Source organism: Macaca thibetana, chromosome 4, assembly GCF_024542745.1.
Source record: "Macaca thibetana thibetana isolate TM-01 chromosome 4, ASM2454274v1, whole genome shotgun sequence".
Taxonomy (NCBI): domain Eukaryota; kingdom Metazoa; phylum Chordata; class Mammalia; order Primates; family Cercopithecidae; genus Macaca; species Macaca thibetana.
Window position 1 is genome coordinate 111,537,843 of NC_065581.1, and position 1,066,752 is coordinate 112,604,594.

A 1,066,752-nucleotide genomic window follows, 5' to 3' on the forward strand; every position below is an offset into this window, starting at 1 on the left:
TCGTGGTCATAAAATTCAGTATCTTTGTGAAATAAATTTTTAAATTGCAAAAAAATTAGAAACCGCCTAAATATCCATTAATGGGGACCAGTTAAATCATGTATGGCATGACTACACTGTCAAATTCTAGGCATCAATAGATTTAGATAAAACCATACAAAACAGAATAGGACCATCTCTAAGACATATAGTTAAATAAAAAACCAGACTACGTAACAAAAATAGTAACATTTTTATTTGGTTTATAAAGGCAGTTGAATAGGTGTATAGTAAATATGATATGTTATTACATGAAAATACAAAGAAGAAAGCATCAAAATGTTAATTAACAGTGGTTAAGTCTGTGGAGGAAAATGGATATGGAGTGGAATGTTAAGGAGGATTTCTACTTTGTTCTATACTTAACACATTTTACAAATAAATTTTAATGTGTACCTTGAGTTATTATCTTTAAAAAGAAAATGTAATGCATTATTAGTTCATGAGTTTCAATTTCTCATTGTACCTCCGAAAAGCATTCTCTTCTTATCTCAGAAAATGGATTTTTAACTCTTACATAGCCTCCCAGCTAAAGCCTAATGTTCCAGTCTCCCATAGAACCAGGCGCGGCAGGCAATTAAGTGCTGGCCAATCAGACATAAACGGAAGCGCCGAGTGCCACTTCCTGGTCCTGACTTAACTTTAGGATAAATAACCCCTCACCCTGCATTTTTCATTTCTCCTTGCTGGAATGCATATGATGTGGAAGTTGCTGGGCAGCCATCTAGGACCGTGAAATGATAGCGACAAGTTGAGAATGGTAGAACCAAAAGAAGGGGGCTTGGGTTCCTGATAATTGGAGTTGCCATCCAGTCTGGATCTCCTACCAATGTCATTACATGAGTAAGAAATACTATTGTCTTCTTGGCTGGGCGCAGTGGCTCACGCCTCTAATCTCAGCACTTTGGGAGGCTGAGGCGGGTGGATCACGAGGTCAAGAGATGGAGACCATTCTCGCTAAACATGCTGAAACTCCGTTTCTACTAAAAATACAAAAATTAGTTGTGCGTAGTGGTGTGCACCTGTAGTCCGAGCTACTCGAGAGGCTGAGGCAGGAGAATCAATTGAACCCGGGAGACGTAGGTTGCAGTGAGTCGAGATCGTGCCAGTGCACTCCAGCCTGGCAGAGTGAGAGCCCATTGAAAGAAAAGAGAGAGAGAGAAAGAGAGAGAGAGAGAGAGAGAGAGAGGAAGGAAGAAAGGAGGGAGGGAGGGAGAAAGGAAGGAGAAAGAAAGAGAAAGAAAGAAAGAGAAAGAAAGGGAGGGAAGGGAACTAGTATTATTTTAGTTCTGTGTCACAGCAAGCAAAATTATATCTGCCCTACCATAATATTTACTGGTGCTTAACAACGGACTGGATAACACAGAATTTATAACAGTAACTTATCTTGGTTTATATGACAAACATGATGATATCACCATATATGTAAAACTCTGATGGATTGTATATTCAAAACAAGAGTCAAAGCCATACTGAACAAAAAATTATCAAATTGGGGCATATTCAAAGGCTATTCAAACATACATGTGCACTGAGTTGTTTGCTGTCATTGATTTGCTATTTACAGTTACCTCAAATTTAAAGTGTATGGGTCACATGCTAAGTAAGTAAAAAAGAATTAATTTATTCACTTATTTACTTATTTTTGAGACGGAGTCTCGCTCTGTCACCCAGGCTGGAGTGCAGTGGCCGGATCTCAGCTCACTGCAAGCTTTGCCTCCCGGGTTCACGCCATTCTCCTGCCTCAGCCTCCCGAGTAGCTGGGACTACAGGTGCCGCCACTGCGCCTGGCTAATTTTTTGTACTTTTAATAGAGATGGGGTTTCACTATGTTAGCCAGGATGGTCTCTATCTCTGGACCTCGTGATCTGCCTGCCTCAGCCTCCCAAAGTGCTGGGATTATTGGCGTGAGCCAATGCGCCCGGCCAAGAATTTATTATAAAGTGCTTGGAAATGAAACTCTAGATACTCTTATTTGACTTAAAAATAAAAGTGTTGCTTCATTGATTATCACCTGAAAGAAATGAAGAAACATTCAAAACTGTTTAAATTTGAAAATTCGGGAGGGTAATATCTAAAAAATCAATTAAAATGTCTTTATAAAAAAAATAGAAGATAAACAGATTTTGGAAATTAAAATTTTTATCTACTATGTCTTTTTTTTTTTTTTTTAAAGTAACATGTTTTTCCAACCTATGGATACTATATTAGAGATTTACTCCAGTATAGTAGTTAAGAGTGTGGTCCCTGTGTGGATTTGAATCACAACCCTGCCGCTTCTTTTTGTATGACCTTGAACAAGTTAATTTTGTCTCCCTGTACGTCTGTTCCCTCACCTTTAAGCAAGTATCTTTACTGATTATAAGATTGCTTTAAGGGTTTAAATGAGTTATCAAATATAAAAATACTTAGGTCCATATCCACCATACACTGATCTGCCACACATGTGAGTTACAGTTTTTTTAATCAAATACTTTATAGAAAAAGTGAAACAAAATTTATCTATAACTTAAATGAAATGCAAAGGTAAATTAATCAATATCCAACTACATATCAACATTTTGACGAAAATATTAAAGTTTGCATCAAAGGTTACTCAATATGGCTGCATGAGTTTAGGAGCTCTTTCATGGTTGAGTTCAAGAGTTCATTCATTGCTTTGGTTTGCCCAATAACTGCATCAAATAGACTGTTCAATATTTCCTCTGCATATCGTCAAGGTATAACCAAATTCGGAGAGAGGAGATGATCAATCACTGCCTCAAATACATTGTTCAATATTTCCTCTGCATGTCCTCAAGGTATAACCAAATTCGGGAGAGGAGATGATCTGGCAGTCATCTCCTGGGGACAGGCATTGAGACCGTTGTAGTATGTTTTGTGCTACAGAACACCTGAGCCTGGGTAATTTATAATAACAGAATTTTATTGGCTCAGAGTTCTAGAGGCTGAATCCAAGATCAAAGCATCACCATGTGGCAAAAGCTTTCTTCCTGTATCATCACATTGATACAGAACTGCTGTGCTCCCAGCTAAACCCCCCCCACACTTAAGCCTGGAACTAAGTGAAAACAGCTGACCCCAGTTTTCTGCCCAAATGTTGCCCTTTTGGCCTGCCACGCCCTAGCCTGTGCCCATAAAAGACTGCAGCTGGCAAAGCAGCACAAGCGGCTGAGCGGTGGGGATACAAGTGGCTGACTTAGATGGTGCAGCTTCAGGGACCTTCTTCGGGTACCATCCCCTTTCCAACTCCCGTCCCGCCGAGAGCCACTTCCATCACCCAATAAAATCCTCCACATACACCGCCCTTCAATCCATTTATGTAACCTGATTCTTCCTGGATGCTAGACAGGAACCCGGGGGTCTAGAGAGCAGGGGCTTGGATGCTTCTGCCAGGCCTGCTCAGAGAGTGCTTCCGCCAGAGTGGAGCGAGCCGCAGTTCCAGCGTTCCCCCCGGTTCCGTACTTGCTTGCTTTCAAGCTCCCTCTAGAGAGAAGGTGTCAGCGGCCAGCTGAGTGAAATGAGCCACTGTAGTTCCTGCCCACGAAGGGGGTCAAAGTCAAGGGAATAATCCCATCTCAACATGGCGGGAGGTAGAAGGGCAAGAGTGAAAGAGGGGAGTGAACTTGCCCCTTATAACATTATTAATCCCATTTATGAGGGCAGAACCCTCACGACCTCATTAATGCTTAAAGCTTCCATTTCTTAATACTGTTACAATGACAATTAAATTTCAACATGAGTTTTGGCGCCGGCAAACATTCAAGCCACAGCAGGAAGCCACCTGGTAGGGCCTGAAGGATTCAGTAGGGCTGAGAAGCAGTGATGCTTCACTGATTTTCCCTTGTAGCAGGACGAGCGGCAGACAAAACTCCTCAGACACAGAGTAACAGAAGGAAGGGTTTATTCGGCGGGGGGCATCCGCAAGACTTCAGTCTCAGGAGCCAAGCCCCCGAGTGAGTAATTCCTGTCCCTTTTAAGGGCTCACAACTCTAAGGGGGTGCGTGTGAGAGGGTCGCGATTGAGCAAGCAGGGGGTACATGACTGGGCGCTGTTTGCACCGGTAATTAGATCGGAACAAAACAAGATAGGGATTTTCACAGTGCATTTCTATACAATGTCTGTAATCTATAAGATAACGGAACCAATTAGGTCAGGAGTCCATGTTTAACTACCAGGCCCAGGGTGTGGCGCCGAGCTGTCTGCCTGTGGATTTCATTTCTGCCTTTTAGTTTTTACTTCTTTCTTTGGAGGCAGAAATTAGGCATAAGACAGTATGAGGGGTGGTCTCCTCCCTTACCCTCACCCATAAGAATATTTGACTTTGCTCATATGATCACAGTTTATAGTAGGAGTCCTACAGCCTAGGCGTATTTTAATAAGAAAATTACTTTAGCATGACATGATTTGCTGTATTGAAATACAGGTTCCCAAAATAAATTTGAAAAATAGTGTTCATTCTTGAATATCCCCTAAGTCATTTATTTAAAAACTCATTCTAAAACCCATTAGGATTGATGGAAAATATTTATATTAAATTTTAGAAATCAATTTCATTTTTTAGATAAAAAATTTCCTTGTCACTCTGATTTTTGAAACCTACATTTGATAGATTGATATTCAAATTCTCATTAGGCTAGAATCCCAATTGCTCAGACCCAGAAGATACTACTCATTTGAAGCAGCTAAATATTAATATATAGTCTCTTGAAACACCAAGGACTTCAGTTGTTTGTTTTCCATCTTTAGTTTCCCCTTTCAGTGTAAAGATCTTTATCCTCAAGTAGAAAAAAGCAGAAGAGGTGAAGATTTCGGTTTCTTCACTACACCATTGGCTTTTATTTCCTTCGACCTGGCTCTGATCACAAATTTTTAAAAATTATGTTATTAGATTTGCAAATCTCATTTTGTGTTTTTTACATTACTGTAAATGTATAGCATATTTTTGTACATATTTTCCTATTTTTCCTTACTTTTTCACATATTGCTTTTAAAAAAAAAAAAAAAGACTGAGCATGGTGGCTCAAGCCTGTAATCCTAGCACTTTGGGAGGCCGAGGCGGGTGGATCACAAGGTCAGGAGATCGAGATCATCCTGGCTAACACAGTGAAACCCCGTCTCTACTGAAAATACAAAAAATTAGCCGGGCATGGTGGTGGGTGCCTGTATTTGAACCCGGGAGGCGGAGCTTGCAGTGAGCCAAGAATTGCGCCACTGCACTCCAGGCTGGGGGACACAGTGAAACTCCGTCTCAAAAAAAAAAAAAAAAAAAAAAAAAAAAAAAGGGAGAAGGCCTTTCTCTGTCACACAGGCTGGAGTACAGTGGCACGATCACAGCTCACTGCTACCTTGACCTCCTCCGCCCAAGCAATCCTCCCACCTCAGCTTCCCAAGTAACTGGGACTACAGGTGCAGGCCATCACATCTAGCTTTTGGTTTGTTTATATTTTGGTAGAGACGGGGTCTTTTTTTTTTTTTTTTTTTTTTTTTTTTTTTTTTTTTTGAGACGGAGTCTCGCTCTGTCGCCCAGGCTGGAGTGCAGTGGCGGATCTCAGCTCACTGCAAGCTCCGCCTCCCGGGTTTATGCCATTCTCCTGCCTCAGCCTCCCGAGTAGCTGGGACTACAGGCGCCCGCCACCTCGCCCGGCTAGTTTTTTGTATTTTTTTTAGTAGAGACGGGGTTTCACCGTGTTAGCCAGGATGGTCTCGATCTCCTGACCTCGTGATCCACCCGTCTCGGCCTCCCAAAGTGCTGGGATTACAGGCTTGAGCCACCGCGCCCGGCCGAGACGGGGTCTTATTTTGTTACCCAGGCTGGTCTCAAACACCTGGACTCAAGTGATCCACCTGCCTCAACTTCTCATAGTGCTGGGATGACAGGGATGAGCCACGATGCCTGGCCATATATTGCCTTTTTCCTGAGTTAGCTTCAGCTCCATTTTTCAAAAAACCTTTTCTTATCTTTTTCTGAATTCCTGTTGAAATTTTAATTATGAAATTGTCTAACTGATTATTTTCTAAATGCCTTCCATATGTTGAGTTTTTCTCCTTTGATCATGATACATGCTGTGTGTCTCCTTCATATTTTAAAAATCTTACACTGTCTCTCTGGCATAAAATAGTTACTTAATAACTATCGTATTTACCTTATTTATTCAATAATTGATATGATGTATGACTTATTAACTATTTTGATTGTTGAATATTAATTAACTTAATAAAATTAAGTATTGAAATGAAAATAATAGTAATTTTCTATTATACATTTATAAAAATACAATGTATATTTAAAGATGCATGATAAAGTTTATTGATTCTTGGGAGGATGGAGTATATCCTCATTGATGGTTTGAAGGCTTTTGAATGAAATATTAGAGCAAACTTAGAAAGTATCTTCATCTGAGAATTAAAATGTTCATTCAAAATCATTTTATTTCACAATCTACTATACTTACCCCATACTTCTCTAAATGGAATTCATCAGCACGGGATTGTTTCACTTGCGTCCATGTGAAGAGACCACCAAACAGGCTTTGCCTGAGCAACAAAGCTGTTTATTTCACTGGGTACAGGCGGGCTGAGTTTGAAAAGAGAGTCAGCGAAGGGAGATAGGGGTGGGGCCGTTTTATAAAGTTTGGGTAGGTAACAGAAAATTACAGTCAAAGCGGGTTGCTTTCTGGCGGGCAGGGGTGGGGGTCTCAAGGTGCTCAGAGGGGGAGCTTTTGAGCCAGGATGAGCCAGGAGAAGGAATTTCACAAGGTAATGTCATCAGTTAAGGCAGGGACCGGCCATTTTCACTTCTTTTGTGGTGGAATGTCATCAGTTAAGGCAGGAATAGGCCATTGAAATTTCACTTCTTTTGTGATTCTTCGGTTACTTCAGGCCATCTGCATGTATACATGCAGGTCACAGGGGATATGATGGCTTACCTTGGGCTCAGAGGCCTGACAGATTGTTTCTGTGACCTGTTTCTCTAGGTAATTGCACATGTTTCATAGAGTGAGAGCCAGTAAAGGAGTGGGTTGTGTTGATCTGGGGATGTCCTTTAATTTTGCTGCTTTTTTCATGCAGAGGTCCTTAAGCTTAGAGGATTGGGTTGACCATACTCATCCCTTCATAAGATGCTTCATCATCAGTTCATGATTTCTTTTCTTTTTTTTTTCTTTTTTTTTTTTTTTTGAGACGGAGTCTCGCTCTGTGGCCCAGGCTGGAGTGCAGTGGCGCGATCTCGGCTCACTGCAAGCTCCCCTCTCCGGGTTCACGCCATTCTCCCGCCTCAGCCTCCGAGTAGCTGGGACTACAGGCGCCCGCCACCACGCCCGGCTAATTTTTTGTATTTTTAGTAGAGACGGGGTTTCACCGTGTTAGCCAGGATGGTCTCTATCTCCTGACCTCGTGATCCGCCCGCCTCGGCCTCCCAAAGTGCTGGGATTACAGGCATGAGCCACCGCGCCCCGCCGGTTCATGCTTTCTAACATTCTTTTGTGTTTATTTTCACCCATCATTTATTATTATTATTTACTCCTTTCATCCTCACTCAGCACTTCTATTTCCCTTATTCCAACCATTATTCTAATGTGTGACCTATGTATCATTTACTTGGATGGATCCTCTGAAACATATAGAGGGTTTGAGTGGGTGCATACATTTTTAATAGGCATCATTGTACTTTAAGCTTCATTTTGTCTCTTACCTTTTTCCACATAGCACTGTGTTTTTCAGTCCCATCCATTTTGCTGTGTGACCATCTGGTCTGTTGTATGGCAGTTATTCATTACAGCTTTCTGTGGTGAGTGCCTCCGTTTTTTACTTATTAATGAGGAACACATTTTAAAGGTCTCTTTCATAGACACACTTGGGTCATGTTTAGAGTCATTTGTTCCCTGCTCATTTTTATTGTCTTGTTTCTTTAAACATTTTATGCATAATCATTGGAGTCAATTTTGATTCTGATTCCAAGTTCTTAGGAGGTAAATGTAGTTTTTTGTCCTTTTAATCGAGTTTCATTCATACTTATTTACTTCCTCATGTATTTGGTCCTTCTTTGTAATTGTAAGTTCATGTTTGGCTGAAGATTATGAGACTCTTGAGTGTCAGTAAGGGAGGAGACCACCCCTCGTATCATCTTATGCCCAATTTCTGCCTCCAAAGAAAGAAGAGGTAAAAACTAAAAGGCAGAAATGAAATCCACAGGCAGACAGCCCGGCACCGCACCCTGGGCCTGGTAACTAAAGATCGACCCCTGACCTAATTGGTTCCGTTATCTTATAGATTACAGACATTTATAGAAAAGCAGCGTGAAAATCTCTATCTTGTTTTGCTCCGATCTAATTACTGGTGCATGCAGCCCCCAGTCATGTACCCCCTGCTTGCTCAATCAATCACGACCCTCTCACACGCACCCCCTTAGAGTTGTGAGCCCTTAAAAGGGACAGGAATTGCTCACTGGGAGGGCTCAGCTCTTGAGACTGAAGTCTTGCCAATGCCCCCAGTGGAATAAACCTCTTCCTTCTTTCATTCGGTGTCTGAGGAGTTTTGTCCATGGCTTGTCCTGCTACAGCAGGACTGAGGCTGCTTTCCTCTAGAATAGATTTGCATTTTTCTCTCTGCGGACAGTGAGTGCCCTTCCAACCTGGGGCCACTTTAATTGTTATCATGGTGTAAGGTTTTTCCACAGGAGATGTAAATTTTAAGCCCATACAACATGAGGGCAGACAATGATTACAAATTCTCAGGGAAAACACCTCTCTGGAAGCCTTGGAGCTATAGCTGAGCAGAGCAGAGCAAACATTTTTCTCATTATCTCTCTTTGCCTACAGGCAGATTTGTTTTTTAACTACTCTTTCACTTAGGTGGGATTTTGTTAAGAATTGCAGCTTAATGCAAGGGTTTCAGGTTCCTCCCTTCCCCTCCCCTCCCCTCCTCTCCCCTCCTCTCCCCTCCCTTCCTCTCCCCTCCCCTCCCTTCCCTCCCCTTCTCTCTCTCTCTCTTTCCTTTTCTTTGTTTCTCTCTCTTTCTCTTTTTCTTTCTTTCTCTTTCTTTCTTTTCTTTTCTTCTTTTCCTTCCTTCCTTCTTCCTCTCTCCCTCCCTTCCTTCTTTCCTTTCCTTTCTTCCCTCTTTCCCTTCCTTCCCCTTCTTTCCTTCTTCCCTCTCTCCTTTCTTTCTTTTCCTTCCTTCCTTCCTCCTTCCTTCCCTTCCTTCCTTCCTTCCTTCCTTCCTTCCTTCTTCCTTCCTTCCTTCCTTCCTTCTCTCTCTCTCTCTCTCTCTTTCTTTCTTTCTTTTCTTTCTTTCTTTCTTTCTTTCTTTCTTTCTTTTTCTTTCTTTCTTTTTCTCTCTTTTCTCTCTCTTTCTTTCTCTTTCTTTCATCCTTCTTTCTTTCTTCGAGTCTTGCTCTCTCACCCAGTCTGCAGTGCAGTAGTGTGATCTCAGCTCACTGCCACCTTCGCCTCCCGGATTCAAGCAATTCTTGTGCCTCAGCCTCCAGAGTAGCTGGGACTACAGGCAGGTGCCACCATGCCTGACTAATTTTTGTCTTTTTAGTAGAGACAGGGTTTCACCATGTTGGCCAGGTGGGTCTCAAACCCCTGACCTCCAGTGATCTGCCAACCTTGACCACCCAAAATGCTGGGATTACAGACATGAGGCACAACCCCCAGCCCAAGGCCTATCTTTCTTATATCCTGTTAAATCAAAATTTTCAAAACTGTGAATTCCTTCTTTCAATGGTTGTTCCTAAGCAACTCTAACTTTAGAGCTTGCTTCCTTCTCCAGTTTCAGTTCCATATTGTTTGTTATGTCTGTTGTCATTAGTTGTTTTTGTTTTTGCCTTTGGACATGTCTCTTACTTTCCAGAGAGCGCAGAAATTCATTTAAAAGTATTGATTTTATTTTTATCCTAAGAGAAATGTTCATTGATTTGGAGGAACACAGGAATGAGGAGAATGTGTATGAGGGGAGGGGAGATGGAATAATTTCATTTCAGAAAGGTTTTTGTTTGTTTGTTTTTGTCTGCAGAATGGAAACTAGATTGAGAGAGGTGTAGCTGAGGAAAACAAGTAAATAAATATAGTTGACTACTATTGCACTCATTCGGGAAAAGTATTTATGGTAATGTGTTCTAACCTAGTGGCAATAGAGCTGTAGAAAACTCTCATAGTCAATAAATATTTAGGAGATATAAATGAACAGATGTTGTTGAGAATTGGATGGGATTGATAGAACAGAATTGCTGGCATATGTAAATGATGGTTAAGGAGACCTGGATGAGGGTAGATTCTTGGGAAGCTCAATGGTTTAAATTGAGGCAAGCTGACTTTGAGGTGTCTCTGGGATATTCAAGCAGAGATTTCAGTTAGGCAATTTCATATAACGTCCAGGGTTCTGAAGAGAAGCAACTTGTGGATATAAACTTGAGTGAGTCTTTGTGTGTGTTATTATTTTTGCTTTGATGGTCATTGAAGAGATGGTGTTGATGTGTTCAGTCTGAGAGCACATAGAGAGGAAAAAGTGATTCTAGGATTGAACTTCGAGAAACTGATACTTAAAATCTAGGTAGAGGAAGATGAAGCAGAAGGATAAGATAAAGGTAGCAACAAAAGAGAGAAACCCAGATGGGTGTACTGGTATGGATGCTAAGGAGAAAATATATTTTAAAAAGAAAGTGAAACTCAATATAGTAAGTATCAACTTTTCCCAAGTTAATCTATAGATTTCATAAAATTATTGTCAAAATCTCAGCAAAATTTGTAGTAAACATAGACAAGTTTACTCTAAAATTTACATGGAAAGGCAGAGGCTATAGACTAGCTGAAACAATCTGAAAAACAATAAAGTTGAAGGAGTCACTCTACTCAATATAAAGGTTAACTACATAGCTTCAGTAATTAAGACAATGTGGTATTGGTGAGCAGTAGACACACAGATCAACAGAACAGGATACAGACCCAGAAGCAGAAGCACACAAATATGCACAAGTGATTTTTTATGAATGTGCAAAACCAATTCAGTGCAGGGTCATCATCCAACAAGTAGTGCTGGAGCAACTGGACATCCGCAGACAAACAACAGCAAAATTTAAGCTCAAGTCTCACGACTTGTGCAAAAATGACTAAAAATAAATCACAGGCTTTAATGTAAAACTATAAGAATGTAAAATATATAACCAAAAAAATGTGGATTTTTTTAAAATATAGGAGTAAACATTTGGAATCTAGGACTAAGTGAGGAATTCTTAGATTAGACACCAAAGTATAATCCATAAAAGGAAAAACATATAAATTAGACCTCATCAAAATTTAAAATTTTGCTGTCTGGAAAAAACCTAAGAGGATAAAAAAGGAAAGCTACAGGTTTGGTGGAAATATTTGCAAACCATATATCTGACAAAGGACCAGTACAAGAGTGTTGATAGCAGCTTTACTCATAATAGCCTCAAACTGGAAACAATTTGCATGTCCTTCAATCAATGGGTAAATGGTCGAACAAATTGTGATATGTCCATACCATGGAACATTACTCAGCAATAAAAAGGGACAAATTGTAGCTCCATGCAACAACTTGGATGGATTTTGGGGGAATTATACTGATTTAAAAAAGCCAATTCCAAAAGGTTATATAATGTGTGATTCTGTTTATAAGACATTCTTAAAACGACAAAATTTTAGAGAGAGAAAACTGATTAGTGGTTGTCAGGTATTAGGAATGGAGGGTGGTGGTGGGATGGAAGTAAGTGTGCTTATACAAGAGCAATAGGAGAAAATCTTTGTGGTGATGGAACTGTTTTGTATCTTGGATATACGAACTTACACATGTGATAAAATTGCAGAAAAATAAGCAAATGCATGCACACACACATGCACACAGATGTATATAAAACTGGAAAAATCTAAGATCAGTAGATTGTATCCATGTCAATATCCTGGTTGTAATGTTGTACATTACAAAACTATAGTTTTGCAAGATGGTTCTATTGGGAGAAACTGGGTAAATGATTCAAGGGATCCCTCCATATTATTTCTTAGAACTGCATGCACATTTATAATTATCTCAAAATAAAAAGCTTAATTTAAAAAAAAGAATGGGAGTATAGAAATGCACTACAAGAAATACACAAATGGATTTAGTAAGGAATTTCAATGCTTTCTGAAGACTGACATGAATGATGGCATGGTGAACAAAAGAAGACAGAGAGAAGCTCATTAGGAGTCAAATCCATCTACCTTCCCAAACCTCAAAGAATCTTGGGACATGAATATGCCTGGCTTGAGTAAAAGTATGTGTGAGATATGGGAATGTAAATAAAGAGATTAACTATAAATATGTTCATTGTGAAGACTACTGCCCATTTCCCCCACAAGTCCCCAGCCTGAGAAGGGCATCTGACAGCCAGGTATCCAGACATTCTCCCATACCATCTCCCCAAAGCCCACTCCTCTACTGCCAGTCTCCACTCCTCTCCCTCCTGCCCCTCCTCACACACCCCTTCCCCACCCCAGGTAACAAGTGATGTCCTTTCCAAAAAGGTTCTGTGAAGTTTTTAGGGAAAAGTAAGATACCTAGTCTAGTGGGTCCATGCTCCAGAGTAAAGCCCATGAACCCTAGCATTTATGGGGTTTCATAGAGCAACAGCCATCTCCTCATCCACTCATAGCGAAGCAAAGGTCTTCTCTGTAAAATGAGGATTCTAGTAATATTTGGTGTGTATGAGTATGGCAAGAATTAAATAAGAGAGTAGATATAAACCCAGATTCACAACACATGGCAGGCTATGCAAGGTTTGGTTAGTTAAAATACAACAAGAACAACGACAGTGTTAAATCTAAGGGGGAAAGAGCAAAATGGAGAGTATGGCTGAAGACTGCAGGTGGGAGTGGGGAGTGACTAGAGATGGCTAAGATGCTAAGCGCAGTGGCTACCACAGCCTGTGGTCCTCTCTTCTCAACGCAGCCACTTCTGCTATGCCCCTTCTGCCCTCGTTCAGGTTTTCACTTGGCCAGAGGGTGCTCCATGGTTTTGTTTTTCATGAGGACTCACAATCAGATCACCTGCCCAGATTCTTTCTGTGCCTGTCTGCCATGACATCAAGGCAGATGGTAGAGTTGGAATTGGGAACTCTTTCCTCCTCTCAAATAATTGGAATGTTGGAAATGGCTCTAAGGAGTGAAGGAGGTAAGCATCTCTTTGTTTTTTCCCTTCCATAATCTTCTTCCGTGAGACACCAGACCCTGGGCTAGACTTTCTTGTCGACATTCAGGTATAGAGGAGTCGCTGGTGGTCATTGAACTCCTGTGAGCCTTTTTCCTAACCAGTAAAATGGGATCCAACAATTTAATCTAAAACCAGTATCACTAAATTTTGTTTGCCTTAAAATCTCATTTTACATAATAATTAGTTACCCAGTGCCAAAGGGCTTACAATAGAACACTTCTACGGGAAACCATGAGAGCTTCATTTTTATCTTTAAAGTCAGTTCTAATTTGTATTTCTTCTTAAATATAACAATTTAGACTCCCACCAACAGTGTAAAACTGTCCTATTTCCCCATATCCTCTCCAGAATCGGTTGTTTCCTGACTTTTTAATAATCACCATTCTAACTGGTGTGAGATGGTATCTGATTGTGGTTTTGATTTGCATTTCTCTAATGACCAGTGATGATGAGCTTTTTTTCAGCCACATAAATATCTTCTTTTTAGAAGTGTCTGTTTAGGCCAGGCGCGGTGGCTTAAGCCTGTAATCCCAGCACTTTGGGAGGCCGAGACGGGCGGATCACGAGGTCAGGAGATCGAGATCATCCTGGCTAACACGGTGAAAACCCATCTCTACTAAAGAATACAAAAAACTAGCTGGGCGTGGTGGCGGGCGCCTGTAGTCCCAGCTCCTCGGGAGGCTGAGACAGGAGAATGGTGTAAACCGGGGAGGCGGAGCTTGCAGTGAGCTGAGATCCGGCCACTGCACTCCAGCCTGAGCGACAGAGCAAGACTCCATCTCAAAAAAAAAAAAAAAAAAAAAAAAAAAAAAAAAAAAAAAAAGAAGTGTCTGTTTATATCCTTTGCCCATTTTTCGATGGGGTTATTATTTTTATTTTTATTTTTTGGAGATTCTGGATATTAGCCCTTGGTCAGATGGATAAATAGCAAAAATTTTCTCCCATTCTTTAGGTTGCCTGTTCATTCTGATGATAGTTTCCTTTGCTGTGCAGAAGCACTTCAGTTTAATTAGATACCATTTGTCAATTTTGGCTTTTGTTGCCATTGCTTTTGGTGTTTTAGTCATGAAGTCTTTGCCCATGCCTATGTCCTGAATGGTATTGCCTAGGTTTTCTTCTAGAGTTTTTATGGTTTTAGATCTTACTTTTAAGTCTTTAATCCATCTCAAGTTAATTTTTGTATAAGGTGTAAGGAAGGGGTCATTTCAGTTTTCTGCATATGGCTAGCCAGTTTCCGCAACACCATTTATTAAATAGGGAATACTTTCCCCATTGCTTGTTTTTCTCAAGTTTGTCAAAGATCAGATGGTTGTAGATGTGTGGTGTTATTTCTGAGGACTCTGTTCTGTTCCATTAGTCTATATATCTGTTTTGGTACCAGTACCATGCTGTTTTGCTACTGTAGCCTTGTTGTATAGTTTGAAGTCAGTTAGCATGATGCCTCCAGCTTTATTCTTTTTGCTTAGGATTGCCGTGGCTATACTGGCGCTTTTTCAGTTCCATATGAAATTTAAGGTAGTTTTTCTAATTCTGTGAAGAAAGTCAATGGTATCTTCATGGGGATAGGATTGAATCTATAGATTACTTTTGGCAGTATGGCCATTTTCACGATATTGATTCTTCCTATCCATGAGCATGGAATGTTTTCCATTTGTTTGTATCCTCTCTTATTTCCTTGAGCAGTGGTTTGTAGTTCTTGAAGAGGTCCTTCACATCCCTTGTAAGTTGGTTTCCTAGGTATTTTATTCTTTTTGTAGCAATTGTGAATGGGAGTTCACTCATGATTTCGCTCTCTGTTTGTCTACTATTGGTGTATAGGAATGCTTGTGATTTTTGCACATTGATTTTGTATCCTGAGATTTTGCTGAAGTTGCTTATCAGCTTAAGGAGATTTGGGGCTGAGACGATGGGGTTTTCTAAATATACAATCATGTCATCTACAAGAAGAGACAATTTGACTTCCTCTCTTCCCATTTGAATACCCATTATTTCTTTCTCTCGCATGATTACCCTGGCCAGAAGTTCGAATATGTTGTGGAAGACAGTGTGGTGATTCCTCAAAGATCTAGAACCAGAAATACCATTTGACCCAGGAATCCCGTTACTGGGTATATACCCAAAGGATTATAGATCATTCTACTATAAAGACACATGAGCACGTATGTTTATTGCAGCACTGTGCACAATAGCAAAGACTTGGAACCAACCCAAATGCCCATCAGTGATAGACTGGATAAAGAAAATGTGGCACATATACATCATGGAATACTATGCAGCCATAAAAAAGGATGAGTTTGTGTCCTTTGCAGGGACATGGATGAAGCTGGAAATGAACCCACCATTCTCAGCAAACTAACACAGGAATGGAAAACCAAATACCACATGTTCTCACTCATAAATGGGAGTTGAACAATGAGAATACATGGACACAGGGAGGGGAACATCACACACCGGGGCCTTTCGGGGAGTGGGGGGCTAGGGTAGGGATAGCATTAGGAGAAATACCTAATATAGATGACGGGTTGATGGGTGCAGCAAACCACCATGGCATGTGTATACCTCTGTAACAAACCTGCACATTCTGCACATGTATCCCAGAACTTAAAGTATAATAAACAAAAATTAGATTTTAGCTAAAATTTTCATTCTGTTTTTAGTAAGTTTTCCAGTAGCCTACCACTATTTATGATTTTTCTGTTTATATTCTGGTCTTTCCTGTTTTAGGAGCTGGCACGTGTCTTGACTACGTCACTGGTATTTTACATCCTTGGTTCTTTGCCTACTGATTTCCTTCTTTCATTCCTTCCACTCTTTCCTCCATGTTTGCTTCTCTGAATTTAAATTTCTTCATTTGTTAATAGGGGTGACAATAACACTCATCACACAGAACTGAGAAGTGATGTAATGAAATGACCCTTGTAAAGCATTTAGATCATTAGGTCAACACATAGTAGCTATAATTAGTGTCTGATATACATAAAGCCCTATTATTAATGTCTTATGAAAGCATTTGTATTAGAAAATCTCTAAGCTATTCTAGCTATTATTTTAATCTAATTTCATGGTAATTATTATCTAATTATAGTAAGTTCTTGTGTATTTTTTAAGTGTAAGGCTATTAACATGAGAAGATAGTTATTTAAAATGAAACAATGGTAGTAGACTTTAACAGAGACAAAATAGGTTTATTAAATGTCTCAATCAGTATTTTTGTAGAAATTATATTTATGCAATAGAACTGAAAATTAAATGACTAGTAGAAACAGAGAAAAGGGAAACAGTAAAACAATGGTAGAAAATTTTGTCAGTAAATATTACATTTTGAGCATAAATTATTAATTTTCACATTGGAATGGTAGCATAATTAATGCTTTTGAATAATTTAAAATAATTTTACCTTGAAAAAATGTAGGTAAATAATAAAGAAGATAGTTTGTGTTTTCCCATAGGAAGAAAAAATATATCTTTATTATACCAATTTGTTTCAAGGGAATTCATGACATGTAGAAGCTTATGGCTAACTGGCTCAGGTAAATCATCCAGATACAAAATGTTCCCAATAGTGTTGTCTGCGGAATGTACTTTTTTGTCATCAATAAAAATACTGTCTGAGCTTTGGAAAGGTATTATAGTAAATATAATAATCAATTCTTTTTCCTCTGACTTTTGCTTCCATCAGTCTCTTCTCTATCTCTTAATGGTCATTGAAATTTTGAAAGCAAAATGCAAGCCAGTGCTGAAGTAGTTGTTTTTAAGTATATTAAAGACTCATTTCCTCTTACTTGGTTCACACCCTTATGAGAGGAATTACAGGGAAGGACACAGTAGAGAAATGTCCTTGAACGTGTGTGTATAATCAGTGGAATTGTATTCCACTGGGAGTGATTATGGTTTTTTGTTTTTTTTTTAATCACACACAGTTTACATTAATGGATAATGAACCCCCATAAATCCAAAGTTCTCAATGCCCAAATACTTTTCATGTCATAACTGAGACTGTGTTAAACACTCTGAAGTGCAAACTTTTGCTTGAAACAACTCCAGTTTCTTTATTATTATAACCTGAATTAACCCTCATCAAACTGATTTTAGGTGTATCATACAGGCAATAGATATGCTTCCTTCAAAATAATAGTAATCTTTTAATAAAACTTGGGAGTTCATGATTTAAAGGAGCCTTTAGAAGATTGTTTTTATAAAATAATGACTAATTTTATAATAGAAAAGGATCAAACAATAAGTGACACTTTAAAAAAAGTAGAGATGTATTGTGTGGATCTATATTTTTACGTGACTTTAAATTTTATTTCAAACAGATTTTATTGTATGTTTTAGCTTGTTAAAAATGTATTTTGTGAAGAACATCTTTTTTAAAAACAATTATGAATAATAGTTTTACCCCAATTCATTAGGTCTTTAAAACAAAAAAAAGTTTTGGTGCGTAAATTATAGATGGTTCCCAGCTTATGATGGTTTGACTTATAATTTTTTTACTTTACAATGGTGCGGGCTGCCATTTGTTTTGCTTTTCGAAAAAAACTGACAATGACTTTGTCTTGAAATAATAAAAATCGCATTCTGCTTTCACTTTCTTTTTTTTTTTTTTTTTTTTTTTTTTGAGACGGAGTCTCGCTCTGTCTCCCAGGCTGGAGTGCAGTGGTGCGATCTCGGCTCGCTTTCACTTTCAGTATGATATTCAGTAAATTACAGAAGACATTCAACATTTTATTCTAAAATAGGCCTTGTATTAGATGATTTTGTCCAACCGTAGGCTAATATAAGTGTTCTGAGTATGTTTAATGTATGTTAGGCTAAGCTATGATGTTCTGTAGGTGAGGTGTATTAAATGCATTCTTGACTTACAATATTTTCAACTTATGATAGGTTTATTGGAGTAAGTCCAAGAGCATCTGTAAATGTAACATGTAATTTTTGACATGGAGATAATAACCCAGGGTGTAGAAGGTATAACCTCAGCCTTTTTTCACCTTATAACTACAAAACATACAGAGAGAAAGAAATGATGCTATGCAACGAAGAAAATAAGCTGTGAAGTAGTGGTGTTAAAGGAAACCCTTTACATTACACATTGATGCTAATTGTCTCAATTAAAGACAAAAGTGTTACCTTTTTCACATTAAGTGAAAAGAAGCTAGGCACCAACAAAGATACATTGTGATGCCATAATATTGCTCTTAGAAATTGACATTTCAAAGTGATTGCCATTAACACTCATTACTATGGTTACAGTCAAGAATTCGGTTTTTTTTTTTGTCCTTCTCACAGTAGTTTCAAAGTGGTTGAATGGAACAGAAGACCTAAAAGTGGGCAGGTGATGCTATAATACTGGAATAATTATAAAACAATCACAAGAAAGCTTGTGTATTCTATATCCATATTATCCAATATGGGGGACACATTTGTCCACCATAAATTTAAGTTAATTAAGACTAAATTAAATTAAAATTCAGTTTTTCAGTAATGCTAGTCATGCTTCATATGCTTGTAGCTAGCAAGCTTTCCTTCACTTGTAGCTAGCAGCTGCCATATGGACATCATAGATACAGATTTCCTTCAGCACAGAAAGTTCTATTGGACTGTGCCATTTTATAATCATCAGATTTTTTTAAGTTACCCATGAAATTATGTATTATGTATTTGGGGTTATCCATATTTTGTAAAATAGCGATGGCATAGTAGAAATACTCTTCTATAGTACTGAAAGGCTACGTAACCTCATGAGAAGAACACAAAATTCAGACTCACATAATTCTAGATTCTAATCTTAACTCTGCTGACTGACCTTGCACATCCTACTTTTGGTTTCTAAGTCTTTGTTCCTTTATTTGCAAAATGAGGTAGGAAAATGCTTGCCTCATAAGAAGTTTATAAATATTAGAAAGAAGGTACGTAAAGGTGCTTCCTACGGTGCCTGACACATAGTTGGTATTTACTTATGGTTGTTATTGTTTTTATTAATTAGCAAAGGAGAAGACAGTAAGCTGTAGGTGGTCACACAAATCATACTTTTGCATAAAAGATGAATCTTTATTTTCGAGAAAAAAATATCTTCTAAGGTCAGTTCATTTTCATAGTATCACACTAAAAATATTTGTGATCATAGTAATCACAGAATAGTGAGGAAATGACCAAGCAAGGATAGGAAAATATATAACCACAAAGGAATCAGTGAGTCAGGAAGAGGATAACGAGAATTTTAAATGGTATGAAGCGGAAAAGACAGAGATAATAAAGAAGGACACAAATATGCAAGAACGGAAAGGAAGAAATAATCCCAGATACAGTTCCTCCTGGAATTATACCAGAAAGATATGTGAAAACATAACGACACAATCAAATAGGGAAGAGAAAATGATTTCTCACTACAAGACTGTGAGGAAACATCTTTTCTGTAAAATTATTTTTCCTGTGTTAGAGAGGCATATACATCTAAAAGATTAAAGAGAAAAAAAGAAGGCAAAACTGCTGCAGAATATCTACTCCTGGTGTGCTTCCTAACCTTAAGCATGTTCTTCTAAACTGATGTGCCACTGTTTTTAATACATAAAATGAGTAGGATGAATTAGACATTTAATCCCTCCAGATTTAGTATGTATTGCTCATGGTAAGAAGTTTGGCTTTGACGACCAAAATGCACGCTCTCTGAGATGTTTCATCACAAAAAGTCACTCCTGTAAAGTCATGTGGCTCAATTGCCAGGAGGGGCATATATGAAGGATAACACAGTAATGGAGAACAGAAGAGTCACATGCCACTTGTGGCCAAAGCTTCCATAATGGAGAATTAAGGAGTCAATGTGATAAAAGTGCAGAGCTAGGGAGGGATCTCAGGCATTGCCTGTATATTCCGTGGGGAAAACCAGCTGCTTGAATTTAACCTGGACACTAGAAGAGATAAGGTATTTGGAAAGGAAAGCAAATCATCCCTTTTATATAAGATCGGGGCTTTTTAACATCCAGAATTTGGGTGAAAAAAGAAGCAGAGTGAAAAATTTGGGCAGAAAATTTTGAGACAGCACAGACTCAGGAATAAATTTATTCCTCAGACTCAGGAATAAATTTCCATTTGATGTGGGGAAGTAAAGTCAAGATCAAATAAAGATAAAAATGAGACCAATTAATAGAACCCAACACATGTATATTGAATCCCCATATTTGGCATAAAAGTATTAGGTGCTGAGAATGCAATGATGACCAAAACTATCACAATCCCAGCCTTTTGAAACTTAGCAACCATCTGTGTCTAAAAACAGGTAATTTTATTTCAGTCACTGTTAATATTGTTAGCTTAACAAACACATATATTCTTATTGATAAAGGCATTTGTTTGGAAAAATCAGTCATGTAAAGAGCCTATTGTAAAACCTCAACTGCCATCTCATTAAGTACTGCAAGGAGTTAATGAAACTCACCAGAAGATGGCAATACATAGCTTCCTATCTCTGCTGTTACAATTGCTAAGGCCAAAGCTAAAGCTAAAGACTCCTATGACACCTCTATTACAATTGCAAATAACACTTTTTATTTTAGTTGTTTGCATCAGGGATGCTATGTATATTATGATCACCAGGCAGTATAAGTATTATTAGATTTACAGGATTGTATTGATAAGTAGGTAGCTAAAAAGTGCAATGTTATAAAAATCTCAAATCTGAAGGCCCATAGCAAGACATCTCTTTGTTGCATCTTTTCCAAACTTAACACTAAATTACATTGCTCTCTTTATCCTTTTCTTATTTTGAATAATGTAGAAGATTCCACAGTGGCAAAAGTTATGAATATAAAGTATTAATACAATGGTCCTATAAAAATTAGTTGTCTTTACATTTGAAACTTTAGCCTCAATATGTATTTATTGTATCATAAAAATATTCAAGTGCTTTTATTTTTCTTGAAAGGCAATTCAAAATTTTAACTTTAATTAGTTATGCTAAGTAGGTCTTATTTTCTGTTTTAAACTCAAAATAAAAAATATTTCAGTGATTTGGTCAGTTTTTTTTTTTTATGGAACCAGCTAAATATTCAACTATTGAAGTCAACTGAGTTATCCTTAATAAGAATATAGCAATAATAATCTAAAATTATGAGTGAGTCAGTTATATTCATTAAAATGTGGAAGAAACCTGTTATCTATTCAAGCAGAAAAGGATTATTACCCTAGACTTCTAAAAGTGGTTGAATAATAAGGATGTGTGTTTAATTTCGGTTGATGTTGTGATTGACTACAGTTAAAATTCTAAAAAAAAAAGGGAGACATAATAAAAACCGTAAAAGTTTGATCTTCTCTTTATGGAAGTAAAAAATACATTATAGTTCCCAATAGAGAGGTTGAATAGGCAGTGTCAAAAATAAATGCACTAAAGTTCTGGTGTACTATGTAGAAAATGGCCAAATACTTAAGCAGTATTTGTTGCATCTTTTCCAAACTTAACACTAAAATACATTAGAGCACCAAAACGAGTCAAAATTGTGGGAATGAAACTCAAACAACATCCACAATTTAGGAGAAATTTTACTCACTATAAAATGGTGGAACTGGATAAGAAATGAAATCAGTGACTTATCATTGTTCTGACATACTAAAAACAGAGAGAATGGTTTTCCCCTTCTTTGTAAAGGGAAGTTCTATTTTTGTGGTGAATCCAGAAAACCAGGCATGCATTATTAATGGGAGTAATAGTAATAACAAAAAATTTTTTTACAGGTTTGAAAAAAGTTTCAACTAAGTAGATCAAAAGTATATATTTTTACAGGCAAATCAATTTGTAATCCAGATGTCCTGATTTTTATTGATGCTATATCTACCCTTGGTTCATTAAGAGTAATATTCTGTATCTTGAAGGTATATCATCTCTAATGAGAAAAATTCCTGACTCTTCCATAGTTTTCCTCTCCATTGATATTTCCAGGAATCCTTTGAAATGTTATCAGTTATAATATGAATCCATAAATGTTACCAAATTTGATGAGCAGCCTCTGTCAAACATTAAATAAGAGTTAATATACCAAGTAACTTAAGTTTAAATATATTAAATATATAAGGATAAGCAGTAAGAAAAATAATACGATATTGCTGTAAGTAGGCTAGATAATAGGAGGAAAAAAAAGAAGAAATATACAAAATCTGCATTGCTCATATCTAAGAGTCAATAGATACTGTCTAAACAAACAGAGACTATGGAAATACTAAATAGAGTTAGGTAGACGTAACATCAGCAAGATAGGTGAGTAGGCAATCTCAGCCCTTGTCTTTCTACAAAAACAATAACTTAACCACTATCCATAGGCCAAAAATAACTCTGGGAGTTATTAGACTCTGGAGAGCTCCAGAGTCTAATAAAGAAGGTGTACCAAGCCTGTGGAGCACAACAAAGGATAGCCTCACAGAAAAGAGTAGGAAGCATTTCACTTGTGTCACCTCATATCTCAGGCCTGCATAGCTCAGCACCAAAAGAAATCTTCTTGGTTGCCACTTCATCCCCTGGTGAAAAAGGAGGACAGAAAGATACCATGGTCCTTACCACTGCCACAAATACCCACAGCCTTCACCACAGAAAATGCCCACAGTCTTTGCCAATGCAAATCTCATCTAATTGAACTACATGGAGTCCATGCCATTGTGCCCTGCCCCCTGCTATGGCACCATCACATGCACAACCATTGCCCAAATCTGATGCCATCCACCCTGGAATCTGATGCTGCCCATATCCTTTGAACCCAATGCAATGCACCCCAAATCAGATCCATCACTACTGTGTGCCACCAGAACCAGTATCCCTATGGATTCCTGAAACTGGTGCCCACACATGTTCCCAAAATTTGTGTACCCCACCACCTAACACCCTGTGTACTCACCAGCAGCTGAAGATCTTTCCCCATAGAAGTCAGTTCATAAAGTCTGGAAAAGGTGAGTCTTCCATCAGATACACAGATGTTAATCCAAGGCTTTAAATAACAAGAAAAATCAGGAAAATATCCCCAAAACAGAAAATTTTCAGTAACCAACACCAAAGAAATGGAGATCTATGAATTGCAAAATGAAGAATTCAAAATAGATTTTTTTTTTTTTTTTTTTTTTCACTTTGGAGTGCAGTGGCACGATGAGCTCACTGCAACCTGGGCTGATCCTCCCACCTCAGCCTCCTGAGTAGCTGGAGCTACAGGCATGCACGACCATGCCCAGCTAATTTTGGTATGTTTTTGTAGAGATGGGGTTTCACCATGTTGCCCAGGCTGGTCTTGAACTCCTGAGCTCAAGCGATCCACCGAACTTGGCCTCCCAAAGTGTTGGGATTGCAGGACTGAACCACCATGCCTAGCCCTCAAAATATTGTTTTAAAGAGGCTTAGTGAGTTACAAGAGAATACACATAGACAACTCAACAAAATCAAGAAAACAATACATGAAAAAAGAGAAGTTCAACAAATAGATAGAAATCATAAACAGAACTAAACAAGTTGTGGAGTTTAAAAATTCAATGAAAGGAGTTTAAAAAATAAAGAACTTCAATAGGAGACTCAATCAAGCAGAAGAAAGAATCAGGGAACTCAGAGACAGATCATTTGAAATGATCAAGTCAGAGAAGAAAAAAATTATGAAAATGAGTAAAGAAACTCTACAGTACTTATGGGACACCAACAAGCAAACTAACTTATGCCTACATGATACCCAGAAGGAGAAAAGAGAGAAAATAGCAGGGAAAGAAGGCTATTTGAAGACATAATGAGCAAAAAGTTTCCAAATCTGGGGAAGAAAATAGACATCTAGATTTATTGAGCTCAACATTTCCAAAGAGGATTAACCTAAAGAAGACTCTTCCAAGACATTATAATCAAACCATTATAATAAAAATCAAGGAAAAAGAGAACTCTTAAAGCAGCAAGTTAAAAACAACCCATCACATATAAGGCAATCACTATAAGACTATCAATGGATTTCTCAGCCAAATATATATATATATATATGGCAAACCAGAGGAGACTTATATTACAAAAAATACTTGAAGGAGTTCTTTAAATTGAAACAAAAACACTCTACAAGGAACATAATAACATACAAAAGCATAAATTTCACTGGTAAAGATAAACACGTGGACAAATACAGAATAATGTAACACTGTCGTGGTGGTACATAAGTTACTTTTAACCCTAATATAAAAGCTAAAAGATAAAAATTTGTTAATGGACACAATATAAAAAAAATTAACTCTGGCCGTGAAAATACAAAGTATGAAGGTGGTAGTAAAAGTGTAGAGTTTTGTATGTGATTCAAATTAAGTTGTCATCAACTTAAAATAGATGGTTATAACTATAAGATATTTTATGTAAGCCTTGAAGTAATCACAAAGGAAAAAACACCCACAATAAATAACAAAATCAAGCAAATCATCAACAAAAAAATATCAAATAATAAAGGAAAAAAGTAAGAAAGAGGGAAACAACACAAATGCAAAACACACAGAAAACAATTAATGAACCAGCAACAGTAAGACCTCACTCATCGATAATTTCTTAAAATGTAAAGGTGTTAAACTCCCCAATCAAAAGGCACCGAATGGCTGAATAGATTTAAAATACAGGATCCAGTAAAGTGCTGTTTGCTAAAGACTCACTACAGACTTCATGAAACACACAGAATGAAAGTAAAAGGATGCAAAGCTGCACATGGAACATTCTCCAGGATATATAATGTCAAATTACAAAACAAGTCTGAAAAAATTTAAGAAGATTGACATCATTCTACATAACTTTTTCAACCACAATGGAATAAAACTGGAAATCAATAGCAGTAAGAAAATCAGCATATTCACAAATATATACAAAATAAACAACACAAATACGTGGAAATTGAGTCAAAGACAAAATCAAAAGGGAATTTTAAAAATACCTTGAGACAAATGAAAATGGAAACACAACACATCAAAACTTAAGGGATGCAGCAAAAGTAACGCTAAGACGGAAATATATAGCCATAAATACCTATAATAAAAAAGAGGAAAAAATTTCAACTAAACAACCTAACTTTACACCTCAAAGAATTAGAAAAAGAACTAAGCCAAAATTTAGCAGAAGGAAGGAAATAATAAAGATACACACACACAAACAAGCAAGATTAACAAATTATCATGATAGAATAAAGATGAACTACATCTTTTATAAGAATAAATGCAAATAGTCTAAACTTATCTATTAATAAAAGAAATTTCAGATTGATTCTCAAAACAAAATTTGAGTCTGTTGTATACAAGAGATACATTTAAAATAGAATAACTCTGAAAGCTTGAAGTATTTTTAAATAAGCAAAAAAGTACCAGGCAAATATTAACAGCAAAAATAACAAATTCACACTCTTGGTACAGACAGGGTAAATTAAAGTAAAAAAAATAAAAGCATTAAACAAGACAGAAGAGTATCTTACAACTATAGAGTGAGAAATGCACAATGAAATTATAATAGCTATGGGATGTTTATCAACTAATATCACATCAAAACTCATTAAGCAAAATGTAAACTACAGGAAATAAAAAGAAATTAGAAACACATTAAGAATGGAAGTCTTTAATTTACCTACTATATCAGTTTGCATCCAGTCAAGAGGGAGGAACCCACAGTTATTTTAACAGAGATAATTTAATATAAAGAATTCTTAACTAGGTATTTGTTGTGGTTATTTCTCAGAAACAGGAAGGACCCCCAACCAAAATTCTGTTGAGATGTCAAGACTGATGATGCCTCACACACACCAAGAGAGTGTAGAAAAGTTTATCATCGCATCATGAGGTGGTCTAGGAACAGCAGGGCAAACTTCCCAGAAAGGTCTAAAAAGTCTTTAGAAAACAGAGAAAGAAGACAAATAGGTATTTTTGTGATATTTAGAGGGTGGGGTGGGGCCAAGGTGCCAATTCTGGTGTGGGCGGAGTTTGTATAGTTTGATTTTCCCTCTAGAACCAAAGGAGGGAACACCCAGGGTTTCTCATCAGCTCGTCCATAGGTGAGCAGAAAGGAAAGAAAGAAAGGTGACAAACATCAAAATATATCGAGTCAGGCCCTTTGTTACAGTATTAAAGAACTGAAAGGCCAAAAGGAACACCAACACAAAGGAATCAAGGAGAGTGCAACTTCAGGAAGCAGCTACCACTCCTAAAGCTGACGAAACAAAGGAAAGATATTGGAGTTATAAAACTTACAGGTTTCAAAGAACATCTCCATAGAGCTAAAACTGAAACCCTGAGTAAGGAGCCCTGCTTGGCTGGTGCTGGTATCTCCAGGCTTGGTGGAGGGTCCGCAAGGGCATAGTACCAGGATCTCTGAAAAAATAAATGGGAATGTGGTAAGTTTCAGCATGCTTGGATTTCTCAAATCTGAAGGCACGATCCAAAGCAGTTCCTGGGCTTACTATTTTGAAGAAGAGAAAGTTTCAGTGGCTTCTGCTTGATCTTTCCTACCATAGAGGTCCTTCTTCCGTAGGTCAGAGAGTCAAAGCGGGATTCTACAAGTTACTGCATATGTCTTTTCCAGTTATGCCTTCCAGAAACGGAGAACTAGACACAGATGGACTAATGAACGAATGTACTTCAAATTTTGGAAAAAATTCCATTCAACATCTGTCCACTATAGACCTCATGTTGATTGGTGAAACAAAACAGCATTTTGAATCCTTAGGCATTTACATCAACTTGGAGCTAGTGTCCAACAATCTGTATAAAGTCCAAGTATTTCCCTTTTCCTCTGTACACAACGACTCTAGAAAATGTCTTGGAAAGAAGATCTACAGTATAATGTTGTGTTACTTCTGCATGTCCTTCCTCAAAAGAATTTGATCTTCCCTTCATAAGAGGCTGTAAGTAAAGTAATTCTTCTATTTGGAATTCAAACTTAGAAATATTTTTCTGTTATTTGGATCAAGAACATTTAAGTAGGCTATCAATCTATTTCAACCCTAGGGATATTGTGATCAAATAAATAGCCCCCACCAAAGATTCCTTAAGGACAAAATATGCTGATATTTTCAACGTGTTATCCACTAAGGTAAGTATATTCACCTTGTCTTTGGTGATTAGGAGCTGCCATAACCTCTGCCACACCACTATCCACACCATTATCCTGAGCAAAATCAATGAGCCCACCTCTCACCATCATATCCAAGGCGTCAAAGGACAGCCAACACAGAGCTTTTCAAGGATGCTGCTACTCACCTCACCAGGTATTTCTCAATGCCTTAGTGATAGGACCCCTTACGTCAGGGGCATTCAGGCATCTCAACCTCATTCAGTGTAAGCCACAAATGAATCTAAATTTTAGTCAACTAACTAAATAAACTATTTAGGGTTTAGAGAAAAGTGGGTTAAAGAGTTAATATTTATATTAACTATTTCAAATAATGTTAAAGAACCTTTTAAAAAACAATAAAATGCCTTCTTAAAAACACCACTAGAAAGTCAACTAGATCACTATAATCCAGCCTCAAAAATATTTTAAAGATATAATTTTTCCCCTTTGTGCTTTCAATATGCTGAATTCAAAAAGTAATTACTATACTTTCCTCACATATAATTACCTCATGTATAAGCAACAAAAAAAATATAGTACTATCAGGGATACAATGATCCTATGTGACCTAAGAGGCTGCAGATCACAAATCTGAGTATGGAATAGTAGGTTTGAAGTAAATAAAGAGCCTTGGCATTCCTTGTAGTTGTATTACTTCAACCTCTGCCTCCTTCCTCAATCACCTTTTTCTCTGTGGTTCCATGTTTTCTCCCCTTCTTAGAGGGACACTTGTGGTTGGATTTAGAGCCCACCCCAATAATCCAGGATGCTCTCATTTCAAGATCCTAAATTTAATTACATCTGAATAAAACCTTTTTTTTCTCTCCCAAATCAGGTTACATTCACAGATTCCAGGTGGACATGTTTTTGTAGTGGATGGAGAAGGGAGGGTCACCATTCAACCCACTATATAGGCGAATTAATCCATTTTCAAAGTGCTATAAAGATACTCCCTGAGACTAGGTAGTTTATGAAGAAAAGAGGTTTAATTGACTCACAGTTCTGCATGACTAGCGAGCCCTCAGGAAACTTACAATCATGCCAGAATGCGAAGGGGAAGCAAGGCATGTCTTACCTGGTGGCAGGAGAGAGAGAGAGAGTGCAGGGAAAACTGACAATTCGTAAGAACAGCATGAGAAAAACTTCCCCTATAATCCAATCACCTCTTACCAGGTCACTCCCTTGACACATGGGGATTAAAATTTCACATGAGATTTCAGTAGGGACACATAACCAACCATATCAATAGGATAGTAGAGTTCTATGTTAGCTAGGGTAAGAAACTCCAACTATTTTACTGACTACCTCCAAAGCTCAGCTTATTGATCACTCTAATTGCTGTCCAATGCACATTAGTGGGGAGAGGAAGACTGCTCTATGCAGTCACTCAGGGATACATGCTCTATCATCATGTTGTCCCACCATCATCTGGAAGCTTGTCATCTTCATTCAACTGGCAAAGGGGAAAGAGATCATGGATAGTTGTATAGGAGGTTCTAGGGTCCAGGCCAGGAAGTGGGGTTCATCATTTTTTGCCCATATTCCATTGGTTCAAACTCAATCACATAGCCCTCATTTTATTGCAAATGAGGCTTCTTGTTGAGTGCTCAAAAATAAGAGGAATAAGTTTGAAGCGCAGTTTCTGCCACCAGCCATATGTTAAAAAAAGTCAATATTATAAATCTAGTTCCTATATACATCAAAAACTAGACCTTAAAAATAGAGAATTACCTTACTTTTTAAACTCCTATGGAATATTAAAGGCCATTGACCTTACATTAAACCACAATAAAAATCTCAGTAAATTAAAATAAGTAAAAGTAGAACTAGCAGTATTCTTACTTTCAAATGTAATTAGACTAGTTTCAGTTCTTTTATGGGCATGGAAGTCCACTGCAGTGCATCCTTTCTGCTAGTTACAACTAAAAACTCTTGGAAAATCCACTCCCCAATCCACCAAAGAAAAGCCTACCTGAGGACTATGAAAAATACTAAGAATTTAAAAACAGAAGGGAACAAATAGAAAACAAATAACAAAATAGTAGACTTCAGTTAAACTATATAAGTAATTGCATTACGAGTTAATGTTATAAGATAGTACTGCTAATAGGAAAATAGTAAGTCATTTTACCATTAAAAAATTTTTAGCAGCCACATTAAACAAATAAAAAGAAGCCCATCTATCCAGATATTGTTTAAACATGCAATCAATCTAAAAATCATTAATGAAAAATATTGCATTCTTTCTTTTGGAACATCTTTGAAATCCAGTATGTATTTTACAAGTATATAGCAATTTGGACTAAGCACATTTCAAGTAGCTAATAGCTACTGTATTGGACAGTAAAGCTCTAAACCTTCCAGTTAAAAGGTTGACATTCACAGAGTGGGTAAAAGTAAGATCCTGCTGATTGATTATTGGTTCAGTTTCTCTGGAGAGCCCTGACTGATACCTTCAGACATTATGCAAGACAATTGACCCAGTTTCAGTAAGAAATCAATGGCAGGAAAACTAAGAGGGAAAAGGACAACTGCTCTATACTAAAGAGATTTAACAACCAAATGCATAATTCAACCATGTTTGATCCCATGTTAAAATCACTGTAAAAAGCATTTTCGAACAATCATGAACATTTAATTATAGATTGAATATTAGATGCATCAAAATGCTATTGCTAATTTTGTTACTGATAGTAGTACTGCAGTTGTGTAAGAAAATGTCATTTTTAGAGATACACGCTGATCTGTGTAAGGATGAAATAACCTGATGTCTACAATTTGCCTAAAAATGATTTATCAAAGGAAAAAACTCTTAAGTATGGGTGAAAGAAATATAGCAAAATCTTGAACATTGTTAAAATTAAATAATGGGCATATGGGAGTTCTCTCTACTTCTATATTTGTTTAAAAATGTTTTATTATAAAAATGTAGAAAGCCACAAATAGAATCTTGTTAATAAAGAGGAAAAGAAATACCTGCTTTAAGAGAGCATATTCATGAGCCCCCATCCTTTCTGACATCACCATGAAATCAAAGAATAGAAGCACAAAAAAGGAATAACCACAAAATGAGACAGATATTAGGAGTGAATACCTTGAGAAGGGGAGAGACTCCAACAGATTTCCAGAAGACTTTAGGAATTGTGTGTGTGTGTGCGCGCATGTAAGGATGAAACCAGCTAAGAAAGCCACAATCAGGAATACCTAACACGGTTTCTATAGAGCAAACTAGGAACTGTACCTCAAAGTCAGGAAGGTAAGCAGAGTGGGAATGAGAAGTAATACTGAAAAGAAGTTAATTGAAGACCTGTACACACAACAAATACTCCAGGTGGTACTCCTATACCTTTTCCCCACCTGATTGTGCCAACATAGGTGCCCTAACTAAGATGATTAACTGTGTCCGCTTGCCTAAGATTTAAGGAAGGTGGGATGGGGAGAAGCAAATCCTACGACTCCTCCCAAAGAATTTTAATGAACTTTCTGGAGAAGACTAAGGCTTCTATTGACAATGTTGATGCCCAGGAGGAAAGTTCTCTTCCATCTGCTAATCCGCAACTAGATAATCACTCAACAAAAGTGATGCCTATTAGATGACACACAGCCCACCCCTTCCCCACACAGGACTTCATTAGAAATTCTTAATAAGAAAAAAGAGAGAAAGAATAAAGACATTTATATATTATAGAAAGAAAACCCACACCCTTCTCCTGTCCTCCTTCTTAAATGTAAACAGATACTCAAGGATTGGCAGTTGTACGAGAAGAATTGGCCATTTAAAGGGGAAAGACACACATACGTTAATAAACAAACAAAATTGTTCTTAGAGGAAACCAATAGAGGAGGCCAGATTAATATTGTAAGAGTGATTTAAGTTATTACATCCATGAGGGAAAACATAAGATAAGAAATAAATGTTCTGCAAGTTCAGCAGCCTAACTCTCTTGGTACATTGCTAGGGGTCTAGTGATACGAAACATGGTAATATCCCTTCTAGAGTAACAGGCTTGTGCCTTGCACAGCTCACTGTGGAACCAGAAGTGTGATATGTGCTGAGCTTCCTAGGATTTTGGAGGTAACAATACCACCTTTAATCAAGTTGCTCTAGTCCACTTACTGTAATTGATAAAGCTACTAGTTTTGAATAGGACCTAGAGAAAGAAAAGGCTCTGCAGCAGGTCCGGGCTCTGGCAGCCATCCCAATCCTTGGGCCTTATGATGCAGCAGGTAACAGAAGTCTCTGAGGCCGACAGAGATGTTGTATGAAGCCTCTGAATAGCCCCATTAAAAGAATAATAGTACAGACCCTTAGGATTTGGGGAGTAAGATCTTCATGCTCTCTTCTATAAACCACCATCCTTTTGTGGGTTTTTTTGGCAGAGTCTTACTCTGTCACCCAGCTGGAGTGCAGTGGTGCAATCTTGGCTCCCTTCTCGCTCTGTCATCCAACTGGAGTGCAGTGTTGCAATCTCGTTTCGCTTCAACCTTCACCTCTCGGGATCAAATGATTCTGGTGCCTCAGCCTCCAGAATACCTGAGATTACAGGTGGGTGCCACCACACCTGGCTAATTTTTTGTATGTTTAGTAGAGAGGGGGTTTCACCATCTTGGCCAGGCTGGTCTTGAACTCCTGGCCTTAAGTGATGCACCTGCCTCAGCCTCCCAGAGAGCTAGGATTTACAGACGTGAGCCACCGTGCTCAGCCAAACCACCATTCTTGATTAGAAAAGAAGGATTTTATGGTTTTGGTGGAGTTTGAACACCTGACCATGGGACCATAGGTATACTGGGTTGAATGGTGTCCCTTTAAAATTCATATCCCTCCTGCAACCTCAGAACACAATCTTATTTGAAAGTAGGATCATTGCAGATGTACTTAGTTAAGATGATACTGGAATATGGTGGGCCCTTAACCCAATGTGATGGGTGTGCTTACAAGAAAAGAAGAAGACACAAAGCCAGACACACAAGGAAAATGCAGAATGCCATGTGACAACAGTGGCAGAGATTGGAGTGATGGGTCCACAAGTTAAGGAACACCAAGGATTGGCAGTGACACTGGAAGCCAAGAGAAAGCCATGGACAAAATTCTCCTCTAGAGCCTTCAGGGAGAGTATGGCCCTGCCAATATCTTGATTTGGAATCTCTAGGTTCCAGATTGTAGGAGAAAAAAATTCTGTTTTTTTAAGCGACCTAGTTTATGGTGCTTTGTTCTGGCAGCCCTAGGAAACTAATGCAATGAGTTACCATGCAACCTGTGTTTCATGTGAAACCATAAACTTGAGTATACACAGCAAAATTACATTGTAAAGTGGAAGTGGTATCCATGAGGGCTGGCCCCAGTGTGTCTGGAAGGCAAATGCATTGCATGAAGCTCAGACTTTCAGTTTACTACTTTGCTGCCTCACTCTCGTCCCAAACTGAGGACCTCCTGCAGAATTTCCTACAAAAAGTTACAAGAAAATCTTGGGTCTTATACAAAGACGAATTCCTGCTATGCCAGCCCAGTTAAAAGTAAACAACTGATGTACTAAAGCTCACATAGAAATGCCTCTGGAAAAATAGTAGTGATGGCAAGTCCTCCCGGCTGGCAGGCTTTCAAGTGTTGCAGATGATAGTTCACTTTGTGTAGAAGAAGAGAGGACTGAGCTATTGATCCACCATGACTCTTGGACAAACTAGCAGTTTTGTCACCTGAAGAGAAGAAAATTAGTAAATTGATTATAAGAAAATTTGGAGGAGAACTATATAGTGGTTTGGAGGGGAACTATATATGTGTGTGTATATATGTTTGTGTATATATATAACTAACTATATATGTATATACTTACATATACATATAACTATATGTATATATAACATATATGTACATATGCACATATAGCTATATAACTATATATACATATACATATATGTATATACACATATATACATATATACTATGACATATAGTTATATATACACATATATACATATATATAGTTATATATGCATATATATAGTTGGAGGCCTTGTAAAAGGAAGAGAGTATGAAAGTATTTGTTTTCCACTTAATGCTTACCAAGGGCACACCGAGGTGGAGAAAATTCTCAGTAATAAGGTGGACAAGATTATTTCTCAATGGATGTGAGTCAGTCTCTTTTCCACTTCCTGTGCTGCTGATGGGGCCTATGTGCAAAGTGACCATGTGACACAGATGGAGCCTAGGCATGAACTCAAAAACATGGACTTCCCATCACTAAGGCTGACCTGTCTGCTACAACTGCTAGGTACCGAGTCTGCAAACAGCAGCAACTAACTGTGACTCAATACAGCCAGCCACCTACTGGATTCTTCCATCATACAGAGGACAGTGCTTTGTCCATACATATAGGAATGGAAGCAAAATTTATGTAGTCATTTGCCTCCTCACTCATAAACTTCATTAGTATCTCCTCCACTCATCACTGTTAAGATTGTCTATACCATCTGCTATGGTCTGAATGTTCTTGTCCCCTTGAAATTCATATATTGAAACCTAATCACCCATGTGATCATATTAGGAGGTGAGGTCTTTGAGAGGGGATTAAATTATGAGAGCAGTGCCCTAATGGGTGGGATTAGTGACTTATAAAAGGAGCCCCAAGAGCTGCCTTGCCCCTACCATCATGTGAGGACAAGGCTAGGAGGTGCCATCTATGAGCCAGAAAAGGGGCCCTCACTAGACACTGAATCTATGGGTGTTTAGATCTCCTCCCCTCCGGAACTATGGGAAATAAGTGTTTGCTGTTTGTAAGACTCCTGGTTTATAACAGTTTGTTATAACAGCCCAAACAGACTAAGACCTGATAGTATACCATATATCACCTCTGATCATGGGATACAATTTATAGCAAAGAAAATGTGATAGTCAGTTCATGGCCATGTACTCCACTGTACTTACATGTGCTTCAATAAAATATACTCTTATTTTTCATATTGACAAATTCTAGTTATATACGTTTATGGGGTAAAAAGTAAGTTTATAATTTTTCATGTAATATGAGATGATTAAATGAAGCTAATTAACACATCCATCTCCACAAATATTTAACATTTTTTGCGATGAGAACATTTGAAATTTCTCTTAGTGATGTCAAAATGTCTATATTCACCATGCTGTGCAACATTCCTCCAAAAAATCAGACTATTCCTCCTATCTAACTGAAGATTTTTACCCTTTAACTATTATCTCCGAGCTTCTGGTAACCACCCTTCTACTCTGTACTTCTATGAGTTCAATTGTTTTAGATCTCACAAATAAGTGAGAACATGCAGTATTTGTCTTCTGTGTTTGGCTTATTTCAATCAGTGTAATGTTCTCTGCTTCCATCCATGTTGTCACACATGACAGGATTTCTTCCTTTTTGAAGGATAACTAGTATTCTATTGTGTATATACACCACATTTTGTTGATTGGTTTATCCATTGATAGATGCTTAGATTGATTCCATAACTTGACTACGGTGAATACTGTTACAATAAACATGGGAGTGCAGACATCTCTTAAACATACAGATTTCAAGTCTTTTGGGTAAATACCCAGAAGTGGGATTATTGGATAATACGGTAATTCTACTTTTAGTTTTTTGAAAAGCCTCCATACTTTTTCCGTAATGGTTGTACTAATTTACATCTCCACCAACAGTGTACATGGGTTCCCTCTTCTCCACATCTTTGACAACACTTGTTATCTTTTGTCCTTTTGATACAGCTATTCAACAGGTGTGAGATAATATTTCATTGTGGTTGTAATTTGCATCTCTGTAGTGATTAGTGGTGTGGAGCATTTTTTCATATATCTGTTGGCTAAATATATTTGTATGTCTTCTTTTGAAAAATGTCTGTTCAGGTCTCTTGCCTGTTTCTTAATTTTATCTTTTGTTTTCCTTGGATAATTTAGATAAAACATTTGGAAAGCATTGCTAACACATAAGTCAGAAAATGTGGAAGAAAATATCTTCAAATAATACAATTTCCATTATAATCTGTTTTATTTTTTTAATTTTACTTTAAGTTCTGGGATACATGTGCAGAACATGCAGGTTTGTTATAAAGTTATACATGTGCCATGGTGGTTTGCTACACCTATCAACCCATCATCGAGGTTTTCTTTTCTTCTTCTTTTTTTTTTTTTGAGACTGAGTCTTGCTCTGTCACCCAGGCTGGAGTGCAGTGGCACTATCTCGGCTCACTGCAACCTCTGCCTCCTGGGTTCAAGCAATTCTCCTGCCTCAGCCTCCTGAGTAACTGGGATTACAGGCGTGCACCACCACGCCGGGCTAATTTTTGTATTTTCAGTAAAGACGGTGTTTTGCCATGTTGGTCAGGCTGGTCTCGAACTCCTAACCTCATGATCCACCTGCCTTGGCCTCCCAAAGTGTTGGGATTACAGGTGTGAGCCACCATGCCCAGCCCATGTAGGTTTTAAGCCCGCATGCATTAGGTATGTGTCCTAATGCTCTCCCTCCCTTTGCCCCCACACCCCCGACAGACTCTGGTGTGTGATGTTCCCTTCCCTGTGTCCATATATTCTTATTGTTCAACTCCCACTTATGAATGACAACATGTGGTGTTTGCTTTTCTGTTCCTGTGTTAGTTTGCTAAGAATGATGGTTTCCAGCTTCATCCATGTCCCTGTAAAGGACATGAACTCATCCTTTTTTATGGCTGCATAATATTCCATGGTGTATATGTTCCACATTTTCTTTATCCAGTCTATCATTGATGGGCATTTGGGTTGATTCCAAGTCTTTTCTATTGCAAATAGTGCTGCAATAAACATACGTGTGCATGTGTCTTTATAGTAGAATGATTTAGAATCCTTTGCGTATATACCCAGTAATGGGATTGCTGGGTCAAATGGTACTTCTGGTTCTAGATCCTTGAGGAATTGCCACATTGTCTTCCACAATGGTTAAACTAATTTACACTCCCATCGACAGTGTAAAAGCATTCCTATTTTTCCACAGCCTCACTAGCATCTGTTGTTCCCTGACTTTTTAATGATCGCCATTCTAACTGGCATGAGATGGTATCTCACTGTGGTTTTGATTTGCATTTCTCTAATGATCAGGGATGATGAGCTTTTTTTCATATGCTTTTTGGCCTCATAAATGTCTTCTTTTGAGAACTGTCTGTTCATAACCTTTGCCTACTTTTTGATGGGGTTGTTTTTTTCTTGTAAATTTATTTGAGTTCTTTGTAGATGCTGGATATTAGCCCTTTGTCAGATGGGTAGATTGCAAAAATTTTCGCCCTTTCTGTAGGTTGCCTGTTCACTCTGATGCTAGTTTCTTTTGCTGTGCAGAAGCTCTTTAGTTTGATTAGATCCTGTTTGTCAATTTTGGCTTTTGTTGCCATTGCTTTTGGTGTTTTAGTCATGAAGTTTTTGCCCATGCCTATGTCCTGAATGGTATTGCCTAGGTTTTCTTCTAGGGTTTTTATGGTTTTGGGTTTTACATTTAAGTCTTCAATCCACCATGAGTTAATTTTTGTATAAGGTGTAAGGAAAGGGTCCAGTTTCAGTTTTCTGCATATGGGTAGCCAGTTTTCCCAGCACCATTTATTAAACAGGGAATCCTTTCTCCATTGCTTATGTTTGCCAGGTTTGTCGACGATCAGATGGTTGTAGACGTGTGGTGTTATTTCTGAGGGCCCTGTTCTCTGCCTTTGGTCTACATCATAACCTGTTTTCTAACGATGGTCCATAAATTTGTCTAACCTGTCTCTTTCATAACCTCCTATGTGGGGTCCCTCATTTCTGAGTTTGTGTAACCTTCCACATTTTAGTCAGTACTACTTCGGGAGATTGAGTTCCAAAAGTACATGAGATCATTTATAAAATGATTCTTTTTATTTGTACTGCGTTTCCCTCCTTCATAATAAACTACCTTTAAAATCGTCTCTACATGTAAATCATCAAGTAATAACTTGGACATGATGGTTTTGGCAATAGCTGAGACTGAATAAAAAATGACAACAGAAATAGGAGGGAGGAAGATTAACCAAGAGCAACAGAGGAACTAGCAAACAGATAAAGCAATCAAAAAGAAACAACTGCACTGCCTGACAATTTAGGAAGAGGGACAGAACAGGGCACAGTAGAAGTGATATGTTGGATTTGTTTATATGGAGGATTTGTTTCCTGGAATTGTCTTAAGGAAGATTAACCAAGTGGAGAATGTCAGAATTTCTGCTGCAGTAGCAATTTGGAGGAGATAGAAATAGAGAAAGAAATGAGGGTGGAAGTGTGGTATCTAGAGAAACTAAATGAAGGACAAAGTGAAAGATGCAAATACACATAGAAAAAGAACCCATGTTTGTTTAAGGTCAGAATCTTTCTCCTTGCTACCCAGGTTGAATACTTATGATTTGTCATTGATTTCTCTCTCTTGGCTTCTATATTGAGTCAACTGCTCAGTTATTATAGCTTTTACCTATGCAATGTCTTTCAGAGCCACCTTCTTTTCCTTTGCACTATGATCAGCTTAGTTCAGATCCCAATTTCCTCCCCGCAGTAAACTGATAACACTATTCTTGGCTTGGCTTTCATGACCCTCTGTTTTGGATGGATTGTGTCCCCGCCAAATTCATATATTGAAGTCCTAACCTTCAATGTGACTATATTTGGAGATAGGGCCTTCACAAAAGTAATGAAGGTTAAATGACGTTAGAAGAATGGGGACATTAATCCAAAATGACTGGTGTCCTTATGAGGAGACATAGAGACACCGGGGATGCTCAGGCACAGAGAAAAGGCCATGTGAGGGCACAGCGAGAAGGCTACCAGCCACCTGCAAGCCAAGGAGAGAGGCCTTAATAGAAACCAACACTGGTAGTTCCTTGGTTTCAGACTTCCAGACTCCAGAACTGTGAGACAATAAATTTCTGTTGTTTCAGCCACTCAGTGTCAGGTATTTTGCTCTGGTAGCCCTAGCAGGCAAATCTGTCCTTTCCCTGAGGTTGCATAAAGCTTTTTTAAATGCAGCACCCATGCTGTTACTTCCTTCCTCACGAATTGTTAATGACTCCACATAGAGATGAATCACCTTGGTCTTAAAAGCCATTCTTCCTGGATTCAGCTTTTGCCAGTCCCTCATTTCAACAAAATGTGACTCTTCATCATTTCTACACATCAAATAATTTCTTACTTCCATGCTTTTTTCAATTTATATATCTCTATCTGGAAATTTACTTCTTTTCTTTAACCCAATAACAGTCAGGAGTAGCAGGAACCCAGTCTAAAGAAGTCCCGGGAGCCACCTCTAGTAAATGCAGACTGATGCATTGTCAGAAAGTCCTTGGGGCAGCAGCTGAAGCAGTACAGGCTGTAGGAGCCCCAGAAAGATAAAAATGTCTCTGTCATTATTACTGACCTTCCTGTTCTGTTAGTATTTGAGTCTTCAAGAGAGATAAGACTTCCAGGTGCATTGCTTCTGGCTCTTAGCTTGCCTGGCTTCCTGTCATTTAACCTGCTACACTTCCCATTAGGTTTCAGCCCAGTCCTGGCCTCTAATATCAGACCTGGATTAGCTAAAACAATATAAAGAGGACTGCAGGACTGCAGCTCAGCAGCTAAGCAGCAAATTGGTTATGCTGCCAGCCCAGCTCTAGCCTTGATTCTCTTTAACTAGACCCTTCTCTGAGCCAATGAGTGGCTGTCTTTTTCCACAATGACCAAACTACTGCCTAATACTCCAAATTTGCCACAGTCAAAATTACCATGATGCATGTTCTTAGACATGCCTGATGCCTTCCTGCCTGGAGATGTGCCAATCATCTGATACAGAACTGCCAATCACTTTCTCAGCCATTCTTACATCACCTTGATTCACTCTGGATATTATCCTGGGCTTAGAATCTTTGTTATTCTGCCCATTCTGATTGGTCCAGAATTTCACTTGGAACTTATCCTATGAGAAGGATGCCCTTTTAATTTCAGACCTGTTAGAACTCCAATTTTCTCATGAGAAATCTTTGGAAACATTCCACTGATCTTAACATCCTAATGATTTTTCCATCTTTATTCACATCCAGTCTGTGAATAAATCTTACACGTTTCCAAATGTATCAAGAATGTGATCACTTCTCACCACCTTCATCACCACCACCCTCTTCCAAGCCACCATCCCCTTTCACTGTGTTGTAGCAATGGACTCCTAATTGGTCTCTCTCCTTCTGACTTCAATCTGTCCATCTATTCTCAACACAGTAGTCAGTTATCTCCTGTAAACACAAGTCACTTCACGCCATTCTTGTGTTCAGGGCGATCCAGGGGATTCCTACCTCTCCTGGAATAATAGCAAATTCCCTATAATGACCTACCAGACTTATACAGTTCATCTTCACCACCACCATCATTTCTATGACTTTATCTCCCCCTCACCCACTCCATTCTGGCTACTCTAGATTCCTTCTCCTTCCTTAAATAGAACAGGAAGTTTTCAACCTCAGGGCCTTTGCCCTTGCTCTTTGCTCTCCCCAGAATGTTTTCCCCAGCTCTCCTCCTTATGATATCCTCATTTACTTTTCTCAGGACTATTTTCAGAAATTCAGAAAAACTAAAATTTCAGCCATTGACTTGACACATCTTTTATCTCTTCTCTGCTATATATTTTCTCCCTAGCAGCCATTATTATCCAATATGGTATATATTTGTATGGACATTGTTTGCTGTCTACATTCTCCACTAGAAGATAAACTTTATGAATACAAGATTTTCTTTCTTTCTTTTTTTTCCTGTGCACTGCTCTAGAAAGCACGAAAAACATTGCCTGGCACATATGTAGTAGGTACTTAATAAATACTGAGTGACTGAACGAATCTTGTATGCCCTAACTTGGCATATCTGCCTGGATTTTGAGACCTACCTTTGCTGGTCTAGCCTATCATTTTATGCTTTTATCCTTATCATGACATATGAAGTGAATGAAGGAGGCAGTTGAGGAATCTGCTCTGCAGTGTGATGGCTTGGTCATCTGAATTGCCCAAGGCTAGCTCTGGATGGAGATGGAATGAAGTCCACTGCCCCTACAACCACAGCAGTTGTCACAGTGGGAGCCCCCCGGGACACACAGTAATTCTGTGCTTGGGGAGCCGAAATTAATTATATCCATTTTAGGCCCCACTGGTTGCCAGAAGGATTTTAGAACATAGGCAGAGAAATTGCAAAATGGTGCTCAAAGATAATCGGGGGGAAAAAAAACCTTTTAGAGTTTAACATATCTGATTACCAAAAATATCTACCTCTATTTAATCAAAATATTTCCTGCTTTGTGAACTCATTTTTTCTATTATTTGATCTTCAAGAAAGAGAGAATATGACTTCTCTATCATCCATATGATCATCTTTCACATACAGAACATTTTCAGCCATGAAGCTGTCCTAGAAGTTAAGCAATATGAGCCATCATTAGTCAATATCCTTTCTGTAACTGGTGATATAGCTGATGACAATCAATAGGGTTAATTAAGATACATAGTTGGTCTATGCTTCTCGTCATTGAGGTAGGAGAATAGATAGATAGATAGATAGATAGATAGATAGATAGATAGATAGGCATTATATTTAAAAGGCTTTTTGTTTTGTATTATTTTTTGGAATAATAGGTGTTGTCCTAAGTATCTGAAGGCGTCTTGGTAAGATTAGTGAGTCAAACACTTCTGGTCTGTAGGCAGCATTGACTGGCTGTCTCTCTAGCATTTATTGTCCTCTCCTGTCTTCTTTTTTTTTTTTTTTTTTTTTTTTGAGACGGAGTCTCGCTCTGCCGCCCAGGCTGGAGTGCAGTGGCCAGATCTCGGCTCACTGCAAGCTCCACATCCCAGGTTCACGCCATTCTCCTGCCTCAGCCTCCCGAGTATCTGGGACTACAGGCGCCCGCCACCTCGCCCGGCTAGTTTTTTTTGTATTTTTTAGTAGAGACAGGGTTTCACCGTGTCAGCCAGGATGGTCTCGATCTCCTGACCTCATGATCCGCCCGTCTCGGCCTCCCAAAGTGCTGGGATTACAGGCTTGAGCCACCGCACCCGGCCTCTCCTGTCTTCTTTACAGTACCCATGATTTAATTCAGACACTGCCCAGAATACTTCCCATTTGTTCCTGTCCTTTTCCACCCTGCTCTGTCCTGGAAGAATGACCAGTGTGAACAACATCACACTGCTCCTGCATCCTCAGGCTTCTGGTTTGTTTTAAACAATGGGGAATCCCAATAGAAACAGGAGAAAGCAAGAATATCAGAGTGCTAATTTTGCTAGTTCCCTCCCTAAGCTCCTCTGAGGTTACCTGTGTTCTCCCAGGGTCATTGCTCCTATCAACATGTTATTCTCTATAGGACTCTACCTCTGCGTTCCAGTAAGCTCTCCCTCCCCGATTTCCTCTGGGCCTGGGATCAGTAGCGGCTCTGCTGTTGCTCACTCCAAGTTCGCTGGCTATGACTTATGGTTCCACTATGCCCCATTCACACTTTGTAATTGGCCCTTTGAATAAAACAAACCAAAATAAAATGCGCTTCACTTCATATTACCCTCATGTGTGACTTCTGACTTCTCGTTCCTTTTGGGGCCAAATACAGGTATGTACATTTTGCTATGTAGGCCATTTGCTTCAGGAAGATCTTATGCCATCGATGGGTCTGACTGGGTGAAAGGTAATCAGAACATTTTATTTTTCTTGGCCACAGTGATTGGGAGGAGGCCACTAGGCACAGAACCTAAGCTAGCCTAATTAGAGCAATATTCAACACATTTGCCTGGAACTTTTAGACATAAATACTTTCTCTCTCAGTGGGTGAATCAAAAGTATGTGCCAGTCTAATTATTGCAGGTACACATCCCACAAACATAAGGATCAACCTCAGAATGAACTCAACATGTGGACAGCAGAAGAGAAGGATAGAAAGAAAACAGATCATTGATGTAAACTTGGATGAATCCTGAAACTTATCCTTTTGGATTTTTCCAAGCTAATAAATCATCTTTATTTTTATTTTTGCCTGTGTCCACTGGCTTTTCTTTTCCTGGCATCACAATGCATCTGAACTGATACATGTTCATCCAGAAATATGATTATGGTGATATCTCACAAATTTTCCAGCTGGAAATAGATATGGGTAATAAAATAAACCAGGAAGGAGAAACTCACAAGTAAAGATGGTCTTTTCTTTTCAGAGGCTCCTTGAAGTATTTCCAAGTGGTGGATAAAACTGTGTGTACTAGTGAGTTCACTCAGTCACTCTGGAACACTCTTGGTAGGAATCCAGTTAAGAAATGATTTAATCCACATGATCCTCTCCCACTGCAAACCCAGCTACAACCTGATATCATTACTGGCACAGTTATCTTGTAAACAAAAGCTCAGTTCTAAATAGTATTTGGCAAAGTCATTATGCACAAGTCAGATAGACTGATCGTGGCCTACAAAAAAGCTTAAGATCCAGAAAAAGTTAAGAATCTTTGGGAAAAAAATAAAAATAAGGACAGACAAAAGGTAGATGATATTAACACAGGATGAAGAGCAAAGAAAAGTTGCCAAAATTCCCAAATAATTACACAAACTCAAGGGGAATATGAAAAGCTCTACAACATCTCAGAAGTGGATTATCAGGAGATTTCAGAGCTGTCTACTTACGAGAAACCATTTCAGACATAAAACTGTATATCCAAACAGAGCCAAAAGCACAGTGACATAAGTGTTTTAGGGTAGTTTAAAAATATGAACCAAAAAGAAAGGATAATATTAAGAGCTGAAGAGAAAAAAATATATTTTTCTATTACTTTATACCATGAAACATGGGATTATACTAATTGATGACCCGTTGAAGATGAGGATGTCTCAGAGATTTGAGCAATCAGTTTCTAATGGGTTTGGTAATAACGTAACTTTATAATTGATGGTATGTAGAATTCCAGAAGGCATAGTGAGATTGGTATGTTCATTCATTTATTTATTCAACAAACATAAATTGTTTTAAATGCTAAGAACATAAGAGTTAACAAATAGACTAAAATAGCTACCCTCATGGAGCTTAAATTTTAGGGACAGACACAAAATAAATTAGAAAAGTAGAATATGTGTGTGTGTGTGTGTGTGTGTGTATATATATATATATATATATATATATATATATATATATACACAAAGTTAGTGCTGACTGCTGCAGGAAAAAAGAAAGTATGGAATAAAGGTAGAATGTTCAAAGAAGAGTGGAGAGTATTTAAAAATTTTATACAGGACATTGAGGAAATTGTTCACTGAGAGGGTAATGCTTCGATTGAAGACATGAAAAAAGTTAGAAGGCCAGATGTGTGAATATGAGTAACTTTCAGGATTGAATTTGCCTACAGAGAGAATATCATAGAAAAAGGTCCTGCAGTGGGAGCTTGCTTAGTAACCTTCAGGAACATCAAGGAGGCAGCTGCAGGTCAGTGAGTGAAGGGGAGGGTTGCAGTTGGGGCTAGGTAGTTAATGAGGAGATGGGGCAAATCATGTAGGGCTTTCTAGATCATAAGAGGACTTCACTGTAAGTAATATGAAATGCTATTAGAGGGTTTTGAGCAAAGGAGTAATATCATCTGGTTTATGCTATAATAACATTTATGTGACTGTTACATTAAGAGTAGCCTGAAGGCAGCCAGGCACGGACGCTCACACCTGTAATTTACCTGGCACTTTGCAAGGCTGAGGTGGGTGGATCATGAGGTCAGGAGTTCAAGACCAACCTGGCCAAGATGGTGAAACCGTGTCTCTATTAAAAATACAAAAAATTAGCCGGGCGTGGTGGTGGGCACCTGTAATCCCAGCTACTCAGGACGCTGAGGCAGAGAATTGCTTGAACCCAGGAAGTGGGGGTTGCAGTGAGCCGAAATCATGCCACTGCACTCCAGCCTGGGCAACAGAGTGAGACTCTGTCTAAAAAAACAAAAGAAAAAGAAAAGAAAAGAGTAGCCTGAAGGCTAGAGATGGTGTCTAGGGTAGTAACGGTGGAGCTGATAAGTAACAGATTTTAGATTCATTATTAGACTTTGTAACCTACAGAAAAGTTTCTAGAGTATTACACAGAACTCCCTGCATGCCTTTCAAACAGATTCATCAGTTCGTTGACATTCTGCTCCGTTTACTTTCTTCATCCATCCTTCTCTATGTTTCATTATATTATGTTTTCTGAACTACTGGAAAGTATGTTAGGGACACCATGCCCTACAATTGCTAAATATTTTAGAGTCTTTTCTAAGAACAAGGACATTCTCTGAATATGTTTTAAAAATAGAATCAACATGTTTGCCAATGGACTGAAGGTGAGCCATGAGAAAAAAGAATTGTCAAGTATGACGTCAAGACTTTAGGCTTGAGCAACTGAAAAGGATAGAAGTTACCATTAAATGATGTGAGGAAGCCAGACAACGGGGCAAGTTTGGATGAAAAGGTCACAGATTTAGTTTTGAACCAGCTTTATTTGGGATGCCTCTTCAACTTCCTGGGAAGGCAATTGGATATACAAGTCTGGAGTTCAGAAAAAATATCTGGGCGAGATACTGAAATTTGGGAGTTCGTTACATATACATGATATTTAACATCATGGAATTGAATAAAATCCCCCAGGAATTAGTGTAGCTGGGAAATAGAAAAGCACCAAAGATGTAGCTCTTGGTCCCCCAAAGTCTAGAAGTTGAGGAGATAAGAGGGATGCCGCAAAGGAGACCAAGAAGCAGCCAGAAGAGAGAAAGTGAGGAAAGAGGTAGGTTCAGAAGCCACGTGAGAAAACTGTCTTGAGAAGGAAAGAGGAAATAACTAAATGCTTCGAATAGGTCAGGATAGGGACAGAGAATAGGAACACTAGGTTTAGCAAAGAAGTCACTGGTAACCTAGCTAAGGTGGCATGCCGGGGGTGAAAGCTGGCCTGTGGTGAGTTCGGAAGCAAATGGAAGGAGAGAAATTGCCAACAGTGAGTGTAGACAACTTTTTCAAGAAATTTTTCTTAAAACTAAGGATAGAAATGAAGTAATACATGGAGTTTAGGTAGTGAACAAGAAAGTTTGTTGTTGTTAATATGGGAGGAATAGCATGTTTATATGCTGATGGGAATCAGCTAGCACGGAGAAAAGAAAGTCATGATGCTGGGAATAGAGAACAACATTGTTGACAGGAAGGGATAGAGTGAATATATAAGTGGAGGAGGTGGCCTTAGCTAGGAGCTTAAAGAGTTCATTCCTAGCAACAGAAGACAAATTGGAACATATGCAGGCACTGACAACATGTATGCATATGCTAGCGGCAGCTTCTGGAAATTCTCTTTGATTGCTTAAAATAATAAATAGGAAACAAGGTTAATAGCTGAAACTTTAGATATGGGGGAAGATTTAGGGGAAGTCTGGAAAGACAGGAAAAAGTGTGAGATTTGTTTAGGAAAGTGGGAGAGTATATTGATCAGAGAAACAGAGCATTTAGGGGCATTTGATTTAGTGATCATAAAGGCAAAGACCAGCTAGCATAATGTAGTGTTCCCCCAGCCATCTTCAGCAGTGTGGGTGCAGGCACGGAGTAGGCAGAGCTGAATTTAACAAGGGATGTGTGTTAGCCAAGTGAGTATGACAAGGCAAGAGGGACAGAGCTTGAGGATAAATTCAAGAGGTGAGTAGGATGGTTACATGTGGAATTTAAACCATTTTAAAAGGGATGAACATAAAGTGGGAGATAGACAATGAAAAAAATGGCAAAATCAACTGTCACTGAGCGGCCACATATGGTTAATGTGGGTTATGCAGTACATACACCTAAGGGGACCTCTATCAGGTGGGTACCATCCATAACTGGAATTTATGATTCATGTATGCTTTATAATTTTCTGAAAGATGGCACTCAAACATCTTGTTTACCAAAAAAGTGATCTTTTACAATAGTTTCCAAAAGATGGAGTTCAAATATCTGCTGGGCACGGTGCCTCATGGCCGTAATCCTAACACCGTGGGAGGCCAAGGTGGGAAGACTGCTTGAGCCCAGGAGTTCAAGACCAGCCTGGGCAGCGATGAAACCTCGCCTCTGCAAAAAACAAAAACAAAATCAGCCAGGCATGGTGGCAAGCACCTGAAGTCCCAGCTACTCAGAGGCTGAGGTGGGAGGATTGCTTGAGCACAGGCGGTTGAGGCTGCAGTAAGCTGAGATTGTACCACTGCAGTCCAGCCTGGGTAACAGAGTGAGACTCTGCCTCACACACACACACAAAAAACAAAAAAAAAAAAAAAACAAAAACAAAAAAACTTGAAGAATTCAAACAAAGGCATCCTAAGGGTCATCAGGCCATCAGTGACCCTGACAATGGATGTGAGGCCCTATTAAGTTGAGGGGTTATTGGAATTGGAATGCAACAGAGAGAGTACTGGGAACAAAAGAGTCAGTGATCAGAGAGTAGAGTGTTTCCAGTTGAGATTATCATCACAAATAATTGTTACTGTTAATCATGACAAGGTCAAGACTATGATCATGGGAGTGGGTGGCTAAGTAGAGGAGAGACAAATGGTCTAAGAAGACCAACTCCTGAAGGAAGCACGGGGAGGAAGGGACAAGAACATTTCACTGGGGAATTAATATTTTAAAATTTATTCAGCAATGCTAAAATGTTTCATCTTTTAAAAAGTACTAAAATCTTAACTTTTAAAATTCTAAAACAATATTAATATTAGAGTTATAAGAGATTTAAAAGATTGAACTTATTACAGTAGAATTTCTATACATTTTTCCCCTTCCTTCCTTCCTTCCTTCCTTCCTTCCTTCCTTCCTTCCTTCCTTCCTTCCTTCCTTCCTTCCTTCCTTCCTTTCGACAGAGTCTTGCTATGTCACCCAGGCTAGAGTACAGAGCACAATCTCGACTCACTGCAACCTCCATTTCAGGAATTTAAGCAATTCCCCTGCCTCAGCCTCCTGAGTAGCTGAGATTACGGCCGTGTGCTACCATACCCAGCTAATTTTGGTTTTTTTTTTTTTTTTTTGGTGTGGTTTCAGTAGAGACAGGGTTTTACCATATTGGCCCACCTGGTCTCGAACTCCTAAACTCAAATGATCCACCCACCTCAGCCTACCAAAGTGCTGGGATGACAGACATGAGCCACCGCGGCTGGCCTAGAATTTCTGTAAATGTTAATTTAGTAAACGTTTGCATTCACCAGTTCCACCCAAGTCTGTGTTTGTACTGGATACTGTTTGGCAAACAACCTTCATTCACACCTCTTTCTGTGCTCTCTCCTGTATCTCTGGAGCTAGAAGTCCAGGCACTACATTTCTCAGGCTCCCTTTCCTGAAGGGTTTGGGTGAAATTTGCATTCTGCCAGTGCTCTCACATGAGATTTGGAAGGCAAAGTGGACACTGAGAAATTCTCCCTCTAGCGGCAATGGCAGCAGTTTTACAGAGGCTGGCTGAACACCCAGCTCCCTCACCAGATCTAGCCTCTGAGCAGGGGTGGCTGTGATGCTGTTGGCGGTTTGCTGCAGTATCTTGACCTCTGGGTGGCAGCAGCAACTTGCCGAACTCTGGATTGCCCTTGCAATGGTGCTACCTGAAAGCTGAAGGCAGCCTGATGATGATCACTTCTCTAGCCTTTCCAACACTCCTTAAGTTGCTTTGATTTTTCTTTAATGAATCTGGACTGACACAATATTTCATGCCAAGATTGGTTCCAGAGCTTCAAAGATGAGAATCTTGTTGTTTGACCTGGTTGCATTTGCTTACAGTGATGACCTAATTGCCTAATTCTAGTGCAAAATAGAATTATGAGGAGACATGGCATGTGGTGGCAAACAGCTCCTTAAATTAACACCTACGGTTGTCAGAAGAGAAGGACCTATTGAAATCAAGAATTGAGGAGACTAAGTTGACCACTGCTCTAGAGTCTGAAAGTAGGAAAGAGAATGAGGAGGACCATGGGGTATGTCATCTACTTACGACTGCACCAGAGACCATAGAAAGAAAATAGCAAGCTGGGAAACTTTACACTTTTGGATCAAGGCCTGGTCAAGAACTAGAGGACTTCTAGGACCCTTGTAGCCACATTGTTGATATAGCCAAAAATCAGACCTAAAGTCTGCTTCTGCATATTGCAAAATTACAGCCTAAGATAAATTCAAAGACTTGCCAAGTCTCTTACGTGACAGTTAAAGTTCTTATGGTAAAGAGTGGGCTATGAGAACTGGAACAGGGGCATTTGGAAGATTTGGGTGAATCTGAGGACTTTGAATGCAAATCCTCCTGAGGCTTACTTGTCAGGAAAATAAGTCCCTCCGTCTTCGTTTGTCCTTTCTCCCTTGTCAACAGACTATTGATTCCACTTGAGGCCATTACCTAACAAGTGACTCCTAGATTTCTGAAAACCAAGCCAGACCCCTACTGACTACATCAAGACCCTGACTGATAAAATGCCCCTTAACCTTTAAAAAGTAAGAGAGCTACTTTGATTGAAGTTTCACTGCACTGTGTGTATGAGTTGGTTTTGAAGAGATTTAAGACTAAGGGAGGGAGGTGGAAGAAGAGAGCCATTTGCTGAGTTGCACATGTGTTCATTTGAATAAAGATGCACTTCTGGTAGACCCTGGGGCCACTGCTTTTGACAAATCCACAACATATTTTAATTATGGCCATTTTTTAATAGTATCAACACAGTTACATAAAGTAGGAATGACAGAAATAGAAATGATTATTCAGGTCAGGCACAGTGGCTCAGCCTGTAATCCCAGCACTTTGGGAGGCCAAGGAGGGCAGATCACCTGAGGTCAAGAGTTCGAGACCAGCCTGGCTAACATGGTGAAACCCCGTTTCTACTAAAAGATACAAAAAATTAGCGAGGTGTGGTGGCACATGCCTGTAATCCCAGCTACTCAGGAGGCTGAGGCAGGAGAATCGCTTGAACCCGGGAGGCAGAGGTTGCAGTGAGCTGAGATTGCACCGTTGCACTCCAGTTTGGGCAACAAGAGTGAAACTCCATTTCAAAAAAAAAAAAAAAAAAAGGAAAGAAAGAAATGATTATTCTCTGATTTCATATGGGCACAATGTCTTGTATTTCACAAATGTATAGAACACCATGATGCAGGCATTGGGATAAAGCTGGGCTGAAGGCAATCTGCAATTGTTGCTATCTTTGGTACCTCTTGCTAATGCAGAGAGGGGACCTTGGGGACCCATCTTCTGTAATATATAAGAAGAAGATTTTTGTAAAGTGAAATAGAATGAAAAGACGGATGAGGAGGACAGGCCCTGGGCCTGGTGGAGGAGGAAGTCAGGTTGCTGTCCTGGCAATTGTCTCTCAGCCTATGATGGCCCTCGTATTATATTTTGTTGCTCTCAGGATCTGGTGTCCTAGCTTTATTAGGCAATTGTGAAGTGAAATGGAGAGTGATTGTTTTCCTTTATTTGCCAACTTCAGAAACATCTAGACTAATAGTAATAATAACTAGAACCATAATAATGATGCTAATTATATCTTTCATTTATTGACCACATACCAGGCACTGAAGCACTAAGTGCTTTTCAGGCATTAGCTCACTTAGTCCCCACAACAGCTCTACGAATGAGATACTATTAGAATCCTGAATTGCAGGTTTATAAACCTGAATTCATGAGAGGTTAAATTCCTACCTAAAAATCACATAGGCAGTCAATGGTAAAGCTGGGACTCAAATCCAGGCCTTTCTTGCTTTAAAACCCAAGACTTTAACCGTTACACTCTTCTAAATCCCTTTTGACACGTCTTAGTCTGTTCGGGCTGCTATAACGTAATACTATAGTACAGGTGGCTTATCAACAACAGACACTTATTACTCACAGTTCTGGAGGCTTTAAGTCCAGGATTAGTCACCTTCAAATTCAGTGTCTGGTGAGAGCCCACTTCCTGGTTGATAGATGGCTGTCTTCTTGATGTATTCTCACATGGTGGAAGGGGCAAGGACCTCTCCAGGTTCCTTTTATTAGGACACTAATTCTATGCATGAGGGTTCTACCCCTATGACCTAATCGCCTCCCAAAGGCCACACTTCCTAATACCATTGCACTGGGGATAGGTTTCAACACATGAATTTGGGGATGGGGGGTACATACATATTCAGTCTGTAGCACAACATGGCCTTATGCCCTGTAAGTTTTATCTATTAAGTATCTCTCAAATCTGTCTACATTTCCCCACCACCATCACTCTAATAATAAATACCATGGTCTTTTCTAAAGGATTACTGCACCACCTTCCTAACTAGTCCATGGTTATTGATTCTGGCTCCACTTCTAATCATTTTAGCCAAAGAGAAAATTTTAAAACATAAATCTAATCATGTTGCACCGAGAACAGTTTAATGACTTCATGTAAAGGACCATCCCTTTGGGGCAGTTTTTAAGACTGGCATAGTCTGCCCTTGGCTCTGTTTCCAGCTGCACTGGGCCCACCATTCCCTAAACCTCCTGGCCCCTCCTTTGCTTTTTCTTCTGCAGCCTCATTAAGCTTCCTCAGTTCTTGCAATGCACCATGTGCTTTTCTTCCATAGAGCCTCTGCATATGCTGTTCCCTCTGTCTGGAGCGCTCTCCCAATTCCCCACCTGCCCACGTTCACCTAGTTCCTGCACCTCACTGTTTAGATGTCACTCCCTTAGCAAAGCCTTTCTAATTCCAGAAATAAATTAATTCCCCTCCTTTTATTTTTTATTTTTATTTTACTTTTTTTGACCGAGTCTTGCTCTGTCGTCCAGGGTGAAGTGCAGTGGCACAATCTCGGCTCACTGCAACCTTCACTTCCCAGGTTCAAGCAATTCTCCTGCCTCAGCCTCCCGAGTAGCTGGGATTATAGGTGCCTGCAACCATGCTGGCCAATTTTTTTTTTTTTTTGACAGAGTCTCACTCTGTCGCCAGGCTAGAGTGCAGTGGAGCAATCTTGGCTTACTGCAACCTCCGCCTCCCAGCTCCAAGTGTTTCTCCTGCCTCAGCCTCCTGAGTAGCTGGGACTACAGGCATGCGCCACCATGCCCAACTAATTTTTTGTATTTTTAGTAGAGACAGGGTTTCACCATGCTGGCCAGGATGGTCTCTTGACCTTGTGATCCGCCTGCCTTGGCCTCCCAAAGTGCTAGGATTACATGTATGAGCCACCATGCCTGGTAGTTTTTGTATTTTTAGTAGAGATGGGGTTTCACCATGTTGGCCAGGCTGGTCTCAAACTGCTATTCTCAAGTGATCTGTCTTCCTTGGCCTCCCAAAGTGCTGGGATTACAGGTGTGAGCCATTGTGCCTGACCAATTTCCATCCTTGAAAGCTCTCACAGCAACATTTGCCTTTGTTTGGAGAATGGGGTTTTACAAGTATTTGTGTGGTTCTCTGATGAATGTCTGGCTTTCCCCCATCATACTGTAAGCTCCGTGAAGGCAAGAACCAGGTCAGAGTTTGCTTACCACGGTAGCCCCAGCGCTTAGGACAATATTTGTTATGTGGTAAGCGTTCAAGCAATAGTTGTTGAATAAATGGAGCTACAACAGCCTTCCCTGGGGTGTGGGAAACTAACAAGCCCTTTGCAAAAGTCTAAAATGTGCTTAGTCCTTTTACAGAGGATAAAGTTTAGCTGAGAACGGGCGTTCAGCTGCATAGGGAACCAATGCCAGCACGACAGCTCTATGCTTCTGTCTGTCTCAGCCTGTGAAAACAGAGATTAGGCCTTGTAGAGGAGTTTTAGTGGGTGGAAGCAATGTTTCAGGCTTGTGTTTTAAGTGGCTCACTTCTCAAGTAAGTAAACCCAAAGAAAGTAGTTGCTTAACATGTAGAATAGCAAGTTGGTGGCCTGGCGCAGTGGCTCACACCTGTAATCCCAGCACTTTGGGAGGCCGAGCCGGATGGGTTACCTGAGGTTGGAAGTTCGAGACCAGCCTGACCAACATGAAGGAACCCCATCTCTACTAAAAATACAAAATTAGCCAAGTGTGGTGACGCATCCCTGTAATCTCAGCTACTCGGGAGGCTGAGGCAGGATAATCGCTTGAACCCGGGAGGCAGAGGTTGCAGTGAGCCAAGATCGCACCATTGCACCCCAGCCTGGGGAACAAGAGCGAAACTCCATCGCAAAAAAAAAAAAAAAAAAAAAAAAAAAAAAAGAATAGCAAAGTTGGTACAGTAACTTTCTGCCTCTCTTCAAAAGGCAGCAGGGTGGATTGGTCCTATGAAGGTGGGGATTGAGAGGACGAGCTGAGCCATTCTGATCTGTTTCTTCTGAGTGGGAAGCCTGGAATTCTGGACCCCATTTTGTGGCCACTGCACACAGAGTGCTGACCTGGAATAATTATGCTCTGGTGGTCGTCTCCACAAGGGGCTCTGGGCACGCCTCAGGATTGTTGCCCTCAGGCAGAGGCAGGGCATGCATTGAGACTGATCCCAAACACCCCTCCTCCAGGCCCAACTTCTGGATGCAGCAAGTTCTGCAATTAGAGATCCATTATTTGGTCTCTCTTTCCCTCTAAAAAAAAAAAAATAATAATAATATTAAGTCAACACAAAGAAGAGGAACACATCAGATTGATGTATCAGATTTGTTCTATCAGGTTTGTGTCAGATGTTATTATTTTGACGCGATTCAGAAGGAGAATTTGAAGAAAATGGAAAGCTAGGCAGTGGGAATGTTGGCAGCAGGTAAGGGAAAGGTAGACAGCAAAGAGAAACTTCATCTACTTTATAAACTGCTCCTTCCATTCAGCAAATTTAGAGGATAAAAGACTGTTTTGTTCAGATTGGAGATTCAAGGGGGGAATTATTACTTTTAAGATTATTGCAACATAGCTTTGATTGTTGTAGCTGCAATCGCCCTATTGGGCTTGGACTTTACTGTTGTTGAAGAGAGACTGTGTTTGATTTTGCTTGGATACCATAAAATCACAACAAAATAAATTCTCCTGCATGCTACCAGGCAACACCAAGATCTCTTACACCACGAGAAGGACTGGTGGCCAAAGATGCAAATGGCTCTGCAATGTACAGGGTGCATACAGTGCATCTGAAGAACCTAAAAGTGATTTTTAGAATAATCTTAATAAACAGTCAAGAATTAAAGATGTCAAGCGCTTTCTCAAGAAGTTTAAACTTTATAAATAACATTTAAAAAAATCTATAAAGCCTGACCAGTCTTCCTCAAATTAAGTTATTTCCTACTGACTTGGCAGCCAAAACGGTTTAGGATCTTTTGGAAGTTGATGAAAAAGGAGTCGGCGGATTTTGCTCTTTGCTCTGCATCACGCCCTTCCTGGGACCATTAGGGAACCTCCCAGGCTTTCAGGATAGGTTCCGCTCAGAAAGGTCACCCGGGCAATGGAAACCCCGGGCAAAAGTTAGCTGGCAGGACAGCGCAGCTCCTCCAGGCAGCGGAGGCAGCGCGTCCCGGCTCTCAGGGACATTTCCTTCCCACCTCGACCCCCGGGAGGTGGTCCCGGTATAAAGGCTCGCTGAGAGGGTGGGTCACAGCACAGCTTTGCAGCTGCGGAGAAACGCCCAAGGCTGTGTATCTCCAGGAGGTAGGGAAGCCTGCGAGCCTCCGGGTCCCCGCCCCCAGCTTTCCACGCACCGGCGCATCCCGGAGACGGGCGCTGGGCTCGGGGCACTGAGCCGGGGAGGGGGTGTGGCGGACCAGGGCGGTGCAGGGACCCTGCCCAGAGGCCCAACCGGCCTGGCCGACCTTCCTTCCCGACAGGAGCGGTAGCTGCGAGGTGGGGAAGGCGGGGGGGAGGCCTCACCCCACAGCGTGCGGCCGGGAGGAGGAACCGGTCGCGGAGGGCGGGGAGCCGGGCTCAGCAGCCCGGCGCGGGAGTGAGTGTGGGCGAGCCAGCCAGGGTGAGAGCGGGCGCCGGGCCGCGGCCGCCGGCCGCAGCGGGCTGAGATTGTTGTCCTCTGTCACCAGGGCGGCTGGGCTCCCGCAATCCTGCACACCGGGCCCGATCCCGGCGACAGGGCGGGCGGACAGCAGCGCATCCCCGGGGTCCCGCCGAGCCTGGGCGCAGCGAGCCGGGAGGAGGCGTTCGCTTGCATCGCCTCGCTGCTGGGAAACTGAACGAGGCCGAGAGACAAGGTAAAAGGAAAGACAGAGACTGGGAGACAGGGAGAGACAGAGACAGGGAGAGGAGAGAGAGGTGCAAGACGAACACATTGTAGACAAATTGTCAGCAAGTTTGTGCCTGCACGCTGGGGCTCTGCGTGCTTGATGGGAGGGGGTGGTAGCAGTGATGTGTGTACGTGTGCGATACTCATAGATAAGGAGACTAGGAGGTTGGGGAGCCTCTTTGCATCTCGTACGTAGATGTCCCTATTAATATCCCCCTCTCTGAGTTGTCATTTCCGCTTGTGGCACGTCCCCTGGGCTCCAATGGTGCAGAAGCAAAAGGCAGCCACCCTCTTATTGTGATGGTCGGTACTGTTGCTACTATCAGATGGGAGAGGTAGGGCGTTGAACAGATTCTAGGAGCCTCCCTTCCTCCACCCCCTGACTATTTTTGGAAGGGCTGGGGGGAGGGAAATGGCTTGAAGGCTGCGCGGAGGCCCGGGCGCGTCAGACTCCAGCGGCGCTGTCATGGTGCAGTTGTTTCCCGGCAGAGCCTGCATTGGAGGGCAAGATAACTTTCATCTCCTCTTTGAAAGATACGTTTCACATAGAGATCTTGCATTGCTGGCGGAGGAGTTCTGGGAAATGGTGGTGCACAGGCGGCCAGGTGCATCGCAACGGGCAGGCATCCGTGCAAAACGAAGCAGCCATCAGCCGCACAGGAAGGAAAGCCCCTTGGGAAGGGAGGCTGGGTGTGCTGACTGGGATCCCAGGCTTTGGATGCTGGAAGTTCTGCCCCCTTCTGTAAATAGAGTCAGGTCCAGCCCAGAGGAAAATATCAGCAATGAAGCCTTAGCATCCCAGAATGTTCACTTCTGAGCTTTTCTTTTTGGGGTGGAAAACTTGTATCTGAAATGTTCCTGTGAATGTTAAGAAAGTTAAAAATTAATTATTTTTCTCTTCTTTAATGCCCATCCATTTTTCGTCTTGATCTGAGAATGACTTTCCCAAAGACACATTCATATACAGAAGCCAGACCTATGCAAGAGAAAGTATAATAATTTTCAATGAGGCAAAGGTCATTAATATGACCTACATCTTCATAAAATGCAGATTTAATCACAAGTCATGACGATTGTTCTTTGAGAGGCTTTTTATTCCCCATGGTGAAAAAAGATTTGTAATATGGATAAAAAGTACCTGACATCACCAGAACAGTGTGACAAAATACATATCTATTTTTTCTTGTCTGTTCATCACTTTGTGGCAGATTTAGAACAAAATGTGAGAGATCTATACTAACTTAGTATGTTTCATGCTGAAGATTAAGAAACAGCTTCAGACTGACCCAGATAATAATATTTGCTAGGCTTTGAAAATATTTGCCTAGCTCTTATTTTATAGACTCATTTTCATCTTTGTGAACTAATGATTTTCACAAACTGGTTTTCTTCTGTCCTCATTGACCTCATTTAAGAACTCTTTTTTTACTTGATTCCTTCCTGCCAGGGAGTGGGGATTGGAGAAAGCTAGTTTGCCATTTAAAAATGTTCAAGAATTGTTTGGTGCTGCACTGGGCCTACTTTCTGATAACTATGCTGCGCACACAGCATCTTGGAAATGAAAGGAGGCGTGACTGTCACAGGATGTAGGAAGCCCATAACTGGGCAAGGTTGGTGGCATTTTCACAACTCCAGCTCTAGCTACTGCAGCCACACCCTGTGGTCTGAATGTGACAGGCATGCAGGGCCCAAACACCTCTGCAGGGTCCTCTGTGTGTCTGCTCTTAAATGTGTACTTCCTTGTGGTCTGATCTAAGGAGAACTAATGTTTGGCAAGGCATGCAATGTATCTTCTAGCAAGGGATGGAAAGAAGGTTGCAGATGTCTTTGGGTGTAATTTATACTTTAGGCTTACAATAAACAAAATTTAATTATGACACTGAATATCTTTCATGCTGATCTGCTATACACTTTGTCTTTTGCTTACTTGTTCATGTTCTTCCAGGGAAAAGATCATTTCTTATTGTTACTCTGTGTAATTCATACTAGTGAATAAGAAACAGCATTGTTCCCTGGTAACCTGCACACATATATTAGTAGTATACTTGTATTAACTCAGAGATGTCCCTATTCTTCTCTACCTTTCAGCCATCTTAGTGTTCATTAATTAGTACCATTATTAATGGGTGAATAGAAAAAAAAATTACATTTAAAATTAAACAGCACGTGAACTCTCTTCAGCAAAAGACTTGAATAGAAGGGAAACTGAAATTTATTCATGACTTTAAAAATTTTGTTCAATAGTGGGCTTCAATATTAGTGCTATTCTTATACATGTTTAGACATTTAATTAAGTAATGTCTGTGCTTCCTTCTGTTGTGAATCTGTTTATGTATTTATCTTCTCAGTTCATTTTCTTTTTGGTTAGAAATGAGCCACGTTGTCTCTGGTTGTCGCAGGGCTTGAAATTTTCTGCAGTAGTTTCCTAAGACCTAGAAATTCAGTCGCATTGCTTATATATATTCTTGTGGCTTAGTAGTATTTCTTCAGTGCTTTTCTTAGTGTATTCCTTTTTAGTAACACAAACAAGAAACTGATTCAAGAGCCAATGTCCATTCTGCCAAGAGACAGAAAAAATTGAGTTGTGGTATTTCACAACTGTGCTTTTTCACAGAGTAATGTTGAGAAGAGTATGTCTTTCAGCTGGGAGCATCCCAAATAGCAGATAGTCCAAATTCCCTCTGTGTCCTGAATTTTAAAAAATGCAGCAGATGGTTATTGATTGGGTGGGTGTTTTTTTTTTTGTTTGTTTGCTTCCATAGTAGCCTGGACTTTTCCATTACAATACTTGCCCTCCTTTGTTGTAACGTTGTTTATATCATCTTCCTCTACCGGCACATAAGTTGTAAGAGGGGCTTGTTTCTCCTGTTGACTGCTGTTTACTCAGTACCGTGGTCCCTTACAAATAGCTACTCAATACATATTTATCGTGAAATAATAAATACAGGAGTCTTACCTTTCTGCTAATTATGAGGTGGATGTATTTAGCTGCATCATAATCTTAGTTCCTTCCCCTGGAAAAATTTGGAGATGGTGCAGGGACTATTTATTGGTATACAGCCCATCAGTGTCCACCAAATTCTCCCATTCCATCCCAATGCCTAGCTTCACTCTTCATTCCCTCTCCTTCATGCCCCCGCAGTATCCTGCACCTATTAAAACTGTTTTATTGATCTTGGGAATAGTGAGTTCATTGATGTTCTGGATCTGCCTCTGGTGTTCTGGTTCTGTCGTGTCCATGGCCAGAACACTGCTACATAAACAGTCAGCTGGAGGATCTCATGACCTTGCACCAGCCGTTGTTTTAGCTGTGCCTTGTGCTGCCATTGGTTTTGGAACTGAAGAGCACACTTGGGAGTACCTCTGCATTTTAGGGTCATCTCTCATATTGCAGGTGGAGAAACTGGGACCAGGGGAAGGAAAATGGAAACTAGTATTTGCAGAAACTCTGCTACATGCCAATCAATCTGCTGGAAACATGACATACTTATTTTTTAAAAAATAAATTTAAGCAGGATAAAAATAAACCTAATTTGGCATAAGTATACCTCATTTTACAGATGAAGAAAGAAGGACTCAGAGAAGCTCACTTTTCTTAAACCTGCATGCACAGCAAGAGAGAGAATTAAGATTCAACTCCAGGTCTTTCTTAGTCCAAAGTCTGCGCATTTCCTGGTGCCAAACTCTCCTCCAATAGGTAGTTGTTGAGGACCTTCATACACAGAACCAGCTCAAAATCACCCAACTAGCTGGGATAAAGTTTAGCCTAGAACTGATATTTCCTAATTCCCAGTCTCCTTTTACTAGCTTCTTTTTATTAACATCATTTTAAATTTCTTATCAAATCATGTAATAAGACAAAGTGTTAGTAAAAAGCAAGAAAATCATGATTTCACAATATAGGAAATATGTGTACATGTGAATGATGAAAGCAAAATGTTTAATGTCTGAAAAAGGAAGGATATTGCATCCACTTTTTTTTGCATTGAAGAGGAAGAGGTTTTGTAGGGATTTTCTCATAGATGTAAAGTATTATGAACTTGATTCAATGAAACAAAAAATATATATCAGAGGCCTAGGATGTGGTCAGGGATACACTTGGTGTCAATGAATGAGATTTTGCAATGTTATAGCCTCTATACCAGTGAAATGTTCACAGTTTGTTTAGAGTGAGGTAAGACTAGCAGTAGTGAAAGGTAGAAGCCAAATTGTACCTATGATAGTGTGGATTACTAGTGTTAGAGGCCTCAGTGGAAAATAATGGTGAATGTTGGTTGGTGTGTTTAGGAAAAGCTTCAAGTGGTATGCGGATCCTGGGTTAGGTATTTAGATTTGTTCAGCTGAAAGTGTTCTTCAGAGGGGTGATGTGAAGGGGCAATGAAGAAATTGCTCCTGAGTTGTTCCAAGATATGAAGCATGAAGGGGAGAGTGTTTGGCTGTAAAACTTATACAGCCCCTCTTCTGCTGCGCTCAGTTAATGGCATCCCCAATCCTGAGAGTCATCTGCGACTCCTCAGATATACACCCTGGAAATCCCACCTATACCCACCCCCACCCGGGTGACCAGTCACCAAGTCTTACAAATTCTGCTCCCTAAAACTGTGTTATATTTGATTCTGCACTCACTCTGCTCCCCTCTGTCTGATTTCCGTCTTCTGTCATCTTCCACCTGGATTCCTGAGATACCTTCCCAACTGATCTTTCTGGATCTTCCAGTTTTGTCCTTCTCGAATACACCTTTTAAAAAACCATAGCTAGAATAATCCCAGTTATACCTTCTCACTTCCAGCTTAAAATCTCTCAGTGGCTTCCAGTTGCCTGCTAGGGAGCCAGAACCAAACTTCTGAGCATAGCACTCAGGGCCCTCTGCCATCCGGACACCACCTCACTCTCCACCCTCTTTTTCCAGAATGTCACCTTGTAGAGTTTCTCAGTGTCTGACTGGTGGTAGTTCCATGTCCCACTCATGCTGTTACTCATGCCCAGGCCTTTGCTCAAGCTCTTCACCCTGCCCAGGATGTGTCTTTCATATGTTTCACCTGAGTGACTAACCCATTTACCGAGACTCAGCTCGGGTGTCTGCTCCTTGCCAAGAAGGACACCTTTCCAGAACACCCACACTGGCAGAGCCGCCATCCTCTGTATCCTCGCATCTTGGTATTTGCACTTAGCCCTGGTATTTTTATATTATCTTTTCTATGTTTTATCTCCCACTGTGTCCTAAGCTCCTCAAAAATAGTCTCTGTGTCACATCCACCTTAGTAAGCCCAGCATTGAGCTCTGGCACTCTGAATGTGTTAGTTATGCTGTGAAAGTAAAACTGGATGAATAGTGGGCACATGCAGGGAAATTCTGAGTTTAATGTAATGAGAGAGAGAGAGAGAGAGAGTGCACAATATTTCAGAATTAATCTACCAAGCTATGTGAATGTGAATTAGAAGAGGATAGAGGCAGAGTGATTTCTGTTGCAATGATTTACTGAAATCCCTTTTAATTCCATAATTCTTGACTGAAGATAGGGACTGTGTGTTAATCATCTGTGAGCTCCAGTGCTGAGCCCAGCTTGGAGTGGGGTATCTGAAATGAAATGAATGTCTTTAATATACATGCAGATACATGATATAGATAATAGAGTGGTTGATTGATTGATTTCAGAAAGTTTTATTTTTGCATTTGAAAACCTAACTTCCTAACAGCTTAGGGGAGTCATTTTTAAGGTCCTTCAGGCACTGTTCACTATGTATTATTCTCCCAAATTAAGATAGCTTTTGTATGTGGGCAGGTGGAATATTTTTCCCCAGGAGATACAGGCTGCTAATGGGCACACAATTCCAGCAGGGCTATAGGTATATATGTGACAGCCCAGCCACAGGTAATTCTTTCTCTACGAAGACTCCCTTGGAGAGTCACCCACTGAGAAGTACCTCTCTAGCCTATAAGACACCAAGTTGGGTCCTACTTCTAGTAAATACTCCTTTCAAGTAGCCAAGAGAAGTTTGCCTCTATCTTTCCTACCAATGACTGCTGTTCACTGCATCACTGTCCTGTGTCTTGCTTAGTAATTGCTTTCTTGCTCCAGTACATCCTTCTGATGCATTGCACTTAGAGCAGCAGCAGTGTGCAAAGGTTTACATCCCTTTTTTTTTTAAGATAATAGGCTAAAGAGCATATTACTAGCTTTGCATTCATACATCTGACCAGATACCAATATATAATAGTATTAGCAATGCCATTTTAAAATAAATTGTAATTCATAATTTCACTCTATTACTTAAGAAATCCTTCATGAGCAGTGCTCTTTTATGGACTATAATCCAAATTATAATATGATTTTTTTTTTTTTTTTTTTTTTTTTTGAGACGGAGTCTTGCTATGTCGCCCGGGCTGGAGTGCAGTGGCCGGATCTCAGCTCACTGCAAGCTCCGCCTCCCGGGTTTTTACGCCATTCTCCTGCCTCAGCCTCCCGAGTAGCCGGGACTACAGGCGCCCACCACCTCGCCCGGCTAGTTTTTTTTGTATTTTTTTTAGTAGAGACGGGGTTTCACCGTGTTAGCCAGGATGGTCTCGATCTCCTGACCTCGTGATCCGCCCATCTCAGCCTCCCAAAGTGCTGGGATTACAGGCTTGAGCCACCGCGCCCGGCCTATAATATGATTTTTATAGCACTCACAGACTCCTCTCATTTTCTTTTTTCCTTCAGGAAGGTGGACCATCTCACATGTATGAGCTTTCTTTAGGAGTTTTGCTTTTGCCATTCTCCCCTTCTTCCCCTCTTCCCCTATTCCTTTTTTTAACTTTCATCATCATAACCTAGAAATGCAATGGGGACTGTGGCCGGGTATGGTGGCTCACGCCTGTAATCCCAGTACTTTGGGAGGCTGAGGTGGGCAGATCACGAGGTCAGGAGATCGAGACCATCCTGGCTAACACAGTGAAACCCTGTCTCAACTGAAAATACAAAAAATTAGCTGGGTGTGGTGGCAGGCACCTGTAGTCCCAGCTACTCAGGAGGCTGAGGCAGGAGAATCGCTTGAACCCGGGAAGTGGAGGTTGCAGTGAGCTGAGATCACATCACTGCGCCCCGGTCTGGATGATAGAGTGAGACTGTCCCAAAATGAAAACAAAAACAAAAACAAAATCTTAACCAACACAGATAATTTAGAAGGAAAATGTCCACTCTGCTTAGCTCACCCCACCCCTAGCCTTACAACTTTTGAGTCTTTATACCTAGGGAGGAGAAAAACTAAATCAGACCCATTTGGCTTCTAAAATTGGAGTACATGAAACTCAAATTTTTAGAATGAAATGGTTTTTACATTTATGCTGTTTTAATTCATCAAATTGGTATGGGAAACTAGGATTTGGTCCTATTCCTGGAAAGTGTACAACACAACAGAGCAAAACATGTGCAAAGTGGGCTAAATTAGCAGATAAGAGAATCCATGCATATTGAAAACTACAATGGAGTGTTTTCAGTATAAGGCAAGCCACTTCATAGATCAATGGAAAAACTTTAGAGTTTAAAAAGAAAACAGAATGAAAGTGAACGTTTCTTCTTTTAGCAACCCAATTTTGTTTTATATATCTCATTTATGTATTTATTTTATCAAATATCATGGGAATTCCTAACATTTGCACAGTACTTTATAGTTTATAAGTGCTTTTCACTAAGTTGTTTCACTTGATAATAGACCAGGCATTCAAATTAAATAGAAATATTTCTCCTTTTAGCACTGTGGTGACCTTTGTAGATTGTTTTTTTATGTTGTACCTTTTCTTTTATGTTTTTCAGGTTCTTCAGTTGATTTAAAAGGACAGTGTTAAAACGAAAGAAGAAAAAGCAGTTCAGTCTTTGGGAGAGCTGCCTCCTTGTTGACTGCTGCAAATGCCTGGAATTCATTAATGAAGGATTAGATCTAGAAAAGTCCAAGCATGTTTTCCAGAGTGGTGTAGCCCTGTGCTGCCTCCAGTGAAGAGTCTCTTGGTGTTGGCTTCGTGCTTCTGGAGGGACCATGGCAACCTCCAGAGGGGCCTCCCGGTGTCCTCGGGATATCGCCAATGTGATGCAGAGGCTGCAAGGTAAGGGGAAGAAATTTCAGGGTTAAAAATAATTCAAATACCGTCTTAACCCACAATCAGTTAAATTTTGTTTGGGGTTTTACTCAATTTCATGGAACTATAGCCCAGAATGGGATGGATGTCTTTTATTCCAGTGTTTTCAAATAGGGGCATGCTGTCTTCAGATGCTATCTTCATTACATAGAAGGAAAAGATAAAAATACAGCTTTTTTTTTTTTTTTGTAATTGTGTGTCTGCATTAGCATGTCTTACATGTTATTCATTGTCCAGTTGGGAATTAAGAGTTATTGCCAAATGTACTGCTGCTGTCATTCAATAATACCAGTGACAATACGTTCCCCAATTGTCTTGATAGATTACAGACAAGTTGTGGACATATAACTATATGCTATTGTCAAATAAGTGAACCAGTGGCATTTCCCAACTAGAAGACCCTTGGATATTTATATATTTATTTATATATATATATATATATATATATATATTTTTTTTTTTTTTTTTTTTTTTTGAGATAGAGTCTCGCTCTGTCCCCCTGGCTGGAGTGCAGTGGCGCGATCTCGGCTCACTGCAAGCTCCGCCTCCCGGGTTCACTCCATTCTCCTGCCTCAGCCTCCCGAGCAGCTGGGACTACAGGCGCCCGCCACCTCGCCCGGCTAGTTTTTTGTATTTTTAGTAGAGACGGGGTTTCATCGTGTTAGCCAGGATGGTGTCGATCTCCTGACCTCGTGATCCGCCCGCCTCGGCCTCCCAAAGTGCTGGGATTATAGGCGCCGGGCCGATATTTAGAAACTTTTTAAGAAAAATGAGGCAAAAGAGGCCCAGAGAGATGAAGCGATGTGATGAGATGAATGGTTCGTGGCAGGGTACAGACTAGTCCTGTATCCCTCAGTGGTGCTCTTCTCTGCTTTGGATTTTCTTTTTAAGATGGAATTTTGCTCTGTCTTCCAGGCTGGAGTGCAGTGGCGCTATCTCGGCTCACTCCAACCTCTGCCTCCCTGTTCAAGCGATTCTCCTGCCTCAGCCTCTTGAGTAGCTGGGATTACAGGCATGCGCCACCATGCCCGGCTAATTTTTGTTTTTTTAGTAGAGACAGGGTTTCACTATGTTGTCCAGGCTGGCCTCAAACTCCTGACCTCAGGTGATCTGCCTGCCTCGGCCTCCCACAGTGCGGGATTACAGGCATAAGCCACCGTGCCCAGCTGCTGTTCTCTGCTTTCTAGAAGAGAACTCACAGGGAAATGCTATAGAAACTCATAGGTGAACAGATTCTAATTGTCAATTTTCTTTACATTTGTGTTTCAATATTCCTTGAAACACATATAATTATCGCCTGTAGTTATCTAAAAATATTTTTTCTTTGTCATAATCCCAATGATATATTCATTGCTTCATTGTCAGAATTCTAATGATATATTCAATGTCATAAGCCCAGCCTTCAAATGAATGGTTTTAAGGTATAAAAATACCCCGATTTAGAAGAGTTTTGTGCTAGTCTTTGCTAAGAGAACTTAAAAATAAATGTTGTAGCTTGACTTTTAGGTTTTCTAGTATCTCCAACAAATGATCATTGTGGTTTCGCACAGTATCAGTGATATTAATTTGTCACAGACCCACTTTCTTTGCTTACAATGTATTTGCTGTGCAGAGCAGTATTTCCAGTTAAGCATTCTTGACCTTCAGATACATACCAGGCTCTTAAATCTGGATATCCATGACCCAGAACGTGCTCACAGCTATAGAAAATCAGGATATTGGTGGAACTAGGAGTTTCTCCATGTCTGTCCAGAGACCACCAACTTGATTGACAGCTTCTGTCTTCAAGTGACCTCCCTACTAATGTTTGTCTGCCTGGACCGGTTTGTGATGCTTCAGTGTAAGTGGTATGTGTTTCCTATTTCTTGCTGACCAATCCCTCATGTCATGCCAGAGCCTTGTTAGATAAAAGATCCTTGCTGAATTGGGTCTAGATCTTTTCCATGGGCTGAAAATTTCTCTGCTTGGGTCTGCCCAGCACCCAAGGATCTCAGATTTCAGTTGTACATTGTCACATGGGTAGATGCAGTGCTGAATTTGAGTTCCATTCTACTGTCTATGTTTGTCTTGGCTGTTTGTCTGAGGGTAAATTACTGAACCATTTTGTGCCTCAATGACATCATCTATGAAATGATGGAAAGGAAGCCTGTGAATCCCTTACAAAAGTGTGGGGAAGATAATAAGGTAATAAAGCAGATTTTCCTTTGAGTGTATTAGATGTGAACATTCTCTGCATGACATACATGTTGACCATAAGTGAAAGTTGCAAACAGCAGATTTGAATAAACTCAATCAGAATCAGACTGTGTTCCTACAAACTCTCTACTCTTCATTCTGATATTAGTTTGAGTGGAAGTCCTTTTATTAAGATAATTGGGTTGGGGTGAGAGGAAAGTGAAGAGTATGGATAATTTAGTGTTGTGTTTTATTATGTTTTTATAGTAGATTTAGTTTTGCTTGAGAAATCTGTGGCGTGGATGAAAGAGCTGGAGCCTGCCACCCTGTCACACACTAGGCCTGTGACAGTGGATGCCTTATTTAACATCTACGTGTCTAGGTGCCCCATTTGCAAAATGTGGATTGCTCCCATCTGCTTAGCCCCTCTCAGAATTGTTGTGAAGCTCGATGAGATAATTTACTAAAGGAGCTTTAAAAATGATAAATTCTGTGATATGGTGAGTCATTCAAATAGTCACGGAAGAAAACTAGATGAGAAGGCACAGCTTGATAATTTGTTGCAATTTTTTCCTGCAAATTTTTCTAACTATCCAGATTTTTGGAGGAATGTTAATCGTTTTGTATACTCTGTGCTGTATAAAACTAGTCATTTTATTGCATAACGAAGTAACTATACTTATTGCATTAATTAGCTTTCCTTTCTATAAAAGAGAGAGTTATAAGGTGGCATAAGGGTACCTGACAAAGTTAGAAGAGTAAGCCTTAAAATTCAGAAGACAAAACTCCTGAGCACGAGATCCTTATCACCAGCCTTTGGTATCAATTACTTCATGTCTATAGGTTATGTTGGCTACAAAATGTAAAGTCTGTACTGCTACAAAATATAACACATCTAGCCTGCATCAAAGGAAACTCAGTGAAATGGCAGGAAGTGAAAGTGATCTGGTGAGTGTGTCTTAACAAATTGATCAGCTGGATTAATTCTGCTGATTCAGTTGGTGGGGTGCAGGTCTCTTGCTCTCAGTTGTCACTGTGCATATTTACTACTGCTTTAAGTCCAAAGAGGGGCCAATCTCCACAGAAAGAGGAGATCTGTCCCCTGTCAAGGGTATTTACTAACGCTGCTTACCCGCTGGAACCTCCAAACAAGTGCCCAAGATCCTAATAAATGGAGGGCTGGTGTTATTGCCCAGATAATGAAGACAAATTTGAAGAAAAGTAAATTTCCATTAGTGTAAACAGAACCAGAGTTGCTAATTTTCAAAGTTTAAATTCATAAGAACATTCTCCTAGAATCCTTTTTCTTTGTCTAGATATATATAATGAGTAACTAATGTGTTTGGGGTTTTTTTCCTCCCATTTTTGGGTTTCATTGTCATTTCAGACCTGTGCATAACTAATAAAGAGCATGGAGCTTTGAATAATGGCAACTTGGCATTACTCCCTTGCTTATTTAGCTTACACCCATAATTGCTGACTATTTTTCCTGCTTTTAGTTTTTATTTCTGGGACTAGGAAATTAAAGCACACACAGAGATTGCTACATAATTTAGCTGCAAGAGTAACCGTTCAATATTTCACCTTTGCCAATATTTGTGCTTGTTTGAGCATAATGTTTTAGGCTGGGATACTGAATTATGGATGAGCAGTCAGACTGCAATGCGGAGTTTCATTTGCTTTTAAGAATAATGAATGTTTCTGGAACTTTAATCAATTTAAATATAACCTTAAAAGCAAATACAGGACAATAGTATAATAAAGGAGTATTAAAACTTTAAATGCACATAATTAGTACATACATATTCTGCTTTTCAAGACTAACTAAAGGGGATCCATTTAACAGGTGGCTTATGGAGTTACTTAGTTTATAGTCACAACTAAGAAAATAAATGGCTGAACTCTTCAGATTATAAACTTCTTTTAGATAGTGACAACATTTTAAGGCTTTTTGTAATCTTTCATAGTTACTTAAAAAGAACTTGTTGGCTGACTTTTATTAACTACATTATAATGTGAACATACTATATTAAACTTTATGTTTTTAAAATGAACATATCAGTGTTGGTTATTGTAGGATGGGGTGACATCAATGCAATCTTATAGAACAAGTGATAAATGCCAGAAAACATTAAAATGTGTATGCTTAGGTGTTGTATATACAAAAAAATTAATAGGAGAGTAGGATTATTTACTGCAAGGACAAATTTTGATTTTTAAACCTTGTGAATAGATTCAAAGAGAAACAAACAAACAAAAAAGGATAAGAATTTACCCTTGGAGATACAGCTATGAAATTTGCTAATTGTTCAGTGTAAGGTAATCACAATCTCCTCTTGAAAATTTTTTGAGTAATAAAAACCTTAAACCTTTTTTGTTTTAAGTATTATATTTCCTATAAGTTCATTACACAAAAGAAAACTTCAGACTAACAGAAAGTATACTGAAAAGTAGAATGAAATAATAATGAATAATTGATGAAAATGTAACTTTCTTTTAATTTAGCATAATTGGCTATGATCACAGCTTGGGAAATAAAAAGCTTGGCATTTTGTGAGGATTGAAACATTTTTATAATGCCTTGATTAATTTTTATACTTATGATTGTTGGCTGCTTGTGTATCTTCTTCTTTTGAAAAGTGCCTGTTCATGTTCTTTGCCCACTTTTTAATGGCGTTGTGATTTTTTCTTGTAAATTTAAGTTCCTTATAGATGCTGGATATTAGACCTTTGTCAGTTGCATAATTTGCAAAAATTTTCTCCCATTCTGTAGGTTGTCTGTTCACTGTGATGAGTTTCTTTTGCTGTGTAGAAGCTCTTTAGTTTAATTATATCCCATTTGTCAATTTTTGCTTTTGTTGCAGTTGCTTTTGGTGTCTTCATCATGAAATCTTTGTTCCTGTGTCCTGAGTGGTATTGCCCAGCTTGTCTTCTGGGGGTTTTTATAGTTTTGTGTTTTACATTTCAGTCTTTAATACATCTTAAGTTAATTTTTGTATATGCTGTAAGGAAGAGGTCCAGTTTCAGTCTTCTGCATATGGCTAGCCAGTTATTCCAGCACCATTTATTGAATAGTGAAGACTTTCCTCACTGCTTGTTTTTGTCAGGTTTGTCAAAGATCAGATGGTTGTTGCTATGTGGTCTTATTTCTGGGTTCTCTGTTCTGTTGCATTGATCTATGTATCTGTTTTTCTACCAGTACTAAGCTGTTTTGGTTACCGTAGCCCTGTAGTATAGTTTGAAGTTGGGTAGCATGATGCCTCCAGCTTTGTTCTTTTTGCTTAGGATTGCCTTGGCTTTTATATGAAAAAAAGCTCAACATCACTGATGATTAGAGACATGCCAATCAAAGCCAAAACTATCTCACAACAGTCAGAATGGCTCTCATTAGAAAGTCAAAAAAAAAAAAAAAAACCAAAAAAAAAAAAAAAAAGAAAAATAACTGATATTGGCAAGCTTGTGGAGAAAAAGGAATGCTTATATGCTGTTGGTGGGAGTGTAAATTAGTTCAACCTTTGTGGAGGACAGTGTGGTGATTCCCCAAAGACTTAAAGACAAAAATATCATTCAACCCAGCAATCCCATTACTGGGTATATACCCAAAGGAATATAAATCATTCTATTATAAAGAAACATGCACTCGGATGTTCATTGCAGCACTACTCAGAATAGTAAATACATTGCATCAATCTAAATGCCCATCAATGGTAGAATGCATAAAAAAATGTGGTACATATATGCCTTGGAATACTATGCGGCCATAAAAAGAACAAGATCATGTTTTTTGCAGGGACATGGATGGAGCTAGAGGTCATTATCCTTAGCAAACTGATACAGGAACAGAAAACCAAATACTATATGTCCTCACTTATAAGTGGGAGCTACATGATGAGAACACATGGACACATAGAGGGTAACAACAGACACTGTGGCCCATTGGAAGATGGAGGCTAGGAGGAGGGAGAGGATCAGGAAAAATAACTAATAAGTACTATGTTTGATATCTGGATGATAAAATAATCTGTACAACAAACCTCCATGACACAAATTTACCCGTGTAACATACCTGCACATGTACCCCTAAACTTAAAAGTCAAAAAAACTTCATACTTTATTACTCTAACTTAATGACTCTTATTAAAACACAAAACAGTGTCAAAAACTCATTTATTATATTTAGGCTGAAATCCCTTTGGGTTTAATCTCTCTTTTCCCACATAAATGTTGTGTAAAATTATCTCAAATTTAAGTATGATACAATACAGTGATCATTTCTTTATGTTTTGGAGCATCATAGTTAAATACATTTTTGATAAATAAATGAATAAATCATTATGCCTAACTTAATGAACCGAAGATAAAATTGGTTAAGGCAATGAACCAATTAAACCAATTAAATTGGGTCCTGCTTTACCTGCCCTCTTTTTGAAGAATGTATATCTGAATTTTGGTTTTAGTCAAGAGTGGTTTTTTACTATAAAATCAGTTTAAAGATACACATCTTGCCTGAATGAGTGATGTGTTTGTTGTTTTTGTAAACACAACGTTTTAAGCACATTTTCCTTTTAAATGGTATATTACTTGTTCACATTACTCTTATTAATAAATTTATGAAGTCTTTACATTTGTGTAGTGCTTGGTCCTCTAAGCCTCTCTGTTTGTAAACCTATTTCGTCCATTGAGCTTTATGGAGAAAGTGCTTCAGGCCTTCAGGATCTTCAGTGACCTATAAAATATTGTCTCTCAAATAGAAAAAGAAAACTGTTAAAAAAAAAAAAAAAGAGCAAAGGTTTATAAATGCTAAATTATGGCAAGCAGTCAAATGTAAATCAATTCAAAAATTATATATGTGTCAATATATTTTATATGGCATGTAAGTACACTTTATTGCACCTTTGATATAGTGTGTGGCAGGCCTCTAAAAGTAAGAGTGTCTAAGGCCTACAAATAAAACATAAAGTATCCCTCTATATCATATTGCCTCCACATGAGTTTTTGTAAACATATTACCTTAATTTTGTTACTCTTATGATGTAACATTAAACACATGTACCAAAATTACTTCTTTGACCTCCCTGTTGAATTCCCAACTTCTTTGGCTCAGATTCCATATTCTAAGTCCATTTTAACTGTAATAGCTCTTTTTCCTCTAGCTCCCCTAGATATCCACCTATGTCAGCCAAGTGTCACTGCTTTCCATGCTCAGAAGATGTCCTGACTCTTTCGTCTCCTTCTGGGGCACCTTCTGGAATGAGCTCAAGTCACTGTTCCTAAAACCTGACTTATCTTCAAGGCCTAACTTCAATGCAACCTCCTCCGCAAAGGCTTTATTGCCAAAACAATCAGAAATTTCCTCTCCTTCCTCTAAACCCCTCTAGCTCTTTATAGCACAATATGACAATTATCTCGTGTTGCTTGTATTGGGTTGCACATAAGTATCTAAACTATTCACCCAGAATATAAAAACCTTGAGGACAGGAATTGGGTCAGACTCACATCGGTGACCTACACATTGTCTAGCATAGTGCATTTCATAATATGGACACTTCATAAGTATTTGTTAAGTGCATATAATATAAATAGTTAATATTATATTGATTTTCAATGGGGGAAGCTGGGAGTCCAGAATAGAGGTTATTTTTGACAAGTCAAGAGACAGATGATGGCTTGAACGGTGGATGGGGAGAGGGGTGGTAACATTCTGGATATAATTTGAAGGTAAGATTAAAACAATGTGTTGATGGATTAGGTTTGGTGTATAAGAGAAAAAATTAAAGTTGGTCCTCTCATTTTTAGTTTTGAAATAAAGAAAAACCATTATGGGGAACAGCATTGAGGAGGAAAACTGAGAGCTTATTTTGGACATGTTACATTTTAGATGCCTGGTAGACTTCCAGGAAAGGAGTTGAGTATATGTATGTAACTGTAGAGATCAGTGGAGGAGACACAGCAGGAGAAAATATTTGGACGTTGTCAGCACAGAGGTAGCGTTTAAAGCTGTGAGATTGGTTGGCACCACCCAGGGTGCCAGGACAGATAAGAAGAAAAGAGGTTTGTGAAATGGGGCACTCAACACTGAGGGAAGTGGGGAATGAGTAGAGTCCCATATATGAGACTAAGAAGCTGCAGCCTGTGTGGTAGGAAGAAAAAAGATAAAAGGAAGGTCTCAAAGCCAAAGAAATAATGAGTTCAAGGAGGGAGCGATCAACTGTGTTAATGTTGTTAATTTTCTTTACAGGTACATGTTTCTACATGTTCATAATGTATAAAAAGATTATGTGGATTTTATATATAAATATCAGGTCTGAGCAGGTGTACGTGTGCCTGCCTATCATTTAAAATCATTTCTGGAAAAATAAAGAATGGTTTTGTGCATTGCCCATAAGGAGGTTCAGGATGCTCAGAAATTCACTGGTTAAGAGCAATTCTGTAAGAACTCGTTAAATATGATTCTACGCCTTATGTAGAGCCCATTGAGAAATAAGTCCTAAGGGTAAGACGTCTCTTCTTTCAGGCCCTCCCTCAATCGGCCTCCCGCTCTTGTGGAGTTGGGGACCGTGCTATGGGCTGACGATGACCCTTGTGAAATTCTCCTCTCGGTACCATCTTGAACGCTTGTGTGTGGCTGCCCCGCCTCTCAATGCCTTCTTTCCTTGGGCACCCCTCCCCTTAGACGTCTCCACTTGCACCCCTTGTCATTATTTCTCTAGATTTTTGCTATGTAACAAAACTAGTATTATTCCTGCTTGTGTTTTGGGGAAGATCTTTATGGAGTCAGAAATGTCTATTTTCCTTGCTTTGGTCATTGTTTTATTACCTCTGCCAGGGCTCTGATTCTTTTTTTTTTTTTTTTTTGAGACGGAATCTCGCGCTTGTGCAGTGGCGCGATCTCAGCTCACTGCAAGCTCCGCCTCCCGGGTTCACGCCATTCTCCTGCCTCAGCCTCCTGAGTAGCTGGGACTACAGGCGCCCGCCACTGCGCCCGGCTAATTTTTTTGTATTTTTAGTAGAGACGGAGTTTCACCGTGTTAGCCAGGATGGTCTCGATCTCCTGACCCCGTGATCCGCCCGCCTCAGCCTCGCAAAGTGCTGGGATTACAGGCGTGAGCCACCGCGCCCGGCCCAGGGCTCAAATTCTTGAAAAGAAAAGAGAAAGTATGATGCTACAGGTGACTGGATTGTCTGAAACATTGTAACTCTGGGATTTCCTCTCCATCAAAACCTGGATGGAACCCTCCCCAAAAGTAAGACAATTGAATTGGGGAAATTGCATCTGCGTTTGGAAAAACTCTATTAGCCACCGTGCTTGCTGGCTAATATGTGACCCTGTCTATGTTGAATCAGACCTGAGGCCTTGGGTTGGCCTCAGTAATAGGAGAGAAGACCACACCAGTGCCCATGAAATTTAGAGTTCCATGAATGTATAATTTAAGGTAATATGTACTTATAAAGCGGGGAACCAGACTTTCAGTTTCTTGTGGCAGATCCCTCATATATCTTAAGAAACTTAGAAAAACAATTCACATCCCAGGTTGTTATTATTCTCTTTTATATTCTTTCAGATTGGGGCTAATGAGGATATTGACACTTTTGTGTGTGTGTGTGTGTGTTCTTACACCTAAATACCTAGTTTCTGATCTTTGTATGACAGTCTGTAGTTTAATTCGGCAATTGTTAATCATAAGTATTCAGTGTTAATCATAGGTATTCAGTTAATCATAAGTAGTAATTTATTTTAAATAGTTGAGAATTTACTGTATAAGAATATATGCAGCCTTTCTATAATGCTGAGGATAGACAATGATAATTTTCTATTTGTTTCTTCTCAAATAAATACATGGAAACATCTCAAAGAAGTTGGTGACTGCCCCAGACAGATTCAGTATCAAATTATCCATGTGCAATTTTGACTTATTTTGATGTCGTGAAGTTTGTTAAGTATTTAACAAATGGTTTCTGTGGTAACTTACGTTCCTTTTTGTTTTTAATTGTTCACAATGACTCTTAGATTAAAAACAATTCCTTCCTCTGCCGATATTAATCTTTCATATTTAGTAAACAGTGATCTCCACCCACATTAAAAAAGTTATTTACCTAGAATTATGCAATTGCCTTCCATTCATTTGCTTCCTTTCTCCTCACATGTGTCACTGGCACTTTGAGTCCCTTTCATCTGCCTATTCTTTATTCTGCTGTTGACTTGTTTACTGACTTGGGAAGAATTTTGAGATTCTCAGGACCTATCTTGATGTTCTTTGTCGTTGTCATTGTTGTTATTCGTTGATGTTGTATCTGTTATATGTTGTTGTTGTTGTAAGTTAAGAGCCACTGTGTTCACCTTGCCAAGAATTACACTGATTCCATATTCACGGCCTGCCTTTTCAGCTTCTTCGCTTTTCTGGGGCTTCTCACGGATTATTTTCATTTTATCCAATTTTGGCTGATATGAGCATTCCTTGCTTTACTATTCAACAGAAAAAAGTGGAATTTTTACAGTACATCCAGAAACCTAGGAATTCAACTGGACCACATCCCAGTGTTGTAATAAGACAGATCTTTAAAAACGCAACTCCAGTTACATCCATTGTCTTTTTCCCTATTTAGAAGCTTGCAGGGACTCACTATAACCTTCCAGATAAACTCATCATGGCTGGAAGGGTGTTCATTGCCTGACTTCGATTAACCTTCCGTTCTTCATTTCTATTCAGCCTCCATAAACCATGGGGTTGCAATTCCCCGAACAATTTCTAGATCCCTTCAAGCCAATCTCAATCTCATTTCCCTGCCTTACATGTTCTTTTTACCTTTTGCCTTTCTCAAGCTTCAAGACTCAGCTCAAATCCTGCCTCCTCTGTGAAGCCTTTCCTAATACCAGCAGCCAGAGTGAGAGGATTCCTCGTTTGTACTCTACTTTGAACATGTTTCTGTTAAGGTGTTGACTGCATTAGTCTGTAAGGGTTTATGTAAGCATCTCTGTGCCCCATTAGTATATTAGAACCTTGAAAGTGGGCATCTTGTCTTATTCAACTTTGGATATCCAGTACTAAGCACAAGTAGGTACTCATGTTTTTTCAGCTGACATTTAGCAGGTACTTAGTTTATTCAATCATACATTCATGCATTTAACAAATATTTGTTGGGCATCTACTGTGCTCAAGTCTTTTGAAAACAAATGTAAGAGTAACTTAAAGACTTTGTTTCCTCATGGAGCTGTGGTCTACGAGAGTGACATAGTAATTGGGGAAATTTAAAAACTGAGTGGTAGATACTATGGGTATTTATTTAATGAATAGTTGAGTAAATAAAACTTCCACAAAAACAGACACATATAATTAAGGAAATTAACCAGGGTAGCAGACTACTGGATGGTCTAAATTACTTTCATGTCATCCTTTACTCTGCAAAAACCTCTTCCCTTTAAAAAGTGCAAGTCCTTATAGGCTGATGTGGCTGTTTAGATGGGAAGGAACTTAGAGTTCATAATTTGCTGTTCTTATTTTGCAGATGAAATAACAGAGTTCTAGAGTGGTTAAGTGGCAAACCAAGTTCCTAAGTATATATTTGAGGGATTTCAGTCTCCGACAGAATTGAGGGGTAACTCAGTATTCATATATTCAAGCATATTCTTTCAAGGTTGTTCTTTTGCATCGCTGTTAATGACCACAGGATCATTATGGATAGGAGGCAAGATTGGCTACCTTATTTTCAGTACTCAGCACAAAATAAACAGTTATTAAGAGCAATTAATACACAGCAGGGCATAAAACTGTGTGCAGGACCCACCAGAGTGCAGGACCCTGTGCAACCACTCAGCTCACACACCATGAAGCTAGTCCTGGGAGGAGGTCAGAATTTGGAGGACTTGGGACCCTGAAGACTTTAGGGTCATTGCAGAAGAGAAATTAAGAGGTAGAAAAGTATGAAGAAGAATGGAAGCAAAACATCAAAGGGAGCCATTAGCTGTTTCAAATTGTATCTGGAATCAGTCTTGTAAAAGGGAGACTCTCTCATCCTCATCTCAATGCTCCCTTGACCAGAATCAACACTAGCTCCTTTTGTTGTTGTTGTTGCTGTTTTGAGACAGGGTCTCACTCTGTCATTCAGGCTGGAGTGCGGTGGTGAGATCACAGCTCAACACAGCCTCAACCTCCTGGGCTCAAGCAATCCTCCCACCTCAGCCTCCCAAGTAGCTGGGATGACAGGCATGTGCCACCATGCCTGGCTAATTTAAAAAAAAATTTTTATAGAGACGAGGGCTCACTATGTTGTGCAGGCTAGTCTTGAACTTCTGGCATCAAGCAATCCTCCCACCTGGACCTCCCAAAGTATTGGGATTACAGGCATAAGTGACCGTGCCCCGCCCAGCACTAGCTCCTGAGCACTGTCAGGCAACCTCTCTACGGCTTACTTATGCTGGGAGCCCACCCATCACTTACAACTTTATCTTTCTGGGTTCAAAATACTTATTATAAAGATGATTTCATGGTTATTTAATGAAGTGAAGCTTGCCTATACATTTCTTTACAAGGAAAGATCATTTTGAATATTAATTATTTCAATATCAAGTTTCCCACCAAAATCATTTAGGTCATACTGAATAATCATGATGAGAAACTAGTAATCACTTTGCTTATTTCTGGATATATTCATGCTAATTATATGTCTTTAATTTCTCTGTTCCAACAATTAGTAGGAAATGTGATGCATGGCATACAAAAACACTGGTGAAAATTTCTGTCTCTGGACTTTGTCTTATTCAGTGAAGATGTAAACAGTTCCTAAACAGTGCTTTGCTCTTGTGTCTGTAAAAGTCAAAAGGTGTGAAAACACTTTGTTGAGAAAGAATTGCCAAACTCTTGAGTAAGAGTCAGATATTCTGAGACCATTTTGTGTTCTAATGGTATGACACGTCTTTGAGTATATAATTATTCTAGGTAAACACCTATGCATAATTAATGAATTTAATAACTAATTAATATAAAGGATGTTTTAATCAGACAGGAAATGCATGTGTACAAATAATACTCTAACAACTTTTATTTGATTTTATGTTTTTGTTTCTTATGAAATATGGCTCAACTGTGTGATAAAATGGCTCCTTCTCAAAATAATAACTCTTGCCACCATAATAATAATCAAATAAGGAATGTTATTTCTGATATATTTGAAAGTTTTGTATATTTTCTTATGTTACTTTGTGCTTTAAAAAAAATAGTTTCACGACAACACTGAGTCTTGAAATCATCTTTATGCATTTAATATGATGATAACAATAGTTGTATAAAACTCCATTAAACATTTATAAATATATGGAAGATGGCTAGTAATATTAAACATCCCACTTTGGCAATTTAACATTATCTATACAATGATCTGCGTTTTTTTAAAAGTAAACGTCACTAGCAGGAATAGATCTGCATTTTAAAATAGTTTCCTAGGTGACACTTAATGGTTGAAATGTTGTGATCTTGAAAGAGTTATAAAATTTCATAATTTTTGATGGAAAAAACTTTCTTTTTTATTATACTTTAAGTTTTAGGATACATGTGCACAGCGTGCAGGTTTGATACATAGGTATACATGTGCCATGTTGGTCTGCTGCACCCATCAACTCCTCATTTACATTAGGTATTTATCCTAATGCTATCCTTTCCCAGCACCCTAGACAGGCCCTGGTATGTGATGGACCCCCCACCACCCCCCATCTCCAGGTGTTCTCATTGTTCAGTTCCCACCTGTGAGTGAGAATATGTGGTGTTTAGTTTTCTGTCTTTGTGATAGTTTGCTAAGAATGATGTTTTCCAGCTTCTTCCATGCCCCTGCAAGGGACATGAACTCCTCTTTTTTATGGCAGCATAGTATTATTCCATGGTATATATGAGCCACATTTTCTTTATCCAGTCTATCATTGATGGACTTTTGGGTTTGTTCCAAGTCTTTGCTATTGTGAATAGCACTGCCATAAACATACATGTGCATGTGTCCTTATAGTAGCATGATTTATAATCCTTTGGGTATATACCCAGTAATGAGACTGCTGGGTCAAATGGTATTTCTAGTTCTAGATCTTTGAGGAATTGCCACATTGTCTTCCACAATGGTTGAACTAATTTACACTCCCACCAACAGTGTAAAAGCATTCCTATTTCTCCACATCCTCTCCAGCATCTGTTGTTTCCTGACTTTTTAGTGATCACCATTATAACTGGCGTGAGACGGTATCTCATTGTGGTTTTGATTTGCGTTTCTCTAATGATCAGGGATGATGAGCATTTTTTCATGTGTCTGTTGGCTGCATAAATGTCTTCTTTTGAAAAGTGTCTGTTCATATCCTTTGCCCACTTTTTGATGGGGTTGTTTGTTTTTTTCTTGTAAATTTGAGTTCTTTGTAGATTCTGGATATTAGCCCTTTGTCAGATAGGTAGATTGCAAAATTTTCTCCCATTCTGTAGGTTGCCTGTTCACTCTGATGGTAGTTTCTTTTGCTGTGCAGAAGCCCTTTAGTTTAATTAGATCCCATTTCTCTATTTTGGCTTTTGTTGCCATTGCTTTTGGTGTTTTAGTCATGAAGTTCTTGCCCAAGCCTATGTCCTGAATGGTATTGCCTAGGTTTTCTTCTAGGGTTTCTATGGTTTTAGGTCTAACATTTAAGTCTTTAATCCATCTTGAATTAATTTTTGTATAAGGTGTAAGGAAGGGATCCAGTTTCAGCTTTCTACATATAGCTAGCCAGTTTTCCCAGCACCATTTATTAAATGGGGAATCATTTCCCCATTTCTTGTTTTTGTCTGGTTTGTCAAAGATCAGATGATTGTAGATGTGTGGTGTTATTTCTGAGGCCTCTGTTCTGTCCCATTGCTCTATATATCTGTTTTGGTACCAGTACCATGCTGTTTTGGTTACTGTAGTCTTGTAGTATAGTTTGAAGTCAGGTAGCATGATGCCTCCAGCTTTGTTCTTTTTGCTTAGGATTTTCTTGGCAATGTGGGCTCTATTTTGGTTCCATATAAACTTTAAAGTAGTCTTTTTCAGTTTTGTGAAGAAAGTCATTGGTAGCTTGATGAGGATGGCATTGAATCTATAAATTACCTTGGGCAATATGGCCATTTTCACGATATTGATTATTCCTATCCCTGAGCATGGAATGTTCTTCCATTTGTTTGTGTCCTCTTTTATTTCGTTGAGGAGTAGTTTAGTTCTCCTCAAAGAGGTCCTTCACATCCCTTGTAAGTTGGATTCCTCAGTATTTTATCCCCTTTTTAGCAGTTGTGAATGGGAGTTCACTTATGATTTGGCTCTCTGTTTGTTGTTGGTGTACAGGAATGCTTGTGACTTTTGCACATTGATTTTGTATCCTGAGACTTTGGTGAAGTTGCTTATCAGCTTAAGGAGATTTTGGGCTGAGACAATGGGGTTTTCTAAATATACAATCATGTCATCTGCAAACAGGGACAATTTGACTTCCTCTTTTCCTAATTGAATACCCTTTATTTCTTTCTCTTGCATGATTGCCCTGGCCAGAACTTCCAACACTGTGTTGACTAGGAGTGGTGAGAGAGGGCATCCTTGTCTTGTGCCAGTTTTCAAAGGGAATGCTTCCAGATTTTGCCCATTCAATATGATATTGGCTGTGGGTTTGTCATAAATAGCTCTTACTATTTTGAGATATGTTCCCTCAATACCTAGTTTATTGAGAGTTTTTAGCATGAAGGGCTGTTGAACTTTTTCAAAGGCCTTTTCTGCACCTATTGAGATAATAATATGGTTTTTGTCCTTGGTTCTGTTTATGTGATGGATTACGTTTATTTATTTGCATATGTTGAACCAGCCTTGCATCCCAGGGATGAAGCCAACTTGATCGTGGTGGATAAGCTTTTTGATATGCTGCTGGATTCGGTTTGCCAGTATTTTATTGAGGATTTTTGCATTGATGTTCATCAGGGATATGGGTCTAAAATTCTCTTTTTTTTGTTGTGTCTCTGCCAGCCTTTGGTATCAGGATAATTCCAGCCTCATAAAATGAGTTAGGGAGGAATCCCTCTTTTTCTATTGATTGGAATAGTTTCAAAAGGAATAGTACCAGCTCCTCTTTGTACCTCTGGTAGAATTTGGCTGTGAATCCATCTGGTCCTGGACTTTTTTTGGTTGGTAGGCCATTATTTATTGCCTCAATTTCAGAGCCTTTTATTGGTCTATTCAGAGATTCAGCTTCTTCCTGGTTTAGTCTTGGGAGGGTGTATGTGTCCAGGAATTTATCCATTTCTTCTAGATTTTCTAGTTTATTTGCATAGAGGTGTTTATAGTATTCTCTGATGGTACTTTGTATTTCTGTGGGATCGGTGGTGATATCCCCTTTATCATTTTTTTATTGCATCTTTCTTCTCTCTTTTCTTCTTTATTAGTCTTGCTAGTGGTCTATCAATTTTGTTGATCTTTTCAAAAAAACAGCTTCTGGATTCATTGATTTTTTTGAAGGGCTTTTTGTTTTCCTATCTCTTTCAGTTCTGCTCTGATCTTAGTTATTTCTTGCCTTCTGCTTGCTTTTGAATTTGTTTGCTCTTGCTTTTCTGGTTTTTTTAACTGTGGTATTAGGGTGTCCATTTTAGATCTTTCCTGCTTTCTCTTGTGGGCATTTAGTGCTAAAAATTTCCTTCTACACACTGCTTTAAATGTGTCCCAGAGATTCTGGTATGTTGCGTCTTTGTTCTCATTGGTTTCAAAGAACATCTTTGTTATTGCCTTCATTTTGTTATTTACCCAGCAGTCATTCAGGAGCAGGTTATTCAGTTTCCATGTAGTTGTGTGATTTTGAGTGAGTTTCTTAATCCTGAGTTCTAATTTAATTGCACTGTGGTCTGAGAGACAGTTTGTTGTGATTTCTGTTCTTTTACATTTGCCGAGGAGTGGTTTACTTCCAATTATGTGGTCAATTTTAGAATAGTGCCATGTAGTGCTGAGAAGAATGTATGCTCTGTTGATTTGGGGTGGAGAGTTCTGTAGATGTCTGTTAGGTCTGCTTGGTGCAGAGCTGAGTTCAAGTCCTGAATTTCCTTGTTAACCTTCTGTCTCATTGATCTGTCTAATGTTGACAGTGGGGTGTTAAAGTCTCCCATTATTATTGTGTGAGAGTCTAAGTCTCTTTGTAGGTCTCCAAGGACTTGCTTTATGAATCTGTGTGCTCCTCTATTGGGTGCATATATATTTAGGATAGTTAGATCTTCTTTTTGAATTGATCCCTTTACTATTATGTAATAGCCTTCTTTGTCTCTTATGATCTTTGATGGTTTAAAGTCTGTTTTATCAGGGACTAGAATTGCAACTCTGCTTTTTTTTTTTTTTTTTTTTTTTTTTTTTTTTTTGCTTTCCATTTGCTTGGTAGATCTTCCTTCGTCCCTTTATTTTGAGCCTATGTGTGTCTCTGCACATGAGATGGGTCTTCCGAATGCAGCACACTGATGGGTCTTGACTCTTTATCCGATTTGCCAGTGTGTGTCTTTTAATTGAGGCATTTAGACCATTTACATTTAAGGTTAATATTGTTATGTGTGAATTTGATCCTTTCATTATGATGTTAGGTGGTTATTTTGCCCATTAATTGATGCAGTTTCTTCATAGCGTCAATGGTCTTTACAATTTGGCATGTTTTTACAGTGGCTGGTAGCGATTGTTTCTTTCCATGTTTAGTGCTTCCTTCATGAGTTCTTGTAAGGCAGTACTAGTGGTGACAAAAATCTCTCAGCATTTGCTTGTCTGTAAAGGATTTTATTTCTCTTTCATTTATGAAACTTAGTTTGGCTGGATATGAAATTCTGGGTTGAAAATTCTTTTCTTGAACATTGTTGAATATTGGCCCCCACTCTCTTCTGGCTCATTGGGTTTCTGCTGAGAGATCCCGTTAGTCTGATGGGCTGTTAGTCTGATGGGCTTCTCTTTATGGGTAACTCGACCTTTCTCTCTGGCTGCACTTAACATTTTTCCTTCATTTCAACCTTGGCAAATCTGACAATTATGTGTCTTGGGGCTGCTCTTCTCTAGGAGTATCTTTTTGGTGTTTTCTCTATTTCCTGTATTGGAATGTTGGCCTGCCTTGCTAGGTTGGGGAAGTTCTCCTGGATAATATCCTGAAGAGTGTTTTCCAACTTGGTTCCATTCTCCCCATCACTTTCAGGTATACCAATCAAACGTAGATTTGGTCTTATCACATAGTCCCCTATTTTTGTAGGCTTTGCTCATTTCCTTTTACTCTTTTCTCTCTAACCTTGTCTTCTCACTTAATTTCATTAATTTGATCTTCAATCGCTGATACCCTTTCTTCCACTTGATCGAATTGGCTATTGAAGCTTGTGCATGCATCATGAAGTTTTCATGCCATGGTTTTCAGCTCCATCAGTTCATTTAAGGTCTTCTATATAGTGTTTATTCTAGTTAGCCATTCGTCTAACCTTTTTTCAAGATTTTTAGCTTCCTCGTGATGGGTTTGAACATGCTCCTTTAGCTCGGAGAAGTTCGTTATTACCGACCTTCTGAAGCCTACTTCTGTCAACTTGTCAAAGTCATTCTCCTTCCAGTGTTGTTCCATTGCTGGTGAGGAGCTGTGATCCTTTGGAGGAGAAGAGGTGTTCTGGTTTTTAGAATTTTCAGCTTTTCTGCTCTGGTTTCTCCCCATCTTTGTGGTTTTATCTACCTTTGGTTTTTGATATTGGTGACCTACAGATGGGGTTTTGGTGTAGATGTCCTTTTTGTTGATGTTGATGCTATTCCTTTCTGTTTGTTAGTTTTCCTTCTAACAGTCAGGTCCCTCAGCTGCAAATCTGTCGGAGTTTGCTGGAGGTCCACTCCAGACCCGGTTTGCTTGGGCATCACCAGTGGAGGCTGCAGAACAGCAAATATTGCAGAACAGTAAATATTGCTGCCTGATCCTTCCTCTGGAAGCTTCATGCCAGTGGGGCACCTACCTATATGAGGTGTCTGTCGGCCCCAGTGGGGGGGGTGTCTCCCAGTTAGGCTACACGGGGTTCAGGGACCCACTTGAGGAGACAGTCTGTCCTTTCTCAGAGCTCAAATGCCATGCTGGAAGAACCACTGCTCTCTTCAGAGCTGTCAGACAGGGACATTTAAGTCTGCAGAAGCTGTCTGTTGCCTTTTGTTCAGCTATGCCCTGCCCACAGAGGTGGAGTGTATAGAGGCAGTAAGTCTTGCTGACCTGCATGGGCTCTGCCCATTTTGAGCTTCCCTGCCATTTTGTTTACCTACTTAAGCCTCAGCAATGGAGGACACCCCTCCCCCAGCCAGTTGCCACCTACCAGTTCAATCTCATGCTGCTGTGCTAGCAGTGAGCAAGGCTCCATGGGTGTGGGACTTGCTAAGCCAGGCACAGGAGAGAATCTCCTTGTCTGCTGGTTGCTAAGACCTTGGGAAAAGCACAGTATTTGGGCATAAGTGTCCTGTTTTTCCAGGTACAGTCTGTCACGGCTTCCCTTGGCTAGGAAAGGGAAATCCCCTGACCCCTTGTGCTTCCTGGGTGAGGTGACGCCTGCCCTGCTTCATCAGCTTGCCCCCCATAGGCTGCACCCACTGTCCAACCAGTTCCATTGAGATGAACCAAGTACCTCAGCTAGAAATGCAGAAATCATCCGTCTTCTGTGTCAATCATGCTGGGAGCTGCAGATTGGAGCGTTTCCTATTTGGCCATCTTGGAATGGGTCTGGAAAAATCTTTCAAAATCAGCTTGTTTAACTCTGATTTTTCGTTCTTTTTTTTTTTGTGACAGAGTCTCACTCTGTCACCACACTGGAGTGCAGTGGCATGATCTTGGCTCACTGCAACCTCTGCCTCCCGGATTCATGTGATTCTTCTGCCTCAGCTTCCTGAGAAACTGGGACTACAGGTGTGTGCCACCACACCCAGCTAATTTTTATATTTTTAGTAGAGATGAGGTTTCACCGTGTTGGCCAGGATGATCACCTCCTGACCTTGTGATCTGCTTGCCTTGGCCTTGCAAATTGCTGGGATTATAAGCATGAGCCACTGCACCCTGCCCTGACTCTGATTTTTAGAGACAAGAAATTGAGGTTCCTAAAGATGGACTGGTACAAAGTCATGCATTTAGTTAAGGCAAAATAGGACTGGATTCTAGAGTGTCTGACCCTCTCCAGAGTTATGAAATTGCAAGCATTTTCCCTTGTGATAAAATTATATACTTCATTAAGAAACATGGCCTTTTTAGCTCTCTTCTGAGTTAAAAAGCATGACTAATATTTAGTGTGTGCTTAATTTATATAAAATTATGAACACTGCATTTACCTGTAATTAGAGCACTTATTATAAATAGTTAGAGCTATTGAGGCCATAGCCAGTATCTTTTTCAACTTTGCAAAATGAGGTAAATAGTCACTAAATATTTACTGAATGGATATTAGTGAATTCACCTTGTCCATGGTGTGCCTTTGAAAAGAGAGAGAGAAAGAGAGAGAGAGAGAGAGAGCAAGAGAGTGCACATGCTTTAGTTCGTCATTTTAGTGTTTTTTATTATTTATTTTTATTTTTTATTTATTTTAAGTTCCAGGATGCACGTGCAGAATGTGCAGGTTTGTTACATAGGTTAACATGTGCCATGGTGGTCTGCTGCACCTATTAACCCATCATCTAGGTTCCTTCCCCTTGCCCCTCACCCCTCAACAGGCCCCGGTGTATGTTGTTCCTCTCCCTGTGTCCATGTGTTCTCATTGTTCAGCTCCCACTTATGAGTGACAACAGGCAGTGTTTGGTTTTCTGTTCCTGTGTTAGTTTGCTGAGGATGATGGCTTCCAGCTTCATTCATATCCCTGCAAAGGACATGATCTCATTCCTTTTTATGGCTGTATGGCATTCCATGGTGTATATGTACCACATTTTCTTTATCCAGTCTATCATTGGTGGGCATTTGGGTTGGTTCTATGTCTTTGCTATTGTAAATAATGCTGCAATAAACGTGTGCATGTATCTTGATAATAGAATGATTTAGATTCCTTTGGGTATATACCCAGTAATGGGATTGTTGGGTCAAATGGTATTTCTGGTTCTACATCCTTGAGGAATCAGCACACTGTCTTCCACAATGGTTGAACTAATTTACACTCCCACCAACAGTGTAAAAGTGTTCCTATTTCTCCACAGCTTCGCCAGCATCTATTGTTTCTTGACTTTTTAATAATCACCATTCTGACTGGCATGAGATAGTATCTCATTGTGGTTTTGATTTGCATTTCTCTATTGATCTGTGATGTTGGCCAACAAATATATGAAAAAAAATCTCGACATCATTTTTTTTCTGTTGCTTCAGAAGGGCTGTTGCAAACAGTTTTCTATAGGACTTCCTTACACACTGTAGTCACATGAACTAGTAAATTTTAACTATCAGGCTATAGGTTAAGAAAATAAGGACACTCTCTTTTGAAAACTTTGCCATATGATTGATTCATTTCTTTGCATTTGTGTGCTCTTTTATTGGTAAAATGCAGTCAGAGTGGCAATTTAGTAGATGCTTTATTCCTAAGACACATATAAATGGAGCATCTCCTGTGATCCAGATACTGTTAAAGGTAAGATTCTAACTCTGCAACTGACAGCTATGTGTTGGCCCTTCAGGAACTGTAAAGTTGTGACCAGATTGTAATCGCAATTTTGCTTTTGCAATATTTTGCAGGGAATTGCTGGTTTAGGTCCTTCCTGGGCTAATGCTGGGTCGTCCCTAGAGTCTCCCTGTGTTCTTCTACACTTCGTCTTCAGCTTGGACCCTGGCCCTTCATCACTTTAATCCTCATGCCAGGTTTTAGGAACTAGGCCACATTATGACAGAAATGCCAATGAGATCCCCTTCTTGCCACACTACAGATGGCCACTGGGTCACAGACAACAAACTGTGGCTCTTTCTCTCCAAGCACTGCCAAGCCACAGACTGCGAACATGGAGGGTATTTAAACCACAGATTTGTAATGTTAACGCACTCTTCATTATCCTAGGGGAAACTGGCTCTGGTTTCGTGTCCAAGACATTTAGGAAGAATAGTTGTTAATTATTACTTTCCTGAACTTAATATTTTAACTTTGCTTTGGGAAGGTAGGAACCACTTGAATAGCATACTCTGCCTATTTTATTTAAAACCAAGCAATACTCTAATGAACACATACACATCCAAGAAAAAGAAAAAAGTACCTTTTTAAATTAGCAAAAATCCCAAGCCTTAATCACAACTATAAAAATATCTTTAAAGATGTGCATTTAGAAAAGTAAAATTGTTTCTGTAAAGAGAGCCTTTCTGCTCAGAAAGCTATGTGTGGAGTTTTAACCTGGAATTGGTTTTAATTGGCTCAGTTATTGGAGCCTCAAAGATGAAGCTGTATCATGGAAGTGTTGACTCAGCCTTAAGTACAGGCCACCAGACTGAAACGCTCTAATGCATTTCTTCTTGGCAGGGTCGCTTTACAATCAGCCACATATTAACATGAACTTTTATATGTTTGATAAAGATAACTATTTCCTGTTATCCAAAATAGCTTCTGATGTGGGTCAGATTATTGATGTGGAACATTAGGCATTCCCTTTACATCTCAAGGACAATCAGTACTTTGAAGTACCAAGTAACTTTTGTTTCTGATTTAAGAGAGGAAACATGATTCCATTTTTTATTTCTTCATTCCTAGTTAGCTATTTAATAGTTTAACATAGAAAATGTGATGCCTAGAAAATACGAGATTTCATCGTTGCTTCTTTAGATGAGAAATTAATTCAAATGGAAAACTAGTAAGATTTCTGTATTTTAAGCAAAGATATTCTTTATAAAATATAGTTGTTAATTTTTAGAATTCTATTAACATTAACCAAAAAAATCTTTTCTTTCTTTTCTTTCTTTTCTTTCTTTCTCTCTCTCTCTCTCTCTCTCTCTCTCTCTCTCTCTCTCTCTCTCCCTCTCTTTCTTTCAGATAGGGTCTTATTCTGTTTCAGTGCAGACTTGACCTCCTGGGCTCAAGTTATCCTCCTACCTCAGCCTCCTGAGTAGCTGGGACTATAGGCACACACCACCACCCAGCTATTTTTTTTTTTGTATTTTTTTGTAGAGATAGTGGGAAGGGGGGCCTCACTATGTTTCCCAGACTGGTCTCAAACTTCTGTGCTCAAATGATCTGCCTACTTTGACTTCCCAAAGTACTAGGACTATAGGTGTGAGCCACTGTGCCCAGCCCCCAAAAATTATTAGATAGGTTTCTAAAATTTTTTTCCAAAATTAAAAAAGCTGGGATGGGCACAGTGGCTGATGCCTGTAATTCTAGCACTTTGGGTGGCTGGGGTGGGTGGATCATTTAAGTCTAGAAATTCAAGACCGTCCTTGGCAACATGGCAAAACCTTATCTCTACGAAAAATAGAAAAATTAGCCAGGTGAGGTGGTGTACACCCTGTAATCCCAGCTATTTGGAAGGCTGAGGTGGGAGGATCATCAGAGCCCAGAGGTTGAGGCTGCGGTGAGCTGTGATTACACTACTGCACTCCAGCTGGGGTGACAGAGTGAGACCCTGTCTCAAAAATAAATAAATAAATCAAGCTTAATTTCCTCAGATTGTATAGTGGTGCAAGTTTCTTAAAATTCAACCAACATAGAACAGTATAAAGTGATAATCCCTTCCCGATACCACTACACACACACACACACACACACACACACACGCACATATCTATATCTATATCTATATCTATATATAAAAGGTTAGAGACTTTATCTGAAAATATTACTTAGTAATGGAAAATTTATGTAAACTCATCTCTCTATTTTATATCTAGAACATATATGCATATATACATATATATGTTCTAGGTATAGATATACATAGTTATATATACAGATATAGATATATATACACATATATAGATACATTTATATTATATATAGATAGTACATCTATATATGTATATATGTATATATATATAAAATATGTATGTGTTTCTATATGTATATAAAATAAATAGATGAGTTTGTATAACCCTTGAATTCCTGGGCTCAAACCATCCACATATATGTATGTATAGATATACATATCTATATATTTTAGAACACATATACATATATATTCTAGATATAGAATAGACAGATGAATTTGCATAAATTTTCCATTACTATGGAATATTTTCAGATAAAGTCTCCAACTGTTTTCTTCAAATACAGCCAAACTACCTAACCCAGAAACAATAACTCCTGTCATATCCACATCCCCCAACTTGCATGGGAAGTTCTGAAACGGAACTTATGTCAGGAGATGCTGCTTCATTTCCTTTGATCAGACTTACTATCCTGTGGCTAAGGACAGAACAGTCCGTAGCATTTTCATTTAAAATGGCGTAAACTCATTTTTGCAAATGACAACCACCTGTGATATGTTAAAGCCAAATTTAGTCATTATGTTGCGGAATATAGCATGGAAATCAGGGAGGAAGACCAAAAATGTCTCCCTCAACTCTGATGTAATATATAGGCATAGATACTGGAGTTAATTTTCCTATTCCTTGAGTCACCCAGGCAACTGCCTCAGTTCTCAGCCTCATCAACTTGTGCTGTGAGTGAGAGTGAGAAGTTGGGAGAAATTCTCAAAGAATTGGGCGCCAAGAAGCTAAAGTCCTGTCTCATGTTCCTGGCAATGATTGTTTTACCTGCAGGCTAGTGATCTGAGTCTGAAATACAAAGATCCTCTGCCCTGGTTGACCCCTGGTGCTGCTTCTCCACCCTTACTTGGCTCATATTTGCTTCTCCTGTTCTTTTCTTCATTTTATGGGTATGACCTGTTTGTCTTTCCTTGAAATGCAACAAAAGGGGGCACCTCTCCATTTAAGCCAGCTCTTACAGGAGAACTTCTCTTTCTTGCTGCCTCAGAAAGGTACACACACACCTTCATCAGTTTTTGTTATGTCTCTCCCTCCTTTCCTCTCTCTCTCCCTTTTTCTTTCTTTTTTTCTTCTTTCTATGAATAGTAGCTACTTAAAACTCAACAGGTATGAATAAAAAGAGGAAACAACTGTGGGTCTAGTTTCAGATCACAAGAAATCTGTATTCATAACTTACGTGTTCCAGAAAGGATTGAAAATAACAAAAACACATATAACCAGAGGCATTTTGTTTAAATGAGGAATTGAGTAACATGGGCCTGTGGAAAGTACTAATTAACATCACCTTCATTCTTCACTTTGTGCAGATGTGCCTGTATTACCTTGGGGGGATGGTCATTTTAAAGTATCATAACTGGGTGACTTGAACAATAGCAATGCATTGTCTCTTGGTTCTGGAAGCTAGAAGTCCAAAATCAAGATTTCAGTAGGGTGGCTCCTTCTGAGGGCTGGGAGGGAAGGATGTGTTCCAAGCCTCTCTCCTTGGTTTGTAGATGGCTGTCTTCTCCCTGTGTCTTCTTCACATTGTCTTCCTATGGGTATTTCCGTGTCCAAATTTCCCCTCTTTCTAAGGACACCAGTTATTGCAGATTAGGGCCCACCCTAATGATCTTACTTTAACTTGAAAGACTTTTGTCTCCAAATAAGGTCACATTCTGAAGTCCTGGAGGTTAGAACTTCAACAGATGAATTTGGTGGTGTCAGCGGGTGGAGGTGGCACAACTTAACCCATATCAATATCCAAGTCTTTCTCAAGCTGAGGGTTGACGAAGTTGGGACGGAGGCAGAGAGGAGAGTACAGAAGGTGTATTAGGCAACTTACCTCCAAGCTCCTGACTTTAGCATCAAAGGAGCACAGGCACTGGATCAAAATGAGTGGAGACCCAGGGGCAAGACCATCCAGGACAAGGAGCATGTGGGTAGGCAAGTTCAGAATGGCCAGGTGAACCCTGGGGATGAATTTCAAAGGCAGGTGTTACTTTTTACACACAGTCTACTTCTGAGTATAAGGGGGTCAGTAAGGAATCAGTAATGAGTGGACATTCCCCTCCCTCCTGTTTAGATATTCTCATTTTATCTACTGCTGGGATCTCATCATAGGAACCAGTCATCTCAATGACATTTAATTTCCATTCAAACTGCAACTCCGGTTAGATTCTCAGAACTATTGCTAAGTCTAGTGACTCCACAAGCATTTCGATGATGGTTTGTTGTGTTTTCTGTGAGTGTTTAAGGGCTCCTCCTGCCTGTGGCCTGAACTTCATTTTTACCCATACCTCTTCAGCAGGATAGCAGTCTGCCTGGATTCTTTACATATTGGGAAAGTTAGGCATCTACATTCTAATCCTGCTGCGAAGTTTCCTCATCTTGTGTAGGCTACAGTGGGCTGTCTTGTATTTGCCTTTTTTGCCCTACCAGATATCTCAATGGTGTTGACAGTTAAATGTCAACCTCAACCTATTGCTCCTTATTCTTTGGTTTGCCTAAAATATATTTATTAACCCATGGATAAGGATGAGTACCCACTTAGGTGAATCTCAATTTCTTCAATTAAATTAACCCTGTGCCTAGCCAGGTCTACTATTGATCATGGCCTTGACAATGATCACATCATCCTTAAATCCTGTCTCCCAATAATTATCAAATGCTTTGCTTCCTATTTTTAGGCATCTGACTTGACTCACTGTTGACCTCTGCCAATGTTTCTGCTTTTGATTTGAATGGCTGCTCCCTAGCTCGGTGTAAACCATTCAGCATATGTCCCATATCCATTCGAATAAGCAAAGCTTCCTCACTTCTCAGAGTGAGAAGTTTCTTTGGCTGTTTTCTTAGATTTGGAACGTTATCTTCCCAAATTGTCTGATTTTAAGCTTGCAACTTTAAGACATTGTAAATACATGGGAAAAATCACAGCATGTTTCCCATTTAGAAAAGATGAAACTGTGTGTTCAGACCTTCACTGGACATTTAGTTCTTTATTAAAATATTATTTTTACCATAGCTTCATTTAAGTAAGAATTTTTAATTTCACAGTGCATACATTCATATTCTAAATTGCTGAAAACTTTTCTGACTCTATCTCGTTTTTTTCTTTATAAAATAAAGAGCCATCTAGAGGAAAACTTTCCTCCAGTGACCCCAGTTCCTTCCCATCTCTTCGTTTCCCTGAACATCAAGGAAAATTTAGACCTGAAGCAAAGCCAAGAAGAAAGGGGAACGTGAACATGAAGACTGGAGCTAAATGACTGTCATTAGTTAAAAGAGAAATACAGAAGTAGATTTTCAGCAGATCCTTTGGTTTCTTGTTTTGCATTATTTGCCAGCAAACAGATACTTCTACCCTAAGGAAAAAAGTTACCGTAGCTTCTACTCAGCCATAAGCAGTCTTAAGATTCTGCACTTCAGTTTCTATGTAAGACAAAGGAGAAGATGCCAAAAAGAAAGGTTTCTGCTTGCTTTTTAAAAAAAATAGGAAAAATTTTTAAATTGTGAGGTTTTTTTGAACAAAATTATCACCCTTTACCAGCCATTTGAATAAAAAGTATTGCTTGGATTATACATTTTATGTTCTGGTGTCTAAAAGAAAGCCATGCATAGGTGAGATCTGTTTGGACTCTCAGTTCCTTCTCACTTGGGTCATGGCAACTGTTCCTTAGCCTCTCGCCATCTGTTGTTTTGTTTCATCACTTCTTCTAAGGTTTGTGCCACATCAGAGCTATCCTCTTGTTAAACTGTTTGCCTTTGTTACTCACTATATGTGAAGTCATAGGGCTTGTCAACTGCTACTGCATTTAATGGAGTGGTCAGTCCTGATGAGTATTACTGGACTTTGCTGGCTATTGTTGGCACTAAAGGGGAGACATTTTGTAGAATGTACAGAATCTCTTCAGGTTTCACATTATTTTTTGGTTCAACCCAAGCTGCACCTTTTATTTTCCAGGTAGTTCTTGTGTCTCCAGTTACCTCATCTTCTACGTTTCACCTACCAGATATCATTTCATATATTTCATCTTCATCCATTGATTTGTAGCACCTTGTTAGAGTGTTTGTGTCTGACTTTATATGCTATAGGATATGTATATGATTTCATAATGCCATTGCTTTTGTAGGATAAGTAAACAATAGAAGACATAACAATGTAAATAAAATAATATCCTTCAATACACTTGACTCAAATGAATCTGGCCAATGGATTTTAATTCTTACTGTAGAAAGGCAGTAGAATTTTAGTTACATAATGATAAGTTTTATAATTAGTAGTTTGGGATTCTTACCAAAGGAACTGACCAAGCCTCTTTCAACTTTTCACAATTTATTCATCTTTATCTAAAAATTAGGCAAAAAACCCTGATGTATCTGGCTCTGGTAGACAGAGTGTCCAGACCACTAATTCCAAGCATTTGTTGTTCTTTTGTCATTATTCCTTTGGGAGTCAAAGACATTTTTAGTTCTTTGATCTGATAGTGTCACCAATGTAGGATTGCTCAGCATGTCAAGGGCGGGAAGTGGGAGGAGTTCTGGAAAGCCCTGTGGGTGTGTGATAACCTAATGCCATCAGATAAGTAGATCCAAATAGTACTGCACAAAGAGCATTCTTCCTCTGTATTCCAAGCACTTACTAGAGCAGCCTACAGTGATGTTTTCCTTGGCAGGCTTGTGTAGTCATTATTAGCCAGTGACTTGTCCATTTTAAAATTGGTGATAATTTGAGGACTCAAGGGGCTGGATTTACTTTTTTAATACACTCAGAATGATAATTTTTCTCTCCTGTGAATTTGTAGTATCGAAATTATTAAAGAAGCAGTACGTTTCCTTGGAGTGTGCTGTTTGTTATCTCACAAGAAGGGTGAAAATTAAATCCAGATGTTTGTTCTCTGTTTGATTATGGTGTAAGACTCAGAATAGGCCTCTGATCTATTAAGAAAGATAATAACATCACTTAAATTTCTTATTATTAGGTTTCTCTCCGGGACAAGGATGAACAGCAGCAAAACATCTGGATTAACATGGAAGCACAGCTAGATGAAAAATAACACTGTTAATTATACCATAAAATACTCTTGTTGGCTAGTATTATGTGTCAGATAGATCACATATTGAATATATATTTATATGTTATCTGCTTCTGTACCCGCATACGGAGACCAGACTTACCCAGATTCAAGAATTTTGAATTCTTCAGATTCATCCACTGTGATGACTAATTGCCACATTGCCCTTCTTCTTGCACTCTACAAATGGTAGACTTTCTTTTAACTTTGCAGATGAAGAGGATACTACATTCCCATGATGCTATTTTGAAACTCTTGAAGCTAATTCATTATGGGAAGTATTGCTAAGAGACCACTGAGTTTATGAAAAACTGGCAAATATGACTTAATTAAATTACTTAAAGAGTAATTATTTTAATATTTTAGGCCGGGCACGGTGGCTCACGCCTGTAATCCCAGCACTTTGGGAGGCTGAGACGGGTGGATCATGAGGTCAGGAGATTGAAACCATCCTGGCTAACACGGTGAAACCCCATCTCTACTAAAAATACAAAAAAAAAAATTAGCCGGGCGTGGTGGCGGGCACCTGTGGTCCCAGCTACATGGGAGGCTGAGGCAGGAGAATGGCGTGAACCCAGGAGGCAGAGCTTGCAGTGAGCCGAGATCAGGCCACTGCACTCCAACCTGGGCGACAGAGTGAGACTCCGTCTCAAAAAAAAAAAAAAAATTTGATGTGTATATTCAGTTTTTGTATTAGTTTTCACACTTCTGATAAAGACATACCTGAGACGGGGCAATTTACAAAAGAAACAGGTTTAATGGACTCACAGTTCCACGTGGCTGGGGAGGCCTCACAATAATGGCAGAAGGTGGAAGACACATCTCACAAGGCAGCAGGCAAGATAAAAGAGCTTGCCCAGGGAAAATCCCCTTTATAAAACTGTCAGATCTCGTGAGACTTATTCACTATCATGAGAATAGCGTAGGAAAGGCCCGCCCCCATGATTCAATTACCTCCCACCGTGTCCTCCCTACAACACATGGGAATCATGGGAGCTATAATTCAAGATGAGATTTGGATGGGGACACAACCAAACCGTATCAGTTTCTGCATGTGAATATCTGAGCCTAAGCTTTTTTCTCCCTAAGGCCCAGGAAATATTTCCTTTTTCTTACATTGTTTAAATGTAATAAAGGAACATTTATTACATTATTTATTACATTTATTTATTATTACAATAAAAGTGCTTTTATTACCACTTCATCAATGCAGTGATACTACTACTAAATTAGATGGAGCTCGTGGATCAATTCGTAGTCTTAGAAAAATGAAAATATGTATGTATTTATAAAAATCATCATCATATAAAAAGTAAATAATACTCACTACCAAAAATGCTATAACGAAAGAAAAAGGGAGATTTTTCTAGAGGAGAAAAACTTCATTTGACTATAATATATACTACATATTTAAGCATGTATTTTGGGGATTTTTCCTTATAAATATATTCATAACAGCTACAACAAAAGAAGGAATTCATTACATGTAGCTATTTCTTCAGTGGACACGCAGTCTATAAATGTATAATAGTCAACGTGGTCTCTGGAGTTTGTGCTTACTCATTCTGAACACAGCAGATATCTGGCTGCTGAATTAAATCCAATTCAACAGACATTTATCTTGCACTTGCTAAACTATAGGAGGCCAAAGCAGGAGGATCACTTGAGGCCAAGAGTTCAAGACCAGCCTGAGGAACATAGCGAGATGCCATTTCTACAAAAAATAAAAATAAAAAAATTAATTAGACGCGGTGGTGCACATCTGTAGTCCCAGCTACTCAGGAGGCTGAGGCGGTAGAAGGATCACTTGAGCCCACAAGGTCGAGGCTGCAGTGAGCCCTGATCATGTCACTGCCCTCCAGCCTGGGAAACCAGAGCGAGACACTGTCTCTAAGAAAAAAGAAAGTTTGAGACAAACAGGAAAGTGCTTTAGGTAGTTTTAGTTACTGTAAGATGCATGTCTATTTAATGTTTAAAAATAAATTAACCTCCATATGCTCAATGGGAAAACATGTTGCTCAAAAATCAAATGTCTGTTGGTTTACTAAAATATCTAGAGCCTCCCAGAGCAAGTGAATGTAAATGAAATCTACCACTTCATATCAATTTAACAAAAATCTTTTATGCTGTTAGAGAAATACCTATGATTGGAGAAGAGGGTAAGAGCGATCTTATTGAATTTTATTTTGTCTACCAATTTGGTGCCCACATTTTCCCCAGACATATGGAGGCCCTCATGTTCTTGGCACAGAGGATGAGCAGTTTTTGCTTGTGCCTTTGTCTGTGCCTTTAGAGAGAACCAGTCCTTTGTGAAATAAACCAACTGCTCTGGTAAGTTGCAAAGTCTGTAATGCCAAATGTACTTGATTGTCAAATTCAACAGGAAGGGAAGATGATAGGAAGAAAGATCTCTTTTCAACTAATTTTTAAACATGTTGTTTTGTGAATACCATAGTTAACAAGATATAAATCCTTTATATATTATGCTTTCCATACCTTTTCCGTTCATTCTGCTTATGTACAATATTTACCTTGAAAGTAACTAAGCAGTGAACACTCCTAGTCACCATGCATAGTGGAAAGCTTCAAGAAATAAGAATAATAATAAAAAAGTTAAAACTATAAGCATAACTTGGCTGGGCATGCTGGCTCACTCCTGTAATCCCAGCACTTTGGGAGGCCAAGGTGGGCGGATCACTTGAGGTCAAGAGTTCAAGACCAGCATGGCCAACATGGTGAAACCCTGTCTCTACTAAAACTACAAAAAATTAGCTGGGCATTGTGGCACACCCTGTAATCCCAGCTACTCAGGATGCTGAGGCATGAGCACCTCTTGAACACCCTGGGAGGTGAAGGTTGCAGTGAGCTGAAATCACTTGGGCAACAGAGTGAGATGCCATCTCAAAAAAAAAACAAAAACAAAAACAAAAAAACACAAAAGACTATAATCATAACTTTGTAAAATAAGAAAATAGTCAAAAAATACCTCATAATGCAAAACTGGCCTTAAAGTAAATACTGACAATTATTCTATCTAAGTTTCACCCAGGGACACAGATCACAGGGTTTTTTCATTTGTTTGTTTGTTTGGTTTTTTTTACATTGCCCTTTTTGCCAGGCACACTCTTTTGGAAGAGAAGTGCAAGGAATAGGAAAGAAATCTGTAGAATCAACCCCTCGGTTGGAGCCCTCAGTTCTCCACTGTGATGGCCTGATCAGGGCAGCTAGCTCCATCTCTCCTCTCATTCTATGTACAAGCAGATGCAAGGACAAGGTCCCCATTTAGCTATTCAGGATAGAGAATATTTGAAACATAATAGCATAGAATTTCAGAGTGGGGCTAGACCTTGAAGAACATAGACCCAACAGCCACACTGTACAGGTGAGACAGCTGTGACCTTGGAGTTTACTGCTTTGTCAGAGCCTAAACTCTAGGTTGGCTGCTGCTGTAAAGTTTCCAGAGTTCCCACTAGGGGCAGATGTAGAGCCAATTGCATTTTCCCACAACAGCTCTGTTAACAGATTTCTGTTTCAGTGTTTCCAAATTTGAGAAAGAATATATAGTTTCTGGCAAGGCAGTTTGGAATAGCTAGTGGCAACATTTTTAAGTATTACGATTAAAAAAACAGATTGCTCATTTATTCATTTGCCTACTATTTAATAAACTTCTACAGTCCTACTTGAGATAAGGGGTGTCAGCAAAAGCATGCTAAAGAGTTGATGTTGCATCTGAGACATGCATGAGAAGGACAGAGCCTTCAAAGAGGGGAAGGTATTCTAGGCTGAGTAAATAACAAACATAAAGGTTCTTGCAGTAAATTTAACCAATGTATCTGGAGCTTAGATGATGATGCATGAAATCAAGCAGTTGTGCTTTAAAAAGTTCACATCCAGTAGAGATGTTGAGAAATCAGTTTTATTGAACAGGCTGGAGCTCAGGAGAGAGTTCAAGGCTGAGGATATGTGTTTGTGATTCGGGAGCATAAAGATGACATTTATCCGGATGAGATTTACTGAAGGAAGAATGTAGAAGTGATTGTTGTTCACTTGGTCCTCTCCAGTATTTTTAATTCAGAACAAAAGACAGGAGACCGCAAAGGAACCTGAAAAGGAGCAGCAGTATGGTAAATCGCAAACCAAAAACAGAAGACGACGGCTGGGCATCCAGGGGATTGGAGTTTTAAGAATGAGGGTGTAAACTAGCAATGGTAATGTGCTGAAAGGTCATGTCATATGAGAACTGAAAATTAAGCTTGGAATGTGGTACGGTGAAGGTGTGGCATTGATAAGAATGTTTTCATTAAAATAGTGAAGATGAAAGTCTGATTGGCCTAGGCTCAGGAGAAACTGGGAGTTCAGGAGGTGGAGACTGACTCAGTAGAAATTCCTTGGAAGAGTTTTTTAGTACAAGAGAGTAGGAAAATTGATGGTAGCTGGAGGGAGATGTGACATCAAGGGAAGTATTTATTTTAATGAATTGTTTGTAGATAAGTTTACAATAAATATGTGACACAATTCTGTAATTTAAAATAATTGACCCTGTTTCTTAAAAGCTGGGTCTTGTGTAGCATCAAAACAAAGTTTCCTGAAGATTTCATAGATTTATTGGATATTAAGTTTAGAATAACTCCTAAAGGTAGTATAATCTGACCTCTTAGAACCACTTCCCTGTCCATCTTTGGATAGAGCAAACATCCAAAACCCAGTTCTTTATGTATACCGAACAGAAATGTGTCTCTTTGTAACTTCATTCATGTGTCCTAGTTTTATCCCATTGGGCCTCAGGGGACCTTGTCTGGCTATTCCTGCACATGAGGTGACGATGGTCTCCCCAGCGTTCCTCTCTTACAGGTCAACACTCTTATGTCCCCCGTCCACTCTTTGTATGATTTGGTTTCAAACTCAAAAATCAGTCTTATGACTATTCCTTACAGTGATCCCTGTCCCACACAGAATGGCAAGACCAGTAGAGTTTATGGGACTTTACCTCTTCCCTTGACTTTGTGCACCTGACAGTGGCTCCTCCCTCCAGCTACTGAAGCCTCTCCGGAATCAAACTAAATGAAATTGAGCAGAATGGGGCGGGGGCCGGGGGGGGGGGGGGGAGAATTTTGTCCTCATCTAAAACATTGGTAAAAAGAAGTTAATGAGAAGGTGGGTGGGTTCTGCTAACTATGGTTTTTTCCAGACCTTAGCGATTAAAGAGCTCTTGTTTGTGGAGCCCCACGTGCTGTGAACACATCTAAGTGCTCTACTTAACGATTTCATACGATTTTCACAACCCTGTAAGTAGGCATTTCTGTCTCTGTTTAATAAATGAGAAAATAAAGGCCCAAAACTCTAAATATAATAAATTGCTCAAGGCCACATGGTTTACAAATGGCACCATCAACATTAAAAATCATAGTCTGTCTGACCTCAAAGTCTTAGACTCAACCTGGCATTTCTCAGTGCACTGGGATTATAACCCTAGAGTGCCTTGAATGTTTTCCGCCCTCTATGTCTTCAAGCTGTGTCATTTCATAACACATTTCATTAGAGTATAATTTTCTTTATGGTACAATAAATCCTCATTTAATGCTATCAGTAGGTTCTTGGAAACTGCAAACTATGACTTCAAGTGAGATGACTTTTAAGGAAACCCATTTGACCACAGGTTAATTGATATAAACAGGAGTCAAGTTTCTGTGGCATATTTCTGGTTGCAAAAATTTCACCAGACTTCTAAATAAAGACCAGAACACTTCTCATATTAAACATTGAAATAAACGAGTTGTACATACATTTAAGAAAGATAAATACCTACATATTCCAGTTCAGGGTTGCGGGTGGCCAGAGCCCATCCCAGCAGCTCAGGTGGGAACTGCCGCAGCCAGGCTGCTGTCGCATTGCAGGGCACACTCACACCCACACCCACACCCACACTCACTCACACTGGGGCCATGTGGACACGTCAGTTCACTTAATAAATACACAGATGATTATATAAGGGGTGACATGATGGATAATCCTGAAGAGTGGCACTAATGAATTCTCTACCCTCTCATCTGTGAGTGAAGGTGGAGAGGATATTATCAAGTGAAGGACCTTCGTATTTTTTCTACTTTTATTTTAGATACAGGGGGTACATGTGCAGATTTGTTACATGGGAATATTGTGTGACACCGAGGTTTGCAGTACAGATCCTATCATCCTGGCAGTGAGCATACTATCCAAGGGGCAGTTTTTTTAACTCACCTCCTCCCTCCACCCTCTGGTAGTCCACAGTGTCTATTGTTCCCATATTTATGTCCATGTGTTTTCAATGCTTAGTTCCCACTTACAAGTGAAAACATGCAGTATTTGGTTTTGCACAGTTCTGTTCCTGTGTTAATTTTCTTAGGATTATGGCCTCTAGCTCCATCCATGTTGCTGCAAGGGACATGGTTTTATTATTTTTTATGGTTGCATAGAATTCCATGGCATATCTGTGCTACATTTTCTTTATCCAGTCTACCATTGATGGACACCGAAGTGGAGTCCATGTCTCTGTTATTGTGAATAGCACAGTGATGAACATATAGGTGTCTGTGTCTTTTTGGTAGGATGATGTATTTATTTATTTTTTTGTGGGGGGTGGGGGAAGTATATACCCAGTAATAAGACTGTTGGGTCAAATGGTAAATTTGTTATAAGTTCTTTGCGAAATTTCCAAACTGCTTTCCAAAGTGGCTGGACTAATTTATGTTCCTACCAACAGTGTGTAAGCATTCCCTTTTGTCTGCAGCCCTGTCAGCATCTGTTGTTTTTGAGTTTTTAATAATAGCCATTCTGACTAATGTGAGATGGTATATCATTATGGTTTTTTTATGGTGAAAAGTAGGGGCCCAGTTTCAATCTTCAGCCTAAGGCTAGATAGTTATCCCAGCACCATTTATTGAACAGGGAGTCCTTTCCCCATTGCTTGTTTTTGTTGGACTCCTTGAAGACGATTGTAGGTGTGTGGCTTTATTTCTACATTTCTAAGTTTATTTCTAAATTTTATATTCTGTTCTATTGATCTGTGTCTGTTTTTGTATCAATATCACGCTGTTTTGGTTACTGTGGCTTTATAATATAGCTTGAAGGGGGGTAGTGTAATAACTCTGGCTTTGTTCTTCAGTAGCATTTCTGTACACCAACAACATGCAGTCTGAGAGTGAAATGAACACAATCCCACTCTCAATAATCACAAAGAAAATGAAATACCTAGGAATGCACCTACCCAAAAAATTAAAAGATCTCTAAAAGGAGAATTACAAAGCACTCCTGAAAGAAATCAGAGACAACATAAATAAATGTAAAAACATTCCATGCTCATAGATTGAAAGAATCAACATCATAAAAATGGCCATACTGCCCAAAGCAATTGACAGATTCAATGCTATTCTTATCAGACTACCAATGACATTTTTCACGGAATTAGAAAAAACTATTCTAAAATTCCTATGGAACCAAAAAAGAGCCCAAATAGCCAAAGTAATGTTAAGCAAAAAGAACAAATTCAGAACCTGACATTTTTAATGAATTAGTTAGTATGTGAGATGAGTTTCAAAGGATAAGTGAATTAGATTGTCCATTGGCAGGCAGACAACTAGCAGAAGCAATGGAGTGGAGGTGGGAAACCTTAAGGTAAATTAGGAAACGTCCTATAATTTATGTTAGATGGGACAAAGGATGTTTATTAGTGATCAGTGACAGGCAAGTTAGGAAAGCCAGAACCACACCGACAAAGGTAAGACTATTATTTTGCACTTGGCAACAAGAAACCATATAAGACTTTTTTTAGAAAAAAAAGCAATATTTTTAGAAACTATGGGAAGCTTGTCTTTTTTTGGTAAATACAAATTACATTTGTAATTATTATAAGAATAATATAATAATAATTGTTTTTGTCTTTTTGGCACTGTAAAAAAAATTTAACATATAAAATTAAGTAGTATGCTATGACTTATGTGGAAAGTTCCAGAAAAACCAGATGGATTTTCTCTCATACGCATCTTAATTTAAATGTGTTGTTATAATCTGAGATTATATTTTGTTATGCCTTAGGTGATTATTTCGTTCACATGAACACAGTTTACAAACTTATGGTACAAGACATAATTTTTTTAGCTGGGCACAGTGGCTCACACCTGTAATCCCAGCACTGTGGGAGGCCAAGGTGGGAGGATTGCTTGAGGCTGGGAGGACCAGCCTGGCAACAAAAAAATTTTTTTTTCTACCAAAAAAAAAAAAAAAATTGATTTAGCCAGGTGTGGTGGCATGCACCTGTAGTCCCAGCTACTCCTGAGACTGAGGCAAGAGGGTTGCTTGAGCCTGGGGTTCAAGGTTACAGAGAGCTATGGTGGCACTACTGTGCCCTAGGATGGGTGATAGAATGAGACCTCGTCTTTAAAAAGAAAATGTTTAGGGGCAAATTGGTTCTGATTCCTCCACTGAGTGAAGTATGTTTTTATATATTGAGACAGTAGGTTCAAACAGCAAACTGGTGGAACATGAAAGAATGTGTATTGAAAAAATGGATCCAGCTAAGGTTTGCTAAAGTGGTAGTTTCATTTTGCATTAATGTTTCAAGTGGGTAACTGCAATTCATGTGAATTAAGGGAGCCATGCTAGATGGTCATGCCGGGCCTTTGCTGCCCTTCTAAGGGGTGTCCCTTAGGGCTGGTCACATGCACATGTGATTCTTGCTTGCCCCAAAGCTTCCAAATATTAATAGTGATATGAATTGATGGGTGAAATGTTGACTGCAGAGTTTTTAGAAGAAAGTTCCCATATGGTTCTATTTTTGTACCTTTAACATTGTAACTTCTGACCTGCACTTCTACCTGTTTAGATCCATTTATTATCAAAACTCATTTTTATGACTGATTTTCTGATAAGAAGATGAAGAATTTTCACATTAACTGGTTTTTACTTAAAGCCACCATAAAAAATAAGACTTTAGGCCGGGCGCGGTGGCTCAAGCCTGTAATCCCAGCACTTTGGGAGGCCGAACGGGCGGATACGAGGTCAGGAGATCGACATTAAACGGTGAAACCCCGTTTCTACTGGTAGAAAAAACTAGCCGGGCGAGGTGTGGTGGGCGCCTGTAGTCCCAGCTATTTGTTGGGAGGCTGAGGCAGGAGAAATGGCGTAAAACCCAGGAGGCTGAGATGAGATACTAGTAGCCTTTCCCAGACTAAAATCAAAACTAGTATGGTAGAAAATGGTTTTCTGAGATACTATAGCCTTTCCCATGTATTGATTACATATTTCTTCCATAATCCCATGAAATGACTAACAAATACCCATGATCTCTACTAAAAGGAAGGATTAGAATAATACAGCATTTGGCCAGGCATGGTGGCTTATGCCTGTAATCCCAGCACTTTGGGAGACCAAGGTGAGCAGATCACCTGAGGTCAGGAGTTCAAGATCAGCCTGGCCAATGTGATGAAACCCAGTCTTTACTAAAAATACAAAAATGATCCGGGAATGGTGGCGTTGCTTGAACCAGGAAGGCAGAGGTTGCAGTGAGCTGAGATCATGCCTCTGCACTCCAACCTATACAACAGGACAAGTCTTTGTCTAAAAAAAAAAGAAAGAAAGAAAGAAAGAAAAATAATACAAGCACTTAAAACTCCTGGCTTTCCTGACTGATTTCTTGCTTGCTACGTGGCTGTAGAGGGTTAAGCCTGGCTTATTTTCCAAAAGGTGCCCTTAGTGCTAGGTGCCCTCCCAGGAGCCCACGTGGATGGACCTTTGCAGGGAAGGTGTCCCTATCAGCCTTTTTTGGATGCAGGGTGAAGAGGAAAGACAGTTAATTACCTAGAAGACTTCAAAATGCACCTGGATTTGTGCACTGTCCTCTTCTCTCCTCCCCTCTAATGTTCATCAGAACTGCAAAGCCACGAAACCTGGATATGTGAGTTTCAAAAGAGCTCCTCCGGCAAGTCTGACATCCCACACCTCCCTCTTTCCCAACCCTTTCTGTTCATAATGTAGGGGCAGCTTGACTTGCTGAGAGGATTTTTTTCTTCTCCAAGTCTAATCTTGACCTTGCTTGTCCTAGAAACTAGTTAGCTACTGATCAGGCCTCTCTTGGCTGTCTGTTTACTTGGGGAGTAAAAGCACACACACAAAAATCCAGACCAAAGAACTTTCTTCCCTTTCTGTGTGACATTGTATCACTGATCATTTCAATCTTGAAAATTGTCATCTCTATTTAGCCCAGTACAGCTTAAGCTTCTTCAAGGCACAGATCATATAAGATACTTCTTTATCCTTAATGCCCAGTACAGACCCTCAACAGGACAGTTATTTTAAAGTTTCTTGTGGGTTTGTTGTTGACATTTATGTTTTATTCACTGCTGCCCACCTTAGTACTAAGTCTGATTTGAGACATCTGTATCTGATGAACCAGCTGGGGGTTAAAGAAGTTAAAGAACTTGAATGTCAGCTAGACTGTGTAAATCTGTATGTTCTTCAGACAGACAAGAGATAAAGGTGAAGCAGTTTTGAAATTTTACAGCATCTATGTCTAAGATAAGTGTCCAACTAAATCCTGCTATTATTCTTTAACAGAAAAACATTTACAACACAGTGTAAAAGCTTGGTTCTTTGATTCAAGGTGACCGTCCCTCTTACTTAAATTGATGTACTATTCCCAGTCATAATTTATAGCAGTTGAGTTCTGCGTGGCAGGAAAGGAAATTCTTCTGGACCATGATATTAGAACCACTTCTGTGATTACTAATGGCTATCCTGGTTTTTCCAATAAGTGAGAACTCAAGAGAATGGAAACAAATAAGGTCGCCTGCCACCACGCCCTAGCTTGCACCTTACATATCAGAGAGAGGTGTCCTAATCTCATACAGCAATATTGCCACAGCAGACCCTCTACAAGAGAGGATGTGGGAAGGGGAAAGAGCAGAGATTAAATAAGAGGAACTTGCTAAAGAGATTTAGTTCCCTTTATTCCCTTCTGCCTGAGAACTCACCCCATGAAAGCAGCTCCTTTTCATTAGTTTTTTCATTATTCTACAGGCATCCTTTACTTTCCTACCTGTCACTATTTTGGGTGAATTTGATTTTCTCCAATCTTGATTTTTTAAAATGTTCCTTCTTTTCAGTGATATTTATCACAGTGAAAATTTGGAATAACTTGGCTGAGTGCTGTGGCTCACGCCTGTAATCCCAGAACTTTGGGAGGCCAAAGCAGGTAGATCACGAGGTCAGAAATTTGAGACCAGCCTGACCAACATGGTGAAACCCCGTCTCTACTGAAAATGCAAAAATTAGCCAGGCGTGGAGGTGCATGCCTATAATTCCAGCTACTCGGGCGGCTAGGGCAGGAGAATCATTTGAACCCAGGAGGCAGAGGTTGCAGTGAGTGGAGATCACACTACTGTACTCCAGCCTGGGCGACAGGGCAAAACTCCGTCAAGAAAAAAAAAAAAAAAAAAAAAAAAATTGGAATAACCTAAATATCTAAAAACAGGATATTGTTTAGATAATTTAAGTACGTCCATTCAAAGGAGCAGCAGCTAGCCCTTGGAGTAGGAGTTCTGGTAAAAGATTGTAAGGAAGGATATTTTTATTTTTCCCTGAGACTTATCAAAAGTACCAAAATGAATGCAAAAGTTTTGGAAAAAATTCAACGTTGGTAAACTTGAAAATAATCATACTCCTACCCTTAAGACTATCTGCCAAATAATAGTGATAATTGGATCAGATCAAGTGAACAGCATTAAAGACTGATACACACCACTCTGAAGCTCAGTTAGGGAGTGGGCTTCTCTAAAGATGAGTGAAATGGTCCTGAAATAACCTTTTACGAAGATTCTATGACTTGGCCCATGGGAAGCCATTGTAGATGTGGAGAACGTTGTAATATAGATCCATTTCCTTTCTGAAGAACATCAGAGAATCAGGGCTGAAGAAGAAAACATAGAGCTGCAATTATTATCTGTGACTTAGAATAAATAGACTTAGCAGTTTGTTAAAACAGTAATGTGCTACTAAACGGGGGAGTCTTCTGGGAATGTAGGGATGATTCAATATTATGAATTATATTAATATAATTTACCTTAGTAATAACCCAAAGAAAAAACTCTATACCCATCCAAGTGCAAAATAAGTTTTATGAAATTTGCACTTAATTCTGAGTTTTATAAAATCTTCATAGTGTGGTGTGAGTGTATGTGTGTGTGTGTGTGTGTGTATGTTTGTGTATAGGCTGCATCAGTGCTAAGTTTTAAGAACATTCCCACCAAAGTCAGTAGTCACATACCAGCCAATATAATTGGGTACAAATAAATAACAAAAATAATTGGAAGTGGTATGGCAAACTTACCATTAGTTACATATAACATCAATATATGACTGGAAGACATAAAAGAATTAACTAAAAAGCTGTGAAAAAACAGTAAGAGAATTTAGGAAGGTGGAAGATGTCAAAGGTGGAGGAATTCTATGAAGAAAAATCTGACACAGTCTTTTGAGGAATATATAGAAGAGAACTTGGACTATTGAAGACAAAACTTGTTCCTGGACAAGAAAACTCACTATAAATATGTCAGATAACAAATAAAGCTAAAATTGCACTCTTGAGCAAGACTTTCTAAAAATCTGAATTGTTAGAAATAATTATATTAATTCAGAAAAATAAACATTATATGGTATATAGAAAAAAAGTCTACAAAACAAGAGTTATGAGGGAAACCTAGTTCTATTAGATATTGGAATATACTTGCCAACCATAGTAATTTATACATATATATCCTCAGGGTGGAATATGTAGTTCAAAATAGGCCCAAATATGTAAGAGATGAGAATATTCATGAAATCATTTGGAGACACTTGGATAGGGAAGCAGAGGAAAGAAGTTGACTTATTATCTCATGCCTTTATATTTCACATAGCACACACATACACCCCAAACGCACACACATACACACAAGCACATGCAATTTCAAGTAGACCAAAGGTTTAAACACATTTGTCTGCAACTGACATTTTGTAGGCTAAAATCACTTGATTTTTATTGATTTCGTATGGCTTAACCTAAATTTTAAAAGATGAAACCATAGAACTATTTTAAAAATCATGGCGGTGTTTTTCTTTTTCTTTCATAATCTAGTAATGGGGAAATCCTTTCTTAGCTTGTCAGAAACACAGAACCAAAAATAAACGGATTTGTACATTTCAGTGCTTAAAAATATCTGCACAATGAAATGTATAAATAAAAAGCAAATGAGAAAGTTGGAGAAAAATGTGTCACAAATATGACAGAAGTTATATAATTTTGTAATAGACAAAGGTCTTTATAAATCATTACACAAAAGAAAACTAGTCATTAGAAAATGGGAGAGGACAAAAGGAAACATCTGCACTTAGGCAATATTCCTTTAATTAGAGATGTGCATGAATATTGAGTCAGTAATTTTGCTTCTATGATTTTATCCCATGGATCTCTTTGCATTTGCATGCAAAACTAGACCACAAAGTTGTTAATTGCAACATTTTTGATAATGCTAGTGTATTAGTCTGTTCTCATGCTGCTCAAAAAGACATACCTGAGACTGGGTAATTTATAAAGGAAAGAGGTTTAATTGACTCACAGTTCAGCATGGTTGGGGAGGCCTCAGGAAACTTACAGTCGTGGTGGAAGGGGAAGCAAACATGTCCTTCTTCACATGGCGGCAGCAAGGAAAGAAGTGCTGAGCAATAGGGGGAAGCCCCTTATAAAACCCTCAGATCTCGTGAGAACTCACTCTCAGCAGAACAGCATGAGGGTAGCCTCCCCGATGATTAAATTACCTTCCACTGGGTCCCTCTCATGACACATGGGGATTATGGGAACTACAATTCAAGATAAGATTTGAATGGAGACATAGCCAAGCCATATCAGCTAGAAACATCTTAAGTTTCCCTGTAAGGAACTCTCTAAAAATAGTAAAATGCATTCATACCATGCAACATTATGCAGCTATTAAAATATGATGAAGATTTAAATGTAATGTAATGTGAAGATGCAGAAGCATGTGTACATTTTTATTCCAGAAATATTTTCTGCATATGTAAGAGCGTAGGGGTACATATAAATATTGTATTAATTTGCTATATTTAATATTACATGAAAAACATAAGGCTGGTGCAGTGGTTCATCCCTGTAACCCCAGCACGTTGAGAGGGTGAAGAGGGAGGATCGCTTGAGCCCAGGAAATGTACAGCAGCCTGGGAAACTTAGCAAGACCTGGTCTCTACTAAAAATAATTAAAAAAAAAATAGTTGGGCATGGTGGTACACACCTGTGGTCCCAGCAACTGTACTCTCAGTGAGGCTTGACAGCGCCATTGCACTCCAGCCTGGGTGACGGAGCAAGACGCTGCCTCAAAAAACAAAATAAATAAATAAAATAAGTAGGGATACAGAGAAGCAGATGTTATTTTGCACCAAGGGGAATACATTAAATATGTATTTTGGGTTATCTCTACTTAGATTATAAATTGTAAATCACAATAAATTAAGTAGAAAAAGTCAAAGTATAGTATGATCCGATTTTGTGACCTCTTTCTCTGTCTCTCTCTCTATATATATATCTCTCTCCATTTCCCTCTCCATATTTGTTGAAACTTTGTGGCCAGGCACTACTGCAAGTATATATTACATGTGTCATCTTCTTTAAATCTCACCAGAACCCTAAGGAAAACTTTAATTATTGTGCTCCTCAATTTAGCAGATGAGGATATTGAGGCACAAGTGTAGTAATTTGCCAAAGATCACAGAGCTAGTGAGTGCCAGAGCCAGGATTTGAAAGCAGGCAGTCTGGTTCCAGAGTTTCTGTTCACAACCCTCAGGCAATAATGCTTTCGTATACATTACCTCTAAATCCATCACAAAGATGCACACAGAAAAATGTTTTTCTCTTTCCTTGTATGGCTATGACTAGTTTTTAGGCAATGTTGAGTAGGATAAACATGTTTGTTAGGACTCCCCACCTCCAGTCCATCTTTGCTTCTTTACTGTCTGCCCAAGGCCCACACATGGTCTAATCCACCCACGTCTGTTCTCAGGAAAAGAGCTGATAAATTCAATCAAGTAGAGGATCATATTACCAGTGAGGCATAGTGCTCTCTTCCAATGTCCCTTTTACAACAGCAGGGAACCATTGATCCAAGACTGACAGGTTCATCTGAGTCACTGCCAGCTTTCAGGGGATTGGAAGCTGACAGGGGGATTTGAGGTAGGAGAATTTCTGGAACCTGTAAAAGCAGACACAGCCTGTTTACCAGTCTCTGGAAGTAAGGCGTCTTCTGTTTCTCTAAGTTTTCTGATAAAGGTCCCACGCATTGAAATTGTTGTAATGAAACAGGCAACATTTATAGATTTCCTATTATTCTGCCCAATCCTCAAAGTAACCTTAGAAAGCTGGTGACACTCAAAATAATGCCACAAACTAAGGGTTATTTATTCCTTAAGGATGTCTTTGTTGTTCCTCTTTGTTGGAAATGCTATTACAGGCTATTTAATTGACTGCTAAGGATGCTCATTGCTACTGGGTCGTCATTGCTTTAGTCTTTTCAGGGGACAGCACTAAAAATATGCATTTTTTTAAAGATACAAAATTGTGCAGTCATTTTCATATTTCCAACTCAAATTTAATAACTTCTATACGCTTAATCTAAACATACAGCACATCTTTAGAACAGGATTGGAACACCTACCATGTATTGGGAAGAGTCAGATGACCTACTGTAAAAAATAGTGACCTGTCATAAAACCTGACTTTCTGCCCTGATGTAGCAAACTTCCAGGTAAGACAGTCGGTTATGCTCTGTGGACCTGGATTTCTCCCTATGCAAAATAAGAGTGTCGAACATGATGATCCTTATATTCCCTCTCAGCTCTAACATTTTCTGTATCTATGAACACGGACTCCATAAATAGAATATGCATTTTTATCTGCCTAACAAGCATTTGTTGAAGGAGTGAATGAATGGACAACATGCTTAGAAACAACACTGTTACTAAATATTTATTTTTGGTGTTTTGTGATTAATAAACATTTGTTAAATGAGAAAAGAAATAGAAAGCTGGTGACACTGTTTTTATTCTCATAAATAAGGGAATGGGCCTCAGGACAGTGAGGTAATGATGCCCAACTAGTAACAACAGAGATGTCACTGCAAAGCCTGTCCTCCCAGGGAGACAGGGATGGGTTGGGGATGTGAGAAAGGGAAAGTTGCGATGGTCCTAAACACTCCTCCACCCTGAGTGACCTTCATTTTAGGATGTGACGCATGAAGCCAGGGCACACTAGAAGTCCCAACACACGGTGGTTCCTTAATGAGGGTCACTGATTTAGGATCTGAGTAACGGTAACTCAAAATGTATGTTTAATGTATTCCCTTTGGTGCAAAGTAACTTTTATATTACTAAGTAGCAGCTTATGTATTGGTCTTTAACAACAAAATAATTATAAAATGTATAAGATTAATAATACTCTAACAAAGTACCAACTTGTTTGTAATCTCTCCACTCTAACAACAAGGTCAGGAGATCGAGACCACGGTGAAACCCCGTACCAACTTGATTCTAATAGCACATCACATCATGATTTTGTTTGTATTCATAGCAAAACAATTACTAAATATAATAATCTGATGAAAAATTTGAAATATGATTGCAACTTTCTACAAAGTATTTAGAAATTATGAAATAAATTTATATTGTAGAATTATAAATTTTAGCAAATTTTGAAAAGGCCACAATGTATATAAGTGGCCAGTATACTCTTTAACGAAGATGAAGTATTTAAAAAAAAAAGATGGAAGTAATGGAGACTGAAAACTCCAAAAAAGGGAAGGATGGAAGGTGGCTGATGATTGAAAAATAACCTATCAGATAGTTTTCACTGTTTGGGTAATGGGAACGCTAGAAGCCCAGTCTCCACCAGTACCCGACATTCTCTTGTGACAAACATGCAAATGTACTCCATGAATCTAAAATAAAATAAAGTTAGATATATATATATGTGTGTGTGTGTATGTGTATGTGTGTAATGTGTGTGTGTGTATATACATATAAAAATTTGGCTTTTAAAATTTAACTTAGTGCGTGTACAGACTTATGCACACACATGTATACATACACATATTTGAATACTTTTGGGGGTGAGTGGGACTAGCTATTAGGTAAATACTGATATTGTCACTATAAGGAGGGATGTGAGAGACACTGTGAGAATATTTAAGACAAGGTGCTACAGATTTTGAGAGAAGGGAAAGAGAACTTCCGGATATGATGATATTGTGGAAGATCTTAACTTTCTTTGAACTAGGTGCTAAGGAGAATTTCTACCAGCTGCCACAGAAGAGCTGAAGGTATTCAGAGGGGCAGGCTAACTTGCAAAACTTCCCTCCGGGCAGGCAGCTGGAGGGAAGTCCAGGCTGTGTTTGGGAAGTGGGGGGTGGAAGGGGATATGATTTGGCAGAAGCAAGCTATATGTCATACAACTAGCTCTATGTGGGTTATTGGTGACATGACTAGGAAGTAGGTTGAGGCCAAATTGTAAAAAGTTTTGAGTACTAGGATATAGAGCAAAAGGGCTGCTAGGCACTGGTAACCCATTTTAAGGTGGCAAGGGAGTGATATTATCAGAGTCAAGCTCTGAAAAATTAATCTAGGGTACTCAAGAAGAGTGAATCGGATAGCAGAGACTGGAGTGGGGAAGACAAGAATAGATGCATCAGAATCAGCAAGGGGCATTTACAAAAATTCAAACCCTGGATCCCAGCACTGGTAATTTTGACTCATTGAGTCTGGAGTGACCCAGGTGTCTGCAATATTAACAAAAACCCCAAAGTATTCTTAGGCTGGTGGACCACTAGGTACCCTTTAAGAAACATCAAGGGAAAGTGATGAGGTGTTTGCACTAAAACTGGAAAGGGAGGTCTGAGGACAGGACAAGGAATGAAAGCAAAGGTGATGGATGAGATATTGGTGCAGGGAGGAGGCCATAAGGAGTGGGAAGTTGGTGTGCTTATGTCTGCTATAGTACTCACAGCCCAGTAACTGTGTGTTTACATGGTTATTTTCCTACTCTGAATTCTCTACATCATCCTTTTAGGATGCAGTGGCTACTCAGTAAATATTTGTAGAATGACATTATTCTTTGCACCCTCAGAGACTCCTGTGTACTTACTGGTGAGACTTCCGGTCTCTCTCCAGGAAACTGGGAGGTCATTTGATTTGAGGTACAGGCCGCAGGTTGTGGCTGATGGAAAAGCCCTCTCAATATTCCAGTCCCTGGCCCACCAGGGCATCCCCTCATACCTGTGCACATATAAGTCCTAGTCAATTCAGGCACATACATGGTTTAGCCTGCTGCACTTGGCCAGGAATTCAGAGAGCTGTCAGTGCTATGTGGAGGGCACTCTCAAGGAAGCAGGTCTTTGCACATATCAGTGGTTCCTGCGGCCTCCTTGGAAGACGTATTGTTCATTTTAACTAGCTCTGCTTAGGTAGGTTTTGCTAAAGTTTACAAAGTAGAGACTAACTGATCAGTGAAGAATGGAACACATTGTATAAGAAGCCAAGAGAAGAGCAACATTACAGGTATTAACAGATGTAGCCCAATGAGTGCCAAATACTCTTCCTGCAAATGTTTACATCTAAGTGTACATGTGTTGTGGTCATTTGTGGCTCTGTAACAAATTGCAAAACTCAGTAGCAAAAAACAATCACTTATATTATTCTCACACATTTTGAGCATCAGGAATTTTGGATAGGACTCAGTAGGAATGGCTTATCTCTGCTCCACAATGCCTGGGTCCTCAGCTAGAAGGCTTAAATACTGCTGGCTAATATGCAGAAGACTGAAACTGGACCCCTTCCTTTCACCATATATAAAAATCAACTCAAGATGGACCAAAGACTTAAAGGTAAAATCTGAAACTATAAAACTCTAGAAGAAAACCTAAGAAATACCACTGTAGACATAGGCCCTGCCAAAATTTCATGATGAAGATTCCAAAAGCAATTGCAACAAAATTGCAACAAAAAAAACTGTCAAGCAAGGCCTAATTAAACTAAAGAGCTTCTGCATAGCAAAAGAAACTATCAACTGAGTAAACAGACAACCTACAGAATGGGAGAAAATATTTGCAAACTATGCATCTGACAAAGATCTAATGTCCAGAATCCATAAGGAACTTAAACAAATCAACTAGCAAAATAAATAAACAGCCCCATTGAAAAATGGGCACAGGACATGAACAGACATTTCTATAAGAAGACACACATGCGGACAAGTATATGAAAAAATGCTCGACATCACTCATCATCAGAAAAATGCAAATCAAAACCATAATGAGCTGCCATCTCACACCAGTTAGAATGGCTATTACTAAAAAGTCAAGAAATGAGAGATGCTGGTGAGGTTGTGGAGAGAAAGGGAACACCTATACATTTCTGGTGGGAATGTAAATTAGTTCAGCCACTGTGGAAAGCAGTTTGGAGATTTCTCCAAGAACTTAAAACAGAATTACCATTTGACACAGCAATCCCATTAGTGGGTATATACCCAAAGGAATATAAATTGTTCTGTCATAAAGACACATTCATGCAGATGTTCATTGCAGCACTATTCACAATGGCAAAAGCATGGAATCAGACCATCAGTGATGGACTGGGCAAAGAAAATGTGGTATATACACACCATGGAATAATACACAGCCATAACAGGAATGAAATCATGTCCTTTACAGCAACATGGATGGAGCTGGAGGCCATTACCCTAAGCGAATTAACAAGGGAACAGAGAAACAAATACCACATGTTCTTACCTGTAAGTGGGAGCTAAACATTGAGTACATATGGACACAAAGAAGGGAATAACAGACACCGGGGTCTACTTGAGGGTAGAGGATGGGAGGAGGGTAAGGATTGAAAAACTACCTATTGAGTACTATGCTTATTACCTGGGTGACAAAATAATCTGTATACTAAACCCCCAATACATGCAGTTTACCCATGTAACAAACCTGTGCATGTACCCCCTGAACCTAAAATAAAAGTTGGAAAGAAAAAACAAAAGTGACGCAGTAAGAAAGGAAAAGAAAATGCTGGTGGCTGGAATCTTATGAAAGCTCTCTTCTTATATCTGGCAGTTGATTCTGGCCTGTGGCTGAGACTTTAGCTGGAACATCTGCCACGTGGCCTCTGCCTGTGGCCTGGGTATTCTCACAACATAGTAGCTGAGATCCAAAGGCAGGTGACTCAAGAGAAAGAGCCAGACAGAACTTTTTGCCTTTAAGACCCAGTCTCAGAAGTCACACAGTCTCACTTCTTACATATCCTACTTGTCACGGTAACCCCAATAGCTCTCCCAACTTCAAGGGGAAGGAAAAAAGTTTCTACCTCTTAATGGGGTAGTAACAAGGTTCTGGAAGAGCATGTAAGACCAGAAATATTATTGTTGTCATCTTTGGAAAATGCAGTCTTCTGCAATATGACTTAAGAAAAGAAATACTCTCAGTTACTAAATTTAAACCAATGGAGACTGTTTTGCGAGAAGTAGTAAGTAAAATATCGTTATCTTTACTATAGATTTGCATTTCTTGGTTATAGGCATATGAAGTCAAATCTCTTCTGAAATAAATTAGAATATTAAATTAATATCTGTTTCCAAAGACTGGATGGATTTTGAAATAAATAACCTGGAAACAAAAGATGGCTCTTACTGTTAAAAAAAAAAGTTAATGAAATAAACGGAGAAGTGACAGTAATATAAAATGTTATTAGATAAATTCATAAAAGAGATGTATGCATAGTAATCAGAGGTCAAATTCTTAATTATGAAAGTTAACAGGAAAACAGGGTTATAGACTTTATAGGGTTAAGAAGCCTTAAAAAATTTCAAAAGGAAATCTTGAAATCAAAGTTAGATACTGGAAATTAAAGAAGATGAAGGGTTTTTGTTTTTGTTTTTTTATTTTGTTTTTTGAGATGGAGTCTCACTCTGCTGCCCAGGCCGTAGTGCAGTGGCACAGTCTCTGCTCACTGCAACCTCCGCCTCCCATGTTCAAGTGATTCTCCTGCTTCAGCCTCCAAGTAGCTGGGATTTACAGGCACATGCCACCACGCCCGGCTAATTTTTGTATTTTTTTTGTGGAAACGGGGTGTCACCATGTTGGCCAGGCTGGTCTTGAATACCTGACCTCAAGTGATCCGCCCACCTCAGCTTCCCAAAGTGCTGAGATTACAGGCATGAGCTACCACACCAGGCCAAGAATATGAAATTTTGATATGATATTATGGTAATGAAAGCTGTTAACATTGGGGGAGACTGGGTGAAGGTGTACATGGGATCTTCCTTTGTATTTCCATGTAACTTCCTGTGAATCTGTAAATATTTCATAATTTAAAAACTTTTTAAAAAGTGAAAAAAATATAGTTTCAGATTTCATGAATTTAACAAAAAAAAAGTTTACAATTGTTTCACTGCCTATTGTAGCAAAAAAAACCTATTTTTGCTATCTAGATTTATATATTTAGTAGAAAGAATGACACTTTATGCGTATACTCTGACAATCACAAAAACACTGCATCAAATCACAGAATATACAGGGAAAAATACAGGATGTAGAGAAGATGTGGAGTTTGTTATTCCAAGAAACATTTGTTTCTGGTTGTTACTTTCTAAGTAAGGCCTGTCGGATACTATAAGCATTTTGCAAGTAGGCAAGGTATAGTATAACAAGTAAATTATTTTGTTGACATATTGTTCACAAATCTAAATTAAAACAAACAAACAAACCAGAAAACTCAAGCTGGTAATAATGGGGAGTTGTGATACAGTCTAAGTGAATGTAGGCCTTCACTTCAACTCCCGTCTGGAAAATCACCAGAGTTTAGAAGCATTTTCATAGTTAGAGAATTTTTTTTGTTGTTGAGACGGAGTCTCGCTGTGTCGCCCAGGCTGGAGTGCAGTGGCGCGATCTCGGCTCACTGCAAGCTCCGCCTCCCAGGTTCACGTCCTTCTCCTGCCTCAGCCTCCCCAGTAGCTGGGACTACAGGCGCCCGCCACCATGCCCGGCTAGTTTTTTTGTTTTTAGTAGAGACGGGGTTTCACTGTGTTAGCCAGGATGATCTGGATTTCCTGACCTCGTGATCCGCCTGCCTTGGCCTCCCAAAGTGCTGGGATTACAGGCGTGATACACCGCGCCTGGCCGAGAATATTTTTATGATTTAAAATGAAGTAATGATGTCATTTTTTAGACTCAGTTGTTTTCATGGGTGTTGGTGAGTTCTTGCAAAGTGGCAATTGTGTTCATACTTCTGCCTAAAACCATGGGCCCTAGGTTAGCAGTGTGACTTCTTTAAAGCCCTGCATTAATTATGCTTCTAATAAAATTCTTTCTATTGTTGAGCCACTTGCAATAGCAAGTTTTATTCTTTGTCAAGAACAAAAACACTTTATTAGCTCCAGTGATTATAGCCTTCCTATCTGAAGCTCGAATTAATTTAAAGAAATAACAAAAAATGCCTTCTTAACATATGAACAATTTTGATTGACAATAAAAGCTGGCATTTTATATGTGTATGTGTCCCTCAAGTTATTTTCAAATTACTAAAAATGCTGTTTGCTTTAGACCCCAATCTGTTTGCCATGTATCTTTTGTTAGTGCTTAATCATGAAGTCAAATTGTGTCTCCATTTCCTGTTTGCTTTGAGGGAGATCTACTCTTCTTTAATCTAATCGGACTAAATGTGATTACATTCAGGGAAGCACAAATTCAAAGTTGGATTTTTCCACTAATTCTTGACAGCCAGGTTTAGAGGAGTGTAAAATAATTTTCCCACTTCCTGTAGCTAATTTTAATAGGAAGGTGAAGAATCTGGCTATCTGTCCTTATACCTGCTGTGATTCAAAACATGACAAGGTTTTGAAAGCCTTTGCTCTGTGTGTCCCTATGTCACTTGGAAAATACCTGTGTCTTTTTGGGGTAGCCTGCATCCCATAGTAGTTAATTCTTTAGTTATTTACCTCTGAGAGATATAATAAGGTAGGCCTTAGAAGTTAATTTGGTGGCAAAAGGAGGTTTAGAGAGGAAAACACACCAAATTGCATACGATTTGTCATAAAGAAACTTGAGTACGATGTACTCTTGGAAACTGAGTGACTGGAAGAAAAACCTAGCACTGTCTAAATACATGGGAGTGCTGCAAACTGTGCGTAGCAGGACTCAAAAACCAAGACTCTGCTATGTGCTAGTATTTCTGCTGTAAATGCCTACTAATTTGTTATTCCCAATCTGTAGTTGGACCTTGAACACTGGCTCACGCAAAGCAAGTTTTATTGATTTTGTTTCTATCCTATAGATACAGAATGTGAATGCATACCAATAACTGCATAAAGCAAGCAGCTAATGCGGATTAGATTTAACATTAGCAAAGAAAGATGAGTTGGTATATATATATATATAAAATATATTTTAAAACCACAGCAGGAACAATTTAATAGCTGACTGAATTGCTACCAGAAAGACATGCACAGGCATGTTTGCTGATTAGCCAAGGTCCACTTTGTTCTTATTTGGCAGATTATGCAATAGCCGTTTCCCAGAACATTACTAATAATGCTGCAAGAATTATAAGGGAAAGTTTGTTTACACTGAATATTTTAAAAGAGATTACAGTCACATCAAGTTGCTAAGATAGAAAGTAATAATAATAATAACATGTAGCATGCATTAAACGCCTATTACATTCCAGGCACTGTGCTATGTGTTTTGCATATACATTGTTCATTTAGCTTTCAAGCAACCCTGTGAGGTAGCTGTTAATAATTTCCTCATTACAGAGATGATGAAACTGATGTTCTGATAGGCTGAGAAACTTGTTCAAGGTTGCACAGCTAGTGAGCTGTGGCAAACCTAGGCTGTTCTGACTCTAAAGATCATGTTTATGTTGACACCACAATCTTAAAATGGAACAACATCCTATTGGATTACTGAACTGTAGTGAAATGCAATATAACTTCTCTTTTTAATGTTTTAAGCAGTTTGCATAATTAAATTATTGAACAAATATTTTAAGATTCTAAAGCTATGGTTTTTGAACTCCAGTTCGGATAAGAATGACATGAGGAGTGTGTTCCAATGCAGACCTCTAAGCCTTGTCTCAGAGAATCTCAGAGCATCTGATGCAGAACCCAGGAAGCTCCATCTCTAATGAGCATTGCATTCTGATGTCATTGGTCCATGAAACACATTTTGACAGATACAAATCTAGAGGCATGTAGTTCAGGCCAGACCACTAAATAAAAGCTTCTTTCAGAATTGGTCTGCTCAATGCAGTATGATATTACGAAAAACTTTATCAGGTGTTGCTCCTTGAAATAGTCCTTTAGGACATTTATTCCCAGGTTGAAGACCACCATCCTATACCATGGGAGTTAGAGAAAACCTCATCAGCTGTGCACGCCACCATCATGTGTCATTCAGGGATGGGATTATAGCTAAGATAGAAGAGTTCTTACATTTCATGTTTTGATATATTCATTCACATTATTTTTCTTAAGAAAGCATAATTCCAAAGGTTATTCTCTTAAAGTAAGTACTTCCATGGTGGCTTAAAGAATCTAAAGCCACAGAAATAAAAAGCAAAACAAAATTAAAAACAATCAGACAAAACAAAAACAAACAAACAAACAGAAAACAGCTAAGAGTGAACTGAAGTTTCAAGAGTCCTGTTGTATAAGGATTTGACTGAATGGTGCCTGTCCCAAGAATCTGAAAGTGTTAGTGTGCCTGAAAAAAACAGAAGTTAGATTACACATGGGGGCAAATTACTTTGATTACCTTAGATACTTCAAATACCTTAATGCTTTCACACAAACATATAAAGTGTATATCCTTCAAGTGGGGTTTTCCATGGTTGAGAAACAACTATGGTATTGACTTAGCACCTATTATACTCATATCCTTTCCTTCCCTCAAAGCTTCATTTAGTACAATTAATGAGACAAGATTTGGATTGATTACCAGACTGCTTAAACTTAATCAACCAACAAAGACTGAAAAGCATCATAAAAGAAGTAAGAGAAAGAGGAGGAAGGGCTCCCAGTCCTTGTTGTTAAATTACAGCAATTAACTGTCAGGTTCAGAAAGGAAAGGCAAGTACAAGAGCAAAGAGGAGGTAACTACACAGGGTTGAGCTTGGAGATGCCTTTGCGGAGGTGCAGACACATTTCTGAGGCAACTCTCCAGATCTCATCTATGAAAACAACCTATATATAAAAAACATATTATATAATATATTTTATATATTATATATAACATATTACATATTATATATAGTATATATTATATAACATGTTTTATATATATTATATATTATGTTATATATTATATATAACATTTTATATATATATATATATATATATATATTTCCTCTCTAAACCTACTCCTTTTGCCACCAAATTCTAAGGCCTGCCTTGTTATATCTGTCATATATATCTATATATATCCCATTATATATTCCATGACTATAGATTTGGCCCATTTTCTCCATTCTTACCCCATTATGAGGCTCAAACCATAGTTACAGTCTGGGACTTCATGTAATTTGTTTTTGAGAATCTATAACTCATAAAGAGATGACTCAGAGCTTGGTCAAACATCTCTAATGTTTTTGCTTCCCCCCACTCCCACAACCTGTAAAGTTAAAATATGTTCTGTGGTTCCAACAGGTGAAGCAGAGCTTTGATGCTATTATGCTATATCTAAAAATGAACCTGTTTTGTTTCTTAGTCATAGAAGTTTAGTGTATATGATACATACTCTTTTAGGATAGGTAGATGCTATTGTTAGTTAGTTTTATCATTTTCTTCATTTTCTTCAAAGTTTTAAAAAATAATTACCCTAATTCTTGAACACATGAGTTAGAGTGTCAAGGTAACAGACTTTTATAGGGAAATCCGCAGAAAAGTTTTAATTTATGACAGTCCCAATACTACATTCTTGACATTTCTTGAAGAGAGGTTCTAAATCTTCTTGAACATTTTTTACTGTTTTCAAAATTAGAGAATGGTAAGTTGGGGTCATCTGAGGGAAGAAGAGTTGTGAGCAATGGAATTTCAACCTGCTTTTTAATCACTTCTCTTCAGTTCCTCTCAGTTGAAAACGTCAGCCTCCTCTATAGAGACCTCAAGTAGGTACTGCCCAGAGGGGAGTCTCCACCTCTAAGTACCTCACCCTTAGAAAAGTAATCCTTTCTCTTTCTTCACCCTTAATTTTTCATTGCCTGAGGATATTCAAGTAGGTGTTATCTAATTCGAGCAGTTGACAATGAGGTGTGAATGTCAAATAGACATGTCCTTCCCAGAAGGTGTTTACATTCCTAAAATGTTTATTAGACCAAACGCAACTCCCTCTTTCAGAATTTGTGGCTGATTTGCTTTTGTATGCTCTGTGGGCTTTTCCTGCCTTCCCTCATAAACCAAATGACCTGGAAAACAAACCAATATACATCATTCACACACAACACCCATGAACAAATACCAGGAAATAACTTTTATTCCATAGCTTTTGGCATTACACCAATTCATTCCCCTTACCTCTGCTCTCTCTCCTTCTTAAGTTACTCTTCATCCCTAGCAAAAGTTGAGTTGCCCTTCAGGAAAGACTTTTTCTGTCATGAATCTTTCCAACTGCAGAGGAAGGAGCTTTTGAGTATCCGGCAATGATGCGTATTATTACTGACATTCTGGTTTTGTGACATTGGGTGGGTCATAGACTCTGGAGCTGTTTCCTAATCCATAAAAAGTGCTCTTATTCTAGAAATCTATTATTCTGGGAGTTCCCTTATTCTGTTTATTGGCATTGAAGCTCTTCCAATCCAAACAATTTCTCCCATAAGGCACAGGAAATGAGCACTTTTACAAAAAGCAAGACATTTAGGACTGAAATGAGTTGTTCTAAAAGCTAATTAGATTGCTCTGCATTTTGGATACACATAATTAATGGACCCCGCCTTTAAGACCAATAGTGAGAAGAACTGAATTGGCAAAATGGACAAAAATAGAACATACTTTGGTTTGTAGAAGTTTGAATTTTGGTAAGATGGTAGTAACATTACCTCCATTGTTACACTTCATTACAGGAAAATGCTAAGTATTATGTTATGCAATGATAATAGAAATATCACTCAGACACCTCAAAAGTGTCATTAAAGATGTAGGCATTATACAAAAATATATTGATTTCTACTTACCTTTTCAAATGCTTCAGGCAAAAGGCCAGTCCAAGATTGCGATGATAACGCTGCCTCAACACCTACCCCTTCCTTAATTCAGGAAGTGACTAGAGTTTTGTCATTGTAATTGCAAATATGATAATTTCCTGGGAAGGAAATGTTTAAAAATTGTGATGATGCACAAACTAGCATTGAAAAAGTTTAAAAATGCATTGAAAATAACAAGTTAGTTGCATATAGCAAGTAAATAGAAAATGATTACAAACTAAATTTAGTTACATGTTACTCTTTCCTTTTTAAATTATTTAAGAAAATACACTAAAATGTGGATCTTTTTCTCTGCCAGGGAGAATGCCTCTTCTGTCACGGTAATTGACCCAATACAAATACAGCCATAATAAAACAATTTTGTTTCCTGAGACCCATTCTCTTTCTCTCTTTGTGGGTACTTTACAGTCATGGATTTTGGGTTAAATCACACCATTTTATTAGTGACAGGAAGGTAATTTGCATGCTTTCTTCCTTCCTTTTTTTAGGGTAAAAAGTATGCACATATAGAAATTAAATATAAATCCTCCCCCTTCATCATGCTGCTGTCATGAAATGCCTCTGAAGGATTGTAGGTGTGTAGCTCTAAATTTCATGGTGTTCCAGGATTCACATACACATATTCACATACACATTCTCCATTCCTTCAGAAATTGCTAGCATTTTTGTTTGTTTGTTTCTGCACATTGAATTTTTCTTTCTTCCCTTGATTTTCCTTTTCTGAAGACCCAGATTCAACACAAGTGTCAGTTCTCAGCTAGAGGTCATTGCCAAGGCTGTTATTTAAAAAGCAAGCCTAGTAATCAGTTCTTTGTTTCCTGGTCTTAAGCAGTCTCAGAAGACAAACCCAGTAGGGGTCATTTTCATTCCTTTGGGTTAAAAGAAACCTCAGAATGGAACACATTGTAAGGTAATGTTTACTGGTTAAATTTGTTGAAACTAAGTAATTGAGATGGAAAGATGTCAATTGAAAAATATCTCTGTATTACTGTGTAGGTCAAAAAAGACCAGAGTAAATATCAAATTAAATAAGCAACTTGATTTCTTTTTTTCTTTTTTTTTTTTTTGTTGAGACAGAGTCTCGCTTTGTCGCCCAGGCTGGGGTGCAGTGGCCAGATCTCAGCTCACTGCAAGCTCCGCCTCCCGGGTTTACGCCATTCTCCTGCCTCAGCCTCCCAAGTAGCTGGGACTATAGGCGCCCGCCACCTCGCCCGGCTAGTTTTTTGTATATTTTTTAGTAGAGACGGGGTTTCACCATGTTAGCCAGGATGGTCTCGATCTCCTGACCTCGTGATCCGCCCGTCTTGGCCTCCCAAAGTGCTGGGATTACAGGCTTGAGCCACCGCGCCCGGCCGCAACTTGATTTCTGAGCAGAGTCCCCTCCTTGCTTTCAGACCAGTGGGATGAATCTCCCTTTGTGTATCCCTTTCTGAGACTGGGCAGGGCGGTCTCATGTGAATTCCTCCACATCTGGGTGCCTTTAGGGGAGAGCTCCTAGATAGATGCTTACCTTACTTATTGCTGTGAATAGGAGTTTTTTGGTTTGCTTGTTTTTCTTTCTCTTTGGTGAGGTACACTACAAAAGAAAGACTTCTTATGATAGTAGGGACTGAACCTTCCTAGGTAGCTCCCTTTATGAATTTGTAGAAGGAAGGGGATACCATTGTTTCAATTGCCTCTGATTAACGGAACAGCTGTTAGTAATCTGCAAGACCGGCTTCCTGGTGGGCATAGGTGAAGGACACCATCCATCCCAAAGTTGGTTGGGATGAAGGACTGGAAAAAGCCCAGTGCTGAGACACTAGAGGCCTCAGCAAGTCCGGCCTGTAGTGCCAGCAAGGCTGCACCTCCCAGAAAGGGTCAAGTTGACCACTTTGGCCTTTAACTAGCAACCTTTTTGTTTTTCAGAGATCTCACTGGCTCCCCCATCTGCCTAACCCAAAAGGTATGTTAACTCCCTGGCTATCCTGTTCACAGGAGAGAAGCTAAATATCATACACAGAGAAGGAAGAGTATGAGTTTTATATATGATATAGTAATGATTTATAGGCAGAGACTCAAAAGATTTTTCTGAAAGCATGGAAATATTTTGATGTGTTTGGGACAAATACCTACGTAATACAGAGGAAATATTACTATTTTAACTTCTATATTGCTTGGTGCTGAACAAGAACATAGGAGCAAAAGTACACGGAAAATGTAAGATTGTGTATTTTATTTTGCTGTGACTTCATAATGATCTATTTAGCTATTATTAACATGGAAATAATTGAAGAATTCAGCAGAGTTGCCACACAGGGTCTAGACAACACGAAATAATTGTTAGACTTACACTTTTCATTTTTAAATTATTTCAGAAACTAAATTGTAAACTAAATGGTAGGTCAGTGTATTCAGTAGACTGAAGTAACTAAGAACACATCTTCATGACGGGCTAAGACCATATTCAGATCACCTGTAATTTAATAAAAGTGTATTTAGTTTATGAAAGTATGGCCTCAAGACTTGTTTCTACAGCTATTTTATTAGCATCGAAAATCAAACTAACATATCTTTACCATCAAGGAGAGGTGGTTTATATTCCCAAATTGTTTTAGGCAGAGTGCAAGAATTCACACTTTTAGGGCCATCTCCAAGAAGATCTCTGAATTAATTATATGTGTGGCTCTCCACTGGCAGAGTATTTGAGAGTATTTTGGATGCAGCTTGTGTATATTCTTTTTTCTTCCTCCATTTCTTCTCATCATTCCTAAAGCTGCTTATGACCTACTTTTTCTGTTCTACTGCAGATATGCAAATCTAGTTGTCATTTCCCACAGTGTGATTATTGATTATCTTTATTTTTAAAATTTTAAAATATGGTCTTTTCCCGTCTTTATTCAACTTACTTAAAAAATTTAAATGTAACAATAGACTAAGCTATATAAGCACGGATATATGTGCTTTTCAAACATAAACTCCTGTTATCCTACCAACAACCTTATGAGGCAAGTGTCATCATTATCTCCATTTCACAGATGAGGAAACTGAAAGGAGAATCTAGATAACTTGCCCACAAGGTGATGATGAAACTAAACCCAGGAAATTGGATGCATGCTGTGAACCACTGCACCACAACATTTTCTACAGCTTATGATCCATACAGTGAGCCCCAGAGTTGATTGTGCATAAGAATCACCTGGGAGTCTTGTTAAAGCCTATTGCTGATCTGCTTCTGTAGGTCAGGATTGGAGCCAGGAATTTACATTTCTAACAAGTTCCCAGGTGGTGCTGCTGCTGCTGCTCTGAGCACTTTAAGGACCACTGATGTGTGATAATACTGAGACCAGGAGCAATAAAGAACTAATTCATTAATGTTACTTAATCTTCATTATATGAGTTAAAAATACTGGCTTTCAAAAATGGCAACTTATTACAGCTCAAAATCTCTTTTTTTTTTGTTTAAAAGTTACCCCTGGATATTATGCTTATCTCATTGTTTTTTAAATTGAATAATGTAAAACTTTATTTCACATGTTTTAAAGACCATTTTGTGAATTGCTGGTCCACATCTTTGCTTACAAATGTAATGGGACTGAAAGTTTTTCTCATTGATTTTATTTAAAATTCTAAGCCAGGTGCAGTGGCAAGAGCCTGTAGTTCTAGCTACTCAGGAGTCTGAGACAGGGGGATCCCTGAGACCAGGAGTTGGAGGCTGCAGTGTGCTGACTGCACCCGTGAATAGCCACTGCACTCTATCCTGGGTACACAGAGAGACCCTGTCTCTAAATATAAATAAATAGGCCAGGCATAGTGGCTCATGCCTGCAATCCCAGCACTTTGGGAGGCCAAGGCAGGTAGATCAACTGAGGTCGGGAGTTCAAGACCACTCTAGCCAAGATGGTGAAACTCCATCTCTATTAAAAATACAAAAATTAGCCGGGTGTGGTGGTACACATTTGTAGTCCCAGCTACTCGGGAGGCTGAGGCACAAGAATTACTTGGACCCAGAGGTACAGGTTGCAGCGAGCTGAGATCGTGCCACTGCACTCCAGCCAGCCTGAGCAAAGCAGCGAGAGACTGTATCTCAAAATAAATAAATACACAAATTAAATAAAAATGTAACTCATATTTTTAGCATGCATTTTCTCACTATACTCTTTGCCTTTATGTTTATAATACATTGAGTATGCATTTTTTAATTCTTATGTAATTAAACCTATTCCTCTTTAGTTATTTTTAGGCCTAAAATGTCTTTCTTCATTATTAAGCATATTTACTGCATTTTCAGGTAGTTGTTATAGTTTATTTTAATTCCCTAAGCCATTTGGAATTTATTTTGGTGTAAAGTGAGGTTCTCAATGATTTTTTGTCTACTTTTATTTGCCTTCTGGTTTTCCATAAACTATGCATTGAATGATCTTTCTCGTTTTGTCTAGATAGACACAAGTCTCTTTCTGGACTGTGTATTTCATTGCATCCTATGGTGTGTTCTTTCTCTCTTACCACATTGCTTTAATTAATGTACGTTTTAAATCTTATTTTTAATATTTGATAGGACAAGTGATGTGTTCCCTTCCCTTGTTGTTTTTCTTTTTCATATCTGAGATTTTCTACATGAGGAAGTCAGACCGCCCTCCTTTTCTCCAGAAAGCACCCAGGAAGCTATTTTTTGACAGTAAAGATCACTTTTTTTTTCTTGGATTTTGCACAAAAATCTCTAAGTGCAAAGTTACTGCTATAATAACTAGTTAGCATTGCAATAGCAGGAGAGTTTCAGGCTCGGGGCATCATGGCAGATGAAAAAATACTCTGTTCTTTTATTCTTTTATCCTTTCTCTGTTGCCTTTGCTTCAGCAGATGGTAGAAGGACTCAGTGCTAATAATGGAGCCAAAAAATCAATAGAAGCATCCAAATTATCTGTTATATATACTTCACCAAAGGCGAATTAAGATCTTTACTATTAAAGAGAAATGTCAGCACTATGTAGGTTAGGAAAACAAAATAATGTACAGTTTTATATTATAATGGGAAAAGAAAATATTTTTCATTGAGTTATTAGTAGAATGATTAAAATGGTTATGCTTAGCATTCATCCATCTACAAATGAATGGATGAAGAAATTGTGGCATATATATAATGGAATATTATTCCGCTTTTAAAAAGAAGGAGGTCCTGTGACTTTTGACAACATAGATGAACCTAGAAGACTTGTACTAAGTGAAAAATACTGCATGACACTTACACAATAAATGTAAAAAAAGTCAAATGCATAGAAACAGAGAGTAGAACAGCAGTTAACAGGGGCAGGGGGAGGGGACAGGTTAGGGAGATGTGGGTCAAAGTGTACATGGTTGCGCCACACACACACACACACACACACACACACACACACAGAGTATGTGAAGAGATGGATATGTTAGTGTTCTTGACCATAGTAATTATTTCACTATGTATTTAAAAACATCATGTAATACACCTTAAACATATTCAATAACATGTTAATGTTTAAAATAATATAGAATAATGTAGAAAAACAAAAGATGCTTGGCAGTGCCACAAAACAAAGGGTTTGTGGATTGTTATTCTACCTGAGATTAGACGCTTAAATAATGGAAGTCACTCTTACAACTGCAGTTGTTTGTGAAATTAATATTTGAGTCTGGCCAAGCTCTAGGTGGAGTAATCCCGTAAAGACACCTTGCTGAAAATGCATCTGTGGTTTCTCTTCCTGCCTGATGTCCATTTGGCATCCACAACCTGTTGGTAATTCCACTAAGCCTTATCCTACAGCACTGTGAATTTAAGATTTAGTGCCAAAATGCTCTTTCAACCATGCTTTTAATTTAATTTGAAAGGTAGTGGATGGACTCAAATCGCCTCTGAATCTATATTTTGCTGCCCTTGGGTCTTCCTGTGTCCCCTCTGCACCTCCCTTCCTCTCACACTTCTTAATTGCTGCTATGTTTTTTTATGTGGATATTTTTTCTCAAAGCTGGTATTGTTTCTTCCTGAAAAGAAACAACATTGGCCTTGACAGTGCAAAACGAAAATACAAAGAAAGGTCATGCTAGTTGCTTGCTTCAGCTTGAGAAGACAGAACATGTTTTTCTCAAACCCGCCAGCAAACCCTGTATTACTCCCACGTCATCCCTTGTTCCTTCAGTCTTATCTCAGTGGACTGGGATGCTTAACCTTCGTTTTCAAGAAACCTTGGTTTTCACACACACCCCAGGTTCAACACTGGAGGGGTAAGGAGCTAGAAGCTGCTACGTTTGCTTGGTGCTTCTTCCCCTGTTTTCCCCTATACACAGCTGTAGTGCTGTGGAAGAAAAAAATAATTTTCAAGGATGTAAAGAAACTAAGTTTACAAGGACATTAGTTTTAGGTTTTGTATCTTCTTTTTCTCCTTGCCCCTGTGTCCTCTGCTCCCATCACCCATGTATGTAGTCAGCGCTTTGCACATAATTTGTGTGCAGTAAATGTCTCTTGAGTCATTTAAGAAGCCTGGTCCTCATTTAAGGCTACAAACCATGTTTATTCTAACTTTTTATCCCCACAGTTCCTCGCCCTTAGTTGGCACTGAGTAACTGGATTTCCAAATGGAAATAAGGCTTAAGTGAAAAATTGGAAAGGACAAGAAATCCTATTTGTAAAGCAATTGAAAACCATCTCCTCTTATTTTTTCAGTTTTTAAGAAATATGTCCTTCCTTAGAGCCTCCTTTTTTTTTTTTTTTATTTCAGCAGGGAACTTGTCTGAAAAAGGGAAGGTTTTAAAGCAAAGTTTAGCAACCTTTGACCCTTTTCTGGGTCTTAAGTGAATACCAAATAAGAATTTACAGTGATTCTAGGAGGCATTCATTATTATTTATGTCTCTATTTTACATACGGCTAAATGAAGCTATAAAGTGGCGAAGTCACCTTTTGAAATTCTCGCAGTAAATGATGATGCTGGGATCCTGAGTTGGATCTGCTGCACTCCTAGATCCCCAAATCTGTGAGTCAGTTTGATTTTTTCCCCTATAAATCATGAGAATAGTTAACATTTTTTATAAGCAAACTTTTGGGGGTTAACAAATTTGATGTTATAATAAACATTCCTCTCCAGGCACGGTGGCTCACGCCTGTAATCCCAGCACTTTGGGGGGCCAAGGTGGGCAGATCACTTGAGTTCAGGAGTTCGAGATCAGCTGGACAACATGGCAAAACCCGTCTCTACAAAAAATACATAATTAGCCGGGTGCGGTGGCGTGCCCCTGTAGTCCCAGCTACTTGGGAGGCTGAGGTGGGAGGATCACTCAAGCCTGGAAGGTTGAGGCTATAGCGAGCCCAGATTGTTCCACTGTATTCCTGCCTGGGTGACAGAGTGAGACCCTGTCTCAAACCAAAACCAAAACAAACAAAAAACAAGCATTCCTTACCCTACATGAATCAGAAACATTTTTACCAATGATTTTGTTTGTGATGTTGTTTTAACAGGCATGAGTAGGATACAACTGATTCGTGTTTTGCCTTGAAATCCCAGGCCAAGGAATTATTTGATTCTAGACCTGGAGAGTCTCACACATCTGTAAACATTTCTTGCTTAAAAATCTAGTCTTCAATTGTCTTAGGCAGCATAAAATGGAATTTAAAAAATACTCTTTGTACATTCTTACACCTATATTTGTTTGTCCTTTGTATCGCTCTTTCTTTAACTGATATTTTACGTGCTTAAGTAATGTCAAACTTCTCCAATATTGTTTGCAAGTTTCAGAAAAAAAATGGTGTGATTCTCTTGGCAACTTGCTATGTGTATTTCTAGTATGGCAATTATAATTTGTAATGAGTGTTTTGCAATATTAGATATATGGGAAAAATTCCAGAAAGCTCAAAGAACAAATCAGAAATAAACAAGATTATATCTTGTGTAAATATAAATACTAGAAATTAAATGCCCAGGTAACAGTGATCTAAAAAATGTCCATTTAGTTTCTTCTCCCAAATTCCAAAATTAAATTTCTAAAGTAACAATTCTGGAAGTTTTTATAAGTTGGATAATTTTTTTTCCAACAAAAGTCCCTTAAAAGTTATAGCAATTTTTAATTGTTTTCCAGCTTAATTGAGATTAAATAAAAATTGTATATATATATATATATATACGCACACACAATATATCTTTTCAAGGTGTGCAATGTGATTATTTGATATATTTCTTATTGTGAAATGATTACCACAATCAACACTAGGATTTTAACAAGATAAAATGCCTAATTTTCTAAATATCAGATGAAAAATGTCTCTCTTTTTTTTCACCAAAAGTGCATCTGAAGCACTTTTTGTAAATCGATATGAACACTGTCTTTGTAGACACGCTGGCACTGGGGAGCGGTGCATTTGGCTGGTAAGCAGGGGGTAAGGATGAAGAATGAGGGAAGAATAGTACGCTTTTATAGAGATGTTGCTATAGTGATAATATCAGGAGAATGCCGCTAGGGAGTTGGAAGTTCCCTGGGTGAAAGCTGAAAGCTGTGTTTGGTTTAGATACGACTGAATTAGGATAATTTGCCAAAGTCAGTAAAATAGGTGAGATATGATAAAAACAAACTGCAAGACTCCGGGTATGATAAAAGGTACTATTTTGTTATTGTTGTCTGCATGTGTGTTTCTCCCTCTCTCTTTCTGTTTCTCTCTCTTTGTGTGTGTGTGTGTGTTTGTGTGTGTGTGTGTGTACTCTTTTTCCTTTATTATAATTTGAGTTGAAATACTTGGTACCAAAAAATGAATGTGTGGAGTAGACATTAAAAGAACTCTAAAAGTTTAAAATCTTTTCTTCCTATTGTATCTGAACCTAAAACTAGTGGAAGTGAAATGAATAATACTGATTTACACTCATCATTTTGGAAAACCTAAAACCAGTATTTATAGTGAAAGCCTGAATAGTGAAAATTTAGATGATTGATATTTAGGATTTTTAAATATATATATATATATATATATATATACCTTAAGTTCTGGGATACATGTGCAGAATGTGCAGGTTTGTTACATGGGTATACATGTGCCATAGTGGTTTGCTGCACCCATCAACTCATCATCTTCATTAGGTATTTCTCCTAATGCTATCCCTCTTATCCATTTGTCTGTCAATAGACAGACTGATTCCACATCTTAGCTTTGTGAATAGTGTGCAGGGCATATGGTGGTGCAGATGTCTCTGTGATATACTGATTTCATTTCCTTTGGATACATACTCAGTAGTGGGAATGCTGGGTCATATTTTTAATTCTTTTGAGAAATCTTCATACCATTTTCCATAATGTCTTTAATAATTGACATTCCCACCATCAATGTCCAAGGGTTTCCTTTTCTCCACATCCTCACCAACACCTGTTACCTTTTGTTGTTTTGATAATATGCATCCTAATGCATGAGGTGATGTCTCACGGTGGTTTTAACTTGCTTTCCCTGATGTTTTGTGATGTTGAGCATTTTTTCTTGTAATTGGCCATTTGTATGTATTCTTTTGAGAAACGTCTAGTCAGTCAGGTCCTTTGCCCATTTTTTTGTTTTCCTGCTATTAAGTTTTTGAGTTTCTAACATGTTTTGCATATTAATCCCTTATCAATTGTGTGGTTTGCAAATATTTTCTCGACTCCCTAGGTGGTCTCTTCACTCTGTTGATGTTCCCTTTGCTGTGCAGAAGCTTTTTAGTTTGGTGCACTTCTGTTTGCCTATTTTTGCTTTGTTGGCTGTGCTTGTAAGGTTATATCCGGAAAATCATTGTGTAGTCCAGTATCAAGAAGCTGTTTTGCCCGTGTTTTCTTCTAGTACATTTATGATTTCAGGACTTACATTTAAATCTTTAATCCATTTTGAGTTGATTTTTGTGTATGTTGTAAAATAAGGATCCAGTTGCACTTTCTTGCATGTGAATAGCCAGTTTTCCTAACACCATTTCCTGAAGGGACAGTCTTTCTCCATTGTGTATTCTTGATGCCTTTTTCAAAGATTAATTGACTGAATATTATATATGGGTTTATTTCTGTGCTTTCTGTTCCATGTATTGTTTTTTTACACCAGTACCATGCAGTTTTGATCACGATAGCTATATAATATAATTTAAAATCAGGAAGTATGCCTCTAGCTTTATTCTTTTTCCTTAAAATTGCTTCATGGTCTTTGATGGTTCCATACAATTTTTGGGACTTTTTTTTTCTATTTCTATTAAAAATGCCATTGGAATTTTGATAGGAATTACATTGAATCTGTAGATCATTCAAGGTAATATGAACATTTTGACAATATTGATTCTTCTGATCCATAAAAGGAAATATCTTTTCATGTATTTGCCTTGTCAGTTTTTTGCATCAATGCTTTATTGTTTCATTATACAGAGCTTTTATCTCCTTGGTTAAATAAACTCTTAAGTATTTTATTCTTTTTTATGTGATTGTGAATAGAATATTTTTAAAAATTATTTTTTGAAAAAAATAAAAAATGTCTTTTTGGATAGTTCATTCTTATGTATAGACATGCAACTGAATTTTGTATGTTAATTTTGTACCCTATAACTTAATTTATCAGGTATAACAGTTTATTTGGCGGAGTCAAGGGTTTACTCTATATGAGATAATGTCATCTGCAAACAAAAGTTTACTTATTCCTTTCTGATTTTGGTGCCTTTTATTGCTTTTGCTTGCTTAATTGATTTGGGTAGGAATTTCAGTACTATGTTGAATAGAACATAGCACTATGTGAGATTGGGCAGCCTTGTCTTTTCCTTGATCCTGGATGAAACATTTTCAACGTTTTACTATTCACTATACTATTAGTTGTAAGCTTTTCTTATGTGGTCTTTATTGTGTTCAGATACATTTCTCCTGTACCTAATTTTTTGAGAGTTTTTAATCATAAAAGTATGCTAAGTTTTGTCAGATGCTTTTCATGTATCTGTTGAGATGATCATATGACTTTTATCTTTCATTCTGTTATTATGGTGTATCACACTGATTAATTTACATATAGTGAGCCGTTCTTGAATCTTGGGTATAAATCTCATTGACCATGGTCGTGTTGAATTTGGTTTGCTAGTGTGTCATTGAGAATTTTCATGTCTATGTTTATCAGGGATATTGGCTTGTAATTTTCTTTTCTTGTATTCTGATCTGGCTTTAGTATCAGAGCAACACTGGCCTTATAAAATGAGTGTGGAAGTGGTTCATTCTCATTAATTTTTTAAACAGTGTGAGAAAGATTGGTATTAGTTTTTCTTTAAATGTTTGGTGGAATTCACCCATAAAACCATCAGGTCCTGGGATTTTCTTTGTTGAAAGATTTTTTCTTACACTTCAATCTCCTTCCTCATTATTGTTCTGCTCAGATTTTCTATTTCTTCTTCTTTTATTTTTCTTTTTGAGATGGAGTCTCACTCTGTCACCCAGGTGGGAGTGCAATGGTGCCATCTCAGCTCACTGCAACCTCTGCCTCCCAGGTTTAAGTCATTCTCCCACCTTAGCCTCCCAAGTAGCTGGGACTGTAGGTGCATGCCACCACACACCCAGCTTATTTATTTATTTATTTATTTATTTTGTATTTTTGATAGAGATGGGGTTTCACCATATTGGTCAGGCTGGTCTCGAATTCCTGATCGCAAGTGATCTGCCCACCTCGGCATCCCAAAGTGCTGGGATTTGGGGTGTGAGCCACCACGCCCAGCCTTCTATTTCTTCTTGATTCAGTTTTGGTAGGTTGTATGTGTCTGGAATTTATCCATTTCTTCTAGATTATCCAATTTGTTGATGTATAACTGTTCATATATTCTCTTATGATCCCTTATATTACTGTAGTATCAGTTATAATATCTCTTATTTTATTTATTTGAACCTCCTTTCTTTTCTTTAGTCTAGCTAAAAGTTTGTAATTGTGTTTATCTTTTAAAAAACCAACTCTTAGTTTCATTGATTTTTTTCTGTTGTTTTCTAGTCTCGATTCCATTTATTTCTGCTCTGATCTTAGTTATTTCCTTCCTTCTCCTAAGTTTGGGGTTACTCTTTCTCCTTTTGCTAGCTCCTTGAGGTATAAAATTAGGTTGCTTAAAATCTTTCTTTTTTAAAAAAATAGGCATTTATTACTATAAACCATCCTCTTAGAACTTATTTGGTTGCATCTCTTAAGTTTTTGTAGGGAGTATTTCCATTTTCATTCATCTCAAGATATTTTTTATTTCCCTTTTATTTTTTGGCCCACCGGTTGTTCAATGAATTGTTTAATTTCCACATACTTGAGAATTTTCCAATTTTCTTCGTGTTACTGATCTCTTGTTTTTTTTTTTTTTGTGGTCAGAAAAGAGAAGATATGATTTCAACTTTCTTAAATATGATAGGAGGCCAGACAGCAATACCTTATGCCTGTAATCACAGCATTTTAGGAGGCCGAGGTGGGAGGATTGCTTGAGGTAAGGAGTTCTAGACCAGCCTGGGCAACATAGTGAGACCCTGTCTCTACAAAAATTTTTTTAAAACATTAGCTGGTCATGGTGGCACTCAGCTGTAATCCCAGCAGCTGCTCAGGAGGCTGAGGTGGGAGGATTGCTTGAACCCAGGAATTCTAGGCTACAGTGAGTGCCACTGCACTCTAGACTAGGCAACAGATGTGACCCTCTCTCTAAAAATAAATACATAAGTAAAAATTAAATATGTTAAGACTTGATTTGTGGTCTAATATATAAATATATTATCTATCCTGGAGAATGGTCTGTGTGCACTTGAAAAGAATGTGTATTCTGCTGTTGCTGGATGGAATGTTCTATATACATCTGTTAGATTGTTTAGGTTTATAGTGTTCTTCAAATCTATTGTTTCCTTATTGAGTTTCTGTCAGGATGATCTATCCATTGTCAAATGTGAAGTACTAAAATCTGCTACTATTCTCATATTGCTGTTTATTTCTTTTGGTTCTGTTAGCATTCATTTGATATATTTAGGTGCTCTGATGTTGGGTAAATATATACTTACATTGTTATATACTCTTGGTGAATTGATCCTTTTGTCATTATATAATGATCTTCTTGTCTCTTTTGACAGTGTTTGACTTAAAATCTACATTGTGCAATGTAAGGATAGCCATCCTTGTTCTTCTTTGCTTACCATTTACATGGAATTTCTTAATCCATACCTTTACTTTCAGACTGTGTGCTTCCTTAAACCTAAGTGAATCTCTTGTAGGCAGCATATAGTTAGATCTTATACTTTTTAATCCATTTGGCCACTCTTTGTCTTTTGATTAAAGAATTTAGTACATTTACTTTTAAGATCATTATTGGTAGGTAAGGACCCAGTACTGACATACTGTTAATTGTTTTCTATTTTGCAGTTATTTTATTCCATTCTTCCTCTCTTGCCGTCCTCTTGTGATTCGATGATTTTTTTTTTGTGGTGGTATGTTTTAATTCCTTTATCTTTGTGCATCTACTTACAGATTTTTTCTTTTTGGTAAAATGAGGCTTACATGAAACCTCTTATAGTTATAATAGTCTGCTTTAAGCTGGTAACAATTTAACTTTGACTGCAAACAAAAATTCTACACTATAACTTCTCCTCTCCCTATGTTTTACATTATTAATGTCACAATTTACATCTCTTTATGTTGTGTATCCATTAACAAATTATTGTAGCTATAGTTGTCTTTAATACTTTTGTCTTTTAACTTTTATATTAAAGTGACTTTTATGGCACCATTACAGTATTATGATATTGTGAATTTGACTATACTGTCACCTTTACAATGAGATTTTACTTTCATATAATTTCATTTTGTTAGTTAGCTTTCTTTTAACTCAAAGAACTCTTAACATTTTTTGTAAGGTAGTTCTAGTAGGGACTAACATCCACAGTTTTTGTTTATCTAGGAAGATCTTTATCACGTCTTCATTTCTTAAAGACAGCTTTTCTCGATATAGTATTATTGGTTGACAGTATTTTTCCCCCACCAGCACTTTGACTATATTATCCCACTTTCTCCTGGCCTGCAAGGTCTCTACGGAGAAAACTGCTTGTAATCTTATGGAGTTTCTCTTGTATGTAACAAATCACTTATCTCTAGTTGCTTTCAAAATTCTTTGTCTTTGACTTTTGAAAATTTGATTATAATATATATTGGTGAAGATCTCTTTATGTTTAATCTTTTTAGGGTTCTTGGTAGTCAGATATATTAATGTTTATTTCCCTCTCTAGATCTGGGAAGTTTTCTGACATTTTTTTTTTAAACAAGCTTTCTTCTTCTTTCTCTCTCTCTGTTTCCTCTGAAACTCCCATAATATGTATAGTGATTAGCTTTATGGTGTTTCATATGCTCCGTAGGCTTTCTTCTTCCCTTTTCATCCTTTTTTCCCCTTCTTGATCTTCTGACTGAATAATGTCAAGCCTGTCTTCAAGCTTGCTAATTCTTTCTTCTATTTGATTGAGCCTACTTTTGAAGCTGTCTGTGCAATTTTTTCAGTTCAGTTATTATGTTCTTCAGCTCCAGAATTTTTGTTTGGTTCTTTTGTATGGCTTCTGTCTCTCTGTTGAACTTCTAATTTTTTTCAGGTGTTGTTTCTAGATTTGGGTTAGTTGCCTTTCTGTGTTCTCCTTTAGCTCACTTAGCTTCTTTATTAGAAGATTATTTTAAATTATTTCTCGAGCAATTCATGGATCTTCATTCCTTTAAGTCAGTTACTGGTACTTTGTTTGCTCCTTTGGTAGTGTCATATTTCTCTGACATTTGGTTTGTTGTGGCCTTGAGCTGGTGCCTATGCATTTGAAGACATAGGCACATTTGCCAGTCTTCAACTGGCCTTAAAGGGAAAGCCCTTCACCAGTCAGCCTGACCAAGGATTCTGAAAAGGTCAGCTGGAAAGGTCCATGGATAGGCATGCTACTGAAATCCTTGGGAGGGCTGGCCTGATGTCTTGGTCAGGGGACAGATGGGCTGACTTGATATTTTGGACCATGGGAGTCAACCTTGGAACTATGGTCCATTGGGGTGGGCCTGGTGACTGGATCTGTGGAGGATGGCCTAAAACCTAAGTCCACAGACAACAGTCAGGCACTGGGGTGGACTTGTGGCCTGAGTACATGGGGGCATTCCTGTACTGGAGTTGGTCTGGCACCTGGGTCTACGAGGGCAGTCCTGAAACATAGATCTGCATGGGCAGGCCCAAATCCTCGGTCTGAAGGGGCCAACTTGACACTAGAGTTCACTGGGGCAAGTGCTGGAGTCTACTGTGAAGTCAGGTGCTCACTTCACTATTCTCCCTCATATGAAAGTTGTCTCTCCATGGTATGCTGTACAGGCTTGGGAAGGGGGTGATATGGGTGGGTAATATGAAATTGTCCTTCATACCCTCTTCAGTGTATGTGTTTATTTCTGTGCTCTACTCAGGCACTATATTCCTTAGCTCTTGTGAAGATATTTTTGTTGCATATGAATGGGTTGTTCAGATTGATGTCTCTGAGGAAATGAGCCCTGGAAACTGCTATTCTGCCATCTTGCTGATATCACTTTGTTTTCAGATCTCTTTTAAAATGTGAGGATGCCTCAGAATTTCACCTCTTTTTCACCATGTTTACATATAGGATGATAACCAGATGCTCTCAAGTTTTCCTCTGGTATCACAGCAGTTTTTCTTCAGTGATAACCTTGAGGACATAGGTAACTGAACCATTTTCCCTACTAGGAAACAAATGTAGATACAACAGTAAGTTTTATTCTGGTTTAGCTACGTGGAATTTACTGATAACAAGCTTGCTCTGGATATAGATTCTCATATTTTCTAAAATCTTATATAATATATACCATGCATTCTTATAACTCATTGAAATTTAGTTATGATGTTTGTTTATATATAAAACCAACATGTTATATTGTTATTTATCAAATTACATGAATTTATTCATATCTTTACATCATTGCAAGTAACTTTCCTTGGGTTCCGATTGTTCTGGGTTTCAGCGAAATAATGTACTTGCTTAAACGTATACTAATTTAAAATACAATCAGGTATTGCTTCACAATGAAGATACATTCTGAGAAATGGATTATTAGGCAGTTTTGTCATTGTGTGTACATCACAGAGGGTACTTACACAAGCCTAGATGACATAGCCTACTACACACCTTGGCTATGTGTTAATAGCTGTTTGCTCCTAGGCTATCAACCTGAATAGCATGTTACTGTACTGAACACTGTAGGCAATTGTACTACAATGTTAAATATGTGTGTGTCTAAACATATCTAAACATAAAAAGTACAGTAAAAATACAGTATTATAATTTCATGTGGTTCATCATTGGCTGAAAAGTTATGTGATGTATGCTTATACTGGGGGAAGGGATTGAGAATGTAAACAGAATATCTTTTCCAATTTCCCCAAAGACATAACATATCTATAACAAAGATATAATAATCATAACAAAAAATATGAGTTTATTTAAAATCAAGAGTCTCTATTTTACTTCTTTGCCCTTCCTAAGATTTCTCATCATGTTGCTTTTTCAACATCTCACTTCCCATTTGTGAGTATTTGAAATATAAGTCTTCCTCTTTTAAGATGTCTTAAACCCCATTACCTTCTGGTGATTTGAGAAGTAACTGGTTAAAGACAAAAGAAAGTGATGGGCCTGTGGAAAAATTAGAACTTAAGTTGTACCTACAAACTTTTAAATTAAAATGTTTTCTTGGAAGGTTGCTGATGAAGGAAAATACATTTGGGGCCCAGATTCTGCCTACATGCCACTACTTGGCAATCCATGTTTTTTATTTGTATAGGCTCTTGGGTAATGATGTTTAAGAGCTGGAAAAACAGCATCATATTCAGGAAAAATAATTATGCAAAGGGTGGATGATGATATGGAGGTCAGAGGGCAGAACTAGATAATGGCTGCCAAAGTTGTCTGGTTAGAGAAGTAAAATGGTACCTTAGACAGGCAGGCTCAGAGGGTAGAAATATACAACCAAGTTTGGTTGGTTAAACTGAGGAAGCATATGAATTAGTAAGAAATTGATCGAAAAACTAAGGTGTCTAAGATGGTTTGGAGAACTCCATGAATTGGCTGCCTCAAGAAAGCTATGGTCCCTTCCCTGTCCTTGCACTGTCGATCTTTTGATCCAGAAGTCCTCAGACTTTTGATCCAGTCCTCAGAAAAGTACAAAAGTGGGCCTTGAACACTTTGTTCATTTTGAAACAAATGGAGGAGGCAGCATCTCTTGGTGGTCAGGTGTTTGGCTGTAGTCCCAAATAGAAATAGGAGCAAATCTTCACCCGCTTTGAATGCAGTCTATCGAACATAGCATACAACTAATGAGAACTACAAATCTCATTATTGTTGGGACTGTGCTGCTATTTTCATTGTTACTGGGACTGTTTAAATTTTCAGAATTTAGTAGTTAACATTGTAGCTAGTGCAGCAGATGCCTGGGGCACAGTGCAGACCATGCCCCTCAGCTCTGAGGCCCTCATTCCCAGCTCTCCAAGTGTTGCCTGCTAAAGACTCACAGCTGAGCCTCTCCCCAGGACTGGTCCTCAGCCCCGGGGATCTGCCTTTCTCAAGTTATACCTCCTCCCAGGGCCACCCCATATCCAGCAACTGGCCAATACCTGGATGCAAAGTCCCAGCCCCTTGCCTTCATTTAGGACATCTCTGAAAGACTCTCCTAGCTTCAGCTACATAATTGCATGAGTCCAGCATCTCCCAGTGTCCTATTCGTCTTCTCCACCCTTAAAGTTTTCAGTTCTTGAGACCACATGCTAAAAAACCTCCTGCTGATAAAATTGCTTCTAGAATTTGTTTCCCTGTTATCCTGACCTATGACACATGATATAATAATAATACCAAAGGCAGATGCAAATACAGACATGTGAAAGGGAAATTATTCTGTGGATTCATAGGTGAGCCAATTCCCATAAACATTTCCTGCTCTATTGAGGAGGCTTAAGCAGTAGTAAGATGGGCTGAGAATGAGGATAGACAAGGTTGAAGAACTGGGGATAGGCGGTCAAGTTGTCCCTGGATAGAACTCTTTATAGTTTGTAGCTCAGGAAGATAACTGAGCATCATGGCCTAGCTTAGAGGTGCTCTATCAACCAGCTGGATTCTGGCCATGTCATTTTAAATATGGCACAGGGGGAAAGGGAGTAAGGAGGGTTTCACCTGACTTTGGCACTTGCTTGCTGAGATACCCATTTCTGACACGGCTTCCCCATCTGTGAGTTGGGAATTGCGTCTACATTGCCTATCTCCAGATAGGATGTGATATGTAAAGTTATTCTGGAAACCCCAGTGGGCAATTTGGACCTGAGAGTAGAATGAAGTAATTGAAGGTATAGGCTTTTGAGGCAGACAGATATCCATGCTCCGCGTTTAGTGTCTGTGTCACCTCAAGCAAGTTGATGAACCTCGTTTGCTCCCATCTCTTTACATGTAAAATTGGTGAGGGTAGAGGATATTTCCTCACATGGTTATTGCAAAGTTGTTTTTTTTTTTTTTTTTTTTTTTTTTTTTTTTGAGACGGAGTCTGGCTCTTGCCCAGGCTGGAGTGCAGTGGCCGGATCTCAGCTCACTGCAAGCTCCGCTTCCTGGGTTTACGCCATTCTCCTGCCTCAGCCTCCTGAGTAGCTGGGACTACAGGCGCCGCCACCTCGCCCGGCTAGTTTTTTGTATTATTTTTAGTAGACACGGGGTTTCACCGTGTTAGCCAGGATGGTCTCGATCTCCTGACCTCGTGATCCGCCCGTCTCGGCCTCCCAAAGTGCTGGGATTACAGGCTTGAGCCACCGCGCCCGGCCAACTTATTGCAAAGTTTTAATTAGATAATATGTGTAGTGAATATGTGCAACATATGCCTGCCACATATATTCTAAATAGAACATAGATTCCTATTATTATTAAAAGTGACCTTTAAAATTATTCATTACTATACAAATACATTTTAGCATATGAGGTTGGATTGACACTCAGGAAATTTATTTCTGACACCCACCAGCTGCTGTCTCTTGTGGAAGCCCCTGCAGCTGCCGCTGTGGCCACAGGTTTTGGAGTCCAGTGGATCTTCTATTATGAGGAACATGGCTAATACCATGCTAGATCTGAAGCAGCCGAAAGCAACAGCACCACCTGGTGCTCTGTTCCGGATTAACCACTGACCAAGTGGCTCATTGAATTACTATTACTTGCTGGGGGTTGAGATTGTTTGAGATTGGAATATCTAACATTGGCTCTTCAAACTCTATGATTTGACCTTATTTCTCAGGTTCACTCTTTCAGGTGCTTGCTGTTTTTCATTTCATCCCCATCTAAGATTTATGATTTTTGTTGTTAAAATTGTACCTCTCTTTACATCTTCTCAAGGGGACAGGCAGTATAAAATATAAGTGAAATTGTGTCAAAGTATTGTATCTGTCCTTGGATACTGATGAAATAATATATAAATCTGTAATATAAATATGTAAATATATAAATATAAATATTTATATATTATGAGAGAGAGAGAGATAGAGGGAATATTTAGATCACAGGGTGAGACTAAGAAATAATATTAGCAGTAATTTGAAATGCAAAATCCCAAAATGTGAAAATGTAAGATTGTAAAATCTTGAACCTACTTAAGATAGTAATTTGATGAAAAGCAACGACCAAACTTTGAAAGCACTCTCTGAGAACAGTCATGTTTATTTGAGAGAACGGTGGGTTTTTTAAAAGTGTAGACTAAATGTTGGACTTAAATATATGAACACTGTGACCAGCTTTTCTCCCTGCTTCTCCCCTATTCCACACAAAACAATGTATTTTGAATGGTTGAAACTCTTGGTATTGAAATACAGTTTCAGGTTAAAATAAAGTGGTTGTATGAAGGTAGTATTTCAGGGCATTTTTCCAGACTCCCTTTCTTTCTTTTGCCCTGGTATTGCTAAGAGCTCATGACAGGAAAATATTTCATAGTTTTGGTGGCTTTCTTGCAAAAGCGGGAGACGCAACATTTTACAGGAGGGAGCTGGCTACATGTGGCAAGTTTGTCCAGCCTCAGCTTGAAGTCCTTCTCAAGGCTTCTGTGCCCTCTGAGATCAGTTGTCTTCTAAGAGATCAGTTGTCTTCGTGTTTTCATGAATATATACCTTTATAGGTAATTCAGTAGGAAAGCTCTTAGATGTAAAGGCAGCATTTTCTCCTTGGCTTCCATCGTAGCAAACAGTGGGAGGGTAGGCTTTCATGTTTTCTACCAGAATAATCTTTAATCATGTAGCAGTGATAGTTTTTAAATCTACTAATATATTTCTTGTCGCTGTTCTTAACTTTTCTTTGCATATACAAAACCTGGACTGTGGTGTAATTCTTTTTGATTACTGTTTTCCCTGCTGGACTCTCAGGAACCAAACCCATCCTCTCAGATTGCATCCACAGCTGGTCAGCAGAATGGCTGGGACACGTGAGGGGCACAGTGGAATTTATTAAATAAGTGAATTAAATAATCAGCAAATCGATCTGGTCAAAATTAGATTAGGGTAAGAGTCTGATTATTTAAACACTGGTCATTATTCTGTAACTCTTCAGCCTTCATTCTAGTTTCTAGATTTTTGGCATATTTCCTCACCCCCACTACTCTTTAGCTTCCTTGTTCACATCCACGTTAGTGATCTTCTCTGTGTATGTGGCATGTTATTTGTGAGAACCCAAATGAGAAATGTATACAAAACATGAATAAGTTCAAGTGCTGTACAGATAAGAGGTAAAAGGTATTTTCATTACTTTACTATCCGATCACTGTCTTCTGCAACATTATACACAAAAATAGAGGAAGAAAAAGGTATCAGGAAAAAAATCCACAAAAGTTCTGCTTGAAACTATTCAAATGTGGTCTTGATTTAGAACTAAAAGGTTTGAAGTGCCACAATAAGCTGTGCTGTTTTTCCTCCCGTTGTATTGATTGCTTCATTCTCTCTATTGTGATTATTACCCTCTGAGTGCACATCTCCATCCCTGCACTTCTGTGTGATTCACACAACCCTTTTTCTGTAAGTCTTTGTTTTCAAACTCAGAATCTTTTGGATTTTAGAAACGTAATTTGATACACATACTATTTATTATGGTTCATTCTCAATCAGGGTCTGTGGCAGCACCTTGCAATCAAAGACGTTGGTACTTCTGCAGAGAAAAGTATGAATTTTCACATTAAGTGGGATAATGAAAGACTATAAATAGCATTTTCTCAATTCAGGTCATTTTTTTTGCTACCAAATTATTTACTACAGGTCAATTTTTTGCTACCAAATTATTTGCTACAAAGTTACAAACTTGAGGCCCATCCAAGGCTTCAAGGCTGATGCATCTGTCCCCTCCTCTCTTCCACACCCCGACACATATGAGACAAATTCTTTGTGAGATGACAGCATTTCCACATTGTTGTTGCCCTAGAAGCCAACCCAGTGCCTAGTACATTTTCTAATATGTGTGTCCTTGTATAACTGCACCACTGTGACAGATATATTAAAATTTGGTAAATTTTAAGATTTTTAAAATATTTGTTTTTTAAAAAATAGATTTTGCTTTATAAAGTTCTAAAATATTTTTTAGAGGTTTAGAATTGTAAGATAAATCGAACACACTATCAGGATCTATACACCCTCTCCCACTCATACCTGCCCACCACATAAGGCCAAACTTTCCAGATGTGAATGACATAATTTTAGACATCATAAGATATTTTATTTCATAATCGAAAAATTGTGTAATTTCTATATAGCCTTTCAGCAGAAGTCTCAGATTTACTATATTTTGTCACTTCTCAAATAGATACATCTCACGTTAAAGGATTTCTGCTTAAACAAACATAAATTGTGTTAATAGCCCAATATGGTAATAACTGTGGAGTCATGTATTGGACAATAATAACTCAGTTTAAACATTGATAGTCATAGTAATGTTATATATGTTTTCAAAAGTTTACACTGGTTTATGCCCATTGTCATACATAAATGAAAAGTTTAGGTAGAGGTTGTCAACTGGGATGATTTTTACCCCCAGCAGAAATTTGGCAATGTCTAGAGGTATCTTTGATGGTCAGACTAGTGTGTAGGGTACTACCAGCATCTCATGTGTAAAGGCCAATGATGTTGCTAGACATCCTATAATGCATAAGACTGCCTCCCATGACAAAGAATCATCTTCCCCAAATGTCAATATTGCTGAGGTTGAGAAACTCTAACTTAGGAGCTGAGATAATTATATTCCTTTCATTCTATCTGCCTTAGATTTAAAGTGAAATGGTACATTTTGCAAATGTAACTTTAACAAAATTAGACTCTTTCAATCTAGCCACTGGTTTTAAATACAAAAGAAATGCAACTCCAATTCTGAAAGTCTTAAGAGCAATGTAAGTCTTTACTGACATTCACTTGAAAAAAAAATTTGAAGCAGTCATTAGAGGACTCTACACAGGCAAGACTCCCTAAAAATTCTCTTATCTTTTCCCTCAAGCCCACAGCTGTAGATAGATGTTAATTTTCTCTCCTCTTCTCCTCTGTCCCTTCCCATCAATCCATGTCAGAACTCATGTAGAGTAACTTTGGTTGCCTTTGTTCTTTGCAATTTTTAATCCATTACTTGTCTGATTAGAAGAGGAAAAGCCTAGGAGACAGGCCCAAACAATTAAGCCTAGAATCTTTTCATTATGGAAAACAGAGTGAGGCAGGAGGAGAAGGACCCCTCCACCCCCACCACCCACACACACATGTAAATGCCTTTATTTCAGTTAGCCTTTGCTGTGTAACAAACTGCTCCAAAATTCTGTGACTTAAGCCAATCACAATTCATCCTTCCTCACAGTATGTGGATTTGCTGGTTAGTTCACAGTTAAATATGGATGGTTTCATAAGGACACATCTATAAGACAATATACCAGGCAGGGGGCTGATCTTTAGGAATGCGATATTGAGAAAAATGCTTTCTTTCCACAAGGAATTTGTATCAAGTATGTATGGATGTGGGAGAGAGGAGGTATCAGAAGCATCAGCCTTGAAGTCTCAGGCCTCAGTTTGTTGACTTCCCTTGGGTTCACCTGTGACTGAGTTCACCTGCAGGGCTGACTGAGCTTGAAGATCCAAGGTGATTAGTTCGTGCCTGGTGGTTAGTTCTAGCTAACAAATGGGACATCTGAATTCTTGCACAGATGGAAACATTTTCTAATATAAACTGCTTTCTTTGCACAGGGGTTTTAGGATGCAGATCCAGGACAGCTAAAACAGAAACTTTACGACCTCTTAAGGCCTAGATCAGATGACATAAAGTCATTTCTGCTGCATTATTAATTAAACAAGTACCGTACGAGTTCAGATTCAGGGGGAAGGGAAATTGATTCTACCCCTGGATGGGAGGAAGGACAAAGTCATCATACAAAGGATACATAGTTGGACCAGAGGATTTTGTGGCCATAATTTAAAATCTGTCCTCTGGTTGCTACTGTTTGTTTTCTTCCTGCATGGAAAATACATTCATCCACTCTCAAGGTATCAAAATCTCCTGTAGCCTTCGGTTTGGCATCAAGCTCTAAGTCCTGTGTTGCATTGTTTGCATCTTGTCCAGATAGAGATGAGGTTCCTCAGGTGAAATTTCTCTCAATCCATAGACCCGTAAACTAAAAAGAGAAGTTACCCACTCCCCACTTCTTCAACATGGAGTGATGTGGCAGGAATGCGGTCACTGCAATAGATGCTTCTGTCCAAGGGGCGAGAGAATTGAACAGAGGGAGCAATTGTGGTCCAGCCATTCTGAAATCCAGTGAGCCGCATGTGGCCAGTTCCTTTCATCCAGGGGCAAGGCATGTTCCTTGTTATCTTGGTAAGAAATAGCTCGGGATTGTGACTGATAGTTTCCTTAGCCTTCTTCCTAGCCACACAAAGTTGTGGTTCCAGTCTCCTGTTCATTCGGAATGGTACTGTCCCTTCAGTGAAAGCTGTGGCTTCCTAAAAACTTGTCTGTAGTGCGTTCTGTGCACTCAACTTTGCAAAAAAAGATTTGCAAAGTAAGAAAAAGCTTCAGGGTAACAGTAACTCAAAGGTATGACTGTTGTTGGAAACTCAGAAAGTGTTTGACTTGTTTAAACTCCACATATCTCAACTTGAAAAATCTCAACTTTGAACAAATATTGGACACAGATGAGGCTGCTGTGGGCAGTGCTCCTTAAGATGCTTAGAAGCTGGTTTGTCTAGTTGGGAAGGTCAAACTGGGCGCCACCTTAAATCTTTCCAAATGCTCTCTTTTTCCCGAGGCTTATTGAGGTATAATCGACGAATACAACTTATATATATTTAAGTTGTATAGTGTGATGGTTTGATGTACATATAAATTGTGAAATGATTACCAAAATCAAGTTAATTAACACATCTATGACAGATAAATAAAGAGAATGTGACACACACGTACAATTGAATATTATTCCTCCATAAAAAATAAGGAAATCCTACCATTTGCAATGATGTGGATGAACCTGAAGGACATTATGCTAAATTAAATAAGTGAGATACAGAATGAAAGGTACTCTGTGATATCATTTATATGCTAAACAAGTCAAACTCTTCCTGAGTTTTTAACAATAGATTTGCTCTTTGATTTGCTCTTACCCAGAAGCTTTTTCTTACTTTGCATTTTTTTTTTTTTGGAAAGACTAGGAATAACAAAACATCTTATTTTTCAATTCATCATATCCTAGGCCTCTGTGTTTCCTCTGCCTTGTACCTGCAAATGAAACAGCTCATTTCTGTCTCTTCCAGCACCTTATAAAGTGTAGCTAAAAGAAGCCAATGGACACTGTCACCATTCTGCAAGGAAATCTCCCTAGCCAGAATCATGAGTTCAAGTTACTGCAGGTGACAGAATATATAATATACAAAATACGTATGGCTCTTTCTCCAATTTCCAGTGGCGGTTCCCTCACTGCTCAATCAGCTTCCACTAATAGGCTCTTTGTGTCCTTCCACTCTCCTTCCCCTATTTGGTCCCAAGGCCAACGCCGTATGTCTTACTTAAATTTTTGTTAGAGCAACAGCACACTCCCAGTAGCAATTTCTGTTTTGGTTAGCCTTTCCTGTGCAACAAACCACCACCAAATCTTAGTGGCATGGAGCAACAACAGTTTAGGATTTCTCATGTTTATGTGAGTGAGCTGAATGTTCCTTCTGCCAGCTGTGCCTGGGCCCATTCACATGGCTGCATGCAGCTCTGGGGAATCAGTTGGACTGGCAGGTCCAGAGCGGCTCACTCATGAGTCAGGCAGCTGTTGCTGGCTGCCATCTGAGGTACCTTAGTTCTCCTCCAAGTGACTTCTTTTTCTTTTTTTTTTTTTTTTTTTTTTTTTAGCTGTATTTTTACTCATTGAAACACTAGGTGAAATCAGGGTAAAGTCAACTAAAGGAGAAATGGTTGTTTCATTCATTTGTACTTAAACCAGCCAAAGTAGTACAAATGTCATTATGATGCAGCAAATACAAGACCTCTTTCTACAAATATTAGCATAACCAACAAATCAGGGGCTATAATAAAACAGAGCCAAAAAGGGTGAGGACATCAAAGAAGTATGTTACAGCTTAACCCTTTACCTCAATAGAGTTTTAAAAAAATAAGTAAAGCCTCCCAATCTCCCAAAATAGGAATATACCTTCATCACACCAATTTGTACTTTTATTACTTATTCTTAAGGTTTAGAATCTATCCTCCAAGTGACTTCTTATTCACGAGGATCTTAGAGCAGCTTCCTTGTGTAGAGGTCTCAGAGCAGAGTTGAATTCCAGTATAGCCAAAGTGGAATCTCAAGTCCTCTTAAGGCCTAACCTCAGATGTCACTTAAAATCACTGCTTTCATATTATTGATCAATGCAGATCTCAATGCCAGCCCAGACTCAAGGTCTGGGGAAGTGAGACCACATCCTAAGAGAAGGGGCAATAAGATCACATTGCAAAGGATGTGCTAATCAAAATGGGAAGGATTTCTGGTCGTATTTGGAAATCCGCCTGGTCCTGTAAATGTTTTTCATTCATATACTCAATTTTAAAATTTTAACATTGAGTAGTTATATGCACCTGTAAATTGTTCATTTTATTGTGTTGGACTATTCAATATACTTTAGTCCCTACCCATATATAATAAAGTTAGCGTTGATTTTAGCAACTGTAGATATGCAATCCGTATAATTGTGATCCCAAATCAAGTCATTTGACTGTGGCTGGTAATTAATAATCATTACCTTGTCACTCCATGCCTTTGCTGTTGTGTTCCCCCTTTGTAGTCACATCATTTGGTTGTGGGAAGAAATTCAATCTGCATTTGTCTGTTTTTTCAATTTCATTCCAATATTTTATTGAGGTGTATTTGCCTGCATCAAAAATGATGAAAAATCTTTATTAGATACTACCAGGAATGATATGATTTTAAATGTGTGATTTGTTTTAAATTAACATTTACATTTATATTTTTAGATAATTTAAATCCTTAAGACATTTATTTAAGCTATCATTATCATTAAAGCAACCTATCAGGCATAATAATCTGCAAAAAGAAAACCCCAAAAAGTTTGTCATAACCTACTGCAATTTCCTGTAAATGTATCAATGCATGGTACCATTTATTTATTTATTTATTTATTTTTGCCAGAGATTGCAATTTCATGCTTACCTATATATATTTACATAAACAGCATTTCTTTCTTCTTAGTATTAGTTAATTAATTAACTTTTGAGACACAGTTTCACTCTGTCTCCCAGGCTGGAGTGCAGTGGCATGATCTCGGCTCACTGCAACCTCTGCCTCCCAGGTTCAAGTGATTCTCCTACCTTAGCCTCTCATGTAGCTGGGATTACAGGTGCCCACCACCATGTCTGGCTAATTTTTGTGTTATTCATAGAGACAGAGTTTCACCATGTTGGCCAGGCTAGTCTCAAACTCTTCATCTCAAGTGATCTTCCTGCCTGGGCCTCCCAAAGTGCTGGGATTACAGGCATGAGCCACAGCACCCGGACTCTTCCTAGTATATATATATATAAATGTGATATTAATTACAGATGGATACTTCTAGAAATTTACTATTTTGCTCTTTATGATAGTTTATGATTCTGATGCAAATACCTTATGCATTATTATGTACATACTGATATGTGAAATGCTATATCTCTCAGAAATAAATTATTATGGAAGAATGTATTCAATATATTAAAATATACTAATTTCATTTACTATCTGAATTTTAAACATACCATCCGTTAAGTGGATATTGTCATTTATTTTAATACTTTTGTAATTTAGTAAATCTATTTAAAAGTTAGTGGTCATAAGACCCTGTGACACAGTTTCACATCACAAATTTGGTAAATTTGTTGTGTATGGTAAAATTAAAAGTATATTTAATATGTTTCTAGACAGTATATTATTTGTGATTGATTGCAACGGCTGCACAATAACCCAAGCCACCTTTTATTATGATCGCTGGGCTTCCAGGTACATGTTTAAGTCACCTGGAGTAAACCACAATTGCGTAGTACCCACAGGTGACTATTAGTATGACTCATCAGGAAGAAAATCATGAACTGTCATCAGCTGTGATCATTTCTTATTAGTCATATGGAATCACAGTTGCTAAATTGGGCCTCATTTGTGCATTTGTTGTGTGTCATGATCTTGCCCTGAAATGGCAAAACACTGAGAAAATATCTAAAAATGGGCAAAGAAATACAGAAATTGAATATCTCAGCCAGAACCCTTTATTTTTTTACTCATTTCTACAGAGGGATATTACCTTATGATATTACCCAGAGCTAGGTGTTTATATAGCCTCAGCAGACTCCAGCTCCTGAGGTCTGTAGGACTAGCTGCTTTTGAAATAGGGAAAGCAACGCGAGCCTCAAGGATGAAGGACCCAGAGAGTTTTTGGAACTCGTTTGTGGTTGTTGCTTTTAATGTTACACAATCTGGCCTTTAGGAACCTATTACGATTTAGGTTATAGGAGAGAAGGAGAATTTGAACCAATTCTACTCAGTAATAATCACCCACACCAAAAACTGGTCTTAAATCAGAGCCTATTACAGCTGTATAGCACCCACACTATAGTGTGGCTTCCCCAGCCCCACCTCTCCTCTACCCTGATGCTGCTGTCATGTCATCCATTTTATGATGCCTTTGCTATTGGTCTAAATTCTCATAACTCTTCTCAAGTAGAAAAGTTGTAGACAGAAACATTGTTAATAAAGTTGTTACTTGTTAAATATATTTAAACTGTTTTCTTAAATATAATGACATATATAAAGTCATGTGTAGCTTAATGATGGAGTTATATTCTGAGAAATTTGTCTTCTAGGTGAATTCATTGTTGTGGGAACACTGTAGAGTGTACTTGCACAAACCTAGAGAGTATAGACTATTACACATCTAGGCTACATGATATAGCCTGTTACTCCTAGGCTACAAACTTGTATGGCATGTGACTGTACTGAATATTGTAAGCAATTGTAGCACATGGTAAGTATTTTGTGTATCTGAACATGTTTAAATATAGAAAAGGCAATGGGTTACCTAAGTATAGAAAAGGCAATAGTGGGAGGAGGTCACTAGACAACTGGAATTTTTCAGTTGTGTTTATAATCTTATGGCATTACTGTCATGTATGAGGTTTGTCATTGGCCGAAAAATCATTATGCAGTGCATGACGGTACTTAAGAACTTCATAGACCTCGTCATGAAGGTTCATTTTGTTCCTTGTCAACAGCACTAAAAGGAAATGTTATTGCTCGTTAAACTTTTAACACAAGTTGATAGACATTCGTTGCGTGTTTCTGTTACTTCCACAAATTAAACATTTTATGTTCTTGGTATCAGGTTTAACTACCAAATCTTGGGAGTAAGTTTTTCAAGTTTTACATAAAAAATGAGGGTTTGCTGAATAATTAAAAAATTTTTTTCTTTTAGGAAAATAGTAAGTAAAATCAGAAAAATATTTACTTAGAATTCAGCGAAGTCTGATAATACAAAAAGTGAATTGTAGGACCTTGTAAAATCTGTTTTTGCAACCATAGTAAAAAAGGAAACACGTAAAGAATTTGACATTTAAATATACGCTGTGCTACAAAAAAAGATAATTTGAGGATTCTGAAAAAAGGCCAGTTAGCTGAAGTCTAACTATAAACTCAGAGATTTACCATCAGAGGAAATTGTTACAATAGTATTGTTATTTCATTAAAGGTTATAATAGTGAAAATATAACAATTTATATTAAGAAGTAATATATCATCAGATTATATATTTAATTTTATGACAGTATACATTAACATATTATACCAATTTATATTGACATTTTTAAGCAGTGGTATTTTGTGATGTTTATAAAAGAATATAATCTCAAGTTGAGTATAAACAATTTACATATAATCTGTGTTTATTTTAGATTTTGAATTGGATTTTATGCATTATAAAGTTCCAAATTCCATCAAACCTACCTTGATTAGTTAAGATCATTTTGCTGCTACCTAACTTTATTTATACAACCTAAAGTTTCTCAGGATAAAAAATTTGAACTATAAATTTATAATTTTCATGAGATTAAAATTTGATAGATGAATGTGGTAATTTTTATGCTACCCTTGAGTGACAGTATAATGGCAGAGTGTACTACTAGATTTCTGAAGTCTACAGCATGGCTCTGCCACTGGATGACCTTAGTAGTTCAGTGTCTTGACAGCTTTGTATGTAAAATGTGCATTATAATAGTTCCCGCTCATAGATCTGTGACAAGAATTAATGGATTAGTATATATATCATATTATATGTAATATATGATAAATGATAATTAAAATATAAAGTGATTGATTTATCTAAATGTCAGTGCCTGGTATACAGGAAATGCTACTTATTTTTATACTGATTTGTTTTTTATATACACTTGAAAATTAAAGAGCATGTTAAAATATATTAGAGGTAATGGATTCTGTCAGTTTTATAGATAGATTCAAAATTTCTCCAAATTAAAAGGTTTTGTATTTATTTTCTTCACTCATTCATTCTTATTGGTTGTACTTGTAGGCATTGGGAACCAAGTTGCTGTCCTCCTGGGCTTTACATTCTAGTAGACAAGCAAATGGTCTGGGCTGAAGCACAGACAAGGTCAGAGACAAAGACAGAGATTTGAGTATCATCCCTCAAAGGCGAGGGATTGAAATTATTTCTTGTTTATGCCCCCCACAACATAGTGTTTACTAGTTTGTTAACAGCTGACATGCTGGTAGGGTGGATAAAATTCACTTCTTCTTTTGAAGGTATTAAACCACTTCTCTGTGGCTTTTATCTCTTTTTTTTTTAGCTTTATTTTATGTGCAGTGATTACATGTGCAGGTTTGTTACATGACTAAATTGTGTGTCGCTGAGTTTTGTGTATGAATGATCTTGTCACCTGGTTAGTGAGCATATTACCCAATAGATAGTTTTTCAACCCACATCCCCCTCCCAGGATACAAAATCAATGTACAACATTTGGTGGCATTTCTATACACCAACAACTTATAACTTGAGAGCAAAATCAAGGATGCAACCCCATGTACAATAGTCACACACAATAAAATACCTTGGAATACACTAAAGAGATGAAAGATCTCTGCCAGAAGAACCATAAAACACTGCTGAAAGAAATCATAGATGATACAAACAAATGGAAAAGCAACCCATGCTTATGGATGAGAAGAATCAATATTGTGAAAATAGCCGTATTGCCCAAAGCAATCTACATATTCAATGCTGTTCCTGTCAAACTACCAACATCATTTTTATCTCTTCAAACCTCTAATTAAAGCCTTCACAAACCCTACCTCTTTCCCTTTCTATATTAGTTTCCTCTTGTTACCTAACAAAGTACCACAAACCTTGAAGTTTAAAGCAACAATCATTTATTATCTGCAAATGTTTGCATGTCAGGAGTCCATGCAAAGCTTAGCTGCATTATCTGTTCAGGGTCTTGCAAGGCTATAACTAAGGCATCAGATGGATTTCATTCTTATCTGGAGGCTCAACTATGGAAGAACCCACTTTTGGGCTCTGTCACCATGTTAGTAGAATTCATTCCCTGTGACTGTTTGACAAGGGCCTGGTGCCTTGCTTGCTGTTCAGTGAGATTGCACTTCACTCCTGAAGAGAACCTCAAGTTCCTTGCCATTGAGCCTTTCCAAAGGAACTTCACAACCTGGCTGGTTGCTTCTTCTAGGCCAGCAGGAGAATCTCTCATTCCAGTCAGCTAAGCTGGAGTATCATAAAGTAACATGATCACAAGTGTGGCATCTCATCACCGTTGTCATATCCTATTGGCTAGACACAGGTCACAGGTTCTGCCCACATTCTGCCAGCATAAAAATGGGGACTCCATGTGGTGGGAATTTTTGGAGGTCACTCTAGGGTGTAGTCACCACACTCCCATCTGGGTGAAGTTCCTTTAGTGCTTCATGTATACGGCTCTATCTTATTGCATTACTCTGTAACCCTCTGCTATTCATAGCCCTTGCTTGTCCATTTCCACCTCTAGATATTTTATAGCAGAGACCTTCCCCTATTCAGCCCTCTGTATTCCTTTGCAGTTAGCATAAAACTCAGCACTTAGTGGTCTTGGTGAATTTTTATTTTTAACAGGTTTGTTGAAGTATATGAATTTTAAATAAGTGGACGAAGGTAAACATAGTGCTAACATATGGCAAATTTTAAAGCATTTGCAGATAATTTTAAAAGGAATAGTCTATATGATTATACAGGTCGACTTTTGTTGACTTTCCCCTTCAAGACAATAATTGGTAAAATGAATGAGAAAACTATTTCACAATTCCTTCCAGATTTGTATAACTAGGACTTTTTCTCATTATACAACTTCATGAAATATTACATTATTTAACCAGATTTCTTTTTCCTTCTAGATGAGCAAGAGATAGTACAAAAACGAACTTTCACAAAATGGATCAACTCTCATCTGGCCAAGGTAAAGGAAACTACCCAGCATTACGAGTTTACTTAGGTTGAGCCAGTAAATCATTAAATGTCCAGTATAACAAAATGCTTGTGTCCCCGTTGTCACTGTTGCAAATAATGATACTGGCAATCTTACTGGTTGGTCTAGCTGTTACCTAAGAGTGGAATTTGCTAGCATTGCTTCTGGGAAGAAGTGAACTTATAGCTAGAGTGAAGAGCAGTTACTTCATGTCAGTTCTGTGAATCTTGAGAAACTATTTCATTCAATTATTTTTTCTAATACTAATGTGTGTGTCATATCAAAAGGAGAATTTGTGCTGGATTTTTGTTTGTGTGTGTTTGTTCCTATTTGGAACACAAAGAAGTTGTAAGTGATCTGTGCTAAGCAAAAGGTTTTTTCTAAAGAGATTATGATAGTATCTCTCATCTCTGGGGCTTTGATTTAAAAAAGTAACCATGGTAATAGGATACGAAAAGGCTAAAATCATTCTAGTATTATCCCCACTGTCATTCAATGATACTAGGTGACTATATGTCTATATATTGTAATGTCTTTGAACATAAATACTAATATAAAATAAAGCTTAATCTTGATACAGTATATTAAAATTGATCTCTTGTACTGCTGATGAAAAAATAAGCAAACCAAGAGACATCATATTTGTAAAAATAAATTCAGATGATGGGACAGTTGTGTCTGAATTCAGTTAGAGGATTTGCTGATAATTTTTAAAGGAGTAGTCTATAGGATTATGTAGTTGAAGTTATGTGGACTCTCCCTTCAAGACAATAATTGGTTAAATGAATTAGATGATAAAGCAATTTTATCTTCCAATTCTTTATTCTCACTTTTGCTGAGAGTGGTGCCTGTAGTATGTAAAGCAAAACCCTATAGGCAGGTTTTGATCAGGGGCTTCCCCAAAGCCATTTTGATAGTGCAGAAGCAAACAAAGCATGACAGTTTATTTTAGTCCCATTCTACAGATTCACTGCTTACTTTGTGTCTGTGCTAGCCTTTGAAGACAGGAAAAAATTAGTAAAACACTTTCCCAGGCCTCGAGAAGTTCGCAATCCAGCCATGAGAACAGCCTAGAGTGACCTGTCTAGATACAGGATAAACCAGGGTCATCTCTCCTATGCTTTCTTTCCCAAAGCCACTTGATGAGAAGGGAATTTGGCCCAGTAGTTGCCCCACAATCTGCTCTGTAAAAAGGCAGTGGATACATAGGACTGATGACTTTGGGGCTTATTTTTTAAAGTCTCAGTTGGTCACACCTGGCCGCTATTTGTACTACAGAATTGTCATCAATTGGGGAAAAGTTGTTTTTTTAATTTTTCCAAAATGAAAAGAGTTATTATTTTTTCATAGTGTAAAGAGGTTACCTAATTGAAAATAATGTTAATAACGAAACTTTTAGAAAGTGTAAAGAAAGTAAAAGTAATCTTAAATCACATAATCCAGATACAGTCATCATTAAGATATTGGTCAACTGTATTCTACACACAGTTTCATATAAAGTGGTTTTATAGGATATTGTTTTGGAGCATCTATTTCACCCAACAGGTCAATCCATGACAATAGATAGAAATATGTAATTATTGTAATGGCTAAATAAACTTGGTCATGTTTATCTGTGATGAGTTAGCTAGTTGCCTGTTGAGGGTTATTTAGGTGGTTTTCAGTTGTTTCATATTATATAAAATACTACAGTGAAATTCCTGAGCATACATTGTTTGAACACTTGTATGATATTTTCTTCTTAGGATAAACTTCTAGAAGTGGGTAGTCAACAGCTATGCACAATTATGATTTTAATATATTCTTTCTTTCTTTCTTTCTTTCTTTTTTTTTTTGAGACGGAGTCTGGCTCTGTTGCCCAGGCTGGAGTGCAGTGGCTGGATCTCAGCTCACTGCAAGCTTCGCCTCCCGGGTTTACGCCATTCTCCTGCCTCAGCCTCCCGAGTAGCTGGGACTACAGGCGCCCGCCACCTCGCCTGGCTAGATTTTGTATTTTTTAGTAGAGACGGGGTTTCACCATGTTAGCCAGGATGGTCTCGATCTCCTAACCTCCTGATCTGCCTGTCTCGGCCTCCCAAAATGCTAGGATTACAGGCTTGAGCCACCGCGCCCGGCCGATTTTAATATATTCTAAGATGTTCTAAGAATCCCCATTTCCTTGCACTATTAAAACATCCTTCAAAGTTTTTAACAGTTAGGGGTTGGAACCCAACCCTGGAATTATAGCAATGATGAACTTGTTTCCCCTTTCATATTTGATGTTTCCTTGCATGGTAATCCTGGTATACAAAGCTGTATGCTTTGGAATGTTTTCAGATAAACTGACAACCAAACCATTTATAAGTTAAATTTACCATTTCCAAATATAGCTTTAATAATAGGTAGTGGCAGGTTTAAGAACTGAGGTGTTTAGTTGAGAAGAAAGGAAGTTGATCCTTCTCTCCTAAAATTCTTCAATCTTGGGAGCATTGGGAGCTGTTCAGAAGATGCTTATGAAGATAAATTTAGGGGCGCTTTTTAATAGGAAACTTTACTTTTGTGCTTGATTGCTTTGCTCAGTTGCAAATTAATAAACTTTTGACTTATAATTAAATAAAAGTATTTTACTGATGACATTTTTTCTAGTGTAACAACTCTTCGTAAATATTATGACAGCAGTATGAAGAAATAGTGTGCAAATAAGATTGCAATCTGTTTTTTTAAAATATGCTTTTATTATTTTTTCTTTTTTACATTTATTATTATAAGTAAAAATATGCTTTTCTTAAAACAAAAATCTTGTTATAAGCAAGAAAAATCCTAAGGATTTTCTGTGTTTGTGTTTTTATTCTATTTTTACTACACAAATGTTAGATCATTAAAGCTTGTGGGTATAATTATCGTTCTTTTTTGATGTTTATTATCAAATTGAAGTCTTAATGCTTCTCCAATTATGTAAAACATTGCAAATCACAAATTGTTGATATAACATTAAGAATTGGTGGGTTGTCGTTATTTCATACACCTGATAATTTCTTTCAGGAATGGGGCTCCATTGTTAGATATGAAACCTGTAATTTTCTCACTTTTCAAGAAGAAACCAGTATCTTTCTATTCTGTTAGCTCTGCTAATGAAAGAAGGTGGGGTATTTTATTAAATTAGCCCAATATTGATTTTTAGTGATCGTTTTTCAAAGTTAAGTTTCTGACTCACATTTAGCTTATCAGCACTTATTGATAAAACATGTTCCTAAATTCTTACCATGTGCCAATTACAGTGCCTTAGCAACTTTATCTCTTATGTATTTAATCCTCACACAAGAAAATGCATTATTTTTATTATTTTATAGATTATGAACCAGAAGCTTAGAATTAATTAATAAGCTCATAGTCACATAGCAAGTAAAGGACAAAGACAGATTTCAATCCTATGACTCCTAAGCATGGACACTGTCGGTCAGCCCGGGCTGCTTTAATGAAATACCATAGACTGGATGGCTTAAACAGCAAACATTTGTTTCTCACACTTCTGGAGGCTGAAAGTCCAGGATCAAGGTGCCAGCAGATTCAGTTCTTGGTGAGGGCTGTCTTCCTGGGTTGCAGATGGATGGCGGCCTTCTTTCTGTGTCTTCTTCTTCCTATAAGGACACTGATAAATCCTATTGTGGGGAGCCCAACCTCATGACCTCATCTAAACCTAATTACCTCCCAAAGACCCCACCTACAAAGATCATTGCACTGAGAGTTAAAGTTTCAACATGTAAATTTTGGGGGGACACAAACATTCAGTCCTTAACAGGGACTGATCATTGTGTTATCCTCCCATGCTTCATTTATTTATTTAGTTATTCATTCAGTAAATACTTACTAAACACCTGTTATGTGCTAGTGACTGTGGATACAGTGATGAACAAAGGCAGATACAGACTGTGCCATCATGGTACTGATTATCTAGCAGAGGAGAAAAACAATCACAAAGAAGTGTGTGTGGTGAGTTTATGACAGGGGACATGCAGGGTGACAAGTGAACACGTGACAAGCACAGCCAGCCACACAGGTAATCTGAAGAAGGGCATCAAGAGACTTTCAGAGGAGAAAACATTTAAGCTGGGCCTGAGAAAGGTCCTGGAGTTGGGTAGGTAAAGGAATGAATGCTTTCAAAAGTGGAGAGGTAGAAAGCATGGTACAGGAAAAGGAAGGAAAGCAGTTCAGAATATCTGAAAGTGTAGATTCCAGGTGTAACAGTCTGTCCTCATGCTGCTATAAGGACATACGTGAGACTGGGTGATTTATAAAGGAAAAAGGTTGAATTGACTGACAATTCCAAATGTCCGGGGAGGCCTCAGGAAACTTACAATCATGGCAGAAGCGGAAGCAAATGTGTCCTTCTTCACGTGGTAGCAGGAAGGAGACGTGCCAAGCAAAAGGGGAAAAGCCCCTTATAAAACTATCAGATCTCATGAGAACTCACTCACTATCGCAAGAACAGCATGAGGGTAATCTCCCTCATGATTCAGTTACCTCTCATCGGGACCCTCCCATGACATGTGAGGATTATGGGAACTACAATTCAAGATGAGATTTGGGTGGGGACACAGCCAAAACATATCACCAAGAACAGGGTGGCAACAGAGAAAACTGAGAACTGGTCAAAGGCCAGTCATTACAATAGTTTGGACATTGTGTTATGGGCAGTGGAAGACATGAAAGAATGTTAGGCAGGAGAATAAAGTGATCATTCTGACCCTGAATATATATATCTCTCTCTCCTGAATTAGAGCAGGAACAAGAAAGACTGAAGACGGAGTGAACTTGCAGTAAGTCAGATGAGAGGTGAGGGCAGCTTGGACTAAAGTAGTGGTGGAGAAATGGAGAAAAGTGTATAGAATGAAAAGGTGTTTAGGAGTGGACTTGATAGAACTGAGTAATTAATTGGAATCTTGGAGGGGAAGGAATCAAGAAGGACTTGTAGATTTCTGACTTGAGCAAATGATTAAGATTATTCACAGATATAGGGAATACAAGAGGCTTGGGGGAAAAGCTAGGAAATTCAGTTTAGAAGGAGAAATTAGTCGGTAAAGGTGAACTATTCGATTTGGCAGTTTGGAAGTCATTGGCTACCACTGGGAGTGGCCATGTTATAGTAGAAACTAGATTCTAGTGAGCAGATGAGTAAATGAGAGGTAAGGATGTTAGTACACTTAATATATATTACATGTTCATGAGATAGAGTATTAGCTGGTGCAGAACATTGGATTTGGTAAAAGTTTTAAAAAAGGGTGATCTTGAGCCTACATCTGTACAGAAGGGAATGAGCAAAAGCTTGTAGAGAAGGAGAGGCTGAAAAAGAAGGCAAGGCATGGAATTCTGAAGGAACGAGGCTCCCGAGGAGGTAGAATGAGAGAAGAAATCAAGAGCAGAGGTGGAGGGTGTAGGTTTGTTCCAGAGCAGAGATATCTCCCCTTCTCTGAGACTAGCATTGGGAATAGGAAAGTGGGTGTGGCTGTGCCTAACTTTGGGATAGGCAGAGAGACGAAGACAGAGGTGGCATGGACTTGAATTTGAAGGAATTCTCACCTAATGACCACAGATGTCTTAGGCCTAACAGCATAGTCCTTGCATAGGCAAAGAAGTTATGTTATGATGAATATATTTAAAATTTGACAGTTAAAAATGCTTCTTTCACATTTTAAAATTTATCTTTAAAAAATTCCTACGTTTTATATAAGATTCATAGACTGTTGTAGTTATTTAGTACTTCAGCCACCCAAATGGTACAATCTTAAACAACCCTTTGTAAAAAGTTAGATTTTTAAATTAGACATATATAAGCAATCTTGATATTTATATTGACTTTTTCTATTATCAAATGCTTGCAGTTTCATATATTCTCTCATTTTATCAAATAGAATGGAATGTTATATTTTTATTTAAACACCCTTGATTCAATCTTTATGGTATTTGACTGTGAGACAAATAGATTGCTTGTCACTAAGCCCTTTGAGGAAAAATAGATCTCAAATAGCCATGTTTTAGTGTTTCTACAAATGGAGCTTCTTTCCAATATGCAATGAGCAGTCCTTTATCCTTCTGCCAGCCGTAAGTTTATGGAGCCATCAACAAAAGGCACTGAACATTTTAAATACTATCTTTGGGATGAACTCAGGCATGATACGAGCATCTTCTCACTTTTTAGAAAAACTGCAGGAAAAAAAAATTTATAAAACATTATTTAGGTTCCCCATTAATTGCTGGGATTGCCATAACAAAGTACCACATACTGGGTGGCTTAAAAGGAGAAATTTGTTATCTCAGAGTTCTGGAGGCTCGAAGGCCAGGCTCCTTCTAAGTCTCTGGGTAGCTGCATCGTTTCAATCTCTGCCTCTGTGCATGTCTGTGTCCAAATTTCCCCACTGTATGAGGACACTAGTCATACTGGATTAGGACCCATGCTAATGACCTCATTTTTAACTTGATTACCTCTCTAAAGACTCTATTTCCAAATAAGGCCACATTCTGCAGCATTTTGGGGGGTTAAGATTTCAACATATCTCTGGTGAGTAGGCACAATTCAACCTATAACAGATTCCATTAAGAGCACATTTTGTTTTAATACCAAGTTAGATGCGTGCTGTCTTTCAAAAGGAACATTTTGGATTTTCCGTGTTTTTTCTAAAAAACAAAAATCCATGCTAATCGTGAATTTAAATGACATCTTTATAGTCATAAAATATCACTTTAGTGGTGGCTTTCATCTTCTTTAGTTGTCTTTCCACCAGCAGTGCTGAAAGATAACATGGAAACATGTTCTGAATAGAATTTTACTCCCATCTGTTTCCTTGTACACACTTTGGTGAGACTATTAATGAGCTCAGACAGGAAGATAAAGAGGCAAAGAGGAAAAGGTAAATGCAGTAATTCACCCCTCAAATAATTTTTTAGTTGTTTTTCTCAAGCTACGATAAGTAGGTGAGATGATGGATATGTTAATTAGCTTGATTTAACCATTTCACATTGTATGCACATACCAAAAGATCATCTTGTATAACAAATAAATGCAATTTTTATTTGTCAACTATATCTTAATAAAGCTAGGGAAAAAAATAAACCCACTTTAATTTGTTAATCCTAAACATTCTAATGAATTAGTTATTTCCAAATATGTAATTGAAACATTGCAAAGGAAAATCCCCATTTCAAAATGAATAGCATTTGTTAATTCATTTATAGAATATATTAGTTTATGGATAACAAAGATCTAGATCTCACAAAGTTTATGCAGATTAATAAACATTTTGCTAATATTAATATTTGTCCAAGTTCCTTCTTTAGAAATATATTATTTTATTCATTTATTTATTTTTTTGACATGGAGTCTTGCTCTGTTGCCCAGGCTGGAGTGCAGTGGCATGGCCTGGGATCACTGCAACTTCCTCCTCCCGAGTTCAAGTGATTCTCCTGCCTCAGCCTCCTGAGTAGTTGGGATTACAGGTGCCCACAACCATGCCCAGCTAGTTTTTGTATTTTTAGTAAAGACGAGGTTTTACCATGTTGGCCAGGCTGGTCCTGAACTCCTGACCTCAAATAATTGACCCATCTCAGCCTCCCAAAATGCTGGGATTACAGGTGTAAGCCACCATGCCCAATCAGAAATATATTTTATTTATCATACATTTATTCAATAAATATTTTAAAATGCTGTTTAATAAGCTAGGGAATATTATAGATGCTGAAAATGTAGCAGTGACCAAAACAGAAAAAAAAAATAATAACCATTTCATTATGAAGTTTATATCTATTATAATGGGGGAGAGAGACAGTAAAGATCAAGAAGCTCTTCTGCTGAACATAGACTGAAAAGAAGCAAGAGCAGAAGGAGGCAGATAAGTTAGAGGTTATCGAAGCCATCCAGCCAAGGTACTGGTGACTTTGAGTAAGATAGTAGCAGTGGAGGTGATGAGAGGTGGTTGGATACTGGAAGAATTTTGAAAATGAAGCCAACAAGATTTGTTGATGGATCAGATATTGAGTGTGAGCAAAAGAGAGGAGTCAAGGGTAACCCCAACTTGTACCAAATAAATAACTTGGAGAATATGCTTCTTTTATACTATATAGTAAAACAAACTTTATTTCATCTGAAAATTGTTAAGAGCTGAGTTTTCCAAGCAGATTTAGAGCTGAGCTGGAGGGCAGTTATTGCCTTTGGTATATTTTTTCAGAATTGAATTAAATAATCGAGGAAGTGGAAAGGATTATGCTATCTGTCACAGGAAATAAAAAAGAATGGGAATGACCTTCCCACCTTTGCTAAGCAGAAGTGGAAAATGATCACAATAGTGCTGTTATAAAGGGAGTGAAAGAGAAGCAGATTACACGTACAATTTTTAAATTACTACATCTTGTTTTGAAGATATTGGAAACATTCAATTAGATTTTCTGAATAAAATGACAAAAACTATTGGACATTAATTTTGTTTGACTACTGTCAGTGGTTTTAATCATGATTTACTTGATCTGGCCCAAGGACATGTTGGCATTCTGATACATTTTACTGTGAAAGGTTCTTTGCCAACCTTTGGGAAGGTCACTTGCTCCAAATCTGCTGGTTAGCCTCTTTTCCTTCCCACTCTTCTATATTGCTGTTGTTTCACTTGCTGTTTCTACCCAGAAGATGATCATCAGAGCATGCAAAAACTCCAGACTGGCCCTGGGATGGGAATCTTTCTCCATATACAATCTCTTAGCCTGTGAAGTAATTCCTACCTGAAACTTATATAAACCAGAAGTAGTGGTTTATCTGGTTCTAGAAGTTATGGGTCGTTCTGTGCACAGAGGTTTCAAGGGTGCACAGAATGCACATGGAGAGTCAGCTCTTGCATTGGGACCTCCCTACATGCTCTGCAGAAGAAAATTTTGTCACTATATCAGGTCATGACTCTTCATCCTGTTGAGCAACGCTGACTGTGCTCAATATTGTGTGTGCCTCGACTGAAGTGAATACTTAACTGTGGCATGCGCTGTTCTAAGCATTTTCTGGTTCAGTTTTATTGGTATCACAAGGTGCCCAGCAATCATAAATATTAAGCCATAGGATATGTGTTTAGTATTTTAAAGTATAATGTTGTAGCTTTTTTTGATGATAAAATGTTTTGAGAGCTCTTTTCCCAAGAGGAAAAAGCATTTACTAGAAGACTAAAAGTGATTATGGATGATGGCAAATGAGGACCTAGATGGTCCTGGCATGAGACAGGTGATTTTATCATTTTCTTTGTTAAATACTAAATTATTAATACTGAAAATCTACTTTATAGCTGCATGATATTGGTCAATAGGGATTCTAAGATTGCAGAAGGTTTGTAGAAATTTGTACCTCATAAAGTGATGACAGGCTAGTAATATTTCAAAGTAGGTTTTTATTCTTCCACAAAGCAGTCACTATGGAAAACGGTATGTCAATTCTTAAAAAAATAAAATAAAAATAGAATTAACATGTAGTTCAGCAATTCCACTTCGGGATGTATATCCAAAAGAATTGAAAGCAGGGTCTTGAGGAGACATTAATACTCATGCTCATAGTAGCATTAATCACAATAGCCAGAAAATGGAAACAACCCAGGTGTCCATTGATGGATGAATGGATAAAAAATATGTGGTATATCCATATGATGAAATATAATTCAGCCATTTAAAAGGATGGAATTCTGACACCTGCTACAACACAGATGAACCTTGAAGACATAATACTAAGTGAAATAAGCCAGTCATGAAATGACAGATACTGTGTAATTCTACTTATAAGAGGTATCTGGAGTAGTCAAAATCATTGAAAAGAAAATAGAATGGTAGTTGCCAGGGGCTGAAGGGCAGAGGGAATGGCTAGTTGTTGTTTAACGGGTATAGATTTTCAATTTTGCAAAGTTAAAATGGTGGAGATCAGTTTTACAACAATGTGGAAATATTTAACACTACTGAACTGTATGCTTAAAATGGCTAACATGGTAAATTTTATATTATGTGTATTTTAGCACATTTAAAAATTAAAAAGTTAAACTACATTCAAAAGAGGGATGTCTCAATCCCCAGTAGATGCCTGAAGCCACAGATGGTACAGAACTTGATCACTGTCCACTAGAACACATTTCTGTTCATGTCCTCTACCCACAAATGTAATGCCTTTTCCATTTTAACTAAGCACTTATCATTTACTCTGGCCATAACTTTTGTTAAGGTGTGACAGCCAATTTTCCTTTTTTACAGTTTCACAAATAAAAGATTTATTCTTACCATGGATTTTAGCAATCTCAGATTTTTTTTTTCATTTTCTTATTGAGAACTTTCATCTTTTCACTTAAAGGAAGCACTTTAAAGCATCTTGTCGGCATATCCAAATTACCAGCATCACTACACTTGCACTTTGTGGTCATTGTAAAGTAAAATAAAGATGACTTGAACACAGGCACTGTGATACCGCAGCAGTAGATGTGATAACCTAGACACTATGAAGTGACAAGCAGGTGGGTCAGGTTGAGTAGACAGCATGAAAACTCTGGGCAAAGGGATGATTCGTGTCCCAGACAGGGACAGTGTAAGATTTCATCACATGGCCGGGCACAGTGGCTCACACCCATAATGCCAGCACTTCAGGAGGCCAAGGCGGGTGGATCATGAGGTCAGGAGATCGAGACCATCCTGGCTAACACAGTGAAACCCCGTCTCTACTAAAAATACAAAAAAATTAGCCAGGTGTGGTGGCGGGCGCCTGTAGTCCCAGCTACTTGGGAGGCTGAGGCAGGAGAATGGCGTGAACCTGGGAGGCGGAGGTTGCAGTGAGCCAAGATCGCACCACTGCACTCCAGCCTGGGCAACAGAGCGAGACTCCATCTCAAACAACAACAACAACAACAAAAGATTTCATCACACTATGCAGAACAGTGTGCAATTTAAAACTTATGAATTGTTTCCTTCTGGAATTTTGTTTAATATTTTTAGACTACAGTTGACCCTAGGTAATTGAAACTGCACATAAAGGAGGACTATTTTAGTAAAAAAAAAAAAAAAATACAATTAGGTTAGGTGCTTCTGAAAATATGCACTTCTGGTTTACAGAACAAATTTACTTTTGGTCACTTATGTGAGTGGAAGTGGGGAGACACTAACATTTAAGTTGTTACACTCAGAATAGTGTTTACACACTAAGAAATTAGACACATGTCAGTTGTGCCTCATTTTGTTGCAAGTAAATAAAATTAATTTTAGATGATTTAACCAAGAAAAAAGAGCTATTGAAAGGCTACTAGGTGTCTCAAAGTAAAAGAAGGAAAAGCCAACTGGGTAAGACAGACTTAACTCAGCAGGCCTGCGGTGCTCAGACTCTGTGCTCCTCAGAAGGGCCTGTCTTTAAGAATGGACCTTGGCTGGCTTCTGGGAGACAACCTCTGAGCCCTCGGAATATTCTGCCCCAATAGCATGGTTTTCTATGCCTGAGACCTTGAGCCACACTATATTTAGAGTGAACATCAGTTTTTGTGTGTCCTGGGGCCTTGGCTGTGCTATACCACCTTGATCAGATCTTTTTATGTTAACAGTGTGATTTGGGTTAATACCTTTTTTTTCTGGGGTTGAGGGTGTGGGAGAGAGCTGTAGCTGAGTAGCTGAGGTCAGTCACATGGATATTGCTTGCCTATGTCATAGACCCCCCCCCAATAAAAACCCTGGACACTAAGACTTGGGGGAACTTCCCTGGTTGGGAACACTTCACATGGGTTGTCACATGTCATTGCTGGGAAAAATAAGTACATCCTCATGTGACTCCCCTGGGAAAGGGAAAGATCACTCACCTCTGAAAGCCTGTGCATCGTTTCTTCTGGACTTCACTGCATGAATCTTTCTGCTTTGCTGATTATAATCTGTATCTTTTTGCTGTCATAATCTGTAACCATGAGTTCAGTAGCACTTCTGAGTTCTGAGTCCTTCTAGTGAATCATCAAGCCTGAAAGTGTTTTTGGGAACCCCCAACACACTGACTAACCCAGTTGTGAGAAAGACAGAGTCAGAATGGCTCTTGGGACCTCAGCAGCATGACCTGATGACACTAGTCCCTAGGTCACTGCCATGGGACAATGTGACCCCAGACATCTTCTGGACCCAAGAGTATCATGGGCCCAGCTCAGGTCACTCACATAACAAGATAGAGTGTCGCACAATTGTGACCACTGGGGGACATTGAGACACAGATGTGACTTGAGCTGGCTTGTGTCCATGCCAGTATATGTTACATATGTTGGTACATATGATGCTTCTCTTATTACTTTTTTAGTCTTTCTTAAATCCACATTTAGAAGTTAATAAAGTTAGTGTTTCTAGTAGAGTAGCAGGCACTTCAGCTGATCAGTCAATACTTTTTCTATTGATAATAAATACAGATTACATTTATGAGTTTGTGTATTATTCAGGAAAAATTAATGTTAATACCATCGTTTTTATACTAAGCTTCCTGTCTAACAAGGTGACTCAAAGTATAAAATCCTGGGCTCTAATCCCAGTCACTTAATGTCTCTGAGATTCAGATTCTTTGCTTTTCAAGAGAGGGTGGTGTTCCCGTAGGTAGTGGCTGTGAATATTAAATAAGATAGCAGGTAGGAGTCCACATAATAGTGCTCAGCACATTTAGATGTTTAACAATATTTTATTCATTTTTTTCTTCTCTTCCTATTTTATTATCTTCCCCCTTTTATCCTTACTTAAACACCTACTAAATTTGAATAATATCTAAGCCATAGAAATATCTACTGAATATTGGAATTCATATGTTATATGTAGTCTATACTAGGACTGTTTTGTCATAATTCCTTTATGCACCAACATTTTTATTTCATATATAATATTTAAACGTGAGAACTTCTGAAATTTTTGTTTCATACTGTATTAGTCCATTTTCACACTGCTATAAAGATATACCCAAGACTGGGTAATATATAAGGAAAGAGGTTTAATTGACTCACAGTTCCACATGGCTGGAGAGGCCTCAGGAAACTTACAATTGTGGCAGAAAGCAAAGAGGAAACAGACATCTTCTTCACAAGGTGGCAGGAGGGAAGTGAAGTGAGAGCACAGGAAAAACATGCCCCTTTAAAAACCATCAGATCTTGTGAGAATTCACTCACTGTCACGAGAACCCATAGGGGAAGCCACCCTCATAATCCAATTCACCTCCCACCACGTTCCTCCCTTGGCATGTGGGGATCATGGGAATTATAATTCGAGATGAGATTTGGGTGGTGGGGACACAGAGCTAAACTGTATCACATACCAAATAGTTATTTTGAGTACAATTTTTTCATCAAATTATTCTCTTAATCTTTTTCACCTTCAGAATGTAATTGTTTCTCAGGACATAAAATTGACATGCAGCACAGCAAACATAGCTATCCTCTCATGAATAAAAATATGAAACAGATGGCGGATCAGTGTTTATACATCCTGATGTTAAATACATCCTGATACCTATAGACTGGTAAAGAGACACACACATACACAATGTTAGAGAATGAATTATTTTCCCAAAATATAGGAAATGATCAGTAAAAGTTACATCAAAGATGACTGTGCCTCCCTACATTTCATAAGGTTCAGGAATAAATATTTGCTCTCCATTAAGTCCTAAGAGAAGGGAATGAATCGCATTACATATTATCAAGGGGGCTCCTGTGGCAAAAATAAAGGGGGAGGAGGAGAAACAGAGGAAAGCACGCTGTGAGGTCTGCTCCACTCGTGAGTTAACCAAGGCTGTAGCCAGGGAAGGCCAACTCTCCAGCAACAGAGGCCTGTGCATTTTCCCTGAGTTGATAGACATTTTGAGACCAGGCAACCCTTCTAGAGCCAGAACTTCGAGTTTAAATCTAGTTTGAGGAAAGCTTCTAGAAGGGGTGGCACAGAAGAAAGTACTACTTTCTCTTCTTGTTCACTCCCATCTCCCTCTCCCATCACCAAGTCAGAAGGCCCATTGTTTGAACCACCTCGGATTCAGCATGAACATGTCTTGCTTCCATGGAAGAACGTGCTAAATAGGATTGGGAAGGCCAACAGAGAATCTAATTTCCTCAAATATTGTACAAAAAAAAGAGAGCTTACCACAATTTCCCATTAATAAATAAAGATCATTGTGGTCTTGAAAAGTGCTTGATAGATGTCTATCTGTATTTTCCATTAAGACAATATCCAATAAATTATCTGCATCTCTAAGTCTCCTTTTTGACCTTCAACACTGTGACCCAAGTCTTACCAAAGTCACCATATTGGTGGTATAGATATTTGTACATGTGACAGGAGAAATATTTTAGCTGAAAGATTTTCTATTAAAATATTGTTCCAAAAATTAAATGTGAGGTAGTCATCATAGTAAAGTTCCCCTTAATTGATTGTTTGGTGTATATAAACAATACCTTATACAAACTGGGATGGCAAAACTTGTCCAATAATTACTAATTTTTTTTTATTCTGGTGTAATAAAGCTGTTTATTGGTTTCACACAATATTTACATTCATTCATTCATTCAATCAATCAGCCAGCAAGCCAGCAATAGATATGAAGTGCCTGCCACATGTTTGACAAAGTTTAGGAGAGGTCGCTTACCTGGATTTAAGAGTCATATATAAGCAGAAAAAAAATTGTAAAGGACAAAGGACTCAGGATTGAGTGGTCAATGACCACAGTTACGAAGAAGAGTGGAGAAAGAAAGAGAAAGGCCTGTGAACTAGGCAGTCTGGTCACAGAGTTTTGGGTAGGAACAGATCAGGGAGAGAATGGTATCGGCAATGTCCCATGCAGAGGGGCCAGTAGGCTGCTGAGCTGTTCAGCTCTTGCTGCTGATCGGAAGGCCAATTCTGGAGCCCTGTGGAGGGAACAGCTGGAGGAAAAAGGAAAGCATGTGCAGCATGAGTAGCAATAGAGGAGGGAAAGAAGAGAGGCAGAAGTGAGGTGAGAGGACATGTTCCTCAAAGTGGCAGACACCTGTGTATTTTTTAAATCAAAACAGATGAAGGCATGCATTTTATCATTTTTGGGTGTAAAATTTCTTGAAATCTTTATTATTTCATGAGAATTCCCTGCTTTCCTTACTTTTTGCTTATTTATAACAATGCACGAAAAATTTTATTTGCATTTGCTCACTGAATATATCAAACATTTATGAACTTGTTCCTCATTGTTTTGCCTGATTTAAAGAATTTGGGTACAAGTGGATACTTTGAATGATAGACTGCATTTTTAATGACTGTATATGGCTAAGACAATAATTTTTATTCTTATTGCACCAAATAGTTTTCTTTGTAATGGCTTCTTTTATTCTGATTAATTTTATTTATGTGCTTAGAATAGAAAGTCACTATTACATTTTTGCTATATAAGTAAGAAGCAGCGTGAATGATGGAATTTGAAAGAGAATGATCAAAAATGAAAACTCTGTTATTTTTGAACAAGCATTTCACAGCATGAGAACAAAATGTGTTCAACTGTTCATTTTATAACGAGAGAAAAATACATTTTAAATTAGAATTGTACTGCTCAGGCATTATAATTCATGCAGTCGTAAGAGAAATATAATGCTCTACATCAGTTGGTAGAGAAAAAAAGTCACATTTCAACCAAACATTTGGTGTTAAACCTCTTAGATAGAACACATCCTTTTTAAAGAAAGAAAGACAACTGAAAGTCAGGAATTGAGCATTAGGCCTTTAATAAGATTCAGTAAGAATCAGAAAACTATAAAGTTTGAAATCAGACGCTAAATGGAAAACAAATTCTGATTCTGTGCTAAATCAGTGAACACCTCCCCTCTATAGACCATCAACATTGCCACAATGGCTTCTTTACTTTCTCTGAGCCAAGATAGACCCTAATTCAATGTTTGATGAATTCCAGTATATTAAGTATTTTAATAACCTTCATAAAAAAAAAGATCCTCCAGGAATTAGATGTGGGCTTTGGCTTATTTTTCCAGCAGCAGTGATGGATTTGCACTGATCTGTCTGTACTCTTGTGCTTATGATATTTTGGGTTCAATGACACACTGAAAGAAGTTTTGCTAGATTCATCAGGCTGTAAAACACAACGTAACAACTAACTAACCCACGGGAAGATTGAACCTGCAACCTTAGCTATGCCAACAGTGCTCCTCCAGCAGATCACTGAGCTAATGAGGTTGCTATGGTGAGAATGTCCTATAGAAGGGCTGCACCTTATTAAGCCCCAGCAGTGTGGCTTGCACAGAGTGAGGCTGAGGTTGGTCCATGCAGCTGTTGCTCTGCTTTTATGTCCCACTATAATCTCTCTCCTATCTTTTAGGTTGATAGTACCCTTTTTTCCTTGCCTTATCCCACAACATCCTGCCCTTCAAAAATCACTTTCTAGAAAGAAGCTGGTACATACATTAAGGCTCAAGCATTAAATCTTCTGAGGTTTTTGAATATTGAGTTTTATCTCCACTGGATTGTTTTATTCTCACAGTCATCAAAAGGCAATTGGCAACTCAATCCAAAATAAAGAATTAAAGTATATAGAAGCCTCTCCTACAAATTGCACCACCATAAGTAACAAAGGTGAGACAGAGAGAGAGAAAGAGAGAAACAGAGAGGGAAGAGATATTTTCTGCACTTATTCCTCTTTGCTTTTACAGCGGAAACCTCCAATGGTGGTGGATGATCTTTTTGAAGACATGAAAGATGGTGTTAAACTGCTTGCCCTTCTGGAGGTCCTGTCTGGGCAGAAGCTGGTAAGAATTTTTTTATGTTATCATACTTGTCAAATTGTTTCCGTTTGGAATTTGGGGACTGTGGAGTTGAGAGTGCTAAGATGTGCTGCCCATCTAAAAGAAAGTTATTTGTTGTGGTGGGTAGTATACTGGAAACACTGGTCTGCTTGCACTTCTACTTCTAGGTGCAAGGAATATATTTCCCTTCTTGTTCTTGCAAATCCCTAGTGCATTTAAAACGTTATGTTTATAATAACAACCGGACAATTAAGAGTAAAGAACTTCATCAGTAACTTAACATGATTAACCATTGTATCTATATGGTATACAAGAAGCTAGTTGCAAATTACCAAATCCCTCACTTTAAGTGTTTGTCTTCCATTTAGAAAGAAATGTTGGTCCATATCTGTGTATTTATATAGTTGTTTGTTGAAAATTAAGCTGGAAACCAGTGCGGCATTTTTCATATTCTTGTTGACATCATCCATCATCCATCATTTGTAGCAAGAACAACCTGTTCAGAGTTGTTTTTATGTGCTGTGGAACCAGCAGAGTGAAAAACAACATTAACAGTGTGCTAGAAAGTGTATTTTCTACATTGTCAAATAATAAAATAGTTTTTCTTGCTTATCTCTTTTTCATTTCAGAGTAGTAGAGCAGTAAGTAGTTCATAAACATAAATTATTTATAAATAATGTTTACCATAATTTGGAAAAAGGAATTCAGGAAAAAATCTTCAAGACGTTAGATAACACACTAGACACAGAGTCCAAAATTGAAAGTCCCTTTTTTTCTTTATCACTTGTATCTTGGCAATAACGGCACAGTCATTATTACTTGGATAACTAAGTTTTTAAAAGAGGATTTTTACCTCTTTAAAATTAATTTCCATTCATTTTGTACAGGGATCCCTCAAATAGCTTTTATAAGAATTGTGTGTTGAAAAACAAACTGGTAATAATTTTGTATCAGTCATTTATGTAATTGGATTCCCAGGTAGCAGATGCTTCTGGCACCCCGTGTCTCATCTCAGCTACATCAGTGGTAGACATTCCCATATACTCTGACAGCTTCTTTCTTCAAGCACTGGTAGTTATCTGTCTGGCTTTCTGCCTCAGGGCTTTTATTAAAGGCACAAGTTGCACAGAGCAGCTTTGAAGTTTTGGGGAGTTAGTGGTACCAAGGGACCCTCAACCAATGGATATGGGAGTCTATGAATAAATGCTCCACCCTAAAATTCTTAGGGTAATTCTGAGACAGGTGATTCTGAGGCATGTTTTACACATGTCTTATAGAGTTCCTGTAGGGTCACCAGTGGGATTGAGTTCCAGTTGCCAATAACAGTAACCCTCAGTAGCACATCCTTTGTTAGCTTTTGCTCCTTCCCCATCTCTCTCTCCACACATCCTTATTCTTGCTACCTGGGATCACCTCCCTAGTAAGCTACATGCACCCAAGAGCTTGTCTCAAGCTCTGCTTTGGAAGAAATTAAGCTAGACATAGATGAACAGGCAATTTGGAATGTGTATAGGCATATGCATGAGCTAAAGATACTAGATAAGCATTAGGATGTGGGAGTTGTTAGACTGAAATACATACTCTCTTGATTACCTGATATAACTGGCCATTTAGATATATCCTCCTGAATTAAGCTATTTTCTTGATGGGTAAAGGAATCTTTATATGAATATTCATGTGGATATTCAAGAAGTTTATGTGTCATTCTAAGTGTCATTACAATCTGCCGTTATACTTGACAGTAGAATATAGTATACAGAAATCTTGATGGGCATTTAACTGCCAGGCTAAATTATTCTAGAAAAAAAGCATATATTTTTGACATGACAATCCTACTACTGTTTTAAGTACCCTACTCATTCAGATATAGTTAGAATTATGGGATCTTAAAGCTAGCAGGAATTTCAGAAAAAAATCTTAGCATTCTCATTTAACAGGTAGGGAAACTGGTGCATAGAACAGCAGTTTCTGATTTAACCTTTATTATTTATTTATATTGAATTCTTCAAGAGTCTGAATTACATAAAATAAAATCATTCTGAAATTATAAATATGCTGTGGCAAATGTTATTTAATTTTTTTACATGTATATATTATTGTTCAGGACCACACTAAGATGAAGAGCATCATTTAAAGGTCTGAGCATCCTAGGCATTCTTTTAGAGCTTTTCAAAGGGACAATATGGGCAAGAGTGTTTCCCTTAGGAGTGTTAATATTGTTCAGGAATGTGATTGTGCAATAGAACCTTACTGAGAACCCTATACTTAATGTCACAGTTCACATAGGTCAGGATTCTGGATCTGATTATGATCATCTGAGAAATGTGACCAAATGGCTTCACATCCTTTATATTGTGCCAGCATCTTAGGGTAAGAGTGGAATTTCAATATCCTAATACCCTTTAGTAGCCTATTGTGACTCCCTTGTCTATGATTTTATTTAAGGTATTAGGGAGTTATAAAAAATTACAATTCTTATCCTTGGATTTTTCTACATCCCTTGAATATTATTTGTGAAACATTTGTTCTTTGAATGGATAAGTAATTACTTAGCTGCAATTGCACATAAACATAGGAAAACTAAATTTAACACTGCACTTAAGAGTTGTTTTTAAGAACATGAGGAATTACTATTGAAACATTAGAAACAATAGAAGCAATATGAATAGAGATTAAGGGCTGCAGAGAAACTTCTTTTTTATCTATGTTGTTAACCTTCCGAATAGTATTTTTGCAAAAGACTCCTGAACACTTTTCCTTTCAAGAGAAGGGTAATAATCCATTTAGAAATGAATGATGGATGCTCAGAAAATCTTGAGTGTCAGATTTCCCTGCATGTCCACCAGGTGACTCTGTTAGTCATTGATCATATATTTAGAGTAGAACTCAATTCTCCAGTGGTATTTGTCATTGTCTAATAATCATTCAACTAACATTCCTAGAGTCCCTATTATGGATAAGGCACTATCTTGTGCCCTCTAAGAAAAACACAGATGAATGAGATATAGTCAGTGCTCTCAAAGAGATTATAGCCTAATAGGGATAATAATAATAATAATTATAGGTTAAGTTGTGTGAAAATAGATGCACATATGTGGTGGAACAATACAATAAATGTTTGTGTCTTTCTCACTTAGCAGGATACATCTGAAGAAGAAAAACAGGAAGAAAGTATTTGTCCTACTAGATATCAGATCTTACAATGAAGCTATATCACTTTAGACAGTGTGGTCTTTTTACAGAGATGAGCATACTGACAAATACCATAGAGTCCAGAAACAAGCCAAGGCATGAAGGAATTTTAGTATATGTCAAAGGTGGATATCAGATATGGGTGTGCAGAGTGGGGAACTGTTCAATAATTGGAACAGCTCAAAAGAAACCTTACAAGCTAGAAGGGATTGGGGTCCTATCTTTAGCCTCCTGAAAAAGAATAATTGTCAACCCAGAATTTTGTATCCGGCAAAACTAAATTTCATAAATGAAGGAGAAATAGTCTTTTCAGACAAAGAAATTCTGAGAGAATTTGTTACTACCAGACCAGTCATACAAGAAATGCTAAAAGGAATTCTAAACCTTGAAACAGAAGGTAGATATGATCCTCTTGAAAGCATAAAACTCACAAGGTCTATAAAACAATAACATAACTAATAAAGTAGGTTACAATCAACATGATGACTGGAACACAACCTCTCATCTCAATATTAACTTTGAACATAAATGGCCTAAATGCTCCACTTAAAAGATACAGATTGGCAGAATGGATAACAAAATGACAAACCAAAATGTTTGCTTTCTTCAAGAGACTCACCTAAGGAATTTTATAAACTCCAGATACATGAGTGGAAAAAATATTCCATGCAAATGGAAACCAAAAGTGAACAAGAGTAGCTATTCTTACATCAGATAAAACAGATTTTAAAGAAACAATGTAAAAAAACACAGAGGAGGTCATTAAGTAATGATAAAAGGACAAATTCAACAAGAAGATATTACAATTCTCAATATATATGTGTATAACTCTGGAGGTTCCAGATTCATAAAACGTTACTATTAGACCTAAGAAAGTAGATGGACAGCAACAAAATAATTGTGGGGTACTTCAACACTTCACTGACAGCACTAGACAGATTATTGAGGTAGAAAGTAAAAAAAGAAACAGTGGATTTAAACTACACTCAGAACAAATGGACCTAACACATATTTATAGAATACTCGACCAAAGAACTGCAGAATATATATTCTTCTCATTAACACATAGAATATTCTCCAGGATAGACCATATGATAAGTCACAAAACAAGTCTCAATAAAATTTTTAAAAGTCAACATTACCTCAAGTATCTTCTCAGACCACAGTGAAATAAAACTAGAAATCAACTTCAAAAGGAACCCCCAAACTAAACAAACACATGGCAATTAAACAGTATGCTCCTGAATGATTTTTAGATTAACAATGAATTCAAGATGGAGATTTAAAAATTATTTGAAATGAATGGTAATAGTGATACAAGTTATCAAAACCTCTAGGATACAGCAAAAGCAGTGCTAAGAGGGAAGTTTATAGTGCTAAATTCCTACATCAAAAAGTATGAAAAATCACAAATTGACAATCTAACATCGTACCTTAAGGAACTAGAGAAACCAAAGCAAATCAAATCCAAACCTAGTAGGAGAAAAGAAATAACAAAGATTGGTGCTGAACTGAATGAAATTGAAAAAACTAACAGAAAATACAAAAGATAAATGAAACAAAAAACTTGGGTCTTTAAAAAGATAAACAAAACTGATAGACCATTTGCTAGATTGACCAAGAAGAGAGAAGATTCAAATGAGCTCAATTAGAAATGATAGTGGAGACACTACAACCAACACCACAGAAATACAAAACATTACTCAAGACTGCTATGTACACCTCTATGCGCACAAGCTAGAAAATCTATAGGAAAGGGATAAATTTCTGGAAACACACAACTCTCCTAGGTTAAATCAGGAAGAAATAGAAACCCTGAACAGACTAAAAACAACCAGTGAAAATTGAATCAGTAATAGAAAAATTGCCAACAAAAAAAGCCCAGGGCCAGATGGGTTCACAGCTGAATTCTACCAGACTTTCAAAGAAGAATTGGTTTTAATCCTACTGAAACTATTCCAAAAGATTAAGAAAGAGGGAATCCACCCTAACTCATTCTAAGAAGCCAGTGGCAACCTGATACAAAAACTAGGAAATGACATAACAACAACAACAAAAAAACTACAGGTCAATATCCCTGATGAACATAAATGCAAAGACCCCCAACAAAATACCAGCAAACTGAATCTAACAGCTTATCAAAAGATAATACACCATAATCAAGTGGGTTTCATTGCAGGGATGCAGGGATGGTTTAGCATATGCAAGTCAATAAATGTGATACATCACAAAAACAGAATTAAAAACAAAAGCTGTATGGGCATCTCAATAAATGCAGAAAAAGCATTTGATAAAATCTAGCATCTCTTAATGATAAAAAGTCCAACAAACTAGTCATAGAAGGGACATACCTCAAAATAATAAAAGCCATATATGACAGATCCACAGCTAACATCATAGTGAATGGGGAAAGGTTGAAAACATTCCCCTTGAGAACTGGAACAAGACAAGAACGCTCACTTTTACCACTTCTTTTAAATATATTACTGGAAGTCCTAGCCACAACAATCAGGCAAGAAAATGAAATAAGGGGTATCCAAATTGGAAAAGAGTAAGTCAAACTATCATTGTTTGCTGATGAAATGACTGGATACCCAGAAAACCCTAAAGACTCCTCTAAAATTCTTAGATTTGAAAAACAAAGTCAATAAAGTCTCAGGTTACAAAATCAGTGTACACAAGTGAGTAGCACTGCTATACACCAACAGCAACCAAGCCGAGAATAAAATCGGTAATTCGATTCCTTTTACAATAACTGCAAAAAAAATTCTAGGACTATATTTAATCAAGGAGATGAAAGATCTCTACAAAGAGAACTACAAAACACTGCTGAAACAAATCACAGATGACACAAACAAATGGAAACACTCACGGATTGGAAGAATCAATATTGTGAAAATGACAATACTGCCCCAAGACATCTACAGATTCAATGCAATTACTGTCAAAATACCAACATCATTTTTCACAGAACTAGAAAAAAAAACAATTCTAATATTCACATGGAACCAAAAAAGACCCCAAAGAGCTAAAACAATCCTAAGCACAAAGAACAATCTGAGGCATCACATTATCTAACTTCAAATTATACTACAAGGCTATAGTTACCAACATAGCATGATATGCTGTTATAAAAGTTGATACATAGACCAATGGAACAGAATAGAGAACTAAGAAATAAAGTCAAATACTTAGGATCAAATGATCTTTGACAAAGAATACAAAAACATCAACTGGAGAAAAGACATCCTGTTTAATAAATGGTGCTGGGAAAACTGGATAGTCACATGTAGAAGAATGAAGCTGGACCTCTATCACTCACCTTATACAAAAATCAACTCAGGATGGCTCAAATACTTAAATCTAAGACCTGAAACCCCATACAAATTCTAGAAAAAAAACTAGAAAAAAGTCTCTGGACATTGGCCTAGGAAAATAATTTTTTGCTAAGACCCTAAGAGCAAATGTACAAAAATGAAAATAGATAAATGGACCTAATTAAACTAAAAAGTTTCTGCACAGCAAAAGAAATTATCATCAGAGTAAACAGACAACCCACAGAATGGGAGAAAATATTTGTGAACTATGCATCTGACAAAGGACTAGTGTTCAGAATCTACAAGGAACTCAAACAAATCAGCAAGAAAAAGACAATACCATCAAAAATTGGGCAAATCACATGAATAGATATTTCTCAAAACAATATACAAATGAGTAATACACATGAAAAAATGCACAACATTACTAATCATCAAGGAAATGCAAATTAAAACCACAATGAGATATCACCTTACCCTTCCAAATCGCCATTATTAAAAAGTCAAAAAACAATAGATACTGGCATGGAAGTGGTGTAAAGGGAACGCTTATAAGCTGCTGGTGAGAATGTAAATTAAAACAACCTCTACGGAAAAATGGTATGGTTTCTTGCCGGGCGCGGTGGCTCACGCCTGTAATCCCAGCACTTTGGGAGGCCGAGGCGGGCGGATCACGAGGTCAGGAAATCGAGACCATCTTGGCTAACATGGTGAAACCCCATCTCTACTAAAAATACAAAAAATTAGCCGGGCGTGGTGGCGGGCGCCTGTAGTCCCAGCTACTGGGGAGGCTGAGGCAGGAGAATGGCGTGAACCCGGGAGGCGGAGCTTGCAGTGAGCCGAGATCAGGCCACTGCACTCCAGCCTGGGCGTCAGAGCGAGGTTCTGTCTCAAAAAAAAAAAAAAAATATGGTTTCTTAAAGAACTAAAAGTAGATCTACCATTTGATACAACAGTCCCACTACTGGGTGTCTACCCAAAGGAAAATAAGTCATTATTTCAAAGACATCTGCACACGGATGTTTATAGCAGCACAATTCACAATTGCAAAGATATGGACCCTACCTAAGTGGCCACTGACCAATGAGTGGATAAAGAAAATGTAATATACATACAACCATGGAATACTACTCAGTCGTAAAAAAGAATGAAATAATGTCTTTTGAAGCAATTTGGATGGAGCTGGAGGCCATTATTCTAAGCAAAGTAATTCAGGAATGAAAACTAAATACTGTATGTTCTCACTTATAAGTGGGAGCTAAGCTATGTGTACAATGAAGGCATATAGAATGGTATGATGGACTTTGGAGACTCAGAAGGATGAGGGTAAGAGACAGGTGAAGGATCAAAAACTAAATATTGGGTGACAGGTGCACTAAAATCTGAGACTTCACCACTATATTATTCCTTCATGTAACCAAAAACCAATTGTACCCTAAAAGTTATTGAAATAAAAAAATGAAACAGGAAATGAAGTTCATTCTAGCAGAAAAATGTAAAATTGAATTCTTATTTCATGGCCTATACAAAAATTAAATCTACATGAATTAAGGACCTACTGACAGTAACACTTTCAACTCTTAGTAGAAAACATGGGTGAATATCTTTTAGACACAGGGATAGGAAAACAATTATTCAATAAGACACAAAAAATATTGACTAAAGATTGCTATATTTAATATATTAAAATTAAGAATATCTTAAAAATTAAAAACCTTTTTAAAAAGTGGCAGGAGTTACAAACTTGTTGAAGATATTCACAATTCATGTTGTAAAAGGATTAAATCAAGAATATATAAAATACATCTTCAAAACAGTATGGGTGCAAACAGCCCAAAGGAAAACCTGGACAACAGATGTGAAAAGGCATTTTACAGAAGAAATACACATTACCAATGAACAGAGGAAGAGAAGTCCCTATTGCTGTTGATCAGGGAAATGTAAATGCAAACTGCAATGGAAAAGAGTACATATACATTTTACATACATTCAATTGAAAAAAATATGTTTAAGGTATCTGCCAAAATCAAACGGTGGGGAGGATACAGATTAACGGGATTATTTTTGCAGTGCTGATAAGAGTAAAAAGTAGTGCAACCATTTTAGGATAGTTTGGATATAAATTCAAGTCATATTCCCTTTGACTCAGCAATTCTACTCTTAGGTACGTGTCCAAGAGAAACTGTGCTTGTACAAAAGGTGAGAAGTACAAGAATAATCTATCAACATACCAAAATATCAATAACCTGGAAATAGCACATTCATATCAGAAGGAGGGTGTAGAAATAGCACATTATATAGCTTTTGAAATGGATGAAATACAGTGAAAGGCAATGATATGATGAATCTTAGCAATATAATGTTATGTGGAAAAGTAGGTCTGAAAAGATTAATACAGTTATGCTCTTCATATAAAGATAAAAAGTAAGCATTCTTTTTAAGAAAGCATGTGAAAGAAATAATCTCTATAAAAAGGCAAACACTGGACTGGAGTTAGTGTGACGGGTGCCCTCGGTGTGGTCACGTAGGAGGATGGGATTAATGGTGGTCATATTTCGGGATATGGCTTTCATACTTCGTTGTGGGTCCTTAGTTCTTTTAGGTTGCACATTCTGGGTGTGTTTACATTTTTTAAAATAACTAATAAACTAAAGAAGTGGGTTGTGCACAGAACAATGATGAGACTGTGTCATGTCTAACAGAGGTCTCAGTAAAGAATAAGTAAAAATTTAAAAATATCTTCTATTTATGTATTTGCTTTAGAAATATATCTTGTATTTATATATTTGTTTTAAAATCATATCATAAAAATTACTACCTGGCACACTATTACTTGGAAATGAAAAGATACTTGGTTTTCAATTTTAATAAGAGATCATTTAGAGCTCTAGGGTTTTCTCATTTGGGGAAGAGAGCAATTTACCAGCTATGCAGCCTTACAGCATACTTCCTGTAAATGTAAACGAGGCTTACAATATCTACTTCATTGAAATTTTTAGTTTTCAAATTAACAGTGTGGTGCAGAGAAAGTACACAATAAATTTTGGTAACTTAAACATAATTTTGAGTATCCATGTACCAGAACACACTATTTCATTCTCAGAATCCTATTTCTTAACTTTGGTTTTTGTGCCCCCATGTATTTTGGTCATTCAAATCAAGAAATGTCACTATTAATGTTAGTCTCTTTGCATGTTTGGATGACTGAAAAAATGGTGAGTGACTAAGAATATTTTTCATATACATGCTTTGCTAACTTATAGGAGTGATAGTCTCAGTAGATAACATAGGAGTTTTGTGATAGTAGATAATGTAGGAGTTCTGTGCATTTCTGCTCTTAGACATAGAGAAAACTAAAAGGCAAATGCATTAACAGATAATCTGAGAATGAATGCTCTTATTGAGTGAATTAGTATATCTTCAGAGTGCCATGGGGAACACCCCTTTATGTATTTGCTAATCTTTATAGAAAGTGAACAATCTTGGTTGCTTTTGAATATTCTTCAAGTATATTTTTAATCCATTTAAATAGATCTTATAACTAACATTTTAATATGCAGATTTTGTCTTATTCCTTTTTCCCCCCCTCTCTTTACAGCCTTGTGAACAAGGACGCCGGATGAAGCGAATCCATGCTGTGGCTAACATTGGTACGGCACTCAAGTTCCTCGAAGGAAGAAAGGTAAGAGAGAAACAAAAACAAAACACCAAGGAAGAAGGTATGGGCATACTTATGTTTTCAGTATTGACTGTAGATCAAAACACTGCGTGTAGTCTATACAGCATAGACAAATAATGTCACTGTATTGTAAAATACTCTTAGATTTATGGAGAAGTTGCAAAAAAAGAAATTTTATTTCTACAGTTCATTTCAGCATCTAGTGTTAAGAGCTTACATAACCATAGTATAATTATCAAAGTAAGGACATTAAAATTGGGATGATACTATTAACTAAAACATAAACATTAGTCCAAGTTCATCAGTGTTCCCCCTATTGTCTGTGTCTGTTCCAGGATCCACTCTGGAATTACATCTTGTGTTTAGTTATGTCTTCTATTCTATGACAGGTCTTCTTTCTTTCCTTGTCTTTCATGACCTTGACACTTTTGATAACTGCTGGTCAGTTATTTTGCATAATGTCTCTCAATTTCAGTTTGCATGATATTTTCTCATGATTAGGTTGAGTGTATACATTTCTGGAAAAAATCCCAAGAAAGTTATGTCATGTTCTTCCCAGTGCACCATGTCAGTAAATATAGGGTGCTGATATGTCTTATGACTGGTTACATTAACTTTGAATACTTGGCAATGTGGTGTCTGCCATGATTTCCTACGGTAGAGTCGCTGTTTTTCCCTTTATAGTTGGGAAATAACTTAGGGGAGGTAATTGAGACTATGCCAAGTTTCTGCTTTTCCTCAAATTTTGCTCACTGATTTTAGTATCCATTGCCTTCAGTAATTATTTCTGTGCTGTTTGCCTAATGGTGATTTTCTATTTTCCTCATTCCTTCTGTATTTATTGATTGGAATTGTTCTGTACGAAAAAGATGTCCTCCCCCACAATTTACTTATTTATTCAGTTATTTATTCCAGTAGGGACACATGTATATTTATTTTGTTAGGTAGTTAAAATCCATCATTATAATCATTGTTATTATTTTGTCACTCAAATTTTTCTAGCTTTGACCACTAAGAGCTCCTTCAGGCTGGCACCTGTACCTTTTTGATATGGGCTTATAATTTTTCAAGCATTTTTTTATTTGCTAGAACTACAAATATTCCAGGTTTTTCTTATATTTTCCCTGCCCCAGTCCTGGAATCAACCACTTCTTTAAAGAGGCTTTGTTCCTTTTAGTGATGAGTATGTCACTAACCCATGCCCCTGTGAGAAACAGATTTACAAACTAGAGAACAGGATTTGTATATAGGTTTTTTTTTTTTTTTTTTTTTTTTTTGTCTTTAGCATTACAGTATCCAGTCAAAAAACTATTTTTGAAATGTTCTTACATTAGTTCTATTATTCCCCATCCCTTTCAGTGGGAGTATGTCATCATTTGTTACAGAGATAGGTTTATTTGTTGTTGTTTGTGTTCTATTTTGTGCCCCACCGCCATCCTGGTCAATTTTATTTGTTTTGAAGAATGGGACATTATTATGGTTCTAAAATAATAAACGCTATATTTAAAGAAGTCAAACCCCTTCCTCATCCCTACTACTCCATTCTCATTCCCTGCCTCTAGCTGCATCTCCCACCTTTAGGTAACCAGTCTCTCTAGTTTCTAACATATATTTTGCGTTTTTTTCCCCACAAATAAGATGTGTTTTCATATATTCCCTTCTTTCTTACTTGAAGGATAGCATACCATAGATGCATTTTGCTTTTTTCACTTATCAGTATATCCTGGAAACCACCCCACATCAGTTCATAGTGATTTCTCTGCTATTTTTACAGTTACACAGTGTCCCGTTGCCTAGATATGCCATTGTTTATTCAACCACTCTCTTATGAATGGGAATTGGGTTGTTTCTAGCATATTTCAAACACAAACAATGATGCAGTTAATAACTATGTGCATAAGTGCTTCCATATAACTGGAGGTGTATCTTCTAGATGCGTGCTTGCTAAGTCAAAAGGTAAATGCACATGTAATTTTGGTAGATATTACCATATTTCCCTCCAACAGGGTTGCACCAATCCTCTTACATTTAGCCTTTTCTAATTTGTGGGAATTTAGGAAGTCTGTGCTTGGTAATACCAAAACTAGTTTTATAAATGGAGATCCAGATTACTTCTGGAAAATAGACCCATTCAGTTATTTCCTTCTCAGTTTATATGCACTGAATTAATGCAATTACTTTACAAATGTCTAATTGATGACTTTCTATAAGACAGGAACTCTAGAAAATACAAATTTACAGAAAACTTAGATTCTAGCCCTTAAATAATTTACATTATTGATAAGTTGGTAATGCAATGAATCAGTATACATTTCAGTCAGTTGTGCAAACTTCATGCCCAAGAGAGATTCCAGGCATTAGGATAGTGTGAAAAACAATTTTGGCTTCTTATGCAATATCAGGCAGTATTTCCATATCACACTAATCTCATTCTTATTGAAGGTTTTCTCTTCTTTCTGCTCACCTTTCATTAATTTTCATCGAAAGCTGAATGAAGCCTTGTTAAACAGGATATTTAGAGTTTTTCAGGACCGGGTGCAATGGCTCACACCTGTAATCCCAGCACTTTGGGAGGGAAGGGCAGGTGAATGGCTTGAGCCCTGGAGTTTGAGACCAGCCTGGGCAACATGGTGAGACCTTGTCTCTAAACAAACAAACAAACAAACAAACAAACAAATTAGCCAGATGTGGTGGCATGTGCCTATGTTCCCAGCTACTTGAGAGGCTGAGGTGGGAGGATCTCTTGAGCCTGGGAGGTCAAGGCTACAGTGAGCTGTGATTGCATTTCAGCCTGAGCGACAGAATAAGACTCTTTCTCTTAAAAAAATAAAAATGAAAAACAAAGTTAGAGTTTTTCAGATCATTCATTCTCCCATTTCAGCTGTATGACAATAGTGTCCGATTTCATTCTGAGTTATATTGATCGGCAGGAATACAAAAACAAAATTTCTCTTATTAACTTGGAAGCCTTGGAGAAAACTTTAACAACTTAACCTACGAAAGGCATTGTTTGTAAAGAAGACTTGTTTTCACAATGTCCATTTTCACAGAACAACCCAAAGTAATAAAAAAATAAAGTTTAAATATATTTGCTAAGCACCAAAAGTAATGTCTTGAGAATCAGAACAAAATGAAAGAATTTCTATTTTTTCCCCACAAGTCTCTTAATCTTTTAAAAATCACTCCCTCTCCATATCTCCCTGAAACATTCTTTTTGGCCACACTCTCTTGCACTTCTATATCCCATAGCCTCACAAAATGTTTGGCTGTGGGAAGTAATGAGTTTTTTTGGAAGGTTCTGTAGTGCACTCTCACTTATTATCTTAGCATACATCTTTACAAGTTAAGACTTATGTCTCAATTATATTTTTAGAAATTTGTCTTTTGATCTTTGTACTGACTTTGTCTTCCATTTGGAATTTTTTTCTTTTTATAACAGGACATTTATTTAGTCCTTTTATTCTTATTTAGCTTGACTTAGGGAATAATGAAGGTATTCCTCATTTTACTGGGGAAACCCTAACAATGTCCTTAGCTTTTCTCTTATTTGCAGGGCTATTGAAAAAACATATGTAAGAATCTGATGAGAAATGTGTAAATGTGACTCTGGTGAATAGATCCATCACCACTTTCCACAAGTTTCCTTCTCCAGCAAGGCGTCAGGTAGATCATTCAGAACAGTAATACAGGGAGCCAACTACTGCCCATCAGAGTGCAGATAGGGGCCATAAATTCAGGTTCCTGTGAGGTCCAGAAAGATGATGTAGAGGAATGAGGTGAGTACCAGGCTAAGTGTGGTAACAGGAGAACTGAGTGGTCCTGCGTCCTGTCTGGAAGAGGGGAGCAAATAGTTCCAACTAAAGTAACCTCAGTGAACTGCAAGAACTGCGATCCCAGGTTTTCTAATTTACCAAGAAAAGCCAGTCATCTGGACTTTTGTTAAAATGTAATTAATGATTAAAATTCCTTTAAGTTACGTATTAAATAAGACAGGCAGTTGACTACTTGCATTATTGTTGAGAATGAGGAACCTGATACCTCATTGTAGAAAGCAACTAGTGGAAAGCGGTAATGGATTTATTCATTAAGTTTTCAAATTTGTCAAGAAAAGCTAGTAATATGGATTTTTCCTGAGAGTTTTTGAAATTTATTTCCAAATAATTCAAATTTTTTTCTTCCTTGTGTTTTTTGTTGTTGTTGTTGTTGTTGTTGTTGTTTGGGGACAGAGTCTTGCTTTGTTGCCCAGGCTGAAGTGCAGAGGCATGAACTTGGCTCGCTGCAACCTCCATCAGCCAGGTTCAAGCGATTCTCCTACCTCAACCTCCTGAGTAGCTGGGACTACAGGCATGCGCCACCAAGCCTAGCTAATTTTTGTATTTTTGTAGCGATGGGGTTTTGCCATGTTGGCCAGGCTAGTCTTGAACTCCTGACCTCAAGCTATCAGCCTACTTTCGCTTCCCAAAATGCTGGGATTACAGGCATGAGTCACCGTGCCTGGTCTCAAATATTTTTTTAAACATCTGTGAGCTGTGTGTCAGCCCACTTTGGCTGCCATAACAGAATATCACAGACTGGGTGGCTTAAACTACAGAAATTAATTTTTTTCAGAGTTTTGGGGGTAAGAAGTCCAGGATCAAGGTGCCCCAGGACTGTTTTCTGGGGAAGTGTCTCTTACTGGCTTGTGACAATTCCTTTCTCTTTGCATCCTTATGTGACATTTTCTCTGTGTGAGTGTGGAGAGAAAAATCAATCTTTGGCATCTCTTCATCTTTTTTTTGTATTCATTGTTTTTTAAAAAAAATTTTTTTTATTATTCTTTAAGTTCTGGGATACATGTGCAGAACATGCAGGTTTGTTAGGTTTGCTGCACCCATCAACCCATCATCTACATTAGGTATCTCCAAATGCTAGCTCCCCTAGTCTCCCACCCCCTGACAGGCACTGGTGTATGATGTTTCCCTCCCTGTGTCCATGTATTCTCATTGTTCAACTCCCACTTATGAGTGAGAACATGCAGTGTTTGGTTTTCTGTTCTTGTGTTAGTTTGCTGAGAATGATGGTTTCCAGCTTCATCCATGCAAAGAACATGAACTCATCCTTTTTTATGGCTGCGTGGTATTCCATGGTGTATATGTGCCACATTTTCTTTATCCAGTATGTCATTAATGGGCATTTGGGTTGTTTCTAAGTCTTTGCTATTGTGAATAGTGCTGCAATAAACATATGTGTGCACATGCCCTTATAGTAGAATGATTTATAATCCTTTGGGTATATGCCCAGTAATAGGATTGCTGGATCAAATGGTATTTCTGGTTCTAGATCCTTGAGGGATTGCCACACTGTCTACCGCAATGGTTGAACTAATTTACACTCCCACTAACAGTGTAAAAGTGTTCCTAATTCTCTACATCCTCTCCAGCATCTGTTGTTTCCTGACTTTTTAATGATTGCCATTCATTGTGGTTTTGATTTACATTTCTCTAAAGACCAGTGATGATGAGCTTTTTTTCATTTGTTTGTTGGCCACATAAATGTCTTCTTTTGAGAAGTGTCTGTTCATATCCTTTGCCCACTTTTTGATGGGGTTGTTTGTTTTTTTCTTTGGGTATTAGCCCTCTGTCATATGGATAGACTGCAAAAATTTTCTTTCATTCTGTAGGTTGCATGTTCACTCTGATGATAGTTTCTCTTCATCTTTTTTAAGAACACTAATCTCATTGGGCCTGGCATGGTGGCTAACTCCTCTAATACCAGCACTTTGGGAGGCCAAGGTGGCTAGATTGCTTGATGTCAGGAGTCTGAGACCAGCCTGGCCAAAACCCCATCTCTACTAAAGACACAAAAATTAGCCGGGCGTGGTGGCGCATGCCTGTAATCCCATCTGAGACAGGAGAATCGCTTGAACCTGGGAGGTGGAGGTTGCAGTGAGCCAAGTTCATGCCACTGCACTCCCTCCTAGGTAAGAGTGAGACTCATCTCAAAAAATTAAAAAAAAAAAAATCTTATTGGATTAGGGCCCCATGCTTATGAACTCATTTAATTTCAGTTATCTCTTTAAAGACCCATTCTCCAAATACAGTCACATTGGGAGTTACATTTCAAAATATGGATTTTGGAGGGACACAAATAATAATTCATTCAATTCAAGCCTCTTTCTTATAACTCAGACTTCTCCAGATTACATGGGCCAGGTACAATGGTCTAGTCTAGCATTCTGAAGCACTAATGTGCATCAGAATCACCTGAAGGTTTTAACACACTTTCCAGAGCCTCACTTCCTTAGTTTCTGGTTTAATGGGTCCAAGATGAAGTCTCAGACTATACATCCCTAACAAGTTTCCACGGCATGTGCTTGCTGTGGCTCTGGGAATCACACTTTGAGAACCTCTGGCTCAACATCCTTCTGCTCTGGTTTTATCTGTCAATATGGTCCCATCTTCTTTCTGGCTTCTGGAAATTCTTCAGTCTCTTTGGATGTGTCTCTATTGCCCATCCTACCCTCCTAGGCTATTAAGAATGTATTGTAAATTCAATAGGATTTTGCAAGAGATGGGAGGTTAAATAAACAGACAAACCAACCTGTGCTCCCTAAACTCATTGTGAAACACATTTTAGGGTAGATGATCATGAAAAACATTTTTTTTCACAAGTTAGGCAAAAGACCCTTAGGTTCTGTAATAAATTGAATATGTTAACAATGTACAATTCCAAGTACAGTTGGAACTGGGTTGAGGTAGGATATTTCAAATTATATTCAATAGCATTTTTTAAAAAATGATACACAAGGAAAAGGAAGCAATTTTCCCCTATGAAATGCATTAATCTTATGGATATTAGCATATATTATAAATGTTTGGTGTATATATGCTAAAATGGATGTGGGAAAATTCTGGAGAAGTTGTAAAATGAAGCTCTCACAACGATCCTAGAGATCATAGTATATTCTTTCACAAAAAGTTAAAAAAAACCTGGTATTCTTTATTTTCCACAAACATATATTAAATGTCTTACACTGCTTGATTCAAAAGAAGTAGATATACAAGTTTATAATCTATGCCGGTTCTCAATTTTTATTATCTGTCATTGAACCTGATGAATGAACTTCACCAGTGAGACAAAAATCCCATAGGCATACCTCAAATCATTTACAATTTTTGTGCCAGCTTTTACTCCACCCCTGTGATGTAAAACAAGTAAATTTAAACTTTCAGGAGTAAAGTATTTGTGAAATGATTTTGCATCTGACAAAAGTTTTTTAAATAAAAAATGTACAAACATCTGAGCTTTTTATTAATAACACACTTCATGAAATCTTGGCTGAGAATTATTGAGCTAGAGGTCTGAGGAGTACTTTATTATTATTGTTTCTGATTTGTGTTTAATAATTACTAAAAGGATGTTTTTGAAGGTAGGTTATAGAAATTGAATGAGATAGATTTAACCATATAAATCCATTTTTGGGGGACTTAGCAAATAACTTTGTAGTAGCTGGGAAAACATTAGCATGAATAATTGGGGACAATTGTACATGAATTGACGTCTCTCCTGAATGCTTTATATGTCATTGTCCAAAAGTAGGGAACTGAATGCTAATAGTCTCTATTTTGCTATTTCTTGCCTTTCCTTTGTTTTTCTTTAAAACGTATTACCACAGTCAGGCTCTAAACTGACTACCTACCTCTTTATTCCCTTTGAACAAATAACGCTGATTTTGAAAGATGATTTATGTATATCTATTATCTTCTCCCTTTGTTTTTCATGTCAGTCCATGCACAGAGGATCACCGGTTAGTACAAATTTTAGAATTCTTAACTCCTGATTTTTATAGGTAAAAGGGAGCATAAGTTTCATGCTATTTGGTAACGAACTTCAAAGTAAGTGCATCTTCTTAAACTTCTCATTGCGGTTTCTCTTAAGCTCCAGTCAACCTCTAAATATAAAGAATAACATTTTTTTTTTCTGTTTGGCATTTTTGTTGGTAATTCCCTGCATGTTATATTTTTTCAACCTTAAACAAAAGAAGTTTCTGAAATCCATTTTGTAGTTTTTACTTTGTACACCTAACAAATCCCCCTGAAATTTTCACTGAAACCATGTGCTTGTTTCGATACCTCACTCTACTTACTCCCGTGTACCATTACATAGGCATGATCAGAGCGTATTGATGTCTACTAAAGGCCTAATTGCTACATAATTAAATGAGTTGTAATATTCTAGTACATTACTAGTACAATTTCTCTTTTTTAAACAGATTAAATTAGTCAACATTAACTCCACCGATATAGCTGACGGCCGACCCTCAATAGTTCTTGGATTGATGTGGACCATTATTCTATATTTCCAGGTATTGTGCTACAGTTCCTTTTTTAGTTGATGCAATGTCTTGGAGGGAGATGGTGGTGGCCATTTTAATAATGCTCTCATTTGCCATATCTTTGGGGTTGATCCTTAACTTAGCAGAAATGTACCTTTCACACATACATTGTTTCTTTGGTAGCAGAATTTCCTCTTCTCCTTTGCAAAGCTGTTGCACATGGAACCTCAAATCCCAAAGTACTCCTGCAGAGGTGCCCAATCTGAAAAGTTAGCACCTCACAATGGAGATGAAATATGTTGCAGAAGGAGCTCAGGAAACTTTTCTGTTTTCTTTGGAAGGGAGCAGTTCTAAACTCCTTTTAGACATGAAGGAGAGAAATGAACTTGCCATTTTATCCAGAATAATTGTTCTAACCAGTAGGTTTTAGTTGATTAATTCATTCATGTATTCTATAAATATGTGTGTAAGATACAGCTGGGGTGGAATGGGAAGTGCAAAGAGGAGTAAAATATTAATCATGCCTTTTAAGAGCTTGCATTTTGTCAGGAATGTCAAGGGTGTTAACATAACTCATTTGTAGGTGGAAAAGTAAAACATCCGAGGAAATAATAACAAAGGTAATGCTTCTATTTTTGCTGGCTCTTAACTCTCAAACAGATCGAAGAGTTGACCAGCAACTTGCCCCAGCTCCAGTCTTTGTCCAGCAGCGCATCCTCCGTGGACAGCATAGTTAGCTCTGAGACTCCCAGCCCACCAAGTAAACGGAAGGTGACCACCAAGATCCAAGGAAATGCTAAGAAGGCTTTATTAAAGTGGGTTCAGTACACGGCTGGCAAGTAAGTATAAGAGTTTGTCTAAATTCGCAATCCATAAATAATTTGAGTTATGAATGTATTACTAATTGCACCTTCTAATGATTGCAAACTGTGAAGAGACATTTGAATGAATGACTTTGCTTTAGTGCTTGTTTCACTCTTTCCTTGAATTGAGATATAAACACAAATCACCACTAAGACTCTAGGAAAATGCTCTGATAAAATTAATTTTTTCTTTATTTATGTTATTGGGCCCAATTAATTAAACTGATTTATCCTAAATTTTGAGTAGCGTGAGGGCTAATTCTATTTAGGTCATTGTTTAGAGTTTCTGCTCCTATTAAATAATCTTTACATAAATAAATTCTAAGTTTAAACTTGGTTATCTCTTCATGAGACCAGTATGTTCTATTTAAGAAAAATGTGAACTAAGGTACACATTCCAAAAACATTATTTTTTTTTTTATGTTCTGAAACTTTCTAGCAATTTTAGTTTTTAAATTTTTTTCCTTCGGTCTCATTTTTTATCCAGAGTGTAGATTTTTTTGTCAACTCTAGCTTTGTGAGCTGAGAATTTGCATCTAGTTTTCGGTTCTCCTCTAGGCATAATAAATTTACATGTGTATGCATTTATATGATAATAGTGGATAGAAAATGACTGCTCTCAGACAGGTACAGTGACTCATGCCTATAATCCCAGCACTTTGGGAGGCTGAGGCAGGCAGATCACTTGAGTTCAGGAGATCGAGACCAGCCTGGCCAATATGGTGAAACCCCCATCTCTAATAAAAATACAGAAATTAGCTGGGCATGGTGGAGTGTGCCAGTAAACCCAGGTACTCAGGAGGCTGAGGCACCAGAATCGCTTGAACCTGGGAGGTGGAGGTTGCGGTGAGCTGAGATCAAGATTGCGCCTTTGCACTCCAGCCTGAGCGACAGAGCTAGACTCCATCTCAAAAAAAAAAAAAGAAAAAAAAAAAAAGAAAAAAAGAAAAGGAGTGCTCTCAAAAAGTATTTTCTCATAGCAATTTCAATGGAGTTTTCAGTTGACCATATAAGTATTTTGCCGTCTGATGTGGTCGAGGTAAGTACTTTCATGTAGAGTATGCTTTTGTTTGATTTTCCTAAACGTCATGTAAAATTACTCATTTTTTATCTTGTTTTGCATGCTTAAATCTAATCTGAATTTGATTCTCTACTTCTGGAAAATAGTTGTAAACAAGTACTTATTATAAAATATTGAGGTGCTAAACATAGGGAGTTCTATTTTTAAGGTGTTTGAAGAGCAAAAAGAAAAAAATAAAAAGAGAAACACAAAGGATGTAATTAGTGTTACTAATTTATGTTGTTTTGTTTAACTTTTAAAGTGTGTTGCTGGTTTTCTAATTCGGGATATGTTTTCATGATTCAAGTTGTAGTCAAATATATTTCTGAAAACAAAGCTTTATGGCACTTTAGAATCTGAAGTAGAAATGAAATTAAAAAAACCCTTCCCACATTGTTGGAACACTGTTTAATTGCATCCACGGTGGCATTACTAATGTCTCTTACAACTTAACTGGGTAGGGAGAAGACTGGTGACTGCGTGCGATGTGTCACGATGCTATTGCAATTAAACTTTGCAATAATGTCAAGGTGGTATTCTGTGCGGCATTAAATTAACCAAAAACAAATTGATTTTCTTTTAATAAAACAGTAGCTTGAAGTAAACTCAAATTTAATGCTGTTGGAATTATCCAGCATTTAATTTAGTTTCATGCATGCTATGTTGGGTTTCAAAGATGTGCAAGAGTCTGGTGACAGCTCAAAGTCATTGCTACAACTTATATATTGGTAACATCAGTGGAAGTTTTACTTTCCTTATCTAGGCCAATGTCCAGAATCCTGGGCCTGAGGATTCTCCACCCGTGAGCAATCGATAAGATCCATTTCTTTTGTAGCTGCATAAGTTATAGAGGTTTGGGGTGATGACTTTTCTCTGCCATAAAAATTCTGTAATGAACACATGATTCCATGATGCTACCAAACCGTTGATAATTTTTTCTAAAAACTGCCTTTTATACTATCCCGGTATGTACTTTTCAAGCAACTTATTATCTAACATGTGTGAAAGACTTTAGAATCTGTATCCATTTTGAGGTATGAGTGATGTTATTCCTAAAATCATAATATTTCGTGGGACTCTAGTTTGGAAGTTCATCACACTCATAAGATTGAAGATGGTGGGAAATGATAAAAACATCCAGTAAACACTAAACTAGTTATCAGGATGTATCCACTGTTTTCATATAAAGTTTAAAAATATTTGAGAAATAAATTAAAAAATGGTTTCAGTAACATATGATAGTTAAGTCCTCTAATTTTTAAAACTAATTTCATCCACTATCAGCACATATTATCAGAAATAAAAGCATTAAGTTATAGCATATCTTACATTTACATACCTATTATCACATATATAAGCAGAACAATTATATTTTTGGACAAAAATTAGTACGGTAACAAAATAAATATATGTGTAGCCATAGTTATTCAAAGTAACTTGAAGTAAATACATATTAGAGGTCAGAAATGCTTATAAATTGGTCACCCTTCATCACTTCTTTAAATGGTGTGTCTAAGTTTTCTTTGGGTTTGTATCTAAAATACTCAAATAAGAGGTTTAAACTAAAACTTTTAAGGAATATTACCTACTACTTTAACTGACTTTAACTGATGTAATAGGAAACAGCGTGTGTATGTGTGTGTGTGTGTGTATACCTACATATATTTTTTCAACAAATATAGAAGAAATAAAACATGCTGAAACGTTTTTAATTATTTCAGTATAGTAAATATTTAGAAAAGCATATTATGTCTTTCTCTTTGAAAATGTCTAAAACAATAAACAAGTTCAAGAAAATTAGAAATAGCTAATTACATGGTGAATATTTATTAACTAATTATGTATTTACACCCCACTGAATTTTGTTAAAAACTAATTTGAAGTGGCTTAACAGGGTAAAAAAACATTTTTAAATGAGGAAATGTGGGCAAAGAAAAATAAAATTAAGTCAGAGATGGATTACAAATGAATAGATAAAAAGGACATACTGTTCAACCTGCATGGATGTCAGCTGTCTGCTGAAAAAAATTATATCCATACTACCAGAGAAATAAGCTTGAAAATAACTAAGAGAAGATTCAAGATTACTTTACAATTACTGGAATCTCATAAAATTGTTTTTAGGATATTTGTAGATGAAGCCAATGATCAGGCTCAATGATGCATAATATATTTTATGCAAACAGTGTACATTGGTAAAACATGTTTTAAAGTGAATGAGAAGTTGTCTGCAATAAAATTTAAGGATAGGCTGGGCGCGGTGGCTCACACCTGTAATTCCAGCACTTTTGAGGCCGAGGCGGGTGGATCACTTGAGGCCAGGAATTTGAGACCAGCCTGGCCAACATGATGAAACCCTGTCTCTACTAAAAATACAAAAATTAGCCAGGTGTTGTGGCACATGCCTGAAATCCCAGCTATTTGGGAGGCTGAGGCACAAGAATCCCTTGAGCCTGGGAGGTGGAGATTGCAGTGAGCCAAGATTGTGCCACTGCACTCCAGCCTGGGCAACAGAATGAGTGAGACTCTGTCTCAATAATAATAATAATAATAGTAATAATAATGGACATTTATAAACTTGTTATATTAATCAGCATACCATTCAGGTTGTATTTTTCATGAAAATTTTGAAATTTTAGTAAAAATTACTTGAGTGATATTTTTGCTTTATTTAGCAACAACTATAAGGTTAATGAGACTAACTTTTTAAAAAGAAACTACCAGATGACCAGATGACTTTATCCATTGAATGTTCCCTAATTAAGTGATCATATTTGCAGGCCCTCCACTTAATCAAGGGGTACAGCTAATGCTCAAAATCATCTTTACAACTCTGTTTTCGGAACTGCTTTTATAATTGATAAATTACATGTAGAAAAAAAATCATTCATTATGAACTTGCCTCATTTCTGCTTTCCAAAGGCAAAATATGACTACTAACTTGAAATCAGTTTCTTAATAACTGGCTTTGAGTTAATCAAATCCACCACCAAAGAAAAAAGATTTACCACCAGGGCTTTGCCCTCAAGACAATTACAAAAAAGGAGTTTACGAACAGTTTTATTGGTGGAGTAATTGGAATTATTGTTTGCATTTAGGTGGAATACAGGGTCCCTTGTGAACACTTGAGAGATATAATTGCAATATTTGCATTTGTCTGTTCTATTGCATTGGAAAGCATTCAGCCACATTATCTTAGTCTGTAATAACCTGTGTACAACACAGTGCTGCTTCCCATTAGAAACGTGTTAGATCTCTCTACAAAAAATATACAGTGGTTAATTACTATCACTTTTGGCATCTTTATAATTTGTTTTCTTAAAATTTTTCAGCATTTTTCTCTAAATTGATTTTTCTTTATAAAATGAATGTAAAAATATGCTTTAAATTAACTATCTTAATTACCGAAAAATCCAACATAGAAATCTCTAAATATAGAACTGGAATTTCGACATCTTATCTTGTTACCCCCTAAAAATTTTGTTTTCCTTAATTTTTCTCAAACACAATGAACTGATACAGTTCTCTGCATATTGTTGGTGAAAAGCACTGGATTTTGCATGAGGCCTTGAAGAAAGTCCTTGTATCTATTCAGAATGTGACATCATTTTATGTTTTTATAACACAAAGGCAGACTGGAATAGAAGTAAAAGATTTTGGGAAGAGTTGGAGAAGCGGGGTTGCCTTTCATTCAGTTATTCATGCCATTCGACCCGAACTGGTGGACTTGGAGAAAGTGAAAGGCAGATCCAACCGAGAAAATCTGGAGGATGCTTTCACTATCGCCGAAACGGAACTGGGGATCCCAAGACTGCTAGATCCTGAAGGTAGGCTGAATAATCATTGACTGCTGTATATGTTAACACAGAGGGTTTAAATGTCTTTTTCTTTTTTCTTTTCTTTTCTTTTCTTTTCTTTTTTTTTTTTTTTTTGAGACGGAGTCTCGCTCTGTCGCCCAGGCTGGAGTGCAGTGGCGCGATCTCGGCTCACTGCAAGCTCCGCCTCCCGGGTTCACGCCATTCTTCTGCCTCAGCCTCCCGAGTAGCTGGGACTACAGGTGCCCGCCACCACGCCCGGCTAATTTTTTTGTACTTTTTAGTAGAGATGGGGTTTCACCCTGTTAGCCAGGATGGTCTTGATCTTCTGACCTCGTGATCTGCCCGCCTCGGCCTCCCAAAGTGCTGGGATTACAGGCGTGAGCCACCGTGCCCGGCTGAGGGTTTAAATGTCTTAACTTTCTTAAACTCAGAAATACACATGACTTCCAAGATTCTTCCAAGCCAGAAAGCTGGAGAAAAGTGGGAAGTAATGGTATTTTCCTGCATCAATTTTCTTCTGGATAAATATCTACCACCTTGGTTGGGGTAAAATATGATTTCATTGCTCCAAACAACACTTTGGCATTGGTATATCAGTCAGGTGAACGGGACTTAATATACTTAAGGGTGGAATGAAAGTTTTAGAATGAGGGGAGGGTGTATGAGGGGAGGGTGACAGGATAATATATAATCTCAGAGGTCTGGAAGATGTAGATTATTCATACTTAGAAATGTTTTTAACCATGCAGTGTTTTGGTGTCAATCAGCAAACTACATAAATGTTTGACTAATAGTTGTCATTTTAATTGTTTGGTACATTTTTTTTGGTAAGGCTGTGAGTGTTAAGACTTTTTGGAAATGGAATGAACTCTTTCAAGCCTTCAAAAGACAATTTAGATGCCTTTGATAAACTTTTATAAACTAGTAAGTTGTTAGCTATGTTGAAACAAAAGTATCAAAGTGAAGTTCCAAATGTCACAGATAATTTATGTGGGTTGTCAATTATGGATATTTATATCAGTGAATGCAGAAATGTAAATACACAGTGAAAGCAAATTATTTTTCCCCTCTCCTCTCTACCCTCCCTGGCCTCTGGTAACCACCGTTCTACTCTCTATCTTCATGGGATCCACTGAAAATTATTTTTAACGATGGAATTTCAGACTGAACTTCCCTAGCTCTGAAACAAAGAGGATAGACTTGTGTTTCTAAGAGTAAGTTACAGAGACCCAGTTAGGTTTCTTTGAAGATGAAGGGCCCCATAGAGATTCCTTGACATTTTAGGATTCTGTTTTGAGTCCCACTCTGCCCCCACCCCCACTTTCACTAGGATATCAAAGGGCTTTCTGCCTTCTCTCTGCACAAAAATAAATCAAGGGAAAAACACGTATTCCAGCCATCAATTTCAGAGGATGTAACAGAGCTGACATTATTCCTAGAGTGGGATGAAAAAAGAATATACCTGATTCTTTCATATCCACCAGACTGCAAGATCTTAATATTTTCTTTGATGGTCAAAAACTGAGGTTGCCTAAATACAAGGCTATCCTAGATATAAGACTTTCTTCTAATTTCTTAATGAGAACTTCCCCTTCAAAAAGTTATTTAAACAACTTGGATGTATAAGCTTTTAGGGATACAGATTAAGTACTCCAAGTCTATTATAATAATGATTTTATGATTTACATATATAGTTAACAGCATATACTATGTTAAATCATGTATTAAATATTGCTTTTCTTTCGACTTTCATATTTCCTGAAAAAAAAGTTTTAGTCAACGGTTTGACTCATCACCTTTGAGTCATTTAACCAATTTCAGAATTCGTTATCTTTGCTTCCTTTTAAATGGTGTGAATTGTAGCACTCTTTAAACCCTACATTGGAAGTCTTAGAAATTATACCTCTGACCAAAAAGAACTTGTACAAAAGATTAGATTAGTTTTATACTTTATTGTAGCAATTTGGTTTGCTTTTTGCTCTATAAATTGCTCTGAAGACATAATCATTTTCTGCCTTTAAAATTGATATTTAAAAGACTTGTTTACAGCATTTTTTACTTATGCATTCTTACTTCCATGTATAATTACTAACTCTGTATAAATCTATTTGCCTGATTTTTACCGTTTGTATTGGATAAATATCTATAAGCTTCAAAATCATGGTGATTGCGGCCTTCTCAGGCAGTTTCCCTCGAAGAGTGCTTGATTGCTCAAAGCACTGTAATTTGGAGAGAATGCTCCACAAAGAGGCTGCCCAGGAAATGGAATATAAGGCATCTCCCTTTCTTCTAAAGTAAAATTTGTGGGGGCAGAGAAGAGACTTGTCTATATTTGGCCATATATAGTATATGAACTGTCATTCAGTGTCACACTTGTAAGCATTTTTGTACTACCCATTTATGCCAGTTCTAAAATTTACATATTATTTATGTTCAGTTAACTAGACAGAATGTTTGAGTAACCATACAGTATCTCGTATTTGTGAAATACTGTCTCATGAGATACTGTATGTCTTATTTAAATGACATATATGCTACTTTCTTAAATGCCGTTTGTTAAAATGTATCATCTTTCTGAGTAATATAATTTCCATCATGTAATGTCCAGACTAAATTTGATTTACCCTCCTCCCACTCCAAAATTCTAAATAGCGCTTCTGTTTTCCTTCTGCGTTTAGTGTTTTTGGTATGATAGCTAGATATTAAAGCTTGTATTATTAAAATCCAATGAATGCTAATTAATTTATTCACATTTCATTTTTTGTTTTTTCAGATGTTGATGTGGATAAACCAGATGAGAAGTCTATTATGACCTATGTAGCCCAGTTTCTGAAACATTATCCTGACATCCACAATGCAGGCACTGATGGGCAAGAGGATGATGTAGGTATTTGCTTTCTTCAAGTATTGCTAGTATATGCAATGACGGTGACTCAGATTTTTGAGTATGCTGTTCTCAAAAAATTAAATTTGAATGCATTTTAATATGAGAGCAACTGATTTAAAAAAGATACCACCAAATGGGGCGATTATTAAAGGAAAAGGTTTTTCTGGTTTGCATGTTGAATATGTTAGAGAAAGCATTGCTGATAATAAATGTAAGACTATGTGATGCTGATACACTCAAATTGAGAAAAGATAGCAGTGTTGAGAACTCCATTTTAGTGATCTGAGAATTGAAGTAATCGTATTTCTGTCATACATTTGAACATCTAGATCTTGAATCCCCTCGCTCTGGTTGATCTGATAAAATCTAATTTTGACTTTTGAATTTTAATATATCTATTGACAGCGAACATATGGGAAGTAAGGCACAATTTGTAAAAGTTCTAATTATTCACTGTGGTTAGATTTTTCAGGCTTTAAATAATTTAAATAACATTAACATTTTTCATGCTGCTCAAATTACATGTTAATTGTCATAAATTTTTTAAATCAGGAAAAAAAGGAAAAGGAAAAAATTGTATTTGACCTTCTAGAGAGAACCTATACTAGAAAAAATTAATATGTTGATGTTAATTTCCAACATTTGCATATGTATATGGAAGATACATATAATATTTTAATAAAAATAGAATTATAGTATCCATACAATTTTATAATTTTCTTCTTCCATGGACATTATAAAGAATTCTGCAGGTCATCATATGTATGTACAGTAATTTATTACCCAATCTTACTAGCTTTAATTTGTAATTTTTGTTGTTATAAGCAGTGCTTTTATGAACAATCTTGTAATAAAACATTGTTCTAAGATTCTCTTGCTCTCTTTTCTTTTTTTTTTTTTTTTTTTGAGATGGAGTCTTGCTCTTTCGCCCAGGCTGGAGTGCAGTAGTGCAATCTTGGCTCTCTGCAACCTCTGCCTGCCAGGTTCAAACAATTCTCCTGTCTCAGCCTGCTGAGTAGCTGGGATTTCAGATGCACACCACCACGCCTAGCTAACTTTTTCTATTTCTAGTAGAGACTGGGTTTCACGTGTTGGCCAGGCTAGTCTCAAACTCCTGACCTCAAGTGATCTTCCTGCCTCTGCCTCCCAAAGTGCTGGGATCACAGGCACGAGTCACCACGCCTGGCTAAGATTCTTCTTTAGAAGTGGAATTCCCAGACTAAAGGGCATACAAAATTTTAATGCTTTTAAAAATGTTTTTCGAATTGCCTTGTAGAAAGTTAGTCCTATTTTACACTCCAGCCAAGACACCAGACTGCCTGCTTTCCTGTTTATTAGCAATGGATATGACCATTCTTTTAATATTTTTGAAGTAGTGTTGTATTCTATTTTTAATTATATAGACAGGTGGATTCACTGCTGAACTTTAATTTAACTAGAAGGTGCTCCTCTTCTTCCTTTCTCCTTTCCTCCTAAAACAAATAATTATAAGGTAAATGACATCAGGAAAAAAATAAATGGAATTTTCAAGATGAGTGAAAACCTGTCTGTCTTCATTGTTCAGGTCTCAACTGGAGTTTTCAGAGCAGTTTGAAATGAAAATGAAGAGTAATAAGAAAACCAAAAAATGTAAAATATGTTTTCTAAATAGACTTATAAGCATACATAAAGAAGAATAAGGCCAAGGAGCATAACCAAAAGCTTCCAAGTAGACATTATGCCAATAGTTAGAAATCAGTGACTTCATAAAAGAATAAGCAAAACAGAGGTAACTCCTGTTTCCTAGGTCTCTTAGATGAAATTAATCTGGCATTTGATAGAACTATGTTAGCTTCTTAAAAACAGTAAGTTCAGGAAACCTCTTTTGTTCCTTGTCAGGATTGGAGCACAAACATTGGCCACCAGAGTGACTTATCTATAGTTATTACTAGTAAAGTAATTGTTTCTAAAAAGCACCACAAACGGCTAAAGCAAAGACTCCATGTGCAAATGCTGGCATGGATTGATGCAAAAATTTTGGAGTCATCTGGGGCTTGCTGGATTTTGACAATATTGTTGTGTGAGTAAGAAACTCTGTAAGAAAACACATTAGACTTACCTCATATAGCACAGAGAAAATCCATGCAAACTTCCATCTGGTTTTTATATGTGAAGTCCTTATATTACCCAGATGGATTTATATCTAATTTGGTGTCTGTGGTTTTACCGTTTTAGAGTCTCTGACATTAATCATCTCTCCAGATTAGTAAACTTTGTGGCTGGAAACATCTAAAAACACAAAAGGAGATGCTTTACTTAATGCTCATGAGCAGGAGTTTAATGCAAAAATTCTCAGAGATTTGAAACACACAATCTATTCATATAAGCTTTTTAATATACTTTACTGAAGAGGCTTTATTATTTTCAGAGGTTACTTTAATCATCTAAAAAATAAATTCTGGTCATTAAAAAAATTCCCTCTATCCCTTTCCTAAAAAGAGGATGCATATGATTTATTCAGGCTTATCTCAAAAATTATTTTTGAGGAAAAGTTATTGGAAGCTTTGCCCTTGTTTAGTGGCATTTGTCATGTAGTGCATAAGCATCTAAAATTGAATATTTCGAATAATGTATTTTTTGTTATGATGTAGGGTTTATATTTGTTTAACACAGTTAATGGTCACCTAATTCTGTCTAGTGAACCTTTAATATTTTGTAAACTATGCATATTAGTTTTGAGCCCCCACCTCAAAGTACTCAGTATTTGTCACTCAGTTCTTACTCTCTTAATTCATTAAATAAAAAAAAATTTCTTGGCATGAACATATCTATCAGGCTTTCATTTTTGTGTGTATTTGATTTATATATCCCCTTTGTGATTTTATTTGAATTAAATATTTTATGGCTACCATTTTAAATATGATTTTCTTACTGAAAATCGACATCACCATGTTTTTTTTAATCTCATCCAATAAAACTGATAAACTTCCCCCTTAAGATATTTCTTGAATAATTAGCACTCAGTCGTAAATAAACAATATAGGCCTATTGACTTATCTCATTCACCTTCTAAACTTTCATTAATTTTTTCACCCATCCGTTCTTCCATTGCCACACACATTCCTGACTGCCCTAAGAAGCACAACACAGGCTTAATTCTTATGAGGACAAAGAAACATGTGTGCTGTGTATATTTACAGGGAAAGTAATATGAGTTCATATACCTCTTCTTTACATAGTTCACCTTCTAAAATATTTACTGTTGTTTTGAGACATGTTTACAAAATATATAGCTACATATGATTATTTCAAGTTAAAATAAAAATGTCATTTTCTAGAAAACGATGTTGTCTTATTGGAGTTGAATATTTTTGTATTTTCAAAAGCTATGAAAATGTCTTAAAGTAATTATACCCTTGAAATGATCACCTATTTCTCTAAAGGCAGATGCCTCTCCATTTATTTTTCTTCTTGTTTTCTAAATAATTTTTGACCCTGATTTATATTATATTTCTATATATTATCTTTTCGTATTGTTAGGAAATACTTCCAGGTTTCCCATCTTTTGCAAATTCTATACAAAATTTTAAGGTAAGATTTAAGTAATCTTGCATTGAATACCTCTTTCAAACATCCTGCATTCTGTATCGTTTTAGTCATTCCCTTGCATGTTTTTGTCTTTATGTATACATTTCTTTTAATACTTTAATCGCATCATTTGCGTTTCCTTTCTAACAGAGCAAATAACATACTTATGTGTTATCAAATGTTAGTGATAGTCTAAGCTACTCCCATGCACTTGCCCATGAATCTTTCATTATAAAATGGTATCTATCAATTAATTTCTTCTTTATAATAATAACACTAATACAAAGAAGGACTTACAGTAACTATATTTGGTGTCTTTAATGTGACACAGAAAATAAAAACAAAATAAAGGTTTAGTTTTGTATCTTAAAATGTTAGCAGAGAATCAACGAACAAGGTAAGTATTTGGTTACCTTGTTGGTCTGAGTTTCCTCACTCTCTTCTGCTCAGTATTGGGTCTCGTGATTTAGTAAAGTTCATGACATGTGGTGCTCAAAAGATATTAGCAGAATGAATGGTTATGAATTGCTGTCCATATCCAAGTTATTGAATGCATGTCCCATATTTTAGCTTTTCCATTTTTCTTTATGTTCCGTCTAGGCTGCAGGTTATATATTGTATTGATATATTGTATTTATATCAACATAAATCAGAAGTAACTAATTTCATATCAAATACTATATTTTTTAAATGTCATGCTCCATAAAGTTGAGTTTATGTATATGTGAACGTGGTACACAAATGTAAATGTGGTTTATGTGTTTGTGTGTGTGTGTATGAGTGAATGAGAGAGAAAGAAAAACAATAAAGTGAAAGAAAAAGTAGATAGAATGCTGACAGTATAGCTGCTTGGAATTTAGATATAAGCAATAGGTTGCCATGTCTTCTGAATGTGTGTGAAAGTTATCAGTTGAAGAAAAACCCTAGACTAATGGGCTATAAATATTGTTTTGTACTCCATTTTTCTCTTAGAAAGAAGAATCTTGAGTATATAAATAGCGACATCCTTCTCACCTTACTGCAATCTGCTAGACACTTTCTAACCATTAGAAAGTCATTTACTAAATAGGCTCTAATAAAGTTATTTTAAGAACATAACCCTTTTCTTTCAGATGACTTTGTGTAACAAATAGCTCCTCTTCAGGGCAGTCAAGTGCTTTATAAATGCAGAAGTTGATGAGCAGCCTGTCCTCAGAGGCTCACAATGAAGCCCTGTGCTCACTGTTAGATGGGTCACTTCTGGTGGCCACACTGACCTCTGGTACCTTGGAGACACACCAAGAACAAGTTTTCTCTCTGAGCTCATAAGAATGTGGTATCAATGCTTTTCTGGGCATGAGAATCAACTGATAATAAAACGTGTACCTTCATTATATTCACCTGTTCATTCAGAAAAGACATCCTGGGAAGAACTGAAGCTTTATAGTCTTGGGCTCCAGTTCCATTTCTTTCTGCTTTTAACTATGTTTCTAACTCATCTCTTATTCTGCAATCATATATTGAGTGATTCTGAGTGCCAGACACTGTGTTAGATGAGGGAGATTAAAAAGATACCTAAGGAATGTCAAACGCGTCCATGTGAAGAGTCCACCAAACAGGCTTTATGTGAGCAATAAAGCTTTTTAATCACCTGGGTGCAGGCAGACTGAGTACAAAAAAGGAGTCAGCAAAGGGAGATAGGGGTGGAGCAGTTTTATAGGATTTGGGTGGGTAGTGGAAAATTGTGGTCAAAGGGGGTTTTTCTCTTATGGACAGGAGTGGGGGTTACAAGTGGGGTGCTCAGTGGGGAGCTTCCGAGATTCATTGTCCAGGATAAAGAATTTCACAAGGTCAATTGATCAGTTAGGGCGGGGCAGGAACAAACCACAGTGGTGGAATGTCATCAGTTAAGGCAGGAACCAGCCATTTTTACTTCTTTTGTGGTTCTTCAGTTGCCTCAGTCCATCTGGATGTATAGGTGCAGGCTTGGGCTCAGAGGCCTGACATTCCTGTCTTCTTATATACATAAGAAAAACAAAACAAAATAGTGGTGAATTATTGGGGTGGTGAAAATTTTTGGTGGTTGTTTCTCCGGGCTGCTTTGAGTGGGATTAGGGGCGGCGTGGGAACTTAGAGTGGGAGAGATTAAATTGAAGAAATATTTTGGGGGAAGGGGTGATATTGTGGGGTTGTTAGAAGGAGGATTTGTCATATAGAATGATTGGTGATGGCCTGGATGTGGTTTTGTATGAGTTGAGAAACTAAACAGAAGACACAAGGTCTGAATAAGAGAAGGAGAAAAAGAGGTATTAAAGGACTAAGAATTGGGAGGACCCAGGACATCCAGTTAGAGAGGGTCCAAGGGGGTTCAGCATAATTATTTGCTTGGTTGGCGAGTTTTTGGACTCTATCCTTGAGTTTTTTTATGTTGTCATATACCAGGCCAGATTGATTTAGGTAAAAACAACACTTTTCATCTAAAAATATACAGAATTCTCCTTTTTCAGCAGTAAGTCGAGGCCTATTCCTGTCTTCTTATATTAGTAAGAAAAATAAAACAAAATAGTGGTGAAATATTGGCATCATGAGGGGAAGAGGAAGCTGTTCGGTCCTATTTGCAAATTGAATTTTGGCAGTAAGGAAAGCTAGTGTGCATGTGCCTGTCCAATTAGCAGGTAGACACATGTAGGTAGACGAGCCACAGAGGAAGAAGAGACCTTGTACAAGGCAAAACTGGAAATGCAAAGTGAAAAGATGAGGAGTACTAAAAGAGGTGTCTTGTACCCAGACTTACAGATAAAGTTTCTGTGCTGCAAAAGAAATAGCACTCAAATATAAAATTTTCTTTTTAATTCTCAGCAAGGCAAGGTACTTCTATAGAAGGGTGTGCCCTTACAGATGGAGCAATGGTGAGCACACACTCGGACAAAGGAGGGGAAGGGGTTCTTATCCCTGATGCACTGTGGCCCCTGCTGCTGTGTCGTTCCCCTATTGGCTGGGGTTAGACTTTACAGGCTAAACTAATTTCGACTGACTAATTTAAAGAGAGTGACGGGGTGAGTAGTTTGGTGGGAAAAATGGTTACAGAGCAGGTAATCAGAATGAGTCAGGACAGAGCAAATAATCAGAATGAGTCAGGGTGGAGCAGGTAATCAGAATGAGTGAGGGTGGAGCAGGTCATTGAAATGAGTCAGGGTGGAGCAGGTAATCGAAAAAGGTTGCTTTATGAGGAAGTTAAGTTTAAAAGTAGAAGGCAAAGAATTGAACCTACTGACATAGTGATTCTTTGAAAAGAAATTTAGAACTGATGTCTAACACTAGGGATCCAGCTAGGGCAGCAGCCATTAGAGGTTGTAATGGGCATTGATGGAACAACTAGATAGAGGGGGAGGCTAAATCGAGAAATTATGTCTACAGAAAGGAGGAGATGACCACGGTGGCCTTCTTAGACCCTGAGGGAAAGGCCTCTACCCATCCAGTGAAAGTGTCTACCCCAACCAAGAGGTATTTTAGTTTCCTGACTTGGGGCATGTGGGTAAAGTCAATTTGCCAGTCCTGGGCAGGGGCAAACCCCTGAGTTTGATGTGTAGGGAAGGGAGGGGGCCTGAGAAATTCCTCAGGAGTGGTAGAATAGCAAATGGAACACTGAGAAGTAATTTCCTTGAGGATAGATTTCCACGATGGAAAGGAAATGAGAGGTTTTAAGAGGTGGGCTAGTGGCTTGTAACCTACATGGAAGAGGTTATGAAAGGACAATAGAATGGAATGAGCCTGTAAGGCTGGAAGGACGAATTTTTCTTGGTCCAGGAACCATTTGCCTTGAGTGGGGAGGGATTGATAGGTGGAAACTTCAGTGAGAGAGTAAGTAGGAGTGACTGATGAGAAGGAGAAAAACTGGCCGTGAGGGACATAAGTAGGAATACCGGCTGCTTCTTTAGCTGTCTTATCAGCATAATTGTTGCCTTGAACAATGGGGTCTGAGGCCTTTTGATGGCCTTTGCAGTGAAGGACTCCAGCTTCTTTTGGAAGTAAAGCAGCCTTGAGAAGAGTTTTTATTAAAGAGGCATTAATGATGGAAGATCCTTGTGTAGTGAGGAAACCTCTTTCTGCCCATATAACAGCATGGTGGTGCAGGATATGGAAGGCATATTTAGAGTCAGTATAAATATTGATGTGTAGTCCCTTTGCAAGAGTGAGGGCCTGAGTTAAGGCAATGAGTTCAGCTTGCTGAGAGGTAGTGGAGGGGGGCAGAGCAGTAGCCTAAATGGTAGGTGTGGAAGATACTATAGAATAGCCTGCCTTTGCTGGTGAGTGGTGATTAGGCCTGGTGGAACTGCCATCAATAAATCAAGCGTGATAAGGGTGAGGAACAGGAAAGAAGGAAATATGGGGAAATGGAGTGAATACCAAGTGGATCAGAGAGATACAGTCATGGGGGTCAGGTGTGGTATCAGGAATAATGTGAGAGGCCAGATTGAAGTCCAGGCCAGAAACAATGGTAACTGTAGGAGATTCAACAAATAGTGAGTACAGTTGAAGGAACTGGGGGGGCAGAATGTATACGCATCAGGTGTGAGGAGGAAAATAGATTTTGAAAGTTATAGGAACTGTAGATTGTAAGTGGAGCATAGCTTGTGATTTTGAGGGCCTCTAAAAGTATTTAAGTGGCAGCTGCCACTGCATACAGATATGAGGGCCAGCTCAGAACTGTGAGGTCAAGTTGTTTGGACAGAAAGGTTACAGGGCACAGTCCCGGCTCTTGTGTAAGAATTCCAGCCACACAGCCCTGTACTTTGGCTGCGTGTAATGAAAAGGGTTGGGATGAGTTAGGGAGAACTAGCGTGGGAGCAGCTTTTAGGGCTGTTTTTAAGGAAGAGAAAGAGGAGTGAGGAAAGGATTTAGGATCTATGGGGTCAGCTGGGTTTCCTTTTGTGAGTTTATATAATGGTTTAGTCAGGATGGCAAAACCAGATATCCAAAGACGAAAGTACCTAACTATGCCTAGGAAGGAAAGGAGTTGTTGCTTTGTAGAAGGGGCTGGGGTTTGGGAGATTAGCCAGACACAATCAGCAGGGAGAGCATGTATGTTTCTATGAAGAATTATGCTGAGATAGGTAATGGATGAGGAAGAAATTTGGGCTTTGGCGGGGGAGTTGCAATATCCTTTTGAGAATAGATGTTGGAGGAATAGGAGGGTTCCTGTTAGGAAGATTTGTAGGAGGGGCTATAAAGTAGAAGGTCGTCAAAATATTGAATAAAGTGAGAAGCAGATGGACAGAAAGTAAAGTATGAAAAAGGGCTTGACTGAAGTAATGGAGGCTGTCCCTGAAGCCTTCAGCAGTACAGCCCAGGTAAGTTGCTGAGACTGATGGGTGTCACGTTCAGTCCAAATGAAAGCGAAGAGAGGCTGGGATGAAGGGTGTAAAGGAATAGTAAAGAAAGCATCTTTGAAATCCAGAACAGAATAATGGGTTGTGGAGGGAGGTATTGAGGATAGGAGAGTATATGGGTTTGGCACCATGTGGTGGATAGGCAAAACAATTTCGTCGATAAGGTGAAGATCCTGGGCAGGCTTTAGTCCTCTCAAAGCCTGTTGTGGGATGGCATACTGGTGTTGAGCAGGGTAAGGGTGATTAGGCTTTAATGGGATAGTAATGGGCGTGTGATCGGTTGCTAGGGAGGGAGTAGAGGTGTCCCATACTTGTGTGTTAAGGTAGGGGGATACAAGAGGAAGTCGTGAAGGAGGTTTTGAACAGGGGAAAGGGTGGCAATGAGATGTGGCTGTAGCCCAGGAATAGTCAGAGAAGCAGATAATTTAGTTAAAATGTCTCGACCTAATAAGGGAACTGGGCAGGTGGGGATAACTAAAAAAGAATGCATTAAAGAATGTTTTCCAAGTTGACACCAGACTGGGGGAGTTTTAAGAGGTCTAGCAGCCTGGCCATCAATACCCACAACAGTTATGGGGGCAAGGTAAACTGGCCCTTGGAAAGAAGGTAATGTGGAGTGGTTAGCCTCCGTATTGATTAAGAAGAGTACGGACTTACCTTCCACTGTAAGAGTTACCTAAAGCGTCTGTGATGGTCCAGGAGGCTTCCGAGGTGATCGGGCTGTGTCAATCTTCAGCTGCTAAGCTGAGAAGATCTGAGAAGGAGTCAGTCAGAGAGTCTTGGGCCAGAGTTCCAGGGGCTCTGGGAGTGGCTGCCAGGCAAGTTGGACAGTCCAATTTCCAGTGGGTTCCTGCACAGATGGAACACAGCTTAGGAGGAATCCTGGACTGTGGGCATTCCTTGGTCCAGTGGCCATATTTCTGGCACTTGAAGCAAGATCCTGGGGGAGAAGGTCCTGGAGGAACGCCTGGCCACTGTGGTTTAGGTGTTTTGAAGTTCTTGTGTACTGGAAATGTGGCTGGGGTTTCTCTTACAGTGGAGGCAAGTAATTGCAACTCAGAAACAGACTGTTGCTTGGCTCTCTCTATTATTGTACACCTTGATGGCGAGGTTAAGTCCTGTTGTGGGGTTTGAGGGCCGGAATCTAATTTTTGGAGCTTTTTCTAATGTTGGGAGTGGGTTGGGTAATAAAATGCATATTGAGAATAGGACGGCCTTCTGGCCCCTCTGGGTCTAGGGCAGTAAAGTGTCTAAGGGTTGCTGCAAAACAGGCCATGAACTGGGCTGGGGTTTTATATTTGGTGAAAAAGAGCCTAAACACTAACTGATTTGGGGGAGGTCAGATTAAAAAAAAGGAGGGTTAACCTTGACTATGCCTTGAGCCCCAGCCACCTCTGTAAGAGGAAATTGTTGGGCAGGTGGGGGAGGGCTAGTCGTGGAACGAAACTGTAAGCCAGACTGGGTGTGAGGAGGGGAGGTGATAGAAGGATTATAGGGTGGGGGAGCGGAGGCTGAGGAAGAATTGGGACCTGACTCAGCCTGGTGAGGAGCAGCCTGAGGAGGAGGGGAGAGGTCAGATGGGTCCGTAGAAGAGGAGGATTCAAAGGACTCAGAGCTTGGGGTGGAGGCTGAAGGAACAGACAGGAGAGAAAGAAGAAAGATTTGGGATGAGTTGCACTGGGAGCAGAGACTAGGGAGGGACTGATGAGTAAAAGAATGCCTGGACATCAGGCACCTCAGACCATTTGCCCATTTTTCGACAAAAATCATCCAGGTCTTGTAAGATGGAGAAATCAAAAGTGCTGTTTTCTGGCCATTTGGAACCATTGTTGAGTTTGTATTGGGGCCAAGCGGTGTTGCAGAAGAAAAGAAGGCATTTAGGTTTTAGGTCAGGTGTGAGATGAAGAGGTTTTAAGTTCTTGAGAACACAGGCTAAGGGAGAAGAAGGGGGAATGGAGGGTGGAAGCTTGCCCATAGTGAAGGAGGTAAGTGTAAAGTGAAAGGTAGAGACACAGAGAAGTGGGTGGTGAGCAGCCCTGGGCTGTAATGTGGGTGAGCAGCCAAAGCAGGCATCCCTGCAATTGACTTGCCACCAAGGGAATGTGGGTGAATGACCAAGGCAGGCATCCCTGTGGTGATCAGACACCAGTGGAATGTGGGTGAATAATCAGGCAGGCGTCCCCGCAGTGATTAAACACCAAGGGAAGCCTGTCTTCCCGAGTCCGTGACCCACACCGGAGTTTTGTGTCCACAGATAAAATGTGTCTCCTTTGTCTCTACTACAGAGGAAAAACAGCTGGAATTGGAAGGAAAGGGAGATTGAAAGGTAGCGAGAGAGACTGGAGAAGGTAGTGAAAAGACCACTTACCTGATTTGAAATTGGTGAGATGTTCCTTGGGCTGGCCTGAGAACCTGAGGTCATAGGTGGATCTCCTTACAGAGTGAGGGTGAGGACAGGGGACCGGTCTCCTGAAGGAGTCCCCCTGTCCTGGGTCTTCAGCACCAAATGTCACGTGCATCCGTGTGAAGAGACCACCAAACAGACTTTGTGTGAGCAATAAAGCTTTTTAATCACCTGGGTGCAGGCAGACTGAGTCTGAAAAAGGAGTCAGCAAAGGTAGATAAGGGTGGGACAGTTTTATAGGATTTGGGTGGGTAGTGGAAAATTGCAGTCAAAGGGGGTTTTTCTCTTGTGGACAGGGGTGGGGGTTACAAGGTGCTCAGTGGGGAGCTTCTGAGATTCATTGTCCAGAAGTAGGAATTTCACAAGGTCAATTGGTCAGTTAGGGTGGGGCAGGAACAAATCACAATCATCAAATGTCATCAGTTAAGGCGGGAATCAGCCATTTTCACTTCTTTTGTGGTTCTTCAGTTGCCTCGGCCATCTGGATGTATACGTGCAGGCTTGGGCTCAGAGGCCTGACAAGGATTTTGTACAGCTGTCCCTAGATATTCACAAGTGATTGGTTCCAGGACCCCCCAAGATAGCAAAATTCATGATGCTCAGATTCCTGATATAAAATAGCATAGTCTTTGCATTTAACTTACACATATCCTCCCATATACTTTAATCTCTAGATTATGTATAATACCTAACACAATGTAAATGCTATTTAAATAGTTGTTGGCCGGGCGCAGTGGCTCAAGCCTGTAATCCCAGCACTCTGGGAGGCCGAGACGGGTGGATCACGAGGTCCGGAGATAGAGACCATCCTGGCTAACACGATGAAACCCTGTCTCTACTAAAAAAATACAAAAAACTAGCCGGGCGAGGTGGTGGGCGCCTGTAGTCCCAGCTACTCGGGAGGCTGAGGCAGGAGAATGGCATAAACCCGGGAGGCGGAGCTTGCAGTGAGCTGAGATCTGGCCACTGCACTCCAGCCTGGGCGACAGAGCGAGACTCCGTCTCAATAAATAAATAAATAAATAAATAAATAAATAAATAAATAGTTGTTATACTGTGTTGTATTTTGTTTGTATTATCTTTATTGCTGTATTGTTATTTTTATTTTCTGAATATTTTCAATCTGCTATTGATTGAATCTAAGGACACAGAGGGCTGACTTTATCACCCAAATGCATTTGGGTGAATATTAGTGCTGAGGTTGTCACAGGATCATAGAGAAGTGTTCTCAATATATGGTTCCTTCACCAGCAGCATCAGATTCACCTGGGAACTTAGACATACGGATTTTTGGCTCTACTCTACATCTACTCAGCCAGAAACTCTGTGGGTGCTGCCCAGCAATTTGTGTTTTTCTAAGCCCCTCAGATGATTCTAGTGTGTACTAAGTGTGAGAACCACTGGCATAGGAGACAGATGCCCTCACTCAGACTTCTGGGTTAGAAAAAGCTTCCTAGAGTAGGTTGTGCCTGAGCCAAGTTCTGAAAAAGGCATTATTCAGGGGAAAATGTGGTAAGTGTTTAGGCAGAAGATGACTGCTTTTGCAAGACAAGAGAGTGAGAGAAGGCATGGATCATGAGAATGTGACAACCTCGGTACTAGACATGCTACACAGATTACCTCTAATTCTCATCAAAATCATTGAAAAGGTGCGTGATGATTCAACACACCGTGTAGTACATCCTGTAGTACAACAGTAGAGAGATTAAGAAAAAAAAAAAAAAAGGACACACCAAGCTCACAGAGCTAATGCGTGGTAGAGCCAGAATTTGAAACCAGTTTGGCCTGTCTCCATAAGTGGCATTCTTTCCACTCTGAAACATCACCTGCCAAGGGGGACAGTCATTTTACCTGTGTCACAGCACTGTCAGCAGCGAGTGAGATGGTGGAGTTGAAAGCTGTTTTGTAAATGCCGAAAAACCATCTTCAGTATGGTTATGAATACTTGACATTCTTATGAGACACTACATCTTGATGGAAAGTCAGGATATTTTCACTAAATCAATGCTATTATATAATGGTGCTTGTCATTATTTGTGAAAATAAGTATGAAAATCCCAATTTTATTTTTCATTTTTGGGATGAGTAGTGACCTGGATACATTTATTCACCAAATAACTTGGTACATCTCTAAAAGGTATCATGTTCCCAGGGTCTGGGAATACTGTATTGAACCAGATAAAGGTGTTTTCTGTCCACATGGAGATTGTAATACCTAATATCAGTTTAAATAGTAATATAGACAAGTCACCCAATGGTATTTTGGGTGTAACTCCTCAAATTCAGTCAAAATGCACCCCATCTAGAACTGTCCTCTGGGTTACCAATGGCCTTGGGTTAGGAAGCAACTCACAGGACTGTGTTTCTACTCCAGCTATGACTCTTATTTTTTGTGTACTTAGGAAATTCCCTCCTGGGCACATTTTCTTTATTAAATTAGTGTTACTTGGCCAAAAAAAAAATGGAGTTGGTTAATTTCATTATTCAATAAGATAACTAAGATATTTTTCTAGAGTTAACTTTTGCTTCTTACTGTCCTAAAGGTGTGGGGGTGAGGAGAAAGAAAATTTTTCAGAGACAGTTGGGACTTACTAAATATTAAGTATCTTCTAGAATCAATCAGGTATTAATCAGCAATTAAATAAATGCACAGATACTAATAAAATTGTAATGTCTCCCTGTTTCCAGAGAGAAGACAGGCTAATTTTGAAGGAAATGAAAGTTTGGATAGAACAATTTGAGAGAGATTTGACAAGAGCACAGATGGTGGAATCAAATTTACAGGATAAATATCAGGTAATGTATGGAAAAGCTTTTTGAATTTTTCAAAAGCTACTTTTGACTAAGATTTATATATGTCATTTGATCTCTGTTTAATGCTTCGAATTACATTAACGGGAAAAAGTCTTTAAAGACATAATATTCATTACCCTAAGTTTGCATATAATTTAATAATTGTATTTCTGACGTATGTAGATAGTCTTAAGTTGCATTGTATCCACACTATATATGGAGCACTGAGGCTTCATCACTTTCCCATAACTCGGTCTTATAGATGACTTGGAAAACAAATGTGGAGTCTTTGTGTTTATAGAACTCATGATCTTGTAGATGTCATCTAACACAAAAATCTACCGAGAACAGAGAGTTGAGTCAAATTGAAAATTACTATAAAATAAGCTGAATTTAATAAAGGATTGCAACATGAGTATTGGAGGTCCATTAAAGGGATCAGTTTCGGCTGCGACCTGCCTCGTCCAACACCATTGCATTCAAGTTGAGCTCAGTTTTTCCCCAGTCTGACTACAGTGTCATTAATTGGACTTCTGCTTCCGATTTTCATTTCCAAGACACAAAACACAGTTTGTTCCCATTTAAAAAGTGTGATTTCAATAGCAAAGACACAGAATCAACCCAAATGCCCATCAATGTAGACTGGAGAAATAAAATGTGGTACATATACACCATGGAAGACTAGGCTGCCATATAAAGGAACAAGATCATGCCCTTTGCAGGGACATGGATGGAACTGGAAGTCATTATCCTCAGCAAACTAATGCAGGAACAGAAAACCAAACCCTGCGTGTTCTCACTTATAAATGGGAGCTGAACAATGAGAACACATGGACACATGGAGAAACAACGCACATTGGGGCCTGTGTAGGAGAAGGAGAGCATCAGGAGGAATAGCTAATGGATGCTGGGCTTAGTACCTAGGTGATGGGTTGATCCGTGCAGCAAACCACTATGGCACATGATTACCTATGTAACAAATCTTCCTGGACATGTACCCTAGAACTTAAAACAAAAGTTGAAGAAAAAATAAAAATTAATAAAAATTTTGATTTATTTGATGCAGCATTATCACTTTTTCCAATGTAAAACATCACTCCATTTTAGTGGCAAAATTAAGTGTAGTATATTCTGAATTATATTCTGCAATATATTCTACTCACCATCATATTTCAGTCATTTCTGCTACAGAAAAAGGTCAAATAATGTGAGAACTTCAACATGGTAGACAAAAGATTTATCTATGGCATTAGTGATTTTGCGTAATCGTATCTTTAAGATATGCCTGAATTTAGATGGATGATAGCATCAATATTATATTTGTCCAACTTAGCAAAGCAATAAATATGTGGTTAATATGTATGTACTCTTTTGCTTTGAAATTCAATGTGAGCTTTTTTCCCCAAAATAAAATTTTCTGGGCTGAGATCCATTAAAAAATGATTAAGCCAGTAAATGGAGAAAAGAATTGCAAGAACAGAGTGAATATACTTATTTAGTCGACTGATGAGGTTTAGGTTTGGCATCAATTATCAAAAAATAAATCTCAAGTTATAAAGCTACCTGTTACATAGATGCTAGTTGGTGAGGGAAATAAAGGCTTAGAAAAGCAAAAAACAGAAACACTCCTTTCAGTCCAAAGGTGATCACTAGTCTCTTAAAAATAGATTTAGAGACTACCTGAAATCTGAATTTAGGGAAAATTTCATTTCATCTTTACATTATGTAATCAGCATTTTAAATCTCTTTCAATCGATAGTAAATGCTGTATTTTCCAGTTTTTTCACTCAGAATCCTGTGGAATAAAATTTAAAAGTTGATTTTGTGTTTTGGTTTATTTTTATTTTTTATTTATTTTATTATTTTTTTATTTTATATATTTTCTTAGAGTCTCACTCTGTCACCAAACTGGAGTGCAGTGGCATGATCGTGAGCTCAGCTCACTGCAACCTCTGCCTCCCAGGTTCAAGCAATTCTCCTGCTTCAGCCTCCTGAGTAGCTGGAACTACAGGCGTGCACCACTACCCTCAGCTAATTTTTGTGTTTTTAATAGAGACGGGGTTTCACCATGTTGGCCAGGATGGTCTCAATCTCTTGACCTCGTGATCCGCTCACCTTGATCTCCGAAAGTGCTGGGGTTACAGGCGTGAGCCACCGTGCCCAGCCTATGTTTCAGTATTTTTAAAATTCCATTCAGTTAGAGAAAATGGAAGAAAAACTTGTAGGTAAAATTGTAGTTCACTATCTCCCCCCAGTGTTCTTCATGTGAATTTACATGTTTGTTTATAATTTTGAAATTCTTTTAGTTGTGTTATCTGCTAACTTTTGTGGGGCCATTCTCCTGTTCTGTAACATAACTGCACATTTTAATGATATTTTAATTTTATGTTTAGATTTGGAGTCACACTTTAGGATGTGTCAATTTAATTAATGTAAAATATAAAACTTTAAAAATTGTTTTAATGTTAGCATTAAGCTTATAGTTAAGTCTACATATAATAAATTGATGTCAACTGTACGGTGACATGCTTAATATTTTAATACCATGAAATTAAAGCAAAGGATTATCATATAAGCATGGTCCCCTAAAGTAAACCTCTTTATGCAGGCTTACTTAAGCACAAATCTAGACAGCTTTCATTCTGCATTATTTCCATATATGCAATTTCTATTTGTAAATTGTTTGGTACTTGAAATAAAGCAACTATCTTGATTATTAGCTAAGATTTATACTCCTGTTTACTATGATCTCCTGACAAACGTATACTGGTACATAAATTACTTTACTGGAAATGAGAAATCCTAGGCTTTAGTCCTACCTCTACTACTTGTCCTTGGTAAGTCATTTCTGGGCTTCAGGATAATAATGCATGTCTATGTTGTAGGGTGATGGGGAGAACCAGAGAGGATAATATGCAGAAAGCACTTAGCACAGGGTCAAGCTATGTCAGGGCTTGATGAATGACAGCTGCTATTAGTAACATAACTATCATTGTTATTATCAGTAACATATATCGAGTGTTATCCAAATAGAAAAGGTTGTTATTTAGGAAATGTGCTTTCCTTTGCTTTTGCTGTTTTTGACTCATTGCCATACTGTTGCTGTTTTTCCTCTTTTAGTCATTTAAGCACTTCAGAGTTCAATACGAAATGAAGAGGAAACAGATTGAACATTTAGTACAACCATTACATAGAGATGGTAAATTGTCACTTGACCAAGCATTGGTAAAACAATCTTGGGATAGAGTGACTTCCAGGGTAAGTTCTTCCACAATTAGTTTTATTGGGGTTTAATAAATTCAGAAAAGAATATTTTTCATCATCTGTTTCTACACAGTGATATGACAACAGGTTCTACTGCCTCTGTCTGAGGCTAGAAAGACTTAACTAGGGAGAATCTTTGCCTCCTTGTCTGGTTTTCCTGTAAGTTAATGCAAGTCTTTGGTTTAACAGCTATTTTCTTGCTTTGGCTTCCGTGTATGTGATATCAGCCATTGACTCGATGATAGATTAAAATCTTGAGACCATCTGAATCACTTCACACTTTACACAACTTCCTTCTGGGTGGTTTAGAAGAGGTGACTCTCTGGTCTTGTAGCAGATTCTCCAGAATGGAACCACGGCAACTCCTCGTATTCCAAAACCATGTTTCATCAAAGTTAATGACCTTCCTGTATTGACATACAGTTTTATATTCTTTCATTCAACATCTCTTTTTATGTGATTGATCACTCATCTGAAGGAAAACTGCTCAGTATCTTTCATATTCATATTCTTCATGCTTAAATACCAAGATTTCAAGCCCCCGGAATCACTAATAAGAATATTTGTCTTGAACTTACCATATGTTCTTTATTTTTTTTAATTTTATTTTTGAGATAGTGCCTTGCTCTGTCACCCAGGCTAAAGTGCAGTGGCACAATCACAGCTCACTGCAGCTTCAACCTCCTCGGCTCAGGCAATCCTCCTACCTCAACCACCCGAGTATCTGGGACCACAGGCATTACCTACCACCATGCTTGGCTAAATTTTTTTTTTTTTTTAATAGAGATGAGATCTCACTATATTGCCCAGGCTGGTCTTAACCTCCTGGGTTCAAGCATCTCACCCATCTTGGCTTCCCAAATTTCTGGGATTACGAGAGTGAGCCACTGCACCCAGCCAAATTTTTTTTTGATAGTCTCATTTTTTTCTAGTGACTCCATTAAAGAATAGACTAGTTCCTAAGCACCTGCACTCATCCCACCTGGCATTCCAGTAAGCTAGGAAATGTGTCTGAGAATTGGGTAAAATGAAAGAGATGGAGAGAAGGGTAGACAATCATAGGATTATAGAAAGAATCTTTTAAATCCATCTTTGTCCAGAGTTGCTTAGATAATCCTCATTTTTCTGGACTTGTTCTGATCATGTGGGAGGTTTTAATGGGATTCTCATTCCGAAGACCAAGATACACATCAGCCAAGTGTATAACTGCTGCGTCCTCCAAGCATGTCAGCAAACCTCATCCCTTCCCTTTCAGCAAAAGCCACACTGAAAGTCAGTGGGTGCTTTATGCTACTCCTGTAAGAGGAAAATTTCTTACACTTCTAATAATCTTCCATGTTTAAGATGTATTTTGAGTTTCCTCAAAATTTGCTTGTAACTGTAATTTTCTCCCCATCCCTAAAGTATCAAACTCAGAACACAGACATTTGCTTATTTGATATTTATTAACTTAGCCTGAAATCATTAACTTAAAGCTTTATGTATGGTTTACTATTATTTGGGGGTAATTTTATAAATTGTCATCTGTATTAAAGATATTTTACTTTTCTGCTTTTTAAATTTTAGCTCTTTGACTGGCATATACAGCTTGATAAATCTCTTCCTGCACCTCTGGGCACCATAGGTGCCTGGCTGTACAGAGCGGAGGTGGCCCTGAGAGAGGAAATAACCATTCAGCAGGTCCACGAGGAAACAGCAAACACGATACAACGGAAACTTGAGCAACATAAGGTAAAAATTCTGGTCGGAAAACCTTGCAGCATAACAGCCCTAGTGTGGTCTGGAGAGGTAGCCTAGTTACAACCTGACCTGTTGGGAACGCCACAAGTATTCATTCTACATGACCAGAGATGTCACACCTTCTTAGAGTTCTCTAATTTGAATGTTTCTTTCTTACACTGGTTAATGACAGTTCCAGTAGGTTGATTTCCTGAGATATTTTCCGTACCTGTGTGGTGTTTTTTTCATCTGCAGCTATCTTGGTTATTTCTGTTGTTGTATGTTATTTTTCAAAAGATAAGCGCAGAGATGGTATGCATCTACATAATAATGTGGCTGGCCTTGGCTCCAGACCTCATTTCTGCCTCCATTCTCAAAGGCAGGCAGGCAAAAGTTCTTATGTCCTGGTGCTGTGGGGTGGGGGTAGAAGGAGTGGAGGCTGTAGGAAGTGGTGGAGTTAGGGTTTGATGGTCTCTTAGTCATTTGGGACATTTTAAACTTAATATATGATCAGTTGTATATGGTATAGTTTCCAATATACTTTCTCTTTGTGTTTTGTGATACTACAGGCCTAACTAAACATGCTGTTTTTCATTAACATCACATTAACGCAATCTTGCATTTTATGCATTTGAATTCGTATACTTCATTTTCTGTAGTGTGGTGGAGTATTACTGCATATGTGAAAAACAGAGATTTCTGCTCCTGACTACACATGGGCAATATATAGCCCCTATGTATTTTCTGCCAAATTATTGATATTTAAAAAAAAATTACCCCAAGGAAATATACTGTTCTATATCTAGACAAGATCATAAAGCAAATCTATGACAGATTTTATTTTATGCCTCTCTGAGGCTTTACTTTTGGAGCTAGAGATACAGAGACACAGAGATACGATGCCATTGCCAATCTTGGCAGTTTCAACTCAACAGACTCAACCTCAGACAAACTTATTGAACCCGATGGCCACAGCAAGATTTGATGGTCTGCAGAGGCCGTCACTCAGGGTCCTGCCTCCATTTCTTCTTGGCCTTTTCCAATACTCAGTGCCTTTGGACACTTTTAAAGTTGCTGATCTAAACTCTCTGTCATCTGACTTCTCACATGCCATGACTTTGGGGTCTTCTTCATCTGTGCAGATACTCACATATAAAAGCTGGGCCAGCTTGTCTGTGCCTTAGTGCCCTAATGTGGGGGCAGCTATGCCATAAGGGACCCAGAGTTCAGGCCTCATATGAGATCAAGTCACAAGAATTTTCCTGGGATTGAATCAGGTTAAGGTTTCTCAAAAGCATAGAAACACCTGGGCCATGTCAATTCTGAGACCACCCCAGTATATTAAAAATGGAGGAAAGTGTGAAAACAATATTACACAAACAATAACATCTTTAACAAATTAGCAATTAAGCCTATATAACATACAATAATTTTTTTCCTGTAAAACTTTTTAATTTAAACTTTTTTTTTACCTTAACTGGCATTTATTTATTAATTTTTAAATTTTAGATTCAGGGGGTACGTGTGCATGTTTGTTACATGAGTATGTTGCATAATGGTGGTGATTAGGATTCTAGTGTACCTGTTACCTACATATGAAACTATTTTAATTGACGTAAATATTTGATACAGAAGAAGTCACTTTAGAATTTTAAATGAAAGGTACAATGTATAGTAATTGGGAGTTAAATACATTAATTCAGCAAATAGGCATGGTAGCAAATATTCCTACTATGTGCAGGTCTTCAGCTCGAGGGCAACAGGTGAGGGGCACAGACAAGGTCCAGGCATTTGTGGTGCCTCCAATCTAGAGGTCTGAGAAACATCTACACAGTTGTTCTTTATATAATACCCTTAACTTTGACTTCAATGTCCCACCATAGAGAAAATGTCTGACAATGTAACTGCTATTTACTAGTTAATTATAACGATTTGTAAAAATGTTAATTGAAGGCACATTATAGACAGTAACATCTCCTATGGGGGAGTGAGTCCTAAGTTGGCCAACGCACATGCTGTCTGCATGTTTCCATGGCTATATGATTTCAGGCCCTTCATGAGCCCTTCTAGCTCCCTTGAGAGACAGAGTGAGAGACAGACCCTGTGCCAGCCCCCAAGAATACAGCTAGAACAATCTCTCTGCCAAAGGCTAGTGAAGAAGGCATACAAACCAGAAATGAAGTGAGTGGATCAGGGAGAGAGAGAGGGGCAGGAGTTGGAGAAAATGGTTATCTGAGGCAAACAAACAAACAAAAACCCAGAAAGGGCTAGACTTAAGAGAAAACCAAGGAATGTAATAAAGAGATAAAAGTAAAAAGCAGAGGTAGGTAGGGGCTCAGGCCAGGTTCAAGGTGAATATTAGAATGATCTTTTTATTGAGGTAGGAACTTTTGCTAGGCCTGGGCATGGGTACTTAAAGTAGCTCATAAAACAATTAAATTGTCAATTTTAAGATCAATTCTCATTTATTGAAAAATATATATTAGAAGACTATAATAAGCTACGCTTTGAGGGTGAAAAGTTTGAATTATTATTATTATTATTGTTGAAATGGAGACTCGCTTTTTCGCTCCCAGGCTGGAGCGCAATGGTGTGATCTCAGCTCACTGCAACCTCTGCTTCCCAGGTTCAAGTGATTCTCCTGCCTCCGTCTCCCATGTAGCTGGGATTTCAGGCACCTGATAACACGCCTGGCTAATATTTGTATTTTTAGTAGAGATGGGGTTTCACCATGTTGACCAGGCTGGCCTCGAGCTCCTGACCTCAAGTGATCCACCTGCCTCAGCCTCCCAAAGTGCTGGGATTACAAGTGTGAGCCACCACGCTTGGCCAAGTTTGACTTATTAAAACAACTAAAAATTATAAGTTTCCTCAATGGCACTAACTCAGTCCCTCGATTTGATGTAACACCTCTATGCTGGTGTATTGGGCTGACTTGAAGATGCAATAAATTGGGAAAATCACAATTTAGGACTCACTGATGCATGACCAAAATGTTTGGGAATATTGTCTTCCCATCTTGGTCTAAAAAGTAATTCTGATTTTTGTCAAGAAAACTTGAACAGGCTATTAAAGTTGCAATGCTTGTTTTTTTTTCATTCTTTTTTCATTCTTCACAACTTTTTAAAAAACAACACAATTTTCAACACTTAATGCATAGGCAATGCTTGCAAGTTGGATTCAGATCAATTTTTAAATGTGTGTTTCCAAGAGTTCACTTTGTGAATGGTTCTGCCAATGGTTTTGTTTTACTATTTCTGAAAAATTAACATATATATGTATGTATATATTAGAACATATTTATTCTGCAAAACATAGTGTACCTGTATTATCTCTTCTATTTTCCGGTTACCCTAATGTTCAGTTATCTATAAAAATAACAATAACCACAGCTAACTATTATGGAGGACTTAACCATGTTTCAGTCCTTAACCATGTTAAGTGTTTGATTTTTACCAAACACTTAACATGACGGATGTGAGATAGGTATTATTGTCCTCTTTTGCTGATGAGGAAACTGTAGGCAGAGAGAGGTTAAGTGACTTGCCCAAGGTCACATAACTGATGATCCAGGTTGTCTTCAGCACTAGGCTTAAAACGTGACCACAAAGCTATTGCTTATCATACTTGTAAAGTGATTATACTGACTAATTTATTATTCTTGGTATTGATTTGGCAAAGTAAGACTTTCAGTCATAAGGAATCGTGAAAGTAGCCATCAGGCTGTGCCACCTGCTACACATCCTTACTGCAGTTACCAACCCTACCTAGGTCACTTTCCATCCCTTCTTGAAGATTTTATTTCCTGGATGACAATGCATGCCATAATTCTTAATAACTTCAATAACCCAGAGACGATCCTCCCAATATCGTGACCTCTCAGGTTCTTGACCTCCTCTTCCCCCAGGATCCTGTCCGACACCCCACTCACTCCACAGTCATAGCCTAGAGTGCTCATCACCAGCAAATGAGACTCCTCCACAAGCTCTTTGTCAAGTACCTTCCTCTCCAGTCAGACAAGGCTTCATCTCCTCTGTGCCCTATAATCTGTTACCCTACCATCTTTTCACTGCATCCTGTTCTCTTTACCACCTCCCTTTGTGCTCTGCTTAAATGCAATATAAAAGCCCCACTTGTCCACATCCTCGCTTGCCTTGTCCACATTTCACTTTGTTTTACTGTCCTGGTAAAAACACGATGCCGGTGAAAGCCAGCTCTCTGCCTAGTTGATGCCCACACACTCCAGTCAGATGTAGCTGACTGTGGCTGGAGAAAAACACACCCCCAGGCTCGATGACTAACCCAAGTGGGCCCTTAATGGTGCCTGGCAATCAGAAGGCATTTCCCGACTCCATTCCCTCTTCATTTCTGGGACAACTATTTCATATCTTGTCTCTTCAAACCTTCCACACCTCCTCCCCATCCTCACTCTTAGCTGATGACATTACTTCCTTTTTCTTTGAGAAAATAGAAGCAATCAGAAAAGAATTTCCACCAGCTCCCACGGCCACATCAACCCACCTACTTACATCTGTGCCCGAATACGCGCTCTTCACTTCTGTTACTATGGGTGAACCATCTGTGCTCTGGGCCGAGGCCAACCTCTCTATGTGTACATTAGATCCCACCCTCTCTCCAAAAGGTAATTCCTGTCCTTCCTCCCTTCTATATTTTTTTCTCTTTCTTTCTTTGTTGGAGTTTTCTCATCCACATACAAATATACTGCCATTAACTCATCTTAAAAAGTCTTTTTCTTAGCCCCACTTCCCCTTCCAGCTACTGTCCAATTTTCTTCCTTCCTTTTACAGCAAAGCTCTTTGAGAGAGTTGGCTCTGTTCTCTTTCTTCTTTCTAAATTCCCTTCTCTCATTCTTTCTAAAAACCATTCCAATCAAGCTTTTCTCTTGCCATCTACCATGCCACGTTTACCAGACTTTGCCTCATTCCTCACCCAACGGCCATTTCTCAGTCTTCTTACCTCACCTGTCACAAACATTTCCCTTAGTTATCCCTTTACCCTTGAAAGACTTTCTTTAGGGCATGGCAGCTCATACTTGTAATTCCAGCATGTTGAGAAGCCAAGGCAGGAGAAGCACATGAAGCCAGAAGTTTGAGACCAACCTGGTCAACCAAGCGAGAGACCCTGTCTTTACAAAAAATAAAAAAATAAAAAATTAGTCAGGCATAGTGGTGTATGCCTGTAGTCCCAGCTACTCGGGAGGCTGAGGCAGGAGGATCGCTTGAGCCCAGGAGTTAAAGGCTGCAGTGGGTGAGTTATGATTGTGCCACTTGTAATTTCCTTCCTACTCCCCTGGCTTTACCTTTCTGGTCTTCCCTATTCTTTCAACAAATATCTGTTGAGCTTTCTCAGTGTGCAAAGCAGTGTTTTAGGCATTTGTGATACATCTGTAAGCAAAACAGACAAAAATCCCTTCCCTTAGATAACTTACCTTCTAGGGAGAGGAGGCAGATAAAATTAATAAACATAAAAAATAAGTAAATTTAGGTTAGAAAGTAAAAGGACAGGGGAAATTAGGTGTCGTCGCAATTTTAAATAGGGTTGTCAGGGAAGCCTCATTGGAAAGATGACATCAAATAGGCAAGCACATTCCCTACCTTGAGGTCTTTACCTTTGCCATCCTTCTGGAATGTTCTCATCCTTCAGTCTGAAACATCCTCTTACTGATATTCCTGTTACATTCTTCATCTCTTTAAGGCCTTTACTAAAAGATCCCCTCTTCATCAACCCTTTTCTGGACACCTCTTTTGAAATTACAACTTCTCCCAAACTCCCCTTCTCCTTTCCCATTTGATGTTTCTCGTTAGCATTTATCATCACCTCGACTGTTACCTGTTTTAATCATTTACCTTATCTTTTGCTTGATTTTCTGCACTATAATGTCAACTCTATGAAAGTGGGAATTGTTGCTTTTTTTCACTGTTGTCTCCCCATATTCAGGCTCTCAAAATTGCGATTGGGTCAATATTGATAATGCATACTTTCTAAAAATGTGTGCATTTGACTGAGTCTTCAGAATTATTGGCATAAAATAGTTCAAAATACTGTTTTATATATTTTGTGGTATTTTCTGTGCCTGTATATTTTCCCCAATATTGTTTCTTTGAACCGCCTCACTTTCCTTAATCACACTTTGGCATTTGCTCTACAATGTTCTAACCTTCTTTTTTCATCCATTTTCTTTTCTGCTTGCTTTCTTCTCTCTCTCTCTCTCTCTCTCTCTCTCTTTCTTGGTTTTTTTTTTTTTTTTTTTTTCTGAGATAGGGTCTGGCTCTGTTGCCCAGGTGGGAGTGTAGTGGTGTGGTCATGGCTCACTGCAGCCTCTGCCTCCCAGGATCCAGTGATCCTTCCACCTTAGCCTCCTGAGTAGGTAGGACTTCAGGCATGGGCCACCACAGCTGACTAATTTTTGTATTTTTTTGGAGAGATAGGCAAACCGTGTTGCCCAGGCTGGTCTCAAACTCCTGGGCTCAAGCGATCTGCCCACCCTCCTAAAGTGCTGGAATTACACGCATGAGCCATAGCACCCAGCCCCATTTTCTTTCCCCCAAAGGAATGACAGTATTTTCATGATATGGCTGCTGTGTGAGAATATACTGGGTTAGGAATGGAGACCAGAAGCCAGGGTACCGTTTCAATCATCCAGTTTGAGTGCCTTGAACGAAGGAAGTTGCTGTAGAGATAGTGAGAAATGGACAGATTCTGAATACATTTTGAGGGCAGAACAATTTTCAGCATTAGATGCATACTGTGAAAGAACAAGAGTCATAAATGACACTATGATTTGGGGGCTATGCAAGTGAAAAAACAGAGTTTCTATCGATTAAGAATAGGAGACAATGAAGTGACTTTGGGAGGAAAGCTAAGGAATTCAGTTTGGGGCATGTTGAGTCTTTTCCTCATCCAAGAGTACATGTGGAGTAGGCAATAGGTAAGAGAGCTCAGGAAAGAAGTACAGCCTGGAGATAAAAAATCAGAGTCATTCGCATCTAGAGGGATGTTTAAAGCTCTGAGACTGGAGAAATTAAATAAAGAAGTATATACAGAGAAGAGAAAGGGACCAAGGTCTGATCTTGGAGGGAATCCAGTATTAAGAGATTGAAGAGTAGAAAAGCCAGTAAAAGTCTGAGAAGGAGCAACCAGTGAAGTTGGAGGAAATCCAGCTACAGTGTTTTCTTAGAAGCCATGGGAAGCAAATGTATGGAGGATAGGGTATTTTCAGAAGAGTCGCCACAGTGATCCTTAAAATGCAGCTGAGATAATTCCACCAACCTGCTCAAAATTCCCAGCTGGCTTCCGTTATCAAAACACCACAAGTTCTTTTTTTTTTTTTTTTTTTTTTTTACATTTTATTTTATTTTTTTTTATTTATTTATTTATTTATTTTAAATTTATTTATTATTATTATACTTTAAGTTGTAGGGTACATGTGCATAACATGCAGGTTTGTTACATATGTATACTTGTGCCTTGTTGGTGTGCTGCACCCATCAACTCGTCATTTACATCAGGTATAACTCCCAATGCAATCCCTCCCCCCTCCCCCCTCCCCCCTCCCCATGATAGGCCCCGGTGTGTGATGTTCCCCTTCCTGAGTCCAAGTGATCTCATTGTTCAGTTCCCACCTATGAGTGAGAACATGCGGTGTTTGGTTTTCTGTTCTTGTGATAGTTTGCTAAGAATGATGGTTTCCAGCTGCATCCATGTCCCTACAAAGGACACAAACTCATCCTTTTTTATGGCTGCATAGTATTCCATGGTGTATATGTGCCACATTTTCTTAATCCAATCTGTCACTGATGGACATTTGGGTTGATTCCAAGTCTTTGCTGTTGTGAATAGTGCCACAATAAACATACGTGTGCATGTGTCTTTATAGCAGCATAATTTATAATCCTTTGGGTATATACCCAGTAATGGGATGGCTGGGTCATATGGTACATCTAGTTCTAGATCCTTGAGGAATCGCCATACTGTTTTCCATAATGGTTGAACTAGTTTACAATCCCACCAACAGTGTAAAAGTGTTCCTATTTCTCCACATCCTCTCCAGCACCTGTTGTTTCCTGACTTTTTAATGATCGCCATTCTAACTGGTGTGAGATGGTATCTCATTGTGGTTTTGATTTGCATTTCTCTGATGGCCAGTGATGATGAGCATTTTTTCATGTGTCTGTTGGCTGTATGAATGTCTTCTTTTGAGAAATGTCTGTTCATATCCTTTGCCCACTTTTTGATGGGGTTGTTTGTTTTTTTCTTGTAAATTTGTTTGAGTTCTTTGTAGGTTCTGGATATTAGCCCTTTGTCAGATGAGTAGATTGCAAAAATTTTCTCCCATTCTGTAGGTTGCCTGTTCACTCTGATGGTAGTTTTTTTTGCTGTGCAGAAGCTCTTTAGTTTAATGAGATCCCATTTGTCAATTTTGGCTTTTGCTGCCATTGCTTTTGGTGTTTTAGACATGAAGTCTTTGCCCATGCCTATGTCCTGAATGGTACTACCTAGGTTTTCCTCTAGGATTTTTATGGTATTAAGTCTAACATTTAAGTCTCTAATCCATCTTGAATTAATTTTCGTATAAGGAGTAAGGAAAGGATCCAGTTTCAGCTTTCTACTTACGGCTAGCCAATTTTCCCAGCACCATTTATTAAATAGGGAATCCTTTCCCCATTTCTTGTTTCTCTCAGGTTTGTCAAAGATCAGATGGCTGTAGATGTGTGGTATTATTTCTGAGGACTCTGTTCTGTTCCATTGGTCTATATCTCTGTTTTGGTACCAGTACCATGCTGTTTTGGTTACTGTAGCCTTGTAGTATAGTTTGAAGTCAGGTAGCATGATGCCTCCAGCTTTGTTCTTTTGACTTAGGATTGTCTTGGAGATGCGGGCTCTTTTTTGGTTCCATATGAACTTTAAAGCAGTTTTTTCCAATTCTGTGAAGAAACTCGTTGGTAGCTTGATGGGGATGGCATTGAATCTATAAATTACCTTGGGCAGTATGGCCATTATAAAGACCATTCCTGCAGCCTTTTCCCTTCTTTACCCAACAACCTGCTATAACACTGCCTCCTTTGCTCTATCTCATTTAGAGAGGCATGTTGATAAACCCCACAGTGATGTTGATGATTCAGGTTCTCCTTACAGTTCCATTAGTTTTTGCTGTATATATTTTGAAGTTTAATGGGCATGTTCAAGTTCAGGAATAATATGCCTTCTAGTAAGTTAAAAGTTTAATCTTTATGCAATTAATTATAGATGGTTTCCAACTTATAGTGATTCAACTTACAATTTTGACTTTACAATGGTGCAAAAGCAATATACATTCAGCAGTGACATGTGATATGATATTCTTAAGTGAGGTATTAAACATTTTATTATAAAATTCGGCTTTATGCTAGATAATTTTGCCAAATTGTAGGCTAATGTGAGTGTTCTGAGCACATTTAATGTCGGTGAAGCTGAGCTATAATGTTTGGTTGGTTTAGGTGTATTAAATACATTTTTGACTTAACAATATTTTCAACTTACAATGAGTTTTATTGGGACACAACCCCATGGTGAGTCAAGGAGTGTCTGTACTTACAATGCTTCTGTTCTGAAATCCATTTTGTCTGATATTAATACATTTATATCAGATTTCTCGTAGTATTTGCCTGACATGTGTTCCATTTTATTAATTTTAACCTATCCATGTTCTTAATGATTAGGTGTATCTTTTGTAAAAAGAAGATAGTTCTATTTTGTTTGTTTGTCCAATCTGATAATCTTTGTCTTTTAACTAGTAAATTTCTACTTTATTCACATTTATTTATTATTATTGATATACTTGAATTTGTTTCTGGCATCTGAGTCTTTGCTTTCTAATTGTTCTACTTTTTCTTCTTTTCTACTTTCTTGCTATTTATAAGTTGATTAAGGAGGTTTTGTTTTTGTCTCCTTACTCATTTTTCTTATTCCATGGTTTTATTTCTACTAGCATGAAAGTTATAAACTCTGGTTGTACAGTATGATTGCCCTCGAAATTTGACCATAGATACTTAATAAAATTGAAAGTTAATCAATATCTAAACCTCCTCTTAATCAATATAAGGAATTATGAATACTTTAGCCAAACCACTCTCCTTTTTATCTTACACATTGTTGTCAAGTATTAAATTATTGACATTTTTCTAGCATGATAAGTTTGTTGTTTCTGCTGGTTCTCACTCATGGTGGCTTGTTTCCTGTGGTTGGTAATCTCTGCTTTCCTCCTATTATATTTGCATTTGCTAATAACCTGGTCATGTTAGCCCTCATTGAGGGTTCTGACTAAATGGAGGGGAACTCGTTTCAGTGTCCTCACCCTGTTCACATTCTAAGACTCAGTCTCTCTCAGCAATGGTGTAGATATTTGTCCAGGACAATCTAGATTTTTCTATTTGTTTTTTGCCTACAGATCTGTGATCTAATTTTTGGGTCATGTTTTACTGAGAATAAGGAACTAAAATATTTCACTTACTTCCTATGTACCCAGCAAGGTGAATTAAAACCATATATTTTGCCCAGCATCTAGCTGCTTTATTGTGAGAAGGCCTTTCAGAGGAATCAGTGACATCATGCCAACTGACGAAGTTCTTTTTTATTTTTATTTTTTGAGATGGAGCCTTGCCCTGTTGCCCAGGCTGGAGTCCAATGGCGTGATCTCGGCTCACTGCAACCTCCACCTCCCAGGTTCAAGGAATTCTCCTGCCTCAGCCTCCCAAGTAGCTGGGACTACAGGTGCATGCCACCATGCCTGGCTAATTTTTGTATCTTTTGTAGAGACAGGGTTTCACCATGTTGGCCCAGGCTGATTTCGAACTCCTGATCTCATGATCCACCAGCCTGGGTCTCCCAAAGTGCTTATTACAGGCATGAGCCGCCATGCCCAGCCTAAGAAGTTCTTTTATCATATGTGTGAACATGCTTTTGTTTGGGTAGCTTGTAAAGACTTTTTCAACATAGTAGATATTTTAAAACTGTCACAGATCAGAGCTAGCTGGGGTGATAACTCCAAGTGTGCCCTGCAGTCACTTGGGAAAGTTTCAGTGCAACCACAAGCTACAGCAATGTGTCTGCATGTGATAAAGGAATTAGAGCATGGCTAGAACACTCATCATCAATAGTTGCTCTAAGAACACCCGCTTGTTCCCTGCCCTCCCGTGATGAGTTCTTGGCTTCACATAGTACCCTCCCTTGAGGCCATGGGAAGCAAACGTATGGAGGATAGGGTCTTTTCAGAAGACTCACCACAGTGATCCTTAAAATGCGTGACTTGTGAGTATCTCTGCGCTTACCTACAGAATCGAAGCAGGTCAAAATGTGATCATAGCAAAATATATCAGGATTGAAATCATTTAGCCCTAAGGTTTTTCTACCGTGTTAAAATGTCATATGTGTACAATCATATACAAACCTTAACATTTTGATTTATAATAGAAAACTCTTCACTTGCCCCATAGTCAAGTGTGTCTCTTTTGATTTTAGGCTGATTTTGCTGCTAATTTCTCCAATTAATCCACTAAATTTTGGTATGAGATAAAAATATTCATTTTAATGTATTATTTTGGTGGCCTAATGTCTTACTTTTTCAATGAGTGATGCATTGTTAAGTACTGTATTTATTCTGCCATCAGGACACAAACTAAGCTCTAGAAATTAAGGCATGAATCTCCCTTCACCTAACTCCTTTTTGCTTCTTCTATGTGAGAAATGAGTGAGGGAGTGTAAAATACATATACAACTTTTTAGAAATTAGTTTGTAAGTGATGAAAAACACAGCAAACAAATCAAAGCAGATTCAAATTAACCTAAATAAATAAATCAAACCTGTGGAGTTCTATGCAGTCTATAATGAATATTTATTAACATCACATTTAATCTTCCCACTGTGTTACTTATGGGGTATTCCCTGCACTTGTTTGAAATTTTCTAATCAAAAGGGTATTTCAAAATATATTGTAATATGATTGACTTACTTTAGATGGCAAGCAAATATCACTTTATAATAGTGTGCATGCATTCAAAATAAAATAACAGTAGAAAGCCTAATCTCTTTTGCCATTAAAGGTTTCAATTTGTCATGCTTAGTTTTAAGCTTTTAAAAACCAACATATCCAAAATCAAGAAAGGCGAAAAACACTAAAATCATTTCATAGCAGTAATTACATTTTCCATGGGATCATGTGCCTTTAAAAAGTCTGAATGCATTGCTGTGCAAGTGTCATGTGTGTTTAAAAGATGCATAATTATTAGATGCAGTTCCAGCATAGTGTTTTAAGTACAAGCACCCAGCTCCTGTTGAAGGTAAGAGCCTTTGACAGGCACCAAGCTGCCTCTGAATGTGGCAACAGGATCAAATTGTTGAATACATTGACTCATCGGTGCAGGCTGGAAATTATGCTTCTTAGCCCTCTGTGAAACATGTTTTTCATTTTTTATTTTTTTTTAAACTGTATCTTAGGATCTGCTTCAAAACACAGATGCCCACAAAAGAGCATTCCATGAAATCTACCGGACCAGGTCTGTTAACGGGATTCCAGTGCCACCTGATCAATTAGAGGACATGGCCGAGAGGTAAGAGAATATCTGCATTTAAATGAAATCTCTTTTTAAAACGCTAGGTGGATGTTTTTTACATGTCTTTTTCCTTTTTTCATGATTTTTTTTTTTAACAGAGGCGCCTGCCTTTGGTAAATAGAAAGTGGGCTCCCATAAGACTTGCTAAGAATGCCACCATTCTAATGTATTATTAACTGAAAAGAGTGAACCTGAATTTATCCACAGCATGGAAATCACAGAAATGGTTTCTTCAGAGGCTGTATTTTTGTTCAGTACTGTAAGGAACATTATGTAATATTGCAAAAACAGCTTATAAAAGAAACAGACGAGAGATGTGTTGGCAGGGGAAAGAACTAAATCGAATATTTCAATCATTCATGTTTTGCTTTTAAATCCAGAGCTAGAAAAGGAATCAGAGCTCCAGAAAATGATCAGCCAGAGTTAGAAGAGCTTGTGGCTGCATTCTATTTAAGGCTGACATGTAACAGGTTAAGTAAGCATCGGTTCTGTTACTATTAGTTACATTCTCTAAATTCTCTCTGTTTTATTTCTAGGTTTCATTTTGTTTCCTCCACATCGGAGCTACACCTAATGAAAATGGAATTTTTAGAATTAAAGTACCGTCTGCTTTCACTGCTGGTTCTTGCAGAGTCAAAGCTGAAGTCTTGGATCATTAAGTACGGGAGGAGAGAGTCAGTGGAGCAGCTTCTACAAAACTACGTGGTGAGTCCCCGGTGCTTTGACAGAGAATTCCGATGAGCCATGGATTTAGCAACACAGTTCAGTTTCTTTGATGCTGTTACTTTAATCTTGAGTTTAAACATAATGATAGCTGTGTGTTAAATGGGTTAGATATAAGTTTAAGAGCTTTTCGGAATTATCTGAAATCTAAACCTATTTCTTTGGAATTTTATTATTTAAAATCCCCTAGTTCAGTTAAGTTTAATGCTTTGCTGCATTAATCATATGAGACCATCCTGACTGGCTTTATTGATTTTTTAAAAAAGTTTTTGTATTGCATACCCACATTTTTTATTGGAGGTCACCATTTCAACTACATTAAAATACTTAAAGATTGACTACCTTTCTTTTAAAATTCAACTATGACTAGTTTAGAACCATTCTCAAGTGTCCAAATGGGAACTATCTGTTTTTTTAGATTGTGTCCACTGTGTCTTTTTTTATCGTCATTCCCTGAGCTTCATTGCCCCTTGTGTGCACCCAGGAAGAGTAACATTTTATCTATGAATCTCTGTACCAACTTAATTTTTAAAGATTGTCTCATATTTTGGGCTATCAATATAGATAATTCTATGTTTACTAGAATCATAGACCTGCATTGATGAAAGAATTCGTTTGCTCTGTAACTAGCAGTTTTCACTTACATGTAATTGGTGTATTATACTTACTAAAGACAGGTTATTTCTTAGTTAATTACACATGCCCCTCCTACAAATTAATTTTCAATGCAGGTTTGCTCATAAAATTAATGTTAATAGAGTATCTTCGTCTTGTACTATTTCATTTATGTTTAAACACAAATTCTATGATAAATCAATGAACTTTTAAAATATAAACCCATTTATAACTTGATTAGTCACAGTGACTCTCTAACATGTTCTGCTTGAAATACTTATTGAAACCATATTTTCACTGACGCATCTTAGAACCGTAATCTATTTTGCTACAATTTAATTTCATTTTCTATGATGAGTGAACAACATATAGTTGAGAAAAAAAAAATGATTTAACTGCTTTACAGTAAAATCTTTCCCTAGATTTACTAAAATTGTCTAGGAAACATTTGTTCCAAAATGCAAAGTCTGTTATGTTCCTTAATTCATTTTTAGTTATTCTGGAAAGTTATGAAAAAACTTGATTTTTAACTTCAAGCAATTACATTAGTTCTTCAAATATGAAATACAAATGCATGTATATTTTCAGATTTAGTCCTGCCAAATGATACCCTCTCTGCCTAGTAGTTATTTATACCAGATACAGTCTTTGTTCTGGATATTTCAGAACAGCCCATCAGATTTAAACAGCTAATAAGACTGTTCCACCAGGTTAATGTTCCAACACAATGATGTTAATAATTCTCTTTGATTTTCTCAAATGGTATGTGAATAAGGAATTATTATTAATGATAAAAACGTTAGTACTCCCTGCCTACTTCATAAAGTTAAAGACAAGTTCACTCAACTGCTAATTCCAAACTGCTTTGTAACTTTCACAACTATTCATAAAATTGCTGATTATCCTACATATGTAGCATGTTTTAATGAACATTTCCTAGTAGTCTCATCTGCTACTGAAAAATACCTACTTATGACTCTGTTTCTTTTCCATGAAGGGTTTTAAGGTAATTTTGTTTAATAGTTTTGATAACCGTGGAGTATGGAGCATTTCCCACGTGCCAAGTGTTTTACATGTATCATCCTTCATCTCAGTGACAGCCCTACAGGCTGGGAGTTCCACACTGTTTTAGATACCAAGGAGCCAGTGCAGAAGCACTGAGGCTTCATAGGCTCGAGTCACTTGCTCCTGGTGGCACATGCTCCAGGTGGTAAATTGTGGAATCAGAAATTGAATCCATATCTTTCCAAATCAAAAACCCTTGAGCTTAAGTGCTATCACAATCTAAAAAAATAGTAAAAAAAAAATTTTTAACTTAAAAGACCAAATCATTGATATGATATCTTACGCCTTAGTGATCTAAAGAATGCAATTCACATGAATATCAGTTTGATTTAATATTGGTCCATACCTGACAATATTTTACACTTACGTACCTGTAAGTGTACCGTCAAAGCCTGATAGTTGCTGTTATTTATGTATGAGGCAGCATGATTGTAGTGATGGGGAAATGACGAAGTGCAGATACCAGCCACTAGAAATGTGTTTGATCATGGTTTAGCTACTGAGTACCCATGTGTCTGGGAATAACTTAATTTCTAGAAAACTTAGTCTTTCCCAAATGTTTAAGAATGATGATGATAATAATAATAATAATAATAATAAAATGGTAGGAATTTTTCTAGGGAACAAAGACTGACATATACTGTTTTTATTCTATGTTAATACCTCATAAAACCTGTCTTATCCTTTTAGAGTGTTATAGCTCACACACACCTGTAGTCCTAGCACTTTGGGAGGCTTAGGTTGAAGAGTCACTTGAGGGCCAGGAGTTTGAGACCAGCCCGGGAAACATAGTGAGACTCTGTCTCTACACCAAATTTTAAAAATTTAGCCTGGTATCATGGTGTGCACCGGCAGTTTCAACCGCTCAGGAGGCTGAGGCAGGAGGATAGCTTGAGCCCTGGAGTTCATGGCTGCAGTGAGCTATGATCTTGCTACTGCACTTCAGCCTGAGCTACTGAGACCCTATTTCAAAAAAAAAAAAAAAAAAAAAGTATTATAGTAAGCCACATGCTGCTACATCATCTAATAACCAAAGTAATATTTAGGCCGTAACGTTTCCATAATTATATTTTCCTTAGTCATAATTCTTACTTCAGACTTATCCATCCTGCAAAAAAGAAAGAATACTTTTTTTTAAGTGTTAGAGAAAGAGAATGTACATCCTGAGTGCTTAAAGAATTCTTGGAAAATACTTCACAAATACTTGCCATCATTAATCTAGGCCACGTGCCATCGGTAAGTGAGTGCATGCTGTTATGCAAATCAAAAGGTAATTGGTTTAGTCCTTGCTGTCAGAATTGTTGACAATGACCAAAATATGTGCTTCCATTTCACTATGGAAAAAAGAGGCTAATATTTCAATCTTTCACATGAAAGAAAGTAAAAGAGCTCTTGAATTGTGGACTGTGTGAATGCAGCAAAATATGAATATTCATTTTATTATTCATAATTATATTTTAATGTAAATAGTCTTGATAAACCTCTCCTCAATGTTAATATTAAATATCTTGAATTATCTGGCATAGTTTCATTCAAGGGAAATTGATGAGCTTCATATTTATTATATTTACACTCATCTTGTGAAAGCAGAAATGCAGTCACTAACACTAAAGTTAAATACCAAAAATAAGCATGCCACTTACTTTTCTTGAAGCATCGTCAACTTCAAAAGTCCCCTGACTAAAATGGCTTATTTGTTGAACTTGGGATCCAAGTTTCAACTTTATTTTGAAAGAAATAAATGGATCTTGTTATTATTATTTTAAATATGCCTTTGTATTTACTTTTGCATTTTTCTGACAGGTGTGTCTAAATAGCTTACAGTAAAATGGAGATTTAGCAATTCTGCTACAGTGGTTCGATAGACAAAATAATCCATATTGCTGAATGCATTTACTCCACATTCAGAAAAAGAAGGACCAAATTAAATGGACCAATACAAATTTAAAATTAAAAAAAAGTATCTTTCTTTAAAAATTAATCATCCAGTCTTCCTAATAGTCAAGTTCAAAAATATATTAATGAATGTCTACGGCATTTATAAAACATTCTTTCTGAAAACATTCTCCGCTCTTTCCTGCCTTGTGGACTAAAAATTAAATTGGAAATAAGCTTTTCTCAAACTTGCTCATTTTTAATTATTTTGTAAACTTCTCTGGCAAAAGCATATTTAAGTCTTCCTGTGCACCACAGGCACTATTTCCCATTTCTCTGACACTTAGAACAATTGTTTTGCTCTTAGCTTCTTGAAATTTGCACCAATACTAAATGCAGACTTTTTTTTAAACTTTGCCAAATATAATTATTTCTTCAATTTCTTACACAGTATCTCGAACATTAGGTATAATTTTCCATTTTTGATCAAATAATGACTTGCTTGTTTAAATTATTCAAAATTTAAATTCTAGTAAATTATTCTTTTCCCAACTGGATTGTAATAAGAAGATATAAGGCTAAATAGTGAATTAATCAGAATATTGTTGTCTGACTTCATTCTCAAACAAATAAAATAAAGCCAATTAAAGTTATTGAATGTAGTATTCATCCTGGAACTTCTCATTCCAGCTCACAGCTTTCTCTATTCACTTTATCCCTGAAGAATAGTTAATTCATAAGTAAATGCTTTATAAACATAAAATGATATGAAATATAGATACAATTTTTAAAATGTTATCTCAAAACATGATAAACATTTATCAATAAAAATCCAGAGATTTGTATGAAATTGCTATATGAATAATGTTTCCTCTGCACACAAGTGTCTTGCATCTCTATATGAAGCATTCATCAGCATGCTATACAAGAATTCAGCTGGTTTTTGAAGGCTAATTTTGTATTTATGACAGTGACATTTATCAAGTATTTTAATAGATTCAAATCATAGGAACTCATTACACTATTGCAAGAAATTAAAGAGCCTTTGGTGATATGCTGTTAACTATAATTGCATTAATTTTCTACTTTTGAGAATTAAGAATAATCTTTGAAACAGGCATTATTTTATATTTCTAAAAGTGAACAATAATAAAAATTTACCTAAGGGGTTTTTTGTATATTCTCAATTTTATAGTGTTCACTTGCCAGTAGTGATTCTATTTTTTATATATATATATATATATAAATTACAGATGATATGTAAACATGTCTTACTGTAATTTTTCTATAATAGGTCATTGAAATGTGAGACCACTGATAGCATGGATAGAATATGTAATTATTTCCAATTTTTCTACTTTTTATTTTACAGAAAGTATTTGTGCACTGTGTGATTTATTTATAATCTGGAGTTCCTCAGAGCAGTCATTCACCAGGATTAATGTTCAAAGAGCAAGAGAATTCCACAGCTGAAACACAGTGGGACACTTTAAAATGTTCTTCTAAATTTAGTGCTTTCTAAATGTTAGACCCAAGTTCTCTGGAGACATTTCTGTTTCTTCAAAAAGCAAACCCTTGGTTGGTGAAGAAATAGAATGTTTTCTCAGTCCTGAACTGGGTTAGAATAAAAAACGTGGAATCAATTTATGTGTTCAGAATGATCTTAGGTAATTTGTAGCATTGGAATTAATTTTATATTTTCAGAAAGAGTGAGATTAACAAATTTGGGTAAACTATGCTTCTAGTTATACTGAAGAAAATTGACTTTGGCATTCCAGATGAGCCTAATGTTTGTTATCTTCTAACCATTCCTCCTTTTCTAGTCTTTTATAGAAAATAGCAAGTTCTTTGAACAATATGAAGTGACATACCAGATCTTGAAACAGACAGCTGAGATGTATGTCAAAGCAGATGGTTCAGGTAAAACATACTACGTAATTTGTTGCAACGTAGACTGCAATAGAATTTAGAGCCTGCAGGTTTCTATCTGATCAGGTCATTCTTTCTGTCCGTGGAATTTTTGTGTGACCTCGCCATTGGCCAGGAGAACACATACTGAATTCAGTTCCTTTGGCTTTGTACAATGCTTAACCTGCATAACCATACTCTCTCCCTCTGTCTCTCTCTCTCTCTCTCTCTCTCTCTCTGTGTGTGTGTGTGTGTGTGTGTGTGTGTGCGCGTGTTCTCTAAGAGAGAACAAAATAAGCTTTCATTTTCTAAATTGCATCTAAGGATTAAAGGCAAAAACATAGAATAAGTTGAATATTAACAATCAAGTAAATGAGTGTAAAGATACAATTTGTAAAATATATTTGTTTTCAATTTGTAATTACGTCTGTCAAATTTGTTGGAAATGACCTCTGGCATTTGTGATGGATACTATTGCACACCAATGTATAAGACCATAGAAAAACAGGTGTGGAGGATTTAAAATATAAGATAAGGGTTATAATTGGTTTTATCTGTTTCAGTGGAAGAAGCTGAGAATGTGATGAAATTCATGAATGAAACCACTGCTCAGTGGAGGAATCTCTCAGTAGAAGTTAGGAGTGTGAGGAGCATGCTGGAAGAAGTGATCTCTAACTGGGATCGCTATGGCAATACAGTGGCTAGTCTGCAAGCCTGGCTAGAGGATGCTGAAAAAATGCTCAATCAATCAGAAATTGCCAAAAAGGTAAAATTGTTTCATGCGAAAAGAAAAGACATTTGCTGTATGTCAAAATGAGAGACTTTTACAGCATAGCTCACTAGGGGGTCTCATATATTTACAAGTGTCACTCAAGAATCTTGACTTTGCCTGAAAAGTTGCACTTTCAGGTTAGCAATAGACCAATAAATACACTGCTTAATAGAAGCCGATGGAGGGTTGAGTAAATCCAACAGGCAACAAAGGGAAGGGCAGTATATTATTACACTGAACTCTGCCTATAAAGGGGAGTGACCAGGGCCCCAGCCTTCGTGGATTTCCTGATTTAAGAGAGGATGAAAACAACTTTGGTTTGTTTTCACATAGTGCTGAAGCACATACCACTGAATCTATATGGGAGCATACACCAGTTGAACAGCTGGACCATGACATTTGTATCTCGTTAGATATTCTGTTTTGGATTTTATCAACCCTTAAGCAAGGGTCTTATTCTGGGTAGGAGTGATTTCTTTTTTGGCCAGTTATAAGTGTGTATGTGTGTGTGCCTGTGAGAGGTACTGTTTTATGTTAATGTCACTTATATGTAAATATCACATGAAATGGACTGATTTCTGCTTATATACTTCCTAATGGAAGCCTGGCATTTTTACATGGAAAATCAATTTATATGTAAGTGATACTAAAAATGCATGCATTAGAATTGCCACATGCCATCCAAGATTGGTTCATCTATTATTGTTTGGGCAAGTAGATGTATCACTTTTAAATGTTTTACCGTTCTATATTTCATGTAGATCAACTATTCTTGTGTAGCTGAGGGAGGCAATAACCATGTACCCATATCGATTTTGGCTTTTCTGATTAGACTAGCAGTGCCCTAGTAGATGTCATCTGTGTTAATTTGATCCAAAGAAATATAACCACCAGAAACAGAAGTGTTCTCATCTATTTATATATGTAGGAAGTCCTCCCACACATGGCTTATGAAATGGATTTTGAATTATCTTTGGTATCCTTGTTTTTCACTGTGATATGTGTTGCGTGTGTGCACGTGCACACATACGCTTCATTTAAAATGAGTTGGAAACTGTTTCATTGCCAAGAGGGAACCCTTAAATAAACAAGAAAGTGTGTTATTGTACTAAGTGCTCTTGACTCAGATATCTAATTCAAAATTTTTTTCTTTGATGGTTTATCTCCATGATTGCTAATTATCTTAATGTACTGCATTGAAATTTAAAAATCAAAAGTAACAGGTCAAAAAGAAATTATTAAAGAAAGCTATTCTTTCTTTAAAAAAGAATAAAAGCCCCAACTTTACCACCACACGATCTATGCGTGTAACAAAATTGCACTCATACCCCATACATTTATACAAATAAAAAAGGAAGCTATATATTTCCCGAATGTATTATGCTTTTATATGACTCTAGCACTGGTATTTACTATCCTGAAGGTTATGCACAGGTGTCTTACACTTACAGAAATTCAGCTTTTTAATCTGTAAAATAGAAATAACAGAAAGTGGTCATCATGTTTTGTTTTGTCTTCAGCAAATGATATGGCACAAATGTTCTTTTAAAAAAGACAGTATCTCTAGCTCACATTTTGAAACTTTTTTTTTATCAAAAATATGTATTTTTAAAGAGATTTATGATTTTTCTTAAAATTCACATGAACATTAAAACAAAAATATTTTTCCTACTTTAGTCACTTTCATATCAGTCATTGATATTTGGTTTATGGTTTACGATATTGTGCATTCTTTATTGTTTAGGATTTTTTTCGAAATTTACCTCATTGGATTCAGCAGCATACTGCCATGAATGATGCTGGCAATTTTCTAATTGAAACCTGTGATGAGATGGTTTCCCGTGACCTGAAGCAGCAATTACTGTTGCTAAATGGGCGGTGGAGGGAGTTGTTTATGGAAGTCAAGCAAGTATGTCTTTCAAATCTATATACACCTCAAACGTGTATGTGTTACAAATGTGATAAGTAGTCTGTTTAGAGAGAATTCTATTTTTAGAGCACGGGTTTGTTAAGGCAAAGCATAGATATGTTTAAAACCAGTGTGTTTTATGGTTGATTATTCATTCTTTTCCATGTATAATGGAGGAACATTACAGAAATGCATTAGTTTGATTAAGGATTCTTTTTTTTTTTTTTTTTTTTTTTTTTTTTTGAGGCGGAGTCTCGCTCTGTCGCCCAGGCTGGAGTGCAGTGGCCGGATCTCAGCTCACTGCAAGCTCCACCTCCCAGGTTCACGCTATTCTCCTGCCTCAGACTCCCGAGTAGCTGGGACTATAGGCGCCCGCCACCTCGCCCGGCTAGTTTTTTGTATTTTTTAGTAGAGACGGGGTTTCACCGTGTTAGCCAGGATGGTCTCGATCTCCTGACCTCGTGATCCGCCCGTCTCGGCCTCCCAAAGTGCTGGGATTACAGGCTTGAGCCACCGCGCCCGGCCATATGGAATGATTCTTGTTTCAAATCATATTTCTTCATTTTTTTGCTAGTTTCTTTTTTTCTTTAAAACTAATTGGACTTACTTCAAATTTATCTAAAATGAGAATCAAGGATTAGAGTCTTTCTTACCAGATAACAATTCCAGAAAATATGTGAAAGTGAAAGTTGTGGTTCCAGTGGTCGCAGCTGAATGGCTTTCACGATGTTCCCGCCTCCCTTTCCTTAACAGTATGCTCAAGCTGATGAGATGGACAGAATGAAGAAGGAATACACAGACTGTGTTGTTACCCTGTCTGCTTTTGCAACGGAAGCCCATAAGAAACTTTGTGAACCCTTAGAAGTCTCTTTTATGAATGTCAAGTTATTAATTCAAGACTTGGAGGTGAGGGGTTTCTGAATCAAAATGAAAAACCTACTCTATGGTGAGAAGAAAGATCAACAAGTTTATTCAGATCATTGCAAAAGCTGTTTCTGTGTCTCCTGAGCATCATTTTGACATGTCTGTATGTCCCAATTTGTATCTGTCAGAAAAAATGTATTGAACGTAAAAAAGACATGTCTTGATCATGTAAAGTAACTTCAAATTGTTTTTCAGTTTGGAGATTTTTTTTCTACAACCAAATTATAAAGTACTAGGAAAAAACAGGAGACATCTATAGATAGCACCTCCACCTAAATACTTTCCATAATAAAGGATTTTTTGCATGAACTGTGGTATTTGCATATTTTGAATAGCCTGCAGCTCTCAAAAATGAAGTAGTGGAAGAATTTTTAATGACATGGTAAGATTTTGCAACATATTGTTACATGAGAAAAGCGAACAACAGTATCATTCTTTTGTCTTTGTAAAAATTTAAAAATGGGTATAAACACAGGAAAAAAAACTTAATGATGTATAGATAAGATGTTGGCTTTGGTTTTTTCCTGTGGGAGAAGACTGTAAGTAATTTAAATTGTCATTATCCTAAGATTTCTAATGTATACGTTTTTATAATGGCAATGAGTTACTTTTTTTTTTTTTTAAAGAAAACCAGTCTAATTTTTAAAATCAGAATTGCCCCACATTTTAAACATACATTTACATTATATTTTATATTTCCATACTACATTAACATGGGGTTTGTTTTGGAAAGTACAAAGATTATTTCAGCTCATCCTGATGTTTTGGTCACTTTTAAAGGAAAGTTTTATTGACTATATAATATTACCAATATTTATTAGTAATGAAGGGAAGCAAAAACTGGAATCGTCGAAAGTTTAGTGTAAGTATTGGATTTTATACAGTGCGTATTGATCTTTGTTCTGCCTTCTGTGGAATCCTGAAACTAAGAGGAAATGTGTCATGTGTGAATCTGGCTGTTTCAATGATTCATGCAGGATATTGAGCAGAGGGTGCCTGTGATGGATGCCCAATACAAGATAATTACAAAGACAGCACACCTCATTACCAAAGAAAGCCCCCAAGAAGAAGGAAAAGAAATGTTTGCAACAATGTCAAAGCTCAAAGAGCAGCTAACCAAGGTGCGAAAATAATTTAATGCACAATAGGCTGTGTGCACCAACAGTGCCTTCAGCTTGCTTGCTACCTCCTTCTCCCCATGGGCAAAGTGTTTACTTGTTAACAATGCTTTTGTTTCTAATTGGGACTCTTGATTTAGTAACTTTGTCATGAATTAAAAAAAAAATAAAACTATGATGCTGATACCAAGTATTACCTCTGTTAATTTAGAAGTATTATAGCTGTATTTTAATAGAAAGTTAGATACTTTGGGGGAACAGTTACATGTGATAAAACCAAGAGAGGGAAAGAGAGATAAAGAGAAAAAGGAGATAAGGAGGAGGAAGAGGGGATCATAAATTTAAATGAGAATTTATTAAGATTTGTTTGATATATCTCCACTCCAAACTCATTTATGCAATTTTCTGTAAGCATAGCAACAAAGCCATGGAAATTCTGCCCTTCTCATCTCATGGAACTCACTTAGGCTTAGAATATATACATTTCGGCCAGGTGCGGTGGCTCACACCTGTAATCCCAGCATTTTGGGAGGCTGAGGCGAGCGGATCACGAGGTCAGAAGTTTGAGACCAGCCTGACCAACATGATGAAACCATGTCTCTACTGAAAATACACAAATTAGCCGAGCGTGGTGGCATGCACCTATAATCCCAGCTACTCAGGAGGCTGAGGCAGGAGAATCACTTGAACCTGGGAGGCAAAGGTTGCAGTTAGCCCAGATCACGCCATTTCACTCCAGCCTAGGTGACAGAGAGAGACTCTATCACAAAAAAAAAAAGAAAATATACATTTATATCTTTTCTGTACAGGGAACTAGATGGATGTAAGAACTAGTCATAAGCATTTTCTGTTCTATTCAGTGATTTTCCTTAGGAACTTTGGAAGTTCCATTGGGATTTGTTATCTATCCAAATTTGAATTTTAGGAAGATGGTATTGTTTGCAAAGTCCACCTAGATTGGGTAATTAATTTCTGGTAAAAGAGAGAAGTGATTATAATAAATGAATGGAAACATTTTAAAATGAAGAATGGAAAAACAAAGTAGAAACAAAGTAGAAGACCCTGTTAAATAGGAAAGAAAGGTAAAAAGGAAGAGAATGACCTTTGTGACATCAGTAGTAGGAAATTAATGAAAAAGAATGCATTCAAAAAGCGAAAATAGGAAAAATCATGACCATAAAAAAGAGAAAATTTTATCTGTCAATCTGGTATGCATGAGAATGTTTATATTCTATTCATTTTATTTTAACATTCAAGTTAGAATTATTTATAATTTAAAGGTCGTGGACAATAATGATAATATTGGCTACTAGTAAAAGCTGCTAAACAATGAGTACAATTTGAAGTCAACATTTCCAATTTGATAACTCCCCAGCAGCTTTTAGGGCCTTAGCTGAGCTTACATGTCTTAGGCTGAGCCATGCTTGGGTGTTCAGGGCAATCCCTGAGAAAGCAAATTATCATTTGCCTTTTTACTGTTTCAGATGCAGCATCTTGACAGGTTTTCTCTTGTACCCAGGAGAGATCAATAAAACACACTGATTTGTATACATATTAGTAGACTCTCTTGGTTTTGTTCAAGGTAGTTATATCAGGGTCTTGTTGCAGTAGCAGGATGGCCACTTTCTTTTGATGAGTGTGTACTTCAGGTAATACATCCTAGAACATAAAAACATTTCTTCATACGTAATTCTGTGTTTAACAGTAGAGCAAAACGTTGCCCTCTCCCCTTCCTTCAAGGATTATTTTTGGAATATGCCTCATCTGGTTAGAACATTATTGTCTTTATACTATATGAAAAACAAAGAATGGCTTACTAACAAATACTGATTAATTTCCTTTCCCTGGTTATCTGAAAGTAAGAGAAGAGGTGGGAAGTTCTTAGAGGATGACTGAGTAGACACCTCCTGGAGCTCTTGATTTCCAGAAGCTAATGGCCTCATCATTAAGACAATGCAGGTCTATACACTAAAACATATTTTACAAGACAAGTGCAAGTGACAGGTAACGGCTGCCTCAATTCAGACTACAGAGCCCTCCCCTAGCATGGGAAGCTTCGTGAGTAAATTGGTATGACTTTAGTGCTTCAGATGAGTAGGCTGTTGATAAGCAGGGAGCAGCAAAGCATGGAGCTGGTGGGAGGCAGGAAAGCACAGGCCTGTCTTGGAAGAGTGAGCCAAAAGGTTTCTAAGTTTATCAGCAGTCAAGTGTTCAAGTAGGCGACCTCTTGAAAACAAAGCTGGAAGACACAGGTTGGTCTAGATAATGTCATAATAATTCGTGACTCTCTTAGGTCAGATTTCAAGGCCAAAGTGAAAATGAGTTGCATGGTTTATGAAGTATAATTCGATGCCATCTGGCTCACTAAAAACAATCATTTAGATGAGAAAGTGCTATCCAGATGGACGATTTAGATGAATTTTCATGAGAAAACTCGGTAGCCATTTATTTGTCTCAGTGGTACAGCACTATTATTTTTCACAGCAAAATTTGACAATATAGAGGAAATATCATTAAAGAAATGTCTTTGAATATTTGTAAGCACCAAATGATCATGTCACTAAAGAAAATGTTCCTCAGAGCTATGAACGTTCCCTGAGCTAGCGGCACTTAATGGTCTTTCATGGAATTTTTGTCTTTATGTTTTTAAAGGTCAAAGAATGTTACTCCCCACTCCTTTATGAGTCTCAGCAGCTGTTGATTCCGTTGGAGGAATTAGAAAAGCAGATGACGTCCTTTTATGACTCACTTGGGAAAATCAATGAAATTATCACAGTTCTTGAGCGTGAAGCACAATCGAGTGCTCTTTTTAAACAAAAACATCAGGTGAGAACAATCGCTTTCAGGAGACAATTATTCTAAAACATGTGTAACAAGACCAGGGTGTTGCTTTCAGGAATAGAAATTCAGTTGGGACAAGAAACATTTTTCTAGAGTAGTATTACTAACTCAAAACAAAAATACATGTCTTGTCCAAAGATGAAAATCCATTCACTGTCAGTGGAGGGACTATGTGAGCTGTTTCCAGGGAACGGTCTAGCTGGACTCAGGAGCAAACCAGGCTCTTCATCTGAATCAGTAAGTTCACTGAGTTGAGCAAAATTAGGAAACATGGTTTGTTTTGAGCATCCAGCTCCCCTTTCTATCAATGGAGCAACATTGTGGGCTGGCAATACTCAGCAGGCATTTGTAAACCTCTGCTGTGTGCACACGTAAGCCATGCATCCTGAGCCCCAAGTACGGAAAGTGCAAAGTTCACAATGTCTCTGGGAAATAAGGGATGTGTTCCAGAGATGGAGCCAAATCCGCTCTCTAACGTCAAACATTAAGGGTACCCACAGTCAAAGGACTTTCTATTATTTCTCTGCTTTGTGTCTATTTAATTTTCTTATAGTGCCTGTCTACTAGCAATAGACTACATATAGTCTAGCCTTTTAAAAATACAAATGAGAATTTATTTATATTAAACTTTTTATGGGATTTGTTCATGAAAGATGATCCCTAGCTTCGCTAGTAGAAGGACACTATAAGAAAATTAAATAAATATCCTGTCTCTACATTAGATAACTAGAAGATAAATACATATAAATTATATAGTACACATACAGAGATGATATTTATATAAAATATATAAATATTTGTGTCATATCTACAGATATAATATTTTCATTCTGATGTTGACTTTCTTTTGGAGAATCCTTTACTGTTACTTCCCACATATAGCTTTAGGCATTAAGTGCTGCCTCGCTGATTGACAAAATGGTTAATTTCACTTAAAAAGGTATATGTGCTTTCATTTCTTGATACTTTGAAAACAAATAGATAGATAATTTAGATGTATATTTACATATATATAATAAAAACAATTGCTTTCCATTTTCACCCAGTATCTATAACCTCTGTCTTATGAGATCTTTTCTTTGCCTCTTGGAATACAACAGTATAAACAACCTTGAAACTCTGGAAATGTGTTTGATGTGATAATCATTTTTCTTCGTCTTATTTTTAGTAAACATATTGTATGTATAGCAGTCTCCTACTGAGTGTTGTAGTTAATTGAGTTATTTGGTTTATTATAAATGAACCTATCCATCAGAGGAGAGAGAAACTAATGTACAAAAGGTTTGCCACTGCATTAATTGAAATAGATTCATGGGAGGAAGGTGGCATCATTAGTAGAAAGAGCCAAGAGTGTCTGAAATGAGTCTGACAGATATTCAGATCTTAGATCTAATATTGAAAATTAGGAAGCTTTGATTAACTTTAATTTCCTCACTTTAAGATGAAGGCTACAATACCTGAGTTTAAAGCTTATTGCAGGTATTACATTAGATATACCATAATGTCACTATCATATAATAAGTGGCACTATATGACTGATAGCACTATTATTATTATTATTGTCTGTAGTGAAGCCACAATGATAATGATTATACCACCAAACTGCATTCTCATTGTATTGGATAGAGATTATCTTTCATTTTTAGACATGGTGACATCTCCTGCATTTCTAAATTTGTGCAAGTTGTCAGTAAAAAATCTTTCCATAATTCAAATAATATTCATAGCGTTATTAATAATAAAATCTAATAGTACATTTTGAACTTATATTACCCTTTTATCTCCTAAGTTTTCAAAAGGAAAAAGTATGTCTTTATTCTGTTTTTCCCAAAACAAACAAAAAATCCGTGCTCTTGATATTTGCATCTGGATATCCAAAAATGGCATCCAAATGAGCAGTTTGAAATATACTTTTTTAATGCAGTTGAGGATACTGAAATGCAAATGGTATAATTCAAGTCAAAAAATGACTCTCTGCCTTGTACTGGGCTCGATGACTTCCATGCTGTCTACTGCCAAAAATCACAATTGCAGGCCACAACTCAGAGGTGGAAGTGTCTGTCAGTCACCATTGCATCTTGTCCTGCAAACGTGGGACAGTTGGAAGTCTTCCCCAAGTGCATGGGTCTGCTGCCTTTTTTTATTAGGATCTGAACCCTACCATTTCATTAATAAGACTGATAGGTTGTACACCTTTAATACTATAAATTTAGGATATACAAAATACATATATCATGCATCTCTTTCAGCAAAGTGAATGTGCATTGATGCTTAATTTGTTTAGTCACATTAAAACCTGGTATGTATTCACTGATTTCATGATTGTTCTCTCAATAAACTATAGGCCTATCACCTTTCTAGAGGAATGCAGACTTAGACAAATAATTTTGATGCTCTGTCATTTTCTTAACTACAATAAAATGTACATGAGGGATTTAAAAATCTCAAAAAAACTTTCTGTAACATTTAAATGCTCTATATAAGAAAGCGCTGACTTCAGTGATTATTTAAAATTGAGATCTTTTGAAATGTTCCACCGTACTTTTGGTTTTACTTATTGCTGATTAGAAGCCTAAAAGCTATATAATATTGTTCTTATTATCTGTAATGGTCACTCTGTTTCTTTCTCTCTCACTCTGTCTTGTAAATAACATTGTTGTGGGGTTTCCTTTCCTTATAGGAACTGTTAGCTTGTCAAGAAAACTGTAAGAAAACCTTGACACTTATTGAGAAAGGCAGTCAAAGTGTTCAAAAGTTTGTGACCTTGAGCAACGTGTTAAAGCATTTTGATCAGACGAGGCTACAAAGACAGATTGCAGATGTTCATGTTGCTTTTCAGGTAATTTGCTCTCTCTGCTTTAGAGTTGTGAGCCAGGGAAAATGCAGAGTGAAAACAAGAAACCATCACTTGCGCTTTCAGTCTTGCTAAAACGCCTCATGTGCTGGTGTTTGGAAGCCAATCATTGTCCTACTTTCTTACCTAATATTAATTAATATTGAAAAGAGTTCATTATTCCCATGATGATGAACTGTCTTTTTTCCAAGTGCTTTTTAAATCAATAATACCCTCTAACAAAATGATCCTTTCAGTAATGAGAAAGCAGCATCACATTGTGATTGTTTTTCACATCAAGAGTATGGTAAAGAAAACTGGAGATTGGAAGAAGCATGTGGAAACCAACAGTCGCTTGATGAAGAAGTTTGAGGAGTCTCGAGCAGAGTTGGAGAAGGTGCTGCGGATTGCTCAGGAGGGCTTGGAGGAAAAGGGGGATCCGGAGGAGCTCCTGCGGAGACACACTGTGAGTCCACCCTTTGGGGGGCACTTGACCTGAATACATGGACAAACAACCTTGGATGAAAACCTTAAAAAAGGCACACTGATCTGATACAGAAGGCGAGCAGGCAGATGAGTCAGGAAAGCACAGACTTTTTAGGTATGAGACCCACAGATATGGTGAGCAAAAAGAAATTCAAGAGCAGTTAGTGAGCTGACTTGTCATTGGCCATTCCTAAGCCCCCAGAATAGTAGTCATAGAATAATTCAAGTTCTCCAAATTACTAATTCATTATTTAGCTGACAAATTCTTCTATAACTAAAGATTCTTTTAAATCAATTCTTTTAAAGATTCTCTTAACTCGAGGTGACTGGCTAAGTCCTTTGTGCTCATTTTTATACATCCACCATATCATAGTATAGATACTGTGTCACTTGAAGTCTGGTGGCTGATACACAACTTGTCCCAGTATTGTAAAGCCATCTTCATGTTTATCATCTCAGTATCAATATTGAGAACATTAGTCTTAATGTTTGTGAATGGTATATGGAAATAACCAGCACTCTGAGAACGTGTATTTGAGTTATCTTTTCTGACATTTCAGTGGCTATTTGTATAAACCACACTCTCAAATGATATTTGCAATGTATTTGTGATTCAGCAGACTAGATTTAGGGTTAATGTCTGTGACCACAAAACACAAAACATCTCATTCAGTTTATTCACCTCTACAGTATGGTACTTTTTGTTTTGAATCACTATTTTTACAAAATAATTCTGCATGTCTTCTCCTAAGACTGTGTGAGACTTAGTCATATGTAATATTGTCTTTATCTTCTTGGCAGTCATAGTGAAATATCATAGATGGGTGGCTAAAACAACAGAAACTTACGTTCTCACAGTTCTGGAGAAGGGAAGTCTGCGATCAGGTGCCAGTATGGTAGGGTTCTGGGGAGGGCTATCTTCCTGGCTTGCAGATGGCTGCCTTTTCCCTGCACCCTCACATGGCAGAGAGAGTGAGCTAGCAAGCTTTCTGGTGCTCCTTGTCATAAGGGCACTAATCCCATCATGAGGACCCCACCCCCATGACCTCATCTGAACCTAATTACCTTCCAAAGTCCCTATCTCCAAATATCATCACATTTGGGGGGTAGGGCTTCAACATATGAGTCTGAAGAGGAACACAATTTGGTGCGTAGCATGTGTGCCTATGTGTGCACATGTGTGCTTCTCTGTGCACTTGTGTGAATGTGACAGTGGCTTATGATGAAGCATCAGGCCCTGAAGCACTGCAGTTGGGGAATGTGGAATTATGAGGCTTAGTCCTGGCTTCTGTCCAGTTCTTCTGACTTCACCAAAGGGGAACCAACGCTCTATCGCTGCAGAATCAACGTTTTGGCATCTCCCCTTGGAAGATGAGATATTCCTTTTGGAATATTCTACCAAATTTGAAAACCACAAAGAATTTTTCTAAAAAATAAAAAAAAACTAGTAGAATTTTGGATATGATGGCTTCTGATTCATAACTATAGGTGCACGTAGTTCATTCTTAAAAAGCAATAGTGGGTGCCTGGAAGTCTCAAAGAGGGCAGCAGCTGGCTTAGAGGCTGTTTAGAGGCTGATCATGCCTGATGCTGCCTTTTCGTCTGTCCAACACTCTTACCCACTTTCCCCCTCCATGTCAGGAGTTTTTCAGTCAGCTGGATCAGAGGGTGCTCAATGCGTTCCTGAAAGCTTGTGATGAACTCACCGACATCCTTCCAGAGCAGGAGCAGCAGGGGCTTCAGGAAGCTGTTCGAAAGCTCCACAAACAATGGAAGGTGAGTCAGGACAGGACGGAGACGCCGTGCATCCTCAATGAAGGGAGAAGCTTGAGTGTGTTGAGGTCCAAATGTAAGAGAAATTTAGAAATTCCTGGAAAGTCACTGTAACTATTTCCCTCATTTAAAAAATCAAAAAACTGGACTTAAATAAAACCTGATAATATATGATAGAATTGTGTTATTCCTATTTGTTATCAGCATCAATTTTATCCTATTACTCCAGCATTCTTTTTGGTTTCCTGGTTTTTTTTTTTTTTTAAATCCTGGGTGACAAGAACGTTTAACTTATTCAAGCAACATTTCGTAAGCTTCTCTCTGCTGAATAAATCTTGTTAGGTATACCTACTGAAATCATAAAACATGTATTTATAGTTTCTCCTCCCAAAGGTTTATACCATCTAGTTGAGATAGCTGTGATCAAAAAATATAAATGAAAACATTTTGTAGTCAAGAATTCAATGATGAACAAAGCATACTCCTCTTTCTCCCAAGAGCTTAAAAGTTCAGTAAAGGAGATAATTAGTTGCAAATAATACAAGTATAATATATGACAAATCCAAAAGTGCATATATTTATGAAAGCTTTGAAAGAGGGAGGTGGATCCACTTGGAAGTTGGAAAACAGTGAATCAAGTAACTAGTTTTGAGCCAGAACTTTAAAGAAGAAGCAGAAATGGGAGTAGGCAGGGGGTGACACAGCAGCCCAGAAGAGAGAAAGCAGGAGAGTGTGCAGGAGGACATGGGGGCCCATGGGCGTCCATCTGACTTGTGTGTCATGGGCTGTGGAAGAACCATGGGAGATGAGCTGGGTCTGTCCTGTGGAGGCCAACTTCAGACTGCATGTCAGATTCTGGAAGTAGCTGCAGCACAGTGGAGACCCATGCAAGGCTGTCTGCCTTGAGGTAGACAGGAAGACAGCTCTAGCTGTAGGTGAGTGTGTTCTACCCTGAGGTGATATTTCACATGCGTTATATGGAGGAGTTTTGGAGTTCAGAAGATAGGCAGCTGAAACTCTCTGCATCAGGTTGCCTCACTTTGTGTATTTTAAAAATCTCAGTAGTATAAGCTAAATAATTATCCCTCTGCACAAGAAAAACACAGTTAAAGAAATATCCTTTTTACTTGCTAAATTGCTAAATTTGAAAATTCAAGTTTTTCATTTAAAAAAAAGGATTATTAAAGAAATCCAAACTTTGTTAGGTATATTTGAAGCATATCATATTGTAAATGTGTTACAGAATAAAGACTATAACTGAAGATTGCATTTTATTACGCGCACACACACACACACACACACACAAACACACACACACCCCTCTAGGATTTAATCTAGGTGGGACTTTCCATAGGCCTACCTCATTTTTCTCATCAGTCGTCTTAGTATTCTCTTTCAAAGGTAATCCTTTAAAATGCCATAGGATAGAAGTTAGTTAAAATTAATGATGGGACTAAAGTTAATGATGAAGCTTATGTTTATAATTAAAAAGAACATGAAATGTTATGGATTGTTTGAGTGCTTGCTTGCTTGCTTGTTTCTCAGGGTATGATCTAAGGAAAAGAGGATATGCCAGGTGGTCAGCAGCCTGAGCTATAGTTTTCTTTTTTTCTTTTCTTTTTAAAACTTTTTTTCACTAATAAGCTTTCCTCATGTTTTTCCTTTTGGAAGTAGGTATAATATCTGCCCCCCCTACCTCACAAGGTCATTGACAAAATCAAAAGGGACACATACAGGGGCGAGGGTATGATTTAAATCTATGGTAAAATCCTAGCTTTTGTACTTACCCCTGAGACTTAATGATGTAATCTGTAAAATAAGAACATTAATACTCTGCAGGACTGGCCAGACTTGGTGGCTCATGCCTGTAATCCCAGCACTTTGGGAGGCTGAGGTGGGTGGATCACCTCGGTCAGGAGTTCAAGACCAGCCTGACCAAAATGGTGAAACCCCGTCTCAACTAAATATACAAAAAGTGGCTGGGCGTGGTGGTGCTGTCTGTAGTCCCAGCTACTCAGGAGGCTGAGACAGGAGAATTGCTTGAACCCAGGATGCAGAGGTTGCAGTGAGCCAAGATCTCACCACTGTACTCCAGCCTGGTCGACAGAGCGAGACTCCATCTCACCACCCCGCCCCCCCCCCAAAAAAAAAGGTACCTTGCAGAGCTACTGTGCGAATTAAATCAAGTAATCAGCAAGAAAACACCTAACCCCCAGCAGGCTGAAAGGATTTGCTGTGGTCCTGGTACTTGGAAAAATACAAAGTAGAGAGACCAGGTGTGGAAAGTAGTGACTCATTCACACTGGCCCTAAAAGGAATATGTTACGGATTTTTTTTTTTTTTTTGCCACTTCAATTGGGAATATACATAATCAGGAACATCATCCTAATTTTCTGAATCTTCCTATGGAATGTAGGATCTTCAAGGAGAAGCCCCTTATCATTTGCTTCATCTGAAGATTGACGTGGAGAAGAATAGGTTCTTAGCCTCTGTAGAAGAATGCAGAACTGAGCTGGATCGAGAGACCAAGCTGATGCCCCAGGAAGGCAGTGAAAAGATAATTAAAGAGCACAGGGTACGTCTCCCACACCACAATGTGGATAGCAATGTCAAGTCACATTGTTCCATAAAGGTTGTTACTAATATTTTGATTTGGATCTGAAAAAAATAGCTTAATTACCCTACCTTGGTAGTCTGCGTGGGAATCTTCCTTTGGTTTTTCTGTGAAAAAAATAAAAGTACTGTGTGGCTTCTCACAGGAATTATAAAAACATTTATTACACATTAGGTTTTCTTCAGTGACAAAGGTCCTCATCATCTCTGTGAGAAAAGGTTACAGCTCATCGAGGAACTCTGTGTGAAACTCCCAGTCCGGGATCCAGTAAGGGACACACCTGGAACCTGTCATGCGACTCTCAAAGAGCTCCGAGCTGCCATTGACAGCACCTACAGGAAGCTCATGGAAGACCCAGACAAGTGGAAGGACTACACTAACAGGTAGCCTCAGAATGGTCTCCAGAGAGCGGTGTAGTCAAACTTCATTCTGTTAGTTCAGAGATCATGATAAAACAAGAAATAACATATTTCATATTTATTGCTCATATTCTTGTACAAAAATCCTTCATTTAATAAAGAATGGATTTTAGTCAGAATCAGGGTGAGGCACTTTGTTTCCAAGTGACCCAGATGTTATCTCTTTGAGGCAAAGTTGGTCAATCCTTTTCTCCCCAATATCCTTATGTATTAGTCCTTTCTCACACTACTAATGAAGACATGCCTGAGACTGGGTAATTTATAAAGAAAAGAGGTTTAATTGACTCACAGATCAGCATGGCTGGGGAGGTCTCATGAAACTTACAATCATGCCAGAAGGGGAAGCAAACATGTCCTTCTTCACATGATGGCAGGAAGGGGAAGTGCAGAGCAAAAGGGAGAAAAGCCCCCTGTGAAACCATCAGATCTTGTGAGCACTCACTCACTATCGAGAACAGCAGCAGGGGGGTAACTGTCCCCATGATTCAATTACCTCCCCCCAGGTCCCTCTCATGACATGTGGGGATTATGGGAACTACAGTTCAAGGTGAGATTTGGGTGGCAACACAGCCAAACCATATAACCTCATATCCCTAAAGGGTGGCTTCTTACTCTATAGGTTTGTGTCTCACCCTGGTGGGGACACACGAGGCCAGACCTCAAGTGGTCCCTTCCTTCTTTCCAGGAACTCATTCCCTAGAACACATCTTTTTCCTCAGCTGAACTCCCCCACTACCCCGCCCCTAGTAACTGAGCACAGAGGTGGTCACCCCTGCCCTTCAACATGAGCTTCATGTTAAAAGAACAGTTTCCAGAAAAGGTGTTAATCAATTTGGTAATCACTTAATTGTTAAATTTCCATGAATAAATTCAAAATAGAAAACATATTCTAATCATTCTGGTATGTTCTCCCTTTAATAAGAAAGTACTAATGTTATTTCAGATTCTCTGAGTTCTCATCTTGGATATCTACAAATGAGACACAATTAAAGGGGATCAAGGGTGAGGCCATCGATACTGCCAACCACAGAGAGGTTAAACGTGCCGTTGAAGTAAGTTCAAGGTCATTATTTGCTAGAGGAAAATTTCCCATAGTGGAAAAATAATGTTCGAGAATTTAACGGTTGTCTCCTTTGTTCTTTCTGGGGAAAAAAAAAAAATTCTTAAAAATTGTCTTTAAAATAAATCTCCTCATATTACTGTGGAGCATTGTAGAGTTTTTTCCTATTGAATCTTTGGCAGCTTTGAGAGTTAGTCATGCTCTGTGGTGCCACAAATGCATCTTCAGCTAATGGGGAGTCCTGAGTGGAAAATTGCATGCATGGGCGTATAACCCAGTGGAGATTTAAGAATCATCATGGAAAACAAGAACACTGTATGCTTTTATACAATACATTTTCAGCCATGCAAAAGGCAGGTCACAGAAAAATCAGGGAACTGGGCAAGGTCTCTGGGCATCCTTTCTATGTGACATTAAGCTGGATTGGTTCATTTCAGCCTCTATGAGTGTGGGTGCAGCCTGAGGAACCCCACCAGGGCCACAAAGCCCCAGGTTCAAACACAGTTTGCATTCTGTAAATGGCACTCTCTCACTCTTAGACACATAATATTGTGAAAAGTCTTCATCTTTCAACATTTTTAATGCTTGCAAGTCACATAGTTGCCACATAGTTGCTGTTGAGGACAATACATTTCCTTTCTGTTCCTGTCCTTTGAGGTTTTTTTTTTTTTTTTTTTTTTTTTTTTTTGAGACAGAGTCTCTGTCACCCAGGTTTGGAGTGCAGTGGCACCTTCATAGCTCACTTCAGCCTCAACCTCCTGAGCTTAAGCAATCCTCCCACCTCAGCCTCTTGAGTAGCTGGGACTATAGTCACATGCCACCATGCCTGACTAATGTTTGTAGTTTTTGTAGAGGTAAGGTTTTGCCATATTGCTCAGGCTAGTCTCAAACTCCTGGGCTCAAGCGATCGGCCCCACTAGGCCTCCCAAAGTGCTGGGATTACAGGTGTGAGCCATTGCCCCTAGCCCATTTCTTTTTCAATTAAATTATACAATGCTAGTGGTGCTCAATGTCATGGTATGCATGTGGAAGGATATCGACATTTGCTACTGGTTACTTTCATGGTACACACAAAAAAATCACATCCTAGAGTGAAGACATCACTGGGGTCTGGAACCAGCAGTTTCCTGTCCAGTGTGCATTTGCCCTGGCAAAGCCCTGGAGTGGTCCTGGTTGGAGACCCCTGCTCCCAAGCCACCCCAGAGCTGCTGTAGGGAGGACAGGCTGCTCCAGTCACCTCTCCCTCAGTCAGCAGCCCTGCGAGGTCTGAAACCCTGGAGTCCTTCTAGCATTTTCTTGTCAATAAAGCCTCCCTTCCTGAACTAGAACTGTGCTCCCATTTAGACTTCTTGCTATATGGGATATTGGCTTCTAAAAGCTAATAAAAATTAAGGAGAAAATATAAGTTAATGAAGTTAAAATAAATCTTTAGAGCATCCATAACAATATTCAACAAGTAGAGTGTGCAATAAAAGAAATCAGCTGATTGAAAAAAAGAACTTTCATTATTTTTTCACAAAATACCATCTTCTTTCCAGCTCACAGGAAGTGAGATAACAAAGTGTATGTATGTTATAGTTGCCAATTGTGGCATCTCATGTTTTTCTACAGTATTTTTAGAATCATCTTTTTTATCATCAAGGACATATCTATAAGTGTCTAACCAATCTAATTATGAAGCTGATTTTTTTGTATAGACAACAGTATTCTTTCAAGCACTTGTGGACATTTGTTAAAAATATGTACACAAAGTAAAATAAGCAGGCACTGTATTGCTGAATGATGTCTGACTCTATTCTGCTCCACCTACAAACCTTCTTAGGCTGAGTCCTCTATTGCTGGAAAGTTATGATTTCACAATTGCGCTGTGTTCATCAAAAGTGTTCTCTCATTTCAGGAGATCAGAAATGGTGTTACCAAAAGGGGCGAGACCCTCAGCTGGCTGAAATCCAGGCTGAAAGTTTTGACAGAAGTTTCTTCTGAGAACCAAGCCCAAAAGCAGGGAGATGAATTGGCAAAATTATCCAGCTCTTTCAAGGCTCTGGTGACGCTGCTGTCAGAGGTATAGCGTTTACTCACACTCTAAACAGACAGTTCTGGGTGAGGCATCTGGAAGGTTCTTTTCTTCTGGTAGTTTAGCAAGTAATTTTATAAAGAAACCATAGTTGAAACAGAATAGTTGTTACGCTTTTTTATATGAAGCTTGTTGGGAAAGATGAAGAGGATGTTTGATGTCTGGTCTGTGCCATTATTGGAAATGTTAGTTCACTTTCATGACCTATACTGAAATATAAAACTTATCAAATCCACACTTTTTACTCCTATGAAAAGCATTGTTATTTTATGGTCAGCTTAAGATATGTCATGGAGACTAAGAATAAGGCTTAGGCTCAAAGAAATCCAGGGTTAGAGTTTAAATGTGATACCCTACCTCCTAGGTAACCTTCAATTTACTTAACATCTAGGTCTTGATTTCCTTATTTATAAAACAGGGTTAAAAATACTCACTCTAAAAAGCAGCGTCATGAATTAATGCAGTAATGTATGTAAAGCACATAGTGTAGTTCCTGAAACACAGTAAATGCTCAATAACTGATCCCTAGTAATAATAAAATATTCAGCATTTAATCAACAGGTCAGTAAAATTCTCTTTCTAGTGTTTTGATATGCATTTTAATGTTTTTCTATATTCCTTTATAGATTAAAATATACAAATCCATCTACTTCATTTCCAGTAGGGCCACTTCCACCATCAGCAAAAATAGTTTTACTGACCAGATTTTTGTATAAATCTAAGTTTGTGCTTTGGAAGATAATATAAGAATGTAAAGTAGAATAGATATTTACCAGTATTTCTTGAAATCATTTAAGTATAAACTTGCATGGAAAAATGGCCTAATGGATGACAACAAAATGACCATAAAGGTCTGTTTCTGAAAATCTGAAATTCTCCATGGAGATTTCTCATCTAACAGTTCATCCGTTAACCTCATGTTTTTAATCCATTTCAATATGCTTGAGACTCTAGTGCTGAATTTACATAAGGCAAAAATACTCTGAACTGCTTATGAGTTTAGTTTTATGTGAGAATTTTTATATATAAATTAGAGTTTCCCCGTGAGTTTTTGACAAATTGAAAATAGTTCTATGAGTAATCAAATTTTGGAACATAATCTATTTCAATCCTTTGATTATCCTTCTTTCAAAGCAACGGTCAAATTTAGTCAGTTGCCACAACCATAACTTTAGTGAAAATTTGGCAGTTGCCTCTTTTGCTCTTTCCTTCCCTCCTTTGGTGACAGGAAAAGTAAAAACAACATTCTAAAAAGTTAGTGTATATAAGGGTGATCTTTGAGCCAAGATCAAAGAAATAGTTTTAGTTATTCACAGACAAGCTTGTAGTATATTTTGTCCCACCAAAAAAAAAAAAAAAAAAGTTGGCTGCCTTTAAAGTTAGAAGTTAGTAGTTTCCCTAACATTTACCAAGGCCATTTGCTTTATCTTCCAAGTACTCTCATGATTTTGCCCCAGGACTTGTAGCAAGAATCTATCTCTAATGAATGTTCACACAGACATTAATTTTTTACACACTCATCTACCTTAAACTTCTTTATAATTTATATTAATACCCCTTTCCGCTACTTGGTCACTTACTTAGTGAAAGCAGAAAGAGAAGAATGGAGAAAAACACATTTTGTTTACAGATGGATTTGTATGAAGAGATGGATTTGGCACATTCAGCCCCTTTCTTTGATAAGAATTCATTTAGTATTTAAATTAATGTTGAACGCAATGTGTTTGCAACTGTCCAGTGTAAGAAAAAAAAAAGACTGTGGGTGGATGCACAAGATACAGTGAAGAGTCATTATTTCAACAGATTTGCTCGATTTATACTGAAATTGGGAGTTTGTGGTTTTCATACGTTCTTATTGCTGCTTGTTTGGAGAACAGATTGCTCTCCTTGGAAAAACTTAGATCAGAAGAGAGTCAAAGAAAAAAGATAGGATAAGAAAAGAAGAACCTGGAAGGTTTCTGTGGTAAATAAGTGATAACACGTAAAAATGATGATCTTAGTGAAGATAAAGGATAGGCTTCGAAAACAAAGGATGTTGGTAAAACGGAAATAGAGGAAGCAGAAATTAGACAGAAAAGAAAGTTCAAAACTTAGGAAAATGATGAGGAAGACAATCCATTAGATGACTACAAAATTGTAAATTATATTTATTTTTATGTAGAAATATTGAAAGTACATTTATAACAAATACTCTTTTATTCTCTTTTTCAACTCTACAAATCTTTTCCTATTTGCTTTAAATAATATGGACTCACTTTCTTGTAAGGCACTTTTATAATTAGGTTTTAGTCATGCAATTATAATTAAACAGACCTAGAAGTCAATATATATATAATATATGCTGTTTTGTTATCCTTCCTTGATTACCAGGTTGAATGCGTTTTTAATACGCCACAGAGCACCATATCAAATAAAGCCTGCAATCCCCATAAATGATTATGAAATTTAATAATAATGGAATAAACCTAAGTAATATGAGAAAGAATAAAAATTAAAGATCTGTGTTTATATTTCAAGTCATTGAGGTAGACTTTATGCACACTCCTAAAATATGTAAGATTACATGATCTTCAACAGGGGGGTTTTGATCAAAGGGTACAAACATCAAGTTCTAAGATGAAAAATTTCTGGGGTCTAATATACTGATGGTGGCTGTAGTTAATATTACCTATTGTATACTTGAAACTTGCTAAGAGAGTGGACCTTAAGTGTTCTCACAAAAAAAAAAGAGAGAGAGAGAAATATGTGAGATGATAGGCTAATTAGCCTGATTTGGAGAATCATTTCAGTCATGTAGTATACCTTTAACATATACAATGTTTATTTGTCAGTCATACCTTACCAAAAAAATTATACAAACTTCAACAAGTAGCTTATGATTTATGTGTTTTTTTTTTTTTTCACGAAAATGCAGGTTGAAAAGATGGTAAGCAATTTTGGGGACTGTGTACAGTACAAAGAAATAGTCAAAAATTCTCTTGAAGAATTAATTTCTGGCTCTAAAGAAGTCCAGGAACAAGCTGAGAAGATCTTGGATACTGAAAATCTGTTTGAAGCACAGCAGTTACTTCTTCATCACCAGGTAAAAATGCCTCTTTCTTCCAACGAGATTATGTAAAGTTGATTTGCTACTGAAAGAACCAGAGAGATAAAGAATATAACCACTGGCTTGAGGGAGTGGGTAAGGAGGGCATGGGAAGGAACCAGTTGAATGGTTAAAAGAATTTGGCACTTCTAGGTTTTTCTTCTCTGTTAAATATTAAACATTTCAGGATATTCTGCAACATAAATTTTCCAGACTGAGTGACTTGATGACATCAAAAAGTTCAAGGAATACTGTGGAGAGAAAATTGATTTAGCTATGAAAAACTAGACAAAACTTACTAGACTCTCCTTTTCAAAACAGAGAGGAAAGGCATAGATGGACCAGTTGCTTCATATTTGAGATCACTGTTCTTTTGCCATTATGTTAAAATCTTTCTCTTCAACTTACAACGTTGAACATACTTTAGTTTGAGAAATGATGACTTACTTGAAGTACTAGACCTTCCTGGAGTGTACACCCTTATAAAGGATTAGAGCTAGAAATAAAGAAATTCTGGTACATATATTAATAAGAAATTATTTTGATCAACTTAATTTCTGATAGTCTGGTAGTGTACATCAAAAAATGTTTGCATAAAAGGAATATATACCTTGTTAAATGCAATATAAATGGAAATTTGATTCAAATAAAATATTTTAATGAAAAAATTCTAGCTAACCTGATACACAGTAGCAAAATGGTAGCTAATTATATAATATGTTTGTGTGTATTATTATATACGCATGTATTCTGTAATATATAAAAATGGAAGTTGCATTAAAAGTATGTGTAAAATCCCAGCCTTCAGGATTTCTAGATTTACTTAATAATTATAAAAAGGCTAGGTATAAAAAGTTAATATTTGGTGTTACATTGTTCTCAATCATTGTGAAATGGTTTTTTGGGTTTCCATTTACTTTAGGTTCAATAAATTTAAGATTATAGATATTTATGTTAATATTTTAAAACTCTTCTCATATTTCTTGGGCCAGGTACTTTTCATATGGGTACATTTACTTTGTGAAAATTTATAAGCTGCATATCTGAGATTTGTGTACTATTCTATTTGAAGATTATACTTCAATAAAAAGTTTACTTTAAGACAATTTCCCCCCCCACAAAATCTCAGCAAATTAACCCTTCCGAATATACTGAGGAAATACATATTTATTCATTTATTTTTGGAGACAGCATCTCACTCTGCCACACAGACTGGAGTGTTGTGGCACAATCATAGTTCACTGCAGCCTTGAACTCCTGGGTTCAAGTGACACTCCCACCTGAGCCTCCCAAGTTACTGGTATCACAGGCATGCACCACCACACTTGGCTAATGTTTTAATTTTTTTGTAGAAACAGGGTCTCGCTATGTTGCCCAGACTGTTCCAACCTTTTGGCCCCAAACAATCCTCCAGCTTTGACCTCCCAAAGTGCTAGGATTACAGATGTGAGCCACTACACTGCCCCTGGCCATAAATCTCTTAATATTTGCTTTTTAATAAAATAAATTTTTTTTTTTAAATTGGAGTTGGGACTTCATGTTTTTAAGCAGAAAATAATTATTTAAGAAGAATCACGTCAAATGAATTGTTTTGCCAGACTCTTCCTGCAGTATTGCACAAAATGCTAAATGTTCTCCAAATCTGCACACAAAACACTAAAGCCAAATTATTTATGCTGTTTACCATTAAAAACATACAATATTTATAAACAATGTTCATCTTTGACTAATATAGCATCCGACTACCATTTCAACTGTTAATCTTAGCTGTAAAATAAATTTCGGGCCCACCTTTCTGTACTTCTGTTAAGCGTGGGTGTTGATGTCCCTACTTAGCTGTTTAGAGAGCACAATTTATATCCATCTGTTGAATAAATGCTTCTAGCAAAAGACAAAGCGGATCTCAGCAAAGAAGAGAGATGTGCAGCAGCAGATCGCGCAGGCGCAGCAGGAAGAAGGAGGGTTGCCTGACCGAGGCCGCGAGGAGCTGCGGAAGCTGGAGAGCACCCTGGACGGCCTGGAGCGAAGCCGGGAGAGGCAGGAGCGCCGCATCCAGGTAGGAGCCGGAAGTCAGGGGCCGTTTAAACAGAGACTGGGCAGTGTTCACTTCCTGTTGTGCCTCATAACAGCGAGGCGAACCTTTGTTACTGCCTCTGATGTTTCAGCCCTGTGTTAAATTCTGTACATGAATCATCTTTTAATCATCACATCAGCCTTAGAGATGGATATTGGAATTAGCACATTTTGCAAGTGTGGATGCTTAAGAAGAAAGAGTTTGAGGACTTGCTGCTGTATCACACAGCACTGATCAATAATAAAGCTAGGATTTCATCCACACTTGTCTGAATCCAGAAATTTGATCATACTATTTCACTTTTCCAGGAAGCCATGCAGCCACACGTTTATGCCACCTTTATGCTTTATTGGGATGCTGACACATTACCTTTAAAAATGTTTTTGAGTTTTTGCCAAGTGCTCAATTCTCCCTCTTCATTTCCTCGTCCCTCTCCCTACCTTCTCCTGTGCTTCCTTTCTTGTTTGAGACAGATTGAGAGGCCTTTTTTTTTTTTTTGTGGTTACTTATCTACATTTTAAGTAATATCTTTACATTTCTAAGACTTTACAAATTATAAAAAACTCAGAAATCATCTGAGTCCATGTGTCTTCTCTTTTTGTAGATGAAAACATTGACAGAGAGAAAAGAAATTCTTACAGAAGATGCTAGAATCATCTCTATTCATTGTGACTGTGTGAAAATTGAAATGAGAATTCACTGAAAGTTGACAGTTTTGCAAACGAATGAACATGTGATAGTATTTCGTGACATTTGTAACCCTATTGTTGTTTATTTTTTCAAATTTAGGTCACATTAAGAAAATGGGAGCGATTTGAAACAAACAAAGAAACAGTAGTAAGATACCTTTTTCAAACAGGTTCCAGTCATGAACGCTTCTTAAGTTTTAGCAGTTTGGAAAGTTTATCTTCAGAATTGGAACAAACAAAGGTATATTATGGCTCCTTGGTACTCAATATTCAGAAAAAACAAAGCAACACAAAACAAAATTATTTCTCCTCCGTTATTACTATAATCGTTACTGTTAATTTAATCAATACTTACTATTTATTGATGACCCATTCTTTCAACATATTGGAGAATGAAAACATAAGTAGGATTAAACATCAAGAAGAAAAATATTTTATCAAATTGGAAAATGGTTAGTTCCCTAATAGATGTGTATAGAGTTTTTAAAACCTGGAGGCAGGCCAGGCGTGGTGGCTCTCTCCTGTAATCCCAGCACTTTGAGAGGCTGAGGAGGGCGGATCATGAGGTCAACAGATTGAGACCACCCTGGCCAACGTGGTGAAACCCTATCTCTACTAAAAATACAAAAATTAGCTAGGCATGGTGACACACACCTGTAGTCCCAGCTACTCGGGAGGCTGAAGCAGGAGAATCACTTGAACCTGGGAGGCGGAGGTTGCAGTGAGCCGAGATGGTGCCACTGCACTCCAGCCTGGCAACAGAGTGAAAGTCCATCTCAAAAAAAAAAAAAAAAAAATCTGGAGGCAATATTTTTTAACTGAACCTTAAAGAGCAGGTAAAACTTAGTAGAATTTGGAGCAAAATACAGACATTCTTTGGAAGTTGGAATGGCATACGGCATACAAGTGTTGTGAATAGGAATTCTGTGTTGTAAAATAGAACAATGGGAAATGAATTTGTAAAGGAAATTTGGCCCATATTTCAGAGTCTTGAAGACCTAAAACATTACTCTCTAGGCAGCATGGAGCCAGACTTGTTGAAGGCTTAAAAAGCCACACGATCAGAGCTGGGTTTTGGATAAATTTTTAGGCATGTGTAGAAAAGTGACTGAAAGTGTGAAAGACTGGGGTCATGGGATCCATTTAGAAAGTTTTTGCATATAGGCATATGGGAGTTAATATGGGCATAAATAAGGGTGGTGGGGTGGCAGGTGATACACAGAAACAGATACAAAAGATGTGGAGTTCACAGGAAGATAGGGAAACTAACCAGACAGAGTGAGTGACGAAAATGTTGATACCTCAGGTTTTGAGTCTGACGGAGATAATGGAAGTGAGATGGGAAATGTGAAGGAGCAGCTGTTCATGGGAAAAGATGACCAACTTCATTTTGGAGATAGCGATTTTAAGACTCCAATGGGACATCAAACAGTAGTATTTAGTAGGTGTACTTGGTGAACCCAGCCCGGCAAGCTCAAACACCTTGAACGCTCTAAGCAGACCAATCACTTTGTACCAGGCATTTAGAGTTGTACAGGCACAGCCCCTTGAAGTTGCTATGGTGCCTCTTTGGGGTTTATAGAAAGACTGAATTAGTAGAGAAATGAGTTAACCAGTGTCTTAGAAAGAAGAGCCTTGCGCTCACCCTTCCCTAGGCTTTATAGCAAGAAAACCTTTGTGTTTCTGTTTTCTTACCTGCAAAAGGCTTCACTGTCTCCCATACTGCTAATTTTTTGTTTCTCCTAAAAACTTACTGAGGAGTTTGAAGTTTTCTAAGACCACAGACTCTTTCAAGTCTATACAATATTCATCAGCCATTTAAGTAGAACATTATTTTAATTTTTAATTTAAATTGTTTGGCCGGGTACGATGGCTGTAATCCTGGCACTTTGGGAGGCTGAGATGGGAGGATTGCTTGAGGCCGGGAGTTGAGACCAGCCTGGTCAATACAGCAATACCCCATCTCTATTTTTAAAATAAATAAATAATTTCATATATTGAAAACATATCAGGTGCCTTTTATAAATACAAATATATTTATTGGGTTAACGTTTCTGCCCACGTTCCATACAGAGTTTCTGACCCCCTATGATTCCATTTGCACTAATCGCTTTGGATCAGTTCAAGTACCTGTAGATTGAAACAAATGTCATCTTTTGAGTCTTGTTATTCAAATTCTCCTTTGTCCATGACCTTCCATACTTTGGGATTGATGTAATAATATAAGGTAACATTTATCAAACACATACAATATGCCAATTTAATCATTTGATGTTTATCATCGCCTTTAATCCTCAAAACAATCCTAAGAAATAGGTATCATTATCAATCATGTTATATGAAGAAGGACACATAAGGCATGCAGTTGGTGATGAACTCACTCAAGATCTGTGGATCACTAAATGGTGTGAGGTTGGGATTTCAATCCAAAAGGTCTTCATCCAGAGCCCACACCTTTAGTTACTACGTTATTTTTTCATTCAAAAAACAGAGCCATTTTACTAATTGCCTATGCTCACTGCCAATCTAGAATCATTGTTCTCCTCTAGTTCTTTGCTCACTTTGCTTTGTTATTGCAAGCCTTTATTCAAGTTGATAGCCCTTGAGTAGTTGTGCTAAGGAATGGTTATGCTAAGGGACTTGAGTGTCCTCTGTGTGCTGGTGTGTATGATAGAGGGCTCATAGCAATATCATGTTTAATCTTGAAAATAAGGTATGGCTTTACTGATGAAGAAAGGAAAATTCAGAGAGATGTGGCCAAAGGTCACTCAGGTAGTGAAGGTCAGAGCCTAAGTTTCATCCCAGATCAATCTAATGTGAATCAATTTGTACCTGATGCACCCTGCTGCCACTCATATGTTTTCTAAGAAGTTAGAGATAAGGCCTTACAATGTTATTCTGGTTTTGTTTAATTTTCTTTTTTGTCAACATCATTCTGCTCTTTTGATTTCTCTGCATTATGCTTTTTCCATACATAGCTCACACAAAAAGCTCTAAAATTGAATGTATATAAGCATTTTCAAACATTACTTTTTCCATGTTTTTCCTGGATTCTGAGAAACACTAGCAGAAAAAAAAAAACACTTTATTTTTCACTTCTGATTATATTCATGGGATTCTAAGAGATCATGTGATGATTTGTAATCTTCACAATTGAATCTACAATGACTGTCAAGTATAGTAACAGTGAATGCTTTTAACCAAAGAATTCAATGTTGTGACATTAGCAACTACCATATTTTATTGTACTATAAATCTCTTTGCCATAAGGAAGCTGTACTCATTCATTTTTATTCTTTTAAATTGCAACGTAGTTCTGTGAAGTAACATTGATTTTTTCTTTTTCTTTTTTGAGACAGAGTCTCACTCTTTCACCTAGGCTGGAGTGCAGTGGCACAATCTCGGCCAACACTGATGTTTGTTGGCTGAGCTCATGATATTTCTATGAGAACATTGTCTTTTAAACATGAAGATATAATAGTATTATTTAGTAACTCTATATTATATGGTATTATGTAATAATTCTAGGAGATACTCTTACTGAAAAGCTGACTTCGGAAAAATACTTATATTTCTACATTATATTTAGGAGAAGGGAGTTGATCAAAATTGAAACCTCCTGTGAGATTCTCTTACATGAGAAGAAGTGAGATACCAAGTACATTTTCTTCACTTAAGTTATTACTGTGTTTACCTTTTCTAATTCAGTATTCAATATATTTACTTGACAAAATTCAAGTAACATCTAATATTTACCGGCCACATACATACTAAATCAACTTTCCAATTAAAATAGTTCAGTATTATTGAAAATAAGTATATGGGCTTAATAAATCATTTTGTCCTCAAGTTTGTATGAGAGACATAAAAAACAATAATCAGTATCTGCCAAAACCAATGATCAGTATCTCCCAGAGTGCTAGGCACTTTAAAAGTGAGATTGCAAGTAGAATGCTAATAGTAACCTTCTAAGAAAAGCATTATCATCTGCATTTTACATGAAAGAGCCTGAAAATAATTCACCAAAGTCAAACAACTAGTGATCCTGGATTCTAGCCCAGGCTTGACTGATTCAAAACTTAAATTTTCTTTCCATCATGTGATACACATGTATGTAATAAGATTTAACAGCACTAAGATTAGATTATATCTCTTTTCAGAGAACTAGTTAACAAAATGGCTTGGCTACTTTCTCTCTCTCTTTCTCTCTGCCTCTCTCTCTTTTTTTTTTTTTTTTTTTTTTTTTTTTGAGACAAAGTCTTGCTCTGTTGCTTGGGCTGGAATGTAGTGGTGCCATTGTGCCTGCTCACTGCAGCCTCTATCTCCTCTCACCTCAGCCTCATGAGTAGCCAGGACTACAGGCGTGCACCATCATGTCTGGTCACTTTTTTTTTTCCCCTAGAGATGGAGGTCTTGCCATTTTGCCAAGGCTAGTCTCAAACTCGTGGCCTCAAGTGATCCTCCTGCCTCAGCCTCCCAAAATACTGGAGTTAAAGGCGTGAGCCATCCTGCCTGGCCAAAGACCATTGATAGTCTGTTTTGACTAAGATATTATATTTAATAAATAAATATTTCTGTTCATTCGCCTAGAAATCTGTTATCTCTATGATCAATCACTATTGATTTTGTGAACCGGCCTGTAATAAGTAAACATATTTGTGAATAAATTAATTATTATAATGGATCTAAGAATTCTAAACAATGAGACAAAACCAGAAAACAAAGGAGAAACAATTTTTGTGAGTATTATTGGATAACTATGAAGGTAAACAGCTGGTTGTGTATATAAAATTAAAAAGTTAGCCAGGCATGGTGGCGCCCACCTGTGATCCCAGCATTTTGGGAGGTCAAGACTGGAGGATCACTTGAGCCCAGGAGTTCAAGATCAGCCTGGGCAACATAGTGAGACTTCATCTCTACAAAAATCAGAAAATTAGTCAGGTGCAGTAGTGCCTGCCTGTGGTCCCAGCTACTCAGGAGGCTGAGGTAGGAAAATCATATGAACCCAGGAATTGAAAGCTGCAGTGAGCCATGATTGCACCACTGCATTCCAGCATGGGCAAAAGAGCAAGACTCTATTTCAAAAAAATGAAATAAAATAAAAAAGTGTTAGCAAAGTGTCTTTTTGCCATATGGAAATAAGTCAGCTGTATTGTTGAGAACAATAAAAGATCCATACATGTATGAATCTATCTCTTCATCCACCCATCTGTTCTGTATACAACATGTGCACTTTATTTGAGGGCAGAGATAAATAATATAAAGTGCTTACCTAATGATCATAATATCTTTTCTAGGAGTTCTCTAAACGGACAGAAAATATTGCAGTCCAGGCTGAGAACCTTGTAAAGGAAGCTTCAGAGATACCACTTGGGCCCCAAAATAAGCAGCTGCTTCAACAGCAGGCCAAGTCAATCAAAGAACAAGTCAAAAAATTAGAAGACACGCTTGAAGAAGAGTATGTGATTGACAAGTCCTAAACTTTCTTCTCTGAGATAAAGTTTCATACAATCTTTCCTGTACCTTGTATTCAAAACATTCTTTTCAAATCTCAAAGTGTCTGTGTATTTCAGCATGTTTTGAGGAAACAACTCACAGTTCAAAAGAAAGTATCACTAACGCAGAAACCAATATCTCTAACAGAGCCCCAAAAACATAAAGGATGTGGGTTTTGCATCTTAAACTGATCATGTTCTTGAGAAAGCCATATCTATTCTATTCTGTGGCCTTTGTACATTGTAGAGGGAATCTTGAAAAAGAACTAATATTTAAAATAATTTTTTTACTACATTATTCTGCTGTCACCAGTTAGAGTGAAAAGGAGATATTTTGTTAGTGTAGATTCCAGGTCTAAATACGCATCATATAGACCATATGTCTCCAACCTGAAGAAGCTCCTGGAGCTTGTTTACAGTGCCTCGGTATTCAAGTTATCCTGACTTATATGATCTTCCCAGAAATTAACTTTAAAAATCAATTTTATTTTTAAACTTTTACTGTTTGTTTATCTGAAAAGAAATAACTGCTTGGCCTATTGATATCCTGTTATATACACAATCTATACAAAAAAGTTTGGAGGGGAAAAATATATGAGGATACAGCCAGTATCATTCAAAACAATATGGCTAAACATTTCTATTTTAAATGTAATTTAAATACATTTTAAATTACATTTGTGGCAAATCAATGATACACAATAGCATATTATTATTAAGAGACAGGCCATCATTTCTAAGGTGGATTTTAAAATGTAAAATGTATTTTTAATACTATTAACAGCTTAAAATTAACATTTTACATTTGCCTAAACTTTAAAATTTGATACATATTTTATTTAAAACAAATTATGACTTGATATTTTGAGGACTTTATATTACATTAAATATTCTCTGTCAGGTTATGGAAATAGTAAAACTTAGAGTTGATTTGAAGGGAAGCTACTTCTATTAAGAATAGCCATTTTAACCTTTATTTAATTTAAAAAGTTGCAATATAGCACAGCTTGCATTACCTGTACTGCTGACAGCATTAGGCACATCCAGGGTATAAATTTGAGACTGCAATATTATTTAACTTGACAATCAATAATGCCATTGTATTTTTCTTGATGTCTTCAAGTGCCTTTTGGTAAACAGGGATATTCTTTCACTTTTTGTTTTTAACCCAAGGACTTACCAGTTCAATTATATACTGTTAGTTTCTTAGTCTTTTTCTAAACTGAAAGCCAGTCACCTAGTTATACATGCATAGCTAATACAAATTAGAAATCTATAGTTGAAATTTTGTTCACTAGATTTGATACAAATAAAACCTAAGTTGTGTAAAAGTAGTTAGGGTGCTCATATACAAGAATTTATAAACGTCTTTTGGAATCAAGACCATAAGACATTTATGAAAATGGCTGACATCACAAAGATTATACATCCCAGGGTTAGCTCTGATAATAGAAACAGTTCTTGCCCAGCAGCATGGGATTGAGATCACGAACTCTGTCTCAGTTGATAAGATGCTGTTTATAAAGGTCTTTCCATAGAAAGCATCACTGTAGTGTCTCTCCTTTAAGTGTAAGAAGAACATGTCTTTGGAAATAGGACTATTGAAAAGCTGTGTACACTGAAATCTCCTCTGGTGTAGTTTATAAAAATAAGTCCTGGCAACTACTGGTCACATGCAGGGTTTAATTAGATTATACCTGGATTCAAACCCCTTTGACCCCAGCAATATTTTGTTCAAAGTGCAGTTTCACTCAAAGTATAGATACTGCCTCATTAAATGTTCATTCTCAGAGAAGATAGGAAAACCTGATCAACTACTCAGAACAAATGTGCAAATTTTTTTTAGCTCGAATAGTTTCAACTTTGAAATGGTCACAAATGTCTTCATTATCTTTTCACCTAGTGATTTCAAGGAAAATGTGTTGTTGTTCTCTATTAAAATACTGAGTTTTATTTACTTAATTTGGTTAATTTTAGTATTAAAACCATGGAAATGGTGAAAACCAAGTGGGATCATTTTGGCAGTAATTTTGAGACTCTGTCCGTCTGGATAACTGAGAAAGAAAAAGAGCTCAATGCCTTGGAAACTTCGTCATCTGCCATGGACATGCAAATCAGCCAAATTAAGGTGACCTGCTCACACGTTATATTTATAATCCATGTCTAGCTTTTAAGAACTACTTTCTTACATTTCATCAAATGCTGTTCGGTCCCAGGAAAAGACTTTCATTGCAATGTGAACTATCAAAATTCAATTCACACAGATTACCAAACTAAGAGGTCTGAATTGATACTGGGCAACACTTTATAGTTGGAATTATGTATTAACATTGTCTGACTTGTGCATTCAAAGTTAATATTGTGTGAAATATCATTAAAATATTTTTATGGTTACATTAATTCTTTTCCTTGATTTTGAATTAAGCTCAATAGAATGCTCTGCCGATTCGTTATACAACATGAAATGTATTCATCCTGTACAACTCTAAAATCCCATTTCCAATGTCTAGCTCAAGTATTAGTGGTACTTACCCACACCAATCACAAGGAGGAGTTTGAAAAGCATCTTTCTTAAGTGAAGCAATTCTACTCCATGGTTGTGTTTTCATGTATGACCTTGGGGCATGGACAGAGGTCCTCTGATTCCTTAGCTCTCCCAGCTCTAAAATGACCAGATGGATAGATTATCATTGACCACTTCATTCAGACAATTCAAGAAGAAAAACGGGCTTAAAGAAATGAGCTTGGAGTGTTTATTTCTCTTTCTTTGGTACAGTTTTATACCACACATTTTCAAAATTCAGCCACTTTTTCTACCTCAGCTTTTTTTTTTTGGAATGGGAAAACCCTCCGCTATTTCATTCAATTAAATATAGTGAAATAAATACCAAGGTGAGGGAACATTTCACACTGTGACTCAGAACAAGTCATTACCATGTGGAGGGTGGGAGGGTGCAATGTTGCTCAGATAAGCTTACCCACTGTGCAGATCATCCTTGCTTCTCACACATCTTTAGCAATCAAGCATACGTGGAGTGTCATATACACAGTCTGCTATGTCTTCTTTGGTATACCAGGAAAAATAGATGTGAGGCCATGGAAAAATATTCATTAAATATTTTTAATTGTTCAAATCGTTTTTAAAAGTTGTTATTTAATCATTTTCACTAAATTCTAAGAAAAAATAACACATTTAAATAGTTTTGTCTCAAAAATGTCCCCTTTTGAAAATTAACACACATTTTTCAACATATTTACTCTTTCTATAACTCATTTACTATTATTTCCACCATTGTTCCAGAACTTCTGGAATGTATCAACTATCTAATGTCATGTCTTTGTTGTTCTCCAGAAAAAAAGATTACATATTTTCTTAAAATATGTATTCACTCGTCTATTTTTATTTTATCAGACTAGAAATACATTTCAATACATCCAATAAGGCACTTTTTAAACTATCTAAAATATATAAGTGAATATGAACACCAGGGAAAAGATATTTGCTAGAAATAAGCAAAGTTACAGTGGAATACACTGTCCTGTGGAAATTGGTCTATTAGGTTCATGTTTTATTTCCAAACAGAAGACTACGTTACAGGAAATGTTTAAAATATAGTAACACTTGTGATAGTGTTTTCCCTTTAAAACGATCTTAGGATTAAAAGTAATGAAGCATTTGCCTTGTTGGAAGACAAATACACTAAGCCCATTTTTGTTCATTACTACATGCCATTTCAAATGACTGATGTCTTATTCCTAACTTATAATTGATAAATGATAAGAACATATGCTGGGTTCATCTTCCATCTTCTTCTCTTGAATAGGTTTATTTTTACCACAATCCAACAATATGATTGAGTGATTTGTATATATGAATTTGTTGATGGCAAGTATTACTCTAATAACTAAGAGCTCTGTTCTTAACTAAGTTTGTTTCACCGATGTGTTATAAGCAACTAGAACAATTATTAGTGCTTTATAGACAACCTATATTTTTTAAATTTATGATTAATTTTTCTAAAAAATATAATCTTAAAAAACAGCAAAACAAAGAAAGCCTGTATTAATGCTCAAATAACAAATATTGATGAGATACACCACTTCATTCATTCATATGAAAAATAAAAATACGTGATGCGTATCCAACATTTAATCGTATGTAAATTATTTCTGATTGTCTCAGCTAGAGAGAAATTATTTCCGACTATGGTGTCTCATCTAGACAGAAGTCAAAACTTTATTTTTCTCTAGGATAATAGTATTTTCTATTTAAATTATCTGAAACTGAGACTTGGCTGAATTTTTTATGTATTTTGATTGAATAATTTGGCACTTTTTCTCAGAGAAATAATTTTCATCTTCTTATATACAAACAAGCTTCTATGTTTGTGAGAGACACTCCACAGACACACATAAAACACATGTGCACATGCACACATTTCCTTAATAGTTACCAGTATTTTTCAGGTGTTGGCTAAGATGTAAAATGTCCTTTCTTCCCCCAGTTGAAATAAATTGAAATGACAGTATGTGGGCTTTTCCCTGTCAAGTACATAGCAATGAAGTCCCTCAATCAGCAGCCTCAGCATCACATGGGGATTTGTTAGAAATGAAAATTCTTGAGCCCCACCTTAGACTTAGTAAGTCTGAATCCTGGAGAATAGGGACCAGATGGTCCTAATGCATTCTAGCTTTGGAAACCACTGGCATCAAGAATAGATGACAAGTTTGAAAAAGGAAAATTGCTTTTAGGTAGGTGTGCAGTTATTAAACCTTTTAGTAACATATAAAATACTCAACTACATTTTAGAAAAATAAATGAATGTCAATATTTAGCATTCTAATGGGTTACTGAAACACAGTGCTTTCCCAGCTCAGTTAATTAAAACGCCTAATTTATAACATAAACAGATAATTCTCTGTACCTTCAGAGATACTGTAAGTGTCCCAGAGACATCTCCTTGCTTACTTCACTGCAAGCAAGAGTAGCTATTTCTCCTTATTCTCTATCCAGCAAGCACACCCCCAACCCCCATCACTGTATTTTGCAGACATTTTCGGCATGTCTCATCTCCCCAAGCACATGGTGTTTACTCATAGCTGCGCTCTAACCATCCAAGTCTTCAAATATCAGTTAAGGAAATATTCCCTCTTTGCAGATAATTGTATCATTTCAGGAAGGCAAGCTTGCTCAGCCTACATTGTCATTTTTCTTGTTTTAACTATTAGGTCACAATTCAGGAAATAGAAAGTAAGCTTAGCAGCATTGTAGGATTAGAAGAAGAAGCGCAGTCTTTTGCTCAATTTGTTACCACTGGAGAATCTGCTCGAATTAAAGCCAAGTTGACACAAATAAGAAGATACTGGGAAGAGCTTCGAGAGCATGCACAGTGTCTGGAAGGAACAATCTTGGGACATTTATCTCAGCAGCAAAAGTTTGAAGAGAACCTTAGAAAGGTAAGAATTGGTTCACCTATACTTAAGTTTACATATTTCACATTGTATTTGTGGTAAATGCAATAAATACTTTACAAATAGTGGAATAAGAAAAAGACATACTTTGTCAATCATCTAACAAGGTGTCAATGATGAGTAAATTTATAATTATTTATATGGCACCTTTTTTAGTGGCATGTGAGAATGTTACACATTGTGTTCAGTTAGTCATTAAGACAGTTATTTTCCTTTCAAATAATGAGACACATTGATTTTAGATGTTTAAAGAATGCATGCATTTTATAATTACATTAAAAGTTATCCATAAAAGGTAGATACGCCATTTTCTCAGTAACATTTTTTTGCCTGGCTATGTGTTTTTCCCACTGTTATTTTTATATTGCACCCATGTTTTAGATCCAGCAATCTGTGTCTGAATTTGAAGATAAACTTGCTGTTCCAATTAAAATATGTTCTTCAGCTACAGAAACATACAAAGTTCTTCAAGAACATATGGTAAGAGTATGCTTCAACATTTCTACTATTTACCAACTTAAATTTTGACAATTCCCACTTGAAAAGAAAATACAGTAAACTTTTTAAGAGAATTGAAATTGGAAAAATGTTTATATGAGTGGAGTAAGTATATAGATTTAATGTATTCACCTTATATAATACAAGACAGGTAAGGATGTGAATAAATTTTCATTAAAGATGCATATTAAAGGAGTATTCATTTCAAATGTATTTCTCTCTTTTAATTAGAATGAGTAACATTTTTAGAGCTTAGCTTTAATAAACCCTGTTACCTCTTGCCAGCATTATAAAAAAGTACGTGTGCAAGGAAAAAATATGTATGTATAGCTGTCTTCAGATTTTAACCCACTGTACTCAGATGTTTAAGGAATATATCCTCACTGACCAGTTTCCAACAAATGGCTTTTGTCATCATTGTGAATCTTCTGCAAGGCAACAAACAGATGGCTCTGGCAGAATTTAGGGGGAGGAACAAAAGGGGAGAATTATTCACAAAGAAATACTACCATATGTTAATTAATAAACAAAAATACGAATATGATTCCTATCGCACGTTCATGTGTGCAAACATTTGTAAAGGTGTACGTAATAGAAAACAAACCATTGACAAAGGCACTTCTGGAAGGGGGAGTGAGATTTCTATTGTTTAAATATTTATAATGAGAATACACATCTGTGTTACTTATTTGTAATTTCTTTATACAAAAAATGAGGAAAAGTAGGAGAATTCAGTGTGATGAAATTATTTTTATAGACAACTAAGTTAATAATGGAGGACCAAAGAGACTAATATTCTATTTTTCCAATATTTAGATTTCCTAAAGCAAGTTGTTTTTCTGTGTCTTGATTTTCTAATCTGTAAAATGAAGGTAATGAAAAAACATACCTCTTAGGGTTCTCAGGAAGATGGAATGAGTCAATGCATGGGAAGCAGGTAATGCAGGGCCTGCCACATTCTGAGGCACTGTGTAGCTATTATTATTATTATTACTATTGAGATAGCAGCTTCTTCAGCCATAACTCTTTTTATATGTATTTTTTGTAGTGTTTATAGCATGTTACATGTGGGTTTCATGAGTTAAGAATAGTTTTTAAATACAGATCTAGCATAAAGTCACTAATAATCTTTACAAGTTATCTAAATTGTTTAAATACATATTTAGCATAAAGTCACTAATAATCTTCACAAGTTATCTAAATTGTTAAGGGAAAGTTGAAAGTTTTCAGATAAATAGCAGCGCATTCTTGTTTGGAGAAGTGTCTCCATTTTCATTTTTTATTTCTGTATTTATGAAGTCACTTTCTTCTCATTTTCACTCTGTCTTGCTGCAAATCATGGGCACAGACCTTTTAAAAATATATTTAACTTGGCCGGGCGCGGTGGCTCAAGCTTGTAATCCCAGCACTTTGGGAGGCCGAGACGGGCGGATCACGAGGTCAGGAGATCGAGACCATCCTGGCTAACACGGTGAAACCCCGTCTCTACTAAAAAATACAAAAAACTAGCCGGGCGAGGTGGCGGGCGGGCGCCTGTGGTCCCAGCTACTCCGGAGGCTGAGGCAGGAGAATGGCGTAAACCCGGGAGGCGGAGCTTGCAGTGAGCTGAGATCCGGCCACTGCACTCCAGCCTGCGCGACAGAGCCAGACTCCGTCTCAAAAAAAAAAAAAAAATATATATATATATATATATATATATTTAACTTTTATGTGTTTTGGGGGGTGCACATGTGATAATTTAATACATTCATATAATTTGTAAAAGTAAAATCAGTGGAATTGGGACCTTCATCACCTAAAATATTTGTGTTTTATTTATGCAAGAAACATTCAGACTATTTTCTAGCTATAGTCCCCTGCTAATGTATTGAACACTAAGTCTTATTTCTTCTATCAACTGTATATTTGTACCCATTCTTAGTACCATTCTTGTCTATTATGACTGAGAGAAAACATTTTGCAATGATGGGTGTCAAAGAAAGATGCAGGCCTCATTGGCTCTTTTGCTTTCATTGTATTCTTCTCACACTCTTCTTAGGATCTCTGCCAGGCCCTGGAGTCACTGAGCAGCCTGATCACCACCTTCTCAGCCAGTGCCAGGAAGGTTGTGAACAGAGACTCCTGTGTTCAGGAGGCTGCGGCTCTACAGCACCAATATGAGAACACCCTACGGAGGGCGAAGGAGAGACAGACTGCACTGGAGAATCTGCTGGCCCACTGGCAGAGGTGAGCAGCATTTTTCCTTGAGTTGCTGCCACTATTAAATAGGAAATTCTAGATTAGCAGTTCTATATGTGATGGGGAATAATTATCCTACATGCAAAACACATGAACTTGTGTGTCTACTGTAGGAAACTCTTGATCTTTGTTATAAGGCAAAGATTCCTGAGAGTGGAGAGGATGTATATGGATCTTTACATATTATCCAATATAAACGTGAATGCAGGGACGCACATGAAAACGAACGGAGTGATTTTTGTGCTGACACATCTAAGACTGAGATAACTGAGACTGTATTTGCTATGGTTTGTGTTGGACCCTCCAACTTCAGAAAGGTTTAATCTCCTAGTATGACAATTTTCAATGAATTTGTTTCTGTTCTCTACTTCCTTTAGGCTAGAGAAAGAACTATCATCCTTTTTGACCTGGTTAGAGCGGGGTGAAGCTATAGCCAGTTCCCCAGAAATGGACATTTCTGCAGACAGAGTCAAAGTGGAAGGTGAACTTCAGTTAATCCAGGCAAGTTCAAGGAAGTGTGAGGAAGGAAAAATAAAATGCTTTTTGTTACAGTTACATTATTTAAAAAAATAAAATAATGAAATAAATAAACGTGTATCTCCCTTCTTGCTTTCGTTTTGTGATTCCCGAAGCATCATTTGACATTAGGGTGTTCCAAAAAGAAGAAAGCAACCATGACCTGAAAGGGAGAGAAACTGACAATGAGAACTTTGTGATGATCAATTTCCGTGATGTGTTAGAAAATCCTGTAATGTAATGTCTGGCATCTGAATAACATGCTTTGGCTAAAGGAGTTGAGGAAAGGTTGGGTGGGAATATAGATGAAAGAGGTTGGCTATCAGTTCATAATTTCTGAGGCTGGAAATAGATATAATCTCTTTACTCTTGTAATTATATGAATTTTGGGCAATAAATGGTGTTCTTTTAAAGAAATAAGTAATAGAATGTAGAAAGAAGTTGCGGTAATGATTATTCTCCTGGAAGACAAAAAAATGAATGAGCACAAATGTAGGTAATAAGTACAATGACAAAGTTTATTTCATACTTGAGGAAGTCAATTATTTAAACTCAAAGAAAGAAAATCTTTGAGTATAATTGAAGCTAAAGGCAATGTTACTGATTTCTAGAGATTAATAACTTGCTTCAAATGATGCTATCTATGCTGGAAAATTCAACAGTCAAAATTGCGTCTCAAAAGAGATTTATTTTATTACAGATTTATACTCCAAATTCCTCCCATCAACTATTATAAGATGTTTAGGAGGAAGCTACATTCTTTTGCCTCTTGTAATTGCGTCTCTGAAAACTCTGTCACCAGTGTCTGTAGCATCGGAATCTGTTGCCCCACCTTTAAATGTTCTCCTTCCTTGACTTGGGGGGTACTCCATTCTTCTGGTTCTTCTGCCTTTCTGGTTTATTAAACACTGATTTCTGCACTCATCTTCCACAAAGTCCCTTCTCAGAAACCTGTAATGACTGTTTCTTGCCCTGAGCATAAAGGGCAATCCTGATCTGCAATCTGGTTCCTGTCTTCTTTCAAATACACACGGGGTGTTCCCAGAGGGGACATCACAGGTCTTTTCCTTATAAATGAGGAAATTGACATAAATCTAAGTGGGCATGTCAAACTGTTGTTGCACATCTCCACGTGGAAACTGAGTGCCATATGACTGAGAGGACTACAGACTCTGTTACTCCTGCATCCTGACATTGCATCAAGTAAGGTGGCCTCACCTCGTGGGCTGGACCTGACTTGTGCATTCCCACCTCCTGGCTCTGCATCCTGCGCTGTTTCTTTGCTTTGTACCCAGCGTAAGTTGCAGTTCTGCTTTATGATCTTATCTGTCATCCACAGGCTGTGCACTCCTTCCTCTAATCCCTTTAGCAATCTTGCTTGTATCACATATGTGGCCTCACTAGGAAGGGAAGGAGAGCATTTTGACAAGCATCTACTTACTATCTGCTGTGCCATACCTATCATTTCGCTTAACATCTTTTTTTATTATTATTAACTATCTATTGGAGTGTTTATATTTTATCTCTTGTTAGGTAGGAGACACAACTTTTATGCACCTCACAGCACCTAAGAGATTCATTACCTGATTATGTTTTAAAATGAAGGAGTTCTGTTGCTTAAAAGCAAAATGAAGAGCCCCTAAGTTCTCCAGTTTGGCCTAATCTGGTCTCTAAATAGAGAGGGAGAACATGTCCCAGGCTAGAATTGCATCTCTCTTATTGTTAGCCGTGCACTGAGTCTCTCCAGCAATAATTTTTCTTTGATTCTCTTTGCCTACTCAGTCTCTTAGTTGTGAAAGAAATTCTACAGCTTCTAGATTTGCCTAACTTATAACTCAGACTCCAGAAAACTTATTCAGGTTCTAGTCGCATTGTATTACTTGATTTAGAAATGGATCCACTTCACCTTTAATGGAATGGAACCAAATTCCATTAAAGGTTAAGTGGATGAACCAAATTCCATTAAAGGTTAAGTGGATCCATTTCTAAATCAAGTAATAAAAACTCTCTTCAGCCTGGCCCCGATGACTTACATTTCGCAAGAATGCAAATCCTTTGGACAACAGCCCCCTGTGTCACATGGTCCTTACTTTTCAGTCCTGTTGGGATGAGATCTGTAATGTCTTGTATTTTTCAGGCACTGCAAAATGAAGTTGTATCCCAGGCCTCATTCTATAGCAAACTTTTGCAATTAAAGGAATCATTGTTCTCAATAGCCTCCAAAGATGATGTGAAAATGGTGAAACTACATTTGGAGCAGTTGGATGAGAGATGGAGAGATTTACCACAGATAATTGACAAAAGGTTGGTTCTAAAAGATAAATCTTCTAATATTGTTAATTTTTTTAAATGATGAGCATGTAAATTAAGAAAGCATAGTTTTGTTTACTTTTATTTAACTTGGCTACTCACCTGATAACTACAGAAGGGAAGAAAACTTTTATTTTGAAAATCAAGATCCACAAAACTGAGCATTTCTGATGAATCCCAATTCACAATTTAGTCTAAAATAAGGGCAAGTGATTAAATCATTTGAAATAGATTAAAGAGAGTAGGATTGCTAATGCTGTATTATTTATTGCTTAAGCTGTTTTGTATAGGAAAAAAAATGGTACCTAAAATTTTATCTCACATGACATTTCTCAACCAGAGGCATTTTATACACATATGCTAGTCCATTTCATTTTAGTATAGATATTTTGGAGACAGCAAGGGAAATTATTGATAAATGGAAGAAAAAACTGGATTAAATCTTAATTAACTAGGTGATTAACAACTGGCATCTATCCCTTTCCAATATACTAGAAAACAAATTTTCTCTTTAAGTTGATGTTGATCACCTGTGTGATCTTAGGCATTTAACCTTTCCGCCCTTTTAAAAAATTCATTCATTCAGCAAATATTTCCTGAGTTTCCACAATGAGTAGCATACTCTTGTATGTGCTGAGAATCGCAACAATAAATAGTTTCATCCTTTGCTTTCATGGAGCTTATATTTATTCTATTATTTATTTATTCCTGTATTCAGTCAATCAACAAATATATATCAGGTGCCTGCTGCGTACAAGGTACCATATCAGACACCAAAAGCCATAAAAATAAATAAAACCTAACCCCAAATAATTTACCGATTAGTGTGGGAATAATGAGGGGTGAACACGAAATATTACAGGATCAAAAAAAGGGACATTTGAATGGGCTCAGAAATTTACAGAAAGATTTGATGCCACCTCTTGAAAGGTGAGCAATTATCTGTAAAACAAAGCAATATCTGCCCTCTGCCTATCCCTTAGAGGGAAAGTAAAGGACTTTTAAAGTGATACCAATGTGTGAAAGCATTGAAAATATAATGCATGCATATAAGGATAATGTGTAGAAGATTTTGTAAATATTAAAATGTGAAAACTGATTTAAAAGTTGAACTTTGGATACAAACCATTTTAATAAATACTAGTTTTGATTAAGGTATTATTTTTAATACATTTAGTTTCTGATCTCCAATCGCCTACTATTTATTAACTAATTCATTTGTTACACACACATTGATTGGTCCCTGATGATATCCCAGGCACCTTTTTAGGTGCTGAGGATACAGCAGTAAGCAAGGCAGTTACCGTCCATGTGTGGAGAGAGGGGAGGAAGGAGCTAGGTGGAAAATAAATACATAACTAAACAAGTAAACAAACAAGACGATTTAAGGTACTGTTCAGGATTATGAAGACAACAAAACAGGGTAGCATGGCAGGGACTGCAGGATGGTGTATCTTTAGAATTGGGGTCAAACAATGCCTCTCTGGGGAGATGACATCTGATTAAGATCTGTGGGCTGTGCAGGAAGCAGACCTACACAGGCAAAGGGAGCAAAAATGGCAAAAGCTCTAAGGCAGTAATGAGTTGATTTTATCGGGAGACAGAGAGGTCAGTGGGAATGTGAGGCAGAACTGTCAGATGAGACCAGATAAGTAGAAGATGTGAGGTTTCTTGTAGACCACAGTAAGGAGTTTGGGGTTTTGCCTTCTTAAGTGCAATGGGAAACCACCTAGTGTTTAAGCAGGACAGGGCATGCCCTGTTTACATGAAATCATGTCTACTTATTATCTAGAGAGTATATTGTAAGGAGGCAAAGGTGGGAGGGAGGAAGCCAGTTAGGAGGCTGTTGAAGGTCAGGCAAGATGTGAAGAGGTTTAGACCAGGATGACGGCAGTGGAACTGGAGGGAAGAGCACAGAATCAATGTATAGTGTGTGTTGGCAGGGAGGGAGGAGTGGGGGGATTGCAGGGCCAAGGCCCTTGGCCCTCTGGAGGTTAGAAAATCACTGACATGAGGCAGGTTAATAGAAAAGGAATTTAAATTTATTTAATGTATACACACAGGAGTCTTCAGAATGGACACCCAACCTCCATTGACATACAAAATATATACCATATTGAGGTTACAGAAAGATTGTGAGCTCAGAAAATGGCCCAAAACAGGTTTTCATGGTAATACAGGTTATTGGAGGGAGAAAGGAAGAGGCTTGGCTAGCAAAACTGGACTTGCAATGTAAATGAAACCTCACAGGTACAGCCCTCAAAGAGAATAGACGGTAAAGGTCTCTTTCAGGTCTTCATGGTGTTTGACTCTCAGTTCATATTTCCTAGATCTGGACAAAGGCAGGGCTAGCTCATTAGTGCAGATTCTCTACAGATCTACAGAAGCAAGTTTACCCCCTCCCCTGCCCCCCGTAAAAGACAGTTTTGCAGGGCCATTTCGGAATTTGTTGAAGAAATACATTTTGGAGTCAAGTATTTTTATTTCCTTCAGATCCCATTTTGAAACTTAAAAAACGTTTTCACATTTTAAAAGCTAAATGGAAAGTTTTGAAGAGATTTGTGTTAAAGTTTGTTTGATAGAGGTTGGGTGCGATGGCTTATGCCCATAATCCCAGAGTTTTGGGAGGGCAAGGTGAGGGAATTGCTCGAGGCTGGGAGTTCAAGACCAGCCTGGGCAACATAGCAAGACTCCATCTCTACAAGGAATTTTTTAAAAAGTATCCAGGCATAGTGGCATGTACCTGTAGTCTCAGCTGCTCAGAAAGCTGAGGCAGGAGGATTGCTTGAGCCCAGGAGTTTGAAGTTATAGGGAGCCGTGATTACAGCACTGCACTGAAGCCTGGGTAACAGAGTGATACTTGGTCTCAATTTAAAAAAAAAAGAAAAAAACGTTATTTGATAGAGATAGACAAAGGAGTGGAAAAGCAAATTAAGATAAACAGAAAAAAAAAGCAAACTGAAATATGTTGTTCCATGTCTTCTTTAGTCAGTCTCTTAGTCCTGAGAATAGATCAGTTCAGTTAAATAGCTATGTCCCATTCCAGAAGGTGGCATTGCAAATGGACTGGGCCTCTATCTATGATGCAGGCAAACAGATCTTTAATAAGAAGCATTTCTAAGGAAACAGAAGAAAAACAAAGTTTAATATCTAGAGTAGTCTACAGACTTGTTTTTCTAGAGTTTGTGAAATATCTTCAGATTGCAGTAGTAATCTGAACAGATTTTTCTGGATTGTAGTTCAGTTCAGATGAACGGTCAAGTGAACTTTCTGAGAAGTCAGTATACCAGCAGGCACATAGGTTGTTTACTTACAAGTTTCTGTTATTTCTCACAAAGTTTAGCTGCCTAGCTTCAGTTTGTGGGGATTTAAGAAAAGCAGTTTTTGAGCATGGTGGCTCACACATGTAATCCCAGCATTTTGGGAGTCCGAGGCGGGTGGATTATCTGAGGTCAGGAGTTTGATACCAGCCTGGCCAATGTGGTGAAACCCTGTCTCTACTAATAATACAAAAATTAGCCAGGTGTGGTGGCAGGTGCCTGTAATCCCAGCTACGCAGGAGGCTGAGGCAGGAGAATCACTTGAATCTGGAAGGCAGAGATTGCAGTGAGCCAAGATCACACCATTGCAGTGCAGCCTGGGCAATAAGAGCGAAACTCCATCTCCATGAAATAAATAAATAAATAAATAAAATAAGGAAAACAGAAGGAAGATTTGGAAAACCTTAGTTGGAAACTTGTAGCCAGGAAAGATTCAGGATTCAGTCCAAATTGTGGGAAAATAATAAAAACTCAAAAACAATAAACAAAACTAGAATCTAATAACATGCATACTATAGTTTTTTAAAAACATATTTTTTCTCTCTCCAGCCCCCAATTTCTACCAAAGGCAAATCATAGTAGGACCAACTTATTTGCAAGATAAATTTTAGTCTTATTATACTTGGCCTAATTATCCATATAAAGTGCAGCAAGATTAGTGATTGGCCATACAGGCTTTTTAAAAATTGACTTTGCTGGTACATTTTTCATGAGAAATCTCAGAATAGACTTTCAAAAGTCTCTCAAGGTTAGCCAAACCAAAGGTTTATCTGTGCCTGCAGATAATCCGCATGAATTGGGTGAATTCCTTTCTTCTCAAGGTCCCAATATAACTTGAGATTCCTGGGCCTGTCAGAAAGTAAAGTTCTTTACCTACCACAGGTCAGGAACTTTATAAAGGCATCACATAGAGAAGTATAAAGCCAGTCTTCCCAAAGGGCTTTTCATTGGTTCTATAAAGTAATCTCAATTCCTCAAAGCAGTCTGATCAGCTCTGAAAATATGCCGTTCCAGTCAAAGCCTGGGTAAAATAACCAATGTTTCCAATTGTGTCCTATTACAAAACATATTCTTATTGAACTTACACAAATAACTATATTACCATACATTAAGAATACTCACAAATAGTTTCCGATTTCTGGAGAAATCAAATAGAGCGAAAAAATATGCTACGAATTTTGCTCACGGAAGTGTAGTTTGCCCGATTTGAAGTAAGCTATAGACAATTCAAAGAAAAAAAAGTTATCTTGACTTTGGAAAAGAAAACATAAAAAGAGTCAGCAATGTTTCAAACAAAACGCCACTAAAAAAAGTATTTCAGGCCTCTATTAGTTCAGTCCCATGTAATTAACTCTTGTTCTACTTAATGTTGAGTTAGCAAATCTCTTGAATGTATCCGCTTTTTAATGAGAGTCCTGGAAGTTTTTTCTTTTGAGAAAGAGTCTCACTCTCTTACCCAGACTGGAGTACAGTGGTGCGATCTCAGCTCACTGCACCCTCTGCCTCCTGGGTTCAAGCGATTCTCATGCCTCTGCCTCCTAAGTAGCTGGGATTATGGGTGTGCACCAGCACACCTGGCTAATTTTTGTATTTTTAGTAGAAATGGAGTTTTGCTGTGTTGGCCAGGCTGGTCTCAAACTCCTGACTTCAAGTGATCCACCTGCCTTGGCCTCCCAAATTGTTGGGATTACAGGCATGAGCCACTGCACCCAGCCATGGAAGTTTTTTCTTAGTCCAATAGCATAGTCTTTAAAGTTATCAGAAATCTGTATTTTGGAATACTTGTAAGAGTCCTTTCCATGAATTTCCTTAAAGAAAAAGCAAATTTTGAACTGCAGCTGACTATAAACCACTTTTTGAGAAGAATAAAAGTAAAACAATAATCATCTATGGATGACAAAAGTCTTAGGCCAGCCATGGTTAAAGACACAATTGATTAAAAAATTTGGTTACTTCCGTGGCACACAGCAATTTAACATAATGATAATTATTACTGATAACATATACTAAGGCATCAGAATTATAGGAATTTCATTCAATTTTGGAACACATGTTATACTCAGAGGGTATCCATAGATTAGATGTGCTTGTAAAGAAAGGAAAAGATGAAGAGTGCCTCATAGGGCCATCAGGGTGGATGGTGGCAATGTTCACTGAGACAGGGAAGATTGTGAGTAAAGCAGAGTTTTGGAAGTAAAAAATATCAAGAGGTATAGAGTGTTCATGTATGACAACATTGCTTTTGCCCTTGGGTTAGCTTAATTCCCAAAATATATCATTAATCCTTTCTGTTTACTTATGGGACATTTTAACTTTAATACTTTGTCTATGTAGGATTAATTTTCTTCAGTCTGTTGTTGCTGAACACCAGCAATTTGATGAGCTGCTGCTTTCCTTTTCTGTCTGGATTAAGCTGTTTCTCAGTGAATTACAAACTACTTCTGAGATTAGCATAATGGACCATCAAGTAGCTCTTACTCGGCACAAGGTAAAGTGTTTTTTTGTTTTTTTGTTTTTAAGATTGAAGAAGAATTTTTTCCTAAAAGAGAGTTCTCAAATTAAAAAGAGACGCAACATTTAAAAAAAGTTTAAATGGTGGGAATTTAACTTTTTATTTATATGAAAATGTTTTAATAATTGAGCATATGAGTTAAGGCAATGAATTATGCAGACAAATTAAGCAGATAAAGCCACTTCAGATAAAATTGGCAACCATCTTAAGAAACTCTCTCTTCATAGTGGAGCAAATGATTTCTAGGATAAAGTGACAAGAATGTCCATTTTTAAGCTTCCCAGTTTGTTTCATTTCAATACTGAAAACTAACACTGAATTCAAATACTTTAAGGATATAGTTTTTCTGAATTACTATTCAGCTTTAAAGTGATGTAAAGTTTATTTCCCTTCTTTATAAATTATGCATATGGAGGGGTGAAAAGATCTTTCTTCTGCCCTCTGAAGGTTCAATTAATTTGAATCTATGAAACGAACTGACAATAGACCAATTAACAGGAGAAATGGCAAACACATTTATTATGTGCATATTGTATGGGAGTCCCACAAAATATGAGGCTCTAAGAATAACTAGATGACTAAAGTTTTTATGTTATACAGAAAGAAATAGGAGCTGGGGCTTCAGGAGGGTAGTAGGGACAAGCTATGGGAGGGTGAGGGGAGGAAATGCACTATGAACAAAGGCTGTCTTATTATGCAGAAAAAGTTTCTCAGGTAGCATACTTCAGAATTACAGATGGCATCCTGTGCTGAAAGTCTCTCTGAGTGAGATGCCAGACCTTAAGGGACTTTCCTGTGAGTTATTCTTCCCTGGTTGATGATTATATTTCTTCTGGAGGAACTTGCCTTAGTCAGATAAAGGAGCATCAGGAAAAGCTCTTATTTGAATTTGCTGCTCCTCAGGTTTTCTCAGTTTAAAGTCCAAAGTGACATATTTTAGGGTGTAATTTTCTGAGTCCCCAACACATTATATCTATCCTAGCACCAGAAAACATTTGAAAATTCAGATATTGATTGTAAAGCATTGAAACAATGGAGATAAGCTACATAGTAAGCATACAGCAACATTTAACAACAGAGTATTTCATATTTATTGAGTGTTCACTCCTTGCTGGGTTCACTATTTGGTTTTGTGTCAGGGAAAAGCAACTTTCTTCTACCTTCAGGACAGGAGGTAGTTTTTACATCTTGGAGGAAGGTGCTCAGTGAATTTAGGCTCTACCCTCCAAAGAAACTGAGAGAGAGCAGATATTTTCACTGATGTTTACATTTCAAAGGGATGGCTCCCACATCCTTCAGAAAAATATTCCAGAGGTGGAAAAACTGGCCAGAGCTTCAAGAAGAGTTACATCTCAAAGGGGCAGAGAATGAATTCACAATTACAAATTTTCTAAAGTAAATACTCTAAGAAAAAAAAAGGTCGGGATCTGTAGTCAAAAGTAAGCTATCTGAAGTTTAGTAGTCAATCAGGGGGATCTTAAAGTCATTGTTGTCAAGATTAAGATAGGTGATAATTTCTATTTAATGGAAACCCCTGAGAATATTGCCAATTTTCTGCTAGATTTTAAACATGATTTATTGTGAGCTAGTCAAACTTCCTATACAGAAGTCTTGCATAAAATAAAACTCTGATTTGAAACTAATTTAATGGAAAAAGATGTCTTCATGGATTTTTGTCAACAGAAATTTTTAGTTAAAAAAATTAAACATTTAGATTTTTAAATTTTTAAATTTAAAATTTTTTACATACATGCATCTTTTAAAATTAAAAATTTTTAAAGTTGAAATATTAAAAATATGAGATATCTAAATACAAATATGTGTGTATAAATATATACCTATATGCATCTTTAAAATGTTAAAATTAAAATGTAAAATATATATAGGCATCTTTAAGAATCTTCCAATGTTTTCATTTCTTTTAACTAACAATTTCTATCCACAAAGAAATTTTTTTCACAGAATTAATTACATAGTGCCAAAACAGAGTTGTGTTTTATGTGAAATATGTGGATCAGCAAAACAGAAAATTTTGTGAATTTTCTAAGATTCACTGTAGGTGATCTTTAAGTACTATACTATCCATGGCACTTAAAACAGGTCTTCACATCACGAACCCTGTAGAATACCTCTGTCATGGACTGTAGTGTATCTGAGGAATCAATAACTCTCTCTTCCCTTCCAGGACCACGCAGCAGAAGTAGAGAGCAAAAAGGTTGAATTGCAGAGTCTGCAGGGTCACTTAGCAAAGTTGGGTTCTCTGGGCCGTGCTGAGGACCTCCACCTCCTGCAGGGCAAGGCTGAGGACTGCTTCCAGCTGTTTGAGGAGGCCAGCCAGGTTGTGGAGAGGCGGCAGCTTGCCCTGTCCCATTTGGCAGAATTCCTCCAGAGCCATGCCTCTCTGTCCGGCATTCTCCACCAGCTGAGGCAAACGGTGGAAGCAACCAACAGTATGAATAAGAACGAGTCTGATTTGATAGAAAAGGACCTCAATGATGCTCTTCAAGATGCTAAAGCATTAGAATCTGCTGCTGTCAGTCTCGATGGCATTCTTTCCAAAGCCCAATACCATCTGAAAAGTGGGAGCTCTGAGCAAAGGACTTCCTGCAGAGCCACGGCTGATCAGCTCTGTGGAGAGGTAGAAAGGATCCAGAACCTTCTGGGAACCAAGCAGAGTGAGGCAGATGCCCTGGCAGTGTTGAAAAAAGCATTCCAAGACCAGAAAGAGGAGCTTCTGAAAAGCATTGAGGACATTGAAGAAAGGACTGACAAAGAGCGACTGAAAGAACCTACCCGCCAAGCTCTTCAGCAGAGGTAAAGGAAACTGTCACTGCCACTTGTCTCTTTTCTTTTGTATTTGTTCTGGAATTAACTTTTATGCAAAACTTTATTAGTACCGTGAAAGGAAAATAAAAACTCAGGACCCCAATTCACTCTGCCAAAAGAAAGAAATTAAGCTGAGAGCTGAGTCATGCAAGAAGCGGCCTTTCGTTTTGTTCCTAAACAGATAGATACAGAGAAAAGGTTCAATATCTCCATAGGTAGCTGCTCTATGTTCACCTTATCTTAGGTAAAGTGCTGATTTACTGAGCACGAGATGAATTCATAATTGACTATTCCCTGTCTGCTTCTTTTCTCTTGCAACACACGGATTAACCTTCTCCTCTCTCTTTCCCCTCCAGCCCATTTTTCCCCTTTAAGTGTTGAAGCCCTCAAAATCATCTTTGGAGAAAGGTATAAACCACAGACTGTTTCTGTGATTTCATATTTATTTCTTCCAGGCATGTCCTTAACCCTGTCTCAGATACTTTTTGGTTTACAGTACCATATTTAGCAACTTCTATTTTTTTTTTTTTTTTTTTTTTTTTTACCAGTTTGAAGATAAGATTAATGACTAATTTGACACTTGAGAAGTACTAAAATTTCTTTGGATTTCTTAAGGATTTCCCTAAAGTCTTTTTATGAGCAAAGAATGTATAGATCTCATTATCTATTTTTAAATAATTTTTTACTGAGGGGAGAAAGGACTCATCTTCTGTAACGAGAATGAAGGCAGAAGAGAAAGGGAGTGATCCTAGTAGTTTTGGTGGTAAAAAGTATGAGGGAATTCCTCCCTGGTGGCTGAGAGCCTCTTGGTAGAGACTGATGCAAGCTCGTCAGTTCAGAGGAGAGGGCAGATGTTGGAGGAGAGAAAATGGTGTGAAACAGTTCTCTTGTAGAGGGTAGCTTAGGAGGGTGATGAGCTGTCATTTGAGCTCTGTGTTCATTTAAAGTGAAACCAATCAGCTTGGCAGAGTCATTCTCTACAACTACATTTAACTGTTTGCTTAGTGGTATGGAGAGGCAGAGGAGTGGGTTTAAGTAACCAAAGCTGAGCTTTTGTCAGGTGAGTCCATTTGAGAAACAAACAGGTCAAAGATAAGTTCCCTTAGTAAATTTGAGAAGTAACTGTTTTCTTAAAACTGTAGCCTTCTTTTCAATCTTTTTTTCTTCTTAATAGAACCTTCTGACTCCTGTTTTCAGGGCCACTTTCTCTTCCATTTTTTTTTCAGTGGGCAAAGAAACAACTGAAATGTATTCATGCCAAGGTATTCATGATTGATAAAGATTATGTTGTTCCTGACAAGACCATTGCTTGTTGTTTGCTTTTAACCAGAATCAAACATTAAGTTGAGGATTTAGTCAGATGATAGTGGAGTCAATATTAGGACTGGGCTCCTGAGATTATACCCTTTATAGGCAATAGATTATCTCATTAGTTTAGCAAATTTACAAAAGGGAATGATACTTGGGAAGAAAAAATAGCCTCCAGAATAAGGTGCCTAGTGTCACTCACCCTGGAAGCCAGCAGTATCATTGGTGCTGCAGGGTGGCATGGCCTTCTTAGGCCAAGCAGACAGGAGATCCTAAAATTGCCAGAGTAGAAAGCCCAGGTTGGGCTAAAGAGCCACATCAGTACCCACAACACTGCACTCACCAAAGTCACACATCGGGTACAGAAAATGTTATATTGAATTAATGGACTTATTTAAATTCCAGTCATACTAATGCTTCACTGTGCCACCTTGGGAAAACCTCTTCTCTTCTTGTAAGGTGGGGATAATGAGAACACGTGCCCCAGCCACCATCTTTTGGGAATTAAATGGGATAAAACATGCGGACTCATTTTGTGAACTCTGCAGACCTATATCAAACTGTAAGAATGAAGAATCAACAGCTGCCTCTATATGGCCACTTTTTTTTTCTTTGAAACAGGGTCGTGCTCTGTCACCCAGGCTAGAGTGCAGTGGTGCAGTCACAGTTCACTGTGGCCTCAAACTTTTGGACTCAAGTGATCCTCCAGCCTCAGCCTCCCACATAGCTGAGACTATACACATGTACCACCACACCCAGCTAAATTTAAAAACTATTTTTTTTTTTGTAGAAATAAGGTCTTGCTGTGTTGCCCAGGTTGGTCTTGAATTCCTGGTCTCAAGCAATTCTCCCACCTTGGCATCCCAAAATGCTGAGATTATGAACGTGAGCCACTGTGGCTGGTGATATGGCCACTTTTTTATAAATGCTCTGATATTAATAGATTAGAGACAAAAATGATCATTTCCTTATGGTAATCTTTTCAACAAGGTAGGTAATTTAAATTATATATATATAATATATATATATAATATATGTGTGTGTGTATATATATATAGCAGAGCTCAATAAAGCTAATATGATATTGAATGAAACAACTATAATCCTTAAACATTATTATTTACATGGATTGAACCTCATGACCCAGAAACATTTCTTACCAATGATTTTACAGTAAGTATTTACCTAGTTAGCCTATGAGATCAGCCTTAGTTTTGAAAATCTTATACCATCAAAGCAAAGTACAAAGAAAATACAAACTTAACAGAAGGTTGATGGTGAGTATTAAGAATGACTTTCAATGTTTTCTGAGGTACAGTCTGAGTTATTTTGCAAAATTAACTTTAAAAGTACCTTCATCCATTGATAAACATCAATTTAATTTCTGTGTTAAAAGTTTCTACTGTCTAAATAAGTAGAAACTTTATGGTTTCTGCTTTATGGTCTCATCATATACTTATGGAGAAGAAATTTGTTTACTACTTTTAGTAAATTCATAGGAAAATAACATTTTAATTCACAGGTTAAGAGTGTTTAATCAGCTAGAAGATGAATTGAATTCTCACGAGCATGAACTATGTTGGTTGAAAGACAAAGCCAAGCAAATTGCCCAGAAAGATGTAGCTTTTGCACCTGAAGTTGACAGGGAGATAAACCGCTTAGCAGTCACCTGGGATGATACCAAAAGACTAATTCATGAAAAGTAAGTCAAAACCCACCCAGTTCTTGTTTTTAGCTTCCCACTTATTTTGTGACATTGGGACATTGCCTGTTTTGCATTGATGTGATCAGTAGTTAAATATATTTTACCATTTTAGGTATTCTGTGTCACTTTCATAACATTGAAAATTTACTTATTTCTACAGAACTTTATTGAGAATGTTGCTTTGAGATAACAATTATAGGCCAGGCACGGTGGCTCACGCCTGTAATCCCAACACTTTGGGAGGCCAAGGCAGGCGAATCACCTGAGGTCAGGAGTTTAAGACCCTCCTGGCCAACATAGTGAAATCTCGTCTCTACTAAAAATACAAAAATTAGCCGGGCATGGTGGAGGGTGCCTGTAATGCCAGCTACTCGGGAGGCCGAGGCAGGAGAATCACTTGAAACCTGGAGGTGTAGGTTGCAGTGAGCCGAGATCACATCACAGCATTCCAGGCTGGAAGACAGAGTGAGACTCTTTCTCAAAAAAAAAAAAAAAAAAAAAAAAATTACATATGGAATTCAATGCTTAAAGCAGGAGTTGTCAACAGTTACGAAGTGCTACCATGACAGCCTTAACTTTTAATTTCGTATTTTTTTTGTTTTGTTGTAGTTGTTTGTAATTAAGGTATAATTTAAACACATTTAAATTTACTTTTTTTCCATATGCAATGCTATCAGTTTTGACAAACTTGTACAGTTGTGTAACTGTTAAATTTCACAATGAAAGTTCTACCACCTAAAAAATGGCCTTATCTCTTCCCTTTGCCCTTAGCCCCCCTGGCAACCAGGGATCAGTTTTCCACATCTATAGTTTTGTCTTTTCTTAGAATCATTTATAAACAAAATCACATAGAATGTGACCTGGCTTCTTTTATTTAGCACAACATATGTCATTGTGTGTGTCAAAAGTTCATTCATTTTTTTATAGCTGAATATTCCACTGAATGGGTTTACTACAGTTTATTCAATTACTAGGTGATGGACAATTGGGTTCTTTCCAGTTTGGATGATTATAAATAGTGTTTATAAACATTCACATTCAAATTTTTGCATGTATGTAAGTTTTTATTTCATTTGGGTAAATAATCTAAAAGTGAGACTGGATTGTATAGCAACATATATGTTTAACTTTATAAGAACCTGCCAAATTATTTTTCAAAGTAGTTGCACCATTTTGCACTCACACCAGTCATTTGTAAGATTTCCAGTTGCTCCACGTAATTTCCAACACTTGGTATTGTGATGTTTTTGTTTATTTGCTTGTTTGACATTCTACTAGATGTGTAGAGCCATCTCTCTCTCTGTGTGTGTGTGTGTGTGTGTGTGTGTGTGTGTGTGTCTTTAACTCCTCACTGTGGAGCAGGACTAACTCATAAGCATTGTGCCAAGAATTGGCACATTTTGTTTTTAATTTGTATATCCCTGATGACTGATGTTGAGCGTATTTTGATATGTTATTTGCAATCTGTTTATCGTTTTAAATATTCAAGTTGGCCGATTTGGGTGATTTTTTTGTTATTGAGGTCTTTTTTATATCAATACAATCCCAATCAAAATGCCCACAGAAGGTTTGTAGAAATTGACAAGATAATTTAAAAATGTATACATAAAACCACAAGCCCTACTAGAATAGCCAGTACAGTTTTCAAAAAGAATTGGAGGACTTTGCTGGCAGCTCTGGTACCTAAAATAATTAAGTAAGTAAATAAATAAATAACAAATGAAAAAGAATTGGAGGACTTATACTAGCTGGTTTCAGTGTGGTACAGGCTGAAGGATAAACATATAAACTAGTGGAACACAGTCAGAAATAGACCCAGACATATACAGTCAATTGTTTTGACAAAGATATAAAGAAAATTTGGTGGAGAAAGAATTATCTTTTCAATAAATGGTACTAGAACAATTGGACATTCATATGCATTTAAAAAAATGACCCTCAACATATACTTTACATCATGTACAAAGGTCTTTTAAACAAAATTCAGAGCACATTATATAATGTAGACTATTAATGCAGGCATTTTAAATTGAATCATGTTGTGCAAACTTTATTCTGTATTATTAAACATTATCCTACATTGTGATTTCTTAGAGGTTGCACAGTGTCCTATCATAAGAATGTATCAGGATTTATTTAATTATTGACCTGTTTTTAACATTTTGGTTATTTCTATATTTTCTCCTATTACAAATAATGGTGTGAAGAATATCACTTTACCTAAATCTTAGTGCACATAATTTTATTTCTTTGGAAAAATCTCTAGATGTAAACTTGCTTGCTCAACAGCATTTTATTCTTTTGTTATTGTTTCTTTTATGAAACAGTCTCCCTCTATTGCCCAGGCTGGAGCACAGTGGTGTGATCTTGGCTCACTGCAACCTCTACTACCCGAGTTCAAGCCTTTCTCATGCCTCAGCCTCCTAAGTAGCTGAGATTACAGGCGTGCGCCACCAAGCCAGGCTGATTTTTGCATTTTGAGTAGAGACGATGTTTTGCCTTGTTGGCCAGGCTGGTCTCGAATGACTGGCCTCGAGTGATCAGCCTGCCTTGGCCTCGCAAAGTGCTAGGATTATAGGCATGATCCGTGACACCCAGCCGTTTTGTGTGTGTGTGTGTGTGTGTTTGTTTAAAAAAAAAAAAAAGCCTACAGCTTCCAATATTCCCAGAGGGTCTCCCATCCAAGTACTAACCAGGCTGGACCCTGCTTACCTTCACAAGATCAAATGAGATTAGGTGCATTTGAGGTGATAGGGTTGTAGACCACCTTATTTTTATAAACAGCAGCTATCTTCTCATTTTGACAGTTTTCAGGGTAGTCATATCCAATGAGAATTTATTACATTGAGATGGAAGAGAAAATCTGATATATACGTTAATTACTGAGTAATCTTTTTATTTGTTAGTTTGGGGCTATGTTTTGTTTTATTGTTGTTTTATTTCCTGCAACATATGCCATTATGAAATAATTAAAACCACATGGGAAAAGACAATTTAAAAAAACCAAAACATTTGGGTGACTCATCTATGTAAGTTTGAGTTGGCAAGAACATATATTACTTCTTTGTCTTTGAGTTCATAGATTTTATTTCAATGGTTGTGTGCATCCCTCATTCACAGAGAATATTTTGGACATTGGAGTAAGTAGGATTAACCAGCAGCACTAGTTTGAGATCAGTATGTAGAAATATGCTTTTCTCTTGATTCCAGAATCCATCTGTGAGTATTAATACCTTTATGTAGTGAAACATCAAGTCCAATTGTAGGGAACTCTCCCCTTTCCTGATACATGACACCAAATAATATATTTTCTTTAATCATTACAGTCAGGGTCAATGCTGTGGACTTATTGACTTAATGAGAGAATATCAGAACCTGAAGTCAGCTGTATCTAAAGTCTTAGAAAATGCCAGCAGTGTGATTGTAACCAGAACTACCATTAAAGATCAAGAAGATCTTAAATGGGCTTTTTCCAAGGTAAAATTCAAAATGTGTTTATGTTGGTGTTCTGCTTTAGTAGATCTGGTTTTTAGTCATAAAGCAATTATCTGCCCAATTCTTGTCTGTATACTTAGATGTGGATAATTCATGCTAACAAGCTCAACTTTTTTTCCCCTAGGAATACTGACATTCTAGGATTCTAGCAACTCAAGCAAATGGTATTATATATATTCGTATAGTTAATTAATATCAAAAGTTTCTGCATAAGGTCAATTATGAATTAAATTTCCTAGAGGCAAATGGTTTTAAACTCATGACTTATCACTGACTATTTTATTAATTAAGAAATCATTTATCCACAGCATGAAACTGCCAAGAACAAAATGAATTACAAACAGAAAGACTTGGATAACTTTACCAGCAAAGGAAAACACTTGTTATCTGAACTGAAAAAAATTCACAGTAGTGATTTCAGCTTGGTGAAAACAGACATGGAGAGCACCGTGGACAAATGGCTGGATGTAAGATAATCACCTGGGAGTCTGCAAATCATTTCAATAATCACATTTCCCAATCAAATTTTTGGGCAAAGGGTTATTCAAGGATGTGAATTTCACTTTTTTTTTTTTTTTTTAAGATGGAGTTTCACTCTTGTTGCCCAGGCTGGAGTGCAATGGTGTGATCTCAGCTTACCGCAACCTCTGCCTCCCCGGGTTCAAGCAATTCTCCTGCGTCAACCCCCCGAGTAACTGGGATTACAGGTGCACACCACCACGTCCAGCTAATTTTGTATTTTTAGTAGAGACAGGGTTTCTCCATGTTGACCAGGCTGGTCTCCAACTCCTGACCTCAGGTGATCTGCCTGCCTTGGCCTCCCAAAGTGCTGGGATTATAGGCATGAGCCATTGCGCCCGACTGAATTTCACTTTTAACATTTAGTACTAAATGTGAAATGATAGTCTGAAGTAAAACAGTGCTCACATAAAGTTTAGAAATAGTAAAAAATGTATCTGTTTTGTAAAAACTTATCATCAGACTCTTGGGAATTTCACTTAATAGCCTCGGTCATAACAAATTATAACTCTGAATGTTTTTCTGTCCCAAACTATGAAATTATAGATAAAAAAGAAGAATTTATAAATATTCTATAGGATATTAAACCATAATATATAATAATTTAAAGTAATAAGGCTATAATTTTGCATTGGAAAACATTGCACTTGTAATTTACATCTTTGGGTTTTAGTTCTTGCTGTGTCACTTACCAGCTATGTGACCACAGAACAAGTCACTTGATTTTCCTGGAACTCTATATATCAATCCATAAATATTTTACATTACCTTTCAGCTGAAAAATTCAGTGCTCTATTGACCTCCTATCAAAATCTAGTTTCAGAAGTACTGTGGTTCCCCTACTTAAGCTAAATTTACCAGTTAGACTTTGATATTTGTGTAATATAATAAAATAATTTGGGGGCAGCAGAAAACCCTATATATATGCTTCCACTTTTAAAAGAACATTCTTTGGCTGGGTGCGGTGGCTCATGCCTTTAATCCTAGCACTTTGGGAGGCCGATGCGGGCGGATCACTTCAGGTCAGGAGTTCGAGACCAGTCAGGCTAACATAGTGAAACCCCATCTCTACTAAAAATACAAAAAATTAGCCGGGTGTGGTGGCAAGCGCCTGTAATCCTAGTTACTCTGGAGGCTGAGGTGGGAGAATCGCTGGAACCCAGGAGGCAGAGGTTGCAGTGAGCTGAGATCGCGCCACAGTACTCCAGCCTGGGAAACAGAGTGAGACTCCATCTCAAAAAAAAAAAAAAAAAAAGAACATTCTTTTCTTTTCTTTTTTTAGCATGCTATTTTTTTTTTTTTTTTTATTTATAGCCTTTGGGATGTTAGTGCCTATCATTATAGGAAGAGTGATAAGCAATATTATTTTATTTTAATGTGCAAAATTGGTTGCTTTCATATGCATTATGTTATAAATATGTTTGAATCTAATTAATGCTAATTATACCTAAACATTACAAATAAAAATGCTTATTGTTATTACTTTCAAAAATCAATACAACACTGTTCTTGATGGACCTTTGTCCTGTAGAATTCAACCTTATAATGAGTTACAGTAGATTCTAGTGGAGCTGTTGTTAGTATCCCAATTTACAAATGAAAATGCAATGTCTCAGGAATTCATACACCTCTCCCAATGACAGAAGCAATTTATGTATTGGTTAGCATTTACATGACTCAGGTGCACTTATTAGATTACAATAATTTTTGTGAAACTGTTTGTCAGTCAGAATATACTTTTCTGATAAAAGAAGCATTGGTACTTTGCTTGGGGGGATGATCATGTTACGCCTCTGACTATGAATGCCATGGCTTCTGTTTCTCTCCTAGGTAGCAGAGAAACTTGAAGAAAACATGGATAGGCTGAGAGTAAGCCTGTCCATTTGGGATGATGTACTCTCAAGTAGAGATGAGATTGAGGGATGGTCAAACAACTCTGTTCCACAGATGGCAAAAAACATCAGCAACCTGGACAACCGCCTCAGAGCTGAAGAACTGCTTAAAGAATTTGAGGTAAACTGACTGTGTTGACATATGGGAACTGGTGGCATATTGTCGACCAGAATATGAAAAAAAAGAAAAAAAAGTCTTAAAAGTATATTCTTCTTTTAACTTTTATTTATTTATTTATTTATTTATTTTTTATTATTTTTATTATTTGAGGCAAAGTTTGGTTCTGTCGCCCAGACTGGAGTGCAGTGGTGCTCCAGATCTCGGCTCTGCAATGTCCGCCTCCTGGGTTCAAGCAATTCTCCTGCCTCAGCCTCCCGAGTAGCTGGAATTACAGGCATGCGCCACCACACTTGGCTAATTTTTGTATTTTTAGTAGAGATAGGATTTCACCATGTTGGCCAGGCTGGTCTTGCACTCCTGACCTCAGGTGATCTACCCACCTCAGCCTCCCAAACTGCTGGGATTACAGGTATGAGCCACTGCTCCAGACCTTCTTCTTCTTTTTAGAGGCATGGAAGAGCATTAGAGAACTCTTACCTATCTTTTGCTGTTTAATTTGAATAGGTTATGAATAAAAGGATTTTTCTTTGTATTTTTATCTATGCTTATTTAGGGCTCTTTAAAGCATTAGTAGAAAAGCAAAAGTCTATAAAATCTATAATTGTTCCCATTCATCGGAAAATATGGCATCTTTCTACTTAAAAACCAAATTGGAAGTGTTTGTAATCTAGTAATATTTAGTACCTATTTTTCTGTATTCAAAAAAATCCCAAACTGCTCACTGAGTCCTTAGCATGTCCTCTTATTATGCCAGGTAGTGGGTTCTTCCACTTCCTTTTCAAAAATGGAAGAAAATCAGGGATTGGAGGGTCACAGGCTTCCACAAGAGTCCCTGGCTTTTAAAGTTCTAGTCACCAATTCACTTTAAACTTTATTCCTATTTCTTGCAATGATTTGTTAATCATTCTTCAAACTCTTAATGAGCACCTAAGATATGTCAGGCACTGTTTTAGACATTGAAAATATAATAGAAAAACAGAAAGTCTTACCCTCATAGAATTTACATTATTTATATTACAGTATATATTATATATAAAATATCAAGTAGTAATTGGGCTATGATAAAAGTGGAGTAGGGTAAAGAGAAATAGAGTGAGGAGATAGTGACTTTGGTCCAGAGAAATATACATGAATGAATTGTATTACCTAACTTATTTGTCTTTGATCCAAAGAACATTCTCAATGTTTTGTTACCTAATTCCAATCTCTGAGGGCGATCAGGAGAAGAAATTATTCAGACTAAAAGCACAGGCAGGGGTGATGGATACCGCAGTGTCCTCGGCTGTTGTCTCTGATGCTAAACTAACACAGCTCCAGAGTGGCCTGCACTGGATCCAGCTTATACCAGCTTGCAAAAGTCAATTGTTAAATGTTCAGGAATTTTGTGAGCCAGTGTTAAAAACAACCATTATTAAAAATTAGACTGTAAATAAATTTACAATTAAATAAGTTCCATTGAATACAAAGGTAATGACAAAAAAAAATATAACAATTTCCATTATTCTTCTACACATCACTACTGTTACCTAGGTCTTTGAGTTATTGACATCTATTGTATCATGGTTGAAATATTTTAGAACAATGTACTACTGTGTATGTCTTCCACTCCGTGTGCTGTGACGTCATGTCGTAGCTTACCATGGTGGTAAATGCTACAAATGAGGGCTTTTTGTGGGAGGTTGAGAGGGAGTTGTTAAAGTAAGCAACTGCTGTTGACCTCAGAAATCCAATGATTCAATATGCTTCTGAGCCACATTAGATATGAGCAGGTTCAGTTAGTCACAAAGATGGGTTATTTATGTTACCCACTGTCCATGTGACACACTAGCTAATAAAATCAGTGAATTGGATTCAGCCCAGTGCCCACAGAGCTGTTCCCGCTGCAGTGTAGTGAGTGTAGATAAGGAGGGAGATTCCTCAGTTGCCTGGCCAGCTTCTGGAGAAAGCCAGAGGGACTGACAGCTCATCATGTCTTCCAGTAAGGAAATTCCTTTCTGAATTGAAGGCATCAGTAGGTTTGCTAGTGTCCACAAAGCACCAAAATGCCATTTTTTGAGAGGAATAGTTTACTAAATGCTCCTTCGTGGCCTCAAATAACTAATGAAGTTTACAAGCCTCTCATTTGTATCATAATTCTTTGATCGTTCTTTCCTCTTCTTTATGTTACTATTGGTACAAAAAAAGGCAAAATAGTATATATCGATTTCTTAATGAATCTGTTTCTCCTTTAATATCCTTTAAATTTTTATTTGAAACGTTCGTTCATATTACACATAGCCTACAGTAACTAGGCACTCCTTGTTAGGCACTTCAACACTCGCTTTGAAATGCTTCTTCAAGAGTTTTCATGCTGCCATAGTAACCAGTAATATTAAAGTTAATGAATAAACGACAGTTAGCCTGTTGAAAATCCCCGCTGACTCAAGACTTTGGATCAGTGTTTAATTATTTTCCAGCTTTTTTTTCCTAATAAAAAGGAGTGGAGAGAAACAAAATTTCTGCACACTCCTTCACATTCCCAGCGGAAGCTAATTGTAACATTTTCCACGTTTCTATGTCACAACAGCCCTCAGAAACATGAAACAGATTTTATTTTTTACACTGGCTTAAAGTTGGGGTATTTTGACAAAGTTAGCTCTTCTTGAAATTATTAAATGCCAAATATAGCATGTCAGTGTTTTTCATTAGTTATGCTTCTTCCCTTTTGGCAGTCTGAAGTTAAAAACAAAGCATTGAGATTGGAAGAACTGCATTCCAAAGTTAATGATCTGAAAGAATTAACTAAAAATCTAGAAACACCGCCAGACCTTCAGGTAAGCATTTTGTAATAACTGCTAGACTTTCATCCGTTTTGTAATAACTACCATATACTAGACTTTCTGTCTCTCTCTATCTGTGTGTGTGTAGATATATATCTTATATATATGATATATATATATATGTATCTCCTTTATATGTCCTCAATGTTATCATCATCATCCTAATTCCAAGGAAACGTGGATCATATCAGACATGGGGGTCAAAATATTAATATATTTTCACATTCCTTGGGCCAGTATTAATAGCATATTTCCAACTTGAATATTATAATAAGGGTAGTTCTTTTTTTTCCTACTGAATTTCAGAAGCATTATCAGCCAAGTTGCCTCATGAACCATTTCATGTCTAGACAGGGACAGAACCCCCTCTGTTTTTGGTGTTTTTGATGTTGTTTGTTTGTTTGTTTGTTTTTTGAGACAGGGTCTCACTCTGTCACCCAGGCTGGAGTGCAGTGGTGCAGTCTCAGCTCACTGCAACCTCTGCCTCCCAAGTTCAAGCAATCCTCCCACCTCAGCCTCCCTAGTAGCTGAGACGACAGAAATGCGCCATCATGGAAGGCTAATATTTTAAATTTTTTATAGACAGGAGATTTCATCATGTTGCCGAGGCTGGTCTTGTACTCCTGAACTCATGCAATCTGCCTGCCTTGGCCTCCCAAAGTGCTGGGATTACAGGTGTGAGCCACCGCGCCCAGCCTGGAAACCCCTCTTATGAATGTTGATATTCTTATTGATATTTCCCTAATGCTGTTACTCAATAACTGAGTTTAGAGGGATCACCACTGTAAACCTCCCTTCATGGCCCTTCAGATGGCACAAATCCACAGGAACCATGAAGCAGGCCGGGGTAGATCGGCACTGGTCAGGACACCTGGGCTATTTCAGGGCCCAAGCCCTGGAAGCATCCAGCATGGTGGGTCTCTTTGGCCTGCCAGCCCCACTGGCTTCAGGCTCAGGATTCTGCTGTATCCCTTTAGCTTCTGGATGTGTTACTGCTTTTGTCGATTTTCTCTACATTTCCTTTCTTCTTCTTGTGCCTTTGTCTTTGATTTGCTGCTTTGGGTCAAGCAATCAATCTAGTTGATCAGTTATGCTTTTGCTCTGACCTGAGACTCCTTGTTCATCAGTACCATTGGGGATGATATACATGCACAAGAATGCTAGAAGTTTCACGGGAAGTAAGAAGACACAAAGGAGGTGCTATTCATATGTAAAAAAAGATAAAGAGTCCTTATGCATGCCACCTGTGTTGGGGATATCAATGGTTAACAGTTGGACTTTTGCAGAGTTGAGGCAGGATCTTCAGAGAGAGTTATTGGTGTACTCTAGTCTTCTCTTTCTTCCTTTATCTCTCTCTCCTTTTCTCTCTCTCTCTCTGTCTCTCTCTCTCTCTCACACACACACACGTGCATGTGCACATACACGCACCCCTACGTATACTCAAGGAAGTGTGAGGGGTGGCTTACCTTACCTCAAGGCAGAAGGATTCCAGCAGTGCCACCTGGAGAATGGGATATTTGTCCCCCGTATTTGGCAGGCATGGGAGTCTGATTTCTATCCCCCCAAGAATCCTAAAAGTGACAGACAGGCTGGCTAACTGCTGCTATATTTGCCAAAGGATAGATGACGGCTTGGGGAGACCTGCACCTGAAGGTTAGTTGGAGGTGAATGCTAGAGTGTGACCTCTGGCCCAAATATGAACCAGGAAAGGAAAAGAAAGGAAGAGACCACTATGCGAAGATATTATAGGTGGTCTAAGAAGGCTATCTGGGGGATAAACAGACCTTAGCAATGAGAAGTTAAAAAAAGGCCTACAGGCTGAGGAATGAGAAAGTAGCCAAAGAACATTGCACTGTCGTGTTTAGGGAACTTTAGTGGGAAGTGCAAGCATGAAAAAAGTCAGAAAAACCCACAGACCAAGGCCTATGGGAGGAGGAATGAATGCTAAACCTTGTCTGGCCTAGAGGGCACAGATGCCCATCCAGTGAGTCAGAACCCCTCACCTGCCTCCTGCCAGTCCAAGCCTACAGGAGAAAGGTGCCTTACACAGGGTGGCAGAATAGAAATAAAACGAAGGAAGAGAAAGAAAGACATTTACTCCCTTCCACACTATGGGCCTCCTGCTCCCAGCAGATCTGAAGTGGGGGTAAGAATAAAAGCCTTCAATTTAAGTTAAGTTCAAAGTTTTCATTAACAAATAGGCCAGGATGTTTGAATTGTGGAATTGAGACTGTTTTTCAATGTATAGTGACTATATGTCCTTTGACTAACTAGGGGGCCATAGAAGTCGACCCTCCTGAGCTATATCATCCAGAGAAAAGAGAAGAACTAGCCCCACTCAATATTTTAAAGCAACAGTGGAGACAAAAATAAAATTGTTTTATGATAAAATCCTACAGTGATGTTTGCCCCAGACAGTGTTACATCTGAGCAGACAACGGGTGTTTCCAGGGAGAATCAAGAGCAGATTTTTGGTCACCACCTGGGAATTTTGAGTAGGTCTAGCTCTGCTTTCACAATGCCCTCTCACGTCTTCCCTGGAACCTCAGTTATAGCTGCCACTCTCCCATCCAATGTTAATACAATCCTTCCTCTTTCTATTTGCCTGTCACTTCATATGTTTGGCAACTGTGTCCACTGATTTTCCTTCTTGTAAAGGCATATTAGCATTGGAGCTGGCTTCCATGATGAGACTTGTGTGGCTTTGAACAATTACATGAACAGAATTTCTACTGAATGAGTGGAGATCTTGATGAAATCTTGCTTGGTTATTTAGTTTATAGAAGCAGACTTAAGACAGAAACTGGAGCATGCCAAAGAAATAACTGAAGTAGCAAAAGGAACCCTGAAGGATTTCACTGCTCAAAGTACACAAGTGGAGAAGTTTATTAATGACATAACGACATGGCTCGCAAAAGTGGAAGAATCGTTGATGAACTGTGCCCAAACTGACACTTGTGAAGGATTGAAAAAAGTCAAGGTAGGTAATAAACTATCATTAAGTGCTTCCATTCGAATGGTGATAGTAGTTCTCCTGTTTTGTGGTAACTGTAATAAAAAATATAACTTCTGCTCTGAGTTACCCATATGAACACCAGACCAACTTATTTATGACATTGACCACAGCAAAGTAAGCAATGAAGAACTGAATGCAGGTGTTCAGAAATCAAAAATGAATACCTTGAAAATAGAAAGCATGTGTTGCTGTAGCACCAGTCCATAGACTACACTTGTTTAAAGTTTTTTTTTTTCTTTTTTATAAAAGGGTGGAGCCTGTGGAAGAACTATTTGACTTCCACAAATTTTCAGACTTGAGTATTCGATAGTTTTTCATCACTTAATTATATTTATTGGCCACTATGCCTGCTTTCATCCAGAGAATGTATATTTTTTGAAAAAGAAGAAGTTGAGAAAACATTACATTTCCATGTTTTCTATTTTTTTATTTTTATTTTTTGAGATGGAGTCTTCCTCTGTCACCCAGGCTGGAGTGCAGTGGCACAATCTGGGCTCACTGCAACCTCCCCTCCCAGGTTTAAGTGATTCTCCTACCACAGCCTCCCCAGTAGCTGGGATTACAGGCACCCACCACCATGCCCAGCTAGGTTTTGTATTTTTAGTAGAGATGGGGTTTCATCATGTTGGCCAGGCTGGTCTTGAACTCCTGACCTCAAGTGATCCACAGGCCTCAGCCTCCCAAAGTTTTGGGATTATGGGTGTGAGCCACCTCCTGGCCCATTTTCATGTTTTCTATCCATATTAATAGATAACATTCCTAATCAGCTATCTGTCATGCATTGAGTTGACTTTTCAACAAATGCATTTGTTCTCTTTTAGCATATTTCCTTACTGTACTAGAAACTGAGGTTTTTTTGTTTTTGTTTTTGTTTTTTTTCTTTAAATTAACTACTGGTGCTTTTGGTAAGCCTGTGACTCTGAAACAAAGTTTAAGTGTCTCACTGAAGAATGTGAACTGTGATGGTCTCTAATCAATTGATTAAACCCAAGATCATGGACTGGAATCTATAAGGACCTATTCAGTTTGCTTGAAATGCTAGATTACACCTCATCTCCTAACTACTTCCCAACAGCTGTTTGTTCCCAAGGAGAACTTGGCAAAATTCTGAAAGAATCAATACAGATCTAGTACAAGTACTCAAAAACTTGCACCAAAGTGTATACACCACGGAGTGGATTCAACAATGTCAATTTCAGATTGTAAAAAAGTACCATAGTGAAGTAAATGGAGTATTTCTCTCAAGTTATGAATATCCTTCATAATTTACTTTTATTCTGTAGGATATACAAAAAGAACTTCAAAGTCAACAAAGCAATATCAGCTCCACCCAAGAAAATCTCAATAGCTTGTGCCGCAAGTACCACTCAGCTGAGTTAGAGAACCTAGGCTGTGCAATGACTGGTCTGATAAAGAAACATGAAGTCGTGAGCCAGTTGTGCTCCAAAACCCAGGCCAGCCTGCAGGAATCTCTGGAAAAACACTTCAGTGGTGAGTTCTGAGGGGCCTTAGCGTGAGAAGTTTGTTTCCGAGAAAGAATCCAAACCAAATGCTGCCTAGAAACTGCCAGCAAAAGTTTGAGGAAACTTTCCAGAAGGGTATCATTTCAAATTCATTTGTGCTTTGCGATTCAGGCAATAGAAGTGCTGTGCTGGAGGCTCTCACACTATGCAGAATTTTTTCTTTCTTTTTCCTCTTTTTCCCAAGAAAGCAAGAGTCCACTAACTTGATGGTTCTGAATTTCATCTGCATTTTCTCTATATAGCTCATGTGTGTGGAAAATTACTTCCACTGCTCAAGTGGCCAGCAGCCACTGTCCAAACAACTATTGAAATTTTTTATGCCATGATGAAGTGACACAATAAACTTGGATGTTGGAAGAAGCCATGAAACAGGGGCAGCAATAGGGGCCAGGAAATTGCCCGTCCTGTGGCCCTGCCTCTGCTTTCCACACAGCGGTGCCTGACATGGATCCATCATGACTCCCCAAAAGAGGAGGTGGTTCCTCCCTTTGCCATCAAAATGGCTTTAATGTCCCTGGAGCATTTCTCTCCTTGCACTTTTACATATTCAGGCAATTAATTATTTTTCTTGACCAAGAGAAAAAACACAACAGGATATTAGACATTCTAGGAATATACATTTCTTTTTAGTCTTTCCTCTGAGATAACTTCTCAATTCTACCATGAACATTCACGGCTGTAGATCATACTGTATTACTTTATTATTTTCTTTCTGGAATATTTTGTAAGGCAAGAGGAAATGAGCTAAAGGTCAGATATAATCCATTGTGGTAATGCTGGGAGCCCATTCAATATTTTAGATTGACTCCTGATTTTTTTTTTTTTTTCAAAAGAGTCTATGCAGGAATTCCAAGAATGGTTTTTGGGAGCAAAGGCATCGGCAAAAGAATCATCAGATCGCACTGGTGACAGCAAAGTTCTAGAAGCAAAGCTCCATGACCTTCAGGTATAAAAGTTGACATCTTTTTCTTCTTCCCCAAAATGTACTCAAGTGCCTGTAGGCAGACCTAAGTTATCTTATTTCTCAAATCTTATCTGAGCCAATCTTCTCCTCGTCCCTAACAGAATTAGGCTGATTGAGTCAGAAGGAAATAGATAACATGATAAGTATGTTGAGAAATAAGTTGGGGCTACAGAATTTCCAGATCCCTTTCTCTCTCTTTTTAGCCTATTGAAAATTCTTTGGAGTTCATTCTAAACTAAACCTAGTTTTAATTTTTATAACAATAAGAGTATAATAATTATATCTATGTTATATGACTATTGTGGAGGAGTTTTAAAAAGAAGAAGAAATGGTTTGTGTTTTTTAGTAGCTTATTGTCTATATTTAGAGATAGGATATATTCAAACTAAAATAATAGATATTACAGGTTTTATAGGTTTTACTGACTGAAAATGTATGAGCTCAGGAAGGAGAAGGCTGTGGTGAAGTAGAGTTAAGAAATGATTTGCAGAAGAATAGGCTCAAGTTAGGTTTTGGCCAAGCTTGTCAAGTGGCTAATCTGAGTAAAGTACTATGTTAAGTATTATGAAAAGAAATCTTTTTTTTTTTCGAGGTGGATTCTCACTCTGTCACCCAGGCTGGAGTGCAATGACACGATTTCCATTCACTGCAACCTCCTCCTTCTGAGTTCAAGTGATTCTCCTGCCTCAGTCTCCCAAGTAACCGGGATTACAGGTGTATGCCAGCATGCCCAGCTAATTTTTGTATTTTTAGTAGAGACGATGTTTCACCATGTAAGCCAGGCTGGTCTCAAACTCCTGACCTCAGGTGATCCACCCGCCTCGGGGTCCCAAAGTGCTGGTTACAGGCATGAGCCACCGTATTCGGCCAAAAGAAATCATTTTAAAAACTAATGAGAACCATGAGGATTTTGTGACTAATAGGGGATTAAAATAATGTTGATAATTCATTAGATTAGAAGTTACGATAGAAAGATTGTTATAGTAAAGGAAGCTGGTTTTGCAGGAGGTGTGGAGAATTCAAATGTAGAATTGTCTCCTTTTAAGCTTGAGATGTAACAAACTCCACAAAGAAATGTCTGAGTAACATTTGAGATGCCACTCTAGAGCTCTGGGGAGAGGCAGGGCCAGCCCTGGACTCTGGAATTCTTTTACTTTGTTAAAGCCCTGCCCAAGCATAGATTTTCCAAGAAAGAGATGCAGACCAAGAAAAGAAAAGACCTGAGGATTTTGTATGCAGGGTGGATCAGGGGAGGGGCTGGAGGCAGCTAACCAGGTAGAGGATCTCACATGAACCCTGGGAGACATTGGAAACTAGACCATGTTGGTACAGTGAGAATGGGGAGAGACTGAGAACAAGACCTTGGTGAGAACATCCTCGGTTCCAGCTCAGCCTTGTTTACACTATGTCCTCAGTGGTTCCAGTGGCTGGCTGACACCATTCTCAATGAGGAGCCTTGGTTGTATCCAATTGTATGCATCATTTTTACTCCAGCCTTGTTAAGCTTTATCCCTTTGGACTCTGTTTTTCTTCTCCTGCTCTACTATTTCAGCTCACAATTGTAATGCATAGTCCCATGCACCTATTACCTTTATTTCCCGAAACAGAACCTTTTGGACTCAGTCAGTGATGGGCAGAGCAAACTTGATGCGGTGACTCAAGAAGGACAAACTTTGTACGCACATTTGTCTAAACAAATTGTCAGTAGCATTCAGGAACAAATTACAAAGGCCAATGAAGAGTTTCAAGCATTTCTGAAACAGTGCCTTAAAGATAAGCAGGCTCTTCAAGACTGTGCTTCAGAACTTGGAAGGTAGGTTACGTTAACAAACATAGATTTCATCATACACCAAGTGTGTTTTTAAAGACTTAGAGAAAAGAGTCCTGTGAATAAACAAATAACGTTTGACACTGTGAGTTTAAATTATAATAAGCTTTGATCATAAACACAGGTTGATACTAGGGCAATAATCAATTTTTCAGACTCTGAAGTTGTGACTTGGCTTTTTTTAATATAGAGAAAACAAACTATATTTACTAGTAATTGAAAATTATATAAATGCATATAATTTTTGTTTATTTGGTTCACCAATGTATAAAGCTCTGACACCTCAATTTTTAAATTATACAAGGCTTTTCCTTGTATGCACTTCATTTGGGACAGAGTCATAGCAGAAAACAACGATTGAATTCTGTGAATCTAGAGACCAATAAGGAATATATGTCATTATGGTGAATACACAATTAGAAAGGGAGAAAAAGGCACTTATGACTAGGGTGAGAAAAGATGTCAGTAGAATGTAATTGCCTCTCTGATGCAGAATAATTTGCCTGACTCTTGTCCAGCTTTCTTGGAGAGCTTACATTGTTTCCAAAACTTAGAGCTCTTGAGCTATATTTGAAAATCCCTTAAGAAACAAAGACACAAAGGCCACTTTCCCTTGTCTTCCCAGGGCTTCCATTGCCCTACTTATTCACTGGCCCCAACTCAAGGGTCTTTGTAGTAAGTCACGAAATTAAGTGCACATTGACATGGGAATGTAATCTTGTTGGCAATTACCAGCTGTGAAATCAATTCATATCCATTGGCCCCATTTCAGGGGTCTTCGTAGTAAGACATAAAATTAAGTGCTCATTGACATGGGAATGTAATCTTGTTGGCAATTACCAGCTATGAAATCAATTCTGCTAGGTGAGATGATTCTTTTCCTGCTTGGATCTCGAAAGAAATTGTCACGACTGTCACTTTGTTATTAAAATAAGTGATAATTTGGGTGGGTTAGTTGTTAAGTTTTGTTCTGTTTTAGTAACTTGAACATTCCTGAAATCTTAATTGCCATTTAAAAGACATTGTGACCCCAGCTATTAAAACTAATTTATCATAACAAACATGTAAGAATTTCTCTAAGGCATTTTCTTTTCCTTAGCTTTGAAGATCAGCACAGAAAACTGAACTTATGGATCCATGAAATGGAAGAAAGGTTCAATACAGAAAACTTGGGAGAGAGTAAACAGCACATTCCTGAGAAGAAAAATGAAGTTCATAAAGTTGAAATGTTTTTGGGAGAACTGCTGGCTGCGAGGTATGGTCCAGAAATGGAGCAGGTCCTTTAACTCTTACCATGTTTTAGACTAGTTGGTTGGTTGTTTGGTTTGGTTTTGATTGGTTGGTTAGTTGGTTTGTTGATGGTGGTTTGTGCCTGTCCTTGAATGTCTGAAATACAAAGGCCATGCTGCACTCTTTGCAGCAGTGCAATATTCTGGTTAGAGTGCAGGATGGAAGTAAGAAGCTCATCTGCATTCCAGATCCAACTCCTGTTTGTTCAATGAATTGGGCAGGTCACTTATCTCCTGTCACTCTTAATTTTAGCCTTTAAACATTGCATTAATAATACTGTGCTTTCCTCTCTGGGGTTATTTTGAGGATCAGTTAACATAATGTGAAGCTGATATGAAGGAAAGAAAACCACAAATTCACACTGACTGTAAAGATAAAAAAATGAGTGCTGGCAGGGCGCAGTGGCTCATGCCTGTAATCCCAGCACTTTGGGAGGCCAAGGTGGAAAGATCCTGAGGTCAGAAGTTCGAGACCAGGCTGGCCACATGGTGAAACGCTGGCTCTACTAAAAATACAAAAATTAGCCAGGCGTGGTTGCGGGCACCTGTAATTCCAGCTACTCAGGAGGCTGAGGCAGGAGAAGTGCTTGAATCCGGGAGGCAAAGATTGCAGTGAGCCAAGGTCGTGCCACTGCACTCCCGCAGTAGTGACAGAGTGAGACTCTATCTCAAAACAAAACAAAACAAAACAAAACAAAGAAAAGAAAAGAAAAGAAAAAAACGAGTACTGTATATGTCAATTTTCATATGTTATTCACACATTTCAGCTTCCAGTTTCATTTCCCACCCACCCATCCTTTAATCTTAATAAACTGAAAGGTTTGGTCAAGTCTGACTTTCTTTGTGGTCCCTGTTCCCAACTACAGTATTTATCTCTTCATTGCTTCCCACTGAGAAAATATTTCTGGCTCCTTTCCCAGGCAAAGTTCCCCGATCTGTACTTTTGACCCTACCACACTGAGGGCTTTGCTCCCACATTTGTGCTCCACCTCTGGCATTTTCAGTTGCTTGCTGTCCTTTGGAAGATAGGGCACTTTCCACAGGGAAGTGCAGCTTGGCTTCAGCTCCTTGGGCTCCTTAACTGTCCTCTTAAAGAGCCAGTGCATTTATGTGAGAAGCAGAAGAGGATAGCACCCACTCTACTTTATCAAATAAGTCAGAAACAAGAATATTATAAATCATTCTACTATAAAGACACATGCAAGTGTATGTTTATTGCAGCACTGTTCACAATAACAAAGACTTGGAACCACCCCAAATGCCCATCATTGATAGACTGGATAAAGAAAATGTGGCACATATACACCATACAATACTATGCAGCCTTAAAAAAGGATGAGTTCGTGTCCTTTGCAGGGACATGGATGAAGCTGGAAACCGTCATTCTCAGCAAACTAACAGAGGAACAGAAAACCAAACACTGTGTATTCTCACTCATAAGTAGGAGTTAAACAATGAGAACACATGGACACAGGGAGGGGAACATCACACACCGGGACCTGTCAGGGGGTGGGGGGCTAGGAGAAGGATAGCATTAGGAGAAATACCCTAATGTAGATGACAGGTTGAAGGCTGCAGCAAACCATCATGGCACTTGTATACCTATGTAACAAACCTGCACATTCTGCACATGTATCCCAGAACTTAAAGCATAATAATAATAATAATAATAAAAAGAAATTCCAGAATTCAAATCATAGTCATTCTCTGTTTCCACTGAGTCCCCTTTTTAGTCAAACATGCCCGGTAGTCCTTGTCTTGAAAAACAAACATACAAACAAATGCACAAAAGAACCCATGCTGATGACAACTTGTTGGTGTGCTAGTTTGATGACTACTATAAATTGTCCCTGAAAGACATTGGAACATCTCGAAGAGCCCTTACTATAGTGTAAGCTCTTCATTTACTCTATGCACCCCAATTTCCAGCTATGAGTTTCTCAAAATCAGGGACTTAAGATCTATATCATTTCTATTCATTATCTAGTATGGTGACAGAAAAATACAAAATGTTCACTGAATTAACAGAATAATAGCATCATTGCAGCCATATAACTTTCTGAAAACTACATTGCACTTAAATTTTGCTTTTTAAATGTTGACTCGTGTCTAGATACAATAGAACACACCCAGCCCTACTTCCTTTCTTCCAGATGTTTTAAATGGCTTTCCATCTTCTCAGCTTTTATTTCTTCTCTACAGACTGCTCATTACCTTCCTCTGTATCTGCTTCTCCTGCCATCATTACACCAAAACTGCATTAGAGAAAGTGGCCCAAATATACTTCATCACCAAATTCAAGGTCTTTTATGTTCCTCTTTGTTTTTCTAATAATTGCAACTTTTTTGACATTGATAAGCATGCAATCCTTCTTGCAGTTTCACTCTCTGATATTCCAGGACCAGATGCTAAGAGATCTTAGGTGTGCTTGTTTCTGGGTTCTTTCCCTCCAGCCTGGCCACTTCTGCAGACAATCCTAACGCACTTTTCTGGTCACTCGGGTTCTCCACTGGGCCACCTGACTTCTTTCACTGGCTTGCTGCTTGCTCCTCCCAGTCTTCTAGATTTCTTTTCACCATAATATTTCACTACTTGAAATATTTTAAGGAGATACCCTGTATAAAAGTACTTCAGTTTAAGACTCATTGAATTTTTATGATGCATTAGCAATTTATCTCATAATAAGGAAGGAATTCTCTTTTCCTGAATTATTATTTAACTCACATCTTTGCTTAAGCTACCTTCTTGTCTCACCAAACAGATAACAGGTATAATAAATGCCTTTTAGAGTAGGTGTTATTTTATTTTATTTTATTTTATTTTATAAGTTCCAGGGTACATGTGCAGGATGTGCAAATTTGTTAAAGAGTAAATGTCTTGTTGTATAACTCTTTGCAGAACTCAGGGTGGCCCATAGGACATACTTGTATAGTAGCCAGTCCAAAAAACTTTGAAACATTCCATTTTCACAAGAGATTTGCTTTGTGTTCTTTTTCTAGTAGTCACAACAGTTTATGTTACGACATCTCATGCTACTCTCTGGTATCCTGGGCTTTTTCCTGGGAAATGTGCAGATAAGAATTTCAGAACTCTGTAAAATGGGAATAAAACCAACTGTGCCACAAAGTGATTCTGTTTTTCCCTTGATCTAATTAGCATGGCTCCAAATTAAGATGAGCTCAATACCCAAGATATAACAAGAAAACTTTTAAGCACTCCTACAACGACTTTTTGAAAGAACATTTTTTTTTCCACTTAGTCTCTGCACAATATTGTGTTAGGTCTTGGGAACATAAGATGAATATAATGGCCCTGGCGTTTAGAAAGTGAAAGCCTTTTGGATTGAGATAGTCAGTATCCATGGCGATAGAGCAAGACAAGGAGCAGAGGGCACAAGGAGGTCCCACATTCTCCACCCACCCTGAGTTGGGATGCTCCTGGGGATGTGATGCCTGCACCGAGCTTTGAACAGGCAACTAGGAATGCAACAGTGTTGAGCAGAAGGGTTTTCATAAAGGGGGAATCTCCATGTAGATACAAGACAGGAGCGGTTTTGAGAATTTCAGGGAGCTTTTTCATCATCTGACCATTAAATAGGAATGGAGAGATGCTACAGAGAAGCCTGGAGAGGCAGCTGAGCCCATTTTCTGAACTGAATTTCTGGAAATACGGTAAGTAATACGTTAGGCTCCGCCACTGCTATTTGGATGCAGGCACAGCTCAGACTGAATGGTATCCCCAAGTGGGTACTGACAACATTAAGAGAGAACATAAGAGAATGAAATAGCCAGGTCAGTTCCCAGCGTCTTTATTTAAAAGGCATGTCAGCTATGAGCCTGTGTCTGGTTACTGCTCCAATATCAACAATCGTTTGTCGCTCCCCTGCACTCCAGAACGTCGGAATTAATTTTCTTTTCTTTTTTCTTTTTTGTCTTTTTTTCAGAGAGTCTCTTGATAAGCTTTCCCAGAGAGGGCAGCTTCTGAGTGAAGAAGGCCACGGTGCTGGGCAGGAGGGCCGCCTGTGTTCCCAGCTCCTCACAAGCCACCAGAACCTACTTAGAATGACCAAAGAGAAACTGCGGAGCTGCCAGGTTGCCCTTCAGGAGCACGAAGCCCTGGAGGAAGCACTGCAGAGCATGTGGTCCTGGGTGAAGGCCATTCAGGACAGACTGGCCTGTGCAGAGAGCACTCTGGGGAGCAAAGACACCCTGGAGAAACGGCTGTCGCAAATACAGGTACATGCGACACCAGCCAGACACTGACAACTGCTGACTGTTAATTTGATTAGATTCACAAGTGCTTGTGTTGTGTCCTACTTGTTCTGTAAGCCTCTGGGCAAAATGGAGAAACTGGGCAAAAAGGATATGGAGGCATCATTTATTCCCCTTTGTAAGGAAACATTGTTGTTTTAATAGCTTTAAATAATTTTAAATTTGATTTTGTAAATATTCAACAAGCGTTACTGAATATCTACTCTGCTCCAAGCACTCTGCAAGTTGCTGGGAATACAGAGATAAAAGTTAGGCCCCGTTTTCTAGGAGTTCACAGTCTAGGGGAAGACACCAATTCGTAAATTGTTACTTTCAATACAGTGCGTGTGTAGGGGCCATGATTGAAGCCATCAAGGGTATATTGAAAGCACAGAGGAGATCACCAACCCAGACTATAGCCAATGAAGGTGACCCTGAAAGAGATAAATTAGCCAGGCAATTAATGTAGGGGACTGCTGAGTTTTAGACAGGTGTGTCTTCATTTTCAAAAGAATTTACTGTGACTCTTCGAAACTGAAGTCAATAAAATTATACTTTCTAGGTTAGTGGCCCAAAGTTTTCTAAGAATTTATATTGGAATTAATCTTTGACTCCTAGACTCCTGGATACCAATTTTAAGTAAATATTATATTGCAATAAGGCCCAGAGTTTGTTGTTTTCATTTTGAGATAAGTATTCCTACCTCAATTCTTATGGAAAATTACCTTTTTTAAAATAAAATAAGTTTTTTACATGCCTCCTGATGTGTATTCTTTCTTCCTTCCCAGGATATTCTCCTGATGAAAGGGGAAGGGGAAGTTAAGTTGAATATGGCCATCGGCAAAGGGGAACAGGCCTTGAGAAGTAGCAACAAAGAAGGTCAGAGGGTGATTCAGACTCAGCTAGAGACCCTTAAAGAAGTGTGGGCTGACATCATGAGCTCCTCCATCCATGCTCAAAGGTACAGAACCTACTTTTAGTGTTTATTTGTCTAAGTCCAATGCAGTGACTTAGTAAAATGATGGAGCAGTGCTGAGGTCTCCTGGGGTGGAATTCCCAACCATGTTACTGTAGCTTGCTGTAGGCATGACTGTCTTTGTCTAAGTTGTGTTTTCCATAGGCCGATGACTGGTTTTTGCTTGTTAGCTTGCTTTGTTTCTGTGTTCCTGCTGCATTTATAAAATATTTAAATCTCCCCTATTATCTCTCATGGAATCTTACATGACGTGGGCTCAGCAAAACATCTCCTTTCAAGCCATCAAAGCAAGAATATATGGTTCTTTCATAACTTGATACATTTTAGCTTAAGGAACATATGGAAAATTAAGCTATTGGCAGCTGTTGAGCTTAATTGTAAATCTATTCTTCAACTAAAAGTCATACCACCCCCATTTACATTATAGGAAATGGGTAGCATGGTTTTGATTGTCACAGTGATGAGGGAATATCCCCGGCATTTAGGGACCGAGGCACAGAGAGCTCATATCCTACAAAGTGTGGAACATTCTCACACAACCAACAGTCAATCCATCTGGAATACAGCCCAACTGTAGAGCCTCTGTCAAAAATCACCTGTACCAGACACTGACGAGGAAGTAGGGAAGCCCTTGATTGTTATACCAGGTGGTGTTTTTGCTGTTGTTGTAATTATAAGTGAGAGGTTTCTACCTACCTCTCTCTTCTCAAAATATCCATAAATAATCTGGCTCATTTGTTGGACAAATGACCATCAGAATTACAGTAAAAAAGATCCATATTCTGATGGTTATATATCCTGTTAGATCATTGACAAACTGGGTGCCCAATGTGATCATAACAAAATAGATGAATAGAAGATTAAAGATCATACAGAGAAGGGAATAACAGACACTGGTGACTCCTTGAGGGTGGAAGGTTGGAGGATGGAGAGGAGCAGCAAAAAATAACTGTCATGTACCAGGCTTAGTACATGGGCAATGAAATAATCTGTGCAGCAAACCCCCATGACACGAGTTTACCTGTATAGCAACTCTGCACAGGTACCCTTGAACCTACCATAACATTTAAAAAATCTTTAAAGAAGATTCAAGTTTATTACAAAGCAAAACAAAAATAACACTACAGTTATCCACGGCAATATAAACAAAAATTCCTGGTTACAACTAGCAACTTGGAGGTTTTGTTTTGTTGTTGTTGTTGTTTTCACTTTTTCCTTTAATATGGAGCATAGGCAGTGACTCTCAAGGTCAGCAGGACTTTGCATCTTAGTAATAACTCACAATGGTCAGCAAAGAAAAAAAAATCAGATGCTATGGTGGTCTTACTCTATATCATAGACTGCTGAAGCGTGAACTAAGCTTCCAGAGGCTTGGCTTAGGCCAGTGTCCTAAAAGTTCATAAGAATATGGGTAGATAGTTTCCAGATGTTAGAATAAGATGTTACATGCAGGAAGCAGACTCTGGTCCTTGACTCCACTATTTCAGCAAGAAATTAAATTTGACAGTGACATATTGAGCAATAGCAATGTTCAAATTATTCTGTTAAAATAATAAAATAAAACAGAAAGGTTTTTGCCCTCTAAAAGCTCAGACACTAGCATAGGATGTATTTTGGAATACTCTGACTCAGACTATGTTACTAACCATTTTCAAAATGCACTGCGGGGCTGTAGAAGAATGCAGAGTCTTAGTGGCTCACACCTGTAATCCCAGCACTTTGGGAGGCTGAGGTAGGCAGATTGCTTAAGCCTAGGAGTTTGAAACTAGGTTGGGCAACAGGGGGAAAATATGTCTCTACAAAATATGCAAAAATTATACGAAGTCACAGTCAAAATTCAAAAAAAGAAAAAAAGAATACAAAAATTAGCCAGGCGTGGTGGCACGCACTTGTAGTCCCAGCCACTCGGGAGGCTGAGGTGGGAGGATCACCTGATCTGGGGAGACAGAGGTTGCAATGAGCTATATGATTGCACCTCAGCACTCCAGCCTTGGTGACAGAGTAAGACCCTGTCAAAAAAAAAAAAAAAAAAAAAAAAAAAAAAGAACCGGGAGGGGGTGCTTTTTAGAAAATTATTTGAGGAACAGGTAGGACTTTAAAGCCTGAATGATGAGGTTCCAGTGGATCAATGGATGCAAAGATGCAAAAGCAACAGTTTGAGCAAATGCTGGAAATTCATTTACCACAGAATGTTAATTTCAGGTTCATAGGCTTGTATGCAAGGAGGGCTGGGGAAATCACTGCAGATGAGTTTAGAATAGTTTGTAATGTTTAATAATGGAGGGATTTTTCCTAAATGCCAGTCTGGAGAGCCTTTGTTTGACTATCTAGAAAGCTATTATATTTGTGACTATATTTCTTATAAATACTTGAGCATTCATTCACACATTCACCACAAAAGCACTGTATATTTTTTGTGTGTGTGTGTGTGTGTGTATGTGTCCCTAAATGAAAATCAACCTAACGATATATCATTTACACAGGAAGGATACCTTGAATTTTGAATTCCAGTCAACAAGTAATCACCATCTGATTTTAATAAGATAAACTATTAATAATTCCAAGAAAATTAAGAACTGATCTATATGAAATAAAATTTCATTGATGTTCCCATGCTGATTTTTAACAACATAACATATAAATGTGTCTTGTTCATTTAGTACAGTTAGCATTTGGAAGACAAATTCCAGATGCATGTATGACCACAGCTGCTTATTTCATGTTTTAATATAGATTGACTTTGTTCAAAGGACCTGAGGTAAGGATCTTATGGATCAGAGAAGTAGTGTTTTTCCCTGCACTCAAAAGCAATATGTTCATCACTTCCAGAAGCATTCAGTAAAACAATTGGCATGGATGTCATGACTTTGCGATTGGTTTTCAGTAGAGATGTCAAAATAATTCATTTTTGTTAATATGTGACATTAATTCTAGCACTTTAGAGTCTGTGATTAGCCAATGGAATGACTATCTAGAGAGGAAAAACCAGCTGGAGCAGTGGATGGAATCAGTGGATCAAAAAGTAGAACATCCCTTACAACCGCAGCCAGGTCTGAAAGAGAAGTTTGCCCTGCTTGACCGCCTCCAGTCCATCCTGTCTGAGGCAGAGGATCACACGAGAGCCCTTCACCGTCTAATTGCGAAGTCCAGGGAGCTCTACGAGAAGACAGAGGATGAGTCTTTCAAGGACACAGCTCAAGAGGAGCTGAAAACACAGTTTAATGATATAATGACTGTTGCCAAGGTTAGTGCTTTATATTGAAAGTGGATGCTTTATAATACATTAATATAATATATTGATTTATATTAATAATATAATGACTGTTGCCAAGGTCAGATAAAGAAGAAACTGTGAATTAAATTGTTGGAGAATTGACTGCTCTAAAACTATTTATACATTCAGTAAATGGGTATGACATGAAGATCATTTCTTACTATGAATGCCTATTCATTTTTCTCTTTCTACAATCTTGGGATTATTCTTTATTCCTTATTTTTTTCTTTCTCTGCTATTTTAGTTAATCTATCTTGCACATCAAATGTTACTGTTAAAGTTGTTTTTGTTTTGCTACACTTATATTTGTTATATTAAATGCAAGTCTATTTACCTTCAAGATTCAATCACGTACAAAATATTGTGTTCATCTCTCCTCTTAGTAAAAACGGTTTCTATTTTCCAAAGTATAAAATCCTTTATATGATATCAAAAATATATTTCCAATTCTCTATATGAATCTTTCATTTCCTTCATGATTATTCTTTGGCATATTTGTAAATATTATAGAAATTAGGGGAGAGAATTGTTGTTTGCTGCTTTTTCTTTTCTTTGGTTTGCTTTGTTGGGAACTAACTCTTGTCTTCTTGACACTACAATTATTAACAGATGTGCTTGTTTATCTTCACTTTCATCTTGGTAATGATTAAGAGCTATGACTCAAGTCAAAAAGATGTAAGTTTGAATTCTGGCTTTGACACTTTCGAATGTGTGACTTTGGCCACTATTACATGTTAGCTAACCTCTCTAAGCTTGAGCATCTTTTCTTATAAAATGATGATAATAATAGTATCTTCCTCCCAGGACTGTTATGGAGATTAAATGAGCAAATGCATTTAAAATGCTGAACAGAATGCTGGACACCAAGCTAACAAAAAATTGCTTTAATAAGAATGATTATGACAATAATTATTAAGAGGATTGTTAGTGAGGGATGTTAGCCAACATACAGTAAGCATATATTTCCATACTAAGGTAGAAAATAGTAAACTTACAGGAAAATAGTTGCTTTTCCAAAGCCTGGACATTTAGTTAAATTTGATAGTTTCTTTTTAAGATATTAAACTCAGAGAAAATTCAAGAACAAGAATGAAATTTTCTGAGATTTATTAAGAGAACTCTATCAGGCCTGTTGCCTTATCTGATTTCATGTTCTCAAAAGGACCACTGTTAAGGTAGTCTTTTCTTTGTTTACTAGGAAAAAATGAGGAAAGTGGAAGAGATTGTGAAAGATCATCTAATGTATTTAGATGCGGTCCACGAGTTCACAGACTGGCTCCATTCAGCAAAGGAAGAACTTCACCGGTGGTCAGATATGTCTGGAGATTCATCAGCCACGCAGAAAAAGTTGTCAAAAATTAAGGTCAGAAAATGAACAGATGCTATATCTACATTGCTTCATTACTTCTTGAGTACAACACCCTTTTGATAAAGATTTTGTGGATAAGATTCTGTTATTTAAAATGTTTCCTTCCTGTTTTCTATTTGATGCCTCACTGATTCTAAACATAAACAAGAGTCATGAGAAGAATTCAAAAGACTTTACACTTGTGAACACAATGTAACATTGTCCTTACATTTCTGTATGCAAATGTGCTTATTGCTGTAATAGTACTGGCTAGGAAATGGCTAATTTGGTGGGCTGACAAAACCAGATACTATTGTTTAGCACCATGGAAGAAAAGTTTGTATAGTAACTTAGTTAAATGTATTCTAACAATAACCTCAGAATGTCATTCTGGATGTTTTATTCTGCTTTCCTAGAAGACATCCAACAACATAATAGACGGGAGTACTTCAAAGGACCTTAAAATTATCATCTCGTTTACTCCACATAAGGACAATTTCTAAAACAGAAATTTACCTTTCTTGGGAGTTGCAGACTCTGGTACATTTTAGTAAATTTCTAGTTGCTTAAATATTAAATTGTAATCATTTTCCCCCATGGAAAATGGATTTTTACATTAAAATGAAGCAGGAATGAAATCCTCAGTGGTTTACTTTTAGAGAAGGAAATGTTGGGAATAAATAGTGTAATCGTGGTCAGGAATTTAAAACTCAGATTGTGTTTTGATTTCAAGATCAGAATATGAAAGTAATAATTTTTTTTTTTTTTTTTTGAGACGGAGCCTCGCTCTGTCGCCCAGGCTGGCGTGCAGTGGCGTGATCTCCGCTCACTGTAAGCTACGCCTCCCGGGGTCACGCCATTCTCCTGCCTCAGACTCCCTAGAAGCTGGGACTACAGGCGCCCGCCACCACGCCCAGCTAATTCTTTTGTATTTTCAATAGAGATGGGGTTTCACCGTGTTCGCCAGGATGGTCTCGATCTCCTGACCTCGTGATCCACCCGCCTCCGCCTCCCAAAGTGCTGGGTTTACAGGCGTGAGCCACCGCGCCCGGCCAAAAGTCATAAAATTTATAGCTGATGGTTACAGTTGTAACTACACTTTGCAGATCTACATTTTTTTTGAAATGGAGTCTTGCTCTGTGGCCTAGGCTGGAGTGCAGTGGCGCAATCTCGGCTCACTGCAACCTCCGCCTCCTGGGTTCAAGCGATTCTCCCTGCTTCAGCCTCCTGAATAGCTACAATTACAGGTGCCCACCACCATGTACTGCTAACTTTTGTATTTTTTTTAGTAGAGACGGGTTTTCGCCATGTTGGACAGGCTGGTCTCAAACTCCTGACCTCAGGTGATCCGCTTGCCTTGGCCTCCCAAAGTGCTGGAATTACAGGCATGAACCACAGTGCCCGGTGCCTGAAGATCTACTTCTAAGTGCTTTAAAAGTATTATCTTATTTAAATCTTATAACTATGTATGTTTTAACTGAACTAATAACATAAAACCACTTTTTAAGTCCTTTTTTTCTGTTTGTTTCTTTAAAATTCTTCTTTGATGCATTTCTTAGTGATATTCTAATTTATTCATCCATCCTTCCATCTATCCATGTAACCATCTATCCATTTATTCAGCCAGGACCATGCATTCCCTAAGGAACTTGCAATCTAGTGAGGAACAGTGATCCACAAACTCGTCTTTATAAAGTAATACAAAAAATGTAATGAGAGCTTACTGTACTATTAGAGTTCAGGCTCTGGAATCAGAGAAACCCAATGCGGCATCCTTCTTCTATTGGCCTTCTAGCTGTGTCTTTCAGCAAGTTACCTGATATCCTCAAGCCTCCGCCTCTCAATTGGTTAAAAAATACATGCATAAAAATAGTACCTGTCTGATAAAGTTGTTTTGGCAACCAAATTAGATCACGCACATAAAACCTGTAGCATCATGCCTGGCACATAGAACACACCCAGGAAGAAAATCCAGTGGATTTGGTAAATGAGTGATTAATTGGCTGTAGCATGACAAGGTGGGAAGAGTCAAGCGTGATGGTCAAGTCTTTACCTAGAATCCACAGGACTATTACCACCTGAGGAAAATAATTGCATGCAGAGGAGGCCAGTGATAGAGGCGAAGACGTGAGGAGTTGCTTATTGATGATCAGATCCAATTTGAACTTCGAGGTAGTAGTAATGTCTTGGGGGCAGTTGCATATTCAAGCCTGAATTTCAGGTTAGGAAGATGGATTGAAGGCACAGAGGTGAAAGTGAATCGCATCTAATTTGTTGTTAAAGTCACTAAAATGGATAAAACCAAGACCTATGTATACAGCAAATAGAACATTGGGCACAGGACCAAAAGCTAGGTACTACCAATACTTAAGGAGCCTTAGGAGAAAATGATTTGAAAGGTAGAGAGAAAAAGGAGGGGAGAAATCAGAAGAGGAAGAGTAGGAGGGTGAGATGCCACTGAGGCTCTGAGTAGAGAAGGTGGACACCATCACAGGCACAGCAGGAGGCTGCCATTAGGAGGAAGACTGAAGAATCTCAACTAGGTTTGACAGTGAGGCTATTGGGCAACCAGTCTGAGAAACATTTGCACAGCAAGGGAAGGTGAGAAACCAGGTTACATGGATTTAGGAGTAAATGGCAGCTGAGGAAGAGGAGATAACAGAAATGGACTAAGGTTTCGAAAAGTTAATAAGAGAAAGTAAGATAATTCTTTTACAAAGGCTGCTTCCTGGGTTGACAAATACTCTTATTTGGAAAAGCCTTTATAAAGTGCTTCCATAAAGACAGGGAATATAGGAGAAGGAATTGACGGAAAGAAATTGGGATGGAGAAAGTGAAGACTATCAGAAACTGCCTCTCAGAAGTTCAGGTCCAGCCTGAATGTAGGTTAGTGTGTGGGTGATTTTAAAAACCTTGGAGGAAATACATAAAGCACCTCCTCTGTCCTTCAGCACCATACCTATCACATCCACAGGAATAATCACTGAGAAAAGGCAACTCTAAAGGAAACGGTGTGTGGGTATGAGGGCGTGAATGCACATATGTGTGTATGTGCAATTAATATGTTTAAAAATGTAAATATAAGATAAGAAAATGTATGCAAAAGCCATTTCAAAACTCTTGACAATGATGATGTCCTGATTCAAATTCTGAATGACTAGATTTCTCATCGCAAATATTGAAGTGTTCGGTTTTCATGCTAAGGAAAATTGGGATAACGCATAAGAGAATATTTTGGGAAACTTCAAATTGGAAATTGGTCACAAAGGCAAAATAGTTACAAGTATTAAAGTCTATTAGTTAGACATAGCACTGGTTAAAAAGTTATATATTTTTTTCTTCATCAGGTAACTACTATACACTCTAATAAACAGGGATGGTTCTAATAAACTAATAAATTACTACTATACACTCTAATAAACCTGCTGCTAAGAAAAGGTTGAATATGCATATCATGCTGTGTGTAAGGATTTTCATGTCATTGTAATTTAGACTACTGCACAACTGAATACTGAATACTTTCAAATGATCTATATTAAAATATGGCTCTATTGTATATAATTGTGAACAGATATGTTTATTTCAGGTTAATTTAATGAGACTCAAACTATATTATATAGACTAGTTAAGACATACTTTATGCTTGACATAATTTATTAAGCATGCTTCCTACTTAACATTCCAATGTTTTTTTACTTGCTAATTGGTCACTGATTTTCTTCTTGAACATTTTTGTGCCTAATTATCTTTTATTTCTATTTAATCAGGTAGTAAAGTCATAATTTTGTAACAATATGAAGAAAATCCTGCCTTTAGCAATAGATATGTCAATATATAAACATCGGATGATTATTTCACCAAGAAAAGTGGTAGTAAGAGAATCTATTCTCAGAGAGAAATGCCATGATTATATCAATTTACAATGCGATTTAATTTTATCTTGTCCTTTAGAGTATTTGTGTGCTTTAAGACCAAGCTAAATTGTTAACTTGGCTGTAGCTAAACCGTTAAATTTCTAATGACTTTTTTAAGGTTAAAAAAATACTAATAAACGAACTCATTCTAGAGGTTACTTTAAACTTTTGAGTAAGTCAATCTATGAATGAATTATTCATTTTATATCCTACAAAAACATTTACTTAGTATTGAAGTATTTGGAATTGAGTCAGGCTCCTTCTTTTGCTGCAACGGGTCTGCTTGATTCCTAGTAGAATGGAAGTGTGATTTAAGCCACTACCCTGTGGAAGAAGATGAATTGAGGATAGAGACCATGAGCAGAACACAGTTCTGCCACAATCTTTATTAATTCAGCATCCACTTTGAGAGAAATATGGGTTGGATCATTTACAAGAGCAATCCACCACAGGCAAACACTTGAGTCACTATCTAAACATTTTCACGTATGCAAATAATGCCTGATTTCAGGGTGTCTCTTTAGTCTGTTTCAGGATATTGAGGATTCTCGGGATTTTTTTTTTTTTTTTTTTTTGCCATAAGCCTTAGGTGTTCATGATGACAACTCCCGCTATTATAATTTAAGAGCGGGCAGATGAATTGATTCTGGGTGCTTGTGGCACACTTCTTAAAACTTCCCAGCAGGACAGGGTCCCCCTGTGTACACAGTTGAAAACTTGCAGTCCAAGTGACTCACAGGCTCTTTGGTTACCATGGTGATATTCCATTACAGGAGCTGATAGATTCCAGAGAGATTGGGGCAAGCCGCCTCAGCAGAGTGGAGTCGCTGGCTCCTGAAGTGAAACAGAACACAACTGCCAGTGGGTGTGAGCTCATGCACACGGAGATGCAGGCCCTGCGTGCCGACTGGAAGCAGTGGGAAGACAGTGTATTCCAAACGCAGAGCTGTTTGGAGAACCTGGTCAGCCAGATGGCCCTTTCGGAGCAGGAATTCTCAGGCCAAGCGGCTCAACTGGAGCAGGCCCTGCAAGAGTTCAGTGCCCTTCTGAAAACCTGGGCTCAGCAGTTAACCCTCCTGGAAGGCAAGAACACGGATGAGGAGATAGTGGAATGCTGGCACAAAGGACAAGTAAGTTGGCTTCCTGTTTTCTATTGGTGGTTATGCTTAAAAAAATGTTTTGACTTTCATCATTCCTAAAAAAAAAAAAATCTTGCTAACGAAAAACATGCAACATGCACACTTGGAAGAAGCATTTATCTTGTTAAATAAGCAAAGTCTGATTTGTTTCCTTTTCTCACATATCAAACTTTTGTAAAAATAAAGATTTGGGTTATTATGTGCGGTAGGAAACATTCGTTGTTAGTGGAGACATTTTACTTTCATTCCTATGGTGTAACAGTTAGTAATACTGTATTCAGCCATTCAGTCTGAAAAATGGCCTGTGGGCAGGGGCATAAATAGACAGAGAGTCATAGCTGTTTTCTTGCCAGTTAACTATTTCATACAACTAAATGATTGAATTTATAGCCTTAAAGGACTCATTTGGTAATCTCCTAAAACATAATGAATAGTTTTTGCTCCGATTAGCTCTCCTCTGTGTGATTTTGACATCTGTTCTTGAATTAGCCCATTAACAGAACTCTACGTCACACTCCCTGGTCACCTTCCCGGGACTTTTTTTTTTTTTTTTTTTTTAGAGCTAATGGCAGCTTCTTTAGAGTGTGAGAAAGGGAAGCCTACGAGGGAGACTGAAGAATGAGCAAAAGCTTAACCTCCTCATCCTTTCTTTCACTGTTAAACGGTATCTTTGAAAGCCTTTTCAATACTTCCAGTTTTATAATGCCCTGATTCATGGATGTCCTTAAAAGGAAGTTTAGTAAACTTCTCTGCTCCTATTTATATTACAATCATTTCAAAATAGCTCCTGCCAGTAAGAAAGTCATGTAGTATTTCCAGCAGTGTCTGGTTTTAAATCAAGTATTTGAAACAAATGCAGCATGCCGTAAAATAAAGCCTTCTACCTCTTTATTCTACTTTATTTACAGTGTTTCTAGGTTTGGGGGTTTGCTTTTGTTATTCTGTTGCATTTCCCGTCTTTTGGATTTATGTGCCAGAATAAACCATAGAAATCAGTTCTGTCACCCAGGGACAAAGTTGATCATTGCTCTACATGGTATAATATGAAAAAATCAGTTACACTATTTTGATTCCTTTTTCTTTCCCTTTCTTTCCATCCCAGTAATATGAGTGAAATTTTTTTAAAAAGGGAAGATTTGGTTGTGCCTAGATTACATTACTATTCTGTTATTGTTATTTTTTACGTTGATATTATTAGTGAAAGTAATAGTTGAGGCCTATAAAAATACACAGGAGAATGCAGTAGCAAATATGGGTTTTCAGTTGTATTAAACAATTAAAAAATGACAGCCCCTGTGTATGTCTGCTTCCAGATTTGACCTCAGGGTCAGTGCTTTCAATGAAAATACTACATTGCTTCTCAGTATTCATATTTTCTTTTATTTCTAATAATGGCATTTTATCTAAAAGTGGAGATATTTCTATCACAATGAATATGTAAGAAAATGTTTACAAAACAGTAGATATGCTAGGGTTCTTAGAGCATCGTTTTGCTTTTAGGGAGGACTTGTCTTTGTTGATCACAGTAAGAATTACAAGTGTTTATTTTATGCAATTAGATGACAATACTCAAGAAATTCTTTAAAACACAAAAACAGATGACATATAAACTATAGAATATAATATTGCAAAAATAATTCTATTTACTGTGTTTGCAAAACTCGTTTATCTTAATATCCATTGGGACATTAGTGTTGGAAATAATTTTCTTAAGCCGTATAAGGTGAAAAAATGCATTCTAAGACTTAACAGAATCAGAAATATATATAGCTGATATTTATATAATGAAAGACTCTACTGACATACTTTAATTTAGGATGAAGTTATAGAAATGTTTTAAATGTAATGTTTTGGTCAAAAACTTTTCACTTTTAATGTCATCCCATTTTTAAGTAACTGACTTGAATCTCTAGTATTTTTATGTTTTTGTTGAATGCTAAGTTTCTTTAGTTCTTACAATGTTCTGTCTTAAGTAAAAGGTTCAATACGGTGTAAAATAGTTGGCCCTAGTTTAGTGTTTAGAATTTCAGAGAGAAATTGTTTAGTTGTTTGTGAATTTTTGTAAATAAAGATATCTTAGACTCCTCCAGCCTACACACCGAGTTAAATAAAGAATCGACAAACCAGCTGGGTGCGGTGGCTCGTGCCTGTAATCCTAGCACTTTGGGAGGCCGAGGTGGGCAGATCACGAGGTCAGGAGATCGAGACCATCCTGGCTAACACAGTGAAACCCCATCTCTACCAAAAAAAAAAAAAAAAAAAAAAAATTGGCCGAATGTGGTGGCGGGCACCTGTAGTCCCAGCTACTCGGGAGGCTGAGGCAAGAGAATGGCGTGAACCCAGGAGGCGGAGCTTGCAGTGAGCCGAGATCGTGGCACTGCACTCCAGCCTGGGCAGCAGAGCAACACTCCATCTCAAAAAAAAAAAAAAAAAGAAGAGAATTGACAAACCAAGAGAACGTCATTCCTGCTCTCATAATCACAGTCTAGGTGGGGAGATACACAAGTATGCGATGGGGATACTCCTTGTGATGGATGTCCTCAAGTTTCCTGTGTATCCTCAGCTGAGAAGCCCGAAGAGGTGGGAAGGAGGGTAGGGGGTACTTAAAGGAGTTGTTCTTTGAGCTGAGTCTTGAGGTATAATTAAAATGTGACCTGACAGGTGAGGTAAAGGAACAACATCAAGATGCAGGATCATTGAGGAGTCAGAAAACACAGGAGAGGAACCTAGAGAGGAGGAATCAGATTAGGAGGATGTAGTGCCACCCCAGAAAGAAATAATGAATATGTAAGTGGGTCTGTGAAAGTCAATGTGCAGAGGCAAAGAGGGGAGTGATGAAAGAAGCTGAGACACAGAATAAGCTAGCCTGGGTATCTCTTGCATGGAGCGAGAAGGAAAACAAAGGGAGAGGCCAGGATGATGCTTGATCTTCTGATTGACATCAGCGGGGGACAGTGGTGCCATTTACCAGGACGAGGAATGAAGCACAGGGCTGGTTTGTTGAGGGATGTGGTTTCTCTACAAATCTGGGCCATCTCTTGACAAATATCTCATACAATAATGGTCACAGCAACAGCTGTTTGAGTAGTTACTCATCTTTTTGCCCCTCCCCCTCAATTTATTTTGGTTTTCGCTTCAGTGCTACCGTTATCCACACAGTGTTTACATATTTGGGAGTCATTCTCCTGCTGATTTTATGAATTAGACACTTAGTGTGCTAGGAACTGTGCTAAGTATTTGACATTCATGATTTCATTTGCTCCTTGTGACAACCCTATGAGAGGAACACTCTGATTGCAGAGCACCTTGTGTAACTCAGCTGACCATGGCCTCGATTTCAGAGGTGTACTTTTCAAGTCCTAAGGCTTTATTTTGGATTGGGTGTACACAGTACTGCAGCTATTCACCTGTCTCCCTCATCTATTAAATAGTGAGTTCTTCAAGAACAAGAATATTACCTTTATTCGTGGGGAGACGAAGGGTCCCAGAATCCAGCAAAATGCTTGGCACATAGTAGACATTTAGCAAATACTTGATGACTTTATGAATGAAACTATGAAATAAATGAATTACTATTTAAACCAGACTCATGGATTATGAGAAATTTTTAATGTAAAAGCTGTATATACTACATAAAATCTATTGAAACAGGATTCAATTTTGTGTATATATATATATATATATATACATACACATACACACACACACACACACACATATATATATATATTTTTTTTTTTCTCTTTGAGACAGAGTTTCATTCTGTCCCCCAGGCTGGAGTGCAATGGCACAATCTCGGCTCACTGCAACCTCCATCTCCTGGGTTCTAGTGGTTCTCCTGCCTCAGCCTCCCAAGTAGCTGGGATTACAGGCGCCCACCACCACGTCTGGCTAATTTTTGTACTTTCAGTAGAGATGGGATTTACCATGTTGGTCAGGCTGGTCTTGAACTCCTGACCTCAGGTGATCCAACCACCTTGGCCTCCCAAAGTGCTGGAATTACAGGCATGAGCCACTACACCTGGCCCTCAATATACATATTTAATCCAAAATAAGTGTTGCTTTTCTTTAAAATGATTTCTTTTCACCTTTAAAAAATATACATATCTCCTGATGGCCTAGTCAGACTATTTGTAAACAATGTAGGCTATTTTCTCTTTTCTTTTTCTTGTCTTATTTTTAAGTCATTTGACCACTTAATCACTTAACTACTTTGCAATATTTGATACTAGAGTGTCTATCTATGGCAAGAAAAAAGGGACAAATGAGCCGGGTGCTATTATTTGTCAGAGAAATCCTGAAAAGAGGCCTCGTTTCTTCATTGAATCTGCTATGTTGGTTCCTCTGTCACCTATAATATGATTGATGCATGTATAGTATGAAGATATGGAGATCACCCAATGTAAGTGCTTGCTTCTCTGTCTCATTATTTCTGAACAGGAGATACTGGATGCTTTGCAAAAAGCGGAGCCTAGAACAGAGGATCTCAAGTCTCAGCTGAATGAACTTTGTCGATTTTCCAGAGACCTGAGTACCTACAGTGGAAAAGTTTCTGGCTTGATTAAAGAGTATAATTGGTGAGCATGAACCTTATTGGAGTTCAAGATATTTTTATACAAATTAGAAGCTAGAGGTTTATTTTAAGGTGTAATTTCAAAATAATATTAATTCAGCATTAAATATATTACTAAATGAGGTAAGTGCACATTCTAAGAACTGCTGATTCTATCAAACATGATTTTCATCAACTTTATCACTTTTTCCTGCCGTTGAATTTTTGCATCACCCTTTCAGTCTTTGTTTGCAAGCATCCAAGGGCTGCCAGAATAAAGAACAGATTTTACAGCAAAGATTTCGAAAAGCCTTCAGGGATTTTCAGCAGTGGTTGGTTAATGCAAAAATCACTACCGCCAAGTGCTTTGATATACCTCAAAATATTAGTGAAGTTTCAACTAGTCTTCAGAAAATACAGGTAAGGGTGTTATCAATTAATTCTAGAAGTGGGGTTGATGTGAATTAAAGTTACTTCCAAATCAAGGGTCTCCAACTCGTGGGCTGCAGACTGGTACGGGTCCCTGGCCTGTTAGGAACCAGACCGCACAGCAGGAGGTGAGCAGCAGGCCAATGAACATCACTGCCTGAGCTCCGCCTCCTGTCAGATCAGTGGCAGCATTAGGTTCTCATAGGAGCGTGAACCCCATTGTGAACTGTGCACACAAAGGAACTAGGCTATATGCTCCTTGTAAGAATCTAACCGATGCCTGATGATCTGAGGTAGAACAGTTTCATCCCGAAACCATCCCCCCGACCCACCCCATCTGTGGAAAAATTGTCTTCCATGACGCCACTCCCTGGTGCCAAAAAGGTTGGGGACCGCTTCTCTAGATCTTTTCAGAAGAGCATCGCATATAAAAGTTTTGCCTAAGAAATTCAAATTTCTTTTTTTTTTTTTTTTTTTTGAGACGGAGTCTCGCTCTGTCACCCAGGCTGGAGTGCAGTGGCCGGATCTCAGCTCACTGCAAGCTCCACCTCCCGGGTTCACGCCATTCTCCTGCCTCAGCCTCCCGAGTAGCTGGGACTACAGGCGCCTGCCACCTCGCCCGGCTAAGTTTTTTTTTTGTTTTTTTTTTTTTTTTTTTTTTTTTTTTTTTTTTTTAGTAGAGGTGGGGTTTCACTGTGTTAGCCAGGATGGTCTCGATCTCCTGATCTCGTGATCCGCCCGTCTCGGCCTCCCAAAGTGCTGGGATTACAGGCTTGAGCCACCGCGCCCGGCCGAAATTCAAATTTCAAATAAATCCCCACTTAAAACAATTGATTCTGTATATGAAGAGGAACCAATTCATTTATATAAATGCACACTATTTTTACATATTAATAGTGATCTAGGAAATAATAAAACGTTTTTTCTATATGATAAGCATTGTTCCTGAGCACTCTAAGTGGATTTTCTCATTTACTTTTCACAACAACCATTTCAGGTATGTAAATTTATTATTGCCAGTGTACCAATAGGGTAAAAGCGTCAGTGAGGTCACAAAGCTGGTGTGTTAAGATAGCCAGAGCTGTGGGTCTATTTTATGTTTGTTCATTCGGGTTTATTTTGCTAGTCTTTTCTTTACCTAACTGTAACTTCATGGTGCCAATTCACATACCACCTTAATTCATTCAATAGCATTTTTGAGGCACAGTTGTTGAAATTGCCTTTTGTACTTGTATGTCCGCTCATTTCACGTAGCAGCAGTTCTGAGTGATTGGTTATGAAGTTTGAGTTTCTTTCAGATGGCGCAGGTATGTAGAACACTGTGTAAGCACTTGTTCTTGAAGTGTCTCTAGTAGGAGCAGGCTCTGAAACAGTATTGTTCATATCTAGTTCACCTTTTAAAATTCTTAGTTAATAACTTAATATAACAGGACAACTCTGCCTTTGAAAATTTGCTCCATTTAAAATTCTTCCCAGTCAGGTGCAGCGGCTCACACCTGTAATCCCAGGACTTTGGGAAGCTGGGGTGGGCGGATCACTTGAGATCAGGAGTTTGAGAGCAGCCTGGCCAACATGGAGAAACCCTGTCTCTACTAATAAAATATGAAAAATAGCCAAGTATGGTGGTGGGCGCCCATAATCCTATCTACATGGGAGGTTGAGACAGGAGAATTGCCTAAACCCAGGAGACGGAGATTCCAATGAGCCAAGATCGCGCCACCACACTCCAGACTGAGCTATAGAGCGAGACTATCTTAAAAAATAGATAAATAAATAAATAAATAAAAAATAAATAAAATAAATAGTAAAATTCTTCCTGTTTTGTTTCAGGCTTGGGGGTAGAACTGCAGAACCTCAATCACCTATTTTTCTGTGTTGGAGAAACACAATATTATTTTTCTTTTCTTTTCTTTTTTTTTTTGAGAAAAGTTTTCACTCTGTCACCCAGGCCAGAGTCCAGTGGCCCTATCTTGGTTCACTGCAACCTCTGCCTCCCGTGTTCAAGCAATCCTCCTGCCTCAGCCTCCTGAGGAGCTGGGATTACAGACATGCGTCAACACACCCAGCTAACTTTTGTATTTTTGGTAGAGACAGGGTTTCAGCGTGTTGCTCAGGCTGGTCTCGAACTCCTGGGCTCAGCTGATCTGCCCGCCTCGGCCTCCCAAAGCTCTGGGATTACAAGCGTGAGCCACCGCACATGGCTAGTACTATTTTAGAGGACAGCCTTTGACGTTTTCTCTGACCCTCCCACCACAGCATGCCTCCATGGACAGGGGTGGCCATCCGTTAAGACACACGTCCTGGCAGAGTTTCTTTAATCAAAATCTACAACAGAATATCTGTGCTTCTGTTTCTTGTCAGAATAAATAACTTTGAGCTTGTGCTTTCAATTTCTTCTTTAGCACTTGAAAATATTATTGAGAATTAACTGTAGAATACAGAATCTACCCATTTTTTCTAGAAGAAGACTATTCTTTGAGATCTAGCCACATGAAGGGAAAAGTACGTATCGTAGCTACACTTTATTAAACTACACTTTGTCCTCATAAGGACAACCCTATGAAACTCTCTCTTGTTGTTTTTTTGTAAACCACTACTAATAATGTAATCTGCTCCATTTAATAGCATTTATTTTAATAAGATTCCCCACGGAAATTCATCTCCTGTCTTTTCCTAGAGAGAATTGTGTTTCTGCTGAGTAGATGGTGTGTTTTTATCCTGTGGGCTCTGTGAGTCTTGTCCCTGGTTGTGTTTACTCTTTTACTTTGGCAGCTAGGATCCTCAGAGCCAAAATCATAATCCAGCTCCACCAACTATATGGAACTACAAAGCATTTGTTTTGTAAACGAGTCTTAGCCAGAGTTTATTCTGTTTTACAACTCTTATTTTCCCTTGGTCTTCATTTCTTCTCCTGTTTATTTTTATCAAATTTTTAATATTTTATGAGATAGCTCACCACTTTTTTGAGACAAGTCAGAATTTAGTAGATAAAGTAGTTTGCAATTTGACTATTAAAGGATGACCTGGGTCATTTAACATATACGATAAAAAGAGTTTATTTCCTTTTCTTTGACTTTATTAAGAAATAATAGAGGGCGGGCATGGTGGCTCATGCCTGTAATCCCAGCACTTCGGGACACTGAGGCAGGTGGATCAGGAGGTCAGGAGATCAAGACAATCCTGGCCAACATGGTGAAACCCCATCTCTACTAAAAATACAAAAAAATTATCTGGGTGCGGTAGCATGCACCTGTAGTCCCAGCTACTCAGGAGGCTGAGGCAGGAGAATTGCTTGAACCCAGAAGGCAGAGGCTGCAGTGAGCCGAGATCACACCACTGCACTCCAGCCTGGGTGACAGAGCGAAACTCTATCTCAAAAAAAAAAAAAAAAAAAAAAAAAGAAGAAAAGAAAAGAAAAAGAAAGAAAGAAAAGAAAAGAAATAATAGAAACAACACAGAACATTTTTATTATGCCTAATTCTATATTTTCTTTTGTAGGAGTTTTTGTCAGAAAGTGAAAATGGTCAGCACAAGCTAAATGTGATGCTGTCCAAAGGGGAACTTCTGAGTACCCTGCTGACCAAAGAGAAAGCGAAAGGGATCCAGGCCAAAGTTTCAGGTGCAAAAGAAGATTGGAAAAATTTTCATTCAAATCTCCACCAAAAAGAATCTGCTTTGGAGGTATATATAGCCATCCACATGGAAATATTATGTGTTATTTGTTATTGCTGTTGTTAGTGAAACCACAGTTTCTGTATATCAAAGTCCCCTTGTCAATGATTTTGGTCACTCCGTCTCTGAATGTAAGAGGACAAAGGGCTAACAGTAAGATATAGCCCAATGCTAGAAGTGGGAGCCTCCCTGAAGAATTAAGTAGCTTCTTGCATGTTAGGGTCTCTTGTCACTGACCTGCCCTTGCAATCTCCCAGCAGGGACAGTCAGTTTTACATTTCAGCAGAACACTTAGCCTTTCATGTGAACTGCCTCAATTCTGGAAGGTGGTCTAGGAGAATAAACAGGAATATCTATATAAGCCACAAAATGTTACAGATGAGTGTGTATATTATAACTAATGCAAATACCAGGTAGTAGGTTTTTAGGCATTAAGTATGCAGAAACAATGTTTATATAATTTTATTTTTTCCAGACACAATAGAAGATGAATCTATTATAACCATTAAATAGTTACTGCCGCAATATAATTATTTTTTTTCTTCTGAGATTATCTATTTTATGTATCGACTCTTCTTTCAGAGGAAAATTTAGAGACATAGAGGGTATCTTTTCCTTTTAAAACACTTTTTGGCAGAATAGATCCTTCATTTGCTTATGATCATTATTGATGAAGGTTGGAAAAAGATAATGATAGAGAAATAATATTCAGTAGGAGAAAATGTGTATTTCCTCAATTCTTTCCTGATCCAAGACCATTGATCTCTCTTTTGTAATGGTGACTGTTTTTTCATGGCCAGCACCCTCCATTTAACAGAGTGATAACCATTGTGCCTAGAAATGTTTCCTTAATCCTTCAGGAATTATTAATGCTATGTGGTCTGACCTGGGGGGCATCAGCTGTTGAGTGTAGCATATTTAGCATTGATTATAAGGTTATCTAGTTCAAGAGATGCCCAAGAGTGGGTGAGTGGGTCATGAATTGCCTGTTTTCTTAATCTGCTGTTCCCCTCAGAGTAGGTATCTGTCTATCTGTTTTGATTCTTTCCTTTCCTTTTTCCCTTCCTTTCTCTTCCTTTCCTTTCCTTTCCTTTCTCTTCCTTTCCTTTCCTTGCCTTGCCTTGCCTTTCCTGTCCTGTCCTGTCCTTTCCTTTCCCTTCCCTGCCTTCCCCTCCCCTCTCCTCCCCTTCACCTCATCTCCCCTTCCTGTCTCCTTATTCCTCCCTCTCCCCCTTCCTCACCCCTCCTCTCTCCTCCCATCCCCTTCGCCTCCCCTCTCATCTCCTTTCTTTTAAAACCTAAATTTCTGATCATGGTCCCCCATTTGCCCTGTTTTGTGGCATATTAGTTCATTCTCACAATGCTCTGAGGGCATACCCAGGACTGGGTAATTTATAAAGGAGAGAGGTTTAATCGACTCACAATTCTGCAGGGTTGGGGAGGCCTCAGGAAACTTACAATCATGGCAGAAGGGGAAGCAAATGGTGGCAGGAAGTAGAAGTACGAGCAAAAGCAGGAAAAGCCCATTATAAAACCGTCAGATCTCGTGAGAACTCACTATCATGAGAACAGCAGCATGGGGGTCACCACCCCATGATTCAATTACCTCCCATCGGTTCCCTCCCAAGACACATGGGGATTATGGGAACTGCAATTCAAGATGAGATTTGAGTGGGGACACAGCCAAACCGTATCAAGTGGCCCCATGAGACTCCAGTAGCAGGAAGATGGAAACACCTTGAATTTATGAATTTAATTATTCCACAAATATCTGTTGAGCATCTTCTGTTTGTGAAGGACTAGTCTAGGCTCTGGGGCTATAGCAGAGAATAAAACAGAACCAAGTCCCTGCCTTCATGCAACCTAAATTTTAGTAGAATACTCCAGAAGTTTTTTTGGTATTTTACATTTGTGAGATACTAACTTTTCAAAGGATTCTTACAGCTAACCCATCTCCCTCAGAGGTGAGTAAGGCAGATGTGATTTTCCCCATACTGTAGACATCCCAGACCAGATACAGGTGGAACCTTCAGCTATTCTCTCATAAGCGTCATTAGCCCTTGCCACTTAGATTTTTCAGCTAACCTTTATGTATTCCCTCTTGGACAAAACTACCTAAAGTACTGGTTGTTTTTATAGCCTTTAGTTGACTCACAGTGTAACATAAATAACAAATTCACATTCACATCCACCTACCACTTTTATAAGTAAGACACAGTAGATGCAGACACCTTTGCTAAAGTTAAGCAGTACCATATAAAACTTTATCAAACACATTTTACACCTAGGGTACTATATAGTAACTGTGAAAGTATTTATGATATTCTTATGTGATAAGCACATAACATTATTTAGTATTTCTTATCACTTTATAAATCAGAATAAATTATTTATTAACAACATAAGCATGTAAACTACACGAATATGCTACTTCTTGTACCCCCATTAATGAAAATCAACCAAATGTTGACTAATGTTTCTTTACGTTCCTGTAAGGTACTATGGTGTGTCTCAGGAAGTGTCAGACCCGGGCCCTCCCCTCATGGAGCTTGCAGTCTAGTTTTGGAGACAAGGCATGTCTGCATCAGATGAAAATTCACAATCCAACCTAGTCTATGATGAAGTATATAGGCATGGTATAGACAACAAATGCTCTAGAAGTTGAGAAATGGGTGTGATCTCAGAAGTGGGCTGGAATGTTAGGGGGTAAAAATTACATTTTCCAAAGGAGAACCCTAAAAAGTTCTTAAAGGATGTTCAAAAAATATATTTGTGCCAAGGTAAAAGATGGAATGTTTCAGACTTTGGGGCAGACTTTGTTTTTTTGTGGATTTTTTTGAGACAGAGTCGCCCTCTGTCACCCAGGCTGGAGTAGAGTGGCACAATCTCAGCTCACTACAAGCTCCACATCCTGGGTTCAAGCAATTCTCCTGCCTGGGCCTCCTGAGTAACTGAGATTACAGGCACCTGCCAGCACAGCTGGCTAATTTTCTGTATTTTAGTAGAGACGGGGTCACATCATGTTGCCCAGGCTGGTCTTGAACTCCTGAGCTCAAGCTATCTGCCCACCTCGGCCACCCAAAGTGCTGGGATTACAGGCATGAGCCACTGCGCCCAGCCTGGGTGGACTTTGAATGCCAAGTGAAGGACCTTGGACTTGCCTTTAAAATATTTTCTTGTCCTGGACACTATCTAAAACCTTGCAGAATCTAAAGATCCAAATGAAAGACTTTGAAGTAAGCGCTGAGCCTATCCAGGACTGGCTGAGTAAAACTGAGAAGATGGTCCATGAAAGCAGCAATCGCCTCTATGATCTGCCGGCAAAGAGGAGAGAGCAGCAGAAGCTCCAGGTGATGAACCCGCCTCCCCAGATCCCCATCTGACGTGTCTTTGTCCCGTCCTCTGTCGACTCTACAGATGCATGCTCAGCACCCTTGAGTTAGACTGTGCCGCCGTGAGATGTAGTGTGTTCTTTCCCCATTGCTGGCAGATTTTATGTTTTCTGACTTTCCTTGGAAGTATGATTTGTCTCCTTCCATGATTTGTGCTCCACGGTGTGTAGATTGGAGATAATAAAGCCTCCAGAGTACATGGACGGCCTGCCAGTGTTGATTTCCATGTTCTCCGGGCCAAAGCTTCGTACGCGATGTGCTTTTCCACAGCCTCTGAATAGTAACTTGCTTGTGCTTTTCAGTCTGTCCTTGAGGAAATACACTGCTACGAGCCTCAGCTCAACAGGCTAAAAGAGAAAGCTCAGCAGCTGTGGGAAGGACAAGCTGCCAGCAAGAGCTTTAGGCACAGAGTGTCGCAGCTATCTTCTCAGTATCTAGCGCTAAGCAATTTAACAAAGGTAACGCCTGGCACGTGCTGTGTGTGAGTGTGATACTGATGTCGCAAAACTGGAGTTGCAGCAGGTTCTGCGGGGTGTGCATTGCGTCCTGACCTGCCGACAGTGTGGGTCTCCAGGTCAGCAGTAAGGGGCGTGTGTGTTGTTTCCCTCGCCTTGCAATCTAAGTTCATCATTGTTGTTGCATCAGCTTGATGTGGCTCTCTGAAAAGGCCGAAACAGGTTTCAGAAATTGAAAGGACTTCCAGTCTTCCTTATTGCTTAAGATATTCCTTTTAATACTGAAATGATATGTTCCCCAGAGCTCCGATTTGGAAGATTCAAATCATAAACATACAGCAAAGCTCAGAGCCTTTGTTCTAAAGAAGCCCAGATTAAATTGCTTTAGAAAAACATGAATTCTAAACAGTTTAAATTTTATTAAAGTATATATAGTGGTATATTTAAAAAATTCATCTGAATCTGTGCATTAATTATATAGTAGTCAAGGATGTGTTGATTGAGAGTTTCAGTTCAGATTCTAGAGCAGAGCTCAAAATTGGCAATGGTTCAGACAACTGATTAAATCTCTTTTCAAATAGCTTAGAAGAAAACAAATGGAATCCTACTACAACCTCATTTAGAACATTCAGCCAGTATAACATAGACCCATTTTGAACTGTGTGGTGCAGGCCTATCTTGAGCTTTATGTGGCTTACAACCTTTGTTTCCTAGATTTTGAAATTTCAGGTGTTAGAATATAGGGACCCCGGTATAATTTGATCTTTAATTTGGCCTCATCTGTTCTGTAAGTGTGGACTTACAGGGTCTGTTGATTTGGGTCTTCAATACACATCACTGAGGCAGTCACACTAGCTTAGATCTGGAAGTAAATAGTCTATGTTTACACCCATGTTTATTCTATGAATGTTACTTTTGTTGTCTTTATAAAATCTGGCACATATCTAAGTTAAGATAAGGAATGAATCATCTTAGAATGAATGAAGAACATCTTTCAATTCCTTTGTATTTACTTAGATACCAAAAGTAATCGATATATGAATGTTTTGAGAGCTGTAGATTATTCTTGTAAAGTCTTCACTGTGTTAGATTGACCTATAATTAATATGCAAAACCACACGGACAGTCCCAAGTTTTAAAATTTAGAGATATTACAAAAATCTCAGATTATTTTTTTTAGAACCCTGGCTACAATGTAGGTCATGTGGGTTGTAGTGTCAGATGAGCCCAATGGAATATGTGAAAGGTAGAAACTACTTTGACCAGTCTCCCAGACAAGGCATTAGGGAGAAATTTTACTGATTTAAAATAATCATGATGGTCATAAAGAATTGGAGAGGCATATAATTGTAACTTTTTCTTGCTTTTGAGCCAGTTTTTCTAACAGTTTTATGATTTAGAAAGATCTTTGACATATCTCATAGAATTAGGCCAGACTTGCCTCGTATCTGGCAGCGTATGAAGCCATGACTGATTGCCATTGTTTCAAACAAACTGTTAGCTTTACAATTTGTCTCTGCGGGATGGACAGCTCGAAAAATGTTTCTGTCATTTCCAGGAGAAAGTGTCAAGGCTGGATAGAATCGTTGCAGAACACAATCAGTTCTCTCTCGGGATTAAAGAATTACAAGACTGGATGACAGATGCGATTCACATGCTGGATTCGTATTGCCACCCGACGTCCGACAAAAGTGTGCTAGACAGCAGGACGCTCAAGCTTGAGGTGTGCATCTTTAGATAGAAATATCTCCAACCTACAGAATTTGTTTGTTTTTCTCAAAATTTCCCGTCTCCATCCACCTGGAGTGATGATGGCGCATTCTCTCCTTGAGCAATCTCAGATGCTTTGTGAGTGTAACCCTGTCTGCCTTGGGTGGACATGCCAGAGAATTCCTGAATCATCTGACCCCAGATGTTTTCCAAAAAATGATAAAGCCCAAATGTGATTACTTGTGTGATCACTTGTTAAGAGGCTAGTTTTAAATTAGATCACAGACATATTTATTATGGGAAAATATTTTGAGGAAACATTTTATAGGGCAAAACATTTTCCATCTTTTTCAACTTTTGTCTTCCTGTATTTAGCCAATTCTCCTCCCGTCCCAAGATATAAGTTCAATTTTGCATTTGCGATGAAAACAATGAATCTGCATTCATTTGTATACTGGGTGCCTTCTAGGAGACTGGCACTCCATCTTGACTCCAGGGAATCAAAGGTGAATAACGTAGTCTTTTTACTCAAGGATTTTACTGTCTGAGGTTGGAGGAGGTCGAAATACAGAAGACAATAACCACAGATGCAGATGTGCTTATGGTGTTATAGACACACAACAGGAGTGGAACCGTGCAGGAGGGATGGGGTTGAAAGTTGGGACAGGTTTCTTAGGAAGTGTGATAGGTTGCTGGGCACGGTGGCTCACGCCTGTATTCCCAGCACTTTGGGAGGCTGAGGAGAGCAAATCACGAGGTCACGAGATCGAGACCATCCTGGCTAACAACAGTGAAACTCTGTCTCTACTAAAAATACAAAAAATTAGCCGGGCATTGTGGCAGGTGCCTGTAGTCCTACATACTCGGGAGGCTGAGGCAGGAGAATGGTTTGAACCTAGGAGGTGGAGCGTGCAGTGAGCGGAGATCCTAGATTGTGCCGCTGCACTCCAGCCTGGGCGACAGAGTGAGACTCTGTGTCAAAAAAAAAAAAAAAAAAAAAAAAAAAAAGGAAGTGTGATAGGTAAACCGAGTTATGTGGGGATTTTTTTTTAAGTAAAATTAAGACAGAGTCTTGCCTTCTTGCCTAGGCTGGTCTTGAACTCCTGAACTTAAGCAATCCTCCTGCCTTGGCCTCCCAAAGTACTGGGATTACAGGTGTGAGCCACTGCACCCTGCCATAAACCAAATTTTGGTTTTGTTTTTGGTTTTTGTTTTGTTTTGTTTTAGATGGAGTTTTGCTCTTGTTGCCCAGGCTGGAGTGCAATGGTGTGATCTCAGCTGACCAAAACCTCTGCCTCCTGGGTTCAAGCGATTCTCCTGCCTCAGCCTCCTGAGTAGCTGGGATTACAGGCATGCACCACCACGCCCGGCTAATTTTGCATTTTTAGTAGAGACAGAGTTTCTCCATGTTGGTCAGTCTGGTCTCGAACTCCTGACCTCAGATGATCTGCCCACCTCGGCCTTCCAGAGTGCTGGGATTACAGATGTGAGCCAGCCAAAACCGAGTTTTTAAGAATGATAGGGGAATTATTTTGGCAAAGATAACCCGGTGGAGACTTGGGAATGGTGGCAGAGAGTGGAAAAGTGTGAGGAAAAGCCAGAGGAAAGAACAGCTTAGTGTGTGAGAAATTGCTACCAGTTGCTCATTGCCACAGCGGAAACTGGTGGCAATGGGTGGCTGAAGCTGAGGTTTCTGGAAGTTGTCAAGAACCACGTTTTAAAGAGAGATGAAGCTTTGTCTTTTAGGTGACATTATCAGTTTTATAACTTGGAATTTAAACTTCCTTCTGGCTGGGCGCAGTGGCTCACACTTATAATCCCAGCACTTTGGGAGGCTGAAGTGGGAGAACTGCTTGAGCTCAGGAGTTCAACAGCAGGCTGGGCATCATACTGAGACCTCATCTTCACACACAAAAAAAACATTTAAATTAGCTGGGCATGGTGGCATGTGCCTATAGTCCCAGCTACCAGGGAGGCTGAGGTGGAAGGATCACTTGATCCCAGGGGTTCGAGGCTGTGGTGAACTATGATTACACCACTGCACTGAGGCCTGGGAGAGAAAGATAGACTCTGTCTCTAAAAAAACAAAAGAAAAAACTTCCTTCTCACATAGAAAAAGAATAGTGCTTGCGGTGGCTCAAGCCTGTAATCCCAGCACTTTGGCAGGCCGAGACGGGCGGATCACGAGGTCAGGAGATCGAGACCATCCTGGCTAACACGGTGAAACCCCGTCTCTACTAAAAAATACAAAAAAATAGCCAGGCAAGGTGGCGGGCGCCTGTAGTCCCAGCTACTCGGGAGGCTGAGGCAGGAGAATGGCATGAACCCGGGAGGCGGAGCTTGCAGTGAGCTGAGATCTGGCCACTGCGCTCCAGCCTGGGCGACAGAGCGGGACTCCATCTCAAAAAAAAAAAAAAAAAAAAAAAAAAAAAGAATAGTGCTTATGAAGAACATGAAATGTATAATCAATTTCTATAGGCTTTTTTGTTGTAGAGACCATAACATTTATAAACTCTTCATCCTATAACCTTTGAGAAATCATGAATTCTACTGTACTATATTTTTCCCTTGTTAAAACCAGTAAAGTAAAACTTCATTGGAAGGAAGGGATTATTCAGAGAAGACTGGAGACCTTCAACACCAAGGCCACTTAGCAAAAACCCGCGGGTAACTGGTGACTGGTACTCACCAGCAAGCCACTTCCCCACCCTCCATCTCAGCCGACTGGGAGCTCCAGGGCTGGATACAATTGCATATTATTCTGTGATCTTTAGGAGCTCTGCAATATTTAAAGCCAGAAATGTTAAACATACAAATGACAAAGGACTTCTGTATTTGTTTTCACAGGCTCTATTATCAGTCAAACAGGAAAAAGAGATTCAGATGAAAATGATAGTAACCAGGGGAGAATCTGTCCTTCAGAATACCTCTCCAGAAGGCATTCCCACGATTCAACAGCAGCTGCAGAGTGTGAAGGATATGTGGGCATCCCTTTTGTCTGCAGGGATTCGTTGTAAAAGGTGAGGGAAACTACGGCCAAGCACTGGGGAAGCTACTACTAAAAAATCAATATAATACTACTGAACAGACCATTTCTGTGGCTCCCTTCCCTTCCCTCCCCTCCCCTCCCCTCCCCTCCCCTCCCTTCCCCTCCCCTCCCTCCCCTCCCTTCCCTTCCCTTCCCTCTCTCCTTCCTCCCTCCCTCCCTCCTTACCTTCTTTCCTTTCTTCCATCCTTCTTTCCTTCCTTCCTTCCTCCCTTTTCCTTCGATTCCTCTTTCTTTTTATTTCTTTTCTCTTATTAGAACAAAAGAAACTGGCAGATGTAATCTCACATTTAGATTGACCTGAATACTGTGCTTACATGTTAATATAACTAAAAATGCATGTTTCTCTTTGTTGTTGTTGCTAACATAAAAATACAAAAAAAAGATTCATAATGTAAAAATATAGGGATTAAAACCAAGTAGTGGACATGGGAGGTAAACCCAAGAAATACAAATAGAGGAGTAGGAAAGAAATAGCAGGCAGGGGGAGGGCAGTAAATAAAGGGTGTTGTATTAGCCTGTTCTCTCGCTGCTATGAAGACATTCCTGAGATTGGGTAATTTATAAAGGAAAGAGGTTTAATTGACTCACAGTTCCGCATGGCTGGGGAGGCCTCAGGAAACTTACAGTCATGGCGGAAGGGGAAGCAAACACGTCCTTCTTCACGTGGCAGTAAGAGAGACGAGTGCTGAGCAAAGGGGGAAAAGCCCCTTATAAAATCATCCGATCTGATGAGAACTCACTCACTATCACAGGAACAGCATGGGGGGAACCGCCCCCATGATTCAGTTACTTCCCACTGGGTCCCTCCTGTGACATGTGGGGATTATGGGAACTATAATTCAAGATGATATTTGGGTGGAGACACAGAGCCTAACCATATCAGGTATGTTATCAAGCAATTTGCCCACCATTGTGAGCAACTGCAACTTAATCTAGTCAGGCAATGCTGGGAGCTGATATACAGTGTGAGCCTCGGTTATACCATCCAAGGGCAGGGGATCTGGGGTATTTGGAAACAAACTCCTATGAATTAGAAGAGCAGTTGAGGGCTGCCCCTAAGGGTGAGGCTCCCCTGCCCTTCTTGCCTACATTGCCCTCAAACTGAGAGTACATCAGAGCCTAGAGAATGTCTTCAAGCTAAGAGATCTAGGAGCGATTAGAAGTCCAGTTGGCCCTGTGCTGCAGTGGTGTGATCTGGGGGTGTGGATGGATGGAGCACTTATAGTTTCTGCTGCAAAAGGACCCAAAACCTGGTAGTACAACTAGGCAGAAATGATTAATGGAATTTAAAATATAGCATGTGTAGGCCGGGCGCGGTGGCTCACGCCTGTAATCCCAGCACTTTGAGAGGCTGAGGTGGGTGAATCACAAGGTCAGGAGGTCGAGACCATCCTGGCTAACACAGTGAAACCCCATCTCTACTAAAAGTACAAAAAAATGAGCCAGGCGTGGTGATGGGCACCTGTAGTCCCAGCTACTCGGGAGGCTGAGGCAGGAGAATGGCATGAAGCCAGTAGGCGGAGCTTGCAGTGAGCCGAGATAATGCCATTGCACTCCAGCCTGAGTGACAGAGCGAGACTCTGTCTCAAAAAAAAAAAAAAAAAAAAAAAAAAAAAGCATGTGTGTGTTTAGACAAGAGAAGTGCTTAACTTATCTATAAGAGAAATAATTAAGTTTTAATATTTAGACCAAGTCAGGAAATATTGTCCTTTTATTTCATTGTGATTTTCTGATTTTTAATCTCACGCAAGGTGGTTACTGTACTTGTTCTTCTCTCCTGCTCTGAATGTCCTGCTCAGTTTGATAGAGTTAAGTATTGCTTCTCTCCCTGCCCAGGGCTTTGGCTCCAGAAAAGACCCACTCAGGGGGATCTCTCCCAGTTTTGCCTTTGAACCTCTCTCAGTGTCTGCTGTCCCCCTAGCTGCTGACTCTTGAGTTGATAGCCAGTTCCATGTTTCTGCATATTGGCCTGGGGTTAAATGTCCCTTGCTTCCTGAGGCTGCCCTTCACACCTGGACTCAGTGTCGTTAAGCCCTGGGTAGCCTGCTCACTCCCAAGTCAGCTTCTCTTGACCCCTTGCTGACTGGAGTGGATGGAGCAAACACAATGACAGATTTTAGAGTCCTAAGGATTGTCAATGTGGATTTATTGTCCTTTCAAATCCCTCGCAGTCAACTCGAAGGAGCTCTCTCAAAATGGACAAGTTACCAGGATGATGTTCGACAGTTCTCCGGTTGGATGGACAGTATGGAAGCCAACCTAAATGAATCAGAAAGGCAGCATGCAGAGCTGCGGGATAAAATAAGTATGCTCGGAAAAGCCAAGGTGAGAGCTGGATTCCAGATTCCATTTGTTTTCTTACAGGCTTCTTTAGAATGCCACAGTCAGACAAAAATGGGATTACGTGTATGCTGGGACTGTGCACATAACCAAATTATGTTTGGGGCTTATAGTATAATTTCTAAAGCCTTCTTAAACTGGAATTTCATTTGTGGTTATTTTATTAGTGAGTAAAAATTTTCCCTTCCAGGAAAACCATGTAGACCCATGTTTTATAATACAAACCATTGAAAATGTAGCACCATGAAATATCTATTAATGTATTCAGCCTGCTTATCGTTAGGAAGTCTTTCTTTTTTTAATCACATCCTTTTGTGTTATTTTTTGTGCATTTGTCATAATGCTTATATTAGTACAGTACTACATGGAAAGATTTTTAAAATAAATAAATAATGGCATGTTCTTAAAACTTATTGACAGTAGTATTCAAACATGAAGTTTTACAGTCCTTTGGTTTACAGCTGCAGCCTTACTCCAGGGCATGATCATTGGACAGCCTGTTCCTTCACCCCTTTACCATTGTCCTAAACAGCACTTATGATCTTCTACACAGAAATCCTTTAACCTCTCACATTCTCTATTTCTGCTCATTTGTGTCACCTCACCCTGAATATATTACATTGGAAACCTCATTATTCCCAGTGCCTTCTTTCTCATTGCATCGGGCACTAGGTTCTACTGATCCATCCTCTTCACCTGAACTGGAACAGACTCCTGATTTTTCACCTTGTTTCTTGCCTGTATCTATTGTTATCTCCTATAAAGATGAATGTCTCACTTCCAGCCTGAGGTCCTGTGTTGGCTTCCCATTGTCTACAGTATAAGCTCAATCTCCCTTGCCTGGTTTGTAAGAATGGAAATGAGCTCCTCTGCCATGCTCCTTTCCTTCATGCTCCCAGCCTCCTCCCTTGTGCTCTCCAGCCTTGCTGAATCTCACACTGTCTCCCGAACATGCCACAGTCTTCACAGTTCTGTGCCTTTGCATAATCTCTTCCCTTTTTACAGAAGGTCCTTGCTCTGTCTCTGCCCCTGGCAACCTCCTACTGATCTTTCTGAATGAATTTTGAAGTCATTTTAGCTATGCTACACCACCACCGCTCAGGCTTGATTCATTGTTCTGTTCTCTCATAGCCCTTGGTTCAAAGCTCTTTATCAATTTCATAGGATACATATTTGCATGTCCCTCTCCTTCAGTGGATAGAGATGCTTAATTTTCTTCATATCTTCAACACTTGGCTCTCTGTCTGTCACAGAGCACATGCTGAGTAACAGTTATTTAAATGACTAAATGATCTTATGTGACCTATGCCAAGGTACTTAATGTTTCTGGGGCTCATTTGTGCATCCGTAAATTAATATAATTATAATTATCTGCTTCATAAATACCTGCAGTAATTAATTGCTTAATTAATTGGATTCTTCATCTATTCAATCAACATTCATTGAGAAATTGCTACATGCAGGCATTGTGCCTGATTCTAGCAGTAAAAACAGTCAAGCGTACATTAGTGGGGATGCATTCACTCATTAATAAATGTACAAATAAATAATTATAACTGCTGAGTACTATGAAGAAAAAAAGTGGTGTGGTGTGAGAGAAAGTAATTTTGAAAAGGTTCATACAGTTGTTTGAGGCCAGGGGAGAGGGGCAGGAAAGGCCTCTCTGAAACAGCAGACATTTAGTCGATGCACTAAAGAATTTAAGGCAGAGAAATGAGCCTGGGGAGGAGTTGAGGAACCAGCATTCTAGATAGAATAAACAGCTGGTCCTCAGGCCCGGTGGAGGGAAAGATCCTGTTGCAATGGGGAGCTGCAAGGAAAAAGGCAGGTGTTGTTGGGGCAGAGAGCAGGCAGGGAGGGGCTGCGAGGGGAGTTTGATGAAGAGACAGGGCCTGATCCTCCATCGCCATGTCAGCTGCTCTGAGGATTTTCCTCTTGATCCTGGCAGCATTGGGAAGATAATCCAGGTTTTAAGCTGAGAAGTGACATGATTCAACTTTTAATTGCAAGACATTATATCACTTAGACTGCTGTGTGGAGCATGAAATAAGGGACAGGGAAAGAACTGGTGGCCAGGAATCTGCCTGGGAGACTACTGCAAAGTCCAAGTGAAAGAGGAGGGCAGCCTGCGCTGGGGAGTTTGCAGGAGATGTGGGGACAGATGTCACGGTATAAAAGGAGATAGAGCTAACTGGATTTCCGAATGGTTTAAGAGGACAGAGAGCTAGAGAAGATGCTGAAACAATTCTCATGTTCTGGGTTGACCGGCTGGGTGGGAGGTCATGGCATTTGCTGTTTGAAGAGATGGAAAGAGAAGGGGGTTTCATGGGAGGCTGGGGTAGAATAGGGATGGGGTGAGCATCAGGGGTCCATTTCTGGTCATAATCAGTTTGAAATGTTAAAGTAGAAACATAAAGTCATTAATTGGGAATTCATATCTTAGAGAAAGTTCTGGACCAGACATAAAATACACACATACACACACACACACTCCATGCATTCACACACATATCTGTGTCAAATAGATAAATAGATGGAGGGATGGACGAATGGGTAACCGGAGGTCACTTGTCAACTGTACAGTTAAAATATCTTGGTTTTAGCATGTCACTGATGTGATGGTGCATGGGTAACCACTTTATTTTTCTTAAATGCTCTCTAGTTATTAAATGAAGAAGTGCTGAGTTACAGCAGCTTGCTGGAGACCATTGAAGTCAAAGGGGCTGGCATGACAGAACACTATGTCACCCAGCTAGAACTCCAGGATCTACAGGAACGATACAGAGCCATCCAAGAGAGGGCCAAGGTACGGCAAAGCACTTTTCTTGTAGATTCACCACAAGGGGAGTATTTGGAGCTGTGCTCCTTTAAAGACTCATTTATTTTCAAGAATGACGGGCTTGGGAAAACAGAACAAAAGCAAAATGAATTTTTAATATTTTAAAGGTGTTACTGGCAAAACCTTCAAATATTGTTAGTATTATGAAAGCTGTGAAAGTAAGATAATTTTCAACTAAAAATTCCTAGAAATGTACCAATTTTTAAAAAATTCTGGACAGCTTCATAATTAAGACTCATAAATGCCTTAGTATGTCTGATCGTGAGAGTTTTCTAAGATGGAAAATAATCACTGATAGTATTTATCATTCTTCATTTAGTCCTCACAAAGAAAATAAATACGCTTTTTCAGAGCACATTCTACTGTGGAAAATTAAATCCACAGTAAGTCCAAATCCTCATTTAAGGCACAATATAAAAATTTCAATTTTCTTCATTAGCAAAAGTGAATTTTTATGAAATTAGTAAAGTGAATTCATTTTTTAATCTGTCTGTTACATTTTATAAGGTGTTCAGAGATCATGTAGTTAATTCAACAAAATAGTTAATAACACATTTATTCCTGAAATATTAGATTTTTATATTTTTACATAAATCTTGAAGATTCATGATTCTAGGAAATAACTCATATTCCAATGTCTCAATAACTGTACTTTTCTAAAATTACAAAAGTGAATTACAGCACTTTGATGCTTTATGAAGTAATGTGTTCCTATCTTCATTATTGTAAATGCTAATTATAGGAAGCTGTAACCAAGTCTGAAAAACTTGTCCGCCTGCACCAAGAGTATCAGAGAGACCTAAAGGCATTTGAAGTTTGGTTGGGGCAAGAACAAGAAAAGCTCGACCAGTATTCAGTTCTTGAAGGTGATGCTCACACTCATGAGACAACATTGCGTGATCTTCAGGTAAAGCCTCCTTTATCCTAAAACAAAGGAATCTTCATTCTGAATATGGAATTATTATTTTAAGCAATAGGAAGTTAATAGAAACCTTGAGCCCAGTGGCTAGCTGATACACATTAAGTGCAATCCCCATAAGGTCTGATCAAGAACATTCTGAGACCTCAGTAGTATGTGCTAGTTGACATCATTTTGTAGCAATTTAGATAGGGCAGGACTAGCACTTGGGGAACTCATAGAGCTGCTAGGGTGGCCCTGACAAGAATGGCTGGAGATCCAATTGATGGGGTTGTCTGGCCTACCTGCCTGTTTCTCCCTAAGGGATCAAACCAGATGTGGGGGACAGCAGCAGAAAGCATTAGAAGGTGACATGAAGTCAAACTAGTGGCAATGTATTGAGCCATGTGGTTTTAAGCAAAACTTGCCACATTGCTGATGGTACAGGTTTGGGCTCAGGATTCTAGAAGAAGGAATTAAAGAAGCCACAAAAAAAAAAAAAAAAAAAAAAGTGTTTGGGCCCAGGCCAGCAGGCCATAATTCATGGTGAGAAGTCAGACATGGTGGAAAAAGTGGTCATAACCTATATACTTATTTACTCATTCAGTATTTACTGGGCACTTAAAACAGTACACATACTTTGCTAGCTACTTCAGGTAAAGGTGATTAAGATACGATTTCTGCCTTCAAGGAACTTGAAATCTGATGAGGAACACAAACCCATAGCAAGATGATTATAAAGAATGTGGTGAGGACATTAACAGACTAATGTAAGGAATCTTATGGTAGCCTCAAAGAAGGGCCCATAATCTTACCTCAAGGAGTAGGTAGGAATCAAGGAAGTTCACCAAGAAGGGGCCACCATGTACAAAACAAACAGCAGAAGATGGAGAAAGGCCAATGAGATCACTTTATGTCCCACCAGCAATGTGTTGGAACTTACAAATGTGCTATCAGCCCGGATTAGAATTGGTTCAGGATTGGGTAAGTTTTACCTACGGCTTGGACAAGGTGGAAAAACCAGGGACCATCATGATTATCAGTCACATATAAAATTTCTGGCTTTTTCTGTTAGGACTGGGAAATTGTATAATGTCAAGAGAATGGGGTTGGGATTAGGAAGTTGGGACTCTAATCCTTGGGGAACCCAACACTAGGTGACTTCAGGCAAGTGAGAACTTCTCTGACCCAATTTCATCCACAGAGTTGTAAGGATTAAATGGAAAAAAATCTTGTTTAAATATACGGTCTACTCATGAAGTAAGTAAATAATAAAAGTTAGAAGGGTCACAATTTCCTCAGCTTACTTACGGGTCTCATCCATCCTGCCTCCAAAGAGTAGGATGTCCTAGTCCACAGGTTTAGCTGTTGTAATTTATTTGACTCAAATCGACTATTTTCTTTAAATAACCCTTCTTAGTTCTACACTACCAACATCATTGGCAAGCAAATGCTGAGCGCCCTGTGCTTTTGTGTAGGAACTAAGCCAATAGTTACCCATCGCCAGCAGATGTTGCTGTTGCTCTGGTCAAGAGAAAATATTTCGCTTAAGCCAGTATTTAAGTGGTGCAAACCTAACTTCCCCCTGATTTCACCGTGCATTAATTCTTACATTTTCTATTGTGAGCCACCACAAAGGTTAAAAAGGAAGGAAGATGCTAGTGACAGGAAGCAGTGGTGGAGAATTGTGATGCCGCAACCACAAAGCAGAATTTCTTCAGAATCCTGATGTTCTGTAGCATGTACATGGTGTGGGGATTGGCCAGTCGTGTGGACCATATTCAGAAATTATTCTGTATAACCTGAAGGCCTAGTTTGGGTCATAGAACATATATAATTTATATATTTTTATATAATATTTTAAATATATTAATATATTTTAATATGTTTAATATATTATATACACATATTTATGTTATATATATTTTATATTTTTAGTAATATATATAAATATATATTTATTTAAATATTGAGCTATATTTTTCCTTCAGAATACAGAGTTGAAATTTGGGATATATGAGAATTTATCTAATAGAATATTAACTTGGATAATAGATAAAGTGGTTATTTATGAAGTATGGAAAAGATGCTGAGAAGATTAATAAATCAGTCAACTACTGTCCAGGGCCACAGTGTCTGTATTTTTAAATAAAATATTATTGGAATGCAGCCACACCCATTTATTTATGTATCATCTGTGGTTTTTTTCATACTACAATGGCAGAGTTAAGTCATTGCAACAGAGACCTATGGCCCACAAGGTCCAAGTTATTTACTATCAGGCCCTTCATAGAAAAAGTTTGCCAACTTTGAATTAGGAAAATGATTGTAAAAAATTATCATGAAAAAAAGTCTAAGAATTTTAGAATAAAGTTTATGTATTTGTTGCCAATTTGATTAATATTTTACCATGTATATCTATAGTTCTTCTCTTTCCATGTGCATATGTGTTTACATTACACCATGCTTGAAGTGACATCGTATTTGAAGAAAAATGTTCTATTAGTTGAAACCATATGAGATTGTTATTTTTGTAAGAAAAATATTTTAGCAATCTTAAGTGGTTTTTAAGGTATGGTATTGAGGAAATACTATGTTTTAACTACATATATTGATATTTTTAGCATTGTTGATGGGATTTGACATGATTTATTTTACTTTAGGTGATCAGATCAAGTGACCATATAGATTTATGTTTATCACCAGAAATATAAGTGTGCCATGTTGTTTTACCAACATCTTTAAGGATATAAGTTTCTTTTTATCCTATAAAAAATAGCATATGCTCTTCAAAACTTGATTTATACTAAATTTGTAGGGTAAATCTTTGGGGCTTAGGCTTTGGTGGAGGAAATGTGTTTGCACCTGGGAGCACCTGGTGGGCAGGTGTGATGAACTAATTTCCCAGGTTTGTGTGCCCTGCACTCTCCAGGTTCAACTTTTCTTGGCCACCACAGTGCCTAGAGTACAGCTTTGGCAAAAGATTCCTCCTTAGCAAAAAGAGGGTTCATTGTTTCTTTCTCAGTCACAAATGTAACACTGAGCTATTCAATGTCAAAGCAAGAAGCTTAAGGCACTTTAAGCAGATTATGAGCCATAATAAGCCTAGGTCATTCTTTTAAACAATAACTCTTTACTCACAAGTGTTTTTGCCTATAAGCTAAAAAGTCAAATTTCAAAAACTGTTGATTGAGAAAAATATTGGGGTGTGTGTATGTGTGTGTGTGTTGATTATTTTAATTGGAAAAATTTTAGGAATCTTTCTGACTTGGAAGAAAATATTGTTAGGGACGTATTTTTGTATAGGGCATAATAAAATCATTTTTTTCTAATGAGAAGCTCAAGCAATCACAGTTGGCTTGGGCGAGACATGCTAACCCATGCAAGTGTGAAATATGATTCAGAGTAACAGCCATACCTTTTTCTCTGCAGGAGCTACAGGTACACTGTGCAGAGGGGCAGGCCCTGTTGAACTCAGTGCTGCACACCAGAGAGGATGTGATCCCATCAGGTATCCCACAGGCAGAGGACCGGGCTTTAGAGTCTCTCCGGCAAGACTGGCAGGTTTACCAGCACAAGCTGTCCGAGACCCGGACTCAGTTCAATAACGTAGTGAACAAACTGAGGCTAATGGAGCAGAAGTTTCAGCAAGTAGATGAATGGCTCAAAACAGCAGAGGAGAAAATTAGTCCCAGGACCATACGTCAGTCAAACCGAGCAACCAAGGAGATACAGTTACATCAGATGAAGGTATAACTCATGTAGATTCCTGATCTTTCTCAAAGCTACAGTTACCTTGCATAGTTTGTTCCATAAAAATATATAGTATCTTTTGTCCAAAGCTTAGGCTTTGCAAAAGCTTTTCGATTACCTAGAAAGTTAAAATAAATTACAATGGAGCATTCCTCTTACAGCAATTATTTCATAAATTAGCCTTTGATACAATGTAGTTTAATGTGATTATTTTATATTTTCCTTCCATACCCTATTACCTTGTTTTGTGAAGATACATGAATGTTTGTGTTACACTAATTTAAGTTTATGGTTCTGATATGAAATAACTCCAATATAGTTCATTGAAATGATACTGGAGAATTAGTTTTATTCTAATTTTTATGCAATTTTAGTGCACACATCTAAAATAGTGCTTGGGCCTTAGGAATTTATTTTCATTATCCACCCATTTTAAAATTGATCTAAGTACAATAGGAGGTCTAAAAAATTATGCCACTTTGTTTTCAGGTTTTTATTTATTTATTTATTATTATTATTTTTTTTTTTTGGAGACAGAGTCTCATTCTGTCACCCAGGCTGGAGTGCAGTGAAGTGATCTCAGCTCACTGTAACCTCCATCTTCTGGGTTCAAGCAATTCTCCTGCCTCAGCCTCCCAAGTAGCTGGGACTACAGGCATGAGCCACTGCACCTGGCCTGTTTTCATTTTTAATTTTTGAATGGAAGTGTAATAGATACAGAAAACTATCCAACTCAAGTGTACAGTTTGTATCACATTGTTTTAATATATTTATGAAGATAACATTTGGCATTTTCACAAGTATGTCTCAAAATAAACGTCTTCTAAACATACACTGAAACCATTTCCCATTAAGAAGATATATATCGGTCTTATTCAAATAGCTAAGATTGAATGTTTCCCTTCGATACTTTGTCATTTCAGAAGTGGCACGAAGAAGTGACTGCGTACAGAGATGAAGTTGAGGAAGTGGGAGCTAGAGCTCAGGAGATACTGGACGAAAGCCACGTGAACAGCAGAATGGGTTGCCAGGCCACCCAGCTGACTTCCAGATACCAAGCCCTGCTTCTCCAAGTGCTGGTGAGTGGGTCACCAGGTGCTCAGCATAGGCCAGCAAACTTCACCGGCCAAAATAGCCTTCCTTTCACGAACATCCAGTGAAGATACATATTCATCAACAAAGGCCCTGGCACAGGCCTTTACTTCACCGTTCAGTTTTCTCTGTTCTTTCATAGGAACAAATAAAATTCCTGGAAGAAGAGATTCAGAGTTTGGAGGAATCAGAGTCATCCCTCAGTTCCTATTCGGATTGGTATGGCTCTACGCATAAAAACTTCAAGAATGTGGCTACCAAGATTGACAAAGTAGATACAACAATGATGGGGAAGAAATTGAAGACGTTGGAGGTAGGCACACATACTTCAGATTTGTGTCCAACCTTTCCGTTCACCGAGCTGCCCATTCTCCTGTATAGATACTGGAAGCACAAGTGATCATCCCAACCATTATGACTGGTGATCCTGAGCTCATCGTTTTACTTGAAATACTAAGTTGGCTCTTTAAGGCCAGAAGCCGGCTTTCACTTAATTATGATGTGTTGTTATCAGAATGACTTACACATGGACACCCATGAAAGTCTTAACTGAATTCCAGTGTGACACTTCAATATTAAGAGAAAACGACCTCTCAAATTAATGGCCCAGTGCCTGTCCAGAGTTTAAACTCAGGTCTTTTGAAAAAGATTGCTAGGGATGAGAGAAACATCAAGTTCTTTTTTGATTCTCTGAATTGGAAATGATATATCAATCAAGACTTTTAGAACCTATATCGAAGTAAAGAAGCCAGGGTTCCTGATTCCTGGCAGGTCAAATCTGGTTATGAACATCAACAACTTAGTTTAAAGGGAAATAGGTAGACTGAAGAACAGACCTTGAGAAACCTTTCTTTAAAAGGAAAAGAAATGGCCAGGCTCAGTGGCTCACACCTGTAATTCCAGCACTTTGGGAGGCTGAGGTGGGTGGATTGCTTGAGGTCAGGAGTTCAAGACCAGCCTGACCAACATGGTGAAATCCTGTCTCTACTAACAAATACAAAAATTAGCCAGGCATGGTGGCACAGACCTGTAGTCCCAGCTACTTCAGAGGCTGAGGCAGGAGAATCTCTGGAACCCAGGAGGCGGAGGTTGCAATGAGCCAAGATCGTGCCACTGCACTCCAGCCTCAGTGACAAAGTGAAACTCCATCTCAAAAAAAAAAAAAAGAAAAGAAATAAGGTTACATTTGCTTCCAACTCACTCTCTTTTTCAGGTTTTGCTCAAAGACATGGAGAAAGGTCACAGTTTGCTGAAATCAGCCCGGGAGAAAGGAGAGAGGGCTGTTAAATACTTGGAGGAAGGCGAGGCAGAGAGGTTAAGAAAGGAGATTCGTGATCACGTGGAGCAGTTGAAGGAACTGACCAGCGCTGTCCGGAAAGAACACATGACACTGGAAAAAGGTCTTCATTTAGCAAAGGAATTCTCAGATAAATGCAAAGCCCTGACACAGTGGATAGCAGAATACCAGGAAATCCTACGTGTTCCTGAAGAACCCAAAATGGAATTATATGAGAAAAAAGCTCAGTTATCTAAATACAAGGTAATGTGTTTACTCACTGACAGATGCATGCGGAGTTCACGCAGAGACTAAATGGGAGGGAGGTAATTCTTGCTGTGTGTTACCCGTAACAGCTGCTGGAATGCATCCCGCACGTGTCCGTTCTGCAGCTGTCCAGCGATGCCATGACCTGTGGAGATCTACTGGGTTAAATCCACTACTTCAGAGTTATTTTTCCATTCAGAGATCTGATACTCAAAGATTGTGTCAATACATTTATTGATTGTATGTATCTGTCAATCAATGAAGATCTTTTCTGATGTGTGAGCCAGGTATTTGGATCCTCCAGGTAAAATATTGCTGGCACGAGGATCCCATATCTTTTCCATATTGAGGCTTCCCTTCATCTTCTAGTACCCAAGGCTAGAAGCTGACCTATGGTAAATTGAAAGTGACATATCGTATTTATAAGAAAATAAGTTCTAATTAACAAACTCTAGCTGAGTACCTTAGAAACTGATTTTTGAAAGAATAAATAGTGATGTGGATATACCTATACATGACATAGACAAAGGTACTTCACCCGCTCCAATATTTGAAGCAATTATGCAAGCTTACATGTGGAATAATTTGTGTTATAAATTTGATCTGGATGATTGAGTGATACCTTTTAAGAATTACAGTGTGCTGGCTTACCCCAAAGCTTTCCCTGTTGGAAGCTTTTGTGATGGCCTCTTCCAGCCGATGTCTATTTCTATCCTTGGCTTCTCTGCCAAGCCTGACAACTTGTCTTTGAAGAGGCCACATAAGAATCACAGCCTCTTCCTTCCGGCCACTGATTTCTTGATAGATTTAAGTAGTGCTTTTAGCCTATTTCAGCAAGGTCACAACTAGAATTGTTCTTGCTAACTCCCTGAGTAGCTCAAATTGGAACTAACTTCATGACCTCAAAATCAAAAGACAGTGGCCTTTTCATGTTGAGAATTTTTTTCTCTGATGAAAGGAATAAGGTAGAAGCCAGAAATATGAGCTATATTAAATTTAGCCAAATAGAACTATTTCCCATCCTTTTTTCTCCACATAGGACGGTCCATTTGATGTGTGACTTTTCTTTTGTATTTAGAAACTGTGTTAGCCATAATAAATCACTCTCTCTTTAATGTTTTGCACTTATTGATTCATAAATATGTACCAATCTTTCTTTGAGGTGGATCATCTCTTGGTGTGCCACGGGCGTATGTATGTATTCATCTTGTTCGCAGAGATGAGCAAGCTCATTTTTTTTTTCTTTGTAATTCAAGTCACTTCAACAAACGGTGCTGTCCCATGAACCATCAGTAAAGTCAGTGAGAGAGAAGGGTGAAGCTCTTCTGGAACTAGTGCAGGATGTCACTTTAAAGGACAAAATAGATCAACTTCAAAGTGATTACCAGGACCTGTGCAGCATAGGAAAGGTAAGGAGAGATGAAAGACTCCATAAAAGGGTTTATTTTCCAAAATGTGGGTCCTGACTCCTTTCTCTGTGTCACATAATTTTAAGATCTGGTATGGGTTAGTATTTTTTTTTTAATTCAGATAGATATTTAATTGGCATAATGACTATATATTTTTTCCATTCCTGGTAGTTTTCTCTTGGGTTTTTTGTAATACAAAACAGTTTTGAGTAGATTTTTCACTTGAAAGTCACCTCTGATGGGCACCTGGTTTTGCAGGAGCATGTCTTCAGTCTGGAGGCGAAAGTCAAAGACCATGAAGACTACAACAGTGAGCTCCAAGAGGTTGAAAAGTGGCTGCTGCAGATGTCCGGCAGACTGGTGGCCCCTGACCTCCTGGAGACGAGCAGCCTGGAGACAATCACCCAGCAACTGGCCCACCACAAGGTACCCCTGACCTTTAAAGGGCTGCCTTTGGGACAGCTTCACCAGTGTGTGTATGCGTGTGTCTGTGCATGTGTGTGCATGTGTGGGGATGCACACACAGGTGCATCTCTGGTTTACAATGATTGTACTGAGAGAATCAGGTCTATATTAGTCCGTTTTCACATGGCTGACAAAGACATACCTGAGACTGGGCAATTTACGAAAGAAAGAGGTTTATTGGACTTACACTTCCATGTGTCTGGGGAGGCCTCACAATCATGGTGGAAGGTAAAGGCACATCTCACATGGTGGCAGACAAGAGAGTGTTTGCGGGGAAACTCCCATCTTTAAAACCATCAGATCTCATGAGACTTATTTGCTATCATGAGAACAGCATGGGAAAGAGCTGTCCCCATGATTCAGTTATCTCCTACCGGGTCCCTTCCACAACATGTGGGAATTCAAGATGAGATTTGGGTAGGGAGACAGCCAAACGATATCAAGGTCTAAGTCTCAAGCACTTCTGACAATTGACAACAGTTGAACTTGGTGTTCAAGTGAATCAAGAAGAGTTGAATCCTCTCATTGAACTTCTGAACACATTGTTGCATTTTCCCCAGCTGATAATTTTTATCTCAGAATTTAGTCTTTATGGGATCTATTTTGGAAAATGCAGCCAAAGGCATCAGAAAATCTGGATTCTAGTCTGGACTCTTCCCCTTCCTGGAGAGACAACTTCGCCTATCTGAGTCTGTCTTTTTCTCCTTTAGGATGATAACAATACCAGCCCATCTCATAATTGTTGTGCTAATCACAGGAGATAATATTTGTGAAGACATTTTGTAAATCACAAAGTACAAAACTAATGTGAGGAGTTCTTATCTTTGATACAGGTGATAGGCTAAAAGCACTATTTAAATCTGTCAAGATAAGAACTTAATAATACGTATTTTTAGTAATTATGTTTACCAGATGATAGATGTTGTGGTCACAATTTTATGGAGCAACTTATTTGTGATCGTAATGGAAAGCAAGTTTATTCATGATGTGGTCGGTGTCTGATAGTGTGTCTTAGGAAAGCCAGTTAGCCTCTCTGGGCGCCAACATTTCCATCTATAAGAAAGGATTTTATTTAACAAATATGAATTAAAAAGCAGCTACACTATACCTTCTGGTAGGCACTGAGGAGATGACAATCCAGAAGGTAGTCTACCCCATGAATGACCTCATGGTGGAGTGGTTCTGTTCCAACTCAGAGACAAAGTGGTTCCTTTCAACTGAGCATATATAATAACTGCTAGCCCAGCACTGTTTGAAAAAGTAGTAGACCCTGGACTGCTGAAGGGGCCACCCAGGCTTCCTATAGATATAATGATGGGTTACCCAGGCAACCGTATATTGGATTGTGTCACTTGTCCTTAGCATCATATAACAGTTAAAAAAAAAAAAAGAAAAGAAAAAGAAAAAACACTAGAACTTGATTTTATTTATTTATTTTTTTGAGGTGGAGTTTTGCTCTTGTTGCTCAGGCTGGAGTGTGGTGGTGCAATCTCAGCTCACTGCAACCTCTGCTTCCTAGGTTCAAGTGATTCTCCTGCCTCAGTCTCCCGAGTAGCTGAGATTACAGGTGCCCTCCACCATGCCCGACTAATTTTTGTATTTTTAGTAGAGACAGGGTTACACCATGTGGGCCAGGCTGGTCTCTAACTCCTGACCTCAGGTGATCCACCAGCCTAGGCCTCCCAAAGTACTGGGATTACAGGTATGAGCCACCACACCTGGCCAGAACGTGATTAAAAAAAATAAGTTTTTCTTCCCTGAGTCATCTATAAGAATGCTCACTAAAGAATGCCAGTGGGTATGGTGGTGTGAGGTGAAATCAGGCTGAGCTATGTACAAAGCCTGGGGTCTGTGCCATACCTTGACTGTGTTGTACAACCTCACTGTGCTTCAGTTTCCTCATCTATAAAATAATGATAGTACACATTCGTCGGGCTTATATGTAATTCCTGGACTATAGCAGGTGCTTAATAAATGATAAGTTTAAATGCTGTTTTCATTATTATAAACAGTAGTAGATGTAAGTTAGATATCACATGAATTAAAAAATAGATATTAGATTATTACAGAAACTAGAATTAGATTATTACATTTGTGCAGAAGTAATTGTTTTGTCATTAAAAGTAATAACAGGCTGGGCACGGTGGCTCACACCTGTAATCCAAGCACTTTGGGAGTCCAAGGCTAGCAGATCACTTGAGGTCAGGAGTTCAAGACCAGCCTGGCCAACATAGTAAAACCCGATCTCCATTAAAAATACAAAAAAAAAAAAAAAAAATTAGCCAGGTGTGGTGGTGGACACCTATAATCCCACCTACTTGGGAGGCTGAGGCAGAAGAATCGCTTGAACCTGGGAGGCAGAGGTGGCAGTAAGCCAAAATTGTGCCACTGCACTCCAGCCTGGGCAGCAGAGTGACACTCTGTCTCAAAAAAAAAAAAAAGAAAGAAAGAAAAGTAATGACAAAAACCACAACTACATTTGCACCAACCTTATAGAAATGAGATATTATATAAATTGGATGAAATAGTAATCAGACTGTTTTAGACAAAAATTACGCCAGAATTATAACTTATCGACCTGAAAAATATAGGAACATCCTTTTGTCTGGTAGTAATACCATGGAGCAGATATCTCTCTGAGATCAGCCATGAACACAGTCTAGTCTTAAAGGTTACTTCGTCAGTCCTTCTGTAACTAATCTCTCAAGCTCATTGACTCTTCCCTTTGGAGTATCCCTGAAAACATGTGCTTTTGTTTTCATTTAATGTATAACTAAGATAAATTGCAAGATTCTTTCAAAAACAGTATTAAACAGTGAAATTATCTATCTTAAACTTTGTTTGATGGATAAGTTATTTAAAAGTAAAAGTAGAATTCTGAGAACTCTGTATTGGTTTCATTTTTGCAGGCAATGATGGAAGAAATTGCTGGTTTTGAAGACCGTTTGAACAATCTTCAAATGAAAGGTGATACTTTGATTGGCCAATGTGCAGACCACCTGCAAGCGAAACTTAAACAAAACGTCCATGCTCATCTGCAGGGTACAAAGGACAGCTACTCAGCGATCTGCAGCACAGCTCAGAGGGTGAGTGTCCCCAGAACGTTCCATGATGACGAGGAATTATGGAGACAGGCTGTGTAGTCTAGAGACTTTTTATAAATAGAATCAATGCTCAACTCTTTGGATTAGTTAGTTTTGATGTGTTGCCAGACAGGAAATATGAGGATAAATTTCACAGTGGCTGTGTGAACACAAAACTAACACATTTTGTATTTGATTGATGTGACTAAGCAATGAATTTCAGATATTGTTTTATCCAATTTGTTTATTCCATGAATTGATTATGAAAAAGTTTGTTAAAAGTTGATTTGGGCCGGGCATGGTGGCTCAAGCCTGTAATCCTAGCACCTTGGGAGGCCAAAGCAGGTGGATCACTTGAGGTCAGGAGTTCGAGACCAGCCTGGCCAACATGGTGAAACTCCGTCTCCACTAAAAATACAAAAATTACCCGGGTATGGTGGCAAGCACCTGTAATCCCAGATACTTGGGAAGCTGAGGCAGGAGAATCTCTTGAACCCAGGAAAACCCAGGAGGTGGAGATTGCAGTGAGCTGAGATTGCACCACTACACTCCAGCCTGGGAGACAGAGAGAGACTCCATCTAAAAAAAAAAAAAAAAAAAAAAAAAAAAAATGTGTGTTTTTTTTTGTTGGTAAAAGGAATTTGAGGAAATTTTAAAAGAAAAAAATAGTTGATGTGTTTGAATAGATGATGTGTTTGTTTTTCTTTTTTTCTTTTTATTATACTTTAAGTTCTAGGGTACATGTGCACAATGTGCAGGTTTGTTACATATGTATACATGTGCCATGTTGGTGTGCTGCACCCATTAACTCATCATTTACATTAGGTATATCTCCTAATGCTATCCCTCCTCCCTACCCCCTCCCCACAATCGGACCCAGTGTGTGATGTTCCCCTTCCTGTGTCCAGGTGATCTCATTGTTCAATTCCCACCTATGAGTGAGAACATGCAGTATTTGGTTTTCTGTTCTTGTGATAGTTTGCTAAGAATGATGGTTTCCAGCTGCATCCATGTCCCTACAAAGGACACAAACTCATCCTTTTTTATGGCTGCATAGTATTCCATGGTGTATATGTGCCACGTTTTCTTAATCCAGTCTGTCACTGATGGACATTTGGGTTGATTCCAAGTCTTTGCTATTGTGAATAGTGCCACAATAAACATATGTGTGCATGTGTCTTTATAGCAGCATGACTTATAATCCTTTCGGTATATACCCAGTAATGGGATGGCTGGGTCATATGGTGTTTCTAGTTCTAGATCCTTGAGGAATCGCCATACTGTTTTGCACAATGGTTGAACTACTTTACAGTCCCACCAACAGTGTAAAAGTGTTCCTATTTCTCCACATCCTCCCAAGCACCAGTTGTTTCCGGATTTTTTAATGATTGCCATTCTAACTGGTGTGAGATGGTATCTCATTGTGGTTTTGATTTGCATTTCTCTGATGGCCAGTGATGATGAGCATTTTTTCATGTGTCTGTTGGCTGTATGAATGTCTTCTTTTGAGAAGTATCTGTTCATATCCTTTGCCCACTTTTTGATGGGGCTGTTTTTTTCTTGTAAGTTTGTTTGAGTTCTTTGTAGGTTCTGGATATTAGCCCTTTGTCAGATGAGTAGATTGCAAAAATTTTCTCCCATTCTGTAGGTTGCCTGTTCACTCTGATGGTAGTTTCTTTTGCTGTGCAGAAGCTCTTTAGTTTAATTAGATCCCATTTGTCAATTTTGGCTTTTGTTGCCATTGCTTCTGGTGTTTTAGACATGAAGTCTTTGCCCATGCCTATGTCCTGAATGGTATTACCTAGGTTTTCTTCTAGGGTTTTTATGGTTTTAGGTCTAGCATTTAAGTCTCTAATCCATCTTGAATTAATTTTCGTATAAGGAGTAAGGAAAGGATCCAGTTTCAGCTTTCTACTTATGGCTAGTCAATTTTCCCAGCACCATTTATTAAATAGGGAATCCTTTCCCCATTTTTTGTTTTTGTCAGGTTTGTCAAAGATCAGATGGCTGTAGATGTATGGTATTATTTATGAGGGCTCTGTTCTGTTCCATTGGTCTATATCTCTGTTTTGGTACCAGTACCATGCTGTTTTGGTTACTGTAGCCTTGTAGTATAGTTTGAAGTCAGGTAGCGTGATGCCTCCTGCTTTGTTCTTTTGGCTTAGGATTGTCTTGGCAATGCGGGCTCTTTTTTGGTTCCATATGAACTTTAAAGCAGTTTTTTCTAATTGTGTGAAGAAAGTCATTGGTAGCCTAATGGGGATGGCATTGAATCTATAAATAACCTTGGGCAGTATGGCCATTTTCACGATATTGATTCTTCCAATCCATGAGCATGGTATGTTCTTCCATTTGTTTGTGTCCTCTTTTATTTCACTGAGCAGTGGTTTGTAGTTCTCCTTGAAGAGGTCCTTTACATTCCTTGTAAGTTGGATTCCTAGGTATTTTATTCTCTTTGAAGCTATTGTGAATGGGAGTTCATTCATGATTTGGCTGTTACTGGTGTATAAGAATGCTTGTGATTTTTGCACATTGATTTTGTATCCTGAGACTTTGCTGACGTTGCTTATCAACTTAAGGAGATTTTAGGCTGAGACAATGGGGTTTTCTAAATATACAATCATGTCATCTGCAAAGAGGGACAATTTGACTTCTTCTTTTCCTAACTGAATACCCTTGATTTCTTTCTCTTGCCTGATTGCCCTAGCCAGAACTTCCAACACTATGTTGAATAGGAGAGGTGAGAGAGGGCATCCCTGTCTTGCGCCAGTTTTCAGAGGGAATGCTTCCAGTTTTTGCCCATTCAGTATGATATTGGCTGTGGATTTGTCATAAATAGCTCTTATTATTTTGAGATATGTTCCATCAATACCGAATTTATTGAGAGTTTTTAGCATGAAGGGCTGTTGAATTTTGTCAAAGGCCTTTTCCGCATCTATTGAGATAATCAGGTGGTTTTTGTCTTTGGTTCTGTTTATATGCTGGATTACGTTTATTGATTTGCATATGTTGAACCAGCCTTGCATCCCAGGGATGAAGCCCACTTGATCATGGTGAATAAGCTTTTTGATGTGCTGCTGGATAAGGTATGCCAGTATTTTATCGAGGATTTTTGCATCGATGTTCATCAGGGATATTGGTCTAAAATTCTCTTTTTTTGTTGTGTCTCTGTCAGGCTTTAGTATCAGGATGATGTTGGCCTCATAAAATGAGTTAGGGAGGATTCCCTCTTTTTCTATTGATTGGAATAGTTTCAGAAGGAATGATACCAACTCCTCCTTGTACCTCTGGTAGAATTCGGCTGTGAATCCATCTGGTCCTGGACTTTTTTTGGTTGGTAGGTTATTAATTATTGCCTCAATTTCAGAGCCTGCTATTGGTCTATTCAGGGATTCAACTTCTTCCTGGTTTAGTCTTGGGAGAGTGTAAGTGTCCAGGAAATTATCCATTTCTTCTAGGTTTTCTAGTTTATTTGTGTAGAGGTGTTTATAGTATTATTTGATGGTAGTTTGTATTTCTGTGGGGTTGGTGATGATATCCCCTTTATGATTTTTTATTGCATCTATTTGATTCTTCTCTCTTTTCTTCTTTATTAGTCTTGCTAGTGGTCTATCAATTTTGTTGATCTTTTCAAAAAACCAGCTCCTGGATTCATCGATGTTTTGAAGGGTTTTTCGTGTCTCTATCTCCTTCAGTTCTGCTCTGATCTTAGTTATTTCTTGCTTTCTGCTAGCTTTTGAATGTGTTTGCTCTTGCTTCTCTAGTTCTTTTAATTGTGATGTTAGGGTGTCAATTTTAGATCTTTCCTGCTTTCTCTTGTGGGCATTTAGTGCTATCAATTTCCCTCTACACACTGCTTTAAATGTGTCCCAGAGATTCTGGTATGTTGTATCTTTGTTCCCATTGGTTTCAAAGAACATCTTTATTTCTGCCTTCATTTTGTTATGTACCCAGTAGTCATTCAGGAGCAGGCTGTTCAGTTTCCATGTAGTTGAGCAGTTTTGATTGAGTTTCTTCATCCTGAGTTCTAGTTTGATTGCACTGTGGTCTGAAAGACAGTTTGTTATAATTTCTGTTCTTTTACATTTGCTGATGAGTGCTTTTACTTCCAACTATGTGGTCAATTGTGGAATAAGTGTGATGTGGTGCTGAGAAGAATGTATATTCTGTCGATTTGGGGTGTAGAGTTCTGTAGATGTCTATTAGGTCCACTTGGTGCAGAGTTGAGTTCAAATTCCTGGATATCCTTGTTAACTTTCTGTCTCATTGATCTGTCTAATGTTGACAGTGGGGTGTTAAAGTCTCCCATTATTATTGTATGGAGTCTAAGTCTCTTTGTAAGTCTCTAAGGACATGCTTTATGAATCTGGGTGCTCCTGTATTGGGTTCATATATATTTAGGATAGTTAGCTCTTCCTGATGAATTGATCCCTTTACCATTATGTAATGGCCTTCTTTGTCTCTTTTGATCTTTGATGGTTTAAAGTCTGTTTTATCAGAGACTAGGATTGCAATCCCTGCTTTTTTTTTGTTTTCCATTTGCTTGGTAAATCTCCCTTCATCCCTTTATTTTGAGCCTATGTGTGTCTCTGCATGTGAGATGGGTCTCCTGAATACAGCAAACTGATGGGTCTTGAGTCTTTATCCAATTTGCCAGTCTGTGTCTTTTAATTGGATCATTTAGTCCATTTACATTTAAGGTTAATATTGCTATGCGTGAACTTGATCCTGTCATTATGATATTAGCTGGCTATTTTGCTCGTTAGTTGATGCAGTTTCTTCCTAGCATCAATGCACTTTACATTTTGGCATGTTTTTGCAATGGCTGGTACCTGTTGTTCCTTTCCATGTTTAGTGCTTCCTTCAGGAGCTCTTGTAGGGTAGGGCTGGTGGTGACAAAATCTCTAAGCATTTACTTGTCTGTAAAGGATTTTATTTCTCCTTCACTTATGAAGCTTAGTTTGGCTGGATATGAAATTCTGGGTTGAAAATTCTTTTCTTTAAGAATGTTGAATATTGGCCCCCACTCTCTTCTGGCTTGGAGCGTTTCTGCCAAGAGATCTGCTTCCCTTTGTGGGTAACCCGACCTTTCTCTCTGGCTGCCCTTAACATTTTTTCCTTCATTTCAACTTTGGTGAATCTGACAATTATGTGTCTTGGAGTTGCTCTTCTCGAGGAGTATCTTTGTGGTGTTCTCTGTATTTCCTGAATTTGAATGTTGGCCTGCCTTGCTAGGTTGGGGAAGTTCTCCTGGATGATATCCTGCAGAATGTTTTCCAACTTGGTTCCATTTTCCCTGTCACTTTCAGGCACACCAATCAGACATAGATTTGGTCTTTTCACATAATCCCATATTTCTTGGAGGCTTTGTTCATTTTTTTTTTACTCTTTTTTCTCTACACTTCTCTTCTCGCTTCATTTCATTCATTCAATCTTCAATCACTGATACTCTTTCTTCCAGTTGATCAAGTTGGTTACTGAAGCTTGTGCATTTGTCATGTAGTTCTAGTGTTATGGTTTTCTCTATCAGTTCTTTTAAGGACCTCTCTACATTGATTATTCTAGTTAACCATTCGTCAAATCTTTTTTCAAGGTTTTTAGTTTCTTTGCGCTGGTTACGTAGTTCCTCCTTTAGCTCTGAGAAATTTGATTGACTGAAGCCTTCTTCTCTCAACTTGTCAAAGTCATTCTCCATCCAACCTTGTTCCATTGCTGGCGATGAGTTGCATTCCTTTGGAGAGGGAGATGCGCTGTGATTTTTTGAATTTCCAGCTTTTCTGCACTGCTTTTTCCCCATCTTTGTGGTTTTATCTGCCTTTGGTCTTTGATGATGGTGACGCACTGATGGGGTTTTGGTGTGGGTGTCCTTTCTGTTTGTTAGTTTTCCTTCTAACAGTCAGGACCCTCAGCTGCAGGTCTGTTGGAGTTTGCTTGAGGTCCACTCCAGACCCTGTTTGCCTGGGTATCAGCAGTGGAGGCTGCAGAAGATAGAATATTGCTGAACAGCGAGTGTTGCTGTCTGATTCTTGCTCTGGAAGCTTTGTCTCAGGGGTGTACCCAGCCGTGTGCGGTGTGAGGTGCCAGTCTGCACCTAGTGTGGGATGTCTCCCAGTTAGGCTACTCAGGGGTCAGGGACTCACTTGAGCAGGCAGTCTGTCCATTCTCATATCTCCACCTCCGTGCTGGGAGATCCACTGCTCTCTTCAAAGCTCAGTTGAAAATGCAGAAATCACCCGTCTTCTGTGTCACTCACACTGGGAGCTGGAGGCGGGAGCTGTTCCTATTCGGCCATCTTGGGCGCACCCCGTGTTTGTTTTTCTTTGCACATCATCAATACTTTCTAATTTGTCATTTATTTTGTAACAAAAACATAAATTTATTTCATAATTTTCACCATAATTATTTTCTTTTTAACTGTATGCAGCCTGGGTTTTAATCTAAATCAATACTTGCTTACATTCATATAGAATTTGAGAAAGGAATAAGTGACAAATATGACTTACACTTAAGTGGGTATACTTCCACTAAAACAGAATTCTTAATGTTTTAAAAATAAGTCTAAGAGGGGTAAGAATTGCTGTTTTAACAAAAAATTTACTAAAATAAGTAAATTGCTTTACATTATTCTAGAATTTTTAAATGACACTGCAAAGAGTTTTTATAAGCCTTTAAACTTAGTATTCTGTGTATTTTGTTTACTGGACTAGCCAGTAAGAACTGGTGATATAACAGTGACGTAATTAGAATGGTCCATGTTCACCATAATAATAAAAAAAATTCTGAGTGACATTAGTAACTTCCCAGACTTAAAAAAAAATCACCTTTAAAGGTTAACAAAAGAGGAATAAAATAATCTAATAAATAATTGAAAATGATGACAAGAGGAGAAAAGGGAGAGTTAAGAGAGAAAATGAGGCTACACATAGAACTCTCCAGTGAGTTCATTCATTCACTCATTCAACAGAGATTTCTTGCACACTGACTTCCTTCACAGTAAACATTTTCTTTGCATTAGGGATACAGTTTAATTTTTTTTTAACTGGTGGATGTTGGAAAGACCAACATAATTTTTAAAATTTAGAAAGCAGATGAAATTCTAAGAACATAATCAGAACTTCATAATTAAAGTTTGCAAAAGTGATAAAGAGAACAAAACACCATTCTTTTAAAAATTCTGCTTGGAATAAGAATAAATAAGGGATAAACCTAATGTCAGATGAAAGTGATGAATTTAAAAGATGACAGAGAAAAGCAGAATTCAATGATTGCTTCTATTGTCTCAATAATGAAAGAAATGCCAGGTTAAACTAATTTCCTTCTTTTTTCCTTTTTCTTAAATGGAAACATCATAGATATATTTCCTCTTGATCTCAAGTAGATACATAATTTTTCTTAATATGTCTTTATGGATAAAATGAAAATTGGTTGGCTTGTTAAGGATTTATTACATAGACATATCAGAAAATATATGAATTATTCTGGATTATTTTTGCCCTAGAACATAACTTCTAAGATGAAGTGAGGGCATCCACCTCTCTGCTCCTCATTTTATAATTTAGTTCAAATTTTACCCTACCTCTATTGCAGAAGCATCACAGTTAGAGAAACAATGGTTATCTTTTTTTGAGGTCATGTTTTATTTTTACTTTTAGTTACTAGCTTAAACAAAAAGTGCAATATTTATACCATAGGAAGAGAAGCTGCAAAAACCTCTGACTTATGTTTATGACAATTAAACTTCAATGATTTTATGTATTCTAACATGCCTCTACAGTTATATTTACCCTGCACATGTTCTCTTCCCCTAATCCAGATATTACATTGTGATGTGTGGACCGAGAAGTTATCAACTGGGGGATAGCCATTGCATTTTGCAACACTTGGGGAGGCATACAACTACCTTAGATATGTGTATGAAATTGTGGAGTCTTGGGGGGAATATCCATTTAGATCTACTGGTCATGTTTCATTGAATTTCAATTATCTTTATAGAGGTAGAAAGCAGTTCTCATAATCTCAGCATGGTTGTATTGTCTCAGGTGTACCAGAGTTTGGAACATGAACTTCAGAAGCACGTCAGCCGACAAGACACCATGCAGCAGTGCCAGGCCTGGCTTTCTACAGTCCAGCCGGATTTAGAACCAAGCCCTCAACCACCTCTTAGTAGGGCAGAAGCCGTTAAGCAGGTAGTAAACTCCTGAAAGTTTGTGTTATTTTTGTGAATCATTTAGACAGTTCAATGAAAATGTGTGAAGTACCTACGATGTGCCAAACTGTATTGACTCCTGGGAATCTAAAAGTAGGAAGAAGGTCTGTGGTTTGCGTTAGTGGAGTTCATGTGCCAGCCGGAAGATGGACATGATAGTGAGCGGCCAACTTGGTAGACTAGAAAGAGAATGGGGCCGGGTGCAGTGGCTCATGCCTGCAATCCCAGCACTTTGGGAGGCCGAGACAGGCGAATCACTTGAGGCCAGGAGTTTGAGACCAGCCTGGCCAACATGGTGAAACCCCATCTCTACTAAAAATATAAAAATTAACTGGGCATGGTGGTATGTGCCTGTAATCACAGCTACCCTGGGATTGGGGTAGGAGAGTACCTACCCTCCTGAGGATGCGGAGGCTAAGGCAGGAAAATCGCTTGAACCTGGGAGGCAGAGGTTGCAGTGAGCCAAGATCATGCCATTGCACTCCAGCCTGGTGACAGAGTGAGGCACTATCTAAAAAAATTAAAAAATAAAAATAAAAAATAAAATAATAATAAAAATTAACTATTAAAAAGAAAAAAAAAAGAAAAGAAAGAGAATGGGGCTGGGCACAGTGACTCACTCCTGTATTCCCAACACTTTGAGAGGCCAAAGTGGGCAGACCACACAGGTTCAAGAGTGCAAGACCATCCTGGCCAACATGGTGAAACCTCATCTCTACTAAAAATACAAAAATTAGCTGGGTGTGGTGGCAGGCATCTGTAATCCTAGCTATTCAGGAAGCTGAAGTATGAGAATTGCTTGAACCTGGGAGGTGGAGGTGGAGGTTGCAGTGAGCCAAGATCATGCCTCTGCACTCCAGCCTGGGCAACAGAGTGAGAATCTGTCAAAAAAAAAAAAAAAAAAAAAGAAAGAAAGAAAGAAAGAAAGAAAGAAAGAAAGAAAGAAAGAAAGAAAGAAAGAAAGAAAGAGAGAGAAGGAAGAAAAGAGAGAAAGAAGGAAGGAAGGAGAGAAGGAGAGAAAGAGAGAGAGAAGAAGGAAGAGAGAGAAAGAAAGAAAAGAAAGAGAAGGAAAGAAAGAAGAAAGAAAGAAAAGAAAGAAAGAAAGAAAAAGAAAGAAAGAAAGAAAGAAAGAAAGAAAAAGAAAAAAAGAAAGAAAGAGAAAGGAAGGAAGGAAGGAAGGGAGGGAGGAAGGAAGGAAGGAAGGAAGGAAGGAAGGAAGGAAGGAAGGAAGGAAGGAAAGAAGGAAGGAAGGAAATGGGCACTGTAACCAAAGATCAATTCTGATATTTATTCTGTTGGGGGACCGTGGGTAAGTCACTTAATTTCTCAGAGCCTCCAAGATAGTTTCCTGCTATTAAAAGTGACATTTATAAGTATACTTGCTTCTAAAAGTTATAATGAAATGCAAATATCACACTACAAGTAAACATTACTTATAAACAGAAAAGTAGTACTAGCTTCTTGCATAGTTTTGGGGCATAAACAAGGTACTTCATAAATAATTATTGAATGGATGATGAATGCAATGTTAGTTTTTATCATGTGAAAGGAATTCTATTCCGTATTAATTTGACATCCACATGCTTAAAATGTTGTTGCTGAGACTTAACCAGAATATGTGGGAATTTTTTTAAAACTTTCGTACTAAGCAGCTTTGGTATGCAGTGTTAACCCTGTGGGAAAATATTTTAGAGGAATTTAGTTATAAAGGTTATTGCTGCCAGATATGAATTAACAATATTTAATAATTTAATTTTTTACCACAAATTGAGAATAACATAATGTGTTTGATCATTGAGTCTACATAAAGAATGTGTCCAGTTAATTCATTCCCTAAAATATACTTTCTAAAGGCTAAAATGATTTGCATTGTCATTAAATGGTTCAGAAAAATGTTCATATAATACTTTATAAGAATAGGATCAGGAAAAATGAAACAAAAAAAAATGAATTAAAGACTGCCTATATTCTGCTTTTTTTATTAGACTGAGAGTTTTCTTGAATCACAAGCCACCTTGTCTTGTGGCTGTTTCCAATGCACTTTGAATAAATTAAGATCAACACTTAATTTTTCTCTTTTGTTACCAAAAAAAAAAAAAAAAAAAAAAGAGATGAAGGGAGAAGAAAGTATTAATGCCAGTGATCTTTTGCTAGAGCAGGAAGAGATTTACTACACATACCAGAATGAGCCGTGGTCACAGGAGGATACTGATCCTTCTTCCAGATTATGTGACTGTATGGTCCCCTGTTTCTGCCTGTTTCACATCTCTCTAAATGGTCTTTGAAAGTAGCCAGAGAAGGGAGTTCGAGGTGGCGGAGACACTTGGACCACCGTCACTCTGAGGAGGAAAGATTTTTTAATTTTGTTTCCTGTTTTATTTTATTTTTGGTGTTGTTTCTTTTGTTTTTTGTTTTGTTTTAGTTTTTCCCTTAGCAAGTGCAGTAAGTCCTCACTTAATGCCATCGATAGGTCTCAGAAACTGAAACTTTAAGCAAAACCATGTACAGCGGGTCCTCAAATAATGTCATTTCCTTCCATATGCAGGTTTATTACAGCGTTGATGGTAACAAAAGTTGTTTCATTATACAACTTCTTGCTTAAAGAAGTCACAGTTTCCAAGAATCTGCCGACAACATTAAATGAGAACTTACTGTGTTCATGTAAAACTGACCAGGCCCTTAGTGGCTGGCAAGCTTGGATGTGTGACTGGAGAATCCACTTACAATGGGCATGGTACCAAGATGCAGTGTGCGTCCCCAATACATATGTGAAGATAATACACTCCCTACTACCACAAGAAAATGACACATGGATTTGATTCCATTCAGAGTGCTATGTGTTTTTATAAGGCATAAAACTTTAGGGAATGGGAAAAAGTACTATAAGATTTTTCTGTAAAGTTGATTTTAGCAAATATTTTTGCAGCTATGTGGTCACTGACACTCTATGTGCTACTTCCAATGCTTTCGGAATCAGACCAACTATATAAATTTCAAAATATAGCATCATTCCTTTCTATTAAATATGTTCATAAAATAGACATTCTGACAACTTGTTCTCTTCTCATATCCAAAAGTTGCTTGAGACAAATAACTTTCTCTGGGTCATAGGTGCATGATATGGTACTTGTGGACAGTGGCTGATGACTCACAATACCATAGTTAGCTTGTACATTCAATTGAAAAGGTGCTACTTCTGACTTATTGGGAAATTAATCTGTATTTATCATATCCACAGGAGCATAGCATGTCTAGGTAATCCACACAGTGCAGAGGAAAGATACTGAGATCAGAGTCACAAAATCAGGTGACATGATTGACGCTATGATTTGGGAAAATCCTGGAGGTCGACTTTATCCCTACAACTTGCGGTCAATACTGCCTTCCTTATTTATCCCCATTTATGTAGTAATCAAGAACCACTTCTCACTACCTCAGCCACCGCCCCCAGTCAGGCCATTTTCACGGTTCATCTGATCCCTGCAGTAGCCTAACACCTGGGCACCGTTGCTGCCTACCGCCCCTGTGGCGGCCAGTTCTCCACACAATGTTAGGAGGGAGTCTTTGAAAGCCTGTCTCAGATCATGATGCCCCGAATATTTTCCCGTCACACTTAAATTCCAACTTTTTTACCATGGCTTATGAATAGGCTGGTTAATTTGTTTTCCCAAATGGAACCTTCTTGATAAGACAGGGTCTGCTTTACATAATCCGATGGGACCAGAGCAGCGGTCTGGAGTGGAGGAGATGGCGACTTTGCTCCCACAGGGGACATTTGTCACTGTCTGAACACGTTGTTGGTTGTCACAACTGGGATGGTGGGGTCGCTGCTGGCATTAAGTGGGTAGACGCGAAGCATGCTGCTGACAGCCTGCAAGGTATAAGTCAGCCCACACAACAAAGAATTATTTGGAGTCAACTGTCAATAGTTCTGAGTCGAGAAACTCTAGACTAAAGACAAAACCCAACAAACAGGGATGTATGGTCAGCTCTTCTTATAAGGGGCTCCATGACTTGCCCCCGCCCCACCCTCCAACCTCTGCTCCCACCTGGTTCACTGTACTCCAGCCTCACGGCTTTGCATTTTCTCTCTCTCTGCCCACCATGTCCACCTGCCTGGAATGTTCTTACCTTATGCCATGCCATGCATTCAGGTCTTTTCCTCAGAGGGACCTTTGAGATACACTGTCCTTGAAGTGGCAGTGCTTCTTCCTCATACCCTATCTGCTTAGCACCTTGATTTTTCCACATGATATTTAACAGTACTAAACATTCCAGTGCATGTTTGTTTATTTATATATTATTTATCTCCTTCCTAAGAATGTAAATTCCATGGGAGCAAGGGTTTTGCTTTATGGGCTGCTCTATGCCCAGTATCTAAAATGGAGCCTGAGTAGAATCTGAGCATCTGCAAAGAAACACATTTCTTTGTTTCTGTAAATGGATTAAAGATCCACCTAGAGAAGCCTCTCTTGGGCTTGTGGAAAGAGAATATCACAAGGTGAATCTCCTGCAAAGCTCACTCCAATGAAACCCACCAACTCGCGGACCTTTGCCTTCTGTCTCTAAGATATGCAAAAACATGTTAAGAAGGAGACCAGAGCAGGCTACAAATTCTTTCTCTGAAATGGAAAATAAGCTGGCATGTGAGCAAGTAATCTGGAAAGATTATAGAAGTTTCTTGTGTTTTCCCCTTTCCCAGACCATACAGAATATTTTACATACAAAGAGAAGCAAATAGTGGACAAATAAATCCTCATCGGTGATTTGAATTTTTTCCTGGGAGTCACTAATATATGTCACTTGAACACAGTGGTGAAAACACTGAGCATAGCAAGACTATTTTTGAAGTGTTAACAGAATTTTACAAATGATACAAGTATTTGCTATCTAAATAGCTGATGCATCTCTTTCACTCTGACGCTTGCCTTTTCCAGGTCAAACACTTCAGAGCTTTGCAAGAGCAGGCAAGGACCTACCTAGATCTCCTTTGCTCCATGTGTGACCTGTCAAATGCTTCAGTGAAAACCACAGCAAAAGACATTCAACTAACAGAGCAAATGGTAAGAAAATGAAAAATCACATTGAATTTGTTTTATTAGATTCTCTTGCTTGAATATTTCATGTGATATTGAAAGAAAATAGCTCTTGAGTTGTTCTTGCTGTATATAATGGTTCTACAGTCATTATAATAAATAGATATTTGAATTTCAGCTAAGTCATAGAAAATTAAGCACATCCTGACATTGCTGACAACAGATTGAGACTGAATCAGTTAGTCCCATTCATTCACGGCCCATTAGAACCTGTCCGTTTTTTCTCCTCCCATTCTCTCTCTTTTCCTATTTTGCCACACCTTTTTTTGTTGTTTTCTCCTTTTCCATCTTTTTGTTTAGGCAATACTTAATATGAAAGGGGCTCTTGACCCTTTCTTTATTTTATCAAGGATGCCAAAGAGCATGCCATCTGTCACAATCCTTCTAGTTCATTGGTAAAGTGTGGTGTTCAGAAGGGTTTTGAAACTGTCTGGGCTGTGATGAGTAGCAGTACTGGTCCCCACAGATAGATGGCAGCACTGGAGCCGTGTGTTCCCCGCTGTTGCCACTGCAGCCCTAAACTCTTCCATGAAACACATATGGGTTTGTTTGTTTGTTTTGAGACACTCTGCCAACCAGTCTGGAATGCAGTGGCGCTATCATCACTGACTGGAGCGTCAACCTCCTGGGCTCAGGTGATCCTCCCACCTCCACCTCCCAAGTAGCTGGAATTATAGGGATGAACCACCACACCCAGCTAATTTTTATACTTTTTGTAGAGACACAGCTTTGCTATGTTGCCCAGGCTGGTCTGAAACTCCTGGTCTCAAGCAATCCTCCCTCCTTGGCCTACCAAAGTGCTGGGATTACAGGCGTGAGCCACCATGCCTGGTCCACATTTGAGTTTAAAAGAAAAATAGGACTTAGTTTTGGTATTTAATTTATTAAATATTCACAGAATAGTAAAATGATTCACAGGAAAAAAAAAAAGTCAAAATAATAAGGTTTTTCTCTCTAATATTATCAAAACACATTTGTTTTTAAATCCTTACAAAAGATGATGTAACTATTTATTTTATTTTATTTTATTTTATTTTGAAGAAAGAGTCTCACTCTGTTTCCCAGGTTGGAGTGCAGTGGTGCAATTTCAGCTCACTGCAACCTCCACCTCCCGGGTTCAAGCAATTCTCAAGCCTCAGCCTCCTGAGTAACTGGGACTACAGGCACTCACCACCACACCTGGCTACTTTTGGTATTTCAGTAGAGAAAGGGTTTCACTATGTTGCCCAGGTGAATCTCGAATTCCTGAGCTCAGGCAATCCACCTGCCTTGGCCTCCCAAAGTGCTAGGATTACAGACATGAACCACCGTGCCCAGCCAATAAAACCCATTTATTTTTTACAGAAATGATTTAATGAAACAAATTACACAGCTTCAAAAATCAGTGAAGCAGATCTAAAGACGTATCCAAAACATTAATAATTCAGCATGTCGTAAGAAGGATGAACAAATGTAAAATAGAGAACAACGGAAGTATTTTCTGGTTAACCTTAACACCAAATTCATGAGTCAGTCAGATGAATCTACTGAAATGTCCAATGAGAAAAACCATTAGAGCAGCCTTAGACTTAATAAATTGATAAAACTTATTAGAGTTTCGCCAGGCATGGTGACTCATGCCTGTAATCCCAGCACGTCGGGAGTCCAAGGCGGGCATATTACCTGAGGTCAGGAGTTCAAGACCAGCCTGACCAACGTAGAGAAACCCTGTCTCTACTAAAAATACAAAATTAGCTGGGTGTGATAGCGCATGCCTGTAATCCCTGCTACTCGGGAGGCTGAAGCAGGAGAATCACTTGAACCCGGGAGGAAGAAGTAGCAGTGAGCTGAGAATGTGCCATTGCACTCCTGCCTGGGCAACAAGAGCGAAACTCCATCTCAAAAAAAAAAAAAAAAAAAAAAACAACTTACAAGAATTTCACAACACTGATTAAAACTGAATAGCATAACTCATAGACATTTAAAGTCTTTAGAAACCCTCAATAAAAAAAGAAATCTGCTTTTCCCAAAGCAAATAAAGAAGTACTTTTTAAATTTATGTATTTGCCTGTGTGTGTGTGTATGTGTGTGTCAAATGAGTGCACAAGCCAGCTGGAGAGGTCCATCTCTGATTCATTAACCATAAATGTTTCCATGTGTGGTTGCTAACTTTTATCCCTGTGTCTTCTCAAGATTGAACAAAGGCTCGTCCAGGCCCAGAACTTAACTCAGGGATGGGAAGAGATCAAGCACCTGAAGGCAGAGCTCTGGATTTACCTGCAAGATGCTGATCAGCAACTGCAGAACATGAAGAGGAGGCACTCTGAGCTGGAGCTGAGTATTGCACAGAACATGGTTTCACAGGTTAAGGTGGGTATTCATTTGCCCCCAGGGGAGATAAAAGAGGCCAACAGAATAGAAAACTTGAAATGTGTTCAGTGTATTCACTTCAATATGCCTGAGTGTTTGTCAATCCTTAGACATTAATACAACTCTTTAAGGCAGGGGTCCCCAACCCCCAGATTATGGACCAGTACCAGTCCATGTCCTGTTAGGAACCTGGCCGCACAGTGGGAGGTGAGCAAGCATTACTGCCTGAGCTCCACCTCCTGTCAGATCAGAGGCCGCATCAGAGTCTCATAGTGCAAACCCTACTGTGAATTGCGCATGCAAGGGATCTAGGTTCCATGCTCCTTATGATAATCTAACTAACGTCTGATGATTCGAGGTGGAACAGCTTCATCCAGAAACCATCCCCCTCCAGCCCCGTTCATGGAAAAATTGTCTTCCACAAAACCCATGCCAGGTGCCAAAAAGTTTGGGGACCACTGCTTTAAGGAATAGCAAATCTGAACAAATTTCACTGGGTGCCAGGGAAAATAGATTATAAAGTAAACATTCAAATGTATTACTGAAGCTTCAGATGGCCACTTGCACCAGAAGACATTCATTCTCTGCATTGTTCCTGTAAAAAGCAGGTGTGATTTAGTCTACAGAGTAGACTGCTTAGTCAGAAGATTCTGTGACTAAGCAAACAAGGAACATTATTACTTTTTAGATTTTCATCACCATATTATGCTAAAGCTGTAGGACTGTAAGCTTATCAATTCATTAATTATATATTTGAGCTATATGTAATTCATTTAAAGTATAATATAAATGCAGTTTGTATTACATATTTATATACAATTTAAATAAGTTACAATACATAGAAAATTTGGCAGGTGTGGTGGCTCATGCCTGTAATCCTAGCACTTTTGGAAGCTGAGGTGGGCAGATCACTTGAGGCCAGGAGTTTGAGACCAGGCTGGCCAACATGGTGAAACCCCATCTCTACTAAAAATACAAAAATTAGCCTTGCGTGGCACATGCCTATAATCCCAGCTACTTGGGAGGCTGAGGCACGAGAATCATTTGAACTTGGGAGGTGGAGGTTGCAGTGAGCCAGCCTGGGCCACAGAGAGAGACTCTGTCTCAAAAAAAAAAAAAAAAAAAAAAAAAAAAGAGAGAGAGAGAGAGAGAAGAAAGAAAAAAGAAAATTAAAAGTGTATTAACTTGATTGGAAGTTGGGTCAGATTTTTAACAAACTTTAAGATTTTTTTTTTCTCCATGATTAGGAGTCAATAATAATATATTGTTTACTGAAGTGCTGTTTGCAAGTACAGAAAAAAATAAGAGAATAGGGATAGGGATAATAAGATTTATTTTTTTTCTCAATAGCATGAACTTTTAAAAAAAATTTGTGAACCATCCTAGAAATTTAATTTTTTAAAATGTATTTTATAAGAAAAGTTTTATTATAAAAGGCTTAGTAAATACAGAAATGTCTTAAGCAAATTTAAATCACTTATGCTACCACCATTCAAAGATAATAAACAATGCTAATATTTTACTGTATTTGTTTTAGATATATACATACTTAAAACATTCAAGATGATACTGTTGTTTTATTAACATTTTAATTGTGATTGAACCTAGCTTTAAGGACAAAATTTCATATGTCAGTCAGGGGATTTAAGAGATTTTTTTGGGTAGTGGAAGTAAATGGAAATGGGAGTGAGCAGTGGGAGAGTATGGAAGTCCATGAACCAAACCCTCGGAGGAATCACTATCCAAAGAAATGATCCTCTGGCCACGTGTTGGGCTGGCAGAGATGGTATGTTAGAGATTTCTTTTTTGCTATGTATGTAGGGAGTAGATGAATCTAAACCATTGCCTTTCCAGTTGGCAAATGTACTCCAGCCTTCCCCAACTTTGTACATAGCACCACTGCCCACCTGGTGACCCAAGCTACTTTGCCTTGTCTCTTACATTTGGAAGGTTTCTGTCAGAGGCGTTCAAACCAGAGCGACTCCATCCTGAAGAGGGGCTGAGTAAAATGAGGCTGAGACCTGCTGGGCTGCATTCCCAGAAAGTTAGGCATTGTTAGTCACAGGATATTTAGTTAAGGGAACAGGTTCATAATGTTTACTGAACAGATTCAGAACTTGACAGACCCAGGATTTAGCAGACCTAGGAAATGTCCTAATGTCCCGATATCTTGAGAATAAAAGCACTCTTAGTTTAAGAATAAATTTTGAAAAACGTGAACGCTTTAAAAATTCTTAGAAAATGAAGGTCACACTTCAAGGTAAGATAATGACTTTTTTCAATAATGACCGTAATGTTTCACATGTATTAGTTTTTCTTTGTGCCTTTGGAAATAGTACCATAAAAGAATATACCACAGCTACCCTGAATCTCGCACACATGGGAGTTAACGTTCATAAAGAGGTATGGTGATTTTTAGATTTTCTCTTTGTTTCCCATGACTTGTACATTCTTCAGTTTTTTCATATTAACGAACTTAGAGTGTTCAAAGGTCTTATGTCTATGTCACTCTTTATATTTATTTGGGGATTTCTTAACACCTTACATATTTTTTGTTGCTGTTATCCTTTAGGATTTTGTTAAGAAACTACAGAGCAAAGAGGCATCTGTGAACACCATAATAGAAAAGGTGAATAAGTTAACAAAGAAGGAGGAGTCGCCTGAACACAAGGAAATAAATCATTTAAATGATCAGTGGCTCGATTTGTGCCATCAGTCTAATAACCTGTGCCTGCAAAGGGAAGAGGATCTTCAGAGAACAAGAGATTACCATGACTGTATGAATGTCGTTGAAGTGTTCCTAGAAAAATTTACTACAGAATGGGATAACTTGGCCAGGTAACATAAATTATCCGATGGGTCACCAAAATGCTAAGCCAGACATTTCCTAATATCTATAAAAATGTAAAATGTGCCCAGGTGCAGTGGTTTATGCCTGTAATCCCAGCACTTTAGGAGGCCAAGGCGGGTGGATTAGTTGCGGTCAGGAGTTCGAGACCACCCTGGACAACGTGGTGAAACCTCATCTCTACTAAAAATACAAAAATTAGCTGGGTGTTGTGGTGCATGCCTGTAATCCCAGCTATTTGGGAGGCTGAGGCAGGAGAATCACTTGAACCTGGGAGGAGGAGGCTGCAGTGAGCCAAGATTGCACCACCGTACTCCAGCCTGGGTGACAGAGCAAGACCCTGTCTCAAAAAAATAAAATAAAATGTCTTAGGTATATCATCTATTGTTTATTATTATTAATATTGGTAAGTAAAACATCGTTATGAACCTAATGTTTTCACCTGGATATAGAGTCATGGTTTTCCTAGCTCTATATTAATTTAACCAGTGGGTAAAAGAGAAATGTTTGAAAATGGTACCATTTTCTCTGTGACCTTAAAGAATATTCTAAAAATATTTCTAGTTTTGTTTAATTACAAGTTATGGGATATCATCTATGAATTCATGAAATGAATCCTTCTTGAACCTATATGCTCCCTAGGTTTCTTATCAAGTCTATAAGGTAATGAATGCATTCTGTGTCATTCAGTCCGGTTTTTTTCTTATAAGAGTCTAGAAATTAGTGAACAATCCAAATTCAGTTAATGTGTGTCTTTTGTAGTGATTGAACTCCTCTTAGCTTTCTTCTTTGAAAAATAAGAATACACACACACATACTGGATCATTATGTAAACCATTCTATACATTTGATCACTATAATTGCTAAAATCTACACTTCTTCTGCACCGATTTACTAGTTTACAGCGATGAAAACTGCAAACATTGTTCTAGATATCATGAACTCATGGTGGGGTTTTGGGGGTTTTTGTTGGTATACCATTTTCTGGTCTGTTTGCTTTACTTTGATACTTCACAATTTACTGGTCTTTGGGATTAGTCCAGTCAATATTAACAACTCATATTTCTGACTTACAGCAGGCCCCACACACACCTGAGACTTACTGTGTCCCAGACAGAACTTCTCATACTGCCTCCCAACTCTGCTTTTCATACCTCAGAACTGATCATTTAGTATAAAAGACTGTAAGATTCCATTTTTTATGTGTGCTTCATAGCAAAGGGATGACAATTCTTTACATTTCACACTTATTCTTAAAGATTTCTAATGATAAGCAAAAAATATCCAAGTACGCAAGTAGCCATTAGAGCTGTTGGTTATACCTTACAGATCATACTACCTAGCACTCTATTGTTTGTTGAACCCTTTTCACAAAAGAAAGCACACAAATCATGCATCACTTATTAATTTCTTTCAGTATCATTTTCTAGAGTACACTAGATCAGTGCTTCTCACTGTTTAACATTACACGAACCATCCAAGGATCTTGTTACCATATAGATTCTGCTCAGTTGATAAGAGCCAGAGGAAGATAAAAGCGTATTCTGATTTGATTGGAAGGCATTATCAGCCAGAAAGAAGTAGGCAACTTGATTTGATTCAACTTCTAATATTGACTTCTGATGAGACTTGTATTCCATAATTATAGCACTCTGTAAATAAACCACGAATTGAACTACTCTCGTTTATTCTAAGCTCAGAAGATCCACTTAAAGAAAATGGTGAAGTGTCAGCCAGAAGTAGTGGCTCATGCCTGTAATCCCAGCACTTTGGGAGGCCAAGGCAAGTGGAGGTCAGGAGTTAGAGACCAGCCTGACCAACACGGTGAAACTCTGTCTCTACTAAAAATATAAAATTAGCCAACCGTGGCGGCGCATGCCTGTAATCTCAGGTACTTGGGAGGCTGAGGCAGGAGAATAGCTTGAACCTGGGAGGCGGAGGTTGCAGTGAGCTGAGATCACAGCATTGCACTCCAGTCTGGGAAACAAGAGCAAAACTCGGTCTCCAAAAAGAAAATGGTGAAGTGTAATTTAGCATAGTGTGAACAAACATTGATATTGACTACAGCTAATTTGCTCTTATACCTTTCCATGTATTTTCAGATCTGATGCGGAGAGTACAGCTGTCCACCTGGAAGCTTTGAAAAAGTTAGCATTGGCATTGCAGGAGAGAAAGTATGCTATTGAAGATCTGAAAGATCAAAAGCAGAAAATGATAGAGCATCTGAATTTAGATGACAAGGAGCTAGTCAAAGAACAGACGAGTCATTTAGAGCAACGTTGGTTTCAGCTTGAGGACCTCATTAAAAGGAAAATCCAAGTGTCAGTCACCAACTTGGAGGAGTTAAATGTGGTGCAGTCCAGATTTCAGGAGCTAATGGATTGGGCAGAAGAGCAACAACCCAACATCGCCGAGGCCCTTAAGCAGAGCCCTCCTCCAGATATGGCTCAGAACCTTCTCATGGATCACCTGGCCATCTGCAGTGAACTGGAGGCCAAGCAGATGCTTCTGAAATCACTCATAAAGGACGCAGACAGGGTCATGGCGGATCTTGGTCTCAATGAGCGACAGGCCATTCAGAAGGCTCTCTCTGATGCACAAAGCCACGTGAATTGTCTCAGTGACTTAGTGGGCCAGCGAAGAAAGTACTTAAACAAAGCCTTGTCTGAGAAAAGCCAATTTCTCATGGCAGTGTTCCAGGCCACCAGCCAAATTCAGCAACACGAGCGAAAGATAATGTTCCGTGAACACATCTGTCTGTTACCAGATGATGTGAGCAAACAAGTCAAAACATGTAAGAGTGCACAAGCCAGCCTCAAGACTTACCAAAATGAGGTCACTGGACTTTGGGCCCAGGGTCGTGAACTAATGAAAGGAGTCACAGAGCAGGAAAAGAGTGAAGTGCTGGGGAAGCTTCAGGAATTGCAGAGTGTCTATGACAGTGTTTTACAAAAGTGCAGTCACCGGTTACAAGAACTAGAGAAGAATTTGGTTTCTAGGAAGCATTTTAAGGAAGATTTTGATAAAGCTTGCCACTGGCTAAAACAAGCAGATATTGTTACATTTCCTGAAATCAACCTAATGAATGAGAGTACTGAGCTTCATACACAGCTGGCCAAATACCAACACATTCTTGAACAATCTCCAGAATATGAAAATCTTCTACTTATGCTGCAGAGAACTGGGCAGACCATATTACCATCGCTGAATGAAGTTGATCATTCCTACCTCAGTGAAAAGCTAAACACTTTGCCCCAACAATTTAACGTAATTGTTGCCTTGGCTAAAGACAAGTTCTATAAAGTCCAGGAAGCAGTTCTTGCTCGGAAGGAATATGCTTCCTTGATTGAGTTGACAACCCAGTCTCTGAGTGAACTTGAAGCCCAATTCTCGCGGATGAGCAAAGTTCCCACTGACCTGGCTGTGGAGGAGGCTGTGGCTCTGCAAGATGGTTGCAGAGCCATTCTGGACGAGGTGGTGGGCCTTGGGGAGGCGGTGGATGAACTGAACCAGAAAAAAGAAGGTTTTCGCAGCACAGGTCAGCCTTGGCAGCCAGACAAGATGCTGCACCTTGTCACCTTATATCACAGGCTGAAGCGACAAACAGAGCAGAGGGTTAGCTTATTAGAAGACACCACCAGTGCTTACCAAGAACACGAGAAGATGTGCCAACAGCTAGAGAGACAACTGAAGTCTGTAAAAGAAGAGCAGTCCAAAGTGAATGAGGAAACGCTGCCTGCAGAGGAGAAGCTCAAAATGTATCACTCCCTGGGAGGAAGCCTTCAGGACTCGGCGATTCTACTGAAACGAGTAACCATACATCTCGAAGATCTTGCCCCACACCTTGACCCCTTGGCTTATGAGAAAGCCAGGCATCAGATCCAGTCCTGGCAAGAGGAGTTAAAACTGTTGACTTCTGCCATTGGTGAGACGGTGACAGAATGTGAGAGCCGAATGGTGCAGAGTATAGACTTCCAGACTGAGATGAGTCGCTCCCTGGACTGGCTGAGGAGAGTGAAGGCAGAACTCAGTGGGCCGGTGTACCTAGACCTCAACCTGCAGGACATCCAAGAGGAAATCAGAAAGATCCAAATTCATCAGGAAGAGGTCCAGTCCAGCTTGAGAATCATGAATGCACTGAGTCACAAGGAAAAGGAGAAGTTCACAAAGGCCAAGGAGCTGATCTCGGCGGATTTAGAACACAGCCTCGCTGAGCTCTCAGAGCTGGATGGAGACATTCAGGAAGCCTTACGCACCAGACAGGTGGGTATGATAGGACTTCACTTCTCTTTATTCCATTCTGCGTATTTGTAAACAGGTACAAGAAATTCATTTGCTTGGTTATAATTGCTTTAAATATTTCTTTCTAAATACTATACAGAAGCATCTTCAGCAGTGACTTAAATGGTTATTTTAATTTTGTTTTTTAATTGAGATGAAGTCTTGCTCTGTCGCCCAGGCTGGAGTGCAGTGGTGTAATCTCAGCTCACTGCAACCTCCGCCTCCTAGGTTCAAGTGATTCTTGTGCTTCAGCCTCCCGAGTAGCTGGGATTACAGGCGCCTGCCACCATGCCCAGCTAATTTTTGTATTTGTAGTAGAGATGGGGTTTCATAATGTTGGCCAGGCTGGTCTTGAACTCCTGACGTCAAGTGATCTGCCTGCCTTGGCCTCCCAAAGTGCTGGGACTATAGGTGGGAGCCACCGTGCTGGGCCAGGTGATTTTAATTGTTTATGTGCATGCTATTCATTTTTGTGCGGTTTCCATCTTGACTTCACTTTGCTTATAATAGTGATGCCTCAATGATCTCTCGCCTTTAAAGAGATGATAAATGGTATTAGTAACATAATTCATATTGTATATTAGTACATTGATAGTACAACTGACTAACAGTGAATAATTACTGATGCCCTTTGTAGACAATGTGAAGGCTGGTATTTCTAAAGTCAGTGCTAGATGAAGAGTCGAAATGGAGAGAAGCAGATAGACCATGCAGCCCTGACCTTGCTAATAAGCCACTTTTTTGTAGGGTATCCCATTAGTTGCCCCGTCTCTTCACCCCTTCTGTGGGGATGAGTGCTGTCCTTCTTTTGCTTCCCTATAACATAGCAGAAGAAAGACTAGAATACTCGTGATTACTTGACTTAGGGATAACAAAAAGAAACGGGAGCATGTACAAAACTTCCCAGATTGGCCTAATTGCGGCTTGCTCTGGGGCTTGCAAGTTCTGTGCATTCAAAAATAAGAAGAGGGCCAGGCATGGTAGTGCACACTTGTAATCCCAGCCCTTTGGGAGGCTGAGGCAGGTGGATCACCTGAGGTCAGGAGTTCAAGACCAGTCTGACCAACATGGTGAAACCCTGTCTCTAGTAAATACAAAAAAAAAAAAAAAAAAAAAAAAATTAGCTGGGTGTGGTGGTGCATGACTGTAATCCTACTTGGGAGGCTGAGGCAGGAGAATCGCCAGGAGGCAGAGGTTGCAGTGAGCTGAGATCACACCATTGTACTCCAGCCTAGGCAACAAGAGCAAAACTCTGTCTGAAAATAAAATAAAATAAAACAAGAAGAGAAAAATTGTGGCTAGAGGATTATTTCCTTTAATTTCTTGGCTCCTTTTCTCCATGTCTGTCTTCAGTCCCTCTGATTCTAGGAGATGTCAACCAACCCTTTAGGTAAAAGATACTTTCATCAGGATAATACAGCAGCTAAAGCCTGGGAGGAGGGCATATCTGAGTTCTAATAGCAGCTATTTGATCTCAGGCAAATGACATCCTATAAGGCTCTGTCCCTCTTTGTAGAAGAGAGATATTAATGATTCTTTTATTAGGTTTATCTTCTTAGCATCGGGTCTGACACGAAGTAACTTCAGATGAATCTTAGCTCTCATTTAACTTTATTTTCCGCAAAGATTAAGGTTAACACTTTCAATAGTAAAAATGTTAATATTGGATAAAATCATAATAAACTTCTTCATGGAAAATTCTGACTTTTTAAACTAAAAACTATTTAGTACACTTTAACCTTTTCATGTTGATTCAAGGCTATTGTTTAAAAAATTTTTTTTAACTATTTTTCTAGACCTATTAGTATAAACAGAGATATAGAATCTAGAATGTAGAGTAGAACAGAAGTTACCAGAAATGTTCATTCTTGAAGGACATTTGTCAGGTAAGCTTGCTTCTTTTGGTGAGTTTTGAACCAAAATCTTAAATCTATTAAGATGTCTCTATTTGTGCCATCTTGTCTTATTGATGATCTTCGTCCAAATAACTAAAGGTCATGGTTCCTGGGGCATTTCTTATTTCCTCTGCTGATTCTATGCTTTGCTGTCCCTGTTCTTTCCTTAACTGGTGCTCATCTTACGGGTACTTTCTCTACCTTTTCTATGCATCTTCGCTTGCACAGTCACAGCTTATCTTGTCCAGTCATTGATGGCTGGTTAGAGTGTTTCTTTTCCTTCTGGAGTTGAATGGACCAGCCTTCTGGACTTCAACTTCTCAACTTTTCTATTTTAGTCTCTATACAAGACTCACAGGTTACTATTTCGCTTCCAGAAATTACTCTGTGGCGTGGTCTGGTAAATGCCAGTTTGGAAGTTTGATGTTGCTATACTTCTTTTTTTTTCCTTTTTTCTTTTCTTTTCTTTTCTTTTCCTTTCCATGTTTGTTTGTTTGTTAATTTGTTTTTTGAGAGACAGAGTCTGGAGTGCAGTGAAACTATCTCGGCTCACTGCAACCTCTGCCTCTCAGGTTCAAGCAATTCTTGTGCCTCACCCTCCCAAATAGCTGGGATTACAGGCATGCGCCACCACACTCAGCTAATTTTCCTATTTTTAGTAGAGACAGGGTTTCACCATGTTAGCCAGGCTGATCTCGAACTCCTGGCCTCAAGTGATCTGCCTCCCTCAGCCTCCCAAAGTACTGAGATTACAGTCATGAGCCACCATGCTTGGCCGTGTTGTTATACTTCTAACCAACGGAGACATTACTGCACTTTGGTAAACATTCAGTCTGCCACATATTTCTAAGCATTATATTATTTCTTAGAGAGGGAACTTTCAGAACTAGTCAAGATACTGACATAAATTTCAATCCCATCTCTGTCCTTATTATTTGATGTAATGGCAATAATACAATTATAACAAGAATAGCAGAAGGAAAAATCAAGGCTGATGATGGATGGCACCACAAAAATATTCCCCTAGCTTATCAATGCACTTACACACATACACCCATGAGACTGAGGACTGGAAAACAAATGAATGAATGAAACTCTTTCCTGCAAATACATTGCAAAGGAGAGTTGATTATGTTTGCAACTGCTGTTTTTCAGGCTACCTTGACTGAAATGTTTAGCCAGTGTCAAAGGTATTATCAGGTATTTCAAGCGGCCAATGACTGGCTTGAGGATGCCCAAGAAATGTTGCAGCTGGCAGGCAATGGCCTAGATGTGGAGAGCGCAGAGGAAAATCTCAAAAACCACATGGAATTTTTCAGTACAGAGGATCAGTTCCACAGTAACCTGGAGGAGCTCCGCGGCCTGGTAGCCACCCTGGACCCACTCATCAAGCCAACAGGCAAAGAAGACCTAGAACAGAAAATGGCTTCTCTGGAACTCAGGAGCCAGAGGATGAGCCAGGACTCTTGTGCCCAAGTGGATCTCTTGCAGAGGTATTTCAGGATGTTTCGTGTTTTATATTTAGTGAAATGAATTTCCACGCTGAAAGTAGTAATACACAAATGACATACGTTAGCACATACATGCATTCTTCTCTCTTAAGTATCATTAGACATACTGACACCAGAGCTTCGTGTAGAAATACATGATTTCATGTTACTTATCAATTTCTGTTGGACTCTTTCAAGATGCACAGCTCAATGGCACGATTACCAGAAAGCAAGGGAAGAGGTTATTGAATTGATGAATGATACAGAAAAGAAATTGTCTGAGTTTTCTTTGTTGAAGACTTCTTCTAGTCATGAAGCAGAAGAAAAATTGTCAGAGCACAAGGTCAGAGTTTTGGTTTTTTTTTTTTTTAAATCCTTTTTCTATAATTGTAATGGGTCTTTGCAACATGATCAATAAATCTTCACTTCTACCTGGAATTTTTCAATATGATAAGGATGCATTTAACCATATTTTATAGAAGTTTTAAGTTTATTAAATGCTGTTACCTTTTAGGATTCCCGTTGGAAATGCATAGCAAAGATTTTAAAAAGATGTTCAGAGCAGTTTGCTTCCGATAAGATGTGGCACTTAATAAATGTCAGTAAATACTTTTTGTTGATAACAGATTAAATAAAACTCAAAAATTAATAACTGAGTCTCCCTTTATCAGAGCAATATAAGGAAAAAATGTAACATACTAAAATATTACATTTGGTTCACTTACATTTGTGCTGCTTTTTAAAAATGAAAAAAATGTCATCTCAAGTAGCAAAATACACTTTTGTTTTTAATACATAAATAATATTCACCTCACCTCTTTAAAAAGCTTTAAGACTAACTCTGGTTAAAAAATAAACATGAAAGAGTACCTAAAAAAAAAGAAAAAAAAAAAAAAAAAAAAAAAAAAAAAAAAAAAAACAAATTTCCCCAGGTTTAGGCCGGGCGCGGTGGCTCAAGCCTGTAATCCCAGCACTTTGGGAGGCCGAGACGGGCAGATCACGAGGTCAGGAGATCGAGACCATCCTGGCTAACATGGTGAAACCCCGTCTCTACTAAAAAAAAAAAAAAAAAAAAAAAAACGAAAGAGTACCTAGAGGAGAATAAATGTATATGTAGAAACATTCCCTTTTGCAGGTAATTTTGGGCTTTACCAACATCCATAGAACTTAAAAAAAATTAATCTCTCCCTTGTCTCCTCTCTTCCGTCCTCCACCCCCAACTCTAGGCTTTAGTGTCAGTGGTTAACTCTTTCCATGAGAAAATCGTGGCCCTTGAGGAAAAAGCTTCACAACTGGAGAAAACCGGAAATGATGCTAGCAAAGCCACCCTGAGCAGGTCAATGACCACTGTCTGGCAGCGCTGGACACGCCTTCGAGCTGTGGCCCAAGACCAGGAGAAGATCCTGGAAGATGCAGTGGATGAGTGGACGGGCTTTAACAACAAGGTAGTTTCCGCTGTCCACGGGCTCACCTTTCTTTCCTCACTAATTATAATGTATTTTGAAACACGGTATTTTGCTGCTGTTTGAAGTCAGCCTTCTGAAAGTAATAAAGGCTTTTTCAAATCTCTGTTTCAATGACATAAAAACTAAGTTATGAAACAAAGTACAAAATGCAATGTGCAGTTTAGTCCCAAGTCACGGTCAAATTATTTCAGTGAGAAAAACCAAGCAAATAGATTTTGAAAGGAGAACAAGTCCATTTTGCCCCATTTGTTTTCTTAACTGGCCTTGTAAAAGAACGAGATACTTTTTCTTTACCATGAAACCTGAAAATGAGCAGAAATTTAACTCATTACGGAAAATGTATATTCAACGTTTTCCTTTTTGGAGTCTTGCTCTGTCGTCCAGGCTGGAGTGCAGTGGTGTGATCTCAGGTCACTGCAACCTCCGCTGCCTGGGGTCAAGCAATTCTCCTGCCTCGGCCTCCTGAGTAGCTGGAATTACAGGCACCCACCACCACACCCAATTAATTTTTGTATTTGTAGTAGAGATGGGGTTTTGCCATGTTGGTCAGGCTGGTCTCAAACTCCTGACTTCAGGTGATCTGCCTGTCTCAGCCTCCAAAAGTGCTGGGATTACAGGCATGAGCCACCACATGCCTGCCTGGCCACTTTTTCCATCTTTTAAAGGTTTAATGTTTTAAGCCATGTCTTCCTTTATGATTTAAAGGTATTCATTTATGTTACCTTAAATATTGGAAAGAGTATTTTGTTTTCTTAGTTTAAAAAAAAAAAAAAAAGCTTTTTCTGTATTAAGTATAGTCTCTGATTGTCCTAATATTATTTTGAGATTAAAGCTTTAAACCCAGAGGTACAGAGGTGATATCTCCTTTCATGTTAAGAAGGTGGCTCAGGTTCCAGTTTCCTAAAATATGGAATTTATACCATCATCTTTAATTGGCTTCATACACTAGTGTGTGGCTTTTATGGGAATGACCTTATTTTTTTCAGTTTATTTATTATTGAACTTCATAGTATGTACATTTGTCATCAGGTTAAAAAGGCCACTGAAATGATTGATCAGCTGCAAGATAAGTTACCTGGCAGTTCAGCAGAGAAGGCGTCGAAAGCGGAACTCTTAACTCTTCTTGAATACCACGACACGTTCGTTCTGGAGCTGGAGCAGCAGCAGTCGGCCTTGGGCATGCTCCGGCAGCAAGCCCTCAGCATGCTCCAGGATGGAGCCGCCCCGACCCCCGGGGGAGAGCCACCGCTCATGCAGGAAATCACCGCGATGCAAGATCGGTGCCTGAAGTAATTAAGCACCTACTTTCATTCTGTTACTAAACTTGGCCTTGACCCAAAGGGATAAGCAGGGCACTTGAGTATGAAGGTGCTCCTTCACACCACCTTAAAAATGTGGGGATCCGTTCCCATCACCCTTGCTTTTCGGTTTCTTTGACTCTTCAATCATTTGTCTGACAAATACATATCTCATAGTACTTAGAGATACGATGAGAACCATGCAGACTCACTGTCTGTCTTCACGCTGTTTACAGTCAAGCAGCAGAGATAGGCAACTAAGGCAGCCTTTCAGTCAAGTGTGAAAAGGGAGCTGAGGGAATCCGAAGCAGAGACAAGCAGCCGAGGGGAGGAGTCAAAGAAGGCATCCCTTCAGAAGGAGAATTTAAGCAGAAGCCTGAGCAGCCTGGAGCTAGGCATTGAGTTTTGCAAACAGGGGAAGGACATGTAAGAAAGGAAGAAACATGTCACTTTCAAGGAGCTCCTTGGGTGATGCAGGGAGAGGAAGGGTGATTCAAGAGAAATGAAGCCTGAGAGGGAAACAATTGAGAGCTATTCAGAACTTAGATTTGATAAAGCTTGAGAACTCATTGGCTATCTGGGGTGACAGGGATATAGGAGCAAAGATGACACCACAGTCCAGGTAAATAGTAGTCATTGACTGGCAGTGAATTTAGTAGAAAGAGCAAGTTAATGTTGATATACAACCAGCCCTGATTCACTTATTGGGCCAGCGAAAAAACATTTATAGATAATTTAATTTCTATATTTACAAATATTACCTCATTCATGTCCTTGCATTCACCTCTTTCCCTTATAGGTGATGTGGGGGTAACCTAACACTTATTAAATTTACATTCATTCAAATAAAGACTTGAAATTTGGACATTATTAACATGATTAATTATGAAATTTCCAAAGCTTGATTTTTTTCTTTAAAAACTACTTTCTAATAGATAGCCATATATATTCCAGTTATACATTACTTTTAAATGTGCCATTTTAGTAGATTTCCAAAGAGGAAGTAAATAATGAAATAATCTCCAGGCTACGTTACATAGGAAATTAATTGCAATTCAGTGGCATGTGAGACAGTCAACTCTCAATTTTTCAAGGACAAACTCTTCACTTTATATGACATTTATACATGAACTGAAGTGTTATTTGACAGTGTTGAGGAAGTGTCTTTACTTGCAAAAAAGATATTAGATTTCCCATTTCTGTATATGTATTGGATAAAATGTTGTCAAGTATTTGGGGGTTCCTTTCACTTCACATCACTTCTGTTTTATCCCTGTAATGTTTCTGAAGCATGCAGGAGAAAGTGAAGACTAATGGAAAGTTGGTGAAGCAAGAGCTGAAGGACCGAGAAATGGTGGAGACTCAGATCAATTCTGTGAAATGTTGGGTTCAGGAAACGAAAGAATATTTAGGGAATCCAACAATAGAAATAGATGCTCAACTTGAAGAACTTCAGGTACAAAAAAATCTCCTCATTCTCTTTACCCCTCGTTTCAAAAACAATTGCCCTGATTTTAATTGAACATACTTGTTTATATTTATTGAATATTGAATTTAAAAATTTCAGAAATGTGTTCTATAGAAGATATTTAGTATTACTTCATGGGATTTTCCTTTGTTTTCTAAAGTGAACATGCTTTATATTCAGAGACAAAAGAAGAGTGTTGTATTATTTTAAGATATTTCTCTAATTCCACACTTAATTATATGTTGATGAGCAATGTATAACCTTGTCTATAACAGTCTCCTTAGAAGGTCCCCAGAAATTTCTTATTTTGATCTTTTCTTCAGATTCTCCTAACAGAAGCCACAAATCACCGACAGAACATTGAAAAAATGGCAGAAGAACAGAAGGATAAGTACTTGGGTCTTTATACCATATTACCTTCTGAACTCTCCCTTCAGTTGGCTGAAGTAGCATTGGACCTAAAGATCCGTGACCAGGTAAACCTATGATCAAGCGTGTCTTTCTATTTTGTTTATATGGTCAATCCTCTTGTGTCAAATATTTTTGTTTCTTTAAGAAGAAATGCATAGTCCTTTTTGGTGTTGAGACCAGAGCGAGATTTCTGTCTCTGGTCTCATGAAGAGTACAATTTCATGTAGTGAAAATAGGCTCAAATAACATCTGTATGGAAATATAATAGATTTTTAGGACTTTCTTAGTGGCTTAATGCTAAAGCTATTAAAGTTTAATTAAAAGCATTCTATATGAGACAAAGAGAAGACATACTACAATTCTAAAGTGCTACATGAAATAGGAAGTAATATCCCATTTGTACGAACTGTCAGATTCATACAGTTGTGCTCTACTTTGGAAATCTTCAATGTATGATGCAAAGTGTTTTAAAAATCTCATCAAAATCCGATCCTACTTTATCATGACTTTGACCTAAACTACTAATATGTGCTATTTACTGTTTTAAGTATTTAATTGATATATTTGGTTTTCTTCTTAGACATTGGAAGATCTATTGGGAAGGATGACTTGGCAAGTTCATGGTCTTTTTATATTTTTGAGACAGAGTCTTGCTCTGTCCTCCAGGCTGGAGTGCAGTGAAACAATCTCAGCTTACTGCAATCTCCACCTCCTGGGTTCAAGCAATTCTCATGCCTCAGCCTCCCAAGTAGCTGGGATTCCAGGCATGCACCACCACACCCAGCTAATTTTTTGCATTTTTAGTAAAAAGAGACAAGTTTTGCCATGTTGGCCAGCCTGGTCTCAAACTCCTGGCCTCAAGTGATCTGCCTGCCTCAGCCTCCCAAAGTGCTGGGATTACAGATGTGCACCTCTGTGCATAGCCATGGTTTTTTTTTTCTTTTTTTCTTTTTTTTTTTTTTTTTGTTCAAATGTAAGCTTTTCTCTGGATTAATTTTCCTATCATAGACTTATTCATATGTATTTCATTTACTTTGACACTCAATATAATGAAGGCCAAACACATCATTAACACTCTTTTAATGGTGTGTTTTCTCCCTACTAAAGAGGTTTTTTTAAAGATCTTTAACTATATAAAGAAATGTTTCCTCTCTTTAACATCTTTTCTTCAGCATTTTATTCTAAGCAACAGTGTGAATGTTTGTTATCAAATCAAACCGAAGTCATTGGAAATTTGTAAATGCTAACTGTCTTTTTTCACCTTCCTTTGCATTAGACGTGCTTAATACTTTGTTGGCATACTATAGAGTTGTAGTTGGAAAGTTACAAAAAGAGTTAACAGATCATTAACAGTCATTGATTAAAAGGTGCTTGGAAACAAATCAGTGTTCCTCCAACTGTTTAGGAGGATTTTCCATCCTATGAAGAAAAAGGCTTAGAGGAGTTTGTGTGCTCAGGGTCATTACGTTAGTTAATGGAGAAGATAGGATTCAAACTCAGCTGTCTACACAACCATCTATAATGAGTATTCTGTAAATATTTAATAAGTGAATTCCTCTACACACATTGCTTGTATCTTTGCTGGAACACAAGGAGTGCAGTAAATACATAAAGATAGTGAAGTCAGGGAAAGCCGGGAGAGCTTGTAACTAACTGCACATCTCTGGTGTGACCAAAGGTATCAATGCCAAAGCAGTTAAAATGTGTCTTGTCAACATCATTTGAGATTTTTAGTATCTATTATACAATTTTAACCATGGCTTGTTTTGCTGTTCTCACTGATTTTTTAGATCCAAGACAAAATAAAAGAAGTTGAGCAGAGCAAGGCCATGAGCCAGGAACTCAGCCGGCAAATTCAGAAGATAGCTAAAGACCTCACAACTATTCTAACTAAGCTGAAAGCTAAGACAGATAATTTAGTTCAAGCTAAAACTGACCAAAAGGTAAGAAGTAGAATTTTAAAGGGTGCTACTGAATGAATTAAATAGTTTTTGGAGTCAGTTTTACTTGGGGATACAGGATAAAAACCTTTTAGGAACCTTTATTAAAGCCAAATAGTAACAGCAGGCGGTAAAGAAATGTTATAACTGAATCTACACAGATCCTCTTCCATAACTTATCATTATAATTGAACAGTATTAATAAATATACATGCACGAGTGTGTAAGAAAGAAGACTGTCAAAGGACTAAGTGATGATTTAGGAATGCAAGTATATAAATTCCAAAGTGAATTGTGTCCTTGGTAGCTAAATCTGTGTTCTTCCTCTGTTGATGAGTTCAGGGACTGTAATCCTTTTTGGGTGGGGCAGAAGGAAAATGTTAGCCTTCTCACTCAGCCTCATAGGAAACAAACACCAGGATTACAACATATCCTGCTCTGCCTTTCCAACCGAAGAAACAAAAATGACCTGATCATAGTAGAATTATAGTAAAGTTATTCATTATAATATTTGGCTTTGACAAAAATCAGTCTGATCTTGGAAAATCTGAAGAAATTTATTTTCTATTCTCTAATGTTCTTTCATTTTGATGACCATCAAGGTGCTGGGAGAGGAATTAGATGGTTGTAATTCAAAGTTAATGGAATTAGATGCAGCAGTACAGAAATTCTCGGAACAGAATGGCCAACTGGGTAAGCCACTGGCCAAGAAGATAGGAAAACTGACTGAACTTCACCAGCAGACCATTAGACAAGCTGAGAATCGGCTCTCCAAACTCAATCAGGTATGTGTTCCGGACCAGAATTCCAAATCCTCTAAGGCAGAAACTTCCATGTTCTGCTTTTCTCTTTTGAAAATAAATAAACATAAATAAAAAGATAAAATGGACAATGAGAGAGTAGTTTAGGTATAGCTTATTTCATGCTACACTTGTGTTCCTAAGACTTAGGTGTAAACCAGCACATATTTTATATCCAGTCGTATGATAAAGTCACTGACAAAGGTGGTCCTATAAACGGACTTTGGAGTGAATATTTTTTAAAATGGAGAAGTATTTTGTGAAATGAATATTCACCTGTTAACATGTTTTATGAAATCAGTTTGGGGTTAATTCAAGTACCTTTAAGTAAACTACATATATATTAGCTTACATTGACTTAATAGGTTCAGGTTGCACATCTGTAATAATTGTTGCATATAGACTAGACTTTTGAAACCGATTAATATAATCAGTGACAAGTTAAAACTAGGAGTTGGCAACCCATTGATTATAGTATTGAAACTTTGACTGCTGTAATCCCCACTTGCCACCTCCTTACACAGGGGAGGGTGAAGGAAGGGATAGAGGAAGGCCTGGCATGGTGGCTCATACCTACAATCCCAGTACTTTGGGAGGCTGAGGCGGAAGGATCACTTGAGCCTAGGAGTTTGAGACCAGCCTGGGCAACATGGTGAAACCTACAAAAGATGCAAAACATTAACTGGGCATGTGGACATGTGCTTGTGGTCCAGCTACGTGGGAGGCTGAGCCCGTAAGATTGAGGCTGCAATTAGCCATGATCCTGCTACTGCACTCCAGTCTGGGTGAGAGTAAGACCCTGGTAAAAAAAAGAAAGAAGAAAAAGAGGAATAATTCAATCATATTAAGAATTTGAGCTTTATCCCAAGGTCACTGAGAAGCCTTTGACAGATTTTCAACAGGGAAACGATTTTTTGATACCATTGAATATCATAGATATTATAACTATCAACCCCTAAGATTGTTGTGTCCAAAAAGACAGAAGACTGATTTATAGCTCAAGAAACTGAGTTTACATTTGTTATCTTAATGTTATTGGTTTTTCAGGCAGCATCACATTTAGAAGAATACAATGAAATGCTTGAATTAATTTTGAAGTGGATTGAGAAAGCTAAAGTCTTGGCTCATGGAACTATTGCATGGAATTCTGCAAGCCAGCTTCGAGAACAATATATTTTGCATCAGGTAATCTTAGGAAAAATAATTTTTAAAAAGTAACCAAGGGCAATTTGATTTAACCGGGCAGACTGATACAACACTTAGAGGGCCGTGATGTAAAATTACTGGAGCTATCAGATAAAAAGAATGCTAAGGTACCCCTGAGTTGTTCAGTAGTTGGACAGAAAGGAGCTTCTCATGAAATTTCATGAAATTGAATAAATAAATATCCTTGATCTTCCCTAAACCTACCTTACACCAAGACGCAAACCAATCAGCCTTGTAGAACTCATTTTCTGTAGCTTCTTTGAAATAATTATTTGCAGGGATCTGGTGGGAAATTCTTTTTCGTGAAGAGATACAATGAAGTGTGGAAAGATTCTAGATCCACACTCAGACTGGCGGGAGAATCAAACTCCGCCCTGCAGGGTTGTGTGATTTGGAGCAGAATGCTTTGCCTCTCTGAATTCTGTCTTCTCATCATTTGTATGAAGATGTAAATAATATTCGTATTTCAGACTTATCATGAGATCAAATGGTTTAAGGTACATACGTGCAAACATCTACCTGGCACATACATCTGCCTCCTCCCTCAGCCCTCACCCAGGCCTGTCATCTGGCCTTCCACAGGAGGTCGGGCAGCCCAGAGCAAGCCACGAGTCCACATCCACATGCTGGCTATGTTACTTCATTTCCTCTGAAGTTACATGAGAAAAATGTTCCTTTTCTCTCAGTCACGTCATCCAGGAAATTATTTCATCCTTTTGTAACTTAAGCTTAAATTAGACCCAGATAGCTAATAGGCTAGTTATCTTATAATAAAATATAGGGTGACTTCTATTGGAGTTACATGGGTATCCTTGAGTATTCTAGATTTTTCTCTCTTATATTATTTATGTATCCTTGTGGCCTTTAAATGAATCCCCGTATCCATTCTTGCTTACAGGGTTCTAGATAAAAGCTTATTTTTCCCTTTTTGGAATGCTTTAACAGCTCCTAATTTTTCCCTATATTCACAGTCTTTCTTCTCTGATCAATCTTGAGTATTCTTCCCACAGTGTCTTTAACTCCAATCTTTTGCTTTAAGATATGCTTAGATATGAACAGACAGGACTTAAGTTACCACTGATTTGAAAACAATGAAAAAAAGCCAACATCCTTAGAAGTCTAGAAATGCAAATTTCAGCAAAAAAAGAGAGGAAGAAAGACAAAGTTAACTGTCAAGTTCATAACTGTTTCTTTCAAGTTCATATTTATGGAAGTGAGCTCTCAAACATTGCTGGTATCCTGGTAAAATCTCTCTGAAAAATAATTGGCAAAATATATGATGATTGTCAAAAATGTTACTACTCTGGGTCAGGCATGGTGGCTCACACCTGTAATCCCAGCACTTTGGGAGGCTGAGGTGGGCGGATCACAAGGTCAGGAGTTCAAGACCAGCCTGGTCAATATGATGAAACCCCATCTCTACTAAAAATACAAAAATTAGCTGGGCGTGGTGGCGGGCGCCTGTAGTCCCAGCTACTCAGGAACCTGAGGCAGGAGAATGGTGTGAACCCAGGAGGTGGAGGTTGCAGTGAGCCGAGATCACGCCACTGCACTCCAGCCTGGGTAACAGAGTGAGAGGCCATCTCAAAAAAAAAAAAAAAAAAGAAAAGAAAATGTTGCTACTCTGACCTGTTGGCTCCTTTTGAACTCCTTTTTATGGCTATAATCCAAGTATAGAAAATACTTTCCACAGTATTAATAACTGTATTGAAATTTTAAAGAAAACTTAAATCTGAAATAACCTTTTTCTGAGTAAATATTTGCATATAATAAAATATAATGAAGTATTTAAGGTAATCATGACTTTTTTTTTTTTTTTTTTTTTGAGACAGCGTTTCGTTCTATTGCCCAGGCTGTAGCTCAGTGGCGTGATCTCGGCTCACTGCAACCTCCACCTCCCGGGTTCAAGCGAATCTTGTCCCTCAGCCTACTGAGTAGCTGGAACCACAGGCACGCACCACCACGCCTGGCTAATTGTTGCATTTTTAGTAGAGATGGGGTTTCACCTTGCTGGCCAGACTGGTCTCAAACTCCTGGCCTGAAGTGAGCCCCAACGCCTTGGCGTCCCCAAATTCTGGAAATACAGGCATTTGTTTATTTATTCAACAAACATAGAGTCCTTTCCCAAACTAGAACTTTGGGTAGGCATTTAGTGTACAAAGAATATTTCCTGTCCCCACCACAGGGAGTTGATTATTTAGGGAAGGGGACAGATAGAAGGAGACAGTACAATATAGTGTGATTAGTGCAGAGACAGAGGGCCCAGGTGCTGAAGGAGCCCACAGGAGGGTCCTCAACCCAACCACCCACCAGGAGTCTAAGAGGAAAGCGCAGAAAGGCTTCTCAGGAAAAGGTGATGCTGGGCTGAGTCCTGAAAAACATGACAGCCTACTTGTGGAATGTGTTTAGATAAAAATGCATGCTGAAATCCTAGCAGTGAACGTGAGGAGTGTTTTTTGGTGCTGGTACAAGGGATAAGAGAGAAGAATAGAGAGATAAGAAAAAGATCCTAAAAGTCTGTTGGGAATTTGAAGCTTATCCTAAAGTCACTCTGAAGCCTCTGAAACAATATTCTGCCTGCAAAGGACAAGTTCAGACTTGTATTTTCAGAAAGCAAATTTAGCAGCCTTTGGAAAACACATTGAGGAAGGTAAGACAATATAAAAGATGGTTTCAGTATTTCAGTAGATGACAAGGCCTCTCTTTGGAGATTAGGAGGAGAAGACAAAGTCAAGAGATACTAAGCAGCTAGAATTCTCCAATTTGGAGACTTGAATTGGGTGAAAGAGAGGGAGGAGTCAAGGATGATTCCCAGGTTTCTATGACTTGAGCAGTAGGGTGGGTTGACTGCATCATGGGGCACAGTGAAAAAGACACCAGGTCCTGAGATGATCTGGTTCAGAAGCTGAAGAGAGAACGCAGACTGTAGACTCTATTTTGGTGAGTTCTTGCGTGCACCCTTTGGGAAGTAAAGCAGCCTGTGTTTATTTAAAAAGAATGCACCGTGAGAAAAGCCATTGTGTTTTTTGGGAGGCCGAGGGGGGTGGATCACTTGAGGTCAACAGTTTGAGACCAGCCTGGCCAACATAGTGAAACCCCATTCTCTACTAAAAATACAAAAATCAGCTGGGCGTGCTGGGGACCGCCTGTAATTCCAGCTGCTCGGGAGGCTGAGGCAGGAGAATCGCTTGAATCTAGGAGGCAGAGGTTGCAGTGAGCCTAGATCGCGACATTGCACTCCAGTCTGGGCGACAGAGCAAGACTCCATTTCAAAAAAAAAGAAAGAAAAGAAAATCTATTGTGTTTTTCCTAATGTCAGAGATGTGAGAACCAGAGTGACTTTATAGGGGCCTGAATAGGGGCTGGGTAAATGAGGATGAGGTCAATGAAAATGGGTAGCATTCCCAGGTCAGGCATTCTTAGGCACAGAATAATTATGGTTAAAGAGACAGGTTGATAATATTTACCAAAGAGACCCAGGACTTAATAGATCTGGGAAATAACAGACTCAGGAAATGTCCTGATGTCCTGGTATCTTACGAATAAAAGCGTTCTTGGATCTATACTTAAAAAAATTTTTTAACATAGATTCTTGTGGAAGACAGCAGTTACACAAAGATTAACAATGTTTTGTCGCAGGCACTTGTAGAGCACATCTCCGCCAATTTTTCGCTTTGTTGTCTTATGTGTAAGCAGACATCATGCCTAAGGTGGATGCATTCCTCTTTCTGCTTTTGGGAACACCCTACTTTGTCAGTGGAATAGCCATTCTTTCATCCCTTTACTTTCTTAATAAACTTGCTTTCATTTCACTCTGGATTTGCCGCAAATTCTTTCTTGCACAAGATTCAAGAACCCTCTTTTGGGGTCTGGATTGGGACCTTTTCCCAGTAACGCTAATATCAGGTGAAAAAGAAAGATGGAAAACTATAGTTATGTTAGGACCTCAATTATTAATACCTAAAAATATGCCCAAATGTATCAGCAGTTAACTCTTAAAGTTATTTCTGGGTTATAAGATGATGAGATATTTTGTTTTCTTCTTTATATTTTCAATATTTTCCAAGTCATATATTTTCTGTTTAATATATTTATATATTAAATATATATTTAAATCATTTATTAATAAATATTCTTAAATTATACATTTACATTAAATATATATTTAACAGATTATATATATATATCTCCTTACTATATATATTTATCTGTAAAAATAAATATATCTTGTATAGGGGCTGGGCATGGTGGCTCACACCTGTAATCCCAGCACTTTGGGAGGCCGAGGCTGGCAGATCACAAGGTCAGGAGTTCGAGACGAGCCTGACCAACATGGAGAAACCCCACCTGTACTAAAAATACAAAATTAGCTGGGCGTGGTGGCACATGCCTGTAATCCCAGCTACTCAGGAAGCTGAGGCACGAGAATCGCTTGAACCCAGGAGGTGGAGGTTGCAGTGAGCCAAGATCATGCCATTGCACTCCAGCCTGGGCAACAAGTGCAAAACTCCATCTCCAAAAAAAAAAAAAGATAAATATATCATGTATAAATATATATCTTATTATATATCCTATACAGATAAATATTTATCTGTTAAGTATATCTTATTATATAGCTTAGATATATATTGATCTGTTAAATATATATATTTATAAACATTTATTGTGAGAAAAGAAAGTACTTCATTAAAAAAATACAGTCTATTGCCTAAGAATAATATCCTATTCTTCATTTCTCCTCTTTACACATTACACACCCCACTAACTGCACATGCTAGGCTCACCCACCTCTGTACCTAGGCAGATGCTGTTCTCTCTGTGTGAAATGTCTTTCCTCTTCCCCCTCATCTGTCAGATTGCAAACATCCTTCTGACTGGGCTCAGATGTGACTCTTCCCGGAGACCTTCTCCCAATCTTCCCCAAGTCGCAGTCATCTCTTCACACTGGCTTCTGTTTCATTCTACTTTTCATGAAATGTACATTGTATGGTTACTTATCCATTGTATTTCTGCTAGACCCAGTAGATGATACCATTCTGAATGATCAGGGCTGTTTTTTCTTCTCTTGATATTTATTGCACGTATCTTCTACCCCTTTGTCTCACTTAAAGCAAGTGAGCCAAGGTTTTTGCTTGTAATACTCTTGTTCTTATTTTCATTTCTTAGGTAAATATGAACTTCAGTCTTAGCTATAGAATATGAGAGCTGAAAAGTAATTCTTTAGTTTAAATATGAGAAAAGGTAGACCCAGAGACACGAATAAGACACCGAGTATGTTTGAGCTTTTCACTGCTAGAATTCCTGTGTTCTGGCCCTCATGAGGGTGCAGCTTGGGTTTGACAGAGCAGGAGCCCCATGGTCCCACGCATAGTATGACATGTGACCTCTGCACATGGTTTACAGTTCCTGAACTGTGATTTCTTTTTCTGTGAAATAGTTACAATAGTAGATGGCTACCAACTAGAAAGTGGTCACAGGGGGGTTGAAAGTAAAACACAATAATGGACACACAGAACTTACACAGGGCACTTTATGCCATGTCATATTGAATATCTATACCCCTCTACCTATGTGTCAATGTCATGAATGTTGACAATTCACCCTAGACCCTGCTGGAAGAATCCAAAGAAATCCACAGTGACCTGGAAGTAATGACTGAGAAATTACAGTACCTCACTAGTGTGTACTGTACAGAAAAAATGTCCCAGCAAGTGGCAGAACTGGGACGGGAGACTGAGGAGTTGCAACAGATGATCAAAATTCGTTTGCAGAACCTCCAAGATGCAGCTAAGGTAAAAAAAAAAAAAAAAAAAAAAAAAAAAAAAAAAAAGCAGAAGAAAAAGTCTGTCATTAAAAGAAATGCCACTGTGGAAACAGTGCTCACCTGTGATGTGGTTTCTTGGCTGTGATGTTTTCTTCACCTATGACTTTGGGCTTCAAGTACAATATATTGATATTTACTCTCTAGGATATGAAAAAATTTGAAGCAGAGTTGAAAAAGTTACAAACTGCCTTGGAGCAAGCCCAGGCAACCCTGACTTCTCCAGAAGTTGGACGTCTCAGTCTCAAGGAGCAGCTCTCTCATCGGCAGGTAAGCCGAACTAACTTGGAGTAAACAGGGACAGGGACCTATACTTTTAAAAGAGGATAGCAAGGAAAAATGCCTCCTAAACTCAACACTGTTTTTTTTAAAAAATTTATTTTTAAATAGAGACAGGGTTGCCCTAGGTTGGCCAGGCTGGTCTCGAATTCCTGAGCTCATGTGATCCACCCGCCTCAGCTTCTCAAAGTGCTGGGGTTACAGATGTCAACCACTGTGCCCAGCCCCTAAATTCAACACTATTTTAAAAATGTTTTTGCAAAATGTTTATAACTTGCAACATAACTATAATTTAGTAAGTGCCTCTTGCTTATGAAATAAATGATTTAAATATTAAATTTTTGAACTATGAAATCGCATTTTCAGCATCTGTTGTCTGAGATGGAGTCACTGAAGCCGAAGGTGCAAGCAGTGCAGCTCTGCCAGAGTGCCCTCCGGATCCCCGAGGATGTGGTCGCCAGCTTACCTCTGTGTCATGCTGCTCTGCGGCTGCAGGAAGAGGCCAGCCGGCTGCAGCACACCGCCATCCAGCAGTGCAACATCATGCAGGCAGGTGAACGGTGCCCACGCCAGCAGAGCAATTGCTGATGAATCATGGGCTTCTTTTCTTAGCATTGTGTGGGCTCAGCCATCAAAACACATCCAGGGTGTTGAATCTGACAGGCTGTTGTGGTTTTATAAAATAAGGAGATTAAAATGCTGTCATTTGGATCACCCACAAAAGCCTGGGGAATGCTATATAAAAAATACCCTTGGTGAAAATTATCTTTTAGTGATATTTTTAAATAAAGAACTTGTAAAGATTTATTTCTATGCAATGAAATGTTTTTATCTCTTATTATTCACCTGAGAATCATCTGCAAACTGATAATACAGGTTTACTGTTATCTTGTGTTACAGAGTTTTTTCATATTTCAGCTTATCGAGGCATTAAATCCATTTTCTTTTGACTGCCTAAAAAAAATGCACTCAAGTATAATTCTTAGTCTCTTCACCTAGTAAGAGAAAAATCATTTACCAGGAAGAAATGACACTATTTACCTTATGTTTCCCTTCAACTAATAATTCTCGCTTTATCCAAAAATTGTATCAATAGCATCTCATTAAAATAACTAGTGGCTCATTTGGTCAACTATCCTTTTCCCCTGTTATCTTGTAATTTGTTGGACAGAAAATTCCTGAGGGTAAAAGTCATGCATAATTCATATGTATGTATACTTTTGTTTGGTAGAGATGGGGGTGTCACCATGTTGCCCAGGCTGTATTGAACTCCTGGGCTCACATGATCCACCCACCTTGGCCTTCGAAAGTGCTGAGATTACAGGCTTGAGCCACTGCGCCCAGCCCATAATTCGTATTTTTATTCCCTACCGTAGCACTTAGTTAAGTGTCTTACTTATATGTTCAGTATTTGTTAGATGGAAAAATGAAATAATGTTTCCCACACTGCTTCACCCTTTCTGACTATCATATTCCATCTTCAGGATGATATCGATAGGGAAAAGAGAGAAAAAGAATCCTAACCACTTAACTATTTTGATTCCGTCAATAATTTTGCTACAATATTTTAGAGAGAAAGCTCTGAAATATCTAAGTAAAGTGAAGAATTCAAACCATTAGGAATCTTACCCATCATTTCTTTATTCCCTACCCATACAGGTAAAAAAAGGAGTTAAACTACAGAATCACTTACCTAGTTATTGATCGAGAAAAAAAAAAAACTATCTATCTTTCTATGTTGTTTTTTCAAAGGAGGCTGTGGTGCAGTATGAACAATATGAGCAAGAAATGAAACATCTCCAGCAACTGATAGAAGGAGCCCACAGAGAGATTGAGGATAAACCTGTTGCCACCAGTAACATACAGGAGCTGCAGGCTCAGATTTCTCGGCATGAGGTGAGAGAGAAATGTAGGCAAAATACCGAGGGCAGGAAACTGGATGGATTAGCGTTTACGTTTGGTTTCTAGTGAATGGAAGGGAACAGTTTCCCCTGTCCTGCACTTAATGTGTTCAGCTCTTGGGAGGCCTCTTTGACTATCTAAGCACTGTGAGTGCCGTTTTTGCTGATTCAGTAACACGTGCCTTCCCCTTGATTCCACCTCTCTACACGTTGTTCACATTATACGGGACTCACGGATTGTCGTCTCCTTCACCCAGAATTCTCACAGTTAATACACTAAAACACAGTCCCATACCCTGTTTTTAATGCCTGCAAAAAACAGCAGTGCTCAAAGCTTTGCTGCATTGGTCGCTCTCTTGGTGGCTCACGCCTGTAATCCCAGCACTTTGGGAGGTCAAGATGGGCAGATCACGAGGTCAGGAGATGGAGACCATCCTGGACACCATGGTGAAACCCCGTCTTTACTAAAAATACAAAAATTAGCTGGGTGTGGTGGCACGCGCCTGTAATCCCAGCTACTTGGGAGGTTGAGGCAGGAGAATCACTTGAACCCAGAAGCCGAGATCGCGCCACTGCACTCCAACCTGGCGACAGAGCGAGACTCGGTCTCAAACAAACAAACAAACAAAAACTTAATATTTTAAACATTTTCTTCTTTGAAATATTACTCATTTCAGTTCCTCTTCCCAAAATCAGAGGATGGTCCAGGTTGCTTACTTTGCTAGTTTTCAGATTGGGCCAGCTAACATGTACCTCTTTTTCAAATGTTCTTTGTTTGTTCCTTTGGCATCATTATGACCTTAGGACTTGTCACTCCTTGTGCTGTCCCTGTCCCAGAGATCATGGTCCTTGAGTGATTGAGCTTAGCAGGGAATTTCCTTTCCTGAACTGTCAATTCCATATAGGTCAAGTTCACTCTTTCCCTTGGGGGCTGGTTCATAGCACTGTGAATTTTGGTAAATAACTGGGAGGAGGGTGTCTTATTTTTTCTGTACTGAGGATAGAGTATATGGAGTATATCCTTCCGTATGCTCTATTTTAACTTTGTCACGAGAACAAGGAACAATTTTTCCAAACCACTTACGTTGAGATTCTCAAAAGATTCAAAGCATTGCTTTGTAAAGATGAAAAATCTCACCCCCTTCTCCAAATGCAATTAATTCTTTAATTTCTTGACATATATAAACATTAATAATTTTCATTTATATATGATTTACAAAATCATTTAAATATGCCATCTACATTTACTCCTACAACTATAGACATCATCTATGTTAGTGATTTTTCTTATGCAATGGCTAAATGAAAATGTAATGTAGATTTTTGAAACCACTGTTTATGTTGGTCTGTACATTAGACTATATATTATGTATTTATTTTGAAACTATTTTTAATCCCATCTAGGAAGATCCAAAATTTTGTTGTAACAACTCTTCTATCATGGTACAGATATTTTTAAAATCGTTTCTGGAGTAATAATTGTTATTACTACTAAACATTTTTGTTGTATGGTTTTTCCTCCCCAAGAAACTTGTGCTTTTTTTTTTTTTTTTTTTTGAGACAGAGTCTTGCTGTATCACCCAAGCTAGAGCGCAGTGGCAAGACCATGGCTCACAGTGGGATCATGGCTCATTGCAGCCTCTACCTCCTGGGCTCGGGCAGTCCTCCCACCTCAGCCTCCAAGTATTTGGGACTACGAGCACATACCACTACCTCAGGCTAGTTTTTGCATTTTTTTGTAGAGTAGAGACAGGGTTTCGCCATGTTACCCAGGCTGATCTCAAACTCCTGGCCTCAAGTGATATGCCTGCCTCAGCCTCCTCACGTGCTGGGATAAAAGATGTGAGCCACCATGCCCGGCCAGCTTTATGTTTTTTAAAGTAACTTATAAAATTTTACATCACTTTTTTATATCAACCCTATGAGGTAAGAATTTATATATATATAAAATTTGATGTTTATTTTTAATTTATTTTTATTTTTATTTATATTTATTTTTTTTTAGATGGAGTCTTGTTCTCTGTTGCCCAAGCTGGAGTGCAGTGGCACAATCTTGGCTCACTGCAACCTTCACCTCCTGGGTTCAAGTGATTCTCCTGCCTCAGCCTCCCGCGTAGTTGGGATTACAGGTGCACACCACGATGCCCTGATAATTTTTGTATTTTTAGTAGAAACAGGGTTTGACCATGTTGGCCAGGTTGGTATCGAACTCCTGACCTCAAGTGATCCACCCTCCTTGGTCTCCCAATGTGTTGGGATTACAGGCGTGAGCCACCACGCCCAGCCGACATAAGGATTTTTTAAAAATCATCTTTATTTTACTGACAAAAAAACCGAACTTAGAAAAAAGTGACTTCCTGAGCTCCCAAATCTAGTAACTGATTGAAATTAGACTCGATCTCAGTATCTTTGTCTCCAAATTCTGTGATTTTTCTTCCACTGTAATAGAAACTATCTGGGCTACTTAATGAAACAAAAGAGAATAACGAAGTCCCTGGAAAATAAATGAGTCTCCCAAGGTCACACTCAGCTCAGCCAGCAGTGGACTAGGTCTTCCCAGCTCTTGGTCCAGTGAGCTGTTTATTTTGTCGCATTTTCTTCCACAGTTCTGAACATCCATGTTACGTTTGTTAGTTTTAAACCAACTGTGGCTTAGAACACATTTTCATGTAAAAAATGATGCAGTCCTGTGTGAGCTTCATTGTATGTATAAAACAAACACAGGAAGGAAAGTGCCGAGTGGAGAAAGCTTAACCGATGATAACATACAAATTGGGAAGAGGGTTTCTTCCTGTATTTTCTATCTTGTTTTAATTGAATTTCAATCTTATGGTGAATCTAGTTTTCTTACAAATAACTTTAAAAATAACTGATCATTTATTTATGGCTAAAGAATTCATACTTTTAAAAATAATTTTTCGGCCGGGTATGGTGGCTCACACCTGTAATCCCAGTACTTTTTGGAGGCCAAGATGGGTGGATCACAAGGTCAGGAGTTCGAGACCAGCCTGGCCAATATGGTGAAACCCTGTCTCTACTAAAAATACAAAAATTAGCCTGACATGGTGACAGGTGTCTGTAGTCCCACCTACTCAGGAGGCTGAGGCAGGAGAATCGCTTGAACCGGGGAGGTGGAGGTTGCAGTGAGCTGAGACTGTGCCACTGCCCTGCAGCCTGGGCAACAGAGCAAGACTCTGTCTCAAAATAATAATAATAATGATAATAATTTTGCAAAGGTTGCATTTAATTTTTAAAAAATCATCCTGCCACTTTTAAATCATAGGAGAGGATACTCAAACCTCTTTTCTTTCCACCTGATGCGGAAAGCCTGCTCCTGAAAACCAGAGACTGGCCACAGAGGGCTGCTTGTCTTTTAGTGGCCACTCTACCTGAAATTCCTACCTTTATAAACATTTTCAGAAATTTTATAAAGAGAATGGGTAACATGAAACCGAGTGTTCCATTTTATTTTAGTGGATTTGACCACAGCTTGAATAACCAACCCTCAAAGGTAATGAGATTACAAGAGGTTTATACTTACAGAAGTAAGTCGTAGAGTACTATTTCTCAGTGGAAGTCATGTGCATTGGAGTCACATGGGCTAATCATGAAATGCAGACTCTCATACACCTAGTCAATCAAAATCTTTGGAAGTGGTGACCAGAGGTGCATTTTTTAAAGAAACAATCCAAATGAGTTTTGTATACAATAAGGTTGAGAATTGCAGCTTAAGAAATGGTCACTTGCTGTCAGTGTGGGCACATCTTTGCAGGATACTGCAGTAGGGAGCTGTGCCCAGCCATGTGATTACAAGGGGTGGAAGGCCTAAAACTAACTCTGTCTATTTCATAAAGATTCCTCAAGTTGCCAGGCACGGTGGCTCATGCCGGTAATCCCAGCACTTTGGGAGGCCCAGGCAGACAAATCACTTGAGGTCAGGAGTTCGAGACCAGCTTGGCCAACATGGTAAAACCCCATCTCTAATAAAAATACAAAAATTAGCTAGGCATGGTGGCGCAGGCCTGTAATTCCAGCTACTCGGGAGGCTGAGGCAAGAGAATGACTTGAACCCAGGAACTGGAGGTTGCAGTAAGCCGAGATTACGCCACTGCACTCCAGCCTGGGTGACAGAGCAAGACTCCATCTCAAAAATAAAATACAATAAAATAATAAAAAAGATTCCTCAAATTTTTGTACAATGGCAAACCATTGTATGAAAGCTTGGTGACTTGAAATTCAAGGAGTCCAATAATCTGCTAGATCTGTCTTCTATTATTAACTAGTTACAGTAAATGGCATTTATTGAGTACCCACGTGCTAGCCACTAGACGAGATATGGTAAGTAGCTATTCAATCACTGCTTTTAAAAATCCTATTAGGTTTAATTAACTACATCCCCAGAGGTAAAGAAGCAATGATTTCTACTTTTTAAGTCCTTGTTTAAAAAATTCCTGGCTGGGCGTGGTGGCTCATGCCTGTAATCCCAGCACTTTGGGAGGCTGAGGTGGGCAGATCACGAGGTCAGGAGATCAAGACCAACCTGGCTGACACAGTGAAACCCCGTCCCTACTAAAAAATACAAAGAAAAAAATTAGCTGGGTGTGGTGGTGGGCGCCTGTAGTCCCAGCTACTCGGGAGGCTGAGGCAGGAGAATGGTGTGAACCCTGGAGGCAGAGCTTGCAGTGAGCCGAGATAGCACCACTGCACTCCAGGCTGGGCAAAAGAGCGAGACTCTGTCAAAAAAAAAAAAAAAAAATTCCTATACTATTATGAGTCAAGAAGACTGCTTGCTGGCTGATTTCTGCTGGACTGTTTTTCCCTCCTCTCAGCTTCAGTTGGGTGGGAAGAAACAAACAAAACAACAATAATAACAAAATGCGTGTGTGTGTGTGTGTGCGCGCATGTGCACGCATGTGTTTTGCATACAGTCAGCCCTCCATATCCATAGGTTCTGCATCCATGAATTCAACCAAGCATGGATGGAAAATGTTTGAGGAGAAAAAAGGATGGTTGCATCTGTACATGTTGATCTTCTTTTCTTGTCATTATTCCCTAAATGGCACAGTATAACAACTATTTATAATACATAGCATCTACATTGTGTTAGGTGTTATTAGTAATCTAGAGATGATTTAAAGTATTTGGGAAGATGTGCATATGCAAATACTATACCATTTTACGTCAGAAACTTGAACATCTGTGAATTTTGGTATCTAATAGGGTTCCTAGAACCAATGCCCCTCAGTTACTGAGGGATAACTATGTGTACATATGTGTGTGTGCATGTGTATATATGTGTGTATATATATGAATGTATGTGTATGTATGTACACAATTATTTTAAAGACATGATTTAATATTTTTGTCACAAAATGTTGTCTTTTTCTTTGAGACAGAGTCTCACTCTGTTGCCCAGGCTGGAGTACAGTGACACAATCTTGGCTCACTGCAACCTCCATCTCCTGGATTCAAGCGATTTCCGGCTAATTTTTGTATTTTTAGTAGAGACAGGGTTTCACCATGTTGGCCAGGCTGGTCTTGAACTCCTGACCTCAAGTGATCCCCTCGCCTCAGCCTCACAAAGTGGCATGAGCCACTGCACCTGGCCCACAAAATGTGTTCTGTGCATACAATAAATGACAGTCTCTCAAACAAAGAAGCCAAAAAAAAAAAAAATTAAAAAGAATAATAGTTTTGTACTTTTAGGAATCATATTTTGAAATACGTATTTTCATTTTTTAAAGATGCAATAAAGTATAATTTTAATATTTGATACTTAAAATATTTAAGCAAGAAAGTAAAACTTTAATATTTTAGAATTACCATACTCCTAAAATGAATCTATAGTTACCTTTTTAAGGGCTATGTGCTATCCAGAATATATTTCCAATAAGCTCTTAATAAAATATTTAAAACTTCTATCTCTCATAATAAATTTTTTTCATTCTTGTCTGCTCAAAAACAAAAAAACAATTATTTTTTCAAAAGCAAATGAAATTAAAAGCCATTAAATCCGAATTGCACTTCAAGCCTAAAGTTCTAGTTAAAGCCTCAGCATCATGATGAAATGCGCAAGAGAAAATTTGATGAATATGCTAAATTTTATTTGGGGGTCAATCTGCATTAAAAATTAGGATTTCCATATGCAATATCTAGCTTATCTAAAAAAAATTCCTAGGGACATAGGAACAGATAGGCTATTGACTATGTGACCCTACGTAAAATAAATGATTGTCAACTCTGTTGAATGTACTCAGTAGGGTAAGAGCTGAGCCTTGCATTTTTTTGGTGTGGTTTTAGCCATCACATGACCTAATTTCCATGGCATGAACCATCTGGTAAATTTCAGATGCTTTCCGCTTTTTAAGAAAGTTGTCAGTTCCTAATGTTGCGGAAGTTCATGGTTCCATATGGGGCCTCTCGCGATTAGAAACCATTCATTCGGCCTCATCCCTTCATTTCTCCTTTTGTGCGGACGCGGGGACGCGGGCTCGGGCACTTTGGCTGTGCCTGCGCTGCGCCGCGCAGCCTGCGGTCTGGCTCGGTAGCGAGATGCAGGAGGACTCGCCGCCTCCACATCCTGCCTCCCGGGCCCGCGCGGCTCTGCGCGCTCATTGGCCCGCCCTGCAGGAAGATGAACGCTACTACTTCTGTTTCCTTTTGATGCTGCTCTGACACCCCGGTGGGGGAAATGTTTCCTCAGGAGCTGGCGCAGAAAATTAAGGGCTACCAGGAGCAGATCGCTTCTTTGAATTCCAAGTGCAAGATGCTGACGATGAAAGCCAAGCACGCCACCATGCTGCTGACGGTGACCGAGGTCGAGGGGCTGGCGGAAGGGACAGAGGACCTGGACGGGGAGCTCCTCCCCGCGCCTTCGGCCCACCCCTCTGTGGTCATGGTAAGGATCCAGTAGGTCCCCGCGGCTCTGCTCTTTGACTGGAGCCTGGCGAGTGGCTCCATGTTCCCTCTCCGTGGCTGATTTCAGGGACCAGCCTTCGATCTTGCAGACTAAGAGGGAGAAACAGTTTCCTCAACTCTCTTTGACTACCTTTGGGCCGGGCCAATCTTTGACACTGTAAACAATGACAGTTAAAATGAAACTATGTGCTCGAGACAGCTGAATTACTTAACTTGTCAGCGGTCTGCCCTGTATTTGTTTATAATTTCGCAATAATACTGAGAGGCTCTGAGCTTTAAACAGTAATTTATTTGCACAATGTTTTAGTTGTCTGGGGGATGGGAAATTCATGGCACATATATTTAGTTGTGTTTTGCAGGCTAACTAGCTAACTACCTATGTGCAGGTACTCTACTGTATAAATGTTTAATACAATTTGGAAGAACAGCTATTGTTAGAAAAAATATGAAAACAGACGATCTAAAGCTTGGCTTTGGATTAAAATAAATCAACTGTTATTTTCTATTCTGCGCCACTATTTTCCTATACACTTGATATCTAAACTGCATTGAGTATTTTGGTGACTATAATGTTTTCCAGTGCTGTGTATTTTCCCTAATATGTGCTGTGCCTCAGGTAATGAGTAATCAAACCTGGGCCCATTTGGCAATATACTACTTTGGGTGCATTTATCTCCCTACGATATTAGAAACTTGAGATGTTCGCGAAAGACCAAGCTTTATTTCGTAGACCTTTCCTCATTTGTATGATTCATGATTTTTCCAGTTATTTATAAAGCCACAAACTCTCCAAAGAAAGGAAAATAATGGAGTATTTAACCAACAACCAAACTTCAATGTCATATGCACCCCCATCCCTGATTGTTTTACAAATGATTACTAGCATCATATTCTCTTGAAAACACAACTTTTAAATACTAACACAGGATTAATATGTGAATTTGGGTCCTGGTAATTCTAACCTTTGTTTTATAATTAACTCTGTTTTGGCCTGTGCCTGAACAGGACTTATGTTAACATAGCTAATTGATTTTCATGTCCTTTGGGCTACATTTTACGTGGCAGATGACTGCAGGTCGCTGTCACACTTTGCTGTCACCGGTCACTGAGGAGTCTGGGGAGGAGGGAACCAACAGTGAGATTTCCTCTCCACCTGCCTGTCGCTCCCCTTCACCTGTGGCTAATACAGATGCTTCTGTTAACCAGGTACCTCCCACTTGGCATTCCTCTAGCAATATTCTCTGGGCAGATGCAGGACTCCATTCTCTGATTCCATTAGACCGTGGGTATGAATCTCAGACTTTGTTGCATTTGGTTCCAGGGACACACCAGTAGGTGTTATAGTTGCACAAACTATGATTGTCATGTGTCTCAGTAGGTCATCTCTCCTCTCCTGGGCTACAGAAAATGGCATGAGCAAAAATTAGGTCATGGGAATGATAGCCCAGAAGGCCCTATTTTAAGACATTATGGCCTTAGTTTCTAGCAATCATCTGGAATGGGGTTCTGCATCCAACAGAAAATGAAAGATCTGTGTCACCATTGTAAAATAACATGATTCGACGGCTTTATAACATGCATTGAATATAGTGTTGGCATTTACCAGCTCAGATTTTGAAGATGGGAAACTTCTGTTCGTTATGTCAGATTTCTTTATTGACAACTTGTGTACCAATTTAAGGAATGTCTGCCATGTTTATACTAGAATGCCTAGTAGATTTCAGTGTTTAACTTATCTTTCAATAATCTTAAATTTTATTTTCTATAAAATGGGGAAAATAAAATAACCATTTTGTTATAAGAAACCTTTTACCATGTATTAAATGTAGATAATACTAAAATTAAATGTCAAAAAGGTTTTATGTCAAATATTAGATAGAAATCAAAATGATGCCTTTATAGTAACCAAAAACTTTTAATGAATGTTAAGTAATACTTTACTTTTTAGTGAAGACAACTAACAAATGTAAACTATCATATGAAATTATGTTTTTTCAAAGAAGTTGATATGTATTATTAAGGGAGAAGCATTAAACAGAGCAAATGTTTTATAACCTGTATTATAATTCAATATAATTCAGTTATATTACTTTTATTTTAAAGCAGAAGCATTCAGACTATCATAGGATTTCTGTGATGAAGAGAGTCCTCTCTCATTAAAAAGAAAAGGAACGTCAAAATGATGAAACCTTTAGTTAATACAATTACACAGTTCTCGGTAAAAATCAGGATAGCTCTAGGGAAATTATCAACTCATCCATTCATCAAACACATTCTGACACTTGCTCAGCATGAAACCTTGTGTTGGTTCCTGAGGATGCAGCTGAGAAGGAGTCAGCATGGTCCTACCTGCAAGGCCCTGACAATCTAGAGAGAAAGGCAGACATGGGACAGATAATAACAATGTGATCAGAGGAAACTAAAAACAGCAACAAAAAAGGAGAAGTTCAGGGAGCCATGGGGGATTTGGGAAAGTGTTCTTCAAATTCTGATTTAAAAATATGTATTACTCATTCTTCGATGATTTGTCCTTCCCTGTGGTTACAGATGTTATTAGAGAAATTGAGCTATAGGCAGCTGATTATTATATAGAAAAAAGTTGTTCTATATAATATGGTCTAGGTTCTCAAAATTTTCAAACTGAATAGTAAATACTTATTTGAGACTTTGTGGAAAGAATATACCTTTTCCAAAATTGTAAATCTCCATGCTATTTCTTGTAAAGTGTCAAAGTATACATGAAAGTGCCCTAAAAATGATGAAATATGCAAACATTTCTATCATTATTTCTTGACATTAACCACAAAGCTTCATCAGATCCTAACCCTCAGTAAGATTAGGCTTTGTTTTAATTCTTCCGTCTCCCCTAGACACAGGAAAACATCAATAAAATTGCATTGTTAATCTAAAATACTTACATGTGATGCTGCAAAATAGGGGGAAGTGCCTTCACTTAGTTTAAGACAGACAGGTTTACTCTGAGGGAGCTGTTAAAAAGGAAATGTAGTACGCTTGGTGCTCATCAAACAAATCAACCCCATCATTACAGCCACATGTTATTTTTGTATAGTAATATAAGTTAGAAGACAATGAAAAAATATGACACCATGGCCAGCGATGCACTGGATTTATAACATTGTCTCTTGAAACTGAGGAGGACATGTAGGATCCCCGTAAGTTTCAGTTTTCAGATTAAAAACCCTGAGTTTTGTGTACAGAATGTGTACAACTGTTTCAGGGAGCAGCCAAATAGAACTGCTTTATAAAATCACAGTTGTTAAAAAAAAAAAAAAAAAAAAAAGGTTTGGTGCCTGCTGTTCCTGCAAGTAGATCTCCATTATATAACTACCTGGTCCCACTCACAGTCAGTGTATTCTGTCTCTGACAGTAGCTATTAGCTAAAACGTAATAACAATTTAGCTTACTTGAAGGTAGAAATACTGAGGCATTCCCAGATTTTGCTGCAGGCTTCTCGATTCCCCTTAGAAGCAAGCCAAGTCTTAGACTCTGCAGAAGAGTTGAGAGAGGAATAGATGTGAAAAGAGCGAGCAAGAGTGTAATGGGAAAATCACTGGCCTCCAAGTGAAAAGCTCACACTGAGTTGCAGCTCTTCCTCCTCTAAGCTGAGTGCACCTGGGAAGTCCCTTCATACCCTCATTTGTAAGTGAGAAGCGATACTACTCAATTCACAACGTTGTGAAAATGAAATGTGACATTAATCATGAAAGTGCTTTTCAAACTAGAAAATGCTGATCAAATAGTAGCTACAATTGTCCAGATTTATTTCCTTAGGAATCTACTCATAATAACTCTTATAACTTAGGCACATAAGCAATAAGAAATGTATTTTTAACAGTGACTCCTCACTACATCAAATATTGACTTTAGTAGTTATTTATAGTACTGAGTGATTTATTTTAATTGAATTTATGTATGTACCTCAAATAAATAGAAAGTATTCATCTATAAAAGGTGATGTATTTTCAAACCCTTTTAAGAAACCAGGAGTTGTCATTCCTATCTGTAGGCATCAGCCATACACATGTATACACACACACACACACACACACACACACACACACACACACACACACAGAGCGAGAGAGAGAGACTGCCAGAAAAAATTATTTGTAATACATTTATTTTATTCTGGCTCTTTTGGGGGCCTTCTGTATTTATAATAGAGTATCTAATGTAAAATGTTTACACCATTTAAAGCCATTCCTGCTTTTCCTTGTGGACAGTAATAGTATTACTTTCCATGTATATAAAATAATATAATTGATAATATGAAGTGCATTTACAAGCATGGTTTATTATGAACATATAGGCCAGCTTTTTATTTGCCAAACACTCCACAACATGCTCGGGGTGAAGACGAAAAGCACTGACCCAGACAGCCCTTAGGGAGCTTGCAGTGTGTGTGAGGACAGGCAAATGCTTACAATAGAGGGTGGCAGGTGGTGTGGCAGAGGGCAGCACAGTGTTGTGGGAGGGTCTAGAGAAAGCACCTAAACTAGCTGGGGTCAGGCAGGGGTCAAGGATGGCCCTCTTTGGTTTTAAGGGGGGAGCACAGTTAGGCAGTTGGAGTGCAGTTGGGTCGTGTGAGATGAAGATTTTCAGGCAGAAGAAAACCACCTGTGGGAAGCTGTGGAGGCGGGAAGCAAAATGGCCCATCAAGGCAACTGCAAATAGTTTCACTATAATTGGAGAAACATTGGTGGAAGAGGAGGAGAGGGGGAGGTGAGACTGAGAGGGATATGGGAACCACATCATGGAGGCCCTGGATGCCACAGGAAGGAATTTCAGCTTCCTCCAGAAGCTAATATTTAACCATTGAGGGAATTTAACGAGAAGCTGTGTATAGAACTGCGTTTTAGAACTGATACTTCTGGATCAGTGTGGACAGGAGAATAGAGGTGTGCAAATTCAGAGCCAGGGGAGCAGTTAGAAACAGAAGTTGCACAGTCTCATGCTTGGTCCACCCTGGTGATAAAAATGAGAGAAACAGGTCAGGAGGGACTACAGAGGCCTGGACAGCTCCTGCCCCACATAAATGAGGCAATGTCTCCTCTGTTAGCATTACTTCAACAAAGACACAGGGCCCAGTGTTACCATACCTTGTGGTTTGCAAAACAAGCTGTGAATGTGAATTTTAATGAAATCTCTCTATCTTTATGAAGAGAGATTTTAAACAATTTAAAACGTTGTATAAGCCACACTAAATGTGTGCAGGTCAGAGGCAGCCCACAGGCTGCCAGTTTGCAACCTCTGAGTTAGGAAGTTGTTACTGTAATGAGAACTTGAACCAAGGCCGGGGCCAGGATATGCGTCGTTAGCACTTCATCCTCCCATAAGCAGTGGATGGTAAGGGGGAGGAGAAATCAGGAATAAATCCCAAGTTTATAGCTTAGGTGAGAAGACATTCCATTTATTGCAAGATGGATAATACTTCATTGTTTCATCCTCAACTGGTTCATTTTGGAAATGCTGACTTTGAAGAGCCTATAGGATATGCATGGATATGTGAGTCTGGAGCTTATCAATTCACCAGTATTGGTGAGTGAGTGAAAAACAAACTACAAAAGAGCAAGAGTTGAATGACTAGAAAGCTGGGAGGAGAACTGAGAGATTTTTTAGAAAGTGTTTCCAGAAAGGGTTTTTCAGTGCTATTGAATGCTAGAGGTCTGGCAAGGGAAGGGATGAAAATTCATCATGTTTTGTCATAGAAGCTGGTGAGAGCAAGCTCTGCAGTCATCAGGATCAAAGCCCAAACTGGAATTTAGAAGTGGATTGAGGGTGAGAAAGTCCCATGTGAAAATCACCCTTTTAGAAGTTGGATTATGAAATGAAAGGGAGAAGACAAAGAAATGAGGATGCAGCCTGTGCGTGCAGGTGCATTCAGGTGTGACGGCCCATCACATTGTGAACTGCGGACTTTTTAGAAAATGTGATCTCCTTCAAGAAAACAAAGAAAAGAAACAGTGTGTGTAGGTGTTTTTAGATGGAAAAGTGAAAGTCAACAAAGCAGGAGAGGATGTTAATAGGCAAGGTCCTTGAAAAGGCAGTTTGTGGGATTCTCAGAGTCTGTGGGAGAGTCAGGTTTAAGCAATGAAACTGGCAAGCATAAGATAAGGGTGAGTGTGAATATACACAGACTTTTGAAAATTTGAGAAGTTGTAGTATCTCCGTGACAGCTTGGATTGCATGTGTGTGTGTGTGTGTTTGTGTGTGTATTTGTGTGTGTGTGTGTCAATAAGACACATGCATATATGCACCCTGGAAAGAAAAGCTGGATTGAGTCATGTTTGCGGTTTTCCAAGTGGATGAAGTAAAGGTTAAAAGAGCAAGAGAAACAAGAGTCTTGGCAAGAAAGGGGTTTAAGTAACTTTAGACATAACTGCAAGTCCAATTGAGTGATGACAGCATACAAGGGTGTGGAGGACTGAAGTGGGGTGGAAGTGAGTGAGGATCAATGGATTTAAACCTATTAAGGACATGAGGAGTAATCCACTCAAGACAGTGACAGGGTTAGGAATGAAGAGGAAGCAGTCTTCATGTTCCAGTGTCATCAATAAATGTTGGGGACTCATCTGGAGACCTCAGGAACAACAACAGAATGGATAGAAGCTGTCATAGTCACTCAAATATTATTTCATGTAATCCTCAGTCCCACCCAAGGTTGGACCAGTGAGTGAACCAGTGTGCAAGATGTAAGTTATTTGCTCCAATTATATAGCTACACTAGAGCAGAATTTCACTAGAATCTCAGCTGTCCCAGTCTGAATTCATTCTACTGCATGACACTGCTACATTTGTTTCTCAGATGGCTGGAGCCTTCTTCAATACTTTTTACTAATACATGATTATCAATAAGACTCAGGTATTTTAAGCTGACATAATTCCCTTCAACAGTCCAACTGCAAAAACAATGAACTTTATAATAGCAATTACTCCCCCAATTAAATTTCTACTGAAATACAGATAAATAACCATAGAAACAATTGAAAACCATCTTTACTATATCTCTTGATATATCTTTACTATATCTCGATATAGTAAATTTTATCAATACAAATAAAATATGTATGTTACTTATAACACAATAGATTTTAAAAATTTGAAAGCATGATATTTCATCATTCACTTTGATTTTGTGTGTGTGTATACTTTGAGGAAATGAATAGAAGAAAACCTTTATATTATTTGTTTCTTAGAGTAGTTGTGACTTCCCCATTATATTTTTCCTATTTAATATAAAAATATTTAAATTAATTCTGCAAATAATGAACCCACAAATAGTGAAGATCTGGCTGCATCTGTAGATTTAATTTTATTTACGTCAAGTAGTTTTTAAAATTATTTAAAACTTTAATGAATACATTTGGCAACATTTTAGGAACTAGATCATTAGGATTCCCTTTTTTTGCTATTGTAATCAATCTTTAAATACATGTGTACTGCTTAAATCCTTTGTATTTCCATTTAACAAACATAGAATAAGAATGAGTTCTGGCAGCTTGAAATATTGGTAAAGTTGTTTTTTGATGTATATAAACAAAAATTCTGAAACAATTATAGTGTGCTTCGATACAGTCTTTAAACTTTTCTAGTCACAAGCGTTTACTAATTTACTAGTTTGTAGTGCTCCATAAAAGGTGTAGATCTGAAATCTTTCCTTGACATGACCAACAGTACCCAGAGCATATTAATCTAGACTTTTCTTCTTGTTTAATTCAGCACTGTGCTTTGCACTCACAGGACATTGCATATTACCAAGCCTTGTCTGCTGAGAGGTTGCAGACAGATGCCGCAAAGATTCACCCCAGCACATCAGCGTCCCAGGAGTTGTATGAACCAGGATTGGAGCCATCCGCTACTGCCAAACTGGGTGATTTGCAGCGTTCTTGGGAAACCTTAAAGAATGTGGTAAGTCTTCAAGGTGGACTTGGTTATGCCCACCAGACATCAGTAAACTTAGCGGTTGTCTTATGAAACACATGCAGAGAGTTTACACATCCAGTCCACAGCTGAGTACCCTATGCTGGGCCACAGAGGTAAAGCACTGAAGAAAGAAATGTTGTAATCTGAAAGATAAGGGCCTGGGAAGTATTTGGTAACATCCCTTTTCTGGTGTAGATCAGTGAGAAGCAGCGCACACTCTATGAAGCTTTGGAACGCCAGCAGAAGTACCAGGACTCCCTCCAGTCCATCTCTACGAAGATGGAGGCCATTGAGCTGAAACTCAGTGAGAGCCCAGAGCCCGGCAGGAGTCCAGAAAGCCAGATGGCTGAACATCAGGTACAAATAGCCATGACTTCAGTTTCCTGCTTGATTAAATAAGTGCACTCTTGTGACTGTTTGGCCTGTCAGGCATGTGTTTGAGATAGCCAGTTGACTTTTTTTTTTTTTTTTTAACCTTATCAGTTCTTCCAGAGTAAACAAGAGTCCTAATGATGGTCGTTTCTACTGCTGATTCAGGCAGGGATCTGAGAAAGAGAGAGAGAGAGAGAGAGATTCAGACTTTGAATCTAATTAAAGAAAGCTACATGCATTGATGTTGCTTTTTAACTTTGATTACACAAAATGTGTTTCCTTAGAGTTGCCAGGTTATTTTGGTTTTGTTGTGAGCCATTGTTGTAAGAATAAAATATACTCCAAATCTACCTTTTCTGGATATTGTTGTTTTAAGAAACTTAGCCAGGGGGTGTCCCTCCATTATTACTTCAGAAAATATGTCTCAGGCTTCATAAGTTCTGAGTCTCATCTTGTGATTGTCCCTGACTTAAATCATTTTTTAGAAGGTTAGACCTGGCAAAAAATTAGAGATCATTACATTAATCTAATGCAGAAAGATAATGTTAAAAATGTGTCCATTTAAAATGCATGCTAAGAAATATTTAGAAATTAAAATCTGGTTAATACTTTGGCAGTCTGATGAGGTATGCTGTTAAAATTATATTTATTTGGTATAAGTAGGGTCTTAGGATACTGAGGCACACATTCTCCTACATATTCATCACCCTGATGTAGGAAAATGCTGCCTGTCTGGGACAAGAACCCAGGAGCGTTGACAGTCCTTCAGAAGGCAGGAGGGAAGAAAGATATTTTTAGATGTTAATTAAGAGCTATGAAAGCATGGCTTTCAAGCATATTTATCAAAGACAGGGTAACTTAACAGCTTTAAGAGTGAAACATTGTACTTTGTCTTTCTTCTACTTTACATCTTCCTAGTTTTGGAAGCAGGATAACCTTGGAATACACTGCTTGTTCATATATATAGTCAGATAAAGTTGCATTCTTTTGCAATATATATCTTTCAGTATAACACAAAAATGAGAACATTTCATCTAGAGACAGCATATTGAGAAATAGTGGTTTCAGGTTTTTTACACTCTTGTAGCTTCTGAAGATAGAGATCAAAGTGAATAGTGTCCATTTTTAGGCCTTATTTTGGTAAAAAACAAAACAAAACAAAACTACCTCCTGTAGGTCTTTCTGCTATCCCATAGTCACCCACCCTCCGCCACATTTGTAGAGGGTGCTATGAAAGCACAAAGTGAGAATTAACCCTTGTTATCCAAGACCAGATCAATCAGGGGGACAGTCAGGGGCTTGGGGGACTATTAAAATGCCATTTACTTCTGAGCTTCCCCCGTTTTATCACTAGAGTGCTAGTCTCCCAAACCCCTCTCCTTTCTAAAGGGGCCTCAGTGTCTCCCATTTCTCTTTAGCTGGTACGCCAGTTTTCTGTTGCCAGTGGCCACCTCTTTCTCATCTGAAGGGGTGTCCCTATTGCTCCAGTGTGCTCCCTGGGGCTCCTGGGTCTTCCTTGCTCCTGCGGTTCTGTCTGTCCAGCTGTTCCCTGCACCTCTGCTTCACTGTACTGGAAGGAGCCAGAGGGCTTCCTTCAGGTTGAGTACGTGCTCCTCAGGGCAACCTCGATGGCTGTTCTGCAGGAGGCCCCGTTCTTTAAGCATTCAAAAGGAATATAGTGTAAATTACGCAGGGACTGGATTAGAATGCATTTGAGGGTCACTCACTCAGATTATCAGATGCCGATGTTGCAGAAAGTTTAAGTAGTTTGAGCCTCTCTCCAGCTTCAGGACATCTCCACCTTTGTTCAAGCTCCCTATTCTTGTAGCCCGGGCGGCTGCCCACAATTGCCAAAGACCCATCACTGGCTCCCACAATATTTAGGAGCTGCATGAAAACAGGATCCTGATGGCCTGCTCTGCCCTTCCAGAGTTCCTCACGGAGAATGCAAGTTAGCTTCCAATCAGCACCACCACCCTGTTGCTCAGGCATTAGGATGGAAACACACACAGAAACCGAATGTGGAGCAAAATGATGATTCTGTTCAAGAGAGTTAATGGAGACAACTCAAAATTGCACATTAATTCTGAGAATTATAAATTAGAAGTGAATCTGTGACTTTTCTTGTCATTAAGGTCAACCACGTGACTTTTTGTCCCTTTCTAAGTTGGCAGTAGCCGTGCTAGCCATCGCAGCAGTAAGGAGGTACAGCTAATTTAATGAAGATGACCAATCACTGGGGCTTAATGTTTTATTAAGAGAGAAAATATATTAATGTTATATTAACTAATTCTATTAATATTTTATATTAATATAATTAGAACATATTAATGTTCTAATGGGAGGGAAAGAAAATAGCAATAATGTAGAATTTAGTATAATTTCATGTATCATTACATATCTACTATTTTTTCATATGAGCTATTTTTGCTACCTTGTGCTATCTGTGCCTAAGTTCTACAAGTTCTGGAACACAGCTGCCTACATGAAAAGCTGGTGGTATCTCAGTATCTAAATTTGTTCTTAGCTTCTGGAATGGTACTTTAAAAATTTCAAGCACTGTTATAGAATTACTATTTCTAAATTTCAACTGAATGGGCGTGAGGAAGTCCAGTATGGTTTTTTATATTTCCTAAAAATTAATAGAAATACTTCAGTTTTTACTTCTTTCCCAACACTCTTTTGGAAGTATTCACATTTTTTTAAGGAAGTAACCTAATTCCTGCATTTTCCCTTTAAACACTTGTCTAAACTACTGAATTTGTGTGGAATGCTGTGCCTTTCTGATTATCCTCTCTAAATTGTCTTATAGATTTCATTTTTTTTTTTCTGAGACAGAATCTCACTCTGTTGCCCAGGCTGGAGTGCAATGGCGCGATCTTGGCTCACTGCAACTCCGCCTCTCAGGTTCAAGCGATTCTCCTGCCTCGGCCTGCCCAGTAGCTGGGATTACAGGTGCTTGCCACCACGCCAGGCCTAATTTTTGTATTTTTAGTAGAGATGAGGTTGCACCATGTTGGCCAGGCTGGTCTCGAACTCCTTACCTCAGGTGATCCACCCACCTTGGCCTCCCAAAGTGCTGGGATTACATGCTGAGCCACCACGCCTGGCTGTCTTACAGATTTCATTTTAAGGCTTGAATGCAGTTCATGAGCTGACTTGTGGCTGTTGTTCTGACTGTTAAGCCCTCTGTCATTGCGAACTTATTATCGTGGGCATCTGGTGCTTTGGGGACATGTGTTGCCACACTAAGCTGAGTGATAAATAGGACACAGAGCTCTGTGGTTATTTTGTTTTGTTTTTTCATATATGTAACAACTAAAATAGAATGTGGGAAGAAATGTGGTCTCTCATCTGATCTTGGAAGTGAAGCAGGGTTGGGCCTGGTTAGTACTTGGATGGGAGACTGCCCAGGAATACCAGGTGCTGTAGGCTTAAAAAAAAAAAAAAAAGAAAAGAAAAGAAAAGCCAGGCGCGGTGGCTCGTGCCTGTAATCCCAGCACTGTGGGAGGCTGAGGCGGCGGATCACAAGGTCAGGAGGTCGAGACCATCCTGACTAACACGGTGAAACCCCGTCTCTACTGAAAATAGAAAAAATTAGCCAGGCATGGTGGTGGGTGCCTGTAGTCCCAGCTACTTGGGAGGCTGAGGCAGGAGAATGGCGTGAACACGGGAGGCGGAACTTGCAGTGAGCCGAGATCACACCACTGTATTCCAGCCTGGGCGACAGTGCGAGACTCCATCTCAAAAAAAAGAAAAAAATAAAGAGAAGGAAACATTCCAGCCTGGTCAACACGCTGAAACCCCATCTCTACTAAAACTACAAAAATTAGCTGGGAGTGGTGGCGCACACCTGTAGTCCCAGCTACTCAGGAGGCTGAGATAGGAGAATTGCTTGAACCTGGAAGGTGGAGGTTGCAGTGAGCCGAGATGGCACCTGGGTGACAGAGAAAGATTCCATCCCCTACAAAAAAAAAAACAAAAAAAATATTATGTTCATGTAGATAGTTCTGAAAGTCACATAACATAAGGTCTGTGTTTCTTTTCACCCTTGCTATTAAAGAGTTTTTATGTTAGAGAAGCTCATAGAACTTCTCTAAGCTATGTAAGTGTCATACACATGCCAAGTTTGCAATTACAAATCAGAAACCCAGAAGCATGCATTCATCTCTTTCTCCTTATCTTGAATCATATATTGTCAGGTAGCTGATGGCCACCAGCTCTTATACTCAGAGTTATGGGACTGAAGACATATTTGATGGCTGAATTTTTTTTTAATTGAGGTGAAATTCACATAACATAAAATTAACCGTTTTAAATTGTCCAATTTAGTGGTATTAGTACATTGACAATGTTGTACAACCACTGCCTGTCTCTGGTTCCAAAACATTTTTATGGCCCCATAGGAAAATTTCATGCCTCCTGAGCATGGCTGCTAGATCTTTAAGTTAAAAACTCTAGCTACCTTCCAAAAATGTCCACTCACCTTTAAGAGTAAACTCAAGCATGAGCGGAGAGGACTGCCTCTAACAAGATTTAAGTGAGGTTGGGCACAGTGGCTTACACCTGTAATCTCAGCACTTTGGGAGGCCAAGGCGGGTGGATCACTTGAGGTCAGGAGTTCAAGACCAGCCTGGCCAACATGGTGAAACCTCGTCTCTACTGAAAATACAAAAATTAGCTGGGCATGGTGGCGCGTGCCTGTAGTCCCAGCTACTTGAGAGGCTAAGGCAGAAGAATTGCTTGAACTCAGGGGGCGGAGCTTGCAGTGAGCTGAGATCCTGCCACTGCATTCCAGCCTGGGCGACAGAGCGAGACTGTCCCCCAAAAAAATAAAAAAAAGATTTAAGTGAACAGTTCCAGATTTTCCTAATTCCTTCGTTACTGACTGCAGAACATTCAGAGAGCTATTTTAGAACATTGTGAGTTTTAAATGGAAGCTGATAACTTCAGTGTGCACCTGGTCAGTCAAATCCACTGAGATTTAATGAGGTAGTGCTGGTGAGAGTTACCAACACATCAGACAGAAAACAGAAATCTGATTGTGGGCTACATTTGGTGGAAAGTAGGTTAAACGAGATCTAACCAGGACTTTGAGGAGACAGAGTTTGAAAATTTGGAATGGCAACAGGAGTGGGTAGGAGGCACTATAAATGTAAATGTGTGTGGAAAAGCACAGAAGAGAGAATGAGAATGAACACAGTGTGAAATTGTTAGGAGGCTCTTCTTGCTTGTACAGAAGGATCAGTGTAAAAACAACAACAACAACAACAACAACAAAGACATAATAAGATCCATCTAATTATGGAGGAGCATTTAAAATCAGACCAAATATAGATTTGATACTTTCAGCATTCAGGCACAAAACATTATTATGAAATAATAGAAAATACTGAATGGAAGTTTTTTTAATGTATAATACTTTGAATGTATAAAAAATACTTTGAATATGTAATAAACAATATCAGTCTGTAAATTCATTGCAATCACATTTTAAAAATTGCAGCAAGTTTTTTGGTGGAGGCTGACAAGCTAATTCTAAAGTACACTGCAGGCTGGGTGCGGTGGCTCATGCCTGTAATCCCAGCACTTTGGGAGGCTGAAGTGGGCAGATCACTTGAGCTTAGGAATTCAAGACTAGCCTGGCCAACATGGTGAAACCACGTCTCTACTAAAAATACAAAAATTAGCCGGGTGTGGTGGTGCATGCCTATAATCCCAGCTACTCTGGAGGCTGAGGCAAGGAGAATCACTTGAACCCAGGAGGCAGAAGTTGCAGTGAGCCAAGATCTCGCCACTGACTCCAGCATGAGCAACAGAGCGAGACTCTGTCTCAAAAATAGTAATAATAATAATAAAGTATACTGCAAATGTGTGGGAAAATATGTATTAAAAATGCCAGAAGTAAAGAATAACCAGGACAGTCTTGAAAAAGATTGATAAAGTTGAATGACATATCCTACCAGATACGGAGATTTATAAAGCTACAATAATTAAGATTGCGTGGTATTTGCACAAACAGCCAAATGAGTTGATGGAACAGAATTCGAGGCCAGAGCAGAATCACATTTATACAGACACTTGGTTTGTGGCAAAGATTACACTGCAAAACCGTGGGCGAAAAGAAAAAAAAAAAAGAATTTTCACCTCTTTCTACACTGGACATGAAAAATAAGTTTATGTGGTTTGTAGATCTAAGTGTGAAGTTATTACCAAAGAAAAGTTTGAAAATAATATTTTAAAATATCTGTGGTGAATGATCTTTTTAAAAAACATTCTAATCCATCACAGACTGATACTTTAGTAAAATTCAATCAAATGCTGCTTGGATGTCATAACTGTCAAATTACTATAAAAGTTTCTTAGCACTTGCTCTCAATATGTTTATCTCGTCATAAGCCAGTAACAAACATTTTGCAGACTGTTATTATTCCGTGGGCCATGCTTTGAGTAGCGTTGTTCTAGAAGATAACCTATGAGATTGTATTCTATTTATGACCTTGGGTTAGGCAAAAGATTTCCTGTATAGGACACCAAAAGCCCTAACAGTAAAGGAAAATATTGATTCTATTAGGCCATGATAAAATTAAGAACTTCTTTCCATCAAAAGATATTATTAAGGAAATATTTCCCCATTAAGGGAAAACCATGCCTCAACGTGGGAGCAGATTATTTGCAATATGCAGAACCAAAAGAAACACAGGCACTCCTATCCAGAATATACAAACAACTCCATTCATCAATAAGAAAAGGAACAACTCTAGTAGAAAATGGGCAAAAGATGTTTAGCAGTCAGTCACAAAAGACACTCAATCTCATTAGTCATCGGGGAAATGGAAATTAAAATTACAATGAGATTGCACTAGTAAACTCACTAGAAAAACTTAAAGTGAAAACAATTCACAGCCAGGTGACAGTGGAATCTGATACAATGATAAAAATGGATTAACTCTTTCTACATGCAACAAAATGAACAACTCTCACAATCACGAAAGAAGCCAGACACAGAGCAGTGCACCGTGTATGATTCCATTTCTATAAAGCTCAAATAAGGGCCAAAGTCCTCTGATATTTACGAGTTAACACAGTGGTGATTTTTGAGGACAGCAGTAGCAAAAAGGAGGAGGTCAAAAGAGCTTGTAGAATCCTGGAAATGTTCCATTTCTTGATCTGGGTAGCAGCAGCATGGAGATATATATATATAGTTGGTGTGCTTATAATCTGTTCACTTTTCTAGATGTATATAATATTAATAGTTTATTTAAAAATTATCATGATGATATTTGATATTAGGAAAAGATAAGGGGTTTTTGCTGTTTAACATTGCGAGAGCCCACTCTGAGGAGGCACTGTGCTTACAGCAAAGCCTCCAGTCCTGTGGGAAAAATAGGAATTATGCAAATAAGGGCACATTGGAAACTATGAAATGCTGGCAAATATAAAACCTATGTTACTTTACTTGAAATCATAGTTGCCTCTGTAATGATAGAGCCTGTTTTTCCAACTTCACTGAAATCCTAAATAAAAATTTCTCCTGTGAGGATTCCATCTAAAGAGCAAGTCGTAAAATACCCCCAAAAGAGAGAAATAAAATCAAGTATAATTATGATAGACAGGAAAACAGGGCGCTATTGAGAGAGAATGATGGAGATTTTCTTAGGATTGGGTGGTCATGAAAGGCCTCTCTGAAGATACGACAGTTAACCTAAGAGCAAAGGATGAATAGAGCCATCACACACAGAGCGGGAAGAGTTTTCCACGTTGAGGGAACAGCATGTTCAAAGGCCCTGAGGCCAGGAAGTGACTGAAGTGGGGCCTTGGAGTGGCTGAAGAAGGCAGGAATATGGTGAGCAAGAAGGGAATGTGGCACACGAGGCAGGAAGAGTGAGATCACACAAGTTTGTTTTATTTCACAGCAAGAATCCAGTACATATTTTAAAGAAGGGGAGTGAGAGGACCTAATTGATATTTTCAAAAGGTTGCTGTAATTGCTTCATACAGACTGGACTGGAGCAACGAGAGTGTAAGCAGATAGACTCATCAATAGAACATTATATAGCAACTCAGTCAAGAGAGGAAGTTGACTTTGGCTTCAGGTGGGGGCAGGGGGGATATTCAGATATACACGATATAGTTTTGAGATAAAAGCCATTGGACTGGGTGATGAATTGGATCTGGTGAGTGAAGGAGAGGAAGGTGTGAAGAGTGACTCCCAAGTCTCCAGCTTGAGCCATAATGAGAGGTGTTGGAAGACAGCAGGGGAAGCAGGTTTAGACTTAACACTATGCAGACACCCGTGAACTAGGTAAGTTGGACACACAGCCTGAAACTTAGGGCAGGTGTTTGGGTTAGGGATGTACCTTTGGAAGTGCTCAGGATTAGAAAGCATTTGAAGTCTCGGGAATGGAAGACATCACTTGGGAGAGACCCTTATTTTTTTAGAGTTTGATAAATGAAAAACAATGAGCAGTGTGACCACATAGAAATAGGTTACAGGTTTCTCCCATCCTGTGAGAAACGATGTGAGTTTTGGACTAGAGTTCAATGCTGTTTCAGATTTGGGGAAAGCAATAGGTGAATGTGGGAAAATCATGTTAAGTAAGAAAGTAATACATTTTATTTTCAACATCGTATTGGAGACTCTTAGAAATGATTGAGAAATGTGGTGGCTCGTGCCTGTAATCCAGGTTGGAGTATTCCCTGAGGCCAGGAGTTTAAGACCAGCCTGAGCATCATAGCAAGATCCTGTCTTTACAAAAAGTAAAAAAATAAAAAATAAAAAATTTAGCCAGGTGTGATAGCACACACCTGTAGTCCTAGCTTCAAGCGGGAGGGTCGCTTGAGCCCAAGAGTTCAAGATTACAGTGAGCTGTGATCATACCACTGCACTCCAGCCTGAGTGACAGAGTGAGACTCTGTCTCTAAAAAATAAAATAATAAGTTGGTATTACAGATGATCCTTGTATTACAGATGATCCTATTGAAAACTAGAAAGATTAATTAAGTTGCTCAAACTCACTTTGGTTAGTGATACATACGTAAAATCAGAAAAGTCCTGGCCTTTCATTTAGAAACTTAGGTGAGTAGCCCCCTATTTGCTGGTTGATAATGATTCCCAGGTGAAATATCTTTCGCGAATCCCAATGGATGTGAGACTCAGCTTGTGCTAATGATCCCTCAGTGAAGAAAATCAATACATGAGTGTGATTCCACAGTCTTTCCTCCAGGCATTGATGGATGAGATTCTCATGCTCCAGGATGAAATCAATGAGCTCCAGTCCTCTCTCGCAGAGGAGCTGGTATCCAAGTCTTGTGAGGCCGACCCCGCGGAGCAGCTGGCCTTGCAGTCCACGCTCACTGTCTTAGCCGAGCGAATGTCCACCATCAGGATGAAAGCCTCAGGGAAACGGCAGCTTTTGGAGGTAACCAATAACTCTAAAGTGGCCTCCTCACTTCTGAGTTAACTTTTAACATTATGTTACCAAGTATGTGGGTTACTTACCTATCTACATTTTCATTGCTTCCCTCTCCCCAACTGGGATTGTGTTTCAAGAATGGTCTTCATGGCTGGGCGAAGTGGCTCATGCCTGTAACCTCGGCACTTTGGGAGGCTGAGGCGGGTGGATCACGAGGTCAGGAGTTAGAGACCAGCCTGGCCAACATAGTGAAACCCTGTCTCTACTAAAAATACAAAAATGAGCCAGACATGGTGGAGTGTGCCTGTAGTCCCAGCTGCTTGGGAGGCTAAGGCAGAAGAATCGCTTGAGCCTGGGAGGCAGAGGTTGTGGTGAGCTGAGATTACGTCACTGCACTCCAGCCTGGGCAACAGAGCAAGACTCTGTCTCAAAAAAAAGGTCTCCTGAAGAGAGTACAGTCGATGTGTAGCCACGAATATGTCCTTTGACCCCCTTCTGACTCATTTCAGGCGTGAAATATTGAGAATGTGGAAAGCAAATTCTTGGTAGACATGAGCCTTGTGAAGAATAATTGTAGAAGGTTTGCATAATGGTTTGCTGTGTTTACATGACAGCATTTGACGGATGATATTACTAATACTATAAAGAATAAATCCTACTCAGTCACTGTTAGCCAATTCAAATATAGTAATTCATGAAAATACTCTTGCAATTCTGGTTCCCACATTATTTAATTTAAATATTATTTAATATAGAGACAAATTTGGGCAGCAGTAATATCTGTGTTAAAAATCAGCTATCTTCCTTTTTTTATTTGTTCTCTTGTAAATTCTTGGCCCTAAGCGTCTAGGCTACTTTTATTGTTGCTTCTATAATTTGGTTAGACTGGAGGCTCCCTAAAGACCTTTATAGTATCTATCATCTTGTATCTTTTGGCAGCTTCTCTGACACATAGTGGGTTCTCAATACATTTCTTATTATATGAACCAAATATTATTTTATTTAGCTGCTAATTATAACATAAGGCAATTAACCATGACCCCGTTGTGGGGTGTGTAGTCTGTCTCTAGTTTAACCTATTATGTGATTAGTCAAATAATCTATTGATATATTAGGTTGGTGCAAAAATAATGGCAAAAACCACAGTTACTTTTGCACCAACCTAATACTTCTTGTATTAGAGAAATTTAAAGCCAATGTGTCTGCCCTACTTATTAATTTCCATTTTAAATTGTTTAATAAAATTTTAAAATAATGAATTATTCATTAAATAATTTATAAAATATTTATTTTAAAAGTTAACTTTTAATTCATTTATATTGTCCCCAGTAACTCTATGAAAAACTTGTGGGGGTTTCAAAATGAAGTGATTGGCCTGATTTTTTTTTAACATGAATTATTTGCAATCATTGAAAAACTCAGAGAGCTAACCTAGAAATTTAGATTTCTGCCTTCACTTGAGATGAAAGTTAATAGTGGACCACTCCTTCCCACAGGGATCAATTGCCTGGAACTGTATGTGGCTGCTGTTTTAGGCAGGCCACATGTTTTTCAGTTTGCCACAGTCTCCATCACTTGCTACTATTCCCAGCCATAGAGGTCCAGTGTCTGCTGCCATTTACCAACTGCTTTATGCCATTGTTTTGTTCTAATCCTTGGCTGATTTCCACCATTTATATTGCTGCCTGGTCGTATAGGTATATTATTTGAGAATACCTTGTTCAACTCTAGATGCACATTAGAATCACTAGGGCGTCTTTTTTTAAATACCAATTTTGAGAGTTACCCCTAGAAATTCTGATTGTTTTTCTGGGATGTGGTCTAAGCAAAGATAATTTTTTAAAGTTTTACCGGTGATTCTTATGTGCAGCCAGGGCCTGGAACCATTGCTTTACTATGTTAAATTCTCAAGATTTTACCTTAGCGTGATCTATGTTACATTTTACTGAATTCATTAGGAGAAGTTGAATGATCAGCTGGAGGAACAAAGGCAGGAACAGGCCCTGCAGAGGTATCGCTGTGAAGCCGATGAGCTGGACAGCTGGCTCTTGAGTACCAAGGCCACTCTGGATACTGCGCTGGGTACACCCAAGGAGCCCATGGACATGGAGGCCCAGCTTGTGGACTGCCAGGTACCAAAGGATGCAGAATTAAAGAATATAAAAACAATGATTTCTGTAGAAAGTAAAACATGTTTGGGGTTTTTTTTTTTTTTAAGTCTTTTTTGTTTTTTGTTTTAAGTCTTATCTAGGAAGAAGGAAGACGATTTTTCTCCTTCTCTAATATAGTCTCCATTTTAGAGGAAAACCCTGTAGCACCAAAGACTTATTCCAGAACATGAAAGTAAAAATGTAGGGAAAACCTTTGGAAATGTAAGATTAAAAGTATACCAAATTTTAAAAAACACGTGAGAGCAGCCACCTGAAAAAGAAATCAATCCAAAGCAGTAATGTTTCAAAAAAGAGGATTCTCTTTAAATTAATAAGAGTTGATTATGTGATGTCTTATTTTTATTAGCCATAATTATCATAATCTAACACAAAAATAACATAATAGTAATGGATAACACGAAGGCAATGGCCTTTTCTCCTTATCTGTTGACTATATAAAAATGTTTTTCAGCTGGGCGCAGTGGCGCATGCCTGTAATCCCAGCACTTTGGGAGGCTGAGGTGGGCAGATCACAAGGTCAGGAGATGGAGAACATCTTGACCAACATGGTGATACCCCATCTCTACTAAAAATACAAAAATTAGGCAGGCATGGTAGCGCGTGCCTGTAGTCTCAGCTACTCTGGAGGCTGAGGCAGGAGAATTGCTTGAACCTGGGAAACGGAGGTTGCAATGAGCCAGCATTGCGCTACTGCACTCCAACCTGGGTGACAAAGTCAAAACACTATCTCAAAAAAAAAAAAAAAAAAAAAAGGTTTTCATGTTTTTTTTAAAAATGTGTTTTTGTCATTTCATAATAGCTAATCTTAAAATAGAGAAAAATTGGCAGGGCACCATGACTCATGCCTGTAATCTCAGCACATTGGGAGGTCGAGGCAGGCAGATTGCTTGAGTTCAGGAGTTCAGGAACAGCCTGGGAAACATGACAAAACCCTGTCTCTACAAAAATACAAAAAATTAGCCAGGTGTGATAGCACGTACCTGTAGTCCTAGCTACTTGGGAGGCTGAGGTGGGAGGATCACCTGAACCCGGGAAGTCAAGGCTGCAGTGAGCCATGGTCCCACCACTGCATTCTAGCCTGGGTGACAGAGTGAGACCCTATCTCAAATAAAAAAAAAAAAAAAAAAAGAAAAGAAAAATTGAGAGGCTCAGGTAATTTTTTATAGACCCCTCTAATACCATAACAATTAAAAATAAAAGTCACCAGACACTGTGACTGACACCTGTAATCCCAACACTTTGGGAGGCTGAGGTGGGAGCACATTGTTAGAGACCAGCCTGGGCAACAAAGTGAAACCTGGTTTCTGTTGAAAAAATAAAAAATGTAGCCAGGTGTGGTGGCACATGTCTGTGGTCCTCACTACATGGGAGGCTGAGGCAGGAGGATCCCTTGAGCCCAGTAGGTGGAGGCTGCAGTAAGCCATATTTATGACTATGCGCTCCAGCCTGGGTGACAGAGCAAGACCCTCCCTCAAAAAAAAGAAAGAAAGAAAAACAAAGTCTATAGACTACTCACTCATCAAGGCCATGGGAAAACTACAAAAAATCACGAAAGCCTGTCTGTTTGGTAAAAGACTCCAGAGGTCTGTGTTGCACTGTGGGAAACAGTCTTTGCAGAGGCTGGGGAGATGTGTGAGTTCATCCTTATTTCTGTTGCTGCAGAACATGCTGGTGGAAATAGAGCAGAAGGTGGTGGCTTTATCAGAGCTGTCAGTCCACAATGAGAACCTGCTGCTGGAGGGCAAAGCTCACACCAAGGACGAGGCCGAGCAGCTGGCTGGAAAGCTGAGAAGGCTCAAGGGGAGCCTGCTGGAGCTGCAGAGAGCCCTGCATGATAAGCAGCTCAACATGCAGGTGAGGGTTCCAGCCGCTGGCCCACAGCCGAAAGTTGGAGCACTGTTCACGTGCTCCTTCTAAGGTGTGCCAGGTAAAAGGAACAGGTTGGCGGTGACGCATACTCGTGTATGTACCTGCTTTACAGTGACATTTTAGTGTGCAGTTTTAAGTTTACACTCTTGGACTTTGCAAATAGATTTTGTTAGGACTACTAACAACAGCAGTTCAGCGGAGTGGTGGAGGCAGAAAGCACTCTGACATGAAAGTGACAGTGAGAGGAGAGGAACTGGAGAGGGAAAGTAAAGGTTGCTCCAGGAGTGTTGCTGTAAAGTGGTATACAGAGGAATGAGATAAGCTCTAAGGAGAAGGGGGTCAAAGAAAATTGTATCTCTTTTTTTTACTTATACATTCATCACAATGTGAGTGTTTCATTTTAAGATCAGAAAAATAGTAAGTTTACACGTTAATGGAAATAACTCAATAGAGGAAAAATTGATGAAAAAAGAATATGAGCAGGGTGCTGTGGCTCACGCCTATCATCCCAGCACTTTGGGAGTCCGAGATGGGCGGATCACTTGAGGTCAGGAGTTTGAGACCAGACTGGCTAACATGGTTAGCCAAAAAAAAAAAAAAAAAAAAAAAAAAATTTGCTGGGCCTGGTGGTGGACAGCTGTAATCTCAGCTACTCAGGAGGCTGAGACAGGATCATTGCTTGAACCCAGGAGGTGAAGGTTGCAGTGAGTCGAGATTATGCCACTGCACTCCAGTCTGGACGACAGAACAAGACTCTATCTCATAAAAAAAAAAAAAAAAAAAAAAAAACGAAAGAAAAGAAAAAGGAGTGTGATTGCAAGAAAAATCTTGTTGGGGAGGGAACGGATAGGATAAAAAGTGCACTGGCCGGGCGCGGTGGCTCACACCTGTAATCCCAGCACTTTGGGAAGCCGAGGCGGGTGGATCATGAGATCAGGAGATGGAGACCATCCTGGCTAACACGGTGAAACCCCGTCCCTACTAAAAATACAAAAACTTAGCCGGGCATGATGGCGGGCACCTGTAGTCCCAGCTACTCGGGAAGCTGAGGCAGAAGAATCTCCTGAACCTGAACCCGGGAGGTGGAGGTTGCAGTGAGCTGAGATTGTGCCACTGCACTCCAGTACGGGAGACAGAGGGAGACTTCGTCTCAAAAAAAAAAAAAAAAAAAAAAAAAGTGCAGAGTTTGGTCTTCCCCACCCTTCTTGCTAAGTAAGCCAGGGACCAAATAGTTGAGAAGCCCATTAGCTGCCTCAAACCTACAAGCATCTGATGGTATCATCTGCTTCTTCTTGTGGCCTAATCCAAACTGTGCCTTCCTTTACCATTTACACCTTTCTCCTGCAATAATGGTTGAGACCAGGCCAATCTGTTCTCCAAGTAAAATGAGGAGCAAGGGAAAGCGTCTATATTGGAATACAAATACTGGTAGGAAGTAGGACATAAATATTGTCATGGAAACTTCATGGAAGGTCACTGTGATTGCTACTATTTTCTCAGTGTGAGGATGATTGTTAGGACTAACTTATGTATTTTTCTTCAGCTTTTTGCTGATCATATGATGATATGATGTGGAAAACCAAACTTAACTAAAAATTAGAAGCAGTGGAGAAATTTAGGAAGATGACTGGCTTATTACAAAATATGAAGTTAAGTCATTGAAAACCATAAAATAATCCAACAAAAAATAAAAACTAAAAAATGAAATCGGCCGAGCACAGTGGCTCACGCCTGTATCCCCAGCACTTTGGGAGGCCAAGGCCGGTGGATCACCTGAGGTTGGGAGTTTGAGACCAGCCTGGCCAACATGATGAAACCCCATCTCTACTAAAAATACAAAAATTAGCTGGGTGTGGTGGGGCATGTCTGTAATCCCAGCTGCTTGGGAGGCTGAGATGTGAGAATTGCTTGTACCTGGGAGGCAGAGGTTGCAGTGAGCTGAGATTGTGCCACTGTGCTCTAGCTTGGGCAACAGAGTGAAATTCTGTCTCATTAAAAAAAAAAAAAAAAAAAAAAAAAGTCGAGAATTTATAGTTTTTATATAGACAAAAAGCAAGTTAGAGGAATAATGTAATATTCCATATAAAATTTTGTAAAGAGTTTTGAGGGGTTATTAGTCTTATATATGTGTGTAAGTTTTGTTTTTTTTTGAGACAGGGTCTCGCTCTGTCACCCAGGCTGGAGTGCAGGGACGCAATCTCAGCTCATTGCAACCTCTGCCTTCCAGTCTCAAGTAATGTTTCTACCTCAGCTTCCCGAATAGCTGGGACTACAGGTGTGCATCACCATGTCCATGTCCAGCTAATTTTTGTGTTCTTTTTAGAAATAGAGGTCTCCTAATGTTGCCCAGGCTGGTCTTGAACTCCTAAGCACAAGTAATTCACCCACCTCAGCCTCCCAAAGTGCTGAAATTATAGGCATGAGCTACCATGCCCGGCCAATCTAATCATATATTAAAATACAATATTACAATAATTAAAATAGTTTGGTGTTGACACAATAAATATGTGAACAGAAAATTAAACGATAACTATTCCAGAAAGAGATTTGGTATATAAAGGAATTTGATAAATATTTTAGGTGGCATTATAAATCAGTGGACAAAATATGACTCACTCTGTAAATAATCACCTGAAACATGGTAAACTGTATTTTCTACCCCATATTTTACAGAAAAATGTATCACAGATGGATCAAAGATTTAAATATAAAACTTAAGTCCGCAAGGTACTCAATATATGATTTTTTAAAAAAATCTTAGGATAGGGAGAACTTTTGTCAGTATACCCCAAATCCAGAATTTTATAGCTTCTTTTAAAGTAGTACATGGGCAGGGCGTGGTGGCTTATGCCTGTAATTTCAGCAGTTTGGGAGGCTAAGAAGGGAGAATTGCTTGATCCCAGAAATTCAAGACCAGCCTGGGTATCACAGCAAAGCCCCATCTTTACAAATAATAAAAAAATTAGCCAGGCATGGTGGCACACACCTGTGGTCCAGCTACTAAGGAAGCTGAGGTGGGAGAATCCCTTAAGCCCAGGCGGTTGAGGTTGCAGCGAGCTATGATCGTGCCACTGCACTGCAGCCTGCGTGACAGAGTGAGACACCAACTAAACAAATAAACAAATGGGCCATGGCTCCCACCTGTAATCCCAGCACTTTGGGAGGCTGAGGCGGGTGGATCACCTGAGGTCAGGAGTTCGAGACCAGCCTGGCCAACATAGTGAAACTCCTTCTCTACTGAAAATACAAAATTAGCCAGGTGTGGTGGTGGGAACCTGTAATCCCAGTTACTCGGGAGGCTGAGGTAAGAGAATCACTTGAACCTAGGAGGCGGAGGTTGCAGTGAGCAGAGATCACGCTGTTGCATTCCAGTCCGGGCAACAGGAGTGAAACTCCATCTCAAAAATAAATAAGTAAATAAATAAATAAATAAAAATAAAACTACTACACAAAAATGGAAAAGTTCTGTATGATCCCCCTCCCCCGCCCCCAAAAAAGTAACCAAGTTGAAAGACGTAGACAAGGAGGGATGAGTAAAACAAAATAAAACAAAAGACATAGACAAACAGGGAAGAAACTATATAATTCACAAATCTTTTGTAAAACAATAAGGAAAGATCAAATAGTAGAATATGGACAAAAGATATGAAGAAATAATTCACAGGAAAAGAAATACAAATGGACAATGAACATATGAAAAGACATTTGAACTCTGTGTTGGATAAATAGAAGCAAATAAAAAATACAACATTTCACTTGGATTTACACACTTGAAAATGCACATGCAATGTGACTTTGTAATTAAAGTCAAAAGAAAAGGTTACAGATACTAAAACAACAAAAGTAGAATGATTTTCTAGCTGTAAAAGTAGACAGCAATTCACCTAGTTTTATAAACAACTGTTATAGGTAGAATACGTAATGCTTTCTTCTATTTTCAGTGGTGATCTGTGAATGAACTTAATTTCTAAAGAAGCTTAAATAAAGGGAAAGCCTTGAAAGTTGCCTAGCAATGGGATGGGGATAGGGATAGCAATCATTTATAAAGCTCTTATTACTCCCTTACCCCACCTACCTACCCCTAGAGGCAGGTAGTAAGGGAACGGGTGGCCTGATACTCCCAAGCACAGGAGAGATTAAACAAGGCAGGAACCACAAATTCCAAGGCCTCATGGCCTGGGAAGGGCAAACCAACGAGGGAAGCAGGCCCAGCCTGGCCCTTGGCAAGGCTCCTGTCTAAGGAGCAGCTGTTACTCAGCTCTAGCTATTATCACACAAGAATTTACAAGTGGCATTGCTGGATCTTCTACTTTTTCAAGAGATAGGGAATTTAGATTTATTTCTTAAGCCTCCCAGTTTTTAAACGTTGACATTTAAATCTAAAATTTTTAAGTAATTTCTGTGCCAAAGAAAGCATATCCACAAGCCAGGATTGAAATCTGTTTATCTTTTTCTCATTCATTATTAACGAGGTGACCTGGGGCAAGATCCTTAAATTTCCCACAACTTTCTTACGGATCAGTTTTCTCATCTGTAAAATATGGATAATAATATTTAACTTTAAAAAATTCTTTAGAACATGTGGAAAAAATAAAAAGGAAAAAAATAGTGAGGATTTAAATGCAAGTAATACAATAAATGCTCAAATTGCAGCAGTTAAAATAATTAATAACAATAACCAACTGTTTCCAAATCACGTTATTTGAAACGGAGAAGCTTCTGCTATGCCGAAAGGCCGGGCTTGAGACTTTAGCGGGCTGGACTGAGCATGCGCACACCGCTGTGGCGTCGACACCCGGCAGATGCTGCCCAGGTCCGTGGGAGTTGTTTAAATTGAGTCAAGTCCTGACTCTGTCCACATTGGGTGACGTGTAAATACAGAAAAATGTGGTAGTGTTTTACTACATGAAAATTGGTTACTGTTTATTTTTAAACTATCTCTAAATTCCATCGTCTTTCATCTAATGAAGTTCCCAGCATATAAAATATTAATAGATCTTTTAAAATAATTAGAGCTTCCTGGAAGATTGCTTTTCCATCTGTGGGAAGAAAAGGAGCCCTGTTTACATTATTATTGCTATGGAAAGGATCATGTCCCTTTATGCAGAAAACTAAAAATAATTTGGAGTTAATCTGAAATTAATTAAGTGAATTGCAGAAAACAAATCTTCCATTAAATGCAGCCGTCAGCAATGTTAATACCCTTTAATTGGGGCTTGGATGATTCAGGAGGGTTGGAATACCTTCCTAAGTCTGTAAGCACACCATTACTTAGTGCTACTGAAGCTGGGAAATGGTAATACTTCTTACCTCCGTTCTTCTTCACTAATTTGACTTACATGGGTATCAGTGAATGACTACGCTTTTTTTGTTTCCTATCAAATAGACTGCTTCTCTATATGAAGAACCACAGATCTTAAGGGTATGTAATAGGATCTCCTGAATTTCGTGGTATCTTCATGAAGCTAGGTCTTTTTCACACATTATCATTCATTAAAGGAACAGAGAGATTGCCCCATAAAATAATAAAAAGCTTTATAAAGAAATGTTTTATTTAATGTTTAGCATTGCCCAGTCCTCATTCATCTTCCAAGGAATGTTCCTGGCAAAAGTGGTTACTGTTCTAGTTTTTCCAAAATAAACAGTTTATATAGCCCCACCCAGTGGGGACTGATGACAGAAGTCGCCTAACCTCCCCATTCCCTAGGTATGGCAGAAAACTGTTATCACACCTCAGAGAAAGTAATTACCATAATTACTTTCCTTCTGGTTGCGCCTTCTTATCCCCAGGGGAAAGAGAATGAAATTTGAACTGGATTCTTAATCATGGTTTGCTTCCTGTGGTCCAAGTCTTATGTTTCAAAATGACTAAATCATTCAGAGAAAAATTCACTCACTGAAAAACTGAATCTAACCACATAGAATCTGAATATATAGCTGTGCATATAAAAGTGAGGAAGTTGTTAAGACCTAACATTTCAGTTGTCACTGTTCCAAACCAAATTTGGTGTAAAGAACTTGAGCCAACCTCTCTCAATCAGACCATAGTAACTGGCATAGAAGAGTGTGTTGGGCTCAGGGCTGGGAGAAGTTTCCAAGGGAGTCTTCAGGTCGGGCTCTGAAAAACAAATTTTTGCTGAAGAGAAAAGCAGAGAGGAAGTGGCCTGGATCCCACAAAAGCAAGTCAGCAGGTCATGGCCAGGGCCACTACGTTGGCAGCTGGAGCAGCTCTGATGGGGACAGCTTTCAGTCTCATCCACTGATTTCTTGAGGTCATTCTCTACAGGTTCCTTTTGAACTGCTGTTTCAACTTTGCTTGGAAGAACCAGGTTCTTTTAGAGCTTATTCTTAGAAGATGGTGGATTCTTAGATGAGAGAGAATCTGTTTTCATGCAGAAAATCATGGGCTCCAGTTCTGGGAGAATGCCCATCCACCCAAACTTCCCATCTTTAGGAAAATCACTGCTTATCTTTGAGAAATTCTTTTTTTTTTTTTTTTTTTTCTGAGACGGAGTCTCGCTCTGTCGCCCAGGCTGGAGTGCAGTGGCCGGATCTCAGCTCACTGCAAGCTCCGCCCCCCGGGTTTACGCCATTCTCCTGCCTCAGCCTCCCAAGTAGCTGGGACTACAGGCGCCCGCCACCTCGCCCGGCTAGTTTTTTTTTTTTTTGGTATTTTTAGTAGAGACGGGGTTTCACCGTGTTAGCCAGGATGTTCTCGATCTCCTGACCTCGTGATCCACCCGACTCGGCCTCCCAAAGTGCTGGGATTACAGGCTTGAGCCACCGCGCCCGGCCTCTTTGAGAAATTCTGCAGAAGGTGGAGAATTTAGTTCACTAGTCACCAATTCTGAAGGTCTTTCAAAATGCAACTAGCATCTGTTAGACCATTGCACCCCTGTTGTTCTACCTAAATTGTAATCTCTGGCTGGATCATCTGAAAGGAAAGGAAGTCTGAGCTCGGGTGGGCTCAGGATCTGGGAGAAGGTTATGTATACTATTACCTACAGGTTTTACTGTTCATTTAGCTTGAAGCACCGACACCATGTTGCAAAGATAAAGATAAGATCTATTATCTCAGACAATTTAATCATGAGATTCTAATGGAAAAAAGAAGAAACAGAAGGGTAAACAGATCCCATCTATTTCCCCAAAATTGTGAGTGTAAAACTCCGAAAACAAGAGAGAGAGAGAAGGGTCTGTGGGCAGTTAGGTTGGATGAGCTAGAATGGCTGGGTCCCATGTTGTGCTCAGACATTGCAAAGAAGACCCAGTGGGCAGGGGAGCAGCAGCTCCAGAAACAGATGGCAGGGGGCTCCTCTGGAGAAACAACCTGTGAAATATCCTTCCTCTTCCCCATGCTACGCCAGCCCCACTGTCCTCTTCACTGCTCTGTTCTCTCTGAAATGGCAAATTTCTTTCACCTTGGGGTCTTTGTGCCACCTCTTCCCTGGGTCTGAATGCCCTCACTCTAGGTCTTTGCCAGGTTGGTGGTCTCTCATCATGCAGAGTGCAATTGTCTCTTCTAAAGATGCTTCCTTAGACCTCCCTAAAACTTTCTATCCCATTTTCTGTCTTAACGTTTTCTGTAGGTCTTATCACCAGCTCGGTTATCTTATTTGTTTATAGTCTAACTCTCCACCAGGGCCCTCATCTGGCTTCTTTGCAGAGCACTCCCAGCTCCTAGAACAGTGTCTAGTGAGTGCTTAATAAGTAGTAAATGAGTTATATTGAAATTATAATTTATCCAGTGACAGATGAATCTATGTGAGTAGAAAAGCTCTCATTCAGAACTAATCCCGTTTGATGTGCAACATTTTAGGGCCTTTCAAATTCCATTAGAATAATCAGGCAGGAAGGATCAACTCTTCCCTAGGTGCTGAGTCATTACTTTGGTAAGCCAGCTTAGCAATGGGCCAGTTTCTGGTGATGGTGATAGATGGGGTGAAGGGTACTTTTTTAGAGATCTCACCTTTAATTATCATACCACTGACCTCTCAAGGCTCAATTCAGCTTTTGAATTTGTAAAATGGTAACCACATGTGCCTACAGTAAATGACTTTTTTTTAATGTGCTAATTGATGGTTCTGAAAGAAAGACTCTTCAAGAGTTTTCATCTTTGAGTACAGTCTATTGATTATGTAGGTCAGTCTATAAATATTATCATATAATAGCAGACTCTCAAAGATAGAGAATTCTAGGAATAATTTAAATCTATCACCTTAGTAGGGTAGACACTGAAGGTTACACAGACCAGTATCAGGGATGAGGCTTCCTTCCTATTCAGTGTCTTGGGACTTGAGTTACCTGCGGTGAAGCTGCGGCTCTGTGAAACAGAGGTCAAGACCCTGGGCTGTGAAAGGTAGAACAGAGGATGTCCAGCCGGCCTGGGAAACTCTTGTTTAGACTCCTGGCCTCTGTGCTGCAGTACATTTTCTCCCATATGAACTGAGAATCCAGTTTAAGTTCTTACTGAATTCCAGAGAGTATGATGCCTTACGGAACTGAACTTTTTGCTTCTCAAAGATATTAAAACGTCTTTGATTAATAATCTTTTAGAACCTCAAAGATATTAAAATGTCTTTGATTAATAATCTTTTAGAAAAGTTTTTAGGAAGATTATTCTAAAACTCTTTCATTGGAGCTGGATTAGAGAAAGTGGCATAGGGCAGGGCAATGCTTTCACGGGAGAGGCACAGTTATTATGGGTAATGATCATTTGAGAAACAATTTACCTTTGTGTGACTTAAAAAACAATCTCGAGTTACGTTTTTGTGGAAAAAAATTCTGGAATATCTGATGACCACATTGGTCAGCTAAAAGACTGACCTCTAAATACATGGGTTTTCTCCTCAAACAGTTCTATGTGTGATCATCTGTTTGTTGTTCTTGCTCCTGCAAATGCCATAACTTAAATGGGTTTTGTGTTACTGTTATTTTTTTTTAAATGTGGTTTCACATCTCAATGGAGCCATTTTGGTATCATTACATAGAACGCACCAAAGTAGCCTTCTCTCCCTTTTGGTTAAGGTTTTCCGGTGTGTAGCATGACTTGATTTCTGCCTCGTTAAAAGCAGGGAACAGCACAGGAGAAGGAGGAGAGCGATGTTGACCTAACAGCCACGCAGAGCCCCGGCGTCCAGGAATGGCTGGCCCAAGCTCGCACCACATGGACCCACCAGCGGCAGAGCAGTCTCCAGCAACAAAAAGTAAAGTGTTTCCTACCTCTCTGTAGCCTGCAGATCTGCCCAGGGAAGAACCTGAGAGGCATGTTTCAGAAGGACAAGTTGCTTCTGTACTAAAGACAGAGTGGCTCTTTATCTTCTCTTTGAATGAAGCAGGATGTGGCTGTTTCAATGTATTGACTCATGACCGCTGGGATGATTGGTCATTTGAAAATCCAGTCTTTAAGAAAAGCTTGTGTTTAGGTTTACAAATAGTGTAACACGGCTATCATCTGCTTTACCAGAGATAACCACTCTGTTTTCAGATTTGCCTTCTGAATCTATTTAATTTTAATATAAATCTCAGGAAAGCCTTTGAGGTTTGGTGAAAGTCTAAGTTGCGTGTTTGTTTGTTATTTTTTTAATGAATGCAGTTTGTATTTTTACTTTCAAGTAGATGATATCACAAAATAGGATTGCTAATTGTTGCCTAGTGAAACAAATGAACTTTGATGAATAAGAATGATTTCTCATTGGTACCTTAACTATATGTAAAAAGCATATTCAAATATTTTATTTTCTCAAATAACGAGCATTTATTATAAATAATGAAGAATTAAAGCCAAATCTATTGATAACATAATTTATCAAGTAAGTGGAAAACTTAAGTCACTTTTCCCAAGGATCTATCCTGTTAGCATGACAATATTGATTTTCAAAAATGAGAGAGCATTTTGTACCACTTGAGGGCACTATTGCCCAGCAAAATTTTCTTTTCCCATGGGTTTTTTTTTTTTCCCCCCAGATTTTTCAGAGGTATCCTATATCAAAGCAAAAGAATACTACAGCGTACTTTGGAGACACATTTGAATATTTACATAAACCATACGCTTTATGCAATGTGCAAACTTAAAAGCTCACTACCAAAGTTCTCTGAGAATTTTATACCTTGAACTATGATTGTAGGCAATAATCATGAAGTAACACATGTGTTTGCATTTGTCCTTTCCCTTGAGCAGGAGTTAGAACAGGAATTAGCTGAGCAGAAGAGTCTCCTTCGCTCAGTAGCCAGTCGTGGAGAGGAGATTCTAATTCAACATTCGGCCGCAGAGACCTCTGGTGACGCTGGGTATGTTTCAAAATGCTTCAATTTTCTCTTCATTGTGTTTTCCTAGCATTTGAAGAAAAGTAAACATCTCACTCAAAATTTTATTTTAAACATCTTCAGCAAAATTTAGTCATCTCGTTTTTACTTTAGGGTAGTAAATGTACCTGCGTTTTGAATGTTTTGTTGCATCGCCTGAACACAGCGCCTGTAGGAAGCTAACTTGTTTGCCCTCCTTCCAGTGTGCACAGCCTGTCTGTCCAAAGATGCTCATGAGTTCATTTTTTAATCTAATGAGAAATGCATTATAAAATGAGATACATGATTTTCTAATTGAATGATTACATCTACCTGGAGAGCATTCTCTCTGTAACTTATCTTGCCTTAGCAATATTCTAAAAAATAAATGCATGGGCCCATTAAATATTTTGAAATCTTGATCTGGAGTGAAGACTTTGAAAGTCTTCTACACAGAAAAGTCCAATGTTAAAAGAAAAATTAAGGAAGTTGGAGAATTTTCAAGTTGAAGACTTTTATTTAAAAGGTCATAGAGGAATTGCAGCAGTGTGGAAGCACCGCTGTATTTTGAAGCAGGTCTGAGTTTCATTCTAGTTCCACAAAGGTCACTTTGGAAAAGTCACTCAACTGTGATACTCCTCTGTAGAATTTAGAATAATAATCCACTAATGTCATCACAGAAGTTTTGTGAAAATTATAAATGTCAACTGAGAAGATATACAGGAAAACTTTCTTTGAAATCTAAAACATAAAAAAAAGTTTTCATGCAACCTCTGTGTTTATGCATTACTAAAAGTTGGAATTCGGCAGTATCCTTTGGCAAATAACTCTGACTCCATTTCCCATTTCTGAATATTTATTTTTAGGGGAAATAACATAAAGGAGGAAATATGTATTATGAAGATGGTTTTGGAAATATTATTTGTGATACTAAATAATTAAAAAGGCATAAATACTCACTAGTATAAAAGAGTTGAAGAAAATTTTATACATATAGAATCTTAACCCAAAACAATGTAACCATATCAGAAAATGTATGTATGATGCTAAGTAAAAATGTGATATCAAGTTGAAGTAGAGTATGTGTGTAGATAAGAACTAGAATAGACCATCAATAATAAAAAAAAAAAATTTGGAGACGGACGACATAGGAATTAAAAAATTTTTTTTGCAGTTTAATCAGTGCTGACATATGACATCAATGTTGACTACATACAGTCTGTTACATACACACACACACACACACACACACACACATATATATATATGAATTCTGAGGGCAAATGATAGGAGAATAAACAAACTAAAATGCAATGGCAGCAGATATATTGTGACAAAATACGTAGGAAATAGGAAGGCATTCAAGAAAATGAAAAAACAAAAATCTGTGAAAGTTTTGACATGGCTGATAAATATCAATGTAAAAGAATAGGAATGAAGAGTATTATGGCATCTATAGGCAGGGATTGACTTTAACCCTAAAACTGTAAAAATTGCCTTAAAAATATAAAGGAGTTTAAAAACTCTCTGTTGTGTATCATGCTTAAAGATGCTGATAAGACCATGAATATGTGTCTGTAGTAAACCCAAAATGAGACTGTTTCTTTCATGTTGATTGAGGCGAGACTTGCCTTCACGTTGCGTTCCTACCTGTTTCCAGCTCCTCTGAAATGTTTACTTATCTTGCGTAGTTTTCTGAATATTTTTGCCAAACAAATATTTTGACAAAGGACCCATCCAGCATTGCCTCCTCTCCGTATGTATCATCACAAAAGGAGCAGAAGGGATCTTCTGCAACTTTCTTGCCATATATATTTTTTTCTTTCCTTGGCCTTTAGCTTTGGAAAGGACCTAAATGAAATACAAACAACTGTTAAGTTGCTCTTTCAAATATAAAAAAATACTTTAAAAATAAATTTGCAGTGCAGTGCTGGCTTTCTAGATAAGATTCACTCTAATGACTACTTATACATTCTTTAACTTTTATACAAATGTTTAGGAAACTTCACCTTTACATGCAGTTGATAACAGTTCAGCCTTTTTCAAGCCTTTGGGTATCAAGCAAACAATTAACCGTGAATTAATGATATCTACATTCCAAAGTAAACATGTATGTATATGTATATAAACCTTGCTAGGAAAAAGCCTGATATTCAGCCCATAACTTGCTGGCTGCTTTTCTAAGACTATAAATGTGGCTTGGTTCGTGTAAGGAAACCCCTGTGGGAAGGACATGACCTACTTCATATAGTCACACATTTGCCATATAAGGAGTAAGTACTATGTAACTTGTAGGGGGTTAATGGAGGGTGTCTTCCAAGATTACTAAGGAAAAACAACTGGAAATTTGTTGAAGTAAATATAAAAAGAAAGAAGAATAATTTTCATGGAGAACAAAAGGCTATGTTTTAAAATGTTTGCTGCTGGTGTTGTACATGTGTCAATGATTAAATGTAAGAATATAAACATTAAATATTCTTCTGGTTTTATTACAGATTTTTATGTAAATACAAATGAATTCAAAGTGCTGTACTATAGGCCATTACCACAAAAGAAAAAAAGCAATAAAGAAATTTAACCTCATAGGAACTTCAAAGCTTTTTAAAAATAATTTTTCAAAAGTAGAAAAATTCAGATACTAATATTATAGACACTCAACTAAAGGTATCAATTATGTTTTGGCATTTTTTTCACTTGCCATTATTTTTTCAGGTATATTCATGTTGATGTATAGATCTAGTTCTTCATTTTAACTGTTTAATAGTATTTTATTTTGTGAACATAATTTATTCACCCATTTTCTTATTGCTGGATATTGCCATTGCCATTATTATTATTATTACTATTGTTTTTTTTTTTTTTTTCCTGAGACAGAGTCTTGCTCCGTTGCCCAGGCTGGAGTGCAGTGATGCGATCTCGGCTCACTGCAACCTCCGCCTCCTGGGTACAAGTGATTCTCTTGCCTTAGCCTCTCGAGTAGCTGGGATTACAGGCACCCACTACTATGCTTGGCTAATTGTATTTTTAGTAGAGATGGAGTTTCACCATGTTGGCCAGGCTGGTCTTGAACGCCTGACCTAAGTGATCTACCCACCTTGGTGTCCCAAAGTGCTGCGATTACATGTGTGAGCTACTGTGCCCGGCCCTAAGATTGCTGCTTTTAGCATTGTTTAAATTAACTTCCTACATGTCTCTCAGATGGGAAAGATTCTCTGCATTATATCCTAGGAGTGGAATCCCTGCATCACAGATTTAAAGAGTTTTACTTTTCTTGAGACAGGGTCTGACTCTGTCACCCAGGCTGGAGTGCAGTGGTGTGATTATAGCTTACTGCAGCCTTGAACTCCTGGGCTCAAATGAATTTCTTGCCTTAGCCTCCAAAGTAGCTGGGACTACCGGCATGTACCACCATGACTGGCTAATTTTTACTTTTTTTTTTTTTTTTTTGTAGAGACAGGGTCTGGCTATGCTGCCCAGGCTGGGCTCAAACTCCTGGGCTCAAGTGATCCTCTTGCCTCAGCCTCCCAAAGTGCTGGGATTACAGGTGTGAGCCAGTGTGCCTGGCCAGTTTACAGAAATTTTAAGTCTTATTTCTAGAGACTTATCTAAAGACACTGTTGTGCTTACATTTATTCTAAGAATAATTGGCTTTGGGGTACCATAGAGTATCATCCTGCCAACACACTTGTTATTCTTTTTTGTCACTTGAGCAAAAGGCCCTGTATCAAATTAATTAATATCTACTATTCCTTTTAGATGACATGGTTTTAGTTAGGACTTCAATGGTCCTGAAAAATGAAGATCCATGGAAATTTGGCTACCCTAGGTTGTTCCTGTTTTCGTCTTTTTTCTTTTTTTTTTTTTTTTGAGATGGAGTCTTGCTCTGTCACCAAGAAGAGTACAGTGGTGCCATCTCAGCTCACCACCACATCTGCTTCCTGGGTTCAAGTGATGCTCCTGCCTCAGCCTCCCGAGCAGCTGGGACTACAGGTGTGCATCACCATGCCCAGCTAATTTTTGTATTTTTAGTAGAGATGAGGTTTCTCCATGTTGGCCAGGCTGGTCTCAAACTCCTGACCTCAGGTGATCCACCTGCCTCGGCCTCCCAAAGTGCTGGGATTACAGGCATGAGCCACCGTGCCCGGCCCATTTTCATCATTATTAACCCTCATTTACTGAGCGACCACTATTTCCCAGATAGGGTTATAGGCCTTATGCATGTATTCTCTTTCATTCTCATAATTATGCAAGGTAGATACTATCTTCATTTTAAAGATGAGAAGATTGAGGCACAGAGAAGTGAAACAACTTACCCAATGTCACAAATAATGTGCTCGAGTGAGGGTCATAATCCAGGTCCATCTCACTCTAAAAGTCAAACTTGGCTAGCCATGGTGGCTCATGCCTGAAATCCACAAATTTGGGAGACTGAGGTGGGAGGATTGCATGAGCCCAGGAGTTTGAGTTTACAGTGAGGTGTGATCACACAAGTCCATACCAGGTTGGGTGACAGAGTGAAGCCCTGTCTCAAAAATAAATAAATAAATAAAAGCCATACCAGTTTCAGATGTCAATTGCTATCTATCTTTAAGGATGACACTGGAGGGTCTCCCTCCCATATCCCTCTGTGTCCTGTACTACCTTCCCAGGTCCTGTACTGTCTCTCTGTGTCCTGTACTACCTGCCCAGGCTCTATACAATCCTTCCTGTGTCCTGTACTACCTTCCCAGGTCCTGTACGATCCTTCCCGTGTCCTGTACTACCTTCCCTGGCTCTGTACTATCCCTCCATGTCCTGTACTACCTTCCCAGGCCCTGTACTGTCCCCCCATGTCCTGTACTACCTTCCCAGGCCCTGTACTGTCCCCCCATGTCCTGTACTACCTTCCCAGGCCCTGTACTATCTGGCCCAGGCCCTGCACTATTCCTCCGTGCCCTGTACTACCTTCCCAGGCCCTGTACTATCCCTCCATGTCCTGTACTACCTTCCCAGGTCCTGTACAATCCTTCCAATGTCCTGTACTACCTTCCCAGGCCCTGTACTATCTGGCCCAGGCCCTGCACTATTCCTCTGTGCCCTGTACTACCTTCCCAGGCCCAGTACTATCTCTCCATGTCCTGTACTACCTTCCCAGGCCCAGTACTATCTCTCCATGTCCTGTACTACCTTCCCAGGCCCTGTACTATCTCTCCGTGTCCTGTACTACCTTCCCAGGTCCTGTACAATCCTTCCAATGTCCTGTACTACCTTCCCAGGCCCTGCACTATTCCTCTGTGCCCTGTACTACCTTCCCAGGCCCAGTACTATCTCTCCATGTCCTGTACTACCTTCCCAGGCCCTGTACTATCCCTCTGTGTCCCGTACTACCTTCCCAGGCCCAGTACTATCCCTCCATGTCCTGTACTACCTTCCCAGGCCCTGTACTATCTCTCCATGTCCTGTACTACCTTCCCAGGCCCTGTATTATCTCTCTGTGTCCTGTACTACCTTCCCAGGCCCTGTACTATTCCTCCGTGTGCTGTACTACCTTCCCAGATCCTGTACTATCCCTCCATGTCCTGTACTACCTTCCGAGGTCCTGTACTATCCCTCCGTGTCCTGTACTACCTTCCCAGGCCCTGTACTATCTCTCCGTGTCCTGTACTACCTTCCCAGGCCCAGTACTATCCCTCCATGTCCTGTACTACCTTCCCAGGCCCTGTACTATCTCTCCGTGTCCTGTACTACCTTCCCAGGCCCTGTACTATCCCTCCATGTCCTGTACTACCTTCCCAGGCTCTGTACTATCCCTCCATGTCCTGTACTACCTTCCCAGGCCCTGTACTATCCCTCCATGTCCTGTACTACCTTCCCAGGCCCTGTACTATCTCTCCGTGTCTTGTACTACCTTCCCAGGCCCTGTACTATTCCTCCGTGTGCTATACTACCTTCCCAGATCCTGTACTATCCCTCCATGTCCTGTACTACCTTCCCAGGTCCTGTACTATCCCTCCGTGTCCTGTACTACCTTCCCAGGCCCTGTACTATCTCTCCGTGTCCTGTACTACCTTCCCAGGCCCAGTACTATCCCTCCATGTCCTGTACTACCTTCCCAGGCCCTGTACTATCTCTCCGTGTCCTGTACTACCTTCCCAGGCCCAGTACTATCCCTCCATGTCCTGTACTACCTTCCCAGGCTCTGTACTATCCCTCCATGTCCTGTACTACCTTCCCAGGTCCTGTACTATCCCTCCGTGTCCTGTACTACCTTCCCAGGCCCTGTACTATCTCTCTGTGTCCTGTACTACCTTCCCAGGCCCTGTAGTATCCCTCCGTGTCCTGTACTACCTTCCCAGGCCCTGTACTATCTCTCCGTGTCCCATACTACCTTTCCAGGCCCTGCACTATTCCTCCGTGCCCTGTACTACCTTCCCAGGTCCCGTACAATCCTTCCAATGTCCTGTACTACCTTCCCAGGCCCTGTACTATCTCTCCGTGTCCTCTTCTACCCTCCTGTGTCCTGCACCGCCCTCCTGTGTCCTATATTTTCTCTGAACTCATAATAGCAACCCTCCCTAGACAAACACATTTTTAAGGTTTTGAACTAACTTTTCTGCTATTTGCCAAAGGATACTAGTCTGTAATCGTGCTACAATTTTTTATTACAAATGTTACAATTATTTTTATTCAGTGCATTTTTAAGTATCACTTCTGCACATGGTTCAGTTTATCAATGAGTAGGAATATAGTTGCTTTGTGATTGGCCTAAACATTTTCGTTATTTTTAAAGCATAAGCTAATAACCAAGGTAATCTTATTTCATTTGAGGAAGCAGGTCTGGTACACACAATAAGTTACCTATCTTATCACTTTTTTGTGCACATTGTAAACTTAGATTATTTATTCTTCTAATAGCGAAAAACCTGATGTGTTATCCCAGGAGTTGGGGATGGAAGGGGAGAAATCATCCGCTGAAGACCAGATGAGAATGAAATGGGAAAGCTTACATCAAGAATTTAGTACCAAGCAGAAACTACTACAGAATGTTCTGGAACAGGAGCAAGAGCAAGTGGTATCAAATATTTTACATATATATTAACTAATATAAAAGATGTAGAGTTTATGCTGAGGGATTATAACTGTGCAATCATCTTAATTTTCATGATCAATTTCAAACTAAGACATGAAGCCAGTTTTTCACTCTACATTTTTCTTAACAAGTCTATTTCACATTTCCCTTCATAATTATATATTTATATGTGAAAATTTGATTTCTAGACAATATTTTTCCTCAAAGATGATTAATATCTGATTCCGTATTAGCCTAAACCCTTACATTTTAAGTGCCCTCTTTTTGTGTGTGTTTTGCAAACTTGAAAAAGTAAGGGTGGAAATCAAGGATATGCACCTCTAGGACAGAAGGATTTCCACAAATCTGGAATGCAATTTTGAGGCCATCTTATTTTCCATTGCCACTTCCAGTATTTAATAATTTCAAGAGATCTTAATGAGAAACATATTGGGACGTTAGTGGGTCTAGGGTAGGGAAGTGAAGCCAGTGGTCAGCTGGAATAGTTACGGACCCATCTGCGAGGCTGGTTCGTGGGAGAGATACTGTGTGATGTCGGGCTTGGTTCCACCAGGCATGCCAAATCCAAGGGAACTGAAGACAGCAACAGATGGTTCCAGGTAATGGCTATTACTTCACTCTAAGCAGAAGCCAGGGAACAACTGGAAGTCAGAGGAATTAGAAAGTTAGAGGGCAAATGAGGGAGTCAGGAACACAAGCCAGCCTGGGATGCCTACCACAGCTGTGGCCCAGAGGAATTCTTCAGATACAAGACTAGTCCCTTGTCCTGGGCCAGCAGCGTCCATCTAGGCTCATTCCAAGTCAGCAGTATTATCGGAGTAAATTCTAAAACCTTTCCTGTTGGTCTGAGGAAGCTGCTGTTCTCTCGGCTCTGGCCAGAACTAGCTTAGGGGCTGGGAGAGGCTGAACTGGAAGCAAAGGGTGTCAATAACTGCAGTGAACTGGAGGAGAGAAAGGCTGAAGCTGACAAAGTAGGCATTAGAAAGCAGGCGCAATCTGCCAGAGTTAAGTGGAAGGAGACGGTCTAAAGCAGGGCTGCGCAACTCCCAGGCTGCAGACAGGTACGGGTCCGTGGCCTGTGAGGAACTGGACCTCTCAGCAAGAGGTGAGCGGTGGGCAGGTGAGCGTTACTGCCTGAGCTCTGCTTCCTGGTTAGATCAGTGGCAGCACTAGATTCTCGTAGGAATGTGAACCCTATTGTGAACTGCGCATGCGAGGGATCTAGGTTTCACGCTTCTAATGCTAATTTAATGCCTGATGATCTGAGGTGGAACAGTTTCATCCTGAAACCATCACTCCCGCCCCCAAGAAACCAATCCCTGGTGCCAAAAAGGTTGGGGATTGGTGGTTTCTGAAGGTCATGAGGTGTCCTGTCATCTGTGGGTAGCCGTGCATACGTCTCTCCAGAGCCATGCTTTCTCTTCTGTTTTTATAAAAGCAGATGCTTTGTGAACTCTCTGCCCCCTCACTTTCCCTCTCTGGCCAGGAGGCTTCTTTACCTCTGTCTGCGGAAATAGTCACCAGCTCTGCCCTGGGAAACTGAAAGCACTGTATTCCCGGAAGCAGTTGTCCCAGAATCATATCCACCCTGGCAAATGGTGCCCTATACTTTTTGTGTGGACCTCCTCCCTGTGTTTTAATTCATCCTTCCTCAAATCCCTGCTAAAATGTTCCCCAGACTCGTAGCTCAAATTCCTTTTTCCTGATATGGATCTCCTGGACTTGACTGCTAGCTCTCCCTTCATGTTCGAGTATCCTTTGAATAGGAGAGGTATGTATAGTTCTGAATCAGGGACTGCAGTCTTTTCTGACTATCTTAAGTTAGAGAAATGTATGATATTGTCTAGATTCTGTGCTTGCTTACTATTCTCCATTCATAAAGCACCTGTGTGATTCACTGGGCATCTACAGACCTCCTGGAGGTCTCATCCATTACCCTCTTTGATCTTCAAGAGCTGCTTTTGCTCTCAGTCGGAGCCAACACTCCAGCGTCCTCCATGCTGGGCTTACTGAACAAACCTTGCTCTGCTGCCACTGACATTCCACAATACCTGGACTGTTCAAGTTTAGATTCACGTTGTATCTCCCTTGCCTTTGGATTAGAAATAAAAGCATTGAATGCTCTTTTTTAATGACATTTTTGCATTTGAGTGCTTTGTTTCAGCAATCATTGGTCATTTGCACAAAGTGCCTCACAGGTTGTTTTCCTCTCTGTGGTGTGAAAAGGTGAAGGAAAAGGAAGGGAAGAAGCAATTTAGCTGTCAGTTTCCAGGCAGAAAGGGAGTGATCATATAATGAACACGTTTTAAGTTCTAGGTGTTAACATAGCTAACAACGTTGTGGTGAGGCCAATATTATCTCTACGTTGTAGACCTGGAAACTGAGGCTTAGAGAGGTTGGATAATTTCTGAGGGTCTTGGGATTAAGAAGAAGTGAATCTGGAATCAGGAGGCCAATCTCTCTGTTACCTAAGTCCCTCCTCTTTCATACTACCTTAATGGCAATTTTGTACCCTAGAAATACTTACTACTTTCCTATGTAAAAACAGGTACATTTTGGCCTAAAGTTCTCTAGGTCAAAGGGCACTAATCTCTTAGAGCAATTTTTCTTAATCTGTTTACTTCCAATGTATTTAGTGCTTCTATGCACAACAACCTTCTTGGCTTCAGGGTGAAATACAGCTCCTGCTTCTGGGAACCTATAACCCAAATAGGGAAATAGCACATACATTTCTAAGAAAAATTAGGCAACTATGACAGGATCCATGAGCAGGAATTTGAAGGAAACAAAGGTTAAGAAAAAATAGTCAAAAGTTGCTATGATAGGTATGGAAATTAAAGTAGCAGATTTTAAGGGGATGCTGGGTGGTGGATATCCCAGCTGCAATGGGGAATGGGCTTGGCATATTTACAGGATCATGAGTAGTCAGCCTGAAAGGTGAAGAGGTATTTTGAAAAGTCAAAAGAGACTGATGGCCAGGTACAGTGGTTCACACATGTATTCCCAACACTTTGGGAGGCTGAGGCGGGCAGATCGCATGAGGTCAGGAGCTCAAGACCGGCCTGGCCAACATGGGGAAACCCTGTCTCTACTAAAAATACAAAAATTAGCTGCACATGGTGGTGCACACCTGTAATCCCAGCTATTTGGGAGGCTGAGACAGGAAAATCACTTGAACCCAGGAGGCAGAAGTTGCAGTGTGCTGAGATCGTACTGCACTCTAGCCTGGGTGACAGAGCAAGACTCTATCTCAAAAAAAAAGGGGACTGAGTGATTGAAAACATGATCAAAAGTTTGAATGCTACACCCTATCATTGCCTTTATTGGGAAGCCATATGTACACATAAAAGAGTTTAGGGGAAATAGAGCTAATAATGAAAGCAAAGAGATCAGCCTAGGTCTTGTATTTAGGATGGATTATTTCACTATAGGTGTTGCTAAAACCAAGAAGAAAAGTTGAGAGGAAAGCTGTGGTAAGATTTTTTTATGATTGCTAATAACTTTCTTATTTAGTCAATTTTAAGAAAAATTACTCTATTATTTTGAAAAATTACATATATTCATTATAATAATTCACATAATGCATCCAAGTGCAAAGATGAAAATGAAAAAGAGCAATTAACAATTCCCATATACTGTAAATCAATTTAATCTTTAAATTCCTTAGTGCTCATAACCAATCCTTTTAGCATATCTTTTTAATTCCTAAATTTTTTATTTTGATCCAGCTCTCAGGGATTAATTCCATTGTCAAGTAATTTTTTTCAAGAAAACTCAGGTTCTATCATATTTGGGAGTATCAGCCAGTTGTCTCTATATTTGATGGGCATTTTTCTGTCATACTTTTATCCCTTCAGAATTTGTATCTATATTTGTTTTTGTCTTCTGGCATTGAATGAAGCTTTAGAAAAATCTAATATCAGTCTACGATTTTTTCCCTTATTTATTTTTTTGTTGTTGTTCTCTGTATGGATGCCAGGAGAATTATTTAGTTTTTTTTTTAAGTTTCAACAGCTTATCTAGGCTATGTCTGATATTGAGTGTTCTCCAATCATATTTTTCCTGTGACACAATGTACTTTTTTATATTTAAGAATCAAGGTTTGCTTTTTTATTAATTGTAGGGAATTTTTTGGTATGAGGTGTATTTTATGCTGTATTTATTATATCTCTGCTTCAGGGACATCAATTATCCTTGTGTTAGATCATCTTTTTTCTACACCTATTGACTTCTTTTTAGTTGTACTGATCTCTGTTTTTTAAAATTCGGATTTGCTTTTCATCTGATTATTGCAAGTTTTTTCTCTATGCCAGTGATTCCATTTTCAGCAATGTCTGTTCTCATCCTTTCTGTTTCTAATTTATTTGTGCCTTAATGTTGTTTGTTTCATAAAATTTGCAAGCCACCTTTTAATTTAATTTTCTTTTTTATAATGTCACCTTTTGTTTGTTTTGAAACAGGGTCTTGCTCTGTTGCCCAGGCTGGAGTGCAGTGGTGTGATCTCAGCCCACTGCAATTTCTGCCTCTGGGTTCAAGCGATTCTCGTGCCTCAGTCACCTGAATTGCTGGGATTGTAGGTGTGTGCCACCACAACTGGCTAATTTTTGTATTTTTAGTAGAGACAGGGTTTCGCCATGTTGGCCAGGCTGGTCTTGAACTCCTGGCCTCAAATGATCTGCCCACCTCAGCCTCCCAGAGTGCTGTGATTACAGGCATGAGCCATCGTGGGTGGCCTGCTTTATTTTATTTGTACATAATATTTGTACATATTTCTGGTGTACAGTGTGATGTTTAGATACATGTATATAGTGTGTAATGATCAAGTCATGGTAATTAGCAGACTCATCATCTCAAACATCTATCACTTTGTGGTAGGGAGATTCAAAATCCTCTCTTCTAGCTATTGAGATATACAATATGTTATTGTTAACTATGTTTGACCTCCTGTGTAATAGAACACCAGAACTTATTCTTCCTATCTCTCAGGCATTTTTTTTCCACTGCTTAAAAAAAAAAAAAAAATCCATCCATGGAAACATTGCCATTGATGCATCTAGCCACCGTGTTCAGTGGAAATGGTATGTTGTAGAAGTTATTAGAAGAAATTTTGTTACGGACAGTTTTTCCAGCATCTATTTCAGTGTGCATTTCCAAATGAGAAAACTGGGACATGATGCATATGCTCTTCAACAAGCTGCCTTTGTTTGCCTACAGCTTTATAGCAGGCCAAATCGACTCTTGTCTGGTGTGCCGCCGTACAAAGGGGACGTGCCGATCCAAGATAAATCTGCAGTTACGTCTTTGCTGGATGGACTGAACCAGGCCTTCGAGGAGGTTTCATCCCAGGTAAGGCTGTGTTATCAGTGTGTTTGGCTTGGTTTATAAGAGCCGTGTTTTGCTTGTATTGATTTGCGTGGCCTCTGTGAGGCTGTTCCATCCACCCCTGAGCATGAATTGAGACCCAACCCTGGGGATGAGTGCTGAAACAAAGAGTCACTGGACCCTGGAGGCCCATCCTGTTTCTTCTTTTATATTTTATTTTATTTTATTTTTTCAGACAGTCTTGTGCGGTCACGCAGGCTGGAGTGCAGTGGCACAATCTTGGCTCACTATAACCTCCACCTCCTGGGTTCAAGCGATTCTCATGTTTTAGCCTCCTAAGAAGCTGGGATTACAGGCACATGCCACCATGCCTGGCTAATTTTTGTATTTTTTTAGTACATATGGAGTTTCACCATATTGGCCAGGCCAGTCTTGAACTGCTGACCTCAAGTGATCTGTCTCCCTTGGGCTACCAAAGTGCTCAGGTTACAGGTGTGAGCACCGTGCCTGGCCCCATCCTGATATTTTTCCCGGATTTTCAAAAACTGAAATTGATTATTTGACCCTGTTGTGTGTTTCCCAGAGTGGAGGGACAAAGAGGCAGAGTATACACTTGGAGCAGAAGTTATATGATGGGGTCTCAGCCACCTCTACTTGGTTGGATGATGTTGAAGAACGTTTATTTGTTGCCACAGCACTTTTACCAGAAGAAACAGAAACTTGTCTCTTCAACCAAGAGGTAAGTTTAGTAGTTTCTGCCTGTGTGTGTATAATGTTACAAAGCACTTGACGTTTTGATGGGATAATTAATTTTATACATAAAGAAAGTCAAACATAAAACAATTCTAATAATGCAGAACATCATTGCTTGAATGCAGAATATTTCTAGTTTGCATTTTCATTCTTTGTCTTGTGTATGTAAGAGGGAAAAATGGGAAACTCTGTAGAAACACTATTATGTATCACATATCTTCCAAATATGAAACACATGCTTAAAAAAAGTACCAAATTCCTAAATAGCACTTTACAGTGCTCATTATTACTAGTGAATGAGGTAAAGTCCCTGAGAGCAACTTGCCTGAAATGTATAGAAGTATTTGAAAGAGGTTCCAGTTGTCTTAGGTCTAATTATTACTAAGCAACCAGAGAGATTTAGTTGACTTTCTATGAGAAAATAACTTGATTTGCATATCAATTCATGTGTCTAAACACTGAAAAATGCCCTTTTATCACCTCTAGATTCTTGCCAAAGACATTAAGGAAATGTCTGAAGAAATGGATAAGAACAAAAACTTGTTTTCGCAAGCTTTTCCAGAGAATGGTGATAATCGAGATGTTATTGAAGATACTTTGGGTTGTCTCTTGGGCAGGTTATCCTTGCTAGACTCAGTAGTGAATCAACGATGTCATCAGATGAAAGAAAGACTTCAGCAAATACTAAATTTCCAGGTAAGTAAGACATTATCAAAGGATAGTTGACCATTCTTTAGGTATTCAATAATAGTCAGTCATGGCCGGGCGCGGTGGCTCAAGCCTGTAATCCCAGCACTTTGGGAGGCCGAGACGGGCGGATCACGACGTCAGGAGTTCGAGACCATCCTGGCTAACACGGTGAAACCCCGTCTCTACTAAAAAATACAAAAAACTAGCCGGGCGAGGTGGTGGGCGCCTGTAGTCCCAGCTACTCGGGAGGCTGAGGCAGGAGAATGGCGTAAAAACCAGGGAGGCGGAGCTTGCAATGAGCTGAGATCCGGCCACTGCACTCCAGCCTGGGCGACACAGCAAGACTCCGTCTCAAAAAAAAAAAAAAAAAAAAAAAAAAAAAAATAGTCAGTCATGAGTCTGTGTTACGTACCTGGTTGTTGTTTTTTAAATGTATAATGAAGAACGAGAGCTTTGTAGAAAATGAAGGGGGTTGAATTAAAGGATTAGAAACTAAAGATTTTTTGCTCCTAGAAATGGAAGGTTGAGAAAACCACCCACTTCAAACTAAGGACGGAATAGAATTATAAATTCAATCAATAAAAGTCAAATTTATGGCTCTTTATGATTATAATTTTTAGTTGCTAATACTGGAGCTTAAACACACTGGGAAAGAATATGCAGAAAATGGCCGGGTATGGTGGCTCATGCCCATGATCCCAGCACTTTGGGAGGCCAAGGCAGGCAAATCATTTGGGGTCAGGAGTTTGAGACTAGCTTGGCCAACATAGTGCATTGCAACTCATCTCTACTAAAATACAGAAATTAACAGGGTGTGGTGGTGCAGGCCTGTAATCCCAGCTACTTGGAGGCTGAGGCAGGATCATCGCTTGAACCCAGGAGGCAGAGGTAGCAGTGAGCCGAGATCACGGCACTGCACTCCAGTGTAGGCAACAGAGCAAGACTCCATCTCAAAAAAAAAAAAAAGGCCAGGTGCGTTGGCTCAAGCCTGTAATCCCAGCACTTTGGGAGACCGAGACAGGCGGATACGAGGTCAGGAGATCGAGACCGTCCTGGCTAACATGGTGAAACCCCGTCTCTACTAAAAAACACAAAAATCTAGCCGAGCGAGGTGGCGGGCACCTGTAGTCCCAGCTACTCGGGAGGCTGAGGCAGGAGAATGGCGTAAACCTGGGAGGCGGAGCTTGCAGTTAGCTGAGATCCGGCCACTGCACTCCAGCCTGGGCAACAGAGTGAGACTCTGTCTCAAAAAAAAAAAAAAAAAAGTGTATGCAGAAAATGTTGGAATATAGAAAGGGCCATAGACTGTAGTACCTAAGAGTCTTTGAAAGTGAATGTGGTCTAATTACTTTTACCTGTGTTAAAATGCATTACATTGCTTTCCAATCCTAACTCCTCAGACTTACTGCCTTTTAGCCCCATATTAGAATTCTTATGCATGCTTAGGAAACTTTTCCTATGACTATATACTGGAACAAATGCAAAAGCTGCTGATAAACTTTTAGTGCTGATTTTTCATTTCTAATAAAAAGCACCCTTTGGGAATACATAAGTTTTAATTGTATATTATTTTTAACCATCATGAAAGATTTTATAAAATAGAGACATGTCATTAGGGCCAAGAGTTTAATGTAGAGTTTTGATTTGCAAAAAAACCAAAATACTACAAAGTGTCAAATAAATGTAGCATTAACCAAGAAACACGGAATTTTTATGACATTCATTCAGAGGCACAAATTACCACTGCCTTCCGGTAGTCTACATTCTTAAAACCACAGAGTAAAACTATCACAAACATATGAGTTTCATTTTTTTATTCACAAAATATTTTCTCATATTCCTTGGCTTTAATCTTTGCAACATCCTTCAAACATTGTTCTAATATTAATTTTGCAAAGTCAGAACAGTAAAAATTAAACATGTAGTCTCCGAAGCTAATAGTCTGAGTTCAAATTCTGGCGTGGTAACTTACTGCTGTATAACTTTAGCAGCTTGACTTTCCTGAACGTTGGTATCCTCAACTGTCAAATCATACTCATATTAATTGCCTCATAGACTGTGGTGAGGATGAAATGAGTTGAGTTGTGTTTCAAATACTCTGAACAGTGCCTGATACATAGTAAGTACTCAGCAAGTGTTGTTATTGTTATTAATGATAGTATTATAAGAGATATAGGATCTAAAACCAAGAGAAAGATTAAATTACTTCAATGTTACTCAATCATTAATAACTACAGCCAGGATTTTACTCAAATAATTTTTTTTTTTGTATTTTATCATATTAGGGTGATCTCAGGGAAGATGGAGAATGTGGGCCTTCATTAGAGTCTCTTAAATTTTATCCAATATCCTTTGCCAGTTGATGGTACCACCAGCAACTCAGTGTTGTCCCTGAGTCAGTGGCACTGCTCTCCAGCAGTCTTCCCTGTTAGTTTCTACCCCCAAGATGATCAAGTCAGAATCCCTGAATACCTCAGCAGTCCCTTTTGCTCTCATTCCCCATATCTTTCGTGAATTGCATTTAGTATCTTTAGTACTTTCATACTTTTACATTTTATTAGTAGTTATCACCAATCACAGTAAAATACGAATTAGGCATGAATGCTCTGGAACTCGTTTTGTTTGAAGGATCTAAGAGAATCATGGAATTCTCTTTAAATCACATTCTCTATTTTTCTTCTGCCAACAAGTTTCTATTTGTTGGTGGCCAGATCACGAACAAAAAGACATTTCAAAATATTTGTGTTCCAATTTAGTTGAGAGAAAGTTTCCAATGTTAACTTAATTAAAGGTCAAGTCACAAACCATTTTCTTTTTTTTTTTTTTTTTTTTTAACTTTGCATCAAACACCTGGTATGCTGTCAATCCTCAGCAGTTACTGGAAGGGTATGCCTTCATTCTGCATTTAATCTTTGAGGATTAGCTTTTGCCAGACTGCTAACGTTATTCTCTACCAAAAAGGCTATTTGAGAGGATGCATAGATGTTATGTAGATGTACATTACATATATAGAATCACGATAAAGTCAGTTATGAACTATTTTGTATTTTTAAAAATTTTACCGATGGATGTAACCTCAAATGAATTCCTCAAACATATAATTGTGGATTTCAAATTATTTTAAAAACTGGAAAATGAAGTAAAGAATTCTTTAATGAATGAGTGAGGCAGCACAACTGATTTTATTTATTTTATTATTTATTTATTTATTTATTTATTTATTTTTGAGACAGAGTTTTGCTCTTGTTGCCCAGGCTGGAGTGCAATGGGGAGATCTTGGCTCACTGCAACCTCCGCCTCCCAGGTTCAAGCGATTCTTCTGCCTCAGCTTCCCAAGTAGCTGGAACTACAGGCATGCGCGCCATTCCCCCACAGCTAATTTTTGTATTTTTTAGTAGAGATGGGCTTTCACTGTATATTGACCAGGCTGGTCTCAAACTCCTGACCTCAGGTCATCTGCCTGCCTCTACCGCCCAATATGCTGGGATTACAGGTGTGAACCACTGTGCCTGGACACAACTGGTTTTTAAGCCTGTAACTTTCTACAAATCTGTTTCTCAATGGCTAGAATCCTGCTCTTTTTTGCCCTGCCAATAATTCCAGTGACTATAAGAAAAAAAAAGTGATGTATTTTATGTTTGTAATATATGGATACCTTAATTATCCTGTTGTATCACAAGTGTGATAATACAAAAATAGTTAAATTCTTTGCATTTTTATTTTTAAGAAAATGTCATTATCCATGTGATTTCTAGTATCTCTTAAAATTTTTATTTAGTAATTTTAAACTCAATCATATTCTTTGCTTTACTATCTTCTTGGTTAGTCTCTCCCAATAATTAGTCTGACTTCCAGAAATATGAACTCTGTGTTTCCTATTACCCTGAGTAGAACATAGTTAAGAGAGAAAATATGCTATTAAAAACATACAAATGGGCCGGGCGTGGTGGCTCACCCCTGTAATCCCAGCACCTTGGGAGGCCGAGGCGGGTGGATCACCTGAACTCTGGAGTTCGCGACCAGCCTGGACAACATGGTGAAACCCCATATCTACTAAAAATACAAAAAATTAGCCAGACGTGGTGGTGGGTGCCTGTAGTCCCAGCTACTTGGGAGGCTGAGGCAGGAGAATTGCTTGAACCCAGAAGGCAGAGGTTCCAGTGAGCCGAGATCGCACCGCTGCACTCTAGTCTGAGTGACAGAGTGAGACTCTGTCTCAAAACAAAACATAACAAAGCATAAAAATGGCATATGGAAAATCTATATATGCACTCTTCATTTCTAACCCATGTTATGTTATATATGCTTAGCTACTCATTTAGATTAACTGGACTAATGTCATTATACATACATATGTAGATAATGTAGGCTTCTGTTCAAATGAATGCAGGACATCTTTTACTAGGCTTAAAAACAGATAAATGTGTGATGGTTTTAGTGGCCCACGTGACCTTACCCTGAACACAGTTGAATGATACAGACCTAGTAACTCATATGTAAAACTATTATTTCTAGTATTTTTCCAGGGCTGTTATTATAATTTCCTATTTAGTTAGCCACTAGGCTTGCAGGTTGCTTTGAGTTTGGTTAGTGGCAACTATTCTAGTTCTCATGTTCAGCACTATATTTTCAATTTTATATTTTTTACTGCATAATGCACCCATTATTTGGCTTTTAAGACCTGAATTTGCATTATAAAGCCTTCACGTGTTCTTATAGATATTTTTCTTGGTACGATTATCCTTCTCCTCATTAGACAGTCAGAATGATTGCATGTAGGTGATGTGTGTGATCAGGCCCTGGTGAAGAGGTCCTGAGTTGAGCTTTAACCTCTGATGAATATATGTTTGCTGACTATTATGAAATAGAACTTATTTGTTGATATTTTAGAGAAAAAAAATAATTTTTTGTTTTTTTGAGATAAGGTCACCCAGGCTAGCATGTAGTGGCATGATTGTAGCTCACTGCAACCTCAAACTCCTGAACTCAAGGGATCCTTCCACTTCAGCCTCCCAAGTAAACAGGACTACAGGCATGCCACTGTGTCCACTTATTTTTTTTAAAAAAACTTTTTGTAGAGACCAGGTGCACTTTGTTGCCCAGGCTACTCTTGAACTCCTGGCCTCAAGTGATCTGCCTCAGGCACCCAAAATTCTGGTATTACAGAGATGAACCACTGCATCTGGCCTAATTTTTTATAATTTAAATACTCTTCTAATTATTTCCTCTGGAATTAAGCACCAACATTCTAATAGTTGTCTCCTTTTTGTACAAATCTAACTCAATATGAATATATTTGGACATTTAAATGAGTAATATTTTTGAACAAAATACCTAACAAGATCTTTTTGTGTTGTCTCTTCACATGTTTTTGGTCATCATGGATAATATTTATTTTCTAAACTTCCAAATGTCTTTTTAAAAGCTTGTGCAAATTCTCCAAAAATAGAAGAAGAAACTAATAGAGTAATAGGAGGAGAGGAGAGAGCAAAGTGGAAATCATGATTCTTAGGAATCATAGGCCGGGCGTGGTGGCTCACGCCTATAATCCCAGCACTTTGGGAGGCCAAGGTGGGTGGATCACAAGGTCAGGAGATCGAGACCATCCTGGCTAACACGGTGAAACCCCGTCTCTACTAAAAAAATGCAAAAAATTAGCCAGGCGTGGTGGCGGGTGCCTGTAGTCCCAGCTACAGCTACTTGGAGGCTGAGGCAGGAGAATGGCATGAACCCGGGAGCTGGAGCTTGCAGTGAGCTGAGATGGCGCCACTGCACTCCAGCCTGGGCGACAGAGTGAGACTCCATCTCAAAAAAAAAAAAAGAATCATATTATTTCCCAAATCAGGATAACGCCTACAGGTTATTTCCCTAGATAAGAGCCATTAACATAATATTTCTTTGCAATATTTGAATGTGCTCATTTATTTCAGATGTAATGAGATTAGAGTGACAAGCATTGCTTTTTACATGTATGGTTCAGCTTCATTTGTATTAAGTAGAAAATACTTTGGGTAACAGATTCTTCAGGAGTTAGTTTTAGCACATAAGCAAATTGTTACCAGTTCCTTTTACCTTCCCATAGCACAGTATTGTTTCTCCTGGAAATTAAATTTCTATGCCTCGATATTATTTGTTAGAATCTGTGTTATATTTACAAGTATTTCGAATTCCCTGTTATACATTTTGAGTTTTCCTGTTGCTTTCCTCCTTAGAATGATCTGAAAGTGCTGTTTACATCACTGGCTGACAACAAATACATCATTCTGCAGAAACTGGCAAATGTATTTGAACAACCCGTAGCAGAACAAATAGAGGTATTTATAGCTGCCTTTTCCTAGAAGAGAAAATGCATTGAGGAGATATGACTTACTGTGAAATTTTAAATATTCTATGAAAGATTAATGGCTCACAGTAGCACTTTTGTTTGTAGTATTTTTGTTTTTGAGTACTGGGTTTGAATAACGTACCAGGTGACATTGACTCTGTCACTTACATCTGCACAGAACTAGGAAATGTGAGCTGGGAAAAGGTATCCGTGGCAGATGCTGACCTGAAGGAGTTTTCCACCCAATGATGAGATTAGATATGAACCTCAATGACACAGGGCAGAAAGTCAAACTGTCCTGGGACAGGTACTGACAAAGCACTGTGGATACTCAGACCCTTCTGACCTCCAGCAGGGGTAGGATTAGGGACGCTTTGTAGAGGGAAATTTGAACTGAACTTGAGAGTTTGGACACACAATGACAGGAAAGAAAGCTATCGCAGTAAAGAGGACAGCAAGAATAAAGGCACAAATTGTTAGAGATTTCTGAGCACTTAGGGAGAAACACAGGTAATCCTGAATTTAAGATAAATGAATGTGGCTGAGGACAAACAAGATTGGATATGTAAATTTAAGGCAGTTTGTAGGGCCTGTTGAATGTGAGACTTTGGACTTTATTCTATAAACTAGTTACCTGTACACTTTATTTGTTGCATGCCTCATTAGCTAAAAAAAAAAAAGGAAATAAATACGCAGCATAAATGTATATATTTTTATTTATTTATAAATTATAAGCAATTTATGTTATAAATCATAATTAAATTCAGCCACATTTATTTTCAATTTTTGTTTGTGTACATGCTGCAACCAAAATAGAAAATGAATGTGGTTGAATATAAATGAAAGATGTAGTGTTTCATCCTGGTAGATCATCTTGTGCACTTTTGGGTGTTTAGACTCAGCTGGGAGATCCCTGGCCATGGAAAGTTGTAGGGGATGTTTGCAGGTAAAAATGAATGGCAGTTGTAGATCTTGCTTCTGGATAGTTCACATGACAGCACAGGGTCAGGAAACAGGAGACCCATCATGAGGCTTCATGTAGCTGTACTGAAGAGAAAGAATGAGAACCAAAACTGGCATGGTGGCATGAAAATGGGGAGCATAGAAGAAATGGGAGGGATGTTAGAATATCTCCTGTTTCATAAGCTAAGTAATTATGAAAAGTATGTGTTTGAATAGAATTTTCTGATTTAATTTCAGTGAACTTCCCAGGAATCTATGGATAGACTATAGAGAATCATCTGACATATAATGTGTGTGTGTGGGTGTGTGTGTGTTAACACCTCCCAAAATAGTTTCAAGGCTTTTTCTCCATTGTGTTCTAGCTCCCAGTGTTGTCTTAAGGAATCTAAAATAGTTTTCAAAATTGTGAGTGTGCATTTTTCTTTTTATTTAATTATTTTTAAAAATATGTGTGTGTATATATATGTATATACGTGTGTGTGTGTGTGTGTGTGTGTATATATATAAAAAAATATAGAGACAGGGTCTCACTTTGTTGCCCAGACTGGTCTTGTACTCCTGGGCTCATGCAGTTCTCCTGCCTCAGCCTCCCAAAGTGTTGGGATTATGGGTGTGAGCCACTGCATCCGGCTGTGCATTTTTCTTGACCATAATTTCATCTGCTTTTTAAAGAGATTTCTCATTTCCCCCCATTAAAAATCTCTTTATTTTCTGCCATATCTTCCACATGAAGGGACCTTTTTTTTTTCTTGGCTTATAATGTGTGATTCCAGAAAAGACTGGAGCAAATGTAGTGCTGACTTGCTTTGGATTTCTAATATGAATTATAAGATATGTATGATCACAAGCAATCATTTTCACTAATTTTTGACCAATGTAACTGAATGTCACAGATGAAGAAATAACCAATTAGTTTTTTTTCTTTGAATAAATGGAACGCAACTAATGAACGTGCTGATTCCGTGCCTACCCAACTTAGATTGAAAAGGCAATAATAGCAGAAGGCATGGGGAAGACACACCTCACTCAATGTAGTCGTCTCTTGAGTCGTGCTGTTCCAATCCAGAGCAGTTCCCTTGCCTCATCACCCTGGTGCACAGTTGTCTTCTTGGATCTCCCTTCACCACCATCCTGAGAATCCCTTCATTTCTTCCTATGTTGGATCTTCTCTCTTCTGAATCCCAAGTCTTTCTCTTTACTGCATTGCTTCCTTGTTTGGTTAGTGCATGTCCTTTCTTAGAAAGGGTATATGATAAGTGTATTTTTCCAGATGTATGTCTGAAAATGTTCTTATACCATGTTCACACTTTATTGATCGCTTTGCTATTTTTATGTCATCTTTCAGGGTCATTTGTTGAATATGAATTCTTTTGGAGTTTCAAGGCTTTTTGTCCATTGTTTTCTAGCTCCCAGTGTTGTCTTAAGGAATCTAAAGACATTCTAATTCCCAAAGGTTTCCAGTGTCCTGAAATTTCACAATCACACGCCTTGGGGAGGATCTATTTTTATCCGCTGGGCGGGGAGCTCAAGGGGCTCTTCTGATTTGGCAGCTCTCATCTCTCTGTTCTGGAAAATGTTCTAGTGATTTATTTAATATGTTTCTTTCCTCCATTTTACCTGCCTTCTTTTCTGGAGAACTCCTTTTTGTCAGCTACTCTGGTTCAATCCTTGAATTGTCTTACCAAGAGCCCTTTCTCTGTGTTTTTGCTCTGCTTTTTTAGAAACTTCCTCAATTTCAACTCCAGACCCTTATACTGAGTTTGGCATTTCTGCTCTCTTGTATTTAATTTTCCCAGAATTCGTTTTGGTTCTCTGAATGATCCTTTTTGTAGTATTTTTTATTTTTTTTTAATGAATACATTATCGTTTATATCTTTCTGGGTGTATTAATGGTTTTAATGTTTGAAGTTCTACTTTTCCTGTATAATTTGTTTTCCTCCAGCTTGCTTTTATTTGTTTGCTTCTGTTAGTCCCCATCTTTCATGTCATCGAAAGGCATATTGAAATCTTTTGTTATCTATTCAGGTTTAGGATGGAGGACTAAACAGCTGAAAGGGAACTCTGTGTGTGGATGGAACATGACAATTTCAAGAGTTCCTGCAGGATGGTCTCTGTGGGCCATTTATTTGTTAGAGAATCCTTCTGTCAAATTGTCAGGCCTGTCTTATTGGTGTTTTCAGATACTTTTCCCTCTCCTGTCTGGAGATTAGAGCCCTGGCTGCAGCCCTTCTTGCTCCAGGAAGAGAAGACTCAGGGGCCCCACATTCAGCATTCAGGGAGCATCCAGTTATTTCATACCTTGCTTTCAGTCCAGCATTCAAGCTCACAGCTGTGTCCAGTGTCCCTCAGTCTGTTTGACCTTCTCCAGAAAACAAACTTTCAGTCTTTTACACGGGAAGAAAAAGGGACAGTATGGAATAAGGAGGGGCATCTGTGGGTTAACTGTCCTTTAAGCAGCTCTTCACTAACCCTCCTTACTTAGCACCCCAGCTCACTTCACCCAGAGTTCTGGAGATTTCTGTTGCTCTGAATTGGGTGGTGGAGATCCTCCACTGGTTTAGAATTCAGCTTCCCCAGATTTCCTAAGCCAATTATCATGTATTCTTCTGACTTCTAGCTCCCAACATATTGTTAGCATTGTTTGCTTTTCTGTTCCCTTGTCCTTTTAGATTTATGGGGAAAAAATATGCCAAAAACAAGCAAACAAAATACTCACTCTGGCTGTAGGGGGTTTTCAGGAAAGAGGACACTGGACACATGTGTTTCATCTGCCATCTGGAGTCTTGTTTTTGTCCTCCTTCAGGGGCAACCTCTGTTGCCCTCTTTCCAAATGCCTGCTCCAGGGGTTGTGGGCTGGTGTCTCCCTTCTCTAATCTCCACTAATGGGGATGCGTTGCATTATCGAGTTTAGTACTTACTGATAGTCAGCCTTGCTTTATTTTTCTCTGTTTACTCTGGCTTCCTAACCGGACCATCAGCTCCTTGAAGGACAGGATGAGATCTTGTTCTACTTCTACAGACCTCACACTGGGAAGACAAGGCTTAGCAGTAACTGCCACTTGAACACTTGTTGATTGATTTTCCACTTCACAACAAGAAGCACAGATTCCTTGACCATGCTGTAATATACTTTTTGTTGCCTCGCTGAATCTCTCTCCAAAGATGCTCACAACTACGTTTCAAGGGCAGCAGAACATGGTCCCTTAGAAAACCTCAGGCAAATACCTTTTATTAACTATGTCCTAAATCATGCTCCTTTTTCTTTAAGTGTTGCTTTTCAAAAACTCCCTTTTTTATTTAAGCAAGACATCCTTCTCCCAGCCCTCTACCCTGACTTTCTCCTGCCTCATTATCTGTAAGATAACTGCTCTGTACTAATAACGGGCCTTCTTCTCTTTTCTATATAGTCTGTAAACATGGCTTTTGGTTTGTTTGTTTCATTGAAATAATTCCTTTTGTATATATTGAGAATGTTTTATGTGGAGAGGAGGAACACAGAAAGAAGCACAATAATCACATCTTCCGTGGGGAAATTGTTCGTGGGAGTTTTAATAAAATGTCATGGATCTTACCTAGGCAATACAACAGGCTGAAGATGGACTCAAAGAATTGGATGCAGGAATCATTGAATTAAAGAGACGTGGTGACAAGTTACAGATTGAGCAGCCGTCCATGCAAGAACTCTCCAAGCTCCAGGTACAGCCTTCAGCCAGTAGTATTCAGCTGCAGGGGTTCATACTTTCTTTATTTTTCTAGGCTTTCTTTATAAAATTCATGCCACTTAGGTCCTAACCTTTCTGCCAAGTAACTCTTAGAAAATTTTCTGAAGCTTAACATGTTTAGTACAAGGAAGTGAGTTGTTTTCATGCTTCTAAGATTTATATGTTTTTCTGACAGTTACTTTATTATTATTCTCATGGTTAAGCATTGCAGTATAGTTTAGTTGTAGCATATTATTTTCTACTGTAGAAAATAGAATAATTTTTAATCCTAGCTAGAAAAATTTTAAAAAGTGGTATCTATCCTTGTATTGCACTCTCTCTTCAAATACTATTTTAAAAAGCAAATAATCAAAGTAATACTTTTTAGAAAGTGTTTTTTTCTAAGATAAGAACTATAGTTTATCCTCCGTATATGTTTGAAAGGAACGGAGGCATTGTTTCCATTCTAGAACTACAACAACAACAAAAATTAAAGTGGAAGGTAGTTGAAATCTAAACAGACTTCCTATCATCCTTTCAGGAATAGAGAATAATGCTTTGGGTTAATTTCCTTTCCTAGATCTGACATTTAGGCAAGAATCTGATATTGGGGTAAGAAGAACATCTTTGGATATTAAACCAGCAAAATTTAGCATCAGCTAGGCAATGCAGTTATGTTCGATCAAGAAGAAATTGTGTACAATTATGTATGGTCACACAGACACACATGTTAGATTTTCTCTGTATGCAGGACTATTGAGAATTTGTAACCTCAGTCCAGTACAGGCTTATGAGTTCTTTCTTTGAGAAAACAAAATAGGCCTTATAAACAAAAAAAATTTTTATTTTAACTGTATCTCTCCTTTATCTAACATTTCATAATGTCATAAGCCCACCACCCCCACTTTGTACTTTTTTAGACAGTTTTCCGACAGCACTTAAGCATCAGGTGTAAGAGTCAAATGTCATTGCCGTAAATAGGCATTAAAATTGAACTTTTCCAGATCGAGCCATTTTGGCAGGCTAAACCTTAATGTGATATGTTAATCAGGTCCATATGCCTCAAATAAATTTTGTGTTTGGTGTGTCATCATCTCCTAAAATGTCTTTCCAGTTTAAATAGTTATTTACCCCACCACATTTGGCAAAAATATTGCCTTCTTAAGTTTGTGATTCTTTCTGCTCACATTAAACTTGCCTATTTCTCTAGCTCTTTGTTTGATGGATAGTCCCAAATATGATTGTTATTTAGCAGGAAAATGTTAAGTATACTATATTCAGTTGCTCTGAAATTAAATGGGAATTACATTTTCTATGACATGTCCCTCAGCCCCGTGGACACTTTTTCAACAGTTTTACCCCACATTTCATCATAAACAATTAATATCTTGAGAAAACAGTTGTCAAATCTCCCTCATATATCATTTCTAGGAAATACTTTTTCATATCCTTTAAAATCTTAAAATATTAAGCTTACTTTTTATAGACACATCTTTATTTCCTTTCATATTTTAACTTACTAAATTTTTATTTTGTAGTCAATCTAAATTACATTTCGATATGTGCCATGAGATAAGACATTATTTTTCTTCAAAGAGTTGAGTTATTTCCACATTATTTATTGAATATTTATTTTATCTTTTTACTCAGTCACTTCATACTTACATTTTTATCAATTCAGTTTTTTTTCAGTTTCTCCATTGTGCTTTATTGTCAGTTAAAAATAAAATAAAATTTAAAACAGAAAGATAAGAATACCAAATAAGATTAATGAAAGAACTTGAACTACCAGGTATCACGACACTGTAAAGTCACAGCAAATATATCACAGGCATGAGAATAAAGGTCCAAAGGTTATTTTTTTGTGAAACGTGTTTTCAAAGTAAGGCTCATAGGAAAGACAAGCAGATGGCCTACAAGCGGAGCATTTCCACAGGGCACATCCCTGAAGGCGTTTTCTTGGTTGGGTCTTGGGCTTAGTGCGTTCATAGTTCATATGCCTTTAGAGAGTTGCCAGAATATGAATTGAGAGTGAGTCTTGTGGTCTCTGCCTCTTAGGACATGTATGATGAGCTGATGATGACCATTGGCTCTCGGAGGAGTGGCCTGAACCAGAACCTTACACTCAAGAGTCAGTATGAGAGGGCCCTACAAGATCTGGCTGACTTGCTAGAAACTGGTCAGGAGAAGATGGCAGGAGACCAGAAAATCATCGTGTCTTCCAAAGAGGAAATCCAGCAACTACTTGACAAACATAAGGTACATAACAAAAAAGAGTAAGAGAGAGAGAGAGAAACAGAGAGAGAGAGAGATTGTAATTGGAAAGCATACTCTCAAACCCTGATATATATTTAGTAAAATCTAATATTCTCAGTATTTTATGACTTCTTACTTCTATAGTTATTCTTTAAAATGGTCCAAAATGTATATTCAAACCAACTGGCTTTCAGTAGCACAGAGAAATTACAGGGGATATGTTTCTATAATGTTGGGAATTTAAAAAGAAGATCAACTTACCTGTAATTTTACTGATCAGTTCCTCACTAGTATTAGCCAGGCTTTCTCCCTAGATGAGAAAAATCAAAGGAAAACTCAGAGCCTCCCTTCAAAGGAGCCCAGCTTTGTTCTTAACTCCACCTTTCTCTGTGTTTCCTTTTCGCCCATTTGTCCACCTGGTCCTAGTTGCTCTCTCTGCCCTCCCTTGTCCTGGTCAGGGACTCCTCACTCACTCCTTGCTCTCCTCTAGAAATGTAGAGCTGACTACTCAGTTCCAGGGTTGAGTCGGTGTCTTTTACATGCATCGTTTAGATCCTCTGACCTTTACACATATGCTCCTCTAGTTGCTGTAGACCTCAGACTTTCTCCCTGGGAACAGCAAGGCCGTTTACTATGTAATCAAACTTGAGGGGCCTGAAATCACTCCATCATTGTATGCCACAACAAAGCTCAGGTTGGACACTACTCCATGGTAAAAGAATGCCTATCTCTCACACACACAAACACACACACACACACACACACACACACACCCCTCTTGCATTATTGGCAATGATTACGGAAAGAGCAATTTTGCTAGTCCAGAAACCCAGCCTTCTAGACTATGGGAATTTCCAGTAGGGAAACTAAAAAAATCCCATTGGGTTATAGAAGTTTAAATCTTATACCATTGTGTAGCTCTCTGGTGGCTTGTAAAGGTGGATTTTTTTTTTTTTTTTGTCTTTTTCAAATTGTTCTTCCTATTTTTTCCCAGACGTTTTTGCTCAAAGCTTCATGATTTATTAAAGCCTTATCATTTGGCTTTGAAACCATTGCTTTAAAGTTCACAGCTGGTGTTTCTCAAATTGTTGACCATAGCAATAAAAGATCATTCTGAGTTATTCCAGAGGGGAAACTAGGATCAATGAGTATAAATAACAGGGAAATAAACCTCAATAGAAAAAGAACTATAAAAGGAGTAAACTGCCATTGAGCAGACAGCCCTTCTGGCCATGAGAAGTCCAGCCAAGGCTTTCAGGGCAGATGGACTTATAAAAGGAATCTCAGCTTTCATTGCACATTGGGCTAGATGAACTTCAAAGTCTCCTCCAACTTTAGGACTCTGTGATTTGATAATTGTTGGTTAAAAATAATGATTCTAGCTTCTACTGACCAGCCCATTTTCTGAGGGAAAGTTCTGCAGTCCTGGTGAGAAGCACAGATAAAGCCACACTGCCCTTGGGTTTGAACACCAAGCTCTGCCGTGACTAGCTATGTGACCTTGGGCAAGCTACGTAGACTGGGGGTGGGGGTGAGGCTCAGTGTTCTCATCTGTAAAACTGGAAACAAAACTGCCTATCTCATAGAGTTATAGAGTTGTTAGGAGGATGAGATTAGTCAGATAAAGTATTTATGGAGTGCCTAGCAAACAGTAAGCGCACAATTAATGTTAACTGTCATTATCAGTTCCCAGTTCTTCCATTCTGTCATGGTACTGGGTACAGGAAATGGGATAAGGTCGATCTCCATCCTCCAGGGTCTATTATACACAAAGAGTAACATTTCAAAAACGTTTGTAGGATGGCGCAAGGCCTACAGTTCTGTTATGTGTAGGTATAATACAAGGAAAGCAAATCTTTAATATCAATCAGTGCGTGTAAAGCTGTGCTTGACAACATGGAATGAGCACCCAAACATCCTAGAAGTTCAGAAAGTAGAGCCCAAGCCCAGCCATGGAGGAAGGAAAGTCATCGAAAAGTGTCAAGTGAGAACATCTTAAGAACAGAGTAGAAGCAGAGGCCAAAGGTGGGGAACGGGAGCTAATGTGTCCAAAACACATGGAGGTACATGGCGGTGAGAGGCCATGCCAGGAAAGTAAGGAAGGCAGATTGCGCATGGACGAGGTATTACGAGGGTAGATGAGTTTTCTCTGCAGCTGGCACACGTGAAGATCCTTGTTCTGGGGACACTGTGTGTGCAGCACAGCCAGGTATAGGATGCACTTGAGTGGAGAGGGTGGAGAGGCCGATTAGGAGTCTAGAGCTCCCTTCTCTGTAGACGGCGACAAGTGCCTGGGCCAAGGCGGAGACCAGTGGGAGTGAGAGGATATTGCTCATATATTAACTGAGTTCTGTCAACTTTCACATTTAAAGCAATGGTTTTTGTTTGTTTGTTTGCTTGTTTGTTTTGAGACAGAGCCTCCAACCAGAGCTCCAACCTGAGCTTGGCAAAGGAAAACTCAGAGCCTCTCTTCAAAAGAGCCCACCTTCGTTCTTAACTCTACCTTTCCCTGTGTTTCCTTTTTGTCCATTTGTCCACCTGGTCCTAGTTGCTCTCTCTGCCCTCCCTTGTCCTGCTCAAGGACTCCTCGCTCACTCCTCACTCTCCTCTAGAAATGCAGAGCTGTCTACTCAGCTCCAGGGCTAGGTTGGTGTCAACTCCTCTCCACCCAGGCTGGAGTGCAGTGGCACAATCTTGACTCACTGCAACCTCGGCCTCCCAGGTTCAAGCGATTCTTGTGCCTCAGCCTCCTGAGTAGCTGGGATTACAGGCACATGCCACCATGCCTGGCTAATTTTTGTATTTTTAGTAGAGATGGATTCCACCATGTTGGCCAGGCTAGTCTCGAGCTCTTGACCTCAGGTAATCCACCAACTTCAGCCTCCCCAACTGTTGGGATTACAGGCATGAGCCACTGCACCCGACCCTAAACCAATTTTGATTCTAATGTAATACATGAATGAGTTGCTGACTTCTTTCTCCCTGAAAAATTGCAGGAATACTTTCAGGGCCTGGAATCTCATATGATCTTGACTGAAACACTCTTCAGAAAGATAATCAGCTTTGCAGTCCAGAAGGAAACCCAGTTCCATACAGAGCTGATGGCTCAGGCTTCTGCTGTACTGAAACGGGCTCACAAGAGGGGTGTGGAGCTGGAGTACATTCTAGAGGTGAGACCATTGATGTCATGTCTTCTGTGCTGCAGACTTCCTGCTGCAAAATGGACCTTTGATGCAAGACGTATTGATCCATGCAGTTTGCCTCATGTAACCTCAGAGCTAGCTGTGCTCTCCGGCTTAGGACTGTACTTTTCCTATGGTTCTGTGTTGCTTGTTCCCCCCGTGTTTTCTGTTTACATTTGGCTATCTGCTGTGCCATGTTGGAAGTAAGATATATACACACTGACTTCAGACTATGCATGAAGATATTTGGGGTTTTGATATTCAGACTGATAGCTTACTTAAGCATATGAAAAATATAGAAATAGGCCAGGTGCAGTGGCTCACACCTGTAATCACAGCACTCTGGGAGGCTGAGGTGGGTGGATCACTTGAGGTCAGAAGTTCGAGACCAGCCTGGCCAACATGGTGAAACAAACCAATGTGTTGAAACCCCATCTCTACTAAAAATACAAACAAAATTAGCCGGACGTTATGGCGGGTACCTGTAATCCCAGCTACTTCGGTGGCTGAGGCAGGAGAATCGCTTGAACTGGGAGGTGGAGGTTGCGGTGAGCCAAGATCATGCCACTGCACTCCAGCCTGGGCAACAGGAGTGAAACTCTGTCTCAAAAAAAAAAAAAAAGAAAAGAAAAAGAAAAATGTAGAAATATTTTTTTCTGTCCCAAATGCGGTTGCTCTTGGAACAGAATAGGTGCTCAGTGGTGGCTACTGGCAAGCTGTAGAACCCTGTGGAAATGTAGGACGTTATTGATGGGACAGTACCCTCCTTTCTTTCTTCAGTAACTGTATCAGTTGCCCTGAACTGTTCTTGCTTTCTCATTCTTCCTGTTTCCCTTGGAAGTTTTAGAGATTATAATCTCTCTCCACTTTTTTGACTCCACCACCCACTCCCACAATATTACTGAATATTGCTGCTCTTACCTGGGTTGTCTGCAGGTCCTATTTGCATTTTTTTCCAAATGAGTTTTTCCCTGGGCCAACATTTTCATAGCTAGCTAACCCCCAAATCCAAGATGTAGAATTCCCTAATGTGGAATTCCCTGTATTTTGGAGAGACATCTACCTTTAACGTTCAAAATTTCTGTAATAATAGTTATGCTTTATTGACATGTCTGGCCCCTGGCAAGACTTCTTACACTTACATGAATCCATCTCATCCTTATCATAACCCTTTGAGGTGGTATTTTGAATCCCTGTTTCAGCAACGAGTCTGGGAGCAATGGCTTGCCAAGACACGTGTTAATTGGTGGCAGAGTCAGTGATCACACCTTCATCTGTCTGACTTCACAACCTGAAATGTGTGTTTCTCTGTGAAACTTACCTGATGACACCATTTAAATTGTAGCCCCGCCAGGCACACACCTGGGCACTCCCTCCCATCCCTACCCAGTTCTGTTTTGTTCTTCCACAGCACAAGAACTCTATTATACCATACAACTTATTGTTTGTTTTTGGTTTACTCTTTATTATTGATTACCTGTCTCTCCTCACTAGAAGGCCTGGGTTTGTATCTGTTATATTTACTCCTAGATTCCTAGGCATTGAAAGTACCAGGAAATAGATATTTGGTAAGTGTATTTAAAAAGCATGGGTTTCTACTACTGTGCCCTGTTGCCCCTCCAACTGCACAGTAAAGTGAGCATGCTCACACTGAGAAACTGCTGACCCACGGTGTAAATTATTGGAAAAGACTTCAACTCATCTTTTTAAAAGTGTTTTCCAGTTTTAAATAAAAGAAAAGTCTGAACTTAGGAATAAGTGACTTGCTATTTTTCTTTAATAGAATATATAGGCTATATATTCGTATTTAGAGATATCTGTTTCACATGCAAATGTAATTGTTTTACTTACTCGTTACATGAAAGGCAAACATCCCCATCTTTTTGACTTAAATCCTTACTGTGGTAAAGAATAAAGCCATGCATACCTGGGCTAGATGTGGTGGCTCATGCCTGTAATCCCAGCACTTTGGGAGGCTGAAACAGGAGGATCTCTTGATGCCAGGAGTTTGACACCAGCCTGGACAACATAGTGAGACCCCTGTCTCTACAGAAAATTTTTTTTAATTAGCCTGATGTGGTGGAATGCACCTGTGGTCCCAGCTAGTTGGGAGGATGAAGCAGGAGGATCCCTTGAGCCCAGGAGTTCGAGTCTGCAGTGATCCATGATTGTGCCACTGTACTCCAGTCTGGGTAACAGAGTGAGAGCCTATCTGAAAAGAAAAAAAAAAAAAAGGCCGGGCGTGGTGGCTCATGCCTGTAACCTCAGCACTTTGGGAGGCCAAGGCAGGCGGATCACGAGGTCAGGAGATCGAGACCATCCTGGCTAACACGGTGAAACCCCGTCTCTACTAAAAAATACAAAAAACTAGCCGGGTGTGGTGGCAGGTACCGGTAGTCCCAACTACTCGGGAGGCTGAGGCAGGAGAACAGCATGAACCTGGGAGGCAGATCTTGCAGTGAGCCGAGATCGTGCCAGTGCACTCCAGCCTGGGCGACAGAGTTAGACTCTGTCTCAAAAAAAAAAAAAAAAATGTGCATACCCGTTAGAAGGTACACTGCACACATTATTCCATTTAATCCTCATGATGGAGAAGACAGCTATTATTATCCCCGTTGTAATATATGGAAAAGAGATACAGAGTTTAGTATCTTACTCACGACCATAAAGGGGCTTAGTGGCAGATTCCAGAGCCCATTCACAATGCTTTCAAGCGTCACCATTTGATTACTTGCCTTAAAGCCATCTTTTGCTTCCCAAAGCAAACCCCAATGCAAACATCTCTGATGTAACTTTAAGGGAAATCTGTCAAGCACGTATTTTGCACACAAGGAAGAATATATTTCCCTAATGAGCGTTTTTTTTAGCTCACAGACAAATGTTGTGTTTCTAGACGTGGTCGCATCTAGATGAGGACCAGCAGGAGCTTAGCAGACAGCTGGAGGTGGTGGAAAACAGCATCCCAAGCGTGGGTCTGGTGGAGGAGAACGAGGACAGGCTTATTGACCGCATAACACTCTACCAGGTTGGTGTTACAAGCTGCCACATTGCCTTTAGAACCTTACCAATAGTTTTAACAGAATGTAAACAAATTTGTGATCAATTACTTTATTAGTACTTTTACTTTTCTTTCAAGGTATTGGTATTGAAAGGAGATAATGTTTCTGTTATTTATAGTTGGACATTATTAAAAGTCTTTCTTTTTTCTTTTTTTTTTTAATGAGAGCTCTTTTTGAAAATTCAGCCTCCACCAAGCATTAATTTATGCTGATGCCACACAATTCTTGAAATAATAACAATAATTTGAAAGTTTTAAATCCACCTAAAGTCACTACCAAAATAATAATAATAATAAACAAAAGGAGACCATCTATACTTAAATATAGATGAAACATCTTGAAGTTTTCAGTGTTACTTGAGTGAGTATACTTTAAGTTCCAATAACAGGTAATGGGAACATTGTAGGTACTGGAGAAATTATAATTCTTAAAGACAAAAATTGCATATCCAAACTTGTAACCTCATAATTTCAATGATTTTAGCATTTAAAATCTAGCCTTAATGAATACCAGCCCAAATTATATCAAGTATTAGATGATGGCAAACGACTTCTGATATCCATCAGCTGCTCAGATCTAGAAAGTCAACTAAATCAACTTGGAGAGCGCTGGCTAAGTAACACCAACAAAGTGTCTAAGGAACTTCACAGACTGGAAACAATATTGAAACACTGGACCAGGTAATACATGACTGTTTTGTATATTTTCAGATGAGTGCTACATTGTATTAATAAGGCTAGTGGGGGTGGGGGATGATGGCTGAAACCTATAATCTCACTACTTGTGGAGGCTAATGCAGGAGGATTGCTTGAGGCCAGCTGTTCAAGACCAGCCTAAGCAACATAGTAAGACCCCAATCTCTGCAAAAAATAAAAAAGGACTAGGTATGGTAGCACATGCCTATGGTCCCTGCTATTGGAGAGGCTGAAGTGGGAGGATTGCTTCAGCCTGGGAGGTCGAGGCTTCAGTGAGTCATGATCATGCTACTGTACTCCAGCCTGGGCAATAGAACGAGAGTCTGTCTCAAAAATAAATAAATTAGGCAAGTAGATATTCACTTGAAAGTGACATGGCTCCTCTAGGAACTTATTGTATAGTTTGGAAAATAAAGATAAGCAGAGGCCGGGCGCAGTGGCTCACACCTGTAATCCCAGCATGTTGGGAGACTGAGGCGGGCAGATCCCCTGAGGTCGGGAATTCAAGATCAGCCTGACCAACATGGAGAAACCCCATCTCTACTAAAAATACAAAATTAGCCAGGCATGGTGGTGCATGCCTATAATCCCAGTTACTTGGGAGGCTGAGACAGGAGAATCGCTTGAACCTGGGAAGGGGAGGTTGCAGTGAGCCAAGATTGCACCATTGCACTCCAGCCTGGGCAGCAAGAGTGAAACTCCGTTTCAAAAAAAAAAAAAAAAAAAAGGTAAGTAGAAAGTCCCCACTTGGATTCTTTTTTTTTTTTTTTTTTTTGAGACAGAGTCTCGCTATGTCTCCCAGACTGGAGTGCAGTGGCGCGATCTCGGCTCACTGCAAGCTCCACCTCCCGGGTTCAGGCCATTCTCCTGCCTCAGCCTCCCGAGTAGCTGGAACTGCAGGCGCCCGCCACCACGCCCGGCTAATTTTTTGTATTTTTTTTTTTTTTTTTTTAGTAGAGACGGGGTTTCACCGTGTTAGCCAGGATGGTCTCGATCTCCTGACCTTGTGATCTGCCTGCCTCAGCCTCCCAAAGTGCTGGGATTACAGGCCTGAGCCACCGCGCCCGGCCCAATTTTTTGTATTTTTAGTAGAGAAGGGGTTTCACCTTGTTAGCCAGGATGGTCTTGATCTCCTGACCTCGTGATCGACCCGCCTCGGCCTCCCAAAGTGCTGGGATTACAGACGTGAGCCACCACGCCCGGCCTCCCACTTGGATTCTTGTATACTCATATAAACATGTAATTAAAAGTGAGCAGGGAGGCAGGTGCATAACGCACCTTGCCTTTGAGTTTCACCCTCCCTTGCCTAATGACTGTGTCTGAGAAATCACAGTAAAGCCTGAGAGGGAGAGAAACAGAAAATGGAAGTGGAGAAAGAGAAAGAGTGGAAGGAGAGAAAGAGAAAAGTGGAAGCTTCTCAAGGGCAATGGGAAACATTCAGCAGGGTGGAGGATTGATTTTTACACAATGACATAGTCTGTGTCTAAGCTGCCTTTATTTCAAAGGACCTTTTGTAACCATCATCTGATATTTTCTAAGTAGCATCAATGTGAAGGAGTAGGGGAAAGATACTTTTATACCCAGCTGAAAGACAGGCAAGCGGAAACCCAGAGAGATGGGCTTGATAAAGGTATCAATATTAAGAAAATTTCAGAGTGCCAACCTCATGCATTTTTCTTCTAAATCTTCAGACCTCTTGTTTTAAAACTGTTGGCATTGGTGAGTAATGTAGGTGAGCAGAAGATAGGGATGAAATGTTTACTTAATAGACTCCGTAATGTACTTACAGATATCAAAGTGAATCTGCAGATCTAATTCACTGGTTACAGTCTGCAAAAGACAGGCTAGAATTTTGGACTCAGCAATCTGTGACAGTCCCACAAGAGCTGGAAATGGTCCGGGATCATCTAAATGCTTTCCTGGTAAGTCTAAGAATCTAAGGCATTTGATTCAGGCCTGTAAGTTAGGCCTGACCCATGCACCAGTAGAAAAGTAGTCAGGCCAGGCGTGGTGGCTCACGCCTGTAATCCCAGCACTTTGGGAGGCCAAGGCGGGCAGATCACAAGGTCAGGACTTTGAGACCAGCCTGACCAACATGGTGAAACCCCGTCTCTATGAAAAATACAAATATTCGCTGGGCGTGGGTGTGTGCCTGTAATCCCAGCTACTCAGGAGGCTGAGGCAGGAGAATCGCTTGAACCCAGGAGGCAGAGGTTGCAGCGAGCTGAGATTGTGCCACTGCACTCCAGCCTGGGCAACAGAGCGAGCGACTCCATCTAAAAAGAAAAAAAAAAAAAAAAGGAAGGAAGGAAGTCAACCATCAGTGAATATACTTAAAAAACTAAGCTATAGAGAATATATTAATGTTAACTATGTGTGTTCCATAATTATGCAAAATAATAGGGTTCCATGACTCAACATTGCCTCTTCAGAGTAGTTTTCAAGTAGAGGCTTCGTAGTTTGCTTTCATTCGAGGGCAAGGGTGTACTGGTGTCATTTTCTTTGAGTGTTCGGTATAATCCCCTCCAGAATGTAAAGGAAATTGTTTCATGCAATAAATTGATAGCTTTGCTTTTAATGAATTGTCTGGTTATTTAACCCTAATTTGAACATCGCTACTTGTTTCAGGAGTTTTCTAAAGAAGTGGATGCCAAATCTTCCCTGAAATCATCTGTTCTGAGTACTGGAAATCAGCTCCTTCGACTGAAAAAGGTGGACACAGCCACGCTGCGCTCTGAGCTGTCGCACATTGATAGCCAGTGGACTGACCTGCTAACAAATATCCCAGCCGTCCAGGAGAAGCTCCACCAGGTACAGAAAGAAGGATTGCTTTCGTGGGAAATAACTGACTTAAGCTATTTGACATGGAAAAATATATTCGTTTTTTGCTTTTGCTCACAAATTTGAATCAGCTTTGTCCCAGACACCTGGCCTCCTCTTTCCCATTGTGTTAATATTAAGAGTGAACTCAGGCCGGGTGCAGTGGCTGATGCCTGTAATCCTAGCGCTTTGGGAGGCTGAGGAGGGCGGATTGCCTGAGCTCAGGAGTTCGAGACCAGCCTAGGCAACACAGTGAAACCCCGTCTCTACTAAAATACAAAAAATTAGCCTGGCGTGGCAGTATGCGCCTGTAGTCCCAGCTACTCGGGAGGCTGAGGCAGAATTGTTTGAACTGGGGAGGCAGATGTTGGAGTGAGCCGAGATCGCGCCACTGCACTCCAGCCGGGGTGACAGCGAGACTCATCTCCAAAATAAATAAATAAATAAATAAAATTTAAAAAGTGAACTACGCTACAAAGCCCTGCCCCGAAGGCATTTCCTCTGAGGGTTTCTTTCTTGTATGTATGTGGGTGTGGGTATGTGTATTGGAATGTTTGTCTGACTTTGTTTAAACTCTGTTTTCTCCTGGATAAAATGTGGACAATGACATACACTTTTCTCATAAAGTGAGTGGTTATGAAGATTTAGAACATAATACATGTAAAAAAAATCGTATGTATAGGAGAGCAACTGGCTTCCAGTAGATGTAAATACTCCTCTTATCTGAAAATACACCTACCTTCCCTGAAATCCCAGAACATTTTATCTTTATCTGTCTTTCACACTCATCACTGTGTTTCAGGCAGGATAGCTGTGTTTCATGTACATGCCTAATCTCTCCTAAGCAGCAGCTGTGCGCCCCCAGAGGGCAGGAACCAACCCACGTTCATTGCTATGTCTTTCAGCACCACACAGAAGTTGATATACAAAGATTTTAAATGATTGCTTTTGTTCCTCCAAATCATCATAATACACATATGCATAAATGCGTGATATGTTAAGTAAGATTTCGAATTGTAAGTACTGTATATCAGCTAAGGACTGAGGAAATTGGCTATGTTCTTAGGAATAAATATAAGAGTGCCAAAAAATCTAGAAAATGATAGCTTGTAGTGTGGTATTTTTCTTTCTTCTTTTAACATTCCTGAGTCAATATGCAGAGATTTTATAAGATAATTAATAAAATACATCTGTTGAATGTTTTATGGTTAAGTTTTTTTAAGCTCATAAAACTAGTTATAAAATAAGAATAATATTCTCTTCTTTCTGGTGTTTTGATTAATTAGTTAATGTTTATACAATGTTTATAGTATTGGATGTCAGGTGAACATAAAATGACTATTATTGTTCAGCATTTGCCTGATGTTTGACTTCAAGCTTTCAATAGGGGTAAGATCTCCAAATGTCATTAAGGAGTGTTATCTCTCTTGGTACATTTTTAAGAATTATTGGAGGGTTTTTAAGTTAGCAGAAGTTGGGGTTTCCATTTTAACACTTGGGACTTGTTCTCTCCCTGACTTGGACAGCTCCAAATGGATAAACTGCCTTCCCGCCATGCCATTTCTGAAGTCATGAGCTGGATTTCTCTAATGGAAAATGTTATTCAGAAGGATGAAGATAATATTAAAAATTCCATAGGTTACAAGGCAATTCATGAATACCTTCAGAAATATAAGGTAATTAAAATTTTTTGTTTTTAACTTTTCATATGTTGAGACCATTTTATTTGAAAGAACTAAAAAATTCAAATTATAGTAACCAAGTCTTGGAATGTATGTTTCTTACACATTGACCAGATAGGAATTCAAGAGCAAGAAAAATGCATTATCAGTTACAGAAATAAAAAGTAATATCTGGTACTAGGAATGATTTTGAATAATTTTATGTTATTCTTAAAGAATTGCAGAAATTATAAAAATAAATTTATAAATATTTTATAGTGAGGTTATATAATTTATCTAGTTCTAAATCTTCTACCTAAAAAAAAAATATATATATATATACACACACACACACGTATATCTGTGTTTATGTTCGTATAAACATACACAAATATATATATTTGGCTTCCAAAAATAATGAGTTGTGTGAATACAGACAAATTGAGCCATTTTAGCTGAGTTATAGAAGTGATAATATTAATATTGAGGTTACTTAAGGCTTTCCAACTCATGGAAAAATAATGAGACATTTATTGTATAATCTTATTTTCTCCTCTTTTTTTTTAGGGTTTTAAGATAGACATTAACTGTAAACAGCTGACGGTGGATTTTGTGAACCAGTCTGTGCTACAAATCAGCAGTCAGGATGTGGAAAGTAAACGTAGTGATAAGACTGATTTTGCTGAGCAACTTGGAGCAATGAATAAAAGTTGGCAAATTCTGCAAGGTCTAGTAACTGAGAAGGTAAGCCATTGGCTTGCCACCGTCCAGATTTACATGAAAACCCCAAGAACAGGCACACTCTGTAAGGAAGACTGGGTTCACGAGTAGTGTGGCTATACTGGGCAAAGAACGCTTCCAATAATACTGCTGAAGGTTAATCACCCTAAACTTTCTTTAACCTGTTGAAGATTTTCTCTTATACACTCTGTGCTCTTTGTATATTTCATGATGTTTCAGTTTTCTAAAGATGCCTCTTGATTTATTTTGCCTTTGGTTCAAGTTGACTTTAGTCCTTTATTGTTTCCCAATAATAGTCATTGATTCATACTTTATGAAATTCATTTATTAAATCAAGCTTGTCCAGCCTACGGGCTGCACGCGGCCCACGACGGTTTTGAATGCAGCCCAACACAAATTCGTAAACTTTCTTAAAACATTATGAGATTTCTTTTGCAATTTTTTTTTTTTTTTTTTTGTATCATTGGCTATTGTTAGTGTTCGTTTATTTTATGTGTGGCGCAAGACAATTCTTCTTCCAGTATCGCCCAGGGAAGCCAAAAGATTAGACACCCCTGTTTTAAATCATGTACACAATGAACTGTATTTTAAGAATTCTTAATGTGGAGAAAATGCTGGCTAGAATAATTAGCCTGCCAATGATTTGATTTTATTAAAATAAAGTTGCAAATTTCATTTTATTGTGTTTGTTCAGATCCAGCTGTTGGAAGGGTTATTGGAATCTTGGTCAGAATATGAAAATAATGTACAATGTCTGAAAACATGGTTTGAAACTCAGGAAAAGAGACTAAAACAACAGCATCGAATTGGAGATCAGGCTTCTGTTCAAAATGCGCTGAAAGACTGTCAGGTAACTAATCCAGATGGCTAACATGAACCATCTCACAATTTCATGGCATATGCTAATGTGTTTGTAGGCCTTGAGAGTTGCAAGTTAAATATTTTTTAAAAGTTGCATTTAGTAACAAATTTTGCTGATTATGTGAGTTTATAGGTTTTTTTAAATAAAAAAAATACATTAGAGTTTTTCACTTGTTTTTAAAAATTTGAAATTATGAAAATTTTCAAACACACTCATAAGTAGAGAGAAATGCTGTGACCCCTATATACCGAGCATCACATTTAATAATTATCAAGATTTGCAACCTGGGCGACATGGTGAAACCCTCTCTCTACAAAAAGCTACAAAAATCAGCCAGATGTGGTGGTGCTACACCTCTAGTCCCAGCTACTCAGCAGGCTGAGGTGGGAAGATTGGTTGAATTCAGGAGATCAAGGCTGCAGTAAGCCGTGTTTACACCATTGCACTTCAGCCTGGGTAACAAAGCAAGACCCTGTTTCCAAAAAAAAAAAAAAATTGGATAAATTATTTCTTTTTCTAAAATAGATTTCATAGTAAATACCAGACATCATGTCACTTTATTCTTACATACTACAATATATATCTTTGAAAAATAGACTTTTTTGGCCGGGTGCGGTGGCTCACGCCTGTAATCCCAGCACTTTGGGAGGCCGAGGCGGGCGGATCACAAGGTCAGCAGATCGAGACCACGGTGAAACCCCGTCTCTATTAAAAAATACAAAAAATTAGCCGGGAGTGGTGGCGGGCGCCTGTAGTCCCAGCTACTCGGGAGGCTGAGGCAGGAGAATGGCGTGAACCCAGGAGGCGGAACTTGCAGTGAGCTGAGATTGCGCCACCGCACTCCAGCCTGGGGCACAGAGCGAGACTCTGTCTCAAAAAAAAAAAAAAAAAAAAAAAAAATAGACTTTTTCTTAATGCATCCATATTATTATCACCATCAAAAGTTTAATAATTCCTAATATTATTTTATGTTCAACTCATAGTCGTATTTCCTCAGGTGTCTTTAAAATGTCTTTTTCACATTAACTTATTCAAAATAAGGATGCAGACAATATCCATACGCTACATTTGCTTGTTAGGTCTCTTAAATCCTTTGAATATTTTTTTAAGACTACAACCTGTCGCAGAAACTGTCAATGGGTGCCGTGTTCAGGATTGGCCTATGAATGTCCTTACCTCTGTATGTCCTATAAATGGAAGTTAGCACTAGAGGCTTGGTTGGATTCCTGTTCACCTCCTCTGAGCAAGCACTTCACAGCGGACTTCCTACTATTAATTATTATTATTATTAAATCCTATTATTAGTTAATAGAAAGTATCCATGTTACTTTCTCTTTTGTCACATGGGGAAGTACACAGAGTATGCTTGTTCTACTCTGAGGAATGAGGATTGAAAGCTCAGGTGAAGCAGTAACATTCCAAATGTTTTCCAGTGACTCAGGGACACACAGGTCTTCTTGTGTACCCAAAAGAAAAGTGAGCTATTGCAGTTAATGCTGTAATAAGATTTTTGAAAATAATTCATGAGTTCATATAATGTTACAGATTATGACTGTTCTCTTATAGTGTTTCCTAAAAACAATTGAAAACTCAACAGTGAAGTAATTCTACAGAAAAGCTTCTCTCTGCAAGTCTTGTTTTTCTATTCTGGGTTTCAAAAAGAAAGAACTTTGGTAATGATCTCTCTTCCAATCATCATGTTTTCTATTTGGGACACATATACAGAGAGGTATATTTAAGCACTTCATCAAAGCTTTTCAATTCTGAAAAGGAGGAGAAGTGCTGTCTCCCCAGCTAATGGATTACAATTTTGAGAATGCATAAAATTGATAAAGAAAAACATCATGTAAAGAAATACCTTGAAATAATAATAGTTTTTTATTTAATTATAAAAAGCCTCGTGTCAGAAAATGGGTGCTTAAAGATTGAAGATGAAGAACATGCATCAACTAGTCTCATTGCATTTCCGATTTTCCAGAGGCCAGTGGTATTTCTGATTTAGGCCATAAAATCTAAAATCTATAAATAATCCAGAATTTCAGCTCTTTACTTGTGAGGACAAAATGTCATAACTTTCGTTGAGTTCTTAAGTTAAAATATATCCGTTGATTTTAAAACGTAATTCTGCGTATTAGAATTAGCAAAGTGAGTGCCTTCTGGTTGCATGGTTGTGATAAACTTTACTGTTGAAAGACTGAAATACCACATTAATATCATTTGCATTTTCTTTTTTTTTCCAATTCTTTTCTTCCATACTTTTCTTTTTCTCTAAGTATTTTTTTCTTCTCTTTAACATTGCTTTTTCTGCCATTTTCCATTTTGTTTCTTTTCCTGTTCATGTCTTCTATTTAACAGGGAGACACCTTACCATATGGAAAATATAGCAGCAGCTCGACCATGTTTTACCAAGTGTAGGACCTAAGTTTTAGTCTTTCAGAGAGTCAGGTCAGACAGTGTCAGGAGGAAAAGCTTAAAGTGTGGTTTAAAGAACTTTGTACTGATACTAATTCATGATTTGAAATGAAAAGTCATTTAGACAGAATGAAAGTAGCCCATATAATTATTTTGGGACATCACATATAAATAAATCACAGTGGCCTAACTGGAAGGTTCTATTTGGCTATACTACAAGTCTTGTTAGAATTGTCATTTTGGAGAAATTGTTTTTTGGACCAAAGTGTGAAATTCAAGCCAGTATACTTAAATTGGTGACTGGATTCCAGCTTTATTTTGTTTTAAAAATCTTGAATATTTTCCCAGTCTTTAATAGGTGATTTATTAATTTAAAACAACATAAAACTGATATTTATGAATTAACCCAACTTAAGAATGTTTTATTGCTTTTAAAAATGGTAGGTTTGGCCTTTCCCCTTTTTGATCAAAAACAGAGTCATCTTTTAATTATTAATGAAAGCAAGGGAAACACACCTTTATTTTTTACGTAATATATATTTCAGCCCTGTTTCCCTTGTGGGGTTTGCTCTTATACCAACATACATGTGCAGGGCATTTTAGAAATAGTTTCTAAGCAATGGAACATTCATTTAATATTCCTCACTGAGAAAAAGTTAACATCATAGAATTGAATTAGAAACTCAATTTCTATGGTTTCCATGGAAACTCAATTTCTAATGGTTGAATTTTAGAACCATATTAAAGACATATTGGAAGGATTGTTTCTGGTCTTTTAATCTCTTTACAGAAATAGAAAAGTTCTAAATAGTAAATTAATTATATTTTCTATACTACACGAAGGACCTGTAACCCCAATAATCACTATATTTATTCTCTGGTAATTATCAAAGCTGTCAAAATAGTGACAAAATTATAGAGTGGAAATAAGAGAACAATATGAAAAACAAAAATGATCACTTTAAGCTGCCAAATGCATGAGTTTCTAACTAATTGACCAAAACAAAAATAGCTTCATGATAACTCAATAGAGAAAAATAAATAAATTCGCACTGAAGCATGGCACATTGCCAAATGGCTAAACATAATAATATCTTACATTTAGCTACTTTTTGACAGCTTAAAATATATTTTGTATATATTTATCTAATTTTATCCCTTTGGAGTAAGCAGAAAATGTCTTATTATTTCTATTTTTAAAATGAGGTAGAGAGAGATTAACAAGTTGAACCACAATAGAAACAGAAATAAAAGAAGCAAAAATTATTTTTAAAGAGACATGACATTTGAAACTAATATAACAGAGACTGGACTCCTCATTAACACCTTAGCAGCAGCACTACCCAATTTCAATCTTATTACCCATGTATGGATCATGAGGGGGTATAAAAAATATTTTTTATACAATTGAGGTGTTATCCAAAGTTACAGAATTTGGGGATTTTCTCCATTCTAATCTCCAAGAACTACAAATCTATTTTTAGTTCTGAGGGTATACTTCTGAATATGGGACTGTAACCATGCCTTAATGCCTGACTTTTCATGCCACACCAACATGGGATTTATATTCCCTCCACAGTTCGAGGTTCAGCCGACTCCCTTCTGATGTCAGGCTGGGAGTCCATAGGCTCCAAAGACTGAGTTCTAATCCCCACTCCAGCCCTCACCAGCTCTTTTACCCAAGACAGGTCAGATGACTTGATCTTCAATGTATTTATTTATAAAATGTTGATAGCAGTCTCAGCCTGCTTCACTGAGCTTCTCAAATTTTCGGATGGCATTAAAATAGAAATTAGGGTTATGATACAGGTTCAGTATGAGCTCCAGATCTTTTCTTCATTTTGCTTTTCGTTCTTGAACATTTTATACTGACAATTATGAATGCATATCCCAAAGAAAATGAGGATTTGATTCATCAAAGAAGTCTGAAATCTTTCAGAATCATGTAGAATTCAGGGTATTTTAGAGAGAGAGGATCATACAGATTATCTTTTCCCATCTGAAATCAGTCTTCTGATTTCCCATCTGAAGAAACTGAGACCCAGTAGAAATTTCTCACCTACCCAAAGTGACACAGCTTTATAGTAGTAGAAATGTGACTAAATCTCAGATACTAGGACCCAGAATACCACATTCAATCACATTTCTTCCTATGGGGTAGGCAGCGTAACTTTTTGAATACCAACATATATGAACTTAATAATATAAATAACATTACAGTTCCTGACATGTATTTCTTTCCTCACAGGCTCTTGAGAAAATTACATAGTACCATTTCCTTATCTGCTAGATTATCAAATTTTACTTTGTTAAAGTTATGCTGATTTGCCATGTGTAAAAAGATGACTTTTCTTGCATTTGAGCGTAGGAAGAAGTACTTCTGTGGAGTGCCTCTTCTGAAAGAGATAAGCTTTTTGGATTAGTAAAAGGTTTTTAGGACATGAAACTGTAATGGCTCAATTTCAGTGCACCCCAGAGTTCCATAATAGAACAATTTAAAGTGACTATTTTTTAAATCTCCCAGGATCTGGAAGATTTGATTAAAGCAAAAGAAAAAGAAGTAGAGAAAATTGAGCAGAATGGACTTGCTTTGATCCAGAACAAGAAAGAAGACGTCTCTGGCATTGTCGTGGGCACACTGCAAGGGCTCGGCCAAACCTGGGCGAGTTTAGATCACATGGTAATATTGCTTGCCGAAAGCCAGCTCCGGGACGGTGTTTGCCAGCTCTGTCCAAACTCGGGGTTTTGTTTTTCCTAAAGTAACGGAGGAAATAATCGAATCTATACATTATCTCTTTGTACTTTTAAGTCTGCTTCTTTATCCTCTTTTTTTTTTTTTTTTAAGTCTAGTTTCTGGTGTTTTCTAGAATAAGCCTTTATTTTAAACATTACTCTCTTAATGATCTCATCCATTCCTATGGCGATAGATCATTCTCAAACATCTGTCTCCAACCTAGGAAAGGATATACAAAATGGATATCTGTATCTAAGTGATACAGACCAAACTAAACACTTTTCTGATAGAGATAAATAAGTATAAGGAAGGAATATCTTAGATGTTTTGTCTTAAGATATTTATCTGAGTGTGTGTGTGTGCGCGCACACATGTGAGATAGATATAGGTATTGATGTAGCTATAGATATATTTCACTTTCTGGGACCTGACTACCTGGATTGAAATTGAAATCTCCTACATTCTAACAGTGTGATCTTGGGTAATTTTCATTACCTCTTAGTGTCTCAGTGTCCTCATCTATAAAATGGGGATAATGATTATACCTATCTCATAAGATGTTGTGAAGATTAAATGAGTTAATGCATTTGAAATACTTATTTAATACAATTCTTAAACTGTTTTATTAAAAGTATCAACCTCTTATGACTTAAAAAATATATATATACACATATATATGTGTGTGTGTGTGTGTATATATATATATGTTACCCTTTTAAGCATTTCCACTTAGAACTGAGTGTTTAAAAGTGTGAAAGGCATAAATTTCAAAGTTGATACATTTTACCTTTTAAATATTTTTCTTTTTAGTTTTGTTTGTTTATGATACCTGAAACCCTGATGAAGTTCTTAGATGTTAATATTTTCCCATCAATTGAATATATATTCCATCATTTCAGATATTATGAAATATAAGCCATAAGCAATGTTTGTCTTTTTCAAAAGGTTGGACAATTAAAGATACTGTTGAAATCAGTGCTTGACCAATGGAGTAATCACAAAGTGGCCTTTGACAAGATAAACAGTTACCTCATGGAGGCCAGATACTCTCTTTCCCGATTCCGTCTGCTGACTGGCTCCTTAGAAGCTGTGCAAGTTCAGGTGGACAATCTTCAGGTAAGGAATTAATTTAATACATCCTTAACATTCTTTTTAATTTCAGAAAACTGAAAAATTAGCAAATGGAGACATCATCCTGAAAAATTGCCATATGTTGTTTATACTTAATTATTTTTTAAGATCTTTAAAATTAATTTTACCTGTGTTATTGTTACTTAAGCAAACTTGTCTGTGTGTGCCAAATTCTGGATTAGCTGGTATATAACTAAATGATTTCAAAGATCCTGTTGTAAAAAATCTTCACATTGTCTTTTATACAATGATTTTATGGCCAACTCAACCTCCTTGATTCATTGTCGCTGCCTTTTGTTTTCCTTTTCTCTTCTTATCCTGCGTCTCCAAACATATTCCAAGGAATGTTCAAAAGAAAACAGAGAAAAATGACAAAGGTGGTAAATGTTTAAACCATCCAGTTGCTTCCATTCAGTAAAATATCAGTGGCCTATCCAGCGTGTCCACAGAATCTTCCTTTCTAGCACTTACTGCTTGGTTTCCTGTGGGTCCTTTGTCATTGTGTCCGTCTATAATGATATCCCTGGTGTTTGTCTGCAACAGAGCACTCTCTCCTGTCTCAGGAGTGTGTGCAAACATGTGAGATAGATATGACTTTCTTAAGGAAATATATTTTTTAGGGTAGGGTGGGAGGGAGGGAGGACAAATTTGTCTATATAATTTCTTAACCCTTCAATTGTTGTTACTAAAGGTCACTAAAACTTCTTTTGAGGATAGTAAATTTAAAAGCACATCTTATAACATTGAGGAGGTTAGAAATGCTTTTTAATTTAACATATGTTTAATACTTGCAAGAGCTGTCTTAAGACATGAAAGGATTAAGGGTCTTTTCCTTGACTGTTTTCATTTGAGGGTAATCAGATATTGGTGTTAAATAATACTCAATTTTTGTAGCCTACTTAACCTGTGGAGTTTTTTGAAGAACTGAGTCTGTCACTGTTGGAACCGAACTGTCGATTCCCTCCTGGGCAGGGGTCGCCGCGAAGGATCACCGACACGAGATTCACAGCAGAGAGTTATTTATGACTAGCGCGCTAGGGTCCCAAGCTCTAAGTTGGCCCTGGGACCCCGAGTGCTTGTTACAGGTTGTTTATATAGGCAAACACAAGTTCAAACACAGCTTAGGGCGTGAAATTCAAACAAAGCTTTAGGCGCGTGGTAATTGGGTCTGTCTATGGCCTGAGCAAGGTATCTTGTTCTGATTGGTTGGGGCGGGACCTTAGGAGGTTCTTTCCTGGAATTGCTGATTCCGGGAACATTGGGGACATTGAGTCAGGGTGGGACCCCATGAGGTTATCAGGGTGGGACCTCATGAGGCTATCAGGGTGGGGCCCCATGAGGTTATCAGGGTGGGACCCCATGAGGCTATTTCCTGGAATTGTCTTTCTGTTTGGGTTCTGGGAACATCGGGGGGCTATCCGTGGCCATCTGGGGTTTAAGTTTCATGATGGCCAAGCTTTCTAAATTTTATGAGGCTTAGGAATTATGAGGCCTAGTTTCATCACCTCAGCACTATTTCCAGGGAAACAAGTTTCTTTCAGTTCCCTTACTGGTCCTTGGTAGAAGACTATTTAGATAGGCTTGGTAGAAGATGCCAAATCTGTCTGATAAATATTCTTTGTTTTAAACAATCTTGACATATACAATGCATTATTATTAATTATAGTCTCCATTCTGTATAGTGGATCACTAAAGCTTATCCCTCCTGTCTAGCTGAAACTATGTTCCTTTTGATCAACATCTTTCTTTTCCCCATCTAATCCCTTATCCCATGCCCTGGTAACTACCATTCTACTCTACTTCTATGAGTTCAACTTTGCTAGACAAAAATGGAACGTATTTGAGGTAATGATATGTTAATTAGCTTAATTTATTCATTCCACAGTATAAACATATATCAAAACATCATGTAGTACCCTACAAATACATACAATTATTATTTGTCAATTGAAAATCATTTTTTTACATTAAAAATAATTCTTGGCAAGGAAGAACACCTAGAGATAAAACTTGCCAAAGCTGTGCCTTGTTAGTCTTCATCTTTGGGAGTTTGTGGTAGAAGCACTCTAGGTATGCAATAAAATAGAGACATGACTTTGGCTTTGAGTGCCAAAGAGATCCACAGTTTGGCAGATAACACGTTACATACACCATTGCCATGGCTTTATTAGAAACAAGAGCTTGGCATGGCAAGGAAAACGAGCACCTAAACACAAGATTTCTCAGCAAGGCAAATTTACTTCTGTAGAATTGTGCCGCTTACACTTCTGGCCGCTGCAAGAGCACACTGAACAAAGGAGAGAAGGAGTTTTTATCCCTAATGCAGTCCCTATCCCTGCGTCCTTCCCCTGTTGGCTAGGGTTGAACCACACAATCTAAAATGACCCTGGTTGGCTAAGACTTAAACTTTTCCAATTAGGGTAAATGTGTGATTCACAAGGGAGGGAGTGAGTAGGAGTGGTCCCTGTGTTACAGCACAAGGCATGTTTGGACATGTCTGGCCAAGTCAGGACACAACAAGAGTGGGAGGGCTGCTCGCAGGCCAGAAACAAGAAATTACAAGGAGGTGGGCCTCTGAACCAAGGACAAAACATTGCACAATTAAACCCTTTGAAGAGGAATTTACCATCTCTGGCAGCTTCCTACCAGACAATGGACAAGGGCACCCTATGAGCTTTTCCAGCAGAATCCAAATGCCAATAGAAGAAGGCTTCATTGCTAATAACCTCTTCTCATAGTCAAAATAACAAAATCCTAAAGAAAGGAATAAATGATTATCTAAAGAAAGCTGATAAAGCATTGATGCTAAGTCATGCCTGCTTTATACATGTACATATGCATATTTATGAAAACATACACAAATTCCTTTTAAACTTGCTTATTAGAATTTAGATCCTGTTATGTCATCTGTGGGTCTTTTTCTTTGGGCAGAATCTCCAAGATGATCTAGAAAAACAGGAAAGGAGCTTACAGAAATTTGGTTCTATCACCAACCAATTATTAAAAGAGTGCCACCCGCCTGTGACAGAAACTCTTACCAATACACTGAAAGAAGTCAACATGAGGTATGGAGTATGTTAATTTTACACACTATTTCTATCACAGCCTTATTATAAATAATGATATAATTAAAACTTAATGACATTTTGAATTTGAGCTACATAGATTCTATCCTTTAAAATTCTCTTTCACAACATGAATTTAAGGAGACATAAATGTAGTGAAGAGATTTAGAAAGAATTAGAAGTACTGTACACCCAAAGATTGCCATCATCCTCATTACCTACCCTGAAACTATGAATATGAAACATTAATTTTTATTATGTTAACTAGAAATGAGTATGTCTGTATTCACATGAACCAGGATCATGAAAAATAAAATAGCAAATATCAACATTTGGTGAGAGGTGGTAATCTGCTCATGAGTGTTGATTATTATTTCCAGATGGAATAACTTGCTGGAAGAGATTGCTGAGCAGCTACACTCCAGCAAGGCCCTACTTCAGCTTTGGCAAAGATACAAGGACTACTCGAAACAGTGTGCTTCGTCGGTTCAGCAGCAGGAGGATCGAACCAATGAGCTGTTGAAGGCAGCCACAAACAAGGACATCGCCGATGATGAGGTTGCTACATGGATTCAAGATTGCAACGTATGTTCAGAAGCTATCTTGTTTTCCCAACATGCCCTTCTTAGACTGCCCAAGTTTAGCTTTTGGTCTCTGTAAGCTTTGGTATGTTTCTCTATATGAGACAGTTATCCAAAAATTATTGTCTTAGGATCAAAGAGCCTGCCTGATTTTCAGAACACAGGTGCATATGCATCAGACTAAGAGGTCTCCTCCCATTGTTTGATTTTTTAAAATGAGTCGTTTTCCATTTTTCCTAGTGGAATTTAGTCAATGTGAAAAATTGAGGCTCTCTGTGTTTTCTGGGATGGTCAATATAAGACATGACCATATGGGGAATAACGTTCTATCTTTAAAAAATCTTCTGTTCCAGATCTTGTCCATTTACATTCATTATCTTCTAGGTAAGCATCTACACAATAGTTTCATTTAAGATATTAATGGTAGAAAGAAGTCTTTCTCTCCTGATTTACTGTTATACTTCTTTTAATAGCTTTTTAATAATTATCTTTTTCATTATAGCTGCCAATAACCTACTTAAGGGTTTAAGGAACAGCCTTTCTCTTGTTTCAAGCATTACATGGCTCTTACTATTTGTCCTTATTTGTCTTCATTTTTAAGAGCTTGTTACAAGGATCTTTTAATAAACTTTTCCAAATCAGTTTATTAGAATTAGGCAGGCTATAAAGACTACATAAATAAAAGTTTAACCTAGTCTAATATCTTCAACCTGAATAATCACTTTAAAGCTAAAGATGGATATTTAAAAATAAAGATAATACAGTACTTTTTTCATCCACATAATTTATATATACAAGAACTGTCATTTTCAGTACTCCTGAATTGAAATATACTTTGTCTGTTGTCTATGTCAAGCTTAAAGAGCCCTTTGTTTTTCTTTCTCTCACAGAACTCACTGCCTAGGCATAGCATGACTGGGTGGGATACCAGCAACAGGTAGAAGCAGCAGTCACTTATCATCTCTCAATGATAGGATAGAAAGCAGAAACAGGGAATTTCCATTGGCTCATATTTTTTAACCTGTAAGAGGGTCCCACAGAAAGTGAAGGCAAAGAGATGCCATGGAAAAGAATGGGAATACTGGCTACTCTTACCCCCTGCTCACCAAAATCATCACTGTGTTCTGCACCCTACTGAGATAGGAGGTTGTTATACTTGCAATAACATGGCCACACATATAGAAGATACCACTGATAAATTCCTGGTGTGTATAATAATAATAGAAAAAGGAAAAATATAACATTTTGTTTTCAATTTGGTATGAATTACGTAGAGGCGGGAAAAAAGCTGCCAAAATATTTCCAGTTATTGGCTCTACTCTTGGATCATGTTTTTTTTTTTTTGTCTTGTTTATATATGTTTTTCTGCATTTCCCCAAGGTCCTATAATGAACCTACATAGCTTTTACTAACAAAAGAGTAATTACATATATATATCCATAGGTTATATATATATATAATGTGTGTTTAAAATATTAATATATATACATAGCATTTTTAAAAATTGCAGTGCTTGATCATTTTTCCACAGGTGAAGGTTATTTAGCATAATAATTTGATCAGTAGGAATTGTGTGTTTCTACATGTATAGCCCTTTGCCAATTGCTGTTTATGATAAGGAGTATAAACATGCTTCAGAGTGGGCATATTGTCACCTTTTATAGGACCTCCTCAAAGGACTGGGTACAGTTAAAGACTCCCTCTTTGTTCTCCATGAGCTGGGAGAGCAACTGAAGCAACAAGTGGATGCTTCAGCAGCATCAGCTATTCAATCGGATCAACTCTCTTTGAGTCAACACTTGTGTGCCCTAGAGCAGGCTCTCTGCAAACAGCAGACTTCGTTACAGGTACAGAGCTCCTGTTTAGTATCTTCTGTAAATTGGGTGTTCTCTAATATCTGGGCACAAATACAGAAAAAGAATTCCTCATCATTGCAACAATACCTCCTTCAAGACTAAAGAAAAAAACGAGTAAACAAACTTGGAAGTTCTGGTGGGGACGATGAAGGTGGAAGTTTTGCTCTGTTCTCTGCAAAATAATTTAAGAATCGGTTTAAGATGCAAGTTCCTAAACCAATGCCTGCCACATGGTCTGTTCAATTAATAAACACTAAGTGGCTTTAATATGAATATTCATGTTTATTTAACTTAGACTTTTACAAGAATCAGAAGATTTTTCAGACCTGTTGTTCAAGTATTTAAAGAATAATTTTGATTGTTACTCACTTATGGTGCATAGAAATAATTCTAGTTTTTAGAAAAATTACATAAAGAAGATTTAAATTGTTATAGCTTTGTTTTTTTAATAGGAATGATGTCTTGAGAATGGCAATTTGATACAAGAATATGAAAAATAATTTTAATATCCACTTGCCCTTTTACTAGTCTTTATTAAAATACCTTTTTTTTTTTTTTTTTTTTTTTTTACTAAAATACCAATTTCTTTTGTGGAATAAAAGGCTGGAGTTCTTGATTACGAAACCTTTGCCAAGAGTTTAGAAGCTCTGGAGGCCTGGATAGTGGAAGCTGAAGAAATACTACAAGGGCAGGACCCTAGCCATTCATCTGACCTCTCCACAATCCAGGAAAGGATGGAAGAACTTAAGGTAAGTGTGTTAATCTGAGTCCCAGATCTTTTACCATCTGTCTTCAAATTTTTTTTTTTTTTTTTTTTTTTTTTTGAGATGGCGTCTCACTCTGTCGCCCAGGCTGGAGTGCAGTGGCGTGATCTCGGCTCACTGCAACCTCCACTTTCCGGGTACAAGTGATTCTCCTGCCTCAGCCTCCCGAGTAGCTGGGATTACAGGGGCACGCCACCACGCCTGGCTAATTTTTGTGTTTTTGGTAGAGATGAGGTTTCGCTGGTCTTGAACTGGTCACCTGAGGTCAGGCCTCCCAAAATGCTGGAATTACAGGCATGAGCAACCACGCCCAGCCCTGTTTTCAAAATCTTAGGGGAAACTCAAAACTGATGCAGACCCACTCTTTCTTTCAAGTGAGCTCCCAGTGAGACTCGCTATGGCAAACAGTGGACTGTGTGCTGGCAGTGGGCACAGGCTGATTTCCCAGCTCACTCCTGGAAACCACCCCGCTCCTCCCTCCCACTGCTGGGCCCTCTCCATGTTCCTGTGCCCAGTCCCTCACCTCTCTATTAACTTTTGAACCTCTCCTCTCTGTTTCTAACATCATCTACTCCTAGCTCAAGCTACTCCTATCTCTCTGAGACCCTACGGCCGCCTCCCACAGATCTACATCCACCCACCCAACCTCCCCTCCTCCTGGCTGTCAGAATGACCTTTTTTTTTTTTTCTTTTTAAGGATTTTACTTAATTAGCTTGATTTAATCATTCTACATTGTGTGAAAACATCATATCATACTCCATAAATATATATGATAATTTGTCCATTAAAAATAATTTAATACTTTTCGTTTTTTTTTTTTTTTGACACAGAACCTTGCTCTGTCGCCCAGGCCGGAGTGCAGTGGCACAATCTCTTCTCACTGCAAACTCTGCCTCTCAGGTCCACACCATTCTCCTGCCTCAGCCTCCCCAGTAGCTGGGACTACAGGTGCCCGCCACCACGCCCGGCTAATTTTTTTGTATTTTTAGTAGAGATGAGGTTTCATCATGTTAGCCAGGATGATCTCGATCTCCTGACCTCGTGATCTGCCCACCTCAGCCTCCCAAAGTGTTGGGATTACAGGCATGAGCCACCACACCTGGCCTAATTTAATAATTTTTAAAAAGAAAAAAGAAAAGATTTTACTTAATTGTGATTTTTTTTTTTTTGAGATGGAGTCTTGCTCTGTTGCCCAGGCTAGAGTGCAGTGGCGTGATCTCAGCTCACTGCAACCTCCGCCTCCCAGTTTCAAGCAATTCTCCTGCCTCAGCCTCCCAAGTAGCTGGGACTACAGGCACGTGCCACCATGCCCAGCTAATTTTTGTATTTTTAGTAGAGATGGGGGGTTCACTGTGTTGGCCAGTCTGGTCTCAAACTCCCGACCTTGTGATTTGCCAGCCTTGGCCTCCCAAAGTGCTGAGATTACAGGCATGAGCCACTGTGTCCTGCCAATTGTGAATGATTTTAAACATTCAATCAAGTAAGCAAAACAATACAACAGACATGAAAATTTTATCGTATTATTCCCTTGGTTAAAGCCCTGAAGGGTTCCCACTGCTCTTAGGGAAAAGACCATGTGGCTTCTCAAGGTGGCATCCTGGTTCCACCTTTCCTGAGGATCTTACTCTGCTGTGCCATAGCCCATCTCCCCCTCCAGCCACTCCAGCACCACTGTGCCTCCCAACATCTGTGCATGTGATGTTTCCTCTCTCTGGATTTGTTTTCTTGTCCTCATCAGCTTACTCCTCACTAAAAAGAGTAAAATCCTGGTCATTTTGTTCAATGTCACTCTCTCAGGAAAGTCTCCACTGTCTGTCCAGGGCCAGGCCCCCCAGTGACACGTTTTCATGGCACACTGTTGTTTTTCTTCCATGCCGTATCACCTCATTTAATTACACTCCTGTGAGTAGGGGACTACTGTTGCACTTTCGACTACTAGAATAGTATCTTACTCCCTGTAAGTGCCATGAGGGGAAGGACTGTGTCATGGCTATTTTGTTCATTGCTAATGCCTACCCATGGAAATTATGCCATTTAATAGTTATATTTTGGTTCCAATACTTGAGATTTATTCTTCCTTCAGAAAGCATGAGTCTTTTGCAGAACATGCCAAGAGAAGACACACACATAGCCAAAGGTGGCCTGACATTTTTTCCTTCCTGTAACCAATTTCCTAGATGGAGATAAGAACACCCATCGGAAAACCAGAACCAACAAGGTTGTCCTGTGTTTGAAGGGAGGGAAGACAGCTAAAAGAATAGATTGCTCTTTTGGTTGAGTCTCACCAGCTGTGGGGTTGGGGGTCAGAGATCTAAAACTGGAGCTCTTACGGCAATGTGTGGTCACTTCATAGCGCAAGTGAAATTTTATTTTCTCTAGCAAGAACCCAAGGAGGTTCGTTTACCCTCTTCCATTTACTAGCTGGGTGGCCTGGAGCAATTTACTTAGTTTCTGTGCCTCCCTTTCCTCCCTTGCAAAGAGGGAATAAGCAGCATGACTTATCTCAAGTGATCGTTTTAAGGATAAAATGAGTTACTACATATAAAGCTCTTAGCAATGCTTGATTCATAGTAAATGCTCAATAAAAGTTAGCTAACACTGTCACAACTTTTATTAGTTGTGAATAATGAAGGAGGAAATTAGCATGAACAAATGAAACATAAATGGTAAAAAGTAAGGCCTTTTACTTATCAGCATAATTTTCATCCTTAAGCAGTTCTGTCAAGAATTACATATGAGTAAATAAATCAAGAAAATAATATGATACATGTAATATAATTACATATGAGTAAATAAATCAAGTAAATAGTATATGTAATATAATATATGTAATAAAAATCAAGTAAATAATAGAATACATGTAAATAAAGTAAATAATATACTTGCATGTATAATCCACACAAGTAAATAATATATCAAGTAAATAATATATCAAGTAAATAATATAATACATGTAAGTAGTCAATAAAGGATAACGAAGAGTTTGAGTAGCAATAGCAGCAGCAGTTTAGACTGAATAGGAGATTCTTCTTTTTGCTATTTGTACCGCTAGAGATTGTAAGTAAGTGGCCTAGAAATGCAGACACCACTAGACCGAAGACCAGCTACTTCCTGAAATCAGAAATTCACTGTGCACTTTGAAAAAGCTTTGCGTTTTTTGACCATGGTGCTAAACCTACTTTTAAATCTTCCTTCTAGGGACAGATGTTAAAATTCAGCAGCATGGCTCCAGATTTAGACCGTCTAAATGAGCTTGGATATAGATTACCCTTGAATGATAAGGAAATCAAAAGGATGCAGAATCTGAACCGCCATTGGTCTCTGATCTCCTCTCAGACTACAGAAAGATTCAGGTAGAGTAAACAAGAGATGTCTTGGTTGCTCCAGTCGTCTTAGTCTGGTTTGTGCTGCTATGTCAAAATACCACAGAATGTGTAATTTATACAGAACAGAAATGTTGAACAGTCTCACAGTTCTGGAGACTGGGAAGTCTGCTGTCAATGTGCTAGCAGATTCAGTTGTCTGGTGTGGGCTGCTCTCTGCTTTCAAGAGGGCACCTTTTTGCTGCATCCTTAGGAGGGGAGGGTTACTGTGTCCTCACACAGTGAAAGGCAGAAGGGTAATGGTGCTGAACGCTGTGTGAATCCTCTTTTATAAGACCCTTAATCCCATTCACAGAGGAGTCCTTATGGCCTAATCACCGTGTAAAGGCTCTGCCTCAGAATATTACGAACATTCACCATTAAGTTTCATCACCTGAATTATGGAAGGGACACATTCACACCATAGCACCAATGTGTCAATAGACTATAAGCCCATGACTTGTGTATGTTTCTAAATTCTGATCTTTCCCATAACACTGACAAAATTTGAACTAAAAGTGGGAAATTCAAATTGTAAAGTCGTTTCTCATGTTTAATGTACTGAATAGCACTTTAATCAGAAAACTCTTAAGTAAGAATATATTAAAAGTATATACATAACTTTTATCATTTTTAAAAAGGTACATTTTAAACTTTATATTTTTTCAACTGTCTTTCTTCTTCTTTTTTTTTTTTTTTTTTTTTTTGTGTTGGAGTTTCATTCTTGTCACCCAGGCTGGAGTGCAAAGGCGCAACCTCGGCTCACTACAACATCCGCCTCCCGGGTTTAAGCAATTCTCCTGTCTCAGCATACCAAGTAGCTGGGATTACAGGCATGCGCCACTGCACCTGGCTAATTTTTGTATTTTTAGTAGAGATGGGGTTTCACCATGTTGACCAGGCTGGTCTTGAACTCCTGACCTCAGGTGATCTGCGCTCCTTGGCCTCCCAAAGTGCTGGGATTACAGGCATGAGCCACCATAACCAGCCTCTTTCTTCATTTTTTAAAAAAATTTTACCACCTAACATGAAAGCTTTGTGGTAGTCCAATGAGAATTGAGCACAGAGATTATTTAATCTAGTTTTATATGCTAGAGATATAAGAATAAGCAGCAAAATAACCATTGTTCTTTGCCCTTTGTTCTTTCAGCAAGTTGCAGTCATTTTTGCTACAACATCAGACTTTCTTGGAAAAATGTGAAACATGGATGGAGTTCCTAGTTCAGACAGAACAAAAGTTAGCAGTAGAGATTTCAGGAAATTATCAGCATCTTTTGGAACAGCAGAGAGCACATGAGGTAAGTTGTATCAGTAGATTTGAGGGTAAGAAGAAATTTGTAGGCCCTTGGAAGATGCTATGAAATGCTGTGTGGGAGAATTAAAATCATGCCCTTTGCCCTGAGTGTCCAAATGCATGCATCATTTTGCCTTCTTTCTTAAGCTTGAGGTTTTGATAACTTAATTATAAAAATGTAGTCCTATTCGCTGCTCTGATTGGGTATAAGGACATGTCAGCCTTCAGTTCCTTGTAAAGTATCATGCCAGAGTTGTGGTTAAAGGTTACTTACTCAAGACAGGCAAAGTTGGTGGAAAGTGTATAGATCGTTAGAAAATTTTCAGTTGGGTTAGAGACTGCTTTAATATTGCCAAGGTCAATTGCTTAAGAGACTATGCTTTGATCAAAAGTCTTTAAAAATGTTGTGAGCTTCAAAGAGCATATATGAATTTTATACCAGGAAATCAATCTATCAAATGTCTCTCCAGGTGTACCTCTTGATTATATTGTATTATAATTATTTCTGAAGAAACAAAGAGGGAGAAGAACTATATAAAAAGTAAAGTAATAAATTTGCCCACTGTTAGTCCTTATGTTGCTGTTTACTGGTGTAACTAAGTTGGTCTGTGTGTTTATGAATTATATGCATATGGAGAGATAAGTCTTACCTAAGAGAAAAGAAAAACAATTCAGAATTTTTTAAATAGAGAATTTAAAGATATCTAAGGTATTTTTAAATCCAGTTTTATTGAGTTGACAGATGATGAAATAATAGAAAAAAACAGCAATGAGATTGCATCTCACTCCCACAAGGATGACTGTAATGAAAAAATAGCAAATGTTGGTGAGGGTGTAAAGAAACTGGAACCCTAATACATTGCTGATGGGAATGTAATATGGTGAAGCTGCTTTGGAAAACAGTTAACATAGAGTTACCATATAGAGTTACATAGAGTTAAATAGCATAATCGTATAACCCAGCAATTCCCAGTATATCCTAGGTATATACTCAAGATAAATGAAAATATGTGTCCACACAAAAACTTATGTAAGTACATTGTTTATAGGAGCATTAGTCATAATAGCCAAAAGGTGAAAACAACCCAAATGTCCATCAACTGATAAATGGATAAATAAAATGTGATATGTCTATGTAATAGAATACTATTCACAATGAAAAGGAATAAAGTACTGATATATGTTGCAACATGTATGAACCTTGGAAACATTATGCCAAGGGAAAGAAACCAGTCACAAAAGACTACATATTGCAAGATACCATTTGTATGAAATGTCCAGAATAAGTAATCCATAGACACATAAAATAGATTAGTGGTTGCTGAAGGCTGGAGGGTTGGGAGGAAATGGCGAATGATTGCTAATGAGGATGGACTTTCTTTTTGGGGCAATAAAAATTCTAAAATTGATTGTGGTCATGATTGTAAAGTCTGTAAATATAACAAACACCACTAAATTGAACATTTTAAATGAGTGAACTGTATGGTATGTAATTGTTGCTCGATAAAGCTGTTTAAAAAACAGTAGAAATAATTAGAGGATCTGCTGTTGAGTTTTTTTAAATAGTGAAATAAATTTATTAACCTGACTGAAACTTAAAAACAGTGAGTTTTAAAAGACAGAAAAAGACTAGGCTCTTTTTTTTTCTTTGACTTCTTTAAAGGCCCTAAGCTGTTCTCTATGTTTTGAATATGGACCATATTTTATACACAAAATAAACCAGAAAACAAATTGTGTGTTAATTTATTAGGTGTTTTTGAAAGAAAGAAGAGAAATATAATTCTACTTTTGTCACCTAGTTTTAGTAAACCAAACACTAAACTTTATCTTTGAGTGTATCTTAATTGATAATTTAAAAATAAATGATTCCTAAACTGCAGGATTTCACACATTTTCTGATTCAGCTGGTGATAGCTTTCATAGTCTTGCTAACACTAGAATATTTGGAAAGTTATCAGAGAACTGGTCACTAAAATTAGGAACTCTAAAGTATGTTCTTCTTTTTTTAAAATTATAGTTGTTTCAAGCCGAGATGTTCAGTCGTCAGCAGATTTTGCACTCAATCATTATTGATGGGCAACGTCTTCTAGAACAAGGTCAAGTTGATGACAGGTAAGATCTTTGATAAATTATTATAAAGAAAGGTTCCAGTAAATTAATCATTTTCTTTTTAATGAGCAGATTAGAGGGCATATATCCAATCTTCCTGAGGCAATTGAACTATGGTGGAGCCTCAGTAATTGGAGGAGAAGCTTGTCTCAATCTCTGAAATGACTGAGTATTGAATCTTTTTAGAGAACTGCTATTATATTATATGAAGGGCATAGAGTAATTGGAAATCACCTAGCCAACCTTCACTACTCATCTGTAGGAAATGGAATTAATGAATAGATCAGCATGAGCCATATCAATGACCTGTCAGTGGTTTGTAAACAGATGCTTCTAATATTCTCACATAATTACAGAATTTTTTTTTTTTGTAAAAGGAGCATAGAAATCACTAGCTCATCTTTCTTACTTATAGATGAAAAACATGAAATCCATGAATGTGAACAGATTTGACCAAGGTCACAGAACTAAGTAGCAACAGAATCAGGCCTGGAGCTCATGTCTGGTTTTCAGTCAGTACTGGATCATACCAGCCAGCTTTCTCATGCCATGAGAATTCTTCTGTGTTTGAAAATGGTTTGCTACCTTAAGTCAGATTACATGCCGCCTGAAATCTTTCTTCCTCTTCATTTACAATAGCAAATTATCTCTTTATTAAAATTGGAGAGGTAAAAATTTATCTTCTCCCCGGATTTATGGCAAGTGAAATGACAATTTCATACTATATTTATATTTCCTGGAAACAATATTTACTTTATCTAATCTGTTTTCCATGGTGATATTTGAATATTAGCCTCATGTATTCTATTACATATGTATACCTTTCTCATATTTAGGAACCAGTAGTTGTGACTATAGTTAACTTGATATTTTTTCAAAAAATAAAAAATAAATTACATTTATTGAGAGTTTCGTCTTTAATGTTGTAGAAGCAATTTCAGTTTTAAGTGGATATTTCTTTGGAATTGCATAAAAGATCTTCATGGTTAAGCTTGGAACAACAAAATGTGGTATCATATTTATTCTATTTTAAGTAAGCCAAACTTAAATATGAGCTTTCCTGAGAATTTAAGGCCTTGAAAATAAAACAAATACAAATACAATTAACTTTTATCTTTTGCTTTATCATTTCTTAGCCAACTCTCTAACAATATTATAAATGTTTGAGTCATTAAATAAAATAAAAATTAAATACTCACATGCAAGCCAGCATCTATTAAATTTTAAATACTAACATTTAGGGAAAATACACCAAAGAGATGAAAATGGGAGGTTAGACTTGAGGATAAAGAATTTTGAAAGCTGAAGGAAAAAAAATCAGATTAGAACCTACTGACAATAAGAAGGCCCCAGATTGCAAGTGTATTGTGTTCTGAAAGTTAATTTGTGAGTTATGTTTTTTAGAGCTTCAAGTTAAGCACAGGGAACAATGTCATGTTTTAAGTAATTCCTCATGCTGGCAGGTAGTTTGGGACAGCTTGGTTGTATCAAGAGAGGGTGGGGAATCCTAGGAGGCCTTGGATGGTTACCTGATAGGGAAAGCAGGATTATATGGTATTCTCAAGTCCTGGAGTTGTACATTTTCTGCAATGACAGATGCTTGTAACTTTTAGGGAAGTATCATGAGCCTAATTCATCACAATTGAATGCTACTGCATTGATTATATACAGCAGAATTTCCTTTCAAAAACAGAAGTCATCATCAAAATCTTAGTAGCTATCACATGAATTTTTTTATTTTATTTTATTTTATTATTTATTTATTTGTTTATTTATTTATTTATTTTTGAGACATTGTCTTACTCTTTCGCTCAGGTTAGAGTGAAGTGGCACTATCTCAGCTCACTGCAACCTCCACCTTCTGGGTTCAAGTGATTCTCCTACCTCAGCCTCCTGAATAGCTGGGATTACAGACACGTACCACCACACCTGGCTAATTTTTGTATTTTTAATAGAGACGGGATTTCACCATGTTGGCCAGGCTGGTCTCAAACTCCTGACCTCAAGTGATCCACCCACCTTGGCCTCCCAAGGTGCTAGGATTAAAGGCATGAGCCACCGGGCCCGGCCCTTTATGGATCTATTTTTAAAATGAGAGGGCATACGAAATTTTTTTCAGGGGCTTTATTTAGGACATTTTATTTTTAATGCTTGTTTTGTTGATGTTGACTGTATATTATTCATCTTTTGTTTAAGTTGAGTCATTAAATAAGTTTCTAGGACTAACAGCATATTTGGTTACAAAAATCAAAGTTTATAGTGGTTCTGGATAATAGGAAGTTTCGAGAAGATACAAGTTCAGAATAGTAAGTCCAATTCAAAGTTGCTTCTACCCTCAAGAGAAGAGGATAACGCAAAACTATTATAGTAGAGAAGTGCAAGTATTCAGTATTTAGTATTAAAGTACAATATTACTTGCACTTTATGTGTGAATAACACTGTAATCTACATAGAAACTCATTCTGTCTGTTATAGGACAAACTCTTACTAGCCAGTTCTAGAGCCATAAGTTAAATATTAAATAAAACTTAATGAAGAACTACCTATATTTTTTTAAAGCTAGAAAACAGGTAAGAACACGTTAGAAGATCTGGTATTCTTTAGCCTGAACTTGAGAAATCTTAAGGAAAATTTATTATTTCTAAATATATTAATGACATTTATATAGACTATGATAACAGGTTTTCATCTTTCTAAGAATAAAGTGAAGTCAGCCTACAATGTAGAAGAGATAATTCAGATGAATGTGTGGAATGATTTGCTAAAAGTTGGGGCTGTTTATTATGAGGGAATACTGAGAGAGTTTATGGAGTACAGTTTTTAAAAAATCTTTTTAAATCACATAGTTTGATTCCAGTGGCTTATGATTCGAACTGAAGACAGAGATTCTATATAAGCCTTGTCCACATGTTTTCCTGCAGTGTGGCCCACAAAACGACATCACCATCACGGGCTGCACGTGTTGCTATGGAGCTGCGTAGGATTTGCAGCTACTCCCATTGCACCTGCAGCTGTCCACTCCTCCCCTTTCATGCTTTCAAGGAGAGAGCGTGAAGGACAATGACCTTATTGTATATTTGCCTTCAACCTATGCTGAGACATGAAAACATTCACCATTTGCAAACACCGGTAGTTTAATTTAAAAAAATAATTACAATAGACCCAATAACCCAATAATAGATCATGGCATGATATTTGAAAACCACCACCCTAGATCACTTCTCAGGGCTTAGGGTTGTTGACAATGCATACATTGGCTGATTGCATAACTGCATCCAAGATAACAGTGTTTTTTACCATGTAATTATTTCTTCACTAGGGATGAATTCAACCTGAAATTGACACTCCTCAGTAATCAGTGGCAGGGAGTGATTCGCAGGGCCCAGCAGAGGCGGGGGATCATTGACAGCCAGATTCGCCAGTGGCAACGCTATAGGGAGATGGCAGAAAAGCTTCGTAAATGGTTGGTTGAAGTGTCCTACCTCCCCATGAGTGGTCTCGGAAGTGTTCCTATACCACTGCAACAAGCAAGGACCCTCTTTGATGAAGTGCAGGTAAGATGCAAAACACAGTGTTCTCACACCTCTTAGGCATTTCCACCATACACTTTACCTTCGCCTCGGTTTTTCAAAAGGACTCTAGAGTGACATTGCAACTGGGACAAACATTGTTCTCAAATGTCAACAGAAATATACAAAATGATTGCAATACAAAGCCCATATCTAATGGTGAAATGATAGTAAGCCCCGGCCTCTCACAAAAGCTTCTCACACTTCACACATTATGGCCTGCCACAGCTCACTAAATCCCAGCAGGGATGAAAAGGTAATGGCAAGGAAAGAAAAACTTCATGTTGCTTACATACGTTTTATTCTTGAGCAATTTAAACACGTAACTTAAGTACTCCAAAGAAGACAGGAAGCCCTGTCCTGTTTGAGTTATTTGTTCATTTCCAGGTTGCCCCTTACCTTCGGGCTTCTGGCTTCTTAGACAGATACCTCCTATCATTCTAGTGAGTTCTTCCCAGTGTATCCAGTGTACCCAGTCAGTGTACCCAGTGACTCTTCCTTTAAAGTCACTGTTCTTTGGTTCCTTTCTCCTCCAGATTTCTCTGGGAGCCCTCATTCGCAGACATGACTTCAACTGCCCCCTACCAGCAGAGAAGGGGCATATCGGTATCTTCTGGTCATATTTACCTGCTGTACTTTTGACTCGTGTTTCCAACCACCTTTTGGGTTTATGTCTATGTGCATCACAGATGCCTTGTACCCTGTGGGTCCCAGCAGAACCTGTGATCTCTGGACCGACTATTCTCCCTTTCCCATCACACTTCCAGGAAGTGTCATCAGTCTAGGAATCCTAGAATAATTTGAGAGCTATACTTCTCCTTGTCTATCACTCCCTTATCTAATCTCCCCAACTCTATATCCCTGCTGCCACTGCCTTGGTTAGGTACTTGTGATTTCTTGCCCAGATAGACAGTAACTTCCTAATCTTAGTATATCCAACACATACCCTTCTTCCATTCTACTTTTACTTGATTCCTGAATGCTTTTATTAAAACTTTAATCCAAACAGTGAACCCCAGTCACTTTTAGTATAAAAACCAAATTTCTGCAAGATGTGATCTGGCCTCATCTCCTACCACTCTCTCATGTGCCGTCCACACTCCAGCCACTGAAAACCATACTTAGTTTGCTGAATCTATCATATTTTTCTCATATACTGAATGTGCGCATCCTCATTTCTCTGTGAGAAGGTGTCCTCTCCTCCACTCCTGATCACACTCATCTCACCGCACCAGGTCCTCCTTAATCTGGTGAAGTTCATGTCTCCAAGACTCATTCAGCCTTTACTGCTTTGAGGAAGCCTCTCTGCCTCTTGATGCGCCCCCTGCTGGGTCAGATGTCCTTCTGTATTCCCACGCATCAGTCTTAGAGAGTGATTCTTATTGCATCAATTGTACTTACCTTGGAGATAGAAACTAAGCCTGTCTCTAGTGTATTCTCACTCATTTATTCACTGGTGCATGCGTGTGCAAAGCACCACCACAATAAATGTTTGCTGGATGAAAGAGGGCGTGCTACACTCAGTTAGGGCCATTTAAAAAGCCTTGTAGGAAGGAAATGATGAAAGAAAGAATGAGAAAATAAAAAGCTATGGTTCCTTTCAGTTCAAAGAAAAGGTGTTCCTGCGGCAACAAGGCAGCTACATCCTGACTGTGGAGGCTGTCAAGCAACTCCTTCTGTCTGCGGATAGTGGCGCTGAGGCCGCTTTGCAGGCCGAACTCACTGAAATCCAAGAGAAATGGAAATCAGCCAGCGTGCGGCTGGAAGAACAGAAGAAAAAACTAGCCTTCTTGTTGAAAGTAAGTTCGGTTAGAAAAAATCGAACCAAAAAACTCTTTTAGTCGTTGTACTACTTCCTCCCGTTGTTATTCTGCAAATCAAATAATGAAATCATGAAATAATATCCTGCAACATTTTGATCCTCAGTGTTTTATTTAAGACTTTGTCTTATCTTGAACAAACTGGAAAAGTTTCCCAATTTTCAGCATTTAATTTTTCAGGACAACCTCCCAACAAAGTAAAGTCTAATAAGACTGTCTAAGCCATGAATTTTGATTAATGGCCAGTGTGAAACCTTAGCCATGTGATGACTTTATAAATCCATACAGAAATTCAAAGGGTAGGTTCCACTCCCTAATCTGAGACTCTAAAGTGGTTTTCAAGATTGGTATCTCTTCTTTTATGGAAGGGAAAAACCAATCCAGAAAGATATTCTTGATTTATCTTAGCTGATCCAAGCAAGTTGCCATGAGATAAAATCTCCAGGAGGTATATTAAGCCCTTAGTTGGATGCAGATCACATACTGATCACACAGTAAGTTTTGGAAAATGTAGATTTATCCGGACCTCCCACAATATACTTTTCTCTCTCACTCTCCAATTGCATGTATAATGCATAATTAAATGAGCAGTTTCAAAACGACAGGGCCTCTAAAATAAGATAATCTCAAATTAAAATCATGGTAAACCAAGTGACCTGGTTAACTTATCTTATCTAAGCCTCAGTTTCCTCATCTGTAGAGTGGGTATATAATTTCACCATCTCCATGTGGCCATTGTGAGGACTTAATGAAATAATGATAGTGAATCATGTGGTACCTTACCTGGCTCATACTGAGCACTAAATGAATGATAGTGATATCATAGTTGATGTTATTATGATCTTCAAAAGTAAAGACACCTAAATGTTATGGTCCTGTATATGTTGATAATTACCAACACTTGAATGAGGGTATCTATTAAATTGGGCCTGACACATGTTTGTATCGAAGGTAATGACTAAGATTTTGGTTTTTGTGTTTTTTTTAATACTTAAAGTGTGCACGCCCACTGGATTTATATTGAATTTTATTTAATAAAATATTGCCTTCTGTGTAGGAAGCAATCCATCAAAAATGCCACTGAACATCTATAAAGAGCTATTATTTGCACACAGCACAATTTCATCAGTAATATAATATGCCAAGTTCATTTTCTTCCTTTTGCTTTTAGGAAAGGATTTAAAACATTGTAACTCATCCTGTAGAGAACATGTTAATCATTTTTTTTTTTAATTTGTGATGCGATTTTTGGAGATGTTTCCAAGACGTAATAAGGCATGATGTCTGAGTCACTACATTTGCTTTTCTTGTCTGTCTGTTTGTTGGTGTAGAAAACATCCACTTTAAGAGATATTTGCAGGCTCATGACATTACATTATTTCCTTATAATTCATGTCATAAAAGGACTTAGTTATAGATTTAGAATCTAAGTCATCCTTGAAAAGAGGAATCCCTCTTCTCTTCTTGTTAATTTTATTTTGACTCTTAACACTACATCTTGTTTGCCTAAGAAGGAATTTATGAATCTACATTTTATTGTTTATATACCCTCATTTTAGTGTATTTTTTTTTACCACAGCTATAATATTTAACTTTTAATACTGTTAGTAAGTATGCCAAAAATAGGCATTATAGTTCCACGTTCTGTTTGTTCACCTTCTTCACTATCATCTCTTAATTTTGTTCTGAAAAGTAAGAAGCTGATCTTTCTTTCTTGCTTGCTTGCTTTTTTAATATTTGTTTTTGTTTTTTGTTTTTGACACAGAGTCTCACTCTGTCATCCAGGCTGGAGTGCTGTGGTGCAATCTTGGCTAACTGCTGTCTCCACCGCCTGGGTTCAAGTGATTCTTATGCATCAGGCCTCTCAAGGAGGTGGGATTACAGGTGCACGCCACCACGCCTGGATAATTTTTGTATTTTTAGTAGAGATGGGTTTTCACCATGTTGACCAGGCTGGTCTCAAACTCCTGGCCTCAAGTAATCTGCCCTCCTTGGCCTCCCAGAGTGCTAGGATTATAGGTGTGGGTCGTGGCACCTGTGATGATCTTATCTCTTTTAGATCAATAAACCTTTGTCAACTGCATGTTGATTGAATTCAGGGTGTTTGATAGTTTTATTGAGAATGTTGTTTAATTTAAGCAGAAAGAGAATCTTTTTGTCTACCCTCACTATGGTTAGCATGATGAGCTAATTGTAGCCTGGGAACACAAAGATATATATATATATATATATTTTTTTTTTTTTTTTTTGAGACAGAGTCTCACTCTGTTGCCCATGCTAGAGTGAAGTGGTGCAATCTCAGCTCACTGAAAGCTCTGCCTCACGGGTTCACGCCATTCTCCTGCCTTAGCCTCCCGAGTAGCTGGGACTACAGGCGCCCACCACCACGTCCGGCTAATTTTTTGTATTTTTAGTAGAGACGGGGTTTCTGCATGTTAGCCAGGATGGTCTCGATCTCCTGACCTCGTGATCTACCCACCTCGGCCTCCCAAAGTACTGGGATTACAGGCGTGAGCCACGGCGCCCGGCCAAGATATTTTAAAACAAAGGAGAATTTCAACAACTCTGTCCCTGGTAGACAATTTTTTTTGTTTGTTTTTTAAGGACTTTTTTTTTCTGGTAGTTGGGAAGAGGGAATGTGGTTATATACTCTAAGAAGTTCCATGAAGGAATTTTAAAGAGAAATGAGACTTGTGCCAAATTCTCAGTTCAGTTTTTTGAATAAAGATCTTTTGAGTAAGGAGGCACTTTAGTCAACACTGCTTCCAGAAGATAGTTGTGGTAATAACACCTCCCGGTTGTTATGCTCAGACTAAGGTGTCAGGAGAGAAGTAGAAAGAATCCAGATAAGACAAGACTGCTGATAATGAAAGAGATATTGTGAAGGAAGATGGAACATGATTTGACACCATATTGACAACTAAAAATGATTCTAGCCATGATTCTAGTTGTCTTGCTTTGGAATTCTGTAATTCGTGGTGTAGGGAGTGGCCACTGGGGAGATGAGTAGGGAGCGGAAAGGCCTGGATTGGAGAATTTGACAAACGGGCAGTGTTGGACAACATGAAGGAGACTTGTTTAGTTAAGTTTAATTTTCACTGGCACTAAGAAACCGGATATGAGTTAATGTGTAGATAAGGTGCTATAAAAAAAATCAAGCTCCACTTTGGTTCCTGTCATTTTAAAAAATTTCACTTTTTTATTACAAAAAAATTACATGTGTCTGATTTTTAAAAATTAGGTAATAATTGAAGTATGCAGAGTAAAAAATGAAATTTCCCTTATCATACCATCCAAATTCTCCTATCTTCTTGAGAGGTAACCATTGTTACCAGTTTGCTGTGTAACCTTTCAAAACATAACCACACAATAGATGTTTTATTTTGTCAGTACATAGAGATCTACCTCATTCTATACTGCCAATCTCTACCATCTGTCCTGGCCTATTCGTCTCCAAAGCACTTACCGCTACTTTGTATATTAGATATAGATTTCTTAAATTGTGCATTATCTCTCTTCTTCTACGTCTTAATTTATATGGGTTTTTATGTATTACACATTTAATCCTTTGCTATGTATGTTTCAGCATGAACAAGATAAAGCCAGTCAAAAATGCCTTGCTTTTGTAGTGTGTGTTTCTCTTTCTGTAAGACATTCCATATCCTCTTTTTTTTTTAATCCCTTATAGTACATTTGGGAAAGGGTAGATATTGGGTGCAGTTATGGATGGAGTTAAGAAAGGGACAAGGTGCTGAGATTATAGTCCTACCTCTGCAGAGATAGATTCGGATTCAGATAACATTTTTGGGTACCCATAATATTCTGATCATTGTGCTTGATGCCTTGACACTCATTGCTTCCTTTGGGCTCCATTAAATATGGAGAGTTTGTATTTTTTCCATTTTCATAGGGAAAACATGGAGCATTATCTGCTTAAAGCCACCCAGATAATCAGTAACAGAGTCAGTTTTCAACTCAGCTCTTCAGATGACAAAAGCATGTTGCCTCCCCTGGCAATGAGTGTGGGCCTACCTTCATATTGTTCATCAGGCAACTTCCTTTTTTTTTTTTTTTTTTTTGAGAAGGAGTCTTGCTCTGTCACCCAGGCTGCAGTTCAGTGGCGTGATATTGGCTCACTGCAACCTCTGCCTCCCGGGTTCAAGCAATTCTCCTACCTCAGCCTTCCAAGTAGCTGGGATTATAGGAGCCTGCCACCATGCCCAGCTAATTTTTGTGTTTTTAGTAGAGATGGGGTTTCACCATGTTGGCCAGGCTGGTTACAAACTCCTGACCTCAAGTGATCCACCCGCCTTGGCCTCCCAAAGTGCTGGAATTACAGGTGGGAGCCACCACACCCAGCCATCTGTGTAACTTTCATTCTTTCTCTGGGAATGAAGAAGAGTGTATCTTTTCTTTTTCCCCCAGCTTCCTACATCAAAAACATCTATGCTTTTTGTTTTTATTCACATGATAGGACTGGGAAAAATGTGAGAAAGGAATAGCAGATTCCCTGGAGAAACTACGAACTTTCAAAAAGAAGCTTTCCCAGTGTCTACCGGATCACCACGAAGAGCTCCATGCAGAACAAATGCGTTGCAAGGTAAATTACTGAACTGAGATTTTCACTGTCATCTATCTGTGTGCCTCTGCTGAAATAATGTCTTTGGGGCTCTATTCCAGTCAAACTCCTAGGTTGTTTGTCTACATGCAGATACAAGATCCTAGTATATGACATAAGGACAGGCAACTCAGGTGAGCCTTGTATTGCTGATTTATTGCAGTTCTTGAAATTATAGACTAGTTTATGGATTACTCCAAGGAAGCAAATGAAAATTTAAAACACATTAAAAGATATCTAAAAGCTGAGTCAAGAGCAATAAAGTCATCTTTTAAAAGCATCCATGCTGGGGAGTCATTCTACCAGAAGAATCTACTCTACAAGAAGGGGGGAAAAAGGATCAACAGCCTGGAAAATCTGCTGACAGCGGACCTCCAAGGGACACACCCTGCCCTCCAGACCATTATGCAAGGAAAGGGGGAAAAATAGCTTATCTCAGTGACTGCATAGAGACACACAATCCTTAAATTGCTCAGGGTTCTAAGTACTTAAAGATTATGATCAACACCTCAAATGGTACTTGAAAGCAAGTCAGTAGCTAATAATACAGACCACTCCCTGGATTATGAGCTCTCAGAGACCAACACAATTCAGTGGCTGTAAGATTCATGCCTTTCACATCTTTGTAGCCAAGTGAAATGCCCAAACAGCAGTTCTTTGCTGAGCGATAGGCTGATCATATCAAAAGTACCTTTAAAAAGGTTTTTCTTTCAAATTAAAAGTGCCCTTATGTTCCCCAGTCATTTGCAAATTATTGCTCTAGGGTAATTCTGTTAAAAATTCGCATATACTTAAATGACTTGGGTTTCAATTAGAAATTCTCTGCCTCACTTTGGCAAAGAAATCCCAAGCATTTAAGAGATGATAATTGTTAAAGAGGTCTAGAAATCATGAAAAGTGCAGCTATAAGAATTTTTTCTTCAGTTATAAAATCTAAGGATATTATTTGAAACTTGAAAAAGGCAAATTTAGGAAAATTAAAAGGGAGTATATTTTACATCATGGATGGAAAGTGAAAGAAGTACTATCATGAGCTGTTACATTCAGAAGTATGCAATGGTTACAACGATTAAAAAGTGCATTTTAAACCTGTGATTATAAATTTATTAAAAATATTTAAAGAAGCCAGGTGTGGTAGATCATGCCTGTAATCCCAGCACTTTGGGAGGCCAAGGCAAACAGATCATTTGAGACCAGAAGTTCAAGATCAGCCTGGGCAATATAGCAAGACCCCACATCTAAAGAAATTTAAAAATTAACCAGAGTGGTGGTGCTTGCCTGTAGTCCTAGCTACTGGGGAGGCTGAGGCAGGAGGATCACTTAGGAGTTTGAGGCTGCAGTGAGCTGTGATCACACCACTGCATCCAGCATAACTGACAGAGTGAGACCCTGTCTCTGAAAAAATAAAATAAAATAAAATAATTAAAGAAAACTTCTGCGAAGCCGGAGTGGGCATTAACACCAGCTTGTGAAAATATTTATTATTGCCCCTTTTCAGATGGGAAGACTGAGGCTTCTGGAATTTTAATAACTTTTCAAAGTCAATAAATATCTGGGTTGCCTGTATCTACAGGCTATATTTTTGCCACACTGACTTGTTTAATGGGTTGGTATACTGTGCATCTGAAACAGTTGGTTTTTGGTGGTGGTGTTATTATGCATTTTTTTTTTTAATCCATATACAAATCTGATGCTCGAGTTGGGAGGGTAGAAATTGGTGTGAAAAATGGAAAATCTTTCCAGTGGTATAACAATTGAATATGTTTAGGAGTATTAGCAGAAATGTTGCATATTTAATTAACCTAGATGGTTTGGTCTTTCAGCCAAATACTGTTGCCGTGGGGCATCATTTTTTTATCTCCCAAAATACATGACAGTTACAAACACATGCTGCTATTGAGTGTGTGGATTTAAAAAATGTATTTTAGTCTAATCCTGCTACTCTTCCCCAAACTGCCCTTAGCAGCAAAACAAGGCAATTACCTGGAAAATTCAGGCTAAAATCTTGTTTGCCTAAATTGCCTGGGAAGTTAGCCTCAGACAGCACCACTAATTGCCATTGCCTTTGGAAACCTTTCTACCGTGTAAAGACACATAGAGGGAGGGGAAAGACACAGGAAATACTCTATTTATACACAAAACTAGCTTGAATCTAAAAACAACAGCTGGTTATACAAATTGCAAAACTGGTAATTGGTCAAAATATTGTAAAAACTACTGTCAACTCATTCAAATATTGCTATATGAGTTGTTTTTTTTTTTCTTAAATCATTCCCCTAAAAGACATGGTACATAATCTTTTTTAGTGACTTAAAGAAATGTCTGATCCTGCAGAAAATGTATTCAGTGCATTGTTTTAAATTGAGTAGTAACAGCAACAGATCTTCTCAGCTATTACATTATAAGTATAGATCACAGAATGTAGCAACTCTATGGTGTTTGAAAATGAAAGTTAAATTTGGGTGTCTGTTTTTAAAAGTATTTCATCAGTGTGATCAGCAATTCAGGACAAAAAGAAAGGATAAGTTAGAGGTTTATGAAGTCAGTCGAAAGTAAAGAAGATCAATGCAGTGATTAAACTTCAATTTAGGAAAAAAAATTTTTTTAATCAATACAATGATAAGTAGATGGCAGAAAGATTCTTCAAGCAATCGTACTTTATCAGAAGGACCTAGCAATTTCTCAGATTATGTGGAAGCAAATGAAATACGGGCAAACCTCATTTTATTGAACTTTGTTTTAGTGTGTTTCACAGATACTATGTTTTGCTTTTTGTTTCTCGGGGTTTTTTTGTTTTTGTTTTTTTTTACAAATTGAAGGTTGTGGCAATGCTGCATAGAACAAGTCTACCAGCACCATTTTTTCCAACAGCATGTGCTTTCTTCCTATGTCTGTATAATTTTCGTAATTCTCATAATATTCCAAACTTTTTCTTTACTGTTATATTTGTTATAGTGATCTACAATCACCGTAATCTTTGATGATAATATTGTAATTAGCGGCACCACACACTATGCCCATAGAAGTCAGCAAACTTAATTCATAAATGTAGCATGTGTTCTGATTGCTCCACCAACAATGTTCCCAATCTCTCTCCTTCTCCTCTGGCCTCCTTATTTGCTGAGACACAACAATATTGAAATTAGGCCAATTAATACAGTGGCCTCTAAGTGTTCAGTTGAAAAAAATCTCATGTCTCTCACTTTAAATCAAAAGCTAAAAATGACTAAGCTTAGTAAGGAAGACATGTCAAAAGCTGGAATAACCCAAAAGCTAGGCCTCTTGTGCCTAACAGCCAGGTTGTGAATGCAAAGGAAAAGTTCTGAAAGGAAATGAAAAGTGATACTCCAGTAAATGCATGGATGAGAAGAAAGCAAAACGTCCTTATTGCTGATACAGAGAAACTTTGAGTGGTCTGAATAGAAGATCTAACCAGCCACAACATTCCCTTAAGCCAAAGCCTAACCCGGAGCAAGGTCGTAACTCCCTTTAATTATGTGAAGGCTGAGAGAGGAGAAGTAACTGCAGAAGAAAACTTGGAAGTGAGCAGAGGTTGGTTCATGAGTTTTAAAGAAAGAAACCATCTCTATAACATAAAAGTGCAAGGTAAAGCAGCAAGTGCTGATATAGAAGCTGCAGTAAGTTATGCAGAAGATCTAGCTAAGATCATTGAGGGAAGTGGCTACTCTCCCTCCCTCTCTCCCTTCGTTTCTTCCTCTTTCCTTCTGTCCCTCTTTCTTTACGTCTTATCCTTCCTTCCTTCTCCCCTCCCCTCCCCTCCCCTCCTCTCCCCTTCCTGACAGAGTTTTGCTCTTGTTGCCCAGGCTGGAGGTAGATCAAACAGCCCTATGCTGGAAGAAGATGCCATTGAGAACTTTTATAGCTTAAAAGAAGTCAATACCTGGCCCGAAAGCTTCAGAGAGAAGGCTGACTCTCTTCTTAGGGGTAAATGGAGCTGGGTGACTTAAAGTTAAAGTCAGTGTTCATTTACCATTCTGAAAATCCTAAGGCCTTTAAGAATTATGCTAAATCTGCTTGTGCTCTATAAATAGAACAAAACCCCAAGGGCATCATATCTGTTTACACTACAGTTTTTACCAAAATTTTAAGCCCACTTTTGAGACCCACTGCTCAGAAAAGAAAGGCTTTCTTTCAAAGTATTACCGCTTCTTAATAATGCACATAGTCTCCCTAGATACCTGATGGAGATGGAGATGTACAAGACTAATGTTGTTTTCATGCCTGCTAGCACGGTATCTATCCTGTAGCCCATGGATCAAGGAATAACTTCAACTTCCAAGTCTTATTATTTAAGAAATACACTTTGTGAGGCTATAGCTGCCATAGATAGTGTTTCCTGTGATGGATCTGGGCAAAGTAAATGGAGAACCCCGTAGAAAGGATTCATCATTTCAGATGGCAATAAGAACATCCATGATTTGACCTGAGGAAGCAGAGCAAAATGGCCAAATAGAATTCTGTACTGATTGTTCTCCCTGCAGGACCACCAAATGTAACAACTACCTATGTAAGAAAGCGCCTTCATAAGAATAAAAAATCAGGTGAGCAATCACATTACCTGGTTTTAACTTCATACTGCAGAAAGAGGCAATGAAGAGGGTAGGAAAGACAGCTTTGAGTTGCCCACACCACTTCTTCTTTTCTATGCCCCAGCGGCAGCCACATGGCACAGAGAGAGAATCTGTGCATGTCAAGGAGGGAGAGCCCAGCGATTGCTCTGCATTGCATTGGAGCTCAGTGCTGCCAACACCAGGCAGAACTCAGCTAATGCCCACGGAGGGAGCATTTAGACAAGACCTAGCCAAACGGGAAGCTCCCATCCCAGCCGACAGAATCTGAGTTTTGACAAGCACTTGCCACCGTGGACTAAAATGCTCTGGGGTCCTACATAAATTTGAAAGGCTTTTTAGGCCACAAGTACTACACTCCTAGGTGGGGCCCAATGCTGAACTGGACTTGGAGCCAGTGGACTTGGGGGCACATGACCCAGTGACACACCAGCAACACAGCTAAAAGAGTTGTTGTGCCAATCCTCCCCCAACCCCAGGCAACACAGCTTGCAGCTCCAAAAGACACCCCTTCCTTCTGCTTGAGAAAAGAGGAAAGAGTAAAGAGGACTTTGTTTTGCATCTTGGATACCAACTCAATTACAGTAAGAAAGGACACTGGGCAGAGTCACGAAGGCTTCATTCCATGCCCTGGTTTCCAGACGTTACTAGACACACCCTTGGCCAGAAGAGAACCTGCTGCATTGAAGGAAAGGAGCTAGTCCTGGCAGGACACATCACCAGCTGACTAAAGAGCCCATGGGCCCTGAATAATCAGCAGTGTAACCAGGTAGTACACGCTGTGGGCCTTGGGTCAGATTCGGAGACAAGCTGGCTTCAGGTATGACCTAGCACATTCACAGCTGTGGTGGCTATGAGGAGAGTCCTCTCCTGCTTATGAAAAAGGAGGCAAGAACAAAAGGGACTTTGTCTTGTAACTTAGGAACCAGCATAGCAACAATAGGGAAGAGCACCAAAGAGGCCCCAGGGATACTCAGTTCCAGGCCTTGGCTCTCGGGTGTCATTTCTGGATCTACCTTGGGCCAGAGGGAGCCCACTCCCCTGAAGGGTAAGTTCCAGGCCTGGCAGCATTTACCACAAGCTGAGTTGAAGAGCCCTTGGGCCTAATGTAAACATCAGCAATGGCCTGGCAGCATTCCCATGGTTCTGTTGTGGCGGTGGACATGGGGAGGGACTTCTCAGCCTGGGACAGGGAAGGGAAGAGTGGAAAGGACTTTTTCTTATGGTTTCAGTACCAGCTTTTCCACAGTAGAACAGAGTACCACGTAGATTTCTAAGGTTTCCAACTCCAAGCCCTGGCATCGCTGGACCACCTGGGGCCAGGGGGAGCTCACTGCCCTGAAAAGAACACAAGCCTGTATGGCTTCGTCACCTGCTGATCGTAGAGTTCTAGGACCTTGAGCAAACATAGGCAGTAGCCAAGTAGTGGTTACAGGGGGCCTTGGGAGAGATCCAGCACTGTGCTGGCTTCAGGCCTAACCCACTACAGTCCCAGTAGTGGTGGAGGATCCACAGGGATACTTGTAACTCTCCTCCCCCCAGCACCAGGCAATTCAGCACAGAGAAAGAGACTCTGCCTGTTTGGGAGAAAATAAGGAAAGAGAACAAGAATCTCTGCCTGGTAATCCAGATAATTCTTCCAGGTCTTACCCAAGTCCACCAAGGTGGTTCCTCTATCAGTCTGCAAGAACCACAGTGTTAGTGGGCTTGGAGTGGCCCCTAATGCAGATTTGATTGCAGTGACTAAGCACTTAGATCACAACACGCAAGTCCCTTGGAATACCTGGAAAACCTTCCCGAGAAGGTAAATACAAACAAGTCATGACTACAACTACAATAAATACCTAATTCTTCAATACCAAGACACCAGCAAACATCTGCAAGCATCAAGACCATCCAGGAAAACATGACCTAACCCAACAAACACCAATAAATAAGATACCAGGGACCAATCCTGGAGAGACAGATATATGTGACCTTTCAGAGAGATAATTCGAAATAGCTCTTTTGGGCTGGGTGCAGTGGCTCACACCTGTAATCCCAGAACTTTGGGAGGCCGAGGCGGGTGGATCACCTGAGGTCAGGAGTTTGAGACCAGCCCGGCCAACATGTAGAAACCCCGTCTCTACTGAAAATACAAAAATTAGCCAGGCATGGTGGCACATGTGTGTAATCCAAGCTGCTCAGGAGACTGAGGCATGAGAATCGCTTGAACCCAGGAGGTGGAGGTTGCAGTGAGCTGAGATTGCACCACTGCACTCCGGCCTGGGTGACAGAGCTGTGTAAGATAACACAGATTGAACTCAGAATCATATCAGATAAATTTAACAAAGAAATTGAAATAATTAAAAGGAATCAAGCAGACATTCTGAAGTTGAAAAATGTAATTGACATGCTGAAGAATGCATCAGAGTCTCTTAATAGCAGAATTGATCAAGCAGAGGAAAGAATTCATGAGCTTGAAGGAAGCTACACAGTCAGAGGACACAAATGAAGAAGAATAAAAACCAATGAAACATGCCTACAGGATCTAGAAAATAGCCTCAAAAGGGCAAATCTAAGACTTATTGGCCTTCAAAAGGAGGTAGAAAGAGAGATGGGGATAAAAAGTTCATTCAAAGGGATAACAGAGAACTTGCCAAACCTAGGGAAAGATACCAATATCCACGTACAAGAAGGTTATAGAACACCAAGTAGATTTAACTCGAAGAAGATTACCTCAAGGCGTTTAATAATTAAACTCTCAAAGGTCAAAAATAAAGAAGGATCCTCAAAGCAGCAAGAGGAAAGAAATGAATAATATAAAATGGAGCTTCAGTACATCTGGCAGCAGCCTCTTCAGTGGAAACCTTACCGAACAGGAGAAAGTGAAGTGACATTTTTAAAGTCCTGAAGAAAAAAACCTTTTACCCTAGAATAGTATACCCAGTGAAAACATCTTTCAATCATGAAGGAAAAATAGACTTTTTCAAACAAACAAAAGCTAAGGGATTTCATTAACATCAGACCTGACCTACAAGAAATACTAAAGGCAGTTTTTCAATCTGAAAGAAAAGAATGTTAATGAACAATAGGAAAGCATGTGAAGGTGCAGAACTCACTGGAAATAGTAAACACACAGAAAAACACAGAATATTATCACATTGCAATTGTGTTGTATAAACTATATCTTTTTTTTTTTTTTGAAACAGAGTCTCACTCTGCCACCCAGGCTGGAGTACAGTGGCGTGATCTTGGCTCACTGCAAGCTCTGCCTCCCAGGTTCACGCCATTCTCCTGCCTCAGCCTCCCGAGTAGATGGGACTACAGGTGCCTGCCACCACGCCTGGCTAATTTTTTGTATTTTTAGTAGAGACGGGGTTTCACTGTGTTAGCCACGATGGTCTCCATCTCCTGACCTCACGATCCACCCCCTCGGCCTCCCAGAGTGTTGGGATTACAGGCGTGAGCCACCGTGCCCAGCCTGTATAAACTATATCTTAAGTAGAAAGATAAAAAGATGAACTGATCAATAATAATAACTACAACAACTTTTCAATGTATAGACAAGTTTGATAAGATATAAATAAGAAACAACATGGCTGGGCATAGTGGCTCACACCTGTAATCCCAGCACTTTAGAAAGCCAAGGTGGGGGGATCACTTAAGGCCAGGAGTTTGAGACCAGCCTGGTCAACATGGCGAAACCCTGTCTCTAATAAAATTACAAAAATTAACCAGGTGGGGTGGCGTGTGCCTCTAGTCCCAGCTACTCAGGAGGCTGAAGCATGAGAATTGCTTGAATCTGGGAGGCAAAGGTTGCAGTGAGCTGACAAAGTTAAAGTTTAGAGTTTTTACTCATTTCCTTTTTGCTTGTTTGTTGGTTTGCTCGTTTGTGCAATCAGTATTAAGTTGTCATCAGTTTAAAATAATGTGTATTAAGATATTATTTGAGGCTGGGCGCGGTGGCTCAAGCCTGTAATCCCAGCACTTTGGGAGGCCGAGACGGGCGGATCACGAGGTCAGGAGATCGAGACCATCCTGGCTAACACGGTGAAACCCCGTCTCTACTAAAAAATACAAAAAAAAACTAGCCGGGCGAGGTGGCGGGCGCCTGTAGTCCCGGCTACTCGGGAGGCTGAGGCAGGAGAATGGTCTAAACCCGGGAGGCGGAGCTTGCAGTGAGCTGAGATCCGGCCACTGCACCCCAGCCTGGGCGACAGAGCAAGACTCTGTCTCAAAAAAAAAAAAAAAAAAAAAAAGATATTATTTGAAAGCATCATGGTAACCTCAAATCTGAAAACATTCAGTGGATACAAAAAAATAAAAAGCAACAAATTAAAACATAGCAACAGTGAAATCACTTTCATTGAAAGGAAGACAGGAAGGAAAAAAGGGGGAGAAGACCATATAAACAACCAGAAAAAAACAAATAATAAAATGGCAGTAGTAAGTCCTTACTTATCAATAACAACATTTAATATAAATGAACTAAACTCAGAAGACATTGAGTGACTAAATGGATTAAAAAACATAAGACCTGATGACTTGTTGCCTAAAGGAAACGCACTTCATCTATAAAGACACACATAGACTGAAAATAAAGGGATGGAAAAAGATATTCTATGCAAATGGAAAGCAAAAAGAGCAGGAATAGCTATACTTAAATCAGACAAAATAGATTTCAAGACAAAAACTATAAAAAGACACAAAGAAGGTCATTATATCATGAAAAAGGGGTTAATTCAACCAGAGGATATAACAGAGGTTGTAACATTTGTAAATATATATACACCCAACACTGGACCACCCAAATAAATATATAATATACATTTGTATGTTCGAGACCAGCCTGGTCAACATGGTGAAACCCCGTCTCTACTAAAAATACAAAAAAATTAGTCAGGCGTGGTGGTGCACTCCTGTAGTTCCAGCTACTTGGGAGGCTGAAGTGGGAGAATCACTTGAATCAGGGAGGTGGACGTTACAACGAGCCAAGATCATACCACTGCACTCCAGCCTGGGTGACAGAGTGAGACTGTGTCTCAAATAATAATAATAATATACATTTACTTTTTTTCCTTGGGTTTCTGTCACTATATACACTCATGTATCCAGATATCTAAAACAAATATTATTGGAGCTAAAGAGAGACATAGACCCAAATACGATAATAGCTGCAGTCTTCAACACCCCACTTTTAACATTGGACAGATTATCCAGACAGAAAATCAACAAAAAAAACACTAGAGTTAATCTGCACTAAAGACCAAATGTACCTAATAGATATTTACAGAACATTCATCCAACAGCTACAAAATACACATTCTTCTCCCCAGCATGTGGATCATTCTTAAGGATAGACTGTATGTTAGGTCACAAAACAAGTCTTAAAACATTCCAACAAAAGTGAAACTATATCAAGTATCTTCTCTGATCATAATAAAGCTAGAAATCAATAGCAAAAGGAATTTTGGAAACTATACAAACACATAGAAGTTAAACAATGTGTTTCTGAATGACTAGTGAGTCAATAAAGAGATTAAAAAGGAAATAGAAAAATTTCTTGAAACAAATGATAATGGAAACACGATATACCAAAACCTACGGGATAGAGTGAAAGCAGTACTGAGATGGAAGTTTATAGATTCAAGCACCTATATCAAAAAAGAAAAACTTCAAATAAACAACCTAACAGTGCATCTTTAAGAATTAGAAAAGCAAGAGCAAACCAAACTCAAAGTTAGTAGAAGAAATAACAGAGCTTACAGCAGAAATACATGAAATGGAAATGAAGAAAACAATACAAAAGATCAACAAAATGAAAAGTTTATTTTTTGAAAAGATAAACAAAATTGACAAACCATTAGCTAGACTAAGAAAAAAAGAGAAGATCTAAATGAAAAAGGAGACATTGCAACCAATACCACAGAAATTTAAAGGCTCATTAGCACTATTATGAGCAACTATATGCCAATAAATTGGAAAACCAAGAAGAAATGGATGATTTCCTAGACACATACAACCTGCCAAGATTGAACCACAAAGAAATCCAAAAGCAGACCAATAGCAAATAACAAGATTGAAGCCGTAATAAAAAGTCTCCCAGCAAAGAAGCCCAGGACCTGATGGCTTCACTGCTGAATTTTACCAAACATTTAAAGAAGAACTAATACCAATCCTACTAAATCTATTCTGAAAAATAGAGGAGAAGGGAATACTTCCAGATTCATTCTATGAGGCTATTACCCTGATAACAAAACCAGACAAAGACACATCAAAAAAAAAAAAAAAGAAGAAGAAGAAGAAAAAAATTATAGAACAATATCTCTGATGAACATTGATGTAAAAATGTTCATTAAAATACTGGCAAACTGAATTTAACTGTGCTTTAAAGAGATCATTTATCGTGACCAAGTGGAATTTATCCCAGGGATGCAATGATGGTTGAACATTTTGAAACCAATCAATGTGTACATCAGATCAACAGAATGAAAGACAAAAGTTATATGATCATTTCTATCGATGCTGAAAAGCACTTGATAAAATTTAACCTTTCCTGATAAAATCCCTAAAAAAACTGAGCATAGAAGAAGCATAACTCAACATAGTAAAAGCCATATATGGCAGACCCACAGCTAGCATCATACTGAATAAGATGAAAAAAGAGACATTGCAACCAATACCACAGAAATTTAAAGGATCATTAGAGGCTATTATGAGCAACTATATGCCAATAAATTGGAAAACCAAGAAGAAGTGGATGATTTCCTAGACACATACAACCTGCCAAGATTGAATACTGAATACTCTAAGATCTGGAACACAACAAGGATGTCCACTTTTGCCACTGTCATTCAACATGTTTTCCATTTAATGTGTGGGAGTTAAAAATTAAAACAGCTGAACTCATGGAGATAGAGAGTAGAAAGATGGTTACCAGAGCTTGGGAGGGTGCCTGGGGGCTGCAGGGGTGACGAGGATGGTTAATGGTTACAAAAAATAGAAAGGATAAGATCTAGTATTTGATAGAACAACATGGTGAATATATCCAGTAATAGTTTAATCATACATTTTTAAATAAATAAAAGAGTATAATTGGATTGTTTGTAACACAAAGGATAAATACTTGAGGTGATGAATACCGTATTTACCTTGCTGTGATTTTTACACATCGTCTATTAAAATATCTTGTATACCCCATAAATATATACACCTACTATATACCCACAAAAATTAAAAACAATTTTTTTTTTTTTTTACAAAAGCGACATTCATGATTCATGGGAGGAGGTCAAAATGTCAACATTAACAGGACTTTGGAAGAAGTTGATTCCAGCTGTCGTGGATGACTTTGAGGGGGTTCAAGACTTCAGTTGGGGAGGGAGTAACTCCAGATGGGGTGGAAACAGCAAGAGAACTAGAATTGGAAATGGAACCTGAAGATGTGATTGAGTTTCTGCAATCTCATGATGCAACTTGAATGGATAAGGAGTTGCTTCTTATGGATCAATAAAAAAAGTGGTTTCTTCCAAGATCAGATGAGATTGGGCACAGTTAGGGTGGTATGGCCGTCAACAAGAAAGTGGCTTCTTGAAATGGAATCTACTCCTGGTAAAAATTCTGTGGATATTGTTGAAATGACAACAAAGGATTTCAAGTATTACATAAACTTAGTTGATAAAGTAGCAGTAGGGTTTGAGAGGATGACTCAAATTTTGAAAAAAGTTCTGTGAGTACAATACTCTCAAACAGCATCACATGCTACAAAGAAACCTTTTGTAAAAAAGAGTCATTGATGCTGCTTAAACTTCCTTGTCTTATTTTAAGAAATTGCCACAGCCACCCCAGACTTCATCAATCACCACTGGATCAGTCAATGGCCTTTCATATTGAGTCAAGACCTTCTACCAGCAAGAAGATTATGACTTGCTGAGGCCTAAGATGATCATTAGCATTTTTTAGAAATAAAGTATTTTTAAATTAAGGTATGCAGTTTGGTTTTTTTTAGACATATGCTATTGCACATTTTATCCACAATAGTATAGTGTAAATAGAACTTTTATATGTACTGGGAAACCAAAAAATTTGTGATTCACTTTATTGTGATATATACTTTATTTTAGCGGTCTGGAACCAAATCTGTAATATCGCCATGATATGCCTCCAGATCCCAAGTTATATATTTAAAGCTGTACAAAGGAGATTCTATCAAGAGGGGATTCAAAAACACTTCAGAAATCATTGGCGGGAGATGTCCATGGGTATTCAAGTTTTTTTTTTTTTTTTTTTAATTTAGGAATTAGAAAATGCAGTTGGGAGCTGGACAGATGACTTGACCCAGTTGACGCTGCTGAAGGACACCCTCTCTGCCTACATCAGTGCTGATGATATCTCCATTCTTAATGAACGCATAGAGCTTCTGCAAAGGCAGTGGGAAGAACTATGCCACCAGGTAAGACAAGTTCTACAAATGGAATTATCTTGATGATGGAAAACTGGGAGATGAATTTGAATGTCAGATGGCTTAACCCACATGTGGACTCATCCCATCATTCTTAGTATGGACAAAGGAAGAACACTGTGGTTACTAAAAGAACGTTTCAGATGAATATATTTATATTTTGCCACATTTTAGAACGACCTAAACTAGATTATTTTCCTTTCACTTTCGCTGACTGGCATAATATTCTTAAGAGAAAGCACCATGTTATGGTTCACATTTGTGATTTTGCTGGGTGGATATACTTGAAACATGAAAAATTGTTGTTGCATTTGCAATATTAGCTAATACTGTGAAGCTGGCTTTGTACAGGGAATATTTATTATCACTCTTAATTTACTGTAGTTGTTTCCTGGTAGTTAATATTCATTTATTTTTAGTCATACTTTATTCATTTATTAAATACCTTCTATGTGCACAACATCTTAAAAAAGATCCCAGATTGACTTTGAGTTGGAAATGAAAGGGAAAGATTGGTGGAAAGGCAGCGAGAAGACATCCTAGGCAAAGAGGAATAGCAGATTCAAAGGCTCATAATGAGGAACAGACCCAAATGCCTTGAGGTTATGCTCTTCAGGAAGTGGGGCCTTGTCTGTGTTGTTACTTCTATACCCCAGGTGCCCCTGCCTGGCACAGAATAGGCTGTGATATATCTCTGTTAAATGGATCAGTCATCTTAATTATTGTGATATTAACAAACTGTAATAAATGTCCTTACCATCAAGTTTAAACTTGATCTGAGACTAAAATCAGTCTAGGAGAATGTGTACGGTTAAGAAGAAAACCAGGCATAAACAGGTCAAAACAATATATAAAACTGTATAAAGGACCCAGGTGCGGTGGCTCATGTCTGTCCTCCCAGCACTTTGGGAGGCCAAGGCGGGTGGATCACCTGAGGTTGGGAGTTCAAGACCAGCCTGGCCAACAAGGTGAAACCCCATCTCTACTAAAAATACAAAAATTAGCCGGGCAGGGTGGTGGGCGCCTGTAATCCCAGCTACTTGGGCGGCTGAGGCAGGAGAATCGCTTGAACCCGGGAACTGGAGGTTGCAGTGAGCTGAGATCGCGCCATTGCACTCCAGCTTGGGCGACAAGAGCGAAACTCCGTCACACACACACACACACACACACACACACACACACACACAAAAAAAACTGTATAAAGATGTAAGCAAGCTAAGGTTACTGTGGATGGCAAGGAATAAAGGAAATGTTTCTTGAGATGGATAAATTTTGAATTGAGTTTTGAGAAGGGGAGCGGAGGAGATAGATTGATGGGAGGAAGCAAATGAACACGCTGACAAGATGGCAGCTGGAGCAGAGGGCCTGGCTGGAAGAAGCTGCTGTGGGAAGACTGAGGAAGGGGCTCTGCTGTGGGAAGACTGAGGAAGGGGCTGTTGAGAGGGGACTCTTATGTCCCTACTCTTATGTCCCCGCCAATTGTACTGCCCTGGGATCTCTTTTGTCTCCCATCCTCCACATTTTCTCTAACTTAGGGATGCTTATCCTCATCCTTCAGGAACCATTAGACAGAGTTTAAGAGGCTCAGAGCCTCTTGATGTATGTGATATCAACAAGAAATGTATTTCCAGAAAAATTTCTCTCTGTATATTTAGGTGAAAACCCAGGTTTTTCTCAGTCCATGGACTAACAGAAAGCTCTGGAACACACATGGTAGATGTGTGAGCAGTTTCCTATGAATATATACTTTTTAAAAAGGGGGACACATATAAGAGATGGCTTTCACCAACATGTGAATGGTTTGAGTTCAAAATGAATTTAGCTACTTTCACAAAGCTTCATTTTCTCAGTGAACACAATGAGAAATTTACATGGAGTTACTCATAGAGGGTGGTAATGTTCATCACAACGCTTGATTCATTTCTGCGTTCTTCAAACCGAAAGCAGTACCTTACCATACAGTAAATCATCCTACAATTTTGCAATGTAAAGACTTTATCATGATGTATCAAAATGAAAGATATTTGGTGTGAAAAATTGTGGAAAATTATCACAGCAACCTTCAGTTACCTTTGTGAGCCCATTCATCTGTTTTTCTTAATTTTAAGAAAAGTCTAGCACTACCTGCTCTCTTAATATTTTTTAGCATGTTGGATGAATTGGATTAGACCAGATACATTGTTTTAGCTAAATGATGCCTATGAAGCCTTCAGAGAGATATTTTAGAGATTGGATCCTATTTGCTTCAAACCTGCCACAAACTTCCCTCCCCAAAGACCTGGATTATGCCACTCTTCCTGCCGACACTTTCTTCCCTTCTAATTTTCTTCTTCTTCTTCTTCTATATTTTATTTTTTTGAGACGGAGCTTCACTCTTACTGCCCAGGCTGGAGTGCAATGGCATGATCTTGGCTCACCGCAAACTCTGCCTCCCAGGTTCAAGCCATTTTCCTGCCTCAGCCTCCCGAGTAGCTGGGATTATAGGCATGCACCACCATATCCTGCTAATTTTGCATTTTTAGTAGAGACGGGGTTTCTCCATGTTGGTCAGGCTGGTCTCGAATTCCTGACCTCAGGTGAGCCACCCACCTCAGCCTCCCAAAGTGCTGGGATGACAGACATGAGCCACCACACCCGGGCTTCCCTTCTAATTTTCTAACCTGTTTTCTTTTACATCCTGCAACCCCTCCCATGTCATTTATGAAATTCTTGGCCCTCAGTATGTTCTTGGTCCTCTGAACTCTCATTTCTCTTTTGGTTGTGCCATAATGTGGCATTGTATTATTTTTTTTAATGTTCATGACCTCATTACAAGAATATGAGGACTTTGATATGCAAAGACCATTTCTTTGTATCTCCAGTGTCTATGGTAGCTAAGTGTTCATGATGTATTGTTTATAATTAAGACGTTAGGGCATTTCTTCTATTTCTTCGTACTTATGTTTCTCTTAGTGTAAAATAATGACAAGATTTCGAATATTTTGGAGGTCAAGAAGATTGTGGTTATGCAATATTTTTTGATTTAGGAAAACCATTTCGTAAAAATGCCGTGGAATTATTGTTATTATTAATTGCTAAGTTAGTCATTCATGTGTCGTAAAATTGTTCTCCAGACTTAGATATATCTAGACAACCATCTGAAAATATATTTCGAAAGCTGATGTTGATCATGCGATATGCTGTAAATAGATTAATACCTTGCACCTGTGAGTAGACTAAGAATTGAAAAAGAAACAGCAAACGGAATACGTAGTGTTTTTAGAAACTTTCCATGTTGAAGTGTCTTAATGCTTGAAGCTAAAGCATACTTATCTCATATTATTAATACTTCACTCTGAAAAATAATATTTAAACCAATGAGAGTTTAGTCATGGGTTTGATCAGGGTGCCAGGATGTATGTAACTCTAAGGGGGACATAGATTGGTTTCTAGTTCTTGAGTTAGTTGTTTCTGCTGAATTTCTGTCAAGTATGAAACCACAAAAGGAAATGAGCTTGCGCCTATGTCTCGTTGTAAAAGTCAAAACTTGAGTTCAACGGAACATCCCTACTAAGGAGCAAGTAGTCTGTTCCTATTCTGACCGAAGCAATTGACGAGGAGTCTGGAGTACCTGGGACTGGCCATGAGAATGAGGGAGAGAGGCCGTGAGTAAACATTGCAGGGCAGAGTTAATATATTAAAGTATCTGTTTTCAAGTAGATACCCCAAATGTTTTGTTGTGCCTGTGTACAGCCAGAGCTTCTACTTGTTTTTATTCCTGTTTTGGTTTGTAGATTTGTGTGTAATTCTAGCTGAAATATAAGTATATGTCATCATCGTAATTGCTCGTTGTTTTGTCAAAACATCATGGTAAAAATATTTCAACCAGAAAAGGATGTATTTCCTGTTGAGCTGCTGCACGCTCTGAAAGTTTTAGCTGGTGCTTCTCAGCTGTTGGCAATGCAATGTATTTGTGCCCTTGCAAAAACATAAATATGTGCTAAGCTGATAAATAATTTGAGGGTTTCATCTGAATCCAAAGAAAGAGATGTTTACTTTATATTTAGTATAATATAGTAATGTTTACTATATATTTAGTTTAATATTTAGTATGTAGACTAAATATTAGATGTACAAACCAGAAGGACAAGGCCATCGCCCTTATGAATGCACATCTCTTGAAAAGCATTTGGCCTTGGTTTGCACCCAGTGCTTGTAACCTCACTGTGTCTTTTTTAAGGTACAGCTCCGTGGTAAGAAAATGAAAGCAACATTTTCATGGTGTGTGATAAACACTAGGGATATAATATATATTTTATATATCTATCTATATCTATCTGTCTATCTATCTATCTATCTATCTATCTATCTATCTATCTATCTATGTATAATCCAGCTGCTTAGTGGAGATATTGAATACATGAGTGTCAAGGGAAGAAAAAAATTTTAAACTTAAGTGATGCCCTGTAGTCGTGTATAATAGTACTAGTAGCTACAGCATAGTAATGGCCAGCTGTTGTCAGGTCTTTAGTATGTATCAGTCAATTTTTTTTTTTCTTTTGAGACAAGAGTTTCACTCTTGATGCCCAGGCTGGAGTGCAATGGTGCGATCTTGACTGACTGCAACCTGCACCTCCTGGGTTCAAGCAGTTCTCCTGCCTCAGCCTCCTGAGTAGCTGGGATTACAAGCACCTGCCACCATGCCTGGCTAATTTTGTATTTTTTAGTGGTGATGCGGTTCACCATGTTGGCCAGGCTAGTCTCAAACTCCTGAGCTCAAGTGATCCGCCCGTTTCAGTCTCCCAAAGTGCTGTGATAACAGGCGTGAGCCAGCGCGCCTGTCCTTACCAGTCAATTTCTTAAATTACCCTCTTGTTTGTATAATATTACCATATTGATAGGACACTACTGGGCACATAGAGACACTTTTTTACTACAGACTAATGAATTTTTGGAGCAAACATAAGAATAATTTCCAAATGAAAGAAGTAAGTCGCAGAGAAAATGAGGGACCTTTTCCTGGTCGTGCAGTTAGTCAGTGATGCATGAACTATTTTTGAATCTCAGCTGCCTCTGGATATTTAATCATATTTGCACCCCATATCAAAGACTCAAACTTTGCTGGTCTTATCTTGTACTGATTCTAAACAAGTACCCCAAATTTGTCCGGCTTTCACATTCCTTGTCTCTGAAATGGGGATAATATTACCTACCTATGAAAGTAATAGGTAATATTTTTCTATTATGTGGCCATCCTCCCTGCAGATATTGGTGAGTAAAGGCCTAGAGTTCATTCTTGGCTTATGGCCAAGATATGGGGGAAGTGTGAGGAGTTACTTGTTCATCTTCAGTCTGAAGGGCAGGGGTTTTGATTCTCTCTTTTTTTTTTTTTCTTCTCACTCTGTCGCCCAAGCTGTAGTGCAGTGGCGTGATCTTGGCCCACTGCGATCTCCGCCTTCCGGGCTCAAGCGATTCTCCTGCCTCAGCCTCCCGAGTAGATGAGATTACAGATGCCTGCCACCACGCCTGGCTAATTTTTGTTTTTAGTAGAGATGGGGTTTCACTATGTTGGCCAGGCTAGTCTTGAACTCCTGGTTCCAGTGATCTGCCCACCTCAGCCTCCCAGAGTGCTGGGATTACAGGCATGTGCCACCACGCCCAGCCTCGATTCTTAGACAATGATTACTTTGGGCAGTCCAAATAATAAAAGTATAGTTTGTTTGGCCATCAGTTGAACCAGGACTTTAACTGCCAGCCAGACTCCTGACTCTTGCTGCTCTGTGTGAATGAAAGGGAAAAGGCTGTATTCACCAAAGAGTTCTCAATCTGAGAGATCCAGCAGAAGATCAGAGTGCACGCAGCCCTCAGAGCTAGAGGGGTAACGGGTGCTGGAAGGATTGTTTTCTTCGGTGCTGTTTGGGGTATGGTGTAAAGTGACACAGTTTGTCTCCAAAACTGTTAAATCTGTGTTTCCTTAGCTTTTTCCATTTCTAGTAGGACCTATCCCAAGTGAGTTCACTGCCCTTTGACTGTTCTGTATTATTCTGCCTCCAAAAACCTCAATGAGAAACTAAATTATACTAATGGGGAAATACTTAGTAGGTTCACCAGTGTCACCCAACCCAGAAAAACTTTTATTTTAAAAGATCAGAATTGAATCAAAAGAATAAATTTCTCGTGGTGGCCTTTCAAAATTTATGGTAGGTTTTGGGGCTCACTCTGTAGGCAACTCACTATGCCTAAGGCTGGCCTTGGGATACGTATCCTGGGCTCCTGGACTAGTTTACAAGGATGTGGAATCACAGATATTTAGGTTTGTGTTATCTGTCTAATCACTAACAGAGCCAATCCAAGGCAGAATTAATAACTAGAAAGTGTGTAATACCTTAGAAATATTTTCATTTTCATTTTAAAAAGGAAATTTGTTTGAAATACATAAAAAGTAAGTGTATTAAGGAGGGAAAATGTCTTAAAACAAAGCATAGCAAAATGGTAACAATTTGAGCCCAGGTAGTATATAATGAGTGCTTACCAAACAATTCTTTCAGCTTTTCTGTGTCGGAAATGTTTTGTAATAAAATGTTGGGGGTAAAATAAAATCGATGGGGACATGTTTAGTGCAGTGGAATGAATAGCGGAATAGCTAGCATTATGACAAAACTGTGGAAGAACATCTTCAAACCTTCTTACCAAATCATATTATGTTTTGCCAACATGTAGTTTAGCTCAACTAGAAACATTCCTTAGTATTTCAACCAGCACTGTGAACACAAGAGTACTATATTTTGAAATCAGAAAATTTTAGAATTCTGGAAAGGATAATTGTAGACCTAGAGATAGGAAAACAAGTCCATTGTATATGTAATGTATAAGAAACTCTCAGACCTCAGTAATAAAAAGGCAGTCTAATTAAAAAAGCAGACAAAGGATTTGAGTAGATAATTCTCCAAAGGAGATTTGCAAATGGCTAAGAAACGCGAAGAGTCTCAGTATTGTTAGCCTTCAGGGAAATGCAAACCAAAACCGTCATCAGATACCATTTCACATCCATTAGGATGACTGTAGTCAAAAGTGTTGGTGAAGATGTAGAGAAATTGGAATCCTACTGCTGGTGGGAATATGAAATGGGCAGCCACTTTGGAAAACAATCTATAGTGTTACCATATGACCGAGAGATTCTACTCCTAGATAAATACCTAAGAGAAATGAAAACATGTGTTCATACAAACACTTGTGCACAAAATGTTTATAACAGCATTATTCAGAATAGGCAAAAAATGGAAACAACCCAAATAAGATGAGTTGATAAATACAATGTGGTATATTCACACAATGGAATCTAGTCAGCAATAAAAGGAATGAAGTGTTGATACATGCTACAGTACAGATAAATCTTTAAAATATGCTAAGTGAAAGAAGTCAGTCATAGAAGACTGCGTATTGTATGATTCCATGTATATGAAATGTCCAGAACAGGTAAATTCATAGGGACAGAAGGGAGATTAGAACTGTGAGGTAAGTGAGGAGGAGCAGTGGAATAACTGTTGATGGCTAGAAGGTTTTCGTTGTTGTGGTGGTGTTGGTTGTTTGAGGCGGAGTCTTGCTCTATCACCCAGGCTGGAACATAGTGGCACAATCTCGGCTTACTGCAACCTCTGCCTCCTGGGCTCAAGCAACTCTTCTGCCTCAGCTACCCAAGTAGCTGTGATTACAGGTGTGCGCCACCATGCCTGGCTAATTTTTGTATTTTTAATAGAGACAGGGTTTCACCATGTTGGCCATGCAAGTTTCGAACTCCTGACCTCTAGTGATCCGCCCGCCTTGGCCTCCCGGAGTGTTAGGATTACAGGCGTGAGCCACCACACCTGGCTTTTTTTTTTTTTTGGAATGATGAAAATATCCTAAAATTGATTATGATGATGATTGTACAAATGCTGTGAATATACTAAAAAGCACTAAATTATACGTTTTTAAACAGGTGATTTTGTATGATATGTGAAATATATGTTAATAAAGCTATCATGCAAAGAAAAAAAAAGAAGGAAAAGAAACAAAAATAAATAAATAAATAATGAAAACTGCAGAGAAGTAGAGGAACTTGCCTGGAGTTCACGTGTCAGTATGGAGCTGAGCCTCAGGACACCTGCCCCCGCTTCAGGCCGCTTTCCTTAGATGCTGCCGTCTCCCTCACTCTCCGGATACCCGAGGCTCGTCTTCCATCCTTTCTTTTCTTCCTTTCCTTCTTCCTTCCCTATTTTTACTCTTTTCTTTCATCTTTCTATTCTTTTTTTCTTTCTTTCCTTTGTTTTCCTCCCTTCTTTACCATCTCTCTTTCCTTTTACTTCCCTTCTTTCCTTCTTTCCAAACTCTTTTCCATTTCTTCTTTCTTTCTTACATTCACTGGTCATGTATCCTATCTATCCTCAACCAACTGTGTGAAATTGCATTATCCAGAACCTTTAATAAGCTAATGTGTATGTGAACCTTCAGGAAATAACTAGAGGATTCAATGTCTCCCACTTGTATAATAGCAAGTCCTGGACTTCAGGAAACAGTGGGCTAAAAAGATGTACGACTATCATTCATTTTAGTCCTAGTTTATTTGCTATTTTCCTTGGGGTGTGGGCTTCTCTCTGATAATCATTTTGCCTATTCTCCTGTTTTAAACTTTTCAGCTCTCCTTAAGGCGGCAGCAAATAGGTGAAAGATTGAACGAATGGGCAGTCTTCAGTGAAAAGAACAAGGAACTCTGTGAGTGGTTGACTCAAATGGAAAGCAAGGTTTCTCAGAATGGAGACATTCTCATTGAAGAAATGATAGAGAAGCTCAAGAAGGTATGGAATGCATGGCTACTTAGGTTTTCATTCTTCATAAGGCTTATGTATACTTCTCACAGGTACAGAGGGTGACTTTACTCACAATTACCTTCCTGTCAAAGGAGCAGTATATTTTAAACATTTTATCTTTTTAATATAAAATAAACTTGCAGCCAGGTGCGGTGGCTCACACCTGTAATCCCAGCACTTTGGGAGGCTGAGGTGGGTGGATCATGAAGTCAGGAGATCGAGACCATCCTGGCCAACATGGTGAAACCCCGTCTCTACTAAAAAACAAAACATTAGCCGGGCGTGGTGGTGCTCGCCTGTAGTCCCAGCTACTCTAGAGGCTGATGCAGGGGATTCACTTGACCCTGGGAGGCAGAGATTGCAGTGAGCAGAGATCGCGCCACTGCACTCCAGCCTGGCGACAGAGTGAGACTCTGTCTCAAAAAAAAAAAAAGCATCCAACATAAAATAAACTTGCACGAAAAGACCTGCTTTACACGTAAAATATATAGGATACTTGCAATTTGTGATGAAATAGAGCATCTACTATTCAGTTCAGTATTTGGGGCTCTTAGCTACCTGTTCTGTAGGAATCTTTTCTATGTATTATTTTTCTTTCCTTTTTTTTTTTAGTTTCTTGTGTATTTTTGTTTGTTTGTTTTTAAAAAGGTAAAGTCACTAGAGAGAAACTGAAAGAAAAGATTCTTAAGATAAATTGAATTGATATTTTCTCTCTAAAATATGGTTTGTAGACCATAGATAGGAATTAAGAGTTTCCTGATAATTTCGGCTTCATATTATTTTAAAGGTATGTATATATTATCAAATTATTTTACATATTCATTTGGATCCAGAACATTTCTGATGTCTGTATAAAGCTGATCAAATTTACTAGCATTTTACAATTTTTGATGATTTCGGCCGGGTGCAGTGGCTCACGCCTGTAATCCCAGCACTTTGGGAAGCAGGACAGGCGGATTACCAGAGGTCAGGAGTTCAAGACCAGCCTGACCAACACAGTGAACCCCATCTCTACTAAAACTACAAAATATTAGCCGGGCATGGTGGCACATGCCTGTAGTCCTGGCTACTCAGGGAGCTGAGGCAAGAGAATCACTTGAACCCAGGAGACGGAGGTTGCAGAGAGCCGAGATTGTGCCACTGGGCTCCAGCCTGGGTGACAGAGCAAGACTGTCTCCAGAAGAAAAACCAAAAAAAAGAATTTGGTGATTCCAGTGTTGTTTCCACAGTGTTTGTGAACAATCAGTGATTTTAATGTTATTTTAGTTTGTGCTTGTCGTTAGTAGATATCACCATCTAATGTACAATGTATTTTTTGTATTTACTTATTCATTGTCCAAGTGGAGACCCCACTGATCTGTCAGCTTTACAGGAGCATGGGCTTTGTCTATTTTGTTCATTGCTATATCCACTGCACCTGAAGCAGTACCTAACTTCTCATAAGCACTCAGCCAGTATTTACTGCATCAACAAATTGTAGCTTCCTTTATTCTGAAAAGAAATACAAATGATTGTTAAGAAAAATTATTTCTATCCATATGCACACAGTCCAAGAGGATTTATCCATTGGATCAATCCAAATGAATAAGCATTTGTTTACTTGGTATTGTAAACATTAAAATTCTTGGCTGACATGATACAGATTTCATTTTAGCATCTGCTCACGGTTGCCCTTTGCTAAGTTGCTGGGTGTCAGAGAATGCTATCAGTGAATGATTAATGCACTATAGGTAGTAGAGTAAAATTTGCTATAGAATAAATTTTGATTAAATTTGTCTCTATTCTCATTGCTTTTTTTACTAAATTTAGGATGTATAGATATACATCCTAAAGTATGGGAAGTGTGAGAGTGTGGGGAAAAAAACCATCTCTTTAACAATCTATAACCATAACTTAAAATTTAGAAAAATTTCAGCTTTTCATATAGATTGTATTACATTATTTGGCACAATGTTAGGAATATTATTTAAAATGTTAACTATCTACCTTGTATATTAATAACTCATGGGTTTTTTTTAAAGGGCTTATGAGTTTTCCTCTTTGTGGCGTCTCTTTTGTAAAGGAAAATAACATCAAGGTTTGGTAATTTTGGCAACATAGAAAAAGGCAGTTGTCAACTGGAAAGTGCTAATAAGGTGAAGGAAAAAGAAAAAAAAAGAAAAAGACAATTCATTAAAAAAACTGAAGCCAAGATATTAGTGTCTGTTGGTATTAACACTCAAAAATAGTTTGATTTTAAAGACAATCCAAGAGGATTATTTTACTATAAATACTTTTTAAGTCTTAAAGTAATTCCTTGAAAGAAACACTTCTCAATAAAATCATCTCAAATGTTTGCTGAAATATTATAATATTAATAAATGCATTCAATGTATTGGTCTTTGAATCCCATTGTGTTGAAATAACATAAAAAGGAGGGTGGGCGGGGCTGCAGGCATGAGGACAGCAGTCAGCCCTGGAATGGAATAAAATTTTGTTGGTCCCTACCATTCCTTTGGGGCCCTTAGGCTTAGGTAAATGACTTGGGAGGATAGCTCTGTTACTACACTAACTTTAGAGCAAGAGAAGGTTAAAATGTTCACACTCATATAATACCCGTCTTCATGTATTATTTTGCTGAGAAACTTTTTATTACGTAACAGGAGCGTAAGCCAAAAATAAAAAAGTTGATCCTAAAGACTGGATCCTGTCACTGTGGCAAGAGAGTAAGAGGGTCATTGGGGATAGCAGTGGCGGTGGGGGGGAGGGGACTGTCCTTTCATGTCACTTAAATCACACCATTTCGTGCTTATCTCTTGCAAGTAGACCATATGGAGTCTGTCCTCTTTAACTCAAACAACTTAAGAGAAGCTAGCAGAGAAAGTGAGTAAATCAAGAAGGTTTGAAGCCCATTGATTCTCTATAATTAATAGTTATTATTACTGAAAGTTAATTTATCATTGATTTATTTTACTGCAAAATACTGACATTGTATAGAGGATAGCTCTTTTAAATGAAGGAACTCTTTTAAAATACTCCACACAAATAACATAATAGACACACACAGTCACATTTACATATATACATGTATATCAATTGCATATGTATGTGTGTGTGTGCATTTCATAAGTCTCTCGGCAACTATTTGTATGAGAATTTATTCTAAGTATAACATCAGGTTAGTGTTGAGAGAAATAAGGTATAATTTCCCAATACTAAAATCCTTTAAGCTTTATATTTTATATCTATCTTGTATTGTTTTTAATATGTATTTCAGGTAAATAGGAAGCAGCATCCTATTTATTTCGAGAACGTCTATATAAAAATTCAATCCCAACTCTGCATACATACCGAAAATAATAGGCACTACTAATACTTGTGCACACGGGCTGATGTCCACATGGTATTCCTATGCTCAAACTATTTCCAAGCAGTAGAAAACAGTAATTATCATGTTTCTAGTAGAGCCGGGCTGGATGCATTAAGAATATGCTTTCTGACCTCTGTGATTGCTATTTATTACACAGGATTATCAAGAGGAAATTGCTGTTGCTCAAGAGAACAAAATACAGCTCCAACAAATGGGAGAACGACTTGCTAAAGCCAGCCACGAAAGCAAAGCATCTGAGATTGAATACAAACTGGGAAAGGTTAACGACCGGTGGCAGCATCTCCTGGACCTCATTGCAGCCAGGTAAAGAGGACCTGAGTCAATAGGACACGTGTAGGCAGCATTTTAAAGCCTTTCAGTCTGCCTTTCATCAGCCAAAGATAATCCAATAAATCAGTCTCTCTTTCTGGGTTATCTCAGCATTTTCAAAACTGTTCGTGCTCCTCTCATAATTGGCACTTTCGTTACCTTGAAAATTCTCCTCTTATTTTATAAATGTTGTGTTGTTTGTATGTAGCTGCAAGAAAGAGAGAGAGAGTCATATCTAAACAAAACTCATTCCCAAGAGAAAATTCTTTATTTTAGGGCTTCATGGGTATTCAAACTCCTATCAGGAAGAAACTGCTGACCGGTATTTGTGGAGAGTGGTTTTGTCTGCAGTAGCCAAAAAAAAAAAAAAAAAAAAATTACTAGTTAGCAAGGTATGGAAATAAATCTGATTATTGCCACTCCGCTCGGTTGTAAAAATCAGCTGCTGCATTACAGTAATGAGCTTAGTGGTAACTATAAGCCTTTGCCTCATACCTAAGAGGAATATTATGCCCACTTTCTGTTGTAGAAGGGTAGGGTTGGGCAAGAGAGATGAAAGTCATAAAGAAAAATATATGAGGGTATTTACTAGCAATATAAAAGTCTAATATGAATGATGCACTATGTTATAAAAATGCTCTATGCTATTAATATAAAAAGGAGTGAATTTGGCTTCATGTTGGAACTTAGGCACCCTGAGGTCAGGAAACTTCCTCCATTATATTCACTATATATTACAAGCACTGGGAACCGTGCCTAAATATGGATTCAATGAATACTTCAATGCATAAATGAATACTTGAATATTTGAGTAAATGTTCTTCATGGCAATTAGGAGAGCTGGAAGGTTACAAATGGTGCCATTTGAAGTCTATCCCACAATACACTTTTAAAATCTGGGTTTCTTTTCTTGGCCATGCTGCATAAAAGTGAACGTGAAACAATGTCCTTTCCATACCATGTGCTCACCAAAATCGCCTGTGGGCGTCACAATTCTGTATGCTGATTTTGAACACATTTCATATATTTCTTTTCTATAAGAGAGTTACCAAAAAGTATCCAACTCAAGAAAGTGAGATTATCATTTATTTCTGTGGCAGTGAAACAAAATGGAATAAATGTATATCAACTTTTTATTTATTTATATTTATTTATTTAGTTTTGAGGTGGAGTCTTGCTCTGTGGCCCAGGCTGGAATGCAGTGGCACAATCTCAGCTCTGCAACCTCTGCCTCCCAGGTTCAAGCAATTCTCCTGCCTCAGCTTCCCAATCGCTGGGATTCCAGGCGTATACTACCACACCTGGCTAATTTTTGTATTTTTAGTAGAGATGGGGTTTCACCATGTTGGCCAGGCTAGTCTCAAACTCCTGACCTCAGGTGAGCCACCCGCCTCGGCCTCGTGAAGTGGTGGGATTACAGGTGTGAGCCACCGCGCCCGGCCTCAGCTTTTTAAATGTTTAACCATAGCACTGATACAGCTAACATTTATTGAACACTTTGCTCGTTCCAATGATCACACTGCAGGTTTCATATGCATCTTTTCATGTGTTCACAATGGCCTTTGAGGTGCCCTTATCATTATGCCCATTTTACAGATGCAGGGGCTGAGGTTGAGGCTTGTCCATCATCACGCACATGTTGCGTGACACAGCCTGTGCTCAGACTCCAAAGCCCGTGTCCTAGAGTGCTATGCCCTCCTGCGTCTCAAATTGGTGACTTCCTTTTCCCTGTTAGAGAGAAGACAGTTACATGGAAGATAAGTTCTGTTTTTGATCTCGACAATCTAATTTCACAGTTCTTTGTAAAGTACTTACAATGTGACAGTGACTATGAGAGTCAAGATAAAATGACAGAACTGAAGGAGAACTTCTCCTTTCAGAAGTTCAGGATGGGACTGGAGTAAAACAATGAGATAAGTAGGAGCTCTGGAAAAGGCACTGTAAAGAGGTGGAAATAACAGTTTAGCTCAAATTGGTCTTGGAGTTTCGACAAGTGTGTATTTTAAAATCCCAATGCTGTGTTCAGTCCCACTTCTCACTCACTAAAATGATAACAAAATCTTGTTTCAGAAGAAGGAATTGAAGTCCTTCAAGCTATAAATATCCTTGTTAGGGAAACTACCTGTTTGGTAAATATCCCCTGGGGAGTTTTTTGGTCAAATTTGACTCATAGATTGATTGACATTTCCACGTAATCCAGTTAAACTAGTTAATATTCTTTTCTTACTTGTAGTGGCTCAATGATGTGGAGAGTAAGGATGCACTATGTCAAAGATATTTTAAATCAGATTTAATGTAATCTAGTCATAAGCAGCTAACTTGGTGTATGCCCAGCTATGAGCCGACATTACAGCAAATGAGTTTGCTGCTTTCTCCTTGAATTCACATTTATTTATAACATATTTTGTCTGGCTGTTCAGTGGAGAATTTTCTAGATGTTAATTGTTCACTTTGCCAAAAGACATATTAATAAATTTCAATCAATTACATGTTTATAAGGTACCCATGCTTCTCACTGTAGTCACTTATATAATACTAATTTTTGTTTCCTCTTACATAAAGTCTCAGAATTTCCAGATAAAATTCCACAGGAGATTTTTGTATATATGTTGCCTGTTTCTAATTGCCTCCTTCCAAATTAGACTAGATGAGGCACTGATCATTGAGCCATCCTGGAGTTTAGCACCACGTTAGAGTCACAGTCTCCTTTGCAGCTTCTCCTGAAAGACACCCGGCCGTCACGTCTGCATTCTATTCCCTTGTGTATTGCTGCTTCGTTAGTGCACAGACTGGATGCATGTCTTCCACACCCATCCTCAACTGTGAACTGCCAGCTGAAGTATTAGGTTTCTGTGATTCAGTCCATTCACCACTCTTCCCTCTTCCAGCGCTGATGCACTAAAGCAAAATATAACCCAGTGTATGCCTTTCGACATTTCTGTGCTGTGTTGGTGCTCTTGTGAGAATGGAGAGGTTACTTTTGAAGATAATATTTTTAGGTGAACATCTCAGCTAATAGAAACATGAGCTATGGACGCGGTGGCTCATGTTTGTAATCCTAGCACTTTGGGAAGCTGAGGCCGGTGGATCACTTGAGGTCAGGAGTTCGAGACTCGCCTGGCCAAGATGGTGAAATCCAGTCTCTACTAAAAGTACAAAATTAGCTGGGCGTGGTGGCAGGCCCCTGTAATCCCAGTTACTCGGGAGGCTGAGGCAGGCAGAGAATTGCTTGAACCAGGGAGGGAAAGCTTGCAGTGAGCCGAGTTCCCACCACTGCACTCTAGCCTGGATGACAGAGCAAGACTCCATCTCAATAAATAAATAAATAAATAAATGAAAATAAAAAATAAATAAATAAAAATAAAAAATAAATAAATAAAAAAAAAGAAACATGAGCTAGGTCTTTAATATTCAATCACAGAAGCAAAAAAAAGAAAAAAAGATTTACTGATAACCTATTACATACATAAAAAGAGAACGCATAATTTAGAGTCAACTTGACATCGCCATCAGTTTAACTTAGATTACTCTGAGAACAAAACAGATGTGCTTTGTACTGAGTTTTTAAATTGTGTTGTCAAGCATTGTCAGTTTTTTAGGACAACAAAAGTTGTTCAGTTACTTTTAGGGCTCAGTGGATAATGTTCTAGTATCCTTTGCATACTATCTAGATCTTCTCTGTAATACAGCAGTCACTAGCTACAGATGGCTATTTACATTACAGAATATTTAAATTAACTGAAATGGAATAAAATTAAATTATTCCTTAATTTTAATTATGGTCAGTTGCACAGGCCACATTTTAAGTGGTCAATAACCACATGAGGCTAGTGGCTACCTTATTGGACCCCGTACAATGCAGAACATTTTTATCCTCTCAGAAATTTCTGTTGTTCAGCAGTGGCCGAGATAATTAAAAGTACCTCTGAGCCGTTGGCTTTTATTAACAGTCAGCATAAGAAACTGTCATTGGTGACATATGACTCTAATTTCTGTAAAACTGCCTTTAAGAATACTGGCTCTCGTTTTGTCAATGAATCCTGTGCGGAATATCCACATAGCAATTTCTCTAGCGCTCAGGGCTAAAAGGAAATCTGTCTTTTAGTATTAATTCTTCAGTGCTGCTTATCACAGACAATGAATTGTGTAACATTTCTCATCTTAGCATCTAGGAAGGTCAAATTCAACTTGTTTACTCTGTTGTGATGATTTGGGGGCAGGGAAGTGGGTAACTGGACCTTGTGATAGTGAAAATTCTTTTTCTCTCTGCTAAACCTAAATCCCCATCACCAAAGCAAAAGCATACTTTAGTTATTTGGCTCTTATCTATTTGGTTTTTTTTTTCAGTAGCAGCTTTTTTGGGGATATAATCCACATGCCATATAACTTACCTATCTAAAGCATGTAATTCAGTGAATTTAGCATATTTATAAAGCTTTGCATATATTACTCTAATCAATTTTAAAACACTTTCATCAGTCCCAAATAAAAACAGTTACCCATTAGCTGTCACTCATTTTTCCCTCCTCTTCCTTCCCCACTTCTCCCAGCCCTAGGAAACTACTAATCTACTTTCTGTTTCTACATGTGTACCTGTTCTGAATAGTTCATATACATAGATCATATACTATGTGGCCTTTTGTGACTTGTTGTTTTTAATCTCTATATTTATTATAATTGCCTCAACATTTTGTAGGAGTAGAAACAAACAATTTTTTAAAATTATTGAATGCCTACTGTATATGAAGTACTATGCTTCTTGCTATAGGGCAGAGGTTGGCAAATGTTTTGTATAGAGGACCAGATAGTAAATATTTTTAGTTTTGTGGGCCAAATAGTCTCTGTTGCTATTAGCGTGTTGTTATAGAGTGAAAGCAGCCATAGAAAATCTGTAAATAGAAAACCATGGCAGTGCTCCAACAAAATTTTATTTACCAAAACAGGTGACCTGCTCTAGGGATATAAAGATGGGAAAGAAAATGGTCCCTAACCAAATAAGTGTCATAATGCAAGTACACAAGGGTTCCTCACTGCAGGGCCTCTTCCTTTCTATTCTCTCTTCCTGGGCATTCTCTTGCCTGCCCCTGGCCTGGCCAGCTCCTGATTGTTCTTCGTGTTTTTCCTTCTCTCCAGGTTAGATCAGATTCTTCTTATCGGCTCAGTAGGCTTCTCTTTCATAGCATTTCCCTGAACTATTTGAAATCTTGTGTGATCAGTCATTTTAAGCCAGTTTTCTCTACTAAAATGTAAGTGTATCTAACTTTGATCACCATAGTAATCCCAGCTCTTGACCTTGTTCTTTGCACATAGCAATCACTCCAGTATTTGCTGAGTTTCTCAAATCTAAGCCACAGGGTGGAAAGTGTATGCACACAAATGAGAGCATACACAAAGCAAAGCATTGGCTTCGGTCTTCAGCTGCCTGAGTCATAGTGTGATTCTGCTTCACCAACTTGCTTATCTTCTCAGCACCTTGGTTACCACATGTATAAAATGAGCATCATAATAGTAGCTAGCTCAGAAGAATGATTAGAAGAACTACATGAAATGGGACCTGTAAACCATTGTATTAGCCCATTTTCATGCTGCTGATAAAGACATACTCGAGACTGGGTAATTTATAAAGAAAAAGAGGTTCAATGGACTCACAGTTCCACATGACTGGGGAGGCCTCACAATCATGGTGGAAGGCGAAAGGCACATCTTACATGGTGGCAGACAAGAGAGAATGAAAGCCAGGCAAAATGGGAAACCCCTTATAAAATCATCACATTTCATGAGATTTACTCACTACCACAAGAACAGTCTGGGGGAGACCACCTCCATGATTCAATTATCTCCCATCGGGTCCCTTCCACAATGCATGGGAATTATGGGAACTACAATTCAAGATGAGATTTGGGTGGTGACACAGTTAAACCATATCAACTGCTAAGCATAGAATATGTTCAATAAAGGTCAGCTGTCATCCCAGAGGGAGTTCGAAGGCTGTGGAGGTAAAACACATATGCAGTACAAGCAAGGCTTTGTGAAGTTCCTAGCAGCTGCCTTCAGGAGGACTTTCAGTTTAAAGGATGTTCTACCCACATTGGAGGTCAAAAGAAATTAAATTCTTGGAATTCATGGCTGGTATTACCTAAGGGTGTTCGAGTTGGAAGGTGCCTGGGAAGGATCAGGAATGCATTGATGCGATGAGCACAGAAATGGCACAGAACTAATCAAGAGGCCTGAGTTTAGTCCACCTAGTTCCTGCTGTGTGGCCCAGGTCTCACTAAATAACTTCTCTGAGCCTCAAGTTACTCATTTTCAAAGTGTTAATGAAACTAGCTGTCACATCTCCAATGAGAAAATGCAAGGGAAAGGACCGTGTATACTATAAAACACTATCTATGCCAGTCTCATTCTTTTAAAATCCTGCGGAGTATTCCATAGTGTAAATATACCACAACTTACCTAGGATTTTCTGTATCAATGAACATTGCGATTTTTGCTATTTCAATAATTATATCTTTAAAGCTTTGCCTTGTCTCATATTTAGTTCATTGGTATAAATATATTATGCTAACAATAATAAGCATGAAAAAAACTTCAAAATTTTTAACTCCATGAGGAAAACTAAATAAGGTAAAAGAAATTAAACTAAAGAAATTATGACAATAAAAAGTTTTGAAGATTTCAGGTTTTTTAAAATGTTAGTAATAATCAAGAAAAAAACAAAGTTGCCTATAATGATGGATTCATAACCAATATATTTCTTTAATCACAGCTCAAATATTTTCATTTCTGATTACTAAAAATAATATATTAATATAAGAAGAATGATCGTTTTATAAAAGAATTCACAGTGTAATATCTTTAAGTACTATGTTTTCTAGAACTTATTTCTTATATAAAATACGATTTTCTTTAATTTTTTTTTTTTTTTTTTTTTTGAGATGGGTTTGCTGTGTCACCTAGGCTATAGTGCACTGGTGCAGTAATGGCTCACTGCAGCCTCAACCTCCTGGGCTCAAGCAGTCTTCCCCCCACCTCAGTACCTGGGACTACAGATGCATGCCACTGTGCCTGGATAATCTTTTGATTTTTTTTTTTTTTTTTTTTTTTGAGATAAGGTGTCACTTTGTCGCCCAGGCTGGCAGGTATATTTCCTTGTTTGTTTGTTTTTTGTTTTTTTTTTTTTGAGATGGAGTCTCGCTGTGTCTCCCAGGCTGGAGTGCAGTGGCACAATCTCAGCTCACTGCAAGCTCCGCCTCCCGGGTTCCCGCCATTCTCCTGCCTCAGCCTCCCCAGTAGCTGGGACTACAGGCACCCGCCACCATGCCCAGCTAATTTTTTTGTATTTTTAGTAGAGACGGGGTTTCACTGTGTTAACCAGGATGGTCTCTATCTCCAGACCTCGTGATCTGCCCACTTCGGCCTCCCAAAGTGCTGGGATTACAGGCGTGAGCCATCAGTGTATTTCTTTTATAAAGAAAATGTGTTTCCTCTAGTGTTCTGTTAGAAAAACAATCAACTCACATGACCAGAACCAAATGCTTTGTTTTATTTTAGTTACAAATCATCATGTAGTCCTTTTTGGAAAGAACTTAGCAAATTTTCATTATTTATTTAATATTTATTATTTATTTGTGTGTAGTTTTTAATCCGCAAAAGGATTTAAAGCATCCAGCATTAGTCATATTTTATTAAATTATAGGAATTAATGATTTGGGGACTTATTTTCTTTAAAAGTATAAATTATTAAATTATCATATGCTTAGTGCAGAAAGTTTGGAAACTCAAAATTCATAAAAGAAAAAGAGTTACCTGAAGTCCCCCCAAGCAAATGAATTGTTATTTTTTTAATTTTCTTAAAATGAAGATGTTATTTTTCTCATCTTACATCATTTTTAAAGCACAAAAGTTTTGCATATGTAAGGGAGAATAATATTTCTTCATTATTTTTCCTGCCCAAATAGTCTACCCAAAGATAAAGAGCGTGTACTTTCCCACCTTCCCAAACAACTCCTAAAACTCTTGCATACACTACCGAGCTGGCATAGTGAACCCAAAAAAGAAGGAAGTTATTCCTTTTGCTACTGCCATTTGCTGTGCTTGTGGACATTTTGTTTGTTTGCAGTGCGATGATTTGTTTTCCTTAAATAGCCTTCCCCGCATAGCAAACTGCCCGCAAGAAAAGTTGACTGTCCTTACAGAACAGCAGAGTGCCTGCAGCCAACGTTGTTTTTGCTGTCCTTTCTTTAGACCTGTAGCTTCCTCCTCCTTACAGATTACACTGAGCTTTTTCCCCTTCTTACACTCGTGGCCTACATTCCAGGAGATCAAGCCTGGCACATGTTAATGAATGTAGGTTTTATTTAGAAACATGACCACTTGTCACTGCCCAGTGTCATATTATCGGGCAGAGACTACCAACATTTGTCTAGAGTGAACATTTTCATACTTCTATACACAGACAAGGGGAAACTTTCATCCCCACACAGGATATAGCCTTTTGCTCTGCAGAGTCTAACTTTTGCAAGTGGAAGCTTCATGGTGGTGGCAGAGGACCTGCGTGCTCTGAGGATGGCAGAGGACGGCTGTGTGGACGCAGATCTCCCAGATTGTAACTGCGATGTCACAAGGCAGGCATCTTCTTGAGTTTCTTCCATTGTACATAGCTTTCATGTTACGTGGGGTTTGTAGGATAGATGCTGGAAGCTTTAATCCAGAGCTGTTTTTGCCAATGTTACATGAAGAGGATTGGTGTTGGGAGATAGCTGGCCATGTGGACTCCCAAGAGTTATTTGTTGGTTTGTTTTCTAGTGCCTCTACTGGGCATGCAGAGCTGGATGAAAAGGTTAATGGACTTTATTATGACTCGGTATTCCAGTTGTCTCTGGAGCGTATGCGTCATACAAGGAGTATGGCTGGAGTAGAGAAGCTGAGACACAGGAAAGCAATCCAGAAAAAGACTCAGTTAGTCCATCATCTGCTATTTAAAGGATGGGCTTCTGATGAAACTGAAATTTAGCCTTAGCTGGTTCACAGCTTTGTAGTTGAAAGCTTTCCTTTCATTAAATAAAAATATTTCAGGGCTCTAGAAAATGTTGTGTGTTTGAGAAAGTTGCTTTTGTTTGTGCTTGTCAGTAAGTTTTAGTCGCTAATATAAAGCTTATAAAATATATGTGCGAAGTATACAGATTAATGTCTAAAATAGTAATTTAGCACATTATGCAAATGTTTAGTTCATTTTTTTTTAGTTAGAATAAAAATGTGACAGGAATTTTTATTTTTAACTTTTTAAAAATATTTTCCTTTTTCTGTATCATCCCTCAGATACATTTCTACAAATAAATAGGATTTACCCAATGGTAATTTTTGTTCTATTATATTTAGAATTTGAACTTTTTGTTTTGTTTTGGGTTACGGATATACTAAATTACTGTGAAGGAAAGTTGTGAAATATAGATACAATATATATAGATTTATAAGTATATGTGTGTAGGTACATATATACGTATATATATACGTATATATATGTGTGTTTGTATATACATGTTTCCGTGTTAAGAAGCTGGATATTTGCATTTCATAGTAGAATCCTTCTCAAGAAAGGTGAAGTGCCTGGACTGTGAAAGAACCATAAGCTGCGGGGACTTACAGATTTATCAAGCTGCTAAACTTACCCAGACATGTGACGTCTGCAAGTGTCTAATTTGAATGATAATCCTGGATGTTTACCAAAAGGAATGTTGCTCAGACTCCTCACGATGATAGATAAATAAAAATACTGTGACACTTTACCCAAAAATTATCTTTAAAGAAATAATGGAAAGAAACATGGAACATTTCTCTTAAAAAAAAAAGGGTGATCCCTGTCCTGCAAATAAATATCAAGTTTAATAAGCCAAGGCTTATGAATCCTACTATCCATGCCCTCCAGGCTCACATCTGCTCCCCCAGCACAGATGCACACTGCATTTTGCTATTTGTAGTAAAATACACTGTTTTAAAAAATGAAAAAGAACGGCTTAAATGTTCACCCCCATTGACTTTAGCAAATTTACACATTTGTTTGAAAGAGGAACTTGTCCCTAATGGACTATATGAACACACATTTCCATGTCATGATGCCCTTGACATATTGCATACTAACCGCTCTGACTTGGAACTCATTCAGTATTACAAAAGTTATCCCGTAATTTATTTTTCTAATGTAGATGGTCCTATGGAACAGTGTTTACTTGCATCCTTTTGTGCTTTGGATCTTTTGATCATATTTGTAAGTGAGTTTTGAACCAAGAAAATGAATAAATTTTAGTACTTGACAAATAGAGCATTGGCAAATGTTGAACCTAGAAGTAAAATTTAATACACACTTAATATCAGATAAAAAATTTTAAATGAAAACATGTTAATTAAATAAACACAATTCGCTTAGAATATTCATTATTAATGTTTAGCAACCATTTAAACAGTACCCGATTTAGTGCAAAGCACTGAGTTTAGCATGGCCAGGGTAGGGAAATAGCCAAATATGGAAATTCACATTTCCGGCTTTCCAAGGAACTTACCATGGAGGAGACCAATTAATGCATAAATAATACCAGGGAACTAAAATAAGGAAGGGAGGAAACAAGCACTTCGACCTCTAGTAAAACCCTAACGACATTACCATCCCCAAGCCTAGTAAGTGTTCAGATCCTACGAAATCTGAAGACAAGAAGCTGGTCATGTAGGAGAGGCTGCTGAAAAGACGTTCCTACAGAAGTAAAAGCAGGACAGACCTCTCTGTTCTGTGTGCCATTCTTCAGGCCTGTTCCAGTGGGTTTATTGATGGTAAAGTCTTCTTTCAGTCTGGGGCACTGTGGCCAGAGCCGTGTAAAATTCCATGTCCGTGCTGTGGTTGGTCAAACGTACTTCACAAGCTTTGTACCCAGTAGCCATAATAAAACTGTCATTCACTGACTGATGCCCAGATGAATTTTGTCTTAGCCATGAGAGAAATGTGAGTGAGTTGTATGTAAAAGTTCTTGGAAATAGTGTTCAAGGCCAATGCCTTGAAGTGTCTGGGGGACAGTGTACAATTTGTATTTACAAAGCTAATTGGGGAAATCTTATCTCAAGTGGAATTTTAAGTCATAATAAACAATGCAACATATTTTCATTTTCTACCAATAGAATATATTGTGAAATATGAACATAATTTTTTAAATACACATTTTTTAAAAGAATAAAAGGTAATGCTCCTAAGAGGGTTTTTACAAACTGAAAATGTTATTCAAATAGAAGTGTTATTAATTACAATTATTGAAATATAGATATTACTAACAGCTGACCATAGTGAAAATCCTTTAAGAGCATTTATATGACAGTGCTTTGAGGAAAAATGACAAAGAGGAAAAGCGATCATGTTGTCAAATGACTACATTTTCACTTGAGAGAGAAACATTGATTTATTGAAACTGAAACAGAAGTGATGATATCAATTTTAAACAACTAAAAATACATCAAAATGTTCAAAATACTTTGATTATGAGACATTTTCTTCAGAACAGTGTGTCTTGATCAGAGAAACATATCAGAACCATCTGGAGATGGTGGCTGGTAGTTGGCACCTGTGGTTTGAAAGCACCCTCCGCTGATTGTGTGACAATCCCAGCTTGAGAATCACTTCTTTAAAAGCCTGGAAGTAATGCGGGGGTGGGGGGGGAGGGGGAGCGAATATCTCATGACTGTAAGTGTAAGTTGTCAATCTTTGAGAACATTCTATTGCAGATCCCTGCCTTTAAATGTATCACAAACCTAGAGTTTTACAAGTCATGTTGCTCTTGACATATTTTCAAGAAGATAGATACCTCTTCAGTTGAGCCAAGATGACACCCTAACAGCTTGAAGTATTTTGCTCATCTGCTGTTTACCTCTGTTATGAGCAGTGCCAATTAGGTGGCCATGTTTCCTGAACCAAGAAGCGAGACTTATAGTCTAAAGATAGCAGCAATTTTTAAATAAGGGCACTAATAGATCATTGATCGTATGCTTATTATCACCATGACCTTTCTCTTTAGAGCAATCTGTGTACACTCAGCCATGTCAGGCTCTTAACAGGGACTCAATAATTGATTTTTGCTCTAAGTAGGTAGTAGTGGAGTTGAAAAATACTACCTGTGTTCCTTCCAAACCTGTGATCACACCCTGCTCACACTGGGAAAACCGTGTTCAAAACTAATTTATCTGTGCGCCTGTGCCCTGGACCCCTGCCTCCTCTGCATCCTTGCTCCATTGTCTGTATTCACCTCTAATTTCTATCCTCCTTTTTCTTCTGTCTTTGGCTTCTTCCACATGAGTTTCTAACTCTCTGCCTAGAAAGATTGTTAAAGCCCAGTGTTCTCCTCTGCACACGAGGGAAACATGAGTGGGCCTCTCGCTGAAGCGGGACGTTCCCCTTCTCTGCCCACAGGGTGAAGAAGCTGAAGGAGACCCTGGTGGCCGTGCAGCAGCTCGATAAGAACATGAGCAGCCTGAGGACCTGGCTCGCTCACATTGAGTCAGAGCTGGCCAAGCCAATAGTCTACGATTCCTGTAACTCGGAAGAAATACAGAGAAAGCTTAATGAGCAGCAGGTAAGACTTAAAATTGAAATGGAATTAGTAAGCCATGGAATAGCTGTCCTCCTGGCCAGGATGATGGGGTGGGCATGAGATGGTGCCTGGGGTTGGAAGGTCAAGAGGGAGCTAGGCAGGACTGGTGAGGAAGGGGGCTTTGCCTAGGCAGGCAATTGAGGCCAAAAGGTTTCATGTGACTGCAGAGTTCAGCCTTACAAAGATGCTTGTGCCATTGTACAGTTAGTGTCATCCATCCACCAAGAAGCCTTCTAAGATGGTAGGTAAGGCTGAGCTGCAATTATGTATCTAAAATAGTACTAACAGATTGACTTACTTATTTGAGAGTCACTAGACCTAGCCCACTACCATACACTTAGAAAAGAGTGAAAGGAGCACCGCTCATTTTTTGTCCTGTGTATAGTGTTTGGGGAAAGATTACAAGGCATACTTAGAATTTTTCAACTTGAAAAAATTTTGTTTTGCAAAAAGGATTACATGACCTGCAGATCGCACATTGTAATTCCACTTTCATGTGTGTAGCAAAGATAGAACATCTCACTGGCAGTGTACAACCCAACAAAGCAAAAAGGGATGATCCGGGAAAATGTATACAGAAGAAATTTTCACCTCCCATTCCCTCCCTCATTTATTTTTTTCTTTTTCTTTTCTTTTTTTTGGGGGCAGGGGTGGGGACAGAGTCTCACTCTGTTGCCCAGGCTGGAGTGTAGTAGTGTGATCTCAGCTCACTGCAACCTCCACCTCCCAGGTTCAAGCGATTCTCATGCCTCAGCCTCCCAAGTAGCTGGGATTACAGGCATGCACCACCATGCCTGGCTAATTTTTGTATTTTTAGTAGAGATGGGGTTTTGCCATGATGACCAAGCTAGTCTCAAACTCCTGACCTCGAGTGATCTGCCCACCCTCGGCCTCCCAAAGTGCTGGGATTACAGGCGTGAGCCACTGTGCCGGGCCCCCTCGTTTATTCTTACTAAGTGTATCAGACTCCAGTTGCCAGTAGCAAACACTGTAAGTTCCCCACTAGAGATATCGTTACTCCGTGCCTTTAGATTGCTTTGAATATTCTGTCCACACTCTGGTTCTCTCCATTACATTTAGGCCGTTTGCAGCAAAGTTGCTTAATTTTAAAGCGCTATAAAATGTAAATACCTCCTGTTTTTAAAATCTTATAGTTTATCTACTTACTTCATTTTACAGACTATTTAAGCCCATGAAATAGGTGTTAAAATACAGTTTTGGGTGTTGAGAGTTTTTTTAATATTAAAATTATCATTAAAATTTTTTTCTTTCTAATGAATACGTAATACTTGTACATCTGTGTGGGGTACAACATGATGCTTCAATGCATATTTGCATAGTGTAACAATCAAACAAACTGAGGTAATTTGATGACCATATCCATCACTTTAAACATTTATCGTTTCTTTGTAGTAACAATACTCAAAATCTTCTCTTCTAGCTATCTTGAAATGTACACTATATTCCATTGCTTTTAAAAAACTTGTTAGCAAGATATTTTTCAATTTTTATGAAATTAAAGTTTTCTGATGGGTGGTGATGTTTGAGATTCTGATGATTGAATTGTAGGGATCCTGGTTGGCATCCAGCTTCCCAGATTCTTGCAGAGAACATGGTAATGATGTGTACAGTGATGAGTTAAAATGTAAATGGCCGGTATTGTAATTTCGCAAGTGTATGAAAATCAACAAAATATCTAGTTAAATATGGCAAATTGATCATATGGATTCATAGCGCCACCTACTACTAAAACCCCAATAAAATGATAGTAGAGAGGGAAAAAGGTTAAAACCACAATGGCAGAGAGAACAGGAGAGAAAATGGTAGCGATGACAGACATCCAACATAGTTTTGTAAGATAGAAAGTGGATAGATCAGTGATGGTGTTGACAGAATGGAGGATGGAGAAAGTGGATTCATGCCACAGAGTTCCAGGAAGGCTCGGAAAGTGGAGATCAGGTGAAGCTGAAAGTAGAGTTGCCTGTTGAGCTGTAAAATGGAAGAGTACTTGAAAATCTGAATAAGGTGTGCTGAGACTGGCAGATTCCTCCTAAGCCCAGCCAGCCAGGGAACTCTGCTTCCTTTACTCAGGCAGAAGACCAGATGATTACTCTCTGGAGAAGGCAAACCAGAAGGACTCTGGGTTTGGGGATGAGGACACCATGGAGGCTAGAGTCACTATGTTAAAAATGGGGAGATGATGTGAATGGCTCAGTACCAAATGGTCGGGCTCCCATCCCGCTTCCCCAGCTTGGCTCCCACTATGTCAGTACCCAGGCTCCCACCCTAGCCAGGAGATTGGAGCATCCTTTCTGGAGAACTGACCAGACAAGAGAAAAGTACCTTCAATTAGTGATACTTAAGGTAACCCAGCAAAGGCCAGACCCCTGCCTGACTCTCCACGGGGAAGCCTCCCGATTGACATACTTTAGGTGCATACGCAGCTTCTACAGCTGGCTCATTCTTGAACATGTGTGGGTAGGCAAGAATCCTCACCGCTTAAGAAAGCTTCTACCATTAAGAAAAGACCAAAATAAACAGAGGGAAATAAAGAAAGGCGCAATCAGAGGAAACACGTTGTAGAGAGAGGAAGAAAATGTAAACAAAACAAAACAAACAAACTCACAGAAATGAGACGTTTTGCATTCATAAAATGAAAGGCTGCCATTTTTCTTTAAAAAAGAGCTTTCAGAATGGAGACTGTCTTCCACAAAGTAAAACAGAAAGATTAATATATGAAAAACAGGAGAGAAATATAGACATAAACATAATAAAATTAACAATAATGCAAGAGTTTCAAAGTCCAATTCAATCATTTTGTAAAAGTCCCCCCCTAAAAAAAATAAAGAAAATGGAGAGGAGAAAATTACCATAGTAGTAATGTAATATATATAATATTATTAAATAATATATGTTTATTATTAAATAATGTAGTAATGTAATAAAATATATTTTATATATTATTAAGTATGTATTTATATCTTTTATTACATTACTACTATGTTAATTTTCTCCTCTCCATTTTCTTTATTCTTTTTTGGGAAGACTTTTATAAAATAACTGAATTGGATTTTGAAACTCTTGCATTATTGTTAATTTTATTATGTTTATGTCTATATTTCTTTGCTATTTTTCATATAGTTATCTTTTTGTCTACTTTGTGGAAGATTACACATATATGTGTACACACATTACACATATGTGTGTATGTATATATATTCATATATATATCTAAAATGAAAAACATGCATTTGCAGATTATAAGGGCCATATAAGTACCCAGGAAAATGTAAAACAAAGCAAAGCCACACTGTAAAATTGCAGACCACAAGGAATAAGGAGATCCTAAAGGTTTCCAGGATGAAATAAAATCTGGCTTCTCCGAAACAATACTGGAAGCTAGAAGACAATGGCTCTGCCCACAGAAAGCTGAGAAAAATTCTTTATAATTTAGAATTTTATATCCTGCCACTTAATATCTAAAAATTTTACCTCCTATGTACCCATTTGCAGGAAGCTAATGAAAGGTATGCTACATACACAAAAGTGAGAGGAAACTACACTTCATACTTGCTACACATGCTGCATGCTACTGTGTTGCATACGCTGCATATGCTACCTGCGCTAAAGCAAGAGGGGAAATGCTATTCAACTCAGGAGAAAGAAAAAGGGAATTCCCAGATTGAAGGTGCAGGAAAGTCCCTGGTGACAGCTGTACTGCAGCCAAGCCAGCACCTGTCCAGATGGGAGCAGGGGCTCTGGGTGCTCTAGGAGGGATGTTGCCAGGAGGAGCCAGGAGGGGCTAGAGTATCTGATGGGCTTAACCACTCTGGAAGGAGTTTTATTAGTTCCATAAGAGAGATAATAGAAGCAAGCATTATAAATTTGAGAGAAAGAGAGGATTGTAAAATCCAGGAAAAATGACTTATCAGGAGATCGAGACCATCCTGGCCAACATGGTGAAACCCTGTCTCTGCTAAAAATACAAAAATTAGCTGGGCATGGTGGTGCGTGCCTGTAATCCCAGCTACTCAGGAGGCTGAGGCAGGAGAATAACTTGAACCAGGGAGTCGGAGGTTGCAGTGAGCTGAGATCATGCCACTGCACTCCAGACTGGTGACAGACTGAGACTCTGTCTAAAAAAAAAGAAAAGAAAAAAGAAAAGAAACATAACTGTAGCATATTTTGTTCCTCAAATGTGAACAATATTAAATAACCATCATCATGAGAACAGTGATTATTACCCTAGCTCTAAGTTGTACTGTAACAGTCATTAGAGTTCAGTCAGCCATGTAGAAGTTTATTTCTTCCCTGCTAAAGAAGAATTCATAAAGTAATTACTAAAATGGACAAATCAAGCAGTAGCTATGTTACTTAGAAATAGAGAAGTTATATATTACTGAGAAATACAGAAATAGGTCGAATGTGGTGACTCACCCCTATAATTCTAATACTGTGGGAGGCCAAGGCAGAAGGATCACTTGAAGCCAGAAATTCGAGGCTGCAGTGAGCCATAATCACACCCCCGCACTCCAGCCTGGGTGACAGAGTAAGACCCTGTCTCGAAAAATGAAAAAGTGTAGAAGTAATACCAGAAGAAAGAGCCACAAGAGATGGAAATGGTTGCTGCTGAACAGGTGGGCTCCGGGGTGGAAAGCACTGCTTTATTCAGAACCTGCTAGTAGTTTTTTACTTTTTACTACATTAAATACGCACATATAGCTTTTTAATTAAATTTTAAATTAAAACTTTAAAAAAATCTTGTATACCAGTGGTTAAAAGTAAACTTTCTGGGTTCAGATCTTGGCCTCACTACATTCTCATATGATCTGATTTATAGAGCCCTGATTTATAGAATGCCAATCATCAGAGTACGCACCACACAGTGTGATTATACAAATTACTAAAAAGAAGCACTGAGCACAGTGCTTACCAAACACAAAGTCAGGGCTTGATAAATTTTATTTTAATCATGTCATAATTACTACAGTTTCCTTTGTGGAAAAATTTTAAGAATCATTCTGTCTCTACTAAAAACATAAAAATTAGCTGGGCATGGTGGTGTGCGCCTGTAGTCCCAGCTACTCAGGAGGCTGAGGCAGGAGAACTGCTTGAACCTGGGAGGGGGAGGTTGCAGTGAGTTGAGATTGCGCCACTGCACTCCAGTCTGCTGACAGAGCGAGACTCCGTCTCAAAAAACAAAGTTAAAGCTGAGCCTGAAACTTATTTGTCTTAGGGTACTTATGTATGGTTATAAATCCCCTCAAATCTTAGGGTTGCCATTTCACATATTGATTTTAACAAAAACTTTTGAGTATTTAGGGAAAATGAAATAAAAATGCTAACTTTCTTAAATGCATGGTTTATTATCCTTCCAACTGTATATCCTTGCACAAAATGTACTTTAAGACCTCAAATGTACTTGGTAATCTCATTTACAGAATTATTTGTCTTTGTGTTTATCTTTAAGCAAATACTAAGTTTAATTTTTATATTACTTTATTTTATATTTTTAGAACAGCAATTCATGTGACATACTCTTTCACGTAAGTGAAGGAGGTTATGTTAGAGATTTGAAAGGACTGTTTATAAAAATATAAATATTTTAGTAGAATTTATCATCTAGTGTCTAGTTTATAAAATCTCCAAAATGAATTAAAGGCACTGTTAGACATTTGACAATAGCTAGTGTGTTCGTACATGTTGTCAAGGGAAAAAAATAAGAGGAAGAGCAACACAAGAATTTAAATCCCAGGTATCTCCGTAAATTGAGGAATTTTTAGAGCAAGAGAAAAGCTAAGCAAATTCAAGAACTTCCTGATGAAAGAAAAGGAAAACACACTAAAGACATTGATGAATATCGCAAACAAAAAAATTATGCTGGTAGAGCTCATTTTTAATAATGGAACTTACTTGGAGTAAATGGAGTTAAAAGTTCAATAGAGAAAACAACGTACAATTTGGATTTACATTTTATACAGTTAAAATGAAGATTTCACGCTGTGGGACTCCAGGGAAATCCAGTGCTTTGCTTTTATCAGAAAACATTTTACTTCTATCCTACATTAAAAATTGCTCTACGCCAGGCGCAGTGGCTCACACCTGTAATCCCAGCACTTTGGGAGACCGAGGCAGGCAGATCACAAGGTCAGGAGTTCCCGACCAGCCTGGCCAACAGGGTGAAACCCCATCTCTACTAAAAATACAAAAATTAGCCAGGCATGGTGGTGGGTGCCTGTAATCCCAGCTACTCGGGAGGCTGAGGCAGGAGAATCAGGAGGAGAATCAGACAGGAGGTTGTAGTGAGCCAAGATCATGTCACTGCACTCCAGCCTGGTGACACAGTGAGACTCCATCTCAAAAAAAAAAAAAAAAGTTGTTCTCTGAGGAAGCTGCTGATGTCATGCATGATATAGTCCCTTAAATAGTATTTCTACATATTTGTGGGGTCCATATGATATTTTGTTACATGCATAGACTGTGTAATGATCAAGTCAGGGCATTTGGGGTATCCGTCACCTCTGGTATTTATTATTTCTATGTGTTGGGAACATTTCAATTTCTCTCTTCTAGCTACTTTGAAACATGCAGTACATTGTTGTTAACTATAGTTATTCTACTCTATCAAACATTAAAACTTATTCCCCCTAACTGTATGTTTGTATCTATTGACCAACCTCGCTTCATGGCCCCAAAACACTCTTCCCAGCCCCTGCTATCTGGCGTTCTACTCTCTCCCTGCATGAGATCAACTGTTTTAGCTCCCACATACAAGTGAGAACGTGTCATATTTCTGTTTTTGTACCTGGCTTATTTCACGTAACATAATGACCTCCAGTTCTATCCGTGTTGCTGCAAACAACGTAATTTCGTTTTTTTATGACCGAATAATATTCCATTGTGTGTGTGTGTATATATATATGTATATGTGTATATATATGTCACTTTTTCTTTATTTGTTCGTCCATTGATAACCATGTTACCTTTTAATGATGGTGGAATTAACTGTTTAAAAAAGAATGCAAATCAGCTGGGTGCAGCGACTCACACTGTAATCCCAGCAATTTGGAAGGCCTAGGTGGGCGGATCACCTGAGGTCAGGAGTTCAAGACCAGCCTGGCCAACATGGTAAAACCCTGTCTCTACAAAACTACAAAAATTAGCCAGGCATGATGGCGGGTACCTGTAATCCCAGCCACCTGGGAGGCTGAGGCAGGAAAATCACTTGAACCCGGGAGGCAGAAGTTGCCATGAACTGAGATTGCGCCATTGCTCTCCAGTCCGTGTGACAGAGTGAGACTCCATCTCAAAAAAAATAAAAAATAAAAAATTGAATGTAAATCTTTGGATCTTAAAACCCAGTTCTTGAGTGCCAGCTCTAGCACGTGCAGATATACAGGCCCTCAGTATCTATGTTTCTACATTGGTGGATTCCACCAACCGTAGATCAAAAGTATTTGGGAAAAAAATTGGATCTGCATTGAATATGTACAGACTTTTTATTCTTGTCATGATTCCCTAAACAATACAGTATAAGAACTATTTCTATGGCATTTACATTGTATTAGGTATTATAAGTAATCTCAAGATGATTTAATCTGTATGGAAGGATGTGCATAGGAGGTATGCAAATACTACAACATTCAATATCAGGGACTTAAGCATCCATGGATTTTGGAATCGGAGGAAAGTTCTGGAACCAATCCCCTGACAGATACTAAGAGATGACTGTATTGCATTGATTGATTGATTGGGATGAAAGTGATGTATTCGTGAAGTAGAGTCTGGGGCAAGATTCCTTTTTTTTTTCTTTTTGAGACGGAGTCTCGCTCTGTCGCCCAGGCTGGAGTGCAGGGGCTGGATCAAGCTCCGCCTCCCAGGTTCACGCCATTCTCCTGCCTCAGCCTCCCGAGTAGCTGGGACTACAGGCGCCTGCCACCTCACCTGGCTCGTTTTTTGTATTTTTTAGTAGAGACGGGGTTTCACCGGGTTAGCCAGGATGGTCTCGATCTCCTGACCTCATGATCCGCCTGTCTCGGCCTCCCAAAGTGCTGGGATTACAGGCTTGAGCCATGGCACCCGGTCAAGATTCATTTTTTATTGATTAAAGAAGTTAGTTTTACTCCTAGTATAGACTATTTCATTTGTTCAGTTTATATGTTGGCATTACTCACATAGCTAAAATATTTCTACATCCATTTTCTAGTACTTTTGAGCTTGCTGGATTTCATAAATGAGGTTCAAGAAATATCATACATTCAGGGAAATTAAATATTTGTCAAGGTGTAGCCTAACCATTTATCAACAGATGTTGCTTCAGTTTCTCTCTTCTGTATACATGTAATTGTTGAATAAAGCCTGTTGCGTTCCCCGGCAGGAACTTCAGAGAGACATAGAGAAGCACAGTACAGGTGTTGCATCTGTCCTCAACCTGTGTGAAGTCCTGCTGCACGACTGTGATGCCTGTGCCACTGATGCCGAGTGTGACTCTATCCAGCAGGCTACAAGAAACCTGGACCGGCGGTGGAGAAACATTTGTGCTATGTCCATGGAAAGGAGACTCAAGTGAGCTGGGATGCTGAAACAGGGAAGAGGAAAGACCAAAATGAAAATAAAAATCACCCAGAGTGATTCCACTGTTCACTCTTTCCTGTTGGTTACAATGTCCAAAAATAGCTGTGGCTTCCCAAACTTGCCATTATCTACATTTAGTTGGGAAAATAAGTAGGTATAAAAGTAATATATAAATATAACAAGCCAAGTTATGTCTGACTTAACAGTTTAAAAATAACACGGAAACGTAAAAGTACACCCTTGTCAAAGAAGCATAACATTTCAGAATGTGTGGCTGTGAAAACAGTGATGTTCTTCTATTAAAAATTAAATAAAAACACATTTATCTTTAAGCCCTGTGAAATTTAAGGTGGCAGAAAATCGTGCTGTGTTACAGAGTGACATCATGGCTGTGCTCTCTGGTAAACTGTTGAAAGCTTAATATTTGTCCTGCTGTCATAGATTGACTTTTGTCAGTGTGAGCTGAATGTTGGACTTCAATGGATTTTCAGACCTCGTTTTTATTTCCGTAAAACACTGGCATGAGTGCACACTGTAAACCTGCTGTTGCTTTTCTAAACTTGTTGCACACGTCCAAGGCAGCTCATGTGATGTGTTTATAATTTTCAATTGGACTAATTCAAAATCCAGAGCTGCAGGACATGTTTTTAAAAAAATAAAACAGCTGTTTTATTTTAGCTCAAACAGTTGTCTCTCTTGCGCTCTGGTCAAATTTGGCTCGAGCCGTGGTTATTGTTTGGCACAGCAGTTGCCTCTGCGGGCACCCTTAATCCAGTGGCAGGCATCAGACCGGGTTCTGGAGCAAAAGCAGCCTCCAATAATCAGATTCTGTTCTTTCCTTTTCTGCCCCAGAATCGAAGAGACGTGGCGATTGTGGCAGAAATTTCTGGATGACTATTCACGTTTTGAAGATTGGCTGAAGACTTCAGAAAGGACAGCTGCATTTCCCAGCTCTTCTGGGGTAATCTATACAGTTGCCAAGGAAGAACTAAAGAAATTTGAGGTGATTTATAATTCCAAATTTTTAATCCTTGTTTTGCTATTAAAGTAACCAGCTGGTAGTTGGAGTTCCAAGACCTAAACTAGTTGTTCACCACATGTTATCTGTTCAAATTGCTGGGTGAGGACTTTGCAGCCATCTTTGTTATGACCTCATAAGTAGGCAAAGAAGGAGGAAAAAGAGGTTTTCCCAAAAGATCTTGTCATGATTTTTATTTCAGAATTGTTCCACAATCAACCATCCTTTCTACGATTAAAATATGATGTTTTTATACTATAAAAATCTACCTTCCAAATACATTTTTGTATTTTCTTTACCTAATCGGAGTGTGTGTGTGTATGTGTGTGTGTGGTGTGTGTGTGTATTTGATAAAAGAGTTGGCTCTAGAACGGAATAAAACATTTTCATTATAATTCATTTCTAATTACACAGTGAAGAGTAGTACTGGTCTTGAGTCACCAAAACTTTTCAATTACACTGCTAACTATAAGGCTAACTTTTACTTTGAAAGTTACAAAATAGACGAAAATAGCTGTAGTGTAATCATATTCATAAAGAAGTCATCCAAGAATTGATTCCAGTACCTTGCCTGCTTGCACGATCTCGAGTCCACTCTGTCACTGCTGTACAATGAAGCTCTGACTTCTCCACTGCCTTTCCTTTTCATGGAAGACCTGACCTAGCCCCACCCTGACCATTTTTAAATGTGAAGGTGTTTTTCCTTTCAGTTCCCACTGCTAGGCAGTCGTGTGCTCAGACATGTTGACAGCAAAGAGTTCAGAAGCATTCTGACCGTTCTCGGTTGCTAATTCTGCCCCAAGTTCCTCGAGATGTTTAGAAATAAGACTAAAAATGCAATGAAATGTAGCTGCATTCATTTTTACCTTGTGACATCAGGTAACCAGGCATTTACTGAGGCCTATGATGGGAAATAGGAAGTTCCCTTTTTATTCTTATGGAGTTTAAAATCTCAGGGTTGTACATGGACAGCTATATGAATCTAGAAAAATGTTCAAATACTTTGTGAAATGAATGAATTACTCTGATGTCTGAGTGGTGAATGAATTTATATGCACTATACCACTAAATTAAAATAAGCAATGCTTTTATTCTTATATAAAAGATATTCCCTTAGAAAACTACTAGTAAAAAGCACAGTAAACTCTGCAGTAGATTCCAGGTCATCTCGACGTGAATGAATGTTAGTGGAAGAGCTGCTCAACTGCATCTTACCACACTCAGCTTCATAAAGGTTAAGACCTTTTATAATTAGCTTACACTGCAAAGCAGATTATATAAGATTCTTTTTGATGCTATTTTAGACTCTCAGATTTTAAAGCAAAAGTTAGCCTTATATTTAGCTTTTATAATGATTGATTTTATTATTTATCATGAATTTTGTCATTAATTTTCTTAAGAGACAGAAATGAATTGCAGAAACAAAGTTGTGCTTGTGGACAGTCTTTAGCTGGTCCAATCGCATGAATGTTTAGGCTGGATGTGGGTGTGCTGGGGTATCTCCCTGGGGGTACTCCAACCTTACGCCAGTGGGCAAACACGTACTGTGGCTTCCAGTCATGGCCAGAGCTGAACTTTCCTTACCACTCCCTTTGCTGGAGAAATAACTTAAGGTTTTGAGACTGGAAGCTAGGATTTCCTAGGATGAAGGCTCTGAAAGCAACTCTCAGAAGGAAAGCGATTTAAGAGGCAGAAATGTGGTCACATGTAAACAGTGTGATGAGCCAAGGAAAACAGAATTTGGGGATTTGATGAGTACAGTTCAGTTTACTAATTATAATTTTCATTTTGGTCTAATGCCAAGATAAAAATCAGTCATAAATCATACAAATGATTTTTTTTTAAGCTTCATTTTATTTTGGCCAAATCACTTTTATGCTATAGGGCTCTTCTGTATTGCAAGGAAAAGGCAGAAAAGAATATTTTACCTTCAGAATCTCTAAACTGTCCCTGGGATAGCCTCAAAAATAGATAGATGCTACTTGTGTAGGGCGGTACACTAGCTCTAACATGTTTTATAAAACCTAATTAAATCACAGGGACAACGAAAAAGAAACCGAGCATGTTCCAAATTTTTTAAAATATAAAGTTACTTGTATTTTACTAAATTACTTTTCTTAAAAGCATATAATAGCTTGATGTTTGGAAGACCTTTTGCAAAAGGTAGTTTTAAGTTTTTTCCTAATGGACAGCAGAATTGAGGCAATTTCTAGATTTTTAGAAAAGTACATATTTTACAAATAAACAGTTCCATTATAGATATCTTTTCTCCATATTGACAGCAGAAATCTTGGACGTTTCAAACTCACATTTCCACACACGTGTATATGTTTTATAGTGGTTTGCTTTGTGGGAATATTTGTTTCCAAGACATTAATTATTTTTAAAGCTATGTGTATATGTATGTGTGTGTATATGTGTGTGTCTATATATGTGTGTTGTATGCATGTGTGTTTATTTATTACTACTCCCCGTTTTCATATTTTTCAATTTATTCACTCCCTTTCCTTTAAGCTGCGCTAACTAAATGACTTTGCTTTAACAAGGGGAAGTATACCATTATTAGACATCATTCTTTCCCTCTGTGATAGTGTAACTTCCCATTCTCCCAGAGGCTACGATAAGAAAACCAGGAGCCACTACTGAGAGTCCTTCGCTGATTTCCCACACTGATATGCTTCCTTGTGGCCTTAGGCTTTCCAGCGACAGGTCCACGAGTGCCTGACGCAGCTGGAACTGATCAACAAGCAGTACCGCCGCCTGGCCAGAGAGAACCGCACTGATTCAGCCTGTAGCCTCAAACAGATGGTTCACGAAGGCAACCAGAGATGGGACAACCTGCAAAAGCGCGTCACCTCCATCTTGCGCAGACTCAAGGTTTTTGCTATGCCTCATCTGTAATTTAGAGGCCAGAGGATGGGACTGGGCCATTCGAATGCAGTCTTGAGACACAATCTCAGTGATTTTGTAAGAATGGGATGGCAGGAGGAGTAAACGGGGGAGTGCTATAGCAAAGGATTGCAGGCTTCTCACTGCCTGCTGAGAAAGTGACTTTACAGAACACTGGAATTCGTTGTGCCATCTCCATATGTTTATAAGGACTTTTCATAAAAATAATTGTTACTACTTTCCTCTGCCTTCCAGCATTTTATTGGCCAGCGTGAGGAGTTTGAGACTGCGCGGGACAGCATTCTGGTCTGGCTCACGGAGATGGATCTGCAGCTCACTAATATTGAACATTTTTCTGAGTGTGATGTTCAAGCTAAAATAAAGCAACTCAAGGTAATAGATTATTTTTCAAATTATCAATGTGAGGAAAGCCTGAAAAGGAAAGGATTTGTGGCTGTTTTTGTGAAGAACATAGCAAATAAATTTTCTTTTGAAAAATTAGTTCTGGACTGCAAAAAAAAATTCAGAAAATATAAAAGATATAAAAAAATAAGATAAACAGCACTGCCCAGAGATAACCACCATAGCTTATCTCTGGGTAGTGCTCTTATCTTCTTTGATATTGATATTGTTGATATTTTTCAACAGCTTGATTGATTTTCAGTCAGCATGATTGCCAGGGTATTAGGGATGTTCTGTTGTTGTTGTTTTGTTTTGTTTTTCTTAGAGAGACTCTCTCTCTGTCACCCAGGCTAAAGTGCAGTGGCACAATCTCAGCTCACTGCAATCTCCGCCTCCCGGGTTCAAGCAATTCTCCTGCCTCAGCCTGCCAAGTAGCTGGAATTACAGGCACCCACCACCACGTCTGGCGAGCTTTTGTATTTTTGTAGTTTTTTAGTAAAGATGGAGTTTCACTATGTTGGCCAGGCTGGTCTCGAACTCCTGACCTCAAGTGATCTGCCTGCCTTGGCCTCCCAAAGTGCTGGGATCACAGGCATGAGCTACCCTTCCTGGCCTTGTTGTTGTTGTTTTCGTTTATTTTTTCTAATTTGTTTGTAGCACTTTCACACGGTTCCTTTAACTTCCATGTTGCAAAGCAATACAACTTTCTATATCAGGATTTCATCCCTCACAGTCTACATTCTTAGATACCAAGTTAATTTTAAATACATTTTGTATTTTTCACTATATAATTCAAACACAGTGGCTAGCTAGAAATTTGAATAGGAGGGATATACATTAGATGTAAGGATTTCCTAAAAGGGGGAGTATTTAACAAATTGAATATTTTCCAAGGCAGCTTATGAAATTTTCTTCCCAAGATAGATGGATTTTTTTAAAGAATGGTCATGATGCCCATAACCTTTGGGTTGTTATAATAAAACAAGGAACTTTCCCTTAGTCATCGATTCTTAGGATGGAAGAAACAATAAACCCTGCTATTCTGCCTCACCCTCTCCCCTGATTCCTCTCTCCTGTCGTCTCACAGGCACATCAACATTTACATTCTTCCACGGAAAGTTTCTGCCAAGTGGTAATTGAATCTTGTCCCTCGGGACCCTGGCAGGATGATGGAACTTGTTACTACCCTCCCTTCTCTCTTGGGAGTCTTTTTCACCATTGGACAATTCAGCTCTTCCACAATTTATTATTGTATTGAATTAAAAGTGAACACTGAAACATACCCCGGTGATTTAAATCTTTTGCAACACATAGTCTAAATAATCCTCCTGGAATTCCTTGTTTTTCAAATCATTATAACTTTACATGCCTATATTCTGAAATAATGAAAGAATCACCTGAGAAAAGGGTGCGGCATTGGATGGCTTCTCTTAGTCATGTTTGACATTAGGATGAGGACATCTGAAATGAAAATGTTCGGGATTTCTTTAAAATGCCACATTTATTTCAGTGGCAGTGTATTGACTGCCATTGCTTTTATCAGGGATAACCACTGCTGTCAACTTACAGTGGGTTTGAATATTTTTCCCTGTTATTCTCTACCCACACTACCTGTAACGGTAAATTTTATTAGCTAAAAGCGCTTTTCTGATCATGGAATTCGAATGTTTCTATTTATGACTCCTGTTCTGGCTGAAACTGTGTATGTTTTACTTTAGAAGGGCTTGTCTCGTGATTGTATATGGTCAATTAAATAGCCCCTACACGTCTGTTTTAATGTAATGAGAAATACATATATTATGATTCTTTTATATCAATGTAAGCAACAACAGCAAAATCACATGAGATTTGTACTCCCTAGGCCTTCCAGCAGGAAATTTCCCTGAACCACAATAAGATTGAGCAGATAATTGCCCAAGGAGAACAGCTGATAGAAAAGAGTGAGCCCTTGGATGCGGCGATCATCGAGGAGGAACTAGACGAGCTCCGACGGTACTGCCAGGAGGTCTTCGGGCGTGTGGAAAGATACCATAAGAAACTGATCCGCCTGCCTGTATGTAACATTGATTTTCTTAGTTGTCACTAAATCTAAAGAGAATAAATCATGTGGGATTGAGTTGTACAGTGGGTGAGAGCCCAGACTCTGGAGCCGGAGCACCTGAGTTCAAGTTCTGGCTTTGTCCTGCATTGTCGCTGTCGCCTTCAGCAAGCTACTCACTTCACCCTTCCTGCCTCAGCTTCCTCAAATGTGAAACTGGTTTAGTAGCAGTAACTACACTGTACAAAGGATTGTTTTGAGCATTAGATGAGTTAATGTATACAAAGAGTTTAGAAGAACATATTTGACTCTTGTCTTCTATGGAAGATAAATAAGAGTCTTCTGATCACAGAAACACATGGGATGGTGCTACTCTAGAAAAGCCTCTAGAAGAAATAAGGGAAGCCTCCAGAAGAAATATGATAAAAAGAAGCAATGTGAACAGCTTCTCAATTGATGAGGTTAGGTTTAGGTGAATTTTCATTCTTCCATTTTCCTAATTGCTACCATAATCACATCTTACCTATAGAGATGTTACTAGAATATTTGGAATCTTCTACGATCAAATCTATTTTATATCTGGGCTATAAGGGCAAGCTAAGGTCTTAGTAATTTGCTCTTATTTCCGATCCGTGCCAGTGTGTAGGTGTTGTGTGTTAGGCATGGTAGTAGATTGCCTGTCTTTATAAAATTTATTTAATCTTATATTAATTATTTGAAGTAGGTTTTAATGTTATCCCCATTTTACCAACAATGAAACTGAGGCTTAGATAGGATAATTTATAAGACTGTTTAATTTTTTATCACACAGAAACCCTTTGGGGTGCCTGGGAGTGTTATTCCCACTTTATAGATGAGAAAACTGAGGCCCACAGGAATTAAGTTCCTTATCCAAGCTTAAATAGGAAGTACACAGCATAACTGAGATTTCAACCCAGACAGTCAAACTCTAGAGCAGCACTGTCCCCTGTATTTCTGTGATCAGAAGATTCTCATTTATTTGCTCATAAGAAGTTAAAAATTGTCCCCACATGGTAGGCAGGTGGCCCAGATAAGAAGCTAGTCTGACCACTACAGTGACGGGGTTGCCTTGACTTCCCTTCCAGCTCCCAGATGATGAGCACGACCTCTCAGACAGAGAGCTGGAGCTGGAAGACTCTGCGGCTCTGTCGGACCTGCACTGGCATGACCGCTCTGCAGACAGCCTGCTTTCTCCACAGCCTTCCTCCAACCCCTCCCTGTCGCTCGCTCAGCCCCTCCGGAGCGAGCGGTCGGGACGAGACACCCCGGCTAGTGTGGACTCCATCCCCCTGGAGTGGGATCACGACTATGACCTCAGTCGGGACCTGGAGTCTGCAGTGTCCAGAGCTCTGCCCTCTGAGGATGAAGAGAGTCAGGACGACAAAGATTTCTACCTCCGGGGAGCTGTTGGCTTATCAGGTAGGAGACAGCCAGTGTGTCAGCTTAAAGGAAAGTCAGAGGGAATTAATATTGCCCTGGAAACATGACAGCTATCCAGAATCATTTGCTTCCCTCTCCCATGCAGGGAAATTGTACCTAAGTGAACACTTAGATATGAATGTGATTATAAAATGCAAATTTTGGTGTGGCCATTGATTTATTCCACGTAGATTTGTGGTAGCAGGTGACAAGCACTTTGCCAGGTCCTAGGGATACACAGTCCTCTCCTTCTCCCAGAGCTTCCCCTTTAGTGTGGGACACAATGAGACACCACTGTGTGAAGTGTTTGGGGCTAAGATGGCAGTGTGGTGGCAGGACACACAAGCAGGGGCAACAAAGCTGGAGTCCTGGGAGAGGCTTCGGGAAAGAAACCGTGGAGCTGAGTGCAGAGGGTGAATCGATGTTGGTCAGGTGGGCTCAGTAGTGCTTAGAGGAAGAAAGGAGGGGAAGCCTCCCTGCTTTGTGATTGGCCTGGTGCTTTTGATCATCAGCAGTTTGTCTGGAATGACAGGCATGGAAGGGACAAAGTGAAGAGCCTGGCTGTGAGGCAGCCTCTTCACCATGGGAAAGAGTTTTGGCTCCTATCCTGAAGGTTGTGGAGCCACAGCAGGATCTGTGGAGGGAGGTGCTGGGATCCCCCTCCTCAGGGATGTGCAGATTTTCATATTGTATCTTTCTGGATACCACAGGGAGAAGAGCATATTCGGGGGAGAGAGCCCAGATGAAACCATTTACAACCTCAGACAGAAGTAGGGTGGTGGCTTGAACTAGGGGAAGCAGCATTGGGAGTGGAGAGAATAGGAGAGATTTGAGAAACCACACAGAACAGAGAAGACTTCTCCTTAACTCTCAGTCCATTGAACTGGGATGGAGGCGATTTTCTGGGATGGGCATCTTGGTGAAAGATGCAGGTGGTCCTAGGCCCTGAAGACCACAAGAGGGAAGGAGCACTGTAGGTGCAGTGGGGCAAGGGAGGTGGGGCTGTGAGAGCAGGGAGGGGATGAGTTTGCTTGTGCGAATCCTGATCTTGAGATCCCTGCGCAATATCCAAATGCAAAAGTCCAGTCATAGATGCACAGGTATGAAGTGCAGAAGCCGGAAATGCTGATTGGGTAGTTATTCACAAGTAAATGGCAATGGTCCTGGAGTGAACGGAGGAGCTCACACAGGAAGAGTGTGTGAAGGAAAACAAGAAGGACCACCACCCAAGCCACACATGCAGTGAAGGGATAGACAGAGAAACAGGAACTCTGTAAGGAAGGTGGATAAAAATAGAATAAAGAGTTGGAGGCTGATTTGTGGCACTTGGAAATGCATCTCATACATTCTCTAAAAGGACATCTGGGGATTTCTGTTTGGTTCTGATGGTTCACATCAGATTCCCAAAGGATAACACTGTTCTAAAAAGAAAATTATTTCTCTCATTTCTATTTTGTCTTTACAGTAAGGCCTATTAGTCAGGCATATGGCATCTGAAGCAGAGCTGTCCAAAACTAGCCACTGGCCAATTGGGACTGTTGAGCTCTGAGATGGGACTGTGCAAATTGAGATGGGCTGTGCATGGAAAACACGCTTACATGAATTTCAAAGACTTAGTATAAAGAAAGAAAATAAAATAATAATAATTATGTTGTTTACATGTTATAATCTCTATCTAATATAGTGTTAAAATTAATTTTCTATGTTTCTTTTTACATTTCTAATGTGGCTATGAACCCTTTAAAATTACATATATAGTTCATGTACAAATATATGGGACAGTGCTTCTCTGGAATCTGACTGGGCTGAAATCTCAGTTCTGCCAAGTTTCTATTTAAACTTGGATAAGGAACTTAATTCCTCTGTGCCTCAGTTTTCTCATCTGTAAAACGGGAATAACACTCCCAGGTACCCTGTAGGGTTTCTGTGTGGTAAATTTGTGCTCAGACCAGAGCCTGGCTCATAAAAACACTCTTAATCTCTGTGAGCTCTTTTTTTTTTTTTTTTTTTTTTTTTGAGACAAAGTCTAGCTCTGTGGCCCAGGCTGGAGTGCAGTGGCATGATCTCGGCTCACTGCAACCTCCGCCTCCCGGGTTCAAGCAATTCTCCTGCCTCAGCCTCCCATGTAGCTGGGATTACAGGCACCTGCCACCATGCCTGGCTAACTTTTGTATTTTTAGTAGAGACGGGGTTTCACCATGTTGGCCAGGCTGGTCTCAAACTCCTGACCTCAGGTGATCCGCCCGCCTCAGCCTCCCAAAGTGCTGGGATTACAGGCGTGAGCCACCGTGCCTGGCCCACTGTGAGTTCTTATGATTCATTTCAGGAAAGCTTTGGTGAGCCTGCACGCTCCTCTGTGCACTCAGGAACTTTGTGTCTACAGTAAATGACTTCCTTTTTTTCCCCTAGGAAAGTTATTTTCCTGCACAAGGGATTCAAGGTTTCCAGAACTTAGCTGTCAACTTAGACTGTGCTTTTTTTGCAGATGTAATGATCCCTGAAAGCCCTGAGGCCTATGTAAAACTCACAGAAAATGCAATCAAAAATACCTCTGGTAGGCACGACAAGCCGGAGCCAGCCTCCCTCCCTCCCCTGTATAATAAGCCTCCTCTCTTAGCACATCTGCTGTATCTCTCCCAGCTTTGTGGCTCTAGCATGTTAAGGCACAGCCTTCCTCTCTTACTGCTGTACTAGAAGAAACAGCTGGTTAAATCCACACCAAGAATAAGATTTCACTAATCCAGTGAAACAAAATAACTTCTCAACTCGTTAAATGGTAATTGGTCTCATTAAGTATAGACCTGTCAAGCCCATTAACAGCAGAAAATATGAGACGGAAAACCCAGTCATCAGCCTCTGTGCCCTGGTGTTCTACGTGGTGTGGTAACTTCAGCTTCACTGTGCACAGACCTACCTGGGGCTGGAGAGTCAGGGCGCAGGCTGTGGTCCCAAGTCCGCCAGCCTGCATGAGTGACCTTGGGCACATCCACCACTTTATCCTCCCCATCTCAGGAATCCCGTATGAGACAGGGGGCGAGATCAGATTTCATCTCTAAACAATATATGTAATTTTAATTTAAGAACTCTTATAATTTGAAATGAAAAATGTATTCCACGGTATGTTGAGCCATAGATAAGGACAGAACTGTTCCTGAAACAAGGAGAATTAAAGAAAGAAAAACGAACTGTAGTTCAGCAGTTCAGGATCAGTGATGGGGGGTGTGGGGGGGATAGAGTTTGAACACAGTGATATGATATTGAATCATGGAGTTACTAGTTTACGCTTCAGTTTTTGAAGAAAACTGAAGGGACAGAAAGCAAAGTAACATTACTGAGAGGGTGATTCCCAGGGAGAGACCTCTCCTAGGTGTATCTAGAAGGCCTTTTTTAGAAACGAATACATTTAATAAGGCTTACTAATATTTGTTCTGCTTTCACCCCATGCTAACTTCACTCTGATGGTCAAATGTTCTTGTGTAGTTCAAAGATTTTGATACACACACACGCACACACACACACACACACACACACAATAATTTTACAAAGAAATGTTACAACTTTGAGAGGAGAATGAGCCAGAATTCTAGGCTATGAGTAAGAACCTGCCTAGGTGGAAATGCTAAAATCTTAGCTTTCCTCCTGGTTTTGTTTCAGATCTTAGATAAAAGCAAGTCATTGCTAGTTTGATATCTCTGTATATATCTATTCTGAGGCACTCTTTTCTGGATTAATGAATTTATGCCTTCAGTAAATGATGGATATACCTGAGCCTTCCGTGACACTATCTTCCCCCTGAGGTGCACAAAGAAAAATCAGAGGGAGGACCTTCCCCTGCTCACTAAGCGACAGCAGAAAGAACATGAGAAAAGAACAGCTTTCTCCTTACTGAGACGCAGTAGACACCATTGCAGATTTTTAGAAAGGCCTTCCAGACAACATTCAGATGATCAGGGTTTCAGCTTGAAGAGGGACAGGTGCACGAAGCTGTTCAAAACTGACGGAAGAGCCGTTTTGCGACGTCCAGTCTGCTAGGGCTCTCAGTCAAGCACCTTCATTGGTTTCGCCATTTTAATGTCTAACCCACCGGCACGATGGTACTAAATTTGCTTTGTAATTACCCACACCTGCCATTTCTGTGCTGCTGTAACTGGAATCATTTCTGAAACTTCTCCTTGAATATCAAGCTTTAAATAAGTCAAATAGTTTGTCCGGTAAAGATTCTTATGGTTGCCACCGCAGGGGACCACAGCGCCCTAGAGTCACAGATCCGACAACTGGGCAAAGCCCTGGATGATAGCCGCTTTCAGATACAGCAAACCGAAAATATCATTCGCAGCAAAACTCCCACGGGGCCAGAGCTAGACACCAGCTACAAAGGCTACGTAAGTATCCTGGCCATCCTCATTCTGACCTGTACAAAACCACAGTTCCATGTCAAAGAACAGTTTGTCTGCAGCATAAGGGCTTATGTGGTCTCTGAATACCATGCTGCCCTTGAACTCATGAACCTAGATGTGCAAAGCCAAGCCCTGTTATTAAGTTACCATTTGAGTAGAACTTGTCTGTTTTTAGGCCCACAAAACTGTTGTAATGACAAACCTGTTCCTTTACACTGAGCACTTAGGGAGATCATTTTCATTGAGAGCCACAAAATACTTTGGCTCCCAAAAGTCATTAGGCATTTTTCCAAATTCAACTAATAATTTGGACCAAGGCTAACCTTGGAGCAGCAGATTTTAGCTAATAGATTACTAACCTGCAGTTCATGCAGTTTTTTGGGGGTTTTTTTGTTTTGTTTTTTGTAGTTCTTTTCCTGGGTTCACCGAATGACCTTGGGAATGTTTTTCTCTTCTGTTTTTAGTGTGCGCATTCTGAAGAAAACAGTTCTAACAAGAGGGATTTGGAGACAAGATAGCAAGGCATTGGATATACTACCAGTTCTATCTAGGCAGCTATTGGCTGTGTATGATAAAGTCTAGCAGAGCGTTATTTGCCCTACTTGAGTTACTGACCAGTTAATTTTCCCTGGAGAACTACCTGTTTTCCTGCACATACTTAAGGAAGAGAATTTTAAAGCCAGTCTTTTCTCTGCCTCACGTCTTCTTTCATATCCGAAAGACTGCTTAGTACAAGGAAAGAAACATGAATTTCCCCAAGTCCAGTCACAACTCATATGTTCTACTTTTTGAAATTAGGGAAGAAAACTGTTCTAGCTATGTATGTTGATTTTATTATCCTCGCAATTACAGAAGAGCCATCAATCATGAGTTTGTTTCCTGTTCAGTTTGGCCTATTATACCAATTTCTATTATAGTGAAGCCACTTTTTAAAAATACCTATGATATAGTTTTATGATAATCATACTGACATCACTGGGATTACACTTAACCTCAATCAAAAGTAATCAAAGTAACTTAATGGCATTGTGATTTGTTAAAGGCTTTATAGTAAGCACAGCAGGAGTATCTTGAAATGATTTGTTCTTTTAATCTTTGAATACTGTATCTGATATTAAAAACGAATTTGGAAGCTTTTCTTTGACTTTAGAATTTAGTCCCTTGATACCTATTAAACATTGCTTACATTTTTTGCTAAAACAGCTGGCTTTAACATTGCTGTATAATTTTAAGTATTTTAATTATTTAATGCAAGAAAGTTCCCATGAGATTTGTGGTAACATTAACGTTCCCATGTTTCAATTTAAGAAAGAGAAAGAGGGAGCAACTTGCCAAAAATTACATGCTGCATTGCCAGCTGAGGGCTCTGAGTTTTAAATTGCAGTTTGGTTTAATCTGTTTTGATTCATGAATCTTAAAGAAATTTCAAGGACTTCTCATGCAAAATCATGTATGCACAGTACATCTTTAAGGCATTGCTTTTTGTATATGTGAATGCATCACCTGTTTAAAAGGCGTGTTTTTGAACTTTGCTTAATTTTTTTTTAAGAGACAGGGTCTCACACTCTGTCACCCAGGCTTAAGTGCGGTGTCATGATCTTAGCCCACTGCATGCTGCTCAATTCCTGGGCACAAGCAACCTTCTCACCTTAACACCCTGAATAGCTGGGACTACAGGTGCCCACCACCATGCCTGGCTAATTTTTATATATTTTATAGAGACAGGGTCTCGCTATGTTGCCCAAGCTGGTCTCGAACTCCTAGGGTCAACTGATCCTCCCACCTCGGCCCCCAAAGTGCTGGGATTAGAGGCAGGGGCCACCATGCCCAGCCTACCTCTGCTTCTTTTTTCTTTTTTCTTTCTTTTTTTTTTTTTTTTTTTTTTTTTTGAGACTGGGTCTCACACTGTGGCATAGGCTTAGGGCAGTAGCACAATCATGGCCCACTGTAGCCTCAACCCCCCGGGCTCAGGTGATCCACTTCAGCCTCCCAGGTAGCTGAGACTACAGATGCACGCCACCATGCTCAGCCAAGTTTTTTGTATATTTTGTAGAGACAGGGTTTCGCCATGTTGCCCAGCCTGGTCTCAAACTCCTGAATTCAAACAATCCATTTTCCTTGGCCTCCCAAAGTGCTGGAATCACAGGCCTGAGACACCACACTCGGCCATCTTGGCTTATTTTTAGCAGAGTGGCACAGAGGAGCCAAACACAGACACTTCTCTTGCTGAGAAAGTACAAAGTTATTTTCCCCTGAAGTTTTTGCACTCGTGAAGATTTGGGTGACAGGGGCCGGTTGTTTATGTCTGAACAGATGAAACTGCTGGGCGAATGCAGTGGCAGTATAGACTCCGTGAAGAGACTGGAGCACAAACTGAAGGAGGAAGAGGAGAGCCTTCCTGGCTTTGTTAACCTGCATAGTACCGAAACCCAAACAGCTGGTGAGTGCATAGCGTCTAGTTCAAGAGTGAATGAAATAGAAGATCCTGAAGCACTTTGTTAAAAGCCAAGTTCCCCTTAGGCTGCTTGGCCTTCTTCTACACCGTTCTATCCCGAGAACTTCCTTCCGAGTTGTAACAGTCTCCTTTGACAGTGAGGGGGGTGATGCATGCCATCGTGGTAGTGTTTACCCATGTTTCATTTATTATTATTATTTTTAATATTGAGATGAAGTCTCGCTATGTTGCCCAAGCTAGACTCCAACTCGTGGGCTCAAGTAATCCTCCCGCCTCCCCTCGAGTAGCTGGGATTACAGGCGTGCACCGTCACCCCACCTCTCATGTTCCAATTATTTTAATGTACCGTTTCTCACATATCTAATCAGGCATTTTATATGTGTGTGCTCAGAGCCCTGTTGTAGACAGGATCCAAGAATTGAATGATACTTCGTGCACATGACTGCTTATTACTTCGTAAAGCTCTTTACAGTGTTAACGCCCATGTAGCTAACTTTTTTGCTTCATTATTATTAGAAATACAAATAGAAAAAACACAGCCATTGTAGCCATGTAACTGTTATTTCCAGATGACAACAACGAAAATGCCCAGTGGAATTACTTTTATTTCTGTTGCTATTTAAAGTTAGCTGCCAACCTGTGTTTAAAGCATTTCATAATCCTCACGTGTGGAGGAAAATAACCTCGCTGTTCTATGCATGTCTTGCCAGGTGTGATTGACCGATGGGAGCTTCTCCAGGCCCAGGCGTTGAGCAAGGAGCTGAGGATGAAGCAGAACCTCCAGAAGTGGCAGCAGTTTAACTCGGACTTGAACAGCATCTGGGCCTGGCTGGGGGACACGGAGGAGGAGCTGGAACAGCTCCAGCGTCTGGAACTCAGCACTGACATCCAGACAATCGAGCTCCAGATCAAAAAGCTCAAGGTAGCTGCCCCTTGCCTTTCCCACGGCAGACAAACAGAGAGCCACCGCATGAACGACTGTGCAGATGGCACCTCTAGTTTGAGCTGCTCTTATACAGCAGCAAAAAAAGGATCTAACAAAAATGAGTGAGAATGCTCTCTTCACCTCTAGCCATCCCAAATTCCACAAAGATGGTTTTCTTTCTTTCTCTCCTTCTTGCTTGCCTGCCTGCCTGCCTGCCTGCCTTCCTTCCTTCCTTCCTTCCTTCCGTCCTTCCCTCCCTCCCTCCCTTCTTTCCCTCCTTCCGTCCTTCCCTCCCTCCCTCTCTCCTTCCCTCCCTCCCTCTCTCCTTCCCTCCCTCCCTCCCTTCCTTCCTTCCTTCTTTCTTTCTTTTGACCGAGTCTCGCTCTCTTGCCCAGGCTGGAGTGCAGTGGCATGATCTCAGCTCAGTGCAACCTCTGCCTCCCAGATTCAAGCGATCCTCCTGCCTCAGTCCCACTAGTAGCTGGGATTACAGGTGCACGCCACCAAGCCCGGCTAATTTTTGTATTTTTAGTAGAGACGAGGTTTTGCCACGTTGGCCAGGCTGCTCTCGAACTCCTAACCCCAGGTAATCCACCCACCTCGGCCTCTCAAAATGTTGGGATTACAGGCGTGAGCCACCGTGCCTGGCCAAAAGATGGTTTTCAAGGGCAGAAAAGGGGACCATGTTGTAGAAGTATCCACCATGTAAATAATCATGCACGATTTAATGAATTGGTATTTTAAGAAATGCCCAATTAAAATTTCATGAAGCATCCAGGTACTTCTGGGAGCTATGAGAACTCTTTGTAAGGGAAATACAGAATGACCAAGGTCCTACAGGTCTATATCTAGAGCTTTAGAGAAATCCTCTCCCAAATTGTATCTGCGTGAATTTATGGGGGACGTAATGAAATTATTCTACCTTAAGTAAGGGAAACTTCTGAAATTGATTACAGTAGTGGTAGAAGCAATTTTTGCTGTAATAAATAAAACTATAGAGTAATTGTGGTGAAACACCTGGCATTTGCATTTGATTTTGGTTTGGCCCACAGGATACAGTACACAAGTTAACTTCCTTTACTTAACTCCAGCTCTAGATTTTAAAATCCTCCTTAACCCAGATACTAAAATGCTTTAATATATGGAGACTGTTGTGAGCATCTCATGAACTGAGAACTCAGTTTCTTTTTAAAACCCATCAGTGCTTTTTTTTTTTTTCCTGTTTGGGCAGCCTTAAGATGTGCTGCTCCTCAAAATGTAGCTACCCAGGCTCTCGGAGGTCGGGATAAGGAATGAAGTGTGTGCTTCTTTTGTGTTTCTGTGGTTTTAGTATATGCTTTTAATTTGGGGTTGAAGTTTTTTGGCTTTCTTTTAGTGATTGTATGATTTTGTTTTATTTATTTATTTATATGTTTGTTTATTTTTGACACAGAGTCAACTCTATCACCCAGGCTAGCATGCACTTGGCTCACTGTAACCTCCGTCTCCTGGGTTCAAGTGATTCTCCTGCCTCGGCCTCCTGAGTAGCTGGGACTACAGGCATGCACCACCATGCCCGGCTATTTATTGTATTTTTAGTAGAGACAGGGTTTCGCCATGTTGGCCAGGCTTGTCTCGAACGCCTGATCTCAAGTGATCCACCGGCCTCATCCTCCCAAATTGCTGGGATTACAAGCGTGAGCCACCGCGCTTGGCCTGTTTTAAATTTTCAAACATAGAAAACTTCAAACAAGAGAAATGAATCTCCCCTCCAGGTGATCCAAAAGGTGCATCCTTATAGAAAGGCCTCTACACTACCCCATGAATTTCAGGACAAAGTACCACGTGGGAGATTTACGATATCTGCATTATGAAATGCATTTTTATCTAGAGTCCCTAAATTACTCTAGTAAGGCAGTGTTGCATTATAACCAGATTCCTTAAAACATTGATGAAGCAAATGCTGGCCAGGGTCTGAGACCTTAGAGAGATTAGCATAGGGAAATAAGACCTTGAAAGTCATCCTGCATGACAAGAAAAAAGACACCCTCCTTTGTACTTTCTCCGGATCCTTCCCGTCTGTATTTTCTCTGAATAAATCTGTGGAATAATCGAGTATTTTCACAGTGTCTCTTAAATGCATGTTGTCTGTGTGATTGAATCTATTCTACAGTATGTTAAGAACCTATTGAAAAGTGACAAATCAAGACAGATTGGGAACATAGCAGGACTAGCGAGAAATGATTTCAAAATGCAGCATAGGTCAATGTGACTTCCAGGATCTCTCACCCTAACTGGTTTGGGGGTTTTAAAACAGTACCCAGATACTCAATTACTAATACAGACTCCTGTGCTCAAGTTCTTGGAATTGACCATTGGATGTTTTAGAAATGCACAAAGCCAAAAATCAGTCACCTGGTTTTTGTGAAATCAAACCTAACTGGTTAGCTTATGAAATACGCAATTCATTCTACCTTCACATCAGTGTGGCTTGTGACACAGGCAGTATTCTCAGCCTGTGGGCCACTGAACCTGCAGATTCAGTACATCTGGAGTCCAGGGCCCTGACATCTGTTTTCTTTGCCTCATTTTTAGGCCCACACATTTGAGTTTCGTTGTGGTTGAACCTCTGTACAGTGTGGACTCAATCATGCTCCTTAATGAGGCCATTGCCCAGCGTTATTGTTGCTTCCTACAAGACTCCTCTTCTCTTTATTCCTCCCCACTACAACCCCTACCCTGGCTGAACTCTAAGTTCCCATTTGATTTTCAAAATGGTAGCTATTCTAAAATATTTAGCAGACATTCTTTGTTCAGATATATTCTTTAAAAATGTAGATTTGTGTGTGTGAATGTATTGAGGCTGTTGTGTTCCATGTAACATTCTGTTTCTGACTTTTTCACTCTACACCCTGTTTTTTTAAGATTCATCCATGTTATTAAGTACTCATCTAATTCATGTCTTCCAACTGCCATACAGTTATCAGTGGTGTGCACCTTCTGTCTTTTACCTAGCCATCCTGTTAAGGCCAGTTTAAATTAATGGATCTTTTCATTCAGGTGAAACATTTTCAAGGGAAAATATCTTTGTCATTATTGTCCTTGTTTGATTGTCTTTTTTGTTCTTTTCAGGAGCTCCAGAAAGCCGTGGACCACCGCAAAGCCATCATCCTCTCCATCAATCTCTGCAGCCCTGAGTTCACCCAGGCTGACAGCAAGGAGAGTCGGGACCTGCAGGATCGCTTGTCACAGATGAATGGGCGCTGGGACCGAGTGTGTTCTCTGCTGGAGGAGTGGCAGGGCCTACTGCAAGATGCCCTGATGCAGTGCCAGGTCTGTAGAGCTTTGGGCAGGAGATGACTCAGAGCCAGACATTAGCGGTTTAGCTGAGTGTGTGACTTGATGTGTCATTGTTTCTAGAGGAATGCAGTTGCTCCCCAAAGTCAGTATTTCAGTGAGATAACCTTGTGCCCAAAGTTGTCATTTTACTGGAGCATTTCTACATGTTCAAGACCATGTTCAAAATCTCTAGATCCTATCATCTGTCCAGATAAGAAGAGACTATTCCTCATGTTTATCTCAGTCCAAACGCTCCTTCTATGACTCATTCATTTATTTCCTTTATTTATTCAGCAGATATTTACTGGGCAAGCCTTTCTTGAACATCAAAGTGAGCATTACAAATATTATTTATCCATTCATACTGTAATTATTTGCTGGGCATCCACTGTATGGCAGATGTGGTGCTAAAACATTGAATAAAGCATGGCCTCTGCTTTTGATGGGGATGACAAGATCAATAAAATGCAAGTAAATAGTTAAACAAGATACTTACAGACATGGACGATAAAAGTAACTGAGAAAAGCCACTTTGAGAGGGTAGTCAGGGAATTTATTTGGCTCTTTGAGCTAACATTGGAAGGATGTTGCTATGAAGGTGATAGAATAAATGGAAAGTCCCAGAAGCAGGAAATGACTTAGTGTCTTTAGGAACAGAAAAGAGGTCATTGTGACCAGAGTGTAGTTGGTGAGCCGAGCCAGGGAGTGATAAGAAAGACTGAGGAGGTGGTCAGGAACCAGATGGCTTTGTAGGTCCAAGCCAGGAGATTGGATCATATTCTGAGCACAATGGAAAGCCGTGGAAGGATTTGAAGCCTGCTCTCCAAGTTTATATGTGCCCCAAGAGTAATAGTTCCTTGAAAGCAGGTACCTAAACTGCTGTTTCACCTCTGCACCCACTCCTAGTACAGTGCCTTATCTGTAGGAGATCTTTAGTAACTGTATGTTGAATAAACAAATGGATGAATAAATGAATGAAGGGGATATGAGATTCAGCCTAGGTAGGCCTTAAAAGATGGAAAGATTTGAATACACAGAGAAGAGAGGGCAGCAGAGTTGCTTCCTTCTAAACTGTATAATGGCACTACCCTTTTTTCAGAAATAAGGTATTTTGATGCCAATTTTCTTTTTGTCTAAATTTTCCTCCAAGTAATAAATTAGATGCTTTTGGTAAGAACGTGAACTCATGATCAGGTCATTGCAAAAGCACCAGTGCCTTCCTCAGAAAGGAGTTGCATGTACGTTCTTAAAACCAATGTGTGTTTGCTAATGGTGGCAGTTGAAAGACATTTAAGTTGTGAGAGAAATAAAAATATTTTATCTACAGTTACTTTAAACTGTTTTCTGTAGGGTTTCCATGAAATGAGCCATGGTTTGCTTCTTATGCTGGAGAACATTGACAGAAGGAAAAATGAAATTGTCCCTATTGATTCTAACCTTGATGCAGAGATACTTCAGGACCATCACAAACAGCTTATGGTAAGATGTGTGAACTCTGGCAGCCTCCAGTTATTTTTAGCAGGGTTGTATTTCATTTGCAGAAAATGGATATAAGTGGTAAGTGTTATTATTTTTTTTTTAACTTTTTGCGTTATACTCTCTATTTTACACTTTTTTAACTCCCTGTGGTTTCCAATCTTGGTAAAGCAAGCATGTGCATAGAAGATGATATCTGCCAGCTTTAGAATCTGATTTAGAATCTGATTTAGAAGCTTTAGAATCTGCCAGATGATATCTGCTCAATTGTAAAAATCTTAGTGTTCTCAATCAATCTTAATTAGCTTGTGTTGTTTATTAAGGCAGCTTAATTTAAACTTTATGTTACATCTGTGGCCCAAAAGTATATTTGGTGGCTTATAATAAAAGTTCATTAAAATATTGGAATAGAACGAGACAATTAAGTCTTTGTTTGTTTGTTTTTGTTGTTGTTTTTTGAGACAGTCTCGCTCTGTTGCCCAGGGTAGAGTGCAGTGGTGCGATCTCAGCTCACTGCAATCTCCACCTCTGGGATTGGAGCAATTCTCCTGCCAATTCTCCTGCCTCATCCTCCTGAGTAGGTGGGACTACAGGTGTGCACCACCACGCCTCGCTAATGTTTGTATTTTTAGTAGAGTCAGGGTTTCACCATGTTAACCAGGCTGGTCTCGAACTCCTGGCCTCAGGTGATCCACCCACCTCAGCCTCCCAAAGTGCTGGGATTACAGGCATGAGCCACTGCACCCAGCCAACTCTTTTAAAGAGGAATTAAATAAAGCAGATTAAACATGAATCTTAGCATCAAGTTTTCTGAAAGCTAAGACAAAATGGGAAACAAGGAGTAAACTTACTTTCATTATCTGACAAAAACAAAACATAACAGTTCTCAAGGAAGGAGAAACTTTTTCTAGCACTAAATTCAAAAGGAAATTACCTGGTAGCCCCTTATACAAGGATCTTTGGACAATATAAAGTACAGTGTATTTAAGTGACTTTATAGAAGATAAGGAAGCATATTTGAGTTCCATTAGAAGAAAATACTATGCACTTTGTAGCTCTCTGTATTTTAAAAATGTTATGTCTTAACATTTAACACTCACCTAAACTACAGCATTGGTACCTTTTAATTCAGTACCATAATAGTCTTAGAAACCTAGAGGAAATAGCTGTGGAACTGCATTGTTACTTCACTTTGACCTCTGGCATTAGGCTGTGAATGATGAATCACCCCTTTTTAAAAAAAATCTTGACTAGATATCGGAGGATACCTAGACATACTTCTGTTTTGGTGTATTTGATGTTGTACTTTTCTGTTTAAAAGACTATCTTATGTCTCACTTGCATACTAATCTACATTTTAAGTACTGTCATATATACATTAAGCAATTCGAACCTTCCAATAATACTGTGGACCGGGCGTCAAATCACACTGAGATCAGAGAGGGTCAGGGGTCTTATAGAATATTTTTGGCAGAGGCAGGAGTAGAGCTCAGGCCATGAGCTGCTGCATCCTTTAGTGTGTGAGCTCCACGTTTGATACTCAGGTATAATTTCCCACCAAGTTAAGTTGATCTCATTCTGCACTTTTGGAGCTTTTGCCATTTATCAAAAATGCTTAGAAAAATTTTTTATTTTTGTATGCATAGCAAATAAAGCATGAGCTGTTGGAATCCCAACTCAGAGTAGCCTCTTTGCAAGACATGTCTTGCCAACTACTGGTGAATGCTGAAGGAACAGACTGTTTAGAAGCCAAAGAAAAAGTCCATGTTATTGGAAATCGGCTCAAACTTCTCTTGAAGGAGGTCAGTCGTCATATCAAGGAACTGGAGAAGTTATTAGACGTGTCAAGTAGTCAGCAGGTAAGCTCTAAACAGACATCATCGTGTCGCATTTCTTACTGAAGACCCAAGAAGCATCATCTTCATGCATTTTAGAAAGACTTTAAATATAGTACTTGTCAGAATGGAGTGTCTTCTTTCAGCCACTGCTCTTACAAGGCCTATCTCAAAATAAAAAAGCAGCCACATAAACTTGTACAACAGGACACTGCTTTTGATTCTATTAAATCCAAAAGCTCTCTTGTCATCATTACTAATGCTGTTACCACAACTGCTGTGGCATTTTATTTCACCCTGTTTAAGAATTTACACACGTTAGTTACACAGCCATGGTAGAGCAAACCAACTGTCGTATCTGAGTTTTGTATTTAACCCCTCTCAGGCATGAATTCTCCATTAGGTATACAGGAAAAAAAAAACCATTAAAAAGTGGTCCTCTGCTTATTTAATTTTTTATATTTTTTCTACAATCGCCTCCATTGTGGTATTATTGGTTTTGAGAAATGCATTTGCTGGTGTGATGATGCCTGGTAAGATTTCAACCATTCTGTTGGGAAACCCTGCCATGAACACACACTTTGCCCTGCTGTAAGTTGCAAAAGAACAATCTACTCTGAATAGCAGCAGTGCCCAAAATAATAAAGTCTCTCTAATGCGAAAAGGCAGACTCCTGGATGACTGTCTTTTGTTTCTAACTGGAATATATTGATTTCTGTTCGGGCTGAGTGACCAGCAGGCTCTACGGCAGGTTTCTTCCCCTCCCAAACCAATATCAATTCATTCACATCCATGTCTCCAAGAAATTAAATAAAGCTATAAGTGAAACTTAGCAATAACAAAATCATAGCTATATTTTCCAGAACAGCCAAACAGACAACTAGGAATCCCAACCCACTAGAAGAATTTGGCCCTATTCTTCTTGTTCCTGTCTGGTTCCATTTTTCCCAAGGAATGGTTTGGTTTTTATGGTGGAGACATGGGGGTGGATGGAGATGGAGTGGGAGATAGCGTGGTGCAACATGGGGCCCCCGTGGGTCTGGGAGGTGGAGTTGTTAAAAGAATCTTTCTCCCACGTAGGATTTGTCTTCCTGGTCTTCTGCTGATGAACTGGACACCTCAGGGTCTGTGAGTCCCACATCAGGAAGGAGCACCCCAAACAGACAGAAAACGGTAACTTTCCACTGGTCATTTTCAGTTGGCCCGTGGGAGGGAACACTGGGAAGTGACGGCATTTGCACCCACCACAGGGTTCACAGGCAGGCGTCCCCTCCAGAGGAGGGCTGTCACACAGGGTAGCGCGCTTCCTCCGCCCTGCCACATCCCCTCCCAGCATGCGCTCAGGAATGGAAAAGAGCGATTCTGGTTTTCCAAAAAATCAGGACTCAACGTGTGGCTGGTATGCAGGGAGAGCATTTATTTTTCTTCCTCAAATAAGAAAATTTCGAGAATGGTGCCCATTTGTCCCTCTGGTGGCTCCTTTCTTCAAGCCACGGCTGCCACAACTATCTTAAAAGGTAGGCCACCACTTGCAGTGGCGCCTGGGCTGGAGGTGCACAGAACCGTGAACGCCTGTGAGCTATTGACTCGTTAAGGCAAGTGGAGGTTCTGTTGACTCTCAAGCTAAGCCGCTTCTGGGTGGTGGTCCTGAAGGTTTGCGGCAATTGTCCCGCCCCTAAGATGGCAACAACTCACCCACAGGCCTTGGCAGGGGCTGCCTCACTGAACACAAAGAGGATGAAAGGACAAATTCGGCCCCTGCTACCCTCTATGCCTTGATTTCTCTGTGTAATTAGAAGATTGTTTTTTGTTTTGTTATATATTTTTTGTCCAGCTTTATGATTATATTCATTCCATTTTTCCTTAGTTTTTAGAAGTTTTGATTTCATTTGACTTTTTTTGTTATAAACATTTGTGTTCTATGCTGATAAATGTATTATCTTTTTTAAGATTTTTTTTTTTTTTTACTACATTCACTAGTTTCCTATAGATCCTAGTTTAAGAATGTGAAGGAATACTGGCTTTTCAAGTCAAATTTTAACCTTTCTTTAACTTGAATATTTAAGGTGGGCTTCATCACTACAAAGACCAATCTCATATTGCCATTGTTATTTCTTATGGGCCAAGAATTTTAACACTGTTTTAGTATTCTAAAAGATGAAAAAAAAATATGTAAAGTGTCTTTGAAATACATGGTATGGCATAGTGCATTTTACCTTTATTGTATGTAAATATACACATGTGTTTCTACCACGAAAAGTCAAGAGAAATATGCCCACCCTAGTATGGACTCCAGAATCCCAATTTATGTTTATCAGTGGCTAATCACATAGATGTAAATTTATTTCACTTCTTCAACAAAAGAAAAGCCAGTTTCCTTAATTCATGGGTACTGATCATTTCATTTGATTTGTTTTTCCTTTGCTGCACTTTTAGTTTAATTTTCATTAGTAGCTTGTCTTTATTTGCCTGGACTGAACATTCTTCTTTCTTTACCCCCTGTTCATTGCAAACAGCCACGAGGCAAATGTAGTCTCTCACAGCCTGGACCCTCTGTCAGCAGTCCACATAGCAGGTACCTCCTTCTCCTGGTTTCCACACTGTTCTAGAACCCCAAGAGGATGATGAAAATTGTCCATGACTTAGGTAGGCCTGTATCTGGTCTGCCTCAGGGTAGTTGGGAAATTACTCATTTCAGTCCACACCCTTTCCTCATAAATTGGAAGAGATGTTTCTAAATGAAATGTTCAAGTAAATTTCGGAGCATAAAATATTTGGACTCCGTGAAAATTCTGTTTGTCTCAACATAGCCCATCTGGTACTTTTCATCAAATTGTCAATAAGGATTTAATTACAACTGGCGGCACCACTGCCATTTGATTCATGGCAGACTTTTATCATCCTCTTTATTTCTAGAGTTTACAATAAGACAGGTAATCGATCAGTGAATTCTTTTACCATTCACAAAACCCGCATATCTGAATAAAATATACTAACATCCCCAACTTTTTATTTTATTTTCATGTTTTATCCAGATTGTGGGTTTTGGAGTCTCAAAATGGCAAGTCCTAATTTGGTGTTCATTGAAAATTTATAAGTACCTTCTCTCTTCTGCTTATCCTAAAACTTCCCTTCAGCCAGCACACCCAGCCACTCACTTTCCGGGCACTTGGCAAGCTCACTCTGGAACCCGCAGCAGCCAGTGCCCCTACCCAGTCACCTCCCAAGAGCCGACTCACAGCTGCCACTACGTGCTTCCCGCCTGGCCTCCAGCAGCCCCTCACTCCCGCAGTTAGCAGTGCTTTGCCTTCTTTGTTGTCGGTGTGGTGTCTGTGCTCCTCTGCTCCTCCACTGATCAGTTCAACTTTCCCCAGACAGCTTTCTAAAAAATGAAAACAGTCCTCGGAGCCTGTTTTCATTCCAGTCCCTAGCAATTCACGGTTAAAGTAGCTTGCCCCTCTGGAAACTTATCACCACTGAGCAGGAATCTGAATTCCTGGAAGGAGGGTGGGGATGAGGAAATGTAGAACTGTAAACAACCCTTGAGTAATAATTTTAGTTTTCCAGCTGTGCATAAGGGACTGGCTCTTTCGTTTGGTCCTTCCCACTCAGCTGAAGTCAGGCAGAACATATTTTCATATGTTCTCTGGTTTTAAACCTCCCTTTACTGTTTTTTTTTTTTCCTTTTTCTTTTTTTTCTTTTCATTTCCTTTGGTTTGGCTTGAAGACAATTTTATGAGTTTTTTTTCTATCCTAAACAAAATAGCAATCATAAAATATGGAGAAAAACTCACGGGGACTTTTGAAGATAATGACGAGCATCCACAGATGCTCTAAGGTTTGCTCAGTCCCCTATAAGTAGAGACAATTCAGACAGATCATTGTGTTACACAGTCCATCTTTTCCCCACAAATTGCTGATGTGCCGTGAACAGAGGTGAAGAATATCCCCGAGCATTCCTTTGAGGATACCGGAGATCAGTTCTTTGGTTGATACAAATGATGGTGATGAGAAAGGGGAAAGCGCTTACGTTAACGATGCAAACAGCAGTCACTCTGTGGTTCCCAAATATTGCGTCTATCTGCTCTCCCCATTGTTTCAGACAGCCGCATAGACCTTTTGAAAATGTCAACGGCATCATTTCTTAGGGCAGCAAGTGCTTCCTCATGCCTCCTAACAGGGCTTTGCAGCTGGGACAGCCACATTCTCACTATGGCACTCGCAAGGCGCCTTTCAGCTCTGCTCTGTCCAGCACGGTTGATTAACATCTTTCTGAGCATTCAGCATAGTGTTCACTTTGCTACTCAGGTGGAACTGGAACATAAATAATCTTCACCTGAATGGCAAACGTCATCAAACACTTTCGCAGACAGGTTGTGGTTGAACATTCTTGGGCTTCGTTACCCTCGGCAGCTCTGTTTGGGGCACACCCAACCCCGCCAATGAAATGCAGAGTCTGCTGGAGAAGAATGAACTTCACCCACAGTCAGGGCTGTCGTGGTGTTCCTTTACATTGAGACTTGAGATATCTTGTGTTGAATCTTGCACTGGTCCAGCAAATTGGAAAGGTTATTGCAGAAGCATAAATAGTTTAGAATGTTGTTTCCAGCGGTCTGCAATGGGAAATTTTTAGATGTGCATTCTTCCTGAGAGGAGAAAGAGACTGAGTTGGAAGAAACTACTAGTTTGAAGGGAGGAGTTACTCATTTGGTTTCTTTATTGTTGTTTAAAGTCAGATGTTAACATTATACTAGCCTGTTACATATTTCAATTTGATCTGATGGTGGTGATTCTATGCCTTCATACAGTATTTTAAACCTACATATGAATTGATGCCAATAGTTGCTGAACACCTACTAAATTTAGGCCCTGGGCCTACAAAATTAATTCAATGTGATTCCTACCATTAAAAGACTTGCAGTGTATCAGAATCTAGAGATTCCCTAAATCATTATAGGGAACTCCCTAGAGCTTCTTAAAATTAGAAACATAAAAATCTGTGCGTGCATTCATAATAACCATATTCGTGATTTTTATTTGAGGCTAAACACCTTTAGAAGCATGCTTTCAAAGCAAGTGCTTATGATGCGCTAGCTGGTACTTTTTCCCTACATTTGATTTAAAATTTTCTAACCTTATCACCATTAATTCTTCAAAATGCTACTGCAGCTGAGTTGAAATTGACAACTAGAAAGATTTCACTCCAATTTCCAGCAAGGCAAAGGAATAATTGTTCTGTAGTCTGGATGGAGCAAATTGATGACTTCATTCTAAAGCTTAGAATTGTAAAATGCAAAGTTGCCGTGGGCACCTTAGGTCTCTGGCACCTTCTTTACAGAGAACTAAGATGGAATGAGAAGTGGCAAATGACTGGCCGAAACACTGAAAGAGGGAAAAAAGGCCTCATTGAGAAATGTATTCGTTAATCAGATATATTTAAGAAAGGGCAGTGGGGGTTTTTTGCATGTACACTAGAGCCTCACTATAAACACTATTCAGTTTCTTGTAGAATTTGTTTTCAAGTCTTTTCTGTCAGAATTATCTGGGGATCTATTTATTCAAAGCATTCAAAGAGCCTCAGCACAGAGCCTCTCCCCTCTAAGGCAGGTTGGTTACCTGTGCCCCAAGGACAGCTGTAGGGTAAGGCTCCAGTAGTTTTCTCTGTTGCTATTTGAGGTAGGCCTTCCTGGTGTTTCCAGGGAACAGGACAGGCAGTTTGAGAAATTTATCACATCCTTGAAAGCACTATTAATAAATCAGGTATGTTTTCCTGAGAGAAAATGCTGAATCCAGCCAACCCCTAAGGGTATGAGTCAGCACACCATTGGTATAATTATACAGATAATAGTGATAAGTTGCTGACATTTATTTAGTACTTAATGTGTTTTAATTATTTAGTGCTTAATTGTATACATGCTAAGCATTTTATGTATGTTACCTCTTTTAACCCTCATGAGAATCCCATGACATGGCTATATTCCCAATTTGTAGACAAGGACACTGGAGATTAGAGGTGTAAAGATGTAGGATTTGAACCCAGGTGTCCCCTGACTCCAGACCCTACCCTGTTAACCATACCACTCAGCTGAAGGGCCGCTGATGGGTAGGAGCCTTTAAACAATGGTTTTAGAGCTGAGGCCACCACAGGCTGCCTCAGGTAGTTTAGGATTAGCCAGAATGTTTGGTTTGGAAAAAAAGAAGACCTGGGTTCTAACTTGATTCTGGAAACTTGTCTCCTGAACCACATATCCAGGAAACACTGGGTTTCAAAGACAAGACACGTAAGGGCAGGATCAAGATCATGGACAATCTAGATATTTCTGCACAATAAATTCCTGTTACATACTGCCAGTGTTAGCTGACAAGTAACAAGATAAATTAGAAGCTTTTTCTCATTTGGCTTTAAATGATGTATGCACAAAATTAACTCATTTTCATTTCCTTGATTATGAACAATTTTCAAAGTGAGTCATACCCCATGTGCATGGCATTCAGACTTCTCACAAGTGTGTGTCCTATACCCTTTCTTTTGAAGAGTATGGTTTTAGTCACTACTCCTTCCCTGCCATTCTCCTTATCCTGCAACTGTCTAGGTATTTTGGGACAGAGATGAAACAACTCCTGGGCAACTATTTACCTGGAAATTTGAAGGAGTGAGGGAAGTGAGAAAAATAAATAAAAATTTACTTGTAGAGAATAAGCACTTTTTTTCTGGACAGAACTATCTGATATATCTGTATTGATGATATTCCTTAAGGAGGCTCACACATTTAAGTTTTCCTATATAAACACGATCTAAACTGGCATCCATGTATGTAGTGAGGCCAGAGGAGAATGACCAGTGAGTGGTCAACAAGTCACCTTTGTTCTTTCCCTTATCAAATTTCCCAAGACTCTAAAAACTTAAGTGACTTTTAGGACAGTAGATAAATATTAAAAATAACCCTTTCCCTGGGACCATTAACTTCTTGATACTAACATCACTGGAACAAGTTCCCCCTGAAGAAGAGGCAGCTTTGGGCATGTTGAAACTCTGGTAATTACCCCAAGGGGACAGGCATTTTCCCAGTGGATAGTTTGGATATTTTCAAGGGCAGCCAACTGCATGGATAGTCACTGAGTATTGTGTGTTCTCTCTGTCTCCATCTCAGCCCATGACTTCTTCCTAGCTTGGCGTTCTTCAACATTAGAAGTCATGCACAAATTTAAGTTTAATTAAAAAATGCTCTGGTGCTGTTAAATGTGCCATGTCCTTCAACAGACTCCAACATAGGAGCCCATATTCTGTAAATGGTGACATTTTTATCAAAAATGGGCAAGTAAATTAGTCCCTCTGGCCTTCAGTTTTCTCATTTGCAATGATGAGGGGTGCACTAATACCCTAAAATTGTTTTGGCTCTCATGGTTTATGATTCAACGGTTTGCCATTTTTCTCAGGAGTGAACTGGTCAATAGGCAGCCCTTGTTTTGATCTTGATCTTTGACCTAATTGCAGAAAGAATTTAAGATTGACAAAGAGGAGCTATTCAGCTCTGTCAGATTGTATTATCAATTAGATATGTAAATATTCCCATCAAGAGAGTCCTTAAATGCCTCCTAATGAAAATTAGTCAGATATTTAATAACTAGGAATTGTGGAGCTCTCTTCTGTCATTCTGTTATAACTCATCTAGCTACAGGTGTTGAGTGTTGGTTGCCAGGGCGTATTTTAAAGTCAGGGAAAGGACATTTTGAAGAAAATTTGATCCAGAGTTTGTGGGTGGCTATCCTGTCCTTCTTAAGACACTTTAAGGCAAACCATTGAATCATAAACCATGAGAGCCAAAACAATTTTAGGATATCAATGCACCCCTCATCATTGCAAATGAGAAAACTGAAGGCCAGAGGGACTAATTTACTTGCCCATGGTTATATAACTGCCTCAAAACAAAATGTCCCCATATCCACACAGATTTGATGATCTGCCGGATACCTTGAGGCCTTACGACCAGAGGCATTTATTTTAGACACGAGGAAACCACTTGTTTCCAAGTATTTTAGGATGCAAGTTCGGAATTCTCTTCTTTGCTTCTACATGTGAGATACCTGTGACATGAATACGACCTGAATTACCATTATTCATATCACCAACTGGCAAACCATTTCACAGCAGAGAGTGCGGTGGGCAGGGATTTCGGAACCCCGAGTTCCTGCTAGGCCTCTTCCTTTAATTGTGGGATCTGGAGCAGGTCGTTCGCCCTGTCTAGAGTCTCCAGGTTCTGGTAGTTAAAATCACAGAGTTGAAATCTTCTGCCATCGGCGGTGTGAGCTTGAGCTAGTTATTTCACTTCCCTGAGCTTTCTTTCACATCATCTATAAAATGAGGTTAATAAGTACACACCGCAGAGGACTGCTGTGGGGATTAAATGACAGAACCCAATAGAAGTGCTCAGAGTGCTGCCTAGCAATTAGAAGAGTAAACATGAACTGTCCTTAGCTACTCACCTACAAAATTAGCAGATGAATTGGATGCTCTCTAAGGCCCTGTCTCAACGTGAATATTTTATGCTCAGGTAACTCAAGAAGTTTCTATTTTCCTTTTCCACTAATAAGGTATATGACATATTTCTTTTATGTTCACAAAATATACTTTTTTTTTTTTCATTTTCAGCTTATTAGGAATAACTCATTGGTCTTAGCACAAGGGCGGTTAATCAGTTTGACCACTAGATGGTGATTGAGCTCTTGTGACTTCTTGGGAGATTATTTATACTGACAAATCAGTAGAAGACAAAACATCAAACAGGGAACTTAAAAGGTGGAAGACCATCTATTCTAATTTGAAGAGGTTAGTGAAGAGGTTGGCACCTAAAGATGAAGTGAGTTGTTCAAGGTTACATTGCACTGCCGTTAGTTGTGTGGACTTCAGAAAAAAACATGCTTCCAATTTAAGCCAGTGATTTGATTTTTCCTTACACCACAAGAAGTATACTAGAAACACTGTGTGGTGCAGGGCTGCTTCTTGGGGGTTTTGCCAAACAAATCTGTTTGTCTCTCTTTTTTTTTTTTTTTTTTTTTTGAGAGAGAGTCTCGCTCTGTTGACCAGGCTGGAGTGCAGTGGTGCTCCGATCACGGCTCACTGCAGCCCCCGGCTTCAGGGTTCAAGCGATTCTACTGCCTCAGCCTCCCAAGTAAATGCGACTACAGGCATATGCCACCATGCCTGACTAATTTTTGTATTTTTACCATGTTGGCCAGGCTGGCTTGAACTCCTGGCCTCAAGTGATCCGCCAACCTCAGCCTCCCAAAGTGCTGGGATTGCAGGCGGGGAGCCACTGTGCCAGGCCCTCTCCCATTTTTCTTTGATGGTTTAATAAAAGAGTTTTGAATACTCCCTCTGTTCCCTTCTAGGGGATTCTTTCTGTTTTTTATTTTAACATTCATTTTCTCAGGTGTCACTCCTCATCCCCCACTGATATTAGGATAATCTGTCTTCAGAAATTAACAGCTAATAGGTGAGCTACAAACATAGTGCTTTCTTCCGGGCCAAACCTACAGTTACCAATACAGCTTTCACATGCTCATATTATTCCAGTAGCCTCACATTCAGTGTCCTTATCCTTGGTGATATTAAAACCCTTAGGGAATTTATACTAGTTGTAAGGGAATGTTTCTTTTAGCTATATCTCTTATTTTTGCTCATTCAATGTTGTGTGGGTCTGTGTGTACACCAGATGCCTGTTGTAAACAACATTTCTTTCTTCATCTTTTCTACTAGTAACTAAAAAAAGTTAATGGCTGTTCACAGAAAGAAAACAGCACCCAACTCAGAATCTACTTCCAGATCCTGTATTTTCCAGGCAGTCCTTCTTAAGAGCTCTGAAACCTGTACTCAATCTCTAATGCACTGTTTAAAAGGAAGATAAAAGTGAAATAGAAAAACTTGTCACTTTGAGTGTAGAAGGGGCTACAGGATGACAGTCCATCCTCCAGAAAACTTGTCACTTTGAGCGGAGAAGGGGCTACAGGATGACAGTCCATCCTCCAGAAGAACCTGTCACTTCGAGTGTAGAAGGGGCTACAGGATGACAGTCCATCCTCCTCAGAAAATGGTGTCTGTTTTCCAAAGTAACGACATCAGTGATAGGATCAGCCTAGCATCTACATCATACAACACTAGTGTTCTGTAGACAAACCCCACTGCTATTTCTTGTTCGTACAGCTTTGGAACCTGCTAATGTCAGGGCCTGATGCTGATTCAGTGCAAGATGAAACCAGGGTATACTCTGTGATTAATGAAGCTTTTGTGGGTCTGTGCAAAATGACTAAGACTGTTTTTATTTTCGCTGCATGGATTTTGGCAAATCCAGGATGGCTAGATGGGATACTTGGTATGATTCTGACAGCAACTAATTTTGCTGAACAATGTTCCTGATATTCTTAAAACAAAAATGTACTGCATCAAATATCTAGATTTTAATTATTCTGGATCTACTTAATTTATGCTGGTAGAATGTGTATAGAGCAGTTATTTTTGTTGCTAGAAAACGCTTCACCAAAGTAAGGGATAAAAGGAATAGAATTTGAACCCAATTAGTTACGTTTAGTTGATTGACTAAATGTTTATTTCTCATCAGTGCAGTTTCCAACAACTTCATTTGGTGGTGGGGGTGACCTGGGCACACGGTGGAAGGCTGGCAGCTGATCGCCAGGCTGGGGTGTGCTTGGCATGGCCCTTTAGCTTCCAGGAAGGTGCAGAGGCAAAAAGCAGCGTCGATCCAACACTGGAGTTATCTGAGTTGTTTATGTCCATTCTTCTCTCAGGTCCACAAAAGGTGGCTCCGATTCCTCCCTTTCTGAGCCTGGGCCAGATCGGTCCAGCCGCGCCTTCCTGTTCAGAGTCCTCCGAGCAGCTCTTCCCCTTCAGCTTCTCCTGCTGCTCCTCATCGGGCTCGCCTGCCTTGTACCAATGTCAGAGGAAGACTACAGCTGTGCCCTCTCCAACAACTTTGCCCGGTCATTCCACCCCATGCTCAGATACACGAATGGCCCTCCTCCACTCTGAACTAAGCAGATGCCATCTGCAGAAGTGCTGGTAGCATGCGGAGGATCGGGTCATAAGCAATCCCAAGCTATCAACAAGAGGACCTTGGTCTTGGCAAAAGCCCTCAGTGTGGCAGCTTTAGCCCTCCTCCAGATCACGTGTGTGCAAATCATGGCTTTGGAGGTGGAGGATAAACAGTGACAGGAGAACAAACAGACGACAAGAAGGTTTGGAAGAAACCTGGTTTGAGACTCTGAACCTTAGCACTAAAGAGATTGAGTAAGGACCCCCAAAGTTCCCTGGACTCATGAATTCTGGGCCCTTGGCCCTTTCTATGCATAGCCAAGGACTTCAGTAGACCATCTGGGCAGCTTTCCCATGGTGCTGCTCCAACCATCAGATAGACGACCCTCCCAAGCACCATGTCAGTGTCGTACAATCTACCAACCAACCAGTGCTGAAGAGATTTTAGAACCTTGTAACATACAATTTTTAAGAGCTTATATGGCAGCTTCCTTTTTACCTTGTTTTCCTTTGGGGCATGATGTTTTAACCTTTGCTTTAGAAGCACAAGCTGTAAATCTAAAAGGCACTTTTTTTAGAGGTATAAAGAAAAACTAGATGTAATAAATAAGATCATGGAAGGCTTTATGTGAAAAAAGTTGAATGTTACAGTTAAAAAAAAGATATTTATGTATGTACAGTTTGCTAAAGCCAAGTTTTGTTTGTATTGATTTCTTTGCATTTATTATAGATATTATAAAATATTTTGTCTGTGCTTTTTTTCCCTAAACAAGTAACTCTAAGTTTCATTATTAAGCAGGCACTGATCAGAATGCAACCTAAATGATCTTTTTTTTTGTGCAATGAATGAAGCTGGAACATAAGTATATATTAAAGGAAAAGGATGACAAGAGGCAGTGTGGATTTAGACATAGAAGACCCTAGGTGATTCGTTTTTTTCCTCCTTCCATAGGCAATCAAATCTCCTGAATTCTTGCTTCTGGAAACCTCTCATTCTCTCTTCTCCATTCCTTTTCCACACTGGGAGGGGCTTCCTAGGAGCTGCTGTCTGAAGTCCCTTCTCCATTCCATTGTGAGCAGACAACAGCCACAGAAATCTTCTTAAAGCACACTTCTGTTCAGATTCCTTCTTTGCTGCAAAGCCTTCTATTGTTCATTGTCTACCAGATAAAATACAATTTTCTTCTATCATTTAAGTCCATATGCAATGAGATTTTGTTTTGCTCCTCTGAACTTGCCTACTATAGTGGCCCTCATGGAATTATGTGATGCTCATGGCATTTTAATGTATCATTTAATAATTTCTGGGGGATGTAAAACTCAGGTCTCTGGCTTCTCTTCTTGTAGACAGCTCTGGTGCCCTAGTCTGGAGCACGTATTCCTGCATGGCAGTAATTGCTGGAGCTTGTTGGCTGCTGTTCCTTTCAGAATTGGGAGACAATCTCCTATTTATACTTGTAAACCTTCAACTTCTCTCAAGGTCTGTATCACCCTAGCCCCCAGAGGTATTTAAGTTTATAAATCTTGCTCTAAATTGAGTATTTAAACCAAACTGAGGCCCTTCACCTTGCCTGAAACTGCCTTCTGTGGTTTCCATAATGCAGGTAGTCTGAGTCCATCTCAACTAGGGTTCCTGGGGCTTGCTAAACTTTCCCAGTCCTGGGCTTGCTTCAGACCTTCTAGTTCAATCTCTGGGATAGGGCCTGGGAGCTGGCATTTTAAAGAGATGCCTGAGGTGATTTTATGCCTCCTAACTGCTGGAAAGCACTGCCCCGTACTTCCCTAACTTCATTCCTCCTTGCCTGCCTCACCAGACTCAGCTCACAAGCCACCTCTTTCTTGAAAAATTTCCTGATCACTTTCGCACTGTATTTAAGACTTCTCTCTACTACTCCGCTTCTTGTCATCAGGTTGTCTGTATCTTACGGCCCATGGCATGGACCCATCGTGTTCCACAGGAAACACGATGGATCCCCCCCACCCCATTGCTATTTTATAGAGAAGACCACCTTGTGGTTAAAGTGTCCCATCTTCCTGCTTCCGGAGAGGCTGTGAGCAGCGGTGGCCATTAGCATTGAAGGGTGCCCTGCACCCTCATCTGAGATGGGACCCTCTTCAGGCCTCGCTCTTCCTTCACTCCCCTGTCACTCCTCCCAATACCTGGAAGGGGAAGTCCTCCCTCCGGAGCAGTTTTGCCCTTCAAGGGCTATGGAAATCCCACACAATGAGAGTGTCGTCATGGAAAAGGCAAGCGTCATGGAAAAGGCAAGAGCAAAGAGACTTCAGGGGCATTTCTTCTCCACATCACCGTCAACTGACTTCCTAGGCATCTCCCATCACTGAAGAATCAAACGGTAAATGTTGCTGAGAAAAAACATTTGGTTTCAATTAAGAAAGATCTTAGCATACATTCCATTTGTGCCTTTCACAAAACCCTGTGAAACCCCCAAAGGGGTGTGGAACGTCCATTTCCATTACATTTTTTGAAGATTTAAACAACAGAGCCTTCGAACAGGAAAGAAGTAGGGAGCCCTGGTGAGTGCAAACATTGAACCCATGAGGTCGTGACTCTTCCCCAGATGATCGATTGGCCAGTTTAGCAAGGGCCACGCCAGACACCAATGATGGGGAGATGGGGGGTATGGGGCCATGAGCATCCTCACCCGCACCCAGCGTTTGCTCTGGCAACAGAGAGAGAAAGCTTCATGGAAGGGATGTGGGATGGTCTAAAGAATAGTAAAGAGATAAAAGGACACTGATGGATGATGGTTGAAGTAGCTCCCATTTCTGCAGTGAGGACTGTCAGGAGCCCTGCTGTGGCCTAGAGAGAGGGAATGGTGTCCCAAATGAGTGCTGGGTGAAGAAGGGCATAAAGAGACCCTCCACTGACCAGGAAGGATGGGAAGGGAAGGTTTAATAACATGGTGGTAAGGAGATTTGCACAAGCAAATGGGAAATGCTAGAAAAGTGGACAAAGAATCCAATAAAGCTAACATGGAAAAATAAGGCATTAGAATCTAAAAGTAGTAACTTAATAGGAAATCCCAGGAGAAATGAAAGGGTTTTTGGGAAATGATGGCTGAGGAGCAGGAATGTCCCTCCTGGAGAATGGACCCACAGGAGCTTCCCTTGTTTTTGTAAGAAGTGAGAAGAGAAGACTTCTGAAGGCCCAGATGGGAAGTTCAGCATGCCGAGTCCTGAGATTTACTGTAAAAATGCAGGTTGGGGTAGACTGATAGCCTACACCCTGGGGCCAAATATTAAGACATTCTAGCTACAAAACTTAACTGACAAGCCACATAAAAGATCGTAAAGCAAAGAATAGTGGAGAGAGATGATTTATGAAAGCTGATCGTGGCCAGAAGAGCTGGGCCTCCAGGGGCTGGTCTGGCAGCCCGATGGACAGGTTCCTTGTTGGGTGCAACCCATTCACCAGCACCATCGCCAAACATTCATAGGGGATTGTGGAGAAACGGAAATATCCTGAGTGTGTACCAAGTAGGTCCAGAAGTGCCTGGGGAGAGCAACAGCCACTAATCTCTCAAGTAGTTCATTGAATGCCCACTATGTGGCATGAACTGCTCCAAGCTCCCTCAGGGAGTCCTCTCGGGGAGGATCTCAGAAGTTCTTGTATTTTGTTTGTTTGTTTTATTTTTATTTTCTATTTTACTTTAAGTTCTGGGATACACATGCAGAACGTGCAGGTTTGTTACATAGGTATACATGTGCCATGGTGGTTTACTGCACCCATCAACCCATCATGTAGGTTTTAAGCCCCTCATGCATTAGGTATTTGCCGTAATGCTCTCCCTATCCCTTACCCCCCACCCCTCTGACAGGTCCCAGTGTGTGGTGAAAATGTGTAGTTTTCACTCATTTGGTTTCCAGCTTCATCCATGTCCCTGCAAAAGACAAGAACTCATTCTTTTTTATGGCTGCATAGTATTCCATGGTGTATACATGCCACATTTTCTTTATCCAGTCTATTGATGGGCATTTGGGATGGTTCTTGTTTAATGACTCATTAAAGCAGTCACCACTGGGCCTTTGACATAGAGAAGAATCCATATTTCCCAGCACAAGCTATGTCCTGAAATGGGATGAAGGCAAATGAGGAAACTAGAAGGGAATTTAATAGAAGCAATATCTAATTTAGGGGAGGAAAGGAGATTAAAGCTGTTAGATCTCTGTTTTCTATGAGCAAATATCCTCTGCTTTTAGCTTCTTGGTCACCCAGTTTATATTACAGTGAAATGTGTTTTTGAAGAGTGTGAATGTCCATCTGTGGAAATGGAGGCAGGTGGAGTGGTTTATAAGCATGGAGGCAATTTTTCACTTAGATAGAACACTGAGAAGTTAATTCTGGAAATGAGAGGTGTTTTGCTGAGTGTGGTCATCTCAGTTTTAGATTTAGTAGTACCCTGGGGTGACTGTGGCTGATTGCCATACCTAAAGTAACCCAAAGATAATGAAACTGAAAACGAAGGACTTTTATTCTTCAATTCCCAGCTTCTCACTAACCTCTCCCTTGAAGTTTTAAAATATGCACCAAGAATCCACTGGAGGCTACCACAGACAGGCCCAAATTTGGGAGAGGACCTTCACTCAGATAAATAAGTGCATGAACAAGGTGAATCAGGAGAACTTCCCGTAGCCTCTGCTAAGCAGCCTTCTGCAGCTGAAGGAAGCTAAGGGGGCTGGACAGTTAGGAATGATTAATGAGAAGCAGCGTGATGTGCTGTAACACAAGCTGAACAATAAGAACATTTAATCTGGGGAGCTGAGGAAGCCGTTTGGGACTTGGATATAATCTTTCTAAAATACGAAGGTCACAGAAAAATAAATCAGGCTCATGAATTTGTTTAACCTGTTACCTAATATGAGAGTGGGAACATAACTGAATTTGAAAACCACAATTATGTCAGGAGAAGAAAGTCCTGGGTAAGCCGCGTCACAGATGACTGCATTTGATGCCACAGGCCATCGAGAAGAAATCCACATCTCCCTGCTGAATATTCAAGTCAGGGCCTCACAGATGTGCGTTCCCAGCTCAGGCCTAAATCCTGCAGAACACATTCTTGAAGAGGTTGTTGGGCTCAGAAAGCAAAGCTGCCAAGCAGCTGCCAACTTCGGCAGCAATTCCAAGTAGCCAACCCCAAACCCTATTTATTGGCAGGAATCCAGCGCAGGCCATGACCACCCCTTGCCTCACACCTCCTTGTGGGATTTACAGGTTGTAAGTAGGGATGTAAGTAGCTATGGCTTTCAGAGTGGGTTTGGCTCACCTGTGGCTCAAAGAATCTATATTACCTGCAAACCTGTTAAGAATGCACCACATTCAGCCCTAGGGCTGGGCCTCCAGGCTACCACCTGCACTGGATTTCTCCATCTTTGGGCCTTTTAAATCTCTCCAGTTGGCCATGATGGCAAGCAGTAACAGCAAGGTTCCCCATCCTCCTCCACTGGCTCATAATATATGGTCTTCACCGAACAATTGGTTTCCAGATGAATCTGGATTTTTATTCTGAACTCTAGTCAATGGTTAGATCTACCTGGCCATTGCTGTTTTAATTATAGCAGTATGTAGTATAATTTATTATAATGATGTATATATTTGTATAATATAAAAACAAAATAAAATAGATATAAATAATACAAATATATAAGTATGTACTATAACTAATAATATAGTAGTATAGTACATTTGTTACTTCATTATAAGTTTTAATACATCTTAGGAAAAGCCTCATTTCTTTCTCGCTGTGTATGTGTCTATTTTAAAGCTAATTGTTAAAAAAATTATTTCAATTACGAAAGATTCTCTTGTGTTTCAGAGAAAACTTAAGTTTCCTATCTACTCTCTCTACATATTTCCCACTTTTATGTTACCTTTCTACGCCTTTTGATTTTCTTATTCAAACAACATATACATTTTTAAAAATTGGATCTATTCTTACTATTCTGTAACTTGCATTTTTCACTTAACGATGTCCCACAGACATATCGGTACCTATGCCATCATCCTCACTGCAATGGAGATCTCAGTATCTCTTTCTCAACCACTGTTTTCTTCCAGGGGTTTGTTAGGAATCACGGCTGTAGTAGACACTCTTGCATGTATATGCATGTGTATCTTTTGATAGTGCTGCTTTTATTTCTGCAAGATGTATTGTTCAAAGTGGAATTACTGAACCAAAAGGTATGTACATTCTAACTTTTAGTACATTGTATTAAATTCTGCCAGTTTGCTTTCTAAAAAAGTTGTGATGATTTACACTCCCACCCACACCAGAAATGAAAACCTCCTTTGCCTCATACCCTTCTTTAATGTACACTGGTGGTTTCCAAATTACGGGACTTATTCCCAAACTATTAGTGTTCGAATTCTGTACATTAGACTCTCTCAGGGAGCTTTTAAAAATGTAGAACCCCAGGCCATACCCCAAACCAAGTAAATTGGTAGCTGGGGATCAATAGTTACTTGAAGCTCCCCAGGCGATTCCCGGGTGCAGAGCGTTGAGAAGGGCTGGCCTAGATGCTATCAGTTTTCTAAAAAGATTGCCCAATTGAGAGCAACAGTAGCTCATTGTTTTTCAAATTTGCATGTCCACGGCTAGTTTGTATAATAATTGTTCCATTTGTATGGTCTGTTCTGTGAAGTCTCTTTTATCCTCTATTTTTCTTTTACATTTTAATATTGTTTTCAATGACCTCTTTGCATATTAGAAAAATTAAATCTGGATATGATGTGTCCTGACTTCATATAGTTCCTTCAGTCACACAGAAAGTTTTCATTTTTATGTCACCAAACCTGGCAGGTTCTTTATCCTTGGTAGATTCTAGTTAGTCTACATTAAGGCCTTTTTTATTTTAAGATTATGCAAAAGTTTGCTTGCATTTTCTTCTAGTAGGTCTATAATCTATCTGGAATTATTTTGGTCATTAGCATGAAGTAAGGAACTAGTTTGTCATTCTCCAGATGAATAGATAATTGTCCCAAAACCAATCAGGGATAAGACAGAGAGGCCCCCTGTTGTTATAATTTTCTAGCAACCTAGATGTTCATCAGCAGGAGGATTGTTGCATTAATTATAGTGCATACCTAGTATTCAGTATGATGCAACTATTTTTATAAAATGAAATCAGTCTCTGTGTATTGATTAGGGAAAATACCCACTATACTTACATTTTTAAAAAACAAGATATAGAATAATACGATTCCATTTTGTAGGGAAAAACTCATGTGTAGATAGTAATGGCATAAGGCAAGGTAAAAGTTTGGAGAGACGTGAAATATAAGGCTTGACATTTTGACTGCAGTCAGACGGGGGGAAAGCACTTTAAACATTTTTATTTAAATTACATCAAGGAGCATGACTTGTTTTTTAGATCCAAGTTGCTATAAGAAGAATGATAATTTTAAAAGACAAAAGAAAAGTACTTCAGTTCTTATATGAGGAAACAACATCTGACTTGCTTTTTAATGAAAAAAGTTTTCTTGGTATGCCCAAAATAAATGTTAACCAGTCATTTATTAAAAGTGACCAAATTCTGATGGATGACTTTGCTCTAGGTGTTCATCTTAAATGCATGGTTGGTTTCGTGGCATAAGAGCGAAGGCCCGATTTGAGGTAAGGGGGCTCCCTGACTGGGGGATTTATGAATCCTGGGAGATGAGCTTTCCTAGGAGAGATGTCCAAATGAGACCTATTTGTTCACAAAAATCCCCCAACTTCCTAAACTACCACCTGCCTCCGGAAGTCACCCTGCCCACAGGTGACATCTGTTCTTGAGATGCAGACTGGTCCTCAGAAATGATGGGGCGGGGAGGGACAGTGACTCGAAAGTCAGAGGCGGCTTCTCTACTTGTACCTTTCTTTCCTGATGTGGGTGCCAGAGAGTCAACCTGCTTTCCTTCTGCCTTGAAATCTGTTCCTGTTCAACCGCTTCGCACAGGATTCTGCCCACCCAAGCCTGGCTTGGGCACGGGGCTCAGTTCCTCCCTCCCCCACCTTCCCTATGGTGTTTTCTGATCACGGTGGGAAAACTGATAGGGTAGCTAATGATCTGGACATTTATAAAATCCCTTGTGTCCAAATTTTAGAGAGGCTCCTTCCATAACAGACTCTGGAGCCAAAAATACCTTGGCTCAGTCCCCAGCTCAGCCACTTCCTAGCTGTGTAACCTGAGCAACTTAAACTTTCTATTCCTCAGTTTCTTCCTCTGTAAAGTGGGATAATAATGGTGCCTCCTGTGTGGGTTGTTATGATGTTAACACATTAATGTATGGGATGTGTTGACACAGTGCAAGGCAAGGACTGAGGGACAGTTAACGCTATTTTACTCTTTCCTCTAGTTTGGTTTTGGAACTCGTTACTGGGAATTGTTTACACACTTGTTTTTAACTTTTTTAGGAGGAGAACGTCTTTTAAAATTTTTTTTTTCTTTTTTAAGATTATGGTTAAACACACACACACAAAAAACATGAGATCTTCCCTCTTCACACATGTGTCAGTGTACAGCTCAGTTCGTTACTTCTCAGCACAATGTTGTAGGGCAACCTCTGTCTCGGACTCTTGACAGCCCTGCAGTAACTGAGAACTCAGCCAGTGGGAATGGAAATGCTCCCTCCCAGGTGAGTGCATTTCCCAGGCCCTCCCTTTTTCCTTTCCAGGTGCCCCACCGCCCCCCTTCGCCGCGCAGAGGATCACCTACCCGTCAGGGACTCTTACTCCTTTCATCAGGAGGGTACCTGTGGCTCAGCGGTGCCTAACAAAGGTACACTATAGTCCCTGCGTGTTTTATAGGCCCCTGAGCTAAGAATGGGTTTTATATTTTCAAAGAATTGTAAAGCAATGAGAGACAAACAAACAAACAGAAACGCCTAAAATGCTTACTCTTCGGCCCTGTACAGAAAAAGGTTGCTGACCTGTGGTAGAGCCGCCCAAGACGCACGGCACTGACGCAGGGCTGCACAGGCAGCGGCCCCAGCCGTTTGCGCTTCTTTCTCCTGAAACAATTCTCAGAATGGGCATCCCCTCTGGGTGAGCTCAGCACTCACCCCACCTCCATCTGACTGCCATTTGGGGTTCTTCCCTGAAAACACGTTCGTGACATCCATCCATGCGGAATTCTCTCTTTCGTTTTGATTTTTCCTTTTTGTTTTTTCTTGGATTCTGTTGGGGATCTTGGGAACAGGGCCTTCACGTTTTTGTCTTCAGAATGGGAATGGCATGGTCTTTTGCAGTGGGCTTAGAAGGTTCTGCAAATCCCTTGGCCACTTCCAGGTTCCCTTGTTCGTTTCCTGGTTGGGGCGCCTGCCAAGTCAGCAGGCCTGGCTCTGCCCTCAGCTGCTGGTGCTGACATCAGGATTGCCAGTAGCCGGCCCCTCTGCAATGTTGCTTTCTGGGGCTGGGTATGTCCCTCCGGCAAGGAGAGTGCACATGTGGTTCCCAGAGCTCCGTGGGAATGGGAAGTGTGGTACCAGGATGGTGACATGGTTTGGCTGGTGATAAACCTTGTTTATTCAGGGTTTTCAATCCTTTTGATTGGCCTGATGGGATCCTGGGGGCATTGTTAAGCCCTTTCTTCCTTTGGTGGCCCTTGTAGTACTCCAGAGGCCTAAAGAGCCATGGTAGCTGCTGAGGTCTTGAATCTCCAGTGTCACAGAGTTGCTGGGGAAAGGAGGAACTCACTAGTCGGGGACTCTTGACTGGAAATGAGACACAGGAAATTTGAAAGGGCATCTATTTTATCTTTCTGCTTCTAAGCAATCACAGAAAATAGATGAAAAAAAATCTCCATATTGTTTCAAGCTCTCTGACGCTGCCTTTCCATTGTTTTTTAAACCTAGATCACAGTTTAGCTGCTTTTTCCATAGACAGAAGCCTGGAGCCACTTTGAGTTCGGTCCTTTTTGGGTTCAGGTCTTTCTGCTGCCTGGACCCAGGTTCTTGTGATGCTGGGCTAAAACCAGTGGGTACCAACGTTGCCAAGTAATTAAAATAAGCTTTTCCATCCAAACCTCCAGCCTTTTTATAAACCCACTTAATGTTTTTCTTTATACACGTTTCTTTAGCATTCGGAATGGATTAGATTGTAGGGATTGTTAAAGGGTGTTTAAAAATATTTAGTAATAAATTCAAAGATGAATTGATGGAGTGTTTACTCTAGTTTGTAATCCATTCTTAGGGAACCATCTGGCAGCTCCAATTTTGGCACCGTCAGCCCTTCCTTCCAATTGGAAGGAAATGCTTCCCTTGCTGGGGTTGAGCCCCAAAACTGGTCTGCGTCTGGCGTCCTCGAGGCACTGAGACCACATGTAAAGCAGCTACCAGAGACAGCGACACGGTTCCTGCTGCTGCCTGCACCCTCTCTCCGCCCTTCTCCCCTCCCTTCCAGCCTGTGGTCTGGGGCCCTGAGTATTGAAACATGTTCTTTCTGGTTGGAAATGTGGAAATACTCAGGAATCTTTACAACTTAAACTCCACTGAGTCTGGGGTGAACTTGAGAAGTTAATCGGCTTATAAAAATCTTAACCGGCTCACAAACCTTTCACTGGCCTTTCCCACAATGGCTGATTTCTCAATGAAAAGGCAGCTGATGGCAGGTTGCAGGTCTGCAGAAAGGCCTAGCAGCGCACTCAGTCTGGGAAGTCGCTCCGAGGGCTGTCTGTCCTGCAACGCTTGGGGCGACTGGCTCTTGGCAAAGGGCCTAGCGTCTGCCACTTTGGAGTACGTCCCGGGCACCCAGCCTGGCCTGGCCACTGAGGTCAGCCCACTCACTTTCGAAATCACTGTTTTAAATATTTGCCCAAAGGCTTCCTTGCTCCAGTTTTATCTTTTTTCACGTTCATTTAGTGAGGATGACCGTTCCTAGTTTGTCAGCTCTACATAGATGCCAAGTGCCTTTACGGTGGGCTGTGGTCCCTTCCTGGACCATGAGATGGTCTTGTGGCAATGGTGGGGGGCAGGTGAGCCTGCCCCAGAGACTGTCAGAAGCTGAAACAGGCCCTGCTGCTAGTGAGGATGCCACCGCTGTAGGCTTCAAGGTCTCGGGTCATCGGCTAGAAATAGAGCTCCTCCTGGTGCCAAGGTACAGAGGAAAATCACTCCTCAGCAGGAAGCAGAGGCAGGAAGGGAGCCTGGTATGACCTCAGAAACCAAGAGCACTGGCACCACTAGGTGCCAGGAAGATGGTGGAAGTGCTCCTCAAGCTTCCCTACCCGACGGCTGCCCACCAAATAGATGGGACACATTTCTCCAGGACTTGAGTGGCATAGCTTTCAGCATCCTGTCGAACGTGTCATATTTCTTTGATGAAATACTCCTTTTGCGTTAAAAGTTCATATGAGTTTTTATTTCTCCTCAGAAAATGTGAAAGCTTGTTTAAATGCGATTTTTTTTCAAAAAAAAAATTTATTTTGGCTTCAAGAGTACATGTGCAGGTTTGTTATGTAGGTAAACGTGTGTCATGGGGGTTTGGCATACAGATTATTTTGTCACACAGGTATTAACCCATTCGTTATGTTTCCTGTTTGTCTCCCTCCTTCCACCCTGCACCCCCCAATAGGCCCCAGTGCGTGTTGTCCCCCTCTATGTGTCCCTATGTTCTCATCATTTAGCTCCCACTTACAAGTGAGAACATGCAATATTTGGTTTTCTGTTCCTGCGTTAGTTTGCTAACGATAATGGCCTCCAGCTCCATCCATGTTCCTGCGGAGAACGTGGTCTCATTCTTTTTTATGGTGGCATAGTATCCCATGATATATATATACCACATTTTCTTTATCCAGTCTACCATTGATAGGCATTACATGCAAAACTAACATTCACTCTAGTCCTTGAGTAAAATTTCGTATGTACTCAGCAACTCTCAGTAATTCCTAGGAAGCTCAACCCTGGTCTAAGAAGTACCACTCTTACTGATGTTTAAAGTCAGGAAGACTAATTTCATGTCTGCCATTCACAAGATTTCTGACCTTTGAAAGTTGCTTAACTGTCTTAGGCCTCAGTTTCTTCGTCTGTAAAATATAATAATTTATCCTTATATGGTAGCTGTGAGGATTACCTGAAAAAGTGGTGTAAAACTGGTACGTAGCTTTTGTGTGTATGAATGTGGGTGTGTATGCTGTCTCAGAGTAGAAAGAAAAATCAAAGATCATTCCATGTGCTGAGGGAAGCTTTTCAACAACATTGTAGCTTCATGGTTATGGATCCATTCAGAGGTGTTTCTTGTTGCAGGAAATTCTCCCCACCCTTCCCTTCAGCTGGCGCCCCAGGTTATCTATAGGCAGTTCTGTTAGAAAGTGTATCTCTGTCTTGAATGAAGACCTTTTCTCTGGTCTCAGCTCCGCTCTTTTGGTGGTATTGACAAATATTGCAATTTTTTTTTTTTTTTTGGACAGAGTTTTGCTCTTGTTGCCCAGGCTGGAGTGCAATGGTGCGATCTCGGCTCACGGCAACCTCTGCCTCGTGGGTTCAAGTGATTCTCCTGACTCAGCCTCCCGAGAAGCTGGGATTACAGGCATGTGCCACCATGCCCAGCTAATTTTGTATGTACATATTTTTTTTTTAGTAGAGACGGGGTTTCTCCATGTTGCCCAGACTGGTCTCGAACTCCCGACCTCAGGTGATCCACCTGCCTCGGCCTCCCAAAGTGCTGGGATTACAGGCATGAGCCACTGCACCCAGCCCCAAATACTGCAATTGTAAGCCACCATGAATGTGAACTTAAAACTAGCTTCTTAATGCACATAGTCCAAATAATGAAAACTATGAAAATTTACTTCTTTAAGGCATATGATGTGGTTTGGATCTGTGTCCCCATCAAATCTCCTGTCAAATCGTAATCCCTAGAATCCCTAGTGTTGGAGGTGGGGCCTGGTGGGAGGTGATTGGATCATGGGGATGGAGTTCTCCTGAATGGGTTAGCACCATACCTTCTGGTGCTGTCCTTGTGATGGTAAGTGAGTTATTGTGAGATCTGGTTGTTGAAAAGTGTGTAGCACCTCCCCACCTCTCTCTGCCTTCTCCTTCCGGCAAAGTAGGAAGTGCCTGCTTCCCCTTCATCTTCTGCCATGATTGAAAGTTTCCTGAGGCCTCCCCAGAAGCCGAGCAGATGTTGCCATGCTTCCTGTACGGCCTGCAGAACTGTGAGCCAATTAAACCTCTTTTCTTTATAAATTACCCGGTCTCAGGTATTTCTTTGTAGCAGTGTGAGAATGGGCAAATAGGACATACATTCTGTATTTTTGGAGAAGCAAATCTAAACATGGTAAGTCTGCATTTAAATGTCCCCAATGGCGTAAGAATATCTAACATTGGAGAATGTGCTCTTTACCTAGTATGTAATCAAGCCCCAGTCAGACATTCCTACATTGACACACTCCAATGGGCACATTCAAAAGCTCCATAGATTGCTCAGTATTCTCTCAAAACCTTGCTGATCCCCAGAAATAACACATGGCATATGTAGACAAGTCTGCTCCTTGGTGTTCTGACAAGAGAAATAAAGGATGGACAGGGTATGTGGAGAGGTGAGACCCCTAGCTATGACTGAGAGTATTGGTAAATCCTCACTCCAAAAAGAAACTATAAGGTTGAACAAAATTGACAAAAACAAGTATTTCAACACTCTGCAAGTTGACCAAAGATGTATAACAATCTGAGAAATGTTTATATTGAAAAATTGCTGAAATTTGCGTAAGTACAGTGCAGATTTGTGGTATTGTTGCCTGGGGGTGCTCCCACCCTTACCTTTCCCCTGTTTGGTCAGCACCAGAACAAGGCAGGTAGAAGGACTGACAGCTTTGTTGCTGCAATCACAGCAGAGCTCACTTGATTTGGTGGATGAGTGTGCAGGGCCAATGTCTTCACTAGCTTGAGGTTGTGGTTGTGGCAAGCATATTCCTGGCTTAGGCTGCAAACATGCCTAGGGGAGATCAGAGCGTGCCCAGGCTAGCTAGCCCCCGAGTCCTGTCTGACTGTGAGGGCTGCATGCATGTGCAGAGGAGATGCAAAGGGGCCCAGCAAAAAATTGAGTCAGACTTGAAAACAGCCTGAAAATTGAATACATTCTCCAGCCACGTACAGATCCATTGGTGGAGGACAGAGGCCTTGCTGGATTAGGGTGTTTGAGCCTAGTCATTGGATGCACGCTCAGCTGTGGACATAGGGGCAACTCTGAGAAAGTCAGGGTTAAAAATAAAAACAGGAATAATAATTTAAGAACCTAGCAGAAACATCAGAGGCCAAACACAAGTAGAGGCAAGTCTCATATATTTAACTCAGGTGAGTTATTTAAAAAATGAATAAAAACAACAAAATCCAGCAGCAGCAACAAGCAGGGAAGAATAAGAATCCAGAGTTGCTACCATAGAGTATCTAAAATGTTCAGTTTTCAATAAAAATTAGATCATATGTAAAGAAACAGGGAAATGTGACTTCTACTCAGGAATAGCAGAGGTCAAAAGAAACTATGTGTTTCCCAGATGCTGGATTTAGCAAAGACTTCATGTAGCTATTATAAATATGCTTAAATATCTAATGGAAACCATGTTTAAAGAATTCAAGTATGACAACAATGCATCAACAAGTGGGAATTCTCAAGAGACAGAAATAAGTTTTAAAAACTCAATTTTTATTCTGTAGTGGAAATGTACAATAATGGAAATGAAAATTCACTAGAAGAGCTCAACCTCAGATTCAAGAAGGCAGAAGAAAAAAACCAGTCCCCTTGAAGATGAATGAATAGAAATTATGTAATTTGAAGAATAGAGAGGAAAAAAGGCAAAAGAAAATAAATAAATGCTCAGAAATTTGTGGGATGACATCAGACCTACCAACATATATGTAAAGAGAGTCTCAGCAAGGGAGGGGAGAGCTAGAGGGGAAGAAAAAGTATTTGAACAAACAATGGCTGAAAACTTCCCAAGTTTGATGAAAAACATCACTTTACACATTCAAGAGGTTCAGTGACTCCCAAGTAGAATATATACAAAAAGATCTACACCTAAACACATTACAGTCATACTGTTCAAAGATAAAATCTTAAAAGCAATAAAGAAAATGTAACTTGTCAGATACAGGTAAGCATCAAAACACGGGTGGCTCTGATTCTGTATTGGAAGCAATGGAGGCTTGAAGGCAATGGGATGACATATACAAAGGCTGGGCAGGTCATGGTGGCTCACGCTTGTAATCTCAGCACCTTGGGAGGCCAAGGCGGGAGCGTTGCTTGAGCCCAGGAGTTCAAGATCAGCTTGGGCAACATAATGAGACCTCATCTCTGCAATAAATTAAAGAAACAAACAAAATTAGCTGGGTTTGGTGGGACATGCCTGTAGTTCCAGCTACTCGGGAGGCTGAGGTGGAAGGATCACTTGAGCCTGGAACATGGAGGCTGCAGTGAACTGAGACTGCGCCACTGCACTCCAGCCTGGGTGACAGAATGACATCCTGTCTCAAAAAAACAAAACAAAAGTGCTGAAAGAAACAAAAACATCAATGGCCATCAACCAGGAATTCCACATTCAGGAAAACTACAAACTGCTCTTCAAAAATGAAGGTAGAATTAATGTATTACCAGATAAACAAAGATCAAGATAATTCATTACTAGTAGACCTGCCTTACAAAAATGCTAAATGAATCCCTTCAGGCTAAAAGAAAATGACACCAGACAGTAACTCAAATCCACAGGAAGAAATGAGGCACACTGGAAATGGCAAATATGCAGATTCGTATTTCTAAAAAATAAATTTTTTCTGATTTCTTGTCAATTTTTTTTTAAAAGATAGAAAGTAGTTTAAGGCAATAAATATAGTTGAGTTTATAGCATATATAGATATAATATATATGGTAATAAGAGAATGGAGCTATGTTGGAACAAAGATTTTTATGTCATCAGATTTAAATTACTATTAATTTGAAATATACTGTGATAGATTAAGATGCATACTGAGCAATCACTAAGAAAATAATTCAAAAAATAATTAAATTGTCTGGGCACAGTGGCTCACACCTGTAATCCGAGCACTTTGGGAGGCTGAGGTGGTTGGATCACTTGAGGTCAGGAGTTCAAGACCAGCCTTTCCAACATGGTGAAACACTGTCTCTACTAAAAATATAAAAATTAGCCAGGTGTGGTGACACTCGCCTGTAATCTCAGCTACTCAGGAGGCTGAGGCAGGAGAATCGTTTGAACCCAGGAGGCAGAAGTTGCAGTGAGCCAAGATGGTGCCACTGCACTCCAGTCTGGGTGACAGAACAAAACTCCATGTCAAAAAAAAAAAAGATGAATTAAAATGACACCCTAAAAATATTTATTTAGCAATTTGGGGGGAAAAGGTTAAAGGTTTTCTCTTAGATCCCACAAGTTAAGGGCTCAGTCCCACAAGACTGCCCCCCATCTCAGACACCAATTGCAAAGTTGTAAGTTGTCACCTATATCTCTGACCAGCCAGTTATAAATTGGAGTTTCCACAAACCCCTCCTTGGGCTTGATTCATTTGCTAGGGTGGCTCATAGAACTTAGGGAAACACTTATATTTATCTGTTTATTATCAAGGATAATGAAAAAGATAAAGATAGACAAATGAAAAGATGAAGAGAGCCAGGTATAGGGGAAGGTGCGAAGAGCCTCCGTGTCCTATCCAGGTGTGCGTCTTCCAGACACCTGCAAGTGTTCACCAATCTAGAAGCTCTCTCAACACTGTCCTCTTGGATTTTTTATGGAGGCTTCATTACATAGACATGACTAATTACATCAGTGACCACTGATGATCTATTCAACCATCAGCCCCTCTCCAGAGCCTCTCAAGAGCCTCTCCAGAGGTCAAAGGGTAGAGCTGAAAGTCCCATCCCTTTAATCCCATGGCTGATTCCCCATCCTGACGTTATCCAGGAGCCCACCAGGAGCTGCCTCATTAGAACAAAAGAAGCTTCTATTGCCCAGGAAATTCCAAGGGATTTGGGAGCTCTGTGTTAGACACCAGGGTCAAAGACCAAATATTAGAACAAAAGAGACTCCTAGCACCCCTGTCTATAAGAGTTTTAGAAATTGTCTCAGAAACTGGGGCCAGAGACCAAATGTATATTTCTTATTGTACCATAATATCACTAGAACAATGAAAGGCAGTAAGAAGAACAGAGGAACAAAGACAGGAGGCATGTACAAAATGATAATAAGGTGGAAAATGTAAATCTAACCATATCCATCATTCTATTAAATGTAGATGCTCAGACAGGGCAACAGTAATTGCGATAAAAATAGCTAACATGGACTGAGTGCTGACTATGTGCGGTACTATCCTGGGCACTTCACATGTCCACTCTTGTAATCTTCACAGTACCACTATGGGGTATGTGCTATTCTTGTTTCTATTTTAGAAATGAGGAAACCAAAGAACACAAGGATTGAAGAACTTGCCAAGGGAATGCTTGGACAAGAAAATGAATTAGCTTCCCGGAATCCACGTGACTCAAACAATGTGAAGACCCTCAGCCCACCCTAATAAAGAAATGAGTCCTCCGTGCAGTTTTGGAAAACTCTGGAAAGGGCGAAGCAGTGTCAGCCACAGTCCTTCCATACTCTCTGTGAGCGAACCATGTGGTCTTCATAAGAACCCTTCCAGGCAGATGCATGTCATCTCTCTTTACAAGTGAAGAAACTGAGGCCCAGGGAAATTAACTTGCCCAAGGTGATGCCAAAAAACAAAAAAAAAATGAGGATTCAAACAGTAATCTAGCTGCAGCGCCTGTGTGAATATTATGTTGCCTCTCAGTAAGTCCTATACCCAGCCCCTCCCAATTCATCAGTTAAATCAGAGAAAATGGATAAAGGAAGCATGCAGGTAGCTCTAAAAGGGAAGGGAGTCCTGAAATGGAAACCTGGGGTGGGGGTGGACCAATTGTTCCTGCTTTACCTTCAGGATGAGGGAGAGGTTTTTAAGCTAACTATATAGTTTCAGATCACTCATTCTTCCATTCACTCATTCATTCATAAATAACCACTCTCAGGCGTCCTTCTTCTCCCTCACAGGGAAGGAGTGGGGCCAGGCATTAGAAAATAGCATCTATGTTTAATGAGCATCTCAGTTAGTCCTCACCACCATCCTATGAATTAGGCGTCATTATTATTATTATTTTGAGATGGAGTCTCCCTCTGTCGCCCAGGCTGGAGTGCAGTGACCAGATCTCAGCTCACTGCAAGCTCTGCCTCCTGGGTTTACGCCATTCTCCTGCCTCAGCCTCCCGAGTGGCTGGCACTACAGGCGCCCGCCACCTCGCCCAGCTATTTTTTTGTATTTTTTTTTTTAACTTCTTTTTTTTTTTTTTTAAATTTTATTTTTTTTTATTATTATACTTTAAGTTCTAGGGTACATGTGCATAACGTGCATGTTTGTTACATATGTATACTTGTGCCATGTTGGTGTGCTGCACCCATCAACTCGTCAGCACCCATCAACTCATCATTTACATCAGGTATAACTCCCAATGCAATCCCTCCCCCCTCCCCCCTCCCCATGATAGGCCCCGGTGTGTGATGTTCCCCTTCCCAAGTCCAAGTGATCTCATTGTTCAGTTCCCACCTATGAGTGAGAACATGCGGTGTTTGGTTTTCTGTTCTTGTGATAGTTTGCTAAGAATGATGGTTTCCAGCTGCATCCATGTCCCTACAAAGGACACAAACTCATCCTTTTTTATGGCTGCATAGTATTCCATGTTGTATATGTGCCACATTTTCTTAATCCAGTCTGCCACTGATGGACATTTGGGTTGATTCCAAGTCTTTGCTATTGTGAATAGTGCCACAATAATTTCGCAAAAGAAGACATTCATACAGCCAACAGACACATGAAAAAATGCTCATCATCACTGGCCATCGGAGAAATGCAAATCAAAACCACAATGAGATACCATCTCACACCAGTTAGAATGGCAATCATTAAAAAGTCAGGAAACAACAGGTGCTGGAGAGGATGTGGAGAAATAGGAACACTTTTACACTGTTGGTGGGATTGTAAACTAGTTCAACCATTATGGAAAACAGTATGGCGATTCCTCAAGGATCTAGAACTAGATGTACCATATGACCCAGCCATCCCATTACTGGGTATATACCCAAGGGATTATAAATCATGCTGCTATAAAGACACATGCACACGTATGTTTATTGCGGCACTATTCACAATAGTTTTTTGTATTTTTTTAGTAGAGACGGGGTTTCACCATGTTAGTCAGGATGGTCTCGATCTCCTGACCTCGTGATCCGCCCATCTCGGCCTCCCAAAGTGCTGGGATTACAGGCTTGAGCCACCGCGCCTGGCCAGGCGTCATTATTTATCATCATATTGTTGATAAGGAAGTCGAAACTCTGAAAAATCAATTGCCAATGATCATAAAATTTGTAAAGGTGAAGCCAAGAATTGAGGCCAGGTCTGCCTGACCACAGTGTCCACACACTTCCTGATACACCTGAGGGTGTTGGGCAGAGGGAGTGAGGTGAGGAGAGGCCTTAGCATTCAGACTCGCTGTGTGTTACAGATTGTTTAACCACCTTGATTTTAGATGATCAGTGGCAAACTGCTAGCAAGAAGAGGAGCTTACAAAAAACAAACTTGTTGTCTTTAGTTTAATTCTTTATTTGAACATCAAATAGGTTGAGAAAATTGTTTACAGGTGCTCGAGCATCCCGCTGGATTCTTTTTCAAAGTGCAAAAGAGGTTTACAAGTGTGTTTCATTAAACAAAGCAAAGCTGCGACAAAACCGAGTCACGTCAGTAATAGTATGCATCAGCAAAAGGGCATATTAATCCATCAAACACAATTTGGCATTTGAGCCTTTTCCCATAAAACAAGAGCTCTACACTGAAGAGTATGAAGTGCACAAAAAGCATTGTTTATCACCTGTGAGAGAACAGAAACTGGCATAATGTCACTTATTAATTCAAGTCTCTATAACCAATGACCTCTCTGTGAATGCAAAGGGGTCTGTGTCTCAGGCACCTGCTCATGGGACAATATGTTGTTTCTAGGGTGCACAGCTCTAAACACACACACTGACGATGGGTTTGGAACATGGCAGCATTTACATATTTTAAAAGTTCAGGCACAATTGGATGCAAAAAAAGAATAGAAATTTTTCTTGAATCTCAAAAGACAGTGCAAAATTGAAGTGCCATAATAGAGGCAGCAATTACTTAGAAAACAATTTGAAATGACTAAAAACGAGGCCACACTTTAATTCAATTGGAAAGGAAATGCAGTTGGAAACAGAGCATAATAACGCTACTGAAAAGATGGATATTTGGGACCACAGTTCATTTGCTCCAGTTGAGAGTAACTTTTCAGGGGATTAACCTGGGAATGGTGCAGAGTCATCTAGATCACGCTCCCAAGACCTGCACCAAACAGAATTATGGTTGCCTTTTGAGCTACTGTATGACTCTATTTGCCTTTCGCATAACTAGCTTCCCGAAGCAGATCTGCCTGTGAATATTAGACATTACTATGGTGTTAGTGATCATTCCCAGTACCCACAGTCCATCTCATAATTGGAAAGTATGAATAGGAAAGGATTTGTAATCAGTGTCATGCAGGGGAAGGAGTACTCTAAGCCAATGGCCCAAATCAATGGCCATTTCAATGTATCAGGTTTCAAGGTGAGAACACCTTAATGTGATCAAAAGTAAATTATCAGTAAGTCCCTCATTTGTTCAGCCCCCAAAAAGCATGGGATATGGCGTGGTTAAACATATCTGCAAGGTTACTAGGGAAATCAAATCAAAGACTGCACTTCCTTAGGGGTTAGATTTTACAACCTACGTTGATAGGGTCTTCTCTTTGGATGACCTAGTCTCTCATAATTGCTGCATGATGGCATTACAGAATCATTACGGCAAGCTAGGCAATGGGGAAAAGAAACACAGACCACTAGCTATTCCATGGACTTTACTGCTGATGTTGTTCTTTCTTCTCTAGAACTGAAGCGCCATTTTAGAAATGGCTGTAAATGGAGCCAGTTGATGTGCGGTCTCCAGGGCAGAAGTGGACTACGGAACCCTGGTGCACACTCCAGGTGCCAGAATTAACAATTTTCCTCCAAATACTTTCAATACTTTTCTTCATATATTTGCCATTCCCCAAATTCCTGAATCTACTTCCCCACCATACCTGAGCCCCCAGATAAATCACATCTTTCAAATTTTAACTTGCCTCAGAGTGGGAGAAAGCAGAGGTAAGAGGTTTTTTTTGTCATGTCCCTACACCCAATACCAACATCAGCCAGAAAATATCTGCTGTCCATTAGTGGCACTTCAAGTAAGAATACAAAGAGATTTCCAAAGTTGCTGGAGACCCCTGGGCAAACATTTCAATCACTGATGTTCTCTGCCCATTTCAAATGTAGTAGTATCTTAACATGAATACAAACACATTGGATGAATAATGTAAAACCTTCCGCTGTATAATTGTTTGGCTTTAGCTGGTATTACATCATCTAGTCCTAGAAATTTTTTTTTGTTTTATTTTAATTTTTTTAAAAGAAAATCTAAGTATAAACATTAAAAAGAACCCACTGACCCATTAACTACTGTCCAAAAATATTACTACTGATATTTTGGTAAAAGCAAAATTAGCTGCCCTGAATAATTTTCCTTTTCAGGCATAATCTTTGCTACATAAGATTGTCTGTCATTCAATATCCAACAATAGGCATCTGGATTAGTGCTATTTTGTCTACTGTGGATACAAAAGTTGATATGAAATGTGATCTTCATTTAAATGAATAATCACCAGGCTTTAGGCATAAATGACTGTATACATGACAAGGTAGCTTGAAAAGTATACAAAAAAAAAAAAAAAACTAAATATTTTTCCTTGGTTTTTGCATGTTAACCCAGTCAAATTAAATCCAGAACAGAAGTACTACATTCAATTGTCTGATAAACAAGCAATGTAATTTCAAAAAAATATATATTATACTATATAAGGTGCTTCTTAAACAAACTAAGGTGCTTCTTAAACAAACAGCAACAAAAGAATTATGTTCTTCAACATATCCTTAACACAGATACATAAAATTGTCCCCAAATTTAAGTGCACATAAAAACTTTTTTTTTTTTTTAATTCCCTCCCAGATTCTCAGTCCTTTGGTGATCACTTAACTGGACAATCAGAAATTAATGAAATCCACTTTTCCAAACAAGACATACCAAGGGAAGCCTGAGCAGCTCACCTGGGTCATTGGCTAACACAGACATCACCTCTCAGTAGGGTTTCAATTATAGACAATAAGGTCACCCAGAGGAAATCAAACATTCTTTTTTGTTAAGAAAAAGGAAGTAACCCATACTTGTGCTAGAGAAGCAAAGGCCCAGGGAAGGCTGCCCTGTGGCTGGAATGAGCCTTTCCTTTTTAGCCTATAAGTCAAAGGAAATTGAAGGAAATGAGCTGGCAGGAGTGGAGGCGGTGGGAGTGGGGGAGGAAGGGGGAGGCTTTTCTTCCCCAAACCAAACCCTGATTTTGGATTAGCTCTAAACAACCAAGGGCATATGTAATCTGACCAGGCCCCAGTCGGCCTGAGTAGTGACAGCAACGGTCCCCACCCTCCTCCCGTGCCCCAGGGTGCTGGGCCAGTTGTAGGAACACAGCTGTCTACGGCAGCTGTGACAGCTGCTTCTTCCAGCCAGGGCCACGCTGGGAAATGAAGAAGAAGAGCTGGACTACCCCAGGGATCCCAGGGCACCCCCAAAGGGCAATGCGGGGTCTGCAAGGAATGTTCCTAGGTAGCTGCAGCCTGTGGCAGGGCCACCCTGAGCAAGTCTGGCTGTGCCTCAGAACTGTATCCAGTTTCTGCCCTACTTTCCCTCTTGTTCTCTAGTAGCCACAACAATCCTGCACAAGCGCTGTTCAGCTCCATGCCCCAGGGCTAAATGCATCACTAGGGCCCCTGCTCCTTTCAACAACCCTTCACCCTCATCATGCATCACCACAGTGAACAGTTCACCCCTGTGTAAGGCACACACACGCCGGGAAGATCCAAGTACAGCACCCACCGAAACAGGTCCTGAAGCTGACCTAACTGCAAGTTCAGGGAGAGAGGGCTTTCTTTTGTAACACAAAAATAAAAACAAAAATCAAGAACTTATCCCTCATATAGGGAGACTTAACTAAGATCAACTTGCTGCTTTCCATAGGTCCATGGGAGGCACGAATGAACTGGAACCCATGACCGGAAAGCCAGAGGCAGAGCTCTCAGCACATCTGAAGCTGCAGTGTATCAAGTTAAAATAGTCTTGCCAACTAGAGGATCCACCTTCCTTGTGTGCCCCTTGTATTCCTATAGGGGAAATGAATTGACAGTCACCAGATATTCTGCTACAGTCATATAAAAGCTTTAAGGTATACCACTTTCATAAAAGGATGCATTGCCATAGGAATACAAGAGGGTGCTATAATAAACCCTTGACCTAGCTTTCTCCAAGTCCCCAATTAAAGGAGCCACTTTAAATTCTTTGCTGTGGCTTATTCTTAAAGCCATTTAAAAAGTGCTTATCAGAGGTGAAATGTTTACTCTCCAGGCCTGGGTCTCTACAAGTAGCTTAAATGCACAGAGTCGTCTGAGCCCCAACCCGTAGACTGAGTTCAGCTGTGAAGAGCTACAGGAATCCTCACGCTTAGTAACATAGCACAGGGGGAACGAGAGCTGTTACAAAGATTTCGCCCTGGAATCCCTTTGGCTGTTCCCAACAGAAGACAGAAAATGTGCCACTAAGAACTGAGCAAGCAAATGAATGGCCACTCATCTAGAAAGCCATTGGTGGTGGATGCATGCCGGAGTGTATGCAGGAGACAGAATTTGGCTAAAGTGGTGCATGATGAGGGTAAAATGCAGCAGGGATTATCTGAACCGTGGGGGAGCCGGGGAGCTCTCAGACTGTGGCGGGGAAACCCTCTGCGTCCCCCGTGATGTAATACTTTTGCAAGGAATGCGATGAAGTAGAGCCCGCGGTGGCCAAGTGGCTTTGGTCCGTCTCCTCCATGGGCGCCCCTCCACGGCTAGTGGGCGCATGTAGGCGGTGGGCGTCCAGCATCTCCAGCAGCAGGTCGTAGAGGGGCACCACATTCTTGCACTTCATGCTGTACAGATGCTCCATGCCTTTGTTACTGTGGGTGGGAAGACACAGAGAGGACCACTTTAGAGCCAGCCCGAGCCCCAGGAGTGCTGAAATCCCTAGAAGGGGAAGGAAGAGGAACTCCAAAGACACACGGCAGCCAATCTTTCTTGCTGTTTAAAGACCCACTTTAGGATGGGAGCTGGGAAAGCTGAGGGCTTTCAGAGGCCCTAATCTGGAACTCATGGCTGTGAGGTTTTCATTTTCCACCTCCTACGTGGGTGGTCCCACCCTCACACTCTCCCTGCAGCCACTTTCAGGGTATTTGCTATGCAGGTGACTTCCACGGCCCTCCGCGGCCTCAAATGAGATCCTATTCCCTTCCAATAGGATCTAAATGCATTCAAATAGGATCGCCAGTGCATCTAAAAAGAGAACAGGAGATATTCAGCCATGAAGGAGCCGGTATTTTAAATGCGTAAAGCAGTTCAAGACGCTCCACTGTTAAATCTCTCACGTCACTTCCCATTTAACTCAGAATACAATCTAAATGTCTTTCCATGCTCTACAAGGCCCAACTGGTCCAGCTTCCATCCACATCTCCAAGCTCTTCCTGCCTGTCTCCCCTAACCCACTCTCCCTAGCCACACTGATTTTTGTGCTGCCCTTAAAGGAACTAAGCTCCCCCCAAGACTTAGGGGACCCACACTTGCTGTTCCTACTTCCTGGGATGCACCTTCCTCCAGTCTTCAAATGCCGCCTGCTCGGAAAGGTCTACCGCTACCCAGTGGCAGCGGCCTCAAGCCTCTGCAGTCTCAGCCTTCCTCTTTCACACTGGTCTGTTTCTCTTAGCATACTTATCACTACCTGAAATTCTCCTTTTTATTTACTTGTGTTTATTCTCTCCGCCTCCAAACACACACATGCACACACTCACACACTCGGGGCGAATTCCTAGAGAAGCAGGCTTTATCCTGTCCCCTGCTAGGCCTAAAACAGTGCCCAGAGCTCAGTTCATGTTCAGGAAAACAAGGGGGGAAATGGGCAGAGGGAAATGTAGGCACATGGCATTCTCCTTTCCCTACTCTCCTCCTCTGCTCTCCTCCACCAGCCACAACTCTGCTGCCCCACCACACTACTGGTGGCGGGGGTAGGGAGGAGAACAACTATTATCTAGTTTGAAATTTCTTTTAAAAGAAATATGTATCATGAGTAGCAAGGCCAAGAGAATGTCTTAGAAAAATTTGCATTTTTAGTAGGGGAAAATTCAGCTCAAGTTGGAGACCTGCCATGAAAACACAACATCAAAGCTATTCAGGGCCTACAACATGGTCTAAATTACTTGTTTAAGTGTTACTTTTTTTTCCCTCCCCCTCATTTAAAATGCTATAAAAGTTAAATGCCCCCTGGATCTGCCACTGTGTTCCTCGTGCAACCTGATGATTCACATTTACAGTCAGATGAAATCTGATATTGAATTCTCTGAGTAGCAACATATGGCTGGGGCCAAGCTTACTTAACAACATGGACTTCTGTGATTTAGATTGGCTGTAGTGAGGAACCAAAATATTATTATTATTACAATCGTGTGTGTGTGTGTGAGAGAGAGAGAGACAGGAGAGAGAGAGAGAAAGAGAAGCAACCTCTCTCCAGCTTTTCACACGATTCTAACAGAAACTACAGCACTTTCACCTTGCTGCTGCCCTCTGCCAGACGTGGCCAGTAAAATCAGCCAGGGTTGTATATTCAGTGCAAATTTACTTAGTATTAACTAATTAGGCTTGCTAATGCTGACAAGCAGTTAATGGATTTGAAAATTCAGCAATTCCTTTCAACAAATAGAAACACCCAACTGCAATGCATTGAATCTACAACATCACTGACATTCCCAGCTCAGAGTCAAAGCTAAGATGTTTTTCTCCAGGGTAAGGTTATTCTCTCAGCCAGGGATTTTGGCATCTAATCCACTCACAGCTTCCCTCTCTCTAATACTCATCAAAAGAAAAAGACAGGGAAGACTGGAAATGTATACTCTGAATGCAGTCACCTTCTCTACCTGACAGATGTGATTCCTCCGTCTGTTACACAGGGATCCTTGGGGAACCCTGAGAACAGAGACTGCAATCACCTTACCTACTGCAATTACCAAGTAGAAGCCGAATTCACAGGGCAGGGAAAAGCCTGCCACGAGTCATTTGTTCATTCATTCATTCCCTCATTTCTTCGTTCACTCACTCAGTAATAACGTTGTGGGCCTTTACCATATGTAAGTCTTCATATACGGCACTGTGAGGGATGCAAAGAAAATCAGATACATCTATTTTCCCAGGAGCTAATAATTTTTTAAGGTTGTCTCTGGAAAGGGTGGTGCCTGGGACTTTCATGAAGCAAACTTCTTGCCATTTGAATCATGGTCTCAGGATTTGAAGGTCCCTTAAAAATGATAGAATCCAACCTTCTTAAGACATCATAGGCCTTCCCTCACAGCCACTAAGAGAAGGAATCTCTTTCATTCCTAGGGGCCTGGTGTAAGCTCAAGGTCATGTAGGCTTCATCACCCATGAGTACCTGTCCTAGTGTCATCACTTTGAATCATCGCTGTGGTCCTGCTGGAGTCTGCAGTACATAACCCGGCAGTCTCCCCATCTCTTCCCTGCAGATAAGGTCTGCTCATGAGAATGGTATCCACTAAGCTTTTGGCCAAATTGCAGGACGATGGAATGGAAATGAGGCCACTTTCACCTTTTGGCATAGAAAGACTCTATTTTCTCTGCTGATATCCTTCCTTAGCTCTTACAGAAAACATTTGTTGAGTACTTACTATGTGCTCTGCACCGTGCTAGGTGATATTGGGTAAGCAAGCCATGGCTCACAGAGTTGTCAATCTAAATGGGCAGAAAAATAGTAAAATGGGCAGTAACCATAGGGAAGAACAGAGTATAAGTTCCAACTAGGTCTTAAGGGTTAGGAGATGCTTCCTTCAAGGAGTGAGATCTGAGCTATGACAGGTTAGATTATTGCTCAGAAATATTCATGCCCCTGGCAACATGTCCATCTTTGACTCTGGACTCCTCACATGCTTGCTTGGCCAATGAAATGTCAGTGGACATGAGTGAAAGAAAATAGTAAAATGCACTTGCCCAAACAGGATCGCTTTCTCATGCCTCTGCAGTTGCTATGAGAACATGTCCCAGCTAACATGTGGGTACAAGGAGGATAGGAGACATGAGACACAGAGCAGAGTCACCCTGGCCTCAGGCAGCTGCCTCCCAGATGTGTGAGTGAGCCCAGCTGAGGTCAGGAGGGCTGCCCGCCAATCTGCAGCCTGAAGAAGAACCTCCCCCAGATGACTCATCCAACAGTCAGCTATTATGGCTAGAGCTCAGACATGAGGAAGTCCTCGTAAGCTAAGTAAGGGCTGAATCATAAGGAGTAATAAAAACAAAGTGAAACGGTTTATACTTTTATCTAAAAGCAATGAGAAGCCACTGAAGGGTTTTAAGCAGGAGGATGACATCAGATTTGCTTCTAGAATGATCACTCTGGACACATCATGGAGAATGATCTAGAAAGGATCTAGATTACAGGCAGGCATACATGTTCAGTGACTGGCCCAGAAGTCCAACAGAAAATGATGGTGGCTTAGACTAGGGTAATGGCAGTGGGGGTGACAAGAAGGGGTTCAACAGGTATGAAGGAATCAACATTGACTCTCTGTGAGGCATCTGGCCCCAGGGTCTCTCATTTAGGATATCCAGGTGTGCACAGGGACCATAACAGATGTGCCCAGTGTCTTCAGGGGATGTGTACGCTCACAGGCTTCTCTTGATTGGCCCCCTCCTCCTATTTGCACACTGCACCCAATCTCTAAACCCCTGCCCCAAAGCACATGCTTTAAACCAAGCATAAGTATCGCTTCCTCTGTGCCTTCTCTGACACTTGCCCTGTGACCCATGCAGGTTTAAAACATCTCTCTCCTGTCCTCCCATAGCATTTATGCTTATTCTGTGCCAGGAACTCTCACAAGTGCGCTCTCCATATGCAGGCACCAGTCCTTCCTGGCCAGCTGTCACATAGGTTTGGGGGCGTGTTTTCTTTATGTCTCTCCTGTAGGAAGCCCACAGATGCCTCACCTCATGTGCCTGATGTGGGAGAGGATGAGGAGGAGCTGGGCCAGCCGCCGGTGCTGCTGCTGCAGGGTCAGGCCTGCCTTGGCCATCAGGTGGATCAAAGTGTCTGTGATCTTGTCCAGGACTCGGTGGATATGGTCCTTCTCTTCCAGAGACTTCAGGGTGCTGGACAGAAATGTGTACACTCCTGAATGTGCAGAGAGAGAGTGAGAGAGAGAAGCTCAAAGAGGATGAGGTCTAGGAGACCCAGAGTGTCCTTGGGATGTAATAACGAGCCAGTGGCCTTCCCCAGCACAGTAGTCTAGCATTGGGGATGCTCCAGACCCATTTGAAACCGAGTTACAATGTAAAATTACTAAGGCATATGCAAGTTTCAGAGCACCAGCAAACCAGGGGGGGCCCCTTTATGTGAGCCATGACCCAGAAAGGGGCTGTTGGCCTTGGGGCCTGTCATGGTAACATGGGCCATCTTTTCTCAGACAGGTCTGACACCAACATGAATTGTCCATGTAATGTAATTGACCGTGTAACTGACAACCCTGTGAGCAGCCACTGTTGTTCCTTTTCACATCAAGAAACTAAAGGGCAGAGAAAGTCACTAAAGCCACTAACCTGCTAGGGAACTCAGATATAGGCAGGCAGAGCTTAGATGAAACCCAATCTGCTGACTCCACAGGTGGTAATGATAAAGGAGACGCTCTCTCGGGAGATGTGTGAAACTCGTGGTGAGATTCAGAGAGAGAGAGTGATGAGCGATTGGCTAAGTGATTGGAAGGTGATGTTTCCAAGTAGGATTTCTGTTTTAGATCAAGTCTGAAGCCTAAGCACTTTTAATCAAGTTTGCACTTTAGATCAAGTTTGAAGTCTAAGCACTAAGCCTCAGCACAAACGTTTAGGATGTGGATGGGTATAGGCCACCTTGAAAACCACTGGTTTTTTATGGCCACGTAAGTTTTTCCTCTCTTGCATATTTTCTGAAATAGATCCTGCTCTCTGGGCCCCACAGACAGATCCAGGACAGAAAGTGAGACCATCACGGCACCTGGTGTTTCTGGACAGCATTAGCCTCGAGCCAGAAAATAAGAGCCTATTTCTGAGATTGTATGTGAGGTTGTGAGACAGAAGTTCTTTCCTCTAGCATTGCTAAACTGGGAGGATGAGAATGCAGGGCTCTGAATGGCCCTCTTCCCAGCACATGGAACTCCTGTCTGCAGAAAGGAAACTACTGACAACAAGCAGAGGTGATAGTGTGGGGGTGAAAGAGAGAAAGAAAGAGAGAGAGAGAGAGAGAGATCCAGGTAGTAGTCACAAGGTCTTAGTTTTTTCTTTTTCTTTTTTTTTTTTTTTTTTTTTTTTTGAGACAGAGTCTCCACTTTGTCACCCAGGCTGGAGTGCAGTGGCACCATCTCGACTCACTGCAACCTCTGCCTCCAGGGTTTAAACAGTTCTCTGCCTCAGCCTCCCAAGTAGCTGGAATTACAGGTGCCCGCCACCACACCCAGCTAATTTTTGTATTTTTAGTAGAGACAGGGCTTCACCATCTTTGGCAGGCTGGTCTTGAACTCCTGACCTCGTGATCCACCCACCTTGGCCTCCCAAAGTGCTGGGATTGCAGGCGTGAGCCACTGCACCTGGCCAAGTTCTTAGTTCTTACATTTTTTTCACTTGACCTTTGAGCTTTCATATATCCTTCCTAACAGTGTATCAGTGAATCCCCTTTTAGCTTAAGATAGTCAGAGTTGGATTTTTGTCGCTTGTAACTGAAAAAATTCTATTACAAGAAGTTGAGACCTCAACCCAAGGACAGGAAGAAAATGAGTGACAGTGGACTGAGAAGTATTGAGAACAAGAGATGGGCAGGATGGAACAGGCTTTTTGGGGACTACAAGGATGCATTTTCTAACACTGCAGAAATAAGCTCCATCCTGCCTAATCACACCACTTTGCAGGGAGCAGATGACAGTGTTTTGGTTTTTTTCCCCAGATTATGTGTATTTATAGCAACACTTATCGGTCATCCCACTATTCAGCCCACTGACCATCTCACAAACATATTCCTTCTCCTCTCCTCTCCCCTTCCTCATCAGCACCTTCAAGAGCTAAAGGCTCCCAAGTTTATCCATCCCTGACTTTATGCGGAAAACATGGTGACAAGTTACTGCTCACGTAGCAGTTTGTAGGTTGGAAATGGGAGAAACATCTACACAGAGGAACTCATAGTAAACAGAGTTGTAATTGCCCAGAATGGAAAATGGCTAAGGTTTAAAACTAGCATAACAATAACAACAAAACCAGAATGGTCGGGATCTTGGTTTCCACGCAGTTGAATAGGATAATGTAGCTTTTGGTACCCTGGGGCACTTTGATCTAAAGCAAACAGCACAGAAGAAGTAAGCAGCAGAGAGACAGCAGGTTAAGAAGGAAATTGCTGAATTACTTCACTTATGTTCCATGTGGGCTGCTGGTAGAGAAAGAATGTGTCTATCAGAAAAATAGGCAAATGTCCCATGGCCGTGGTGTTGGCCTGGAGGCGGCAGATAACAGAGGGTGTGAGCTGGGGGATTAGGGCTAGGAGGGCCTCAGTTTACCTCCCCTTGTCTCCGCCTCTCACAGTCCTCTGTGACATCATACACAGTGCAGCCTCACATCCCCTAGAGCCCCTGCCTCCAGCTGGATATCCTAGGAACCCACCCAAGCCACAGAACTGAGTTAGACCAACTTGGATGATGTACTTTCTACCAATTTCCTTTTTTGTTCCCACCCAGGATGCCGGTCTCATTCTCCAATAATCCCTTTCTTGTTGAAGGAAACCACAGAATGGAGACTCAAACAGCTTGAATGTCCCTGCCTGGAAAGGTGACACGTGTGCATCACTTCTCTTGTTATTGTTTCCACGGCGAGAAAGCACGCTGTGCTGGGACCTCAGCAACCCCGAGAGCCAGCATTTCACCATGACCTTGTCAATGGAGGTCAAAGACACGGCACTCAGCCTCTGGGGAGTGACTTTTTTCTTGGGCTGCCAGTGTTCCATCCTCCTTAAGGTGCGTGTGGCTTCCTTTATCCAGCACGCACTTATTGAGAACCTAGTATGTGCATGACTATGCTAAGGATTCCAAGCCTTACTTCCTTTCAAGTGTTAATGTTTTAAGAGCAGATATTGCCTGCAGAGAGAGAATGTTCTTAACACGGACTCTCAGGATGCAGGCCATTTGCAGAACAAGCCTGTTTTTCTAGTCCTGTTTTGGCATCAATACAGCTTATCATCTCATCCTTGTCAGCAGATGCTTCCTAGCTGTGCAAATATATTGAGAAATAAAAATAGGGTCCTGTTGAAATGCCAATAGTTGACAACAGAAGCCATCTTCTTTCTGGACTTCTCTGGCAAAATGTCGTCCATGTTTGCTGCCTGTTGCCCTTCAGGGGCCATTTGGGAGAAACAACAGAAATTCAGATTCCCAGAATGCTTCATGTGCTTTGGCAACCACCGCCAATAAGCAAGAGCAAAACAGGGCTGCTGGTAGTTTCCATATCCCAGGTGGTCTCTCCCACCCTGGATGGCCACACCACTGTGCCCAGCAGCACAAAGCAACTGAGCAGACAGTGTGGACCCGCAGAAATATTCTTGCAACAAGGTAGGCTTTTGCAACTCTGGAGATTGCTCCAAATCCCAATGATGGAAACAAACAAACAAAATCTATATGTCATTATCCAGTCTTGAGATGCTGCCAGCAAATCTGAGCTTCTAGGCATCCTGAATCTTATAGCCAATAAGGAGATATCTAGGAAGAGTCTGGGGAAACTGAGTGGTACAAACGAAAGGGGAGCGAAGCCACGAGGATACCCCTATGTACAAGACATCGCAATTTAGTCTCTTGCTCTCTCCCTCACTCTCAATTCTGCTGTCCCTCACCTTCTCTCATTTTGCTAGGACATTCTCTCTTCCTTTTCCTCTTTCCATCTCCACCCCAGAGGAACCCCGTTCTCCATTTCTCAGCACTTTTCTAGATAACGGAGTCTTCCGAAAGCTGGAGGAGGTGTGTCGTACACTGCAGTACCCGTGCGGTGTGGCTGTGCCCAGAAGGAAGCTCTAGTACAACCAGGGGTCCCCTTGCCATGGCCTCCATGGAGATGGGGGGCACATCTAAATGTCCCTGGAGAAGTAAGAGACGCTGATGCCTATGGCTTACCAGATGCTTGAGGACAAACTCTTCAAGCCAGGCCAGATTTTCTTTCTGTTCCCAAAGGAAGGATGTGACAGCAGACCCTGAGAGAGTCCTTCATTCTATTGCAGCTTGATCAAAAACAGAATGACTCAAAGGAAAAAGTGAAGAAAATTCCTCAAGTCACAGTTTAAGTAGTCTGGACCAGAAAGCTGCCACTCAGCTTGGAGAAGGAGGAGCTTTCAGCACTCACAGAGAGGTCCTAGGGATGAGTCACACATCAGCCTTTCGGGTGCCCCGCTGGGGACTCATTCTACAACCAAATAGCGTGCTTGCTCAAAAGTGCCACCGAAGCTGACCGTCTGATAAACACGTTTGTTGTATGCTTCTCCTATGATTGTGGTTCATTTGTGGTTCTGGGAGTGGCACTGTCCCTAACAGGGTGTTTGGACAGCCTGAGGCTGCTGTTGCCACTTCTTGGAAGGGACTATACTGGATGTCCTACAATGTGCAAGACAGTCCCTAACAATGAAGGATTTGTTCCAGTTCCTATGCCTCTCAAATGCCCTACTGAACTAAATCTACTACAAATAAAAATCTAGAGTGGCTGGATGCAGTGGCTCATGCCTGTAACCCCAGCACTCTGGGAGGCCGAGGCAGGCGGATCACTTGAGGTGAGGGGTTCAAGACCAGCCCGGCCAACATGGTGAAATCCTTTCTCTACTAAAAATACAAAAGTTAGTCACGCATGGTGTCAGGTGCCTGTAATCCCAACTACTCGGGAGGCTGAGGCAGGAGAATCGCTTGGACCCGGGAGGTGGAGGTTGCAGTGAGCCGAGATCGCACCACTGCACTCCAGCCTGGGTGACAGAGTGAGACTCCATCTCAAAAAAAAAAAAAAAAAAAAAAAAAAAACAAGTAGTGAAAAGTTTCGAAAAGCTTTCACATGGCTGTGCCCAAAAGTTCCAGTATATTAATTGGTTATAGAGAAGGAAGTTTAAATGGAATAAAATTTCCCCAAATTATTAAATAATTTATTCACTTTATTTAGTTTGGCAATTGAATATATTATGTCAGCTTTTCAACCATGCATTTAATTGAAATGATTTCAGTGCAGTTGAACAGGTACCACAAAAACAATACAAATGGATGTAAATATGTAGACAGGAGCTGTAAGACTCTACTAAATAAAATTAGAGCCAACAATTATAAAATAGTGCACATCAATGAAATATTGTTATTGCCTCCTATATGTTTTAAAATAAATATGTAACGTGATAAGAAATCCATTTTTGTGGGTACATATTAAAATCATTTTGAGGTTTGTATCTTTTTGTTTTACATTGACATCATCTCCAGAGTTTTGTACACGCTTCCTGATAGCCTCTTACATGTTTTATTGTTCCTTTTTCCAATCCATCTTGTCTTCTCCACTGCTTATCCAAAGGATATAATCTCCAAGGCCTTGTTAAGTTCCAGAGACTGACTGAATATTTGCCTTGAATGTAGTGGGATATTAAGATAGGATAAATGTTTCTATCCACTTTGGCTCTTTTTCATCTTATAACAAAGGGAATCACTTTGACAATACACTTATAATAAAGCCAGACTCATTTGCAAAATTATTTCTTCATTTTTTATTATTCTTTCACTTCCACAGTCTTTGAATTTTCTTGGCATGTGTTTTAGCCCATTTTCTGTTGTTTATAACAGAATACCTGAAACTGGGTAACTTACAAAGAAAAGGAATTCATTTCTTACAGTTGTGGAGGTTGGGAAGTCCTAGGCCAAGGGGACACCTTGGGTGAGGGCCTTCTTTCTGGTGGGGACTCTGCAGGATCCCGAGGTGGCTCCTATGGCAAGGGGGCTGAGTGTGCCAGTGCAGGTCTCTCTTCCTTCTCTTATAAAGCTACCAGTCCCACTTCTGGGATATTCCTTGATCCACCAGCGCGTTATTAGGTGAATGGTTTCAACCACTCATGAGTGTAGAACCTTCACGAACCAATCATCTCGTAAAAGTCCTACTTCTCAATACTGCCACATTGGGGATTAAATTTCAACATGAGTTTTGGAAGGGACAAATATTCAGACCACACAGTAGCATATTTTTACTAATCGATTTATTTTTTTTTTCTCCTTTTATCATACACAAATAGGTTGGTTAGTTTTTAGTTTTCTCAATCTGGTGTCCATCTCTTTTTCTGCTTTTTCATATGCCTGTACTTCTCGTATAAAAAGCCTCTGATCGTCTTCTCGTATCCAAATATTCATTATAAGTATATATAAGCATTTTATTACTGTATTATGTTTCCTACTTTAGTCAAGCTTGGGCATCTGCATTGAAATATATATCATTTTATTTTAGTATAGTTTAATATTTCTCCTTTATATGATGGTTATAAAATACACTAAATTTTTAATTATATGTACAGGTAAATTATTACCTAGTTGTTTCATTTAAGAGTAGTCAAAGGAATATGTATGTTTTATTAGACTGGTAGTTTGTTACTGGCAATTGAAGGAGATTTTTCTCTTAAGGTTTGTGAATCTCAAACTTGGCTGTCTCTCAGAATCTCCTGTGGAGTTTTACAAGATGCAGCTGTCAGGTTCCATCAAAACCTCATGATTGGAAGCTGAGGGTGGAGCCCTGATATCTGTGCTTTAAAAAAACTCTCCATTAACAGCCAGGATGACGAATCACAAGACTATCTTAGCTTCTTTGTATTGTGGCTACTGAAATGTAAAATCTTGAAAACATGGACTGAATCTTTGTTTTGTGAAAAGAGCCCTATCACGATGCTACGATGACTTTAAGAGGATGACTTATCCATGGATAGCCTTGCTCCTCCATGCCTGTTCTGCCCTTCTGCCTGGACTGGTTATAATGGAGATAACTCTTAGGATGACCTTGGAAGCCACCCATTCATGATGGCAGAGCCCTCAACAGCCTGACTCCCTGAGTGACCACATCAGAGAGGGTTATGATACTAACCTGTTCATGGACCCAGCATTGTTAAGTAAACAAGAAATAAACTTCTAGGTGTTTGAGCCATTATACATTTTGTAGCCTATTTGTTACAGTAGGTGTCCTACTCTGATGCAAGATGAGAAGTATTTTATGACTTACTGATGGGAAAGTGAATACATTTGTGAAAAGAGGAATAAAGCCAGAGGAATATTTTGTATGCCTCTTTTTGTTGCCATTTCCTACATTCTTAAGGCTTTAGGTTGCAAAGTTTACTTAGAAATCATTCTATTCCCTAATGCCAATACTGCCACACTTCGTTATGGAAACCACAGTCTAAATTCTAGAACCAGCTAGACATCCCCCATCATGCCATCCATTCATTCTGAATACTAACATACTTCATAGCAACCAATTTGTTCGAAGAACTAATGGGCAAGCCTAAGACACCTGAATGTCTAGTTTGTTATGATTTAAAGCCCTCAACATTACTAAAGACTTCAAAGAGATTGCTCTATGGCATAGAGGAACTAACTTCTCATTATGTGAATTGAATAAAGAGATTACTGCTTTGGGAAATATTTGTTCATAGATAGGAAACTTCCATCCTTCTACTGATGTGTAATGTTTACCTGAAAGGTGAAGAGCGTGCTCATAACCCAATCCTTGAGCAAATGTGTATTGTTAGACTAGTGTGTATAAGACCATACACTTATCGAAGTCCTCGCTAAGAGGTCTCAAAGGGAGATGACAGTGAAGATGAGTGTTTTTGCTGGAACTCAGCAAGGGAACATGGCAGTCCTGTTCATTTGGTATTGCTATATACCCACTTGGCACAGATACTACATAACCAACCATATGCTTCTGATTCAGTGACATTTTTCAACTTGTATAATTTTTTATTGAAATCTACTAGATGTTCTAGAAAGTAAATACTTGGTGTATCAACACATTCACAGTGAAACTGATGAACTGATTCAGTTGACTTGAGAAAAAAAATCTTAAATGTGCACTTTTTAAAAAGAATTTAATATCTCACTTTCAAATATAAAGTCCTAGTTTTTAATTTTTATAAGAAATATTATATTTATTTAAATATTTAAGTATTAATTATTAATAATAAAATAAATATTAATTATTTAAATAAATATTAAATATTTAAATAAATTTTGTAATAAATATTATAGCCTTTGTAATAAAATATTATAGCCTTATACCTTTTAGGACAAAGCCATTACGTATCTATATTTTCCTTAGGAGCCTTCTTTTCATTAGTTGTATCTGTAATGTATTTTTAAACAGCCAGGGTTCTGGATTTCGTACTCTACAGTCAGTTACTATCTTTCCAAGGTCAGAAAAGATGCCCTAAAGACACACTTGGAAAATGCACAGTCCATCTATTGCAGAGGAGTTTGCAGAAAGTTCCATGTGGAACTTCTAGTCCCACTGGGATGACCTGGTCTCAGAGGCTTTGAGGGTTTCCTTTTTTCCCAGAAAAGGCAGACCAAAACATCCTGGATATATTTGTTTCCCTGGATCCCACCCTTTCTTGCCTGGTATTTCAGTAATAACTAAGCCACAACGCAGAGCAGGAAGCCGCTCTTACACACTGGGGAAGATTGTGTTTTCCAAGGATGACCACACCAGTATCTCCTATCCACATTTTTTCTACAAGGTGTTCTTGGCACCCTTCCCATGGAGATATGGGATCTGGGCCCTCTCCCTTGAAACTGAGTGGACTCATGACTCACTTCTAATCAATTGAATGGGCTGAAAGTGACACATTACCACTTCTAAGTGCATGTCATAGAAGGCTATGAAACTTTTGTTTTGTCAGCTGGGACAGTTGCTTCTGGAGCCCTTGCCACTTTGTGAGAGGTCTAGTGTCCCATGCTGTGATATCAGACAGGTCTCCCATTTGACAGGTCCAGTTGATGTCCCAGCCAACAGCCAATATCAATTGCTAGCCTATGAATAAAGATACCTCAAGGTGGCTCCAGCCCGTAACTCTCAAATTACCCCTGGTTGACAACTCTCCCCATCTAAGACTTCAGACATTGTGAACATGAGACAAGCCATTCCCTCTGTGTCTTATCCAAATTCATGATCTATAGAGTCCAAACATTTTTTTTCTAGCTGTTAAATTTAGCAGTCAGCAGCAGTAACCAGAACATGCCTGGACACCTTTTTTTCTTTTTCTTTTTTATTTTTTCTAGAAAGAGAGACAGGGTCTTGCTCTGTCACCCAGGCTGGAGTGCAGTGGTGCGATCATGGCTCACTGCAGCCTCAAACTCCTGCCCTCAAGCAATCCTCCTGCCTCAGCCTCTCAAGTAACTGGGTCTATAGGCACACGCCACCATGCCCAGCTATACCTAGACATCTATGCCAGATGCTTCAGGAGGAAAGTGATCCAGATGAGGAAGACAGGAGATTTCACTCCTGACCTGATACACTAAGAGGTGGAATAGAATTTCAATGCTTCCTGCCCCATGTTATAAACTCTGCCTACCAATGCCCTGACCTAGCCCTCATTCATGCAGTGATAAGGGCTTCGGTGCATCCTATGAAGTGTGAAGTTAGTGGTTTTCATAGGAGAACTTTAGCCTAATCACCACCAAGGTGATTATCAAAACACATGGATCATCCCCTAACTGGTAACCCAAAAGATCTGTACTCCGGTTTCTCACCACGGAATAAATGACTTCGAGTTGTCAGTTGCACAGTCCTTGCCAAAGTCCTACTTGTGAGAAATAGACTTTGTAGAACTTTGTCTGAAAAGGAATTCTTATGTTGAATAACTGGTCTATTTTTTTTTAATTAAAAGCCTGTGAACCTTATAATAAAATGTGTTCTTTTTGTTTTGGCCAGGCAAACGAAATTTACAGCCAAACTGTAAAGATATACTTCTGTGTGTGTGCATCATTTTCATGCTGCTGTTAAAGACATACCCAAGACTGGGAAGAAAAAGAGGTGTCATTGGACTTACAGTTCTAAGGCTAGGAATGCCTTAGAATCATGGCGGGAGGTGAAAGGCACTTTTTTTTTCTTTTTATTATACTTTAAGTTCTAGGGTACATGTGCACAATGTGCAGGTTTGTTACATAGGTACACATGTGCCATGCTGGTTTGCTGCACCCATCAACTTGTCATTTACATTAGGTATTTCTCCTAATGCTATCCCTCCCCCACTCCCCCAACCCCCTGACAAGCCCCAGTATGTGATATTCCTCGCCCTGTGTCCATGTGTTCTCACTGTTCAACGCCCACCTATGAGTGAGAACATGTGGTGTTTGGTTTCATGTCCTTGTGATAGTTTGCTTAGAATGATGGTTTCCAGCTTCATCCACATCCCTGCAAAGGACATGAACTCATCCTTTTTTATTGGCTGCATAGTATTCCATGGTGTATATGTGCCACATTTTCTTAATCCAGTCTATCATTGATGGACATTTGGGTTGGTTCCAAGTCTTTGCTATTGTAAATAGTGCTGCAATAAACATACGTGTGCATGTGTCTTTATAGCAGCATGATTTATAATCCTTTGGGTATATACCCACTAATGAGATCGCTGGGTCAAATGGTATTTCTAGTTCTAGATCCTTGAGGAATTGCCACACTGTCTTCCACAATGGTTGAACTAATTTACACTCCCACCAACAGTGTAGAGGCATTCCTATTTCTCCACATCCTCTCCAGCATCTGTTGTTTGCTGACTTTTTAATGATTGCCATTCTAACTGGCATGAGATGGTATCTCATTGTGGTTTTGATTTGCATTTCTCTGATGACCAGTGATGATGAGTATTTTTTCATATGTCTGTTGGCTGCATAAATGTCTTGAGAAGTGTCTGTTCATATCCTTTGCCCACTTTTTTGATGGATTTGTTTTTTTCCTGTAAATTTGTTTAAGTTTTTTGTAGATTCTACAAAGATATTACCCCTCTGTCAGATGGGTGGATTGCAAAAATTTTCTCCCATTCTGTAGGTTGCCTGTTCACTCTGATGATAGTTTCCTTTGCTGTGCAGAAGCTCTTTAGTTTAATTAGATCCAATTTGTCTATTTTGGCTTTTGTTGCCATTGCTTTTGGTGTTTTAGTCATGAAGTCTTTGCCCATGCCTATATCCTGAATGGTATTGTATAGGTTTTCTTCTATGTGTTAGGTCTTACATTTAAGCCTTTAGTCCTTCTTGAGTGAATTTTTGTATACAGTGTAAGGAAGGAATCCAGTTTCAGCTTTCTACATATGGCTAGCCAGTTTTCCCAGCACCATTTATTAAATAGGGAATCCTTTTCCCATTGCTTGTTTTTGTCAGGTTTGCCAAAGATCAGATGTGTGGTGTTATTTCTGAGGCCTCTGTTCTGTTCCATTGGTCTATATATCTGTTTTGGTACCAGTACCATGCTGTTTTCATTACTGTAGCCTTGTAGTATAGTTTGAAGTCAGGTAACGTGATGCCTCCAGCTTTGTTCTTTTTGCTTAGGATTGTCTTGGCTTTGCAGGCTGTTTTTTGGTTTCATGTGAACTTTAGTTTTTTTCAAGTCTGTGAAGAAAGTCAGGGGTAGCTTGATGGGTATAGCATTGAATCTATAAATTACTTTGGGCAGTATGACCATTTTCACAATATTGATTCTTCCTATCCATGAGCATGGAATGTTTTTCCATTTGTTTGTGTCCTCTTTTATTTTGTTGAGCAGTGGTTTGTAGTTCTCCTTGAAGAGGTCCTTCACATCCCTTGTAAGTTGGATTCCTAGGTATTTTATTCTCTTTGTAGTAATTGTGAATGGGAGTTCACTCATGATTTGGCTCTCTGTTTGTCTATTATTGGTGTACAGGAATGCCTGTGATTTTTGCACATTGATTTTGTATCCTTAGACTTTGCTGAAGTTGCTTATCAACTTAAGGAGATTTTGGGCTGAGACGATGGGGTTTTCTAAATATACAATCGTGTCATCTGCAAACAGAGACAATTTGACTTCCTCTTTTCCTAATTGAATATCCTTTATTTCTTTCTCTTGCCTGATTGCCCTAGCCAGAACTTCCAACACTATGTTGAATAGGAGTGGTGAAAGAGGGCGTTCTTATCTTGTGCTGGTTTTCAAAGGGAATGTTTCCAATTTTTGCCCATTCAGTATGATATTGGCTGTGGGTTTGTCATAAATAGCTCTTACTGTTTTGAGTTACGTTCCATCAATACCTAGTTTATTGAGAGTTTTTAGCATGAAGGCTCTTGAATTTTGTCAAAGACCTTTTCTGCATCTATTGACATAATCATGTGTTTTGGTTCTGTTTATGTGATGGATTACGTTTATTTATTTGCATATGTTGAACCAGCCTTGCATCCCAGGGATGAAGCTGACTTGGTTTTGGTGGATAAGCTTTTTGATGTGCTGTTGGGTTTGGTTTGCCAGTATTTTATTGAGGATTTTCACATGGATGTTCCTCAGGGATATTAGCCTAAAATTCTCTTTTTTGCTGTGTGTCTGCCAGGTTTTGGTATCCGGATGATGCTGGCCTCATAAAATGAGTTGGGGAGGATTCCCTCTTTTTCTATTGATTGGAATAGTTTCAGAAGGAATGGTACCAGCTCCTCTTTGTACCTCTGGTAGAATTCGGCTGTGAATCTCTCTGGTCCTGGACATTTTTGGTTGGTAGGCTATTAATTATTGCCTCAATTTCAGAACCTGTTATTGGTCTATTCAGAGATTCAACTTCTTCCTGGTTGGGTCTTGGGAGGGTGTATGTGTCCAGGAATTTATCCATTTCTTCTAGATTTTCTAGTTTATTTGCATAGAGGAGTTTATAGTATTCTATGATGGTAGTTTGTATTTCTGTGGGATCGGTGGTGATATCCCCTTTATCATTTTTTATTGCGTCTATTTGATTCTTCTGTCTTTTCTTCTTTATTAGTCTTGCTAGCGGTCTATCAATTTTGTTGATCTTTTCAAAAAACCAGCTCCTAGATTCATTGATTTTTTGAAGGGTTTTTTGTGTCTCTATTTCCTTCAGTTCTGCTCTGATCTTAGTTATTTCTTGCCTTCTGCTTGCTTTTGAATTTGTTTGCTCTTGCTTCTCTAGTTCTTTTAATTGTGATGTTAGGGTGTCAATTTTAGATCTTTCCTGCTTTCTCTTGTGAGCATTTAGTGCTATACGTTTCCCTCTACACACTGCTTTAAATGTGTCCCAGAAATTCTGGTACATTGTGTCTTTGTTCTCATTGGTTTCAAAGAACATCTTTATTTCTGCCTTCATTTCATTATGTACCCAGTAGTCATTCAGGAGCAGGTTGCTCAGTTGCCGTGTAGTTGTGTGGATTTGAGTGAATTTCTTAATTCTGAGTTCTAATTTGATTGCCCTGTGGTTTGAGAGACAGTTTGTTGAGACTTCTGTTCTTTTACATTTGCTGACGACTGTTTTACTTTCAATTATGTGGTCAATTTTAAAATAAGTGTGATGTGGTCCTGAGAAGAATGTATATTCTGTTGATTAGGGTGTAGAGTTCTGTAGATGTCTATTAGGTCTACTTGGTCCAGAGCTGAGTTCAAGTCCTGGATATCCTTGTTAACCTTCTGTCTTGTTGATCTGTTTAATATTGACAGTGGGGTTTTGAAGTCTCCCATTATTATTATGTGGGAGTCTGTCTCTTTGTAGATCTCTAAGGACTTGCTGTATGAATCTGGGTGCTCCCGTACTGGGTGCATATATATTTAGGGTAGTTAGCTCTTCTTGTTGAATTGATTTCTTTACCATTATGTAGTGGCTGTCTTTGTCTCTTTTGATCTTTGTTGGTTTAAATGCTGTTTTATCAGAGACTAGGATTGCAACCCCTGCTTTTTTTTTTTTTTTCTTTTTGCTTTCCATTTGCTTGGTAGATCTTCCTTCATCCCTTTATTTTGATCCTATGTGCATGTGAGATGGGTCTCCCGAATATGGCGCACCAAAGGGTCTTGACTCTTTATCCAATTTGCCAGTCTGTGTCTTTTAATTGGAGCATTTAGCCCATTTACATTTAAGGTTAATATTGTTGTGTTTGAATCTGATCCTGTCATTATTTTGTCAGCTGGTTATTTTGCCCATTAATTGATGCAGTTTCTTCATAGCATCGATGGTCTTTACAATTTGGCATATTCTTGCAGTGGCTGGGTACCAGTTGTTCCTTTCCATGTTTAGTGCTTCCTTCAGGAGCTCCTGTAAGGCAGGCCTGGTGTTGACAAAATCTCTCAGCATTTGCTTGTCTGTAAAGGGTTCTATTTCTCCTTCACTTATGACGCTTAGCTTGGCTGGATATAAGATTCTGGGTTGAAAATTCTTTTTTATAAGATTTTTTAAGAATGTTGAATATTGGCCCCCACTCTCTTCTGGCTTGTAGGGTTTCTGCTGAGAGATCCCCTGTTAGTCTGATGGGCTTCCCTTTGTGGGTAACCTGACCCTTCTCTCTGGCTGCCCTTAACGTCTTTTTGCTTCATTTCAAACTTGTTTAATCTGAAAATTATGTGTCTTGGGGTTGCTCTTCTTGAGGAGTATCTTTGTGGTGTTCTCTGTATTTCCTGAATTTGAATGTTGGCCTGCCTTGCTAGGTTAGGGAAGTTATCCTGGATAATATCCTGAAGAGTGTTTTCTAACTTGGTTCCATTCTCCCCATCACTTTCCAGTACACCAATCAAACATGTATTTGGTTTCTTCACATAGTCCCATATTTCTTGGAGGCTTTGTTCATTTCTTTTCATTCTTTTTTTTCTCTCATCTTGTCTTCTCAATTTATTTCATTAATTTGATTTTCAACCACTGATATCCTTTCTTCCACTTGATCAAATCAGCTATTGAAGTTTGTGCATATGTCACAAAGTTCTCATGCTGTGGTTTTCAGCTCCATCAAGTCATTTAAGGTCTTCTCTACACTGTTTATTCTAGTTAGACTTTCATCTAACCTTTTTTTCAAGGTTTTTAGCCTCCTTATGATGTGTTAGAACATGCTCCTTTAGCTTGGAGAAGTTCGTTATTACCGACCTCTGAAGCCTACTTCTGTCAACTCACCAAAGTCATTCTCCATCCAGTTTTGTTCCCTTGCTGGTGAGGAGCTGCGATCCTTTGGAGGAGAAGAGGCACTCTGGTTTTTGGAATTTTCTGCTTTTCTGCTTTGGTTTCTCCCCATCTTTGTGGTTTTATCCACCTTTGATCTTTGATGTTGGTGACCTACAGATGGGGTTTTGATGTGGATGTTCTTATTGTTGATGTTGATGCTCTTCCTTTCTGTTTATTAGTTTTCCTTCTAACAGTCAGGCCCCTCAGCTGCAGATCTGTTGGAGTTTGCTGGAGGTCCACTCCAGACCCTGTTTGCCTGGGTATCACCTGTGGAGGCTGCAGAACAACAAATATTGCTGCCTGATCCTTCCTCTGGAAGCTTCGTCCCAGAGGGGCACCTGCCTGTTTGAGGTGTCTCCCAGTCAGGCTACATGGGGGTCAGGGACCTGCTTGAGGAGGCAGTCTCTCAGTTCTCAAAGCTCGAGCACTGTGCTAAGAGAACTACTGCTCTTTTCAGAGCTGTCAGACAGGGATGTTTAAGTCTGCAGAAGCTGTCTGCTGCCTTTTGTTCTGCTATGTGCTGCCCCCAGAGGTGGAATCTAGAGAGGCAGTAGGCCTTGCTGAGCTGCGGTGGGCTCTGCCCAGTTCGAGCTTCCCCACTGCTTTGTTTACACGATGAGCTACTCAAACCTCAGCAATGACAGACGCCCCTTCCCCCATCAAGCAGTAGCATTGCAGGTTGATCTCAGACTGCTGCGCTAGCAGTGAGCAAGGCTCCATGGGTGTGGGACCCACTGAGCCAAGCAAAGGAGGGTATCTCCTGGTCTTCCAGTTGCCAAGACTGTGGGGAAAAGTGCAGTATTTGGTCAGGAGTGTACTGTTTCTCCAGGTACAGTCTGTCATGGTTTCCCGTGGCTAAGAAAGGGAAATCCCCTGACCTCTTGCACTTTGTGGGTGAGGTGACACCCTGCCCTGCTTTGGCTCACCCTCTGTGGGCTGCACCACTTTCCAACCAGTCCCAGTGAGATGAACCAGGTGCCTCAGTTGGAAATGCAGAAATCACCTGCCCTCTGCTTCTATCTCACTGGGAGCTGCAGACTGGAGCTATTCCTATATGGCCATCTTGGAAGTGACCCAAAGATTGGTTTTTAAATGGAAAAAAATATGTTTTCCTGACAGAGTATAAAAGAGCATCTAACCCACTGCAAAGAGAGGTCTTATGAAATTCAAGGGGTGTACCATGGCTTTCTGTGAAAAGAAAGGCTGTCTTGGTCAAAGTAAACATAGGCACTTGCAGTCCATATTGTCAGAAGAAGGACAGCCTGCAGGTCCAGCAAGGATACTTCTTCCCTATGCTTGTGAAAGGCACTTCTTACATGGCAGCAGCAAGAGAAAATGAGGAAGATGCAAAAGTAGAAACTGATAAAACCATCAGATCTCATGAGACTTACTACCACAAGATAAGGAAAACTGGCCTCATGATTCAAATTGTTTCCCACCAGGTCCCTCTCACAACACTTAGGAATTATGAGAGTATAATTCAAGATGAGATTTGGGTGGGGACACAGAGCCAAACCATAACATTCCACCCCTGGCCCCTCCAAATCTCATGTCCTCACATTTCAAAAGCAATCATGCCTTCCCAACAGTCCCCCAAAGTCTTCATTCATTTCAGAATTAATCAAAGTCCACAGTCCAAAGTCTCGTCTGAGACAAGGCAAGTCCCTTCTGCCTATGAGCCTGTAAAATCAAAAGCAAGCTAGTTACTTCTTAGATACAATGGGGGTTTAGGCATTGGGTAAATACAGCGGTTCCAAACGGGAGAAATTGGCCAAAACAAAGGGGTTACAGGGCCCATGCAAGTCTAAAATCCACCAGGGCAGTCAAATTCTAAAGCTTCAAAATATCTCCTTTGACTGAATGTCTCACATCCAGGTCATGCTGATGCAAGAGGTAGGTTCCCATAGTCTTGGGCAGCTCCGAACCTGTGGCTTTATAGGGTATAGCCAACACCACCTCCAACCATGATGGCTTTCACAGGCTGGCATTGAGTGTCTGTGGCTTTTCCAGTCACATGGTGCAAGCTGTCAGTGGATCTACCATTCTGGGGTCTGGAGGACAGTGGTCCTCCTCTCACAACTCCACTAGGCAGTGCCCTACTGGGGACTCTGTGTGGGGGTTCCAACCCCACATTTCCCTTCCTCATTGCCCTAGCAAAGGTTCTCCATGAGGGCCCCATCCCTGCAGCAAATGTTTGCCTGGGTATCCAGGCATTTCCATACATCTTCTGAAATCTAAGTGGAGGTTCCCAAACCTAAATTCTTGACCTCTGTGTACCCACAGGCTCAACACCACATGAAAACTGCCAAGGTTTTGGGCTTGCACCCTCTGAAACCATAGGCTGAGCTGTACCTTAGCCTCTTTTAGCAACAGCTGGAGTGGCTAAGATGCAGGACACCATGTTCCTAGGCGGCACACAGCATGGGGACCCTGGGACCAGCCAACAAAATTGTTTCTTTTCCTCGTAGGCTTCTGGGTCTGTGATGGGAGGGGCGTCCATGAAGACCTATGACATGCTCTGGAGACATTTTCCCCACTGTCTTGGGGATTAACATTGGCTCCTTGTTACTTATGCAAATTTCTGCAGCCAGCTTGAATTTCTCCTCAAAAAAATGGGTTTTTCTTTTCTACTGCATCGTCAGTCTGCAAATTTTTTGAACTTTTATGCTGCTTTCCTTTTAAAACAGAATGCTTTTAACAACACCCAAGTCACCTTTTGAATGTTTTGCTGCTTAGAAATTTCTTTTGCCAGATACCCCAAATCATTTCTCTCAAGTTCAAAGTTCCACAAATCTCCAGGGGAGGGGCAAAATGCCATTAGTCTCTTTGCTAAGACATAACAAGAGTCACCTTTGCTCCACTTCCCAACAATTTCTTCATCTCCATCTGAGACCACCTCAGCCTGGACCTTATTGTTCATATCATTATCAGCATTCTTCTCAAGGTCATTCAACAAGTCTCTAGGAGGTTCCAAACTTTCCCACATTTTCCTGTCTTCTTTTGAGCACTCCAAACTGCTCCAACCTCTCCTTGATATCCAGTTCCAAGATTGCTTCCACATTTTGGGGTATTTTTTTCAGCAACACCCCACTCCTGGAACCAATTTACTGTATTAGTCCATTTTCATGCTGCTGATAAAGACAGATCCGAGACTGGGAAGAAAAAGAGGTTTACTTGGATTTACAGTTCCCCATGGCTGGGGAGGGCTCCGAATCATGGTGGGAGGTAAAAGGCACTTCTTACATGGTGGTGGCAAGAGAAAAAATGAGGAAGATATAAAAGCGGAAACCCCTGATAAAACCATCAGATCTCATGAGACTTACTCACTACAGTGAGAACAGTCTGGAGGAAACCACTCCCATGATTCAAATTATCTTCCACTGGGTCCCTCCCACAACACATGGAAATTATGGGAGTACAATTCAAGATGAAATTTGGGTGGGGACACAGAGCCAAACCATATCAGTGTGCTAATCTGACTCCTGGATTTATTATTTTCTTCAGATTATCCTCAATTTATAATGATTGTGTCAAATATTGGTTTACCCCTTTACACTGCATAAAATTTGGTAAGGCATTTCAAATCTGCTGTGGAATAGTTAATATACAAATAAAATCATGAAAATGACACCCCTTCATTCCTTGCCAAATCAATGAACAATGTTAATATGAACAGAAGTGTTTATAAAACATCACGAAACACCTATCTGACACTTAGACTAAAATGCAGAAAAAAATGACATACAATCTGAGCATATATGATTGGCCAATGTGTGCATGTCCATATCACCCTGAACTGAACCGCCTGCTTAATAGCCTGCAATGCTTTGCACTAGTCACTAATAAATGACGGTCATATCATCTTGGTTCCGGTCTGCAAATTTATGACATGAACCAGAAACCTTCAAATATATTTTCCCTCTTTTTCCTAGGCTAGAATTGAAATGGCTGAGAGTTCTCTCTGATTATTGTGAAAAAGATACCTAGTGTTGAAAGTTCCTATTTTTGAGAGATGAGTGGGCATGTGAATGGTGCATATTCTTTAGGTGTATTGTTTCTATCTAAGTGAGCACTACGTGGATGAAAACTGTATTGAAAAAAATGTCACATGATTGTTTATAACAGGTTTATCTCATTTTTTTCTTAAGGAGAGGAAGGTTATATTACATTGCAAAAATAGAGCCACAGAATTCCAGAATCATAAATCTTAAAAGGGCCTTAAGATGATCATCAAGTTCAGTGCTATTTAAAACATTTTGAGAGTAAAAACCACATTTAAAACAAACAAAAAGGTGAACCTCATGTAAAGTCCTCAAATGCAATCTGGATGAAGTCAAACTTCTCTGATTAAAGCAAGAGAAATGTTGCGGGGTGGGGGCACCAGAGCCCATTCACTCCAACTTTCCCTCACTACCCTGTGCACCTATCCCCTGGTGACCCCATGGCTTCTTCCATAATATTTGGCTTCAGCAGAAGAAAGTGTAAAAACCACTGATCTCCAGAGAATGAGAAGACAAGCCACAGACTGGGAGAAAATATTTGCAAAAGACATACCTGCTAAATGACTGTTATCCAAAATATACAAAGAGCTTTTAAAACTCAACAATAAGAACACAAACAACCTGATTAAAAAATGGACCAAAGACTTTAACAGACACCTCACCACAGAAAATATGCAGATGGCAAATAAGCTTACTGAAAGATGCTCCGTGTGATATTATCTGAGAAATGCAAATTAAAACAAAATGAGATACCACAATACACCTGTCAGAATGGCCGAAATCCAGAATACTGACAACACCAAACACTGATGAGGATGTGGAGCAACAGGGACTCTCACTCATTGTTGGTGGAAATGGAAAATGCTACAGCCACTTGGGAAGATGGTTTGGCAGTTTCCTACAAAACTAAACATACTATACAATCCAGCAATTGTGCTCCTAAGTGTTTATTCAAAAGCATTAAAAACGTATATCTACCCAATTACCTGTACATGGGTGTTTATAGCAACTTCATTCATAATTGCCAAAACTTGAATGCAACCAACACATCCTTCAGTAGGTGAATGTGTGTATAATAAAGTGTGTATAATCCAGACAATGGAGTAGTATTCAGTGATAAAAAGAAATGAGTTATCAAGCCATAAAAAGACATGGAGGAACCTTAAATGCATATCACTAAGTGAAAGAAGCCAATCTGAAAAGACTACAAACCTTATGATTCCAAGCATATGACATTCTGAAGAAGGCAAAACTACGGAGACAGTAAAAATATCAGTATTGCCAGGAGTGGGGTGGAGGGAGGAATGAGTAGGAGGAGCACGGAGGATTTTTAGGGCAATGAAATTATTCTGTATGATATTACAATGGTGCATACATGTGTCAAAAACCCTAAAATGCCCAACACCAATGCAAACTATGCACTTTGGGTGATAATGATGTATCAATGTAGGTTCATCGGCTGTAACCAATGTACCTCTCCGGTTGGGGATGCTGATAGTGAGGAAGACTGTGTATGTGTGGGGGCAGGGACTATATGGGAACTTTCTGTGCTTGCCATTCAGTTTCATTGCAAATCTAAATCTGTTATAAAAAATAAAGTCTTTAAAAACAAAGTAAAATTTAAAAATAAATAAATTTTAATGTAAAAAATGAAAAACACTGATTCAGTACAATTACTAGGAAATTATTGGGAAACTGAGGCAAAAGGAAGTGAAGGAAGTGGGGTTGCAGAGGTGACATCTGGAGGGGCTTGAGGCAGGGCCGCCAGCCTGGACTTGCCTGAGGTCGGCCAGTTGGTAAATAAGTGGTAGAGCTGGAACTAGAACCCAAATATCCCTCACTTCTGGCCCAGTGCTCAAAAGCTACACAAATAATTTCCTAACTTCAAGGTTTGTGAGAAACTAGAAATGACTGCCAATAGACTCGCCTCCAGAGATATTTGAGAAAACTAATAATTTTCCTGGAATGATTTAGAAACAATTCTGCATTTCAAAACAGGGTGCAGGATGGTGTGGAGAAAGGAAGAAGTGGCAGTGAACTGGCATCTTCTAAGAGTCTCTTTAATTAAGGATTTTCACCAAAATGTTGACAATGGTTACTTTTGTGTGGTGAAATTATGATTTCTTGGGAGATTATTTTGCTTGGTGGCTTTTCTGTATTTTCCAAGTTCTCTGCCTTGGTCATGCATTACTTTCGTAATTTGGTGGAGGAAAATGCTATTAAAAATACAAAATCAAAGTCCCTTTCATTCCTATTATTTCACGATCTTCGTCAACACCCGGACTGTTGAGAGGGAAAATATGGCTGATGAACAGATACTCCAAAGAAAAAGGAGTTTGCTGTACGGGTATGACTTATTACTATTTTCATAATATTCCTATCATCCTTAAGGCTGCTCCCATTTCTGAAACTCTTCAAGGCTGGTCGTTTTAGCAGGAAGTGGAGCTAACAAATTTGTAACCAAAGCGTCTGTGAATAACGTTCTTAGTTGGAAATACCTCTGGCGTGTCATCACTAGCCTGAGCTACACATGCAAGTACAAAAGATCAGCTTCAAAGATGAACAACACATCATCCTCAGAGGACTTGCAAGATGCTAAGAAAGCATGGCACTAAGATTTTTCTAGAAGGTGCTGAGTGTTTGGCTTTCACTGAATGTGAAGGCTACATTATCGAACTCAATGATTAATACTTGCTATTCCAGGAGAAAGGACAGAAGCGTTGCTTATCAAGATGAAAGTGAATTTCGCATTCTGGGTTTCATCCATCACTGTTGCTTCCAATTTTAAAGAATAAATAAATGTTCCCCTGCCAGTCCCCTCCTGACATTCATGCATAGCTGTCCTCAGAGCTAACTACCTGTTCCAACCTGGACCATGAAGCCCAAGTGTCTGCTTTCTGTTGCAGAGAATCTGGAGAGTAGACTGCACTTGGTCCTTCGGGCCTTAGTGGGATTAGACAGGGCACTGTCTGAACCAGCAGCTCCTTGATCACCAGAGAAAGGCACGGCTAGGTGATAGCACAGCCCCATGTTCAGTGCCGGGTCCAGCAGCTTCTTTCAAGCTCATTACTGACCAGGGACTGTCAATCATAGAAAGCAAAAGAAGTATTTGGAAGAGGTTATCCTTCCCTAGAAAAGTTTTTAAAGAGAGATACACTCACAACAAATCAACCCTCCTCTTTCTTAAAATATCACTTTAAAAAAAATCAGTGGCAAAGAGTCCAAAACAGAGGATAAGACATAAAATGCAAATGCTTGGGGAGCTTAGACTGCCTGAAATAAGCAGTTCATCAGCACTGTGTCCGTGCAAGTCACAAAATTTAAAATGAACATAGCAAGCAGCTATATAGATACTAAAATGAAGACAATTCTCTGAGAGAAGATAATTTGTTTCACAAGGAGATGTTTATAATAGGATCTATGTAGAAATTCCTACTGTGGCTCTTTTAGAGCAGAGGGCAGTGGCTGAGCAGCGGGGAAGCTGTCTGCCCTCTGTAACTCTCCTCTGTCTCATGGCCCACATTGCATGATAAGGTTACACTCATGTGAATGCTTTCATACACTCTTGGTAAAAGAGAAATTGATAAAGTTTCCTGGGCCAGTAAGCAATATCTATCAAGAGCAGGCAGTATGTATCAAGAGCAGTAAAAATGTTTATACCCTTTTCACCAGCAAATCAATTTCTAGCAACATATACAAAGTAGCAATGAAAAGTGAGCAGAAAAGAATGCAAAACAAATGTTATTTATAATCCTGAAAGAGAAATCACTTATGTGTTTAACAGCATCAGATTTGTTGAATAAATCATGTTGTATCCTCATGACTGATTATATAGTTATTTAAAACCTTATTTTAAAAGAAAGTAGGGGTATATAATCCTAATTAGAATACATAAATATAAATATGAATATATGCATACACAGTATGGATGGAAAATAAAAGAGTACCTAATACAAATCGTTAGTTTAAGTAGGTATTGTTCTAAGAGCTAACTTGTATTAAAAATAGCCCTATGAGGTAGGCACTATTATAATCTCCATCTCATGGGCAAGCAAACAGAGGCACAATGGGTTTAAGCAACTTGTCCAAAGTCAGATAGCTAAGAAATAGCAGAAAGGGATTTGATCTTGGAATCAAAGTCCCTCGTTCTTAACCCTACACTCTTTCGCAGTAAGATAATCAGAACATCAACATGGTTGGCTAACGTCAGGTCGTTTTGTATTTCCTTAATTTATTATTTTCTTTCTATAAATTTGGTAAAAATCCAATTTAGTGAAAACTATTTTTATATCACAATTTTATATTTAAAAAGAACAATTTTCTTGTTATATCTGCCTTTATCATCAGATGATGAGGTCTCTGAGGTAGGAGCTGCCTTCCTAATTGTTACCACTATTGATATGAGCACAGGGTCACTATTATGGAGTTGTCCCTAGGTTCCAGGGAGCAGTCCCTATGCCTCACATAAACCACACCGTAGGAACTACTACTCTCTCTGTTTTACAGATGAAGCAAGTAAAGGTAACTTTGTATTTCTACCACTTAGCACAATGCCTGGAAAGTAGTAAACACTCAATAAATGGTGATCAGGCTAACAAACAACAGTTGACAAAGCCACAGACATCACTCAGTTCCATGGAATATTGCTGTCTTTCTTATATGCCAGAAGAAAAACACAACCTAAAAAGCACATCTAAAGTAAAAACTCAGAGGAAATGGAGCTGAATCCACCTCAATCAATTTCAATCTGCAAAAGCAGCCATGGGCCTTCTGGGAGAAAGTGCTGGAAGAGGTGGAAGCTGGTGGAGAGCTCAATGACCCCATGGGGCAGGCCATGCAGGGCAAGATGGAACTCAATGCAGGGAGTTTGCTTTTCCATCCTTCAGCCCAAGAGAAGCGGTTGGAGGGAGCAATGGGGCCATCAGTGGCAGATGCAGACGTACATATTCTCGCTTACTGCTGTGATTTTGGTCTAGACTCAAAACTTTACAGAACAGTTTGATGTTCCATTTCAATTTTTCAGGAAAGCATACATATTCTATTATGTATGAAAGCATACATATTCTATTATGTATGCTTTGAATACCCATTGAACAATTCATAGTATCTTGCGGGGAAAGAAAAATTCATTAAAAAACAATTATTTTACTTTTGGGCTCAGGAAATAAGTGGAATTTTGTTGTTTCCTTAAGGTTTTCTTTAGTTCAAGTTTTAAAGTCTTTTAGACTATAGTTCAGTATGCTGGGAACAAGGACAGAGGGAGAGCATCTATGGCCTTTCCAAATATATGGCCTGATTGCAGCTCTAGTTCTTTGATTAGAGCAGGGAGGCCTTGACTTCAAAATTTTGGTAGGATATTAGACTGCTGAAGATTTTTTCCTTTGAAATAGAGAGTACAACAGAAATGATGATATTAACTTAGGTTTTTGCACTGTCTTATACATCACAACACTATCTCATACATCATAACTATAAGGTTGACAGTACTGCTTAGAAGTAGTTAGAGGTCCAGTGGCTTGATGAAACATTCACTAGTAGTTTAACGTTGTTGCCAGAAATTCCCTTGTGTCCTTCTGACTCCAGCTAATCCTACTCATCCTTGAAATCATCTTCATAAAATCAGTAAAACCAAATTACTAGGTTTTAAACAAAAACATAAGCTTTGAATAGAAACACAACTAAGCATTAACCAGCCTGCCCTATAGCCCAGAGGTCCTCAACCCCCTGGGTTGCAGACTGGTATCAGTCCGTGATCCATCAGGAACTGAGCCGCATAGCAAGAGGTAAGTGGTGGGCAAGTCAGCATCACTACCGGAGCTCTGCCATCTGTCAGATCAGCGGTGGCATTAGATTCTCATAGGAGTGTGAACTGCCCATGTGAGGGATCTAGGCTGTGTGCCCCTCATGAGAATCCAGATGCCTGATGATCTGAGGTGGATCAGTTTCATCCTGAAGCTATCCCCCACCCCACCCCACCCCACCCCATCTGTGGAAAAATTTTCTTCCATGAAACTGGTCCCTGGTACCAAAAAGGTTGAGGACTGCTGCTATAGCTCACTTTCTTATAGCCACTCACCACTTCGAAGTCACGTAGCCCCATCACAAAGTCCTAACTTCTATAGATAACATCTTTGATGTTTAAAAAAAAAACCAAAAAAACCCTCAAGTTTGCCGTTTTGAGATATTTTTCAGATCCTGCATTCCAATGAGTTCACTGCTGCCAGCCAGAGTGAGGACTCCCTCAAAAGGAACTGACCCAGTGCAAGAACGGAGTTTCTATATCGTTATTATCTCCTCCCCTATGTCCTAACCAATCAGTTACCCCCAGCTCCTCAGCCTCCTTCTTGCCAGAACTGCCTTAAGAAGCCAAGTCCCAGGCTTTTTCGAGAGGTGGATTTGAGGTTTCCTTGACTCCTTATTTGGCGGCCACACAATTATTAAACTCTTTCTCTGCTGCAACTCCTGCTGTTTGCTGTATTGGTCTGTTACCGTGCAACATGCCATCAAGCCTTGTGGTCCGATAATGTCCTCGTCACTCAGCAAAGGATCAGTCCTTAGCTAAGGACTCCTTTGTTGGGTCTCTGCAGCACTCAATGCTTACTTTCATTACAACCCTGAACTCATAATATTAAAATAATTGTTTAACTATCTTTGCCTCCTACCCAATCCAGTCCAGGGAGGAAGTGGACCTTACTCATTTTTACACGGGCAGTGCCTGGCACAGTTCCAAGCATGATCAGTGGCTCCCCTGCAGTTTGCAGAATGGGTACTTTTCTAATATACTAGAGACTTATTTTATTTTATTGGAAATTCAATTATCTATGCCAGTAGTTTTCAAACTAGGTTCCACACGCTCCTGAGAATTAAAGATGGATTCTCATAGGTCTTTAAATTGTCTTTAAGAATTTTAAAATTGTATGCTTTTGTCTTAATGATATTCCAAAAGAGACGAAGACATTCATATCAGAGTGCTCTGCATCAGTTAAGACAATGGTTCTAAATCCTGGTCACAAATTTTAGTCTTGGGGGATGGTTTTAAACAAATGTTGATATTAAGGCACCACTCTGGGATAATTACATACGAATCTCTGGGTGTGGGTGCTCATACAGAGATTTTTCACAGAGTTCCCCTCCCCCATGCCCCCATTTGAATTGTGTGGTCAGTCTTAAGACACACCAATCTAGATAATCCATGGAACCCTGAACTGTTTCCTAAGTAACACATTTTTCACAGGTGCTTATGAATGCCTTAGAATCTAGCAGTTATATTTTAAGTATCTCAAATAAATACAGAACAGAAGCAAACAAAATGCATAAATGATGTGTTGCTGCCAAATCCAAATGACGGACGTTGCAGCACACTGGGCGAGCAAAGGTTTTGGCACCGTTCTGAGTGCAAGCAAGTGCTGCGAGAGCCCAGTTGGGGCCACATGCTGTGCAGCCTCCAATGTCAGATGCAAAGAGGCCAGGAGTCTGCCCCAGGCATGTTGCAAACAGCAACTTAATTACACAAAACATTGTTAGTATCAGTTTTCCTTTTAGTTTATATTTAATTTATGAAGTTGTTTTGCTTTTATACTTACATAAGAGCTATAAACATTTGCAGTTTATATTTGGTGCAGTTGTCAATTTAAGTAGAAGATACAGTCATTCATATTTAAGCAACATTGGCATACTAAGAACATTTTAAGTCAGCACTGCGGGAATCAGGTGAGCATTTTTTCCTTTTGTCTTAAAATTTTTTTGAGATGGAGTTTTGCTCTTGTCACCCAGGCTGGAGCGCAACGATCTTGGCTCACTGCAACCTCTGCCTCCCAGGTTCAGGTGATTTTCCTGCCTTAGCCTCCCGAGTAGCTGGTATTACAGGTGCCTACCACCATGCCCAGCTAACTTTTTGTATTTTCAGTAGAGATGGGGTTTCACTATGTTGGCCAGGCTGGTCTGGAACTCCTGACCTCAGGCGATGCACCTGCCTCAGCCTCCCAAAGCATTTTTTTCCTTTTAACTGGGTCCATACATTATTCAAACTTAAGGCCAATTTACATAATGTCTGGACCCTAGAGAAGGTAGGACAAAATGGTCATCAAATCGAGTATCTGGGAGATGGCATTCCCCTTTGTTGGTTCTCTTGAGGACACAAAATGATAGGCAGCTTCTCCTCCTGAGGTTCTGAATGTGAATGGAAAATGGCTGCTAACATCCAGAACAGTGCAAGGATTTCCCGTCTTTCAACACCTGCTGTCTTTTTTCACCTCCCATGAATTCACGCTAAAACTCCCTACATTTGCCCCAGGCTGCAGGCATTTGGCTGGTTTTCCTGGGTTTCAGAAGCTCCAAGAGAGCTCTGCAGCAAGATGCAGGACCAAATCCACACCATTTGGGACCTGAGATGATTCTATTCACAAGAACATCTTCATCATAAGAATGCAATCTTTTAACCCATAAGGGCAGGAGTGAAATTCTCCCACAGAATTTCCACGCACGACTTGATGTATTACCTGCTAAGAAGAGCAGAGTAATTTATTTCATAGTGACAAAAACTAAGGCTTTCTATTTGGAGGGCATAACATAAAAAGCTCAGTTACACTCATGTGCATCTACTGTGTGCTAGGCACAGTGCAAGATGCTTTACTAACTGGTCATTCTTTCAATTGTCACAACAATTCTGTGAGTTAAGTGTCATTATTTCTATTTTTTAATTAGGCTCAGGGAAGCAGCTCATCAAAGGACATCGGTCATCCCCCTTCTGCCAAGGAAGTGGCAGAGTTGCCTCTCTTGAATTCAGTCCTCTCTCATGACAAAGTCCATGCCATAGCATGTTGTCAGGAAACTAACAGGGGACATGAGGCTTGCTTAAGGCAACACCAAAAGTTAGTAGCAGAGAAAGGCTCCAAAGTTGAGTGGCTGCCTACAGAATACAGTCAGCCAGAGAAGAGACAATGAACCACTTAATACTATGAAGTGCCATTTCTCTCAAAATAATGACAATAAGCAAGCTCCCTGGAGAGGAAGCTTGGCATTACAAAGGACTCCAGAGAGAATAGAATCCAATCTCCAATGTGACAACAATGGGCATACCTGACAATGTGTCCATTTACAATTTCCAAGGGCTGTTCCTGTCAGAAACCTTCGACTGTTGAGAATTAATGATTTTCAATGTTTACAGTCAATGTGTTTAAAAAATGTTCTTTCGTCTAAATACAGGGACTCTCTGAATCATTGTGTTATTTCTAAACTTAAAAACATAAACGCTCCGAGTAATTGTCTAATAATATAAAGTGAGTGCAAATAATCCAGATCTGGAGAGAGAAAATAATCTTTGTGATGAGAACTTGTTATAATTAACTATGAAACAAATACTTTCTTGACCAGAGAGTGGCTTCTGATCAAAGCAAACAGAATGGCATCGGCTTCAGCATCCTTCGTTTCACGAGGGCACCATCATGGCAAGACATGCCACGTTAACAAAGCATGACTAGATGGCAGACAGCAGCTGGCACTGCTTCGTGTTTATGTTTAACATATATGTTCCTGTTTGACATTCCATAGTCCCATTTTTGCTAAACACTAAAGTACACATTTTAGAGATGTTGCCATAATTCTTTCTCCTATCTTGTTTTCCCTTAACTTTTCACGTGGGGTATTTAAATGTCTATGAATTTTGACCCGTATTCCCCTTTATTATTCCATCAATTGAAAGAGAAACGTTGTCTGAGGATCAGTTTTGGATGAACAGATGAGCAAGGCTACAGCACTTCAAGAGCATAAGACATACCCAGGGGAACAAGTGGCCCTGCTAACAGTGATACAGAAGCTAGCAGCACACAGAGGGCACCTGGGTAACTGGAGGTTTGTGGAGTCGGGAGAGAAAAAGAGGAACTGCGGTTGAAGAGAGGACAGAGGGCTGGAATCACGGTCTGGCTGGTTCTCCAGGGAGAGAAATAGATAAAGTTACCAGGGCGAGATGTGCATGAGGCTCTTCAGAATTAAATATATAGAACTGTGGTCAAAGGGGTTCGGAAAAGAGGTAGAAATCATTATTAAATTGAATGTGAAGGCCAAACCAAATATTTATTAGAGAGTATAGATTTTTACATATAAAGCTTTGACATATGAATTTTTCTGAGCCTTGAGGAACATTCACTGAAAGGGTGGTTTTCTGATAGAAGTGGATTCTGAGGGGTTATGAGGTTAAGCAAAACCACAGCCCACTGATGAATGATGTGCCTACCTATGAGACACCACAGCAGTTCACCAGAGAGTTTTCATCAAGGTCTCTCAACAGTAAGTTCCAATCACAATCAATTCTTTTCCACAAGATAAATGTTGCTCTCAATTTTCTCTAAATCTAATTACGTGGCATAATTAACAGTCTCAGGATAACAGCTATGGTGGTCTCTATTGTTGGTGTTACACTGGAGTCCCCACATTTTTGTATTGTAAGCCTTGCTAAAGGCCTTTAAGCTAAAACACTTCATTACACTGAAAAAAAGGCATGAACCTACTCCATTTAAGCCAGAGATTCTCATCGGTGATGATGATAGCTGTTGTTGACTAAGGGCCTAATGTGGTCCATGAACTGCAACACACGCTTCATACACAATTTCCCCCTTATCTACAATAACCCAAGGAGATGGGTCTTGCTTTTTCCATTTAATAATTTGATATCATCTAGATCTGTGGAGCACTCAAGAGCATGATACATTTCAGAATGGTAAGAACAGATGGGAAAAATGAGGACTTTCCAGGTCCTCCTGGCCATGTCTAGCAAATAAGCATCTATTAAATGACTGAATGATGTAACATCTGTTGACAGTCCACAGGCTAAATAGACTGTGAGGAATCAAAAAAAATACAAATAGTTTATAGGGAGATTAGGAAATACGTGCATAAAGAGTGAGAGAAAAATCCAGGTTAACATAAAAAATGCAAAGAAAAAAATTCCACACAACAGTAACATTCTTTTTTGTGTATGTGGCACAAAGTCCATAGTAGGAACTCAATAAACATTGAATTATTTAATAAATGAATGAAATCAACCAACTAACCAAATGCTAGATTGTGTGGTAGTGACTCTAAGAATTGAAATAGTCTAGAGAGAAAATTTATTATGGACTGGAGTAGTGAGCTGGGCCTAGAAAAATGAGAAACATTTGAATGATATACAGGAAAACTGAATTCCCACTGGGTACAAGAGATACCGTGGGCAGGCCCAGACCCTGTACCATGGCCCGCTTTGCAGCTCCAGCTCCCATCCTTTCTCTACAGCTGCTGCTTCGTGGGCTTTTGCCTTGAGCCCATCGCTTCTGTTCCGATTTGCCCTACACTTGAGCTCTGCCCAGCTAGTTCTCAGAATGTCTTGAAGTTGGCATCTTTGGATTAACCAGGAATGCCTCTGTCCTTTGGTGTGGAGTGGAAAAATAAACAATGTGTGTCCTATGGATGATTCTGGGTTTTTAAGTAATAAATTATTCTAAATGGGGCAGAAATGATGACGAATATCTCCCACTCCCAAGCAGCTGTGAAGATGGCTTCCCATGGAAATTTTGGCATTGGAGACACCCTCTCCAAACTTCCAGAAAGACATTCCGAGCAGGTCCTCACAACAACCTTTCAATTCCCCTTGTGCCTCGGCCACAAAATCGGGGCCAATATAAACCCAGCCTACTCAGACCTTGGCGACTGGGGCTCAACACAAAACCTTGGGTTCCTCCATACACTGAGGTTTTGTTTCCCAGGCGTCAGAAAGGCATCTTCTAGCTCAGGTTTCCTGAACTGTTTCCAGCTTGGCTTCTGTCAGAGATTCCTGGAGTCAGAGCCACTTGGTAATTGGTCTCATGATAGGTAAAGCTGCCCCATATCAGAGCCATGAATTGGTTGGACTTTTAGAAAAATACTTATCTCCAGTTGTGGGGAAAAATTGTTGATTGTGGTATGACCACATGCTTCATATGACCCGTTGCTTTTTTTATTCGAAAAAGGCTCCTAATGCTACAGCATTGTGTGTCAGAGTCTTGCCCTCTTTGATGCTGTTTTTCAGGAACAATAGGAGACACAAGGAGCCCTGCTCAGCAGCAGATCCACTTTTCTGCGGCACAGCTCACTTTTATAGGGAAGAGAGTGGTTTCACTTTGTACAGGGTTGAGAAACAGCTTCTGTTTGCTTACGGCTCTCCTGAGCCAGCAGTACCGTCCTTGATAGAAAAGAGGAGCTGCCAGCCGCTGTGTTATCTCATGAAAAAGACAACTGTAAACTATGTCAGCATACAGTGCCTTGTATTTCTACAACAGCGTTCCTGCCCTTCAAGAGCAAAGAAGTGCACAGAAGATCCTAAGAAATAAGTGAAGGAACAAGGACGGAGTATGAAACTTTAACTAGTCTGAGAAGGAGGCAGACAGGGGCCAAATCCTGCAGTGGGAAATACAGTCTTGAGGTTTGGGTGCCAGTCTTTAATAAAATACTTTCTTGTGAGGGCTGAAAGTTTTTCCCCCTGGGTTGTAAAAACCCTGGGTCTATGAATCCAATGTTTTGATGGCCAAAATCCTGATTTTTTTTGTATAATAGTTAAAAAAATTCACTCTGTCATAGGAGCAGAAACAAAACAATAATGCAGGAAAAGTCTATATGGATCTGGAGGAAATATTTTTTATTATCGAGATCAGAGCATCCACTATCTGGATCATACAACTCTGGCTAATTTTACTTCCTGTCTGGGGTACTTTTTCTTAGTAAAAGTGCGGGGTGGGGAGTCTTAACACTTAATAGGCCTGCCTTCCCTGAAGTTCCCAGATTGCCCACATGAAAGCTGTCAGCACGCGCCAGCCCTCCACCGAAGAAGGCACAGGTTCAGGACCTGGCACCATGTAGCCGAGTGGCACTGCTCCCAGAACTCTCATCCAATAAAGAGCCATTGTGGGATCTGGACCCTACAATGTACAGGACAAATGACCGAAATGAAAAGCACAATGCACTTGAGTGGAACCAGAAACTTGAATGGAGTGGTAATCACTTCCTTAGTGTGGATCACATCATTTATCATGGGACTTCATTCTGTAATTCAGTCCTTGCCTAGTGTAATAGTACAGATTTCCATTTATCAGTTGATAAGTGAGAATGATTACTGTGATAACCATTAAGCAACACAGGTTACTAGTGGTGGTGGGGAAGAGAAGTGGAAAATTGTCATGGGAGGTGGGAAGGGATCAGCACTCATCAGAAAGAGACAAAAACATCAGAAAAGAGAAGGAAGGGCTGATTCCATTAAGCAGCACCATTCCTAGCAGTGGTGGGGAAGAAAAATGAAAAATTGTTAGGGCAAGTGGGAAGGGATTGGCACTCATCAGAAAGAGACAAAAACACGTGCAAAGACAAGGAAGTGCTGATTCTCTATATATGTGATCAATACAAGCTGCAGTTGAGCTATTGAAGAATTTGAGACTATGTCTAATGGCATAAGAAACTAAGTCAGGCCCAGGGCTTCAAAATGGCTGTGATTTCTATGTGAGAATGAGGAATGAGGCACAAAGTGGAGTTAGAGCCAGGGGGAAAGGTGGAGCTTAAGGGGAGCTGCTGTACAGCTGATACCCAATGTGAGCTTTAGGTCCCAGAGGCTGTAGAGCTAGAGCTTAGATCCAAATACCAAGAGGCTGGGAGGAGTCAGTGCACTAAATCAGGCTGAACCATAGTTTCCATCTGGGTGACATAGAGTGACTCTTTCTTTATACAACAGCCAACCTCACTACATTAAAAAACAAAACAAACAAACAAAACAAACCAGATGTTGCTCTTAGCTAAGCTTTCTCAAGTAAATAAATACGAAGGGGCAGTAGAATTAGACTTCATAGAGCAAATGGAAAATGCTCTGTCAGCTGGACAATTTATTGCATTCCACATTCTTCTGTTTTAGAAACAGGTTTTTCTATCTCTAAGCCAACTATATTTTTAGCTAATCAGTTTCGACCAGAAACATGGTCTGTCTCAAATAACCCTCTTTCTTTACTATCTGGAGCCTGGAATTGGTCACAATTTCTTAGCAGAGTTACTTGGTCTACTTATTTTCAGACATAATATAACTATCAACTAACATATGTCTATATACATGTACCATTTGAACAAAAACATCCTCATATCTGTGAAAGTATACAAAAATTTCAGCTCAAAGGCCATTTGATTTAATGCCAAATTACAATTTTTCATGCGTCTATTCGGCTAGCATGGTTCTACCTCTATAAGGAATCTGCAATGTTGGTAAGTTATTTTAAATGTGTGTCAGTAGTTTCTTTCTATTTATGACATTATGCCTTTGGAGTGGGTAGATTGTATCTGGTTGAAAAATACAAATAAATGTTTAATCCAGCATTGAGTTCTCTCATGTTATCAACTCACCAGAATTAAGCAAAATAATAGATTTGAGGCACACAAACTCCTCTCCCTGCAGATTCATCATGCGGAACCGAGATGATGTGGCCAGTAACATGTCGAAGATCTCCACCATGCCCTCTACACATTTTCCCTGGTTCCTGTGAAAACATAGCAAAAACAAATAAAAAGATTAAAAAATAGAAAATCTTCCACAAGACATGAAAGGGTTCACATTCATAAAAATCCACTGGTTCTAAATCTTTAACAAAAAACTATCAGCCATTGTCTTCATGGAGTATGAACATTGATTTGAATTCCAGAAGGCAAAACAAAAATATAATTTCCCATCAATAAAACATTATCATTTCAACTTCTTAGAAGAGGTAGATAGTTCAGTCCTCAAGTCTGCCATGTTAAATATGGAATTCTTCAACCTATGGGTAATTGAAAATGATGAAGATTTGGATAAATGATTTATCTAATACACGTATATTGATCTGCTACTATATTCTAAACAATGTGGTAGTTCTGGGAATAAAAACACGGCCTCGGCTCAAGATGCTCATGGCCTTCAACTAATATAACAAGTCCTGATAGATGTGTTTCGTGGTACTTTTGAAGTACAAGAACAACTACAATAACTATGGGCTATAGTTGGGCTGAGTCCCTTGGTGTTGCAGGGGATGGTATGTAAGTATTCGCCTAGTAGGTGGCATTCGAGTGGACGCTTTAAGATAATGTAGGCCGGGCGCGGTGGCTCAAGCCTGTAATCCCAGCACTTTGGGAGGCCGAGGCGGGTGGATCACAAGGTCAGGAGATCGAGACCACAGTGAAACCCCGTCTCTACTAAAAATACAAAAAATTAGCCGGGCGCGGTGGCGGGCGCCTGTAGTCCCAGCTACTCAGGAGGCTGAGGCAGGAGAATGGCGGGAACCCGGGAGGCGGAGCTTGCAGTGAGCCGAGATCGCGCCACTGCACTCCAGCCTGGGCAACAGCGTGAGACTCCGTCTCAAAAAAAAAAAAAAAAAAAAAAGATAATGTAGGGTTTCATCAAGCAGAGGTGCGAATGCCTCCTTGGAAGAGGGTCCTAAACATGTGAGGAGGAGCATGAAAGAACATAGAGCAGTGTGTTGGAAGTCAGGAGGTGGCAGATTAATCTGGGAAAACAGAAAAATGTCAGATCACGACATTTTTAGAAGTCCAGGCTTTTAACCTTGGCATCAAGAATTTAACATTAGTAGTTGCAACTATTAAATAAGCAAACCAAAGGTTCATAACATGCAGTACTTAAAAACATGTGTCTATATCTTTTCCATAGGGTTGTTGAAGAATTTGAATGAGATACTACACACGAAAGGAATTCATTCATTTTTTTTTTTTTTTTTAATCACAGGTTGAATTTTGGCATGATGTGTTTGAGGGGGTTAGAAAGAAGTTAAAATATTTTATGCATGCACAGATATAGATTTGTGAAATATATAAACAATTAAAATAAATAAATTAAAACTAAACACATTGTTTAGCACCTTGCTTTGTTTCTAGTTAATAGATCTTGGAGTTCTCCATCAACTTTTTTTGACAGCTCAGTATGTTTTCACTGAACAGAATGCTAAACTTTCCTTAATCACTTCTTTCTTGGGTGACATTTCTTTCTTTTCAAGTATTTTGTCATTAAAAACATTTCATTCAATGACTATCCTTGTGTTTATGTCTTTGGATACGTGTACAGATAGCTATAGAATAAATTCTTAGAAATAGAATTGCTAGATAAAAGGGCTTATGAATTTTAAATTTTGATAGTTCAAACATTGCTTTCAAATAGCTTATACAATAGACTGTTGATAAGAGAATATATTCGTATAGGCTTTCTCTAAACTGCCTGCTCTTGTCCTTTGCACATATTTTTCTGTTATATGTCATTGTCACATAGATTTTTAAGAGTTCTTTAAATACTATAGTAATAGGCCATTTGTCATATGTATTTTTAATTGTTTTTCTTAGGGTTTTTTTTTTGTTTGTTTTTTCTTCTGTTTTTTTTCTGGTATTTTCTTCTGCAAAACATTTAATAGAGAATTAAATTTACCGAATGTTTCATTTATGGCTCTAGAACATTACGTCTTGCTTTTAAAAGCAAAGACAAATAAAAAATTTACATATAAATATATATAACATAACATATAAAAATTATCTTATATTTCCTTCTAGTATACTTCCATGTTTTCATGTTTAAATTTTTGATCTTCTGGGGTTTATTCATTTGTATAACAATTTTATTGAAAGATAACCACATAACATATCATTTGCCCATTTAAAGAGTGTGAATCAATGGATTTCAGTATATTCACAATGTTGCGCAACCATTTTGGGGGATTTATTTTGGTGTAAGGTATGAGAAAAAGATCCAATTAATATTTTTTCAAGTAGCTCATTAGTTTTCCATCTTTTTCACAGATGTTCTTTTCTTTGACTTAAAAAATGTTGATTACTTCTGATATATTCATATACTTCTTACGAGTGACCTCTAAGATTAGCATTATTATTTCCATTTTCCAAATGAGGGGATTAGGACTCGAGATTGTTACGTCAAATCACATTGCTTACCAACCCAAAGAAAGAATTCCAACAAGAAGATCTTCTCTGTCTTTAATTCTTGCTCTACTTTAATTCATTCAACAAGATTTACTGAGAGCCTATTACATACTAGTCCTTATGCTCAACATTAGAGTACCGAGAAGAAAGCCATGGGCACTGTCAATAAAGAGATCTAGAATGGGAACAAGACAGACAAGGAGAAAGCCAGGTGCAAGACACAGGAAAAGGTCTAGAAAGAGAGCTTTTTGCATCTAACGTCAGTCTCCCCAGATTCAACCCATCTCAATATTGAAGCAATTGTCATCCTGTTCCCAAATAAAGTGAAATGAGGTTTTTTATGTAAAGTTCATGGAATGGAGTGTGGCACACAGTAAGGACCACCTTTAAGTATTACCTATAGATATACTGATAAATACATGGATATGTCAAGGGAGAGGCTGGCCTTTTAACTTGAAGGAGTCAGAAAAAACTGCCATGTGCATTTTGCTTTGACTATGAAAATCTGGATGCATGGAAGCTCCATAGAAGCAGAGCAGGAACTTCAAGAGGTATGCTGCCCAATGTGGGGCCGACAGAGTGCTCACACCAAAGGCTCCACTGGCATTGAGTGGGGAGAACATACTAGAAGTGGGTTCTTCTTGTCATGGAGTTGAATTTTTTTTTAAGTAGTTCATCTTCTTTCTAGTGAAAAAATAAACAAGGATAGGGGAAAATGCTTGGAGGATGAAGCTTTAAAAATAACAACTCATAGCCAAAATAGAGAAATGTTCCTTTCTCAGTATAAAGTCTCTGTTTACTTAACAGACTGCACACCGGCAGGGGAGGAAGTCTCAGTGTGGGAGGGAGCCTGTATTCACCTGCTGTGAGCAAAAGTTCAGTTCAGAAACTGAGAAAGTGGAGACTTAACAATTCTCCTTTCTTCTTGTCCTTTTTCAATCGTCTCCCATAGTTTCCCATGAAGAGCTCGTTCTTGACTCTTCCAGCAAGAGTGTATTTTTCTGAGCCTCTTCTCGTTGGATACCCTGTTATTCCTAACCAGCAATTATTACTTGTCAACAATATAACGCTTGCTCTACGGCACGCATTAGGAGCTGTAGACTGTACCCTCAGGGATGGTGTATACCCCAAACTCTCAATTCAGTTCTCACACGTGTGTGTGTGTGTGTGTGTGTGTGTGTGTGTGTGTGTGTGTGTATGTTCCTTTAGGGGATGTGGAGAGGGCATATGTTGACTATTAATCATAGACATATTATGATAGGAAGACCCCAGAGCCTACCTTCCATGCAAACACATGTGTTTCATGTTTTGGTGGTGTGCATCTGAACTGCGAGGACTTCTGGGAGGATATTCAAAGCAATGAAGCTGCACTTTTCTAAGCAGTGCTGTTTAGAGGCTACAAGAAGTTTATCTTGATATACTCTTACGAATAAAATCACTCTGTTTTTCAATGGGAGCAACTTAGTTGGTCTAAGCACTTTAGCGAATCCACTATTTGTATAATAAGTAAAAATTATGTACTTTGATGACTCTGATGATAGTTTTGTTAAATTATCCAAATGTTGCCTGAGTCTCAATGACTGGCCAATTATGTGGTAACTATGGGTCTTTCACTAGCATTTTTACAAGGTGAAAAGGCTTGCCACGTGAGCTAGTGAAAAAGTGATTTGTCAACCTACAATCTGGCACAAATCTATGTGGACTTTGAAAATGAGATAGATACTTGTCACCTGCCTGATGCAAAGAAACTCTTCAGTGTCTACTGAGGTCATTATGCATTGTGGTCAGGGCTTCATTTTCAAAGTCTAGCCAAAATACTCTATACTAACTTCAAGGAGCAAGTCAGACTAGAGCTCAGTTTCAGTGGGTATGGATGGATCGCTGGCATCAGAAATGGGGTGATTACTACAAATCTGGAGGTAACATGACTGTAAAAGACAAAATTAGTCTAAATCCATGAGGTGCTCCTGAGGCTGAGAAGCACGTGGGGTATGGAAAAACAAGATTTATTTTTAAAGGAAGCACACAGCTCCAGTTATAGATCAGGAGTAGTTTATCAAGCAGACCAGCCTATGACTCCCGCTGTGAGACGTGACAGCCTGCAGTGATGAACTTCTCTACGGATTATGTCAGTCTGGTTTTCAGAGCACCTCAAAATCCCCTTGTGGGGAGCCTTGTTCTGCTACTTATCCTCTTCAAATGTGGTCCATTTGCACTTAAGTAATGGGGGAAAGAACTAGACTTGACAGAGCATTTGCTCGTGGCATGTTCTGGAAGTTTCTTCTCTATAAAAATAAAAGCCTGTTTTTTCAGAAGCCCTAAGGCATCTCTTCCTCCACATGGAAAATAAAGAGCTCTAATGAGGGTGTGCAGACCAAACTCTCACTTGTATATCTTCAAAAATATGCCTTACAAAATGTAAGGTTACCCATTAGCATCTCTTCATATAAAAGGAAACTGATAAATGGAAACTGAGAAAACCCAGGGGATCAACATAAGACATTTAATTTAGCTGTCCTGAAAAAAAGTACAATATGGTTTTTAAAAAGTAACAAATTAAGATGCTATTCAAAATCAATAGTGGCAAGATTGGATGTATTTAAAGAGCTTCTTTGTCTTCAACACTACAAAATCTCTCAGCATGTGCTCAAAATGCTGAGAATCCATAAATATTTATATGATCAAGAGGTTTACATATGCAGCTCTGAAGTATGGAAGAAAGTGATGAAGATGGAAACTGTAAGTGATATATCTTGAAAGATGCAAAATTTAAAATGAAAGTTGTTTAGACTCTTGAGTCCAGCTGCCTGGGTTCAAACCTTGATGCCACTATTTACTAACTTTGTGACCTTGAACCAATTACTTAAACTCTGTGTGTCTGAATGAGTATATAGACAGAAACACCACATTGTACTGTCAGTTGCAATTAAGCCATTGGGATTTGATGGTTGTTTGATATAGCAGTTAGCCCATGTAAATTAAAAAAGAAATTGGTACTGGAAGTGAATACTGCCATGAAAAATGTTTATTCCTAATGCCAGGTAGGAAGAAAACATAGCAAGCTAGGGAGCCCTGTTACAACATTGCAAACTATCTGCTCTGAAAGAACTTGGCAGGTAGACTACATGCCTGGGGAGGTGGTCAGAATGAGACCAATAGTGTGTAGTGGACACTCTGGCAGCCATTGGTAAGGTGTTGCAAGAAAGATGTGAGATTGGGCAAGAACTGAATGGTTCTCAAGCAAAAATGGAAGGGAATGGAGCAAGATCAAAGATAAATGGCCTTATAAGATTGGAAGAACCAACAGTTTTTGGCCATGAAATATTAAGAGATGAAATGTAAAAGGGTCTTGAGCATGGAAGACCAAGTAAAACTTCTTTGTTTACGAAGTGACTCCATCTTGTGGCAAAGGGTGACAGCAGAAGGGTATGTCCTCACCATCCCAACTAATTATTTCAAGTAGTCTCAAGCGAGTCACCATTAAGTCATGAGGGAAAAGCCGAAGCACTAAGAGGCAAATAAGAATATCAGGCTCGTTGGCGAGGACATGAGGAAAAGCAAACCCTGGCACATTGTTGTTGAATATGTAAATTACTAAAACCATTATGGAAGTACTACAGAGGACCCCGCCCAAAATTAGAAATATAATTATCATTTGATCCAATAATCCCACTACTGTGTATATATCCAAAGAAGATGAAATCAACATGTTGAAGAGATATCTGCACTCCCAAGTTCATTGTAGCATTATTCACAATAGCCAAGATATGGAATCAACCTGGGTGACCATCAACAGATGAGTAGAAAAAAGAAAATGTGGAATATATGTACAACGGAATGCTATTCACCCTTTAACAAGAAGGAAATCCTGTCATTTGCAACAACATGGATGAACTTGGAGGACATTATGTTAGACATTGCTCCCAAATGACCAAAGGGCTATAAGAAATGTAATTCTATAGCACCCTGCTTTACAGATTTGAATCATTTCCAACTGGCATGATTAGTAAAGGAACAAATAGTATGTAGCATTTAATGTGGGTCTCAAAACGTTGACTGAGTGAGAAGGAAAGAAATTTGAGGAATTTCCAGAAAGATTAAATGGTATCAGAAAGGCCAAGAGGTGGGAGAAGAGAAGGCCTGTTCAGGGAATCTTGAGTGATCTAGTTGGTAGAGTTCGCTATTTGTAAAGACAGAAACTGGCAAAGAGGGCTGAGTCAGACTGTGAAGAGTGGTTAATAAAAGGCTCCTGAGATGAAACGGGAGATAATGTGTAAGGGAAGACCATTAAGAGCTTACCAGTGGGTGAAACGATCATGTAAACACTTTTGTTGTGACTAATTTGGCATCAGTGCACAAAGGAGGGTGGGGGAGAGAGAAGAGTCTGGAAGAGACGGCAGGTAGGAGGAAGGGGAGAGAAGACATGAGACAGCACCGTGGTGATAAAGAGAAATCCGGGCTGTTCTGAAAATCCTTTGTTGATCTGAAGGAAAAATCAACAGATTTTGGTGAATGATCCTGGGTGTTGGCAATGAGGAAGGATTTAAAGACTCCTCTGGAACTGTATGTTAGGATGGATGAAAAGATGATAAAAGAAAGCGAGAAATTAGCAGAAAGAGGGAAATTCAGAGATTTGTCATTTGCTAGTAGAAGAAAACAACTTCCCTTAAAAATGATTGAGCTAAAATTTCACGAGACTAAGTCAAGACGACAACAGAAAATTGATAACGTGGGTCTGAAACTTGAGAGAGGGACAGTGCTAAATATATCAATTTGATGAGGTTTTTTTTTTTTCCCCACTTACTAAGAGTGGGCATCTTTTCAAATAAATTTGTTAAAATATACCTCATCCTTTAAATGGGTGCCTGGTATTTCACTGTGTTCACATGTATTTAAGGACTCTTATTATAGGCATTTATATTATTTCTAATTTTCAGCTACAACAAACAATGTGCAATTATTCCTATACATATATTTTCTACACTTACAAAAGTATGCAGAAAAAAAATCCTTACACATACAATAGCAGAATCAAGGGGTATAAACATTTAACCATTTACTAAGTATTGCCAAAACGCCTTCCAAAAAGGTTATACCAATTTACACTGCCCCCATGAAAGCATAAAATATCCAGAAATACAGATTTTGGAGATATCTGAATAGAAATCATTGAAACTGGAAAAGCGAGTGAGTTCACTAGGGAAGAAAGAGAGAGACAGAGACAGAGAGAAAGAAGGAGAGAGAAAGAGAGATGAGAGAAACAGATTGAGAGAGAGAAAGAGGGAGAGATTGAGAGAAAGAGAGGGTAAGAGAAAGAGGAAGAGAGATTAAGAGAAAGAGAATGGGAGAGAGACTGAGGAAGAGAAAGATTGAGAGAAGGGGAAAGAGAAAGAGAGATTGAGGGAGAGAAACATTGAAAGAGAGAGGGAGAGAGCAAAGGAGGAAGGGGTGAGAAACTGTCAGAGGGAGGCAATTTGGGAGCGACAGCATCTCCAGCATGAGAGGACGAGGTGAAATGGTCCAATCAAGAGGACAAATGGTTGAACGGTCAGAGGTGTGGCTGGACAGGAGCAACCAAGATGTTAAATGTCAGAAGGTCTAAAGGAATAGATGGTAGAATGAGACAGACTAAGGGAGGGACTGAGGGAGGGAGGGAAGGAGAGAGTAATGAAAACAGATGAATGCAGAATCAATATCATCACAGGACAGAAATACCTTTTTCTAACTCAAGGATATGAGAAGAAATAAATGTGAATGCAGAAATTCTGAGAGGTTAATTCTTTAGTAAACAAATGTGATATTATTTGCAGAGAATATGGGAAGGTAGCCTGAGGCTGGAGCCTCCAGGAACTCAGAAGCATCGGTGAAAGCTGCTAGGGCCCTGGATGGGCTAAGGCACAAACTCCTTAGCAATGCCCTTGGGTTTCTGGCCCTTGTCCAATCTCTTCAAGAGTCCATTTCTTACTGCCCACCTTGCGGTTTATACTGCAGGATACTTGTGAACAAAGGCAAGTTTTTCAGAACACCTGCCCGTGCTGTCTGCTTGGATCACCACTGCCCACCCCACCTCACCCACATCCTGCCCTTGGATGTGTCCTTCTCATCCTTCATGGCACAGACTGGGTCCAGGGAAACTTCTTTGCAGTTCCACTATGCTCTACTCTTCCCTCCTTTGGGTTATATGCTTTTTCTCTGTGCTGTGAGACTGTCCTTTATATCAGACTTTTTCTGTAAAAGACCACAGGACAACTATTTTAGGCTTTGTGGGGCCATTACAGTCTCTGTGGCATCTACTCAACTCTGATGTGTGTTTTTTTTTTGTTTGTTTGTTTTTGTTTGTTTGTTTTGAGATGGAGTCTCGCTCTGATGTTTTCATGCAAAAGCAGCTGTGAACAAAATGTAACCAATGATTACGACTGTATTTATTTATTTATTTTGTAAATAAATAAAACTTTATTTACAAAAGCAGTAACAGGCCAAATTTGTCCTGTCGCCTACACTTGCCCCCCCCCCACCCGCCTTCTATCACTGTTCTACATTCAGTGAGTTTATTGAGCACTGATAAAGTGTAGATGTGTGTCCCCTCCAAATCTCACATTGAAATTTGATGGCAGTGCTGGAGGTGGGGCCTGGTGGGAGGTGTTCGGGGTGGATCCCTCACAACTGGTTTGGTGCCATCTTTCCATAATGAGTGAGTTCTTCCTCTTTCAGTTCATGGGAGAGCAGGTTGTTTAAGGAGCCTGGCATCTCTCTTGCTCTCTCCTTTGCCATGTGAAACGCCTGCTGTCTCTTTGCCTTCCACCATGAGTAAAAGCTTCCTCAGGCCTCACCAGAAGTAGATGCTGGCGCCACGCTTCTTGCACAGCTTGCAAAACCCTGAGCCAAATAAAACCTCTTTTCTTTATAAATTACCTGGTGTCAGGTATTCCTTTATAGCAGCACAAAACGGACTAACACAAGCCCCGACCACAGCCCCTACTAGTTGATAAGAATATAGTAATGACCAGGACAGCAATGTGTCTTTCTCAAAAGGAGCTTACAACATATGCGGGCAGAAGATACTTTTTAAAACACAAAATAAAAAAAAGAAACAAAGTTGTGATTAGGGTATGAAGGGAAATGCATGGTATTTTAATATGCTATGGTAGTGAAAACCAGGGACTCTCTGTGGAAGGGAAGTTTGAAATGGTGAGGGACATCCACATGGACCTTAGCGAATTGTGGACCTGGAGCTCAGAGAAACACTGGGGTCTGGAGAAGCAGCTTTGGGGGTTGACAAGGGAGCCTGCCTGAGTGCACAGAGGGAGAGGAGAGATGGCATCTTGGGGGAAGACAGCCTAAGAGAAAGATGAGCCTGTAAAAGACACACAGAGCAGGGGGAGGTAGAAGAAAGCACTGAGGAGGAGGGGTGTCCCAGGTCAAGAGGAGGCATCAATTGTGTTGATGTCTAAAGAAGTCAAGGAAGAGAAGCATGGATTTGAAGACCAGACTGAGATCGTATCCAGTTTTTTGTTTTTGTTTTTGTTTGTTTCTTTGTTTTTGTTTTGTTTTCAGCAGGGTTGGGCAGCCTGGGGATCAAAGTGAAGAAAGTAGACAGTGGATGTGGCTCAAGGTGGATGACTGACTCTCTAAGTATGGAGAAAACTTGAGGGCATAGAAATTCTAGAAGGTAGTCTTGCAGTGACTTATTATGGGGCTTAGGATGAAACCAGAGGAAAATGAAATCAGAAAACTGTTTATGATAAAAGAATAGAAAGTATTATAGTAAGTATCAAAGACCAAGTAGGCTCAGAAAGAACAAGGGGTGGGAGAAGTGGAGGTTACAGAAATTATAGTCCTAGAGAGGGAGCTTCTAATCTAAGATACTGCTGGTAGTAGAGTTCCTGGAGGTGGCATCTACTCTACTCTACATCTATTCTACTAATGTAGAGGTAAAACTAAATAATGGAAATGTAAAAGCTTAAGAACGCTGAGACCACAGTGCCTATCCTTATAACAAAGCACAATATTAAACAAACAGTTGACTAACAATTGACAAAAGGCCTATTTTGAAAAATTACCCAGGACTCATTTGTTTCTGACTCTTCAACGACCTCCCAACTTTGAGGTGTTTTCCTCTGCCGATGATTCTGAACAAATGCAATGATCTGAAGGTTACAAGAATGGGATTGATGATCTCACCAGAAGGACAGCATGTCTCTCTCATGCCCAACCTTCCTTCTGCCCACCTGTCAACATGCAAAGCCAATGGCCTTGGGCAAAACTCTACAATTATATGTTAGTGTTCTTTAACTGTTGCGAGCTATGGGTCAAGGCAAATGGGCTAAAAATATATCATGATAACCCGCAAAAATGTCATTCCTCTTAGAGAAGGCAGTGTTTAGATAGAAAATGAAAGAAAAAATGGAAGAAAATTAAAAAAAATAGGAGAAATTTTTAAGATATGGCCAGAGGATCATCATCTCAGAGTTATTCTGAAAAAATGGAGATAAAAACCAGGTTGGATGATTCATTTAGAGGGATTGTATTTCAAGTGGAAATGACTTTTGGTCCATTAACTTGAGAACGGTTGGTATGAGACTGAAAGCCAGTCTATCTTCCCTGAGAGTTTGAGGAATAAATGCACGGAGCAATTTAGCAGCAGTTTAGAAATGTAAAGTTCTCAGAACGCATGTTCCCAGTCAAGCAGACCTTGCTGAAGAAGCTGGGAAGTATGATTGCAGGAAAAAAGTTTCAGTTCCCCGCTTTTCCTAGCTAAAATCCATATTTCACTTTGTTGCTATTACTGTCTTTTTAAAATTTGGAACATAAAGGAATCTATGAAAGGAAGCCGACCAACAGTGGTGCCCAGTGGATAGACTTCCAGTGAAATGGGGGGACAAAAGCAAAAAGGATTCTTTTTGTATAAAGAAGTCCATACTTGTTGAACACAAAGAAAGGAGAGAGTATTTCTCTCAGGCAGTATCATCAGGGTTTTTTAAGATTGAGACAGAAAAGTCATTCTCCTTCAGAGACCTGCCTTGTGGAGGCATTAAATCCCTTACTACTACGGGGTGGAAGTGGCTGTTACACATCAGCAGGTCATCCATACACATCTATTTCCACTTCCAACCCCTCGTAGGATGAAGGCCCTCCCAGAGTCCTCTAATCACATCCCTGGCACAAAGCCAAGAGGAACCTCACTTTCTCTTCCTCCCTCTTTTTTTGCAGCCTCCACAGGTGAACCTCAGCTTTACAAGAGTCACCATGAGCCTGCCTCCAAATCCTGGTGACAGAGGACAGTTAATTGATACACCCTTTACTCACCCAAAAGAATTCACACCCTCTCCATTTATGCTGGTGCAAATGGTTATTGCGGAAATTACAGAGGAAATGTTAGATCGGCCTATGGAAAAGATGTGTCTGGACTTCAGTTTGAATCATGTAGTCATATTATGTCCAATTGTCTTTCTTAAGCTGTCTGTCACACAAGAGTAAGACTCCATGCTACCCCTTGCTATTTACTTTTTTCACATCAGGGAGCTGATAGCCAAAAGAGTTCTTAAGCCAAGAACTCTTTATATATTTTCTTTTATATATTTTCTAATAAATAGAACAAGCCTTAACATGTCCTCTTTTCATATACTTTTGGGTGCTAAAGTGGTAAGAAAGGAGGTTAGAGTTGGTTATTACAGATGCTTCTGTCAGAATGTGTAAAACACACTTCTGGGTTTGAATGGTTTGCCAAAGGGAGATGAAATTCTACACTTCTATAGATAATGATCCACTTAAGTTTGCTTGTTCAGTTTATACAGTTTAAGAGCTAAAGTAAGTCCCTAGAGGAAAATTCTCTAATGGTTGTGCCTACTCAAATATCCAGCTGAAAGGAGATTCGATCAATCTTTTAAAATTTTTATATACATCAAGTATATACCATTGGGAAGAATACCACAGTTATTCACTTTTTGTTTAAATGTTTTGGAATTACACAGACACAGCAATTACAAAGTTTGTCTCCGCTCTTCTTAGATGAACAGATTCTGTTAACTGAAATGAAGGCAAATGAATGAAGAGAGTTCTATGTTACATATCTGAGAGCAGAGTCTCTGTTTTTGATACACCGACCATTGTTTCTCTGTAAAAAAATACAATTAATACTTCATCTGCTCATTAACTCAGTTCTAGTTGAATACTATTTTTTAGTCCATTGTATATGGCAGACTTTATGTTAGGCACGGAGGACATAAAGATTCACTGATTCCTTCACGCAGTAAATATTGAGTTGGAATCTCCTATGTTCCAGGCACTGAGTTAAGTGCTGAAGGTTTAACAGTGAGCCACACAGACACAGTTTTGCCTTCCTGCAGGGTACAGTTTAGTCAGGAAGCAGATATTAAACACACATATACACTCACAATGATAAAATAAAGCTGTTAATTTGATAAATGCCGAGAAGAAAAAGAATGGGGCTTATGAGAGAGTACAACAAGGGGTGCAACTTAAACGAGGGGGCAGGAGGGTATCTGAGAAGCCCGCTGGGAGGGAGTGATTTTTTTTTTTTTTTTTTTTTTTTTTTGAGATGGAATCTCGCTCTGTCTCTAGACTGGAGTGCAGTGGCATGATCTCAGCTCACTGCAATATCCGCCTCCCCGGTTCAAGCGATTCCCCTGCCTCAGCCTCCCGAGTAATTGGTACCTCAGGCATATGCCATCATGCCTGGCTAATATTTTTTGTACTTTTAGTAGAGACAGGGTTTCACTATGTTGGCCAGGATGGTCTTGATCTCTTGACCACGTGATCCGCCCACCTCAGCCTCCCAAAGTGCTGGGATTATAGGTGTGAGCCACTGAGCCCAGCCGAGGGACTGACATTTAATCTCAAACTAAATAACTAGGAATTAGCCAGGAAAAAAGTTGAGGAGAGTGTGCCAAGAAGAGAGACATGCATATGGGCCTTGGAAGCCAAAAATAATAATAATAATAATAACAACAATAATAATAATGCTTGAGGAGTCGGAGAAGCTGAAAGAAGGCTGACATCCTGGAACCCTGTGACCCCAGGCACAGTGGCCCTGAATGAGGCTGGAGAGCTGGGAGCACACAGTGGCCACAGGCCACAGCAAGAGGTCTTAATTCCCCCAGTCAAGTGACATCAGAGCAGTTTTCAGAGAGGAGTGACCAAGATTTGTGTTTCTCTTATTCTTTTCTTAAAATGTTTATAAATGTATAGGGTACAAATGCAGTGTTGTTACATGCATAGATTGCTTAGGGGTCAAATCAGGGCTTTCATGTATTAATGGATTTGTATTTTTCTCTGCCCTCAAGGAACTCACAGGGGAAATTTCCTTAAGTCTCTATAGCAGGATGAAAAGAAAATTCACATTTCTTAACCTGGCAAAGCCTTGTGCACACAAAACCAAAACAAAATGCGCCATACAATGTTTAGGGTCTATCATGGCCATTGAAATGCCTGAAGTAAAGACAATGCCTTTCCTTCCCTCTTCCTCTTATAAATAACCTTAATCCACTTACTATCCTTTCAGTGACACTTTTCCAATACAGAGTGTTGGAATTCCAATAACTAAACTAATGACCTAGGAATTTTCATGTTGACTTCTCACAGGAATTCCAATCATTCACTTGTTAGAACTGATCAAGTTCTTACTAGGTCCTAAACACTTTGCTACTTAGTGAAGGTCCCTTACTTTCCATGAGCTTTCAGTCAAGCAGAGGCAAATATGAGACAAGAGACATGGACAAGGTAATCTCCAATTGTAGTATGTTCTACTAGAAAATAAAACAGAGAGTAGCAAGTAGGGGGCAATTTTAGTTTCCTTGTGGTTAAGGGCGTAGCATTGAAATGAAGGCCTGAGTGACAAGATGCTTGGAGATACTCCAGACTTCATTTTTAAAAGAGAAAATTTTAAAGTGTTCTTCATGAGGGTAAGAGGTGGTTATTTTCATGGTTGGTTCCAAGGTTAGGAAAAAGTGTCCTAGTTTTGAAATCCAGTAAGGGAGACCAACAGATGCAAAGCATTGTGCCAAGCAATGCAAGAAACTTGCAATGAAAAAGTAGAATTAAAAGTGGCCTAAACACTCCCTTCCTCTTAGAATCACCAGCCTTTTCATGCTGAATTTGGAGTTGCAGCTGTTAGGAGAGTAATGCTACCCGTGGAAGCCAGTTCACAAACGAGATCTGTGAGCAGAGTCAATGGAAGATGGCAGGACTTTTCAGCCCACATTCAAAACAATCAATCCTGTTTTATTAAATACACCCTTCTTTTAAGATTACAACTCACTGGCAGTTCTTTTGTCTCTTTCTTTCTTATTTTGTCTTCTTTTACTTGGACAGTCTTTACCTTGAGTTCACCATATAATTTCTACTTTCTAACATCATTTCATGCTTCTCAATCTCTTCTAACCTCACTCAATAAAATACGGTGAATATGTAACCACGAAGTTAAATACCAGTTTGTTTCTTGAAACTCTTACATATAAGTACTGATTTAGAAGTGCACTTTAATTTTTTTCTTTTGATTATGCTAAAATCTGAAAAGTGCAATGATTTGGCACTGTACAGCAATAGGTAGCATTCATTGTGTAACTAGTAACAGGCACTGGACCAGCAAGGAGCAGGCTTTTGTTCCTGACCCCACTCTGTTAATATATGGTCTGCAACCTTGGAAAAATCACCTAACCTTTCCGTAATTCCATTTCCTCATATGCAAACAGAGAGGTTGGATCAAATCACTGGTTTTCAACCTATTTTTAGAAGTGGGATCCTCTTAATAAATGAAATTATATGTGATGCTGCAATTATAAAACAGAATCAATGTCCTCTGCTCTAGAAGAATTGGAAGGGTGTCCAAAGACCCACTCCCTTTGCCTTCTTTCAAGGCAACTCCTCAGCCGCTTCCACGAAAAGTCCCACAAGGCACAACTTGAAAACTACTGGCCTAAGTTTCAGATGTGATTCCAGTTCTAAAATAATGATTCAGTGACTTTTTAAGTGCAAATAGGACAATAAGAGCCTCCCAAATGAAATGCAGAATTAACATTTTGTAGACTTACTAACTTCAACAAGAAGGTAAAAGTGTTCACTCTTTTACTTTAATTACTAAGATCCGCTTCTGGTGACCAGACTTCTTAAAATACTGTTATTTTTTTCTTCATCTCAGCACCAACCTCATAGGTTAGGCGATTCAACTCCACCACCAACACTAAGAATAGTAATATAGTACCAATGAAAGCTAACCTTTATTGAGTTCTTACTCGGTGCTAACAAGCATAGTCTTGGTACTAGATATCTAATCACTACAACTCCATGAGAAAGGTACTGTTGTAATAGAAAAAAAAAATTGAGGCCCAGAGAGATTACGTGACTATGCAAAATCACACTGTAATTGGTGGCAGACCTCCACACTTCTAATAGTGTAGAGAACACTGACAGTCTGGCTGCAGAGTCTCGTGTCTCCAGTCTCTGCTATGCCTGATTCCATGTTGCCCAACCCTCTAAGAGGCCTCTCTGGGACTCCCCTAACTCCAGTGGATATGAAGACAGTGTGGAGTATCATGCCCTGGTTGATTCTCACGTTGTTCCCACACTGAGCCTTTGAAAGTTGCTACAACTCTTTATTCCACAGGTTGCAAAGTCTTTTCAATGGCCAAGTGCATGGTACCAATCCTGGGATGAAGACTTGGCAGCTTGGTACCAGGTTCATCAATTAAAGACTCCACTGCTCTTGCATCTTCTTCCTATGCCCCTGTAGTGAGCCATTCATCTGCTCACAGTTAAGTATCCCTTCTGTTTCTCCATGTACCATTCCACACTGCCACTTCTTCCGAGATTAAGACGGGGTTAACATGCACCCACAGACAGCGCTTATTACCTCTACCTCTCTCACTTGGCAGTTATCTAATTTATACTGATATAAGCCTTACATGTTTATGTAACTGTTTTCCTTTCTTCCAATAGATTACATACTCTCAGATAACAGCACTGAGTCATGTTTTACCCTATATCCCTAAAGCGTAGGGCGATGGTTAATATTGAATGTCAACTTGATTGAATTGAAGGATGCAAAGTATTATTCCTGGGTGTGTCTGTGAGGGTGTTGTCAAAGGAGATTAACATTTGAGTCAATGGACTGGAAGATGGAGATCCATCCTCAATCTGGATGGGTACCATCTAATCAGCTGTCAGCATGGTTAGGACAAAAGCAGGCAGAGGAACATGGAAGGACTAGACTGGCTAAGTCTTCTGGCCTCCATCTTTCTCCTGTGCTGGATGCTTCCTGCCCTCGAACATTAGACTCCAAGTTCTTCAGTTTTTAGACTCATAGACCTACACCAGTGGTTTTCCAGGGGCTCTCAGGCCATCAGCCACAGACTGAAGGTTGCACTGTCAGCTTCCCTACTTTTGAGGTTTTTGCACTTGGACTGGCTTCCTTGCCCCTCAGCTTGCAGATGGCCTATTGTGGGACTTCACCTTGTGATAGTGTGAGTCAATTCTTAATAAACTGCCTTTTATATATACATCTCACTTATTAGTCCTGTCCCTCTAGAGAATCCTGACTAATACAGATTTTAGTACCAGGAGTGGAACAGAATTTTAAGGATGTATTTCTTTAGATGGTTTTGGGGTTTCTGGAGTTGCCTGCTTAATATGATTAGACCCCAAAATGCTAGGGACTCTACTTCTAAGAGTGTGGAGAACATTGATAGTCCTTGCCGTGAACTGCATACAGAGTTATGCAAAGTGAATGTATCTGATACTTCTGATTCACTGCTCATGAGAGGCAAGGAGTTTAGTGACTTTATGCCTAATACCTTTGACTATATGTGGAGAACCAAGGAATATAATGAAGCTAGTTGGTTGCTCCTAAGTTCACTAATCAAAGTGATGAAAAAAAATGATGAACTCAGGGATTCTATCTCCCAGCTCCAGAAGCACATTCTGAGCCTCAAATTTTCTAAGATTGCCCTGAGTTTGAGTCTTATCTCCTGTATAGAAAGAGCTGAAATTGTGGAAAATCAGACACAAGCTCTTATCACGTGAGTGGCTGACCTGCAACAAAAGGTGCATGCACAGCCTCACCAGGTGTTTACTGTTAAAGTGAGGGCATTGATTGAAAAAGAATGGGATCCTGCAACTTGGAATGGGGATGTGTGGGAGGACCCTGATGAGGCTGGGGGCATTGAGCTTCTAAATTCTGATGACCTTTTTGCCAGAGGAAACAGGCAACAGAGGGAAGGCAACATCCCCTCCTCCACCTGTGCTGCCATCAGGCTTTTCACCTTTGTCTGAAGAGTTTAACCCTGCACTGCCTAAGGCATCAGTGATGACCTCCCTTGAGGCAGTTGCCAGGCAAGACAATGTTGATTCTCCTAAGGACCCACCCCCAACACCCCTGCTTCTAGTTCTATAACTAGACTAAAGTCCTGGCAGGCCCCTAGAGAGTGTGACCCACAAGGAGGTGTGCTACACTCCAAAAGAACTGCTTGAGTTTTCTAATTTATATAAGCAGAAATCTGGAGAACAGGCATGGGAATGGGTATTAAGGGTGTGGAATAATGGTGGAAGGAACATAAAGTTGGATCAGGCTGAATTTATTGATTTGGGCCCACTAAGCAGGAATTCTGCATTTAATATTGCAGCTCAGAGAGTTAAAAAGGGTTATAATAGTTTATTTGATTGGTTAGCTGAAATATGGATCAAAAGGTGGTCCACTGTGAGCAAGCTGGAAATGCCTGATCTCCCTTGGTTTAATGTAGAGGAAGGGATCCAAAGGCTTAGGGAGATTGGAATGGTGGAGTGGATTAGTCATTTTAGACCTACTCATCCCAGCTGGGAGAGTCCAGAAGATATACCTTTCGCCAATACTTTGTGAAATAGATTTGTGAGGGCAGCACCTGCATCCTTGACGAGCTCTGTGATTGCTCTTCTCTGTATGCTAGATCCTATACTGGGAACCACAGTCATTCAACTACAAAATTTAAATACAATGGGAATAACTGGATCCTGAGGTGGCATGGGCCAAGTGGTGGCACTCAACTATCAAAGGCAAGGTAGGTGCAATTACCATAATGGACAGCAGAGGCAAGGCAACGATCAGAATAGTCTGACTTGTGTAGAGCTCTGTCATTGGCTAAGTAATCCCAGTGTTCCTAAAAAGTGAAATTGACAAGAAGCCTACTGCATTCTTGCTTAATTTATATAAGCAGAAAACGTCCAGGTCAAGTAGACAGAAGACCAATTTAAACTAAAAATTATAAAAACAGAGAATCATGGCCCCTCAATCAATTTCCAGACTTGAACCAGTTTATAGACCCAGAACCTCTTGAATAAAGGGGAGGCTGGGTCCCCTTGAATGAAAGGGAGGCTGGGTCCCCTTGAGGAAGGACCCCACTACATTACTGACAATTTATGCAGTGAATCTTTCTCTCATCCTTCCCCAAGGAGACCTCTGGTCTTTTACCAGAGTAACAGTGCATTGGGGAAAGGGAAATGATCAGATATTTCAGAGACAACTGGACACTGGCTCTAAGCTGACGTTGAGTCCAGGGGTCCCAAAACATCATGTGGTCCTCCAGTTAAAGTAGGGGCTTTTGGAGGTCAGGTAATTAATAGAATTTTAGCTCAGGTCCAACTTACAGTGGGTCCAGTGGGTCCCCAGACTCATCCTGTGGTCATTTCCCTAGTGCCAGAATACATAATTGGCATAGACATACTTAGCAGCTGGCAGAACCCCCATATTGGCTCCCTGACTGGTAGGGTGAGGGCTATTATGGTGGGAAAGGTCAAATGGAAGCCATTACAGCTGCCTCTACCTAGAAAAATAGTAAATCAAACACAATATTGCATCCCTGGAGGGATTGCAGAGGTTAGTGCCACCATCAAGGGCTTGAAAGAAGCGGGAGTGGTGATTCCCACCACATCCCCACTCAACTCTCCTGTTTGGCCTGCGCAGAAGACAGATGGATCTTGTAAAATGACAGTGGATTATTGTAAGCTTAACCGAGTGGTGATTCCAATTGCAGCTGCTGTACCAGATGTGGTTTCATTGCTTGAGTAAATTAACACATCTCCTGGTGCCTGGTGTGCAGTCATCGACTTGGCAAATGCCTTTTTCTCCATTCCTGTCCATAAGGCCCACTAGAAGCAATTTGCCTTCAGCTGGCAAGGCCAGCAATATACCTTTACTGTCCTACCTCAGGGCTATATCAATTCTCCGGCTTTGTGTCATAATCTTGTTGGAGAGATCTTGATCGTTTTTCCCTTCCACAAGATATCACACTGGTCCATTACATTGATGACATTATGCTGATTGGATCCAATGAGCAAGAAGTAGCAAACATACTGGATTTATTGGTGAGACATTTGTGTGCCAGAGGATGGGAAATAAAATCGACTAAAATTTAGGGAACTTCTACCTTAGTAAAACTTCTACGGGTCCAGTTGTTTGGGGCCTGTCAAGATATTCCTTCTAAGATGAAGGATAAGTTGCTGCCTTTGGCCCCTCCGACAACTAAGAAAGAGGCACAATGCCTAGTGGGCCTATTTGGATTCTGGAGGCAACACATTCCTCATGTGGGTGAGTTACTCCAGCCCATTTATCAAGTGACCTGAAAGGCTGCCAGTTTTGAGTGGGATCCAGAACAGGAGAAGGCTCTGCAACAGGTCCAGGCTGCTGTGCAAGCTGCTTTGCCACTTGGGCCATATGACCCAGGAGATCCAATGGTGCTTGAGGTGTCAGTGGCAGACAGGGATCTGTTTGGAGCCTTTGGCAGGCCCCCATAGGTCAATCACAGGGGAGACCTCTAAGAATTTGGAGCGAGGCCCTGCATCTCCTGCAGATAACTACTCTCCTTTTGAGAGACAACTCTTGGCCTGGGCCTGTTACTGTGCTTTGGTAGAAACTGAATGTTTGACTATGGGTCATCAAATCGCCAAGCAACCTGAACTGCCTATCATGAACTAGGTGCTTTCTGACCCATCTAGCCATAAAGTGGGTTGTGCACAGCAGCATTCCATCATCAAATGGAAGTGGTATATACGTGATCAGGCTCAAGCAGGTCCCAAGGGAACAAGTACTTTACATGAGGAAGTAGCTCAAATGCCCATGGTCCCCACTCCTGCCTTCTCTCCCCCAGCCTGCACTGATGGCCTCATGAGGAGTTCCCTATGATCAACTGACTGACGAAGAGAAGACGAGCCTGGTTTACAGATGGCTCTGCATGATGCAGGCACCACCCAAAAGTGGACAGCTGCAGCACTACAGCCCCTTTCTAGGACATCCCTGAAGGACAGTGTTGAAGGGAAATCTTCCCAATACACAGAACTTTGAGCAGTGCACCTGGCTGTGCACTTTGCTTGGAAGGAGAAATGTCCAGATGTGTGATTATATACTGATTCATGGGAGGTAGCCAATGGTTTGGCTGGATGGTCAGGGACTTGAAAGAAGCATGATTGGAAAATTGATGACAATGAAATTTGGGGAAGAGGTATGTGGTTGCATGGACCTCTCTGAGTGGTCAAAAACTGTGAAGATATTTGTATCTCATGTTAGTGCTCACCAAAGGATGACCTCAGTAGAGGAGGATTTTAATAATCAAGTGGATAGGATGACTCGTTCTGTGGATACCACTCAGCCTCTTTCCCCAGCCACCACTATTATCGCCCAATAGGCCCATGAACAAAGTGGCTGTGGTGGCAGGGATGAAGGTTATGCATGGGCTCAGCAACATGGACTTCCACGTACCAAGGCTGACCTGGCTACAGCCACCACTGAGTGCCCAATTTGCCAGCAGCAGAGACAAACACTGAGGCCGCAATATGGCACCATTCCTTGGGGTGATCAGCCAGCTATTTGGTGACAGGTTGATTATATCGAACCTCTTCCATCATGGAAAGAACAGCGGTTTGTCCTCACTGGAACGGACATTCACTCTAGATATGGGTTTGCCTATCCTGTAGGCAATGCTTCTGCCAAGACTATCACCCATGGACTTATGGAATGCTTTATCCACTGTCATGGTATTCCACACAGCATTGCCTCTGACCAAGGCACTCACTTTACGGCTAAAGAAGTGCGGCAGTGGGCTCATGCTCTTGGAATTCACTGGTTTTACCATGTTCCCCATCATCCTGAAGCAGCTGGATTGACAGAACGGTGGAATGGCCTTTCGAAGTCACAATTACAATGCCACCTAGGTGACAATACTTTGCAGGGCTGGGGCAAAGTTCTCCAGCAAGGCCGTGTATGCTCCAAATCAGTGCCCAGTATACGGTGCTGTTTCTCCCATAGCCAGGATTCATGGGTCCAGGAATAAAGGGGTGCAAATGGAAGTGGCACCACTCACCATCACCCCTAGTGACCCGCTAGTAAAGTTTTTGCTTCTTGTTCCACGGCATTATGTTCTGCTGGCCTAGAAGTCTCAGTTCCAGGGGACGAATGCTGCCACCAGGAGACACAACAATGATTTTATTAAACTGGAAATTAAGATTGCCATCTGGGGCTCCTCCTACCTCTAAGTCAACAGGCTAAGAAAGGAGTTACAGTGTTGGCTGGGGGACTTACTCAGCCTATCAAGATGAAATCAGTCTACTACTCCATAATGAAGGTAAGGAAGAATATGTGTGGAACACAGGAAATTCCTTAGGGTGTCTCTTAGTATTACCATGCCCTGTGATTAAGGTCAATAAGAAACGACAACAACCCAATCCAGGCAGGTCTACAATTGGCCCAGACCCTTCAGGAATGAAGGTTTGGGTCACTCCACCAGGTAAAAAACCATGACCTGCTGAGGTACTTGCTAGAGGCAAAGGGAAAACAGAATGGGTTATAGAAGAAAGTAGTCATCAGTACCAGCTACGACCATGTGATGAGTTGCAGAAACCAGGTTACTGTAATTGTCATGAGTATTTCCTCCTTATTTTGTTAAGAACATGTTTCTGCATGTATACACTTGTACTAAGAAAATACCTTCATTTTACTTCCTTTCTTTCTCCTTTATCATGTGACATAAGATTTAGTGGCTCACACCTCGGAGGCTGAGGTGGGTGGATCACTTTGGGATCCACCACTTTGGGAGGCCGAGATGGGTGGATCACAAGGTCAGGAGTTCAAGACCAGCCTGGCCAAGATGGTGAAACCCCGTCTCTACTAAAAATACAAAAATTAGCCGGGCGTGGTGGTGGGTGCCTGTAATCCCAGCTACTCAGAAGGCTGAGGCAGAGAATTGCTTGAACTCGGGAGGCCGAGGTTGCAATAAGCCAAGATCGCACCACTGCACTCCAGCCTGGGTGACAGAGCAAGAATCCATCTTAAAAAAAAAAAAAATTATTGACTTCATATCAGCATTTAAGTGTTGTTAACTTTATGTAATAACATTTGGTTTGGGAATTGGTGCATTTCCGGTTGTATGGACGATAGTTGTATTATGTTCAGTGTAATTATGACATGATTGTCTTTATTTGGAGATTATGTATGATTTAAGGAGATGTGTATGGGTTCAAGTTGACAAGGTGTGGACTTGTGATGGTTATTATTGAGTGTCAACTTGATTGTATTGAAGGAGGCAAAGTACTGTTCTTGGGTGTATCTGTGAGGCTGCTGCCAAAGATTAACATTTGTGTCAGTGGACTGGAAGATGAGAGACCCATCCTCAATCTGGGCAGGCACCATGCCAGCATGGCTAGGATAAAAGCAGGCAGAGGAACATGGAAGGACTAGACTGGCTAAGTCTTCTGGCCTCCATCTTTCTCCCATGCTGGATGCTTCCTGCCCTCGAACATTGGACTCCAAGCCCTTCAGCTTTTGGACTCTTGGAACTAACTAGTGGTTTGCCAGGAGTTCTTGGGCCTTTGGCCACAGGCTGAAGGCTGTACTGTCAGCTTCCCTACTTTTGAGGTTTTGGGATTCATACTGGCTTCCTGGATCCTCAGCTTGCAGAGGGCCTATTGTGGGACTTCACCTTGTGATGGTGTGAGTCAATTCTCCTTAATAAACTCCCTTTCATATATACATCTATCCTATTAGTCCTGTCCCTCTAGATGACCCTGACTAATACACCTAGGAAAGTGTTGATATTAATTATCAACAATAATTATTAATAGTGGAGTGAAAAAGCACTGAAATTAGAGTGAAGAGTCTTGATTCTGCCACTCTCTAGCCTTGTGATCGTAACCAGCTAAACTTAACCACTATAAACGTCATTTTTCCAGCAGAAAGATGTGCTTTGTAAGGTCTATCTTCATGTCCTTAGAAAGCTGTTCTAGGATAATTGAGAAAATGTGTAGGGTAACACATTATGAACCACAAGCATGACACATACTACCAAATTATCACCACTTAACACTTACCTTTATTTTCTAGAAGGAATGCCTCTAAGGCTTTTTTAAAAACAATGCAATATAGGGAAGGGAAAGGTAATAGCTCATAAATGCTTAGTAGAAACTGAAATGAAAAATGCACCGAGCTTCATTAACAGCAAAGTGCAACATCATCCATGTGATTTCAGAGGCCTGGTGAACCCTTTCTACTCCATCCAGAGGATATTTTATCTTTGCAGGCATTTGTACTTGCATTTTCAAGAAATAAATAAGAGAATGATCTTGGTATCTTGTATGGCTAAATATGTTTTCCTCATCATTCTTACTATAAAGGGCAATGTCTTGGTTTTTGTTTTGTTATTTGTTTGTATCTCTCTCTTTTGCATGCTCACTCTCTCCCCCTCCCTTCCTTCATTAAATATTTCCCAGGCTTTAGGCCCGTCCATACAGGTAGAACTGATATCCTTAGTCCAACAGAACAACATGAAACTAAGTCGATGCTATTGCTCTAATTTACCAGAAGCTTCTTAAAGAAATAAACGTGAAGTAGGGACTGAAGTATAATCCTACCATCTCATCCACAATTGGCGCGCTGCAATACATTATCCTGGAAACAACTGGTAAACACAGTGAGCCCATATGTGGGCTTTTAGAAAAACATTGCTCTCTTTTCTTTTCCCACCCAGTGTATTCCCAAGGACTTAATACTGCACTCTGACCTAGCCCTCAATGATGGTTAAAATTGATTCACAACCAAAGTAAACAGGTTTCCTCCCCACGGCTTGGAGAGCTCCAGTCTGCAGAAAGCTAATGAAGCCCTTGAAGCAGTATCTTGCCTTCCACCCACACTTTATTGAAATGTTTTTGAGTCTTATTGTGTTGTAATTACATACTATAGAAAACTCCACCAACCTCTATTTCAAGGATTGGGCCCATGACTCTCACTAAAACATTTCAATTGTATTTTCCAGAACATACCATTTCTAAATGCATCTGTGAGGGCCCTCCACAAGTATTTTCAGTCCACATTTCAGAAAACTTGAAAGTGAGGCAGGTTCCTGACTTAGTTGATGGTGAGTAAAGGGAATGCCATTATGAGTGGTAGAGGTTGTTTTCTTTTTTCTTGCCATATTCTCAGTGTAATATTTGAGTCTTACAAAAGAAGTTTGATAATATAAACTGCATATTTTTAAAAGCATAATAAAAATAAGTATTTTTCCAGCAACCTGTTTTTTTGTTTGTTTTTTTGAGATGAGTCTCACTCTGTCGCCCAGGCTGGAGTGCAGTGGTGCCCTGTCAGCTCACTGCAAGCTCCGCCTCCCAGGTTCACGCCATTCTCCTGCCTCAGCCTCCCCAGTAGCTGGGACTACAGGCGCCCGCCACCTCGCCCGGCTAGTTTTTTGTATTTTTAGTAGAGATGGGGTTTCACCGTGTTAGCCAGGATGATCTCAATCTCCTGACCTCGTGACCCGCCTGCCTCGGCCTCCCAAAGTGCTGGGATTACAGGCATGAGCCACCACGCCTGGCCCTGTTTTTTTATTTTTATTTTTTATTTATTTATTTATTTTGAGACAGAGTCTTGCTCTATCGCCCAGGCTGGAGTGCAGTGGCCAGATCCCAGCTCACTGCAAGCTCCGCCTCCCGGGTTCACGCCATTCTCCTGCCTCAGCCTCCTGAGTAGCTGGGACTACAGGCGCCCGCCACCTCGCCCGGCTAGTTTTTTGCATTTTTTAGTAGAGACGGGGTTTCACCGTGTTAGCCAGGATGGTCTCGATCTCCTGACCTCGTGATCCGCCCGTCTCGGCCTCCCAAAGTGCTGGGATTACAGGCTTGAGCCACCGCGCCCGGCCTGGCCCTGTTTTTTTAATTAAAGTTGTTGATTTTAAAAAGGTTGACTTCATTAATATTTCTTTTGTGGTTAGTGCTTTTGGTGCCATATTTGAAGACCTAATTCCCGACCCTGAGATAGGTATTTTTCTATATTTTCCCATAAAAGTTTTAGTTTTGGCTCTCAATTAAGTCCTACATTCATCTGGAATTAATTGTTTTTACATAGAATAAAGAAGGATTAAGGTTTTTTTTCTATGTAGATATCAATTGTGTCAGCACCATTAAGTTACTAGTTCCTTTGTTCTCTTGTAGTCTCAATGCTCGTTCTGATATTGGTCAGTTTTTCATAAATGTAGAGGTTGGTTTCTTAACTGTATTTTCCATTTATTTAGTCAATGTGCTTATTTCTATGCCAATGCCATACTGTATTAATTATTATAGCTTTATGACTTTAGAACTGAATTATAGTTTTTTTTTTTTTTTACCCCATCTCTCAACTTTAATTTTCATCTTCAAAGAGCATTTGATTATCTTTGGTACTTAGCCTTTTACATATACATTTTAAATGAGCTAAATATTTTGATTGGATATGCACTGAATTTATAGGCCAATTTGTCAAGAATTGATGTATTTTCAATAGTGAATCTCTCTAACCATAAACATGGTATAGGTTTCTTTTTAATGTTTTATGATCTTACTGTCTTCCAATAGAGGTTCATACTTGTTTCTATAGAGGTCCTATTTCTTTATTAAATTCATCCCAAAATGCATGATAGTTTTGATTGCTACTATAAAATGTATATAATTATAAATTAAATTATATAAAATTATATATGTATAATTATGTTTTGTATATAAATAGATTTGATCTTTGGTATATTGATTAACTAGCCCTTCTTGTAGACATTTGGTGGGATTGCGTATTAGCAAATTAACAAAGGAAGTTCTTATCTAAGAATGTTTTAAATAGGGTATATTAAATCTGACTAAATTGCTCATGGTTTAATAAAAACTGGAATTTTTAATTTTATGGGATGCAGCTGCTAAAAGAAGGGGAAGTAATCTCACAGGCTTTCTATCTCATGACTAACAAAATACAAAGTTGTGTAGCATCAAACCTAACATGGCTTCCTCTAAGCAAATTTTTGTCACGTGCATAGTTTGCAAACATCTATCACTCCAAAAATCAAAATACATTGCAGAAAAGAGGGAGAATCCTTCTGAAGTTCCATGTGATAGTTCAGAATCTTTCCAGTGATGGATGATGCTGTGTTTGTTTGTACCCATTTTTAGCTTGTATGCTTTGCTAGTCGTTAGTAAAAACTTGGTTAAGATCTACGATTCATGGGGGTCTGCTTTGACAATTCGGCTCTTTGTGGCACTTCTGTCCACAAAGCAGATGAAACTAGCCCAGTTATTTCAGAATGAATTAAAAAGACTGAAGAATATGGTCAATGCTTTGAAATAGTTAGTTGCATATTTCAGAAACAGAAAACTCAGAAATCATATGGTCAGGCAACAGAAAAAAAAAAAATACAAGAAAAGAAACATTTTAGAACTGAATTTCTAAAAAAGGAAAAACATTCAGAACATAGACTTAATTATACAGGACACACAGCAGACAGACTCCATGGACAGCACAGTGACAGAAATAAAGGATGTGAAGATAAAAAGTAAAACAAAAGAATGAAAGGATTTAAGAGAAAGTCATATAGAAGACAGGTAAAGGGTATCCTTTGTATGGATGAACAGGCCCCTAAAGAAGAAAATCAAAGCAATGCAGCCAAACAAATATTTAAAACTATAAATCAAGAGAATCAAGAAGTCTGATTCGAGTCTACATATTCAAAAGACATTCTATGGACTTAGGAAAACAAACCTAAAATGTTTAATGCTGTGACATACCTTAATAAAAGCATTGCAATTTAAGTTTATACTTAAAAGTTGGACATTCAGACAAAAAGTCCAAATCACTAATGAGGGAAAGGAAATCAGACTGGAATCCAGCTTCTTGACAGCAATATTTTATACTACAAAACAATGAAGCAATCACTTAAAAATACTTGAGAAAAAATATAAGCCAGAGATTTTGTATGCAGCCAAATTTCTCAGCATAAAGGTCAGAGAAAAATAATTATAAACATTTTTAAACCAAAGAAAGAAGAGTTCTCATGAGCTTTTCCTGAAAATAAACAGAAAAAAAGTTCCAGACAACCAAAAACGATTAGAGAATCATCAGCATATAATCTGAAGGTGGACATTAAATATATTTAATAACAGAGCTAATGTCAAAAAATGGGGTTAGGGACTAAAGAAATGAGTGTATAAGTATTATAAGCTCTAACAATGTAAAAAAATATAAATAATAAAAATAAGAGGCTGGGCGCTGTGGTTTACACTCGTTAATTCCAGCACTTTGGGAAGCTGATGGGGGTGGATCACTTAGGTCAGGAGTTCGAGACCAGCTTGGCCAACATGGTGAAACTCTGTCTCTACTAAAAATACAAAATTAGCTGGGTGTGGTGGCTGGTGCCTGTAATCCCAGCTACTTGGGAGGCTGAGGCAGGAGAATTGCTTGAACCCAGGAGGCAGAGGTTGCAGTGAGCCAAGATCGTGCCACTGCACTCCAGCCTGGCAACAAGAGCGAAACTCCATCTCAAAAAAAAAAAAAAGAGAGAAAAGAATAGTCATGGAAGTTATTATTAGCTCACAATTGCCTCATAGGTATGTGCTGGAAGTAAATTGATATCATTTGATTCTGACAAACCAAGTAATAGAGGCTTAAGTATAATTAATATTACAAAGTTTAACACTGCATTATTACTAGTGACTAGGATTGAAGAGTGCTCAGGAATTGGTAAGTTACTAGCTAATTTTACTACTGCTCATAGTAGAAAATGAATGCTTTATAAAGGAAGAGTTGGCTAAGTATGCATAAACCTAACAACCAGAACAAAAATACAAAATACCTGAAAGCAAAAGAAATTCAATAAACCAATAGCAAATAAAGAAGACAATTTAATATATTATAAACATAAAATAGTAGAACAGATCTTGAATTAAACAGTGTTGGTATCAATAAATATGTATTTGTATAACTCATCTTTTAAAAGTATTCTTAGATTGATTAATAAGTAAAATCCAATTGTAGACTATGTAAAATAGAGACCTAAAGCAAAACTCTTCTTGTGTTTAAAATAAAGATAGAAGAAAGATATGTTAAGTAAGTGAAAATAAAAAGGAATCAAGAGTCATGATCTTGATATTAGATAGGGTAAAATTCAGTCCTCCCAAAATATTAAATAAACCAATAGCTTTTTAACACAAAAGCCATAAGGCATAATAAAGACAAAGCAAACATAAATATGTAGGTAGCAGAAAAATTAGTTTTCAGTAAGCAAAAATTATAAGAAGATAAATAAACAGGGGCATAGCTAATATTTTACCTTCTATCTTTATAAGGGTAAATAAACTTTCATTTCAAGTACACATGGAACATTTTTAAAAGCTGAAATTATATTAGACTACAAAAATATTCAATAATAATTGTAATACAAGCAGTATTCTCTGATCCCAAGGCCAAAAGTATTTATAAACAGTAGAACAAAAAACAAACAAACAAAAAATGCCCATCCAACCTGGAAATTAAACTGTCTATTAAACAACTATTGAATGACAGACAAAATAAAACGTGAAATTGCTGAATTTTTAGGGAATAATGATAATGAAAGTAAGATGTATTAGAATCTGTGGAGCCCAGCTAAAACAGTGCTTTGAGAAAATTCTGAGCATCAGTTACCTATATTATGAAACAAAAATAAATTCAGTATCAACTCAAAAAGCTAGAAAATGAACTAAAACATTAACCGACAGCAGAATGAAGGATTTAATAAAGCTAAAGGCATAACTTAATGAGTTAGAAAGCAGAAAACTAGTAGAACTAATAAAATAAACTCAAACTAGTTCTTTGAGGAAAAGAATCAAAATAGAGGAACCACTAGCTGACCTAAGTTTCTAAACGAAGCATAAATACACAAAATAAATTATAAGGTCAAAGTAACCATCAAACCAGAGAAAATTTTTAAACATCATCAGAAATCATTTTTCCAACTCAATAAGACAAATTAGAATACCCAGAAGAAATGGATAACCTTAACAGAAGATCTGCTATACAATATCTGACTCCAGAAGAAATAGAAAGTCTAAGGAGACCAATTACTACAGAAGAAATAAAGTTTCCAGAGAGCTCACCTATAAGAAGTCACCATGTCCAGGTGCTTCCAAAGGGGGAATTCCACCAATATTTTACATCTTAAAGATCAAATAATCCCAATGCTACTTACACCTTCCAGGACATAGGAAAAAAAAAAAAAGAAAGAAAAACTTTCAAACCATTTTTGTAATGAATGTTTAACACTGGTTTAAAAATAAAAACAAACAAACAAAATAAACAAAAAAAAAAAAACGTGATGAAGACTACACAAAGCACAAATTTGACACCAAACTTTCTTATGAATTTTGATGCAATAATGACAATAGCCTTCATTCCCATTAAAAGTACTTAGTAATTCAGAAATTCCTGTAAACTTTGTAACATGAATGAATATACAAGAATAAGAAAATGGTGCCTATGACTGCTACTATTTTTAGAAGATATTATAGGTGTCATCCAATGCCACTAGCTAAGAAAAAATCTTTTAGACACTTAGGGATAGAAAAGAAAAGGTACAACAATCTCTATTTGCAGACAATATGATTGTATACTAGGAAACCCCATGGACTTCTTAGTATATTTATATATGCATTTATATGTGTATAAACATACATATAATGTATATATATGTATATATGTATACATAGATGTATATTTATAGATACACATATAAATACATATATAAATACAAATAATACATGTAAATATTATATAATATATTAAAATATATGTATAACTACTTATATCATATATATTTTATATACTTATATAATATATATCTATACAAAAAGGTATAATCATTTTTTAACACTGCACGTGGCATCCAATAGGCACAATTATAAACATTTGTGCAAAATATACATAAGGATACTTGAAAACACTTCTGAAAGACACAAAGAATATTTAACAAATGAAAAGGCACACTTTGGTCTTAGATATGAAGACAGCATCATAAAGATGTCAGTACTTCCTAAGCCAATTTATATTTTATGTAATTTCAATAAAATTATCAATAAATTTCCTTATGGAATTAAACAAGTTAATTCTAAAGGTCACATAGAAAAAGAAACAAGGAAGAATCCGTGGTAAAACTCTGAAAAATCAAAGGGTAATACTTGGTGGGATAGCGTGGCCAGAATTAAAACAATGTGCACCTTCTATAAACAAAGCTACGTGATATTGATCCATTAACAGATAAACAAATCTTAGTAGAGAATTAACATATTAGAAAAAGACAAGACTATAGAGAAATTTAGTGTGTAATTAAGGATACATCTCAAATCACTTGAGAAATACTGACTTTTTAATAAATGGTATTGAGACAACTGAATATCCATTTGAAAAAATAGTTGAAAAATATCCTTTTGAAAAAATATAAAAGCCATTCTTTATTGCATACTGCATATGAAGAGAAATTCCAAATGGACCCCTAATATGTAAGAGTAAAACTTACTAGAAGAAAACAAGTGAATGTAATTATAACTTGGGGACAGGGAAACTCTTTCTATGACCCCAATATACGTAACAGTATTCCAGTAAGATTTTATTTACAAAAATGTAAGGGAGCCATATTTGGTAAGCAGGCTAAAGTATGCCAACCCCTGCTATGAGGCTAACTTCCACTTGCAGAAACACTGAGGATAGAGGAACAAGTTAAATGACACCACAAGGAAGCAGTCAGATACATCTAGACAGCTACAAAACAACTGACCTAATCTCCACAGAAGCTGGAGAAAATAAATTAAGGGGAAATTTTTATAAATTCAAATAGACAGACATTAATGACCTAATGTCTAATATATGGAACTTGTTTGGACTCTGAATTGAATAAATCAACTATAAACAGGCATTTTTGATGTAGAAAAGAACTGGTTTTCAGATGATCTCAAGGAATTATTATAAGTTTATTTGGTATGAGAATGGCATTGTGATTATCAAGACATTTTTTTGTAAATGCATACTGATGTGTGATATTTAGGATTTGTCTTTAAAATGTTTTAGCCAAAAATAAAGAAAAAGGACAAAATGAGATTAATGAATTAAGCAATGGGGCAAAATTTTAATAACTACTGAATTTGGATTATGGGGAGATGAGATTTCTTTGTATTATTCTCTTATTATTTCAGTTTGAAAAATTCATATTTTCGTTTAAAAAGTTCCGTTTGATGCTGTTGCTATCAAAAACTAGAGCCCACTCTTTTCCTCACTGACAAATATCTCAAAGAGCTGGTTTACAATTCCTTTTTTCTAATATTCCACCCCCATTTTCTCTTTTATAAATTATACTTACATTTAACATATTATATGCATTCTATTCCTCCTTCATCTTTACTAAAAATGTTCCTTTTAGAAACAATGGGCTCCTATGAGCAAATCTTTAGTCCTTTTCTTCTTACTCCTGTCCACCTCTCTGGTATTTGGCCTGATTCACCATCCTTTTTCTTTTTCTTTCTTTCTTTTCTTTTTTTTTTTTTTTTTGAGACAAAGTTTCAGGTGCAATGGTGACAGCTCGGCTCACTGCAACCTCTGTCTCCCAGGTTCAAGTGATTCTCCTGCCTCAGTCTCCTGAGTAGCTGGGATTACAGGCATGCACCACCAAGCCTGGCTAATTTTGTATTTTTGAATTTGTAGTAGAGACAGCGTTTCTCCATGTTGGTCAGGCTGGTCTCGAATCCCTGACCTCAAGTGATTCATCAGCCTCGGCCTCCCAAAGTGCTGGGTTTACATGCCTGAGCCACCGCACCCGGCCCATCCTTTTTCTTTTGAAAGACACGCTTCCTTTGGAACAAGGAACTTTGTACCTCTACTTCTCAAAAACTGCCTTAACCCCAGGCTGGGACTCTTTTTCTACCTAAAACCCTGAAAAGCCAGTCTTTTAAGAGGTCTTTCCTCAGCCCTTTGGACACCTTTCTCTTATTATCTTGTCTAGTCATCACATTTGTTCCACACTTTTAACAATGGAGCTGGCTCTCAAATTTTTTATCTTCAGCTCTGATGTCTCTTCTGAGCTCCAACTTTCTGCCTGGAATAACATTCAGGATATCTTCCCTGCACTTTAAACCCAACATGTATAAGGAAAATCTCCTCGGAGTAGCTCAACATCTACCTCTCTCCTGTCTTCCTAATCTCCATCAATAGCATTGCCATCCTTTCAGTCGCCAATACTGCAAATCTGGAGATCTTCCTTTCCACACTCCAAGTCACACACACTCTGAATTAAGCACGCTCTCAGGTTCTGCTTTCCTCAGAGGCTAAGGTGGCTCAATCCACAGGCTCAACTGCACACAGCAGTGATGCTTGTCATGACCACACTTGGAGATACATAACCCTTTTCTCTCGGGGGTCCGAAGTAGAAATCTAGTTTCCAAAGTGCCTGAGTATCCTGAGCATGCAGTGTATTAGTCCGTTTTCATGCTGCTGATAAAGACATACATGAGACTGGGTAATTTACAAAGAAAAGAGGTTTAATGGACTTACAGTTCCATATGGCTGGGGAGGCCTCACAATCATGGCAGAAGATGAAGGAGGAGCAAAGGGATGTCTTGCGTGGCAGCAGGCAAGAGAGAATGAGAGCCAAGTGAACGGGAAAACCCCTTATAAAACCATCAGGTCTTGTGAGACTTATGCGCTACCAGGAGAACAGGATGGGAGAAATCACCCCCATGATTGAATCACCTCCCACCGGGTCCCTCCCACAACATGTGGGAAGTATGGGGGCTACAATTCAGGATGAGATTTGGGTGGGGACACAGCCAAACCATATCATGCGGTAAGCAGCCTTCCGGTAACATCTAATCATGTTTGTTGCATCCCCTTTTCCAATGAGAAAGTCATGATGGATCTTAGAATTGGCACCATTGGAGAATGGTAAATAAGGAAGCAGGTTAAGAAACTGAATCTCTGTTGTGGTGTAACAAAGACATGGACAATGTGTTTTCTATATCTCCTTTCTATTTGATAAAAGAACACACTGGGTATATTAGTCAGGGTTCTCTAGAGGGACAGAACTAATAGGATATATACAAAGGGGAGCTTATTAAGCATTAACTTACATGATCTCTAGAACATCCCACAACAGACTGTCTGCAAGCTGAGCAGCAAGGAGAGCCAGTCCGAGTCCCAAAACTGAAGATCTTGGAGTCCAATGTTCAAGGGCAGGAAGCATCCAGCACGGGAGAAAGATGCAGGCTGGGAGGCTAGGCCAGTCTCCCCTTTCACGTTTTTCTGCCTGCCTTATATTCGCTGGCAGATAATTAGATCGAGCCCACCAGATTAACGGTGGGTGTGCCTTCCACAGCCCACTGACTCAAATGTTAATCTCCTTTGGCAACACCCTCACAGACACACCCAGGATTATTACTTTGTATCCTTCAGTCCAATCAAGTTGACACTCAGTCTTAACCATCACACTGGGAAATAGCAAATAAGAATATTAAATGACTTAATGAAGGTCTCTAAAAGCATTAAAAGAAAAACTTCATCTCTCTTTTTACATTAGGAGCCCACAGGGAGAAATCAGTTATACCAGCGTAGAGATTAGAACTTAATTCTAGATCATTAAAGGCACATACCATGACACTAAAAATAAAAATTGCAAATTTTAAAAGAAACAGATATTCACAGACTAACTCCATTTATTTGAAACCAAACCTCTATCCACTCATCAAATTAAGAACCAATGGGCCGGGTGCGGTGGCTCACGCCTGTAATCCCAGCACTTTGGGAGGCCAAGGCAGGCAGATCACTTGTGGCCAGGAGTTCCAGACCAGCCTGGCCAACATGGCAAAACCCCGTCTCTACTAAAAATGCAAAAATTAGCCAGGTGTGATGGCGCATGCCTGTAATCCCAGCTACTCTGTAGGCTGAGGCACAAGAATTGCTTGAACCCAGGAGGCAGAAATTGCAGTGAGCCGGGATTATACCACTGCACTCCTGTCTAGGTGACAGAGCAAGATCCTGTCTCAAAAAACAAAAGAAAAAAAAAAGGAAAAAGGAAAAAATAAGAACTGTTGTCATAGGAAGAGATCCAAGCAGTACTAACACATTGGCATTGGTAATATTTCAAAGATGTACAAACTGAGCTCATCTACCTTGATAGACCCCTGCCAACATACTCTGATTTCCCCCTGCCAGTTCAAAAGGACCAACATATGGAATGATCTTGCTTTTAGAGTTGTGTATATTACAGTATGCTTCTAGGCAGGATAAATGTATAATGAGTCTAGTTATACTAAATACTCCGCATGGCAATGTCAAGAATGAATTCATATATGCATACATGTATAAACCAGGAATTGGTTTTCACTCAGAATCCATAGCCTTTAGAAGGTGATGGAGGAGGATACACTAGATGTGAATGATGAGAGAGGCTGGTGAGGGCCTGCTTAGAATGTCCTGCTTTTGAGAACATCCATTTGTTTATTCATATTACACTACCAGTCAATAGTAAACTCCTTGAGGGCAGGCGTGGCTCTTACACATCTTTTCTGTGTGTCCTCCAGTATCATACAGTGCCCTCTGGATATGCTGGTACTTAGTAAATACCTATTGAGCTGGGTTAAACTGAATCCTAACTAACACAAACCTGAAAGTGGCCAACCCTCCCCTTTAAAGCTGGATTTTAGGGGCACCCATTAAAACAAATGAGGATCTTTCTAATACCATCATGGAGAGGTGGCAGTAATAAATACAGACGTCAGAGTGGAATTACTTGACTGTCCCTGCATAGTATATGTAACTTAAATATTATAAGAATTTTTAAAACTGTCAAAAATATTATTTTGATTATACTTTAATAAATTCAGTTAATAATAAATGGTGAATAAAACATAATGTGGTGTATAAAAATGTTAAGAAGAGTCAAATTAACCTCCTACACAGGACTAATACTTTGGTTGGGCTCATGCCTTTCCCTCTGGAGTAACTTTACATTAAGTGGATCCTTACTGCTTACAGGCTTAAGTCTCTTAAGAATTTTGACTTGTGGCTTAGCACATTTTATAATATAGTGCTGCTTAATTGCTTTTGTTTTTAAGGAGAAACTTTACTTTGATTTTTTTTTACCTTTATTCCAACAGAACCCTTCCAGGCACTTTGAAGACTGATAATCTTGTTGATCAAAGTGACTTTTCCTGGAATTTCAATATGTGTGTGTATGTGTGTGCCTGTGTTTAACACCTTTTTTGAGATATAGTTCAGGTATTGGCCCATTTAAAGTGCGTAATTCAATTGATATCTAGTCGAATGGATATTTTGACTCATCTTCAATATGAAGTAGCAATCATAATGGCAGTTTGGCTCACTTCCCCTATCTTTTGGTCTCAGTTTTTCTCCTTTACAGCTTTACAGTTTCATATTGCCAGAATTGGGCAATAAACCAAAGACTTTTAATAGTCAGTCAAGTGGCATCTGCAGCTGAGCAATTAAAGGCTCAGAACCAGAAAGAATCAACAGATCCACGGTCAAAATATAAACTAGCAAAACTCTTTCTTATCTGCATTCTCACACATTGAATGAAATACAGTTTAGAAGACAACACTGAACAGGGTCGTATACATTAAAGCAGTTAAGTAAGTGTTGGCTTCCTTTTTTTTTTTTTTTCTTTTTTCACTCAATTCCATATGATAGAGTGAAAAACAAAAATACTGTGCACAAAGTTCTTGAGGTATGAATGGAACCAAGATGCATGCAAATCCTTCAAGGGCCCAGGGCCTAAGCAGTCCTGGAAAGCGATGGTGGAATCCAGTAAGGCTGACAGTATTCCTAAAACCATCTCCTGCCCAGGACTGACTTTACTGAAAGGATCACTCACCGCTCCTCCCACCTCCAAAACCTGCTCCTCCTACCCCCATAACCCACTCCCCCAGCTACTACAATGTGTGCGGTCCTCCTTTGAGTATAGCACACATTTTTCAGAGGGGAGAATTTGAAGAGGGAACATAAAGGGAGGTCCTTCTCTTCATGCCCCAAAAACATATGTGGATGAATTCAACTCATTTCAGAACTTTTTTGTTTTATTTTTCCAAGTAAAAAATCTGCCAAGAGGGCGCCTGTAGTCCCAGCTACTCAGGAGGCTGAGGCAGGAGAATGGCGTGAACCCGGGAGGCGGAGCTTGCAGTGAGCTGAGATCTGGCCACTGCACTCCAGCCTGGGCGACAGAGCGAGACTCCGTCTCAAAAAAAAAAAAAAAAAAAAAAAAATCTGCCAAGAATTTACCTTAAGTTTTACATGGAGAAAAAGATAGCTGACAAATATGTTACTGGAAGCATTTATTATATTTTGGGGGGCATATTTTTATTTGCATGTTTTTTTCTGAAATATTTACAATAAACAACCTAAAATGAAAACGTTCTTGTTTGTAAAGAATGACTTTTTTTCTATTTAAAATGAGTTTATCATCAGAAAACAGTCTGCTATTTAGTAGAAGAGGCAAATGTTCTTTCTGATACAGCAACCTGTTTTTCTCTTAAGGAGGAGAATTTATTCCTATTTTATGCCTACAAGTAAAAGAACTTTCTGTTGTCCAATACTATTTCCTGCAGGCAGAGCCTCCTCATGCAGGAGTGATGGAAAGAACTAGAGCAACAACTCTCTGGCCAAAGGCTTAGTAGAGGGAATATTCTGCTTGTTGAATTGGTCCCTGCTTTTCAAATGGATGAATAGTTTTTTTCTCTGAGAGTAAATAGGAGTCAAAAGAGAGTGCTTTGGCTTCACTGAGAAATCCGCAAATATTTCTCAGAATTTGTTAGCATGGATGGCGCCAGTAAAACAGCTCCTTAGAAACTGAATCGTCTCACCAAACTGACAATTTGCATTGTTTCTTCTAACACCATTTACTAACATCTCTAACATCTCTTTGAAAGCAGAGACCCCACAAGGAATGAGTAGGATGAACACTTTTGCTCCTGTTTTCAGTCTATATTTTTCCATCATAAGCATTCAAGCAGGGCTAAATGAAGAGAGGCATTCCTAGTAGACACAGAGGACATATTTTGTGTTTTCTAGTGCCAAAACACACCAAAGGATTAGGTGCTAGAATGGAAAACAAGTTTTCTCCATTTCCTGATTACTTTCACAGGCATTCTTAGTATCTTTAACTTTCCTCTTGTAAAATATACACACACATGGACACACACACCCCAAGAGAAATCACTGGGTTCTTTATTTATACCTTATAATAACCTTTATTTCTTGGTTTTGACAGGAAGAGATGACTACATTAAGTGTTTGGAACTCAGTGCTGCAGGATACAGAGAAGAACTGGAAACTGTGAGTAGGCTAAGCATGGCAAGGATAAAATTGGCCTATAAGTATATGACTACTAGGAAAGTTACAAACTAACAGAATCAATGTATCATGGGTTGTCATCAGGAAGCCAATCAAGCAATCATCCTTTTAAATGGACACAAGACGGGAAATATATCCTCTGCTCACAAATGTGGGATGGCAGCAGGTTTTTTTTTACTCCTATAATCACCAAACCCCATTTGCCAATACTAACATTTAAGCAATTACAAGGAAAGACTAGGGTAAATTCTAGCATCCTCATGGTATTGTAAGGGACTTACAAGATAGTCTTATAAATGCCTAGATTTGCAAAGATTTGAGAGAACAAGACATCATTACAACAACTGAAGATGAAATCCAGGCTCCAGTTAGCAACATTGGTAATCCATTGGTTGCAGGACTCCTACTGACTTCAAGCTATCTTTCTCCCCTATTTCTACGCATATGAAAATAGCCTATGGAGGCAGTTGATCTTGCAGACCTTCCAGAGGTAGCATCACAATGCCTGAGATATGAGAAAAATGATGAAATTACCATCATCTGCCTCTCAGCTGTCAATCACTTAGCTTTGAAAGTTACAAGTATCTACCATTTGTTACTAAAATGTTTACTATGTACAATGTGATGGGACAAGAGCAAAAGGAAGACCCATGTGTCATGTGCATCAGAGAGCTCTATTTTATTAAAGGGGTTAGGAACCTGTAGGGCAAAGACATAAATAGTGTTTTCAGCTGTCACTCAGAAGCTATCTTCTACATGTATAAAATCTCAGATGGGCTGTTGGTCACAATGTTTTACTGTTAATGCATCTATCAATGCCATCAAAAGTGGCTATCCTCAAACACCAAGATGGTAATTAAATAATATTGAAATTTAATAATATTTAGTGCATGTTAATGATTAGAAAAGTAGATAATTTTTAAAATTATAGATCATATTTTAATATCTTATGTTATTTGTAAATATCAATTATATTTAAATATAAATGTATATGTATTTATACACATTCCTTATCATTAACATATACCTAACGTATTAGTTTGTTCTCATGCTGCTAATAAAGCCATACTTGAGACTGGGTAATATATAAAAGAAAGAGGTTTAATTGACTCAGAGTTTCACATGGCTGGGGAGGCCTCATAATCATGGCAGAAGGCAAGGAGGAGCAAAGTCACATCTTACATGGCGGCAGGCAAAAGAGCTTGTGCAGGGGGACTCCCATTTATAAAACCATCAGATCTCATGAAACTTATTCACTACCACACTAATGGTATGGGGAAAACATGATTTAATTATCTCCACCTGGCCCCACCCTTGACACCTGGGGATTATTACAATTCAAGGTGAGATTTGGGTAGGAACACAACCAAATCATATCATCTAATTATTCTAACCTGTAGTGAGACCTTAAGGATTTTGCTTCATAAAGGGTTTGGTTATGGTAAAGATAAGAGTCTTTGCTTTTCCCCATTTCAAAGTTGCATAACAAGTCGGTGGCATATAAGCAGACATATAAGCACATGCCAAATGCACTTATAGATTAAGAAAATCTTTCCAAAACACATAGATATGTATTTCTGCAATGTTTTTAAAGGAATAAGCCAGAAATTGATGAGTAGCAATGCACAAGAAGTGAGTTGGATGGAAGTAACAGCTGCCATGACTATCAGAAGATGTAGATTATTTTGATTTGACCACAAGCCACCTGGGTGACCTTGACCTGTGCAATTAACAAACATTCGTTGGGTATCGTGCAAGACTTTGTAAACTGGAGATCACATAAGATGAGCAAGATCTGGTTTTTGACCACAAGAAGTTTATGAGCTAGTAGGGAAGATAAGACATCCAATCATAACTAATATGGTGGAATGAAAATAATAAAGAGAAAAGAAAACCAACTACAATAGGAACTTGGAAAAGAAAGAAAAGCCTTTTATATATAAAGGCTGAAGAGGAGAAAGTTTGAAGGAAGATTTTATAAAAAGACGGCACGTGAAATGAGCCTTATAGGTAGATATGATTCTGATAAGGAACCGCAATGGTGGAGGGTCTCTAGGAAGCAATGGAAGAGAAATTCAAATGTGTGAAGTTCTGAATTCAGCCACCAGGTGTTTTTTAGCCTGGACAAGAGCTCACTGGGTCACCTATAACTCTTCAGAAATTTGTGTTTGAGACACTTGTTATAGAGATTCATGATTATTAGGATAAGAAGTCTACACAGACAGTATTTTCTTTTTTTCTTTCTTTTTTTTTTTTTTTTTTGAGATGGAGTTTCATCCAGGCTGGAGGGCAATGGCACAATTTCAGCTCACCACAACCTCCGCCTCCCAGGTTCAAGTGATTCTCCTGCCTCAGCCTCTCAAGCAGCTGGAATTACAGGCATGCACCACCATGACCGGCTAATTTTGTATTTTTAGTAGAGACGGGGTTTCTCTGTGTTAAGAATTGAGCCACTGAAAGGTGAGTCAGGAAGTATCATGATCACAGCTGTGCCTTAGAAAGCTGTGCCTTCTCCAGCAGCACTATGGGAAATGGACGGAAAGAAGGAGTAGCAGGACCAAGAAAGTGAGTCCGTGGTACAGAAGCAAGGAATCTGCAGCAGGGACAACCAGGACCTGTGCCATGCAGAGGAATGGGGATAGAGGGGAGGTCTGGATTTGGAAGCAGTTCATAGATAGTTAACTGGATAATTTGGTGAGGGAGAAGGTAGAATCCATGGGTAACTTAAAGCTTCTAGCTTTAGTGTCTAGGTGAGTGTTGATGTCACCAAGACAGAAAAGAAAAGAAAAGACAAAACAAACAGACTTGTTGCAGAAGATAAAGTGTTCAGTTTAGACTATAGTGTGTCTGAGGAGCCTATAGAACATTGAGTTGGGAAAGCATAGAGTGGTGATTCTCAACCAGGGACAATTTTACCTCTCCCACCCCTGACATAACAGAAGATAGTTAGAAATGATAGTTAGAAGATAGTTAGACATCGTTGGTTATTATAACTGGAGGAAGTGGATGTTGCTATTGGCAGCTAGCTGGTGAAGTCCAGGGATGCTGCTAAACATCCCAAAATGCACAATACAGCCTCTTGTATTAGTCTGTTCTCAAGCTGCTAATAAAGACATACCTGAGACTGGGTAATTTACAAAGAAAAAAGTTTAATGGACTCACAGTTCCTTGTGGCTGGGGAGGCCTCACAATCATGGTGGAAGGAGGAGCAAAGTCACATCTTACATGGCAACAGGCAAGAGAGAGAGCATGTGTAGGGGAACTCCCCTTTATAAAACCATCAGATATCATGAGAAATTCACCATCATGAGAACAGCAAGGGAAAGACCTTCCCTCATGTTTCAGTTACCTCCCACCAGGTCCCTCCCATGACACATGAAATTATGGGAGCTACAATTTGAGATTTGGATGAGAACACAGCCAAACAATATCAATGCCTCAACCAAGAAAGAATGAAAGAATGATCTGACCCAAAATGTCAATAGTAAAGAGATTGACAAATCCTGGTCTAGAGGGAATTAAAACTTCCAATCTGAAGTTTTAGAAAGTATGAATGAATAGAGATGAGAACTTTTAGTCAATCATACTTCTGTGAGAGATAGGAAAGAAAATTAGCTACCACTAGAGTGTAGAGAAAGGAAAGAGAAGGCTGTAGCTGATAAAATCCTAGGCCATATCACCTCATTGGGAATATGAGTGTGTTGGGTGCAGTAATGTCAAAAACCTTTACATATTCAAAATGCAATTATTTGATGACTGTCCTCAAGCAAGTGTGTACTTAAGAAGATAGATATGACCACCACATATTATATGCATCAAAACATCACTATATACCCTATGAATCTGCACAATTGTGTCAATGTTATAAAAATTGAATTAAATTTTAAAAAAGAAGATAGATACAGATGAGGATGGGAATCAAGGAGCAAATGAGTTATGAATGTCCAGAAACCTAAACATGGTAGACACACTCCGGGCAGTAGGCAGGGAGATATTATGTGTGGTCTAAGATTTTCATCTGCAAACTTGATATCACCTGGTTACAAAACCACACTGCTATAGGACAAAAAAACTAAGAGGATAGGAGAAAGAAGGAAAGAGGAAAGCAAAGGAAAAGAGAGGAGAAATGAGATAGGAAAAAATGGAAAGGAAAACAAGAAATGGAAAGATAGAACACGGTAAAGACATCTTCTAGAAGGCTGACAGAATACATTGTGAGTACAGTTCTAAGGAACAAGACTAGTGGCCATTCTTGATAATTTTGTGAAACTGTGATATCAAAATATATTCCACAGACAGCAAAATCTGCTTCTTGAACTGTATCACCACTGTTTTTCAAAAGCTATGTTAACACAAAATGACAAAACAATAACCAACACCTTGTACAATTCTCCAGTACTTAAACAAATTTTGCTGCAACTCTGCTCCAGGCGCTTGGCAGGTGTAGAAATATAGTGAAATGCTCTGAAGTAAAGGACCATGCAGAGATGCACTGTGGGCAGCCTGGCAGCCTTAGACTGCTCGGCACAGAGGCAAAATAGGATTGCAAGAAACAACAAAATGGTTCTTTCTCATCCAAAATGTTATGTAGCCCACAAAGACAAGATTTACCTGGAAAACAGAATGCTGTGGCAGCAGACCAAAGGAGGCATCACTGAACAGGAAAGAGTGGGAAGACCATGTGCCCAGGACAGGAGGTAATAGAGCATACCAGAGCCAGAAAGATCTTGAATTTCAACTCTGTCTCCACCATTGGCGAGCTTTCTCCTTTTTGCAAGTAGCAGGATGTCTCTGAGAGTTAGTTTCCTTTCTGGTAAAACATGGATGATGGCATTCCTGTCTCCTGGGAGTCCAGTGATGATTAAATGAGATGATGTATGTAAAGTGTTTAGCATAGCAGCTGGTGCAGGGTGGAGACTCTGTCAGTGGCAGATGCTATTGAGTAATATCTAAATTCTATTACTCTAAGCAATGACTGAAAAAAAAAAAAAAACAATGGGACCCACATTCCAAGGCAACCCCACAATGGTATGTTAAGGAAGGTAACATATTTGAAAACGAAAATGAATTTGTCAACCTGGACGTGACCTTCAGAACTCTGGTCAAATTTTTTCATTTTACTGATGGGAAAATTGGAGAAGAAAATGAACAGACTATTGTGGTTTGGATGTACAAAAAGCAAAAATAGATTTTAATTAAAGAGAGATTATTATAATTTTTATATGACACAAGTTGAAGATGGAGTTAGAAAATTACCATTCATAATGAGTGTGTGTGTGTGTGTGTGTGTGTATGTGTTAGAAATATTAGAGTTCTTCTGAGGTGATGTCTAGAAGAAAGTTATCCTTAGCTTTCTGTGAATTTGACTAGCCTTCTTCACCCCCAGTGCACCCATAATAAAGTTCTCTGAAGCTTCACAGAGAGATGAATAAAATAGTTTCATGAATGAACTATGATCATAAAGAACATGCTTCTCCTAAGCTACAGCCAGGTCACTTACCTGTCCAAGAGCAAGTTAGGAGCAAACAGGAGCTTCCCTGGGTGCTCCATGGAGCGCCAGACGAGACCAATCATCAGGATCTCTAGCCAGGCACATTCTAGAAGGTGGACCTGATCATGGAGGGTCAAATCCACAAAGCCTGAAAACAAGCAAGAAAAACCCTGCTGACTCAAATGAAAAAGACTCATTACTGGTGAAATTAATGCAACAGGGATTTGAACTGACAAGGTCTATTTTCTACTAGACAGAGTAAATGCAATACGAACATACTTTATAGTGAAGTCAAGTAATTATTTTTAAAATCTAGCTATCTCAGTGAGTTTCAATGTGGCATTAAGTTCTTAGTGCCATAGTGTCACATCTACATAAATGTACCAACTTGAGTAACACACTTAGCTTTCTATAAAGTTATACTCAGTGTGAAAACTTGTGTGGATTCTACTTAGACTTATCATAGCACTCTGTGACTGTTCCTCATTTCTGTTTGAGTAGAAGATGCTAAGGTGCAAGAAATTTAAATTACTTGTCTTAGACCAAATAGGAATTGGAGCACAGGCAGAATGAAAGTCACCAAATTTCTATTTCTTTTCTACGTCCCTAAGTCACACTCATTTTTTGTAATATGTAAAAGAAAGACTCAGAAAACTCCACATTTAAATAAATCACTTGGGATAATGAGTCAGATGAAAAAAAAAAGGTGATACTATGATTACTTCAGGTAATAACCACCAAAATGTGTTCTTGTTTTCTAATGGTGAACTAGGAGATTAAAGCTTTTTCCAATCATTACTGATAGTATTGAGGTTACCTAATAATGTTAATGAGAAGGAGGAAGGAAGAAGGAAGGAGTAAAGGAAAAGGAAGAAGAGGAAGAGGAGGAGGAAGAAGAAGAAGAAGGAGGAGGAGGAGGAGAAGAGGAAGAAGAAGAAGGAAGTTTGTTGAGCCCTTAGAAGCAATCCTAATGTTTCTTATACACAATTATTTATGAATGCAACAACCTGAAGAGGTAGGAACTGATATTCCCATTGTACAGATGAGAAGACAGATGCTCAGAGAGCTTATTTGTCTGTTGAAGCCAAAACCTGTGTCCTTGACCACAATGGACACTATCTCTTCTGAGCTACACTTAATTAGAGAATTTGGATCAAGTGACTAAATAAATCACATACCATGCACACTAAGATATGCCAGTGACAGGGACATTAAATAAATCAAGTATCTATAAAGTTTGCTGCCTTCCAAATCAGTCCCCTATTCTTTTGCCCTAAGATATCCCATCGTAGTCTATTTCCCTCCCTTCTCTCTTTGCCCTCAACCCTTCCTTCCCTCTTATCCATGGGAATGGCTCTAGGAATCCCGTTGAGTATGTGTGTGTGTGTTCTTTTCTTTTTCTCTCACGAATATTACACTTTTATTAGCTAGCTATACTTGTGTTGATAAAAAAGACAAAATTGAATTTTGTTTTCCTTTAACAATCAAGTATGAATGGTCTGCTTACAGGATGTTTCTTCTTGGGGTTCTTGGAGGTAACAAAAGCTCAGCATTAAACAGGTAGCTTATCGTTTCTTACATGCTTAAGTACCATCTTTCAGATAATTGTTATATACAAAGAGATAATGATCCACATAGGGAAACCAAAGCTAGAGACAGACCTCAGAGTCTATGGCCCCCTCTCTTACCATCATTTCATAATCAAAGCTCATCAATTCTATCTTGAGGTAGCTATAATTTTCTCCTTTTTCATTGCCACTTTTAACACACTAATTCAGCTCCTAACAGTCTCTTACCTTTTTGTCTGACTTCGTAACTCAGCATAATTAGTTTAAGACTTATCCATGTGGTTGCACGTATGATGAGGGGTTGATTCTTTTTATTGCCAAGTGGTATTCCATTGCATGGATATATCCCATAAATAAATACAATGTATGCTTTCATTGGACATTTGGGTTGTTTCTAGCTTTTGGCTATTACAAATAAAGCTACTACAAGCAATTTATATACAAGTTTTTGTATGTATATATGCTTTTATTCTCTTGATTAAATACATAAGAGTAGGATATCTGGATATAGTATGCCAGGTGGATGTTTTAACTTTTTAAGAAACTGTCAAACTGTTTTCAAAGTAGTTGTACCATTTACATTCTCACCAGCAATACATGAAAGCACGAGTTGGTCTACATCCTCACCAATGCTTGTTATGGTCAGTCTTTTTAGATTTTATACATTCTAATAGATGTACAGAGGCATCACTCAGGCATGGTGGTTTTATGTGCATTTTCCTAATGACTAATAATGTTGCACCTCTTCTCATGTGTTTTCTAACAGATCATTTTGCTACACTGTATTCAAATTAATCATGCATGTATCTGTAAATCCTGCTACAGCATATACTCATTGTAGGCACAAGATGCATGATTCCATCAAATATTGCTTTTTTAAAGTTTAAATTTATTGCACCTTCCACTACATCACTCAGCCATGCCAACGCTCATGACGGTGTAGCCTGTCTCAGAGCAGGTGTCTTTCCATTGAAAAGAGTGGATTCCACTCATGTAAAGAAGGACTTGGCATCAGGAAACATGAGAAAGTGGATGGCTTCGCTCATAAGAAAAAAGTAAAAGATGAAAAAGCAATGATTTGGTTTCAGATCCCCAGGAGGCTGGGGCAGGGAGGGAATAGGTATCTCCACAGTGTGCAGTGATTTACCTATGGGATGTTCTGGGTCAAAAGGAGCTGGCCTTGCTCTCGAGGAAACATCTCCTGATGCAGCAGTAAATGCTCCTCTTTCTCAAAACCCACGATCTAATCAGATAAGCCAAACCAGTTTTGGTTTAAGTCATCAGTACTTAAAATGAAAGCCCTCTGGGTTTCATTTCTTAATTTCATAATTCTTTAAGATTTCACCCCAATCTTTTAAGTCTCATAATAGTAATGTAAACTTATACTGTGAACTAAACTTACTTGCAGAAATGTTAACATTCAAAAGGGAGGCTTTTTCTCTCTTCTCATGACATTTGCTATATGTAGTATTGCCACCCATGATGAAACCTGCCCCAGATTATCTAACATCCTAAATAAACCTCAAAAAGAATCACACGGGATGAGATCTGGGGGTGTCTCATGAGTTAGAACTGCAGTTGACCATGTAACCAATCCATATGGAAAACCAAAGGCCCGCTTTCTGATGGCAACTTTACATGTTAAATGGAATTATAATTTTTAATTCCCACTTTACAATTCCAGTATTATTTAGGTCTGACAGTTTTAGTGGCCTTTTGGAAGACAAAGAAGCTCCTCATAAGCACTTGTGCCACATAAGTATGGTGATCATGGAATCTGTCTGAAGTATGTCTGTTGGTAATAGTTTTCAGTTGGAGGCCAGCAGGATTGCTCAATCCTTCTGTTGAAATGTTGTAGACCTCTCAAAAAGAGTCTATTTAATTATCTTTCCCAGCTGTGCATATTGCTTGCGGACAAGGGTTATTACATCTGTTGCACAGTGTGCTCTGCAAGTTCCTGGGTCAGGGTTGGGAGACAGTGTGCAGGAAAGGTTATCAACTAACCTTCTCAATGAATGTGAAGACTATGAAAGATTATTAGATGGAGTGTCTCTTTTCTTCCAATATACTGGTCTTGACTTTACCACACAACCTCTAACTACCTTTTCACCATTGAATAAATATACCATGAGATGCCTTCAGTTCATAGCCAATGGAGAAAAATAATGTAATAAATCCCAAGCAAAATTATATTGGGCCAACTATGGATAGACATTCAAGACCTTGGTTTATTTTCCTGATAAATAGGAAGAATGTTCTGATATGCAATTCCAAATGAACCTGCTATAATAACCTAGAGGCATTCAAAAAGTAAATCCCGTTCTCTCTTGAACACTAGAAATTGTCGCTAATAATAAAGTGGGAGTGTAGCAGCTGCTACGGGACATAAGGAGAGGTAACAGTGGTAGATATTCTCGCAAGTGGTAAGTGAGAGGTGAATCATCCCCTCATCACTTGAGGACCTCCATCTTAATGACATGGGGGCAGGTGCCCTGTGGCCTTCACACAGGAGGGACAGAATGCATATCGAAAAAGTAGTAACAATAGTTTGATAAGACTAGGTGAAATCAGTTGCTCAGAAATCTCATTTAATAAAACAAAACTTTTTTAAAAGCAAACTCAGGTTTTAATCCCTAGTCTATATTCACAAGTCACAGTAATAGTGAATCCAGAAAGGATATATTGAAAACAGAGAGAAATGCCTTAGAATCCTCACTCCTCACCCCCTGTATGGGAAGTAATCTGGCTAATAAAATTGAGGCATGTCTCTTTTATGGCAAAATTTATCCCTCCATCATAAACCAGCTCACTACTTCCAGCTTCATCACCAAGCACAGACATTCCTGCCTTCTGCCTTCCATTATACAGTAATAGTTTTTCCTCCAAGATATGTTAACTTTGTGTTGACTGTGAAAGGAGCTCATGGGATGTCCACCTCCCTGCCCCAGTCCTCACGAGATCCTGAGCCCTCTTCTCCACTCTGCTTTGCTAGGGACTTCTTACAAATTGCCTAATTTGCCTTGGTACGCCAAGAGATTCTTGAAGCCTCACCCTCCTTTACTGGGTGTGGCAAGGCTCCTAGAAACGATGTTGAAAAGTGTACAGAGATCTCCAAGCAAAATGACTAACATAATCTAAATCCTGGTAAAGTTCCACACTACCTTGGAGGAAAAGATAAATCAGGGTGGCTCTTCAGTAGAGACATGAAAAGAAGTAAGTGCTATAGTCATTATATTCCTGCTTCCATGGGATACAGTCTATGAAGATTTAAAGCAGAAACACTACAAAAGAAAAAAGCAACATTTCCCTAAGGAGTGCTATTTACAAAAAGCTAGGTGGTTGGTTCCCTTCATAGATTCACTGGAGAAAATACTGGTTTCCTGACCTTCAAAAGAGATAATCATTTTCTCAGTCATATGATGACCCCAGTGTTCTCCAAAATGTCAGTCATGAAATTGCCTGTTGCATTTTTTTCTGTATTGGCTTTTTACTCAATAGAAGAAGAGTTGAATAATTCATCTCTTTCCTCTTCAATGCCAAAGACTCAGTGCAAGAGTACGGTATGGGAAAAAATAAATCATGGAAGGGAGACTGTGGCACAATGATGGCTATAAGCTAAATAAAACTTTGGATTTCTGGGAGAAAGCTTATAGAACATATAGTATCAGAAGAACTAGACTCCTATGTAAATACCAAGCAGTCTTCATGTCCTATATTTTGCAATTTATTCTCTAAAGAATAGTAACTTATTGCCACACCATGGATCATGGACCCTATAATACCTATAGTACAGTTGAAATGACCTTCCTTTTCTCCAAAAAAAAAAAATGTTTGGACTCTTTTATATGCAGACTCATTAAAGCTAGGATTCCCATTCTGTAACACTTTAAGCTGTCTTCAATAACAGGACAAACATTTTAAAAATTTCAGAAAATGAGTTTAATCTATTTAAATAAAGAAAGTCACAAACAACTCTTACCAAATATGTACTACTGTTAGAAAATAAAATAAATGCAATATCCATCACCAAAATAAATTGTAATGGAATAAATAATCACTTGTTTTGAAATATTGTGAGTCTCAATGCTAGAAGAACATGAGCTTTCTCTTGAACCTGCCCTACATCACCATCACTGTGACTATTCTGGTTTTGCTCTGCTATAATAACGGGGTGTGAGCAGCTCCCACCCTGACCCCCATCCCATATCATACCACCTGTCCAATGCTCTTATGCAGCTGCCATACTAAATAACCACCTTGCCAATACCAAGATGACTCTTTCTTTCTTGAAGCTACAATAGCCTTCGTCCTCTGGCCTGACGACTAGCTATTTCCAAATCACATCCCAACATGGGACTTTTTGATCATCTGAAGGGCACACTCCCACCCATCTCCCAACAGAATGAGGAGGGCAGAAGTAATGAAGTCATGAGCTGAAAAGTCAAGAAGACCTGACTTTCAATTCTTCTGTGGTCTACAGCCAACTAATTAATATCTCTGAAAGCATTTCCTGTCTGTAAAATGCAGATGGACTGACCTACCACTTAGGGTTATTGTAAAAATTAAGGGGTTAGCAGATGTCCCAGAATGCCACGGTAGTTACTCAATAAATATTAGTTCTATTCTCTACTTCATCCCAACAGGCTGCAATTTCTGCCCAATAGAAGAAAGCAATGCTTTTGCAAAACACCAAGAGAAATGTTTTGTTTTAAAATATTTTAGGTTTATAACTTCAAACTTAAATTGGGCAGTTTGTGCTTGCCCTCATTCATGATGTCATATTGTGTTTTCTGTTTATGTTTTTCTTTTTATTAGGTTATTTTTATGTATAAATGAAAAGGATAAAAAGGCTTCCTGGACCTCGAATAGCCCTAAAAAACAACACTTTTCATGATTTAAAAGGAGAGGGAACAAGAGCATGTGGATTGTATTTTGCCTAAAATACATGTGCAAAGAAATGAGAAAGGAAAGCACGTTTTGGGTTTTATTACACTCCAGGCATTTCAAGAGGTTTAGCACGTCCAGAATGCAGCTGTCTTCATACACCCCCAATTAGAAATAGTTGATGGTTTTCTACTGAGCACAGCAGCCCTCCACACTATGTGTGCTGCTGTCTATTTGCCTTGGGATAGACAGAACAAAACTTGCCTTGTAGTGACTACTTGCCTTAGGAAACAAAGTGGTGTTCTTCGGGCAAACGCTACGCAGTAAAAATCAGTGGGGGAAAAAAACCCCAAAAAACTGAATTCATTAGAGAAAAAAAATTGAAGAATTTAGTCCAGAAGTTTTACGATAAACAAAGGTACTGCTTCTTAAAATAAATGGTGTATGCCTCAAATAAATACCCCATATTAAGATGACCATTTCTTGAAAGAAGTATGGATGATGAAAGTCATGATATCTATGTAAATCTGCAAACTTGCCAACTTTGACTATGCAATCTGATAACAGCACCGTGTATTACTTTATGTAATGTAATGAAGACATTTCTGACATTACCCATTCCTTCAGAACAGTGCAACAGAACTTACATCTTACTCTGAGAAGTTTTTTTTTTTTTTACGTATACAGATTCAAAGGTGATGTTTCTGTAGTATATCCCAACTAAAAGCCAATTGGATTGTTTGTGATAATTCTACTTCTTCCTCATTTTTATCTAAATGGAGGATAAAAACCAATAGAGGGCCTGCAGTATTTCGTGGACCTTTCTATTGTAATGCATACATGAGGTATAAACTACACGGTGAAGAAAGTCTCTCCTTTGCCAAGACCTTAAGTACAATGAGTGGCTAACTCATTGGAGACCAGTCGTTAAGAAAAGAAATCTAAAGACAAAACTGGTTTCAAGTCTGCTCAACCGTTGCTTGGTCTTTAACTCCAACCCAAGTAACCACACTCCTTATAATGCTCCTTTGAAAAATTATTGGTCTTAACCACAAAACTGTATTCTAACTTTACTTCAAAAATTCCTTAGCAGCTTTTCCCTGCTCTGGACATCAGCCCATGTGTACAGTTTAGTCATCCTGTGTGTTTGTGTGTGTAATATATTGTAGTTACATTCTACTCATCCACTAGTATTTGATTATTTTTACACATCAACATATAGGACATAAAAGCAGTGTATGAACTTCTTCTCTATTTAGAAAGAAAAATGAAGCATAAGCTTCTCAAGAAATTAAGGTTTTAGAATTTTATATTGTAAAATTTTACGCATCAACATATAGGACATAAAAGCAGTGTATGAACTTCTTCTCTATTTAGAAATAAAAATGAAGCATAAGCCCCTCAAGAAATTAAGGTTTTAGAATTTTATATTGTAGCTTATACAGAATAACTATAATACAAAGAGAGAAATTATTCTTTACTTTAAATATAAATTTTATGAAATGTTTCCCATAACCTTTATTCATCAGTTTAGTTTACCACATACCTTTTAATGGCTAAATATATATATTTTTTCAAAAGCTGGATATATCTTAATTCTGATCATGATACATACAAACTTTTAAAATACCAGGTATATTCCTTTAAAAAGTTATGGGCCTCACTTTTTTGGAAGTTGATATAAGAAAATGTCACTTGTATCTTTGGCAAAGGGGAGTAAGAAGATATTAAGCAGTATCCCTCCTGTAAACATTCATTTCTTTGGCAAATTTCTCTCCAAATTTGGTAACAAGAAAAGGTCTTCCTCTCCTAAATAATTTACGCTCCTATTTGTTACCTAATAAGAATGATGAAACTACTTACAAGCTTCATGCAGCCCCACCATCAGGAAGCACAGGTGTTAATAAAATGTTCAAAAGCAATAACAATTGTACCTGTTTCATGGGAAAATGATCGCCTCACTCCTACTTGTTTCTGGATCTCATGCTTGACTGTATTATTGAATTACTAGGTACCTCACAGGAGACTTTGCAAAGTAGACAGATAAATAAATCATTAAAATATGTATATTTGTTTTCACACGCACACACATAATTACCCTTTTCCCCCTCCATTTAACAACAAGTAAGTTATTTGATTACAGGTGAGGAAGTAGTTTGTCAGAAGAAAAGAATTAGTCTCACAGCTCTATCTGACTCCAGAAACAAAAATAAGTCAAGACTGTCAGACTTGAGGATGAGACTTGGGGATCACAAAAAAAAAGTCCCTTAGAGAAAACAAAGCAGATGGCAATCCTACCTTGTTACCAGCCCCATCTGTATTACACTCAGAGCCTTGGTTTACGAAGAGATGGTTGTCATGACAATAAGCATTTGAGAAGAGTTCTGGAGAAGCTGATGGATTTAAGAGTATCTTCCAGCTTCCCAATTTTCCAAACACACACAAAAAAACCCATCCCCACCCTCATCCCCAAATAAACAATTCTATTACTTCTCATATTTGCTACAATTATTCTATGTAGATATCATGAAATTTTGCACTCTCTCTTATCAAAATCTCCTGGGAGTGACAGAGCAGATCCTTACTCTGATACTGCACAGCTTGAAGGTAAACTAGTCTTTTATTTTTGTTCAGCAAAGGCAATTGTATTAACCACAGCTTCTTTTTTTTTTTTTTTCTTACACGCTCAGAAAGAAATCAATTTCAGCCTAAATGAGAAAGAGGAAAATGGTAAAAGAAATTATTTTCCAGTTTCTGAGTAGATTGCAAACTAAAGAAGGAAAAAAAATAATAAACTATGAAGTAAAGTACTTAAGACTGCCCTTTTAAGTGCTTGTCAAATGGACAGGAAGGACAGCCTCTGTGGAGTGATTCTGAGTTACCTGACAAAGAGCACAGACTGGCTGCATCCGAAAAGTCAACAAGCACTTGTACCTTGGAACATACATTCTTTCCATCAACCTAGAAGCAGACCTGCGAGCATTTCAAATACTATTGTCATCAGTCTGCATTTTCCAGATAACTGTATGCTCCTGGTAAACACTACAAATGTCATCAAAACAAAGACTAAAAGGAAAGTAGACAGTTTCTTTTTTAGAGCAAGTCTCCAAACCACATGGACAAGGATAGCTTCCTCCCATCTCCACTCAGCTCAAGACCCTCCATGAAGCCAAAATTGATGACAACACTGTCGTTTTAGTGAGATATTCCTCTCAAACACACACACTCAATTTAAAATCTAGAGGAACACCTGTTGTTGCCAAGAACCCAGGGACTTATAGTTCTGGAATGGATTAAGAGCAAAAAAAGAGGCTTATATTTCCATTTTCTACTTAAGTTCAGAATGCCGAAATGGGAGTTTTATAAGGTAAAATTGCCATGAGGTCTCAGAAATGCTGAGCATCAAATCACATGACAATGCTTCAACTGGGAAGCCAGAGAAAAGCCCCACGGCTCCATGTACAGAAGGAGTGGGCCCAGCCAGTCAGGAGCCCTTTGGGGTCCAAGGGTCTCACAAGCACGTGGGGTTTAATTTAGAAGAGACCTCTCCCTTCCTTCCAGTCTTTCTATAGTTCCCTATCTCCCACGTTCATTCCATTATTCTACACAAATTTCAGCAGCAAACAGAGAGAGCAACCAACCAAAGAAAGGAGAAAAATTTATTTCAGCGTCTTCCACCCCACCTTTGAAGTCGGTGATCACTGAACTTGTATATGCCATTCCAGAGAGAGGCCAAAAGGAGATTGGAAGCCAGAAACTATTTTTCTTTAACTCGTGGTGGATTCTTTTACAAGCACAGTGATCTTGCCAGGTCATTAAATAACCACTCTAAAAATAGAGTGGGTAGCTAGGTGCTACAGTTGGGATGTGGTTTGCCCCCACCAAAACTCATGTTGAAATTTAATTGCCTGTTACAATGTAACAGTGTACAGAGGTGAGGCCTTTAAGAAGTGATTCTGATGTTAAGATGTATTCATGTCTTTCTCATGAGAATAAATTAGTTCTCCAGGGAATGGATTAGTCTCGTCGTTACAAAGTGCATCAACCCCTTTTGTCCCCTCTCTTTCTCTTTGTGTGTGCCCATTTCTCCTTCCAATTCTCTGCTGTGTTCTGACACAGCATGGGGCCCTCATTAAAAGATGGCCAGATGTGGCTGTCTGATCTTGAACTTCCCAGCCTCTAGGATTGTGAGTCAAACAAATCCTTATAAGTTATACATTACCCGGTCTCAGGTGTTCTATTATAGCAACCGAAAATAGACTAAGACACCAGGCCACTCTATAAGAGAAACTCTCTAAATGCTAATTAGTTTGACAGTAAAAACTATCCTATTTCTTGCTAGCTCAACGTGGCCTCTAGCTTGGTACTGGGTCTCATCAACAATGTTGGCTCCCTAAGGATTACAACAGGAACTACAGCACTATCTCCTAATAAAGATAAAGAGTAACCGTACTAGTTTCCTAAGGTTGCCATAATCAAGCACTACAAATTGGGTGGCTCAAACCTGCCTTATATTTAGTAGTAAAAATGTATTCGGTCTTCAAGATTGCAAAGCCTCTTGTTCTAAGTATTTTAGGTCACAAATGAAAATAGTTTGGATTGGGGTTACTAAAAAAGACCAAAAAACAAACAAACAAACAAAAATAAACCCCTCCCACATACAAAACAATGGCACATATACCAAATTAAAGCAAAGTTTACAAATATTTAGCAAGGCAGAGAAGGAGGTATCTTTTCTTAGACACAAGGACATACAGGTGCCATCACTGAAATGACAGACTGTTGTTATTCCATCTCATGATGACAAGACTAGAGATTGTCCTAGAAGAGAATTTACTTATCTCAGGAAATCATTACCTGGGCTCTAATTTGCTAGAATTTTAAAAAGGCAGAATCACTCCTTTCCAGGAAAACCTAATTATATATCATATTTATATAAAGAGAAAAGTATCTGTTGACTACCTTCTTAGAGTTCCAAGTGTCTCAGCAGGACTGTTAAGTTTTTCTATATAGAATATGATATTATGAGGATGCAATGTGTGATAGAAAGGATAATGGGCTTTGTTAGGTTCAGCTTTGCCATTTATGAGTTAAGTGATTTGGGGTGAATTATTTAATTTCTGGTGCCTAGCAGAGTGCCTTCTCTTAGTGTATGCTCTATGGATATTTTTTGAATGAAAGAATGAATTGTTCTGGGTTTCAATTTCTTCATCTGCAAAATGAGAGTGGTAACACTATCCCTGCAGCATGTTATGGTGAAAACTAGAAAGAATATATAATTCCCTGGAAAATATGGGTGGTCAACAAATAAATGGTACCTATCATTGTATTATTTCCTTTTTCATTATAAAAATTACCAAATATTATGCAGATAATAAGTTATCTACTTACCACCTAACCATGAGCTTCACATATAAAATTTATAGGTTGAAACACACACATAAGAGAGTTCTTAAATATTTTTATTCCATTTGGAAATCTGATATAGTCTACAGATGACTTCTCAGATTAAGGTTTTAAGTGCATAAAATAAACTATTTTTAAAAATCACAAAATGAAACAAGTTATACTGAAATCCAGTTCTTAAGAATGCCTGGGTATTTATGGACCCCAGGGTAAGAGCCCCTGATAGGATAAGGATCAAAGTCAATGACTTCCCAGATGATCAAAGGCTGCTGGAAGACTGTCTCATTACATCTTTTCAGAAGACTGTAGGAAACGTTCTGATTCATTACATAGTTTCTCTCGAACCCCAAACACAACAGACTAAATAAGAATTTCATGCATCCTACAGTGCAAACAAGAAACCCCTTTCCCGATCTCCTGCTTTTCTTGCAATGCTCTCATAAAATGATTGAAGAGCTAAGAAAGTATTATTAACTATTGGAAATGCTTGTTATATATAAGACAAACAGATTTTTTAAAAAAGGTTTTAGTACAGATCTAGTAAAACAACTGCTATTTAAGAGCAGGTACAAGAGTTGGCCTTAATGACTCACTTTCAATGATGACTCACTCCATAAGCTATTAAAGGAAGTCATTAATATCCTTAACTAACTAAAGTCTGTGAAAATGCATCAAGATTTGAAGATTAAATGTAAATGGCAAGCCTTGAAATAGATTAATTCTTTGATAAATTATAAAATGATTTTGAGATATCAAAAACATTTCATTTACTTTTAAGTATAGCAAAATCTGTTAGTATGAAGCTATACATGAAATAAACAGGTAAAACCTCCAAAATACATGTTTCTTGTCTTTCAAATCTCTTGTAAAGATTTGCCTGAGCTATGAAGCTTTCTCTGGCACCTGAACAGACATGGCCAGCTGAGGACTGGTCAGAAGAACCAGGACAGCCACTCAGACATTGAGGCTGATACCACCATTACGAGGGTGTTTGGAACAGATGATGTAACTCTGTTGGACTGTCCACTCAGCCCATTCATTTTGCACAACTTCTGTGGGTTCTGTCCATGACATCTTAAATACCAATAAAAGTCCAAATTTAGGACTAGGAATCCATGGCAAAAAACAAATCATTCCAATGGCATGTAGCTACATGAAAGGATGCTGTTTTGGACAGCCAATGGAGGGGAAGGATACCTAAACTTTGGAATGTAAGTTAAGGGGAAGAAAACAGATCCTAAACATAAATACTTGAAAGGCCACCAAACATATGAGAATTAACTCCAGTTGTTTAAGAAAACAACTGATATAGTGATATAGTCTCTATCTGGGGTCTGCAAGATCATGCATGATTAATTAAATGCTTTCAGAAAAATGTAATTGGTTGAGTGAAAAAAGTTTCTGATCCTCTTCCTGAACCTTTCCCCAGTTCTAGAAGATACTCCTCCTCCAGTGCATGACTTCCTGAGTCATCTGTGTGCTGGACTCACTAGAAAGGAGGATGCATTTGTGCACTCGTCTTTACTTTTCCCAAAGAACCCAGCACGTTGCTTTTCACAAAATTAATATTCAAAAAGTATTCTGAGTGAATGTTTGCAAGAAGCTAAAAAAAGAACAGAAAAAAAAAAAAAGAAATAATGCTGATTTTATTGGCAACTATAATATCCTCTTGGTATGGTCAGCTAGACTGGGCCTCATTATATTTGAAGATATGTGTAAATTGCATAATTACATGTAAATTTTACCTAACCATTGAATACCCCCACACTCCCACCCCGATTGGGATGCTTCAGAGAAATAACAAGGGTAAAGATAAAAAATTAAGAATAGTCCTAACTGCACTGAAAATCTAAAGCCATAACATATGAGAGCAAATAATTTTATTAATAAGCCCAAGAAAAATATTTAATTTGTTAAGTGGGATATGAAACCAATGAGCTGATGTGAAATTTTAAAACAGAGATAACAAGCAACATGAAAGATTAACCAAAAGCTTAACGTACAGAGGAACAAAATGCCAAGAAGTAACAAGAAGAGCTGGGGTTTCCCTCATCACTTCTGAAAGCTTTGGTGACACCTCTAAGTGCTCTTTCCCTCCCCGTGGCTTTCCTGGGCTTGCTTTCGAATCTTTTCAGGATGGTAGCATCTTTAAAGATTTTCCATTCTCCATTACTGCTTTTCTTTTATTTCTGTTTTTTCTCTTCTGCCACTCCATCCAGTGGAGTTTTAGCAAAGTGAACATGATTTAAAGTTTGAACTCTATCAGAAATTTCAGATAACTTTTGTCCTGCTAAAAACACAGTCAATGTCAAGAAAGAGGTGAAAGTGGAACCACGATATGCTGAAAAATAACTTAGGTTCATGGATCTATCTGCCTTCGTCAATTATAGCTTTTCTGCACATTGCTTCTCAGGGCTTATTTTTCTCCCAATGCATCCATATTAACACTCATAATGTGTTATACTTGTCCATTTGAAGTACCTACAGCTACAATATTATCCTATGAGATACTTTGTATCTTCTGTCTCATTTTGCAACACTGGGGCTATGATCACAATTAAATGTTTATCAGAGTGTAGAAAGCATTCCAAGTTTCCTAAGGTTGCCACAAAAAGATTACAAGGGTTGGCTGGGTAATCCTAGCACTTTGGGAGGCTGAGGCGGGCGGATCACAAGGTCAGGAGATCGAGACCATCCTGGCTAACACGGTAAAACCCCGTCTCTACTAAAAACATAAAAAACTAGCTGGGCGTGGTGTAGTCCCAGCTACTCGGGAGGCTGAGGCAGGAGAATGGTGTGAACCCGGGAGGCGGAGCTTGCAGTGAGCTGAGATGCTGCCACTGCACTCCAGCCTGGGCAACAGAGCGAGACTCCATCTCAAAAAAAAAAAAAAAAAATAGATTACAAGGGTTGGGGTTTATAGTGACCTAATGTCTCAATTTCCATTTCTTGAAGGATCTACCATAGGGTCTTTCACTTATTTAGTAGTTGATAAGTAAATTTGGTGTTGATTGAATGGATTTAAAAATAAATAATTGTATTTTTGGAAAATTCAGAAGCCAGACATATGCCAGTACCAACTTCCTACAAAGACTGATCAGATCCACGCCCATTAACTAGGTTTGCACACATCATCCAAAGCAATGAACGGTAAGATGCTCTTCACATTGTTTTTGTTTTGTGTTGCTTTGCGTTTTTGTTTTTGTTTTGGCCACGACTAGGAAGTCTACTTACAAAGGGAGAGACAGTACCTGCTTTTTGGTGCTCATTGCCCCATTTTACTAGCTGGGATGAAGTAGTAGAATAACACCATTGGATGGTCTGGAACACATTTATCACTCAAATCTCTTTTGTTCTTAATAAATAGTGGATGGTCTCTACTTCTTTGAAATTACCCAAAAAATGGGATTCCCTGTACTTTAATCCAAGCATGGCACTTATGGATTTTCTCAGTCAAATCAATATATCAATAACAATTTCATTCCTCAAATAGTTACTGAAGACCTATTACATTCAATTTACTGTGTTAAGGATTGAAATTAGCATACTTTTACTTTTATTTTGTATATTGAGATGGACGAATCTCAAAGTTCTATTTTTACCCTGTACATGCATGCTTATCACTGTTTATTGCTAGAAAAGGAATGATATCTCAAGAGGCATATAACATGGTCTCATATTACTGGTATCAAAATAAGTCAGTGCAAGTCTTGGTACCCAATCCAGAGGCGCCATTTGCAAGCTAAGAAGAGCCCAGAGGAGAGGAGAATTGCTAGTGAATCAGTGGGGAGCCCACTAAGGCAGAGGGACTTTGGCACAGCCCAACAGACAGACAGAAATGAAGCTCTCAGGGCTCAAGAGGGGCTGCATTCCAGGCAGAAGAAGGATCATGGAAACCACACCAACAGGAACTTGCAGTCAGGAACAAACAGAACACATCTAGAGGACAGTGGGAAGTCCCCCTGGCTAAAGCACAGGGTGTATTGAGAGAAGGAAACCTTGCTCTGGATGGATCATAGGCAAACTGAGGAGGACTGTAACACCTTGCTGAGAAGTTGAATGTGATTCTTTGGTGACCACAGCAGGAGGTCCTGAAGTCCCTGTCCTTCGAGGCAAACAAGGAGGCTGTTCCATACAGACTATCAGGGAAAAAATGCACTGTTTATCAAAAGATATGAATGTTCTTGACAGGCAAAGCCCTCCTCAAATGAAATGGCAGTGCAGGGAGATGATATTCAGTGTGATGTAGCTGTGAGTACTTAAGAGTGTGGCCTGAACCCAGGACCTTGGATGAGATCCCAGCTCAGCTACTTCGTAGTGGAGACACTTTGAGAAAGATATGTAACTTCTCCGGGCCTTAGCTTCTTCATCTGAAAATGGAGCTTAACAAAAAAAGAGAGCACTTTCCTCATAGGGTTATCATGAAGAGGAAAGAAACCAGTAAGTATAAAGTGCTAGAACAGTGTCTGGTGCCTGGTCATTACTCATTAAGTGTTAGCGGCCTCTCTGGAGCAGTTGTTGTACTCATTGTGATTCAAGGTGATCCAATCAGTTGGTATAAATGCATTTTTAGGGCCCCACCTTCCTCTAAAATTCTTACCATTCTTGTGGAATAAATAAAATCAAGTAACAAAAATAATGATAACTCAAATGTTGAAGATTTGTAACTTCCAAAAAGTCTAACTAGAAAACAGAAATTAAGGACACGTTGTAGTTAGAATTTCAGTGTTGAACTTAAAAATACCTTTTTCAAACATCTGATGTATATCTTAAGTCATAATTTTACTTGAAGCAGGACTTCCCATATGGTATTTTTGCTAACCATTAGTTCATGTCCCTACAAGAACTGTGTAGAATTTTCTTTTGTGTCTCATACTTTCTGTCATGTAAGTGCTCAGTAAATCTTGGATGGATGGATGGAAGGATGGATGGATGAATAGACAAATGGATAGAAGGATGGATGGATGAGTGGATGGACAGATAGACTGATGGACAGATGTATGGAAAGATGGATAGGAGAAGGAAGAAAGGCAAACAGGCAGGCAAGCATGCCAGATGTCACTTGTTGTCCTGGAACAAGAAGTCAAAAGCCCTTTTATGGATTCAGGAGTTTTGGATCCAGGGCCACTACCCATGTTCCCAGGGGCTGCTTTTCATGCAGATTGTCAGCTTCCACAGGTAGCAAGGGGACTCATGACTTCACAGTGGCTGCTGAGTGTGTATTCCACATGGTCTCACCCTCCTTGTATCTTCCCTAAAACAGACTCCACAGCTGGGTTTAAGAAACACTAAAGACATGAGAAGGCATATGAAAGGCATTATGGTTTCCCCTTTGCATCTGGGAAAATGACATGATTTAATTATTATTTATAAAGATTGATTTATTAAGTCAAGATAAAATACCTGCCTTGGAAATTGATCTTTCCAATGATAATTTCTCAAATGAAAATACCCTAAGCACACATGTACAGGCTTGACTCTCTCCCTTGCTCATTCTTGCCCTCTTTATCAATGAGCATCTGTTTCTTGATATTTTTAAAATGAGATTTATAGGCACACTGCTAGCTAGCTGGAATGCGCTGTACTGCATTTTAGAGAAAAAGCAGCAAGGAAGACTCCTTACTTACTTTGATCCAGTTTCCTGGACTCACTTTTGATGAAGACACTCATTTGGGAGACTGCCCACTGTCACAGACGGAGCAACAAGTAGGACAGGGTTTGTCACCCACAGGTCCTAAGTCAGCAGCTGAGGAGCATATGAGGGCATCAGCTCACCCTTACAGTGTATCTGGAGGAATGTTTTACAATTTACTTCAGCAAGTTCTTAATGAGTATATATGTGCCTAGCATCGCTCATGCTCTGCGAGAGATACAAATGAGAGACCAGAGATTGTATTTGGACAGTTTACAGCAAATTTAGTAGAGGTTAGTTTTTTAAATGCCAAGCGTCAAGTCTTAAAGAGCCAGCATGAATGTCTTGCATATCATGTGGGCATAAAATACTCCCATCTTCAGGCTAGCAGGGACCTCAGAGTTGTATAGTGCTGTCCACTCGTTTTATACATGAGGAAACTGAGGTCTAGAAAGGAGAAGGGATTTGGCATAAACCATATCCATAGAACGTCTAAAATTCAAACTGAGAACTCTCAAACTTTTTTCACCAACCTGGCTGCTCTGTGACCTTGGGCAACTTATTTACCATCTCTATAACTCAGTTTCCCCACTTAAAACTGGTGATAATATTAGTAACTATCTTCTAGGGTTGTTAGGACAATTAGGCAAGTTACTATAGATAAAGCAAATAATGCCGGGCGTAGAGACTGTATTCTAGAAGTATTCATTGTTATCATTATCATGATTTTGCAGTTTAAAAAAAGAGAGAGAGAGATCGATCCATGGTAGAATTCCTCGTACTGCTTCATCTAGAAAGAAAAACTAAGTACCTTATTAAGTGGCAGTGTGACTAATGGAAGACATCGGTGCAGATCCTGGCTTCTCCACTAAGTAGCCGTGTGGCCTTGGGCAAGACACTCAACCTTTCTGAACCTCAATTTCATTATCTGTGCAATGAGGACACTAACTAACACCCACTCTGCTTCCTGCCAGGTTGTTTAAAAGTTCTGTTGAGATATTGGATAATAAAGCAAGTTATAAATTGCCAGGTGCTGTACATGTCAGGAATAGTAGGGCAGAAAACTAGGATCAAAGCCAGAGAACTTGAAAAGAGTGGGATCTGCAAGGAGCCAGAGCTGGAGCTGGTCCCAGGGTCTGGGAATATGGCATGGGCCGTCGTGCTTCTCTGGTCCTTTCCTTAGCTTGTCTCCTTTGTGGTTTGAGTTGTACAATTTGGTAAGAAAGCTGTGACTTTTTTTTTTTTTTTTTTTTTTTTTTTGAGATGGAGTCTCGCTCTGTCGGCCAGGCTGGAGTGCAGTGCCTGGATCTCAGCTCACTGCAAGCTCCGCCTCCCGGGTTTACATCATTCTCCTGCCTCAGCCTCCCGAGTAGCTGGGACTACAGGCGTCCACCACCTCGCCCGGCTAGTTTTTTGTATTTTTAGTAGAGACGGGGTTTCACCGTATTAGCCAGGATGGTCTCGATCTCCTGACCTCGTGATCCGCCCGCCTCGGCCTCCCAAAGTGCTGGGATTACAGGCTTGAGCCACCGCGCCCAGCCAAAGCTGTGACTTTTGAGAAGGGGATAGATAGGTCCTGTTCACTTGCTCTGGTCCAAGTCTGACCCAGAGAAGAGAAGTTAATATTAAGTAGATCAATACATCTAGCTCCACACCTTGCTGGCTGTAATGCAAAGGTGTTGGGTGTCCCATGGGACAGTAGGTCAGCAGCACTTTGGCAGCTGAATGTGGTTTTATTATCTCCACAGAGTTCAAGATGGTTTCTCTTTTATAGACTGGCAGTTTCCCAAGACAACTTTGTATTTTACGTATATATAAAAACCTTTAGATTACAGAAGAACCAGATGGCCTAATTTATAAATTAACCACTAAAACCACAACTCGTTTATTGTCATGAAGTATAGTTTACCAGAGAAAAAGATCCTTTTCCTCTTCATAATTTTATTTTTCAAACCTGTGAGTGGGGGAAGGTTGTCAGAGACTCCTCGTCTCCCTCATCAACATTTTGCAATTCAAGCCAAAATTATTGAAATTAGCGAGCTAGGTAGGCTTAACTAAACCAAAAAGCATGCTTCTGCACAGGCATTGTAAGTACTAGATAATATATGTTATAATAGACATATTTACAAAAAACTTGGCAGTCTCCGTTTCCTCAGGTTCAGACCCCTTTTTAATCTGCTTCTCTTATCTACCACTGGGGTAGGTAACTAAGACAGGTAACTAAGACACATGAGTCACACACACAAAAAATCATTCTATTAATAGATAAGGGTGCCCAGTGGTCCACCACTGCTTATGGAAGCAAATCCACACACTTCAAGAAACATATCACTTTTCCATCCTTTCCCCACCTACCTTGCCAACCTCGTCTTCCAAATTCCAAGCGATAGTGTCTCTGTCCTCAAGAAAGTGTCTTGAGTGTCCCTAGAATATGACATCCTATTTCTTTCTGGTCCTATGTTTTCACTCACAAAAACATTCATTGTCTTCTATATATTGGGTACTATCAAAGACAGAGAGATATAAAAACGCATAAGAAAACATAAAAGAACCTTGAAAACATTATGCCAAGTGAAACAAGCCAGGCACAAAAGGAAAAATGTTGGATGATTCCATCTACATGAGTAGTCAAATGCGTAGAAAGAGAAAGTAGATGAGAGGTTTCCTGAGGCTGAGGGCAGGAGGAAATGGAGAGCTATTGTGTCATGGGTACAGAGTTTGCCTGGGATGATGAGAAAGTTCTGGAGATGAATGGTGATAATGGTTGTACAACAATGTGAATGTACTTAACACCACTGAGCTATACACTTCAAGAGGTTAAAATGGTAAATTGTATGTTACTTCTATATTACCACAATACATTTTTAGGGCATAACAAGAAAAATGAATAAGACACAATATCTGCCCTCAAAGAGCTCACTGTTGAGTTGGAATGAGCAGAAACCCTTAAATCAAAATGGCAGATGCAGTAATACAGAAACCTTCCCTGACACCAGGGAGACTCAGCCTGGTGTCGGGGAAGTTTCCTGGAAGAGGTGATGCCTGCTCATGTCAGTTAAAAAGATGGAAGGACAAGTCAACCAGGAGTATGGGGATGTCTGGGACGAGATGAGTGGCCGGATAAGATGAGGAAGAGGATCCCTTGAGAAGGCACTCCTGTCTGACTGATGGAGCAGCCTGGAGGGGAAGAAAGCTCAGGGTTTGTGTGGGGAACTACACTCAACTTAGCGCTGCAGAAACAAGGGGAGAGGCAGAGTCCCAGACGTGAAGCAGAACTACTTCTAAGCTTTCGCTCATGGAATCATTTCCACCACGATGACCTTTCCCATCTGGCCCCTGCTCCTCATGCCATTGAGACCAATCTGAATCATCTCCCCCAAATCAGTGTGGGGGCCATTTTCTCTGTGAAATTTTCTCTTCCCAGTTAACTCATTATTATCTCTCCTTTCTCTAAACTCTCATTTCTCTGCCACCGTTTTGCTCCTAATCATATACTATTTCTGGGTCTAATTTTCCCTCAACTGTATGTGGAGCCCCTTGAGGGCTCAAAATGTATTTTTTTTTTCCTTGCGGCACTTAGCAGGTGAGATTAGAAATTCTTTATAATAAATGTTTTTTTGGAGTCAAATTCTTCCTGAATTTCCAACTACCAGTGTCTAAGAAAATAAAAATGAAATGCAAAACCAAATTCTACAGAAGAAATGTTTCTTCCTAAGAAGGAATTCATGTATGGTAAAGAAGTTCAGGAACATGAGGCTATTCAAGATCTTCAAATCTCAGAGTTACCCAAGTCAGGTCAGTATTTTCTCTGTCATCACAGAAAATCAAGAGTTATACATCCTGGAAATTAACTTACTATCATTATAGAGCCAAGTGAAATGGGCTTCTGGCTTAACATCCTCCTGTTAAACACCAGTCTCCTAAAGGATGTATTAGGCAAAAATTTAGTGCACTAAAGAAGTGTAGACCTGGATTTAGAAGGTATGGTTCCTAGACTTTCTCCTGGTGGTATTGTGTGGATTTGGGCAACTACATTCTTTCTTGTCATTTTTCTTTTTAGTATAGGAAACAAATTTATACATATGTTTATAGATAATCTCACCTATTCATATATGTATAATATGTGGCAGGTAAGCAAATTAAACTACAGAATTAAAAGTGGAAGGGAAAGGTGACCTAATTTTTCACTGACCTTTACTGATAATTATTCAAATACTTAAGTCGCAGGATGCTACATTGCCAAAGCTGAGAAGACGTCATTTCATTATCGTGTGGAGGATGGCTCTCACTGTCCACCAAAATTCAAGCTTCCCTTCCACAATGTACAGTAACCACTGGGAGGGGGCTTCTTATCCAGAGGCTACATTTCTCAGTCTCCCTTCTGCAACTATGGACCACCATGTCACTAGTTCTTCCCCATGGAATGGGAGCAAAAGAGATGTGTCAGGTCCAGGTCAAGGCAGTCAAGAGGGCTATATCCTCCACCTTCACTTTCCTCATCCTAAAGCTAGATGCAGAGGACTTCAAGGTTGCAAGGATTACACAGCCACAGAAGGAGGAAGACTGGTTCCCTGCATCACCATGTGGAATAGAGTCACCCATCAACAGGGAACACCAGCAATGGACTAAAAAATTTTTTTAGGTACTGTGTTCAGCCAGTCAAATTTGAAGAATTTGGTAGGGTAGCTAACATTACTCTTTCTAACATAATATGCAGATATGTTTCTCTCCTTTCTCTTTGTACTACACACACACACACACACACACACACACACACACACATTCATTCCACAAAGGGAATATCACTGAAAAAAATTAAACAAGCAAAAAATACTGTACTAGTTATGGCTAATCATAATTTCTACTACATTTCAGAAGATGTTTAAATTATTGAAGTTCAGTAAACATATTTATTAACATCATGTTATTATTTATTATAATTTACATTTATTAACATTACTATTCAACCACTCATCTAACACTCTACTGAGGACTCATGAAGTGTATTTATATCAAAACATTGGAAGTCTACATGTTTTGTAGATGTAGATGATAGATGATGCATTTTTGTACATGGAAAGAAACACAAATTGGAGGACAGAAAGCATGTCATGTCACAGAAACAGATATGCTAACACAGAAAACAATGTACATCTACCCCCCCCTTAAGACATGTATACAAAGTATGGGTGAAAAACCAATTCTGATAGAAAGTTGATCCAATTACTAAGTGTCAGTGTCATACATTAACATAAAGGTATATTAAAACTCATATAGATACTGGGAAAATGCACAGAATAATCCCTTTACTTACTTGCCATGAGATCCCAATGATCTGAGGACAACAATGTCATAATATGTTAATCGATTGTAGATGGAAGGTAACAGGATTCAATGCTATTTAGACCCTAAGCCAGTCTACACATATTTCAATTGCAGAAAAATATTAGTGACCAAATCTGATTCTGTGTTTATTACTACATTTCCTTTCATTGCCCTGTATGAACCATTTAAACATGAAATGGTTTTAAATATAATGATTTTATAATACTTTTGAAGTTAACTTTTTAGGTTCAGAGGTAACTATAAATGCCATAACATAAACACTACAATTTTGGGGGGAATTATTGAGCAAGACAGCATAAGAAAACTGTAGTAATGAGACGTGAATGTGCGATATTCACAAAACATTTCTTAAACTTGTGCTGGATCATCTTGTTTTTGATTAAGACATGTTTTTGACATTTTTTATCAACCAGACAATACTTACAAGAGAGAGAATATGTTGTTGATATTGGGTCTGCTTAACAGGCCTTAAATTTCATTTTTGAAGGCCTTAAGTGGGCAAGATCCAGATAAAACAGTAATCAAATAAAAATATTCCCACTTAATTTACATGGACTAAATAACTCTCTCCACATTGACTTAATACATGAAGGCATGCATTCTAATTCAAGAATCTCATCTTATGAATTTTTCTGGAGCTGAAGATCCAGCTAGGAGATGCATCAGAATATTCAGGAACACATAGATCATCTTTATAAAGGTATTATTCCCCATGCCACTGTGTAATCTTTTAAAAAGTGCCTTTATCATCCAAGTCCTCAGTTTTGTAAAAAGTATTGGTGTAATTCCTAACCAATGTGCCTGACTTTAATGTTTGGAAAATAAAATGAAAAAAAAGATATATTCATTGGAAACTCATATACAAATATATTTATATATACAAATATATACTTACATACAAATATAACTCCAATGCAAATATATCCTTCTTGGGGGGAAATTTTTAACATTTATTTTAAGTTCTGGAGTACATGTGCAGGTTTCTCACATGGGTAAACTTGTGTCATGGGGGTTTGTTGTATAGATTACTTCAACACCCAGATATTAAGCCTAGTACACATTAGTTATTAATATTTTTTCTGATCATCTCCCTCCTCCCACCCTCCACCTTCCGAAAGGCCTCAGTGCCTTTTGTTTCCCTCTATCAGTCCACAAACATATTCTTTAAAGCAGGGGTCCCCAACCCTGGTTAGGAACTGGGCTGCCCAACAGGAGGTGAGCAGGGGCAAGTGAAATTTCATCTGTATTTACAGCCGCTCCCCATTGCTCGCATTACTGCCTGAGCTCCGCCTCCTGTCAGATCAGTGGCAGCATTAGATTCTCATAGGAGCACGAATCCTATTGTGAACTGTGCACACAAGGGATCTAGGTTGCGCGCTCCTTATGAGAATCTAATGCCTGATAATCTGTCAGTGTTTCCCATCACCCCCAGCTGGGACCATCTAGTTGCAGGAAAAGAAGCTCAGGGCTCCACTGATTCTACATTACGGTAAGTTGTATAATTATTTCATTACGTATTGCAATGTAATAATAATAAAGTGCACAATTAATGTAATGTACTTGAATCATCTGGAACTACCCCCCAGCCCCTACACTGGTCCATGGAAAAATTGTCTTCCACAAAACCAGTCCCTGGTGCCAAAAGGGTTGGGGACTGCTGCTTTAAAACTATCTTAAGTTTAGACTTTTAATTCCACTGAATCCTGAATTAAACCCAAACAACAGGCAAGGGAGGTCATTATTTACACTCTTTGTCTTACTGGGGGAAGGATATACATATATATAAAGTCCAAGTAACAAAGCAGTAGATGCTTAAAAGTTAAAAGATAGACATGGCATACTCTTTAACACTAATAATCCAAAAGCCTTCTAAAAATAATAACAGCATACAAAAAGGAAAAATTCTTACAAGTGCCATCAACCAGAGGGATATGACATCAATCACCCAAAGACTTCGGTGAGCCGGGTGCAGTGGCTTACGTTTGTAATCCCAGCACTTTGGACCCAGGCTGCAGGATGAGAAATAATCTGTGAGGAAAGGTAAGTGATCTGCCTGGAAAAGACCCAGGTCTCAGAGGAGGAATCCTTCCCTGCAGGGGAGAGGGGTGGGGCAGCTGTTGTAACCAATCTTTCTAAAATAAAGTCTCCCATGCAAAATGGACCCCAGCAGATCACCTGAGGTCAGGAGTTCGAGATCAGCCTGACCAACATGGTGAAACCCTGTCTCTACTAAAAATACAAACATTATCTGGGTGTGGTGACACGTGCCTGTAGTCCCCACTACTCGGGAGGCTGAGGCAGGAGGATCACTTGAACCCGGGAGGTGGACGTTGCAGTGAGTCGAGACCGTGCCACTGCACTCCAGCCTGGGCAACAGAGCGAGATTCTGTCTCAAAAAAAAAAAAAAAAAAGACTTTGGTGAATTCCTGGAAGAGAAATGATTGCTGGGTGGGTGCAGTAGGAGGAGATGGAGCATCTCAACGAAACTCAGTCACAGCAAGCAGAGACCACAAGCCTGAGAGCCACTGTTCACAGCAAAGCCCATTTGGACCCAGGCTGCAGATGAGAAATAACCTGTGAGGAAATGTAAGTGATCCGCCTGGAAAAGACCCAGGTCTCAGAGAGGGAATCCTTCCCTGCAGAGGACATAGGTGGGGCAGCTGTCGTAACCAATTTTTCTAAAATAAAGACTGCCACGCAAAAATGGACCCATGGGCGCGCACACACACAAATGCGCGCACACACACGCGCGCGCACACACACGCTCACACACACACATGCACACACAGGCGTGCACACACACACGCTCACACACGTGCACACACATGCGCACACACACGTTCACACACACATGCTCACACACGCGCGCGCGCACACACACACGCTCATATACATACTCCGTGGGCATACAACAAAAACTGAGAGGCAGAGAAAGAGGAAAGGAGAAGGGAGAGAGCAAATGATTCATATTCTTTAACTTTCATACCAAGATGTCAAGACATTCTGCGTGAAGTTGATAAAGCAAGAATTGGAGGCATCGGCAAATCATCAGAATTGTAAGAACTGGTCAAAAATTGTAAGAACTGGTCAAAAATGAAGACACAGAAGAGAATATGGGAGAAAGGGGACCTGACATTTTTTCATTTAATAGCCAACTGCACTTGAATTATTTTGCCTCATGCACATATCTAATGAGTTTTCAAAAATAGATCTAAAACGAGTTAGTCCACAAAATGTGCGTTATGCTCATTACATGTACAAACATGTACATTTCATTGCTCACTTTTATAATCTTACTAAGACAAATAAACTGCTTTCTCCATACCAAGGTACTCAGGGGATGCTCACAGGTGCAGGAGAACCAGAAGTTTAATTCAACATAAATGGTTATATTTGGGGAGGAGAAAAGTGAGAGCTTGTTTCTCCACTAAGTGATGGTGTGTTACCATACACCGAAAAAGAAAAGCAACAATGCCTTTATCTAACATTTTGACATTTTGCTCATCACAAATTTTTGCACTTAATTTTGATCTTTTTAAAATGTCATATTAAAATATTACCTCTTGAATTTGATTTTTCTTAAATTTTGTATCAAAACCAGTGCCTCATTCACCTCACAGACCTCACCCCAGTCCTGGTCCCATTATGAGGATGAGGAAGGACCAGTTACATCCCTTCCGTACTATGCCTTCTCCACAGCAGCAGCACTGAGCCACTCACCGAGACCACACACATCAAAACACAACTGAAAATTAGGAAACGAAGAACCTTATCAACAGATTAACTGATTATGTCTAATGCCCGAGACAGTCATATACCCCACTTAAACAGCTACAACAATTGGGCCAGACACGGTGGCTCACGCCTGTAATCCCCGCCCTTTGGGAGGCTAAGGCAGATGGATCACCTGAGGTCAGGAGTTTGAGACCAGCCTGGACCAACATGGTGAAACTCTGTCTGTACTAAAAATACAAAAAATTAGCCAGTGATGGTGGTACACACCTGTAATCCCAGTTACTTGGGAGGCTGAGGCATGAGAATCGCTTGAACCCGGGAGGCAGTGGTTGCAGTGAGCCGAAAATGCACCACTGCACTCCAGCCTGGGGGACAGTGTGAGACACTGTCTCAAAACATAATTTTTTTAAAAAGTTATGACAATTGCCCTGTCCGACATAGTATAAGGCTGATACCTGACCTTACAACTCTTCACAAGATCCACTGACCTTGTCTATAGATCAGGCTTATTTTCTTTTTCTCTTTTTTTTTTTTTTTTTCTTGAGACGGAGTCTCACTCTGTTGCCCAGGCTAGAGTGCAGTGGCACAATCTCAGCTCACTACAATCTTCACCTCCTGGGTTCAAGTGATTCTCCTGCCTCAGCCTCCCAAGTAGCTGGGATTACAGGCACATGCCACCATGCCCAGCTAACTTTTTTTATTTTTAGTAGAGACGGGGTTTCACCATGTTGGCCAAGCTGGTCTCAAACTCCTGACCTCAGGTGATCCGCCCATCTCAGCCTCCCAAAGTGCTGGGATTACAGGCATAAGCCACCATGCCTGGCCAGATCAGGCTTATTTTCAAAGATTGGTGTCCCATGAAGTCCAGTAGCACAGCCATCTCACCAGCATGAAATCCCGCTGGAGTGCAATCCAGTTGCAGGAAGCAGCACATACGTTATGCTGTGTGACACGTTTCATTTGTTTAGTACTCTGTGCGGGGGGACATTCATGCATACACTGATATGCTATTTCACTGCATATCAACTCCATGAAACAGGAATTGTTCTCTCCTATTTTAGTGATGATGAAATTAAGGATGAATGTGATTAAATTACTTGTGCAACATTAGAGAAGGGACTAGATCTTGAAATCAGGTTTCATGACCCCAGGATCAGTGCTGTTTCCTCCACAGTTGTCTCAAAATATCCAACTGTGGCAAACTAAAGTAGGATAATATTTAGAATTCAAAGGAAAATTAAGTACTCTAAATATTTGTTAAAGCTGTCTGAGATTTCAGCATGAGTAGAGATTACGTTGTAAAAACAAGGGTCATAAAAGCAGAATCTGTCTATAAGAAATTGAAGCAGCTTATTTAAGAAAGAAAGGCATTTCTAACACTGAGACAAAAACAATCATAGAAGTAATATGTACAAATAACAGCCCATCAGTGCTCAGATTACACAGCCCAGGGTGGACTGCAGGTAGTGGAGCTGGACTATCTACTCAGGCACAGCTAGTGTATAATAATAGAGGGAAAAATCACTGTGTGTAAAAAGTTCTGCATTTGTACATACAAGTGCCTTTACTCTTGATTTTAGCCTAACTTTGAGTCCCAACATTGATTACCAAGTTAGTTGTTGCTAGTGTTTGGTTCTCCAGGAAATCCTGCTTACATTATTTCCTCATAGTTGGGTTTAAATGGCCATCTTACCCTTTTATGAAAGTCTCTGATTTCAGCTTAACCTATACATCTCAGAAGGTTAAAAAGAATTAAGATTGATGGGGAAGCAGCCTTAACATTAACAGCTGATGAGACAACAGACGTATGGGTTAGATGACAGGAAAAGCCTCCGACAAATAGAAGGATGATGAGATACTGAAAACACAACCAAGGATAACAGCACAAATTTCCTTTACTGAATATTTTAAAAAGTAGACAATCATCTTGTAGCGAATTGTCTTGAGAATCTTTTGAGATGGGCCAGGCTGTTCTTGCCTGTGAGTTGTTCATTTGTGTGTGCGCCTCATCTTCAGGGAGAGTTGGTGGAAACAAAGCAACAGGCAAAATCCATAGTCAACTGGATAGAAATCTGCAAATTGAGGAGTTTACTTGATCCTTACCAGGGACTTGAAATTTAAAAATAAGCGACCTGCTGAGGACTCTCTACAGGTCTTAACTGGCAGAGGAATCAAGTGCTCTGACTTTAAATTTTCTATTTGTCTCAAGGACACGACTAACATCCTGGAAAGGTGACAAATAGCAACCACTTCTGCCATTGCCCCAGGTATTCAAGTAAAAGAGCTAAAGACAGGAATGGCATTTGACAGAATCCTGGTTGACAGCTGAAATGCCAACAAGCAAATGACAATAGACCTCAGAAGCCATCAGAAACCTTCTGTATGGGCCATGTCTTCTTGGCCAATCATATGCAATAAGATGAGATCTATTTTTTTTTTAAAAATAAAAACCTTTCTTTCATTGGAAATAAATAGGCAAAGTAAATTTGTTTACAGCTCCAAAAAGTCCTATTCACAAGGTAACCTTGAAGGTGACAAGCTGGCAATCTAAGCTTCAGGAAGCCACAGCATTTGGCACACCCACGATCACACACATATCCATCCTTTCTGAAAAATGGGCCCATGAATATTTAGACAGTAAGCTACTGGAGCTCAGGAACTATGTCTAACCAGCATCCAGACCCTGCATCTCCCAAAATTCATGTTCAATAAATTACTATTAAATAATCAAACAAGTCTACTGTTGCTCCTTCACGTGCTTTCAAAAGTTAGAATTGGAGCAGTCGCTCTCCTCCTCTCTACCTGGTGAATTTCTATTGGCTTTTCAAGACCCACTCCACTGATCCCATTCTTAACTTCCCGGAGCTCCCAGTTCATGTGTCTATTATAGCGCTCATTGCAGTGAACTGTCATTCTAAAGCTGTATTATCCAATATGACAGCCACTGGCCACCGGCGACTATTGCACACTGAAAATATGGTCAGTGCAGCTCAGCAGCAGACTTTTTCCTTCATTGATGGTCATTAACTTACATTTTTAAATTGATAATTCAGTTATCAGAAACACTTTCAAGGATATCTGGAAGAACTTGGATATGTGAATTTACTTTTTCAACCCAAAAATATATGAAAGCTAAATAGAGATCAAATATCTCCAATGACAATTTAACATCAAAATTGAGATACACTGTCAGTATAAAATACAAATTGAAATTTAAAGATGATACAAAACAAAGAATGTGAAATAGGTGACTAATAATATATTCTATTGATGACATGTCGAAATGCTAATTTGTTTTATATAGGACTAAATGAATATATTATTAAATTAACGACCACACTGGCTAACACGGTGAAACCCTATCTCTACTAAAAATACAAAAAATTAGCCAGGCGTGGTGGTGGGCACCTGTAGTCCCAGCTACTCGGGAGGCTGAGGCAGGAGACAGGCTCGAACCCGGGAGGCGGAGCTTGCAGTGAGCCGAGATCACGCCACTGCACTCCAGCCTGGGCGACAGAGCGAGACTCCGTCTCAAAAAGAAAAGAAAAAAAAAATTAACTTCGCCTGTTGCTTTTTACATTTTAATGTGGCTACTAGAAAATTTAAAATTACCTACATGACCTGAATTATACTTCTATTAGACAAGCACTGTTCTAGACATTCTATGAACACTTTCTAAAAGCTACTCACTGAAATAAGCATTTTGCATGTTAAACATACTTTATCAGTAAGGAAACGTAGGCGCCTTTAAAAAGTCATGGAATATACCCAGAAGCATATTAAAGTGAGCTTCGAGCCAGGTCGCCAGGGCTTCAGAGGCCCAGGTCTCATCCCTCTTTTTCCCTGGTGTTTAGGTGTGTCAGCCTGCCCTTTAGGCTGTGAGCTCCTTCAGCACAGACGCTTGCCTTAATCATCTTTATATCTTCACCAACTTGCACACAGCAGGCAGCCAATATACATGTTTTTATTGAATGAATTAAACAGAGTGAATGAATAAAGTGAGATTGTCTATATAATTACATTGGTAACGTGTAAAGGAATCTGTGTGATCTTAAATTCAAGTTTAACACTACGTAGATGTTGATGAAATCATAGGATGAAACGTAGGATGAAAATGAACCTTATTTGTCTAGACGCACAGCAGAACTCCTTAGCTTGATGTTTACATCTGACCCAAGAAATATGTCCCCTTTTGAGGAAAACATGTTTATGAACGTGAAGAGTTTAGCCTAATGACAGACAGACAAACTGCTGGAAGCCAGGGGGGACAAAGAACTATGTCTACCAATGGAGTAAGTTGTACTAAAAGATTGCACACATTTGAATTTCTAAAGTTCAATATAGTTCCAATTTGCTCAAATTACAGCAGCAATAATTTATGTAAACAGACAATCTTACAGTCTTAGGTTTAATTTCAAAACAGAGTTTTTAACAGGCATCCTACACGTATTTCTCAAATCCATTCTACTGAATGTGATAGGCCATCAAACAATGCCTTATGTTTAAACGTGGATTTGTTTTTTAAGGAGAAAAACTCAGCATCCATCAGAAGAAAAAGAATATAGCAACGTTAGCCTTGATATTTCCCTTGGGTTGAAAGTTTCCATAATACTATTCTCTCTATTGTCATTTACTCTAAGGACAAATTCAATTCAATTCCACAAAAATTTCCAAATATCTGCTGGGGCACCACTCGCCGTTCTAGATGCTCTTATTAAAAAGTGAATAAGACCATGAATGAGAAACTCCTCCAGATCTCTGGTTTTATCATTTGTTTCCTTTCTGATCCACCCTTGAAAATGAGTCATTACTTTAGAAATGGCAATATAGGGGGAAAATAAAGCAAGGTGGTAAAGAAGCAAGGCAAGATAGAATACCTCCAAACCTTAAAATGCAAGATGAACAAGACTAGGACCACTGCACAGATACAAATAGAAACTTCTCAGAACATCCTGCACAGGATATGAGATGAAATATAACCCTAGAGTTCTCGGTCTGGTCATTTTCTCTAATCACTGGAAAATAAAATTAGTCTCCTACTAAGATACCTGCAGCCATTTTAAAACTTCAGATGGGCCAGGCGCAGTGGCTCACGCCTGTAATCCCAGCACTTTGGGAGGCCAAGACGGATGGATCACAAGGTCAGGAGTTTGAGACCAAACTAGCCAATATGCTGAAACCCTCTCGCTACTAAAAATACAAAAAGTATCTGGGTGTGGTGGCACGCGCCTGTAGTCCCAGCTGCTTGGGAGGCTGAGGCAAGAGAATCGCTTGAACCCAGGAGGCAGAGGTTGCAATGAGCCGAGATCTTGCCACTGCACTCCAGCCTGGGTGACAGAGTGAGACTCTGTCTCAAAAAGAAAAACAAACTTCAGATGGCTCTGGTTTGCAAACTTCATCTATCTGAACTTCTTTTGGGAAAGGTAACCTAGACATGCTACATGACGCAGATGACTGATCTAATCCAGTCCTTAAGGGCTACTCCAAGCGAAAAGAATGCAGTGGTAGTTAACAACCAATGAGTCGTGTATCTTTTAGTCACCTATGCAGAAAAGAAAGTTTTAGATTTTTGTTTAAACAAACAAACAAGAAATGCCTCCTATTTAGGAAAAAACTTATGTTGTTTCCTTTATTGCTTCTCCCCCTCCTAAAATCCAGAAATTGTCCTTGAACAGACGCCAGACACTGAAAATTACTCAAAGCATTATAGTGACACATCAAAGAGAGAAGAGACTAGGAAATTAATTGCAACAATTTTTTGGACACTCTAACAAGCGCTTTAACTGGTGTGTAGGAGTGTCAAAATCCAAGAATGCAAACAGGGAGGACTTTAAAGAAGAATACGAATTGGAATGTAGCTGACCATTTGAATTTATTTTCTTTTCTGGTAAAATTAGTAAGTAACATGTTCCAAGAAAACCCATCACTTACCAGCCAACGAAACGGCTAATTTTTCCCTAAGAACCTTTTTGAAAAAGTGACAGCTAGAAGTACACTGTTTGTCTAAATCTTTCAACGTCAGGCAAGCAAATATGTAATGAAATGTCTTGTCATTAAAAAAAAAAAAATAAATGCAGATAGCTAGGCAATAGCATCATGCAATTTGGAAAATCTGTCCTGATTATTTTTAAGGTTCTTAATGACCACTCTGTAACAAAACAAAGTATTTCTTATTGAAAAACCATCAGCAAACAAAGACTCTGCTTGTTGAGATTACAGCAGTAAAAGCTCATTAAATTTTAATCTATGTGCAATTTGGTATTTACAAAGCAAACGTGTCTAAGATTTATGTTCCACTATCTAAGAAAAAGAGATTAATTTTTTTTTAAAAAAAGCAACATTGCAAACATTTCTGAAAAGGAGGAATATTTACCCAGGTTAGAAGAGATTATTTTCAAGAACTTTAGAAGAATTATAGATAATTAATTTTTAATTGCCAATCATTCTTATCTATTCTTTAAAGCAGGTTCCACACTCTGCCTTCCTAATTTGAGTTACTGTACATTCTCAAAAGTAAATTAAAATATGATTTTATGTGATTGTATTTCTTCAGAGGTCACAGTTTTACAGCATTAAAATAAGGGCATAACTCTTACGGTTATGAGACTAGTCATTTATTTTACTGAGTTTTAAAAAAAAATATCAAGTCATCAATAAAGTAATAAAGGAGGAAATGTGTATTTAATGTTCATTTTCTCCTAAAATCATCTTAGGATAAATAGCCACTTTGAATCCTTTAAACCAATTTCGTTCTTAAAAAAAAAAAAAGTAACTTTGTTCTCTACCTGTTCTGGAAGACGGGCTTTTGCTACAAAAGTTGTATTTATAATTGCTATCAGCTGGAATGTGTTCCCCCCCCAAATTTATCTGTTGAAACTCTAGCCCCAAGTGGCTCAAAATGGGACCGTATTTGGAGATAGAACCTTTAAGAGGTATACAAGTTAAGTTAAAATGAGGTCATTAGGTGGACTCTAATTCTAATCTAACTGATGTCCTTGAAAGAAGAAAACATTTGGACACAAAAAAGACACCAGAGATGCAAGATGCATACAGCACTTCATCCTCCTCCTCCCAACTTACATACTATTATTGCTTCGTATTTTAGTTCTGCCTAATCATTTAACCTTCAAATTAGATAGTATCATTGCTTCATTGGTTATTCTTGTTTTTATTTCCTCACATATTTCTCAATATTTGACTTACCATTCTTTCTTGCATATCAGACATTCTTTCTAGAAACCTAAACTACATCCTCCAAAAGTTTCTTTAGTGATATTTGTTAGAAGAGATGGCTTTCATTGGATGTCATATACCACCCTCTTTTTTGAAATGTGATTTTACAATGTACACTATTTTAAGTTGAAAATTATATTCTCCCAACATACTGAAGGTGCACCACTGGCTTCTCATTTTCAGCTGGCATTGAGAACTCAGTCATCTGCTTGCCTCTTTGACTGTGACAGACTTTTTCTCTCTGGCTGCATTTTCAAGATAAGCTCTTCATCTCTTATGCTCTGCCAGTGCACAAAGATGGATCTTGTTGTGAATTTCTTTTTACTTTTTCTTGCAAATTGTAGGTTTCTGAATCTGAGGATTGGTGTCTTTCAATACTTCTGGAAGATTCTCAGCCACTACATTTTTTGAATTTTGTGTTTTTTCTTTCTCTTAACTATCTCCTCTTTAACTCCAGTTAGAATTTATTACACCTTCATACACTGTTCTCCATGTCTCTTAATGTTCATATTGACCATCTCTTTATCTCCCTAAGCTTAATTCTGGACCTATTCTTTGGATATATTTTTCATTTGACTAAATCTTTCTTCTGCTATATCCATTCTAGTAATTAACCCACCTAATAATTTTTTCACTATAATTATTATACTTTTTTATTTCCAGAAGCCCTCTATTGGGCTTTATTTTCAAATCTGCTTGGTCATTTTTTCAGCTGTTGACTTTGTGCATTTCAAGCACCCTTCTACATCTTAAACATATTTCACATACAACTTTTGTATAATGTATTTAAATCAAACTGTGAAGCCTCTGAGTCTGATCCATTTTATTTAATTTTTAAGTTTGGTAGGTATGAGTCTGATTCTATTCTCCCTCTCTTTCCTTGTTTTTTTTTTTTTTTTTTTTTTTTCTTTTTTTTTTTTCTCTTTTTTTTTTTTCTCTTTTTTTTTTTTTCCCTGCTGTCTCACTCATGGTGGTTATTTTCGGAAGGGTCAGATGTTTTGTGATTTCTAAGGGTTGGTGCATATACTTGAAATTCTATTCCCCAGTAAAGATTTGTGTTTACTCTTCCCAGTCCTCTGCAGTCACTTTTTTTTTTTTTTTTCTCCCTGAGATGGAGTCTCACTCTGTTGCCCAGGCTAGAATGCAGTCGCGCAATTTTGGCTCACTGCAACCTCCGCCTCCTGGGTTCAAGCAATTCTTGTGCCTCAGCCTTCCAAGTAGCTGGGATTACAGGCACCCACCACCACTCTTGGCTAATTTTTATAGTTTTAGTAGATATAGGGTTTCACCATGTCGGCCAGGCTGGTCTCGAACTCCTGACCTCAGGTGATCCACCTGCCTCGGCCTCCCAAAGTACTGGGATTACAGGGGTGAGCCACTGCTTCTGGCTTTGCAGTCACTATTAGCCTGGGTCCACATTAAAGCACAAAATCTGGCTATGGATTTTTTTTTTTTTCCACTACACAGATAGCACCCATCCTAGCTGAAACCTCTCATGAGGGCTAGCTTGTGGTTAACATTTCTCTAGGAAACTGTTTTCCTTTCCTCTACCCAGAGCCAAAGTCGTACGAGACAAGTGTTGTTACCGTTCCTTTCTGCACAGAGTTCATTTCTCAGTCACCCCAATGTCGCCATGGGTTTACCATTCAGAACCTCAGATTTCTGTGGGAATCTTTGACTGGACTACGTGCCAGTCAAAATGGAAACTTAAGGCCATCCAGTGTCATAAATATCTTCAGGCTCGCTTACCTCCCAGGATTCTGCCTTCACTTATTTTAACTCCACAATGGCATACTTTCTTGCCAGCTCAGTAACACATTTCCAAAGATATGTTTCAACATATAACCTGGTACTTACAGTTGTTTTCAGTGGGTTTTCCAGGGCATCTAGCCACCATACGTCCAACAAAAGAAGTCTCTAAATAAATTCTTGAAGTCTTCAAAAACCTCAGTTTAAAACTCCCTTACTATATTTAGTGGTAGATTTATTTTTTTAACTATATATTTTTATATTTACATATATTTCACACATATAGATGTATAGCAAATCTGTGAGTGCTAAAAGGGAGAGCATTATCAAAACTCTTTACTGCTAAGGGCATACCCAAGTAGAGAGGAAAACATTGCATAAAAGGTTAAATATTTAAGACATTAGGTCTTAAATAAACATAATTTAATCTCTATCAGTGGTTAAAGTTTTTTGAATTCTTATTAATTCTATGTCCTGTTTGTCTACATAAGACAAATAATAACAAACAGCAAGAGAATTACAACTCTTATGATATTTCTCCATTAACCCATATCAGAACATATGAAATATTAATACTATTCTGATGAGATACTTCAGTGTACTTTCCAGACACTTAGAACCTCTAAAACCAAAAAAGTTTTATAGGCATGGTGTGAAAGCAAGCAGTTAAGTCAATTTGCTGCAAAAAAAAAAAAAAATAGTGAAATATCTGGCTTAGTGTTGTGTTAAATGCTCCCTCCCCACCAAAAGGTAACCAGAAGATGGATTCATTATTTTATTATTCAGTTAATATGGATAGTAGCTGAACTCAGCCCAAATCTCACATAAACAGAATAGAATCTCAGAGTCTTGGGTGAAAACAAGCTAAGTCACGATGGTATCAAATAACAATCACACTTTTGTAGGCTATCCTCTTCTTCCCTGTTCTTCCGAGATTTGTTTTTTAATGAAAGAATAAAGCTTATTTTCTTGAGCATTGAAAAAAAAACGGTCGAGCACGGTGGCTCATGCCTGTAATCCCAGCACTTTGGGAGGCCGAGGCAGGTGGATCACGAGGTCAGGAGATCACAACCATCCTGGCTAACACGGTGAAACCCCGTCTCTACTAAAAATACAAAAAAATTAGCCGGGTGTGGTGGCGGGTGCCTGTAATCCCAGCTACTCGGGAGGCTGAGGCAGGAGAATGGTGTGAACCCGGGAGGTGGAGCTTGCAGTGAACCAAGATCACGCCACTGCACTCCAGCCTGGGTGACAGAGCAAGACTCTTTCTCAAAAAAAAAAAAAAAAAAAAAAAATCTTGAAAGAGATGAGAACCACTTACAGTTCTGGGGCTGGTAAAAATAATATACACCATTACACCATCACCATCTCTATCCTTGGAAAACAATGCTCTTTGAAATTAGTCAATGTAATATTATATATATGAAGCCAAGCTGTAGGAACAGCGGCCAGTGGGTGAACAGTAAGGTCAAGCACACTGCAGATATTTCACACTGCCTACTGAGTTAAGGAGAGGCTCCTTGATCTCTGCATTCACAGGGAATTGTTCAGAATGACCAGCATTTCTCTAAACTGTAGGTTTATAGATAGCGTATAATGACAGAGTATGAATACCAAGTTTGCTGGCTAATTCTATATGCCAACCTGGCTAGACCATGGTGCCTAGTTGTTGGTCAAACACTAGTCTAAATGTTGCTGTGAAAGTACTTTTTAAATATAATTAATGTTTACAATCAGTAGACTTCAAGCAAAACAGATTATTCTCCATAATGTGTGTAGTCCTCATCCAATCAATCAAAAGCTTTAAGAATAAAGACTGAGGTTTCCCTAAGAAGAAGGAATTCTGCCTTGAGACTGTAGCACAGAAATCCTGCCTGAGCTTCCGGACAGTCAGCCTGCCCTACAGATTTCAGACTAGCCAATGACCACAATGGCATGGGTCAATTCCTTCCAAATAAATCTTTTTTTGTCTCGATAGATTGATTGATAGATCAATCAATTGATCCTACTGGTTCTGTTTCTCCAGAGAACCCTAACTACTACATCAAATTGATATAGAATTTTATTAGAAAAAAAATAAGCTAAGGGAAAAAAATAGTGAGGGGAGTTTACTAAGCACAATATTGTAAAGGGATTGCCTGAGTGAAAATGAGCAGTATTTAAAGTTGCCTCCATTCTTTTACTTTGTGTGAAGCACGGAGACAACCTTGTAGGAGATGTACGGCATTCCATCCTTAGAAGTAAGCTACTCATGTGTGGCCAGTGGTCAGGCCAAGGGGACTGAAGGGACTGAGAGAGAGGTGCCTCAAAACTGTGCCAGCCAGGTCAATCTCTAGCAAGATCTAGTTAAGTTCAGATCATAAATTTGAATTGTACAGTAACATCCCAGCCTCACGGCTACCGCATTTCCACCCAGTCTGAGTGATCTAGGAATATTTCAGGTGAAAAGAGTTTCATCTTGCTCAGCAAAGCAAAGGAAAGAGAAAAAATAGCTGACTTCCGCTGTGTAGTAGGGATGGGCCAAAATGCAGGAACAACAGCTCAAGCACGTAGAAAAGACTAGTGCTGCTAGGCAGAGACAGAGCAAGTCAGAGAGGGAGCAAAATAGTGAAGATGGCTTTGGGGATCAACACCATCAAAAACCTGTTATAGTTTCAAGAATTTCACTGCTTGCCTTAAAATGTTTTATTTCACATAAGAAAAAAAAAAAGACTAAGATGTATCCAAATGGCAGACTTATAATAAACATTTGTATGGTGTTTATAGTTTATAAAGCACATTCATATAGGCTTTTATCCTCACAGCAATCTCTAAGGTTGGGAGGGCAAGTCCTAGTATTATTCCTCTTTCACAGGTTGGAAAGCTGAGGCCCAGTTTTAACGTAATTTGGCATGGAATGGAGTTGGAATGTGAACCCAGATTTCTGATTGTAAGTCCTAGGCTCTTTCCTCTCAGGTCAATATCACTATGATCTGTATAGGAGATCACGGATCCTGTAATCAGACCACGTGTTTCAATATATTGGTGACGTGTGACCTCTGGCAGCCTCTGTAAGCTGGCTGTGACTTCGTTCCTTCCTCAGCAATAAACGAAGATAATAACAATATTTGCTTGATAAATCATAGAAAACATGTAAAGTGCTTAGCCCAGTGCCTGACACACAATACTCGAGAAGAGTTAGCACCACTCTTAACTCAATGATTAAATTAGATCGTTGTATCATCAGTGTGGTCATTTCCTGTTCAGTATGTTTCAGAAATATATAGAAAACACAGAATCAAATGTAGTAGCATCTAATAGGCATAGCACATTTTGTTTTTGCTTTAAATCAGGGGTTGAAAAACTACAGCCCTGGCTGACCCCTCATTTTTAAATAAAGTTTTATCAGAACACAGCCATGCACATTCATTTACATATCAAATATGGCTGCTTTTGTGAGACCAAATACTCACAAAGGCTAAAATACTAACTACCTGGCCTTTGCAGAAAAAGTTTATCAACTTCTGCTCTAAATCAATGATGAAAACTGAAAAACAACCCTTTTAGGTACCTGACATGAAGTAATAGCAATAACAGGGGCAGGAAGGGCCTCTGAGTCTGAATTATGAAAGCTGGGAAGCTATATTTTGCCAATCCTGCATCTATTCAGGAAGCATTTACTGAATGTCCACAGGACACAAATCTTCACTTTCTATCAAGGTGGCATTCATACTCATCGGCCCTTCTGTGAAATTGTGTTCTGCTTCTGGAAGCATTTGGAAAGTCGTGGTAACTTCTACAATGACTTTCTCAGTGCCTGCTGGAACACAAGAGGACAGAAAACGGGTAGACAGAGGTCCTGCAGAGGCTGGTGCTGGGAGCATAGTAGGCTCTCAGGAAATAACATCACTTTATAGCAGTGACAGCTTTGTGTTTCCAAAACACTCAGCCTGAGGAATTACATGGAGGATTCCCTGGTATCTCCCAGAGTAAAATTGGTCACCTCTGCAGACTCTGTAGCACAGTTAGCCAAGTTATCAAAATAGGAGTAGACTGAACATCCAGTTGTATTCTTTAGCTTGTGTGCAATTCAGGAACAAATAAAGCAGCACACGCTTTGGAATGCAGACAGAACATAATGGCTCTACTATCTTCTACTATCTAGGTATTCTGGGCAAACTATTTAACCTGTCTAAGCCCACTTCCTCTTCACCAAAATGAAAATATATACCCACTACACAGAGCTGTTGTAAGGATTCAATGAGATAACCTTATGGTTGCTGTGATGATTAATATGGAATGTCAACTTGATTGGATTGAAGGATGCAAAGTATTGTTCCTGGGTGTATCTGTGAGGGTGTTGCCCAAGGAGATTAACATTTGAGTCAGTGAGCTGGGAGAGGCAGACCTACCCGCAATCTGGGTGGGCACCATCTAATCAGCTGCCAGCATGGCCAGGATAAAAGTAGGCAGAGGAACACGGAAGGATTAGACCGGTTTAGTCTTCTGGCCTCCATCTTTCTCCTGTGCTGGATGCTTCCTGCCCTCGAACTTCGGACTTGAAGTTCTTCAGCTTCGTGGACTCTTATACCACAGACTGAAGGCTGCACTGTCGGCTTCCCTACTTTCGAGGTTTCGGGACTCAGATTGGTTTCCTTGCTCTTCAGCTTGCAGATGGCCTATTGTGGGACCTCACCTTGTGATTCGTGTGAGTCAATACTTCTTAATAAACTCCCCTTTATATATATATATATATATATATATATATATATATATATAATCCTATTAGAGAGAGAGATATATATATCCTATTAGTTCTGTCCCTCTAGAGAACCCTAACTAATACAGGTGCCATTAACATCTACTTTTCCATGAAGACCATTCCACATATTTAAAAATTGTCATAATGGGATGCTGGATTTTGCCAAATGGCTTTTCTGCCTCTATTGAGATGCTTATGTGATTTTTTTAAATTCTATTTATGTGGTGTATCACATTTATTGACTTGTGAAGGTTAAACCATCCCTGCATCCCTGGTACAAAACCCCCCGAATAATGGCTGATTATCTTTTTGATATGCCATTGGATTCAGTTAGCTAGTATTTTGTTAAGGATTTTTGCATCTATATTTATCAGGGATATTGGGCTGTAGTTTCCTTTTTTGGTTATGTCCTTTCCTGATTTTGGTATTAGGGTGATACTGGCTTCATAAAATGATTTAGGGAGTATTACCTCTTTCTCTATCTTGTGCAATAGTTTCAATAGGATTGGTATCAATTTTTCTTTGAATGTCTGATAAAATTTAGCTGTGAATCCGTGTGGTCCTGGACTTTTTTTGTTGACAATTTTTTTATTACCATTTCAATCTTGCTACTTGCTATTGGTCTGTTCAGAGTTTCTAATTCTTCCTGGTTTAACCTAGGAGGGTTGTATATTTCCAGGAATTTACCCATCTCCTCTAAGCTTTCTAGTTTATGCGTGTAAAGATGTTCATAGTAGCTTCCAATGATCTTTGTTATTTCTGTGGTATTGGTTATAATAGCTCCTGTTTCGTTTCTCATTGAGCTTATTTGGATCTTCTCTCTTCCTAGTTAATTTCACTAGTGTTCTATCGATTTTATTTATCTTTTCAAAAAACCAGCTTTTTGTTTCATTCATCTTTGTATGTTTTTGTTGTTTGTTTCAATTTCATTTAGTTCTGCTCTGATCTTGGTTATGTCTTTCCTTCTGCTGGGTTTGGGTTTGATTTGTTCTTGTTTCCCTAGTTCTTTGAGGTATGACCTTAGATTATCTATTTCTGCTCTTTCAGACTTTTCGATGTAGGTATTTAATGCTATGAACTTTCCTCTTAGAACTGCTTTTGCTGTATCCCAGAAGTTTAGGTAAGTTGTATCGCTATTATCATTCAGTTCAAAGAATTTTTGAATTTCCATCCTGATATCATTGTTGACTTAATGATCATTCAGGAGCAGGCTGCTTCGTTTCCATAGTGCATGGTTTTGAGGGTTCTGGATGGAATTGGAGACCACTATTCTAAGTGAAGTAACTCGGGAATGAAAAACCATACCATATGTTCTCACTCATAAGTGGGAGCTAAGCTATAAGTATGTAAAGGCATAAGAATGATACAATGGACTTTGGGGACTCAGGAGAAAGGGAGGGAAAGGAGTGAGGGATAAAAAACCACAAACTGGATACAGTGTACACTGCTCATGTGATGGATGCACCAAAATCTCAGAATCACCACTAAAGAACTTATTCATGTAACCAAACACCACCTGTTCCTCAAACACGTATGGGAATAAAAAATAAATAAATAAGTAAAAATCCATTATCATTATGTCCCCCCAAGTCTCTACTAGCCAGGACAAGTAAATGGTAAAAGTTTAATACAAATGCAGCCAACAAGCATCTATTTATTATCTGTGGTGTATGAGGTGCTATGCTAGGCACTCATGGAGTACAAAAATGAATCAAATATGCCTACAGCCTGAAGGAAATGAGGCATGTCCACAAACAACTCTGGTATGGGTGAAATATAACAGAGTAAAGATACAAACAGCAAGATGAAATCAAAGGTTTTTATTGGGATAGAAGTGGAGAATGTCATAGACAAAATAGCATTTAAGCTTGGCCTTGCGGGATTTGAAACACAGAAATGGGCACTCTGAAGGGGAGAGAATGAGGTGGGGAAAGGCACAGAAGAGGTAAATGAGTGAATTCAACAGAATTGGAAGTTGTCTTGAACAGGAGTTTGGAGAGAGTGAGGAGAACAAAAAGCACTGTGCTAAACCGAGAAGAGGCTGACTGCTCTGCTGAAAAGCAGAGGCTTTGTTTCAAGCACAGGAGTCCTGGTCAGCTGTCTGGTGTTCCCCCATGTAATCTGTTATTAACAATGAAGTGTGAATAATTCCCTGCACAGCATAAATTAGAGGAGATTCAAGGTACTCTGTGCCATAGCATTTCTTTAGTTAACTGAGATCTGTCCTCAAATGGCGAAGTTCCATAAGCACTAGGGCCGTGACTACCCCATCACCAAGGTTACCTTCTGGAAGCCCAGAAATTCTCAACCTTGAAGGGATTTGCTTCCCTACCAATTTTTGTATGTTCCCATAAAATTTGTATATGCTTGTGGGAGGGTTTCTCACCTGGAAGTTGCAACAGAAAGACAGAGATGCTGACTTGTATGCTACGACAGAAAGGCAGAGATGCTGAGGTCCTGGAGAAGAGGAACCTGTGACAGAAAGCACGCCTTCATTAACTGCTGTTTTCTACTAGCTGTACATCACTGGCCTTCCTTAACCTTATTTACTGAATGCTGAGCACTGTGCTAAGCAATTATGAGATCAAGGAATCATACGGGGATTCTATCTTGGAAAAGAGTCAGCTGCCATCATCATCAGAGCCACGGGAAGGGCCTTTCCAGGGCAGAGGGAAGAAAAAACAGGAAAGTGAAGCATCTAGAAGGCAGAATGCCAGCAAAGAGTCTTGTGCAAGAGTCCAGGACAGCTGGGAATGAACAACAGCAATATCACTAGAAAGGAGGGGACACACAAGGGAGGCAGTGAATAAGTTCATTTAAAATTAAAGAAAACAATTTGTTGTGTTTTAAAAGGAAAGCCAAGTGGAGAGAGAAACACACCACAAACAACAACAACAAAAGCATCGAATAGGATTGGAGATTTGGGGGAGACAATGAGTATAGTTGAATTTCATCAAGTTCCAGCATCCTGAAATGAAAAAATGTCTAAGGTGTTTATGGCTCACAATGGAAACAGGCTAAGCAAGCCAGCTGAAGCTGCCCCCACTGCTGTCTGCTACAAGAAGACAGGTAAGTGGGAGGGAAAAGTGCTTCCTGCTGACTCCATATTCTCTTCCTACTGTTGCCAAGGTTGCCTCCTGTTCAGATCCCCACCACAGCCACAGCACTGCAAATGGAGAAGTTATGCCACCACCTGCCGCTGGCCCACTGTCTACTGGAATAATTGAAGGATGGGAGACATGGGGAAATACCCTTGCATGTGTGTGCACACACACACATTCCCACAAAGGGGGACTTGCTTGCTCTACATCTCAATGACTTATTTAGAAAAACATTTTACAGCATTTCAAAACACAGAACTCCATTTTGGTCTGCTACTTCCTTCTACATGAAAATAAAGGCCAAATTTTGATTATAGGGTTATAAAAGTTTGACTCTGGACCCAAACACTAATATGGTATAATAATCAAGTTCATGAATCTATATAAATATACAATCTTTTTAAAAAATAAACCAATGGTGGGAAACGGATGAGATGGATTGGCACAGAATTTAGAGCAGAGGGAACCACAACCCAACACATCAGAGATAACCAGGTTCTTCCTAGAAGCCAGAAGTTCACGAATGCAAAGAACCCTGGAGCAACTGTGAAGACAGTTTATTAATGCACTGCATTCAGAACAGCGTGGAGAACTGTGTCCTTCCCTACCGCCCAATACTCCTGCCCTCCACTCAAAACCGAAGCTCTGCTTGCTAAAAGTGTGGGTGATCTGAGTGAGGAAGTTTCCTGCTGTGGGTTTTGAGGCCAGAGAGAGCTTAAGAACCTCCAGATCTTCACCACAGACAGAAAGAGGGATACAAATAAATCAAGATGGCAGCTCTGACCAGGACCTGGCACAGAGGAAGTCTTCTCCATTGACATGGTTTCAGTCCATGGCCCACATTGCTCCCACCAGCCTGAAGGAGTGCCTGCAAGAGGAAATGATCCATCCACTGACCCGGAACCAGATCAGCTCGCCCAGTGTAGGGAGAGGCATGGCAAGGAAACTTATTCACATAACTGTAGTGGAGTCACCTTGACTCCCATTTGTAAATATGAACCCTACAAATAGACCACCATGGACCACTGGAAAATCGAGAGAAAGAAAGAGAGGACACAAGAGAACAAACATGATTAATATGTCATAAAAAACAAAATAGAGATCATTCTGGATATTAGCCATTTGTCAGATGGATAGATTGCAAAAATTTTCTCCCATTCTGTAGGTTGCCTGTTCACCCCGATGATAGTTTCTTTTGCTGTGCAGAAGCTCTTTAGTTTAATTAGATCCCATTTGTCAATTTTGACTTTTGTTGCCATTACTTTTTGGTGTTTTAGTCATGAAGTGTCTGCCCACGCCTATGTCCTGAATTGTACTGCCTAGGTTTTCTTCTAGGGTTTTTACGGTTTTAGGTCTTACATTTAAGTCTTTAATCCATCTTGAGTTAATTTTTGTATAACGTGTAAGGAAGGGGTCCAGTTTCAGTTTTCTGCATATGGCCAGTCAGTTTTCTAAAAACCATTTATTAAATAGGGAATCCTTTCCCCATTGTTTGTTTTTGTCAAGTTTGTCAAAGATCAGATGGTTGTAGATGTGTGGCATTACTTCTGAGGCCTCTGTTCTGTTCCATCAGTCTATGTATCTGTTTTGGTACTTAAACAAATTTACAAGAAAAAACAAACAAACAACCCCATCAAAAAGTGGGTGAAGTATATGAACAGACACTTCTCAAAAGAAGACATTTTTGTGGCGAAAAACATGTGAAAAAAAGCTGATCATCCCTGGTCATTAGAGAAATGCAAATCAAAACCACAATGACAAGCCATCTTACGCCAGTTAGAATGGCAATCACTAAAAAGTCAGCAAACAACAGATGCTGAGAGGATGTGGAGAAATAGGAATGCCTTTACACTGTTGACGGGAGTGTAAATTAGTTCAACCATTGTGGAAGACAGTGTGGCGATTCCTCAAGGATCTAGAACCAGAGATACAATTTGACCCAGCAATTCAATTACTGGGTATATACCCAAATAATTATAAATCATTCTACTATAAAGACACATGCACACGCATGTTTATTGTGGCACTATTCACAATAGTAAAGACTTGGAACCAACCCAAATGCCCATCAATGATAGGCTGGATAAAGAATATGTGGCACATATACACAATGGAATACTATGCAGCCATAAAAAATGATGAGTTCATGTCCTTTCCAGGGACATGGATGAAGCTGGAAACCATCATTCTCAGCAAACTAACTCAGGAACAGAAAACCAAACACCACATGTTCTCACTCATAAGTGGGAGCTGAATAGTGAGAACACATGGACACAGGGAGGGAAACATCACACACCGGGCCTGTCAAGGGGTGAGGGGCTAGGCGAGGGATAGCATTAGGAGAAATACCTAATGTAAATGATGGGTTTGTGGGTGCAGCAAACCACCATGGCACGTATATACCTATGTAACAAACCTGCATGTTCTGCACATGTATCCCAGAAGTTAAAGTATAATTTTAAAAAAAGAGATCATTCTGGCAGTAGAGTAGTTTTAAAATGTCCTTTTCCATCCTGAGCGATTGCAACAGCTTATTGCATCCATAAAACAGGAGAAAACCACAATGAAAAAGGAGGATGGTGGGAACAGATTCTTCCCCTTTCATAGCCTTTATTTTCCATCCCACTCTAAATAAGGGAATGTACAGCAGGATTGTCAATAGAGGTCTGAGCAATGATCACATGAAATAGGGATTTGCTTGTCTCACTACAGTGACAGCAAAGATGAAGCTGGAACTTCATTTAGAAGTGAGGCATAGAACAAAAGAGAAGAAGGGTTTCTGACGGAGGCAATAACTTCTGGGCATGGAGGCTTGAGGAGGACAGTAACAAAATGTTTGCCCATCGTGCCCTGCATTCAGAGTGTACTCCTAATCAGCTGTGGATAAGGGTGTGCTCTTTCTAAATATTGCAGAATATAAAAAGGTTTCAGGACAAAAGTACTATTAGCAAAATAGATTCTTAGAAATTAAAAATATGGTTGCAAAATTGAAAATTAAAAACTCACAGACTGAATAACAAAAAGGATATGACTGAAGATCTAGTAAGTGGTGTCTTATGTGTAAGAGAATTCTAAACATGGCAGAAAAAGAAAACAAAGAGAAAAATGTAGGATAATCTAAAAGACATGATAGATAATGGGAATTCTATATCTATCAGAAAGACATTCAAGGAGAAAATAGAGACAACAAAGGAGAAAAAGAAGCCAAAACATAACAAAAAATTTCACACAGCCCGAATAAAATGAGACTTTAATTAAAAAGCCTATTGAGGATCCACAGGATTCAATGAAAGAAGCCCTAACACCTAGAGACATGATAGAGAAGGTTCGTCATTCGGAAGATAAGTAATATTTTCCCAGAAGAAAATGCCAAGCGATATGAAAGAAATAAGAGTGAGACTGACGCCAGAATTTCTCATTAGCAGCAATAGATTTTAGAATATATAGTGGGGCAGTATCTTCAAAGCCATGAGGGAAAGAATTTGAAAGTAGAATTTGACACTCTGTCATACTATTAGCAAATGTGAAAGCAAATTTTTTGTGTACAAGAGAGTTCAGACAGTACATATTCATTCTGAAAAACTACTCGAGGATATACTGCAATCAAAAGAAAAGGAATCCAAGAAAGATGAGGTAAGGCATAGAAAAGGACTGCTGAGTTTGATCCAGAAGGAATGATCTGTATGCTTAGTAAATTCCTCCTTGAGCTTCACTGTGTGATAACAGTAACTAATATTTACATAATAATGTTGTGAATGCTAGTTGTATAATCAAATTTTACATAAATATGAAACAAATTTTATAACCACAGAACAGTAGCTATTATAAACCTTACCAACCTAAAAGCAATCATTTAACCAAAAAGGGGAGAATGGGTAGGGGAAAAGAACGGGAAAGAAAGGTAAATGTGCAAATTATTTCATCTCTCATCACAAGTCACCAATAGATATGTCTAAAGTTGGTAAGTCAAAAATATAGGTTTATTATAGATATATTATAAATATAGGTATATTATAAATATAGGCATATTACTTAACAGTGGGTGAACTGAAAAACTATAATCAAAATCATTAAGTAGGTAGAGGGTAGGAAAGTGAAAGGGAAGCTGTATGTACTAAATTCCTTACTCACAATATTTGGAAGGCAATAAAATGATCTAAACTTCAGGGATGTATTATATAACGTTCTAAGGATAACCCTTTAGGTAATGAGACCGAGTGGATGAGAAGAGAGACTTGTACTTTTTCTATATATCCTTCCACATGAAATTTTTTTACCATTTGTACTCATTTATGTAATTCCAAAGCTAGACAAATATATTCAAAGAAATAAGCAAATAAGTAACTTATACACATATGTATATAACAATAAATATGTTTAAAAACTATAGCAGATTTGAAACATCCTTAGAGATATATACCATGGTTTCGAAAGACAGTCACTGCATATGAACTGAAAAATAGCGAGTTTTGGATCAGATGATACATGATCGCAACTGGGTAAAAACAAATTATGTGTATATGCGTATGAACATGCCTAGAAAATATCTGGAAGCAGATTCACAAAACTGTTTAACAATGTTCACCTACTAAGAAGTGGTTTTAGAGGAGTTGAGCATCATAGCTTTTGCCTCTTAATATATAAACTTCTTTATCATTTCTATGTTTTTCAACAAGCCCGTATATATCGCGTGATTAAGAAAATAGGGGCCGGGCGCGGTGGCTCACGCCTGTAATCCCAGCACTTTGCAAGGCTGAGGTGGGAGGATCAGGAGGTCAGGAGATCGAGATCATCCTGGCTAACATGGTGAAACCCTGTCTCTACTAAAAATACAAAAAAATTAGCCGGGCGTGGTGGGGAGGCGCCTGTAGTCAGTCCCAGCTACTCGGGAGGCTGAGGCAGGAGAATGGCGTGAACCCGGGAGGCGGAACTTGCAGTGAGCCAAGATGGGGTCACTGCACTCCAGCCTGGGCCACAGAGCCATCTCAAAAAACAAAAAGCAAAAAAAAAAAAAAAGGAAAGAAAATAGGGAAGTGAAATTTTCTCTGTTTGCTGATGACATAATCATATATACAGAAAGCACCAAAAATTTCATCTAAAAACTGATAAACAAATGTGGTAAATTTGCAGGATACAAAATCAACATGCAAAAATCAGTAGCTTTTCTATATAATAATAAAGAATTATCCAAAAAGGAAATTGAGAAAACAATTCCATTTACAATACCAAAACAGCAAAATACTTGGGGTAAATATAACCAAGGAGGTGAAACACCTGACTACCAAAAACTACAGAACACAGATAAAAGAAATGGAGGAAAACACAAATAAATGAAAAAAGTATACCTCTTCATGGAGTGGAAAAATTAATATTGTTAAAAAATCTATGCTATCCAAAGTGATCTACAGATTCAAGGCACTGCCTATCAAAATTCCAATGCCATTTTTCACAGAAATAGAAAAAATAATCTTTAAATCTGTATGGAACCAAAAAGACCCCAATTAACCAAAACAATCTTGAGCAAAAAGAACAAAGCTAGAGGCATCAAACTCTCTGATTTCAAGATATATTATAAAGCTACTGTAATCAAAGCAGTATGATACAGGCATAAAAACAGACACATAAATTAATGGAACAGAATAGAAGGACCAGAAATAAACCCACATATGTAAGATCAATTTATTTATAACAAAAGTGCCAAGAATACACAATAGGGAAAGGACAGCCTCTTTAATAAATGGTGTTGGGAAAACTGGATATCCACGTATAAAAAAATGGAAGTGACACTTATGCCATATTAAAAATCCACTCAAAATGGATTAAAATTTTTAAAAAATAGCTGAAACTATATAACTACTAGAAGAAAATATAAGAGAAATGCTCGATGACATTGGTTTGGGAAATGAGTTTTTTGGATACAATCTTGAATGCACAGGCAACAAAAGCAAAAATAGTTTGATAGCATGAAACCAAAAAGCTTTCTGCACAGCAAAGTAAACAACTGACAAAGTGAAAAGACAACCCACAGAGTGGGGGAAAATATTTGCAACCATAAATCTAATAAGGGGTTAATATTCAAAATATATAAGGAATTCAAACAATTCAAAAGGAAGAAAACAAATAAGCTAATCAAAAATGGCCAAAGGACATGAATATCTAGAGTTTGATTTTCTTGAGAAAGATAATCTAAGGAGTTTCACACTTTGGAATACCAGCTGTGGTGAGGGTGGGTGAAGTCCCAGGACTGAAAACAAGCGACTACTAAGCTACTACGTCTGCATTCTGAATGGTGGGATCACTCTTACCCACATTGTAACTTTCATGAAACAGACAACCAGGCTTTTACCCCCTGGAAAGAGACTGAAAAATTATAGATCTGGAGAAATCAATCCATTACAGAGAAAACATTGCAATGAAGCTCATTAATCCAAACACTCTGTTCAAGGAGCACACAGGGCTCCAATTAACATTTTTAGTTCCTTATGTAGAAAACGAATGGATGGTCAAATATTTATGACAAGCCTTCAAAATCAAGAGCAAGAGCAAAGGAAGGCAGGGAGGGAGGAAGGAAGGCAGGAATGGAGGAAGTCTAGAGAGAAGAGATAATTCGGGGACCAGAAAAAGTGTTTTTTAAAAAGCCTATAATGAATATCCTCAGAGAAATAAGGGAGCACTGTAACAACGAACCCAAATCTATGCAAAAATATATATTTACATTATTCATTTTATATATATTTATAAGAAACATTTAGAGGACAAAAAATATCTCTTGAAAATTAAAAACAGGACGGGCACAATTTTTAAAAATTCATTAGAACAACTGGAAGACAAAGTTGAAGAAATCTTTAAAAATAGTCCTGCCTACCCCTATCCCATAAAAGAAAACCAACTTGAAAGGGTCCATTAAGTATGTGCCCAGCATAATAAATGAAAAAGAGCACATGATTATGCAATTTCAGAACACCAAAATCAAAGAGCCACAAGGCTTGGGTGAGGTAGGGGGCTGTGGTAAGAAGCCACATACTATTGTTTGTTTGGTTGGTTGGTTTGGTTTGGTTTTTCCCTTGGTCGTGGTTGTGGTTTGTAAGGGAAAGAAAACTCTATCACTATTTAATTTGTTGCCGGATTGCTGTAGTAAAAGATCCCATTTGAAAAGGAATGACATCAACCAGGGGCCCAACACTACATCCGGGATACATGTAGATGGCTGAGGTCAACACCCAAACAGGCAAGTGAGAGATGGCAGAGTGGAAACCCCATTTCAGGGTGCTGCCATGGTCCTCTCAGGGAACAGGGGGCAGAACTGGGATGGCTTAGGTAACCCACTTGGGTTTGAAGAAACCACAAAAATTCTTCCATCTGAGCCTCCTAAAGGGCCTCAGGATAAGAATAAAGGGAAAGCAGATCTCTGGCAGTACTCCAAACACACCTAGGTGCATGTTTCAATACATCTATGCAGAACCCAACCTCAGAGACTCCCTTGAAGCAGCAGAATGCCTAGAAGATTCCAGAAGCTCTTGAGCCTAAATAAGAGACAAGCAGTATACTAGTGGATCCTACTCCCTTTTCACTGTCCCCTACCCACTCAACATCTGCTCCCTCCTCACCTCCATTGCTTTCCACGGTCATTCATTAGCATCACTGCCTCACACACAGTTTCCACTTCCTGGTCCCTTTCTTGACTCATCATACTCATTTTTCAGAACTGCTGCCCTGTCAGATTCAACTGTCTGCCAGCCGCCCATGCAGATGATCCGACTGAAGAAGAATCCACAACTACACCTCACAACCCAACACCAGGTAGGCTAGCAACACAGCTCAGCAGCCATGCTATTTACTTTCCCTCCCTATTCTATTTACTTTCCCTCTCTCCTAAAAGACTGCTGCACAACTACTCTTGCCACTTTGACCTCTCACACTGTCTGCCCCACATTCACTCTCAGCTGATGAACTTGCTCCGAATTCCCTGAAGAATCGAGGCTGTCAAAAGACAACATCCACAGAACCACATGTGCCCAGAGCAGCCCACTCTCCCTTCCTTCCTGTCCTCCTCTGTGAAGACATTCCCTCCTCCAGTGCACAGGGTTCCACCGTCCTATCTATGTGATGGCATCCCAGTAGCCATTCCCCATCTCCCTCCTTTGAAAGAGCTGCTTATACGGAAGGATGTTTCCAATACCTTCCGTCCCATTTTCTCATGAACTCATTCCAAGTATACCTCCACCCCCTCCCTCTATCACGGCTGCTGTTGACAAGATGGAAAATTATCAATTCTCACCCTACTTGACCCAATAGCAGCATTTGATACAGCTGATCACTTTTTCATTTTACACCATCTTCATTTGTCTTTCATGATGCCACAGTGAGATGGACTCCATTTCAATCTCCTTTGCTGGTTCCCTCTCTTCTTTCTGAGTGTTCCAAGGCTCAACCTTTGGTCTCCTTCCCTTTCCTTTTTACACTCACTACTGTGCTAATCTCATTCATCATCTCCATGCTGAGGACCCATAACATTATATCAAGTCCAGACTCTCTCCCAAACTCCAGACATCTCCACTCAGATGGTCTAAAAACATCTCAAATTCAACATAGCCAACACTGAACTGATTTCCCTCCTCAAAAACTTATTTCACCTGTAGACTTCCCCATATCAGTTGTTGACTCAACTTTATCATTGATCAGGGCAAAATAATCATCCATAACTGAATTCCTTCTCTCACTTACTACACCCAGACCATTGGGAAAATCCTGTCAGTTCTACCTCAAGATATATTTGAAACATGATCACTCCTCACCATGTCTTCATTTCCACCCTTGTCAGAGTCACCATCGGTCTTCATTTCTCACCTAGATTGCTGGAACCTGTCCTACCTGCTCTCCCTGGCTCAATCTTTGGCTCCCTTTGGATGTCTTCTTAACCCAGCAGACAAAGAGAACACTTGTGACAAGTCAGATCGTGCTCTCAAAGTCCTGCAATGAGTTCTCATTTCCTTCAGAATAAAAGCCAAAATCTTAGTTGCCACAGGGACCCCCTTACTTTCCTGATCACATTTTCTCCCACTCCCTGCTTCACTCTGCTCTAGCCACATTGATCTTCTTCCTGTTTCTAGAATATTCCAGAACTGCTCTTGCTGTCAGGACTCTGCACTTGCTGGGTCATTTGCCTGGAATGCTGTTCCCTCCACATGGCTAACTTTCTCACCTCCTCCTTCAGGTGTTGCTCAAAGGATCTCTCAATGAGGCTTACTCTAACCTGACCCTCACCCTGCTCTGGCACTCCTAAACTGCTATCTCCAGCTCTTGTTTTCTTTTGTCCACAGTTCTTGTCAACTTTCAAAAATAGATAATTAAGTTGTCCACCATGTTTGCTTTCTTTCTGTCTCCCCCACTAGAACGTTAAGCACCAGTGAGGCAGGGCTTGGTGTATCCCAAAAACCAGAACACTGCTGGGCTCATAGCCTGTCCGGTGAAAAGTGCCGAATGAACAAAGTAATCAATGAACCTGGAGCTGCCATTTCCAACCAGACTATGGACACATTAAAGCAGTTTTTCTCTAAGCTTTTTTAAGTGTGGAGATTCCATTTGATTAATAAAATCTGAAGACCTACCCCTAATACCAGTATGTTTCAGGTACTGTTCTAGGAACAAAATGGATTAAAATTTCTGCCCTCATAGAACTTACATTTTATTGGCTCCATGGATTTATAAACATTTGAACACATAGTACATACATGTGTAAAACATATTATTTAATGTTTGGTGATCATATAGAGTAGTGAACATCTTACTTTAATGCATGCATTCTCAACAGGAGCAATTATTGTCTTTGATAGGACAAATGTTAGTTCTGGAGGTCAAGAAATCTTAAATATTACAGTGGCTTGTAGTCTCCCAAAGCTCAACCAACCTCAGTTTATTTTTGCTCTCACCAAATGCAGTTTGATACAAATTTTCTAATTAAAAAAAAAAAGAATTGAGACACCACAATAATGTGTCAGGCTTCCTGGGTTCATAGATCTTAGCACCATCCATGCTCCAGAAAGACCCCCAGCTTGGCTGTGGAACCTCTAAGGTTTCAGGACTACAACCCCCTCAAAAGCTGATGGAGGTAGGAGCCTCCCACAGCACAGCGTTGGCACGGGGACGCTTCACTGAAATATAGGAATATAAAGATTAAGAAAAAGATGAGACTGGGGGCAAGGGAGAGACAAAGAAAAAGGCTGTGATTATTTATCCTAAGAAACTTTTTTAAAAAAGAAAAAATAAAAGCTCATGAGAAAATAAGCATTTGAGTTTGTTCATGGATAGAAAAAGATGTGTGCCGCACCAGTGATTCCTAACAATTAAGAACTTATGCTGTCACAAATGACTAAGTGATCTTTCACTAAGGTTGATTAATGACATGATTCAAACAAAGATGGAAGAGACAACCCAACCTCTACACCTGAGAAGGCAAGGGTTGAATAGGGGGCATTTCCTGCTAAATACTTAGTCTTGACATGGCCAGTTCACACATCAGGGAGTGTTTACACTTGCACACTTAGGTGGAGAGTTCTGGAGCTCATCAGAGATGCCCATCCTGGCCTCCCAAGCCCTTCATCCCACTTTGCCCTCCTTGTTGATGGCAGCACCCCCTGCAGATGCATAGAACATCTCTCCGTAACCACATACACACACACACACACACACACACGCACACACACACACACACGGGAAGTTTTTCTCTTCCAATGGAAGCGGTAGAACTCGACTTCAAATTTATCATCTTTGAATCCCAAAGATGGGCAAAAGAGAAGTGATGCAAAAACTTCAGGTCATCAAAGCTGTTGGCTCACAACTGGCACTGAGGCTGGGTTCTGAGGTACAGGGGAGTGATGCTTTCTGAAAACAGCTATTCAGTGTCTGTTCACCACTTGTACTCAAAACCACATTGTTCTCTCACGTACAGGTAATTTCCCTTCAATATAAGAACTGTTCTTAGAGGTAAATGAGTGTGTGCATTTTGACCTATAACATACATTTTTAGAAACATGCACACAGTACAATGTTATGTGCACAGAATCTCAACAGTCAAATTGTTTGAATGGCCAGAACTTTTCACAAAGCCACAAGATAACAATGAAATTCACAATGACCAGCTGCCACATCCTGGAACACCTTCTGAATTACAAGATGAAGCAGCATTGTGCAATGGCCGTATGGGCGCACAGGAACCACACTGCCCAGAGCTCCACCTCTCTTTAGTCAAGCTACTTATCATCTCGATGCCTCTGTTTCTTTATCTGCAAAATGCCCACAAAAATAGTCCCTAACTCATAGGGATGTTGTGAAGATAATAAACACTCAATAAATGGTAGAGATTTTTTTTTCCCCAAAAGAGCCTTAGTGTGAATTTTATATTACTGTGTTCTAATTCCTTTTCAAATTTATAATCTATCTATGGTATAAGTTGACACTCACCAAGTCAAAATATTCATTAAACAGGATACCTCATTCTAAAATTATGAAGTTTATTATTGTAGCAGAGACTGCTCTTTGCCCACCAAATATCCATTCAACTCTTTTTATTAAAAGAACTCATTTATTCCAGGTACAATGTGCACAGCTTAAAGACTGTATTTCCAGCATTCCTTTTAGACAGATGTATCTAAAGTTCTGACCAGTGGATATAACAGGAAGCACAGAGTGTGATGGCTGAAGCTCCAGTAGCCCCATTAGGCCAGGAGTCCACCTTGAGAATGGAAGCCTGTGCCAGGATAAGGGAACCGAAGGTCAGATGGGCTTGGGTCCCTTTGACTGTGGAGTTGCCATACCACTGGTAAAATATGTCTAGATTAATTTTATGTAAGGGAAAAAATAAACTGTGTCTTGGTTATGCCAAGGCTTTATCTTGAGGTTTTCTGTAATATGTGGTTGATTCAAATCCTAAAACAGTCACATTTGAAATAGGATTTATTCTATAATAGATTCTATTTCTTACCTCTGTATTCTTGTACCTAATTCATTTAAGTATTTGCATGTATAAATACTTTAAGCTTGTAGGATAACTTAAAGCATTTAAATGTAGCCCCAAATCTAGTTAATATTAACTCCCAAAACTGGCAGGGGTCAATAGCTAGAATTTTTTTTTCTTAATTGTAACAACATGTAAAAACAAAACAATCAAATTTTAATCACTTTTGGTTAGTTGTAATAAGATTGTTAGAAAATAAAGGCATGAAAGCATGAAGGCAGATCACAAAACACATGTAAAAAGAAATACACAAGCTGAATGTTTAAAATGCTTTTTAGAAACTGGTTTCTATCCCAGTTTTGCAAAATTCCAGGTTCTCTCATGATTTTCTGTTCAGCTACGTAACAGTCTTAAAAACTTAGGCTCAAATTAATTATATTGAAATCCTCAAAACCACCAACAATGATAATAGCGAATATTTTTGAATCTTACTAGGGGACTGGGTTGCCCTATGGCAAAAGCTGTGTCCTTCAATGGCTGTAATATACAGACATGTATTTGTCACATGGAAGACAGAGAAAGGAGAAAGGTTTTTTTTTTTTTTTTTTTGGAAAAGAGCCAAATAATGATAAAATGATACAACTCTTTAAACATGCACAGTCACTTCTTTAGCCTATGCTAAGAGTTTCAATAAAAATGTCCTAGAATTCAAATTGTTTCCCTAATACTAAACTATTCTGTTATTAACCTTTCTCTACCTCAGTGGTGTCATCCATAAGTTGGCAATAAAATGGGGAAAATAAAAGCACTCGGTTGAGTTAATAGGGGTAAAATGCTTGAAACAGCACCTGGCACACAATTAGCTGCTATCTGCAACAGATAAATTAGTAAACTCTGCTCCATTTCTGCTCCTTCATGTGTGAAATGGGCAGATATTAATAACAGTATTCATATTCCTCATGAAATAACTGGTGCAGTAGAATGAAAGTTCCATGAAGGCAGAGATTTGGTCAATTTTGCTCTCTGGTGTATTTTCACACACAGAACTCAAAGAACTAAAAACAGAAGTACCATTCAACCAAGGAATCCCACTACTGGGTACATACTCAAAGGATTATATATCATTCTACCATAAAGACACATGCACGTGTATGTTCACTACAGCACTATTCACAATAGTAATGACATGGAAGCAACGTAAATGTCCACCAATGGTAGACTGGAGGAAGAAAACGTGGTACATATACACCATGGAATACTCTGCAGCCATAAAGAGAAAGAAAGAGATCATGTCCTTTGCAGAAACATGGATAGAATTGGAGACCATTATCCTTAGCAAACTAACACAGAAGCAGAAAACCTGATAATGCATATTCTCACTTAGAAGTGGGAGCTAAATAATGAGAACACATGGGCAAAAAGAGGGGAGCAACAGACCCTGGGGCCTATATCAGGGAGGGTGAGAGGAGGAGAGGTTCAGAAAAAAAATACTGTTGGGTACTATGCTTAGTACCTGGGTGACAAATAATCTGTACGCCAAGCCCCAAGTCACGAGTTTGCCTATATAAAAAACTTGCACATGTACCCATGAATCTAAAATAAAAATTAAATATTTTTTTAAAATAACAGTTCCTAGCACACAGGAGTTCATCAAAGAACTGTTAAATGAAATGAAACTGTTTGTACTATTATTATCAGATGCTGTCAGAGCCACAAGTATCACCTATTTCTATTTATTTATTCTACCTTACTTCATTGGCTTATTGATTTATCTTCTTGCAATGTGTTTATATTCTTATCCAAGAATCAAATCTAAAGTTTTAGATAAGAGAAATCCCCTATGAATTTAATATTATTTTTATTCTATTTTTGCTATGAAATGTCTGTTTCTTTTTTATATATGCTACGAAAAGTCATGTAACTTCATTTTGGTAAAATGTATATAACATAAGATTTACCATTTCAACCCTTTTTATGTATACAGTTTAATGGTAGTAAGTACATTCACACTGTTGCACAACCAACACCACTATCTAGCTCTAGAATATACCCTCTTTTTAAAAAATACCGCTTCTGTGATATGTGAAGTTTAGTTTATTAAAAGTAATCAAGGCAAAGCAAATAAAAAATTACTTAACTGGGCAATAATAACCATTTACCCATTTTGACAATCACTGTCATGCTAAAGATTCCGTCAAAGTGGTCTTGCTATTTGTTAGGCAAACAAATCTATTTAGGTAGATCTCTCTGATTTTACGAGATTGGGGCTACGTGTTTTGACATGTATATGTTAGATACCAATTGACTATTTGATTTTATTTGATTATACATCTACATATTTGTGAATCTTTTTAATTTGAAACCTCTCCTAACCAGGTTCAGTGGACCCTCCCACTTCCACAGACCCAGTGAAAAGGCAGCATTGGTCTGGATCGCGGTTCAGGGAGTTACAAGATCTACTTGGGAAGAGACAACATATTTTTCAGGCTATATCTCTGAATTGTAGACAGCAATAAAGAAAAAACCAAACCTGACTGTATTCCATTCTGCCTTATTGATGCAAAAAGAAAAACGCTGACAGATAGAACTTGAATGCATGTTTTGGAAGAAATTCTTCTATAGCTCAGGGCCTTGAATGAATTTTTATATTTAAACCATTCATCTACCTAGTTTTAAAATATGCATTTCAAATGCCATAAGCAAACATCTTGACCAGGTAAAAAGAACCAAATGTTATGATGTGCCATGTTATTCTATGAAGAGACACTTTTAACACCTCCAGAGAGGGAACTGCCCACCGTTTTATTGGGATCTGTATTTATGAAAGTCACATAATGAATACATGTAACACTACAAAAAGAAACTTTAATTCCCCCTAAGAAAAGGGTACTTCCATCGTTTTATTACATTTCCCCTTCATTTAGCAATCACACTTCTGCTTTTTCCTACTATTGTATTAGGGGCTCTGCTAGATGCAGCTAAGTGATGAATCCTAGACTAAAAGGACAAGGCCACTTGTTTTTAAAACTAAATCATGGTGAATTTGTCTCAAGAATTTTAAAACAGAACTTAGATTTTAACACGTCAAGCAATTTACTTACAAGGGAGAATGATCCTTAGAAGTACCCATTCGAAGTTGAGTAAACTGCATGGACCAGTTTAGTAACCAAGGCAACAGAATTGAAACCCTAAGATTCCCTGGAACTAGGGGTTCCCAATCAGGAATAGTTAATTTCGTCATGAATTAACATTCTATTTCAATGTGCAACCATGTTCTTGAGACAACCATGTTCTTGAGACAGGGGATTTAGTTCACGCTAGCAAGAAAAATGCCTAATGGGGGTAATTAAGAAAGGGTGGGGTAAGAGGAGAGAAGTAATAATTGTGCCAAAAATAAACAGTCAGTTTAGACTGTAGTCTAAAGTAAAGACAACCATGCAAATCTACAGGTTAGAGCTCTCTGGTTCCTGTGAAAGAAGGCAATAACATAAAAGTGGTATGAAACAAATTTCAAATATATTCAGTGAGCTTTCTCTAGGGAGTTATATAGGAAACAGGTGAATTCTTCTCTTTTAATTCTGCTCCACTGTAAGATTCCCTCCAAGGTCCTCACTGTATTCTTTTTTTTTTTTTTTTTTTTTTTTTTTTTAGGACGGAGTCTCACTCTGTCGCCCAGGCTGGAGTGCGGTGGCGCCATCTCAGCTCACTGCAAGCTCCGCCTCCCGGGTTCACGCCATTCTCCTGCCTCAGCCTCCCGAGTAGCTGGGACTACAGGCGCCTGCCACCACGCCTGGCTAATTTTTTGTATTTTTAGTAGAGACGGAGTTTCACCGTGTTGGCCAGGATGATCTTGATCTCTTGACCTTGTGATCCGCCCGCCTCTGCCTCCCAAAGTGCTGGGATTACAGGCGTGAGCCACCGCGCCCGGCCGGTCCTCACTGTTTTCTATTCTCTCACTCACTCAGCTCTAATTAGAGGCCACACCTATTTTCTCCCCTTTTTGCAGTTCTCTGGTCTTCAACTCCTAAAGAAAATTAACCTCTTTCATCACTAAGATGTAACCTCCCTTGTAGGCAGTAAAGTTGGAACTTTGGCTTAGCTATGTTGATACTTAGGGACAGAGAGAGGTTAGCACACAATGGGTCTAAATATACACCACTGTGGGGGATAAATGGCTTCCAGGGATCTGGATGCAGAATAAATTAAGCCAGAAGGATTCAATGCAGTCACCTCAGAAAGTCAGTCACATGTATCTTGGAGAAGCCACATGGTTTCAGGGTCATTCTAAGAACACAGCTATACTATAGTCAGCCCAAGTGGCCATCACATTAAGGAATCTCAATTTGTGAAAAATAATATTTCAATAAAAAAGGAGAACACTTGTTTTGTTAAAGAAGTGGTAACTTCACGTGGTTATTTGTCATAGGTTTTATTTAAATGAATGCTACCCTGACTACATTAAAATATGATTTATTTAATTTAAATTTATTTTGCACATATACAACTTTTAAAGAACAAGTTCACGGCTTAAGCAAATTAAACTCAGATTGTAGAAATACTTCTCATTTGCAAAGTCTTCTGGATAAAAATAGATACCCAGCCAATAAAGACTATTCACCTTTTCATTTCAAAAAGGAAATTCAACCATAATATAAACTCATCATCCAGCAACAAATATATCATGAAAGAAAGAAGAAAATAATTAAGAGTTATTATTGTGTCTTAGACCCCAGTGGATTCAGTCCTGCAAGATACTCTGGACCAAGGACTAGTTGTTCTGTAACAGCAAACTCAATTCAAAATTGTATTTGCTAAGCAGTTTGAAGTTTCAGAAAGGAGGTAGGAAGTCAGATGTCTCATTAGGGGAAAAAATGAGTAGAGAATCCGAATAGAGAGAAGGGAGTTCAGGGAATAAAACAAGGGAAAAATAAAATTAAGACATTATGTGAAGGGGAGAATGGCAGGGAAAAGGGTGGGCCAAGGAGATTGTCTGACTTAAGCAGATAATATTGGAAAGTAGAAATCAAATAAAATGGTCACCAGCCTTTTTACAAAGGTCTTTCCCAAGACTCTGTTGAAGAAAAGTTAACCTAGGGGTTAGGTACCCTGAGGCATAATCTGATTCTGCATTTTAAACTTTAGGGGATACTATTATTTACCTGTTAAAGCAATTACTAAGCTAAATAATACAGTCCTAATGCCAAACTGTTAATTGAAGTGTTGTCTCTTCTAATATTCACGTCCACCTGAACCTTTACTTGTGATTGTATTTGGAGATCGGGTCTTTGCAGATGTAATCAAGTTAAGATGAAGTCATACCAGATTAGGGTGGGACCTAAATCCAAATGATAAAGTAGGATGTAGACCAAGCTGGTGACAGTGGAACAGGAAAGAAGCATAAATTTAGAGATGGTGAAGAGGAGGAGCCAGTGGTACACAGTAAAGAGGAGTCAGGCACAAAGATGATTCCACTGTCGAATAAGGAACAAGGATGGAGACCCTGGCAGAAGGGAGAGGAGTAGGAGAAGCAACTGAGTTTGATGGTAAAGGGACAAAGAGGGAAACAGCTAGTTTGTTTGCAGAGGCTAAAAGTTAACAGCTGAGGCTCTGAGTGGACTAACTTTTCAAGTTGGTTCAAAGCGGTAGGAAGAATGAAAGAATTTGGGAGGACAGATGGGAAAAGTGAGAATGGAACATCCTTTACTCTTGGGGAACAATTTTGATGTCCTATTACAAACAAATGGTACTTCACCGGATTACCTATCAGTACTGGTCTTATTTAAATGTCTCAAGTCTCATGGATTTCTATCTTTTATTTCTAAGATTAATTAAAAGTTACTAAATACGTCCAAGCAGGACACATGAATCACACTATCTATGCAGTTAATATAAATTAAGTGAAACTATAATTTTGAATAAATAAGTTTTTTTAAATTTTTGATTTCAGAATTGGAAAAAATAATCCAACAAGTAGGCCAATGGGTCATATCTTTCCCCCTACTTGGAAGCTCTTAACCAATAGCAAACTTGGAAGTCAAGTATAAAAGAAGTCTGAAAAATACTTCTGTAGGAGGCTGTTCAACAAATGAAATTGAAACAATGGTGGAGTCATCTGTATGAAAACCATGTTGGAGCCCCACCTCACATAGCATACCAGAATGAATTCAAATGCATCAAAGATGCAAAAAAAAGGATAAACTACTAAAGTACCAGAGGAAAACATTATTCTGAAGGTTAAAATCTTTTACAAGGTATTTATGAGGTAGATGCATGAAACTGTTACAATTATAAATCAACTTCTGATGCGTGAAACTCTTACAATTATAAATCAACTTCTAAGCCAGTTCAGTGAACCACTTGGGTGGCCAGAAAAGAAATACATGAGAGTAAATGATTAGCCAAGTCTCTACTAGATGAGCTAAACCTTCTTCCTTAAATCAATAGCTCCTTATTTCTTTTGCTTCAAAAATACAATAGAAGAAAATTCTATTTTTAATACACTTTGTATTAATTTCCAAGGGCTCCCATACAAAGTATCAAAAACTAGGTGGCTTCAAAAACAACAGAAATGTATGCCTCACAGTTCTGGAGGCTAGATATCTGAAATCAAGGCCATGCTCTCTCTCAAGGTTTCAGGGGAGATCCACTCTGGCCCCTTCTAGTTTCCAATGTTGGCCAGTAAACCTTGGCATTCCTCAGCTTGCAGACCCAGCACTCCAGTCACATGACTGTCCTCTCCCTGTGTCTCTTCATGTCATCTTCCTCTGTGCATGTCTATTTCTGTGTCTAAATTTCCACTTTCATTAGAATGCCGGTCCTTACTGGATTAGGGCTGGTGCTAATGACCTCACTTGAACTTGATTACCTATATAAAGGCACTATTTCCAAAGAAGGTCGGATTCTGAGATACTGGGGGTTAGGGCTTTAACATGCCTTTTTGAGGAGATGCAATTCAGCCTGTAACACACTTCAATCATAATATATCTATTACTTAAAACACACATTCTCCATGTCAAACCCCCTGGAAGTAGCAAAGCCACAGGCCAACCTTCCCCACAGGGTGCCCTGGGGACACCAAGCACCACGAGTCCACCATGTTCAACATAAACACTACCTGACCGAGACTCACTGTATTAGCCTGTTTTCACATTGCTCATAAAGACATATCCCAGGCCAGGCAATTTACAAAAGAAAGAGGTTTAATGGACATACAGTTCCATGTGGCTGGGGAAGCCTCACAATCATGGCCGAAGGTGGAAGGCACATCTCACATGGAGGCAGCCAAGAGAAGAAGAGCTTGTGCAGAAAAACTCCCCTTTTTCAAACCATCAGATCTCTTGAGACTTACTCACTATCACAGGAACACAGGAAAGACTGCCCCCACGATTCAATTACCTACCACAGATCCCTCCCACAACAGATGGGAATTCAAGATGAAATTTGGGTGGGGACACAGGAAAACCATATCACCCAATGACACAGAACCTGGAGGAGGGTGGGCAAAATGCCCCTGACATGTTTCTCAAATACTGTCAAGATGAAAAAAGGATTTTTTAAGGTTTAATAGCATCTAGGCCAATAAGCATCTATGAGGCTTCAAAGTTTCATGTGAAAGAAAAATCCAGTCAACAACAGCTGCTTTCCTTGAGTTTCACCAGAGCTTCCACAGGAGCAGTAGAAAGCTGGGTGGGGTGACTTGGACATGGAACACTTGCAAAAAAGCTGCATATTGCCAGTCCAGAGGGGTTGCTATCATGCCTGCTAGGGCGATTCCAGCCCAATCCTAAGGCTCTTATTATACAGTGGGTGCAAAATCTAAATGGCAAATCTTGTCCTTAAACAGAGGCTTCTGTCATCTCTCCAGGATGTCTCCCATACGTCCATGTCATGTTATCTTTCATTACCTTGCCAAAGCATGCTGCTGGACACCACAACAGCCTGACAGCAGGGTCTACTGGTCCAATGACAGGTTGGGAAGCAGAGTCCTGGGAAGCCCTCCTAAATCTCTGGAATCTACAGGGACCTCCCAGAATTGAGTGTGTGCCTTTGAAGATGCTCCCAATTCCCAGATTGAGGTGTTACATCCTCTCCCAGAACCCTCATCCCTACCCACTTTAAGTTTCCAATTTCATTCACTAAGTGAAACTCACTTGTAAATAGACAGTTGAAGCCTGCTAAAGTCCTCAGAGTGCATGGCTCCATATTCCTCTAGCTATTTCTCTGTCCCTTACAAAAGAGAGGTTGGAAATGGAATGGAGTCTCACTAAGGTGACTGTCCGGGAGATATCAGAACAACAGGTAGATTTTGAGGAGAAGAAAAAGGAGAAATGTCACAGCCTTAGAGAGCAGCTCTAGTTTATGGGAAAATTGAGCTGTAACAGGGCTCAGAGACTTCTGAAACTCAAGACTTTCAAAAATAACCTGTCATTTGTTCATTTATTCATTGATTCAAGCATTTCCTGAGCTCAAATCTGCTAATTTTAATGATGAGGATGAGGATGAGAGGCAGAGAAGCAAATTCCTGGATTCCTGGGGAACACAGACACAGAACGGGCCTTGAGCCCTGGAATAACTCACACAACCATGCATCCTCCAGACAACATAGAAACTGCCAAGAAACCTGAACTTGGGGCTGCTGGGAGGCATGTCCAGAAAGAGTAGATTGTCTACCCCTGGGGCCAAAACGGAGCAAGGAGGCCACCTGAAGTCAATGACAGGGAGTCAGGACTGAGGAGGAAGAGGGGCCTTCTAGAGTGTTGAGTAGAGGGGGACTCGGCAGGAAAGAGGAAGGAGAAGGTCACCTAGTTTGCCACTAAAAGAATGAGGAAGTGGTTAAGGTGGCATGTTTCACACAAAGCCAAGCTGCCACTGAACTGCCCCTTGTCCTCTCTTCCTCTTCCTGGGCCAACACTCTCAGTGTACTCTCTCAGATCTGTGCCCAGCAGCAGCTCATGAGGCTGTCACACTTTTGGTTATAAGTATTTAACAGGCAATAAAAAACTCAGGGCTAGACATCTATCAAAATCTTCATAAAATATGTAGAATTATAACACAAACTTGAAGTATAACATTGCTTTTGAGACATGTAAAATTATGGTGAATTTTGGAAAAGGCTTAACTTTTAATAAATCAAAAGGACACTGTGGTGACACGATTCAAGCTTCTGGGGAAAAAAATCTCAGATGTATTTCATTAACACCAAAACTAAGAATGAACCACTGAATGATGCAATTGAGTGTGATGCTGAAATCAAAAATACAACCACTCTTTCAGTCAGTCATATTTTTTCCTTTTTAACCTTCAGCTCAATGATATTACAGTTATTGACTAGTTTTACCATGTGTAGAATAATAGCAAATTAAGATTTAGTAATCTACTTTTTAAAAAACTGAATTTCTACCCAGGGATAAGGCTATAAAATTCCTATTAAAGATAAACAAATTTCAGCAAACAATAAGGAGAAAATCTTCTCTATAGATAAATATCAAAAAGTAGATTGTGTTATAAAAAAGCATCTTTTATCAGAGCTGGCTTTGTAGGTTTTATCATTCTTATTGCTACTGTTGTTTTTAAACTGCAAAGAGAAAAAAAAATCATTTCTTAAGGTCATCTTTATCCGGGTCTACTAGAAGTACTTTACAGATTGGAACTTGACTCTCACACTTTTATGATGCATTTTATCCTAAAGCTCTGCACATCTTAATTCTGAGTAGAGAAATGTATCAAGTCAAAAAATAAGCCCCAGGTATTAATGAAAAGGAAAATTCAATTTATAATCATCAACATTTGAAAAGTTTGATAATATTCTGTTAATTAAAAAGAAGAAGAAGAAAGCACTTCTAGAACTATTAAGATAGCCCAAAGTATGGACTATTTTTGTTAAAAATTCATCATTCAAAATGAAGTCAATTCATAGTTTTTGTTATATTGACAGATATTCTGAGGATTATCCAAATGATCCATGAGGGTTTTTGTATCATATAGCTAATTCTGGGTATTTCCAGAACTGAACTGTTTGCTATTCTTCTTACTAATGATGTTTACTATTTCCTTCTTTATTTATTTATTTAGAGACAGAGTCTCGTTGTTGCCCAGGCTGGAGTGCAGTTGTGGGATCTCGGCTCACTGCAGTCTCTGCCTCCCAGGTTCAAGCAATTCTCCCACCTCAACATCCCAAGTACCTGGGACTACAGATGTGTGCCACCAAGCCCACCTAATTTTTATATTTTTTTGTAGAGACAGGTTTTGCCATTTTAAAAGCCAGGCTGGTCTTGAACTCCTAACCTTAGGTAATTCACCCACCCACGCCTCCTGGGATTACAGGTGTGAGCCACTGTGCCTAGCCTATATTCTCTTTTTAAAAATTACTATTATCATTGTAATTCTCAAGCTATTATCTCATAAACGTTATATTGTCTATATTAGATTTTCAGTGTGGGCTATATTTTTTAAATAACAGATGGTATTTGAATATATAAAAGATATAAATCCTTTTCAAAATGTTGCTTTGTGTATTTTTCTGAAAAGCTTGACAACCATCTGTAGAACTTTTGCAGAAGACTTTTTTCTTCCCTCATTTTTCATCTCTTTAAAATCAATGACTATTTTTATTCTGCTTGGTCAGACAAGTAGGCCTTTGATTTACAACAGCTGTATTCCCATGGAACACACACAAACACACACATATATAATTTCATTTTGCCTTTATAATTTTTTTTAATTATCCAGTAAGAAGACATAGTTTATTGGTCTAAGGATTTTGGAATCATGCAGGTCTTTTAAACTAACATGATGAAGTTATAGAGTGGTTTTATTACATATCTTATTGCCATAAGTTTGTCTAACTCTGGCTTTAATAATTATATTTTAACAATTGCTAGCCTGTGTATAATATTTTCCTTTCCTTGACTTCTCCATTTTATTCCTAAATTCAGAAGATTATTGATGTGAATTCTTCAACCACTGGTAATGTATTTGAGCTTGATTCCAGTTGTTACTAATGCTCTTCGATAGTTTATTATTATAAAAATGCCATGACGAGAATCTACTGATATGTAAGAAAATGTCTATACTTCAGTTCAGCAGTACTCCAGAGCTAACATTACCAAGATTTCATGAGGGAAAATAAAACTGAATAGCAACCAAGAGTTGGCTCTCAAATATATGACCATTAGTTTCTTTGTTTGTTTCTCTTTCCCTAAAATATAAGAACAAGGCAATAACAAATATAAAGAAAAAACTTACAGCCACATTACATTTATATTCCAACAATTAACTTATAATGTATCTGCTTCATATAAAAATGCCAAAATATGTAGGTACTCAAGAAAACTTTTCATTCTGAAGATGATCAGGAATTTTTGTTTGCCAGTTCGACTGACATTGAAAACCTACATTTGCCTATTATTCTCCATGCTTCCATGTAACCTAATAACCACCCAAACCACCAAAATGGTGGCCTCTAACAAGGCTGGGTTCTGGTACTGCTGGCTTCTTATTCTACAGCCCACATGTTTATATGCTGATAGATGCAAATACATGTAAGATTCTCTAAGGCCAGACATAAGTTCACTTGGCCTGTAACACAGCAGTGACCCTTGAAATGCAAGTACAAACTCCACATTTTTTAGTTTCATGTTAAACATTTCATGCTTCGTAGGAAACAATTAATTTCATCTATTAAAAGAAACCAAATGAGAAAAACTCCAACTAAATCTATCACTCATTGAGTCTATAAGCCCAGAAAAAAATTTAACTTCCTCTTGCCTTGGTTCATCTACATTAGCTCCTGAATGGATACACTGGGGCAGGGAGAAAGCCATTTTCTAGTCTTGTTTCCATACAGACTTGAGTTCTTCTCCCTGAACAACAGGAGTAACAGTCCAATTTTACTATAACACCAGTTCTGAGAGAATCAGCTGAAGGAACAAGATATCACTTCAGCCACTGCGTCCTTCTAAAAGTTTCTTTCAGGGATGATACCTTAATTTATTTTTCCACTGCCTTTCTCTTTCTGCTAAAATACTAAGCATACACCAGGTTGGATAAATAATTGGCATTCAGTAAGTAAACTTATTATTATCTCTTTAATCCATAAAGATCTTTCTTAACTTTTTTTTTTGGTGTTTATTTTTTGAGACATGGTCTTGCTCTGTCACCCAGGCTGGGGTGCAGTGGCACTCCACAGAAACACGGTTCACTGTAGCTCCAACCTCCTGGACTCAAGCCATCCTCTCACCTCAGCCTCCCCAGTAGCTGGGACCACAGGTGTCTGCCACTGCACCCAGGTAATTTTTAAAAATTTTTTGTAGAGACAGGGTTTCGCCACATTGCCCTGGCTGGCCTCAAGTTCCTGGGCTCAAGCAATCCTCCCACCTCAGCCCCAAAAAGTGCTAGGATTACAGGCATGAGCCACCACACCCAATCTTAACAATCTTTTTAAGATAACATTGTTTTATTAATAATTGAGATGTTTTGAACAAAGGTCATTAATATTAAGAACTTTTGTAGATCATTTAGTGTTACAAGTTTCTGCGAATGTGAACATATACTATCAAATAGTTTTATCATGTAGTGTCCACCCTAAATCTTTCTGGTAAATAAGATGGGTTAAAAATAAATTATGTCAATTTAAAAATTTTAGTCTTCTGGATTTTTATTTTAAAATATTATTTCCTAATCTCCAGAAAAATTACAGTGTATTGATACTGAAAATGAACACATCTCCTATAACCTTGAAACCTATTACATAACGTGTTATTGCTTCTTTTTTCCCCACTATTTCTCCCATGACATCACAACCAGTTCTTGAAAAGCTATTGACTCTTAAAAGTTGAGCTTCGCATTCTTACCTGGCACCCTCTTTGCCCAGTTGATCATGTGAACCAGCTCCCTGTCTGCCAGGTTGGTCAGTAAGCCCATCATCGAAGCTTCACTGAAGGGTCTGGTAGGATCATACTCGGAATAGAGTATAGGGGGCTCAGCATCCAGCAAGGCACTGACCATCTGGTCGGCCGTCAGGGACAAGGCCGGGCTGTTCTTCTTAGAGTGCTTGATCATGAGCGGGCTTGGCCAAAGGTTGGCAGCTCTCATGTCTCCAGCGGACCCCACTTCACCCCTGCCCTCCCCATCATCTCTCTGGCGCTTGTGTTTCAACATTCTCCCTCCTCTTCGGTCTTTTCGTATCCCTGAAAACACAGGGGGAAGAAAAAACAATTAGTTTATTTTTTTCCCATGTAAACTTTTATACAAAAAATTTTCAAAGCTAACCGTCTTTCATTTTATTTGAAGAAATACTTTCAAGCACAGGTGAGCTGGTAAGTGTTTAACAAGTGGCTCTCCAAGAGAAGAAGAAAAAGACTTCTATTTGTAGCAGTTGCCAATTTTCATGGTGTAAATACTGCCACCATAACAAACTTCAGGCCACTTGTCTGACATCAAATGGCTTACAAAACTCCTGAAAATTGAACAGTAGGCTTTGGTGAGCCCGTACAAACTGACTCTGACACACCAGGTAGGGATGTGTGTAGGTAACGAGTGTTATAAAAAGAACAAAATTCTAATTTTAGTTATTCTTAAAATATGATTTAGCATCAAAGACTACTTCTGCTAGGAATATTCTTTTAATAGTAAATTAAAAGGGCATTTTTAAAAGCATTTAGTCCAAGTAGACTTCTTAATGGGAAAGACTAAATAAGAATGACTTGCTCGTAAGGTATATTACAGCCTCTGGCCCCCTGGGGTGCTAAGTCCTTCACTGCTACTAACCTGCTCCTCATCACCCTAGGATTACCACAAGTCCCTCAAGTCGTTTACTGGATTTTAAGCTTTTCACAAATGTGTTTGTTTTTTCCTAACATAAAAGTTGTAAACTTCTAAAAAGAGTTTGTTTTATTTGATAATTTCCCCCCAAAGGTTTACCCAGCTGTGGTTCTCACTAACTAAATTATGAAATGGGGTGAAGAGGGGGGATCCAATCTTTTTGCAGTGATTCTTTGAGGTTTGGGCTCAGCACCTTAACCTGAAAAAGGCCATACTGTGCTGCCGAAATGTATTAACATCTGCCAAAAACAACTATTTTAAAAAGACAAAGAGCTTCTATATTTTCAAAAAAGTTAATCTCTCCAATATTTATCAGACAGCAATAATTCTTAGATTTAAATGAAGGAAGCAATCATTTTGATACAAAGTTAATACAACTATTTTTAATACCAAAGACATGAGAAATAAATGCTCTTTATAACATATCACTTGTTCTATCACTTTATAACAAATAACTAGTGTGAGAACTTTGTCTTGTTTTGTTTTAATTTGTAAACGTATTTGGACAAATGTGTAACTGAAATATATATATATATGTTTTATACATATAAATATATATATATAATATATTAAATGACACTTCAAAAACATAGAGAAGCCATGAACTCTTCCTATTTGCTCAGTATTAAAATAAGCATTTCTCATGAAATAGTAAACATTATAATAAAGATTATTATTAGTAATATGCATTCAGAACTTACTACATATTTTAAGCATTTACATACACTTTACATGGAAACACTTTAGAACTAATTTAGTTCTCACAATAATCTTGTAAGTTTGAGAAACCGTTACTTAAAGAGATGATCCAACTTGTACAAGATCATTCTCTATTAAGTATGATTCCAGATTCTGGCTCTGAAAAGAAGTTTGCTTTTGTTTTCAGTTAAGCAGAGATTTTGAATTTAATCTATTATGCAGGTACAAATTGAACAAGTTTCAGGACACTATGTAGGTACTAACTTAACAAACTGAGGGACATCTAAAAGTAAAAGATGAGAACAATGGCACCTGACCAGCCATTGTCCTTGGTCAGGCATTTCAACTTTTATTGCCAGATTTGCCAATGAGATCACAATATCTGAAGTAAGGGAGATGATATGTCCACTCTACTCTCAACTCATCAGAGCATACCTGATGTATCACACTCATTGCTGGATCCTGAAACTATAAGAAAAATAAGCCTACTCAAGTTAGAGTAACTAGACGGGTAAGGAGACATGAAATCAGGTCATATAGTGAGCAAATGAGGAACAAAGAAGGGTTAGCCTAGAGAAAGGAAAACATGGAGGAAACCTGAGCATCTCCTGTACATGAGTTGTTCTGCAGAAGACGGGTTCAACTTGTTCTTTATGAGCCCAAAGGCTAAAACAGAAGCAGGGTGTGGAAACTTTTTAGTTAGTTACAGCTCAATGTAAGGAAGCAGTTTGAAATAGTCAGAGCTGATGACAAAGATAGAAGCTCCCATCATAGGAGATGATGAGGGGGATCACTGGGGGTTTCCAAGAATAGGCTAGATGAAGACTTTCAAGGGATGTTCCCAAAGGATTCCATTATCCAGAAAGCATTTGCACTAGTTGACCTCCAGTAGCCTCTCCAATGCTGAGATTGTTCTATACGACTCTACCATCCTCTATTTGAAACACTAGAAAAAAAAATGTAAGAGCAAGAGACTTGCGGTGGAAACCAGGGAAAAAATGTCAAAAGCAAAGAATCTTTCTCGGTTCAGATTTCTCAGGAAATTCTGAGGTCAGAGTTTTGAGATGAGTTTTAACTTGTATTTCCCTACTTTGTGTGAGGGCTGGGGTAAGAAAATGCCTGGTTCTTCAGTATTAGTCAGTGTATTACCCAAGTACTATTTATACCCCTATTCTACAAGTTTACAAAGAAATTAATAATGTGATCAAGTCTTACAGGAAAGATGCAGCAGTGATTACAATCTTTCAATAGCAGATCTACAGAAAGAAATAAAAGCAAGTGATTTGACTAAAAAAGAAATGGTTAGAAGGTGATATTGTTTTTCCTAAGGTGAAATCAAGAGTTACCAAATTATAACTACACAAGCATTTTACCTTTTAAAAATAAAGTACTTTAAAAATAATATGCTTCTTTCATAAATGTAATTTATCTTCCTTTAAAAAGATTCCAAAGAAAAGCACTTAGGTTAATAAAGCAAACAAAATGTAGTGTTATCACCCACTTTAAAAGGCTTCAGCAGTCATACTAAAGCTAATCCACTTTCCAGCAGAAGAATTTTAGAATCAATTCAGAAACTGATATTGGCAGTTATCAAAAATATTTCATCAAAGTATTTCTTCATTTAGTAAAAATCCGTTCAATACTTACAATGTATATTCACGGAAGATGCAGTAGTAAACAAAGACAGATCATGTTACCCTCCATCAAGTTTTCAGCTTGGAGGGAGGAAGACATTGATCAAAAGTTATTCAATGTTCGTTGAATGAGTTAATGAACGAATGAACTGCCGAAAGCACAGTGGATGAGAGGAAGTGACTGGGGAAGAAGGAGACAAAGAAAACGTCTCTAAGAAAGGATGTCACACTTAAATCAAATCATGATATTTCCCTTCTTGGAGGAATTTAGGAGCAAACTACTTAGATGGCTTAGTTGTAGTACTATGTGAAGAAGTAAGTGGAACCACCACACCCATTTACATCTCACAACTGTATGATTCAGGTTGTTGAACACAAGACACACAGGTTTGGGCTTTAGAACAACAAAATGCAATTGGAAAGATGAGGAAAGAGATGACTATTTATAAAATCATCAAATAATCAAGTAGGTGAAAGTAGATTCACTTAGCACTAACAAATATTTTCTTTAATATACTGATATGCTTTGGCTGTGTCCCCATCCAAATCTCATCTGGAATTGTAGTTCCCATAGTCCCCACATGTTGTGGGAGGGGCTCAGTGGGAGGTAATTGAATCATGGGGGCACGTTTTTCCTGTGCTGTTCTCATGATAGTGAATAAGTCTCACGAGATCTGATGGTTTCATAAAGGGCAGTTCCCTTACACATGCTCTCTTGCCTGCTGCCATATAAGACGTGCCTTTGCTTCCCCTTCACCTTCTGCCATGATTGTGAGGCCTCCCCAGCCATGTGGAACTGTGAGTTCATTATGCCTGTTTTTCTTTATAAATTACCCAGTCTCAGGTATTTCTTTATAGCAGTATGAAAATGGACTAATACATATACCCAAAATGTACTATATTTTCCAAATTCCAAAGTCCCTACAAAGTGTACAAACAAAAAAAAAATTAGAAAATTATACATAGTATATGATCAACTGCATGTGATAGGATTCCAAGGGTATGGTTGAATAAAGAATGGATACTCTTCTACATGGGAGTAGTAATTTTACACATTATTGGTGATAATATTGCACAGACATTTTATAGAAGTTCAAAAATATTTAACTAGAATTGAGTGGAAGAAGGTAAAAAAAAAAAAAAAAAAAATGACCTGACTTCTATTTCAGTTTTACCGCAGGTTAAGTGAAAACTGCAAATCAGAAACAACAGGTTGTGTCACTATGGAACATACAGCTTATTCTTAATTATATAGAATGGTGGACCACAGGAGTGGCATGGATAATTGAAATTCAAAGATCAAATTTAAAACTCATTCCTTGCTTCCTACCAAGACATTGTCTTGAATTGTTAGTAGACCAGTAACATAGAGTGATATGGATTTTACTTAAGTTCACCCCCCAACTGTCTAACTTTTGTTAACTCTCAGGGAAAAAGCCAAAAGGTCAAACTACCAGTTCATAAAGCAGAGGAAAAAACAAAAGAAACAATTCGTTTAGATCATGCAAATATTAAACAGGCAGCCTCTTGACGATCAAGAAGTTTACTTGCAGTGACCAACATGTTGGCTTGGAGTGCCATACACACAAGATCATTGTCATTCACACACGAGCATGCCATTTTCCAGAATGGTTGAGCAGTATATTCAATTGCACAACAGAGATATTGTGCCCTGGATAGCTAGTGTACACTGTCATTATCTCTCAAGTTACATAACTGACTAGACAATATTTGCATCAAAGCAAATTTCTTTGTACCTCTTTTCAAAATTTTAACCTTAAAAATGATTGAAGGATTTTTCTAACAAGACCCACCTGTTTTATATAAGGGATCAAGATACCAAGCTCTCTTTCATCCTGCAAGCCCACTGTAAGTGTGAAATGCCACCAGTTTGAATTTCATCTCCTTGGGTTAAAGCAACTGTAATATCCTCATCACATTGTTGTAAGGATTTAGAAAGGCTGAGTATAAAATTTCCACTTAGCAGAAATCAAGGTGGATTTGAATGATTCTAATCCACCTAGGAGGTATTAACTTAGGGGAATTTATTAAAGCAATAAACACCGGCAACAGGAATGAGGAGGAAAAGGAAAGAGATAGTACGGAGGGCACTCTCTAGGGGAGGTGAGCCCTAAGGAATCTCTTCAAAGTCTGCCTGGACTTGGAAGCTAGGTAGAAAGGCGGTATAGGGGACAACTTGTGACAAGGTGAAAGGAGCTGAAGACACATCAACTGCTTAAACAATTATGTCCTGGCCCTAAAATCAAAAGATCTGTCCTAATGAGTCAAATGCCTAATGAGGCATTTTCAAAGACTACCTCTAATTACTTCAGTTTGTTTAATCATCTGTTTTTTTCATTCTTTAAATTTTTTGGCTTGGCTACTGTATCTCAGAAAAAGTTAACATACTGCCTGAGTATTCATTAGGAATAGAATTCATTGGATTATGCTTCTAATGCACTCTAATTTTTACATTTTCTTTCGTTGAAATGAGCTTTTTTCTTAATATGCTATGCTTCCAGAAAAAAACTAGTATAATATCAGTAAAGTTATTTCTCTCCAGTTTCCCATGACTACTTTCATGTATTATTAGATATTTTGAACATTTGCATAATCACTTTCTTTTGTTTCTCAATAATTCATGAGGTATTAAGAGGCAAGACAAAGAAATACACTGAGCTTTTAAATTCAACATGTTAAAGAAAACAGGAGTGCTGATTAATTAAGAATTAAATAAAGACAATAACTAATAAAACTTTCTCTGGAGAGACTCCCCAGTATCAATTCTAACACTCTCCCTTCAAATACTATAAGGTAAGTACTGTCATTGTCCCCCATTTAACAGAAAAGAAAGAAGTTCAGATTAACTACCATGCTCAAGGTCATACCACGGGCAGCACAGAGGTTTGAATCAAGGTCTGTCTGCCTCCAAAGCCTCAGTACCACAATGTCATTGATTGTAAAGCATTGGTAAGACCATTATATCATGATGTATCATTACACTATGTAATTCATGCAATTACAGATTATTATTATTATTAGTGTTATCACAGCCTCTAAATGTTTCAGGTCAAGGAACTATAAATTATCTGGTTCACTTAAAGCTACTTAATGTTCTTTCCTTCTCTCCTTTCATATCTACAAACTCACCTTAACCCACTGAGCATTTCCTTACATGTCCCTGCCTATAGTCCCCTCCTTGCTGTCTTTAAGCCTCCCTCCTAGTTCATAGGTTCTTTCTTGCCTAGATCATTGCAGCAGTTCCTAATTTGTCTTCTTGCCTATCTTCAGTCTTCCCTCCAACCCAATTAACTGATCTCACCTATCTTCAATCTTCTCTGCAACAATGACTGCCTTAGCCATCAGCAGGAATTAACTATACTCTGAAAACTCTTGGCAGTTCTACGGTGCTACTAGAGGTGGTGCTGTTGAGGTTTCTGGTCATCTCGTACCCCCCATTTTGTCTAAAGCAGCTATGCTTTTATATGTATTTTTTATGCTGGGATTAGGGGAAGAACTTATTTTAGATAGAGTTTACTGGTTTTATTTTACATTTTAAAAGCTACTGATCTCCTGAATAAAATCAAACTCTAAGATTCATGAATTTCCACAAATAGTCTCAAAGTACTTTTCAAACCTATCTTTACAAATCCCCTCCAAAAGCCTTTGTTTTTTATAAAACAAGGATGAGCCTGTGCCTCTTTTTATAATACTTCCCAACACCACCTTGTTCTTTTTCTATGCCTCCTCTTGCATTGGCCTTGAAAACCCAATTAACACCCCGTTTCATCCATAGTGAATCTTAGACCCCACTCTAGTTTTATGGCTCTACTTCCCCTGTTCTTGTAGTTTTTCCTTCCTGTGCCATTCATTTGGCAACTATGATGTTCTACCCTATATATATACTTACACCTAGGTTCCTCCCAACTTGCTGTGGCCTGAAACTTCTCTCTAGGCTGGAAGCAATCAGAAGGCTCACCCCAATTTTTTTCCCTTTCTTATGAAATACCATCCTGCACTGATTGATGTCCAGAGTTTAAAGACAGCAGTGTCATGTCCAGTGTTTTGTCCAGGTTTTGTTTGCTTATTATATTTTCTGGTGGGAAGGTAAATGTAGCCTTTGTTACTCCACCTTGTCCAGAAGCAGAAGTTTCCAGTAATTATTTTGGTCATCTGTTTAACAAAATCCTTTAACCTCGTCTTTTCTCATGAACAAACTGCCAATTTGAAATTCTTAGTTTCTTCTTCTAGAGTTTTGCTGGCATGGACCTTATTAGGATTTCCCTTTCTTTTCCCATAAAGTGTAACAAGCAAAAACAATTTCAAGCCCAACTGAGAAAAATTGGAGGGTGGGAAAGTGAAGATTACATTTAGTAGATAAAGGATGCCCGAATTACCATCCCCCAAATTCTCCCACATGGCAAGTTTAGGGGCCCCATTTCCTCAAAGTTGCTCTCCCCAAGTCTTAGAATGAACTAGGTTTCATTGATTCGGAGGAGCAAGTCCTGCCTTCCCCACCTGCTGACCATGGGAACATTTCCGTCTTCATTCATCTAATGATGCACTCTGATACAGATTACAATGACTGGGAGAGGGAGACAAGGTTGTTGTCTATCCCTTTACAGTGCAGCTAGGGAGTACAGCACGGTCCCGATGACCTCAGATGAGGGGTCACAGTGCAAATATAACTCTTCCTTTATTAAATGGGATGACACACCCTGTTGTAGGAGCAGGTTCCCAAGGTAAGTTGGAAAGGTCTTTCTGTTTCATGTTACATAATGAAAAAGGGCACGGACTGATGTGACTGTCAGGATTTGAATACATCCCAAAGTAAGACTCTTCAGTTTCAGAATCTTCTAGAAGTTCAGAATCACTAAGAAATTCAGAATCACCTAAAGTTACAGAAATTTAGAAAAGCTGATGACCAAGGAGAGATTTCATCATTTGTTGGAGTATATTAAAGTGAGCTGTTCTTTGTAGGATGTTTTTTGGAAAATATTGAAATCTGTAATGAATTAACTAATTGGTGTAACACTCACTTGTGAATTCTTGGTTTCCCAGCATCTTAGTTGCCTTCCTACATTTGGCGAATTCCCCAGTACCTGAGTTGGTGGTTGCCAGGACTTGCTTTCCATCACAAAAGCTATAAGGACAATTACTGTTGTCTGTGGCTCCGGACTCTAGGGTGAAGGTAGGTGACCTGGGCCCCACCTGCATGCAGCCTGTTCCCCTGCGACTGTGAAGTCTGGACACAGGACAATTCAGCCTGCTGTCCTGTGGTGGATCTGCAGTCCAGGAGTGAAGGCAGTGCCTCCTGCCAGGCTGCCCCCAAGGCATCACACTGATGAAGTGCTGGCTGCTATGCCATGCTGACTGCCTCTTGGTTTCTACCTGTTTTCCGAGCCTGGTTATTCATCCTTCACATTAAATCTGTGATCAAACCAAAATTACTTCAATAATTTCTTTTTCTGCTGAAGTGAGAAGCAGTTTGTCTTGCTTGCAATCAGTAATAATAATAATTATTATTATGATAAACTAACATTTATTGAGCACTTGCCAGATCCCAATTGCTCATCTAAGCTCTTGACTAAGTTACACCATGTAATTTTCAAAGCCACAATGTAAGGTAGGTGCTATTAGTATTCCTTTCTATAGCCAAGGAAACTGACACATGAAGATGGGGTTTGAACCCAGGCAGGCTGATTTCAGAGCCCATAATTTTAATTACCATGGCACAACTGCCTTAGGAAACACTGACTGGCACGATCTGTAGAAACCTACATGCACTGTCAATCAATATAAATCTGTTCTGTGTTTACATATGGGGTTCTAGAATCCTTAGAGGGCAAATTATTATATAAGCCAGGGCCTCTATTGATCCAGTATGGATACAATCATGATTCTGTAATTGCTGGAATTATCAGCTATAACATTTCTTATTAGAGATTTCAAAAATGCACACATTTTTGAAAAATAATTTCAAAAATAATTTCCCTGTTTTCCTCCTGATGCTTTTATTTTTGGAAATTATTTACCTATTAATAGACTCTAGTGCTTAAATATCAGATGTAGTAAAATAGGTTATTATTCTGCACATGGAGCAGATAGACTAAAACTGCTATTTCCTGCCAAAATTAGTTCTCAAAATCATCTTCATGATGATTTTTTAAAGGTACTACAACTGGCTGAGAATGGTTAAGAGCCACCAAGGAATGGAAGAATGTCATGTATCACTTATGTAAAATGTACACATGCTCATTCACTTTGAATCAGCTTTAATTTTATTCATTCACTTAATACAACAAAGTTATTGAGAGTCAGGCACTGCTCTGGGGCAAAAAGACAAATCCCTACCCTCACAACGTCATATTTTTATGAGGAAGATAGACAATAAACAAATAAACATATGATGTCTGATAATGGTAAGTGCTAGGAGAAAAAAACGAAGTGGAAAGCAGGGGAAGAGGATGTTTAAATCAGGGACTACCTCTCTGTGCTGTAGAAACCAGAATGAAGTGAGGAAGGTAAACGAGCAACACACAAATGCTGACACTGGGAAGGAAATGGGCTCGAAGGTTTCTAGCAAGAGCCAAAGACCAGGGAAGGTCACAGCAGCCTGAACAAGGGAAAAGTAAGACAAGGGAGGCCAATCCCACAGGGCCATGCCAGCTAAGGTGAGAGCTTGCATTGTACTCTAAAAGAGATGAGAAGCCACTGCTTTCCACAGAGCAGAGGAGTGCCAATGATAGAGTTTATAGTTTTGGAAGAACTCTTGGCTGTTGGAAGAACTCAAAGATCAAAAGTTACAAAATAAGTTAGGAAGTCATTGCAGTTGACGAGGTAACAGGGGTTTGTATTAGGGTTATTTCAAAAGTGGTGAGAAGTGCCTGAGTTTAATTTATTTTGAAAGTAAAGCCAATAAGACATGCTGATGGATTGGATGTGGAATGTCAGGAGAGAGATAAACAATTGTGATTAAGAGTTCAAGGGCTCTAATGGAAAAAGAAGACAACACACAATAAAAGATGGGTAATATGAGCAGAAAGATAGAAATTTTAAGAAAGAATCAAAAGCAAATGCTAGAAATGTAAAAATGGTATAATCAGTGAGCTGAAAGATAAGTCAACAGAAACGTCCCAAACTGAAATGTAAAGAATCAAAAGAATGAAAAAGCAAAAAGTATAACAAACATATGCATAATTGGAATACCATAAAGAAAAAAAAAGAAAGGAGAAGAGAAAATATTTGAGGTAATGTTGACTGATAACTTTTCGAAATTAATGACAGACACCAAACCACAGATCCAGGAAGCTCAGAGAATATCAAGAAGATAAATACATGCCACTCCTTACAAAAAACAAAAGAAACAACACCTAGGCATATTGTATTCAAACTGCAAAAAAAACCAAAGACAAGGAGAAAATCTTGAAAAAGCCAGAGTCGGGGCAGGGAAACACCTAACTATAGAGAACAGGATGAAATACAGCAGATTTCTCTTCAGAAACCACACATTAATAAAGGACGTGAAGTAAAATATATAAAATGTTGAAAAAAGTGACCAATCTAGAATTCTAGATGCAGGGAAATTATCCTTCAAAAGTGAAGATTAAAAAAAAAATCACGCAAAAATTCAGAGAATTCATCACCAGCAGACTTGCCCTGCAGAGTATGTTAAAAAATGTTCTTCAAGCAACATTTGTGTTGTGGTGGTGTTGCTTCAAGCAAGAGGAAGGTGATATAAGTCAGAAACTTGGATCTACATAAATCATGGAAGATAATCACAGAACGTGTAAATTAAGGTAAAATAAAAGGAAATTTATTTTAGAAAGGATTCTAAATTCTTTCCAAATTCTTAATTGATGTAAACAATAGGATTATAAGTCATGCTGCTATAAAGACATATGCACATGTATGTTTATTGCAGCACTATTCACAATAGCAAAGATTTGGAATCAACACAAATGTCCATCAGTGACAGACTGGATTAAGAAAATGTGGCACATATACACCATGGAATACTATGCAGCCATAAAAAAAGGATGAGTTTGTGTCCTTTGTAGGGACATGGATGCAGCTGGAAACCATCATTCTCATCAAACTATCGCAAGAACAGAAAACCAAATACCACATGTTCTCACTCATAGGTGGAAATTGAACAATGAGATCACTTGGACACAAGAAGGGGAACATCACACACCGGGTCCTATTGTGGGGAGTGGGGAAGGGGGAGGGATAGCATTAAATGACGAGTTAATGGGTGCAGCACACCAACATGGCACATGTATACATATGTAACAAATCTGCACATTGTGCACATGTACCCTAGAACTTAAAGTATAATAATAAAAAAATTCATTGAATATCAAACACATAGTATAAGAAAACATATCATAATTAAAATTTTTCATATTGATTACATGTGGAAATGATATTTTAGATATACTTGACTAAATAAAATATAATCTTTAAAAAAACAATAACTGCCTGTTTAAAATCAGAATAGTAACAATGTATAGGTGATTATAGTATATAGGTAAGCAAAATGAATGACAGCTACATCACAAGGGACAGTAGGGAGGAACTGAGAATACTATGTTATAATATTCTTATATTTCATGCAAAGAGAAATAGTGTTATTTGAAGGTGTATTTAGAATAGTTAAAAATGTATACTGTGAACTTTAGGGGCACCAGTACAAAAATTCTTTAAAGAAGTATAGTTAGGCTGGGCGTGGTGGCTCACTCCTATAATCCCAGCACTTTGGGAGGCCAAGGCCGGTGGATCACCTGGGGTCAGGAGTTTGAGACCAGCCTTACCAACATGGAGAAACTCAGTCTCTACTAAAAATACAAAATTAGCCGGGCATGGTGGTACATGCCTGTAATTCCAGCTACTTGGGAGGCTGAGGCAGGAGAATCGCTTGAACCCAGGAGACAGAGTTTGCGGTGAGCCAAGATCACACCATTGCACTCCCACCTGAGCAACAAGAGCAAAACTCTGTCTCAAAAAAAAAAAAAAGAAGTATAGTTAATACTCTAAGAGAAAAGATAAAATGGTATTACATACATTGCTCAAATAAAACTACGAAAGACCAAAAAGAAGCCTTTGACAACAAATATGAAACAGTTAACAAACATAGGTTTATTTTTATTCAAATATATCAATACTTGCTTTAAATATAAATTGTTTAAATATACCAGTTAAAAGATGGAAGTTGTCAGATTGAATTTTAAGTAAGACCAAACTATACGTTGTCTACAACAAGCCCCATTTATTTATTTATTTATTTATTTTAATTCTCCTGCCTCAGCCTCCTGAGTAGCTGGGACTACAGGTGGCTGCCTCCACACCCAGCTAATTTATTTTTAATTTTTTATTTATTTTTATTTATTTCTTTTTTATTTTACTTTAAGTTCCAGGATACCTGTGCAGAATGTGCAGTTTTGTTACATATGTATACAAGTGCCATGGTGGTTTGCTGCACCTATTAACATAGGTTTATTTTTAAACCTGTCATCTAGGTTTTAAGCCCAGCATGCAAAATACTTTATTTGGTATTTGTTCTAATAACAATGCCCACTTTAAATATAATAACTCTGATATGTTAAAAGTAAAGGAATGGAGAAAGATATACCATGCTAACATTCATAAAAATAAAGCTGAAGTGGTTATATTAATTTCATGCAAAGCAGACTACCAAAGAAGGAAAAGTATCAAGGATAAAGATTATGATACAGGGGTCAACTGTTCAAGATGATATAACAATGGTAAATATGTGTATATATGTGTGTACCTAACAAAAGTGAATCAAAACACATGAAGCAAAATGGTTGAAACTAAAAGGGGAAATAGACAAGTCCAAACCATTATTATACTTAGAAACTTCACCATTCCCCTGTCAGTAATTGCTAGTGTGAGCAGGCAGAAAATTAATACAGATATAGTTGACCTAAACGGTATGATTAATCAACATGATCTAATTAATATTTACAGAATACTCCATCAAACCACAACTGAATACACATTCTTCTCAAGCTCTGATGGAATACACACCAAGATAGACCACATTCTGGGTCACAAAACATCCTTAACACATTTAAAAGAATAGAAATTGTACAAAGTAGGCCTCACACCAAAAGTGGAAATAAATTAGAAATCAACAGAAAGATAGCTGGAAATTTTCAAAATATTTAGAGATTAAACAACACACTTTTAAAGAACGTATGAGTCAAAGAAAAAGCCTCAAAAGGAATTGTAAACTATTTTGAACTAAATGAAAATAAAAATAGAACATCAAAATTTGTGGGACGCAGGAAAAGCAGTGCTTAGAGAAAAATTCATAGCATTAAGTAAATATATTACTTAATATAAGAAAATTATATAATATCAAAAACCAACCTAAGCCACCGCCTTGGAAAACTAGAGAAGAAAAAACTAGATAAGCTTAAAGCAAGCAGAAGAGAAAGAATAATACAGACAGTTCCCAACTTAAGATGGTTTCATTTATGATTATTTTGACTTCACAATGGTGCAAAAGCAATATGCATGCATTCAGTAGAAACTGTATTTTGAATTTGCAATTTAGATCTTCCCCTGTGCTAGCAATATGTGGGACAATACTCTCAATTAATGCTGGGCAGCAGCAGCAAGCCACAGCTCTCAGTCAGCTATGCGATCCTCAGGGTAAACCATCAATACTCCATAGTGTGTTTTGCTGCCAGATCATTTTGCTCAACTATAGGTTAATGTATGTGTTCTGAGCACATTTAAGGGAGGCTAGGCTAACCAATAATGTTCGGTAGGTCAGGTGCTTTACATGCATTTTTGATTTATAATATTTTCAAATTACAATGGATTTATTGGGACACAAGCCTATCATAAGTCAAGGAGCATCTGAAATTAGAGCAGAAGGCAATAAAATTGAAAACAGAAACATAATAAAGAAACTCAGTGAAACAAAAACTGGTTCTTTTAAAAGATCAGTAAAATTGATAAACTTCTATTCAGGCTAATTAAGAAAAAGAAGCCGGGCACGGTGGCTCACGCCTGTAATCCCAGCACTTCGGGAGGCCGAGGCAGGCAAAGCACTTGAGGCTGGGAGTTCAAAACCAACCTGGCCAAAATGGCGAAACCTCATCTCTACTAAAAATACAAAAAAATTAGCCAAGTGTATTGGAGCATGCCTGTAATACCAGCTACTCGGGAGGCTGAGACATGAGAATCACTTGAACCCAAGAGGCAGAGGTTGCAGTGAGCAGAGATCACACCATTGCACTCCAGCCTGGGTGGCAGAGTAAGACACTGGCAAAAAAAAGAGAGACAGAAAACATAAATTACCAATATCTTAAATGAAAAGAAGTCACCATGACACTGGTCTCTTGGAGATTAAAAGGATAATAAAGGAATATTATGAACAACTCTACGCTCACAAATTTGATAATTTGGAGGAAATGGACCAATTCCTTGAAATACACAAACTACCAAAACTCACACATGGAGAAATAAATAACCTAAATGTCTCCATATATATTAAATATATTGATTCAATTACTAATTACCTTCCAATAAAGAAATCATCTGGCTCAGATAGTGGCAAGATTATTTCTAACAAATTTTCAGAAAGAAATTGTGCCAATTCTCTACAATCTCTTTCAGTAAACAGAGGCAGAGGAAACACATCCTAACTCATTCTGAGTCTAGAATTATCCTAATACCAAAATCAGATAAAGATATTACAAGAAAGTAAAACTAGAGACCAATATCTCTCCTGAGCACTGGCACAAAATCTCAACAAAATATTAGCAAGACAGAACAAACAATGCATCAAATAAATTATACATCATGAACAAATGGGATTTATTCCATGTTTGAAGGCAAATTCAACATTTGAAAATAAATCAGTATAATCTGTCACATTAAGAGTGAAAATGGGAAAAGTCATATGATCATATTAATTGACACAGGAAAAGTATTTGACAAAATTCAACTGCTATTTATGATAAAAACTCAGCAAATTCAGAATAGACAAAAATTTCCTCAATTTCACAAAGGAAATTTTAAAAACCAATAGCTAACATTATCCTTAATGGTGAAAAACTAAACACTTTCCCCTGAAGATGAGGATAAGTCTAAGATATCTTATCTCATTCCTCCTATAATACATTATACTAGAAATACTAGCAAGTGCAATAAGGCAAAAAAATAAAAAATAAAAAAAATAAAAGATATATAGATTGGGAAGGAAGAAATAAAACATCTTTATTCACAGATGGCATGATTATCTATGCAGATAATTCCAACGAATTAACAACAACAAAAAACTCCACTGGAACTAATAAGTAATGATGCCAAGGTTAAAGGATCTAACGTCAATGTACAACAGTCAATTTCTTTCCTACATCTCATAATGAATAATAGGAATTCAAAGTTTAGAAAACAATACCATTTACCATAGTACATTCAATACAAAGATATAAATTAACAAAGTATGTACAAGGCCTATATGTAAAAAACTATAAAACAATGAAAAATCAAAGAAGATCTTAAAAAGATGAAGAGATAATAGTCAGAAATTGAAAGCTCAATATTGTTACATGTTCATATTATTCAATATTGATAAAATGTCAATTCTTCCCAACTTAACAGATTCAGAGTAATCTAAATCCAAATCCCAATCATCTATTTTGTAGAAATTGACAATTGATTCTAACATGTTTAAAGAAAGGCAAAAGACCTAGAATAGCCTTTAATACTGAAGAAGAACTAAAATTCTGAAGAAGGTGGAGCACTTGCACTATTTCATTTCAAGACTTACCATAAAGGCTATAGTAATAAAGGTAGTATGGTACAGGTTAAAGTATAGACAGATGGACCAGTGAAACAGAATAACAAGTCCAGAAATAGATCGACACAAATAAGGTCAACTGATCTTTGACAAAGAAGAAGAGCCAATTAAATGGGAAAAAGGTCATGTTTTCAGAAAATATTGCATTGATCATCCTTAAGATATACATAAAAAGAAAATGTTGCTGAAGCAATTGGACATCAATGTGGAAAAAGAAAAACTTATTCACAAACCTTACACCTTAAACAAAACTTAAAGCAAATCATTGATCTAAATATATAATGCAAAATTACAAAACTACTTCTTGAAGAAAACAGAAAAAATTCTATATGATATTGAATTTGGTGATAAGTTTGCATATACAACACCAATAGCACAATCTACAGAAGAAAAAAATTAATAAGTTGGACTTCATTAAAATTTAAATTTCTACTCTGAAAAAAACAATTAAGAGAATAAAAAGATAAGCCACAAACTGGGAGAAATTATTTGTGAAATACATGGCTGATAAAAGACTTGTCATCGAAATATACAAAGAAAAAACTCCTCAAACTCAACAAAAAGAAAACAAAAAGCCGATTTTATGTATGTATGTATTTTGAGACGGAGTTTCGTTCTTGTTGCCCAGGCTGAAGTGCAATGGTTCAGTCTCGGCTCACGGCAACCTCTGCCTCCCGGGTTCCAGCGATTCTCCTGCCTCCGCCTCCCAAGTAACTGGGATTACAAGTGTCCGACACCATGCCTGACTAATTTTTGTGTTTTTAGTAGAGACGGGGTTTCACCATGTTGGCCAGAATGGTCTCGAACTCCTGACCTCAGGTGATCTGCCTGCCTTGGCTTCTCAAAGTGCTGGGATTACAGGCGTGAGCCACTGTGCCCAGCCCAAAACCCCACTTTTAAAATGGGCAAAAAAATCTGACATACACCTCATTGAAGAATATATACAGTTGGCAACAAATGAAAAAATGCTAAGTATCACTAATCATTAGAGAAATGTAAATTAAAGCCATGATGAGATACCATCTCACACCAGTCAGAATGGCTACTATTAAAAATTCAAAAAAAAAAAAAAGAAGACAGATGCTGGGGAAGTTATGGAGAAAAGGGAACACTCATACACTGCTGGTGGGAGTGTGAATTAGTTCACCCATTGTGGAAAGCAGTGTGGAAATTCCTCAAAGACCTAAAAGGAGAAGTACCATTAAACCCAGTAATCCCATTACTGTGTATATGCCCAGCGGAATATAAATTGTTCTACCATAAAGACACATACACATGTATGTTCATTGCAACACCATTCACAATAGCAAAAACATGGAACCAACCTAAATGCCCATCAATGGTAGGCAGGATTAAAAAAAAAAATGAAGTACATAGACACCATGGAATACTATGCAGCCATTAAAAAACAAACAAACAACAAAAACAAAAAGAAAAACACGACAGCATGTTCTGTACAGGAACAAGGATGGAGCTAGAGGACATTATCCTTAGCAAACTAACGCAGAAATGGAAAACCAAATACTGCATGTTCTCACTTTTAAGTGAGAGATAAATAATGAGAACCAATGGTCATAAAGAGGGGAACAAGAGACATTGGGGCCTATGTGAGGGAAGAGAGTGGAAGGAGCGAGAGGATCAGGAAAAAGAACTATCAAGAACTGTGCTTAGTACCTGGGTGAGAAGATGATCTGTACACCAAACACCTGTGACACAAATTTGCCTGTATTAACAAATGTACATACGTACCCCAAACCTAAAATAAAAGTTACAAAATAAAATAAAAAGAAAAATTAATTTTAAAAATATATAGTTGGCAAAAAAAACCTTGTGAAAATATCCTCAATATTTTTTGTCATTAAGAAATTGCAGGCCAGACTCGGTGGCTCATGCCGATAATCCCAGCACTTTGGGAGGCCGGGATGGGTAGATCACAAGGTCAGGTGTTCAAGACCAGCCTGGCCAGTATGGTGAAACCCCGTCTCTACTAAAAATACAAAAATTAGCCGGGCGCGGTGGCAGCCACCTGTAATCCCACCTACTCAGGAGGCTGAGGCAGAGAATTGCTTGAACCTGGGAGGCGGAGGTTGCCGTGAGCCAAGATCGCGGCACTGCACTCCAGCCTGGGCAATAGAGTGAGACTCCATCTCAAAAAAAAAAAAAAAAAAAAGAACTGCAAATTAAAACAATCAAATACTGCTACACATCTATTACAATAGTTAAAATCCAAAACACTGACAAAAATCAAATGCTGACAAGGATGTGGAGCATCAAGAACTCTCATTCATTGCTGGTGGGAATGCAAAATGGTACACCTATTTTGGAAGATAGGTTGGCAGTTTCTTAGGAAGCTAAACACGTTATTATCACAATGATGTAGAAATTGAATTGCTAGATATTTACCCAACTAATTCGAAAATACACGTGCACACGAAAACCTGCACAAAAATGTTTAGAGTAGTTTCATTCATAATTGCCATAAATTTAGAAGCAATCAAGAGGTCCTTCATCAGAGTGGATAAATAAAAGTATTATTCAGTGATGAAAAAGAAATGAGCTATCAGTCCATGAAAATATAAGGATGAAACTTACATGAATATTGCTAAGTGAAAGTGGCCAGTCTGAAAAAGCTACGTATTGTATGATTTCAATTAGGTGAAATTCTAGAAGAGACAAAAGAAAGGTATTAAACAGACCAGGGGTTGTCAGGAGTTCAAGGTGCAAAGGAGGGGTTGAATTAGTGAAACACAGGATATTTTATAGAGTAGAGAAACTATTCTATGCTACAGCAATAGAAACTATTCTATTCCACAGGAACTGTATTACTATAATGGTGATATGACACATTAAATACTTGTCAAAATCCATAAAGCTTTACAGAACAACGAATAGACCACAATGTATCCAAACTTTAAAAGTTAATTTAGGAGGTCAGGGGAAACTGGGATGGAATGCAAAATATTACAAAAGAATTTAAATGTATGACAAATATATGAAACAAACTCACTAAAAGACTTAGAAAAATAAGGCGCTAACCTAAGTAACTTGGAAAATGAGTAAGTGGACTCTGTCAGAATAAAGGCAAAGGAACTGTATATAAACACTATACTCCAGTTGATAAAGTTGTTTCTTACCTGAGTACAGATTAACAATTCTGAAACTTCCATACAAGTATACTGGAATTAAATAATTAAGTAAACAAATAGCAGGTGGTAGGAGCCAGGTTTCTCACTGTTGGTGTAGGAAGTGACAGATGAGTAAGAGGAGAAGGCTAGAATGTTCCATGATGTTGCAGGTTAGAGTTGGAGACATCAGTAAGTACTTAGGTTTAGCCTAAGATAGATACAGATGGTTACAAGTTGAAGTATTTTTATATGTGTGTAGATATATAGGTTGGTACACACACATACATCTTTTTGCACTATCAGCTTAGTGGATCTAGAAGTAACAACACCCAATAACAACAAGTACACCAACTGCCCATATCTTGGTTTTCATTGAAGGAAATTATTGCTCCTTGGAGAAGTGGCTGATCGTAGAACTGGGGCAAGAAATACAGAAGATAAGTCTGAACTATCTTGTAGTGACAGAAAGTAAGAAAAGGCTTTAAAAAAAACCTACAATGATATGTAAGAAGCCAAAGAGATATAGGAGCCAACTGAAAAAGCTCCCAATGGCCAAAGCTGGAACAAGATGAGTTATAAAATAAAATAGTATTGGACTGTACCCAAAGCATAAATATTCATGAGTTCTAGATGACTGACACTACTTGTTGACTAAACAAGTTAATGGAGGAGAATAGACACTTCCAAATAATTTATAGAGCTACTCCACCCTTAAAGAGGTAGAGCATATCTTCTCACTCCTTAAATATGAGCTCCATTTAAGTCTTTAATCCATCTTGAGCTAATTTTTGTATAAGGTGTAAGTAAGGGGTCCAGTTTCAATTTTCTGTATATGACTAGCCAGTTCTCTCAGCACCATTTATTAAATAGGCAATCCTTTCCCCATTGCTTGTTTTGGTCAGGTTCCTCGAAGATCAAATGATTGTAGATGTGCGGTCTTATTTCTGAGTTCTCTATTCTGTTCCTTTGGTCTATGTGTCTGTATTTGTACCAGTACCATGCTGTTTTGGTTATTGAAGCCTTGTACTATAGTTTGAGCCCCCTAGAAGAAAATCTAGGCAATAAATACCATTCAGGATATAGGCACAGGCAAAGATTTCATGACAAAACTGCCAAAAGCAATTGCAAAACAAGCCAAAATTGACAAATGAGATCTAATTAAACTAAACATCTTCTGCACAGCAGAAGAAACTACCACCAGAGAAAACACGCAACCAAATAAGTGAGGGAAATTTTTTGCAATCTATCCATCTGACAAAGGTCCAATAACCAGAATCTACAGGGAAATTAGACAAATTTGCAAGAAAAAACAAACAACCCTATTAAAAAGTGGGCAGAGGACATGAACAGACACTTCTCAAAAAAAGACATTCATGAGGCCAACAAACATATGAAAAAAGCTCAACATCACTGATCATTAGAGAAACGCAAATCAAAACCACAATGAGATACCATCTCACACCAGTCAGAATGATGATTATTAAAAAGCCAAGAAACAACAGATGCTGACGAGATTGCAAAGAAATAGGAACACTTTTACACTGTTGGTTGGAACGTAAATTAATTAGTTCAACCATTGAGGAAGATGGTGTAGCGATTCAAAGATCTAGCACTAGAAATACCATTCAATCTGGCAATCCCATTACTGGGTATATACCCAGTGAAATATAAATCACTCTATTACAAAGATACACGTATGCGTATGTTCACTGCAGCACTATTCACAATAGCAAAGGCATGGAATCAAATCAAATGCCTACCAGTGATAGACCGGATAAAGAAAATGTGGTACATATATACCATGGAATACTATGCAGCTATAAAAGGGAAGGAGATCATGTCCTTTGCAGGGACATGGATGGAGCCGGAAGCCATTATCCTCAGCAATCTAATGCAGGAACAGAGAACCAAACACCACATGTTCTCACTTATAAGTGGGAGCTGAACAATGAGAACACATGGACACAGGGAGGGAAACAACACACACTGGGACCCATCAGGTTGGGGTGGGGGGAGGGAGAGCATTAGGAAAAATAACTAATGCATGTTGGGTTTAATACCTAGGTGATGGGTTGATAGGTGCAGCAAACCATCATGGCACACGTTTAACTATGTAACAAACCTACACGTGCTGCACATGTACCCCACAACTTAAAATAAAAAAAAATGAGCTGCACAAAATGGTTTCTTCCAAAAAGTACTGTATGGACAAGGAGAAGAAAAGAGTAACTGTATAATAAAGAAACCTAACAAATAGTATCTCAAGCCAGATGATCAAGGTTAACATCCACAGTGATAAGTCATAGGGACGGCATGTACCCTCGATACGATGTGATGACAATCACACTTAACCTCTGTGGTCTTCCTCCCCAAAACACATTAAACCCAGTCAAACCATGAGGAAAACATCAGACAAATTCAGACTGAGAGGCATTCTACAAAATGCCTAAACTACCTGGGTCATCAAAAACAGTGGAAGTCTCAGAAACTGTCACAACCATAGACAGCCTGGGAAGACAGGACAACTACGCATACCATATCCTGACGGGGTCCTGGGACAGAAAAAGAACATGAAATGAAAACTTAGAAAATCTGAATAAAGTATAGATTTAGTTACTAATAATGAAACAATATTGGTTCATTAGTTATGATAGATGTACCATACAATATAAGACATCAATAATAGAGGAAACTGGGTGAGGCATATATGAGAACTCTCTTACTATCCTTGCAATAATTCTGTATATCTAAAACTAACTTTTAAAGTTTATTTTCTTTAAAAAAAAAAGGCAGTCAAGGGCAAGAAGTACTTTTATATAATATTAAAATTAGTTTTATGTTGCCCCTTCACTGTTGGGAATGACTAGTCTCTGCCATTCATGCTGCTATGTTGATGGCGCACAGCTGAATCATCCTACCTGAGAGTTTGAGTCAAAATATAATTTTATAATAATGATTGCATTGTATGTGTAGAAGACCATGACATTGGTAAAGAGGAAAAATCAAAGTTGTCAGAAGAACCAGCCTATACATAAAAACTACAAAGATTCTATCCATGCTGCTTAAAAAGCCTTTATCTCCATCTTTATGGTGCACAATAAGCTTTGGTAATTGGGTATATAAGTTCAATCATGTTGCAGCTGTCTTTTTTTTTTCTAAGGAAGATATATGCATATACATATACCTGTGTGTGTGTTTCTAGAACATTCTTCCTCCTTCATGTGTCCTCTTTTCCTCCTTGCCTACTTAACTCCTACTCATCTCTTTGAGTCCAGTCAAATGTTCCTTCCTCAAGTAAGTGTTCTCAGATCCTCTCTAATAATCAATCAACCAAATACTGCTTTCCCAACACCCACTGTTTTCTCCTTCAGAGTACTTATCAAAATTACAACTAAAATATCCACTGACACTTTAATGTTTAAATGACTGTGTAATGTCAAACGGATTATACTGATGGGGTCAACATGTTCAACATGGGGTCAACAATTTGTAACCTCAAAATCTAACACAATGCTGTAATGGGCCTCAATTAACATTTATTGGATGATAGATGTATGTGTGAATGTATTACAGTGTTATCATTTTCAGAGCTACCACCTCTGAAAAGTTCTAAGACCACTAAAAACCTATTGTAATAAAATTGGTTCCCAGGTCGTCAATTACTTGATTTCAAAAATTCTAGCCTATTTTGGGCACTAAATTTTTCCTTAAATGAAAAAGGAAAACCCAGAAGTGTTACTGAGTCTCAGAAATGCACATTACATTTTTGTTCCTTTACACTGAACATAACACAAATTTAAATTAAAAGATTCTCCAATTAAGTAACTAAAACAATCACAATAAAATGTCAAAGACCATTCATTTGCAAATTGCATGAATGCAGGGACTGCATCTGTCTTGTTTACCATTGCTCGTGTCCAGAATATCTGTTACACTTCAACAGGTATGCGTCTGTTGAATACATAAATAAGCCTGAGCAGGACTTCATATTAAGGGACACATTAATGTTAATGACACAACTTTGATATATTTAAAATATCTTGCCTACTATCAGTTATCAAAATTTTATTATAGTTGTCTTCAAAATAGTCCTTTCTAATAAGGCAACTCATTTTAAATAATCAATGTAAGTAACAAATCTTATTGCTAAATAAAAGAAAGAAGTTAGGATCAGTCTTTCTGCATTAAATCCTTTGATCCAGTGGTATATCTTAATTTGCCTGTGATGTAATTTATGGCTTTATCCCTCCATCCCTTCTCCATATTGCCAAGCTTTATTTTCACTGTCTCATATAAGTTTGGAACAAATCTGTTAATAGTGAGAAGGAGGCTATACACATAGCGCAAGCAGGATTGGTTCATTAGTTCAGTTTTCTTAAAAGTTATTAATTGCCAATCTTTCCACCATGCTACTGTCACAACCACCAGTTAACCGAACTGTTGCAGATGCTGTTTACTAACTGCCTTTGTCCTTCCCTCTCATCCACTAGCATGTCTACCACCTTGTCAATAAACTAGCATATTTATGTGTAACCATAACACCCCATGATGTCATCTGTCAGCACCCAAATTCAAATACACTGGCAAGTTCTCATAACACTATAGTCCTTTGGGGTGATACACCATTGTGAACCAACTACCTTTGATAAGTCTCCTTAGGCACAGATGAACACTGATTTCTCCTGGGGGTGCAAATTATCCCCTTTCCTCCTTAATTAGAACTCCCCCACACCCTCTCTCATTGCTACACTTGCATGAGATGAAACTAGGGCCTACCAGGGTGGCAGATCAAGTTCCCCAAGCCCAGTCTGGGTTCTCCTTCATCCCAGGCCCCAGAGTTAGGTTCCTACTTGCTGTGGCAGACTCAGCAGTGAGGGAAGGGAGCAGCTGCAACAGCATGACTGAAGAAAACTCAATTCGCATGCTGTCAGCCTTGCCTGCTTATGTCTGCCCCATCACTGGGCATCTGCCTACAAGTTTACAACAGCCCAAGCCTCTGCCCTGCTGAGCTGGAATGGACTGACCGAAAAGCACTTGACAAACACAAATTGCAGAATAATCACATGGATTCCCCTCTGCAATTAGCATGTGGTTGTATTTACAATTCATTTAAAAATATATGTTATTATTTTTAAAATTAATTCTCCTGCAAAGCAAATACATGGGGAGTGTTAATCTTCATCTTTTTGCTCAATGATATTGGCAAATTATCATTTACTTTGATGACACTTGTTTCCAACTTAATTTTAAAAAGTTACCACAACGTTCTTTTCCCAACTTGTTGCTCAGCACTGTTTAACAGAAGCAACTAAGGAGGTAGCCCTCATAAAGGAATGAATTGTTTTGGAATTTTCCGAGAAGTCCAGGCAGGGAGCATCAAGAATGGGAAATCAATCACAGGTTACCACACCTTTAACCGCATGTTAAATCATGTGACCTTATTCAACAACAAACAAGCAAGAGTCAAGGCCCAGATCAAGTAACTGGCAAGTAACATCCACATGTGTTCTACATGATACCTCTTATGACCTAAAACTATAATGTTCACTCTTAAAACTACTGTGTATTTTATTTTAATAAAAACATTTCTAGAGACAGCTGCGGCAGGCTGTTCTATAAGAATCTGATTTATTAATAACAAAATTTATGGGCTGAGAAGAAAGGGAATACATATTTTTCTTGCCTGGCTTCATTTCCCTGTAATATCTCAGTGATGCATCTCCTGCTGGCTGGCATTCTGTAGCCAAGAGGAATAACTAAGACACCAAGGTTCAGCCTGTGAAGTTCTCTGTTCTGCCATTTCTTAGTAGTTTTGCAGCTCAGGAACTGCACTTTTCCTTCTCTAGCTTGTAAAAGAAACAGTAGTCTCCCCACTTTGCCATGGATCTCTTCTGTGTCTCATGCTGATTGGTGCAGAGCTGAGCACAAACCAAGTCCCTGTTGTCTTTAATTTGGTCATGGAGGAGTCTTCCCAGGATTGCTTGAGTCACCAACATCCAATTACATTCTCTTGGACAAGAAGTGCCTGCCAGTGGGATAGTCATCATACAACAATTCTACAATTGGGTCACAAACAAGTTCATGCTCGCTGGCGATTTAATAAAGCCTCAAGCGGGTGCACATCATACTTCTTGAGACTTAAAAACGGATATTCATTTTCATAAAGTCTCATTTGTGAACTCTGTCACCTTAAATATATTAGACATCTTTGACACACCCTAGATTATCAAGGCCAAGAGTACCAAAGTCCAGTGCTGGGCAAATTATGGACTCAATAAATACTTGTTACATGACAAAATTGTGTCTTATCTAGTGGTTAATAGAAATCCCTGGGTTTAGCAAGCATGACTCTTTCCTAAAATATTGATCTGGGCAAGTCCTGGTATTAAATGATGATAAAATTAAGAATTATGAAGAGCCTGAATCATCAAAACGTTTTACCACTCAAATTTTAATAGAGAGGTCATCAAAATAAAATATCTCACTCTTCTCACTCATCTGCCACTCATCTGCCAGAAGCAATTCTTTCTCACCATGCTTATTCCAAAGGAGGTCCCTGTTGCCCCAAGTAGAGAATTTATCTCTGAAATATGCCACCTAAATTTAAAAATTTCTTAATAATAAGCACTGTGTCTAGTTCTCTGTATTTTCACTACGTAACTCTGAGTCTTGCCAATAGATTAGCTTTTCTAAATAATAATCAATGAATGTTTCATGTATTTAATTGAACCAGTGTCTTCAGAAAAGATAACATTCCGCCAAGGACAGTAGTATTACCCCAGGGCCAGCCTCTCCTCTGTAGAATTTCCACGTTCCTTTTCTCTGACTATATTTCAGCATTAGCAACTCCCCATTAAAACCAAACAAAGTAGCAGATCTATTATACTGTGATTTGTTCCTGAATATCAAATATCTCACCCCATCTGATTTGAATTCCATTATTCATCCTCACAAGATCTTTTCCACTTTTCAGAAAAATTAATGCATCTTGATGCAGGCAGCATGTCCACATCTGTTCATTTCACCAATTACCAACTGGATCCTTTGCTTACAATTGCCAAAGCTGAAACTGTATTGAAAATATCTCAAACGAGCTTGTTTATCAAATGTCAAATGCTAAATATATGCTGCTCCAGAATACTTGTCCTTCAGTGGGAAGACACTAAGCAATCTGACATAACTACTGGTTTCCTATAAAGAGAGAGAGAGAGAGAGAGGAGCCTCCAGTCAAAATGCAAAGGCTGATGTCAGTGATATCTATAACAGGATAGCAGAAAAAATCCAAAATTAGTCATCCAGTCTTAAACCCAGATAAGATAGATATATAATATTTTCTTTAAATCTATAAAAACAGTTGTAGTCTTAGGTAACTTATCAGACATGGTTAATAGTCCAGTGATAAGTAGAACATACTAAAGCTAGCTCCATTTCATCATTTGATTTTTCGGAATTCCTAGTACTTTGTAAAGATAATTAAGCGGTTCCCTGGCCCAATATGTATTGCATCTGTTTCCATTTCTAGAAGCCATTCATTCTGTTCATGGTTAGTAGAAGTCAGAAGTTACGATAAAGTCAGAAGTCAGAAGTTATGGTAAGAATCAGAATGAGAAGACTGTGGCCCAAATAAGGGGGAGATGCTCCTATTGCTATAATTTCAGAGAAAACTTAGACCTTATTCATAGCTTACAAAATTGAAAATAATTAGTATATTTCACAGAGAGACATAGATGGAGAAATTAATAAGCAGATTCCATGCATTCTTGGTAATGAAAGGGCTTTCCCAACAGCATAAAGGGAGAATGTAGAGGAATTTCATCCTTTTTTGTTTTGTTTTGTTTTTTGTTTTTCATTTCACTTTTGTTTTGTTTTGTTTTGTTTGAGACGGAATCTCACTCTGTCCCCAGGTTGGAGTGTAATGGCACGATCTCGGCTCACTGCAACCTCTGACTCCCTGGTTCAAGCGATTTTCCTGCCTCAGCCTCCTGAGTAGCTGGGATTACAGGCACAGGCCACCACGCCCAGCTAATTTTTGTATTTTTAGTAGAGACAGTGGTTCACCATGTTAACCAGGATGGTCTTGAACTCCTGAACTTGTGATCCGCCCGCCTTAGCCTCCCAAAGTGCTGGGATTACAGGCGTCAGCCACTGCTCCTGGCCTCATCTCACTTTTAATTAACAAACAGTAATTATATATATTATATATTTATGGGGTACAACAGGATTTAACATTGTGGAATGATTAAATCAAGCTAATTAATAAATCCATCACCTCACATACTTCTCATTTTTTGTGGTAGAAACAATTAAAATCTACTCACTTAGCAATTTGGAAATACACAATGCATTATTATGTGTTGTAGTCACCATTCTGTGCAATACAACACTAAAGCTTATTCCTCCTATCTAACTAAAATTGTGTACTCTTTGATCAACATCTTCCTTTTCCCTACATACTCCCCTCCTTCAGCCTCTGTGACCACCATTCTGCATCTCTACTTCCATGAGTTCAACTGTTTTAGATTATACATATAAGATCATGCAGCATTTGTCTTTCTGTGCCTGCAATTGCTCCCTTTTTTCATGAGGGCTAGTGTCACACAGGCAGCTTCATCAAATTTTTTGGTACTTGACAATTGGTAAGTGTATACCTTTTGCAAGATTACTATATTTTCGGAAGTAGTTATGGTATATTAAGTATTCTTTCATTGTGACTCTAGGTCTCCCATAAGCAATCTGAAAATCTGCTGTTTAAATTGGCAGAACTTTGATTCAATAAGAAAGATGCTATTACAGTTGAACCCATGGATTTTCAGGTGTATTCCTGGGATACCTCAGTGTCTGAGGCCTCGAGCCTTCCAGAAAAGCCCATGTAATTGCATGAAGCTAACGAAAACAGCCTGAATGCTTCAATTCAATAAAAGGAGGTAGAAGAGACCATTTCAAGTCAGGTAATAGACCTGTTTAATAACTGAATTAGAAATATTTTAAAAGCCAGAAACAATAGCTAGTTGAGATTTAATCAGATGGGATATTCAATCTAATGCTTTCGTTAGATTTGTTACCAACCTTGCAGTTGGTATAGGAAGTGAAAGGCAAGTTAACTACTCATGTTGTACACTTATCAAAAATGATTAAAACCTTCTCTTAATACATGGTTACAACTACGTTACAGTTTACCTGTCCTGAACTCAAAAGTGTACACTTTTTAAAAGGACAAGAATTACCTTATGGAGTGCTTATGGTATTATGTACTATGGAGGATGCTTTATATGTTACAACACTGAAACATCTGAGATGTTTACCCCCATTTTATAAACAAACAGCTCAGTGAGATAACAATGACTCAACCCAAAAGCATGTCATTAGGGACTGACAAAAGATTAGCAAGGCAGCTAATCCCAATGTCCATGCCCCTTTTTTCTGCTACACTTCCTCCAGTACTAGTATGATTTGTTAAATCTCTAATAAAATGGTGATTTGCCTTTTGAACTTGTTAATCCAGTATATGATATACGCAGATTCTCATTATTATTATTTCTTGGTATTATGTCCATTATAAGCGATTTTTCTTCAACTTCATTGCTTACAATGCAGTCACCTGAATATGATAGAAAATTCTCTCACATTATGTGATGATTTTTAAGTCATTCAGAAGTTATACATTCAGTATGATGAAGTAAGGTGAAAAGTTTGGTTCAATCAATAAGCAGATGGGTTTTAAATATGGCAATATAAAGATGATAAAGTCAAAATAAGACCAAAGTCTTTTTTTTTAATGAAAAAGCAGACACAAGTACAAAGGATAATCTGAGAAGCTCAAAGAAATTGTGAGCCCTGAATTGCAGAGAATAGAGCAGAGTAAAAAGTTCCTTACAGTAGACAGAAGAAAAGGAAGAAAATTGGCTTGCAGAAAATGATGGGGGAATTGGAGACAGAGATAAGGAAATGATAGTTATTTTTCCTATGATTTTAAACTGAAGGAATAGAACACAGAGATCCTGAAACTAAAGATTTTATTTTGCAAGGAGAAAGCACATCAAGACCACGTACTGTAGAGGGAAGAAAAATCTAAGTTCTGATTAAATGGACTGAATGAAAACAAGAATAATTTTTTTAAATTTCTAAAATGATACTTTGAAAATTATAAGATTATCACAACTCTTTAACAGGAATCATTTTTAACTAAGAAGCAGAGTGTTAAAAGAATTTTCTAGTAATTTGATGGTGCTTATAATTGGTAGCCCAGTACTTAAAAAAAAATCTGATGCATGCTATTCTTCTTCATCATATTTTTGCAAAATCTGAAGTATCACACTGGACAAGACTCAGAGTTCTTTGGAAGAAGGAAATTAAAACTGAAGATGTATGGACTAAAATGGGAAAAAAGATCATTTTGGTAACCAAGTCCTATAGAATAAGTTGGCCTAATTAATCTCATAGGTATTCTAATAATCACAATTATGGACTACAATAACTGGCTTACCTGTCAAGGATATCAGTTAAATTGTCATTTTAATAATTCTTCCTTGCACCAGTGAATGCCACTATTCAAAATGGGGTGACACTTAACAGGATGAACTTGTTAAAAATAAAGTGTATGCATGTACAAAATCTTAATTATAATTACAGAGTCATTTGTGATCATTTTCAATAGTTCTTGGCAAAGACAGATGAGCATAATGAGGTCCATTCACAGACCTGTGTGTTCTGTTTACGTGTGGGGGAGGAACGTAATACAAGTGCCCTAAAGAGCAGAAGGCATGTGAAGTGACAAAGTAGGTGGAGGGGAAAATCGGCACGTGGCAAGAGTAAAGGCCGAGGGCCGTGAAGTTTCTAGTAATCTGAGAAAGTGATTTTCACCAAAAGTCAGTAAATACTCAACCGGTAAAATGGCTACTTTTGTTCTTTATTTTATTATTTTTTATTTCTTTTTTATTTTATTTTACTTTAAGTTCTGGGATGTATGTGCAGAACGCGTAGGTTTGTTACATAGGTATACATGTGCCATGGTGGTCTGCTGCACCTATCAGCCTGTCATCTAGGTTTTAAGCCCCGCATGCATTAGGTATTCGTCCTAATGCTCTCCCTCCCCTTGCCCCCACAACCCCGGACAGGCCCCGGTGTGTGATGTTCCCCTCCCTGTGTCCATGCGTTCTCATTGTTCAACTCCCACTTATGAGTGCGAACACGTGGTGTTTGGTTTTCTGTTCCTGTGTTAGTTTGCTGAGAATGATGGCTTCTGGCTTCATCCATGTCCCTGCAAAGGACATGAACTCATTCTGTGTTATGGCTGCCTTTTCACTTTTTAATAAGTGAAAAGAGTATTAAGGTCGATATTCTCCCACTCTTATTGTTCCTGATATCCTAAGACTCTTCTGTGGTGCCCTATTGAGATGTTTATACGGATGTATCATTAGAGCCTGAGATCCAGTCCTCTCTTGGATTTCACAAATATCATAGTACAAGGCAATTACTGACACCATATTTTCCTTTGGTGGGATTAGAAACCTTGAGGCTATTGTCACCAGCTGTTCACCTGTTCCACAAAACAATATGGATTGCAAAGGAGATAACCTCTATGATCAAATTGTTTTTAAATGGTCCATGCGCCAAAAAGAAGTTAGGGATTGAGTTAGATGCTGCTACGAACACTGTAACAAGGGAGACACAATAAACAAAGGTAAGCTATGCAAATTAAAGCAGGCATCCTCCTTCACTTCAATGGACCAAAATCTGTTTCAACCGAATTTGAAAATTCAGAAATTCAAAAACTGTGCTCCAAATATAATGTAACATAATGCTCCAAACATAATGTAAGCATTCAGCACCTGTCAGCCATGCTGAATGCTTCGGAGTTTCTCTTATATTCTGCCTTCTCTCCTTCACTTCTCCATTTCAGTGTTTCCAGTTGCTAGTACTATTATTCATCAGCACTCTCTGTGGTGATACAATATTGTGTAGTAGCACTGTCCAAAATGGTAGGCACCAACCTGTGGCTACTGAGCACTTGAATACAGAGAGTGCAACTGAGGAGTTGAACTTATAATACTATTTAATTTAAATTCATTTACATCTAAATGGCCGCATGTGGCTAGTGGCTACCTACTGGACCGTGCAGTAGACTAATGTGCAACAATCAAACAATATCCGACGCTGCTTTGCAGAGCTCGAGGATAACAAACAGCAGCCATGTCTGTGGTGCTCAACGCCCGGTGTGCGTCAGAATCACCTGGAGCTATGGGAACAATTCTGATCACTGGGAACTTCCTGCACAGAGTCTCAGCTAATTGGTTTTTTTTGGTGGGGTGGGCACTGGAAGTAGAATGGCCATTTCTAAAATCAGAACAATAAAGAAACTAAGTAAGGAAGAGGTTCCAAGGACCAGTCTTTCTGGCACTGTATTCATTTTACGTCATGCAGGAAGGCAGCTGTGAGTGGGGAGGGAGGCCTCCCAGAGACGAGTCAGAGCAGGTTATAAAGTGAGGCTGCCCAGTTTTGAAGTCTCTGATTGATTTGAGAGAATGTTCCAGGGAGCTGTAAAGATTCAGGGAAACGAACCATAGTAAAGAAATGGGAAGAAACAGGAAGGAAACTAACCATAGGAAAGAAATGGGAAGACTCATTGAGCATAAAACAGAATTATAAAACTAGTAACAACTGAACCCATTAATATAGTTATTGAAAACACAGTAAAGAAAAGCCATCCAATAACCATAACTTCCCGGTTATTATGTTATCAAAATATCTGAGACTAAAATGAACATTTAATCACATTGGTTAGCACAAAGGATAGCCTTTTCGATAAAATATGCTACTGACTAGAGAGTTCCATACTTCCTAAATTATATGTCTCTATTAGGAAAAAATATTTGAACAAACACTCTCAAGAAATGTACATATTTTAATTTTATTAATGCAGGGGTCCCCAACCCCCAGGCCACAGACTGGTATCACCAGTTCATGGCCTGTTAGGAACCAGGCCACACAGCAGGAGGTGAGCAGTGAGCAAGCATTACTGCCTGAGCCCCATCTCCTGTCAGATCAGCGGCAGCATTAAATTCTCATAAGTGCGCGGACCCTATTGTGAACTGCATTTGCAAGGGATCGAGGGTGTGTGCTCCTTATGAGAATCTAATAATGCCTGATGATCTGAGGTGGGTCAGTTTCATTCTGAAACCCTCCCCCCTGCAATCCATGGAAATACTGTCTTGCAGGAAACCAGTCCCTGGTGACAAAAAGTTTGGGGACCGCTGCATTAATATATTCATGTATTAATATATTATATGCATCTAAGACACACAGACTGAAATACAATTTTCATAATGAGACTTTAAAAAGTAAGAGATTCTATTATTTTCTTCCTGCACTTTAATAGATTGTGTTGCCAATGGCCTACTTCCAAAACCACTTTGAAAACAACGGCTATACAATTTGACAGGAATATTTAGAAACTGGCCCATTAACTACAGCTTGAGACAGATACTGATAAAATTTTCATCACCATTTTATAGATGGACAAACTGTGACACAATCCAAGTCTCAAAAATGAGTTCCTGGCTATCTCTGTGTTGAAACTCAACAATAACCTGATCACAAGCAAATGAGTTTGCATTTTATAAATTTCAAAATGAGTGCTATTTATGGTTGAATATATAGCCAACACTAAGAGTGCAGGCCCATTTGGGCTTTGTCCTGATAGTACGTTTATAATTGTTAATTTACATTGGATTTGCTGCTACCACCTACTCTAGTATCTAGATCTGTTCTGTTCAATCCAGTAACCACTAGCCACATGTTGCTACTTAAATTTAAATTAAAGTTAATTTAAATTGAATTAAAAATTTAGTTCCTCAGTCACACCAACAACAAATCAAGTGCCCAGTAGCCACTTGTGGCTAGTGGCTATCAAAATGGGTAGCCACAGAACACTTCCGTCATTTCAGACAGTTCTATCAGACAGTGTCACACTAGATACATAGGATATCCTTCTGGAACTATGTCAGAGATAAAAAGGGTGGTACTGTCAATTGAATGTAATCTCTACACAGTTTTTCAATAATGATAATTGGTTACAGCATCCCTTGTTTGGTCCTTCTGTCTCCACGCTCGTAGATTCTTATGATTAGATTTGTTGGGGGTCCCCACCTACAGTTCAGTCCCTCCCTGACCCCAAGCCAGGTATGTCAACATTCCTAGCTTGGCGACCTGGTGAAGCTTATAATTCAGTCTGCCCACAGACACAGCAGACTCTACTTCCACAACCAAGGCCTGGGCAGACAGCTGGGTGGTTCACTACACATCTACTACTCCTCACCCACACCACTCCTTGATGGCTCAGTTGGTCAAGTTCCAGGGGTCATGCTTCTGCCCAAGCTTTCCCAGGTGCACCTCAGCCCTGAACGCAGTGGTGGCTGGGAGAACCTTTGATGACATTTACCCACGCTTCTTCCAGGAGCAGACCCCACCTCCAGCGCCCTCACCTGATGGAGGGTGTCCCATCCTTTATAGTCAGACATCCTGACACTGGTTTATGCAGCCACTGCCATCTGAAAACTTTCCTGGCGTCAGAAGCTCATTCTTTGCTATATGTATTGAATACAGTGCCTTAGGCTGACACCTACTTTCTGAAGCCAATTCTGTTATTCTCATCCTCTGCTGTGCTGTGGCCTAAGGTGCTCTAGGGTCTCTCTACCCAGCCTCAGCGGATTCTCTTCCTTGGTCCCGCAACCAGATTCCAGGTGGAGACTCCCTAAGTCATGGCATAGTTCACTAAAACATCTCTACTCTTTTGCCTCGCTGTAAATGGCTAGCAGGCCAGGGAAGCTGAGCCAAAGAACAGGGTTTTTCCCTTGAGCTTGACTGCCCTGTAATGGGATAGAAACCATGACCTTGGTGTTATTAGCAGCAAGCTCTCACCGGCTAAGCTAACCGTCTCTAAGTTTCAGTGGAAGTTTAAGGTCACAGAGATTGAGTTGCCCTTTTCCATTTTACTCTCCAAAGATAGGGTGAATTACCTTGATTGCAAAGTTGCCCAAATAAAAATATTTCAACTTTGAGATTTTTCGGAACAGTATGAACTCGTAGTGAACGTGGAGCAAGCCGTCAGAGTGAGTTACCCCGTGTCAGTTACAGAATCTGTCTGAAAACAAACCCTGATGGCAGTGGGACGCTTTGCTATGAAAAAAAAAATTGCTTTAAACATAAATCATCAAATCTTTGCCAGTTGTGGCCTTAAGAAAACACATTCAAATAAAAGGATAGGGCACAAGTTTTTGTTTCAGAACAAGTTTTTTTCTCAATTGTTTAGAAAGATTTCACGACTCATAGAAACTCTGTTCCTTAAATAGTGTTTTCCCAGTTACCTTCAAAAGAAACTTTGATATAGGGATAGAAAAGTTAACTTATTTCTCTACCGCATCATGAATTAACTTTTTAGGGAATGCACACCAATTATTCGTGCTTCAATTTTAAGCAAGGAGTGAGAAGAATATGCAGTTAGAGGCTTAGCTGTATTCTTGCTGTTTGCCTCAGTGGCTTCCTTGCATCACCAAAAAACACAAATGTAACCAACAAGCGTATTAACACCCAAGAAACAAGTCATCTGCTATTGACATTTCAATATCATGATGATGACATAAAATGAACTCATTCAATAATATTTGTGAACTTGCCTAAAATAGAGTTAAGTATGAAATGGGGAATACAAAAATTAACAGTTGTGAATTTATCAGCAAGATACAATAATGATAATGCACGCAGGTGTTAAAAGTAGCCAGTCAATCTCACTCCTCAAGGAGAGAAATAAACATTAAAAAAAAAAAAAAAAAAAAGAACTTCCAAGAAGAAAGATTTCTAAAAATGAAACAAATGAAAGAGAAATGTTATGCTACTAAACCTATATAAGAATATCAAAGATTTTTATTCGTAAACGATTCATGTACATTGTTAAGAATATAAGAGTCAGGGAAGAAAAAAAGAAGAAAATAAAAGTCATACATAATTCCCTTCCCACAAGAAGAAAGATTTCTAAAAATGAAAGAAATGAAGGAGAAATGTTATCCTACTAAACCTATACAAGAATACCAAAGTTTTTTATTTTATTCGTAAACGATTCATGTACATTGTTAAAAAATATAAGAGGCAGGGAAGAAAAAAAGAAGAAAATAAAAGTCACACATAATTCCCTCCCCCAGGGCTAACCACTGTCAACCTTTTGTTACATACCCTTTCAGATCACCTATTCATTCATTTATTCACCCTCTTTGTTATTGCTCAGTATAAGCCTATGTAACTTAAACTGCTGAAATACCATTTGTAATCGCTTTCTTCATGATATATTTCATGTCAATAAACACATTTCTATATGTCATAGTTTGTGATGCTTGTAGAGTAATCTTTTTATATGATGTACCATGATTTCTGAACAAATCACCATTGGTTCCAATAAAAAGTCATGAAAAAGTACATACCTTTTGACCCAGTGAAATAATTACTGCGGTGTGCAAGGATTTAGCAAGAAAGCTGTTCCCAGTCATGTTTAAAACTGTGTAGTCAGAAACAAAAATATACAATTTGGGAAATAATTAAATAAATTATAGTATGTCCATGAATATTAATGCAGCTCCTCTAATAATTTTGGCTTGAAGGATCTCCGACAGCATGGGAAAATGTTGAATGAAGAGGCAATGTAATCCCAAATTTGTAAAACTTCAAAAAAATATGACATACCTGAAACAATTTAATAATATAATTTTTAAAAAGATATGTCTTTAAAATACCAGTAAGATGAGATAGCTATGAGTAAATATTAATATGTAAGATATTTCGGAGAAAATTGAAAGACTTTATTAAAAGTCATTAAAAAAGACCTAAAATAAATGGAGAGTTATATAATGTTAATGGGTAGGAAGACTAAATATCATGAAGATGTCAATCCTCCCCAAATTAATTTATAAGTTTAATACAATCTCATTAAACTTTGATTTAAAAACTCATTTGAAAGCAAAAGTAGCCATAAATAGCCCAAACAATTTTGAAGAGGAACAAAGTCCCTTTCAAGAAGGATTATAAAGTCAAAGTAATTATAGAGACACAGAAATTAAAACTGGTTTTAGTGTAGACATGGACAAATAAAGAAATAGAAAAGAGAGCTCAGAATCAGATTCCCTTTCTACAGGAGAACTTCATGCCTAACTGAGGTAGCTTCACAGATCAACAGGGAAAGAATATAGTGCTTAATTGCTCTGGGAATATTTGGTTGTTCAAATGGAAAAAAATAAAGCTATCTTCCTACCTCACATAATACACAAAATTCTCTTTCGGGTGAAATTAGTAACACAATGTGAAAAAAAAGCAAAGCTTTATTCCTTTTAACAGAATACAGACAAATAACTTTATAGTATCCAGGCAAGGAAAGATTTATTAGACAGGCCTTAAAACACGAACTGTAAAGAAAAAATACCATAAATTCCACAACTTAAAATTTTCTGTGAAACAGATGATACCATAAAACAAAGTCAAGCTGCATACTAGATTACTACATTTATAATACATAAAATAAATTAAAAGTTAGAATTCAGAATATATAAATATCTCTAAAAAATTACTAAGAAGAGACTACCCAATGTTTCTGTGCATTTTTCTTGCCAGTATTTTGTTGCTATAGTATTTGGAAATAAAAATTCAGGCTGTTATATACGTCTCATTGAGGGATCATTTTTCTAAACCCAGGCAACTATTTTTTGATAATTGTTTAGTTCATTTTCATTAAATATTAAAAATGTTTTAAGAATCCTAGGTAAAATTCACTATCAACTTATTTTGAATGGTAATTACGTATTTTTCATTTCCATTTCAAGATTTTAAACTATTTCTTTCCTAACTAGGTCAAAATTAACCTTAACTAATACACTTTAAAAAAAAAGTCTTCTGTTTTAACAAAAAAGGTATACTTTTAGTTTCCCGAATTGACTAAGTAAACTAATGTCATTTATAGGGTGGGGAGCAGATACAGTTGATTGTTAGAATTTGTCCTTCTCTACCTGTCCTACTACTTCTGTGGGTGGCTTTTTAAATATCTCATAGTTCTTAACCTCTTATAATTTAAAAAATATGGTGTGTCTTATTTAGTAGTTTATTTTACTTTCCAGCATTAACTTTTTGTTAACCCATTTATGCCGAGGTTGCAATTTTATGAATTTTTGCATGAGTGAAAACTCAGACCTTGGAGATGACCTTGAGCAGTAGGATATAAATAATTCCCACATGCTTAGCGTTCCAATAATGGAACATAAGGCATAAGTAGGCATAAGTAGGTTTAACGTATTAATCTATTGCCCTTGAACTGTCTCACATCTGTCTTCAATCATTATTTCGGGCATGGTTGTGGGACATGCCAGTGAAAACTGATTTAGGTTTTTACATGTTAAGATAGTATTTTTCTGCTTTCAAACAGAAAAGGTTGTCTTGCCTATAAACTATGCTTGTGATTCTCATGAAATCTTTCTTATAGTTCTATATTTTTCCTTAAATTCTAATATGCCCCAAATATGGAGAAATAAACTCTAAGAGTAGTTAAACATCTTACTTTTAACGAAAGGTTCCTTTTTTTAATCAAAAAATACATTCTATTAGCCTGTCTTTCAGGATTATGCCCCAAATCTCAGACTTCTGTTAGAGGAATATTTCCTTTTATTAAGCAGCTTCGTTATTCTTTCTTAGATGACCTCTTCTCTGAGTTTAAATTGATTTTTTTTCTATTGTTAGGTCTACCAGTCCTGCCTCAGTTATCATCAGCTCTTCATGTAATTTACAATCAACCAAGTTTTAAGCCAAACATTTACTTGCATTTGCACACGGTCCTGATATTGTATCCTCTTCCAGTGTGTTTACTGCCTCTCGCATTCTGAGGACATTCTAAGCATAACGCACTACATCAGTAATCTACCACTTTCCTTTTGTCAGCCCATACCTCTTTTTTTTGTCCTTTCTGTTTTTAAAAGCAGTTTCAGGTCACTCGCACCTTCTTCCTAGGTTGTTTCACATCTGGGCAGTTGCTGGCTTTCCTTCACCAGCTCTGCCTTCTGCTGTCTGAGTTCTCTTTAATAAAACTGGGTGGTTCATTGGAGTGTTTTCATTTTTTAAATATTCTCAATGTTTTAAAAATTAATCTCACTGGAGTTTGTGCTGCTGTTTGCTGTTCTGCTTTTGTTTCTGTTCTTAGTTCTTTGGCCTTGTATCAGACAACTCTCTAATTTTTTAATTGGGTTTAGCTCAAAGAAATCACCCCATATTGTTGCTACTTTCCCATTGTCCCAGGGGATGCAAGTGCAAAATGCAATCAGTGAATAACAATAAATATAGATGAGCACTTTCCTGGCCCATTACCAGTACTAACTGCTAAAACCCAACATCTTCGGAGTAAATAATACATCCACATGAAACGAATCAATTCCACATGTACAATATTAAATTTGGGGAAGGACTTAACTGAATAAATGGTGAATTACAGCCCTAGAGTAAACATAATAACTTATTCCCAAATCCATTATTATTAAAATGCTTAGCGCATTTTAAATCTTTCATTTAATAAATTAAAACCATATTTATTGAGAGAGAAAGAATGTGCATGAACGTGTTAAAAACTGAAATCTTTTGTGCAAGCTATTATCTGCTTGCACAAAAGAATACCTGGAAAATTCATGATGGAACTGTCATATTACAACTAATAATTTATAGGGAATCCCCAACTATGGCATAAAATGCATATTTTTGAATCCCCCACAAAACAAAATAATAAACATAAAAGTATAATCTAAAGGAAGAAACACAGTAAAGATGTTATACCAAGAACTTCGCAGGATAAATATCTATATAGCAGTGTCATCTGCTAACAAAATAATTCATCTTACTTGTGATAGTGCATGTCATTAAAATATCTCAATAATAAGGGAATCTTACTTTGACTTAATTTTGGAAATGGCTTTACTACTCCCTAAAGGAGTGTACAGTTTTATTTATTTGTTATAACAGTTGCAATATTTGGTATTATTACATTTTATGCTTCAGATTACATCATAAATTTTCCACAGGTCTATGCACTATGCACAAACAAAAGCAAGAAAGTGACAGAGACAGCAAGAGAGATAATTATGATATTATGGTTGTGATATTACTTCAGCCAAGCTTATGTGACCTGAATAATAGACTTATGTCAAGGTAATAGTTTAGCCAAGCACTGACATAAATCACCACTTCTCCTTTTTCCTTTATAATTTAAACTCACCACCAATAATAAATATTGACAAAAATATTGCTGTGCTGGAATTCAATAACACTGTGACTGTCTCTACCTCTAGACATTAAAAATTTAATTGGACAAATAGGAGATAAATATATTTTTTTCATACTGAGTTGTCAACTTGGCTCAACTTGATCTGGAACATGGAATATAATCCTATATCCCATTCAATTAAGTGTTCAATAAACAAACATACTTCACACGCAGTGCCAAGCAGTCAGCTGGGTGCTGGTGGGACAGCATAATCCAAGGGCCAGGGGCTCACCTAGCAGGGGTGCTCTACTCAGTGAGAGGCCAGGTTGGCATGAGCCTCAATGAAGTATTGGGGTCAGAGCTGAGTGGCTGTCATATGCATGGATGATTAAGTCTAGCATTGAAAGAAAATAAGCAGTCAAGTAAATGACTTAAGTTCAAAATCAAAGCCTAGAGTAGATGGGGATCTCTGGCACGGCCAAGATTAGAACTGGAGGTGAGGTGGAGGGCAGAGGCTAAAATATATGTTAAAACCAGAATGAGGTCAAGCAGGTGTTTAGAACCAAAAGCTGTCACTTGTTGATGGAAACTGCTCTCTCACAGTTGCAAATCACTACACACCAACGCATCCAAGTTGTCCTCAAGCTGGCAGGGTACAAAGAGCTCGGTACCTGGATTAACACGGGAGCTGTGACGGCAGCTCACCTAACTTTCTGATTAGACACAGAGACAGAATATTATAGCAATTCAGAAGGAAAACGTGACAACTTCCAGGGAATTCTAAATGAGCTAAAGGGAAAGGCATTAGTAAATGCGGAAAGTCACTACTAATAAAAAAAATATTTAAAATGAGCTTCAGATGGAAGGGAGGCATACAGGACAAAATACATTCTGTAGTCAATGAAGACAACTGTTTCCTGGAGCCAAAGTCTTGCTAGGAAAGTGGGAGACAGTGCCTGAAAAAACAGGTGTAATTCAGAAGGTAGAGAACTTTGAATGCCAGGACTAGAGGGAGGCTAACTTGTAGGTTCCTCGGGGCAAGGTACTACATTTTATATATCACTAATTATCCAAATGGAACCAAAGTAATTAATTACTTAAGAATTATTGTTTCATTATAATGATGACAGTAAAGTGAAACTGCATTTTATTTGGAGATTAGATTAAATCCTTGTGGGAAAAATTGAACGTACTTTTCATTACCCATTGTAACCAATTTATATGAAGAACTCACTTTAAGCCAAATACAATAGAAACTTTACATGCCTCCTTATACATACTTATTAAGTTACTATTATTATTATCGTTATTTGACAAATAAAGAGACTAAGGTCTGAAGAGGTTAAGTATCTTGTTCAAGGTTACACACCTATCAAGAGAGCTAAAATTTGAATCCAAGTGGTCTGATTCCAACAGCTAAAACTTAAACCACAATGCTACATAACATATCAATGATATCTGACATCTGTATATCAATTTGTAATTATCAAAATATAGTTCATGTCTTTGAGTCTCAGAACAGCTTTATGGGGTAGTTGGTGTTTTCACACAGTTATGTTTTCTATGAGACTGTAACCCACAAAGAGAGAGAAATAGATCTAGGATGGGTACGACTTTAACCTGACAATAGAATATACCTCCAAGAACACGAGCCAGAAGTTGAAACCACAAATACCAAGGGCCAGCAACCTTGAGCTTCCTTGATCCCTGGGAGCAAGATCAAAACTGGGGGGTGAGGTGAAACAGCAGGAACTTTTAGGCCAACTCCAATCCTAGGTCCCTTGAGGAATGGAAGAAGTTTGGTCCTATTTTTTTGTGAATGGCCTCTTTTCACTTTTAGGTTGCCTGGATGTGGTGGTCAGTGATCACATCTTAAATTCCCTGTGTCAACAACACCTTCATGTAGTAAATGCTCAGTACAGGTTACCTGTAAACGATTTAGGCCAAGAAGTTTGGATTTGGCTCGGCATTTGTTACATCAAATTTTCAAAATAAAACCACCGAAACTTCAAACATAAAATAAATGTAATAGGTCAAGGCCTAAAAAATGGTAGATAGGAGGCAGGACTAGACTGCAGCTCTGACTCGGATGGACAGAGCAGTGTGTGGAAACTCATACCGTAAACTTCTGCTCCAGAACTACTGCAGGAATATACTAGCAAAGCCAAGATAATCCACAGACCCCGTGAAGAAAGCAGTTTGTTCCTGCAAGACCCAGGAGACACCCCAAATACTGTGAGTGTCCGAGCTGTGAAAGTAGGAAAGGCGGATTCCTCACTCCTGAACACACACCCTCACTGGAGAATCTGAAGCTCTAGATCACGGGGGAAGGATATGACCTTACCTGGAGCTGATTTAATTAGAGAGGTGAGTGAAATAAAGGGTAGAGAAAGCAAGGGGAAAAGCCCTGTGGGCTCTCTGGGTCTCCTAATAAGCCATTTCTGCTCTGTCTCACAGGGATCCTTGGAGAGGGCTGCCAGAGGAACCGGGAAAAGACCACAGGGAGAAGGAAACCTCCAGATGAACTTTGTAACAATTCCAAACATGAAGCCGCCTGGCCAGAACTTGGGGGAGGGAGTGAATCTGGTGTACAGATTCAACAGGCAGGGAGGCATGAAAACCCTACTTGCTTTCTTTGCTGGGAGGCTGGTAGCCTGGGGCAAGTTCTCAGCCTTGCTTGTCCTCTGCCTGGAAACAAACTTGATGCTGTTGATGGGGCACAGTAGGAGTGAGACTGGTTTTGGGGGTTGCAAGGGAGCTGGGTGACGCCTGTAACTGCCGGCTTTCCCCTACATTCCTGACAACCTGTATGACACAGCAGAGGCAGCCATAATCCTCTGGGAACATAACTCCATTAACATGGGAACCTCACCCCCCTGTCCCACAGAAGCCTCAGCAAGACTCACCCAAGGAGAGTCTGAGCTCAGACAGGCCTAGCCTTGCCCCCACTTGATGGTCCTTCCCTATCCACCCTGGAAGCTGAAGGCAAAGGTCATACACTCTTGGGCGTTCTAAGGCTCTGCCCACTGCCTGATCCTCCCTATACTGCCGCAGTGACGCTCTCTTGAAAGTGCCACCTACTGGCTGGATGCCAACCAGCACAAAAATAGTGCATTAAACAACAAAAGCTAAGGACCCCTGCAGAGTCCATTTCACTCCCCTGCCACCTCTATCCGAGCAGGTGCTGGAATCCAAGGCTGTGAGACCTGAAGACAGTCCACAGCACAGGACTCTGAGCAGACAACCCCCAATACCAGCTTGGAACCTGGTAGCCCTGCTGAATGGCTAGATCCAGAACAGAAATAACAATCAATACAGCTCGGCTCCCAGGAAGCCACATGTCTAAGAAAAGGGGGAGAGTACAACATCAAGAAAACAACCCGTGAAACAAAAGAATCTGAACAGCAGCCTTGAGCCTAGTACCTCCCTCTGACATAGCCTACCCAAATGAGAAGGAACCAGAAAAACAATCCTGGTAATACGACAAAACAAGGTTCTTTAATACCCCCAAAAAAATCACACTAGCTCACCAGCAATGGATCCAAACCAAGAAGAAATCCCCGATTTACCTAAAAAAGAATTCAGAAGGTGGATTGTTAAGCTAATCAAGGAGGCATCAGAGAAAGGTGAAGTCCAATTTAAGGAAGTCAAAAAAGTGATACAAGAAATGAGGGGAGAAATCTTCAGTGAAATAGTTAGTATAAATAAAAAACAATCACAACTTCAGGAAATGAAGGACACACTTAGAGAAATGCAAAATGTTCTTGAAAGTCTCCACAATAGAATAAAACAAGCATAAGAAAGAACTTCAGAGCTTGTCAAATTAACTCAATCCAACAAAGACAAAGAAAAAATAATTTAATAAATGAACAAAACCTCCAAGAAGTTTGGGATTGAATTAAACAACCAAACCTAAGAATAATCGTTGTTCCTGAGAAAGAAGAGAAATCTAAAAGTTTGGAAAAGATATTTGGGGGGATAATTGAGGAAAACTTCCTTAGCCTTGTTAGAGACCTAGATATCCAAAGACAAGAAGCTCAAATAACACCTGCAAAATTCATCACAAAGAGATCATTGCCTAGGCACATTGCCATAAGGTTATCTAAAGTTAAGATAAGAGAAAGAATCTGAAGAGCTATGAGGCAAAAGCAGCAGGTAACCTATAAAGGAAAACCTATCGGGTTAACAGATTTCTCAGCAGAAACCCTATAAACTAGAAGGGATTGGGGCCCTATCTTCAGCCTCCTTAAAGAAAACAATTAGCAGCCAAGAATTTTGTATCCAGCAAAACTAAGCTTCTTAAATGAAAGAGATAAAATCTGTTTCAGATTAAAAAAAAAATGCTGAGAGAATTCACCACTACCAAGCCAGCACTACATGACTACACGAACTGCTAAAAGGAGCTCCAAATCTTTAAACAAATGCTGGAAACACATCAAAACAGAACCTCCTTAATGTGTAAATCTCATAGGAGGTATAAAGCAAAAATACAATTAAAAAAAAAAAAAAAAGCTAAGGTATACAGGCAACAACCAGCACGATGAATAGAATAGTACCTCACATCTCAATACTAATGTTGAATGTAAATAGCCTAAATGCTCTACTTAAAAGATACAGAATTGCAGAATGGATAAGAAATCACCAACCAAGTATCTGCTGCTTTCAACAGACTCACCTAACACATAAGGACTCACATAAAGTTAAGGTAAAGGTGTGGAAAAAGACATTCCATGCAATTGGACATCAAAAGCAAGTAGGAGTAGCTATTCTTATATCAGACGAAACAAACTTTAAAACAATAGCAATTAAAAAAGACAAATAAGAACATTATATAATGATGAAAGGCCTTGTCCAAAAGGAAAATATCATAATCCTAAATATATATGCACCTAACACTGGAACTCCCAAATATATAGAACAATTACTACTACACCTAAGTAATGAGACAGACAGCAATACAATAATAGTGGGGGACTTACATACTCCACTGACAATACTAGACAGGTCATCAAGACAGAAAATCAACAAAGAAACAATGGATTTAAATTATACCCTGGAACAAATGGACTACCTTACATAACATTCTACCCAACAATCACAGAATATACATTCTATTCATCAGCATATGCAAATTTCTCCAGGATAGACCCTATGATATGCCACAAACAAGTGTCAAAAAAATTAAGAAAATTAAAATTATGTCAACTACTCTCTCAGTCCACAGTGGAATAAAACTGGAAATCAACTCCAAAAGGAAACTTCAAAAACACGCAAATACATGGAAGTTAAATAACCTGCTCCTGAATGATCACTGGGTCAACAAGGAAATGAAGACAAAAATTTTAAAATTCTTCAAATTGAACAATAATAGTGACACAACCATCCAAACCTCTGGGCTAGAGCAAAGGCAATCAAGAGGAAAGTTCATAGCCTTAAATGCCTACTCAAAAACTCTGACAGAGCACAAATAGACAATCTAAGGACACACCTCAAGGAACTAGAGAAATAAGAACAAATGAAACCCAAACCCAGCAGAAGAAAGAAAATAACCAAGATCAGAGCAGAGATAAATGAAATTGAAAAAAAAAAATACAAAAGATAAATGAAACAAAAAGCTGGTTATTTGAAAAGATAAATGAAATTGATAGACCATTAGCAAGATTAACCAAGAAAAGAAGAGAGAAGATCCAAATAAGCTCAATTAGAAATAAACAGGAGATATTACAACCAACACCACAGAAATACAAAAGATCATTCAAGGCTACTATGAAAACCTGTACACCCACAAACTAGAAAACCTAGAAGAGATAGGTAAATTCCTGGAAAGATACAACCCTCCTAGCTTAAATCAGGAAGAATTAGAAATCCTGAACAGGCCAATAACAAGCAGCAAGATTAAAATGGTAATTTTAAAATTACCAATGCAAAAAAGTCCAGGACCAGATGAATTCACAGCTGTATTCCACCAGACACTCAAAGAAGAATTGATATCAATCCTGTTGACACTATTCCACAAGATGGAGAAAGAGGGAATCCTCCCTAAATCATTCTGTGAAGCCAGTATCACCCTTATAACAAAACCAAGAAAGAACATAACAAAGAAAGAAAACTACAGGCCAATATTCCTAATGAACATAGATGTAAAACTCTGGCCAGGCACTGTGGCTCACACCTGTAACCCCAACACTTCGGAGGCCAAGGCGGGTAGATCACGAGGTCAGGAGTTTGAGACCAGCCTGGCCAACATGGTGAAACCCTGTCTCTACTAAAAATACAAAAATTAGCTGGGTGTGGTGGCGGGTGCCTGCAATCCTAGCTACTCAGGGGGCTGAGGCAGGAGAATTGCTTGAAACCAGAGTGGAGGTTGCAGTGCCACTGCACTCCAGCTTGGGCAACAAGAGCAAAACTCCACCTCAAAAAAAAAAAAAAATCCTTAACAAAACACTAGCTAACCAAATCCAACAGCATATCCAAAAGATAATCCACAATGATCAAGTGGGTTTCATATCAGGGATGCAGGGATGGTTTAACATATGCAAGTCAGTAAATGTGATACACCACCTAAACAAAATTAAAAACAAAAATTCCATGACCATCGCAATAATCGCAATAGATACAGAAAAAGCATTTGACAAAATCCAGCATCCCTTTATTATTGAAACCCTCAGCAAAATCAGTATACAAGGGACATACCTCATTGTAATAAAAGGCATTTATGATAAACCCACAGCCAACATAATATTGAATGGGGAAAAGTTGAAAGCATTTCCTCTGAGAATTGGAACAAAACAAAGATGCCCACTCTCACCACTTCTATTCAACATAGTACCAGAAGTCCTAGCTGGAGCAGACAAGAGAAAGAAATAAAGGGCATCCAAATCGGTAAAGAGGAAGTCAAACTGTTGCTGTTTCCTGATTATATGATTTTAAAACTAGAAAACCCGAAAGACTCCCCCAAAAAGCTCCTAGAACTGATTAATGAATTCAGCAGCGTTTCAGGATACAAAATTAATGTACACAAATCAGTAGCTCTGCTACACACCAACAGCAACCCAGGTACGAATCAAATCAAGAACTCACCCCCTTTTACAATAGCTGCAAAAAAAAAAAAAAAAAAAAAAAAAAAAAAAAAAAAAAACCTAACCAAGAAGGTGAAGGACCTCTACAAAGAAAACTACAAAACACCTCTCAAAGACAGAAACCATAGATGACACAAACAAATGGAAACACATCTCATGCTCATGGATGAGTAGAATCAGTATTATGAAAATGACTATACTGCCAAAAGCAATCTACAAATTCAGTGCAATTCCCATCAAAATACCACCATCATACTTCACAGAACTAGAAAAAACAATCCTAAAATTCATATGGAACCAAAAAAGAGCTCGCATAGCCAAAGCAAGACTAAGCAAACAGAACAAATCTGGAGGCATCACATTACCTGATTTCAAACTATACTATAAGGCCATAGTCACCAAAACAGCATGCTACTGATATAAAAATAGGCACGTAGACCAAAGGAACAGAGTAGAGAACCCAGAAATAAACCCACTTACAGCCAACTGCTCTTTGCCAAAGCCAACAAAAACATAAAGCAGGGAAAGGACACCCTATTCAACAAATGGTACTGGGATAATTGCCAAACCACATGTAGGAGAATACAACTGGATCTTCATATCTTACTTTACACAAAAATCAACTCAAGATGGATCAAGGACTTAAATCTAAGACCTGAAACTATAAAATTTTAGAAGTTAATGTCAGAAAAACCCTTCTAGACACGGGCTTAGGCAAAGATTTTATTACCAAAAACCCAAAAGCAAATGCAACAAAAACAAAATTAAATAAGCGGGACTTAGTTAAACTAAAGAGCTTTTGCACAAAAGGAACAGCAGCAGAGTAAACAGACAACCCACAGAGATGGAAAAAATTTTCATAATCTATACATCTAACAAAGGATTAATATCCAGAATCTACAAGGAACTCAAACAAATTAGCAAGAAAAAAACAAACAATTCCATCAAAAAGTGGGCCAAGGACATGAACAGACAATTCTCAAAAGAAGATATACAAATGACCAACAAACATATGAAAAAATGCTCAACATCACTAATGATCAGGGAAATGCAAATCAAAACCACAATGCGATACCACCTTACTCCCACAAAGTGGCCATTTTCAAAAAATCAAAAAATAATAGACATTGGTGTGGATGTAGTGAAAAGTGAACATTTCTATTCTGCTGGTGGGAATGTAAACTAGTACAACTACTATGGAAAACAATGTGGAGCCAACTTCTTGCTTGATCCCTCACTCCTAAGTCTCTCTCCTCTAATCTGTGAGAACACCAGGATAGGTTCAAAATTAAGAAAGTCACTTCTCTGCTTAAGATCCTTTATGGCTCCCATATCCCTCAGGGATCTCAAACTCCTGGTTTGACAGATAAAGACTTCTATGTTGGTACTGCAGCCCAGCCTCAGCTCCAGCTGCCTCCTTAACCACAGCTCACATGGCCAAATGAGCATTGAAATATGGCTGGTCCAAATTGAGATGTAAGTGTGAAACACCTGGAGGATGTGGAAGTCTTAGTGAAAAAAAAAAAACCATGCATAATATATCAATAATTTTTAAATGTTGACTCCATATTGAAATACTATTTGGGGTATATTGGTTAAATGAAATATATCACAAAACTAAAAAAAAGTAATAATGATTAGTCTTGTAAAGCAAGCCTTTAAAAATACAATCACCTAAAATATAAAAAATATAAATTTTATATATAAAATATAAAAAATATAATCACCTAAATATAATTCTGTATGTTCTTCACCAATTTTTATTTGCTGAACCAAGCACAAACTAAACCAAGTATTATCTCCAGGCATAACTAGAACATTTCTTTACTTTTTTTGAGATGGAGTTTCGCTCTGTTACCCAGGCTGGAGTGCAGTGGTGCCATCTTAACTTACTATAATCTCCACCTCCTGGGTTCAAGTGATTCCCTTGCCTCAGCCTCCTGAGTAGCTGGGATTACAGGCGCCCGCTGCCATGCCTGGCTAATTTTTTTTTTTTTTTTTGAGACGGAGTCTTGCTCTGTTGCCCAGTCTGGAGTGCAGCGGCGTGATCTTGGCTCACTGCAAGCTCCGCCTCTCAGGTTCATGCCATTCTCCTGCCTCAGCATCCCGAGTAGCTGGGACTACAGGTGCCCGTCACCACGCCCGGCTAATTTTTTAACATTTTTAGTAGAGATGGGGTTCACCGTGTTAGCCAGGCTGCTCTGGAACTTCTGACCTCAAATGATCCACCCAGCTCAGCCTCTTAAAGTGCTGGGATTACAGGCGTGAGCCATCACGCCCAGCCAACGAGAACATTTCTTTATAAATGACTCCCTCTGCTCTTCATCTTAGGATACCTCTTAAGGCTGGCATATATTCATGTAATTTCCAAAAAGACTGGCCTCAAGTGTGTTGGTTTATACCTACTGGATAAGTTTTCAAGCAAACATAACCAGACTAGCCTATGAGATATTTAATCAGGAACTTTCCAACATTCACTATCTTTTTTGGCCTCTTCCTTTCTCTTTCCACAAGGCAGAAACTAGAAAGTCTAACCAGCTCTTGGGATTCAAGTATGAGTCATGATTATTACATCTCTAACAGGAGAAAAAAAAAAAAAAAAAAAAAAGCTTAGTTATCTTTTCAGAGTCCTGCCTCAACAAACTTGATTCTTGAATTTTTTCTTTTATGTTGCTGGAGATTCGTAGCAATATATGACCATCTTCTCATTTCACTATCATGAAAGCATCAAACTCATTTTTGTGACTCTCTCCATTCAGAAGAGATTCACTTTCCACAATGCCTAGTGAAGAGAGTAACTTTGTCCATTCCTACCGGTTTTTACAGTTGCTAGCAGTTGTTCTAAATTGAGCTTGAAATGTAAATATGATAGCTGCAGCAGTTGCTTTCAACCACCAATATACACTTGCATATACTACATTTAGCTTTGGATTCTAACCTTTCCATTATTAATCTGAACTTAGATCATAAAACATAAAATTTAAGATTTGAAAGATACTTTAGCTGGCATTTTTCAGAAGTAAAAACTGAGGGAAGAAAAATCATGTGATTTGCCCAAGGTTCCTAGGTAGTAGGTAGAGTCAAGCTAATTGCATACTTGACCCTTAGCTGGGACTCCTATTTCACAAAATGATGTTTTTATATACCAGAATAGTCATTTTAAAACAAAATCAGACATTAAAAAATAGAATTATCTAAAAACAATGAAAACCTTGGCTGAAAGATAAAAATGCCCCTTTTAGATTATATTAAATATTAAATAATATTAGGTAATTAAATCTTAAGTAGGTCTTTTTAAAGTATCTGTGACACCATCCATAAAAATTTATTTTGGTACTTCTGTTGTGCAACTAAGCCGAATTCATTGATAGATGTTTTTGTTGAAGAGGAGTAAAAGCCCGTGCCCACCATAATATTTCCTAAGTCACAGTTTTGGTTTATGGGATATTAATATCTTACTTATGCATGTGTCTATCTCTGATGACACTGTGTGTTCCCAACAGGTCAGCCAGGCAGACGCGTAACAATGAAAGGAGCACTGAAGGAGACTTGATTTCCTGTCTGAGCAGTTAACTTAGCTTAGTGATTTGGACAAGAACAACTCAACTGAAAAACAAAAAGGTCCACTAGATGATCTCTAAAAGTTCGTTTCAGCTCTAAAAACTACTCATTAGCCTGATCGCAGCCATGGAAACAAAAAAACAAAAAAGCATATGGAAAGTCCTAGGGACTTACAGAATTTTAAAGTAGCAATTCTTTCATGGAATTACTGCCCCCAAAGTTCTGCATTATATAGGTTCTATCTATGGAAAAAGTCCTTACATCATATCAAGAATCATTTATTTTTGCAAAAGAAAATTATAGGAACAAGATAAACCCTTTCTGAAATTTTTTTCCTGGCCTTGAATCACCGCCAGCATTTCTTCTAACATTCAAGGTGAGCTGAGTCATTCCTGAAAAGGTACACAAAGATGTACCTTTGGTCATTCCTGAAAAGGTACACAAAGATTCCTCATTTTTCTTCCAATAGAAATCAAAATGATCTCTTAATAAGCAATCAAATAAATTGAGTATTAAAAAATTAATCAAAGTTATGTTGTAAACAGTTGAACATAGCCTGGTATAGCTATAAGATCTATTATGTAAGCCTTATGGCAATCACGAAGCAAAATCCTGTAGCAAATATACAAAAGGCAGAAAGTAAGAATTCAAAGCATACCACTATAGGAAATCACCTAATCACAAAGGAAGACAGCAAGATAGGAAGAAAGAGATACAGTGAGTAAATGGATTTAAAAATACAACACCCTGTTATATGATGTCTAGAAGAGATTCAATGCATGGTTAAGAAAACACAGAGAATGAAGGTGAACGTACCAAAAAAGACATTCTATGCAAATAGAAGCCAAAGGAAAGCAGAGGCAGCTATATTTATATCGGATAAAACAGGCTTTAAGTCACAAACTATAAAATAAGACAAAGAAGGCCATTAAATAATGAAAAGAGGGTCAATTCATTAAGAGGATATAACAGTTGAACATATATATGCACCCAACATCGGAGCACCTAAATGAATGAAGCAAATATTAATTGATATGAAAGGGAAGATAGACTGTAATACAATAATATTGGGGAAACTCAATACCACACTTTCAGCAATGGACAGATTATTCAGACAAAAAATCAATAAAAATGAAAGTTCAAACTTAAACTATACTTTAGCACAGATGGGCTTAACAGATATATACAGAATATTTCATCCAACAACAATAGAACACACATTCTTCTCAAATACACATGGAACATTATCCATTGAGTGTTAGGTAAAACAGTATAGATCATGGCCGGGTGCGATGGTTCACATCTGTAATCCCAGCACTTTGGGAGGTGAAGGTGGGTGAATCATTTGAGGTCAGGAGTTGGAGACCAGCCTGACCAACACGGTGAAACCCCGTCTCCACTAAAAAATACAAAAAGTTAGCCAGGCATGGTGATGTGCTCCTGTATTCCCAGCTACTCAGGAGGCTGAGGCATAAGAATAGCTTGAACCCAGGAGGTGGAGGTTGCAATGAATCAAGATTGAGCCACGGCACTCCAGCCTGGGCAACACAGCGAAACTCTGTCCCAAAAAAATGAAAAACAAAAAACAAAACAAAAAAAACAGTATAGCTCATATGTTAGGACACAAAATAAGTCTTAACAAATTTAAGAACATTGAAATCATGTCAAGTATTTTTTCCAACCATAAATAATGTGAAACTATAAATCAACAAGAATAATTTTGGAAAATTCACAAATATGTGAAAATAAAACAACATACTCAGAACCAACAAGTGGGTCAAAGCAGAAATAAAAAGGAAAGTTGAAAAATATCTTGAAACAAATGAAAATGGACACACAACATACCAAAATTTGTGGGATGCAGTACTTTCAAGAGGGAAGTTTATAGCAATAAATGTCTGCATCAAAGAAGAAGATCTCAAACAACCTAATGTTATACCTCAAATAACTAGAAAAATAAAAACAAAACCCCAAGTTAGTAGAAGGAAGAAAATAATAAAGATCAGAGGAAAAATAAATGAAATGGAGACTAGAAAAACAAAACAAAAAAAATCAATGAAACTATGAATTGGTTTTTTAAAAAGATAAACAAAATTGATTAACCTTTAACTAGACTAAGAAAAAAAGCAAGAAGACACAAATAAACTGAATCTGAAATCAAAGAGGAGACATTACAACTGATAGCACAGAAATGCAAAAAAATTATGAGTACTAGGATGAATTACATACCAACAACTTGGATAATCTAGGATAAATGGATAAAGTCTCAGACACATAAACCTAGCAAGTCTGAATCATGAAGAAATAGAAAGTCTGACCAGACCAATAAGTAGAAAGAAGACTGAATCAGTAATAAAAAGTCCCCCATGGAAGAAAAGCCCAGGACCTAAAGGACTTTATTGCTGAACTCTGCCAAACATTTAAGGAACTAATACCAATCCTCAAACTCTTCCCAAAAATTGGAGAGGAGGAAATACTTCCAAACCTATTTTACAAGGCCAGCATCACTATGATACTAAAGCCAGACAAGAGTATTACAAGAAAATTAAATCTCATGCCAATATCCCTGATGAATATAGATGCAAAAATCCACAACAAAATACTAGCAAAATTGATTGTCACAACACATAAAATAATCATTCACCATGATCAAGTGGGATTTACCCAGGGATGCAACGATGGTTCAACATATGCAAATCTATAAATGTAGTACACACATTAACAGAATGAAGAACGAAAACCATATAGTCATCTCAATAGAGGGAAAAAAACGCATTTGACACAATTCAAAATCCTTTCATACCAAAAACTCTCAACAAATTAAATATAGAAGGAATGTACCTCAACACAATAAAGATCATATATGACAAGCCTACAGCTAACATCATACTCAATGGTGAAAATTTGAAAAGTCTTCCCCTAAGATCAATAACAAGACAAGGATGCCCACTCTCACCACTTCTATTCAACGTAGTACTGAGAACTCCTGCCAGAGCAATTATGCAAGAAAAAAAATAAAGGCATGCCAATTGAAAAAGAAGAAGTTAAATTACCCCTGTTTGCTGATGACATGATTTTACATATAGAAAGCCCCAAAGACTTCACACAAAAAACTGTTAGAACTAATAAACAAATTCAGTAAAGTTTCAGAAGAGAAAATCAACATACAGAAATCAGTAGTGTTTCTATACACTAACCACAAATTATCCAAAAAAAGAAATCCCATTTGTAATAGCTATAAAAATAAAACAAAATATTTGGGAATAAATTTAACCAAGGAAGTAAAGCAAGTGTATGCTGAAAGCTATAGACATCAATAAAAGAAACTGAAGAAGACACAAATAAATGGAAAGATATACCATGCATAGACTGGAAGAATTAATATTGTTGAAAATGTCCATATGACCCAAATCAATCTACAGATTCAATGCAATGCCTATCAAAATTGCAATGACATTTTTTACAGAAGTGGAAAAACAATCAAAAAAATTGTATGGAACCACAAAAAAACCCTGAATAACCAAAGCAATCTGGAGCAAGAAGAAGAAAGGTAAAGGCATAATACTACCGGACTCAAAATATACTACAAAGCTATAGTAATTAAAACAGCATGGCACTGACATAGAAACAGACGTATTGACCAATGGAACAGAATAGAGAACCCAGAAATAAATTCTTTCATTTAGAGTCAATCAATTTTTGACAAAGTTGCTAAAAGCACACAATGGAAAAAGGATACTCTCTTTGATACATGTTTCTAGAGAAACTGGATATCTGCACACCGAAGAATGAAATTAGACACTTACCTCATTCCATATACAAAAATCAACTCAACCTGGATGAAAGACTTAAATGTTAGACCTGAAACTGTAAAAACTACTAGGAAAAAAAAAAAAAAAAAAAAAAAAAAAAAAAACATAAGAAGAACATGGTCATTACAGGCATCATTGTGCTGCCTACACTCATGCTTCCTCCAGCTGAACTGACAGTCACAGAGGCTGACCTGCCTTCATCCCTAATAGGTAACAGAGGACCTTGATTTTCTTACCTAGAGGATGAAGGAGTTAGATTAGATCAGTGGCTTGCCAACTGTGTTCCTTGGAGCCCTAGGGTTCTAAGAAGGTTTCTCATGAACATCATACTGAATAAAGAGAGGGTATGCCAAATCAACTTTTATCTGTTTCATAGATGACTATCTGCTTCTGCTTGTGGAAATAAGAGCTTGATTGCTTTAAAATATTGTGAAACACTGGATTCATTAGTCTTTAAGATCCACATGTGATTCACTTACTTGATTCAGTATATTTCTTTGTTTGCAAATAAAAATTACAATATGGGAACTTTTGAATAAATATCTATGTATGAATAAAATAATATTTTCAATATCATAAATATATAGATTGCTGCTTAAAACAACCAGTCTCTCTTTGGTAAAGAGCAGTTAGCTTTTCTTTAACATTTTTCTTAAATTCAATCCTAAATACGAGCACCCCAACCTACCTTTTGAGGAAACCTAGATTCACATGCAGCTACAAATCTTCCACAATTATTGGGCAATCCAAAGAAAGTAATTCACATCTACATTTTTAACTTATTAATTTGATTCTATCATCATATACATTAATAATTGGTTGTATACTCTTTTATTTTTATTTTTATTTTAGATGGAGTCTCGCTCTGTCACCCAAGCTGGAATGCAGTGGCAACCCCTATCTCCTGGGTTTAAGCAGTTCTCCTGCCTCAGGCTCCCAAATAGCTGGGATTACAGGTGGGCGCCGCTACACCCAACTAATTTTTTATTCTTAGTAGAGACAAGGTTCTGCCATGTTGTTCAGGCTGGTCTCAAACTCCTGACCTCAGGTGATCCACTTGCCTCGGCCTCCCAAAATGCTGTGATTACAGGTGTGAGCCACCACAGCCAGCCAGTTGTTTACTTTTGATGAAGGATAGCCAATGTAGGATTAAAGAGGATTCCAAACACAGTCACCAGGCTGGAAGTTTATCCATCAACAAAGCAAATGACAATAACTCATGGTGATAAATATTAAATCCAAGCAACAAGAAAATATTTTATTTTCCAGTATTTCTTTGGGCTTCTGAATCATTCTGGACACATGTATATTTCCCTATCTATATTAGTAGTATGTTATTTTCTCACTTTAAAATTATCCCATTAATTTTTGGATTTATTTGTTATTTTGGAATATTTCTAAAAATTATACTGAAACATTTGTTATTAAAATAAATAAAGACTAGTTGACAATTACTACTTTATCTCAAATTTCTTCTTAATGTGTTATAAGGAAACACAACCAGAATGGTCAGTGCAAGAGTCCTGCACATCAATTAATGTCCATGTCCCAATTTCCTCACTGCACAATGAAAACCTTGCCTCAAACACACCTCTGAGTCTATGGTAAGAAAAAACCTTTCACAAATTTGTGTAAATCTCTGGCATCATAAAAAGATAAATAACACATCGCATTCTTCATTCAGCTATATTCAGCATATGAGATCAGAAAACAAAAAAAAGCTTAGGTGTTTAAGCCAAGTTTTTATTCTCCACAAAGAAATTAGAAACTTTTATCTTGTAGAAGTGATGAGATTGCCATTCTCTTTCTTTCAGCTGAAAAAAAACCCAGCAGTGCTCGTATATGATGAAATTTTCAACTAAGATAGTAATTATTTTAAGACAAAAAAAAGATATGTAATAACTAACACTTGTGTGGCTCTTTAGATTTATATTTTCCCATGTTACGATTTGTCATCTTCATGACAAACTCATTAAGTAAAATTTATTTACTTATTTATTTATTTATTTATTTTTGAGACAGAGTCTCGCTTTGTTGCCCAGGCTGGAGTGCAGTGGTGCAATCTTGGCTCACTGCAACCTCTGCCTCCCGTGTTCAAGTGATTCTCCTGCCTCATCCTCCTGAGTAGCTGGGATTATAGGTGCCTGCCATCACACCTGGCTAATTTTGTAGAGACGAGATTTCACTTTGTTGACCAGACTGGTCTTGAACTCCTGACCTCAGGTGATCCACCCACCTTGGCCTCCCAAAGTGCTGGGATTACAGGCGTAAACCACCATGCTTGGACAGTAGAATTTATTTCTCTCCATTTCATATTCGAAATCAGTGAAGCTCATAAAAGTAACTAACAAGGTTGCTTAGCAAGTTTGAGGAGGAGCCAGCATTTGAACAGATTTATCTTGGGAAGAGTTCCTCTTTCTACCAAACTCAGCAAGAAGGCCAAATTCTTGAGTAATAGTATATGTCCTGGATGTCAGATGTCTGAGTAATATTCTGAGTTGGACTAAACCTGGGAGTGGCTGGTTAAAGCTCTAGACTCCTATTCTGATCATTCAATATTTGACATCTTGCAACCCTGTCTCCACTTGCTGTTGAGATTTTTATTTGCCACTTCCCATGCAAATGTTCTTTTTATACTGTGAGGACATTGAGGGAAGTGACTAGAATCTTATTCATATTTGCTTTATTCCCAAGGGTTTGCATATAAGAAGCCCTACACAAATAACTATTTAAATGAATTTAATCAATTTATTAATTAGTGCAAAAAAAGATACTTCTTGAACATCTGCCTTATGACTGATTTCATGTGAGATCAGTAAACGAGACACAGAGACCCCCCTGCCATCGTGGAGTTTATGGACCGTATATAAAGACAGACATTGAACGACTAATAATAATGGTGATGAGAGCTAAGAGAAGAGCTGTTTGCCATTAAAGCTAGAACATGAATTTTCCAGCATCTTCATTTTGAACTTCGAGCCTCAGGAACTGTCAGGGAACTGTGTAGGCCTTCCTGAAGAAGAGACATGTAATCTACAATCTAAAGTTCAAGGGGAAGGAGACAAATGAAGAGGAAAAAGCAATGCAGAGAAACCAGCACACGTACTAGGATAGAAAAGCACATTCCCGAAAGTGCAATTCAAATCCTGCATCTTATAGAACTACCAAGATTCGAACCAAATCTAATAATGATGCTGGGATTTTCAGAGGCAATAAGTATTGTAACAGATTAAAATTGTTACTTCATGGAGATAAATCATGCACTCTTTTGAATCTTTACGACAGATCTTCAGTAAATTTTTTCAGCCTTGCTATAAAAGTAGGGAGTAGGTCTGTGGTTCTCTTTTAACTGAAACTAAACTTTTTGTTTCATAGTTAGAGTTTCAGTATCCTAATTGGTAACCAGCCCAGTTAAAGTGGATTGTTGTGAACCCTAATGGTTGAAAACACGTTGTAAAGATTTATTCCATCACAGCTGGTCTTTGCCATGTGACTGCACATTTTATAGTTAGTTATCATTGTACTTCCAGTTGTAAATTAAGTCTTTATTCAACGGGATTTTTCAAGTTGTTGTTATAGAAAGTATCCTGTGGCCATGTGTGGTATTCCATGTAGTAGAAAATACAATATATTATACTGCTTTATGGCAAGCACTTTATACATATCATTAAAATAAGATGTTCTCACGGGCTATAATTTTATGAATTTAAAGCTTCACTTAAAACTAATGTACATATAAAAACTGCCAGAAAGATACATGTTTTCATTACAGGTAGAGAAATACTGAACAATCGCTGAGTAATCCCTATGGGATATTTCCACATATGTTGAAACCTTACCCCCCGGGCCTCAGAATGTGACTGTATTTGGATATTGTACCTTAAGTGAGGTAATTAAGATTCAATGAGGTCTTGTGTGTGGGGCCCTAATCCGATATGACTGGTGTCTTTGTAAGAAGAGGAAGAAGCGGTGGACGCACGGAGAAAAGGCCGTGTGGGGACACAGAGAGAAGGCAGCCATCTGCAAGCCAAGGAGAGAGGCCCCAGGAAAAACCCAAACCTGCCAGCACCTTGGTCTCAGACTTCAGCCTCCAAAGCTGTGAGGCAATTGACTTCTGTTACTTAAGCCACCCAGTCTATGGTATTTTGGGAGGGCAGCCTGTTATGAACTGTGTCCCCAAAAAACTTGTATGTTGAAGCCCTAGCCCCTAGTATGACTATATTTGGAAATAGGGCCTTTTTGGAGGTAACTAAGGTTAAATGAGGTCATAAGGGTGGACCCCTAATCCAACAGGGCGTATGAGAAGAGGAAGAGATGCCAAGAGTGCTTGGACACAGAGGAAAGGCCATGTGAGGACACAGGGAGAAGACAGCTAGCCACAAGCCTAGAAGAGAGGCCTCACAAGCCAGGCCTGGTGGCTCACGCCTGTAATCCCAGCACTTTGGGAGGCCAAGGCGGGCGGATCACCAGAGGTCAGGAGTTCCAGACCAGCCTGGCCAACATATAGTGAAACTCCATCTCTACAAAAAAATACAAAAATTAGTTGGGTATGGTGGCATGCACCTGTAGTCCCAGCTACTTGGGAAGCTGAGGCAGGAGAATCGCCTGAACCTGGGAGGCGGAGGTTTCAGTGAGCCGAGATTGCACCACTGCACTCCATCCTGGCCAACAGAGCAAGACTCCGTCTCTCAAAAAAAAAAAAAAAAAAGAGGGGGCTTACTAGAAACCAAATATTCCAGCACTTTGATTTTGTATGTCCAGCTTCCAGAATTGGGAGAAAATTAATTTCCGTTGTTTAAGCCACCCAGCCTGTGGTATTTCATTATGGCAGCCCTAGAAAACTAATACGGATATATATATTTACAGTCATCAATATACATGTGCGAGTATGTATGGATCTATCCACAGTCTGTCGTGTGCAGTCAAATTATCTAGATTTCTAGGTGAAAACAGTGGGGAGACTTTTATTATGTCTTTGCATATTCGAATTTTTGTTAGATTAAAAATGAGAAGGCATAATTTATATTCATGTAGCCAAACCATATCTGGATATTAATTACAATAAAAACAGAATTGGTTTTATGAAGTGGGGTCAATGCGTGGGTACCCTCACATTTTAAAAATTGTTTTGGACATATTCACAACTTGATTATTTCAGCTTTCCAGGAGAATGTATGTAAGAGCCTGTGCTTAACCTACCTATAATCGCCAAAGAAGAATATTAAACTTTGACTACACTGTTTCAAATTAAGCTTTTCTTATGCAGCTGTTATATTCCTGTCACTTATCAAGTTACCTTAAGAAGCATTTTGTGAGTTTAATTAAGCCTGACTAATTCTCCAACAGTACAAAGAAAGATTAATTCCTTAAATATTTAATCCATTTATGACTCAAGTGTCATTTTCTGAATGTACCTGTTAAATTCTTGGAATTAATTAGCCTTTGAATTAAAGCTGCTTTTTCAGATGTTCAAGATGTATAGTCAGTCACAGCTCACAGAATCTGCAAATTCAACATCGCATCTCTTCACCAGGAGAATTTATTCCAAATGCTGCATTCCAAACCTCAGCCTGTCCGGCTTGTTTATGAGCCCGGGACTAAGAAACCTGTCACTGTAAGCTTGTTAACCATCAAGCTTGCCTTCATCATAATCTCCATTCTTGGTCTTTCCTCTCCTTCCTCCTGCGTCCAAGTAAGAATGATTTAAAGGTTAGCTGCCCACTACTTGCAAAATCACTATTACTTTTCATTGAAATTTTGTTCTCCTTAAATCACCCCAAGCTTTCCTTTCTCCTTCAGAAAAGAAATGGGCTTTTCCCTATTATAATCAGCAGGTAGCACCATCATCAGCCCTGCCCTCCCCTCAGTATCCTTCTGAAACACTAAATGAATCCATGGCTGGCTTTATTTATTTATTTATTTATTTATTTATTTATTTATTTATTGAGACAGAGTCTCACTCTATCATCCAGGCTGGAGTGCAGTGGCACCATCTTGGTTCACTGCAACCTCCATCTCCCAGGTTCAAGCGATTCTCCTGCCTCTGCCTCCGGAGTAGCTGGGCCTACTGGCGCTCGTCACCATACCCAGCTAATTTTTGTATTTTCAGTAGAAATGGGGTTTCGCCATGTTGGCCAGGCTGGTCTCTAACTCCTGACCTCAGGTGATTTGCCCAACTCAGCCTTGTGACTTTATTTTAATTACACATTTTCTACGTGTTCTCTTCCACTACACTGAAGGCTATCGAAGACTAGAAGCAATATTCCTCAAGATGAGACTCCCAAGAATACAATGAGGTCGATCAGGCAACCACATTTATGGGGCTCCTAATATTCCCAGAACTGGGATTCAGTTTCCAGATTCCTGTATGAGAAAACTGGAGGACGGGATACATGAGAAGACAGAAAACCACACACACACACACACACACACACACACAGCCACAAAGACACAAGCCCATAGTCACAAACCCTGCGTGCTTTGGTACTCATTAGTGTAGTGCTCAGTAATCAACTATGCCAGCACCATGCTAGACACTGAGGTTAAGAAAATGGCTGGTTGACTCAGGTTCTGAAGGAGAAAACTGCCTTTTGATTGAAATTCACATTCCTTAAGGGATGATAAGAGACTAGAAGGCTATAAATTAGTTAGTTAGCTTTCACATTTACAAGTCTCAATTTGGGGAAAGTTTATCCTCAGATATCATTTTCTAGCATTTGCAATATAAACAGTAACTGAAAAATATTTCTGGAATAATTCACTAAGCACTCTTCATTTCCTTCCATCACTGCCTCCCACACACCTTTGATTTAAAATATAATTATTTACATTGAAAATCCAAACCACAAAATGCCATGTTAGAATTTCCAGTTCCAGACACTTCCACCTTTTTAAAATCAAATGGGTTATGAAAATACTTTTGTTGCAAAGAAAAATAAGAACAGAAAAAAAAAATTAAAAGAAAAAAAACACAAAATTATCATGGTTGTATTCGAATGGGAAGAGCCAGCACTGGGCAGTGGCCAGGGCCGTCCCCAAGGGCCCCTGGGAGAGATGTACCTACCACCTTTCATCATTCCCACTTCGTAGCATTTGCGGAGCCGGCAGGCCTGGCAGCTCTTCCTCCTGTTCTTATCAATGGTGCACTGGTTGGTGGCTGGACACATATAGTCGTTATGTCCTGTTAAAAGCAAGAGGACAGAATTAATATTATTTCAGGAAACTTAGCCAGTCAGAATCCACAGGGAAACCTTTGGGAGGCTGTTTCCCTATCAATTCCTCAGCCTTACTATGGGGCTCCTCGGCCTGCCTGCCTTTCTCTGTCCTTCTTGAAGTGCAAACAAAACCCCTCATGGGCCAGGCACGCTGGCTCAAGCCTGTAATCCCAGCACTTTGGGAGGCCGAGGTGGGTGGATCACGAGGTCAGGAGTTCGAGACCAGCCTGACCAACATGGTGAAACTCCCGTCTCTACTAAAAATACAAAAATTATCCGGGTGTGGTGGTGCGCGCCTATAATCCCAGCTACTCAGGAAGCTGGGGCAGGAGAATCGCTTGAACTCAGGAGGCGGAGGTTGCAGTGAGCCAAATTGCGCCACTACACTCCAGCCTAGGCAACAGAGTGAGACTCCTCTCTCAAAAAAAAAAAAAAAAAAAAAAAAAAAATCCTCTCGTGGACTTAATTTCTACAGCAGCTAATTGCTTCAGGAGTCCTTTGGGCAAGTCACCTTTAGTTCACACAGTCTGTATTTTGTAGCACCATATTTTATATGGTTATATTTTCTCAGCAGATAAGGTTTTTTGGGTTTGGTTTGGTTTGGTTTGGTTTGATCAAGGCTGCTTACCAAAATCGTTGTCAGGGTAGAGATATTAGAAATAGAATTTTCAGAGAGTGAGTTTCAAAGTAGCCCTTCTTAAAAAATATAATTTAATTAAGTTGGTAGTCACATGCAGCACAGAATACCCAAATTCAAGCCGGCTTGGTGGGCTGCGTGGTGACAAAGTTCAGTCCTTCAGTTCGTAAGTTAGTCCATCACTGACTGCCTGGAGAACTCTGAACAAGCTACCTTATGTTTCTAAGTCTCTTTCCTCCTCACTAACCTAGAGACAATCATGGAATCCACCACATCCAAAGATTCTAAGAATTGAACGTGAGAATGCAGGTCAGGAGTTTACCATCATTCTCTGGATATGGAAAACACTCAAAAGATGTTTGTTGTTGTTACTGTTATTTTATGATTAACCTTCTTTGTTTTCTCTCTTGTTGATTGACTCTCTCTCCCTCAAATGCTCCTTACTCATTGGCTTTGATCACATGCAAGACTGTCCTGTAAAACAGTCACCCTTGCCCCACATGCTCTCTAACTTCCATCTTCTATCTTGCCCCTCGTTCCTAGCTGAACTCAGAAATGTCTGCACATGAAATCTCCTTTTCTTCACCTCTCTTGCGGGGTCAACCCACGCCAATCTGTTTTCCACCTTAGTTGCCCCAAAAAAGCAACTTCCCTAAGATTATCAATGAATCCTGTTGCCAAATTTTATAGATATTTTTCGGTCCACATCCTACATAACCTATCTGAAGCAGCCTACAATGTTGATACCTCCCCTTCCCCCTTGAAAGAGGCTTTTTCCCTGGGCTTCCATAATCCTAAACACCCCAGTTGCTTCTGCCTCCAGGCTGCAGCCTCCAGGTCTTGTCTACAGATTCAATTTCCTCCATCCACCATTAAGCCAGAGCTGCTCAGGGCTCAGTCTTAGGTCTTCTTCTCCTCTTACTACTCCATATTCTCCCACAAGAGAATCTAGTGCATGTCCATGGCTTCCATCATCACCAAATGCAGATCACTCAGAATGTATGCTTCCAACCCAACCTTCTTCTCTGAGCTCCTGGTATATATATCCAGCTGCCCACAGGAAGTTTCTGCTCTAAGATTTAGAAGTCACCTCCATCCCTTTATCCCTCAAAAGAAATCTGATTTATAGGGAGCAGAATATTAAAATTCACAAACTAATAAATATTGGCATGTTTTTATAAAGTCTGTTTGCATAAGTGTAAATTCTTACATATCTTGGGGAAATGTCCTGAATTTAGACTAAGGAAGTTATGTCTACTATGGTAAAACATGTTTCTCATTCTCCCACCCCAAATTTGAATATATATTTCACACTCTAATTCAGATTCTCTGCTTAAGTCTCTATTTTTTCCATTTACTAAGGGCAAGATGCAACAGGCAGTGAAATGTTTTAACTACAGAGCTCTTTGTTCTTTATTCAACTAAAGGGTCAGGCCCAATTAGAAGAGGGTGGAGTGAGGACTTGACCAGAAATGCTGCTCTCATAAAACTTGGCTTTCCATCTTTAAATATACATTATAAAAGTCACTGTATAAACGGGCTTCAGATCAAATTAACATTTGCACTCTTCTATTGCATAACAGAAACCAGCAAACTAGTCAGAGAGTTATAAACCGTAACTTCAGTAAAAGACCACACACTGACTTAGATATCCAGACATCGTTGTTATTTTTAGAATTGTCCTTATTAATAGGGTCAAACTGAAGAAGTAATAGAACCAGAAACAAAACTTATCTGTGCAGATGCTAACTGCAAGCAAAAAGAGTATTCTTCTGATACCCTAAAGAAACTTTCAGTGTTTAGTCTCCTGTGGTATTTATGCAGTATATGCTGATATATTTCAGTTTTTTAAAAAAATGAGTATATGGCCAGGTGTGGCAGCTCATGCCTATAATTCCAGTACTTCAGGAAGCTGAGGTGGGAGGACAGCTTGAGACCAAGAGTTTTAGACCAGCTTGGGCAACATAACAATATCTTGTCTCTACAAAAAAAAAAAAAATTAAATTAAATATTAGCCTGGCATGATGGCACATGCCTGTAGTCCTAGCTACTCGGGAGGCTGAGACAGGAGATCGCTTGAGCCCAGGAGGTCAAGGCTGCAGTGAGCTGTGATTGCACCACTACACTCCAGCATAGACAACAGAGCGAGACCCTATCTCTCAAAAAAAAAAAAAAAAAGAATAAAATAAAAAATAAATTAGTATACATTAAGTTTCAGAGGAAAATAGTCAATAACCATTCAAACCAAATATTACTTTGACTCACTGTCTCCCCAGAGTCAGTTACTTTGTAAGCCAGAAGAAGATAGGAGAACTGAATTGGGTCAGAGGCCAGTTGGCTGAGTCTCATGTTTGGATTGGCCATCCACTGTAGATAGGTTTCTTTGTAGAACCAAGTGAAATTCCTGAACTAACATGTTTAATGCATAAAATATACTAGATTTTTATAATTGAATTCATCTCTTAACAAAAATGGAAATAGACGTACAACAGAATCATGTTCATATTGCAAACCTTTTGTGACAAAGCTAGAATTGATAAACTGGCAAAAAGAAAAATTTAATAAATACATATTTGATATATGCAATTAAAACAAATTCTTCTTAAACAAACACCATTAACAACTATTTCTAAGTCTTCAGCTCATGTCAGAAGAAGAAAAACAACAAAGTAGTTTTTTTTCTTTTCTTTAACAAGTATAACTTGATCAATATGTGTTATTAAAGCAATTGATTTAAGTTGCATTAAGAAGAAATTCTTTTTAAATTTTATTATCTGGTCTTCTCAAGATAATGCATGAGAAAACCTTACTGAAGTAGAGTTGATTTTCTAAAAAACAACTCACACCAATTGTCTTAGTGAAACAGCAGTGTGATTTTTTTTTTTAACTGAAAACACAGGACTTGATGTACGTGACCAGATTGGCCCCAAAGTCCTTCTGTGCAGGCCCAGATGAACCAAGCCCAAAGGCCCAAAGCCCTGATGTTCAGGTGAAGGTTTGGAAAAATAATCAGCACTATTTCCTTGCCCGCCAAAAGATAAAAATAAAAAGCCTCTGGAGGAATCTAAGGTTTGACTGGTAGGAAGTGGAGGTGACAGGTGGTGAATGAGATGGAACCAGAAAGACAGGAACAAGGAGAGAAAATGCCCTCAGTAGGAATCACCAGGCCCACCCCAGCCCCTGCAGCAACAGAAGGACCCACATTCAGCTTTTCCCCAAGCTTCCCTTTTTCTTTTTCTTTTTCCTTCTCTTCTTATTTTCCCTCCTTTGGTAGCAGCTAGTTTAGCTTTGTTGTCATTACACAGAAAGTCTATATTTGTTAGTTATGAAAATAAATAATGGCCCATACATATGCAGAGATTCAAAAGGAATATGAAGACAGGCCAAGCAGTTGCCTGAGAGAAAGCCAATATAATATTGCAGGTCTCTCTTTTTTCACCACTATTCCCTCAGTATTTTCTGGTGGTCACTTCAGACCAAATCTCTTTCCTGAGCTTCTGAATGTCCACCTGCCCCCGTCCATCAAGACTTCACTCTCTCACACTCATCAAGATGGATGTGCCCCAGACAGAACGGATGACTCTCTTCTTTCCTCGCCAGTGTGTTCCTACTCACTTCCCAGCTGAACCAAGAAATGTCTGCACGTGAAGCCTGAAACATGGGCATTATTCTAGATTCGACTTTCTTCCTCACTTGACCCTCCCTCCCCACCTCCCACCACAGGCACACAGATCAAAACAAATATTTTCTGGTGATTTTTCAAAGCAAAACCAATTTTGCTTGGGCACCACCATAGTCCCTACCTTCTCCAGCCCAGATGGTTACCACAGCCCACTGTGGGACCCTCTGCCTCCAGCCTTCCCCCACCAATCCTTCCCCACAGTGTGGCCACAGCGATTTTCCTAAAATCATATGCCATCCGGCCACTATCCTGCCTCAATGTTCTGAGGCTCCTCCAAGCTCTAAAAATGAAATCTAAATGCAATGCCTTCACACAGTTTGCAAAGCTCTTAATGTTTTTCCTTGCCTTCTCTCCCCCATTCTAACTCCCATCCAAGTTCCAGCCATGTCTTTCTGTTGACACATGCCATGCTTCTCACCCCCAGGACTTTGCACATGCTCTTCTTCCTCGTGGAAACACGCTTTTTCTCCTCTTAGCCCAGCTGACTCCTGCTAGGTCTAGGCATGGCAACGGACGGACCATATCTGTCTCGTTTATTGCTATTGATCCTGAGCCCAGTGCATTCTCACACACATAGCGGAGCTCAACAAGTATCCAATATCTGAACAAAACTGAGATGCTAAAGCTCCCCTTACCCCCAGCTTCATCTGTGGAGCACGGGCCTCTTGAGAGGAACGATTGGGGTTCTATAAAGGAAGTAATGAGTGGGAAGGTGAGGACCCTGAACAATATGATGGCCATTCTACCTCAGGACCCCAAAACTCAAATCCACAAGAACAAGGCTTGGTTCTAAGCAGGGGCAGTCTGCTCTTCAGCACTGGGGGGCGGAGGGGGGGCGGCAGACATGCACATAAAACAGATATTCGTAGATGAAGAGGGCCAGGAAGGGATCCATGAAGCCATGCATTGCCCGTGAATTATCCTACTCTTTCCATTTTGAGGCCTTGCCGCTTTCCTAATATGAGTGTATTTCATGATTGCCCCAAAGAAAAATCAATATATTCTAATTATTCCAAAGCTTGTTCTATATAGAAATGTTCTTCTGAATTAAAATGCTATTTCCCCCACTATAATATGTTGGTTATGTAGATATTTTAATATGGTTCATTTTACTAATAATGATTTGTTTTCATAGTGTGTTTTAACTTTTTAAAATTTCTATTCCAAGATTTTACTAAACTCTACAAGATTAGCAGTTTCCTTGAATCATCTCCCCATTCACCATCATCGCCAGCAAACGCTTTAGCTTTAAATAAAGTAGGTCTATGGTATTATTTTCCTAGAAATAAAAATCCTTATAAATGAATTATTAACAAGACTGAAGAAAAAGCATATCTTGATCAAAGGGTTTCTTACATATAAACTACATAAACTGTCCTGTAACTGACTCATTTTATGAGAAGCTGAAGTTCAGAGTACTCCTCCCCTGGCTTCACAATTGAATAAGATACTAAAAATATTTGCTTCCATCATAGCCTACAAATTTGAAGATCCATTGTCCCAATAAGGCAATTCTATGCCATAAGTATGTGGTGTAGTTATTTTTCCTTTATCATAACTTCCTAACTTTATGGAGTCAGAAATCATACTTGAATGGTCCTTTCCCACTATTTCCATCTTGAATTGATGCATTTCAAAGCGCTCCACAAACTTACAACACATCTAGGGATTTAATTTGTGACTAGAAAACTTCAAAACACAACACATCTATTCTTGCTTTATAATTTTTTAAATAAGTGCATTCCCTAAAGAGATACACAGTACTCTGAAAAAAAAAAATTAAAGTCAAGGAGACTTTCATAAGGTTAGATTAAAAGTCAAGTTATGTAAACTGGGAAAACGTGTTGTCTCATTAAGGAATAAACACTTAGCATTTCTTATCAACATATAATAGCATTTAGCTAACTGTTCATATTTTAAGGCTCAGAAATGAAAATGAATTCTAAAAGAAAAATGAACTCTCCAATGTTTAAGCACTCACACATCAAATAAGAGCCAGTTTTAGCTAATCCTGTCAACAAGCCTCATTGGAGGATTCCAACAAAATAATATTTTATTTTCAAAGTCCTATTTTTTATACCCGATTGCCCCATAAATTTAGCTAACATATGTAAAGCTTGGCTACCTTTACAGTCTCCTTATTAAAGGCACTCATCAAATATTTACATAAAATTAACGATGATTTATCACATTTTGAAGCATCCAGGAAGTATAAATAGTTTAAGCTGACAAATAAGATGTCAAAATCTGAATTCCTTTCTACTTCTAAGCATCAATATGTTTTCACAGAGTGTTAAATACAGCTTTAAATCTGATGTGAAATCACAAGTTTCTATACATATTTGGCCAAAGGAAAACCTATGATATTTTAGTTTTATCAGTGAAAGACTATATTATCCTTTCAGTGTTGAGGTACAGAGAACATAGTTTTGAGCTGTAACATTTGGGAAAATAGTAAGAATCTGCACATGAATTTTCAAAGCACTGTTATATAAACCAGCAACTGCCCAGGCCTGAGTAGGCACTTGTAGGAGCTGTTCCTGCTCTGGCTTGTTCATTTCACACTTGTGCTCACTTCCTATCCGGGGGTAATTCCACAGGCTTGTCTGGCCAAACATTCTCTCTACCAAGGAAACCGAGTCTTCTAGATACTGAACATCACATGCCAGGAAGTGTGTTATATATTGATTGTTTCATTTAACCCCCTAGCAACTTTATGAGGGAGGAATTATATTAATCCTATTATACAGATGCAAAATTATAATCAAAGTTTAAAAGCCTGATCCAAGCCAGACAGCAAGCAGGTGGCAAGTGGGTTTTGAACCAAGGTCACCTTTCATTCCAGAAGCTGAACTCTTACGCATTCTAACAACCTTCATATATGGAAAACCCAGCTTCTCCAAAGGGCAAGCTCTTCACTCAAGAATAGTATCTGCTTTCCAGATTGCAATCATGCAAGGAATCTCTGCAACTGTCTGACCACCAAGCGTTCTGCTTCCTAGGAAGCTCATGTATAAGAAAGAAAAAGTGAGGAATTGACACAGCCAACCCAATGTTACTGTCTTCTATTTAACATATCTACGAGACAAATACTTACTAAGACCACGCTAATATTAAATCATTTGGGCAATACGCTTTGACTTAATATGACAAGGATGAAATGCACAGTCCAACTCCCCAGCCACGATGATACAGAGAAACAGAAGTCTTTTCCTGCCTTACACTCTGAGAAAGATATTGACTTCCTGCAGTACCTAGTATCTGTATCTACCCCAACCCTTGATTCTTGAGTGATACTTTGCCTTGGTAGGGCCACCCACATTATCTACTGTAACCAAAGCAAAGAGGGGTTATGGGAATCGCAGCATAGAATTAGAAAACAGGTTCAAACAATGATATTGTTGGAACTCACTAGCAAAAAGGAAAGGAAGACTGGCAAGGAATTTGTTATAGAAAGAATTCAAAATGTTTTTACATGAAAGTGGGAATGTATGATTGTCATAAAACATGAAGGAGTAAAACTATTCACAGTTATGCCAAGGAAAAAAAATCATACCAAAACACCTACTAATCATCTTTGAGTAGTAAAATAGAAGAGGCAGAGAGAAGACGTGAAGAAGTTTTCAACAGCTTTGCCAAATAGTTACTGCTAAAGGGAGGAGGAGGAGAAAGTCAAATATCCTAATAGTTTGTGCCAGGATGTTTTGAAAATTGTTCATACCATTAATCAAAAAAAGAGATCTGAATTGGGACAGAGGTGGCAATAAGTCGTATGGAACAATTTAAAACCTATTGATACGAGATTTCCATCATAAACTCAAAGCAACCGCCCAGCAGGCTACTGCAAATACAGTTCTGAAGCTTGGAAGTTGTGTCAAAATGAAGTGGGAGACCATGTTCCACTTGCAACAAGTGGAAGCGATACCACCTCCAACAATTCCGCTTTGGGGTGTAGATCCAAAATAATTGAAAACAGAAATTCAAATAGATATTTTTACACCCATGTTCACAGCAACATTACCCAGTATACCCACAGGGTGGAAATCATCCAAATGTCCATCGACAGACAAATGGATAAACAAAGTGTGGTCTATCCATACAGTGGATGATTATTCAGCCTTAAAAAGGAAGGAAACTGACACACGCTACAACATGAATGAATCATGAAGACATTATGCTAAGTGAAAGAAGCCAGACACAAAAGGACAAATATCACCTAGGCGCACTTATATGACATACCTAGAATAGTTAAACTCACAGAGACAGAAAGTAGAAGAAGGGTTACCAGGAGGTGTGGGGAAGGGAACTTGGAGTCATTGTTTAATGAGCACAGAGCTGGCTGGGCACAGTGGCTCACGCCTGTAATCTCAGCACTTTGGGAGGTGTAGGCAGGTGGATCACCTGAGGTCAGGAGTTAGAGATCAGCCTGCCGAACACAGCAAAACCCCATCTCTACTAAAAATACAAAAACTTGGCTGGGTGTGGTGGCGGGCACCTGTAATCTCAGCTACTTGGGAGGCTGAGGCAGGAGAATCTCTTGAACACAGGAAGATGAGGTTGCAGTGAGCCGAGATCGCACCACTGCACTCCAGGCTGGGAGACAAGAGTGAAACTCCGTCTCAAAAAATAAAATAAAATAAAAAATAAGTACAGAGCTTCAGTTTGGGAGGATGAAAAGTTCTGGTTGCACAAAAATGTGAATGTACTTAATGCCACTGAACCATACACTTAAAAATGATTAAAATAGTAAATTTCATATTACGTATATCTTATCACAATTTTATTTTTATTTTCAATATATATATTTTTAAATTTCAATAGCTTTTGGGATACAAGTGGTTTCTGGTTACATGGATGAATTTTATAGTTTACCACAATTTTTTAAAATGGAATTGAAGGCTGGGTGTAGAGGCCTATCATCCCAGCACTTTGGGAGGTTGAAGCGAGGGGATCACTTGAGTCCAGCAGTTTGAGAGCAGACAGGGCAACATAGTAAGACCCCAGCTCTACAAAAGTTTTTTAATTAGCCAGGCGTGGTAGTGTGAGCCTGTCATCCCAGTTACTCGGGAGGCTGAGGTGGGAGGATCACTTGAGCCTCGGAGGTTAAGGTTGCCCTGAGCTGCGGTTGTGCCACTGCACTTCAGCCTGGGGGACAGAGTGAGACCCTGTCGAGGAGGAGGAGGAAAAAGAAGAAGAAGAAGAAGAAGAAAGAAGAAGAAGAAGAAGAAGAAGAAGAAGAAGAAGAAGAAGAAGAAGAAGAAGAAGAAGAAGAAGAAGAAGAAGAAGAAGAGAAGAAGAAGGAGAAGAAGAGGAGGAGGAGGAGGAGGAGGGGAGGGAGGGGGAGGGGGAGGGGGGGGGGAAGAGGGTGTAGGAAGCATCTACATGGGGTGGGTCAAGAACAGGAAGAAAGTTGGCCTGTTCAGATTCCCTTCTGTGCAACATGCACTGGGCCAAGGACTGGGTAGTAGCAGACCCCATGTGCTTCCCATGAACTGGGTGCTGGGCTAGGTGAACTCAGCATTTTGCCTCATCTAATCATCACAAGCAATGTGTTAGATTACCCCAGTTCCCATGTCACAGAAGCAGAAACTGAGACTCCAAGAGGTTGACTCACTTGTTCAAGTTCTCTTGGCTAGCAGGTGGCAAAGCCATGATTAAATCCAGGTCTGCCTCATTGACATCTTTCAGGAGTACCATGGTAGGGTTGGTGAGATAAAAAGAACTTGATGATGACTGAACAAGGACACCTAAATATTGTTATATTTTAAACTATAATAAAACTATTATTCCCTGATGGAATTACTATATGGTATCATTGGGAGGGCATTTCAGAAGCAGTAATAAAACTATTTCCAGAACCCATGATTCCTAACACTTCCACAGCTATATCTCCCAAAATATGGAAGAGTAACCACATAAAAAGTATTCATCCGTAAATTATGACATATGCAAATCTTTCTGGAAAACCTTTCCAATACTCCAGAATAAAATAAAGAAAAAAAAGAAAAAGTAGAAAGCAAAGTATTAAGGAAATAAATAAGAAATTTATATTCTGTGACAGAACAACTGCAGTATTATGTTTGGAAATAAATTGTGACTCACATATTAAAGCGAATATCTCCAATTTACAGCCGATGCAATGAGCCAAAGAAAATGAAATAGGATTTGGCTGTCTCAGTGAACACATTCCTAAAAATCCAGTGAGGACATTCAATGTGCCATGATTTGAACTATTTCACAACCACATCTGTACACAATGGCATGCAAATAAAAACGGCATGCCTTAATAATGCATCCCAAATTATATTTTTACAGCTAGTTAATTCTAGTTAATCTTGTCAGTGACAACCACCACCTTCCAGAGACATCTTACTTTTATTATTTAAGAGGAACAAAAATATATTATTTGCATCTAAGTAAATTTTCAAAGAAAAAAATATTTTTAAAAAGAAAATTCTAGAAAGAAAATTGTCCTGGAAAGTTTCTTTTTCGAAGTAATACAAAGTGAAGAGGAAAGCCTCTATCTATTTGCCCTCACTAGACCCCAGTCTGTTGAAATTTTGGCCAGGGCAGTGACATGATCCCTTTTTCCATCCAGCCTCTAACTTACCATCTGCAAAACCACAATTGTTTTAAGCACCTGGCAAAGGATCAAACCAACAGCTGCAATAAAGGAAAACATAATGAAATCAGTGACCACCATCTTATTGTAATACCTCAGGGGCAGTGAACCGCCTTCAGTAATGCTTCTCAGGGCTCAACAAATCAGCAAGTGCTATTCTACGGCCCAGGAAAGGACTTTCTGAAATTGTTCCCTCTGGGACAATAGATAACCATCAAAGAGGAGAGAATTGTGACGATTGGTGTGATTACTTCAATGCCATGCAGCATTCAGCTCACCTGTAGACCCCTCTCATTCATTCTGTTCAATTATTTCCAGAGAATTATCCAAGCTTTCCTCCCACTTGCACTTATTTGAAATCTAAACTCTGGTGTCCAAAGTAGTAGAAACAATTTCAAAACTGTTCTTGTCCTAAGCTGAAGAAGCAAGGAAGAGGAAAATGGTCTCGCAATCAGAGCAAGAGGGTAAAACTCAGAAACCCTGAACAGGATTGTGCTTACTGCCCTGGCTTCCCAGACTCGTAAAAAAGTCCATTCTCCATCTTCCAATTCTAGGCCATTTTGGTGCTTTGGGAGAAAATAGAAAAGAGAGTTCACTAAGCTCTGGTAGGGGGTGGAATATACATGTCTCTCAAGCTGTCACACCTGAGCATTCCCTTGTACACTTTTGACCCTCTAAGTGCTTAATAAGGGGTTTCACTCATCTTCAGGAGCCCCCCCAAATTAACTTCCTAGGAGAAGTTCCTCCCAAATATCCTGGTAAGAGTAATGAAAATAAATTGTTCTATTAAAAAGACACCTGCACCCATATGGTCATCAGGGCACTACTCAAAATAACAAAGTCATGGAATCAACCCGATTGCCCATCAGTTATCCTAGGTAAAGAATATATGGGCTGGGCATGGCGGCTCACACCTGTAATCCCAGCACTTTGGGAGGCCGAGGCGGGTGGATCACGAGGTCAGGAGCTCGAGACCATCCTGGCTAACACGGTGAAACCCCATCTCTACTAAAAGTACAAAAAATTAGCCGGGCATGGTGGCGGGTGCCTGTAGTCCCAGCTACTTGGGAGGCTGAGGCAGGAGAATGGCGGGAACGTGGGAGGCAGAGCCTGTAGTGAGCCGAGATCGCGCCACCGCACTCCAGCCTGGGCGACAGAGCAAGAATCCATCTCAAAAAAAAAAAGAATATATGGTACATCTACACCATGGAATACTACACAGCCATAAAAAAAAAGAATGCAATCATGTCATTTGCAGCAACGAGGATGCAGTTGGAGGTCTATCTAAGCAAACTAGCATAGAAACAGAAAACCAAATACCACGTGTTCTCACTTATAAGTGGGAGCTAAACATTTAGTACACATGGACATAAAGACAGAAACAATAGACACTGGTGAGGATTAGAGGCAGGAAGGAGGAAGGGGCAAAGACTGCAAAACTATTATTGGGGGCCAGGCACGGTGGCTCACACCTGTAATCCCACCAATTTGGGAGGCGGAGGTGAGCAGATCATATGAGGTCAGGAGTTCGAGACCAGCTTGGCCAATATGGTGAAACTCTGTCTCTACTAAAACTACAAAAATTAGAGAGGAATGGTGGTATGCGCCTGTAGTCCCAGCTACTTGGGAGGCTGAGGTAGGAGAATCGCTGGAATCCGGGAGGCAGAGGTTGCATTGAGCCGAGATCACACCACTGCACTCCAGCCTGGGTGACACAGCGAGACTCCAACTCAAAGAAAAAAAACAAAAAACAAAAAGCTATCTATTAGGTACTATGCTCATTACCTGGGTGACAGATTCATCCACATTCCAAACCTCAGCATCACTCAATATACCTTTGTAACATACCTGCATATGTACCACTGATTTTTAAAATAAAAGTTGAAAAATAAATTTTAAAAAATGCAAAAATAAAAAAGGAGTAATGAATGAACATTTGGGTGCTTCTGAATCAATGTCAAAGGGTTCCTCTAGCACACGATTAACACACAAGTTCAATCGTCCCTGTTTTTAAAATTGGTTTAAGTCCACTTCAGAAATAAGAAAACAAACTAAAAGATAGCCTGTCAGACCTAGAAATAACTACTAGTCATAGGTCCTTGAGGAATCGCCACACTGTCTTCCACAGTGGTTGAACTAATTTACACTCCCACCAACAGTATAAAAGCGCTCCTATTTCTCCACATCCTCTCCAGCATCTGTTGTTTCCTGACTTTTTAATGATCGCCATTCTAACTGGTGTGAGATAGTATGTCATTGTGGTTTTGATTTGCATTTCTCTTGACCAGTGATGATGAGCTTTTTTACATATGTTTGTTGGCAGCATATTTAGGTTGTTGGCAGCATAAATGTCTTCTTTTGAGAACTGTCTGTTCATATCCTTCACCCACTTTTTGATGGGGTTCTTTGTTTTTTTTTTTCTTTTTTTTCATGTAAATTTGTTTAAGTTCCTTCTACATTCTGGATATTAGCCCTTTGTTAGATGGATAGATTGCAAAAATTTTCTCCCATTCTATAGGTTGCCTGTTCACTCTGATGACAGTTTCTTTTGCTGTGCAGAAGTTCTTTAGTTTAATTCGATCCCATTTGTCAATTATAGCTTTTGTTGTCGTTGCTTTTGGTGTTTTAGTCATGAAGTCTTTGCCCATGCCTATGTTTTGAATTGTATTGCCTAGGTTTTCTTCTAGGGTTTTTATGGTTTTAGGTCTTACGTTTAAGTCTTTAATCCATCTTGAGTTAATTTTGTTACAAGGTGTAAGGAAGGGGTCCAGTTTCAGTTTTCTGCATATGGCTAGTCAGTTTTCCCAACACCCTTTATTAAATAGGGAATCCTTTCCTATTGCTTGTTTTGTCATGTTTGTCAAAGATCAGAGTGTTGTAGATGTTTGGCGTTATTTCTGAGCCCTCTGTTCTGTTCCAATGGTCTATATATCTGTTTCAGTACCAGTATCATGCTTTTTGGTTACTGTAGCCTTGTAGTATTTGACCCAGCAATCCCATTACTGGGTATATACCCAAAGGATTATAAATCATTCTACTCTAAAGACACATGCACATGTATGTTTATTGCAGCACTACTCACAATAGCAAAGACTTGGAACCAACCCAAATGCCCATCAAAGATAGACTGGATAAAGAAAATGTGGCTCATATACACGATGGAATACTATGCAACCATAAAAAAAGGATGTAATCATGTTCTTTATGGGGACATGGATGAAGCTGGAAACCATCATTCTCAGCAAACTAACACAGGAACAGAAAACCAAACACTGCATGTTCTCACACATAAGTAGGAGCTGAACAATGAGAACACATGGCCACAGGGAGGGGAACATCACACACTGGGGCCTGTCAGGGGGTGGGGGACTGGGGAGGGATAGCGTTAGCAGAAATACCTAATTTAGATGACAGGTTGATGGGTGCAGCAAACCACCATGGCACGTGTATACCTATGTAACAAACCTGCACGTTCTGCACATGTATCCCAGAACTTAAAGTATAAAAAAAAAAAAAAAAAGAAAAGAAATAACTACTAGTCTACTTTCTTAGCTTAAATAACAATTTCTCCTAACAAACCAAAATAAATGAATGAATAAAACCTTTACAGGTTTGTTTGATGAACAAATACAATCTATGCATAAGAAGAAATGCTCTATATATACTTGCATGGTAAATTTAACCCAAACTAGCATGGAAAATCTGGCGCACTTTATAGTTCTTCTGGTTGGGCACAGCTTCTTCGTTATTTGCTGTTTTGGCCTTGCACTCAGACAAAGAACTGAGTAAATATTAGATGTTCAGTAAACAAAAACAAGAGTAGTTTTAAGGTCTATACCACCTGGGCACCCAGACAGCTCGAGTCGCAGTGGTCATACTGCACTGGCAGGAGAGTTATCTCAGATGGGACGCATCCCACATCAGAAAGCAGAGTTCTCATTTCTCAAGGGTGTTTGGCTTCTCAAGCTGCATTCCATCCACATCCCACTCTAGCTGATGAGAAAAGAGAGCCCAGTAAATCTAGCATCTCTGTTTTCTCCCCTCTCCAGAGCTAGCCTCAGGAAAGAAAACGATCCAGCTGTGCGTCCTAAACATGCTACTTAAGGCCTGCAGGGCACACCCAGGTCCTCACTGGTGAAAGGAAAGAGATGTATCTGTTGTTCGTTAGTGACCATTCAGTTCTAAACTTCAATTATTCTCTTTTCTCACTCTCCTGAGGTCTATGTCTCCTTGTGGTCTGGCTTCTTGATGTTCCAGATTGGTGATCTTTTTACTGCTTTCAAAGAGTTTACCTAAATGTTGTGGTGGCTGCACCAAGTTGCAGGAATATGGGCCTGTTTAGGGAATGTTAGTTGTTGGATTCCCAAGCTCCATGGGATTCCTGATATGTCCATTGATGACTGCTATACAACCCAATGAAACAACATATGCAAACCCTCTGTCAACTGCAAAACTTTGCACCAATAAAAGGTATTATTACTCCATACTATGGACTTACATACAGCCATTAAAAATGAATGAGACCAGTATGTACTTATATGTGAAGATCTCTAATACACATCATTCGATGAGAAAAGCTAGGCACAGAATAATGTGTAGTGCATAAGGCAGTGTATATTAACAAAATATCTATGTGTGGGGTGTGTGTGTGCGTGTGTGTGTACATATGTAATTTTCAGAAGAAATTCTCAATAGTGTTTACCTATTGAGAAAGGTACTGTAGACTTTTGAATGAGACCAGAGAAAGACTTTAACCTTTCATCATGTACAATGTTGTACTGCTTAACATTTAACCTTGTGTATTCATTTGCTGTTTTTGTTAATAATCCATAAAGAAGAACTGTGTACTTAAAAAATTTCAAGCCAACACCAGCCCGGCATCTACAACCTTCTTTTATTTCCTCGTTCTGCTACCATCCCATCCTGTGGTTATTCCCCTACAATTCACAGACTAAGCAATGAACTTCACCACTAGAACCTTGTTAAGCAAGAGAAAGTTACCACAGTTCTTTCACACAGAATAGGAAAAAGGCTAAGTGTGAGCTGTGTTTTCAGTCTTCATACACCCCAGCAAAGAACAAGCAGCAGGTACCCAAACTGCAGATGAACACTGCAGTCTCTGTTTGTGGTCTGATCAGTCACAAATGTGTTTATGACTCTCCTCCCCAAGCTGGGCCAATTGCCCTTGGCTTTTAGCTCACCCAAACCTTTATTCCTACAGGGCCTTAGTCTCCTCTCCAAATAGAGGATGGAGTCATCCTTAACCTTCATCCTACACCTGGTAGGATATAAGGAGACACACAGGAGCATCCTAGCATCTATCCATTGCACGGTAACAGCCCCGTTTCCCCTTGGCAATCAGAACTAACCGCGGCCAACTCTGTGGCCCCCATCTGATGCCTGTTAACTTGGTGGGACGAGGAGCCAACTATGATGAGGTGACACTCCTCACTTCTAATGGCCTTTCTGGAAGCACTCCTTTCCCTTGGGGAAGGCAACAGAACACAATAGTTAAGAGTCAGGCTTTGCAGTCCGATTAGTCAGATTCAACACTGGTTTTGTTTCTTACACAACTTGGTTTCCTCATCTGAAAAGTGAGATTAATTACAATGCTGACTTCCTCAAATTTTATGGAGGATTAAATAAGATGATGCATCCAGGACACGTACCATAGAGTCCGGAGCAGGGCAAGTATTCATTAGACATTAACCATTATTATTACATACTAAATCTCCAAACCAACAGAGCTCAAATTCGTAAGGACAGCATCTAAACCACAATACTCTCAAACCAGTTTATAATAACATCATTTTCTCAATAAACAATCCATTTTTACCCTTAAGTAATTTTCTTCACATCGTATAACTTGTTAGGCTACATTTATGCAGTCCATTGTAAATCATGCAAAACAGTTGGTCTTATGCAAAAAATCCACTCCAGTCAGCATAAGGCTAATTGTCAGGGCTGAAAACTATTCTAATGCTGGAAAAAGCAGGCAAAAAAAAAAAAAAAAAAAGTAAGAATAACAGTCATTTACTCAAGCCTCTGAACAAAATACATTCAAACACCTTTTTAAACAACCAGGAATTACAGTCTAAACTGTCCAGGAATGTGGGAAAGTCATAATAGGCCTCTTCCTGAGACTCTAACCCAGATGAACAACTCACTTCTGGGCTTTACCGTGAACGTGGTTACCTCTGCTGCCCAGGAAGTTAAAGGACAATGCTCATCTACAGTTTGAAGTGAGCCCAAAACGATTAAGCCAATCTGCAGAACAGAAAAGTACTCTGATTCACGATTCATGTTACCTGAATTGTCCTCATTGCTTACAAATGAGAACAGGGAAGAGGAACTCTATTTTATTTAACAGAATATATTTCAAGAAGTGTTCAATTTGATATAATTACCTTTTTGCAATCTATTCTCCTTCTACTGATTAATAATTTGGTGCCATTCCAAACTCCATTTTGAAGTAGCAATTATAAAGGTTATTATGAAATTTAGCTTTTTAAAATTTACTACAAAATGCTTGGCTTGTTTGGAAGCAGGGTTCCAGTCCTTGGGACGGTTCTCATGGAAAGAGACATGGCAGGCTGAACGGACGATGCAGACTTACGCAGCCATAAGAGAAACGATATTTTAATAATTGATACATCCAACCAAATTTAACTTAAAGTTGTTTATCTTTAATTCCATACTGTGCAAATTAAACACCACCTTTGTTATTTTTTAAAGTATATTTTAAGTCAGGGAAGGCCAGTGAAAAACACAAAAACAGGCAATGTGGTAATCAAAGATAATATAGAAAATTCATTCAAGGAATTTTCTAAATCTCCCTATAGCTCAGAAACTGTATATTTGAGCCCAAGGATACAGGACCTCTGCTATCTAAAGCTTGGTGTTCATAAGGTTTAAAAACAAAAAAAGAACAAAGCTTAGGTAAGAGGTAGAAATCCACAGGGAAGTTTTTAAATGTTCTGATCTCTTCTTTCGATTTTATAGCAGAAATGGAAACACAGCATATAACCGGCTATGCTACATTTATACAGTCAATTGCAAATCATGCAAAACACGTGGCCCTATTATCAGGTGCTGGCTATGAGAAAGAAATTTGTGTCTAAGAAGTAAGGGACATGTTTATTTTGTGTCCAGCTTGTTTCACTTAATATAATGTCATCCAGGTTCATCCATGTTGTTGCAAACGGCAAGATCTCCTTTTTCAAAGCTGAATAATACCCCCTTGTGTATGTGTGCATGTATATACATATGTACATGTGTGTATGTGTGTGTAGATATACATACATATATATCACACAATTTATATGTGTATATATCACACTATATATATATCACACACACTATATATCTCTATCACACAATTTCAGGCATGGCATAGTGGAGAAAATGGAGAGATATTGGTCAAAGGGTACAGACTTGCAGTTATGTAGCACGAACAAGTCTAGAAATCCAACGTACAACGTGATGACTATGTTTAACAATACTGTATTCCACACTGGAAATTTGCTGAGAGAGATTTCAGGTGCTCTCACTCCATGCCCCCCAAAATGATAAGTATGTGAGGAGATTGATAGGTTAATTAGCTTGATTGCAGTAATCATTTCACTACGTATATGTATATCAAAACATCTTGTATGCCTTAAATATATACAATTTTATTTTTTTTAAATAATTAAAAGAATAAAAAGTAAAAAAGAAGAGGTAAGAGTGGATTTAGAAGCACGATAATTAAATGTGAAATTATTCTCTCTGCTTAGTCTCAGAGCAGAAAGATATCTACAGGGAATGGGATAGAGCCAACAGGAGGTAATGATGCCAATGACTCTTTATAGAGCACCTACTGTAGGTTAGGCATGAACTCTAATCACTACATCAATCCAGCAAGGTAGGAACCAGGGTGCCATTCACAACTGAGGAAACGGAAGTTCAGAGACATGAAACATAGTAGACATCAATGTTGGGGAGGGAGGTAGTGATTGGCTCACAATGATTTCACAGGGCGAGCCCCAGGGATCACCTCTGCACATGTTACTGCCTCCTGAGAACAACTCACTGGTCCAGAGGTGTGTCCCAAAGCTGGGCCAAGCAGAGTCCTTCCCTAATATGTGCTAACTGGAAGAATGTCACAGGAAGTAAATCCTGGCAGCTGTTGTCAACTGTGCTTCCCACCTCAGGGAAAACGCATATCTGCAGACAGAGAACGCGAAGCTGACACATGGAGAAGAATGGCGGTAAGGCTAAGGTCCTCACAGGGTCTGAGTCCCTGGGTCTGTGATCACTGAGGTCTGGTTGCACCCCACCATGTTTGCAATTAGCCAACACACCCAAGTAAACCTTTCACTGAAATCCACTCCTTTTCTTTTACCCCCACCTCTACCCAAAGCTAGTTTGAATTGGATGTTGCTCACTCAAAACTAAAAGCCCTAACTAATACATAAAATAATTTTTCTAAGACTAAACAGACAAATCATAACTATTTTTGTATAGTGATATAATAATTTGTATAAAAATGTGATCTGTAATTTGTAAAGCAAGCTCTCATGTAATAACCATTTTTATCAGCTACATTTTACAAATGGTGACAAAATACATTCTGGATTAAAAATTCAAAAATACATTGAAGGTAAAGAATAGGCATGCTGTCTTGCATATAAGACATGAAAGTTGAAAAAAATAGGTGAAAGAAAGGAAAAAGGAAAAGTTAAAGAACACGAAGGCCTGTTTTTCTGACCCTTCCATATCTACTGCCATAGTGGCAGGTACAAAGCAGATAGCTGCACAGTGACTACTCCTGTAGTTTTTCTTAGAAGAATACTACTGTAACCTTACCCATAGCCTTTTTATAACAGTTCACCCCACTTAACTGGTAACTGAAACAATGCCACTTATAAAGAAGGGAACAGCCTCTACTAAATCTTACAGAAGTAAATCGGCCTCCTCTGTTATTTCTTAGCATATGATTCAGTCTTTAATTTCTACACTTTTCATTTCAACTATACTATCAAGTATTTAAATAACTTCATACTGCACACTCTAAATCACAGTGATCCCTAATCCAGTTATAGTTTTAAGCAAAAGAGGAGTCCTAAACAAGATTGCACCAGACCAGTAATGATTGTGGTCTTGTTTCTGATTAAACAAAGCTAAACTCCTTAGGGGAAAAAAAAAATGAAGCAATGGAAAGTACTATTTTAATTCACAAAAAAAAAACGGGAAAGGATCCAGAGGCAAGGTAGTGGGTCAGGACACACTGAAACAATGAAAATGAGGGGCAGGCACTGTTTCCAGGCTGATGAGTCAGTGGATCTAGTCTATGTGTGTAGCATGGTCTTCATATGTGTGTAGAACTGATGGCCAATATATGTGCAACTGCAATCAATGATCGATCACAACCCAAGAAGGCTAGCTCTTCCTCTCTGGAATATATAGCTAGGGTTAATAATCACTGGCTGCATGACTGAAACATTTTACCCTTGCCGGTGAGGCCAGCAGCTGTAAACACCTAGGTTCCTGGTGGTGCTCTATTATCAACACAGGCTTTCCTCTGCTATGATTTCTCAACAACCTAGAGGAATAATATTGTACTCGCCTCAGCTACCTAATGTCCACCTGACACAATTTCACTTGGGCTCATGGGTAATGAATGAAAGCTGAACTTCAGTGCAGATTTGATCTCTTATAAACAGACAGTAAAAATAATTTGCAAATAAAGTGTAAAGATTTGGTAAATACAGAATAATCTTTCTGTACTGAGGGAAGAGTAAAACAAATGTTAGTATACAATTAATCAATTTCAGCATGGATTTTTAAAATAAAATTTTTATTACATAAGTAAAAGATGTTTACCATGGAAAAATAAAAATATAGATATGCAAAAAGAACAAAATTTATCCATAATCCTATCATTCAGAGATAGTCACTGCTAATATTTTGTAATACATATTTCAAAAGTCTATACACATTGTAACTGGGTGTGGTGGCTTACATCTGTAATCCCAGCAGTTTGGGAGACCCAGGTAGGCAGATCACTTGAGGTCAGGAGTTCGAGACTAGCCTGGCCAACATGGTGAAACCCTGCCTCTACTAAAACTACAAAAATTAGCCAGGCATGGTGGCAGGCGCCTGTAATCCCAGCTACTTGGGAGGCTGAAGCAGGAGAATCACTTGAACCCAGAGGCGGACATGATGCTGAGCCAAGTTTGCGCCACTGCACTCCAGCCTGGGCGACAGAGTGAGACTTGGTCTCAAATTAAAAAAAAGAAAAAAAGTACATACACATTGGGGTGTGTGTGTGTGTGTGTGTGTGTGTGTGTGTGTATGAATACATATACAATGGCCCCTCAGGATCTGTGGGGGATTTGTTCCGAGACTCCCCAGATACCAAAATCCATAGATGCCACTTATATAAAATGGCATAACATTCGCATATAACCTATGCACATCCTCCCATATAGTTTAAAACATGTCTAGGTTACTAATAATACCTAATACAATGTCAATTCTATGTAAATAGTTGTTCTATTGCTTAGGGAATAACGACAAGGAAAAACTCTGTATATGTTCAGTACAGACACTACCATCCATTTTTTTCAAATATTTTTGATTCGCATTCGGTTGAATCCATGGGTATCGAACCCACAAACATGGGCAGTGGACTGTACTTATGTACAGACTTATGTACGTGTGCAGCTATATGTGAACACACACACACAAAGTGTTTACAAGAAACTCTTGAATCAAACTTTTATCCTGCCTTATATTCAGAAACAAAGTAGCCACCAAAAAAGCACTTTATAAGTGACAAATGTTACTCAGAGCCCTTCAGAGTAGGGCCAAATATATCTTCAATCAGGAAGTCTGACACTGATGCCCTTACATGTTCAGTAAGGAGATATGGGAACAAAATCAGAAAAATAGAAGGGTACTTCATCCCCAAAGTTATGCTAGCACACACCTTACTCTTCCAGCTCCTCCCCGGGATTTACAGAAAGTCAGGAGAAATGTAGTCAGAACAGGTGGCAGAGTGAAAGAAGCCCATTGCTGGGACCTAGATTCATATTGTGCTATTATCTCATGTGTTTACAGCAAGTGCATCAATAGTACCAACCTTAAGAATATTATATAGGGAGAAAGAAGAAGAGAGGAACTGAAATCTTTCAAACATGCTGTATATAATTGATAAAAGCTGGCCAAAGAATTTTCTTCCTTCTCTGAGATCAGTTTTACTGCCACAATTTTAAAAATTCAAGAGTGTATCTAAGTTTATTATCTACTAACTGTTCATGTTGTGGAAAAGTTTATGTCAACTCTTAGAAGCAAAAGTCTCTAAGCATTTTTAAAAACATCCTTTCATAAATATGTCATAGAAGTAAAGCCAGAGGAAGAAAATCAAGGAAGTTGGAAACATAAAAATTATGGCATGTAAGCTAAGCCTACCTAAATAAATCGTAGCTTGGGACTAGTTGTCTTCCTTCATATCATAATTAAAAAATCAAATACACTTACCTCTATAATAGCTACATTATCTATTGCTGCTCTTTAGGAGCATCTTTAGATTTTATTAATATCACTCCCATGTCAAACTTCAAAAGTAAGTTAAAATAGTACGTTACCCACATCCTAGAAGCAAAATATTATTCAATCTCTGGATACAAAACAGATTTACTGCTAATGATGATGAAACAGATACATATAAGAAATATGTTTGAATATATTACAAATAGTTTTTTTAAACCCACACTATTCTATTAGGTTGCTGCAAAAGTAATTGCGATTTGCCATAAAAATACACAGTTATTACACATGCAGAACTGGGCACGCAATGACTAACGACAAATCACAGGCCACTTACAGTTAAGTAGAACCCTCTTCATGGTTCTGTGGAAAGGTATCTGTTTAAACCACCTCCTCCCTAAAGTCTTTGCGCTTAACCTAGAGCATTCTGTCTTCTCTTGCCTCTGAACTCACTCCATTTTTTTTCCGAAATACCCCTTTGTCCCATTATGCTGCTTTGAGGCATCACTTGTAGTGCTGAATTTAACTCTTCTGTGGTTTAATGTGCATTATCACAACCTTTCACCTTGTGTATGAGCAGAACCCTTAGTTGGATTTCAGGGTCTATGGATGATATATCTTGGCATTTCTCCTAGAGCTAAAATAAAATAGTCATTCAACACATATCTGCTACATTTTATTTTAAATGTAAGTCTCTGAGCTCAACAAGTTAACCCTCTCTAGGGAAGAGAATGTGACAAACTTCAAAGGGAGGTCTCTAAATATGTACAGAGTACAAATATGCTCTGAAGAGTGAAACGGGGAGAAATGAAAAATGAAGTGAAGAGGGCAAAAATGGAGCTGGCCTGCAGGCACTTGTAGAATAGGAAGAGTAATCAGCATGCTAGCAATCAGAAAACAAACAAAATAAAATAAAGAGAAAAACCATCTCCATGGTGATTATAGTATACCATCATGGCTTAGCTGGTTAATGGTGGTGGCAAAATATACTTTTAAATTATTTTAAAACAAGCCAGGCACAGTGGCTCATGCCTGTAATCCCAGCACTTTGGGAGGTCGAGGCGGGAGGACCATTTGAAGTCAGGAGTGCAAGACTAGTGTGGCCAACACAGTGAAACCTCATCCCCACTAAAAATACAAAAATTGGTCGGGTGTGGTGGCCCATGTCTGTGGTCCCAGCTACTCTGGAGGCTGAGGCAGGAGAAGCGCTTGAACCTGGGAGGCAGGGATTGCAATGAGCCAAGATCACACCACTGCACTCCAACCTGGGCAATAGAGCAAGACTGCGTCTCTAAATCAATAAATAAATATCATTTTAAAATGAAATCCCTTATTAGTAACTCTGAGGTGTCAAACGCATAAAATAATTAGGAATTTATACTATTTTATGAACTATAATTTATCTTTTATGATGTATAAGGAAAAATATTGTGCACAGCACTTAATGAAATGCCCAAAAGTGATGCAGCCATTCTTTTCAATCATTGCACTTAATACAAAACTTCTTATTTATAAACATAATCTAGCCACCCACCATTGGCTGATAATTTAGAAATTCTCTACTCATTCACTCTGTACTTCCTAATACATGATTTTGAAACTGCCACACTAATCAGAGATAGATGATGCTTATTTGGATAAAATTGAAAATCCACATACTCTTTCTCAAGGAAAACAGAGAGAACAAGTGCTTATTACAGAAATAAATTGTAATTTAATAATTAAGCTGTTTTTTCTTTTGTTCCTTCATTTCTTAGCAACTGAAAAACTGAAATGTCTTTTTATTTCTGCTAAAGGAAAATGGAAACATGAGGAAAATAATAGGAGTGCTTTCCCCACTATATTCTTTTCTCAAGTAAGGCATATCTTTCACTTAAAAAAAAAAAAATCAAATCTGCTCTCTAACCCACACATGAGTGGAAAATTAACAGAGTACCCAGAACAAGTTTTACAAAGCAAATGACAGATTTATGAAATAGATTTTCCTTACATGTTGTTATCTTTCAGCCAAAGAGCCAGGCAAGCAGGTTACAAGATAACCTATATAGTTCTGAAATAGTATAGTATATAGCTTATCATTAGCAACCTACATCTAAAATACTCATTTCTCTCAAGGAGTATCAGAGATACAGGTCATTCTCTTTAAAAGGATATAAAGCTACTGACAGCAGTTCTCTATGGAGAAGAGAGAAGTTTGGTAGAATTAGGCCATGAACCACCATTGTAAGAACAGTGTCAGCACATAATTTTGAGGACTAGTTGATGCCTTTTGAAAATGTGCCCATTAAAACCTATCTATAATTTTTATGGGAAATTATTGCCACTGATAAACGAAGCTTTCTAATGGAACTGTTGATGAGCTTAACAACCATATGTGGGCACAAACTCTACTACTTTAATGGAAATAGTCAATGGCATGACCAGGACAGAACCACTTAGTAGGGAAATTGGAAATTTAATTTCAATCAGATGAACAAAAAATGAAGAAGAATGCTTGAAGTGGTAGCATAAAAAACACCAGCGATTAAAAACATTTGGAACCTTTGCTTACCCTTCAAAGGCATTTGTTGCCATGGTTTTTCAAGACCTCTGAAAGCTTCAGCTGTGTCCACAAAAGCTGCCAAGAAATACGGGTTCTATACTGATTTTATTTGTCAGAGGCATTTTTGTCTTAATTATCTCCAAGATAAAGATTACTTTGGCCAAAGGGAAAGGAAAAAAGAAGAACTACCGTCATTTCACAGGTTGAAAGGCCATGATTTAACTCTTCTGAGCTCTTCTTCAAATGCATGCGTGCACGTGTGCACAAACATATCTAAGTTTCGCAGCATCACATTAACCACTAACAAGCACTTAACACTGGTAATGGGGATGTCATTCTTACATGGAATGAGGTTTTCAGGCCTTGACTTTCATGGTGTGTCCTTCTATTTCTCTGATGAGAAATAGGAGCCAAACACCAAGCAAATTTACCAATACCTGGAGTTAATGCCTTTCTTTCTTTCCTTCCTTCCTTCTCGCTCGCTCTCTTTTTTTTTTTTTTTTTTTTTTTTTTTTTTTGAGACAAGTCTCACTCTGTTGCCAGGCTGGAGTGCACTGGTGCAATCTCGGCTCACTACAACCTCCACCTCCCAGGTTCAAGCGATTCTCCTGCCTCCGCCTCCTGAGTAGCTGGGACTACAGGTGTGCACCACCACGCCTAGCTAATTTTTGTATTTTTAGCAGAGACAGGGTTTCATCATGTTGGCCAGGATGGTCTCAGTCTCTTGACCTCGTGATCTGCCTGCCTCGGCCTCCCAAAGTGCCGGGATTACAGGCGTGAGCCACCGCGCCCGGCCATGCCTTTCTTTTAAAAAGTTTCATTGCAAAGGCTTTCACTTGAAAATTACATGAGAGTTCATATGTGTACACACTAAACCTATGCTGCCCTCAGCCTCCATAGTCATTTCTGTTGCACAATATGTATGTTAACACATGATGGAGAGTAAAAAATGTAAGTAGAAATAAGGGAAGGATTAAGCAAGCTCTGGGTCAGAAAAGGAGGCTATGAACTCCCACAGTATAAATAATCTGCAAAAAAAAAAAAAAAAAAAAAAACCAAAAACAACAAAAACAAAAACAAAAAAACACCCACTTGGTTCTTGTTTGGACATCATAAAAATGCTTATATTTGTTTCTGCGGTTTACTATTTGTACAGCTTAATGTGCTGGTAGCAGCATGTTCTTTCTAAATTGTAGGCTCCCAGAGAGCAGCATTTGGCACTGTAGGACTAACTTATGATTTTCCTGTTTAGAAAGGGCCTTGCACATACACTTTTTATAATAAGAGTGTTTCCTACAAGGTTTGGTAAGATTCAGGGAATGCTTATATTATTATGAAAATCAAGAGGAAGGTTTTAGTTACTTCTCCATTATTAATAATGTGCAACCTTCAAGAAGTATTCAGACCATTCTTTTCATCAAGTTTCTTTAAAATTAATTGAGGAAATTAATTCAAATCCCCAACCCTGGAATATCTGCAGAGAGCTGATTCTGTTTCTGTGGCTGCTGGATAATTCCATCTGGACATCCAGCTATCGTCTCAAACGCAGCATGTCTAGAATTGAACTTATCCTACTCCCCGATGACTGGTCTTCCTCTTTGTGTCCAAGTCATTCATTTCTCAGTTCATTCAGTCTATGTCTGAACCTCTTTAACTCCTTTCTCTCCTGGATAACCCATATTTAATCATCTTCAAGCAATGTATACCCTTTCATTATAATATCCTTTATTCTATTCCCTTTTCCATTTCACAAATACCAAAAAGTCCAGATTTTTAGTACATCTAAACTAGTTGAATATCAGCCAAATTGGTCTTCATGCTTTGATTCCCTCCCTTCTCTGGTCCCTTCTGTATGTCTCTGCCAGATTAATCTGCATTAAAGACTCTTTCATCATTCCTCTCCCATGTTGAAAAAGTATAATGTTTTCATGTTGCTAAAGCACACAAACTGATCCTAATTTCCATTTAGTCTTTTATTTATTTATTGAGTGACTCTGAGAATATTGGGCCCTTACCTTTAAGGAGTTTAGAGTCAGTATGGGACCGAACATGGACAATCAAATATACGCAATATGATGGAATAAAGTAATACTGAGGTCCCAGGAGAGAGAGAACTTCTGCATTATCTTCAGAGGTTTAACAGCAGTCGCTTTTGATTAGGATTAGAAGAATTTTCACAGGTAAATCTGGAAAGAAATTCCCAGCAAAGAAATGGAATCATCATATTTGTAGAAGAACAAGTAATTCAGTGTGTCTGGAGTGCCTATTTCAGAAGTAGAAACAGTGACTTTAAAATGACTAGAAAAATAGGCTAGAACAAGATTGTGGCAGTCCTTGAATGCTTGTTTAAGGATCATTCCACGGGCTATGGAGGTCATTAAACGATCTTGTACCGAGTATTGACATGATCAGTGATTTGCTTTATGACCACTAATAGAGTGGCAATGTGCAGAATGTCTCGCAAGAAGAAAAAAGAAATAAACAAACGGCTTAGATGAAGGAGAAGGCAAATGGAAACAATAAATTATTGCAAGCATCCTGGTGAAAGGTAACGCAGCTAACTCAGCAATGGTAAGTGGATGAAAATGCATTTAAGAGATAGACTCAACAGAGCTATGCAAGAGCTCTGGAAATGTCAGAGGCAGAGGCTGCAATAAGAAACGATGGAAATAACTAACTCCCTGGTTTGAAGTATGGATGCCGGAGGGAGTGGCGAGGGAACTGACACATACAGCAGGCAGAAGGAGGGGCTGGTGGCAGAGGGAAACACAGGGGAGTCACTGAGAAATCAGGCTGGGGCAGGAGTCAGGAGCAAGGTTTGGGAGATATTAGTGCAGCTGTAACACTTTAGGCCCCAAATATTATGTTATTATATTAGTTTCCTAGGCACAAGCAATCTTTAGTGTTTCTCTTCTCTCTCCTCTCTCTCTCTCCCTCCCGCTCTCTCTCTCTTCTCTCTCTCTCTCTCTCTCCTCTCTCTCCTATCTCTCTCTCTCTGTCATCATATGACATTCTCTTCTCTGTGTCTGTGTCCAAATTTTCTTATTATTCTAAGGATATCAGTCACATTAGATTAAGGGCCCATATACTGAAGTATATACTGGAAATATACTCTAGGTTACACCACAGTATAACTTCATCTTAATTAATTACACCTGCAATGATGTTATTTCCAAATAGGGTCACATTCTGAGGCACTGAGGGTTAGGACTTCCACATATCTTTCTGGGAGACACAATTCAGCCTGTATCAGACACATATATATGTGTGTGTGTGTGTGTGTGTGTGTGTGTATATATATATATATATATATATATATATATATATATATATATATATATATATGATTCCCTAGGAAACAAGGTGGAAAAAGAAGGATGAAGGTGGAAAAAGAAGGATCTCAGCTTGATTGAAGACAGGAACCTGGAAAATGCCCACTTTAGAGGGCTGAAGAGCGAAACAGAAGGAGAGGACAACAAGCCATGTGTTCTCTCAAGGCTGGCTTACTCAATTTCTCAATACTATTTCACATTTCTGGAATTCTCTTCCAAACTACTATTTATTTGCATGCTTATATCAGATGTACCACTTGCATTAACACTTCTCTTACCAGCCTAACCCACTGACATTTCTTCCTTCTCTGAGAGTCTCTAGCAGTTTTTATCTATTATTATTATTATTATTATTATTATTACTACTACTACTTTTGAGATGAAGTCAAGTCTCACTCTGTCGCCCAGGCTGGAGTGCAGTAGCGGAATCTCGGCTCACTGTAACCTCTGCCTCCCGGGTTCAAGCAATTCTCCTGCCTCAGCCTCCTGAGTGGCTGGGATTACAGGCGCACGCCATCACACCTGTCTAGTTTTTGTAGTTTTAGTAGAGACAGGGTTTCACCATGTTGGTCAGGCTGCTCTTGAATTCCTGACCTCGTAATCCACCCAGCTCGGCCTCCCAAAGTGTTGGGATTACAGGCATGAGCCAACACGCCTGGCCATCTATCATGATTTTGACCCTTTGCCATATTCTAGTATTTAGCAGGGATGTGCCCAACATGACTAAAAGCACTGGAACTATAGCAATAAACAATTCTGACCAGAAATCAGTTGTCACTGAGTTTACATCCAAGTTTGTGTGGTACCTAATGCAGACAGACAATAATCAAACAAATGAATAAATAGAAAAACTTCAAAAGATTTTGAGAGCCGTAAAGAGAAGTAGGAGTAGTATTACTCATGGAAGGGTAATTGGAGAAGGCCTCTCTGAGAAAGTGACTTTGGGCAGAGTCTGAATGACAAGAAACCAGCCAAGTAAAGATCTGGGTATTCCAAGCAAAGAAAAAAAAAGCCAGTGTGCCTGGAATACAGTGAGTAGGGGAGAAGGAACAAGAGTGAGAATGTGTCAAATGTTTCCAGCTGCAGAAGGAAAATTTTTCTCTTGAGAGTAAGATTTACACTAAGAGCTGTAAACTCCAGACCATAGGATCGGATTAATATATCTAAAATATCTCCCCTGATGTTGTATGGAAACTGAATTGTAGAAGAGCAAGTGTGGAAATACAGAGGCCAAAGGGTTAGGATCCCAACTGTATCTCTGAAAAGATAAAACAGCTACGTGATGGAAGGGCAGCCTCCACTTCTACCCCGTTCTCTAACCTTTTCCAGACATAGGGGCACACATCAAGCCAGAAGGTGACCAGACACAAATGTGAAAATAAATGTAAGAACTAATCTACTTTGAGTGAACAAGAGTGAGTCCCCAAGCCCAAAAGAACTAAGATCTCTTTTAACAGAGCTCTACAAAGCAGATGAAGCCAGCCAAATGGGCGAGTTCTTTAGCAAATAAGTGCCTGCTTACCGGCCGCAGCTGTTAAAGGAGCTATCCAGGGTGCTGGACTGTCTCACCCTGAAACTTTCTAAGGCCTGGTGGATCAGGCTCTCAGTTATACTTGTAGGACTTAAGGTCCCCGCTGCACTGACCCATAACCAGACTCTACCCTGATACCATGTCTTACTGGCCAAAGATCACCTGTAAGTCAACACCCGCCTGGGCCACGTCTGTCTGATCCGATGAGCAGCTTCTGTTGGCACCTTATAAAAATAATATAAAATGGCAACATAGCTAGTGGTATATAGGTAGGCCTGAGCCCCCTCTGTGCCACACAACCTTCTGAAATAATAATGAAAGAGAAGCAGTGAGCTCAGTGGAGTCCTTTTTCCTTGAAATAATACTCAAAGGTAGTATCTGGCTGCTGAAGCTACAACCAGATCTGCTTATATAACTCATCCCAGAGACTCTGTCTAAAGCACATCTTAAGGAACACTACTTCTCTGCCTGCAATGATTAATAAATTCATAAAATATCCAATTTCGCCGCTTCTGACTTAAATAGCATCCTTCACTTTGCTTTTTAAAAAGAATGCGTTTCACTGGAGGCCATTACTCAATCTCTTAAGTAATCAAGTTTGTACACTAAGTAGTGGATGAAAATTTGTATGCTTTCAAGCCAAACACTTTACCTCTTCAACCAAAACACTTAGAACACGAGAATAATCTGATGTACACTCATTTCTAGCTCTCTTCTTAAGTAACAAGGAAAACAGGGAGAGCTGCGGCATCTTCAGAACTTCCCACCTACGTGTCAGACCCTTCACCATCCTTAAATGTGTTTGAGGGGCAGTGTGATTTATAAAGAGTCACAGACAATTTCAGCAAAAACTTTTTAGATCCAAGTTATCAAGACTATGATGAGAAAGCAGAACTAGAAACCCTTAAACTCGCTCTGGTATTTCCCTTTTATACACACAAACAAATCAAATACATGGAAATGCTTTTAAAGTATAAAGGAAATCAATTACTTGGTTTTTACACAGTCTAGAATTAAATCCATGGCCCAGAAATGTCTTTGTTTAACAGTACATTAATTATGTTAATTTTTATGCAAAGAATTCCCCAGGCTCTGCCTTTCTTCCTGGTCTTCACTCATGGACTCATTCACATGGCTGAACATGCATTCCCTCCTTCTTCACCATGCTCCCTTGACTCACCCTCCAGATTTAATCAGGAAACCTCTGAGAGCCAGACTCAACAACCACCAGGACTGAGTGGAGTTTGGATCCTATAAGATGCTGCCTTCACCTCTATCTTGGCACCATCATCTAATTGCTGGTTCATTAGTCTGTATCCCCCTTTACCTCACTAGTTTTATGAGGGTAGGCCCAGGTTTTTCTATCATTGCATTTCCAGTGTCTTGCACAGGGCTTTGCTAGTAATGCTAGTCAATGAATAAATGAATGAATGAAGAACTGAATGGTTTTAAATTTCCTCCCTATATCTAAAAGTTAATAAGTCTGCCTTCTTTTTAGACTTCTTCCAGAACTTTGGACTCAACATTCATTCCATTTTAAAAACCTAAGATAAGTGACTTCACACTATGACATAAGAAGTTTCTGAAACCAAGTGGGAATTGCATTTTTATATGCTAAAGTTTCAGTAAAATTCTGCTAGCTGGTCTGTGTATACAAGACGGAGATAAGAGTTTGTTATTGTTGTTTTTGTTTTGTTTGTTTTTTGAGACGGAGTCTCACTCTGTCACCAGACTGGAGTGCAGTGGTGCGATCTTGGCTCACTGCAACCTCCGCCTCCCAGGTTCAAGCAATTATCCTGCCTCAGTCTCCCAAGTAGCTGGGACTACAGGTGTGCACCACCACGCTCAGCTAATTTTTGTATTTTTAGTAGAGATGGGATTTCACCACGTTGGCCAGGATGGTCTTGATCTCCTGACCTTGTGATCTGCTCACCGCAGCCTCACAAAGTGCTGGGATTACAAGCCTGAGCCACTAAGCCAGCCGAGATATTTGTTTTTAACTATGAAAGAGTAAGCAGAAATTTTTCAAAATATTTGAACTTGAGATAATGCCATACCAATGAAATATCTCACATTATATTCATTGATTTTTATAAATATATGCTGAATAAAAAGATGCAAAAAAATTGTGAGAGTATTGCCATTGTTTCTCGGAGGAAGATCATTTCCACTTTCAATCTTAATAATTTTAATTTATAACTGATATTTTCATTTCTTACATCCCTCTATTGTTTTCCTTATCTTTGTCATACAGGTAGGACTTTATCAATACTGACGTACTTTCTGATTGTATCATGAGAACAAGTACATTTACTTCCCCAAATAAATTTCCTAAATAAATTCTAAATTTTGTGGGATTATGGATTATGTCTTACACTTTTTTTATTATTTCTCTCAGAACATCTAATCAGGTGTAGAGTAAGTTCTCAGTAAAACGTGAATAATCAAAACTTTAGATTTAAAAATCCCCTATTCTCTTCCATAAATAAAGGTATTTAGATCAGAAAAATAAACATTAAAATCAGGGACCAGCCATGGGCCAGGGCTGGTCTGTTACCTATTTTGATAAATAAAGTTTTATTAGCACATAATCACTTCCATGTGTTTACAGGTTCCCTTACAGGCTATAATCCAGTTAAGTAGCTGCAACAGAGACTTGTATGGCCCTTGTAAAGCCTAAAATAGTTATTATCTGGCTCTGTACAGAAAAACTTTGCCCACCACTGCTTCAAATCATTTTTACTGATGAGGAAACAGTCTCAGATCAATCCATCCAATTGTGCAGTTAGACCTATCTACTAACCATACCTCTGTCAGATGCTCTTTCACTGCCAAATTAAATGCTTGGTAAAAACAATGATAGTTTAGATTATATAAAATCAAATAAACAGTAAAACCACAAATTAAGAGAGTTGTCAAAAGACCTCTAAGGGCTTATACTAACCTAAATCAAAATATAAATGTCATTTTTTCTGAATTAAAATAGCATCATCTAATAGAAGTAAATAGACTGTGTGCATATATATATTTATTTATTTATGTTTAGAAAAATAGTAATAAATATACTAACTTACATTTAGAATTTATGTATATATACACACACAGACAAAGATTACTATTGAGAATATCATTAATTTTATAAAAATACCAACAAAAAAGTTCATGTGTCTTAGAGCAGAGTTCTAAAAGATGTTAAAAGCAATGTGTTGAAGAAAATGCTTTTAAAACAGACCATGCTGACCTCACATGCTACTCGATTAAGATATGAACAGCTTTTTAAAAAAAAAAAAAAAAGAGTCCCACTGGCAATGGAAGGAAAAATAAATATTATGTACCATCCCCCAGCTTTCATCCCATATCAGGGCAGGAAAGAGCTATCACAGAAAGTCCATGAGAATAATTTCTTGGATCAATGCTTATTAACTTAGCGGACTCTGGTTTTCAACAAGTTACTTAAATCTGGGTTTTTATAGAAGGAATCACATGAAAACCCCAACAGAAATATTATTGGTGTTTATATACTAACCTTCACTTAAGCTGAAAAGGTAAAGAATAAGAAGAGAGAAAAATGGCCCACACTTAAGATAAAAAATGAATTCGGTTAGCCTAAGCTGCTGTCAGATCTCTGTTCCTGTCAGATAAAAGATATTTAGCATAGGTATTTTAGGCAGTAAAAATGAGTAGTGTTTCCCCAGGGTATCCTATTATAATGCAATAATAGAGACACTTCTGGAGTAGAAATAATGTATAGCTGACAGTATATTAGCTACAATTGGTAAACTATAGACAAGAAAAGGATGGAGGCAGGCAGGAAAATGAAATGCTACAGGTAGATACTTAATAACTGTTTGGTAAAGATGATATCTCTCCCATTACAAGACACCAGGCACTGAGTCAGCTCATAGCAAAACGTCCTGCCATCCACTGAGACAAGAAAGAGATGGAAGAGAGGAAGGGGAGAACAAGCCAAACTAGAACAAAACAGAATATTTGCCTGGACAAGGCCAGAGTAGAGAGATAATTATGCATGGACAACTAGCAGCATATACCAGATCATACAGGCCAGGTTGCCTACCAAACATGAATGTCCATCTGGCATTCCCCAATCAGGGCACAGACATTTCTTTTTTCCTCAGAGATCCAGCTAGTGGAATTCCTCTGTAGAGTTGCTCAAGACTGTTTGAGTTTTGCCAAAAGAAGGAAGCAGAATTACACAGCCTCAGCTGCCCTGGCATGTGTCAACTCCTTCTCCTGAGATCCTGTCTCTTCTCCACGTTTCCACCAAAGATAGTAGTGGACCTACTAGGGATTCGTGTTTTGTACAAATGGCTGACTCTATGTCTTCCTTCCTCAGTCGCTTTGGCTCTTAGGATCTGCTCATAGGATCAAAAATAGAAGTCGTTTTCAACACACTATTACCTTGAATACTTCTCTTGAAGAAGGCCTTGCAGCCCTCACAGGACCAGACTCCATAATGGTAGCCTGAAGCATAGTCATTGCACACTGCACAGTAGCGAGTCTCCTTGGCAGATTCCATAGCCATACTTCCCTTGTCATTGGTACTGGCCAATCTCTCTCTGCCACCCTGGCGTCGATTATCTGAATTTGGCCTGGGGGGAAAAAAACAGTAAATCCATTAACATTAGAAAAGCAAAACATGCACTCTCTGGGAGATGCAGCAGATCCACTTTATCCTGACATTTTGAAATAATGAATCATAATGTAAGCTAATCTTTCATTACCTCTTGCCGTCTGTTGCAACAAAAGGTGTTGCCTATTATATTAACCTTGAGGGGAAATTGTTTATTGCAAACTTGCTTTAAAAACATACTACCTGCACCAGAATATGTTACCTAGAAAAATGACAAAATGAAATTAGCTGGTCTCTAATAGACTTAATGTTTTTGCAGGAATTTACAATTATTTCAGAACCATTAGGGACCAGTGCTCATTCCAACTCTAGACCACACTCAGGGTCTTTCGGAAACAGAGACAAAGCATAAAACGGCTGAGACATTTGGAACTCAGGTGAACTGATGAACAACACGGAACACGTGTCAAAAAAAAAAAAACAATTCAAATTTTTATGTCATTGCCACATAACCCTGGATATCAGTTTTTATAACTTGAATCTGTAATTTGAAAATACTGTTCTTCGATATTCAAAACTCCTCTTTAGGAACATGTAGAGACTGAGCATGGTGGTTCGTGCCTGGAATCCCAGCACTTTGGGAGGCCAAAGCAGGAGAATTGCTTAAGGCCTGGAGTTTGAGCCCAGCCTGCACGATATAGCAAGACTCCATCTCTATATAAATGCTTTTTAAAAAAATTAGCTGAGAATGGTGATGTGCGACTGTAATCCTAGGTACTTGGAAGGCTGAGGTGGGAGGATCACTTGAGCCCAGGATGTCGAGGCTGCAGTAGGCTATGATCGATCATGCCAACTTTAGCCTGCGTGACAATCAGAGGAACACAGAAAAAAAAAATGTAGAAAGAGAGACAATCAGAGGAACACAGAAAGGAAACTGAAAATGAGCGGCAAGAAAATTCTAGGAAAACCAAGAAAATAAGGAAGTAAAATGCTTTAAGAAAGTAGAAAACTTTACGGAGAGGATGATCAAGGATGGCAAATAGGGCAGAGAAGTCCAACAAAGCAAAGACTGGTTAAGTGAATTCAGACCTGACAAAGCAGACTCTTAGCAGGGAGTTTCCTTAGACAGGTACAGGCACAAGCCAAACTCCAGCAGACGGAATGTAAGGAGATGAAAATGAGGGAAGGCATTCCTTTGAGAACTTGGAGAATAGGAAAGATACAGATAGGGTGGCAGCTGAAGAATATAAGACCCAAGAAAATGAATTGTTTAGAATGAAGAGACTTGAGAAGGCCTTGTGTAGACTGAAGGGCATGGGCCAGGAGAAAGGGAATGGTTGAAAGCACAAAGAAGAAGACAAAAGAATAAAGCCAAGAAGGAAACTAGAGCAATTGGGATTAAAAACACAGGTAAAAGAAACTGCCTCAATGAAGACAACTTGAAGAAGACCGGAAGGAAGGAGGTTAGGAAACTAGAGGAAGATGAGTTTGCATCTCTCACCTGACCAGGCATAGGAGTAGATGTTATATTGGCCCAGGACTTGGCAGGCATGTGCAATCAAATAAAGGTGGGATAAGAGCCTAGCACAGCGCCTGGTATGTAGTTGGCACTCCACAATATATTTAAATGAATGGAGAGAGTGTTCAAAGTTGTATAAGAAAGAAAGGTAAGCAGACATTGAAAGTACAGATGGAGTGGAGGTTCTTGTGAAAATTTTCAAAAACATGAAAATCCTAAGATGAGCTAAAGTCAATTGATGTTAGCCCTTCCAGGGTCTCTTGGCAAAGGAAGCTCAAGCTTCCTGCTACCATTCCCCACCCAAATACCCAGACCACACTGACTTTCACTGGTCCTCTCTTCACAAGTCCTATCTTTCCTTTTAGCCCAAATAGTATAACCTCTCCCTGCCTTCTCGCTCATTATTATGGTTCACAATTTTGTGGTAGTGGTTCTCAAACTACATTTGCCATAATATTCACAAAATATTGGCTCCTTGGGCTGAGTACGTCTGACTTTGCCAATTTTTTTCCGTTCTAAATAACTTAGTTCTGAGGTTGGCAGCCTCAAATAGGAATTCTTTATTTTTTAATGTTCTTTAGAGAGCACTGGCTCACAGTTTTCAATTCTAGTTCGTATTCTGTTACCCATCTCTTTCCATTTCACCACCATGCTGTCGAACCCACCCTCATCAGCCTCAAATCTTTTTATTGTTTGTTTACTAATAACTTATGCATGATTCAAGTCAGTAGGAAGCAGCTATGAATATCTAACTGTAGAAGCTTAGTGCCTTTGGGGGTGGGAGTAGATATTTAGCAAGTATGAAACTGATGGATTCAATGTCTTATAAGCCTTATTAATTGCTGTATCTAGCTCAGTGCCCAGCACATAGCAAGCATTCAATACGTTTGTTGAAGGAATGAAGGAATGAGTGAGTCAACAGTATATGCATGGCCAGAAGTTCCAATGTGTCAAGTATCTTCCCACTCAGCCCTACATAATAAAATGCTATATTTTTTAAATCGTGGTAAGATATATATAACACAAAATTTACCATCATAACCACGTCTAAGTGTTCATCAATTCAATCGTGTTAGATATACTCACATCATCATGCAACCAATCTTCAGAACACTTTCATTTCACAAAACTGAAACTCCATACCCATTAAACAGTAATTCCCCATTTTCTCCTTCCCCTGTCTCCTTCTACTTTTGTTCTCTGTAAATCTGGCAATTCTAGATACCTCATTAAGTAGAACCCTACTTTTGCTTTTTGTGTCTGGCATATTTCAATTAGGATAATGTCCTGAAGGTCCATGAAGTGACTAATATGCCATTGTCTGTATATACTACACAGATTGTTTATCCGTTCATCCATCTAGAGGCATCTGGATTGTTTCTACTTTTTCGCTATTGTGAATAATGTTGCTATAACTATGGGTATAAAAATATTTCTTTAAGACTCAGATTTTTAATTCTTTTAGATATATATCCAGAAGTAGACTTACTGGATCATATGATAATTCTATTTTGATTTTTTGAGGAACCACCAGTGTTCCCACAGTGGCGGCACCATTTTACTTTCTCATCAACAAGGCATAAGGTTTCTATTTGCTCTATATCCTCTCCAATACTTACTCTCTTCTTGTTCTAATTTAGTAGCCTTCCTTATGAGTGTGAGGGGAATACTGCATTTTTATGTCACCTTTTGTCTGAAAACCTCTCTTACCAGCCACTCCTAATCCGCATAAACTTGAATTAACATCCCTGTTCTGAACTCTCTAGAAGGATTTTTTTACTTCTCTTCTGCTACTTACTATATTAATCTTCAATTGATTAATTCTCATTTCCATTACTACCTGCAAAGTTCCTTGTGTCTTATTCATCTTTAAAATGCCATATGCTTAGAGCATAGTGCCTCACTTGGAATAGGGACTCAACAATATTGATATCAAATAAATTAATCAATGACTGAATCATAAACTTATAGTTTTCACAATGGAGGTAGAATATGTAAATATTATTTTCATAAATATTGGCAAAAGATTTAACAGCGAGAGCCCATTTTCCTCAGAAATAGCAAAGATGTATGCTGTCAGCAAAATGCCATTCATCTACATTTTATCTCTAAGATGACCCCCAGCTTACTGAAAATCAACTGCAGACTTTGGGCATGGAAATAGAAGGCATCTAAAGAAGATGGGGAAACCACACGGGCTGCATTGACTACCCATAAAGCAACTTTTTTAGCCAACTTAGAAATCCATGTAAATAGTGTTGTCAATTATCATTTTGGCCCAGACTTACTCCATAAAGACTTTCAAAATGTTATTTAAAAAAAAAAAAAAAAAATATATATATATATATATATATATATATATATATATATATATAAAACTAGATCAAGCTAAAAGGCAAGTGCCATCTTCCTCTGGGCTCCAAGACCCTGTGGCACGCTGAAATAATATTCACATTGAGTATCCATCAGACCAAGATACCATAACTTCCTCTAGACAGAGAGCTGTGTCCTCAGAATACAGACTAACACAGCCCAACCATGGACAGCAGGAAGGAACAGACTGGGAGGTGTCCATGTCTGGGCTCAAACCTGGCCATAAGAGTGGGTCAGCCACCAACCTGGGCTTCTCTGAGTACCTATGGCTAGATCAGTCCCAGCGGATAGGCCTAGGTACAGGTCTCCACCTTATCTCTTCCTGCTGCTCTCTACCTGGCCTTGGCCCACTGCACCTGTCATAGACCTGGCATTTTTAGCCTCACAGCTCTTTAGTAGAAAGTGCCTATACCATGACTAAGTCCATCCTTCTTCTGTTCCCTCAGCCTCAAAGGCCCTTTGTTTTTCTGTATTATCATAGAACCAAAATGAATGTCTCTCACTGGGCACATTGGCTCATGCCTGCAGTCCCAGCTACTCAGGAGGCTGGGACAGAAGGACCACTTGAGCCCAGGCATTCAAGGCTGCAATGAGCTATGAATGCACCACTGCATTCCAGCCTGGGAGACAGAGTGAGAGTCTGTCTCTAAAAAATACATAAAATAAATTTTAAAAATTTATTTAAAAGACTCTTATTTTCCTTTTTTAAAAGACTCAAATGTTTCAGGGTCTGCCTTCCCAAGGGGAGACTTCACAAATCTTAACTGAGCCTTACCCCTTTATTATAAGTGAAGGTTTATCTACTTCTTTAGCAAAATCACTAAGCTACCTCCTTCCTTGTAAAATTCTTATCTTTTTCTCATTGACTTGTCACCAAACCTGTACCGTTTCTCATCTTGGGCACTTTCTCTTAAGACTCAGATAGGAAGCTGACTGGTTTACCAAGCTACACATTAAGACATTAGATGTCCTTCAGCCTAACAGATGCCTGTAAAGATTCTCTGGAAAGAAGTGGGGCTGAAGCTCGAATGAGAAATGAATGCATCTATGACAATGCATTATAGCCATGAAGCACCACGTGTAGCTAAGGAACGAAGAATAGCAGAAAAAAGGATGCCCAGAAGCATAAGAGATCATATAAAAAAGACACAAGACCACTGCATCTATGGAAATAGGAAGCTTAACTGCCTTGATCTAGTTCTGTTTTCATTACTTCAATTGACTACTAAATATTTTTAAATGAAAGCACCATTGATATTACATTTTCAACATAATTAAGAGGGATGTCTGGGCTAGGCGTAGTGGCTCACGTCTGTAATCCCAGCACTTGGGGAGGCCGAAGCAGGTGAATCATGAGGTCAGGAGTTCAAGACCAGCCTGGCTGAGATGGTGAAGCCCTGTCTCTGGTAAAAATACAAAAATAAGCCAGGCATGGTGGCAGGCGCCTGTAATCCCAGCTACTCGAGAGGCTGAGGCAGAGAATTGCTTGGACTCAGGAGGCGGAGGTTGCAGTGAGCCTCTATCATGCCACTGCACTCCAGCCTGGGTGAAAAAAAAAAAGAGGGATGTCTGAAGGTATTCATATTGGGTCCAGAGAATAGACCCTCTAGGACCAAGTAGAAACAGAGCATAATAAAAACTATTGGCCAATAAAATTTTCATTAATCAAAGGAAAAGTTTAAAGCTCAATGTAATCAAATACTGTTGTTTTTCCAACCACAAATAATGATACCAGCTATCCAAAAGCATTATTCCCCTGATTAGCCAAGCAGTTTTAAAAATTCAAGAAGCCTTGGTTTTTAAAGGAAATATTTTTGTAAAGCCAAATTTAAAGAACCAACAGATAGATGTCCACTCCCTAGAAACGTGGTTTAATTCAGTTCTAGTGCAACACTTCATAAGGCTCCCTCACCAAATCAAGTCCCCAAAGCTATGTACACTCAAAATTCCCTATACTTGTTTTTCATGGCACATACTACAATTTCCAGTCCTGTATTTGGGTGATTATTAACAAACGTATGTTCCCCCAGTAAACAGTAAACTCCAAGAAGGTGAGAATCATGTCTCACTTGCTCCCAATTTTAACCATACACAGTAGATTCTTGATATAGTTTGGCTGCGTCCCCACCTAAATCTTATCTTGAATTGCAGCTTCCATAATTCCCACATGTCCTGGGGGGACCTAGTGGGAGGTAACTAAATCATGGTGGCAGGTTTTTTCTGTGCTATTCTCACAATAGTGAATAACTCTCATGAGATCAAATGGTTTTATAAGGGCAGTTCCCTTGCACACACTCTCTTGCCTGCCACCATGTAAGACGTGACTTTGCTCCTCCTTTGCTTTATGCCATGATTGTGAGAGCTCCCCAGCCACGTGGAATTGTGAGTCCATTAAATCTCTTTTTCTTTATAATTTACCCAGTCTTGGGTATGTCTTTATTAGCAGCAGGAGAACAGATTAATACAGTCCTTAATAAATATTTGCTAAATACACCTCGTACATCTAACTCATTACCAAATTTCATCAAGTATTTCTTCAAAGCACTCTGCCTACCCTTCTTTGAATTCCTTGTTTTTTCATTTGTGTCTGAGAGACCAATAATACTCCATATTTGAATTACTAGAATTACTCTCTTGTCTCCAGTCATTCCTCAAACTCATCCTGCAAGCCACTGCCCAAAGAATTGTCACAAAGTACAACGTTCTCCTTTGAATACCTTGTCATTTCATGTATGTGTGACCACTGTCTTTTCTTTGGATCATAAACCTGTTTGAGAATGTAACAAAAACACTGAAACTATCTTTTCCAGAAAATACACATAAAACTCTCAAACTTCTGCCTATAGTCTGGGAGAGATAAACCGGGAGACTCAAGTTTTTTTAAAAAATCAACATTATACAGACTTAAGTCCAAATTCTTGAATTCCTTGCACCAACTAGCATTGGTCTCTTTGTAGTTCCCTAAGCAAAATGTTATGGAATTCACCTCTGAGAAACTGCTCACACTACACTTGCCCACATATTCATTGCTTCCTGTCACCTTCACACATTTCATCTCTCCTGGAAAACCAAGCTCTAGTTCCACACAATTTATACGACTTATCTTAAGTATTACAGTTCACAGGGCTTCGACTTCGCATTCTTAGATCACGTAACACCTTCCCCACATCTCATGGCATCTAGTTAGACACTAGCTTCTATGTGTGGCAACCACTCCATTTCCGTTCCCTTTGCAGTATTATCTTTCCCCAGCAGGCTCCTAAAAGCCAGTGTTCCTCAGGGCTCTGTCTTCAGCCCTCTGCCATTCTCAGATGACATTTGCCCTTTGTGGAATCTCTGCCACACCCAACTCCTATCCCACACCCCTCCCCTGGACTTCAGACCTATGTGCTAAATACCCACTCTGCACCTCCACATGAAGAAACCAAAGAACCCTCAAACTCAATGCATGCAAAACTAAAATAAATATCTTTCCCAGAAAGCCCACTCCTACTCCTGCACTCCCATTATGCCCCTATGATCCAGCAGAGGCATTCCAGCATGCTGTTCCCTGTGCCTAGAACACCCTTCCTCTCCCCTGAAAAATTCCTGTTTATCCTCCCATTCTCAGCTTAAACTGCATTTCCTCCAGGGAGCTTTGCTGGCTCCTGGGGTTAAGTCACGGATCCCAAACTCTCCCTGTTATAGTAGAGATCTTTTCACTCCCCTAACTCAAAGCCCTCAGCAGCTTCTCACCACAACAAGAGTAAAGCTCAAGTCCTTCCGTGATCTGGAAAGCCCCGCACGACTGCCTGCACCTTCACCCTCACCTGCCCACCCTCCTTCCCTTGCTCCCCAAGTTCCAGGTGCTACTACAGCTGTCCGGCTTTCTCACGCCCTGTCTGGCTTTCTAACACCATTCTAAACGAGTCTATTACTTTCCCTACTCTTATACTGGTTTGTTTTCTTTCTTTCTTTTTTTTTTTTAATTATACTTTAAGTTCTTGGATACCTGTGCAGAACGTACAGGTTTGTTACATAGGTGTATACATGTACCATGGTGGTTTGCTGCACCCATCAACCCCTCATCTACATTAGGTATTTCTCCTAATGCTATCACTCCCCTAGCCCTCAACCCCCCGACGGTCCCAGGTGTGTGATGTTCACCTCCCTGTGTCCGTGTGTTCTCATTATTCAACTTCCACTTATGAGTGAGAACATGTGGTGTGTAGTTTTCTGTTCCTGTGTTAGTTTGCTGAGAATGATGGTTTCCAGCTTCACCCATGTCCCTGCAAAGGACATGAACTCATCCTTTTTTATGGCTACATAGTATTCCATGGTATTTATGTGCCACATTTTCGTTATCCAGTCTACCATTGATGGGTATTTGGGTTGGTTCCAAGTCTTTGCTATTGTGAACAATGCTGCAATAAACATACCATGCGCATGTGTCTTTTTAGTAGAATGATTTATAATCCTTTGGGTATATACCCAGTAATGGGATTGCTGGATCAAATGGTATGTCTGGTTCTAGATCCTTGAGGAATCGTCACACTGTCTTCCACAATGGTTGAACTAATTTACACTCCCGCCAACAGTGTAAAAGCGTTCTCATTTCTCCACATCCTCTCCAGCATCAGTTGTTTCCTGACTTTTTAATGATCACCATTCTAACTGGCGTGAGATGGTATGTCACTGTGGTTTTGATTTGCATTTCTCTAATGACCAGTGATGATGAGCTTTTTTTCATATGTTTGTTGGCTGCATAAATGGTTTGTTTTCTTTACAGCACTCACCACTCCCCAACATCAAGCCAAGCCAGATTTTAATGTGTTTATTATTGTCTGTCTTGCCCAGTGAAATGTAGGCTTCATTTCCTCCAGTACCTTGAAGACATCTTGGCATAGAAATAATTGTTGAATCAACATATGCATAAGTAAATGACTGGTGCAATGGGCAAATCCTTTGCAGTGCTCTTCTCTGCCTTACCTATATACCATGACCTCCACTGTGGCAGGGACTGTGGTGACCTCACTTGCCATGGCCTCCCAGCTTATTCTTAGTGTCTGATACACAGTTCGATGATTAATAAATATTTGCCATCTAAGTGAGTGTGCGGACATGGTGAGTCCTCTGCCAATCCTCCCAACTCCATCCCTGCCACACCTCCACATTGCAAACCTCCCACACTGCAGCAAGAGCCAAGCAGGGTTCTACCATGAAAAATGGACCTTCGTGTCTCCTCCACGGCTACCCTAAGGCTTCAGAATCTTCTTTAGATGGTGGGCCCCAGAAAAGTAGCTTTAGCTTTGGTTATAGACTACAGATTTTGCTTATAATCTTAGGGCATTCACAGGTCTCTTGAAGTCCATGAATGTCCCACCCAAAAGACTTCAGAGTAAGACTCACTGGCCTACAGGATAAATGCAGTCTCCTTAGCATCAGCCCATTGTGACCTGGCCACGGTCTGCCTCTCCAGCCCTGCCCTTCCCTGTGATGGGTAATCTTATGTGTCACTCTGCCCTGACCAAGTTAGTACATCTCTAGCCTTCACTCATGCTCCTTTCTATATTGGTCGAAAGGCAAAAACCTCCTAAGTGACAATTACCCCTTCTCAGGTAGCAGCCAAAAAGAAAGTTAATTGTTTCTCATCAGAATCTGCATGTGGCCCCAGAGCATCATGCATAGAACTATTCTGGAGTCCTTATCATCATCATATAACTATGTGTCCACTGTGCATCTCCAGAAAAGAGATCCTATTGTAGCCATCTTTGCTTCTCAGTTTCCACCACGATACTAACAATAGCAGTCATTCAACAGATGGTTGTGGAATGACTAAAATTCTGTGTTCTGTATGCCTTGCCTTCCCAACTAAGCTTTTCAAGAGTAAGCATGCTGTATTATAAGTATTTATATAACACCCACACACAGAGACGCATAAAGCACCTGGAATCGCACTTTTCAGACAGAAAATACCCAATAAATACTTACCGAATAAATTAATCAATAGAGAATTAAGAACCATTTTGCAAGAAGCATAGCTGAGTCTGTTGCTCTGACAAAATAATGTATTCAGGTAATGAGAAGCCAGTTATCAATGCTTGTGTGTGTGCCAACATCTGAGTCAATCTACATGTTGTTTCCTGTGTACCTCTCTCTGCTTTAAATATCACTATGGACGGACAGAAGTTGGAGGCAATTTGTGTCTGTGACCAGAACATGCCTCCTGGATATTTCTAATTGCTATGCAATTTTGTATTTATTTCTTTTGTATCTATTTATTTTCCACAAAAGTAAATGTATGTTCTTAAAAAGAATTGACAAGAAGGACTCTATTTAAAATGATAGAGTCTGGAGAAGAAAATCTTGATCCTCCTTTTTACAAAAGTTCAAGGTAAATGAGCCTGGGCCAGGTCTGGGCAAACCCTAACCACGAGGTAGCTACGTTCTGGGATAGGCAGGTCAAAAATTGTTTCCTGCACGAAAAAACAGATCCTCCCAACTTTTTGTGAATTACTCTAGCTCTTTTATATTGTTTATCTGAAAACTTAACATATCTATCTCTTATCTCATATTATCTACTTAGTAATACAATATTTATTTAATTTTCTTTGTAATCATTGTGTCTTTTAGTTAATAAGCCAAGGCAGGTAATGCTTGTCCCTCAAAAGTACAGAAGAAAATTTCTTCCAAAAAATGATTGGCGATATATGCGGTTCAAAGAAGCTCCACGAAATCATCTAGGGAGAAGTTATGGCTGCTATTTCAGCTTCTGTACAAAGATTAGACCACAACTTCGACTTCTGGAAAACCCGGCACAACCTTTGGTCTAATAAAGTAAAAGGGGCTGGCCAAGCAGGTGAGCAGGTTTTCATACTGAATTGATGGTTGTGGCAGGCACTATTTTAAGCGTTTTACATGGATTAATTCATTTAACCCTTGAAAGTATTCCACGCAGTACTATTACAACACCCGTTGTTTCAGAAATAGTAACCAAGGTAACCAAGGCACAGAGGAATTAGGCCACTCACCAAAGTTGTAAAATCAGAAAACAGGGAGTCAAGGATCCAGGCAGTCTGACCCCAGAGCCCAGGCTCCCAGAAGAGAGCAGCATCCTTGGGAGCTCACCCAAAGGGCTCACAAACCAAGGGCAAAGTATTTCACATCTGGAAACAAAGTCATTACCTCAGATCTCATCCTTAAACCCAGAAATACTAAATCCCATTAGAAATCACCTGCAATTATCCGGGCATGGTAGCTCACACCTGTAAGCTCACTGCTTTGGAAGGCTGAGGTGGGAGGAATGCTTCAGCCCAAGAGTTAGAGACCAGCCTGGGCAACATAGTGAGACCCCAACTCCACAAAAAAATTAAAAATTAGCCAGGTCTGGTGTGCACCTATAATTCTAGCTACTCAGGAGGTTGAGGTGGGAGGACTGCTTGAGCCCAGGAGGTCGAGGCTGCAGTGAGCTGTGACTGTGCCACTGCACTCCAGCCTGGGTGACAGAGAGAGAACCTGTCTCAAAAAAAAAAAAAAAAAAGAGAGAGAGATTGTCTGCAATTATTTATTGTAAGGACAGCAATACTTTTTTGAGGGAAAATGCTAATTTAACTTGTAATGCAAAGGTTGAGAACTCTGCTGAGTTCCATGAAAACAGAGTTAATGGAGCCGACAGTCATACAAGAGAATGGCTTGATGAAAGTTTGAATGTTTCCTAAAAATATGATTACAGATAATACCTAGTTTAACTCACAAATAGAAAATGATGCATCATTAATGCTCTTATATACAAGTTCTGAAATTCTTTATGCACAAAGAACATTAGCATTCACCATTCAAAATTTAAGGCTCTCTGTAAAATGTCAAGAGGCTTTCCCACTCACTCAAGAAAAATGTCTTCACCCCAAAATACAAGCAAGTGTTGATTTTTCATGCTAATGGGAAACAAGAATAGCCTGGCAAAAGTTCCCTAAAAACCCATTTAGTCTGTATCTTTTTATCTTTTTTCAGTTACTAATGTGTAACCAAATGACCTAAGCTGAGTTTCATCACCTCTCCTTTCTTTATTCTTACCAATCTGTTTCAAGTGCTAATGAATGGTGAGGTCTGGGAGCCCAAAGATACAAGAGAGAAGGTATATGGATGATAGAAAAAAGGTAAGTCAAGAGAGAGAGAGAGAGCTGCAGTTTGACACCACATCTTTTTTTAAAGCCTGGCTTCCAGTCTGATTTCCACAGAAAGCATGCCACTGTATTAGGAGATAATAACTTGATTTACCTGCAGAATTACTAAGAAATTCATTCATTTATTCAACAGCATTGAGTGAGCATCTAACTGAGACCACCCAGGGAAAGTACTGGGAAAAGGGACAGATACAAATGGAGGAGAAGAAAAGGGGGAAGCCTAAAAGAAAGGAGCCCAGAAGGAAGAGAAGGCATCCAACCTCCGCCTTGGAAAGCTGACAGCTCAAGGCAGAAGAGTTTGGCCCTTGGGAAATGCACTACAAGAGTCGTAAACTGCTGACTAACACAAAGGCACAGAACTCCAAATATAAAAACACACCTGCTTGCACACTGGTCCCTGGCCTGCTTTTGAATGTGATCTATAAATCATTTCATTTATGATCTATCCAAAAGATAGGACCAATATGTCATCACATAAAATTCCACACACACATGTCCAGAATTGCAAATGGAAATTTTTACTACAAAAATTATTTGGGAATCTGTGTGTCATTAGGGATCACATTGCTGTCAATGTGATAAATTTCAGGAAAAAGTAAGAAGAGCAGAGTATTGTGATGAAAGATCTAGACTGAGTCATACTCTTAAGTTCTGAACAGAAAGCCACCAATAACAATTGCATGCTTTAAACAAGTCACTAAACCTCTCTGGACCTCAGTATCTTCATCCGTAAAATGAGAAATTACAACTATGTTTGCTACATTCCCCATCTGGCTCTACAACTGTGTGACCATGATTCTAGCCCTTGCCTCCAACCAACAATAACATCTGTAGCCAGCTAGAATTTCTTCACTGCATCCAAGAGGGCACAGCCCATTTTTCAAACTCTTTCCTTAGAGAAATAAAATGGATAAAAGACGAGATGGGAAGGGGTGGTAGCCCTGCATTTAAGTCTTCTTAGCACTCTCATGACCAAGTAATGATGACAAATGGCCATTTCATCAGAGGAAGCTGTCAGTGATAAAAATCACTTTTCTAAAATGAGGCATGAGAAAACAGACAGAGAAAGGAAACTAAAGGAAAGGAAGGAACAGAGAGACAAAGAAAAGGGGGGAAACACTTCTGTATACCTAACATATTTCTAAGTTCAATGAACTCTATCAATAATGATGAAGGTGGGAACTTGACTAGAAGAAAAAAGAGCTGAGATATCAAAGACAAAGTAAACATAATTCATCTATTATGACATCGCCCAGGTTAGCACACATGGTTGGAAAGAGTCCCATAGCAAATGAGTGATTCTGGAATAAAAGAGACGTTGGATATGATGTAAAATTAAGAGAGGTTCTTTTTTCCACAGAATAACTACAACAGTGGCAAGGCCGAATTCTTCAACATAATCACCCACCAGAACTTGTGACACCTCTGATTAGGTGCTAAGGGATCTCTTTGATGTGAAAGTTCAAACTAAATCTTCTGGATTACTCTTCCTTGACTTTCCTATCCACCCTACAGTGAGGTCAAAGAGCACCCTATCCTTTTGCTGCTCAAGTAACAAAGGAAAACAGTCTTGCTTACTTTTTTTTTTTTTTTTTTTTGAGACGGAGTCTCGCTCTGTCCCCCTGACTGGAGCGCAGTGGTGCCATCTCAGCTCACTGCAAGCTCCGCCTCCCGGGTTCACGCCATTCTCCTGCCTCAGCCTCCTGAGTAGCTGGGACTACAGGCGCCCGCCACTGCGCCCGGCTAATTTTTTGTATTTTTAGTAGAGACGGGGTTTCACTGTGGTCTCGATCTCCTGACCTTGTGATCCGCCCGCCTCGGCCTCCCAAAGTGCTGGGATTACAGGCATAAGCCACCGCGCCTGGCCTTGCTTACTTTTAAGAAGACATAGCAGAGCCTTCTGCAGTGCAGTTTGCAGACAAAGTCATCTGGAGACTCCAGGAACACATGCTGGGAAACGTACGGAGTTGCAGTTACACGGATGTCATGGTGAGAGAAGATTGGGTTGATATGTGTGATATGCCTTACCAAGGCAGTGATTCTATGATTTGTTTGGAGTTTTGGAGTTTGGACATGCTATTACGACCTCTTTGACTTAGAGTAATACCTACAAATTGTTCTCTGGAACACTTTAACCTCTTCCTCCAGATTCATCTCCTTCTGCTCCTTCACCCTCCTTCCATGTACTTTGCAGTCCAGCAACGAATTACATGACATTCCCAAATCTGCCATGCCTGTGCTTATCCTTAAGCCTTGGCTCATGTTTCTTTCCCTGCCAAGAATAACCTTTTCTAGCCCTTTCAAGTCTAGAGAAATCTTCATCACGTTGACTTAACTTTCATTCTGCTACCTCTCTTCTTTGTACCTCTACCTTCTCAGCCCTCATCACACTGCAATAAAACCTAAGTTACACAGGTTTTATACTTGTTAGACTATGCTGTTATACCTGTGAGCAGCATCTAATAAATAGGAGGCAGCCAATACATCATTTGAATGTACTTAAGTTGAATTTGATTCAAATGAATTATGTGGAACTCATTCCGTGATATCCCCGAAAATAATTAAAAATACCTTGAGAGGTCAGTAAATCAGTCCTAATATGTGCCCAGTTACCTGCACAAAGTTCCCATAGGCAACAAAAGACAATAGAGCAAAATGAATTTCAATTTTGGATAAGTCCCTTCCAGTTTACTAGGATTTTCTAAACCAGTATCTAAGGGACTTGAGACCAAGTTACATAATATGCAAATAATTCTGTGTCATTTTCCTCATTTGAAAATAAGAATAACAGCATTTTCTCTATCTGGAGAGATGATGACATTGTATAACATTTACGAAAAGAAGTTAAAACTCATGAAGCCAGACGCTTGATGTTAATCTTTAACACCGGCTTTGAAGTGCATCCATAGTAGTCTTTCAGTAAATGGACTATGCTGCAAAGGCTCTTAATTACCATGCAATACTTGACTCCTCTCTCATGTCACATCCAACCCGTCAGGAAATCTCATCAGCTCAACCTTCAAAGTGCGAATCAATACAAACTCTTGATATTTAAAGACATAGTGTTAACTTTTAAAATATAATGGTATCATAGTTGGGCTTTTAAAAATAGTCCTCATCCTTTGGAAGTGTATACGGAAATATTTACAAATGAAACATCATAGTTGAAGCTGCGCGATGTGTACATGAAGGATCATCATGCTCTTCCACTTCTGTAAAAGTTTGAAAATGTTCACAATAGAATGTCAGATCAGGTCATTCCTCTTTCAAACCTTTAACTCGATTTTCGACTCACTCAGAGTAAAAGCCAGAGTCCTGAGGATGCTGTCCCCCACGTTCGTCTTCTTAGCCATCTCCAACTTCTTTTTTTTCATTCTTTTTTCTTTCTTTCTTTTTTTGAGACAGGGTCTCACTCTGTCACCCTGATATGATCTCAGCTCACTGCAACCTCCAACTCCTGGACTCAAGTGATCCTCCCATCTCAGCCTCCCAAGTAATTGGGACTACAGATGCACACTACCACATCCGACTGATTTTCTTTGTATTTTTTTGGAGAGATGGGGTCTCACCATGTTGCCCAGGCTGGTCTCAAGCTCCTGGGCTCAGGTTATCCATCTGCCTCAGCCTCCCAAAGTGTTGGAATTACAGGTGTGAGTCACCACGCTCGGCACCTCCAACTTCTTACTCCGTTCCAGCCATGCTGGCCTCTGTACCTCAAAGACACCAGGGATGTTCCCACATCAGGGCCTTTTCCCTGCTATGCCCTCAGCCTAAAATGCTTTTCACCAGGATATCCTCATGGTACTATTCCCTCCCCTATTCAAGACTGCTTAAATGTCACCTGTGTAATGGAAACTTTCCTAATTTGTCCCATCAGACAAATTGATCAATTGTTCACTGATCTATTCCCAGTTCTGATAACAGTACCTGGCATAGAATAGATGGTCAATGAATCTGTATTGAATGAATAAATGAGCAAACTGGGTCAGCCACCCCATGAAGCTAGCTGGAGGTTTTACAACATCAACAGAGAGATGTAAGAGCACGGGAGACGAGCCACCGTGATCACTGTAAACCAGGCTGCCAAACTGATTTCAATTACTGCTTACAAGGAGGAAGGACAAGGACCCCATGTGGTGCCTAGGAAGTCAACAAAGTTAATACAGCAGAGTTTTCTAGAGCCTGAGGATCAAGTATCCGTAGGAAAGCTGCCCTTTTACTCTTCAGAAACGTCTATCCCAAGTCTCACAGCACAGGCTGACACGTTCTAGCCTCTGCACTGGAAGAGCGTCCTCTCATTTCTAGACGCTATCCTCTCATGGTTTTGTCTAGACAGTGGAATCAGAAGCAACCTAAAATCTCTGAATACAAGGCTCAAATTCCCAGCCTGTACCTCATTCACTCTTATCTTCCTACAAGATTTGGCCTTGCACAGAAGAAAATCAACTATACATCTTTATTACCCTTATAGGTGGTATTTATAACTTTTTGTATTGAGCTCAGAAATCCACTTCCTGATGCTCCTGCTGTAGTCTAAGCATGCTATGTGAAGCAAGGTGTGAGCATGCCATGAAGCCAAAGACAAACCACACGACCAACTTTCAATTCCTTCCCTCCCCCATCCCAGGGCTCTCTGCTCAACCTGGCTCATGTCCAACTGGGGCAAAATCACTCAGCTGTTACCTAGTCACCTCGACTCCCACCTGCAAAAGCAAACAATTTCCTAAGTACCCCAGAACCCTGGAGAACACATTTCTTTCTTTCTTTTCTTTTTCTTTTTTTTTTCTTTTTTTTTTTTTTTAGACGGAGTCTTGCTCTGTCACCCAGGCTGCAGTGCAGTGGCATGATCTCGGCTCACTGCAACCTCCACCTCCACCTCCTGGGTCCAAGTGATTCTCCTGTCTCAGCCTCCTGAAGAGCTGGGATAACAGGTGTGTGCCACCACACTCGGCTAACTTTTGTATTTTTGGTAGAGACGAGGTTCCTCCATTTTGGCCGGGCTGATCTCAAACCCTGACCTCAGGTGATCCACCCACCTTGGCCTCCCAAAGTGCCTGGGATTACAGGCATGAGCCACCGTACCTGGCCAATAACACATTTCTAACCCTCACTCTGGCGCTTACTCCCAAACATGCCTTCCATCATGACTCTGGGAATTCTTTAATGGCCTCAGGTTAGGACTGAGTAAAAGGAAATATTTTGAGGACCTGAGAATTCTCACTTCCATTCCTTTCCCAAAAAGACTTCGGAGAATTTTCCCCCAGAAAATGACACAAGTACAGTTAGTTATCTGACCTATATTCCAATAATTTCTGGAGCATTTCCTTGTCGCACTGTCTCTCACGCATATCCTTGTTCACACCATAGCCCTGATTTATTTACAAACCCAACCACATATTGGAGAACCCCAGTCCCACAAGCCCGGCTGTAGCCAGGAATCCCTCGTGCAGCACGCCATCTCCCAAGCCACCAGAGTCAAGGTCAAGCTCTACCAAGGCAGCCACCCCCAAAGTGTTGCAACCTGAATAGGTAGAGGAGAGGGAGTACAGATCTCTTTAATGTTTATCTAGATAGGAGGTTTGCTTTTGTCTTCTAAATGTTTCACACTTCAAAAAGCATTTCAGAGATTTATTTCTCTGAAATATTCTTCTCTGAAATCCAATTAGAAAATAGGATAATTTCCCCAAGACAACAAAGAAAGGTGTTATTTTTATAATACTTATGATCTTATGATCTTACTCATTCACAAAAGTTACCTAATCCATAATTCTGAACGCAAGAACTCTTTTTTTCTTTTTTTTTTCGAGACAGAGTCTTGCTCTCTTGCCCAGGCTGGAGTGCAGTGGTGCGATCTCAGCTCACTGCAACCTATGCCCCCTGGGTTCAAGAGGTTCTCCTGCCTCAGCCTCCCAAGCAGCTGGGACTGCAGGCATGTGCCACCATGCCTGGCTAATTTTTTGTATTTTTAGTAGAGATGAGGTTTCATCATGTTAGCCAGGATGGTCTCAATCTCCTGACCTTGTGATCCACCCGCCTTGGCCTCTGAAAAGCAAGAACTCTTTTTACCAGATGCTATTTCTTGATGTTCCCTTCATACATTGTACCATTTTCCCTTATATTTTAATTATCCTTCTTTACAATTAGCAATAATTATAATTATCTGAATGATAGCAATGTCATTGTATGTTTAGTCTAAACCCATGTCTTCTATTATAATCAATAATAATGACAAAAATAGGCATGCAAATTCTACATGCCTCCTCTCCTGGTAGGAAAGCAGGTAGAAATGGGCACCATAACAGAAAACCTCCAGGCTTCAAAACATTAAGCCCATTAAGCAGAGAGGCAACATGGCTAGGGCTGCCAGATTTAACCCACAAAAACACAGGACATTCAATTAAATTTGAATTTCAGATAAACAACAAATAATATTTTAGTATAATATTGCATAGGACATGCTAAAATGTTATTTGCTGTTTAACTGAAATTCCAGTTTACCTGGGCATCCTATGTTTTATCTGACAACTCTACATATGGTTCTTCTAAGAAAAGGCAGCAGAGATGCACAAATCCGGCCACAATGACAGATCTGAGTTCAGGATGACAGAAAATCATCACACGTTTAACCATGCTTTTCTCATCAAGAGACAAAAGTCTGTTTCGGACATAATTAGGCGACTTTGAAGATGCACTAAATCTTGGGCCAGTGGGTATCACGTTAGGTTACTGTTCCTGTTTACTAAAATTATGTAGGAGTTTACGAAAAAGAAAAAGAAAAAAACTAATGACCCTTCTGATTCACGTAGCTTAGGTCACCAAAGAGAAACTCCCTCACCTTTAAGAACTCCCTGGCACAGCATCATGAGGCGTGCAGCTTTCATTTCTCTTTCTCACTTCCTCTCCACCTGCTGGAGCTCTCCTTCAGGTAGATTCAAGTAGAAAGGGTTAGGCTGGACTTCGGGAAGATTTAAAATGATCATCTTCCAAGGAGAAGAAATACTGACTTAGAAAAAGTTCCCATTGACCTAATCTCCCTGTGTTTAGCATCATCTGTCTCCAAGGAATCGCCAGAATGCAGGATGCTGAGCAAAGCCTCTCAGAGTATCATGAGGGGAATGAGCTTTGTTTTCAGCTCCTTAGTGGAACTCATTTTGCTGCAAGGATCTTAATAGTACTTTCAAAACCAGAAGAAAATACATTTTGGCCTTCAGTTTTTCACAGAAAGGAAAAGAAATGTGAAGGACAATCTCAAGACGTCCACACTAACTTCTCCTACCTCAAATTGTTTTGCTTCTACATGTATAAAAGTCATAAACTATTGATATCAAGAACATATTAATTCCTACATTCTCTCTTTACAGCATTGTGAATTGTAAGATTTTTCATATCTCCTTTTAAAATTTTTTAACTGGCAATTCTAGCAGTTCTTTGATTCATTTAAAAAAAATCAACGTGAAAAAACTGCTATAGTTTTGTTTAGTTATAAATTCTATCCTGATAAATATATATCTCTAAAGAACAAGTTGTGGCAAATCATCTTGGTGTCGCACAGTTACAACCCACCAGCCATGCCTTTCTTTAACACATGTAACAGGGATATTAGTTATACTTCCGACATATGGGTCCATCAATTGCCATTCTTATTAAACTTTCATTTCATTTCCTGGAACAGTATTAAACTACAAGGGGAAAATTTAATAGTAAACAGTATATAACCAACATCAGGCTTAGTCATTAGTCTTAGAGAAGACACATGTTTTTCACCATGTGGACCAGGTAACTAAAAATGTCTATCGTAACCTGGCTGCTAGATCAAGCACAGATCAAATTATGTTTTAAATTCTGTCAATACTAAAGTGAAATATCTATAATGAAATAATGCAAGTTCCATTTTCACATTGGTGATAGTGGACTAAAAATAGCACCCAACTGCTTCAGAAATCTGAAAGGAGACAGCGTAAGTCTCCAGGGAAATCTGGCAAGGTCACGCCTAACCTTTAAGCCCTGGAAACAGAAAAAAAAAAAAAAAAGAAAAACAAGGAAATCTCCAGTCCCAAAGTAAACAAGGTATAGTTATTAAATTGAGAGTAAATAATCAAAATAGAAGTATAGGAAATAAGTCATCACTAGAGAACTAACACTGACATGACAAACAGAGGTTAAAAATTCTCACATGAACCATATACCAATTAAACAGATGGCCTGTCTAGACAGGCATGGTTGGGGCATTCACTTTAGCCATCATTATAATGTTGTAGTGACCAGAATTAGGTATTCTGTGATCCTGCTTTGCTTGAGCTTCTACTATAAATGCTAGAACAGTAACAATGAGTATGGCATGGTCTGATGCCCTTGGTGAACAGGAACTGGCCATGCCTCCATCTATTAGGTGTGAGGTAGTGGTCAGGAGTCAGAATAGAGGATCTAGGACTACCTGGTTCTTTCTCTACCAGCTGGGAAACCTTGGGGGAAGTTCCTTCACCTTTCTGGACTTTGATTTCTTCACCTGGAAAATATAAAAGGTAGGATTCCATCATGTCTAAGGCCCCTCCTAGATGATAATACTGTGATTTTATGATTTTATTTATACAAAGAGAGGATTGCACCAAATTACACTATAATTTTATCCAGATTTTAAGTTCTCAGATGTGTTTCACATGCGAAGAAATTCCTAAGGTTGCTATCAGCAAGTCTTTGTAGAATTTCATTTATTGGCTCCTGATATTAGAAGGAAAAACATCCCCCTGCTTAATGGAAAATTGTTTAAACATGCTTTTAGCAAGGATCATAAAAATAGTCATTTCCCATAAAAATAAAAGCAGCAGCCTCGGGACACAGTCTAAGATGAAAGCATTGTGACAACTAAAATAAAGACAAGGAATTAACAAACCAACTGCCAAGTAAATTGATCAGCAACAGAAAAATCCTGTCAATTTCTCTGCATAATGGAGTGGGTTAAAAGTTTAAGCTCCAGAGTCCAAATTCTAGATCTAGAATCCCTAATTCTCCAGTACTGGTTGTATGACCTTGGACAAGTCACTTCCCCTCTCCAAGTCTTAGTTTCTATATCCCATAAAATGAGAATAACAATAATACCAGCCTCTTATGAGCAATGTAAGGTTTAAACAAGATGATCATTAAGGTTTTCAGCAAGGCGCCTGGTACATTGTGTTCAAAAACTACTAGCTATCTGTGTTCTTCAAGTTATTTCTCTGATTCTTAACAATTTACCCTTATTTTATTAATTCAATATTTGGCTCTATAAGTTAGTAAGCATTTATTCTGTCCAAGGAACTGGGCTGGAGCTCTGAAGAGTACCACTCAGTTCCTCTTCACAACCTCGCCTGCCCTTCTTTGTCTGGCTAAATCCTCATTCTTAAAAAACTCAGTTGAAAGGGTCATTTGCTCTATTAAACCGTTTTGACCTCCATATCAATGGACCGAGATCCTCCATCTGGTTAAGTGCCTCTCCTCAATGCTCCTGGCTGTCTCTTTTCTATCACCTACTGTTTTTTCATTGTCTATCCACTTGTCATCTCTCTCACTCAACCATAAAATCCTTGATGACAATGTTCCCAATCTCTGTACCTACCACCAAAGCCAGTACACAATCAACATCCCGTAATGCTTGCTGAGTGAATGAATATGATAAATGAATTAGTAAATCTATGAAATTACTCTAATAGGCTTTATAAGAGTGGTCCCCAACCTTTTTGGCACCAGTTCCATGACCGGTTTCATGGAAGGCAATTTCTCCACAGTCAGAACCAGGGATGGTTTTGGGATGATTCAAGTGCATCACATTTATTGTGTACTTTATTTCTATTAGTATTACATTGTAATATGTAATGAAATAATTATGCAACTCACCATAATGTAGAATCAGTGGGAACCCTGAGCTTGTTTTCCTGCCACTAGACAGTCCCATCTGGGGGTGATGGGACACAATGGCAGATCATCAAGAATTAGATTCTCCTAAGGAGAACCCAGATCCCTCACATGTGCAGTTCACAATAGGGTTCGCATTCCTATGAAAATCTAACGCTACCGCTGATCTGACAGGAGGCGGAGCTCGGGCAGTAATGAAAGCAATGGGGAGCAGCTGTAAATACAGAAGAAACTTCACTTGCATGCCCACTGCTCACCTCCTGCTGTGCGGCCCAGTTCCTAACAGGCCCCAAACCAGTACCAGTCCACGGTCCAGAGGCTGGGGACCGCTGCTCTATACATTAATAAAATCTATTCCATAGACGGGGGAGACAACTCTATTTACAACTAAAATGAAAGGAATTCTCTGGTGATTACAACAAAAGTACCGGGAAAAGGTGCTATATGCACACAATGCACACTGAACAAACACCAGGTGGAAAATTCACCTGATAGGGATAGCATTTGAGCTGAACCTTGACTTCTGGGTAGAATCAGTCTAACAGAGATGGAACAAGAAGAAAGAAGGGTACATGGTACAGATGAAGATCACTATCAAGAACAGAAGTAGGAACATGCCATTTAAACATGGCTCTTTCAACAAGAGCTTCTTGGAGTAATAGCAGGAGATTGATTGGAATCAAAGTACAAGGGCTTGATTGCCACACCATGGAATATGCATGTTTTCTCTGACTAGCCTGAGGTCTTCTACACAGAGGAAGAACCAGATATATATATATATATATATATATATATATATATATCTGTGTGTGTGTGTGTGTATACACACACTTCAGGTAGTACACTCTAGTAGCTTACGATTAATTACAGTTTGAAAGTTCAAAAGCTGAAAAACCAGTGAGGAACTCCTAACAGCGATAATAGAAAACTGACCCTGTGTAGAGAAAGGCGAGAATGACATGACAGACATATGAGAGGAAATTTCTCATCAGTGTTTTTAAGATGTCCTAGAAAATGACCGGTACTGCACTGTTGTCAACTACAGTCATTCAATATAAGAACTCTAGCAACAGAATGTTTCTACAAGTTACTTGATAACTTTGCTAGCTATTCCCTTATATCAAACACAGACTTCTTAGAAAAGGGTTGGACTCTTGATAGAAAAGCAACATTGGTTTCATTGATCATAATTGCTGAGCATCAAAAACAAAGAACCAAGACCCAGAGAGCCCTGGGCCAGGGGTTGATAATCCCTCATTGTGTGGAGCCCAGAACCTGATAGTCAAGTAGGGTGGGCACTAGAGGAGACCCACGTTCACTTCTCACCCAAACACTTGCATTTATCCATATTTCTGAGATTTCAAAGACTTGCTTTCAGCTGCTTATTCTGAGTTCACATGAGGAAATGAGCAGGCTTGAGGACTGAGGACCAGACAACCATGGGCTTCTATACCAAGCTGGAGTGCCTGAATGCCACTTCCCTCATCCATAAATTCATCTTCTACAATGCAGAAATTGGACTGGGGAAGCATTAAAAACCACAGTCTATTTGTGGAAAGGATTTTGCAAATACATCAGAGGGAGGACACGAGGAGAGCTTTAGTTGAGTCCTCTTCCACATTTAAGACTGGTTCAAGGATTCAAACTTATAGAACTTTCCAACTATGCAACTGGAAATCTTATGCAATCAATAACTGTACTGATATTTGGGATTTTATAGTTGTATCAACAATGCTAGAGGTTATGTGTACCACTAATAGCCTGAATTGGTGGCAACTCTCTGATGAACCACAAGGAAAAAGAACCCTATGGAGGGAAGATATGAGGGCTTAAATTACCTTCAGTTATCTAAACACTTAACAAAAATCGAATTATGCAGGCTAACTGGCACAGGTGTGCATTTGTGACCACATTTTAGATTGCTTCCTAATTTTATCTTCATACCTGGTATCAAAAATCTGCATCTTCATACTCTTCAGTCTACCTTCTTCGTATTTATTCCATATCAAATGCAACAGCGAGTCTTGAAACTTCTTTTGGAAAGCTGAGGAGTAGATTGAAAGCTACTGTGTTGGTTCTCCTCAGCACTCCTTTTACCCTCTGCTTCTGAAATCCAAGAGGCCCAAGGAAATGAAGACTTGGAAATCGAGGAGACCTGGGTTTGAATAGTGCTTCTCATGGTTAGAACACAGCAAAACCATGAGGCACATCGCTAGTCTCACTTCCCTCCATGTCTCCATCCTGAAGACTTAGATGGAAACATCCTCCGTCTAAAGTCGTAGGAAGAATAAATGAGCTACCACCTAGAGATATGCTAAGAAAATGCAAATCAGTGAGAAAAGCCCCAAAAGTTCTTTTGTTTGTTGTTTTTCTTAACTACTGACTCAAGCTTCAACCCAGAGCAATCGTCAGAACTGCTGAAATATGGCCTGGGTCTCGGGAGTTTTTTAATCATCTGGGTGATTCTGAAATCATCTTTGATTTGGATGTTCCAACCAAGGTGAAAAAGACATCCTTGTAGATGCTCTCTAAGCACAAGCTTCCAACTCTTTCTTTCTCCCAGTTCCCGTTTTTCCAAATCACAGAAAAATTCTCTCCTTGCCCTCTGTACATCACAGCTTCTCCGTAAGCTGCTTACCTCAGCTTCAACTACTTCCCTCTCTGGGATTGCTTCAGTCCACAATACTTAATGCCCCTCACTCTTTTTATTGATTGATTAATTTTTACTGATTTGGAGTCTTTGGTTTTTTTGTAGAGATAGGGTCTCATTGTGTTGCCCAGGCTGGTCTGGAACTCCTGGGCTCAAGCAATCCTCCCTTCAGCTCCTCAAAGTGCTGGGATTACAGGCATGAGCAGCTGCACACAGCCAAATTTGAAGGTTTTTTTACAGTTGTTTTGTTTTGTTTTTCTAGCACAGTACCTGGCATGTAATAAGCACTGCAAGAAATACTAGCTTCCTGCTTCCTTTTGGTTGCAGAAGTTTAACTTCTAATCACAATAGGGTATTAAAGTTAGTCACTTGAAGGCAAAATAAACAAATATAGGGACATTCCAGACTCATAGAAAATTCCCATACTCACCTTCTTCAGGGTATAGTTCTCAATTCCCTTCTGAAGCAGTAATAAAAAATAATGGCTTGCTATGTGCCAGGAATGTTATAAGCCCTAGACATCTATGAATTTGTTTAATCCTCACATCATCCAAACAATGTAGCATTTACAGATGAGAAAACTGAGGCACACAGTTAAGCAATTTGCCAGCAATGACAACTACACAGGAGTCATGCCAGAATAGAAATGTAGCTGCTGGCTCCCAGACCTGTGCTTTCATCACTCTATTATATAGAATCGATTCTCATTATTCATGGTACTCATATTCTATAAAGTCGCCTCAAACACTGAATGAGCAAATACCGAACCACTGCATTGAGGGGAAAACAGGGTAGGTTCCTGGCAGCCCATGGTCACAGCTTTTTTGCCAAATCATTAATACATACCCTTGTTGTCTATGTTTTTCTGTTCAAAAACACTTTATTAAATATATACTGTTGATTCTCTATCATTGAACTCATGGCCAACAGCATTGTAACTCATGCCTAAGCAAAGCTTATCAAACACATATTTTCTCTTAAGACACGTCAGAGCCTTGTTGCACTTAGAGTCCCTAGACAGTACTTCAGGACTATGCTTAGGGGCCATTTTAAACAGCAAAATCATCAACCGGAATTATGAAAATGCAAAAATCATGACGCTAAGTAGATCGCAAAAGGGACACTTGTTTATAGTCTGGGAGCTGCAAGAAGTCAGCCTTGCTCAGCCTCAGCTGGGAACGTATACGTCAGATAACTCAAATTTTTTTGCCATTGCGCACATGTCTGCAAAGGACTGAGAAAGCACCATGAGTATTGACTCGAAGGTTACAAATAAAATGTCAGTAAGTCAGCGAATTTGCAAATACAGAATCCAGGAATAATGAGGGCCGACTGTACTTGGAATGCTGTGTGGAGTCCTTTTTCTACTTTTGTTCCTGAGAAAGAGAGATTCACAGACTTCCCACATTCTTCCAGTGGCATCTAAGGATCCCTTCCTAAACGGCCTTTCTCCCAGCCAATAGACTGAAGCAAACCATGTCCCTGATGCTTCCTGCCCACCACCATCCATTCATTCAACCAACAGCTTCTCCTGGCTTTCACGTGGCATGCACTTCGCTAAGAGCTTGAGGGAAATACAGCAATGTAGAAGACATGGTATCTGTTTGGGCCAGCACTCAGGGATTCCTCCTATTAGAAATCAAAGAGGCTTCCGAAAGCCCTACAATTTTTTTTCCCTGTAACTAAAGAAAATAGCTTCTCAATGTAACTAAATTGTATCTCATACGCAAATTGGAATGTACGTCCTTTCACTCTGAACTGCTTGAAATATTCCAGGAGAAATAAATACAACTGTGTGTAAGGTCTTCCAAAAAAGCAGAAGTCAAAGTCACCAGAAAGAACCTTTAAAATCAACTATGTTTCTGACAATGTTACTTTCGAAACTGTTACCCTCCCCCAGCAAAATCACCTTTGAAAACCACCTTTGTGATGTAAGTAAGATTAATCATGAATGCACTGAATGTTCAGAAATGAGTGTTTTTGTTGATTAAGTGGGAAATTACAGTTAGCAAAAATGCCTTGTACACGTTCACATGGATCTAAAACTCCTGACACCAAGTATACTGGGAGACAACAGTCAAGACTACACTGTTAGTTTACACATGCAGGAGATTCTCATATTAGAATCAATCTCACCCATTCATGCTATAAGACTTCCCAGCTGCTAGGTGCAATGCTGTTGCATGAACTGCTGGGAATGCAAAATCACATTTTATATAGTCTAAACCCTCAGTGAATGACTCAATTTGGAATAAGGTAGCCAAATGAATGAATGAACAAACTTTCAAAGAAATTCTACTAATTGAAAATTTCTTCTTTATGTTGTTGAAGTTTCTATCCTCAGAGACAAGAAAAACATCACTTTCTGAAACTTTTAATCTAGTTAATACCATTCTGAGTTATTAAGGCATATTCTTATATGGCTGAGGTAGGAACTCTGTTTAGCCCTGTTCCAAATTTCATTAAAATAACAGATGAGACAGGTCAATAAAGAAATAAACCAGAAAAGGTGAAAGAAAAATATCTGAGAATACACAGATGGAACAACTAAAACAGAAAAGAAAAAAGAAAGCTTAATAGGGTAAAATAGGCCAAAAACTCTTTAAATGCAGTTTAAACTTCTATGTATTAGAAAATAAAGCAAATGAAACAAGAAAATATGAGAATGGACTCAAAATTCTAAAAGACCTGCAGGAGAAAGAAGAAGTATGCCAATGCAAAGATGACTATTTCTAACATCATTTAATTGCAGGAAACTAAAAGAGAACATTGTCTTTTGCTTTCAGGGCCATAAAAGAAATCCCAAGCCGCCCAACAAGTCAAGGAGCCAAGAAAACTGCCCAGGAAGTAGTGCCAGGTATGCACAAGTTGGCTGCTGGGGCCCCTCACTTGCCACTGTTTAGGAACAGGCAGAATGAGCCCGGGACGGAAGGATGGAAGATGGAACTGGAACCAAGGATGGTGGACCTTAGGGCCTGGCCAGTTCTACGGCTTCGGAGCTGGAGATGAGAATCTGAATGATAAAACTGCAGAGATCTTCATTCCTCCTGGGGTTGACAACATTTGGGGAGCTCTCAAAAATAACCCACCTGAGCTTTTCAAGGGCTCATTAGGAAACGTCTACTTCTGAACATTACTTAACGGATTTTATTAACTTTAAGTGAACTTTTAAAATGTTCGCAAGTGTAACTCATAGGATCTCCAAAAAATAGAACATTACCAAAGAAGTCTACTATCTTATTAAAGATGACACATTTATTTAAAGTGGATGTTATAAGAACAAACTAATTTGTCCCTCTAAATAGTTCAGAGGAGAGACAAAAAAATTTCAGCCTTGCTTGGAATTTTGGGTTCTTTTAAATTTTTTTGTAGCAATTATAGGTACTTAAGTTTATAATATTATTGTAATATTATTGATAATATCATTATTAAAATTTTCAGACTATCAAATTAGAATTATACAACAATGAGCCAAGTAGATTTAAAGGATTGGATTTCTGCATAGGATGAACATCTCCAGGGTCCACAGGAGGCATCCAGAAATACTACCTACCCAAACTGATACAAAAACTTCATTTCCATCATCATCGTCATCATCAAAATCGTGGATCATTACCACTACCATATCACTTACAAGTGGGTTGTAAGAAAGTCATACTCTTTCTTATTTGCCCACGTTTCTTGAAATTATTACTTTATTAAACTACATAAAATTTCGTCAGTTGAGACCAGAATAGTTGTCTTTCTATGCTTCCCATTTTTAATAGGGTCTAAAAATATACACATAATTTAAAACATTGTTGATTAATGCAAAACTTTCTTTAGAGTCCCTCATGATATTATCCAAGGCAGAGAACTGAGCAATCATGGTTTCTTCCCTCATAAGATTAAGGATACTATAAAGGTGCTTCCCGTAACCTCCAGCCCACTTAAGTCCTGGGATTTCAGAGATCACTGTGAGGATATTTTAGAGACGAAGTAGGAAACAGCTCAGACATACTTTTTTTTTTTTTTTTTAAGTGACATTACATGTCAAGTCATTGGCAGAGTTTAAAATATAAAACCCCTCAATAACTTTGATGAACTGCCTCCTTTCCATCAAATCCCTTACACTTTCGCTTTGGCTGGTTTGCATTCAAGTGGCTGTATTTTTTGGATTAATATAGCATCTTTCTCTGGAGTACGCATTTGGTTCGAAACAATTGTAGCCACTCTGTTTTCCTTTTTTTTAGATAAGCAAACTGAGACAGAATTAAACCAAAAGACTAATTTGCTCCTCTCCATTCAAAGTTGTCTGGAAAAGAAAGAAACGCACTTAGCACGCTGCTCTCTCTACTGGGTTCTTCTAAAGTTACATTAAAAATAATAATGAAGTCACAGGGAGGGGGTAAGATGTATTAATTTCATGCTGAGTATGGATTTTAGAAAAATTTAATTAAAATTCATATATTTCCTTATGTAAAATTGTTTACACATAATCAGGGTTTTGACATTTTTTAAATATATCTGTAAAATCAATGTTCTTTATGATAACCCAGTAAGCCAGGCTGCAGAAAAATGTTGCAGATGGTGATAAAGATTTTACTTCAATTTGACTTTCACAGGAAAAGATTTCATATAATCATCATTCTATATTTATAACAAAATTACTGACCACTTAAATCTGTTTTTTCCTTGCTTTTTAGCCTGTGAAAGCACCAAAACAAATATTAACATGTGAGTAAAATAATAAAAACACCTAATGTTTGTTTAGTTTCTGTACCACTTTAACATATACAATCTCACTTAACAAAGTTACTATTGTCTCACCATTAATGGTAAGTCTGGCATCTTTTCTAGTTTTTCCTGATATCTATGGTTCCTCCCCTTGGCAGTTTCTTACACCTGTCTTGCATATCCTTAAAACTACAAGAAACCAAAATTCTCAAACCTGAGAATTTTCCCAAATTATGAATGTCATAGCCTAAATATATTCACAAAGTAAATAACAACTATAGCCAGGGATCCAAATTAAATGAGTGTGAGAAAGAAGATTAGAATAAGTGGCAATTATCCTTCAGGAGCTTTCTTCCAAACAGGTACAAGCCACATGGAGGAGGTGAAAATGAAATGGAGATTGAAGATGTGATTCCGTTTTCATCCGAAAATACGCTCATTCACGAGGGAATATGTAACTCTTTGGACTATTCTTAGACCAGCACAAAGTGTCAGGTAATCAGTAACAATTTAAATTAATAAAAAAGTAAGATCAGAAAGGAAGGGGGCTGAAATGTTATCTAAGTAAAAGGAAAAATGTATCGGAAACTTGAAAGTTAGTCACTTAAATCTCACTTTGGAGATCAGTCTCTATTCAAACTTGAGAAAGAGTTTTAAATGATCACCAGTGGACAAATGAGTTGCCCAAAATATGCAGATGGCCAGGATAATAAATTAGCAGGGCATTGATTTTGATGCAAAAGGTTTACACATTTGCCAAGTTTTTTGGAGAAGTGAGTGACGTCTAACTTTTAAGAATACTGAGTAATAAAACTGAAATAAGCATGCAGCATTAAATTCCTAATTTGAACTTTAAAAAGGATAGCTGATATAATTAAGCTTCATCTTTAGTTTTATTCAGAGTTCCTAAATTGTTTGAAACCTAAAAAGGAACCCAGGATAAGATGACTCCCCGTTTCCTTCATCATGAAATTTTGAGTAACATCTTGCAAAATCTCAGCTTGCCAAGTAACAAATTTATATTAATAACAATTTGCTGGGACATGTGACAATCTTTCTCACATTATTATGTGCCCAGAGAAATTTTATCTAATACATTTCTTCACACATAGATGTGGCTGCATATTATGGAAGAAATGGAAGAAAGTAACCACAGTGTCTCAATGCTAAATGATATGACCTTCACATAAATTCTCTGAACATCCAGTGGGACACTCATGAGGACAGTCCACATGAGAGCACCATTCTATAACAGAAAAGTTAAGAATCAGACAGTAAAACTTAGCCTAACTGACTAAAGACACCAACCTAATTTATAAGGGAAAAATGAAGACAATCAAAATAGCATTTTGATTTGTATAGGTAAAAACAACCAGCCACTTGTCTGAATTTTTTGTTTTCTACTGAACATATAATATTTTAGGCCATTAGCTTTCTAATTTTTTCTTTGAGTTCAATCCACAGTAAGAAATACATTTTACATCACAATCAGCACACAGAAGCATGTATAATTAAAACAGATTTTCAGGAAACAAAACTTATCCTTACTAAATGCCATGCACTCTGATATTTTCTATTATATTCCTTTCTGTTTTATTCCTTTTTAAAAATATTCTAGACTCATTAAACTGATTTCACGACCTTCTGGGTCACAACAAGCAGTTTGAAAACACTGCTTTCAGCCCTAAAACCTTTTGAGAACTACTTAAGAAACTTGAAGTTTCCTAAAAGAGTCCAATCAATCCTTTCCTTTATACCCAGAGTTATTTAAGCAGAAAAACTGAGAGGGCAAAAATACTAAATAGCATCTGTCCATATGAAGAACTTGCATAGATGCTTCTCTTCCTTGCTGGATAATAAGAGGCAGAATTCTAACAAAAGAGGAAAGATAATCCAGGAAATAAAACACAGGAAAAATCATTCTAAAACTGAATTTCCAAACAGAGTCCCATTTGTGCAAGTTTTTTTTTTTTAATTTTTAAGTTCTTTGTATCTTTTTTTATTATTCTAAGTATTTGAATATCATTTAATGCAAAAAGTGTAAGATAGGGCACATGACACTGATACTACTTATCGCTGGGATGATGAACAATTTTGAATAAGATGCGATCCCCTCTGTATTTGACCAGGTTCACTTTGTAATTATTAGCAAGGCAGTAAATAATCTACCAAGGAGCAGTCTCATTAGTGCCCATTGAAATTCAGTGGCATTAATTTGCAATAAAAGAACTGAAAATTAAATAGGAAGGAAAATGGTTTCTGGAGTCCATCATAAGGTTATGGAATTCACATCATACCAATGCCTTCCTTCACATCAAGGAGTTTTTAATGTTGTGTGGAATTAGACTTAATCGCTGTATTTTGTTCTTCCATTTAAAAAAAAAAAAAGTGGGCAGAAGAAATCCTTTTTCTCTGTTTTAACCCTAAATTAAAACAAGTAAAATTAATTTGAAATATGCCAACTTTTAAAAGTTTTGTTCATTGTTTGTCTTTTAAGTAAAGACAGCTTGGACCTGCGTGGCTGTGGGATGCTGTAAATTTCTCTAAGGCGGCTGAAGAGGCACGCTGGATACCCCCAGAATCTGCCCTTCCGTATCCTCTGGGGCCAAACTGCACCTTATTCCCTTCCTTCTGCTATAAATGTCCCTGGAAACAGAATACTTAACAGAAACTGGTCCACGGCTTACAAGGCAGAAAGATAATGGAGACACCAGTCCAGATACCAGTGTACAGTTAGGAAATGCCTAATTCAGCACCCAGCCATGTGGCGCCCTGAAGCTCCCAAACCCAGTCCAGAGTACACCTGTCCTGTGGCCACCTAGGCAGGTGTTCACCAGAAGCGCCCACCTAATCCCTCTGCAGGTCCATCAGGAAAAAAAAAAAAAAAGGGAGAAACTGGGCAAGGGAAAATGGGAGGAAAGGGAGAGAGAGAAAGAATAAATCTTGTCGGAAAAAAAATAAAAATGAGGACACACAACCTTCGCCATTGAAGTCACGAAGTGGTCTCCTGTGTCTTGGACCGGCCGCGCTCGTTCCACAGTGGCTGCGAGGCGCAGACCCCGGCGGACCCGCACGCCACTCCGGGGCATTCTCCCCGGGTGGGACAGGCTCGTCACTGGGCTGGCGGGAGATTATTTTTAAGCACTCGTGCTTCCATATGGCTTGTTTTAAACTCGCGGGACACCTACAAATTTCCGGCTGTCAGAAGTCACATGCCAGCAATCCGCTCCAGCGCGGACTCAGCCAGCTAACTCTGAAATCAGACCCATTCAACTCCCAATCGCTCTCTAAAGCCCCAGGACGTGGGGTGGGGAGGAGGGGAAAGAGGGTGACAGGAATCGCTTCCCAGAAAGTCATCATCATAGCCGACATATTTCCAATCAAATAGTCTAGATGAAAGGAAATTTGGGGAGCACATTAAACAAAAACATTGAAAGGATAAATAAAATTCTGCCGAGCTCCGCTAACTCCAAACACCCCCAACTTTAAATGCCAAGAGCGGGACCTTCTCGAGTGACTCAAAGCGCTTCGTGTTTATTTGCCTGGAGGTGTTTCCCCCAGCAAATAACTGCTGCTTTGTCTGGTTTTCCAACGTGTGTTTAGTTAGGAAGCCCCGGGCTTTCGGGTCTGCCTGTCGCACGGACCCTAAGTGGGTGGAGAGCACGTTTTTCTCAGCTGCCGGGCGAGAGAACTTGACTCTGAACGCAACGTGGGCTGCACGCAGAACCCCCGGGCTGGGCCGCGCGCACCGAGCTCCCTGCGCGCACCCTCGGGTCGCGCGTCCCGCGGCTCCCGCGGCTCCCTCGGCTCCCCCTTCTCCTCCCTCCCTTCCTCCCTTCCTCCCTCTCGCCGGGCGCGGCGGCCACCCCGACGGGCGGCGCGGGCGCGGGTACCTGTAGAATGCCGGAGGGCCGGCCTCGCGCACCGTGTAGCCGCTGGGCTCGTTCTCCAGGTAGTAGGGCACCTGCTGGCCGTGGGGCTGCAGGAAAGGCGACAGCTGCGGCGGCGGGTGCAGCAGCATCAGCGGGCTCGGAGACACGCTGTTGAGTGGGGGGAAACCCCCCAGGCCGTTGGAGCCGAACGCCGCAGCCTCAGACCCGGGGCCGTACGGGAGGCCAGTCTGGCCGTAGACCTGCGCGTTGGCGGCGGCCGCGGCGTTGAACTCGTAGGCGGCGCCCTCGGGGTAGTTGTACACGGCGGGCTTGCTGCTGTCCACGTACACCTCGCCCAGGGGCCGCTCCAGGGGGATCTTGAGCTGCGGACGGTTCAGGGGCTCCAGCTCGTTCCCTTGGATCTGATGCAGTAGGGCCATCCCGGATGCTTTGGTGTGGAGGGTCATGGTCATGGTCCGTGGCCGTGGGCAGGGCGCAGACCGTGTCCCCGCAGGGCAGAAGGCTCAGAAGCCGGCGGGCCACCTGGAAAAAGAGCACAGCCCGAGGTTAGAGGCGACGCAGCGCATGTCCCGCCGAGACGCGAGCTCTGGCCCCGGCCCTGACCCGGGAGCCTGCGGGTCCGGTGAAGCCTGGCGACCCGACGGGAGCAAGTGCAGTCCCGGGACGAACGCCCTCCGCCAGCTCCCGGGCTCCCGGGCCTCCAACTTTAAGTACTGGTCTCCCGAGCTCATATGCATTACAAAGGTGCTGGAGGAAGGCCAGGGACTGTTGCCTTGCCCTGACATTGGCTTAAACATCACTCCAGGCACAACTCGATTTGGAGCGATCCCAAAGAGCAGCTTCCCTGAACTTTACTTTACTTGTCGTCGCTGCTGGATAGAGGCTGAGTTTCACGGCCAGGGGGCGGGGGCGCACGAGGATCTGCTAAAGGTGGCCCAGGGAAGACCGGGCTTAAAATAAACGCGAAAGACGAATCCAGGGGCCGGCTTTCTCTAATGTGCTGCCTTATGTGCCCCGTGCCAGACTCCAATATATCTCTGTTTATCTCTCTTTCTGTTTGATTCCCCCTCCTCGTTGGCTAGAAATACGTAGTGTGTACATAGGATGACCCTGGGGAGGACTACACTGTAACCGAGATAGGGCAGATAGAATGGGGTGTGTGGTTGCATACGCAGCCAGCCACAGACAGCTATATTTAGCAGCTGGGGGAACTGACAGGGGGCATCTGAGGGGAAGGGGGGCGGAGATTCAGGGTATACATATAGGAAGAGCTGCATTTTGCCATCAGGAGAATGCAACCTGCCAGGACCTCAGTTTCTTCCTCTGCAAAATGCTCCCAAAGTGGACCCCTTCCACAACCTTCTGAGATTCTCTCAGCTGGACTTGTGTGTTTATGTTGGACCACAGTACTGTACTTGGTCCCATTAGGAATTCTCATGTGAAGGATGATTCAGAAAAACCTTTGGTTAGGGCGCACATGGGTGTTCATGCCTTCCACAGGTTAGTTATGCAACCCAAACTTCAGAAAACTGAATATAAAATGTGACCTTTTCATACCCAACATAACCTCAGGTCATGAACCAAAGCTTTGGCAATTATGTGACATTGTCGGTCTGGTTCAGCTAACAGATTTTTAAAATGCATTTCTGCATGTCTATTCTTTAGTCCTACAACTCGATCTTCTCGGTTCACTTGGGCTAGGATATGCAGAATCAAATATCCAGATGAAAAACAAATAGAAAAAAGTTTTTAACTGAATTAAAAGTTAAGCATGCACACACACATACGCACACACACACATACATATACATATTAAGGACACAAAAAATACGGAAAGTATGTCATGCATCTATAATCTTGGAGAGTTTATACTTTTTAATAAACTTCCTTTGCTGCAGCCTAATAGACTCTGGTACAACTATCAATACTTTATTTTAATTGCTATCCCAAACACCCAACAGAGTACCTGACAAAGTGTTCATGGTATATCTAAATGCCAAGCTTACTGTTACTAATAGTTACATTTTTGAATATTTTATATCAAGTATACATTTTATCTAATTCCTACAAAAACAGACCATTGTCGGACAATATACAGATTAGCTGATTTAATATGAAGCCAAAATCGAGTTTAGCATTAATGACTATAGATTGTCAGCAACTAAAGGGTTAAAAACACATTAGGTACATCACAGATATTTCCCTTTATGGCCAGCAATCATTACTTTCCAAAGCAATTTTTCACAGATGATTTAGTTTCCATAAATCACACTTTCAATTTTCAAATGCCTTTTTAAAACACACGCAAAAAGCACTTCATAGGGCTCTTAAAAAATCTGAACCTGCCAAATTATATGCAAATGGCACAAAGAATCCTACAAGTCATGAAAGAAAAAGGAGACACACACGTACCCCCATGGAGAACAGCAATCCTCATCTCCCTGCTAGGATACAGACACTAGCCAGAAAGGTAAGTTGCTTTCTCAAAATGCTAAAGCTACAGAGAGAGAAATCAAAACAAGCCTACCCTGCTGGATCAAGAACGTCTTTCCAGAAATGTTCCATGGGCTTGTAGAAGTCAAGGGCCGAGACAGTGAGAAGGAAGGAAGGAATGTGCTCGCATGTGCGAGTGGCTCAGTGTGTGAACTAGGCAGAGAGCGTGTGTGGATGTGTTTGTGCGTGGAATGGCAGGGATTCGGGAAGCAGCCAGTAGGCAGGGCACTTGGCAGCCCCTCCCGGCAGACACGCAGCTGGGCTACTGCACGGCGCTGGATGAATGGCAGTGGGGAGTGAGGGGAGACTTGCTGTCTGCTCACAGGGAGCAGCGTGGCACAGCCAGAGAAAGCTGTACTGGGGAGGAGAAACCCCAGCCCCTTTGCCCCTTACCCTTGGAGGCTGGAAAGTACCCTATGCTTTCCGCTGCCACCCCAAGCAAGAGGAAAAACAGGCTTGCTGTGAATCATACTCTTACGGCTAAAATAGAATGCCAGTCAAAAGTGTATGGATATCAAGTTTACAAAATAGGACATGGGTGGTTTTTCCGAAAGAATATAATTTAACAATAAAAGCCTTCTGGGATACATGTGGATCAAATGCCTTACTGGCCCTAGACCCCAGTCTCTGAACAGAGGCATTGCCATGCCTCCGATTGCACCAGGAAACCAGACTTTGGAATAAATGTTTTGGCATTCTAGGGATGTGTTTCCAGCTGAAATGTAATACTCCTCCACTTCGTTAACCAAACCCACAAACGTTTCCACGAATAGCTCAGTTGACTGCTTTCTGTAAACATGTGAAAAATACATATTATCAAAAGCCTAGGATATGAACATAAGATAAAGGTAGATACCTTTGTTTTCAACTGATTTTAGGCTTTCGAGTTGCACTGACAGTGATCGGGAAAGAGGCCTCTCGTTTTCCAGTGGCGTTCACATGGATCCACCTCTTGACCACTTTCTCAACGTTTCTCTTGGCCATAGTACTAACATGCAATAATGAGGTGCTCCTAGAGTGCCCACGCTCAGGGCCCCAGGACACATGACACCCAATGGAGCCTCTGTTGCCAGACATTAGTCACCACCTTGGATATTAAATGACTCTAATCACAATGCCAGGAGTGGCCGGTCTCTGGCCCTGGGACACTATGCAGTTACTGAGAGATTTATGAGTGGCTCTTGAGACCAGTACAAAGAAAGAAGTAGAAAGTCATAAAAATGTTAATGATGCCAGATGGCAAATATATATCTTGGTGCTTTGAAAGACCCCCAATATTGCAGTGTTGGAGCACAGGAGAGCTCTCTCCATAGTCAGTATTGAAAATAAATATTGGATATAAATAAATATTGAAAAGAAAGATCGTTACCCTTTGTTGGTGACAGTGGTCCCTCCTGTAGGTCAACAATGGCCACCCATGTTCTAGACCAGTCCAAAAAAAAACCAAGAGCATTCAGGGAGGGAGGAGAGAGGAAGAGGGGAAAGGAGAAAAAAAGGAAAGGAGATCTGCAATTGTTCACTATTGACATAGGAAGAATAAGAAGGTTGGCTGTCTCCTCATAGGCTTTGATTGTTCAGAGATTTACAATCAAAGTTAGTCCAAGAAGTTCAATAAAGTCAGTTTTCTTTCCAGCATTCTCTTCCAGACTCATCTTGGTGAGCCTTGTCCCTGAGCAGGTGAGCTTGGGTGGGAAAGTATACTGTGCTACGCCGACTTTTCTCTCATGCCTTTGGCAAAAACTTCACTCTTAGGTTCCCAGCTCTCTTTGCTTCCCTCCCCAACCTCTCTTGCTGGATACACACACTCCAGCCATGACTTACTGGTTCTCCCAGGTGAAGAAGGATAAAGATTGCTCTGGCTCCGCCATTGAATATATCTTCAGCCCCACTTTTCCAGCAGTCTGCTGGGCATTGCTGGATTGTTCAAATATGAGTCACCATTCTCAAACATGGTGTTCCTCTCAACTTCCCTCTGTCTGTGCCCAGCATTACTGTCTCTCCAGTCATCCAGATTAAAATCTCACTGTCTTCTTCGAGGGCTGATTTTCCCTTGCCTTCCACACCTAATCAAGAGGCAGTTCCTGGGCCTTCTAGCTTTACAATCTCTCTTTTTCCATTTCATTTCTGCCACTCCCTTTGAGACCTATTACCTTACCTGTCCTAAGAGCCTCCTAAGGATCTCTCTGCCCTTTCCTCCCAGACTTCATCCTAAACCCTGTGACCGGTTTACTTTCTTGGACTTTTTTACTGCTTCAGGATCCATCTTGACATGACCCAGCTCTGCCTTGAACCCAAATCATAGCTTCCCCCATGAGTTCAGGGCTTCCTCTCCGCCCGTAATGATCCTTCCCAATCCATCTCCTCCGACTGTAACCTATGCTTCAGCCAAGCAAAATTTTAATACTCAAAGAACTCAGAGCTTTTCTTTCCTTCTACCTTGAATCCCCACTTTCTTGGCTTGTCAGGGGAGAGCATGACTCTTGCAATAGGTCCAGCCCAAATGCTACCACATTCATTATTCCTTCCTTTAGTCTCTATTCAAAGAAAATTTCCTCTCCTCGGAATTCTAGTGGTAGTTATCATGCATTTATCACATTCTTCCTGAATTAGAGTTATTTATCTGGTTTTTATCCCTTCACCCTGCTCATAAGCTCCTTGAGGACAAGGTCTGGCTAGAATTATTCGGGAATTATGAGCACCCAGCCCTGTCCCTGGCCACGTTAGGTCATCAAATGTTGGTTAATTTATTGATATAGATACTTAAAAGGACAACATAATATTATAGGTGTCTGGATTACTATCTCTAAAAGTTAACTTTCCATGTGACATTCTACCATTTTTTTTTTTTTTTTTTTTTTTTTTTGAGAGTTTCACTTTTGTCACCCAGGCTGGAGTGTACTGGTGCAATCTCGGCTCACTGCAACATCTGCCTCCCGGGTTCAAGCAATTCTCCTGCCTCTGCCTCCTGAAGTAGCTGGGATTACAGGTGTCTGCCACCATGCTCAGCTAATTTTTTTGTATGTTTAGTTGAGACGGAATTTTACCATGTTGACCAGGCTGGTCTTGAACTCCTGACCTCAGGTGATCCACCTGCCTCAGCCTCCCAAAGTGCTGGGATTATAGGCATGAGCCGTCGCGCCCAGCCCATTCCAACATTTTCAAAACTGTTTTTGATGGAAGATTATCTTTGTATCTTTATGCTGACTGAGGTCATAAAGTCAAAATTTAAATTCATACAATCTCGAGGCTTAAGTCTGCAATTCTTGGCAGCATGATTCACAAGAGAGCTCTGAATTTTTAGTTCGTAAGCAGATAATACTATGACCAAACATAGCTTCTTCTCTAGCTCCTTTAAAAGCTTTTTACATTTACAACAACATTATTCCTCCAAAAGAAACATGAAAGAAAATAAATGTGGAACTATCTCCATAATAGCTTATACCATAAAAGAAATGGTTCCTTTACTCTGAGACATGAAGGTTTGGCTGTGTTCAAACTTATTATTGTACTGATTATAAATGCTCTGTTTGGAAGTTTATTTTTGAGCATTTATCTGATACCATCAATTTTCCTCTAATGTGGAAAAATAACGAAGAATTTCCCTTTAAGTTTCTGCTCATTTTCACAAATAGTTTGGTCACTTATTTTAAGGGTTTTTGATTAGTTCCTAGACTTTTTTCACCTGACCTTGAGTTTTTGTTTTTTGAGGCAAAATTTATATACAATGAAATACATGTATCTAAAGCATACCATTTGATGAATGTGACAGATGGATATGTCCATGTAACAACTATCCCAATGAAAGTATAGAGTATTTCCATCACCGCAGAAATTTCCCTTTGTGTCCCATTCCAATAAACTCCCAACCCCTATAGGCAACCATTGTCCGAAGTTCTATCACCCTCTGGGCCAGGTGGCAAAATAAATCTATGATCTCTTTGGACCATGATCTCTTACAAATTGAAGTGTATATACTGCATTTCCTACCAATGGCACAGCCAGCAAGGTGCTGGGCATGCAGGTTACTGGGCATCAAAGGACAGAGCTACCCTCTTCTCAGTCAGACTCCTCTTGCTGCAATGGGACCCTCAAGGCCACAGAATTGTCCTAACACTCTAGTCATGAATCTTTTTAAGTACAATGACTTTTAACAGGATCAGGTTTTACCCAAGTCTGCAAGGGCACACGTTAACAAGAAGCCAAGTGGAATCAGTATTCTTTAACATGTTTTGAAACAGCCTTTTCTTTCCCACTATCTCTCCAAGGAAGAAAAGGCATGATTTGTGACCAAGAGTCAAGCCAAAGACCCTGACTCTCACAAAGCCTGTGATCTCAGATCCCATTTCCTGGCTTCCCACCCAGGACTTGATGAAGACAGTTTGAATTTTTTGGTTGTCAGGCAGCAAGACTGTTCTTGATTATGAGTCAATGAATGATTTGGAGTTAACTTGCAAGCTTAATAGAATTTAGTTAACTTTTATCTTACATTTTCTGGGAAAATTTCTTTTTAACAATATTTTAGGATCTTTTTATATAATGTACCTATGTTGCATGTAATAGAAGACAATTTAAAAAGTACTTTCACTATAAGTGCCATGAGTGATACAAGAATTCCAATTATTTCAATTATTATTACACTGTGTCCCTCTCCTTCCCTTTATCTGTTGTTTACTTGAGGAATTTCATTGCCAGCTTAGAGTATTATTTCTCTATGAAGAGCAATATCTAGATTGTGCCTAAATTCACTTAGATTCCGATAGTCCTATCTAATGTTAAGAAGGGCCTTTACACACACACACACACACACACACACACACTACATAATCAACCAAGAACCATCCCCGATTTCAGAGCCAGCCTAGCCAAATTATTTAAAAAAGAGAGAGAGAGAGGAGATTTGAGCAGTTTAGCATTTTCAACCTTTTCAGCCTTTTCAGCTCTTTCTTCCAATTTTGTGTCCACAGCACCCTCCCATTCTCCCTAAGCACCCAGGACTTCCATGCTTGCAAGAGCTCCTCCCTTCTCCCAACCTGCTCAATGACAATCACACTGCGGAGGGAGGAATGCATTCATAAGCATGCCAATGAATGACTCATTCATTCAATTCACTCAAAAAAAATATTGATTAGCTGTATTTACCAGGACCATTCCTAAGTGTCGAGAACTGTTTTGGTCAGCTCAGGCTACTATAGCAAAACCCCATACTGGGTGACTTAAACAACAGTGATTTATTTTCTCAGTGTGGGGTGGGGGTGGACCCTGGAGGGGGTAGAAGGAGGAGGACAGAAAGAGAGAGAGCACTTCTTATAAGGCCACAGTCCTATCAGTGTAGGGTCCCACCCTTATAACCTCGTTTAACCGTAATTACCTCCCAAAGACCCTGTCTCCAGATACAGTTACATTGAGGGTTAGGGCTTCAATATGTGAATGTGGGTGGGTCTGGGGGCATAATCTGGTCAACAGCAGGCATCCCAAAATAAACAAAACAAAAACCTCTGCCCCCAGAGAGCTGACTTCTAGGGCTTTAGTGTTTAGTCCTATTACAATGGCCCTTCCTGCTCAGGCTCTTCTGAGAGCCCCTCTTCCTCTTCCTCTTCTCAGGTGTGGGTGCCCCAGGATTCAGCCCCTAGACCCTCTTTCCTCCTCTGCATACCTTCTCCTGGATGATCACAACCACTCCTTGTGTTTTTACTTTCATATATACGTTGAAAACTTCAAAATAGAAATCTCCATCCAACCTCTCTTTCCTGACTAGGAAGTCCACATTTCCAGGTACCTATTAGACATTTTACTTACATGTTCATTCATTCAATAAATATTTATTAAGCTCCTACTATGTACTAGCTACCTGAAGCTCAACTTGTCCCAAAGTAACTCAAGAGCCAAAGAACTTGAATTATTATCCTGCTTTATCAAGAGTCCCCACCCTCCCCAACAGGTACTATACTCCTCCCATACTGGATTTCTTTTAAGTTCCTCAGTCCCTCTGGACTGTCTCTGGGTCTAAATGTTCATGTATGCAAGTTACTCTACCTGAAATCTTCCTCCACTTCCTTTTCATCTGACACACTCCTACTCATGCTTCAAGTCTCCCTTGAGACATCACAGCCACCAGGAAACCTTCCTCGATATCCTGTTGAGTGCTCATGTCTCCCTAAACATTCCCATTGTACTACTTATCATGCTGTTGGATTTCCTATTTGTCTCTCTGCTTCCCGAAGTTGGCCTGTAAATTCAAAAAGGACACACAAGGACTGTGTTTTCCAAAGACACTAGTCCAATGTGAGCACAATCCCTGATGTGTAGTTTTAGTTGGCCCCCAACAAATACTATTTGAACAACAAACTTGTAAACTCCTTCCAGACATCATCTCTGCATTAACTGACTTCCTCAATGATTGACCTCAAAAGAAGTAACTACAATAACTGAAATTTAGAACCAGAGCTTGGAGTACAATCGGGGAGCAGATTCATATTTTCTAGAACAACTCACATTCTTTTCACATAATAGACCATTAGAATGAATATTTCTTTATAAGTTGTTGAGTCCAAACTCTGCATTGCACTTATAAAGAAACTGTGGCCCCGAACAACATGGGAGACTTGCTGAAGGTCATGCAGCTTAAGGAACTGGACTAGAATCTGTGTCTCCAAACTTGGAGTGCCTCCTTCTTTCTATCCCACCCTCAGCCTCTCTGGGTAGATGCTGCATTCTTCTGACTTGAAAGAAGTCAGATGGGCCTTGCTCGGCTTAAATAAAATTAAGGGACAAATTGGTGGCTCAAGGAACTATTCTTAGAGTCTCAAAAATGCCTAAATCTTTGGAAACTACAACAAGACTGCCTCCACATTTCCCAATTCACTGATAAAGAAATGGGAAGAGTTTGAGACTGTAAGTTAAAAACATTGAAACAACTGTGTTCAGAGACATAATTTGTCTTTTGAACATGAAGAAATGAGTAATCTACCTTCCATTCATTAGTCCTCAGAAGAGAGTTCATTTAGGTCTCAGGCTTATATCTGTATAATTTGAACTGAACATTCTAGCTAAAGAAACAATTTAAACCCTTCCTGTATCTGCTAAATTGTACAAACCTGCAAATATAATAATACCTTTAACAACAACAAAAAAAAAAAACCCTACTTGTTTTATTTTGTTTGATATAGTTCAATTTCCAAAAGAATCTAATTTGAAAGATATTGAAGCTATCATACTTATCGGGGAAACTATTTTGTGATCAAAAAGTGCTAGCCTTCCTAAAAATCAGCCTTTTAAAAGAATTGGAAAGATTATTGGGAATAATATAAACATTCAAAGATTCAAAAGAATTTAGTGTAAAACTTTTGGTTGACAATTGAATAAAAACATCACTTTTGGTGACACTAGCCAGTAGGTTTTTGTACCTTAAATCCAGACGGAAACAGTAAGTCCACAAATTCTTATACCAAATTCTAATAAATGGCTAATGGCACAAATTGTAAATTTGTTCCCTTTTTTCACCCTGTCCTTCTCCATTTCCTGTCCTGAATTCACATCTACTTGCTTATCATACTGTTGCGCTCATCTCTTCACTGAGGGCTTTCCAAGCCAGCTCTACCCAACCTCTATTCAACATGGGTCACTTAATGAGACCCAAAATTCTAATCGAAACTCACAGCAGAAAAAAAACACCTGACCAATCAATGTATTCTCCCTTACATATGTGTCCTCAACTCTCTCAGCCTCCGTTTCCAACAGGCTCAGTCACTGACACTCCTTCCTCAACACAACCTTCTCAGGCCTCGCTTTCGGCAGTGTACCCAGAGTTCAAATGTACAACTGTCCCACCCGCTGAATCCTCATCTCATCAAAATGCCAGCTTGCTCAAGGACTTAATTTGAGTCTGCAGGTTATAGGAATGCTTCTGATTAATTTCCACTCCCACCTCATATGTAGGTATTTGAATTTTAAAAATGGAAATTATATTAAACTAAGAAAATCCCTACTTAGAGAACTGACAAAATACAAAAAAGAAAACATTAGGACCTGGGAGGACATAGCACCATGCAAAGCATTTTCTGCTCCTTTCTTTCTCAAGAGGCATGAAAATTCAAAACAAGAATGAGCTGTATCAAACCATCCCTTGTTAGCGCCTGGAATGCCTAAGTAAGCTGTTCTTCACATCCCTCCTCCCCTCTGCAGGGTTCATCATTGTTCTTATGCAAGCAATTAATCATATGTAATGCACAAGCACATGCAATGCCTGAAGGTAGACTTATGGATGTCATGGAATATATTCAATAGCAGTCAAATCAGATAGGCTAATGATTTTCCCAAAGGAAAAATGAGGAGAGAGTATTCCAAATACCAAAAATTCACCTTCTTGCTGCTTGCAATGCTAGAGACAGAAAATACAAAAAGGAATAAAGTCATTTCTAAGTCCTAGTGTAAAATACCCGAAAGTTTAAGTCTAACAGTCCCAGTTCCATTGGCCTTTCTTTCATGCAAAACGTGATCTTTGACCCCTTCTGGCATGCTGGTTTAGCTTTCTCAAAATGGACATAAGAACGACTGAACTAAATATAACTCTTGCTCAATCAGTCTGGACATGCTTATTCTTGGAAATAAATGCTACATTCATTCAAACAAATGTTTTCCAATCAGCCCAGATTCATCCTTCACTATGTGCTTAACAGATTTTCCCACCTCTGCCCATGAGACTTGGTTACTTTTTTGGGTAATCTAGCACTAGCTAAGTAGTCGGTAACACTTGTAACCCCAGTGGTGTACTCTTCACTTTGTTGAAAGGAATTTCAGTAGAAACTCTGAACTATAACCTCATGAGTCCTAGCCTATGCTCCCTTCAGATCTCACTCACAATGACTGTAGTAGCATTGTGTATATTCTTGAGAGCTTTGTAGTGGATCACCCCAACGTATAGATTGGGAGGAAGGTGGTTGGCGAAGGGAACCAGATTGGATTGGCCTCTTTCGGAGCTAGGTTGATGGTGAAGATGATTTCTGTTCACTCCAAACTACTGCTATATGAACATAATCATCAGTTCTGGAGACTTTTCATTTAGACTGGTTTGACAACCACCAGTTTTAAAAAGGGAAATAATATTAAACATCCTTTCTAGTGTTCTTTACTCGTGATCTCTCTTCTGAGAGATGCCCTCACCAGAAGCATAAGGTATTTGGTTGGTGCATAAGTAATTGTGGTTTTTGTCATTAAAACTAATGGCAAAACCATTACTTTTAAAATTACTTTTAATGACAAAAACCACAATTACTAATAAATCCTGATGGCTGTTAACTGAACATCTATCAAGTGTTTTACAGATGTCATTTCATTTTAAAATTTTATTTTGTTTACTTTCGATATATAATGCAGTTGGTGCTTTAAACTTGAAAAGATATTTTCAAAGCCATAGTGGGAAAATCTTTCACCTCTGCCTGCAACCCACCAATTTTCCCTCTCTGGAGACAACTGAGGTCACCAGTTTTTAAATTTCCTTCTAGAGATATTCTACGCATATTGAAGAAAATACACACACACACATTCTTCCACACCCCCTTTTTAAAAGACCCAGATAGTAACATGCACCTTATTTGTGCCACGTTTTTTGTTTTCATTAGCAATATATCTTGGATATCTTTCTATTTCACTACATAAATATCTTCCTCATTTTTGATGACTGCATAGTATTCCATGACACAGAGGACTTCTACTTTATTTTACCAGTTCCTCATTAATGGCAATTAGGTGTGTTCCTAATCTTTTACGATTATCAACAATGCTACAATTAGTGAATTTGTACATAAGTCAATTTACACGTGAGTAAATATGTGCAATGTTAATTTTGGTAGATGTAGCCAAATGCCTTCATAATGCCTGTACAATTTAAACTCCCATATCCTTACAAATATGATGGATCTTTGAACTTTTTGACGCTTTTCAAAATAGTATCTCTCCATGCATTTTTAACTGACACTTTTTTACTATGAGTGAGGCCAAGTAATCTATCTTTTCAGATTTTTTTTTTTTTTTTTTTTTTTTTTTTGAGATGGAGTCTCACTCTGCCACCCACGCTGGAGTGCAGCGATGTGATCTCAGCTCACTGCAACCTCTGCCTCACAGGGTTCAAGTGATTCTCATGTCTCAGTCTCCCGAGTAGCTGAGATTACAGGCATACACCACCACACCCAGCTAATTTTTCTATTTTTAGTAGAGACAGGGTTTCACCATGTTGCCCAAGCTGGTTTCAAACTCCTGACCTCAGGTGATCCGCCCATCTCGGCCTCCCAATGTGATGGGATTACAGGCGTGAGCCACCACACCCAGTCTTTTTCAGACATTTTTGTTTGAACATTATACCTCCTAGTGGTTGTGTGATCTTGGACAAATCAGGGTCTTTAAGCTGAATCTATAAAATTGGGACAATTTCCACATCAAAGAGTTGGTGCAAAGATTAAATGCAATGATGTAGAAACTGCAGGTTCTTCTTGCTATTTTGCTCCATTATTTTGTCAGTAGTTGACAGTTCCTGGGGCTCCAGGAGCACAAGCTGATAATGAATGACAGGTACTGAAAGAGTGATAAAGATCAGAATCGTGCGGCCCAAAGGTTTTGGACGAAATAAAGCGCTGTTGTTGAAGGAGTGCTTACTGTCATTCCAAAATGACAGTTTGCTTGACACATCATTGAAATTTGGTACAAATCAGCAATGTTTCTCTGGGGACGAAGAGTAGCCATGCATGTTGGCACCTTAGGTGTGGAGAACATTAACACCAGAAGCAAGCTATATAAACTTAAAAACCAAAACTCACGAGTCTAGTGTGTTTTTGGAAATGAATTGCTGCAATGCCAGTTTTGACTATTTCGCAACATTTTCAGACCCATTGTAAACCACTATTGCTCCCACTGAGACATTGTATAGTCCAGGTAAATATCTATTATCAGATTTTAAACCTTTGTAAATAAGTGGTAGATTGTTGACAAAATTGTGACTGTCATGTTGAGAAAAGGACTTTGGCTTTCTTTCACAAAAATAAAAAGAAATATTTGGAAGTAATCTGTCAACTATCAGGCATTAAGATCTTTTGATCTATTGCTAAAATGATTGGAACTCAAATGGCAAATGTGTATACAGTCTAATTTAGAATCCCTTTATATACAAAATTATCAGTAGAGTTGAAACCATAAACCACTGAATTTTTCTTAACTTTATCTTTTAGTCTTTCCATTTATGTCATCAATAAATACAACTACTAGATCTGAAGATTATGGAAACCCATTTGGACTCCAATAAGAGGAAAAGAATGATTGTGCCCTAGTTTTAGTGGAAAGAAGAAGTTTTATATTTTTGATTAACTTTTCACATTTGCAAAAGAAGCCAAATAGTTGTTTTCATATTAGGAGAAAATCCAATTGTTGACATATTTATGAGTTTTCTGATCCACAGCATAGACATCAAAGAAGAGTTTACGCTAACCCTCCCTTCCCCATTTTGTTACACTCTATCCCAATTTTTTAGAACTCAATGAAGAGAACATTAAATAGCCTATCACTACAGATAACATCATATACTCCTAATATGTTTTAAAGTATGTTTTTATACTGCAAGTACATGAATATAAAATTAATAAGTTAAGCAAGCAGGTTTAATTTCTCTCTGGGGAGTAGGTAGGCAACCAGCTATTACAGGACACGTCACTTTGAATCACACATATTGTTTTAGTGTTGTGGTTTTTTTACTAGACTTTGAGGTCCCTTCCAGTCCCTAGCACACTGCCTGGGCACATATTTGGTGCTCAGTAAATATGGTCATGCACCACGTAATGATGTTTTATACTGCACATATGACGGTGGTCCTGTAAGGTTATAATGGAGCTGGAAAATTCCTATCACCTACTGACATTGTAGCTGCCCTAATGTCACAGCACAACACATTCCTCACGTGTGTGGTGATGCTGGCGTAAGCAAACCTATCGTGCCACCAGTTGTAGAAAAGTCTAGCACATACAATTATGTACAGTACATAATCATTGATTATGATAATAAATGACTATATGACTGGTTTATATATTTACTTTACTACAGTTTTTATCATTATTTTAGTGTACTCCTTCTACTATAAAAAAATATTAGCTGTAAAACAGCATTAGGCAGGAGGCAGGTCCTTCTGGAGTCTTCCAGAAGCCCATATTGTTATCAGAGGAGATGACAGCTCCATGGGTGTTACTGCCTCTGAGGACCTTCCCGTAGGACAAGATGTGGAAGCGGAAGACAGTGACACTGATGATCCTGACCCTCAGTAGGCCTAGGCTAATGCATGTGTTTGTGACTTTGATTTTTAAAAAAAGTTTAAAAACTTTTTTTTTTTTTTTTTTTTTTTTTTTTGAGACAGAGTCTCGCTCTGTTGCCCAGGCTGGAGTGCAGTGGTGTGATCTTGGCTCACTGCAAGCTCCGCCTCCTGGGTTCACGCCATTCTCTTGCCTCAGTCTCCCGAGTAGCTGGGACTACAGGTGCCCACCATCACATCCGGCTAATTTTTTAATATTTTTAGTAGAGACGGGGTTTCACCGTGTTAGCCAAGATGGTCTTGATCTCCTGACCTCGTGATCCGCCTGCCTCGGCCCCCCAAAGTGCTGGGATTATAGGCATGAGCCACCGCGCTCAGCCTAAAATGTTTTTAAAAACCTAAACAGAAAAAAAGTGTGTAGAATAAGAATGTAAAGAAAGAAAACATTTTTTTACAGCTGTACAATGTGTTTGTGTTTTAAACTAAGTGTTATTATAAAACAGTCAAGAAGATTTTAAAAATTAAAGTTTAGGCCAAGTGCAGTAGCTCACACCTATAATCCCAGCACTCTGGGAGGCCGAGGCAGGAGGATTGCTTGAGTCAGGAGTTCAAGACCAGCCCGGTCAATATAGCAGAACCCAGTCACTACAAAAAATTTTAAAACTAGCTGGGTGCAGTAGTGTGCATCTGCAGTACTAGCTACTCAGGAGGCTGAGGTGTGAGGATTGCTTAAGCCTAGGAGTTCAATGTTGTAGTGAACTATGATTGTGTCACTGCACTCCAGCCTGACCAACAGAGCAAGACCCTATCTCTAAAAAAAAATTAAAGTTTATAAAGTTAAAAAAAATACAGTAAGCTAATGTTAATTTATTATTGATTGAAGAAAGAAGAATTTTTAATAAATTTAGTGTATCCTAAGTGCACAGTGTTTATAAAGCTTACAGTAGCATACAATAATGCCCTAGGCCTTCACATGCACTCATCACCCATTCGCTGACTCACCCAGAGCAACTTCCAGTCCTGCAAGCTCCATTCCGGCAAGTGCCTTGTACAGGTGGACCATTTCTTATCTCTCATACCATATTTTCACTGTGCCTTTTCTATGTTGAAGTATGTTTAGATACACAAATACTTACCATTATATTATAGTCGCCTGCAGTATTCAGGATAGTAACATGCTGTGCAGGTTTATAGTCTAGGAACAATAGGCTGTATATACAAGCCTAGATGTGTAGTAGGCTATACCACTGAGGTTGGCATAAGTATACTTGAGGATGTTTGCACCATGACAAAATCTCCTAACAACTCCTTCCTCCGAACTCATCCCCATCATTAAATGATACATGATTGTATTGGAAGAGAATGAATAAATGGATAAGATTATTTGAACTTGTTGTCTAACTTCGTGTAGATAAAAGGGTTTTTTGACATTTTACCTGTTGTTTGGGGTCATATAGTATTTTCCAGGTGCTTATTATTATACTATCTGAAAATAGAACAATATCCATTCCTCAAGAATTATAGGAGGAAAACACAAGTGCTCACTGGATTACCTGAAAGTCACATGTCTCCATAAGACCCAGCCCTGCCCTGCCTTAGGAGCTCAAGATGGGCCCTTCGTGATGATTGCACTGAGTTGCCTTTGAGATTCTTGAGTCCCAGCTCAGCCCACGGCATGGACTTCTCCTCTTAATGACCTTCAGAAACTCTATAACAATGTGGTTCACATATTAACCCATTCTCACGCTGCTAATAAAGGCATATCCAAGACTGGGTAATTTATAAAGCAAAGAGGTTTAATGGACTCACAGTTCCACATGGCTGGGAAGGCCTCACAATCATGGCAGAAGACAAAGGAAGAGCAAAGGGTCCTCTTACATGGCAGCAGGCAAGAGAGCTTGTGAAGGAGAATTCCCGTTTATAAAACCATCGGATCTCGTGAGACTTATTCATCACCACAAGAACAGCACAGGAGAGACCCACCCCCATGATTCAATTACCCCCCACTGGGTATCTCCCATGACACGTGGGAATTATGGGAGCTACAATTCAAGATGAGATTTGAGTGAGGTCACAGCCAAACCACATCAGCCTGTAACCACAGATATACCACACAGCTGATAAAGTCAAGAGATGTGAATAGAATGGGTCTGGGGACCCCTAAAGCTGCACTCCTGACAGCAGACCAGCTGTCTGGGAGGTGCTTTTTCTATTCATGACCAGATGCAATGATTCTACTCAATCACTGTAAACAATTCATGATCAGTTACAGCATTTACTGCTTATACTGGTACTTTTGGGAAAACTCATGCTATCCAACATTATATAGTTAGGATAAACAAAATAACAACTCACGCCAATATTCCTTAGTTCTCTCCCCACCTCCTGACCCACCCGCTTCAACCTTGTAGGGAGCAGAAATTCAGGCTGGCTTTAAGATGTACAAAGACAAATAAATGGGAGGGAAGGAAAAAGAAACCATCTTCCTCCATCCTACTGCAGGCAGCGGGCTTGTATGGGGCCAGAACTGGGAAAGGGGAGGAGTTGTGAGATGAAATGAAACTCACACATTTGGTATTGACATTGGGCTGGTTATATAAATTAGTCGCCCTTTATGACTTGGAAATGACCAGAAAGTCTTGAGACTTGTTTTACATTTCCTCCAGGGAAACAAATGTAAAGGCACAGTGAATACTCTATTTATATTCCATGGGGCCTGCTTTTTAGCATAGTAGTCACATTTCTATTCCTTCAAGGAATTCAAGTCTATCATTCACCCTCCTCACCCCCCGCAACAGTGCCTTCAATATTTAGAACAAATGGATCCCATAACTGATAGTTTAGACTAACTGGGGTCAGCCAGGAAAGTGAACATATCTTATTTTTCCCATATTTGTTTACTTATAAAATTCATAGTGTGCTATTGTATTGATACGTGTTCATTATGAAACTCAAAATCAGAAAGTAAAAAGATGAGGTTTGAAAATGTAAAGAGAACTTCTGCTATTCAGGACACCCCACTTTGGAAGCTATTGCTGTAAGGTAGCATCATCTGACTCAATAAAACATTTTCCTTGGCTATTTTCCAAAATTGCTGTACTAATTTACATTCCCACATCCTCACCAACACTTCACCTTTTGGGGTTTTTTTTAACTTTTATTTTAAGTTCAGGGGTACATGTGCAGGTTTGTTACACAGGTAAACTTGTGTCGTGGCGGTTTGTTGTACAGATTATTTCATCACCCAGGTATTAAGCCTAGCACCCATTAGTTATTTTTCCTGATCCTCTCCCTCCTCCTACCCTCCACCCTCTGATAGGCTCCAGTGTCTGTTATTCCTCTCTATGTGTCCATGAATTCTAATCATTTAGCTCTCACTTACAAGTAAGAACATGCAGTATTAGGTTTTCTGTTCCTGCATTAGTTTGCTAAGGATAATGGCTTCCAGCACCATCCATGTTCCTGAAAAGGACATTATCTCATTCTTTTTGGTGGCTGCATAGTATTCTATCATGTATATGTACCACATTTTCTTTATCCAGTCTACCATCAATGGGCATTTAGATTGATTCCATGTCTTTGCTATTGTGAATAGTGCTGCAATGAACATACGCAGGTATGTGTCCTTATGACAGAACAATTTATATCCATCTGGGTATATACCCAGTCATGGAATTGCTGGGTTGAATGGTAGTTCTGTTTTTAGGTCTTTGAGGAATCATCACACTGTTTCTCACAATGATTGAACTAGTTTACACTCCCACCAACAGTATATAAGTGTTCCTATTTTTCTGCAACTTCACCAGCACCTATTATATTTTGACTTTTTAATAACAACCATTCTGATTAGTGTGAGATGGCATCTCATTGTGGTTTTGATTTGCATTTCTCTAGTGATCAGTGATGTTAGGCTTTTTTCATATGCTTGTTGGTCACATGTACGTCTTCTGTTGAAAAGTGTCTGTTTATGCCCTTTGCCTGCTTTTTAATGAGGTTGTTTTTTCTTGTAAATTTAAGTTCCTTATAGATGCTGGATAGTAGACCTTGGTTAGATGCATAATTTGGAAAAATTTTCTCCCATTCTGTAGGTTGTCTGTTTACTCTGTTGATAGTTTTATTTGCTATGCAGAAGCTCTTTAGTATAATTAGATCCATTTCTCAATTTTTGCTTTTGTTGCAACTGCTTTTAGCATCTTCATTGTGAAATTTTTGCCCATTCCTATGTCTAAGATGGTATTGCCCAGGCAGTCTTCCAGGGTTCTTGGAGTTTTGCACTTTTCGTTTACGTCTTTAATCCATCTTGAGTTAATTTTTATATATGAAGTAAGGAGGGGGTCCAGTTACAAAACAAAGATGCCCTCTCTCACCACTCCTATTCAACATAGAATTAGAAGTCCTGGCCAGAGCAATCAGGCAAGAGAAAGAAATAAAGGGCATCCAAATAGAAAGAGAGGTAGTCAAACGATCCCTGTTTGTAGATGACATGTTCCTATACTTGGAAAACCCCATAGTCTTGGCCCAAAAGCTCCTTCAGCTGATAAACAACTTCAGCAAAGTCTCAGGACACAAAATCAATGTTCAAAAATCACTTAGCCTTCCTACACACAAAAAATAGTCAAGCAAAGAGCCAAATCAGGAACACAATCCCATTCACAATTGCCACAAAAGGAATAAAATACCTGGGAATACAGCTAATCAGGGAGGTGAAAGTTCTCTACAAGGAGAACTACAAAACACTGCTCAAAGAAATCAGAGATGACACAAACAAGTGGAAAAAACATTCCATGCTCATGAATAGAAAGAATCAATATCATTAAAAGAGCCATAATGCTCAAAGCAACTTATAGATTCAATGCTATTCCTATGAAACTACCAATGACATACTTCATAGAAGTAGAAAAAAACTATTTTAAAATTCATATGGAACCAAAAAAAAGATCCCAAATAGCCAAGACAATACTAAGCAAAAAGAACAAAGCTGGAAGCATCCTGTTACCCAACTTCAAACCATACTACAGTGCTACAATAACCAAAACAACATGGCACTGATAAACACACCGACACATAGACCAATGGAACAGAATAGAGAGCCCAGAAATAAGACCACACACCTACAACTATCTGATCTTTGCAAAGCTGACAAAAATAAGCAATGAAGCCGGGCATGGTGGCTCATGCCTGTAATCCCAGTACTTTGGGAGGCCAAGTGGGGTGGATCAACTGAGGTCAGGAGTTCACGACCAGCCTGGCCAACATGGTGAAACCCTGTCTCTATCAAAATACAAAAATTAGCCAGGTGTGGTGGTGCACATGCATAATCCGAGCTACTTGGGAGACTGAGGCAGGGGAATCACTTGAAGCTGGGAGGCAGAGGTTGCAGTGAGCCAAAATCACGCCACTGCACTCCAGCCTGGGCGACAGAGCAAGACCCCGTCTCAAAAAGTAAAATAAAATAAGCAATGGGGAAAGGATTCCCTATTCAATAACTAGGGCTGGGATAACTGGCTACCCATAGACAGAAGATTGAAACTGAACATATCTTTTTACTTTTCAAGGACACATTCAATGCCTACCAAAAAAAAGTAGTCTTAATAATTCTTCGTATGTCAAATTACAGATTTTTAAATAAATCAACCAAAGTCACACTAAGAGGTTCAGTTTTTATCCTTGTCTAAAGCCAAAAGTTTCCTTCAGCAACATTTGTGTATATAAATGTTTGTTTGTTGTTGACATTTAAAAGTGCAAAATTGGAAGAAAATGGCATGTTTGTTTCATCAATGACTCTCTAGATTAAGTACAGGGAGGACGAAATTAAAAAGGGTCAGTTAAAAAAGCTTTAGGCTATGCCAGGTCTCCAGCTCACCTTTGCCAGCACAGTGAGTTCCTGCCCTTCAGCACGCTTGGAACTGGGGTGGGGCAGGAGAGCAGCCCCTCGCTAGAGGCTAGAGGTGCCAGGAGGCTCGCAGCAGTTGCAAAGACCTCTTATTTTGGAGGTTGATCCTGGCCCCACTAGAATCAGAAAAAGTCTCTTGGGAAACAAACTCCACTACCATCTCTTCTCCAGCAGTTGTGATCCAGGGTATCCTTGTGACTTCAATGTTAAAATTATGTCAAAGTCAGGAATACTGTGAGCACCCTGTGCAGACAAACCAGGCAGCCCTCAGATGTTGGGGCAGGGAGGGCCTTGGAGGTCATCTGGTTTAATGGGGTTCAGTCTCTTCCCCACTCACCTGAACGGTGATGCTTACCAAGCTTGGCACACTCCTCTGTCTGACCCCAGGGTGGCTGTGATCTTTACCTTACCAAGATTTTCCTCCCATGTAAGAAACTTTGAGAATAGAGAGGACATGAATAGAGGAATAATAAACCCCTCCTTCACACTCAACACACAGGTCTCAGATAACGAAGTGCCTGTACTTGAATCACACCTCCTTCCTGACAAATATCATTGCTTGATGGCACTACCACAATGCAGTCCAGGATTGCTTATCCGTTATCACCTCGTTTTGAACAGATGGGAAAACGGAGGTTCTAATGAGTTCAGTGGCTTGCCCAGAGTGAGGACCCAGAGTCATGGCCTCATGTCTCATAAAATGGATGGGATTTGTGTTTTGAGCCACCTCCAAGTAAACCTAGACTTTACCTGTGGTAGTATGTTGTCTTCACTTTGTCCTGGAATCATTCGAAGCCTCCCTCTTGAGATTTTACCTTCCCAAAAAAGCTGCCAGCCCCTCAGAGCACGTGAGGTAGGAATTTTGAGAAAAAATGGTCACACAGCGATATTAGTGGGCTTTCTCAGGATTCATTGGATAATAACAGAGGTGTACCCTTACTCTGTGGTTTTCAGAGTATAGGCTTCAGGGCAACAGCATTAATATCATCTGGGAAATTGTAGAAGTGCAAATTCTTGGCAGAACTGGTTCCTTCCCTTCTTTTATATCTTTTCACATCTCGGCTCAAATACCACCTCTCTTGACCATTCCATCTAAATTACTCTTCCCACTCCCCATCTCCAGGCTCGTCTTTCACTGTCCTGTCACTGGGGTGCTTTCCTGCTCATTACACTTTCTGTCTTGGTCACTGTGATGGTGAATTTCAGGTGTCAACTTGGCAAGGTTATGGCACCCAGTTATTTAATCAAACATGAATCTAGATGTTGTTGTGAAGCTATTCTGAAGATATGGTTGACACCAACAATTAGTTGACTGATTGGGTTAAATGTCAACTGATTGTACAGTTCCCCTTCATAAGATGGGTGGGTCTTGCCCAATCAGTTGAAAAGCTTGACAGTAAAAACTGAAGTTTCCAGAGAAGAAAAAATTACCCCCAGAATGTAGCATTAACTCCTGCCTGAGTTTCCAGCCCACTGGCCTGCCCTACAAATTTGAGACTTGCCAACCTCTGCAATTGCACTAGCCAACCAATAAATATTATAAAGACATGAATAAAAGGCACAAGTTGGGGTGGGGGGAGCACTCATGGGGAAATTGTTCAAAAAACTTCTCTTTGGTGGGAAGGATATGTTAAAAGAACTAAAATAAGTCCTGGCAACGGGAACACAGGAGGGGAAGTTACACCGGTCTCTTGTGTAACTGTAACACTGGTTACAATGCAGGAATGGGAAGGGTGTTCCTCATAACTCTGAGTTACATGTTGTCTAACTCAGTCTGGGAAACTTGTGACTTTCTTTCTGATCTTAGCGCTTAAAATACAAACACTAATTTTTAGATTTCAGACAATCAGAATGTTATTTGATGGAAACATGGTACAAAGAATACCCATTAAGGAAAATTTAAAAATATTTTATCCTGTTGACTTAGTTTTTTTTAAGTGTTTTTATATTTAAAAACAAATTTTCTCGATAAAAATATAACTTCTAGAAGCTGGAACAATTTGAACAATAAAATAAAGTAGTATTGTTTTTTAACCTAAAGTCTAAAATAAATATCCATGAAGCTATACTGATATAAATAATTCAATAAATAAATAAATGGGGGAGAAGAGACAAATCTCCCATGCAAAAGAATTCCAAATAATTTGTGTACATGCACAACCCTCGAAGAGGAGAAGCATAGCTCCCCACTCCTTCATTGTGAGCTGTGCAGAGTGACTTCCTTCAAAGAGCACCATGTGGAAAGGGGGTAAAGAAGGACTTCACAAAGGAGAAACTAGACAAATACTACCCCAGCCAGTTGGCCAAAGTCAACGTTAGTTGTCATCAATCATATTGTTAGAATATACGTCTGATATGATGTAATAAGAATGGCATTTCATCTCTGTGGTCTTCCTCTTGAAACACGTGTAATACCAAGCTAATCATGAGAAAAACATGAGGCAAACCTCAATTGAGGTACATTCCACAAAACGCTTGACCAGTATTCCTCAAAACTGTCAGGGTCATCAAAAACGTGGAAAATCTGAGAAACTCAAGACAACAAAATGTAATGTGGCATCCTGGATGGGATACTGGAATAGAAAATGGACATTGGGTAGAAACTAAGGGAATTGGAATAAAGCATGAATTTAGTTAATAATAAAATATCAGTATTGGTTCATTAATTGTAATATACCATACTAATGCAAGATGTTACTAATATGGGAGCTGGGTGTGGGTTAGACAGGAAATCTCTACTGTCTTCCCAATTTAAATCTAAAATCTAAAACTGTTCTAAAATAAAAGGTGTATTTAATACACATATCTTTTATGTAAAGTGAAGAATTTAATATGAAGTTATTTTCTAAATAGGCACATAGAGAGATTCTAGCACCACTCTGTATTAGACTACTATGAAATCAACCCATTTCAATTATCGTCTACACCAGGGCTTATGAAGTGCCTGTAGTCATGAGAGATTCCCTCTGCCTATCTTGCCCGACACTTACCAATGGCACTTAAGAACCCGTCTCCTGACAACAAACTGCATGCCCTTCTCCAGCTGGCAAAATAGCCAACATCTCCCCAGGAGAAGAAGAGATAGACATAGGGCTGGTGCTAATCCCTCATGGGGATCAATCTCCCCAAAGTAAACCACCTTTACACATAGACACCGTGTAAAGGTGGTTTGGTTTGGGGAGCTGACTGGGGCTGGATTTCAGCCACCACTTGCCCCTCAACCCAGCACAAGTCACTGTGAAAGTCACTGCAGTGTCCTTGGGGGACACAGAATGACACGTGGCTGCTGAAAGTATGGAAGTATGTATCAAGAATATTACATATACCATACCTTTAAATATTTATCTTGAGGAATTAATCTAAGATACATACATGAAGGTGATGGTGTTAGAGTGGTGGGGTCAGTCAGTGTTTCAATAAAACTCACCTAAACACACTAGTAAGTCAGACATTTCTGGTTCATTACAGTTTATTTCCAATATTAGTGAGCAGATGTGGAGTATGGGAAAGAGCATGGATGTAGCGGAGGAATGGAAGGTGTATTTAACGTTTCAGTTGCCTTTGATTTACACTTAACATTTTTCCACATTTGGCCAGCACTTAATTGTTCATTCACACATTCACTTCCTGTGTTTAAATGATTAGATTTCTGGAGGAGAGCCATAATACCAGGGTAACTTGATTTATAGAAGGCAGCCAGAATAATGAGGAGTGCTAAAATGTGCACCTCCACACATATTTAAATAGGTGCACACATTTCTGGAGGGAAATATGGAAGTATGTATCAAGAATATTACATATACCATACCTTTAAATATTTATCTTGAGGAATTAATCTAAGATACATACTAAGATAACAAACAGAGATACCCGTTGAAGCATCATTTACCGAAAACTTGAAAACAAACTTAAAAAATCCAAACACTTATTAAAGGGGACAGGGTTAAATACATCTTTATCTAACATTGAATTATAATGCTATTCTTAAAAATAATTAATTCCAAAATAGACTTACCATCTTATGTAAAGTAAGAAAATGAGGTTATGAAAACACATACAATTCTTATTTCTTTATAATTTTTAACACTTTCTATTTCATATTTTTACATGACGATACATTAGTTTCACAAGTAAAAAAAAAAAAAAAAAAAAACCTCATAAATTTCTTCCTTTTTTTCATATCCCAAACAAGGATGGAGAATCAGATTCAAATTTCCAACTCCAACAGGTTGTTGATTCATCTGTAGTCAATCAAAATTTGAAGTCTTCAATTTTAAAACTAAGGGTTTGAACTCAACAATCCAAGATCCCAACTTTTTCTAATTCTATGATTGACCTGTCTAGAACATACATTTCTCCACCACATTACAGTTAATGAAGAACTTTGCCAATATGCATCTCATCCTTAGTATTTTAGTTATTATTTCCTCAGTACTACTCACCTCTGCCTCATACACTTCTTTTTCAAAAAAGCAGAGTAACAATAAAATCAGTTATACCAGACACTCTAAATAGCTCTGTGGTTCCCACTGTAAATTTATTTTGTAAAATATAGCCTATGCTGAAAGCAGTTTGTTTGTTTTTTTTTTTTTTTTTTTTTTTTTTTTTTTTTTTTTTTTTTTTTTTTTTTTGCACAATACTTTTCTTTAAAACAAACACTTGTCACTGTTTAGTAGAAAGATATTTTATTCTGCTCCATTAAATAAAGTGTTAGAGTCATTCTGACCTGCCTGGTATACAATTTGGGTGTGTAGCAGTTAGCAAATATCTTGCCCTCTTGGTGAAAATAGATGAAAACAGGAGAAAGGAATGGAAACAGCAAAGCGGTGGGATTTAGGGGATCAAACATTCTGGATTGGGAGTCAAAACATCAGGGTTTCAGTCTCAGGTTCTCTCTTCTTAACTACTTGTGTAACTTCAGTGCTATGGTTTGAATTTTTGTCTCCTCCAAAGGTCTTGCTGAAATGTAATTGCCATTGTAACAGTATTAAGAGGTGGGGCCTGTAAGAAATGATTAGGCCTGGCTGGGTGCAGTGGCTCACGCCTGTAATCCCAGCACTTTGGGAGGCCAAGGTGGGTGGATCACAAGGTCAGGAGATCGAGACCATCCTGGCTAACATGGTGAAACCCCGCCTCTACTAAAAATGCAAAAAAAATTAGCCGCACATGGTGGTGGGCGCCTGTAGTCCCAGCTACTCCGGAGGCTGAGGCAGGAGAATAGCGTGAACCCCGGGAGGTGGAGCTTACAGTGAGCTGAGATCGTGCTACTGCACTCCAGCCCGGGTGACAGAGGGAGACTCCATCTCAAAAAAACAAAAAAAAGAAGAAATGATTAGGCCATGAGGCCTCCACCTTCATGGATGGGATTCATGCCATAATAGAAGCACAAATTCAGCCACATTTTACCTCTTGGCCCTTCCGCCTTCCACCATGTAGACACATCCAGAAGGCCCTTGCCAGATGACAGCACCTTGATATCAGACTTTCCAACCTCCAGAATCGTGAGCCAATAAATTTCTGTTCAATATAAATTACCCTGTCTCAAGTATGCTCTCATAGCAGCACAAAATGGACTAAGACATTTAGATAAATTAATTAATATAGGGGTCTCAGTTTCCTCATCTGTAAAATTAAGGAATTCTATTAAAATAATCTTCAAGGATTCTTCCACTTATAAAATTCTACCTTGAAAGAAGTTTAAGAAGAAATGTATAGTTTGAAAGCAAACAAAAAATTTAGTTTCATTAGTACTTGCATCCTACACAAAACATGACCAAAATCTCAATGTCTTAAAGCCCATTATATTTAATAATTTTGTACTATATTTTGATTTAAAATTAGGTATAAAAAGTTTGAGACAATGTTTAGCTGGAAATTTCTACAACACTATGATTATATGGACAGGGTGACCAAAACAGTTTTAGGACTGAAGAGAGTTAGATGCTGAACTAGGGTAGCGGTTTTGGTGTGTGATTTTGACACCAAATGCTCTCCTGAGAATGAGGAGAATCAATGGACTGAACTTTAGGAATCAGTGACATCAAACATAAGCCTAACTCTCATTTGAATTCTTCCCAAGTCAGGGCTTCACCTTTTTGGAAGAAAAGAAAGAAAAAAACTTGAACATCCAGCATTTTTCAACCCTGGCTACCTAGAATCATGAGAGGAGTTTTAAAATCATATTCATGCCCAGGCTCTACCCCATACCAAGGAAATCAGAATCTTGGGGGAGTCAGCCATAGGTGTTTTTTGAACTCTCCTAAGTAATTCTCGTGCTGTCAACTGAGTTAAATAAGAAAACATGAGAAGATGGAAGGAATGAGGACTGCCAAAGCAAAAGGCAGGTTTTTTGGGTTTTTTTTGTTTATTTGTTTGTTTTTTAATACATTAAGTTCCAGGATACATATGCAGAATGTGCAGGTTTGTTACATAGGTATACATGTGTCATGGTGGTTTGCTGTACCCATCAACTTGTCATCTACATTAGGTATTTCTCTTAATGCTATCCTTCCCCTTGACCCCCAACCCCTAGACAGGCCCCGGTGTGTGATGTTCCCCTCCCTGTGCATATATGTTCTCATTATAGAACTCCCACTTGTGAGTGAGAACATGCAGTGTTCAGTTTTCTGTTCCTGTGTTAGTTTGCTGAGAATGATGGTTTCCAGCTTCATCCATGTCCCTGCAAAGGATATAAACTCATTCTTTTTTATGGCTGCATAGTATTCCATGCTGTATATGTGCCACATTTTCTTTATTCAGTCTAACATTGATGGACATTTGGGGTGGTTCCAAGTATTTGCTATTGTGAATAGTGCTGCAATAAACATAGTGTGCATGAGTCTTTATAGTTGAATGATTTATAATCCTTTGGGTATATACCCAGTAATGGGATTGCTGGGTCAAACAGTATTTCTAGTACTAGATCCTTGAAGAATCGCCACACTGTCTTCCACAATAGTTGAACTAATTTACACTCCCACCAACAGTGTATGTGTTTCTATTTCTCTGCAACTTCACCAGTACCTGTTATATTTTACTTTTTTAATAACAACCATTCTGACTAGTGTGTGATGGTATCTCATTGTGGTTTTGATTTGCATTTCTCTAATGACCAGTGATGATGAGCTTTTATTCATGTTTGTTGGCTGCATAAATGTCTTCTTTTGAAAAGTGTCTGTTTATATCCTTATGGGGAAAGGATTCCCTATTTTTAAAATGGTGTTGGGAAAACTGGCTAGCCATATGCAGAAAACTGAAACTGGACCCCTTCCTTACACCTTATACAGAAATTAACTCAAGATGGATTAAGGATTTAAATGTTAAGACCCAAAACCATAAAAACCCTAGAAGAAAACCTAGGCAATACCATTCAGGACATAGGCATGGGCAAAGACTTCATGACTAAAACACCAAAAGCAAGGGCAACAAAACCAAACTTGGGAAAGGGATCTAATTAAACTAAAGAGTTTCTGCACAGCAAAAGAAACTAGCATCAAAGTGAACAGGCAACCTATAGAATGGGAGAAAAATTTTGCAATCCATCGATCTGACAAAGGGTCAATATCCAGAATCCACAAGGAACTTAAAGAAATTTACAAGAAAAAAATAGACTTTCTTTAGCAATATACAATTGCTGCTCTGTACACTGTGCACAAAACAAGACTGAAGGTGCTTACCCAGGAGAACTTGCATGACAATAAAAACAGGTTTTTTTGCAAAAAAGTTATCTTCTTTAATCACATAAAGAAATTTCCACAAATCATAATCTCACAGTTGTCAAAGCATTAGTGGTTTCTTTCTTATTATTTAAAAGTTGTAAATATGGCAGGGCACGGTGGCTCATACCTGTAATCCCAGCACTTTGGGAGGCTGAGGTGGGCAGATCACTTGAGGTTAGGAGTTCAAGACCAGCCTGGCCAACATGGAGAAACCCCGTCTCTACCCAAAACACAAAAATTAGCTGGGCATGGTGGCTCACACCTGTAATCCCAGCTACCTGGGAAGCTGAGGCAGGAGAATTGCTAGAACCTGGGAGGTGGAGGTTGCAGTGAGCCAAGATCATACTGCCGCACTCCAGCCTGGGTGACAGAGCAAGACGCTGTCTCAAAAAAAGAAAAAAATGTTGTAAATATACATAACATAAAATGCATGATTTTTAGCCATTTTTAAGTATATGATTTACTGGCATTAAGCACATTCCCAGTGCTGTTCAGCCATCACCACTGTCCATTTCCAGAACTTCCTCATCCCAAACAGAAATGTTGTACCCGTTGAACAATCCTCCTTCCTTTCCACCTTTGGTCACCTCCATTCCACTTTTCTATCCCTGTGAATTTACCTATTCTTGGTAGTTTATATAAGTGAAATCATACAACATTTCTCTTCTTAAAAACAAAGAAATTGAGAACAAGGACTGTCGTGATTTTCTGAGGAAAGTGGAAACTTCTTTTAAAAATCAGACAAGGAACCAATTGCGTTTTGGGTAGTTAAGTGTCAAGATGTACATTTCCTGGTTTTGCACAGTCTATTTTACATTTTATTTTTTTGTTTATTTTTTATTTATTTATTCATTTATTTATTTTTGAGATGGAGTTTCGCTCTTGTTCCCCAGGCTGGAGTTCAGTGGTGCAATCTCGGCTCACCGCAACCTCTGCCTCCCGGGTTCAAGTGATTCTCCTGCCTCAGCCTCCCAAGTAGCTGGGATTAGAGGCATGTACCACCATGCCCAGCTAATTTTGTATTTTTAGTAGAGACAGGGTTTCCCCATGTTGGCTAGGCTGGTCTAAAACTCTTGACCTCACGTGATCCAACTGCCTCAGTCCCCCAAAGTGCTAGGATTACAGGCATGAGCCACCATGCTCAGCCCTATTGTACATTTTTTTCACTCATGGTCACCCACTTCCTATGAGTTCAGCATTCTGGCCTCTGTTTCCCTATTGTGATTTCCAGTCCCCACATGACCCTTCTTACATTAACCTTTTTAACCACAACTCCCTCTGCATTAAATCACCAGCATTCTCCATATGTGTCCAGTGAAATACCTAACTCACCGTTTCTTTCACATTTCCATTGCCTCAACCCTAACCAATACCGTTACTTGGTACTGGTTAAAAAACAGAAAATAGGCCAGGTGCGGTGGCTCACCCCTGTAATCTCAGCACTTTGGGAGGCTGAGGTGGGCAGATCACTTGAGGTCAGGAGTTCAAGACCAGCCTGGGCAACATGGTGAAACCCCATCTTTACTAAAAATACAAAAAATTAGCTGGGTGTGGTGGCGGGCACCTGTAATCCCAGCTAATCAGGAGGGTGGGCAGGAGAATCGCTTGAACCAGGGAGGCGGAGGTTGCAGTGAGCCGAGATCACACTACTGCATTCTAGCATGGGCAAGAGCAAGACTCCGTCTCAAAAAAAAAAAAGGAAGAAAAGAAAGAAAGAAAGAAAGAAAGAAAGAAAGAAAGAAAGAAAGAAAGAAAGAAAGAAAGAAAGAAAGAAAGAAAGAAAGAAAGAGAAAGATGAAAGAAAGAGAGGAAAGAAAGAGAGAAAAGAAAGGAAAGAAAGAGAGAAAGAAAGAAAGAAGGAAGGAAGGAAAAAGAAAAAGATGAAAGAAAGAGAGGAAAGAAAGAAAGAAAGAGAGAAAAGAAAGGAAAGAAAGAGAAAGAAAGAAAGAAAGAAAGAAAGAAAGAAAGAAAGAAAGAAAGAAAGAAGGAAGGAAGGAAGAGGAGAAAGAAAGATGAAAGAAAGAAAGAAAAGAAAGGAAAGAAAGAGAGAGAGAGAGAAAAGAAAGGAAAGAAAGAGAGAAAGAAAGAGAGAAAGAAAGAAAGAAAGAAAAAGAAAGAAAGAAAGAGGAGAGAGAGAGAGAGAAAGGAAGGAAGGAGAGAGAGAGAGAGAGAAAGGAAGGAAGGGAAAAGACTTCAGAGTTATACAAGCCTTTCTCTGGCATTTTATGCTCAGAGCCAGCTTCCACACAAGCCTGGATCAACCTTCCTCAGATGCCATGCACATCCCCCAAAATACCATTTTGTACCTTTTTGCCTATCCCATAAAACCTGAATGTCCGCCTGTTAGCCCATCCCGTCAAACCCACTTATGTCTCCCTGTAAAAAATGCCTTCTCCAACCAAACTAATCTGTGGCCAGTCTTCTTTTCTTTTCTTCTTCTTCTTCTTTTTTTTTTTTTTTTTTTTTTTTTTTTTTTTTTTTTTTTTTTTTTTTTTGAGACAGAGTTTCACTCTTTGTTGCCCAGGCTGGAGGAGTACAGTGGTGTGATCTCAGCTCTCTGCAACCTCTGCCTCCGGGGTTCAAGCAATTCTCCTGTCTCATCCTCTCGAGTAGCTGGGATTACAGGCACCTGCCACCAAGCCTGGCTAATTTTTGTATTTTTAGTAGAGGCGAGGTTTCACCATGTTGACCAGGCTGATCTCGAACTCCTGACCTCAGATGATCCTCCTGCCTTGGTCTCCCAAAGTGCTGGGATTACAGGCATGAGCCACCCCACCAGGCCTCCATGGCCAGTCTTCTGAATGCAACATTCTATCTCTGCCGCTGCCTGAGGACTCATTCAGCAGTGCTAATTCCCCGGTAGTTAATAGCCGCTAGCACCCACAGCTCCTTAACTGCCTTGAGCTGCCAAGCACTCCTGTCAGCCCTTTTCTTCTCACACCGAGGGCAGAGAACAGACAGCCTCTGCTTTCATATCTCTGAGAAAATGTCTGGAAGAACCACTGGTCTTGCCTCACAAATCCCTCCTATACTGAATTCCTGGGTCTCCTTTTCCTAATATTTCAGCCTGTGGTTTCGGACTCGAGCCAGCTTCTTTCCACCCAGGCACTATTTCTCCAGTCTATTCACTGCCCATTTATGTTCTCCAGGCCTCCAGTGGATGTTTCTGACTCCTGCTTTCAGATCCCCTCTGATCCAGCCTCTTTCCTCGAATTTGCTTTACCTGCTCTTCCTGCCTCCGAAGTCCTGAACATTTTTACTCGCAACAAAAACTGTCCACCCATTTTCTATATTCTTCTCTCTGCCTCCTTTCAGGGATTTAAGATCCACTCACGTTCATTCTTATATGAAACTGACTTCCTGACCACAACCCTTGCTTTCAGATCCTAAAATTCAGCACCTCTTCTGGTTAAACCAGACCCCCGGGCCTGACTTTTCTTGCCCTGCCCAGTTCTGGTGCTCTCTGAGACCTAGCACAGCAGGCCTTGAACAACATCTTCTGTAGATTTTGCACCTCTTTGCCCACTGCTCTAGGCTGTAGCCTCTAGGGCTGTTTTAACATGCTAGTACAGGTTGAGTATCACTAATCCAAAAATCCAGAATTCAAAATGCTCCAAAATCCAAAACTTTTTGAGGGCCAACGTGACACTGAAAGGAAATACTCATTGAAGCATTTCAGATTTTGGATTTTCAGATTAGGGATGCTGAGCGGGTATAATGAAAATATTCCAAAATCTGAAATCGTCCCAAAGCCAAGATAATCTGGTCACAAGCATTTTGGATAAGGGATACTCAACTTGTATTGCGCTCCATTGTGGAGCTCTTCTGTTCCTTTGGGTACTTCCTCTCCATGGGACAGACTGTTTTCCTTTTAGCATCTACTTTTTGTCCTGATTCCTTCTTTCACCTCTCCTGCCACTTCAGTCCTTGCCCAGAGAGGAGTCATGCAGATAAATTTTGAAGTTTGATCTTTCCCCAAATCAAAGGGCTACATTGGACTAGACATTGGCTCAAGATCCACCTCAACTCATTATCTTCTTAAGGTAAGATGAGGGATAAGTCAATTAAAATTATATTAAAAATGAAATCCGACAAATGCAGTGAAAAGCAGTTTGAATGTATAGTTCTTTATTTACAATTAGTTATTTATATAACAGTGTTATAGTTATTGATTTAAAGTATGGTTATGTATAGTTATTTATTTAATGGTAACTTTGAGTCCCAAGCTTTTTCTACATACCTAATCAGCTAATTCTGTTAATGTACCAATAAAGATCTATAAAGGTTTTGGCTTCTTTCATTTTAATCCTACAAATGTTCAACACCATAGATGAAGGATACTTTTCCTAAATATGAGCTATCTAAATTGATCATCTCTAACTACTGTGATCATCCTAGACTTCTACAGTTGGAAGTTGGTGGACAAAAGCAACAATAACCCAGCCCTACCAATACTGTGCGAGGGCCAAGGTAAGAATTTGTCACAAGCTGCTTACAGCTTTCAGTATTGAAGTAAGACCACAATGTAGTGCCACTAACCATCCATAACTAATGAGTCCCCAGTGATCCAGAAACGGTTACCTGTTCTTGGCATATGATGCCTTGTTCAGGGACAGAAAAGTTCAAACAACATAACTTAACTTCAAACAAAATGTCAAAGTTATTCATTATCACAAAACCACCATTTGTTCCCCCACTTCCAAACTCCATTGTTTTCTGTGATATGCTATACTTCAGCAAATGGAAACTTTCAATGTGACCAAAGCAAGTTTTTGAAAGTAGAACAAGTGAGATTGAGTGGCATTCCCCATCTTTGGTTGCTAGTACCTTTTACAAACTAGTGAAATGGTTATTATAGTCCAAATGTATTGCAAGGTAAGTCAAAACTGACCAAAGCCTTCCAGAAGCCCTCTCTAACTCCCTAATGATAATGTTACGTACAATAGCCCTGTTTAATCTAACTTCTTCCAACTCTACAAGTATTTATTGCACACCTACTTCATGCAAAGCATCATGTCCCAGTCTGTCCCTCACTCTTATTTTAGAAAGCTTTCTCTTGACGAAGGATGTTAGGTGTGTTTATTTCTTTAAAAGCCACCGAACACCATAACATTATTGATAACAATTCAAAGAGAAATTCACCCTAGGGATCAATTTTCCAACTATAACCGCCACATCCCAATCCTTCGCCACCAGAGGAGATGAGAGATTATTCTTTTAAGGTAATCAGATTCCATTCTTAAGTTCTGCCATTTACTCTACAACAAACAGGGTCTCATAATCAAGTGAAAAAGAGAAGATGCCAGGGTTCCTACTTGCACAGAGATCCTCGGAGTAAGCAAACAACCTGAGTCACTGGGTTACCAGCCAAGAAGGCTCCCTGCCTCCACCTATAGACTTCCTCTCCACTAGGACCAGGGTAAAGTCTCCAGTTGCCTCCCAGCAGCTGCCTTCAAACATATGCATTAGCCAAGGCAATTATCCTTGTCCATAGGCTTTCAGCTTTCTATAGAAGGAATGAGTGAAGATTGTGGCAAGGCCTGACTGTGATCACAGATGAGAAAGTGGAATCATTTCCCAAGGTTACCGGAACAAAGCACTGCGAAGTGGGTGGCTTAAACATCAAAAATGAATTGTCTCACAGTTCCGGAGGGTAAAAGTCCAAAATCAAAGCATTGCCTGGGTTGGTTCTGTTTGAGGGCTGTGATAGAAAATCTGTTGCATGCTTCTCTGTAGCTTCTGGGACTTTGCTGCAATCTTTGGGGTTCGTTGGCTTATAGAAGCATCACCTCCACTCTGCCTCCATCATCACATGTCTTTCTCCCTATGTGTGTGACTCTGTCCAAATTTTCCCTTTTTATAAGGACATCAGTCATACTGGAGTCCTTATAAAAAGGACTGGCCAACACTAATGGCCTCATTTTAACTCCATTACCCCTGTAAAGACCCCACCTCCAAATAAGGCCACATTCTAGGATACTGGGGTTTAAGACCTCAACATATCATTTTTGAGGGGGACACAATTCAACTTATAACAGAGAGATTTTAAGATCCTGGAGGAAAAGAGTGTTTAGTAATCTAAGAAGCAGTAGATTTGAGGCGTAGTCAAATGAAGAGGAGGACTTTTTTATGAGCCGAGAGGAAGGGTAAGCCTACTAGTAAGGCTTTACAATTTGTCCACTTTACAACCACCCAGAGCTTTTCTCTTTGCAGCCTCCCTGTGGAGCAGCCCATTAGCATTTACGAATATGTTATAAAGGCTGCACATCTGATAAGAACATAAAGTCTGTGATAGTTGATTTGCTAACCTGGATTTTCCAGTCAGCAGAATCCAGCTTTGAATTGCTCACTAGCACACAGCTGCTCCCATCCTTCTTGGCCCTTCTGCCTCTCTGGCCTCACTGCACTCAAAGCTCCACTCAAAAAGGGCCTCAATCATAAATCTCCAGAAAAGTAGACAATGTCTGTTTGACAAATAGTACAAGAATCTGCCATAGCTTTTGCTAAATTTTGCCTTAAAATCTAAAGGAGGACTGAGTCTAGCCACCACTCCCTTCTTTTGGACATGCCCATGACCACACAAAGTGCCACCCACCAACCTTTGTAATATGATGCAAAAGTTATTACTAAAGTTATTGGCAATGCTGTTCTCTTCATTGTTTTATGGTGGAATCAAGAAAGTTTGGAGAGATTCAGATTGGTGCATATGTTGGAAGGGCCACTCTTGCATGACATTTGGGTGCCATGTCACAGTGCCCAGGACAATTGAGACCCCTACAGGTACCTCACTTCCTGTTGTTCCAAATCTCCGTTCCTGCTCCAATTCGGTAAGTCCACCATTACTAAAGCACAGTTTCCCAGCAACTACGGGTGTGTACTGCCCTGTTAGAAACCCACATGGCTTGCTTTACCATAAAGCCTTGCGTGTAGCATTTGTTAGTAACAAAACCAAAATGAGGCATTTAGGCAGGAGGTGGGAAGGTTGAGCTGTTCATTTCATAAGAAACATTTACCCTTCTTTTCAAAACAACCTCCTGAGAAAAGCAGGGGAGTTTTGATTTAGCAAAAGAAATAATAGTCAAGCAGTGTATCAACAAATTAATTATTTAAACTTATTCCATTCCAAGTAATTTCTTACTCCCCATAGTTATTTGTCAGTTGTTTTTTTTTTTTTTTTTAATTACAAAATAACACTTGCTCATTTTAAAGATTCAAACAATACAGAAGTGGGTAAAGTAAAAAGTATAATGTAAAAAGTGAAAATCTCACTTTACTTTTCCTAACCTCACTCCCCAGAGGTAACTGCTGCTCATAATTAAGCAAATATCTAAACATATATATTTAAATGATAGATATGCAGTTGCTTATTTTTAAAAAATCTGATCCATTTGACGTTTGCTTGGTAACTTGCTTTTTTCCACTCCATGATATATTAAGGACTTTCTTCATGTCATTCCATGTTTCTTTTGAAAAAATACAATTTTATTTTTTGATCAGTGGTGAAATAACAACAAAAGGTGTAACTACATGAACACCGGCGGCCAGCCTGCCACAAGAAATTCCAGCCGTATTTCTCGTGCAGGACTAAATTTTCAACAGGTTACACTGGGAAAAGTAGAAACTTTAGAACAAAGCAGACTGAAGGGTATTTCCTGTGCTGTGGACAAAGGTGGGGGATTTTCATTACCTCCAAGTGCCCAATTTTTCTACTAAGAGAGGATAAACGCTTTCAATTACATGAATTCCCATCAGGCAGACAACAATAGGCATGGAGACAATTCTATAGCTCTTGAGCAATAAAAAGTATATCACAGGCTGGAGAACGGGACAAAGAGAAACAGCTCTGCCTCCATAATAAGGGGAGAGTGAGAGTCGTTGTCTACAGAATGCTGCTGGAGCACATTAACTGAAAATTTTAAGCAAATAAGTTGGACACTATTTTCCAGTGATTTACAATACTTCTGTAGAAAACTCTACTGTAATCCACCATGCCGCTGGTGCATAGCTGTGGCGTCTCACTGGTTTAGGTACTTTCTTTATATTTCTGCTGTTTCCTTTTTCTTTTTGTTCTTCTTTCTCTCCTCTTCAAACTTTTTTCTCTCTCATCTGAACACTTTTAGTGTCTTATTTTTTTGCTCAGAGACAACTGAAATTGTCAAACTAATTTGATAGATTAGATAGATTTCTAGAAAGAGTCTTCATCTGTCTAAACTTCTTTTGCCTCCCATTGTGACAAAATCTTTGAAAAAAATAGACTCAGCCATATTTATAACGGTAAAATTACATATGTAACCATTTAACGATACCATAAACACTTTTTGCCTAAAATTCTAAATCTTGGCTTAGTTCTCCTTTGCTTTGTATGTATAGACCAAATCACATATCCCCTTTACCTCTTGGAAAGAAGTGGCCGATTTTAAGATTCTTCTTCATCATTTAACCAGCTTCAGATGGTTAAGCATTGAATTAGAGTTATATTAAATTACATATTAGTTACAGTTATAAATCAATTATATATAATAACTGATGTGTTATGAAATAGTTGGAATTATGCCTGCCTTTATTAGTGATGACAGCATTTTAAATTCTATATAATAAATATTTCTAGAGCCTTTTCATTTAAGAAATGTTTATAACAAAATATCTTCTAAGCAAAATAGCTTTTCCATTTTAATTTCATTAACATTCAGCTTTTAGAAAGTATGGCAAGTATTGCATAATATTTTCTTATTTATAAATGAAAAATTAAGAGTACATAATGTTGAAGTGAATTATCCCAGACGTCCTAGAATGTCAACACATAATTTAGATTCACAAAGCATCTGAGTTGGTTGCTGAGGCAAAGAATTTCCTTCTTAACTCACCTATCACGCCTCTCTCTCCACTCCTCTATTCCATTCAGGCTAATATAACTGGAGTTTTCCTCATCCCTCTTCATCCCTTTTTTTTTTTTTTTTATGAGATGGAGTCTCACTCTGTCGCCCAGGCTGTAATGCAGTGGTGCGATCTTGGCTCACTGCAGCCTCCACCTCCCGGGTTCAAGCGATTCTCCTGCCTCAGTTTCCTGAGTAGCTGGGACTACAGGCGCATGCCACCATGCCCAACTAACTTTTATTTAAAACTCTTCCATATACCATTATGCCATCATATCTTACTACAGTCTTCCTTTCCTGTTGTTCAAAAAAAATCTTACAATCTTATTTCCTCTAAAACTTATTGATTGATGGGAATGGAAATATAAATAAATATCCAACTCAAAATTGGACATCTTCACGTGGACATTTTATAGAAACCTCAAACTTAGTATATTCCAGACCGAACACATGATCTAGCCCCTGCATAGCCCAGTCTATCCTCCTGCTAGTGTTATCTATCTCACTACATCATCCACATTTAATTACTTTAGCCTAGAAATTCAGTGTTCATTCAGTCAATCACCAACCCTGTCAGTTACAGACCCTAAATGCTCTCTGCCATTCCACTACTCACCATTCACCCCACTTCAACTTTCCCCTTGCCATAATCACACTTACGGGATTGGGAGAGGGTGTGTGTGCATGTGATTAGAGGCTACTGAGAATCAGAATAAGTTTAACACCAAGTCATCACTTCGAACTGGTATAAGAAGACTATAATAGTTGCTCCTTGGTCAGAAATAAAAGTGAACATTTTCTTAGATTCCTGGAAGCTGCTATTCAATATTATAAGTCTTTGTTAATAAATGAGTTTGATTAGATCTTTTCTTCTGTGGGCCCAGAAGCCAGCGTGGAGAGATGCCTGGCAGAAGTAGACTTCCAAGTCCAGATTTCCCAATGAGGTCTTGGTGAAACCACTGACAATTCTGCTATTCAGATCTACCTAAAGACGTAAGTCAATATCAAGATAATAAAATGTTCCAGAATCTGCAGGACTGGTGTGCACATTACTAGGCAGCATGCATACATAAAAGCACAGAAACGTGCTGTCAGGAAAATGAATTAATATATGAAGAGCTATATTTTTCCACATAGCCCAGGAAGTTATATTCTGAATTTACTAGAACATCAGTGACCAACTCAGATTGTCACTACCAAAGGTTCTTTGACCAACAGGAAAACACAAGGCATAGGAAGGGATGGACCATTTTCCTTAGTTTTATAAGAGCCAGGGTTATTATTTTTCTTTTAAATAATTTACAACTTAAAGGAAAGGTTGAGAAAATGGTACAAGACATTCCCGTATACTTTTACCCACATTCCCCAAATGCTACATTTTATCACACTTGCTTATTATCCTGTCATCCAGCTCTCTATCTAGGAACCTATCTATTTTTCTTCTGAGATGTTTGAGAGTAAGTTGCATATATCAGCATGTATTTCCAAAAACAAGGTCTTATATTTTACCTTAATCCCAGTGCTTTGATCAAAATCAGGAAATTCACACAGGTAGTATTATTTTCAAATGTATTGACCTTATTCAAATTTTGCCAATTGTCTTACTAAGGCCGACTCTCTGACCCAAGACCCAATTCAGGATTGTACTTGCATGGAAGCATCATGTCTCTTTAGCCTCCTTTGGTCTGGAACAGTTCATGACCTTGACAATTTTGAAGAGTTCTAGCCAGCTCTTTTGTGGAATGCCCCTCAATTGGGGATTTTGTGATGTCTCTTTCAGGTTATGGATTTTTGGCAGGAACATCACAAGAATGAGGTTGTTTCTCCTTTGTGCATCATATCAGAAGCACATGATGTTAATGTGTCCCACTACTGATGTCACCTTTGATCACTTGGATATGGTAGTGTCTGCCAGATTGCTTCCTCTCTGTAAAGTTACTATTTGCCCTTTGCAATTAATAAGTATCCTATGTGGAGGAACTTTGAGACTTTCAAAATACCCTGTTTCTGGTCCTGTTTTCCCTCAGTAATTTTAGCATCCACTGATGATTCTTGCTTCAAACAATTATTGCTCCGCATTCCCCATACCTTACCTTCTTCCTGGACACACAGCTGAAGTACAGTTCCTAGTCCCCTCATATCTAGGAGGGATGATATAACTTATTCTAGTGCACAGAGCTATAATTGTAAGGGGTATATGCCCCTTCTAGGTTTGCTCCCCCAACCCAACAAATGTATCCTATTATTCTGCAAGTTCTTTGCTGGTCAGTCAATTGGATGCACAAGCTCCAGCAGAGAACGCTAAGAAGGCTTTGGTAGTTGTGGAGCCACTAGACCTTAGCGTCTGTACCATTCAGGAAGTCCTATGAACTTGGATGAAGAAATCTTTCTTTTAACTGGAATTTGACATCTCCCTTTGTGAATACAGACGGCAGCTATAATAGTGTTAGCAATATCAATGTCTTTGTCACCAAGATAAATCACATGCATTACATATCACGTTGTATTCAGTGCAGACATCTTGAAATATATTTACCTATCGCTAATTTGAAATTAACTTTGAATTTTAATTATTAGATCTATCACTATATCTGTTTTTTCTTTTATCACATTTAGAAACTGTCCTGAGAGGAGATTTATTGGCTTCACCAGACTGCTAAAGGGGTCTAAGACCTAAAATAGGTTAAGATAGAAGGATTAGTTCCCTGAGTCACTGCATTGTGAGGACCACCTGGGGAAGGAGGTAGGGAATATCCGCAATAGAATTTGCATGAGAGAGAAATAAACTTTTACTCTCTTAAGCTGAGATATATGCTGTTATTTGTTCAGCAATTATCCTATCCTGACTAATCAAGAGAATAAAGCTGTAAATGTGGAAATTATATGCACGGGAAGATGGTTGAGGCCATGGGATTGGATGTGATTGTTAAGAAGGGAGACAAGTACTGAATCTGGGGCAATTGCTACATTTTGGAAAAGAAGACAAAAGAAACAGATGAAAGAATGGTCTGAATAGAAGAAAGAGAACCAGAAATACATGGTGTAAAAGATTCTATTACATATTTTCATTTTCATAAACCATATTTTCATTTATCAGATGTCTTCATATAGAATAAGTCCTTATATGTTGTCTGGCAAGATAAGAAGCGAAACCATTTCAGTAGATATTCTCAACTATATCTGTCATTTACAAGATGACAGGTATTATACTTCTCTAAGTCTAGGTTTCCTTGTCTATGAAAAAACTGCAATGCAGATTAGAGAAGGTAATGTAAGTAAACACATGCAAAAGAACCTACTACAGCTTCTGACATGTACCTATCGCTAGATAAGTTAGCTCTCTTTCTCCCCAGTCTTTCCCCTTCCTACCCTTATTAGCAATGCATTTCATGTATTAGAGTTTAAAAGAACTAAAGAGTATATTAAGAAAACTGTAAATTTTTTTCTTAAGTCAAAATCACAGCATTTTAGACATTATACTTGCTATAGTATTCAAGCTATAAAACTAAGCAAAATCATTATTAAAATTCAAATAGAACCTTGATTTTTTATTTGGAAAACAGATTGAGTAAAAAAAGAGGTGGGTGATGTTTATTTTTTTTTAATTTTTTATTTTTTTGTTTTGTTTTGAGACGGGGTCTCACTGTGTCACCAAGTTTGGAGTGCAATGGTGCTATCTTGGCTCACTGCAACCTCCGCCTCCCAGGCTCAAGCAATCCTCCCACCTCAGTCTCCTGGGTAGCTGAGATTTCGAGTGTCTATCACCATGCCTGGCTAACTTTCGTATTTTTAGTAGAGACAGGTTTCACCGTGTTGGCCAGGCTGGTCTCGAACTCCTAAGTTCAGGCAATCTGTGAGGCCTGGGCCTCCCAAAGTATTGGGATTATAGGCACCAGCCATAGTGCCTGGCCCAGCTGTAATTTTTTTTTTTTTTTTTTTTTTTTTTTTTGAGACGGAGTCTGGCTCTGTCGCCCAGGCTGGAGTGCAGTGGCGTGATCTTGGCTCACTGCAAGCTCCGCCTCTCAGGTTCACGCCATTCTCCTGCCTCAGCCTCCCAAGTAACTGGGACTAAAGGCGCCTGCCACCACGCCTGGCTGATTTTTTGTATATTTAGGAGAGACGGGGTTTCACCGTGTTAGCCAGGATGGTCTCAATCTCCTGACCTTGTGATCTGCCCGCCTCGGCCTCCCAAAGTGCTGGGATTACAGGCCTGAGCCACAGCGCCCAGCCTCCCACCTATAATTTTTAAATGTCAATCAAAAGCAATCAAGACATCAAACCACCATTTATTAGAGTTGAGTATCAAAGAGTCCTCATGAGCTACGCCAAAATGTACGTTGGTCCTCAGGAAATCCACCTCTGAATCGCTCCTTCTTTGTCCTTAGTACCTTGTTCCTTATCTCATGTTTTCCTACCACAAACGCAGTGCGAAGGGGAAGAGAGGGGTGCTTCAAAAATCACAAATTTTATACAGGTAAATATTTTTATTGTTAATGTCTTCAACACTGGATATGGATATCTTATATATAAATATGAAGCCATATATGCATTCCTTAAAATTCAATTACAAAGTCCAGTGGAAAATGAAAACATAGATTAATATTGCCACAGCATGTGAGGGAAAAACTGTCTCTCATCTACTTTGAAAAGTTTTACTAAGTGTCTCTTGGAGTCACCATTTCCAAAACATAGATATGCATAAACCAATGCATTTTGATAACAGTTCTGTAATTGAACCCCTTTCTCCTGTCATTCTAGAGTTTCTTGAACTGAGGAATGAGTAATATCCTGGACTAGAGGCTGAGAGATTGTTTTCATAATCAACAGCCATCTGTGCAGAATAACAATAGAGCTGAAAAGATTCTGACCTATGCTACCAAAGAATTTTCCAGATAATTCAGACTCTTTCTATGAAAAGTGCCAGAATCTGAGTGACAAGCCCAGGCAACTCCTCCTCCTTGTAGTTTTAGGAAGAAAGTGCTGCCATCTACAGGGAGGACACGGAACTAATGCTTTAAGAAAAGGTGGAGAACCTACTGGATCCTAAGGTTGTAATTAGCTATAGGAAAAAAAATAGCAATAGCATGGCTAACGAGAGTAACACAATGTGTCCACTTTTAAATTTTTACTCCAAATATATTCTACTTCTTTGCTGTCCAATACAGCTGCCACCAGCCACATGTGGCTATGAAGCACCTGAAATGTAGCTAGTGTGACTGAGGAATAGAGTTTCTAAATTTTCATTTCATTTTAATTAATTTCATTGATTTAAGTTTTAAAACTGACACTCAAGTCAGTCATTGAAAACTTTTAAGTATGCTTGTAACAACTTACGTGTCCGAATCTATTTTTCAAATGTAAATTTTAAGATATCTATCTACAGATTAAATATTCCTAATAAAAATGTAACATCTGAATTGCATATGCTATAAGTGAAAAACGTACACCACATTTCAAATGTTTAGTACAAAGCCAAAAGAATGTAATATTTTTCATTAATAACTATTATATTTAGACCATGTTGAAATCGATATTTGGATATATTATGTCAAACAAAATATATTATTAAAATTACTTTTATTGGCTTCTTTTTACTATTTTAATATGATTACTAGAAAATTTTAAATGACACGTGTGACTGACAGATTTCTATTGTACAGCACTGTTTTAATTAATTCAAAGGCACAAAAAAAAGAAGTAAATATGTTTAGTTGTTTAGTGCTTATAGAATCACATGAAGTGCTAGTTTTACAAATGTCGTATTTGACCTCAAAATTAAAGCAAACATGTAACAGACACTGATGCCAGTATGGGTTAATGTAACATAATTTTTAGAGGAAATGATCTCTTCGGTCTTCAGTGATCATCATTGTGACTGCCAGACATCTTAAAATGGTAGATAATTTGGATCTTGATGAATATAACAACATAACCGTTTTTATCGTGGTTAATGAACTGGTGACAGGAAGCACACATTGTAAAGAAACTCCACTAAATTTGTGTCCTGTTCCACTTCTTCCATCGATTTCCGGCATTATCTCCCCCAGACTATATCTTCATTGTGAGGACTGACTCCCTGGGCTCAGCAGTCCCCCACTGGCCGTCCTCACAAGCGCAGTGCAGACTTCTCCCTGTGGTGCCACCCCTTGGCTTTCGCGGCTGAAGCAGTCTTTCTCCAAAGTAAAAACACCTCCTTCATCAAGGGTGTCTTCTTCCAATCTATAACATAAAAATCCTATCTCCTCTTTTTCTGTTTTTCCATATGCCATATGTTTAACATATTCTTCTGTTACTCAGGCAGAAAAATAAATAAATAAATAAACCAGACAGGCCCATGACTCAGTTGGCAGATGCCCACACAAAGATAGGGTGGCCAACCGTCCTGATTTGTTTGCCCAGGACTGTCCCAGTTTTAGTATTGAAAGTCCCACCTTCCAGGAAACCCCAATCCTGAGCAATCCAGGCCGGTTGGTCGCCCTACTTGCCAATCTCGCCTGTTGACAGCAAAGCCAGAGACAGGAGAGCCACACCCCCGCGCTTTGCTCCAGCAACAGGGACTGTTTCCCTGCTGAGTTTAGCCTCCTTCCCTTTACCCACATGGCCGCCCTTTCCCTTCCTGGCCCCCTAACTTACCTGTCGCCCTGCCATCCTCCAGGCATCACTCCCATCAAAGGCCTTCCGTCACTCCTCTGGCACAGGTAAGTTGTACCTAACCACGTTGTATTTTAATTCTCTGTCCGGTCCCCAAGCTTCCCATCAGCTGTAAGCTCAAGTCAGGAGTTTTGTTCATTCTTGTGTTTCTGTCACATATTAGCTGAACTTGTGAGTGAATGTTGGTTCGTCTTAGAAAGGCACCTGGGCTCTGGGTATATTTTGTGGGATTTCTTCCGAGAATACGCTCCTCTTCTGACATAAGGACCAACCACAGACTGTTTTTCAAGACTGGACGTCTGCATTTCCCAGCGTTGGAGAATCTTTCCCAGTCTTAGTCTCTCCACCACAGTAGGGAACACTGTTCTGTCAGTAACCCCTGACTAACGCCACCCCCATTTCACCCCTAGAGGGGGAAAAAAAAAAAGACGCACATATGTACGCACGTCAAAAAGTTACAGCAGCAATAACCAAAAACTTCCTTGCTTTCACTTTCTACACTGGCTAGTGATTTTTGCCTTTAGGGGTTGGAATGGCTCAATATGCATATTTCTTTCCAACGTGGGAGAAAAGAATGCACAGAAGAATGCAGCCAAGTGGAGAGAATGCGCAGAAATAATGAAAGAAGTGTACCTAGAGGTGATTACATACAGAAAGACAACAAGTGATCTCAGAGTGACAGGTAGTGACGAAGATGCAAAAAAAAAATCAGATATAGTCCTGCTTGTCCAGGAGCCACGGTGGTTATAATTTGGGAATTACATAGGCATGCTTTCTAGATATTACATCACACAGAAGGCAATAAATTGCTCTTAGTAATACAGAGAAAAATGTAAACATTCAGTGAACATTTTAACATTAATTTTATGTATTTACTTTATGTATTTCAAACTTATCTATTTTAATATATTTAAAATAAAAATTACGTATCTTTATATATTGAAATACGTTCAAAGTGTTTAAACTATTAATTTTTGTTTGTTTGTTTGTTTGTTTCTGAGATGGAGTCTCACTCTGTCACCCTGGCTAGAGTGCAGTGGCGTGATCTCGGCGCACTGCAACCTCCGCCTCCTGGGTTCAAGTGATTTTCCTGCCTCAGCCTCCTGAATAGCTGGGACTACAGACACACACCACCACGCCCGGCTAGTTTTAGTAGAGACGGGGTTTCGCCATGTTGGCCAGGCTGGTTTTGAACTCCTGACCTCAAGTGATCCACCCACTTCAGTCTCCCAAAGTGCTAGAATTACAGGTGTGAGCCACTGCATCTAGCCTATTCATATATTTTAAAACGTTAGATTATTAATGGTCACTTTTGAGTGCTAATTACGTAAAATAACTTTACCTGTATGATTCTCAAAGTTCTACGAAGTAGGTTCTATAATTATCTCCATTTTACTGAGAACTTGTGGCACAGAAAAGTGAAGAAACTCATCCAAGGTCATAGAATTTGTAAATGAAAGAGCTGGGATTTAAAGAGGCCCGTTAAAGGTGATAGCAACCCCCTGGGATGCATAGAAACATGTTCACACCACTCTCCAATAATCAAACAGCACACCATCAAAACTAATTTATAAAAAATAACCTGCAAAGTCTCTAACAGTTTCAGCATGCACCATGCTGTTTTACTACAAGCTGTACAACATGCTTCCCAATGGATGCTCTACAAACATGCATACACCTTAGTAAATGTTTATTTCTCATGGGATAAGCCCATGCATGAACGAGTAGATAATGGTGTCAGAATCACGAATTCATTTTCTCCTTCATTTAAGTTAGAATGATAGTTCTTTTTCACCTGAAAGCGGTCTCGGAAGTGTTGTCAACCTCAGCTGCTCAATGGAAGCACCTGGAGAACTTTAAAAGCCACTGAGATCTGGTTACCATCTGCAGAGGTTGTGATTTCATTGGGACTTTTAACCTCCCCAGAGGGTTCTGACGTGCGCTCAAGATAAAGAAGCACTGTTTTGTTCAGAGTAAGCAGAGGAATTTCAAGGTGTGTCTCCAGGTCAGCCATCAACTTCACCAGGAGCTTTTAGGAAATGCAAAATATTGCGCTCCCTCCTGGATCTACTGAGTAAGAAATTCTGAGGGTGGGGCCCAGCCTTCAGCGTCATAACACAGCTTCCAGGTGATTGTGATACTCACTTGAGTTTGAGAACCACTGATGGAGCCTAACTCCTTCATTAGAGATAACTGAAATCCAGAGAATTTAAATTTGCTTCAGGTCACATGACCCATCCATGGTGGGGATGGCTATGAAATGACAATGATAGCTAGCATTTATGGAGGGCTTACTGTTGTGCATCTACTAATTCGTGTGATCACTGCAACGTTAGAGGCATGTGTTCTATTATTATCCTATTTTACAGATGAGGAAAGTGAGCCACAGAAATTGCTCAGGGTCACAGGGCTGAGGAGTAGAAAAGCAGGGATTTGAACACCTCCTCAGTCAGGAATGCAATGGGAATATGCCCAAAAACCTGTGAATCTTATTTTAAGAAAGAGAGGTGGGTGAATCTAAATTTCCTATGTAAATGGTTAGGAATAAGAATGACAGAGTCTAGGGTAATATAGGCCTAATCTTCAATTCTATTCATGATTGTTTCTACTATTTTAAAGTATTCCATGAAAATGATTATTATTTTCTTTAGTTAAATAGTTAATTAATTTGAAATTAATTAATATGAAATTAATTATATGAAAAGAAATTATATGAAAATTATATGATAAAAAATTTTTTTTAATTTTTTTATAATAAAAAATTATATGAAAATTAATATGAAAAAGAAGTATTAAAAAATAAGGCTAAAACATAAATATTTTAAATGAACATCTGACAACCACCAACGTATTGCTGTTCTAGTTTTTTTTTTAATGCTTTGACCTACATTTCCATGTGTTAAATAATTAGCAGTGGGAAAATGGTATTAGATGAGATATTAAGAAACGTTCGCATACCCTTTGTCCAGCCACTATTTCTCAAGAACAGAACAGCGTGCTAGTATAGAGTGATGTATAGTTATCTTCTTGAAAGTAACATCCTTAACCACAAATCCATGAAATGTGTACTGAAACATATCAGTATGCTAATAAGCATACATAAATATTTTCCAGTATTCCATAAAGGTCTCAGTCATAGAGTTTTATATCTTTTAATAGATAAGTGAAACTTTAATCGATCCATTATTTTCTGAACATCTTATCATAATAACAGTGTCTACCAGTTTCTCTAGCACTTTACCAAGAGCTTGTAGCTTTGCACATAGCCTCCATCTAGTTCTCACAGCAGTCTGTGGAATAAGTATGTGCAGTGTGTTTACTGTTATGGGGAAGAGCAAGTGCTGGGGGGCAGCAACTCGCCTCAGAGAACTCAAAGAAGTGTCTCACCAGAGAGCATTAAGGGAGCAGGCTGGGGAATGCAAAAGCCTATTTGCAAATTCCACATTTACCATAATAGGTCCAGGAAGGAGAGAACAAAACAAAGGATAAGCCAATATATTCTTCATAAGACAACAAAGACAGGACACAGAGAATAGGACTGCTCTCAAGATGGAAATACAGAGAAAAGAAGACAGGAGAATACATTATGCTGAAGTCTGAATTGGACAATGGATTTTTAAGAGGAGGGATATTTAATATTCTATTTCTAGATGCTTGTTTGTTGCAATATAGACCCTTTCTTCAGTGGAGTTTTCCACCAACTACAATGCCTTGTTGGGTGGTCTTGTGTGGGATTCAAAGAAAGGCAATGAGTTCTATCTCTGGACCCACCCAGTGTGGAACAGGATTGTGACTCAAGGGAGGTTAAAATGACCCACCAGTTACTAATTCAGAAAGGAAGAGCTGAGAGTCAAAGAGAGCCCTGAAGAAACAAGTCTCCTGCGAATATGTATATATGGACGCGGTAGGGGAATTGGTCTTCACAAATTGAAACTTGAGCTAACCTTCCCTAGATTTTCCATGGTAAGGTGATCCCTGATGTCAGCTTACTCACACATATGCATGTGTGTTTCAGTTAAGCTGTTTAATACTATGCATAGACTAATCTGTAGGATATAGACAAATTTGATTAAGCTTTTACTGATTTTACAATATTCTGAATTTTACCAACCCTTCCAGGTGCTAACAAAGAAAGGTATTAGGTTGACGCAAAAGTAACTGCGGTTTTTGCCATTCAAAGTAATTCAAAGTAATGGCAAAAACCGTGTTTACTTTTGCACCAACCTAATACCTGAAGGATCCAATTCTGATGATCAGAGAAGCAAAGCTCCACTTTCCTAAGAATGACCCCTGAGGAAGTTCTGTTTCTTCTTAGGTGTGCCACCTGATATACATCAGCAAAAATATTTGTAAAATGTAACCATAGTGCCATGTCATTTTATCAAAAATGAAAATGTGTCCAAGATTTCCATTATCTAAATATCAGCCACCAACCGGTGTTCTGCAGCGTTAAAGCTGCGGGGCATGGTGGGGAAGGCCAAGGAGATATTAACCTACCTTCATTTGTTTGAGCACCTTAAATACAGTAAAGAGCCTCTAATTTATAAACCTAATTTTAATAGATCAGCAGGACCATATTGTCCTATGTAATGGAACTCACAAGAATGTTCTGCTTTTATGTTTGGTTTTATTTTTTTTTGAAATGGAGTTTTGCTCTGTTGCCAGGCTGGAGTGCAGTGGCATAATCTTGGCTCACTGCAACCTCTGCCTCCTGTGTTCAAGCAATTCTCCTGCCTCAGCCTCTCGAGTAGCTGGGACTACAGGCGCCCACCACCACACCCAGCTAATTTTTGTAGTTTTCGTAGAGACGGAGTTTCACCATGTTGGCCAGGATGGTCTCGATCTCTTGACCTCCTGATCCGCCCTCCTCGGCCTCCCAAAGTGCTGGGATTACAGGCGTGAGCCACTGCACCCAGCCTTATGTTTGGTTTTCTAGACCATGTAGTAGATTTTGAGAAGTTTATCATTATTACTCCCAAGTTGCTAGTAATTTTTATTTTAACGCATTGTGATGACAAGAACACTGGAAAGAGATTAGAAAAGGCACCTTTTAATGCTTAACTCTGCCAGCAAATCAGTGTGAGACCCTGGGTGAGTCACTGCCTGTCTTCACCGCCAGCTTCCTCTTTTTTTTTTTTTTTTTTTTTTTCTGAGACAGAGTCTCACTCTGCTGCCTAGGCTGGAGTGCAGTGGCACGATCTTGGCTCACTGCAAGCTCTGCCAGGTTCAAGCAATTCTCCTGCCTCAGCTTCCTGAGTAGCTGGGATTACAGGCGCCCACCACCAGGCCTAGCAAATGTTTGTAGTTTTAGTGGAGATGGGGTTTCACCATGTTGGCCAGGCTGGTCTCGAACTCCTGACCCTCAGGTGAGCCGCCCACTTCAGCCTCCCAAAGTGCTGGGATTACAGGCATGAGCCACCATGCCTGGCCTTCCTCTTCTATAAAATGAAAGGCTGAGTTAGATATTCTCTAAAGTCTAAAGGAACTCACACATGCTATATTTTTCTGATCCTAAATGTATCATTATCATGGCTTCTCTTGAAGTATTATAGAACAGCTAATGAAGAACAAATTGGTTGAAGACTATTAAATAAATACATAAAAAGGAACTGAGGAGACGAGTATATTTTAAGTTGCATTATGACAGTATGTCCTCTGAGGCATCTAAAATAGTAAAAGTAATTTGCTTCTTAGCATCCATTTTGCTACCTATGTTTGGGAAAACAAACAAACCAGCCCATAAGTACCCAAATTCCTACTAAATTTCTACCATGCTGGTGACTCTAAAGAATGCTGAACAGCAAGACATGAAACTACAAAGACTTCATATGGCCTGCACATTTACAACTCCCAGGGATTTTGGAGACTTTGCCAAACTTTACATTCCTAAAGTTGTATAAGCCACTTTACAGTTTATAAAATACCTTGCTTCAGAAAACAGTCAAAGGTAAACACTCCCCTACATTCAGCCTCGAAATGGCCTCTGTTTAGAAGCACACTCTAATAGGTTCCTCAAGGTCAGACCGTCGCCTTATTACAGGAAATGGATGAAGTCATTCCTGGCTCTCAGTTTTTCTGAAAAACTACCTGCTTTCTCAGTTTCACACACCACACCCCTCTATAGCTCTTGTTTTGTCTCCACAGTCGTGGCACCTGTTCTGAGAACTGAAGCTTTCGTCTTGGTTCTAGTAGCACATGAGAAAACACATTTACAAAAGCACAAACAAGCAAAGGGGTCCAAGCGAGAATTTCAACTTTTGGGTGAAACAACAGCTAAATTTGTTCACAGTAATAATAAACATGCATGAGCTCACTCTTTCAGAGAGCAGTAATTTGAGCAGCAATTCTGAGGTCAGGATCCAAGGTTCTAGGCCAGCTCCAGCTCAGTCTGCTCTGACCAGAATATATTTCTTCCAGACTCTCAGGGTCTTGCTTTCAGCCATTTGGGGTACAAGAAAGGAAGATGAGAAGAAAGGCAAGAGACAAGAGTGATGGAAACTTTTTAATATGTCCTTAAAAGCCTCTTTATAGAGATGAGTAATAAAAAGATTGGGGCCAGCAAACATTTCCACATTTTCTCTAAACAGTTATAAAACTGAGAGTCTTCTAAGGTCAGAGTTAAAGTAGTACAGCCTTGTTTTTGTATTTTAAATGTTTTCTTTTTTTTTTTTTAATGGAACGTTAAAATAGCCTCAGTACCAGTAAAAGGTGTGCACAAGAGTATTATTGGATTCAGGAGAGAGGTAACGGGACCCAGCAAGTAGGGAGGCGAGACAGTTCTGATGTGAACCCTCACTAATGCAAAGGGTATCTCTCTGTCCCCTCACACATACACATTTTTCTCTCCTCCTCCAATCAAAAAATGATATCCTGTGAGATCATTTATTTTCTTTTTTATTTTTATTTTATTTATTTATTTTGAGACAGAGTCTTGCTCTGTCACCCAGGCTGGAGTGCAGTGGCACGATGCTGGCTCACTGCAACCTTCGCCTCCAGGGTTCAAGCGATTCTCGTGCCTCAGCCTCCCGAGTAGCTGGGATTACAGGCATGCACCACCACACCCAACTAATTTTTGTATTTTTAGTAGAGGCAGGGGTTTCGCCATGTTGGCCAGGCTGGTCTCGAACTCTTGACCTCAAGTGATCCACCCGCCTCGGCCTCCCAAAGTGCTGGGATTACAGGCGCCAGCCACCATGCCCGGCCCATTTAATTTATTTTCACCAGTTAGAATTTGTTACTCTCAATTTATTCAAAAACCATTAATTGACAGTACCTACTGGCCAGTACTGTTGTAAATATTGGAAATACAGCATTGGACAAAACAAAGAAGTCTACCCTCATAGAGCTTATATTCTAGTGTAGAGAGACAGACAAATAAATAGGTAGCATATACACGAGCTTAGGAGCAGGGAAACCAGCTCTGTGACTGCTCCAACACTCCAGGGAACTCTGGCGATAACTAAGAGCAGGTGGGTAGAGATGGCAGTGGTAGCAAGTGGTTACATTCCAGATAGCCAACAGGATACTCTGATGTTTAGATGAGCCTACGGAAGAGAGGAGTCAAGAATGACCTCATGGTGTTTGGCTTGAGAACTGGAAGGAAGGATCTGCCATAAATCAAGACAGGACTCATTGTAAGAAGAGGAGGTTTAAAGGGGAGATTTGGAATCTGTTTTTTGGGTTTTGCTTTTATTTATTTATTTATTTATTTATTTATTTTTGAGACAGGGTCTCACTCTGTCAACCAGGCTGGAGTATAGTGGTATAATCATAGCTAGCTACAGCCTCAACTTCTCAGGCTCAAGCAATCCTCCCGCCTCAGCCTCGCCAGTAACTGGGACTACAAGTGTGCACCATCATGTCCGGCTAAGTTTTGTATTTTTTGTGGAGACAGGGTTTCTCTATTGCCCAGACTGGTCTCGAACTCCTGGGCTCAAGTAATCTGCCTGCCTCAGCCTCCTAAAGTGCTGAGATTACAGGCATGAGCCACCACCCCCAGCCCAGAATTTGGTTTTAGACATGTTAAGTTTGGGAAAGTTCTTAGAAATCCCAGTGGAGATGTCAAGTAGCAGCTGGATGGACCCGTCTAGAGTTCAAGGAGAACGGGAGTGATAGGTGGTGTTTAAAGCCATGACTCCAGATGTCAATCTGAGAAAGGAGAGAAGTCCAAGGACTGAATCTGAGGAGCTCCAGTTTTGAGAGATTGTAGGAAAATGGAGCAACCAGCAGGAGACTGAGAAGGTGAGCCAATAGAAAAGGAGAAAAACCAGGAGGGCAAAGTATGTCGGAAGCCGGGTCGAGGGAGGTTTCAAGATGGAAGGAATGATCAACCAGGTGAAATGCGGCTAAATGGTCACCTAATATAAAAACTGAAAAGTGACATCGGATTTAGCAATGGTCCCAGGTAAGATAAATGAAGGCTGACTGCTACTGTAATATGGACACTAGCCTGAGAGAAATCAATCAAGGTTTTGCTAAATAATTAGAAATTAGGAAAAAACCTTATCATTTCCGGTTGTCCTTTGTTTCATAAATCTTACTTTATAGGCCAAAGGCTAAATAAAATAAACACTCTTTTATCTATCCCTTATGCAAAAAAAATAAATAAATAACAATAGATAGAGATTTTTATGTTCTCTCCAGTGACAAACTTATAATAATAGACACTTCTTAGCTAATAACAAGAGGTTTAACTGTTTTTCACTTTTCTAGACTTCAGGAAATTATAAGTGACTTTTTTCTTAATTTAAAACAAATTTTTGTTTCTTTTCCAAATTATAACTGGAATTCAAAAGTGTTTCTTTCCATTGACTATTTTGACTTGAGTTTTTGTTCTCCATTTACTCTCTCCTTCCTGCTGCTTCTGAAGTTTTTCTCTGTTTGTGGGAGCATCTCTGATTTCTCTCTTTTGATCCCCTGCAATCTCTGACTCCTCTCCAGGTCCTCATTCTGCATCATCATAGTCGATTTTACCTTGGGCACCATAAAATTCTACTTCTTCCCACAGTAGCAGGCTGATGTCACCCACAGAACATAATGGATTCTAGGAACAGGCCCACAAGAGGAAAAGTGGGCAAGTACAAAGATAGGTAAGAGGAAGAGAGAAGCTGGAGGCTGGGGGACTTAACCATGTGTTTCCATTCGTTTCCACATAAACCAGTTAAACCAGAAACTGGAGGATATAGAAATTCCATGTCAACAAAGTTGAGCCAAACTTTTACCTAAATAATTTGACACGTTGAATAGAAACACTCTGACAATATCTGTACACCCAGACTGTTGCTACTGGTTGGGAGCCAATACATTAAAATGCAATCAGGCTGGGCACGGTGGCTCACGCCTGTAATCCCAGCACTTCGGGAGGCCAAGGCGGGTGGATCACTTGAGGCCAGGAGTTTGAGACCACCCTGGTCAACACGGTGAAACCCTGTCTCTACTAAAAATACAAAAATTAGCCAGGAGTGGTGGCATGCACCTGTACTCCCAGCTACTTGGGAGACTGAGGCAGGAGAATCGCTTAAACTAGCGAGGTGAAGGTTGCAGTGAGCCAAGATCACGCCACTGCACTCCAGGCTGGGTGAGAGTGAGACCTTGTCTCAAAAAAAAAAAAATGCAATCAACCCATTTTGAGAATAACTTCCTATTTGCATAAATTTTCCAAACTGGTTTGTGTATATAGAAATTGTCTACTTCTCAATGGCTGGCAGGACAAACCAAAATAGTGATAGTTTGTAGGATCTTTCTGGCAGGATACCATAATCCTAACTTTAAAGCACGTCAACAGTTGAAGAAGCTGTGTAGTTGGTGACCGTGTTACTATGCTAGCAGTGTAGTGGGTATGTTAAAAAGTTGAAATTTTAATACTTATGATTTATTCATTATGGTGAATCTCAGAGTACGATCAGCAAATAAAAGTTACTACATGTTCAACATTAGATTTGATGATTTGGTGTTCTTGGCTCTTTTAAAAAATTATGACTGAGAATAAAGGAAAAGTACACTCTCCAGTTGCAATGAAATGAATTATTGTATTAGTCTATTGGTCTTGTTAGAACCTAGTAGCTCCGGAAATTGCTTAACAAATGTTTTTCTCCTATAATATCCTCTAAAAGAGAAAAAGCAGTGAAGCGCAGAAAGAAACATCATACTGCTGAGAACCCTCATAAATAGTTTCTGAATGTAAGCATTTTTAGAAAAGAATATTAAATATTTTTAAATGCTGAGCACACGTTAAAATAAGTACTATCTGTTGAAAATAACATTTTAATGCTATAGTGTAGTCCTTTCCATTGTGGTGAATTTGACACATTGGAAATAAATCAAAGAGAATATTTTTTCTACAGTTTTGCAATTTTAAACTATAATTTTTTTTATTCTGGTGAAAACCTTTTGCAGAAAATTATGGAAACATACATAGGGAGCCTGCAGCAATATTATAGATGTCTAAAAGAAAAAAAGTTGCAATATAGATATGAAAATTGAATTCAAAATTAGGAAGTAAACTGATAAAACAGTATTTTTAAATTATGCCAATTAAATGTGTCATTGACTCTACATTTCCCCCATATTCTAAATCAATATTAATAATACATTTCAGAGTGCGTCCATTTTGCCATTGCTAATTTTTCTTTATTATCTCAGAGTATGAGTAAGATTTTTGCTATTTTTTTAAAAGGCTACATTAAGATTCAGCCTCAAAAGAGGTTCAATTCCTAGTAACTGCAGGTGCATGGCACTTACTGCTAATTGGACATGGCTGCTTTTAGCAAATCTGGTAGCTGCTAAAAGCCACTATTGCTATGGGGCTGCCTCACCAGCACGCAGGGCATGGTACTATTACCTCTCCACTACCAAAGCTACACGTCTGCAAAATTTGCCAACTAAAATACCCAACCAACTCCTTCACTTAAATGCACAGAGACAGAAATCTCAAAGAGCTACCTACAAGGTCTCTGCAAGAAAATGCGGATCTCTCAATGCATACTAAATATTCTCATTAAAATATTTTGGTAATGTATCTTCCTGTTAGAATATGTTGTTTTGAGCCCTGTAACCATGTAGAGTGGTTTCAGAATAAAATGCTGCTATTAGCACATTAATAATGATCTTCTTTCCTGTGTGCTGAACCAACTGGCTGGTACACTATAGTTTTGGAAAATATTGTGAACCAAGTTATATCTATGCCTCATATCATCTTTTGTGTTTATGTAGGATGTTTGTTCTGAGAAAACTAAAAATACTTTGTTTAAATTGGATCACATTTTACCAGTTAAGTGAACCTTACCAGGTAAGTCTCCAGGTTTGGATATTAACTCTTTCTATTTGGGTTTTTTTCCTCACTAAATTTCTACCTGCAGTAGAAGGTGTTCACTTTTATCAACAGTGATTTCATAAAACATTCAAAGTCTGACAAAACTGCCATCGGAGCACCATTGCTGTCATTCGTTTTCCAAGACCCTGTGTCTGATTCTCGGCATTACATGTATTCTATGATGATAATCTGGGTTATCAGAAAGGAGTCACTGGGAACATGTGAGAAGAGAAAAAACCAGAAGTAGTAACATTAAAATAATCAAACTTTTACTCTCAAACAGATGATGAATGAATTGCCTAGCTATACAATTATGGACCAAATATATGTAAAAATTATACAAATGAGCATGTGTTTCTTCCTGTTTTATAGCTTGACCCCACAAATCATAGGCCTCAAAAAACTCCCAGTACAGAGCCTTTCCCTAAAGAGGTTAATATCACCAATTTTAGGCAAATTTGTCCAGGATCATATGGCAAAGTCAGGCTCAGCCAAAAATTGAAGCCACTAATGCTGATGCCAAGCTGATTAATGTTTCCTTAAGTATCTAAATTGTCTATCAAATGCTGTTTTAAGTGTCTGAAGACTAGTACTCAGACTCTTACACTATTTAAGCTTCAGTTCTCCAAGGCTGTCTGCTTTTGATGCATTTCACATAAAAGGCATTTTTTCCCTCTATTTGAGTTAATTTTCCATGTTCTCCGCAAATAATTCTTGGGTTTCTGGAACAAAAGCTTACAGAAACAGGATAAACAGTTTGAACTCTGACTTTTGTTTTCCATTTGTGAGAACGTGATTTTTTTTCAACTTTCTAATCACAGTCATAAAATTAAGCCTGATTTTCAGAACGAAGTTTACCTGATTGTCAATAACTTCCCAAGTCCCCTATCTTCAAAAATTGCACATTTGATGGCAAAATACAAAATCTATCTGAAAAGGTCTTGTTTTACTGTTAGCATTTGAGAAGAGACTTCTACTTCAAGAAAATCAAAGGATTGTTTCTCACCCTAAAGGAAAACCAGGTTGGAAAGCTTGGCAAAATTATACCTGGTCATTTATAATTTTTCATTAGACACCTGGGAAATGTTCTTCACTAAAAGAAACCTTTTAAAATTCCTAAAGAATTAGGCTCCTTGCTCACCAGGATTGTGAGAACATTGACCCAAATCTGGGACTGAGGAACCAAATACCACTTCTCCCCCTCGCCCACCGTCCCACTAAACATACTCTACAAACTCCCAGTCACCAACTCTCCATCACTGTCCAAACTGCCACTGCTGAGAGCGATTTATGACACAGTATCGGTTACCAGGGACAGTAACACAGATAACTTTTGGTTTCTGGAAAACGTTTGCCATAGGAAAAAATATACTCACAAGTGTACAAAAAGAAAAATTCAATTCCTGTAAATGTGGATGTACATAACCAGAGCTGAATTTTTTTTGCATGAAGAGTTTGAATATATAAAACTCTTGAATCTACCTTAAAAACTAAACCATGAATATCCCAAGAAGTAGGTATTAGTTTACATGACACAATATGAAATGTATCTAAGTGTCTTTCTCTGATAACACCCGTCTATATTCATGTCTCCCTCCCTCGTTCCTTTTGTATTTAAAACCTGACATGTCAATTAGCATCTTACATAAATCATATTTCATAGCATTTATTAGCTGAGTGTTGAAATCATATTGATTATGTTACCATAAGATGTTCTATAGAATAATCTTATTTACTAATCACTTGAGGTCTCTGTAACTTGTTTCTTTTTTTTTTTTTGAGATGGAGTCTTGCTGTCTCCCAGCCTGGAGTGCAGTGGCGCGATCTTGGCTCACTGCAAGCTCCACCTCCTGGGTTCACGCCATTCTCCTACCTCAGCCTCTTGAGTAGTTGGGACTACAGGTGCCCGCCACCACGCCGGCTAATTTTTTTTTTTTGTATTTTTAGTAGAGACGGGGTTTCACCGTGTTAGCCAGGATGGTCTCGATCTCCTGACCTCAGCCTCCCAAAGTGCTGGGATTACAGGCGTGAGCCACCACCACACCCGGTCTGTAACTTGTTTCTGAATGAGATTGTCAGATCTGTGTTGACAGAGCTCTATCTAGTAGTTCTTTTCCCCCCATGGAGCTAAAAATATCACAGTGGCACAGCAAGCTGCCTCTCTACCTGCCTCCCAGACTGGGGACCCTAGCTCCATGGTCCCCTTCCTCCAGAATAATATGGAGGCACAGAGTCACCCAGCTAGACTTCATTTTCCAAGTCTACCCTGCAACTAGAAGTGGCTTGCCAATGTATTTTGAGAAGTAATGTGTACAATTTCCATGTTTCTTGCTGAAGAGGAAATGGCTATGGGGAAAGGTTGATCAACAGGTACAAAGTTGCAGTTAGATGGGAGGAATCAGTTCCGGTGTTCCATTGCACAGCAGGGTGACTGTGGCTAACAATAATGCACTGTATATTTCAAACTAACTAGAAGAGAGGATTTTGAATGCTTTACTACAAAGAAATGATAAATGTTTGAGATGATGGATTTACTAATTACTCTGATTTCATCATTACACAATGCACATGTGTCAAAACCTCTCATTTTATCCCATGAATATGTGCACTTACTATGTCAATTAAAGTTAAAATAAAATTTTATTTTAAAAATGGCTTACCCTCCTTACTCTCATGTCCACTGTCACCCTCTTCCACAAGCTTTTTTTTTTTTTTTTTTTTTTTTTTGTCTTTTCCCAAGTAATTGAGGGTCCCTTTTTTTCCCCACAGTATCTTAGTCTATGGCCTAATATACACACAGCTTATTGGATAATACTTGCCTCTATTTCATGTCCATTATGCTTATTGATTTATATATGTGTCCCCCCATTAGACCATATATTACTTGTGAGCAATGTGTGTGTCTTATTCATCCTTCTTCTTTCTAGCACTTAAAGTTCACCTAGCATACGATAAATGCTGAATAAATGCCAGCTGAATAAATAAACGAACCAATCACCTTCTTTAGTTAGCAAATGGACATGCTATGTATGAAGGCAAATTTAGACACAATCTCTATGCCTGCATATTTCTCAGAAATTTGAAAACTTTAACCATATCATCTGGAGTTCAACTTCAACGTTGAAAGCAAGCTTTATAACATAAACTCGATTTGTCCCTTATAGGTCAAGTCGACTTTTACTGAGCTATTTTTTACCTACCACATTGGCCAAGATGGGAAAGGCTGATAACACACAGTGTTAAGTTGGAAAGACTGTGGGCTAATAGGCACTCTCATCCCCTGTTAGTGGTAGTATATAGCAGTATAACTTATTTTTTCCTGTGAATATCTTCGCAAATGTACTCAAGAACAATTGTATGTGGATGTTTATGGCATTACTTATAGGAGCAAAACCAACCAAAATGCCCTTCATTAGAAAAGCTGTTTATGCGAATGATGGTACATCCTCACAAAAAGACTCTGCTAAGAGTAAAAAGAATGAGGCAGGTCAACCTGTTCTATAGCAATTGCTCTTAGGTATATTATTAAGTGAGAAAGAATGATACAAAATAACATACTCCTACATGTGTTTTTAAAAATGCATATCTAGGGATACATCATATGTGCATAGACAATTTTCAGGGACTCTAGAAAAAAATTGTAATTCTGGGAGACTGTCTGGGCCTGGAGAATACTTTCTGCATATTTCAATTTTACTTTTACTCTATGAATATATTACTTTTTTCAGTAGTTTTACCACTTCATACCCATTATGACAAAAGAGATAATAACAAGTGTACATGACAATGTAGAGAAATTGGAGCCCTCACACATTGCTGGTTGGAATGTAAAATCGTACAGCCATTTGGCAGTTCCTGGAAGTGCTAAATACAGGGTTACCATATGACTCAGAAATTTCTCTAATAGGCATATACTCAAGAGAATCAAAGACGTGTATCCACATAAAACTTGCACACAAACGTTCATAGCAATTTTATTTGTAATAGCCAAAAAGTGGAAACCCAAATGTTCATCAACTCATGAATGAGAAAATAAAATGTAGTATACACCCATACAATGAAGTCTTATTTGGCAATAAAAAGAATGAGGTACTGATACATGCGGCAACATAACTGACCCTTGAAAACACTATATGGCCGGGCGCGGTGGCTCAAGCCTGTAATCCCAGCACTTTGGGAGGCCGAGAGGGGCGGATCACGAGGTCAGGAGATCAAGACCATCCTGGCTGACACGGTGAAACCCCGTCTCTACTAAAAAATACAAAAAACTAGCCGGGCAAGGTGGCGGGCGCCTATAGTTCCAGCTACTTGGGAGGCTGAGGCAGGAGAATGGCGTGAACCCGGGAGGCGGAGGTCACAGTGAGCTGAGATCTGGCCACTGCACTCCAGCCTGTGCGACAGCGCGAGACTCCTTGTCCAAAAAAAAAAAAAAAAAAGAAAACACTATACTACATGAAATAAGCCAGACACAAAAGACCACATATTGTATTGTTCCATTTATATAAAATGTCCAAAATTAGATTCCATGGAGACAGAAAGGAATTAATTATGGCAATGATTGCACGACTCTGTGAATGTACTGAAAACCACTGAGCTTTGTACTTTAAATGGGTGGATTTTATATTTTTATGCAAAATATATCTCAATAAAACTGTAAGAAAAATAGTTTTAGAAGCATTATCACATACGTGGTTGCACCTGATCTTCATACCCATTCTGAGAGGGAATGTTTGCAAAGAGCAAATGAGACTGTGTAGGCAACGAAACCCAGAAAAAAAAAATAGCATGACTTTAACATTAAAGAAAGTCTATCATCATAAACCTGGGTATTTACCTTTTGGAAATATTTCTGTAGTAAAAGAAAAAATTTACTCATGGTTTGCCTCCCACAACCCATCTGCCTATTCAGTGATTCATTCATTAGAAACTCTTCCAGTCACCTAGAATGTATCTGTGCTGCACTCACTGAATCTCCCAGTGTTTTCTCAGCAGTACAACCTAAGAGCTTTCTGGGTACAAAGTGATCCCATCACACTTTCAATTTATGAGCTACTAATTGACTAAAAGGAAAGGGGATTTTAGATCGTCGATTAGTCCTCATTTTAAAACCATTCAGTTAAAAGAGACATACTTGTGTACTTTTTGCAGATGACAATATTGATGTGTGGGACAACACAAGGAAAATAGAACAACCTAAGAATGGATAGCTTGTGCTAGAAAATCAGTTACAAAATCTTATATGGCTTTTCCTCCCTGCCAGGCGTCATTCCAGCATGTTGCATATATTAATTCATGTAATGCCACCACAATCCATTATTAACCATATTTTACAGATGAGAAATCTGGGACTGTGAGGAGCTTGCCCAGTGGCACTCATCCAGCTAGCAATGGCCAGAGCCAGCACTGGCACCAAACATTTGACTCCAGAATCCCTGCTCTTGACCACTATTCTACCCACTCCATACCTAAACCCCAGTTCATTATGTAAAAGAGTTGTGACATAGTATGTTTTCTCTCATAATACTTTAAAGTTAAATCAAATTCATATTGTCACCCTAATTAGTGCCCTTTTTTCACCTCAATCAGACTCAGTTAAGATAATCTTTATATTACAAATAGCATTTCAGTCTCAACTACCATATCACATGTAATCACAATCGTATTAGCTGTTAAGCAGCTTTGATTGATGCCTTTTCTCTGTTTTGTGATGTAAAATACACCTGAGGTGTTAAAAAGGTTTGACTTTTGTGTTCAGATGCATAGGGTTGGTTATAAAACACAAAAGTAATCATGACTCATTTACGACAATCACTGAAGCCCATCATCGTTGTTGCAGGGACAATGTAAAGTTATCTTCTTCATGAGCTATATCTAAAATGACACAAACCCCACAAATTTAATTTAGTGTTCTCATTAGAGAAGATAAGTTGAAAAATTAAAACAATAATTATCATCTGATCCTGCAATCCTAATCCCACTTCTGTGTATATATCCAAAAGAACTGAAAGCAGAGTCCTCAAAGAGATTTGCACACCTGCGTTCACAGCAGCATTATTTACAATAGCCAAGAAGTGGAAACAACACAAATGTCTACCAACAGATGAATGGATAAACCAAAAAAAATTGATATAGACATAAAATGGAGTATTATTCAGCCCTGAAAAGGAAGAAAAGGAAGAAAACCCTGTCACGTGCTGCAACATGGATGAACCTTGAGGACATTGTGCTAAATGAAATTAGCCAGTTGCAAAAAGACAAATACCATATGACTCCATTTATATGAGGTATCTAAAGTAGTAAAATTAACAGAAACAGAAAGAATAATGGTGGTTGCCAGGCTTTGGAAGGAGAGGGAAATGGGGAGGGAGTTGTTGGTAAATGGGTTACAGTTTCAGTTTTACAAGATGAAAAAGCTCTGGAGATCTGTTGAATATACTTAATGCTAGTAAACTGCTTAACAAAATCAAGATGGTAAAACTTATATTCTATGTTTTTACTATAAACTTATATTCTATGTTTTTACCACAACTAAAATTAATATAATTTTTAAAATAATAACTTCTAGTTTTATCTCGATGAAAGTCTCTGGTAAAGTTTAAGGCCTTGAATGTAGGTGTCAGAATGTGAAAAATATGAACCTGTTAGTAATAAAACTTACTAACAAAGTCTTAGAGTTTGGGATGATGGATGGTTGATTATTTAAAATATAACAATGATTATGATTATATGATATATGTCATAGTTTGTTTATGTTAGTCTACCCATAAAATGAAGGTTTGTTTTCTTCCAAATTATTCTAAAATAGATTGCTAGTCCTGAAAACCGGTTCCTCAAGTCATTTCAATAGGATAAATGTGCTGATAACACCCCATTAATTAAAGTCAGTGGATATCCCATAAGCACCAATGCCACAGTAAGCAACCAAAGCCATACAATGTATATATATCCAGGCCAAATGTCTCCCTCGGGCCAGAAAGAGACCAGCTGAGAAGGCAGGGATGGCTGGGATGGGGTAGCAAGTGGGAGGGGAGAAGGAATACAATAAAATTAGAAGGTAGATTGAGGTCAGGCTAGATAGGATCTGAAATTTTATGTTGAACATCTGAACTCTTTTATAGAAACTAAGGAAAGAATAAAGTTTTTTTTATTAAGGAAAGGACATAATCATATCTGTGTATAAGACGAATAACTGGTAGTATGGTGGGAGGTGAACTCTGGTAGAGAAGAGCTAAGAGCAGGGAGAGCTGTGAGGAGGCTACTTCAACAGCCTGGACAAGAAAAAATGGAAGGATGAAAATGGACTAAACATTTAGTGCTCAGACAACTGGATAGCCACACATAAAAGAATGAATTTGAACCTCTACCTCACACTATATACAAACCATTAATTCTAAATGAATCAGACCTAAATATAAGAGCTGAAACTATAAAACTCTTAGAAGAAAACATAGGTGTAAGTCTCCTGACCCAGGATTAGAAACAGTTTCTTAGATATCCACATAAAGCACAAGTAATCAAAGGAAAAGATACACAAATTGTTCTTCAACACAACTAAAAACTTTTGTGCATCCAAGGACACTACCAAGAAAGGGAAAAGATTCACAAAATGGGAGAAAATATTTGCAAATCATGTATTTGATAAGGGTCTACTATCCAGAATATATAAAGAATCCTTACAACTCAACAATAAAATTTAAAATCATCAAATTTTTAAATGGAAAAAAATTGAACATACGTTTTCTCAAGGAAGATATGCAAATGGCCAATATGCCTGAAAAGATGCTTAACGTCATTCATCATTAGGGAAATGCAAATCAAAACTATAGCGAGATACTACTTCGCACACACTGGGATGACTATAATCAAAGACAATAACAAATGTCGGTGAGGATGTGGAGAAATTGAACCCTCATGCATTGCTGGTAGGCATATAAAATAGTGCAGCCTCTTTGGGAACTATTTTGAAGGTTTCTCAAAAAGTTAGATAAATACAGTTACCACATGTCCCAGGAATTTCAGTCCTAATTAGGTACCCAAGAGAAATGAGAACATACATGCATACAGAAACTTTGTACATGGCCAAAAAGTGGAAATCCAGTTGTGTACAAGCTAATGAATGGATAAAGAAAATGAAGTATATTTATACAGTAGAATAGTATTCAGCCACAAAAAGAAATGAGGTGCTGACACATGCTGCAATACAGATGAACCTCCATAACATATGCTAAGTAAAAGAAGCCAGTCACAAAAGGCCACATGTTGTATTGTTCCATTTATATGAAATTTCCAGAATAGCACTCCATAGAGACAGAAAGTAGATGAGTGATTGTCAGGGGCCGGGCAAATGGGAAGTGACTAAAGGTAGGGATGGGTGGCTCTGGGGTGATGAAAATATTCTACAATTAATTTGTGGTGAAAGCTGCAGAATTCTGAATATATTAAAAACTACCAGACTGTATATTTTAGATGGGTGATTTTGTGGTATATTAATTGTATATCAAATCTGTTTGCTTATTTTAATAAATGACACATTGGGAGAGTCTTTGTGTGGAACTATTTGGTGACTACCTGTTCTAATGAGAGATGCCACCATTGAGAAGTTAGGAATTCTGGAGATACGGTAAACTGTTACTGAGATCTCTGTAACATCAGAGACCAAGTTCTATGAAGTACATAAAACCTGAAAATAAAATGTGATGTTTGAGCTCATTTTTAGGACACTAATTACTGAGTCAGAGGGCCAAGTTCAGGATGCTATGAGCGGTATTTCTGCTCCATATCCACACACTTGTTTATTTGCTTGATAATTTGTTTCAGATTTATAAGTGCAAGTAAAGCACTCAGTAAATAGAGTAATTTAGGTACTTTCCAACAAATTGCTCTTGTGTACTTTGCACATGAATTTGCTGGGGCACATCAGGAGACAGAAGGAGCTGATGGGTGGGCAAATGTGACCAGAATGTCTCTACTGCAGTCTAATCCCCCACGATCAAGTCAACCCCATGCTGGTTCCCATGCCCAAGCCCTACATCCCTTGCAGGTATCTCCTCTCCCACCAGGCCTTTCCAACAGCTTCCGCCCCCAGAATCTCATCTCCTGTATCATTTACTGCCTGGCCTGCGATCCCAATCCTGGCTGTTCTTGGGAATTCATTGGAAGCCCCTGGGGAGCTTTTTGGCAATGTAGATTTTTGGACCCACGTCCAGATCTATGGAACTGAGATCGATGAAGGTTTGGCTAGAAAATCTGCAATTTTAATAAGCCTCCTAAATGATTCTGAAAGAGGCAGCCTTGAAGTGCTTTATATTAAGCACCATTCAATTTTCATCTTATCTCCATCTTGTATTCTCAACCATCTGTGAGACCTGAAGGAAAGAAATTAGACATGTTTCTTTGTATATATAACATCTAGCCCATTCATTAATTCATTCCCTCAAAAACATTGATTGAATGCCTCTTATATCCCCAGCCTTATTCTAAGTGTAATGACGATCAATGAATAAAACACACACCGTCACTCAATAAATCGCCGGTGATCCTGATGATGATTCTATTAAACTGAATTCAACACATAATAGCAAACACTTAATAGCACTTTTTATATGGCAGTAACTGTTCTAAGTATTATTTTTATCATCTCCAAGTAACAAAGGAAGGCACAGAGAGGCAACTTGCCCAAGGTTCCACAGTTAGGAACTGGTAGGGACAAGAGATGAACATGAGCGAGCCAGTTCCAGAGTTAGCGCTGGTAACTGCTCTGCTGTGTTTGTTCAGCACATGTAACAATGTCCTGCCCTTCTATTACCAAAAAGACAAGAAATAACAAGTGCTGGTGAGCACGTGGGGAGAAGGGAGTCCTGTACACTGTTGGTGGCAGTGTAGACTGCTGCAGCCATTATGGAAACAGTATGAAATTTTCTCAAAAAATTAAAAATAGAATTACCCTGTGATCCAGCAAACCCTCTTCTGAATATATATCCAAAGGAATGAAATCACCTCGTAAAGATATCTGCACCCCCATGTTCATTGCAGCACTATTCACAGCAGCCAAGATACAGAAACAACCCAAGTGACAACATGTGGACAAATGCACAAATGCAGTATTATTCAGCCTTAAAAACGAATGAGATCTTGCCATTTGCCACAACATGGATGAGCCTGGTGGAGGTTATTATGCTAAGCGAAACAAACAAAGACACAGAAAAAAAATGGCATAATCTCATTTATATATGGAATCTTTTATTAAGTCAAATATACAGAGATAGAACATAACACAGTGGTTATGGGGAGGGTTGGGGGAAGGGAAGAAAATGAGGAGATGTAGATCAAAGGCTATAAAGTAGCAGATATAGGATGAACAAGTCTGGAGATGTAATCTACAACATGAGGACTATAGTTAATCATATTGTACTGTATTCCGCAATTTTGCTCCTTGCATAGATTTTAGCGTTGGATGACGACGTGAGATGATGGATACATTAGTTTGCCTCACTGTAGTAATAATTTTATTATCTATATGTATCTCTTCACAGCATGTTGTACACCTTAAGTATACACAATAAAATTTACTTCAAAAAAATAATTAATTTTGAAAAAATCAAGTTGTACATCTTAAACATATACAATGTTATTTGTAAGTTATACCTCAATAAAGCTGGAAAAAAATACACCAAAAAACAGAGCGCATATTCATAACCCAACCATCTCTAACTACTGGGCAATTTTTCTGCACTTGAAATTTCCTAAAATATAAATCATGGAAATAAACTATGCTTGAAGCTATACCAATAAAAATGACTATTATTTTTCAGGCTCAAAAAATAATAATACTCTGCCCTTATCCTGTTTGAGCTCCTCGGTAGAGAGCTATACTATGAAATAAAAAGTGCTATAACAAAGAAATAAGCTTAGGCATACACAGGGTTGAATGAATATTTTTAAAATATGAAGCCTTTATAGTGCAAAGCATTTAAGCTAAGCCTTGATACAGGAGTGAGGAGGAGAAGGAGGAAGAAGAAAAGAAGCAGGAAGAGGAGACAGGGAAGGGGAGGAGAAGACAATTATGATACCAGAAAGATTACCATCAGGGCACAAAGGATAGAAAATGGCCATGGCTATGGGTGCTAGGGAGCAGCAGTGACTGACGGGCCTGCCTCTCACACCCCAGTGAGAAGCAGAAGCATTTCTTTCCTATAAAGGAAGCTGGCTGGCCAGGAGGCAGACACACCCACCACCAGGAGCCACGTCTCTGCTGACGGCAGCCACAGTGGGATGTCACAGGTGCCCACAGCAAGCAGAATATAGAAACGGCTGCTGCTGCTTAAACACTAGTGGTCTTTGAACCATGTTCACCAATCTGAAGAACAGAACATCAGTCCCAACACTTTTGAAAGAAAATCCTAGGGTTTAAGGAGAAGAGGTAGAAATGCTAAACCAATGACTAAAAATAAATTTTCAGAATCAACAGAATCAAATAGAATATTGGGCATCAGATTCAAAGAACGGTTAACATAGACATAGGCAGATAGACGAGACAGACACACGCATGCCAGAAACAAGTTCTGAAAGTATTTTGCTCAGTTACAAAAAACCATGTAAAAAATATTGATCAAAAAATAACTAAAGAAGCTCCAAGAAAGTAAGAGGACTATTCCTAGAGAACAAAAGAAAAGCTCAAGACAGAGGAAAAAATGCTGAGGTGAGAGTTTCCTGGAGGTGAGAGCCATTTTGTCAGCTGTGGCCCAGGACACCTCAGATACACAGCCCAATCAGAAGAGGCAGAAAATGGCCAGGTGTGGTGGCTCACGCCTGTAATCCCAGAACTTTAGGAGGCAGAGGCAGGTTGATCACTTGAGGTCAGGAGTTTGGGACCAGCCTGGTCAACATGAGGAAAACCTGTATATACTAAAAATAAAAAATTAAAAGATTAAAAAAGCAGCCAGGCATGGTGGTGCACTCCTGTAATCCCAGCTACTCAGGAGGCTGAGGCAGGAGAATCGCTTGAACCCAGGAAGCACAGGTTGCAGTGAGTAGAGTTCGCACCACTGCACTCCAGGCTGGGTGACAGAGCTAGTAAGACTCCATCTCAAAAAAAAAAAAAAAAAGAAAGAAAAGAAAAGAAAAAAATCAGTGGCAGAAAACGGAAAGATCCCCAGAGAACGTTTGTTTCAATATACATAGGGGAACCCTGGCGATAATACAGGCATAAATCTAAAGTGATCCATTAAATTTGCAGTGACAGAGCAAGCCAAGACAATGTCCAGTGTGCTGGTAGGTTCTCACATGGTAGGTTCTCAATAAATATTGCTGGATGAATAATGGAAAAAAAGGGATGGAGAGAGGAAGAAAGGGAAGAGATGGCAAATGAGGACCATGTGGTAGAAGACTGTGGCCAGAATGCTAAGAAATGCAACTAAAAGGTATGAAGGAAGGGGCTTCTGTCAGAAAGAAATAGAAATTGCTATTGGTAAAGACAGAAGTCCAAAATGAACTTAGAGCATACACAATGGGGCCAACAAGATGAAATAAAACCATCTGCCTTCATCTATGGCATGGCCATATTTTGGAAATGGGATCAAAGGGGTTTGGGGTTATGATCTACAAACCCTCACTTGTCATTTGAGAGTCGAGGAGAATGGCTTAGTGAAAAACCAATCCTTGAGGTTTATTACACACAGGACTTTGAAGATGGTTATAGTCATAGCTCTGCTGGCCACAGCTGTTTTTCACTTTGACAATACACAGTCAGAACTGGACTTGGAATCCCTTGGTGTCAATGAGAAGAAATGAGGAAAAGCCATCCACTCGGAAGATAAACAGAAAATACCTGGTGCTAGAAAAATTCCCCAGAAAAGAACATGATATAAATCTGATTGACTGAGATTATTACAATGGTTACAAGACATAACATAAAGAAACACCATGCTTATTTAGCATGTACTTGTCAGGGACCTTGCTAAATGCTTTTCATGCCTTAGCTCATTTGGTCCTTGCAACTCTATGACATAGGTACTCCATGACATTATCCCTACTTTAAAGACTAGAAATCTGAAAATTACCAAGATTAAGAAACTTAACCTTGATCCCCTAGTGGTCAAGACAGGACAGTCCTACTTAGTGAAGCCCCTTCCTATGAATAAGATAAAGCATGAAATATTAGAAGGGACTCAAGATAGAGAAGTCTTCACCAATCATCCCTATTCCATGGTTTGAAAATGGCTGCAAGTATGCTGCTGCCTTCAGATACTAGAAATTCCTGCTGGATGCTGAATGCAGTACTAATATTTTAAGCTAACAGAAGTAGGAACAGAGGTAAACAAAGTCTCAACATTGTCCCAATTCCTTCCTTAGGGGACTAGCCATCAAAAACTCCCAAGTCAATATAAAGCCAATTAGTCCTTTCATTTTAATAAACTCCAATTCGAAATTAAGCCTACTTTGACCACAGGCATTGAATTTCAGCTCATGCACATTCGAAATCATTTTACAAACGAGGCATGTGTCAAATGTAACTAACCCACAGAAAACAAACGTCTTCCAACTACAAGTTCTCATAGACGGCTTCTAATCTATGATATTGCTCTTATAGAATATGTGGAGCTGGAGGGATGTCATTTTGGAAACTTTTTAAAAATCCTGACAGAAATGTTATATTCAGAACAATTGATCCTCATGCCTATTAGGATGGGCTACTGTCAAAAATAACACCCAAAAAATATCGAGCATTGGTGAGGGTGTGGAGCAATTGGATTCCTTCTGCACTGTTGGTAGGATTGTGAAATGGTGCAGCTGTTATGAGAAAGAGTATGGCAGTTTCCAAGAAAATTAAAAATAGAACTACCATATGATCCAACAATTCCACTTCTGGATATATACCCAAAATAATTGAAAGCAGGGTCTCGAAGAGATATTTGCACACCCATGTTCATAGTAGCACTATTCACAATAGCCAAAGTCCTCGTCAAAAGAATCTAAGTAAACAAAGAGACAACAGTAGCCTCTGATCATCCAGGAAAATCATTCACAAATCAAATCAAAAGATTGATAGATTTCATTACCCAAAAAGACTTTTCCATATCCACACCAAAACAAAACAAACAACAACCAAAAAATAAGCCTACCAGCCGGGTGCAATGGCTCACACCTATAATCCCAGCACTTTGGGAGGCCAAGGTGGGTAGATCACGAGGTCAGGAGATCGAGACCATCCTGGCTAACACGGTGAAACCCCATCTCTACTAAAAAAAAAAAAATACAAAAAATTAGCCAGGTGTGGTGGCGGGCGCTTGTAGTCCCAGCTATTCAGGAGGCTGAGGCAGGAGAATGGCGTGAACCCAGGAGGCAGAGCTTGCAGTGAGCCAAGATCACGCCACTGCACTCCAGCCTGGGTGACAGAGCAAGACTCTGTCTCAAAAAAATAAAAAAATAAAAAATAAGCCTACCACCATAAAACAAAATTGAAAAGCCAACAATGAAATGTGAAATAAAATTTACATAATTTAATACAAATGGTCGGTCATCTTATTTCACAGCAAAGACTTACAATTCATCATCAATAACAAAGCATTAAAACCACAATTTTAAGAATGCTCAAAGAACACTGGCAAGCATTTGCAAAAGAAGAAATATCCAAAGCTAATTAACAGATGTTAATATTTGCAACCCTTCCCTTATAATTCCCTTATAATGCAATAGTAGGTAGGCATAAAAAAAAATAATCTCATTCTTTGATTATTGGTATGGAATAATTTCCAAAATATATTGTCGGGTGAAAAAAGCAAGGGCCAAAACAATATATACAGTATGTTCTTTTTGTGTGTGCCCTTATACCCTTCTTTGCTTGTATATGCAAAATTATTTTAGGAAGGCTAGTTAAGGAAATCGTAACAGTGGTCACCTCCTGAGAGGGTTACTGACGGATGTCTGGGAGGCAGGTGCTGAAGGCGCTCTCCTTTTCCACTGCACAATACTTTGTATCTTTGACATCTTGAACCACGCACATTTACTCAAGGAATAGATAAATTTTGTTAATTTTTGAACTTTTTGCAAATCACAAAAAATGCATATTGAAATGAGAAACTTGTCATTTTGTTTTGTCTATTAAAGAAACAGAATAGAAAGAAAAATAAGCCAGAGGCATCCAGTATCCAGAGAAATAAAAACTTTTGTTCATTGCTTGCATTAATGGAACTTGAAACAATCTTTCTTGAGGACAATTGGCAAGATGAATAAAGAGACTTCAAATGTGCATCTCCTTTGCCTCAGCCAGTGATTCTAGGAATCTATCGTAAAGAAATAACCAAACATACGTCTAAAAATAACACGCACATTTGTTGCAGATTTGCAAATAATATGTCTCAATAAGAAATTTAATTATGGAAATTACGTACTTCCATAAAATAGAACATTATGTAGCCAAAAAAAATAATGGTGAAGAATAATAATTTTTGACCTGGGAAAGTACCAAATGGAGGCTACCAAACAGTATGTATGAAAAAAAACTAGCATTTTAATTTTTATAAGTTTATACGTACATACAAATTCAGAAAGTATATATAGCTAAGTTTTTAATTTTTCCTTTTAACAGATATCTTTGAATGAAGGGAAAATGAGTGTTATTCTTCTCTTATTTTTTATCGCATGTTTTTGAAATTCTCTGCATTAAATAGAGCACAATTTTTAGGAGAATGGACTCAAGAGCCAGGGTGCTGAAATTCAAATGCCTACGATGCTACTTGCACAAAGTCACAGAGCCTCTCTCTGCCCCAGTCACTGTGCCTCTTTCCTATCTGTAAAGTGAGGATAATAATAGTTACTACAACAAGGGTTATTGTGAGTTCCGTGAATTAATGGAAGCATGCCCCTTAGAACACTACCTGGGCCAGGCGCGGTGGCTCACGCCTATAATCCCAGCATTTTAGGAGGCTGAGGTGGGTGCATCGCCTGAGCTCAGGAGTTCAAGATCACCCTGGGCAACATGGGGAAACCCCATCTCTACTAAAATACAAAACAATTAGCCGGGCTTGGTGGCATGTGCCTGTAGTCCCAGCAACTCATGAGGCTGAGTCAGGAGAATCACTTGAGCCTGGGAGGCAGAAGTTGCAGTGAGCCAAGATCATGCTACCACACTACAGCTTGGGCTACAGAGTGAAACTCTGTCTCAAAAAAAAAAAAAAAAAAAAAACAAAAACAAAAAAAAAAAAAACAAAAACAAAAACTATCTGGAATTCAGTAAGTATTTATTGTTTTTATTACTTTTAAAATTAGGAGAAAAATCTTTTTAAAACTCAAGTTTATGATCCATAATACAACTTCAATGTTTACTTTATACATGTAACTAAGAGTAAAAAAGCAAATGTCTGGGGGATAATGAATGAAAAAATATTTAATCTGCAAATTCTTATAATGGTAAGGACAGTATTAATTTGGTCTTCCAAATTTAAAAAGGTAAAGAGCCTTCTATTATATGCTAGTCTGTTTTCACACTGCTATAAAGAAATACCTGAGACTGGTAATTTATAAAGGAAAGAGGTTTAATTGACTCACAGTTCCACATGGCTGGGGAGGCCTGAGGAAACTTACAATCCTGGCACAAGGGGAAGAGGCATGTCTTACATGGCGGGAGGTGAGAGTGACAGCGTGGGAAGGTGGAATTGTCAAACACTTATAAAAACATCAGATGTCATGAGAACTCATTCACTATTATGACAACAGCATGGGGGAAACTGCCCCCATGATCCAATCACCTCCCACCAGGTCCCTCCCTTGACGTGTGGGGATTATGGCGATTACAATTTGAGATAAGATTTGGGTGGGGACACAGAGCCAAACCATATCATATTATTCTTATCTTAACATAAAAGCAAACAAAAACAAGCCCATAAAATCCAAGGACCCTGGGTACAGTGTACACTACTGGAGTGATGGGCACACTAAAATCCCAGGACTTCACCACTATACAATTCATCCATGTAACCAAAAGCCACTTATACCCCTAAAGCTATTGAAATGAAAAAAAAAAAGACAAACAACCAAGTACCTCCCACTGAGGTGAGACTTCTGAAATATTATCTTCTAGGAGGGGACCATCTCATTTGGATACCTGATTGTGTATTCACAAGCAAGGTGCATTTTTCTACTAAACTTACGGGTGAGCAGGCACAACAAAAAATGTTCCAGGGATGTTCTGTGGGTGATAAGAAGCACAAAACTTTTTACCCACTCTCTGTGGGAGACTGGTGATCAGGACCATCCTACTTAAATGAGAAATCTGTTGCTAGGATTCCAATGCTTCAGAAATCTGCAGGACAACAGGGGATTGATGAAACAAGGTTGGCAAGAGAGAATCACAGACCATGAGGACCACAACAACGCATTATGCTAAGAAACCTAATCCAGAACTATAAAAAAAATCTGGGGATGTTAGATTGGTTCTGTGAGCTACCAGCCATCCCCAAAATAACACAGCCATGAAAGATAGCATTCTTGTCTAATGAAGAAATGGCCAAAGAATATAATTTATTTACTTATAGTCTGCTTTATTAATGTTTGATTTTAATAGATTTTTGTTAAGTCAAAATGACTTAAGGAAGTCATAATGAGTCCAATGACTCATTAGTATCTAGTCTTCATTTCAGTTTACACGTTTTTTTATCTTTTGAAGGTTAGAGGTGGGGTGGTGTCTCATGCCAGTAATCCCAGCACTTTGGAAGGCCAAGGCAGGCAGATTCCTTGAGGTCAGGAGTTCAAGACCAGCCTGGCCAACATGATGAAACCCCATCTCTACTAAAATATACAAATTAACCTGGGATTACGCCTGTAATCCCAGCTACTCAGGAGGCTGAGGCAGGAGAATCAATTGAACCCTGGAGGCAGAGGCTGCAGTGAGCCTAGATCGCACCACAGCATTCCAGCCTGGGTGACAGAGTGAGACTGTCTCAATAAAAAGAAAAAAGAAGGTTAGTTTTACCCTTATACAGGGAGCAGCAAGATGCCAAAAAGTGCAGCAAGAGGCCCTAATCTTGTCAGCCACGTGGTGAGTCCCTCTCCCCATGGAGGGCAGGAGCAATGAAGTGGGGCTGAGCAAGGCACAGGTGGGGCCTTGTCAGCTAGATGCTGGGAAGCGGCTCTGAAGCACTCGTAACCATAGTTTATAGCAACTGAGGTGGCCAAGACCCGGCATTTGAAGCCAGTGGCACAGGCTCCAAAAACAACTCAGGGAAAAATGCCCTTTGGTGACCTTCAGAATCATGGCTGCCACAAAGAAGATGGAACTTGACTCAGATTGTGTCCACTTCTTTGGCAGCCTCTTCTTGTACTTGATCACCCTTCTCATTTTCTCACAAGCAGCCAGGCCTCTGGCAGGGCCCACTGGCTAACCTAAAAAACCCAGGGAGAGAGTATTCATTATTTAAATAAAATTTTGCCTTTCTTAAAATACCACCATGCACCAAACCAACCCTTCAATCCTACAGCCAATTAAAGCCTCCATTTCTGCACTGGTGTGAGCTGAGGTGTCACGAGCAAAACAATCTGACTCAAGAGCTTCATACGCAGTTGGAAATTGAGTGAACTCTCTCACAGTTTCAGAGTAGGAGGGACAACCCAGTTATCACAAGTGAGTATGTAATCAACCAAATCTGTAAAGGAAAATACTTGTGTAAGATAGAGGCATCTGGTGGAGGGCAGAAGTATATCTGTGACTCCAGGAAAATCAGGGTGAACAGTGACCCTTCCCTTCGGAGAGAAGCTCCACAGGATCTGGGCCCTCTAGAGCCTAGCAAGAAGAAGAAAAAAAAATCCTAATACCAGGGGCAGCAAAATTCATCACATCATTGTTTTTTCTCACCTATTCGTTTCTTTTTTTCTTAATTTATTAAGCATATAGTGTACAGTGGTTAGGAGGAAGGATTCTGGAACCAAATGGCAGGGTCGCAAATTCCCATTTTACCACTTCCTAAATGCAAGTTCTTTTCACCTATAAACTGGGGACAATGCAAACTTCATAAGATTGTTGCGAGAATTAAATCTAATTTATGTGAAGTGTGCCTGACCCCCAAATTAGCCTTATATGTAGTAGATTATGATGAGGAGGAAGAGGAAGATAAGAATGACGATGACAATGATGACAGTTATAAGGCACCTGCTATGTGTGGCCCCAGGCATTGGAGATGGCTTATGTTCCTCATCACAAGAAACATACAATTAAGCAGAGGGGATGGACATGACACTGATTTATTTTACTATGTGATGGTGCTGTGTATATTTGATCTGGGTTTGAGGTGCTATAGAGTATGGTGGCCAATAACACGGGTTCTTGAGTTAGACAGTCTGGGTCCAAATACTAGCTCAACTATTTACTCTGTGGTCCCAGACAAGTCATTTCACTCCTTAGTGCCTCAGTTTCCTCAACTGTAAAATGGGAGTATGAGAAGAACCTATTTCGTTGTGTAATTGCAAAGATTAAAGGAATCAATATGGTTAAAGTACTTAGAAAATGACACTGTCTACAGTAAATGTTCCATAAATAAACATCACCTGTTACTGTTATCTGGGCTTTTCACAGGTTCATAGTTGATAACTTCAGGATAAAGGAGCAAGAGAAACAAAGAGTGGCGGCGGTGAGAGAAACCATGAGAGGGACTGGAGCACAGGGTATGTGGACAGCAGCCCTGGGGGATGCAGCTGGAGAGGTTAGATTCACAAAGTTAAAAACCTCTAGTTCTCTTCCTGTCCAAAAGGCAGCCATCTCTCTCAATTTCAATATCATGATTTGTACTACCCTTCATGGGGCATGGTCACAGTACTCACAGTCTGCAAGATGAGACCTGATGACTGGTAAAAAGATTCCTTGCCTGTATAACCCCTATTAGCCTCTCTGACAACCCAAAAAGTCTTTTTATCATAGAAGTTAATTCTGGGTTAAGGGACTATATCCAAAAATGCTCTTAAAAAGCAATAGGTCAACTGAAAAGGCAATCCAACTAATCAACACTCACTAGCATAGAAGAATGAGACAGATCTCATAAAATCACACACACACACACACACACACACACACACACACACACACACATATATAAGGAACCCTATTTACCGATATGTAAGTCCTTTCTGGTTTTAATCAAAGAAATAATGTTGCTTGCTCATAAACAGAATAACTTCAATTAGCAATAATCACTAAGTCCTTAGTTCTTTGGAATTATATTGGCAAGGTTATGAAATCACTTTTTACCATGGAAGTAAAAGGGATCACATACAGTATGTGACCACAGATACTGGTTGCTTTTTTAGTTTAGTTAAATAACTCATACTTTTTTATATAATGTAAATTAACTGCCTGATGAGACTCATCCCCTTTGAACTTGACTGGCTATTTATAGTGGCAATTTTATAATTGAAATAAAAATGTTCTCCTAGAAGAGAAAAGAAGCATGGCTTTCTAAAACTCTATTATAAAAATTACCATTTCTAACTTGAAGAAACTGCATTTTCAGATTTTATCTCTCAAAAAATGACAGATTTTCAAAGTAAACAGCAGGCAGTTAATGAGGGTGATCTAAGGTGCAGGGTGCCAAGGGCAATTCTGGGCATTCTCTCATTGCTCCCAATTCCACATCCTGCTCTGTTTCTTGTCTTCTACTTCACAGTGGACCCATATCATTATGGCTAGCACTTTCTTTCTCTGATTAGTGGGAAAACAGCACTTTCTACTGATGCAGAAATCTGCCGCAGTCTATCAAGACATAACTGTAGATTTAACCTCGATCTTATTCCTGCAAAATGAAGGTAGTCATAATGGAAACACCTTATTCTGTCTCCCTGATGAGGGAGAAAATTATGAAGGTTATTAGAAACCAAAGACCCTGCAACTCAAATCTCAAAGTGATTACATGTCTATTATTCCATGTGGCCAGGATAAAATATGATCCGTATTCCATCGTGAGTAAGCCACAGCCAAGACACCGGGTTAGCATAAACTCTCTGAGGGTTTATATGTGTCTTGTACAAAGGCTTATGTTGGGAACTGACCTGGCACGAGGCAGTGAGAACCTGGCACCATTTCTAACTATCCCTCTTGTGACTCTGTCCCTGGCATCCCTGGGACAAGCAGCTGCCCATGTCCACATTGCTCTAGGTGCCCAGCCAGCCAAGCTCAGTCCTTCCAAAGAATTAAAAGCAAACCCCCCAAAAAACTTATCTGCACTCAAGTTTCTTTTTTCTTTCTTTCTTTTTTTTTTTTTTTTGTTTTTATTTCTTGAGAGACGGAGTCTTACTCTGTCACCCAGGCTAGTGTACAGTGGCGCGATCTCGGCTCACTGCAACCTCCACCTCCCAGGTTCAAGCGATTCTCCTGCCTCAGCTTCCCAAGTAGCTGGGACTACAGGCATGCGCCACCGCACCTGGCTAATTTTATGTTTTTAGTAGAGACAGGGGTTTCACTATATGTTGGCCAAGCTGGTCTTGAACTCCTGACCTCAAGTGATCCACCGTCTCAGCCTCCCAAACTGCTGGGATTACAGGCATGAGGCACTGCGCCCAGCCTGCACCCACATTTCTATCTGCTAATCAATAATCCCCTGAGCAGATGAACAAGGCACAAAAGAATGAGTGTGCCCCTCACTCTTGAGTGACACAGACTCTTTCCAGAGAAAAGAGGCAAGAAGAATGTCTTTTTTATGATTAGTTTTATGCAAAGATTCTTCTAACAGCAGTTTGGCTAGACAGAGAAAATTATGTCTATTTAGTTTAATGACATATTAAAAATTATGCAACAGTGGTCTCAGAGCTAAAAGGAAAACTTAGGATGAATGTTTCACCAGGGAAGACTGGTAAGAATGTCTTCCGGGATACTCTTTATTCTTGCGACCTCAGCATGCCCAGGAAGCACAAGCAGTCTAATTTCTAGTGATGTCAAGACATTCAATACAAGATGTTGTTCCCTCTCCATCCTCCTGGACTACAGCGAACACCAAATGGAAACAATTAATTGTGAAGACACATACTTACGTGTTAATGATTCATGCAGCAAGGCCAAAGTTAGACCCCAAAAAAGAAAGAACTGTCAAAAAGGAGCTAGTGAGGAACTCGAATGGGAGAGATAAGACAGGTGTTGGCCATGGCACCAGCCAGACCTGGAAAAGCTGGAACTCAAGACCCTCTGAGAAGCAGGACACACATGGAGACAGATCAGCTCTGGAAAATGGGAGGCCAGACCAGGGTACAGGATGGTCAGAAAGGGCAGGACCCATGAAGGGACAAGACCAGTCCAACAGGTGGAGGCAGGGAGTTCCCCTCAAGAGTAAAGGGCAAGCAGAGCTTGAGACAGGGGATGTGAAAGCTCGCAGGATGCAGGGATAGAGCAGCAGATGGTCAGCCCCAGGGAGTCAAAGGCAGCAGGAAGAGAAGCCCCAGTGCCAGGGCAAGGACTAGGATGCCTGGCCCTGGGAAGACAAACAGGGACTAAGCAGAAGCCCACCCTCTAGGATCTCAGAAATCCAGGGATTGATGTGCATAACAGGAACAGGAACCCCAGAACTGGGCCAGTGGGAGAGGCAGAGACTTGCAGCAGAAACCAAGAAGGAAGCAATGACTAGGGTTAGGGCACAATTCAGAGTGGAGGCAGACCAAGACTAAGGTGATGCTGAGTCACAGGAGGAACAATCCCAAGCTCTTTTTTTTTTTTTTCTTTTTTTCTGCAGAGACGAGGTCTCACTATGTTGTCCAGGCTGATCTCAAACTCCTGGGCTCAACTGATCCTCCCACCTCGGCCTCCCAAAATGCTGGGATTACAGATGTGAGCCACTGCACCCACGCTCTCTTAATTCCTCCTGACTAGAAAGAGCCCTTTGCCACTTTCAGCTTTGTTGCTGATAATTCTATAACCTTGGGCAAGTTACTTAACCTCTCTGAGCTTCAATTTCCCCATCTGTAAATAGGTGAATAGGATCCACCGCACAGGTTTGCCGTGAGGTTCAAATAAGATAATGCGGGTAAACACTTTAGCACAGTCTCTAACACGTGGCAGGGCTCAACAAAAGTCACTTACTTTCCTTTACCCTACTACTTCCAGTTGATTACTACTAAACTCTAGGTGTTTTAAAGATAGGCCCAAGCATTATTAATTCCCCTGTGTACTCTGCTCAGTTCCTGCCACAGTGCCAGGGACACATAGGCCACATATGCTCCATGGTGAATAGAACTCACAATAAATAATGCCTTAGTCCATTCGGACTGATAAAACAAAACACACTATAGACTAGGTGGCTTATAAACAACAGAAATTTACTTCTCATGGTTCTGGAGGCAGGGAAGTCCAAGGCCAAGGCATTGGCAAATTTGGTATCCGGTGAGGGCCTGCTTTCTAGTTCACAGACAGCACCCTCTTGCTGTGTCCCTACGTGCTGGGAAGAGCAAACTAGCTCTCCTAGGCCTCTTTGCTGAGGGCACTAATCTTTTTCTTGAGGGTTCCACTCTCATGGACTAATCACCTCTCAACAGCCCCACCTCCTAATACCATCATCTTGAGAGTTAGCATTTCAACATACAAATTTGGAAGGGACATAAACATTCCATTTATTGCAAACGAACACCAAAAGGAGAGCACAGTGGTTGTGGAATATAAAAGTGTTCATGTGTCATGGCATCCTAATAATTTTTCATTTTGGTGTCTGAAAAACAAATAAGTTTTTATCTACATGCACTTTTAGCATCACCTCTTCTAGATCAAATCCTGTATTTTAGTACTGGTTTATGTGGTTCACACTAATCTATGTCCATTAAAATCAAGCAGAACTCCAGAGTGGGAAAGCACTTTTGCTGTCTTTTTCTATGGTGTTTTCTAGGCAGAGTGGGCCCAGGGCACCATCAGACATTCTTTTTGGTAGACAGCGAGGGGTGGAAGGTAGGAAAGAGAATTTTAAAAGGAGGCATATCAAATGTGTGGGTGGGGGGCAGGTATGTTCCTTATGTTATTGTGGTAGTGGTTTAATGATTGTATACATATATCAAAACTTATAAAACTGTACATTTTGAACATCTGCGATTCCTTGTATGTCAACTATACCTCAATAAAGCTGCTAAAAAAATCAAAGGTTATAAGTCATTGTACATTTAAGATATCATAAATGAGTTTTGAAAATTATTCAAGGTTTTGGATCAAGCTAAAACACCAAACTACTCAGTGTTTTCTTTTGATGAAAAACTTTCTGATAGACAGATTTAAACATTTTTCAATGTTCAGTTGAACTTTCCATTTACAGGATGTCAGAGTGAACTTTCTTCTTTCTCATATTCACAAATAACAATAATAATAGCTGGAATTATCATTACTTCTATGGGCTGAGAGCGATCTGACCTGTGCACTTTAATGTATTGGATCATTTAATCCTTAGAATCGTACTGTGTAAATAGAACATCATCCTCATTTATAGAGAAGGACACTCAGAGCTAAGGTCCCATGCCACATAAGAGGGAGGACTGGCACTTCAAACCAGGCAGCCTGAGTCCAGAGCCCAAGATTTTAAACACAAAGCTGTAAGAGTGTCCTGATTTGGCTGTGGGAAAAAAATCTCCTCTCCCATTGGATACACCCAGTCAAGGTGCTCAGCTTTCCCCCGCCATGGCTGCTGTATTAGTTAGTTTTCACACTGCTATAAAGAACTGCCCAAGACTGGGTAATTTATAAAGAAAAGAGGTTTCATTGACTCACAGTTTCAAATGGCTGGGGAGGTCTCAGACAATTATGGTGGATGGCGAAGGAGTAGCCAAGGCACATCTTACGTGGTGGCAGGTGAGAGACAGAGTGAGTAGCGAAGGGGGACGAGCCCCTTATAAAACTATCAGATCTCATGAGAATTCACTCACTATCACAAGAACAGCAAGGGGGAAACTGCCACCATGATCCCATCACCTCCCACCAGATGTCTCCCTAGATAGGTGGGGATTATGGAGATTATAATTCAAGATGAGATTTGGGTGGGGATATAGACAAACCATATCAGTTGCTATTCTGGCTCCTCTTTTTCTTGAGTCTGATTCATCTACTTTTCCCTTTAAAAAAGATACTATATTATAATCAAGTTGGATTTAGTTCAGAAATTTTAAAATGCATTTGAAAATTAATGAATCCAGCCGGGCATAGTGGCTCACACCTATAATCCCAGCACTTTGGGAGGCTGAGGCAGGCAGATAACCTGAAGTCAGGAGTTCGAGACCAGCCTGGCCAACATGGGGAAACCCCCTCTACTAAAAATATAAAAATTAGCTGGGCATGGTGGTGTGCACCTGTAATCCCAGCTACTCGGGAGACTGAGGCAGGAGAATCACTTGGACCCAGGAGGTGAACGTTGCAGTGAACTGAGACTGCACCACTGCACTCCAGTCTGGGTGACACAGCAAGACTCCATCTCAAAAAAAAACAAAGAAAATTAATGAATGCAATTCACCATATTAAATAAGGGACAATATTCATATGATCATCTCAATAGATATAGAAAAACTGATATATTTACGTAACTTAACTATATATCATTAGCAGCATGTTAATTTCTTAATTTTTATATTACTTCATTTTTCAAAAATTGCTGTTAGCCAAGTTAGGATTAACTACCTGAATCTGATAAATGGTTCTACAAAAATCTGTAGAGCAAACATCATTCATAATGGTGAAAAGTTGAATGTTGCCCTGCGATCAGAAACGAGAAAAGAATACCCACCATCACTTTCTCCTCCCACTGTAGTAAAGGATCCCAGTCAATGCAATAGGTCAAGAAAAAGGAATAAAGTTATGGAGCTGGGAAGAAGAAATAAAAATGTCACTACTCATACATGGCATGTTGTATATTTGGAAAATCCAAAAGAATCCATAGATAAAATTATTATAATTAATAAGTTAAATTAGCAAGTTTGCCAGAGACATGGACAATATGCAAAAATCTATTGTATTTCTATGTAGCATCGACAGTTACTGGGCATGGTGGCTGGCGCCTGTAATCCCAGCACTTTGGGAGGCCGAGGCAGTCAGATCATGAGGTCAGGAGATCGAGACCATCCTGACTAACATGATGAAACCCCGTCTCTACTAAAAACACACACAAAAAATTAGCCGGGCGTAGTGGTGGGCACCTGTAGTCCCAGCGACGCGGGAGGCTGAGGCAGGAGAATGGCGTGAACCCAAGAGGCGGAGCTTGCAGTGAGCTGAGATGGCGCCACTGCACTCCAGCCTGGGCGACAGAGAGAGACTCCGTCTCAAAAAAAAAAAAAAAATTAATAATAACATAAAAGTGTCAAATACTTAAGAACAAATGTAACCAAAGATTTGCAAGTCCTCTGCATAGAAAACTACACAAACTATAAAAAATAAAGAAAAGTTAAAGGGGGATTAAATAGATGGCAGGATATATTGTAGTCATGGATTGTATGTTCTTTCTCTGCCTAAGTGAGCCAGAATTGGTTTCAGCTCCTTACCACTCAAGCACCCTAACTGGTACAGAGGTTTTAAGTTGAAGGTACCCCCCCACCATACAGCTGATTTCCTTGCCCTCCATTCATCAAACACCCCTGTGGTTTTCCACCTCTTTATTTTTGCTCCAGTCTTTCTTTATCTGCCCAAATCCACTCATCCAGCACAAGCTCACCTTTTTATGAGTTCTTCCTGTGCAACTCAGTTTAAATTCACTTCTTTTGCCTTGAACTCAATAGCAATTTTTCACATGCGATTAATCTTAATAATATTTGCAAGCGCCTATGTTGATCGTCTGTAAATATTTGTTATTTAACCTTTCTCAATTCATCTCTCCCAGTAGAATGTTCCCTCCAAGAGGACAAAATTCAGACCTTATATTTCTGTTTCACTCTCTGGTAATGCCTTTCATGTGGGAAATCCTCAATATGCATTTACAAATGTGATTTGTTTTGGAAGCAATATGTTGCTGCAATTACTGGATTAAAAATTAGATGACACTTTGGCTCAAGCCAAGTAGATGCAATAGTCCCAGATCTAAGACATCTAAGATTTATATGCTTTTTTCCTATTAATTAGAACAGGGTGACAAACAATGATCCTGGGAGCCTCACCAATTCTCAAGAATTTACTCAGAAAACCAATAATTGGAGACTTTACCAAGAAACTCTATAGGCTCAAATCAAAGAACATAGACTTAAGATTTCCTAGAAAAACAAACAAAAAGATTTAAGATTTTTAAAAATAAATCCTATGTCCTTGAAGTATTACAATACTAGAGGGACACTATTACATTTACAACCACCCTCCACCCCCCACAACCACATGACCTCAAAACACATCAATGATGTTTGGCAAACACAAAAGCTAAGCTCCAATCAACAAATATCACTAAAAGTAGATCAACCACTGTGGGAGGAATAATGGGTTTAATGAGTTGTCATAGAGAATACTCTGCAATTCCTTAATCAGAGGCCAGAGGTGGGAGAATGTTAACAAATGTATAGTAGAAAGGCTTCCATGGGATCACACACAAAATGAAAGATCTTATCTTTTTAAATACTTGACTCTGACTTTGAAATACAAAGGAAAATACATAGAATGTCAACGAATGTGTTCCCTAATTTAATGTGCTGACAATACAGGATAAAATACCTGAAATGCAGAAACTTAACTCTTAAAATGACCAAATAAAAGCATATTTTATAGGTTACCTGAGATTCCTAGCAGGTGAATTATGAAAAAGATCCATAAATTGGCATTGGATGTTACCATCTGTAATAACTCTGGATTTAAATCTGAAAATAAAAAAGCAGGAATACAGACCAGGATGGACCCAGGACAACCACTAACACTACTAATGCTGGGCAGATTTTCCCCACCTCACAAAAATCTGTCTTCAGGATGGAGTTGGCTTAGCCAAGAGCACATGCAACCATTCGTTTCACAGACAGTGGCCCAAAAGAGATACAAGAGGTTCTTCATCTTGTAAATTCCTCCAGCAGAAGCAGAAGTGAAGTAAGAGTGTGTGTGCGTGTGTGTGTGTGTGTGTGTGTGTGTGATTGTTTGGGTGTGTGACTGTTTGGGTGTCTATTGTTCAAGTTACAAGCATCATACAGTGATCCTTGACTGTCCAATCACATTTCTGTGTGTGTATCTCTAGGGTAATCAGGTGGGGACCTAATCCTTTAAATGCCAGTTTCTGAAGGTCCTTTCTCTTGGACTTACTAGTTTCCTCAGATAACACCCCTCCAACCCCTCCAAACTCCTTCATGGGTTGTATGAACTTTCCTGTCAGTCTGGAGGAAGGAGTGGCTAGGGTTTGTCCCAACTAAACATGATAGCCTTCACTTCATTTCTCTGTTTTCAGGGAGCCATTTACCCCTCTCTCCTAAATAGTAGAGGAATTAGAAACTAGGAAGGTATTTGTGGATCTAGTTGCTCCTTTTAAAGACTTTACACCAATTCTGCTTTCAGCCCCAGCCTACCCCCAGCCTTTAGAGGCATCTGTCGCTTCTAGATCCCAAGCCTATCTGGAGACCCGTCGTTAGATGGGCTCGCTGCTCATGCCCTTGCTCCACAGGCGTGGGTTCCACCGGAACTGCTCTGCTAAGCCTTCCACTTTCTAGAATTCCAGTGTTACTCCAGCTTGCTTTTGTCTCCTATCCCATCTGCTTTGTGCCTATGCCTTTTTCATTCCTTTACTGTCATTTTATTTTTTAGAAAATTGTATAGATTTAGGGGGTACCAGGGCTGTTTTTTTTTTGTTTTTTGGTTGGTTTTCCCCAGATGCAGTCTTGCTCTGTCACCCAGGCTGGAGTGCAGTGGCACAATCTCGGCTCACTGCAACCTCTGCCTCCCAGATTCAAGCAATTCTCCTGCCTCAGCCTCCCGAGTAGCTGGAATTACAGGAATGCACCACCACGCCCGGCTAATTTTTGTATATTTATTAGAGACGGGGTTTCACTATCTTGGCCAGGCTGGTCTCGAACTCCTAACCTCAGGTGATCCGTCTACCTCGGCCTCCCAAATTGCTGGGATTATAGGTGTGAGCCACGGTAACCCAGCCACAAGCGCTGTTTTGTTACATGGATATATAGTAGAGTGGTGAAGGAGCCATTAGATCCATTGATACCGTCCTAGTTTCCAAGTCTTTTACCGTTTAGTGGAGAGGGGTAAATGTCTCCCTGAGAAGACAGAAATGAAATGAAGGCTATCAGGTTCAATGGGGGAAATTCCCTGACCCCTCCTGCCTCAAGACGACAGCAAGGCTTGTACCACCCACGCAGGAGTTTGGAGGAGTGGCAACTGAGGAAACTAAATTTCCTCTCAGTTTCCGAAGAGGAAGCAGAGCGAAATTAATCACAGGAATAATGTACATTGTACCCATCAACTAATTTGTCATCCCTCACCTCCCTCTTCCCTTCTCACCCCTCAGAGTCTCCAGTGTTTATTATTCCACCATCTATGTCCATGTGTACACACTATTGATTAATAGCTCCCACTTGTGAGGACAGGTCTTTGTGGTCATTTTAGTAGTGTTTTCAAAGAAGTAGATTTTAGAAGTCTAAACAGGAGCTTCTGGTTACATTTTATAGTAATGCAAAGGGCATCTCTCTAATTAAAGAATTCCATATGCTCAATGCCCACCACACCATTATCCCCTTCCAAATACGTAGATCAAAACATATGATATGTTGCTTTTATGTACATTGAAAACAAAACAATATCTTTCAGATGAATAATGAAGTTCTTTATAAACCCTGAACCTCTCTAACCTTTCAGGTATTATACATTGTTTCTACTTCAGTACGATGACCTGTAGCCTACATTACAGCCACATTTATACGTGTTTTCTGGAAGTAGAGAAAGGCTTCTAATAAATATTATGACATTTAGTTAGCTTACAAGTTCTGATCATCTGCCTCCCAAAACTCCTTTACATCACATTATCATGCACTGGCTCAGAAAATGAATTAGCTTTAAATAGGATTTTGCCCCAGTGGCTATATGCAAAGCTGTAAGCCACTTGTGATCATTACTGTTTTAAGGAAAGACAGTGGTTTTGGAGACTCTCAGCCATGTCGGTGCACATGTTCTTGCTTCCTCTTTCATGCCAGCAGCACCAGTTTTCCCACACAAGAACAAAGCTTTGGGCAGTTTTTCCTCTTCTTCCACTATCTTTGCCCCTATCTACCTTTTTCTGATTGTCACTGCTCCCTCCCTAAGCCAGGCTCTTTCCAATCTAATTCTCTTCTTCCATGAGGGACTTCTTAATGAAATCCTTGCTTTCACCATGTTTCTTCCTTGTTCAAGGACTTCTAATGACTGTCTCTCACCTACAGAGAGAAGCCAAAGCTTCTGAGCAGGCAGGTATGTTCCCCCATCGGTGCACACAATCAGTGCTGAAGCACAAGCCTTCTCTCCTCCCAGGCACCTGAATACTCCGTGCTCACTCCAAAAGGACTGATCCCGCTCTCAGGGGCTGTCTCCATCCACCTAGGTATACCCTTCCTGACCTCAATTATTCCCAACAATGTTCCAAGGTCCTGACTATAATCTGCCTCCGTAACAAGACTTTCCCAGTACCTCTGGGGCAGATCAATCTCTTAGGAAATTAATCTGTCACCATCTGTTGGAAAGCAAATCACACTTTGCCTGGTATCACTTGACTAGTTTACTTGTCTGTGGACTTGCTTCAAATAAAATGAAACAAATTGGCAGGTACATCCAGCTCCCTGAGGAACCACTACAATGCAATGTACATTTGTTTAACAAATATTTGGTGGACGAATGAATTGTTTTTGAAAAAGAATGAAATCTTGTTGAATGGCTATGCCAAAAGCCCATGGTTGCAACTGTAAATCAATTTGTCTGATACACTGAATTTCTGGAAAGGAGAGGTGGGGATCTTCCCAGCATCTCTTACAGTATCTTATTCTCCCAGCTTTGGGCACACTGCCTAGGCTCAAGAGGACACTCAACATAGGTGATAAACAGATGAATGAAAATCTTTAGCATCTTCCTTTCCAAACATTCTAGTCCCATGATTTGCAAAGAGTTGGAGGGTCTGTTCTGCTTTTGCTACCAAAAATTTCTTTTTCTAATTTTAAAATACCAGCAGATGTACTTACAAGGCCCTATCCTCTTCTATCTCCCCAGGAATCTCGCTCCATCAATTATCCATCATGTTCTGTATCACAGCCAAAATGCTCTTTCTAAACCCACATCTGATTTTTGTTATTTCTGTCTTGGTAGCCTGACAGGTCATTCCAAACCCTTGAGTGATCTGTGTACTCCCAGTCTCTCCAGAGAGCCCTGGATTCTAGCCATAATGAACCACTTACAATGCCCCAAACTTGCCAAGTCCTATCTTGTTACCCAAATGGTTCTTGTTGCCTCTTTCCTGAAGACTCACCTCCAACATGTTGCATTAGTCCTTCAAATAAACATCTATGAATCCTTTAAAATTCAGCTCCAATATCACCTCCTCCTGAAAGACTTCGTTGGACAGAGTTAAATTCTTGTGCCTTTGTTTCCATAGTACTTTAATGACGTGGCAAATGTAAGACTTATTTCAATCCTATAAATTATTTGTTTGTGTCTCTCACTATACTGTAAGCCCATACTAGGAGATATGTTGCATTGATGTTTACATGTTCTCTTTATATTACCAGCACCTACCATAGTGTCTGACACTTAATAAATGGTTTCATTGATTAAATAATTACCTTTATAAAGTAACATGAAATTCAAAAGAAAGCAAAGAATGCAAACCGCTAAAAGTTCATTATGTCCTTACAAGGACAAAAGTAAATTATGTCCTCACGTCCTTCATGTCTTGGCTCAAATGTATGTTAAACAGCCTAAAAACAAAATTGGTGTTTTATTCCAAAAACTTATTAAAGAATTCTTCCTATATTTAAATTTATCCAATTATATCTTTTCATGTAACACTTCTCCAAGTGTATCCCAAAGAATACTATAAAAGCAATCATACTAGTTGTTTTTTAAAGGGTTGCATGATCAAAAAGCTTGGAAAAAATTGGGGTAAATAAGTTAATAAAGGTTTTTCTAATACAAACTTCCCAAAGGCTTTAATGTGCTAATCTGCACTGTAAATCTCTTAAGAAGCACAAAATTTGCAGCATTTTTCTAAACTTATTTGAACTTTTGCAATGGAGCATCTTGTGGAATTCATTTAGAAAATACTACTTGCTATATACCTGTTTAAACATAAGTCCTTTGCTCATTTAAACATAGAGTGACAGCAAAGCATGAAGGCAAAAGAGGGAATATTAAAGTATAGTACTTACTGGCTATGCAGATGATCCTAAACTTATTTAACCTCTTTGGGCCTCAATTTTCTTACCTTAGGAAATGAAGTTCATGATACTTGTTTCAGCAGGCAGATTGCACAGTTTGAATAAAATGCTAGAGGTAGAAAACTCAGCATATTGCCAGACACATGATAAGGGAAAAGTAAATGGTAGATATAGAAAATTAGCAACTTAATTTATCACCTTGTAACCTTACACTGACAAAAAAAAAAAAAGAGCCAATAGATTACCCAGATCATAAAATTTCGTAATACTCTGCCCTTTCTTTATTATTATCAAGCACTAAGTTTTGACCTTGCATTCTGTCTGAAAGCTGCTAGTTTAGTCATGTAGCTAGTTGAATCATGTTTCTAAACAGACTAGTATCCTAAGTCAAATATTCCTGCCCTTTCAAACCTTAAAGGAAAATACATAAATATACTCAGTTGCTAACGTGAACATCTTCCTATCTCAGTAGCTCAGTAGTAGGGAGAAATCTACTATAATTTTCTGTGGCTCCTTTACAACTCTTTTCTCTACTGGTTAATGAAAAGGGAAGAAAAGTTCATAAAACAAAATTTTCCTAGTGATCTAAGGGAAGATCACCATATTAATCTGCTCGCCAATTAAGTTTTCACATGAAAGTGAATTGTAGAGATAGTATGAAAACAATTCTGAGAAAGTTTTCAGTTGCATTCATCTGAAGCATTACCCTTTGAACTCCCCAGTCAAAAAGCAGTTTACCTGCCCCAGCACCTCCTGAGTCCTCCAATCTTTTCTCCCTTGCTGGGCTCCAAGCACAATGGACTCCAGTGATTCTCCATTCTCTCAGAAATGCTCCCACCTTAAGGCTTAGCACTGGCTCTTTCTTCTGCCTGGAAATTCCTTCCCTGGATAGCGACTGTCTCACTTCCTCATGTCCTTCATGTCCTGGCTCAAATGTTCTCAGGAAGGCTTATCTTGACAGTACTCTTGCACCCTTCCTCCACACCCACACAGCCAATCTGCCTTGCCTGGCTCGACCTTTGCTCTTTCCTGTAGCATTTACCACCTTTTGACACCTAGACCTACTTAAGTTTATTGTTAATCATCTGCCTGCCTCCACCACAAGATGTAAATTCTAGACCACAAGGTGTAAACTCTACACGGCAAGATGTAAACAATGGCAAGATGTTGGTCTAGGTTGTTTACTGATGGAGCTGAGCATCCAGAACACTACTTTGACATAGTAAAAGCTCAGTATTTTTTTGGTTGAATGGATACCATAAATTGGATTGTATCTAGATTGCAGATGAAGGCAGAGCTTGATGAAAGGGACGTGATGAAGGGAAGAATGAGGAACTACCAAGATTGGGGTGCTTTTCTTCTTTCCTCACCTCCAACTGATTTAGGGTGTTTCTCCCACTCCCTAAGAAGTGGAGGAAGAAAAGAACAGCTAAGATAAGAGAGAAGAGGGGAGTGTAATGGTAAGAGGAGAAAGAGAAAAGGTACAGCCACAAATGGGCACTCATCTGAAAACAGGGAGAACAAAGTTGAAGGTTTCCAACCGGACTCTGAGCAGCATTCCACTCTGCCCTGCTCTCCTTTTCCCTTGTTGAAATTGAAACTAACTAAAAGATATTTTTAAGGCCTAATAAAACTGCATGATTTAAACAGACATCACTAATTGTCAGCAAACAACAAGGATTTTCTGGGGCACCATAACCTATTTTTCAGTCATTTAGATAGTAAAACCACTCCTTCACCTCTACATTCAGCCCATTGTCAAGGACAGATGTGATTTCTTTTTATCTCAGTCCTTGTATAATTTTTCACACTAATATAATATTTTAGTAAAAGGCGGAAAGGGAAAAATCTCATGCGTGGTTTCAAAATGAGAAGCCCAACTCCTTGGTCACCAAAAATAATTCATTATTTAATTAACTTGCCAAGACTTCTTATTTGCTTAGTAAATGTTAGTCTCTGTGCCTGTGCTGAAGCATTAAAATGGTAAGTTGTGACTCTTGGTTATAATTTAGTGCAGTGTTTTTCACTTATGTTCCTTCTCCAGAGAGAACCTTCCAGATGTGGTTGACTTCCTCAAGACAATTTCTTATTACTAATTCATAGACAAGAAGGTATATCTTTTGTATATTCTCACCAAACAAGATTTTTAATTGAATTTTATTTTCCCATTTTATATTTTGAATAGACTTTCGTATATTTTTCAAATACAAAGCGTTATACCATTTTGTCACAATGTTTTCGTTCACTTATTCATTCATTCATCAGATGTCTATTGAGTGCTACTAGATGCTGGCTAGGTGATATGGTTAAAATGGTGAGGAATAAGGAAAATGTTGTCTTAAATTGTATGTGCAACACCAACAAAGAGCTCCTCCACACTCCCCAGCACCTTTGCTCCTTGAGAATTACTAATTTAGTATAACATATAAATTTAGTATTGAATTCCATCTAAAACTCTTGTGTATATGATTTTTCAAAACACAGTTATTCCTATTCTCATTCTTAAATTTTATTAATTCAATCAGTTATCCAATTCAATTATCTAATTCTTAAATTTAATTTCTTATTATTATAAAAATCATACATGATTAATATGGAAAATTTGGAAAATATAAAAAAGTAGAAGAAGCAAAGATGTTTCATTCATAACCCTACCACCAGGGTCAACCAATAATAATGGTTTAAGACATTTTTTCCTTCCAGTTTTATTCCTTTTGCTGGATTAGCTTTACACTAAAAAGAAACATAGCAAGAAAGCCAATATGAAGAAAATTAATCCTATGGAAAAACCTAACACAAGATCTAAATAATGTAGAAATATATCATGTACTTGGATTACAAGATACTATTGCAAAACTGTCAAATCATTAGGACATACCTATAACTTCATTACAACCATAAACCAACTGTGCTTTACTCTTACTTGTTTATAGTCTTTTTTAATAAAGCTGAAGAAAATTAATTTAAAATAAATATGGAAGACTGAAGGTTGAAAACCAGACCAAGGGGCAAGATGACCAAATAGGAACAGCTCCAGTCTGCAGCTCCCAGTGAGATCAATGCAGAAGACAGGTGATTTCTGCATTTCCAACTGAGGTACTCAGCTCATCTCACTGGGACTGGTTAGACAGTGGGTGCAGCCCACGGAGGGCGAGCCGAAGCAGGGTGGGGCATTGCCTTACCCAGGAAGCCCAAGGAGTCAGGGAACTCCCTCCCCTAACCAAGGGAAGCCCGTGAGGGACTGTGCCCTAAGGAACAGTGCACTCTGGCCCAGATACTACTCTTTTCCCATGGTCTTTGCAACCCACAAACCAGGAGATTCCCTTGGGTGCAGACCAGGAGATTCCCTTGGGTGCCTACACCTCCAAGGTCTTGGGTTTCAAGCAAAAACTGGGCAGGCATTTGGTCAGACACTGAGCTAGCTGCAGGATTTTTTGTTTTTCATACCCCAGTGGCTCCTGGAATGCCAGCGAGAGAGAACCATTCACTCCCCAGGAAAGGGGGCTGAAGCCAGGGAGCCAAATGGTCTAGCTCAGTGGATCCCACCCCCACAGAGCTCAGCAAGCTGAGATACATGAGCGTGAAATTCTTGTTGCCAGCACAGCAGTCTGAACTTGACCTGGGACACTCAAGCTTTGTCGGGGGAGGGGCATCCACCATTACTGAGGCTTGAGTAGGCAGTTTTCCCCTCACGGTGTAAACAAAGCCACCAGGAAGTTCGAACTCAGCAAAACCACTGTAGCCAGACTGTCTCTCTAGATTCCTGCTCACTGGGAAGGGCATCTCAAAAGAAAGGCAGCAGTCCCAGTCAGGGGCTTATAGATAAAACTCCCATCTCCCTGGGACAGGGCACCTGGGGGAAGGGACAGCTGTGAGCACAACTTCACCAGATTTAAACATTCCTGCCTGCTGGCTCTGAAGAGAGCAATGGATCCCCCAGCACAACATTTGAGCTCTGCTAAGGGACAGACTACCTGCTCAAGTGGGTCCCAGACTCCCATGCCTCCTGACTGGGAGACACCTTCCAGCAGGGGTGGACAGACACCTCATACTGGAGAGCTCTGGCTGGCATCTGGCAGGTGCCCTTCTGGGACAAAGCTTCCAGGGGAAGGAATAGGCAGCAATCTTTGCTGTTTTGCAGTCTCCGTTAGTGATACCCAGGCAAACGGGGTCTGGAGTAGACCTCCAGCAAACTCCAGCAGACCTGCAGTAGAGGGGCCTGACTGTTAGAAGAAAAACTAACAAACAGAAAGGAATAGCATTAACATCAACAAAAAGGACATACACACAGAAACCCCATCCAAAGGTCACCAACATCAAAGACCAAAGGTAGATAAATCCACAAAGATGAGGAAAAACCAGTGTAAAAAGGCTGACAATTCCAAAAACCAGAACACCTCTTCTCCTCCAAAGGATGACAACTCCTCGCCAGCAAGGGAACAAAACTGGATGGAGAATAAGTTTGATGAGTTGACAGAAGTAGGCTTCAGAAGGTGGGTAATAACAAACTCCTCTGAGCTGAAGAAGCATGTTCTAACCCAAGGCAAGGAAGCTAAGAACCTTGAAAAAAGGATAGAGGAATTGCTAACTACAATAACAAGTTTAGAGAAGAACATAAATGACCTGAAATGATGGAACTGAAAAACACAGCACAAGAACTTTATGAAGCATACACAAGTATCAATAACTGAATCAATTAATCAGAAGAAAGGATATCAGAGATTGAAGATCAACTTAATGAAATAAAGCATGAAGACAAGGTTAGAGAAAAAAGAGTGAAAAGGAATGAACAAAGCCTCCAAGAAATATGGGACTATGTGAAAAGACCAAACCTACATTTGATTGATGTACCTGAAAGTGACAGAGAGAATGGAACCAAGCTGGAAAACACTCTTCAGGATATCATCCAGGAGAATTTCCCCAACCCAAGACAGGCCAACATTCAAATTCAGGAAATACAGAGAACATCACAAAGATACTCCTCGAGAAGAGCAACCCCAAGACACATAATCATCAGATTCACCAAGGTTGAAATGAAGGAAAAAATGTTAAGTGCAGCCAGAGAGAAAGGTCGTGTTACCCACAAAAGGAAATCCATCAGACTAACAGCAGATCTCTCTGCAGAAACCTTGCAAGCCAGAAGAGAGTGGGAGTCAATATTCAACATTCTTAAAGAAGAGAATTTTTAACCCAGAATTTCATATCCAGCCAAACTAAGCTTCATAAGTGAAAGAGAAATAAGATCCTTTACAGACAAGCAAATGCTGAGAGATTTTGTCACCACCAGGCCTGCCTTACAAGAACTCCTAAAAGAAGCACTAAATATGGAAAGGTAAAACCGGTACCAGCCACTGCAAAAACATACCAAATTGTAAAGACTATCAACACTATGAAGAAACTGCACCAACTAACGGGCAAAATAACCAGCTAGCATCATAATGGCAGGATCAAATTCACACATAACAATATTAATCTTAAATGTAAACGGATTAAATGCCCCAATTAAAAGACACAGACTGGCAAACTGGATAGAGTCAAGACCCATTGGTGTGCTGTATTCAAGAGACCCGTATCACATGCAAAGACACACATAGGCTCAAAATAAAGGAATGGAGGAAGATTTACCAAGCAAATGGAAAGCAAAAAAAAAAAGCAGGGGTTGCAATCCTAGTCTCCGATAAAATAGACTTTAAACCAACAAAGATCAAGAAAGACAAAGAAGGGGATTACATAATGGTAAAGGAATCAATGCAACAAGAAGAGCTAACTATCCTAAATATATATGCACCCAATATAGCAGCACCCAGATTCATAAAGCAATTTCTTAGAGACGTACAAAGAGACTTAGACTCCCACACAATAATAGTGGGAGACTTTAACACCCCACTGTCAATATTAGACAGATCAATGAGACAGAAAATTAACAAGGATATTCAGGTCTTGTACTCACCTCTGGACCAAGCAGACCTAATAGACATCTACAGAACTCTCCACTCCAAATCAACAGAATATACATTCTTCTTAGCACCACATCACACTTATTCTAAAACTGACCACATAATTGGAAGTAAAACACTCCTCAGCAAATGCAAAAAAACCAGAAATCATAACAAACCGTCTGTCAGACCACACTGCAATCAAATTAGAACTCAGGATTAAGAAACTCACCCAAAACCACACAACTATGTGGAAACTAAACAACCTTCTCCTGAATGACTACTGGGTAAACAACAAAATTAAGGCAGAAATAAATAATTTATTTGAAACCAATAAGAACAAAGACACAATATACCAGAATCTCTGGGACACAGCTAAAGCAGTGTTTAGAGGGAAATTTATAGCACTAAATGCCCACAAGAGAAAGTAGGAAAGATCTCAAATTGACACTCTAACATCACAATGAGAAGAACTAGAGAAGCAAGAGGAAACAAATTCAAAAGCTAGCCGAAGATAAGAAATAACTAAGATCAGAGCAGAACTGAAGAAGATACAGACACAAAAAAACTTCAAAAAAATCAGTGAACCTAGGAGCTGTTTTTTTGAAAAGATTAACAAAACAAACAAACAGAGAGCTAAATCATGAGTGAACTTCCATTCACAATTGCTACAAAGAGAATAAAATACGTAGGAATACAACTTACAAGGGAAGTGAAGGACCTCTTCAAGGAGAACTATAAACCACTGTTCAAGGAAATAAGAGAAGACACAAGGAAATGGAAAAACATTCCATGCTCTTGGATAGGAAGAATCAATATCGTGAAAATGGCCATACTACCCAAAGTAATTAATAGATTCAATGTTATCCCCATCAAGCTACCATTGACTTTCTTCACAGAATTAGAAAAAACTACTTTAAATTTCATATGGAACCAAAAAGAACCAAATTTCACATAGAACCAAAAAAGAGCCCATATAGCCAAGAAAATCCTAAGCAAAAAGAAAGCTGGAGGGATGATGCTACCTAACTTCAAACTATACTACAAGACTACAGTAACAAAAACAGCATAGTACTGGTACCAAAACAGATATATAGACCAATGGAACAGAACAGAGGCCTCAGAAATAATGCCACACATTACAACCATCTGATCTTTGGCAAATCTGACAAAAACAAGCAATGGTGAAAGGATTCCCTATTTAATAAATGGTGTTGGGAAAACTGGCTAACCATATGCAGAAAACTGAAACTGGATCCCTTCCTTACACCTTATACAAGAATTAACTCAAGATTAAAAACTTAAATGTAAGAACCAAAACCATAAAAACCCTAGAAGAAAACCAAGGCAATACCATTTAGGACACAAGCACGGACAAAGACTTAATGACTAAAACATCAAAAGCAATGGCAACAAAAGGCAAAATTGACAAATGCGATCTAATTAAACTAAAGAGCTCCTGCACAGTAAAAGAAATTATCATCAGCATGAACAGGCAACCTACAGAATGGGAGAAAATTTTTGTAATCTTTCCATCTGACAAAGGGCTAATATCCAGAATCTACAAGGAACTTAAACAAATTTACAAGAACACAAAAAAAAATCCCATCAAAAAGTGGGTGAAGGATATGAACAGACACTTCTCACAGGAAGACATTTGTGCGGCCAACAAACATATGAAAAAAAGCTCATCATCACTGGTCATTAGAGAAAGGCAAATCAAAACCACAAATAGATACCATCTCATGCCAGTTAGAATGGTGATCATTAAAAAGTCGGGAAACAACAGATGCTGGGGAGGATGTGGAGAAATAGGAATGCTTTTACACTGTTGGTGGGAGTGTAAATTAGTTCAACCATTGTGGAAGACAGTGTGGTGATTCCTCAAGGATCTAGAACTAGAAATACCATTTGACCCAGCAATCCCATTAGTAGGTATATACCCAAAGGATTATAAACCATTCTACTCTAAAGACACATGCACATGTATGTTTATTGCAGCACTATTCACAATAGCAAAGACTTGGAACCAACCCAAATGTCCATCAATGATAGACTGGATAAAGAAAATGTGGCACATATACACCATGGAATACTATGCAGCCATAAAAAATGATGAGTTCATGTCCTTTGTAGGAACATGGATGCAGCTGGAAACCATCATTCTCAGCAAACTAACATAGGAACATCAAACCACACACCACACTCATAAGTGGGAGTTGAACAATGAGAACATATGGACACAGGGAGGGGAACATCACACACCAGGGCCTGTCAGGGGGTGGGGAGCTAGGGGAGGGATAGCATTACGAGAAATACCTAATGTAGATGACGGGTTGATGGGTGCAGCAAACCACCATAGCATGTTTATACCTATACTGTAACAAACCTGAACGTTCTGCACATGTATCACAGAACTCCAAGTGTAATAATTTTTTTAAAAATTCAATTTACCATAATTTTATTGACCTTTTCTTTATAGAAATTTTTGCTTTTGTGGTCAAAAAGTGGTCAACTCTTGGCAATTTCATATGGTTCGAGCTAATATTTTGCAGCTATGTTGCTGATGGTTGTTGGTTCAGGTTTGTTACATTTTTCTGATATATTGTGTGATAAACATTTTTTACTTTAAAGTCTATTTCACCTGCCATTTATATGGTTAGAGCATCTTTATTTTGATCAGTATTTTTAAAATGTAATCCATATATCTTTCTTCTGATTAAATCCTATTTGGACTGAAAAAAAAAAGGAAAACCAGGTCAGTATTATAAATAATATTAATGAGTGGGGAGCATCAAACTTGCCAAATGTTAAAATGGACTATACAGCTATTATAATCAAAGCAATATGTCTCAGGCCTGGCAACAAATAAATAGATTAGTGGATTAGAGAAAAGAATTTTTAAAATTGATGCTAATGTAATTTAATTTATTGGAGAAAAGATTATTTAACATGTGATGTTCAAACAATTGGTTCTTTATATAAAAAGAGATGCAGTTGAGCCTTCCACTTTTATATAAAAAAATTCCAGATGTAAAAAACACTAAATGTTAAAAATAATAAAATAAAAAATAGAAATTTTTAGAAGAAAATTTTAGAAAATAGGAGGTGGGAAGACTTTTTGAAGTAAGATAGGAAATTCAGAATATGTATAGGAAGAAAAATTTTATTTCATACAATTATTTTTTAATTTTGTAGCAGAAAATTACAAAAGTAAAATCAAAGGAGAAATTATTGATGGGGTAAGATTTAGCAATTCACTGACCAAAAAAAAAAAAAAAAAAAAAAAAAAAAAAACTACAGAAAAAATGCTCAGCATCACTATAATCATCAGAAAATGGAAATTAAAACCGCAATGAGATATCATCTCATATCTGTTAGAATGGCTGTTATGAAAATGACAAAAGATTAAAAGTGTTAGCAAGGATGGGGAGTAAAGAGAACCTTTGCACACTCTTGGTGGGAAGGTATGTTAGTACAGCCGCTATGGAAAACAGTATGGAGTAATCACACAATTACCGAATGATTCAGCAATCCCACTACTGGGTATATGCCCAAAGGGAATGTCTTCAGTATATCAAAGCCATATCTGCACTCCCATATTTATTATAGCATTATGCATAATAGTTAAGAAGCAGAATCAATCTAAGTATCCATCAACAGATGAATGGATAAAGAAAATATCGTATATGTTCACAGTAGAATACCATTCAGACTTAAAAATAGAGAAAAATATTGTCATTTGCAACAACATGGATGAACCTAGAGCACATTATGAGCACATTATATTAAGCGAAATAAGCCAGGCACAGAAAGACAAATACCAAATGACCTCATTATATGTAGAATCTAAAAAAGTTGATCTCATAGATGTAGAGAGTAGAATGGTGGTTACCAGGGCTGGGGCAGTGGGGGGCAGATGGGTGGGAGGCAAGGGTTGGAAAGACGTTGGCCAAAGGATGCAAAACTTCAGTTAAATAGGAAGAGTAAGTGTAAGGATCCACTGTACAACATGGTGACTATAGTTAATAACAATATATTATAGTCTTGAAAAATGCTGAGAGGTTTTAAGTGTTCTCACCATAAAAATGATAACTTCATGAGGTAATGCATATGTTAATTAGCTATATTTAGCCATTCCACAATGTGTGTATATATATATCTCGATATGATATATTGAGATATACGTATACCTCAAAACATCATATTATACACAATAAATACATACAACTTTATCTGCCAAGTTTTAAAATCTATAATATTCAAAGAACTTTTACAAATTTTTGATAAGAGAAAAGCAACTATATAAGGGAGAAATAGGTCAAGGATATCCATTGGTAATTGACAGATAAGAAAATCCAAAGGAACAACAATAATGTGAAAAGATGCTTAAGCTCATTAGAAGTCAAGAAAATGAAAAGAAAATTAACAATGCTTACTCATTAGATCAGCAAGGATTAGAAAGCAGGGTAATAGGAGTACTAGTGAGGAAAATGATGCTCTCAAACATCACTAGTGGGACTGTGATTTGCTATATTATTTTTAGAAAATAATATGAAAAAACCATAAAACTGTAAAGATACACATGCCTTTTAAACCAGCAATTCTACTCCTGGGACTTAAACACCATAAAAATAAAACCCCCAATTACTAAGAATATGTATCTAAGAATATTTGTAATGACAGCATTTTTTTATATGTTGAAAACTTTTCACAACAGAGTATCAGTTGAAAGCAGATTACTTGAATAAATTATAGTAAATTCATGCTGCACGCAACTACTGAAAAGAATGAGATAGAGCTATAAGATTTATCAGAATCTTTAAGATATATTGCAAAGTGAGAAAACCAAGATACAGAGTAATACACACACACGTATATATTATGTATATAACCTTATCCCACAATTTATGATAAAGAGGGACCATTGCCCTGAAAATCAGTGCATGTGTAAGTATTGGGTTGAGTGAGCATGGAGCAAAGAATAGAGGATACACATCAACCTGTATTTATTGGTTTCTCTGAAGGGGTACAGAACAAGAAAAGAGAAAGGAAAAAGGGAAGAAAAAAAAACCCCAAAATCTCTGTAACATAATAGAAAATATGCATTGCACAATAACAAGAGAAAATGTAAAAAATAAAATTCTATCTGTTAAATTAATGGAAATTACCTATTATATTTAATAATAGAATAAGTTCATAGACAAGGACTATAAGGGGCATAGCCAAATAAAATCATGATTTGATTTCTAGACGTGATTTTGAAAATTTTTGCTTGGAATTTTTAAATAGAACTTCTACAATATAATCATGTTTTAAAAGGAAGTAAAAAAAAAAATCTGGCAATACTTCTTAAGGACTTTATAAAGAACTTTGCCCCTTGACATTCTATTTCCACTTTTTGGAATTACTCTTAAGGAAATAAACAGATGTGGACCACAATCCTTGTTAAAACACCTAAGTGTAAATAAATTCTAATGTTAAATAAAATCTACAACATACAACAATATTTCAATTTGCAAAATATATACCTGTGTGTGTATCTATTTTATGCATATATTTTATGTATAAATATAATGTGTATATATACATATATACAATAGATATTACAAACAGAAATTGTGTGGTATCTTGGATTTTTATTAATTATATTGTGGGAATATTTTCTGTTTTTTAATTTTCATATATACTCAAATATGTATACCTATACACATACATATTGCTAACAAAAAGATGAAAAGAAAATGTACTAAAATATTGTTAGTGATTGTCTATAGCTGATGAGAATAAGTGATTTATGTATGTCTTAATGCTTATCTCTTTTCTAAACTTGCTGAAATTAATATGCATTCAACAATATGCAAAATGCAATAATCATTTTAAATGGAAGCATAAGAAAGCTAGTGATTTCATTTTGAAATGAACATTGGCATTTCTAGTCAATTCTACATGTTCAGAGGCATAGCCTGCCTCCAGTGCTCCTTCAACATTAGAGCTTTGTGCTAGACGCTCAGTAACCTCAACACACAGCTTACATCCCTTGGATAAAGTTCGAAGCACAGCCCTCTAGATTAGCAAACTATCCTGCCAGTATCATATAAACCCTGGAACACTACAAATCCTCACGTTTTGAGGACAAATCCTTCCAGTAGGCAGCTCTCAGAGAGGCTACACAGAAAGCCTTCCTATGACTCCTAATCAGTAAAGCTGTTTTTTTTTATTTTACCTCTACTGAATAGCAGTCATGATTGATTTCTTCAGGTTTCCAGGTAGAACAGATTTCTATAGTTTGGTCTAAAGTCTTAACACTGGAAACACTTCCTCCATGTTTTCTCTGGTTTCTCCTCCTGAGTGGAAAGGATATCAGCCGAAACCCTAGGCAAGGGCAGGCTGTGGGAAGGCAAGCGAGGCTGCTGGGGTGACCTGGTGTGCTCTCATGGCACAGCAAGGAAAACCAATAAGCTTTGCTCTTATCCCAGAAAACCCACCCTGAGAGGACCTGACTGGCCAACAAGGTAAACAATGGCCCTGTGGAGCATGCTTCTTCCCTCCCACCTCCCTCCTGCCCCGCCCTGGGATGGCCTTGTGCTTCCTGGTTGAGGCAAATAAGAATGCCTGCTACCTCTTCTTCCCATGGCCCAGTAGGATTGAAGAAAGATAAACAGAAACAGCAGTGGATCACTTTGAAGCACATTAGTCAGTCTCTCCTGTTGCCAAAGTAAGTTGAAGAAATGGGTCTTTCATGTTGGAGCTGAGTCAAACTCACAAAACTATGAAGAGCGTTTCAATACTCAACTAGTAACAGAACATTATTTCCACTTTGATGAGCAGTAATATATTATTGAAATAGTTGCCAAAGCAATGGCTGAATGTTGCAATAGGAAGAAAATGCAAACATCTGTATGTGCATGCAGGGTCTTAGGTCTTAGCTGATTCCAGCTCCTGGTGTCTGGCTTTCTCTGGCATCATGGAACCCAAAAGTCCAAATAATTAAGATTTTTCACTTGTCGTTGTACACACACAGCTTCAGACTGCACAGAAAATTCTGGTACCTCTTATTTGATATTATGTGTCAGGCCAACAATATGACACACAGAAAACTGCTATAATCAACTATGTGACCTTGTTATGCAGACAGACCAAAATAAATGGAAGAAACCAGCTGAATCTTTTAGACCCAATCTACCATAATCAAAGCGTGTACTAAGGCTCTTCTTAGCACACACCCAGACTGATAAACTAATAAAACAAGTCCCTTCCTTTTGCCACCTGACATAAAGGCAGGAATTACAATAAACAATACTGGAATATATTTACTGGGTTGCAATTTACTTAGAGACAAGATTAAAGCAACAAGATAAAGTCAAAACTGAGAAAAATCACAGCAGATAGGTACCTGTAAGAATGGAAATACAGCAGAGAAGTAATTTGTCCCAAATAGAGAATGAGGAGACATAATGGCAGCTTATTCATTAGTGGAAATGAACACATATTATTATATTGTAGTCAGTTCTTGATTATTCATGTGTGATTTACCAATTTTTTGGCTTATCCTTCTCTCTGCAAGCCTTTGTACATCTGAGTCATCTCTTTCCATCTTTTCCATCATCTTTTCCGTCTTTAGTTCATATGTGTTTAGAAACCCCCAAAATAATGATGTAGATCATTAATCCATATCAAACTTAACTAGGAAAGCAAAACTGATGGCATGGCTATTATACTGGTCAAAGGATCCTTTCACCTCTCCAGTTTGGTACCAAGTCTGATGACACATTTTCACTAGTGGAAGAGAAGTCAGCATGGGAATTGAGCTTGATAAATAAAATTACTAGTCAGCTAATCCTAGCCTGTTGTCTTTCTGCTAAGTAAAAGTGTTCCAGATACATATAATCTGCCAGCTCTATTAAGCATCATTTATAGGCAGGAAAAATGTGCTTTTATGATGATCAGAGTCCCCATATCTCTCACACAATGGGGATACAAATATCATTTCACAGTGGAAATCTGAGTTCCTCATTCAATGGATGACAAGCTTCCTATGGGAAGAGATCCTTCCTTTTTATACTGCTTCTGTATTTCCTTCAGGATCTAAGCCCTCTGCCTGCATACATAACCTGGAAACCCATATTTACAGGGACCAAGATCTTGAGTTATTGTCCTAAGTTCAACTCCTGTCATATCATTACCAGCTGGGTAGTCTTTAGCAAATTACTTGATTTTTCTAAGCCTTAGTTCGCTTTCCTAGAAAGTGGGTTTAATGAAACCCGCTCCTAGAGCTATTGTAATGACTGAATAAACTGTTTTCTATAAAACACCATGGAGAGCAGAAAATAATCTGGTGGATAAACGAATAGGTATCACAACTGTCATTCTACAAACTACTTGACTGAGCTCACTGACTCCAGACATGACTAAGTAGACCATAAAAGAAATGGAACTTTTATGTTTTAAGTTAAGAATTGACTTTTGTGGCCAGGGGCGTTGGCTCATGCCTGTAATCCCAACAGTTTGGGAGGCCGAGGCAGGTGGATCACCTGAGGTCAGGAGTTCAAGAGCAGCCTGGTCAACGTGGTGAAATCCCATCTCTACTGAAAATACAAAAATTAGCCGGACATGGTGGCGGGCGCCTGTAATCCCAGCTACTCAGGAGGCTGAGGCAGGAGAATCGCTTGAACCCGGGAGGCAGAGGTTGCAGTGAGCTGAGATTGCACCACTGCACTTCACCCTGGGTGACACAGTGAGACTCAGTCTCCAAAAAAAAAAAAAAATAGACTTTTGTAATTTGAGTGTTGGATCTTAAAAAAAATGAAAGAGTGGGAGTGGAGAAAACCCCGTGTGTGGCTTCTACACTAACCTATCAACATACATTTTACATCTTTTACTTTTTAGCCCTTAGAATCTTTCTACTCAAGACCAAATTTTAATATTAATAGAGCCAAATATATTTGATTATGGGAGAACCACTGATGTTCAGTGTTGTTTATGAATTGGAAGGGCAGCAAAAATGAAGGAGAATTATTCTGGTGACCAACCTAAGTGACACAGTTACTCAGGCAGATGCACAATGGCATCTAGAATCCAAACAGTTTGCTTCAGGTCTCTTTCAAAGTCTCAGCAATGGCACCTTAGACCCTTCTGGAATCATCGGTTTTGAATCTAAGACTTCAAAGTGGGAAAAGCAATGCAAGACTACTCAGGGACTGACATGTGTAGAAACAAAAAGAGAGAAAGGGAGGTGCATGCTGAAAATGGTATGAGATCCATACCCCCAGTGACTTGCACTGGTTCTCCTACTTTGTTCAACCTCAGCTAGATGCAAGACTCATTTATATATTAAAATCTTTGTTTCCTCTCCTTCTTCACTATCTCTCCCTGCTGCCCAAAAGATGAATCGAACTCACTGTATCAAGCTGGCAAAGAGTTACAAGGCACCTTCTACTTGGAAGTAAGAAGCTAGAGCAGCTCACCCATGAACATTTCCGTGATTCACAGGAGAGCTCATTGACAGCTGCTCAGACTCTGAGCAGAGAGATTAGAACTAGAACTGTTTAAAATTCCTAAGCCAGAGGAGTTTCACGGGGCAGGGTGCTTCTAAACAGCCTGCAGTCAGCCATGCCCTTGCAGACAAGGCTCTGGGGGTTCCACATGCACCTCCAGCCTCAGAAGACTGGCCTGACCAGTCTTGCAGCACTTTTGAGGACAGTAGCTAAGCCTGGAACTGGTGACTTTATTTACCATTTTTGGTTAGTCACTAAGTAAAGTCTTTGCCTAGAAACCTTCATTTCCTATGCAGTAGGGTAGAAAAGGTCCAGTTAAAAATTTTCCTGAAATACTTCACCAAACAGGCCAGTTCTACAATTAGGAAATTACCACGCTGAGTAATAGTTGCCAGTCTGGTTTTTAGTGAAGTCAGGTTTAGTCCACTGGCATCTCAAGCTGATTGGCAGACAGACCTAGGTCCTACACCCAACCCCTCCCTTGCAATTTGGGCAGGTTATATTTTTAAAAGTCCAGACTTCCTGTGCTTTTGAACATTTTGAAGGCTAGGGTAGTATTCACAAATCAGGGGTGCATTTAATCTTTCCTATCACGTGGCTGCTACTGGATTTGCAAAATGCTACATAGATACACAGCCCCTCAAGTTGACTTCTAGGCAATGGTGACAATTTGCACTTTCATTGTAATAGAGACATGACTTTTCAAGAGGTTTGTGAACTAGTTTTAAAATGTTCTATGGAGGAAATGAGAAATGGACTTGACAGTAAGTTATTTTATCTTAATTTTAAATAAAAAATAATGTCATTACTTGGTGACCACAAATACAAGTGGTAAGGCTTTTCTTTTCTCTTGTGAAACTGCTACCTGTTGCTTTGAATAATTAAATTCAATAGAAATGTTTCTTAATGATTGAGAAGGTTAGAATTATGTCTCTATTTTCAGGTAGGTCACTGAATATATAAAGTCTGTATTCTGAAGATGTTCTCCTATTTTAGGGTTAAATTAAATGCACACTCACATTATGCTTCCTATTAGCACCACACAACTGGCAAGAGGAGAAGGAGGTTGTGAAATTCAAATCAAGAAATGTTTTCACTTGCTGGAAACTATGGTAAAGCTCTGAGGGAAAAAGAATGAAATAAAAACTCCTTCTTAAGAAAAAAAAAAAAAAAAACTTGGGTTTTCCGTACTTAGAGTGGACTACGGAGTATGTAAATAAATTGGTTAACCTCTCTGATAATATGCAAAGAAACCTCACCCACACAGTAGGCGTCAGGGATTTTTTTAAACGGTGGTAGTGCATAGATTGTATCCTTAATTTCAACCTAAGCAACACACGTAGAGTGCACATCAGATAGTAGGTGTACTGCTAAGCGCCTGACAATACATACTTGATCATGAAAGAAATTAAATGAAAAATCGTTCTCCAAACTGATGACCAAATTAGATCCTATGAGTTCATGGACAAAGTCGGGAGAGAGAAAGAGGAAACTAGTATGTTCACACATACCTCAATGACGGTTCAAAGTTCAGATTAAAATCTACATCCTTTTTCAAGAAGCGCCGTGCTGCTATTTGCTACTGCAGTTCCGGAGAACGTGAAGAGATCTTTGTGCTTACTCCTTCCTAGTTTTCTTCTCCCTTTTGTTTTTTTTAACAGAGAAGGAAAGGGAGAGGTGAATGATTTCTACAGATTTCCTTAATTAAAGCTAGTTTGATTCCCCACTTAAGTGAAATGAGGCTGTAAAAAGAAAAGTAGTCTCACTTATCAATAGGCACTGAAGAATCAATGTTTGGCTTACCTGTTCAGATCAAATTCCTTGATTACATTATTTCACAAAGCTGAGTAGGGCTTAAGCTAGTTACTGTTGACGCCACTGGCAAGCATTTCTTCATTTATGTACAGGCCATAATCCACTACACCAACTCAGGCCCATGGGATGACTTCCATTTCTTCTATTTTTTTTGAGACGTAGTTTCGCTCTTGCTACCCAGACTGGAGTGCAAGGCAATGGTGCAGTCTCAGCTCACTGCAACCTCCGCCTCCTGGGTTCAAGCAATTCTTCTGCCTCAGCCTCCCAAGTACCTGGGACTACAGGCACACACCACCACGCCTGCCAGCTAATTTTTTATCTTTTTAGTAGAGACGGAGTTTCACCATGTTGGCAGGGTTGGTCTCGAACTCCTGACTTCAGGTGATCCACCCGCCTCAGCCTCTCAAAGTGCTGGGATTACAGATGACTTCCATTTCTATAGATCCATTTTACCATTAGAAATTTAAAAAAAAAAAAAAAATCTCCCAACCCACAGTATCTCAAATCACATGTGCAGCAGCAGAACAAAACCTGCTGTGGCTGTGGTAGGTATGATTTCACCACGAAGATTCAGACGTTGTTACATGGTTAAAAAAGTAGTCACTGCACAGAGCAAGTGAGAAATTGAGCAATGCAACTTAATACAGCTTCTCCCTATTGCTTATAAAACAACGTTCTTAATTTTTACTTGTATGTAAAATTCTTCTGAATTTTTCCTTTATTGTAAATTATTTCAGTAGACTCCCTTGGGGTGCTTTAAGAATATTCCATGGGGCATGTTTTTACTGTGGGTCATCAGCTAAGCTATTGGAAAAAGGCCCTGGGTTTTTTTGGTTTGTTTTTAAAATGTTGTATAACAGCTTTAAATGTACAAGACGTGATAGAGTGAGGGGGAAAAACTTGTTAAATTCGTAGCTTTGTTTTTCCATCTGAAATATTAGTATGCCTGGGTTTTTATTTTTGTTTTTTTCCTAATTCCAAGCAACAGTGAACCTAATTTACAATTTCTTTCCTCAAAAAAAAAGAAAAGAAAAGGAAAGTTTAACATTGTATTAGGGAGGCTTCAGAATTAGCAGGTGCACTCCGACAGATTTACAGGGGACAGTGGACAGATAGCTATGTTTTAGGAGTGGGAAACGTCTGCTCAAAGTAGGTAGTTTATGGTTTCCATATCAAATAGAAGAAAAAAGTACCACACTGGTCCTGAGACTTTGGTAGTTGTGTTTTTAGAAAATCAAAATTCACCCAAATTCTATTCTAGGGGACTTGTATATTTCATTGCTACGTTCTACTAAAGTTAAGGAGATACAGAAATTGCTCCATGAGGAAATGATAAAGATCAGAGGTTCAGAATTTTAAGGCGAAAATTCATAAGCATGCGTTATGGAGGGAAAAGAAGGCTAATTAAATATAACACTGAACTAAACTATAAAAAAGACCTGTTTTCTCCATGTAAGTCAGATTATATGGGCTTCCTCCACCACTTCAACCCACTAATCTAAAGTAATGAAATGCAATCCCTGGAAGTACTCAGAATTAGACATGTAACAGATAATAATAGAGATTTGAAGAAATTTTGCACAAACATGCAACAACCTTAGTAATGAACTCTTTTTTTTTTTTTTTTTTCACTCTAGTCTTTTAGTCTTGCTCTAAATAACCACATGAAGTAAGGAATTGGCTGTTATTCAGTAAATCTGGACTGTGGACACTGACCAAATGGCTTGACATTCTACCTCCACCCCTTATCCTATTTTCAGTCCACATTTTCCCTTCATGGTGACTTTCTGGTTATATATTATCTGGTTTGGCCGTCTCCACTGCCCACTTCAGATAATTGCTCAATTCTCAACTTGGTTTCTTGCTGGGTAGGCCTGACCTAAGAGAATGGATGAAGAAAGAGCCAGCATTTTCCTTTGATCTCTCAGAACTCAGGATTCCATTATATAATCTACCATAAATCTTGGTAGTCAAGATTGACACCAACATTGAAACTTGCCATAATATGACACTCCTCATTGATTCATTATGTATTCTGACATTTCCTAATTAACATGAACTCAATACTGCAGTCTGTCAGTGATAAGAAATTTTTCTTAGTTGCCTTCTCAGTATTTTTGAGGGTTGCCTTGATTAATTTTTCTCTTCTGCTATCTAAGCTTCATATGCCAAATGTTCTAACTGGCTATCTGCCTCTAAGGTTTAAGCTCACAGATGTTTCCTTGTGACCACAGAAAATACTACTCCACTGAGAATAGGTTTGATAAATAAAATTGGCAATAAATTTAGAACCAAAGAGCTGGATAAAGAAGTCAAGTGCAACCCATGCTTTCCAAACTTTTGTAAATCTACAAACTTGTCTAGTGTACCCAGTGGTAGTAGATTCTAGGAATCCCATCAACAAAATAAAGCCTTAAATAATCGCAAAACCTCCTTCCATGTAGCAGTACAAATCTTTTCCCCTACTAAACATTACCATGGCTTCTAACAAGTAGAGAATTGGCACAACAAATTTCGCTTCCATTCCAAGTGCAGAGGGAGGAGTAAAATGGACAGAATCCAAATGGCGAGAAAGAAGTGAAGAAAGGACCCTGCAGAGCCCAGATAGGAATAATACGTGAACTCTTCTAAGTGATTAATACCCCACTACATTAATACTGCTTGTGCAACACGAATGCTGTAGCAAGCAGGAGACCTTTCCTTTCTGCTTTTTTCCCTTTCCTAGAAAACATTTTCCTAGGAGTCTTTCCCTCCACAAATGACATGTGAAGGAGCTATGTGCTTGATTGGTGAAGACTGAGTGATCTGGAGGAATAGGACCGTCAAACAGACAAGAGCAGTGTTCTTCCTGCTGAATGTTATCATGTCACCCTCTCCTGGTACTTCCCTGCTCAAACTTCAAAGCCCAGGCATTTCCACCATGGAACATTCTCAGGAGTGTAGCATCATCATTTGAGATTTACTGTAACTGAAGTGAAATTGTTTAGTGGGTTTGGCCTTTTTCCCTCCCAACTCTGCCCCTAGTAGCTCCTTGCCTTTTCTTTTTAAATTGTTGCCCTAGCCTTTTAGTTCCCCTTGGAAGAGAAGGAAAAAGAGGAAATCAGAAAGGACACTCGTCCTCCTTCCCTCTACCCACAAATCACAGAGTTCAGCTTTTCCATTCCCATAACTATAAAGCATTTTAGGCAACTGCGGGAGAGATCTCAGTTTTCCTTTCCAACCAGAGTTCTAAATCAGTGCAATGAAAACACGTCTGTCTTTTATTCCCAGCACAGATGCCCATGGGTTTGGTTGTGCTTATACTGTCAGTATCTTAAGTCACTATTTTTTTTTTTTAGACAAAGTCTTGCTGTGTTGCCCAGTCTGGAATGCAGTGTGCAGTGGCACTATGTCAGCTCACTGCAGCCTGGATCTCCTGGGCTCAAGTCATCCTCTCACCTCAGCCTCTCAAGTAGCTGGGACTACAGACGTGCACCACCACAACCAGCTAATTTTTGTATTTTTTATAGAGATGGGGTTTCGCCAGGTTGCCCAGACTGGTCTCAAAATCCTGAGCAAAAGCAATTCACCCACCTCAGCCTCTCAAAGTGCTAGCATTACAGGTGTGAGCCACCGGGCTTAAATGCTCTGTCGCCCAGGCTGGAGTGCGGTGGTACAATCTCAGCTCACTGCAACATCCACCTCCCAGGTTCAAGTGATTCTCTTGCCTCAGCCTCCCTAGTAGCTGGGACTATAGGTGCATGCCACCACACTGGGCTAATTTTTTATTTTTAGTAGAGACGGGGTTTCACCATGTTGGCCAGGCTGGTCTCAAATGCCTGATCTCAGGTGATCTGCCCTCCTCGGCCTCCCAAAGTGCTGGGATTACAGGTGTGAGCCACCACGCGCAGCCCTTAAATCACGATTCTAAGAGAAGGTTGCTGAAGGCAAAAGCTATAGAATCATAAAATACTACAGCTGCAGGGACCATACATTTCCCCTAGTCCAAAGATTCCATCCATTTTGTAAGGGAAATGAGGTGTTAAAAATAAGACTTATTCAGTACCCAACATAAAGTAGCTATTTAATAAATATAAAAAGTTCTGCTGGGCAAGGTGGCAAAAGCCTGTAATCCCATCACTTTGGGAGGCCGAGACGGGCGGATCACGAGGTCAGGAGATCGAGACCATCCTGGCTAACACAGTGAAACCCCGTCTCTACTAAAAAAATACAAAAAACTAGCCGGGTGAGGTGGCGGGCGCCTGTAGTCCCAGCTACTCGGGAGGCTGAGGCAGGAGAATGGCGTGAACCCGGGAGGCGGAGCTTGCAGTGAGCTGAGATCCGGCCACTGCACTCCAACCTGGGCGACACAGCAAGACTCTGTCTCAAAAAAAAAAAAAAAAGTCCTAATGGTCTGAATCCTAATCTCATAGAAATATGATCATTTTCTTCTGAATCTATATCTTGTCCAAAGAAAATAATTTTACTACAAAAATATTCCAAGTAAATAGCATTTTACACATATGAGGCATGCTGCCTTTTAAAGTTCTATCACTTAGTCTTCATCGTATCGCTAAAGTAATGTTTTGATGGAAGTCTGGTAGTTGTTATGCCCATTTTACAGTTGGGAAGACGGGGCACCGTCTTGCAGCTTTTCGCTGTGCCCATCAGTGGCATAGTCCCATCTTTTGACTCTCAATACACTTCTTTCTCCACCAGTCATTTCTGAAACAAAATCTTTACAACCATAAACAATCATGATTTCAAAAAGCAAGTCCTAAAAGATTTTTTAAATGGTGTGACACCTCTCTTGAACTATTTCTATCACCTAAAATTGATGTACCCACTCTTCATCTGAAAACTTCAATCCACACAGTATTTTTCTAAGATTAAGTCATTCTTTCATTCCAATCCTATACCAACATCTTTAATGCCTACAAGACAAAGTCCAAGCTCCTTAATAGGACATCTGACTCTCTACTTCCAAATTACCTCCTACCACCACCCTGCACTTTTCTTAACTATGTTTCTGTCAGACTGATGGTTTCCCAAAACCTTCTCCCCTATGCCTTTCATTATGCGCCTCCTTTTCCTTGTATCTTCCCGTGTAAACATTACCTATCCTTTAAGGTCATGATCAAGAGTCATTTCCTACCCAAAGCTATCCCTAACCATCCTGCACCAACCCAGAAATACCTTCTTCTCTTTATGCTTTCTCACCACGGTGCTCATCACTCTGCAAGCGCTCTTCACATTCTACTCTGCTGAATTATATTAGTTGACGTTACGGCTTTAGGCACATGTTATAGTGCACTACTATGTAATAGTCCTATATCATATTATGTGCCTTACTGATCATACCTGATAGAGATTGTCTAGGGATCAAGGAACATGTCAGGATCAATCTCACACTACAATTATGTGCCAAACACCAGTGTGTACCAGGCACTTCCCAAGGCACAGGGTGCAATCCTAAAGAACCCCATCTATGCACCTGAGGCACTTTTTATTTTTATTTATTTATTATTTATTTATTTATTATTTATTTATTTGAGATGGTGTCTCTCTGTGTCACCCAGGCTGCAGTGCAGTGGTGTTATCTCAGCTCACTGCAACCTCCACCTCCCAGGTTCAAGTGAATCTCCTGCCTCAGCCTCCCAAGTAGCTGGGATTACAGGCATGCACCGCCATGTCCGGCTAATTTTTTGTATTTTTAGTAGAGACAGGGTTTCACCATGTTGGCCAGCTGGTCTCAATCTCCTGGCCTCAAATGATTCACTGGCCTCAGCCTCCCAAAATGCTGGGATTACAGGCATGAGCCACCACGCCCAGCCCTGAGGCACTTTTAATCTAGCTGGGAATAGAGACTCCAGGACAGGCCGTAATAAACCACAGCAAGGCCCTTGTCAATATTACTCATTTCTTAAATAAAATTAGAAAAAGAATTTAACAATATGAGTTAAATTAAACTATTCATATATTGGATTCTAAGTAACATTAATCTTTAAATGTTCTTTCGGAAAACTTGACGCAGGTAGGTACAAAATCTTAAATTGGCCGGGCGCGGTGGCTCAAGCCTGTAATCCCAGCACTTTGGGAGGCCGAGACGGGCGGATCACGAGGTCAGGAGATCGAGACCATCCTGGCTGACACAGTGAAACCCCGTCTCTACTAAAAAATACAAAAAAACTACCCGGGCGAGGTGGCGGGCGCCTGTAGTCCCAGCTACTCGGGAGGCTGAGGCAGGAGAATGGCGTGAACCCGGGAGGCGGAGCTTGCAGTGAGCCAAGATCACGCCACTGCACTCCAGCCTGGGCGGCAGAGCGAGACTCTGTCTCAAAAAAAAAAAAAAAAAAAAAATCTTAAATTTTGTAAATTTTCTAAAATTTGGAATTTCACAATAAGGAATTTCCAAAATTGCTTATTGGAAAGGAAGAGCAATTTGTGTCTTTATTTGTCACATAGTTTTAAGGTGAAAGATACTAAAACGGATACTATATGTGATGCGATTATCTTTATTAAGCAGCTTTCTTTACATGGTTTTAAGCAAATAAATTCTGACCAGTTATTACATCTAATAAATAATTATTAGAGTACAAAAGCCAAATTTCTTCTGTCAGATACACTCAAATTTTCTTGTGGATTTCTTGGTGTCCTTAGTAATATTCCAAAAGGGGCTATTCCAATGAGACCATTTCTATGAACAGCAGAGGAAAGAAGGATCTCAAAACTGCAGATCATCCATTTGCAAAAGGACCTTGATGGCTTCCTCTGAACCAATCTAGGGAAGGACGTATGTTTAGGGAGCTGAGTTGCTGGTCATTTTGACAAGGAAACAGTTGAGAAAAGAAATGTCTAGAAGCCAGTGGTACTCTTCTCTTCCGGCAAAAGTCAGGAACCTCAGCAAGTCTACTCACACTAAGCTCTCTAGGACTGTCAACTTGTTGGGGCCTGTCTCTTCCTCCTTGTGATTGGCCTGTGTGTTGTCTTCCAGGCAGCAAGAAAGGAGAACTGAAAGACTGCCCATGTTATACTCATTCTTAGCAGGAAAACCCAAAAAATTGAGAGTGGGTGGCAGCTTTAAATAGGAGACTAAAGCCAGATGAAGTTCTTAAAGGCTGTGCTTAGGGAAACCAAGCTCCAGGTATGCATTCAACAAGGATCTTGATGGTTTTTACAACAGAAAGGCTAGGAAAGCTCCTAACCACTTGTCTTCTCAAAAGAAATCAGAGAACATCCCTGAATACTGGAGTGGTGACCCCCAAAACAGGATTACCACCATACCCCCAAAACCCCATCCATCCTGCTGCCGTACTCTCTTACATTCCAGCTTTGCCACATGCCAGGAAGGCCCAGACTCCCCACCCACACTTCCACCCCTGCACATTTTCTGTTTTTGAGAAGCATAAACCAATCTGCCCCCATATCTATCTCATAGTACTACAGCCAGGTGAACCCTCATTCACTTGGTGGGAAGATTTTACACGTAACTAAGTAATAATTTATGCATTGCATATAACAACTTGCTTTATTTTCTTTCTTTTTTTTTTTAGATGCAGTTTCATCTTGTTGCACAGGTGGGAGTGCAATGGCGCAATCTTGGCTCACTGCAACCTCCACTTCCCAGGTTCAAGCGATTCTCCTGCCTCAGCCTCCCAAGTAGCTGAGATTACAGGCCCATGCCAACATACCCAGCTAATTTTTGTATTTTTAGTAGAGACAGGTTTCACCATATTGGCCAGGTTGATCACGAACTCCTGACCTCAGGTTATCCACCCACCTCAGCCCCCCAAAGTGCTGGGATTACAGGCCTGAGCCACGGAGCCTGGCCACAACTTGCATTTTATAAAAGTGAGCTTTGTACAAAACTCTCTTACACGCATTACTTTATGTAATCCTCATGAAGAGCCACAAAACTTCTGTGACTCAGATGTAATTATTCCCATTTTACAGATGAAGATACTGAGGCTAAGAGAGGGTGTAATATTATCTCCCATCAGCCCCAGATGCTCAACTTGCTTTCCCAATGCCAAATTCTTATTGATTACAAACTTTAAAAGTTAATACTGTCTCAAGTAATGGCTAAAAGCATGAGCTTTGGAATTCGATGAGTTTGTCTTCAAGTCCTAGGGCTGTCGCCTTTGAAGCTGTGTAATATTGGGCATGTTACCTAGCTTTGCAAAGCCTTGGTTTCCTCATTTGTACAACAGGAATCATAACATTGTTCACTACCTGGGGTTGCTGTGAGAATTGCACGTGATAATACTATAAAAAGCATTGCACAAAGTAAGAGCCCCCCTCCAACCTTAGGTGCTACTATAGTTGTTATTATTACCACCTCATGGGCATATATTATGGGGCCAGTGAGGGAGAGACTATCTCAGGTCTTTGGTATCACACTGAATTAGAACATCAGCATGCAGCCGGGTGTGGTGGCTCACATCTGTAATCCTAGCATTTTAGGAGGCCAAGGCGAGTGGATCACTTGAGGTCAGGAGTTTGAGACCAGCCTCACCAACATGGTAAAACCCCGTCTCTACTAAAAATATGAAAATTAGCCGGGCATGGTGGCACATGCCTGTAATCCCAGCTACTCTGGAGGCTGAGGCAGGAGAATTGCTTGAACCTGGGAGGTAGAGGTTGCAGTGAGCTGAGATCACGCCACTGCACTCCAGCCTGGGCGAAAGAGTGAGACTCCGCCTCAAAAAAAAAAATCAGCATACAGCTCTATGTGTGCATAGACTAAGACATTGCCCAACAATGAAGCAACATGCTTCTGTTGATGTGAAAGGGAATGTGAAGCATTTGTAACACATTTTTGACATGCTCATCTCAGCAAGATTTTTTTGCTACCCTTCTCATCACAAAGATACTCACAAAGGAGAGGAATGATGGAAGAAAGGATGATGGAGGTTTCTGGACTTTCTCTTCTAACACTTTATTTTCATTACGGAAGCAGCAGCATTTCAACAGATGGCATGCTCAGTTGATTGGATTGACTGCCCTTTGTTTTTTAGATCAAGTTTCCAGTTATGATCAGATGTTCATAAACTCCTAGCAGCTTTGGTGCTGTCCTTGAATTATTTCATTGATTCAACCAACATCTGTTGAGTACCAGGCACTGTGCTAGGCTTAGAATAGAAATAACTTCCTCATACTGAGTTTCTAATGCTTGGAAACTGCAAGGAGTTTAATGAGTGGCTTAATCTCATTTATTCCATATAATCATAGCTGGTAGCTACTTTTAGTACTCCCACTTTGCAGATGAGAAATTCAAGGCAGGAGGCGAAATAATCTGCCTCTAATTGCACAGCTAGAGAGTGGTGGGAGCTATGGCTGATACTCAGTCATTTTCCATGGATTTGAATTACACTACTTAATATCAGAATTCTTACTGAAGAGTGATGTGCTGTGGAAAACCTGAGCAGACGTATCAGCTTTCTAGCAGAATATTTTTAGGGGCGGATGGATAGGGTAAGCTCCTTTATTCTCTGAAGGAATCACAGACTCTCAGAGAGAAAAATGTTATACACCTTAGATAGAACCATAAAACTCAATGATGTGTACGTTTTTGCTGTTGTGTCCAGTGGGAATGATTCAGAGGAAGTCTAACGAGATGTTGCCCAGAAGGCAGGCACACCACTCTTACCTGTACAGTGTATGCCTTTGAAAATAGCACTTCATTAGACAATATGCAGTAGGTTTCACAGATGGCGCCTCTTTCTCAGAAATTAACAATGGAAACCCTCTCCTGATAGAGGCGGGTGGACAGGACCATCAATATCTCCACTGCCATAGGTGAAGACTATGCTATGAGTTTTTTTTACAAACAGTGTGGATGGTCTACCCAGAGTCACTCTCTTCCTTGCTCTTTTTTCCAAATAGCCAATCTGCCGTCACGGAGCACAGCTGTTCCCTATTCAAAGCAAAGTAAACTCAACCACCAGGCCCTCAGCCCAAGTGATTGTTCTGACCAGCTAGGATAAATGAATGCAGATAGACTCAGAGAAGACCGCAGATAACCATGTGAAAATATTTAGCAGATGCCTGATGTAAACACTTATACTGTGTGGAGGTGTAGAGTGCGTGTTTGAAGGGAAGGTAGATGGTAGCTAGCTCTAAACCTAATATTGAACAAAAAGACACAGAGTTCTCAGAAACGAAAGATAGTTGGACTTTGTTCTTCCTGCAAGTTTAAGACACAAGAGCTTTATTCCTTTCCTTGATTGTCACAAGCAATAGAACAAAACAAGTATCTCCAAGTGTCTAAGAAAAATCTTCTACTCGTAAATACGACCGTCGTATTCTTAAGGAAAATTTTGCTTTTTTCCTAGATGTCATATCTTTTACCTACATTGTGTTTATTTCTAATTTCCTTGAAAATCTGACATTCTAGAGTATTTTATCCAACTGCTACAGCATTATCTGCATGCATTCCAAGGCCTACTGGGCAGTCATCACAGGATATTAACAAAATCAAAGAAAACATTTGCATTTGAGAAATAGGAAGGGATTTTATGGTACACAAATGGACCCTGAACCATCCATGGTTCTCCAACATTCTCATCCAATTTAAGTTCTCTGTACATTTCAGAATTCAATTCAAATACTTCTACCTGGTCTTCCTAAGTTTACTCTCAACATTAAAATATGTATATACCACATTCAAAACCAGATGAGTTTCCCAGCAACCTCATATACATGGAGTTGCTCTGTAAGCCTATTAGATCTGGCACATAAAGGCATTAAAAATCTGGCATCTTTAAGCAGGAATCGTTGTCATGATCACAAGTCCTCATAAAGTCCAACCCTTCTATCGAGTAAACTGCTTTAAAATCTTTTAATCATGTTGGCTCCTACGGACTTGTTTGAGAGAATACTGCCTATCTTGACAAAGCATGAAACTTACAGTTCAACGAGCGTTTCCTAAGACATGTGGCATTCCTCTAACCAAAATGAAAGTATCCTGCCCTGCCTTGTGACTGCCACATCATTACCCGAGTAGCCCACTGCTATATGTGGTGGAATCATTATGTATGTGCCATCGTGAGGCAAAAAGGAACTGAGAAAATGGGACACCAGGACTCAAAAGACCTTGCTTAAAATCAGAGGCCAGTTTCAAGACAGAGGGGCTCGTTCTTGTGCTGCTAAATGTGTAGCTTTTCAGAAAACTTGACTGCCTTTAGGAAACAAATAATGGCTTATTCACATCGCTTAGTTCAAACTCACATAAGTTATGGCTCCAAAGATTAAGAAAACAGGTAGTGTGTTCATGCTAGTCTGAGATTTGTCCAATTAAGAACTTTTAAAATTCTAACACAGTTCAACAATACAGTGTCTCCTAGCTAGTGCTAGATTCAATAAATATATGTTATCTGGAACAGACAGGCAGCCTGTGTGTGCTGTACTAAGAAAAGGGTAGTCGGATTGCCCTCTGCCTCAGCCAAATATTATTCTAGAAGTGAATTTCCACGGTACCAAGTTTAGATTTCACATTATATCATCCCAGGAATACTTGCCAGTAACTTTGCAAAATATCCTTGGAGCAGAAAGACAAAAAAATGAACATTTTTTAAAGATGAGAGGTAAGCTCTGAAGTTACAATATGCTTGTAAACAGTAGCACATTATATCAAAAAGGAAAAAATAAATTGAGAAGAAATAGGAGTACCTACTTGAAGAGAAGATTATCACTCAGAGACTGTCTTCTTATGCTATAGAATGGGCAGGAGAAAGGAGCATGGACCTTTCGAGCCTTTTAAAGAGCTTCTGAGCATGGAGCCTGCATTTTCAGTTTTGGTAAAATCCGTTCTGAGTCGGTAGACAGGAGGCTGTTATGACCATGAAATTAGGAAATGCAGTAACTCAAAAATAAAGAACTAGCACCACCATTTGACTAGGATTGGAAAATCTCATTGAAAAAATAGAGGAGGGGGTGGCCTTGCTTTTGCCAAGCCAGGCCCGAATCTAAGTTTCTTAGCACTTCCATTAAGATGGATGTTCAAGAAGAGGTAAATCGTGTGTTAATCTGCCTGAAAATTTTTTTATGCCATCCAGCCGATTTTCTCTTTATTCATAATAAAGCTTGAAGTCTAGACAGGCATGTGGAGTTGGAAAAAAAAATAAAACATTCATTCAGCACATAAATTTTGTTAATCCAAAGTTAGCTACAGCTAAACTAAAAGCAGGGGCAAGGAAATGTCCTTCTGCGAGTGTTTTTTGGGACTTTCTTACTCAGGCATGGACTCAAAAGCCCGCTCTGCACTTCTTGTTACTGATTAATGAGGTTCTTGACTTCGGTAACCTGCAGAGGTCTAGCTTCTCACACTCTTCAGCCCTTCCTTCTGTCATATGATCCTTCCATAAACTGTCCGGTATTTCCTGCAGCAATTTTTAAGTTTATGAGGTTATTGATTGTTTGTCTAACACTAAGATAAACATTTTCAAGTAGAAAAGGGGCTGTAAAATCATATTAAAAATTTTTAATAATATTGACAGTTTAATATCTCATTATGTCTGCTGTGGTTTATGCAGTAGGTACTTTAAATGACTTTTTAAAAATATTTTCGCTTTTTCTTCTCTACAAGCCTTGAAAAAGGCTGGTTTTCTGGCAGTGAGAATGGTAGAACGGGGCGGAGGAGGGATCTCTCTCTTGCTACTGTATTTCTCTCTGTCCCAGCACCCAGTACAGAGGGACACCTGCCAAGTAAGAGGTGCATCTCAAAACCAGCATGGGAAAGAAAGAAAACCAAAATAAATAATCAATGCTTTCAAACATTTTGAAATAAATGATCTTAACTGTCTTCAATCTTCTCTATACTTGTCAGTTAAGCCCATAAAATAATTTGAATATGTAAATTTGTCTGAGAGTAACTTCTCCAGAATACATAGAGCAGGACACATTTTAGTTAATATGTAAAGTATTTAATTTCAAGTGACTGAACATAAAATCTCAACAAGATTCTCTTACCCAAGGAATAATCATGTATACTAACGCATTGTGGGGGTTCTGTAAGCATTTTTATTGTTTTTATTATGATTTCTGGTGAAAGGTACATTATTGAATAACATGCTCTGAACAGTCTAAGTGTTTTGAAAGTGAAATATGTTTTTCAAAATTAATTAAATCCTTCAATTATTTTATTTGCTAGAATGGGTGAAGTATGCTTTTCAAACAGCATTTAGCTACCTGTTAAAACCAGTTTTACACATCAATACAGAGATGAAAATTACATAGAGCAACAGTTCTCAAAATAGGACAGCTAATGAATTCTGAAATGAAGGTTATAGATTATTTCCTTTCCATTAGAAAATATAAATGTACAATGTAAATTGTACGTAAATTATAAATTAGATTAATTATCCTTTAAAAAACTATTATTGATATTCACTTGCATTCCAATATGTGCTTTCTTGAGTGCAAGAGAATAAAAATAACAGCAAATGTCTTCCGAGCATATATAGTCATCCCTTGGTATTAGAGTTGGGGTATTGGTTCCAGGACAAGTACCCGATATAAAATCACGTAGTATTTACATATATCCTATGCACATCCTCCTGTATACTTTAAATAACCCATAGATTATTTATAATACCTAAAACAATGTAAATGTGAGGTAAATACATGTTATACTATATTGTTTAGAGAATGTAAAGAGCAAAGTCTGTACATGTTCAGTACAGGCACAACTTTTTTTTCCTGGATATTTTTTCTTTTTTTTTTTTTTTCTGGTATGCAGCTATTCTCCTGGATATTTTTTTATCCAACCAGAGGTTGACTGAATCCTCAGATGTGGAACCCATAGATATGGAGGGTCGGCTGTACTAGATGTCAGGTAGTATTTTAAGCACGTTTGCAGCAACCCAGTGAGGTAGGTACTACTAAAAACCCATTTTACAGTTGAGGAAACCGCAGGATACTGAGATTAAGTACCTATACCAGCTGGGGCCAGGGTTCAAACTCACATGGACCAACTCAAGCCCCCATGCTTTTAACGCTCCATTTCAGAATCTGAACCAGCACAAGGGATTACACACAAGGACACACTATGGGAACACACGTGCTTTGTATGTGTCATGAGAGGAAACTGTTGACAGGTTTATCAGTGAATGAGTAAAAACAGTTCCATCAAATCGATTCAGAAAGGTTGTTATGAATCATTTTGAAGTTTATCGTTCTAATGAAATCACTAAAAATAAAAATGTGTGCTTGGACTGATTTTTTTTAACTATTCTATGCTTTCTTATAGGGAAAATATATATATATCCTTTGAGGAAAAGTGTCTAATTAAATTGCATTAATCACTACTAGACAGGTTGAACAATAAAAAAAAATAAGAAAACAACAATTTAAATGAAGCAGTATAATAGTGTAATTGAAACACAGGACAAATTTAATCTCATAAGTATAAGTCAAAGAGCAGTATCATGCCATTACACCTGACACCTGATTCCCTCACACACATTTTTCAAATGAAAAATAAAGCCTGACATTTCATCAAAATCATGCTATCCACTACATCTTTATTTTTTAAAAAAAGAGGGTCAACACACATTCCTTGATAGTGTCACATTGTTTATTAAGAAGCACAGAACAATGAAATTCTAGAAATTTTTCAGGTTCCAACCTTTTTTTGATTCATTCTCCCATTCCAGAAGAAACCGCTAACAGCCTGGTTTCCACCAGCAAAGTAAAGCAGAAAATGGATGCAATCTGTCTGGGCTGTTCAAGCAGCGTCCTGCTGTGATCTGGGTGATTCAGGCTAAAATTAAAAATCAGGTTTTTTATTTGGACTATGTGTTTTTATCTGCCACCCCAGATGATAGCAGAGTCTGGAACTCAGTTACACAGTGAATTGCCAAAATTCTTCATTCGTTCTTCTCAGCAAAGATGTTCCCATTGAGCACTGCTGAAAACAGTCTCAGCTCTATCGCTCTAGCAAAACAGCTCTGGGCTTCGGACTTCCCTCATGAAGAACAACCAAAATTGAAACTCCGCTTATCTGGAGATATCAATCAGTACCTGACTACTCACTCGCTATTGTTCTAAGGAAAATTGCCATGCTCTCAGCTCTTGTTACTGGAACAACCAACTCAAGTTCACACAACCTCCCCACCCTAAGCCCACTTCAGATCACAGCTAACTGGACCATGGTGAGACACCCAACCAAACAACAGCCAAACTATAGACTGGCCAGTGACCTAGGACACGACCAAATGTGAAAAAGATCAACTGGACCAATCATTCAAGCTCTGAGGGTATGAATTTGGAAACCTGCACTGAGGTCATAAGTGCAAAAGAAAAGGGTGTGTCTCAGGGTGGCATGGAGGCCAAAGTAAGGCAAGGCTCCTAGCAAGTGAAGTTATGCAGGAACAGAGAAAGCCAATGAGCTGAGATGAACACACATGGGGCTCTGGCTAGAGCTGCATGGGTCACTGACAGGGTCGCAGAATTTCCATAATTTCTTCTATAGCCCTTATTACCAGGTATCCAAGGGCACCTCTGGTGGTCTTTCCCATCAGAACAGCGTAACCCAAGAGTGTTTAGCTACCTAAACACTCATCCGGGGCCTAGGTGCTGGTTTATTTGTTTGTTTTGAGACGGAGTCTCACTCTGTCGCCCAGGCTGGAGTGCAGTGGCTCAATCTCGGCTCACTGCAAGCTCCGCCTCCCCGGTTCACGCCATTCTCCTGCCTCAGACTCCTGAGTAGCTGGGACTACAGGTGTCCGCCACTAGGTCCGGCTAATTTTTTTTGTATTTTTAGTAGAGACGGGGTTTCACCATGTTAGCCAGGATGGTCTCCATCTCCTGACCTCGTGATCCTCCCACCTAGGCCTCCCAAAATGCTGGGATTACAGGTGTGAGCCACTGCGTCCAGCCCCAGGTGCTGGTTTTTACAGCAGAGGCACAAAATCCATCAGTAGTCCAGTTTTCAGTGTCCAGATCTAGAGTATTTGACAACAGAGCCATAATATGACCCATCCTCGATGACACTGTATACTGTCTTTTACTCAATATGAAAGCCCTAGTCCAAACTTATAGGGATAAAAAAAAGTCTCCTTATTTAAATTTTTTTAAGCTGTCTTTCTTCAAATAACAATGTCAAGCAGAAAATGCTTTTGGAAGAAATCAAGAAATTTGAGCCTAGAATTCAAGACTAGCCTGAGCAACATAGAAAGACCCCATCTCTACAAAAAAAAATCGTTTTTAATTAGCTGGATGTGATGGCACATGTCTGTGGTCCCAGCTACTCTGGAGGCTGTGGTGGGAGAATTGTTTGGGGCTGCAGTGAGCCATGTTCGTGCCACTGCACTTTAGCCTGGGTGACAGAGTAAGACCCATCTCCAAAAGAAAAAATGCAATTGAACCTTACATTTCATCTGTAGAAAGGCTTTTAAAATCTGCTTTCATAAATTACATGCCTCCTCTTTATATACACACATATATATAAAGCCATAAACATCTCATGTGAGGAAATAATTATGAAAAATTTTCTATTAGAAGAATAAATGGGGCTTTCATATTTACAGGAGTGACAAAGGAAGCAACATTGAAGAAGACAATGATTTAAAACAAAAACATTACTGATACTGCTGAACCAAAATAGCTTTCTGACCCTTGTTGCTCCCCACCTGGCCCTCAGTCTTTCTTCTCCCCACTCTCCCAGCCATCTCGGTCCCCAGATACACAAATGCACACACTTCTCAGTGGGAAGCAAGGTCTCAAGTAGGATCCAGAGAAGTCTGGCCCTTCAGGTAGTTTACGTTTGTCAACTATTAAGTTGTACTTCTGAGCAGAAAGGAGAAATTCACATATTTCCTCTAAGGACAAGAGGCCAGTGTCAGACAAAAATGATATTTAAATACAGCAGAGACTCCGTTGCTAAGTTTAACTTCCCAACTTGCACAAACACCGGAATTTTAGTGAAAGGAGCGGTTGCTTTACAGAAGAAAAATCTCTGTAAACCACTGAGAACAAACAAAGGGAAGCCTTGATTCCTGTACCAGGTACCGATTAGCAGAGGAAAGCACCCGCCTTGAGGCTTCCCATTTGCAATGAAGCTTAGTGGAAGAGGGTCCTGCCTATGGGTGCCTTTGATTGGCACCAGCAGCCGCAGCCTTGACCCCCCAACGCTCGCTGGGGGCTTCTGTGAGCCCAGCAGTGATACTCAGCATCTGCCTATTCACCTGGCCCCACAGGAAGGAAGAACCGGAAAGGATTGCAGGTGGCAAACAGTTGATAGAAAGCAGAGATAAAATATTATTGTGTTCTTGTTGTTTTCATCCTATTTTTATTCCTGGGCTGAGACACTCTGGGGAAGTTTGGATTACAAGAACTTCAGGCTGTATCTCCAAAATTCCTCCAGCCTCCATCCCTTCTTTTTCCTACTCCCTATCACAAGTCAGATCCTCTTCAACTCTCAGCTGGACTTTTGCAATGGTGTCCTAATTGGTCTGATTGCCTACAGCCTCTACCATTTCTAATCCATCCAACACACCTTCACCAGATTATGTTCCTGCTTAATCATCCTCATTGTGTCACTACAAGATTAAATTAAGCACAAACCACTCACCATGTCCCTGATCACCAGGCCCCAGCCAACCTCTCCAGCCTTCGACTTCAGTCAGCGTCTCTTTCCCTGCTCCCAGCATCCTATGCTTGGGTTTCAGCCCCTTCTCTATCTAGGTCAGGTGTGATCCCACCACTTCCTCAGTGTTCATCTCAAAGAACACCTTCTCCATGGAGACCTTCCTGATGGCCCAACATCATCCTATTCTCACCCTCCTCTGAATCTCTACCACTTGCCACTTGTACTTTTCTCCTCTAGCAATAAGCACTGCTGAAGCATCTCCTCTGTGCCAGCAAAGAACAGACGTGACCCTGAGGAGCTTGTGCCTAGGAAGGGAGACAGAAGAATTGTATTACACCCAGCCGGTTGTAGTGGCTCACGCCTATAATCCCAGAACTTTGGGAGGCAGAGGTGCCCTGATCACTTGATGTCAGGAGTTCAAGACCAGCCTGGCCACATGGTGAAACCCCATCTCTACTAAAATTACAAAAAAATAAATAAATAAATAGACGGACGTGGTGGTGCATGCTTGTAACCCCAGCTACTTAGGAGGCTGAGGTGAGAGAATTGCTTGAACCTGGGAGGTGGAGGTTGCAGTGAACTGAGATCATGCCTCTGTACTCCAGCCTGGACGATAGAGCGAGACTCAAAAAAAAAAAAGAAAAAAAAGTATGACAACCTGATAACTGATCAGAATTTACACATTTACAGAACACTTGATAACACTCTTAGATAAGTGGCCAGTTCAATCTAGTCCTGAGTTATTTCTGGATCTCCCATGCCTCCTACCACCAATGGATTGCAGTTGATTGCAGGCTACCTGGGAATACGGCTTACTCCACCTACATCCAAGGTGATAATTCACACAGGGCCTGGTGAATATACATGTTTTGTTTTGTTTTGTTGATCAAATGAATCTCCATTTAAATTGAAGGGGCAAGAAGTCCTGTTCCTCTACAATCCACATCCCTCTATCATCCCCAATATCCAAGGAGACCTGCATTCACTTTGCTCTCCAAGTAATAGAAACAGCAGGCTCTGATCATTTACAGGGCTACTGAGTAGCCTCAGTCCCCAAGTACACCCACCTGGGTGTGTAAAGCTCTCTCTACAATACCAAAATCTTTACTGGAAAGGACATGTCCCCAAGTCCCAATACCTTCAAAGTCTTTGAAATAGGAACAAGAAGTAAAAGATAAAACATAGAAAACAAAGAACAAAACTAGCTAATAACATTGGAGACAGGACTTATTTAAGCTGCACAGTATTGGCATAAGGAAGATAAGAGGATAAGAACAAAGAGCAGGCATTTGGATCGCTAGGTCACCATAAGCATAAAACATGCTTCAACCGGATAGTAATATGAGTCCAATTTTGTGTCGTCATTTAGAAAATAAATGCATTTAACGTCATTTTCCTCACAACTAAACTTTGGCTGGGTACCATATGTTCATGTTTCTATTTCATAAAATTTTTGTAGCTTTTCCTGTTTTTCTTACCCCATTCTGCATCACAAACATCCACATGGAGGGGGGGGCCCAGGGGATTTGGAATCCCCTGAGATCATATCCAAACATTTAGGTACATAAACACATGTGCATTTTTCTGAAGGAAGGTTCTGGAAACTTCATCAGATTCTTAAGGAAGTCTAAACAAGATTCAGAACCAAACGAATGGGTTTACCACTGCAAACGGAATGTCTAATACTCTTCCACGTATACTATTCTGGTATTTTTCACAATTTGTAAATATTGCCTATTAGTTTTCCTTTTCAAATTAGCCCCCTTTTACCAAATTCATGAAAGTTTACAAGCTGCACCTTTCTTCTAAAATAAATTGGGACAGTCATTTCTTATTTTTGAAATTTTACTTGTAAAACTCCAAAGAGATCTTGAATTTCAAAACTTTAGGTCTACTCAGCAATTATCAAGTTGTGCTGTGAACCAGCTCCCGGCAGCTCAGAATAAGAAACACGTGAACCTCCCTCCAGGGAGATCCAATTCTGTCCTTCCCTTTATACCAATAAATCTTCCTACAGAAGGAAACCAAAGATGGGAAGGCCAACCTGAGCACCTGGAATAGCGTCAGCCTCTACCATGCAATTCAAGGGTGCCATTTATTTTTCTCATATAGGAAAGCAAAGGAAATAAAGACAAAGGTGTAACCAAATTAAACAACAGGCTATGAAAAGAGTGACTTGGGCATGGGAAGGTAATCAAACACTCCATGTGAAAATTAAAAACCTGTGCTAGGAAATAAAGGGTTGAATACTGAAGCATCCGATAAACAGTTTTCCTATGGGGACGCAGACAGCTGATACGCCTGTGAGTGTTTGTAACTCCAGATGTTTTGACTTTTCAGTTTCTCCGCGCCTTGTGTGGTGATTCTGCACTTAGGAGATTTATTTAAACTGCAGCCACCGGAGATTGCCAGCTGCAAACGACCCCAGCACCTCGTGGTGAGCAGGTCTTCCGGAATCACTGCAACTGTCGCAGGTGGGGCCTTGTTTGCTACTTGTTGAGACCTTTAAAAGACATTTTGGCAGAAAGCACGCCCCCACCAAGAAGGAAGTCCTGGCCCTGCGTCCAGCTGTGGGCCACCACGAAACCCACAAAGCGGCCGGATCCCTTGGAAGCGGCGGCCTGGAGGAAGCAGCCTGTCCCGAAGAATCTGTGCATTATTTATTCAGGCAAAGAGAGGATATTCATTTCAACCAGCACGGGAAATGTTCGATTATGTAACATTGGGGACGAAGAGAATGAGCCTTTTTTTTCCTTTTTCCTGGAGAAAAGTGTTGCGAAATAGTCCAAGAACAGCTTCCAGTTTCCACAGTCCCTGTGCTTCCAGAGGCTTCTAAATGACAAGATCAAGGCGCCTGGGAAGCTAGAGAATTGACTAGCACGGGACCCACAACAGCTCCCCCTGCGCCTCCCCCACCCCTGCGCACCGCCCTCCCCTGCCGCCATCAGGAGCGTGGAAAGCTCCTGCTGTAGGTTTCATCAGTCATCTCAAGAGTGTCCTGGTCTAATCGTCCGGAGGCATTTTCCCCACCTTCTCACACTCCAGCGCAACCCCAGAAACAATCATTATTTCTATAGTCTACTGCGCAGAGCCAGCCCGAAATATAATTAAGAATCATGCAAAGGGATGTGTAAACGAGACTGGGCTAGACCAACGCGTCCAAATTTCAGAAGCCGAGCTGGGGGCCAAATTTCAGAAGCCGTGCTTCTTGAAAGGGAAAGTGAGAGGTGGGTTCACAGAAGAATGAGTGAAGGGTCCAAACCACGGCCCCACCTGGCTGACTGAGCAGGAACAAGGACGTGCCCGGCAGCCGTCCCAGGCAGCTGGCAGGGCTCTGAGTGGGCAGAACAGGTAAGGAGGCCAACCAGCCGGCCAGGAGAGCCTCGCGTCCTCCGAGAGACGGGAAGTCTACCCCTGGGAGACAAGGACGCCAAGCCAGGGCTTGATCCCAGTGGAGCAAGGCAAACCCGGCGACTCGAACAGGATTTCAGGGGTTAAGGAGGAGACCCGTTCATTTTTTTTCATCCAGTAATTATCTCCTGAGCACCTACAATGTGCCAGGCACTGTTCTAGGTGTTAGGAACATAGCTGTAAACAAAATAGACAAAGATCCCTGACCTCGGGAAGCTTATATTCTAGTGGAACGAGGGAGAAGCCAACTATGACTGTTATGGACTGAAAGATTTGTGTCCCCCCAAAATCTATGCGGAAATCCAAACCCCCAATATGATGGCAATAGGAAGTGGGGCCTTTGGAAGGCGATTAGGTCGTGAGGTCAGGGCCTTGTGATGGGATTAGTGCTCTTATAAAAGAAACAAAAGAGTTCTTTGATCTCTTTCTGCTACCTGAGGACACAGAAGGTGGCCATCTGGCCGGGTGTGGTGGCTCACGACCTCCCAGCACTTTGGGAGGTCGAGGCAGGTGGATCACTTGAGGTCAGGAGTTCAAGACCAGCCTGGCCAATGTGGCAAAACCCTGTCTGTACTAAAAATATAAAAATTAGCTGGGCGTGGTGGTGTGCAACTGTAGTCCCAGCTACTCAGGAGGCTGAGGCAGGAGAATCGCTTGAACCCGGAAGGTGGAGGTTGCAGTGAGTCGAGATGGCACCACTGCACTCCAGCCTGGGTGACAGAGCGAGACTCCGTCTCAAAAAAAAAAAAAAAAAAGAAAAAAAAAGCAACGTGGCTGTCTGCACCTGGAAGAGGCCCTCACCAGAACCAGACCATGCTGGCACCCTGATCTTAGATCTCCACCCTCCAGAACTGTGGGAAATAAATGTCTGACTTTAAGCCACCCAGTTTATGGTATTTATTGAAGCAACCGAGCTAACCAATAAATATATATAGAAAGAAAGTCAAATGGTGACAGTGCTAAGGTGATGATTAAGCAGCGATTAGAGATGGGAGTACAAGGGTAAGGACTGGACTTATAAACCAGGTGATCAGACAGGGTGACTGAGAAGCTGATACTGAGCAGCTACCTGAAGACTCAGAGGAGACAAGTAGCTAACTGCTGGAAGAGCATTCTGGACAATAACAGCTCAGAACAATAGCAAGTGCAAATACTGGAGTGTCCCAGGCACAGCTGCCGTCACAAAAAGGACACTAGTGCAGCCAAATTGGCACCAGCGAAGGGCAGAGCTAGGAGAGGAGGTGGAAGAGGTAACAGGAATGCTAAGGTGTGTGGGGCCTCGTGGGCCAGCCAAAGGGGGTTGGCTTTTACTTTCAAAGCTAACGGGAGTTCTTGGGAGGCTGAGGCAGGCAAATCACCTGAGGTCAGGAGTTCGAGACCAGCCTGGCCAACATGGTGAAACCCTGTCTCTACTAAAAATACGAAAATTAGCTGGGTGTGGTGGAAGGCACCTGTAGTCCCAGCTACTTGAGGGGCTGAGGCAGGAGATTTGCTCCAACCTGGGAGACAGAGGTTGTGGTGAGCCGAGACTGCGCCACTCCACACCAGCTTGGGTGACAGAGCAAGGGTTCATCTCAAAAATAAACAAAGCTAACGGGAGTTCAGTAAGGGACTTTTAGGCCATGTTAAGAGAAGGAAGCAGGCCACATGTGGGACACGTGGCATCCTTTGAATCACACAGAGGAGCTGGCTCTGAGGCATAGCCTTGGAGATATGAAACAGATGTGTCACCCACATTCAAGAAACAATTTTTCCACAACTGGGTCAGGACCTTTGGTAAGAAAAAGATCACTGCAATTTTAATGAAGGCAACTCATACTTCTGTTTAATGCCACTTCTCAACATTTTCTTAGTATCCTACACGTTCCTGGAGTTCAACTAAACAAAAATACTTTTTTTTGAATGTCAAGAAGGGTCAGATAGCATGGGACCAGGCCAGAAGAAGAGGCCTACTGAGAGTTTATAAAACCCAGTGGTGGCTGGGTGCGGTGGCTCATGCCTATAATCCCAGCACTTTAGGAGGCCGAGGCGGGTGGATCACGAGGTAAGGAGATCAAGACCATCCTGGCCAACAGGGTGAAACCCTGTCTCTACCAAAAATGCAAAAATTAGCCCGCTGTGGTACATGCGCCTGTGGTCCCAGCTGCTCTGGAGGCTGAGGCAGGGGAATCACTTGAACCCAGGAGGTGGAGATTGCAGTGAGCCAAGATCGCGCCACTGCACTCCAGCCTTGGTGACGGAGTGAGATTCCATCTCAAAAAGCAAAAAAACCCAGTGGTGTGTATTGAACCCAGACAGGTGTCTGATCCTAGGCTAGGACTCCTTCCCTGGAGATACTTCTAGAAGCATTTTTCTGTTGGTTGTCAGTGGTTCCTAACTCTGGCTTTGCAGCTAAGGAGATTTTACAAATGTCCATGCCGAACCCATACCCACAGATGTTCTGATTTCTGGGGAGAGACTCAGGCATCAACTTTTTTTTTTTTTTTTAATACGGAGGCTCGCTTTGTTGCCCAGGCTGCAGTGCAGTGGTGTGATCTCAGTTCAGTGCAACCTCTGTCTCCCGGGTTCAAGAGATTATCCTGCCTCAGCCTCCCAAGTAGCTGGGATTACAGGTGTGTGCCACCACACCTGGCTAATTTTTGTATTTTTAGTACAGACAGGGTTTCACCATGTTGGCCAGGCTGGTCTCATACTCCTGTTCTCAAGTGATCCACCTACCTCAGCTTCCCAAAGTGCTGGGATTATAGGCATGAGCCACCATGCCCAGCCAGCATCAATATATTTTTTTTAATTCTCCAGGTGATTCTCATGTGCAAGGAGAATTGAAAAGCACTAGGTTGGATTCATCTTTTTTTTTTTTTTTTTTTTTTTTTTTTACCATTTCTATCCATCTGTTCCATGCAACACCATGCATATGCCTCACACACCTATAATCAAACCAAACCATGACAGCCAATTGCTCAGGCCACCATGTGTATACACTTGCTTCCTGCTTCTTTCATTCCATTTGTTTAACATTTTTTTAGTAATTTTTTTACAGATTTAACATGTTTAACAGTACCACCTGAGAGAATGTGTGAGTTTTCATGAGTAAAGAAGAATAATCCCTGAGAAGTAGTTTCAGCATTTGAGAAAATAAATCTGAAACAATACAATCTTCCAAATTTATACCAAACCCTCCTCCCTTTGCAAACTCTGCTTCCCAGGGCGACTCTAGTATTGACAATGTGGGCAAAGGGGTAAACAGGAAAAAAAAACCACGTTCATTTCAAGCCACCAAGAAGCACAGGCCAAAGGAAAAATAAAATCAATCAACTTTTGCCAAGTGGAAAAGAACAAACCAGTGGGGACCGGAGTCCTATAGTCAGTTTTTTAAAGAGTATTATGAACAATAGGGAACAAATGCTGTGTAATCACTCAAAAGATTTACAAACAGTGTGACAGAACAATGCAAACTGAGTGAATACTATTGGGTGGATGTTTACTCCTCCAAGAAAAACCAGACACCCTGAGCTTCATTAATAAAAGGCTCTGTGTGCATATTAATTCACAGTGATCCTCTCACCCAGAGAACCACAGGCCTGTCAGTAACATTCTCTCTTCTTGCCTTAAAAATCATTTGGAGATATTGTCATCAAGCACGTTAATTCCCATTTTACAGAAAGGGAAATAAAGGCAGGAAGAGGTAAATTAATGTGATCAACAAAGTGGCGGTCAAGCTGCCCCAGACATAGCTAAGAGTAGAAACCAGCTGTTCCTGGTGTCATCTCTAACCACAAATTTTCTATCCACTTTCTCAAGAAAATCCGAGACTTAGTTTGACGTTCTAAAGCCTAACTCAAATTTTTCTTCTTGCTCGGCTTGGTACCTGTAGTTGCAGCTACTGGAGAGGCTGAAGCAGGAAGATTCCTTCAGTTCCGGGGTTCGAGATCAGCCTGGGCAACATAGTGAGACCCCCATCTTTATAGATATATATGTATAAAGAACACATTTTTCTTCTTTTCCAAATACTCTTTTGGGTATTCTCCCTTTGATTTCTTTCTCCATACTCTGTCTCCATCTCCAAATTGCCTTACACAGTTTGAACATGTTATAATTAACTCTAAGGGACCATCCAAACACAGCTTTTTCTTCTGCTAGTATTTTGGTGAATATATGTGTCTTGAGATAAGCAGCCATCTGCTAGGACTTGTTGATGTTCTTTATCAGACAGCAGTTTCCCTGGTGAGGCAGCTTCCACGAGTGGGAAGGAGTAGATGGAGAGAGGGTGCAGAAAAGGGATCTCCAGGATGCCTTCCCACAAGGGGTGCTAAATGCAGCGAGCAAGGGTGCCAAGTCTGGCGAAGGAGGGCTGCCCATGTGTTGGGTCTGCTAATTAGCACCATTTGAAAATAATTTTGACAAGACCACACAGGGAGAGCATGATGTTTCAAGTGTAGCCGGCCGTTAAATAAACAGGAGCACTGAACTATATTTCCTTGTGAAAAATCTCCCAAAAGATGGACAGAGGCTGCTGAGGACCTTAGTCCTTTGCAGGAACCAGAAGGAAAAGCCCAGGCAACCTTCACTACCACACCCTGATTGCTACCAAATTCTTGAGTGTTCTCCATTCATTTCAGTATTTTTCATAGAGTAGGAAATTTCATTATTAATATCTCAGCTCAGGAGAGAGAGATGGCTGGTGTCTCTCACATCCCTGTCCCTTCATAGCCACTGCCCTTGGAAGACCAAACAGGACCAAGTATGGACCTGGCTCACCGAGTTGGGAAGGTACTGGAAGGTGCGTTAGTGAAGCAGGCTGGCCCCCTTCGGGCACTTCCTGTCTGCCCTCCCTGTGTCCAACCTGGCCTCCCTGTGTCCCCTGCACCTTTGCTCTTTGACTTACACCAGTTCTGTGTCCTACTTCCATTCTGGCTTCCTCTGCAGTCTGATCTTTATGGTGTTTCTAACTGTCTTGCTTTCCTCCCTTCTCAGATGCAGTCCAAACCTTGACCTACCTCGTAACTCATTACCACCTCCACCTGTGCTTTGGAATCTACAGGCAGGTGCTGGTCTTCCCTTCTGGAGACCACAGCCAGCTCTCTGCTGCCCCCACCTGGTCCATAGCAGAACCTGCAGACGGTAACCTGGCAAACTGGTCCTTAAATCTATCGCGGCTTCACCAGTTTCCGTCATCAACTCGAATTTTGCTAATTTTGTTTCACCATAGCCTAGCTTGACTTTCATTAACAATGTTTAATGACAAAATTATGCTAACAAGTAAATGATCAAACTTAGGGGAAGGACTTTATTTTCTAAGGTAAGTGCAACACAGTGGTAGCATTGTGACCATTCTGAAAAATCTAGCCTAAAATGATGGCTTTTTTTTTTTTTTCTAATCACTAGAACACACTGTGTAAGTGTAGAGCTATTCCAAAAAGCGACCACTTTTGTAACACTGATTTCTTTTTTCATTTCAGTTCAAATTTCCTATAATAGTAGTAACAGACGGTGGGGAGGAGGGGAAGAAGGAGGAAGAGGAAGAGGAGGAAAAGGAGATGACTCAGCTATAGTTCCCCTAACCCTCTTGGTTTGTGAAGCAGCTCAGAAACTTATTAGAATAAATTTCAGCATCCAAGACCACTGAGCCTACCATCCAACCACTCACACCCAAAGAAATAGTAGGAACATAAGTTTGGACCTGATTCCTGCTCAGCTCTCCACCACAAGCCTCTGGCTAGACTCAGGTACACAGCAGACCCTCAGTGAGTGCTTAGTGAATAGATCAATGAATACGCATGTAATTAGTAGTGTTTTCTAAACCATACATTCATTCAGTGCACTATAAACACTTGTTATTTTATATAGTCTGGCAATATAACAGCACTTGCTTCTAATATGCAGATACTCAATAGTACAAGTGTTGTTCTCTCTCCTCCTTAGTTATTTCTATTAATAACTTCAACTCCATATTATACATTTAAAAGTAACCTAGGAGTGAGAAAAACATCTGTTTTCATAAACCATCAAAGAATTTCAGTGCTATGATTAAAAAATAAAAAGTCTGAAAATACATATCTACATTTTTTCACCTTTTGAAAACAAAGCATTTCTCAACAGAAATCCAATGAGGTTTTACAAATATTCTCTTGTCCATGAACTTGCACTGACATCCAGAAGGTATAATAATGGGGCAGTTGAGTTTGGTGGTCTTAGGCAGAATGGAACTGCAACTTAGGCTCAGTGGAAAATGATGCAATTTCCTTGCAAATCGAAACCACAATGAAATACCATCTCACACCAGTTAGAATGGCAATCACTAAAAAGTCAGGAAACAACAGATGCTGGAGAGGATGTGGAGAAATAGGAACACTTTTATACTGTTGGTGGGAGTGTAAACTAGTTCAACCATTATGGAAAACAGTATGGCGATTCCTCAAGGATCTAGAACTAGATGTACCATATGACCCAGCCATCCCAATACTGGGTATATACTCAAAGGATTATAAATTATTCTATAAATAATTTAAAGGATTATAAATTATAAAGACACATGCACACGTATGTTTACTGCAGCACTATTTACAATGGCAAAGACTTGGAACCAACCCAAATACCCATCAATGATAGACTCGATAAAGAAAACGTGGCACATATACACCACGGAATACTATGCAACCATAAAAAAGAATGAGTTCATATCATTTGCAGGGACATGAATGAAGCTGGAAACCATCATTCTGAGCAAACTAACACAAGAACAGAAAACCAACCACCGCATGTTCTCACTCATAAATGGGAGTTGAACAATGAGAACACATGGACACAGGGAGGGGAACATCACACACTGGGGCCTGTTGGGGGGTAGGGGATAAGGGGAGGGAGAGTATTAGGACAAATACCTAATGCATGTGGGGCTTAAAACCTAGATGACAGGTTGATGGGTGCAGCAAACCACCATGGCACATGTATACCTATGTAACAAACCTGCACGTTCTGCACATGTATCCCAGAACTTAAAGTAAAATTTAAAAAAAAAGAAAGAAAGTGATGCAATTTCTTTTATAATGGAGGAAAATCACTTGGTTGTAAATTCCAAATTAAGTACAATGTGAATAGATGTGTAAACACATACAAAATGGCAAAAAGTGATATGGAATGTCCTTTTATTTAATGACAAGCTCTCTCTCTATCACCCAACCTGGAGTACAATGCCATAATCATGGCTCACTGCAACCTCAATTTCCTGGGCTCAAGTGATCCTCCCACCTCAGCCTCCCGAGTAGCTGGCAATACATTTGCACACTACCACATCCAGTAGTTTTTTAATTTGTTGTTGAGTTAGGGTCTCGCTATGTCGCCCAAGCTGGTCTCAAACTTCTGGCCTCAAGTGGTTCTCCCACCTCGGCCTCCCAAAGTGCTGGAATTACAGGCATGAGCCACCATGCCTGGCTTCATTTGGAATTTTTTATAGATTATATTGATAAACTCAGGATTGAGGTCTACACTCTTAGAAAGATAAAACCCAAAGACCCAGGACTACATGACGAGAGCAAAATTGTCCACGCTACTTTGAAAAAGAGTCACATTAATACCAAGGCATTTTGATTAGTTGTGGAAAAATTGACCAAACAAGATAGAGATATTATGTACTACGAATGGTACACTCTTATAAAGGAGGTACAATAATTAATAATGTGAAGGGTCCAAACATGAAAGCAGCCAAATATATAAAGCAAAAACTATTTAGAAGTTCAAGAACTTGATTTAAATTTAATTATAGTGGGAGACATCAACATATTTCTTTTAGAAGTGAATCAATATTATATTCATGTATCTACATTTGCTGATCATATACTGATCCTTATGTCTTTCAGTTAGAGAATTTTTTCATCTATCAATCAACCATTTACAAAATTTGATCATGAAGCCGGGCACGGTGGCTCATGTCTGTAATCCCAGCACTTTGGGAGGCTAAGGCAGGCTGATCACGAGGTCAGGAGATCGAGACCATCCTGGCTAACATGGTGAAACCCCATCTCTACTAAAAACACACAAAAAATTAGCCGGGCGTGGTGGCGGGCGCTTGTAGTCCCAGCTACTCAGGAGGCTGAGGCAGGAGAATGGCATGAACCCGGGAGGCGGAGCTTGCAGTGAGCCGAGATCGCGCCAGTGGACTCCAGCCTGGGCAAAAGAGCGAGACTCTGTCTCAAAAAAAAAAAAAAAAAAAAAAAAAATTTGATCATGAATTTGAGCACAAAGAATGTTAAAACATATTTTTTTAAAAGGTTTAGGGCTGGGCATGGCAGCTCACGCCTGTAATCCCAGCACTTTGGAAGGCCAAGGCGGGTGGATCACCTGAGGTCAGGAGTTCGAGACCAGGCTGGCCAGCATAGTGAAACCTCGTCTCTATTAAAAATACAAAAAAACGGCCAGGCGTAGTGGCTCACACCTGTTATCCCAGCACTTTGGGAGGCCAAGGCAGGCAAATCACCTGAGGTGAAGAGTTTGAGACCAGCTTGGCCAACATGGCGAAACCCAGACTCTGCTAACAATACAAAAATTAGCTGGGCATGGTGGCGTGTGCCTGTAATCCCAGCTACCCAGGAGTCTGAGGCAGGAGAATCGCTGGAACCTGGAAGGCAGAGGCTACAGTGAACCAAGATGGTGCCACTGCACTCCAGCCTGGGCAACAGAGCAAGACTCTGTCTCAAAAAAATAAATAAATAAATACAAATACAAAAAAATTAGCCTGGCATGGTGGTGCATGCCTATAGTCCCCTCTCTTTTTTCTAATTGATAAATAAAAACTGCATCTATTTTTGGGTACAAGGTGGCATTTTGATACATACACACAATGTGAAATGATTAAATCAAGCTAATTAACATATCTACCACCTCACATACTTATCATTTTTTTGTGGTAAGAACTTTGAAGTTGTCCAGGTGCAGTGGCTCACGCCTGCAATCCCAGTGCTTTGGGAGGCCAAGGCGGGAGGATCGCTTGAGCCCAGGAGTCTGAGACCAGCCTGGGCAACATAGGGAGAACCTGTCTTTATTTATAAAAATTAAAATAATTTTTATTTTTGAGAGTCTCACTCTGTCACCCAGGCTGGAGTGCAGTGCCACAATCTAGGCTCACTGCAACCTCCACCTCCTGGGTTCAAGCAATTCTCCTGTCTCAGCCTCCTATGTAGCTGGGATTACAGGCACCCACCACCATGCCTGGCTAATTTTTGTATTTTTAGTAGAGACAAGGTTTCACTGTGTTGGCCAGGCTGATCTTGAACTTCTGATCTCAGGTGATCTGCCCACCTCGGCCCCCAAAGTGCTGGGATTATAGGCATGAACCACCACACCCAGCCTAAAATAAAAATTTTAAAAAGAACTTTTAAGTTCTACTCTCTCAGCAGTTTTTAGGTATACCATACGTCATTATTAACTACAGTCACCACGCTGCACAATAGGTCTCCAGAACTTACTCCTCCTATCTAACTAAAACCTTGTGCCCTTTGACGAATATCTCCTCTTTCTGCCCCATTCCATTTCCTCCCCAGCAACCCACCATTCTCCTCTCTGTGTCTATGAGTTCAACTTTTTTGGATTCCACATATAAGTGAGATCATGCACGATTTGTCTTTCTGTGCCTGGCTCATTTCACTTAACACAATGTCCTCCAGGTTCATCTACGTTGTCACAAATGATAGCATTTTCTTCTTGTTTAAGGCTAAATAGTATTCCACAGTGTAGACATACCACATTTGCTTTATCCATTCATCTGTTGATAGACACTCAGGTCGATTCCGTATCTTGACTATTGTGCATAATGCTACAGTGAACATGGGGGTGCAGAGATCTCTTTGACACTGATTTTATTTCCATTGAATACATACACCCAGAAGTTCACCCCCTGACTTTCTACATATTATTTTACTTCACGATTTTTCGATAAAATTAAGTATGACTCAATTTCCTCTAACTCCTTTCCACTTCAAAATCTCTCTTCTGGCCAGATTCAGTGGCTCATGCCTATAATCCCAGCACTTTTGGAGGCTGAGGCAGGCAGATCACTTGAGGCCGGGAGTTCGAGGCCAGCCTGGCCAACATGGTGAGACCCCATCTCTATTAAAACTACAAAATTAGCCAGGTATGGTGGTGCATGCCTGTAATCCCAGCTACTCGGGGGGCTGAGGCAGGAGAATTGCTTGAACCTGGGCAGCGGATATTGCAGGTGAGTAGAGATAGCACGACTGCGCTCCAGCCTGGGCAACAAGAGTGAAACTCCATCTAAAAAAAAAAAAAAAACTTAGCCAGGTGTGATGGTGCATGCCTGTAATCCCAGCTACTCAGGAGACTGAGACATGAGAATCACTTGAATCCGGGAGGTGGAGACTTCAGTGAGCCGAGATCGCGCCACTGCACTCCAGTCTGGGTGACAGAGCAAGACTCTGTCTCAAAAAAAAATTTTTTTAAGTGCCTTCTTCACCTAGACTTGCCTCCCACTTTTCTCACATATTACAGAAAGATGTATTCATTTATTTATTCAACAAACATTTAACTGGGCCTCTACCATGTTCCAGGAGCCAAGGATACTGTGATGACCAGGCAAAAGGTCTCTGCTGTAATGAAGGTTATATGCTGGTGAAGAGAGACAGGCAGCACACAATTAAATAAATGAACAAGAATTCACCAAGTGATGACCAATGCAATGTAATGATGGAAAAACAGGTATTGTAATGAATGTTGAATGGCTACTTTGGACCGGATGGTTAGGGAAGGACTTCGGAATTTAAAGTGAGAGCTGGGTAAGACAACAGATTCAGCCAAGTAAGAAGCTGAGGGAAGGGCTCTGCAGGAAGACGGGCTAGTTAGAGGAAGGCCAGCCACACGACCATCTTAACAGCTCTGAGAAAATGCAAGATGTGCAAACGGCAGTGGGGGAGAATGGAGGAGTTACGGCAGAAGAAACAGGCCATAGGCTGGCCCTGGAGGGCTTTAGAGGACAAGGTAAAGAAAGTAGATGCTATTCCAAGTGCAAAGTGAGGCCATTTTTCCTCCCTCCAGTACTGAGTTTCCCCCACTTTTGTCCTGGATCTAAATTTGCCTCCAACAAATCTTCTGTGTCTTCCATTTCTTCCCTCTCCCATCTGGCCTTCTCCCCAATGCAAATATGTTTTACGATCTCTCATCCATTACAAGAACAACCTTGCGTTGATTCTGCTACTCACTCCACATCTCATTTATACTCATCTGCACTAAAGTTCTTAAAAAGTACCCTCGTGATAGCAAACACATAGACTGCTTATTACAGGCCAGGCTCTGTGCTGGCAGCTTTCTGTTTCTGAACTCCTTCCATCCTTCCAACAGCCCTACCAAGTGGTTATCATCATGATCTCCATTTTACAGAAACTAAGGCCACATAGTAACTTGTCCAAGGTCACCCAGCAAGCAAGTGCCGACCCCAAGATCCACATTGAAACACTCCAGCACCTGAGTCCCTGCCCTTCCCCTTTGGTTTGGACTTGATACCCCACCTCCCCGGGGCGTGCTGTTGCCCTCACACTTTGGAATCAGGCTTTTGCCTCCTCAGGTTTCTTGAGCAAGTTTCTTGAGTACATGATTGTCCTTTACTTCTGCACCTTCCTCAACTTCTCTATAGACTTGTTATTGAATGCCTTCTCCATGGTGAAATTCACCCCTCCTGTACTTCCTCAGAAGCTCACATTTAACCCCTCTCCACACTCCCCCAACACTATCCCCTTTCCAGAAACCAGCAACCCCAGCCTGGGCCTCAATGCAGCTGCTTTCTCACTTGCTGTGTTCTCCCCTGGATTCCCAGCTCCCAAAGAGCTTCCCTACCACTGTTGTGAATCGCCCTGAAGCCCAGCTCTGGCCAGCAGCCTGCTCAGAAATCTGCAATGGTTTCACATTTCCTCTAGAGCAAAGTCCAGGTGCCTTTAGCCTGGTCACAACCTGCCTTTCCAAATTAATTTGTCATGAGTCAGCTTCATGTAACCTGACATGAACCCTCACTATTCTCATAAATGTCAAGTGTTCTCCATTCTCCTTGCTCTTCTCTCCACCTGGAATGCCATCCCCAATCTCTAAGTGGCCAAATACTGCCATGTTCAAAGGCCAAGTTCAAATACCCTTTCTCTAATGATGCAGCAGAAAGTAGTATTTCTGTTCTTTTAAATCTTTAACTAGGAAAACTAAATGGGGAGGACCCATAGGAAACCTGAGTGTCTGGCTTATCCCACTGCTATGGTTTGAATGTGTACCCTCCAAAACTCAGGAGTTGCCAGTGAGATAGTACTAAGAGGCAGGGCTTCAAGAGGTGATTAGGCATGAGGGCCCTTCCTTCATGAATGAAATTAGGTGCCCTTATAAAGGGAATTGATAAATAGAGTTTTTCCGGCCGGGCGTGGTGACTCATGCCTATAATCCCAGCACTTTGGGAGGCCGAGGCGGGTGGATCACCAGGTCAGGAGACCGAGACTATCCTGGCTAACACGGTGAAACCCCGTCTGTACTAAAAAATACAAAAAAATTAGCTGGGCATGGTGGCGGGTGCCTGTAGTCCCAGCTACTTAGGAGACTGAGGCAGGAGAATGGCATGAACCCAGGAGACTGGAGCTTGCAGTGAGCCAAGATTGTGCCACTGCACTCCAGCCTGGGAGACAGAGCGAGACTCTGTCTCAAAAAAAAAAAGGAGAGTTTTTCCTCTTTTGCCCTTCTACCTTCTGCCGTAGGAGGACACAGTGTTCCTCTCCTCTGGAGGCACCATGCATGAAGCAGAAACTGAAGTTTCATCTGACAACCAAATTGCTGGTGTCTTGATCTTGGACTTCCCAGTCACCAGAACCATGAGAAATAAATTGTTTTGTAAATTACCCAGTTTCAGGTAATTTTACTAGCAGCACAGAACAGACTAAGACACTCACTTAACGTCTTTGCTACATTTTCATGATGAATATGCCTTTCTTCCACAATCAGATTATATGATCCTTGAAGTCTGATTTTTCTCTTCATCCCTTTGGCATTTTGCCCAAGAATGCACTTAATATTTGCTGACTGATTAAGATGTACATGCAGCAATATATGAAATGCACATAATTTCTCTCTTTCCTGAATGATTCTTCCTCCTCACTCTGAAGGAGCAGGCTTGTATCTGAAATCCCTTTGAAATGAACTTGCAATGGCTCATCAGCATATTTTGATGTCCACAGTAGATTTATGGGCAACTCCTTCTTTCCATAGAAATGATGTTGCTGCTTTCCTCTCCCTGCAAATGAGGACTGGGACTGCCGTCCATTGCACTCTCCTAGCCCAATTCAAGATCCTGTATAAACAGTCTCCAGGCAGTCACAGTTTGGATTACAAGATCTTCAGGGTCTTTACAGGCAGCATTCCTGTCTTCTTGAGTTAAATCTTAAGTTCCTGGCATCAGACAGGAAGCCATGTAGATACAAAATTAAGACCAGTGCTGGAGGGGAGTCTTAGGTATCAAATAGCCCAGCTCCCTCACAAATGGGGATCCTGAAATCTGGAAAATTGAAATTATTTGCCCAGAGCTTTAGGCTTTCAACAAATATTTAGCAATGTATTATTGGCAACTTTCACTGTGCTAGGTGAGAGGGCTACTGTGATGAAAAAGATAGACCCTACAGTCCTGCATCCATGATGTTGACTGTCTAGTGGGAAAAGAAACTAATAAAAAACAATTTTTAATAAAATGACAAGTGTTCTGATATGTAAAGTATTGGTGTCTATGGGAAAACACAAACTGCATGTGGAAGTAAAAGATGGTCTACATAAAGAATGAGTAAAGACCATTCAACCCAAAGGAAGAAGGAAGGCTCTAGTTATCTAATGAGATCTGGGCCAGACAGAAAATCTATGAATTTCTGTCTCTCTCACTCTGTTTTTGACTCTAGGTCTGTTTTCTACTAACTCTCCTCTTCTAACTCTAATTTTCTATGACATTCCAACTACCCTTCCATTTTCCCCACCTCTCTCCTCTCCTGCCTTCCCTTTCTCCTTTCTTCTCCTTCTAGCCCTTCCCACTCAGCTTGCCTTATGACCTCCATCTACTCACTTGAGCGCTTAAGAACCCTTCCACTATTTAACTCTGCTGGGTTTTGGTGCACTGAGAGTAAAACCAGAACCTTCATCCTCCAACATGCGCATTCATGCTTGCCTTCATTCATTCTGCAACACTTGCTGCCAGCTATATGTTCGGGGCGGGGGAGGGGGAAAGGAAGGGGAGGGGGAGGGGGAAGAGGTACCAATAGGGTGAGTAAGAACACAGCCAAATAGGCCGGGCGTGGTGGCTCAAGCCTGTAATCCCAGCACTTTGGGAGGCCGAGACGGGTGGATCACAAGGTCAGGAGATCAAGACCATCCTGGCTCACCCGGTGAAACACCGTCTCTACTAAAAAATACAAAAAACTAGCCGGGCGAGGTGACGGTTGCCTGTAGTCCCAGCTACTCAGGAGGCTGAGGGAGGAGAATGGCCTAAACCCGGGAGGCGGAGCTTGCAGTGAGCTGAGATCTGGCCACTGCACTCCAGCCTGGGCGACAGAGCAAGACTCCGTCTCAAAAAAAAAAAAAAAAAAAGAACACAACCAAGTAGAGGTCAGCTTCTCAGTGAAGGTGCTCTGGCTGCAGAAACAGATATACTAAGGCCAGAAGCTCCAGTACTTTGAAGGAACAGAGAGCTCATAGAGTTAAGTCAAGAAAACTGCAGTGGACCCAGCAAGGTCAGTGGAGGCTGGATGGAGGAGACCAGTGGCCCAGGAGCTGTGGGTACTTCTGTCATTCTTATTCACCAGGAACCTAATTTCCTTGGGTGGCCCTTCTACCAGAGAACAGGAACATGCACTTTTCCCTATAGAAATAGTTGGGATTATTAACAAGAAAATGTGCTGTAAAGGCCTTAGTAGGATGATGGCTAAAGGAAGTGTGTGTGTCTCTCTCTCCACACCAACCACACAACTTTTTCTCCCTCACCTCTAATAGCTGAAAAAGAGGGTCAGTGTCTGGACTCCTCTGGGCATGGAACTTGTTGAGTTTTTTAAAATATCTCCAATCCTAAGATTTAATTTTTTCAATTCCCCTCTATAGCTTTAAATCAATTTCAGAATGCCAGTTACTTATGGAAGACACATTTCAACAATTTTCTATGAAGAGCCCAAAGAAAAGACACTGAAATTAGCCAATTTCTTCTGATCATGATAGTTGTGCTAAGGGAATTTTTTTCCCAATAATTTCTTAGTTTTTCAATGTCATTCTTTAGGCCCTGCCCAAGTAAAATGTAATTTTTAAGTGATAGGAGGAAATAACTGTCTAAGAGATTTAGGCAAAATGAAATAAAATACCTAAAATGATTTGAGAACTAGAATCGTGCAAAATTCTTGTCTCTGTCTCTTTGAAGTAATAATTTGAGATAATGTCTCTATATTCCTAAGAGAAAATGTAGATGAAAATAAAATCATTTCCTAATATGCCATTCTGCTTTGGGAAAATGTAATAAAACATTATATGTAAGTCATCTTGAGGTGATTTAGAAATCATTTATTTTTGAAGTATTTGAAACCTTTTAAATCTTGGCATGGGAAAGGCGGGATGATGAATTCAGCGAAAAAAAAAAAGAAACAGAGAAAGAAACAGAAGCTGTGGAGTGGAGTGGTGGAGAGAAAAGGGCTTGCCCAGATGGGAGGCTGTGCACACACGGTCAAAATGTGCGGCTCCAGATTGACAAGAGCTTCTCTTGCTGGGGTCTGGTGGCTTCCAGCTCCGGAGTTCTGGGCTTCTGAGTTCAGAGATCACAGTCCTCTAACTGCATTGTCTCTTTAAAACAAAATCTCTCTAAGGCCAGTTTAACGATGAAATTAACAATGATTTAGAGGTCGTGACAAACACTTCTAAAAAACAAACCACTTAAAAAATCTGCGGACTGCATGAAGCTCAGGTTCGGGTCCAATTCCCCGTTACCCTGTAAATTCTCTGATCTTTCCCACCTCATTTTCTTGTTTAATGGAAGTCTCTCAAGCCAGGAAAATTAGAGCAGTCCCAGGGCTTGAAGGCGAACATGCTAGGTGCAGCCGTTTGCAAAGAATATTAATTCTACTAATCCTAAACGACCCTCCACACACAGGCAAATGGAATTTTGGTGTTCACAAACCTTGATTTGATTTTTATCACTGCTATTTCTGTTCAGGATACTGATAGTAATACTACAAAAAACATTTTAAGGATTACAGTTAAAGGACTGCAGTTAAAGTTGGCATGTTATCTACCTATTTAACATTTGGAGGCAGTAATTGGGAAAATACTTACTTCATAAACCCAAACTTGTCATAATAATAAAATGATGATGAGAGTTACCATTTCAGTCTTTCATTCCTACCTCGTTCTCAATTCAGGAAGCGGAAAAAGTTCTTTTAGAGGTGTTTAAAAGAAAGCAAGAAAAACACAGACACAATACATTTTTCTCAATTGACTTTCAGCTAAAACATGGATCGCTGTTTAGTGTGAAAAAGAAAAAAGCAAAACTTTACTCATGGAATAGGGAAATTTAGATTATTGTTTTTAAAACTTTAAGAAAACAGTGCACTCCGGGTTGAGAAACACACTGCTAACTGTTTTCATCAGGCAGGTGCTGTGTGTATCAACGTGTTTGGGTGTTCAATCATTGACCTTTATCAGATGGGCTGGAAAGTAGGGACTCTGGCAGGTCACTCTGTCAAAGATATATCTGTGCCTGCTATTTTTCAGTCTAAATAGAAATTGCCTTTTTGTGTTATCTAAAGCTTCATCCTCATTATATCCTGATTTATTTTAAATAGTTATTTCTTAGTTATTTCTTTCGTGATAGTTTTTCAATAAGCTACTGGGTTCTGTCACAGATAATAAACTAGAAATCATGTCAGTATCAATGTTCAGTTCTTAATTTGTATTACTTGAAACTATGGTAATGGTATCCTTGTTTATTTGCTTTTACAGAAGGCTGACCTTCTCCTAGTAACCTGTAAAAGCAGAGTTCACTTCCAACAGGTGGTAATGTGAGTTTTCAGCATGTCTTGTGATTTAAATACAGTTTTCTCCATGGAATCTATAATTTCTCAAGTCTAAGTCACCACTTCAGTCTTTTCGTTTTGACTTCTAAGTATGCTTACCTTTACTCACCTAGCAAGAATGTGATGTACCTGGAATGGCATCAAAGTCTATATAACAAAGGGCAGTGGAAATGCTGCTAAAATGCATCCAAGATCCCTCATAGAAAGAATATCTTTAAACAACAAGGTCCGGGGCAGAGGGAATCAAAAACCACCACCACCAAAGGAAGCCGATACCGAATAATAGCACTTCAATAGAAAAATGACATGCTCAATGTTCCCTTTCGGATTAACTCATTTCGCCTTTGTGTAATTATTATCCTATCCCTTCCCTCTCAGGAACAGCAGGTGCTTTGTTTCATAGCGCAGCCATAAAATAGGGACAACCAAAACTTGCGATGTGTGTTTCCCTTGCATTGTTCCCTATTTGTTCTGTGTGTAAGGTTTTTCCTCCAACAAGATTGTCATCTCCTTGAATATAAAGCTGTACTTTGTGGGGCCACTGTTAGGCACCAACCACAGTTCTGGGGACACAGTGAAAGCTCAAACCAAAAAATGCATGGAATTGAACGAAGCAAGAGAACACACCTAATTCCCATGTCTGTGATTGATTTGTTTCATAATCCAAAGAAAGTGCATTCATGCTTCAATTATTATGGGCAGTTAATGGTTAAAAAAATTGAAACAAAAGGTGCCAGCGCTTCTGAGAGAACTGTTTGAGTCAATGCTAGTCAAGTTCTTATTAAATGCACTGGGCAAAGTGCTGACAATAGGACTACTTTCTAGAAATCTCAGTTGATCTCAGCAGAAAAAGAGATTGTGAAATAAAAGTGATGAATAGATAAATATGAACATGATCAATATGAACGGGACTTTGAAGTACCAACCTACATGAAGATCTATAGGCCATTAATTAATAAATTAGCTAATTTCTAAACCATCTCCTTACTGTAGTGGAGAAAATCTCAGTGCCATTCCAGGCATTATATGAAATGCCCTATTTTTGTTTTCACATGCAATTAAATAATCACCAAAAAGAAAGCTGAGGTTCAAAGAGGCGAGCAATGTATCCAAGAGCATTTAGCCAAATCCCACCTTACCAAGAAACCAGCCCAAGCCCTCCACGTAATAGACTAGAATAATGACACAGATAACTTAAGTAGCTTACAGTGAACTCGGGCTTAACTATTCCTAGAATCAGGTCTCCTGAGTTAGAGTTTAAGCATGCTTTCCACTACATAGAATAAACAGTGACTTAATTTACTAGCTGCACAAAAGTTTAACAAGAGTTTTCCAGACGAGCATGGGAATGATCCACAATTTTTTTGTAAACAAAATTCTTCGTTTAATACATGCTAAAGTCTTCTAAAACTCTTCTTTGCCACTAATTCTGAAGAGAAACTAAGAAGCTAAGAAGCAGTGCAGTTGTAACTCAGCTCTGTCTCTCCCCCATTCTCAGAAAGAGGGGCAGAACCTCCCAGAACTTCCTCATGGTACATCTTCTGTTGCTGCTGCCACTTTCTCGCCTGTGGGCCTCTCTTCTCTTCATCTCACCGTGTGGATTTGCTGGTGCAGGGTAGAGGGATGACGAGGTAGAAAGAATTGGCAGCAGGAGTCCCAGGCAGTAGAGCACAGATGTTGAGCTGGGCCCAAGACCCAGACAGACCTGGCTTTGTATCCTGATTCTTTCATTTCCCCACTACTGATTGGAGGCATGTTATTTAACCTCTGTTTCCTCCCCATTTAATAATGGTACTACCCCAAGGGTTGGTATAAAGAGAAAAGGAAATGATCAGTTCTTGGTCAGTATTAACCATGATTATTTTCCGGAACTGGAAAATAAATCTATATCGTTGCACATAAACCAAATACAGGAAAAGAAATGATGAAACTTCGACTTCTGTGATAGGTGGCAAGAGAGTATATAATCACCCGGTTTATACCAGCAAGGCCATATTGATTGTGAAAATATCTAAATATTTTCACCAGTTGATAGAGTCACTAAGTTGAGTCTCTTGAGTGCCCTCCTGTGTCATCCCAGTGGCGGTGGCCCCTCTGCAGGACTGCCTCCTTTCACCTCACTCCAGCAATAGTTAATACATTCACATCTGGCCGAGTGGTGGCTGAATGGTGGGGGAGACACCAGGACCCTGCTGTGTGCCACTGGCCAGCATCCCTTCTCATTGGTTTTGGCGCCTGATACTTGGTAATTTATAAAGAAGAGGTTTAATTGACCCATACTTCCACATGGCTGGGAAGGCCTCAGGAAACTTAATCATGGCAGAAGGCAAAGGGGAAACAAGGCATGTCTTATACAGCAGCAGGAGAGAGAGAGGGAGAGAAAGGGGAACTGCCAAAGACTTTTAAACCATCAGCTCTCGTGAGAACTCACTCAGTATCACGAGAACAGCATTGGGGAAACCACGCCCATGATCCAAACCCTTCCCATCAGGTCCCTCCCTGGACACATGGGGATTACAATCTGAGATAAGATTTGGGTAGGGACACAGAGCCAAATCGTATCAGTGCCCAAACAGGCCATAGAGCCAAAACATATCACTGCTCAAATAGGTTGTGCACATAACTATTGTGAATATTTGTTTGTGCTGGGAATAATCATTTTGTGACATTCAGCAGTCTTAAGCACCAAAATAAAAGCTATGCTCTTGGGAACAAAGTGAGGGCTTGTGGAACCTGTGTGTGCATTAGGAAACAGGACATAGGACTTCTTCCTCTGATTAGAAGCCACCCCTCACCAGGAGATGTACCTTGGGGAATAGAATGCAGGCTAAACTCTACCCTCCACTTGCCTCTTATCTGGACACCCCAGTGCAAAGCATGGCCTTATAGGCAATTGTCCACTTCCCACCTGCATCTCCTGAATAAAATACTGCAAAATGGAGACGATACCAAACTGCAAACCTAACAAAGTTCTGGTTTTCCCCATGATATCCACATGGTGCTTTCAAAACACAAAATTGTAAGAATTTTCTAAACAATTGTATTACATTTTTTTAATTGTATTAAAATTTTTAAAACAATTTTACCGTTTTTGAGACACATCGCCTCCTATTTTGTTTAGTGACTATTGCACTCGCTCTTTTAAAGTCATCCCAGTATTGGTCAATTTTAAGTTCACATTAGAATCATCTGGGAAGCTTTTATTTAAAAATACTGATGCCTGAGCCGAACCCCTAATCAATTAAATCAGAATGTGTGGAGGTGGAGCCCAAGCATCAGCATATATTTTCAAGCTCCCCAGAGTATCTAATGAGGGCCAAAGGTTTAAAACCACTGTCCTACAAATGTTAGAGTCATTTAGAAATGAGGCAGTGTATTGGGGCTTACCACTGTGTATGCATATGTATGTCATATCTTTCTTTGTATTTATAAATATTTATTGTGAGTTAAATATACATACTGAAGAGTCTACATAACATATATGTATGCTTTAAAAAAAAAATAAGAAGAAGAACACATATATGTTGTCCACCCAACCAAAGATCTAGAAAATGCAAGTACTTCTAAACAAAATATTTTTGCTTCTGCCTGTTTCGAATTTTAATGGCTGGACTCCTACTATACGTATTGTGCTGAGACTTGGTATTTTGTGCTTAAAATTTTGATGAGTTTTACATATTTTTCATTTAACCCTCACAACATGAATAAAGTTTTGCAGATGGGGAAACTGAGGTTTGAAAGGGCCAATAGTTTGACAAGAGTCACTTTCTAACAAGTGGTAGAAGTTGAGTGAGAACATAGAACTCTACCTCTCAAAAGCTTAGCCACTGAACTGTACTGAAACTAACCGCTGTACTGAACTCACTGCAAAATCATGAAGAAGAAATAAAGTCACTGCCTCGCAAAGTTAAAAGTTTAGGAACACAATTGTACCCTTTCCCATTGCCCAAACTCTGCTGTATTCACTGAAGTTGCCAGCCCAAGTCATACAGTCCTGTGGAGTTATTAGGAATTTTACGTTTTCCTATAGAAAGGATTTGTTCAATTCTCCTGCCAGATGAGCACATGTAAAGAATGTCCATTCTGATTTCTCTGAAACTATTGAATTCTAAAGTGCTAATCTGATGACTATACCAGCATATCTATTTTAAGATGGACATAAAATGGACATACAGTAAGTGCCAGCAATTCCTGTGTTCTTTTTACCATATTAAATAAAGATATCTTTCACACAAGCAACTGTCAGTAGTAATGTTTTACTTTAAAGACTATTATGCCTGATAGTTCCTTTTGTTTTATACCTTTTGCCTCCTTAATTTGGCTTTAATGATCAGTCATAATCTGCTATGAATTTTAGGGATAAGAAGTTGAATGAATGTGTACATCACATACATTCATTTTCTATTCTTTTTTCAGTTTAGTTGAAAGTCACACTGTAGACCTTTAGATTGTTGTTTTGAATAGAAAACTCTCAGTGAGACTGGAGTGTTATTACAGAAGACATTGCTTGGTGAATTACTCCTATTAAGGGTCTAATTCCCAGACGGTACCCACAGTGAGGGAGTGGAAACTTCTTTTAGAGGCTGACTCATGGAATCCTATAGATAAATGGGAACACCAATTCATTAGCATTCATTAGCCATGAGAAACTCAACGGTAAAAGGCCATGAGAAACTCAATGCTATAAAGGACTGGAGATTTGCATCATTGGACAATCAAATGGGAAACCACTTTATGAATGGAACTTTGCAGGAGGAACAACGGAACCAGAAAAGTGGGGAGCTCTTGGCTGACTCCCAGTAGGAAAGACCTGTCACTGGGACTAGTCATCTCCTCTAATGGTCAATACTTACCTTAGCAGGCCAGGCTCAGTGGCTCATGCCTGTAATCCCAGCACTTTGGGAGGCTGAGGTGGGCGGATCAGCTGAGGTCAGGAGTTCAACACCAGCCTGGCCAACATAGCGAAACACCGTTTCTACTAAAAATACAAAATTAGCTGGGCATGGTGGTGCATGCCTGTAATCCCAGCTACTCGGGAGGCTGAGGCAGGAGAATCACTTGAACCCAGGAGGCGGAGGTTGTGGTGAGCCAACATCATGCTACTGCACTCCAGCCTGGGCAACAAGATCGAAACTCGGTCTCAAAAACAAACAAGCAAACAAAAAAACTTGCCTTAGCATATCTTGGTTTAGTCTCCTTGAGCTTCCTTCTTCTAAGCCTTAGCCCGGCCATCTTCAGGAAAACCTGTTCTTGCTTATCTATGCCTACATGTAATATGATATTTAAAACCTGGATTTAGACTCAAACTTGGCTGATTTACCAGCTCTGTGATCTTAGTTAGACATATGAATCTTCTAAGCCTCAGCTTCCTTATCTGTAAAGCAAGACAAATACTCTCTTCCCACAGGTGTGTGGGAGGATTAAATGAGATAACTTGGATACATTTAGAACAGTTACGCACCAAACTCTATTCTAAAGACTGCTGTTTATCTTATGGAGTCAATATCATCATTTTGTTTTCCATCCCACATAACAGTTGGATGCCAATATGAAGTGTATATTTATAACTGAGAATCAACTATTTTTACTGAATGAGGAATATTAATGAGAATGATTTTAACCAAAACAGCAAACGATGGCACTGGTGTGCTGTGTGTGAGTGAGAATAGCTCAGGAATACCAGAGGGGAAAAGGATTTCAGAATCAATAAGTACTTTTGTGAGCTATTTCACAAAAATGACATGAAAGAAAATATTTAGAGATACGGAAAAGGTCAAACTAACCTGAAACTCAGTTTTATTGACAAAAGTTTAAGTTACCTTTAGCATATTTCATCATCCCATAATCAGGACCATCAATAAATATTTACTGAGTGCCTACTGCAGTCAAGACACTGCAGTGTGGGCTGCAGTTAATGTCCAGGTGATGGGAGAATTGCTTGGAAGTACAAGCAATTGTACTTTCCTGGATGACTAAAATCTAATTGGAGAGTCAGGCATAGCATAAAAATAAATCTATAGAAGAAAAATCAGTAAACAAAAGTAGCCTACAAAATTTTCCCATGTTTTTTGGGATGCACTTATATGGCTTTAAATTTTAAAAATATTTTGAAATATAAAGCTTAAAAGAGTGAACAACTCGGGTCATCATACTTTTTTTTTTTTTTTTTTTTTTTTTTTTTGCCAGAACCTCACTAGAGGAAGATATTAGATTGGATGATATGAAAATGTCAATATTTAACCTTTTTTACATCCAAAAAAACCCCAAAATTTCATGTGGTTCAACCTTGATTTCAGTAAGCTATTTCTGAAAGCTGGATACATGTTGAAATATGAGTAATATTTGCAGTCCATCTACTCTGGACTCATGCTAATTCCTTCTGGGGCCTTTTCAGATTCAAGATAGATTCGCAGGAAAAAATGCATAATATTTAAACTGACGGACTGGAAAATTAGCATGAAAAGTTCACCAGTGTTATGGAAAATTTCACCCAACACATTTCGTAAAGAACAAAAACCTAAACACACATGGTAGATCCACTTCAGCAAATCATGTTAGTGCAGCAACATTATCCAACAATAAAATTTTAGAACAATTTTCTCCCCAAGGGACTCATTTTCCTTAGAAAATTATGCAAAGTGTGAACAACTGTGAAATACAATTGTCACCCAAAATATTTAACTTGACAACAGATTGAAAACTGTTACAATGTAATATAATTTACAATGACTAAAATTTTAATTTTAATGGGTAGTACCCATAAAAGTTGTCTAGTTTAATTAATTTCCCTTTATCATTGGTGCTGTGGGTCTTAAATTTATATTTTGCTACATCTTTATAAAACAACTTTAAATTCCCACACATTAAATTTCTCTACAACTGTCTATCTAAATCAGAGTTTTTAATGATAAAGACATGTGATGCCCCTGTATGAATAGACAGAGAAAAAATTAAAACGAACAAAAAATGTATTCCCCCTGTGTAAGATATAGACGTTTTTTATCATTGAAGACTTGTTTGGCTAACTTTACAGTCCAAAAATTCTCCTAATTTGAAAGATTGTCATTATAAATTAAAATCTCTGAAAACCTCCAGACTATGTATCAAGTCTTTGAAGATATCAACATTGTGCCCATATATATCCCATAGCCTTGCCTTGGTATCACCTTGTGAGACACAAATGTTCTTTCTATGGCATGTGCTTTTATCCTGATGTGTGAGGCCTTGGTCTGATAACCTCCTTACATAGTCATCTTAATATTCAGTTGCCCAAGGGAAAGTTAATAGAGTAGAAAAAATTAAAACTTACCTTCTTTGGTAGCTACAGAATATAATTCACAATCAAAGGGATTGGTATCAGATTTTGGAGATATTTGAGGCTCTGCGATTATTTCTCTGACTGCTTAGAACCTTAGAATCTACCAAAATAAAATCTATTAATCAAATATTTTTTTTGGACTAAGCTTACACAGTTTGTTCAGGCATTGTTAGCATGTCTGGAAGAGTCATCTCTGCTTTCGGGAAAATTACGTTGACTGAAAGAAAGCACAAAACAATCGTCTCAAAACCGTCAGTAATTTTTCTAAAGGATGTCAAATGTGCACTTCACAGCGAGGGAAAATGTTGACCAATACTGTTGTTTGTGATAAATACATCACATCCTAGTGAAAATGTGGTATAGCAGGTAACAAGTTTCCATTCTGTGCACTAGAACTGAAAAACTGTACCTAGAAAGGATATTCTGAAAAATACTAATTATAGGGACAAAGCCTTAATATTCTTAATACAAACAGCTCTTAAAAGTCTATTTTAAAAATGGAACATGTGAACAGAAAAACTAATAAAAATTTACAAAGGACAAAATAATGGAGACCAGTAAACATAATTTTTAAAGGTCATTGTTAATTGGAGAATTTCAAATTTTTAAAACTGTGTGCTATCAGGTTTTAAATATTTATGGTGGTTATAATGTAGGAAGTAAGCATTCTCAAACACTGCTGGCGAAGTATAAAATATTACAACCTTCCTAGAGCACTATGACTTTATTCAAAATCTTAAAATACTCAAAGGAAAAAAAAGAGCTTTCTTTCATCTACAGTTCAAAATAACATAACTTAAAACTATATTATTCCTAGGCCTATATATAACAAGAAATCTTCAAAATGTTGCCTTCTTATGCATGAATATGATGTAATTCTACTTATTTAGATCTTCTTTAATATTTCTCAAGAAAATTTTTCCTCTAATAAGTTTTTCTACATCTTATGTTAGATTTATTTTCTAATGTTATTGTCTTTTTTCTGGTATAGTGAAATGACATTGACTTTTGTATATTAATTTTATATCCTGCCTTCTTGCTGAGCTCTCCTACAATTTCTAATAATTTATCTGAAGATTCTTTGGAGTTTTTTATGTAAATGTATATATCATCTGAAAATAATTAGTTTCATTTCTTCCTTTTCAATCCTTATATCTGACTCTACAATTCTCTAAATTTTTGTCATATATATTTTGAGGCAGCTTAATTGGGTATGTATACATGTTTAGAATGGATATTTCTTGGTGAATTGAAACTTTAACCTTATGACTTCCTCTATTACTATAATGTTTTTTATCTAAACATGAGCTTTATCTGATACTAATACAAATGCACCAGCTTTCCTTTGTCACTCTCTGCAGATTTTTCCATCTTTTAATTTTCTGGTTACGTGTATATGCTTTAGGTATGTTCACACGAAAAGCATATATCCAAATTTTTTAAATCTCATTTAATAGTTCCTTTCTTTCAACTGGCAAATTTAACCTATTTATAGTTATTGTGATAGTGATACATTTACACATCTTTCTACTATTTTATTTTACTGTTTCAATTTGATTCAGGATTTCTATTTCTTTTTAATGCCTTCTAATTCTTAAAAGTTCTGTGTTGATACCTTCCCCCAGCAAGTCAAGAATTGAGCCCGATCTCACATCCCTTGGCCTTCTCCCATGTTTTTATCAACCCCCTTACTGTTGATACAATCTAGAATTTTAAGTTTGAATAATATTAATGAAGTTTTCCTTTCTATATTCTTTGGTATTTCCCATATTTTTATGTCAACGAACTTTACTAAGTCATTTGACTATCTTTATTTCAAAGCATCTCGTGTGTGTGTGAAGGTGGAAAGTCTTGGGTACTAAAAAAATTGCAGTTGATCATTCCCTTCCCCATTAAATACCCACTCCTGTTGGTGCTTCATTTCCAGCTCCCTGCAGCCTGGCAGCATTAGTGGAAGATTTTTTTTTTTTCCCCCAGCTCATTTTTTTTTTTCTTCAACTGCCTACTGGCAGACAGCTCCTCACTGCCTGGACTTTGCCTCTGAGGACAACCTTCTGGGCTGCAGCTCTGGGGACAGACACCAAATGTCCTGGGACAAAAGCCAAACTCCAAAAACTCTATTCAATCACTCCACAGCCACATCTGAGGCCTCTGCCCCAAGCTGCAGCCACCACCCCAACACACACACCTACACACTAATGCAAAACAATTCTCGCAGATTTTTCCAAATCTTGATGTTTTCCTTCTATAATTTTTCCAGATGTGACAGGTGAGAACCAGTAGTCTCAGCTAGTTCAGCATCTTGTAAGAACTCAAACCTTAAAAATGTGTATATATAAGAATATACCTCACTGGATCTTTATAATATTAAAACATCATTTTTATTTTTTTAAATTCCTGAGTAGGGTTTTCAAGAAATAGTTTGATATATTCATAGGATAGGAAAAAAAATGTAGCCATTAAATTACACTGTAGAAAAAAATGTCAAATGATGTCGGAAAATAATCTTGATATACTGATAAAGGAAAAAAAGTTAGTTTACAAAATAGGATTACAATATGACTTGAGTTCTCATTATAAATATACACAAACACATGTTCACACAAAAATCAATATTATAGAGCATGTATTTAAAAATGCCAAAACCAGGCCGGGCATGGTGGCTCACACCTGTAATCCTAGCACTTTGGGAGGCAGAGGTGGGTGGATCACTTGAGGTCAGGAGTTTGAGACCAGCCTGGCCAACATGGTGAAGCCCCATCTCTACTAAAAATACAGAAATCAGCCAGGCGTGGTGGTGGGCGCCTGTAATCCCAGCTACATGGGAAGCTGAGACAGGAGAATTGCTTGAACCCAGGAGGTAGAGGTTGAAATGGCGGGACTGCACTCCAACTTGGGTGACAGAGCAAGATTCTGTCTCAAAACATAAAAAAAATAATAAAATAAAAAGCCAAAAGTGTGTGGTTCTGTTAATAGTATTTTACCAATATCAGTGTCCTTATTTTAATAATGTACTAGAGTTACATAAGATGGTATCATTACAGGGAGCTGGGTAAAAGTTACAGGGCAATTCTCTATCGTTTTTGTAACTTCTTGTGAGTCTAATTTTATTTTAAAATAAAATGTTTAAAAGTATACATGGTAACAGACTTTCTTTGAGGAGAGGAGAGAGTTCTGCTTACCACACATTTCTCCTTTATGACACCACTTGATTCCTTCTGGAGAGGAAGAGAATAAAAATTGTCCCACTGTGAACAGAGACTTGAGGGGATTCGTATTTCCAAGCCAAATGCATCCACAGGGTCTATCGCAGACGACTTCAGCAAGGATACTCCTCTCATAGCCAAGGTATAGGGACCAGACTCAAGCTGGTCCAAACAGACCCTCTCTCCAGGGACTTTCTATCTTGATAAGAGATGCAATGAAGGAAAGATGCTGGGAGGCGATTTGTTCCCACCTGGGCAGATAGCTTTTGTTGCCCCAATTCCATGGTATTTTTAATTGACAAATAAAAATGTATTTATGTATCAGGTACAACATGATTTTGGACTACATATACGTTGTGGAATGGCTAAATAGAGCTAACTAACATATGCATTATCTCACATACTGATTTTTTTAAGTGAGAACACTTAAAATCTACTCTCAGCAATTTTCAAGAATTCAATACAGTCACAAGGTTATTAACTATAGTCACCATGTTGTACAATAGATCTCTTGAACTTCTTCCTCCTGCCTAACTGAAATTTTGTGTGCTTTGACCAACGAGATATCTCCTCAACTTCTCCTTCCCCAGCCTCTGGTGACCACCGTTCCACTCTCTGCTTCTGTAAGTTCAACTTTTTTAGATTCCACGTGTAAGTGAGAATTTGCAGTATTTGTCTTTCTGTGCCTGGCTTATTTCACTTAATGTCCTCCAAGTTCATTTTAACCTGATCTTCCAATTGTTTGTCATTCTATGATTTACTAAGCACCAGTCTGAAATATTCCCTTTTTGTTTGAGTTAACCAAAGCCAGAAACTAAAAACTATAACTGAATAAATGATGTCTTATCCATCCCAATTCCAAAACAAAGATTTAAGTGAACTTGTCCTACTGTGAACTCCCTTCAAGTAGGGAAAATGGGTGAATAGTTGGAACACATGTCCCCTCCAAATCTCATGTTGACATGTCGTTCCTAGTGTTGGAGGTGGGCCTGGTGGGAGGTGTTTGGGTCATGGGGGCGGATCTCTCATGAAAGGGTTGGTGTCCTCCTCATGGTAATGATTCAGTTCTCACTCTATTAGTTCATGCAAGAGCTGGTTGCTTAAAGGAGCCCGGCACCTCCTCCCCTCTCTCTTGCTCCCTCTCATGTGACATACCTGCTCCATCTTCGCCTCTGCCATGAGCAAAGCCTTCCTGAAGTCTCCCCAGAAGCCAAGCAGATGCTGGCGCCATGCTTGTACAGCCCTCAGAACTCTGAGCCAAATACTCCTCTTTTCTTTATAAACTACCCAGCCTCAGGCATTCCTTTATAGCAACACAAAACACACTAATTGGTCACAGAGTCTTATCTCTTAGCGTGAAAGCTCAAATTAAAAAATTTCTCAACTCCGCCAAAATATAGTAGCAGATTCTTCTTATTTGTTTCTCTTGGGTCTCTATAATGATAACTTTACCAAGAAGTTTTGACTACCAGATCAATTTTGGTAGCCAGACAAGCTTTATGATTATCAGTTTTGCCTCAAGAAAATTCTCTATCAACACTGAAAATTTCTGCTGAAAATTCCCTAGAATTTTACCTAAGCAAATGAAGCTTTTTTTTTTTTTTTTTTTTTTTTTATAACAAATCAGGAAAGCTAATCACAGGTGAGACTATAGACTTTGGAATCAGAGAGACCAGACTGGAAGCCCATCTTCACTGTGTGCTGGGATTCAGAGCTTGTACAACTTACCTGATCTCTTTGAACTTCTCTTTCCTCCTTCAAGGTGCTCCAATTATCTTGTGGATTATTTGGAGTACAAAATAGGAGTTTCTTTACTGCTCCTGAGACTGTCAGCACAGAGCAGACAGTTATCAAACCCTTGGCTATGCATCAGACAGAAGAAGGATAAGGAGGAAAGAAAGAAGGGAAGGAGACAGAGAAAAGAAGGAAGAAGAAGAAGAAGATGAAGACGAAGATGAACAAGAAGAAGAAGAGGAGGAGAAGGAGGAAGAAGAAGAGGAAGAAAAGAACTGGGTGTGGTGGCTCACACCTGTAATCCCAGTACTTTGGGAGGCCGAGTCGGGTGGATCACTTGAAGTCAGGAGTTCAAGACCAGCCTGGCCAACATGGTGAAAGCCTTCTCTACTAAAAATACAAAATTATCCAGGCATGGTGGTGCACGCCTGTAATCCCAGCTACTCAGGAGGCTGAGGCGGGGGAATTGCTTGAATCTGGGAGGTGGAGGTTGCATTGAGCCAAGATTGCACCACTGCACTCCAGCGTGGGTGACAAGAGTGAAACAGCGTCTCAAAAAAAAAAAAAAAAATATATATATATATATATATATACATACACACACACACACGTATATATATACACACACACACATATATATATATACACAAAAATTAGCCAGGTGTGGTGGTGCACACCTGTAATCTCAGCTACGAGGGAGGCTGAGGCATGAGAATCACTTGAATCTGGGAGGTGGAGGCTGCAGTGAGCCAAGATCATGCCACTGCACTCCAGCCTGGGTAACAGAGCAAGATTCCATCTCAAAAAAAAAAAAAGGAAGAAGAAGAAGGCATGGATGAAGGAGGAGGAGAAGGAGAATGAAGGAGAAGGAGAAAAGAAGGAAGAAGAAGGAGAAGGGAAGAAGGGAGAAGAAGGAGAAGGATGGAGGAGGAAGAAGAAGGAGGAGAGGGAGGAGGAGAAAGAGAAGGAGAAAAAGAAGGAATGACAAAAAGAGGAGGAAAGGGGGAGGAGAAGAAGAAAAAGAAAAAGGAGAAAGAAATGATGGTCCTCCCTCTCCCATAAAGACAAAAGAACTTAAAATGCTTTAAGTTTTAAATTGTCTCATATACATTATCTTTGTTATCATCACAGCAGACACATGACATAAAGCAAGTATTATTTTTCCTGATGTAGTAGGAAGAAACTGAACCATCACGCCAAGTTAGGGGCAGAGTCAGGCCCAGAACCAAAGTTTCCACCCAGCCTCTGTAATTCTCTCTGCCTGGTTCACATTTTTTAGAACGTTGGTAGGTGACACTACAACTGTCCAGTTTAGAAACATCTCCCTCCCATGCCAAAAAAGCAGGATGACTGCAACTCGTACTATAACCTGAACAAACCTTTCACTATGTCTGCAAAAAAGTTAGGATGTTTTATTGATACACAATAGTTTTACATATTTTTGGAATACAATCAAATGTATAATACAAAATAGCCAGATCAGAAAAGAATTGGAGTGTTTCCAACATAAAAAATTAGCAGTTTTTAAAATATGTGCATGAAAGTAATCAATACTAAAATCATCTCCTTGTTTAGTCATAAAATAATGGCAGCTATACATAAAATATTTTCAGATTACTGTGGCTTTACCTAATGAACATAAGCTGCAATGTTGCTCAATGGAGACTGCATATTATATGATACTTCTGAGCTACACAAGCTTTCTAATCAGCACAGTCATTTGCTGGTGTGACAGTAATGTGCCAGGATGAAATCTGACTTCTTAGTGCTCTTCTGTTAGAGAAAATATGGCCTTGTAAAAAATTACCTCTCCAAGGTTCTGGTGCAGTGGTTCATGCCTATAATCCCAGCACTTTGGGAGGCCAAGGTGGGCAGATTGCTTGAGCCCAGGAGTTCGAGACCAGCCTGGCAAAATTGTGAAACCCTCTCACTATTAAAAACAATTTTAAACATTAGCTGGTGTGGTGGTGCACACCTGTAGTGGTGGTGCGCACCTGTAGTCCCAGCTGGGAATCTAAGGGGGTAGGATCATTTGAGCCCAGGAGGTCAAGGCCGCAGTGAGCTGTGATTGTCCCACTGCACTCAGCCTGGGCAACAGAACAAGACCCTGTCTCAAAAAACAAAGAAATTACCTCCCCATATTTGGGGGTTTTTTTTGTATTTCAGTTATATCCCGTTTGAGGTACGGAGAACAAATATTTCTTTTATTTCTATTTATTTATTTATTTTGAGATGGAGTCTCGCTCTGTCGCCCAGGCTGGAGTGCAGTGGCGCCATCTCAGCTCACTGCAAGCTCCGCCTCCCGGGTTCACGCCATTCTCCTGCCTCAGCCTCCCAAGTAACTGGGACTACAGGTGCCCGCCACCACTCCCGGCTAATTTTTTGTATTTTTAGTAGAGACGGGGTTTCACCGTGTTAGCCAGGATGGTCTGGATCTCCTGACCTCATGATCCACTCTCCTCGGCCTTCCAAAGTGCTGGGATTACAGGCGTGAGCCACCGCGCCCAGTCAGAGAGAACGAATATTTCTAGCAAATGTATCCTTGTAGAGATCATAGATCATCATCACCAATGAGAGGCAAAACTAGATTGCAGCTTCAACTCGGACAGGCAGAGCAGCGTGCAGAGGCTCACACTGTGAATTTCAGCTCCGGAACAATGGCAGGAATAAATCAGGAATCCCAGGAGGACCCATAGACCCTCTGAAGGAAGCGGACTGCTCCTGCAGGACCCAGGAGACACCCCAAATTCTGTGAGTGTCCAAACTGCGGAATTGGGAAAGGGAGATCCTCTGCCCTCCAACACACACCCGCCCTGGGGAAACTGAAGTACTAGTTTGCAGGAGAAGGTTCTGACCTTATCTGGAGCTGAGTCAATTTAGAGAGACAAGCAAAATACAGGGATAGAGGAAGCAGCAGGAAAGGCCCGGGGAGCTCGCTGGGTCCCCAAGCAGGTCACTCCTGCCTGGCATCACAAGGTTCCTTCAGGAGGGTGGCCAGAGGCACGGGGGAAACGCCACAGGAAGAAGGAAGTCTCCAGCTGAACTTTGTAACAATTTGATCCGGTCGAGAAGCCTCCTGGCCATAACATGGGGGAGGGTGTGAATCCTGTGTGCAGACTCCACAGGCTGGGGAAGAACTAAAGCCCTTTTCTTGTGCCACTGGGAGGTGGGTAGACTGGGGCAAGTTCTCAGCCGTGCTTGCCCCCTGCCTGGAAACAGACTCAGAGTTGTTAGTGGTGAGCGTGAGACCAGCCCTTTGGATTGCATAGGACCTGGGTGAGGCTGGTGACTGTCGTCTTTCTCCCACTTGCCTAACAACCTGCATGACTCCACAGAGGCAGCCATGATCCTCCTAGGTACACAACTCCATTGACCTGGGAACCTCACTCCCATCCCCTCACAGCAGCCACAGCAAGACCTGCCCAAGGAGAGTCTGAGCTCAGACAGGCCTAGCCCTGCCCCCACCTGATGGTCCTTCCCTACCCGCCCTGGTAGCTGAAGACAAAGGGCATATATTCTTGGAAGCTCTAGGACCCCACCCACTGCCAGTCCCTCTCCACACTACCATAGTCGATGCTGTCTGGAAAGTGCCACCTCCCTGCAGAAGGCCAAGCAGCACAAAAATAGAGCATTAAACCACCAAAGGTAAGAACCAGGGGTCCATTTCACCCCCCTGACACCTCCCCCATAACAGGTGCAAGTATCCACAGCTGAGAGACACACAGACAGTTCATATCACAGGACTCTGTGCCAACAACCCCCAGTACCAGCTCAGAGCCTGATGGACTTGCTGGGTGGCTAGACCGAGAAGAGAGATAACAATTACTACAGCTCGGCTCTTAGGAAGCCACATCCATAGGAAAAGGGAAAAAGTACTGCATCAAGGGAACACCTCGTGGGACAAAAGAATATGAACAACAGCCTTCAGCCATAGACCTTCCCTCTGGCAGAGTCAATCCAAATGAGAAGGAACCAGAAAACCAAACCTGGTAATACAACAAAACAAGTCTCTTTAACACCTCCAAAAAAATCATACCAGCTCACCAGCAATGGATCCAAACTGAGAAGAAATCCCCGATTTACCTGAAAAAAGAATTCAGAAGGCTAGTTATTGAGCTAATCGGAGGCACCAGAGAAAGGGAAACCCCAGTGCAAGGAAATCCGAGAAACAATAGAAGAAGTGAAGAGAGAAATAGTCAAGGAAACGGATAGCATAAAGAAAAAACAATCAAAACTGCAGGAAACATTGGATACACTTATAGAAATGTAAAATGCTCTGGAAAGTCTCAGCAATAGAATTGAACAAGTAGAAGAAAGAAATTCAGAGCTCAAAGACAAGGTCTTCAAATTAACCCAATCCAACAAAGACAAAGGAAAGAGAATAAGAAAATATTAACAAAGCCTCCAATAAGTCTGAGATTATGTTGAATGACCAAACCTAAGAAGAAGAGAATTCTAAAAGTTGGGAAAACATATTTGGGGGAATAATCGAGGAAAACTTCCCCAGCCTTGCTACAGACCTAGACATTCAAATACAAGAAGCACAAAGAACAACTGGGAAATTCATTGCAAAAAGATCATCACCTAGGCACACATTGTCATCAGGTTATCTAAAGTTAAGACAAAGGAAAGAATCTTAGGAGCTGTGAAACAAAAGCACCAGGTAATCTATACAGGAAAACCTATCAGATTAACAGCAGATATCTCTCTCAGCAGAAATCTTACAAACTAGAAGGGATTTGGGGCCCTATCTTTAGCTTCCTCAAACAAAACAATTATCAGTCAAGAATTTTGTATCTAGTGAAATCAGGCATCATATATGAAGGAAAGATACAGTCTTTCTCAAACAAAAAAATGATGAGAGAATTTGCCACTACCAAGCCACCACTACAAAAACTACTAAAAGGAGCTCTAAATCTTGAAACAATTACTGGAAACACATCAAAACAGAAACTCTTTAAAGCATAACACAGGACCTATGAAATAAAAATACAATTTTAAAAGCAAAAACAAAAACCAAGGTACACAGTCAACAAATAGCATGATCAATGCAATGGTACCTCACATTTCAATACTAACATTGAATGTAAATGGCCTAAATGCTCCACTTAAAAGATACAGAACTGCAGAATGGATAGGAATTCACCAACCAACTGTTACCTTCAAGAGAATCACCTAATGCATAAGGACTCACATAAACTTAAAGTAAGGGGTGGAAAAAGGCATTTCATGCAAATGGACACCAAAAGTGAGCTGGGGTAGTTATTTTTATATCAGACAAAACAAACTTTAAAGCAACAACAGTTAAAAAAGACAAAGAGGGACATTATATAATGGTAAAAGACCTTGTCCGTCAGGAAAATATCACAATCTTAAACATATATGCATCTAACACTGGAGCTCCCAAATGTATATAACAATTACTAATAGACCTAAGAAATGAGATATATAGCAACACAATAATAGTGGAGGGCTGCAATATTCCACTGACAGCACCAGACAGGTCATGAAGATGGAAAGTCAACAAAGAAGCAATGGATTTAAACTATACCTTGGAACAAATGAACTTAACGGATATATACAGAACATTCCATCCAACAACCACAAAATACACATTCTATTCAACAGTGCATGGAACTTTCTTCAAGATAGACCACATGATATGTCACAAAACAAGCCTCAATAAATTTAACAAAATTGAAATTATATCAAGCACTCTGTCAGGCCAGAGTGGAATAAAACTGGAAATCGACTCTAAAGGAACCTTTAAAACCATGCAAAGACATGGAAATTAAATAACCTGCTCCTGAATGATCACTGGGTCAAAAACGAAATCAAGATGGAAATTAAAAAATTATTTGAACAGAATGACAATAGTGACACAACCTATCAAAACCTCTGGGATACAGCAAAGGCGGTGCTAAGAGGAAAGTTCATATCCTTAAACATCCACATCAAAAAGACTGAAAGAACACAAACTGACATTCTAAGGTCACACTTCAAGGAACTAGAGAAACAAGAACAAACCGAACCCAACCCCAGCAGAAGAAAGGAAATAACAAAGATTAGAGCAGAACTAAATGAAATTGAAACAACAACAAAAAAAAAAATACAAAAGATAAGTGAAACAAAAAGCTGACTCCTTGAAAAGGTAAATAAAATTGATAGACGCTTAGCAAGATTAACCAAGAAAAGAAGAGAGAAAATCCAAACAACCTCAATAAGAAATGAAATGGGAGATATTACAACTGACACCACAGAAATACAAAAGATCATTCAAGGCTACTATGAACACCTTTATGCACATAAAGTAGAAAACCTAGAAGAGATGGATAAATTCCTGGAAAGATACAACCCTCCTAGCTTAAATCAGGAAGAATTAGGTACCCCGAACAGACCAATAACAAGCAGTGAGATTGAAATGGGAATTTAAAAATTACCAACAAAATCAAGTCCAGGACCAGACAGATTCACAGCAGAATTCTACCAGACATTCAAAGAAAAATTGGTAGCAATCCTATTGACACTATTCCACAAGATAGAGAAAAAAGAACCATCCCTAATTCATTCTATGAAGCCAGCATCACTTTAATACCAAAACCAGGAAAGGACATAACCAGAAAACTACAGACCAATATCCCTGATGAACATAGATGCTAAAATCCTTAACAAAATACTAGCTAACTGAATTCAACAACATATCAGAAAGATAATTCACCATGATCAAGTGGGTTTCATACCAGGGATGCAGGGATGGTTTAACATACACGAGTCAATAAATGTGATACACAACATAAACAGAATTAAAAACAAAAATCATATGATCATCTCAACAGATGCAGAAAAAACATTTGACAAAATCCAGTATCCTTTTATGATTAAAACTCTCAGTAAAATCATCATACAAGAGACATATCTCAATACAATAAAAGCCATCTATGACAAACCCACAGCCAACATAATACTGAATGGGGAAAAGTTGAAAGGATTCCCTCTGAGAACTGAAACAAGACAAGGATGGCCATTCTCACCACTCCTCTTCAGCATAGTAGTGGAAATCCTAGCCAGAGCAAACAGACAAGAGAAAGAAATAAAGGGCATCCAAATTGATAAAGCGGAAGTGAAATTGTCACTGTTTACTGACAATATGATTGTTTACCTCAAAAACCCTAACAACTCCTCCAGAAAGCTCCTAGAACGGATAAAAGAATTTACCAAAGTTTCGGATACAAGATTAATGTAAACAAATCAGTAGCTCTTCTATACACCAACAGTGACCAAGCTGAGAATCAAATCAAGAATTCAACCTCTTTTACAAAAGTTGCAAAAGATAAAATAAAATACTTAGGAATATACCTAACTAAGGAGGTGAAAGAATCTCTACAAGGAAAACTACAAAACACTGCTGAAAGAAACCATAGATGACACAAATGGAAACACATACCATGCTCATGCATGGGTAGATTCAATATTGTGAAAATGACCATACTGCCAAAAGCAATCTACAAATTCAATGCAATCCCCATTAAAGTACCACCATCATTCTTCACAGAACTTGAAGGAAATAATTCTAAAATTATTATGGAACCCCCAAAAAAAAGCCTGCATAGCCAAATCAAGACTAAGCAAAAAGAACAAATCTGGAGGCATCACACTACCAGATTTCACACTGTATTACCAGGCCATAGTCACCAAAACAGCATGGTACTGGTATAAAAATAGGCACATAGACGAATGGAATAGAATAGAAAAGCCAGAAACAAACCCAAATACTTACAGTCAACTGATCTTCAACAAAGCAAACGAAAACATAAAGAGGGGAAAGGACACCCTTTTCAACAAATGGTGCTGGGATAATTGGCTAGCCCCATGTAGGAGAATGAAACTGGATCCTCATTTCTCACCTTATACAAAAATCAACTCAAGACGGATTAAGGACTTTCAGACCTGAAACTCTGAAAATTCTGGAGGATAACATTTTCCATGGAAAAACCCTCTAGACATTGGCTTAGGCAAGGATTTCATGACCAAGAACTCAAAAACAAATGCAATGAAAACAAAGATAAATAGCTGGGACCTAATTAAACTAAAGAGCTTTTGCACTGAGAAAAGAACAGTCAGCAGAGTAAACAGACAACCCACAGAGTGGGAGAAAATCCTCACAATCTATACATCTGACAAAAGACTAATATCCAAAATACATAATTAATTCAAACAAATCAACAATAAAAAAAATCCCATCAGAAAGTGGGCTAAGGACATGAATAGACAATTCTTAAAAGAAGATACACAAATGACCAACAAACATACAAAAAAAAAAAAAAATCTCAACATCACTAATGATCAGGGTAATGAAAATCACAACCACAATGCCATACCACCTTACTCCTGCAAAAATGGCCATAATCAAAAAATCAAAACACAGTAGATGTTGACATGGATGTGGTGATCAGGGAACAGTTCTACATTGCTGGTGGGAATGTAAAATAGTACAACCACTATGGAAAACAGTGTGGAGAGTCCTTAAAGAACTAAAAGTAGAACTACCATTTGATCCAGCAATCTGTATCTACCCAGAGAAAAAGAAGTCATTACACAAAAAAGATACTTGCACACACATGTTTATAGCAGCACAATTTGCAATTGCAAAATCGTGGAACCAACCCAAATGCCCATCAATCAATAAGTGGATAAAGATTCTGTAGTATATATATATGAGGGATTACTACTCAACCATAAAAAATAAAAAAGAAGTAACGGCACTCGCAGTGACCTGGATGAGCTTGGAGACTATTATTCTAAGTGAAGTAAGTCAAGAATAGAAAACCAAACATATGTTCCTACTGATGTATGGCAGCTAAGCTATGAGGATGCAAAGGCATAAGAGTGATACAAAGGAGTTGGGGATTTGGAGGGAAGGGTGGGAGAGGGCAAGGAATAAAAGACTACAAATAGGGTACAGTGTATACTGCTCGGGTGATGGGTGCACCAAAATCTCACAAATCACCACTAAGGAACTTACTCATTTAACCAAACACTACCTGTACCCTAATAACCTATGGAAAAAGAAAAGAGGGGGAAAAAAGTATCCTTTAGTAAAGAATGGCAATGAAAAGTGATATTTATGTTCTACTATAAAATAATAGCTGGTTGTCACCACAATTTTAATAATGTAATTAAGAGCCCATAGTGAATTTATCAAAACATTTAATCTATAAATGAAGATGAAATTCAAGGAAGGCTCATAACATGTTGAGTTTGAAGACACATTCGAAATGATCACTTAACCACGCCCCCGCAACCCTCCATTTTTAGATCATGAATCCAAAGATCAAAGAGGTTGAGTAACTCTAAGCTAACATGACACAGAGCAGTAAGATAGCGGGAAGATATCAAGATCTGGAACCTAGAATTTGAGTTGTGTCTCTACTTCCCATCATTTCTGTCATCTTTCTTGTGTCATTATTTTTTTGAAATGGAATCTCTCACTGTCACCCAGGCTGGAGTGCAGTGGCATGATCTCAGCTCACGGCAATCTCTGCCTCCCAGGTTCAAGCGATTCTGCTGCCTCAGCCTCCCAAGTAGCTGGGATTACAGGTGCCCACCACCAGGCCTGGTGAATTTTTGTATTTTTAGTAGAAACAGGGTTTCACCATGTTGGCAGGCTGGTCTCGAACTCCTGACCTCAAGTGATCCACCCACCTTGGCCTCCCACAGTGCTAGGATTACAGGCATGAGTCACTGCGCCCAGCTGCAGTATTTCTCTCTTACAAGTTTATCTCGTAACATCTGCTTGGCATGTCAGGGCTTTCTCTTATTTCTTGGACTGTCAAGGGTACCCCTTCTATTCTAGTGTGGTTATTGATTTTTTTTATTTCCTTTTTAGACCAGATCCAAAAATTCTAATATTTGAAAATATGAGTGCCTGGAGGAAAGAATAGAATGGAAGAAAGGCAGTACTCAAGGCAATAATAAAGAAATACTCCAGAACAAACAAAAATCCTCAGACTGAAAGCAAAAATATGAATAAAAAACGAATCACACAAAATAGCAATGTAAAAATTTCAGAACACTAAATATAAAGAGAAAATCTGAAAGTCTTGCAGAGAAAGAGATAAAATAAAAACCGATGATCAACTAAGAAAACAGAATGAGATCATCAGACTTTTCTTCAGTAATTCTGAAGCAAAGATGACAGTGAAACAGACATCTGAAAGGTTGTATTAGGCCATTCTTCCATTGCTATAAAACATATCTGAGGCTGGGTAATTTATCAAGAAAAGAAGTTTAATTGGCTTACAGTTCTGCAGGCTATATAGGAATCATGGCACCTGCATCTGCTAAGTTTCTGGTGAGGCCTCAGGGAGCTTTTACTCATCATGGAAGGTGAAGCAGAAGCAGGCACATCACTTGGCAAGAGCAGGAGCAAGAGAGAGAGGAAGGAGGTACCACTCACTTTTAAACAACCAGATCTCATGAGAACTCATTCACTATTGCAAGGACAGCACAACGCCATGAGGGATCCGGCCCCATGACCCAAATACCTCCCATTAGGCCCACCCTCTAACATTAGTGATTACATTTCAACATGAGATTTGGAGGGGACAAACATCCAAACCATATCAAAGGTCAAAATACAAATATTTCTAAGCTCAGCCAAAGTGTAAAAGCAAATAAACACATTATCACACTATAGCATCACTAATCACAAACTTACGTAAAACATTACTGGAGATGTTCTACAGGGGGAAAGTCTGAGACACAGAAAGAAGATCAAAACAATGGTGACTACTAGAATAAGGATAAACTTAGATCAATGGAATGGAATTGAGAATTCAGAAATAAACTCAGGAATTTATAGTCAAATGATATTGACAAGGGCAACAAGAAAATTCAATGGAGAAAAAGAGAGTCTTTTCAACAAATGGTGCTGGAGCAACTGGATAGCCACATGCAAAAGAAAGAAGTTGGACCTCACACTATACAAATGTTAACTCAAAACAGATCAAAGACCTAAGTGCAAAAGCTAAAATTATAAAAGTCTTAATCCAGGCACAGTGTCATATGCCTGTAGTCCCAGCTACTCAGGAGGCTGAGATGAAAGGATCACTTGAGCCCAGGAGTTTATGACCCACCTGGGCAACAAAATAAGACCTTAACTAAAAAGAGAGAGAGAGAGGTAGAAGAAAGAAAGAGAGAGAGAGAAAGAAGAAAGAAAGTGAGAGAGAAAGAAAAAGAGAGATGAAAGAAAAAGAAAGCAAAAGAAAGAAAGAGAAAGAAAGAAAAAGGAAAGAAGAAAAAGAAAGAGGAAAGAAGGAAGGAAGGAAGGAAGGAAGGAAGGAAGGAAGGAAGGAAGGAAGGAAGGAAGGAAGGAGGGAGGGAGGGAGGGAGGGAGGGAGGGAAGGAAGGAAGGAAGGAAGGAAAGAAAGAAAGAAGAAAGAAAAGAAAGAAAAAAAGAAAGAAAGAAAGAAAGAAAGAAAGAAAAAGAAAGAAAGAAAGAAAGAAAGAAAGAAAGAAAGAAAGAAAGAAAGAAAGAAAGAGAATTGAAGGAAGGAAGGGAGAAAGGGACATAAATCTTCATGACATTGGATTAGGCAATTGTTTCTTAGCTATGACACCAAAAGTACAAACAACAAAACAAAGAATAATGATAATTTAGACTTCATCAAAATTAAAACTTCTGGCTTCACAAAATATTATTTAAAAAATGAAAGATAACACACAGAACCGTAGAAAATATTTGCAAAACATATATCTGATAAAAGATTTGCATCTAGAAGATATAAAGAGCTCTTACAATGCTATAATAAAAAGAAAAATAATACAACATTTAAAATGGGCAAAAGGGGTGAACAGATATATTTCCAAAGAAGATGTACAAATGGCCAGTGAGCACATGAAAGTACACTCAACATTATTAGTCATTAGAGACATGCAAATCAGAACTACAGTGAAATACCACTTTACACCCACTAGGCTGGCTCCAGACAGTAAGAAATGTTGACAGCGATGTGGAGAAAATGAATCCTCATGCATTGCTGGTGGGAATTTATAATGGTGCAGCTGCTTTGGAAAAAAGTTTTGTAATGTCTCAAAAGGTAAACATAGCATTACTATGTGACCTAACAATTCCACTCCTAGGTATATAAACAAGATAAATAAAAGCATACATTCACACAAGAACTTGTATACAATGTTTTTAGCAGCATTACTCATAATAACCAAAAAGTAGAAACAGCTCTAATGTTTACCGATAACAAATAGATTTTTTTAAATATAGTATATCCATACAATGGAATTTTATTCCCCCATAACAAGGACTGAAGCACTACAATATGGATGAACTTCAAAAAATTATGCTAAGTGAAAGCAGCCAGTCACAAAAGGTGACATATTGTATGATTCCATTTATACAAAAATTCTAGAATAGGCAAATACATAAAGGTAGGGAAAGTTGTGGGAGGAAAAGGATGGGTTTCTTTTAGAGAGGACAAAAGCATTCTAAAATGAAATTGTGTTGATGGTTACAAACTTTTTTAATATACTTTTAAGAACATGAAAATGCACACTTTTAATTAATGAGTTGTAAGCAGTGTAAATTGTATCTCCATAATGATGTTGTTTTAAATTAGTTTTCAGCCAGGTATGGTAGCTGACACCTATAATACCAGCACTTTGGGAGGATGGCTTAAGCACAGGAGTTCAAGATCAGCATGGGCAACATGGTGAAACCTCATCTCTACAACAACAGTAACAACAAAAATACAAAAAAATATAAAAATTAGCCAGGCAAAGTGGCACATTTCTGTAGTCCCAGCTACTCTGGAGGCTGAGATGGGAGAATCACCTGAGGCCAGGGAATCAAGGCTGCAGTGAGCCATGATCACACCACTGCACTCCAGCCTGGGCAACGGAGCAAGACCCTGTCTCAAAAATAAACAAACAAAAAAAGAAATTAGTTTTTAAAAAACTAATCTTCAAAACCATTTTAAAAACAATATGTAGACAGTGTTATAAGCATTGAATTATGTTGAAAAGGCTGTTGATAAACCAAAAACAAGGGGGTTTAAAAAAAAACTAGTGCAACACCACTAAAGCAGTATCCAGAGAAAAAATTCAGAGCCTTAAATATATTCATGAAAAACCACAAAGACTATAAATAAATGAGATAAACTTTCAACTCAAGAAATTAAAGAACCACAAAATAAGCCTCCCCCAAAAAGTGTAACAAAGGAACGAATAAATAGAAATGCAGAAACCAATAAATTTGAAAACACAACTAAAGAAAAATTCAAAAATTGTTGATCAATTAAACTTGAAGCTTTTCTTCGAAAAGGACAGTAAAATAGGCATAAACATAGCAGGAGGCACTCTTGACGACTTGCTTTTGTTTTCCATCCACTAACTACAACACTCTCCCCAAGTATTATGTTCATTCGAGATGCCCCTCCCTCAACTCTACAAAACTGATCTGAGAGAGGAGCCTCCCCTGTCTGCTTTTGCCACCAGGCTCGGCGGAGACCAATTCAGCCATTGTGAGAATTCTCCAACACTACGGTATCTTTTGTTTGTTTGTTTTCTCTTAACGTAGTAAGAACATTTAACATGAGATCTATCCACTTAATAAAGTTTTAAGTGCACCGTACATTGTCACCTCTAAGTAGAATGTTGTATACCAAACCTCTGAGTTTATTCATCTTGTTTAACTGGAACATTATGCCCATTTCTTAGTAACTCCCTGTTTCCCTTTGCCTCCAGCCCCTGGAAACCACCATTTCTCTCTTTGATTCTATGAATGTGACTATTTCAGGTATCTTATGTAAGTGGAATCATGCAGTATTTGTCTTTCTTTGACTGGCTTATTTCATTTAGCATAATGTCCTAAAGGTCCATCAACGTCATGCCATATTGCAGAATTCCTTTCTTTTTCAAGGCTGCATAATACTCCATTGTATGTATATACCACATTTCATATCTTGGCCACTGTGAATAGTGCTGCTATAAACATGGAAGTGCAGATATCCCTTACTACCCTGTAACCCAGCCTTCCCACTTCAGGATATGTATCCACAAGAATTGAAATCAAGATCACAATGTCTTGATGATTGTAAAAGGACACAAAGAGATGGAGCCAAAGATGGTCACTGGGACAGTGGGTGTCATGGATGATTCCCTCATTGTTCAGCCTGCTTCTCCCAAGATTCTGAGGGTGAAGCAACAGATATCACAGTAATCTCTGGTGTTGACACAGTCAAGAACCATCATTTTCTGAACTTCACAAAAGAATCTTACAAAAAGTAAAGTGATTATATAAAATTCATCAGACAGACTCAAGGAAACCAAAGCACAAAGAGTAAAACCTTTACAACCAGAGCTATAGAACAAATCAAGCACATAAGCAAGTGACACTAAGAATACTTACACTAACAATTGGTAGCACTTATGTGCACTAGACACTATTGTAAGTTCTTCACTTAAATTAACTCATTTAATTGTCATAATATTGCACAGTAGGTACTATTATTGGCTCCATTTTCCGAATAAGGACATGGGGCAGAGCAGTTAGTTAATTTACTCTAGTTTACAATGCTAGTGTGTGTAGGATTTAAGATTGACATACAAGCCCTCTAGCTCTGGAATCTAGGTGCTTAGCCACTATTAGCAACCCCAGTAATCTAAACAACAACAAACATGAATCCAGATGGCAGAAGGATATTTTGACTCAGTAAATGACTTATTTATGTATGGCTTTTAAAAAGAAAAATATTCACAAATATGACTAACTATTGTAAACTGATCACATGTCATCATAGCTGGCATTGCTTTTCCTCATTCACAGAACATCAAGATTTAGACATACGAATTGATATAACCTTGAGTTCTATATATTTGTTTTATTTATGTTTATTTGTAATAGAGGCTTTTTAAAAAATTACATACATCATCCAAAATAAACCATCAACATTTAAAATGTATGATTTAAAAAGGTGAAAAATACAGAGATTTTGAAAATAAGGGTAGACCAGGTAAAAATTGGTAGCAAGAAACATAAAATCTACATAATATGGTTGAATTTCTAAAAACAATATGAATTTCAATATTAGCACAAGAATAAATAAACTTAAATATACCAGTTAACCACAGAATAAGTTAGAACATTAGTCAAAGTCTAGCTCCTAAAAAAAAAAGCACAGGGTCCACATAATTTTGTAGGTAAATTCTACAACCAATTCTCAAGAGACAGGTGCTATAAACAGGCATCTCCTAGTCCTGGGGTCAGGAAACAACAGCATAGTTGGCTATTGCCTGCTTTTGTGAAGATTGGAACACACTCTCAGTCATCTGCATATACTCTATGGCTGCTTTACTGCTACAAGGGCAGAATTGAGTAGTTGTGACAGACCTGTAAAGCCTAAAATAATAACTATCTGTTAGTTTACAGAAGTTTGCCAACTCCTGTACTACAGAAGAAATACAATGATCAATGAATACAAGTGGTGGCCATAAAAATGCACCACTCAAGCCGGACACGGTGGCTCATGCCTGTAATCCGAGCACTTTGGGAGGCCAAGGCGGGTGGATCATGAGGTCGGGAGTTCAAGACCAGCCTGGCTAACATGGTGAAACCCTGTCTCTACTAAAAATACAAAAATTAGCCAGGTGTGGTGGCGCTCGCCTGTAATCCCAGCTACTCGAGAGCCTGAGGCAGGAGAATCGCTTGAACCTGGGAGGTGGAGATTGCAGTGAGCCAAGATTATGCCACTGTACTCCAGCCTGGGCGATAGAGCAAGACTCTGTCTCAGAAAAAAAGAAAAGAAAAGAAAAGAAAGGAAGAAGGAAGGAAGGAAGGAAGGAAGGAAGGAAGGAAGGAAGGAAGGAAGGAAGGAAGGAAGGAAGGAAGGAAGGAAGGAAGGAAGAGAGAGAGAGAGACAGAGAGACAGAGAGAAACAGAGAGAGAGAGAGAATACACCACTCAGATCTTTTGCTGTAGGAGTATAATAGACAGACACCCTGACCATCGAAAGCACTCCTGTGTTCACCCCAAGGCCATGCTGCCCAGGGGCTGCTTCAAGCCAATGACTAAGCACAGCAAGGCTGTTCACATGGATCCATTCCTGCAAGACATAGGACTCCTCTGACAAGAGACTTCAGCTCCAGGGCTCCACAGCAGCCTGAGTGAAACATTTAACTGTTGATGTTTGATATCAATTGTTAGTAGAGAAACTAATTTTCTCACATGGATGGAAAATTGAATAAGGCTAGTGATTTCACTTTACCTCATTTTTTGTTAATATTCACAAGAAGAACCTATTCATATATCTTTTCCATGAAGTGTGTGTGTGTGTACATGTGTGTGCATGTGTGTTTTAAGTTGAAGTGGTAGTAACTCTCTTCTTCCTCCCTATGGTCTATTGGGTAATAAATATTTGAGGGTTCACAAATAGTGCACATCTTATGTATGCACAATCTATAAACTCCTTCAAAGATGAAGGTTGCAAAGAAATTGTATTATCTGGGGGTTCTTATTCTACTAATTCAACAGAAAATACCTGCTCAGTTATCAGAAAAGAATACATAGGCCAGGCACAGTGGCTAATGCTTGTAATCCCAGCACTTTGGGAGGCCCAGGCGAGTGGATCACCCGAGGTCAGGAGTTAGAGACCAGCCTGGACAACATGGTGAAACCCCGTCTCTACTAAAAATACAAAAATTAGCTGGGCGTGGTGGTGGGCACCTGTAGTCCCAGCTACTCAGGAGGCTGAGGCAGGCGAATCGCTTGAACCCAGGAGGCGGAGGTTGCAGTGAGTTGAGATTACACCATCGCACTCCAGCCTGGGCAACAAGAGCAAAACTCCATCTCAAAAAAAAAAAAAAAAAAAAAATTTTTTTAAAGAATACATAGAGCACCTACTTCCAATAAACTTTCAATAATAAGAGAGGGCTCAGTGAAGATAGACAGATAAATAGATGACAGATATAGATAGATAGATCGATGAGAAACCATATATATATATAAAATAAATATATATATATATATTTTTTTTTTTCAGTATTTGTCCAGATGTATCAAAGTACACATTACACTATGGTTTGTAATTTGCTGTCAGTGTCACCCAGACTAAGCATCAGATAGAAGAATTTGCTGTGTTTTCCAAGCAAGTTTTACAAAAGGAAATGACTGGTCATGAGGAGTTGTGAGAACCGAGCTGTCATTCTTTGAATGTGGTAGATGTCTCTGTCCTTGAGACTCATAATTAGATAAAACATTATGAGAAGACCATGCCTAGAACAAAACCTCATCTAGGCCATATGACAATTCTTTTCTACTCAAGCAGCCTCACTTTCATGGGTCGCATTTACTGAAGATGAGATAGTTTATTTATCTGCCTTCACAATCCATCTGCTCCTGATATCTCTTTAGTGAAGGCTTTTAATATTATGAGGTGCACATCAATTCCTAATAGCAGCAAGAGTCCATGTTTTGACTTCCCCTGAAAACATTAATAACTCATAGTTAACATCTTGTCAGCCTTAGCACTCTCTTCCATATTAGACCATAGAGCAAACTTGGAGCAGGACTGAATCATGTAAGCAACAATGTTTTCTTAGTGTGTGGGTTTTATGGCTATAGCTAGCAAACTAAGAGCAAACTAAGAGATGGATCACTGATTTGAATCAATTCAAATGCCAGGAGTTGGTGATTTAGCTTCCACTGAAGCCTGGTGTAGGGTCTATAAGGAATAGTGGTCACTCCTACAGGTGGCCATCTGGGATTGAAGCCAACCCATAGTCTTGTTCCTTTACCCACCCTACCCTGGGTATGCTCAAAATATGCCTGTCCCACCAGGAACCCTTAAGTGCAAGTCTCCTTGGCCAAAGGCCAACCACAGTACAGAGAGAGAATATCAGCAGAAAGATACAGTAGCCCAGTGCACCTGGACCAAGGCATAGCTCACTCCTGTTTCTTAGCACCATAGTCTTACTCTAACAGTGCCTCTTGATTCCAAGGGTCAGTCCGTCTCTGCCAGGGAGAACTGGCATTCCTCCCTTGGTTTATGCAAACACGACTTTATCGTTTGTGCATTTGTTTGATGTAATACTGGCAAACATTTGTTGAACCCTTACCACAGCCAAGCAGTTTTCACTTGTATTTTTTTAACCCTTACAACTACTGTACCCCATGAGACAGGCATTATTTTTGCTCCCATTTTACTGCTGATAAACAGGAGATTTAGAAAGCTACTTTGCCCAAGATCACACAGCTTGACAATGGTGAACCAGAACTTAGGGCTAAATCTCTCTGATTTCAAAGCCCAAGCTATTGACTGCTACGTAATATGGCCCCAAATGTGTTAGTGCCACGAGCTGGTCATCTAACAACACTTAAGATTGTGTCCGACAAATCCAATTGCATAGAAATTTGAGAATATTTTTAAATTGGTATGCAGCCATTCATATATTTATTCATTCAAGAAACATTTGTTGAGGGTCTACTATGTCTCATCCCAGGTGCAGCCAAGTTTCAAATATTAGGAAGACACTATATCTTAGGAACTCACAGGCTAGTAAGGGAACAGATACACAAATAACCATAATACAGTAAGACAGAAGGACAACAATGGGAATCCATCAACAGGTTCCCTTCTCTACAGACTTTCCCTATTTCTCAGCCTTTATTTAGATTATGTATTCTTTGGTAATTTTCTTAACTACAATTTTGCAACTCACAAAGAAATTTTGTTATATTCTCTCCCTCACATAAAAAACAGATTTATTAAAGCATCGATAATTTAATAATTCTTTCTCAAACATTTGATCATGGTAGCTAATATATTTCTGTTTATTTTTTAAATTTGTTTTTTATTTACACAATGCTAAGATTAATTTAAATCTCTCAAACATTATTACCTAAAAAACTGTTCTAGGAGGAAATATTTGCAGAAGGCATATCTGATAATGGACCACTATCCAAAATATACAAAGAACTCTTAAAAGTCAACAATAAGAAAATGAACAATCTAATTTTAAAATGAGCAAAAGATCTGAACAGACACTTTGCCACAGAAGATATACAGATGGCAGTTAAGCATATAGAAAGATGCTCAACGTCATATGTCATTAGGAAATTGAAAATTAAAGCAATAATGAGATACAAATACATACCTATTAGAATGATCAAAGTCGAAAGCAACACCAAATGCTGGCAAGGATGTGGAGCAACAAGAACTCTCATTCATTGCTGGCGGAAATGTCCCTTTAGGAGACTGTTCGGCAGTTTCTTACAAAACTAAATACACTCTTACCATACGATCCAGTAGTCATGCTTCTGTATTTACCCACATGAATTGAAAATTATGTCCACACAAAAAAAGGAACAAAAATGTTTAAAGCAGTTTTATTTGTAATTGCCTAATTTTGGAAGCACCACGTAGGTTCCTCCATGTCCTACGTGGGTAAACGGATAAATAAATGGCGGTGCATCCAGACAATTGAATACGATTCAGTCTTAAAAAGAAATGAGCATCCAAGCCATGAAAAGACATGGAGGAACCTTAAATGCGTCTTGCTAAGGGAAAGAAGTCAATGTGAAAAAGCCACATACTGTGGGATTCCAACTACATGACGTTCTTTAAAAGGCAAAACTGTGGAGAGTAAAAGGATCACTGGTTGCCAGGGGTAGAAGGGGGAGAAGGATGATGAGGCAGAGCACAAAGAATTTTTAGGGCAGTGACACTACTCTGTGTGATACTATAATGGTGGATACATGTTATGATACATTTGCCAAAACTCACAGAATGTCCAACATTACAAGTGAACCCTAATGTAAGCTACGCACTTCGGTGTGTCACTGTAGGTCCATCAGTTGTCACAAATGTGCCACTCTGGTGCAGGGTTTTGATAGGAGAGGCTGTGCATACGTGGAGGGAGGGAGTGTGAGGGAGATCTCTGTATTTCACTCGGTTTTGCTCTGAACCAAAATCTGCTCCAAGCTATAAAGTTTATTTTTTTAAAACTGCTCATTCCAAATTGATTTTTTAATCTATTCTATCCTCTAATCATGTATTAAATGTATTTTTCCTTGAAGATTTATAATCCTCTCCAATGTCCAAACTACTCAATTCATTTCATCTAATGCAATGAACCAAAAGCGATTCAGGAAAGGGAAGTTGAGTCAGTGGGACACAGCAGTGCTGGTGCATGTACCAAAGCCATCCCACAAAGCAAGAAGATGCTTCATGTCACATGTATTCAGCAGCTACAGTGCAAACAGGCCCACATCCCTTCAAATACAATCCGGTTTAATAGTGTCTAGTCAAGCTCCTCAGAGCTCTCTTAAAATAACCTGAATCCCTACTCCACTCTTCTTACTAACCACATGTTTTGGAAAAAAAACACCATTAGGGTGCAACTGGCACTGACATTTTCCAAATAAAACATTTATTGCTAAAAATATAATTTGTCTTGTTTTTCTCTTGTAAACACTAGTTTTGCTGGCAAATAGAAGTAAGAGTTGCAATTATTGTGGTGAAGCGGTTGGAGTGCCTGTGGGTTCTTTCTGTCTCTTTCTTTCTTTCTTTCTTTTTCTTTCTTTCTTTTTCTTTCTTTCTTTCTCTTTCTTCCTTTCTTCCTTTCCTTCTTTCCTTCTTTCCTTTTCTTCTTTTCTTTTCTTTCTTTCTTTCTTTCTTTCTTTCTTTCTTTCTTTCTTTCTTTCTTTCTTTCTTTCTTTCTTTCTTTCTTTCTTTCTTTTTCTGTCTTTCTTCACATTTCCACAGGCCAACAGCCACAGTGCTGGCTTTCCCACCAGCCAGGACTCCTGAAAACTCCCTAGGTTTCTTCTGACGGACTTCCTGGCAACAACGCATGGGCCTCTGATGCACATGTGCTACTCTGAGCTTTTGAAAAGCTCTGTTTTCCCACAACTGTTCATTTGCCATTGGGATGATAGCATCCATGCTTTCTTTTTATTTTGGTATAAAGTTATGTCTCACACTATTTTATGGAGGGTGTTTCAGCCATCTATTGCTACATAGCAAACCACCCCAAAAAGTCAGTGGCTTAAAACAACAATAATGCATTGTTTGTCATGATCCTGTGGGTTGACCAGGCAGTTCTGTTCGTAACTGGAGTCCCTTATGCGGTTGCATTCAGCTGAAAAATTGGCTCAGGGATGGGCTCCAATGGGATGCTGGGATGACCAGCCTCTTTCTGCATGTGGTCTTAGGATCTCTCTCCAAGAAGACTAGCCCGCTCTTCTCTTCTTGCATGGCATCTGCATTCCACAGGGCAAGCCCCAGTGTGCAAGGGCTTACCAAGCCTCTGCCTACAGCACATTTGCCAATGTCCCATTGCCCAAGGCCAGTCACTTGGCCAAGCCCAGAGTCGGTGTGGGTCAGGGAAGGATTGCAAAAGGTCATCAATACGGGAAGGTATGACTCACTGAAGACCATCCCAGAGGGAGGAAAAGATAAGTATTTGATTACAGTGATTTAGTCTAGAAGTAAAACCATTAAATATGAACACCGGATGATTGGACCTATTAAGGGCCTCATATTAATATTAATAATAACTTACACATATTGATATGATAATATGCTGGGCACAGGATGAAACTTCATATCTATGATTTACTTACCCCTCCGACCAACTATAGGAGATTAGGACCATTGTTAACCTTCATTTTCTAGATGAGAGAACCAAAGCCCAGGGGTAGAAGTAAACAGCCAAAGTGGGGTTCAGATTACAGACCAGTGAGTACACCTAGAAATTCCATGCCCTTAATACCCATGTTATCAGACTCCTAAGCAGAATGGCATAGAGATCCCCACTGTAGTGAAAGTGGCATGGCTTTAAAAATTCAGCTTTAACATTCCATTGAAGCCAATCAGCTTGATCCCCAAACCAGGAAGTCGGACTGAGCTCCCACAAACACAAAGCTATCTGCTTTGGCAGATGTCTTTCCTCCTCGGCCAACTCACCTGGACTTCTGAGTCAGTGGCGGACACCTAGGTACACAGCAGTTCCCACTCCCATGTAGGACAGGGCACAACCTGGTCAGATACCCAGTTTCAGGCCTGACAATGGGCCCCTCCAAAGAAGAGGCAGAATAGCACGGGAGAGAGAGCACAGCAGGGTCAGACCAGCCAGTGGTGAGTTGGCGGAAGATTCAATTACATAGAGCTTACAGTGTGCTCAACACAGCCTCTGGTGCATAAATAAATGGTAACTATTATCATTAAGATTATGGTTAGGGGAAGATTAAATTACCTAAAGCTTACAAAGTGCTCAACACAGTCCCTGGTGCATAAATAAATGTTAACTATTATCATGAAGATTATGACGAAGTGGTTTGCAGCACTGCTTTGGAAACTCTGCCACTTTCTTGTAACTCATCACACACCCTGAAAGAAGCACATAGAGGATTCTACCATCTCTGTGAAGGACACCATTGCCAGCTTTAAGGACTGTCAGCACAACCATGCAGACTATACACTGGCTTACATATAAGAAATCATCAAAAAAACAACAAGATTTTCAATAAGCTACTTAGCCTTAAAAAAAGTGATTCTCAAAAGTATGCAACCATGTTCCCCAAAGTCACAAATTACATCCTGTCAGTAGGTACAAATGTCAGCTCAACCTCTGCACTGAGGGTAACCAGATTGCATGGGTAAAGAATCACAGTGAATTGGGTTCCTTTTAGTCCTAATATTTTACTTAATTTTGTGTATTTTTGCTAAAAGAGAAAAAATTCAAAAACAAGTATTAAGAGTCAAGTGTTTAGGCCGGGCACGGTGGCTCAAGCCTGTAATCCCAGCACTTTGGGAGGCCGAGACAGGCGGATCACGAGGTCAGGAGATCGAGACCAGCCTGGCTAACACGGTGAAACCCCGTCTCTACTAAAAATACAAAAAACTAGCCGGGCGAGGTGGCGGGCGCCTGTAGTCCCAGCTATTTGGGAGGCTGAGGCAGGAGAATGGCGTAAACCTGGGAGGCAGAGCTTGTAGTGAGCTGAGATCTGGCCACTGCACTCCAGCCTGGGTGACAGAGAGAGACTCTGTCTCAAAAAAAAAAAAAAAAAAAAAAGAGTCAAGTGTTTAAAGAGGCGTGAACGTTTTGCAGATCTTTTTCACATATTTTGCAAGTTTGGCATTTTTCACATTGCTACAACCATACACAATCAAAGTGCGACAAACATGACAGTCCATTGGGTTAAGTTTACAGAGGTGTTTAGGGAAGTGTTTTATGTTACTGTCCTAGCTCAGGCTGCCATAACAAAATACTATAGAAAGAGTGGTTTAAACAACAGAAATTTTCTTCTTACTGTTTTGGAGGCTGGAAGTCGGAAATCAAGGTGCCAGCGTGGTTGGGTTCTGGTACTCTCTCTTCCTGGTGTGCAGAGACATAGACGCCTTCTTGTTGTCTCCTCACAGTAGAGAGAGCGCAAGCTCTCCGGTCTCTTCCTCTTCTTATAAGGGCACTAATTCCATCATGTGGGCTCCTTCCTAACGACTTCCTCTAAACCTAATTACCTTCAAAAGGCCCCACCTTCCAATACCATCGCATCCAGGTTAGGACTTCAACATCTGAACTTTGGGGAAACATATTCTACCCTTAACACAAATTCTTCCAGTTTCCTTAAACACAATCACAACCAAAAGAAAACCATAACAGATATGAAACCAAAATAATGCCCACAAATCAGCTGTTCGATTCTCTATTGCTTTTAGATATCAGGGTCCTAAAAAGAGGAAAATATGGCTAAGGAAGAGATGAAATGGGCAGCTGAAGGACCCATTAGGTCTCCTTTCTCCAAAAGATAAAAATTACCGTCTTGCTAATAAAGTTTGTGTTGAGGGATTTTGCTTTCACTTATATTCTCCTTGAACAAATAATGAAAGCAACAGAGACATCCCGGAACAGTAGGAAAATTAGGAGCTGTGAGTCATCCAAAATTGAATGTGAATTCTATGCTTTCACTTTCTAGTTTAATGACCTTGGGTGAATCCCTTTTAATCTCTTTAAGCCTTTCCCCCTCATCCGCAAAAAGGAAAATCAAAATTTCTTCATTAAGAACTATTGTAAGGATTACACGAGTGATTGTGTATGGAAATGCTTGGTGTACCATTTGGCACAGATGAGACATTTGTTAAACGTTCCTTTGTTCTGCCTGCCTGATGGGCTTTTCTTTTGTTAAAACCAATTACCTTCCAACCAGCACTGCATTAGGAAAAAAGTTCTCATTGAAGGCCCCAATCATTGGTAAACATAAGCTTTTATCTAAAAGCTCTATATGAAGAAATTAAATTCTTAACAAATGTTAACAGTGTAATTAACAATTGTTTTTCAGACACAGGGCAGGTGAACAAGTCATGCTTTTCACATTCAATATATACCCCCATGCTCTCAGAATGAATCATTAGTTTTACACCTACATGCAAAACCAGGAACTGGACTAAAGCCAACTGATATTTTTCAGGAGTACAACAGTTGCTTCTAAAGGCACACCATAGTACATTTGCCATCAAAACGCCATCGTGGGCTTAATCCATCCTCTAGTAAAAGGTACAAGGTACAGACTGGTCACCCTTTCCCTCAGTTTTCCTGCTAGGTAGGTGTCAATCCGGTCATTACAACACAGAACTATTCACAATGCTCTCATTTACAAATAAATAAACTGCTGCTCCATGGACTAGAAGCCACTTCTGATCCTCAGTTCACTATGCAGTTTATCGTATCACTAAGTCCCTTCTGCGAGCAGCCTTGAATTCTTTCTGTCAATTCAGGACAGGGGAAGGAACAGTATGAAATAGTATTGTCGATATTGTGGATTGGCACTCAACATCCATTTCTCCCTTCTTGTCGTGAAGTGTTTTACCAAACTGCCAGTTATCATCCATTAGTCCATCATGAAACCAACTTAGTGGGTCAAGACCAGCATTTCTTAAAGGAGTGAAATAGCATAGAATAGCATAGCACTCCTCAGCATAGACTAGAATCAAAACCATCAGGGAGTCTCACACTGTCTTGTGAATCTTTTGTTTCAGGTAGACGTGTATGTGACTGTATGGATGTGTGAGGAAAATGAATTCTACAGTAGAATATGTCAGAACGTTTGGAAAACACTCTTGCAGCATGCCTTTCTGTACCTCCATCATTGGGAAGCTGAATGTTAAGATTCCAGGAATCCCTTGAGAAAGGATTCCAGATGTGATTTGGATTTAGCCATTCGATGCCTAAGTGTGAGACGTGGATGCTGGCAGTGGTCACACCTCTACTGCC

At 39.1% G+C, this 1,066,752-nt stretch overlaps 2 protein-coding genes and 2 long non-coding RNA genes across 36 annotated transcripts; 1 reads left to right on the forward strand and 3 right to left on the reverse strand.

The window, feature by feature from the left end:
- Nucleotides 1–53,638: 53,638 nt before the first annotated feature.
- On the forward strand, nucleotides 53,639–584,548 carry SYNE1 (spectrin repeat containing nuclear envelope protein 1). Of its 19 annotated transcripts, none has more exons than XM_050786838.1 (148): nucleotides 53,639–53,844; nucleotides 54,228–54,395; nucleotides 62,220–62,506; nucleotides 150,913–150,974; nucleotides 167,636–167,731; nucleotides 177,836–177,919; nucleotides 185,682–185,702; nucleotides 186,168–186,260; nucleotides 186,891–187,069; nucleotides 191,784–191,980; nucleotides 194,745–194,854; nucleotides 198,378–198,428; nucleotides 208,887–208,994; nucleotides 212,112–212,249; nucleotides 213,822–213,986; nucleotides 226,468–226,580; nucleotides 227,120–227,288; nucleotides 232,685–232,781; nucleotides 233,333–233,535; nucleotides 235,286–235,450; nucleotides 236,204–236,356; nucleotides 237,352–237,495; nucleotides 240,145–240,318; nucleotides 243,014–243,172; nucleotides 243,468–243,632; nucleotides 245,294–245,428; nucleotides 247,842–248,000; nucleotides 248,214–248,422; nucleotides 249,402–249,510; nucleotides 251,416–251,580; nucleotides 254,507–254,674; nucleotides 256,563–256,733; nucleotides 257,541–257,681; nucleotides 262,738–262,898; nucleotides 264,913–265,063; nucleotides 268,165–268,392; nucleotides 268,789–268,887; nucleotides 270,944–271,131; nucleotides 271,521–271,644; nucleotides 273,797–273,963; nucleotides 279,624–279,777; nucleotides 281,987–282,615; nucleotides 285,458–285,637; nucleotides 288,967–289,117; nucleotides 289,444–289,602; nucleotides 291,485–291,667; nucleotides 294,379–294,480; nucleotides 297,263–297,466; nucleotides 298,786–298,993; nucleotides 299,859–299,971; nucleotides 301,597–301,802; nucleotides 302,917–303,072; nucleotides 307,050–307,341; nucleotides 308,145–308,317; nucleotides 311,267–311,576; nucleotides 312,805–312,969; nucleotides 317,642–317,998; nucleotides 322,448–322,584; nucleotides 322,802–322,979; nucleotides 326,487–326,669; nucleotides 329,867–330,010; nucleotides 330,355–330,510; nucleotides 332,066–332,230; nucleotides 335,065–335,237; nucleotides 337,438–337,591; nucleotides 340,269–340,412; nucleotides 341,188–341,352; nucleotides 344,776–345,093; nucleotides 346,020–346,175; nucleotides 346,331–346,501; nucleotides 347,402–347,728; nucleotides 348,988–349,140; nucleotides 349,399–349,566; nucleotides 352,515–352,691; nucleotides 360,728–360,874; nucleotides 365,832–365,957; nucleotides 368,163–368,339; nucleotides 370,912–371,177; nucleotides 373,290–375,450; nucleotides 378,519–378,856; nucleotides 379,052–379,196; nucleotides 380,080–380,298; nucleotides 381,349–381,608; nucleotides 382,908–383,073; nucleotides 383,409–383,561; nucleotides 385,287–385,439; nucleotides 386,039–386,221; nucleotides 387,284–387,421; nucleotides 393,049–393,234; nucleotides 393,411–393,533; nucleotides 393,909–394,091; nucleotides 395,295–395,438; nucleotides 402,147–402,341; nucleotides 403,427–403,567; nucleotides 410,123–410,290; nucleotides 410,501–410,662; nucleotides 419,893–420,099; nucleotides 422,052–422,225; nucleotides 423,927–424,118; nucleotides 433,205–433,339; nucleotides 434,314–434,423; nucleotides 441,312–441,468; nucleotides 446,701–446,832; nucleotides 447,392–447,547; nucleotides 448,048–448,257; nucleotides 454,464–454,565; nucleotides 459,116–459,235; nucleotides 461,299–461,499; nucleotides 464,493–464,666; nucleotides 467,572–467,703; nucleotides 468,221–468,417; nucleotides 470,222–470,354; nucleotides 471,061–471,243; nucleotides 472,779–472,928; nucleotides 473,481–473,657; nucleotides 474,349–474,504; nucleotides 479,453–479,608; nucleotides 480,608–480,778; nucleotides 483,725–483,858; nucleotides 484,239–484,443; nucleotides 486,104–486,286; nucleotides 486,898–487,044; nucleotides 490,259–490,413; nucleotides 491,573–491,720; nucleotides 493,734–493,828; nucleotides 497,145–497,379; nucleotides 498,999–499,193; nucleotides 503,689–503,814; nucleotides 516,700–516,855; nucleotides 525,519–525,677; nucleotides 529,196–529,362; nucleotides 541,811–541,973; nucleotides 550,369–550,556; nucleotides 551,418–551,568; nucleotides 554,278–554,460; nucleotides 554,728–554,865; nucleotides 556,736–556,927; nucleotides 558,019–558,352; nucleotides 560,838–560,906; nucleotides 562,592–562,734; nucleotides 565,063–565,189; nucleotides 565,915–566,126; nucleotides 569,241–569,441; nucleotides 570,798–570,926; nucleotides 572,570–572,782; nucleotides 573,839–573,931; nucleotides 575,275–575,333; nucleotides 583,562–584,548. In XM_050786838.1, the coding sequence occupies exons 3-148, from the start codon at nucleotides 62,440–62,442 to the stop codon at nucleotides 583,800–583,802; spliced, it is 26,499 nt and encodes an 8,832-aa protein (XP_050642795.1). In that variant the 5' UTR covers nucleotides 53,639–53,844; nucleotides 54,228–54,395; nucleotides 62,220–62,439; the 3' UTR covers nucleotides 583,803–584,548. The 19 variants fall into 19 exon arrangements, with proteins under 19 accessions (XP_050642795.1, XP_050642797.1, XP_050642798.1 ...); XM_050786840.1 differs by having other exon boundaries at nucleotides 433,208–433,339; XM_050786841.1 differs by having other exon boundaries at nucleotides 419,905–420,099.
- Nucleotides 410,719–412,607, reverse strand: LOC126952376 (uncharacterized). Its single transcript, XR_007724870.1, has 2 exons — nucleotides 412,405–412,607; nucleotides 410,719–410,850 (listed from the first exon to the last, which is right to left on the reverse strand). It is a non-coding gene; the product is annotated as an uncharacterized LOC126952376 (long non-coding RNA).
- LOC126952375 (uncharacterized) lies at nucleotides 439,300–440,239 on the reverse strand. Of its 3 annotated transcripts, none has more exons than XR_007724867.1 (4): nucleotides 440,185–440,239; nucleotides 439,905–440,104; nucleotides 439,544–439,623; nucleotides 439,300–439,361 (listed from the first exon to the last, which is right to left on the reverse strand). It is a non-coding gene; the product is annotated as an uncharacterized LOC126952375 (long non-coding RNA). The 3 variants fall into 3 exon arrangements; XR_007724869.1 differs by lacking the exon at nucleotides 439,544–439,623 and adding an exon at nucleotides 439,504–439,543 and having other exon boundaries at nucleotides 439,315–439,361; nucleotides 440,025–440,104; XR_007724868.1 differs by lacking the exon at nucleotides 439,544–439,623 and adding an exon at nucleotides 439,705–439,744 and having other exon boundaries at nucleotides 439,315–439,361; nucleotides 440,025–440,104.
- An 18,883-nt stretch (nucleotides 584,549–603,431) lies between the features above and the next one.
- On the reverse strand, nucleotides 603,432–1,038,885 carry ESR1 (estrogen receptor 1). 13 transcript variants are annotated; one of them, XM_050786862.1, is made up of 11 exons: nucleotides 1,036,523–1,038,882; nucleotides 1,002,827–1,005,913; nucleotides 990,870–991,000; nucleotides 886,418–886,939; nucleotides 853,039–853,235; nucleotides 818,597–818,713; nucleotides 757,538–757,873; nucleotides 689,348–689,486; nucleotides 645,642–645,775; nucleotides 612,054–612,237; nucleotides 603,432–607,972 (listed from the first exon to the last, which is right to left on the reverse strand). In XM_050786862.1, exons 4-11 carry the CDS (start codon nucleotides 886,867–886,869, stop codon nucleotides 607,738–607,740), a joined length of 1,794 nt encoding a protein of 597 aa, XP_050642819.1. In that variant the 5' UTR covers nucleotides 886,870–886,939; nucleotides 990,870–991,000; nucleotides 1,002,827–1,005,913; nucleotides 1,036,523–1,038,882; the 3' UTR covers nucleotides 603,432–607,737. The 13 variants fall into 13 exon arrangements, with proteins under 13 accessions (XP_050642819.1, XP_050642818.1, XP_050642823.1 ...); XM_050786869.1 differs by adding an exon at nucleotides 610,742–610,805 and having other exon boundaries at nucleotides 607,889–607,972; nucleotides 1,002,827–1,038,883; XM_050786861.1 differs by lacking the exon at nucleotides 1,002,827–1,005,913.
- Between the last annotated feature and the right edge of the window lie 27,867 nt (nucleotides 1,038,886–1,066,752).

Coding starts and splice junctions, on each gene's coding strand:
- ESR1 (XM_050786863.1), bottom strand. CDS start 886,869: ATGACCATGACCCTCCACACCAAAGCATCCGGGATGGCCCTACTGCAT. Junction 853,236..886,417: donor GGCCCTCCGGCATTCTACAG/GTACCCGCGCCC, acceptor TTTTCCCCCCAG/GCCAAATTCAGATAATCGAC. Junction 645,776..689,347: donor CCTAACTTGCTCTTGGACAG/GTAAGTGACCTG, acceptor ATGTTTTCACAG/GAACCAGGGAAAATGTGTAG.
- SYNE1 (XM_050786838.1), top strand. CDS start 62,440: ATGGCAACCTCCAGAGGGGCCTCCCGGTGTCCTCGGGATATCGCCAAT. Junction 273,964..279,623: donor CCACAGATAATTGACAAAAG/GTTGGTTCTAAA, acceptor TTGTCTATGTAG/GATTAATTTTCTTCAGTCTG. Junction 346,502..347,401: donor AGAAATTGAAGACGTTGGAG/GTAGGCACACAT, acceptor TCTCTTTTTCAG/GTTTTGCTCAAAGACATGGA.